Source organism: Camelus bactrianus, chromosome X (assembly GCF_048773025.1).
Source record: "Camelus bactrianus isolate YW-2024 breed Bactrian camel chromosome X, ASM4877302v1, whole genome shotgun sequence".
In the NCBI taxonomy this organism is placed as follows: Eukaryota; Metazoa; Chordata; class Mammalia; order Artiodactyla; family Camelidae; genus Camelus; species Camelus bactrianus.
Genome location: NC_133575.1, coordinates 6,954,632 through 7,900,954, shown reverse-complemented (window position 1 = coordinate 7,900,954; position 946,323 = coordinate 6,954,632). Strand labels below are relative to the sequence as shown.

The 946,323-nt window shown below is 41.8% G+C and overlaps 4 protein-coding genes, 1 long non-coding RNA gene, 4 other non-coding genes and 1 pseudogene across 17 annotated transcripts; 4 read left to right on the top strand and 6 right to left on the bottom strand.

The window, feature by feature from the left end:
- Positions 1 to 8,056: 8,056 nt before the first annotated feature.
- Positions 8,057 to 19,014, bottom strand: HCCS (holocytochrome c synthase). 2 transcript variants are annotated; one of them, XM_074359703.1, is made up of 8 exons: positions 18,856 to 19,014; positions 18,148 to 18,291; positions 15,410 to 15,561; positions 12,879 to 13,027; positions 12,012 to 12,131; positions 10,157 to 10,243; positions 9,739 to 9,873; positions 8,057 to 9,527 (listed from the first exon to the last, which is right to left on the bottom strand). In XM_074359703.1, exons 2-8 carry the CDS (start codon positions 18,257 to 18,259, stop codon positions 9,329 to 9,331), a joined length of 954 nt encoding a protein of 317 aa, XP_074215804.1. In that variant the 5' UTR covers positions 18,260 to 18,291; positions 18,856 to 19,014; the 3' UTR covers positions 8,057 to 9,328. The 2 variants fall into 2 exon arrangements, with proteins under 2 accessions (XP_074215804.1, XP_074215805.1); XM_074359704.1 differs by lacking the exon at positions 9,739 to 9,873.
- A 165-nt stretch (positions 19,015 to 19,179) lies between these two features.
- On the top strand, positions 19,180 to 578,698 carry MID1 (midline 1). 7 transcript variants are annotated; one of them, XM_045525026.2, is made up of 13 exons: positions 19,180 to 19,418; positions 33,055 to 33,164; positions 41,043 to 41,165; positions 198,398 to 198,460; positions 470,219 to 470,934; positions 508,185 to 508,280; positions 534,170 to 534,277; positions 541,246 to 541,394; positions 548,370 to 548,497; positions 553,233 to 553,376; positions 563,476 to 563,637; positions 570,115 to 570,322; positions 574,698 to 578,698. In XM_045525026.2, the coding sequence occupies exons 5-13, from the start codon at positions 470,275 to 470,277 to the stop codon at positions 575,044 to 575,046; spliced, it is 2,004 nt and encodes a 667-aa protein (XP_045380982.1). In that variant the 5' UTR covers positions 19,180 to 19,418; positions 33,055 to 33,164; positions 41,043 to 41,165; positions 198,398 to 198,460; positions 470,219 to 470,274; the 3' UTR covers positions 575,047 to 578,698. The 7 variants fall into 7 exon arrangements, with proteins under 7 accessions (XP_045380982.1, XP_045380981.1, XP_045380984.1 ...); XM_045525025.2 differs by lacking the exons at positions 19,180 to 19,418; positions 33,055 to 33,164; positions 41,043 to 41,165; positions 198,398 to 198,460 and adding an exon at positions 247,304 to 247,501; XM_045525028.2 differs by lacking the exons at positions 19,180 to 19,418; positions 33,055 to 33,164; positions 41,043 to 41,165; positions 198,398 to 198,460 and adding an exon at positions 341,894 to 341,992.
- Positions 130,124 to 133,132, top strand: LOC141576324 (large ribosomal subunit protein eL32-like; annotated as a pseudogene).
- Positions 578,699 to 671,576: 92,878 nt separating the features above from the next.
- On the bottom strand, positions 671,577 to 671,649 carry TRNAS-AGA (transfer RNA serine (anticodon AGA)). The gene has a single exon. It is a non-coding gene; the product is annotated as a tRNA-Ser (tRNA).
- A 25,444-nt stretch (positions 671,650 to 697,093) lies between these two features.
- Positions 697,094 to 703,507, top strand: LOC141576344 (uncharacterized). The gene is made up of 3 exons (XR_012504700.1): positions 697,094 to 697,216; positions 701,905 to 701,972; positions 703,403 to 703,507. It is a non-coding gene; the product is annotated as an uncharacterized LOC141576344 (long non-coding RNA).
- Positions 703,508 to 760,869: 57,362 nt separating this feature from the next.
- On the bottom strand, positions 760,870 to 825,092 carry CLCN4 (chloride voltage-gated channel 4). Its single transcript, XM_010966200.3, has 14 exons — positions 824,879 to 825,092; positions 824,561 to 824,632; positions 823,135 to 823,397; positions 798,323 to 798,477; positions 795,570 to 795,669; positions 791,663 to 791,850; positions 788,435 to 788,557; positions 782,569 to 782,775; positions 782,377 to 782,457; positions 780,836 to 781,381; positions 779,065 to 779,251; positions 777,008 to 777,406; positions 771,086 to 771,302; positions 760,870 to 764,116 (listed from the first exon to the last, which is right to left on the bottom strand). Exons 4-14 carry the CDS (start codon positions 798,446 to 798,448, stop codon positions 764,026 to 764,028), a joined length of 2,265 nt encoding a protein of 754 aa, XP_010964502.3. The 5' UTR covers positions 798,449 to 798,477; positions 823,135 to 823,397; positions 824,561 to 824,632; positions 824,879 to 825,092; the 3' UTR covers positions 760,870 to 764,025.
- Positions 802,348 to 802,421, bottom strand: TRNAT-CGU (transfer RNA threonine (anticodon CGU)). The gene has a single exon. It is a non-coding gene; the product is annotated as a tRNA-Thr (tRNA).
- On the top strand, positions 818,358 to 818,430 carry TRNAT-GGU (transfer RNA threonine (anticodon GGU)). The gene has a single exon. It is a non-coding gene; the product is annotated as a tRNA-Thr (tRNA).
- A 16,082-nt stretch (positions 825,093 to 841,174) lies between the features above and the next one.
- WWC3 (WWC family member 3) lies at positions 841,175 to 943,305 on the bottom strand. Of its 2 annotated transcripts, XM_074359825.1 has the most exons (24): positions 942,691 to 943,305; positions 904,676 to 904,785; positions 899,731 to 899,934; positions 898,674 to 898,733; positions 890,050 to 890,126; positions 888,834 to 888,913; positions 884,232 to 884,361; positions 881,190 to 881,327; positions 877,516 to 877,589; positions 865,452 to 865,694; positions 865,107 to 865,196; positions 863,741 to 864,312; positions 858,659 to 858,779; positions 857,808 to 857,882; positions 856,763 to 856,849; positions 855,507 to 855,699; positions 854,445 to 854,609; positions 853,888 to 854,039; positions 852,616 to 852,781; positions 849,693 to 849,857; positions 848,257 to 848,349; positions 846,331 to 846,558; positions 845,863 to 845,990; positions 841,175 to 843,840 (listed from the first exon to the last, which is right to left on the bottom strand). In XM_074359825.1, exons 1-24 carry the CDS (start codon positions 942,972 to 942,974, stop codon positions 843,774 to 843,776), a joined length of 3,702 nt encoding a protein of 1,233 aa, XP_074215926.1. In that variant the 5' UTR covers positions 942,975 to 943,305; the 3' UTR covers positions 841,175 to 843,773. The 2 variants fall into 2 exon arrangements, with proteins under 2 accessions (XP_074215926.1, XP_074215927.1); XM_074359826.1 differs by lacking the exon at positions 898,674 to 898,733.
- Positions 897,336 to 897,443, bottom strand: LOC123620029 (U6 spliceosomal RNA). Its single transcript, XR_006728742.1, has one exon. It is a non-coding gene; the product is annotated as a U6 spliceosomal RNA (small nuclear RNA).
- Positions 943,306 to 946,323: the final 3,018 nt, after the last annotated feature.

The following is a 946,323-nucleotide window of genomic DNA, read 5'->3' as shown; positions in this document are numbered from 1 at the left end:
AATCAGCAGCAAATGTTCTTCAGGAGAAAAAAAAATCCAAACCAAAGGAAAATTCCAGTAAAGTTTGGAATTCTTCGGCACGGTCCAGGTGGTGGATGGTGTGAAGATGTGGAACTGCAGACAGTGGTCTCTGGGGTGGACTCCTGGCCTGGTGTGGCCTGTGGTTCCCCACGGCACGCACAGCACCGACCCCAACTGAAGGGCCCTGGAGGTTGCCAAAGGGTCAGAAGACTCTCTCAAGTCAATTTGACCAACATCGGTTCAGCCTAGAGTGACCAACTCATTCCAGGTTGCCTGGGCCATTCCAGGTTTAGTAATAAAAGCCCCACATCCTGGAGCCCCACCAGCTAGTAGCATGGTGGGGAAGGTGGGATGGTACTTGTCAGGGAAGGTCGCCACTTAAGATACAGGGAGCCCAGTTCAATTGGAATGTCAGATAAATGACTGGTCTAATTTTAGTGTAAGTATATGTCCTGCGCTATCCAGGAGTTACTTACACCTAAAAAAAGATCCTTTGGCCCAGATATTACATGGGACACACATATTAATAAAGGATTTGTTGTTTATTTGACTTTCCAATTGAACTGAGCATCTATTTGCTAAGTCTGGTAACCCTAACCTGCCGATTTGATAGCCACTCGGTCCTCAACTGCCTCCTTGACATCTGCACCCAACGCCCCACGGTGCCTCAACCGTCCGGAAAGGGCCAGCTGCAGCTTCGACGTCCACGCGGAGTCACGTGGCCTCCAGCCCCCGCCCACTTCTCCGTCCAGGGAGTCTCACCTGCAGCTTCCCTGGGATCCAAGGCTGTTGACTCCCACAGGTGTCTCCTGTTTGTCCAGCCTCACCAGCTCAGTTCGAGCCCTTACCCCCCGCCCCGGTTACCGCAGCAGCCCTCCATCTCCGCCCTCCCGCTTCCTCCACACCACCACCATCACAGCTCCGAAACGCACATCTTGTCCTAGGCACATCCCTGCTGAAAAAACCTTGAGGCCCTCTTTTCCCTCTGGCCTACAGGACGAAGTCCACACTCCTTTGATAACATCAAAACGCTCCACAATCTGGGCGCCATCTGCCTTCAGCATCTCCTCTCTCCCCAGCACGGCCCCCCTGCTCCGGCCGTGTGCGGAAAAATCCCCATTCCCACGTACAGGACACGCTCTCCTGCCTGTTCCAAGGGCCCCCAGTGCACTTCCTTGCTTTTCCTATTCAATCAAACGCTCATTTTCTCCTCAGATTAGCCGGAGCCGGCCCCTCCCACAAGCACGCGGAACCACGACTTACTCGGGCGCCCGGTGCACGTGACCTGGTAACCGGCGCCGCAGTGCATGATGGGTGCCGCCATGTTCCGCCTGCCGGCCGTGCCCGCCCCGTCCCCGACGGCAGGGACTGTGTCCTCAGGACCAGGCAGAGGCCCGACGTGAATTTGCTGTTTGATAAACGTTGACCGAATGTGTGCATATAACTAAGACGGAGCAGGTTACCATGCAGTGGAGAAAAAATACAAGGACATCAACCTCGCGGCTAATTCAGAGGTAGGGCTTTATTTTTCAAATAAAAAGGTTTTTGAAGTAAGGAGAGGGCAGTCTGAGGAGAAGCTGCTGCCAGCACAGAGACCCTGTCTCCTAACCAGCCATGTCCCACAAAGACGCGGCGCCGCTGCTCTGTATTGTAGGGGACAAAGAGGGCGGGTGGCTTGTGATGCATGATTTCTTTATTCCTTAGCTTTGAACTTGAATAGTAAACGTGGGAAGCAAATGTGTATTTCCATGCTTCCTGCTGGGTGCTCAGTAAATATTTAATGATTAAAAAAAACAGTCACGTTTCAAAGTGTGGGCTTCAGGGTCAGGGAAAACACGGTTTGAGTACTGGCTTTATCATTCATTCGCTGGTATCCGTTACTTTGACTCATTTTCCGTTTCCTCAGAGTCGTCGGAGCATAATAACATGCAACTGCCAGGATTATTGTGAGGGTTAAGTGGGGAAATGCCTACAGTAGTGCCAGCCATGCGACAAATATTCAATGCAGTATACTTGGTGTCCCATGTGACATCATTTTAGAAAAAACAAATTGGGATCTTCTGCTGCAAACCGCAGCTACTACAAGCTGACACTTAGTAACAATGCCAGCTCTGGTCTAAGTGGTTCACTAACATGAGTTCATTTAACCCGCGCAAGCCGTAGACAGGAACCATGACTAGCCTTATTTTCCAGGGGGCACAAAGACTCAGAGTGACATCAAAGGAGTTGCCCAAGGTCGCACAGCTGGAAGGTGGCAGAAGCAGGATTCGGTGGCTGGCCATCCAACTGTGCCAACCGGCTATTTGGACAGAACCTCCCGATGTCCACTAGGGGGAGCAAAGCTCTTTCTTATCCTCATACAAACCAGATGCCAACATTTGCCTAGAGGTGGAGAGGGTGGAGGGAAGGGAAAAAAAGAAAAAACTTCTCCCCTACCCGCTTAAGTTAATTGCCTGGGGCCTATAAATTAAACTGACGAAAGACAGTTTGACAAGAGAAAAAGGTTTATTTCCTATGCATACAGGAACCAACAAAAGAAGTATCTGGCTCATTAAATGGGTAAAGTTAAAGATTTACATACCCAACCTAGCAGGGAAAAGGGATGGGGGAGGAACAGCTTCTGTGGGAAAAACAAATAGGTTTATTTAAGAAAAACAAACGGGTTTTTTGGAGACCAGACAGATAAGAAAGTTTGTGATAACAGTTGTCTACACAGGTACAGCAGTCGTTCCGTCTCCATCAGGGCCGTAAAACTCCCCCAGAGGGGGGATTTATGGTGGCTTCACTTCCCAGAAGTTGCTTTTAGTCTGATAAGAGAAGCTTGAGGAGGCTTTTTTTCTGCATCTGTTGAATCTCAAATGTCTTCAGCCTAAAATAATCTTTATGCCAAGTCTGGGGTTCCAAGTGGGTCTTCTCCACACGGGTAAAATGAATTAGAGAAGGAATTAGAAACATGCTTCTTCCTGCAGTAAAGAAACAGGCAAGTCAGTGTTCAGAGCCCTCTTCAAATCAAATCACTTCATCAAAGACCAAGGAACTGGGTCCAGAATCTGCAAGTGGCCGTGAGGGGAGCCTGAGGGCAGATGAGGTGCCTGGCTCCTTTTCCTTCCTGAAGCTTTGCAGGAGGCCAGCTGGTTGATTCACCCTCCCGCTGGCCTCCCACCGAGAGACTCCCTTCAGCCTTTATTCCATCTGGGGAGGGGCGAATTCTGTCTTGGCCATGAGCACAGCCGAGCTTGGCAGGAGGGCCAAGACTTGCTAGGGACCAAGCCAGTGCTGGTTTGCAACATCACTGCTGAACAAAGTGTGCAGACAAAAACTGGAGCAGTTCAGCAGTGACAGAGCTCAGACACCAGAGGGCAAGCTGGCCTGGCCCTGGGTGAGGTTTTTTGCAGCCATTCTGCAAATGTGAATGTTTTGGGTTGAACTGTGTCTCCCAAAAAGATGCTGAAGTCCTAACCCACAGTGCTTGTGAGTGTGGCCTTAATTGGAAAGAGGGTCTTTGCAGATGATAAGGTTAAGATGAGGTCATTAGGGTGGGCCCTAATCCAGTATGACTGATGTCGTAATAAAAAGGGGAAATTTGGAGGCAGAGACAGAGACCCCTCCAGGGAGAAGGCCTTGTGAAGACTGGCGTTCTCCTGTTACCAGCCAAGAACTGCCGGGACCTGGGAGAGGGGCCTGGAACAGAACTTCCCTGGCGCCATCAGAGGTGGCGCAGCTCTGTCAACGTTTTGATCTTACTTGTAGCTTCCAGAACTGTGAGAGGGTACATTTCTGTTATTTAAACCATTCCGTTTGTGGCATTCTGTTAAGCCTTTGCAAACGGATATGGTGAGGAAAGCTCCAGCCAGAACATGTATGTGGCGCAGGTGAGCGGCCACCGGGCAAGCATCCGCCTTTGAGACCACAACTCACATAGAAGAAGCACCCAGTGTCAGAGGGGTTTTCTGTGACCCAGCTGAGGGGCCATTGTCTCCACTCCATTGTCACCTTGCCCCCATTGTCCTCGCCTACAGAAGTGAGAAGATGTACTTTCAAAGGAAAGCTTTTCATTATTAAAACAAGATGAATGAAGGTGGAATTATGCAACATTCAGAACTGAGGGGAGGAGGAGGGCTTCCAGGAAGACATGGGGTAAGCAAAACTGGAAACGTGGCATTTACATTTAACATTTGCTCTTATATTTCCTACTTGGACCTTGGACCCATGGCTGTGTAAATATAGGGCAGTTGTAAATGCATCACAAAGATGCAGCGCGTGGAAGTGCAGAGGGTGTGAAGGATGCTGGGAGGAAAGTGAAACTCAAACCATGATTGGCAGCAGCAGCATCTCCTGGGAGCACTGTCATTAGGAATGCAAATTCTTGCGTGTAGGTGTACTACAATTTGTTTATCCATCCATCAGTTCATGGACATTTGGGTTGTTTCTAAGCACATTTTATAGAGGAAAAGGAAAGCGCCGGTTAACCAGGAATTAGCTGAAATGTAGGTCTTTTAAGAGTGCATCTACTGGTGTACTTCATGTAAAAACTGGTTGGAAGTAGGTTTTCAAACCACATTATTTTCCCTGAGCTTAAAAATCTCCAGCGTAAAACATGACATAACCCAGTCCATCCAAACGTGAGAGAACTAGGCCATATCAAACCTAGAATTCTGGTCTGAAAGGAACCTTTAAGAGAATCTATGGAAAGTGAGGCTTAGACTTAAGTGATTATTCACATCCCCTGGCCAATACAGAGAATCAGTACAGAATGAAGAGCTCCAGTCCTGTCTTCTTCCATTACCCCAGCTACCATCTCCAGATTTGAAACGCTGGCGTAAGAGAATGATGGAAAACTACTTTAATGAAATGACAACTAAGGATGAGGTTTTTAATTAATAGTGGTGTAATTCTCTGGTGGGGCCTGCCGCTTTCTCCAAATGATTTGTCTGGGTTAATCTAAGCACGAGGCACTCTCCTGGGAATGGAAAAGTGTGGGGTGGGGTCGCAGGACACTGGCCTAATGCCAAATGGTCGAAATCGATTAAAGAGAAACCTGATTTTCCATTGGCTGCGGGTGACTTCCCCCTCCCACCCCACCTCACGTCTACTGGCCATAAACTGGGACCATAAAGCTCAGACAGCAACTGAAGCTATCTGATGATGATGAAAGGAACCAGCCTGTTAGGAGGAAGTGAAAAGTGAGCATGGAAGAAGCCATCCAGAGAGGTGCAACCGACCAGGCGCACACCCAGTCTTGCACTTACGGCGGTGAGTCCCAGCAGAGAATCTGTTACTTGCTGCCAAAAGCATCCTGGTAATAATTCATACCCAGCTATTGAAGGGCCACGGGAACCAGTGACGGGAACTTAGCCTAAGTGTAGAAGGGATATAGTAAAGTGGTTTTGTTTTGGTGCATTTTCTAAATCTTCAAATCTTTCTTCCATATCAATTTATTTTGTTGCAAGGAGTAAGGTTAAAATCCCAATTTTTCTCCTCAATGGTTGTCTCATTGCCCAAATTTAGAAAATGAAGCCCACAGTTCACAGGTGGAAATCCAACTCCCCAGGTATTAGGAGGTGGGGCCTTTGGGCGTGACGAGGTCATGAAGGCAGAGCCTTCAGAAATGGGATCGGTGCCCTTATAAAAGAGACTGCGGGGGGGGGGCCCTCCCGCCCTTCCCTCACGTGAGCAAAACAAGACGTCGCCATCCTTACCAGACAGCGGGTGTGCCAGTGCCTTGATCTTGGACTTTCCAGCCTCCAGAACCGTAAGAAATGAATTTCTGTTGTTTCTAAGCCACCCCGTGGATGGTATTTGTAATAGCAGCCCGGAGGAACAAAATCAGTTCGTTCTGTTATTCTTTTTGTGGCCAAGAAAGCTGAGGCCCAGAGATATTAAGATCACACAGCAAGTGAAGGGCTGAGTCGTGGCTCTAAGCCAGCCATCTGCCTCTAGGATGTTCTTTATGTCTTTTTTTTTTTTAAATTGAGGTATAGTTGCCATAAATTACTTTCAGGTGTCCAAGGTGAGGATTCAGTAAGACTAGTTAGTGCCTGCCACAAAAGTTTTTTGCGCTCTTGTGCTGAGGACTTTTAAGACGTGCTTCTTAGCAGCTTTCAAATATGCAAGTCAGTATCACCAACTCTAGTCACCAGGCTGCACATTACATCACTATGACTTACTTGCTTTACGACTGGCGATCTGGACCTTTTGACCCCCTTCATTGTTGTGGGACACAACGGGGCGGCCGGTCGGTGAGTCAGTGACACCAGACATTAAGTGTAAGAATAAAAAAGGAGTTTATTAGGGTGTGCTGTCATAGACAACAGCGGGCTGCACAGGCGAGGGGTGCCTACGTAAGCACCGAGGGCCAGATGTCGGGGTCTTTTATAAGGTCGGGTCACAAGGTGCCTGATCAGCTTGTGAGCAAGTCTCTGGTTGGTTGTAGGTGAGGAAAGAGGTTTAGGGTCCGTGCAGGGCGGTGGGGGCTATGACTGATAAGGTGGCCATTACCTGGGGCTGTCAGTTTGCTGGGGAAATACGCCCAGCAAAGAGTGTCAGACATCTGAGAGCCCAGGAATGGGGGTCGTCGGACACTGAAGCACATCGGTTGTCCCAACATTCGTGAATTTCGCCCTGGTTCCCTGCAAACCTCTGGCAACCACAGATCTCACCAATCTGTTCTATCCCTGAGCTCCGGTTTTTGGGTGGTGATAGTGGTTGTTTTTTGATTCCACATATAAGTGAGATCTTATGGTATTTGTCGTTCTCTGTGAGGCTTATTTCACTTAAGCATAACGCTCTCAAGGTCCTGCCATGTTGTTGCAAATGGCAAGAATTTATTCTTTATTATGGCTGAATAGTCGCTATATATATTGTTTTTTTTATACATTCACCTGTCAGTGGACACTTAAGTTGTTTCCACATCTTGGCTCTTGTAAATAATGCTGCAGCGAACATGGTGCGGGGGTGTGCATGTCTTTTCAAGGATGAGCATTCTTGACGACCACACAGCCTCAAGCCTGTGGCGACATACGTGATCCACAAGTCCCACGGTCATTGCAGAGGTGAGACGTGAAATGTGCGCCTCTTCACTTCAGCGAGGGTGGAGTAACTCTGGTAGAGGGTAGACCATGCTGGTGACTCATTAAAGAAATTGGTAACTGTGTATTCCATATACATTAAAAATACTTAAGTGAACTTGCATTCAACCCTTGGATTAACACAAAGCTTTCTTTAAATCAGAAGTCTAGTGCCTCACCACCATTTATTTCATTTATAGACTGTCCTCTGTAGGACTCTGAGCACCTTGCAGGCAGGGGCTGCACCTTATACATCTTATGTTCCCAGTACGATGCAGAGCGTAGGCGGCCATCTCAGGAGCGGACGTTAGCCCGGGAGCTACTAGGAATATGAGAGTTTAAAACGCAACCCCAGCTTGCACCCCAGCTTGTTTGTTAATACTTAGCCTACTGCACCGTCATTTGTTCTGATTCTCATTAGTCTGTGACAGAAGACTTAGTGGAAAACCCTAAGAGAATTGAGTTGAGAATGGAGAATATCCAAAATGAATTTGAAATTATAAATGAACTCTCCTCCCAGAGAAGTACTGACCACTGGGTACAACCAAATGCAGCCGGGAGCGCAGGCAGCCCCGGAGTGCAGCAGGCTGCCGTCCTCCCCCGGGCTGGAGGAGGGCTGTGTGAACTTGCTATCGTCAGGTTTGTCTGACAGTTTACTTTAGAGGTGGTTTTTCTCAAGAAATACAAGAACCCTGTAAAAGGGGTGAATTCCTGCCTGTGGCTCAATTTTCAGCTTCCAGTTACAGCACTTTATTTCTCATAATAATGTCTTGCCCTGTACTTATTCAATAGCACTTAGGACCAAAAAAACCTGCCAATAGTAATTATTTTCCTCAGTAGATTAGAAATATGTGATTAACAGTTGAGAAAATGGCTGACCTAGCAGGGAGACCAGAAGTCAGTACATCTCTAAAGATTATTTCTGTCTGATTGTTATGTGTAGTTACTCTTAAAAATTTTTTCAAAACTTGTTAACTGTCAGCTTTATTTTATTTTAAAGTACACAAATATTTTGAAATGTAGAAGTTTAAGGTTGTTGGATTCTTAAAACTCCACACAAAACAGACACAACAAAGAAATTCATACCAAAGTAATCACTCCAGATTAAGTCCATCTACTAATTTAGCCCTGTAATACTCAGGATAAATGAAAGGAGTTAATATTATTAACACTTACAAATGACTGTTGGTTATTTTTTTTAACACGCTGCTGTAAGTGGAACAACCAGTTTATGGGTTACTGGTGCACAGAATTTCAAAGGCTAATTTAGAGCTCCCTTAAAAAACAAACCTGAACTCAAGACAGTGAGTTGGTGCACACATTCTACATCTGGGAAAATCCTCTCGTGAAGCCTAACCAGAAAACATCGTCGTGTTTGAGAGGCACTGTCCCCAGCACTGGGACTTGAGCCAGACCTTCAAGGTTCAGGTTAGGCTGACTAGAGGGAAGGCCTCAGGCAGGGGAGGGATGGGACTCGAGGGTGGGGTACGGTGTCAGATGCCAGGGACAATGAGACCTGCTTGCAGGGAGCTGAGTTATGTCTCAGAACAATGGGGATGAAAATGAAAATATATAAAAAGTTAAAACATATTCCAGTGCACGTGCATCAAGTCCTGGGGGAGTGGAAACTACTCTGTAACAAGGGCCAGGCTGAAAAACTCACATCGGCGAGAATTTGAAGAGCCTGGACACACCACAGTTTGGCTGAGTACATTTCCTTTGTGCGCCTACATTTTCTTCAGAGCTTGCTGCTGTGTTGTGAGGACTTTAGAAATGCTGGTAACTTTTTAAAAAGCCTAACAGAACACTTTTAATTAAAATATTTGACCAGGTAAAAGCTCCCGAGCATCCCATGGGCTTTCGGGTCTACATGTTAGTATTCAAGAGAACACAGGAAGGAACAAAGCAGCTCTTCACATTTTAAGCAAAGTTCTTTCTCAGAGCTGGTTCAGACTTTTCTAAATACACAGGCAGTACCGCAGTTAAAGGAAAAACCAAGGGCGTGTTTCCCTCGTCCCTAGATGGGAAGAAAAAAAAGATCCGCTGCAAACTGCAAGGTGAAAACAGAACTCAAAAGAGCACGTGCAGAGTATCCTTTGCTAAGTGAGATGCAAGGTGTGATGACCCACTTGGCGTTCCCACTACATCATGAGTGCTATTCAGTTGGGGGAAAATAGTTAATGTATTGTTCAGAAAAAAAAAAATAAGTTGGTATTTTGCCATCTCTAACAAAGCAGTGGTTAGGAAGTCCAGCGCCACCAGGCGACCTTCATCCTGTCCCACACAGCTGAGAGCGAATCCAGAGCGGGCCGCACATCCAGGATGGTGAACTGGTAGTCCTGGTTGACCTCGCCGCCATCGTAGTAGTCAATGACGTATCTGACTTCTGTCCCGCAGCGGTTGACAATCCAGTCGTGCCTGTCGAAAGGCAACTCGTACCTGGAATAAAAACACGCCAGTGAGTGTTAAAATGCTTGCGGGGTGTTCAGCTCTGGTTTCAGGGAGAAAGATGGCAAAGCAGTGAATGGAGAGGCCCGCTCTCAGAGTCCACATCTAACGGGAGGTGAGACTCGGAGATGAGAACAGGCCACAGCGCTGAAGGAAGGTGGTGCTGGAGTACGGGAGGAGCCCCAATCAGAGGACAGCTCACCTGCTACAAAGGAATAAGGTCAACCTCAGGACAGACACCCGGGCCAGGGAGGTTGGCTGAGGTCCTGCGGAAAGGCAGGTGTGGGCAGAGAATCCGACTCCGCTGGAAGACGGGGGCAGCACCAAGGGCACAGGTCTACAGAGATGCATCACGGGAGGAGAGAGAGGACGGAGCCAAGAACACACAAGACAACTTGCTTCAATCCTACAATTGGACTGGAAGCAACCCCCGACCCCCTAGTGAACCTGCCCACCAGTGGCAACCGTCAGGGAGAGCAAGCGACCTACAGCTGGACACGGGACACTGATGACGTTTTGGAAGATGTCACTCAAGTTCTCTAACGGTTTGGTTTTGGTGCCAAGAGAAAGCAGACCCTGACCTGAGGAACAGAAAGTAACATTTCTGCAGCAACACTCACCCCATCCAGGAACGAATTCTGGCCCTTGGTGAATACTCTTTCGCTTTACCTCCAAATCGGATCAGTGACGGACCACAAGGACACTCCCTAGAAATCCCCAAGTAAGAAAAGGCTGTTAAAATGTTTTCCTTGGAAAAATACGATGCTGAAGTTTCTAATAACAGACATTTTTCTGTATGCATTTTACATAATACCACATTGCTAGAGAAAGGTAACCCCGAAAAAACTCAAAGAAATACCCTTGCTCGTTAAAGATGCTGCTGTTGGTTTCTGGAACAGGGATGTTCCATTCCGCCCCCCTTCCTTCCAAATATCTGCACTGCTCTCTGCAGGAGTCAGGAAGCTGGGCCCTTCCATCTGGCGCGGGGATACAGGCGTGTTCTCGGGTAAAAAGTGTGAAGTATCGGGCATCGTGCTTCTCTTTCACAAAGAGCAGTTGGGGTTTTTTTCAGACAAACCTAAGAAAATCCTAAACTCTTTCATTTGAAACCAATGAACAGCCTTCATGAAGAAAGAAGAATGCTGGCTGATTCCCTGGGAACTAATACAATTGGTGTTGGACCAGCTTAAGTAACTGCACACTAGCCGACAGGCGGCAAGGTCCTGCCTAGAAAATCCCCCTCTAGGCGGCCCCTGGGCAAGGCCTTCCTGGATGCCAGCGGCCTGTTCCCGGCCCTGAGGGGGCGGGGGTGGGAGCGCACGGCTGGCCAGCCCACAAAGCACACAGCAGGGGCCTCCGAGGGGGCAGTGTAAGTACAGGCCACCTGTCGTGGCAGCTGCTGTCATATTAAGACAGGCTTCAGCCTGGACAGATCTCTCTAATGACCTGGGCGGGAGAGAAGCTCCGGGTGTGATGGGCCCCCAGTGGGGACTGTCCGAGCTGCTCCCCTGCCGGCCTGGGGGGCTGCTCGTTAGCACCTCTTCTCAGTAGAGTCACAGCAAAGGAGTCAACTCATCCCGGGCAGACCTTCTCCTGCTGGCATCATTCTGGAAATGCTAAGTGTGGGCCTCAGCCCTGATCTACAGACTCAGCAACCCCAGGGGTGGGGCCCAGCACTCGGTATGGGAACAAACCCGCCGGGTGATGCTGATGTGACCTGGGCGTGAGGACCGTGGCTCTGAACAGACTGATGGCCCATTGCCAGTCACTGGCAAGTGCATAGAGCTAGTCTCCCCAGGAAAGAGGTCCACGTGTGACAACGTCCTCATGGGATTCAGTAAATGCTGCTGAGTGAACAAAGCTGTTCTTCCCAGCGCCCCTGGGGCGGAGAGCATTTTAGATCTCCTGTGACACAACTCCTACAACCCCTCCCCTTGAATCGGGACAGGCTTGTGACACAACACCAAGGGGCTTCCCAGACCAGGTCAAAGGAGATGCAGCTTCCCTGGAACTTTTTGGAACTCTGGCTCTGGGATCCTGGCCCCCTCGGCAGGAAGAAGCCAGCGCAGCCACATTTAGGGGCTGTGGGTAGGTGTCCTGCCTGACAGCTGGCATCACTTACCAGACGAGTAAATGGGGCCTTCAAATGATTCAGCCCAAGGCTGTCAAGCCACCCCTGACCACTGAGCCCTGGCGACTGAGACCTCATCAGGGAGCAGAGGCGAGTCATCCCTGCTCTGTCCTTTCTGCACTTGGGACTCCCCAGATCCACGAGCATAATCAAACAGCTGCTGTTTTACACAGCTGGGGTGGGGGGTCTTCCACACAAGTCACTGGGACAGGCCTGCTCCCGAAAATGTTTGATTACAATAGCAATAGTTCTTTGAATAAAATGTCTCTGTATTTCTTTTCATATGAGGCGGCTATGAAATTAGAAGGATGCTGGATTTCTTTTAAGATCACAAACATACTTACTTGGCGTGAAGGGCTTCCCACTTCAAAATCTCCCTCCAGGCCTGCTCATTATTCTGGTTGTGAATTCTAATGATATTATACATGTCTTTCTGACTGATGTCCTCATCCTTCCACTTCCACCTAGAAAGAGCATTTGGTAAAATCTGACATATTACTGACAACACCATGTATTCATTTCATTCAGTCACCAAAAATCAGATTTACACAGCTATCAAGGGTCCAGTATTTTTAAGATGACACTTTTTCTGTCAGTATCATGGATTCCCTAACTTCTTCTAAGTAGTTTATATAGTAGTTTTTTTAAAAGTCTTACTGGCTGTGCTGGGTTAATTTTATATGTCAACTTGACTGGGCCATGGGGTGCCCAGATATTTGGTCAAACATTATTCTGGATGAGATTAATGTTGAACTGGGCAGAGCACGCCCACATCTAATCAGCTGAAGGCCTGCACAGAACAGAAACTCTGAGCATCCTGCAAGTAAAAGGGAAGTCCTTCTGCCTGACGGCCTTCCAACTGAGACACTGGGGGGTTTTTTCCTGCCTTTGGACTTGAACTGAAATATCATATTGGCTCTCATGGGACTGTCAAGGAGACTGTGGGACTTCTCAGCCTTCATAACTGTGAGTCAGTTCCTTATGATAAATCTCCTTACACGCATGGAAAGACAGACATATCCTGTTAGTTCTGTGTCTCTGGAGAACCCTAATACATTGGCCTGGTACTTATATTCTGATAAGTGAAAAGTCAGTCGATTATTATAAAAACTTACTGTATGGCTGAAGGATTAAAAACCTTTCTAACATTTAATTCTTAGATGAATCTAACAAGCAAATTTATATTCTCAGTAATATGCTCGCTCACTCACCCTTTCCTTAACATCGCATTCCAGAACATCTGTTCGGAAGGATAAACCCACTTTTTATCTGAATCTGCCCTTGGAATAGACGACTCCTCTCTCACAGTAGATAGTGTGAACGGCTGATCGGGCGCTGGTGTCTGATTAGGTGGTGGCATCTAAATAAAACAAGTGGATTTTTTCAAAAAGTTGGAAATAAAGTAGAAACAAACAAAATAATTACCTACTTCCTAGAAAGCAAGGCATCACACACACATAGCACAGTTTCCTTATTAAACTAGCGTCATCAAAGTTTCAGACCTCAGACAACTGGGCTGTTCTGAAGAGTCAGAGTACTGAAGCTGTCTTTCCTTGTTTAAGTTCTCATAAATAGTAAATACACACTGCAGTTGAAATTGTAGTTTACTTCTAAAGGATTAAAAAGCAAAAATTAATGCCATGATGGGCAGGCATTGCCTTTCCAGGACGGGCTTTTCAAAAATGACTGTTCGCTCTTGTGAGGAAAAGTCTCATAGAATATGTGTACACCGCCACTTTCTTTTTAAATACTCTTTACTTTCTGGATCTTGCTTATGCTTTCAGCCTTTGGGCTGAGTGCATCATAGATGAATACTGACGTCCTGACACTGGCAGACTGGAAGGAGGGGAAGAATCCTTTCTCCTGGACTGAAGGGGCAGCAGAGCATCATGGGAACACAGCCTGGACCAAGGTTTCTCACCCTTGGCACCACTGACATTTGGGCCCGGGACAACTTCCGGTTATGGGGTCCATTCTGAGCACTGTAGGATATTTAGCAGCATCCCTGGCCTCTACCCAGCGGTACCTCCTCCTCCCCAGATGTGACCACCAGCGTCCCCCCAGGGGCAAAATCACCCCATGATGAGTACCACTTGCCTAGAACATCTTTTTGTGTTGAAAGCAAGTTGGCTTTTCCAGGAGGTACACATTAGTGAAGTCTCAGCCACAAGACAGCCTCTGAGCCCCTGGCTGGAGGGGCCACAGTGGAAGAGCCGGGGTGCCGGGCAGGGCCCCGAGCACTTTACCGGTGTTATCACCACAGCATCTTTAAGAACACAGGTCGGAGACAGATGGGGGTTCAGCTTGGACTCTGCCACTTCTGAGCTGAGTGATGGGGGCAAACTGCTCCCTCCCTCCCTCTCAGTACTTCAGCTCTAGAACGGGTACACCACCGCTCCAGGAGAGCTGGATGGTGCTTAGCAAGGGGTCTACACACGTAACCAACAGAGAAGTTCACCGAGGCTAATATTCTTGCTACATGTAACAATCCCACTGGGTCAGAGCCCAGGCCTGTAGGATTCCGAAAGGCCCATGTTCTGAACCATTACATTCTTAAGACTCAGCCAGCCTACCTTCTGGCAACATCTGGAGACATTTTTTGGTAGTTGTAACTGAGAAGAGAGGGGGCTCCTGGCATCCGGTGGGCAGAGGCCAGGGACGCTGCTCAGATCCTCCAGTGCCCAGGAAAGCCCACAAGGACTCGCTGAGTCTCGACGTCAGCAGTGCCAAAGGTGAGAAGGCCCACCGCCACCTTCTTCCTCAACACAGCAGTTGCCTTATACTTTGGGAGGGTTGTTATTGGTGCCAGAAATGGGATGTTTACATTCCCTCCAAATTCATTGAATCTGCTGGTGCCTTGATCTCAGACTTCCCAGCCTCCAGAACTGTGAGAAATCACTGTCTGTTGTTTATAAGCCACTCAATCTATGATAGTCTGTTATTTATATATATATATATATTTTCTAGTTCTCTCAAATGTTGCCTTGTTTGCCAAGATTTCCAAATACTTGAGGCAATTCTGTGCCTTCTAAGGTACAGGCTGCCACTGTCTCTTCATTAATATGGGGTTCCAAACAGGAAGCCACACTTCCTTCCACTGTCTGACTCTCACAAAACTTAGGCCACGCTAGTCGTCCTTGCTTTCTCGGTGGCATTCCATTGCTGGCTGCGTGACGCTGTACCACCCCAGTGACTGACGTGCAGGCTGCCACCTGGCTGTGCCTTAAGAGGTGCCTCAAGAGGTGCCTCAGGCTTGCAGCATGCCTACGAGGTTTCCCAAGACCAGAAACACCTTTGCAAATTCTAGCTGCACTCTTAATGGCATTTCCTGCCTACCTAATAACTCTACCCCATAAGGAAATGTCCTCTGGTGTGGCTTAGTCCTGGTCATATAGCTTGGGAGGGTCATTACTGGTGCCACAGATGGAATGTTTGCATTCCCCCCAAATTCACTGAATCTGCCGGCACCTTGATCTCAGCCTTCCCAGCCTCCAGAACTGTGAGAAATCACCGTCTGTTGTGGAGAAGCCATTTTGGCACTTCGTGATCGCCCTCTGCTTTCTCAGGTGCTCTCTGAAGCTACACTTAGTAACGCATTCTAGATTTTCACTGTGGATGGAATATCAGACTTTGTTTTCAAAGGACAGAATCATCAGTCCTAGCCATCTACAGTTTTTCTTGGGAGCCTGTAAAAGCACCCCTGCACACACACTTCCAGGAAGAGGGGCGGGGCGCGGGTTACCAGGTTAGAAGGATCTAGGTTCTCCTTATTCCCAGCCTTAGCACCGGTGACGGGGCACTGCACGTATTCGTATGCGCGCTCCTGGTGGGCAGGCACAGAGTTCGTTTGGCTCCCACAGGTTGAGTCAGAGGGCTGTGCACTCTCTGGACAGCCTGCAATAAATCAAGTGTAGAAAGTGTCACCACAAAGGCAGGATATCTAGCTCTCTCATTCTGGGCCCCAGAGAGCTGAATTTCTGACCAGTGATCACCAGCCCAGGTCAAGCCAGGGTTCTACTGTGCAAAGCTGCCACGAGTAAAGCTAGCCAACAGTATAACATCTTAAAGACCAGGAGAAGGTTCTACAAATTTACTTTCCCCTTGAAAGAGAAACAGGTACCCATTCTCTTCCTGTGTCGTTCCCCTAGTAAAAGTAAACCCCCAAAGTCTCAGCATTTGCAAGAGAAGGCACTGCCCACACCAGGGTTTCAGTAATGGGGGAAGGGAGCTCCTGGCACCGGCTGCTGTGAGCTGCTACAGAGGAACCTCGGTGGGGCCGGCCACACTTGACTGCGTCTCCCTGAATTTCTATCCCCAAATTCCAGACAAGACCCAACTCCAACCAGGACACAGGAGTCCAGGCTTTCATTACGGATGCTGTCTCTCAGGTACTGGGGACAGGACAGAGAAATGAGCAGAGTCATCTTCAAAAAGGCTACTGGAGCAAAGAGTGCCACTCTGCTTGTGCTCCGCTCCAGGACTAAAACCAGGCACCGAAAACTACCACCGGGCTGAGGTTCTGTTCCTTGTCAGTAGACAGCAAATTTATCAAGCAAAGGCACATGTTAAAGAAAACGGTCTACAATCCATGGAGGATCCAGATGCCACTTAAGAGGAAAGGTCTGCACCTACGAGAACAGCAGCGGGAAGGGCAGTCCATGCCCAAGGGTCCAGCGTGCTGATGGAAGCAAGCGTGTGGGCTGAGAAGGCAGTCTTGGGGGAGGGTATAGATCAAGTGGTAGAGTGCATGCTTAGTATGCATAAGGTCCTGAGTTCAATCCCCAGTACCTCCTCTAAGAGTAAATAAATAAATAAACCGAATTACCCCCTCCCACCAAAAAAAAAAGTATGAAAAAAAAAAAAGGCGGTCTAAGACTGAGGAGAGGAGACAGGCACAGGGAGAGCCACGGCCCAGGAACAGCTGCTCGTGTAAAGCCTTATCTTCAGCAGCAGCAGTTAACACCAGGAATGCACTGAAGGCTGGATGCCCTACATGAAAAAGACAAGTTTCCTTTCACTTCTCTTTCCTCTGCTTCTCCCTACAGACCCTCATTCCCCAGGACCCTGGACAGCTATCTACTTGGGGACTAAAGGGAGACTTGTTACACCTCCTCCTCTCGCCACCATTCAAAGAGCCAATCTTTCCTGGGTCACTGATCCCACTGATCCCAGGTTGGAAAGAAAATCCTGTTTCCATTTTTCATATAACAGAACCCTAGCCCCTTCAATCTCCTACCAATGCCACGTTCTTTACTTATGCAAATTAATCAGACTGAGAGCTCTCTTGGATTTGCAGCAAATAAAATCAAACCATAGACAGGGTTCTGGAATTTCCTGGGGATGCTCAGAGCAGGCACACACCTGCTTCGTCCAAGTCTGCCTCTGTTTCAGCACCAGACTGGTCCTGATCCAAGGTCGCAGAGTTTTCACTGGCTTTACCACTTACTACCTGTGTGACTTGTAAGTTTCCTTAACTATAAAACAGGGAGAAAACCTACCAGGCAGGATTATGAGGATGAGAACGTAAACTCCATTAGGCAAAGGATTTTAGCCTGTTTTATACTTGGCTGTTCTCTCAGTGCAAAAGCAAACAAAACCCATCTGTGCTTGGCAGAGTGGGCAGGAAGCAAATCCTTGTTGAGTGACTGAGGGAGTGAACGACTACAAGGCCAGGAAGTGTCAGCACTGAGTAAGCAGGCTACACTGGCTCCTCCCCTCACGTCTTGAAACAAGAACTTAAAATGTCAGGTGGATTCAGGTGGATTTACACAGGGAATCTAAAACAGAAGGTGAACCAATTAAAAACAAAAGACAGCTTTCCCACTCTCACCTTTGCACCTAAAGGATGAACAGCAAGTCCATCAGGCAATGATTTATTTTTACATAGCTGAGTACTCCAAGAGATGCACAAATAAAGTTGTCTTGATAAATAAACAGCTAGATCTAGACCCAGGTTTCTCAGCCTTGGCACTCTTGACATTTGGGGCCAGATGATTCTTTGCTGGAGGGGCTGCACTGTGCATCGTAGGATGTTTAGCAGAACTCTGGCCTTCTGCTCATTAGGTGCACCCCCTCCTCTCAGTGTAGACAAGCAAAATTGCCTCTAGGCATTGCCAAATGTTCTCTTGGGAGATAGAAGACTGCCCCCCAGGTTGAAAACTGCTGATGTTGACAGAGGCAAATTTGAGGATTGGGGCTGATTTATGGAGCAATCCCTATACTCTCATGAATTATCTCAATCGTCACAAGAATCCTGTGAAATGTTGTTGTTATATCCTCATCTTACAGATGATGGGTTGAGACTTAGAGAAGTAAACTGTCTACAGTCACATACCCTTGTAAGCAGCAGCATAAGGACCGAACCCAGGTTGCCTCACTCCTAGGCCTAGGAGCCTCACTGGCATGCTATCCTGCTGCCTCCTCCAAATCCTTTTGAGAATTCTCTTTTGTTTTTATTTTCTAGACAAAAGGGTCGATTACCTTTCATTTTCCCTTCATGCATTGGACATCCTGTCCGCGGGGATGCTGTCTGATGATCTGAAGCATTTGGGGTCTGAACTGCAACAGCAGGGGTAGATGAGGACAAACCCATGGCGGGAATCACAGTGGTGAATCCAGGCAATTCTAAATTCACAAGTACCAAAGCAAAGAGACCAATTAATGCTGATGCCCGGGCTCCAGCTACTCCCTTAGTATTCTTAATCTGGCCAACCTTTGTTTTTCCTCTTGTCCTTATGGGAATCTTACCGGGCAGGAAACCCACTTTGAGGGACGGCTTTAACATATTACCTACCCACTTTGGGAAACACTAGTGTGAAATCTACACCACTCTTTGGGGATACGTTTCTAAAGGTATGCGGATTTGGGGGGGGTGAGGTGAGGAGGTCCCTGAAAAAGCCACGTCAGAGCGAGGAGGTCTAGGCCGGGGGTTGAGGGGAAGGTGGGGGTGGTGATTCGGTTGAGAGAGGAAACTGACAGTCCAGGCTAAGCCCCCGGCCCCGGGGCTTAGCGAGGGTCTGGGGATCTGGGAAGGGTATGGCGGCGAAGAAAAGAGATTAGAGGAAGGAAGGAAAGGACAGCGGATAGCAAGATGCGGCCAGAGTCTTCCTGGCACGGCTCCCGAGCGTGCCACCGTCCAGTCCTGGGATCCCATACCCCACTGGCCTCAACCGGCCCGCCCCTCCTCACCTGACTCTGTCCGGGCTGCCGGCCCCGATTCTAACCGCCGACTCCGGCCCGGAGTGGCAGCGACTCGCGGCCGCCACCTTCCTCTCTCTCGGTCACCGCTGTCGCCCGGGTCACCGCCGGCTCGCGCGCGCACCGCTACTTCCTCTTCCGAAGGCGGGACTTCCCGGAGCGTGGGAAGCGGGTGCGGGCCGAAAAGGAAGCGCTTACGTCAATCAAGAAGGAGCAGGCCCCACCCCTTCCTCCTCCGCCTACCAGCGCGAGAGCCGCTCGCTGGCCCTGCCCCCCGGGCGAGAGCGGGCTGAGAGAAGCTTAGGCCGGGCCCGAGGCTCGCGCTGGAGCGAGGCTCTGTACGGTAGATGCCTTAAGCTGCAGAGGCGTTGCTTTGGGAGAGTTAGTTTTCCAGTTTATGTCTTTTAAATGGTATCCCGTCAGTTTTAATTATAGTTATGACTCAAGAAACTTAAGTAGCCGTGCTGAACTGTGGCCGACTCTGGAGATCCAAAAATGAACAAAACAAGGTCCCGGCTCCCCAGGCTTTCTTAACTGGGTGTGTGGATTTGAAGGTCTGTATTTTCACTTGCCTCTGACAGAAATTTAGTATTTTTTTGCATCAGCAATGTGGGCAACAAATCCTAGTAGGGCTACCTACATGTGGCACTAATTGCAGTCGCAGGGAAATTAATGTCACGTGATTTTTGTTTCTCAAAATAGTTTTCATCACTACTTTGAAATTACAGTAAGTTTATCTTATTATTTAAAGTATTAATAAGAAGCATATGTCTTTCTGTATCATCGTAGTGGGTCTGTGAAGTCTCTTCAGGAATTGCCCTCTGCCTGAGAGAACTGCTTCAGGCAAAATCACATTCCTTTTCTGGGGACAGGCAGCAGCCTATGAGTAACGTCTGCAAGGATACATAAGCCCAGGTCCCTCACCTCAAGGGGTACAACTCAGAGGGGCCATCCCAGCTTCAGAGCTGCTCGTAGGATCAGCAGATGCTTCCGCTTTGACTGCATCACAGTTCAGTTTCTCCCTCTGCCCAGTCTTTCCATCACCCTCTCTCGAAGCTGTTCAGGAGAGTATATGCATGCACAAATCTTGTGGAACTCATCCGTTTTAATAAGTTTAATTTGTTATTTAGGTTTGGTGAGGCCAACAAATCAAGAAATGACGGTCATTAAAAAGATAGTTTATTATACTCGCAGATCCCAAGAGAGGGAGTACACATGACACCATGGGGCGTCACGTGGGGAGGCACTGGGGTTTATCACGAGGCGGGGGGGGGGGAACTGTGGGCATGAGCCTTTGTTATGATTTCCAAGGGAAGGAATGGGCAAAGCAGGGTATGCAGGTTTAGGATTGACTAATTTGAATAATTTCAGCAGGCTCTGGAGTGTAGGGGCTGTCCCCAGTGGTCTGGTACTTGGCCGTGGGGTGATTAGGGAGGGTGTATAGTGGCCAAGAGTGTGAGATCCCAATAAGGGAGGTGGTTGTTGGGTGTGGGTTTAGCTGCTCAAGTAGAGGAAGTGACCAGCCTCTAGCCAGAGCCTCAACACTGGATCAAGACAGCATTTAAAAAACTATTACGTTGGTGTGTATTTCCTGGGGAACCTAGCCTTTAACAATCAAAATCTGTTTTTTTAATATGTTGATAACTATATTCCAATATACAGTAGACTCTTGAACAACATGGGCTTGAACTGCGCATGTCCACTTATACTTGGATTTTTTTTCCCCAATGAATATTACAGTACTACACGATCTGGGGTCGGTTGAACCATGGATATGGAGGGCTGACTGTGGGATTTGAACATCTTTGGAATTTGGCATCTGCGCTGGGTCCTGGAACCAAACCCCTGTGGATACTGAGGGGTGACTGTAATTGGCCTCTTCTATAATTTCTTGTATTTGTTTTATGCATGTAAAAATATTATTGTGAGAAGATACTTACAGACATCACCAGATTCAAAGGGGCACGTGGCACAAAAAGGGCAAAATCCCTTGGTAATTGAAGAGACAGGCATGCAAACAAATCATCATATTTACATCTCAGTACATGTATGTGCAGACTATTCCTGGGCAAAAAGGAAGGTGGGGGTGATGTGCAGGGAGTGGATAGAAAGGAAGGAGAAATTCCTTTCCCACTAAAATGTAATACTTGCCTTGTGTTTTCCCTTTGTCTAGTTTTAAATGATTATCCCTAAATTTCCTGCCGGTATTGTACATCTCCTCCCAACACGTTCATATACATCAACTACTCTATATGTTTCCTCTTTTTTTAATCCTTAAGACCTCACTCTTGGATAAACATCTCACCTCTGCAGTTGCCTTCCTGGGACTTGCTTTCAACCTTTTCCATCTGGTGTTGGATCTCTGGTTCTTGGATACCATGTATTCTCCTTTGCATTGTTTTGGGAGCACATCAGGTTTGAGGTCTTGAAAAATCAGAAACTGTCTGTGTTTTACCCTCCCACTTGATTGGTAGTTTGGATGTATAATTCTAGGTGTAGAAACTTTTCTTTCAGAATTGTTAAGTGGTTGCTTCATTGTGTTTTAGTCTCCAGTGTTGATGTTGAGAAATCTCCGTTTCTTTTTTTTTTTTTTTCTTCCTCAATATTAACATCTCTTTCTTCCCGTGGCCTGAAAAGATATGCCTTGATATAGACCTCTTTGCTTTCACTGGCTTGGCACCTGATGGGACTGTTCATTCCAGATACCCATATCCTTCATGTGGGGGATATTTTCTTGTATTATTAATTTTCTTAGTAACTTGCTCCCCTCCTCTTTCTTCGTTCTCTCTTTTAAGGAACTTCTATTACTCATATTGTTGGATTCCTAGACTGGCAGTTTGATTTTCGTATATTTTCCCTCATTTTCTATGACTTTTTCATTTTGTTTTATTTTTTTAGGAGATTTAAAAAATTTCCTCACCATTTCATTAGGTTGATTTCTGTTTATGTTTGAAGTTTCCAGGATGTGTGTATATGTGCTTGTATGTATGTGTGTACGCTTGTCTATGCATGCGTGTGTATGTGTGTGTGAGTGTGTGCATGTGTGTGGACATGCACATATACAAGGCGGTGTATACAGGTTTGCCAGTCCATGGTAATGTGATGGGAACTGTTGCTGTCAGAGCCAGGGTTGAGGAGAGAGGAAAAATCAGATCTCTTTTAGAGTTACAAACTGAAATTATGACTGATCCTGGTAAAGTGAGTCTCCTTTCCAAACCTATAATTGCTTATGTTTACAAAGTGTTGCTTTTGTTCTCAGAGCTCTCACAATTCCTCCTCCCTTACACAATTCTTTCTTTCCCATAATTCCCTATTTCTCCTATAATTCCCCATCTCTTCCACAATTCTCCATTCTTTCTCACAGTTCTCTGTTTTCTTGTAGCATTCTCTTTCACAGTTCCCCAGTTTCTCCCATGATTCCCTCTTCTCCACAGTTCTCTTTTTTTCCCACAATTCCCAGTGTTTCCCGCATTTCTCTGTCCTTTCCCAGAATTCCTCATGCCTCCTGCAAATCTTTATTCTCTTCCACAGTTCCCAGTCTCACTCACAATTTTTTGTTCTTCTTCACTATTCTCTGCGTCTTCCATAATTCCTTGTCTTTCTCACAATTTTTGCAGGGGGGGTTGTTTTAATTGTTTTTTAAATTGAGATATAATTGATGTATGTTACATTAGTTTCAGGTGTACAACATAATGATTTGATATATGTGTATATTGGGAAAAGATCACCACAATAAATCTAATTAACATTCATCACCACACTTAATGGCAAAATTTTTTCTTGTGATGAGAAGCTTTAAGATCTACTCTCTTAGCAACTTTGAAATATACAATACAGTATTATTAACTATAGTTGCCATGCTGTGTATTATATCCTGAGGACTTATTTATTTTATAACTGGAAGTTTGTGTCTTTTGACCACCTTCACCTATTTCACCCCACCCCCAACCTCCCGCCTCTGGCAGCCACCAATCTGTTCTTTTTATCTATGAGTTCTTTTTTTTTTATAAGATTCCACGTATAAGTGAGATTACATGGTATTTGTCTTTGGCTTATTTCATGCTAAGTTTATTATGCTAAATAGTACTCTCAAGGTTGTTCTATGTTGTCATAAATGGCAGGAGTTCCTTCTTTTTATGGCTGAATAATATTCCATTGCATACATACACTACATCTTCTTTGTCCATTTATCCATTGATGGGCACTTAGTTTGCTTCCGTGCCTTGGCTATTGTAAATAATGCTGTAATGATTTATGTGGGTGTGTATATCTTTTAAAGTTAGTGCTTTAATTTCCTTTGGATAAATATGGAAAGTGGAATTGCTTGATTATATGGTTGTTCTATTTTTAATTTTTTGAGAAAACTTCCTGCTGTTTTCTGTAGTGGCTGCATCAATTTACATTTCCACCAACAGTGTACAAGTTTCCTTTTCTCCACATCCTCATCCTTACTTTGTGTCTTTCTGATATTAGTGATTTTAACAGGTGTGAAGTGATATCTGGGTTCATTTGCATTTCACTGAAGATTAGTGATGTTGAGCACTTTTTTAATGTACCCGTTGGCCATCTGTGTGTATCTTCTTTGGAAAAATATTTGTTCAGTTTCTCTTCCCATTTTTTTGTTGGGTTGTTTGTTTTTTGCTTTGAGTTGTATGAGTTCTTTATATATTTTCAATATCGATGCTTCATCAGATACATGATTTGCAAATATGTTCTCCTATTGGATAGGTTGCCTTTTCATTTTGTTGATAGTTTTGCTATACAGAAGATATGCAGATAGCTTTGCTGTGCAGAAGCTTTTTAGTTTGATGTAGTCCCACTTGTTTATTTTTATTTTTGTTGCCAAGTCCAAAAGATCATCTCCAAGACTAATGTCAAGGAGTTTACGGCCCTGTAAACTTGTAGTCGTTTTCTCATAGGAGTTTTATGGTTTCAGGTCTTACATTCAAGTCTTTAATCCACTTTGAGTTAATATTTGTATATACTGTAAGATAGTGTTCCAGTTTCATTCTTTTGATGGTGGCTGTGCAGTTTCCCAATATTGTTTATTGAAGAGACTTTCTTTTCTTCACTGTATATTCCTGGCTCCTTTGTGATAAATTATTTGGCCATATATGCATGGATGTTTTTTTCTGGACTCTCTGTTCGGTTCCAGTCTTCTATATGTCTGTTTTTATGCCAATACCATACTGTTTTGATTACTATAGCTTTGTAATACAGTTTGAAATCAGAAAGTGTAGTGCCTCACAATTCCCCATGTTCCCAAAAGGCTCAGATTTTTCCCACAATTCCACAGATCACCCACAGTCCTCTATTGTCTCCCACAATTCTCTGTCACTCCATGTGTCTCCCATAATTCTCTATCATCCCCCACAATTCTCTGTCACATCCACAGTTCCATGTGTTTCCCATAATTCTCTGTGTTTCCCCATGATTCTCTACTCTCTCCTACAATTCCATGTGTTCCCCACAATTCTCTGTTCTTTCCAGGAATTCCCCTTGTCTCCCACAATTCTTCAACCTTCCCACAGTTTTCTATTCTTTCTAATAATTTCCTTTTTCTCTTCCAATTCTTTTTTTCCCCAATTCCCCATTTCCTGTCACAATTTTCCATTCTCACAATACATTGTTGTCTTTCACAATTCTCTCACAAAATTCTCTCCTCTCTCACATAATTCTTTCTTCTCTTCTACTGTTAATTCCCACTTCTACTATTCTGTTCTCTCTCAAAATTCCATAGATCCCTTTCATAATTTCTTAGAAGACCCGGGGCCCATCCCACATCTCCAGCGTTTCCCAAAATCAGGCCCCTGGGCAGAAGAAGCGCAGAAATTTCGGCCCATTTAGGAGAGGCGTGGCCAGAGTGTGGGAACAGAGTGTGGTCCAGGAATGAGGTCGTGACACAGAAGGTAGGGTCTCAGCAGGAGAGCACAGCTAGCTTTGCATGGGGTATAGGTGTGGCCTAGGAGGAAAACAGGGATGTGGTAGGAGGAGTGAGACTCAGATGAGCCCCATATGGCCAGGTAGAGAGGAGGGACATGGCCATGTGGGGAGGGGCGTGAGCATGGAAAGATACAAGGGTGTGGTGGAAGTGACTCCATCAGGGCAAGAGTGGGAAAATTCATGGTTCTAATGGGGTGCAGGTGGCCTGGGAGGGCATAGCTAAGGGGAAGGACAGGGGGTCAATTTCTTGTCTCTCACACAATACCCTTATAGTACATGACAAAAATATTCTGTAATTAGGTGTTTAAAGGTATATTTATCTTACCTATCTATGGGTTATTTGAAATGAGGAAGTCTGTTTTTTAAGCTTTCTAACCCCTGTTTGAGTGCTATTCAAAATATATCGCCCCAGTGGGATCTAGTTCACACACAAGTCTACCCTGAGATGAGAAGCTTGGACAGAGGAAAAGTGAGGCATTACTTCCTTCATCAAGAAAATCTTGCAATGAAAATTTATCATCTCAGCTAAAATTGTGCCTAATGACAGCAGATTTATATTCTAGCATAAACTTCGTATCTCAGCTTGGACCTGGAACTGGCAGTTTCTGGGTAACTAGCACTGTCCAATTACAGTCTAGTTCCTGGCTTATAAATGAGCAGTCACTGAAGCAGTCAGTAAGCAGGCATTGAAAGGGTAAAGGAGTCATTGAATCTTGAACAACATCATTCATTCAACAGTACATCTGGAGCATCTGTGACATAACAGGTCCTGTGTTAATTGCTGGGAATACAAAGGTTAACCCACTGAACAACATCCGTGCTCTGAGGGATTTAACCTTCTAGGTGAACAGATAGATCAGCCAAGCAGCCAACAATCTAATATACAAACAGATAGTTTCAAAGTGTGAGAAACACCATGAAGAAAATGAAACAAGTAGTGTGGCGGAGTTTGAGGGGTGATCCTGCTACTCAAAGTGTGGTCCATGAAGCAGCAGGTTTGCAGCTCCTGGGAGCTTGCTGGAAATGCAGTTGTAGCCTCAACACCCGCCCCCACACCCACTGAGCCCCAGTCCGCATTATAACAGGCTCTAGGAGGTCCGTGTGCACAGTCCAGATTGGAGCCCTGGATATAACCTTGATATGGTTGTCAGGAAAGACTTCCCTAAGGAGGGGCTGTTTTAGCTGAGACCTGGATGAGGAGAAGGACCCAACTGTGTAAAGATCAGGAGTAACAGTGGTCCAGAGAATGGGAACAGCAAAGGAGAGCGTTCTGTGGTTGGAGTGAACAGGGGGAAACCCACACACCATGAGTGAGGGCAGAAAGGTGGGAGAGGCTGTGGGGGCTGGACAGTGTGGGCTTCACAGGCCAGGGGCGGTGGGTAGTTTGCATTCTCTTCCAAGTGACACGTGAGGCCGTAAAAGTGTTTTAAAAAGAGTTATCGACCTGACAACAGGGAGAACTTGTTCTTCTCAACTTCGCTCTTCCCCACTCTCCAGTTATACCTGGAGACCTTCATTTGGCTCCCTGCCAGCACTGCCCATGACCTCCACAGTCTTTGCTGAGGCCTGGATGCATGAAGGCAAGTTCCTGAGGCACAGCCAGTGGGCATCCTCATAGCTCAGTGCTCCATGGGGTCTGCAGGAACTCACCGGGCCTCGCCCCATCCGTACTCAGAGGGACCATGTCTCTCTCAAGGGCCAGGGCTGCCTCTCACTTTTTGAAATACAGTAAATGTCACTGTTCTTTAAAGGGATCTGTTGTCAGTAAAATTCGAGTACTAGAGGTTATCATTCTGCTTAATATTGTCACTGCCATTGTAGTAACTTCAGAGGGTATGTTTGTGCTGACAGATAAGTCCCAAGCTTTTGTGTGTGTGTGTGTGTGTTTTATTTCTTTACTTATTTTTATGAGACCAGAATCTCTTGACATAAATCTCTAAAAAATGAATCAATTTTAACACACTGATTATAGATAACTGCCTTTTATTGTGGCTCACTCCCAACTTATCTGAACCCCAGTTCCATGTATCCAGATGTCCACAGGGCACCACTGTTTGGGAAAGTTTCTCTAATTTATAGCTGAGCTTATTTAAGACCGTACTCTCCTTGATACCTGCCAGGTGGGACTGGGAGGGCACTGAGAGGCCTGCTGTAGGACCACATCAGAAGATGGAAGGTTGTCCTCTGATGAATGCTGAAAGGGAGGTACTCAGCCTTTCCCCCCATTTGGGAATCCATCATGTGTGAGGTTTGATAGGAGGCAGGGCCTTGCTGCCCTCCCTCCCTAGCAGCTATTCTCCACTGGGGGTGGGTGGGATTTTGTACCCCCACCCAGGAGGCATTTGGCAATGTCTGGAAACATTCTTGGTAGTCACACTGAGGGTAGGGGTTGCTATTGGTATCCAGTGGATCAAGGAGAGGGATGCTGCTAAACATCCTCAAAGGTGCAGGACAGTTCTTGAAACAGGGAATCATCCAGCCCAAATGTCAACAGTGCCAAGGCTGAGAAACCCTGTTCTAGGCAAAACAAGGCTAGAAGCTTGCTGTCCTTGATAACCTGGCTGCTAGAGCGTGGGCTCCTACCTCCTCAGCTTGGGCAGAATATAATATCCATATGCGCGTACTTGGTCACGTGTGTGTGTGTGTGTGTGTGTGTGTGTGTGTGTGTGTATACCCTAAGTAACGACATCGGGACAGTTTAACTTCATTCCCCTTCTTTCCACCCCAGTCATTCTGAAGGTAAAATGGAGTAGGGGAAGCTAGTGTTTAGTAGTAAACTGTTATTATTATTGTTAGTATTACGTTCTTGTGATTAAGTTATTAGGCCAGTTGTTGCCACAAGTGGGCCTTTATGGCAGAGCAGATTCAACATGGTGGACTGAAAAAGATGGGCGTAGCCCTGGTAACGACGGGTGAAAGGCATGTTGCTCTGGAGAGGAGCTGGGCAGAGCAGTGTGAGTTGCCGCCCACCTGGGCAGGAGACCTCAGGATAGTCTTGCCTGAGGAGTGGGAGATTTCATCCTCTCTTCCCTGTGGAAATAATTGGTGATGGATCTGACTTGCTAATAATTACCAAAGTTAAAGAGAAATGGAGCAATAATAGGGTTATGTTAATGAAATTTCCGGCAGGTATTAGATTGGCCTCTTACTTTTTAAAGTATAAACTAATCAGGGACCTTCCAACATGATTTTTACTTTGAAGGGGAGCAACATGGTAGACTTTGTCGGAAATTACCGTCTTACTGTACAAAGAGAAAACTAAGATGAAAAAGGTAAGAAGAGAGGGAGTAAAAGAAATGGCTGCTGATTTTCAGAAGTATGTAGGTTCAGGGGCAAGGTGAGGTCAGTGTTGGGCACATTACAGTTGTGATGACATTGGTTATCTAGGCAGTGAAATCCAAAAAGCAGTTCAAACACAGAACTGAAACTCAGAAAAGTGAGAGCTGGTTGCAAATAGAGAAACATAAATTGTCTAGTGTGGCTGAATGGTAAAACCACAGGTATGAACGGTGTCAGTCTTCAGGGCTTTCGTTGTTCTTTACTATCATTCTATATTCACCAAAGAGTCTTTGGACTTCAGTTGGATTTCCCTATTCAGAAGAGAGTTGTATCTGTTATTGTAAGCCTTGTGAATTAATAAAGAAAAAAGTAAAAATGGAAAGACAGTCAAAAAGGTAAGTTATGAGCGGCTGTCGAGGAAAGAGGCGAAGGCTGTCTTGAATGGTTTGGACTCACTCTCAAGGGGATTGAAGAATTAAAGCTGCGAAACCATTCTCTGCCACAACCACATCAGATACAGTTTCCTAAGAAATATGCTTTGAGGGCTATTAAAATTCATATTTTAACTCCTGAATGCTAGGTACAGATATTTGTGATACCGTTTTATCGCACGGTCTCCTTCTGCAGTAGAAATCAAAGATATACAGGCTCTAAATGCAGTTATTGGTACAAATATTTAAAAGATAGAATGTAGCAGTGGTTTAGATTTTTCTTCTCTTTCCTCTCAGTCACACACACACACACACTCTCTCTCTCTCACACTACAGCAATGGCAGTATAAGGCTTTACATCCAAAGAAAGAGATTGTGAATTATAAAACATGAAGTAAATGCTAAAATATGTTACTCTTGCCCCTCTGTTCTGGGAGCTCTCTACTAATTTGCTCCAGGTTCCTCCTCAGTTGCACTTTCCATGTCAGTAGGAAGCCTAATGCATGAGGCTATCTGAGGAGTGCTTTTTTGTCCCAAATCAGGATTCTCCAAAGAAACAGAACCAATAAGAGATCAAGCTAGCTAGCTATGTATCAAGAAATTTATTTTAAGGGATTGATTCATGCAATTGTGAGGACCGCCAAGTCTTCCATTTGCAGGGGAGGCCAGCAGGCTGGATCCACAGAACAAGTTGACCTTGCCGTCTTGAGTCTGAAATCTGCAGGACACACATTTCCTCAGCTTCTCCCTTGTGCTGGGTACCGAGCCAGTCTTGGACGCCATGACAGGGGCAGGACATGTTCCCTGCTGCCTCACCAATAATCTAGGTAGTGAAACAGACACATTTTCCGATAGTTTCATTTACCGTTGTTACTTTATAAATTTAACGTGGGAGTATAAAGAAAATGTATTTAGCATGGCCTTTATTCTGAAGGACATGACGTCTCACTGACTTTTTAAAAGACTGTTTTAACTATTTTTAAGTGTATAATCTAGTGGCATTGAGTACATTTACAGTGTTGTACAAACATCACCGTGAATTGAACCTTAGAGGCTAAGTAAGGGTTGTATCAGCCTAGCAGACACTGCTGGATGCAATAAAACTTCTAAAAATAGAACAAATTTTGTTTTACACAAATGGTAAGCTACTTCACACAGTGTTTTCACCCTTGTTCTTCTTCAGTTAAAATATCTTGGAGGTTTTCCATCATATTGGTACATGAAGTGGTCCCTTTTGTTTTTATTTAACAATTGTAGTCTGTTTCATTGTATATATGAATATATTTATGTAACTGGTCTCTTACAAGGGAAGAAAATTTGGATTGTTTCTAATACTTTCCCAGTATGAACAATGCTACAGTGAGTAATATTGTACTTATAATTTCTCACATGTGAGCATATCTGTGGAACAAACACTGAGAATCAAAAGGACTGGGGTCAAGAGGAATTTGCTTTTATCTTTGACAATAGGTGGTTGTACCAATGGACACCTCCCTCTAGCAGTGTATGAGAGAACCTGTTTCCTCGCACCTTCATCAATCCCCTGTATCGCTCTTTTTGTTACTGATTTTGTAGGAGTTATTTACAGAGTAAGGAAGTTAACTCTTTTTCCAGAGTATGAGTGTACTGGTCTGCTCAGGCTGCCATAACAGAACACCACAGACGGGGCAGCTTAAGCAGCAGACGTTTGTTTTCTCACAGCCCTGGAGGCTAGAGGTCCAAGATCAAGGCATCTTCAGGGTTGGTTTCTTGTGAGGTATGTCTTCCTGTTATTTATCTTGGATTTCCCAGGGTTTCCTTTATATAATCTCAATTAATAATAATTTTGCTTCCTCACTTCTAATTCTAATGTCTGTACTTTCTTTTTTCTGCTAATTATAGAGGTTAGGAGCTTCCAGCCAAACGCTGGTTTCTGGTGAGGCCTATCTTCCTGGCTTGTAGACCTGCTTTCTTGCTGCATCCTCACTTGGCCTCTTCTCTGTGCGTGTGCAGAGAGGGCGCCCTCTGGTGTCTCTTCCTGTGATGACACCAGTCCTATCTGATTAGGGCCTTATGACCTCATTTAACTTTAATTACCTCCCCAAAGACCCTGTCTCCAAATATAGTCATATTTGGGTTGGGGCTTCAGCATATGAAGTTGGAGGGGGAACACACAATTCAGTCCATAATAGTGAGTTAGAAATATTTTCTCAGTTGTTCATTTTTCTTTTGTTTTTGTTTGTGATGAATTTGGCTTCAAGTAATTTTTGTGCACCTTAATTTCGCAGTCTTCTCATTTATGGTTTCTGGGTTTTGGGGAATGGTTAGAAGTACTTTCTTTTAAGTCCTAAATGAATTCTTCTAAGTTTTTTAAATTTTTTAAAAGTTCACCTTTTTACTTTACACCCTTGATATGTTTGAAATTTATTCTGGTAAGGGAGAAGGTACAGCCCCAATCCTGTCTCTGTTTTTTTCAGTTACTCAATTGTCTCTGGACTATTTTTCCAATAAACCATCCCCTTATACCCCCTTCACATATACACAGATCTGAGATATCACCTCATTAAGACACCAAATTCCCATGTGTACTTGGATCTATTTTTGGACTTTTTACTCTGAGCCATTATTATGGTATACACCAATACCACAGTAAGTATTGGGACCATCTGACAAATCAGTCTCATCTCATTACTTTTCTTTTTCAGAATTTTTCTTGATACTTTTGCTTGTTTATATTTCTGAATGAAATTTGGAGTTGGCCGGTGAAGGTGTTTTTGTTTTTTTGAAAATCTGGATGGGAATTTTACTGGGACTCTGTTAAATTTATATGTTAATTTAGGACAAGTAGAACTCTCTAGAAAAATGTGTCATCCTATACATGAATAGACAGTGCCCTCCCAAATGTTTGTCTTCTTTTGTGCCCCTGAATACAATTTTAAAGTGTTTCTTAAAGTCATTTTAAAGTGTTGAGTTTATTCCTTGGTATTTAAACTTGGTTTTTGCAATGTAAGGGAAATCTTTTCCTTTTTCTTTTATATCTTCAAACTTATTATTGATATATTTATAAAAACTGTCGACTACATTCACCTTATGTTCTGCAATGTTTTGAATTCACTTATTGTCTTTAGTCTTATTTTTGTTTATTTATCTTGAATTTCCCAGGGTTTCCTTCATATAATCTCAAGTAATAATAATTTTACTTCCCCATTTCTAACTCTAACGCCTATAATTTCTTTTTTCTGCTAATTGCAGGGGTTAGGACCTTCCAGCAAAATGTTAATTAATAGAAGTGGTTGTGGACATTCCTGATTTTTGTGGGACTGTGTCTAGTGTTATTTATCCACTAAGCATTGGTTAACTTTTAGATTGGCACATAGTTTTTTAAAATCATATTCATGAAATATCCATCTAGCTCTGTTTTTTTCTGAGTTTTCACAAAATCAGCAAATGCTTTGGTGACTGGATTTCCACAGAAGATGGCAGAGGGGTTGAGTTTCCCATCTGGGTCAATGTGAACTGGGCCAGCAAGGGGAGAAAATGGAGTCCAGAGGCAGAGGTGACCATAGGAACATAAATCCCTGTGGAGCACCATATAACTTAGGGGAACTTGGTCTTCTGAGGACTTGGAGATTCAAGTGAGTCCGATCTTGAGCTCCAAGGGGTAGGGAGGCCAGGCCTAGCTGACCAAGGCTTACACTTTGCTTAAGGGTGAATTTATTAAATAAATATTGTACAAAACGTGGTGAGTTGATAATAAGACATTCTTTGGTCTTAAAGTTATATGTATGTGTGTGTTTATCTGTACAGTTGCCTATGATTTTCTAATTTTGACCAATGCATCTCACACTTTAATATGTGTACATATCACTTGGGGATACTGTTAAAATGCAGATTCTGATTCACTAAGTCTGGATGGGGCCTGAGAGTCTGCATGTGTAGTTCTTACAAGTAACCAGGTGATGCCAATGCTTTTGGTCCAAGGAGCACACTTCGGATGGCAAGGCTCTGGAGGACTCTGCGTGTTGTCCATAGAAAGAAGTACAGAGATTGAGAATGAGCATTTAGAAACTTTGGTAGCAGTTTAAGAGTAATTTTCTATCTGATTAATCTGATATTCTAAAGAAAGTTGACAACGTTTCGTTTATTTGCTTTTTATTTCATTAGTGATTTGTTTTTGTTTTTACAAAAATATCGGTCAGCAATTGATTAGAAATTAAAAAAAAAACCAGTCCTTCTCCAAAGATAGTTCAAGAAGCACTACTTTAAAATACCTCATAGGGAGGGGAAAATTGATTCTCTCTCTTCTCTCACATGGACGCAGAAGGATTTGTCTAAAGTGTCAGTTACCCAGTATTAATTCAGCTTTATAATATGTTTAGTGAAGGGGAGATGAGTATGACTATTCTACTATTTACAATAGTAAAATAATTCGCCTCTAGCTTTATTTAAATCATTTCAATCATACTTATCAATGATAATAATATACTTGATTTATTTTTTAAAATTCCATTATAAGTGCTCACAGTGGCCTCATACTTTATTTCATTGCATTTTGCAGTATTGTAGTGCTGAGCACTGAGCGCCCGGAGGTGAGAAAGGATGTGCTGCACTGATGTGGTTTTAGGGTCACCTACATGGGCTCCCCTATCCAAGTGTATTTATCCTCAGGTGAGTCTGCTATGGTGCTGGAAATTCTAACACTGAAAAGTGACTGCTAGAATGAAAAGGTGCTACTACTCCTTGTGAAACAACATGAAATGTATATTTTATTGTATCAAGTGAAATAGAAACAAGTGATTGCATATTATACTAGTGGTTAAATATTTAAAAGAAATTCCATTTCTGGGAACTTCTTTATTTTTTCCAACTGCTGAAACAAATTAAAAAAATTTTTAAAATTATGTTATACAATTTTAAAGGTTACTTTCCAGTTACAGTTGTTATAAAATATTGGCTCTATTCCCCATGTTGTACAGTACATCCTTGTAACCTATCTGACACCCAAGAGTTAGTGCCTCCCCACCCCCACCCGTTGCCCCTCTTCCACTCCCTACTGGTAACCACTAGTTTGTTCTCTTTATCAGTGAGTCTGCTTCTTTTATGTTATATTTGCTAGTTTGTTGTATTTTAAAAATTGCACATATAAGTGATAACATACAGTATTTCCCTTTCTTTGTCTTACTTACTTCACTTAGCATAATGCCCTCCAAGTCCATCCACGTTGTTGCAAATGGCAAAATTTTGTTCTTTTCTGTGGCTGAGTAGTATTCCATTGTATGTATATGTGTGTGTGTGTGTGTGTGTGTGTGTGTGTTTGTGTACAAAACATGTCTTCTTTATCCAGTCATCTGTTGATGGACATTTTAGGTTGCTTCCATATCTTGGCTATTGTAAATTATGCTGCTAAGAACATTGGGGTGCATTATCTTTTCAAATTAGAGTTTTTGGTTTTTTTGGATATAAACTCTGGGAACTTCCTTTGATTCTATGTTGTTGTTGTGTGTTCATATGCTTTGCTCTCTGTGAACACTTGACAATATAGATGGGAATTGTGTCGTGGAAAAAGGGTTAAAATTCAGAATGTTCTATCTGTTAAAGAGTTCCTGAAAATTGTGTGTGTGTGGGAGGGCTACTATTTTAACAGGGAATGGCTCAGTCTGGCCCCCAAAGTCCCCCAGGAAAACATGAAAGCCATCATGTTAAAAATTATTAACTCCAATAGATCACATTTGTTTGATTAAAGTTTCATTACTGAAAACAAACTTCAAAAGTGTGCTTAGGACATTAGTTAAGAACAAATGAGTATTTAACTGCTGGATGGTGTTTATTGAGAGGTATCAAGTCCTTGTGAAATAATTATTTTCTCTACCTTTCCTTTCTTTCTTTCTTGTTCGCTCTTCTCCCTCACTCTCTCCCCTCCTCTGTCCTTCTCTCCCCACTACTCCCCCTTCCCTTGCTTTTAATGACTTATTAAGTACCAACTGTGTGCAAGGTATTATGCTAGACATGAAAAAGGAGAGAAAAGATATACTTTGACATGAATAATGAGGCCACAGACCACCAGGATTTAGGATCCTTGAGGAAAAGAGATTTTATGAAGTGTAGCCTCCAAAGGTGAGGAGAAATTAAAAAAAAAAAACTAGTCCTTCACTAAAGATAGTTTAAGAAGCACTAATTTAAAGTACTTCGTAGGGAGGGGGAAATGTTCTGTCTGGAAAGGAGTCAAGATCTGAGTACAGGAAGGTGAAGGACACACACCTCCGGTCAGGATTGAGGAGAGGCAGGAAGGCTTAGTGTGTAGCAGGTGGGCACTGGGTTAGTATTATTTAAAGGACTACAAGCCTGGCTTCTAATTTAAAAAGGGTGTGGGGGTGGAGTATAGCAGGTGGTGAACTAAAATAATTTACCGTGATCTGAAGAAATAAGCTAAAGTAGTAACTCCGTTATCGGTAGGGAGGCAAGAACTTTCCCTTTTTTGAGTTGAAGATAAGCGTCTTCAGTCTGGACTTGCTTTCCTAAATTCCACTTCCTCCTTTTCTAGATAATGAGGTGGAATACTTTCTATCAGCCACCAAAAAGCATTGACTCTATTTAACGTGAATCTGTGAGTTTATTATGCTATGAAAACGTTCCTTGGCTGTTTCATATGCATACCTGCTTTCTCCCTCAAAATCGTTTGTGTTTTTGGAATCCCGCATAGCCTACGTTTTGGTTTTCAGAGAAAACATTCAGTGGCTGTGGCTGGATGAATTCTCATCTCTATTCCCCATGGAATCAAGGCCACCTAGGTCTCTAGGCCAACTTGATGCTACCTGCTGAGTCTTTTCTGGATTTAGTGGTTTGGTACTGGTTATTTCCACCTTCTCTGAGACTGAAGCCTCAGAATAGAGACCCTATAGGAAAAATCTTCAGTCTCTTTTGCGTTGAGAACCATGAAAGCAGGTACTACATCTTACGCATCTTCTCTCCTTGGTACCTCACACAGCCATCTGGCACATACTAATGTAGAGATGAATGAGTGGAGGTAATCAGGAAGGAGAAATGAAGCCCACACTACCAAGGGGCTGCAGAATGATTCTTGCAGTGAAGTAACACTTTTTCCTCTTTTGTTTTCTGCATGATACCTTTCTTTAAACCTCTCTAAATGGATGAGTGGGAGGATGGCCTGATGGGTGGATGGGCGAATGGATAAGGGGATGGGATGATAGGTGGATGGACAGGTTGGGGGTGAATCCCAATGTTGTATCTCAGTTCCTTCTGACCACTGAGGCTCTTCACTATCATTAAACTCTCTATATCTGATGACTCAGGACAACTCTATCACCTATTTCTGAGTTTCATCTGGTTGAAGTTTGAAATCACTGAAACTTTGATTCATTTGATTCTGCAAATTGTGTATTAATCTGCTGCAAGTTTTGATAATCTAACAGTGATATTTCTACTTACTTGGTGTGGGTTTGACATTGGCTTTTGCCAAGTTTATATATATATATATATGTGTGTGTATATATATATATATATATATATATAGTTTATAAACCTTCATATTTTGGGGCTTTAAATGTTTTCTCATTTCCTTGGACAATGTTACAAAAAATTTTATCTTGGTAAAGTTTACAAAGTGATAACAATTAGTTTAAAAATTATTGTTAATGACAATGATTTAATTGAACCAAAAAAATAGAAATCCAGATCTAGATCCTCTAAATTAAAAAAAAAAAACTCATTTGCGGTAATCACTTTAATATTGGACTCTACAGCTAAGATAGGTAGGAATTTTTTGCAAAGGGCACCCCGATTGGTGAGAGCTGTCAGTTACATGATTCTTGTCAATTGCATGAACCTACAACCCTGTGACCCAGCAGCTATGAACTCAACATTACTAACACTGTCCACACAAACATTTCATACTCTTCAGTGTGAGAATTAAGAAACAGATTTTTAACAGCTTTGCAGGGAAGAATCATAACCTAAATCTTTTTGGGTAAGAAAATCCTTAGCAAAAAGACTTAAGAAATTGCCACTGGGGGGCGATGGAAGTTCAGAAACTGCCCTGCTAGTCCCTGAGGCAGCCGAGCACTTCGGCTGGTTTATTTTTTCAAAGCTGGAATTTGGACTAGCGAACCACCAAGCTCAGGGAAATTCCTGGATAAGGAACACAGTCCTGGGAAAAACCTACCAAAGATGGAATTAGCACCTTAATGGACCGCCTTTAACACACAGAACTTTCCTTCCTTGTGCATCTTTGAAACTGACTCCAGTTCCCATCAGTCTGAGGCAGAGGGAGCCAAGTTAAACTGCAAAGAAACGAGACAACAAAGACGGGTGCTTATTTATCATTACCTGCAAACACATGTCAGTGCACAGTTTAAACGGCTTTAAGGCATCCCACAGGCACTTGGATCAGAGTTTTGGCTGGTGTGGGTGGGACTTTCCTGGGGGAGGAGGGAGGTTGTAGAGTTTATCTTAGGAAACTCTGAGTCATAGCTAACACTTCAGGTGACAGTTAAAGAATCTAGTGAGACAGAGTTTAGACGGGTTTAGAAAGGTATCTTCTGGAAAATAAAGGAGAAAAAAAATGTGTCTTCACTGAAGTGGTAATTTTGCCACCACTTGGTGGTGTACTGTGGGTTTTATTTCTCTTTCCTGATTATTTCTGTGGTGCTTAGGACCACTGGTAGGATTGGGGTCCAACGCTGGCACCAGACTCTGGCCAGTCCACTCTTCAAATGTTATCAATGTTGGGGTCCAGCCATTAATCCTACTTGGACTTCTTTCCCAAGGTTGATACCATTAGTGTCACCAGCACAAGGATGTCCTGCTTCCACTCCAAGAAGGGCCAAAGGACAGGGAGAGGTGGAACTTAAGAAAACAAGTCCAGAATGCACTTTTGTGCATAAGGCACACATATATCCAAGAAATTGTGTTGCATCCCACATGTCATAGGCTGTCCATTTCTAAAGCCCTGGAACCTGGCAGAGGGATGGCCTGTGAGTTCTAAGATTGCAGCCTGGATGAGGACCCATGGATCCCAGTGCTCAGTGCCCTGTGCCCTCTGGAAGTTGCTGATGCGTGTTTCTAAGGACACTGAGAAAATCTGGAAGTATGTCATATCAATGAGGACATTTGGGGTTTTGAGTTAGAAGTCCAGCTTGAATTAGTCAGGCAGAAAAAGGAATTTAGTGGTTACATCCCTAGGAATTACAGGGGTGAGTGAGTCATCAGAAAGGGCTGGATCTGGGGCCTCTGCCTCCCTCTCTCAGCCCAGTGTCCTTCTGATTGACAGCCTCTCTGGCAACTTCTTTAACATTCTGGGTAATTAGCTCCTATCAGGTCACATACTTTCTCTTGGATCAATTACTGCGTCCAGAGGGAGAAGAGGGTAATATGATTTGCAAGGGCCCAGAGTGTTGTAATTGATAGCCCACCTAGGACCACATGAAATGGGAGAGAGGATGTTCCTCAGAGAAACTGATGCTGGACAGACTGAAGCGGCATGAATCTACATGCAAACAGTTTGTCTGTATGGACAGGAAGATCAATAAGCCCAATAATAGTCAGAGATCCGTTAGCCAGCAATGAAGTTAATCCCAATTGTAGTTTTGCTTCCTTAAATTCTGTCATAGGCCTAATGAAAAGGTTCTGGATCCTTGAGTAAATAATTTGGGGAATGTCTCTACTAATTCAAAGAGGATCTAAGAACTGTTTTCTATTGACAAATGCCTCTATATAAAGGAACCCAAGTTGTAATCAGTACAATAAGGAAAGCACCATGAACTCAATATCCGATGAGAAAAGAAAAGGGAACATACTGTCTAATAATGAAAAGGACCAACAATTGCATTTGGAACTAACAGTCCCAAAATTATCCCTAGAAACCCCTTAAGGTCTGCATAATTATTTGCAAGGCTCCCTTAATGCAAGTGATCTGCTTTCTATGTAAATCCTAATCATATGAAACGCATGCCCTGGCCAGTGCAAAACATAAACTGAGACAAAATAAAATTTCAAGAAACTGAGCGCCTAAAATAGCTCTCAGCAAACACTGATAAGCTATGAATGGAGACGGTGGGGCATTTGGGCCTGAGTGACAACAGTCTGCAAGGCCGAGAGGGCTGTCGAAAGCCATGGTGCTGAGGCAGGACTTACCCGGGCCACAGGCAGTCACATCCACTCACAACTCCAGGGTCTGAGAGAGAAGCCCCAGGCCCTGCAGCAGAGTGGCCCGGAAAGGACACCCTTCTCAGTGTTCTCAAATGTTCAAGTTCTTCTCCTGAGCTCTCTCCCTGCTGGCTAGGAATGTCCCTTCTCCCAGAGCCTCCCCTGCCTCATCAGCCAAGCTGTGGAGTCATCCTGTGGATGAAACCAACAGTCATCTATTGATCTAACCCAGGAGTTGGCATGCTTTTTCTGTAAAGGGCAGGAGAGTAAACATTTTGGCCTCTGTGAGCCACAGTCTCCATGTAGAAACTACTCAAGTCTGCCGTCGGAGCAGGAGGCAGCTGTGGGCAATATGTGGCTGAGTGGGCCTGGGTGTGGCCAATGACAGGTTCGTGTATGTATTTATTTACTGTTTTTTTATGAAGAATAGTTGATTTACAACGTTGTAGTTTCTGGTATACAGCATAGTGATTCAGTTTTACATCTATATACATATTCTTTTTGATATTCGATAAAAGATTTTTGACAAAGTAAGGGTGGCCTTTGAATGTGGCCCACAGGCCACAGTTAGCTGACCTCTCTCCAGTCTCATTGTTAGTTCTTCTCTGTTCTCTTAAGTGTTCTCTCCTCCCTGTCATCCTGTTCACTCTTCTGCCTCTTGTCAGAGAACATCCTTTAAGGGACTGATTTGTGTACCACTCCCCCCTCCCCCCAGCCCCGCCCCAAATTCATCTGTTGACGCCCTAGCCTCAGGTGTGACTGTTTTTGGAGAAGGCTCTTTAAGGAGGTAATTAAAGTTAAGTGAGGTCAGAGGAGAGGAGTGCTAATTCGGTAAGACTGGCGTCCTTGCAAGAAGAGGAAGAAACTTCAGAGCTTTCTCTCTCTGCCATGTGAGGACGCAGGGAGGCGACTTTCTGCAAGCCCGGAAGAGAGCTTTTACCAGACGCCAGTCCTGATGGCCCCTTGCTCTGGGACTTCCAGCCTCCAGAACTGTGAGAAGAGAATTTTTTGTTGTTCAAGCGCTCCCCGCCTGCCCCCGCCCCAGTCTGTGATATGCTTTAATGGTGGCCCCGGACGAGTACAGTGACCCACAGATTAAGTGTATGCATGCGGCTGTCACCTTAAATTTCTTTCCTCTCTCCCTTTCTCCTTCCTTATTCCTTCCCTTCCTTCCTTTTTTTTAAAAAAATTTTTACATCACTCAAATGGAGGTAAAAACATCTGCCCTGCTTATCTTACAAAATTTTTGTGAAGCTTAAGTTAAATAGGAAGCAGGAGGTACAGTATAATACAAGCAGTTATTCAAGTATTTCTGTGTAAACTCTGTCGCCTATGTTTGCAGATGTAAACCAGCGACTCTGGACCTAAGTAGGGGCCTCCCCCTCCCCCACCAAACGAGGTTCCTTGGTCAGCGGGGTAGGTTTGTGTTTACTGCTTACGTGCTTTTATTTATTGAGAGGTAGGGGAGCTACAAGGAGTCTAGGAAGAGAAAACACGTATGAGAAGGATTCTAGTCCAAACAGTGTTTTTCCTCTGCCCTTTGATGGTCAGTGGTAAATACAGATAAAGTCGAAGTCGGGTGCTGTGCTGTGCGGTGCAGTGAACACGGAGGAGATGAAGACAGACGAGGTCTGCGCCTCCACGCTTCTGTTCTAGCCCGGCCCCTGTGTGCGCACAGGTGGAGGGGTAGGGGGTAGGTTGGGCCCAGAACAGTTGAGTGAATAAAATCATTGCAGACTCGGAACAACATCAGGAAGAAAACAACAGGGTCATGGGACAGAAGTTACAGGCCTGGGACTGGCTATAGACAAAATAAACGTCTTCATCTTCCTTCTCCTCTCTTTTCCCCTGAAGCCTAACTTCCAAGGCTTTCAAGCTCCTAGTTTCTTGTGAAAATGTTGAATCAAGATGCTTTCCTTAGTAGGGGGAAGGTATAGCCCAGTGGTAGAATGTGTGCTTAGCATGCACGAGGTCCTGGGTTAAATCTCCAGTGCCTCCACTAAAAATAAATAAACCTATCTATCTCCTCCCCAAAACTAAACAAAAAACACTGTTCTTTTCTTTGGTATCATCCATAATACACAGTTCACAATAATAGTAATAATGATTGTTAACTGTGTACTCCTGACCTGGCTGCTACTATGCTAGGCATTTTTTGTAGTAAACTTTTAAAATGAGAATTGTTTTAGATGTGCAGAAGAGTTGCAGAGACATACAGAGAGTTCCCATACACTGCACACTCAGTTTGCTCTGTTATTAAAGTTGTCCCTTACTTTGGTACATTTGTCACAAGCAGTAAACCAATTCTTGTACATTAATAATACTAACATTCGTTCTTTATTTGAATTTTGTTAGTTTTCACCTAATGTCCTTTTCCTATTCCAGGATCCCATCCCGATGCCACATTACAGTTGATCATCCTGCCTCCTGGGGCTTCTCTTGGCTGTGACAGTTTCTCAGGCTTTCCTTGTTTTGATGACCGTGACAGTTTTCATGAGGACTGGTCAGGTATGTTGTAGAATGTCTCTCCACTGGGATCTGTGTGATGCACTGCATTATTTCTTACTTTCGTGGCTAAACTTCTGTGTTGGTATAAATTGTTAATTTCATCGTTACGGATGAAAACATTGAGGCACAGAGAGGTCAAGGAACTTACCCCAAATCACACAGCTAGGAAATGGCAGAAGTAATGCTCAAACTCAGGGTTGCTGTGACTTCATGCCACACTCTTCCTTTGCCTCCCCAGCCCCTGTCTGCTGAATTCTTGCCATTGAAATAGTTCCCTTCAAGGCTACTGGGGTGATGCTTTTTGTAGGTGTTCTTGCATACAGTTTCAAACAGTTTACTGGTATATTTAATTAAGTAAGAAGATTTCCCCAGTCAGTTATTTGCTGAGCTATTTCTGTAACATGAGTGGCTGCTTTCTTAGTTCAGTTGGTTAATCCAGAAAGAACATCACCAAAAAGTATTCAAGAACCTGTGTTTCTAGATGTGGTTCTCAAACGATTCTCACCTGGGGTCCACGATTGTTACTTGACCTGCTCGTTAAAAACGCACTTCGCTGAGTTAGCGTTACTACCTGGTCTGGTTTGCCCAGAGCAGAGCGGTTCCCAGGATGTGGGACTTTCTGGGGTAAAACCCAAACTGGGAAAGTCCGGGCAATCCAGGTAGGATTGTCATCTGGTCACAGAGCTACTGGGACTCGCTAGGGCCCAGCAATCTGCTTTTAAACAAGCTGTCCAAGAGATGATTCTAAATATATAGCATTGGAGATCCACTGCGTCAGATATGGAAATGAATAGTTAACAGGATCGGGGACAGGTTTCTGGAGACACGGAGAAACATTGATTTTCATCTATTTTGGTATGTTGGATTCTGCCTGAAATTGAGGTAGAATAGTATCACCCAGCCTCTGGCACAGATAACATCAGTGGGGACGCTTTTTGCCTCTCCATAAGAAATTGGCACCCCTTCTCCAATTCCACATTTGAGTTGAGGGATGTTGGGGGCTCTTAAAAGCTAGAACATCCTTACGATGGTATTATTTATCATTTGTGACTAATGAATCCATTTTAATCTGGGGCCATGGTTCTCAGCCTTGACAGCTCAATAGAAACACCAGGGAGAGTTTAAAAAAAAAAAAAAACTTCATGCCCAGGTCTACCCCAGACCAATTTCATCAGAATCTCTGGGATTGGAACCCAGGCACCAGTAATTTTATAGTTTGAGAACCATGGATCTAAAGCAGCACCGACCAGTAGAAATAATACATGAAGCATCATTTTCTAGTAGTCGCAATTTAAAAAGTGAAAGAGAAGCACGTGAACTTAAAGAATATATTAAATTGAACTCAGTGTGTCTGAAATTTTATTTTAACCTATAATCGTAAAAATATTACATAAATTGCGTATATTTTTTCATGCCAAGTCTTTGAAATCTGGTGTATATTTCACACTTAGAGCACTTTATCAATTCAGATAATTAATTTTCATTGGAAATAATTGATCTGTATTTAGATTCATATATCAGAGTTGTTGCAAACATATTTAAAAGTATTCCAGTAACTGAATCAAGTATTAGTTTTTAAATGTACATTTTAATAATGAAAAGAAAAAATGTAGTTTCTTAGTCTCACTGATCACATTTCAATTGAGTAGACATGTAGCTAATCGCTTTGGTAGTGGGTAGCACAGATCTAGGGCAGCGCTTCTCAAACTTAATTTGTACATTCAAGTCACCAGGCGGTCTGGTTAAAATCTAGGTTCTAATTCAGGAGATCTGGGGTGGAGCCTGAGATTCTGCATTTCTAACAAGCTCCCAGGTGATGCTGACGCTGCTGATCTGGGGACCATACTGGAGTAGCAATGGACTAGAGTAATTTTGAATGAGGGCTGCCTCAACTGATTTCTCCACTTGCTTAGTGGTGTTCTGTCATTTCAAAGGCTAGGAAATGTGTGTTTGTGTGATTATGTATAAAACAGACAGATAAGCACACATAGACACATGTGTACGTATCTGAAATGTACATAGGTGTATGTATATATATAATGTCCGATCGTGTCTAGACGCATGAGTAAGCTCCGCAAATACAAAGACCCCTTCAGTACTACATACGTTATTTGTCTTCTTTGCTGTCTTTCAAATTCAACTTACTCTTCTTTGGTTCACTGAAACTGAACAACAGCTGAATGTTTAATCTTGATTTAAGTCTCTATATTCCATTGTTTGCTTTTCAAAATGAGTGCAGTAGGTTTCTGCATTGTGTTTCAGTGTTTGAAGGTATTTAAAAAGTATTTGATGACCCAGGCTCTCTGTGGTTTTTGTGTACAGTGCAGAGTAAATTCCAGTTCCATTTGGTTCCCTTGTACTTGTATGTAGAAATTTTGTGCCCCAGGACTTGTGTTCCTATCTATAGATGATTTTTTAATTCTTTAGACATTAGTATGGAAAGGTTATGTCCTACTTCTGAAGTGTTGCTTCAACATTTATTGAAGTACTCAACTCAGTTCATTTCTACCAACCAAAGTTGATTTAGCAAACAGGAAAAACAAATCCAAAAACTAAAATTGAGTTCTCTTATGGAGGATTTATAATCTGATAAAGTTATTTGAAAATAAATAGCAACCAAAATCATAGTTGGGGAAATCAAAATTGGGGAAATTGGTCATGATTCTTAGTCTATTGTCCTTTAGTTTCTTTTAGGGCAAATTTTTTTTTTTTTTGTGGAAAAACACCATTATTTTCAGCAGTTACTGAAATCAGATGAAGGAAGATATGAAGGATGTAGCTATTAAAAACTTCTAGGGGGAAAACCCAGAGAATAACACACTAAAATTGAAGGAGACAAAATGACTGATAACAGTTGAGTATATCATAGCAGGATGGAGAGGAAAAATAGTAATTTTTACTTTAATCCTGATTTTAATTTTGTTATCTACTATTGGCTGTGTGAAATGAGGAAATATCTTTCCCTTTATGGGACAGATTCTTTATTTGTATACAGTTATAGATCCCAATAATTATAAGATACCACATCATCCATGAAAATGGCTATTAATTCAAAAGCTTAATTCACTGGGCTGGATTCTAGAGGAGTCAAAGGTCCCAAGGGAAATCAAGGTGGCACTCAATATTAAATGAATATTCTCTTTATTTTATGTCTTTTGTTTTAACTGCATGGGTATTTTTGGGTATAATTTGGAGTATGCTACATTTTTTATTTGCTGTGGATCAAACTGCATTTAATTTTAGGTAATAATAATAGCTAACATTCATTAACAGCTTAATGTATATCAGAGTCTTATTAGTTACGTTATTTGCATTATTTTATTTAATTCTTATAAGAACTTCACGACATTGGTACTGTCAAAGTACAATTTTTAAAGAACTAAAAATACAAATCTCAAATATAGAGTGAATGCATGTCAAGAATGTATTCAACTCATTAATGATGGGAACCCTAGGGAGGTTAAGCTGATGCCAAGAGCATTTTGAAGAACTTGGTATTTATAGATATTTTGAGGGAGAAAAAAAGTGTTGGAATAATATTCCTAGGATAGATTCAAAACTGGTTAATGTCTTCCAAGATGACAAAACCACAACCTTTGAGGTTATGTTTACCACCGGACAAAAATCTATGAATTAACATGTGACTTCAGAGCATCTGAATTCTAGTCAAATAAAAAACAGGGAGTCAAACACAAGTACATCCCCTAGATGATGAGGTAACTCTTTAATAGGCAGGTTAGTGCCCCAGTGAGATTTTGAAAGGTCATGCCACAGCCCATTTCACCTCATTCAAAGTTGGAGATAATTTTCTTAACAAAATTATAATTATCCACATTTTACCAATGAGGAAATTGATGCTTAGAGATGTTAAATAACAAGGAAATTGCAGAAAATAACATAAATAATTACAGAGCAAAACTGGAACCCAGGTCCTTCTGACCCTTGAACTAACTCTCTTACACTAGCTGAAATCCACTTTGACTCATCTTATATAATTCCTTGATTATTGTGTATGTATGTGTGTGTGTGTGTGCTCACGTGCGTAGGTGTGTGTGGGTATATACGCATGTGGGGAGGGAGAGAGAGAGATTGAGGGAGGATTTGGAAACTGGTATCCTAGCCTGGATATCATGGGGGTTTTTATTCACAGAGCTATTCAGATGGTATTAACATTTTGAACATTTTTACCTTTTTTAAAAAAGAAAAACCTCATTATCCCTTGCCCGTTAAAACATCTATCATTAAGGAGCTGTCTTCTCCATTGGTTTTTTAGGGAAACCTTAGGGCTTGCACTGAACCATCACACATATTATCCTTGCCCTTGACCACCAGCACACATTTGAGAACTGGCTGGCTAGGGGAGTTAGACTTTGAAGTCCTGAAATAGGCTTTTCCTTGGTATAAAACAAAATGTGTTCATACAGAATCTAAATCCATGAACTCCAGCCTATAATCAACTCAGCTTCCCAGCTTAGATCAAAGAGAGTTAATACCGCCTTTTAGGTGTAATTTGAATGAAGATATTCCCTCTTAAAGTCTAGTAGATTTTAGAGGAAGAGGGAGGGGGAGAGAGAGGGGGGGGGAGTAAGGAAGACAGAGAAAGAGACGTTCCATTAATTGAAGACAAAGTTAAATTCTGTACCCACCAGGATGATCAGGGACTAGATTTAAAGGTTAAAACATGAGGGCAGGACGTGGGAGGAGTGTGTGAATATGGAAACATGGCAGCACGGGTGGGCTCTGCTCCCTTCCTTGGCACACCCAGCTCTCATCTGTTTGCCTCCCTTGAGCCAGGCAGTTGCCAAGAAGTGGGTCACTAGAGTGAGTGAGACCTTGGGCTCTGTTACGGGCTGCAGGAGTTGAGAGACCTAGGCTGGACTCCTGCACAGAGGGGGGCCAACTGACAATGACCAGCGAGTGGTAGATCCCAGCGTGATGTTCAGAATGGATGATGATTCCACTTGAGTGTTCTGGGTGTGGGTGATCCCCATGAGTAATAAAAGGAGAAAGTTAGAAAAGCAACAGCCATGGGACCAGTTGTGGAAATGAGGATTACGTTGAGGCATTTTCCTTCCTGTTTTGATACGGATATATCAGCACATCAACAAAATGTGTCCTTCTTCCCTCTGCCTATTGTGTAATATAAGGAGTGAGTTAAACTTCTATTTTAATATTTAAATTGTAGAATAGGAAAGAGCTATTGTGACTAAACTAGAAGACAAATAACCATCAACCATTTATAGATTAAAATAACAAAGAGGGCTTTGTGGCTCCACTTGGGGGGAAAGCTTGAGTGAGTTTTGGACGGCTAGAGAATAGTCACATCAAGTAGGACAGAAGCGTTATATGTTGTTTACTTTCTTTGAAAGTTAAAAATGGGTCAAAGGAGAGTATGGATGCTGTATCGACCAAGGTGTGGAATGTGGTGGCTTATCCATTGTTCAGTAGGTATCACTACCTCCTGTTCTAAGATGTCTTCTACATTGCTGAAGAGAATTTGGCCACTACATCCCTTACAGTCTCCTTCCCTATTTGGCCCTGAGTTCAAGTTTGACAAAGAGAGTAACATAAGCTTTTTTTTCCAGGTGAAAGAAATAAGAACTATTATGTTCAGAGGTGGTTGGAGCTGGATGTTGGGCAAGCAGGAGACTCCCAGTTGCTTTTAAGGGAGTGATTGAGAACCAGATGTTTTGCTGGTGCAGACAGAGGCAGTTGGTGAGAGGTTTCTTGTAGACCCTTGCAGATTGGAACAGATTTCTATAGAGCTTTTTATAACCACCCACGTTGCTATGATGGGCTGATACATTCTGTGCCTGTTTCTCTGCTCTTTGGAAGTGATTATTTTGGGGAGGCGGATTGGGGAGGTAATTAGGTTTATTATTTTTTTAAATGGAGGTACGGGGGATTGAACCCAGGACCTTGTGCATCCTAAGCATATGTTCTACCCCTGAGCTATACCCTCCTTCCTTTGTAGTGATTTTCTTGACCCCAGACATTCCAACACTGATGTCAGCCCTAGTTTGTATATTGAACTTTTTATTCCTGGAACATGTACAATGACTTTATTTTCTTGATGGAATCTAAGCTTGTGCAAATAGTTGAAAGGATGTGCATCTCAATAATGCCATTAAGGAAAATGCTATGGAAAGGCAGACACCATTAAGATCCACACAAGAAATGGAGGTAGTTCTGAGCACATTTTAAAATACAGGGAATAACAAAACAGTATTTTCCATTTGACCTTGAGATTTGCATCTTCACTCTTTCGGAGAGCTATCTACATAACTATCCTAGGGATCAGCAAACTATGGCCTGTCATCCGAAGCCAGCCTGTTGCCTGCCTTTATAAATAAAGGTTCATTGGAACACAGCTATGCCTTTTTTTGTTTTTACGTTTTGACTTTGCTTTTCCCGTAATGGCAGAGTTGAATATCTGCAAGCAGAGACCTTGTGGTGCACGAGGCCAAAAATATTTGCTCTTTGGCTCTTTACAGAACAAGTTTGCTGATCCCTGTATAACCCTAATTCCTACTTCTTCAAAAATGGAAGTTTTCTTTCTGTGTCATCACCTTGGCTGACTTGGTGGGATTAGGCTAAATAAAAATATTTATTTTTTTTGGCGAAGAGATTTAGGATGCCTGAAAGAACCTTTGCTCTGGCTCAAAGTACCTACTTACCACTACTTCTAACTTGGCGTAGCAACATGTCCTTTGTAATGAGCTGAATTCTTCCTTAATCATTTTGGCTACCTTTGCAGCCTGTCCCTCCCTGCATTGCTTAAGGCAGACAGATAGGCTTTTGCTGCCTTATGTGGTTCCCAGAAGTCCCGCCAGCACGAGAACTTTCCTGAAGGAGAGCTCTGCTCTCTGACTGGACTTGGGAGTGCCACAGATGCAAGGAGGATCGCTCGCTTCTGTCAGTCTTCAAATACTAAAAAGAAAGGCTTAGATGTCAAAGTGGAGCATTTTGCAAGTTAAATTCAACTTTTAGGAGGAATTGAAAAGAGATTTGATACATTACTGGAAACAGAGGAATGGTGATTTAAATGCTTTAGTAGCAAAACCCTCAGTGAGTCTGAATTACTAGTTTGTTTTTTCTAACCAACTGGCCATGCTGATCTATTCTTTTTATTAAGTAATAAAATGGAGCTAAAATGTGTTGCTATTAAAAAGAAACTCTGGAAAGGTATAGTTTAGGACACATACCAGCCATGTTAGGACATTGAGAGAGGATTCTTTAGGTTTTGGTTATGATTCTGTGCTGCTATAATCCAGTGAGCCTGCAAATACTTGATTATTAATCTATTGATAAATATAGCCCATGTGCACATGTCATTGAAGTCACTTAATTCATTTAAAAATGTGTGTGTGTGTATGTGTGTTGTATGTATGCTTTTAGTTCCAACTACGCCAGCCCTTACTGTAGCTCCTGGGCTTATGAGGTCAGGAGGCAAGTAATGAGAGAAAGGAAAGTTCTAGAAACTTCTCTTTCATGCTTCCTATTTGGGAGAAGTAGCTCCGTTACGCAAACCCTGTGTTCATGGCTATCAAACTAGCAGCTCTAGTGTGGCTCCGTCAGGGGCCTCCTCCGCACTTCCTCCTGGCTTGTGTCCTCTGGCTCTGTTAGCTCTGCTCACAGAGTAACTGAAAAAACACCTAGGAGGATCATTTTGAAGGGATTTTTTTGTGAAGAGTCAACTATAAAGTTAGTATTGGACCAGAGTTAATACGGAGCAGCAGGAAGCCTCTAGCAATTTTGCCTTCCAGCTCCATAGTCTGATAGTTATTCTTCTTGACAGGAAGATAGACTGCCAACTTTGTTTTTAATTATTTGAATAAAGTTACATACATCATTCTCCCTTTTCTCAGGCCTCCCTCTGAAATCCCATCTTCTGTGTAGCTGACGCTGATGAAATTGCCGGTTTTGGCATTAGCGCTTCTGTCAGCCAAGTGAGATGAACTGAGTTAATATCCACACCCTGAAATGAAGCCAGGAACGTTTACCCCTGGCTTCTCCCTCACTCCCCTCTCCCTTCCTCCTCTTTACCTGCCACCCAGCAGACGTTCCGCACGTTTCCGTCGCATCTAACCTGGCACCTGAATAAACATTTGCAAGTATTTTCTAATTCCCTACCTTCCCACATCCCCCTTTCATTCTTTTCTTTCTTTAACAAAATAGTTGAATCTTCCTTTTTTTTTTTGTATTCTAGTGTAAACATGGAACAAATGTGTAACTCATCATAATGGACATCTGTTAAATGAATAGTGGCGAGCCCATATCTCCCAGATTAATCACTGTTGCTATTCATTTGGAATTAGCAACCTGTGACTTCAAGTAACTCCCTGATGAAACAGAACACACATTCTTTTCACAGATGTATAGAAACAGGAATAAATCTACAATTTGGCAAATGTTCCAGGTGCAGAACACAGTGCATGCTTATAATAAGAAAATATAATAAGTGTCTTAGACTAATACAGGGGAAGTCTGACAAAGAGGAATTTATACAGTCGAAACTTCTTGAAAGCAGCCTCACCTGCGTAAGTGTTTTCTAAATTCTGGCCCTAGAGGCCTGGAGTTTCCTGACAAAGTTTTCTCATGTTATTTGTTCTCTCTGGAGACTTGAAATTCCTCATCACTTAGAAGCAAGATAGAAATTTGGAGGCTGTGAAGCATAACGGAATTAGCGTCTGTAGGAGCCAGGTCTTACTGGCTACCCTTTTTGGTCAAGGTATGTTTTTAGAAAGACTGCATTTCTGTGCGCCAAGACTGTGTATCTAAGACATCTATCATATACGGACCATTGAGTAATTGAGTCTGCGTACACTAATGATACACAGTTGTGTCTCATTGCACGTTGAGGCAGAATATTGCACTGAAACCAAAATAAGGAATGTACAGTGTGAAGTATTTGCTAAATTCATTTATGCTATGAAATAACGCCAGCTTGGGTAATGAGGTCATTCGTTCATTCAGTAATTGTTTATTGTGTACCTGCTGTTCCCTGATGCCGCTTTAGGCCTAGTGCTATTCTAACTTGGGAGATAAAGATGTGAACTTTTTCCTTAAAGTGAATAGTGTCATGAAGGAGACAGATCTGTCTACACATGAGGCCAATACTGTAACAGGTCCTTGGACAGGCATCTGCACCGTGGAGTGGTCAGCCTCTCTTCAGTGCACTGTAGGCAGTGAGACAAAATTCAGAAAGGACTAGAGAGAGACGGAGGTGTCTTAGCAGAGTCTTGAAAGAGAATTGTTTATCTGGGGCCTTGGGAGCAGTGTTGGACATGGGGTGGGAACAGAGTGGGAATGGTGCTGTCTTCCTTTGGTTGCATCCTCTTTCTATTCTGCTTCCAGAAGCCAAGTTAGAGAGTAGAAGAGAAAAGTAGGAAAATCCTATAGCAGGGTCCAGGTTTGAGAGCAAGAGATAAGGGACAGCTTAGACCACTAAACAGTTGTTATAGTCTGATGGTGGGAGAAACATCAACTAGTTCACCTCTAATTTCCTGCAGTTGATTCTGCTGAGGATAAACAAGATAATCAGAAAAGTGTAGGTCAATAATGGTACAATATTGGTAGTTTCATTAGGTTCAGTCTAACAGGTATAACATTCATGTACCTGGTATAGAACTCCCCAAAAACAAAAGAGTGAAAAGTCTGTCTTCTTCCCTGCCCACCCATTCCCCTCCTCAGAGAAGACGACCACTGGAATTCCTTTCAGAAGATATTCTTACCATATTCAAACATTCCCATAATGTCCCATGTTGTTAAAATAGGGTTCTTCCAGGGTCAGTTTTGGCTGAGGAATGAAGACAAAGGGGCATGACATTCTTAAGAGATCACCAGGACAATAATTCTAAGTAGGCCATGGAAAACCTTACTAGAGGACTCCATGACGTGGAAGGTGAGAGTTAAGAGGATCGAGAAGAAAGATGCACTTATGAGGGGGTTTAGCACTGAGAGTCCCACCATTCCTTACTCCCAAGAATGAGGGTGGGGGGACTTCCACCCCTAACCCCTGTCATCGTGGGGAGAGTACCTGTGGGACTCGCCCTGAGACGCGTGTGGTCTATTCCTTGCGTCTGAGGACCCCAGAGGGCTGAGGCTGGTGCCTGATCCATCTGAGGAAACTCAAATGGCTTATGGAAGAGGGAGAGGGCCCCATCTGGAAGGAAACTGCCCTCCCTCTAGGTTGCATGGATTCTGGAGTCCATATATGGAGTTTGTGATGGCAGTATTGGCCGAGGGTGATTTTAACAGGGATCTTGTAGCAGTGTTGCAAGTTGCGTTCCCCAGGAAGCACACCATGAGAAGGAGTGGAGTGTGCACATGTCTAAGAGGGATGCCCTTGGGGTCAACACCTGGGAAGGGGAGAGGAAGGAAGCCGGATTGGGTAGAGGGAGAAACTGAGCTGCCGTGCAGGCCGAGTCAACTGTGGCCATCCCTGGGGGGAGCTCTGGTATAAAATGGCCCATTATACTGGTCCCAGTTGAGGCCAAATGGTAGAGATTTTATACTTTTGCTTTGACCAACCATCATTGGGTGTAGGCCACCCTGGGAAAGATGTGACCTTGGCTTTGGCAGCCCTTTGCTGCTAAATTGCCAGCTGAAGACTGTCTGCTTGTAGCACTCTCCACAGCTGGGGTAACAATCCCTTCCTTGAATGGGAATCCTCATAGCACATCTCAGTGCCCATCATACCAGGCAAGGGTATCTCAGCGTTACAAGGCTTGTCTGTGCACTGCTGGGGGTGGAAGCTCAGAAGGGACTGGGAACAGTGAGTCAGAGGAAGGGCTGTGTCATGTCACAGGGATTGCAGTCAGAGGGATCTCCTGAGAACCTAGGCATAGGCTTCAAGAAGCAGCCATCCAAGAGAGCATAAATCCATCTCACAATGGTGTGAGTTAAGTTACAGCTTTCCTGACCCCTTGGATGAGGATAAACAGGAAACTGATGGCACATTCATGTTAAGTAATTGACAGAGATTTTATTAAAGGGTCTAGTTACAAAGGTGTGGAAGCCTCAAGGGAGGGTACAGTACCCTGGGGCTAGTAAGAGTGGGTGCTGTTAACATCCTCAACTAGAATAATGGAGAGGAGAGAACAGATTCCAGAACCCAGAGACAAGGAGAGCTCAGTCAAGATGGCCAGCTGACTAGGCTGTGACCTTTGGCTAACAATGGAGCCTGGTTGAGCCGACTCTGCTCTGAGGGTGCTGGGGGAAATTCTTACTCAAACTCATTGTTCTTACTTTCTCTGATACTATGCTAGGACTCCCCACTGGCGTGCTGATTGATGAAGTCCATAGAGGTCAGCCCCCAGGGGTACAGAGCCAGACTACAAGAGTGGAGTGTGCAAATCCTCTCTTCAACCATTGGCGTCCAAAGCTTCAGCTATCAGTAGGCAGGTTAGATCAGAGAAAGAAAGGAGAGGGGAGAGGAGAAGGGAGGGGCTGTGGTAGGGAGGGACATTGCCTGCCCTTCCCAAGCAGCAGACAGCTGGACTGCAGCCTGTGATGGCTGGGGAGGGAGGTAGGGAGAGTGTTTTCAGCTGAGAGTTGGGACCACCTTGCATGTGTATACTCTATACCACCCTGATGTCCCAGTATATCAGTACAACTTCTTAGTTGAGATACAGAATAAAGTGAAACTCTTGAGTCTAGTTGAATCATGAAATGGGTGGGAGGAGGTGAGGGACTAATCTACTCCTTGGTGTTTGCTCTGGAAGGGAAATGGGTACTGTTTGATTACTCCTCTCTCCCCTACCCCCTCTCCCATATCAAGGCTGCTCTTTTCATCCTAGGCCACATGCTTGGGGACAGATTTCTTTCACTGAGACTTCTATATAGATTTTGTCTATCTTTTATCTAAATGAAAGTCCCAGAATTTTAACCCTGGGCCTTAATTGAAGAAATTAGTCCTGGGAGCCTTGGGAGAAAAAGACATCCTAGTGTTGAAGTTTCTGTGGTTTGGTTTGTTGCTAGAGATGGAGGCTTCATTCTGCTTTGAGGATGATTGCTCTTCAGTTGTGGGAAGAAAAATGCCCACAATAAACGTCTTGGGTTTGCCCAGGGGAAGCTGTAACTCGAAGCCATGTGCGTAGTAATTCTTCCTTGCAGGCCAGAGTTGGACCCTCCTGGAGGGGAACCTGAGGCTGGTAAAGAAGGATGAACTATTGTTATCTCTCTCTAGGTCCCAGGGATGAACTATTGTTTCCTCTCTCTAGGTCCTCCATTGGGTATAGGGGAGACAACGGTCAAAAACGCTCCCAGGATGAGTAAGTAATAGGAGGTGGGCTCTACTCTGTAATGTACTGGGTACCGGGAGCTATGCTATTTAATATCTAGTTTTAAATGTTCTCTTCTGCATTATAATTTTTTCCTTTTAGCCTCATGTACAATTTGATTAAATTCCAGAGCCTGGTCTTAGCAGTACTTTGTGAAATTAAAGGAGAGATAGGGTCCCTGCTGGGGACAAAGCCGTGAGAAGTTATTGCAACCTGCTGGAAAGGCTAAGAGACCCTCAGGCACTGAATTCCAGGACTGGCTACAGCCCCCAAGGGCACCAGGGTGAACTGAAGGAATAGTCAACATGTCTTTAGGAATCTCCATATCAGAGATATCTGGCTACAGAACATCCTATGGCATGAGGGGGGATTTGACCACTGTTACAGGGATGTTAAAGGGAAGAGTCATCATGAAGCAGGAGCGCCTGACACATCTGGACACTAGTATTGGAGGGACTTGTGGTTTGTCTAATATCCCGTCTTATCCAGCCACTGCTTGGGTTTCTAGTTCTGCTTTTGTATTGTTGCCTGGAGCTACTTAGTAGAAAATCCTTTCCCATGAAAATTCCGTTGAGGTTTCCCTACCTGTCTCTTCCTGGTTGTCTCCTCTTACTCTCCTCACTTCTGCTTTTTTCTCTTCAGTTAAGCATTGCTTTGATCAAGGAGCATGGTGTACAGTAGATGCATTACTCTGGAGTCATGAAGACTCAGTCAGTATTGACTACTTTTTACTGGCTGGATATTCTTTTTTTAAATATATTTTTATTGAAGTATAGTCAGTTTACAATGTTGTGTCAATTTCTGGTGTACAGCACAATACTTCAGTCATATAGGAACATACATATATTTGTTTTCATACTTTTTTTCACTACAGGTTACTGTAAGATATTGAATATAGTTCTGTGTGCTATAAAGTTATTGTTTATCTATTTTATATATTTTAGTTAGTATCTGCAAATCTTGAACTCCCAATTTATCCCTTCCCAATCCCTTCCCCCCTGGTAACCATAAGTTTGTTTTCTATGTCTGTGAGTCTGTTTCTTTTTTATGAATAAGTTCACTTGTCTTTCTTTTTTTTTTTTAAGATTCCACATATGAGTGGTATCATATGGTATTTTTCTTTCTCTTTCTGGCTTACTTCACTTAGAATGACATTCTTCAGGTCCATCCATGTTGCAAATGGAATTATTTTATTATTTTTTATGGCCGAGTAGTATTCCATTGTATAAATATACCACCACTTCTTTATCCAGTCATCTGTCGATGGACATCTAGGTTGTTTCTGTGTCTTGGCTATTATAAATAGTGCTGCTATGAACATTGGGGTGCATGTATCTTTTTGAATTAAGGTTCCCTTTGGATATATGCCCAGGAGTGGGATTGCTGGATCATATGGTAAGTCTATTTTTAGTCTTTTGAGGAATCTCCATACTGTTTTCCATAATGGCTGCACCAATCTACACTCCCACCAACAGTGTAGGAGGGTTCCCTTTTCTCCACACCCTCTCCAGCATTCATTGTTTGTGGACTTTTGAATGATGGCCATTCTGACTGGTGTGAGGTGATACCTCATTGTAGTTTTGATTTGCATTTCTCTGATAATTAGTGATGTTTAGCATTTTTAAAATTAAGTGCCTATTGGCTGGCTGGATATTCTTGAATGAAGTATTTCACTTCCCCTAGCCTGAGTTTCTACAGTTATTATGTATAAAATATGGATACTCAACTGCAGTTACTCTGATGTTCAGGTTTTCATAGACTTGATTAGTAGGAACTTATTTAAGCTGGTTCCAGCGTCCTTTTGAAATGATTCTATTTGTTTTTGAAATCTTCCTTAATTTTTGGCACTACAAAATGTCCAAGGCTCATCTTATATCTTCCCTGCCACTGAACCAGATCTTGAATTGGCCACTGCTCCAAGAAGCTCTGGTACAGAGTTTCAGAGGGGAATGGAATTAAAGGCCAAAATCCATGGGCGTAGGCATTTATTTCTACCAGTCACTTCAGTTGACAGAGGCAGAAAGTACATATTTTTTTAAGCTTATGAGTTGATTTTTAATACATATTTCCAAATCAACAATACTGGTTTTCCACTTTTTAAATTTTATAATCGTGACTTTGTTCTCTTATATGGAAATCTTTTCTGTAATACTAATATCATACTGAAGTCTTTGCTTCATACTACAAAATAAATAAAATATTTCAAAATAACAATACAAATAATACTACAAAAAAGAAAACAACAGGATAAATGGTAACCAGAATAGCAAACTACTAATTAAAGAATACTCACTGAAGAATACTCATCTCATAGGGTTGTGCTGAGGATTAAATGACCTATGTCAATATCTGACAATAACCCCTTGGATAACAGTCAGTACTCAGTAAATGTTAGTCTTCTACCTCTGCAGTGCCAACTCCCTGTCTCAAACATGTTCTTAGCTATCCTTCAGCTGTTGGATAAAGCCTAAACACAGCCTGGCATTTTGGCCTTCTCCAAACCTACTACTGTCTGCTTTCCCTAATCCCCATCTGCTCCCTTGTATTCCTGGTTGAGTTTGTTGAATCCTTTCAACATGCCATATGCACTTCTGCTTTCTAGTTTTCATTGCAGTGTTCCACTCCCCTCCTTCCTTCTCTTTCTTTCCAAGTGCATCATCTTTTCTTTCCCTTTTGAATTGAAACAATTGCTTCAACAGATATTAAATTTTATATATGGATGTCTTTGTCTTGTCTCATGCTGATGCCATACCTTTTTATTATAGTAACTTTATTATATGTTTTAAAGCATTGTTGAGCAAATCTTTCTTCATTACATTCCAAATTTTTCTTGAAATTTTCATAAAACTTTATAAATATTTTCACCTGATTTAACTTCTTCACCTCCCTGCCCCCCCCACCCCAAAAGTCCCACAATCCAAATAAACTTTGCTTGGATTCTTATGGAAATAATATTAAACCAATGGATTGGCCTTTTTATGATGTGAACTCTTTCTGAAAAGAACCCTGGTATTTCTCTCCCTTTGGAAAAATCTTGTTTTAATAATCTTAATATAACTTCAAAGTTTTCTTCATGTAGATCTATACCTTCTTTTAAAAATACATTTTGAAGTATTCTATATTCCCTGCTTTTATGATTTTCTTTTTATGTCCAGTTTAATTGGTATTTTAAGAGTTACTTTTTCTTAAAACAATAAAACTACTTTCTTAGAATAGCTTTACATATACAGAAAAGTTACAAAGATAGAGAATTCTCATATACTCCACACCTGGTTTCCTCTATTAACATCTGACATTAGATGATACATTTGTCAAAACTAATGAACCAATACTGAAACAATATTAACTAAAGACCATTGTTTATTCAGATTTCCTTAGTTTTTATGTGGTATCTTTATTCTGTCCCAGGATCTTATCCAGGAAACTACTTTAGTCATTAACATTTAGTCATCCTGTCTCTTTAACATCCTTTTGGCTGTGACAGTTTCTCAGACTTCCCTTGTTTTTGATGACTTTGACAGTTTAAAAAAAATTGTTTTTGGAGGTACTGTGGATGGAACCCAGGACATCATACATACTAAGCATGCACTCTAACACTGAGCTATACCCTCCCCCAACTTGAACAGTTTTGAGGAGTCCTGACTTGGTATTTTGTAGGATACGCCTCTACTCCATCTGATGTTTTTCTTATAATTAGACTGGGGTTGTGGATTCTTGGGAGGAAGACCACAGAGGCAAAGTTTTATTCTCATCACATTGTCCACAGGATATACTGCCAACATGTCTTACCGCTGTTGTTACAGAGCTTGATAACCTGACTGAGGTAGCATTTGCCAAGTTTCTACACTATAAAGTTAATGCTTTTTTGCCCCTTTCTGTATGCCCTACATTCTTAGGAAAGAAGTCACTTCACCCGGATCATATTTAAGGAATGAAGAATTATCCTTTACTTCCTTGAGGGCAGATTATCTACATGAGTTATTGGGAATTCTTCCACATGGAAAATATGTTTGGTTTCCCCTATTTATTCATTCAGTTATTTATTTTTGCCAATAGGAACTCATGGCTAATTTAAGTTTAGAGTTGTAATCCAAAACTACTTTGTTGCTCAAATTGTTGCAGGCTCCTTTTGTATATTACCTACCCAACCCTAGATGAAGCCATTTTTACAAGGCTCTCTGGTTCCTTTTACTGGAGAATGGTATTAGGAACCAAGATCTGGGTGCTGAGTGGGCTTGTTGCTAGTAGGCTCTCTCAGAAGACAGAGCAAAGAAATACATGTTTGTGAATTAAGCTATGTGAATGTACATATCTACAAATATTTCTGTATGTGAATATCTGTGCCTCCATTTAGCTAATCATGAAAAGCTATTGATTTTTAGCAGTATTCTATTGAATTTTAAAATGGACATCTGTTTTTACCCAATACTCCCAATTTGGAGACCTGGTTCTACAGAAATAGAACCACCAATAGATAAACATATCTGTAGAGGGATTTTTTTTTTCAGCATCACTCATAGAAGCAAATGACTAGGAATAGCCAAGATGGCTTTAAAAATGGGAACAGTTGAATAAATTACTGTATATTCATACTATAAGGCATTATGCAACTATTAAAATAGAATGAGTGCTTTCATATATTAATCAGAAGAACACTGATTTATTGCTAAGTGATAAAATGTATAGTAATATCTTATTTTTGAAAGAAAATTAAAGAGAAATAGATACATAGTACAATGAGCGTAAGAAAGATGTAAAAAGATACATACTAAACTGCTAACAAAATTACAGGACTTGGAAAGACAATATTATATACATATATATAGGCTATATATATATATATAGCTTAGTATTTTATGATTTTCTACCATGATCATGTATTACTTTATAGTCTTAAAATCTAATAAGACAATTTAAGACAATTAAATCATACACACAAAAACACGGAGGAGTACATTCGGACCTACATAGAAAAAGTGTCTGGACTGTATTCCATTTTATTTTGTCTATTGTAAGCTCTATGTGTTGCTACAGGTTATCCTTGGGGCTCTTTGTTTGGAGAAACATACATGGTGGAACACATAATAGACCTTCATTCTTAGAATTATGTTAAGTCACTATAGCATTTGAAAATCTTATTTCAAATATGTGTTACTCTTTGGTAAAAAGACACCACGTTGTATTCCAGTGACAGTTAATGTTTCAAGCACATAAGAATGTTTATTGATATATATTTTCATATCTCCCTATTTAATAAAAATAGATTTTGTCAGATTCTTAAGTTGGTGTATGTCCTTCCCTCTTCTCCCAGATGTGGTCCATCCCAGTTTCTCTTTTCACCTCTGTGAAATACCAGGAAGAGGGATGAGGTAGCTAATTCAGCTTTCATGAGTAGGTGATACAGTGTAGCTACATAAGGTATCTTGACTAAAATATTCCCTGCAGCTCCCCCTGGATGGGAGTCAGTCTGCTGGACAGTGGTGGCAGGAGTGTGATGATGACTTATTCTCAGGTTGAACATTACTTCTCGTCCTCTTTTTCTTAATTTTGTCTTGAGATAAATTGCGAAGTCTTCTCTTCAATACAGAGGGAAGACAGGGAGAAGGATGATGAGAATGTGGCCAATTTTTTTTGTCGGAAATAGTCCTCAAACCTAATAAAAGTATTTTTTGTAAATTGAAGTATAGTCAGTTGACAATGTTGTGTCAATTTCTGGTGTACAGCACAATGCTTCAGTCATACACGTACATACATTGCTTTTAATATTCTTTTTCATTATAGGTTACTACAAGATATTGAATATAGTTCCCTGTGCTATACAGAAGAAACTTGTTTATTTTATCCAATATAAGTATTGAGAAATTTAAGTTGGTATATAGTTTGAATTTTTATTAATAAGTAGTAAATGCTATATTTTTATGAATACTATCAAGTACTTTAGATCTTTTTTAAAAAAAACATTAAATTTCCAATACTATAAATGTAAATAATGGAGTATTCTTAATGATTAAAAATTAAGGGGATATAGTTCTAGAACTTTTTTTAAAGCTCTTGTAACTAATATTTTGGGAAAGATCTTTTCTCTGGTCTACTTTGTTCCATTTATCCTCTGTAAAGATTTAGTTGGTATTTTAACATCGTCCCATATATGGTGGTATTGCCAACTTCTTTCAGTTGGAGATAGCATAGCTTAGTGAAAACTACGCAGGCTCCGGTGTTAGGTCTGCATTTAACTGCAGCCTTAGTCAGGTTATCTAACACCTCAGGGACTTGATTTTTCATCTCTTAAATGGAGAAGAAAAAAAAATGTCTCTAGGTTTAAATTAGGTGATATATAAAATAGCTAGAGTTCCTTTTTAATAAGTAATCATTTTTAATACATGTATGCAACAGTTTTATAACTCTCTGCTTCTAAAGAGTGAGCCAATGAATAGATTCAAGAAATACTTGCACAAATGAGAAGATAAAGAACTACACAAAGGAAATTAAGATTTTGGCCTTGAATTTGAGTTTTTATTTTTTATACAGTTTTAAAGGTTACTCTCCATTTACAGTTATTACAAAATATTGGCTATATTCCCCGTGTTGTATAATACTTCCTTATAACCTCTCTTACACCCAAGGATTGGTACCTTCCACTCCCCCATCCCTGTATTGCCCCTCCCCCTCCCCAGTGGTAACCACTAGTAAAATGAATTTTTAATAAATAACCCAACTCGCTGTAATACATTTTAGTTAAATAGTCTAATATTACAAAGAAAATGTCAGTATTTAAGTAAGTCCTCAAGTTTATCATAGAATTGTATAATGAATTATTTATGGCTGTGGTTCATACTTTCACCAGAATAGAAAGGATTTCCCTTCAGAAGATTCAGAGAAAATACATCCTTTTCAACATTAATCATATTTTCTTCAATCCAATTAAACTAATTGTTACAAATTCACAGGAAATTCTGTTTGAAGAAGACATTTATAATTTGGGATATCATCCATTGGAATGCCACAAAAGTAGAACACAGATTAGAGAAACAGTTTCCAAACCAGTGTCTGGGATTTTGTTTGGAATTCTCCTCAAAACCCCAATTCTGGAGCTTAGCTGGTAGTATCAAATGACTTTCCATGTCAGTTAGTCCTCCTATCCCTTCCTTGTTCCTCCTTTCTGCCAAATAATTTCCCTCTAACGACGGCATTATTCATTCAACTGAACCTCTGTGGAGGTGAAGCGGACTGAAAACTCACACAGTGTCAGAAGCGGAAATATCAGCTCATATTTTTGATTGTGTTATAATGAGATACGGACTGTACATTGTAGTCTCTTCATGTTTCTTCCTTAGCCAGCAGTGCCTTCCCGGAGTTGGAAATGTTACATATTTCAAGAAGCAGTTCTTTGTGCTAGTACTTGAAAGGCAAGCTCCTTTGTGTGGTGTCCCACCCCACCCCGTTCCTGGAATGAAGCTACATATTTCAAAAATGTCTTGCTTATGAATACCAGGCAGAGAAAGCACCCACGTAAGCAGTTAGAGGGGGAAAAAGCAACAGGCTAAACTGGATGAAGAGAAGCACAAATGAATTTTGGAAACCCTGTTTGTTCTTCCAAAGGAGTTTCCCTGGTTCCTTTGCTCTCTCCTCCTTTCAGTCCTTACGGAGCTCTTTCAGAGCCAAAAGCACAAAAAGAAAAAAAAAAATGGGAGGGGGGAAAATTTTCCACAATGTTGAAGTATTCCTTTCCTGTCTTCATGTTTCTCTGCTCATGTTGAACAGATATTCTATTTTGTTATATGTTGCCTAATTTACTTTTGAATTTGCCTTTTTAGTGCTTGGCCACTGTGAAAACAATTAGGAAAGTGACCTAATCTATTCCTGACATTTCTGTTTTACCTATTGCTGTCTATGGTGTGTGCCAGTTTACTGTTGATATGCTTTTTCTTCTGTTACTCCGCGCAAGCACATCCCTTCTTCTTTCTTGCCCATCCTGAAGACCGTTCAATTTCTAGGATTTTTATCACACTTACTACTTATTTTCGAACTTCTCACGATTTTGTTGTCCATCTCTCATATTTAAGTCCTGAAGAAATTCTATACTAGAGAATACTTTTAATCTTACAGCTTGCCTCTTTGCAAGTGGATTTATTTTATCTTTTGCTTTGTTTAAAATCATATTATGAACAAGCTGACAGGCAAGTTAGTTGGGCTTGCATACATGTCATTTCCGAGAAAGGAGAAACTGTTGAATTCAAAGTATAATTTTTCCCTTGCATTTATTAAGGTCTAAAATTACTTACCTAGTTTCGTGCATCTTCAGTTATTTTCATATTGCTGGATTTATTTTGTCTGTTGCTAAATGTATGTGAAGATAGAAATAGCAAATTAAACAAAGAGAAAAATCAAGGGGAAGGAGTTATCTATCTCCTCTTGCCCCCTTCTTTGCTACTGAGGATTTGTCAATTTGCTTTTGAAGAGCAGGTGAAATAAAGGTAAGAATTATTAGTTGCCTTTATATAAAAAAAAAGGAGGAGGACTCCTGGTTCCTCCAAGAAGGTATGGTGACTCTGAAATTGCCTTAGGATTTTGGATCATTTCTTTTTCTGTTTGGTAGTAGAGTAAAAATAATCATTTTTTATGTCCATCTTCTCATTGCTGTAAACTATTTTTCCTTCCTGTCCTCTTCAGCATGTTACTCAATTGTCCTTAGCACATTAACCCAAGGAGGAATGTATCTGGAAAAAATTTTGTTGGGATAGACCTTGTATCAAGCAGCAAAATGAAATTTTGAAATTATCATGTTGATGGAAGCTATTACCAGCTCCTAATAACCCCCACACAAACTCAATTAGAATAGATTGGAATGATTGCCTGCAAACAGCAGAGGAGGTTTAAATAAAAGGTTTAGAACCAAAGTAGATGTGAAGAACATACTTTTTTCCTTTCTAACCATACACTGTTATGCCTGGTCTAGGATTATTTCAGTTCCTGGTAACAGAAAACCAAGTCAAAGTAGACAAAGAAAAAAAGGAATATGCTGATTAATGTAAGTAAGACATAAAATAATTAGTTCTGACTTCAGGCTTGGCAGGATGCAGGGAGCCAAACAATGCCATTGGGAGATGTATATGTGTATCTTTCTGTCCATGTATATATGTCTAATCTTTTTTCTTTCATGGTCAGTGATCTTGTGGTTTTAAAATTTTTTATTGTAATAAAATATATATAACATAAAATGTCATCTTAATCATTTTAAAGTGTATAATTCAGTGACATTAAGTACATTAACAACGTTGTTCAAACATCACCACTATTTTTTTAACATTTTTTATTGATTTATAATCATTTTACAATGTTGTGTCAACTATTTATTTCCAAATCCTTCCAGTCACCCTAAATAATCTCCATAATCATTAAGCAGTAACTCCCCATTCTCCTTTCCCCCCACCCCCAGCCCTTGGTAACCTCTAATCTACTTTCCATCTTTATGAAAGTACCTTTCTAGATATTTCATGTCAGTGGAATCATCCATATTTGTCCCTTTGTGTCTGGCTGTTTCACGTAGTGTAATGTTTTCAAGGTTCATCTGTGTTACAGCAGGTATTAGTACTTTATTTCTTTTTATGGCTCAATAATACTGCATTGTATTTATATACCACATTTTGTTATCCATTCATCTATTGATGGACATTCGTTTCCATCTTTTGGGTGTTAAGAACAGTGCTACAGCAAACATTGGTGTTCACATACCTTTGAGTCCCTATTCTCAGCTGTTTGGGGTCTGTACCTGGGAGTGGAATTTCTGTCGAATCTTGATTCCTCTTCTCTCTTCCTTCATTCTCAGGCAAAGACAGCTTCTTCCTTACTCATCAAGTTATTTAACATCTCAAGTAAGCTCAGTTTTCTATCTCATTGTCCATATTAACCCTTAAAGAGAAATTCCAGTTGCTTTTATTCTGATCTCCACCCTTGGATGGGTCATTATATCTAGGGAAAAGGTCCGTTATGACTGTGACGAAAAATACATTGGATGGGAGGGCAGCTCTGTAGAAAAGAGAGGCTCTGTTTCTAGAAAGCAGGGATGCTGATGGGCAGAGGGAAGAGGTGTCCACCGTAGTCTGTCATTCCAACTGTGGTCAGAAAACTCATCTTGGTTGTTTATCAGGGATCCTTGGATGAGTGGAATATCTTAAGAATGACATAGTCGGGATTTGGACCAGAATGAAGGAAAACAGAAACTTTAATTGCTTCTGATTGGAATACTAGTTACTCTCACTTCTTCTGAGAGCATTTTGATGAATGTCTGAAAGTGTGCAGACATTCTGAGCCAGCAGTTCTGTCCTGGATGTAGTCGCAAGACAAACTTTTCCATTATAGTCTCTGGAAACACGCACAAGAGTATTCTTCGCAGCATTGTTTATGATTGTAAAAAATGGAAAACACTTGAAGCTTTTATCAGGCAGCTAGAAGAGCAATGGTAGTGTATGGATAGAATGGAATGTGATGCTCCCATTAAAAATGACCTAAATCTGTATGAATAGACAGGCTCAAAAGTATAACACTGAATGAAAGAAAATCAAGTTGCAGTATCATAAGTACTGTATTGATGGCATTTATGGAGATACTAGAAAACATACAAGGCTATATTCAGCATTGCTTTGAGTGTATGTATATAAAACAAAAGTAAAAAACCATGTGCTGGAAGGGTTCCCAACAAACTAAATAGTGAGATGTAAATAGGACAAGGGGAAAAAAATAAAGATTTCAGTTTTTTTCTCTACTGCTCCTTTTCTTTTCCATTTTAAAACGAGCTCTGTTAAATTGACTAAAAGTGAATGACTGTGAATTTAGGCTGGTTGGTACTATACTGTTTTCTTTTTCTTCACTGTTTGATTTTTTCCCCGCAAGCTTTTCACAATTAAAAAGTAGCATACAAAATTCAAATGAAAATCCAATTTTTTCCCTTTAATCTTAAGATTTGGGGATATGTAGGCAAATAAATAAAAGATAGTACATAAAACATTGTGATTTTTCACTAGGTGCTTTTTCAAGGAATCTTAAGAACAGGCTTTTGCCCAGATCTCCCCGCTGTGCTATACTTCTTCACGCCGTTTTATATCATTTATGTGTTAGAGTGCATTTTGTCTGTAATCTTCCCTGTGCCCCAGTATTCTCTTAACTAGCAAAATGCCCAGTGTGTTTCCCATTAACCTCAAAATTCCTACCAGGATTTAGTCTTAAAGCCCCGAAATGCCTCCTATCATTTTAGCAAACAATTAGACTGCTCCCTGAACGTCAAAAGCTGGTGAAAATAAACTACCCAAATCAGTATGCCTATGCGAAGAAAGTCCTGGGAAGTGAAGATAGATTTCCAAAATCCTATTCATACCATGAGGGAGAAGTCATTAAATAATTGTGCGTGAGGCAGTTGGTGACAGCCTTGTCTCTTTCGGTTTTGCAAAAACACTAACAGAAACATTCGCAACATCTTGCTTGATTCTGAAGTGGTTAAAATTTTATAATAGGAACCTTAACGGCAAGGAAAAGAATCTCAGAAAGAGCATTGCTCGCTGAGCACTTACATCACCGTGTGGGAATGAGTATTGTCTTACACAATGGAATGTGCTCCATCCCTCCTCCGAGAGGGAATTTAGCTTGGTATGCAAATCAAAATATTGTTTTGAAAAATCTGTTGCCTCAAATGTCAGGAAAAAAAATCCTAATGCAGTTCTTTTGGTCCATTGTTGGCAAAGCAGTCGACAACAGGCTCATCTGGCCATTTTGTCTGGGCCACGCTCTTGGCTTTTGTGATAAAGCCCAAGCCAATCTTGGATTTTTGTCATGACAAAGACGCAAAAAGCCCTAAATTCTTGGGGTCTGAAAGAAAGGAAGAGTAATTTCCTTGAAGTACTTGCAAACCCTTAAAAGCATTTAGAATTTGAGTGTTATTTTGTTCTCCCTTGGTTGAAAGTTGGCAGGTGAGATAGCGGGGAAGCTGACCATCCTCTTCTCCTTTCAAGCTTACTTGAAGGGGGTCTACCCCAAAAATGAAGTCTGCCAGTCTCAAGTTCTGCAGCCTGGAAATAATTTGAAATTATTAAAAAGTGTTATGCATTTCCCAGCTCTGCTATCCAGTGTTGTTGGCCTGGGGTTGAGCCTCAGTTCACAGGTGGGGACTCGCGGAAAGACTGGGGCCATCATAGCTGGTCATGGCTCCTGCATCACTCGGGGGCAGTGGTTTTCTGGGAGTGGTCCTGAACAGCATTATCAGCATCACCTGGGAGCTTGTTTGACTATAGATTTTTCGAGTCTACCTTAGACCTACTAGGGGTGGGACCCAGGAATCTGGCCCTTTCACTCTTTCTCCTCCTGCTGTGGCTAAAACAAAAATGCCAAATTTGTCATCAAATTGTTTGTGGTGAAATAACTTTCACTTGTCATCGTGTGCAAAGGACTTCTGGTGTCACTGTTTTGGAATGTGCAGGAAATGTTTTTCCATGAGAAAGTAAATATGTCATCCTTAGTTGAGAAGAGGGGGATGGGAATCTGGAATTAGTGCCCTTATGAAAGAGGCCCCAGAGAGCCAGCCCCTTCTTCCCTTCACCGCATGACGTTATAGTGTCCAATTAGCACTCCAGTGGATCCCTTTTTTCTTCGAGATATAAACTTGAAATTAATACCGAAAAAAATCTTTACCCAATATTGTATCTCCTCTCATGGCTTCTGTCACTTAGTTGGGTTGCTTTGTACAGGACTCTCTTTAGAGACTATTTTACCATTTTAGGTAAGAGTCCTGGTAGTGACATTTCTGGTTGCAGAATACAAGAGCATACATTAGAATACCTAAATGCAAAGGAATGGAAGACTGGAGATACTTTGCCTTCTAGTTTTCTTGGTGTCTATCTTTTAAAAGGCTCCTTATGGAAATAATGCTATAATTATTGATGAAAGGAGTTGAGGAAGAATACTGACACTCATCAAGCAGCTAGTATAAGCAAAGTGCTCACTGTATGCTATCTCATCTAGTGTTCCAATTATGAGAATAGGTCATTTGGCCCAATTGACAGATGAACAAACTGAAATTCAATTACTTATTGTAACAGTTCACTGGCTGTGCAGTAGCGATTTCTTTTTTGTTCTCTTGTTAAAAGAGGAACCCAGAATTACTGTGCATAGCAGGTAGTTATGTACTCAGGGAAGGGGAGGGCTCAGTCTGAGGATATGAAATATGTTTGGGCTTAAGTCAAACATTATTCTGTCTCTTTTCCAGTGATTCATTTGTGGGTAGCCATGTGACCTGGTTCTGGCCAACTAAATCAATGTAAGGGGAAATTGTGGGAACTGCTGTAAAAACCTGTCCTCCCTAATAAAGTAGAGACCTGCATATATAAAAGACCTCATTCCTTCTTACGTTGGACTGCTGTCTTATAAAGATGTAGTGCTTTGTTGGAGCTGCAGCAGCCATCTTGCAACTATGAGGTACAAGCCAAGGGAGAATTATTAAGTTTGTCCTACCTGTCACTGTTCTGCTTCTGGATTTCTGGTTGTGTGAGTGAGGAAATACCTATTGTTTAAGCTACTTTTTGTTAGTTACTCTTTACTTTCTATTGAAAGTATACATTCTGAGAACATACATGTTTATCAGGTACCAGGTAAAGATTAGAGTCCACATTTAACTGATGGTAAAGACCATCCTGTTACGTCCTCTCTCTTACACTTCTGCTTTCCTGCCTTTTAACAAAAATAAACTTTGTCTACAATTAGCCTACAGAATTTGAACTTATAGAAAAATTACCAACAACGAGATGGTATTTGAAAACATTCTATTAAGTACAATTTATTCTAGACCAGATTGTGACCTGGAATACTTCATCAGTATTTTTCAGGTAGGCTGGTAAATTTTCGGTATACATGTGATAAACACATTCTTCTTATAAAAATTCAACTACTACACAAAGCCAAAATTGTCCATGACTTAATCCCACTTTCCTATCCAGGAGTAAAAATCCATCCTCTGTTAGTGAGATATCTTCCTAGATTGTTTTCTATGCAGTTACATTTGTACATGCTCAGAGATGATTTTTAGGAGAAAAATAGCATTATACTGCATTTATTGTACCACGATTTTTTTCCTAATTTTACAATATGTCTTGTAGTTTTTTTCCCATTAGTTGATCAGATGTCTTTTATTCTTATTATATGCAACCCACTGTTCTGTAGTAGAAAGCACACCGAGCTTTTATTTAGTCATCCATCCCTTTGGCTAAAACAGTACCGGGCATGTAATAGCCACTTGATAAACATTTGTTAAATAAATTTGTCTTTGAAATTACTTAGGGTGTTTGTAATTGTTCCTTGTTTCAAACAATGTTTCTACGTAAATTTTAGAGTCAGTTTGTCAGTGTGCCAAAAATTAATCCTGTTGGGACTTTGGAATTCTATTAGTGAGAATTGACACTTTTATAGTAAGTTTTCTATGCATTTTTTGAGATGTATTTCTGTAGAACAGATACCTTTGAGAGAAATTGTGGACTCAAATGGGATATGAATTTTTAAGATTGAAGTTACTGCCAAAATTATTTTCAGAAGGCTTCTGCAATTTTCTGTATACTATCAATAGTATATGATGGTGGCATTGATGATGGTTATGATTGTAGTGGTAAGGGAGCCACTGGTGGTTGTAGTGAGGGCAGTGTGTTGGTGGTGGTGGTGATTATATTGCAAAAGAACCCAGGACTTTTCTGTAATAATTCAGTTTAGCTCTGATTATCCTCAGATACCTGATCACCTTCAGATTTTTTCACTCCTCATTTTGAGTGTGGAGAGAAATCCTGATTCTTTAGCTAAAGCCATGTTAGGAAAACTAGGCTTGACTGATAGTATAAAATTTATAACTGCTACCAAAATAATGGGCCAGTGCTAAATGAGTGCTTGTAGTATTGCAGTGCTGAGTAATACTGAATTACTTTTTAGAAACAAGGACTTCCACAACCTTGAATCTCTGTAATAAAATGTCCTAGGGTGACAGAGGAAGACTTCTAGATGGGTAGGCAAGGTATGAAAATAAAATAAATATTTGGCTATAAGTTCATGCTTATCTAGTTGTCTTGCTGAGTACCAGGAATCCCAACTGAACTCCTCCAGTGTTTTTTGTTTCTTAATGAATCCCCAGATTTCTGTATATAGGTGGATCTCTGAACCTAAGATGCCACACTTCACTAGCTTCCTCCATTTAATTTTCACATTTTAAGCTGGTTATGCAAAATCTAGAACTCCTAACCTTCGTCATACTATGATTAGTTCATCTTCTTAAACTAACAAAATTGTGGGCATATTGACTTCTTTTGCTGTCGTGTTGTGTGTGCATGTATGTTTTGGTTTTTGTGTTTGACAGAGTATTTGTGCTCAAGGACTAATGCCACTAATCCAATGAAACCTAATCAATTGGAACATACCTTGTATTGTATATCATATTGTATATCATATTACATTAAGCATTGATATTTCAATATTTGACATATGAAGTTTCCTTCTGAATGATAAATCAGATGTTTAAATAAAATGGTTGGGGAATTTATTAATATTGTGAATTATTTAGATTAAATGACTCAGATGTATTTTTCCAAAAAAAAAAAAAAGTCTGAAATTCTTGCATAGAGATAATCTTAAATATTTTTGAAAGATTTAAGACATGGATGCCAAATACCATACTGTCATTATCATCTTGCCATCTTTTATAATGCTACTGCCCAAAGGTCGTTTGAGAGCAAAATCTGTTTTCCTTTGTATCCATCTGAGGAGCAACATTGTACACAGCAGAGTCATGGGGGAAGGAAGCTGTTTTCCATGCCTGATTATGGAAGCAGGCTGTGGCCCGTTGCAGAGAGAGACCTACTGACCTGCACCCCTCCTTCCTTCCTTGGCTGTCAGGCAGAGTGCTTCTGCTGACCACTGTGAGCTAAAGTGGTGAAGCTCTTGCATATGGCCCATTGCTCTGGTCGCGGATGATTATGAAAGGTCTGCTGCCTGCTCTGTGGAAGCTGCTGGTCATTGGAAGTCCTACAGATTGTTGATGGAAATAGATCAGTGATGTATTGATTTTGAGTTAATACCTAAAAGTTAAACTGCCTGTCTCGAATGCTTATTTTGCATTCCAAAAGCTATCCTTTGTCCACTGCTGGGACCCTAGCTTGGCATCTTTGAACCTGAAGCAGTCAAATGTTGAAGCCTGGACTGAGAATTTACACATGGAGAGAAGCACCTTCCAGGAACAGAGAGCTTAACCGTAGAGAAAAGGAAACTTGGTCCTTAAAACTCAAAGTGTTGTCCTTGGACCAGCAACGTTCCATAACCTGGAAACTTGTTAGAAATGCAGAACCTTGGGCTTCACTCCAGACCTGCTAAATCAGAGCAGTCATTTGACCAATATTCTTTGGTGATTCCTGTGCACATTGAAGTGTGAGAAGTGCTATTTAAGGCAGTGTTAAGACTATAAGATGTGACCTACAGTCACCCTACTGCATAATACTACTTTCCTTCCCTACAGCGATAGTTGTTTCTGAGCATTTCAAAGGCACCTCATGGGAAAGTGTTTGCACAGACTTATATAGGGAAGTTAAGATCACAAATGGCAGTAACAAAATAATCAAGCAGTTAATGGTAGAGCTGTAGCAAGCCATACATTGATAAACTCTGTGTGGTTAGAGAGTGGGAATCCCCAGTGCTTTAAGGGCTGACCTTGAACAATTATAGGCTGACACTGAGAGATTATGACAGTGACACGTCAGCAGGTTTTGGGTGAATCAACGTGAGATAACACTGGATAAAGACAGATGAAAGGATAGGATCACTCACTAGGTGTGGGGTTGGGCCTTTTTTTTATAGCAAGTCCTGTCGTGTCTGCACCTGACTGTTAAATGCTGCAAATAAGAGGAATGCTGTGATTGTTTTCTGTTGGCCTTGGGTGGCTTACAGGACCTGGCTTTTAACTCTTGTATCAAGGACTCAGTTTGGAGCTGACTCATTCTCAGTGTTCTGAAATGATATTTAACCTTGTACCTTTAAAATTTTATTTAATTTTATTTGAGGGGAGGTAATTAGGTTTATTTAATTATTATTTTTAGTGGAGGTACTGGGGATTGAACCCAGGACCTTGTGCATGCTAAGCATGCACTCTACCACTGAGCTACACCCTCCTCCCAACCTTGTACATTGTAGAAGTGAGGTATAATTAAACTATAGTAAGTTGTGCAAATCTTCATTTAAGTTTTGACAACTGCATGTATTAACCATCCAAAACCAAAATACAGAACATTTCCATTATCCCAGAAAGCTCCCTTGTGCCTCTTTCTGGTTAATTCAACTGCTGTTTGGATTTTCATCACCATACATTATTTTGCCTGTCCTAGAACTTCATATAAATGGATTCATACATAAGTACTCTTGTGTTGGACTTCTTTCACTCACCATAATGTTTTTGAGAATCAGCCATGGTTTTGACTGTCAGTAATTCATACTGTTTGTTGCTGAGTAGTATCCTGTTGTGTGAACATGGAAAATTTTATCTACATGTTGATGAACACATAGGTATTCTCCAGTTTTAAGCTTATCAGTAAAACTGTGTTAATCATTGGTAAGCAAGTCTTTTTGCGGATATGCATTTTTATTCATCTTAGATAATTACTGTGGAGTGTGGGATGCTGGTTCTTAGAGCAGATATACGTTTAACCATTAGAAACTGCCAAGTAGTTCTCCAAAGTGGTTGTATAATTTGAAACTCTTGACCAGAAATGGATGAGAATTCTAGTTGCTCTATATCTTCACTAATATTTAATGTCAGTTTCTTAAATTTTGGTTTAATTTGTATTTCCTTGGTAACTTGTGCATTCTTACTGTTTTTTTAAATAGCTGACTTTAAGAGTGTCATAGATGGATTTCCCTCAACTCACAAACCCCATGCCTTTGGTACCTCAGAGCCCAGAGGGCTACACATACTTTTCACAGTTCTACTTTTTAAAAACACCTTTATTGTGGTATGATTCCTGTACAGTAAACTACACATATTTGAGATGAACAATTTGATGAATTTTGATAGATGTATACACCAATGAAACCACCACCACAATCAAGATAGCTAACATTTCCATCACTCCCCAAGAGGTGCAAATTCTCAATTGATCTCTTTCCATTCCCCTTTCCCCCTGGTAATCATAAGTTTGTTCTCTATGTCTGTAAGTTTGTTTCTGTTTTGTAGATAAGTTCATTTGTGTCCTTTTTTTTAAGATTCCACATATGAGTGATATCATATGGTATTTTTCTTTCTCTTTCTGACTTAGTCCACTTAGAATGACAATCTCCAGTTCCATCCATGTTGCTGCAAATGGCATTATTTAATTCTTTTTTATGGCTGAGTAGTATTCCATTGTATATACACCACATCTTATCCATTCATCTGTCGATGGACATTTGAGTTCTCAGTTCTACTTTGGGAGATTGGAGATGGTTGCCTTGCACTTGGGAAAGACCCTGTTCATCTCCCAAGGAGATCCCTCTTTTGCCCTGTCCCAGCCTTTGGCACAATACCCCCTGAGTACTTGGTGACAAGCCCTGGAAATGACTTGATGGGTCTGTGGCTGACCCTTGGCCTTCTCTGTCATGTCAGACACCATGTGACCATTGAACTTTGCAATCTTGGCTACTTTCTCCTTATCCTTTCCACATTTCCACATTTCCACATGGATTTCTTCTCCACTCGTCATTCTACTGTGAGTGAGAACAGTTACGGCTCTCTTCTCACCTAGGACGGGCTCATAGCTTTCTAGAAATTTGTTCATTTAGGGTTCTTTGCATCCCCAACTCTCAAGTGGAGTTTACAAAACTTTGATTTTGTAGTTCATCAGGCTTGTTTTGGTGGTTGGGGTAAGAATGATGCTCTTTTAAGACTTTCTACATTCTAGTCAGAAGCAGAAGTCCTGCACTTTCCACCCCCTACTCCAATCTTTCCTGTCATGTGCCAGAAATGCTCTCTGGACTAAAGCCTAAAGAGAGACAATGCTTTAGACATCACAAGCCAAGAGGCTCACAACACCACTGTGGAAACCCAGGGGTTAGTAGAAGAACCAAACTATATTATATTTTATGTTAATAATTTAAAGATTAAAATAGCATCAAGTAAACCTTGATAGCTGTTGACCCTGAGCACATTACTAAACATAACTGTGACTCAGCTTCCTTGTCTATAAAATGGGAATATGAAACGTACTTACATCATGAGGTTGGTGGAGTATTAAACAAATTAATAAATGTAAAATGCTTAGAGGAGTACTTGACATATAGCAAATGCCTGATAAATGAAACCCTAGCTATTATTAATATTAATTTATTAGTACTAAGGACAGTAGTTATAGCATAGGAAGATTTTTTCATCAAGGACTTATTTCTTCTCAGCCAATCCGTTTTGTGTCTTAATTAAACCTTAAAGCTCTCTCTGGGGATTAGTAAGAGTTAACAGATACAGCCAACCAACTCTGAAGTCAATATTCCAGTTCCATGAACAAAGAGATGAATGGTGGCTTAAAAATGGGTGCCTGTAGTGACAGTTAATGTTATTCAGCAATATCTGTGGTTCTCCTGCCTTTGGGTGGGATTGTACCTTTCTGTCCCCTTGACGTGAGGCAGGGCTACACGACCTGCATTGGCCAATGAAATGTGGCTGGAAATGTATTGCTTCTGGACAAGTCTCGAAGAGCCCATTTGCAGTGCACCATGCTTTTTTCATCTAGCCATTGGGACCAGGGATGCTCCAAATGGAGGAGCCTCTGAGCTGAGGGTGTTTTGGAGCAGAGTGATAGCTGGGCCAAGATGAGCATGTAGAAAAAGCCAAAAATAAACCTTTGCTTTAGACGATGGGGAGTTTGGAGCTGTTACATAAGCATCACTAAGCCTATCTTGATTGACTGATACAGCACTTTCAGGATATAGTCCAGCCTGTTTGCTCTTGTCGGGCAGGGTTGAGTCTAGCAGATGCACTGGCCACCAGAGTTTGCATGGAGGGGCAGCCAGAGGCATGGGTGCCAGAGAGTGAGTTCAGACCATATTAAGACAAAGTGCCAAATACCCAAGTGTCCAAATCTGTCCAAAGTTCAGGTGTGGGACTAGCAGCAAGAGACAGGAAGCAGAGCTGAAAGGTTTGAAGCTGAGTAAAGGCAGTGATGGAGCAGAAACTGGAACCAGATCAGAGTCTGTCCGTGATATTTGATTGCATAGCAAAGGGAAGGCCAAGAAACGATCTTCCCGGGTGCATCTGTTGGGTGTGTGCTCAGCTACCCAGCTGAAGGTCACAAGGTCAAGTCAGCAAGTCCTTGGGATGATTCCGTTTGGTTGTACCCATCTTGAGACCAGCAAGATTCCTTGGTACCCCAAGGTCTGAAGAACAACACAGAAATTGATTCTGTTCTGGACAGCTTTTGCGCTCTTTGCCCTTTCATATGCTGAGGCTCTACCATTCCAGATTTAAAGAGAGATCACACTCTGATTAGCCAGAGAATCTCACTCTGCCAGAGAGAATCTCTTCTGAAACATCAACACACATATTTTGGCTCCCTTTGAAGGTACCTTGTCATCTAAATCATACAGAATGTTACAGATACAGAGCTGTCCATGTATGTTTTTAATTGGGTCAGCGATGTTAACGTGGCAGCAGTATAAGCAGAGCATTTAAAAAAAATTCTTCCCAGTCCCTTTTGGAATTCAGCTCATGGGCTTAACGGACATGTATTGACATAACTAACTTATTCAACATGTCTTTCTGTAAGTTATAAGTGAGAGGAAAGTAAAGCTTTGCATTCAAGTAACAGATGAGATTTTTGTATTAGGGATAATACACTAATATGGATACACACTAATAGAATACATAACCCAAAGTGCAGTCTCATCATTTAATGCAAAGTTACCTCCTACTGGGAACTAAAGATTATTTTACAGGAAATATAAGCAATGTGAAGACCTCTGGGCTCAGTAATAACGTAGGATGTGAAATAACTTGACATGTGCCACTGGCCATGTGTGGTACCCTTTCATTGAAGACGATCATTAGGATTCTATGGAGAATGGATTCTCAAGGCTGGAGAATGGATAATTCCTGTTACAATATACCAGGGACCGAGCTTTATAAAACCTTGTTTTGTTCTCAGTTGCCCCCTTAATAAAGGTAGGAAGATAGAAAATCGTTGCGTAAGTCTGTTTTTATTTGTGGCTGCGAAAATTTTAAACATAATTACTTACTAATTGTCTGATTTTTTGACAATTTTGACAATTTTTGACAACATTTATTATATATACGTATATATATACACATGCACATACTATAAGAGATCTCTTGAAAGAAATGTTATCAAATAATCTTCAGGTGTTTAGAGGAGGATTGGTGCAAGAAAGGTAGATTCAAAAAGAAAAGCTGCTTTAACCTATTTTATTGCTTCTTTGCTGAAAGTATTTACTCAGAACGTCAGAAGTAAAGCTTTAAAGTCAAATGTCTGGAGAAATTTAAATATATGTGAATGCATATGTTTAAATTGAAGAAGAATGTTGACAGAAATAAATCACTTTTAGAGAGAATTCCCAGGACCTAGTCCCTTTTAGGAAAGCTCTTCCAGTCCTTGTGCAAATACATGCTCCTTTAAAGTACTAGCCCTCGTAATTTATGGGTTTATGTCTGTATGCCTCTGTTTATTTTCGGTATAAAAATCCTTGCTTATAAAAAGGGTAGTTAAGTATGGTACTACATAACTGTGATCTCTTTTGCCTGACTTAAGAGTTTGTACTTAAGGAACATAAACTAACGTCGGAGGTAATTCAATTAACATTCTGAACGCACAAAGGTATGCTTGCTTCTCAGCTTTAGGGCACAAAGCAGCCCCGTTCAATTACAGCAGTAATTACACCACACATACACATTCTTAAAAATTTCATGAATCACAAGGCCAAGCTCTAATTTGAGATGTTTGTCTGTCTCTGGAGAATCAACTGAAGTAGAAATCTTGAAGCCAAATAGCTCAACTCCTTGTCCAACTTCACAAAACAAAAACCATCACCTTCCATTCTCAGACAAAAACCTGATATCCCTGTTTCCTACCACTCATGCTAACTGATCATCAAACTCCATGGGTACTAGTTCTGAAAAAGCTCTTGAATCTGTCCACTTCTGCCCGTGTTCCTTGCCATTGCCCTGGTTTACGATGCCATCTTCCTTTGTCCGGACCAACATCAGTGGTCTTCTGCCTGTTCTCTCTGCCTCCACATTGTCGTCTCCCACCTCTTCTCCACTCTGCATAGATCCACACTTTGAATAAAATAAAACCACACCAAGAAGGATGCTGCACGTCTCAGCTTAAACATCACTTTCCCCAGGCCACCCCTGATTTCAACTCCTTCACCCTGCCCTGCTGAAGCCCCTGTAATTCCTCTTTCATAACAAATGTCACCCTTGATTGTGAGCCCTCGTGTAGTTGTCTTTTTCAGTAGATCATAAGTTCTGTGAGGGGAGGGACGGCGCTCATCTTGTGTATCCCAGAGTCCTTGCCTCCCAGCTCTCAGATTATGAAGTGACTTATCACAACTCTTGAATATTAGATCAGGTTCGAGCCAAGTCATGTACCAACACTCTTTAACATACTAATGTACTATTTTTCTTGTGCTAGAATATTTATGGCTCTAAAGGAAAATTCTCCAAAGTGGTGTATCCTAACAGGTTTTATTTTAACTAAAGACAACAGTAAAATCTTACGAATTTTTTCTTGAACTAAAGGCACCAACTTAAATTCCTTCTTTTGCCTTGGACTAAAATGCTAGTAATGAGATTTGAAAATATTTTTTACTTTAGGTATGCTTTAGTAATTAATATGAAATTACATATAACCATGGTATAAAATGTGATATGAAAGTCTGCACATGGAATGTATGGAATGGGGTGTAGCATTGATTTCCTTAACTGTTAACATGTTAGGTGACTTTTAATATATTTTTCTTATTTCTTCCTTTAACACCTTATTTTTAGATTTTTTTTCCCCCGTGTCAAAAAATCTGGTTTGGTTTAAGCTAGGAGAATGTGATCTAGGAAGAAAAATTACATGTGTCTTTCTGTGTGTATTTGTATGTTGTATGTGTATATGATGATTGATTAATGACTATTATTAGAGATAAGAAAAATGGAACATGTGGGAGTTCGTGGAGCAGAAGTTCATTCATGGCTGTATTGTTAAGGAAAGGTCATTGTCGGTTCAAATGAAATCTCCACCCCCTCAGCTTTATTGAGATATAATTGACATATAGCATTGTGTAAGTTTAAGATCAAATGAGATCTTGTCTTCATTGCAAATGTTATAGATGAGTAGTGTTGAAAAGACTCAGTCCTTGTTATGAAAATAGTAGAAATAAATGTAATTCTTCTTGTAGAAGTCAAAACAAATATTTAATTACAGTCACAGATAAAATTGGCATAAAATCTCACACAAGAAATATAAAATTAAACATATATGTATATACAGAAATAATTGTAGGTGAAGTGGTAATAATCCAGGGTGAAGAGGAGAGGGCAAAGTGGGTAAGGGTATAGAGGAAAACAGGAAAGGCCCTGAGTTGATAGTTCCTGAAACTGAGTGATGAGTACCTGGTGAGTTATATATTCTCCCGATTTCTATATATGTTTGAAAGTTTACATATAAAGGTTTTTAGAAAAGAAAAAAGAAATCTTCTATGTGGAAGTGCAAACATCCTGGGGCTGATAACGCTTAAGTCAGAGGACCCGCCACTGGGTGGGTCTCTTCTAGAATGCTGGGAGGAGCCCCTGTTTTCACATGTTCATATTTTTGGAAAATTGGCGAAAGTGATAGGATTTAACCACAGTGGGCTACGGCTGCTGTCTCTTCCCATTTCAGAATCCCCTCCATTATACTTCTTTTTATGGTGAGAGGTGTTTGGGAGGCTGTGGGCTTTGGGGCATCTAGCTAAGGGAAAACTGAGTTGGGGAACACAGACAAGTAACTTTCGAAATCTTTACTCATGAATGAAAAAGACAGCTTTAAAATTCCCAGCAGGGACGTGCACTTTGACACTCTCACAGTTATTGGTGGAATATATTCTGTGTGTATTAACGCTAGTTTCGCTAGTGTAGGAATGGCTTCCAGGATGACTCCTGTCTGCTCTGCTGAGTCGCTCTGTGTTAGGACTTGAAGCACAGGCCCATAGGTTGTATTGGGGTATGAGTGTGCCCTGTGGTATCTAGCCCCAAAGTATGGTACTTGAGGAAAAATGAAGTTTGAAAAGTTTGAAACCAAAAGTCAGTCTATGGACATTTTTTCCTAATCAACAGAAGTATAAAATTATATGAAGTACATTTGATTGTTGTTGATACCTAGTTAAACTAAAATCCTCTCCAGTCAGAAATTCACTCAGTGCTGCAAATACAGTTATAAATGCATCATACTTTTTTTTGCATTTTCATTGAAAACAAGAGAAATATAGTTTATCAAAATGTTGTATTGATAGTGCACAGACCTCTACTACCAGAAGCCTAAATTTGAACTTGCTCACATTTGTTCAAGTTGACTGTGTGTAGCTGCTTGAATATCCATTCACTGTATCTTAGCTTATCTAATGCATTTTTTCCCCTGAAGCAGTGTAGGATTCCAAATTTAAAGAAACATAAAACTGCCTCTGATGCAACAAAATGACCTGAAGCATGCACGTGTGCACATGTGCGTGCGCGCACACACACACGCACACAGAGTGGATTGAACCAGCAATGAGTGTTAGAGGCATTCAGACATTAGTAAGTGGACGAAAATGTGGCAGTCTAGTGAATACTCCTATGAACTGAAAGATTTTTGGAAGCCCCCTTCCAGAGTGACTTGAAATACGTAATGTGCTCCTTGAGGATAAAATTTAAAATAAAATGAAATCAGATGCGTTTCTAGGTTTGAAACCAAAGTTTCTTACTACTTCAAATTTGGGCCCTTTGTGAAGATGGTTTCAAAGATAACAATCTAAGTGGGGTTTTTTTTTAGAGTCCCTCCAGAGAACTGAAGCGTTGCCAAATCCCTCAACATAGAAAATTCACTTAAAAGAGAAAAGCAAGTCATCCTGTTTCACTTGGTTATTTTCGCTTCCAAATATGGAATACAGGAATCTAGAAAGTAGGGGAACAGTGAGTTAATATTCATCATGTTTTGCTTATCTTGGCTTTTAAAACACACATTTCTTAAATTTCTGCCTCGTATAATTTCTATATTTACCCAACCAGCCTTATATCTTATCCAAGTTTTAACTTTAAAGTGAAAATCTTTGTCCATTTTCCTCAAGTTTTCCTTCTCTCATCCCAGACATTGTTCATCATTTTTTCTCAGGTCTGTTTACTCAGAGCATGACGACAGGGTATTTTGTTTTTGAAACCAAATTTAAACACATTAACACACAATCATTGATGTGTATAATATGTATGGGTGAATGCAATTACATGATCCATTTATATCTCCATAGCTAGATACAGGATGCCAGTTGTTTGTTAGTGTGTTAGTGGTTATGGATTTGATTAAATTATCTCCGCTAGCTATGCCTATAATGGCATAGAAGTCTTTTCTTTTCCCTGAATTTTCTAGGGTTTTTTTTTTTTAAGTGTAGGGCTTCTCTGAGACTGAGTTCCTCAGATATTGAGGAACCTCCTCACAAACCTGGCTCTTACAGCTGCATTCAAATAGAGCTGGAATCAACGTGTTAAGGCAAGCAAAGCTAGCTGCAGTGACAAGTGTTCTGCAGACCTCCGTGGCACAATGCAAGCATGGTTGATACGGTGTGGCGAAAGGCTCTGCTACATTGAGCTATTGAGGGGCCTGGGTTCCATACATTCTATGGCTCTGCTCTTCCCTGAGGCCTCAGAATTTGGCTGGATGATGTACAATCAGATGGTAGAAAAAGGAAGAAAGGATACATGGAGAAATGTCAGAGGGAAATGTAGGTTAAGGACCTGGCCTCTAGCAGCAGGACACATCACTTCCACCCACACTGTGCGGGCCAGGATTTAGTCATATGGCCCAGTGGCATCACAGAGGAAGGTGGGAAATCTATAGCACTGAGTTTGGTGAGTTCATAACATTGTCTCTACCACCATACAGATCCAACTGCTATGATTTCAAAAGCAGCATGAAAGCTCCTGATGTTCCCCAACCATTCTCCTATGGCAAGCTGAATTTTTGATTCAGTTTGGATCGAGGCTGAATGGCAACATTGATTTCTGTTAGGCGAAACTTTAAAATATTAAAATATTATCAGTCATTTAAGCTGCCGTGTGGATGAGGCTTTGAAAACGGATCTTGTTTGAGCATAGGTAGGAAAAATTCCCAGGGATGTGTGCTACTAGCTGGGTAGTGGAATGAAACACTACAGGGGGAAGCAAGGTGGTTGACCAGTTATCCGTTACCTACTCAACAGTGACCTAACTATTAACTGCCCAAGGAGTACAGTTTTCAAATTTGCTGGACCCCATCCTTCCTCATTGCCACCACTGTTATTGGTTCTTTTCCTCTCCTGTAGTCTTAGTTGGGTTCTCTAGGAAACAAAACTCTGAGATGGAGATTTGCATGCAAATAAGTTATTGCAGAGTGCTCTCAACACCTTTAAAGGAAGGATAGAAATGGGATAGAAAGGAGGAGGAGTTGAAATGGTCATGGATTAGGAAGCTTTAGAGCTTTGGTAGATCTTCAAAGTTGTCCTGCCTTGAGACAAGAGGACCAGGCCTTGATATCCCTCTGCATTTGACAGTCATTGGATTTGAGCTGCATTCAGAGAGGGTATGAGCTAGGGTGAGGTTACTCTCTTCAGTGATGGGTAATTGCTAGAGAGGAACTCAGCTGTGAGTCTTCACTGTCCAATACTCCTGGCTGTTGGAAGTCTGGGCAGCACACTACAGCATCCACTACACTGGTGAAATCTATCCCTAAGAAAGAGCCTCAGACCCAAAGTGTTATTTCAGAGATGATACTGCCTAGGCCTCCACCACTGCTTTTCTGTAAACCCCCCACCTCCTTGGAATACTACATGAGAAGGAGTGGGAGAGAGGAGCCCACGTATGTGCTTTCAAAGGGCATAGTTCTATTTGGCTAACTGCTTTTGCAAAAACTAACTGCTCAAGCTCTGTTTTTCACTTTTGTGGAGCGCACTCTGCTTACCTGCATTCTAGGGAAATTCACACTCACCAGAAATCTTCTGTAGTGATTATTATCTGAGTCACACACCTGCTACTCATTAAGTACTGTTTTACATTGCTAGCTATCCTTTCCTGTGTGTATCTTCACCCAAAATGGACATAGTTGAGGGCTTCGGTTGCGTTTTATATTCATCATTCATGTTTGATACAATGCAAGTCTAAAGTTATTTCATTAGCTTGGAAGCTATTTATTATGCACCTGTTATGTTCAAGGCATTCTGTTGGATGCTGGGGAGACTTAGGTAAGAGTTCTCACAGTCCAGAAGATGATTCTTGTGAGCAAGAGGGACAGGTTTTTAATTCCAATGCAAATAGTACTAAAAAATGTTTAAGGTGATATGGGAGGATCTAAAGTGTGGTGGACATAATTGAGTCATGGGCTAGGGGTGAGAGCATGGATCAAGGAAACTGTCAAAGAGATGAGTAACCATTAATATAATGGTATAAAGAACTCTGAAGACCAGGTGCTTGCTTCAAAGGATGGTTATTAGGGTAGAAGGTTGGGAAGCACGAACAGACAGAGCCTAGGACTTTATGGTAGTGGGCATTAATTTATGGAACAATGGGTTTAGCCCTGGGTTTCTCAACTTTGGCGCTGTTGACACTCTGGGCTTCATACTTCCCTGTTATTATGGGGGGCTATCCTGTGCTTGGTAGATGTTGAGCAGTATCCCTGACTTCTTCCCTCTAGACACCAATAGTTCTCCTCAGATATGACAACCAAAAAAAATCTCTAGATATTGCCAAATATCCACTAGGGGTCCAAATCATTCCCAGTTGAGGACAACTTGGCTAGAAACTTTAGCAACAGACAATACTTGCCATGATAGTAGCTTCTCTGTGAGCAATGGACATTTCTTTTGTGAGCGAGAAAAGTTAGGAATCTGTTTAATGCTAATGGGAGTCCAGCTGCTAACACTCTCTTGGGAATAATGCACTTGTGGTGGGTGTTTTACTGTCTACTCTTGATGATCTGTCCACCTCACAGAATATCTCTACACTCGAGATCTGGTCTGTGGACCCTACTTCCCCCAAAGTTAATAGCTCAGCTTTTTAAAGTGTTTCTTATGGAATACATGGTTATGGAATAAAAAGATCAGAGTTAATAATCATTTGTTTATTATTTTTTGGAAACTTTGACCAGCAGGGAAGTATGAGGATTTTTAGAAATCACCAGGGTACAGTGAAAGTTGCCAATAAAAATGTAAAATAATACAGATGTTGTTATGAAGCAGAAACATGTTATGTTTTAAATAAATCAGTATTCGTAACTATTAGCAAGAGAACTTGAGTTTTTAAAAAAAAGAACAATGGTATTATAATTTTATTATCTTTTTCCTACACATCTGGAATTTTGAAAAAAAAAAAGACTTTTTGAATACAAAAAAATCCCATTAGATTATTTAAGTCACTCTTGAGTTTAATTATAGTTTTGAGAATAAATGGAAAAGTTCTGCCTCAAATATCTTCTCCTTTTACACAATCCTCTTCATATTTTGAAAGAATTTATCTGTGAGTTATTGCCTGATGTATGTAGGCAAAAATGAGAGATGGTCTACAAATTTTTCTTTAAAATCACACATTACTTTTCTTATGTAACAATAAAATTTGAAAGATGTATGTAAAATTAAATGTAATTTATTATTTTATTTTATAGCCTTTTTTGGTTATATTTTAGTGGTGCCCTAACTTTAATGTGATAGGAATCATACTGAGAATTTGTTTAAAAAGCATGTTCTATGTACACTACAAAAGAAGGGTAAAGTATGGGGCCTAGGTAACAGCATTTTGACAGATACCCCAGGTGATCCTGATTCAGATGGTCTATGAAGAGCACTTGGGAAAACTTACTCTTTTTTTTTTTAGATTCCATATATGAGTGATCTCATATGGCATTTTTCTTTCTCTTTCTGGCTTATGTCACTTGGAATGACATCCTCCAGGGACATCCATGTTGCTGCAAGTGGTATTATTTTACTATTTTTTATGGCTGAGTAGTATTCCATTGTATAAATATACCACTATTTCTTTATCCAGTCACCTGTTGATGGACATTTAGGCTGTTTCCATGTCTTGGCTATTGTAAATAGTGCTGCTTTGAACATTGGGGTGCAGGTGTCTTTTTGAAGTAGGGTTCCTTCTGGATATATGCCCAAGAGCGGGATGACTGGGTCAAATGGTAAGCCTATTCCTAGTCTTTTGAGGAATCTCCATACTGTTTTCCACAGTGGCTGCACCAACCTGCATTCCCACCAGCAGTGTAGGAGGGTTCCCTTTTCTCCACAGCCTCTCCAGCATTTGTCATTTGTGGCCTTTTGAATGATGGCCATTCTGACTGGTGTGAGGTGATACCTCACTGTAGTTTTGATTTGCATTTCTCTGATAATTAGTGATACTGAGCATTTTTTCATGTGCCTATTGATCATTCATATATTTTCATTGGAGAATTGCTTGTTTAGGTCTTCTGCCCGTTTTTGGACTGGGTTGTTTGTTTTTTTCTTATTAAGTCGTATGAGCTGCTTATATATTCTGGAGGCCAAGCCTTTGTTGGTTTCATTTGCAACAATTTTCTCCCATTCTGTAGGTTGTCGTTTTGTTTTACTTAAGGTTTCCTTTGTTGTGCAGAAGCTTGTAAGTTTAATTGGTCCCATTTTTTTATTCTTGCTTTTATTTCTATTGCTTGGGTAGACTGCCCTAGGAGAACATTTTTGAGATGTATGTGAGATAATGTTTTGCCTATATTTTCTTCTAGGAGGTTTATTGTGTCTTGTCCTTTGTTTAAGTCTTTGATCCATTTTGAGTTTATTTTTGTGTGTAGTGTAAGGGAGTGCTCTAGCTTCATTGCTTTACATGCTGCTGTCCAGTTTCCCCAACACCATTTGCTGAAGAGACTGTCTTTATTCCATTGTATATTCTTGCCTCCTTTGCCAAAGATTAGTTGACCAAAAGTTTGTGGGTTCATTTCTGGGCTCTCTATTCTGTTCCATTGATCCATATGTCTGTTTCTGTGCCAGTACCATGCTGTTTTGATTACTGTAGCTCTGTAGTATTGTCTGAAGTCTGGGAGAGTTATTCCTCTAGCCTCTTTCTTTTTCTTCAGTAATGTTTTGGCAATTGTAGATCTTCTGTTGTTCCATATAAATTTTATTATGATTTTTTCTAGTTCTGTGAACTATGTCCTGGGTAATTGGATAGGGATTGCATTAAACCTGTAGATTGCCTTGGGCAGTGTGACCACTTTAGCAATATTGATTCTTCAAATCCAGGAGCATGGGATATCTTTCCGTTTTTTTAAGTCTTCTTTAATTTTCTTAATCAGTGTTTTATAGTTTTCCGTGTATAAGTCTTTCACCTCCTTGATTAGATTTATTCCTAGGTATTTTATTACTTTGGGTGCTACTCTAAAGGGGATTGTTTCTTTACTTTCTTTTTCTGTTGATTCATCATTAGTGTAAAGAAATGCAACTGATTTTTGAACGTTAATCTTGTAACCTAAAACTTACGCATTTTTATATTGCCATCATCTCTATTACATATTGACTGGTTAAAGGAGGGAAGAAATTATGGATTTTTTTCACCTTTGCTTTGCCTGTTTTAAAGAGCCCTTTCCCTTGTAAATATCAGTTCTTCCTATAACATTAGCTTCTATTTAAAGGCACAATATTCATTTTATTCTTTCAGTGGCCTTTTGACTTATTTTCCACAGGTTGGTAATCATTTAGTGTTTTTGCCTCATGTTTTTTGGAATAGATACACAAATAATTCATTTAAGAATGAATAATTTCTGAACAACTACAATGGTTGACTTGTATTTCTCTTAAGATATGTTAACTCGAGCAGCAGGTAATGGGGTGTGTAACACAGTGTCATTGGGGCAGGAGAGAAGTGGCACAGACCTGGATGAATTTGGGAGGCAAAATCTTTAGTAATTAGCATCTGTTAAGGTACAAGGATGAATGAGAAGGGGATGTCCTAGGTGGCCTCAAGTTGGTGAGCCTGGGCAGCTTGAGAGGAAAGCAGAAGAGTAGCTCTGTTGGGGAATTTGGGGGCACTGGGGCAGGTAGTATAAGAAAGGAAGCATGAGGCAAAGTTGCAGGGGTCAGTTAGTCGTCTGTTAAAGATGTGTACCAGCAATGTAGAAATTCTGTACCATGCTTAAGTAGCTGATCAAGGTTTGAAATAGAAAAATAGGAGTCAAAGGAGTGAACAGACTAACCAGAAGACAGTAAATATTAAAAGAGGGCCAAAAACTAAGCTGTGAGGTATGCCTTCATTTAGAAGCCTGAGGAGGAAAAAAAAGGAATGAAACAGTTAAGAAATGGACAGAGAAGAAGTAGGAACACCAGGAAACAAACAAACAAAAACCTGTCCTGGAATCTAGGGAACACTTGAGGAGGAAGATATATGCAGTAGAGGCAAATCCAGAAGAATCGAAGAAAGGAAAAGATTGAAACAAAGTTGTTGAGTTTGGTGGCCAGGATTTCATTGGTGACTTTTGATAAGAGGTCAGTTACTTAAGTAGACTTAAATGAAGTAAAAAGCCAGGAGCTTAAGAGAGAATTTAAAACTCAAAATCTCAGCAAGAACTTGATTCTTCCTCATTAGGTTCCTTGTTTTTGCTGTTGATTTCTGCCTGCAGAATAAGTATTCACCTGCAGTCTTCCCTTGGTGACCCCTTCAGTGTAGTCAGTTTAATATTTTGGCACTCCTCTGTGCCCGTCATTTGAAGCTCTCTGGATTCGGCAGGATGCTTCGGTGGAGTTAATTTACTCAACTGGCAATTCACACCCAAGGCAGCATGTCTTCCCCCAGCTGACCTCTTGATGGAGTACACCAGGAAATGAGAGGGGAGTTGAACTAATCATCTATAACCCTTTTATTGACCATCCAGGGTATAATCACTCTCCTTTTTGCTTACCTAACACTATGTCAAATATCACAACCACCCCATTGAACTTATCAGATCCCTGAAACAACTTCATGTTATAATTCAGACATTTGGAAAAAAGACACATGGTGGAGTTGATGTGTACCTCTTCCATTGCTTTCTAAGGTTCAAAGCACATTTTAAAGAAACTGGTTAATCTTCTTCAGTGAATGCTATTACCTTGTTAGCTTCTATACTGGCATGGCTTCTAGCATGGAATAAGGCCACAAGCCTTTACTTAGCTTTGAAAAGCTAAATAAAATATGGAAGTTGCAGAGTTGAATTTGAGCGCTGATTGCTCGGACTCCATTGCCAGTAATATTTCCACCATACTGTGCTACCTTGACAGGTCATCTTCCTCTTGAAATTTGACTTTATTTATAAAAATGAGCAGTTAACATATTTTCTGTCTGCTACCTCCTATGGTACATGTATACAATTAAGAAATAAAACCAGGATGAGATGCATTATCAAATTGATTATGTATGACTCAAATGCTTAGGAATGAAAAATTTAGCTTTATATCCATTCATACTGCATGTGCAGGCAAGAACGAGTCCCAGTTTCCTAATGTACCTCTTGATGAGCTAAAAAAGGACCATAATGAACTTATCTTCTATAACACATCTCTAATGTTTATAAATATTTTATATAAAGTCAATTCATAGAGTTAAAATTCTACAACCAGATTATGGGACCTGACAGATCCCATCTTTTTAAAGCAAACGGTGAAAGTGTCTAATTCAGAGGCATCATAAATTACTTATATGTAAGTTAAAGTTTTTAAAGTCTCATTTTTGGATTGTCCTCATTTTCAGAGAAGGAATGGGTTGCAATTGCAAGTTGTAAGTATAGTTATATAAGATATCAACTTACTTCCAGCTATGGGGATATGGAGTACCCCATAAAGAATGCTGGGGAGCTGGGTATTTTACTTCTGGATTTGAGTGCTCTGAGCCATGGGGTAACGTGAAGTTGAAGACACCAAGCCTAGGAAAGGTGAGGGTTTGGTTCTGGACTGTGGATGTGTCCAGGGTAATGTCATCCAGCTGTTGGATCAGAGTGGTCATCATTGGAAGTACGAACATTGTGGTTGTAAATGATGAGCCCCTCAGACAAGGAACTCAGGCAGTAGCTGTGGATCTGTGGGAAACGGCACTCATCGCACCCATTCAAGAGACAAAGTTAGCAGGAGTTGGGAATGGGTAGGGATGGCAAGTTAGCTCTGGGCCATCTCAGTGAAGAACTGAGAGGATAAAGATGATTGCCATCATAGGAACTATGGAAATTTTGATGGCCAAGAATTGGGTAGCACTGTCTCCTCCTGGTGGTAGGACATGTTACTCTATGGCTACATGGTCACAGAAACCCTGTGACATTGAGCCTACAATGATAACCCTTGCTACAAAGGGCTGACAAAAAGGGAAGCTGACAATTTCCAATCTATTAGTGTTTGATCCTATAGTTCCATGGCCACAAATACTTTATTTGTATGTGTTAGTGATTAAGTCTCCCAGAAGCCGGCAAAGCATAGTGGATATGAGCATAGCCTTTGGAGCCAGGCTGCCTGGGTTCAGCTGTGGGCTCTTGGACAAGTTACTTTACCTCTCTGCTGTTCAGTTTCTTCAACTGTAAGTTGAGGTTAATAGTCCCTACATCATTAGTTTGTTAATAGGATTATAGGAGTTAATATTTGTAAAGCATTTGGAACCATGGCTGGCATAGAGTAAGATTTTTCCTATTATTACCTTGTCAAACATGAAAATAAAACTTCATCTGGGTTAGTGGGCCCATTTGTATCAGTCTCCAATAGGGACATTGTTTAAAATGCAGATTCTGGGGTGTTACCCCAGACTTATTCAAATTCTTAAGGGTGTCTCTAGGAATCTATTTACCTAAGAAGTCTGCCAGGAAATTCCACTCATCTGAGTCAGATATGGGTGTTAAATAGGCCATATCTCTGGTTCACATTAGATTTAAGGTCATTAGCAAATTATTTTTTGACTCATTTATTAAGGAAAATCCTCAATATGTGGGAGAATGCTTGCTTACTAAGTTTAAATCTTATTTGGAACAAGAAAGGATATAAGCAAATCAAACTTTCTCCCTCATCCTACTCCAGGGGCAAATATATCACCTATGAATTTTAGAATCTACTCTCAAGCAACTTTTTGGTTATGTCATTTTCTAAGGCTAACTTGGAATTTGATTTGCATTATTAAGTGTTGATAATACAATAATAAATACAATAATAAAGGAAATGCAGTTTTTCTATATGTTAGAAATCTCCAAGCAGATTGCCCAATTCCGAAAAGAAAGAAAACACTGCAAAAGGCAGTTGTTAACTGTCCGTGGGTACATTTGCAAAAAGGATAGTCATGATAGAAAATGAAAGCCTCCACAAAGATTTAGCCCAATGTGGCTGCCAAGACAGTAATGCTGCATTTTAGCAATAACATGGCTTATTCTTAGTTAAAACAAAAATGTGATCTGTTCTTCTATAAATGAGTTCAATAGAGCAGTAACGTACAAGTAATTTACCTGAAAAGAAAATAGAAAATAATTCCTGTTCCTGTCACTGTAAGTGTTTATGGGCTGACCTTACTTAGGCAAAGAAGATGTCCTGATGTATCTTTAATAGATCATGTACTAGTGGAAATGGATTTACACTGAGCCATTCTTTTTTTGGTCTGGTTGCCCTTGTTAGCATTATCATTTATTTTCAAGGTGATTGGCTCTAGTTAAGGACCTATATTATGACCTTGAAGCAAAGCAGAGTTAACTGATGTAGTAAAGGACTTGTTAGCACTTGTATCTCAACCGTGAAACCAGATGGGCAGGGTAACCTAACTGAGAAATTAACTGTATCTTTTCTTGCCTGTGGGCTTATCACACTCAAATAAGAGACATTTTTCCTTCCTCTTCTTTGTAATGTAGGAAGGCAGGTACAGCAGATTAAATTTTCTGAAGATTGCCAGAGCAAGCAATATATCCAGTCCTACACTGTCCTCTAGAACCATACCACAGTCCTGTCAAGAGGTGTAATCAATTTCTCCTCTCTGAACCTGAGAGAGCTTTGGGACTGGCTCAACAAATAGAATGTAGTGGAAGTGACACTGTATGACTTCTGAGGGCAGGTCATAAGTAGTATTATGGCTGTACCTCTCTCTCACTCTTTGGGACACTTACACTTGAGATCCAAGCTGTGAGGAAGCCTCAGCCACATGTCATTCCTGACTGACAGCACTAGCTGAGACCCCCTGCTGGCAGCCACAGTCAGCCACCAGAAATATTAGTGTACTAGCTTCCAGATAATTCCATATCCCAGTCCTCGGCCTTTGAGCAGCCCCAAGTTGCAGCGTTTTGAGCAAAATAAGAGTTGTTATCATTTATGGTGCAAAGTTTGAGGATAATTTGTTAATCAAGATGAGAGAACTGTGGAACCTCAAGGCTTTCTGTCTGGAGATATGTAAGGTTTCCTGCTTCAGGGGACAAGTAAGAGGCCCTTGTTTTCAGAAGTCAGGGAGAGCAAGATCAGGGCTCAGAGAGTTCAAGGAGTGAGGCAGCAGTCTAGCCCCTAAGGAGTGAAATTCCTAAGCCCCATGGATAAGAGCTGGGCACTCTAAAAGCAGTGGAGGTGGCGTCTCACTCCCACCAGGGCCTTAAGGAAGTGGCAGGACCTGTGACGGGACTGAAAGTGTGGGGGCCTGTGGACCAAATACTGAGCTCAGTGATCTTGGGAGTGGTGGTAAAGGCAATCATGATCCTTTAGGGTGTGCATTTGTGTGTAGTCAGGGGATCATGTCGGAAAAGCCAGCTGCCTTCAGATGTCCCACAAGAGCCAGAGCAAAGAGAAATGGCAGAGATACAACCAAAAGACATCCTTGAAATCCTTGTCAGCCCCTGGACCCTTGTCTGATCCTGGGAAGGGATAGGGACTCTGAGAATTTATTCTGATGAAGGCTTTATACATATGTATATGATAATTGTTAGTCATTTGTTGTAATACCATTTGTCAACTGACTAATTAGCTGGCTAATCCTTTTCTTAATCTTTTGAAATCTTATATTATCGTATACCAAATATTTTTATGTATTTGATTTTGCCATTAATTTATCTCTCTATAACCACTAAAATGATTTCCTTTTAGTAATTACGTACTTATAATATATTTTAATGTCTTGTAGAAAAATGTCTCATTATTTTCCCCAGAAGTCTCTTGGCTTTCTCACAAGTGTGTTCCTCCAGGCAGGCTCTCAAATCATTGAGAGATTACCCCGCAAAACTTTGATTGTGATTGTCTTGTATGCAAATGGTTAAGAATGGCAGATTGAACACATTAAGCACTGTAGCCATTCTTCCCAGAATCCCACTAAATGAGAGTAAAGGGATGTTTAAAGAAGGCATAAATAGACAAGGACAGAGAATGAGATAGGAGACAACACTGTCAAAATTTTAGAAGTTGGTATGAAGGTAGATGGGAGTTAAATGACTTAACAGATAGAAGAAAGCTGAATCCTAAGCTGGAAGTTGGGGAAGGGGAGAACTAACCTAATGTATATTGCAGAATCCTCCAAAGGAGTAGAATTTGGCAGGTGGAAGAATTGGTTGAAAGTCTGTTTAACAATTTAGTCCCTCATATCTCCATTCCAAATTTAGGCAGCTGAGCAAACATTCCTCCCCTATTCTGGCCAGAGACTTGAGGTTTATTCTGTAAAAAGGATAAATAGATGATCTTTGAATGAGACAATACCAGGCACAGCTAAAGAGAGAAACCAACTAGAAAACATGGGGATTAAGATAAGGTTTATCTATGAGACTCGAGATCTCCAGCCTTCTCCTCTCCCATGGCTGAAGAACTTTGGCAGCCAGACACGTACCTTCTATGCAAGAGGTCACAGGCATCTTCTCTGGAAACCTAACTTCGAAGGGAAATGAGCAGAAGATACTCAAATCAGAGGTCTTCCAAATATCATGCTAGAGAGTAAAGCACCTTTGAAAAGCATTGTTCCCAAGAGCTCCCAGTCATCTTTTTAGTGCTCCACTCTTAAATATGACCAGCTAGGGACTGCCAGATACTATTTTTTAAAAAACTTACTTGAAATACCAATACCAATGGAAAGAAATAATCCATAATAACTTTTATTAACATTTTCAGAGAAGATATGGATATGAAGCAAGAAGTGGAAACTGTCAAAAAAAAAAAACATCAGTGAACAGAAAACCTTAGAAATTAAAAACAGGATAACATACACTGTTAGAAGACAAAATGGAGGGAACTGCCCAGAAAGTGGAATAGAAAACAGAGAAGAAAATAAGACAAGATTTAAAAAAAAAAAAAGAACTTATCTAGAATGTTCTAGAAAAATTGAAGTTCTGTGAATAGAGAACAGAGATAACAGAGAAAAGGAAATTATCAATAAAATAATTCAAAAAATATTTCTCAGAATTGAAGAACATAAATGTCCCAATTGAAAGGGATTATGAAGTGTCCAGAATAATGAAGTAGACCAACTCCAAGGCAGATTATCAATGAATTTCAGAAAGCTGGGGACAAAATCTGGAGGAGGGAAGGAGGAGGGAAAAAAATTTTTATACAAAGTTTTAAGCATTAGAAGGCACTGGACTCATCAACAGTAGCAGTGGAAGCTAGGAAGTAACGGAGCCACACACACTGAAAATTCTGAGAACAAACAACTTCACAGTGAGAATTCCATATTCAGTGTCTAAAAACAAAACTTAACATCCCATGCAGCCCTTTTCAGGAAGCTGCTGGAGATGTGCTTCTACAAAATCATGGAGTTAATCAAGAAAGAAGATGTAGGGTTCAGGAAGCAGGGACTCCAACCCAAGAGAAAGGTGATGGGAATCCCCTTGATAGTAATGAAGGAAGATTACTGGATGGCTTCCAGTTATTAGGCAGACTTCTAAGACACCTCCCAAGATTTCCAATCCCTGCCATATATACTCTGAATAACCCCCACTCCTGAGTCTGGGAAGGATCTGTGAACATGACAGGATATCACTCCTATGATTAAGTTATGTGATATGGCGAAGGTGAAGAGATTTTACAGATATAAAGCCCTTAACCAGTCAATTTTAAGTTAATTAAAGGGGAGCTTCTTCTTGGTGGGCCTTACCTGATCAGGTGAGCCCTTTAAAAGAGGGTCTAGAGATCATCAAGTGAAGAAGTCAGATTTGAAGCAGCAGATGCTCTCTCCTGTTGGCTTTAAAAAGAGGCAGACAGCCATTTTGTGAAGAGGCTCACATGGCAGGGGATGGTGGGTGGTCTGTAGAAGCTGAGGACCTCAGTTCTATAACCACAAGGAACTGAATCCTGCCAAGAGCCATATGAGCTTGGAAGAGGACTCTGTACCTCAGATGACAATGCATCCCTGGCCATCATCTTCATTTCAGCCCCATAAGACTCTGACTAGGGAACCAGTTGTGCCATGCCTGGATCCCTGATCCAGAGAAACAGTGTGATAATAAATGAGTTTTAAGCCACTAAATTTATATTAGATAACTAATGCAGGTGTAGATGGCAATCAATCTAGACTGGAGCAGCTCAGAATACTCTGGAGGGATTTATCCAGAGATATAAATATATTGTAACGTCTTGAAAAACGTACACAACTCAAGCATAATTGGAAAATGTATTGGTAGTAAGTGCACATAAAACAAAGCAATCAAACACAAGACCATTGGTAACTTGAAGAAAAGCAAAATGTTGCGTGGGAAAATGGTCATGGCATGTAACATGACTCAGTTATAAATAGGATTTACAGAATCATAATAATATAAAAACCAAATGACCGTCTAAGCAAAGTTACGGGATGAATACTGTAAAGGAGGAAAATGTTTTCCTTGATCCTTTTTGGGTCTCTGGCTGAGTCTGAAAATTAGACTGAGAAAAGCAGATTGACAGGAGAAGAGGATTCAAATTTAAGTTTTATGTGACATGAAGACCCAACGAAATGGTTGAACCTGAGTGTTTTTGTGATGAGTTTGATAAAGAGTAGAAAGTCATGGAAAGATACGGTGGGACAAAGTGTATGCAGTACGTGGAGTGAAATGACGTAAACTTACCAAGACCTGTTCATTCAGATTCCTCTCTTTATCCTTTCTCTCTCTCTCTCTTTTTTTTTTTACATTTTTTATTGAGGTATAGTCATTTTACAGTGTGTCAATTTCCAGTGTAGAGCACAATTTTTCAGTTATACATGAACATACGTACATTCATTGTCACTTTTTTTTCACTGTGAGCTACCACAAGATCTTATATATATTTCCCTGTGCTATACAGTATAATCATGTTTATCTATTCTACATGTGCCTGTCAGTATCTACAAATTTTGAGATCCCAGTCTGTCCCTTCCCACCCCTCTCCTCCTTGGCAACCACAAGTTTGTATTCTATGTCTATGAGTCTGTTTCTCTTTTGTATTTATGTTCATTTTTTTTTTTTAGATTCCACATATGAACGATCTCATATTGTATTTTTCTTTCTCTTTCTGGCTTACATCACTTGGAATGACATCCTCCAGGGACATCCATGTTGCTGCAAATGGCATTATGTTGTCGTTTTTATAGCTGAATAGTATTCCATTGTATAAATATACCACTACTTCTTTATCCAGTCATCTGTTGATGGACATTTAGACTGTTTCCATGTCTTGGCTATTGTAAATAGTGCTGCTATGAACATTGGGGTGCAGGTGTCTTTTTGAAGTAGGGTTCCTTCTGGATATGTGCCCAGGAGTGGGATGACTGGGTCAAATGGTAAGTCTATTCCTAGTCTTTTGAGGAATCTCTATACTCTTTTCCACAGTGGCTGCACCAACCTGCATTCCCACCAGCAGTGTAGGAGGGTCCTCTTCTCTCCACAGCCTCTCTAGCATTTGTCATTTGTGGCCTTTTGAATGATAGCCATTCTGACTGGTGTGAGGTGATACCTTATTGTAGTTTTGATTTGCATTTCTCTGATAATTAGTGTTATTGAGCACCTGTCCTTTCGACTTTGAAGATAAGGATGCTCTTTTCCTCTCGGTATAGGGGGGTGGTTACCTCTCACCTGAGGATTTTCTGACCTGCTTCAGAGGGAGGTCAGAGTCCTTCCCACATGTGCCTTTTCTCAAATTCCTTCAGCTAGAAATAGGCAATATGACAAGGTGCCATGTTTTGGGGTAGCATGTCCTGCACCCTGTAAGTACTTTGGAGGATCAGACATGGGAGGTGTATGTGGGTGTAGGGGTGGGGGTGAGGAAGAGCAAGAATAAAAACCTTCATCTTCCATAGTAAAAGTAATAGATAATGGCTAGAATGGAGATGTTCAGAAGTAGCAATATATATTTATTATAGTGCATATGGGAAGGGAAAAATTGGAGCCAGGAGACATGTAATTTTGGTAGTCAGTGGATCAGGAACCTTGTTACAATCATGTGGAAGTACTTGACTCTTTAAAATATGTGACAGTGTAGATTGGACAAAAGTGAAAATGAATCTAAAGCCAAGGGTTGGAAGTTCAGTACATGAATTTAAGGATACCTAAGATGAGTTCTTGAGATGACATTTTTATTTAAGAGTATTTTCAAATCTCTCTCCCTTATGGGCTGTTTATAAGTGAACAAGATTGTAAATGGTAAAATTCAATTAGCTTATTCCATGTGTGAACAAATGCCACAAAATAGAAGAATTTCTTTTTCTCTGGATTATATATATTGCCCTCGAAAAATGACCTTCAAGAAGCTAACCTGACCAAATAAACAAGGGCTGCCACTTCTCAATTTTTAGCACATCATAGAGTAAGGGAGTTGTCTCTGTTTCCTGAGAGTAAGTAAAATATTTGTGATATATTAACACCCACTGGTGAAAGATGGAACACTTAACTTCAGTGTTTGTTTCTTCAACAGTCAACTTCTTGTTTGGAATGACAGGACTCAAAATTCATTTTGCTCACACTTTGCACTCTCCAGAAGCTATGATTCAGCTAGATCATGAAGGACGTGTGTTATGGTTGTTTCTGTCTTTCCTACCGAATAGTATTCTCTAGCTGTGCGCCAGCACTGTGTACCTTTTGCCATGGCATGCACTTGCCATGCAAGTGTCTAAACCTCGTTAAGCAGTTATTTCCATTTCCATCTAAAGGAGATAATAATAGCATCTCTGCTATTGTTTTGAGTACAAAAGACTCAATATTTTGTTGGTGGTTATCCTGTTTGGATACAGGATTTTTGAGTGGCTTAAATGAGATAAGTGGGCGAACGGCTTTATTAGTGGGAAATCAAGTGTTAGCTGTTACCATTCTTGTTCAGGAGAACAGAATTGTTAGTAATAATAAGCCTTTATATTCGGGTTTAATAAATTTACAAATGAAATTCTAACTTTAATCCAGTAGGGGCTTTTCAGTTCTTTATGTGGATTTTTGTCACCCAATCCAGGAGCTGAATGGTGAGTTGATCCATTTCTACTCTCTTTGAAACTAAATTAAACTTACGAAGCAGAGTAATTGATACCCTTTTTTTTTTTTATCCATTCGAATCTGAGCAATTCAAAAGAGCTTCTGATGCCAGTGGTAGCTACAATCATGAAAAATGTGGTATTTCAGACTTAGAATTTAATTTAAAAATTTGTTTAAAACCCTCAGCCTCTTCAGGAAGCTGGTAAGGAAATTATGTTGGGATAACCCTTGATTTCCAATTCTTTTTTTAAAATATATTTTTATTGAAGTATAGTTAGTTTACAATTTTGTGTTAATTTCTGATGTACAGCACAGTGATTAATTTATACATATATAAATCTTTTTCCATTTCCTTTTCCAGTATAGGTTACTATAAGATATTAAATATAGTTCCCTGTGCTGTACAGTAGAAACTTGTTTGTCTATTAAATATATATATTAGTTAGTATCTGCAAATCTCAAATTCTTAAAGATACAGAAGACTTAATTGATCTTACCTAGAAAACCAAATTACTACATGTGGTTATTACTTGCATATATGAAGCAAGAAGAAATGCTAAAGATACATCCTTGTGAAAACTTGATTCTTCAGTTATTAGGGCTTTGGTCAGGGAAAAAGAGAGACGGAGGGGGAGAATATGAATGAATGAATGATAGTTTCCTAGTTCAGGCTTTTCTCGTTGCTTTTACCCATTTATTTCTTGCTCAAAAACAAATTTTAAAGCACAGGTATCTGTGCTTTCATATTTCTGAACAATAAATTATTAAAAATTCACTTTAACAGAATGGTCATCATTTCTCAGGAAAAGTTCTTAATACAAATGTAAAGAATAAAAGCTCATAAAGACGTAAAGACTTTTGTTCTGACCTACTGCTGCTATTGTTCCATTGCAATCACAGCAAAACACATGAATTAAGAGTTTTTGGGTTAGGGACTGCAGAGTTGAAGATTTCTCTAGAATGCTTTTTCCCTTTAATAAGCCCATGGAAACTAAATGCATATACTGTTACCATAATATCTTTGTGCAAAGTCCAAATGTTAGAACAGTTGTCAGGAAATTCCAAAGGTTCTACAGCCCAATTACGTGGGTGTTGTGGCCTGAATGTAATTTTTCTATTAGTCTCTCCCTTGTAAATTTATACCTTCAGTGGAGTTCTGTTCAAGTGGTAAAAACTGTGTCATAATTTGCCCAGGGTATGTAATACGGCCAAGTAAGTTCTCATTGCTCCTAAGATCCTGAAGTAGGCATTTCCTGACTTTTGACTTTTCACCCTTTAAACAATTCCACAGTAATACATACCATACAGAATACCAGCTTGAGAGAAGAGAAGGAAACTGAGGATAAGGAGATTTATAAATACGTGGCTTCCACAGAGAACAGTTCAACAAGGCCAGGTTTGCTGTTTAAATAAATACACTTTGGGGGACAGTCCGCCTATCCTTCTAAGAAACATAATGAGAGGAAGAGAAAGACAAACCTTTATTTTGTATTTTGTGCAAAAGCTGTGCTAGATTTACCTCATTTATCATTCAGCTACAAAATGGAAACTTGGCCTTTGTTCACTCACAGCTCTAATTTTTCAATAAAATGTGCACAGATATGAACAACTCCCGCTTCTTCTGAGTGGTCAACATGAAACCCTAAGTTTTTCAAACATAAAAAATTTCAATGAGATAAGACAGTTTTATTTGGCGATTCAAACCATTAAATAATGGGAATCTAGAAGGGGACTGGAAACCAAGGGAGATCAGAGCTGTCCACAAACCACAGTTAAAATAAAAGTAGTTCCAATGTGGTGCAAAGTGAAATTGATGTTAATTTTAACATAATTAGTTAATATCATAGTGGATTTAAGGACTACATTTTCTGTACAAGTGTAGGAAACTATGATTGCTGTATAACAGAATGGGGGTTTTTTTCTGTTTTTTAGCTGGGTTATTTTTCCACCTCCTCATCCCCATCCTTGTCCCTCTTTCTCCCTCTGTCTCTATTTTAGTGATCCAAGTGGGACAGAGTTGGCTAGAGATGGTGGTCCCAGCTACATGTCTCTTCTACTCTCTCGTCTTGCCTAAATTCTCTTACCTGAGAACTCCAACTCTGGATTCACATTTTTGGCACTTGGGCCCCACCTTGCCTCTCCCACATAGCTATCCAGCCATTATAGGCTCTCTGATGGGGGAGCTAGAAAAAAGAGGGATCAACACCCCCTCGATTCACAGATCTGATCATTTAGTCAGTCACTCAACAGTTACTTATTGCGTACCATCAGGTATCTGACACGTGGATTGCAGGCCCTGTGACGGATGGTGTTTTTCCAACTTACCCAACTCTCAGCACCGCAGCTTTTCAGGGTTGCATTCCACAGCCTGGTGTGGTTAGCAGGCTCCCGCTCACTTTGGTGACTCCTAATTTTGTTTTCCTAGACTTAAGAAACTATCAGAAGTTCCACTCAACTTATCAGCCTCTCATTCCCTTCTTTTGGGCTTGGCAAATGTCCCTAAGGGAAAAGGAGCACCCAAATGGCAGTTTCCTCTTTGCAACTGTTTCCATTTCCTTGACTTTAAAATTGTTTACTCCCTTATTAGTTGCTGGATGCCTTAAATCAGCTGTTTTTAATATCTTGTCCAGTTTTCCTTAGGGGGAGGGACAGTTCCAGTGATCTGGTCTGCCATTATTGGAACCCCTCACCTTTCAGATTCACTGCTGCATCATTCCTTTGTAAGGTTCCATCTCTGACACTCCTTCCTTCTAGGCAGAATTCGTGGTGTCATTCTCTGTGCCAGCAAACAGCCAACTTCTGGGCACATATTTGATTAGACAGTGTGTCTGTTTTCTAGTTACTTCAGCATCTGTGTCTCCCAACAGACAGTTCCTGTGTAAAGGGCATCGATTATACCTAACCCATGTTTGTGTTCCCAGTGCTTAATGTCAGTGCATATAGTAGGTGCTCAATGAATGTTCACTGGTGGAAATGGTTGGCATTTCATGTAAATTTCATGTGTTTATAAATTGAGCATCTCAAAAATCACTTAACAGCTATCCTCCCACCACAAGAGGAAAAAGTAAAGAAGGAAAACCAAAAAAGGGCAAACTGTCTCTTTTAGGATATTTGAGAGATGGAAATTTTAAAAAGCCAGTATCTTCTTTGGTTTTATCAGACAAAGGATGGGGAAATGGGAAAAGAGAAGTACAGTAACCATCAAGGTTAGGAAGGGAAAAAGGAAGAAAGAAGTCCTTATACAGAGATGTGAGCGATGACTTTCCAAATGCTAACCTATTTGCATCATTCAGCCTCTGCTTGTATGCCTCTGGCCCCCAAAGGAAAATCACGTGCTGCCCAAATATCTGCCCCTAACATTTTACATTTACCCAGTGCCTGGTAGAACGGAAGTTCAGAAGTTATTTGGACAGTTGTTCTCAGAGGTATCATCTCAATGCTCAGGTGTTCTGAGTGGCTATTTGATCCATGAACTTTGTGGAAATATTTAAACGTACAGAAAAAAATAAGTGCACTTTGGCATAATATGTGGATGGGAAAGACTTAAGGAAATACTAATTTTTCCTCCTAGTGGAAATTCTTTTATAAGAAAAACTGCCTTGCTTACAATAGATGAATTCCTGCACATGGCATAAGCAGATAGAATGTGTGTGGAATTCTTACTTAATCAAATATTATGAAGAAGTTTATACCGCAGACAGAATGTTGCCATGAAAAGCCATTGTCAGACTATGAAGTGAGGAGAAAAACGTGAATAAGGGTAAAAGAATGAGAATTTGTCTTTAAAATGAAATCAGATGATTGGTACCAATTCTACTGTTCTCTTTATAGAATACATAAAGGATTACAAATATTTTACAGCCATTTTTACCATTTCATTCTGATTCTCTTCTCATTGTTTTCTCTATACCTTCCCTTACAAAGTCAAAGAAAATAGGCACTTGGACAGTTTCCCTGTGTTATCTAAGGATGTCCCATTCTCAGAACACCAACACTACGCCACAGTAACGTTTCTAAATTCAAATTTTACAGTAAAACAAATAAAAACAAAACTTGAGACTCAGGATAGGTAAGGCATGGAAATCATGATGTGACAGCTCTGAAATTGCTCTTAAAACAAGGGTAACAGGCTTCACTATCATCTGCTCACTCAGCAAACTTTGTTAAAAATCCAAGGAAAGGGAGCCTCCAAGCATACTGAATCTTAACACATCAATCTCACAGCCTCCCCAACACCCTGAGCGGTAGGTGATACTACCTTCTTAAAACCTTAAGAGACTGGGATTCTGAGAAATGTAGTATCTCATCCAAAGCAAGGAAGTGAAAGAGGAAAACCCTAACACAAACTCCAGAATGTAAACTTCCAAACTCTCTGCTCTCTTTGTTTGGCCACACTGTTCTTAGTCCTGAGGCAGGACATGAGTGGACTACAGTCCTGACACCTACAGAGGACCCATCCTTCCATTGTCATGCAAAACAATGCCAAAGCCTAAAATAAGTGCGAAAGCATCCCATGGGTTCTTAGATTTTCCCTGAGGTTAGTATGTGTTTAGTTATTATGGAAATATCAGTCACCAAATATTTTCAAAGAGCACCACACCTCCCTCTCTCTCCCTGACCCGTCCTGCTTTGAGATTGTCATAAGTACGTGCTGTGTTTTTCATTTGTGTTACATGGTACTAGTCAGGGTGGGACTTCTCTGTGAAGCAGAGGTTCTCAAATAAGGTTAATGGACCACTAAGCAGCCAATAGAAGGACTAAAGATGTCATTTAGAGCCCCAGAATAGTGTGCAAAGTGGTGTGTATATGGGCAGTCTTCTGGGGAGAAGGCTAGGGCCTTCGATGCCATCCCCAGTGGAAGAAGAACCACTTCTCTAAAAAGCTGGGGATGCTGGGACTTCCTCAAAGCAGGAGAGGAGACTGAAGAAGAAAGAGTAAGTTATTCAGATTGCTTTTTAAAGAGAAATGCTAGACTTTTCACTCATTTGCTTTTAAATTAAGAACAAGGATTATAAAATTCTATTCAATAGAAAATTAAGATAACTTTCGCCAACTTACACGTACACAACTTTTCCTCTGTACCCAGCACTGTGGTAAGTATTTTACATACATTCACTTATTTCATCCTCACAAGAACCCAATGAAGTTAGTATTATTATCATTTCCATTTTATTTAAGGTGCAAGGTATTTTATAAATAAAAATCTATCACAGTTCTGTATTACTACAGTACATAATGGAGAAAGACAGAGGAGGGGAAGGGAAAGAGAAATGGGAAGAAAAATAAAGCAAAGAAAGGATGATGGATGAAACGGTGAAGAAGAGAAATCTGGTAGTGAAGTATTGTTGGAAAAAAGAAGTAATAACGATGCGTAGACTGCTGAGGCCATGGTGAAAAGCACAATTCTGTCTGCCAAAGCCACATGCATTAGCAGATTAATCATTTTAGAAGAAAAAAGAATATATAAACGAGTAGATTAAAAACATGTATAAACACTGTCAAACTTTATTAGGAGAAGTGTTTCAATTTCAGCCTAATATTTGGAAATACAGACATTTCTGAAATGTTCTCTTTTCTTCATTTGATGGAGAAAATCCTTATTCACACACTGTGGAAACAGACTGAGAAAATAGTAGTTTCATTGAGTAAACATCCATTTTCTGCCTGGTCTTTTGGACTTTAATTAATGGTTCCTCAAAGCTCACACTGTCCATCGATGAAATTAAGCCAAGAACTGTATGGAGACCACAGATGAATGCTAGTCTAGCCTTCCTTGCTAGCCAAGTCTACCATGAAATTGGACCTGGGCTGTCAAAATTGGAAAGTAAATTATCTGTATTGTACTGAAATGCTCTCAATATGTTTAAAGTAGCCCTGTATACTACCTGCGATAACAAACACACTACTGGAGGAATTGAAACTAGATTCTTTCTGCTTTTTAACAAAAATCTCAGGAATATAGTGAATACATTTAGCACAGGGACGTTCACATGGTTTTCTTATCAAATTAAAGAAGGTTCGTTATTCAAGAGGGAATCAATGATTTAGGTCCAGTGTCAAGATTCTCATTTTATTTTTTCATCTTTAAAAATGTGTAGGGAAGACTACATTTGAGTATTAAAATTGACTTTGTTTTTCTACCTTTATTCTCAGTGATCAGAGTAGCCTGGAGATATACCTTTTTTGAGTGTTTTCTAACACCTTTGGTATTTGTTGCTTTAAGTCTCCCCCACTTCACTCTCATCCTTAGCGTACATTGTCTGCTCTATAAGACTGCAGGGCCATGGAATTGTACAACTTGGGGGACTGGGGTGGGGATCTACCGTTCAGGTGCCCTGTGAATTGTCCCACTCAAAGATCTAATTGATTTTTTTTAATTGAAGTATATTCAGTTTATAATGTGTCCATTTTTGGTGTACAGCATACTGTTTCAGTCATACATATGTATATATTCATTTTCATATTCTTTTTCATTATAAGTTACTCTAAGATATTGAATGTAGTTCCCTAAGCTATACAGAAGAAACTTGTTTTTTTAATCTGTTTTATATATAGTAGTTAGTATCCGCAAATCTCGAACTCCCAATTTATCCCTTCCCACCCTCTTTCCCCGGTAACCATCAGACTGTTTACCATGTCTACAAGTCTGTTTCTGTTTTGTAGATGAGTTCATTAGTGTCTTTTTTCTTTTTAGATTCTCCATATGAGTGATATCATATGGTATTTTTCTTTCTCTTTCTAAAGAACTAATTGATTCTTAACAATTTCAACTAAATGACTATCAAAGATAAACGTTAAATACCTTGAATTGGCTCCAAATGACCATTTTCCCCCCAAATTTAGACATAAACACTGAGAGGGAACTTGTTAATTCACTGTTCTCTTTATGTTCACTTATAAAAATATGTACTCCCACCTTGCCCATTCCTCTCATTGGACATAGGCCGTTGTCACAATCAGCTCATGAAGCTGTCAGCAGGTCCATGGAGACCCCATTATGATGTCAAAGTCAAGGCAAAGTAACATTGATGCAAATCCTGTGGTTATTAACAAAACAAATGGAACTCATTTTAAATGACTTTTACAGCTAAGATCCCTTCTCTGGACTCTTCCTCACTACTGTGTCTCCATTTCAAAGTCACATCTTTGTTAATAATGTCATGGGATCCTGAATTCAAATTGCTTGTATTTTGCAAAGTCTTTGGAAGACTCATGCTACTGTTCTAATTTCCTTTGGGTGTATTAGAAAACCACAAACTATTTCAAAGAGTTGTAGTATTGGTTAGACACTGTGCATTACAGTGCTATATTATTGCATCAGAATTTAAAATCTTGCCATGAAATGGGGGTACTGAATAAAAGAGAATTCAGCTAATGGTGTATTACTGAACTATTTGCACATAAAGAACATTTGAATTAGGATTTCTTCCATTTTTACTCATTCTTCCAAGAATTATTAAGTGCTTACCCTATGCCAGACATTGGCTACATGGTAAATAGGGAGAAGAGAATAATGCAAAGGATCCAGCACATCCATGACATTCATGGGTTTTATGGCATTTATGAGGGAGGGAGGGAAACACAAATGCCCAATTCTTATACAGTGTGCCATGACGCAGTTAGACTCCGAGCGATTGAGAGCCCAATGCCTGAGGGAGTCTGGTGATGTATCTTGGAAGGAAGATACGAATTTGGTCATCAAAGAGGAAGGATATAGTGGGTGATTGTTGCCTAAATCCTTTTCAACACTCTTGTAATAATTGGGGAGCTTCTTGCCTCCCAAAATAGAAGACAAAAACCTCTCCGCCAGCCTCATTTGGAGCCACTCATTCACCTGTGACCTAGATTTCAGCAGTCCAAGGTGCCCATTGGAGACATGGATAAAGAAGTGGGCAGTGTGAGTGTGTGGGGTTTGCCTTCTAAGGCAGAAGTAGAGTTTTGGTGTGACCTATGCAGGGGTGGGGAAAGCTGTGATATTGGCCTCACTTGGAAGACACTAGAGTGGTGGGCTATTGATCTTGGTTTCCAAGTAAACAAACTGGTCCTTGTTTTTCCTGAAGATTCCTATAGTTCCTTGTACCACTCAATACATTGTGTGAGCTACAATACACTATAAGTAACACAAAATTTTTTCCCATGAGGTAGGCCAATCACATGCCTTTATGTCTAATTCTTTTTGAAGTGCAGCTTTCCTCTCCATGGAAATTGGTCTAGGATGCAGCAGAGTGATCATCTATCTACTAGATCCAGGATGGGTCCATGACTCAGTAGAGTTGATCCTCCCATGTGGCCTAGCACAAAAAAAGAGAGTTAAACCAGTCAGCTTCCTGTCCCTTGGAAATTTAAATTAGGAAATGCAAAAAGGATTGGCTTTTCCTTCTAGCTCTTCTTTAGGAATGGTCAAAAGCCTAAGCTGAAAGGTAGTGAGGTAGGAGGGCCGTGAGCAGCAGCCCCAGAGTTGTGCAGTGCAGAACCTAGGCAGCCATACATGGCAACCTTCACAATGAAACATAGAAGCTGTGGTTATGAGGATTCACAAGTCATGAGTTTTGAAGCTATGAGGTAATAAAAAGATAAATGTAGTGGAGAAAAGGAATGAACCAGCCTCAGTGGCTGCAGGTGGGGGGCAGTCCACTCTGGGTATAGAGAGAAGGAGTTATATTATATACAGATGATTTTAAAATAATACTAAAACTGGCTAAAAGTTGGTCTTACTTTCATTATTACCATGCACCTGTGATTCTAAATAATGTCAGTGATAAAATGCCACTAACTCCCCTCCCTGCCATTTTGGTACACCACTAGTCAATCAGTAGCAAGAGAAGGGAATAGAAATACAACGTAAGAGTGAGACTTTACAGGAAAAGGACCATGTGGGAGTGTGTGTGTGTGTGTGTGTGTGTGTGTGTGTGTGTGTGTGAGAGAGAGAGAGAGAGGGAGGGACAGAGAAGCAGAAAGAGACAGAAGTGGGCATAGTGGGCAAATTGAAGGTTCCCAGGAGATCCAAGGAAATGACTGACCCTGGAGTCCAAATTGGGAAGGGCTATTTACAAATTTATTTATTCCATTAGCTGATTACTATGTGCCTGATTCTTACTAGGTCCCAGTGACTGTCCTATCCTCAGATTTCTGCTTTTTTAAGGACTTAAGAAAAGAAATGACCACCTTCAAACCCGACTCCCTGACTCTGTGCTTTCCTAGACTCCCTATCACTGAGACGGTCTGCAGTCTCTGGCCTTTGCACTCCACTCTCTGAAATGCATTAGATATTTCTGACTATTTTCTGCACTATGTTACATGAAGAGCTATTGTTATTCCCATGCCTTAAATTCTGTTTTGGCCTAGGCAAAACCTTCCTTCTCAAATTTACATTGTAATGAGTGTTCTATATGATAAAGAAGAAAAACATCAATTACAGTAGAAACCAGTTGGGTTGGGGAGGGGAGGGGACAGAGTGGATGAGGGAAGGGAACATGGAAGAGAAAATGGGAAGTGAAGACAGGAACAAAAAAAGAAAACTGGAAAAGCTTGACACACCAAAAATTAGAAGAGTTAATTATGGCTGTGAAAGGCTGTGGGGAGGAGTCATTAAGAAGACTTTAAGACTTAGAAAATGATAATACCCAATTCCGGAGGGGTGAAAAGGCCATTAAGCATTGCTGGAGGCGGTATACATTTGTATGGCCTTTTGGGCAAGAATCTAGGGTTTAGCAAGAGCCTTAAACATGTTGATACTGTTTGGCTCAGTATTATGCTTCTGGGAATATAGTCTAAAAAAATTATAAATTTTGAAGGGAAAAAACTTTATGTACAAAAACTTTTTCTCAGTGATATTTGCATAAGTAAGTAATTGGAAACAACCAATATGACTAACAGTAGACAAGTGATTAAATAGTTTTCACAATTAAGTGATTCCTGTCACTCAACTGGACATTAGGTAGCCAACGAAAACGGTGATTTTTAAAGACCATGTAATACAGAAAATACTTACACTGTTACAATAACAAGCTACAAAAAGGCTATATGGTCCCATTTATGTTTACAAATGAAGGAAAAATGTCTATAATAAACGTTAGGGAACACATCAATGTGTTAATGGTGGTTGTATTTGAGTAGTGACGTTGCAGGCTGGATTTGCTTTTCCTTTTTAACAAAGCACTTTTTAAAAATGAAGGTGTTATTTACACCTGATAATAGTCACTCATTTTTAGTATCCCTTGTAATGAATTGTAGTCTTGTATGCAATCAGTTATCACATCCCAATTGAGAAGTTTCCCAGTGTCCTTTCACAGTGAACCCCCTTTTCCCACCCCTAACCGCAGACAGCTGATCTTTCTGTCATTAAAACTTTGCCATTTCTAGAATTTCACATAAATGGGATCACACAGTATATAAGACTATAGTTTTAAAGCTTTAATCTCTGTTTAAAATGTTTCTTCACTGACCACATTAAAACGTGATTTGAACCTAAAACATCCAGATTTCACCTGTCTTTTTCCACTAAAGGCAAAGCAGGAAAGAAATGAAGAACCTTGATTACTTAAGAGAGAGTTAAAACAGACCTGAGTTATCAGGGAGCTCATAAAATCTCTGACTTAGTGACCATAAATAGATGTATACTTACCAAGTGCTGGTGTAGGACTGACCTTCCTTCATGTCTGAGTGAGATGGAGTAGAAAATAACTTTTTAAAGTTTGTTTCCAACCTGATAAGAGGATAATGGGAGGAGAGGTGAAAGATAGAAGAGAGGGCGCTCAGCAGAAAACTAAAGGAGGTGCACTTTTTTATCCCTCTGTATTCTGAACATATGCTATTATAAACATTCTGGAACATTCCATGTAAAGAGTAAAAAGCTCCTATGGTCACCTGCTGTGTTCTCCCTTTTAAAAAAAGAATTTCTGCATCTTTTTTAAAAAAGAATGTTTGAAAGTTCTTTATGCTAGGCCATGTGATTAATTGTAAGGCAAATGACGCTAGGTGGAGTATAATTATGACCGCTATGAACTCAAAGCCATTTTTATTAAAATTACAGTCTGATTTACTGTATATAGCCATGTGATTATCTGTAGGAAGACCTATGCACTTTAGTTCAGTATGAAGTATAGACACAAGGTTAAATATTAAGTGAAAAGTACTATATGTTTATATGTATGTATATACATCCATACATGTGTGCTGGGAATGTTAAATCGAAGGTTTTTTAATTTTTTAAGAAAATTTTAAATGTTTAACTTCCCCCTAACTCCCTGATACCTTATTTTTTAAGAATTTTAATTGTGATAATAAATGCATAACAAAATACACCATTTACATCATTTTAAGTGTATGGTTCAGTAGCATTAAGTACACTAATATTGTTGTGCAACTGTCACCCCATCCATCTCCAGATGGCAGAACTTTTTTCATCTTGCAAAACTGAAAGGTTGTTATCCATTACACGTTAACTCCACATTCCCTCTTTTCCTTCAGGCCCTGGCAACCGTCATATCTACATTCTGTGACTCTGACGACTCTGAGTACCTCATATGAGTGAAAGCATGCAGAATTTGTCCTTTTGTGTCTGGTTTATTTAACTTAGCATACGATCTTTGAGATTCATCCATGTTGGAGCATATCAGAATTCCCTTCCTTTTTAAGGCTGAGTAATATTCCACTATATGGTTAGACTACATTTTGTCTGTCCATTCGTCTTTCGGTAGTCACTTGGGTTGCTTCTACCTTTGGACTCTTGTGAATATATTTCTTAAAAGTAAGCATTTCCAGCAATATTCCCCATGATGGTATAGGGAAGCTGATCCTATAAATGATACAAAGATGCCTTGAGCTGCTTTTCCCATGTATCATGGTGCTAGACTGTTGGTAGTTTCATGACAAAAGTACTGCATCTTTACTTTCCTGGGAATAAACTTAGTTCATGGTACGCTACTTTATAGTCATATAATAAAGCAGAACCGTGCCCAGCCTGACTGAAGGACTTCATTGTGTTATGCACTTGACAGGAATTTTCAATCTGGAAACTTTTCAATTCTGGGAAATTTATGTATTATTTCTTACATACTTTTCTCCCTATAGTATTCTCTGCACTCTCTGCCTGAGATTTCTGATAACTTGGATTTTAGACCTCCTAAACTTAACCTCTAATGTTTTTCTCTTTCTCTCTAGTTCCCCCAATTTTTGGTTTTATTTCTTGGACAGAATTATCAACTCCATCCCTCTCTCTCTCCCCCTTTATTTCTTTCCTTCTTTCAAGGTCCACTGTATAGTTAAAATTTTATTATGTCCAGTATTTATATGTATTCATAGTAGCACCACCTTAGTACTACTGTAGCTGGAAGTTTCCTATATTTAAATCTTTCATTCTTCTGAAATTTACTTTGGAATCTATATACTCATGAAGATAAAATCTGTGCTTTTGTCACGGTATTACTTAATGAATTTGCCATCCTTTTATCACTAGTATGCTATAATATACAATAAATGTAATTATAAATGTATAATAAATTCTCATATCTTCAAATTTACATATAATTAAATATTGGGTACGTCATACTTTCTCACACTTCCTCAGTCTCCTCCTCTTTCAAAATTTTATGTTTAGGTGACATCCATTTAATCTTCTTGATACAATTTTGAATCACTTTTTAAAGACTTCTCAAATGTCCTGATGGAATTGGAATTGAAATTAGATCAGTCTTACCATTTGCAAAGAACTGACATCTTTCTAATTAGTCTTTCCATCCAGGAAAATGGAATGCCTTTTCATGTTTTCAAATCTTATGTCTTATAGTACATTTTAGTAATTTCTCTACATTTCCTATTAATCCTAGATTAAATCTAGGGTTTTTTTTCTCATATTGTGAGTATAACATTTATATCATTATATTATTACTAGAGGTCTGTAGAAGGATATTTTATATTTCTGTTTTTTTCTCAAGGTACTTTATTATGCTCTGTTATGTGTACCAACATTAGCTTTGTTTTGTTTTTTATATTTTCTACATGGATAGAATCAGCCACGAAGTACGAGTTTTCCCTCCCTATGGGAATAGCTATAAATGTTCTTCCCTTTCCTCTCTTAGTGCATTGACTAAAACTTCTAGGAAAATTTCAGAAAATGTGGTGAATCCTGAATTGCTCTTGATGTCCATGAGACTGTATTTGTGCTGACTGTGAAACAAACGGTTCTCCTAACAGAGATGTTACTTACTGTGTTACGGAAATAGTCATATTACTGGATTCTAAGATTTTAAAAAATTGACAAGTACTGAATTTAACAAAATAACCCTCTAAGATCTGTTTGAAATAACATTTTTCTCCTCTGACGTATTCAGGTGTCCAATCAAACTAATAAAATTCCTAGTATTAAATCTTAGATGAATCCCATGTTTTCAAGTTGTGCCATTCTAATAATACATAGCAGTTGTTTTAATACATTGTCTTGATTTGCTTCTATTTAATGTTGATTTTTGCTTATGAATTTAAGAATGGTTTAGGCTATAATTTTTTCTATAGTCTTTCCTTGTCAGGTTTTTAATCAGCCTTATGTTTACCTATTTATTATGGTCTGAAATGTTTCTGGGGCATCAGTATTCTGTCTCTTGAAGATGTGTTAGAACTCATCTGTAGAACTCTTTAGGCATGGTAGATTTGGGGGGATATAATTTTTAATAACCATAGAAGACATTTTAAAAGTTATTGTTATAACCAGAAGTTGTCTATTTCTTCTCATGTCAGTTTGGAGATTTATACTTTGCTGTATATAATCCATTTATTAAGATTTTAAAGTGTGTTAGCATGTAATTATAATATTTTAATATTTAAAAAACCATCTCTGTGACAAATGTGTATTCCCTTTCTCATTTTCACATTTTTGTGTTTGCTACTTTTTTTTTACTAAAGCTTGAGTGAGGGTTTTCCCTACATTATTTTCTTAATTTTTGAATTTCTCAGATATTTGGTTTTGTAATTAGTTCTTTCTTCTACTTTCTAATTCATTAATTTTGTCTCTTACCTTTATAATTTCCTTTCTCTGACATTTCTTATTGTCTGGTTCTCGTCTTAATTGCATTAGCTCATTTATATGCCTTGTCTTCTTTTATTAATATCAATAAACTTTAATGTGGCAGAGTTACTTCTGAGTATAATTTTGACCCAGCTTCATATCTTGATATATTATTATTAGCTTTATTTATGGAGCTTATTTCCATTATAAATAGACACTGATTTAGATTAATACTTTAAAATTTCTAACTTCTTGATTTTTTTATGTATTTAACTAAAATTTTGTCACAAATTTCTGGTTTGTTGCATTGTAGCCAGTAAAACTTCTATTTTGGGGAAATCTAAAAATAGGTTTTTGTGTGTGTGTGTGACCATTTGTAAATATTCATGGATGTGGATACCCATTTTTTTGTAGAGAGCAAAGTTACATGTAAATATCAAGCAATTTTAGTAATTAAATTATTCAGGTTATATTCTTACTTGTTTTTGATCTATTTAATGTTTCAAGGTTGTTCTGTCATTTAACACTAAAGCATGCTCTTTTTAAACTCTCCTTTTAATTATAGCAACATTTACTGCATACATCCTAAGACCTAGACATGCGCTGTCCAATATCGTAGTCAGGTACATGTGGCTTCTTAAATTTTAATTTTAATTATTAAAATTAAAAATTCAGTTTATATGCCACTCTTGCTGTATTTCAGGTGCTCAGTAGGCACACATGGCTAGTTGTTACCATACCAGACAGCACAAATAGAGAACATGTCCGTTGTCATAGAAAGTTCCGTCACGCAGCACTGATCTAGACTATTACATTTTATTGTGGAGTATACCGTGGATCAGTGTAGCGTTGCTATGTTGGTTATTTATTACAATCTGAATAATCCTTTCTATTTTTGTCTTTTAACTGCTTGATACATATTTACCTATCCTTTAATTTTTAATACTTCTATATCATTTTGTTCTATATATTCTCTTGTAAATAATATATAGTTCTGTTGCTTAAATATTTTTAAAATGAGTTTAACAAATTTATGTTTATTTTTATGCTAATATAAATCAAGAAACACCTTGATTTACATTTAAAAATAGTTTTCTGTTGTCCCCATTGGTTTCCATCTTATGATGCATGTATAGCGTATTAGTTAAGACCATTAGCTCAAGCATTTGCCTTCCTGAGCATGGATCTCATTTCAACATTTCGAGAATCAGTAGCTCTTAAAGTCTTTGTACCTAAATGTCCTCATTTGTAAAATGTGTAAGGTGGGGATAAAGATAGTACCCATTTCACAAAGTTATTAAGAAGGCCTTGTAAATAAATGTCTTGAATATGCCTGGTATCTAGTAAATGTTCATAACTATTATAAGTTAACTCCTGGGCTGTTTTCCTCTGGAAACATTAAATGTATTTTCATTATAATGGTTACCATCAAATTAAAAAAACTAAGCCTATATATCTCTAATTGTCCATTTCACAAAGGAAGTACGATTATTTGAATCCCATTTCGGATGAGGTCGTTAGCTTGCTTTTATTTCCCCTCCCGCCTGTATATGCATTCCATGATTTTTGTTGGAATTACCTGAGATAATATTCAATATTATTTAATTAATATTATTGAATATTGAAACTATTTTAACTTGAATCTTTGCTTTCAAGAATGATGAATTGTTTTACACCCTGAAATATAAATATCCAGCCTCCTCTATTTAGTCACATGGTTTGGACCAAATAGTTATCTATGTTTGGGAAGTTCCCATTTGGCTATTTCACTCTATATCACTCTTCACATGCTTTCCTTGGAAGCTGGAATGCATCCCTTCCCTCTGCTGGGGTGAACTGTATCATCATAAAGGATTTCAGTTATTGCACGTACCTAGATGACTTCTAAGTCTGCATGTCCATTTCCATACTCTCCCTCTTTCTAGTACAATAACTCCTGGTTTTAATATGTTATTTCCACAGGTCTGTTATCTATAAGATGTATATTTCTTTATCTGTAAATAATGGGATTAGATTAAATGATCTTAAAGGCTGATTCTAGGAATAAAAGTCTATTAAGTTCCAATCTTTCCTCTTTATTATCCTACCAACAGTGCTCTTTAAAATTCTTTTAAACTCCTCCCTCTGAATTTGTTCTTTTTTCATTATTGGTCTAGAAGGTGGCCATTATTTCTCTAACAGATTTACTGGAGCATACAGTCTTTGTAAAACACCCATAGTCTTTGATCCTCTCAAACCTACCCTGCTACAATTAGTAGTTCCAGTATCCAGAGGGAACATACTCGCCACCTGAGTTCTCAGCAGATATCTGCTCATCAGTTTCCTTTTTTCTATTCATCCACCCATGCTCTCAACTGTCCAAGCCACCTGATAACTCATCTTTGGGTGCCACTCAAAAAGTGAACTCATAAGAGCTGGTGCCAGTGAGATGAGGGATCAGCTTAAGGGATGGTGGCTTTCCCTCTATTTCTCTTCTCTCTACTTTTTAAATATTTTCAGTAGCACCTGCTCACCAATCACTACCTCATTTTTTTCCTTGGTTGATACTCACTTTACTCAGAGAGTTCAAACCATACCCTTAACCTCAGAAGTACTGGCACAGTTTTAGTCCAATAGCTAGGGCACATGCCTCATTACTGAGAACACCCAAGAGAGAAGGGTAAACCTCTCTGGGGCTGAGGGGTGTCACTTGAATCCAAGAATGATTACTTTTGGGTCATGATCTCCAGAGATGGTTTCTGATTCCAGTTGACTTGGCTGGTCAGAATACTTCTTTTTCAAACTCAATCTCTGTCTCTCTGACTCTCTTTCAACCTCTCTCTTTCTCTCCCCCTCTCTCCCCTTTCATATTAGTTTTCATCTCTAATCCATATTGGAAAATTTTCATGTCTGTATCCCGAAACTACTAACTAATGTTACTGCTGCTACTACTACTGTCACCATTACTACTAAACTGTTAATACCACTGTCACTACTGTTAGGGCTGTTACTCTATGACATGAAGTGGGTGAAACCTTTACATACATTATCTCATTTAATCTTTACAACGGCCCTTTGGGTAACTTTCATTGTCTTCTGTTCTCTCAAGTAGGGATAATAATCATAGGGAGATTAAGTAAATTTCCTAGAGCATCTGAGCTTGTAAGTAGTGGAGCTGTGGTTTTGAACCAAGGTCTGTTGAGTCACAAAGCCCTCTCTCTTAACTGCTACCAGGCTCCAATCTGGCTGATTCCTGCACATGAGCTGATCCTCTATCCTTCTGGAGTACTGTCAAGTGTTGCTAAGAGACTCCAGCCCTCTTTCTGCCTAAGCCCACATACCATCCCAAATCCTTCAGAAAAGGCCTATGCAGCCCCTCGGGAAAATCCATCAGATTTGGCATATGAGCCAAATCTGAGCAAATCCTGTTTGTGAGCCACGTGGTATGTGACATAAAATGGTGTCCCCCCTCTGCTTTCCATTTCATGGTTCTCTTTTGGAACTGAGGGGACTGAATTCAAAGCCCAGTCACTTGGGAGACAAAATAATGTGAAGCCAGAGGCAAAGATTGAGGCTGTTGCCAAGATACCCTCCTGTCCCTTCCCTTCAATGACACATTGATGCCTTTTCCATATACTTGAACGCTGAACATACGACTGTGAAGTCAGAAGTAACCCACACGTCTTGTATATGTTCTCCTTTAATATTTTTGAAGAGCAAGCAGCTCTGTGCTTCCCACACCCTTGATCACACCATCTCTCCTCCCTAGAATCTGTTCTTATTTGGAAAATGGGATTTAAAGTACTTCGAACTTTCTTTAACTAGAAAGCTCCCAAATTATGAAACATACATATATGAGAATCACCAGGAAGTTCAAGTTAATGATAATTGATGCCATGAAGCGAAGTCAAACTAAAAATGGAAGTCCATGTGATTGTGCCTTTAGAAAAATGCCCATGTATTCTTTGCCTTGGTTTAAGATATGTCAATTCAAGGAGAAAAGATTTCTTCCTGTTGTTATGAAGCATTGCCAAAAAGAAAAGATCAATTATTCTCAAGACACATTTAGTTGAGCCTTCTTCCCACGTCCTAAGTACTTAGGTTTTTGTGAGTTATACAGCTGTACAATGCAGCAATTGTTTCATCTTTCTCAAACTAATAGAGATGCTAGAAACATCTGGTAGTTGATAGTTAATTCATTTTTTCATTGCACCTTTCCGTAGGAAGCAAGGAACGCAATTCAATATATCCCCTGAGAGAGTATTGCATTTATGACAGGTGTGTATTTCTTAACAAGTCGTTTGACACCATTGCTTCTCCTACGTCCAGCTGGAAGTCCATTCATCTGGCAAAAAAGGCAGGGGAGGAAAAGTGAAATTTGAAAGACAGTTGGAATTTCAGGTGGTTGTTGCATAAAGCATCCTGGTCACTCCAGTAATATTTATTCTGCTTATTTTGTGCAATTTCCTGCAACTACCTTTTACAAGTCTGTCACAATGATGACTTTCTCTGTTTTGAACGTTATTTAGCTGCATACTACTCATTTATTTGAGATGGTAAAATGAGGTTTCTTCTTAGCATGGAACTAGAAATGGATTCAACATAAGGTTTGACCTGAGGGACAGATACTCTCATCCTGGCATCCCAGTATCTTAGCATCCCAGCCCCATCTGAGCTTCAGAAAGAGCAGGAGGATATAAGATGAGTCATTATAGCCTGAATTTTCTGACCCCTTCTTAGTATAACTCTTTGATCTCTAAAGAGTTTTTACTTAGCTCCTTGTGACCTCCCTGAGATTATCTTTCTCCTCCCCAGAAGTTATGATTAGCTAGGGTTATTTTTACTGAAAACATCTCGGCGCTTGAAGTAGCAGGGTGAGGATGCTGCGTTCTTGGTGGAGGGCTCAGTGTTTGGAATTCTTCCCTTGATGTGACATAATGAATTTTAATTGTCCTGTCCTTGGGCCATGGCACGGCCACCCTAGCTGGCTGAGCCTGAAGGACTGGTGCTACTTAGGGAGGGGTTCAGAGGTAGCTCAAAGAAATGACATTAGTAGGTAAATAGTGAATGTAGGGCCACCTTGATGACCAAGAATATGGCATCTATCCTACTGGCGTGGTGACTTCCTCATTTGAAGGTTTGGATGGCCAGATAGCTATAGAATATTTATTCCAAAAGAGTCAATACTGAATAGTGTTTATGTCACTCTCACTTATCTCATATTTCTCAGACTCCCAAGCACTGTTGACAGTCAGCCTTTTAATTGGCTTGAATGACTCCTAGATATGCGCGGACACAGTCTCTGAATGAGGAAAAGCTCTGCTGTTAATAGACACATTTGATTCGTCTTCTTTTAATGTTCGATGTTAGGCAAAATATGTTGCTTGCCGACTGGCTCAGTAATTTCCCATTAAATTTCAGCGAAAGGGGCTTGGAATATGGACCATTTCTAATTTGTTCTTCAAAATAAAAATAAAAGTACATATATGTAGAATTGTAGAATGCCCAGCTCCTTTCATCCATCTCTCTCAGGAGTCATCCAGTAACGAGTTGATGGTAATATTCCCACTGGACTCATGAGGTTGCCGAAGCAGTGAGGGGTTTAGTAAATTGACCAAGGTCAATGCTAATGAGCAAAGTGGGTATGCCTCCACGTTAAATTACCTGGCTAATTGTGGTCATACAGTTTCACTTACCACAATAAAATTATTTTGATTTCCTTAAAGCATCTATTGTAAATTGGCAGAGCTAATCCAAATAAACAGTTGGATTTAGACAGGACTGAGAAGTGGTGTGGGAGCTGGATGAGCTCAGATGACCTCAGTGCCCAGGCATCTCCATCCCCTCAAAGCCTTCCCCCGCTGATAAGTTCAGGAAGGATCTTGCTTAGTTCACACTCTTCCATTCGCTGGCCTGCCCTCCCTTATCCTTACTGCCACTTAATGGCTATAAAGAAATGTGTCTTCGTGAGATATCCACTTGGAAATGGCTTTCATAATTGCTGTTTGTGCTGCCTCCAGTCAGTCTTCTTTTCTTTGTCATTGGGGGTGGTCTGATGGCCTCAAGAATGCCACAAATGTGAGGAATGTGCACAAGTCTGGGGCTCTGATTTCAAGGCAGTTTCACCTGAACTCCCCTCCTCGTCTCCCCTTCCTTTGTGACTGGAGTAAAGAGAGCTTTAGTAATTAGGTTAATCTCTTTAGGAGAAATGTCTCGGTGGAAGTTGTGTGTCAGAACTGGAAAAGTCACTAAAGGAAGGTATTCTGATTCATCTTGGCCACTCTGTCTTAAAAGTTTTCTTTGTCTTAGAAACCAGTGCGATAGATGGTGGAATGACATTCTACTAAGTGTTAGATTTCTTCCATGCAGGAAAAAGAGAAATTTCTTTTCCCAAGTATGGTCTTCTGTTCTTTTCTTTAAGTCCCAAGAGTGGTATTTAATCTTTGAGAACATTATGCTTTGCATATGGTAAAGATTGTTAAAACCGTTGGGGAAATTTACCAGGAAATTGGTGCATTTTTTTTCTTCTTCCTTTTCTTCAGAGAACTAACAATGATCCTAACACTGTTTTCTGTGATCTAAGACTCACTTAAGTAACAGAGTGAGCTTTAAGGGTTCTGTCAAAATCTATACAGACTGGCTTTGCCTGTATCTGCTTGGCCAAATGATTGGCAGTGGAGCTCCATCTGAGGGAGATGCACCAGAATCACCCAGGGGGTTCTTTCAGACTTAGACTGCTGTCTTCTACCCCCAGAGTTTCTGATTCACTGTGTCTTGGGTGAGTAGCAAGAATTTGCCGAGCTTACAAGTTCCCAAGGTAATTGCTGGTCCCGGGACCACAGCTTAGAGAACCTTTGGAGAAGGAAGTAAGATTATATAATACATGCCCCATAGACAACACCTGCCAGCTACTATTCCTTACGCTGGGGTAACCCCTGGACTTGCTGTTGTTGGAAGTGTTGGAACAACCTATGCTACTACCAGGAAGTTTCTAATTCTGTTATCACCCTGTTAGGACATTTGAAAAATGGACCAGTGATATATTTGCAAAATATGACTCTAGCTTCTTAAGAGATGTTTAAGATACCATTATTTTGTTGCTTTCTATTCCAAATCTTTGTCTTGGAATCTCTGTGTTGTGAGAAAAATGACTACAAATGCCACCAGGGAAGGAAGGTCTTAGTATGATACTCAGTTTAACACCTCTTGGAGAAGGATTTGTTTTTCCCGTGTCACGTGGCTTAAACGGTTGGTTAACCGGGACAAGCCTCGATGTGTCTGGACTGAGCTAATGAGTAGCTGAATAGTTTATCCATAAGTGCAGAGTAATCCTCATGACCATATGATATAATATGGAAAGTAGTCAACAGTTTCAAAAACTGACATCACCCAACCTATTGTTTTCATTTGACTTAACTGATAGTTCCTACATGCCTTAAAGGGAAAAGTGGACTCATTAGTAGAGGAGGGAGAAACCACCTGGCAAAGCGGCACAACTCTAATTACATATGCAAGTCCAGCTGCAGTTTTCAGTTATAGCACGGGAGACGGGCAAGAAAACAGGGCGGTAAAAAGCCAGTGCCCGGCAAAGATTAGAGGCAGAGCCTGCTGCCAAGGGACTTAATGACAAGTTCCAGCAGTGTCACAGATGCTTCGTGAAAGGAACAAACAGATTTTAATAGGCTAACTGTTATAAATGAAGTTAATGATAGTGTCTTCCTCTTTTAAATGACCTCTTAAGAGAGGCTAAATATATCACACCTGACAACTTACTGATGAATCAGTCATCTCTAAATGCAAAAGTTACACAGTTTTAGGTGAAAATGAGTTTCTGGCATTTCATGGCAGGAAATGGTACAAAACTGGAACATGAGAACAATAGGCTAACAAGTTACTTATTGGTGGAGAGACTTAATATTTTTATCTCCCAGCTCAGCACGTCTGTGTTGTCCAATGAGATTTTCCCTGCTGAGTTAAAGAACTGGAGAACAGTTGTAAAGGTTTTAGGCTCTGGATGCCTCCTGCCAGGAGGCACTTCCTATCCTGTTCTCCAGAAGTCACCTAAAAAGGAAAGGCTGGCACACACGTGACCAGGGAAATGATCTTTGTCTCCTGGCGTTTCCAATCTCTGCTTCTTGAGTGTGGTGGTTTTCTCATTCTGTTACCTTCCCTGTGCTAAATGGTGTCTTCACCCATACTGCCATGGCCCACACCAAAGTCAGAGAATTGGGAGAGTCTCAAGTGATCCTCGTGGGACTTCTAAGTGACCTCAGCTCTTTTGGGCTCCCCAGCCCAAAGAAATGTTGCCATTTCAGTTTTTGTCAAGTGCCTCAGACTAGGCTGGAGAAGCTTGGTGTACTCGGTACCTTACAAAAGCAGCTTCCTCCCAGTCGCCACCCATAAATAGAGAGCTAAAGAAAATAAAAGTCACATCCAACATATATATCGATCACATAGCATAGTAGGCATTTTTCTAAGCCCTTCCTAAGTTGCTGAGTACAATTAAAATAGAAACTAATTTTCACATACTCAAAACATATACAACTTGACAGGAAAACACTTCTACCTGTGTAGCACTTTATTTTTAGAAAAAAGGTGTAGAGATAAATCAGGATTCAAGAATTGACATTCTTGGGAGGAGGGAATAGCTCAAGTGGTAGAGTGCATGCTTAGGATACACAGGTTCCTGGATTGAATCCCCAGTACCTCCTCTAAAAAAATAAAAAAACAAATAAGTAAACCTAATGACCTCCTTCCCCCAAAAAATAAATTAAAAAAAAAAACAGAATTGACATTCTTAAGCAAGAGATAAGTGAATTTGACTTACTTGGATAAATTTAAATGGATAGGTCCACTAGATCTAGAAAAAAATCTTCAAAAATGAGACTTTCCATTGGTGGTTTCCATTTTGAGATCATTCATGTCTTTATCTAACAAATATTTATTGAGTTTTTACTGTATGTTTGGCAGTAAAAAGATAACCCTGAAAAAAGGGGGTATTTTTCTTCCTAGGGGTGTTTTTAAAGTCTAGTGGGAAAGCCAAACACCAAAATAAATAATTATGATAAAATCAGATGTGAATTATGATGGTGGAAGATAGCAGGAACTTCCAGTGGGGGATCTAACCATGGTAGAAGTGACGGTCTTCTGGAATATTTGGCATTTATGCTGAGACCTGAAGGATTTGGAGGGTCAGCCTGCTAATGAGTGGAGGACAAGCACTTCAAGTAGAAGCAACAAGACGTGTGAAAAATCAGAGATGAGAAAGTGTGTAGTGTATTCAAATAACTGAGAGAACGTCTAGTACCAAATTTTATTTAGCTGATGAGGACATTCACACCCCAAGGAGTGAAGAAAACTGTCCACTGGAGCCAGGTGTGGGATGCTGGTCACCTGACTTTAAGAGCTGGCATCCTGCCATGCACCCCATGGCCCTCTGTGGACTGAGTAGACCTTTGGGGAAGCGCTGCTGGAACTCATGACATTTTTGCATGAATGAAAAATAGTCTGTTTCTAGATTATCATAATACAAAAATTTGGCTAGAAAAAGTCTGCCAGAAAATTATGGCAATGAATATACAAATCTCCAGTGTCTGCTGCCTTAATGGTTCCCTTTAGACGTACAACATGCGTAGTCATGTTGACCTTTGAGGATTCAGATCAATCAAACCTAAAGTAGTAATCTTTGACGCTTCTGTTGGGAAGAGTCCATAACCATCTCACTCCAGTGGCTTTTTAATGGTTTCTGATGGGCTGCCCAGAGTGGAACCACTGACCTTTACCTCTTAGATGTTTGTGTTCTGTTAGGTCCTGATTTATGACCCATTGCCTGCTGTGACCTTCAGAATTCCTGTCTGTTCTCCCACCTGCTTGCCTTCTGGTTTCTGATTTATTACTTTCCATGATCTGGTTCATTTTCTGTCTGAAATGAATGTAACCGTCAAATCATAGAATTAGACATTTAATTTTGAAATTTTCCTCCTTACTGTAACTCTCTCCCTCTCCTATTTAGTCTTTTTTTTTCTGTTTTGTAGTTGATCATAACCCTTGTGGCTTGGATTGGGAGTCTCTTTTATAAAAGGCAAGCTGGAGAAAAGAATGGAAGCTGGACTTGGGTTAGAATAGATTTTCCCAAGTGTGTTAATGCTTGGGAAACACTAGTTTTGCATGATGTTTATAGGCTTTCAACAAACAGAGGCAAGAGTCTTTAGTAAAATAAGTTTGGATAACTGTTGGGTGGTGAGGGGCATTTCTTTTCTACACTGCAGTCTTCAGAGTCATTATCATGCTCGTGTGCTTATGACTATGCAAGTGTACACAGCATTTGTAAGATTTAATTGACCGTGTAGGTAATGAGATTCCTGTGCTCTGTGGAATACTCTTGCCACCTGGGCTTGGTGCTCTAACCAGGCCCTAGAAGGACTTGGTTCAGAAGAGGGAGACAGTAGTCCATTCCTTGATGCCCATGGAGGCGTGGCAAAGGAAGGGTTCCTTCTGGGTGGGCTGCCCATATCCCAGGCAGTATTTAGTGGCAAGGGAAGGAGCGGCCAGGGAAGGCCAGAGGCAGAATCCCACCAGGGAAAGAGAAATGGTAAAGTCTGATGATCATAGCTTCTGTTAGCTGTTTAGGGCAGGGCTCCAGCTGCCCTGAGAAACTGGAGTGCCCATCTGGGAACAGGGACTGGGGATAATGGTAGACCGTAAGTGTGGCACTCCTAATAACTGCCTCAAGGCCTTGGCAGGGTGGTCAAAAGCCCTGAATCCAGAGTCACACAGCTTTTTATTTTTTGTCTCATGCAAGTCTGAGGGAGATGCAGTGACCCTTGGCCATCTTGAAGCATGGACAATTTTATATATATATATATATACACATATATATACACACACACACATCTTTTTTTTCCACAAATGTTAGCATGTGTATATAGTGTTCTGTACCTTGTGTTTTTTTAACTTGGCATTCTGTCTGTGAAATCATTCTCTATAAAGTTCCTTCAATTTTTAAATAGTGACATAGAATTCTATTGATGGGTATACTGTATTTACTTAATTAGTCTTACATTGGTGGGCATGTATACGATTTACAGTCTTGCAATGAATATTGAATATACGTTATTTCACACATGTGAGAGTGTCTCTGCAGGATAAATACTTTGGACTGGAATATCTGACTCAGGAAGAATGTACACTTTAATTTTGACAGATATTTCCAAGTTGCTTTCTATAGACGTTGAACCAATTTGTACACAGTCCCATAATGCATGAGAGTACATTCCTCATTTTAGTCGTCGCCATAGTCCCTGGTATTTCCTGTCGCCTCCTAACATTGAAGCCATACTTTAGGTGCCATTTATCATCATGTATATATAAAATGTATGTGTATATAGGAGAGTTATACATTTATATATACATAAATATAGGGGAGTTAAGAGGAAAGTGAATTATTTCTTCCCTACAGTAAAGATGGAAATGTGTGTTGATTGTAGACATATTAGGTACAGAATTCAAACAGCTCTTTGTCCAGTGCTCCAGCTTGTAGGAAGTACTCGATGAAAATACGTTTATTACTGGCTGGGGGACAGATTAATTGGAATTGGGCTAGAGTGGGCTCACCTCTTGGGGGCCTTTAGTACCTACAAATGAATGGAGTTGGAGACTCCAGGACTGACATTCAGTACGTGTTTATTGAATTGAATCGAAAAAATCTAATTTTAAAAATGATTTCTTAAACCCCGGATCCTTTTGCTAAGCTTGCATGTATTTTAAATGGTTTAGTTTTACAATCTTGATTTAGGATTAACATCCTGTCAAAAAAAAAAAGACATAAAGAATAAGAAAAGGAGCTTTGGATACAAATATGGAATGTAAGCGATTCAATGTGAATGCCTTAGGTCTAATATTTTGCATTCCTCTAATATATCATAGGGAGCTAGGCTTTGATTTCCTCCTTGGGCCTTTATTTACACTGTATGTGTTCCAGGCTGTCTGCTTCCAGGGGAGACTGTGCTGTGATTGTCTGGGTGAGGAAGGGATCCTGGACCTTTTTTTGTCTCCTAGTGCATTGCTAGGCAAGCCAAGCTTCCTCAGCTTCATTTTCCCTCAGCCTAAGGGGAAAGATTTGAACTTAATATATTTTCTTAATCGAAACGGGGAAGTGAGGATACAGTGACCTGTAAGTATCAATTGGAGATCAAGTAAGTTATAGCAATAATAACTCCACTCCCCACCACCCACTTCATGGAGCTGGGTAGTTGGGAGCCATGGTAAGTCTTCCCATAGCCTTGACTTATTGGACCACCTCAATGTGAGCTGGAAAAAAAGACAGGAATGGAAATGGACATCTAACATATTCCTAACTATGTGAAAATATCCACGGCAAAGAAAAGGACCAAATCAAATGCACTACAACCCATCAGTGGTCCTCTCTGAGCAGGGGCATGATTGACAATTGCCGTTTTTCTTTTTTGTTGCTGTTCAAGTTTCCAACCTTCCTAAAACGAGTGTTCCGTTTATAATCAGGAAGCTATTAGACTGTATTTATTTGTCTGAAAAAATAGAAGAGAAAAAGATGCCAGTGACAACCACCAGTGTTTATCTGCCTGCTCTGCCTCCACTGCTTGAGTTGTCCCTCCAGAGCCCTGGGGGTTTCCAGGGGATGTGTCCCTATACTCACAATGTGTCTTCCTGATGCTATGAGAGTCGTGCCATCTCTCTCCTCCCCTCCTTGGGTCTCTGTGGGAAGAGTTTGGTTGCTCTCAGTGGCCGCAGAGGACCTGTTTCCACTGCTGTTGTCTCTTGGGGCGTTGCTGCTCAATTGCAACCAGTGCCCTCTGTGGATAGTGGCCATCATGTCACCAGTACGGTGATCCGAATGAAGCAGCCACTGCCATCAGTGCCTCCTTTAATGCCAGCTCCTCCTCCACAATCATAGATTCTCTGATCCTTTGTGCTTTCAGTAGCCCTTGGAAATTTTGCAGAAACGGTTTGAGATTTTAGTAGATATTTATTAGAGTTTCCTTGTCCAGAGACTCAGGGTGAGTCTACAGTGATCGAATGAGGAAACAGTTCTATTATAGGATCTAGGCTGTGCTCAGAATGACCCCTTTCTTTCACAGCTCACCTGTTGTCTTTGAAACACTTTGGCTGTTGACCCTTTGTTCTCTTAGGATGAGTAAGTTTCCTGGAGGCTTCTTGGTCTCTTTTGTGCATAGATCCCTGGTGAGTTCATTCCACTGTATCTTCTTGAGTCATAAGGTAAAAAAAAAAAAAAGTGGAAGCTCAAGTCCCTGCCTGGGTCTGTGATCACTGATGGATGGGAACTCTCAATTCTCGAAAGGAGGCAGAGGAGAAACAAAAAAGAAGAGAAGTGAAGGAGGATCACAGAACCCTGAAAATGCTGGGCTGTGTAAAGAGGATCAGACTGTCCCCTTCCTCCCTCTACCTCTGTGATTCTCATTCCAGAAATTATCCAGATCCAGAAAAGTGAAGGGAAGTGCTCTTTGTTGAGTGCCTGCTGAGAAGTGCTTCATGTCCAACATGATCCTTGCAAATTCTCATGCTGATGTTAGGACCCAGGTCTTGTAGATGAAGAAATGGAGACTGAGAAACGTTTAGTAATTGCCTCAGCTCATGCAGCTGTGAAGAGGGGGGCTCTGGACTCTATGAAGTCCATGCCTGGCTCTGCCCAACTTTGTCCTTGACTGTGTAGTCTGGCTGCTTCTGCTGACCTTTGAGATTGGCTTCTTTTAGGTCAGAGTTTCTGAACCATGGCACTGGTGACATTTGGGATCACATAATTCTTGGCTGTTGGAGGCTGTCCTGTACATTATAGAATGTTCAGCAACATCCCTGGCTTCTACTCGCTAGAAACCAACAGCATCCCTGCCCCCAGTTATGAGAACCAAAAGTATCTCCAGACATTGCCCAATGCTGCCTGGGGCGGGGGGCAAAATTGCCTCTGGTTGAGAACCATTAATTTAGGCATTCCAGCTTTAAGGCCTTTCTTCTTAGGTGACTCCACTTCTCTGCTCACCTCTCTTAACACTTCCTCATTACTCTGCTGTACCAGTGAGTGGCTCTTTTCAGATGAGGATATAGAGACCTGTGCACAAAGGAAGCTGGGCTGAGCAGATCACCTGGGCTCCAGGCAGAGCCTGGGTGAAAGCGATGACCCTGAGAGGTGAGAGATGGGCCAGGTGGGGATGGATGGGGGGAGCCTCTGGGTGGGAGAGGCTGGTGCTGCAGTGCTCTTCTTGATTCCTCCATCCTTGGGTGGGCAAGAAAGTGGTCTGGGGATGCAGCTGTGCCTCTCCCATTCCCATCCTTAATAGATTTTCAGTTTTTGCCTCAGATGGCTCGGTCTCCCCTGCCCTGTGTTTCCTGTCTCCTTTACCTTTTCCCTGTTTTCTGCCCCTTCCTGGAGAGTTTGGGCATCCCTGGTAAAAAAGGGGAGACTCATCAGGATGAGCTGTATTTGTGTGTCAAAGGAAGCACTACATCCTTTACATTGACTTCATTCCCCCCAATGACACTGACTCTCTTAACTCAGCAAATTCCACAGCAGTCCTTGCCAACTGTGATTAGGCACATCACAGCACACGTGGACACATGTATGCTTTAACATAAACACAGATAACAATACTTTGCTCTCACTGAAATGATGTATTTTTGTTCCTCTACTCTGTTGTCTTATCTAGACACCTCTTAATGCAGGACAGCTTTAAAAGTCACCTTACCTTTGATCAGGTTCTCACCAAACTGCAAATAGCACCCCAGTGTCTGCTTGGCTTTCTTTAAAGAATACTAGAAAAGGATGACTCAGTCCTGGTGATTGGCCTTGGTGAAGGACCAGTGGAAGGGCATTTGAGTGCTCATGAGTTGGTCCAAAGAATACAGATGCCCAATGTTTCCAGCTTGGCTTGTGGAGTCTTCCCACATTGTGGCTGTGTCTAGAAGTCCCTAGTGTGGTGGTCAGCTGTGCAAACCATTATGTAATGGTGTCTTCTTACTTCCTGTCCATGGTTCCTGAATGGAGAATTTTGCACACCCTGGGAGATCTATTCCAGATCTTAATTTTCTGGTCTTGAAAAATGCAAATACTCTTCCTTCTTAAATTCAACATAAATCAGATGCCTCCTGTTCACATCTTATTCCCAGCCATTATGGTTTCTGTCATCTCTTTGTTTTCATTTGAAAGTTGACCTCCATCCACAATATCTCATTTAAATGATGGCACCTCTGTCTATCTAGTCTTCCCTTTCCCCTCTTGTCTCCAACTCTTCTTTCTCCTTTATTTCTCTCTACTCTGCTTTTCCTGGTTGATGCTTATTTTTCCCTCTGCAAAACTGTTTGCATCTGTGTTCCAGTTATAGTCAACATTTGTTGGTGCTGAATTTGGATAGGACTTTGTGTTAAGTGTTACGGACATGATTCATGCCCTACCATCAAGAAAATTCATAACTTGAATTGTAATACAAGACAAATGATAAAACCACATTTTTTCAATCCATGAATTCAACAAAAATTTAGTGAGCAAAATATGTCTGAGGCAATATTTGGGGTGTTGCATACACACTGGAGAGTAAAATAGACCCACCTTGCCCTCACATAGCTTATAATCTTAGATGTCATCAACCATTAATAATAGATTTTTCAGGAATAAAAGCTGCATTAAATGTTCATATCAGTTGTAAGATAATCCTTGACTTCAGAAAAATTTTAACGTGAAAAATAAGTTTGTTTTCAGTTTGGTCCCCAGAAACTCTGAAATGAGGATTTATTGGTGAATGATTAAGAAAATGCTTCAAGGCGATGCAGCTTAAGCGATTGGGTGAGCAGGCAGTGAGGGCAGAAGCCCAGCAGGGAGGCAATGTCAAGTGAAATCTCACCTTCTTCCTGATACGCCACAGGGTAGGTCTGAAAGCAACGTACACCTCCGAGGTTGCCCCTCTGGTGCAGGGAGCTGTGCTGGTTTTCATGCTCCTTTCTTGTTAGTCCTGAGCTAAGGGTCAATCCCCAGGTAGGTCAGGATGTGGCACAGCTCAGGTTGCTCCCCTAGCCCAAGGGCAGCACCAGGTGCAGTCCCTGGAGGCCAGAAGGTACCCAAACCAGGGGAGGTGACCCAGAAAGAGTGAAAAGGACCTCAGGGGATCTGGAGGGAGCTAGTGTCTATCATAGTTTCATCTCAGATCTAGGACCCATGGTGAGCACTACCATAGCTACGTGTATATGCACAGATATGTGTACATACATACATACATATATGCGGGTATATTTTTTAAATTGATTTTATAAGTAAACTATGAATGTTGAAAATGTAAAAAAAAAAATGAGAAACAAACTTCCTCCTAATTTTAATATCTAGTTGTGAGTTACCTTGAAGATTTAGCTGTATACCATTTCAGTCTTTCTTCTTTTCAGTGTATGCCATTCAGGTTATAAGCATTGGATTTTTCAGGGGAGTTTGGTCTAATATTCCTACTTATATTTATGGACATCTTTTGACATTCAGGAAGGCTGGGCTGGATTTGCCCTGCCTTCCGGGTGGCTGTGTGCTGTAGGAGGGGAGCAGGCATGTGGCATCTGATACCTCTTGCGAAGAAGAGACATTTTCTTGTCTCCTCCTCCAAGAATGCCTATTTTTCATGTTTCAAATAATGATGATCTCAGGTGTCATTGTTATCACTGATAGTTTTGTCATTGTTATTGTTTTTATTTTTTTTAACTAAATGTGCAATGACCTAAACAGGCAGTGTCAAATACATGCGTTATGATTACAAACTTCTATGCACAATACATATCTACTAGGAAAGAGTGAAACATACACAGCTAGACAACCCTGTTAGGGAGGAATTAAAAGACCATTTCCTTGTTAGGTTGTGTTGTAACAGCTTGTGTTCAATATTGATGTGATTGGGATCATTTTATTGTGACTTGGGATTGCTTTAGTGTAAATAGGCTTAATTGGGGTGTCAGAAATGCATAAGAACTTTTCCTTTGCTATTAATGGTGATTTTATTTTTTACTTAGGAAAATTGACCTTAGGATGGATTTTTTTCTAGGAGGTAGTGACTTTCAAAAGGTACAGAGCAAGACCTATGTGTGTGTATGTATGTGTGTGTGTGTGTGTGTGTGTGTTCAGATATAAACGTGACTGTACCTTTTTAAAAAGTTTTTATTTTAGAATAATTAGATTTACAGGCAGCTGCAAAACTAATAGAGATCCCATGTACCATATACCCCATTTTTTCCAGTGATTATATCTTATATAAATATACTACAATGTCAAAGTCATGAAATTGACATTGGTACAACACGTGGGTATAGGTCTGCTCCATTCTATCATATATGTAAATTTGTCTAACCACCGCCACAGTCAATATACAAAACTGTTCATAACCACAGGGTTCCTTCATGCTGCCCCCTTCTGGCCACACCTACTCCCCCTCACCATCTCTAACCTTTAGCAACCACTAAATTCTTATCCATCTCTATACTTTTTCTACTTTGATAATTTTATATAAATGGAATTATACAATACATGTCCTTTTGAGATTAGCTTTTTTTTTCACTTAGAGTAATTATCAGGAGATCCATCCAAATTATTGCATACATCAAGTATTTGTTTGTTTTTATTGCTAAGTGGTGTTCCATGGTATGGACACTCCAGTTTGTTTATCTGTTCATCAGTTGATGGCTGTTTGGATTGTTTCCACTTTTTTACTATGACAAATAAAGTTGCTACGAATATTTGTGTACAGGTTTCTATGTGGACATAAATTTTCATTTCTCTGGGATAGATGCCCAGGAGTATGATCGCTGGCTCGTATATTAGTGTAGGAAGTTTTTAATGCAAAAATGTGACCACGTTGCTTAATTTTTAGATATAGGCTAGAAGGCATAGACTCAGCCAAAAATGTTTTCTACTTTTTTAGGCAAGATGAACTTAGCATTCAGATAATGCTGATTTTATAGAATGAGGATTTGTCCACAAAGAATTCATGTTATAAGTATTATTTTATTTTTCTAATCTGGTACTATATTCCTAGACCTTGTTCTAACTTATAATTTTGTAACAGTCTTATTACTCCCAGTGAATTCACTTGGAATGACTGCTTTTTTGCAGTAGGAAACACAATGTCCTTAATATCAGATCATCATTATTCCACTAAAATTGACTATTTCAATACAGCAAATCTAGGGACATTCTCACTGTAGCCAGTATATATTGTTTTCCTTTCAAGGGGCACTATTTTCATTTTCAATTTTCTTTCTCTGTTTTTTGACAAACGTAGTTTTCAATGCCTGTAAAAATGGGCAGTCCTTCCTATTCAAAAGGCATTGCTAATTTTGGTTATTGTCTCGTGTTGCTTTCAGACTTGTAAACATTGTAGAAATAAAGCATTGTTCTGTCACATAAGCCTGAGAACATCAGCTTCAATGGGGCTAACTCTAACCCCCTCCCGTCCAATATTGAGAATCAGCTTGATGAAACAATTTCATGGTATTTGATTTAGTAAAGATTTCAGGCACTGTCACACTGGGCTTCTGGGATTCTCATCACACAGTCAGTCCAGTGACTGAAGCATGAAGAAGCAAGGTATTGCCAAATGTGTCGCAACTGCTGATGTAATTTGCAGTTCGCTTTTTTTTTTTTTCAGTGAAATAACTTAGAGCATATGTGGCTAGCTTAAACTTATTTTTAAGTCAGAATGTATTCAGAACTGAAAAAGAAAATGAGAGAGGAGAGAACCTCATAAACTAATTGAGTGGCACTTGAGATGCAGGAATAGCCAAGCTCTTGAAAACCCTGCTTCAGCCCTGGAAGTGTGCACTCCAGCCCTCCATCCTTCCTAGTCAGCTCTGTTGGCTTTGAGATTTATGATTTATGACCTGCCACTTCTGGAGTATTTATAATATTTCAATGGAGAAGATTCTGACCAATGTCATGATTAAAGGACAAGGGTTTAAACAAGTTGGCCAAGGTCAAAAAGGAGCTTAAGTCTGAAGTTGGCATTAGATATCTGGCCTTAGCTTTCATCTTCTCAGTCAGAATTCGCTTGAGTGACCACAACATTCAGTTTTCTCAGGAAAGTCTAGGTTAAATGGTACCAATGCAGATATTAATAGTGCCCTTTATACTCTGAAAATGTCCCAGTTTCAGGACAAATTCTATGTTCACCCTACTGTTAGCTGCATCAGTATAATTTTCTTGATATATTAATGACAAGGTTCATCTATTTTCCCCTTACGCAAAATAAACGAGTGATGATCATGTGTCCTTTAAGTCTTCATACTGATATAAAAACTTCGGTTTAATGATTGCTATTTTCTGTTTGTTAATACTAGAATTTCACTCCTAGTCATAAACCCAAGGGAAACACATGCATATATATCCAGACAAAGGCTTGTACACATTTTCTTTGTGGCATTATTCTTAATATTTTTTACAATATTTTTTAAAATTTTCACGATTTTTTTTAAACCCCACAAGTATCCGTGAACAGGGTCTGTGGTATATTTCCATGATGGAATATACTAGATAGCAAAAAAAAAAAAACAACATACCACTGACCTATAAAAATATATGTATGGGCTTTAGAAATACGTTATGTAGAAAAAATGGTGCAGAGAGTGCATATTGTGCAACTTAATTCTAAAAAAAAAAACAGAAAGCTAATCTCACTGGTAGAAATCAGAATATTGCCTTGGGAATTGGGGGGTAGGTTTTACCTGTGTGGCGGCAGGGAAGCCTTCTAGGGTAATGGAAATGTTCTCTATCTTGATCTGGGAGGCAGTGGCATGAATGTATACATCTGTAAACATTCATAGGGCTTTACACTTCAGATTTCAGCATTTTATTATTTATATCTCAATTTATAAAAAGCTAGAGAAGAAATTAATGTAAGAACTAAATCTATTAAACATTTCTGTTAAGTTTCTACAGCATGACAATCATTGGTATATTTGAAGAAGTAATGTTAGCCATGAATTAAAGATCATAACTCTGAGATTTACATATGTTAGCCACTATATATAAAAATAGATTTTTAAAAAGTTTCTTCTGTATAGCACAAGGAGCTATGTTCAATATATCATAATAACCTTTAATGAGAAAGAATATGAAAGCAGATATATGTATGTATATGCATGACTGGGACATTGTGCTGTACACCAGACATTGACACATTGTAACTGACTGTACTTCAATCAAAAAAAAGATAATAACTCTATTTGATTAAGAATGGGTATCTACCTCTTCCCTCCTTGCCTTCATCACATCACTATTGTTGTGTCCTGACCTTCCCTAACCAAAGTTCGGTGGTCTTGGGTGAAAATGCTGAGCAAATGAGAACCTTGCTGTGGCATGAAGTTGGGGCAGAGCCAAGGTGATGCTTCAAGTTGGATGGGCAGGTCCTGGAGACCTGAGACGTTGGTGCGGAGTGTAGATATCAGAACGGGGCTAGAGCTGAGTGCATGGGGCATCCTTCTCTCATTACTTCCCTCTCTCCAAACTCCTGGCTAAGGAAGGGAGAAGACAAGAGAGAGAATTGGAGGTTGGAAGTGCACCAATTGGCTCTTTCTGAAATTTGCTACAGGATAATATTATAATTACAAACAGGCAGGCTCTGTTTTCATGGCAACAAAAATACAGTTGAAGGCAAAAGTGTGGTGGGAGTGAGGAAAGGCATATAGTTGATTAAAACAAGTTTCCTTTTTTTCACCAAGACATTTAAATGGCTTTAGAGCCAAAGGAGTTTCATAGTCAAAGGTGCCAGTGAGTTCTTTTTTATCCCACTTTTCATCTCTGCTCTTGTTCCTATTTTGGGTCACGGTTTATATAGATGCTGAAGGATTCAGACTAGTGGTTCTCAATCTGGTGTGATTTTATCCTCCAAAGGGACATCTGGAATGTCTGAAGACATTTTTGGTTATTACAACTCAGGGGTAGGGTGCTACTGCCATCCATTGGGTAGAAGCCTCGGATGCTGCTAAGCATCCTGCAAATGGATGCTCTCAACAGATGCAATCCCGCAGGATGCCACTCAACCTCAGTGACTTGCCCAGCCCCCAAAGTCAGTAGTGCTAATGTTGAGAAACCTGGGTTTAGACTGAACCCCATGTCTAGGATTAAGGGTGAAGATGCAGTGTGTTAAGATCCAGGATCCTATCATGGAACTAGTCCCTTAGGGATCCTTTCATTTTGCAGTTCTAATCGTTAGATATGAATTGCTCTCAAAGGGCTTGAGTAGATCCTATCCTCACAGCATTTCTTAGTGACTTTGTCAGGGCATTAAGACAAAACCACAAGAACCAATTCGTTCTTGCTATTTTGATTCAACATACATTGAAGCGCTCTCTTCCTCGGCACTACCTACGGAAGTGGCAGCCATCTCCTAGTCGGCATCATGACCGCCCTTAGACCCCTCGTGAAGCGCAAGATGGTCAAAAACGGGACCAATAAGTTCATCCGGCACCAGTCAGACCAATATGTCAAAATTAAGCGGAACTGGCAGGAACCCAGAGGCATTGACAACAGGGTGCGCAGGAGGTTCAAGGGCCAGATCCTGATGCCCAGCATTAGCTACAGGAGCAACAAGAAAACAAAGCACACGCTGCCCAGTGAAGTTCCTGGTCCACAACGTCAAGGAGCTCGAAGTGTTGCTGATGTGCAACAAATCTTACCGTGCTGAGATTGCTCACAACGTCTCCTCCAAGAACCGCAAAGCCATCGTGGAGAGAGCAGCCCAGCTGGCCGTCAGAGTCACCAGTCCCAACGCCAGGCTGCGCAGCGAAGAAAACAAATGGACAGCTCGTGCACATTGTATTTGTGTTAATAAAACCATGAAACTAAAAAAAAAAAAAAAAAAAGATACATTGAAGCAAACTGGAATGGGGTTATAAATGGAGGAATGAATTAGTACTATACAACAATAGAATATGACCTTCTCGAGGAAAGGGACAGTGGTAAAGGAAAAGATCACTGAGTGCATCATCAAAAAACAGGGCACTAGTCCTGAATTATCACAGGTCTGATTTTGTGACTTGGATGGCTTGGAGTCTCTAGATTTTGCTTTCCTCATTGATGAAATGAAGAGGCCAAAGTAGATTGTTTCAAAATCTCTTTTAACACCAGTATTCAGTGATTTGAAGGGAATCAACATATTCTTTACTAAAAAAAAAATAATTGACATCATTAGCTATGGAGTATCTCTGACAACAAAATGACTAGAGGAATATAAAAATTGTTCTGCAAGAAACTCTTCTTTTAAAAAAAAAAAACTCCCTTGCGCCTGTCACATAGAAGAAGTTCCTTTGTCTCTATAACATCAAGCTGTGTCTTTCAAAACTTGTCAGTTTAACTGTTTGGCAAAATGTGTTCCAGGTAAAGAAAAATAACTGTGCAGAGCTGTTTAACATTTGTTCCTAATGTTAACTGTTAAACTCTGCTTAGAAAAATAATTCTGCTCCGAAATTTGATCTGTCTGCCTTCCTTTTGTATTGCTTTTGGCTCTTCCAGAACTCAGAAATGTCAATTTGTTATTCATGTTTGCCTTCACTAATCCTTCCAAAAGAATGTGAAAAGTCCCACAGTCTTTTATATTAGGAAATAGCTAAGATTAAAATGGATTAAGTCTCAGCTCCTTTCTCTTGCTCTCTATTGGTGTAATGAGTGTTATCACAGCATTTATGAAAGCGATGGGGTTTTTCATACTAAACTATAATTTCATTGTATGAGCATTCAGTAGGGGCATTGATACAGTTAGGCCTGGCAACTTTTCACAAGCTAAATGCCAAGATCCTGCGGTGTCTTTCTGAAATGTTGGACAGGGTGGTGGATGGGCAGGGATTAGAGAGACTGAAGTGTGTGTTGAGTCAGTCTTGGAGGGGGGCAGGAGGGGACTGGATAGACAGAGTGAGGGCTGTTGACTTGCAAAATCAGCGGGAGAGCCTAGCATGGCCAGAGAACTCAGCCAACAGTGAATTGGAAGGAGAACTGTTGATATGAATATCTTCTCTGTCATATCTACTTTTATTACCAGGAAGAATAGAATGCTCTCCCTTTCATGGAAGATGCCATAGGCCTCACATCAGAAGGATGGTGTTCTACTTATTTTCCAGCAGTTACATTGACTATGTGGGTCTGTCCACACCATTTCATGTAGACCTGTTTGGGATGAGACACCGTAACCCAAGGCAAAGCTAACCAACCTACAGGGGCTAAAATGCATGTGGCATTGGACTTCAATTCTAGTCCCCAAACTGGCACATCAATGACTTGAAAGAGGGTGAATGTATGATGATATTTATTAGATCTTACTCAGCTAGATTCTCTCACCCAAAGGCAAGAGGATGCTAGAATGAAATTCTCTTAAGGGTATGGACCAAAGTCTTCCCTTTTGGAGACTGCATGAGAACACTCCCTCCCAGAAATCGGAGATCTATGCTTGTTGCCAGTTGTTGTGCTTTCCCAAAGGGAGAAGTATGTGAGTGACTCCTGTCTGCTGCTCCACACTGACCTTCCAGCTCTCAGATCCCTTCCCGGGTGCCACCGAGCATGCCCCTTAAGGGCCGTGTGGAGCCCCAGGAGCAGCCTGGGCCATGCGTAAAGGAAGGACTTCTCAGGCCCGAAACGACAATTCACCGTCCAAAAAGTCCAGGATCCAGGAAGCAAGCAGTTGAATAGATTATTTTTTACGATTTACCCCCAAAAATAGTTGTGATGTCAGTCTATTTTGATTTCAGATGGAGAAGTCAGACTTAAGCTCTCTACACCATTCAGAAAAAGCAGCTGAAAAGTGAAAAACCAAACGAAACCGAATCAGTTTGCCAGTTGATTCTCTTCACTGCCAGACACCAGTGTAACCACTCTCCTTTCTGCATTCCCCTCCTCTCGCCCCGGTTGACTGTTCAGATTTAATTGCCTTTTGTTTTTTAGATATTTCATGAACTTGACTTTACAACTGAGTTTATAAGGGGAACAAGGAGAGAAGAGTGTCTTTTTTGTGCTAGATTATTTCTCTCTCTTTTTTTTTTTTTTACAAAACAGTTTATGCCTCACTTTAAAGGTCATATGTGATAAATGCCTCTTCCTATGGGATTGCTTGAGTTGTGAAGATTTTCTGAAATTATTTGAAATTCTAGTTATTTGAGCGGAGACTTTTTAGCACCGTGATATTTTTGAGACTGCTGGATGGTCATTTTATTAGCATAGCCCCATTGTCCATTTTGTCTTGTCATAAATTACAAAAGCAAGAAAATAGATAAATGAAATAAACATAAATAAATAAAAGCAAACATCTGTTCCTCCTCCTTCAGAAAAAGTCTTCCTCGAAATCTTCCTTAAAGTTTGTTCACTGAAAGCTTGTGTCTCGGAGATCACCTTTGATGTACATGAGAAAGTCATGGCCTTTCCCTAGTGATTGCTCAGTGGTCTCGCTCCATAGCAGTCAGTCTTCCTCAGAACTGTCTCTTTGTCTTTGTGACTCTCTGTTCTCCTTGCCTTCTCCTCTCTCTGATCACTTGGTTTTGGCCTCCTCTTTCCCTTTCCTTCATGTAGGCATTTGTCAAATCTCTCCCTTCCCTCCTTCCTTCCTCCCTCTGCTCCTTCTTCCCTCCCTCCCTCTGCCCCTTCCATTCCTTCACTCCCTCCTTTCTCCCTATGTATTAACTGTTATCTGTGTCCCAGGAATCTTGTCCAAATTCATGCTACCAACCTTGTAGTCACTTGTCATGTGTGGCTTCCAACCCCTTGAAATATGGCTCAAACTTTCAATTTGACTTTCTTGTAACAAATTTAAATGTAATAATGATATTCAATTAAGTTATTGGGAAATTTTGAAGGAAGGAACTTCCTTCCTGCCTCCCTTCCCTCCCCCTCCCCTCCTCTTTTTTCTTCTCTTCTCTTCTTTTCCCTTTCATGGCCATCCTGTCCTAACATGGCTTTCCCTATGTCTCCTAAATGGAGACCCTCACATCTTTATTCCTTACTGATTCATCTACATAGATCCATCTAGACCAGGATTTCCTAATGTCAGCACTAATGACATTTGGAAACCAGACCGTTCTCTGTTACGGGACTGTGCACTATAGGATGTTGAACAGCACCCCTGGCCTCTACCTACTAGATGCCAGTAGCTCCTCCAACCCCCTGAGTTGTGACAACCAAAAATATTCCCACACATTGCCAAATGTGCCCCACCGGGCAAAATTGCCCCTCACTGAGAACCACTGGGATCGACAGTGACCAACAGTGGGTAGCAAGAAGTGGACACAGGTCTTAGAACAGGAGAGATGGTTTTGAAAATAAATAGATTTCACCTAGCAATGAGATCAATTGGTAGATTTTTCTCAACAGTGAGATTAATTTAACTTTTCTAACAAATTAGAAAGGAAATAGATTTTTGCTTTTTCTCACAGAAGATAGTTAATTTTGGAAGGTTTTTGTTTTCATACAGAGTTTTTAGCTATAAACTAAATGATAATAAAGAAAAATGGTGTCCTTGGAACTTTCATCTTAGTTCTGTATTAAAGATCACTTATTGGACTGTTTTTTTTTTCCCTCACGTAAGAACAATAAACTCCTTTAACAAAACTCTGGAACATACCCAATACCAAAGGGAAGAAACGTGTAATTAAAGGTTATACAAAGTGCAGGCTTAACCTTTAGACATTTCAATTAGACAAGGCAAACATTCTCCTTTAAGCCAAGTGTCTATCTCCTTAGTGTCTATCAATTTAATTTTATCAGTTCTAACTAACTTCCTAAGAATTCAATAAACTGTGTTTATATCCTGACATTTTAGTTTTTAGAGAAGACATTAGATTTAGGAGACAGAGGCCCTTGGGAAAACAAGCCTACCATTCAGGTTTTATAAGACAGACTTGCTGCCCAGGGGATTTCTATCAAAATTTTGATTTTCAGACTAAAATTATTCGAGTGTGGGCACATAAAACAAAGAAAACTACCATGAACTTTTGACTAGATATTTATGCTCCTGGAACGTTAACCTTATTTTTAGCTATCTTAGGTCAATTTGGAGTTCCATTAACTTTAAATCTTTGTCATAAAAAGATAAGCAGTATAGCCATGTATGTATTAGTTTCCATTGCTGCTATAACATATCACCACAAACACAGCAGCTGAAAATAAAACAAAAATCTCTCAGCTCAGTAGGTCAGAAATCTAAGTTGCCTTGGCTGGTTTCTCTGCTCAGGGGCTCACAAGTCTGAAAGCAAGGCATCAGCTACCTGGGCTCTCCTCAGGAGGCTGTGAGGAAAATCTGCTTTCAAGCTCATTCAGGTGGTTGGAAAGTTTGGTTCCTTGTGGTTGTAGGACTGAGGTCCTAATTTCCTTGCTGGCTATCAGTTGGCACACTCTCCGCTCCTAGCAGCTGCTTGCTTTATTTCTCTTGTTTCTCCGTGACCTCTTCTAGAAACGGTGGATCAAGTCTCTCTCACCCCTTCCGTCATCTCTCTGACTCCTATCCCTTCCTCTCCTGCTTTTAAGGGTTCATGTGATTCCACTGGGCTCACTCAAATATTCCAGGAAAATCTCCCTACTTTAAGATCAGCTGACTTGCGACCTTAATTCCATCTGCAAAGTCCTTCCACAGCAGTACCTAGGTGAGTGTTTGAGTAAGTAGTCAGGAGACTGGAAGCTTGGAGGGACATTTTAGAATTTTGCCTACCACAACATATATATGTGCAGTTGAAAGTCTTTCCCAATTTATTCCCCAGTCATAACGTTCTCACCTCTGCCACTAAAAAGGTAAGCACAATTATTAGCTTCTTGTTAACCTTCCAAAGCCTCTTTGTGTGTATAAAGTATAAATCTATGCATTCTACTTTACCCCCTTCCTTTATAAAAACAGCCTTCCCTACATAGTGTTCTTCACCCTATCCTTGCACATATGACAGTATCTTAGAGAATTTCCTCTATTGGTATATATAGAACTTTCTCATTCTGTAGAATATTCCCCTGTGTGGACATACCATCATTGATCTAACCAGTTCAGTAGTAGTGTACTGTAAGGTGGCTTCCTGTCTTTTGCTACAACAAATGATGTTGAAACAAATGTGTTATTTCTCATATGTGCTGATGTATCTAGAGAATGACTTTCCAGAAGTGGGGGGGTTGTAATTTTAATAGATATTACCACATTGCCCTCAATAAAGAATGAACCAGTTCATTATCATCCTTGCCCCAGCAGGACTTGAGTGGTGGTTTCCTACAGCCTCACCAGCCACAAAGTGTTGTAAGCCTTTTAGATTTTGGCCAATCCGATAGTTGAAAACTGGTGCAATAGCGTAGCTAGGATGATGTGCTTTTCTATTTCTTAAACTTGGGTAGCTCTTTTTTTTTTTTAAGCCACTGGGTTCCCAAGCCCCATATAACATGAATAATTTAAAAGAAAATCTCGGAAACTCAAAGTGTAAGCTTCTCCGAAATAAATGGAGATGCAGTTCTTATGTGAAGGGAAATTATTAACTTGATTGATTTGGCGGGACTTCTTTCTCAGCATGGAAGAAAGCAGATACTAGACATTGTCAAATGATTTTCAAGACATTGATTTACTTAGCAAACATTTATTGAATGTCTACCTTTTTCAAAGCATTGTGTTGAGCACTCTTGGGGAATAAAGAATTAGGCCCAGTCCTTGAACAGAAGGAAGAGGGGAAAACCTATGTTTTTGGAGAGGCTGTGACTCATTTAAGCCCCACAGTAGCCTTGGAAGATGAGAATTACATTATTATTTTACCAGTTGTTTAAAAAATCACTTCTTTATTTCAAAATTATATACCTATTTTTCTTGCTTCAAATACCATATGATAATGATGACAGAGTAAAATGTTAAAATGTACCTGAGATTCACTTTCTGAAAACAGCTTCATTTTTAGCCCGAATTATTTTAAGGCAAACACATTAATACTCTGTGTTTTGTAATTATGGCACTATTGACCTATCCATGTCAATTCATTTTCCTATTAGGTTAGGATTTTATTAGGAATGCTTTATTTTCCAGACAATTGTACATCTCCTGAGCAATTGTCTCTTCTCTTTGACTTAAAACCAGGATGAGATACATATAGAAGTCTTCTTGATATCAAACTATTATATATATTAGCCCTACTGAATGATGTCTATCATTTATTCATATTTTCTGAACTTATTATACCCAATTTTTGGTATTAATGGGATTAAGCTTGTTAAGTATTATATAGTGAGTGATAAAGATTCAGATCCAGATCAGCTTGACTCATACATGTACTTTTTTTGCTACTTCATATTGCTTCTCTTTTTTAAACTTTATAATTTTTAAAGATATTTTCATAAATTGGGTTTTTAAACATAGTTTTACCCTGACATTGAAATGGCTTGCATATGTCACATATATGTAAATTCATTTAAAATATATATTTTGAAAAGGTTAATATAGTTAATATGTTTTTAAAATGTAGGTCTGTGGACGTTACATACACATGCAATTAATTTAAGGAAAAAGTAAATAGCTATATGAAAAAAATCTATCTTTTCCATAAGGATTATATTTCTGCAAGAGCTTATATTAGTTCTGTATTTATTTGGCTAGAATAATGTTAGACATTTTAAAATAAGCAAGATTTTTTCCCCCAAAATGTTGACATCTTTAACATCTACATAAAGTCAGTTGTTTTTCTAAAATAACTTTTCCCTTTTATGCTTCTTTCTCTTCATCCATGGACTTCACTTGCCAGCAGGAATTGTTTGAACTATTAATGTGAGGTTTTTGAAACCTATAACAAGAATATATTAGTGTCAGCAGCAAAAGGCCCATAATTCTGTTTATAACAATGGGAAGCCATATGATAAAAGTTATATACTGATGAAAATAATATCTTGTAACCAACTTACAGAGACAAAGATAGATTCTGGAGGCAGATCCAGCTATTTGGGGTAAGAGTTCTATGGCCCGTGATGATCAGCTCATGGAAAATTTCCATTTCAATGAGCTGCTTTGACCATTTAATTCAGTAAACATTTAGTTAGTGCCTATTACATGAAACACACAGTTCTTTAGGACTCATGGGAAAAGTGAGTCTATTTTCCAAAACAAAATAAAGAATTATTTTATATTTATGAAGACATTGGTATAGAATTTTTCAATCTGCATCATCTCAGAGAATTCCTATTAATGTCATTATGTTTACCATTTTTCCTGTGTGTCTCTGAAAGGCTGAACAACAGAATAGTTTTTCTCGCTTGAGAACTGCTTGATTTTTATGGCAAGGAAACACTGTACGAGGAAGTAAAAGAAGACATGAATTTCTAGCTCTGGAGATCTTTAGGACAAAACTAGAGAATGATTCATCCTGGATGACTTGGATGGTGCTTTCCTGCACATGGGAGTAGAGCTAATGACCCCCTCCTTCTGTACTCCAGTGACAGAAGCAAACGGGTGGAGTGAAGTTGAAGGATATGAGGGATGACATGAGACCCAGGGGACATGGAGCGGATGTCGACTCGGGAAGGAAAACAGGTACTGATTTTGAGACAAGAGGGAAGAAAAAGAAGTAGCTAAAGATAGGAGAGAAGTTGAGAGACTGTAGATGATCTTAACCTCAGAAAAGGTGGGTTCATCTAACAGTGAAGTGGATGGATCCTAGGCAGAACAGAAATATTTGTAGCATGTGCTACTAAGTCACTAGTTGGAAATCTTAAAGGAAAAAAAAATCTGAAATCCAGTGATTTATAAATGATCCCAATTAACTAGTTTGGAATCTGTTCCGTCCTCATTCAGAAACTGATGAGTGGGAATCACAAAGTTCATTATAAGGATAGCAGTCAGTCGGGGTTGGGTGTTGGCAAGGCAGGAATCCAGGAGGGTCCCAAACAAGAGGAATTCTAAGGTGAGGATAAGGGCAAAACTGAAATTATTGACTATTGGCACTCTCAGAACTGAGAGGGCATTTGGCTGTATGAGTGGTGTAGTAGGTTCTTACCACTGCTGTAGCAAATTTAAGGGATTAAATAAAGAATAATTTAGTATCTTACAGTTCTGGAGGTCAGACGTTCAAAATGAGTTTCACTGGGCTGAAATCGTGGTGTCAGGACTGGTTGCTTTGCAGGCTCCAGGGGAGAATCTGTTTCTTGCTTCTTCCAACTTCTAGAGGCTGCTGATGTTACTTGGCTTGTGGCTGCATCACTGCAATCTCTGCTTCCCTCCTCGTATCACCTTGCCTAACTTTGATCCTCTTAGCTTCTTCTTATAAGGACCGCCATGATTACACTGGGCCCACTGGGATAATTCAGGATTCTCTCCCCATCTCAAGATTCTTAATTTAATCACACCTGCAAGTCCCTTTTGCCATATAATGTAACATATTCATAGGTTCCAGGAATTAGGACATGGATACCTTTCGGGGCCTATTTGACCACAGATGGTGATCCACTGGGAAAGCACGGAAGGGGTCAAGGAAGTGGATGTCATAATGAGAAAGGAGATATAGGAGGAATTAGGATTTGAAAGAGTTGGAAAGTCAGGAGGTTGGGGCCTATTAGAGGACTCGCACAGTTTGAGATCTGGTAGCAATAAATGGTTAAGTATATTGTGATGCTCCCTCAGAGAGGAAATGCCGAAGAAATGAATTCTTAGTGCCCTGAAGTACAAGGATCTGTGTGGTGTGGTGTCAGAAAGGGTTTTGATGGAGGTTGTTAGAGCCTTAAAGGATGATGGCCACTGAGAAGGGAAGATTGGGGTGGGTGCTCAGTGTCTTCGAGGACCTGGGAAAATGTCCTGGAATGTAGCAACAATGAATGGCAAAGGAGAGATGTGTAAGCATATGGAAAAGGACTTAAAAACTAGAAATAGAATTGCATGTTGGTTCTGGGCAGGAAACTAGAAGCTGCAGAGGAGAGTAGGGAATGTCTCATCACCTCCGAGTCATTCTACCCCTGTCCCCACATCATAGGAGGTGTGTGACAAGGAGCAACCTATGCTCCTTGGGAAAGGTCAGGAAGAGAGGTGGAGTCTTAAGGATGAGAGGCAGAAGAGGATAAGGTAGGGGCAAAGAGACGAAAGGATATGAAGTTGTGGGGAGATGTTGTTAGTCGACTGTGAGCTCCCAAATGGTAAGAGTGGAGTTACCTTCTGGAGGCCGGGACTAGGATAGTTCTGAATGATGAGAAGGAGAGTTTTCTAGACATGAGAGTGGGAAGACGTGTTTCCTTATAGCACCGAGTGCTGATACATGAAAAAGTGCCCTTTCTTCCTAGAGGAAGAAGGGCAATGCATTCTTTTGCCAAGTATTCTTCATCACAGAGATGTATCTGAATAAGAAATAACTGTGTGCAGCATCTTGACACTTAGAAAGTTTCTTCACAAACTCTCATTTCTTTGAATCTTCTACTTGTGCTCTAGTTATTTATGTCATTGTTTGACAGACAAGCCCGCTGGGCTCAGAGGAACTACAGGCCCAGCCACAGTCCACGTGGCTAATAAATGGCAGAGTTGGGGTTGATCTCAGTTTTTCTAATCCGAGTGCAATCTTTATCCTTTTCTCTTGCATTTAGAAAGGAGAGTGGCCTGCAGAATACTGATACACTTGAAGAGTGTGAGAAAAAATAAGGGAAATTGATTAAACCACCAGATCATTTAAAAATTACTTCTCAACAAAACGAGGTGGTAGTTAGAGTTTTTTCAATTTAGAAGTAAATATGAAAAGGATACCACAAGACTTTAGAGGAAAAAATTTCTGGCCTTGTGAACCACCCAATGTTGTGTTGACTTGTTGTTCATTTTGTGATGAACCCTGAAAGAGTTGGCTGAAAAAGTTTCCATGTGGTGTGGACACTGCCTGCCGGTCTGGCCCCCAAAATGACTGAATCATTTTGGAATTTCAAGTGACAGAAAGGCAGGACAGACTCCTAAGCAAAACAGAGCTGAAGTCATCCTTACAAGTTCTTGAACGGACAGAAGTGCGGAGTGATTGAGTGGTGTGTGTGTGTGTGTGTGTGTGTGTGTGTGTGTGTGTTCCTCAAGGCTACTTAATTGGGGGCTGAGAAATCACTATTCTCCCACATGTGCCCCGGTTACAAAGTCTTGGGGATAATCGATTCTGTTTGGGGGCCAACTAAAAGGAAAATCAGATGGAGAGAATGGAAACGTAACACTCCCCCTTTGTAGAATTTTAACCTAGAAGCTGTGAATCCTGAGTAAATGCATAATTTCTTTTAGTCACATCTTGAGTGGCTATCATTTAGCTAAGAGCTTAAACATTTTCCTAATGTTTTTATTTCCAGTTTCTGGTAAAGATATGGAAAAGGAAGGGAGGCAAAGAAGAGTTGAAAGAAGAGAGGATTTTACACGCAAGTGAAATTTTTTCTGTAATTATCATGAAAGGAAAATTAAACATTGTCAGAGATTAGGGAAACAAATTCCTTCAGGTGACTTTTTTGGTGGCCTTTCAGCAAAATATTTTACCTCAGCTCAATTATTCTGCTGATGTTTATGTGAAGTACTCTGGAGGAATTGTAGATTTTATTTCTGCCAGTAATTTAATTATATGTCATAAGAGTTAGTTTATTTTAGCTCGACTAGTGATGAATACTTGTAGTTTAGGAATAAATCAGAGTTAAAAGATTGTGGGGTAGGGGGATTACTCATTTAGAACATTCTAAACTTTGTTCTGTGTCAGACTTAGGAGATGTACCTCCAAAGGAGACCAAATGCAGTAAGCACCTGTAATGGATTTTAAGTATGAGCAAAAATCACTCCGTGTTGCTGGAGGAAATTAGGAACCCAGTGGCAGGGTTGCAAATCATACTAATGTTGTATTTTCACGTTCAGGTAGAAATTCTGCTTGACAAGCAACCAGAGATCATTACCAAACACTTTAAACCTGCAGTTCTTCATGAATGCATGAGTACTCTCTTTAATGGAAAAATGATGCATCAATTGCCAAGAGACTGGCTTCCAGAAATGCATTTCCCAATTGCTAAAGGGATGAAATGGTATATATCATAGAAGACAGGTTGCTAGGAGGGAGGGAGGGAGATCATGCTACACATTCCAAAAGGAATATGGAACTATTACATGGGGAATAAGTTTTCAGACGAGGAAATAAGAAGACTACATAAAACATTGTCAGACACTCAGCCCAACCTGAATGATTATGTTATTCTCCAGAAAAAGCAAAGAGCAAAAGGCTTTCTCAGTTCAGTAACTGCAATAACAGAAAGGGGTGATGTAAACCAATTGGCTCTCTCTTAATTTTGTGACTACAGAAAGCAATGTTGACGATCCTTCAGTCTTGCAGAATGGCCTCTCTTTCTTCCTTGCCTTCCCCTCACCATCACCATCTTAGCTCAACAGTTACTTCACTTTGGAGGGCCCACCTGCTGCCTCCAGTCTCATTTTCCCCCATCATAGCTGTAGGCGGACAAGCCCAGGTTCACAGGGCCCCCTTTTCATTTCCTCTGTGTGGCGGCTTTGGCATTATACATAAAACACTCAAGTGCCAATTTCTCTTTTCTGAAGAGGAGGGAAGCATTGGCTTTACAGGATTTTTGTGAGCAGAAGATGAGATAAAGATATATAAACTGCTGATCTTAGAGGCTGGCATATTTGATCAATGATACATGTTAAAATTTTGAATTGTACCAGGAAGACAAAATCTCCCATTTTTTCTGATCTTCACTCTCCTTTATCTCAACATTGATGCTGAAGGCATTCTCAGCATACTTGTCTGCCAGTTCCTCAAACTCCAGCACTTCATGGGCCTCCATCTTCATCTCACTTCTGATACCCATTTCTGCCACCACCATCACTCAAAGCTATCCTGTCTTCAAGATCTTTGGCTCTCAATGACCACCTGCCTTCTTCTACCTCTTCCATATATTACTTATGTTACAGGTATTCATTCACTTAATCCTCACAATGACACATCAAGGCATTGTTTCTCTTGCTATTTTATAGAGAAGGGAACTGTGGCGCAGGAAGGCAATGTAATTTGTCCAAGGTCTCACAGCCAGGAAGGGGCAGAGTCAGGATTCCAAAACAGGTTACCTGGTGGCAGAGGCTGGGGTCTTAGCCATTTCATCATGCTTCCTCTCCTGGAGTAAGGCGCTCTTGGAAGATACTCTCCACTGTTCATTGGGAATCACAGACCTGTGGTTCCTTATCACCTCCATCCCAGATTTCCCCTTGCTCCAGTTATCTCATTTAATACCTTCATCGGGCTCTCATACGCCTCTTCAAAGACCTGAAAACCTCCAAGAGCATCAGTTCATCTCTGTGGTCACTCCCTATCTAGTCTCTTGTGCCTTACTTCCCTCTCCTTTCCGTCTCTCTTACCTCTCTCAGTGATGTCTCAGAATTCTGTATCATTGGCCTCCAAATTTGCATTTCCCACAGACCACTGCTCCTAAAATCCAGCATAACCCAACTCCACCCCTAAAGAAGCCATCTCTTCCTCCACATTTTTTATACAATGACTACACTATTTGTCCAGTCACCTACTTTATTTTATTTTCTTTTTATTGAAGTAGAGTCAGTTTACAATGTCTCAATTTCTGGTGTACAGCATAATGTTTTATACATATATATATATATACATATATTTGTTTTCATATTCTTTTTCATTGTGGGTTACTACAAGTTATTGAATATAGTTCCCTGTGCTATATAGAAGAAACTTGTTGTTTATCTGTTTTATATATAGTAGTTAGTATTTGCAAATCTCAGACTCTAAATTTATCCCTTCCCACCCCCTTCCCCCCGAGTAACTATGAGTTTGTTTACTATGTCTGTGAGTCTGTTTCTGTTTTATAGATGAGTTCATTTGTGTCGTCTTTTTTTTTTAGATTCCACATATGTGTGATATCATATGGCATTTGTCTTTATCTAACTTACTTCACTTAGAATGACAATTTCCAGGTCCATCCATGTTGCTGCAAATGGCATTATTTTATTCTTTTTATGGCTGAGTAGTATTCCATTGTATAAATATACCACAACTTCTTTATCCAGTCATCTGCCGATGGACATTTAGGTTGCTTCCATGTCTTGGCTATTGTATATAGTGCTGCTGTGAACACTGGGGTGCAGGTGTCTTTTTGAAGTAGGGTTCCCTCTGGATATGTGCCCAGGAGTGGATTGCTGGATCAATTGGTAAATCTATTTTTAGTTTTTTGAGGAATCTCCATACTATTTTCCATAATGCTTGTACCAAACTACATTCTCACCAGCAGCAGAGGAGGGTTCACTTTTCTCCACACCCTCTCCAGCATTGATCGTTTGCAGTCACCTACTTTAAAGCCTTGGCTCTCTCTGTCCACCAGCATTCAGTGCTTTTCCAACCTGATAGTTGTCCCTCTGATTGTCTCCTCACCTCTGCCTCAGGCTTTCCCATTCCTGCTGCTGTCACCTGAGTTGCAACAGTCATTAAGTCTCTATTGCCTCCTTGTCAGAGCCTCCCAGTGATTCTGCTCATCAGGTAGCAGTGTCCGCATCCTCATCCATCCTCTTCATTCCACACCTATTAGTCCTCTAAAGCACACTGTACTTAGAAACTCAGATAGTCCCAGCTCCTCTCCTTGGAGAGAGATGGAAGGTTGTGTTTAGGGAACATGGCAGGTGTGACAGAACCTTGAATCAATTCACAGAGGTCGGCACTCTGCTGATCCAAAGGGCGAGTGGACCTCATGGCTTCAGAAGGAGCTCAAGGCTCAGGAAGGACTGTCTCCGTGAACGATACGGGACAGAAAGAAAAATGAATCTCCACATACTGTTTACATAGCTGGAAATAAAATTTTGTCTAATATGTATTTTGAATAGTAATTTGAAAACCAATCTTTAAAATAGATGGGAAAGAAAAACACACATAGAATGGCGTCAATTGAAATTACTTTGATAGTTTGCCCTTGGCAGCAAGTTAGCAGGTCCTCGGTTCAAACTGGTGTGTGGATGTTTTTGGATTATGTATTTAACATAAAAGTGTTGAGTATAAGTTTCTCTGGATTAAATGTGGAGTCAAGGATTTAGGAAAGCTCTATATATGTGTACAGGGAGCATGCTTGATGCAAGGAAATAAATGTATGAAGTGTATTAGTGATTAGGAGATGCTTAGACTAATATAATGGGATATGCTAATTTCATGACAAGGTAGAATATTGTAATACAAATTTTTAACATCAGAGAAGCAGAAAGTGGACTTAGTGATTAACTTCTCTTTATCCTTTCGGATTTGATTCAAAAGTCAACTTTCCTTGGATGTGTTTACTTAACTTGCCTTTTAGCCCAAAAATTACTTGAATGCTCTTCCCCTGGAGTCCTGGAGTCCTACTCTGTTGGACCATGTGCATCTCTTTTGTAATACTGACAACAGTGTATCATCACCTTTGATTTTCTTGTCTTTACCATCTAGACTTGCACTGTCCAATGTGGTAGCCACTGTGGCTATTTAAATTTAAATTAATTACAATTCAGTGAAGTTTAAAATTCTGCCCCTAAGTTACAGTAGGCACATTTCAAGTATTCATTAGCCAGAAGAGGCTAATGGCTACTGTACTAGACAGTACAGGTATAGAGCATCTTCTTCATCATTGCAGCTGGTTCTGTGAGGCAGTGCTGATAGCTACTGATACCCTTAAAGGAGCGATTTTGCCCTTTTTATTTCTATATTCCCTACACCTAGCACACAGTAGGAGCTCAATAAATATTTGTGGGATGAGTAAGTACAGGAAATTCAAATACTTCAAATACACAGCTGAGAGAATTTATAACCTATATTACTTTGAAGCCATATATTCAAGTTGCTCTCATTGATTTGGTTGCTGTGGTGAACAGTTGATTGCAAATTAGAAATGATGGATTAAAGGCAAAATTTCTGCATTTGTGTGCAAGATAGGCAAATATGTGTACATTCAAGAAGCCTGAGCACCAAAAACATAATTTTCCCCACGTATTAATGGTTATTATCTCTGGGTGTATTGCCATCTGGCTGTGAGGTTCACCTGCAGAAACTGGTTAATAAAGGACATTTCTCCTCTAAAATCATCAGAACGCCAGACTATTTGCTCTTCTTCTGAAGCATCAGGTTACCAAATGTAGCAGTACAGTTACTCTATGCTTTTTTATATTTTGAAAAACTAATCTGAAAACTGATTTTTGGAAGAGATAGGAGAGAAACACATGCAGGAAGTAGCATCAGATAAAAGGTTTCAGCAGCATGAATTCAGGATTGAGACCTTCTCAATCAAGCTGACTTAAACCATAAGGAGAGGTATTAGTCCACATGCGGACATGCCCAGAGATGGAGCACGTTCAGGGTGGTTGATTCCGTGACTTAAGGATATCACCAAGGATCTAGGTTCTGGACACCATTTGCCTAAGTCATCTTTAAGATTGGTTTAATTTCGGATGAAAATTCCACGCATCGCCTACAAACAAGACACTTTCTAGAGAAAGATGAGACAGTCTCTCCTGTTGGCCTCTCAGGAGAATCAGGAAACCTTTCTCAGAAGCCCCTTCTTGACTCCTCATCTTTCATTGGCCAGAATAACGTCACATGCCCATTTGCTATCCAGTTGCTGGTGAGAAGACTAATGCATTACCCCTAGATCAATCAGGCCCACTAGCAGAGCTACAAACAGGTTCAGGCTCCCTGGCATGAAACATAAGATGGCACTTGAGTGACATATGTTTGAATGAAATTCATTCAGTTCAAAATGAAATTCAGCAAGGAAGGAAGGAAATGGATGTACAGTCAACTAACAATTCCTGCTTATAGACCATCCCAGTACTTTAGAATAGATGACGCAGATATCTTCTAAACCTCCATGGGAAAATAGGCAGCTTGATGGTCAGCCCAGGATATTTTGAAAACTCAGTAAACTCACTAATGGTATCAGTATAAATCAATCTTACCATGTCAAGTAAATCCTAAATTCATGATTTGACTAACACTGTCTCTTATATTCAGTGGGAAATAATGAATTGTGAGATTTCATAGGTTCATATTCAAGCAGGCAAATTTAGGAGGATGGAGTGAACAAAGCCACACCCTAAATCTTCTCTCTCTGGATGAAAACATATAATCTTTCATACTCTCTTCATCTCTTCTCAACTTCTGGGATGACGGGAAATTAGTCAAAATTTAGGCTAGTGATTCTCAGTTGGTGGCAAGGTTGGACAAGACCTTGGCCCTCAGAATCTCTTGGGGGAGCTTCTTTGCATACCCCTTTTATCTTTCTTCTCATCGCTTTTTCATAGGTTCCTGTTCCTCTCACTGATGGTTAGAGGAAATTTTGGTGACATGTTTCTATTTTCCTAATACTCCAGTTTTTTCCATTTTTTTTCCCACATGAAGTACCAAAAAAAAAAAAAGACTCTTAAAAATAGTAAAAGTCTTCAGGTTGTGAAATAAATATTTATTGAGCACTTACTATGTGCCACACATGGTACCAGGTCATTTAGTACTCATTTCATCCACACAGAAAATCTCCTTTGAGATTTTTGCCCCTGGGTTATAATGCAGACACTCTAGCATTAGATGATTTGAGGGAGCTGTCTGCCTGCTAGTAAGTGGAAGAGTTGGAACTCAAAACCACAGCTCTCTATGTCCCAAGGCAGCCTTCCTTCCAATAAGTGATATGTTATTCTGAGAGTAATGTTTTAAGCTTGTGGAAAATGAAGCATAGCATTTCCCAAGCTGTGGTTTGAGAGTCCAAGAAAGAGCTGGTAGTGGAGCCACAGCAGGCCAGTGAGAATAGAGCAGAGGCCCAGCCCTGAGTTTGTTATTGATGAAGGGTGAGACCTCGGGTAAAATATTTAACATCTCCAGGTTTCTCTTCCACAGAAAGGTTCTTCTAGATCCGGGGTTGGCCAACCACGGCCCTTGGTCCAAATCTGGCCCATCACCTGTTCATGTAAATAAAGTTTAATTGGAACACAGCCATGCCCATTTGTTTACATATTATCTATGGCTGCTTTCACCATGCAGTAGCAGAGCTGAGTAGCTGTGACACAGAATATGACCAGCAAAGCCTCAGATATTTACTCCCTGGCCCTTTACACAAAACATCTGCTGACCTCTGTACTTGATCAGTGTTCCTCAACTTCGGTGATGCCTTAGATCATGTGAAAATTACTGATATGCGAATCCCACTCCCAGAAATTTTTATTTCGTTGCTCTGGGGTGGGGCCCAGGCATTGCTACATTAAAAAATCATTCCGTTAAGTCTAATGTGTAGCCAGAAATTCTCCAAGTGTAACATTCTTTGAGTCCATGAAGATGTAGGTGTTCAGAGTAAGTTCTTTCTTAAACTAGTAAATGACCAAATCAGAATTGGATAATTTGAATTCACATCTTCAAAGCTTGGACTGTCTACCACTACTTACTAGTTAATGACTAATTTCTCTGAACCTCTGTCTCTTCATCTACAAAATGGGGATCATCAACTTTTTCCTGCCTGCCTCAACGATCACATTGGAATGGAGTGTCCAAATGTATCTGGACAACTGTCAAGTGTTAAATAAATGCAAATACTTATATTCTTGGGCACATTTTCTGGAGTCACTAGAAGAGACTTTAAAAATCTGGATATTAATATTTTTATTCTAAATTCTGATAGGAAAATTGGCCTTAAATATGTATTTTCTAAATCTCATTCTATTTCCTGTTTTCAAGTCTCCAGCTAGATGAACAGCATATACCTCTTCTTTCTGCAGTATTGCGAGCATTCTTACGTGAGCACTTCTGTATGTCCTATGTAGTCTTCGTTCATCCAACCTTGTTACAGATCTTGAGGTCTTTTTAATCATTCTCCATCCATTAGCTTCCTGAGCCTTCTTTCTGGCCATGTGCCTCTGAGTGCATGCCAGTGACTATGAAAGCTTTCCAATGTTTAGGACATTGTTTTTCTGTTTTCTCTTTAATGAAGTGCCTGGACCTGTCTACATTTGTCCAAGTGTGGTCTCATCAGCATCTTCTAGAGAGAGGGTCATCTCTTCACAGTCAGAGTGAAGCCTGTGAGTGTGGCCTAAACATGATGTGGCCATTGGCATTGCTACTGTTTGGTCTTTAAAAAAAAATTATTCTTCTTATGGATTCATTCATTACTTGGTTTCATTTTTTTTCTAGACATAGAAATTTTTGCTCTGTATGTTTTTTTAACATTGATTTTTTTTGTCTGTTTATTTGTCTTTTTACTTTGAACTATTATTTTCCTGATACTAACTGAGATCTACACGTTATATCAGCAGTGAGTAAACTGCAGTCTGCAGGCCAGATCCAACAAACACCTACTTTTGTGTATTTCTGGGTACAGAGCCACACCCAATTGTTAATGCACTGCACATAGCAGCTTCTCCGCTGCAAGGACAGTGCCGAGTAGTTGAGGCAGGGACTTTATGTCCCACAAAGCCTAAAATGTGTCCACTGGCCCTTTACAGAAAAGTTTGCTGACCTCTGCATTAGATGAATACTGATTTGGACTTGACCCAATAGTTTGGGAAGGGAGTTAACTGTGATATATTTATGTATCTCTTTCATTTTGTTCATTTCTATAATGAGACCAGTTCATAGTATATCGTCTTTCATGCATTGATTCATTTATCACCACCATGTGTCATGTATGGTTCTGAGCCCCAGGGATGGAGAAGGAAGCAGGATACACAAGCCTCTAATCCTGTGGGTTTATGCGCTAGTGTGATGACACTGACAAACAAGCAAAGACAGGCACTGAGGTCCCTGCAGATGGTAAGTGTGGTGAAGGAAGGAAGACCTAGTGATGTGTTCAGAAGTCATGCGCAGACTGGTCCCGTAATGGTCCGCAAACTGCTTCCTGAGAATTTAACATGAAATCTGAATGAAGAAAGAAGCAAGGATGTGAAAATCAGGGGAAGGAGTTTTCCAGGCAGAGGGAACAGCAGGAGCTAAGACTCAGAAGAGGAAATGAGCTTGGTATGTTCCAGAAATAGAGATAAGACCATATTGCTTCAAGCAGACTTGGGGGAGGGGAAGAGAGGTGGGAGTTGAGGCAGTGACCAAATCTTACAGAGCCACGGGTGTCAGAGTACAGGAGTCTAGACTTTATGCAAAATGCATTGGAGACCCTTGGGAGGATGGTGAGCATGTGAGAGACATGCTTTGATTTATGTTTGTGAGGGATCACTCTAACTTTTCTCTGAAGAATGGATTACAGGGGGCCGGGAGGGAAGGCAGGCATCCTATTTGTAAGTTATTGATACAATACTGTCTTCAATTACAGAGGAAACTTAGTCAAATTTAATGGAGCCCAGACCTCTACTTGGGATGGGAGATCCAGTTTAACAAACTGGGAGGCAGCGATGAATAAGCTACCATCCAATGTCTAATTGAGGAATTCAGTCAAAGAGAAAACACATATAAGTGGTCCATTCTGCTGAGGAAAACCTAGTTACTGGTCATTATTCTCTTTTTGCCTTGGCCAACAGGAAGCTCAGAATTACACCTGTTATTTAGTTCCGTCAAGTATACATGTGTACATCTTTCTACATCCTTTCATGACTTCAATTTCCTATTTTTATTTGGAATTTATGGACTTACTTGAGAACTGTCTCAAATCCTGATTTAAAAGAATTTGCCAAGATATAAACAGTGATGGAGTCTGTAATTTCTAGGGTCTCCTGAAAGTTCTGAAAGTTGTTTTCCCTTTGTTCCCTTTGTTGCTCTTTGTTTTCCTTAGTGTATTCATTTACACTGGGTGTGGAAAGAGGCCCTCTGAAGAGTTCATTATATAAGTGATGGACTGACAATTATAATTAGCACCCAAGCACTCAGACAGTTGTTCCTAATGGTTCAAGGAGGCCATGGACCCTCATCACTGCTGAACTCAGCATGCTTTGCAAAATTAACTCACTCATATATCCAAACAGAAATGTGAAAAAGAAATCCTCATTAGTTCCGTGGTGGAAAAGAACTCTGGCTGTGACAGATGTCTTCACTACTGTTACGACTCTGAGCTACATAATTAATTAAGAAAAGAATTCAGGGAGAAATGGCATGTTTAAACAACACTTTCTTTGATTGGTTAATGGAATGCCGGGCTCATGTAAGGGATATTTCTTCCTCAATAGAAGCACTACTCTGTTTGAAGTGCAGTCAGCTATTAGACACTGAATGCAAGGCTGAAATGTAAGGTTTCTTTCTGTTAGATTTACAGTCTCAGGCTACACTAGAGAGGGGAAGAGTCAACAGCGCTCTGTAAACTGGAGTCTGCAATCAGACGTGCTGGATCAGCCACGGCTGCACTATTCATCAATATATGTGACATGGCGAAGATGGCAGGTGCTTGCCCTTTGGAGGCAGAATTTATTTCTTACGATTCTGTGTTCAGAGCCCAGAAGAGTGCTTGTCAGAGTAGCAACGCTGAAAAGTTGTTTGTTGAATCTGTGAATGAATGAATTATTCTCTAAAGGTGCAGGGTGTGTAGCTAGATAACCATGGTGTAGGCTAGAATTTGATGACTACCCAACAGGAGTTAGAAGCGTCAACCCAGGGTAGCAGAGAAGGCTTGGAGGGTAGTGTGAAGAGTGACATGTGAGCTGGGACTTGGAGGCTGGGCAGGATCTGATGGGTTGGGGATACTGGGAAGAGGCATCCTGTGCTGGGAGGAAACCTTAGACAGATAGAGTGTACGCCCCCAGCAGCCACTGTGTGTTCTACTTGGCAAGATCCACCAATCCCAACAATTAGGGAGTATCAGAACCCTTTCATGGTGACATACCACTTTTCCCATGCCTTAGGTCTTCACAAAAAAAGTATCTCTTCATTTTTTTCAAAGTGTAAATTAACTAATTTTAAGTTGAATATATTTAATTTTGATCAGTAGATACTTATTTTAAGGTTTTAATGGCAACCGACTTCTGTATATGCAAAAGCCTGCATCCAATGCTAATAGAATCCATATTGTTTTAAAGCACATAAGCAACATGAATAATCTGACAATACATTGCAAATAAAATTTTAGCAAATTTCAGAAGATAAAAAAAAGATTTTAATGGTGAATAATTTTCTTAATGATAAATAATGACAAATTCTGCCTTTTCCCACTTAGTAAGTTTCTATTTAGCAGTCTTTAAAATTTGTATTGTGTTTTAACATATCTAAGGTCCATGGGGAAAAAGCAAGGTTGGGGGAAGCATGATTTGTTGACACATTGCTCGCTGTGGGACACTGAGCTCATTGTTGACTATCGACAGTGACCTCATCCGTACCCAGAGGCCATAGTGCCTGGTACCACAGAATTGTCACAAGCGTTAAATAATATATTGGGAGACATTTTAGTAGTTACGAAGGGCCATGCGAATGCACTACTGGATGGGGAGTTTGGAAATATCTCTCTACTAGTTTGGAGCCTACTGCACAGTCAAAGTGAAAGACAAGGAAGTCCAGAACCAGTGGTAGGAAATTTGAAGAGGATCCAGTGAATATGAGTGTCATTTCAAGAACAGTATGGATCAAGTTCAATGGCTAATTAAATGAACAAAGTTCACAGGAGAAGGAGGACATGAAAATGGCTAAAGTCTTGAACATATATGATTAGGCAGATCGTATTAGTACTTGCAGACACATAAAAGCACACACATGTGTACAGATGTATTCATGAGTGTATGTGTGTGTATATATATTTTTTAAAGTGAGAAGGGAAACAAGATTGCAGAGAATGTCCTTCATCTAATCATGCAGCAAGAAAAATCTTGTTCTTTTAGTAGTTTTGCCAAAGTGTTTAGGGAAAAGTGTGGTTGAACTTGACACCGCTAGGGAAATAGCCCCCATTCCTCAAGTGCCTTTTAGATGGTTGCACAAAATAGAAGGTGTGACTGAGGATGATTTTCTTAGCCATGAGTGTCATGCAACTCTGGAACAGAGTACTAAGGATGCCTTGAAGCCTCTTTTATTGGAATTTTTAAATACAAGAGAGCTGATCATTTACTTACTGTAGGTAGCTTTTGGACTGAGGACAAATAGCAGATGAGATGCCCTCTCTGATTCCTCTGTCTACAGATTCCCATGATCATCTGTGAAAATGAGGATCGGAATTGCAGAGAGGAGGGGGGACACGTGAAAACTAAGCAGAATGCCCAAATCTGGTGGTCACTGAATCACTGAGTCACTCTGCAGATAGTCACTTGGTGTGCAAGTGTGCCAGTCCTTGTGTTAGAGCCAAGGACGGCAACTCAGGACAGCCTGGTGCCGCTCTCAAGGTAATCATCATGTAGTGGGGACAGAGGGATCGCTACTGCTTGTAAATCGTAAACCCTAAATGACACAGTTAAACTCCTATCTACTTGATGCATTGCCTCTCATGTCTCACCATCCCTGAAAAGGTTGCTGTCACTCCTAGATGTGTGACACTGACTGTGTCACAGGGGAGTACATTATCAGGGTTGAAATAAGCAACCACTTGTGTGGTGGGTCCTGACATGAGCCAATAGCTCCACTTACTTAAAAATAGCTTCCCAGCAGCCGACTAGGAGGCCTGCATGTCTTATTTGAGACTTATGCCCTGGGATGTTGTATTAGACCTTGAGAAGTTCCCTTTAGCTGTTAACATTGGTAGGAGTTTCCAAAATTAGTTTTCTGGAATATTCTTCCTGTAGGACACTGAGGAGAAAAGGAAGAGTTAAACACATTACAAAACACTCTGTACTCCACCAACTCATCCCAATGAATATTCACAGTGAACACGAACATGGAGAGCTCAGTGCATCAAAGGTCTTGGGAGGTTCTGACTCCCCACACTTCTGCCATGGGACCGTTCCTTCCATGAGACTCCAATTAACAGCCAGTAAGGCTCATGCTTTGGGAAATGCTGGGTCATCACTTTGGGTGGCATCGGCAAAAGCAGATTGTTGCACCTCAAGTGAATGGAACACCCGACAAGTAATTGCAGATGGAAGAGGGGCCAGAGAAGATGCTGGAACACACGTTCTACTGGCAGCCTTCTGCCAGCAGTCTTGGCCTTGTCCACGCTGCTGGGCTGAATATTGACCTGCAAAGATGAAGCAAAGTCCCATTTGCAGCCACATTTTTGCTCAAGGAATTTTTAAGAGACAAGGGTGAAGGATTCCAACTGCAAACATATATACATGTGGGTGTAAGAAACATAAACAGAAAAGAGCACTTATGGGTAACAGAAGTGCCAGCTGGGACTTTAGAACTGGGTGGTTTGTGTTTGCACAGTTTTTTTTTTTTTTTAAGTGCAGAGTAGTTCTTAGAGTACATAATCCATATGGTGTGTTTAAAATAGACCACATAGTTTGAAAATGGAGCTCCTGAGAAATTCACAGATAAAAATCTCAACCGTTATTTTCATATGTAAAAGCTGGAATCATCTTGTAAAGATAACTCAGGATGAAATATTTCCATTTCCATTTGAACACAGAATTATTTGGTTTTCATTGCAAAAAGTTCCAGCCAGAGCCTCCTATTAAAGTCACATGCCTGACTGCAGGCATTTTTCAAGTGTCTGTTACAACACTTCAGTATTGAGCTGGCAGGAAAAGATATAAAGAGAAGATAGGCAAAGAGAAGATCTGGAAACAAATATTCTAGTAATTAGGTCTACTGGGGAACAGGGGAGGGTGACCTGTAGGATTGTGAGTGTGGGTGATGCTTGACTACTCAGATTTATGGTTAAAATCCCAAATCACTTTCAACTCTATTCTTGGCTTAATAACTTTAATTCATTCCTGAAAACCATTAAATGAGGGGAAAAATGCATTTGTTAATTAGGTGAAATCGATACTACATAGATTAAATAGATAAATACATCGATTTTATACATAAAATATAATGTTATGAAGGTTGTTATTTTTTCTGACCCATTTTCCTTACCAACTTTTCAACCTTTTAAGGCTTATGGTTGCATTGTACTCAAAATAAATTTACAAGTGAAATTGTAGTACAAAAAGGTACTTTTGGGGAAACATTATGGTTAAATATGATTGTGCCTCAAGTGTAGAAATGGCACATGTGGCCAATAGCCATAACCTGTTCATCCCTCTTGCTTGGTGTGAGGACCAAGCAGAACTCTTTGGGTTTATGTAGACATGGTATACCTGAGATTTGTTCCATGTTATTGGATCCTTTGACTAAAAATTGTTGTGTTCAGTTAATTGGTGGTTATGTCATTGCCTGAATTGATATGTTGACATATCACCTCTTATAGTTCATTTATTTAGTGTGTTTGGGGGTTAAAAAGTTGATGTTCTGGGGGAAAAAAAGAATTGTCCCCAAAGTAATAGAACTCTTCAAAAGCCATTATGGCAAAAAAAAATTAACAACATTTATTGTTTATTAAGTATCGTATATTGTATATTACACTTATTGCATCTGTATGTAGTAATTTTCAGCTCACTTTAAAGAACTGCTGCACGCTTAGTGGAATGATTTTAATTTCAGATAAAATCGATAAGAAAAAACTTATTCAGGGACTTAGATCAAGTTTATAGACTCACAATCAACTAGACAACACAAATTTACACAGCAGTTTTAGAAAATTTGATTCCAAACAAGCCAAGCACAGAAAGATTAGCCTATTGGGAAAATCCCAGAATACTCCAACAGAAGAGTAGAGCTTTTGTCCAGGATTGGCCACTAACCAGCTCTGTGGCCTTGGAAAGTCTCCTAACCTCTGGGAGCTTCTCCTTCCTCATTTGTAATAAGAGAGGAATGGTTGCCCTGGATACTCATTAGTCCTTCCAGTGTCCACATTCTGGAAGCTAATAATGTTTTAGTTAGTCTCTTAAAGTAGGAAATATAATACATGTGGGATTTCCAATTTAAGATGTCCCTACTGGTTACAGAGTTAGACATATGCCTATACGTATACCTATACTTGAAATCAAGATTGATTTGAGCATTTTGGAATAAAATCTTCCTAAATCATCTCACACCACTTTATTTATAGAAATGGTGGGACCCTACTGGGCCCAAAAGTATTTGACTATTATATCAGGTTGATAGATTTAGATACTAGCAAACCATCCAAAAACCTGAATAGCAAACGCATTCTGAATTGGAGTCAGTAAATCACTAGGTATTGTCAGCACCTACTATGTGCAGTGCACTTTGCTTCATGCTTTTGTATTCACCTCTGGAGCATCAGTTTGGTGCCAGACTAGGGTTTCAGGAAATGAGTTGCCACTGAGTTTTTCTCAGAATATTTCCAGAAGTTGGTTTAGTGCCACATGGGTGACTTACATAGGAATGAAATTGTATAAACTGTGTCTTCGATGAAAGGCACCAAAAGTCTAAAAACCAAAAATCTGCTCATAAAATTTAAATCTACTTTAATTGAATGTATACCCCATGGTCTCAAGGAATGATAAATGTTTCAACTGTAAATCATAGTGTTTCAAACTTGACACTTTCTTGACATTTTGGGCCAGGTAATTCTTTGTTGAGAGGGGCTGTCTTGCACACTGTAGGATGTTTAGCAGCATCCCTGGGCTCTACTCAGTAGATGCCAGTAGCGCCGCCCACCCCACTTTCTCATAGTGACAACAGGAAATGTTTCCACAGATTCCCAAATGTCCTGGGAAAGGGGGCAGGAATTGCACTCAGTTGAAAACCACTGCTTTATAGCAGGATGAGTTGACAATGATATTACATCACAAAATTTGCTTTCTTGAAAATAATAGTGGCATAATTATACATTTGACAAGTAAAAATAGTTTGATGCTAATTAAACCCTGCTTTAAGTTTTCAGGGCTGCTATGCTAGCCTCTATTTGTAAATGGGATTCAATAGAGTTAATTTATTGCCCTTTTAAATTCTTAGGTAAGTAACATAGAGCTAATTCATATACATGGAATAGAAACTGGGAAGGGTATAGGGAGTTATCCATATATTAATATGGATGAAGGGAGATTACCCTCAAAACTGTACAAAGAAGAACTTGTTCCTTTCCCTTGCAGCAGACCTAAGCTTAATTTATGTTGATGTTTTTTTTCCCCTAAGAATTGGAAGCAAGGAAAATAAAACCAAAACACAAGAACATTTAAAAATGATTCAAAGTCATTTCTTCTATACTTACTTCAGTTGAGAATGTTCTCACCAGATGACAATGGATAGGCTTAAACGTCTCCTGGAAGGTCACAATGCTTTTGATCTCAAAATATTTTTATAACCAAGTTGAGGCTAACAGTTGGTGAAAAATAGAGAGTCCTGAGGAGTTGATGTTTATGTATCTGCCAGAAACTGAGAGACCAGCCAGGTGTCCGTCTTAATAATCTAGGTGAAATTGGACCAGGTAACTTGGACCTAGGTGGTCAGAGTAGAGGTGATAAGAGCAGGTGATAGGATTTGCTGAAAACTCAAATGTGAGTGTGGGGGGAATCAAGGGTGACTCTAAGCTCGTTGGCCAAAGCGTAAAGATGGATGGAGTTGACATTAACTGAGATGGAAAGACTAGGAGCAGGATTGGCAGCAAATAGCAGGGTGGGGGGAGAATATTAAAAAGTTCCATTTTGGATGTGTTACATGTCCAAACATGATGAGCTTTGGAAAACACTGCTAATGAGCCACACATGAGGAGGACTGAGAATTGAAAGTGGACTTAGACATGTGGGAGTAGGCAGTGAACTTTCAGTAGAACAACTTTGGTGAGTGGTGGCTGTCAAAGCTGGATCAGAGGAAATTCATGAGCTTGGAATTCATGCGATCAGGAAGTTGGAAACAGGAAGCTGGAAACAGGAAGGAGAGACAAAACTTTGAAGGACTCTTGTTGTAAAAGGAAATCAAGAAGTGGGCAGTGTCTGGAGAAGGATTGGGTGATGGAAGACATAACTGCCTGTGTTGAAGGTGATTTTCAAATTTGGACTTATTTCTTCTCTCCGCTCTGTAATTACTCACAACTTGCTGGCAGGGTTTACCACCGGAGAGTGAATGCGCTTGCAAACCAATCCATCACCCTAGCCTGCTGTTAGCACTTGAGGAAGAAACAGACTCAATGAGCACAATTATAGAAGTGCAAACAGGACTGAGTGGTGTCTGTGTACTTCCAGGGTGCATAGCACACATGTGGACACACACTCTATTTACTGGCCCTGACTAAAAAGGGTGGAAACACAGTACTTTAATTGTGTATCATGATGCTTTTTTTGGCATTGTATCAGATTTGGAGAGGCTCGCTAATATTTGAAAATACTGCTGCCTGCAAATAGAGCTGACAATAGATGAATATTTGCGCTGCAGCATGAAGTTGTAGACAGTGTTTTCGCTATGATTTTATTAGCCTGTTTAAGGACCCACCATAGGAGAGCATTGCCATGAACTCAAAAGAAACCAGGCTTGAACTGATGCACGAGCCTAATTAGAACATGGTCCTAAAATGAAAGAGTAGAGGATTGGAAAGAAAGTGAGACGGAGCCTAGAAGCAGAGCTGACTTGTTTTGTGTTTGGAAGGTTTTCAAAGTGAATGGGTTTTATTGTGTGAGAAAGAAATTGAAGTAGCATTGAAAGTATAGGGAAAGAGAAATCGGGCCCAGAGTACAGTTCTTTAAAGGAGGTGTGTTATAAATGACAGGAAATAAAGGACGGAGTAGCTGGAGGCGGATTGGAGTAAATATGTTTTTGTAATAGGAGAAAAGAGTAGGATGGATATTTGTGAAGTCGAGTTTAAAAGTTTAACCTATTCCTTTCTCTACTCATAATTTTTTCAAAAACTGCTATTCATAGGTGAATGCACTAGCAAATCCATGTCCATTATTCTCACCTAGTAGTGCCATGTTAGGAAAGCAACCACTGCCCTTTCTCCCTTCATTTGAAAGGTTAAAATCATTGACATTTGTTTCTAAAATAAAAACACAGCTTTAAAAATCCACATCTCACAAATCTGTGAGTTTTCCCGTGATCATTCCTCAAATAAGAAGGGATACAACTGCTGTGTCCATGGCTAGGACAGTGGCTGGGAAAAGGGGTAAACAGCATGGGAGGTGACTGATGGAGTCTCTGGATGATTAATTTCAGAGGTTTGTATAACAGCCAACTGCCGGACACATTGTTGATGAGTACGTGGGCCCAGCATTAGGGACGTCCTGAACCCACTCCCATCTCTCTAAGAGGAAAAACACAAAGAGCAGGATGCTTGGGGAGGCGACCCGCCAAACATCTGCGTTTAATTTTTCAGCAGCAGTGACCACCCAGGGGGCAGCAGCTTCTTCCCAGGGAAACTCAATTACACCAGCATGAGGTGCCTTAACTTCCTGGAGGAAAAATTATACCTTTGGTCAAGCAGAAAAATCTGCTTTGGAAAGAGCTCTCCAAAGTGTTGTCCCTTCTTCGGTTCAAGATGGAGTTTTGGAGGAAAACTTTCTAAGGCCAGTAGTTTGCCCAATCTTGTCACTTTGAAGTTCTGGAGGAGGCGCGGGAGGTGGGGGTATTCACCTTGGGGCAAGTCAGTCAGTGGGGAGTTGATGGGATCCTGCGTTTTGTGCCCAGTCTGCTGAAGTCATTATCACTTGAGACCAGACTATTCTAATTGGGTGTGTTCCCGGGAGGATTGAGAACTCTATTCCTTTAGGTCAGTGCTCCTCTCGGTCAGCCAGAAAGGTTTTAAGGCTTATGTCCAGGCGCTAGGACGTGCCGGCAACATCCTTGAGTGTTCCAAGGGAAGCCACGATGGATTTGGGTAGAGTGATGTTCAGGGTGCCGCAGGTGCCGCTTACCAGCCCAGCAAGCCTGCCCTGCCTCTGCTGTGTGTTCCCCTTTATACCAACTTGTCTTCCCTTTACACTGGCATTGAATCTTTCTGGATGGTCTTCCTTCTCTTCTGTGTGTAACAGTGTGTGCTTTACCAGGCTTTGCCCACTTATGCATTATGAGATTTACCTCGATTAGATCCAGTGCTGCGCCTAAACTTTCTTTTCATGATTTTGACTGAATTTATTTGCTGGAGTATTTCCTGTTTTATAGCAAATGCTATAAAATTTCTTCCTGTTAGACTCCAGTACTCAGAAGGCAGTGTCGTCTTATTTTGCTATTGCATCTTAATTCAATGGCAACCCACCCAGTGTCCTGCCTGCACTGTTGCCTTGAGGGTAGGATGCAAGGGCCTTGTCTCTTGTCCTCAAACCTGTCATCAGGCCTGGCGTATAGTAGCATTCTGTGAATATGTGTTCAGTGAATGAATGAACAAATGAACGAATGAATGGGATGGCTGCATCATTCGGGATTTGACACGTGCTCTCCACACCAGCCTGTTAGAATTAAACCATGGACTCTGATGCCAGGCTACATGGGTTTGAATCCTGGTTTCATCCCTTCTTGGGCACTGTGACTGCTCTCTGCCTTAGTTTCCTCATCTCTAAAGTGGGTAAATAGTAATACCTACCTCTCGAGGGCTGTGAGGATTCCCAAGAGTTACTAAGCAGGAAGAACTCTTCATGGTGTATATTAAGACCATATAAGGTTTAAATGTTTTCATGTCTCTTCACTCTACACCTCCAAATCTATGCTTGAATCACATCTATATCTCATAGAGGATGCTTTGGGGATGCCTTCCTGCCTCCTGCAATATGGTTGTCCCTCTTTGTTACTTATCATGTTCTACAACCATCAGTTTAAAAACTTCCTCGGCTTCCACAGTCTGTGCTGGCCGCCTCAGTCATGGGCATGGACAACACCACATACATACCTCTGTCAGAATGCTTATATTATTTTGTGACTGGCTGTTGTCTGTCCTTCCCACAAAAACATGAGCTCTTGTAGGGGGACACTCTCTTTCATCTGTAGATCCCTACTGGGGCCCGTGGACAAAATTGGACCTCCCCAAATGTCAGACACTGAGGAGTGTCTGGAGTACAGTGCCATTTCAGAGTAAGGATATATCCCTGTGTTTGCCTCTGACTACGTTTTGGAAGCATTAACTGGATAAAACGGTAAAGCAGCTTTTCTCCAGGAGTAACTAGAAGATTCGAAGAACCGAGAGCTGAAAGATAATACGTGAATTACGAGGATGCGAAAGAATGCGAAAGCTAGCCAGGAACTTATCAAATTCCAAGTGCAGTAAATTAAATAAAACCAGAGGCTACTGAGAGAGACAGTTTTGAAATTGATATGGTTTGGTTGGGGAAGGAGACAGCAACCCAGGCTGCACTGTGCTGGTAAACTTTTAGCAAGCTTTGCAACCTTCCAGACTCCTCCCAGATTCAGGGCGATGTTATTGTGTGTGGTGCATTATTCGAGCATCATCAGAGCAGGAAAGAAACATTAAATATGTCCATCATGGGTACAGAGGGAAAACATCTTGTGCCCTACGATCAGGTCCACAAGTTTGGAAGCCAGAGTGTCTGAGATTTTCTGATATCAGTATTTATTGTCTTAGTGCCTTTGGCCAAATTTCAAACTCTTTGGTTGGTTGCTCACCAGAGTGTTTTGGTTTTGGTCATATAGAGTACTGTGTTTGGTGATATTCCTGTAGTAATTAAAGTAAAGGAATATTCCTCATCACTGTTGAAGTTGCTGATTAGCGTAGAGTCAGTATCATAAAGCAGGTATGACTGAGGACTCTGGAGCTGGATGCCCTCAGTTCAGATCCCAGCTCTACCACCTGGGGACCTTGTGTGATGTGCTCTGACTCTCCAGGCTTCAGAGTTCTGGTCTATAAAATGGCCATCGTGGCCATTACTGCAGTGGAGATAACAGACAACCGTGTCATCCTGGATCTCAGGGAGGGGGCTGTGCCCTTACTTCCATGGATGTATTCTGGGCCCCAGTGGGCCTTCTGGCCTGCTGCAGTCTCACAGCGCTTCCAAGACACGCCTGATCCTCTCTCTCAGGGACCTGTGCATCTTTGCTCTCTTAAATCACGTTGTGTTCAAGAGATAAGCAACACTTCCCCTGACTGGTTAGGCAGTTACTTCTCTTTATTAATGGTAGGGAGGCCAACCTTAGATGAAAAGTCTACAGACCTGAATATGTAAAGGTAATATGATTGTTCCCAACCTTGGCCTCCTACTAGAATCCACTCAGAGCTTTAAACAAACACCAGTATCTGAGCCTGACCTTAGACCAATTAAGTCAGACTCTCTTGCAGGAGGACACCTGGGCTTCAGTATATTTTAAAGGTCCCCAGTTGCTTGGAATGTATAGCAAAGGTTGAGAGGAATTGGGATAATTGCTTGATGTGGTGGGAAGAATCCAGACAGACCAAAACTAGACAGTCCCAAACTAGGTCTATTGGCAGTTCCTCAAAAAGTTAAAGATAGCATTACCATATGACCCAGCAATTCAACTCCTAACTGTATACCCAAGAGAAGTGAAAACATATGTCCACACAAAAGCTTGTACATGAATGTTCTTAGCAGCATTATTCATAACAGCCCCAAAGTAGAAACAATTCAAATGTCTATCAACTGAAGAAGGGTACAATGTATTCAATCCATAAAATGGAATATTATTCAGCCATAAAGAAGAATGAAGTAATGGTTCATGCTACAACATGAATGAGCCTTGAAAATATTATGCTGAGTAAAAGAAGCCAGACATAAAAGACCACATATTATATGACTACATTTATATGAAATGTCCAAAATAGGCATTTCCATACAGACAGAAAGTAGATTAGCAGTTTCTGGGGGAGAGGGGAATGAGGGATGACTGCTAAAGGGTATGGGGTGTTTTTTTGAGGTGAGTGATGAGATGTTCTGGAATTTGATAGTAGTGATGGTTATACAACCTTGTGAATGTTCTGAAAAACACTGAACTGTACACTTTAAAAGGGTGAATTTTATGGTGTATCAATATGTCTTTAAAAAACTAGGTCTAGTCCTTACTCTTTGAGTGATATGGGCATATGAGTCATTGAAACTGTTTGAACCCCAAATGTCTCTCGTCTGTAAAATAGAGAACTCCCCCCAGGGATGTTGGAAGGATGACAGTTGATGATGTTTGCAGAGCCCCTGCGTGTGGTCTGTCCTCAATACATGGAAGTGCAGGTCCCCTTCACTGCCTGCCCAGATCCCAGAGAGGGACCCCGGGAGGACACTAAGGGACTGGTTCAGAAAAGGGCTGAGAACTGCCCAGTCACCCTTCCTGGACTGAACTCTTCCTTTATGATCTGATGCTGTCTTGGGAAGCCATGCTGGATGTTATGAACTAAAAGTGTTTGTGTGTCCCCTCCAAATTAATGTGTTCAAGCCCTAACCCCCAGTGTGGGTGGATTTGAGACGGGAGGTGATTTAGGAGGTCATTAGGGTTAGATGAGATCATGGGGCTGGGGCCTCCATGATGAGAAAGGGACTCTCATGACAGGAGACTCCAGAGAGCTTGCTGTCTCTCTGTCTCTCTCTGCCATGTGAGGACACAGCAAGATGCAAGCCAGGAGGAGAGCCTTCCCCAGGAACCAAACTGGCCAACACCTTGATGTTGAACTTCCCAGCCTCCAAAACTATGAGAAATCAATGTCTGTTGTTTGAGCACTCCCCCTCCCTGCCCCCCAGGCTATGATATTTTGTTGGGGCATTCTAAGCAAACTAAGACACTGCAGTAGAATCAGGAATAGCTCTTTGGAGAGGTGGCACATTCACCAAAGATCAAGTGTGTGAACCCCCCTGCAGCAGTATCATAGGTAAAATGATGTGCTTCTCTTGCTGAAGTTGCGTCTCTTTCCATTTTAGCTACGTAGTTGCCAAGCCCTATACAGGACAAATAATTTATAAGAAAACTGTATTATCTTTTTCTGAAATGAGAAGATTCACAATTGAAGCCTATATGATATGATTATTTTCCTTACTATGAAGGAGCCATTAAAGGAGGTTCACAGAGCAGTGAGACTCAAGTTCCGCTTGCCTAAGAGAGCTGAGTTCTGATTGGCTGAGGCGGAGGCAGCAGGCTCATCCTTTCTCTCCTCAGTTCTGGAGAATTCCCAAGCTTTCCCTCTGTGTTTTCAGTCTTCAGGACTCAGGGTGAGAAATTAGACTTCTGGGGAGTTTCATAAGTTACACTCTGTTATGCATTATTGTTAAAACACTTCAAACATTCTTCATGCTTTTTAGTAAGTATTATGGATATCAAAAATTGTTTCATACATAAAAAATTTTCAGGTTAGCATTATTTACAAACAACTGTGACCAATAACAAATACTAAAATGCTGGAAAATGTTGGCAAATGTTATTGGATAGTATCTGAATAACCTTACATTCAGATCTCCTTATAAAATTAACAACGCTACCCAAGGTTATACATGGAACTTGCCAATTGAAGGACTTATTTTGCTTCAAAAACTTGTCGTTTTTTGAACACCAGTTACATTATTTGTGTAAAGTAGACTATGCATATAAACTTATTGTTATTTACTTTATTTGTAGTGGACACACATATATAGCATGGTAGCAAGGGCAAGGAAGGCTGACTGATTAGCTCACGACCTCTTTTCTGGGCTCCTGTCCCAGTTCCGGAAATGCAGCCCTTGTTCTTTGACTCCATGCGTCAGAGTTTCCTGCTCTTTTGACTTTATGTCCGTGACTTTCATCAGACCGGTTATGTCTCTGTGTGCATTGTTCAGTCTTAATTCTCGGAGGAGTTATAACACCTTTTCTTATTTCCTTGATGTCTCAACTAATTTTTCTTGAAATTTGAATTTTTTTATTGACATATAGTCAGTTGACAGTGTGTCAGTTTCTGGTGTACAGCACAGTGCCTTAGTCATACATGAATATACGTATATTCACTTCCATATTCTTTTTCACCATAAGCTGCTACAAGATTTTTTTTATCAACAATTTTTTTTTATGGAATTTGGGTTTTAGAAACATAAATTCCTGAGAAATGCCAGGAGGGAATTCACACTACCTGTGAGAAAGCCTGGGTATGCTGGGAGATGCTGGGACCTGGAGGTAAAATAGCATCCTTGCCAGGATAGGGCTAGCTCCTAGGGTACAGACCAAGCTTTGGATGCTGGTAGAAAGTCCAGCCTGACAGGTTGTGAAGGCCCTGTGCATGCATTTGGCAGACTTGGAACTACAGGTCAGATAACCGACCAGGAGCCCCAGCTGTGCATCCTGAAATCCATCACGGGGTTTGTGCCAAAGCCCACCTCCCGCAAGCTGCTCCCTGCCAATGGCTGAATGATGAGGGGATACTAAGGCCAGTTGGCACCTGAGAGACACAGTACCCCTTTAATGGGTGACTTTGGTTGAGCTGCCACTGAGGTGACTCTGGCTCAGTCACTTTACTGCCTATTCCTGGGAGCTGGGCTGGCCTGTGAGAGAACATAGACCTAGGGACCAGAGCAACAGTGTGCTGAAAATGCTGAGTGGTGGGGTTTTTTGTTTGTTTGTTTTTTGTTTGGAGTTTTTGGGGTTTTTTTTGGAATTGGAAGTGTGTTGTTTGAAAATTATCCAAGTCACAGTCTGACCTTAACACATTTTGGCTGATTGATATGGAAAAATATTTATAGAACTATTCACTCTTTTATTCAGAAAATATTTACTGGACAACCATGAGCAAAGCAAATATGGAAAGATGCTCAATTGTAAAGATATTTATGTCTATGCTGTAACATACCAGTCATTTGCACCTGAAAAGTATAGTTGCTTTTGTTTGAAAGTCTCGAGAAACCATGAAAAATTAAGTACTGAAACAGCCCAATGTCATCCAAGATCATCAAAATTTAAAGTAATGAGAATATACAGTAAATGAGAGACTTTTAAATGAGTGAGTTTATTCATATTTGCTGAGTATCCCTGTAGGTGAAATCAAAGATTCTAACATATTTCTCCCAAGAAACATGGAATATTGGCAGCATTAAATCTGAATTTGTTCTCCAAAGAATTCTGGAGGTCAGTATTTCTCTAACTTGGACAGCTGTCATGGGTGACCAAATTTAGCATAGCTATTCTGGAATCAGATCTTGTGAGAAATTAAAGTAGTCCAAAAACCAGGAGAAAATTAGAAGTAAAATATCCTAATTTAAATGCCAACTGAAAATATAAGCCATATGATGAAAAGCCTCCTTTTTAGGTCACTTCTCTTCACCATTGCTGCCACATTGTCGCTAGTAAGAGAAAGGAACAGTGCAGTTGGGTTAGGTCAGTGCACATAATTGCGATCTAACAGGTTAAAAACATGCTAAGCTGAATGAAATGAATTAGAACTTTCTCCCACTGTTACTGCAAACTTATTAGAGAATATACAAAAATATTTTTATGAACTTTCAGAAAAGCTCCTCCCCTAGTATCAAGGCAAAGGCTAATCTTGTTAATGGATTTCAGGCTGTATCTATGGTTTCCTCCAAACCAGGTGAAAACCACATGCCATCACCATGTTCTGGCTTCAGTATAAAGCTGCCATTGGAACTGGGGATGTGTGTGGGTTATGACGATTACCTTCAGTGTCTCAATGATATTACCAAATGTTATGCCCAAACCAATGGCCTAATGTTGTATTCTAAAAGCTGAGCCTGATTTACTGCTGTGTCTGAAACTTTTACTGGAACAGGATACTGTGTTTTCTTTCCAATGACTGCACAAGAACTATACGCTCTCTCAGAATTAGCCCAAGACACCTATAAAGCTACTTGCAAGTGTTTGTAAGATTGGAATCAAAACATGAGATCATGAGTCTTTTGCTGCAAATATCATTATTTGTTGAAATGTCCTTTTCTTTCATATCACAATATCAGGAAACTGCTCTTTATGTGTTCACTAATGGCATAACTGAAATCAGAAAAACCAGGCTCAGAGATTGCTGGAGTTAGATGTCTGTGTTGGTTTAACTGCGTTGAAAGTTTGGGAAAAGGGAAAATAAAGTTCCCAAGTCCTTATCTCTCATTGATTTACTGTAAGTTAGATGATGGTTCAGTTATTTTCTCTCAGTATTTATTGGACACGTACCACATGCAGAGATAGAACAACAGGACCTTGAGGACTAAGACACTGTGTTCTCGGTGGACTCCTGCGGTCAAGTGGGGAGTAAAATACTCCAAGGACTTTGAAACAGAGCGTAAGATTAGGGACAGATGTCGGTAAGCAGGGGCAAAGCACAGCTGTCCAAGTGACTGCATAGAGATGACATCTTCCCCAAGCAGAACCCACAGCTCAGCTCTGCCTTAGGCACTGATAGTACATGTACAATTGGCTCCAACAAAACTGGCATCAGGAAGTGGCTGATGTCTCAGTCTCAGTGTTCCACAAATCACTCAGTCCTTTTCATGCATAATATTCTTCCTGGAACATTCTCTCCTCATCATCCCCTGCTTCTTCCCCAAGCTAACTATTCCCACTCACTTGGCCTGTCTAATTCCTATTCATTCCTAATGTTTTGAAATAACCATTAATTCCTTTAGGAATCTCCCTTGGCCCCTTCCCGAAGGAACTCCCTCCTCTGTGCTCAGTAGCACCTTGGATTTCTTGTATCACAGTATCTTCTGCTTCAGTCATGAGTGCTCGCTTAATTATTTGAGTCTCCTAATATGGGCATACCTTAGAGATTTTGCGGGTTCAGTTCCAGACCACCACAATAAAGCGAATGTGACACTAAAACAAGTCACGAATTTTTTGGTTTCCTGGTGCCTATGAAAGTTGTGTTTACACTATACTGTAGTCTGTTAAGTGTGCAATAGCATTATGTCTAAAAAAACAATGCCCACATGTTAATTAAAAACACTGTATTGCTAAAAAAAAAAAAGCTATCATCTGAGCCTTCAGCTAGTAGTCATCTTTTTGCAATAGTGACATCAAAAAGCATCACTGATTACAGATCACCATAACAAATATAATAATAATGGAAGCGTTTTAAATATGCCAAGAATACCAAAATGTGACACAAAGACAGGAAGTGAGCAAATACTGTTGAAAACATGGCACCTCTAGACTTGCTTGATGCAAGGTTGCTGCAAATCTCCAATTTGTAAAAAAAAAATGCAGTATCTGTGTAATAAAGCAAAGCATAGTAAAATGAGGTCTGCCTGTCTAGTGTTCACTGCATGAAGAGAGAGACTTAATCAGTCTTGCTCACCAGGATCTAGTACAGAGCTTACATGTGATAAATACCCAATCAGTACTTAACTGAGTAAACAAATAACCTATAATAATTATTTAGAAAGCTTCTTGTTAAAGCTGTTCTGAACAGTTGAGCAGGTTGTACACTGTATAACTCCCAGGGGTGCTGTTCACTTCAAAGACTGTGACTGGCTCTCCCTGGAGTTGAGCAGTGTACAACCAGTACAGCCTCACGTGTTGGTCTTGCTTCCCATCTGCTATGTATCGCGCCCAAATTTTTCTTTGTTGAGTTTCTTGAAATATAGACTTTTAGTGTCTAATAAAAGCCAGAAATTGCATCATAACCTGCATGTCTAATGAAACTCAATAAAAATTCCTTGGAACAACTGCATATGACTGACAATCTAACATTTACATTGCTATTCACAGGGATTAAAGTCTTGGAAATCTGGTACAGCAGGAAATTGTCATTAAAGAAGGCATTCTGGTGGTGGTGACGGGTTATGTTCAAACAAAGGAAGTTAAGACAGCCTTGAGTGAATCAACATTCATGCTCTTTACCTGCTTTATCCTGTCAAGAAAGAGCAATCCCTTTCATCTCCAATCTTTTTTAAAAAATAGAAAGGGAATAAAGGAAGATTGGAAGGAGGAAGAAGGAAGGAAGGAAAAAGACAAAAGAGGAAGAAGGGATAAGTTTGCAGTATCCCAGAACAGAAGAACAAAAAAGGAACCCAGGATAAGAATGGAAAAGTTAATTGTTTAATACTTAGATGATTTTAGCTATGATGCTATGAAAGTCAACTACAAACTTAATGCTGATTTCTCCAATTTCACAACACTGGAGACCCACACCTTGGTTTATACCTCTCCCAATATACCTATTTTTCTTCTCTCATAGTGGTGTCTTGGGCTTACATTTTCTGTCAAATCTGTCCCTGGAGAGCAAGAACTACATCTGTGCATCTTTATTCTTCCAGTAGTGCCCAAGGAAGTGTCTTGCTCAGAGCACGCATTCAGGTTGACATTTATTGTGTTAAATTGCATTGAATATATACTTGAGAGCTATGTAGACAAACAAATCAGGCCACATTTGCACTGAATTTCAGGGAGAATTCTAACTCATCAACAAAGCAAAATTCCTGACATTCTTGGCCATTTACCTTTGCTTTTCCATATTCTGTGAATTTAGGTATCCCTGAAAGCTTGATCTTAGAATAAGTTCTAGAGCAGCACTGTCCAATAGAACTTTCTAGGATGATGGGAGTGTTCTAATCTGTGCTTTTCAATATGATAGCCACATGTGGCTACTTAGCAGTGAAGATGTGGCTTGCATGACTGAGGCACTGAATTTAAAATCTTTATTATTATTTTTTTTATTGAGTTATAGTCATTTTACAATGTTGTGTCAAATTCCAGTGTAGAGCACAATTTTTCAATTATACATGAACATACATATATTCATTGTCACATTTTTTTCTTCACTGTGAGCTACCACTAATTGATTTTAATGTAAATGGCTTCATGTGGCTGCCAGCTTCCTTATTGGACAGGGACGCTCAAGGGGATAACTAGACAGCCTTTGGCACTAAGACGATGAGCATCTTTTATCTTCCTCTTCTACATAGTGTCTGGCATATTATTTGCTTATTTATTGCTTGTTTTTTGTTAACCTGAAGTGAAAATTTTTCACTCTTTTTCTTTCCTTTCCTTTGCTCTTTTTGTTTTATTTTTTGTTTGTGGTTTTGTTTTTGTTTTTTATTAAAGTATAGTCAGTTTACAATGTTTGTGCTTTGTTTTAATTAATTTATTTTTACTCTGTTTAAAAAATTATTCTCCTTCTTGCATCTTAGGTCTGTCCCATTGGCCTTTGTGGGTGGCCCTCATAGATAAAATAGAATCTGACCGAGGATACAAGAATTTCAGCCCTACCTGAACTTGATAAGGTTTTAAGAATATGCAACCTCCTTGGGTAAAGGGATCAGCAAGTACTCACTGAAGGGTCTGGATGATTTCTTTGTGGCTCTTCACTGTTTTGTCCACCTGGAGGCTTTGAGCTCACATCTTGAGGTCACATATGGGTAGTCAAACATTTCAAGTGTCACTTCCTCTCCCCTTGGCCAAACCCTTGCTAATTCGACTCTCCCACACAGCCAATCATCGTGCCAAGATAGGTACAGATATGGGCCCATCTGATTAAAAACCCAGCCATGCAGTTGAAAATGTCAGACCGTTAAAATGTAGAACTAAATGAAGCAAGTAATCCAGTGATTTCCAGCCAGGAGTACCAGATGCACGCACCTGGTCCCCGTTTGTAGATGTTGACAGTGCTGCTCACTTGTAATCCTTTCCAGCTGAGTCCTCTGGTAATGGACTGTGTTGGACGGTCTTTAGTTTGGGTGGTTAACTTGAATGGCATCAAGAAGAAGATCATATGGGTCTCGATTTTCAGAGATGTTTAATAGCCACCATCTCCTCCTTCCAAATATGACCTAAGCACTTTTGGGGGAGGGGCATTTGGAGCGATGGTTCTCAAACTTGGAGTGTGCCCTGGGGGCCTTGTTAAACACAGATGTCGGACCCCTCCCTCAGAATTTCTGGTGGGGGTACCGAGAATTTGCATTTCTAACAAGCTCCCCAGTGACACTGCTGGTCCAGGGATCATACTTTGAGAAACCCTCTCTTAAGGGATATATAATATATAGCCACCATAAATCCTGAATTTTCCAGGATGCTTCCAACACATTGTCGTTGTATACTTTCCTGCAAGGCTAACTTCTAAAAATCTGTGGCTTAATTTGTGTACATTGATCAGACGTTTTATGAACATGCACATGCAGATTAATTCATTTGACAAATGATCCCACTATATGCCAGACACTGTGTGAGCTTCTGGAGCTGCAGATGTGAACCAAAGAGACCACCTCTTCCAGAGATTATGGCAATGAGTGAGGGCAGAGAGTACACTGTTAAGTAAACAAGTAGATACAGTAGTAATAAGGTGCTAGGAGGGAGAGGGCACCACAAGTTATTTCAGCACCTGAAGGATATGTCTGGAAATTTGGTTGCTTGCGGGGGAGGTCTTCCTGGAGGATACAAGATTTAAGTTGAGATCTAGTGAATAATAATTAGGTGGTGTGAAAGATGAGGTGGGAGAAGGGGAGAGAGAAAAACAATGCGGTGGACTGGGGAGGGAACTATATTGTGATGCTGTGAAGGAAGTGAAAGAATCTCAGTGTGGCTGGCGCACAGAATTTAAGGAAGAGAGTATTCTTTGAGTAGGAGAGATACAGGCTCAGGACCACACCAGGCCTTATCAGCAATGATAAGGAGTTTGGATTCTTTCTCAGCCTCAAACCAAACTTCCCCTGTCAGATCCTTCATCGCTTTTTTCATTTTGGAAAATATGATCCCCCAGGGGAAAATCAGAAAAGAAAAGATGAATTTTACTTTATTAAAATGGCCTGATAACATTTAGATCAAATAAGGACAACCAACACTGCGATCAAAATGCAATTTTACTCATCTACACCCCGAACAGAGCTTTATTTGAAAGGGTTGATTGTCCTCTGCCTCAAGATGAAAACTTTTATGCTCATTCTTAGGTGACATGGAGCTCTTATGGTTATAGAGAGTTGGGAGCAGTCTTGGTTCACAAATCAGTGTCCAATCAAGAATAGTAATGAAAACTCTAAGCTTGATGTAAAGGCAGGACTTTATCACTTCCCCAGGCTTGAACCCTCCAGTGGAGAAAGGAGGCACGGACTTGGATTCCTTCTCTTCCGCAGTCCTCCAGCCTGTTGGCCAGACGGCTCAAGGGTCTGAGCATAGGGAAGAGTAGGAAAGGGAAGGGTAAAGAAGTAGAGTTGGTCCCTTCTGAGTTGGCTTTGCTTTCCCTATGACTGGCAGATGTTTCAGGCTGGTTTTTTGTTATGTGGGCCTTTTTGAGGACTCCTTGGAGGATCTCTGCTAGAACCCTCTGATCTTGATCCCTTGAGCTAGGCAGTTGCTTCTCTCTTTTGTTTGATCACTTACATCATCTTCCATCACCCTATTTAGCAGATCCTCCTGGTGTCTTTCACTGTGTGCTCTTAGTCTAGCTGATCTCTGTGCAGCTGGGATGAACTTTTGGTGCATTCTGCCAGCATGCAACATCTCCATCTCAGCAGCTCTTTGTTTGGCTGCTAGGAACTCTCTCCAAAGCAGGGGGAAACCCTTTAGGCTTTAAGCAGCCACTGCTCTGAAATGTGAGGGGGATGTTAATGCTCCCAGGGGCAGCCCTTATAAAAAGGGCAGTGAGAGTCAGTAGATAAATAACTTTACTTCTGTTTTGTTTGATGTGACATTTCTGAGATGTCTTCTACTGGTTCTTCAGATGGTTTTGATTGGGCTTGAGCCTCAGTTGCCCACACGATTTACAAAATCAGTAATTCAGTCTTTTGTGGTTTTTCCTCCTTTCCCTGTCTCACGCTCCTTGTTCCCTCACTTCCATTTCAGATATCACCCACCAAAGTAACTCCACTCAAATCACTATCTCATTAGAAGTAGAATCTCCTAATTCAAATGCAAACTGAAAATATAAGCCACATAATGAAAAACCCCAAAGGGAGATATCCTAGTAATCCAGGTTGTCATTGCTGGATCCTTCTACCAATTAGATAGGACCTCAGACCATACCCCACTTACTGTCTCTCCTTTGTTGCCCACATCTTAGCCAAAGGAATCATCAGTATATCACTTGACCTGTAAAACTCTGGGAGTCTGGACCATCCCAACTGGCCAAAGCTGCTCTGCTTCCACAACCCAGCCTTAGCTTTCTTATCTGGTAATTATTTCTCCTCAGTCCTTGTAATAAGACCAGGAGACTTATTCCATGGAAACACTGAACTAGAGAGGCTTCAGACTCGGAGAGGGGGAATACCTGGCACATCTTAAGATGGAGAAGAGGGTGAAATGCAAGTGTGCATAAAAAATTAAGGAAACTTAATTCCATACCCCCACCCAGCCCCCTGCCTCTGTATGGCTCTCAGAACATCAGGGCCAAGTTGAGAACCCATGGCACATAATTGGAGGTCATCCGGTGAAGGAGCTAGTGGGCCATCCAGTCGCCCTACAGGAAGCCTACTAGTTATGAAGACCCATCACTTCTCCCCCTGCCCCTCATAGAACTTTCAGTTAGATTTCTAGTGCTTTTAAGGAACATGGCAACCCTGGATCATAAGACATTGAGGAGTAGCCTCTAGTACATACATACAAAAAGGAAATAAATGATATGAAAAACAGGAAACTGATGTTAAAAGCTATAGTTGTTATCCTCAGAGATAAGGAAAATACTGAATCAAACATGAACTCTATACTATAATAGAAAAGTCAAAGAAAAGTACTCCTGAAAATTGAAAATATGATAGCTCCCTCACTCTTCCCCTCCCCTCCAATGTTTTTAATAGAATGATTGGAAGAAATTTTCAAATAAATACTGCTAGAAGTGAAAATAAATTCAAAGAGGTACAAAATGAAAAAAGACAAGAAATTAAAAGATTAATATGGGAAGTCTAATATCTTACTGATGGATATTTCAGAAATTGAGAACAGAGAAAGCAGTTGGGAGAATATTTAAAAGAAATTTATCAGTCAGGGAATGCTAACTGTTATAATAAATAACCTCTAAACATCAATGACTTAATAAAATTAAAGTAACATTTCTTGCTCACACAGCAGGCGAATATTTCTGGCCACCAACTGCTTCTCTTTTCATGATAAGGGACCCATGATCCTTCTATTTTGTGACTCTGACACCCCAGCACCTTGATATTCACACCTTAGTACTCACCAACAAGTGGAGGGAAAGAGAATAGGGCAATCTACCAACTTCCTTGTCACATTGGCCCAGAGTGACACATGTCACTTCTCCTGTTCCACTGGGCAGAACTTCTCATCTGGCCTACCTGGATGTAAGGAGGGGACTGGACTATGGAAAAGGAAAAACAAAGTTGTTTTCTATCTTAGTCCATTCAGGTTGCAATAACAAAAATACCATTGACTGGCTAGCTTATAAACAGCAGATATGTATTGCTCACAGTTCTGGAGGCTAGAAGTCCAAAATCAGGGTACCAGTATGGTCACATTCTGAGGAAGGCCCTCTTCCAGTTTGCAGACTGCCAGCTTTTTGCTATGTCCTTACATGGTGGGAGGGACCATGTGTTCTGGAGCCTCTTTTATCTAGGCATTACTCCCATTTACGAAGACTCTTCCCTCATGACCTAATCCTGTCCCAAAGGCCCCTCCCCTCCTAATATCATCACCTTGGGGGGTAGGATTTCAGCCCTTGAATTTTGAGGGCACACAAACATTCAGACCATAGCAATGGGGAAAAACAAAATTTCATTGGGAGTTTAGCTGTCTCTGCTACATAATTCAAGAAAAATTTTCAGAACTCAAGTAAATATCCAGATTGAAAAGACCTCCCGGTAGTATCATTCAAAGAATAATTTTAAAAAATCTACACCATAATACATCAATTGTGAAACTGCAGAACGTAAATGATAAGATCCTAAAACATTCCAGGGGTAAAAAACCAGGTCGTACATGGAAGATCAGGAATGAAAACCATTTTGGACTTAGAAACTCTGTTAACTGAAAGAAAATCGAACCGTGACTTCCAGAAATTGTGGGGGAAAATAATTTCCAGCCTAGGATGATATACTAGCCAAACTACTCATTTAAAATGAGAGTAAAATCACAAAGAGTTTTTAAAGGTATCTCTAGTGCATCTTAGGAAGTCCCTGGAGCATGGGCCATACTACAGTAAACCAAGAAAGAAGAAGTTAAGTCCTGGAAACAGGAGATGCCGTGCAGGAAAGAGAAGGTGGATGGTAAAGAGAAGTTTCAAGAAGGCAGCGGTCAGAAGTCCAAGAAAGTAGCTGGTCCTAATGGAAGAAAAAAGATGAAGAGTACTAAGAAGGAAGTCAGGAGAAAAGGGTGTATGGCCTGGGAGACTTGATTGCATGGAAATCTGTATTGCCATCATATTTTGCAGTGTTGGGAGAATTCGCCATAGGTAAAGAGACAAGTAAGCAAAGGAAAAATGAGATAATTAATTAGCACTAGAAAAAAAGTTTACAAGAAAGTTAGCTTAATCATAGTAAACAATTCGGTTATATTTACCCAATAATACTGAATAACAATTTAGCAGAAAGTTATCATCTACCCATATTTGGATGATAGGTTGAGGTGAAGGGGATATAAGAGAACTGCATAATTATATATCCCAATGGCTATTAAATAGATGATGTCAGTTTTTTAAAAACTGGTTCTGTTATGAAACTAACTGAAAGATACAAGATTATTTTTGGAGCGTATTACCTTATGTAAACTATTTCCTCCAAATGTTTCCAAAACATGTTTAAGAAAAGTTTAGATTTTCTATCGAGATGACCCAGTAAGTTCATGCTTTGGTGTACAGTTTCTGCTCTCAGCCCATGGCAGTGAGGTACCAAAAAGACTTTTGGAAGAGCACATGATTAGAGTCAACATTTCTGTGGTCCAGAAATATAACACAAAAGCAAAATGGTAGGCAGAGGTGAAGCAAGAGACTTTTTGGAAAATGAATCTGATAGCAGGTAGTTGGACACAGTTAAGGGCAACTAAAGTATCTCTGAATCCATCTCCCCTTGAGATGCGCTACGAGAAAATGAGTCCTTACTTAAAGCGAGGGTTGGGGTAGGACGGCCTTTCCCCTCCTGAATGAAAGGAGGCTGAAAAACCTGCTGCACTCACTTCCTGGGATCATACCTGACAGTTACATGTGGGCCAAGCCTGTGGGAAAACCCAGGCAGAGTTGGTCATCTAGGAGCTTAACCACATCACCAAATGGCTTGGGACCCTGGTCTGTGATAACTCTTGCTCACTGCAAACGGCAGGAGCCCTGAGCTACATTTTAAACCTGCTTCTAGTATTGAGATTAAGGGTCTGGAGAAAGAAACAAAATTATGAGGAGATGGGTGATAATTGAAAGAGACAAAGAGAAATCAAAATCTCTAAATGAGCTTGCAACCCAAATTGCAAAAACAAGTGAAGAAATCGAATGCAAGGAACTTAGCCCAAAATACTGATAATTAAATCATTATTTATGTTCTTCCCACTTAAAATTAATTTATAGAGAAGTCTGACAATTTTATGTTTAAACCTATGTTTAAAATACATGGGTTTTGTTTCGAAGAAGATGCAGTAGACATAGTTTTCCCTATTTCTCCAGATAAGTAGGACTAAAGTCTCTGAATATGACACATGAAACAAACATAACACTCTGAAAGGTAAAGTAAAGAATGCAGACTGACTAGGGATCTTGGAACCTGAGGTTTTCTTTTTACATCATATACTCCAGACTGGATACCTGGAAATGCTAACAGGCACGGATTTAAAAGAAAACAAACTCTGAGAAAAGCCATCTCTCTCTAGCTAAAAGACCAGGAAAAGGATAGACTGGCAATATAAAGGACTTCTAGATACTAACCATTCTACTCTAGCCAAAGGCCACAGAAAAGACTGCAGCCGCACGACCACCCTTGCCAGCCAAGGCCAGGTGCAAAGCTTAGACTTCCACCCTCATCAGGCTGTAACCACATCCCTCAACCCCCATTACTCTGTCAGAGTGGTGTCAGAAAAGTGGGGAGTTGAGAATAGAGGAAATTACTATTATGATAGCTTAAAATATCTAAATTGGGGAAAGGTATGAGTTCTCAATTTAAAAGAATGTCCCAAGTACCAAGGAGGTTAAATGGAAATAAATCCACACCTAGACACCTAGTAATGAAGCTACAGAAGATGAAGGGCAATATACAAAAGGTCTTAAGAGCTGCCAGAGAGAAAAGACAAGAGAGTGGACGTTTGTCAGGTAGACTCCCATGACGTTTCTTCATAACTGGAAATAGATGCCAGAAGATAATGTAAGATTTATAGCCTCAAAGTGCTGATGGTAAATGTCAACCTAGGGTTTTATACTCAGTTAACTATCATTCAAGAGCAAAAACAAAGACATTTTCCGTTACGCAAAGACTAAGTGAATTTACCTCTCCCACCAGAGACCCTCAGTAAAGTGCCAAGGAGTGAGAGGCTTCTGCATGAAGTGTAAACTCAGGAGAAACCGTGCGATATAAGGGAAAATGTGGGGCATAAAACTAATAAAATGTGTAAATGTACATAATTAACTCAAGAAATTTTTTGAAAAAGAATAAAATTATAAACAATAATAAAAAGAGAGAAGGTGGAGGTTTCTATGGAATTTAAGGCATTAAAGTACCTGGCTTTATCCTGGCAAAGGGTGAGACCATTAAATAACCTTAAAAGTTGTTAGAAAAATGTAAAATTGCTATGTATGTTAACATGCATGAAAAGCCACTGAGGTAATATATATGCAAACAATATCTTTTTAAAAGAAGAACAGATAAAGTTATTAATCCAGCAAAAGTCAAAAAAGAAAAACAAAAGTAGTAGCAAAGACAAAAGAGAATAAACAATAAAAGAAGATAGTATCATAAATTTAACTTGTCAGTAATAATAAATGCAAAAAGATTAATATACTTATTAAACAGGAAGATTACCAGATTGGATAAATAATATACCCATTTGCTGCTCAGTTAAAACAAAGTGATACAAAATATTTTAAAATAAAGAGATTTTGAAAAGATATTCAAGGAAACACCAACTCACTCACTCTCTCTCTCTCACTCTCTCTCTCTCACTCTCTCTCTCTCTCTCTCTCTCTCTCTCTCTGTCACACACACACACACACACACACACACACACACACACACACACAGGCATACTAATGTATTATAAAATAAAACAGAATTTAAGAAAAAATGTATTAAAAGGAAAAATGATATTAAAAGTGTAATGAGTAAGGAAAAAGTAATTACTCTAATAAGAGTATTAAACTATTTTAGTTTTGGTAAAATGTATTGACTAGAAGTTGATCATATCAAGAATCTCGAGGATTTCTGTACATTTTAAGTATTTTTTTTATATTTACAGGTGTACAACATACTGGTTCACAATGTTTAAAGATTATACTCCATTTATAGTTATTATAAAATATTGGCTATATTCCCTGTGTTGTACAATATATCCTTGTAGCTTGTTTTATACTTAATAGTTTGTACCTCTTAATCCCCTAAGTATTTTGTTAATAAATTAAAATAATTTTAAAAAGAAGGAAGATTGATATACAGACTAAGAAACATACTATTTTAAAAAGAGGTAGTCCAGTGAGTAATTTACAAGGAATAAGAGCATGTTTTTGTCTATTTCACAATTTCCTGATTATCAAAAAACAAGGTGATCAGGCGTAATAGTAATGATGCATTCAGGTTTATCAAGCTTTTATTCTTAGTTTTTACTATCTGTAGAGAAATATGAACCTCTTAGAAGAAGAATTCAATTTTTTTCAAGTTCCAAATAAAATATTAGTATGTGTGAATATTAGAATCTGGAAGATATTTTAAAAGGTTACTATGTAATTGATAAGGAAGTAAATATTTATCTTGTGCAAATATTAAAGGTAAAACTTAGTTTGACCTAAGAGTTAGATTATAGTATCAAGAATCACAAATTCAAGGGTAAATTTCAGAAATGTTATGGCAGGAAATTGACTCTGTAGGGATGAATGATTATATTAATAACCCCCATTTTTTGAAAAAAAAGAGTGCTGATATTCTAGTCATGTCTGTGTTCACGTCCCCAATTTACAGCTATAAATCCTGAAAATAAACAGAGAGTTGATTCTGTTGAATTATTTGCCACAAAGCTTTTATAACTTGTCATTTTCATATCTAAAGCCTCACACATTATTAGCCCTTATGTGTTAATTTTGTGCAGGTTTGGTTGCTTTACAAAGCTCCTGTCAGTGTTAGCACAGCCTTAAAAACAGACATTATCAATCAAAACGTCCTATTGATAACAGGAGGAATAAGTAAATTGAGGCAATGTCACTTGAATATCCAACCTAATAATAATAAAGCAGAGTTTGCAAACAGAGAAGCATGTTGATAGGATAATATGAAGTGAAAGACATTTGGGGCAGAATTCTACATACTCTCTGTCAGTATGCAAAATGCAATGCTTATGTTAAAAAAAAGAATAAATAAAGAGCTTCTTCAATTAGGCAGTAAGATTACAAATGATTTTCTCCTCTTCAAAATTATTTATAATTTTACTTTTATAATTAAATTGTTACTTTTATAAATCTGATATAATTCTATTTTAAAATAACTTAGAATAATTTGAATAAGAGTTAGAAAAGAGCAACTTTTAGATGCTGAAAAATATGTCAAAGAAAGGAGAATGAACACAGCATTAAAAAGGAGGTTCACAATGGCACATTCAGCAGTAAAAAGATTAAGGGGGGTTCAGGCCAAGGAACAAATCAAATACCAATGCCCAGAAGAAAAACAACACTCGAGAGTTAAGCACTTCAGATTTTTTATTAGCTCTTAGTAAATAAAGTAAGATTAAAGGGAAGCATTGGAGACAGCCAAGAGGTCTTCACTCTTCAACCTCCTCTTGTCTTGGCGGTAAGCACGAAGGAACTAAATAAAGACCATATGTTCTATTATTTTACCTGGTCAGCAGGCCTGTAGGGTTTTGAAGGGGAATAAAATAAGGACAACTTTCCAGAGCATTCAGGTGTACAGCTCAGCATGGGGAGCTGCACTTTGCTTTCACTCCAAGTGGTCACTTAATGCAACCGAGAGTAGCCGGTGCTAGTACAGAATTATACACAGCTTGATTTCTCACAGGGCTTAAGAATTCTAGTCATGGCTGCCTGCAGCCCTGGCTTGGCCTTTCTCTCTCTTCAAAACATGTTATGCATTCCTACCTTAACCAAACCTCCATTCTGCCCCCAGAAGTTTAATTGGTACGTGGACGAGATTGAGGCAAATGAGTATGCATGTTTCCTGAATTTGAAATGGAAGTGGAATCAGAACAGGGTTTTCTCAGTCACATCCCTACTAAAGGTTGAGTTTAGTAACTTGTTCTTGAAAAGACTTGATCTAGATTTTTAAAAAATCTTGTGAGATATAAATGAAAAATGAGTGCCCAGTCAAGAATGTTGTTTATACCCTATTGACTTTCTATGCGCCACCCCGTCTCCCCAGCCCAAGGGTCGTGAGAGAGGGTCATTCCAGCAATAGAGACATTGACACCTGCACCCTGCCTTAAACAGAGCACCAAAAGATGGGGCATCCATCTGTTCCTAGTCCTGGATCTTAGCTTCCTGGACTTTACCTTCTAAGCAGAGATCCACGACCACACGGTGCAATTCAACTTGGATGCATAACTACATCATTTTATTATTTGAGATGGAATCCGCTCAGAGTCCAGAGGGGAAGCAACACATCAGCAACACCCAGTTAAAAGTAACTTTTAACATCTTTCCATTAATGACATCAAAGGCAAACTCCTGCTCAAGAGTTTGTCAAGATAGAGCTAACCAAATGATCTACTGCTCCACCCCCAGTTACTGTTCTCCTCACTATCATATGAGTTTCTCTTTATACCATCATTGAAATAAGGTGGGGAGGGGTGTCTTTGTTCCCAGGCAACCAGGAATGGAAAATGTGCAGAGTACTTGTGGCATCAACCTTTCTGTTATCTGGTCAGTTTCCCACAATTCTCTTGATTCCTTGAATTCTTGTGGTTAAATGAATGCAAACCATGTTATAGTTTTGCCTGCTTTCTCTCCCTGCATTATCTTGCTACTGCCCATCAGCTTGGCTAACCTACATGGTATCTATTAAACTTACTAATTGAACTCCTACTAGCTGATCTTGAGGCTTTACCCATCATTGTACACAACTGGGGCTCCCTTTATTTATCATTTCCATTTAACAAAAATTTTTTAAAGTTTGACATTATTTGCTTAAGTCTGAGCTAAGGCTGGCAACTGTAAGGATGCTTAAATGTACTCTTTGACTCTGATTTTTTTACTACAGATTTGGGAATAGTATTAGTAAGAAGTTTTTCTAAATCTGTCAACTCTCTTGATTTCAATAAACAGTTTTCTTAGTTTCAATAGACAATTAGAGAATTTCAGTAAGCAAGTTAACTCTGATCTAGAATGAGGTTTCATTTCTCATGAACTGTTTATCTTCTACATCTCCCCAAGGATTTCCTTAGAAGTTTTAGTACTTATCACTGAAAAGCAGTAAAGTTACCTTTGGCAATTCTGATCATGTCCAAGAAAATCCAAAACAAAAAGTGCCACTCACTTTTGCATGTCAGATAGCTTACCATTTCAAAAGAGGTCTCTGCAAAGAAAAGCAGCTAGAGCCAAAGAAACCTCAACACTATTATATCATAAATTGATCACTGCTAAGATGTTTTGGCTGGGAACTACAGTCTCCATGGTCTAGGAAAATATTTTTTGGAGTCTTCAAGTTGTTCTATAAAATTTTTTATTTATGTGTTTTCATGTTGATGATTATCTAAAAACAATATAAATATATTTGGATCACATGGATGATAATATAACCAAGAAACCAGTCCACAATTTTTTATTCCAAATCTTTGTAGCCAAATGTGTTTTGGAATTCACAGTTTTTCAAGTTTTAGGAAGAATATATTGTGCATGTACTGTGTATTATGTAATACCGACAGTGGAGGAGGGGGAAGCCCCAAGAAATCGATCATGTGAATATTTCTGTAGTGAAACATGTTTAACTAAATATGATAAACACAGAATATGAATTTACCATATTCTGGAACATAAAATAAGCATCAGCAAATTTAAAACAGTTTAAAATGTGAAAAGTATGTCTCTAATCAAAAATAATTAGACTAGAAATCAATAATGAGAAGCTGTCCGGAAAATCTCCCAACTGTTTGGAAATGAAATAACACACTTCTAGACAACCTATATGTTACAGAGAAGATCACAAGGAAATTAGAAAGTATTTTAAATAATTAAAATAAATAGACAACATATATATGAAATGCATCTAAAGCAGCACTAAGAGGAAATTTTATAGCATTAAATGTTAAAAAAGAAAAGTCTCAAACCATTTCCTAAACTTCTCCCTGAATAAATTAGGGCAGAAAGAGTATATTTAACTGAAAACAATTAATAAAAGGGCAAATAATAAAGATAAGACCAGAAATCAATGAAATTGGAAAGAGATAAAAGAGAAAATCAGTGAAAACAAAATCTGTTTCTTTGGGGGAAAAAAGTCAATAAAATTGATGAAAAAATCTATCCAAACTACTAAAGAAAAAAGAACTCACAAATTAACAATATCAGGGATGAAAGAGATGTCACTAAAATCCTTAGGATGTCAAAAGGGAAATATGGGGCTATTATGAATAACTTCATACAAATAAATTTGATAACTTAAATGCAAGGAAAAATACTGCTCAAAAGTCATAAACCTACCACTCAAGCTCACCCATGAAGAAATGGGTAACATGAATAATACTATACCAAATAATGAAATTAAATTTGTAGTTGAACACCTTCCAACAAAGAAAACTGTGGGCTCTGATGACTTCACTGGCAAATTTTACAAGTATTGAGGGAATAAGTAACACAATTTTGTATAGACTTATCCTGGAAATAGAGAAAGATGAGACATGTTCCTATCCAAATTATGAGGCCAGCATTACCCTGAAACCAAGACCAGACAAAGACATTTAAAGGAGAGAAAATAACAGACCAATATCCCTCATGAGAGTAAGCATAAAAATTCTTAATAAAATATTAGCAAATAAAATGCATGAATAAAAAGTAAGTTATGACCAAGTAGGTCTTATCCTAGAAATGCAGGGTTAGTTCAACCTTCAAACATGACTGAAACTCATCACGATTATCTGGATAGGTGCAGAAAAATCATTCAGCAAAATTCAGCATCTATTTATCATCAGAAAAAGAATGTTCTCATTCTGCTAAAGGGCATTAACAAAAACTGCCATAATTAGCATCATGCTTCACTCTAAAGATTGAATATTCTCTCCCCAATATTAGGAATAAGGCAAGGATGTTTATTCTCACTACTTCTAGTCAACATCAATTCCAACATTGAAGGAATAAGGAAATTTGTTTAAAAAGGGGCATAATTAGAAAGAAATAAATAAAAATGTCCTTTTTCAGCAGCATGATTGACTGTAGAAAATCCCTAAGAATTTACAAAAAACCTATTAGAACTAATATGTGGGTTTAGCAAGTTTTCAGGATATGAGATAAATTGCTGGTTAGAATATAAAAGGGTTACCACCACCAGTATGGGTAAATGTTAACCATACACTTATTTTATAGTCAGCAGCCCCACTCCATACTTACCCAGTAGAAATGAAGATGTTTCTCTTCATTTTTCCACACAAAAAATTGAACATGAAAGTGTTTAGATTTTTATTCATAATCACCTATAACTGGAAACACTCAATATCAATTGATGAATGGATAAAGAAGTGGTGATACATCTGTAAAATAGAATACTGCTCAGCAATAAAAAGGAACAAACTAATAATACCACACTACAGATGAATTGCAAAAGCACTGTACTGAGTGAAAGAAAAAGTCTCAACGGCTATATATTATATGATTCAATTTATATGGAATTCTGGAAAAGACAGAACTATAGGACCAGAGTATGGAACAGCAACTGCCAAAGTCTAGGGATAATGGGCAAAAGAGAACTATTTTGGGGAAAAAAATGGAGTTATAAAGTTAACTAAGTGACAAATTCTGAGAGACAGTAAAAGATTTCTGTTAATAACAGACAGTGAAAAAAATCAGCCCCAAGGATGAAACAGGCAGGGCTCAGGTTCCAGATACAGCAGAGGCTGAGTGTGCTGTGGTCTCTGAAGAGGGTCCCTCCTTGGTGGCAGGGCTGGGGAGCAGCCTGGGTCTGGGAAGGTCAGCCATGCCCCCCCACCAGGTCTCATGTCTCCACTTCTACCCATAGGCCTTACCACTCTGTTTACAGTGACCCGCCCCGGTCCCCACTCCTAGAGGGCGTGGGGTTTCAGAGGTCCACCCTCTGGGTCAGTGGTTATTTGATAATTTGACTTTTTTTCTATTTTTTTTTCCTTTGGCTTTCCCCCCATTTCAATTCCTGTGATTTATGCCAATAAAGTTTGCCATTATTTTCAAAAAAGAAAAAAATCAAATGACTGTTCTGCTCCTTCCAATATTTAAATTAAAGGCATCAAAGAATACTCCTAAAATTATTAAATTAATGTCATCCTTAAAATCTTCTCTGATTTGTCCTAACAGCAAACCTAATTTCCACGGGTAAGGCAATGCTAGCTAAAAACAATTTGGGAAAAGATAGGGGTGCCCAGTGGGAGACACGAATGGAGTAATTGTGGCACCTGAATTGTCAAGAATGTATTGGGAAATTAAAATGTATTAACATTGATTGAATCACTCAATCCTTCAGACATGTTCCTTTTAGGGAGGGCTGGGAGTGTTGAATGGAAGCAGTTGCTTGTTACGTTTTCATAGTAGCTGAGCTTCAGCAGATGAAGAGATATATGTTATTATAGCAAGAGCTTCATATTCTAGTACTTTCTAAGGTAAACACCTCTTCTCAATTACTTCAAGGGTAGTGTTTTCTGATGAACTTGCTTGTTAAAGGAGAGAAAGCTGAAATGAAGGATGCTTTAGGAGAAATGTGAACAAAGTCAGAAACTTTATTCTCCAGGTATGAAAGGATGATTGTCTTTGTTTCAAGATTCAGAGCACAATGAGCTGATAAACAGAAATCCCTTGGAATCCCCCGTGGGGCTATTGCACCTGGTTAGGAAAAGTGTTTTAAAGCATAGTACTCGCAAAGATCAGGAAACAAACCAATTTCTGTGGAAGAGACAATTTAAAATATACAACTGGGTTGATTGGTTTTAAAATGTGGCTGTGTTGTGCCTTTTCTTTTCATTTTTAATTTTTAAATCTCTCCCTTTGGAAAGAAGACCTTTTTGAAAGGTCCCATCTCCCCTGTCCAACTCCTAGCAGTGTATCTTTGCCCCTGTATACACATTGTCTCCACGTCACCCTCTCCAAAGCTGTTCTGCATCCATTCTGATCACTCCATTTAAATTCCTCTTGTTAAAATTAGGAATGATCTCCGTGTTTTCAAATCCAGTAGTCAGTTCTTTGTCCTTAATTGTTCTCAAAACACCATTCAATTCAGTCGAGCTTCTAGGACATCACACTTTCCTGGTTTTTCTTCTCCTCACTACCTGATCCTTCTCAATCTACTTCCTGGACACCTAAGTATTGAGGTGCCGAAGGACCCATCCCAGGGACTTTCCCTCTTCTCTCCCCAGGTGGCCTCCCCCAATGCCAAAACTGTAAATACCATCTCTATGCCAATGGCTCCCAGAATCAGATATAGCAAGTTGACTTAGTCAATACTCACTCCAAACCCCTCTAGCTTGCCTTCCAATACTAGAGAGCGCGTAAAGCTAAAATTGTATGTTTTTCTTGTAGCAAGAGTGGAGACATGTGACCAAATTTCTGTAACTCAAATGCACAGGTGCAAGATTTGGGTGCAGTCATGACTAGGAAAGATAGGGCCACCTTTCATGATTGCTGAGACATCTGCTTTGTCTGAGGCAAGTCAGATAGATTCCCAATGTTGAGTCTCTAACGTCACAGTGGGTAGTAGCAACAAGGGTGTTTCCATTAGAACTTTCCCCTGGTGTGGTTGGACGTTTGCCATGGCTGCATTATTTCTGGCAACATAACATCCAGGTGTTGTTGTATCTCACCCCCAAATTCTTGGAACATACCTTTTCTATTTAAACTGGCAAGAGTGGATCCTGTTGTCTGCAATTAAGAATGCTGTGCAATAACCACTCCCATGTTTTTATTTCCAGCCAAATGCCTAACTTTACATTCATATCTCCACATAGCTACTTGACATCTTTGCGTATCTAATAAGTTCCTTAAAGTTAACATGTCAAAAAATGAATTTTTGATCCCCAGAAACTGGCTACTTCCCTAAATTCAGTAATTCATGCCATAAAACTTATGGGTGTGTTTTTTTTTTTTTTTAGTTACTTCTTATACTGAATTCATCTACAAATTCTGTTGGCTCTATCTTCACAACATATCTCTAATCTGACCACTTCTCATTACACTGGGGTCTAATGTAAAAAATTCCTAAATGATATCCCTGCTTCCACCACAGACCCACCATAGTCTGTCTGTTCTCTTCACAGCAGTGGAGGGATCCTGTAAGTCCTCTTGTATCCATATTGTGTTGCTTATCTCATATTGCTTTCCATGTGATACTATTCAGAGAATGAATTAACCTGACTCCTTAATTTGGTTGCTCTTAGATTACTGCCGAATTTAAGAGTAGGAAATTTATATTTCTTTCAAAGTAGGAAAGCTGCATGAAGAATGATGACCTCTGTTTTTCAGAACATCTTTGGCTTGTCTCTGTTCTTCTATCTGTATTTAATGGAGGAACTGTTTTTAGATCCCCATACTCTGAACTTCGGCGTCCTTTGGTTTCCATTTCCTTTGTAATGATCACTTCATCTTTCAAAATCTTATTTATTTTTTATTTGAGATAGTTCTCCTTTTTGTCCCTTTCTTTCTCATTCACGTTGCCCCCATTCTGCTAATATACTTTACTGATCCAAAGGGAGACTATAAAATAATTTTGTTACTATTTCCATGGCTTCAGGTTTTCCCTTCTCCAGTCTTTCCAGCACAATGTCACATGATGATATTTCTAAGTAATTGTTTTGGTCATGTCATTCTCATATTAAAAAAAAATTATCTCCAAACTCTTTAGATTGGCTGCCAAGGTGCTTGACAATAATTGACCCAACCATCTATCCAGGCAACCAGCCAGGCATCTAAGGGAGATGCTATAAGAAAATGATGAGTTGTACATAGCATCTATAAACTAAATGTAATGAATGGTGCAAACTCAGCACCCTGAGAGAGCTTAAAAGAGAGTGGGAACATCCTTTGGAGTGGCCACTGAGGCCACATGGGTACTCTGTTTTAGGAACTTGTAGGCAAATAGGGAGGTCATGAGCCAAGGCTAGATGTGAGTTCACAGAATGGGTCCTAGCCTATACTGAGTGTGCTTCAGGGCTCTTACTAGGGAGGTGTTAGGAACAAGGTTGGACTTTGGACTTCCTAGACCAATCTATAAGCTCTGTGAAGATAAGCATCATGCGAAGATCACATCTAGGTCCACTATGTGTCCAGCACCACTCTATATAGTAGTTGACTGTGGAATGTATCAGTGAAGAAATAATCAAGACAGAAGATAGATACTTGTCTTGCTGGTTATAAAACAGTGGTTCTCAACAGGGTGTTATTTTGTTTCCCAAGGGACATTTTGCACTTTCTGGAGATGTCTGTGGTTGTCACAACTAGGGTGGGGTGGGGGCTACTGGCATCTGGTGGGTGGAGACCAGAGATGCTGCTCACCAGCCCGCAGTGCACAGGGCAGCCCCGCAGCAAAGAATGATCTGGCTCTGCATGTTCATAGTGCCGAGGAGGTTGAAAAACCCTGATTATAAAACATTACTGCCTTTGTCTCTTTCATCTGGCATCTAAAAAATCCCCGACAGTTCTAATAGGTAGAAGTAAGCAATGACTTTGCGAACATGTTTAATCTAAGGAATTTGATGAGTAACAGCATATTCCATTAGCTTTGGCGAATGGGTCCATTATACTAATGAAAAACCTGGCATTGTCCTTCCACTGGTGAAAGTCTAAAAAGACAATCTAAGTTCCAGAAAGAGAACTTTGGCAGAAACCAAATGTAATTGTGACAAGGCACAATGCCCTGGGGGAAACCTGCCTTGAGCAGAAACTTAGAAACTAGAGAGGAGGGTATAGCTGAAGTGGTAGAGCGTGTGCTTAGCATGCACGAGGTCCTGGGTTCAATCCCCAGCACCTCCTCTTAAATAAATAAATAAATAAACCTAACCCCCTTGCCCCCCCAGAAAGAACTAGAATAGTGCCTAGAACATGGTCAAAGCCTAATAAATCTTTGTTTTAAAAAAAGAAACTTAGATCTTCAGCTTCTAATGGTGACTCATTGGATCCACCTGACGCTGTGTGTGTATGAGTCTCGAGTCTCCTAGTGCTTAAAACGCCATGTCCTGTAGAGTTGCCTTGACAATGCAGTGAAGCTGGAAGTAATGCAGTCGGCTACCTTTATGAAATTGAAAAGTTAACAAAAATGCTATTGCTTACTTTTTAGCTACCATGAGAGGCAAATATGTGGACTCCTAATAAGTGCTAAATATTCAATAGGAGACTTGTACACTCTCCATGATGAAAACTCCTCTCGCCCTCACGCGGAGGGCATTCCCCGTGGTGGTGACTCAGTGAGTGTTCTTAAATATTCTGGCAATTGATGGAATATGTTCCAGTGTAATGCACCCTCCTTTCAGGTCTCTTTTGAGTTTTCCAAGTTTTCTTTATGTCAGCTTTGCCCTCAGAAATAAAGCTCACATACCTTGGCTCAGATCACCCAACCAAGGCAAAACAAAACCCCAAAACCAAACCAAAACCCCCAGAACACTTTAAAAGGTTTGTTCTGGCCACCAAAAGCAGGAGTTAGTGGGTAGGGCTCTTGGAAACCTATACATTTTTTGGACACAGATTTAGAAGTGCACCTTTGTTCCTGCCACATAAAAGAAAAGCAAACCTTTGTTTAATGGTTAACAATTTTTGGCAGCTACTACCTTTTAAACTGCTCCAGGGGCAAGATGACTATCTGGAGAGGCGAATTACAGATCACTTAGACAGGAGATTATGCCATGTTGACCCGCTCTGAAGTTTGATTTTAAACAATGATTATATTATTTTTGTGCCGGCTACATTTACTTGAGCCTTGTTATCTGGACTAAACGGTAATAGAGCAAGCAAATACTTTGGTGCAAACGTTAAAAAAGAGCTCGAGGCTGTAGGGAGCCAGAAAACACAGCAGTACAGTTTCATTGAAGAGAAGTCTTCTGACCACCAGTAATTTAAACAGAAATATTCATTAACAAATTAGAACATAACACACAAAATTGGTTATCTTCAAATCTACATATTAATTTCTGTATTTTTGTGTGACTCAATTGTGAACTGAAATGGAACTCACACAATAAAGTCTTGTGTGTTTACTAAATAAAGTGCAAGTTCAAACTGACATGATGGAAACATTTCTTATTTGGGTTTTATTCCAAAACAAAACCAAAATTTCATTTGGCTGAAGCCCCTGATACCAAATACACGCACACCCCTCTTGATAGAATGTTGAATAATTCAGTTGTTTTGGGTGCCTACTATGAACAAATCTTGTTTGGAACAATGCCAGGTGAGAGAAGCAAGTCCTCCTGCTTGGTGGCCAAATAGAGAGCCCCTTCCTGTGTCCCCACCTCTGTATTTGTCCTTTCTACCCTACCCTGAGCTAGTAAAGCCAACCCATGTGTTCACTGCCAACAGAATCAATTGGCTGCACTGTTTAATCGTAACAGTCTTCTCTTAAGTGTTTGATCTGTGAGTTAAATGTTATACCAATTCTGTATTCTTTCTTAGTATCTGTCTTATAACCCCCAACTGCTGCTGCAATAATAAAAATATAATTTGGAATAGCTAAACTATAACTTGGGTAAATTCTGGACTAACTTCAAACTCTTCCTGAAAATTGAGTGGAACCTCAATCATTTGGAGAAAGTAGGACCTCAGATTTTGTAGCTTCCAGTTAATGCCATAAGGAAATTAAATTTAACGTAACTCTTAGAAAGATAATTCTGAGGCAACTGGGGATATTTGAACATGGACTAAATATGAGAGGACATTAAGGAATTATTGTTAATTTTGTTGTTTTGCTTACATTTTGTTTTACTTTTAAAGTTATTCAGGCACTTCATATTGAAATGTTTAATAGTGAAATGAAATAAAGTATGAGATTTCCTTTGAAGAACTCCCCCCCCAAAAATGGTAGTGGTGCTTAATGAAACAAATTGGCAAAATATTGATAATCATGGAATCTTGGGTGATTCATTTATGCAGACTTATTATACTATTCTGTCTGTGTTTGTACAAGTTTTTTAAAATGCTAGGGAAAAAACACCAGTAACAACAGAACAAGTTACTTGCTGAGTAAAAAACAATGTTAAAAAACCCACCTAGGATAATTTGGAACATCAAAACTACCAATGAGATACCACTATACATTTATTAGAATGGTTAAAAACAAAAGAAACAAACAGAAAAACTGGCAATATCATATGCTGGCTAGGATATGGAGCAACAGGAACTCATACATTGCTGGTAGAAATGCAAAATGTTAAAAAAAAAAAAAAAAAAGAAATGCAAAATGGCTGGGTTTCCTTGAAAAGATTTTAGCAGTTCCTTATGAAGTTAAACATAGACTTGTATGATGCACCAGTCCCACCCCTACGTACTTACTCAAGAGAAATTAAAAGTTATATTCACACAAAAACCTGTATTTGAATGATTATAATGGCTTTATTCATGGTTACCAAAAGCTCGAAACAACCCAAACATCCTACACCTGGTAAATGAATACACAGTGGTATCTTCCTACAGTGGAATACTATTTAACAACAAAAGGAACAGACTACTGATCAATTTGCTGTCGTTGGCTTGCTGCTGGGTAACTTTCTGACTCTTGCATTTCTTTGTTTCTAAGTTGATTATATCGAAGGAACATGTTCACACAAAATGATGTACATGAATGTTTCATCACAGAATTATTCATAATAGCCAAAAGGTGCAAACAACCCAAATGCCCATCAACTGATGAATAGATGGAGAAAATGTGGTCTATCCATACAATGGAATATTATTCAGCTATGAAGAGGAATGCAGTGATTGATGCTACAATGTGGATGAATCTCAGAAACATCATGCTCAGTAAAAGGGGTTAATCGCAAAAGACTGCAAATTATGATCCCATTTACCTAAAATGTCCAGAATAGGCAAATCCATGGAGACAAAGTAAATTAGTGGTTGCCAGGGCTGAGAGGAGGAGGGAATAGCAAATGACTGCTTAAAGGGTACAGAGTTCCTTATTGGGGTGATGAAGATGGTCCAGAATTAGATAGTGGTGGTGATTGCACAACTCTCTGAATATAGTAAAATTAATGAATTGTTCACTTTGAAATGGTGAGCTTTATGGGATGTGAATTATATCTCAATTTCAGTGAAAAGATTGAAGCCTCACTAATTTTAAAAAAGGAACACTTTATGATGCATATATTCTATAGATCAACTGTTAAGTTTTGGTCTTCAAGGTGACTTGTCTGTGTAGCTAATCTTGGCCTTACGTATCGATTTTATTGTTCTACCTGTTGGAGTTCTGAATATAATTTGCTCTCACTTCAATGAATTGCCTTTAAGAGTAGCAGTCATTTGCTACTTTTCGTAAAAACATATAATTATTGGTTATCTTTTATAAGTACAGATCAGTCTTAGTGAACTTTGTATTCTGATGCCTGGCATGGAGCAAGGATTTTATGCTCATTAATATTTCCTAAATGAATGACTCTTTTGAATGAGAACAACTATGTTTAGTTGGAAGAGGTTACCAATGTCCTCGTCTCTCTTACTCAGTTCTTTCATTAAAAGAATTTTACCTGAATGTTCCTCCAGTTTTGACTGAGGGGCCTCCATTAGAACTGAAATCTTTTCCTTAAAACTCTGCCAGTTGCATGCAGCTCTCTGTGAATTCCTTCCAGCTAAATATTCCACCACTCTTTTGTTCATTAAAAGAAATGAATTCCAGCAACTCAGCTTTGTAAACAACTTTGCAGTAAAAAACAAGTGTTCAAATTCAATGAATGAAAACCATTTTAGACAGGAAATAGGCTTCAGGTTCCAAATTCAGTGCCGATGTTCAAACCAGGAACGTGATTAGGAAAATGTTAGAATGGAGTTTGGGAAGCTTTTTCTCCAAATAATTAACTGATGATGTTTCTGTTCCTTCAAAGTTGAAAGAAATAATGGATCTCAAAATGCTTCCTTTTCTGTGGTTAAGGAAGGATTCCTATATCAGATATTCAGATAAAAATGGGAAGATACAAACATTATACTTCATTTGCTACCATGGGAAAAGACTTTGCAACTGCTTCTGTCCACTGAATACCATTTTAGGCGGCTGATGTGGGTGGGAGTAATAAACTTGGAATAAGAAAGCTTAGTATCTAATCCCAATTCTTTTTGCTTTCCTATGTGATCTTGGGACTTTATAAAATGGGGATAATATTGCCTGACTAGAAAAGTCGTCGTGAAGTGTAATTGGTAATAAGTAGTGGAAACACATTGCACAGGGGCTGATAACCCCAGATGTAATCAATCAGGCTGAAATATTTATTGAATTGGTATATAATGCACAAACCACATGTGAGTGCCCGAAGGGCAAATACTTAATATCCCTGCCCCCACGGAACTTACAGTCTAGTGAAGAGACACCGCCAACTTCTTAGGCAATGGGAACACGACTTTTCTTCTTCTTGGTCTTCACTCATCTGTATGAGTTGGGGTGATGAAGTTTTATATGGTCGTCTTCAAAGACACTGCAAGTAAACAGGAATATTTTAAAATAAATATTATTGTGACTGGGAAAGCAGAGTCCTGACTAATAAAACCAGTAAGCGATACTCTGAATATTCCATGGGAAGGTAAGTGAGGAAGTAGAACAAAACAAGTTCTCTGCACTAAGTATTTCACCTACTAGAAATTATCCCCCAGGAAGGGAACCAGTGCCCTTTGAGGAAATTATAGGCAGTCCTGCCTCATCTTGGAGCTTTCCTTTGTAACTTTTGGACATGTTAATTTCATCAGCCCCTCCTTCCTGTTTTATGTAAATATTCGATTGTAACTCGACGAGTTTCATAAATTTAACCACAAGCTCTAAAACCATTGAAGGAGTATATCAGCATCTTTCCCATTTTTTTTTCTTTACAAAGAGAAATCTGGAAATTCACTTTCCTCTCATAGCCAGGGAATTAGAGTGGGAAGTTTTGATCTAGATCAAAGGAGTACTGCTGGTCTGACTCAGTTTTTATTAACCCAAACCTTGGAAGCATGAGGTTGACATTAGATTGTTTCTGAAGTTCCTTCGCCCCTTTTCTCCTGCACGTCTAGGTACTTACTCGATTCCTGTGTGTTTCCTGATTTTATGGAATTTCTCAATGTATATTATGAATGATAGTGTTCAGCTCCACAGCCAAGGAAATGATTGTGGCTGTGATATTTCCTCTAAGATCTTGGAACATTTCAATAATTCTACACTTACTTGAGAATACATTATTTTCCAAATCAGAGAATACACTGTTCAAATAATTCACTTAAATATTGAGCTGATCTTTTAAAGCAAATGACCCATATGAAGCCTTCTAATATATACACCACGGAAAGCCCCTGGGTATCTGGAAGTCAACAAAAAGAAACTGAAATAGGGTCATTGCATGTGCTGAAAACCTTTCTCAGCTCATGACTTACAGATTTGTAGAAATACTGCAATTTGAAGTACTCTGTTGGTTCATATTATTGCTTACTTGAGGCAAGTAAATATTTCTGTATCCCAAGACCAATATGATAGAATCCCACTCCTTTTCTATTGGAAATTCCAAGTTTTTAATTCAAAACCTCAGAGTGTAGTCCTAAAATTGCTTAGTGCTGAATATTTTTCAGTGAAGTGGTGTCTTATAACCACATCTGCTGAACCATAAGGTTTGTCAAGCTGTGGTCACCCTCCAGCTGCCCTGTGGCCTATTTAATTTATGCCCAAAGGAATGCATGGATTTAATAATCGGAGTATTCGCAGCCCTGAGACTCAAATGATTCTATAGTCTGTTTCCTGGTTTTGGATGTGAGACTATTATTTTGTTTTCACAAGCTAAAAGCAAATTGCTGACAAGTTTCTTACATGAAAAACAATTTGCTTAATATTTCAACTCCCATGTTACAGAATAGTAGATTAAGACATAGATCCAAGTGTGTCTTACACCAATATTCAGTCTAATGAAATTTAAAACGGGAAAACATCTTTTTGATATTTTACTGAAATTGGCTGTTTTGCTTCAAATCAAATCTCCAAAGTATGACACAGGTTCAAAATTAAATTTCCAGAGAACTAATAAGACATTATGGAAACTAAAAAGACTGAAAGGTATTTTTCTCTTTTTATTCATCCCCCAGATGAGCAGGTAAGCATTTTGTCTATCTTGCATTATGTTTGTGTTCAAATAACCTCCAAGGCTTCTAAAATTATAAGATATGAAATTAAGTTAGTAAAGACTTCTCAAATGTTTTTATGCCACTTGAGAATAAATATACAGAAATACCTTCATGGAGATTCCAGTTAGAAGGGATTTCAGAGATTCAAGAAAAGCCCAGAGGGTACAAGGAAAATATAAGTGATATCTCACCCCTAAAAGGGTTCGTTTTCTGTGTATTCTAACTCTCCTAGAGCGAAATGATTTGAAGTTCTCCTCTGGTTCATCTGCCTCTATTTAGGCACCATTATGTTCTAAAAGCTTGTATTTCAAAGGTATAATGTTTAAGGAGAACATTAAACAAAACACCAGGCCAGAGATGAATCAAAGGATGGAGAGAATGTTACTGTTTCCTTTATTTCAACCTACTGAAATAATAAGGCAAGAACTTGGTTCAGATTACTCATATCATAAAATTCCAAGTTAAAGGGCCATTTAATAATAATCGTGGCTTATATTCAATTTTGGTTCAAGACATCTCAAGAACCTCAACATAAGGCACTGCTAAAATTTGACTTCCAAGTAAAAGTAGATCCTGTATCTTATTTGGAGGACTGTATTGTAAACATAAGTAATCTGGTTAAATTCTGAGGTAATACTCACCCCTCTCGATACAGAGCAATAACTAGAGTAACTCTAATACCCCTCCTTATCAAGGATCCCCCAAATTGTTATGCCTTGTTTGAACTGACTGTAGTCATTTTTTCAGTTCTCTGCCCCTTGGGGATGTTTTTAAGTAAAGACAGGACCAACCAAGAGGTATTGTGTGTAGAGCCCAAAGGACATTTTGGCCTCAGGTGGGATGTTGGTGTTTTTTTGCTTCATAATAGGGAAACTACAATCCACAGGCCAAACTGACTCACTGCAAAGAAAGCGTGCCACGCCCACTCCTTCACGTGTTGTCTGTGGCTGCGTCCGAGCTACAGCTGCTGAACTGGCTGGTGGGCCAGAGCCTGTACAGCCTGCAAGCCCCAAATATTTATTCTCCGGCCCTTCACAGAGGGCAGTTCTGACTATGCTAATATTTTCTATTTTCTCATTTCATCACATTTGCCTGGCTTGCTTGCTTGCACCCACATCCCTCAGTTTCTGTCCTAATCTTTATGAGATCTTGGCCTGTGTTCTTTCTAGAATGTCTTCACTGGCCCTGCCACCTTTTGTCTGCACTCTCTTGCTAATGACTTGTTTTTTGACCAAGCATCCAATTGCCATCAACCTATTTAACCTTTTCTGCCTATACCCTCTGAAGCCCAGAAATTCTTTTCTTCCTGGCTAGCATTTCCATCCTCTTCAGATGGACACCACCAGGAATACCTGCTCCTTGCATCACCACCACACTGCCATCTCTGCCCAACCTCTACATTCAGGTTTAAACTTGAAGATTTTCCTTGTCTGGTGTGTGTTTTGCTTGTCTTTAGGGTAGGATCCTCTCAGGGAATGGTGGTATAGCATCATGTCCTGAAGACCCAGTCAGACACATATATACATATATGTATATATGTGCTGTCCTACTGGTCTACCTAAAATTGTGTAGTCTGTTTTTGTCCTTTCCATCTCTTATCACAAATGGATGTAGAGATGGTGGGAAAGCCAGCACTTTTCCTTATGGAAGAATTCCAATTTTATTAATTTTATTAATTATTCTTCCTTATAGAAGAATTCCAATTTTATTAATTTTATTTTTATTTCTACTTTTATTAATAGAAAAAATAAGGAAATTGAAAATAGAATTTCTAAATAAAATAGTTCAAAATGGATTAGAAAACCAAAGTGATAACGACTTCAGACAAAATCCACCAGTGGCTGTTAAAATGAGGGGCAACTGTCTAAGAAGAAACAGGATATTTGCTTAAATAATGTCTCTCCCAAGATGTTTAATAATTACAAATGGAAGAAATAGGTATAGTGGAGAATCCTGACAGACACCAGCTTAGGCATGTGATCAAAGTTAATAACATCACCAGTAATACCTGTGGATACTGTGCACCCCCAGATATGATACCTGGGAAGAGCTCATCACTTCTCTAGTATTCTTGCCCCAAATGCACAACCTCAGTCTAATCATGAGAAAACATCAGACAAACCCAAACTGTGAGGCTTTCTACAAAATAAGCAACCAGCACTCTTCAGAAGTGTCAAGGTCTGGAAAGAAAGAGGAACTCTCACATATCAGAAGAGACTAAGTAGGTGTGACACTTTAGTGCACTGTGAAGTCCTGGATGGGCTCCTGGAGCAACAACAACAAAAAGGACATTAGTGGGAAAACTGGTGAACTCTGAATAAGTTTTATACATTTGCTAATAGTTTGATGCTAAAGTTAATTCCTTAGATGTTAAGAATAGGGGAAGCTGGGTGAAGGGTGTATGGGAACTCTCTGTGCTGTCTTTGAAACCTTTCCATGAGTCTACAGTTATCTCCAAAAGAAAAGATGAACCATTAAAAAAAATTATATCTTGGTTTCTGAGGGATATCTTTTGACAATCATGTTTTTAAAAGTTAGCTCCAGAAATTCCCTTTTAGTCCTCTTTTACTTCCCAATACTCTACCATTTTTTGCTAATTATCCAAATAAAAGATTTTCAAGGTTGGCAGAATGATTCATTAGTTCCATAACCTGTGTTGAGATTGCTTTTCTCTAGCATGCAGTGTCCAGTGCCCAATAGCCAGTCGTGAGTCTTTTTAGCAAGGTTCACACGTTTTCCACTCAGAAGAATGGCTGTAGTAGAGAGCTCATTCTAAACAGACTCAGGCTCAAGGTGATTGGGGGACCAAACCCAGATGGAAATATATTGGGAAACCACATCAAGAGTCAGAATACTGCTTGTTGAAATTTGGGAAGATATTTCATGCTATGTACAGCAAACCTAAGGAGCTATTTTACACTGCTGGAAGCTAAAATAGAATGACCACATCTTCTAGAGAAGAGTCTCTTGATCAAACCATGTTGGGGCTTTTTGGACAAATTTCCTACTCTCACCTTTGACTGTTTTCAAAGAAAATTCTTTATTTTGTTTTAGATATTACTAGTGACATTCCTTTCTTCTTCATTAGTATGGATTTGAGCTTCTCCCATGTATAGGGTGCCATGCTGGTCAGAACCCTGTGGCCAGTACTAAGTGATCCTGTGGAAGAATCCTGGGACTTAATGTTGGAAGAGCTGCCCTGTAGTTCTCCTTGGGCTCTGTCAGTAGATGATAGCAGTTCCCCTTCAAGAACCCGCTCTACAGATTTCTTAGATGTTTAAAAAAAATAATACAGATACCCAACCCACCTCTGGAACTTCTGATTCAGTAGGGTTTTTGTTAGGATTCTGGTGTTTTCCAAAAAGTAAGAAGGTTTGTAATGTGCAGCCAAGTTTGAATTTCCCAATGATGCTTGATCATAAGCTCACCAGGGAAGCATTTCAAAACACGTGGGCTGGGAGAATTCAAGAATCACTATTTATCCCAAGTTCCATGGGTGATTATTATCCTAAAGTTTGGGAAGCACTGACCAAGAGACAGAATTGGGATGCAGGCTTAAATAACTGTGGAGAGTGTGATACAAATGTAGATTTTGTTATCTTTCATTGCATGCACTGATGCCATGTTTAGCAAAACAAGTGATGACCTTGACTGAAAACAGTACTACGTTCATCCTCTGAAGAATTTGGATTTCCTGAGCTTATAGAGGCGGGAGGAGCTTTCCCAACCAGCAAAATTATCAGGATCAACACTGGGGATTAGCGCACTGACATTTTTGTAGCTACTATTGCTTTCTAGGCAGACCATCTGAGTAGAAAAGTGATTGTGTTCTTGTGAGAATATGACCCCACTTTTCAGGGTAAAATCAGTAGATTTCAGGTGTTCCTTCTAAGATAGGGTGTCCCAAGGTACCTATTGTACAGTGTTAGTTCTATCTAAGGATCATAGTTCTGTGAAAGCGGTAATTCCATGCAAAACAGAGCTGTGTGGACAAGTGATTTGGGGAAACGTGGCATTTTATATTCATCTCTTGGAGATCCATAGCACACATTGGCATATTTAAGGCTCTGGTAAATTCTACATGCTTGATTGACATTGTTTAATCCAACATTTTAAATTAATATAAAATTCTTTTTTTTTAATAGGAGTACCTGTTCACATCTGGAGAATCTGCTCCTTGAAGAAATCTTGAGGAACGTTGTTTTAAGGTACTAATATCATGCTGACATTTAGGAGAATTATTTATGGGATTTCATACTTACCACAAGGAACAGACATTTACTCTGTTCTAAGAAGATGAAATGAAACAAAAAAATTAGGTACACTGAAAAAAATGCATTTGTTTAATAACTGATGGAAATAACCACATAGAAAAAAAGAAATGTTCTGTTTTATGTCTGTTTATATTGTGGGATTTGGGGAATCAAACAGTTGATGGGTTACCAAAGTTCTAAATCAAATAACAGGCATGTATTAAATACTACTGGTTACTCTTTGCTCTGTTAGTTGCTGTGGACACTTGACAGGGATATGGGGCATAGGTTTATAATCTGTATCTGTAGATTTCTGGTAGATTTGTCATATTAATAGTGAATGTCTGTTGAGTCCCTACTGTGTGCTAGGGTCCAGTCTAGTGCTTGACATACATTATCTCACTCAGTCCCCACAATTGGCATAAGGTAAGTACTGATATTATAGCTATGTTTTTTTGAGGTCTGGAACTTTTCTAAGTCTCTACTGATAGTAGTGAAGCTGATGTTGCAGGCTTGAAGGTTTCACTCCAGAAACTCCAAGCTTGACCATTACATGGCGTCGAAACCACATGCTTGAGTCTTTGCTAACTAAGTTTGCAGAAGAAAGGATTACTGGGCCTGGGGGCTCATTTAAAAATTCCCCACTGGCTGTGGCTTTATTTTAAACGCTTAGCTTTGTTCAGTTTAAAATGTTTTAAAATTAACATTTATATTTTAATTTATTTTGAAACATGTAAATATTGTGTATATACACATGCGTATGTAATGTGTATTACTGGATTTAATCAACAAACACAGTACATACAATCAAGATACATCCAGTGTAACCCATACATTTGCTTCCATGTTCCTATCTCTTCAAGAAAGCACCTGTCCCTTGCTTTTGTAGGCGCTATGGTTTCGAAACAAAGCTTGGCCAAATTCATTTTTCCCATCCTACTTCAGTGGCAGGTCACATTGACATTTCAGCCTTGTTTGGGCTCTGAACCTGGGCAGATTTCAGAGTCGGTCATTATTTCCCAGCGACATGGAATTAAAGGCCTTTCCTTGTGTTTGGTGGCACCTTTTGGTTCCTCAGTCATACTGAGGAGCTCCAAGCATGAATAACCCTGCTGGGTTACCGGGAGTTTTAGTCTAGCATGCCAGATATTACTGCAGGTCAACTCTACTTGTTCGTTTCCTCTTGGTTGAGTTGGCTCTTCTCCTATCCCTTTGGGCTTCTATCTTTGACTGTTTATTTATGCTTCTGTTGTTTTAGAATGTGGCCTTCTGGTTCTGTGGGATCCTTTCAAAATATTAAGTCGACCCCGAAGATTACAAAACACTCTCATTGATTTACCTTTTCTCGTGTCGCCTTATTCCCCGCAGTTTCTTGGTGGGGGGCTAAGGGCAAGACTTGCTACTGACTGGGTGCCAAGCTGTTCACCATCTCACGTCTGTTGAATGTACACATGGCAAGAGCTCATGTGCAGGCCCAGAGGCGTCCTTGGATAAGCCCCTTCCCTTCCAAATCCCTTCTAGGATGGCTTTCCCATTTCCTGTCCTGCTGATCGCACCCTTGGAAGGGATTTGAAGTCTGGAGTGTCTTTGATGTTTTCTTCTGTCCATGCCAAAGCCTCCCCAGGAGACAACAGGCTCTCTCGAGCTTGTGCAAATGGGTTTTTAAGTCAGTGTGTCTGCCAAACTGTTGTGTTTCTTTGCTGTCTCTTTGATGTCTGTCTAGCATGGTGCCTTGTATGCTTCGCCCAGTGCCTGGCATGTAACAAGTCCTCATTACTATTGGCTTGGTATGGAAATTCACGTGAAAAATATTTCTGGAACTCCTGCTTACCCATCCCAAGTGTATTTCCTTCTTCCCATTCCTTCTCCTTCCTTTTCCCCTCTACTGTACAGACATTTGCCAGATGTGAAGAAATTTCAATAAATTGAAATTTTAAAAACCGAAACAAAGAAATACAGAGAACCAAGAACAGATAAGAACATGTTCCTTTAAATAACAGTCTGCAGGATTAGAATCAATTTGTGTCACAACTTGAACACCAAGGACCTATGGTTTCAAGGCTTCAGATCTCACAAAGCTTTGGACTTATCCAGTAAACCCAGTTTAAATGTCTTCCTTTCTTGTTCTTTCTGAGATGCGAGAAGCATATTTATGGAGGGACTGATCTAAAAATGAGGTGTTAACAGATCAGATGATCCCTTTCACCACCTATTGACACATACATGAAAGTCTACTGTCAACTTTCACCACATTTATTTTATTTTATGCTTACTGGTTGGTTTACAAATGAAATTTTTTTTCTCGTGAAAAAAACGAGTGAAATAAAATACAAGGGGTACGACTTTAAAGAATGCTATGTTAAATTTAGAACTTTGCATTGGACACCCAGATAGCATTCCCAAAAAAGTTGAATGAAATAATATGCATTCAGATTAAGTTGGTCATGAGAAATGGTGGAGAAAATGCTTCATTTTCACTTAATGCTTACATTTAGAAATATGGTGCTCATGAGAAATAGCTCAGTGCTTACTTAGCAATATCTCTTGGGAAGCAAAACTTCTACTAATTTATCATCCTATCTTTGCCTAGAATTTATGGCAAATAGAGACCAAGAGAATGAAAAAAAAAAAAATTCGGTAAGTAGTAGGGCCATGATTCATTTTAGAAGTATACTTCCAATCAACCATGCCTAAAGTTGATTACAAAATACTAGATTCAATTATAGTAGTTACTTTTGAAACTTAGCTAGGATCTTTCAAAAGATGTTCAGAAGACTAATCGGAAGGCGCACCAAGCCTGCCTTACAAGTGTTTAAGACCATTGGGATTAAATTGCCACCACACCCTGAATGCTTCAACGTGGTATGGAATGTAACTGTGAATGTTCCAGGTTCTGAGACACAGATGTGCTAAGCTTAAACATTGTTTTCTATCTAGAGATTTTAGATTATATTGTTGCCAGTGGATGCAACCGGTGTTCCAGGTTCTTGTCTCATCCCAGAAAGAATTCAGAGACAAGATGCAGTGGTTAAAAAAAGTAAAGTGAGAATTTATTAAAGGATGGATAGTACACTCTCAAGGGGAGAGTGGGCAGGCTCAGGTGCACTGCTGCCCTGTGTTTCTTTAGCAAGTTATTTACATAGGGTGTAAAAATGAATGGGTGGAATATTCATTGGGAAGGAAAGAGTTCAGGTCATTTTCCCTGATTATCATCCCAACTCTACCTTCCCAAAGGGAGGAGGGATTTTTGTCCTTATTTAGTCTGGATTGGAAGTCTCATGGCATTGGTGCATGATGGGTACTTCTGATCTTAAGGCTAATTTTATTGAAATGAGGGCATGATGAGCAGAAGGTTACATTCGGACACTGGAAATTCCTGCCTTTTGTCACCTTTCTTTGTTGGTCCCCAGGCCACTCATCACCCCAAAAGGTGTGACCCCTTATCAGCCTAGAAGTTCCTGCTTTTCTTTCTCTGCCCAGGGACCCCCGGTGCTTACATGATGTGTGGTTTCCTGCATTTGGCTTGTGCCCATCCTTTCTGCCCAATTCCTGCCATTTGGTCTGTGTCCCCCTTTCTCTGCTCATATCTAGCTATCTGCTTGCTCTAACAATATTACATTATATGTTATGGCCAATGGACTGCCCCGCCTATACCCACAAACATTTGCTGATTCTTTCGCTGTCTCCCTTCTCCCAGGCCTCCTAACACTCAGCTGCTGCCCAGGGCTGGTGGTTTGGGGATGAGGCATGGTGACATCTCACTGTTGTGTAAACAGTCTATGGGCGGTAACAGAAGGGATGACTTTTCCTTTGGGCTCGGGCAGTTTGAATGGCTGTGTTATGCAGCCCGTGACACTAACTCAGGAAATGTTGGAAGGTGATGACACACAGGACTCAATCTGAAGACCAGTTGTCTGCTCCTGCATCAGCTTGTCCCTGGTTTTGCTTAATGTGTAGGAAGAGGGTGGAAGGTTACGAGCACTGGAATTCTGTCCGTTTGCGTAACAGCCTTGTTTATATAGAATGTGAATTGGACATAATGTGTAGTCAGGGGTGAATGGATCTCAAGTGTGAGATTTAACAGAACATAATGTATTTGGATGGATTCCCCTGTTCTCTCTACTGGAAGCCTGACCCTACTATCCTGTGTGGGTGTAAAGACACCCCCATTAGCCATGGTTTTGAAAGGTGGGCTTTTCTGCTGTTTGTATAAGTCTGACACTGAACGTAGAAAACCAGAAAGAAATTTGAGATTGCAAGTAAACCCTCAGCTCCAGAAAGCCTTTGTTACAGACAGGAAGGGACATGTGCTCATTATTTTCATGTAGCTAAGAAATAGAAGTTCAGCTTAGGTTTAAGTGTAATTTAACCTGCATTCCTATGACAACTCTTAACAGGTAAATTAAGTTTGCCCAGGTGCTTAAATGTACTACTGGGCATGTTTTTTTATAGTTTACTTTATCACAACACAGAAAAACAGCAACCATAGAAGAGGTATGTATATTTGAGCAGAGGAGTCGTTAACAGTTTTTGAGTATTTAATATGTACTAGACTAGTGCTTCTCAAAAAAATTCTAAATGGAATTTTAGCAAATCAAGTCCAACAGTATATAAACAGGATAGTACATGATGACCATGTGGGGTTATTCCCAGTAAAGAAGGCTGGCATAAAATGTGAAAATCAGCCAGTGTAATTCACTATATTTACAAACTAAAAAACAAAACAAAACAAAACAAAAAAACAATGTAGTAATATATACAGAAAAAGCATTTGTCAAAATCCAACATCCATTCCTGACAAAACCTCTCAGCAGATAGGAATAGAAGGGAACTTGCTCAGTCTGATAAACAGCATCTGTGAAAAACTCACAGCTAACGTCTTACTGTTGGTGAAATACTGAAAGCTTTCTAAAATAAGAAACAAGAGCAGGGTGTCCATTTTCATTGCCTCTAACATTGCACTGGAGATTCTAGCCAGAGAAATTAGTTAAGGAAAAGATCTCAAGAGTAGAAAAGAAAAAGTAAAATTGTCTGTATTCACAGATGGCATGATAGCCTATGTAGAAAATATGCTGGATCTATTAAAAAGCTGCTGGAGCTTGTAAGTGAGTTGGGAAATTTTGCAATATACAAAAATAATTCCACTACTGTATACTGGCATGGAACAATAGAAAATTAAAATAAAAATATCATTTACAATAGCATAAAAGGATGAAGTGCTTAGGGATAAACTGGACAAAATATGTAGAAGACATGTACAGTTAAAGCTATAAAACATTACCGAAAGAAAGTAATTACCTACATAGTCAGATATGCCTTGTTCAAGGGCCAAAAGACTCAATATCGTTAAGATGTCACGAATCCCAAAATTGATCAATAGATTTAATGCAATTCTAATCAAAATCCCAGTAGGATTTTTATAGATATTGACAAAATGATTCTAAACTTCACACGGGAATGCAGTGAAGCTAGAATAACCAAAACAACTTTAAAAAGTCAAAAAAAAAGTGGGATAACACTATCCAATTTCAAGAAATATTACTAAACTCCTATAATCAAGATAGTGTGATAGTAGTATAAGGATAGATAAATATACCAATGGAATAGAACTGACAACCTATTCACAGATGCACATATACATGGACAATTGAATTTTGGCATAAGTAAAAAAAAAAAATTCGGTAGAGTAAGCATGGTCTTTGCAAAAGAAGTGGTGATGGAAGAATTGGATGTCCATAAACCAAAAAAAACAAAAAACTTTGATCTGTATCTCATATGATATATCCAGCATATTTGATCTGTGATCAAAATGTTAAGCCTAAAACTGTAAAATTTCTAAAAGAAAATAGAAGAGAAACTTGTTGTCTTGGATTAGGCAAAGACTGCTTAGATACAACACCAAAATATGATCTATAAAAGAACACATTGATAATATGAACTTCATCAAATTTTTAAAAATCTGCTCTTTCAAGTCACTGTTAAGAGAATCAAAAGACAAACACAGACTGTGATAAAATATTTGCAGATCATGATATCTGATGAAGGATTTGTATCCAGAATAGAAAAACAACTCCCAAAACTTAATAATAAAGAAAACTAGCCACCCAATAAAAAAATTGGAAGAATTCCTGATAGGTAAGATGTTCTTCTCCAGGCCTTATTTCAGAGACCCAGGATCCTTCCATCATGTGGGTTTGCTGTCTTCAGTGATTGTTGGAAAGGGTGAAAGAGCATTAGGATCTAAAATTGGGGATTTTACGAGCCAGGCCTGGTGCTGTGTGGTGTACGTTACTCCTCCCGACACTTCACTGGCCACAACTCAGTCATGTGATCACACAGACCTGCCCAACAAAAGAGGAAAATGGGTTTAGCAACCAGCTAGTTAATCTCTTCCACATTGTGTAACATTAAAATTAGTGACTCTCAGTAGATGCTTAATGGTGGTCTTATGGCAAATAAGAAAATATTCTACAGTAAATCCCAAATGTATAAAATTATGATCACAAAACTACTGGTTTGACCCAGTTCAGCTCTTTTTCTCCTCCTTTATTTCTCGTGATATCATAGGGGTAAAGAAATACTCTTTCTGGTTAGGTAGAGTTACAAAGATCTCTCTCTCTTTTCATATGTAAATAAGAGAATTGGCGTTCTTTTCCCTTAATCATGCATAATATGCATAGTAGGGTTTGAAAAAAAAAGTTATTTTTTGCCCTGGCCTGACAGTTCTTTTTACGGAAAGAAATGATAAACCGCTCCCAACTACATAGTCTATAAAGGAGGAAGTTCACAAAGATCTAGAGGGTGTTGCAAATATTGAGCGCAGAGTGCAGATCAAAGAAATGAGGCAAGGCTGGGAATGTGAAAGGTGTGGCAAGAGGCTGGAGCTTATGGGAAAAGACTTTTGGGGAGATGCTAAGATGGGTGTGAACAAAAGGTTTTAAGCACGAGGATGCTAAAGATTCTGTTTTACATCATCTGGCACGTGACAAGATAAATGCCATCTTTTGCCTTCAACCTTCAGTAAAAATACTGCTACACACAGAGCCTTGTGTCGTTGGTACTTTGAGTGGCATCAGGCGTAAGACAATAAGACCTGTGTGTCAGTTCAGGTCATCTGAGAAGCAGATCCACAGATGGAGAAAATGCCAAGGAGAGATAAGGGGAGAGAGAGCAGGAGGCGGCAGGGAGAGCCTTTAATCTGTGGTGCACCTCTAGTACCTGTGAGGGGAAAGGAGGAAGGAAGGAAAGACCATCATGGCCTAGCTGATGGGGAGTCCCCAAGCAAAGCTTTTGCATTAGAGAATCCACATCAGACAGGGCTTGAATCTAGTACCCTTTAATGCTAAGACTTTGGCGGGGAGTGGCCTTGAGGCAGTATAGCCTTGGCATAAATGCCATGGCAGATCTGTAGGGACAGCCGCTGGCCTGCTAACCACATTCTTGGCAGTAGATTGTTTTGAAGGGGGATCTGACTGGTGCAACCCCATGGCCACCAAAAAGGATAGACTCAGAAGGGTGAGGTGGTCCAAATACAACTAATTCATCAGAAGAAGAAATTAGAGTTAGAAACAACTAGAAGTCCAAGCCCCCCCTCTCCCACCATGACTCACTGGAGGGTCTCTACTGCAGTTGGGATGGAGGTACCAACCGATTTAGTGAGAATCAAAAGGGAAGGAAAGCATGGCTGGGCTGACAACTATCTAGGTTACACCCTGACTTTTTTTTTTTTTGAGTTTGAAGAAACTTTGAAAATTTTTATACAACTTTTAAAGGTTACTTTCCATTTACAGTTATTACAAACTGTTGGCTCTATTCCCCATGTTGCACAGTACATCTTTGAGCCTCTCTTAAAGCTATCATACAACAGTGTGTACATCCCACTCCTCGACCCCTATATTGCCCCTCCCGCCCTTCTGACTGGTCACCACGAGGTTGTTCTCTACATCTGTGAGTCTGCTTCTTTTTTAAAAAAATTTTATTGAAGTATAGTTGATTCACAATGTTGCTTTAGTTTCTGCTGTACAACAAAGTGATTCAGTTGCTTCTTTTCTGTTATATTCACTAGTTTGTTGTATTTTTTAGATTCTACATATAAGTGACATCATACAATATTTGTCTCTCTCTGTCTGGCTTATTTCACTTAGCATAATACCCTCAAAGTCCATCCATGTTGCTGCAAATGGTGACATTTTGTTCTTTTTTATGGCTGAATAGTATTCCATTGTGTATATATGTACACCCCACCCCTTCTTTATCCAGTCATCTATTGATGCACACTTAGATTGTTCCCATATCTTGGCTATTGTAAATAATGCTGCCCTGAACATTGAGTTGCATGTATTTTTTCAAATTAGTGTTTTCATTTTCTTCAGATATATAGCAAGAAGTGCAATTGTTGTACCATATGCTAAGTCTATTTTTAGTTTTTTGAGGAACCTCCATGGTTTCCATACTAGCTGCACCAATTTGCATTCTCAGCAACAGTGTACAAGGGTTCTCTTTTCTCGACATCCTCACTAACATTTGTTATTTGTAGACTTTTTGATGATGGCTGTTTTAACAGGTGTGATATCTCATTGTGGTATTAATTTGAATTTCCCTGATGATTAGCGATGTTGAACATCTTTTGACATGCCTGTTGGCTGTCTGTATTTCCTCTTTGGAAAAATGTCTATTAGGTTCTCCTGCACATTTTTTACTTGGGTTATTTGTTTGTTTGTTTTTTGATGTTGAGTTGTATGAACTGTTTGTATATGTTGCATTTCAATCCCTTATTGGTCACATCATTTGGAAATATTTTCTCCCATTCAGTAGGTTGTCTTTTCATTTTGTTTATGGTTTCTTTGCTGTGCAAAAGCTTTTAAGTTAAATTAGGTCCCATTTGTTTATCTTTCCTTTTATTTCCCTTACTTTAGGAGACAGATCCAAAAAAAAAAAAACATTACTGCAATTTATGTCAAAGAGTGTTCTGCCTATATTTTCCTCTAGGAGTTTTATAGGATCCAATATTGCATTTAAGTCTTTAATCCATTTTGAGTTTATTTTTGTATATGGGGTTAGAGAATATTCTAATTTCCTTCTTTTACATGTAGCTGTCCAGTTTTCCCAGCACCCCTTATTGAAGAGACTATCTTTTCTCCATTGTATATTCTTGTCTCCTTTGTCATAGATTGACTGTAAGTGCATAGGTTTATTTCTGGGCTCTCTATCCTGTTCCACTGATCTACGTGTCTGTTTTTGTGCAGTACCATACTGTTTTGATTACTGTAGCTTTGTAGTATAGTCTGAAGTTAGAGTGCTTGATTCTTCCAGCTCTGTTCTTCTTTCTCTAGATTATTTTGGCTATTTAAGGTCTTTTGTGTTTTCATACAATTTTTAAGATTATTTTTTCTAGTTCTATGAATGTCATTGGTATTTTGATATGGATTGTGTTGAATCTGTAGATTGCTTTGGTTTGTGTGGTCACTTTAATAGTATTGATTCTTCCAATGCAAGAATATGATCTGTCTTTCCATGTGTGTCATCTTCAATTTCTTTCATCAGTGCACTCTGACTCTTCTTATAGAATAAAAAGGGGAAAGTTCAGCCAGGTCTCTCTCTTCCCTCATTTGTACATATTGTCTAGCCGTGCCATCAACTCTCAAGTAGTTGGAAAAGTTCCCAACCAAAATACTTCCTACAAAATGGCCAGTTGTGAAGGGCAGATAAGAGAGATGTCTAGTTGTTTTTAAAGTACTTAATACATAATCTGTGAATATAAATATCTCCTTTTTAGAGGTCTTTGATAAAAGAAACTGCTTTCTAAATGGCTTTCTGAAGATAATATTGCATTTTCACCCATACTTTCCCCCTCATAGCAAAACACTAAGTTGATGTGAATCTTAGACTTGCCATTTATCTTAGGGAGGGTTGTTTTTCTCTAATTGACTTTGTTTTAGAATATAGTATGTTTACAGCAATATCCTGATTACTCTGGAGACTTTAAACTACAAAAAGCACTCATTTTCAACTTATAAGATATTTAAGGTTTTATTGTAGTTTTGGATTTTTTTTTTCCATTTAGACACTATGAGCATGTCCAGGGATGATCTCAGCTCTGGGCACATGAAGGACAGTCATGTACTCCAATATCAAACCCAGATCAGTGCCATTTTAACACCCATGACAGGTTTCCCTGCTCTAGGCTGACCAACTCATCATGGTTTCCCAGGACTTTGCCAGGCACTGAAACTCCCAAATCTTGGGAACCTCCCCAAATCTTGGGAACCTCCCCAATTCTGGGTAAACGGTGCAATTGGTCCGTTAAGCTCAAACAGAACAAGAAAGTGCCATCAGCAAGGTGACCGTTCTTGGCTGGCAGATTATACTCCTGTTTACTTCCAAAGATGATGAAAAAGCAGGACCCTGTAGACATCGTTGATTGCTGTCACATTATTTAAAACATTTCAGAGCTACACTGATGTAGGGCACTTAGTGGATTTACCTGTAGTTACTGATTCATCAGAATATATTCTTCTTAAATACTGAACACATTTTTAAAAATACAGCTTATTTTCCAAAAGCAGTGAAGGGATGGAAACAAGTGTATTTTCAACAATCTACATATATATTTACTGTTTGTCCTCTGTCCTCTCTCTTGAGTTCACTTTTATTCAGCTTCTAACTCCTTGGAGCTGCCCTAAATGAAGAAATCAAATTAACACTAAGCAGAACCATGCATGTGATACTTGCTCTTTTTTAACTTCAGTTTGTGTGTGTTTGTGTGTATATATACACACACATATATATGTCTACATAGATATGTATTGCATAGGACATCTTACAAATCAACAAGTCATAGGGGAGAAAAATGTAAAAAGTAGTGGTTTATTCCTCAAAGCAAACTCAGTCCAACTGAATTACTATTTCAGTTCACATCGTGACAAAGCCAATTGGGAATTTCCAGATGCAGAAGAGGTAAAAATGCCAACTTTATTAAAATCTAAGCCAAAGCAAAATCACAGTCTAAAATTGAAATGGGATTGAGGAAAAAGCTGATTTTGTTTGGCATGTACTGTAAAATTCTAATTTCATGTAGGTTAAAAAAAATGAAATGCTCACCCTTATACATCCATAGAGGGAATGAAAAGCCCATACTAAGCTGATTGTCCATGGTTTTTACATTTTTATGTTAATAATAATTGAAATTGTTGATAATATTTTGGCACTCAATTGATAATGACATTGGAAGATTTCATGAACTAAAACAAATGATTTTAGTGGAGATCATCAAAAGGGAGGTACAGTTTGCTTTTTGGGAGACCAATCTGGACCTACCACACATCTCTACATACCACAGGGATGAAGTCATAGAGGAACCACGTTTTTAGAAAAGATTAGCAGTATGAGTACAACCTTTCCACAAACCAGAGAAAGTCAGGGTTTTTTTTTTTTTCAGTGCTCTAAATAGGACTTTTCTTAGACAGATGACCCACTGATCTGTTTATAACCTACAGATGAAAGCATAAGGGAGCCACATTTTCACAAAGATTGGAAGTATGCACACTTAAGAAAGCCAGTCTTCTCTGACTTCAGTTGTGATTTCCTTTAGAATGGTGACCTATTGTTTGAATGCAGGACATCTCACTTCAAAATGCATTTTATTAAAACTGAACATTTTTGACAGGCGAAAAACCTACCATACATAAAATTGAAAGACACATGACACATATGTGAGATGAAGAGCTAATTTGATTAAGATAGAATTTTTACAAGTCAGTACCTGAGAGACATATACAGGCAAGTCACAGAAAAAAAATGAATAGCTTTTAAACAAAAGAGATTCCAGTTTCAGCCATAATTAAGTGAATATCTATTAAAACAACAAAATAATAAGGACTGAAACCATGCCATGTGTTAGGAGAAATGTGGGGAAACAGACACTGTCATTCACTAGGTATGTCAGTTGGCGATCCCCTTTGGTATTGCTTAAATGAATAATAAAGAATGTAAGCAATGTTCACCTGATATCCTGCAAATAAGAAAATATGTGGGGTATAATGGCTTAAATAAGTCCAAGTTTACTTTTCTCACATAATTTGAAGTTTAGAGGTAGATGGCTGCTGGTTCAGGGGCTCTGGGCTGCCATTGGCTGCTGTGGTTCTCTTGACCTTCCCCTCATGGTGGTGAGATGCCTACCATAGCATCAGGAACGATGCCTACAATCAAGTCAGTAAGGAGCGAGGAGGAAGGAGGGGAGCATTGCTGGCATATCTGTCCCTTTATTAGGTAAATAAAATCATACCTAGTTAGATCCCAACAGACTTTGATTTATACCCTACTAGCTGGAACTGTGATATATTGAACACATGTAGTTGAAAGGGAAACTGGGAAAGTCTTTGCTTAATGATGAGAGACCTGGGAGAAAGAAGATGGGAGCAGTCGTTGGGTCAGACAACTAGCAGTGTCTGCTACATATTTGGAGAATAACATTTAATAAAATGGCCATACCAAGTGACCATATCAAGTATTGGCAAGGATGTGAAGCAACCGGAACTCTTGTACGCCACTATAAGCATAACATGGCACAGCCATTTTGCAAAACCATTTGACAGCTTCTTATAAAGTGAAACATTCTACCCCTGGGTATTTTCCCAAGAGAAATGTACTCCTATGCCCACAAAAGACATTTGAAAGAATATTCAAAGCAGCAATATTCACCATAGCACCGAACTAGAAACAACTCGAAAGTCTATCAAAGATGAGTGAATAAACTGTAATATATCCATGCAATGGAACACTGCTCAACAATTTAAAAAAATAACTACTGGTACACAAAACAACATGAATGAATTTCCAAAACGTTATCCTGAGCAGCAGAAGTCAGGCACAAAAGTGTGCATATTGTTTGATCTCATTTATATGAAATTCTAGAACTGGGAGACCTACGGTGATAGAAAGCAGAGAAGTAGATGCCTGGAACCAGAGGCTGGGGAGAGATTTTCTGCAAAGGTTTATAAGGAAACTTTCACAGTAATGGAAATTGTATTAGCCACATTTTTAGATTCTGTAAACTTGGTGCTTTAACGTCTGCCCTGTACGTGGATGCCAGACACACCTTGTTCTAGACAGCCTGATATGAGTCATCTCAAATACAGACCAACCAATCCAGAGTCTACACCACCTTCTCTAATATCCGATAGTTGTTTCTCCTCGCCTTTGCTTCCCAAGGTAGCCACAGTGAAGGCTTGAGCCCACAGTTCCTCTCCCTCTTGCCCGCTGACTATACTCCCTCACCCTTGGTGACTCCCCTTGTAGCCCTCCCATGGCACGACATATGCTCCCCCTCTTGGGAACTGTGAGTGTCATAAACTTTTCTTTTAGTGGCCATCATCTCCTGGTCTCTTGGCCTTACCATTCCCCAATAATAATAAAACTTATTAAAACAGAAATATTCCATATCTTAATTAGGGGTTAGGGATTAACACACACACATGACCATATATAAAATAGATAAACAATAAGGACCTACTGGATAGCACAGGGAACTATATTCAGTTTCTTCTAATAACATATAATGAGAAAGAATCTGAAAAGAAAATACATTTGTATTTATAACTCAATCACTTTGCTATATACCTGAAACTAACATTTGTAAATCAACTACACTTCAATAACAAATTATAAAAGAGAAATGTTCCATATCTTAATTGTATTGGTGGTAACATGGGTATACACAAATTGCACATTTAAAAAGGATGCATTAGATTGTATATAACGTTCATTTAAAATAAAGGAAAACGTACATACCCTTTGTCAGTAACTCTACTTGTAGGCATGTACCCTTCTTATATACTTGCACATGTATGCAAAGATAAAACAAGATCGTCATGGCATTGTCTGCAATAGCCTTAGACGGAAAACAACACAAATGTCCATCATCAGGGGATTGTTAACACAGCACAACCTGTGCTATCAGAACGATGTTCTACTGCATCTCATGATTTTGAATTAGACCCATCTACAGTCCTCCAGTTTGACCAGCTGCACAAAGTCAAGTCCTAAATGTACAGTGAAATGTTATTTAGCCATTAGAAAAGATGGCTCAGTCCAATGTGGACTGAAGAGGAACAATGGCCAAGATAACATTCTTAAGCAAAAAAAGCAAGGTTAAGAACAGTATACATACTCTGCTCCCATTTTTGTTGATAAATATGGGAAGGGGGTAGCTTTTAAATATTGTCTATATCACATATTATTACATTTGTATATATGGAGACTATGTAGTAGTAACAAGAGTCGCTTCTGGGGAGGACTGGAACCTGGATGGCTGGGGTGAAAATGAAATGTAGTTTTCCCTGCATATCCTTTTATATGGCTTAATTATTATTTTAACATTGTGTATATGTATTAATCTTTTAATGAAAAGTGGCCAATTACTTTATAATCAAAATAAGAAAAAGTTAAAAATCAAAGCATTTAGAATTTCCAGAAGCACAATTTTTTTATTACCCACCCCCAGACTGATACAAGAATGATTCTTCTTTTTCTTAGATTGGCTACTATTCTTAAATCAGTAAATAGGGTAGCAATTCCGTGTTTTGCTGGGGCCAAACCTCTCAGTGGGGAATGGCGACCCAAACGGTTTAGCATGAAACAAACGTGGGAAAATAGAAAACAGATTCCAGCATGCTCTGGAGGTCTGTAGTTCTCTTGACTGCTCCCTTAGAATGGAGTGCCTTTTTCAATTATAGCTCCCTTTATGCAAAATATACCACATTTCCCCTAACACTCCCCCACACACCCACACACCCTCATTCTCATAACCACCTTGGGAAATGTCACTCTTGTCCTTGCTTTACAGAGCAGCAAGAGGAAACCCAAGACGATGGTGGTTTGCTGAAGTTATAAAGAGGCATTGGAACTCTGAGTATGTGTAGAGTCTCATCAGTTAATTTCAGACAGTTGACTTCCCTGTCAAATCCATCTTTTAGAGGGGGGATGCAGAGGGAGAGAGAGGAAGCAAGAGAGAGAGAATATGAGAATGTTGGTTAAATATAGAACAGACTGGTTTGTTATGGTTTGTGTCATAACTTCATATGTTAGTGGGAGGCTCAGAGGAAAAGAAAAAAATTATGAGCCCCTTGCTTCCCTTCATTGTCTCAAATAAGCATGAGGATGCTGATTAATGTCATGTATGTGGTAAAAATGGTGCAGATGGTCAAACCAGAGGACTGTAGGTAGGTCAAGTTTAAAATCATGAAATCAAGTAAGATACCAGTTGGGATAGCACAGATTATGCTCCATTAACAAGCAACCCCCAAATCCTAGTTGCCTAACACAATGAGGTTTATTTTGTTTTTACAAAAATACATTGTTTTCTTCCAATTTTATTGAGCTATAATTGACATACAGCACTGTATAAGTTTAAGGTGTACAGCCTAATCATCTGACTTACATACATCATAAAATGATTACCACGATAAGTTTAGCAAATATCCGTCATCTCATCCATCATCTCATACTGATACAAAATTAAAGAAATAGAAAAGATTTCTTCTTGTGATGAGAACTCTTAGGATTTACTCTCTTAATAACTTACATATATAATGTACAGCAGTGTTAATTATATTTATCATGTTGTACATTATATTCCTAGTACTTATTTATCTTTTTTTTCACTGAGGTATAGTTTATTTACAACATTATATTAGTCTCAAGTGTACAACGTAGTGATTCAGTGTTTTTATAGATTACACTCCATTTAAAGCTATATAAAATATTGCCTATATTCCCTGTGCAGTACAGTATATCTTTGTAGCTTATTTATTTTATAGTAGTTTGTAGCTCTTCATGCCCTACCCCTACGTTGCCCCTCCCCCCTGCCCTTTCCCAACTGTTAACCTCTGGTTTGATCTCTATATCTCTGAGTCTGTCTGTTTTGTTATATTCATTTGTTGTTCTATTTTTAGATTCCACATATAAGTCATAACATACAGTATTTGTCTTTGAGTTATTTCACTAAGCACAATATTCTCTAAGTCCATCCATGTTATTTCAAATGGTAGAATTTCATGATAAGAGGTTAATATACAAAATGTATAGACAGCTCGTACAACTCAGTATCAAAAAAATTCATTAAAAAATGGGCAGAAGACATAAATGGACATTTTTCCAATGAAAAGATGGCCAGTAAGCACCTGAAAAGATGCTCAAGCACATCACTAATCATCAGAGAAATGCAAATTAGAACCACAGTGAGATATCACACCTATTAGAATGACCATCATCAAAAAGTCTACAAATAACCAGTATTGGTGAGGCTGTGGAAAAAAGGGAACCTTCGTACACTGTTGGTGGGAATGTAAATTGGTGCAGCTACTATGGAAAACAGTATGGAGGTTCTTCAAAAAACTAAAAACAGAACTACCATATGATTCAGCAATTGCACTTCATGGTATATATCTAAAGAAAATGAAAACACTAATTTGAAAAGATATATGCACCCCAATGTTCATAGCAGCACTGTTTGCAATAGCCAAGATACAGAAGCAACCTAAGTGTCCATAAACAGATGAGCAGATAAAGAAGACGTGGTTTATATATCTAATTCAAAAAGACAACTGCACCCCAATATTCATAGCAGCACTATTTATGATAGCCAAGACATGGAGACGACCTAAATGTCCATCGACAGATGACTGGATAAAGAAGCTGTGGTATATTTATACAATGGAATACTACTCAGCCATAAAAAAGAATAAAATAATGCCTTTTGCAGCAACAAGAATGGACCTGGAGATCATCATTCTAAGTGAAGTAAGCCAGAAAGAGAAATAAAAATACCATATGATATCACTCATATGTGGAATCTAAAAAAAAAAAAGGCATGAGTAAACTTATTTACAAAAAAGAAGCACACTCACAGACATAGAAAAGAGATTTATGGTTACCAGGAGGGAAGGGGATGGGAAGGGATAATTTGGGAGTCTGAGATTTGCAGATACTAACTACTATCTATAAAATAGATAAACAACAAGTTTCTACTATATAGCACAGGGAACTATATTCAATATCTTGTAGTAACCTAAATGAAAAATATGCAAAAGAATATATGTATGTACATATGTGACTGAAACATGATACTGTACACCAGAAATTGACACAACATTGTAAACTGACTATATTTCAATTTTTAAAAAAGGAGTGGCTGGAGAAGAAATGTTCTTGTCATGTCGTGTAAACTGGTTCCATATAGATTTCACGGAAATTTTTACACTGAGTGAGTACACGGGCCACCTCAATTGTTTGTGTCATTCTTTTGTATCTTGAAAATACATCCACTGTGTAAGCATGACAAATTTTGAGTTTTTTCTTTGTGCCTCTGATCACTCACCTAGAAAATGAACTGGTTTTACCAAATAATCTCTAAGAACTACCTCTTTAAGTATCTTTAGCACAGAAACCAATTATTGGATATCAGTAAGTAACCCACGTGCAGCACTTTACAAATCATCCAGCTCTTAAAAACACCCCACATCTTGGTAAGAGAGATATTCTTGGTTATTTTTGAGATTAGGAGGATCATGAGGCTTAGAGGAGCCAAATAACTTGCCCAAGTTCCCCCAGCTGGTGAATGGCAGAATGAGTGCCATGAAGCAAGCCTCCTAACTGAAGAGCATATCCTCTCTCCAGTAAATTACACCATTTCATGCTCAGTCCAGTTCCTGCATATGTCATCCAATGTTTTCCCAAATGCTATTTTTATCTCTTAATCTTTCATGCACTATGAGAGGATTATACTCGTGAGCAAGAGAGAACATTCTGCACAAGTTTCCTATGTGCTGGAGCAGGTCACTGGTAGTAGTGGAGGGGCACTGCTCTGAGTTTTCCCTCCTTGGAAGGTCTGAAGACATGTATCTGGACTGGCCAGGAGAAGAGGCAGTGGGTTGCAGGGAAAAGAGGAACCTGCCAAAGTCATCTAAGAACTTTCTTACACTTGGGCTAACATCAGAAAGTCATAAGTTGGTTGGTGACCTGACAGCAAGATCAAGAAGAAGAGAAGTGCTGGAATCTTTTATTAATTGACTTTCATAAAAATAAAAAGCCTCTCTGGAGATTTCCAGATTTACATTTGGTTCAAGTAGATAGTACTGGAGGATGATGGGCATCCAGGCTCTTCTTGTGACAATATTTGTGTAAAAGCATTTGGAATCATGTTTATTATCCTGAGAATGACATCCTGAGAAAAGTGCATGTTTCTTTGGATTTTTAAATCTACAAGCATCTACCATTATGTGAGGCCAGCTCTTATTTACACAGAGGATCGCTTTCCAACCTTCTGTCCACTCGGAATTCTCGAAGCCCTGCATTACATTGTTTTATCATGTGGTCATGTGTTTTGGGTTACCCTCGTCATAAACTGCAGCTGCAGGAAAGAACTGTGTACCCAGTCTACTTTAAACTTAATAAAATCTTCCACATGGAAAATAAATTAAACCATTCTATTGTGGTACATTTTTATTGTGACGACAAGAGATGGGGGGGTGGTGTTTGGTTTTCTGTGTTTTTGGTTTAGGACCTCAGGCTTTTGAAGCCCCCTGGGAAGTTGTCCTCTGCGGAGGAAATCCACTGGGGCCTCAGTATTCAAAGACTGAAGTGACTAAGTAGATGTCTGGGGAGAAGAAAGTGGAGGTCAGAATGATTAGACTCTCCATGCCCACGTCTTTCCTTCTCAAAGCTGATCTAATCTGTAAGGTCCCCCTCTGAACTGACCACTTCACCCAGATAGTGGCTAGTTTGTCACTGACCCACAAATTGCTTAGAACTAGAAGTATTTTTACGAAAATAGGTTTGAAACTCATAGATTCCCTGAACCTTAAATGCAGAATCTACCTTCAGGGTTGTTATGGTAAAAATAAGAAAGGGATAGAAGAAATTTTCCAAGGAACAAATAATCAGGTCCAAATGTAGAGTTTTCATAGATCATTCAAGCCACTTTCATAAGTTTCCTGTGCCTGGAATAGGCTCTCGAGCAGTGTTTGTTTAGTAATTCAAGAGGTTTTGACCCACAGTATGGGAGTCTTCCATGAAAGCCTATTCCCTCACCCTCTGTCAGTGTGTGTGCGTGCGTACGCACACACCCACCACCACCACCACCACCATCAAAGCTCAAATGCCTGGACCAGTGAGTTCCCAAGAAAGCCTCCAGGAAATTATCTGTCTCCTCAGAGATAGTGGGTACCACAACTGAAACATACACACTCACACATAAGTTTACATGCACAAAACGCTTTTAACGTTCTACGTGTGGGTATTACACTTCAGAGCATGGGACACTATAGATGTAGATGAAAAATGAGAATTAAATGCACTATCACTGCCTGAGTCCAAGAGCAGGTAACTCTACCTTGCTCATATTTCTGGGATGAGTCAATCTGTGTTCCAAAGGTGGATGTGTGTGCATTACTGAGAGACGACAAAGCGGGCAGGAAAGGGGAATGACAGAAAAATCCTTTGACTGGAGAGTTATTAATTTGATAAATGTGAAATATAGGACAAATATAGGCCCAAGGCACATTTCAATTTCTCCTCTCCTTTTTCTCCTGGGAATGCATTCTGTTTTACATGTTGAAGCATCCATAATCTAATCACAAAGAAGTCCTTAAAGATTACCAGTTGCTTTTTATCCCATGCCATCATCAGCCACATTATGACTATTTATGGCCAAAGAGAACTCAGCTACATGATGTATTTCGTGCCTATACTTAAGGACAAACAAAATTGCAAATTATTTCATCAGTGCCATTAGAGTAAAACGCACACAATAACTTAAAAATATTTTTAACTCTCTTTTTTTAAACTCTTAATTCTAAATGTGTCTGCAAAATTGGTAAACAGAAACCTCAATTAAGTAGAGTTGGGAGACCAACAGGGGGGGCTCTCGTGCCCAGTAAGCATAGCAGAGCCCAGCAGGAAAAAGAAAGACTTGTGTTCTTTCCTGGCAAGAGCTCAGCCAATGAAAAGTCATGGACTCATTGTTGACTGTAGCCCTCCCAACTTCCTTCTCTCCTCTAAAAAAGCCTTCTTCCTTTGCCTTGTGGGGACCTACACGTGGCTCACCACAGTTGCAGACCCTGAATTGCCGCTCTCCGCTGATCCCAAATAAACCCATCTTTGCTGGAGAAATATCTGGCGGTTTGTTTTAGGTCAACATGCCCATAGTTATAGTTTAGATTTTCTTGGCTATACTTGGCAAAGAATGTAACATAGATTTTCTTGCCTATACTTGGCAAAGAAAGTAACAATCTGTTTTATGAAGTACTTTACCCAATGTTACAATAAGGCAGGCATTAAAGTGTCTAGGAGGTCTTTGATGAAATCAGAGAGCCAAAGGAAACCTTGATTGGTGTCACTTTGGTACATGTTTGTGAATGCACGGACGGACGCACACACACTCACTCACATAAAACTTGTTACTGATCAGACCCTATATATAGACTCATGGAACTCCATTTTTGAGGAATGGATTTGCAGAGGAATTTTGGCCAATATCCTGTAGGAACCGAAGGCACAGGAATTAGAGCGCTGCCTCAGGGATCAGCTCGGATTCCCTGCAGCTTCTAGCTGGAACTGGAATGTTCCTTCCAAAGCACTAGGGAGATTGCTGCTCCACCCAGATTCCGCTGGATTATGTGATTCTTGGCACCCTGATTATGCTCAAGACTTCACACCATCTTGAAAATCCATTTCAGAGTTCAGAGCTAGGTTGTCCCATATATGGTTGCTGACAGTCGCTGACAAGGGCCATAAACTATCAAATCATTTAGAACGGTGATCATAAAGCATGTTTGATTACGCAAGTCTAGAAGTAAAAGTAAATGCACACAAATCCTAAATGTGTCTATTAAGTTATGTTATATACATGAATCAGTAACTGATACATTTTGTATATTATAAAATATGCATAATGGAATAAAGAGGAAGTAAATAAATATTTTGAAATATGTTACTCACTGTGATGGCTTCATCCTATGGGAAGGCTGGATAAGGTTGACCTATAATGGAAGTGGTTGTCAGTATATGTTTTACATGGATTTCTTGATGTAGTTAAGTATTTGAGTTCTTTTTGGCTATGAATAAAGCGTCATAATGTGGCTGACGATGGACTACTTAGAGGAGAAGAAGAATTGCTTCTGACATTCTCTTACTACTAGCTTGAGATTGCAAGAGTAGCATTACCTCTCACAGAAAGCTTTTAAAACCGTTGGTCCATTATTTGAGGTTTATTCTAGTTAAAATTAGACTATAACATTTTCAAATTCACTTAATAATTTCTTATAATATGCGATACACTGAAATACTCCAGAGTGAGAGTAACAATGTGTCATAGGGACTAAGTGTAGGGTGACAAAGTAAAAATGTAAATGATACCAAAATTTAATTGCTTTCTTGTTTTCTAAATAAAAATAAATACAAGTAGAGGTTCTAATCTGTTTTTCCCCTGTACTCCAATTGATGAACTTGCTCACCCTCAGTAGTATACATATCCCACTTTGGAGATGAAGAAAGGGACCAGGGAGAGCCAAGCTCTTAAGAACCTACAGAATGAATTATCTATCATCAAGTGACGGTGCAAATGTCCTAAGTGTCCCCTCTCCAGAGACATCTTCCCTTCGAGTGGCCTCCTCTCTGCTACAAGCATAGCACAGCCTATCACCATCACCATGGCATTTACCCGTCCTGGAATTCTGTTGTTCATATATGGGCTCACTTTTCTGTTGGTGTATTATTTCCCTCTTATCCTCCATTAGAATGTGAACTCCACAGAAGCAGGTGCCCTCTCTGTTTATACCACCATTGCCCCCTAACCAGGCAATCTGTTGGTCTTTTGATCTATATAAATTTTGTTGGGTAGCCATTTACTTCACTGTTTTCAGTCCAGTGCATGGCTGTGATACCTTCATGGTGCTCAGCACAACTTAGCCTTCTTCAGATCTTGCAGTTACCTTCTCAGTTGCTCAGATGGATAATCACGTATGATGCTTGGCTTATAAATCTGGGGAAGAATTCCTAGCTTTCACCACAGAAACCAAAAATGTTTTCTAGTTCCTATCTTGTAGAAAGCCAAACCCCAAACTGCATGTAAGGAAAAATTATTTGTAGGCTCCAAAATTGTGTTTCTCCTGTATGAATTTTGAAGCTGAGAGGATACAAACAATTAAATTATTTCATGGGGCTTTCCAGATCACAAAATGACTTCTGAAACCTAACAGGGTATCATTATTACTACTGAAATGTTCATGGTTCCTAACTCAGGGAAAGTAATACATAGTAAAATTGTATGTAATGAATAGGAAACTATTTTTGGAGCACTTTCTCTATTATAACAGTAATTTAACCTGTATTATTAATTTAAAATTCAAAAGTTTGAACCCTTTTGAAGTGCTTATTTTTATGCTCATTTAATGTGTAACTACATCAAGGCGACAGAATACGTGGGGGGGGGGGTTTGTGGCTATAGGGAAAAATTAACACTCATAAAATAGTTTTGATTTCTACCACTTTTTGTTATTATAACTGCAAAGGCAAAGATTTCTAAAATTTTAAATAATTATTTACTAGGTGATGTAGTAGGCAGAATAATGGCCCCAAAGATGTCCACATCCCAACCTCTGGAACCTGTAAGTATGTTACCTTATGTGGCAAAAGGGACTTTGCAGATGTGCTTTCGTTAAGGATCCTGAAATGAGGAAATTATCCTGGATTATCCAGTTGGGTTCATTGTAATTTGAAAAGTCCTATAAGTGAAAGAGGGTGACAGGAGAAGCAGAGAAGGAGATGTGAGGATGAAGGAGTGTCAGAGAGATATGATGTGAAAAAGACTTGGCCAGCTGCTGCTGGCTTTGATGATGGAAAAGGGGGCCATGAGCCAAGGAATGCAGGCCGCCTCTAGAAGCTGGAAGAGGCAAGAAAACAGATTCCCCCCAGAGCCTGCAGAAAGAACACAGCCCCACTGACACCTTAAATTTAGTCCAGTGAGACCCACTTTGGACTTCTGACCTCCAGAACTGTAAAATATTAAGTTGGCTTTGTTTTAGGTCGCTAAATTTATGGTAATTTGTCACAGCAGCTATAGGAAAGTAACACAGTTTTCTTTTGGCTCTTTTTTATGGAATACACACTTTTAAAAATTTATCAATTCCTCCGTGTAGCCTCTCAAATTTAGTGCGTGGCACATTTTGATGGCTTCAACAAAATAGTTCAGTTAGAGCTTCTGAAATCTGAGCTTTGATCATATTTGAGAATCATTTTAAATCATGCAAATTGGATAACAATGCCAAGTCCTTGTCGGTGATCGTTTATCACTCTAAGTTCAAATGCAAAAGACATCTACTTGACACAAAGCAATAGTTATAAACTGTCTGAATGTTCAGTCCAAGCCTCCTGTTTCTATGGAACTGAGTAAATAAGACCATGCTCTGTAAGGAGTGTGTGCTCAACAAGCATTAACAGCGCAACAGAAGACTCAGGTGTCTGGATGGTGGTCTTTAGACCTAGCGATCTCCCCTGGTTTCAGAGTCTGAAACATGGCTGTCTGCAGCCTATTCCTGTAATGGAACTTATGGTATCACATCAGCATTGTTTTTCAAGTGGAAGTAGAAATAATTGCCTGGGAAATGTACCATTAGCCTGAACTGGAAAGAATCGTGATACTTGATGAGTCTTAGCACTCTGGGTGGACTGTGATTTTCCACTAATCAAGTCAGGTGCTGCCACCCAGTCTTCACTACAGAGTGCCCTGTAGCAAGGTCCACCAGGAAAACGCTTGAACAATCCCTGTGGAAACTGTTGACAATAACACATGCTGGCATATGGCAAATGACATGTATATATACAAAAATAAAAACTATAAACATTGCCAGCTATTTTAATAATGAAAGAATATTCTTCATCACCACCACCTCTCCAACACAACACAGCAAAGAGTCCCCCCCTACCCCTCTGCCACCCAAACTCCCTGGCTGGAATGTGAATTATGCAGTAATGGCCATGCTCAGTCATTGTACCAGTTAGGTACCCAATAGGAATCACATGACACACTCAAATGGGTTTACATGGTGAGTGATTACTGTTTACAGGGGGTTGGACAGATGGAAGGATAGTAAAGCACCAAGGGATAGCCGTAGTTGCAAGCTGCTGGTAACACTCCTGGGTCTGATGGGGAAAGGGAAGGGAATGTTCTTTCTGGTGCCAGAGAAATCCAGAGCTGTGGAAGTGGGGTGTCCTGACAGGAGCCATAGCTGGGAGAAAGTGGGAAGGGTAATTACCATGACATCTTCTCAGAGCCACCCATCTATTCTTGGCTAGGCCCCACCAGATTGCAGCTGGTTAGCAGTCCAGATGATATAGTCCATGGGGGTCTTTTGGAGAGAGAGAACTCAACAGAGAAAGGTGAAGATGGATGAAATATAGAAAATATCTAGCATAGTTTTTCAATTCAGCAAGTACTTTCACGAGCACTTACAGTCAGCCATGTTCTGGGAGATACATGGGGTAGAAGTGATACAAGTGATTTAATTTGCTTTATGAAACTCAGAGACTGCTAGGGGAAGACAGTCAAGCAAATGACAATATGACAGCCATTAACATTATGGAAACATTTAATCAAGAAGCAAGCTCAGACATAAGGGGTCAGACATGGCTTCTAAAATGGAGTCAAATCTAAGCCAAAACATGAAGAATTCGCTGGTCATCACTAACTTTCAGTGAGGACTGTCCTAAGGGCATCACACATTGTAATACATTGAATCCTTCCAAGGACTCTGGGAACAAGGATTAACTGTAAATAGTAAAGAAGGATCTCTTTGGGGGTGATGGACATGTTCTGAAACTCCATTGCAGTGATAGTGGTACAGCTTGGTGAACCTGACTAAAAACCATTGAAATGTACACTTAAAGGGGGGTGAATTTTGTGATATATAAATTATACCTCAGTAACTTTTACCAAAATAAAACAAAACAGGCTGAGGCAATAATGCAAGGAAGACAAGATGGCTTATACCAAAGTAGGGGCAGTGGGGATAAAAATTAGAGAAGTAACTGAAACTGGTAATGACACTTACAGTTGGGAGAGATGACTGGAAAATTTGGCACCTTGACCAAGAGGCTTTGAGAAAGGACCTGTGGCTGTTAGCCACCCTGGTGTTGGGTGTTTGCTTTGTTGGAAGACAGTGATCTCCAGTTTTGGAAGAGAGGTTACCCAGCAGGCAGTGCCTTTAGATTGATCAGTAGCTCTCTGCTGATAATAATGCATAGAATTCTTGCAACTTGTCTGATATTGAAAGTAAGGCTTTGAGAATTAGCCCAATATTTTGGACTAAACTCTAAGAAGGCACTAAGCACAAGTGTAGCACGATATCTTTGTAGATGACTACCCTCATATATGTCAATCAATTTGCCAAAACAAGAATGAGGATATCTGGGTTCTTGAGTTAATACCCCTTTCCACATCAATTACAGTGACATTTGGTATCCCTTGAGGACTGTTTGGGTTGTGAGGTCCCCTAAAGTAGCTTTAGAGCCAAGAAAATGTCAATGATCTTTCTTCTTTCCCCTCGCGCCACAATAAAATCCAGGCTCTGATTAGTTGTTTGGGCGACACCTAGTCTTGTTTTGATGGAGTTTGGTTAAACAAGTAAGAAGATCTATTTTTCCCAGGCCCGTGAAATGCATGTAGTGGTAAAAGGAAAAAAAAATTGGGTTAGACTGTATTTCCCCTGCCAGGACATAGAGTACTCCATGTAGTTCGATACCCCCTAAGGGATGATCGAACCTTTCAGCATATGGTTAGTTAATCTCTCTTACGCTGGGTTATCAGTGGGTCAGCTGAAAGGTCAGAAGCCACAATAAGAACATGAGAAGTCTGAGCTTGGAGTTCTGAATGGTAGGATGACTTTTCAAAACTTGGGATGGGGGTGACGGATGGCCAGGGCAGGGTAAGAAGGGAAATTTCCCTGTTTCAACCGCTTTTCTCTGCATTGCCTTTTCTCTTCTAAGTGATGGAAATTACCTGTGTCTCTGATATAAAATTTGCTCTACGTATTTACATTTCTGGCAGCTGGTGGGCAGATGGAGTGAAGTGCTGCCCCACAGGATGTTCTCTGATTTGAAGCTGAGACCTGGGACATTTGATTTAAAGCAAAATATTTCTTCTGGTTCGAATATCTTGAGGGAGATGATCTGAATCAACATATAGGCTAAGAATTGTGTGTCGAGGGGGATAAATACATGTCAGCCCTCTAATGTGGTTTTAGCTATGAGGCTTAACACAGGCAGGTTGGAGTGACAAGAAAGAAGCTTTTGCATTAACTCTTTTTCTTAATTTCCCATAGTTTTATTTTTTTTATTGAAGTATAGTCAGTTTACCATGTTGTGTCAATTTCTGGTGTATAGCATAGTGATTCAGTCATACATATAAATACATATATTCTTTTCATACTCTTTTCCATTGTAGGTTACTACAAGATATTGAATATAGTTCTCTGTGTTGTACAGTAGAAGCTTCTTGTTTAGCATTAACTCTTGATCAGTAATACATCCTCTGGGTAGTAGCACTTGCTGTTCCCTGACCCTTGAAAACCATCCATGGAGCAAGTGAGAAAATTCCTTATTTACAAAATTTTGGTTTTTCTTTTAAAGGTCTACTTTGTATTGAAAAAAATAAGTCATGTTTTGCTTCCTTTTTTTAAAGTTTTCTTTTTTGCATTTTTAACACCTTTATTGTGGTATGATTCCTGTAAACTACACATATTTCAGATGTACAATTTGATGAATTTTGATAGATGTGTGCACCCATAAAACCACCACCACAATTAAGATAGTGAACATTTCCATCACTCCCCAAGAGGTGCAAATTTCGAGTTTCTGATTTATCTCTTTCCACCCCCTTCCCCCCCAGTAACCCTAAGTTTTTTTTCCCTATGTCTGTGAGTCTTTTTCCATTTTGTAGGTGAGTTCATTTGTGTCCTTTTTTTTAGTAGTAAAAATTGAGAGATCACATATTGAAGGACTAGGGCCTCATTTTCTTTCTTATCCTTTTAATCCCGTTATAAGTCTTCAAATGACACTGTTTGCTTTGACTGTAACAAGACTTTTTTCAGCCTGGGTACTTGGGAAGCAAGTAAGTACACCGAATTCTCTGCTGCCTGATAGAGCAGCGAGTCAAATGCAAGCTAAAATTGGATTACTGGACTGTTATTAAAAGAAGAGATTTAAGGGGCAAATGGAAAACAACCAGATTTCTCGAGCTGTGTTGAGGACCTTGCAGCTTGGAATAACATGTGTCGGTTCTAAATAAACTTATTAGAAAATTACCAAGAGAGAATAAGCATAGAATGTTATGTTCTGGTTTTGAGAGGACTCTGTCAGCAATAGCACTGGCAAATCTGGACACAGAAACTTGAAAGAAACTTGAGGCACAGCAAGGGAACACTGCAGAGTAACTTGGAGCAATTCTCTTTTCTGTGCAGAGGCATAATTGTTTGTATTTCTTTGTTTAAAGTACACCTGCCCACTTACTGCATAACACTTTTGTTTTGTGGAACTTCAGATTGATTTAACTCACAGGCAACATCAGTGAAAATACATTTTTGGTAACGAATTCAGAAGTTAACTCCATCTGCTTCTGAGGATAAGAGAGGTTCTTCAGTTTATCTCTGGGCTGAAATAGGAAACTTTAGCATTTCTATCTGTTTTTCTTAAGCAATAAGGGGTTTTTGGAAGCCTGAGTTCCTCTGAGGAAAAACAACTGGTTCCTGTAGCACTGAAAACAAAATGTAAATGTTGCTACAAATCTTACGGCAATCTTAATGAAACATTATTAAAACCTCATCTGGGTGTCGGCGAGAAAGAGATTGTTTGCTTGGGAGATTCAGTTAAGAAAGAAGAGATGTGTGAACACTTACGCTCCTCAGAATTTTTTAATAGTTGTCGATGTCAAGGCAGTGAAATGCATCAAATTTAATATCTGTTCTGATCTAAGTAATTTAAAAACTAGCCTGTATAATAGCACATTTGTTTTTGAAGTAGCTCTGCCAGATCCCAGGAGAGTTAGGTGAGAATTATCTTTAAACTCTAGTTATTCTGATGAGAAAAAAAAAAGTTCTATCCATATGGCCAGAATTTAAACTAGATGGATGGGAATGTAAATTGGTGCAGCCACTATGGAAAATAATATGGGGATTCCTAAAAAAAATTAAAAATAGAACAACCATACAATCCAGCAACCCCACTTCTGGCTATATATCTAAAGGAAATGAAAACAGGGTATTGAAAAGATATCTGTGCTCCTATGTTTATTGCAGCATTGTTCACAGTCACCAAAGTAGGAAAACAAGCTGTGTCTGACAACAGATGAATGGATAAAGAAGGTGTTAGTGTGAGTGTGAGTGTGTGTGTGTGTGTGTGTGTGTGTGTGTGTGTGTGTGTACGTACAATGGAATACTATTCAGCCAAGAGAAAGAAGGAAATCCTGCCAGTTTCAACAAAATGGATGGAACTTGAGGGCATTAAACTTAGTGGGAAAAGCCAGAGAAAGACAAATACTGTATGATGTCACTTATATGTGTAATCTTAAAAAACCAAACCCGTGAAAACATAGAGTAGAATTGTGATTACCCATGGTAGAGGGCAGGAATTGGGGAAATGTAGTTTAAGGGTACAAACTTGGAACTAGTAGATAAATAAGTCCTGAAAATGTAATGCACAGCATAGTGGTTATAGTCAGCAATAGTGTTACAAAGTTCAAAGTCGCTAAAAGAGTGGATCTTAATTGTCCTCACCACAAAAAAGAAATGATAATTATGTGACATGATAGAGGTTTACCTAATGCTAAGGTTGTAGTCGTCTTGTAATATATAAACATATCAAATCAACAGATTGTACAGGGGGGGAGGGTACAGCTCAAGTGGTAGAGCACATGCTTAGCATGTATGAGGTCCTGGGTTCAATCCCCAGTACCTCCTCTGAGAATAAATAAACCTAATTCCCCCCACCAAAAAAAAAAACCACACACATTGTACACCTTCAACTTACCCAATGTTTTGTGTCAATTATATCTCAATAAATAAAAAACAAGAAAAAAACTGGATGGAGAGATTGGACTAGGTCATTGGTTAATTTCAGAATACCTATAAAGAGGCTTAGAACCAACTGAGGTCAAAAAAGGACAATGTCCCTAGTCCCACCCAGATAAAAGTTGATAGCTACAACTGAGTCCAGATCGTGGGGTTACAGCTCCCTGCTGAAGGTGTCCCACATGTGCCCATCATTCTTCTACACCAATGGTTCTTAAGCAGAGCATTTCAGCCCCCAGGTGACATAAGCTAATGAATGGAGACATTTTTGGTTGTCATAACTAGAGGAAAGGCTACTGGCATCCAATGGATAGAGACCAGGCATGCTGTCAAATATCCTCCAAGGCCTTGGACAGCCCTCCACAACGAAAAATAACCCAGCCCCAAATGTCAATAGTGATGAACTTGAGAAACCCTGTTACACAGCTGTGACTGAGGGACTTGTGATATGAGGTCAGTATAACAATTCTAGAAATATAACCAAGTGTTGGTTAGAAAATTAAAAATCAAATCAAGATCTCATTACTCCCTGTTCTGGACTGAATTGTGTCCCTTCAAAATTCATATGTTGAAGCCCTGACCCCCAGTGTGATGATGTTTGAAGATGAGGCCTTTGGGAGGTAATTAGACTTAGATGAGGTCATGAGGGTGGGGGCCCACAGAATGAGATTAGTGCCCTAGTAAGAAGATACCAGAGAACTCGATCTCCTTCCACCATGTGAGCCCACAGTGAGAAGGCAGCCATCCACAAACCAGGAAGAGAGCCCTCACCAGACCCCAGCCATGCTGGTACCCGGATATTGGACTTCCAGCCTCCAGAACTGTGAGGAAATAAATTTTTGTTCAGTCACCCAGTCTATGGTATTTGGTTATGGCATCCTGAGTTGGCATAAGATACTCCTCAAATTGAGAAATATGCAACAGGTACCCATATCAGAATTCAATTCATACTTTCAGCCAAACTGCCAAGTTTTTCATCAGATAACATTTAGTAATTTGATGATCATCTTGTATGTGTGACAAATTGTGTTGTCTGATTTGTCTTTCTCAGGAAAATCTATGGCATATACGTTATAACCTTTAATTATCATTCAGGTTCAGTAGTGTGATTCTCCTATCAGTCATTCATTTATTCATTCATTTGCTCAGTAAATAAGTAAGCATTAGTTGAATACATACTAACAGCATTTTCTACCCAATTCCTAAGTATTTTTACCAAATAATTGTTTATAACTGATATAGGAGATGATATTATAAAGCTCTGTATATATGCAGGCTAAAGTTTAAAATGTTACATATTTTTAAACCCTCTAAATAAAAAAAACTGAAGAATTATACTTTAAAAATTAGCAGACCTATTAATTCACAAATTCTACAAGTTCTGAATTAGTTGTATGAGATATCATGTGTTCATTTTTAAATCCAGGGATTTCGAATACAGCATTATAGTGAATTCTAGGCATAATCTTTAATATTATTTTACAATCCGTAGAACACTCCTATTTTAGATGGTCTCCTAACCTTTTCTATTGGTATGATGCAGGGGATGCACATTTCTAGCCCTTTGTGAAATATTTCCAACACGTGCTGAAATTATTAGAAGCTATTCTGTAGGATTAACACTTAGGACTTCAAGGAGGCCAGCTTTTATATATGAGGAGGAAGCTCAGGATAGACCTCTACCCCTGTCACTAGCTTTGGGGCATTGGCCAAGTCAGCATTCCCTCCTTGAGGACTCTTCATTACACACAGACACACACACACACACACACACAAATACAGTTTAAATTCTGTTCAATGTACACATATGCATGCATATATGGTTTAAATTCTACTACACACATATCTGTGTACACACAGACATATAAATATGGTTTAACTTCTATTCGTTACATATACATATGTCACATATGTATATATGGCTTAAATATTCAGTACACCTAACATATCTATGTGTGTGTGTGTGTATAATCTATTCATTATAAAATCTATTCATTATACACACAGAGAGAGTTATACTGCCTTTGGAATTAGATTTGCTTCCTAATCGCAGCTCCTCCTACTTATTAAATGCGTGGCAACTTCTCTGAAATTCACTTTTCTTATCAGCACACAGCAATATAATACTCATACTTTTATTTAAGGAGTTTAAATACAACTGTATAAAACATGATATGTTACACACGAGGCCTCCCACATATGAGATGGCATTATTTATCCTGGTAGTTATGATGATAATGTGATCATGATGATTACCGCTGTTCTAAAACACTCTGTGGGAAACAGTGTATTTTCTGATAGTTGCTTCCTCCAAGAACTACACGATTTCAAATCGAGATCTTTGCTACTTGATGACTGCAATTTTCTTTTTCTTCTTTTTAAAAATGTAATTCTTGGATCTTGACACAAGATAGGCTAGTACCTTAATGGCAGAGGCTAGTGTGTTCATGTAGAAACAAGACTGGGCCTGAGACATCACTGAACCCTCAAGTGGAGGCCAGCAGTCTACTACACGGTATACAAAGAGTGTAGCCAGCCTACACTTGGGCCAGGTGGGCAGCACTGCAACAGCTGTCTGGTCTAGGGGGCACAGGCTGGCGGCACGGGCTTCCAGCTGTGTCATGATTTCAAATGAGATGGATGGGAGGATGGTGATTCCAGGCAGTCAGCCCCCTTAGAATCAGTGTCTGAGCCAGAAAAGGAGGCCCCACTGTGTCATCCAGACTCACTGAGAAAAGACGTCAATTTCCACAGCTAGAGAACTGGTGTGTAGAATGATCCATGCTCATGTGTCGTTTAGAAGGGAAGAACACAAAGGGAATATGCCTCCATCACCACCCTTGTGACTGATTCTATTACATCTTCCTTCATACCCAGCATGTGACTTTGTCCCACAAAGAGAAAATACAGCTGTTTTAGTCAGGGTGAATAATGTCATCTGCTGAAACGAGTAGTGACTTCCTACAGCTGTTCATTTCTGACTCATCTTTGACTCCAGTGCAGCTGGCCCATGACAGGAGAAGAGGAGAAGTTGTCTGGGGATCCATGTTCCTTAATTCTAGTGGCTCTGTGACTACTAGGGCCACAGAGGTCTTTGCTATTTTCTCAGCGTCTGGTCAAGAGGTGAGTGAAGAGTGAGTTTCAAGGACCAAACAGGAGGCTTGAGGAGCCAGGCCACTTGCACAGGCCAACTCCATTTCCTGGCCTCACTTAATTGTGAGGGCTGGGGAATATTGTTTAGTTTTGTACCCAGGAGGGCTTGGCAAGCACATGCCAGTGTTTCTGCCAGAATATCATTTCAGTATTTGAGGAAGATGTGATGGAGCTTGAAACAGAATTAGTATTTAACATCAACTGTATAAATCGTGAAATGGATTCTCTTTTATATTGTGACCGGGCAAAATTTACATTTTTTGACGAGAAAAGTAAAATCAAAACTTATGAATTTCAGAGACCCACTCTTACCATGTCAATTTATCCTCCCTCATTCCTTCATCTCTATCCCTCCCACTTAGGCTGCTCCCCTGAGATGTTGAGGTCAGCTCAAGGGCAGTGCACAACTGAGCTGGCAGCAGAGAGGGGCCTGGGAGTAATGATAGTGACTGTTTCCAAGGTCCAGACACTGTGCTAATTAACCCTTAGCATTTGTTATGGAAAGGACGCAGCTGAGATATCACCAAAGCCTACAGTCTTGAATTGTTTCACATCCCCTCCCTTTCAAAAGCCCAAGTGAAATTGTTGTTTCCTTCTCATCATTTATTCTCCTTGGTTAATGCTTCCCAAATGGTTATACACAAGAATCATCTGGGGTGCTGTGGTGGAAAGACTCTAGGAAGACCCCAACCCCAGTGATCCCCTCCTCCTGCTTTTCTCACCATTGTGTAACCCCTCCCTTGAATGTATGTGGGACCTGTGACTCACTTCTAACCAACAGAACACACAACGATAGTGGGATGTCACTTCCACGACAACATTGCTAAGATTGAAACCCCTGTCTTGCTAGCAGACTCTCTTTTGCTGGCTTTGATAAGGCAAGCTGCCATGTTGGAGAGGTCCATCTGAAAAGGGACTGAGGGCAGCCTCCAGCCAGTAGCCAGCAAAGAACCTAGACCCTCAGTCAAGTAGCCCTTAAATAGCTGTGTTTTGCCAACAACCTGAGTGAGCTTGGAAGTGGATTCTTCCTCAGTCACACTTTCAGATGAGACCTGACCCCCAGCTAGTGAATAGACTACAGCCTTATGAGACCCTGAAGCAGTGGAATAGCTAAGGTATGCCAAGATTTCTAACCCACAGAAACTGGGAAGTAAATGTGTGTTGTTTTGAGCTGCTAAGTGTGTAGTAATTTGTTTGCAACAATAATAATTAATACAGATGTTTGTTAAAAATACAGATTCCCAGGTCCTAGCCTCAAAGTCTGTTCAGCAGGACTTGGGAATCTGAATTATTCATCATCATCTCAGATTCCAATGTACCTGGTTTAGAAATCACTCAAAATTCTCTAGCCTTGATTCTTATACCTAGTCAGCCTCATCAGAAAGTTATATAACTCAGCCATATTATTTTTATTTCCAAAAGAAATGACCTGAAAGTTATATTTTAATGATTTTTCTCTTGATCCATTATTTAAAAATCTTACTCATTTTCTATTGCTGCTGTAAGAAATTTCCATACTTTTAGTGTCTTGAAAAAAAACCCACAGATATATTATCTTATAGTTTTGAAGTTAAAAGTCTGAAAATGGATCTCACTAGGCTAAACTCAAGGTTTCAGTAGGGCTGGGTCTTTCTGGAGGTTCTTGAGGAGAATCTGTTTCCTTGATTTTTCCAGTTTTTAGAGGCTGCCTGCATTCTTTAGGTCCTGGACTTCTTCCAGCAATGGTATACCACTGAGACCTCTGCTTCTGTCATCACATCCCCCTCTCTGACTTTGCCCCTCCTACTTCTTTCTTTCCCATATAAAGACCTTCGTGATTACATTGGGTCTGCCACAATAATTTGGGAGAACCTCTCTGTCTCACACCCTTAACTTGAGGATGTCTGCAAAGTCGCTTTTGCCATGTAAGGTAACGTTCACAGGTCTGGGGATTAGGACATGAACATCTTTGGAGGGGCGCATTACTCTGTCTACCACAAGATCCATTGAATAAAAAAGGTCTATGTCTTGATGCTAGTAAAATGGTTGTCTCCTTCTTTATGTCACATGGACTTTTTAATTTGTCTTGTTTCCCTTTCTGCCTTGGCTACCAGGGTTCTTAGAGCTAATAATTGTGTTCAGTTGTAATAACTCTGCTGACTTGCTTTCTAATCCAGCTAATTCCTTTGATTCATTATTTTGTTCTCATTCTTTCATCCTTATTTTAACAGTTCTATTTTGACTACGTCCTTTATTATAAATTGGTTTTGAAACATAACTAGAATATACAAATCCCCAGATTTAGGCTTAACCCCTAGGTCCCCTGATTACTAATCTCTTACCTCCAAGTCCACCAACCACTGAAACATTTTCCCACTTGGTAGCTGGACTGTCTCTCTCCTGTATCTCATTGTACCTCTTCTTCTTTGTCCTTCCCACAGCCATCCCTGGTTCTCCAAGCCACTTACCAATCTAATTGTCAATTTCCCCCAAGGGACTGTGGGTGAATCATTCACCCTCCATCCATTAGGTAGATTCTGCTAAGGCCCTTTATGCTGTGATGGATGAACTAGTCTCTGAACCCTTGGTCAGTCTGCCCATGGAAGAAAGATCTCCTGAAGTGATCTCAAATATACTGGGCTCATTAAAGTACTTGAACAAATTGCCTTAGTAACTCCCATAATAGCCACACACCTCAGGGAGACAAATAATATTATCCATATGTTACAAGAGGAAATATTGAGTCAAAGAAGGTGAAGAGAGCTATAGATTCTATTTCTTTGGGAAAATTATCTCGATTTCAGGGTTTTAGATGACTTAAATGGATGAATCCCAGTCCCGGTTTTCCATTTCATCAGTACAACCCAATTATTGTTAGAAGTGGTTTGACAAAATAATTTTGTTGGCCTAATTAAAATATAGATTTCAGATACCATAGTTTGGAATGGTCAGAGGAGCAAAGAATGTAGTGCAAACCTTAGAAACATGATGATTAAAGTGTCTGCCAAAATGTTGTAAAGTTAAGCATATATGTTGAGCTCAACAAATTTTTATAAAATGAACACCTATATAGCCACTCTCTCCTTAGGCTTACATTCTATCCCTGCCTCAGAGACCAGATTAGATGCCCTTCAACAAAGACTTGCATCAGTCTCATATTTGTAATCTTTTTCTCATCGAATTTTAGAAACATAGTTGGATTTTTCTTATGTCACATCCATCTGTATCATGTGCATGTGTTTGTGTGTACGCATGAGTGTAGATTGTTCATACAGGGAACTCTTGAATCATCCTTTGATCTTCTTCCACAAGACTGAGTGTCACTTTTTCACTATAATTTGATTTTAGCTCATCAGGGAAGGAATGAGTAAATGAATGAGGGAGTGAGTGAATGAGACCACAGAGATCACTCATACCAGCAGTCGAATTAATGGTGGTCACTCAACCCAGGAGCGAAGAGTCTAATCCACCATGTTTCAGAAATTAGCCAAGAGTCAGTAAGTTGGGTCAGCCAGGGCAGCTCTCGACAAACAGTTCAGTCTTGACTTTAGGCTGAAGCTGATCTCCAGTCTGTCCGCCTCCTGGGATTAGGTGGCCTGGGAGCCCTTAAACAATAATCAGGGTTAAAAGGGAGTCAGATATTTTCAAATGCATCCTGTTTGTGTTGAAGGAGGGGTAGGATGGAAGAATTACCTTGAAGGAGTGGGGCATACACTGCTGCCACTTTACCCACGTTTATTTCAGGTTTTATTCTTTGCAGCAGGCTTCATATATACGTTCTTAACTCAAGCGCAGGAGGAACATTAATGTTGGTGCTGCATTCAAAACTGTTGACCATGGAAGCCAGTCTCCAGGGCCATTAAGCAAATGACTAAATGTTTCTATTAAGGCAGTTGCTTTTATTGATCTCATTTCATCCTCAGAGAAAACCTAAAAGGTAGAAATGGTTCTCTCTCCCTTTGTACAGATGATGGGGTCAAAGAGCCTCAAAGTGCTGTAATGGCATACCCCAGGTCATCTGCCTGCTTCCTAGCTGAATGTCTGTGTAGAACTCTGAAAATGCAGACACTGGGCTTTGGATTCAAAGAAGGTGATCTAGGTTATTCTAATTAAGGTCTTGTTTACGCTTGAAGTTTTGAATGAAGTGATGATGCCAGTTACGTATTCTTAAAGATGTGCCATAATTTAGTTTAGGTGATAATGATTGAATACATACTGTGTGCAGGCCACTGGGTTAATGGGACAGGGTACGTAAAGCTGTCTTGTCCTCATCTTCTAGACAGGAAAGAGGACACTACTCTGCTTTCAGAAACCAAATCTCTTTGGTTGGTTTTTGTTTTGACATTTTTGTTTGTTTTTTGTCTTTGGCTGGGGAGCCCGCAGACTCTTGCCCCTCTCTGGGGACAGAGGGGATGTATGCCTCGGCCACAAAAAAAGATAATAAATTACACCACAAATAATTAAACTCGAGTCTGAGAGGGCAGAGCCCAAGCCCTGGAGGCTTCTCCCAGGCGGATGGGTGCCTGCAGAGGGTCAGGAAGGGCAAGAAGCGGAGAGAAGCCCAGGTCTGGGCTCTGAGTCTCCGCAGTGGCGGAGGTGGTGGCAGCGTCCGCAGGCTCAGACCACTCTCTGACTGGGTCTTGTGCCCTATCTTTGGGCCAAGCCAGCCTAATAGCCGCTCCCCTGCAACCTCACCACCTGGGTACCATAGTCTCTCCCATTTTGTGGGCCCAGTGGGTGGTGTTTTTCTGATCTTTTTTTTTTTTTTTAATTTCTATGGTCTGAATCAGCTGGGGCTTAAATGTTAAAAATCACATTTCCCCCCTCAAAAAGCTTACCTTTTATATATCACATGAGCTTTTTTTTTCAGATTATTATGATCCTCTATGAATTTATTAACTTGATTCAGCAAAACAATTGACTTATGTGTTCTAAGCTATCTCTGAAAGCAGTGTGTGCAGAAAAACTGTATTGCCACCTGGTATGCAGAAGAGTAAGAGGTAGAAGTCGTAGGGGAGGGCAATGCGGGGGAGGCCCAAAACATCATCTAGCATTTATTACGTAGTATTATAGTTAATTATTATAGTAGGTATATATTATGCGTATTATTATATGAAATATATCCCACTAATCTTTCTCACCTTCTCAGTTGATCATGCCAGGTTGAAGCCTGGATGTTTTACTATAAAATCTGTTCATTCATTTATTTCATCTACAGGTACCCAGATACATAGAGGTAGAGATAATTAGGTTCTTACCTGGGAGAGAGTCTGCTCCCCACACCCTGCCCCAGAACATCTGGCAATGTCTGGGTACGTATTTGACTGTCACAGTGCATAGGAAAGCCCCCTCCCCATACACACATGCACAACAATTAACTGATCCAAAATGCCCATCCTGCTGAGGCTGAGAAACTTTGAGATGGTAGATAGATAGACAGACAGACAGACAGACAGACAGATACAAAGATAGCTAGCTAGATAGGTCGATACATAGGAATAAAGCTAGATATATACTAAGTCCCAGACACTGTGCTCAGCAGAGAGTAACCAGGGTACCCCTTATTGACAGCAAATTTAATGTAAAGTCATGGTGTGTCTTCATTCCTTCAAAATCCAGCCTTGATTTCATTATTAGGAAAAATGAAGTTTGGCCTCTCCCAGGATTTATTGCCTTTCTAATCAGCATTTTTTTTAGGAGGAAAACTACCAAAACATGCATTTCTAAGCGAAGTTAATTTTCTGTACAAAATACATAGTTCCTAGCACTGATAACAAATTCAGCAGACTTAATCAGATTCAGATTTGGTATGCTCTTTCAGTGGAAAAGGAAAACAAATAGAAGCGGGCACTTTAGAATTTTGGCTCTTGCTAAAGAGTTTATGTAGTTTGCCGAATTAGAGTTTAAATCCAAGCTCACAAGAACTTCACATTTATAATATAAAATGAATTCAAGATGAAATATGCAGTCCCCCGAGATGTCTTCCCAGATCTATCTCCCTGTTCACCCACCTTCAACATAGCAACCATTACCAAAATCTCAAGCAGTTGCTAGGTACAGATTTCTTCCATGTAATACAGTGTGTGGATTCTCTGACCGATCTCAGTAAGAGACTTGGAGACCTAGGTGTGAGTATCCCATCCACAAAACACACGTTTGGTCTGATTTAGAGCACACACTGATCAAATACTGGCTGTTCATATGTCACACATAACCTTGTCAAGGCTGTCCTCACTTACAGTTAATACTGTTTCAAGTCCTTTTTAGAAAAATACCATGGCAGTGTAAGCAAGTGCACACTGGTCTGAGAAATTCTTATCATGCGTTAATTCAGATTAACTGTGGGCTTAAATGACCAGGAAAAGCCCTGTGAAATACTGGGCCTCTTTTAAGAAGAAAACCCCAAAGATTTCATATGTGTAACCATAAAACTATTCCCTAACTGTAGGTGTTTTTTTAACTTTTTTTTTTGCTCCCTGTATTTTATATATATATAATTCTCATATATAATATATATATATAATGTTACATATTATATACATATATATATTCCCAAGTACACCAAGAACTAGATTGATTTCTAAATAGAAGTATTTATTAGGATGATGTCAAAGACCAATTCTAAATGTATTCCTGGTGGCATTGGGACACTAGAGAGACTGGCATTCTCAAAGAGCAACTCTTTGTCAAATGACAGCTTTTAGTGTCAAAAGTTTGGTCGTCAGTCTCTCAAAGTTTCCTGGAAAATTTGCTAAACCAAAGCTATTCATTGACAGATCTGCAAAACCTTCAGAATCACAGGAAAAAATACCTAACGTTTGAAAATGGAAAAAGGCAGAGAAGTTTCTCAGCACTCTAATATGTTTCCAACCAATGTCAAATCTCTCAATTCTTTTAAATAATGATCCTTTTCTCTGATCCATGTAGCTTAGGAGAATAACAGGGAGCCACAGAACAAGGCAGTGGAGCATTAACACTCTCCTGGAGCCCACCCATCTGTATTTCTGTATCTGTCTGTTGCTCTTTGCATGTCCCTGCCTCTGGTCTCTGTCCTTCTGGGATGGATCTTTTCTCTGTCTTGTTTTTCCTTCTCTGGCCCCAGTGTAAAACAAATGAGATATATTGTTTTGTTGTTCTTGTTTGGGGTTCTTTTAAAAACAATTTTGGGAGCAGTAATTTTAGATTAACAAAAGAGTTTCAAAGGACAGAGAGATCCTGTATACCCTTCACCTGGTTTCCCCTAATGTTGATGTCTTACATTACCATGGTGCTTCTGTCAAAACTAAGAAAGCCACATCAGTATATTACTGTTAACTAAACTCCAGACTTTATTTGGATTTCTCTAGTTTTTTCACAAGTGTCTTTTTTCTGTTCTAGGATCCCATCCAAAGCACTACATTGTATTTAGTCCTCATGTCTCTTTTAGGCTCCCCTGGACTGTGAGTTTCTCTGTCTTTCCCTTCCTTTTCAAGACTCACAGTTTTGAAGAATCCTGGTCAGGTATTTTATAGAATGTCATTTATTATAGCTGCTACAGTCTGAACATTTGTGTCTCCCCAAAATGTATATGTTGAAATCCTAATCCCCAATGTGATGGTGTAATTCTCATGATTGGGATCAATGCCCTTATAAAATAGGCCCCACAGAGTTCCTTAGCCCCTTCTACCATGTAAAGATACAAGAAGTCTGCAACTCAGAAGAGGGCGCACACCCCACCATGCTGGCAGCCTGATCTTGGACTTGCAGCCCACAGAACTGTGAGAAATAATTTTGTGTACAAGCCACCCAGTCTGTGGTATCTTGTTATAGCAGCCCAAATGGACTAAGACATTAGGTTTATCTACGTTTTTTGTGATTCGACTGGGGTTATGAGTTTGGGGGAAAATACAAAGGAAGTGAAGCACTCTTTTCAACACATCATAACATACTATCAACATCACTTATCACTGGTAACGTGTTCTTGTTGATTTCTAATACCACTAAATGCACATTGCACTTAATTTAAAAACAAGAAAATGCAGCATTTTATGTGTTTCACTATAACATAACTTTTGAAACTCTTCCAAACTTTTAATTAAGTTGCTGTTATCTATCCTGAAATATGAATGTGTACCTGACATATAGTATTTAATCACTATTACTTGATGAATGAATGAGTATCTCTGTATCTCTCTCCATTGTCATCTCTGCCATGGCTCAGGGTTCCTAGAGGGGGGGAGGGAAAGAGAAATCTTAAGCAGCCTAAATACTAACCACTCCATAGTCCAACCACTGTTATCGATTTGGGTTTTAAAGAGTTAATTAAAAATAACTTTGGAAAACTGGGGAATATTTTCATCCTCCTAAAAGGATGTTCTCAGTTTTCTTTCAATTTTGATACTCAACTGTGGTGTTGTAAACAGTGCTGATGGAGTGAGAGCTAAGCATCTAGGAGTCAAGCAGTACAGACCCTGGGAAATTGGGCCGTGGTGTAGAATTATTATTGTAAAGTTACTTGTTTTCATTGCTCTTTGAGGATTTTCCCTCCTGCGTGGTGATTTGCCATCTCATTAAAAGAGAAACTCGCAACGACATCTTGAAACACCTGCCTAGCCAAATGGAGAAGAGGCAGCCTTTTAAGAGCTGTGGGTTTAGCTTCTCTGTAGCATGACCGAGTTTTCCTGCTTTACCCAAAGCAGTGCATTTTACGCTGCCGACAGATGCAGTTGAAAGATGCAAAGTAAAGTGAACTCTTTAAAAATTCAGCTTGCTTTACTTTGTGGAACATGCATTCCCTCCAGGCTAAGTTTAAAAGGCCAGAATGATTGCTAGCCTTTGCTGGTGGCACTGGTGGCGTGGTGGCGGGGAGTGGGGCAGGTAATGTTGAATGAAGAAGTCATTCTCTTGTGCCAAAGTGACAGGGAGGGTGTAGCTTAGTGGCAGAGTGTGTGCTGAGCATGCACGAGGTCCTGGGTTCTATCCCCAGTACCTCCATTAAAAAATAAAATAAAACAAAACTCTTCAAAAATAAGTAAATAAATAAAGGCCAAAATATCCTGGACGGTGAGGTGATTTCTGGGAGTGAGGTGGGTGGGGAAAATCTTTAATTGTAATCTTTTGTCTTGAGAGTAAACATTCTTGACGAAAAAGAAGGTGCAAAACACCTTTTCTCGCCCATTGACCATGGGCCCACGATTCAAACTTCAGATGATAGGTCTGCAAGGGAAATAATGAACAATTTTCCAGCCTTTGCTCCTCTTTGAGTTCAAAAAAAAAAAAAAAAACCATGGATGACAGAAAGGGCTTTTACACCTAAAAATCACTTTAAAACCGAGTTTCAAAAATTCACTCCCCAGGACAGTTCACACAGTCCAGCAGCCTGGGTGTTTGGGTACTTGGACACTGAATTGCAAAGGCAAGGTTTCTTAAGATAAGCATTTGTGTTTCAAATTTCCCCCACTTGGCTCTTTATGATAACAGCTTTCATAAATAGCAGAGCAGTTGAAACATTTATTATTGGAACAGAAATGCAATTACATGCAGATGTTGTCCTGTGATTCATTGCTTTGTGCTGCACACATTTTCAAGCTGGAGGAAGAACAAGCAGGTCATCAAGTCACGGCTCTCGGCTGAGCTCCGCTTACTCTCCGGACTTGAGTTATCTCATCTCTTTTGTGAGTGTTGCCACAATCGAGTCCTCCGTGGCCCTTCTTGGCAGCCTGTTTCATTGTGCAATTACTCCAACTACCGTCAAGAATGTCTTTTCATCCAACATAAACGTTCTTTACTTAATCCAAACCTGGTTCTTTCCACCAGCATTCCTGTTCCGAGACCTATAAAATGACCACCCGGTTTATTTTTGTAAGTGTGTCATTGTTTTCTGCTTTGGGTAGTGTCGGATCGTGATCAGAGCTATGAAGGCCATACTAATGGCTAGATTGAGATGAAACCCCTGGAGGTGGGATGGGGGTGACATCGGTCCTGGATGTCATTTGTCATGGATGGAGAGACTTTTGCATAAATGCCAAGGGTTTAAGGATTAGTAGTGAAGATGCCAGGTGCATTGGTTTCCTCTTGCTGTTGTAACAAACGATCACAAGCCCAGTGGCTTAAAATGGTCCACATTATTATCTTACAGTTCTTTAGGTCAGAAGTCCAACACATGCCTCACTGGGCTGAAATCAAGGTGTCTCCTGGGTTGCGTTCCTTCTGAAAATTCCAGGGGAGAATCTGTTCCCAGCTTCTAGAGGCTGCCCGCATTCCCTGGATCATGGTCTCCTTCCTCCATTTTCAAAGCCACCAATAGCGAGTCAGGTCTTTCACATCACATTGCTCTGACACTGATTCTTCCGCCTCCCTCTTCCGCATTAGGACTTTGTGATTACATTGGGCCCACCTGGATTATCCAGGCCACTCTTATCTTGAAGTCAGCCTTTTAGTAAACTTCATGCCATCTGCAGCCTTAACTCCTCATTTCCATTTAACTTAATATCTACACAGGTTCCAGGGATTTGGATGTGGACATCTTGGGGAGGCCACTCTTCTGCCTACCACAGTAGGGAGAGCATTTTAGGTGTTGGGAAGAACATATACAAAGGCCCTGAGGTCTGAACAAGACGGGTATGTTGCGGAAGGAGAAACAAGGCCAGTGTGGGAGGATGCAATGCTCTGAGATTAATTTAGAGAGGCTGGCAGAGGTCAGATTCTAGAGAGCCCTGTGGGCCATGGTCTGAAAACTAAGTTGTGTTCTAATTATAAGAGGATACCACTAGAAGTTTTAAGCAGAGTGGCATGACCGGATGTATATTTTTAAAAGATGGTTTTGGTTGCTCTGAAGAATAGACTGTAGAGAGGCAAGGGCAGAAGTAGGAAGAAAATTAAGAAGCAGTTACAATAATCCAGTTCAAGGGTTCTCAACCAGGGGTAGTTTTGGGCCCCCTACCCAGCACCCAGGGGACACGTGGCAATGCCTGAAGGTACTTTTGGTTGTTGTGACTTGGGGTTAAGGGGGGAGAGAGAGTGCCACTGGCATCTAGTGGGAAGATGCCAGAGATGCTGCTGAGCATCCTACAACGCATAGGGCAGCCCCCAGCACTGAGGATGATCCAGCTCTATGGCACTGAGGCTGAGAAACCGGGAGTGTCTGAGGCGATAGTAAGAAGTGATCAGAATTGGGATTCAGGGTCATTTGGACAAACACCCATAACTAGGATTTGGCTTTCAAGGACTTTATCAAAGGAAGGGGAGGCTATGGGGCTGACTGCAAACTGGACTAGATTAAAGAGGGAATGAGTGCGGGCTATACTGGGGAGGGAAAGAGAGGTGATATTTATACGCTGAGCTTTCCTTCAGGCACCTAAAAAGACACACCACGTGACTTCCGTTGCTTTACATATGGGCTGTGTTTTCCTAGGTCCTATGCATTTGATATTTGCCTAGGTACCCCGGGTCCTATGTCCTTGTCCATCATCACTAGCTTGGTGACATTAGACAACTGACTTAACCTCTCCTTATCTCCATTTTCACCTGTGTCTTAGAAAAAGACAACATTTGCTTTATCAACCTCTGCTATTTACAGAGAACTTGGAAAAAATTAAAGGGGCTCTATAAATATATTCTGCTTTGCAAATTTTTCTTCCCCTTAATTTCATTATTGTAATTCTTCTTTTTAGATTTTATTATATTTTTCATTAATATTTTTATATCTGAAAGACACTATAATTGATAAATATTTAACAAATTGAGAAGGTAAATTATATTTTGGATTTTATTTCCATGACATTTTCAAGAAATATATATTCCAATTCTTTCTGAATATTTAATAAGGAGGCTGGTGTAGTAACATTTTTGGCTAATTTATTTTACCAATCTATTGACTAGCACCTGTGTGGAAAGCACCACCAAAGGAACTAGGCTAAAATAGGGTCCCTCTTGCCTTCTAGGCACTTGCAATAAATTTGATTACCTTGCCATTCTGGGACCGTTCTTATGCTATAGAGAGTAGGGGTCTGCAAAGTATAGCCCAAGGTTGGCCGCCCAGTTTTGTAAATAAAGTTTTATTGGAACACAGCCACGCCCATTTATTTACATATTATCTATGGCTGTTTTGGACCACAGCAACAGAGTAGAGTGGTAGCAGAGAGACTTCTGGATGGCAAAGTCAAAATATTTACTATCTCACCCTTTACAGAAGAAGTTTACTCACTCTTGACCTAGGGCACCTAGTCTTTTGGAAATTTCTGCTTTTGCTTCTGAATTTGCTCTGGTTTCTTATTTCATATAATGTGGCTCCCCAATGAAGCTGTATTCTGAGAATGCCTATTTTCCAGTGCTTGCAAGGCTAATACCACCATGCCAAAGGCTTTGTGAGTAAAGTGCAAAGCTGCCAGTGTATATTCAACTTTTAGGCTAGCATTAGCTCCATATACTTTTTCTACCATCCATTTTGTAGACCTTTCATTCCAGTCCTTTTTACCATGATTGAATGCAAGCTTCTTTCTTAACGTCATTTTTTCCCCAACTCTTCAAGGTCATATTGAATTATAATACAATCCTCTGAGGTGTTAGCTATCCAATTGGGCACCATCTGCAAATTAAATCAACTTGTCTTTTATTGCATCACTCAAGTAACTGATAGAAATATTAAGAAAATCCTGCCTCAGGACATCCTTTTAAAATGTCACTGTTTCCCTCAATGTTCAGCCAGAACCACTTTGAGTCCACCTTTAAGCTCCCACTCTTCTGGAAATTAGTTCTAGTTAGTAATTTCCAAACTTGAAATGCTAGTCATTATACTACAGATGTCATGAATATGCCTACTTAATTGATTTGTTCCTCCAGCCAGATGAGTTGCCTCATCTGTCCTGTCTTCGTTTGTCATGTATTCTAGTTCTCTCCTCTCTTTCTCTGAAGTTAAGCAGGAGCAGAGGGCTTGCTCTGGCCAATAAAAGGTGGGCAGAAGTTTGTGTCCCTTATGGAGTGAAGTTTTGAAAGGCAGTTCTCAATTCACCAAGTCTCTGGTTCCTGTCTCAGCAACTGTGGAAGTATGTGTTGAAAGGAACCTTCAACAGCTTGGGTTCCTGAGTGGCTATGAATAGGAGAGCCCTTCCTAGTGATCTGGGTAAATGTACAGCCTGAGTGAGAAACACACCTTTGTTGTTATAAGCCATTGAGATCTGGGGGCTGCTTGTTACCAGAGCATAACCTCACTCATCCTGCCTGATACAGCTCTTGAGCACTATAACATTTTTGTAGAAAGTTCCATCAAAGCTAGGGACCATTCTTTTTCTATGTATCCTCTTCTTTGTGTATTCCTCACAGAACCTTATTCATTGTGTATACCAATTAAATGTTTATTGCATGGAAGTGAATTAATAATAGATAACTGGCTAAAATATTTAGGGAATCTTTCTTATGCTTTTCCATCACTTTTTAATACACAGAATTAATGATAAAATAACTCCCTGTACATCCAGCTTCCTAAGCATCTTCAAGATGTTTTTCAGTTGAACATGCTAGTCCTCCTCAGTTGTTAGATACAAGGACACTGTTATGATATGGATGAATGAAGTTTTACCTTCACGTGATACTTACTTTATTTGTTTCAGCCCAGGTCCACCAAGTCTAATCATGGTAAGGCCAGCCTCTGGCTAGTGAGAGTGTCTGCACTAACTATAGTGAAAGCATTAGCTTGGACATTTGCCTATTATTATTTTTGTATTGATGTGGAACTTCAATTAAACATTGTGTGTTATAAGAAACATAGGGAAATGATAAGAGTTTCACATTTCTTAATATAGATAATATAGATGTGCACAATCTTTCCTTAAAGGTTGTTAGCTTCATGAAGAGGGGATATGCCTCACTTGCTCATGGCTGTATTCCTAGGGCCTAGCAGAATGCGTGGGCCGCAGAAGCATCAGTAAATATGTGGAATGATTTTTTAAAATCACGTTAGGTTCTTGCAGTAATCTATGAGATGTGCAGCCATTTTTATTTCTACTCTGCAGGTGTGGCTCAGAAACATTACAAGTAAGTTACCCCAGGTCACACAACCAAGAGATGGAACTAGAATGGAAGTATCTTCTGCCTATGAGGAGAGTGTGGTATATACCCAGGGTTCAGTAGAAAGAGCAAGCGTTCTGGAGTCTGATAGACCAAGACTTGAATTAGAGCTCAGCTACTCATTAGTTATATGTCATTGAGAATTTCTCAAATCTATCCCCTGATGTTTTCTTTAAACCACAATGATATTTTCTCCCCTTCAAGTAGGTCTTGGATTTTATTTAGTTTCCCATAAGTGCTATTTTTTGGCACGGTGTAATTATTCAAGCTGTAAGTACTCTGTCATTGGGGTCTTCCATGGTTAGATTGAATTCATGCTGCTTCAGTGACCCAGTCTTTCCCAAACCATTTCTTGAGGCGTCCAAAATGGATTTAGTGGAGGGTTATATTCCCCCTTTTTGAAATATGCTACTTTGAGATCCAAATTTCATTTTGACCTTCCAATTCAATAATTATAGCCTAAGATATCTTGTGTTTAAAACCTAAATGATTGTTTGCTTAGAATTGTAAGAACAAATTTGGAGGCCAGCTTAAAGCACTTAAAGGTTTAGCCTGCCCTGGAAAGAAGCACATTCTCTGTCTTGCATCAACATGTTAATAAAGTCTAAAGTTCCTGCGTAAACAGAAATTGCTTCAGCTGGAATTATGGGAACAAAAAGGGTGCAGGATCATAAACGGACTGTATTAGTGAAAGCCATTTACCTAGCATGGCACAAAGAGTGTTATTCCGGATTAATGGAAACCCAATAAGTAGAAAACACTAATATTCCTTCCAGTGGGATGGTCACGATGAGTCTTGATACAACAGAATTACGTATACTGTGCACAGAAAAAAAATGCGTGCAATATTTGCAAAGTTAGATTTTCATAATATTTTATAACCCAAATTTATATTCAATAAAAATACACAAAATATCTCATTTTATGATCATTCTGGAGGCATTTAAAGGCAATCATTTTCACAGTAAGTTATGACTTTCTAAAGAGTATTTTAATCAGTTCATATATGGCATTTAAACTCTCTGGATATATGATTATTTAAAATTATATTTAAGTGTGGAAAACTGCCCTTTTCAATGTTTGTCTGTCTCTTCAAGTTGATTTTATTTTTGAAAATTCTCTTAGAGTTCAGTTGTAAAATATCTGGGATCTGGGATCTGCCACAAATCAATCACGAGACTTTGGACCAGTCACTTTGTCTCTGCAAGTCAGCTTTGTTATCGTGAAAAGGAAATAACACATGCTTCCTGTGGCAATATGAAGAGAACTTGTATGTAAACGTCCTTGCCCAGTGGAAAATGCTCTTCAGAGATTAGCTACTCTTCCTGCCAGTGTGATTATTACACTCCACTGCTCTGAGCACAAACTTTTCACGATTGGCTTGTCGGTGCTGGCTTACGTAGCGTGTGAACATGCATTCTCTCCCCTTTCCCTATCAGACACCTCAGACACAGCACTGAGCTGTTCTTGCTAAGACTGTCGCTATTCAAGGAGCAGTCACCCAGTGGATGAAATAGGAACAAATGATTCATTTTAAGATAGGTTTAATTAGCAGGCAATCTTTACCTCCAACACTCAGGTACTGGAAAGTCTTGAGTCTCTACATCATAGTGAGACTTCCGTGGAATTGGCTAGACTTAAAAAGAATGATTACTTTACTCGGTGGTAGATAAATATAGAGGGAAAGAGGCAATTATCAGACAATTGACATGTTACATACTTGCATTTAAAAACTGTTTTGAGCCTAACATTAGGCTTTCCATGGAGTTCTTTTAAAGCCCCCGTTTCTTATCTTCTTAAGTCTAGGAGGTTGTTTAAAAAATTTTACATGTAATTATGCAAATTCACAAGTCTTAGATTTCTTTCCTGAAACCATCAAATAACACTTCAGAATGTGGGCTCAGGAGGGTTATTTCAGGGAGTAAATAGATGTCATTATGTGTCATTTTACCCATCAAAAAGTACAGTAGCAATTACTGCATTGTAAAGGGACTCAACACCAAGTGATCTTATTGCATTATCTACTAAAGGCCTGGGAAAGTTGAATAACTATGAGTTACTCTGTTCAAATAAGGCATTTGAGCCTTAGTTGATGGAGGCTTATTCATGTTCTATTGGCTTCTTGGAAAATCATTTCAAGACAAGTTACCCTGGTTTTAAAAACATGAAAGACAAATGATAATATCTCATGCTTTGGTTTTTCTCCCGACAATGCTTTCAGATAATGTAAGGTTGGTCACGGCTCATGATATAAAATACTAGCTGTTGACTCACAGTTACACTAGAAGGGCCAATTTTACAGACTGCCGGGATAAAGATGATTTTAATTAACTCGCACAAATCCCTTTGTACTGCAACCAAACCCTAGGCAGGCTGACTGACTCTGAGCCACTCTGGCGTGTGGAGAGTTAACCAGGTTACCGGGATTCCTAGTTAACTTCTTTCACCAGGAATGCAATTCATGTTTACCTATATAAGGAAACCTGTTAGGCTGACCTGAGTTTGGCGGATTTTTGCGCTGGCTGGGAGGCGTGTAAGCACACAGCCTGGAGAGGGGGAGTGATTCCGAGCTGGACAGAGCAAGCTTCCTGAACGCCCCAGCCATTCAGCTGATCCGAGGCAGCCCGCTTGGAGGACCTACAGGTTTGCCTCCTGCAGATCACAGTTAAGGAACAGCAACCCCGTCCTGGGAAAAATGGGGAAGCCGGTGAGTCTTACCGATCTCTCTCTGCTCGCTTCTGCTAAGTGGCACGCCTCACTGCTCTCACCCAGGAAGCGAAGGGAGAGGCGTCGCTCAGCCTCTCACCCCGCAGCTCCTTCCTGAACAAACACAATGCTTCACAGATACCTCCAGACAACTTTTCCTGCCTGTTTTGCACCCCGAGAATCCACAGAGGCAATGATTTTTAGCACCTTAGACATTACGGAGAGGGTTTTTACTAGCCAGGAGTTTCTCAACCACCGCGATAAGCAAACTTTCTCGTCTTGGTTGCACTCTGAAACAGTGGAAATGAGCCTTCGGGTGCTTTGCGAGAAGGCTGAGTCCCCAAGGAAGTAATAGTAAATCTAAGTGGGGTTCTTAAAAACCACAGGCAGCGTGATATTCTGCAGAAGTGCAATTTGTCATTAAAAAGGCAGTCTGAAGGTATCGTTTTTCATTCATGCGGCAGCAATATCCTTGCATCCTGCACATGTAATAAAGGACACCTTCTGAGACACTGAGGAAAGAAAGAAGCCGAGCTGGGCTCTTTGTTCTAGACAATTTAAAGAAGCCCGCTGTTGCCTTTTGACAAGTAGCGTATGTCTATTTATTTATAAGGCAAGAACGATGAATATGGGCTTTATGTCAAAAGCATTGCGGTCGATCGAGTTAAAATTTTGCTATATTCTATATGTATGCAAAAATTGAAATCTGAATGTAATTAAACACAGAAATGTGAAGTTGTTTAACAGACTTGCAGGGGAATTTTAGCACTACTTGGGAATGGGCAATTATCAGAGGCAACTAAGTGAGACAGAAGGAAAAACTATTCTGCCTGGATTCTGGGGCATAGGCAAAACGTCTCAAAAGAAAGTTGTTGTTTTTTTTCTTATAGTATAACCATCAAAAATAATTTTGGAATCGAGTTCAAATTTTTTATTTTTATGGCAAGGTGGTTTTCTTAATTGAAGTTAGTGTGGACAATTGTTTTGAATGATTTGAATGCTCATCTATCAGAGAAATGTCGTTTTCTATCACACACAGTGACTTAATCCTAAGAGTTTGGGGGAGCAGGCAACTGGCACCAGGACCCAATTTGCAATTTCTCATATTAAGAAATTAATTTCTTAAATTAATTTCCAGAAAAGTAATCAGTGCAAACAAGCAGATTTGAGAGAATGACCACTTTTTTAAAAAAAATTGCAAGTCATCTTCCATTCCTTAGTGAGGCTATTAGTTTAATACAGGGATTGGCAGCTGCTTATTCATAAAAACAAAAGCTGTGGCCAGTTTTATTGAAGGCTCTCAACCTGAAAAAGCCTAACTATTCACAGTAACATGCTTCAAATGAAACCTGCTCACCTCAGTGAGAATGAGACGGAGAAAAGCAGTGTGTGTAATACAGTAGATGTTGTAATAAATAAAATTCTTAATAGCACAAGGAGCAGAACTGAGAAGACTAAGGCACATGTTTTAAAGCTGGGTATCTCCTAGGTGCTACTCAGAAAAACAGGACTCTTGATATTGTATTGCTTTCGGTGGGAATCAGTAACCCAGGAGACAAAAAACACTATTTTAAAATATACGGTTAATAACAGATGTTTATACCGGGTTATCTCACCCTGTCGAAGAGATGGCCCCAAGCCAAATCAACTAGCACGTCTGCCGTTTTTTCTGTGAGTTGATATGTACACAGTTATTATACACTAATTACATCAACAGCCAAGGGAATATATAACCAGACAGATAGATAAGTCTTCTGGGGTGGGCAGGGCTGGGGGTAAGCATGGGGTTTTCTGAATCTCATGTTTAGGGTTCTCCTGGCCAGTGACTTATGAATTACTGTCGATGACTGGGAGCCCTGACTCCTAAATCCATTTCCCCTTGGCTCCTCCACACCTCATTTGGGGGCAGTAATCGTGATTATTGTATTTAACACTTCGGCGTTAATAGGGTTCCAAGAGGATTCCTTTTTGAAGATTAAAGTTATTTCAGTGGCAAAACTAATTCTCCAATGAAAGGCAGGTCGGATGCTGGAGCGTTGCGTTAGCTCTTTTCGAGTCACTGGTACTGTGTATTTGTGTGGACATTGTAACCATTCGGCAGCCTCCTGAGGTCTGTGAAATGTTAGTAAGTGTCCTGCTTAAAGGGATTGAAAAATACTGGGGGAAAAAAGAGTAACAGAGCCTTAATACGGTCATTTGCTAATAGTGGTGTGACTCCCCGGAAAAGTGTAGCATATGAAATGTGATTTGCTGCAAACTTCCTTGACGGCTCCTTTTTTGCCTGATTATTCGGAGGAACATTCTTTAAGACAAAGCTTTCTAACAGATGGGCCACAGAGCACTGGGTGATGATGAGACGGTTATAGACATGCCCAGAAATTGATCCCTCTTGGCATCTGGGTCACCCTGCTCTGCCTGGGCTCGATGTATCCCCCGAAGGTTATCTCTGAACCGTGTAGTTACCTCAATTTGCCCCAGTATGTTGTACAGATAGGATCATGATGTGGAAAAGCCAGGAATCTGCCTTTGACAATCCAGGCCCAGAATATAGATAGAGCAAGTCAAAACTCAGTTACACTGTGTTAACCTGAGCCTTGGGGCTCAATGTGAAGAAAGAATTGCCTAATTTTTTATTATCTTTCATCCTGTTGTGGGGACATCGAGGTTCTCTGTATGTCATCCACTTTGCTCTCTTTATTCCATAAAGAATTTAAAGAGGTGTTTGTGTGTATGTGTGTGTGTGCGCGCACATGTTGTTGTTCTATTCTTTTTTTTAATTAAAAAAAATTTTATTGAGGTATAGTTAGTTACAGTGTGTCAGTTTCTGGTGTACAGCATGATGTCCCAGTCATGTGTGTGTGTGTATATATATGTATATATATACACACATACATACATACATATACATATATTCGTTTTTAGCACAGGGAACTATATTCATTATCTTGTAATAACCTTTAATGAAAAAAATATGAAAACGAATATATGTTGTTCTATTCTTAAAGATCTCCTGGAAAGCTGGCTGGTGGCAAAATGTTTCCTCCTGGGATCCTTTCTAAACATTGAGTTATCATTTATGTTTCCCTTTTGTCAAACTGCTATCACTGTTTGACTGAGATTCTCCTGCCACCAGTGTGGCCTAGTCCAGAGGCAATGACGTCAAAGAACCTGGTTTCAAAAGTTATTTATTAAATGTAAATTCTTTCCTTAGACACTGTACCAAATTTGTACACAGCGTTCCTATCCCTGGTGAACTTTCTCTGGCTTTCTCTGCCTCCCATTTGACATCAATTACCTTTTCAAAAACATTTTGCGTTATTAATTCCTGTTACATTCATTCAGCAAATATTTATTGAGTGTCTTTTGAAGTCCTCTGCTAACTACTCTGGAGGAAAAGTGGGTATATAAGAGACAGATGAATTTAAACCAAATCTTCATGCAACTGATTGCTTTTCTGCAAAGGGAAATCTTATGGCCCGAATGATGTGCAGTGTATGAAGCATGATTTGCTCCAAACTTATTCGACCACTCACTTTTTCACTGATTGTCCTGAGCGTCATTTAAGCCAGAGCTTTCTAACTGGTGAGTGCAACACAGGTAACACACAGGTCAAGATGTTCACATTTTTTCAATAACCGGATGACTTCCAGGTCAGACCATGTCAGGTAAATGCCAATGAACTTGGCGTGCTTAGAGGTGAAAATACCACCTTGCTCCCTGCAAAGCATCTCTAAATGATAGAAAACTGGATGATGCCTCTTTACATTTTGCTAACGTAGTATTCAAGACCACATTTTCTTGGATTATCAGGGACTCCCTGGGCACTACATTAAGAAGAGAGATTTCCAGAGTACTGGGTAACTCAATAGCTTTTATACTGGCTTTTAACCACTGGAAATTACTAAGGTACAAGTTCCAGTGTCAGTTCTTTGGAAGCAGGCAAGAGCATCTGCTGTTATTTCTCAGGTCGTAGATGTAGGGCTTAGAATCAGGTGCCGTGAATTAATAACTGGCTTGTACCAGTAGGATTTTCCAAGTATCTAGGGCATTTGCAAACCCAATTTAAAATATATTTATATTTAAAGAAAGCTTCACTGGCGAGGTGATAGACATGACTAGACTAGGACTTCTAGTGAAATGTAAAAGTAGGTTTCCATTTTTTAATTAATTGCTTGCAATCACATAGAAGGGAATCTTGTATGAGTGAACCTTTCAGATAAATTGAGTTATTTTCTATATTATTGCCAAGTGTTCATTTTATTTTAGTTTTTATTTAAAAGGAAAATAAAAACGGACAGCAGTGCTTTGCGGAATATAGCATTCTCAGATTGGCTTGGTATTTAATAGGTGGATCTGCATAAAGAATGGCTCTAAATGTATGTGTTCATATGCTTACACTCTCTTGTGAGTTGCTCTTCACTTGTCTAAACTTGAGACAGAAATGAAATTAAGCAGAACCTCCTCAATTTGACAGTTTGAGTTTGAACACGTGACGGAATTGGAATTTTGGTCAAAGAGCTTGAGCCAGGAAATGCTGCATTATTTATAGGTATTGTTCTGCAACAGAGGCCATGGTTATTTAAACCAAAAATTATTTTCCCCCCTGAGTATCTCATTGTGCAGTTATTTAGATCTGTACTGACACACTCATCATGTATTGCCTGAGGGAACAAAACAGTATATAAACTACTAGAGAATGGATAACAAATTTACTCAAACTGATATACTTGGCTTAAAGTTAAGAAACAAAGGAATAGCAGTGTTTCCCAAGTTTCTCCCAAAGTAGTGGATGATGGGTTTGTCCAAGTCATCTTTAACTTCCCTGGGATTCAATTTCCTCATCTATCAGTGGGGACATAAATACACAATTCACTGGACAGTTATGAGCATTGAAAGCACCTAGCACAATGCTGGGCATGAGGCCAATCAATAAGTATTAGCTGGATCTGAAATGGATGGGAGTGGATTAGGTATCTCCAAGTAAACAATTAAGTGGTTGAAGAAATAGAAGGCAAGCCCTGGAGTCCCACATGTAATTTGGCCCACTTGCTGATTTGAAGTTTGCTTTTAATGAAGCATGATATACTTTCTAATGTCTTGTACCAGGTCCTCTTTCCTTATTTGTGTTACCTGTTTGTCCCCCGTAGGTTTTTGTGTTTGAGACCCTTGTCTTAAAGGCTTCTTCCTTCTGTAGCAATCTGTGTTATCTCAAACATAAGCTTCCCCCTTTTAAGGTATTTTCCCAAAAGTAACACATTTTATAAACAAAAGAGAAAATACTTCATACTAATTAATTTGACAGCTTGAAAGCTTTTCCAGCAGCAATGGTGTGAGAGACTAGGCTAGCAAATTCATTGATAAAATCCACTTGTTTTATTAACAACAAGTAGACCATCTCCCTGGCTTCAGTTCGTACCAACGGTTTTCCAGGGATCTTGAGGATGGACTTTTCTAAGGTGTTATGCCCAAAGTTATCCTCAGATCCCACTCTCTTTCTCCCACTCCCTGCCCACCATGTCTCACCCCAGTGGAGAGTAACATTGAATCTGATGTTGCTCCTATGATGTGGGCAGAATGTGTCCCTTGGGCTGATGTGCCCTGACAAGAGTTCACTCCTGGCTAAGGCAAGTGGGGACCATATGGTGTTGGTTTGATGGGGAAGCAGGTTGAGAGGTTTGACAAGCCACAGGCTGAGTGGCTTAAATACCAGGCATTTATTTCTCAGAGTTCTTGAGGTTGGGAAGTCCAAGATCAAGGTGTCTGCAAATTCAGTGTCTGGTGAGAGCTCTCTTGCCTGGCTTGCAGATAGCCATCTTCTCACTGTGTCCTCATATGGTGGAGAGAGAGAAATCTCTCTTTCTTCCTCTTCTTGTAAAGGCACTAATCCCATTATAGTGGCCCCACCCTCATGACCTCATCTAACTCTAATTACCTCCCAAAGGCCCCATCTCCAATACTACCACATTAGGGGTTAGGGCTTCAACATATGAACTTGGAGGGGGGCACAATTCAGCCCATAGCCAGGCTTTATCAAAATATAGATCAAGTGATTCTCTATTTTTGACTTATTTTCATTGCACTTGAGATACCATATATTATAAGATACAACACTAAGAAAAGAAATTCTTCCATTTAGGCTGTAACACAGTGTTTTCTTAACATGGAAATATTTTCTGCTACCTTTATGGAAAGAATTCTTTGAGGCTTATTTAGACCAATATTTATTAAAAATCATATATTCCTCCTGTGCATATATAAAATGGAAAATATAGGCAAGATGAACTTTTTAAGGTTCCAAATTTTCTAAATCACATTTCAATTGGAGTTGTCATGTGTGTACCTTTCCACACCGTGGCATCACGCTCTGTGCCAAAATGTATCATTTTTCTCCCCAGTAGATTAAATAACGGTTTATTTTTTTGGTGGGTGGGGGGAAGTAATTCGATTTGTCTATTCATTTATTTATTTACTTTTAGCTTTTATTTTATTTTTTAAAATTTATTTACCATCGAAGTAGAGTCAGCTTACAATGTTATGTCAATTTCTTGTGTCCAGCGTCATGTTTCAGTCATACGTGTACATACATATATTCATTTTCAGCTTTTCTTTTTAAAGAGCTTCTCTACTGTCTCTGAATCTCTACTGAAAGATAACAACCAGAACCATATTCCTTCCTGAAATAGTCCTACCTGGGAATGCCGTTACCCCTTTATACACCCAGGAATATCCACCAAGTAACTACACTTCTCTGTGAGCTAATTCTTTAACTGTTCTAACACATGTCCACAAATGCATTAAGAGCCAACACTCTTGGTGGGTTCCATTGGTCCTCCTAGGTGTCTGTCCAGACAACTTTCCTCTAGTCCAATCTGAGCCCTGAGAGGATCTCTCTCTGGCCTGGGGGAAACCCTTCCCCTTTCTCATTTCTTTGAGAGGTTTTGCCAAATGTGTGACTTCTCTTCAAATGGCGGGGGAGGGGCTTGTTTCAAATAATGCCTAGAACTCAACAGAGTTGACAAAAATATAAACTTCTGTAACTAAGAGGGTTCATGGGTGGGTAATGACAATTACATCATGACTGCAGACTGGGCAGCAACAAGTGTAAGATACATCCCAACATCAGCCACGTTAAACTGGAAAGAATGTCCCCTGAGAACTCATGAAGTAGAGTGTATCTCCCCCATCCGACAGTGATGCCTAAAATCTCAGCATCAGAGCGTGATTTAATTATCTTTTAAGGCAGCAAGAGTGTTGTGGTAGAAATTAATGGCTCTAGAGAGAGCAACACGTGTAGTTGCCATGTTTACTGCTTTTGGCATGAATTTCTTGTCTATTAAGACTAAGAGAGCAAGATCCTGTGAAGATGGGACAAAGAGTGAGATAGGGATGAGGATACAGGAATGGAAAGAGGGCAGGAAAAAAGGAAAAAAAGTTCAACATTCATTCAACAATATTTATCAAATTCCTGCTGTGAACCAGGCATCACCTTCCATGCTAAGACTAAAGTGGAGCCTGCACTCAAGTAGATAACAGCCTAGAGTAGGAGACAAGCACTGATGACATGTCATGCAAATGAGAGTAGAAGTCTGCCTAGAATCAAAGCTATAAGGCATAGTTATGTCACCAGGAGATTGTACTGGGAGGATTTAGATAATCAAGGGAAGTCAGAGAAAGCTTCCCCACGAAAGGGATGTTTCAACTCGAGCTAGTAAGAAAAGATAGGAGTCAGTGTTCAGAGGGGCAGGAGATGACCTGACTATTAGGGAGTTTTCAACAAAGGATGGCATTTATCTTTTGGAAAGACCACATTGGCAGCAACTTAAGGAATAGACTGGTGGGACATCAGAGTCAAGGTGGGTGAGCCTAGGAGAGGGGTCCAGAGAAAGATGATGTCTACTTGTACTAATAGCGTGGAGGTAGAGAAGAAGAGAAGTGGATGGATTTCATTTATATTTCAGAGGTGAAATAGACAGGAGAGGGTAATGAATGGTACACAGGCAATGATGAGGGACCAGAAAGTGTCAAGTCAGAGTCCCAGGAATTTGGTTCACCTAACTAGAGCAATAGTGGTGTCATTAATGTTGTAGGGAACAATGAAAGTTGACTTGGTTTGAGGATAGGGAGAGGAATGATTTGTAGCCTGATGGAGCGGAAAATGCATAAGCTTTGGGGCTGAAAGTCTTGGTGTGGGTTCAAGTCCTAGCTCATCCATTTACTGGCTCTGTGATCTGAAGTTTCTCTGAACCTCAGTTCTCCCATCTTTAAAAATGAGGCCGTAAGCATCCACCTCACATTAGTGGTTGGAGATCCTACATACATGAGTTATTTCTATTACTCCAAAGTTCACCAGTAAGGAAACCAAGAGGAAGAGCAGCTATTTTCAGTAACCTCCTAGGGGGTGGGGTCGTGTGTGAGAGTTTTGACAGCTAAGATCTCAACACTCTGTAAGTTTCTGTAAGTGGAATTTCTCTCTGTTGATAATGTACAGGGCAGCTGTTAACTTCAGTTGTCTGGTGAATTCCTTCTATTTCATTCTAAACCCCTCTCCTCCTCTCTCTCAGCCTGGATTAAGGGATCCCATATAGGAATAAGCTACATTGCTTTTCTCAGCTGAGATCCCTTATCACTTGTAAGAGGACTATAGGATTTAGGAAAATGTAACCAGAGAGTTTGCACTAACAGATGAGCACACCCGATTAACTTCACACTCCCTGTAGGGTTTGGGTGAAGGCTTTACCATTCTGTTTTTCTAGCATCAATTTAGCGACAGCATTTTATACGACATGTGTAATTCTACTGCCCTTGAGTGACCTCAGCGAATTCCTTTCTGGCTTCCAAAAATTCCCTCATTAAAGGGAGCCATTAGACAGTGACAGCTGCAGCCATAGGCTTAGGAAAACCTCAGAATGGTCAGGTGAAGGGGCAGAGGGGGTTAAGCCCTGTGGAATCCAGGTATTAGCTTCCCTCTCTGCAGGTGTTCTGGCGTTGCAAGATCCTAGTCACTACCAAAAGTCTCCCTCTGTTGCCTGGTTCCGCTTCTTCCCCTCTCTTCTTGACACACAGTATGGTCTCTTTATTTTAGAACCACTTATCTCTCACTGAATTAGCAGAAAGATTATGTTTCCCATCAGGACCCCATTCAGTTAGTTTTCCATGCAAGAAACACTTCTTTTCTTATAGAAAAACGAGTGGGAGAAAATGGGAGGCATTTCATTTGGTCATTTCACTTGTTTGGGTAGCAGAATGTAAAATATTTGTGCGGCCTTCCAGGTATCCAGGTTCTGCTTGCTTCTCCATCTGGCTATTTACGATTTTACCAGATAGGGATTAGGGTGTGTGGGAGGAGTGGAGGAGGAAGTGGAGGGGTGGGGGGGGCTGTTATCTGAAATGGAAGTCTTAGGCATGCTTTTAAGAGCTTCCTCTTTTCCACCACCTTCCCTGCCTTCAGAATTTTTTCTCTCCGTGGTCCATTTTGATGCAAATGCATTTCAAGGTATCAGAGCAGTTTAAAAGGCAATTCTCGATCCGAATTGTATCTCCCAGAGGGGCTGCCATTTCACTTCATAAAGACCCACTTGGCTTTAGTTGTGCTGAGTTCATAGCAGGAGCATTCCATAGAAATTTTCAATTAGCATGTGCAATAGTAGTTGCTCCAAGTCTGTGTGTTTTAGGAGTTACAATGCACTAGCAGGAAGCCAGAGCTAGACAGTGTCAAACCAGAGAGACTTCACTTTGCCTGTGAATGCAGTTACCTGCCAGTAAATCATTTGCCAATAGTTCAGAGATAATGAAGGAACCTGGTAGAATGATCCAGAGTGAAGGTCACAGCAAAGAGAAAGCACATCAAACATTACAGTGAATAAAGAATGGTGAGAACTTCTGTTTCCAGGCCCCCAAATAATGCTCTTGCAAAGATAAAGATGTAAGCTTTTTACACCATTGGGCCTTCTGGTCTGTTTATCCTGCTCAGAAAGTCTGAAATTGGGGAGGAGGAAGGTCTCCGCCAACAGATTGTAGGTCATAAATTAGTTAATAAAATCTGTCCCCTGTTATCTCTGAAACTGCCTATTTTATATATACTTGTCCATTTGATTTATTTGTTTCTCTGCTTACTCCAGGCTGTATTTTGGTAGCATGAGTCAATATATGAGTTTTAGATTATACAAAAGCTTATTTTTAAACGACCTGCCTTCTGTGGGGGAAATAACGATGTATGCGTGTGTGGGGTATAAAATTTATTGCTGTTGACCAGGAGTTTCAGAGTTAACTTTAGATTTCAATGTATAACACTGGTGATTCCAGTGAAGCATGTATACTGTTATATGCCAAAGTATATTTATTTTTATCATAAAATTAATTTTTATTGCTGCTTCCAAGACCTTTTCAAGGCTTAGATTGTTCCTGTAGAAAATTTGCACATATTACTGTTAGTACACCCAGTTCTTGCTTTATTAGAGTCACAATGGATGACAAAGCAATACTATATGTGTCTATGTATGTTTTTATGTATATTACATATATACAAATGTATATGTCCCTTTGAATTTCCTCTATATTGAGAATCGTAAGCTGTAGTCATTGTTGACTAGGTTGATTTTTTCACAGTCAGATGAAACATATAAGAAAAAGAATGTTACAATTTTTTAAGACCAAGTATAATGATTTAGAAGACAAGTGGAAGTCCAAAGAGGTCAAGGGTTAAAAAAAAAAAAAAGGAAAAGGAAAAGAGATAAAAGTAAAGAAAAGAGTAGGAGAGAGATGGTAGAGGAAGGGAGGTCCCAAAGCAATAAAAATTTGCTCTCCTCCCCCACCCCAGCCAAAGGCAACTACAGAATAAAGTAAGAAATGAGGTGGTAACATTAAAAAAATCAAGCAATATGAAATGAGACAAAAATGGTCATTGTGCTTGAGTTGGTGGGGCTGGGAAGACATTGTTCTCAAGGCATCTTGCTGAGAAAGAGGATTAGACAGCACAGAAATGAACATGGGCAAGTGATGGAAGACAGCACGACTTGGGCGAAGGGGGCTCTGTGTGTCCACAGAAGAAGAGACTGGCTGTGTAATAGTGTCCTGGTGTGTTTCATCCCCGTGAAACTGACCCTGGAAGATGGCAGGGCTTGTGTAGTCTTTGTAACTAGTCCTATTCTGCAACAGTAGTGTGAACGCAATTTGCTTTTTAAATGTGTAGCGGGAATCCTGGCTTCTAGGCTGGGAGGTGCTCCAGAGGAGGCTGGCTGTTCCTGATTTAATAAACGATTATTCTTGAGCAGGGAATGATAGCTGGGTGGCCTAAAGAGTTAATCCTCCAAATGCCTTCCATACTCCCAGGAGTCATTTATTGAGCCAGAAGTACCTGGCTTCATACTTATTGGATGCTTTGAATTTCTGAAGGGGAGCGGGAGGGAGAGGTAGTCCTATCTGAATCCATTTCCACTCTCAAGCTTTACCCAAGTGCCCAGTGCTTGACTCAGGACCTGCCAGGCTTTGAGCCTACACATGAAATTCCAAATCCAGTCTCTTGTGGGTTTGGACTTGCTTGTTTATTTTTACTGTGTTGTGCTCATGATAACTTATGTTTATAATTCAGCAACCCGAGGAATTGTTTTTCTGGCCAGTTCGGATCTTACAGTCAATCAGACATTTCAGGGCCCATTGCAGGAAATGAGTTTGAAGCAGCATGTTCCCAGTGAATTATTAATTCTTACCTGCAGCCGGCAGTGCTAACTTGGTGTGGTCAAGGAAAGCTTACCCATTGTTGACTCAAAGTTACGCAGCTGTATTTAAAACTCCAGTGAGCAATTCTGAAGATGGCAAACTTTACTTTGATACAGTGCCATAGCACCTCTATTAGTGCCCTGGTTAGAATGCAAACATCTGCTTGCTTTTATTGCCCATGTGTTACTTAAGATGGTCTGTTTCTTTATGACGTAAATCCCTGGAATCAACGGACTATTTTGAAAGACTCTTCTAGCATTTCCTTGAAACGATCACTCTTTACATTTGTTTAATAGATAGCTGGCACTTTAGGTACACAAAAAATTAGAAAGGTCATATTTTCTACTTTCCTGACCTTTTTCAAGGATGACATTATGACTCAAGTACCCTGGCCTGCAATAGAATGTGTTGTTTTTAGGGTTGGTGTGAATCGTAGGTCTACATAGGCACTCTAGGGCAAAAGAAACCTCTTATTTTCATTTACTGAATATGGGGCAGCTGACCTGCTGGCTTTTGCTCACAGACTTGGCTTTGTGGGTTTGCCTAGTTCAGTTTGCCCTGCACGGGTTTGCTATTTCCTTCCCTGCATAGTTAGCTGTCATATGCTAGGTAATCTCTTTGTCCTCCAGGCTGTGCTCCAGTCCAGCACAGATAAGCTTCAGGGAAGCAAGGGATGTCACTTAAATTCCAAAGGACTGGCTGTATTCGAGGGCCTCTTGGTGGTCAGTTTTATCTAACTCTTCTGGCAAGTAAGGGTTTGAAGCCCAGGGGAATGCTCAGGAAGATGAGAGCCATGGAACAAAGGCTCGACCTATGGGAAAAATAAAACCCATCAGTTATGAGCCCAGATTTGAGACGAAAGGAATAATGAACATTAAAACGGCTCTACTTACCCCACTGATTGAAAAGGCTTGAGAACACGTGTCTGTACATACTGGGTCCTGTAACTTGTAGACTGATACCAAATAGGCCAGCTGGATGAGTACTCTCATGGTATTCCATAAAATATGGCTGTTACTCAGATCCTAGGATTGCAATGGAGGGAGGACTCTTCCATGGAATTCCCACATAAGGAGATCGGAAGATGATAATTTGAGGATTATGAAAGTTCCTGGTATTTTCCAGAGAGTTAAGACAAGGACTCATTGGGAACTCCGAGAGACCAGACAGAACACAGGTGGGACTGTTAGGTCATAATGATTTCTTTCCATTTAACATCTGTTTGTTTTTTAAGCTCTCTGGGTTCCAAATATTGACTTTATGAAAATGGAAGGGAGGAAATGAGTGTGGACCAAAGGGAAGCAATTGGGGGTGGGAAAAAGCACACCCACTGCCTCATGACTGGGGAGACAAGAAGAATGGGATGGAGGAATTTGAGGCCATTGCATGAAGTAAATGTAACAACTACAATGTCGTGTTTAAGAAAAAGAATATAGTGTTCTATAGTCGCAAATAGAAGGATGTGAGAAGGGATATCAATTACAGTTCAAGTTAATTTCATGTAATTAGTTGAAAAGACTAGATGAGTGGTCTTCAAACTTTTTCAGTATTTGAGTATTCACTGCCTCCCTCCCTCCCTCTCTCTTTCATACACACACACACACACACACACACACACACACGCACACACACTAAGATATGCACATGATGCAAATTATGCCCCTATAAATAAACCAAAACAAAATGAATACATATGTGTTGCTTCTCATCCCAGCTAAGGAAAGATACAGAAAAGAAGAACCTGGTTTGTATTACCAGCCTCGGTTTTCCACAGCCACCATCAGTAGCTGCTAACGTCCTGTCAGGATGTGCAGAATGGCATAGAAGTTAGCAGAACAAACTTGTGAGCCCTGCAGACCTGAATTAGAATTTCTGGCCGTGCAACTTTCTCGCTGGACTGCCTGTTCTTAACACTTAACTCTTTGACCTTGGTTTCTTTTACCACCTGATTACGAGGGTCATTTGCTAAGAGTAAATTAGAAGATGTACGTGCAGTGTTCTTCAGAGAGTGTTTGATACACGCTGGCTAGTATCATCCCTGCTACATCCCTAGGGAGCAATGGCCCAATATTTGATAAACATGGAACTATGAAACTGTCACTCTGAAGGACGACTCATACAAAGCACACTGCCTCTGGGGGAGAAGGTGCCCACTAACAAGCTTTTGAATTTGTTGGTTAATACTGCTTTTACTCCAAATCACTCAGAATTCTTTTGACTTCCCTCAGAGGTCCATGGACTAAGGCGGGACTTAAGATCTCTTTGTTCATATAATCCATGAAGAGGGTTGAGAGCAGGTTGAAACTGTGACCTGCCAGGGTTGAAGGTGGACATGCTTTTTCCCTCACCCTGTCCATTCAGTTGACAATAGACTGCTTTATACCTTTAAAGAATCTTTCTGAGACGAGATCAGCCTGAAGCTTTGCACATAAAACATTACTCAGTAAATCTGAACGAATGCTACTAAAATATTCAGTGATTGCCGACAACTGTTCTAACATATGTTGGCTCAAAACTCATTTGTAAGCGCTTTGCCTGGTGACAAATTCTCTGTGAAATACTTGAACAAATACAAAGTGAAAATTTGCTTGAAAGATGATGGTTTTACCCAGACTGGTTTTGTGTTTCCTCTTGGATCAGAAACATGTCCTTTAGAAATCCACATGTCCTGAAGACACATTTCAAGAGGCCAAAAACCCTAGTCAACAACAAAATCCTATTCTTATAATCCTATAAATGTGCAAAAATAGCAGCATTGTTGAATGATGGAGATGAAGATCTGTAGCCATTTCCTCTTCCTGTCACTCTCAAGGAAACATTCTGCTGATGGGAAAGAAACCCATGTTGAAGTCATCCCAAGAGTATCAGTAATTGTAAATTTCCAAAGTATTTCATTGCTGAAGTCTACTTACCAGAAACACTTCAATTTACTTTTTCCTCCTTTTAAATGCTGAGGCATAGATGATTTATTTGCTTGTTTTACTGAAAGGTAGATTATAAAGCTTATATCTCTCTTTGGTAGTTTATAACAAAGAACACTGAGGAAAACAGTTAGATTTTCCTGTCCTTCAAGTGAGCTATATGGAAATTAAAGAGCACAAGTTTTCCTTGCTAAGTGATCTTCAGTATAGATGTCATGTGTTCCTTTACACATACCTGATCCTTCAAGAGTGCTTATTTGTCATAATACCATTCTGTGGAAGTGTCAGTTACTCTCAATCTTACAGAATAACCAACAAGGCAGAACAGCCTAAAAGCTCAACTTCAAAAAGCTTGAGACATCCCTACCTTAATGCTGGAATTTGGATCATCTGGTGAGACAGTATAATTTGGTTTCTTAAGTAGAAAAATTGTAGAAGGAGAAGCTGGGGCCTGCCAGCTTACCTGGCTGAGTATCCATTGCCTCCTTTCTCCTTTATTGTTCCATGAGGGACACTTCTGAAAGAAAATCTGTCTGTCACAAGTACCTTTGTTTACCCACACGCCTCCCCAGACACACTCTCAAGTTCCATTTTGTAGGTAATGGGATTTTTAAAACAATATTCAAAATGGTGCATATGTAATTAGTTTTTCCCACACGAACATGGAAATAATTCCATGGTAAAATTATTTGGAGTCAATGCAGTAACGCCAAAGATGTGATTTCATTGGTGTTGGTGGTGGTGGTTTATGCAACAATTTCTGCAAGCTTATTGTGTTCAGGGAGATCTGCTGGATATGTAAGGGTAGTCAGAATGTTCTCGAGAATCCAGCATCTTCAGCAGCCTTCAGTGTACCGTTTAGTGGCAGATGAACCTGCTACAGTATAAAACACAAGCCATTCATTTGTTCAGCAACCATTTATTAGGCACCTAGTTATTAGGCTATGGAGACACACGTTCCCTGCCCTCAAGGAAATTACAGTTTGATAAAGAATTTTAAATAGGTGGTAAGTAGAAGCACAAACTGAACATTTTCATTAGAAACATAACTTACACAGAGCATGTGTGAAGAAAGCTATGATCTGTTGAACGTCCAAAATAACAACTCTGACTTCTGCTTACACCAGTGTTGACCTCATAAAGACTGTGTAATTGACAGAAAAGAACTGAGACTCTTCTGTTGGCTTTTTTAAAAAAACCTTATTTGCAAGCTATGACTTCCATTTCCGTTGTCTACTTGGAGTAGATGTGAAGTAGTTGTGAACTTTAGCATGTCCAGGCAAGAGCTAGGAAAGAAGCAGTTGGCTGGGCTCCATCTGAAGAAATTCTGATTGCGCTGGTCTTGGGGTGGGGCCTGAGAGTCTCCATTCCTAACAGGTTTGCAGGTGATCCTGATGCCACTGGTCCAAAGACCCTATTTTGAGTAGAACCAGTTTAAGATATGAACACACTGTTACAGTACCTCTTAGATTCTGAGGAGAGAGTGAGAGATGACGGAAATCTGCACTTCTGGTCGTGGCAAGTGGGATGAAAAAAACCGATTGTCCAAAGTAATGGAGAAATTAAATAGAGTCTTTTTTGGACCATTCAGGACCTCAGAGCTTGTCTGGTAAGGCTTTACATAGGGAGAATTGTATCTTATCAAAACTAATTCAACGGTCTCTAGTCAGTATAGTCAACTTGTTAACCATGCAGTTGTCTAACCCCAGGGCCTGAAGAAAAGGGTTTGTTTGCTGTGGCCACGGAGCCTTAGAGTTTCCAGTGTCCACATACACTTGGGAGAATTAAACATTGTTTTCATGTTTGCACTTTGCTGTCCCCGATGACTTGCCCATGCTCTGAGGCAGTTTCAAGTTTTGAGTGGAGAAGCCACACAAGACCCCATTGAGTGAGACTGTGGCAAGGACAGATAGTTGGATGTGAGCTCACAAAATCCCTAAGAGCCAAGAAAACCATATCCTTTCTTCTGTGATGAGAAACACCCCATCTTTGGCCATTTTCATTTGTAATTTTCCTGGTGCAGTGTGATAGGAAGAGAGCATTAAATGGCGAGACAGAAGTGATTTCTTGTCCTGGCTTAGCCTGCACTGACCATTCTCTAATTTGTGACCTTTTGAGATTAGTTAAATTCTCTAGTCTGGAGTTCGGGGTCTATAAAATGAAAATGCAAGATGGCAGGGAATTTTTAAAGGGCCTTTACCATGGCATCATTTGTTACTGAGTATTTTTGAGATAATATTCAAAAAGCTTATTTTGAAACATGCACAAAGGAAATTTTTAAAAAGTAATAGTATGCAATTACCATATAGCCCAGAAATTGCTCTCTTGGGCATTTATCCCAGAGAAATGAAATGTTCAGACAAAAACCTGTACACAAACATTCACAGATGCTTTATTCATGTTAGACTGAAACTGGAGAGAACCCAGCTGTCCTTCAACAGGTAGAGGGTTAAAGAAGCTGTGGAACATTATACAGCAGTAAAAAGGGAATAAACATAAACTATTGATACATTCAGCCACCTAGATGAATCTCCAGGGAATTATTCTGGGTCAAAAAAAGCCAATCCCCAAAGGTTATATACTGTATGATTCTACTTCTATAACATTCTTAAAAAGATAAAATTTTAGAAATGGAGAACATATTAATAGTTGCCAGGGGGTAAGGATGGAAGGGAGGGAGGGAGGTGGATGTAGTTATAAAAGGGTAACATATGGAATCCTTGTGGTGATATGACTATGCTGTATCTTGATCCTGGTGGCAGATATTCAAATCTGTACATGTGATAAAATTGTGTAGAACTCAGTGCACCTGCGCACAGACGCACACACACGCGCACACACACACACCCCAATACAAGAAAACGAGAAAAACTGGGGAAATCTGAATAAGACCAATAGATTATACCAATGTCAACATCCTGCTTGTGATATTATATTATCACTTTACAAAATGTTACCATAAGGGGAAGTTAGGCAAATTGTCCAAGGAGTTTCTTTGTGTTACTTCTTACAACTGCATGTGAATGTATATTTACGTCCATAAAAATTTCATTTTAAAAAGTTTTTGAAAAGTCATACAGAACTTTCCCCTTTTTGTGAGTCACTCTAGCAACCCAAAATTGGTTTCAATATGATTTAAAATGTTAAGTTATAATTAGTAGTTTTCACTAATTAGTTATGAACAGATCTTCTTTTGTAAACTTTCTAAAAGTAAACTATGGAACATACATGAAAAAAATAAAGCAGGTATTGGAAAACTGACCTGCAGGCCAAATCTAGGTCTCCAACTATTTTTGTATGGCCCATGCGATAAGAATGGTTTTTACATTTTCTTTACTACAAAAAAAATTCAAAAGAAGAATAATGGTTTGTGACAAGGGAAAACTATATGAAATTCATAAATAGTTTGATGGGTACACAGCCACAACCATTCATTGATGTACTGTCCACGGCAGCTTGGGGGCTACAACAGTACTGTTGAGTAGTTGCGACAGAGACTGACTCATAAAGCCTAAAGCATCAACTCTCCAACCCTTTACACAAAACGTATAGCCATCTCTGCACAAGAGGGATACTTGCCCAGAATTTGCTAGGCTCTGAGGGCTTCCCATTGTCATTCAGGTTTCCTAAGATAGCCCTGACAAGAGACATGCGATTTCCAGGCATTCCCTGAGAAAAAGAGAAGGATGCTACCAGTTCACAGCATCAGCTCTGTAGGAAAATGTCCGAAGTGTGACTGCCAGAGTCGATAGCATGTGATCTTGGTTTATTTTGCTCTTTCCTTCTGGCAGGAACATCACAACTTTACAAACTCAGCCCATAGGGCCACAGGCATCTGTTTAGAGGGAGAGAACAGGGTTTCTTGGGGACCACAGGAAAGAATGTGTTCTCAGAGCAAGACAGACTGGGGTCCAAATTCAGAGCACCATTCAGTCATTGACCCAGTCTGTTTCCCATCTTCTTGGACTTTCTTTACTCTTCTTTAAAATAGAGGTGATAATAGCCAGGCTCAGGGATGTTGAGAGGGTTCAATGAACTCTTATGTCATGTGCCCAGCGTGCAGGGGGACTCAGCAGATGCTAGTTCCAGGATAGGAAGCCACTACTCGCTCTGTTTTGGGTCTGGGTTCTCCATGCCTCACATCACTCAGTCTAAACCCAGAATCTCCAAAGACGTATCACAGTCCTTTTTCAAACATCATTCCAGCTCCATTTTTGCAGCGTTCTCCATGAGGGTCTATGGAGTGTCTTTTTCCAGAACTAGACCATCTCCCTATTGCCCAGACCTCTCCACTAAGAGACCCAAGTGTAAGCGCAGACACAATGGAATATAAATCAAATCTATTTTTCAATTATAGGATGAAATGTGTCTTCAGTGCTGGGAGAAACCTGCAGATTGATGTTATCCCAGTAGGCTCAGCACTAGTCTCCAGGAATAGGCCAATTCAGGTTTTTTAATCTCTCCAGGCCTTCAGGTTATAAAGACAAGCCTCTCGCTGAAACTGTACAGTCTGAAGGGAGACATGCAGGGAGACGGGATTTGCTAGTTCATCATAGGTGAATGTTCAATTCACAGTGCTCTGGCTTGTAATTAACTCTCCACATGGGTTCAAGGGGACCTTGGGCGTGCTTTCCACACAACTTCTCCTAGGGCAAGTCAGGCTGGTGGCTGTGGAGACTGTGCTCTATGCCACACGCTCTCTGGAAAGGACATGAGATCCAGTCTCAGGTGTCCTCCCACTTTGGACTAGGCAGAGCAGGGCTGTAATGACTTGAATGCTGATGGAGACATGCATCCCTGGTTATTACTTTGATCCCTCATAGAGATGCTCAGAGAGGAGTTTTTTTAGGATACTGATGCTTATCTAGTTTTCAGTCTGGGGGGATATTGGCATGACTGAAAGGTGGGGGGGGAGCTGGTAAAAAAGCTGATGAATGATTGATTTTTTTGACTGAGTCAAATGAGTAGTTTTGGAGTGACCAGTCTTTTTGCTTCAGAGCTTAAATTGCTTAATTTCTTTATGTCGCTCCTCTTCTTCATGTGCCTTAAACATAGGACAACCTAACAACCAGCCGAATGCAACTACATGCATATAATGAGCTCAAACATATACATTTTTGTGTGTGGTCAGTCAAGTTCAGTAGCCTAGAAATAAATGAGAATCATTATCTCCACTGTAACCTCCCTTCCTCTTTGCTCTGTCCAAACTGTCTCCAAATAATGTCACTGATGACCCCTTGGACAAATCCACTCAACACTGTAGCCCTAACTGTACTTGACCTCTCTGTGATACGTTATATTGCTTTGTCCTGATGTTTCTTGTGCATCGCTTCCCAGATCCTCAAATTGCAGGGACCAATGTTTTTTTTTTTTAGTGGCAAGAGACTAGTATGAGTTTTCATCTTCAAATTTTGCCACTAATAACATAACATAACAAAACAAAAACCTTCTTACACTCAAAATATCAAAAAAGGACATTTTCCAATGAAAAATATAAGCAAGATGTACTCTTAGAATGAAGAATAGTCATTTATATTAAATAAATTTAGCTTTATGAAAAATCTTAAACTATCTACATTTTTTTGCATTTCACTGGGAAAATTCATTATTAATCAGTCCTAGTCTGATCCTCCCTGGCTACATGGTTTCAAATTTCAATATCCCTGACAAGTCTCTTCTTCATGATCTACCCCTAGCCTACCTTCTCAGCCATAATTTTCACTACTCACATTCATGCACTCTGTGTGTCAAAATCACTATGAGTGAAATTCTCTTCCCTCTCTGGACTTGATTTAACCCCTTAATAACCACAAGAACTGTGTCTTTGTTTTATACCTGGTCAGTCTTCAAAAAATCATTGGTTGACCTTTCAACTCAATGCTTGAGAGCATAGATTCTAAGCTAGACAGCCTGGGTTTGAATCCCAAAGGGTACAAACTTTCAGTTATAAGATGAATAAGTTCTGAGGATCTAATGCATAGCATAGTGACTATAGTTAATAATACCATGTTATATATTTGAAATTTGCTAAAACAGTCGATCTTAAGCATTATTACTGCACACACACACATATACACAAAAGGTCGCTACGTGAGGTGATGGATGCATTAATTTACTTGTAGTCATCATTTCACAATATATACATATGTCAAATCACCACATTGTACACTTTAAATATATACAATTTTATTTGTCAAGTGTACTTAAATAAAGCTGGAAGAGGGAAATTAAAGAGAAGCATAATAAACTTTCAAAATAAAATGAAAAAAGGGAGAATAGAGCTTACTAGAGGCTGGGAGAGGGGGAATGAGGAGCTGTTATTTAATGTGTATGGAGTTTCAGTTTGGGAGGATGAAAAGCTTAGGAAAATGAATAGTGGTGATGGTAATACAATCTTGTGAATGTACTTAATGCCATTGAATTGTAGACTTAAAATGGTTTAAATGGTAAATTTTATGTTATGAATATTTTACCACAAAAGAAAAATAATTTTCTTAAGAAAAGAATGGCTTCTCAGAGAAGAGCTTCTTAAAAACAGACATCTTAGATGATGACCTCATAGAGATAGGCATAATAAAGAGGAGTACCCATAGGAGGGGCACTATAGACAAGGGCATCACAGAGAGGTCCATCACAGATAAGGGCATCATAAAAAGGGGCATCATGGAAGGTCATTACAGAGATGGACATCATAGAAAAGAGTTTTGATAGTTGTATAATTTCATCACAGAGAGAAGTAAGATAGGATCATCCTAGAGAAGTCTATCAGACAGGAACACATTAGAAGCTTTCATGTCCACTTCTCCTCTCTGGACACCAGGTTGTGACTTCCATGTGAGCAGGGGTGGATCTTATTCATCTTTACTTTTTCAACATCTGACACACACACTTTGGCATAGTGTAGGTACCTAATCTTGTCTGTGGAGTGAATATATGTATGCGGTCTCTTAGCCTTTGAAAGATATAAAATCTCTTACTCATTTCTTCTCTTCTGCAGACTGAATTGACCTATTTCTTAGAAAAATTTCCATTGTGCTAAATGTTTCTGACTTTTCCCATCCTAAGAGTTGTCTGCACACCCATTTGTGGTAGGCAGAATTTTTAGGGTGGCCCCGCAAAGATATTCTGCCCTAATCCCTGGAACCTGTGATGTTATGAGATATTAACTCCCATGACTATATTATCTTATTCTCTATTAAGCTAGTGAAATTATTTGGGTGGATGTGTTCTCGTCCCATGAGCCCTTAAAAGCAGAGGACATTTTCTGGCTGGTGGCAGAAGAGGAAGACAGAGAGATTTGAAGCATGAGAAAGATTTGATGCATCATTTTGGGCTTTCAAGATGGAAGAAGCCATGTGGAAGGATGGTAGTGTAGTCTATAGGAGCTGAGCAACTGTTCATTGACAGCCAGCAAGGAAATGGGGACCTCACTCTTAACCACAAGGAACTAAATTTGGCCAACAATCTGAATGACCTTGGAAGTGAATTCTTTCCCAGAGCCTTCAGACTAGATCCTAGCTGGCGAATACTTTAATTTCAGTCTGTGAGACCCTGAGCATAGAACCCAATAGAGACTGTATAGATTTCAAACCTCTAGAACTGTGAGATAATAAAAGTGTTGTTTCAGTTCACTGAATTTGTTGTAATTTGTTATGCAGCAATGGAAAACTGATGCATCATTTGTCACTGTCTTTCTTTAAAAGTTATCAGAATTGATTTTTTGTATTTTTTTAAACATTTTTTATTGATTTATAATCATTTTACAATGTTGTGTCAAATTCCAGTGTAGAGCAGAATTGATTTTTTTAAATGAGTATTCTAACTAAATATTTTCTTTGAATTCTAAGTAGGAAAAGATTCCCTCCCCAGCAGATCATTAATTGCCAGTTAGATTACTTAAAAGAATATTTTCAAAATGAACTGCAGTAGCGTTTTTACTTACAAAAAAGGAAGCAATTGTTTGCCTATTTCTGATTTGTTTCATATAATAAGATCTATTATGGTTGATCATGTGAGGAACTTGAGTACTGTGATAGAAACACATTTGAAAATTGGATTTCTAGATCTTTAGATTTATAGAGCTCCATAGTTAAGAAGAGTGTAACTTGTTCATAAATTTAAAATATTTTAATAGCAGAAACATCTGGTTTCCACTCCAGCATGTAAAGAGCTTGGAAACCGTCACTTACGCCCTATTAACAAGAAAAAGACTGAACAAACTGAAAATCAATGACTTAGCTCTATTAGAGAATAAAGTCACTGGGCATAATGCCATCCTCAAAACTGGAGAGACAGGCAAATACAGAGAATGTACATTAGTTTGCCTAAGGTGGAAGCCACTGGACTCAGTAGATGGTAGTGATACTTAAACCATAACTTCAGTGAATTGCTGGTGGCTGAGTATTGACTAGCTTGAGAGTTAAAAACTGCTGGAGGTGCAGTCTAAGTGGGGCCTCACACTTTTGTGTGTTTCACCTCTAGGATTCCCATGGTGAAAATCAGAGAAAAGTCCTCTAGTGCTTGGGCAGAATAAGGAAAAGGAATCAATTTGAGATATAATAGTAATAATTTTGAAATAAGCCCAGGGGGAAAGTAACTACTTTGAAAGAAACTCTGAGCATACTTTACAGCAAAAACCTCACCAGCAAGGGAAAAGAATTCATCAGAGCCTTTTCTGACTTGAGAGAAGGGAAATTACCTAATCCCAGCCCTCTTTGGCCTTCCTGTCTTGCTTGAAGGGAAAAATAAAAGCTAAGAAGCACATGTGAAGGTCATATCCCATGAGCACAGGCATGCTAAGAAATTAAGAACTAATCATAGGATTATAGAATGTTTCTTTTTCCCCTCACACTCTCTCACCATGTTAATAATGCTCCTGTCTAATGACAGTAGACTACAAGTGAAATAACTGTGATATTCAGACTCTATTTAAGAAGGAGTTTTTAGGGAAACACAAAGACCACAAGAGGAGAAATAACACAAAACTAAACAAAGATATTTGAGGAAATTGAAGCCTCTGACACCTACAGCTACAACAAACACTAAACACAGCCTAACTCTCAGGTAGATCAATGCAAAGCCTATCTCAGTTCCTATTACTCAACACATCATGTCCAACTTTCAACAAAAAATTACAAGACATTCTAAAAGGCAAGAAAAACCACAATCTGAAGAGACAATGCAGGCATCAGAACCAGACTCAAATATGATAGAGACTTTGGAATTATCAGACCAGGAATTTAAAATAACAATGATTAATATGCTAAGGGCTCTAATGGAAAAAATGGACAACATGCAAGAACACTTGGGTATCATAAGCAGAGAAATGTAAACTCAAAAAGAATTAAAAGGAGATGCTGGACATCAAAAATACTGTAGCAGAAATGAAGAATGCCTTTGATGGGCTCATTGGTAAACTGTACATGGCCAAGGAAAGAATCAGTGAGCTGAAACACATGCCAATAGAAACTTCCCAAAACTGAAATGCAAAGAGGAAAAAAAGAATGAAAAAAAAAAAAGGAACATAATATCCAAAGACTGTGAGACAGTTGCAAAAGTGATATCATACACATAATGGGAATACCAGAAGAAAGGGGCAGAAAAAATAATTGAAGTAACAATGGCTGAGAATTTTCCACAATTAATGACAGAAACCAAACCTCAAATCCAGGCAGTTCATGAAACACAAAGCAGAATAAGTACCAAAAACTCTGTACCTAGCCATATCATTTTCAAACAGCAGAAAACTAAAGACAAGGAGAAAATCTTTAAAATATAGTAACAGCTGCTTATTATGTGCCAAGCATAATATAAAGATTTTACTTATGTTATATCATTTAATTTATATGGAAACCTCCATCTCAAGGAGTTATATTCATCCCGATTAACAGATCATAAAACTGAGAGTTAGGAAGTTAAGACTACTTGGTTAGAAAGTGAATTGATGAGTATTCAAACTCAGGGCTACTTAACCTTAAAGGCTGTGTTTTTAGTATAATGAGTAAGTATTGACCTCAGGATGGAAAATAATAAATTTCTGCATTCTGATAATAAAGTTTAGAGCTGTGGTTTTTCCAGTAGTATGGAAATTGTCAAACATAAATTGTCACTTCTAATATTTATACAAAGTAACTCATATTGAACATAAGGCAAATCTATAAATGAAGAGAGAAACAAAAATAAATAGGAGGAATTTTTTAAATTTCAAGTGAGCTTTGACTAACTTTTAAAGCCAAGGGAAATTACATAATTTCTCATATTAGTAAATGTAATCAGGCCAGAAAATTTTTTGAATGTGAGTCTTGACTATTCACTTATTAAAAACTAAAAGCTCTGTAGAAGATGGAAACTTTCTAATCCAAAGGACTGCTCCCTAATGATGAAGCTAAGCCAAACAGAGCTAGCCTAACCGGCCAGAATACCAAAATGATTCCTTAGGGGATGACTCAGCCATTCCCCTAGTCTTAAATCTCAATGTGAGTTGGAATTCTCTCTGACTCCAGCCTGGTTAAATCAAGTGATTTCTAAAATTCCTATCATTCAGTATGTATTTTCTCTTTGTTCATTTATATTAATTCATTACATCTGTGTTTTAGTTGACTGTTTTTCTGCCTGTCTGCCTAATGGTTGCACTCTTTCTGTTTTATGCTTTTGACACAGGAGTTAAGCAAAGGCATTAGGCCCAAGGGGCAATATATTTACTGTATTGTTTATAACCTCTCTATGGGGGTATAATCTAGTGGAGGGGTTGAGCTGCCTGTCACTTTGAAAACTAACATCATTGTCTTCCATGGTTCTCAAACTGGTGGCTACATGTGGCAAGCCAGTTGATTTTATTTGGCCTTTCTGTGAGGCCCTTGTATTAGGTATCTGTTACTGCCTGACAAATGACTCCAGAGCTTCAAGGCTTAAAACATTATATTTATTACCTCACAGCTTTTGCTGATGAGGAATCCAGGTATAATTTAGCTGGATCCTCTGCTCTAGGTCTCACAAGGCTGTAATCAAGGTGTTCACTGAAGCTGAAAGTCTCATCTGGAGGCTTGACTAGGGCAAAATATGCTTCCAAGCTCACTCATGTGGTTGTTCGCAGGATTTTAAGTTCATTGAGGGCTGTTGGATTGAGGGCTTTCTTTCCTTTCTGGCTGTTGGTCAGAGGCCACCCTCGGTTCCTTCCCATGTGGACCTCTCCAACGTGCCAGCTCACTTCATCAAAGCCAGCTAGAAAGAGAATCTGCTAACAGGATGGAGCTCACAATCTTTTTTTTGACCAACCATGGGAGTTGCCTTTTCTATTAGAGGCAAATTACTTAAGGGAAAGGAAATACGAAGTCATGAACACCAGGAGGTAGGGAAGTTGGAGACCATCTTAGAGGTGCCTACTGCAGTACTTTTGGTGATTTGAAGGGCAGCATAATTAGGTAGCTATTGTGCCTAATCAAAAGGCTTCTAGCACCAGAAAAGAGTTTAGATCCCATCTCAGCTAGTTCCAGTAAAGTCTGAACTTTGGTAGAGTTTCTTGCCTTCTTTAGGTCTCAATTTCTCCTTGGGAAATATGGAGATAAAAGTATTGACTTTGCCTAACAGTTGTGAGGGTGTAGGAGGAGTGCCTGCTGGTCTCCCATGTGGTGGGCGTAAGTGTTCACTGCATGTTACTATGTCTTCACCTCCCTCATGGCTCTAAATGAGGCTTTAATCAGTCTATTTGGTATCTCAACCCCACCCTAAGCTTCCTGGAAGTTCTGGAAATCTATTGAGTTGTCATGATTTTTGTTATATCTCATCTGAACCACCCACTGATTAGCTCAGTAATGAATGCTTTTTGGCAGTGATGGTTTCCAATCATGATATTTTTATAAAATAACCCAAAGGATTTGATTCTAACCTTATACTTTCATAAGATTTTTCTCTGTTACCTTCATGCCTACAAGCATGATTAGAAATCTAAGCTTCCTTTAAACTCTATGGTATTTATTGTTCCTCATTGTACTGTGCATGGTGGTCAGTAATTGATCATTTTGCCCAAATTCAAAGCATTTCTCTTTAAAACAATTTTTCCAGTGCCCATATGTGATTAGAAGATGATTAAGTTGGCTTGCCCATTATTCCTCACTGACATTTGCTTGAGCGGGGAGAAAAGGAAGAAGGACAAAATTTGTGTTAAAGAGTTCTCTGCAGAAACCGAGGTAGAAGGGAGGAAGGTGTAGCTCAGTGGTAGGGCACATGCTTGGCATGCATGAGGTCCTGGGTTCAATCCCCTGTGCCTCCATTAAAATAAATAAGTAAATTAACAAACCCAATTACCTCCCCCCAAAAACAAACAAAAAATAAACAATGTATTTTTTTAAAAAAGAAAGAAACCAAGGTAGAGAAGGCCACATTGCAGTAATGTTAGTAATGGTGGCCCGGCAGGTGGGAGGGGTTTGAAGAGGGGTTGTCCCTGGTGTCAGTGTTGATCTGATGAGCTCAACTCAGTGCCGCTTGCTAATATTAGACATTTTAGAAGACTCTTCTTAACACTAGTAAGAACAAATGTAACATGAACTCATTTTATAACTAAAATGCCAATGAGATTCAGCAGCAAGAAGAAAATTCACCCACAATTACCATCATGGTGACAAAAATCAATCCAAGACACATGTGTAGTGGTTCTATCTGGCCCCAGAGTATTCACGGTTAGACTCAAGAACACAAAAACGGCTGCCAACTGATAAATGACCATTAAATGCCAGCAACTTACAAAACACAGTCTAGAGTTCCTACAATGGCCATACAGATTGACTTTCTTGCTTTTTTTTCCCTTTCCTTCCCTTTTCTTCTTTTCCTTCCTTCCCTTTTCTTCTTTTCCTTCCTTCCCTTTATTCCCACCCCTCCCTTCTCCCCACTCAACTCTCTCCTTAGAAGTACAAATGAGGACCCTGGTAAACTGAGAGCGATTAAAGATGCTGCTCACCACATAGTTAGCCAGTGACTCCAAAGTCTGCAGTGTGTCTTCTTCACCTTTCTGACTTGCACTAGAAATCTAAGGGAAAATAAATCAATAATAGAAGTGAAGTGCAGTGAGGAGTCAAAGTGGTAAATTGCAGTTGTAAAGCTTGAATCAATGAAATTTAAAGAATTCAGATGAGAACTTTCAGAGGATATAAACCAAACTAGGAGAGGGAAGGGGAGGGGAGGGAGCATCATCATGTGTCAGGCATTGTTGTTGGAGCCTAAGGCGACCCTAAACTGTGAGCAGTGTGTCTGCTTTTGAGGGGCTTCAAGTCCTGTGGACAAGACAGACTGGTCAGGACGTTTTAATGTAAGGTGACAGAGCAAAGCTGTGAACCTAGTGGGGAATGGAGCAAAGAGAGGGACGCTGGGGGAACACTTTATGGCCCGGGGAGCTGTAGAGAATAATTGCTCTAACAGGAGAATATATGGGATTAATTCTATAGGTCATAGCCACAGCTGACAGGGTCCCATCTGCAAAGCCCACCACAAATGTAGCACCTGCCACGCTCTCTGGAGCCCAGGCACTGGTAACTATAAAGCAACTCCTGTTTCAGGTCACACCGCTCCAGTTTGCAGCTCTGTGACTGTACTCAAAAGCACTTTCAAAGACCAGCCCCCTACTCGGTGTCTGCTCTCTGTCCATTTAAAGAGCTAGCAGAATAAAGAACAGCTGATTGATAAAGGCTAGAGAAGAAAACAGATGGACTGGACAGCACTGGCAAGATTTTTAAGAGGTAGCAGTGCATCAGGCTTGGGTTTTTGCATGTTGGTCTGTCTCAGGGAGCAACATATAGGAGGGATACTTAGTAACAAGTATTGATACTGACTGGTGATGCCCTTAATTAATGCTTTAGTGTCCTGTCAGACATATGTCTGATGTGGCATGAGAGTATCAGTGGCTCCATCCACCATGTCCTCGCAATGGAAGCCAACAGCTCTCCACCTCAGGGTGGTGACTCACTCTTCCAGGTTGAGTGGGGAAAGCACTGACTACGTGCTTGGGTGGAGCTGTCTTTAAGGCCTGCCTCAGCTCCTTGCTGGCTACACGACTCTGGGGAGGTACTTCACCTCTTAGTAAAATAGGAGAAATTGCACCTACCTTGTATGGTGAGTGGAGGACTGAATAAAAGACTTTTTAATGATGGCCATTCAAACTAAAAATAGACTTACCCTATGATCCAGCAATCCCACTCCTGGCCATATATCAGGAAGGAATTCTAATTTGAAAAGATACGTGCACCCCAATGTTCACAGTAGCACTATTTATAATTGCCAAGACATGGAAACAACCTAAATGTCCATCAACAGATGACTGGATGAAGAAGATGTGGTATACTTATACAATGGAATACTACTCAGCCATAAAAAAGAGTAAAATAATGCCATTTGCAGCAACATAGATGGACCTGGAGATCCTCATTCTATGTGCAATAAGCCAAAAAGAGAAAGAAAAATACCATAGATATGACTTATATGTGAAATCTAATAAAAAAGACACAAATGAACTTGTTTACAAAACAGAAACAGACTCACAGACATAGAAAACAAATTTATGGTTTACCATGGGAGAAGGAGGGTGGGAAGGGATAAATTGGGAGTTTGAGATTTGCAGATCCAAACTACTATATATAAAAATTTAAAAAATAGATAAACAAGGAGTTCATACTGTATACCACAGGGAACTATATGTGATATCTTACAGTAACCTATAGTGAAAATGAAAAGGAATATTTATAGGTACATATATGACTGAAACATGATGTTGTACACCAGAAACTGACACAACATTGTAAAGTTGACTATACTTCAACTAAAACTAAATAAATAAATAAATAAAAAATTTTTTAAAATGCAATAGTAGCATTCTTACAGGGTTTCTATTCTGGTGGTGATGGTCACTTTGGCTCTTTTCGTAAGGGGAGATGATGTCAGCACTGAAGACCACAAATGGATTGTTAAACCCCCATGAATCACTCTGTGAGCAGTCAGGCAAGCTGAGGAGTGCTCTGCCCTGATTTATTAGGCCCCACTCTAAATATGACTCCAGTTGTCTTCATACTTTTTAAACAGTTAGCTTTTATATCGTGTTTTACATCTGAAAATAGAAGACAAAGTACAGGGAATGCCCAGCCTGTAAGACATTCACTGTGTAGCAGTTTACATTGGTGAATTTATGTGAGATCACCTTAAAATTAACAACCACATTTTTGTGAAGAGGCTATATTGATAGGTGTATCTTCATTGAACGGGGGGATGAGAGAGAAAACAACAGCACACTCTATGCAAGTAATATTCAAATCATTAACTGCCTTGATTTATAACTACAAGATGCTCATTACTTGTGATCGGTTATTTTAGAAATTACATGAAGGAGATATGGAAGCATGTAGATTCCTCCTAAACTGAATCTGTGATGCCGGTATAACCCCCAAGCAGCTGCTGAACTAGTTGATGGGAGTCCCAAAGAAATGAGAGGTGTTTAAATTGTCATTAATAAAGACTCAAAAGGCCCCTAATAAAGAGTTAAACTGAGGAGGCCCAGAACTTCCACACTCCCACCCTCTACATTTGTGAGGATCCACGCTGTTCTTTGAGAAGAATGCTGGGTACACGCCCGCCCTCTCAGATGAGCCACATTCTTTCCAGTTTATCACCCTGAACGTGGCCTGGTTTTGATTTTATTAGTAAGGAAGGCAAGGTATTAAATAGATCACAAGATGCAAGCTACTCATAAGAGGGCTTAAAGCCAAATCACAAGTTAGACTGAGATGGACTGTGTCAAATATTTCTCTCTTTGGCCCAAATAAAAATGTGGGACTTGCACAATGCATGTCATTAACCCATCAGAGGAAAAAAAAAAAGATGAAAAAAATGATCCTAATTACTTTTCATCTCTCTGTAAACACCCTTTGAAAGAGATTATGCCATTCATACCAAATGTGCATCTGGTGCTAAATCAAAAACCATAAAATATCATACAAGAAAATCGTGAAAGCCAACAAAATCCCTCGGTAGTGTGACTTGCCATAGAAGTGTTACATTGGTCAGCTTCCTGTGTCCTATGAAATAACCCATGCACAATTGTCAACAGCTTTTAAAATGCACTTTTTCAATTAGGATAAATTATTCCTGGGCAAATAACAATGTTTATGAAACCCCTGAAGAAAAGCTTTGTCTAAATCCATTTCAGCTTTACACAAGAAGGCTGATGAAGATTTCTGGTAGAGTTCATGCTTATTCTTCCTTCCCACCTAGGGCCTCTTAGTGAACAAACTTCCAGCCTCATTCCTCCATGGGAAAAGCAGTGTGCAGAGATTTGGTTGATGGCCTTTACCGAGTAAAGGCAGATAAGAAGTTTTATGGGTAGCAAGATTTAGACTTGGAGGATTTACTCTTGGATTATAACCAAGACCAGGGAATGAGGCAGTTGGAACACATTTTCTTTCAGTTGTCTTTATAGATTGTTTGCTGATTAATGACCTTTTCAGAATGTAAAGTCTTGTAAGGCCGATACCAGGGCTAGTTCTGCTCTTTCTGTTGTTAATCTAAATACATCGTCATTAAGAGAGGTTAGTTACTTTAGCAAAAGGCAGAGACAAACGACTTGTGTCTTCATTGATTTCCAACTAAAACCAGCTCTCTTCTTTCCCTTTAAAGAGCTCTTCGTACAAATATTATGATCTTTAAATGTCTGCTTTGAAACCAGTTTTGAGATCCTTCCACCAGCTGCAAATGTTGCCGAGTTTTACAGGCATTTACAGGCCCTGGTTGGTTTTAAAAAGTGTCATCTTGGCATACAATTCTTAATGAAGGCATAAAAGTCTGCACTGAATTTCAGGGAATCTTCCTCCAAGAGCCGTCCTGGCCTTACGGCATTTCAGTAAGATGCTAAGTAAGGTTCATGACTCAAATACAGCAACAAATGATACAGGATCAATGCATGTACACATTTTGGATTAAGTTTACAGCATCGAAGAGATAAAATGTGTCAGCATATGTTGAAAGAGGAAATTAGAGAGTATTTGCTGATCAGTTTCTTCTAGTTTTTCATGTACAGTGTCTTGAACAGCAGTTTTCAATCCAGGGTGGTTTTGCCCTCCAAGGAACGTTTGGCAGTGTTCGGAGGCATCTTTGGTTGTCACAGCTGAGGGAGGGGGCACTACTGGCATCTAGTGGGTGGAGGCCAGGGAAGCTGCTAAACATTGTACAGCGCACAGGACATCTCCCCCGCCGCTCCTGATGGAGAATTAACTGATCCAAAATGTCAGTAGTGCCTAGGCTGAGAAACCTTGCTCTAGAATCATCACTGAGTCCATAGAAAGTGCTAATTGTGGGCAGATGGAGTAGGTGGGTAGGTGGGTGGGTATGTTTTCATTGGCTTAGTATGCGTGTGAACTAAGAAAAGGTCAAAGGCTTGACATTTTTCACCTTCGAGTCTCTTAATGGATCAACTGTTATTTCAAAGATTAAAAAGGGGAAAAAATACATAGGTAAGTGCTGAGTTTATAATGAAGTCATGTCCCTTCTTGTTTCTTGATCTGCTTCCAAAGAGAAGAGAAAGAAATCACCCACAGACTGGAGTTTATGCTTTTTTTGTGTTGGGGTTAATTAAACAAAAAATGAATGGCAGTCACCGTTTGGGGGAAGATGTTGTCCATGACTGACAAATTTCCCCAAAATGCGTAGCTCTCTGGGTAGTGAGTTGGTTACTCTGAGGTGTTGGCGCAAACTGCCATTTTGCTCCATGATTTATAGGGTGTGTCCCCTTCCGTCGCTCAGTTCAAGTTCCTTAGCTGTGTGCCTGCTGACCGGTTTCTATGCGACAGTGGATCTTGTGTTGGGAGCAGCTGGTTTCTCTTAAATGCCTGTGTCTATGTTTGCTTTATTTCTATGACAATGTGTTCACACCAATATAATTATGACTGCATTAGCACTTGCCCTGTAAACCACATGATTCAGGGCTTTATGAGTGTGTAATAAAAACTCTCTCCAGGCAGAAGCTTGTCTCAGACATAGAGCTTTGGGGGTGGGGGACTTGTAAATGGTCGGTGTTGATTAGGACCTTCTGAAGTTAGTGGTCATTAGAACTCCCATTTATTGGTTAGTGCTCCGCAGAGCCAAGACGATGTGCTGTGGGATTTAGATCTTTAATCATTTAGCTAAACATGGGACCTTTGCCAGGTTTCATCTGCATTCATTAATTCTTTCAACAAATATTTGAGTGCCGAAAATGGGCTGGGGCAGGTGATCCTTCAGTGAACCACACAGAATTCATGTTCTCATAGAGCTTACGTTCTAGTGGACAGAGAAGAGGCGCGGGGGCTGGGGGGTGAGGAAGGAAAGAAAGAAAGGAAGAAGAAGGAACGATGAAAAGAGGAAAGAAAGAAAAAAGGAGGGAAGGAATTGTGGACGAATTGGCACTACTTGAGAACAGTAGACAGAGGCAGTCTCTGTGGGAGGCGACCTGAGTAAGGAGTCAGCCATGGGAAGGGCATTCCAGGCAGAGGGACTGGCTGAGGCGAGCCTCTGAGACTTGCTGTAAAGGAACGCCCATTGGCTGGGGCAGGAAGGCCAAGGGCAAGATGCAGCGCACGTGCTAGTCAAGGAACCGGGGTGTCTAGGCTCTTCTAAGTCCAGGTGAGGAGCTTGACTTTTAAAGCTGGAGTTGGTGGGGGGAAGGGGCAGGAGCTGATTGAAGTTTTAAATAGATCCCTCTGTCAGTTGTGGGCAGAGGGAGCTGGGAGACACTTAGAGAGCCTGGGGCTGAAATGCATATGGCGATATTGTCAACTTGTTTGCAGGGCCTCATACGTAGCCCTCTTCAAGGAAAGAACGCAGCTGAGGAACATTCAGGGTGTAACAGCCACTGCCTGCTTGAGGCACCATCCCCTGGGATCCGCCAGATGGGGAGGGATGCGGGAAAGAGCATGGCCTTTGACAGTTAGTTTGCTCATCTGTAAAATGGGATTAATAATGCATACCCTGCGGAACTGTGGAAAGGATCAGCAAAGCCTGAAAAGCTCCTTACCCAGTGCCCAGCGATAATCATTTTATGTCCAGGCGAATCTGTTGTTGACTCATATAAACAGATCAGATATCCATGGCCGTTTTCCAGGGATGTGGACTGGTCAAGTATTACCTTTTCATTGTGCTCAGGATGTGGTCGAGGCCCCTTTGTGTTTGACTTGATGACTAGAGAAGCATCCTGGTTGCTGAAACGATGTATTTATTTGCTGCTTTTCTCTTTGCACATCTTCTTAGCTCTGATTTCTCTTTTGCTTCTCACATTTGTAGGACTTTTAATGTATATTGCCTCCAATTGCCTTCCAGAAAGATGGCAGCATTCAGGGAGCATGCCCTCCTCCCTTTTTAAAAACCGAGATATAATTCATAGGCCAGAAAATTCACCCTTTTGCAGTGTACAATGCAGTGGGGGTTTTGTACATTTATGCAGTTACGCCACCATCACAGTTCTCTAATTCAGAACATTTTCATCACACCAAAAGAAACTGTGCACCCATTAGCAGTCACTCCCCATTTCCTCCTCCCAAGCCCCTGGCAACCACTAATCTGCTTTCTGTCTCTATGGATTTGCCTGTTTTGGACATTTCATCTAAATGGAATCATACAATATGTGGCCTTTTGTGTCTGGCTTCTTTCACTTAGCACCATGTTTTCAAGGTTTATCCATATTAGAGTTAGCTCCTATTCAGAGCTATGAACTTATTTATATTTTTCACAGTAGGATTTTTTGCGCAGTAGTTCTAGTTGGTAGGAAATTCTACCAATTACTTTTATTTTCTCACATAGCAGGCCAGAGTTTATTGATTTATTATCATTACCTTAGCATAGCTTAAAGTGAGAACATTCTCTTCTGGGTACCACTGCAGTGTTTCCATCAATGATTTTATTTTTCCCACTTGTTTGGGAGCTGTCTTCCTCATTCCCAGTCCCCTTTTTTCCCTTTTCTTCTCTATAGTTTGGTGCAGGGCTGGCAAACTATAGTCCACAGGCCAAATCTGGCTTGCCATCTATTTTTGTCACGAAAGTTTGGTTGGAACACAGCCATGCCCATTCATTTACATCTTGTCTATGACTGCTTTCATGTTATGATGACCATGTTGAATTGTTGCAAGAGACCACATGGCTCACAAAGTTTAAAATATTTACTAGCTGGCCTTTATAGTTAAAATTTGCCGACCCCTGGTCTAATGTCTGACTGAGGACAGGACCTAAGTGTTTATTTGGTTCTAATCAGAATGATTGGTGACTGCACTGGGGCAACTCATCGACAAAAATCATGACAATGATAAAAGGATTTGTTGAGATAACTGTTTTCCCCTAGACAAGAGGATTTAAAAAATATTCCTTCAGTGAAAAAAGATGTTAGAATATGTCTTAATATTTCAAGACAGAAAGAATGTTGCTGAACCAAACTGTTACCTTGAGGATTATAAATGTCATATTGTAATCACACACACCCATACATACCACGCAGTGGCACACACATGTGTATCAGACTTGACAGCGGGTAAATGACTTAAACCTTCCTCAACTCAGAAGAGACAGGTTTCCTCGGGAACTCTAGCTGGAGGCTTCCACGATTGCATGACTTGGGCTCGCATTACGATCAGAACCCACATGTTTGGAGTCTTTTAGCAAAACCCAGGCAATTTTCATGTCATTACATCTTTGCCTGCCGATGCCAATTGGACCCTTTAATCTGGGCTGAGACATTACCCCAACGCAACCTTTTGGCTTAGATGTTGCTTCCTTCCTTTCCTCCCTGAATTTGAGGAACAAAGAATTTACGGTCGTATTAGCCGTCATGTTTTCTGAACAAAATTAAAACATGCTCTTAATTTTTTTTTTAATTTCTGGGGTGGGGAGGGTATAGCTCAGTGGTAGTGTGCATGCTTAGCATGCACAAGGTCATGGGTTTGATCCCCAGTACCTCCATTAAATAAAAATTAATAATGACAATAAATTTAAAAAATAAGTATTACCTCTCCCCACCCCCCCAAAAAAAACAAAAACAAAAATGAAAAATAAAATAAATTTCCAGATGCCTCCGTTGTAAATCTTCCCCCTTTGATAGCAGTCTCTTGACCCCATTGTGCCCCCAGCTTAAGTCTCTCAGATGCCCTGTTATCTTTACATTTCAGTCTTACCCATTGGCCTATAAGAAGCCTTTGAGAAAAGAAACTATTTCCTTTTCATGCCTCTATTCCCAATACCTGATAAAGAATGTGGTACTTCAGGGTGCTGAGCAAATGTCAGTTGAATGCGTTCATGAATGTACTTAAAGCTTCAAGCATTTTCCTTCACATATGTTGTTTCATTCTTCCATAAATTCTTTATATTAACATTATTTTTTAATACTGATTTATTTCATGAAAAATTCAGGTGTCTATCTTCACTGATGACGTGGTCTGCTCTTTAATTCATCCCTTCAACCATCATTGACCAAACAGCCATGACCCTGTGGAACATACATAATTGTGCTGGGTCAGGTGACAGATATTACACAAAGATTCAAAATATAGCCACTCATATGCACATTTATAAAATATGATAAGAGCTCAGAGGGAAAATGCCTGGGGAGGGAGGGATAAATTGGGAGTTTGGGATTAGCATAAACAAACTACTATGGACAGAATTGATAAACAACAAGGTCCTACTGTATAGCACAGGGAACTCTGTTCAATGGCTTATAGTAACCTGTAATGGAAAGGAATATGAAAAAGAATATGTGGATATTTACATGGATAACTGAATCACTTTGTAGTACACCAGAAACTAATACAACCTTGTAAATCAGCTATACTTCAATTTTTTAAATGGGGAAAAATTACCTGGGGCTGTGAAAGTATTGATATGAAAAATAACACAAAGAATCTACTGATTTTGACTGAGGCTCATGAATGCCCAGGTTCTGGCCAGAGACAAAATTCACTTTAGATGGTTCAAATGAAAATTTGTTGAAGGGGCCCCTTCCAGAGGTGGGGAACAGTTAAGGGAACACAGGAGAGATGCGAGCTTAACCAGAAACTAGCATCAACTGGAGGGGATAAGGGGACAGAATATGGCACCAGGGCTTAATGAGAACCAGAACCCAAGGCGCTAGCAGAAGGAAACCTCCCAGGATGACACCTAAATAGGAAAGGAGGCTGAAATGCCTGGATGTCCATCTCCCCCAGCCCTCAGATCTCTTACCAATGCTTCCCATTGGCTGAATCAAGTCTGGAGCTAGCTACCAACTTTGCTTAAGTCATACAGAGAGAGCCACAGGGGCAAGGGGCACAGAGTATGGTGGAAAAGCAGGGAAAATGGATAAGGAGGGAGAGGATGAAAAGAAATTAGGGAAGTTAGGGAAAGACTTTTTGAGGGCATGATATTTAGGTCGTGATGTGAAACCTAAGGGGTTGGGGAGGAGACTTCCTGTTAGAGGAAAGAGAATATATGGCACCCCTGAGTTGGGATCTTTGTGGCTAAAGCAGAGTGAGCAAGGTGAGGGTGTGAGGTCGTCAGGGTCCAGGTCACAGGCGCCTTGTCGGTGTTGAAGCCAGGTTGAATGTTATCCTCAATGAAGTGGAGATTTGTTCAGAGGGCTGGACAGAAGACAGTCTGATCCTGGTGCACAGCACTCTCGGGAAGGAGAGATGATGGGAACTCGGCCAAGGGTAGGGCAGAAGAATGGGAATTCATTCCCCTAAAAATGGAGAATCTCCCACCCTTCCCAATTATGTATTATTAGTCCACTTCTCGAAAAGTTATATTTTGTCTTAATCTCATAGACAGATAAAAATAGGATCAGGGCTTTTACTCAAGAGTAGATGACTTACATTTTTAATCCACTCATTATTGTGGAATTGTAAATTCCCCTAGTTTAGCCAGTATAAATTTCCTCATTTAAAGTCTGGAAAGAGCAAGATGCCTTAGCAAAGGATTTCTAAACTTTGGCACTATTAGCATTTTGAACCAGATGATTCTTTGCTGTGGAGGCTGCCCTGTATGTTATAGGATGTTTAGCAGCATCTCAGGCTTCTACCTACTATATGCTACCTCCCCAAGTTGTGACCCCCAACATGTGTCTAGATGTTGTTGAACATCCCCCAGAGTGGCACAGTCACCCCTGTTGAGAACCACTTCAGCTCAGCACATGCTCTGGTGTTGCTCTTCTTTCTCCCACACGGGTTTATTATTTTACACCTATTTTCCCAGAAATTGGCGTTCCCTGAAAGCAGGGATAATGCCTTATTCTTCTTCCTGACCCCATTTCCTACACAAAGAGAAAGCAACACATTGGGAGATCAATACATATTTGTGGAACAAGTGAATGAACAATGAATGGACTTGAAATGTGATATAACCATGACCATGGGCTTGGGATCCAAGGAAACTTAAGTCAGAACTGCTGGTTCTTCTAACTAAAGAATCACTGGAAAGAGTATGGAGGGAAGTTATTAGAGACCTCTTAGGCTGTGTAAAATATTACTATTTCATACATAATTGCTTCAAATAAATCCATTAAACTTTATAAAGTCATTAATTGTCTAGATTAGGTTGTTTAACTTCTCCAGTCAGATTCAGTTCATCCGTTTCTCTGCACTGCATCTCTTTGAGTTGAGGGAATGTGATGGCTGACATCTGAGTTTTGGAGTCAGAATTTCGATCAGATTCTGGCCCTGCCACTTAGTACCTCAGTGATAACAGTCAAATGGTTTAACATGGCTGAGTTTCAGTTTCCTCATCTGTAAAATATGATGGTAAAATCTATCTCACCATTAAATTAATAAATGTAAAGTGCAATTTCTAAACTATAAAGTACTATATAAATATTTGTTATGATTAATGAGAGTTAACCACTGTTCATTAGGGAGACCTGTTTAATTTTTTATTATGTTTTCTTAACAATTTTTTTAAACTTGCTTTGGTTTGTACTATTTAGGAAAAAAATCCTCTGTCAGGAAAAAAATATATATACTTATTTTACTTTTCTTTAAATAGAATTTTTAATTTTTTAAAAAGTAATTCTTACTTTTGGTTACACAAGTAGTATATGGAAATGTTCTTGTTATAAAAGACTCAAACTAGCAAAAATACATAAAGTAGATGAAAAATATATTCCTTATTGCCCTACCACCATTACTTAGTCACTCAAGGGAAACCAGTTTAATAGTTTGGAGTTCAAGTTATTTTTCTATATTTTCACACATACTTACTTATTTTTTACATAACTAGGATTATATCTTTTTTACTGTGACATCTTTTTTTTCAGTTATCCATATGTCTTAAAATATTTTTTGCTATTATGTTCTAATAAATTGTGGATTATTGAGATAAATATATTCTCTTGGACTACCAGCCTATTCTTCATCTAAATTAGTACCCACAATAAATTAGAAAGTATTGCCTGGAATCATGCATTTTCCCTAGCTCCTCAGAACAGACTGAGGAGAACATCAGATGTGTCATGTGTGGATGCTTGGAGCTTGTTGAATCGTGTGCTTTTCCACCATGGCCCAATCAGACAACCTAAAATTTCTGAAAACACAACTTGTAAGGGGAGTTGGCATTGATGTTAGTTGATGAGTTCCCATAATGAAAGGCACACAGAAAACTGTCAATTGTATTTGACATTCAGGTTTTCAAATCTAATAGGAATGCTGCCATTGCCCATTGTTGAAAAGTAACATACGTTTCCCATTGCCTTTTGTGTGAGGGCATTGTGAAGTGCAAGTTCTCTGCAGCGCTGTATCTGTGAGTCAGTGCAGGTATGTAATCCCTATAAAAGTCTAATGAGGTTTATTACCCTGATGGCAGAATATACTTAATTATTAACCACCCTAATGTTTGGTTTGGTGTGGTTAATTTCATGTATTTTAATTTTATAGCTTTGTAAAAACAGGATCAAGCTGAAATAAAGCAGAATGAATTGTGTTCTCACAATTTTCTCACACCTTTTCTGGAAAAATAAACATTACTTTTTAAAATTTGTAGCAAAATATTGATCCATTCAGAAGTCTAATACATTTTATGAGATTGATAGGAAAACTACTTTTATATCACCAAGAATATGCTTCTCCAACAGGAGTGACTTTTTTTTTTTTAAGCTACAAGTCTGTTTTTAATCTCAAATTTAGTTAAGGAACAATTCTGATGGAGGTAGAGGATTGCCAAGGGAAAATGCTTTCCTGCTGCTAAAGAAATGACGAGGCAGGCACTGTGTTTATTTTTATAACAATGTATTTTGATCCTGTGACAAATGTTTCACCATGGCTTTAACATTTTTCCTTTTCTAAACTAAATTGTGTATGTTAACATTTTGATCTGTCTTGACTTCTAAGAACACTAGGATGCATTGTTGGTGTTGAAGACTTCTTTCTGGTTTCATGGAGGTTTAATTCAATTACAGGGTTGATGAATGCCTCCCATTTGCAAAGTATCGGGTAGGTGCTGTCGTGGGATAAAAGATGATGAAACCAACAGCTCTCCATCTGAGGGAGGGCAAACCCATCCCTCAGTAGCTTGGGCACAAAGCAGAGAGTAATAAATTCTATAAGAGAACTAGAAAAAAAAAAAAACACTAAAAAGAAACCAAGGAGGGAAGTTAATTTAAATAAGGAAGATGCTGGAGGTCTTCTCGGAAGAGGTGAAAATATTGAAAGATAGGTGAAATTGAATAGATTACTATGAGAGTGCTGGGGTCAGAAAACATCTTCCTCAGTGGACTGAAAAGCGTAAAAATATAGCACAGAGGTGGCGCTGCGGCTGTCCTCCATTTAAGGATAGAGTATAAGGAATAGACCAGTGCCGTCCAATATGGCAGCCACGAGCTGCATGTGGCTAGCTAGATTCAAGTCAAACTACATAAAGTTAAAGATTCAATTTGTCCATTGTACTAGTCACATTTGAAGTGCTTCACAGCCACCAGGGGCTGTAGGGGGTTGAAGAAGTGGTGGAAAGATCAATTATCAGTGTCTCTCACATGCTAGCGAGCACATGGAGGGCTCGTTAAAACACAGGCTGCCGGGACTCGCTCCCAGAGTCAGGAAGTCTGGGGTGGGACCTCACATTCTGCTTTTCTAACAGGCTCCCAAGTGATGGGGACGCTGCCAGTCGACTGTTGTGGAACAGTGCTTCATAGTCAGTTTTAAATTTCCAACATGTGATCTCCTGATACATGTTTTTCAACAGTAAAAATGAATTACTGGGAAAAAAAGGGTATTAAAATACTTTTTAAATTTGCAAAATTGAAAACTATTTTAGCAGATGCAACAGATATGTAATTACATTTCAATGAATATAATCAGAACACATATAGGGAAAAAGGAAAGAATGTCTAGAGAAGTTTCTGAATGAGTCCGCCCTGTGTCTCTCTGCATCCCTATGATGAACCACGCTGGTCCGTGGACCATACTGTTGTGGTTTGAATATCGGCTTGAGCATCCTGTGCTTCATGCTATTTGTGATAGCGATTCTTCATGACTTTTGAGCAAGGAAATGATATCATCCAAATCATAGGAAGAGAAACGAGGAGGCAGTGGAGAGGAGTAATGGGGAAGGACGCTGCCAAAACTGCGGAGACCAATACCAAGGCCATGACAAAATTCAGGGAGAAGGAACTATGGGAGGCAGACAGGAGGGGTCAGATGCCAAACATGTTGAGGTCATAGAATCAACAGGACTGGGTAATTAATTGGATGTGGGGTGTGAGGAAGAGGCGAGCTGTAATGATGACTTTGAGGTTTCGATTCTCAGCAGCTGGACAGGTGGCAGTGGCACTCACCAAAACAAGAGACACAAACGGTGCCCCAATCCATTTACACTGAGAAGCATATACAAGCCCTTTTGTTATCCCTCAGCTCAGATTTAAGCTTCATTCATCAGTGTGGTTTTTCTTTAGGATATTAGTAGAGTCTTGTTTCAGAGGTGTATCTTTTAAATCTTTATTACACACATCAGAAAAGCATCCTGTTGGGTAAGCGACTCATAGGAAGATTATTTATGTGAGAGATGGACATTTAAAATGACACGGATAAACAATGTTCTAGTAATCCAAAGCACCTACGGAAAGTACTGTGCAGCTCAGAGATTTAGGAGTGGTCCAGAGTTCTTGAAACACCTTGAGGGCTTTATACAGCAACTTAATCTCTTGATGTTTAGGACAGTGTATTGTTTTATATATACAAAATCAGATTTCCAGGAACAATGGATAACACTGACCAAACTTACTGGAGTGTATTACTAATTATCCAAAAGATCATCCTAAATAACATGTAAATTTGAAACCCTAGTGATGGAAGTCACTCTTTTAAACCCACAAAAGCAAATGGTTAAGTTACCTTTGAATTTAATAAGAGTTGTGGAATGTTTGAGGATTTCAGCAACAACAAATTAATGTCATATAATGCACTAGAAAGGGTCTGGGAAATCTTTTCAGATGGCTTAAAGGAATTTGATGGTTTTCTTTCTTGCTTAATATCCATAACACATCTATCAGATTTAAACCTACACACCGCAGTGTGGCCATCTTGAAAGTATTATTTTCAATGGACCTGCACATCATAGGGTATACACTCGGGGTATCACTGTCCTAGGTGTTGGAGGCAAATTTCCATGATGACAGACAAGGAAATTTTATTTTCAAATATAACTCTTACTCCTTACATTTTTCAAAAAGTGAAAAATGCATTGTTTATTTTTTACATCACCGAAAACTCTTATATTCACAAACTAAAGGAGATTTGATATTTTTTAAAAAACAAGTTTTTTTCTTTTTTTCTTTTCTGAATCATCTAGGCTATTTCAATCTTCAATCCTCAGCTTAAACTGTAAACACTCAAACTGGTGTAAAGGAACTCAGAAATTTATTGTTACTTCCTTCATCCATGTTTCCTGGACTCTGGTTGGATTCATAGCTTCTCTCCTTCCAAACTGTATTTAACACTATGTTCCAGGCTGAAATTAATGTTTCAGCAATTAGTTTAGTTTAACTCCCAAAACAAAGTAAAAATTGTATCTATTTAGGATCAATGCCTGGATTAAGTTCTTTTTTTTTTTTTTTTTAATTTCTGATGCTCCCTGTAACATATACAAAAAAAAAAAAAACAAACAAACCCTGCTTTCAATTCTCCACCCCTCCTACCATCAGAGCCCTGGTGATGGATAGAAATTCATGAGACAGGTTGTGAAAACCACAGGATTGTGAAAACATCTCACTTTCTTAGCTAATGGATACTTTAAAGGCTGTTGGGAGCTAGTCTCACGTTATGTGTTCACACTAAATGCACGAATAAATATGGCCTCTCTTGAAATTGTTACTCTTAAAATTGAGGATTCTAGAGAAGTCAGCCTTTATCCACCATGCCCTCTTCTTTCTTACATTCAGTATCTTTACCTCTCAGCCTACAATAAGCTCAGATAACCCCCAAATTCAAAAATTAGCAAACAAACGAATATTAAATACTTCTCCCTCAGCCCTCCCAGTTCTCACCCTGTTGCAAAAGAAGCTCTTAGAAATCATGGACTGTCGTGATTTCTACTTCTCCACCTCCCATTCATTCTTCCACCTGATTTGGCTTCCATCCTACAGTTTTACTGCAGCTGCTTTTGCCAACATCCCAAAGACCCGCCATATTGCCAAGTCCAGTGCCCTCTCCTCCGAGCTCTTGCCACTTGGCCTCAAATAGACTTTCGCTTTACTGACAGTTCCCTTTCCAGTCATCTCATCTGGGCCTTTATGACACAACCCTCTCAGTTTTCCTCTCACTTCCTTCTCATTTCTGTTGCTGGTTCCTTTTCCTTTGTGAAATCCTCCAAGGTTGCTGTTTTCCAGGGTGTGACCCCAGCCACTTTCTTATTCTTGCTCCTAGTAAGAACCCCCTTCACTCCCCCAGCATCACCATGTCCCATATACTACAGACTCCCAACTCAACACATTTTACTCCAGCTTTGGTATGAATTCTGAATAGGTGCACCCCAGGTACTCAAATTCAACATACAGAAAATTCAATTCTTATTTTTCCTGTTTGTTCCCTGTATTAATTTCCTATTGATGCTGTAACAGATTACCCCAGACTTAGTGGCTTAAAACAATGAAAAGTCCAAAATGATTCAGCATTCCTGACTCCCTTCTGGAGGCTCCAGGGGAGAATCTGTGTCCTCACCTTCTCCACCTCTAGTGGTCACTTGTTTTCCTTAGCTTGTGACCCCTTCCTCCATCTTCAAAGCCAGCAGCAAAGCATCTTTAAATCCCTCTCCCTCTCTCTCCTACGTCTATCATCATATCTCTTTCTCTGCCCCTGGCTCTCCTACCTCTCTCCTAAAAGACCTTTGTGATAACATTGGGGCTATCTGAATAATCTCCAGAATCCACAGTTAATCTATCTCAAGATCCTTAATTTAATCACATCTGCAAAAACCCCTTTGCCATATAAGGTAACATTCAGAGTTTCTAGGGATGAGGACATGGACACGTTTGGGGGCCACTATTCTGCTGACCATACCCCCCAGCCATTCCTCTCTCTGTCTCTTATCTCAGTTAGTGCTTCTCCAGCCACTCAGCCAGTGAAGTCAGAAACTTGGGGACCATCTTCCGCTCCTCTCTCATCCCTTCCGTTAAAAGTTTCCCAGCTCCCAACTGAAAAAATTAAAAAAAAAAAAAAAGGAAGCTTCCCAGCTCCCCTATGTTCTGCATCCGAACCTCCTCATAAATATGCAACCTCTCCCGAGCTCTTCATCATCATCGCTGCCTCTGCTCAGGACCTCCACTTTTCTGCCCTGGACTCGGAAAACACCATCTACATCTGCTTCCCTGCTTCCTGTTCTGTTCTTCTATTTAATCGAATCTCAGATCCTGTTTCCAAACCCCAGACCTCACTATTTCCCAATCCCAATTACCAAGCATGTTCACGCTTTGGAGACTTTGTTTCTGTGTTCCCGTCTGCCTGAAATGGCTTTCCACCTTCTCTACCTGATAGACCTACCTGTTCGTGCTCCAAGGGCCAGCTCAGCCCTCGGCCCTGGGATGCCTCCTCACATGCTCACGCAGAAGGAGTGGCTAGAGGATGTGTTAACACAACAGTTTGTGTTCATAAACGCAGCGGAACTTCCCACAGTTCATTGCAGTCCTGTTTCTATGGCTATTGTTCTGGCTACATGGTAAGTTTCATAAAGGCAAGACGAGGTGTTATGATGCTAACTTTTAGAGTCAAATTCCAAATTCGCCCTCTTCCCCCATCCTTTCCAATCTCCCTTGCTCTTCCCTCCTTACCCAACTCACCTTTCTGGCAGCTAAATACAGAGAACCTCTTATCATGCGCATGCTCAGTGGAAACTTCTCTCGCTCCCCAGGAGGATTTTCTGCTCCTTCCTCTGTGATTCTGTTGCTCCTGTATGTGCATCTCTTTGCCCTAGAAATAACCTCACTGCGTGACATTTGGCCGTTGCATATGTGCTTATTTCCTAGATTCAGGAGAGAGGAATCGTGTACCTTTTCATCTCTGCATCCCCGGTACACGGCCACCCAGTGCCTGGCATGTAGTAACTGCTCAACGTAAATTTATTGAGTAAATCATTGAAAATAAGTGAATGGACTGGTATGCCCATTGCCACCTTCTCCACCTGGAAACATCTAACTCATTTAACTGTTTGCTTCCCTGGTTTGTTTATTTTTGTTTTTGTTTTTGTTTGTTTTTTTTTTTTTTTTTTTTGGTCTCCCAGGCTGGAAAGTATGTTTAAAGATGGAGATCACATCTAGTTTATTGTAACCTAACCACAAAAACAGCAACTGGAGCCTTCTAGCTGCACAGTAATTGTGCGGCACTGAATTGGATGCTTTTTCTTTTTTCATCACTTTTGTAAGAACTTAATTCAGATAAAGTTAAATCGAAGTTTAATTCTGGTGAGAAGCCTGAAATTGGATATTCTGGCCATCGTGAATACTGGAATAGACATCAAGTCGTCTAAGCTCTGTCTGGATTCTGCAACTGACTTGTTTGGCGTAGCCTGAGGTTAATCACTTCACCTTTTAGAACGTCTGGGTCCTCACTTTGAAAACTTGCCTGCCCCTAACTCGTAATATTATCAAGATCAAACACGGTAGTAGAAAAGCATCTTGAAAAAAGGCACAGACTGCTCTGTGAGTGGAATTTATTGTTAGGATTCTGCTTTGAAAAAAATGGGTTTTTTCTTTGTCTTGTGGGTTAAGGCTCTTGGAAATCTTCATGCTGATGCAGAAGGAATAGAGGGTAAGCCTTAATGCCTTTATATAATCTGGACAGTTTCTGGAGGAATTTAATCTCTTTTCTCCATCTGGCTCTTCAAACTCGCGACTCTTCAAAAGAGAACAGGTTTCCTCCATTGTCTACCTCTCAGGAGTTGTTTGTGTAGCAACCTGAGGTTTAAGAAGCCTTGAAGCTATCGCTGATGAAATTAGCAGAAATACCTCTCTCCCTGGGGTCACCCTTTTTGAATCAACCTGAATATACAGGCTGGCATTCTTGGGTCTCATTACCTAGAATAAGGAATCCCGGGGATTGCTGGTCTTGAGGGAGGTCAAGGCTACCTTGCAGGGTCTCCTATGGTACAATCCCTTGGCAGGTAGAAGGAAATTTATAGTGTCTCTGTCTGATGCAAGGGCTTCATTAATGCCTGGATTATTCTATTTTATAATACTTAATGCTATGCTTCCGTCATGAGGCTCTCAGTGTGATATCTCAAAACAAATAATGCATTCATGACTCACTTAATGAATATTGGGCTTGACCAGCATATAAAAATGCACAGATACTCCCTGCCTCCCTTCCCCTCCGCTCTCCCACACTGGGTAGTGGCTAAAGCACATCTGAGTTGTGTGGCCTTTGGACTGCAGGGTGCGGGGGGAAATGTCCAATGTGTGGTTTCTTGACCCAGATTCTCCCTCTTCCTCCTTTCTTTCCAGTCTGCATAGCTCTCCCCTTTCCATCCAACCAGCCCTTCTTGCAGCTCTGTTATAGATCAGCTCTTCTCATACACGTGCTCTGTAATTCCCGTTCTCTTTCCTCCCTCCCTCCCTCCCAACTCCTGCCTGGTGATCTTTTCTTCTCTCTCTCTCTTTCTCTCTGTCTATCTCTGTCTCTGCCTCTCTCTGTCTCTGTCTCTCTCTCATTCTCCTTGCTCCATCCTCACCCCCTGCCCCACTCCTCAGTACCATTTGGGATCTCCAAAAAGTCCCATTGCAATTTGCTTCTTCCTAAGATTCAAAGCATTCTACAGCTGGAAGACAGTTCATTCATGCCAAACAGAAGAGTTGTTAGAATTTTACTACCACTTTAGCAAAGAAAATAAATGTTGAGATTTGAAGTGGACTTAGATGGGATAAAGAGCTAAAGATACCGATCTCTCAAGCCCATGAAAGTGCTTCAGAATTTGATAAAGGCCTTTAACTGCCTCCATAGTCTATTCTCATCAAAGCTGCTCTTCCTGGAGTACCAGAACTCCAGTTCAAGTCATTTTTTAAAGGTATTCCTAATATATTTTCTTTTTCTTTTTCTTTTTCCACGATATTGTTTTTGTTATTTTCTCACAGAAAATCTGTAAGGCTGATTTTATTGTTGCTGGTAAACTGGCCCTGGAGGAACTTTTTAAGAGTAATTCAGAAATTCTGGAATAAGTTTAGCTTAATTCGAATTTACATTTGTGCTCCCAAGATGGCTCTTTCCAGGGACCAGCACTCACTGACACGTGCAGGTTCCAGCAGGGGCATTACTAATCGCTCTCACAGCTCTATGTCTTAGTTAGAATTGGTGTTTCATGGAAACGTGTGCTCCATGCTCCAAACAACCAACTGAAACATCGGCTGTTGGCCTGTATGTGCCCTGGGCTTGCTTATACCCGGCACGAACACTAAACTCTTCTTGTCAACTAATGTTTGCAGCAGTGATCAGGAGTTTCTTTTGCTTTCGTGCCTTCATGCCCGCTGTGATCCCAAATGAGGCATTTTAAATCAGATACGTAGATATCTGAAATTAAGAGGACAGATATTGGCGGGTAGGGTGGGGGGGGGGAAGGTGAGAAAGCGAAGAGAAATGTTTTAATGCCATGGATACTGGCTTTGGAGAAAGAGTTAAGCCCCAAGATGGCCATTTACTAGCTCTGTGTCTTGTGCCTCAGTTTCTTTACCCATAAAAATGGGGTGGAAAAGAAGTAAGTCATCTAGTTGTCTTCCTACAATGAACTGAGACCGAAGAAACACCCAGCATGGCATCTGCATAACTCACTGTTAGTTTCCTCTTCTGTGGCCTGAAAGGTTAGGGTTAGTCTGAAAATCTGGAAAACCAGCCCCCCAAGATACGTGGATGATATTCACTTACAGACTTCTGCTCTCGTTTCCTGGATACGCCATATTGTATTATTTTCATGGACTCTAATAGCTAGAGATGGTTTTTCTTTTTTCTGGTTGCTGTCGTGAATGACATTACTTTTTCATTGTTTTCAACATGTTGGTACTGCTGTTGAGCATCAATGCTCCTGACTTTTGTAAATGTACCTTTTCTCTCCCCCCTTTACACAATCCTCATGAAGACTATGTTTTTAAAAGTCCCTCCTTTTAATTGCTTAGCTAGAAACTTATACTATCTACATAAAATTTATAGTTTTTAAAAAATTTTTTATTCTCTTTTTAAAACAATTTCTTAGTCATTGATATCTACAACTGCTAAACTGTCAAAAATAATGGTTAAACTCTACATTATTGCCTTACCTCCCATGTTGAACAAAGAAACGCCCTCTAGGGCTGTCCTGCGCTCTATAATGGCCATTAGCCACATGTGGTTTTTTAAATTTAAATGGATGAAAATGAAATAAAATCTAAAATACAGTTTTGTCACAACAGACACATGTCAAGGACTCAGTAGCCACAAGTGGCTAGTGGCTCCTGTATGGGCAGCGGAGACAGAGAACATTTCCGTCATCATAGAAAATTCCAGTAAACAGGGATGTGCTAGTGTGACGGTTGGCTTTCAGTGTAAGATGGGTCTGCAAGGAAACCTTAAAGGGCACTATTTCTATTCTTACTTAATTCTTGAAGGAAGTATGCATGCATTTGTATCAAATATCCTTGGTTACCTCTTGACATGCTCATATGATCTTTCTCATTTGAGTATAGAATGCTGTGTCAGTGGATTTCTATTTACTGAGCTATCCTAGTATTTCTGAAATAAATCGTCCTGAATTGGGGATGATTTTTATTTCAAAGCATTACAAGATGCTACTTGTTACTTTATTGTAATGGTTGTTTTGAAGTTCATGAGTGCCCTTGGCCGCTAAAACTTTTTCTTGTTAAGTTTATCAGGTTTTAATATTGAGACCATAATTATCTCCAAGAAAGATTTTGCTAACATGAGGAACTCAGGAGACTTCAGAAGAATTACCCCAGTACATCCATAATTTCTTAGTGTCCTTTACAGTTCTGCATTGGGGATGAGGAAGGTCACTGCAAATTTTGGATTTTTTCTCTTATTCAAGAATTGAATAAGAGAGGTTGTCTCTTCTTTATTGAAGTTTTGAAGTTTTCTTCTCTTTATTGTTTGATTCTTTTTTATGATTGCATTTAGAGTGAGGCTGAGTTCTCAGAATGCTGGATCTATGCACTATTCAAATACACCCAAATCCCCAATACAATATAAGGAATTTTTAACTTTCTGTTATTTTAGATAACTGCCTAAAACTTAGAGTTGATTAATAGATACTACTGTAACTAATATATTTGTGATATTCATATTAATGAAGATATACTTGATGTTTTAATTAAACACTTTCAGGAAGATTAATGATTTTATCACATTGTTTTCATCTCAGCTTTTAATTAACTTGGCATGATTTGTTCATTAATTAAGTTGTTACTAAAACGCCATTTGTAAGTGCATTTTTCCTGCATTTCAGTAGTTCAACTTCAAGTAAATGAGGACAGGAGAGATGACAATATTAATTTTAAAGGGTTGGATAAATAGGATCTTGGAAGGCATTGGAGGTGTTTGCTCTGGGGACAGGACAAGTATGTCCAGTGAGGGATTTGTGACATAGCCTACCTTTTGCCAAAATGGAGCAAAGGACTGTGGGGAAGGGAGAAGTCACATCCTTGATTTGACAAGAAGTTTCCTATAAAACTGAGCAGAGTTAACAATAACACACAACAAACAATACAACCTAGTGTGTAAAATAAGACAAAATATACCCAGGGGAAAAAATCTAGTAATTAAGTTCAAGAAAGGTCAACAGCACAACAGTAGAATCAGGGCAATTTGAATTTATATCAGTTCTAGTGAAAAAACTGTATCAGTTGACTAAAAGCTCTGATATGAGGCACAGTGTGACTTTGGGACTAAACAGTGTACTCTGAGGCTGCATTAATAGAATCATAGCATGTAAAATGGAAAAATCATTGGAGCTGCTATTCTCTGCACTGATCAGAACACCACAATTAGATACTGACTGGTATATATAAAATAGATAAACAAGTTTAAACTGTGTAGCACAGGGAACTATATTCGATATCTTGTAGTAGCTTATGGTGAAAAAGAATATGAAAATGAATATATGTATACTCATGTATGACTGAAGCATTGTTCTGTACACCAGAAATTGACACAACATTGTAAACTGACTATACTTCAGTAAAAAAAAAATACAAAAAAATGAAATATTTCTTAAAAAAGAACATAATGACTAAGGGAGGAGGGGTATGAAATTGCTAGATTTAAAACCCTCACACAAATGCACACACAATGACTTTCAGTCAGTTCACCAAAAGCTAATACATAAGTTTCCTGATTTAGTAAAAGATGGCATTTAGAGCATTCCAAGGAGTATCTAAACAGCTATAACAGAACTATTCAACCATAGCAGCTGATGATGGGTTAAATGTACATTTTCTATATGGTCAATTTAAAAATTAATAAAGCATAATAAATATGTTCAGAAATGCATTATTAACAGTTATCAAAATATCAGAACTGATTGTTTTTCAATTTAAATTAAATAATGTACTTTGGTTGTGCATTCATCTTTGAGCATTTTCAGTTTTTTTTTTAATTGAAGTACAGTCAGTTACAGTGTGTCAATGTCTGGTGTCCAGCACAATGTCCCAGGCATGCATATACACACATATATTCGTTTTCATATTCTTTTTCATTAAAGGTTATTACAAGATATTAAATATAGTTCTCCATTTTCAGTTGTTTTAACGAATTTATTTTTCTATTTCTTCATGTTCAATTACATATTTATAGTAAATGTATTTCAAAATTGAGCTTCCATTCACTCAACTCTTCATATGTCCTCCTTGGCTACCACAGCCCCTTTCCACTGCTTTATATGATTTTACCACTCATGTCAAATCTCTACCATTAAAAAAAAAATTTTATATATATATATATATATGTCATCAAGCCATATGATGAAATTGTTTTGGCAATTTATGAATATTTGCTTCTGGATTTAAATGTCAATACTTAATTTGAATTAAATTTTAACTTAATTCTTCATTTTAAATGCTGATTGATCTGCATTTTAATTTGTATTTAAATTTTTACTTGTACTTATATAATTAACATTTAATTTCTAATTAACTTCATTTACAATTTACAATTTTTTTGAATTGCTAGGTGTAGTAGGAAAACACTGATAGTCCATTAAAATTAGATTAACGGTTTAAATTGGAAAAAAGCCAGAGATTGTCTTTTAAAAACATCCAGACTGAAATCAGAAGTAGCTGAAAAAGTCTTGTTATATTTTAAAAATGCCAATTTTTAAATTAAAAATAGTTTTCCATGTGGGAAGTTTATATTTCTCTTTTGCTAGAATTTTAGCATTTTTTAGAATTCTTATGCTGTGCTTAGTCAACTTAACCTTCAGAAAATATATATCAGTCACCAAAATCCAACATTCCATTTTAAACTATTAAAGTGATTACACCTACAATGGGTAAATTTGGTATATTTTGCTTCTTGGAAAATTAGCTTTTTGGCAAATTGGCGTCCTGTGAAAGCTAGGTGAGATCCTAATTTAAGTTTATAAGATACAAAAAGAATCTTAAGATGGTTTGGAGCCATTTTCTACAATTTAAGAATAGATAAAAAGAAATGGTTAATTATGATAAAATGAAGGATTTAGACTAGCTGTGTAGATTAATTTTCTCTCATAAAGGACACGAATATTAGGCACATAATTGATGAAAGGGGCATTTCTCCTGAATTCTAAAACTAATCGGTTGCCTATACAAACACTAGTCTTGGAAGAGTTTAGTTAGAAACTCATTCAGATTTTTCAGTACTTGATCTTCCAATGAATAGAGGATCTTTCGCATGGCTTTTTAATATGTTAAAATTAACCCCCTGGTATGTTCCACTAGACTCACCTTCTGTGTTATTTCACCTGAGATTTGCCCAGTTTGGCTTCCAAAGTAGCTGTCATTTCCCAGAACAAAGGACTCAACAACACGAGATCCTTCTAAAAGCACAGAGTAAACGAGCAAGTGAGCAAATCCTTTGTGCACAGCAGGTCCTCAGCGGTTAATTAAATTTGGAGAAAGAAAACTAAAAATAAGCTAGAATGTTTCATGAATGGGATCAGTCTTCAGACCCTTCCTCATAGCCCCAAACTCACTGTTTTTTCATGTGTTTGCCACATTAATTCACCAGCAAGGGCACTGTGCAGTTTCCAGTCTGAGGGAAGAGACATGGTGGACCCTGACTGCCTTGTTGCCATAGAGATGACATTTGAGCTTCTTTGGAGTGGTGAATCTGATTAGTCTGTTCAGTGTTTTCCTTCATTTCACTTCATTACACTGGAAAAGAAATTCCTAAAAAGACAGTTTCATGTAGATTTGTATTTGATTAAACTAGAAATATTTTGAGGGAGGGTGTAGCTCAGTAGTAGAGTGCATGCTTAGCATGCACAAGGTCCTGGGTTCAATCCCCAATACTTCCTCTAAAAAAATAAAAATAAAAATAAATAAGTAAACCTAATTATCCCCCCCAAAAAACAAAACAAAATAAAATAAAATAGAAATATTTTTCATGCCAACTCATCTCTGAAATGACAAGACTATCAGAAGCCCAGCTATACCATCTCAGCTAAGAATTGACACAAAAATCAGTTTGCCCTGATGCCATCATGAATTGAAACGTGAAGCCAGTGGGGAGAAACAAACAGCACACGTTGTGCGAGAGTAGTCGGACCTCAGTTACCTTTGCCTCCTCCTATCCAGGCTTTCCTTGTGGAGCTTCCGTGAAAGATTCAAAGTCTCCATGTATTTGCACTGATTGGTTGGCGAGCTTTTGGTTAATCTCTCTATTGAAAAGAACAGGAGTAGAAAAAGAAAATGAGGGAGTTAAACGTAGTCTTTGTTTGCTTAGAAATGTATTTGTTGATGTCCAAGCTGAATCCAAGGTATTTTCGGTTCTTGTGTGCTACATTGAAAGAAAGGGGGTGGGGGAATGGGTCCCAGTGGAAATGGGAATACTTGCTCTTAGAGGGAAGCCTTGTCATCTTTGTGTTTCAGAGAGTGTGTGACAAGGAGTCCCAGGGCACCAAGGAAAGAGTGAGGAGGGAGCCTCCTCTCTTTTCACCTATCGTTACCTTTGTTTGGTGGCCCTGATTAGATAACACGTATTATCAAACAGCCAGCAGATGGTGCTATTTGGTTTAGCGCTAAATTGAGAGCTTCCTGGTTTTTGTTTGGTTTTATTCTTTTTCCGGCCATAGGATAAAGAGGGTTTCGCTTTTATTTTCCACTTACCATCCTGTCATCCATCAGGTCTGTCTAAATCCCCATTCCAGCTGTTATGAGGTGTTCTCATAGGTCATTTGGCTACATTTTCGAAAATTCAGAGCCAGGAAAAAAAGGAAAATAAAAGAACATGCCTCTTTTAACAACGGCATGTCATGACATTGCAGAGCAGAGTCTTGGTATCATTTTCAACTTTTGGAAAATGATAGAAAATTCGAGGAAAAAGCAGATGCCAGCCTTCACTTTGCTATCCTGCACACACACGCGCGCTCCCCGCCACACGTCACCGTCAGACAGTTCTCAGAAGTGTGTTGTCTTCCAAATCCTTTGTTTCATGGCACCTCATTGCTCATCTACTCACACAGAAAAGGAACTCATTGAGGTTTGTAGAAATTGCTGTACAAAAATTGGCAAATATTCTAGAATGAACCCTAACAAATTAGCAGAGGGGGAAAAGAGTGTATGAGTAACCCAGTTGGAAATATCCTCTAGAGTTGGTGTCCTGGACAGGATCTGGCCCTGCTCCCCGGGACAAGTCCTGACCATTTCACCCCTGGGGGGAAGTGAGGAGGAGGGTGAGGCCCAGGATCTCTAAGGGCCCTTCCAGAACTAACATTCTTAGGTTCCATTTAATGGTAATTGAGCTTCCAGAAGGGATTATAGTCAGCACGGTTGCCTTATCTGTCCAGGGGCTCCAAAATCCTTTACAGTTTTCCTGGAGGCAAATTTTTGGCTCCAGAAATTCTGTACCTTTGGAACCTGGAAAGCAGTGTACCTTTCTGACATATCACTTTTGCTCAATAAGAACATTATTTCTTGATTGCTAAAAGACAAGTTGGGTTGTTATTAATGATTTTCTAAATGTGTAAGTCTGGTATTTTCTTTTTCTCTTGTTTGTTTCTTTCTTTTGGTGCAGAAAGGGCTGTTTACAGTTTTGGAGGCTTTAAATGGATAATTAACTTCTTAAAGTTACAGAAATCAAAATATCCCTCAAGCTTTAAGTTCAGCTTACAAATACTCTTTTTCTGCTTGTGATTCAAGTAATGTTTTTGTATAATAAGAACGAATAGTTTTACAGAGGGTTTTGATTAGTGTTGAATTAATTTAAGTTAAACAATCTAAACTCAAACAATTGCTCTCATTTCTAAACTTAATTAGCTAAAATTCTTTATACATTTAATCTACATTTATAAAGTTAATATATTCTGTTTTCTGCTTAACCATTCAAGTATCTATCTAACTGGCAAACTTACAACCCTAATAGGCAAAATCTTTTTTAAAAAACTTAAACTTTTGTAAATCTAATACATGCATTCGTTTATTAAACAAATGTATATTTTTAAGTTCATTACTGTTTAAACTTTAAATGTTTCAACTTATTACCATTAAAACTTTAAAACATTTAGACTTCTTACCATTTAAATTTTTTAATGGTTGAGTTTGTTAAAATATTTAGAATATTCATACTTATTTAAATAATAGAAAATTCACCTTGAGTCCAATATTATTTACCAAACAGTTAAAATTCTGTTATACTTTTCAATTTATGATTACAAGTCTAAAATCAATTTCACATTTAAAATTGGAATCAAAAGGCTAATACACTTAATCATTTGCCAAATATTTACTGACTAATCAAATATGTCCATTTTCTAAAATGCTCTTAAACATTAAAAATGTTTTCAGTCACATACCCAGATTGTCACTACAGTTACTAAATGTGTTCCTAAATTTAAAACAAAAGAATTAACCCTATGAAATTCATTTATTAACTCAGCTGGGTTTCCATCGTGGGTTGACTGAGGGTGCTAACATGGGACTTCTGGGTTAAAGATGTGAGCAGTGAGCCTCAGTGGACATCTGTTTTTTAGAACCACTGTGTCAACGTGTGACTCTAAATCTGTTGCCAGTGACTAGGTTCTTTTCCCGTCACAGAATGAATTCAGAGATGGGACACGGAGGTTAAGTAAAGTGAGGATTTATTAAGGGAGAGATAGTACGCTCTCAAGGGGAGAGTGGGCAGGCTCAGGTGAGCAGCTGCCCTGAGTTTCTTTGGCAAGTTGGTTACACAGAGTATTAAAATGAATGGGCAGAATATTCACTAGGGAGGGAAGGGTTTGGGGTCATATCCCCTGATTTTCATCCCAGCCCCACCTTCTCGAAAGGAGGAGGGATTTTTGTCCTTATTAGTCTGGATCAGAAGTGTGATGCATGTTAGGTACTTCTAATCTGCAGGGGTAATTTTATTGAAATGAGGGCATAATGAGCAAAAGGTTACATTCAGACACTGGAGATTCCTGCATTTCCCAACCTTTCTTTGTCAGCCTCCAGGCCGCTGGTGACCCCAAAAGGTGTGACTGCTTATTTGCCCAGAGGTTCCTGCTTTTCTTTCTCTGCCCAGGGTCCCTGTTGTTTACATGATGTATGGTTTCCCGCATTTGGCCTGTGCCCCTCCTTTTTGCTCAATTCCTGCCTTTTGGCTTGCATCCCCCTTTCTCTGCTCATATCTAGCTATCTGCCTGCTCTAACAAATCCATTTCATTACCCAATTCTTTAATCTGATTTGGGTTGAAAGAAGTCGGCTTTCTTTGTGTTGTCTTTCAGGCAAAAACTCTTAGGATATTTTAATTCTTCTCATCTGGCTCTAAAGATAATTTGAAGTCATTCCATCATATCCTGAGTAAATCTCAATCCTTCGGTTTGTTCTCTTCCTACATGGAAGGTTCCCACATCAGCTGGAACCTCGGACCTGCTGCCCCAGAGAGAGCTGGTGCTCTCAAAGTTGGCCACAGGCTCTCCAAATGCCTTCCGAGGGCAGACAGGGCTTCTTAGCCTCAGCCCCACTGGCACTGAGGACTAGATAATTCTTTGTTGTGGGGGCTCCCCTGTGGACTGTAGGATGAGTAGTAGCTTCCTACACGCCTTCTATCTTCTAGATGCCGGTAGCATCCCCCTTCCACTTGTGACAACAAAAATGTCTGTAGGTACTACCAGATGTCCTCTGGTGAGCAGAATCACTTCCTCTCCCCTCACCCCCCACCCCCCCACACACACGGATAACCACTAGCTTGGAGCAGCCGACTGTTCACCGAACACAGTCTCAGACCATTTGTGCCATGACTGTGTTGTTCTTTTTCTTATAACCTATCAGTGCCCGCAGGTCTGCTCCCCGCCTGCCTCCCCTTGGGTGTTTGAGTGTATGCGCCCTGCTCAAACCCTAAGGCAGGAAGCTCTGCTTCTGGGAACTGAGCGATTTTTTTTTATTTTTTTGATCTTTTGGGGTGTCTCTGTCTTTCACCCTCCATGACATTAGGCAGTATGCTTCCTAGATGAAAGGGTTCTGTGTCAGCTTTTAGCTTTGTATTAACAATTGTTACACAAATTCTGCTATTAAAAACATCCGTTTATTTTCATATAGTATCAGGAAATGAGCTTTTAAAAACACTGCTGTTTCTACACATACTCATTGTCCAAACCAGGACTCCAGTTTCACATGTATTTCCTGACTCTATCTTTCTTTACATTCACAGTGAGGAGCTGGATTTTTTTAAAAAGCCCATATTGGCAACATTTTTGGTTAGAATGGTTTGAAACCAAAAATAATCAAAATCTGGGCAGTAAAAGAAAATACAGAGTCTTAAAACCTGGGAATACAGACAGGCTCAGAGATGAAAGGGAATCTTATGGCTTGATCTATCGTGTGCTACATGATAAATCATTTCTTCTGGAAGACGAGAGGAACCTACATTTTGCCTCACAAGAGGAATATACTGCACTGTCTAGCTTTATCTCAGAATACCACCCTTTGAAATTAAGGGCAGATTAAATTACTTGATAAAATAAATGTCACACTGTGAGATTGCCAAAACCCATCTTGTTAAATGAAACGTTTTTAACGACAGAAACCTGGAAAAAATTCACCTTGAGCTCATTCACTCTGCAGCAGGCTTGATGTTATCATGGGGGTCTTCACGAACTGTTCACCGACATCTGCACACCAAACTCAGCTTTTACATGAATACTTCCTTAGCATGTCAGGGCAGCTGGCTTCGTGTGAGCTCAGTGGACGTGCGTGCCTTTCCTTAACGTGTTTCTTATGGTCTGAGCGTGTTAGTTAGCCAGTCCTTGCAAGGGTGAGCAGAGTGATTATTGGGTTTGTGTGAGATCCTGTTAGCATGAGGAGGGGCGAAATAAAAATGGTGTCAAAGCTTAATGGTGAGCTTTCAGAAGCCAGGGAGAGAGATTCCACATGAAATTGGGTGCAGAGGGAATATTATTTCCTTTGATATTCCTGTTGACTCCTATTTAGAAAACAAAAAACGTATTGTCCAATATGGTCACCATCCAAACAGGACTGAGTAACCTGCAAATAGATGGAAATACTATGACACTGGCACTACACAGTCCCAATGTTGATTTTTGTGGAAGTAACAGAATGAGGGTCCTAAACAGAATAATTAGATCGAAATTGAAGCAAATCAGCCTGCTGGCAGGATTTATACTAAAAAATTCTGTCCTCGATCATGAAAATGCTGACATTGATTGAAAATTTGACAATATAAAAGAATGCTTATTGATTTTGAGGCCTGTGATGATGACCTTATAGTTATATAAGAAAGAGAATCATACTAAAGTATTTACAGATGAAATTTTTAAAAAATTCTGTCCTGCAAATGTTGGAGAACTTTGGACCATGAGGATAGATACAGTGAATAAAACCCAACTGTATGACTGTCCTACACAGGACCTTAAAAAAATTATAATATTTAAAAGCAAGCCCAAGAGATATTTACATACAGTGTGGATAGCATATTAAAGAATACTTTTGAACTTCAATGTGGCTAATTTTGCATGAATGGCATCATGACTTTTGTCTTAGAGTTTATCATTGCTAGTAGCTGCCAGCAGCCGATGGCGCACCTGCTGCTGTGTACTCAGTTTTATTAGAACGTGGCCGTGCTGACTTGTTTACCCGTTGTCTAGGGCTGCCTTCGTGCTGCAGTGCTGGGGTTGAATGGTTGCGGCAGGGACCATACGGCCCACAAAGCTGAAGATATGTACTCTCTGGCCCTTTTCAGAAGAAGGTGGCTCACTCCTGGCCAAATCATCTGACAGTCCTTTGCCAACTAAGATTATTTCTGTAGCTACAAGGGAAAGCATTTTCTTGTTGTCCTGGCTTTATACCAAGTTGGTCATGGGTTTAATTAGAAACCATCTCAATTATATCCAGTACTTGTTTGAAGGAGTTGATGGAAGATAGGGGAGAGAAAAGAACATTCACTTTTTAAGGAGGACAGTTAATGATCTGCTATGCTTGATTTTCTTTCAAAAGAATTTAACATTTGAAAATTTGTCTATAACATGAAACTTGTGTCCAGAGCAATATAAATAGCTCTGTGGGACTTACCACTTTTGATAAATCATCCCTTTTGGGCACTGGGCAAAGAGAATGGCAGATTTTATACTTGAATTTTTCCAAAGACCTAAGGCAAGGAAAAGAGAGGAGTTCTGTAAGTGAAACCAGAAGACATGCAGCAAAAAATTAAAAGAAGGAAAAGCTCATGGGCTACAAATAATGACTCAAGTATAAATAGACTTTCTCTTGCACATTGTACTGAGTGAAAATAATAGCTAGCATTGATTGTTCTACCGTATGCTGGGGAAATTACATACTTTACCCACTCCTACTATTCACGGTAAGGATGATAGTTCTTCCTTTACAGATGCACAAACTGAGGCTCTGAAAGAAAACTTTCCCTCTGAATGAGTATAGAGCCGTCCGACTCAAAAGCCAATCTGTTTCTTTTAGGATTCTCTTAAGATTATATTGAGTGGCATTATTGTATTGTTATATCACATTTAAAAATAAGTTAATCAAGTGGACCACTACCAATTAGTGCTGTGAACCAAACCTGCCTGATAGTGATTTGATAATGTATCAGTTAGTTCATACCATGTAACAAACCACCCCCACATGTACTGGCTTAGGGCAGTTATGATTTATTATGTCTCCCATGTCTGCTGATGAGCTGAGTGGTGGATTATCTGCTCTTGGCTTGGGGAGAGCTCTGCCGCAAGCAACTCTCATTCCTCTTTTGGGACCAGCAGCCAAGCCCAGACATATTCTCCTGGCAGTCACAGTTGCAAGAGAACAAGTGGAAACACGCAAGGCCTCTTGAATCCTGGGCTTAGGACTGGCACACAGTCCCTTCCACCTCATTCCATGGGCCAAAACAGGTCATGTGACCCAGTCAAGAGGCAGAGAAACATGACATTGTAAGCTGACTACACTTCAACAACAACAACAACAGAAAGACCAATGTCAAAAAAAAAAAAAAAAAAAAATAAGGTCTACCCTCCCTACAGTGTACTATGGCCAAGGGCCGGGATCCAGGGAAAGGTGAAGGATCAGAGCCAATCTTTCCCTCATAGATTGCTAAAAATTAAAAAGACTTTATTCCAAATGTTGTAAGTTGGGATTATCTGAAAGCCAGGCCCAGAATTATGCTTATTTTCTATTGTAATTATCCTGTAACCAAAGAGGCAGCCAACTAGTGTTCCCCATTGAGACCTCATGACAGAAACATCTGAGGTGCATGTGGAGGATCCCAGACACACAACCTCACAGAGTTCCTTGGCCCTTTTTCAACCACCTGAGTCCTATTTTATACTAAACTCTGTCCCGAGAGTGGCCAGCACTTCAGTGTCCTTGGTTAAAGAAGACGACCCTGGAGGTGCCTGGTAGAGCACATTATCGCTGATTAAATAAATAGGTCTTTACCAGTTAAGAAAAGCAGCATCTTCTTCACCTATAGGAGATTCAAAAGTGTGTGTGTGTGTGTGTGTGTGTGTGTGTGTGTGTGTGTATGTGTGTGTGTATGCATGCATGCATGCATGCACCCCAGAGGGAGGGAGACAAAAAGAAACAAAAGAACAAGAATGGAATGCAGGTTCCACATAATTAGGCTCTTGTAACAGTTTACTTAAATGTCCTAGTCTACCTTTGGTGAAAGGACTTTGGTAACAGTAAGGATTTCCTTACTGTTAGTTGTGTGAGCAAGAGCTGATGGTGGATGCCAGCCATGTGGTAAGATAACTTCCTGCCGTTCTCAGGTCCTTATATAGTCATTAATAGAAAATAAAAGTGATGATGAAGCTTGGACTGTTAGTTTCAAGGCAGGAAGTAGTGATTGATGTGAGTAGTCTTTAGAGTCTCATGCTGAAAGAGCAGACAATTCTGGACTTTTCCCAGGGATGAACAGAAGCTTAGGACAGCCTGGTTTTTTTCCAGATGAGTCCAGTTTTCTTTTTTGTTTTTGTTTTGTTTTTTGACAAGACGAAGACAACTTTATATTACCGTTCCCCCTCCCAAGTAATACAGTCGCAAAAGCCCGTGAGATGTTTATAGGGATAGTCTAAAAAGGTAATGTAAATTTTTCAGTTGTCTTGTCTACCTGAGGTGTACCCAAGAAAATAAAAGTCATTTTACAGTTTCAGAATGGAGAATGTAAATATTATATTCTTCTCATATCTTTAGGGAGAAGGGGACTTAACTAGGTAAGCCAGTAAAAGGATGAAAAGAGAAGGGTGAGCAGTGTTAACAGTGACCATGGTGGAGATGGTGCCACTGTAGATTAATGAAAGCATGTGCTTTTGTTTCTCCGAATGAGCCTTCCCCTGCACTTGACTCTCCAGGACTCACATCCCTGTCATGTGCTGAGCCTTGATCATGATGTCATGGGTGTGGTTGGTGGTTGACTTGATGTAAAGGGTTCAACTCGGAAAACAGATTGGTTTGGAAAAGTGCCTCCCAGAATGGTGTGCATCCTGTGCTGGCGAGGTTGTGCATTCTGGAAGGGTAGGACCGTCAGAGCCAGCACAGCAACACCATGAGGTAGCACGTTAGAGGGGACCAGTGTCCTTGGGGGTCAGCTGTCAAGTCCAGCCCAGATTCCAATTGGGCCTACTTTTTTTTTTAGTTAAACTATCATTGATTTACAATGTTTTGGGTATGCAGCAAAGTGATTCAGTTACATATACATATATATTCTTTTCCAGATTCTTTTTCACTACAGGTTATTACAAGATATTGAATATAATTCCCTGTGCTATACAGTAGGTCCTTGTTGTTTATGTATTTTATATAGTAGTGTATATCTGTTAATCCCAAATTCCTAATTTATCCCTCCCTACCCCCTACTTTCCCCTTTGACACCATAAATTTGTTTTCTATGTCTCTGAATCTCTTTCTGTTTTGTAAATAAGTTCATTTGTATCTTTTTTTTTAAGATTCCACATATAAGTGATATCATATGATACTTGTCTTTCTCTGTCTGACTTACTTCACTTAGTATGACAATCTCCAGGTCCATCCATGTTGCTGCAAATGGCATTATTTCATTCTTTTTAATGGCTGAGTAGTATTCCTCTGTGTGTGTATCAAATCTTTTTTATCCATTCTTCCGTTGATGGCATTTAGGTTACTTCTATATCTTGGCTACTGTAAATAGTGCTGCTATGAACGTTGGGGTGCATGTGGGACTGCTGGATCATATGGTAACTCTAATAAGTTTTTTAGTGGCTGCACCAATTGATATTCCCACCAACACTGCCATTGGGCCTCCTCTTGCCTAATATATCTGGCAGCTGAGTTCACTTGCCTAGAATAGTTTTTATATCTGTCTTTAAGTTGCACTTTACCAATCCCCTGGACACTTCTTTTGCTAGAGGACTGAATGCGGCGGTGGCCCTGAAGAGGGGAGTTCAAAACAGAAACTTGTGCAACTGAAATGAGTGCAGAGAGTCATGCATCAAGCGGGCAACACCGTGAAGTCCGTGACAAAGGTGACTAAGGAGAAACTGGTGACGGGGCAGGGCAGTGGAAAGCAAGGTGAAGGCACTCTCTGGAGCAGGTAGACCGCACAGGCGCTCCCAGGGCAGCAGATAAAGGAAGGTGGCTTCACAGAGGGGAAGACAGTGACTCAGGTTGTCTTGCCAGTGGGTGTAATTAACCAGAAGCCTTCCTTATCCCATGTCGCCTCAGAAATCAGATTTGACGTGTCTGTGTTTTCAGTCCCTTCACACTGCAAGAGAAGGTTCTGAAAATCAGTAAAGCCCCTTCCCCACATCCTAGAAGCACCACATGCGGGTTGAGGGTCCCCACTCAGTCTCCCCCCAGTATTCAACTGCAGCGCAAAATGGAGCAAGAGCGCTTAGGTGGAATGTTTCAGAGGCTCACTCCGTGGGGACGTCTTGTCACCTACCGCCACGGTGAAATTACTAGAGAAATTGCATGATTTCAGCCACCTTCTTCAATGCACAATTAGAATAATGTACATTTCTGTTGTCCACATCCCTTGAAAATGGAGTATTGACTATCTGGGAGCTTCTGAGAAAGAAACGAGTGCTTTACAGGAGGGAAGATGCAAAATGGGAAAGGTTATGTGTGGGGAACATCTGTAATCACTTGCCTGCCAGTGCAAAATTAATTAACTGTGTACAGATTTTAAATGGTTCACTTCATCTGCTTGTTGTATAGATGTAATTTGTGATTTGCATTCTTTAAATTTTTGCAGCTTTTCTTAAAGCTTGAGAAACAAAATGTTAAATCTATTTTAATTCCATTTGGAGGAGAGTAACATAGGAAAAAGTACTGTTAAAGATTGTTTTCAAGTAGACGTAGAGCCATTTGGAGACCTAGCAAAATTCTGTCAGTGGCCTGTAGATTCAGATGAGAGTTAAGAGAATAAATAAATCAATTTAGAACAAAGAAGCCTTGTATCTTGACTTGATAAACTGGTCTTTAATGTAAGATATAAAGTGAATTATGAGAGCAATTGATGTACATTAATACGGTTTAAAAGCATTACCAGGATGCATAACTTTTTGAGTTGCCCTCAAATCTATATATAAATTCTTACTTTTCTTTCTGATACATAATAAATTAGCCAAAATAGAAAAGCTGATTTATCAATAATCACATTGTTCTGAAGAGCAGGCTTGAGCAGAACATTTATTTCTTCATTTTGATAGAGTTCCATTTTCTGCTGAAAAGTAAAATTCAGTATAAGAATATCCAGGTTAAACTCCGTGAAACTTTTCTTTAAAAAGAAAGAATTCGAATGTAACATTTCAATCATTACAAAGTTCTTTTCTAATGAGGTGGTTTCAGAAATACTTAATTTAACCCCAAAATGACTTACAAAAACTCCCCCACACTTTTTGTGACCGCATGCATCAGCCTCAACAATTACAGGAATTACGCTTTTAGCTTTTATGACTGAGACAACTTTTTTTTTCAAGTTCCATCCCATTGTTCTTGCATACGGAGATCATTTAAACCCCTTTTTGGAAAAAATTTTAACTTTTGTCAATATTTTCCCAATGGTACTGCTAGAAACCTCAGGCTTTGTCACTGCTTTCATCTGCAGGTGATAGATGCCTACACCGTACTTACTGTGGTTCAATAAAAGAGCATCATTTTCATCCATCAGTTTAGTAATCCATTTTCAACCAAACTAAGTTGTGCTCATGCAGCGCACTAACCCCAGGTGTGATCTGGGTACCAGCAGCCTCAGCAGCACTGGACATTTGTTAGAAATGCAGGTTCCCAGGCCCTACCCAGACTTGCTGAGTTGAGAACTCGAGGTAGAACCTAGCAGTCCATCTTGGCAAGCCCTCCAGGTGAAGCTGACTCATGCTCACGTTTCAGGGTCACCACGCTAGGGTCTCTGGGTACACGCAGAAGGCAGTGAAAATTTTATGAATGAGACTGAAGGCTCCAGGTATCTGTGGCAAAGAGATGATTTTCAGCTAGGGAGCTTCAGGGAGAAAGTAGTTTTTAAACAAGATGGGAGGCCTCCAATTGCGGAGGACACCAGAGAGGTAAGGTGACAGTGCGATTTGGATCCAGTCCCCTGGGAAGTTGGAGGCATCCTTTCCAAGTAAATTGGGCCTCCTCGCCCTTTTGACTTCATCTGAGAGTCCGTATCTGCCACCCATCCTTTCAGCAAGTAACAGGAAGGCTGGACTCGACACTTGATGAATTCCTTTTCCCTTCAAAGTGTGTGTGTTTTCTTCCTGGGGGAGGACACATTCCCACAACCGCACGCTACATTGTTTTCACATCCTTTCTTTCTCTATGTGTTCGAGTGTGTGTATATCTCCCCCTTCTGATGTCTCCATAAATGACTGGACACAGAGCCTTGACCCGAGCTTGTGTGTGTGATTTCACGTGCTAGGAATGTCCGGGATCGTAGGCTCCTCGTCTGCGAAGGGAGGGAGTTGGACCGGGGGCTCCCAAAGGCCCTCGCTGTAAGTCTGCAGACCCTAGTGTTTTCACTTGTCTGCCTTTGTTCACTAGATGATTTAGCATTTTAATTAGATACAATCAATCTTAATACTCTATCCAAAATGTTCCTCCCAGAATTAAAAGCTCCTCGTGAAATTTCTCTGTTTTGCTCTACACATGCAATGTCCTGATTTTTTATTTCACAGCTCGCTCGTAAATGATTACATTACACTTATCATCAGATAATCTGAAAAACTTGTTTGAAAACACTTGCATAAATAAATAGCATGGGATTTTTTTTCCTTCCAAAGTAGCTTAATTTATACACACTATAGAAATTTTCTGTGTTGTAAATGGCTGTTTGCTGTATGCTTTTTAAAAAATTCTTACTTTTTATTGAAGTGTAGTTGATTTACAATGTTAGTTTCAGGAGTACAGCAAAGTGATTTAGTTATACATATACATATGTATTTTTTTCAGATTCTTTTCCATTACAGCTCATTACAAGAAATTAAATATAGTTCCCTGTGCTATATAGTAGGTCCTTGTTATCTATTTCATATATAGTAATGTGTATCTGTATGATACTGTATTTGTGCATGTGTACATAAATAGAGAAAAGGTTATCTCCTTGGTATCTTGTTCATTTCTTTATTTTTCAAGTTTTTTTTTTAACGGAGGTGCTGGGGATTCAACCCATGACCTCGTACATGCTAAGCCCACGCTCTACCACTGAGCTATACCCCTCCCCCCTTGTTCATTTCTTAAGGTGGTGTCATGTCACCAAGAAAATTAGTGACAGACTGACATCACAGAGTGGAATTCTATCCATTAGAAACTATTTACAAAGTACACCTCCTTTTTCTGCTTCCTCGTAGTAAGTTTGGGTATGTGGGCATGCGAACATGGGAAAGTATTTAGCAACAGAGAAGAAAAACAAACCCTGTTCCCTTTTCACCAGCTGTCCCACCCCAAGTTTGTCCTTGACCTTCTTTACTTCAGTGGGTCACCTCTGCCATTCCAAAATTTCTGAAACTTCATTTCTCTGAAAATTATAACGAGATGTACTCACGACGTGCTCCTAAGCATCCGCTGGTAAATTGCTGGCATTCTCTCCCGCTGAACTCGGCTGGCTCGCTCCATATTTATTAGTTCATCTGAAATTCTATAGCTGCCACCTGAGCTTTTATGCTGTCGATAAGGACCCCTGGCTTGGGGGTTGGTGAGATTCTGGTTTCGCCAGGCTCTTTTTCCAAATGTCTTTGCTAAGAAACAGATAAATCTGTTCTTTTTCTCCTGCTCCCTCTGAAATGACAGGGAACTCCTCTTGCTCCATGAAAGTATCGTTTGACGTTTAGTTTGTGGGTTTTAAAAATTCATTCTTCCCTGCTCGTTGCCCGGTTAGTTACTATCTCCCATCAGCAACTCTTTAAAAAAAATCTGTACACTGGACAATAGAAATGATTTAATATGTTGCATTTTTTTCTACTTTTTAGTACTGTTTCAGGGAGGGAAGTCGATTTTTGTTTTCTACAATCTTCTCTTTGAATCCCTTTTACTGCTCTGTAGCTTAATAGAGGACATATTTGGATTTGCGTTGCTTTTTGCTTCTTGTTCCAAAGCATTTCTATTTAAATCTTCAATCCGCAAACAAACGTCAACCACTTTATAACCAGCTGAACAAGATTCACACTAGCATTTCCGTGCTTATCCTCTTATATAAATGTCACTTTAGGATAGCTTTCTCAAACTTTGCCTACAAGTTCTCTGGCATTGCTCTCTGGGTATGAGAAACAGCCTGGTTTTTTGTTGTTGTTTTTTTTTAAATCATGTATCTTAGAATCAAACTTACAAGAAAAAAAATTATTTAGGATAATGTAAAACTCAACATTTTCAAATATTAAGCCAACATCTTTGAATTTGGATACCTAGGTAATAGTAAAAATAGGAATTATGTTTGATGTATTTTACCACTGAATAATTACTGGTTTTGAATAATGAGACTTTTCATTTGCGATGATGTGAACTTTCTGAGGGAAATGTTCCCTAGATCTGAGACTGATCGTGGAGATTACAGGGTCAATAGAAAATGGCCTTCTGGTCCCACAGGTCAGGCTAATCACATCGGCTCCATCACACAGCCTATCTCATTCGGGAAACAAATACGCAATCGAGCAGAGGCAGAGTTTATTCATCTCAGCCCCTCTCTGGGAATTACTTGTTTGAAAAGATAAAATTCCATTTCAGGGGGTCTTACGAGATAAAATGCAAATAGAAAAACTCTCTTCATTGCTTCAACAGTTTATTTGTGTTAAGGTTATTTATAAAAGATTTGGTGAGGGAGGCTAAAAATGTCACAGAGTTCGTTTTTTAGTAAGAAAAGCTGAAATTTGAACTGACTACTCTTAAAGGCATGCTGTATATTTTATCTCTAATGATGCTTCAGGTAGCAGCAGCCGGCTAGCAGATGGCAACAAAATTATCTTGTCTCTTCTTTTCTAATAAGACATTCCATGTAAATAGATGTCAGAAACCTCACCTGGTACAAAAATGTCTTGAGTTCAACAATATCTCTCCTTAGGAATTTAGCACTCAGGCCCATATTTCACTTGCCTTCATAAGATTAAAAAAAAAAAAAAAACTAAACTGCTCTGCTCAGTTCTTCCAAACTTTTGACAACTTCACTATCTCTTTCAAACGTTCTCCATCTACTTATTCACATCAAGCTAACACTATACTATTTGTACAGCTTTGAGGGAGATTTACAACAGATCTGAAAAGGATTTGAATTTCTTACTTGGACATTTGACAACTCCTACTAAGAATATATTTTCCAGGTTATGTGGCTTTAGTAGCCCAAAGCTTTTTCAAAGGGCTTTTGCTTAGTCAAAATTAATAGTCTCTTTTCATCTTTTTATAATTGTGATTCTTAAAAGGAGATTAAGAAAAAATTTCACCATTCTTTTTAGCATCCAGTTTTCCACCTACCAAGAGATACATCCCTATTTCCTAAATGTGGATATCTTTTGGCCGCAATATGAAAACATTTTTAGAACTTTTAAAAAATTTTCCCCAAATTCATTTTCAAACTCCAGGCAAAGAAAAATATTTCAGACTTAGAGGAGTTTTTAGAATTTTTTCAGCCAGACTGTATTGTCCCAACATTTTTATCCTGTGAGATTTTAAACACCTTTCATTTAAAAGTTCTTTTTTAAGTGTGTCCTGAATATGCCTAATGAATAGTCCTTGAAAACAGAGTCACCTTATTTATAAATTCAATTCTCTTTCCACTCATATGAGGAACTTTATCCTTCCTCGGGGCATATATTTAATAACCATTAATGAAATCTGAAATTATATATGAGCACTGAGACCCGAATTTGCTACTCATTTTTTTTTCCAGTGGAAATTTCATAAGGGTTTTGGCATGGGAACATAGCAGACATTTAAGGCCGATGGAATAATACAGTTGGCCACAGTGGCTCCGAAGGAATCATAACAGTTTATAATCAATAATTTGCTTACTGGGGAAGACAGTCTTTTCCGCCAAACCAGCACAGAGCACCCCGTTCACCCTCCCAGTCAGCCGACTGCCGCCTCCATTCTGCGATCGCATTACTCCCACGGATGTTACACATGGAAGTTGGGAGCTCAGTGCTTATTCGTTTTGTCTTTTAAGATTTCTGTTTCCACCCGCCCCATCCCACCACATGCCCTATTCCCATTTCCCCTTAATACCGCAAAAGCTATTTGAGCAAACCGAGGCAACAGAGGCCAGATTCGGAAGGCGGCTGCAAAAGGGGGTGGGACTTACAGAGGAGGCAGGGCCATTCTCACTGGTTCTAGATCAGAGACTACCAGATGAAAGGGAAACCGGGTTGGAGTACGGGTAGGGGCAGGGCCTTTGGAAGTTGAGAGGCATTTTGATTGGGCATGATAGAGTGAAGTACTCGCAGGGTCTACTTTTGAACCAAAAATGAAGAAAGCTGTAGTGGACTCTAGACTCTGCATGGTGAGGGTAGCAAGACAAAGGCAAAAAAATCATGTCCTCATCTGATGGGCTAAGCTATAGAAAAATGTCCCCGCTTGGGTGCCAGTTTTCCTGCAGAGGATAGAGAAATCTGGGTACCCAGGAGGCCAGGGGGGAAGGGGCCTGGATAATTGGCCCCCATCTGCTCTTGCAAGTTTCTAGGTGGAGGGACTATTTGGAAAGCAAGTTGACAATGCTGTCTGTCAGTTAGATCACCTTGCATTTTCCCATCTGCTCCTGTCAACAGCTCTGTGACTCAGGTATTATGATTATTCCCTTTCTAGCTGCCCACCTGAGGCACAGGGACTCTGGATAAGTTGCCCAACTTCCCATATTTTGTAAGAGGCAGGTAGGATTTAGAGGAAGTAGGCAGGGTAGCTGGAGAATTCCCACTCTTGGTCCCTGCACTATACTCCTTACATTGGCATTTTTAGGGAAAAGAAGGCTATTTCCAAACTGCTGCCCTGCAGGCAAAGTCCTTTGTGAGAGGACTCAGGGAAAGAAGTGGCCCCTGGGCAGAGAGCTGGATGTTTCTTCTGAAGCCTCGGGAGGGGACAGAGAAGACAAATGCTGACAGTTGATCAACTTCGGGGCCTGAAATTCCCTTTTTATTTCAGGCAATAAAGACCCTGGTTTTAAATGAGAAAATAATCTGAGCAAAATCCTACATTGGCATTGCATAGTTTTCTGATGGAGTGACATCCTCACAGGCAGGCATGACTGTGATAACTAAGGATGCAACCCAGTGCCCACCGCCCACTAGGAATCACAGGCATTTCCCCTCAACAAACATGCCTTCCCCCTCAACAAACATGCCTTCCCAAATATCCTTCTAAATACAGACTCACACTTCCTCAGCTGTCTTGGATAATACTAGTCAGGCCAACAACAAATGCAGGTCTGTAATTTCAAGTCTTCATGGTCAGTAAGTCTAAAGATGGCCTTGGATTTGAGAATGGTGCTGGGTGACTCCGCAACCGGACCCTGACATTGATGGCCATGAATTTATGATGGTGGCTTAGAAGCAGGGGTAGGTAGTAGCTGGTTGAGACCCAGAGTGATCTACAGGAGACGCAGAAACAGCCAGCGCCAGGAGACTCACACAGGTGCTTGCTAAAAATGGAGATTCTCAGGTATCTTCTCAGGTCAGTAGAGTCTGAATCTCTGGTATGCGATCTGGAAATATGTATTTGTAAATAGCGAGTCAGATGCTCAACCTGCTTCAGGAACCGATGAGGAGAATGTTGCTCCGGAAGAGCAAAATAGCCAGTTTATCTTCAGTCATCTCTTTCCTCCCCTTGGTTTGGTCATCCTTGTTCCAAACAACACTGCTGTTCTTTCTTCAAGGTCAGTGCAAACTGTAATGTGCACTCAAATCATCATGTTAAAGTGCAGATGCTGACTTAGCAGGTCTGAGGTGGAGCATTTCTACCAAGTTACCTGGAGATGCTAACGCTGCAGGTTCAGGGACCGCACTGTGAGTAGCGAGGTCCTGGTCTACCCTTTCTGGTGATGACATCTCTGCTTGGACCATTTGCACCTTCCTGTTCCACAGAATGTTGGCAATTTATCAGTGCTCTGTGGAGACAGAGCTCTTTTGGATCTAATCGAACATTGAAGAAGAGGATAGGAAAATGGTGGACTATTAGCACAGGCATTTCTGGCAGGGAAGATGGGTGAAACACTCTACATTACCTAGTGTGGCTATGCATGAGGATAGGGTTAGAACCTTCCAGAAATAATCTGCTCTGCATAAATGAAAAATATGCATGACCCCAAAGCTGACTGCAGAGGAGCGGTAGAAAGAAGGGACCCTTGCAATAGCAGCAGCAAAGACTACCTTGCCTTGTGGCAGCACCAGAATGTGCCTCCCAACCTCACCCCCCACGGTACCAACCTGCCCTGTCACAGGTTTCTCTGGAACATTTAATTAATGAGGCTGAAAGTACCAGCGGTCAGACCCTCACTTATCTTATAACCCGCCCCCATCTACTGCACAGTGGATGAAACCATTTTTCTTTGAGGTGACATCGCATACATGTTACACGACCACCATCACATGTATTGATAACCTTGAAATTGGTTTTATATCTCCCTAAACCCTCCTTTGTTTTCCAGTCATTCACCTGATTATAATTAGAGTCCTCCCTAGCTTGTGGGGATGGGTTAATTCATAACAATCAATTGCTCAGGTGCTAACTACCCAACATGATTGTCATTTCATCTAAATTAAGAGTTGTCTTGATGTTAAGGTATCAATAACCTATAAACATGCACTTCTCTGTAACTCAGACCTCCTACTGAGCTCTTCTGGATAGATTATACATTGTTCATGCTAGCAACCTCCACCAGCGTGCCCTCAGCTTGTTGTTTAATTTCAGACTTCACAAAGGGCACCTCATCAATCAAAAGTTGAGTTTGCGCATTTAATTGTTTCCTGTCTTATGGGACATGGGAGGGGCTCTAAATTGAACATGGGCCTGGGACATTGAAGCCCTGTCCCTGCCGTTGTTGGCTCTGTGTCAGCATCATGACAGCCAACTAGATGGGTGGGGGCCAGAGAACAATGGGACTGCTTGGAGAGGGGCCCTGTGAACAGCAAGCAGGGGAGATGCCAGCCAGGTGGGAGAAGCTGGAGCCATTTATCAAAGGAAATATATTTGTCCCAGGGGCAGCAAGACCGTGTAAGTTCCTAACAATTTGGGCCACTAGAATCTCATGACCCATCATCATCTCCAGATGACTCAGTGTACCCCAGAAGTTTAAAGAATTGATCCACCTAAAAAAAATTTTCCTCTTTTTTTCCCCTGTAAGATCGGGCCTAATGTTTGAAGCTTTTGGCTTTGAAAGGGCATGGATATGACGTGAGGAAGTTTCAGAAGGTGTGCGCAGATCTTAAATGCATAAACGTGTCTTCTCATAAAGTCTCACACACTTGGGGTTCAGAGGAGGGAATGCTTCCTGGGTAGCTTCCAAATACACACAGGAGGGAAGTTAAGGAGAGAGAAAGGCTTCCATGAAGTAAGGAGTTTGAGGCCTAGAGAAAAAAAATTTAATACCCACAAACAAATGATTATTTTATTTTCATATTCTGCATATCCCTTGCCTTAATTAGGAAAATGTATATAGCAGTCAAATGAGGTTGCAATTTTTGAAGAGTTGCTCTCCCCTGAAATTCACAAATATTTGAGTTTTGAAGCAGACTGGGAATGTTTTCAAATCCTCTGACTCATAGATTTCCTAAAACAAAAACAAAAACAAAAACAAAAAACCTCATATTCCAGCTGCCACTGCACTAACTCTCACTGTCAGGCTAATCCTCCTCAACTCTGTCCTCAACTATTAAGATGGCTCTTCCTTCCTCTAGTCTCCCCTGTCACTTCCATCTTTCACCCTGTCCCCACGTTGACCCCACTAACAGATTGAGCATCTCACTCCCAAGCTCTACAGTCTTCAGTGGCTCCCTTCATCCACTTAGCTGGTATCAGTGCCAATATATCTTGTGTTCTAACCACGGTCCTCGTTGCCTCCTGGGCTCTTCTCAAGCTTGCTTTGCACCGTCCCGCCACCCTTACTCCACGAGTGCATCTCTGCTCAGGAACACCTCCCAGCTTTTCTCTGCCTGGTAAACGTCAAAGCTCAGATCAAACATTATCTCTTTTGTGTCTCCTTCCCTGGCCTCCTCCTGGACATAAATCATTGCATCTTCCTCTGGCATTTTATTGCTCTCTTAGTCCTTGTCTCTGGGTCTCTTTCAGTGGATGGACTGAACACCATCAGAACAACGGTTGTGTTTTATTTCTGTAAGCTCAATGCAGACACACAGAAGATGCTCAGGACATTAATTGATGGACTAAATCTTTGCTCCAGCCTTCTTCTTTGCACGTGTAGAGATGGTCATAGTCGCAACACCCATTCTCTTGCCCTCTAGGAAAATATTAATAATTATTCCATACATTCTCAAACTCTCTGGAGTTTACACTTGTCAAAGATGGGATCTTCTCAATAGCGCTGTAAACACAGCGCAAACTCAATTTCCACCGCTTCCTAAAGTGATGCTTAATCTTAAACCTACAGGTGGCAGAATTGGGGCCAGGATCTAGTCTTTGTAATGCTTTTATCCAGCCCTTTTCATTTAGCTGTTTGCGTTTAACTTGGTGAAAACCAGGAACTCTTTGCCACTAAGAATAAGTCCGTCCAGGGGAAGGATAATAGCTCAGAGGTAGAGCACGTGCTTAGCATGCATGAGGTCCTGGGCTCTATCCCCAGTGCCTCCATTAAAAATTTAAAAATAAATAAATCCGTCTGGAGGCTAGAACATCTGGGCATTTGCAGCAGCTTGGTTCAGTGAGTCACATGGTACAATGAGGGTGATCTGTGACAGCAGTGCCACTCCACAGCAGATTGTCACCCTGCAGGCACATCATATCCTCTTTCCTCAGCCTTGGACAGGCCACTTTCCATAGGGTTCAGCTGGCATGTGGGATGAAGCAGCTGTTCCAATGAACTTCTTCACTCAAGTGTGCGAAAATATGGATGTAAGCACTCATTAGATACTCTGTCTACATACGTTTTCTCATCTGATCATCACCTAGATCTGTGGGAGGTGGGAACTAGGGTGGTTGCAGGGAACTCAGGAGCTAGAGCCACACATTGAGATGATCTGGGGAACTTCTTTCTCCCATCTCTGCGTGTCTGCTTGCCCACGCTGTTCTCTTCCACAGTGGAGCAGCTTTATCCATGTGATGGGAAAAGTGACTGCCAGTAGCCCTGCCAGCTTCGCCACTGGAAATAAAGGGTCTTGCCCTGGACATATGTGAGCCCCATACCCCGGTCTAGCTAAAATCCCATTGGCAGAATTCTGGTCAGCCTTGTTTGAGTCATTGCCCAGATCCTTGGACCAATTACTGGCGGTGAGGTGAGGGTGGTTTTGGAGGGCTTACTTGTAACCCCTACTAGAGCCTATGTTGACTGGGGATTTCCACAAAATAAGGGAGGGGGGGGTCTGTTACTAGAAGAAAGAGGGCAAGTGGTGCTGGGCTGAAGACAAACCTTCATGGAGGTTATATTCTGATGCTCCTGGTAAACACAGGGAGGACTCCGAGATTTAAGAAGTTCCTGTAACTTGCCCCAGGTCAGCAGGCGGAAGGATCAGAATTTGAACCCAGATTAGCCCGACCCTAGAGGCTATACTTTGGACTTCTGGGCTCTGCTCATCCTGCCGGTTGCCTAGTACCGTATGTCTGTTTTATGGCTATTTGGAGCTAGTTAGCTCACGGCTCAAGTCCCTTTTTCCCTTTTCCTGGGGCTGAGCAAGTCAGGAACGTGGTTGGCTCATTGAGTCCTGATAAAGGAAGTCACAGGGCCCAGGTCTTTCACAGAGTCGTGGGCTACCGGGTGAGCAAGTAGCAGAGTGGGAATCAGTCCTAATCCCAGCCACCTTCATTACCCGGAGAAAATAGCACAAAGCATACCTTTTCCCACAAGGCCCCCATCGCACCATCTCGGTTGGAGAAGGGCCTCTGGCTTTCATTTCCCTTTCCAGATCTTCTTACATTTTCCCTAACAAGACTGCCTTCCTTTTCATTCTCCCCGCAGCACTGGCCCCTGCTGGGCTGAGAGGCAGAGCTGTCCTGGCTGATGTTATCATAGCTCACACCCCTCTGGCCATTATTAAGTGGCAGCCTGTGTTCAGTCGCCCGTCTCTTAGCAACCGCCATACGTCACGTCCTCGCCTTTCATTGGCGTCTTCCTTCTCCAACCTAGGGGGCAAATTTAGTAAGAAATGAACCCCTGCCTTCTCAGATTTCTAAGCCATGGAAACCAGAAAATTGGCAATGATTGCATTTTCAATCTTTCAAAATGATGACCGATTTCATGGGCCGGGCTAGGGCCAGTGGGGCAGAGAGGGTGAGGGGTTGGGGGGGTCATCAGGGAGCAGTGTCCTATTCTTACATATTGGCAGTGGCTTTGCAAAGCACGTGTGATTTCTAGCATGTGTAAACTCCTCTTAGGGAAGTTGATTTCAAGTGCGATTCTTCATAAGATTGAACGAGTCTACTGCATTGTAGGTCACTGAAATGCTAGACATGCATTTAAGCCTCAGCATTTCACAACATGAAGACTGCTTTCTTCCTAGTTTCTATCAGTACCGGCCAGTTCTCCTAGCCTATTCCTTTTCATATGGTGTGCACTCGGTATGGTTCTGTTTGGAAGGAGGCCTCCCAGGACAGATGCTTAATTTCTCATAGCCAGCCAACTGCTTGTCCGGATTCCGCGTACATGCGAATAAATAACTCCACCCGCACCCTCGCCCCGCCGCCACCGCCCTAAACCCAGTTGTTAAGATCCTGGAACACAGAGCAAAGACTAGAATTTTTTTTCTCTCACAAAGCTTGAAATCTTGGCTTTCATTTATATTAATCTGGTTTTGTTTGTTTGCTTTTATTTTGCATTTTTAATGCTGCTGTTTCATATTTATCTTTGGCTTACATAATCTTCGCCCATCATCACCACATCTCCGTCATTTAATCTCATTGTTTTTTGTTCTCAGCTGCAGCCATTCAGGTCATTTCATACCTACATGCATTTGGGAAGCTGCAAAATAGTTTATCAGACACTGTTCCCAGAGCAGATCGTAAAAAATGGTCACCCAGCCCTAGAATCAGCCGCTGTAACGCATCGTGTTCCTTCTAAGCCACAGTGGTATTCTTCTGTCTAGACACAGTCTGTTCTCCAGAACAGATGACTGTAATTGAATATGTCAGTTTGCAGGGAAGACTCGCTTCTAATAAGCTTTTAATTCCAAGTTACAAAATATAGCAAAATGCAAAGACAGTATGTTGTTTAAAGGAAGGCTTTTGGAATGAATGTGTTTGGCTTGGCTCCACTAAGCTGTTGTGTAACCTTTCCCCTGAATATAGCCTTGAAAGGACCAGAAAAGTCAAGTTCACCTCATTTGTTTGAATGCCCCCAATAGGCTTATCTGTAGACCAAATATTCAAACACACTCAGTTTTAGTTCATTTGATAGGTTGGAGTTAACGCATTAGTCATAGAGACTGCCAAAGTCAACCAATTGTTCAATGACCGGAGATTTGAAATGCCACAGGGCCACTTATTTGAAATGCCACAGGGCCACTTACGTTAAGATGGGGGCATAAAAATCTCATAGACTTGTGAAGAAAATGAGTCTGATGTTTCTACTGAGAGTAATTTGTAATTATTTGAAGAAATCAAGAAGTCAAGGATAAAGTATCTTGCCTCTGGATGTTTAAACCACAAGCAATTTGTCTTTACCATTTGAAGTGTTCTTAAGGTACTAACAAAGAGAAGTCATAATAAGGTATTGCAGAACGTTCCCTTTCTTTGCTATTTGAGAAAAGTTGATTTAATTTGGTTGGTTGTTTAGAAGGGCTGAATCTTGCCTGCAGTGAACATACAGTGCCTTTGGCAAGTCAGTGCTCCACATGTATAGGAGGGGGTTCTTATTTTTCACATAGTGGGTTTTCATGAAGACCCTTCCTTTGGTCCTTTCCTCCTCAAATTCCCGTATCGCATCTTGCCACTTTCTGGCCACAATCCTGAATGCCACACAAAATCATTACTTTAGCATTAATCATTGATCCCTATTAAAGTGCAGTTCTGGAAAAGGGGGGATAAAATATGGTAATCTCAGGTCGGTTTTTATAGCTTTACATGCCAGAGTTTCAGTCTCTCATCTGAGATCAGGAATTTATAACAAATATAGGAGGAAGGGAGAAATGAAGGTACTGGGCCACAGAGAGAGACGGGGTGAGGTCTGGTAGCACCAACATGAACCAAAAAGGGGAAAAGGGAACCATGTTGGAAGATGGAGGCCTCAGTATCAACTTGCTCTTATTTCAAAATGTTTCCTAGGTTTACTTATTCCTCCTGTTTTTTTTTTTAAACCAGGAGCTTTATAGAACTATCACTTGCTTTTTTCATTCCCTTGAACACAGCTAGTTTTAGCCACATATTCCTCCGGACATTCCACTCAATTGTAACCTTGAGTATCATTTATTCATAAACTACTTTTCCTAAAAAGACAGAGCACCTAAATTAAATGTCTTCCATTATTATATTTTCTTCTGAAATCCCCTTTCTTCTTGAGACATGATTTTCCATGATTCATTTTACAAGTTGCTCCTTTAGTAGAATGTCTCCCCACCCCCAGCAGTGGAATCCATCTTCCATTTGGCTTTATTTTATGCTGTTCCTATTGCAAGCTCAGCAGATTATGAACAATTGTCTCCTTCCCTCAGTGGACAGGCTTGGAACAACTACCTTTCTCTAGATTCTTAACAGCTGTAAAAAGAACAAAGATTATTTTCAAAGACTGAAATCTTTTTTTTAATAACCCAAGAAGAAAAGAGTGTATTGGGAAGAAATAAGAAAAGAAGGCATGTCTTTGTCCTACCTTGTTATTACTTACATTAATTCAGGGTGCAGCCAAGAGCCCAAGACGACTGTCTTGTTTTGATTTTTTTTTTAATTGAAGTATAGTCAGTTTACAATGTGGTGTCAGTTTCTGGTGTACAGCATAATAGTTCAGTCATACATATACATACATATATTCATTGTCATATTCTTTTCATTATAAGTTACTACAAGATATTGAATACAGTTTCCTGTGCTGTACAGAAGAAACTTGCTGTTTATCTATTTTATATATAGTAGTTAGTATCTGTACATCTCAAACTCCCAGTTTATCCCTTCCCATCCCCTTTCCCCCCTGGTAACCAAAAGTTTGTTTACTATGTGAGTCTGTTTCTGTTTTGTAGATAAGTTCAGTAGTGTCTTCTTTTTTTCTTTTTTTTAGATTCCAAATATGCATGATATCATATGGTATTTTTCTTTCTCTTTCTGCCTTCCTTCACTTAGAATGACGATCTCCAAGTCCATCCATGTTGCTGCAAATGGCATTGTTTTATTTTTATGGCTGAGTAGTATTCCATTGTATAAATATACCACAGCTTCTTTATCCCCATGACTACTGTGTTGATCTACACATCCTGTTTGCACACAGATCCCTAACATGTCACTCTCTCACCATCTCAAAACATTTCCAGACTAACTCCATACTTTAAGGCTCTTAGTGTTGAAATTGGTAGTCTTAATTTATTTCCAAAGTGTATCTTTCCTCTACAAATTAAACAACAGTGTCATGAAATGCTTCATCTTCTAATATCCAATCAGCAAAATCCTAGCCTTAAAAGTCCAGAGTTTTCCAGGCTTCAGAAATTTGGAGGCATTTAAGCAAAAATGATGTTAACGAGGCACAGATTCTCTTGGCAGGATCACAGTGAACGTTTTCCCTTTTTTGTGCATTTCCCCTGAGTCAAGCTTTAGTGCCTAATGTGCTTGGTTCCACATCTCACATTTGTTTTCTGATAATTTTGCACATTTCTCAAAAATGATTAGGAAATATTTCTATGGATGGCTTTGACTGGATTTCAAGATAAGGAGCTTTTTGGTGAACCTCTTAATCCCTTCTCTCAAAATGTCTGACACTCTTAGAGCAAACTTGCAAAACAAGAGTCCACACATCCTAGATTGATGGGCAAGTCAACACTGAAGTCAAGAGTATAATATATACCTTGAGATAATAATACTAAAAATAGGAAATGTACGTGGGGCATTTTCTATGCTAGGACTTTATATATATATATGAATTTATTCAATCCTCACAACAACCCAGTAAAGAAAATATTATTTTTAAACCTATTCTTCAGTTAGACAAACTAAGGCTGGATAAGGAAAGAAACTTGCCCTTGGCTGAACAGCTAGTAAATGATGGAACAAGGATTTGATTCCAGGATTCGGGAATTAATCACTGTGCTACTCTTCTTTCTCTTTTCATGAACCTCTGTAAATTGCCTGGACACAAGTAAAGATCATAAAGGTCAATTTACTTCTATCAGTCATATGGTATTGTGGAAGGTGGCTCTGGTGGAGTGAGAAAAGCATAGACCTTGAAAATTAGAAGCCCTGATATTGCTCCCTGGCTGGGCCTTCACTTCTTGAGTTACTGTTTCCTTTATCTCTAAAATACCATCAATAATTCCTACCTCACTGAAATGTTGGGAAGACCCCATGTGAATGTGTAGCCAACCCAAAGTCCCTTTGTAAAGTCTGAAGTTAATATGTGTCCACGTATTGGATTTTCTCCATTTATCTTTCCCCTCTTATGCCATATGGCATCCCAGTTCTAAAAATAAGAAAGAAAAAAAAGGTGATGGTGGTGCAGTTCTAGAATAACTTTAAATTGAGTGCCAAGGGCACTGGAGATTTATTTTCGAGTGTGTAAGCATTTGTATAAACACTTTCTAGATCAACACATCTTCTTGGGTTGCACTTCAGAGTCCCAGCTGACAGGAGGTCAGTGCCCACACGTGGGGCAGGAACATATTCAAAACAGATGCAACCTATCCTCCAAGATCTACCCTCTGGCTAATTCTTTCCTGAGTTCTCGAATGCCACGGCTCTATGCTCAGAAAAGAGAGTCGGCATTTTAGGATGGGGTGGGTTAGGTGGAACATTGCTGCAGTGTGCGCTGCACTCCACATTAAAATAAGACCCCATGCAAGTCGAATAGGATTTCTGTTTCTCCATGGGCAGGATACCCTTTGCCCCAGTTATTGTTTCTAATCTTCATTTTACATTCTTACCCTTCCACAGATACATTTTCATAACTTTATCCTTCTGCGTGTAACCTTCACGTTCCACTCAGCCCACTGGCACTTCCCCAAGACATGCTGGAATCATTCCAAAGTCCGTATAGTGCCCTGATACTCTCTGAGAATATTTGATGGGAAGTATAAAGCTTTAGCTTCATCATGTGTTTTTGGTTCCCAAGTTTTCTGTGTTAATTTCTTCTAAAGGCCAAGCAGAAGTATTTCACAGAACAATGAAGCATGATCATAGAGTTTTTTATTGGATTGGAGAGAAGGCTCTTAAGAATACACATGGAACAACGAGGTCCTTCTGTATAGCACAGGGAACTCTATTCAATATCTTGTAGTACCTGTAATGAAAAAGAATATTAAAAGAAATACATGTCTGACTGAAACCTTATGCTGGACACCAGAAATTGACACAACATTGTAAACTGACTATACCTCAATAAAAAAAAAAAAAGAATACACATGGGCCCATTTTTTAAATCAATGCCAGAAAAATCCTGGTTAGATGGAACCACAGAGGTCATCAGTCTCACTTCCTACCCACCACTCCTACAGGAAGGCAGTAACAGAGCTCCCAGAAGGGGAATCCGTGCTACCCACACACAGGAACAGGATGTCTAGTTGTGCGATTCCATCTCCTCAACTGCTCCTCCTCAATCTTATTTTTGTTCACTAGATTTTCACTCAACAATGTATCCAACCTATTGACACCCTTCCCAACACTTACCAGGTCTTCTGCTCTTGGAATAAGCGGGCACATTGCCTTTCCTCCTGACAAATTTTGCTGAATCAAAAGAGAGGTTAGACACTATATATAAAAATAGATTTTTTTAAAGTTTCTTCTGTATAGCACAGGGAACTGTGTTCAGTATCTTGTAGTAACCTTTAATAGAAAAAATATGAAAATGAATATATGTATGTATATGCATGACTGGGACATTGTGCTGTACACTAGAAACTGACACATTGTAATTCATTATACTTCAATTAAAAAATTAATTTAATTTAATTTAAAAAGAGAGGCTAGAATTAAAAGCAAAACAAAACAACAACAACAAAACCCTGCAAGTGGGACAAAAGTTTAGGAATTTTTTGCATTTAGAAAAGTGCTATCCTGTGAGGGTCAGTCCTAGTAGTTGTTATTAACCATAGATATGAAAAGGATGGGTAAGGCAGTAGAATTAATTAGTGGAAATAAGAGGAAAAAACAGACCTGAAACTAGGGTTTCAGAGACCAGAGAAAATATGGGATAGCCAGTCCCATTTGTATTTCAGACAAACAACAAATAACATTTTAGTACCATTATGTCTCAAATATTGCATTTGTCTCTGTCTCTGCCACATTTTACCCCCTTTTCAGAGTGTCACGTCTCCTCTCCCTCTCCCTGCTTATGATATACTTATCGTAAAAAAGTATTACTTCCACTAAAGCATTATTCATGGTTTGTTTGAAATTCAGATTGAGCTGGGCGTCTGTCTGTGTACGTGCTAAACCCGGTCATTCTGGTTGAAATGCCCACTGACTTCCCGGAGAAAGAAGGTTCCAGACAAAGTGCCCTGATACCAGACCCTTTCTCATTTGCTTTTCAAGTCTGGGTCTTAGTCCTTCCTGGGCAGGGTCTCCCTCTAATTACCAACCAGAGATGGTGTGAAATCTGCCCGTGACCATGTGAAAGCAGTTAAGAACTGTTGCGGGTGTTTCTACTTAGGCTTACAGCTTCTGCTGCCCTGAGCAGCCCTCTTTGGCTTTACTGTAGCATTTTCTGTTCTGTGTGTGCTCCTCTTCTGAGCTGTAACCCGGGAGGGCAAAGATAGTGCCTCCTGTAACTAATCAAGACAGTGAGAAGGCCGGAGCAGTGATACCTGTGTTTGCACTGAAATCAGGAGTGCCTGGTGATGGCAGAGGTGACCCCAAGCTCCCTGGACTTAGCCCTCTGAGATTTTCATTTCATGACAGAAACAGCCCAACGGATACATCACAGGAATGTCCAACCAACCAGCTGCGCCATGCCCATACTGCTCCTGGCTGCTGCCTTGGTTGGTGGCTTAACTGCCAGCGTGGTCGCCGTGTGGTCAGGCCATTGCTGATGGCTGTTCTCTTGCTCTCGATCAGGCCCTGCTTCACTCACAGGACTATCCAATCCTCCTAATGATAGGGCTTAATTAGTAAGTGCCTCCACGCTTGCCCCGCCGGCCGCTGGTTGCCGTGGCAATTGACGAGGCGCCGTGACGTCAGTTCCCCTATAAACGGCAGCCGCCGCCGCCCACGGGGGGCGAGGGCGCCGCCATGTTCTGCCCGCGCTGCGTCACGCATGGCGGGGCGGCTCTCCAGGCCCTTGCTTCAGGTAAGGTCCTCTGTCCGATAAACTCTTGGTGTCTCTGTCGCCGTCTCTGGGCTCTTTCTTGGGTCTCGAGGCTGGGCAAGTACAGCCCAACATCCCCTCTCGTACAGTCTCCCTCTCACCCCTTTTCTGTCCCTCCTTCTGTCTCTGCCAGTGTGCACCTCTTCTCCCCTGTATCTCTCCGTCTCCTCCTTTAAGAGTGTCCTTGCCCCTCCATCTCTCCCTCTTTTCTCTTTTGGGCTCTCTTCTGTCTCTCTCGGCCTCTTTCTACCTCTGCTCTCACGTCAGTCCCCGCCGCCCTGTCGGCCCGTCCCTCCGTCGTCTTCGCCTGCGCTCACTTTCCTCCCTCCACGCTGCCTCTCCCCTGCTCTCCATCACTCCTGGCCTCTTCTCTCTTCTTGCTGGGCCTGCCCTGCTCCGTCCCTTCCTCCCACCCTCTCCCATTTTCTCCCTTTCTCCCTCCCTTTCCCGTCTGCCTTACGCATTCCTATCAAGGTCACCCTTCAGAGGTGGCATCTCTGAGACTGTAGCGGGCATCTTCTGTGCCATTTGTCCTTCTAGGCTCTGCCATTGGGAACAGCGACATGTTCTGCGAGGTGTTGGCCCAAATCTACAAGCCAAACCGACTTAATTTGGGGCTGCGGGATCCACCCAGGGAGCAGACTTACTGAAACCAGGTACAGAGGAGTTTCTAGCATCCCATGAGCGTTGATAGGGAGGGCCTCCTTTACAAGGGCCCAGGTGTGTGTGTTTGATGTGTTGGCTTGGTTTTGTAGAAACCAGTTTTTCGAGAATTCTGAGAAAATCTGTCGAATCACTCTTATCCTTGGAGCTTATGTTTGTTCCTAAGCATATTTTTGAAGGGATCAAAATAAGGTTTTCATAAGCTTTTCCCAACTTCTTTGAAAATGAAAAACAATATTCTTAGACTCTTTATTTCCCAAATCTGGAGGAGAAGGGCAGAGAGTGTTTTGAAATAAGGATGTGCTTACATATTTGCGTGACTGTATATTTATACACACATAAAGATACAATGTAAATTTAATAACTACACATGTACTTCAAAAATATATTTCATATATACATATAAACTGTATCTGAAGGTGAATCTGTACTGTATACATACCCACAAATTATCTGAAGCCTGTGATTGTATATGAATGCCTGATTACGCAAAGAGACTGTTAGGATGCTATCATGAACCATGGTTAGGGATGAAAAATAAGGAATTTGGGGGTTTCTGATTTTATTTAAAGAGATTTTGCTACTTCTTGGTTTAAGTTTAAATCGGGTTTAAGCACTTTCATTTAAAAAAAAAAAAAGGAATAGCTTAAGTGGCTCTCACAAATAACAGGAAATGAGCCTTAGCTTCAAGAATTCTTTGATAGCAGGGAAAGGGAGGCAGCCCTGGCAAAAGCAAGATAACTAGGATTTCAGAAGCCTGATGTTCTGGTCATGAACAGACTAAGTTCCCATTGTCAGCGTGTCTTCTGCTTTTTACCGTATATTCAGGGGCTGAAAACAGCCTGGTGACCTTGAGAACAACACTCCACCTCCATCCTCAAACCCCAGCATGTGTGAACAGCTGTATCTTTGGCTTTCTTTGGAGAGGGGAGGGAGTTGGGGTCTTGAACAAAAACAATTAAAAAAACCATGGCTTATGAACATTAAAGGCAAAATGTTTCTCTGCTCGTTCTAAAGAAAAACTCAATAATAGGGACGTTGTGAATTGTTGCTTGAAAATTGTTGCTTGAAAAGCAACCCCTCCCTTCTACCTTGAAAAAACCCTCTGATTTCAAACTCAGTGTGAGAATGGTAACTAAAGACAATTTTAGATTAAGGATATCATAGCTTAACCCTTGCCAGCTGATTTTAATTAATTTATAGTATTTACTCTGTGGTAGAGGTTAGAGAAGTATTAAAAGGTAATACACCTTGACAATGTATCTACCTGAAAAATCATAAATCAGTATATAAAATTATTTGCAGAAATTTCCTTACCTTTAAAGGCAGAATATTTTGAAGTTTGAAGACTAAGAAGTTTAAACAGCACCTCAGCTTGATACCCACCTATACATAAAATTCAGCAAAAATTCCCTAACCTTGTTAGAGAATAGATCATAGATTTTCTTTTAATGTGGGGGAGGGGGAAGGGCATACAGTGTAAACAACAAGCAATAAGGACAGAGGGGAGCTAGGATGTAATTGGTGTGTCATGCTTGTTTCTAAATCCTTACTGTGTCTGATGGACTTTTGGTGGAAAAGAGGGGAAGAGATACCAGATACCAAACAGAAGTGACCTTGATTAGCAATTGACCCCTGAGTTCACACGAGCAAAGAATCTGGGAATCACCAAGACTTGTTAATTGAGATTCAGTTGACATAAGGTGAAATGCACAGATCGAAGGGCCTGATTTAATGGGTTGTTAATAAGTGTATATGGCCACATAAGCACAACTCCAACCACTAGAACATTGTTCTCAGCCCAGGAAAATTTCCTCGGGCCCCTTCCCATAGGCCATGGCTGTTCTGACTTTGCCCGCCGTTTGATGGAATCAGGCCTTGTGTGCTCTTTGTGTTTGGCTTCTTTTGTTTGACATAATGCTTTGAGATTCACCCATGTTGTTGCCTATGTCAATTTTTGTTCCTTTTTGTGGCTGAGTAGTATTCCATTGCATCAACCTACCGCAATTTATTTATCCATTCACCTTTGATGGGTATTTGGGTTATACGGTTTGGAGATGTTAGGAACAAAGCTTCTCTGTAACATTTGTGTGTAAGTCTTTGTGATGACATGTGTTTTCATTTCCCTTCACTAAGGGCCTAAGAGAATTGCCGGGAACGGCGTGAGTGTATGTTTACATGTACTAGAAAATGCAGAACAGTTTTCCAAAGTGCTTGTACTGTTTTACACTCTCACCAGTTGTGTGTGAAGATTATTCTGGTTACTTCACATCCTCACCAACATTTGGTGATGTCTTTTTAATCTTTACCATTCCAGTAACCATAAAATGGTACTTTATGGTTTTAATTTACATTTCCTTGATGACAAACAGCAATGGTAAAAAAAAAAAAAACAAAAAACTTTTTTTCTGTACTTATCAGTGATTCATACACTTCCCACTGTAAAAATTTCACATTTTTTACCCATTTTTACTGGGTTGATTATCTTTGTATTATTGAATTATAGGAGTACTATATATATTCTGGATATACTTACTACGTCAGATGTGTGTGTGTGTGGCAATAGATAAACTATTTTTTCTGGTCTATATATCTTGCCTTTTCATTTTCTTAGCAGTATCTTTGGGCAGAACTTTTAAATTTAGATGAAACACAATTTTCAACTTTTTGTTTATTACTTTCATTTCCTCTGTTAAAAAAATATTTACTCTATGGTTGTGAGATGTTTGAGTCCAGTTTTTTTCTAGAATCTTTCCAGTTTTAGCTTTCAAGTTTAGGTCTGATACATCTTGATTTAATGACTGTGTAACATGATGTAGAGGTCAAGGTTCACCTTTTCTGATGTTATTTTTCTAGTTATTTCAGCACCATTTGATGAAAAGACTGTGCCTTTCCCCGTTTAATTACATTGGCTCCTTTGTTGAAAATCAGCTGACCATATATGTGAATATATTTCTGGGTTCTATTTTGTTTCATCGGTCTCAGTCTCTCCTTAAGCCAAAAACAAACTGTTGACTACTGTAGCTTTATAATTTTTAAATAAAGTGGGGTGAGTTCTCCAACTTTGTTATCTTTTTAAAGATTGGCCATTCTTGTTCCTTTGTATTTTCATATGAATGTTGGACTCAACTTGTCTGTTTCTACGAAACAGCCTTGAGGCTTTTAACAGGAATTGCATTGAATCTACAGATCAATTAGAGGAGAATTGACATCTTAACAGTATTGAATCTTTCAAGCAATAACTGTGGTATATCTATCCATTTATTCCTATCTTTTAAAATATCTTAGCAGTATTTTAGTTTGCAATCTAGGTCTTGCATATCTTTAGTTAAATCAGTTCCCTGTATTTTATTCTGTTACATAAGATATGGTTGATTTTTATATTAATGTTGCATTCTATGACTTTGTTAAATGTAATTATTAGTTTAAGCAGTTGTTTTGTGGTTTCCTCAATTTTTTGTATAAAGTCATGCAGTTTTTAAAAAAGGATAGGTTTATTTCCTTTTAAATCTTCATGTCTTTTATTTATTTTTCTTGCTTTATTGCCCTGGCTGTAGGTCCAGTACATGGTTGAATATCAGTGCTTAGAGCAGACATTTTTGCCTTGTTCCTAATCTTGGGAGAAAGTGTTCAAATATTTCACAAGAAAGTATGTCAACTGTAGGTTTTTCCATAGATGCTCTTTATTAGGTTTAGATAGTTGCCTTCAATTCCTGATTTATAGAGTTTTACATCATTGAATGGATGTTGAATTTTATTTATAAAGTTTCTTACCTGCCTTTATTGAATTGATCATATGGTTTTTCTCCATCTTGCTATTAATGCTGTGAATTATATTGGTTGATTGGTTTTAAGTCTTAACCTTATATACCTGGTTGTGATGTCTTATGCTTTTTATATGTTGCTGGGCCTGATTTGCCAACATTTAGTTCAAGACATCCATGCCTATCTTCATGAGGGATATTGATTAGTGATTTTATTTTCTTATACTATATTTGCTTTCTCAATTTTTTAAATCAGATTTCTGCTGGCTTCATGAAATGAGTTCAAAAAACATTTCCTCTTCGTCTATTTTATGAAAGAGTTTGTAAAATTGGCAGTATTTTTTCTTTAAATGTATGATAACATTGACTAGTAAAACCCTCTGGGCCTCATGTTTTCTTTGGGAAAAGAATTTTCATTTCAATTCAGTTTATTGAATAGATGTAAGACTATTAAGATTTTCTGTTTTATCTTGTGTCAGTTTTAGTAATTTGTGTTTTTCTACACAGCTGTCCCTTCCAACTAAGTTATCAAAATCATTGGCATAAAATTGCTTACAATGTTACTTTATTTCTTTGATGCCTGCAGAATGTTAGGTTCTGATATAGATGATTCATATTTTCTATTTTTGCTTGATCAGTATTGCCAAAAGTTTGTGAATTTTATTAGTAGGTTAAAAAAATCAATTTTCAGCTTTGTTAAATAGCTGTTGTTTATTGGCTATTTTATTGTTTTACTGCTTTTATCTTTTTTTTCCCTTCTTTCCATTACTTTGGGTTTAATTTGCTGTTTTTTAGCTATGTAAGGTGTAAATGTAGATCACTGATTTTAAACTTTTCTTCTTTTATAAACATTTAACTCTACAAATTGCCCTCTAAGCAGTGTTTTAGCTTCATCTCACAATTTATGATACATTCAACTTTCTTCTCCATGCAGTTCAAATTATTAATTTTCCTTGTGATTTCTTCTTTTACTCATGGATTATTTAGCAGTGTGTTTAGTTTTCAAATATTTGGGGCTTTTTTTAAAGACCTGATTTTTTTTTTGTCTAATTGTTTTTTATCTGCTCCTTAAAAGGAAGTATAAAAATCTACAACTATGAGCATGGATTTGTCTTTTCCTTCTTTAGTTCTGGCATTTTTTCTTCATTTAATTTGAAGCTATCTTATTAAATACATACACATTTAATATTGTTACGTCATCCTGACAATTTGCCCTTTTGTCATTATGAAATGTTCCTATAGCAATATTCATTGACTATCTTACGTGAGTGACATTAGTATAGCCCTGCCAATTTTTTGTGCTGAGTATTTGCATGGTATATCTTTTTCTGTCTTCTTACATTTAGCTTTTTGTGTTTTTGTTTAAAGTCATCTCATCTACACAGCATATAATTTTATAGATCTATATATATTAGTCCAGTCTGACACTCTCCGCCTTCTAATTGGGGTGCTTGATCCCTTTATACTTAGTGTAATTATCAGTATTGTTAAAGGTAGGTCTACTACCCAGCTATTTGTTTTCTATTTGTCTTCTCTGTTTTTGATGTTTTCTTATGCCTTTATTGCCTTCCTTTGAGACTAACAGAAAGAATAGTTATTAATAACTACAAGTATTCTTTTCATCTCGAGTATTTTCAAGATTTAAACTTGATTTTTTTCTTGTGTACCTGTGTACTTGAGACAGCGCATAAATTAAAGTTGTATTAGTCACATATAGATAACAAACTTCAACACTAAGGAGCAAAGTAATAGAGTAATTGTTACTCAGATTTTAACCATGTTTAAATTACTTAGATTCCAGTAAGATGTGTTTTTTTTTTTCACAAATATCTGATCTCAAAGATTGGTTGGTTGGAACATTTCTAATTTCCTAAATCTGGGCATCATATGCTTCGCTTTGATGCTTCTTATAGAAGCAAAATAATTGTTTTTGAGATTAGATCTCAATTTTTATTCCTATACAATTAAATTTCCTCATATTCTTCCCGCCATGTATAAAGCATTTAATTTAAATATTCAAAAATCACGTGTCAGGATTTGCATTCAAATCTGACTATCCTAATAACAAATATTTACTAAGCTAATTGTGTTACATTTTGTTAGGTGCAAAATGTTTTTTTAAAATCTAGAGAAACATCTAGTGTCTCTAAAGTGCTATTTCTAGAAATAAAAGAAGTCCTACTGTACAGTCTTTTAAAGAGTTCATGTCCAAGTTCTACAACATTTAGAGTAAGTCGTGCTTTGAAATGAACAACTTGAACAGTTGAGTGATTTAGAAAAACCATTATTTTGTTAATAATCACAAGTACCTTTTCACAAGCTAGATTAGGATAGCACGTGGGTTCATTATTCTGGCTCCATTTGCAAAATGTGAAAGTTAAACACTTAATTTTTAAGTTTAAACTGTTTTCCTTTTCAGAAGGTCACAAGATGGCGTATATTTGGATGGACACAGTAATGGCTTTAATTTTTTTTTTCAGTTTATTTTTTCCATTTATACTCATGACCTAAGGAGGGTTTAGCATTCAGTAGCCAAGGTTTAAGAATGTACTGTTGATCCACGCGGGTGGTGGCTTTGGAATTTAATTTGGTCAGCCTCTGGTTTAGCCAGACAAAGAGAAAGGAAGGTGATAGCATGCCTAGTGCTTGTTGTTGTTGGAAACGTGACCCTCCGCTTTTGAACGGTTCCCAGTTTGTCTGCAGGAGCAAGCCCTTGTGACACAGGAGAGCAGTCAGAGAGGACAGTGAGTGAACGTGGATGACAGAAGTGTCTGTACCACTCATTCATTAGGGACTCACAAAGGGGCATAGAAAGTCTGGGCTTTTGTGAGGATTGAGAGCTTCATATCAAGTGTCTGTCGGGTAATTTAATTACATGGGCATGGTAGGAATGACACAGTGGTTACATTAATAAACTGAAGCATTAAAGAATAATAGCCCAGTTATTGCTGAATTATGGGAAACACGCTGCCTGTTCATTCCTGGTGATATTAGAAGGGAGAAGGAGGGGGCTTCCCACTTTGCACTTGCGACGCATAAAGAAACAGTTTCTTGCCTCTCCAGACCTGTGGAAAACCTGGTACGGTGGAAGGTCCAAAGTCGTACCCAATAGCATAAATCTTGCTTTGTTTAAGATGCTTAAAATATCATAAGCTAAGTCTGTTTTTATGGTGCTAAGTAAAATTGACTTGGGCCAGACATAGCAGTGAGCATGTGCTGCACAAACATCTCCACGTCGCCTTTCCAGCAGATCTCAGTCCTGAGAATTCCCAGTCGTTGTCCTGGGCCTCTTGTTAATAGAATCCATTTTACACGATCACAGGCAACGAGGTTGGTAGCTTAAATGAAGTAACCTATTATTTAATAGAAACTGAAGTAGTTTTTCATCTTCACTCATCCCTTCTGGCAGACTGGAAGAAAATGCCTTTTTTCACTCCTGTAGGAGCAAGGAAAAAAGGAACACACATTTTATTTCATATCATTTTTCAAAAAACGTTTATTGAACTGTGCCAACACTGTCCCAGGAACTGTGATGTGGAAGAGGAGAGAAGAGATGAATTAAGATGTGATCCTTGATTTCAGATTCCAATAGAGGAATTTATAGTTTAGCAGCCGGCCACCTACTCTCATTTAACCCATGAAGATTTCTGTGCGTAAACTCTTAGTCTTTATCTGGTGACCCGAATTTCTTCCTGGGTTAAAAAAATATATATGTTGATGAATTTTAAAGATCTGTCCCAACTGTAAAATTCTTTGGGCCTATAAATTTGGAAAACTGTATTTCAAGGAGAAAGTAAACATTCTGCTTACACAGAAACCAACAACAGTTTCTGGAGAATGGTCCAAAAAATTACTAGTTGGTAATACAAATTATATCTTGTGCTTGGGGGTTTTAGGGAAATCTTTGCCAACTCAAATTTGATCAAACCAAATGATAGCATTCGAGGGAGCAGATGGCTTATTTTCTTCAACTAAACTAGAGTGGTCTGATTTCATGCATAAAAAACAAGTTGAAGTGCCCCTGGTCTAACACTTTAGCAAGCAGCCCATTTCCCCTGGGAAGCCGACACTTTACCCTCATAGAAGTCACCTCTGCCGTGATTCTTTAGATCAGTGGTTCTCAAGTTAAGTGTGCAACAGTGTCACATGGAAAGCTTGGTAAAACGCAGATTGTTGGGACTGAGCATCAGAATTGTGATTCTGTAGGACTGAGATGGAGCCTGGGAATCTGCTACATTTTTATCTAACTGCCCCCCAGCTGCCGCTGCTGGTTTGGGGACCACACATTGAGAAGCACTGCTTTAGACAGAATGATGATGCTCTCACGTGTTCAAAGAAGTTGCAAAATCCTCTCTACTTGAGCCAGATTGACACATAGCTCTGATGAGCAAGTTCTTCGTAATTCACAAGGGAGTTTGAAAAGAATGATGAACTAGAAACAGCATAAACCTTCATTCTGCCATGTAACAGAGACATGCCGTAAATGGAGATTGGTTTGCAGACCTAGTTCTTTGTGTCAGAACTTCTGAGCGTTCCATTGGCACCCAGAAAGGAGTCTTGTCCCATTTGCTAATTGTATCCCTTCTCACTCCCACTGTCACGTGCTACAGGCACAGAAGACGAATCTGACCATTGCCCACTGGTTCCTGTGGAGCCACAACCTTCAGAAAGAGTTGAGTCAGCAATTCCTGGCTACTTGGCCCACACTAACCACAGTTTGGCCACCAAAAATGTGGGTCAGCGAGTTACCAGAATGCCAACGCATACTGGTTATAAGGATCAGGACGCTCAAGTTGGAAACATGTGATGTTGCCACAGTTCTTAAGATGGGAAATGAGGGCAAAGGTAAACCTTGCTGTTCTTGGATTTGGTTCTGTTATGCCACCCCTTTCTAAAGCCAACTGCTGCTTACACGAGGTTATTTTTCTCTCATAAATTCTGCCAGACGGTGGTTTCATTCAAGTAGGCTTGGCTGTTGAGTTTTAGTCACATGTATCTTTATTATTCTGTTCTTTTCCTCAGAGAAAGAAATACTCAACTAAACTTTATATTGCAGACTGAAGACCCAAAATCCCTGACCTGCAATCTTAACGTAACTCATAAAACCTTCAGTGTTAAAAATGCCTCCTTTTCTGCCTTGATTTTGTCACAAAGTACAAGTAAATAATTTGATTTAAATGTTGACTGTTTTTCTCTCATGGGGAATTAGATTATTAAATAAGCTTCTAAAAATAATGAGAATTCTTTTAATTGTATTATATGGGACAAGAAATTTATAAGAAATGACAGATGCTGCTTAGTTGATATCCAGAGAGTATCTGGTTCTGGTTTCAATGTCTAGTTGAGAAATCAAGACTGAAAGAAAAATCTCAGAATATGTAATTTATCATCTAGTACCTTGCTTATAGACCTTCATCCACAATCAGAGGCTTGAAAACACGTAGTGGATTTATTTAAACTTCTTCATTGTTCCACTAAGAATCAAGGAGGCTAAATTCTAGAAATAGAGAACGTACTGAGTAACGATGAAACCATGCAGGAAAGAAAAAAAATATTTGCGTACTTGGCTAGGTTTATTGACTATTTTGTACAATACATTCTTCTTTTTCAAAGAGTATTAACCCTAAGTATGCCATGTGGTTGTGTCCATTAATATACAAAGGTGTTTTAAATTCACTTTTAATATTGAATATTTAATATGGTAAAATATATCCTAAAAATAATTTTTTTTAAAAATTGCACACATGCAGCTTTATGCCTATGGAATAGAATACATGCGTCATTTTTACGTCAGACCTCAGAGAATACTATTGCGTTCACTTCGCTTTCCTCAAAATCAAATCTCTTAAGCAGAGTGTTTGCTAGGAAGGCGCTTGTGGAAGTTGAGAGTCTGGACCTCTGGGTACGAGGAATTAGAGCTTTGGTGCCGGATTTTATGTGCTGGGCTTCTTGAAGGCCCTGAAGTGGATGCGGTTGGATTTCTAGATAGAGGTTTGGCATCCTCAGTGTCACAGTGATGTCGTCCCTGGGAGGAGAAAGAGCATTGCTTTCTTTTGTAGTAAGATGAGAGGGTTTACCCACCCTGTGGGGGGAGGTGTGTCCTGAATCACTTATGTGGTACTACAGATTTTGAGCTCCCAGCCGCCGCCTCAAAACCGTGGGGCGCTGGGAGCAACCCCCACAGAAAGTGGCGCTCCTCGTTGGTTTCATCGGCCATCTCCAGCGCAGTTTGCCAACAGACACTCAGATTGCACCTGCCCCCCCATTTTTAAAAATTAAAACTATTTTAAAAATTTAAAGGTATTTTCTCTAGAAGGCCATACTTCATTAGTTAAAAACAAACAAAACAGTCAATGGAATCCTATGATTAAAACTCCAAAGTCAACAAGGTGACTTCAGAGAACAATAAAACCACAAAGTGGACTCGATGGCAAGAAGGAAAACTCCTCTATTTTTATATTTTCCTACAGAGAAATAAGTACTAAGAATCTGTTTGAAAGTCCCAGTTCCAATGACACCCCATTCATGAGGCATTTTGGGTTTTCCCAGCTGGAAGTGATCTTACCGTTGTCCTGTGAACGGAGGAGCACCCAGGCCTCTCTCACTGAATTATGCTATTTGGCTGCATGTTCTCAAGGTCCTTGGACATGTCTTACCTCCTTTCTTAGACTCTAAATAAGCTCCTTCAGCAAGAGCATCATGTTGGACATCCCTGTGCTCCCCAGGAAGGCCAGCATCTTATTCTGACAGTGCTCCCAACTACACACTGAATAAGCATATGGATGGGGACAGGCTACACAATCTGCAGAGCCCTCTGCAAAATGAGAATGCGGGGCCCTTTGTTTAAAAATTAAGAATTTCAGGATGGCGATTGCAGAGCATTAAACCGAGCGTGGGATCCTTTAAAGCACAGGGCCCTATGCACGCTGGCCTCACAGGTGTATAGCTGAATGGATGATCTCTTAATCATTCATGTACCCAGCCAAAGCCATGGTTTTCGGTTGTCTAGTCATAGCTCCAGCTTTAAAACAAACAGCAACAACGAGAAAGAAAAACACACTAAGCCAGGAGACGAAGGTTTTTGTTTCCTTGAAACAATTGTATTTTGTCTCTTTTACTCATCACTTCTGTTTAAACAGATGATTCCTTAATATCTCATTGATTAGCAGACATCATTGAAGATACTCAAGCCAACAGTATGCTTTTTACCAAAAGTTCAATCAGCATGCAGTGTGCTTCAGCTGTCTCCTTTTGCTGCCCCTTAGTAATTTTTAGCTGTTTTTTTTTTTTTTTAAATACAGGTACTGGGGATTGAACCCAGGACCTCGTGCATGCTAAGCTCTACCACTGAGCTATACCCTCCCTCCTTTTACCTGTTTTAAGTTATAGGTAGTTTAGATATTTTGACTGTGGATCCAGAACTGGTAAATGAAGTAAAGAAACTACTCCTTTAATGAAATACCACTGTTTTCTTAAACTTTCTCAAATGACTCTTTTAAAATCAATTTTTGGCCTTACTGTGTATTTCTCAGAAGCCTGGGAATGCCAATGTGATGTGTGTGTTTTGTAACAATTCCTGTTATGATTTTTAGTAGGGGCATCACAGAGGGTTGAATAAAGCTGAATGTCATAGCATCCTTCATTCTCGAGTGAAGCTTGTTTATACAAGTCTGCGAGAGGGGAGCTCTCCAAAAGGAAAATGGGAACGCAGAATCTGCCCTGGAAAAATTCAGCCGCTAGAAATGTGGTCTTGTCCAGATAGCGAGAAAATAATTGTCTCCAGGTTTGATGAAGGGTTTATAGCGCTAACATTTTAGGATGAAATACAGCTGGTTTCAAATTCCACTGTCAACTCAGAATCAAGCTAATTTCATGTGGTTTGGGGTTTTGCAACTACTTTTTTGCAGAGTACTTCTCAGGACTTTGTGTTCCAGAAACACCCTTGAGCTCCCTGCCCCCCCTCCCCGCCGCCCCCCAAAATTACTTCAGCCCCAGTAGGAAACTTCCTGGGCAGCATTACTGATTCTCCCCAGCAGAGGGCACCATTACACCTCCATCCATTCTTTATATCCTCAACTTCAGCAAACCCCTTTAAGAGGTTCTTTAAATCTTCAATCTGGACACAGTCTTTCTGATAAGGTTGGGGGCGTGGGGGAAACTGGCAAGAAAAGGACAGTTACACTTTCGAGAAACAACAGCTTCTGCGTTTCTAACGAGGGCTCACAGTGTCGCAGGGTGCTGTGAGGATTCATCCTTAGAAAAACTGAATTCGAGGTATGAATTGGGCTGGGTTTCTGACTGCCTAGCCTCCCTTTGTTCCTGTCCATTTTCTGAGCTAGCTCTCCAGTCATCTCAGAAATTCTTTTTCTGCTTAAATAAGTAAATAAGTAATAAAAACTAGCATGATAAGATAAATTTCAGTTTCCCCATGAGGGCTGATACTCATTAACCCTGCAGCTTAAACTACAGGATGTTTCTCAACCAGGGAAGGTGTTTTTGCTGCCTTCGAGGCTGGTTTGGTGGGAGAGAACAATTGACTAATTCCTGTTTGTCTTAGATTTTTATTTACCCCGGGGGCATGGTCCTTTGTGTACTTGAGGACTATTGTAAAGATTTATCATCTCTAGTTGATTAATAAATAAGTGGTCAGCATTACTAAATATCCGGATCATATAGTATATACCTAATGGAATTTTTGAGACTCCAAATTCACATTTGCTTATATAATTTGCTATATGTTTATAATAGCAGCATGTACTTCAGTGGGATAAGCCAGTGGAGTGTACCCTTTTATAGGGCAAAAGAAAATACTGGAACTAGAAGGAGCTTTTGAGAAATTTATGTCGCCTTTCTCCCAACTCTGGACAAGAAGCATCACCTTTGATACGATTTTTACACAGCCATGTGCTTACTTTTAAAATTGTACCTGGCATAGGATAAAATATTTTTCTTAACCTTGCATTTGCACAGAGGTCTAAAGATATGGCCGAAAAACTCTGTGGGTGGCAATTTGAAAACATTTCTCTGCATAATCCCTGAAATAGCAAGCCTGTGCCCTACAAAAGAAAGTATTCTGTTTTGAGTGCAAGACAATCGATTTGGCCTTACTTTTCAGAAAGATATGTTTTTAGATTTAATCTCCTTTGCCCAAGAAAGCAATTCTTGGTTTTTGCCAGCATCGTATGTTAAGGAAGTCTTTTGCCCCCATAATCGTTATATTTCCAAGTTGAATTTGGGTGATAGGAAATTTGATTCTGTGTTTGGGGCACCGAATGACCACGGAAAACATTTGTCGATTGATTGATGTTGTTGAAACATTAGCAAAGAAGGCTGTATCTTGAGATCTGGTAAGCCAGAAGCTCACAAAAATATACTTTATATGAATTTGTCTCGAAGGTTGGAACATACAGACCTTTTACATCTGTTATTACTCAGTCCTTTGTGTACGGTATTGGATTAATTACTCTTTAATTCACACTGTAGAAAGCTGTCCTTTAGTTCTGACTACAGAGAAGTCTGTCTATTCGTATGCATATGTATATAGAAAATACCGTATTTAACACGAGAAAACCTCAACATCTAACTTCATTTTTGAGGGGGAGAAAACCAACTTTCCAGCACGTGCCAATTAAATTAGCGTGTTAAAAGTTGCAATACACACTGTATACACAGGAGACTATTGTGTCTTGATTAGATAAAATTAGAACAATAAACACTTTTTTGAATTTGTCATATTTTAATGATAGAGTTTTATTTAGTGAAAGCTTGGCATTCTCTGTATTATCACTAATTGCTTTAGTAGCTTTTTTCCCCCTTAGATCTGATGATATTGTTCCCTTATGCTCACGTCTTGGCAGGCTCCTTGGATAGCAAATCTTTCAAGCCCTACCAGACATGGCTTCATTTTTACCCTCTTTCCATTATGTTGGGAGTATTATAAATGAGGTTATTGGCATGTTATCTGTGACTGACTTTTATCCTTGGCTCTCTAGAAACATGAGCTACAGTTAAATACTCAACGCTGCTAATACAATGGAAACGCAAACCGTGGTAGAATGTTCCAGGTTCAATTAACAAAGATAGATTGCTCATGAATTGTGTGCTAGTTCCACACAAGATCTCAGCAACTGTCAAAGATTTTCTTAGAAGAGGGATTCTTCTTTTGAGCATGAAGGCCCTGTGATCTGTGTAGATTCCCCAGCTCCATGGTCACCTCGCTGAGGGCTTCTTTAGAATTGAGGGTCTTTCATGCCATCTCCCATCAACTTCAACCTGAGCTTCACTTGCAGAAAGGCGTGTTTCTCCCGGGCTGGGCTGCTGGCATGATGATGAGTGTTTCTGGGTGTTTACTTGCCAAGGACTGGCACAAAAGAAGGCTTTCCCCTCCCCACTCCCTGAATTGTACTTTCATTTTCTTCTAAAAGTAGTCTTTTCAAAATGCAAAGAGAAAGCATCTTGCTCTGGAATCTGTCAGAAGGAATTCTGCCAGAGCAGAAAATTCCAAGTGTTCTAAGTACAGTGGTGCCCCTGGGAAGAAAGAATGGTTAAACCAGGGCAGTGCCTATGGTAGTAACTGGAAACTGGGCACTTCCTTCCCTCTGCACTCCAAGTCCTGTTGTCACAAGGTGCAAAAATGCCAACATAAATGATGACGTTTTTTTCAGAGCTTGACATGGAGATGAATGCAGATGTGATAGGAAGAATTAACCATTTCCCTCTTTAATCACGAAAAGACTGAATGTGTCCAGGAAGAGAGGGTCCCCATCGCCCCTGGCCCGAAACTTACTAAATGGACCATCTCAACTAGTGAACTTTAAGTCTACATATTCATGAGATCACTAGATGCACTGGAGACAAGATTCTAAGTGAAAACCGCCAAATCAAGATTCTGTATTTTTTAAATTGAAGTATAGTTGATTTACAATGTTGTTAGTTTCTGGTGTACAGCAAAGTGATTCAGTTACACATATAGATCTGTTCTTTTTCATATTCTTTTTCATTATAGATTATGACAAGATAGTTAATATAGTTCCCCGTGCTATACAGTAGGACATTGTTGTTTTATATATAGTAGTTAGTACCTGCAAATCCCAAACTTCTAGCTTATCCCTCCCCACCTTTCCCCTTTGGTAACCATAAGTTTGCTTTTCTATGTCTGTGAGCCTGTTTCTGTTTTGTGAATAAGTTTATTTCTGTCACTTTTTTAGATTCCACATATAAGTGATATCATGTGGTATTTGTCTTCGTTTGAGTTCACTTAGTGTGATAATCTCTAGGTCCATCCATGTTGCTGTAAACGGCATTATTTCATTCTTTTTTATGGCTGAGTAGTATTCCCTCATATAAATATACCACATCTTCTTTATCTAGTCATCTGTTGATGGACATTTAAGTTGTTTCCATGTCTTGGCTATTGTAAATGGTGCTGCTATGAACATTGGGGTGCATGTGTCTTTTTGAATTAGTTTTCTCTGGATATATGCCCAGGAGTGGAATTGCTGGATTATATGGGAACCCTATTTTTAGTTTTTTGAGGAATCTCCATACTGTTTTGCATAGTGGCTGCACCAAACTACATTCCCACCAACAGTGTAGGAGGGTTCTCTTTTCTCCACACCCTCTTCAGCATTCAGATTTTGTATTTTTAAATTAAGTTGTTGAGGTTAAGGGAATATAGTGAATTCTTCTTGAGTAACACAAACCTAGAACTTTCTTAAGAAATCGTCTGTTTTTCTACATCTTCTCTATCCCACCATCACTTTTTTTTAGCTAAAGTTGTTTTGAACTTGGACTTGTTGTTGACATCACCTAGGAGACGTGGTCAATCACAGTAAGCCCACCGTCAGTTTCAGATTTAGTACGTCTGGAGTGGGGCCTCATAATGTCATCTGTAACAAGTTCCCAGGTGATGCAGCCACTGCTGATCTGGGGACCACACTTTGAGAACCACCGAGCTCCAGTCTCACCATACAGTGGTCTCTTGTTCTGTCAGCCTTGCAGAAGATTTCAGCTGATCTGAAAGAAAAATTTCCAATAGGAATCCTCCTTAACCCCTCACCTGATAATTAGAATGAAATGACAAAGTAAAGCAACCAAACCTTACATGATTTTTTCTCCAACCTAAAAATGTATCCAGTGGTTTCCTGAAGAGAAAGGGGACATTTCTCATTCTTCCTCTTCATAGTTTCTTGTAGTTTCTTTCCTCAACAACTGTCTTTCAGAACTCCAATGTTACTGAGGCACTATCCCTCTATAGAAGTTTCCTGAAGAAGAAATCGAAGACTTCTCCCTATAATCTAGGCTAGAGTTGAATCTTGAGATCACATGTTCTCACAGCTGATAATCCTTGAAATGATAATTCAGATATCAACTTTGAATCTAACAAACTGAATTTGAAGTACATTAAATCAGAGTTGCTCAGCCTTGGCACTGTTGACATTTAGGGCTGGTAATTCTCTGACATGAGAGGTTGTCCACGGCATGGCAGGACTGTGTGGTGGCATCCCTGGTCCTGGTCTCCACTCATCAGGTGCCAGTGGACCTCCATCCCAGCTATCACAACCAAGCATGTTCCAAACAGCGTCAGATGTCCCCTCCAAGGTAAAATCACTCCTGGTTGAGAACCACTAAGTTAAATCATTCACAAAGTCATTGAAGTGTAGAAAAGAAAGAGAAGGTACTTTCATAAGGACGTGCTACTGTAACTCAGTTGAACTTCACTTTCAGTGCAAATCTTCATATACTCTCTACTGCATCTTGACCCTTTGCCTCATCGACTCAATGATCCTGACATTTACTCTTTCTTTTTCTGTCCCAGAAGGGAAATACATGAAAAGAGAAGAAAACCACAATTTAAATACAGTGTTATTTTATTTGGGGCCACTTGAAAGAGGCATGGCCTGAATTCCTAAGCTCCTAATATTGTATATGGGATCAGTATGGTTGGGAGTGTTTAAATCACGTTTCACATCACGTACAGCTCGATGTGTTTTATTAATTTATAATTATTGGAGCGGTTTGTTGGACTTTAATAGTCATTGTAAAAGCTCAAACATCACAGGAGCTTGAAAGAGGTCCATTAATAATTTGAAACTTGTCAGACCATTCTGGGCATAGACTGAGCTCTGAAGTTCCTCTCGCTAATTTAATAGTTACTTGGGGGCTTTCTACTTACGACGATACAGAAAACTCTCGTTAATGGACTGTCACTTTCCTTGACAAGAAGACTTGTTCATCCTGGCTTCTTAGACGGTCATGAAAATAGCTCATTAACACACTAGAGAGTCTGACATAAGGTAGGAAGGGCGTTGAAAGATTGTTCTGCGTAACCCATGTGCTTTCGTCTCTCCACTGCTTTGGGCCTGGGTCAGGGAGTGGAGGTGTGGGGAAGAGGTGCCACAGAATCGTCACTGAGGGGGAGAAAAGAGGAAGAGCTACTTAATGAGTTGAGCAGTCACCCGGAAGTTGGGGACATGGCTGGTTTGTCTCCCACAGTTAGGGTGACAATATTTCCGGAGTACAATCAAGGCACATGGTTACTTCTGGATGTGAAAAGCATCTGGCAAAGGGAGATTGGAAGCCGACCTATTAGAATTTTCCATGATATTTATGCGGATTGCATAAGAGGGCAAAAGAGGAGAATATAGAAAATCATTACTCTCCCACACATGGCTACTGTGATCGGAGACTGGGTGTCCAATGCCTGAGAGTGATCAGTGATGGATCAGTGTTTGGTGGGGGGCGAGGAATAGAAGGAAGAAGAAGAGGAGGAAAGAAGGAAGGAAATTCAGAAAAATGCCCTGTTCTCCTCCAAAGTAGGGAATGGCCTGGCTAGAAACTCTTAAATAACTCTGATACAGTTGGTGAGATGGCAAGTAAATAGAAGTTTTAAGGAAAGTACTTCATCATCTGTATAGAAACACCCATAAAAATATATATCCTATTACCAATCAGTCCTACTTCTAGGAATTTATCCCAAGGAAGTAACTGGGCAAATTGCTAACATGAATATGAACTGATGTTGGTAGTAGGAATCCATATTAGAGCCAAAAGACTGTAAACCATCTAAAGGGCCAACGAAAGTGGATTGGCTGAAATCATGTAAGGTTGTATACACAGCCATACAGTGAAATATTACATAGCAGTTAAAAATGATAATGATACTATAAAAGGACAGATTATGAGTGGTATATGTAGAATAATCTCACTTTAAAATATTTTTATATTTAAATGGAAAAGCTCTGGAAGTTTACACAATAAATTGCTACCAGTGATTGGAAGGTGGGCTACCTCCTAAGTTGTTTTGATTTACTTCCTTGGGTTTTCTAGTAGTTCAACAATGACTGTGAATTACTTGAGTAAAAAAAAACCCCAGTATTTTAAAACTAATTCAGTGTGTGTCCACCTCATCCATTTATCCTCATCACTGATGGGTTAACCAGTTAATATAGTAACAGCCTTTTCTCAAGAGTCATTCGAAGGGACTCATGCGTTTGTTAGCTATGTTATTTCACTATACACAGGTTTTGATCTCAAAGACATGATTGTTGCCTAATAATTAATATACTTATTAATTTATGTAATGTATTAATTAAAACTATAAAATACAATCTTATCACTCTAAACAGGGAAAAGCTGGGCTGCTGCTTATTTTGGTGTAACTTCTGGGCCAAATCAAATCAGCAGGCGCATAAAATCGGTCATGCACTTCTATAAGGGAGAAATCGTGGATGGCCGCTTTCTTCTAAAGGACAGAGCTGAAAACCCTAGCTCCCGTAGCCACCTAAACCCTTTGCTGGCATACAGCTTTGGCTGCCTCTCGACCACCCCATCAGTGAGCCCCACCTAAATTTCCTGCCCTAGGAATTCTGTCTTTGCCAGCAGTGAGTTCCCACACCTGTAATAACAATTGACCATGAATGTTGGACCGCCAGGTAGCTTCTTTCCCCCAGAGGACTCCAGACATATAATCTTTCCCAATGGTTAGACCCATAAATTCAGGGCAGTTAAATTGCGTTGTCTCATTTAGAAGTGAAAAATCACTTAAAAAAAAAAAAAGAATCTGCTGTCTTCCTCTCTTCTCACATCCCACATACACTCCCTCCTCCAACCTTCTCCAGACTTTCTGACTTTATCACTTCCTTTCCTGAAGTATGTCTTTTGAATAAAAATCATCTTTGCAGTTAAAAGATGAATGTACTAACGAACAAAATAAGGAAGGTTTACCTGGCTCTTAGAATCTGTCACAAGAGGATTACAGCTTCCAAAATGGCATGCCATCTGAAAATGTAGAGGGTTCCAAAGAAGGGACCCCGGGATAGTTAATAAATAGCATGTGAATTCTGTACCATGTAAGTGAATCCACTTGTATAAATTCGGACTGGAGTTTAAATTTCAGTGGGTGACAACTATGATGGTGGTCAGAATTTGCTAACTGCTTCTGGCTGCCTTCACTCAAATAATTTTCCTCTACTTTCAGAAACTTGTCAAGTCACCAAATTCTTTCTTAGACAAATGAGCCAGAAAGGGCAAAACTCGCCTAACCCGCCTGCAGCCTGCTGTTCCCTCTCCCCGATATTAAAAGATTCTGAACTCTGTGATATCAACCATGCAGTTCATTGCTCACATGATACTTGTAATGCTGGAAAAGGAAAGATACTGTCAGCCAACAACTTCTTTCTATTTTGTGACGCCAATGACTGAACTATCTTTTAGGTTATTGTTATTGTTGAAAATCAATGCAGTCAATCACTTAATTGTTGGACAGTGTTGGTTTTTAGACAGTGTCAGTTTTTAGGTTAAAAACTTCTTGAGAACTCACATCAAAGAGTGCTAGAGGTCAGAATATTAAAGATTTTTAATTACCTCAAAATAACTCCCTTTGAATGATTTTATTCCATTAAGTATTTCCCCATCCAATTTATTGGAGGGTTCCTCAGCAGGACACAGCTAACTTCTTACAAAGGATATGTTCTCAGAAAGCTAAGTCTTAAGGTTGGACCTTAAGAAACGGCCATTTTTGCCGGTGAGAATGGTTGGATGTTGACAATTTCGTACTGTTCAAAGTCAATATGTGAAAATAATTTTTATAAATCAAAATTTTTTTCTGGGCTCCAGGGAAAAGTCACTGTTAAATACATTTTATAGTGAATGTTGAGGTAAAAAGAGTGGTATCCTTTTTAAATGTAATGACGAATTTAGCCTTCTGCTTCTGTGTTCTGCTTGCTTAAAGCAGGGCATACCCATTGTCTGAGAAACATAAATGGAGAAGGGAAAAGCTAGTGTTGTTTCTCTCTTCACAGTGAGGCTTGTAGGTTCTCACTCCAAAAATACTACCAGGATTGCTTTGGAAAAGTCAGTCTCTTTAGTTGCACTTTCTTGTTTCTCCCAAGAATTTCTGTTTTCTAATAGAAGTCAAGCAGCCTAACGGGAAATGAACCAGTGTGTGCTTTAGCTCAGAGACTGGGGCCCTCTCTTCAACGCTCCTTTTCTCTCTGACCAGCTAACCATCTTCCTCTGCCCCAAACCCCCATGAAGCTTGGAATAAACTGCTTTGTATCCTGAATCGTGCAGAGTGCACCCTGACTACTTAAGAATAGGAATTACTTTGTCGTCATTCAGCTAATTCTTTTTTTAACCTCACTGGATTAAAAAAAAAAAAAACACAAATTATTTATACATGTGTGAACCACTAGCCCACATTTCACTCCCCTAAAATAAAATTAGTTTCATAGAATAGACATTTTAAATAATGAATAAATGTTAATATCTTGGCAGGCAATGCCCAGACATTCATTTTTATGATTTGAATAAATCCTAAAAAAAATAGAACCTAAGATATTCATCTGTATCAGTAAAATGACCAGATAATTTCTACTAGCCATTTTCCCATTAGCTGATTTATGATTATATCTCTTTATTCACTAGTAAGGTCTTGACATTGAAAGATTCATTCACATAGCGCTAGCAACGCGCTGCATTTATTTAAACCACACTTGGCTAGTGGTATATAAATAATCTCCCCCAAACCATATTGATTTCCCAAAGGGAATATTAAATGCTAAATAACTTCACAGATTGGAAGCAGTCCTGTCTCTGCCTTCATTTTTGATATAATCAAAAATGATGACATTGTAGCTAGCTTATTTTTAATAATTCACACATTGAGAGCAAAAGAAAATATTACACCATTGCTGGGGGACGTGAACTTATACTACATAGCACATTCGCATTTCTTTAACGAATGATAACGGATTGACCACATCAGGACTTCTGCCAGGTATTAAGAACGTGTCTATTCATAATGAGGCTATAAATTAGCATAGTGTATTATTCTTCAGATAGCAGATACATACATAGCTCAAAGTCTTTGGGAAGAATGTAGCTTACATGTCTTTCGTGAGTCCCCACAGAATCTTTATAAAGTAGATAATATCCTGATTTTGTAAGTCAGAAAATGAGACAATGTACAGCTCTTGGGCAATGAAAATGATTTTGACTAGATTGGCAAAGCTTGACTGTGTACGTTCACTAAACAGTTCTCCTTACCCTCCAGACACATTTCCTAGCCCCCTTTTATCTAGCCATAGTTACGTACCCGAGTTCTTCCCGATAGAGAATCAGAATTCTAGTCCCAGTTTGTAAAAACCTCCATTGCGATCCGCACACTCTCGTTTCCCTTTTCAATGGTGAAAGAGAATTCCAGATATCTAAAGAAAGGCAGAACTGTGAGGTTGTCGAAGCCTGGGTCCCTAAGTCTCAGTGCAGACGGGAGCATCCCAGAAGACCTGACAGAGGAGGATCATCCATGTGGCTCTGCTGTGGGAACAAGAACTAAGTTTTCACCGTGTGATTTTGAGATTGCACTGGTTAACCTACCAGGGCTAATACCACCGGCAACCTGAAAATACTGTGATAAACCTGAAATGTTGAATCTAACAGCCCTGATTCTAGCCTCCCCCTCGGGGCTTTCCTCACCTGCCCAGTTGTAGAACTACAGTCAACCCCAACTATAATGTGAGTCACTACTGTGTCTTTATGTCCCTTTCAATTCTGGGGGGAAACATTGTGATTAATTTAAGGGATAATCTGTTTCACGTAAGTTGACTCTGAAACATATTTCTGTAGAGCAAATCTTACTGACTTCCTTGTCCAAACTAGAGATAGTTCCACCAAGAAAGCCTTCACTAGAGTAATGTGAGACTTTTTGGTGAGATGGTAGCTACATGTCGGGCCCTACATTATGGCAGATGATTTGGGTTTTTTTGTTTGTTTTTTAAAGGGAAACTGTGTCTTAAAGGGGCCTTGGGCTTAGTAGGAATTTCCCAGTTCCTTAAGCACAAGGCTCTTAATATGGTACTCAGAGAGCAGTGGTTCTTATTCACGGCAGTTTCCTCCCCAGAGGAATTCCTGGCAATTCCTGGAGACATTTTTGACTGTCACAACCTGATACCTAATGGGTGGTGACCAGGGACACTGCCCAATGTGGTACAGTGCACAGGACAGCTCTCCATAGCAGAGAACTGTCCAGCTGTAAATGTCGACAGCCCTGAGGTTAAGAAACCCTAGGCTGAGTTGCGAGCTTCATGAGGTCAAGGGCCGTGTCTGTGTTACTGCATCTTCAAGTCACAAAGGGCTTGAAATATAGTGAGTACTTAGTAAAATTTGTTCAGTTATTTAATGGGCTGAGCCCCTCCCAGTCAGCAAAGTGGCAGTAGGTAAAGCAAGATTTGGCTTTGGAACCTTAGCTCTACTGCTCAGTAGGAATGTGTATTGAGCAAGTTACTCTACCTTTTTAGGTCTGGGTCTCTTCATCTGTGAACTAGGGGTCATAACAGTACCAATTTCATGGAGCTGTTGTAAAGATTAAGTGAGATAAAGCATGTAGAATGCTCAGCACAGTGGCTGAGATGCTTTTGATAAATACTAACTTTCATTATCGTTAAGAGGAAAGAAACCAATGTTTCCTGGACTTGTGTCATGTGCCAGGTACAGAGTTAAGGACGTACACCATCTCATTCAGTCTTCTTGACAATATCTGTGGAGTAGGACTGTTTGTTTCCATTTCACAGAAGAGGCAACTGGGTTTTAAAGATGTCAAGCATCCCACCCAAGATCAGAGATATTAAGAGGCATAAACTGTGGGAATCGTAAGACTCCAAAGCCCAGCTTCCCTCCATCAAAACACACTGATTTCTTTATGAAACCCCTGAACCTCACTACCTTCTGTACAATCAAAGGGTGTAAAGCCAGTCCCTTTTAAGTGGTATTGACAATGTTTATTGAGCTAGGTGGCAATAGCCCCCTTTCCAGAGCTTTCATGTAATGTGTAATGAACTCTGGCCAGCACTTTAGTGGGTTATAAAATCATCGATCCTATATTGTACCATTCCATGAAAGTCAAAGTTGCAAATATTAGGTTTACTGGAAAGGAGAAATACCTATATTCATCTGTAACTTTCTGCCTTCCCTGTTTCATATGCTGGATCCTAAGCTTATTACAATCACACACTGTATTCTACTACTTCTGTGGTCATTCCTCACTCAGTGCTCCTAGCAAGGGTAGGATGGATTTCTAAGAGCAAACCTACTGCCATACTGCCTGGGAAAAAACCACATTTACTTCCCTAGATACAGTTTTCATAGTTGTCTCAGTTTTTAAGATGCAAAAAAAGGCACCCTGGGGTGCTATAAAACTTAGATTGGCTTCATGCTAATAAAGGGTTTTCATAAAGCCTCAAATTTCCTATTAAAGCTTATCCACCATCAATCTCATACTTAACAAGATAGAGCAAATTTCATTTAACAGTGCTTTGAGAATCAGAACAAAATCAAATCACAAAAGAAAGGAGCCTAGGTGATTATAATCTTTCTTTTTTTTCCTTTCTTTCTCTCATTCTTTGAGTTTAATACTTCTCAACTCATCTTTTTTCAGTAATACTCGTCAGTACAATAGTGTGTAGATTCTATTGTTACTTTTACTGATACACACATGCTATGTCAGCTTGATAGAGCTTTGCTGACTTCCCAAAAGCAAATCACAACAACCTTTAGAAGGTTCTGGAGGCTCATAAAGACTAGAGAGACAAAGCTACCAGTGATGGGACTAGTGGGAAGCCATTTTGAATACAATCGTTTCCTCGGACATGCCGCCAACAACCACAACACTCGGTAGCAATGCAGGGGTCCCTGGGCTCTCATTGAACTGTGTTTTTCTTTAGAAAAAAAATCAAGAAAACTTTGACTTGCTAAAGGTATGATAAGTGAAGCTTAAAGCTAAATGTGTCTTTAAAGTGTCCTAATTATTTGGAAAGAACTAAGGTATAAACAAAAGATTTTGTAACCACCTCAGAAACCAAGGTGATTGATAGAAAGGTTACAGTGCCTGCTGGACAAGGCACTGGGTGAAGAAAGGGGATGGACTGAGTATTTCACTAGACACTGGTTTTAAAGGGTTCATTTACATCTTCTTTTCCTGTGAAGCTAACACCATATGGTTTTGGTACAATAGGCAATCACTAGTCTAACAACAAAAATTATATTATAAAAGCTCTCCAAAATACATTTAAGCGATGTTTTGGCAGTAGACTTGTTTTAGTGATTTATATTAGGGTAAATCTCATTCCCATTCATCAGAACTTGGAGGTGAAATAAAACTGGCATTTAGTCTTTATGGATTGATTTGAAAAGAAAAAGGAACTCTTTTGAACCCACCAGAGGAAAAGAAGGAATCGTTATGAACAAAGCTTATCTTAGTTTAAGCTCTCTTCTCTCCTTTCTTTTCCTCTTTCCTACCCTTTCTCTCTCCCATCCTCCCTCAAAGGTGAAAATGGTTGGGGTATTGGTCCAAGATGTAATAAAGGAATTTGAAGTAATTGCTTTTAACTGGCTTTCTCAAAGTGACTTATTTCAGATGTCCACACGCTGTAGGTACCATGGTCACATAAGTCGAGGAAACCCTTGAACAAAATTATACAGGTATCTTTGTACAGGACCTTTCAGTGGCTTTATGATGGCCACCTTTCTTGGTTTTATTATGTCCGTAACAGGAAGCATCTCAAGGAAACATACTTCAGAAGCTGCTGCATGTGGCAAAGGTTGTGAGACAAGTGTGTCTACCCTTCAGGGAACTCTTTAGCTTATATGCAGTCCAGACACTGAGGAGGACTCCTTGTGCCCAAGATGGAGATATAATTATAGATTAAGAAGCACGTCATTTTTCAACGAAGATAGCTCCTAAAATACATAATTACACATAGAGAGGAGTATTCTTTATAGTTAGATTAACAATATCATGTTAAAAAAATTTTAAACACCTTTTTGTGGCATGATTCCTGTACAGTAAACTGCACATATTTCAGATGTACAGTTCGATGAGTTTTGATAGATGTATATACCCATGAAAGTACCACCACAATCAAGATAGCTAACACTTCCATCACTCCTCAAGAGGTGCAAATTTTGAATTCCCAGTTGATCCCTTCCCACCCCCTCTCCCCTCTGGTGACAAGAAGTTTGCTCTCTGTGAGTCTGTTTGTTTTGTAGATAAGTTCATTTGTGTCCTTTTTTTTGATTCCACATATAAGTAATATCATACAGTATTTTTGTTTCTCTTTCTGACTGACTTCACTTGGAATGCCAATCTCCAGGTCCATCCATGTTGCTGCAAATGGCATTATTTTATTCCTTTTATGGCTGAGTAGTATTCCATTGCATATATATACACCACACCTTCTTTATCCTGTCATCTGTGGATGGACATGTGGGTTGTTTCCATGTCTTGGCTGTTGTAAATAGTGCTGCTGTGAACGTTGGGGTGCATGTGTTTTTCCTAATTATATTTTCCTCTGGTTATATGCCCAGGAGTGGGATTGCTGGATCATAGGGTAAGTCTTTTCAGTTTTTTGAGGAATCTCCATACTGTACTCCGTAGTGGCTGCACCAATTTATATTCCTACCAACAGTGTAAGAGGATTCCTTTTTCTCCACACCCTCTCCAGCATTTATCATTTGTGGACTTTTTAATGATGGACATTCTGACTGGTGTGAGGTGGTATCTCACTGTAGTTTTGATTTGCGTTTCTCTAACAATTAGTGATGTGAGGCATCTTTTCATGTGCTTATTGGCCACCTGGATGTCTTCTTTGGAGAGATGTCTGTTTCGGTCTTCTGCCCATTTTTTATTTGAGTTACTTGTTTTTTTGATACTAAGCTGTAAGAGATGTTTGTATATTTTGGAAATTACTCCCTTGTCAGTCGCATCATTTACAAACTTTCTCCCATTCTGTACGTTGTTTTTTCATTGTGTTTATGGTTTCCTTTGCTGTGCAAAAGCTTTTAAGTTTAATTAGATTCCATTTGTTTATTTTTGCTTTTATTTCCATTACTTTAGGAGCTGGTTTGAAAAAAGTATTGCCGTGATTTATGTCAAAGAGTGTTCTACCTATGTTTTCCTCTAGGAGTTTTACAGTATCTGGTTTTACATTTAGGTCTTCAATCCATTTTGAGTTTATTTTTGTATATGGTGTTACAGAAAGTTCTAATTTCAGTCTTTTACGAGTAGCTGTCCAGTTTTCCCAGCATCACTTACTGAGAGACTGTCTTTTCTCCCTTGTATACTCTTGCCTCCTTTGTTGTGGATTAATTGACCATAAGTGCGTGGGTTTATATGTGGACTTTGTATCCTGTTCCGTTGATCTATGTGTCTGTTTTTGTGCCAGTACCATACTGTTTTGATTACTGTAGCTTTGTAGTATAGTCTGAAGTCAGGGAGCATGATTTCCCCAGCTCTGTTCTCCTTTTTCAAGGCTGTTCTGGCTATTCGGGGTCTTTTGTGTTTCCATACAAATTTTAACATTTTTTTTGTTCCAGCTCTGTGGACTATGTCATTAGTAATTTGATAAGGATAGTATTGAATCTGTATATTGCCTTGGGTAGTATGGCCATTTTAACAATGCTGATTTTTCCAATGCCGTAACACAGTATACATTTCCATCTGTTTATGTCATCTTGAGTTTCTTTCATCAGTGTCTTACAGTTTGCAGAGTACAGTGTCCTTTGCCTCCTTGGGTAGGTTTATTCCCAGGTATTTTATTCTTTGTTGGTGTGATGGTTAATGGAATTGTTTCCTTAATTCATTTTTCTACTATTTCGTTGTTAGTGTATAGAAATGCAACTGATTTCTGTATATTAATTTTGTATCCTGCAACATTACCAAATTCATTCATGAGCTCTAATAGTTTTCTGGTTGCTTCTTTAGGGTTTCCATGTATAGTATCATGTCATCTGCAAGCAGTGACAGTTTTACTTTTTCTTTTCTGATTTGGAATCCTTTCATTTCTTTTTCTTCTCTGACTGCTATGGCTAAGACTTCCAAAACTGTGTTGAATAAAAGTGACAAGAGTGTTCCTGATCTTAGAGGAAATGCTTTCAGCTTTTTATTATTAAGTATAATGTTAGCTGTCTTGTTCCTGATCTTAGAGGAAATGCTTGCATCCCTGGGATGAATCCCACTTGATCATGGTGTATGATCCTTTTGATGCATTGTTGGAGTCAATTTGCTAGCATTTCATTGAGGATTTTTGCATCTATATTCATAAGTGATATTGGCCTGTAGTTTTCTTTTTCTGTGATATCTTTGTCTGATTTTGGTATCAGGGTGATCGAGGCCACATCTTATTTTGCAAATTGTCTATCACCTTTATTTTATGTTGCCAAAAGAATGTATTAAACACTACCTTTAATGGCTAAAAATACTGTCTCTAGATATAATGAACTTATGTGAACAATTAATTCACATTAATTGTTTGGATATTGCAAACTATACCATTTTAGCATGAATAGTAAAAGTAGTCAAAGATTAAAGATGCTGATGGTGTTATTTTCAATTACTTTCCCTCCTTGAATCCCAGTATATTTTGTGCTTGCTCTAGGAACCCTACTGTCGTGACAAGATTTCAGCTAAAATATCTGTGTGCTACTAAATTGTGTTGTTTGTTACGTTAGTCAGCTTGGGCTGCGATAACAATACCACAGACTGGGTGACTTAAACAACAGAACTTCATTTTCTCACAGTCCTGGACGCTGGAAAGTCCAAGATCAAGGTGCCGGCTGGTTGGGTTTCTGGTGAAGCCTGTCTTGTTGGCTTTCAGACTGCTGGCCTACTCATTGTGTCCTCACATGGCCTTTCCTCAGTGCCTGCACGTGGAAAGAGAGCAAGCCTTCTGGTGTCTCTTCTTATACGGGCACTAATCCTATTGGGTCAGGGCCCCACTGTTATGACCTCATTTAACCTTGTTTACTTCATAAGGAACTCATCCACAAATACATTCAAGTTAGGGGTTAAGTCTCAATATATGAATTTTGGGGAGGCATAGATATTCAGTCCGTAACATTCATTAACTGCAGGAAAGAGTATACTGTCCAGTAGAATTTTTGATAGCAATAAAAGAAATTTCCTGGTGGTTAAGTGAATGTTGGGATAGAATTTGTGTTGGTGCAAACCTGAGTTTGCTTTCAAAAAAAAATGAAATGGTATTTATTCAGCTTAGTCATGGATTCTGAGTATGGTGTGTACTTAAGGCAAATAAGATACCTAAAATAAATCCTGATGTATATATGATTTAAATTATTTAAAATAACTTTTCACGTGGAGCTTCTTCACTTTAATAAAATTGTTCATCATACTCAGTTTGAAGAAAATATATGTTTCTGAGCAGATTCTCCACCATTTTTGGAGACTTGCTCTAATAAACATTCTATTCAGAAAAGCAATTTCAACTTAAGACTCTTGACAGCTTCGTTTTCAGGCTAGTCAGCTAGGATGAAAATTGAGCTGCCCAAAGAGAGTTGGCAAAATAGTTTACTTGATATAATTAAAAAGGGGGAAATTTCTAAACCACAGTTGTCTTCAATGCTAATGTGAACAACCAAATGTTATTTCCAGTAGAATTTTTTTTCTAATTTCCTCATTCTTGGCAAGTTGGTACAGCTTTGTGCAGTTGGGAATCAGAACGCTTTTCCTCGAGATAGAAATGTTCTTTATGTTAAACACATAGTGGTATAATTGTCCTGTACATTCACCACATGCATTCAGGGGTTGAAACCCAAGTCCAATAATTCTAAATTTGAACACTTAGCTTTACCCCTTTAATAAAGAAAAATCATAGCAACTGTGTGTCCTTCTGGCCAAATATTTCATGTGGTCAATGTTATTTACTTATACAATTGGAAAATGACTTGATTGCAGCCATGTTGAAAATCTTTGCTAAGGTATGAGCTTTTCTCATATTGGATTTTTCCTTACGAGAATAGGTAACTTCATTTTGTGATTTTATTTGGTTCTGCTCAGTGACACAATCTGGCTTAGGAGACATACTTGAAGAAAAAAAGAAAAAGCAAGGATTTGGATTACAGATCCTTGCCGATGAACTGCTGTAATAAACAATCAGTGTCCGTTGAACTACAGTATTAAAGTTAGTATATATCACGTTGGTATTGGGCACACAAATAAGTAGGTCATTGGTAATTTCCAGATGTTTTACTTTTTTAGCTGCTGCCTCATCCCCTCTACTTTCCCCTCCGTCTTCTTTAAATGAAATAAGTTTAAATTCTGAGCTCCCCAGAGAAACTTTTCTAAGTGCTTCACATCTAATGTACTAATCATGAAATGGCATCATTTGTGCATTTGGGAGGAGACAATGGGAGCCGCAAGGGAGGCTGGGAAGCTGGGGGAGGCCGGCCCCCTGTTTTGTCCCCTTGAGCATGCTAAAAGGGGTATTTGGGCAGACTTTGGCCACTGCCTATTGTGTGTATGTCAAAGTCTTAAACTAAGATGAAGATGCCTTTTGAATGGTTTCACCATTTTTGCACGTCTCCCTGAGTCTTACTTACCAGTCTTGAGATGCAGGTGGAAGTAAAATCCTAAATCTGTTCTGGCTGAGATGTAAGGACTAAGGAGGGGATAACGCTTCAGCACTAACGGGATTCACACTTTGTTAGAAAATAACCTTGTTGCTCTAACCTTTGCTTGCATCAACAGTGGCTGCTTTAGAGTGAGTATTTGCTTTTCTTCTTGCCTGTGAGGTTATATTAATTTCTTTTTCCAGCGTGATGGTCTGCCTGTTCTGGATTTTACATTGGAAAAAAAAAAAAAAAAAAAGGAGTTTCCAGCACTGCATTCTTACTGGGTTGTGTTCAGGCTTGCAAGCCACTCTTTACTTGGCTAAAGACATTTTGTTTTGTTTTCATAATTTCAAAGAAGTTTTTTGCAGCTGGGATTTTAAAATGCTAAAGTCTACAAATTAATTTTCCCCCTGAAGTTGGAAAAGAACATTACCATTGCATATGTAGACTTCAAATCTTCATAGAATAACTTAGTGACCTGTTTTTTTTTTTAATTAGTCAAAAATATTGATTCTCCTTTAATTCTTTCTATCCATGGCCAGTCTAACTCTTTGCTTGACATATCTCAAAGCTGCCTCCTTGTTTCTCTGCTCTACTACTATGTGAGATTTTGCCCCTTAATCTATTACTTGAAATCCCACTTTCCTAAATGTCAATAACTTGTAAAATAATTTTTATGCCAGTTTCTGTACTCACCTTTTCCACAGTCCATGAGCTATAAAATATATTAAAGATAAGGAGAAATATGACAGGTTTTTTTGCTACATCATAGGATAAGTTTACCTTTCAACTGCATCATAGTACAACTTGATTAAAGTCCCGAGCAATCCACTTTAAGTAATCTACATTCAAGGATCTGTCTAAAAACTACACACTGTGGAGAGGGTAGAGCGCATGCCCAGCATACAAAAAGTCCTGGGTTCAATCCCCGGTATCTCCATCAAAAAGTAAATAAGTAAACCTAATTACCTCCTGCTACAAAATAGATAAGTAAATAAAGATAAACATTTTAAAAATAAATCAGGAGATTTAAATAAATAATAAAAGCTGCATGCTGTTAAGTGAAAAGATCTAGGTAGTTCTTTAGCATATTCAAAGAGTTTATTTGTAATCATCTGACTTTTATTATGGACTGTGTGGTGTCCAGACACTGATTTTTGCCTCACAGAGACTGTGTTTGCACAATTGCTGCATGACCTGGCATTTTGATCTGTTCTCCGTCCACATGGGAGGCCTCTTCCAGGTGCCAACATGGAGTCAGGGAGGGAAAAAAGCTTGTTCCTCTCCCTTCTTAGGTTCGGTGACTGCAACCCTACAAAATAAACTGACCAAAGACAGATTAACAGGAGAAAAAGATTTATTTAATAGGCATATGGTGGGGGGGGCTCACAGGAAAACCCCAAAAAGGCTATGAGACCTAGTGGCTTATATACTATTTTAACAAAGTGCTGTAGATTTTGTGGCTGTGTGCCAAGACCATGGAAAAGGGTTTGAGAGTTCTAGGGACAGTAAATTGTGAGAAATAGATGGAGACTACTGGAAGATAAAGATGATGTCAGTAAGATTTATTTATGCAGATTTCAACCAGTGCCATCCACAGGGGTCAGTTGTTTCCTCTTCTTGAGACAGGAGAGTAGAGAGGGGACATCTTCAGAAAGGGAAATGTGTGCCCTGCCTTTGAGCAGATGGAGGGGAGAGAACTTTTTTTGTACCTGCTGTTTCTCAGTTGCCTTTGACTCAAAATAATTATTATGCCAAAGTGACGTATTTTGGGATAGCATATTCATATCCTCTTCAATGGGTGTCTCATTATAGAAGTGAATAGTGGAGACATTGAGGATGTTAATCCCCTCACTAGAAAATGGTACCCCTTACCCTTTCTGAATCACTTTTAGCACAACATTCAGAATAGCACACCCACATCACTTCAGTCTACTTGACTGTTAAATGTGTACTCAGCCAGAATTGTGCTCTTGTCAAGACATAGGTTGTGCATTTTAATGAGATCTCTTTTTGAAAAATTAAGATGGACTATTGTTTACATTTAATATCATTTAAGGGTAAACACCCATTGGTGTTACGAGACTATCTTATTTCTCTGTTTCTTTGGAATGGTTGCAGAGGATGGGGGTAGGACTTGCCGCAACAGAATGTCAGCGTGTGACCAGAGCCTCCTCAGTAAGTGGTCCCTCCAGACGGAGGCTGGAATCTCAGCCTTCGTGACAGGGTCAGGATTCAGTGGAAAGCGCGCTCTCACCAACATCATCCTACTTGTTAGAAGGATGTTTAGAAACACGTGTCATATCTGCATTAGAGCACGTAAGGGTAAGAAACAACCAGGAAAATCCAGATCTATACTTTGAAGTCTATCTCTATAAATACTGTGTTTTTAAGAGGTTACATCAGTGGTCCTTAAGAGGAGGAGGAGGAAGGTGATTCTGATCTCTAGGGAACATTTGGCAGAGTCTTGGAGACATTTTTGCTGGTTATAGCTGGGATGTGGGGGCTGCTACTGGCATCTGCTGAGAGTCCAGAGATGCTGCGAAACATGCTATAAGAGAGGATCATGCAGCCCCAGATATCAGTAGTGCCGCGGTGGAGAAAGGCGCTTCACATCACTGTGCATCGCGTGTCGGTGCACATCCGACCTCTGCCTACCAGCCTTGGCTCCAGAAACAAACCACCATCCCAGGACGCCCGCAGATACCATGCCAGATATTTACAGAGAAACCAAAGCCTTCAATGAATTCATGAGTCTAAGTCTTATGTGTTTTTAAACAAACACACTGAAGCATTAGTAGATACTTGAGCTTTTTTTTTTTTTTTTAATAGACTCAAAGTGGATTTGTCATGGAAAAAAGTCATCCGTGATGAGTGGTCAATGCAGTCCTATATAAATCATCTCCCCCTTTCCCCTTATTTTGAAAGCTCCTGTGAGCTGAGAGACAATTTTCAGCCTTAAATTCCCCTGCTCCAAACTTCTGTTGGTTGCTTTCAGTGTTTCTTTTGGTTTTGTTTGGACTTGTAGTTTGAGTTTAGGGAACATTCCCTGAGGCATTCTGGGATCCTGTCCTTTGAATGTTGATCCTCAGATGGATCATTAAAGAGCCATTAAGAACTGGCTCTGGTGTCCCTTTGTAGAATAAAGTCAGCATTTTCACCCGCTGAGGGCAGCCCTGTTAATCCATTGTTTCTATCTCTTGAAGGAGGTAGCTGATTTTTGTAACTGAAAAGCAAAACCACCTGGTAGAATTCTAAAGTAAATGAAATCTCCAATCTCCCAATTCTTTTCTAAAGGGGATAAATGGTATTGGGAACCTGGGGGTGTCCCTGCACCCTAAGATTCTTGAAATGAAGGGAGGCAGTAGCAAGTGTATAAGCAAGTAAAGATCGATGAGAATTGTTCTAGTAATGACGTCTCAAAAAATTAAAAAAAAAAAAACGCTTAGAGGCGGGGAGAGGACGTTCAGTGTTAGTGTGTGTGCATGCTAAGCACAAGGTCCTGGGTTCGATCCCCAGTACCTCCATTTAAATAAGTAAATAAACCTAATAACCTCCCATCCAAAAAAATAAGTGTTTTTTTAAAAACTACTTGGATTGATTATGGACAAACAGCATCCTGTTTGTCCCAGATAACAATTATTAGGTAGGATGTAGTTGGGCAGAATTGTTGATAGAGACCTCATATAGCTGATGTTATTTTTCAATACATCAGTTGTCCTACAAACAAATCCTAATCTAGCTTCCCAGGCCCTCCCTGATCTCGAACAGCACTGTCCAGTAGAAATAGAATTTGAGCTGCATGTGTAATTAAAATTTTTCAGGTAGCAAAATTTAAAAAGCAGGTAAAATTTAATGTAATAATATATTTTATTTAAGCCGGTATATCCAAGTTGTTATCATTTCAACATGTAATCAATGTTTTTAAAATTATGGAGGAGATATTTTACACTGTTTTCATACTGAGTTTTTGAGCTCTAGTAGGTATTTTTACATCTACAGTGTATCTCAGTCAGACTCGCTACATTTCAAGTGATCAGTTGGCCACGTGGAAGTGATGCCGTCCTATTGGATAGCACAGTCTAGCCCTGGCCTGTTTCTCCAACTCCATTTATTTTTTTCACTCTCCCTGGTAAAATTCACATTCCAGCCTTGATGAACTTCCTTCACCTCTATCGCCCCAAGTGTTCTTTCTTATTTCTTGGTCTTTGTACAAATCTCTCCCTGGGATGCTTTCCCTCCTACCTGGCTAGTTCCTACTTATTCTTCGCAAAAGTTGATTCTTCTGGAGAAAAAAAAAACTGTTGGGGAGGAAGAACTTTTCCTCTGCCCTCTTAGATTTGTGACTGGGGGCCTGAGTATTTAAACGGACAAAAGACAGGTTAGCAGGAGAACAGGCAGAAGTAATTTAAATGCTCATTGCGCACACACGGGAGAGCTTGGTGATGAGTAACTTACAGGGGTGATTAAAATTTGGGGCTTATTACCTAACTTAGTAGGGGAAATGGAGTGGGGAGAAAAGGCATCTATGGGAAGAACAAATAGGTCTCTTTTCGAAAGTCAAATGGGTTTTTAAGAGAACTACTGGGAGATTTAAAAAGCTGATGCTAATGTTTGCTTATGCATGACTATGAAACTCCCCCAGACAGGGGATTTATGGTAGGTTTACTCTTGGTCTCTCTGTTAAGAGTAGAAGCCACCGTGAGGAGGGAATTTATGGTAGTCTTCATTTCTTACAAGTTTCTGCTTTTAGTCAAATAAGGGAAGCTCCAAGAAGACTTCTTTCTGCATCTGTTGAATCTCACATGTCATCATCTTAAAATAATCTTTATACCAACTTTGGAGTTCCAAGTGGGTGCTCACAGAACCATGGACGCAGTTAGGTTTTGCTCCTCCATCCTCTAATGTGACTGGTACTTCCCGTTCCATAGTTCTCAATCACTTTCTTATCCTTTCAAGTTGGGTGTTTTCTTTTCCCCAAATAGACGATAACCCCTGGGAAAGCAGGAGCAACTCTGAATTTCCTCTATGTTAATGTGAATTCATTACCAAGGACAGTGGACTGGCACATAAGAGACACTTGATAAATATTTGTTGAATAAATCAACCAAATATAAATAATCTTGGAGGAAAGGAAAAACATCATTTTCTTCTACCCTTCCAAGTTCTTGACTGGGGCCTCTGTAACAAAAGACATATTAACAAGAGAAAAGCATACTCATTTATTTAACAAAAATTTTGCATGACACAAGAGCTTTCATAAAGAAGTGAAGCCCCAAAGAGTGGTTAAACCTGAGTGTTCTTACGCTAGGTTTGATGAAGAGCTACAGATGCATTTTAGCAATAAAAACCAATGAAGTAACGCTACATGTTACAACATGGATGGTTCTCATAAACAGTTTGTTTAGTGGAAGAAGCACACTCAGAAGACCACATATTGTGTGACTCCATTTATAGGAAGTATCCAGAAAAGATACACCTATAGAAACGGGAAGGAGTTGCCTGGGGCTGGAGGTAGGATTGTGGATAAACTGTAAGTAACCACAGGGGTCTTGTTGGGTTGATGGGAATACTCTAAAACTGACTTTTGGTGCTGGTTGCAGAACTTGGCAAATTTACTAAAAGTCATTTAAAATGGATGAATTTGATGATATGTAAACTGTACCTCACAAGAGTTAAAGATTAAAAAATAATACTTTTTGAAAGACATTAGGTAAAAATGTATACATATCCAGTATGAACTCAACTTGTTGAATGTTATTTCTGTGGTCTATCTATAAATGTGTGCATCAAACTGCTAATAGTGGTTATCACTTCATTTTTGAACTCTAGGTGACTTTTATCTTAGATTTTTTTAATGGTGGTACTGGGGATTGAGTCCAGGACCTTGCATATGTTCTACCACTGAGCTGTACCCCCACCCCCTTAGATTTTTAAAATATCCAAAATTCCCTCTGAGCATTTATTACTTAAAACAATTAACTTACAAACTAAAAAAAGAAACCAAAAAAACAAACTCTTTAGAAAGATGAATGATTGACCCTTTGAATGAATAAAGTCTGTATGTTGCTGGGGAAGGGGGGTGTATGTGCCTGTGATTCAAGTGAATAATGATCCAGTTCCAAAAAGGAGGATGGAAGACCCTAGCTTCCAAAGACAAGATGAACTGTGTTTATTCAGGATGTTAATGATTTTGTCATTAAGAGTTGACAGTGGAACTCTTTTTACTTCTAGAGAATCAGGGCTGAGTTCATCCATGCATTCTTTTAGAGGAGTGACCTCTCAAGGGATGAAGTAAGAAAGAGCTCTAGCATAAAGTACTAGAGATTTCCACTGGGGTCAAGTAAAAGGAAATGACTACAACTGAACACAAGCAGGACAAAGCTTAGCAACAGCTGATTACTATTAAACCAGGTTATGAGTTTGGTTAAAACTATACTTTTTCTAGTGTCATGAAAATGACTCATTCCTTAAGGACTATTTGATTAATGCAGCTTAATTCAATGCCCCCAACACTATTGCTGTCTCGCCACAAAGGGAAACTCTACATTCAAATTTGTCCGTGTATCATTTCTAACATCTTGGTTGAACAGCACTTTCAAAGTATTGGTTGTATGAGAAGTTAATAATTTTGCTTCCAAGAATGTTACATTTTCATATATTTTTAAAATATTAACATTCAGGAAAAAGGTGTGATAATGTAACATGATACCTTACATGCACACCATAATTTTTCTCTTCTGATATCCTGGTCCCCTTTGAACTATAGCCTACTATTTCAGTGATTAAAATCTGAATTTATTATTGTTACTCTCACCAGTGACTAATTTGGAGACAGATTATTGTACTGAGGTATCTTCTTATTTTTTTTAATAATTGTATTTTATGTGGCTGGTGTTTTTCTGTTATCACACAGGAAAGAGAAAGTCCCTATTTTTACATCCTTTCAGTACTTTAAATACTTGACATCAATTAAATGCTTCCAGATAGCTAACCAATACGTTCTTCCTATAGCAGAAAAAGTAAAAAGTGCTTTGGCAGGGAGCATTCTAATTAGCTTTCAATTATCTTTAAAAAAAAATTAGGTCATCCTCTCTGACAATCAACTCAGATTATTGTCCTCTGAGGTTCATTTTGAAATACCTTTTAATTTTCTCTGAACATTCATTAAAAGAATATTATAAACTCACATCTTAAAAAAGTGAAATTGTAATCTCATCACAGAAATATAACCAATGTTCACATTTTGATGTAGCTTCTCTTCAAATGCGGTCAGTATAGACACAAACATAAAACCTAATACGTTTCTGTATAACGATTTATTCAGCAAACGTTCACTGAGTGTCAGTTGTGTGCCAGTGCTGTTTGTACTGGATGCGTCATACTGGCTGTTGTGTCAACCCAGCTTTCACTATCATTGGAATGTTTTCCATGTCAGTAAGTTTATTCCTGCTGTATCATTTTAGTGATTGCATAATTATGACAAATTTTACTTTCCAAAATGAAGAACACAACCTTTCCACCACTCCCCTCTCTTTCTAAACCTTGTCATGCCCTACCAAGAGGTAGAATTTCTGTCCCCTTACCATGAACTTGGGTGAAGTTTTATGACTAACCTCAATCCCCCAGATGTGATGCCATATGATTTCCAAGAGAGGTCATAAAAGGTGATATGATGTCTGTCTAGCTCTCCCTGGGGACACTCAACCTTGGAACTCACCATCACATTGTAAGGAAGCCCATGCCGCATAGGAAAGGCTCTACGTAGGTGTTCTAGCCAACAGCCTCAGCTGAGGTCTCTGACAACAGCGGGTATCACCTGCCAGCCATGTAATAAGTAAGTCTTCAGGAGACTCCAGCCTTCAAACCACAGCAGCTGATGGCAAGTAGAGAAGAGGCAGCTGTCCACACTGAACCCTACCAAAATCACAGATTTGTGAGCGCAACGCATGTGGCTTGTTTTAAGCCACTAACTTTGTGGATGGTATGTTAACACAGCAGTAGATTACAGGAATAGCAGTATTCCTTTAAAATGACTGTACCACAACGTTTGTAGCCAATTTCTTATTTTGGGACATTTGGTACTAGTATTTTGATGTTGTTGCTTTGCTAGTATAAACATCACTTGTATGTATATCTCAGAACACAGTGAATGTTATGTGTAGCCTGATTTCCTCAATATTATTTCCCAAAAGTAGAGGTGTAGGTCGAATGATATGCATATTTTAGGGGCTTTTGATGCAAGTTTGGGGCAGTTCACTTTCTAGAGGCTCACAGGTACGGCTGGTTTAGAAATACTTAAACTTAAAATACTTTGACAAAATCAATGCCTAGAAATTTGGTAATTGAAAAGGAAAGATCATTGAGTATAGGGAAAACCACGGGTACTTCTATTGAAAAGAAGTTCTCTGGCTTTTAAGTTAAAATAATATATTCAAATATTTAAAATAAGAAGGAAAAGTGATTATGCAAACATGAATTTTGAGGGTGAGAGTCTCTTAGTTGAATCTGAGCACATACTTGTCACCTATAATCCTCAGATGGCTCTCAAATAGTCACTTAATATGCCATACTTCATAGAATTTTAACTACTAGAACTTAAAAATATCTTCAAGTCTAGCAATTTCTAGAGCTTTCTGAAGACCAAATAATTCTACTGCAGTCTGAAGACCTTGTCCTGAGCGGGGTTTTAGCTCTGAGTTAATGTTGTCAGATGATCAGACGCAGTGGCTTGACTGGTTGTGCAGATCAGACGAGAGCTAAGAGTTATCCTGTGACCATGGCTGATATAATTATTACCTAAAAATATTAAGTGAAGAAAAGTTTCAAGGCAGTGTTTTCCTGTTCCGTGCTGCAATTTTTTTTTTAATGTCTTGGCTATTATCAGTTGTCTTTACTCATTTTGTGTGTGTGTTACCAATCACCTTCTAGCATAATAATATTAATAATAAATCTTAGGTTGATATTATAGTTTGAAGTTTACAAGGTGCTTCTATATTTGTTTGATTGTTTTATTTAATCTTCAGAACAAAACCAGGGGTCATCACTTTGTCGACAATGGAAACAAGTCCAGGGAAGTTAAGTAACCAGAGAGACAACTAAGATTTGAACACAAGTCTTCTGATCTCAACTTAACATCTTTTAAAGTAGAAACCAGGGACATCTCCTCCATCTTTTTAAGACCGTCTCTTACATTATGCTCAAGATCATCTCATCACACAGAGTAGGGGTAAGCAAATTCTTTCTGTAAAGGGTCAGATAGTAAACACTTTCAGCTTTGTAGGCCATTCAGTCCAGTAGTGCAACTTAGCTCTGCCACTGTAGCAGGAAATCAGCCATGGACAATGTGCCGTGAGTGGGCATGGCTGTGTTCTAATAAAACTTTATTGACGAAAAGACACAGAAGGCCTTTTTGGTCCTTAGGCCATACAGCTGATCCCCAACTTAAATAGTCTTTCGATTTTCTGATAGTGAAAAAGCTATACGCATTCAAGTAGAAACTGTACTTCAAGTTTGGAATTTTGATCCTTTTCCCAGGCAAGCGATCCCCAGTCCGCTCCTGTCTCATGATGTGGAGCAGCCACAGCTCCCGGCCAGTCACATGATTATTAGGACCATTCTCTACACAGACTGCCATTCTGTTTTTCACCTGCAGTACAGTGTTCCATAAATTACATGAGATAGTCAACACTTTATTATAATGTAGGCTTTGTGTGAGAGGATTTTGCCCAGCTGTGGGCTAATGGAAGTCTTCTGAGCATGGGTAAGGTAGGCGAGGCTGAGCTGTGATGTTCGGTAAATCAGGTGTGTCCAGTGCATTTTCTACTAACGATATTTTCAACTTAGGGTTTATCAGGACAAAATGCAAGTCGAGGAAGAACTATAGTTGGCCAACCCTAGGCATAAGAGGATAGGTAAACACAGGAATCTCATGTCCATTTCTGCCCTTTGTACCTCATTCACTTCCTTTCCCTATAAAAACCTGTTTTTATTCTTTCCTGTCCTTTCAGAGTGGTTTGGTTTTTTTTGTTTGTTTGTTTGTTTTTGCAAATACAAACTCGGGCATAGACAGACTTTCACTCCTCCCACTGCACCGTCCATATTTCTCGCAGCCCCATGCCCTCTCTACACTCGGTTTTGATGACCTGGGCATTCATCATACTAATACCTGGAGATCTGACATTCTTTTCTGCGGCTGTACAGTTCTTTGCTATGTAGATATACTATAGAATAATCAACCTGCGGCTGGGCGTCTGTGTGGTGTCCATTACTTTGCTTGAACGTATGACATTTTATGCTTGCGCTGGTGATTCTGTGGAATAGATCCCTAAAAGTGGTATTGCTGGATGAAGGGGACATGCATCTGTAAATGTATCACTTATTGCCAAATCCCCTCCATATTGGTGGTAGTATTTTGCACTCCCACTAGCGACCTATGAGAGTACCTGTTTTCCCAGAGCCTCAGCAGTGGAATATGAGGCCAGACCTTTGGATTTAGTCCACTCTGTTAGGCAAGAGCTGATATCTTGGCATAGTTTTAATTTGCATTTCCTTTATGGCCAGTGAAAAAGAACATGTTTCCATACATTTAAGGACCAATGACATGTCACTTCTGTTTCATAGCCTTTGCCTGTTTTTCTTTTGGGTGGTAGGTTTTTCTCTCTTCAACATTTAGGCACTTGTTAAACATACAGGAGAGAGGCCCTCTGTCCCAGTTCATCATTTCTTTTGGTTTATGCTGGTTTTTGCTGTGCAAAAGTTTTTTTGCACAGCAGATCTACTGATCATTGGTAGATAGACAGAATAAGATAGAAAAATAGAGTATAGATATAAGTGATACAAATAGAGATATAGATGATATAGATACATAGGTAGATATAGATAGAGATGTAATATATACATCTGAGTTTTTTATTGTCCTTGTGCCAAACATCTGAAATTTAAATGGATGAAAAGGATAAAGGTGGTGATGAGAGTTGCAGAGATATTACAGCTGTTACTTGCAATTAAGTTTGCATTAGAAGTTCAAATGGATTTCCTGAGTATTACTTAAAACATTTAAGACTGGCGACATGTGCTGGTACAGAGAACAACTAACACAGAATAGAGTGAATAGCCACCATTACTTCAAGAGCTATGTATTACTTGATAGTGAGGAAAAGGAAAATCATCTATAATCAAGAAAAATGTGATCTTAGAGTTCCAGTTAAGTCTGAAAGTCTTCATACAGACATTTGAAATTACGTGCAAACAGTGGCAAAGATAATTTAATTGTAAAATCTCTTCCATGACGTGTAACAGAAAGACATCAGCATCGTTGTGGAAGTGTTTTGTAGTCATAGAAAAACTAAACACAGTGTTCCTCTTGAAGGTTACTATTTTGCTGTCAGGTGATCAACTTTTAGAATATTGAATTCTGCCCCTTTTGTTTTGTCCGAATTCTCTCCCCAGTATATTCCTTTCTCATCCTACTCCCATTATCCCAGCAAAGGGGAATCAAAAATTGAAATTGAGAAGGACAGATAAGTTATAGCATTTGCTAGGCACCCGGGGCTCATTTTTGCTGTGAAGATGGCATTGTCATCAAGCAGAGGCAATTTTCTTTCAAGAGAGGAGAGGCTGGACAGGGGCCTGGGGTAGGGGGTGCAGACGGAACCATGATGTCACAGATTGCATTGTCTCTTGGGAAACTCATTCATCAAACCGTCACCTCTGATTCTATGCAGGGTCACTACAGAAAGAGGCCGCATGCCCCGGTTTGGGCATTCTGAAGTGTTAGTGGGTAGTCAAGCTGGTGGTGGGAAGCCGATTCATTTTGTTGCAAAGGCCCACACGGCATGCTGCCGAGCAGAGGCACCAGCGCAGCGGCGTCTCCTTAGAAATAATGACTGCAAGGCAAACAGCCTTCACTGCAAAATGTAGAACTGTGCCGTCTGCTCGCCTCCTCTTTGATTTATTTGTTTCAGGGTTTTACATGACACAGTAGAAAGGTAAGTCTTCTTTTTCAAAACTTGAGGGGGAAGGGAAGGAATTCCAGATTGCTTACAGCGTATCTGAGATATATGGAAGATACTTGTCCTGGGTTAGAAGGGGATTTGGATTTAGAAGGTGTGAATATCATTGTGAAATACAACTGGGAACCCCGTCCTCGGCAAGACAAGGTAAACTTTAGATCTTAAAAAGGGTAGTGCCTTACCACTTAGCAGCTGCCTTTTCTTTCATTGGATATTTTCAAAACATGAATCTAAAAAATGAAGTTTGTGAAAACAGTCATTTTCAGGATCTCTGCTAGAGTGTGTAGACCCACGTTTTCATCTTTGATATGCTGCCTTGATGTTTTCAGGTTATTTTCAGTTTCGGGCTACGTTCAAAACAAACAGCGGCGAGAAATTGTCAAGGGCTTTTAAAGCACTAGCTAAATTTGGGCAGCTTCTAGCTGATGTCTCCGTAACTTGTTTGAAATTATTCTGTTCCTGGAAAAATAAAGGAGTATACAACTCAGATGAAGTTTTTCAGCTGAGCCGCCTTTCCCATCCCTGAGAGATACCAGCTGGCATTGGGAGGGGACTGCAAAAGCAAAGGCACATCTCCATGCTGACCAGAGACCCGTCCTGGTCCCGGGCTCAGTACTTGGTGTCCCATCGCTGAAGAGTTGGGGGGGCGGGTCCCACGCCTCCCTGAGGTTTCGCTTGCCTCGCAGGAATTACTGCCAGCAGACACCCCCTTCTCTCCCTCCCCTCCCGCTCCCCAGGAGAGGCGCTTCTGCAGAAGTCATTTGGTGTGTGTGCTGATTTTCCTGGTGAGGGGATTAGATCCTGGGAGGGGTTGCCCGGGGAGAAACCGAACAGAGGGAAAGAAGACTTCAGCCTTCTTAGTCCCCCCTGTCCAGTGACTCTAAGAAACCTAGAGCAGCTGTGGCTTGTCTTCTTTTGTCTACGTAGAAGAAACTGGTAAGGTTCCTTTTTTTCCTCCTGCTCTGGGATGCTCTAACTGCCTTTATTAAAGGGCCGGTGTTGGAAGGCAGGGAAATTGGTTAGCGATTCTGGGGATATCCTGCATTGTCTCTGCCTAACGCGTGAGAAAGGCGCTGTCTCCTGCACAAAGGGCCGGAGCCATAGCATAATGTGACTTTTCCCAAACTTGATTAGCATCACTCTCAAGCCGCTGATTTAAGCAAAATCTGAGTGCACACACACAGACAGGCTACTCCATGTCGGACTGCACCTATTTATAGGAGAATCAGATTTTTCAAGCATTTCTATCTCAATTTGATTAGTTGGGGGGTACAGTTGCCTGAGAGTGGGAGAAAATCAGACCTTTCTGGAAAATTCTCAGTTACTTGTTTGCTCTAAGGATGTACATTTCACCTGTTTTGGAACTAGCTCTGTGGGGACCAAAACCCATGCTGATAAACCAAGTAGTCTGTCCCAAGAGTAAGTTCCAGACAGTGGGATAAAGGGGAGACTGGTTCCACTGAAATGAAGATAACGGAGCTTTGAGTCAGTCATGAAGAACTTATATTCTCTGTTCGTTACTCAGCCAGTGTTCTCAACAAAAGAAATGAGGAAGCTGCCCCTGAATCAGAAAGAATAAGTATTATGCAATCAGCTTGTTCACACAGCCTTATTTGGCAAATGTTACTTCTTACTCCCTAATCCCATTCTCTTATTTTTAGAATTGATTTTGGTATTTATCTGGTGATATATATGTATGTGTGTATATATATCTTTTATTAAATCCTGGTAAACTGAAATCTGAATAGTTTAGAAATAGATTAAATCAGTTTGAGGCAGTGTATCCCTTAAGCAGACTACCAAAGTCCTTCGAGTTGGGGTATGCATGGAGAAGGTATAAGTGACAGACAGCTGTTGTTTCTGTGATGGACAAGTCCAGAAGCCTGTTCTCATAGCTGAGAACCAAATTCCTGCAAACCCTGCTGCCCCTCCCCCACCCTGCAGGAGGGGATGGTAATCTTTGTTGTGGTCTCCCCCCCCATCTCAAAGTTTGGATGCTGCATCTTGTCACCGACTGCATTTTCTCCCTCCTTTTTAAAATTGAACTAAACTTTACAAACTGTGCGAAGTTCAGATGGTAGATGTTTAGTTTCTAAACTGAGCGTATGCAAAATAATACACTTCTTACCAGTCCAGTTGCATCTGTACAGCATGAAAACAATGCGCAAGTAAAATGATTCAACAGCAACTAATTACCCAGGTCTGGACCTTTAACCTCAATTGAGATTAGGCACGTAGACTTTTTTCCTTAATTCTCGTCTTAAAATGACCTGATTATTAGAATATTCAAAAATTGAAAAGGTGTGGCATTTATGTCACTAATAGCCACCAGTTTAAGTATATAACTATTTAAATAATGTTTCTTTGCATCCATATTAATATGCATGCCTGAAAAATACGTGCTTTCTTTAAAACAAGCTAATTATTTGATTGATGTATTTTTTGCAAAAAAAAAAAAAAAAAGCCAGTTCCCTTTCAGTGTCAATTTTCATTCTTCAACTGAAAATGCTAATCCACCCAAACAGTTTTATCTTTGCCTAGAAATTATTTACGAAATGCAGGCAGTTAATTTGGAGGTCCTGAGTGTGAGATAACAGTTAATCAATTTATCTGTGAACTCTAAGGCCACCTGGGAGGTTTTCAAGTTTTGATCAATGTTATTTACTATTCTGTACTGCGTGCTCGAATCAGTTTCAAAGACTATTTACCTTCATAATATTTGAGCCCAAGAGCATCAAGTTTATTAGAATTGATTTTCTTTCCAGGTTGATCTTTTAAAATATTTTTGCTAGTCATTTTTCACTGCCACCTTATGTGATTTTCATTCATCTGACATATATTTATTGAGCACCTGGATGTCACTAGTGTGGTCCACATTTGCTGTTAGAGATAAAAGCTATATTTTGGTGGGGCTCCCTGTGGAGGTGACCACGGCCAGAAGGGGAGAGACCAGCTATTGCTGCTCCAACAATTGTTTGCATGTTCACATGGTTCAGTTGCAAATGTGGTTTCAGCAACCACAGAAAATGCTAATTCTTCTGCATTATTGATACAGTGAAATATATTACTGGCCACTTAGAACCTGGGAGCTAAGTTAATCAATAATCCTCTCACACAGCACAATGTGTTATTCTCATTGCTGGGCATTTCAATAATTCAAAAGTATGATTTTTCGTGAATTAATCTGGCCATTGTACAAGCTGGGAAAATATAGACCAAAACGTCTTAGCGAACTTTGTCTTTACCATTTGTAAATTGCCGTTCCTTCTCATTTTGTGTCTTGACAGATGAGCTTTTTTTCTGTTAAATGGTTTGTGTTCAATGATATATCACCATAATGTACATAATTTATAATATCAATAGGAAAAGAGCATCATGGGAAAGAAAGGGACTTGTCCGGAATCCACCATGTAGCAGACACTGCCCTGGCATCTTCCCAAGCATGTTATCATGTAATCTTCTCAACAGTGCTGCAAGATAAGTATTATCATGCCCATTTTAAAGATGAGGACACTGAGGCCCAGAGAATTTAAGAATGACATCATGTCATGTGACTGTCCCCTAGATCTGTCCCCGGCTCCACGAAAGCACTTTTTAGCTACTTGTATATTGCTCTCTTAATACCCATGTCTTTCTTCCCAGATCCCATATCAACGGGTCATTCCCAACAGTTCATCTTAATGCTGGCCGGAGAATCTCCTTTGACAGTTTCACCCTGTTCCCTGAGTTCCTTTATGAGCTGACAGCCGACATGTATATGTAGGGATTTGACAGGTGCTGTACATGTTTCTGTGTAAAACCTGCTCTTAAAACGTCAAGGTAGAAACAACATATTAAAATTTAGAGGGTGGGTATAGCTCAGTGGTAGAGCAAATGCTTAGCATGCACAAGGTCCTGGGTCCAATCCCCAGTACCTCCACTGAAAAAAAGAAAAAAATTTAAGTTCTAAATTAAAATACAGGATGCAGCATATTAGATTTGCTTGGTTAGGGGCAAGGAGAAGTAAATTTGGTTTGGTTTTTGGCCACGCCTGCCCTGATTTTCACCATAGATCTAGTTGGGGCCCCAGTCTGCCAGCGAGCTGGGATGCAAGTGTGTCTCCACCTCTATTTGTATAGACACGTGGGTTTTCATCCGGCTTGACCTCACTTCCTGCCTCCTACAGGGGAGCTGAGGAAAGGACAGAGTTGTAGAAACCTGGGGAATGCAGCTCCTGCCCACTCCTGAAGCACTTAGTTGAGAGAGGAAGCAATGGCAGATCATGAATAAAAAAGACTCCTGAAGGTACTGCATTAGTTCGGCACATTCCTAGCATAGTCTTTGACTGACCTCAACACATTTATTTAGTCAGCGCTGTCTGTCCAGTTGCCTTGGGGATTGGTTTCCAATCATTGCTGTAACAAATGACCACAAATCTAGTGTCCTCAAACAATGCAAATTTATTTTCTCACAGTCCTGGAGGTCTGAAATGGTCTAAAGTCCAGGTAGCAGCAGGTCTGTCTTCCTTCTGGAGGCTCTAGGAGAGAATCAGTTTCTTGGTTTCCCAGCTTCTAGAGGCCACCGGCAGTCCTGGCTTGTGGCCTCACATCTGACCTCTGCTTTTATTTCATCTCCTCCTCCGACTCTGACTCTCTTACCTCCTCGTTTGCTAAAGAGACCCTTGTGATTACATTGGACCCACCAGGCTTATCCAAGGAATTCCCATGCCAACATCTGTGATCATATCCGCAAAGACTCTTTTGCCATGTAATGTGACGTCACAAGTTTGGGGAATTAGAACAGGGCATCTTTGGGGAGCCATTATTCTGAATACCACACCCTTTTAACTATTTCTTTATAGCGACATGATATTTATTTATTCCATGATCTTGTGGGTAATGGGGAGCCACAGAAGAATTTCAAATGGAGAGGTGAAATAGTCAGGGTTCTGTATTGGGAAGCTTATAGAGAGTCCTGTGAAAATGGAGGCTCAACTAAGACGCCAGCTAGAATGCAGGACAGAGGAGTTGAGGACACGACTTGTGGCAGAGTCTGTAGAAGAGGGAATGGGAAAGAGTTTGAGAGCTGCTAAAAAGAGGGCAGGTGAGAGGAAAGGGTCTGTGAAATGGGTAACTTGGATGAGTGATGGGGAGGTGGAGAGGATGGGTGACTCTGGGAAGATGTGTGTACTTTGGCCTGGGTGCTGGGGACACAGTGTGGCCAGAAACATCTCTTTGCTCATCTAGCTCAAAACCCATCTGTAGGGGGAGGGGATAGCTCAGTGGTAGAGCGCATTCTTAGCATGCACGAGGTCCTGGGTTCAATCGTCAGTACTGCCATTTTAAAACAAAAAAACAAAAACCAAGTTAAAAAAAAAACCCATCTGTGAAGATATCAATGATAATAATAGCAAGAACTCACGTTTATTGAGTGCTTTATCTTATTCCAAGTACATTACATTTAATCTTCATACCAACCCTCTTAGGTAGGTATTAGTATCATTGTCATCCCATTTTTCAGATGAAGAAGCTGAGACAAAGAGGTTACATGATTTGCCCCAGTTGAAGCAATTCACAGAGGGAGAGAAGGGAGTTGAAGCCAAGTAGTCTGGCTCCAGGGCCCATGGTTTTAATTATTACACTGCTGCCTCATGCTTAACAACTCATTAGAGTTTTATGTGATGTTTAGTATGAGAGGTATCTGTACATTTCCATGGGACGGCCACAGGAATAGATGAACTCTGAATTTTTCTGAGGCAAATTCCAATAGACTCCTGGCCATAAGGAGGATGTGGTGTGGGATAAAATAAAACATTGGTATGGAACGCTAAACTGGACATTAGGGCAAAATTCAAGAAAGGTCTTATTTCCCTGCTCTCTAAGAATTTATATCCACACAGAGAAAACCATATTGCAATCAGACAAAAAATAGATAATATAAAAACGAAGTGGTTTCAAGGCCCTCTGGATAAATCTGACACGAGGATAAAGCCTTTTTCTAGAAGAAAGTGGGAAAGAGCAAAGCAGCAAGAAAGTCAGGATGATCAGATGCAGGGGCTCTACAAGCTTTCATTAAATGCCTCCACGTGCCATGCACATTCTGTACATTCTCCCATTTTCATCTTTACGACAGTGCTGTAAAATTACGTCTGCCTTACAGATGGAGAAATCAAGGTTGGGAGAGTTTAAGTTAAGGAATTTGCCTGAGGTCACAGTGATGATCAACAAAGTCACATTTGAACCCCAAGTTCTCATTTCTCACTCTGCTAGTCTGTGTTTAAAGGATGTGGACTCAATATACCGGAACTTTAAATAGCATTTTTCAATGGCTCAGGAATCCTAAAATAATGTTTACCTTTTTAAGGGCCTGGTATGTAATACAGTTTTCTTCATTATCATTGACAAGTCTGTTGGGTGGAGCTGCCCCGTGTGTGTGAAGATTTGAATATTGCTCAGTGCAGGCAGTCTTTAAAAGAAAAATCCTAGCCAGGAAAAATATGTATAAACTTCCTTTTAACATTCTCTTGTTATCTTTAAACTATTCTATCATCTTTGTAGAAGTTATAATGTGAAACTACAGAACATATGCCTATGGGCTCTAAAAAAAATTATACAGTAATCACCAGGTAACAAATACCAAGACATACTTAAAAAAATTTTTTTAATTGAAGTATAGTTGATTTACAAAGTTGTGTTAGTTTCTGGTGTACAGCATAGTGATTCAGTTATACATATATATGTATTATTTTCCATATTCTTTTCATTATAGGTTGTGACAAGCTATTGAATATAGTTCCCTGTGCTCTACCTTGTAGGAGCTTGTTCATCTATTTTATATATAGTAGCTTGTATTTGCTAATCTCAAACTCCTAATTTATCCCTCCCCGCCTTTCCCCTTTGGTAACCATAGGTTTGTTTTCCATCTCTATGAGTCTGTTTCTGTTTTGTAAATACTGAAAGGAATACGTTGTGCTTTTTTTCTTTTATAACTAGGTCACCAGGAAGATATGAGACCTTGCCCCTTACATTTGCTCCTTAATTTATGTACCAGAAAAATTTAGATTTGTTTAACCTTTTCTATTGCATATTTATTTCACGAAACATTATTTGGTATCTACTGAAACATTATTTGGTATCTACTGTGTGTTGGGCACACATTTGCTTTCATTTGTTCCTTGCAGCTCTTGCTTGGAAGGCTCCTCTTGACAGGGGAAGAAGGAGAGTCTCAGAGAATGGCATGGCCACACTTGAACTCCTGGCTCCTGCCCACTAGCCTGGAAGCCTTGCTTTCACGCCCCTCAACCTCCTTAGCTAGGATGGGTGCTTGGAGCCGCAGGAGAACGACTCCATGATATTTATCCTCTGGGAACAGCAAACTCGGAGACTTTGGTTATATCCCCATGACCAAAGTGAGGCACATTTTGAGATCAGTATTCCTCTTGATCTAGATAATCTGTAGCTTGTTTTAATGAAAGAGGATTTCAAAGACCATGTGTTGAAAGGACAGTGCTCTGCAATTGTACAATTTGCTTCAAAGTGAGAATTCCAAAAAAATAGGAGATTTACACAATAGCTTGCTAGCCAGTCACGGAGAGATGTACATTCAAGATGACATCTGTTCAGGCTTACACTTTGCTTACATGCGTGTTGACAAAACACTTTGTGGAAATTTTCCAAATGTTCTAACCCCACATTGACTTCTCCCAAAACTCCTGACAAGCAGGGGACAGAGAATTAACATCCCGGAGTCCCTGACCCTGGGTTCAGTGCTTAGAGTAGGTCGCGATTAGTTTTAATAGTAAATAATACATAATTGCTGACAGGTGCCTTTGGGCATTGGGAACTAGCACTTAAAATAATGTTTCAGTGATATATTGCCTACAGGAAGATGTCATCATGGAAGCTTAATAGCACTGCTGGATGGTGAGAACTCAGTATCAGATCGGAAGGGAAAGTTTGTTCAGATTTTTTTCATCTACCTCTAGGGAATCAGACATCTCCTCGTGTGTCTTCGATTTTTAAGACTTATGAGAAAAAGAAGCTAAAAGCCACAGTTGAACCCGAAATAAATGCAGTTACCAACATGCCAATAAGCTCTGCTGAGACAAAGAGCCTGAGCCCTCAGTTAAAAATTATTTTGTTCAGTGAATTTCCATGAAAAGTTCAGACATCCTCAGGTCACAGTAATAACTGTATTACTCTTCCCTGCAGTTCTGCACCACGAAGATAAGTTAACATTTTGTTTTCACCAATCCAAACTAAGGTGATCAACCAATTTAATTTCCATATACATGTATAACTTCAAATCTATAATAAGGCTTGAAGCTACTGTAACCACAAGCTTACTTACCAAATTTTATTCGCTAATACCCATCCTCTTGCCATCGAACAGCAAAAGCAAACTTTCTAAAACTTCTTGTCAGTGGAAGGAAATCATCCATCTTTGTTAATTAGGTGAACTTTCCCTCATTAGTAATGCACTCTATGGACCTAAGAAAAGTGTGGGAAATTGGCACCTAATTGGGACATAATAGGCACTTAAGCCTTATATTTTCATAACAAAACTCACCTAAATTAAAATTAAAATGTTATGCAAATGAGATTTGTTTAGCTAAATGTGGGCGGAAGGTCTGTAAAGATATCAGAATGTATTAGAACAACATGAATAATTTATTTTATGATGTAAAACCTAATAAACATTTAATGATCACCCATATGCCTTTAAAATTATGGGAGAAATAGCAATGCAGTGGGCAAATCTAGCGATTACAATTCTGTCTAAAACTGTTTATGACCCTTCCCATGTGAGTTACTTTTTGGAAAGAGTAGGTCACAGAATGATGCAATAAATGGATGCAAAGACGTTTCTGTCCCGAGATACCCATTCAGTGAATTCTTGACCTAAGCTGTTTTTTTCCCCAAAACCATGAAATACGCTCCCTTGCTTCAGAATTGGACTATTTTCTGGTTTATAAATTTAATGATTTCAATATCATAGAATAACTTGGGGGAAGAAAAACTATTCTAGGGGCTTCATTTCCTACAAATATTGTTGGCTTGTTGCTTTTAATTCCGTCTGAGTGCCTGCTACAAAGTAGTCACGTTAAATCCGTAGCATCTTGGTTATTCTTCATGGATGAGTTCCAGTTCTTTTGGTGATAGAACTAAAAGCTCACAAGATGCTGTGTATCAGCAATGAGACAATTAGTCTTTGAGAAGCTTTGGGGAAATGACTCAAGCAGCGAATTAATCACTGTGATTCTGGTCCCCTTTCACAAATACTAGATCTCTGGAAGGACTACCCCCCCCCCATCCCAGTTCCGGGTGCTCTTATTAAAGGTGTAAAATTTCATAAACCTTGGGTAAAACATTGTGAATTCTCTTTCTGTGCGATACAACTGGTATTTTTTTCCAGACGTGTATTTCCATAATTAAACATCCTAAAATACAAATGCCATTATTATTTGTTATGTCTAGTCAGTAATTAGACCTCAGCTGGTAGGGCAATTTCAGAACAGAGTTTACCAATTTACATACTAATCCAGCAGAGTCTGGTGGGACATGATTAGCATAGATTCAGTCAACATCTTAATTAGCCGTAGTCCCAGCATGCATTCCGAGGTGCCTTCCCCCACCCCCACTCTTGTGGGTGTTGTTTAGCTGACTTGTGTCCTTCAACACATTCCCACTCTTCAAAGATACTTTCCAGTGCTCTTTTTCACAGATGAAATGGTTATATCTTAAAGTGGTATGCCAGGCAAGGCTTTTTGTGTAAAACCCTAGAAAGGTGGGACATTTGGCCAGGCAGATGATGAGTACAGAAGTCTGAAGTATAACCAAAGTGTGTTCTAGAATGTTAGAATGTATCCACTCCCTCATCCCACCCCCAGCTCTAGGTGGCAAGGTCTGTAAAGCCATCCCAAATACGGGAGAGCCTTACCTATTTTTTAAGACCCCAGAGGATATTCCTTATTCTTGTCCATGATCAGCAGCCCATTTCATTATTTGCCATTTCTCATGTCAGGGAATTCCTTGTACTTAACTGAGATTCCCCCGTGATGCATATGTAAGCCTCTTGACTCTCTGGTCCATAGCGGAGATGGAGGGCAGGTGGCCATCTTGCCTGTGAGAACCTCCTCGTGTGGCTCAGGACCGTAAATTATCTCCTTAACCTTCTCTTTTCCAGGTTGAATTTTTCCAGCTCCCTGACTCGTTCCTCCCAGGTCCCTTTTCTTCAATTCTTTGATCTTCTCTATGGCTTCCCTCTGACCTCTTTCCAAGTTCTCCACACCCCTCTCTAACCGTGGCACTCGGAACTAGGCAGAGTACCTTTGAAATCGTTTGAATGGCCAGATGACTGCAGGACAGGTAGCCCACACTTCAGTGGACCTCTGTAGTCAACTTACTTCTATAATCAGTGCTTGCTACTAGGTAGCTGGCTAGCTTTGTTTATTCCCCTCCCACTGAAAGAAACATTTGATTTTCTCTTTCTGTGTTATTCTGTAACCGAGACGGGCTTTCTTCTCTTTGCTTTGTAATAGTTTATTGCAGTTTATCAAAGGCGTCTTGAGTTTCTGTTTCAATTTGTGAAGCTATAAACCACTGGTAACTCCTGCTGAGGTTTGAAGTCGTTGGCAAGCTCAATTTGGGCATTACCCATGAATATTGTACAGACCAAGGGCGCGAAGACCACAGTGGGAACCGGGATGATCCCTGGAGAATAGCACTTGCTAACACCTTCAGCCCACGAATGACTCCTTGCTCTTGTTTTTTTGCTTACAGCCACCTTTTCCCCTTCTGACCTCTGTCTCGGGACCTACTCCCTCCCTATTTCACACTCTTTTTCCTCTTTTTTTTTTCTTTTTACTCATTACTTCTTCATCTCTTTCATTTTCACTCAACACCTTCCAGCTATCCCTGCTGGAGATCGTTCCCCAGCCAGAATATCTGTTTGCCTATCAGGGTTGAAAGTAACACGGGGGGAGACAGTAGAACGAGAGAAATGTCCCACACAGGTTTCCCTTCCAGCTTTGTACTGGCTTAGCTGAAATCGGGCCACGTAGCTAACAGATAGGACAAGTCAAAAGTGCCGACTGAAACAGCAAGGTCATACTGTGTAGCACAGGGAACTGTATTCAGTGTCTTGTAACAGCCTCTAATGGAAAAGAATAGGAAAAGGAATATATATAATATATATATATTAATACGTATATATATATAACTAAATCGCTGTGCTGTACACCAGAAACTAACACAGCATTGTAAATCGACTATGCTTCAATTAAAACAAAACAAAACAAACACACCAGATGATGGATAAGAGTCAAGGTGAAAGAGGAAAAAATGGCTGCTTCAGCCCCAGCTCCCCAGCAGTGCCAGCCAGGAGACGTCTGCCTCCCTGTCCTGCACACACCTTTCTGGCCACACAGAAAGAGTGAGTCAGAGTGCTGCTAGGTTTGTACACAAAAGAACCAGTCTCATTCACCTCCAGACTCTTACTTGATTTGTCAGGGGCCAAGCATGTGTTTTAAATTCCAGAAGGTGTCCCAGCTTGCCTTAAAAGCCAGGCTCTGTATTGATCCCTGTCTAGAAACTTAAGAATCCTTGAGATTATAAAAGGTTTATTCATGCATCTTTGGAGAATTATTTTTAATAGTTGTGTGTCTCTGGGCAAGGAGCAGGTGTGAGGGCTTTTGCATAGATGTCTTTAATGGCTAAAAATGGCTCTTGCTATTGAAAACTATAAAACTAGTTTTAAAACAGTTCAAACATCCCCTAATTCTTAAAGGAGATGAAAGAGCAAATGCCTACATTGGGAATTTCTGTTTGATTTGGTTTGGGTTTGATTTTTGTATGGCCAATTGCATTTTGTGTGTATGTATGTGTTCATTGTAACCTCAGATTTTAATTTTCCTTGCCAAAAAATAGTTCACATTCTAGATGTAGAATTGATAAACACATCCTTAATTTTCTTCCTTCCCATTCTAATTCCTGATCGCTTTTCTGAAATCTTAGTGAGGTAAATATGCTCCCCCACTGGTCAGACTCAGTAGTATGTGAAAGAAGGGACTTTGAACTTGACTAATTACAGTAAAGAAAGAAGCCCTCAGAGTGACATTGTCAGCTCAGTTAAAAAAAAAAAAAAAAGGAATTATTGACGGGATGTAAAATGATGGAGCTACTTTGGAAATATGCTGGCAGTTTCTCCAAAGTTAAACATAAAGTTACCATATGACCCAGCAATTCACTTCTGGGTATAGACCCAAGAGAAATGAAAATGTATGTCCACACAAAAACTTGTATCTAAATGCTCATAACAGCATCATTCATAATAGCACAAAAGTGGAAACAACCGAAATGTCCATCAGCTGATGAATGGGTAAATTATATGTAGCATAGTCATATCATGGAATATTACTCAGCCATAAAAAGGAATGAAGTGCTGATATGTGCTACATGATGCTAAGTAAAAGAAGCTAGGCACACAGGATCATACATTGTGTGATTCCATCTGTAGGAAATGTCCAGATTAAGGAAATCTCCATAGAAACAGAAAGTAGCTTCGTGGTTGTCAGGGACTGGGAGTGGAGGGTCAGCAGATTAGGGAGTGCTTGCTGATGGATACAAGGTTTCTTTTATGGAAGATGAGCCTGTTCTAGTTAGATTGTGCTGGTAGTTCTACAACACTGTGGATATTCAAATAAAACGTTGACTTATGTGCATGAGATGAGTGTATGGTATGTGAATTGTATGTTAGTGAAGCTGTTAAGAAAAGAACAGGGGTTACGATGCTAGGCCCAGTGTTCCTAGGTCATTCACAGAATGCTTTGATTTGTTATAATTTAAAATGAGATGACTAACTCCTGTTACTGTTTTAATTAAACACTTTCTCCAAGTGGCACTATTGGAGATGCCAAACAAGACAATTTAGTCATGACTGTGGCTTTAGAGACTGGCTTAGGATGAAGTACCTTGAGCAAGGATGCACAATCTGGGTTTTAATTGCCAACCTCACTTGAGCATGCCTAGAGGCTGGACCTCTTCGGAAGTTAGCTGCCCATTTTCTCAGTGAGACTAATGATAACAAGCTCTAGTAAATTCACAAAATTGTATTAGGATAAAATTAAGTGCGTGCTATCATGGCCCCTTAAAGAATGCCATGGAAATGCAAAGATTTATTATATAACCAGCAGTGTGTATTATAAATATCAAATGTATATATGCTTAATATGTTAATATCTAGGTTGAAGTAGGCAATTCCTGTGGTCCTCTTGACCCTGACATTGTGTGATTACACACCTCCTCACACATACACGGGCACACACATGCACACAGTTATACCTAAACGAAATATGAACAGATACTTACATTGGATACAATTTTGATTTGCAATGCTTTATATTCCTTTTTTTTCTCTCTGAGCTTCACTTATGAGGGGGAGGAATACAAAACTATGACTTTAACTACAAAGTTTATAAAAAGAGAACAAGACAGTTAAAGTGAGAGATCCAGTGACACAACTAAGTTCATGGGAATTGTAAATACTGGTTTTTGGTTTTGTTTTTTGTTTTTTGTTTTTTTTTGGAGGGGGAAGGTAATTAGGTTTATTTATTTATTAGAGGTACTGGGAATTGAACCCAGGACCTTGTGCATGCTAATAAGCACATGCCTTACCACTGAGTTCTACCCTCTCCCCTGTAAATACTGTTTTAATAACTACTGGAAGAGCATCTGAAGCCGTAAAAATAAGTAGAGCTCTCATTTACAGTTGTTTACAGAATTTTTTTGAGTGTATTGAAATGTGGAGCAAAGAGAATTTTTTGTTGAGAATGTTAACTCATTGTCCAAAACTTCTTTGACTCCAGACGCCTTCACAGGTGCTGGAAATAATGTGTCATATGTCTCTATAATCGTAATTATCTAAGCTCTACTGAGACAGCACATTTTTCTGCAAGTTGGAAAAATACATTTTTATTCTGCATCAGAAATAGGTTTTTGGGTAGAGAGAGGGTACAGCTCAGTGGTAGAGCATGTGCTTAGAATGTATGAAATCCTGGGTTCAATCCCCAGTACCTCCATTAAAATAAATAAATAAATAAAAACCTAATTACCCCCCCAAATTAAAAAAAAATTTTTTTTAAATTTTTTTTCTAAAACTTTTTGGTATTTTAAAATAGTTTAAGGCACACAAGAGATTGCAAAACTAGTACAGAGAATTCCTGGGTACCCTTTATGCGGCTTCCCCCAGTAACAATGCCTTTACATGCGCATATGGTGTCAAAACCTGGAAATTAACATTGACAGAATACTGTCAGAAACTGATTTTCATAGGGGTAAAATTTCCCTGAGAAATTGGGCTACACATTATCACAGCTTGTCTCCAGTGTCACATTTGAAACTGTTTTCATTGAATCAAGCTTTTTATTATTAAAGGGTGTCATTTGATTCTTCATATAAACAAATGTTGCCCTCAATGTTGTTTTTCTTTAATTACATGTATTGAAACCCAGATAATGGTGCATTTTAGCTTAGATTTGTATTCAAAACTACTAATAAGCTCCATTTCAAAATATATGACTATTTTTTAATTCGGTGTTGCTTTCAACCAACACTTAGATCATTAAATTAGGTCCTCATTGTTCCCTCAGAGGTGGCAGGCATTATTAAAATGTATTCTGCATATTTTGTTTCTGTAATTATGTCTAATCAGTGTGAATTGATGCTGTCGTAAAATACTTAATTAAAGACATATTTGAGATATAAGTAGGGGACAAAAGAGAAACTTCTAAGTGACAGAAAGTGATGGAAAGTTGAAATATTAGACAAGACCAGCAGCCTGGAAACAAAAATGTGTTACTAGGTAGAAAATGCAGAATTTCTTTAGCAATTGATCCTGGCCTTAAAACAAAAGCCAGGGCTTCGTCATTGTGAATTCGTTTTCCCCTGCAGAATTGGACTCCGAAAGATGTGGAGATCTCATAAATGTCTCCAAAGACCAGTTCGCAGCACCCAGGGAGTGAGGCTTTCTGAAAGAAATGCCTTCCCATGCTGGGTAAATGCATGTGTCAAGGGGGAGAGACCCCAGCACTGTCGTGATTGAACGGGGGCTGCCGGGGCCCTTTCCTTTGTATCCTGATCATTTACATGACTTAACACAACAATGTGCTCCATAGTCAATAAAACAAGACGCTTCGCCATAGCAACAGTTTCAGAATGTGCCCCAGCTTCAGTGCTGTCCCTGAGACATAGAAAAGTACCATAAAGAAACACTTCTTATGAATTTGTTCAGAGATTTCTTTATCCCCCAGTACTTGTTTCAGATTCCACTGGGTTTAGGTTTTATTTACGCAGCCCATCTTGCCTTGGCTCTGGGAGGACGAGCTTTGTGTAGGAGTTGTGAACGCGACTGAGAGGTCAGAGGGGGGAATACATACTTGGCTGTGATGGAGATGGAATTCTGGAGTAAGTTCGCAGAGAACTCTTAACGCTCTCCCAGAAACCGTGTAAAACTCAGGAATGTAATATACATCCCTAAGTCGTCGTTGGTTTCTTTGAAGGTATGTAATAAACAGCGCTTTTAGTGTTTGTACTTTTCACTTCTTTCTATCTCATATCAACATGTGTAGATAATACAACACACTTTAGAAAATCGTAAGGAAATAAACTCTACACTCGGTGCTGTTGTCCAAAAGACATAGCACATGTGTTACCAAAGCTGTAATTAAGCTCCCACATTTTCCTCGTCTTTCAAGGTCATTTCCTGGCGTGATAAAATTTTCCTGTTAAGAAAGTCCCCCCCCACCCTCTTTTAAAAAGAGTGATAGTACTTTCTACAAGTTTGAGTCTAAGGCAGTTGTTCTGGTAAAAACTTCACTGAGAAAGACAGAGAAGAAAAAGAATTTTAGTGATTGTATTTTTTTTTTGCACTATGCAACATACAGTGGGTTTTACCTTTAGGAGATGGAGAGCTTGGTTGTTGATTGGCTCTGTAAGTAGGAAATTGTTGACCTTGAGATTTGTGCTTTTTCTGAAAGATAAGCCTTCTGTGTCATATGGCCTTGTCCCTTTTCCTCACCTCTGTTCCCCTTGGTTGATTTCTGGAAAGTAGCTATCCCTTAACACTGGAGCTGCTTATAGTGATAGATGAGGTGCTGAATCTGTGCACCTGACTCCATAGTAATCTATAAATTAGTTATGAGCTGGTAATAAAAGATCCTAAACATCCTTGCTTCTTGGGGACCCACAGACCCTAGGAGTCACCAGGCAATGAAAGATCACACTGGACTCAGCAGTGAAAACACCATTAATTATTCACACACATCGGCATTTGACATTGGTATAATTTGAATCAGGAGATCCTTTGTTTGCTACCCTGATATGTGCTCCGAAGACTAAGTTTGGGTGCATTGTGGTTCAGGCCAAAAGGAGATGAATACACAGAGTGGGAGCTTTGAGGGTTAGATTTTCTGCACATGTTGATGTCGAAAGGAAAGTAATTGGGATGTCGCAGAGATGATTTCAGGGGTTTTGGAAACACAAAGATCTTGTGGGTGCAGAGTGGAAGGGATGGGGGTGTAGGGCAGCAATTACAATTCTCTTATCTCAGGGCAATGGAGGCAGATTAATTTAACCCGAGCTGGGGAGAAGTCTCAGGGGAGACGGCCTTCCAAGGAAAAGCCTGCTGGAGACACTTCAGTGACACCAGAGAGGAGTGGCTCCAATTCACTGTTTCTTGGTCACTTTGCCATTCTCGAGCATGGCAGGGCTGGTGAGTTTCATAGCAGAAATTTCCAACTCAATATCATTGGAATTTTATGCATTAAATTGTGCATTTGAAAATAAAGTGTGTCCCCCAGAGTCGGGATGCCTCTAATATTTAGCCTACCCAAAAGGCTGAGCAGATTTAATTCTTTTTGTGAACCTGGGGAAGAGGAATAATAATCTTTATTTTGTAAGTTCTCTAATTTCCGAGGCTTTTTACAGTTCAAGGGCTGCCATTTGAATGCTGTGGGTTTGGTGAGCCGTTGCTGAACAATGGGGAAATTTCATTAAACTGAGCCAAGTCTCATTTTGAAGCGGTTTTAATATGTTCTCTATTAAGTGGAGCGATTTCATTCCCTCCCCTCCCTTTCATGCTCGAAGGATCTCAGAATTCTTGACAAAGCGATGACGGCAGTACTGGCTACAGGCAAAGGGAGCCCCCTTCAGCTGGTGGGCATTGTATCCCAGATGCCGAAATCACAATTTTTCTTAGTGATTCTTTTTCGCAGTTCATCATTCAGAACTGTTAAGAATTTTTCTGCTCTGTGTTAGAATCGGTCATAGATTACAGCGGTCTTTTCCCAGTCACTTCAGACACCTTGGTTGCTCACTGTCCCAAAAGATGGAGCGTAAGCATGTTTAGTATTTAATTCATAGGTACCAGTAAAGACTCATAATTTTCTAGACCACACAGAATCCTTGTTGAAGTTTTGGATATAATCTCTGCTTTTGTACTAATTCCAAAAAAAGTCAATGAAGTCTGAAGGCATTTGGCAAAAGAACTAATCAATTTAACTCTGTGCTTTAAAAGTCAGTGTTTCATAAATATTTGAAAATAGTTATTGGAATACCCCCTGGTTATCTGTTTAAGTTGCACTTTGCTCTCAGGCAAAGAGTCATATCAGAATATCATTCTCCCATAAAAATCTGCAAAGTAATACTTGAATAGCTCCACATTAAAAGAAATTAAATTCCACAAGTTTATTGCCCTATGGATACTGGGCCAGGTGACTGACATCCATGTAATAGAAGAAGCAGATTATAACCAAAAATTTCCCTTATATTCCTCCTTGTTTCAGTTACTCTACTATCAGAAAAATCACCCATACTCTTGGGCAGAGGGCAAATGGGGCCCAGTGGCAGCTAGTATCCTCTTTACCATCCAGGTGGCTGGTTCTGTTCATCATCACATTGTTATTTTCTTTTCCCCCTAAATTGTTGCCATCTTCTTAAATCCAGTTCCTGTCCTTCAAGGTATCCAATAGGTGGGTTATTGTCTTTGTTTGGGTTCTCCTAGATCAAGATCTTGAAACAAAATTCCAAGTGCAAGTAATTTCTTTGGAGGAGAAAGAAAGAAGAGGGAAAGAAACCGGGAAAGAATGTGTTATCAACTAAGTTATCTCTGTGGGCACATGGAGCTTAATCCGTTGAGGAACTCTGGGAGCCAGCGTAAAACATATTCCTCAGAGGCATCCCATTCACGTGATGAGAGAGTTGGGGTATTTATATACCAACTCTGGTCACTGATTAGGTAAGGACTGCACACGGCCAGAGGTAGGAGACTTTAATTCTCCAGAACCTCTGGGCTGCCAGACCAAGCAAAAGCTGGCTCTATCACCAGAGAAAGCCCTCTAGCAAAGAGATGTAGGGGATGGCAGTTGTCAGGCTACCAGGCATAGAAATGGAAAGGCTTAAGGGAATATGAGTAGAGCGTTGACCTATCTGGTTCAAACTGTTGGGAACCAGCTTCACTGTCTGCCAGATCCAAAGGCAGCACACACACTCCGCAAGTCCCTGCAATAGCCTTGTCAATATTCTCCCACCAGGAGGAGACAGAATTTCCTTATGATTTGTGTTTTAAAATACTATCATCTACTTCTGTTTACATTTTCTCATCTGGGTATGAGAACTCATGGAGATTGACTGAACTTCCCAGGCCAGCTCTATCTCAGAGGATAAACCAGAGGAAGAAGAGCATGGGAGTCTGGGCCTTATGGAACAGAACATCCAGGGAGGAAGCTGGCTGTCAGCATTTGGCAGGTGGATAGCTCTTTGATTTGCAGGAGGAAGTCTGCACAAACAAATGAAGAGTGATGACAGTATGTCTGATGATCAGTAACAGATGGAGAGCCACATCATCAAGCAGTTGGCATTGGGAAGAACCAACAGGAAGTGGCAGGTACAGACCCTTGGCAAAGGCCATGGGAAAGGATCCAACCCTTAAGTGTTGGGTGTGGAGAGAAGGGAGGAGATGGTTCTTTGGCAGCATGTGAGGAGAGAGCATAGTTGGGTCATAGCAATGTAGGAGTTGGAAAGAGAAGCTTGGGATTTAGGAGCATAGTTCGAGTCACAGAATAAACTAAATTAATGGACAGAGCATCAAGTCAATGACACGAGCACAGGAAGCCCTCTGTTTGTAGTCAGGACTTCTTTTGGTTGTAAATGGCAAAACAACAACAACTTTAATGGAAAAAAAATGGAAAGTAAATTGGTGTTGGGAGTTCGTGTGGGAGTGTATCAGTTACCCAATGCTGTGTAACAAGCTATCTTTAAACTAAATGGCTTAAAACAAGTCGTTAGCTCATGATTCTGTGGACCAGCAATTAGCTGGACTCAGCTGGATGATTCCTTCTGCTGGTCTCACCTGGGGTCACTCTTGTGTCTGCAGTCAGCTGGCAGGTGATTTGGGCTAGGAAGCATCTGCTAAGATGGTTCTACATGTTTTATCTGATCTATGCTCTACATGTCTCTCATCTTCCAGATGTCTAGCCTGGGCCATTTCATGCATTAATGGAAAGATTCCCAGCAGCAAGAGAGGGCAATCTCCAAAGCACAAACACTTTTTAAGCCTCCACTAACTTCATGTTCACTCATGTCCTGTTGGCCAACAAGAGCTGTATATCCATGCCCAGATTCAAGGAGTGGGCTGATTCCACTTTTTGATGGAATTTGTGGCCAGGTTTTGCAATCTACCAGAGGAGGGCAGCTGAGGACATGCAGAATTAGGAATATGACAATAAGAAAAGACAGCTTCTGCTTTTCATCTTTTCCATTATCTCTCTACCCATTTCAAACTCTTGGGCCAGCTGTCTTGACAAGACAGGGGCTCTCTGGTCACTTTCGGATCTTGGGCTCACATCCTCACTACATTATAACCTGAGGGAAAATATTCCTTTCTCTTAGGCCCAATTAAGAAAATTCTGAAAATAAACGTGATTGGCCTGGCCTGCATGTTGGGGGATGAAGATGGGTGGCTCCTTCTACGGATGGAAGTCATACAGAACATGCTGTCTCATGGCCAGTAGCTTAAGGTAGTCCAGGGTCTAAACTGACTGAGTACTTATTATACATCAGGCATGTGTTTTTAAGAAAAGAGGTTTGGCAAATATCATCTCAATCTTGCCAACAATGTGTGATGGAAGTGTTATTGTTCCTGTTTTGTTCAGGAGGAAATTCAGGCTTAAATTGTTAAATGACATAGAGTAGGGTTTTGATCCAAGCCAATCAGACTCTAAAATCAAGGTTATCTACTACATACTGGTATCACCCCACAGATGTACATTACTTGAGGTGAGAGGATCATATATTGACCGAAGAGGGCTTCTCTGACTTCTCATGTAAATTACAAACCCCACATCCTGCTACCAATACTCCAGTACTATGTTCTATTTCCCCAGAGGGCTTCTTTTCTAAGATACTATATAATTTACTTGTTTATTGTGTTTCTTGTCTATTACCTTTCTGTCCTGATACTCAAGCCCATCAAAGACAGAGATTTTGTCAGTTTATTTCACTGATGTGTACTAAGCATCTAGAACAGCGCCTGGCACATGGCAGGCACTCAATAAATATTTGTTGAATGAATGAATGAATGAAGCAGAGTGAGTCTTCTGTAGCACATGCTCCTATTGTTGCCGTTCGACTCTCCCCCCACCTCTACTCTGGGTTTTGGGAGATTTTATACATTTTTATATCTCCAGTGCTCTGCTCACTCTGGCATGTGTAGGAGCCCCATAAAGCATTCTTTAAATAAATAACTGACTTACCAAAGAAAGGAAAGGTAGCTAATGCTATTGGAAGGGAAAGTTCTCATGACAAAATTGTCTTCTCTATTTAAATTACAATTTCAAGGTGGAGGAATTACATGAATACATTTATTAGATAGAATAAGACCAAATTCCTTTTGGTTGCTGCTATGGTTATATCTCTATGTAGGTATAACTATATGTATGTCTATATCTGGTTGCACTAAAGATTCAGTTGACCCAGCAGAAATTCCATCTTTGCTAGAACTCTCTCTGCCGAGAATAATCTTTTTCTCTTCTCAAACCCTGTGTATAAAACATGCTCTCCATAAATATTCTTTGCCTGAATAACCATAGAAATGATGCATAAATCTTTATAATGCTTCACTAAGGATTTTAGTTAATTGAAGCTAAATTAAAATGTTGGTAGAATTTTCTGTTAAAGGAAAATGCGTGGCAGGGACAGATGATAAAACATAAAATTTTTGATAATTTTCTTTCGCATTCCTTTGGGGCAAAACCTTAAAAGATATGGCTGGGAAATATTTTATTTTCCAAAAGTGACACTAGGTTTTTGGCAAAAGGCCATTAAAATTGCCATCATCTTTTTTTTTTTAAAACATCCATCAGCAAAATAATTCAATTTTGTTATGATTTAACATTTGGGGAAATTTTCTGATAATTTCCTTTTTTTCATGTTTCAGTTCTTGGATTTTTCATTAGAAAAATAATGTTTTCCTCAAAAAAAAATGTAGGTTCTATTTCTACCTTTTTGGTTAGTGATGGATAAGAAAGTTTAAAGCGGTTATAGACCTGATCTCCCATTGTTAAGAGTAAATACTTTCTGAGAAGCATGTGTGATGATTTTTGCATTAACAGTGTCTGTGGCTGACCATATTGTTTTAGAGAGAATTTTGGTTATTGCATGGGAGTTGATTTCAAAGGCAGAAATAAAACACAGGACATGTGAATTACTGAATTGGTCTTGCCTAAGGTAACCTAGAGTCTAAATAGTGCCTTAATTAAGCTTCCATTTTATTTATTAATTTACACATTTGAAAGGTAATATGTAAGGCTGGGAAAACCACTAATACTTTGAAGTACAAACTCAAGGGCCAGGGGTTAACCTGTCTATGAAAGGGGCGTATGAAGCCAGGGGACCTGGCAGAGAACAGCAAGTGCAAAGGCCCTGACAAGGGAGTGGGAGGTGTCTGTCATGGACTCACAGGGGCTTGGACTGGTGGAGGGGTGTGGGCCCGGGGAGTCTGGGAGAAGATGAGGTCACAGCAGCAGCAGTGGCCTTTTGGAGCCTTGTAGGCATTGCGTGGATTTTAGCTTTTATTTGGTGTTAGAATGGGAGCCTTTGAAATGTTTGGAGCAGAGGAGTTCAAAAGAATCACAGCTTGAAATAGGGTGAGGTGGGGGTGCAGGGCAAATGCAGGGTAGAAGCAGGCACACCTTAGGAGACTACAGCAAAGATGTGATCAAAATGTGGTGGTGGAGAGGGAGGGTATAGCTCAGTGGTACAGCGTGTGCTTAGCATGCATGAGGTCCTGGGTTCAATCCCTATGACCTCCAGTAAATAATAATAATAATAATAATAATAATAATAATAATAATAATAATAATAATAATAATAATAATAATAATAATAATAATAATAATAATAATATAAATAAATAAACCTAATTACCTCCCCCACCAATAACAAACAAAAAACAAAACTAAATAAATAAATTAATTTTTTTCTTAAAAAGATGGTGGTGACTTGGACCAGAGCAGTGGGACATAGTGAGAGGTCATCAGATTCTAGATGGCTTTTGAAAGTGACACTGAGAGAATTTCCCTATGAACTGGATGTCTTTGAGAGAAAGAGAAAAGCCATGGAGAGCTGCAAAGATTTTGGTCTGAGCCTCTGGCAGGCTCTAAAATGCCTGCTTGCTTTTAGCGATGGTCACATGTTGAAAGGGCCAGAGATGGGACAGACAGGAGCGAAAGTGTTCTGATGAGGCTAGTCACAGTATTCAAATCCAACAACAGGAAATGAATAGAATACCAGTCCTTCCATCAGGACACTAAGCGCAAAAGAAGAAATGTAGCTTAGCGTCTGTTAGTAAAACCAATTAGGGGAGTAAATTCAACACGAGTTAACAGAACCTAATGTCATGCTAATTTGCAGTAATACATTTACTATATCTCACGGTGGGATCACTCTTGCAGTATCTCATTTAGCTATAGAGCAATTGGAGCTAAGAAAAACAAAAGATCATGACGAGATGTGAAAACAGACCACAGAAGGACAAGTTGACTTTATCTTGGATGAGTAGCCCAGAAGCAAATGAACAAGAGGCATACTGACTGTCCTTGGTTACCTGTAGGGCTGTTGTACAAAAGCAGAGTTAACGTTGAGTCCTATTGACTAGTTTAAGTTGGGTCCTCTAGGTGGAAGCTACTGTGAGAAACACTTTAGCTCAGTGGAAGTATAGCTCTCCCTAACAGACAGTGCTGGCGCTCTCACATACCTCTGAGCTCATCTCCATCCTTGGGACCCTGACACACTATATGTCCTAGTCCCTGTTGTTAGTCAGGTGGGGCCATGTGCCTGCCAGGCCAATAAAACAGGTAGGATTGATGTACGCTATTTCTAGGCCTGACCTCTAAAGACTCCTTCAAGATCTTCCACATGCTCTCAGTTCCCTTGCCTGCCTGCCTGCCTGCTGCAGAAGGCCCAGGGAAAAACTCTGAGGCCCTAGAAGATGGCAGTGGAAGGAGCCTGGGTGCATGGGAGGAACTGGGACAAGAACTCCATGCTGGACTGTGATACGAACATGAAATAAATCCTTACTGTGTCAAGTCATAGAGATTTGGGGGGGCTTTGGTTGTAACAGTTGGATTTACTTACCCTGACAATATATCTTCTAACGTATAGAGTTGCTCAACTGTAGAAGAGATTGCAAGGAAGGGAATGAATTTCCTGTCCTGGATGTGTCTAGGAACACTCACTCAGATGTGGAACTCCTGAGGCAAAATCTAGCTAGAGATAAGTGACTTGACCAAGTAACTAGTACAGCACTTTTGAATATTTCCCACCAAGTTACCCTATCAACAGGGAGTTACGACCTTTTACTCCTAAGTGACAGGTGGTTTAGTTCATGTGAACTTTCTCTGACGTCTTATGTTTTCATAATCTTATCTTAAACATGAATGCAGTTTCTGTAGTCTTCTCAGTTTATTTTAATATATATTTAATATGTCAGTTTGTTTTAATACATATTTTTTAAATGTTATCAAGTACATACCATTACTGAAGGAGGACTGTTTCTTTGAAATCTTCCACTGAGGTGGACCCATTAGGATTAAATTTTCAAAAATTAGTATTTTCAACGTCAAGCTGTATCAAAATCAGTAAATTCATATTTAAGCCCTGTCTCAAGTGAAATACAAAACTGAATTCAAATGAGAATGTACATTACTTCTCATCAGGCTAAAATTTATAAATCATTTCCTGTGTTGAGTTAATAGTAAATATTCCACATTACATGGTTCACATTAAAAAATTATAACGCCAGCTAGGGTTCTTTGGAAAATGCTAGAGACTTCTTTATCTTCTAGGTAACATATATAGAAATGATTTTCATGGCCATTTTTTTTTTTTACTTAGATGAATGAAAACTGTAACTCTGTTATTGTGTCTGCTTACAAAAAGAAGTTGCTGTAACATTCTCCTGGTAACGTGATTCAGCTACAGGGAGAGGTGGGTTTCTCCCTCAGCATTTTCCCATAACCCCCCACCTTCCTTTAAATCAGCCCTGCCAGACAGAGTGGAAAGGCAGAGTGTGTGTTAAAAGCTGCAGGAGAAGATAAGATGTCTGGGCTGTACTTGAGAAAAGGAAAAAAAGATGTATGTGCCTAAGGACATCATTTTCTTCACAGGCATTCTTTCTAGTCAATGTTTAGGCATAAATAATACCTACTCGCACGCACCTACTTAGAGGGGCAGACTTGTTCTACAAGGAGTAGCTGCTTTGCTTCGCTGATTTTGTCCATGGATTTTTACAAACTTTCTGATATTTTAAAGCTGTTTCCCCATATTTATTTTAATACAGATTTTGAGCTGTCTTTCTTATTTACTCGTTTATCTTTCATTCTTTTTTTTTTTTACCTTTCATTCTTAAATGGAAAGCAGAAAACATAAGTGAAAGGAGATCATTGTAAATTTAAGCAAATCTTGTGAAATATTTTAACAAAATAAAACTACTCAGTGTCCATCTAGTGGCCAGTACGAAGACTGGGTCTCATGCCTTGAAATTCAGCGGTAATATGACACTGGAAGAGCCAGCAGGCAGATCACGAGGGATAATAACAGGGGCCAGGCCACAGGCGGATTGCATCACTTTTTCCCACAACCCAGAATTCAGTCACATGATCAAAGCCTATTCACGTGGGAAACTGGGCAATAATGGTCTTCCTGTGTGTCTAGGAGGACAAAATGCAGCAGAATTTGGTGGCCAGATAGCAACCCATGCCATTCCAGCCTTTTCATGTGTAATGCAACAATTAACAATGATTAGTAAGGGGGAGGGTATAGCTCAGTGGTAGAGTGTGTGTCCAGCATGCATGAGGTCCTGAGTTCAATCCCCAGTACCTCCATAAATAGATACCTAGGTAGATAAATAGATAGGTAGGTAGGTAGCTAAAATAAGTAAACCTCATTACTCCCTCCTCAAAAAATAGTGTATTCTTACTGTGCATTTATCTCAATGAGGTAGACATACTTTGGATTTTATTTTGCAGATGAAATTAAAGATCAGATTTGTTAAGCGGCTTTTCTTTCCCTGAATCAGACCTCTTATCAGTCTGAAATGAATTCTGTTTCTTGCAATATTAGTGGTTAGTAAACATTTCAAAGGACTGTAATTCAGCTTTTCAGGTGGCGTGTTTTTAGTTGGCTACTTTGGTGGCTTGAACACTGCAGATTTTCTTTTTTTTCTTTCTTTTTTTAAAATTTCACAGATGGAAATTTAAACACAGTTCCAGGATTGATGAACTCCTTGGCATAACAGTGTCGTCCAGAATTTTGATGTGTCTGTTTCCTCTTCTGCCGTCCTCAGTGAGGCAGCTTACATCAGCAAGTGGTTGGAAGATGGTTGCCCTAGCTCCAGGCATCACCTTCTCACTTGCCCATATCCAAAGGCAGGAAGTGGAGTTATTCTTCACACATCCCGCCTTTTTGTGGTTTTGACAGTCCCGATTCACCCCTTGGGGTTGAGGACAGCACACCTCCCTGAATATCTCTGTCCTGAACCTGACAAAACTTGGGGAGGGTGCTGTTAGCAAAGATGAAAGGGCAGTGACTATAAGGTGGTCACCCAACAGTGTCTTCCAGATACAACCTCGCCTCTTCATAAGTATTAGAAATGAGCGATAAAATGAGAAATACTGGAGCATGGGCTTGAATCAAAGGACTTTGGAAATTCTTCCATTTAACCCTCATCTTACAGATGGATAAACTGAGTCTCAAACAGGTTAATTGGTTTTTCCAGCTTAAACAGCTAGATAAAGGTAGAGGTAGAACTAAAAGTGAATTTTCTTATGATCAGTTTAGTGTTTATCTGTACATGGCATTGTTTAATCGTCAATAGATGACTGATCACAAGATGATGATACGTCGTACTTGCTTACTTGCTTTTTGGTTTTCACCCAGTGAATTATGAGCTTGTCAAGGGAAAGGAGCCTTAGTAAGCTTTGAATCTCCAGTGCCTAGCACAATGTCCTATATACAAAAATAGTAGACTTCATATTTGTACACTGTTTAATGATGGGTTGCGTTGAATTCTTACCTTAACCCTAGAAGTGGATAAAGAAACTAAAGCAGAGGAGAGGCTTACCCAAAATTACATAATCACTGAGGCATTGTAACAATAGCACAGCTACAAAAACATATGCTGAAATGTACAGATACAGGGAAAGCCCCAGGGAAATCTTTTTCCTGTTGTTGCGCATGTGTACATGTGTGAAATCTTTGAAATGCTTATGGCAGTGGAATCTCATATTTTTCTGCCGGAGGTGAAAGCTGAAATTAAATCACAACTGGAATAGTTAGAGCCTGTGGCTGGAGATTATTGAGGAATTTTGTTCAATACTTTTTCATAAAGATGATAGGCAGACAGTGATGTGTACAAGATGAAACGAGAAGGCAATTTTGACAACTGGAGGAGATCCCTAAAATGAGAAATGAACAACGTGGCTGAGTCATTTGTGATAATTCTGCTTCTCTTTCACCTGCGCGGAAGACCATCTTGTTGCTTGATGGTTTCACCCAGGACTGCACTTGAATGGCGATGGACTGTAGTTTTCATAGTTATCTACATAGAGGAATGGGATTTGTTCTGATCAGGCTCACTACGTGCTTTGGACACATGGAATCAGATGCATCCTTAAGTTCACGACTACCCTCTCCCCAAATTATAACCCGTCTGTTTTTGGTAACGTGAGTAATATATGCCTGTGATTCTCTGATTTCCAGTTTTAACATTTGTTACCTTTCAGGTTTGGGGTTTTAGAAAAACTTTTTGTACTTTGTTAATCAACCCTTCTAGAGTCTAATTCTCCATTTGAATGTGAAATTAAGACACCCAGTACTGTTAACGGTTTTCCAGAGGTGAGTTTGACCCTTCCCAACCTCATAGATTTAATTTTGTGGAAGTACTATTGGGGAAAGACCACATAGCAAGTAACAATACAAAGTGATTCCTCTTTTATAGAATGGTAAGCTGAACGAACAAACTAATACAAATGTCAAAATATAGACGTGGTGGTGGGAAACATCCTGGCTCAGGAGCTTAGAAGACTTAGATCTTATATCCTAGGTCTGCCTCCTCTATCATTTAAACGTAGGCAAATGCTGAACGTTGCTTTCCTCTGCTAAAAATGAAGGATCCCCGCTTTACCTATCTCCCAGATTATTGTTTCAATTGAAGGGTGCAGATGAGATGGGGCAATGCCACTTAAACACTAATTCACCAGGCAAGAAGGTCACTTGTACATCTTATCCAGTAGTAGGATATCAAGATCTTAGTGAGAGAAGCAGCCTCAAGTATGTGCTTCTTAGATCCTCCAACTAAGACATTCAAATCATGCAAAAAAGACAGCCTTTTCCTTTCTGTAAGCCTATTGCACACCTTCTTGTTCTGCAAAACAGCTGTGGAAAAATAAAACCAGAGAAATGATGCTTTCTGAGTCTCCCTCTCAGAGAATCGCAATATATATTAATATTTTAAAGGCTCAGAGAAAACTTGCCATTTATAAAAAAGAGAGATCCCTGAACTTATTTTCCAAACTTGATTTACCAAAATTACTCTCCCCCTACCCTCCCGCAACAATTGTTACTGTACCTTGGTTCTGTTCTCAAGGGGAAGATGACCCACTTTTCTCATTTTTTGGCAATGTGCAAGAATGTGGTTTTTCAGAAAATTTTCTCCTGAGCTTGAAAACTTCTGTTTTGAGCAGAAACGCAGGGGGAAATGTCCTTCCTGTAACGTCCTGCTTAACATCAGGGACTGGTAAGAAAGAAGAGCGGTTTCTGGGGCTTTCTCATTAGCCTATTTCTGTTTAAATTACTCTTTGTTATATTTCCTTTCCGCTTATATTAGGTCACCATGTGATGTAGCCAAATACGCTCTGGGACTGTACCAGAACCTTATGCCCGGTGGCCTCTTGAAGTCAGGCAAAAAGCTGGAAGTAATTTTCAGTTATCCTGGCCACTCAGCCTCTTCCCAGCCTGTTCTTATTACAAGAACCACTGGGCAGAACTGAACTCTTCCAGCAAGCAATTGCAGAACCATCAAAATTTAGAGCAGGGAAGTTTGAAAATGTCTGATGTAGACAACAAGGCTGTTGTCTTGGTCTGGATCCACCCCCAGCAGATCCTGCAGCACAGCCTCCTTGTGGGAAGTCAGTGTAGGAAGTGGTCTCAGGGAGCAGCAGTGTGGGACGGGGGAGTAACATTACCATGGAACATTCATCAGGACTCAGAAATTAACATTGATACATTACTATTAATTCCTTGTACTTTTAAACAGATGCTCTCGAATCTGGGAGCACTAGTTAGGGTAGGAAAGCTGGAGCCAAGGGCATTACCAAGTTGGCTCCTCCTATGGGCAAAGGAGATTTATCCCAGGGAGGGTTTTGAGAAGCTTATCAGATGTGTCTCAGAACTGATGTTTGGGACAGGAGGCTCTTGTGCACCAACAGTCTTGGGTGGCCCCGTGGGAGTCCCCTCCCTGTGCTTCTGGGTTGTCCATCCAGGAGAACTGAGATACAGGAGTCCCGTGTCCTGTCAGAAAAGCCCTAAGGCAGGAATCCAGAGGTCCTTGGTATGTCCAGAGACAAGACCCCGTCTGTCACACCCAAGGGAAACTGGATGAAGCCCATGTAGGAACGGTCACCATGGAAGTGGCTGGAGGAAGAGGTGGCAATGAGAGGATTTGACTTGGTGCGTAAGAGGGATCCAGTCTGGTGCTCGGTAAACCCTAGTGGTTTATCTGAGTGGAGTCTAACCCCTCGCTGCCTCCCCGAGGATTTTGAGACCCTTAGAAGTGAACCAGGTTGCTCTGGACCACACAAAGTTTGCTGGTGGTGGAAAGAATCAGGCACAACTCTCTGGACTACCTGTCCACTGGGGCTTTCAGCCACGTGGTGCTGCCTCACCTCCATCCTTGCTGTGGTTGGAAAGCATGAGAGCAAGGTGCCGTGCAGTCGTACCCACAAAGTCTGGGAAGAAGTTCAAAAGAGATGTCTGGCTTCAATAATGGTAATCACAACAGAGGAGCTAATGCAAGATAGAATAGGGTCAATAATTGAATGAGTGATACAGACAGGCTCAGTGGAATTAGAAGGAAGGCAAGCAAGGTTTAAAGAGAAATTGGGCTTTGGAGACTGACTCTGCGCTTGGAAATCTGTGTATCTTACACCTTCTGAGTATGGAAGGGAATGTTGTTTTTGTGTCACGCTTGGAAATTGTGCTGCGAGACTCTCATGGGAACTTTGGATCCTGTTCTGGAGCTAAGAATAGCTGGGATACTAATTAGGTTACTTGAAAAACGCTGAAGAGGAACTCAAGTGCAGAGAATTCACAGTGGGACCTCATGGCCGGACTGAGGTTGGCTCTAAGTAGGGTTAGCACATCGACCACATCCTTGTTTTCTCATATGGAAAATCATATCATGTATTAGAGATCTCCAAGTTTAAATATTTGAGTATTGGTATGTATTGTCTCTAAATTCAAATATTTGAGTATCAGGATGATTGTGTGTTCAATTATCCCAATACTCAAACATGAGTAACGACAAAGAAATGTCATGGAGGGAATGACTAAAGATAGGGTTTGGAGTGGGCCTAAGACCCCAGAGAAGGAGAAAATAGGGAGATAACAGAGAGGAAGGATAAAGGAAGGTTCTCCTACTGAAATTTAAGTACCACATGTCTGGAAATTTTTTCCTTAAGAATTGATTCTTTTGTTAGTCAGAGTAGAGTATGCAACAGCATTCCTTTATCAATGCACTTAAAGGGCACCATTTTAATGACTTAATGTTAAGGTATATAGTTAAGTACATAAGACAACAGTAAATGATTGCCTATTAGTAATCCTTTTTTCTATAAGAGAATTTTGTCCAGCCTTTCCCACTTCCCCTCAGTGTATTCACCCAGATTAATTTTTGTACTTTTTTAGAAATACACTTTTGATTTCAGAACAATTTTAGATTTACAAGAAAGTTGCAAAGATAGTATAGAGAGTTTTCACATACTCTTCACGCAGCTTTCCCTAATGTCAACATCTTACATTACCATGGAACATTCATCGGGACTGAGAAATTAATATTGGTACATTACTATTAATTCATTGTACTTTTAAATAGATGCTCTCTACTCTGGGAGCATTAATTAGGAGCCCAGATCATTCTAATGTTGATATTTGATTGAAATGTGATACTTCTTTGTGAATGAGCAATAAGTGGGCTTTATAAAATCAACACCATAAGCACAGAAATGACCATGGGTCTTTGGTCAGGTTGATATGGTCCTATGAGAATTCCATGGCTTCTAGCAGCCCTGGGAAATCGCTGGTTTATTGGTAAAAGTAAGTAAGTAAAGTTGACCCATATTGAAACCAATTGTAAAATATGTGTTTGAATATTCACCTTAGCTCTTTGAAACCTTCAAGTCTTTTTAAGAACAAAAAATAGCTCTTTTTGAACAAAACGTTCTAAGCCACTGTGTAAATGTGATGTGTTCAGAAACATGCTGCTGCTGATGGCAGTACCCTTTTGGACATGACAGTTGACCCAGGTGACATTGTAAGATTCAAGATTTTGAAAAGAGGCCCTTGGAAACATCCCAGATGAGATGGCTCAGTGGGAACCTACCAGATGGAATTTATGAGCCTCTGTCCTAGACAGATGTTTTCCAGCTGGCAAAGCTGTGACAAGAAAATGCACCCAAATGCTTCTAATGGACAGATCTCTGCACACACACACTCACCCATAGAGACACAGAGCCTTTTAAGAATGGAAAATATTTAGACTGCTTAAAAATATCCATTGCTTAAAAATAAAATTAAAAGTTCAGGTGTCTGTCACCGCTGGTCCATCATTTATATGGAATACTGGGAAAGTTGGAGATAATTTTATACTTAACACTGTTTAGTTGATGTGCAAACATAAGGAGAACTCTACCCATTGTCAGAATAGCCCAATTTGTCAGCATCACATCTCCCCATCATCTGCGATAGTCTTCGAGACTAATTTCAATTCTGACTATGTCACTTTTGGGTTACATTGCACTGAATCTGGTGGACACGAGGAAGGTGGCCTCTGACTTCTTGAGCTTTGACATTCAGCCACCAGAGGCTGCTCTGAGACCATTCTCCTCCTTACATTCCGGGTCCATATCCCAATGGGGAAACCTGTAAGGACTGATTTGGCTTCCATTGCTTTGAATTTGTCCTCACTCAGCACAGTTCCCTGGTGGTCGGCTGCTGGAGTCGATTAATTATAGTGAAGAGGACAAAAACTACATGTTACTGTCTGGCCTTCCTCTCTGTTTTTAAGCTCTTAATCTTATTCTACTTCTTTTAAGTAAAAGGGAACTGAGCAAGGCTTTCCTCCTGACATTTGCTAATTTTTCATCATTTTTTCCTCTGTTACTGTATTTTCAAAGAAGATTTTTGAAGATTTTTTAAAAAAAAACTTTATTCCACAATACTTAACTTCCACATGGTTTCTATTCTTCCACATTTTACCAGGATTTTATAGTTGCTTTCATGCTGTTTCCCCTGTTTTATTTTTTCAAATCTTTGTCTTTCTAAGTCTTTTTCTTTATCTAGCAAAACAAACCAAAAATTAAACAAAGGAGTATCTGTAGTTAAGTAAGAAGGATTAAAAATGGTTTCAGTGCCTGTAATGTATTTTTTATTTAATCTTGGGCAACTAAGCACTGATTTAAATTGTTAATTGAAGAAAGAAACCAGTTTCTTCATGTGAAATTGCTTTCAGTCTTCTCGAGCAAAGTCATGATTATGGTAGACAATGATCAGCCTGTGGAAAAGAACTGGTTTTATGTTGTTGTTACATGTCACCCTAATTAGTATACTTCCATGAGAATAACTTACTACATAAAGATGTAAAGTTCTACAGCCATGACAAATACCAAATTAATAGTTCTGTGGCAGGCAAAGTCATCAGTGTATAGATGATCTGGAGAATTTCACCACTGTAGTTCTTTAATGCTAGACTTTTTTATTTTTTTTTTTTTTTGCAAAATTCCATGTCTGATCAAAAAGAGTATAATTTAAGTCTGTGTCTTAAGTGTGCTTCATTTTCTATAGAGTACAGAAAAAAGCCAGGTTAACTTGAAGGAAATGAATGCATAGTTTATTGATTCCCATTTTTAGTAACAGATGGAACTTTCAAGATTTCTTTTGCTCTGAAATTTCTTGAGGTCCCATGAAACATTCCTAAATGTTTGATGCCATTATATTCATAGAGTGGAACCATCATTAGCAATATTTGCTGTTTCCCCTCAAGTGTAAACATAATGGTAGAGATCTTTACCTAACCAAGTTGTGACTCAAGTAGGATACATAATTGATGGCAGCCACAAGATGTAAATTGGAGCCCATTTCACTAAATGCTTTGACAGAGGTAGAATGCCAACGAAAGTGCTAGATTCCTCCCCTGTGGGAGGTTCCGCTTTTCACCTTGCCCTAGCTGAGCAGAGAAGCAGAAGTCTTTTGCCCGTGAGTAAAGACTTATTAAACCATCATGATTTAATGTGGCATATTTTTCTCTCAATTTGCGTGCCTGACAATCGACTTCCTAAGTATCACGTTCAAGCTGAGCCTCAGAAGAAAAATAGACCCACTGAAGGAGCATTAGGTCAGCTTTGTGGGATGCATTAGCGGCCTGTCTGAACAAAGACAGGGGACTTAGGCACAGAAAATCATCACGTGGCCCTGGGCCCTGGGAGCCTTGCAAATGCATTGCATGACTCATTATTAAACATGCCGAGAACAGACAAATTCCAGGCAAGTGAAGCATCCACTGATTCAACTGTAGTTAGGTGGGTCGTGTGATATTTGTCTTACATGCTTTTCCTTAAGGAACTCCCACGCCATTTCCAACCACTCCTGAACACCACATGTCAAAGGCACAGAGCAACTATATTAAGATAAAATTGTGAGCATTAAAGACAGGCACTTAAATTAGTATCACCCTCAGGCCAGGTAGACTTTGCTAAGTTGCACAGGCTTTAAAATACCAGCACTCAATTTTTTTAAACTGTATCCATAGCAACCTCTTTATCAAGGGAATAGTTACCTGAAAGGATACGCATCTTTTCAAAGAAACAGGGAGAAATAAAACCATATTAGTTAACTGTGGATATTATTACTTGGGTTTAAATTTAATTAGGGGCATGATTCAGGAGGGGAAGGGGCTTTTAAGAAAGTTTTACAACGAATGTGCTTATTTCCAGTAGAATGTGTTTTCATGTCTTCTTTATCACCAGAGACTTCTTACATGTGGAATTTTTATTTTATTAAAATGCCATGAAATGACTTTGGGTTTCAGATACTGAAGAGCGAATAGCAGCCGTCCTCCTCTTCCTGCCCATGGCACACCTACTGTTTTCTTGGAGCCTTCCTTTAGCATACATGATGGGTATTAGCCTGAGGTTTTGCTGCCTCTGGATCTTTGGTGCTCATCGACTGGGTATTTGTTCCCAGAAAGGACAGAAAATTATATAAAAGTCCACCATCTTTCTATTGTGAGGTGACCTGACTTAGGTCATCCTGTTTCCAAGGAGCTCTCTCTCTGATGGAATGGCCTTTCATTCAGTGGTGTCATATCATGTAAGCTGCAAGGAAAAGCCAGATGTTGATCTTCTGATAATATCTGATGACAAACTGAGGGAAGGTCAAGGGGAGCTGTAGAACTGAAGAGCCTGCCAATTGCAACTTCTCCCGTCTCTTGGGCAAGGAGCGGCAGGAAGGAAAAACTTTTTCTCTACTCTCTTAGGTTTAGTCGTTGGGGCCTGCAAATTAAACTAACAAAAGCCAGCTTATGAGGATAAAAGACATACAATGTTAAAAATATTTATGTGCCCTGGAGTTCACAGAGAAGAAGTAAAACTCAAAGAAGCAGTTAGACTCGAGGGCCTATATGCCCTTTTCACAAAGAAAAGAGGGTTTGGGCTTCAAGGGACAATAAAATGTGAGGAGATGACCAAGAGAGAGATCTGGAGGAACTCTTAGAAGATAAGGGCTATTTTAGTACAGGCTGTTTATGCAAACGCTTCTTGGTTGTTGACACAGCCTTCCCTGATAAGAGTCACTCTTCTCTCCCTGGTGATGGGAGGTGGGGGGGTGGCGCCTTACTCAGAGGGATATTTATGCCCTGATTTTAGACAGAGAAGAGGAAGGCAGACAACTCTTCCTGCATCTGTAGGTTCTCAGTTGCCTTTTGCTCAAAATAATCCTGATGCCAAATTGGTATATTTGGGGGTGACATATTCTGATCTGCTTCAGAAAGTCTATACATCAAGCTTGGAGCTTGTAGTAGCCAGTGTCAGTCTGGGCTGGTTTCTTAAGCAACAGTGCAGTCACACAAGGCCCCGAGCTTGGTTTAATGATCTGTGGCTGCCTGCCAACAAAACTTTATTTATGGACACTGAAATTTGCATTTCATATACTTGTCACATGACAGGAAATAGAACTCTTTTGATTTTTTCTCAACCATTTGAAAATGTGAAAAATCCTCATCTGGTGGACAGGACAGTAACAGGTGGTGGGCAGGGTTTGGCTTGAAGGGAGGAGTTTTCCGGGCCCCTGATCTAGAGGAGTGGTTCCCAAACCAGCAGCATCAGCCCCTCCTGGGAACTTGTCAGAAATGCACATTTCCAGGCCCCACCCCAGACTTGCTGAATCAGAAGCTCTGGGGTGGGGCCCCGGTAATTGTGTTTTAACAACCCCTCCAGGGAATGCTGATGCTTGCTGGAATTTGAGAACCACTGATCTAGCCAGACCTCTGGTTCCCTACTGCTCATTCTCATTCCCTAGGGGAGCTTTTTAACAATCTCTCCACCCAGGTCTAGCCCAGATCAATTAAATCAGAGTCTCTTGGGGTGGGACCCAGTCACCAGTATCTTTTAAATCTCCAGGTGATTGCAACTGATACTTTCATTGTACAAGTTAAGAAACTGGAGCTCAAATAGGTATGGTGTAGTCCACTTACACGTGTTTAGATACATGAGCATTAAAATAGTACGTTGAGTGATGGAATGTATTTGCCAGAGACTTCAGGGGTCATAGTATCTTTTATTACTAGCACTGATTAATTTAAAAACACATATGGAAACATGCCCTAAATAACATGAAAACTAGTTGTAGAAACTATAATTGGAAGAGAGAAGGTGCAGAGCCTCAGGACAGGCCCATCTGCAAGCAGTTTGGGGCTAAGGCCAGACTTCGGAGATTCAGAAGGAGGACAATCTCTGAGAACATCCTAATGTCCTTCCCTGGCTTGGAGCTGCTCGCCCTTATATCTGAGTGATTATTTCCTAGTCCGTATCTGGAACACGCGAGTAAATTTCAGTCTTAAATGTCATTAATGACAGTGAGAAACCAACTTTTGCATACTTGTGATGGGGTTTTGTTTGTTTGTTTGTTTTTTGACTCTTAAGGACTCCTGTGCCTTGGGCATTTTTAAAGGGAATTTTTTTTTTAATTGAAGTATAGTTGATTTACAATATTGTGTTAATTTCAGGTGTATAGCTGAGTGATTCAGTTATACATATATTTTTGCAGATTATTTTCCATTATAGGTTATTATAAGACATTGAATATAGTTCCCTGTGCTATACAGTAAATCTTTGTTGCTTATCTATTTTATATATAATACTGCATATCTGTTAACCCCATACTTCTAATTTATCCCCCCACTTTCCTCTTTGGTAACCATAAGTTTGTATTCTGTGTCTGTGAGTCTGTTTCTGTTTCGTATATAGATTCACAGGTATTATTTTTTAGTTTCCACATATAAGTGATATCATGCTATCTGTCTTTCTCTGTCTGACTTACTTCACTTAGTATGATAATCTCCAGGTCCATCCATGTTGCTGCAAATGGCATTAGTTCATTCTTTTTTATGACTGAGTAATATTCCATTGTGTACATATAACACATCTCTATCCAGTCATCTGTCAGTGGACATTTAGGTTGTTTCCATGTCATGGGCCATTGTAAATAGTGCTGCTGTGAACATTGGGGTGCATGTATCTTTTCAAATTAAAGTTTTCATCTTTGCCAGATATATGCCCCAGAGTGGGTTTGCTAGACCAGTTAATAAGTCTATTCTGGGAGGAGGGTATAGCTCAAGTGGTAGAGCGCATGCTTAGTATGCACAAGGTCCTGGGTTCAATCCCCAGTACCTCCTCCCAATATAAATAAATAAACCCAATCACCCCCCACATAAAGAAAAAAGAGAAAAAAATAAATCTATTTTTAGTTTTTTAAGGAGTCTTCATACTGTTTTCCATAGTGGCTGCACCAAACTACATTTCCACCAACAGTGTAGAGGGTTCCAAAGGGAGCTTTCAGATGGTGAGTACTTTGTTCTGATTTTGTCGGCAAAGGCTTCACCATATCTGTGCATTCCATGGAAGGAAGAACATAGGCCATGTATGCAAAATAGAGCCGGAGAAAGCAAGGCACGATAGAGACCGAGTCATGCAATGATGACAAGTGGTTTTGTACAAACTGACCATTGGGTGTTTTTATTGTCTCGGTAGTTACCTCATCACACAAGCTGCGCTTTGTAGGTGTTTACCGTGTGCTGCATTCTCACAGTTCTCTGTTTAAGAGCGTGTTTCCAGGGGCCAGTCAGCCTGAGCACATAAACCAGAATCTGTGGTCTCTTAGCTTTGTGACCTTGGCAAGACACTTGGCCTCTCTGTGCCTCAGTTTTCTCTCTTGGAAAATGGGGATAATAGTATGAGTACCAGTTCTCATAGAGGCAAAGGAGAGTTCAACGTGTAAACAAGCACCTGGCATCTCGTAAGCACTCAGTAAATGTTAAATGACATTAACTGTAAAGAAATCGCTTCATTCAAATCACAGTAACTTTGGGGGAATGAGCAGATGGGCCAGATCCACAGTTATTAAGTGTCAGAGTCAGTATTTTGACTGAATCAGTTCCTAGCCCCAGTGCTGTACTGTATTGATTGGGAATAATAAGCCAAGTATTTATAGGCGGTGTGTTTTTTCCATGTATAGTATAAACTTTTTGGCTTGGTTCACACACCCTGCACTGTCTTTCTTTCTGGACAATCTTACCATGCTTCCAGATTCCCCCTCCCACAGGGGACTGAAGCAGGGAGGTGGCCCCTCCTCCTAACAGCTCCCCTTGACGGTGTTCCCTCCTCAGACCATGGTGACTTCATGTTTTCAGCTGTTCCAGCAAAAGACTTGGAAGTCATCCTAGTCTCCCCTGTTTATCTGACACACTCACTCCATCTGCAAATCACATTGGCTCTACCGTCACAATATATCCAGAACACCACCCCTCTCCCCCCCTCCACTGCCATACCTGTCTGATCCACCACCACCTCTTACCTGAAGAGCCAGAAGAGCCTCCTCAGTGACTTTCCTTCTGCCCGACAGGTGATCTCCTCCCAGCAATCCCTCTGAGCTCTAAAACGTCAGTTGGCTATTGTCGCCTGTCGGCTTCAAATCCTCCAAGTCTCCCCATCTTGCTCCAAGGAAAACCCAAAGGTCTTCCCGAGATTGACTCAACCCTACATGACCTGCAAACACTGCCCCCCAACACACACACACACACACACACACACACACACACACACACACACACACACACACATATTCTCTCTCTCTCTCTCTCTCTCTCTCTCACACTCACTCACTCACTCACTCACTCACTCACTTACTCAGACATGTTCTTGAAACCCCGCTCTGCCTGCTGTCACCCTTACTCACTCTGCTCCAACTACCACAGGCTCCTTGCCTTGCCTTTGCCCTGGGCTCAGAGCGTCTGCAGGTACCGTTCCCTCTGCCGTCAGAACTCTGCCTCATCCACCGTCATCGCCGAAAGTCTTCCTCGCTTCCTTAGAACTCTGCTCAAATGTCACCCTATATCAACTTCCCTACCCCACCCCACCAGCACTTCCCACCCCCACTTACGCCATCACCGTCAGACCTACTTTACATTTATTGATTGATTTCTCTTGATCCCCCTCCACTGGAAGGGATGCTCATGCAGGCAGCAGGCAGCCTGTCTGCACCTGTCTGTGTGCCCCTCCAGCTCTGGGAACAATGCCTGGCACATAGTAGGCACTTAATAAATACTTGTTGAATGAGTGGCCATTTGAGCACGAGGAAGGACTGCATCTTGGTTAGCACGAGGTTAATGCATGTGAGCCCTCAGCTTCCTCTTCTCATAGGAGGCACTGTCTTACCACTTGAGATCTCTGAGAGCAATGAAAATCAATTCATGGAGATCCACAGATACTGTATGTTGCTAATGAAATCAATGGCTAAAGCATTAACGTGCCAATTAGCTTTGAATAAGGGGGGAGAAAAAATGCTCTACCGATTGTACTCCTAACTATTGAAATAAATGTATTCCATTCAGAAAGCCATTGGGGAATTCTGAATGCAGAAGGCAAACCTCATTCACAGTCCTCAAGAAACAGCCCTAAAATCCACATCCTGCCCTTCACAGCACAACAGTGACATCTTTTTCCATGAGGAGTATGTAATCAATAAGCCTTTATTTTTCCATGACTACAAATGATTGGATGATCACAGCCTACATTTAGAGAACCGTTCAAGGTAAATACAGTTCATTAAAATGCTTCAGTTTGTTTTCAGATGGGATGGTAAACTTCTAGCTCATCTTGAAGGTGCAGTGTGAGGTACTTTGGGAGGTAGATCTGGACTGGAGTGGCAACAGCATGTGCTGGAAAGAGCCCAGATTTTGGAGTCAGGAGATATGTTCCAGGTTCCCATATACCAACCATAAACTGGCTGCATCTTGCAGAGGGCCTGATGCATAACTGGTCCATGACAGATGCGGGATCCTGCCATTCCTTCCTTTTCACTCAGCACAGTTACTTCCTGCTGGGTTTTATTGTATTAAATAGCACATCCCTCTAGTGCAGGTATCCACTTTTTTTTTAATTGAAGTTTAGTTGACTTACAATATCCACTTTCTAATTTAAGCTTTGACTAAGACCTCTTAGTGTGTGGTGTATCCGCTGGTTTTAAATTCCTTTAATTGGTTTAGGTTAATTTGCCCAGTTGAAGGTATGTCTCACCAGTTGGTTTGTTTCTAAAGATGACCATGACAAAATTATCTTTTCCCAACATACAGTTTAGGAGAAATATCAGTAGGTCTTTTTGCTACAACATACATAGATAATGCTATGAATGGTTCTTTTGTTCATTGTATGATGTTATTTAAATTGCTCACATAAAAATAATTTTAAATAGCGACTGTTTATAACACAGGCAATATAAGTCCTTTTTGTAAATTAATAAATTAAAGGAGAAATGAAGCATCATTTTAACGCTGTTTCTCAGACACTTAGAGCTCTTTAATAAATACAGAGAAAGCTAAGGCGCTGATATTCAACGTTTACATTTTTTTTTCCTTGCCACAAGGATATTTATCTTGCATCAGGGAAATAGTATAGGAAAGCCTGTCTCAGTATGTGTGACTTTTCATAAGCGGTTTCCAACAGAGGAAGAGCTCATGGTGAGCCATCTAGTTATAGGAAATAAGAGGAAATATTATTTCCTTGGCTATTAAAATAGAGTTAAAAAAACACCTCTGATCTGTGTCTAGCAAAGGAAAGAGACGTGTAAACCATGATTCTTAAGTAGTTTTTATCTTTACCACCATCTTGAAGCCAAGTATTGATATTATGTGTGAAGTGAGAGAGGGCTTTCGTCAATCATAAAAAAAACACAGCCATTTCAGCAATCTTTGCGTCTGAGAAGCACCAACCTAAAGGGTAATGCATTGTCTTATAAGGAAGGAGCGCAAATCCTATTCAAAGCTTCTTTTGATTAAAATTTCTGTTCACCTTCTGTCCGTGTGATGATCAATGAACCAGCCTGATGTGCCTGTTTCTAACATAAAAACTGAGATCTGATTCACAAAAGTTTTTTTTAATCACTAAGACTAATTTAAAAATCAGCTTTGGGTATTAAAATATTAAAGGTTTGAGAGACTAATCCTTTTCATATGTAAGAAAAGTAAGAGAGATAAAAGAATAAGGATAAGAAATAAAATGGTAATAATATGAAGAACAGTAACTAGCCACATTTAAGCCCACAAGAAAAAAAAGGATTTAAATCAAGAATGATGCCAATTCGGAATAAGAAGAAAATGGGGGTTTTGATTAGTCTCATGACTTATTAAGGCACCTGGGTTATAGAATCTTCTTTCCTGGAGATCTAGAAGAATGTTTGTCTAAAACAGTTTGGATCAGGGCTAATATGTGTATTTCTCGCTACACGTGGCAAATCAGTCATAAACTCTGAGCAGATTAAATCTGTGGTGGGGCAAAGGGGAAATGCCAATCAGATCCTTTGTGCATGATGTGGTGACATTGCACTTGGGTTCAGAATGGGCCATCAGGCATGTAACTCCTCTCAAGTTCTGCCCTGACTCTTAGGTCAACTATGGGCCATCAGATAATCATAAACTACTACGAGTTTACAGGAAGTAGATTTGAGGACAAGAAATTGATTTAATGACCAGGGAGTATATTTTTGTTTATTTTTAATTAATTTTAATTTTTTATCAAAGTAATGCGTGTTTAAAGTACAACTATATTAAAGATCTGTAATGAAAACCAGCAATTCCTACCACATTCCACTCCATTTTAGGAGTAATCGCTTTCATTGTGTAAAATTACCTCTGGTATGTACTTTCATATTTTCCATAATGTGCTTGTACTACTATTTCTGGGTTTATGAATTTTAGACATTAACATCCTACATATATCAAAAAACAATTACCTTTCTTAGACATCCTCACCCCACTTCCTCCTCATGTAATTGCGTCAGTTAGGAATTGTGTTCATCAAGTAACACAAATCCCAAAACATTGGCTCAAACAACATGAAGTTTGGGGCTCATTAGGAAACTCCAGGATATCATCAGGAATCCAAGATCCTTCTCCCTTTCCTGATTTCCAGGTTTCCCATTTATTCCATCCTCATGGTTTCAGAATAGCCCATCTGTCAGGCATAGTCCTAGTGGGGAACTCTGGGAAAGGCAGAGGGCAAACTGTGTGTGTCTCCTTTAAAGAGCTTTCCCAGAAGCCCTACATAACAGCTTCTGTTAAAATTCCATAAGCCATCCGCCATAATAGTCTCATATGACCACCTGCAAGGGAGGCTGGGAAATGTTCTTCGGCTAAACACATTTCTGCCCTCAAAGAAATTGAAGTTCTTTTAGAAAGAAACAAGGGGAAGATGAATATTGGATTGGCTACCAGTAGTCTGTCACAATGTCTTTAGCCAATATCACTGCCAATGTGAAGAGTGTGCTGTATACTGTGCTTCCTTTTTTGTGCATTCTTTTCTTTTTCCTGGAGTTAATAATGATCTCACCTTTTGCTTCTGTTTATGTATATCTGATCATCCTCAAATGTGATCTGTCCGTATCTTTTTTTTTTCCCCCTGGAGAAATTGATCTCCATCTTTCTGCTGCAATCTAGACTTGGGCTTAGGACTGCTGTGTCACTCATCTTGGACTTTATTCTCTTTATGTTGGTTTCTCTGTTTACTGAGTCCCATTGGATTGTCCTTCTTGGTTAATTCCCTACTTTTGCTAAAACATATTTGACTGGATTCCAACGAAAGAATACATGGCATGCAAAAATATTGAGTCTTTGTGTAAATAATTGCATTCTATCTTGACATTTGATGAATAGTATGACTTGGTGTAGGATTATCAGTGAGAAATCATTTTATCTCAAAACTTTACAGCCCCTGCCTTCTAGTGTTGCACTTGAGAAGTATATAATAAATCTATTGGCAAAATTTCATTATTTATAAAAAGAGAGCCTTTTTCTAATGGAGGTTGTAAAATTATTATTTGCAACAATTCAGTAAACATATGGACTAATTGATCTTATACTCTATGCTTATGTTATACGGGACTTAAAACAGTTCCTTGGCTAGGCTATAATACAGTTATTCCAACTCTCATCTAGGTGTTGCTGTGCAGGTGTTTTTGTCAGTGTGGTTAACATCTATAATCAGTTGACTTTAAGTAAAGGAGATTATCTTTGATAATGTGGGTGGGTTACATCCAATCAGTTAGTAGCCATAAGAGTATAAATGAGGTTTCCCTGAGGAAGAAGAAATTTTGCCTGAAAACTGTAGAATGAGCTCTTATCCGCCTGCCCTAAGAATGTCAGGCTTAGTACTACTCAAAATGACTTAAGTCCTTGAAATAAATGTCAATATATGAGTTATATATCCTATTGGATCTATTTCTCTGGAGAATCTAGACTGATCACAGCCCTCGATGACCTCAGAATCTCAAAAAGGGATTGATTAATAAGACAAGTAAAAAAATGAATTGTTACAATAATTTTTCTCTAACATTTAAATATAAGATTATAGTAAAAAAAAATGATTCAGAAATTGAAGGATTCTTGAAGTAGGATATTATTATGTTGACATGAAGCAGAAGGTTCAATTGGGAGTGTGGTGAATGTTTGACAGTGGGAGGATTATACCAAAATCATTGCTAAATTCATGCAGAAACCTTCACCAGATCACCAAGAGGGAGATAACAAAGGATCAATCATATTTAATCAACAAAAACTAGATAGTGTCCAAATATTTCACCTCATAAAGCACAGAATTATTAAATGGTAAGTTATAATCAAAATTTAAGATAACATGATTATTTTAACTCCTTATATTCAAGTGAGGAAACATGCAGTTCAATTACTTGAAAACCCTGACTGGTGACTAGCTAGGCAGCCCTGTGCTCTGTTGAAAGTCTACCCTTTAGGGTACATTCTCCTAAAAGGCTGAGGGCTCGTGTGCATTAACCTCGTGCTAACCAAGATGCAGTCCTTCCTCGTGCTCAAATGGCCATTCAGCAAGTATTTATTAAGTGCTTACTATGAGTGTCTCTTTGTTCTGTTTCTGTATCCACAGATTTCTTCCCTTCTTTTCAGAGTCTGTCATCCAAATTCACACAGTAAGCAACAGTTGCAAAAAAAAAAAACTTTCCCATGTATGATTTCATTTGTCTTGGTCCGTTTGGGCAGCTGTAACAAAGTACCACAGACCGGGTGGCTTATCCACAACAGAAATTGATTTCTCACAGTTCTAGAGTCCAGGGCTTCTAAAATCAAGGTGCTGACAGATTCTGGGTATGGTGAGAGCCTACTTCCTGTTTCAGATAGCATCTTCTTGCTTTGTCCTCACATGGCTGAAGGGGCAAGAGAGCTCTCTGGGGTCTCTTTTATAAGGACACTAATCCCATGCTTGAGGGCCCCACCCTCGTGAACCCCCCAAAACACCACCTCCTAATACCCTCACACTGGGGGTTAGGATTTCAACATAGAAATCTGGTAGGGGGGCATAAATATCCAGTCCATAATTTGCCCAACTGTCCACTAAAAAAACTTGGGCTTAGTGATGTTAGTTGGTTTACCTGAGGTCTGTTGCCCAGTTTAGTGGCCACGTCAACACCGAAATGGACTCCACATCACATTTGCAACCCATGCTTGTGGGATGCCACACTGCTCTCGTTAGCCAAAAGGAACTAACTTAATGGGTACCTGCAGTCAGTGAGTAGAAACTTGTTTCTCTTTTATGACATCCTGTAAGAACTAAGGAGGGATTTTTTTTCCCTAAGTAGGGACTTATGCCATTGTCAACTTAAATCATCTTCACTAATCACCTCAAATTTTCCACAGCCATCGTAAGTATAAAACAACTGGATTTCTGGAACTTCTGAAGGAGAATAAGAACAGTCTTTGCGTAGCCCCTCCAAGACTGTGCACTTGGACCAGGCATTTCCCAGGTGGCTGAGTAGGCCACTTCAGCTTGGCTTTCATTGATTTTTCAATTATTATTATTATTATTTTAGCATTTTTAAAGTAACTTCACATTTTAATTTTTTAAGTATTTTGGGGGGAGATAATTAGGTTTTCTTTTTAATTTTTAGTGGGACAGACTGGAGATTGAACCTGCCAGGCAAGTGTTCTACCACTGAGTTATACCCTCCTTTCATTGACTGTTGATGATGTGTCCTTACACATATTTCAGTAACCATATGAAGTTACTAACAGTGAACCGTTTTTTTACTTCCGCAAACACTAATCCCCTATGCTCTGACCTAATAGAGCTGTGAAAGCGGAGGCACAGGTACTGATAGTTGTCCTCTAAGATGTCTTATTTACCAGTATCCATCCAGTCCAGTGATGGTGGATGGACCTCAGGAACACTGGCCCGGGAACCTATGTTAAATTGGCTGTGGAGGTCTCTTTATAACCAAACCTGCACATAACTACACAGGAGTGTCATCAAGGCTGCTGTCATCAAGGAAGATCTGTCAGGACAACAACATGCCTTCAGCTGACATTTGCAAATGCTGCTAATCACAGACTGGGGAACAGAACATCCCACCCTTTGGTGAAGCAGGTTTCTTTCCTTGCTTCACTTTACTTGCTGACAGTTTCCAGTAGGTGGATCTAATCCTCACTTAATGGACAACCCCCCGGGGCCATTTATTTAATTAGAAATGTTTAAAAAGTATGTTTATTTGTAAATGAAAAAAGTAGACTTTGCTCATTTACATTGTGCACTTTGCTGAGGGGTTTTATGAGTCATTTCTGGAGACACCCTATTTTACCACAAAAAGCAGAGCAATTCTAATCCCAAACACTTTAATTCCGGATATAGCAATTTATAACCATAAGACCTTGGGTTATTTACTTTGCCTCAATGATGCTGTCCGTTCATTCTTAGCCCAACAGTGGTGATGTCTACTTTTTGGTACTTTAGTGTAGATGAAATGGTGTGCATCTGTAATGTGCCTGGTAAATGTGCCTGTAAAATGCTTGGCTCTTGTAGGTACTCAGAAGTCATGTTTGTTATTGAGCCCATTGGGGGCATTCCTGTCCTTGTGCAGAAAGAGAAGATGGCAGGGAGGAGCACCATCCATCTCTGTATCTCTCTTGCCAGCAGAACTGCCCTTTCATGTATCTACCAGGGATTATCATATATATTCCTCCTGGAGATCTTAAAATCTTTGGCGGAGAAGATTTATATTGTGTGGATGCAAAAGTGTGTGATGCTTTCATATAAAAAATTAGAAAATATACTGTCTCCTAAATATGTCCATGGAGCTAAGGTTCTGTTTTAGAAGGCTGGTCTCTTGCATGCTCACCTGTGTATCGGCTTGGATGTGGGAGTGTTAGGATAAAGATGCCATTACGCTTATTGTTTTCATAAGTCCAGAAGACATATAATGGGAAAAAGGTCACTTGAATAGTTTAATTTTCCCAGAGATTCTTTTCCCTTCTGTAACATGGCAGTGGCTGCAGTCAGACGGTGTCCCCATCACAGGGAAGCTGCGTGTTGCAGCCTGTTCTCTTTCCACACACGTTTGCTGACTCCCTCTTGCTCTGTGGGCTCGTGCGTATGCAGTGAAAGTGGCTGAGGTTACAGAGATGACTCGGTACCATACTTGGTCTCAAGACTTTGATAGTTTGCTAAGAGAGACAGACTCAAGAATATAAGAAAACAGCGCAGCGTGGAAGGGCAACAGCAGAGGTGTATCATAGTTTGCTCAAGCTGGTGCTTACCCTCTCCTGGCTCAGCGCAGCTCTTCCCAACTGTGTATTTAGGGGCCTCGCTGCAGGGAAGGCGGGAGTATTTACACTATGGAAATTGGCAGAGACTACAACAAATCTTGGCTTTTTTTTTTTTTTTTTTTTTTTGAGAGCTGATGGTTAAACACTTACCAGCACACCACTGAGTGTCTATAAGCTGCAGAGTGGAGGGGAGGGATTGATTTATCTTGGAGCATTTGGGGAAGCCGCTAAACAGTGGTGACATTTTGACCTTGTAGAATGGTGTAGGAATGGGCCAAAGGAGAAGAAAGATGGGTGAAATTTTGACAGGGTACAGAGATTGCGAGAGGAAATCCCAGCTCGTATTTACTGGGGAGGCGATGACAGCAGAAGGCAGATGCAATCATGAGAAGCTTCTATTGAAGGTGATGAACAGATGTGCCTTGGGATTTAACTCCAGTGAGATTTAATGGCAGAAGCCCTGGGTAGTTTCCTGTGGCCCCGGGGCTGAGGGCATACCTGGGGCAGGGATAGGTGCAGTGTTTCTCAGAGTGAATCTGAGTCCTTTGGCAGTGGGATAAAACACAGATCTGCAGGCTCCTCTTCAAACCTACTGATCAGATTTCCTTGGAGCAGAGGCCCTGGGGAATTTGCACTTTTAACAATGTCCTCAGAAGTTTCCTTGCATGGTTAAGCTTGAGAAGCAACATTTCATAGCTGGTATATCAGTGGTTCTCAATTGAGCATGATTTCACTCCCCACCCTCACCCCTGCCCCCAACCCAGGGAACATTTGGTTTTGGGTGGAGACATTATTGATCATCATGACTGTTGAAGTGCTCCTGGCATCTCATGGACTGAGGCCAGGGATGCTGCTAAACATTCCGCAGTGCACAGCACAGAGAATGATCTGACCCCAAATGTCGGTGGTGCCAAGGTTGAGAAATCTTAGTCTACCTTAGAGTGAAGGGCTCTGTAGTAAATACAAGGAGAGGACTGAAGTCAGCTCATGTCACTAGGTGGACCCTTAACCTGCTAAGGTGAGGGGCTGGAATGGGGTCATGGACCTCCAGCCCAGATACTGGGCTGCTAAGTTTTCATAGAACTGAGCAGAGCTGACATCTCTTGAACCCATTCAAATGATACCCCCGAAGCTGCCCGTGCATTATTTGCTAAGTTGTTTTTTCCCCCCTCTGATACCAACCTTTTTTATATATTGAATTATTCTCACAAAATTTCAGCCTCTTCTTTGGGGAAAAGATACAAGACTGGTGCTACACAAAGTAGTCTTCGCTCGGCTTGCACTTTTTTGCAATCCAAAAGGCAAATTTGCCTGGAAATCATAGTGGTTAAGAGTTGAAAAGAGTTCCCGTTTCTATGAAATTAAGAAAGCAAACGTTGGAAATTCTATCCAAGCACGGGCTTCAGTTTGTAAGAAGCCAGCTTGCTCTCTTCCCATCCTACTGAGATGTTTTCTCTCCCCTTTTAATAAGTTCACCAGCTCAACCTTGTAGGTAAGGTGAACCATGGTGAAAGGTAGACACTTGTTTAAAAACTTATTCTGCACCAAACATCGGTGTCTATTTCTTTTCCTTTTTCTTTTTTTCATTTTTTCATTTTTCTTCAAATTTATTGACCATTACATGTAGGTTTAGTTTTAACTGAAGAAGCAATTTAAGAATATGTTGAATGATTTCTGCATTTTACATTATTGTGGTACACTTTGATTATATATACACCAAGACTTTGTGATTATATATTAAAATAAATAGTAGCTCATTCAGTAATTGATTAATGATTTCAGTGTGATAGTAAAGTACTGGCTGTTACTGTCATTTTTTTTTTTTTTTGGTTAGTTGATATTTCTTTTTTTAAAACATTTTTTATTGATTTATAATCATTTTACAATGTTGCGTCAAATTCCAGTGTAGAGCACAATTTTTCAGTTATACATGAACATATATATATATATATATATATATATATATATATATATATATATATATATATATATATATATTCATTGTGGTGTCTATTTTTCTGATAACAATTTTCTTAGCTGAAATTGGGCCTCGCTCCCCCCATAGAGGAAGATTCTTGTTCATTTGCTGTGTTTTGGCAGATTTGTGCCCACGTTCCCATTCTGATTTGTTTGTCTTAGATGGATATACGGTTCATCTATATGGAAATGACGTGGGTGAACCCCCCCTCCCTGGAGTCCCGGTTTCAGTTAAGGTGTTCTGAATAACAGTTCGGTTTCCTCCCCAGTCTGCAAAAGCAGGACTTCGGTGCAAGATCCCCTTTTCCAAATAAGCCTGAGTGTGGCCCTTTCCTGGCTGAAATAGCTCTGCACCTCCTACATGCTTTCGTGCTTTCAGGGAGCTCTTAAAAGGCAAGGGCTTAAGCTAGTTAAGCTTTGAGCCGACCCAGAGCTGTGAGATAAGAATAGAACTCATCTTTTACTTCGGGAGCTTTGGAGGCTGCTTCCAGCTGCCTTCAGTCATTTAAATCCTGAAAGCTCTCTAATCCTCGCGGAGGCAGCCTCCCCGGCTCCCAGAGCCCTCCCCTTCCTCCTGATTGGCCAGGCTCCTCCGGGGCCCACGCCAGCCACCTACGACGTTCCTGAGACCCGATTTGAAATAAGAGCCAGGCGGTCCTCGCTTCCCTGCGCCCGACTTTTCATAGGCTGGGAAGAGAAGCTTGAGAAACTTGACGTTGTCTTGGGCAGAGAGTGCGTGTAGCAACAGATCAAAGAAAAAGAGGAAGAAAACGTGCTCTCAGCTGCCTGTGGATCTCGCTGAGTTGCTTTTGTCTTGAGGGCGTCTGTCGGGCTTAGTGTTTCCCCTCCGAAGACCGCCGCGTGTGCTTCGAGGAGGCTCGCTCCCTGCCGGATGGGTCATGGAACTCTAAACATGAGGCAGGTAAGCTCCGGAGGCTGCACGGGCCAGTTGGGGGGGGGGGTGCAGCCCGGTACCCCTGGGATGTTACTCCGGAGAGCTTGCCGGATTAGCAGATGCCTGGCCAAGTCCTTCCATTTGGCATAAAGACGGGGTTGCATTTTCCTAAGGGGACCAAAGAAGCAGATTTCCCGAGGTTCCCCCCACCTCTCCCTACTTTGGCCTCTAATGGTGATGGGATGTCAGGGCGTCATTGTAAAGGGCTTAAAAGCGGTTTGTAGAATATGTAAATCAATTCCAGTTTGCAGTCGCTGGAATGTATTGTTCAGGATCTTTCTCGAGCTCTTAGCCTTTCCTATGCTTTGGGTCAGAATAAAGAGAACTGAATATCCTGAAAAAGAATTACACGGGGTCTCTTATCTCATTTTGGCTTCCCGTCCTGAGCACTTACTGAGTTTATGACTGAGAAGGCGGGAACCAGTCCGAAATGAGCACAGATAGTCCTTCCAGAAAAATGTAGATTTGTTTTCCCATTCTAGCAGTTTTGAAACTGTTATTGCTTCTGGACCTGAGAAGACAGCCCTGAAAGTAGTGAGGTGAGAAAGGGCTCGGGGATTACTTAACTGAGTCTTTGAAAAGAATTACTAAACCAGCAGCTCCTTCCGTGGCTGTGGGGCATGATGATAAAATTCCTTATCAGCACAGGCAGAGGTTTATAGCTTTGCCAGTAAGAAAAGCAAAGAAAAAAGTGGGTGGATGAAGCCAAAACAAGGGTGTAATTTATAACTCAACCAAAGTTATAGCAGAATCTTATGTTAATATTTCAGTATCAAGATCAGTACTCATATAAGGGTCAGGGAGCAGTCTGGCAAGGGCAGGGAATTCCAGGAGGAATGATACTGCTCTTGCTAGCTCGCAGTAAACCCAAGTGGGAAAATTTAGCATCCTTATTACCACCAGAAAAGCTCTGCACTATTTTTTCTAAGTGGGTTGGGCACGCGCCACCCTGCGCGCTTTGGGAGAAGTGATTTGCATAAGAAGCAAAGTTTCCGTTCGGGGGCTGGGGCGAGGGAGTTAGAACTTTCTGTCCGTTTCCTGCAGCCTCAGGAGAGGAAGCAGAGCCCCCACAGTATGTTCAGGTGAAAAGACCCTTTGCCTTTTTGTCTCCTCACCTGCTGGCTAGGCAAGCGTGCTTGGCAAGTTGCAGCAAGTGTCCAAGAGCACACTTGGACCGGCCAGTGCTGTGTGTTTCCAGCGAATTGCCGTTACCTTGCTGGAGACTGGGGCTAACCATCAGTTTCTTTTAAGTTATGCAAACTCGCGGTCTGACCCCATTCTTTTTCTGTCGAGCAATCACATGGGATGGGGGAAAGAAGCAAGAAGCCTGAGTGGAAAGGATTTAGTAAAAGGAAAAAAAGGAACGCCAAACATTTTTGACAAAGGTCCTCGGCTGGAACAAAGAAGTCATTCGATCCGGTGCGGAGCCACCTGTCCTCTCGGTGGTATCTGAGCTCACTTTTCAGAATCCCCGTTCCCACATGATTCCTCTGGAATGGGGCGGGGTCGGGGGGCACTCTCCATTCCTGATGCCAAAGGCATGCTGTCTCCAGCTTGGCATGATTTTTCCCATGCCTGGCTCCTTGTGGCATTCACGTGAATTGGAATTCAGCCCAGTAGTGGAGTTTTAAGGGTACACATGTAGTAACTCCTTAGTTATTTAATGAATGAGCAACTTTTTATCCCACACCTATGTCCCATGATTTTTTGGCCTATTCAGTGTTTGAAAAGAGGGTGGGTTAGGGGGTGGGATAGGAGGGGAGAAAAGAAGGGTTGGGGGTGGGGGAGTCATTGCCCATCCAAAGAATCTGGGCGGTCCAGCGTTTCAGGAATCTGACACGTTGTTCCACAACAGCCAGAGCAGGAATGTGGAGGGGAATGAGATGGTGGAGTTATTGGCTTGGATTAATCCTAACTTTATTTGAGTTTCTCTTGGGGGGAAACTAGAGTCTGGGCAGGGTGAGTGGCATCCACCAGCTACTTCGTCATCTCAGCTCAGCAGCCCCAGCTGGATTTGCAGGGTTAACTATCAAACAGGTCCATGTGTCATCAGCTCAGCGATGAAATCCAATCTCTTTGCCGAGAAGTGATCCGTCCCTAGGGCTGCACAAATGCTGAACAATGGCGTTGCAGCCAAGAGACCCCTGCCCCTGCCTAGCCACAGTGGGTAGCCAGAAATTGACAGCAAAATTTGAAAGCTACCTGACTGGTGATGAGATTCAGAGGGGTTATGCCTTCTGCTAGGTTGGCGGCCAAAGAACGGCACAGAAGGATAGTATTCTTTGATGGATCATGCTGAGTTAGGCCATAAGAAGAGTGGGAACCCTATTGGCCTTTATCAGAAAGTAACTTTAAAGCGTCTGCCAACGTTTCTCTGCCCTCTGATGATAAATGGAAAACTTCTGAAACTTCCTTGAGAAGGAATTTGATGTGTTCCCAGGCAAAAGGAAAGGCATGGCCACCTGTTCTAGAAGCCCAGCCAAAAACAACAGGTTTGCCTGTGGCATTCCCACAACTGCACATATCCTCCTCGAATAGCACGCCACCCATTGTCCCTACACAGAAGAATCAATCATTCTCGAGCTGGAAAAAAAAAATCGGGTTCTCCAGACAAAATTGCCTACCCAGATATATTTTGTGTTTTTAATATCCTCATGATTTTAGTAGACACTCCAAGAGAGTAAAGTGCTCACTCTATTTCTGATGGACTAAAACAAATCCTTACAGTTGCCTTATGGTGTGAAGGGAGAGAATAAGATGGTTAGCCAGTGCTCTAAGCAGCTGCTCAATTCTTGGAAGGCTAGAAGGGTGCTGTTACAAGGAAGCTTTTGACTCAGTTTGATGAGCCTGTTTTGCATTCTTAGATTAGAATTAAAATGCCCAAGGACATCTGATTTAATAACGAATGTCTTTGTATTAATCTTTCCTTTGAGGATTAGAAAGTCCTTTACAAACATGATCTGTTTATTCTCTGCCACACCCCCAGGAGAGATGGAGGTGGCAATTTGATCCTTATTGAACAAATGGTGAGTTTGAAGGCAGAGAAAGGTGAAGTAGAAAGATACACAGCAAGTCTGGTACAAATCTGAGGTGAATACTACCCACCCAGAAAGACAGACTCCTTGCGCGGGCTTGGAAAGTGAGTCTAGGGATTAAAACGGAATTCTCCTACAGCGGCCCTTTCCTTATTCTGTAACCAGCATGGAGTGTCCCAAGTATGTTTCATGGTTTCCTTCATTTGAAAATCAAGCCTGTAAAAATGTAAAAGGCATTTCTGTTCTCGTTTGTCCTAGCGTTGAGATCAGGCAGCTTTTATGACATCAAATGGAAAGATTCTGTAACTAACCAGAATTTAAAGTATGGTCTGTGAAGTGTTCCTTTCAGCAGACATTGTAATGTTCTAAGTTTTTGCACATGGTTTGGAGGCCCAGTGTCTTCAACACACCTTAGAATCTTCATTTCTTCCCTACTCTCTCTCCTTTGAAGGGAATGTTATAATTGTGATTATAACTGTCAGATTAAAGATCTTTACTGGTCGTTTTGAAGTAGTTTTTTCTAGTTGGCTTTTCCTGGCCATTTGTTGTGCGCATAGTTTGCTTGGCTATGGACCGCCTAGGCTGCGAGCAAATCCTTTAATTGGTAGTTGCATGTTATCCGCAGACATTCCAGCAACTTTTAAGGCTAAATGTGTATGTGGATGTCTCCTGGCTTTGATCCCTTGTGTGGTAAATAGACATCCAAGGTAGCTATGGCAACCTGGGCTGTTCATTGGTGAAAGGGGGCGGGGGTGGGGATTTGGTCACTGGACAAACAGTAATTTGTTTGATTAGAAAAGGGTGGAACTGGTCAGGGCATTTTTAAACCTGCATAATTTGAGGATCCCAGTTCATCCAAATCATTTGGATTTTTCTCAGTAGGCAAAAAGAATTAATGGCTAGCCACCACCAGGGTATATTGCAGATGTAATTTAAAGGCTTTTCATCAAGTGGTTGCTACTTTCAAAAAGCAGCTTATAAAATGAAAGGGAAGTCCAACATATTATATCAGTTTCCCTGTTGTACATAGTATGAATGTTTGTATTTTCGGTATTTGGTGGGATTTTAAAAAGAAATACCACAGTCCGATTGGGTGGTGTGTGCATTTCAGTTACCCACCTGCAGAGGTCAGGCTTGAAGTGTGTATGACGGAAGGCCAGGCATTGCGGTGGACACCACTGCTGGGAGCCAGGATCCCAGTTAGAGAGAATCGCTGTGCTTATTAGGAACGATTAGGTAGCGATTCTTTAATCTTGTGACTAAAGCCACAGTGAAAACGAATTCATTCAAGGAAGAGAATATCAAATACACTGTGATTAAAGGAAAGGTTATAAAGTCAGGTCAAACAGGAGTCTAATCTCCATTAAGATATGGCACAGCTTATCAACACGATTCTTTCTGGCTTATTATCATCTCCTTTTATTTCACATGAAACTCATCTCAGGGGTTTGTTCTAGAAGATTGTTTGCCTAGTTTTATGAACTGGCATGTCCTAGAAATTCCTTTAAATGAAAACATGAAATATTAGGGACTCTTCGAGAGCCACAAGATCTTTTTTCCCGCTGGAGGAAGAGATTTCATTGACCCAGATCAGGATGGTTAATGATGTGTAGAAGTTCAGGTTGTGTTAAGGAACTCAGAAAATTGAAGCTCTGGAAAAAAACTGCTTAGTGGGAACTTACCTTTGGAAAAAAAAAAAAAAAACCCAAATCCCTGAGAACTTCCCTGCTTTATGTGATATAAGAGATGTTCTGGGTAAAAAGGACAACCAAAAAAAAAAAAACAAAACCAAAACAAAACAGAAGTCCTAATTATTAGTAGTACAAGTGAATTTTTATATACAGTCAACCATTTATGATGAAATAGTACAAAAAGGAGGAATAATACAAAGGCTCTCCTTCATTTCTTATCAAAGACCTTTACTAACTACTTATAGAATTAATATATTCCTTAGTTTATTCAGTAAAACTGCTTAAATTTTTTATTATATGCCAGGCCACTTTGGGGCTGCAAACATGATTTTAATATGGTCCTTGCCCTCAAAGAACTTTCAATCTGGTGTACAGTTTATTGTGCCAATAGCCTGATGTAAATTATTCATGGGCAAAATGCCTGCTCATTAATAAATATATTTATATGGATTAGAATCCGCTTAATAAATCAGTAGGAGCCAAAACTTTACTGAGCTTAGGAGACTTGAGAAATGGTTTGTAATTGTGAAATGGAGTTAATTTTTACCCAGATAGCCATTTGTAGAAATTTATGAATCCTAGTTTACATACATTTACTGCAATTAGTAGATCGTAATTGAATTAATTATTCTCAATAGAGAAAAATAACTCAGAGGCGGTCCCCAATCAAGGAAAGCTTTATGCTCTAAGAGTTTGTTGTTTGAAATCCAGAACAGTTTCCAGTGAGAAATGGTGTCGTGATTGGAGCAATCTAAAAACACTATTTTAAAAAATAACCAGTCTGATTAATGTCAGATTTAAGTTCTGAGTTTTGAGGACATGCCTCCACATTACACAGCATGGAACATGGAAGGAGAAGGAGTTGCCATCCTTTTGGTAACAGCCAGATCTTGGCAATGTTTGAACTAGGAAAAGTTTGCACTACTTTTCACCTTTCTTTCTCCACCCTTCTAATATCTTCTAGATCCCTCTGAGATGTATCTCCCAGGCCTATCCTAATACACAGTGAATTGAGTTTCCATAATTGAGTTTCCCGTCTTCCCACCGTCCCCTCCCCCACCTCCAGACCACACTCCTGTTTTCTCTAGACAGTGGTCCCCACCAGATGTGAGAGAATCCATATGAATGAGCTAAAGCTCCCGAGTTTTAGCCCTGTAACCCTCAGAATGAATTTGTAATTGAGGAAATAGCCAGCAGTAGAGCCTGTAGCTGCAAAAATTCTGATTGCCCTTTCAGGGACAGAATTTGTGGGCAGGGTCGTGCCTTTGGCAGACAGGACTTGCTGGTGCGTCTGCCTGTGGGTCAGACCTCTTCGCTTGTCCTTTTCTCAGCATCCTGCCTGAATTTCTCGAGTCCCTGGGGTCTTGGTGGGCGACAGGCAGGGAACCACAGGGGGCCGTGCGAGGGACTGATGGCATTTGTGGGTCTGGGTTGTTCGTAAGTACGCTCTTGGTGAGCTGAGCACTGTCAACTTGGATCAGAATAAATGGAAAGAATGTAGCTGGCGCGTCCTCTTATCCTCACAAGTACTCGAAATGGTGTTTAGATTCCCAGTTGCTCCGTTGTCTGCCTCTCTTGGGACTGAGTTACTCAAGAGCAAGAGTTACATCTTAATTCCCTTTGAAACCCCAGGTCCAAACACCATACCTGGCACACAGTAAGAATCAATAAATACTTTTCAGATGCCTGCTGGATGAAGTTTGGCATGAAAGAGTGGAAAATGCTCTTTAAGATCAGAGGAGTATGAGGAAGAAAGGGTATTAGAGAGGTTGGGGAAACAGCCAGGACTGAATAGATTGACATTAGAGAAAAATTAAAATACATTGCAGTCACTTAACCGTCTAGTCAACTCGGTTGTACTCTGGGTGAGACCAGCACCCAAAGCATGGCAGACAGCTTGGCTTACTGCTCCTTGATGGGGCTACAGAAATGGTTAAGAAACGGGACGTGTCCTCCAACAGCTCAAAGCCTGAAAGCAAAGATAGGCTCTGGCTTGCTCTCCTTGAGACCAACCTCAGGTTTTAGGCCTTTGGTCCATGTGCAGTTGGTTTATTTTGCCAGGTGAGTGGCGTGCCCAAGGTCACCCAGCAACTGAGAGTCTGTTTCTGGGAGGAGGCTGAGGTCCTGCGCTCCACCGCCTGCAAATGGCGGCCACGTTTAATGCAGTGAAACTCAAGTCATATGCCAGACAAGGCATTTTCGCTGCTCTTGGGTATGACAGAGCGTCTGAGAGTTATGTTTAAAATGGTGAAATAGAAATTTCCGAGACATTGAGTGGTTTGTGGAGACAACAGGACTAATACATTTGCAAAGGGTCCACACGGTAGACTGTTATCTGTTATATGTCAAGGTGTGATGTATGGCTTCAGTTGTATGTATTTTGAGGTGATCTTCCTTAAACAATTAAGAGGAAAGGGGCCGTGTGTTGACAAATGGAATTTGTTGAATACCGTGCTGAGCTACCAAGAACAAGATAAATGGCCAGATAAAGCAAAATATAAGTGGAAGGCATCACCGAGTATTAGAAACTTATTTATACGAGATCAAGTCTCCTATAGGAAATGCATTCAGAATTCAGACAAAGAGTACTGGTTAAAAGTTTAACATTTGTGGGTTGAAATGTCAGCCCAGAGGAATACTTTACCTTCCATTAGGGAGCAAAGTTTACATCTAGAACCTGGGTCTTCCAGATCTCCCATCTTACTCTCTTTTGACTGTACCCCGTGCCCTCTAGTAAGATATAATTCGGATGTTTCAAGGTCACATGCTCATTTAATGTGCTAATGAAATCCAACACAATTTTCAAATAGCTTGGTGGTTTATACTGAGTCAAGAATCGGGAAAGGCCGTGTCACTTTTAGGAGAAAATACTCTGAAAAATCCAGATAGTCTTAGATTCGAGGCCTGTGCTACTTTGTCTGTATATTCTTTGCTCTGATTTTAGATATGTGTGAAAATGTCAGAGAAAATGAGGAGGAGTTTGTTTACCCAGAAGAAAGTTGAAGGAGTGAGAGGAGTCCTTTTTTCTATGAATTAATCAGCCATGCCTCGCGGAAATAGTGCAGGAGAGTGAAATGGAACAAGTAGAAGGGAGAAGAAAGTGTGAGTTCTTTCTGTCAACCTGTGGGGGAAGCAGAATAGAAAAAACGGCTATTTGGTGAGCGACTCCGTTTTTCTCATTGGTTAGTGTTTAAAGTGGATTTCTAAAGAGAGATTGATGCAGGTGCTCTGAGCGAAGGAAGAAAAAAAGTTGTAAAATTGAGAAAGGGATATAGCTTTCTGAGTAGAGAAAAACGTGATAGTAGACTATTAAATAATGAATATTTATTGCTTAATGCTTCTCAGCCTGGAGGAGACACTTTCTGAATATTTTTAACATTTCCCCTTCCTAACATTTCAGCTGTCAGAATTGAATAGTTCATATGTAAACTACATTGTTTTGGTTTAACTAACAAAGAGTGATAAGACATGAATAGTTGGTGACAGCCCCGAACACTGATAACAGAGGACATGACTGCCTGCAGACACAGCCTACATGCTAAAATTCTGGGAGCAAAAATGCTTATTATGTTAGGCCAACGTGTTTTGACCTAGTTTTGCTTTTCTGCTTGGAAATTATGTCAGTATTAGTTACATCATCCCTGCGGATGAGCAATTGCACATTCTTGTTTATTTCAGCATCATTTTATTAGTTTTGTGTATTTAGTTCTGACCTCCAAGAAGCCAAACTAATCCTCATTGACTTGCATTTTCCTTTTGAAAGGAGTCTTCTGCATGCTCAAGAGAGAGGATTTTACATATTAACAAAACAATCTAAGATGCAGTCTACAAAGACGTTCATTTCTCCTTGATGGGGAGCCAGTGCCCTCTTGAAGGCTTAGCCAGTTTTCTGCTGATCAGAAGTGGTCTTCCTTTCTTTGTCTTTTGGGGATGGGATAGATTACCGTGCCATAGTTGAATAACAAAAACATTAAATAAGATAGGGAGGTTGAGGGGACAGGGCCCAACTTGTCATCCTTTGGTTTGTCTGTTGCATGTTTCTGCTCTATTCATCCAGTCAAAACTGGCCCGACATATTTTTCCTATTTAACATTTTTATTGAATAATTGTCAAAATGAATTATCTCCTCAGTTGATTTTAAACACTTTTTTCCCCTGCCATTTAATACTTTATATCACCAGGGGAAAGAACCGTTTAATTCTTTCATACATTTATGAACTCAAATCTTCAAAGAGTGTGAGTTCTTCCAGTGATCAACTTACATCAAATTTACAAGTGTAATTTGCTACCCAAAGACCTTGAACGGGTTTTGGTGTGCATGTTTTGGCATTCCTCATTAACAAATGTAATCAGGCAAAAGCCCACAAGAATATGTATTCGTGGTTCCTCTTCAAAAATCGACCGTTTAATCTCGTTTTCTAATTAAATCCCTTTGTTGTTAGCTCCTTTGCAAATCCTCTGAATGCAGAAAACCAAAGAAGGGAGTGTCCCCTTCAAAGCATTACCAAACCTACTGAATTTTAACCAGGTAAATTGCTGATTAGCTGTGGATCCTTTAAAGAAACAGTATGAACGTAACTGGGATAGGCGCAAGCCCTAACTGTGACCCCAGGGGGCTTCAAAAGTTGTTCCAAACAGTCAGCTCAAAGGATTGTATTCCATGTCTGACCCTTATGCTAATTTGAATACTAACATCCTAAGAAAAACTTCTTCAGAAGATTTTTGGAATCCCTAATTGGTGTACAAACATTGTCACTCCTAAGCTGCCCAAAGTGGTGAAATATACTATGTGGTTCCTATGCTGATGTTTATTTCTAAGTGTTGACGGCAGACTCCCAGCCTTTTTTCCTGATTATCATAAGCAGATACAAATGTATTTCCCTCATCTTATGTAGAGTGGCCTTCCATATACACTCTTTGCAGCCTATTTTTTTCCCCACTTTGCAATATATCCCAGAGAACTTTTTGTAACAAAAATGCACACCCCCCATCCTTTTGTTTTAACAACAGCATAGCATTCCATTGTAAAAGTATACCATAATTTATTTGATCCCTCCCTTACTGGTCCACATAGCTTGTGTCCAATCTTTTGCCGTTAGAACAATGTACCTAGAAAAGGCTCATGCATTCGGCTGTTGGTGTGGGGCAGGTGTGTCTGTATCATAAGCCCCCAGAAGTAGGATTGCTGGGTCAAAGAGTGCATTGCAGTTTCTAATTTTGATGCATCAGTTTGCCTACTCAGGGTGTGGGAGTGCTTCCTCAGAGCCTCCCCAGGTCAGGGTACTGCCCGCCTTGTACATCTTTTCTGCATACATGAAAAGAGGTGTCACTGTATATTTCTCTTCTATATGCAAACATCTTTGCATGTATTTAAGGGCCATTTGCATTTCTTGTGCAATGTCTGTTCCCATCTTTCATTTCAGATTGTTCTTGACATTCCTTTTTCAGTCTACCCAGCTTTATAATCGTTCACCAGAGAGATCTATCTTGTTGACTGCCCCCAGGTATGTTCGAAACAAACGAAAGGGGCTCCTGTAGTAACATACCTCATTCTAGAGATTTTACGTGAATGGAAGTCGAGCTGATTCACAGCAAACATGCATGTGAAATTCTAGATTCCTAGGCCTTTTTTTTTTTCTTTTGTCACTTTCTCGTCATCTTTCTAGCTAGTGAACGTCAAGAGACTGAGCTTTATAAAGCAAAGATAACCTCCCAAGTGTTGAAAGCTTGCTACCGAGGGTCTAATTTGGGGAAGATGCTTATGTTGTTAGTACTCGGTTTGTTGGAATTGTGACCATTTTCCAAGGAAGTGACAGCTTCAACTTTAAATATTCAAGTTCCTGGAAAGTCTTTAAAGAAATAGTCCACACTTTCCCTGTCAGATTGCCACATGTCAGGATGCATCATTTATGGAATGATTTTAACATTTCTGCACGTGGTCGTGGTTCTGTATCACCCTTTTTGAAGACTGGGGCTTTCTGATCAAGACCAATGAGAGGAGAATAGTTGCATTGGTCTGAGGTTTCCATGTATGTTTTTTTTTCCCTCTGGAGAAGGAAAATCATTTGGTGCTTATAAATATGCAGAAATGCGTATCATTTTATGGGAATGATCCAACTACTTAATCATGTGTGATTGCAGTTCTCGCTCCTGTGAAATGGAAATAATCATAGTACCTAGACTATAAGATTGTTACAAAGAATAAATGAGTTACTAGTTGTCTACCGTTTAGAATAGCACCCGATACAGAGTAAGTACTACACAAGTATGTGTTTAGTAAGTTATGGAATGGTGGTTGTCAAGAATTGTGAAGGATCTGAGACTTTATCCTAGTTGCAAGCCAACAACTTAGCCCACCACTGGCTCTTGGATGTTGGCAGAAGACACGAGACTCTTGGGTCAGAGGCAGAGGACTTCATTACTCTGAGCACAGCCAGCAGCACGAGCTTCTTGTTCACAATGGTTCTCTTTGCCCCTCAGGTTCCCCAGAGCAGCCCAGGGGAATGCTGTTGTACAGGTATGGATCCTGAGCTGAGAGAATCTGAATCTCTTGTAATTGATAGTAAACACACACCTGCCCATTGCTTGGGGTTGAGGTGAGGGAGACACTCTCTCTCCTTCCCAAGGTTGTTCACTGGATAGAAATCCTTGAAAAGATAATCTGAAACAAAAGGCTGCCAATGCCTCTCCTCCTAAGATGTACACAATGCAAGGCATCCATGGAGACTTTTCTCCTGATGGTGGTCCAGTGAAACGTCTTGACCTTTGCGTCTCAGAGCCCTAAGACTTCTCCAGAGCTACTTGGAGCAGGAGAGGAGCAATGTTGCCCTGACATGGGAAGAGGGAACAGGTGTGAGGGCAAGAGCCATCCTCTAGTGCCCTGCCATTCCAGCAAGAAGAGCTTAGATGTTGTCTTCTACTCTTCCAGAATATTGGGCTTCTGGTTAAGATTTCATTTGAACCAAAAGATCTTTCTTTTTTTATTTTTATTTTTTAATGCTGTTTTTTAAAAGAATTGGGGTGGGGGGAAGTACCTTGGTTCATTTATTTATTATTTATGGCAAGAGGAAATTTTTTTTTAATTTGTAAATTTATTTTTTAATTGAAGTATATTTGTTATTTTTATATATTTTTAACCTTTATTATGGTATGATTCCTGTACAGTAAACTATACATATTTCAGATGTACAGTTTGATGAATTTTGATATTTGTATTTATTAACAGAGATACTGGGGATTGAACCCAGGACCCTTTGCATGCTAAGCACACATTCTACCACTGAGTTATACCCTCCCCACCTTTTCTTTCTTTCTTTTTTTTTTTTTTTTTTAAATGAAAATGCCAGGGCAGGTACGATGCTGTTTGACATTTTGAAAGTGATCAGATTGTTCAGTGAAAAGCATCACTCCAGGCAGTAGGTTGGAAAGCACAATATCAGAGAGCCTTCGATGGACACCCTTCGTTTGCTGCTTCCTAGCTCTGTGACCTTAGGTTGATTCCTTAAGCCTCTCAAGTTTCCTTACCTTTCAAATGGAAATGCTATTAGTAACTCATAGGGTTTACATCATAACTAAATGAAGAACGATATGTAAAAATGGAATTGCACTTGGAGTATTGGTTACATAATAGGCATTTAAGAAATGCTAGGTTACTTTCTTTTTTGGTGGAAACAAGCTTAAGGTTTCAGAGAAGTCTTGGTTTTATGGACATTTTCACCTGTTAGTGTCTAGACTCTGAGTACACACCCGCCCGTATGGAGGCATGCGTGCATGGAGTAATGTGTTACGTGGACAGAATGCTCAAAAGGCATCCCCTCAGGCAAATACCTATCTGTGTGTGTGTGCATGTGTGCACATGCACATATATTTGCATGTGTATATAAAAACATCCCTGTGAAGTCTGAGAAAACTAATTTGTTTTGCTCAAAAAAAAATACGCCTTTGTAGGACTATTTCTCCTAATAATGCTAAAATAATATGAAATGTTATTGCTGGACATGATCCATTATTAGTTTTCAGATGTTAAAGTGAAAACATATTTTGACCTTTGTTAAAACAGTAAGGAAGACTTTATTCAATACTATTGCACTAGCCATAGGGGAGGGAGATTGGAGTCACCTCTGAATATAGTAGAGACAGCTGGGAATTTACAGCCAGTGAGCACAGTGAGAGGGTCAGTGGATGGAAAATAAATAAGAGGAGTCATCAGGGATAGGGAGATTCTTCCTCAGCCAACTCAACAGAATTCTTTCTGAAGGCAGGCCAGGGTGATCAGATGTCAGGGGTGGGAGATTATCGGGCTGTGCAGGCCCGGCAAGGACAGAGGCCAAGGTTGAGGCCTAGTCACAAGGAGGACTCAGAGGAGCCTGACTCAGGTTTGGTGAGGGAAACTCTTTGTCACGCCGCATAATCCAAGAAAGCTTTTTTTTTCTTGGTCTATTTTATTCTTTACAATGGTGAAATTCTTTTCCCGAGTGCACAGCTTATATTTAAAAGTACCTCAGAAATGAAATTACATTTATACCCAGCTTTATGTATTTATGTCCTTAAAGTAAAAGTAAAATAGTAAGCAGAATAGTAAAAGGAAAGGTAGAAAAGGAAAAGAATTATTTTAGAGGGCATGGTGCCTAGAATTGCCACAGCTGAGGGCTAAGACCATAACACTGACCAACCCTTTAACTGTGAATTGATTGTTTGGATGCTCTTGTGTCCCAGGGCTCCTTTGGTATAGGAATATGGTTTAAGTATTTTTTCTATTTTAAAATAATTATAGATCTATTGGAAATTGCAAAACAATGTACGGGGAGGCCCCATGTGCTCTTTTTTTTCCTTAATTGAAGGATCATCAGCGTACAGTGTGGTGATCATTTCTAGTATACAGCATAGTGCTTCACCAGTCCCGTGTACTCCTCCCCGACACCTGTCCCCCATCTTTAACCCCTGGCAACCAATAATCTGTTGTCCAGCTCTGTAATTTTGACACTCCAAGAATATTATATAAATATGATCATATATAAGATTGGCTTTTTTTTTTCACTCGGCATAATTCTATGGAGGTTCATGCAAGTGGTTGCTTCTATCAGTAGCTTCATCCTTTTCATTAGTGAGTAGTATTCCATTGTATGGATGTACCTCAGTTGAGTACTTCACCCTGTTAAAGGATATTTGAGTTGTTTCCAGTTTGGGGTGATTACAAATAAGACCGTTGTGAACATTTGTTTACAGGATTTTGTGTTACTGTTTAAATGTCCATTTCTCTGTGATAAATGCCCAGGAGTATAATTGCTGGGTCATGGGATAAGGGCATATTTAGTTTTGTAATAAAATGCCAGGCAGTTTTCCAGAGTGGCTGAACTACTGTGCATTCCCACCAGCCAAGTGTCAGTGGTCCAGTGTCTCTACATCCTCCCCAGCTTTTGTTGTTAACTCTTTTTATTTTAGCCATTCTACTATGTGTGTTCAGTACCTCCCAGGTGAAATTCTCACAACTGAATGGGTCTGTATCCCAGGTTTGGGTGCCGACCTGGTCACTTCCGGTAACCACTAATCTCTTCAGATTTCTTTTTCCACATTATGGTTGAAGACTAGTGGTTAAGGAGAAAGGTAACAGCCCTTGTTTCTTAAATAGCTGTACTCAGTACTTTAAGATACGAATTGAACACACAAAATTAAAATAAGAGTTCATGCAAGCGTGGTTTGACTTTACTTTGTATTGATACTTTATCATTTATACTGGGTATCATGATGATTATTTTAACAGATACAAAATTGAATAGATAATGAAGTAGCTTTATAAAATGAGCTATATAGGTATATGCATAGAAAATTTTATAGAGAAATTGGCAGAATACTGGCACTTTTTTCTTAATAGTCTAATGGTAGAGGCTTTAAGACATTTAAAGAACTTTAAACAGGCAAGAGTAAGGGTAAAAAGAAGTTATTTATAATGCTGCATTTTTTTCTTTTAAGTTTTTTTACAGAGTAAAAGTATATTTTATCTTAATGTATTACATAATCATACTTTTTCTATTTTGGAATGAAAAGATAGTGAAAATAATTAAACCATAACCTCATATGAAAATTAAATGTTCCTGTATCAGTTATACAATTTAAATTCCATATTATTTCCCTCATTTTGTTAGTAACAGAATGTAAGTTGTTACACTGTGCTCGCAGATTTGGACAAGTCACCACTAATTCACAGCAATTATGGCCTTGCCTATAAATTACGCTGTTGAGCTGTATTGTAATACAAATCCCCCAGGAACACTGAAGCCTTCCTTTCTCAGGAATAGAGATTTATAAACTGCCCTGGAGATAACGCTGTTTGTAGATGAAGGTGTGTCCTGAAGTGTTCTTGTTCTTCTCTGTGCACTTGTGTTCCCAGCAGACTAAACTCAAGTGACACTTCAATACAGCCAAGGCTCTTGGGAGTATATGAGTTTTAAGAAGAAAATTTACCAAGAAAAAATACGCTGAAAAACAGATTGACTCCCAAAATCATAGAATACATTTGTAAATATATTCATTTCATAGTATGACAAATAATACTCAAAAATACTTGAAAATGCTTGACTATTTAAAAAGTGCTTTGGGGATTTGTAGATTACATTGAGAGAAGGCTTTGGAGGAAGAAATATTATATCCATATAAGCCGAAAATGATCCTCTTCTGTTTATAGGATTATATAGAGGAATTTTTATTTTGAAAGTGAGAATACAAATCACTCTGTAGGCTGAAATTGCCCTTTTTATAGGCAATGATACCAGTTTTCTTTATGTAATACTCTTCCAAAAAGTTTCTATGAAGTTATAACATTATAACTTCAAGCATCCTTCATGTAACTTTATTTAAGATCTGTGTCATGGTAGCTTGAGGCACACTTCCATAATCCTTACGAGCAGAGCAAGAAGTCCATTTATTTTTGGAGTTATATAGCAAAGCATTGCTGAATCCAAAATAACTTACCTCTAATTCCCAATAATGCCTGACAAGCTCTATTTTAAAGGTACAGTGTCACGTGATAAACCTAATAATGTCACCTTGGTCCCCGATCATGCCTATATTTGCCTTCCTTTATTCTTTATATATGAGGAACGTAAAAGATGACCTTTAAGGATTATAGTATCTTATGAATTGTGATTGATTTGCTGAGGTTATAACAGCAGCTGAATATTCACTGAAATCCATGAAATGTCAGTAAAGATAAAAAAGGCTTCAGTTTTTGGCAATTTTTTTAAGTTGAAGTACAGTCAGTTACAATGTGTCAATGTCTGGTGTCCAGCACAGTGTCCCAGTCATGCATATACATACATATACTCGTTTCATATTTTTCATTAAAGGTTATTGCAAGATACTGGATATAGTTCCCTGTGCTATACAGAAGAAACTTGCTTTTGTTTTTAACCTATTTTTATATATAGTGGCTAACACTTGCAAATCTCAAACTCCCAAGTTTATCCCTTTGCACCCCCTTTCCCCCCTGATAACCATAAGATTGTTTACTATGTCTGTGAGTCTGTTTCTGTTTTGTAGATGAGTTCATAGTGTCCTTTTTTTTTCTTTTTTCTTTTTTTTAAGATTTTTAAGTGATATATGGGATTTTTCTTTCTCTTTCTGGCTTACTTCACTTAGAATGACAATCTCCATTTTGCTGCAAATGGCATTATTTTATTCTTTTTATGGCTGAGTAGTATTCCATTGTATAAATATACCACAGCTTCTTTGTCCAGTGATTTGTCTGTGGACATTTAGGTTGCTTCCATGTCTTGACTATTGTATATAGAGCTTCTGTGAACATTTGACTGCATGTATCTTTTCGAATTAGAGTTTCCTCCAAATGTACACCAAGAAGTGGGATTGCTGGATCATATGGTAAGTCTGTTTTTAGTCTTTTGAGGAATCTCCATACTGTTTTCCATAATGGCTGCATCAAACTCTATTCCCACCAGCAGTGTAGGAGAGTTCCCTTTTATCCACAGCCTCTCCAGCATTTATCTATCGTTTGTGGACTTTTAAATGATGGCCATTCTGACTGGTGTGAGGTGATACCTCATTTTAGTTTTGATTTGCATTTCTCTGATAATTAGCGATACTGAGCATTTTTTCATGTGCCTGTTGGCCATTTGTGTGTCTTCACTGGAGAATTGCTTATTTAGGTCTTCTGCCCATTTTTGTATTGGGTTGTTTGGTTTTTTTTATTAAGTTATATGAGCTGTTTATATATTCTGGAAATTAAGCCTTTGTCAGTTGCATCATTTGCAAATATTTTCTCCCATTCCATAGGTTGTCATTTTATTTTGCTTATGGTTTCCTTTGCTCTGCAAAAGCTTGTGAGTTTAATTAGGTCCCATTTGTTTATTTTTGCTCTTATTTCTATTGCCTGATAGACTGCCGTAGGAGAACTTTGCAAAGATTTATGTCAGAGAATGTTTTGCCTATGTTTTCTTCTAAATTTATAGTGTCTTATCTTATATTTAAATCTTTAAGCCATTTTGAGTTTATTTTTGTGTATGGTGTGAGGGAGTGTTCTCACTTCATTGATTTACATGTGGCTGTCCAGTTTTCCCAACACCACTTGCTGAGGAGACTCTTTCCTCCATTGTATATTCTTGCCTCCTTTACCAAAGATTAATTGACCATAGTCTGTGGGTTTACTTCTGGGCTCTCTATTCTGTTCCATTGATCCATATGTCTGTTTTTATGAGTTTTTGGCAATTCTTTTAAAAAACTCAGAATTAAGTCCTTGAAACCTGTGCAGTGGAATTTTCCCAGTGCCTAGCACCAAGCTTATTTACCTATCTGTTGAATGTATGGATTAGTGAATTAATGAATGGAAAGTGAATTTTTAAAATGTAACATATTGGTCTTTGGGATAAAATGATACTTCCATGTAATAGAACATCATCCTTTTAGCTGTGGGGATTTGCTGGTGCTAAGTCTCATTGGAGCCCCTCAAGTTGTAACATGATATGAAAGCCTATTTAATATTTAATATAAGAAAAATTGTCAATCTTAAAAATGTACCTAGCAGAAGCAATTCATTTTTTCTGATAACAATGCCTTCTAAAAACGTTTGAAAATTTACAATAGTTTTGAGATTTTTAATTTTGAACCAAGGATAGAAGATGTAATATCAAGAAATGAAAGATATTTGTGATTAATTCCGGCCTAAGGCAATGGAGTGCTACTAGATTTTAAATCATCGTGTTCTTCATAGTTAATGTCAAGGTAGAATCCTCCCTATGGTTCATAATTTTCTTACAAAAAATACATACTGCCTTATCTTTTAAAATTTCAAGTTTTCTCATGAAGCTCTTGTCTAATTATCATTTTGAGAATCTCTATATAAAGAGTAAGCATTTATCATTCAGATTTATATCTATGAATGTATTTTTTCTTCTTAATTCTAAAAGACTACTTTTGGCCTTTGCCCAAATATCTTTTGTTTTAAAAAAAGAACATAATACTCAATATCTGGACAGGTTAAAAATCTCCAACACTTACCTATAAAGGTTAATCAGTGCTTTCCGTTTCATTTGCTAAATTGCTGGATAAATCATTTAAAAATTATGTTACCCTTGATGCTGAGACCTCATCATTATCACTTTCAAAAACATACCACTCTTTGGGGTTGAACCATCATAGCTGTTTTAAAGAAAAAAATCTCTTCGAATGGATTCCCAGTCAGCACCCTTGCCACAGAATCTACACTGTGAGTTAAAGGTCTGATCCATCTCTTTGAACTTTGTCCTATTTGAATTCCTGTCAGGTTACCAGCACCCCGTTTCTAAAGGCCCCAGGGATGCTAATATAGCAGGGGATTCTGCCGAGACCTATTCCAATTTGGGACATCGTTGGCAGGTAGTTTGTCTTTAAGTGAAATCTCTGGCTCCTGATTGCTTTTACCCATGATTGGCCCCACTACCCAGCACAGAACACATGCAGTCAATGTTCTCTGACAACACTTCAAAGACAAAGCTAACAGCACCTTCTGGGGGCATTTTTCCAGGTTAAATATGCCCATATGTGTTTGATTTGGACTCCATCCTCTAGGATCAAGCAGTGTTCATAAGTACAAAATGTCCAACAGTTAAATGATCTGTCCATGGGAAAGACTGACCTGATTGGAGGAAAGAGATCATTTGACTTCTAATACCCAGTGACCTTAAGAGCACTATTTTAAATTCTTACTGTCTGGGTTTTAGGAACTTTGCCTAGCTTGCTTTGGGAATGAAAATTCTGAATCTTTACTGGTGAATGAGCAATAACATGATGGCAGGCATTTAGGGACTAAGAAAAAAAGTCATTCACATACAAGGTTTGAATTTGATTCCTTCCCTGGTCTGATGCTCCATGGAGATTCACGATATCTTATAGATGCATGGTATAGGACTCAAAATATTAATCAAATAAAGGAGCCCTAAGGAAGAGAAGAAAATAGGGGGCGGTTAAGTCGGAAAAGAATGGAGTGAGATATCAGGAACTTCCTTCAGATATTTGGAAAGTTGAAGGCAACTTCAGTTGTTTTGAACATTTTAAGAAACTACATCATTTTTGTATAAAAGAATAAAACTCTGGAAAATACACACAGTGTGTTGGCAGTGTTTAGGGGTTGACAGATGAAACCAGGATCTAATGAAAAGTAAGATTGTGAAGAGCTGGATCTGAAACTCAGGGACATGTCTTGTTCCCCATCCAAGCACAGTACTAGGCATACACCAGATACTTTACAGATATTTATTGGGTAAATGATAGGATGAGCATATGGTGTGGCCAACTGATGCCCTGAATGACATTGCTTAGACTCATGGGCATCCCTTTGGACTGTACGGAAAGTTTGTGAGTTGTTTTCATCATTTTGAAAAGCTCCAAGGAAACTGGACAGTCATTACTTTTAATTGATTTTTTTTAATTTAAGTATAGTCAATTTACAGTGTTTCAGGTATACAGCAAAGCGATTCAGTTATACACACACACACACGCACACACACATGTGTATTTTCAGATTCTTTTCCATTACAGCTTATTACAAGAAGTTGAATCTAGTTCCTTTTGCTATACAGTAGGTCCTTGTTGTTTATCTCTTGTATATATAGTAGCGTGTGTCTATTAATCCCAGTTAAGCAGTTATTTTTATCAGAACTTCTAAACCTCGGGTTTGTGAAGTTCAAAGTAAAGAGGTTTTTAAAAATATTATGCTAAGTGACAGAAGCCAGCCCTAAAGGACAACATATTGAATGACTTGTTTGTATGAAATGTCCAGAATAAGGAAATTTTATAGAAACTGAAAGTGGGTTAGTGTTTGTCAGGAGCTGGGAGGAGGGGAGACTAGGGAGTGCCTGCTAATGGGTGTGGCATTTCTTTTTGTGGTGATGACCATGTTCTGGAATTAGTGGATGGATGGTTGCCCAACTCAGTGAATACACTAAAACCCACTGAATTGTACATGTTAAGTGGCTAAGTTTATGATACGTGAATTATATTTCGATAGAGCTGTTTTTAAAAAAGATAAGCAGAACACTCAGCATTTTTAAAAAGAGGTAGTTTAGTGGTTAGGAACCTTTTGCTAATTGTTTTGTAGATTTTATCCCAGAGTATTTTAAAATACTCACTCCTTTTCCATTTCTGTAAAGGAAACAAGCAGAATATTCCCACAATCAGAGAGAATGGAAGTGAGCTCTGCTAGTGGTTACTTTCCTCCTTCCTCTTTCCCCCAAATTAGGAGAATGTGTGTGTATGTGTATGTGTGTATGTGTAACAAGGGCAGTAGTGCTCAAAGCTAGGTCTTGCGATTTCCAGGATCTCTGGACAAGCCCGAATTCCTAGGCGGCAAAGTTTTGAGCTGTTGGCATCATTCTCATGCCACATAAATCTAGGCCAGAGGTCAGCAAACGTGTTCCTAAAGGCCAGATAGTAAATATTCTGGGCTTTGTGGACCATGCAGTCTCTGCAGTTTCTGTTGAAACTACTCAACTCAGCCATAGACAGTAGCTAAACAATTGGAGGTGATTGTGCTCCAAAAAAGCTTTATTTATGGACACTAAAATGTGAATTTCATATCATTTTCATGGGTCACAGAATATTCTTTTGATTGGTTTTCAACTACTTAAAAATGTTAAGACCATTTGTAGCTTCTAATTTTTTTAATTGTCCTTTTGTTTTTGCAGAGGAGATAATTGGGTTTATTTATTTATTTTAACAGAAGTACTGGGAATTGAACCCAGGACCTCGTGCATGCTGAGCACGCACTCTACCACTGAGCTGTACCTTCACCCTCTTTGTAGCTTCTTGTAGGCCACAGCAAATGAGCAGAGGGCTAGATTTGGCCTCAGCTGGCCTGCTGGCCATCGTTGGTTGACTCTAGGGTAATGGCTTAGAAAGGTTCTCCAACTAATATGCAGGTTGTTGTGAACCGTGTTAAATTCCTTTAGCCAGTGTGCAGCTTAAAGCAATAAATAATGCCACATGTTTGAAGGCCGAGCTATTGAGAGACTAAATTGCCACTGTCAACTTTTTAGCAAATTATGAAAAATTAGCTAATAGGATCTTTCCTGAAGTGTGTTTAGGATATAATAATCCTACCTTGTGTGGTTTTGAGATTTTTATTCCTAAATCAGGGAAGCTACAGCTATCTTGAACATAAGCCTTCAAGAAATCTGCCAAGGCCATGAATTTAAAGTCCTGGGAATTTTTCATTACCCCTGGCTGCTGAATTTTAACAGCAAAGTTATTCATTAAGTTCACATTTTTCAAAAAAATTATCAACAGTGCTTCTTTATATTTTATCTAGATCTGATATACTTCCAGAAAGATGATCCTTAATTTGACTAATGAGTACATCCGTTGCTATTTTAGTGACAAGTCATTTATGGAAAGAATAACTCTTCTGCGAGTGTCCTTAAATCTGGAAGGAGAAGTCCCCAGTGTTCTAATCCACGAAGGAGCAGTTGGTGTTAGATGGCTCCTGCAGGGTATGGCCCCTAGAAATACACTGGAAACACTTCCTAGGTAATGAACCAGAAATGCAAAAGGAAGAAAACAGTTTGAAATATGTTGGCCATTTTATAGCACAATTTTGAGTTTCATTTTCTGGTTTTTGAGCACAAGTCAGAAGTTGAAGAACGGGATATAGGGGAGGTCTGGTCCACTCCCTGCAGCCCCCAAATAACCCTCCTTGGTTCTGTCGTAGAAATATTTCGATCTATTAACTTGAAGAAAAATGAAACCCATGTTGTCTAGGATCATAAATAAGAAAATTAGGGAAAAAATCCACTTTTGAGCTCACTCACCACAGTGTTGAGAATAAATTTCACTCTTTAACTGATCTTTTGGGTGCAGGCATAAGTCAAGTGTCTGCTGAGGCCATAGTTCTCAGCAGGCCTTGTAGATATCCAAGATGAATTGAACATGGACTCTGTCCTCAGGGAGCTTACAGTTTACTGAACTTTACAGGAAAACCAGCAGAAATATCCTAACAAATAGGGCAACTGCAGAACTTTCTTCCTAATCCTAAAATTCTTTTGTTGGTCAGAGTAATGAATGCAGCATTCTAAGGTCAAATGTAATAATGATCTCCACATCATACAGTATTCTGTTGTCAAGGCCAAAGTCTGCCTTAAAGAGGATTGACTATGGCTTTGTTCTTGTGATAACAGAAAAGATAAAGAGATTGTTTACAAAGCTATGGCCTGAAAAGGGTAAGTATTCTATGCAAGCTATTACCTGAGTTCTTCTCACGGTGAGTTGTTGTTTTTTTTTTTTAACTTTCTTTTTTTATATTGAAGTATAGACAGTTTGCGATATTGTGTTAGTTTCAGGTGTACAGCATAGTGATTCAGTTATGTATGTATATATATTCTTTTTCAGATTCTTTTTCATCATAGGTTATTACAAGATGAATATAGTTCCCTGTACAACACAGTAGAAACTTGTTGTTTATCTTATGTATACTAGTTGGTATCTCCCAGTGAGATTTAACTATTGGCACAGTCCAGTTTCTGTGATATGGGCCTTCACCGTTTTCATTTCTCCTTGCAGCTTTATGAGTTAAATACTACCATTGCTCTTTTACAAATGCAGAAAATGAGGCCTAGAAAGATTTTAGAACAGGCAGCGGGTAGGAGAGGTGATATAATACTGTTGGTATCCTCGTCCATCATTTGTGAGTTCAACCAACTGCAGCTTGAAAATAATTCAGAAAAAAAGACAATTCCAGAAAGTTCCAAAAAGCAAAACTTGAATTCGCCACACAGGCGACTATTTACATAGCATTTCCATTATTTTAGGTTTTATAAGTAATCTGGAGATGGCATAAAGTATACCGGAGGTTGTACAGTAGGTTACATGCAAAAGAATCAGCCATTTTATATAAGAGACTTGAGCATCTCTGGGCTTTGCTATCTGCCAGGGTTCTAGAACCAACCCCCTCAGATACTGAGGGGTGACTGTACTAGGAAAACTTAAGGTTCTGCCTTCCTTCCTTTATACCTTAGCATATGACTTAGCGACCAGGGCTTCTATTTTTCCCTACAGAAAATTTAGGAAAATAAAGGCAAGGAAGAGTTTTCAGACTTCCATGGGTCTTACATAATCATTTGAGCAACCCAGTATAGGAAAATGAAGTCACTGGGGATTCAGAGAGGCAGAGGAAACATTCTAGATGTAGGAAGAAAGTTCTAAGCAGGGAAAAGACAATCTGAGTGGAATAGATCAGATGGATGCCTGAGCTGGAGAGGATGCTAAGCCCTAAATCAGCCAGGTGGTGGAGGGTGGGAAGGCGGGTGAGCACCGAGAACTTGATGCTTGATCACAAGGTAGAAAGTGATAAAAAATCCTCCTAAGGGACAATTGATCAGAGCAGGGGTCAAGAGCTAGGACTTGACTGGAAGGATTGACTGTAGATTCTCAAAGGGTTGAGAAGGTCAGTGAGAGGCCCAAGATCGGAAACTTCCTTTGAACTGATTGTCACTGACCAGGGTCTATGACCTAGGAGACAAATGCTGCCAGGATGCCACCCATTGGTATGATTGTAGAGAAGGGAAAGTGTGTTAGGTTACTCTGGGTACCTGAACAATTACCTCAAATTTCTGGGTTAAAACCACATCCATTTATTATCTCATGGTTCTGTGGGTCACAAGTCTGGGTGGCCTGCTCTGTTCTCTGCTTAGGGTCTCATGAAGCTGAAATCAAGTTGTTGGCCATGGTAGGCTCTGATTCGGAGGCTGTGGGGAAGAATCTGCTGCCAAGCTCACTCTGGTTGTTGGCAGAATTCATTTTCTTGCAGTTTTAGAACTGAACTCCCCGCTTCCCTGACAGCTGTCCACGGGGGTCCACTCTTTCTTCCTCGGGGCCCCCTTTGTTGCCCTCACATGACCATTTGTCCTCAAAGCTGCACTGGGACATTGAGGCTTTCACATACCCAGGATCTCTCTGAATTCCTCTTCTCCCATCAAATGGAAAAAGCTCTCAGCTTTTAAGGGCCCATGTGGTCAGGCCCGGCCCATCTGGGTCATCTCTCCACCCCCACCCCACCCTCCTCGACGTCAACTGTGCTTTATCACACAACACAACCAGGGGAGCGGTATGTCACGTTCATGGTTCTAGGTATTAAGGCAGACCTCCTTGGGCCAGTGTTTTAGGCGTTCTGTCTACCACAGAGAGTAATGAAGATCTTCAGCTGCAGCCTTGCCCCTTTGTGAGCTGTGTTGCCTCTGGTAACAGCAGCTTTGTGGACAGTTGGTCCACTCTCTCCCAGGGTTCAAGGGAAGATGAGAAACACTATGGCTTTTCTTTCCTCCCAACACTTGCTTCTTCTGGCAAGAAAAATCTGTATCTTTGGGCATTCTGTGACCACCTTCTGGGTGTGGGTGCCAAGAAACATCAGAGGGAAGGTGGTCCATTGGTTTGGGGCATCTTACGGTTGTTGGGAAGAGACATGCTAGAGGCCAAGATACCACAAGAGGGCAGCACAGAGCAAGAGCTTGTACAGGTTGAAGGGCAGACTTGCCCTGTCTTAGGCCTTTCCGAGATGGTCTGTTCATCTGTCTTCAGAGCATCTTCTCACCCAACTTGTGCCTCTTAACCCAGATCCCACTGAGTCTTTAGTCAGAACATGGCACATGTAACATGTGCTGACCATAGACATCACAAAAAATCAACTCTCCAGATCTGCTGCTTGGAGCCTCGGTTTCTCCAACTCAGAAATGGGCTGGAATTCATTCAAGGATGAGATATTTAAAATGGGAAAATTCATCTTTTGAGGTCCAGCAGTGTCAGGGCCACTATTTACAACTCTGATGCTGTAGCACCGTATTTCACAACCTCTTTTCATTATCAGTCCCCCGTGGAACCTTTTCAAACATTTTTTCTTAATTGCCCCCTCCGTGAAATTTTAATACAACTATATTGTATATCTATTTATGTATATCTGGGCTTTGTACATAAAAAATAAGATTTTTTGCCACCAATAACCAATTTTCTTCCCCTCCCCGGGGGGCAATCTCTCCCTCACTGGCAATGTTGTAATGAGGAAGAAAGAAATTGCTCACATTTTAATATTTATTAAATCTTCAGCTTACGTGGTCTATTTGATTTGGCAAGTGACAGTAATATTTCAGTTGTACTAAAAGGTACTTAAGATTAATCTTGAGAAATCAGAAGCGTTGCTGAACATGAAAAATCACCCAATATCTTATATTTGATGTAACGACTTGCAAAACAATACGCAAAGTATGATCCTATTTGTGTGGATAGGAAGATGGCTGGGAAGATCAAGCTATCGAATGCTGCTTATTGGTGGTTAGATTCTTTTCCAGGCATTTTGCTTTGGAGGAATTTTATAAATTAATCCATATTACAATTGTGTCAAGAAAAATACTATTAGAAGAGTTAACCATTTTCTTTATGGCCTTCAACACTGAGGATGAATGGGCAGGGTGAGCACGATCATTCACGTGTAACAGAAGGAGGCGTTTTTTGCATGGCCCATTCACGACTCCTTTAGATCTCAAGAGGGCTTCATGCCTCCAAGCTTGTTGCTGCACTCCTCTTAATGCTTCTTGAACACATGTACGTTATTCTCTGCAAAGAAATACCACCTACTAGGGAGTGTTTCTTCTCGCGAGGTTTTGGTGTCCCCAGAGCCCCCTTAGTCCTGTTTACTTTGGATATTTCAGGAGTTACTGTAGGATTTAACGGTGGTGAGTCCTTAAGCCCTCCTTTTAAATTCACAAACTGCCTCTAATCTTAGAAAAACGTCAGGTTCCACTTTGGAGAGGTTTGGAAACTTGACATTTTGTAGCCCTGTTGGAGTGTAGGCGGCTTCCATTCCGGGCACCTTGTTCCAATTTATGTCAGAGGGAATTATGTCCAGGTCAGAGCTGAGAGCGGGTTATAATTAATGGGGTGGACAAGTGGATTTTTAGTGTTTCATAAAATAAAATGGAAATCACATGTGCTTAGAACAGGCGTGTGTTTTTAAATATTTACATTTATCCTACTAAACATTCCTTATAACTGATCTGTTTCTCCGGTGAACTTGCTAACTGGGAGGTCACAGCCATTGTTCACCGAGTAGAAAGGTTGGATGAGAAGCCGGTTTTATATGTGTGTGTGTGTGTGTGTGTGTAGAGAGAGAGAGAGAGAGAGAGAACTTGGGGAGATACTGGTGAGTGAACTTGTGGAAGTAATTCAGTGTTAGGTTTTTCTCCTAATTTTCTCTCATGTTAAAAGCACCCACTTGCCAATACAATCCAGATGTCAGTCCTTCTAAGGGAGATTGGGGAGTGCTTAGCTTGTGAAATTCCTAAATAGCTCTTGGTGAAGACGCATGACCATGCTTAACTATTAGTCATCTTTTATTAAAGTTTAGAAGTAGTTGAAGCACTAGCAGAATTTACAGCATCCAAATTTGCTTTACATTTATACATCAGAAACTTCCAATTCCTTGGGGAACATAGCAGGAAGGTGTTACTGACAAAAGAGATCTTTCAGAGTCAGCAAGACCCAGATTCTAAACTGGACTCTGCTGTGTGCCAGCTGTGTGGCCTGTGGCAAGAGGCCGTAGTTCTGAGCCTCAGTTTCCCCATCTGCAGAATGGAGAAAATGGTACCTACTATTTAGGGATCGGGTAGGGATTAGAGACAATTTATATCAACTGTCTGACAAATTGTAAGTATTTAAGAAAATGTTAGCTATGGGTATATGAAGGAATGGTTTTTTTAAAAAAGGAAAATCTAAGGAAGCCTTATGTAAATTACATTACATGTCAATCATTTCAGTGTTGGGTATAGTAATGCATTTTTTTTTTTTTTGAGAGGGGATAATTATGTTTATTCATTTGTTTATTTTTTACTTTTTTTTTAAATGGAGGTACTGGAGATTGAACCCAGGACATCGTGCATGCTAAGCACGTGCTCTCCCACTGAGCTATACCCTCCCCCCAGTGCATTCTTTATTATTGCCTGGAAGTCTCCAGCTCCCCCAAATAAATATTATCTCCATTAAGTTAACAGTTCCTTTTACAGATCTTTGTTTTGTGCAGTGAAGAATCAACACAAGCACACTGTCTGTCAGGGTAGAAGTGTTAACTAATACATCATGAGACCCTTTTGCCCTTTTCTAAGGAAGCCATTTAAGTATTTAATGAATGAGCAACTTCACATCAAGTTAGCTAGTAACAATCTACAGTACTTCCTGATGTTGCTTCTATAAACGGGCTGGTTGAGCATTTGGCAGTTCTAGATGGGACGGGACTACTTGTCCAGACCCTTGACCAGGGACATCACGTCCACCCAGTCAACCTGCACATCTCTGAGGTGACGGATGTCAGAGTTGAATTGCCATCGGGTCTCTTACGCTGATTGAGTCTCAGTTTAGAAAGCCTCTGCAGGACTCTCCAAAGTTTCAGTCTGTAGTATTCCTTGAGGGGCCCTTAGGAAAAAAAGTGCCTGTGTTTGGGGTATTACTACCCTTGTTCAGGGAAAGACCTGGTAAAAAGATACTGAGAGAATACCATAGAGATAAAAAGGCAAAATGAGCAAGAAAAAAATCTCATTGCTCCTGGGTGAGGTCTACGCTGAGTTTTAGATTGAGATCTAAAATACATATACACAATACATATATCCTCAGTATATGCTCAACACATTTATGCTGGAGATATATTGGCTGGTAAAATTAATATATAAATGGATATATTTAGGCCTTACATTAAAGTCCTATTTTTAGAGTATAACAGCTGTACCAGTTTCAAAATAGTCCTTGCCCAGAAATCCCAACACTGCCACTAAATTTTGCCATCATTGACCTACCTATAAGGAGATGTTCTGTAGGTCCGTGAGACATGGCTGATTTCCTTCAGCTTCATTTAGACCTTTATGGAAATCTTTATGAACATCCTTCTGTTGTGCCTGGTAGCTAACACAATTCCTGGCAAAGAATAGGACTGTACTATATATATTTCTCTTTCTCCCCCCACCTCCCCCCTCTGGATCGATCGATCGATCGATCGATCGATCGATCTATCTATCTATCTATCTATCTATCTCTGTATGTATCAGTATATATATCTCAGATTTTGCCTGGTGCTGCTTTGAGGATGAGTGCATGGTAATGCCACCCCCCACCCCCAAAACAAAGATATTTGTGTGTGTGTGTGTGTGTGTGTGTGTGTGTGTGTGTGTGTGAGAGAGAGAGAGAGAGGGAGAGGGAGAGGGAGAGGGAGAGGGAGAGGGAGAAAAAGTGCGAGAGAGAAGCATGAGTCTTTCCTTCCCACACACAGTGTAAGGTATTTGGAATTGGAAGTGCTCTTAGTTGACATTTTCCAGTCTCCTGCTCAATGCAGGAATTCCTTCTACGATAATCTTCACCAAAGGGCAGGAAGGCTGATGTGAGACTAGAGGTCTCTTTGTGTTGGGCAGTGATTTGATTCAATATGGTGTTAGTATTTGCAGCCGGGGGCAGCACAGTGTAAGATTCTGTGGGAAACTGGAATGTGGAGCCCACATGAGGCCTGGGCCAGTTGTGACCACATTGTAGAAGGGCATTTGGGACCAGTTTTGAGCCACCATTAGGTTCCATTAGGAAACTGAAATCCTAGCGCTTTCACAGTGAGTTTAAATATATTCACAAATGAATTTATGTGGGCTTACTTTGTGTTAATGAAATTGACTGGAAACACTATATTAAAATTATTTATTTTACACTGATTGAACATCAGGTAGCGAAGGAGGGATTTTTGTCAGTTACCTTTAGCGCAAAAACAGGAAAACCTCAGCTTACCTGTATTTTGTCAAAGGAATTAAACCTCTCTATTAACCACAGTTTTTTCCATTATGCTTTTCTCACTGATCCAAGGAAAAAAGGTGGTATTTTGGATTAATGTGAAAATTGATTGGCATGGATCCAAATATACATTCAACTCAATCTCTTAAATCACCTCTATTAATGATTAAAGGGAAAAAAAGGTCTTTATAATGATGATCTCAAGGAACAGTAAAACTTGGAATTACCGAAGAACCTTTAAATTAGACCCAGTACGTGGTTTGTAGCTATGCAAGTGGACTCAAGCATTTTAGGAATGTTTCAAGAAGGATTAAAAAAAAAAAAAGGTTTCTATTTGGGGTTCAGTTAACCAGAAAATTAAATTAACCAGAACTCTTCTATTTCTAGAGAATTTCAATTAATTGAAGTTTGTACTTTTATTGTCGTCTTAGTTCCCACGCACAAGTGAATTCCATTTTCTGACTTATTTCTTGGAGAGTGCTTAAGGACAATGAACACCTCCAATGAGCAGGGCACCGGTGGCTTTTTGTGTTTGGATTTTAATTATTGCTATGTGTCTGTCTACATTGAAACATAGCTATACATTGATACATAAAGAGAGAAATAGAGCTTGCTGGCAGAGCTGTTTCTCTTTAAAGAAATATGAGTAGTTAATACTTTCGCTATGATTTGACGCCATCTTTCTCTTTCAAGTGTCCTTTTCCCTTTCAAACCTGCCATTTAGAACTGTGAAGTATTTTCCTAGAGATAGAACAATGCTTTCTTCTCCATTTCTTAAAGTAGTGCCCAGAAGGAAATGACATCGTGGTAAAAATAGTTTATAAGTGGAATTATAATATTTAGCTAAAGATAACCAGGGAGTGAGGAGTAAAATCCCTCAAGTAGCAGAGGGGCCAGATGGTCTGTATCCCCCCACCCCCCAATGCAGTCACTAGGCAGGAAATTCTGCGTGATTAAGAAGACGCTGGTCTTGATTTTCATTTACTAGTTTTGAGGTCTTTTTTTTTTAATCGTGTGTGTGTGTGTGTGTATATATATATATATATATATATATATATATATATATATATATATATATATATATATATATATGTATATGTGTGTATACACACACAAAACACAGTTTTCATTCAGCCAAGTGATCATTTGTGCCATTGTAAGCAAGATTCTGCTGATGAGAACACGATGTCTTAATGATAAAGAAGTAAATGGGTTCCCAAGTCTCAGCTCTGAAAGAACTTGGAATCTGCCCACTGCGCTACAGACCCTCAATCATTATCATCTCCATCATATTGCTGTAGGGTCTGGTGTTTTGTTTTGTTTTCTTTTGATAACCCAGAGTGAGAAAGGCTGTGTACCACAGGGGCTAACTAGGGTTTTGTGAGATACAGGGTAGTCTCAGGGGAGAAAATAGAGGTTTTGGAGTTCAACACTCCAGGGGGCTAATGTGCATAAAGGACCCGAGTTTAATCCTCGGAGCTGCCAGTCAGGATCATGATGAAGAAGCACCCATGCAAAGAATTGCTTCTGGATGCTGATTGGCTGGGGCGGACACAGGGGCAGAGTACCCCTCTTTGGACCGTGATGTTTTGGCAGTTGATGTTGGGGGGAGGTTGCCTGGCAGTGGCTCCGACACAACAAAGCGCCCTTCTGGGAAGTCACCCTGCCATCATCTTCCACCTTTTGCCCTGCACCCCGGGAGCGAGCAGTTTGCCAATCTGTATTCTAAGGAAGGAAATGAATAGAGTTGTGAAATGGGATATTTGCATCCATTTACAAGACAGAGTCACTTGGAAGAATTTGTGTTGGAAAGAATAGATTTAGACAACTGGCGGGACAGAACTGTTGGGAACCGTGCCCTGAATCAAGTGTGTTGATTGAAATAAGGATAAGCTAAAGAAACTACGTAACAGGGGATAACCTACCAACCTTAACAGTAAAGATGCTAAATCAGACATTAAAAATGGTTTTTTATTTATTATCCAGTATAGCCCCCCTGGAAAGATCACTGTTCTCAAAGCTAGGCATTTTTTCATCAGTTAATTTTTTGTTTGTTTTTTATTTTTTTATTTTAGTGGCCTTACTCTTTATTGGTAATTCCATGTAAAATTTTAGGATCATCAGTGAATTTTGAAGTCCTAGATTGCATCTCAAGTACTGAGTCCTTTAAATGTCACCCTTTTTTGTAGTCAAAAAACTAGCTTCTTATAGAGTTGGATCCAATGAAAAGATGCATTGTACAAGATGAAATGCACACTTAGCTTAAAACACACCTTTTTCTTCTCAAAGATTCACGTAATTCTAAACCACGACCCTAAGGTCATACCATTTAACGTGAATCTCAAGTTCATGTTGTGATTTCCAATTTGATAAATTGGGTTTGTAATCACATTTATCATTATCTCTCAAAGATATAACAAGGAAACTTATTTTGATAATGCAAGAAAAATCTCAGTTTGGCTTGCTCTGAGAGAATTTTTTAGAAGTCATTAGAAGCCTTATAGCATATATGAGATTTGTTTTCATAGGAATCATAAATATGTATAAATATGTATGTGTGTATACATACATATATTACATATTTCTTTTTGCAGAATTTTTGAGCCTCCAAAGAAACAGTTTAAATCTTGGCTTTTAGGCCCAAAAGTCTTTTGAGTTGGGGATAACTCACTGTCTGAGAATGACTTGCCTTATCACGCCCTCTCTGCTGGCCACTCCTTCCTCTCCTAAACCCTACGTGTTTCCGTGTAGAGCGGTTGGCACCCACCACCCAGACTTCCCAAGCCCTTGCCTTGGCCTCGGCTGCGGCTCTTGATTCTCCCCTGACAATTGCCTCTGTGGTCATCTCCCTTCTAGCCTCTTCTTGAAAAGATGGGCTCTAACCGTAATCTGGCAGCTGTTAGCAGTTCTAACTAGCCAGCGAATTCATTTCTTTTGTTAATGCTGTCATTGTCCGTTACACCCCAGCAGAGCTCTCTGGCACTGGGACCTTCTAGTAGTAACTCACCTTTGATCCTCCAGTCATGAAGCCCTGGCTGTACCTGTTCATTTCCCCTGTACTGCTTCCCCACCTCTTTCCCTTTCCTTCCTGAAATTTCTTCTGGAGAGGCAAAAACAGGTAAGTACAGAGAAAACCAATGACTCTTGAAATGTCTCTATTAATTTCCTTCACACCCTTCCTTGTAACTTTAACTGCACGTCCATGGTTACTTTCAACTTTGGATTAACATCCTGCCATCAAACATTCAGACATTCAGGGAATTCTGTGTACCATAGTTCCTGTTTTTTTGGTCCACTGTGGGATTGCAGCTTTTCTCTCTCAAATTTCATTGCTTTAAAAAAATTTTTCATGGCTAAAGTAAGCAAAAAGGTCACTGATTTCCAGTAAGTGACCACTTTGTCTTTTCATGTTAGAAATAGCAAAGGATGGATTTTAATGTCCTTGAGAAAGAAATCATTCCTTAAGGAAATCTGAAACTTCACCTTTAACAACTTGAGAAATTGAGTCACAGCTCTCTGCTCAAATGCTGGAAAGTTTTATACCGAAATGAAGACGCTCTTTGCTTGTTTATTATCAGGGAGAAAAGCCAAAATCTTAAGAAAGCCTACATAGATATGAGTAGAAATATCTTCTTGGCTAAAGTAGACCTCCACCCATTCCTCTGCCTTCTGTCAAGTCATCTTTTTTGTTTGTTTCATTTTATGTGTGGTTCTTTGAAATTATCATGTTTTCTCGCCCATTTCCTGGTTTATTTTCTATTTCTCTCATTAAAATGAAATTGCTGTCACCTTCCCTGCTGTATCCCTGGTGTCCTGGGCAGAGCAGTGCCTGCCACACAGGAGAACCTCAGAAATACCCATTGAATGAAAAAATAATCAGAGAAATGACTTTCTCTCTGGTTTTACTCCAAAAGTAGTTGTAAAAAAAATTTTTTTAATGCTTAAAGAAAGCCCAGTTAGTGTACACCTAGGATTTCTAAAGTCATCAAAGTAACAAAACTAGCTTACTCTTCCCAACTCGTAAAATGAGTTTAAGAGTGAAGAACTAAAGTTCCAGACCAGATACAGGCTGATGTGGTACTAATAAGGAAGTTATTAAGGGCTCTGTGTATTTGGAGAAAACCTATGGGTAGGACCTACCTGCTCTCTGCTGGTTTTCCTGGTGCATCAGCTGATGTTAGAGGATGGTAAGGATGAAGGATGTGGAACACTTTCTAGTGAGCATCTCTGACCTCTGGTCTTCTATGGTCCAGGGGTCATTAATGTTAAGTTAGCTGCTCCTGCCACAACTACTAGAAAGCCCAGCGGTGGTCTGAAATCTGGTGACCCCCCACTGGTCAGATCTCCAGGAGGAGACAGGAGCCGTGTCTTAGGGACTGATCCTCCATGGATTGTTCATGTGTCTGTACCCCTTGTGAGCCGAGGTGCTGACTGCCTTTGTTCTCTTTTCAAGTCTCTTTGTATAGGAACAGCCTTGGAAGATCAACAGATGATCTCCATCCAGGGTAGAAAGCAGTTTTGTTGTTGTCCATTATAGTAAAGATAATGACTCTCTCTCCGGGACAAATGTGGGGCAAGTTTGCTTGCAGTCCATCATCAAAGATTCAGGTTTCCTAAGCTTGGGGTTGCTCAGCTGTGGTGCAAACCTTTGTGCAGTGTGCACCTGGGACATCTGCTCCGTGGGGTCTTGGGGTGAGGGGAACCGACCCAAACATGGAACACATGCCGCTTGCTGTGCCCTGACTAAAGGCGTCCTTTGTCTCTGATTTGGGAGTCTCGTGTCTTCTGCCAGCACCCATGAAACCAGTAGGCTAATCGATTAGCTTGCAAGGAGGAAAAATGTGAAACCTTCACTGTTCTTTATGGTCTCACGTGCCCCACCCATGCAGGGTTCCTTATTCCCTGCAAAATAAAAAATTCGGGCAGAGGATGCATATGGGACAGGGGGACCTTCAGTGGGGAGCAGAGAACTGAAGCCTCAAGGTCATGGTGGGTGATCCAGTGGTAATGAGGGAAAGGGATGTCAGTCTAGGAAGTAGGTGAGACTGCCTACGTGAAGACGATTATGAAAGAGTAATTAACATTAATCATAGGAATTCTAGTTTGTTTCTGATTCATATACTCTTCCTTCACATATGACGCTCCATGAACATTGTTGAATAAATAAATGGATTTATATCCTTCCCACTTCTAAAAGTGGTTTGAAGAGATTTCCATTAAAAAAAATCAGATAATGAATTTATTGAAAGAAGAGTAGGAAGAGGTGATTCAGGACAAGAGGGGAGGAAGGATGTGAGAGCTACAATCTTGCCAGCTATTTTGAAGACTTTGCTTCCCTGAATCCTCAAAGGACCCTCTGAGATGGCCCTCATTGTCACATTTGACAGATAAGGAAACTGCGTAAGATGCGAAGTGGATCTGGGAGAATAAGATGTGTTGAGTAGCTGGCTCCTGTCTGCCATTGCTAGGAAATGGCAACGCCAGGGTGGGAACCCAGTTTCTCTGGTTTCCAGGTACACGTTCTCTGCGCAACATCACACTGATGGCCTCACCTCCAAATCCGACCAAGGACAGTTGGACCAGCTGAGCTCAGGGCTCAGCCCCGAGATTTCTGACAACACATCAAAAAGAAAGCTGGATGAAAGGCATTCTTGAAAAGAAGAGAGCCTATCCGTTCATCTCTCATCTCACAATAGAAGGAAAGGATGGAGTAAGGGAAAAAGAGTGGCAGGACATAGAGAGGAGGGGAAAAGCCTGTAATTTCAGATACAGTGCAAGATGGGATGTATTATTTACTATTCTGAAACCCTTGAGCTTCGAGACTGCAATAATAATCAGTATAATTCTTATTAGGCGGTAAGTCCAATAAAGTAGATGAACTCTGACGATCTCATTCAATGTATCATCTTACTAGCTGCTTTAGCAGAGTTTGCATCAGAAGAAAAGTGTAAGATGTTAAAAGCGTGACTTGACCAAGTCTGGCTGTTAGGTTAATGTTAGCGAGTTAGTTGCAGTGATAGTTTCTCAAAGCAGAACCCATTTGGGAGCTTCTCAGGGAGTTCCTGAAAGCTCCATTTAAAGGTCTGTCTATCTATCTATCTATCTATCTATCTATCTATCTATCTATCTATCTATATGTCATAAAGTATATGTCACAAAATGTACATGTCAAAAGGTCATAAATATATAGGTACATATAGTTGATTTACATTGTGCTGGTTTCTGATGTACAGCTTAGTGATTCAGTTATACGTATATGTATTCTTTTTCTTATTTTTTTCATTATATTACAGGTTATTGAATAGCCATATGTAAAAGTGAGACTTAGATTGCAAGTTAGAGTGTGCTCTGAATGAAGTGAGTTTTGTTTTTTTTTTTTGTAAAAAATTTCAGTTGCGTTAGGAATATATATCTAACAGAAAACAGCATTTTATTTTAGGTGGGGCAAAACATAGACTGAGGGATTTCTTCAAGTGGGTCATGGGTTGAAAAGGGGGTAATTTAGCATGATTTGAAAGCAGTTTTAACTCTATAATACTTTAAATTGTGTGTGTGTTTTCATGAAAACCAAATTTTCCCACCCCAGACTTAAAGATCTCTTGCTGCCTAGAAAACTAGTTCATCCATTAGCATTAGAATCTGTTCAAAGTATTTTTGCTCACATTTCTCCCAAGAAGCCTCTTGCCTTTGTTCTGTCCGGGCACCTGGTTCTGACACTGTTCTTCATATCCTGTTTTCGTCCGTCAGCACTGTTGTCTTTTTCATTGCCACGTTCCCATGCTCCTCTTCTCTCGTGTGGGCTTTACAATAACAATTTAGAACAAAAGAGTCACTCCTCTTTCTGTTGCCTTAAAAAAAAAAAAAAAAAAGACTTCACACCCTGACTGTAGGGCTTCAGTGATCACGGGAACCTTCTAAAGCACGTCCTTCGCAATAGTTAACGAGGAGTTGCAAAGAAGGGTTATTTTTCTTTATTTTTTAAGATCTCGAAGTAGCTGCAGGGTATTGTGAGCAGGAGGGTTTTGTGTGTGGCTCACTTTGAAGTTGAGGGAAAAAGCAATTTCCTTTGAGAAAAGGAGCTATCATACGTGGGGAGAATTTCCCAGTCTGTTCTTACAAGAGGTATCCGTTACTCTGTGACATCGTCCTTACCTCAGTGTGTGCGTGTCATTGCATCAGTGTAGTTGTGGGTGTCACGTCATTGAACTATTGTGAGATACCACGTTGGCCATCATCAGCGAGTATTTAGTGATATATTTTTCTCCTGGTGATCAGAAGTGGGAAGGGGAGAGCTTGCTCTTTCTGTGCCTTTTAGAGGAGTTCTGGAGGAATGAAGTAAGAAAACATTTTCCTAAGAGGCAAGTGTTTCTCCAGGGAGTTTTGCTTGCTGCAAAAATCCAGCTCCACTGGTCTTGTCCTTCAGAGACTAGACCTCTTGTATGATCTTGCTAATTTCTGAATAACTTTTTCACATATGAGTGGGCAGATTTTTTTGTTTTCCCATATATAAGTTATTTACAGGTTTCTGGTTTTGCACAGAGGAAGGAAAGCTTCTTTCACGGGGGACGGATGCTATAACCGAGGGGTTTGTAAAGAGTGAATACTGTTGAGCGCCAAGTCATTTTGCAAAGATGTTTGTGTGTGTGGGGGTGTGTACATATACACACGTACATATTCATTTATGGCTCCAAAGACTAATTGCATTGTAGACATGCATAGGATTTTATATAGACATAGGGATAGTTCTCTGAATGTGTATAGAAATGTCTACTGAACTATAAATACACTTGGAAAAGCATTCACTTTTCATCTGTGGGTGGTTTCACAGGAATCATTCGTGTCCATTTCTGCAACCACCATGCTCTTGGGCCAGCTCTCCAGGAGGTGGGATCTAGACTTCTGTCAGGAGACTAGGTGTGACAAGTTTTCAATCTCTTCCTTCAAGTCTGCTATCACTGCCTTCCGAACCAAATTCTTGCCTGACACCTGGTACAGCATAGCCCTGGAAAACATGTCATTTTCAGCGTCATGTAAAATAGGTTCCATTTGTCTTTAAAACCGGATGCCAGCTTTCTGAGCATGAACTGTAAAAGATATGAAATGTCTGAGACCCTCTGACAGTGGGGAATTTCCTGTAGAAGTAGTCAGATTATGCTCTCAAGAAGATTCTAGGATTTTGTTGTTTATCATTTTCTTGTTTTTGCGGGGTGGAGGGAATGTTTCCTGATGATTCAGGCTAATTCTTTCCCAGCAACGCCAAAATGTCTCAGAGGAATCTTGACAATTTTCATGTTGTTTTAGCAAAAGCAGTGCTTTTACATCTCTTGATGATGAAAAGTTCTTTCAAATTCTATTGGATGATGTGCATTTGTCTTTCCCATGGACAGTGAGGACTTCTTTGGGAAGTCGTGTGTGTATGAAATTAAATAATCCCTTTGTTTATTGTGAAAAGACAAATGAAATTATGGTTTGTGGAGACCTAAGGCAAGAAAATGGATGTTTGCATTTCTATGTCCTAACACCCGAGGCATGCTTTGGTTTCCCATGAGGTGTGACGTGAAAGTTGGCATCACGACGTGCAAACCAGGCAACACGAAGAAGCAGTTCTCGCTTTGTGCTTGCCCTTTATCAAGAATGTTCTTTAAACACCTTTGGTGGAGTCCAAATGTCTGGTTTATAAATCGAATCGTGCAGGTTTGCAACCAGTGTGGGTTTTCTTTTTTTTTTTTCCCCCACACTTTCCTGATAACTTACTTTCATTGCAGTTTCTTGCCTTGTATAGAGTGATAAGCAACATCCTCAAGAGAACTGCAGTGCAGGGCAATTTTTTTTCTTTTTTTTTTGCTTTTGGGAAGACTGCTTCCCCTTCTTCCTTCAGACAATTAATTTTTAAAAGATCACTTTCCATTGTCAATTCACCCTTTCTTTGCTATTCTGGAGACTGAAATTTGGGACACCCAGCACAGAATTGCTGTGTGTCTGTGTTTATATTTGTATGATATGTACATGTCTATATGTTATATGCTATGTCTCTGTGCTATAGGCATATATAACATCTACTTACCTGTATGTGTATATATGTAAAACTTGCTTGTGGGTGTGCATACTTGCGTGTATATTTCATATACATATTTTCAATTGTTGATCAGGATGATCTATTGCAATTTAGATCTCTTTTTGAAAGAAAAAAAATATTGCTTTATTGTGTCTGTACAAGAGAGCATTCTTCCTGATGTAGTATTTAAAAAAAAATTCTAGATTCTATATTTTAATCCAAAAGACACAAAATCAGAAGTATAGTATTTAAAAAAAAATCACAAACCAGTATCCAGAGCATAATGTGATCATGTGCCCAGGAGGCCAAAAGGATCAGAATACAGGGGAGGCGAGCACCCGTTGCTGACCCCGGGAGCTGGGCAGGACAGCTCCTGTTGGCAGCTTAGAAAGCGGGCATCCGGCGCTCAGCTGTAGGACACTGACCCGCTGCTGGTCCCTGTGAGCCCTGAGGGTACAGATCCTGGTGCCAAGTCATGATTTTGGGGGGCACAGAGCACAGGGTATTGACCTGACCCAAATGGCCTTTTCCTTTGGTTGAGATGAGCACCGAGGAGGCCAGGGCCCAGGGGAGCCCCGGCAGGGTCCACGGAAAAGGCAGTTGGAAAGCAAGAGGGAGTTTTGATTCTTCAACTCAGCAACCCTGGCGGGGTCGATGAGGTGGAGCTGGCCTTCCTGGAATTGTCGCGTCGATTTTCCTGTTGTGTTTCACTGTTGACGCGCTCACAGACACACAGGACTGCTCCGGCACTGCCTGCCACCCACCATCTGGTCTCGGTGGCCTGTCTGTCATTTCGTGGGTCCCCCATCCTCTGCCTCCGGCGATGTTTCTTCAAAAAGAACTAGGGTGCAGTCCATTGGTGGGTATTCAAGGCCATCTATTTGTAAGACTCTGGAGAGATGTTTAAAGAACTGTTAAGGACAAATGTGCTGTTTCCTGTTTTTAACCTGTTTATCTGTCTTTCTGTAGAACAAATTGCATTTCTCATTGCTTTTTTTGCATTGTCATTTGTGTCTTTTTGCTTGTCTGCTTGTATAAATGAAATCCAGAAGGTGTATTTAAGCATTCTGTTAAGTAAATTTGGAAGACTGGGTTTCAATTAAAATAACCAGACAGTGTGACCTAGCTCCCATTTCTCCTTAATTTTTATCATTAAAGCCTTCATATCCCTGAAGACATCTGCCGTGCTTCGAAGTGATTCTTTTCAGGAATGTTCATTCATTATTAATCAGATGGCAGGGGCAAGAGAGTATGTGATTATTTTAAGGAACGTCCTAGAGATCCAATTACTAAAAAATGAGCTTGTTACAGACAGACATGGACATGCAGAATAGGTTTTGTGAACAGTTTAATTCAATTTGCAGGAATTCCACCAGGTGGGTGTTGAGTGAAATTTAGTCTTCCCCGCTTCTCACTTCGGGTACCAGGTAAAACATTTAAGCTTCAGCCCTCCATAGAATGCAGATGAAATGACGAGTTACTAAAAATATCTCTTGCATTAATTAGTTATTTTAAAACTTGCAGCTAATGCCTCAGAGTTCATCTCCTTGTCACTTTTTTTCTTCAGTCAGTCCTTCTGGTCCCCTAAAATTTTGTTGTCAGAAATGTTTCCTCATCTGCCATGATGAGGTGAATGCATTTGAGTGAGTTGACAGTTGGAGGCTAACCACAGTGATGTTTCGGAGGTATTGCCTATAGAATGTTACGGTATCGCTTCTTTTTCTCACCTGTTCCTACTCGATGTATTATTGGTACTGTTGCTTTAAGAACCTTTTTGCGTTTTTACTGCTCTCTGCGGTAATTTGGGGTGGGGTAGACACTGTATTGTGGGATCAATTTCCAGGCTTTCAGAATGCTGTGCAGTTCGGCTGGCTCTCCTGCTCACCTCCCTATCTCTTCATGGTCCTGTTTTATTGTGCTTTTACTGACTCACCTGCTTCTCAGACCAGCCAGGATACTAATCAGTGAAGTAGCTTTGGGGTAGTATTTTTGTTGCGTGATTTTTATAACTCACAGTTAAACCAGGGTTGACTGTGCAGACATCAAGTGCTTGGAATATGTTAGTTAAAATACTCTATTTGTGATGAATTGGTCTTGGATTATAGCACCCAATTTTTACTGCTTTCCTGTCACATGATTGGGGTTTGGAGATTCTGTTTATCTGAGATGAGAGCGAAACCTTTCTGAGTTCAGTCCCTGATGCAAAGCCTGCCTCACAAACTGAGGTTAACTTCCAGTGTTTCACAATTCCCAAGGTTTTAGTCCTCTAAAAGGTTATTTATGCTGATTCAAGATGAAAAACATCATTCCACAATCCTTAAAAAAACTCCACCTACGGCTCTGTAATAGAGATAATCCTATAGCAAAAATCCAGACAACAATAAGTCAACTAAATCTTAATCACCCGTGTGAAGCAATGGAAGAGGAAATTGACTTGATCCTTCTTCTGAAATTTAGGACTCTTAAAGAATTAAATTTATGCATAGCGTTTCTGATGCTGTCTCTTTTTCACGACACTTTTAGGAATTTCCTTTTCCAAACCATTTTTCTGTGCCTCAGTATAACTGCAGTTTTGATGGTGTTTGCCATCTCTGTTATGTTACGGTAAAACCTATGTTTTAGTTAACATCAAGCTTAGTTTCCATTCTCCAGAGGATATTTGGGGGGCGGGGGAGCGGAGGAAGTACTTGAGAATCATCTAGGCAGTTGCTGAGAGCCACCTGGTCTTAACAATTGACCACAGGCCACCAAGTGTTGTTATGCAAGCTATTCCTTGGTCCAGTGACTCATTAATTTCGCTCATAGTGATGGCTTTCAGAGCCTTACACAGTGAAAGTAAAATTATAGGTGGCTAGAATGCATGTACTTTTCTGTATACTCCAAATGAGGAAAATGATCATTTTTGATGGAGTGTGCAGATGTGACATAGAATACACATAGGGGAGCATTGAGAGGTGGATTTTCTTTATGATTACAATGTCAACACCTCCAGTAAGAGAAATGTGGAATCAAAAGCTCATGGATGACATGATGACCATTGAATATCTCCTCATTCTAGTGGGTGATTGAATTCATAGACTGCACTTGGTCTGGAGACTCCTAATCCTTGGTCACTTCTTGAGTATATGGAGGAAATTTCCGTCCTCTTGGGAATCTGAACTGGAAAGCCTGATCATTAACTTGGGCCATGTATGAAACCTTTCTGTACCTGCCATCTTCACAGGGATCCTGGGTGTTTCTTTAAGATGCAGGTTATCTTCATTAAGTCATAGCAGGAGTCAGGAGAGACTACAAGGAATAAAGTTGTGAAATCCTAAAATGAGCTGCCAAGCAGGACAGTGGCAAGGGTTGTAACAGCATAGGCAGGGGTTAAATGTTTTCTCTGCATTGACTTGTCAGGTGAATAGTTTTGCCTTTTACTTCAAAGGAGCGGGCAAAAAAAAAAAAAAGGATCCAACAGATAGGAAACTCCTTAACTTCCATCTCCCTGGCTGATAGCAGTGAACCATGAGGGTTCTTATCCTGACCTCACCCATCTCGCTTCTCAAGCCTAAACCATACATCTGAGCTCTTGCAATCCCAGGGTCCTTCCTCTTCCACTGGGGACTTTCTCCTCCCATCTGTTTCCTTTCGTACCTGTACCTTGGACGAAAGAAAGCCCTTCTGCCTCTGGGAAAGTCCTCCTTCAGGGAGGAGTGCTACCTCAGGGTGGTGATGCCTAGAGCCCAGAGGGACCAAGGGAGCATCTGCCCAGGCAACTGGATCGGCCACATCACCTTAACCATCACCTGGGTTCCAAGGTTCAGTCATCCCTACAGCCTCACCACTAGCTCTCCCTCTGATCTTTCCGTTGATTAATTTTCCTTAAACCCAAAAGACCTCTCCCATCCAAGTTTTATCCTGGGGGGTCTTACAGGGGAAGGTAGTCATTTGGCTCAGGGCATCCATTCACAATTGGCCTCAGATTTAGACTATGAAATGTTACCTCCATATGAGGTTCGTGTTTGTGCTCACACATGCCTGCCTGTCTTGGTCCCAGAGCTAACCCAACTCTATTGAAAGAATGAGGAATGATAAAAGAAAATGACTCCTATAACTTTAAACCTGGGTCCCAGTCCTGATCACTCTGTTGTGTACTAGGAAATAATATTTTTAAATAAATATTTTAGTGATTTTGTGAATAGGATAGCTGTATGGCTTTGTGTTTTTCAGCTAAAAGCTTTACTTTGCTTATTGTAAACATTTAAGACATGTCACACTATTTCAAGACATCTTTTAAAACATTTCTTCTTTTTTGGGGGGGTGGTAATTAGGTTTGTTTATTTGTTTTTACAGGAAATACTGGGGATTGGACCCAGTATCTTGTGCATGCTAAGCCTGCGTTCCACGTCTAGAGCTATACCCACCCCCCAAAACATTTCTTTTTTTTTTTAATTGAAGTATAGTTGATTTATAATCTTGTATTAGTTTCTGGTGTACAGCATAGTGACTGTTATACATATATGTATATTCTTTTTTATATTCTTTTTCATTATAGGCTGTTATTACAAGTTACTGAATATAGTTCTCTGTGCTAGACAGTAGGACCTTGTTTATCTATTTTATATATAATAGTATCTGCAAAACCCAAGTGCCTAATTTATCCCTCCCCACCCTTTTCCCCTTTGGTAACCATCGTTTATTTTCTTTGTTTTTTGGGGGGGAGGGTTATAATTAGGCTTATTCATTTATTTATTTTAATGGAGGTGCTGGGAATTGAATCCAGGACCTCATGCATGCTAGGCAAGCACTCTACCACTGAGCTATACCCTCCTCCATCATAAGTTTGTTTTCTATGTCTGTGAGTCTGTTTCTATTTTATAAATAAGTTCATTTGTATCTTTTTTTTTATATTCCACATATAAGGGATATCTAGGATGTTTGTCCAACTCTGGCTGAGTTACTTCACTTAGTATGATAATCTCTAGGTCCATCCATGTTGCTGCAAATGTCATTATTTCATTCTTTTTTATGGCCGAGTAGTATTCCTGTGTGTGTGTGTGTGTGTGTGTGTGTGTGTGTGTAGATACACATATATACCACGTCGTCTTTATCCAATCATCTGTCAATGGGCATTTAGTTTGTTTCCATGTCCTGGCCATTGTAAATGGACATTTAAAACAGTTCTGTTTAATATGAAATCACCAAATACAGTAGTGGCTAGAGTGCTTTGGGCTTCTAGGAGGTTCTGCTCTAATCTTTAAAGAAAACAAAACAAAACAAAAACAAGAAAATGAACATGAAACAAACAAACAAAAATTTCATGAGGGGAAAAATGATGTGTATTAGGACAAAAAGCAGAGGCAGACGAAGAGCAGAAAATGGTCCCATGTACTGGGTCTCCAGTGCAGGAGGTGAGTGATGGGAAATAAGGTTGAAGAAGCAGTTAGGGAGAAAGTTGGACAAGGCTTTGAAAAAGGAGTGAAGATGGCATGACTCGTACTTTGGGCCGTAGGGAGCTGCTCGATGTTTTGCGCCTTTTAAGAAAAGGGATGGGAAGAAGTTGTGGTTCCCGATATGTGTTGCAAAGATGAAACTGAAGGATGAAAGGTTGGAGGTAAGAAATCATATTGCGGGTGTTCTTGGTTTTGTGTGGGGTTTTTCGGTTTTTGGTTTTGGTTTGTTTGCTGTGGGTAACAGTCTAGGAATGCAGTAAAGAAGATCTGGAAAATATGGAGGCAGAGAGAACAGAGAAACCAGTCATAGAACTGCTAGGTTTGATATTTACATGTCTTGGCTCATGATTTAGATTTGGGGGAAGGAGAGCATATAGTTTTCTATTGATGCTGTAACAAATGACCACAAACTTGATGGCGTTAAACAGCCCTGGAGGTCCTAAGTCTGCCACAGGTCTCACTGAGCTGTAATTAAGGTATCTGCAGGGCTGCATTCCATCTGGAGGCTCTAAGGGATAATCTGTTTCTTTACCTTTTCCAGCTGCTACAGGCTACCCACATCCCTTGGCTTGTGGCCTCCTTCCATCTCCAAAGCTAGCAATGGCTGTCAGGTCTGTTTCACATGGCATCATCTGCCACTACTCTTTTGCATCCATTTCAATATTTAAAGATGCTTGTGATTACATGGAGTTCCCCTGGATAATCCAGACTGATCTCCTTGTCTCAAGGTCAGCTGCTTAGCAACCTTAATTTCACCTGCAACCAGAACTCCCCTTTGCCTTGTAATGTAGAATATTCACAGGTTCCAGGAATTGGGATGGGGACATCTGTAGGGACCATTATTCTGCCCCCTTCCCCAGAGAGGGAGGAGTGAAAGATAAGATGAGTCTGTGACTTGTGCTGATCAGGACAAATGGAAGCACCCAGGAGGTTTGGAGGGCATTTGGGTTTGGGAGGGGAGCTGATGAGTCCCATGAGATGTGCACTCCGAGTCGAGGCACTTACAGTAAACAAAGCAAAGTACTGTCATTGCTGGACTGGGATTCTGAAAAGAGATGGCCCCGCGAGATATGAGCCTAGGAGTCATTCTCAGAGAGACAGGGCATGAATGAACGAGCAACCTGGATGGCTTTTGGATGGAAGGCTGGCTGGCCGGCCCTTTAGAAAACACCCAGGCTTTGATTAGCTGGAGGGGAAGTCAGCAGTGGTTAGAGAGGAAACCAGAAAAGCCCAATCTCAGTGCTACACAGAATGAGAGAGGGGGGTACAGAAGGAAGAGATGCATAAAAGAAATAGCCATGTATGATTTTCCGTTTGAAAGTGAAGTGCTTTCCTCAGAAGTCTTGAGTCTGTAAGAAGTTTCTCGAAAAGATGTCTTGTACCCTGTGCTTCCCAGCATCCAGGGCTTAACTGTAACCTATAACCAGAGGCTCTCCCGCTGAGGGATGTGATTGGAGGGAACTGGAGGGAACCTCTGTGGACATCACCCAGGGACACACGGCTGATAAATAGCAGAGCTGCTGATCATCCTAGATTATCTGGCTGCCCACCCAACTCTCCTTTCACGGCTGTGCCCTGTTCTGGACTAGAAACAGTGGAGGTGTGAGCTGTGAATTGTTCCCATCCCCAGTTTGTTGCGAGGGTTCCCATGATTACCAACATCCTCCTCTGAATGAGAACCAATCGGCCCATTCAGAAAAATGTTGAACTATAGAATTTCCTGACAATGATATGCAAGTGTGACTTCCTTCCATTGTAGTGAGGGCTAAGAATCTCTCTCCCTCCCCCTTTTAATTGGAGGACTGGGAATTAGATTCCAGGAGTTCTGAACAGAAAAAGAGAACATTTTACACAAAATCTGCCCCCACTCCCACGCCCCATACCTCTGTGTGCTTGGTGAACCCCCTATTGATTTTCTAAAACCCACCTGGCATATTGCCTCCTTTAGGAAGCTTCCCCATCCTCTTCTCACCCGCTCTTTGGTGTGTGTCTTTTGTTATGTTGGATGGCAATTTGTATTTTCTCTCCTCTAATAGACTGTAAGATCACAGAAGGACAGGCTAGGTGTTACCAGGTCTTCTCCCAGGACCCAGCACCTAGAGGGACTTAAATATTTGGTGAAAGAGTGAATGATATTTTTGTTTCTCAAAAAAGGTATTTTGAAGAAAGCTAGAAAATAAACCATGCTAATTTTTAAGATGAGGGGATGGCATGGTTGTTTACTAGTAACATATTGTTGAAGAGTTTAACAAAAATATTGAGACAATGACAAAATCTGGATAAAAATATTAACAGTGAGATCCACTGTAGGTATCAAATCAACACCCCTTCCTTTCTGGCAGCATTCAGACAAAACATTCAGAAAATTGGCTGAACCTCACTTTGCACCTAAATATTTTGTCATCACTTAATACAATTAACCAACAGTTACAGCCTGGACATTTGCATAAAACACCACGCCAAGCGCTGTGGCAATAAAAGAAAACAGGTCCAGTTCTGAGCAGCTGCTATTAAATCAGTCTTGCATGAATTGCCCCTGAGCACTTGACTCACATGATGTCCACTGATGTCGGGGTGAAACCCCGTGGCATAGCATTTCCCGTTAGCGCTCGAAACATGTACGAGCGTGTTGAAGTCTTACTCCACCAGCATGGCCGTCATTGCCCACACAGCATTTTATTCATACCTCTCTGAGAGTGATTTTCATTTCTGTTTTGGCTGGCTGTACCTGTCTCTGTCTTCTAAAACGTGGATCAGCAGAATAAGATCCGCAGGCCAGATCCAGCATGCTACCTGCTTTTGTAAACGTGATTCCATGGGACAGCAGCAGTCATTCATGTATGGATTGCATGGGACTGCTTTTGCTGCTCCAGGGGCTGAGTTGAGTAGTTGCAGCAGAGACTGGCCTGCAATGCTGAAAATATTTTTTTCTCTTGGCCTTTATAGAAAAAGTTGGCTGACCTCTGTTCTAGTATCTTGAGAGCTCCTTAAAGAAAACGGTTATGTTGTATTCTTTTGGATTTCAACCCTAACATCAGTGCTTGTATTAGCTCAGTGAATGTTTGAGTCTTACTGTGTGCAGGACACTGTTCCAGGTGCTGGCAGGACATCCCTCAAGAAGCAAAGCAAGGTCTCTGCTCTCCTAGAGCTGATGTTCTAGTTATGGGGTCGTGAGGAGATAGGGAGCAGTGAACCATCTAATAGATTATGTCGGTGATGAATGTTATGGAAGGAAACAAACTAGGTGGGGAAGGAAGCTTGCCATGATGGGTGGGTGGGTGGTCATGGTGGGAGGAGGTGAACTGGTTTGATGTGGGTTCACAAAGAAGGTGACACTGGAGCAGAGAGTCACATGGATTCCAAAGACCTTGCGAAGGGGAAATGGGACGTGCTTGGCGTGTTTGAGGAATCACAAGGCAGCCATGTACCCAGAGCAGAACAAGGGCTAGCGCGGGAGGAAATGAGGTCACTGTCGGAATCTGTGTTCTCTGGGGCGGGTTTGATTCTGGGGAACTTCTCCCTGAGTGAGATGGGAAACCCCTGGAGGGTAGAACAGAGGAGAGGCAGGCTCTGTCTTGCTTTAACAGGCTCTGTGGCTTCTGAGTAGAGGATAGACTGTAGGGGGAGGGGCAGGAGTGAGCAGGAGCCAGGAGACCATTTAAAAAAGTACTGTGATCATCTAGGTAGGAGAGGATGTTGGCTTGGCCCGTGATCATAGAGGTGGGATGTGATGAGGATGCCAGATTCTGGCTTCTCCAGCCGGTTTAGTGCCTGGCATTCAGTAAACGTCTCTTGAATAAAATGTCAGTGTTTCCATTGGGGTCGGCCATGGAATTGCCTCTAGAAATACTGATGGTGCCACTATGGGATGGAGTCCTGGCGACTGCCTAAAAATACAATCATCAGAGCTCTCCAGACATAGGAGACGCTTAGCCGTCTGTTGAGAACCATCAGTACGTGTTTTCGTTTCACCTGGGAACAAAGCCGACCAAAGGGGCTACATTTTCCCTTGACTTTACATGCTTCTGATAGGAAGTGAGAAGAAATTTGATGTAGAGAGAATTCTGTTTTTCCATGATGAACCTAGAGATTGTTGAATAGGTAAAACCTTTCCGATTCTTCCAAACCATCTATAGGAAGAGTTGGCCCGGACCAAGTGGGGATGATAAGTTTCTCACCACAGCAGCCCCGGTGTTTCCATTGCAGGTTGTAGAAGGATGAACTGGTCTTTCATATTTCAAATCTCAGCTGCCCATTTACCCTTTCTTATGTAGTTAATATCAGCGGATAGCTGAAGAGGGTTTTAAGATGCCAGGCTTCTGTGAAGCCAGCAGCTCTTTAATTTTTAACAAGCTCGGCGCATACTCTCCACTTTTAATGATCAGTTACTGTTCCGTTGATGAGCACGATGAGCATTAGTTTAACCAAAGCAACACATGGTATTTAGGAGGGATACTCCTTCAGAGGGGGTCAGGCTATTCTGGAAATGGCGAATTTTGTAAATAAATGGAGGTGTGAATACAAAAAGGCTGATTGTCAGAATCACTAAACAGAGCTTTGGATGTGAAGCCTTCCCATGAATCCGGCTGAGAAAACCCCCCGGAGGGGTGATTTGAACCTTGCATCCACTGGGTGAACTGCATGATTCTCCCACAGCCCGCAGTGGGCTGCAGCTAATATGCCCGTCAGTGTTGCGCCGACCTCCGCTAATGGCCTTGAAAGGGAGAAGGTTCAAAGAAGCTTGGTTCCCAGGCCTGCTAATGAGCAGGAGGCCTCTTCCCCCTTAATGAGCTGGGGTTTATGTGTGATTCTTTGCCCTACCCTTTCTGAAGGGGAGGCAGGGGAGAGTTCACAAAAGCAGCAAGTCTTCCCGGACGAGGGGAGCGTGCAGCTGGGCCACCCGAAGGCAGCCTGGAGGGGAGCATCGGAGCTGGTGGAGGTCGTGCCCGGGCCAACGTGGCTCTGAGGGTGAGGCTGGACCTCCTGCTAGTCCGGCCTGTCGCTGGCTACAGTGACAAGCCCTTGATGGGAATTTTGAAGCCTGGAGGGCTGTGCAGGGTCCATCGGCAGCCCTGGTAAGCCTCCTCAGAGGGGAGTGACTGCCTTCAACTGCTTTCTATACTCAGCCCATAACCATTGTAACTTTGCAAATGAATAGTGTAGCCATGAAAATCCTTGTTCTAATTAACTAAATCGCTATTAGGCATTGGTACCCAAGCTCACTGCAGCCACTAAAAAGGCCTCCAGAGATTTTTCTCTGCTCCTCTCTGCCCACCCACATCCCACCCCTGGGTTAAACAATAGAATTATTCAGAAGAGTTACAGACACTTGCCAGAAACATTGCCTCCATTCACAACCGTCTTTGTGAAAGTCAGTGTTTTTTTCTCAGGAATATATTTTGGAAACTAACATCCCATGTTTAAGCATTATCATTTCCACTGAAATCATCCATTTGATTTCATACACATTTCATGCCCCTTTCTATTTCCCTGAAGCATGGTTTGGAATGGCAGCGTGGAAGTCCTTAAGACACATATACTTAACATAAATCCATAAGCGCAAAGTTATGAAAGACTGTAGTTCATTAATGACTGTTTCTACATTTTCAACGCAAGGAAAACTTGGCCATGACACAATAAGATTATTGTGATTAGATATGGAAATTACAGTTTCAAGAACTTGCCAGTTTGGCGTAAGATCCTGTAAAGAACAGAATCACCCCCCCCCCAAAAAAGCTGCTGTCAGCGACAGGAACTTTGAGGAAACGTTATCTGGTCTGCTGGCTTAGGGTGCCCCCCCCCCATTTCCCTGGGGAATAGAAAGAGGATTATTTGGAATGTACACACATTTAGCCTTCCATGACCTGGGTTGGAAATTACTCTGAGATGCATTCAAAGCTGACAGCCCCCACCATGGCCAACCCCCTCGCGCCTAATCACATCTTACGTTCTGTTTCCAGATAGCTGGTCAGCTTCCTTGGATTTTGCTGATGACCCAGGAGAGCTTTGCCTGAAGATGGAAACACTGGAGTCGGAGCTGACCTGCCCTATTTGTCTGGAGCTCTTTGAGGACCCTCTCCTGCTCCCCTGTGCACACAGCCTCTGCTTCAACTGCGCCCACCGCATCCTGGTGTCACACTGCGCTACCAACGAGTCCGTGGAGTCCATCACTGCCTTCCAGTGCCCCACCTGCCGGCATGTCATCACACTCAGCCAGCGAGGTCTAGACGGGCTCAAACGCAACGTCACCCTGCAGAACATCATCGACAGGTTCCAGAAAGCCTCAGTGAGCGGGCCCAATTCCCCCAGCGAGACCCGCCGGGAGCGGGCGTTTGACGGCAACACCATGACCTCCGCTGAGAAAGTCCTCTGCCAGTTCTGTGACCAGGATCCCGCCCAGGATGCTGTGAAAACCTGTGTCACTTGCGAAGTGTCCTACTGTGACGAGTGCCTGAAAGCCACTCACCCGAACAAGAAGCCCTTTACGGGCCATCGTCTGATTGAGCCAATTCCGGACTCGCACATCCGGGGGCTGATGTGCTTGGAGCACGAGGATGAGAAGGTGAATATGTACTGTGTGACCGATGACCAGTTAATCTGTGCCTTGTGTAAACTGGTTGGGCGGCACCGAGATCATCAGGTGGCAGCTTTGAGTGAGCGCTATGACAAATTGAAGGTTAGTCCGATCTGCCTTAAGCCAACCCCTTTCTGCCAGCAAATGTCATGGAAATAAAAAGTGTATTCACTGCTTGCTACGGGGCAGGTGAAGGTTTTCTCTTCCCCCTTTGTTATCTGATTAGTTGTAGCATGTTTTTTGGCAGCGTATAAAGGTTACACAACAAGGGTATCTTGTAAAAGTTGACTGCTGCTTGTAATTTTAGCGTTGTCAAGGTGAGGGCGAATTCAGAAAAGTCGGGATCATTTTCATTCCTTGCAGTTGAGAGCGAGAGAGCATGAGAGAGCGCGCTCGAGAGCTTGCAGGAAGGAATGACAGATAAAATCTGAGTTTGGGCATTTGGGGGGGCATGCATTTTCCTTGCTCATCAGGGAAAACTAATTTCTCTCTCATTGTACCTGTATCTAGTTACTGCACAAACAAAAGAATAGAGGGAGGAATGCCTGTAGCAAGCAAATGTGGGATTTTAGGGGACATGTGACCTTGTATTCCTTGTGTAAACGATCTGCAGCTTATTGGTGAAGGAGAGTGTTCCGACCATCTCGGGTTTCACGAAAGAATTCCTTTTTGAGGCTTTTGAGTCAGTAAGGTTACAGGCAGGACTGTTTGAACTTCACTTTTCACGTGAAATTATTAACCGAACTCCAGCTCGGGGAAGGATAATTAATAGGACTCTACATCAAATTAAAAAATCACTCTCTAAATATGGATAGAAGGCACCAGGGAAGAAATAAGCCAGGTCTCCAGATGTCTGTTCAACTTCGGGCAACGGTGGGTGTAATTATTGCAAACTCAGCCGAGAGAGTTTGCTCTGATAGTGAGACACTCCATATACTCTGCTTACCAGCTAATTTTAGATCACAAGACGCCAATTAAAAGGAGAGGAAGTATAAATTAAGAGCTTTGAGTAAATATATATTGAAGGCCTTCCTCTCAGGACAAACACACACTGTGTTGGTGAGCAAATAAAGTGAATCACATGATCAAAAGTTTTACCACTCAGCCCATCGTCGCCTCTCAGAAACGGTTTCTATCACTTCTCCTCCGTGCTGATGTGTGCTTGTGTTTACCGGGACCATGTAGTTTATTTTGGGACACTGGGATGCACGGACCACATCTTGATTTGGTTTGCCTATTTCTTGGGATGCTGAGGGAACTTGGTATGCTAAAGTGAATCCCTGTTTCCAAATGTCACTTGGGAAACAAAAGCATCCCCTGGGCAGCATGCCTCACTCAAAAGTGTCCATTGACAATCAGTGCAAATCCATCTTTAGGAAGTTAAGCCCTAGGATTTAGGTGATACAGACAAGGGAAGACAGCTGCTGACTGGTTTTCTAATGTCGTGCTCGAAGGTAGCCAAAAACACATCTCCAAGGTCAATAATAGCAAAGGCAATGCATGTTTGAATTGTGCTGCTGGAACAAATTCTTCAGAAATTGATATGGTTATCAAATTTTAGAAACCAAGGTGACGAGGACCCCCCCCCCCTTTTGGTTGAGGAGAGACAGAATATTTAAGATGATTGGAAATAGGTGTTCTGGTTTTCCAGAGTGTAAACATGCCAGATCGTTTTTTTTTTCCTTTACCAAAAAGTATTTCTTTAATTGCATTAACACTGCTTTTAATGACCACTTGTTAAAACACCACAATGGTGTTCGATATTCAACCACTCCCATACTTGATATTTAAATCTGATACTCGAGTTCTTCTCATTCCCTGCTTGCTGCCACAGAGGAGTTGTTACTATTTACATAACATCTCCAAGTTTATGAGGAGACACACTTTGATGCTCTAACCCTTTTTTTGATGAAAATGAAACTCTTCAATCACAAGTCCTGTACACTTGTCTAATCAAGCCTGTGGGGTAGCGGTCGTTGATACTGTTACCAAGAGGGCCTGACAACATATGATGTAGTAGATTGTATCTTGTAATTACAGAAATATAGGCATATAAACAGCACCCAGTGCACCAAAACACATTTATAGCCACTCAACAAAATATGCTTATAAGCATTTATTTATAGCCATCCACAAAAGGTGCTTATGAGCATTTAAACCAATAACATGCTAGCCTAGCCAGTTTGTTCTGAAACATGCCACTTATGTGAGTGTAAAAAAAGAAAATCATAGGATAGATGACATATGGGTATCTCTTGTTATTTCAAAACCTAAGGACAATATAAACCTTGATTTTTGAAGAAAGCGATAGCATGCTAAAAGGAGCAAAGCTCAGGAAGGGTATTTTTGTTAATGACTTTGATCTGAAAAACTAAATGTGTTCTCGAAGTATATTTTCCTGAAGCTTTAGCATCTCGTACAGAACTGGATTTGTGATGATGTAGAGACACCAAACACGGAGAAATTTGAGGATGCTTTCATTGATAACACAATAGGTCTGCTTTACTTTCTTGAATCTGTAAGGATTCAAGTGTCTCCTGTTTGAAATTTTTTTTTTTTACTTCTGTTAGTAAAAAAAAAAAAAAACTAAATACTATTAGTATTTGAAGAGGGGACTTCTGCAGTGATTATGAATAATTATTTCTTGCAGTAACACTCAACTTTGAGGGATGTTTTTTACTCACATTAGCTCTCAGTATACATGTGTTTATATAAAGAATTGGAATATACTTTTATACATTACAACTTTTTTTTCTAGACACAAAGGGGAAAAAAACAAAAATTTCAGCATGTGGAATTCATGCAAATAAAATCTTTCGCGTCATTTGAAAGAGCTTCAAGTTAGGCAAGTTAGGAATCTAATGCTTTCAGAGACTGTGCTTTGGGAAGTACTCATAAAATATTGAAGCAAAAAGAAAATTAAACCAGCATTTCCTGAACTCTATTTTAAGATGAAAAGAGAAAAGTCTTCCTGCCAAATGCATAAGCCTCTCAACGGAGCAGATCATAATGTGGACCTTTTTACATCATTTTAGTTGAATTTTAAGAAGCCCCTCAGACCTTCAAACTTGGATTAAAGGTTTGATTTGTGAACCACGTAACACCGAAGAGAATTTAATATAACACATTCCAGAGTTTTCAGGGAATTACACTGCAGTCGTTCGTTTTCTTCTGTTCCAACATATGATGTTGGAGCTCTTGTTTCTCTTCTCTGGTTACACCTATAACAATATACAAACCCAGAAAATGTGACCTTTCCTTGCCCTTCAGTTTTAGCAGAGTCCCACCTCAAGTGAGCTGAAGGTGAAGTTCCAGATCACTGTATCACCGTTGTGACTCTGGCCCTCGCTTGGCCTGAGGACTTGATTTGTATAATACCTCTTTCAATGGATCATCCCATTATAATTTTATAATAGTTTGTTCAAGGTTCCAATTAAATCTCAGCCTTCGTATGTAGTCCTTCTCATCTGGAGGTGAAGACATGGGATTTCGCTCTGGGGCTTCATTTATAGATTGTAAGGTTCTATATGCTTTGAAAGTCTTGGTCTGTATTTGCCATTGGGGAAGTTGTAAATGGATACTAAGCTAGACTTTTTTCTTTTTCCTTAGAATTTCTGTAACTTGTTTCTTCTTTGAAAATGGTATCAAATATAGCGCAGGTTGCAGGGAAAAGGTGTGTTGTGCATGTGTGTTACGTGCATATGTGGACAGACAGAAGCCAAGGATGCCGCTCCATCCTACAAGAGGCAGGATGGGCCCCCACCACGTAGCCATCTGGTCCCAAATCTCAGTTGTGCTCAGGTTGAGAAACCGTCATCTATGAGAAGAATTTAGTGTTTATTGCTGTGTTACTCTGCTAGGGCTGCCACATCAAAGGACCACAGACTAGGTGGCCTAAAGGAAAGAAATTTATTGTGTCACAGTTCAGGAGGGTAGAAGTCCAAAATCAAGGTGTCAGCAGAGTTGATTTCTTTTGAGGGCTGTGAGGGAAGGATGTATTCCAGGCCTCTCTCCTTGGGTTGCAGGTGTCTGTCTTCTCCCTGTGTCTCGTCGCATGGCATTCTCCGTGTGCTTGTCTTTGTGTTCAAACGTCCCCTTCTTAAAAGGATACCAGTCATGTTGGATTAAGGACCCACTCTACTCCAGTATGACCTCATCGTAACCATTTATGGTGACAATGAATTTATTCCTAAATAAGGTCACATTCAGAAATATTCAGAGTTAGGACTTCAGGGTATGAAATTGAGTGGGGGGGAGGCACTTACGAATCCATAACAGTCACTTACTCCAGTGTATACCTAGTTATCTAGTCAATTTGAACAGATGGTGTGTCTCCATCAATGATTTAATCACCTTAAGTTAGGCAGAGACCTTTGGCTCCCACTGTTCCATCACTCACCTAAGACTTGCAGATAATTCATTCTCAATAAATACTTGTCAGCTGCTTCATTGATGATCGTAATGCTATACGAAAGTTTAAATTAAATTCATAATTATATTGCAAATATTCATTTTATAAATGAAAAGCATTTTGTAAGATAATTTCTAAATTAGGGCAGAGCCAGATATTACCTGATATTTTATCTCACTGGACGTGAATCATCATTTTGGTCTCTACTGCGTTTTGTTGGTTAAAATTTCATGGGGTGAACTTCGATAAACTAGATCCCAGGTAAGTGTAGAACAGTTCACCTTTGTTCTGTGTCAGTATATGATGGACACTCAGTAGACCCATTAGACCTGTTATTTCATTTACCCTCCCATCAACTGTATCTGACATATAGGGTTGTTTTTTTTTTTTTTTTTTGAGAGATCATGAAAAGGTAAGTTAATAAATGCTTCATAAATGAAGACACTATGAACAGAAACAGTCTGCCTCCTTCACAGAGCTAGTACTTTAGCAGAGAGTTCCAGCAGGTGAATGTTTTCTCTGTTGATGGTGGAGGGAGGTACACTGTTCCCAAAGCAGGGACACCAACCCCAGACCTGAGAAATGGAGAAAGGCTTCCTGGAATAAGGACCATTACACCTACCATGACCAAGCTTTTATTAGAAAACAATGTCAGATTTACTAGATGTCTGTAAATTATTGGGTATCCGTCATTCTTTTTTATTTTTAACACTTACAACATCCCTTGTGCAACCCTATATCTTTTTTCAAACTGGTTCACCCGAATTCGAGGCTAGATTTGAATCTAAAATGTAGATAAACCTTAACGACATTTCGCCGTATGATGCCGTCGGAGTATGTGAGTAAGTCAGATGTCTGTCTTCCAACATGTTTTGGTTACATGAGGTCTCACCAGTTCCAACTGGCCCCTTCAAAATGCATTTTGGCGCCTGCTTATTTCATAGGACCATTTCTTTCATCTGCAGGATATTTTTTGAAACTTCCCATGTGATGAAATAGGGTTTCTGAATATTTGTAAAATATGTTAAACCTTTATTTTAATTTTCTTACTTTGGTACAAAAAGAAATTATGATATATGGAGTAAAAGAAAACATCTCCAGGGATATGTTTTTGACAGTAATCTCAAGGCTCCATCCTATTCTGTTCTCTTCCTCATCTGTCTATTCCCCGATGCATCCCCTCTCTCTCCCTCACCTGCAGAGAGGAATGTCTTATTGCCTGATAATTTATTGTTATTGGACTCACTTTTGAGAAGCTCAGAGTTCTGGGAAATGAACAGACAAGTACACAAGGTACCGTGTAGTCACATGGCTGTGTAAACATATGTAACTCTGGAGCCTGTTGCTTAGCTTAAGTTCGCCTGTGAAACAGGACTACTAACGTACTTACTTCCATAGAAACTTGGGAAAACAAATTCAATTGCATGTAAATCCTCAGCATTGTGCCTGGCACTATGTTAGAACATAATATTGTAAGAAACCAGGGAGTAGAATGGCGTGATGGTTAAGGTGTGGACTTGGAAGGCAGACAGCCCGCCAATTATTTTTTAACCACCGCTTGTCTTATTTGCGTGTGAGATAAGGGTCCACGTTGTTGCTTTCGTGTGCTCTTCTGTTTCTGTGTCTCCAGCACCTGGCAGGGCAGAGAGGCACAACAGTGAGTAAACACTTGTTGATGGACAGGCGCAGAATTGATGGGTTGGAGGAGTGCTTCAGGGTTCGGAGGAGGAAGGACTGACTCTGGTTTTGAATAGACAAGAAATCTTGCTTCAGGGTGGTGGGCTTTAAGCCGCCCTGACAGATCGGTGGATTATGCATCAAAGAAGAAAAGTGGGGCGTTCCTCGGGAGTGAGGCCAGCAGAGACCTGTTGGCAGGAATCCGCAAGACAGCTTAGGGATTCTAGACAATGCTGGCTGGAGCACAGGGTGCCGATGGAGGGGCCAGGGAGAGAGGATGTCGCAAGAGTCCTGTTGGGGGAAGAGTTTGAGTCTTTGAATGCCAGGTTAAGGGTTTGGGGGCATTTTTACTCTTCTCTATAGCGTAACACTGAAGTGATTTTGTTTTCGAGAGAGAGACACTGATGTGTATATTTTCTGAAGGTAGGGTCAGATGAGGATGTCAGAAAGATTAGGGTCCTTGGGTGCACGGAAGAAATAGAAGAGGGGAAAGATGTTCACATTGCTTTAGATTTTTGTGGTCTCTTTTTCAATTGGTGAAGTGAAGTAGTATCATAGGTCAACCCCCCCCCCCCACACACACACACACACTGTCAACAGAAACATGCAAATGGGTGAGTCTTGTCCATGAAGACTAAGGAAGTAGGAGTGGTCATTGCTGATTGGCTCTTGGATCCAGGCATAAATGCGATTCTTTTCCTGCTTTCCTGGTGCAGGGACATACTGGTGATGGGTGCTTATTTCTTCTGGCTTTTGAAGTGACTATAGAATGCTTTTCAAACCTCTGAATGTCTACCACAAACCTAAGGAATGTTTTATAGTCAGAAGCATCCTTGAAGGTCATGATGTTTCATCCCCATTCTGCAGATGAGGAAGTTGAGAGTGCTAAAAGGGGTTGCTCCAGATCACCTGGCAAGAGGACGTTGAGCTAGGACTAGAAGACACGTCCTCTGCTGCCTGGTTGTTCTGTGGCTCTTTGACTACTTGCTACTGCAGCTGACGGTGCCAGTTTGGACAGCATCGCCTTTCAAGTGGTTCAGTCATTTCTAAGGTTTCTTTTGAGGTTTGGAGACTAAACGCGGTGATTTTATGCTGGCACCTGGCCAGGCTGTAGGCCACCATCATGGATGTGGGATGATGCCTCTAGGGCCACCAAAAAAGCTGCCTTAAGATATCTCCATGCTGGGGGGAGGATGTAGCTCAGTGGTAGAGCGCCTGCTTAGCATGCACAAGGTCCTGGGTTCAGTCCCCAGTACCTCCATTTTAAAAACACCTAATAATAAATAAATAAGCCAACACCCCCCCCCCATAAAGACATCTCCATGCCAACATTTTCTCCAGTTGAGCCAGTGTACACTGGGTTGTCTTAAAGAGCCAGACCTCATGCCAGGAGCTGAGTTCACAGAGATGGCCCCAGATGACCTTGGGGACACTACAGAGGAAAGGAGATCCTTGTGTAGAGATAAATGAATGGTCATTGCAGCTTCAAAGGGGCTCCTAATTTCCCTCTTAGGGTGATTTTTTCCTGAATGTCTTAATATATAGATAACTACTTAATTTTACTGAAGTAGATAAAGTGAGTCAACCTAAGTGAGGAGCATCAACTTGTGCCTGGTACTTGCATTTAAGTTGAAAAGTTTTGAAAGAACACAATTCATCTTGGCCAGTTACAAAGCTAAAGTGCATACGATTTGCTGAAATTACATGAACTAAATATTTCATTTTTTAAAACAGTGATTTGCAAAATTCTGTTTCATTCTCTGTCATTGACAAAACAGAAATTAGGTTATTCTTAAAGAGATTAGTCAGTTTTTTGATACTGGCTAGGTAAATAATGAAGAAGACACAAGTGGCCTGAGGAAGTGAATGTAGCCAAAGATTGGATTTGTTCTCGATATGTAACATAAGCATTCTGGAAAAATCTGATAAAACTTCATTTACAAAATCCACTTAAAACTTAATTCACTTTATGTTTGGGACTTTTGGGCATAATACTTAAGGTCTTTGTCTACCCATGAGGATAGCTGTTAAGCTAACAGAAGAGCACATTTTTGCATTTTTCATCAAAAAAGAAAATGCTTGTAAAGTGTCTACCACGATGACTGGCACATAGTAAGCGTTCCATGAACATGAGGTATTATTCTATCTGGGCATTTACTGTTACAATAAAGGCTTCATTGGTGTAATCCAATCGTGGATTTCCTGGCAGCATCATAAATTACTCAGTGGTTATAGGGTCGATTTGTGTTTCTGGCTGACATGGGAAATTCTGAACAACCCTCAGGGGAATTATAATTGGCTGGAAACTTTGATTTGTCCTTCTTTTTAAACCAAGCTAAGTAGTAAAAGTGGACTTATAAGAAGCAATGACTGGTGGACTGAAAGAAATGGCTTGAAAAACAAGCACCATTTTGAAATCCAGGGGGACGAGCTAGTCTTTCATGTTCCTGGTGTACCGGATGGAATTGACACCCCAGGTGTTGACAGGACCTATGACTGTTTCCTAGGAAAGAGAAGCTGGCAGTCGGGTTTATGCCATGACTGTCACTTTCAGACACATATAGACAGATGAGGTACATAGAGGTGACATGACGTGCAGGCAGCCTGAACCAATCACAAGCTCAGTTGGCCCGGTTTCTGTTTTCTTGTAGGTTGCCTTTGGTGTGTGAGCGAAGGATGGAGCGAGACAGCCCTGGGCTCTGTGTTAGCAGCTGTCTCCCTTAGACTAGGAAGAAGGGGGTGTTTCAGTACTGGTTAGGGCTGGTGGAGGAGGAAAGCTCTGAAGTGAAGGAGCTTGCAGAAGGAGGGGAAAGCTTTCAGCCACTCCGCTGTAGCGACCTGGGGATTTTGTTCCCCATGCTCTCTTCTGGACTTTAGGGACAGAATGAATGCATAGAACAGTGGTGGTATCACCTACTCCTCCCTTATATCTCCTTTGCTGCTTTTGTGGGGAAAAAATCAGGAAAATTACAAGTTTTATTCACATTGGGATAGACTAGCTTATTACTGAAACAACATGGAAATCATGAAAAGCTTTTACCCGCTTTTGTGTCTTTATAAGTGCTCTCCTTCCCCATCTGCGTCATCAAATCCTGCTTTTTTTTTTTTTTTTTTAAGAAAAGAAAACTCTTATTTATTCACCCAAGGGATCTTTGTGTTTAGCTAATGAGATAAGCACTGGGTCAACTCTGGGAATGCAGGAATGAGTAACAAAGATAAGTTGTTGCTTCCATGGTCTAGACATAATTATAACATGTGATAAGAGTATATAAAAAAGCTATGAAGAGAGTTATGTGAAATTCAATCCATGAGATAGCGTTGGGTTTTTTTCATTTTTTTAAACTGAAGTATAGTTAGTTTACAATGTTGTGTTAGTGTCTGGTGTACAGCATAGTGATTCAGTTATATATATTTTTATATATATATTCTTTCTTGTATTCCTTTTCATTATAGTTTATTACAAGTTATTGAATATAGTTCCCTATGCTGTACAGTAGGACCTTGTTGTTCATTTATTTTGTATGGAGTATGTGTGTCTGCTAATCCCAAACTCCCGATTTATCCCCCTCCGCTTCCCCCTTTGGTAGCCATAAGTTTGTTTTCTATGTCTGTGAGTCTTTTTCTGTTTGGTAAATAAGTTCATTTGTGTCATTGTTTTAGATTCCACATTTAAGTGATAGCATATGATATTTGTCTTTCACTGTCTGACTGACTTCACCTCGTATGATCATCTCGAGGTTGCTGACAATGGCATTATTCATGAAATAGTTTTTAATATGACTAATAGTCCAAAATTGCTGACTTAGGGGTTGCTCTCTGGAAATCGCCTAATTCCAAAAGCTGAAGGGAAAAACACATTTCAAGGAAAAGCAGCATTCAGCGGGGAGCACAGTGACGTTCACGCAGTGCGTTCCTGGGGAGAGGCAGGGAAGGCAGAATACGAGGACTCCAGTCCGGGAAACAGTCTGGGCCAGACCCTGTCTTATTAAAGGTCCACTGTTCACAGGCTGGGCTGTCGGCTCTCCTCACGTGCTTTCCTCAGAGGTCTCCGTTTCCTTCCTGAGCAGGGCTCCCGGGTCAGGTACATATCCAGGCTTGGGAGCAGTTTATGTCATTTCCACTCTGCAAGGACCATCTCCAGGAGGCCGCTGCAAGGCCACGGGGGGAGGGAAGTGCTATTGTGTTGCCAAGCCAGCTGGTGGGCTGGCTTCATCTGTGACGGAATTTTTACGAACGTAGATGTTAGTATGAATATCCTGGCTGGGTAGAGGTTGATTCTTGCTCCTTTGACCCTTGACATGGCTATCCAGAGCTCAGCTGCTCTTGATTGGCATCGTCAGGGTTAAGGCTGAGAGGAGTGACATGGCAGGCTTTCAGACTCATGCTGACTGTGGCCTGTCACTTCTGGACAATCTAGGAGAATTAAGGTGCCCATACAAATGCCACCCCTGGAGCTTGGAGGGAGGTGCTTTTCTTGCCCCTGGATTGCTGAATGAAGCTCTGAGGGGGTCCCAGCAGACAAGGATCTCACACATGTATAGTATTCAGCTTATCCAATGAAGAGTTTCCAGTTTCTCTTTTATTCTAGAAATTCATCTAGAAACATAGTCTGCAGGGCCACCACACTGCCTTTGCACCTCTAGAAGAAAGTCTTGTAGACCAGGGCTGGGTGGTGGGAAAGGGAAGGGGAGTTATCTCCAAGAGGCTGCTTTAAGTTGTTGTGTGATGCGGTTCAGGGGTATTTGTTTATTCAACACTGAGAACCAGCTATTACCAAGAGTAATGACTAGCATTTGGAAATCTCCAGATTGACAGTTTGCAAAGCACTTTCAAGTATTATTTGATCCTTGGAACAACCGTGTCTCCCCTGCAAAAAATGTGGGAATGATAATACCTGCTCGTTAGAGATCTTGGGAGGATTAAATGAGATAATATAGGTCCAGGTGTCTATCCCAGTGTCTAGTGGGTGGGAGAAGCTAAGTTAGTAGGAACTATGTGGAACACGAAGCCACAGGAAATTAAATAACATAGCTATGGTTAGAGAAATGGAAGTCTGGAGGCTCAGACCCAGGGACCGCATCTTGCCCATAACTAATCATCACCTGTGATTAAGGCAGAAAGAACTATGGCCCAAACTTCAAAAAATGCTACACTTCAAAAAATTAGTGAGAAGGAAAAAGAGCTTGGAGCTTGAGTGATGGAGAGACAAAGTGCTTTTGCCTTAACTTCTGACACAAGGCCTCCCTGGGCTAAGCAAAGATGTTTCCTCTAAAGTGGTGACTAGGTTGAAGATGATATATTTTCCATTCTACTATAAATGAGTAAAAATATGAAAATGAAATATGCAAACCATGTGGAATAATTTTTATTTTCTTACAGTAATGTTGAATTGTTTAATATTCACCAGCTACTCTATACTTTAGGGTTAAATGAAGGGATGAAATGAAAACTCTGATGATCTCTAAATGTATTTCATCACTTGAAAATGTGATTATTTATTTGTCCTAGTTAAAAATGTAAATTTAGAACCTTGGTCTCTGAGTTTGACATTTCAAATCGCTTAAGAGACCTAATTGAGTTCTTATTCCTATTTAGTTATTCTTGGCAAAGCATGGATACCCATGAAAATGGACACCACATGTTAGTCAATAACAAAAGTTTGGAATCTGTTATCCATTCCTCTTTCCAGGATTGCTTGTCAGTGAGAACTGTAAGTTTAAATTAGTTTCTTAGACCCAAATGTCTCAAATATAAATGTACACGGGAAACACTTGGGGGTCTTGTTAAAATGCAGGTTCTGATTCAGAAGGCCTAAAACGGGTTTGGAGTCCGATTTCAACTTGTGCCCTGGCTTTGCCATTTTAAATTTGCATGAACTTAGGTTAAGGAAAAAACTACAACTAAATTTTATAAGCCTTATTTGTTCATTGGTACAATAGAGGTATAATTGAGGATTAAAGCCTGTAATGCTTGACCCTTGGGAAGCCCTGGACAAAAGATAGTGGCCCTTCTCTCCTTTACTATTATCCCTGAAGGCTTCCATCTTCCCCCTTTATTCCACATTTTAAGTCTTCTTGGTAGTTATAAAGACATGGGTTCTTCTAAGAATTCAGATAATACAAAGTTGATAAAATAAAAGTGAATAGTCTTCCTCTTCAGTCATTCCATCTCCTCTTTTACTAAGTCCAGATTATTCTTTTTTTTGTAAATTCTTTTTTATAGAATTTTTTATTGAAGTGTAGTTGATTTACAATGTTAGTTTCAGGTGTATAGTAAAGCAATTCAGTTATACTCATATAAACTTATTTTTTCTTTTTATATTATTTTCCATTATGTTATTACAAGAAACTGAATATAGTTCCCTGTGCTATCCAGTAGGTCATTGTTGTTTATCTGTTTTATACATAGTAATGTGTATCTGCTAATTCCAAACTCCTAATTTAAAGGACTAACTCTAGGCTTACTGAAGACTACTCTAGCTTAGCTTTCACAGAATTCTCTAGTCTTAGACAATTCCAAGATTGTTTACCACCCCTTCATAATCACATAGCAGTCTGATTCTTTTATTTTTTATTTATGTTTTTAAATTTTTTATTGACGTTTGATTTACAGTGTTACATTAATTTCTAGTATATAGCATAGTGATTCAGTTATAATATATATATATTCCTTACAGGTTATTATAAGCTATTGAACGTAGTGTGTGTTCTGTATTATTTTATAAACATTCTTTGGGCGCAAGCCTTCCTGCCTCAACCGTTTGTCCATTTCTCAAGTCCAGGTGCTGTATCTCATAGTTCTTTTGTATCTGATTATTCATTTTTCAGCGACTAGAGAGCATTTTAAAAGGCTACAGGGTATTTTATCACTAGTAAACTAGTAAATACTTATTGAAACAAATGGAACAGCCCATAATAATTTAATCAGATGATATGGTACAATTTGCCCATCAAGTAGAAAAGAGAAGTCATAGCTCACCAGCTATTCTTTTGAAATTTGAATACATAAGCAAGTAAAATGGCGCCTTTCAGGTCGCTGCATTCATTTCTGAATCTACATATTGCTCCCCAATGATTTCTTTCAAGAAGGTATTATAGAGACCTTTGAATTTTAAAAAACTTCAGTTCAGACAGAGGTGATAAAATATTTGTCATTCACAAGGGGTAGGATAAGAATAACACTATGTACGTATATATTTTTATGTATATGTATTTTATGTTCTGCTGCCTCAGAACAGAGTTAGCTTTAATTCCCCTTTGAAGCAGGATGATAAGAAATCATGAAGACCGTAGAGGGTAGACTTAGCAGCACACAGTCGCTTTATTATGACAACCTAAAGGGCGAGGGGGCTGATGCTGGCATCCAGTGAATCAAGGCCAGGGATGCTGCTAAATGTCCTAAATGCACCAGACGGCCCCCACAGCAGAGAATCAAACGGCCCCAAATGTCAGTGGGGCCAAGGCTAGGACACCTGAATTTAACCAAAGCATCTTTGCTGGCAATTCAATGGGAAATGCTGACCTTGACTCTCAGAGGCATTGACTTGTCTCTCTGACCTTCAAAACCAAATCTGTTTTGAGAGGAGAGAGCTCAGCCCTTGCAGAATTCCCTCTTGCCATCTGTGGACGCCCTGAGCGGCAGGCTGGCAGTCCGCCCCCAGGCTGTGCACAGCAGGCTTCCGCCACCCCAGACCCCCAGCCTGTCTGGAGCAGTCTGTGTCCACACATGCCGTCCTTCAGGCTGTTTCAGCGTTATTTAAAGCTCCAAAGACTTATTATTAAATAGTATTTAATCCCTTTCCCAAACATGATTTAGGTACACTTGATATTATCTGCTGTCCTGCAGATCTCCTAGGTATTGCATCTCATGTTCAGGACTACTTCCGGGCGTAACTGTCTGTATCAGAGACAGCCTGGGGCTTTCTACCAAGTGGGAAGTCTGCAGAGACCAGGTCAGCAGCTGAGATTTTCACCCATATGGCTTATATTTGAGGGATGATCGTTTTAACTGTGATACATTCAAAGTGAATTATTTCTATAGATCAGAAGTTACTCATTAAATCTGTTCGTTGATTTTAAATCTGGCTTCCAAAGGAACTGTTTATATTTATACAGCTCTGAATGTTTATCTTTGCAAAACTGTAGAGTCTGAACCCCTCAAGTTGGAGGTTTGGAAGGGCAAAAATCCAATGTGAGTCTTTAGTGCCAAGGCCGAGTTATTCGGCATCATTTTTAAGTGTTTGTTCCTGCAGGCAGACGCTGTTTATTTTACAAGAGGTGGGCCTCGTGGAAGCCCTGAGCTGGAGGGGCCTTTGTCATCATTAAGTCCAGTGGCTCTTGCCCCAGGTGCACAGAGATCACCTTGAGCAGGGGCCCAGCCCAGTGGAGCAAGGTTCTCTGGGATGCAGCTCAGGCCCTACGATTTTCTCAGAACTCCGCAAGGGATGCTAATATGCAAACTTGGTTGAAAAACATCAATCTCGCCCAATCTCTCAATTACAAATGGGGACACTGAGGCCCAGATGAGTTTATAAAGGCAGGAATCAGCAGACATTAAGAGCCAGCTACTAAGTCTTGTTGATTTTGCAAGTCAGATGGTTTCCATCGGGACTGCTTTGCCCTCCAGTGAAAGCAGCCATAGACAGTCTGTAAATAAATGGGCGTGGCTTGTGCCAGCGAAACTATATAAAAACAGGTGGCTGGCCAGTTTGGCCCCAGGGTTAACCCCTGGTTTAGGCCTCACAGCTGGTTGGTGGAAACTCATATCCCAGACCACAAATATACCAGCCTTAAATAAATGTGTTTCCACTTGATATAATCTTACTGTTTGATGCAATGTCTATAACATACCCAGTTTCTGTAAAAGTTAAATACCTTTATGTAAGTTAAAACAAGTTATGTAGTATAGATGCTCTTAGAGCATAAAAATTTTCATTATCTGCATTCTTAGGAGGGGTCTTCATTTTGAAGATCTCTAGCAAATTTAAGCTAGTAATAATCATCATCACGGTGCCTCTGTTCTACTCAAGCAATAAGCCAGTCAATAATTCTGTCCAAGGGAGTGTTTTTTTCAACTGGAAAGTCTGAAAATAAGACGATGTGATTAGATCATCCGTTCAAGAAGGAAAAAAAAACCGCTCTGCTAAGGAAAATGGGATGAGGTTTTCTTTTCAACCAGTGAAGAAATCAATTGTAAATCTCTTAATTCTTTCTCATTGTCTCAGTGATTTACAAGAGGACATTTTATTCAGATTTCTTTTGAATAAATGTGAGCAGATTTGAATATTACATCTGATAGCTAGAGATGCCTCCAAGGAGTCCTTGGGAGTGACTGTGGAGTCAGGCCAAGGCGGTGGGAGTGAAGCCATCACAATTAATCTGGAGAGTTCTGTGTTTAGCTCTTATGACAATCTTAGTCCTTTTCACTGTTTGTGTAGCCCTTCCTCTGAAGTACACTCATAAAATAGGTTTCTTGGAAGGTTAAAAAGCCACTGAATCCGATCATTTCCCTTGGAAATTGATTTATCTCTGTTTGGTAGTTACTTCCATATCTGTATTTTTCAGAGAAAACGACTCCACCTCTTCCATTTTATATCTAAACAATATATTCGATAAAAGTGCTCCTTTCCTGAAAAAATCACTGTCACATTTACAATGATAAGATGGCTTTCTGGCAATGATTTCTCTGAATGGATAAACCCTAGAGATGGTGAAACAAAATCAAATTTGTCTCCTACAGAAAGTTCCCTTGTCATCCGTCTCTGTGATCCCCCTCTTTCTGGTGCCCCGCCCCCACGTCCCTCTCTGTGACGCCCCACAGATGTGAGGACGGCTTTTTCTAAGTTTGCTTTCTTCACTTTGCTCACTCCACCATATTAAAACTCCACTGCTGCCTTAATCTTTGATTCTGGAGGCTCGGTGAGAGTCATTTTTCCACTACAGTTGAGAGTTACATAGCCGTGTGTGATTTTATGAAATAAAGTGTTCCAAAGGAGTGTTCTAGAAGATGAGTGATGTGAGTTAATACCAAGCGTTTCTTCTGATAAGGAAATGTTAGGTGATAAGACAGCTGCTGAAGGTTGAACTGATCCTCATCCAGGCAAGTTCTCCACTTGAGGTTGTCTTCGTGGGGTAGACCATAGGCATAGAAAATGGTGGCAAAAATCAGTTTTGTTAGTTTCACACTGCCACTGAGAAAACAGCTGTAAGGAAGACAAGAGCATGGTCATTAAATACCACGAAACCCTTGAATGATGATTTATAAATTGCTGAAATGCAAATAATTTTAAGAAACAGAACCAAAACATTTCAGAACATTTTTTTCCCCCAAATTGAGGCAAAATTGTTTTTCACTTCACTGTTGCTAAAGATTGGTTTGTTTGGGCTTTTTTGTTTGTTGGTTGGTTTTTGTTGTTGTTGTTTTTTGCTGTTACTGTTTAAAGAGTAATTATTACCTTAAAGTATTTTTAAAAAATTTTCCCAAGCCATAAATTTCATGTAATAAAAGACAACAGGCAGAGAGCATCATGCCAGAACATTTCAGGTGTGCCCAGAACTCCACAGCAGGATGGATCCAGGAAGGAAGCAGCTTCCTGGAACCTGGCCATGTATCTTGTCAAGTCTCTCACTACCTTGGGAAGCCCCTCTAGGACATGCTGATGCTTGGGAGTTCCATTTAAAATAATTGGCAATATTCAATTTTTTTGTTTGTTTGTTTTGTTTTTAAGTTCTGGAAATCTAAACTATAAGCTTATTCAGATATATTATTTTATTCCAGCAGCCAACATTGCCTAAAGAACTAAGGAAGAAAAAAATAAAGAAAATATAAATATGAGAGTCATGACTACTATAAACTGATAAGCCAAAATTTTTAAAGAACAGCAAAACAAAAGGAGACCACCCTTGTTCAGGGGCTTTAAAGTAGGATTATTTAGCATGTGTTTCTTTCTTCCAACCCCAACCCCTTCCTCCATCATTCAGAAATAATCATCTTGTCGTGACAGGCACACATCCCATTTCAAAGATGCTTACCTGAGGCCTTTTCCTCCCTTTTAATTTTGTGACCTGAGTATTGGTGCAGCTTTCATCCTTTTGGCAGACAAAAGGATTCCTAGATGAAGGAAGATATGAGCCATTCTATGATTGTAGACTGAGCAAAGGGTGAAGAACAATATTTTATTTCTTATTTCAGTCATGTACAACAAAAGGCACAGTTTCCCCAAAATACCTTCAGCGTTTGTCAGCTGCTATCCTGATAGCCTACTAGGTGTTGAAAGTTTCAGTCATCTGGGCTCAAGGTTCCACTTTTTTAAAGAAAAAAGGGTTGAAACTTTCCATAATGTTCTCTACCTTGAGCTGTAGAAACACACTTACATCCAGATATTTTTTTCTTGTTGAAATCCTGAAGTAAGTCAAGGTGTACATATGAAATGATCTGCAATTCACCTTTGAAAGGCAACAGCTTATATTTTCATAAATTAGAGTTTATGGTTATGTTGCATTTTTACTCTCTGGGACAGCACTATTTTTCACCTGAATTTGTCTGTTAGCCTTTCCTTACAAATTCGAATTCAAACTTTAGCAGACCAAATAGATCTCCCCATTATTGACAGAGATATAAATACGAATTATCCCCTAATAAAAGTTTGGGAGAAAGCTGTAGTGTTAAAGGGATGATGACATGGAATACTATATATTTATCTATTTCTACTCTGAACTTGGATTCAGTCCTGTTAGTGTTTATGAAACTTAAATTAGGTCAGTGACCCAGAGTTGGTTTTATTTAGAGTGAAGTGGATATTAAAATGAAACATTTCCCTTCTTCTGAAAAACCTTCTTATAAAGAGTTCAGTTTGTGGTAGAAAAGCATTTCCCAAATTAAGATCTTTTAATTAAGTCCTTGTAAGTGGTTCTAAGCATGGCTTTTCCCAGAAGAGGTCCACATGATGCAGTTAATGTGACGGAGATTTCAGATCCTCTTGGTTCTAAACACTGTCCGTTAGATGAAGAATCTTGCTTATTTGCCCTTCTCCCTTAAGTGTAACCTTGGAAATCCCTACCTTCCCTTTGAAGCACTGACTCTCTCTCTCTCTCTTTTGTGTCTCAATTTGTAAAACCAGTGCAAAATGTTCTCCTCGTAACAGGCATTTTCCCGTTACAAGGAGGCAAATGTTATAAGATGTTCCAAGGGAGAAAAAAAAATGAAATAAGTTGACTTTTTAGAGAATGATGCCGTAAGAATCAAGACATAAATCTACTCGAGAAGTCGGATGATGTAGGAGAACAGGCTTTGTAATCAAACGGCACTGGGCTTGGAAGCCCAGCTCCAGCCCTCACTAGCTGTGTGAACTTGGGAAAGTAAGGCTATGTGAGTACAATTCTCCATCAATAAAGATCAGGGTAATGATGCATTCTTTATATGCTTATTAAGGGGACTAGAGATAAAATACGCCCAATACTTGGCACATAACATATGTACAATAAATGGTAGCTGCCATTATTGCTGCTGCTGCTGCTGCTGCTGCTGCTGCTTTGACTATGGCTGCTGCTATGGCTGCTACTACTGCTAATGTACCACTATTATTATCGTTACTATTATGACTCCTATTGCATGAGGAGGGCTGTGCAGAAAGAGGAATTACCTCCTCTAGTTTTCTTTTTCTCTTTCTTTTTTTTTTTACATTTTTTAATTGATGTATAGTCAATTTACAATGTTGTGTTAGTTTCTGGTGTACAGAATAGTGATTCAGTTTTTTATATATATAAATACACACACATACACATATATATTCTTTTTCTTATTGTTTTTCATTATAGGCCATTACAAGGTATTGAATACAGCACCTTGTGCTATACAGTAGAAACTTGTTGTTTTTTTTTTTTTTTTAAGTTTATTTTTTCAGTAGAGGTAGTGGGGATTGAACCCAGGACCTCGCACATGCTAAGCATGTGCTCTGTCACTGAGCTATACCCTCCTCCCTATTTTATATATGGTAGTTAGTGTCTGCAAATCTTGAACTCCCAATTTATCCCTCCACTCCCCACTTCCCCCCCATAACTATAAGTTTCTTTTCTATGTCTGTGAGTCTGTTTCTGTTTTGTAAAATGAGTTCATTTGTGTCATTTTTTAAAAAAAAATTCCACATATACCTCCTCTAGTTTTAAACAAATGAGTTGTTACCTTGCCTAGCCCACCTTTCTGCTAGGACAGGAGAATGACCAAGTGCTTTGGAACCAGATAAACTCAAGAGTGATTTGTAGAAAAAGAGAGGACCACAGAAGCTATGAGAACTTGAGTATGTTCCTAATGCTGTTTGTCTAGCTGTGAAAATTGTTTTTCTGAAATTAAATATTGTCAAAGGTGTTGAGATTTATCTTGTGGTCAGTATTTGATCTTCCAGAGCTCACAAATACGTAATGCACTGCAAATTGGACTAGAAGTCTGTAGACTTTGTTGTGTGGATATTGTGAGCATTTATATAATGGAGTGTGTCATATGGGGAAGATTATTATATGTTTGGTACATGATAGTTGAACTAAGACTTCGACTTAATGAACTGGAATTGAGTTGCACTAAAAACTCTATTTTTTTTAATCCAAAAAGAAGCTCAAATTTAATTATTATGGTGCCTTCCAATGTGACGTGGTTGGGGTATCTTTGAAATCTTTTGAATCTGAAGTAGAGTGGAACGGAGTGCTTCAGTTACTCCCAGCACCAGTGTCCATTCATATTCCATTGCAATTCAGACATTTATTGATCCTACTCATTGTTCAGATGGGAAGGCGCTAAGATTAGCACAAAGATACTTTTGTTGTGAAGGATGTTACTGCCCAGTAAACCTGGCTGCTATCGTTAATCTGTGATGATTTTTTAATTTTTTACTTTTCATTGTAAACTCATATAATAGTCGAAGGAAAGAATGGCTTTAGAGCAGCAAGGGTTCAAGTTCAATCCTTTTATTCTTCAGTGTTTTGTTTAGACGCTATTTCGGATGTTAATCGCCACATTAAGTCTTGAATTCCCCACCCCAGCTGCCCTCATCATAGCTCTTTCATTTCTCACAACTGGCAGACACTGGTAAATAATGAGCTACAACATTTTTTTTTTAAAGATCTTGAACATTATTCTAACAGCACAAAGTACCCAGTGGAGACACTGTATACACTAGTAGCAAGGAGCAAATGTTTCTTTTATTTTTATAATTGTTTTGGAAAACCATATGATTGCCAAAGACAGCATACACATGGTCAATTTGGATTCATCCCAGCTTAAAAAAAAAATCTGCAAAACACATTAATGGTTGTAATGTATACAGTTGAGATTTTTTTTAACATGCCTTCCAGCTGTACATTTGTAATGTTTAATTTAGGTGAAAATTCTATGAAGGATTTAATTGATAGGATCCAGAAGTGTGTTAACCATGTTAAATGGCCATTGATTCTGCCAAATTCCATCCTTTGCCATGAGAACATTATCCCTGCTAGGTTCCATTAGAGGTGAAAAAACTCTCCTGATAGATTTGACTCTTCAGTCAAATGGTGAAATGGTTGCCTGGAAATAAATGAACCACAGTCCTAGGGGGTCTGGTTAGGCCTAGAAAACCCCGCGGAAATACCTAGCTAAGAAGGGGCTCCAAGATCTTTGAAGGAAGGTGTTTCTCCCTTAAAGCCCCCCCCCCCCATTTCTCTGTCCAGCCCTTCATTTACTCTACCTGTGCTCAGAAAATTCACATTTGGGGTTGTTATCTTGTACTTTGAACTTCATTTTGGCAATTTCCTTTTACATTTCTAGGATGCCTCTTGCAATGTGCACTGTACTCCAATTCCACGCTTCTGTGTTTAGGGGATGCTTTGCTATACAACAAATGCGAATCATGTAAAGCTACTTTAGTGTCCTCATTGGTAAGCCTTCGTTGTACTTTAGGACTAAAGGAAAGAACATGGGTATCAAGTGACAACTTCTTCCTCTTTTTCCGTCTTGACACATAATTGCTTATCAAAGAGTTTGGTATGTACATAGCCAGCTTCAGAGTATGTTGAAGAGTATTTTCTTCAGATTCAATTTTTTTGTATGTATTTTTTTAATGAAGTATAATCAGTTTACAATGTTGTGTCAACAGATTCAAATTGGAAAGTTAGTGACTTTAGATGATGAGAAGTTGAAATAACTAGCTATGAAGTACCAAAGGGAAAACCTAGCACTAGCACCTGAGCTCAGTATTTTCTGTTTGTCTGTAATTCACAAACTAGTGTCTACTGATTTGCATCTGCTGACTTGCAACAGCAACTCTCCAGGCAAAGAGTTGAAGATGTAGCCCTAGAAGCGAGGCCTTTCTTTTTAGCACAAGTACGAGAAAGAATTAAGGAATAAGGTTTTTGACGGAGAAAGAGACCAGTAGGCCTACTGCCTTTAGTATCTTCCGAATGTCAAGTATTTGGATCTTTCCAGAAAGCTCTCAATAGAATCAGAAGTGCCTATTTAAGGGAACTGGAAAGACTTCCAACTCCCAGGCAGCACCAGCATAGCTCTGTAGTCTGAGAACTTTCTGCACCCCCCACATTTATTCTCAAAATTTGAGACTAAAGTGTCAAGTTATTTTCCCAAACTCTGTAGGAGCCCTCCTCCACCTCCCCTGCCATCCATCTGCCCATTTTTTAAAGCAAGTATTTGTTGAGAATCTACTGTGCAATTTGCATGGCGATAGGTACTTTGAATCCATTGGGAAAAACGAGAGACAGGAGTCCTGTCTGAATGATGCTTCCCTCAAGGGAGTGTGCATTTTCTACCCGAAGTCCTCTAACTCCGTGAAGAGGCAGGGAGAGTCTCAGTCTGTGTTGCTAGAGGACATTGGCACTGGTAGATTTAATGCTCACCACATTGACTGTTCGGGTGGAATCCTCATCCCACCGTACATTCAGCTTCATGGTCTGTGACTCCAAGGATGAGATATTCTGTCTCACATGATCAAGGACAAACTGACTCTCCTACCTTGAAGCAATGCATCTGACTCTAATTGAGCTAGTTTCCTTCTGAACCTGTTCCTATGAACCAGAGAGCATTCTACAGACCATAGCTAGAACCACTGGTGTGAAATACTAATAGCCCAGGAAACAGACTAAGGTCACAGGCAGAGCTCTTTGGACTGATTTCGTAAGTACTTGGTGCTGTGAAGGATTTGGGAATTTCCCAGACCTTGGAACCTAGCGAAGGTCGTCTAAAGGGGTCTACTTTCTAAAGTCCTACAGGCAGCATACAGAGGTCTGCCTCTGTCTGAGCATCCATTCCCATCTAATAAAGCGCTAATAAAGCAGGGGAGGTGGAGGAGGGCTCCTACAGAGTTTGGGAAAATAATTTGACACTTTTAGTCTCAAATTTTGAGAATAAATGTGGGGGGTGCAGAAAGTTATGTCCAATAACTGCTGGCCCTGATTTTCTCTGTACAGTCTCAGGAATGGTCATTAAGATTCATGCAAACAAACCTGGATTCCGCAAGGAGCCAGGAACCCACCTACCTGCTATCTTACAGCCTTCCCCTGACCCCAAGGGCTGGCTGCAGCCCGAATCGCATCTCTCTGGCATACCATCCTAGAGTAGACTCCTAAGGGGCCCTCTTTTCTGGACCTAGGACTTTTGTCTAGGACTCGAATACTCTTTGGAAGCTAGAGACCAAGAGGAGGAGTATCAACTTCTCTAGCAATATCATTCCATCCTGACAAAACAAAACGTGCCTTTCTGATTGGTACACCGCCAAGCTGTTCCACATATATACTGTTGTGTAATCACGTCAACCCCTCCCGTGGCGCTCCAGTTTACCTGTGTATCCTGAGTACCAAAGATGCCATGTTTCATTAATCCTACATGAAGGTCCCCTTAGGTAAATTTTTTTTTTTTAATTTTAAAATGTCTGGTTGTTGGGGAAACTGCAGCTGCAAATTGTTAATTTTCAAGAAATTGGTTAGATGTTAAAATTCAGGAAACCATGGCAAATCAAGTTTAATCAGAAGAGAAAGTTAAAGATGTAGCTGAGTTTCTTTAGTTGTCATTATGTAAAATACAATAATATTGCAAAGAAAAACTCGATAAAAGAGTAAAAAAAAAATCACACTTCTAACATGTGGTTGAAGAAATATTGGAGGTCATAGGTAGTGTAAATTCTCTGATTATTACCAGAGAGAGATGAGCTTTATTTTACGGAGATGGATGATTATTAAGTCATCTGTCTGATCTGCAGCCAGCAGCACAATCTAATGATTTCATTCCTGGATTATTTTTAATATATAGAATTAGAGATGTATGGGAAGCATTTGCTTTTATTTTAATAGTACAGTTTCCTCCTAAATTGCTTTTGTTAAGGAAAATAATGTTGCATTGGAAGAGAGTGTGTATTTTCTTAGTAATGCTTCACAGTTCCTTGTTTTACAATTTAATAAATCATCTTACACCTGTCAGCACATATAGTGTAAGATTTATTGCCTGATCCATTGCGTAGCAGATAGCGCCTTGGCCAGAGAGCAGTTTCTGAAACTAATTTAATCAAAGTGTTTTTATGATATAATGAACTCTGTCTTGATGTCTCAAGTATGAATTGATGTCTTCAGAAAGGTATGATTTAATCCTATCCAATTTTGAAATAGAATCAAGATTTGGCTTTATGTGATTTCTGTTATAGATAGAAAATCTTTTGTTGCATTAATATTATTCATGTATGCCTTTATTGAGTCAGTGTTTATTGGTGCCTCTGTTTGCACAGCTGGCCCTCTGCTAGATTCTGAGATGCTTGTGGGGGAATAAAGAAATTCTAGGTTAATGGAAAGATGCAACCAAGGGCTCAAGGAGCAACTGACATGGCAGTTCTTGACCAATAAGGAATCCAGCATAACCGAAGTTGAATGTTCATTTCAGGGCAGTGGTAGTTATAGCTGACTTCTGCTGGGGAAATGCTCAGCCTCCTATAGTTTTGAGAACTTTACATACCAACTCGGGAGTCTGCTTGATCCTTTAAGAATGGACGGCTTTTTGGATTTTGGATAATGTGTCGATAGTAATACAAACTTCCTGGGAAGGTTACTTTGGTGGCCACACATGGACCCAACTGGCTGGGCAAACGATAGAGGGATGAAAACCAGCAATTCATGGAAGAAGATGGTTAGAATGGTAACCTTGGGAAGAAAAGGGAAGGCTGAAGCTATAAGGAGTCTTTTAATGAACAGCCAAACAGCCTTAGAGAGTGATTAAGAGAAGACACCAGGGAGAGGTCAGGGTCTCCGGTGATGTTGCCGTGCTCACCTGAAGAATGGTAACATCCTTTGCATCCTCTAGAAAGTGGGTAGAAATTTCAAAGGGGCACATGATGCAGTTAAGAACGTTGAGTTTAAAATAACGGGGGATCATCAAAGCTAAAAGTTGGTCAGATTTGAGATCTGAGATTGAAATTTGAATATTATCAGGACAGAGGAGAGAATTAAAGTTGTAGAAGAGAGTGTGTTTGCTGAGGGAACGTGTATATTTGAATTCACTGTTGTGTCGTCATTGTTTGGAGATGGAAAGAACACGTTCTGGTGAAAAACTCACTTGCAGTCCAAATGATGTGGTGTTGAAGTCTACCTTTATAGTAAATGCGTTTGATTCGAAAATGTATTCAGTAGACATATTAAGTGTCACTTGATTCAAATGAAACACATTGGAGAAAGACACTGGCTCGTGGAAGGCTGCTATATGATTTACTATCACCATTTAATCATTGAGCAGCCTCTGATGTCATATGTGAACATTCTGCCTTCCTGGCATGTCCTGTCAGTGGTCAACCAAGTCACAGACATTTGAAAATCAAATGATAAAAGTCACACTAAGAAATCCTAAGGGCAAAGTTTAACATGTGTGCTTTCAGCTTTATACATTTCGTGTCAAACCAGACCTTAAAGAGGTGCGCTGACTCCAGCCTGCGAAGGAGGGGACATTGTATTTTCATCATAAACAGATGAGTTTGGGCCCTCTGCTGGCTGACTGCCCTCTCCCCCTTTCAACACCACTTAAAAAAATTTTTAAGCAACATTTATAAGTAATTGAGAATACACTGGGACAACTTCATCAAGACTGATTTTTTTTTTCCTGGCACATTCTGAATGTCTGAGTTCTGTCTACGTGTTTATTAGAAAAAGCAATTCAGAATGGCCAGTGGTAAAGGGTCAGAAGCATGGGTGACTGAGGTGCATGTCCATTCCCAAATCTTCCCTCTGCCATGGTGTTGGGTCACCTCCGCCCACCTCCCAAATCCTCCAGCCCTCCCTTGTTCCTGTGCCTTGGCTAGCATCCTCTTCCATCATACCTCCTGTTCCCAGGTGGAGGCAGAAGGAACTAGAGGAAGGCCCAAGCATAGGCCCTGATGACAAAGAATGAGTAAGAGGATCCAAAGGTGTTCATAAGGAAGGGAAGATGGAAAGGGTAGCACAGAGATCACTTACCCTTAGTTTCTCCTCTCTTTAAAAAGTTTAGCCCCCTACCCCGCCACATCCACCGAGGGGTGTTACAACATCTGTGTAAGTGGTCCTCAAATTTAGTGCTCACAGGATCCCCTGAAGGGTTTAAATCACAGGTTGCTGGGTCCCACCTCTAGAGTTTCTGATTCAGCATGTCCAAGAACTTGCCTTTCTAACCAGCTCCCCAGGGAGGCCATTGCTGTTGGTCCATGCTGCATTTTGAGAATTCCTGGTCTCCATTCTAAACTCCACAGACAAGACAAGGTGGGACTTTATAATTCATGGTTGTTATAACAGGCAGGTCTCCTCTGAGTTTTCTGAGTATTGGACCATTTTCTCTTACTGGGTTAAAAGCCACTGGCTTGAAAAACATTCTTTTAAGTGACATTTAGTCTTTGTGCTTTTAGCAAAACACTATATATATATATATATATATATATATATATATATATATATGTCAACTAAAGTATATTCCTGGGAAATGAGTTAGTTCATTTCTGGAATACAGTGACCCTTACATTGTCTTTAGCCATATATACATGTATATACAGACCAAATCTGGGGAAATGGCTTAATAATTTGTTGTAAACCATTGCAAATTAAATTATTAACTCCAGATTTTTTTTTTTTTTTTTACTAGCAGACAGGTGACCATCAAACAAAGAAACAATCCTATAGACAAAGATGGAAGGACTTAAATGTTACCACTGTAGTTTCCATCATTGCAAATATTTGCATTTTCTCTTTTAAGTTACAGAGCAATGTTGAGTGTTTAGGGCAGTTGTGTTGTCTGAGCTGACCTTTAAAAGAATCTGGGTAAGGGAATGAATCTATTCTTTTGCCATCAGAGTTCTTAAAATTTTCCCCCTATCCTTGATTTACCATATAAAAATCTTGTTGAATTATAAACATCTATAGTATACTTCTCTTATATTTCTGGGGAAATAATTGCTGTTAAAATCAACAGACCAAATTTGTATGATACTAAGACTCTTGCAAAGTATAAATTGAGGTGACCATTCAGGAATTCTTTCTAGACATTAAGAATACTTGAATGATTCAACAAAGCGTTCTTCTATATTTTCACGTCAAAAAAGCCCTCTAAATTTCCTTACAGTAATAATCAGTGTTCCCCACAAAGCACTGTTTTAGTAAAGCTCCTGGGATTTCCCATGATACAGTCATATAAATTCATGGTGCTAGTGTATCTATATATAGTTTTATTCCTGGACTCATTGTATACATATGCTGCATTACAAAAATAGTCCTTTTATTCTGAATAAATCTTAAAGTGGAAAACTAGCAAATTGAACACATCATTAATTTTTGTACACTGTATCACAATCCAACGACTTGGCAACCTAATTTTGAACAATGGTTCTCACACTTGGTTGCACATTAGAATCTCCCAAGGAGTTGTAAAGACCTCAATCCCTGGTCCTCACTGTAGTCTAAGAAATTTATCTGCTTTTGTTGGGAAGCGGATATAGACTGATCATGGTATTGTGTGTGTGTGTGTTTTAAATTGAAGTATAGTCAGTTTACAGTGTGTCAATTTCTGGTGTACAGCATAATGTTTCAGTCATACATATACATATGTATATTCCTTTTCATATTCTTTTTCTTTATAAATTACTATAAGATATCAAATATAGTTCCTGTGCTATACAGAAGACACTTGTTTTATGAATGTGGTATTTGTATAGTCCCCCAGGTGATTGCAGAGTGCGGGCTGGGGTGGGACCCACTCACTCACTGGATGGTTGTCATCTTGCTTCCTTTCTTCCATAACTTTCATGTTGCTTTAATTTTAACTCAGTCAAGTCACTTTGATTGGACAAAGACAGCCTCAGTCCTACTAAAAGCAGAGGAAATGGCTGAGTAAAGGTGATGAAGTCAGGGATGAAGGATGCGATGAATTCAAAGAATCTGAGATTCAACCATCTGAAACCCAAGGAAGGTTCTGTCTTTGAAGGTTCCTCAGGGCTGAGAAACAATGGCATGCTTTCATATTCTTCTTTGATTGTCTAGGCTGTCCCAAATGGGGAATTCTTTTACATAACACTGAGTTTGTAAATTCTTAACAGACCAGACCCACTTTGGATAGAATGGAATTTTAATCTATTTCTTTTTCTTTCTTTTCCTTCTTCTCTTTTTTCCCTTCCCTTTCCTTTTCTTCTTTCCTTTCTTTCTTGTCAAATTGTGTGACCTCCCTTGACTTTAATACTTTTGCACTACCCAGATGGGGATGTGAATTTTGTGAACAATAGGATCCCTTCCTGGGAAGGCCACCAATTGCAAGAGCAAAGCTGACCATGTACTTAATTTTAATTCGTTTTCAGCAGCTGGTCCAGAAAAGGCATAGTTTTCTAAAAGCTAAAAGTTTGAGGAGATAAATATTAGTGTAGAAACAAAGCAAATCATAGTTACCTATGCACAGACTCCACTATTTTAGCTTGGAATACATTCAATATATTCATTTCAACCAACATGAGGTATCTGCAGAGTGTAAGGTACTGGCTTAGAAAAAGATTTGGTCTGCCCACAGCATCTTAAAAAGAAAAATGTATTTCCATTCATCTGAAGCCAAGCATCCACCATGAGACATTCAGGTCTGGTAAAAATGTTTGATGGTATCAGTTAAAACCCGATTTAAGTAGAAAGGCCAGAACATGTTTGTTAATGAGTATCTGGCAATGTCATCATCTACTTAAAACGGAGGAAAGGGGATAAGATCAAAATTATTCAGTCTCTGAGTGATGGAGGAAGTAGTGTTTGAAATGACATATACAAGCAATGTGTATGACATCCATCAATATCAGGGGATTTTATAGACACTAATTATCCAGTGCTCTAAGCTCCCCTTTGAGGTGTATTTTATGATTAAGAAAAAAGAGACTGAGGAAAATAAAACTGATTGAAATAGCAACCAATGAGTAATCCCACACTGGATGTGCACTTAGTTAGTGGTGGAATGGAAAGTTCTGGTTAATCCTCATGCTGTGCCCTCTTTCCTCACTCTTGACCCTGTTCTTGCCGGAGCAACTTTGAACCAACTGAAGATCCTTTCTTACTCTTCCCCAGTCTGAACCTTCCACTTCTCTGAACAAAAGTTGCAGAGGAATGTATTCAGACATTGCATTTTGCCTGTAATTTAAAGCTATTTTTTTTCTTTTATGAGTTAAAAACACTTTTGGTAGCCAACAAAAAGATCTTCTCCTTGAGAATGTTGACTACCTGCATGATTGAAATTTTAGGCATTCTCCTACACTCTTGTATTAAGCGAATTGAGTGACATTGAAATTTTTAAATGGTTTGGACCAACAGAGAAAATATTCTGTATTAATAAAAAGAGTTTGGATTTTTAAAAAAAATTTTTTTAAGGAGACAGCACTTTTCTGGAAAGGGCCAGAACTCAACTTTTGTCTTCATAGCTCAAAAGCAGAGACAACCCAGAAACAAATGGTAGTATCTGTGTTCCCATAAAACTTTCCATAGACAGAGAAATTTGAATTTCATATATTTCTCATGTGTCACAAAATTTTATCCTTCTTCTAATTAAAAAAAAATCATTAGAAAATATAAAAACCATTCTTCCCTGATGAGTCATACAAAAACAGGCAGCAGGCAGGATTTGATGTGTGGGCTATGGTTTGCTGACCCCTGGTTATGGGGAGATTAAATCTTTCCCTAACTTGAAAGCTTTCATTTGCGCAAAAATAACTCACTACTGTTCTTCTGTTTTCCAATATTCCTCTAATCCTTTCACCATCTAATGCTTGACTGACAGATCTGTCACCTCTCTTGAGTCAACCCCATGGGTATGCTGTGCTGTGTTTGGAAGGATTCAGGAACCTGACTGGGGACAGTGAGCAGAGAAAGACAGCAAGACGGCTGGCATAATGCACTTTTCTGGCTCTCATTCCTATGCTGTAATCTTACAAAATGCTTCCCGTATGTTTCATTGATAAAAAGTTATAGTCGTTTTCTCTAAAACGTTTCTCTTAGGAGGTCATTTTCTCAATTGAAGGATAGTCGGTTTACAATGTTGTATTAATTTCTGGTGTACAGCATAGTGATTCAGTTATACATATATATATTCCTTTTCACATTCTTTTTATTCTAGGTCATTACAGGGTATTGAATAGAGTTCCCTGTACTATACAGTAGGACCTTGTTTATCTATTTTGTATGTAGTAGTGTGTATCTGCTAATCCCAAACTCCTTATTTATCTCTTCCCAACCACTTTCCCCTCTGGTAACCATAAGTTTGTTTTCTGTGTCTGTGAATCTGTCTCTGTTTTGTTAATAATTTCATTTGTGTCCTTTTAAGAGATCTATTTTTTAATAATTGAGATTTTCTTTTACTGAATCAAAGATCCTTTAAATCCTCTAGTGCTTTACAGTTTTCAAAAGGGTCACACACATGATTTCATATAATCCCATAATAAACCCCCTTTTTCCCCCATCCCTATATTGCCCCTCCCCCCTCCCCTCTCCCCTCTGGTACCCACTAGTTTGTGGGAGTTCGTTATTTTTAAGTTAGAGACTTTCGAAGGGTCCTTTTAAGTCCAGCTCCCTTCACTCAGTATTGATTCTCAAAACTGACAAGTACGTTATTGGTCATTTGCTCAAGTCTCTTACTACAGGCAGAAATAGGGCAGAGGGATGAGGAGTGAACAAGAAAGGCCACTTACATCTCTATGCCTGTACAGAGTAGCATCGTTGGATCTGCTGAAATTATCCATTCAACTTAATGAATATAACTATACTGAGGTACTTACTTATCTCCATTAACTTTTGAAAGGTCTTCTAGACTCTAAACAGTATTTAAAAATTGTTCTCTGTATATTAACTGACTACTAGATTAAAGTCATAAACACTGAACTCTTGATGATAGAATTTATAAATATATGGAGCAGGTTCTGTGGAGTTAATAGAAAAATATCAAATAAAACCTGACAAAGTAAATATAGTATCACATATCAAAATGGCTTAAATTGTAGTCCATGGAGCACTAGACTTAAATTTGTATGCAGATTGGGTTTTATTATATTTTTGAAGTTCCCTGGGCAACCTGTCTTGCCAAGGCATTTGGAAATGTTAACTATCATAACCAATGAAAAAAGGCATTAAAAATAAAACCGATATAAATCAAACGTATTTGCAGTCTATCATGAGTTCAACCTGAAGATCGCCTTAAATTCCTGCAGTGTAGTTAAAATATCTAAAGAGTTTAGTTACCTATAAAGAATTTATGCTTTTATGCAGGTGGCATGTGTTAATACGGGTGTGTTTTCATATTAAGGATTGTGATTAAAGTTTGTTAGAAGAAAATACACGGATTGTGGCAGTCGACGTGTTCATATCCTGATCACGCTGGAGAGGTGGTATTGGGTGTCAGGGCTACGAACACAGTTCCTGAATGTCGCTCTGAATATTATGGAATGAAACAAGCCAGATCTGTGTTTGCCTTGAAAGGTATCCAGACTTAATGTTATACTTTAAAGACATTCTGAAGCATTGACTTCAGAATGAGAGCAAACATTCTTTAAGACCTGGACAAACCCGAAAGGAATTACTGAAATCTCCTGTTTCAGGCATCCATTTTAATAGTAGTGCTCAGTGACAAGTCATTAATTCCCTGCAACCCGACTCTTAGGTACAGGTCTCCGAAGGCTAAAATTAGGGGTATTTTTGTCTGCTTACCTTGCCCTTGGATTGGGTGTCAATGTATGTAGAAGTACAAAGCTCATCTGTTAAGTTGGATTTACTATTCTCGGCTGGTATCCATATCCATGCCTGAAGGCTCGTATTGAGATTGGTTGTCAAATCAGCTATCCTGCCACGGATGGTTCAATTATCAACTCAAATCAGCCTCACTCAAAACTATGTAACATGAAGGAGGCTGAGGATGGCTCCATGAAAATGCGTTAGAAATGTATGCATTAAAACAAAACTTCGGGGAAAAATTAGGCATTCTTTCTGCATGAAGGATGCAGAGGAGCCTCATTCTTTAAGCAACACATGTTTTATGACTTTGTCTTTCACAAAGTTGACTTGTACCCAATCTTTTGCTTAGTATTAAGTAACTGAATCTGCCTCTTTGTGTCTTTACCTTTAGAAGGACTCTCTGGAATTGTTTATATTCCTCTTCTGTGGTGGTGATGACGGGGGGGGGGGGGGGGGAGGGTGTTCAATTCCATCAAATAGTTCCGCACTTAGAAAAGCCTCGTCTTTCTCGCCATAGACTCTTCTTTCCCTTCCTAGAGTAAGAGGAGTATTATGCAAAAACATCTTGGAGAGATGTAGTGAATTAAGGCTAGGAACAACTTGACTTTGGTTTTAGATAAAATTTGAGGAAACGTGTCAATGATAATTGCTACACTATCTACTTCTACACGCCCGTGCCTATAAAAATATATTCAACAATGTAGCATTTACTTTCCGAGAAATTTTGTAGTCTGATAGAATTATATAGCATCCCTTCTGAATGCTTCTAAACTGTCAAGCTCCTCTTCTTGGGTTCAGACTTAACAGTACCAATGAGAAAAACCTTAAAGGGTAGAAGGCATCTTTTTAATCATCCATAATAGCTATTAAGTGAACTAACTAGTTAGTGGATTTACTACATTAAATTTCAGAGGTGTTATCCAGCAAATATTCAGTTTTCCATGCTAATTGTTCCCACAATGAATATTTGAGGGTTTATAATGGGAACAAACTAAGCAGTGATGGGTATACAGCAGGTACTCAATACATACTGTGGTTTCGTTATTAAAGTAGAATTATTTCCTGCCATGCAGATGCATTCCAGAGGGAAGAGCATGTGCCTAGGCAGGAGCTTGGCCTGTGAGCTAAATCTCACTCACCACGTGTTTTTGTCAATAAAGTTTTATTGGCATGCAGCCTTACCCACCCATTTGCATACTGTCTATGGCTGCTTTCTTACTAAAACAACAGCAGAATCGAGTAGCTGGGACCGAATCGAGAACATATGGCCAACAAAGCCTAAAATATCCACTACCTGGCCCTTCACAGAAAAAGTTTGCTGACCCCTGTTCTAAACTTGAATGCTGTGCTGTCCAATAATGTAGGGCCTGAGCGTTTGAGATGTGGCTGGCATAAATCGAGATGTGTTTTATGAGTAAAACACATACCAAATGCCAAAGAGTTAGTAAAAAGAAAGGAAAAAGAATGTAAAGTAGCTCATCAGTTTTAAAATATTGACCATGTGGTGAAATAATATTTTGGAATATTTTGAGTGAAGCAAAATATTAAAATTAAGTCTACCTATTTTTATTTTTTTAAAACATAACTATTAGAAATTTTAAAACATGACGCACATTTGTGGCTCACATTGTGTTTCTAGTGACAGAGCTGGTTTAGAGCCTGGAATTTGGAGGAGATTTGATCTCTAGAAAAGGTTACCAAGAGGGAAGATGGGGAAAGAGAAAACAAACTCTTGGATTTGCAAATGTCTTTCAAAAGCAATCTTCTATTAATTTGGCTGTTCCTCATAAGAAGGATTACTCAAAAATAACAGATCAGGAGGTTTATGGAGAAGGCTTTGGTTGAATTCTCCCACAAGACCTTAACTCAGAATTCAAATTGGGAGGTGATCCAGGAAGCATCTGTAAGGGAGGGGGAGGCAGGACAGAGAAGGGTCGAAGCGGAAAGAGCGTGTGGTCATGAGCAGGCGGTTGCTGTGGGCCCTGGGCTCCTCCCAGCGGGGCTTCTGGGAGATTTTCTGAAACCCACTCAGAGTGATCCCACCCCGAGTGTGAGGGAGCTGGGCTGCTCACACACCAACTACTAATAGTTGCTGGTTGAGGGCTGCTCCTAGGGCTGTCTGCCTCCCTTGTTCTCCCCAGCCTGGGGCCAGAGAGAGCCCTGGAGCCAAAAGGAACAGGTGCTTGCAGCAAAAAGCCATCAGCCTCCCCGAGCTGGGCCCATTAGGGTCTGATACTTGACACCAAACGATGTTTTCATCCTGTAACTCATGATTTCAAACAACATTTGTGTAGCTCCTGGTGTAGGTGTTTGCTTTCTGCCCTGAACTGAACAATAGCGTAGGTAGGTAAATGTGTTGTTTCTCTACACCATGGATGGGAAAACTGAGCCCAAGAGTCCTTTGTCCAGGAGAATCCAGCTGGAGCCTCAGGCTTATCGCTCTACACGTGTGGCCGCTCATGCCGACTCCTTGGACTCCTACAAAGTTCTGCTCCCAAAGTAGATGCAAAATACATTGACGTTTTTGAGGTGAGAACAGGAAACTAGAACTATTTTGTGTGTGTGTGCTCTGTAGGATTCCTTAGATATCCGTAGGGAAGTAGATACTTATATCCACTTAGTCCCAAGATTCTGATGCCAAAAAATATTCTCTCTCCTTTTTCACAAAGCACAGTCAAAATCGAAGAGGTTATAGGACCTGCTCACTGCCCACACAGGATGTTAGTGATACAGTTAAATTCTAGAAAACTCTACAGAAGTCCCTGTAGTCGAAGCTTATGGATGCATGGTTCATTGAGGACTGGATTTTGTTACCTTCCCATTCCCCAGGCTCTCCTGAAAACTGTTGTCAGTCCCTTTGGTACCTCCTGGAAACCAGCCTCTCTCTCAGCTTCATTTCCCTTTCTTATACTTCTAAGTGACTCGGTAATTCTTTGCGGACTTCAGTAACACTTGTACTATTTAAATTTGAATAACCCCAAAGGATTGAGATAGGTCAGTGTGTTTAAACCACAGGCTTTAGTCTACATATTAGTTGATTAAAAACAGATTTTATACACGATGTATACTTAATAAAGGGAGGGGGAAGCAAGCAGATGTTTGTAAAATCACAACGTGTTAGATTTTATTTATTTGGATCTCTTTTGCTGACTAGCTTTAGAAACGTCGTACCTATGACAATTGAACTTTAACAGTTAGATGATGTATTTCTCTAGAAATTGTCTGCTCTGAAGGGTCAGCCAAAAAAAAGTAAAAGGATTCTCGAAGGTTAACATACAAAAAGAAGTTGACAAATACACCATAAAGTAGTCATATCTAAGTCTAGGACATTAAATTCTGGAATGCTTTAAAATTATTCTCTAGTCTCTGACCATAAAGTGACTGCAATTCATTTAATCCAAACAGCAGAACAACTTTTGGCTTTTGTTGGTGTGGTGGTGAAGAGCTTTGAAAGCAAGTTTTTCTTTGATGCAAAAGTGAGATCATTAAGTTGCGCCACAATTGCTCTGTCTGGTTCACTCTCTGACTTTTTTGTTTTATCCCATCCTTCAAGTGAGAAATGATTCTTTTTCTCCCTTAAAATATTTATATTTGAGATGCTTTGAGTATCTCAAAGTCAAAATGGAAGATTTCCTGTTGGCCTTCCAGTCCAGATGAAGTAATACACAAAACCTCCCTTGGTATTCTGAATATATGAGAATGAAAGACAAAATATTTTAAAAATGGATTTTTAAGAATAATAACCAAGCTTAAACATAAGTGGAGTGGGGGGAGGATACAACTCAAGTGGCAGAGCACATGCTTAGCATACACAGGGTCCTGTGTTCAATCCCCAGTACCTCCTCTAAAAATAAACAAACTTAATTACCACCACGCCCCCCCCACAAAAAAACCATAAGTGGAAAGTCTCCAAGAACTGGAAATGAAAGGACGTGTAGAATTTGGAGGGGGAGAAGGGAGGGGGTGGGGGTGGCCAAGGGGAAACATGGTGGAGTGTGCCCCGCATGTGGCCACATGGCAGATGCCTCAGATGCCCCATACACCTGGAGGCCAGGACTCCCTGTGTACACGCTGGACTCTAGGGGTACCTCCCACCTTCTCTGAAATTGGAGCCAGACAGGATTCTTGTGGAAGGAAGTAGAGACACTGAGTCAAAACAGGGTCTTTGCCTCTTTGGCACGTGGGTGTCTTGTGGGTGTGCCCTCTCTGGGGAAACAACCTCATGCTCTAACGCCACAGTGGGCACCTCACCTAGCTGGGCTGTGTGAATCCCCAGATCACAGCATGGGGCCCAAAGTTCACATCAGATGAGCGGTCACACAGAAATGATGACACAAGATGAAGTGAGATTCTTGGAAAATGCTACACAAACACATGAAAACACACAATTGCCTTTTCTCAAAAGAGCTTAGGAATAAGTAGATTTTGTTCTCTTGAAATTATGAAGGAGAGAATTGCATCTGGGAACAGGAACAGAAAGCAATTCAACAAGAAAGGGAGATGTTATAAAGAACCTACTGGAAATGAAAAATGTCACTGAAATTTTTAAAAATTAGACAGTAGGATAAACACCAGATTAATAAGCATAACTTCTTTAAGAATGACCAGAGAGATTTCTGCTTCTGACTTATGCATTTTTAAGTGTTAAATAAAAGTGATTCTTTATCTGAATATACCTTTCTAAATCTAAAAGTGAGGAAAGTAGAAAGAGTAAACATTTTCAGAAGTAAATTTCACAGCATAATGAACTATTTTCAGCTTTATGAAATGGTTAATTTCCAAAGTTCCCCTCATATTCTTTCCAAATCCTTTTAGTCACATAGCATTACAAATCCTAAGTCTGTTTTCTTTTCCATCAGATTTCCTTTCCATATCTTCACCATATCTGTGGAATTGGCTCTATGTTAAAACACCGTTGCCCTAATCCTTTGGCCTCTCATGCCGCCCTGATCTTCATGTGTGGCATCACGTATGACACATTCCCTGCCCGTGGAGTGCACCTCCCCATGTTTGCCTCCACCTCTGTTCCATCTTCCTAAGAAATCACTCTTGGTCACCATCCTTCCAGCCTCCGAGAAAAGACAGTGTCCTCTTGGAAGCCTTCTCCAGGCAGCCCAACTCTCCCCTTTCTCTTGTTCACAGCATCTCTCTCTCCCAGTTGTAGAGTTGTCGCCTTGCAGGCAGGGAGTAGATCTTTCTATTTTTGTTTCTCTCTCAGAGTCTGGCATGTAGTAGAATCTCCAGAAATACTTGTATGGATGGATGAATAAATGAATGAATGATATAAATGAAGAGCATACATAATGAGAAGCAATGGAGAACTCTTAAGGCATCTTACTCAGAACAGAGGGTTATTGTGGTTGAAAATAGGATGTCTAATCATTGTGGGGAACTTTAAATTGGATATTCTAAAGGAATAGGAAATAATTCTAGATTCTTAAGAAGAATAGTGATATGAAAAATGTAACATTCAAGGAAATTTGATCTGGCATTGATAGGTTGACAGGCAAAGAATAGAACCATGTATGATGTAACGTACAGTGAATGAATAAATATGTATTACAAAGCTATCTTATAAATGCCTATTAATGGCCATAGAGTTAGCATTAGTGGACAATTCAGATCTTCCTCTGGGACTGACCTCAGCCTTCTCATAAGATGGTAAATCCTAAAAGTCCAATAGCATTGATTTGATGTGGGAATATATTCCTTTTATTATTGCCATTTCTGATTCAGCTAAAGGAATTAGACATCCAATTTCCTCTTTTCTCCCTAGTTCACAACCTGATATTAACCTACGAGTAATTATTCAGTTCAGTATGCCTGAGTTAGTGCAGGAAGCAGGAACAAAAAGAATGAAATTTGAACATTTCTAAAATGTTCTTTTAAATGTGACTTTTAAAAATCCATTTCAAGTCTATACATACTTGAAATGGCATAGATTTCATTGAGATTTCTAAAAAATGTATCCGTTTTCCTGAGCATGAGGAATTTTGTGTATACTAAAGTATTAAAAGAATGCAGAATAATATTTTCCTCTCTTTCTTTTTGAACAGCAAAACTTAGAGAGTAACCTCACCAACCTTATTAAGAGGAACACGGAACTGGAGACCCTTTTGGCTAAACTCATCCAAACGTGCCAACATGTTGAGGTGAGTATCTCTGGATGGTATTTTTCACATGAAAACTGCTAGATCACGGTTTTTATACCCTCTCCTATATATTTCTAAAATGGGTATCTTCTTAAAATTAGATGGTTTGCAGAAGCCAGATAGCTAAGATGGATGAAATTGGAAGGTACTAGTACCTCAGAGCATCTCTCCCCATCCAGTGCTTTGTCTGCCCACACGCTCATCACAGCTCTCCCTGATCCAGCTTTCCTTAGCATTTCTAATACTGTAGATTTTAATCACCCTCCCTGTGTGTCTCTGTGTCTGTGTCCAAATCTCCTTCTTCCAAGGACACCAGTCATTGGATTAGGCTCCACTCTACTCCAGTGTGAACTCACTTGAACATGAGTACATCTGCAAAGACCCCATTTCCAAATAAGATCATATTTGCAGATACTGGGAGTTAGGACTTTGGACACACTTTTTGGGGGGGATACAATTCAACCTGCTACTGGGGTGTATTAAATACATCTTGGTTGTCAGATGGGTTTCCATGAAATTGACCACAATTGCAGTGTGTTGGGATTAAGCCAAGAGTGTGCAGGCAGCAGTGACAGCAAGGTCAAGTTGCAGAACCCAGATCTTTCCAACCCTGCGCTTAGAACAGATTCACTTCTGGCAGTGATCTTTCCAGGGAACATTTGGAGACTTGCTGATTAAACAACATTGTAAATAATAGCGAACAAGCATAATGTTTTCATTATTATAGGGTAAAGTGACTATGTATTACAGAATTAAGTGGATGAACAAAAAACTGATCCATGTGCTGTATTTTATTTTTATGATGTGGTGGCATTTGATGTTTAGGACAATAAGAAAGAATTATTTCTCTTCAGGTAAAAAAAAATTACCTGTGTTTTATGGGGAAATCTTAGAAATGCTTTATGGAGTGGGTGATTATTTCATTCAATTTCAGCTAGTTACTTCTTAAAGCGTTAGTGTCTGGTTTCCATTATTGCCTGCAGTGATTTCAGAACAATTGTCTTGCTCCTAATGCGACATTAGTATGGCTTGAACTTACAAAATGCTGTTCATCCTAACATGTAAAATTACATTCTATAATGTTCAGTAATTTCAAATGATAGATGTGTCATTCAAGAAATGTACAGGCAGATTTTATTTTTATCTCAAAAAATTCGGTATTTAGTTGAGATAGAGGCTTTTTTAAAAAGCAGTTACTGAATTGATTGTAGCAGACTTTTGGATAGACACACATGCCATTAGAAGTTATTCTAGACAAAGAGTAAAGAATATTTATTCCATTTACTGTTATTTCTGGATAAATCCTTCGGAATGAAAAGAAATGTTTGTGCATGAATAAATGTGATATCTGGGAAATTTATTGTAGACAAAAATGAAAGAAAATTATAAGCAGACAGATAATGATGCCAACAGTACCTATTTTTACACGTGTTCACTTATTCAGTTATTAATTTTCTCAAAGTATAATTTTCAAAAATTGAGCATCTCAATCTCATATAATAATCACATGAGCCTGCACTGAAGATTTATTTAATCTTTGATGAAGGTTCCTGCAAGATGATAAAGCTGGCTTAAAGGAGGGTATCAAACTGATACATACAAACATAGGGGGAAGGGATGGGAGGGTGAAAAGAATGCTAGAACAAGATAGCTACCAGCTACTGTATATAAAATAGATAAACAACAAGGTCCTACTGTAGAGCACAGGGAACTACATTCAATACCTTGTAATGGCCTATAATGAAAAAGAATATGAAAAGAAAATGGCCTATATATAAATAAATGAATCATTATCCTGTACACCGGAAAATAACACAACATTGTAAATCGACCATAATTCAATAAAAAATAAATTTTAAAAAATAAAAATAAGATAGCTAGGTTAGATGCAAAAGTGGTTAGTGACCTAAGAGGCAATCAAATTGTGACATTTGGGCAAAATAACTTGCATGTCATCAGCTTTTTCTAACTTAACATTTAACTTTGCAGAGACAAAGCCCTATTCAGTAATAAATAGAAAGTCAAACTCTGTTATATCGCAGGCTGGAGAGTCAGGTGACCCTTCCTGAGGATGGCTTGTTGGAGTATGCTCTGTATGACACCGAAAAGGCTCACAGTCCTTCTTTTTCTTTTCTTTTTCTTTTTCTTTTTCTTTTTTTTTTTTTTTTTTTTTTGCCTTATTTCCAAGTTTTGGATAATTTAGCTTAACACGACTTTCTGCTCTTCCTGTTCTGGGCACTGTTGATCTGTGAGCTGTGGTCACAGATTTCTGGGTGAGGGTGTACATTTTTGCCTGCAGTCAGTTACTTTGGTTTGTTAAATGGTCACGCTCGTTTGTTCATTCCACTAGTGCATGTGGAGCATCCACTGTGTGTGTGTTGCCCTGGGCTAGGTGCCAAGGACCCTACCCGCATGGAACTTACTGTCTTGACTAAGACGAAAGAGCAGCTACGATACAATACAAAACAGAAAACGAATCGCCGCAAGAGAGGTGTGAATTATATACCTTGGCATTGCAGAGAAGTGAGAAATTTCTTCAAGCTGGGGGCTGCGGGAGGTAGCACACAACCTGAGCCTGCCTTCGAGGGTATGTAACACTGGGGCCTGCGGAGAGACTGGAGAGACACTGCTTACAGGGCAAACTAAGGCATGGGGATGGAGAGATGAAGAGTGTATGTACACAAAGCCAGGAGTTCACTCTGTAGGAGCGGGAGGTGTGTGAGGGTGGATAAGGAGGAACTGGCTTTGGGGAGAGCTTGGTGGACTTCAGTATTGCAGCTGAGTTTGAATTTTATTTGCTCTTGAAGATTTAGTGAGGGCTCGAGGAACATGAAGTCCTGTGTAATTTTCCCAATTACAACTGGCACTCCTAACTCTTTTCAGGAAATGATATTTTTGGTTATTGGAAAAATAGGATGGATATCCTGATGCAAAACAATTGCACATCCAAGGGAAAATGTCACAGCGCTAGTGAGCTCCAAAAAAGGTAGTGTGATTTGTTAGGCACCAGCATGACAGTCTTTTAAATCAGCGCAGTGGAAAAGAATTTCCTGGTTCACATCCTAGGTTCCTAGACTGTATTCTTCCTTTTCCTCTTCCTGAAGCTGTCCTTGTGTTCGGAATGAGCATTCCGAGGGAAAATAATCCTCATGCCAGCTGGAGCTAAAAACACTCAAAGCGCAGAGGCAACTCTCAATTGTTGTAAATTAAATCAATGAATTCCCACCAAATCCTGAGGAAATGCCACATCCTTCTAAGTCCACACCTCCTTCCTGGGATTCACTTCTGCTTTTCTTTAGAATGAAAAGAGTTTGAAGGGCTCCCCCCTCATCCTCATTGTTTTCATGACTTGTTTTTTAAATGAGAGTCAGCAAGTAAATTGGCTTTTCGATAGTAAGTACCAAATCTTTTCAGAGCTAGAGAACGGAGGGTATAAGGCCAAGGCAGTTTAGGACTGAGGGATAGAGGCATAGAAGGGGCAGGATCAGGTAGACTCCCAAGAAGTGTTTGTGTAATTTGGTGGCTGGGATTCTAAAAACTAGTGGGGTTTAGCCACAGAGTTTTGTTTTCTTCAGCAGAAGGATGCAGTAGAAAATTGCCTTGGGAGGAGTATGGAGTTAGTGATGGGATACCGGAGAAGCCCGTGAAAAGTGATGAAAATTTGGGTCATCTGCAGAACTTCACCTTTCTAGGTCAGATCTGGACTATGTCTCTTCATCATCTCGTCCCCCTCCCCATTTCCTTTTAAAAATCAAAGGATTTGGTTCAGCTAAGCAAATGCTTTGAATCACTGATACAAATCATATTATCCACACATTCTGAGAATCAAGGTCCTTCACAGTGAATACAACACCTGGACACACAAGAGGACTCATTTTGGGAACTATAGGTGACCAGTGACTAAATCCACAGTGAGATGGTAGAGAGAAACAGCGAAAGGGAGACTCATTGCCATAGCAGTTTGGAGAAGACAAAGCCTCACTGACCTCGCCATCCTTGCCCAAGCTCATCCTAGCACGGCACTCTCTAAGCCAGCGTCCTGTCAGAATCCTGGCTTTAGCTCCTTTGGCTTATCTTGCCTTGTTTATAATCACGTTTTTGTGTCCTTTTGCCATTGTTTTCACACTAAGTTTTTAAACTATTTTTTTCTTTTATTGTAATTGGAAGTTTGCTTTCTTTTTGGCTTTCCAGTAAAGATTTTCCAGCACAAGGTGACATGTTGAGTGACAAGCTTCTTGTGGGTAAATTGTCATTTATCATTTGAATTTTGCTCAGATGTTGGGCCCTGTGAGTTGAGAGAGAAGAAGGTGAGCTGTTATGTATGGTAGCTTAAGAAATGGTAAAAATTGATTTGGGAAAACAGATGAGGGTCTGTAAAATACTTTTTCAGCCATTCACCAAGCCCTAAAAGCATTCAAATGTATAAACTTTGAAATAAGGGAAAAAATGGCTGGGTCAATAAGAAAGAGAAGCCTTTATGTTTAGTTTTGTTGTATAGTTTTATGTGAAAGCATTCTCCCTCTATGAAAACCTTGGCAATTGCTTTTTCTGGAGCCATTGGCTGAGGCTGGCTTGTTGGGGTATGCTCTGTATAACACTGAAAGGGCTCACGGTCTGGTTTTTGGGGGGTTTTTGTTGTTGTTGTTGTTGTTTTGCCTTATTTCCAAGTTTTGGATAATTTAGCTTAACACGACTTTCTGCTCTTCCTGTTCTGGGCACTGTTGATCTGTGAGCTGTGGTCACAGATTTCTGGGTGAGGGTGTACATTTTTGCCTGCAGTCAGTTACTTTGGTTTGTTAAATGGTCACACTCGTTTGTTCATTCCACTAGTGCATGTGGAGCATCCACTGTGTGTGTGTTGCCCTGGGCTAGGTGCCACACCAAATGCGCTGTGTGTATCCTGGGGACACGTGTCTGATCTTGGATGACGTGTATCCAGCTAGGGGCCAACTTGAATGTCGAAAGTCATAATGCATTGTCACTGCAGATAAGGGTTAGATTTCGACTCCATACAAGCACTTGGGAGAATGTTCTCAAAGTATATTTAGAGTCAAATTCTGGAACCACATCAGGCAACCCACAGTTATTCATGGCTCTTCATGTAAACAGTTCTGGAATGAGGATACTGTGATAGTGCAAATATGAAGGCATTTAGAAACTGGATTATGACAAGCCACTGTGGTAAAGACTGGACTCCTAAGTTCAAGTCTTAAGATTCTCAGGACAAAGGAGAAAAGAAACTGTTGGGCTACATGGAACTTCGTCTTCTCTGGGGGAGATTCATTTTTTGACTACTGCATGTGTTTAATGGCTTTGTATCCAGTTTCCTTCCTCTAGTTTGCTAAAATTGATAATTCATGACGCAAATTTAGCTTTTCTCAGTGGAGATTAAATTTGATTATCTTTAAGGTAGTATAGAACACATGCTTGAATGTCTCCACTTAGATTCAGTACTTTTGCCTTTAAAAAAATTGACTCATAAAAGGCATTGGATTGTGGTACCTTCTTAGGTATATTCATGGGGAGTAATGGGAAGACATCAGTAGAAAGTCTTCCAGTGTTTGGAATAAGAGATTAATCTTATGAATGAATGAATATAAGGCTTAGTTAGTTTGATATTACTTTCAAAATACCATTCTCAAGTTTCAACTTTGAAACTTTTTTTAAAAAACATCCAAACCTTTTGTCATCTACAATATTTCCAGCTTGGATGGAATGCATTATTGTGTCATATTCAGAACCCTACCAGGTGGCTTGGATCGTTGCATGATCCACATGTACATGCCTCTGAAGACAGTCCCTCTGACACGCTAGAAATTAGTACTGCAGATTTCCAAGGCTAATACTTAGATGTGAAATAATCAGCCTTAATTGGGGGGCTGAATGAGCAGTAGGAATGAAGAGGGAAGACATTCATGTACTGACCTGTCTCAATGTAGTTTCTCCCCAGAGAATAGAGGAATTCTTTATACCGTCTCCCCTGCCCTCTTCCACACACAACCTTCTTGCCTTGAAATATTTAAATACTGCATGAGAGCAGCAGGGATATTTCTGGCATGACATAAAGAATAATAAGAACAGGTTGTGACAGATTTAAGAAATGGCTATTATACTTAGTTCTAAGCTTTCACATGAAGTTTCAGGGTATTTTTTAAATTTCTTTTTATTGAAGTAGAGTTGATTTACAATGTTATGTTAATTTCTGGTGTACAGCATAGTGATTCAGGTATACAGATATATTCCTTATCATATTTTTCATTATAGGTAATTACAGGATACTGGATATAGTTCCCTGTGCTCTACAGTAGAAACTTGTTGTTTATCTATTTCATATATAGTTGTTAGTACCTACAAATCCTGAGCTCCCAATTTATCCCTTCACACCCCCTTCCCCCCAGTAACCATAAATTTGTTTTCTATATCTGTGAGCCTGTCTCTGTTTTGTAAGTAAGCTCGTTTGTCCTTTTTTTTCTTTTTAGAGTCCCCAAATGAATGATATTATGTGGTATTTTTCTCTCTTTCTGGCTTACTTCAGTTAGTATGATGACCTCCAGGTCCAACCATGTTGCTGCAAGTGGCATTATTTTATTCTTTTTTATGGCTGAATAGTATTCGTGTGTGTGTATGTGTGTACCACAACTTCTTTATCCAGTCCTCTGTTGATGGACATTTAGGTTGCTTCCATGTCTTGGCTGTTGTAAATAGTTTAACTTTCACATGAGATGGTGCTGTTGGATGGATCCAGGTGGGAGAGTCAGAGGTGTGAGAGGAATGATGCCAGATGAGAGGGTAGAAGATTGGGTCCCATTATTGCTCCTGTGCATGACTTTTAGAGATAAACATGATCCTAAGCATCAGTCCCTCATTTTGTTACTGAACCAATCTCTTTTGTTTCTGGGTCTTCATACCTAGTTTAAATTATTTCTTCAGTGTAAAATTGCTTTTTATGATAATCAAGCTGAAATTATCTCTGATATTATATAAGATAATTACAGATTATGAAGGAAACAGGACACATTATCTTTTACCTTCATTCGATTGACTTCTGTTTTTGATTGCTAAATGCCTTCGGAAAACTGAAGAGCTTTGTTCTAATTTTGAAATTCCCAGCAAAATAGTTGAGTCATGCATATAAAATGTTTGTTAACAAGAGTGCAATTGTAGCACTAGTTATTTTTGTTTGAAACTGAAATATGAAATTTTAAATTCAGCTATTTAAAAAGCCTGAGGCTACCACTGAATGTAAAGGGCTTTCAGTGAAAAGTAACACAAATAAAGATTTTTACAACCAAGTGAGGTAACTTCCCGGCCTAGGAATTTATGATAGAGCCTTTACTGTGCTTTTAAAACTATTTTTCACTAGATATAACATCAGGTTCATATATATGAGGTGATGAAAACACTCAGAGTAGCCTATTTCTCTGAGTAGGCAAGCTCAGTATTGGGCTTTGGTAAGTTCAAGGACACCTTCCATCTATTTACATAGGTGGAAGATGGTGCCCCTCCACTCTTGGAGCTGTTAGAAGGAGCTGATGACTGTATCACGTGGTTCCAGTCCCACATCGAGGTATAGCTTGTAGTGTAGGGAAAACAAAAGTGGGAGGACTTCTGCAGATCTACACGAAAAACAATAATGACCACTTGACCAACTCCTGCTACCACTTCCTGATTTAATTATCCCAGTGGCCCTTTGAGGTTAGTGTCATTCAGGTGATCACAGAAATGTGACTTAAAGCCAGACATAACAAGGATCAGCCAGTCAAGAAATGGAGTGAATCCAAACGAGTGGTAAAGCAGCTGAAGTGGTTACCAAACTTTAGCTACCCAAACCAGGTGGTAGAGTTGAAAGGCATGATTAAAAATTCTCAGGGGGAATTCTCATGACCAGAAACAATCTCATCTGCTGGGGAATTGGAAACCCTGTCTGACCCACAATAGTGAAGGCCCAATGAGTATATATCTGTGGTACCAGTAGAACCAGTGAGCCTTCAGATCTTTTGAGTTAGTCTCAAATCATTGACCATTAATCCTTGACCTGGTAAGCTCAGCTTCTTTGAGCTGACCAGTTTACTTCTTTCAGTTAATAAAGTTCTTTTTTCCCTCCTCCCCTAGAAGTTTGAGAATTGTTTTTTAAAAAATGAAAATCTAAATAATAGCCACAGAATCAATATTTTGTGTTACAGTTTAGGACTAAAACATATGTTTGTATTTTAAGGGTTTGTAGCATTTAAGAGAATATGACATGTTACAGAAATTGGACAGGTTGGCTTTGAGATTCCTGTCTGAAACATGTCATTTATTTTAGACCTCTGATTTTAAGTTGAAAGCATAAAATCATTTGTTTCCAGCCAGTATTAGAATATTCAGTCGAACTTGAGTTTCACTACATTTGTAAGTTTATTAGATTTCTAAGAGCTACTTAAGGACTTGGGAAGATTTACCTTGGTAGGGTTTTAATTTTGTCCTGTTAGGCATTTAAGGTACTTAAAAAGTAAATTGAATATGTTACAGTTATAAACGCAATTTGAAATGTTACAGGAATTTGGTGATGAAAATCTGAACAATGATTACCTGTGAGGTGAGAACTGACTAGAAGAGGGGCTTGAGGGTACTTTCTGGGGTGATAGAAATATTTTATATCTTGATTTAAGCTATTGGTCTTGTTGATTATCACGATCTATTGAATTGTCTCTTGAGATTGATACATTTCTGTATGTAAGTTTTACCTCAATTTTTAAAATATGCACAAAAACTTAATCAACTAATTTATAGATGGAATTGATTGTTTAATGGAGTTGAGTCTGTTCAACTTGAGGTAAACATTGATTCAGGGATTCCCTGAGAGTGATTATTCTTGGTTTTGTAAAATTTCTTGAATTTATGAATAGAATGAGTTTCATAATTTGAACATAAAAACGTAAGGAAAACTCTATAGTGATTTACTGATACAGATGCAGTCCTTGGGCACAAATCCTCACCATCTTTTAAGTGCGTATCTCTTCCCTCTCCTAGTTGGCTGGACTCCTTGAGAAGCAGGATAGTATCTTTCTTTTCCTTAGAAAATGACCAGATAGCCACTTTGAATCAACTTGAGGGAAACACTTCTAAACACTTCCACAGATAAGGGTGGCAAGTCAACCTAGGTCCAAAGATGGCTTATAGGGTGACACTTTTGATATCAGACTCTTTTTTTCTAATTGAAGAAATATCAGATTCCCTTTATCCTCAAACACACACACACACAAAACACAACCTCAAATAATCAGCAACTGACAGACATCTGAATTCTATGGTCTTTCCTCTTCTCTTTGAAACCAGATTAGATTCACTTTTCACCGTCCTTTTGGCAAAGCCCATCTTGTACAGTGACAGTGCTCTCCAGTTTCCCTCCCGTCACCCCTCCTACTGACTTAATAACTTTCACCACCACAGTTTCAGGAGAAAACCCTAGGAAAGTAAGCATGGATAGCTTCAGACTGAGATGATGCAGACCCACTAGGTGAAAGATACAAAGGAAATCAGTTAGAAGAAGGTGAGGTCTGGGAAAGACCACACACCCTCCACCCCCACCACAGTTAAGCCTCCCAATTCACTGTTCAGTTGAAATATGATGGAAGCACATAGATAATTTTAAATTTCCAAGTAACCACATTTTTAAAACAGGAAAAACAAATAGGTAAAATTAATTTTACTACACAATTTCTTTGACCCGTTATAGTCAAAACGTCAACATGTAATCAATACAAGAGTGATTAACGTATGCGTTTCTTCCTCCCAGCACACCTCCACTCCCACTAGCCACATTTCAAGTGCTCAAAAACCGCAAGTGGCTAGTGGCTGCCATATTTGGACCCCACGGCTGTAGAACTTCTGTAGCTGGCGGTTTAGCAGTTAATTATGTGTGCAGTTGGCATGTTTGCTGTCTGTCTTCTAGTGAAGTCATTCTAGAGGACAAACTTCTGTTTCTGGTGTGGGGTTTTGCACCGCGTGGGCACTCAGCACATCTGTAGGATTGCTTTGTGTGTCATCCTCGTACACCATCATGTCCTCCTCCTCCATGGAGGGATAAGAGCATCCTCAGTTCCTCTCGCTTTTGTTCCTTAGCTACTAAGACGATTGCAAAGATCTCCAGAAACCAGGAGCTTTCGCAATGTATACTTTGAGGGGAGAGAGAAGTAAAAACTTGCAGCTGAGAAGCAGGGACTGCATCAGAAGTTGAGTTTGCTGGCAGAATCCGCATAAGCACTGAATTAAGATTTGTGTGGTTCTCAGTTTTATAGTTTGCCATGGGAGAGTGTTGGTTTGTTTATCTGGGGTCCAAAATGTTTCTTCTTTTAGCATGTTATCTGAAAAGGATGATGGCAGAGAGATGATCTCCTAAAGGAAGGCGGTTCTTTCGTATCTCTGACATAGCCTTGATCTGAGGTTAACAAAAGAACAGCTGCCTGGGCGAGCAATGCCCTCAAGTGTGCAGATAGAGAGAGCACGCGCGTGCTAACCTAGAAGTCGAGCTCTGGCTACTTAAACAAAGCATTGCTTTAATTTTTGCAGAAGAAAGTATTTTTTTTTCCTGCTGTTTTTCATGAAATGGCCTTAAAGAATCCCTCTTATTTGTGGTCTCGAAAAAATCATAACTATGCCCATGAGGTCCGCCTTTAAGTGTTCTATTAAACAATAAGAAGGCTTTGTTCTTGGTAATAAAATGAAAGCAAGCAGTGTTTCCATTACCTGGCAGGATGCCGCCTCCTCTCCACCCCCTGATCCTGACAATATCAACAGAGCATTCTGTTTCCCAGGTAGGGAGGTGAGGAGGCCACATCTGTCAGGTTTGTATATAGAAATGCAGTTGACCTTTCAGATAATGGAGGGAGGGAGGGAGAGAGAGAAGCACTTTGTGTAATCCCTAACTCAAGTGTTTACAATTCCATTTTACTGCAGAAAATGACATATTGTGGCTTAAAGCTGTAAAGCCAATAATAATTTCACAATGAGTTGAAATGGGGGGATGGAGGGATAAATTGGGAGTGGGGGATTTGCAGATACTAACTACTATATATAAAATCGATAAAACAACAAGGTCTCCTGTAGAGCACAGGGAACTATGTTCAACATCTTGTAATAGCCTAGAATGAAAAAAATATGAAAAGAAATATATATGCGTGTGTGTGTGTAACTATAGTATAGAATCACTATACTGTACACTAGAAATTAACACAACATTGCAAACCGACTCTGCTTCAATTTTTTTTAAAATGTTGAAATGATAGAAAAGGAAGGGTTCTCTAGATAAAGAAATACATATATTTTAGTCAGACTTGCTTGATTTCATGAGTTTTCTTTTCCAGGGAACTTGGTGTCCTCATGCTCAGAGGTAGATCCGTTTATGGTCAGTTGTAACTGGAAGTCTGTAGGTATATTGTGGCCCCAGAGTCAGGACTGACCAAGCTGAGGACAGAAAGCCCTGTCATATCAAACTTTCTCTCGCTCTGCCATTTGCCATAAGTCATTGGAGACACAGAGCAAACTCAACAACTGTAACACCAGGGCTCTCTGATCCCCATTACAGCTTTTGTTTTTATTTAGATAGTGACAGTATTCATTATTGTGAAGACCAAATGCCAGCTAACACCACATTCAGTCCAATATCAGCATTGTATCCTTGATGCAGGGTATCTGTTTGCATCTTTGTATATTTTGTGGACATGCTTTCAGGGAACTTAGGTTTTGGAGATTAGTTATTCAGCATTATAAGCTCCAAGTATTTTTAAAATTCAGATGCACTTCACTGTTTTAAAGTTGTAATATTCATCCTTTTTAAGTGTACCATTCACTGTTTTTTTATTATATTCACAAAGTTGTTTAACCATCACTACTGTATGATTACAGAACATTCTTATAACCTCAGCTCTTAAGAAACATCCAGATCGTAGTCCCCTCTGCGCTCCTGTCTCGGACTGTCAGTGCCACATCCATCACCAGTCCTGTGTCCCCTGGCCTGAGAGCTTCCAGCTGCAAGAGACTAAGACTCTGCCTGGGGGCTTTTCCCACCCCACCCTTCTAGCTAATTCCAGAGGGGAGTAAATGCCCATCTCCCCCCTCCAGCAGCCTTCCACCAGCCACTGATGGGAGGTACCAGATAACTAGCGCTCTTCTTCGCCAGCAGCTGGAGTATTCTGCACTGTTTCCCAAAGTTACCTACTGGGATTAATCTCCATTTGTCCACAGTAGTCTTGGTAAAAGCGCACTTCACTGGTTTCATACCTTTCCCTGTCTTGCTTCCCCACATTCCTACTGGCATTTCCTAGCAACAACTTGTACTTCCATCCTAGTCTCATGTCCCGCTCTGAGGAGAACAGACCACAGACCTTTCTCTCAGATGGAATGATAGCACAGATCCCTTTCCTCCGGTGACCATAGCTCACATGTTCATTTTCTCTAAACTCTCCTTTGACTGTATTTGAACAAATGTGACTGTTAAATACTGAGCATCAAAGATATTTAAAAATCAGGCTAGCAGCTTCTGCTTATACGCTAGAGTGACAACGGCCAGGCAGGGTGTTTTGTAGATATCACTGGTGTATCAGAAAGCCAGAATAAAGCTTAACAATTTCCAGTTTTACCTCAAAGGGCAAGTCTAATCAGTGATATAATCAAATCTATTTCACTCACTGTCAGGAATACCAAAGAGCAGGGATCCAATCCTCGCTCTCCACCACTTTGCAGGACCGCAGATGACACCCACACTTGAGGAACTCAAGCCTGAATAGGAGTCCAACTTTGTGTTTTTCCAGTATATCACTATTCAGGAATCATGGCACAACATCTAAAAAGAATGCCACTTAATGAGAAATGACATGTAAGACTGAAAATGAGTAATGGAAGGTCATGGGAGAGAAGCTTCCTCTTTCCATTAGAAATGACTTCCCTTCCCTGAAAACCTATCACCTCCATCCTCCCCGGCACTCAACCATCCTCTTCTATAGTTATTTGTTTTTAGCTCTGACCACAACATCTCAAAGCTGCTTTTTTACGAAATACATTTGTTGAAAATCACTTAATAGAAACGTACCACTTACCAGAAACTTTATGAAAAAGACTTGATAGAGACAAGTACCCACAACAAGTTAACAGGTTTTTTTTCTTTTTCATTCTGTGTGCCCAACCCAAACGGAAGGGTGTAGAGCCTTTGCGTTATAAAATGTGTAATTAATAAGAGAAAGGAAGGGAGGAGTTTATTGTTTTTGAATGAATTATGAGCAACACCTTCCATTCTGCTGCTTCATTTTGGAACAGCTTTGAACAGAGTTACCATTAAACACATAAAGAAAAGTCAGTGGCATAAATGCCGAGAATGTAAGATTGAAGCCAGTTGAGTGTACTCTGAGAAAAGCATTGGGGAAGAGCAGCATTTGTCACAACTGTGACAGAAGCTGGCAGGACCTTATGGGCAAAGTACAAACCATACTGCAAGTATGTTTTCATTTTCAAATTGAAATTCTATGAATTCAGTCATTGGATCTATTCCTGCCTTAAAGGAAGAAAACTATTTAATTTATCAAGCACCTATTAAGTGCCAGACAGTTTACAGATATTTTCATTGAAAATATGCAAATAAGAAAGCATTCTCCCAGAAATTCAACATATTTTTCACACCTGCAATTCTTTGACTACAAAGTCCATGGTTTTTCCTTCTATGCTAGAGGTTAGCAAACTATAACCTTAGGGCCAAATCTGACTCGTCACCTATTTTTTTTTTAATTGAAGTATAGTTGATTTGCGGTGTTGTGTTAATTTCTGGTGTACAGCATAGTGATTCAGTTATACATATACATACATATATTCATTTTCATATTCTTTTTCATTATAGGTTATTACAAGATACTGAATATAGTTCCCTGTGCTATATACAGTAGGACCTTGTTGTTTATCTATTTTATATATAGGAGTTAGTATCTGCAAATCCCAAACTCCTAATTTATCCCCCCTACCCTTTCCCCTTTGGTAACCATTCGTTACCTGTTCTTGTAAATAGTTTTATTGGGACACAGCCACACCCATTTGATTACATATCATCAGTGGCTGCTTTCTTTCTACAACAGTGGCATTGAGTAGTTACAAGAGAGAGCATACGGTCCACATAGCTAAAATATTTGCTGTCTAGCCCTTTACAGTAAAGTTTCCCACTTCCTGCTCCACATCATGGAAGATGCTGCTCTGCTGCCCACCCGCCCTCCACCCCTCATTGCATCAAGAAGGATAAGGAATACTTTGGGGATTTGAAACTAACTCCAAAAATTCTGGAATTAGTCCTCATGTCATAGCTTCCAAAGCCATTGTTACAGTGGGTGGAAGTTTTGATTCAGGCTAGAAAGTCCCCAGGTAATTGGCACAGACCAGCTGGTCCTAGAACTTAAATTGTTGATTATGTATGGCCATTCCAGATAAACAAAACTTATTAACAATAGTGGTGGTTAACATTTATTGAGTAATTACTATCAGCCAAGCATTTGTCAGTGGCTTTCATATACTAATTCATTTAGTTCTCACCACAGTCCGCCCCAGCGTTTCTACCTCGACACTAGTGACGTGTGGGGCTGGATAATTCTCTTTTGTGGTGAGCGCTGTCCTGAGCACTGTACGATGTTTAGTTGGCAGCATCTCTTGCCTCTACCCACTAGATGCCAGTGGTACCCCCCCCCACCAGTTGTGACAACAGAAAATATCTCCAGACATTGCCACTGTCCCCTGCAGGAGCACCTGTTCTACCACTTAAAAGCTGGTGTTTTCTTCATCATGCAGATGAGGAACTTGAGAAGTGGACAATTTAAGCAGATGCCCAAGAACAGACAACTAGTAAGGAAGGAAGACCTGGCATTCATTTCCTGGAAGACTTCCCCAGGACCCGGAGTTCTGAACTCCTGCCTCCTCTCACCCATTGTTCACTCTAAATCATCGCACCTCACGTGACGATTTTGCTATACTGAAGAATGCACTGTATTAGCCACATCTTGGATGGGCGTGTCATGTGTGCTACTCTTGGGAGAAAAATTCCTTTGTGTGACGCTTCCAAGTGTCAGGCATTTAGAATAAGACTTTCATTGCTTCGCTCATCAGAGTGTGTTGCTGTTTTTAATAGCATCTTGCTTCCTCATCTAACATTCAAGCTTCATAATCTTAGAAACCTCAAGAAAAGAGGATTTATCATGAGGTTCCTGGGAGCTCTTTTTTGATCCCATAGCAGAAATATTGCAAAATCCCATCTGGATAGTTAGTCAATATGTAGAATTGGTCTCCTCTGGGCCAAATGACTTTCCACCACGTCCCTCTGCGGTCAGGGTCGGATTACGTACAGTTTCTATTCATGCCATCACTACTGTACTTCTCTCCCAGAGCATTTTATGAATGGATTCCACTTTTTTAGTTTTATTTTTTGAAAAGTCTTTCTTGGGCTTTGAAAAGTTTTGATCAAAAATGTTCAATATGAAATTAACATACTAAATAATAAAAAATTTTGTCCTGCTCTCTGGCTTCTCTTCCACAGACAGGGACCCTGGGGAACGTGGCCATTTTTTTTTTTTTTTTCTTTCTCATCGACTTGAGCTCAGTCTACAAATATTTGACTCTGGTGTGAGAGAATTTCAGGATGAAGATTACATGTAAACATATTAGATGAATTACAGTAACGCAGTCTGCCCTTTCTCAGTTCTCCTTGGCTTGATTGTATATACAAACTGAAGTATTAGAATCCCTTTCATTGTTCCTCCTGGCGGCTCTCTCGCTTCTGCCCCAGGCTCTGGAATGTTCGTTACAGCTGCCTTTGACATTAAAACCCAAAGCACTCTTACATCCTCCCACTCCTCTTCGCACCTGGTCAGCAGTCCGCAGCAGCGCGTAGAGCCCAGCGCACACAGGCTTCTCTGTGCCCTCGTCTCCCTGGCCCGATTGTCAGCTTCTCTGCTGCTCGGTGGTCTTTCCATTGCTCCAGTCCTGGGCAGATTGGAATTAACTCCTCCAGTGTTTTTCTTCTTTGAGCAAGATGGGATTGTTACGGATATGATAACATATAACGGTATGAAATAATAGTGTTATGAAAGTATAATAATGCATCCCTGTAAGTTTGGATGCGGACTCAAAATGACATATTCGTGGTAAGACACAAAAGTGCTGTTGAGTTTAAACAGTAGCAACAAGATCAATATCACATCAAATAAAAGAGTTTGGACCTTTCTCAAGGTCACCTTAATTTGAATCACAGTACAGCATTGCTTCTGCCAAGAGGACCAGTTCTAGGCAAACTTGGAAAGTAGACATTTGTCTTTATATCCTCAGTCTCACTGGTAGTGATTTCAGGAGACAGCAAGGTTTAGAGGCTTAAACTTAAGGGGTACCATTCTTGTGGAATTCAGAGTGAATGGTGGCCTCTGGAATTGTGCGATGCCAGCACCCCCCTTTCCCCGGCACCACCCTTTCCCCGGCACCCTGAAATAGTTTCCTTTCTCCGGCACATCGGGCCTCTCCTCTCCGAAGCTCACTTCAGTGTTTGCACTGGGTATGAATAAGAAGTGATCTATCAAGTCAGCGTATCCTTTTCACAAGAGGAATTTAAAGGTTTTACTCTGAAAATCTAGAGATTTCTAAAATGTGTATTAGTCTAATTTCACCTGTTAGAAGTGGCCCGATATTTTTCCCCTTTGACGTTTCCTAATGAGTTCCAGAAAACCATTTCTAAAGATGTTAAGGCCATACTTGTCCGAAATCCAGTGAGGTTTATGCTCAGCACTGAACATCTCCTTTGGCGGTTGAATTCAAGTCAAATGAAAAGAGTAAGTTTTTAGAAATACTTAGAAACTGTTTACAGACTGCTGAGGAACATTTCACGGACACATAGTCCAATTTCTAATTGTGTATGTAATTAAATCCCTTTAATGTTTATACATATGTGACAAGAACGAAATAATAAATTACCCATTTCACCTCACCCCTTCTGTGAAATGCTGTAACAGTATTATGCCATAAAACTTAGCAGGGGGACTTTTTACTGGGCATGGCTAACCAAGCACTCTGGAGAAAAGAGCCAACCCATTTGTGTTATCATGAACTCTTCTGGGGAATGAGTACATGTAACTGCATTTCTAGAAAGGACAGATAGACTGTGCACCCAGTTGCAACTTACACCGGGCTGTGGCTCTTTCTTGGTAGCAGATCCAAGCACTAATACAGCTGGGAGCCCTGTGCTGACTTAGCTCTCAGGATGAGAACAGAACATGAGTGCTGGCCTCCTCCACTTCTATTTGACTTTCTAACTGTTCTTTCATTGGCTGTAAAGGATCATAAAGTCAGAGTCTGTCAAAGAGAAGCCGCAAAATTGCCCTTGGAATAGGAGATGCAGTGGGTTAGCAACTCCCTATGATCAAGGCTCTGTTCTTCTGTCTTACTTGGGTAACTTCGCTTCCCATCCTCCCCTTTCTGCCCCCAAAATACTTAGGACAGTTGTGGGCACACTAGACAGTAGAGAAATACAATCCATTCTTGTTTTTCACGGAAGTTCTGTTGTGTAGAGTCCCCAGGAATACTGGCTAATACTGAACCCTTGCTCTTTGCACGCACACACATACTCACACACACACCCCTCACATGGATTATAATCTTAAATTGTAAAAATAAATCAGCCTGGTAGATTCTATTTTCTTTATTTTATAAACAAGAGAAGGAGGTTTGCACGTGTTCAGTGACTTGCCTAAGGTGGCTTCACTAAGAGATGCCACAGCTGGGGACTCAGTCCCCACCCACCTGGCCGCAGAGCCGCCACCTCTGGGCACTGCATCCTCTAGGTCTGTGAGAGCTGAGACAAGAAGGCGGAGGATGTCCTTGTTCAACCGCAGCTGGGTGCTGGCCGGGTGACTCAGATTTTTGTCCATGCTCTGAGCACATCTGCAAATAGATGTGCAAATGCCACAGGTATTAATGTGGAGGTCACCAGTGAATTTTAAAATGTTAGCGAGTAGGCAAATTTGCAAACACAGAATCTGCGAATAGTGAGGCTTCTCCATATCATTTGTGAGGAGGTCGCCTGTTAAAAGCAGCATCAGGAGTGCCTGCAAACACCCTTTCCACATCTCTTGGCTGATTCCTCTTCATCCCTCGAAAGACTTGTCAGAATTCCTGCCTGATCATGACCACTAAGGAAAAGGACCCTCCTCTCAGCCACCTTCTATCACATTATCCTCCATGATTTCCTTTATATGCTTGTCACGATCTGAAATCTTTATTTATTTCTCGGCTTCTTGAGCCTGTTCCCCTGCACTTACATGTTAAACTGTGTGATGATGGGAAAGTTGTCTCTCTTGGATCCCAAGGTATGTCCAGTACGTGGAATGCTGTCTGAGACACTGTGGGAGCTGAGTTGCTGTTGTTCGAATGAATAAACAAATGGAGAGGAGAATGGGTCAGCAGTTGTGTGTGGCTCTTTCAAAGCAAAGGCTGCGGGGCTTTCTAAGAACCGTCATGCCTGGAGCGTGTGTGACATCAGCTGCAGCAGCTCGCAGCCTCCAAAAGGTGTTTGTTAGGGCCTAAAAAAAGGTACGATCATAACTCCTGAAAGAAGAAACCAACTCTGAACTGAGATTGGATCTAACCTTAGAAGAATGGCTTTAGAGTATTTTGCAAAGAGATGAAGTTAATACTAAGGACTGGAAGATAATTATAGGGGGTTAGGGCCGAGGTGATGTATTTCAAGACCAACACAGAGGTGAGGTGAGAGTGACTCTGAGTTTCTCATCATGAGGGGCTGATGTGCTATTTACGCATGAGTGTGATTGAGATGAGGAAAAAAAAAGTAGCAGTGAGGAGCCTAGAATAGGAACAGGGTCCAATTTTCAGCTATATTTTGTCCTGAGATGTCAAGGGCTCTCTAGGATAAGTGCCCCATTTGCATGTGGTCCAGAGGTGGTTACAGCAGTCGCTGCCACTGGCCATCATCCCTAATATCTCTATTCGTCTTGCCTTTAGGTTAAGGACCAAGAAGGAGACTTAAGACACAAAGGTAGAAGTGGAGGTTGGTGAAAGAAGGTTTGGCGGTTGTTTCTTGACTCCTTAGTTTGGCCCTCCTCAGAGCACTTCTGTCAGCCTTAGTGGTTTCTGAATCAAAAGATGTGAATCAGAAATGAAAGCTGAAATCATAACCAGGAGCTGCCAGCTCCCAGACGAGAGCTGGGAGCTAGGAACATCTGAGCACACTGCAAGTAACCAATAAACCCTGCCGTATTTGAGTTAATAGCCCGTATAAGAAATGAAGTCCAATCAAATCATTTGCTTTTTTTTTTAAGTGACATATGAAACAGCCAAACTCTGGAAAACTTCTTTGTAGTGGAAGGATTTTAGAAATAGAGGAGAGCATTCAACTCCTTTTATTGTACCTTTTGGAACAGAAGTAGGCTAAAGTTCGAAAAATTTGGAAGCTTCATCAAAGTGGAAAAAGAGATTCAACTTTCCTGGTTTCTCCAAGACAAGTCAACTCTGTCTTCTTTGAAAGATCTAAAGAAAATACTTGGCCTGAAATTAACAGATCATGTTCCCAAATTTCTGGAAATTTATATTTTGGGATGATGGTGGCTGTGGTATCAGCTTTCTCCAAACATATTTTGGTTCAACAGAGTAGAGTTCAGTCTACTTTTTTTTTTTTTTTTTTGTAAAACATACCTATTCGTCATAAATATCAAATAGTCAGAATTTGGATTGAATTGAACCCCATATCATGATGGCAACTGAGACACTTTGCCTACGATAGAGTAACCTAAATCCCAATGATTTTGAGAGTGAAGTGGATCCCAGACTCAGTTGTAATCTGTTAACAAAACTACTTCTGGGTGCAGACAGTACCATCTCTGGTTTGTCTCTGGCTTCATAATGTCCTTTTTTTTCTCATGTATTATTTCATGTATTTACCACCACAATCCCACATGGCTGGGAGAGTGGAGAGTATTCACCTCATTTTACAAAATAGGAAAATGTAGAAATGGAGATACTCCTTGACTTTCTCGGTAGCATCCTATGCGCAGAGCTGGTATTCCACGCCTCATTTTGTGGCACCTCCTTTAGAATTTCTAGTGGGGCCTCCTCCAGTTTAGTCAGAACCAGAATATCTTCAAGCGCAGAATATGGTGGCAACAACATCAAAGCCTGAGGACCTCACAGATGGTCAGCTGATTTCTGACAAAGTGCTAAGACAGTTCATAGGAGGAAAGAATAATCTTTTCAATGGTACTTTGACAACTGGATAGCCATAAATATAAGGGTGAAGTTGGACCCCTGATTCTTACTGTACACAAAACTTAATTCAAAATGGCTCGGAGACATGAATGTGAGAGGGAAACAGGCATGAAGCTTCATGAGCTTGGACTGGGTTTCTTAGCTCTGACACCAAAAGTGACGCTAGAAGAAGAGATAAATTAGACTTCATCATAATGTAAAACTTTGGTGCTTCAAAAATCATCAAGAAAATGAAAAGACAGCCTACCAAATAGGAGAAAATATTTGCAAATCACCTATCTCATGAAGGACTTGTATCCAGAATGTATAAAGAAATCATGCCATTCAATTGTGTAAGACAGATGGCCCAGTTACAAAATGAGCAGAGGATCTGAAGAGTCACATATACAAATCAGGTACACAAATGGCCGATAAGCACATGAAAAAGTGCTCAGCATCATTAGTCATCAAGGAAATGCAAATCAAAACCACAATGAGATACCACTCCACACCCATTAGGATGAATTTAAAAAAAAACAGACAGTATTATGTGTTGACAAGGATGTGGAGAAGTTGGAAGCCTCACAGACTTCTTGTTAGAATATAAACTGATGCAGCCCCTTTGGAAAACAGTTTGGTAGTTCCTCAGAAAGTTAAACACAGAGTCGACATGTGACCCAGCAACTCTACTCTTGTACTCCAGAAGAGTGAATACATATGTACACAGAAAAATTTACACATAAATGTTCATATAGTAGCCAAAAAATAGAAACAACCCAAATGTCCATCTACTAGAGAACGGATAAACAGAATGTGGTATATCACTAAAATGGAATATTACCTGGCATAAAGAGGAATAAAGTACTGATACATACTACAATACGGAGGAATCTTGAAAACATCATGCTAGGTGAAATAAGCCAGACCCAAAGGCTCATATATTGTTTGATTCCATTTCTATGAAACGTCCAGAACAGGCAAACCCATAAAGAGAGAGAACATAGACTAGTGGTCCCCTAAGCCTTGAAATGGGGTGGGTAGTGAGAATGTGGAGTTACTGAAAGTGGCTGTGGAAATTCTTTGGGGGATATGGAAAATTTCCTCAGATTAGATTGTGATGATGATTATAGAACTCTGAATACACTAAACCCCACAAAACTCTACACTTTATTTTTTATTTATTTATATTTATCATAGTATAGTCAGTTTACAATGTTGTGTCAGTTTCTGGTGTACAGCATCATGTTTCAGCCATACACATGTACATACAATATTCCTTTTCATATTTTTTTTATTATAGATTACTACAAGATACTGAATATAGTTCCCTGTGCTGTACAGAAGAAACATGTTGTTTATCTATTCTGTGTATACTAATTAGTATCTGCACATCTTGAACTCCCATTTTATCCCTTTCCACCTCCTTTCCCTCCTGGTAACCATGAGTTTGTTTTCTATGTCTGTGAGTCTCTTTCTGTTTTGTAAATAAGTTCATTTGTGTCTTTTTTTTTTTTTTTTAAGATTCCACATATAAGTGATATCATATGGTATTTTTCTTTCTCTTTCTGGCTTATTTCACTTAGAAGGACGATCTCCAGGTCCATCCATATTGCTGCCAGTGGCATAATTTTATTCTTTTTTATTAATGTTAGTGGACATTTAGGTTGCTTCCATGTCTTGGCTGTTGTAAATAGTGCTGCTATGAACTTTGGGGTGCAGGTGTCTTTTCAAGTTAGAGTTCCCCCAGATAAATGCCCAGAAGTGGGGTTGCTGGGTCATATGGTAAGTCTATTTTTAGTGTTTTGAGGAATCTCCATACTGTTTTCCATAATGCCTGCACCAGACTACATTCCCACCAACAGCGTAGAAGGGTTCTCTTTTCTCCACAGCCTCTCCAGCATTTATCATTTATGGACTTTTGGATGATGGCCATTATGACTGGTGTGAAGTGATACCTCATTGTAGTTTTTTTGATTTGCATTTCTCTGATAAATAGCGATATTGAGCATTTTTTCATGTGCCTATTGGCCATTTGTATGTCTTCATTGGAGAATTGATTGTTTAGGTCTTCTGCCCATTTTTGGATTGGGTTCTTTGTTTTTTTATTGTTAAGTTGTCTGAGCTGTTTATATATTCTGGAAAGTAAGCTCTTATCTGTCACATCATTTGCAAATATTTTCTCCCATTCTGTAGGTTGTCTTTTTGTTTTGCTTATGGTTTCCTTTGCTTTGCAAAAGTCTTACAAGTTTAATTAGATCCCATTTGTTTATTTTTGCTTTTATTTCTGTTACCTGGGTAGACTGCCCTAGGAGAACATTGCTAAGATTTATGTCAGAAAATGTTCTGCCTATGCTTTCTTCTAGGAGGCTTTTAGTGTCTTGTCTTATATTTAAGTCTTTAGGCCATTTTGAGTTTATTTTTGTATATGGTGTGAGGGAGTGTTCTAACTTCATTGAGTTACATGCAGCTATCCAGTTTTTGCAACACCAGGTGCTGAAGAGACTGTCTCTTCCCCATTGTTTATTCTTGCCTCCTTTGTTGAGGATTAATTGACCATAAGTGTGTAGGTTTATTTCTGGGCTCTCAGTTCTGTTCCATTGATCCATGTGTCTTGTCTTTTTGCCAGTACCATACTGTTTTGATTACTGTAGCTCTGTAGTATTGTCTGAAGTCTGGGAGGGTTATTCCTTCAGCTTCATTATTTTTCTTCAGTATTGCTTTGGCAATTCTGGGTCTTTTGTGATTCCATATAAATTTTAGGATTATTTGTTCTAGTTCTGTGAAAAATGTCCTGGGTAACCTGATGGGGATCGCATTACATCTGTAGATTGCTTTGGGTACTATGACCTTTTTAACAATGTTAATTCTTTCAGTCCAAGAGCATAGGATATCTTTCCATTTCTTTAAATCATCTTTAATTCCCTTAATCAGTGTTTTGTAGTTCTCTGTGTGTAAGTCTTTCACCTCCTTGGTCAGATTTATTCCTAAGTATTTTGTTTTTTTGCATGTGATTTTAAAATGGGTTGTTTCTTTACCTTCCTTTTCTGATATTTCATTGTTAGTTTAAAGAAATGCAACTGATTTCTGTAAAAACCGTGCACTTTAAATGGGTGAATTTTATGATATGTGAAGTACATTTCAATAGACTGTAAAAATAATGAACATCCTCCCCCTTAAATAGTTAAGACTTACTTTTGTATCTACACAGTCCTAGAAAACCAATAAACCCAATACCTGCATATTGAGTACTTGCAGTATATCGTGATAGCTACTTGCTTCATTACATTTTACCTTGTCTCTTCTTGGAAGGTTATTTTCACTATCCATTCATTTACCAAATATCTTTGAATGCCTGTTCTGTGCCAGATACGGCGCCAGGTGCTTGGAATAGATGCCTCATTTCATACAACAGCCAAATGTCCCTACCCTCATGGAGCTTGCATCCTGTTGGGTTTGCTGCGACTGTATGCTCAAGTACTCCTTAGCTGTTAGGACTCATTCTTGGGAGGTACCTTTCAAGTATAGGATGCTATTTTCCAGAAATTTTACTTTCTCCATCATATTGTGTCTGTAGTTTCAATATGATCCCATCCTTCTTACAGCTTGGTTGTAGTCAGTTGTTAAATTCAGTATGAGGTCAAAAGGCATGACAAGAAATTTCTGGAGAGTAGTAGAGTGTCAAGTAAATATTTCCATAGATAGCTCTACTGATCCTAGAAGCCTCAAGGGGAACTAGAAATGGTGACATAAAAGTAATGGGAAACAGACACACATTACTATATATAAAAGAGATAAACAACAAGGACCAGTAGGTAGCACAGGGAACTATGTTCAGTTTCTTGTCATAACATATTATGGAAAAGAATCTGAAAAGAAAATTATACATGTATGTATATAGTATAACTGTATATAGTATAGCTGAATCACTTTGCTGTACCCTTGAAACTAACATTTTAAATCAACTACACTTCAATAAATTTAAAAAAAAATTTTTTTAATTAAAAAAAAGTAATGGTAAGAGAAACTGAGCCAAGTGATTAAGTTCCTTGAGTTCTATGTTCTGTACTTGTCCATCAGTTCATTTTAAATTTTTTCTTTTGTTCATTAAACATTTAGCAATTATGCCTGGGTACTAATCTGACACAGGCATGATCTCATGGTTAGCTAGAAATGACCAGTGACCATCTTCTTCTCAATAAGAAGATATCTTGAGTAGTTTCTCTGCCATATCTTATTGACCAGGAATAAAACTTAAGGAATCCTGGCCTCTGGAAACAGGACATGATTTCTCTGAACAACCATCAATGAATTTTTATCCTGAACTCCTGACCCTGCTTTCCAGTTTATCTCATTCATAAAGGGTGAAATTACTGCAGTTAAATAATGTATCCCAAATCAAAAGAGTTTAATGAGTGGGCCATGTCTCCTTCCTGAGTTATGCTGGAGTAATCAATACTGTTGTCATTCTTTGTAACACTACAGCTTCTCCTGTGCTGTGTTAAAATGATAAAACTCATGTATGCTATCTCCAGTTCCCACAGCTCTCTGTAATTTCTGGGTTTCTGTTTGTGAATAAGCATTTCAGAATTGTCACGGTGTGGAGGAAATAGCATGTACAGAGTACTTCCCAAGCCTAGTTGCCAAACATGAGCTAATTGTCACCCTCCCTTACATACTATGAGTCTTCAAAACTTCAAATACAAGGCATTCTATAATGATCTACCTTTCCAGGAGAATGGCATGCTTTCATTGTAGAACCTTGGTCTTTCAGAAGTATACCAGAAATGAGATTTAAAATTATGTCATAAGATTAATAAAATATTCAACCATCCTCTTCCTGGTGAATGTTTTTATAGTGACTGAATACAAAGTTTATGCCTGTATATAAAAGAAAAGTTAAATAAATGTGATGTAATCTTGTAATCTTCCTTTTGGAAAATTTGTCCAAAAGATATTGATAATAATCTATTCTCCATAAAAGAATAATATTAGTTTTTTTTAAATTTTTTATATTTAACAGGCTAAAATTGCACTTCCCTTCAAAACGTAAAAGCAAGAATTGCAAATAGGTTTCGAATGTCAATTTTCCATTAATTGGTACTAGCTATGTATATGGTATGTTAAAGATTCTGAGGTTGAGTCTGACTTGGAAGAAAAGACTGCTATCATTAGATAATAAATGTTTTCCAGGAATGCAAGATAGGGAGTAGACATGTTAAGTCCTGTATTTCCCATCCTTGCATAATTGGAAGAAGAGTTAACATTTAAAATATCTTTTCATCACAGGTACAGAGAACAAACTAGTGGTTACTAGTGGGGAGAGGTAAGGTGAGATAGGGGATTAAGAAGTACAAACTAGTATATATAAAATAAATAAGCTACATGGATATATTGTACAACACAGGGAATATAGGCAACATTTAATAATAACTATAAATAGAATATAACCTTTAAGAATTGTGAACTGCTATGTTGTACACCTGAAAATTCTATAGTAGTTTACATCAACTATACCTCATTAAATTCTTTAAAATAAAATATCTTTTCAGCAGTTACCAGAAATATGCTAGTCTACATTTAAAAAGAGCATTTAACTGAAAACAAAAGCCAAATTAATGCTCCCTATTTTCTGTCTCCCATAGGTCAATGCATCGCGTCAAGAAGCCAAATTGATGGAGGAGTGCGATCTTCTTATTGAGATCATTCAGCAAAGACGACAAATTATTGGAACCAAGATCAAAGAAGGGAAGGTATGATTTCTAGGGCAGAAGATTTCATAGACTCTCCTTGGAGAAAATATACTGCCATGGTTTCAGTAGCTTAGGAAATATTGAGTGCCCCCTTTTTCTATATTTTCTATCGTTTCCTCTGAAGTCTTTAAGATGTAGTTCAAAGCCCCTTGGTTGGCCATTTTTTCCTCCACCTTTTTCTTTGTTTTATGGTCTCTTGTGCACACCTATAATACAAAGGCTACTCCATTGCCCAACCCCAGGGCCCAGCATGGCACTCTGGTCTGTTACAGCCAATGTTTTCCATCCCTCCTCTCTGTAAGAAGTTGGATTCCATAGAGGAAGAGTTCATTTCTTATTTATTGCTCTCTCCTATTTAATACTGTGTTAACCTGCATGAATCAAACTTTATATGGATACAAATTATGAAGTGCTTTCCCAAGCCCTTGAGGGAATTCAGATAGGTGTAATTTCATGGGGGCGAAGCTCCTGTAGTTTCACTATACCATACACCCCTTTGTGGCTGTATTAATAGTACCTCTTTTCTAATGTTGTATGTTTAAAATTCCTACGGTTTTATAGTAAACTATTTTCAAAGAGCAATTCATAGATTTATATTATATTCTTTATGGCCATCTTATTTATTCAGAATTCATTCAGAAATGTTGATAACTTTGAATCTATCACTTTATTCTGCTTTTAAATGAGTCATAGTTTTATTGAAATACTTGTGATCCATTTTGTGTTACCCATTTCTCTGCCACCCTCAAAAGATAATTGGTAAGTGTTTAAAAATAGAAACATTCATTTGAGATCCAATAAATTCATGAATTTCAGTGATTGCTCATAACTGTAATGAACTATGTATAATTAAAGGCAGGTGGCAAGTATGAGGTAGTACACAGACATTACAACAGCTAATACATGTCTTCTCTTTCTTCTTCAAAATTTTAAAGGTGTATAATGTTTTCAATTCCTTTGTCTATATAGATCGAAAAATATTTAGACATGAACATTTCGATGGTGATCAGAAAAGATAAATCAAATAGTTCTTGAAGCTGTTCCAGTGGATTATCAAATTAATGTGATATTATTCCCTGGCCAAGGGCTGACTCAGATGTGTTGAACAGCTACTTTTCCCCACATACACATTGTACTGCGTGTCAGCCTGGAATCTGTCCAGGATCTATTTCTTCCTCCGTCATCATGCCCCACAAGTGTGTATCTCTTAATACCTGACATCTTCCAGGTTCTGAGACACATGAGAGCCTGAAAACAGCTGTAATGAATGGTTGATATATGCACATGGAAAGTAATTTGTTGCCTTTGTGCAGTGATCAGTTCTCAGTACTCATATTACTTCCTTATTTCTCCTGTAACAAATTACCACGAACTTGGTGGCTTAACACAGATTTATTATCTGACCTTCTGGAGGTCAGAAGTCAAAAACTGGTCTCAGTTGGGCTAAAGTCAAGATTTCAGCAGTGCTGCTTGTTTCTAGAGATTCTAGGGCAGAATTCATTTCTTGCCTTTTCTGGCTTTTAGAAGCCACCCACATTCCTTGGCTCCTGGTTTCTTCATCACATTGCTCTGATCGTTGCTTCCATCCTCAGATTTCTTTCTGTGACACAAACTCTCCTGTTTCTCTCATAAGGACTCTTGTAATGACATTGGGACCATCCAGATAATCCAGGATAATATCCCCCATCTCAAGATCTTTATCTTAATCATATCTGCAAAGCCCCTTTTGTCATGAAGGTTAACGTATTTTTAAAACTTCTGGGATTAGGATGTGGGCATCTTTGGGGGGCTGTTATTCAGCCTGCAGTGACTCTCCACCACCACTTCCTGGCCAGTGTGTCTTCTTTTCCCTTACTTAACTTCCCAGCGTGAGGGTTCCCCTCATGAGCTAGATCAAAGCAGTGAAGGGGTGTCCCCAGCTCCAGCCATAGTGATGCATGGGCTTCATGCTTTGGTGCAACCATTCTACCCCAGTGCAACATAGGGAACATAGTAAAATACAAAAGCAAAGAGACTTAGCTGGGCCCAAAACCAGGGAAACATCTCCATGGGCCAGAAGTGGAACCAAAATACAAAGCCATGATGGTGGCTAAGACACAGGCTCCTGGGACCTGGTCTGGGAGAGATGAAAGCAGGTCCACCTTCAACTCCTCTGGATAAACAGTTCTGGAAGTATTGGGGTAAAGGAAGTAGAAGTGTTCCAGATAATACGGGAGGGTGAAATCAGGATCCTTGGTTAATGCCATGGGCTGCATAAGGCTTCTCAGTTCATTAAAAGGGACTGAAAAAAGATTATTGCCAACCTCCGCCTAGGGTCACAGCTTTTAACAGACTTCAGACCTGGGAGTCCGGAGCAAGTCAGTTGTTGGGTTGGAACCTGGCTCTGCACTGTTTCTGATACCCACACAAAACGGAAGCCCCCAAATGCAGAGGTAATATAAGACTCCTGAATGAGGACTTCCAAGGACAAGGTGAAGGTGACCACAAAACAGGCAGGGTAGGCTAAGCAAGGAGGGTGAGGGACAAAGACATCATTAATGACTTCTCCCCTTCAAAACTAAAAACTCAAACCACAATTCCAAAGTATATAAAGAAATCTTGATTTCCTGAAAATCCAGCCAACAAAATCCGCCAAGACATTTTCTCATCTCAGATGCAATTCAATTTACTAGAAAATATTAAAAAGATGTTCAAAGAGATAAATGAAGGAAGTAGCTTCTACTGTGAAAGAGCAAAAATTTGAAAAACCACAAGAGAAGGATATGAAATAAGAAAAATTAGATATAAAAATAACAAATTAGAAGTTTTAGAGGGAAAAATGTTGACACTGAAATTGCAAAGAAGACTCAGCTGCAAGGGAGTTTTGGAAACTTGAGTTTCAGCCTCCACGTGGGGGAAGATAATCTACACACAAGAATATGAAACTTGATCCATACTTCACACCATATACCAAAATTAAATGTAAAAAGATCATATGCCTAAAATGTAAAAGGTAAAAACTATAAAACTTCTAGGAGAAAGAAAACATGGGAGGAAATCTTGGTGACCTTGGGTTGGGCAAAGATTATATACAATGGCAAAAACATAAAAGAAGTATTTATAAATTATATAGGTCATTATAAATTGTATTTCGCCAGGAATAAAAACTTCCTGTCAAAAGGCACTCGTAGGAGAATGTAAAGATAAGCCACAAATTAGGAGAAAATATCTATAAATTACTTATTTAATAAAGTACTTATATCCAGAATATGTAACAAATTGTCAAAACTCACTAGTAAGGAAATAGATAGCCCCTTTACCACAATGAATAAGAGAATTGAATAGATACTTTACCAAAGAAGGTATATAGATGGCAAATAAGCACATGAAAAGATGCTCAAAATCATTAGTCATTAAGGAAATGCAAATTAAAACCTCAGTGAGATGCCACTTCTTACCTACTAAGATGGTTAAAATTGAAAAGGGGGACCATGCCAAGTGCTGGTGAGACTAGGGGAACTGGAAGTCTCACACAGTTTGTAAGAATAGAAACGGTGTGTTTTGGAAAACTGCAGTTTCTTCAGTAGTTAAACACACACTTCCAATTTGATCCAGCCATTCTAGGTTTTTACCAAGAGAAAGGAAAGCACAGGTTTATATAAGGCTTGGACATGAATTTTCATGTTAATATTAAGGGTAATAGCCCCTAAGAGAAATGACCCAGAGTCCATCAGCAGGTGAACAGATAAACGATTTGTGACATAACCATACAATGGGATATGAATCAGCCAACAAAAAGGAGCGAACTGTTGCTACATGCACCAACATGAATCTCAATTATGGTGAGTGAGAGAAGCCAGACAGCAAATAGTATGTACTGTATGAAGAGGAAAAGGGCCCCTTCTCTTCACTGCTTTTATGTACTGGAAATCTCCAAAAGTTAAGATAATTAACTTGAAGTTCAGTTGTTTGAACTAACAGTTTTGGGGTGGGAACCCTGCATATATCAAAAAGCATTTAAAATACATTTAGCATTTGTAAGGTGAAATAAACAGGAAAAAAAAAAAAACAACCAAAACTGATATAAATAGGCCTGTGTCCCCAGTGAAAGGAGATTCCAACCAACAGCGTATTTCCATGATGAGTATGGAGTGAATTCCAGAAATTGCAATGTGCAATCACACTTGTCAGGGAGAAAAAGAACAGTGCCAAGTTGGAAAATATTTTTAAGCAATATATATTAAAAAAGTGTTTTCTAATGAAGAAATTCGTATTTTGCTAAACATTCAGTGTCTGATTCTGAAGTGTGGTACCATTTAGGATAGTATTTCACAGAGTATGGTTCAAATCAGGGCCACCTGATCAGAATCATTTAAGTCAGCAAACTTTTTCCATAAAGGGCCAGATAATAAATATTGTCGGTTTTGCCGTATGGTCTCTGGTGTAACAGCTCACCGCTGCCCAGTGCTGTAGTGTGAAAGCAGCTGTGGGTGATTGATTCATAAACACGTGCACATGGCGGTGTCAGTAAAACTTTATTTGCACACACAGATTGTGCGCTGGACATGGTCTGCTCAGACCATAGTTTGTGAACAGCCAACTTAGAACAGTGTTTTTCTTTTTTCCCTTCCTTCTTTCTTTCTCTCTGCCTCTTTTTCTTTCTTCGTTCCTTTCTTTTCTTTTTTCTTTCCCACAGTTAGAAATGCATATACATCAAATGCAGCGCGCGCGCGCACTCGCACACACACACACACACACAAGAAATAAGTTTTACAAAACTAACTTGCCCTTTCTATCAGGAATGCCCTCTGCTACTTTCTTTTCTCCTCTTCTTTCTTATTTAGTTTTTTCATGCTAGTCCTGTCCATACTGATGATTCATCACCTGCAGATCAAAGCACATTCCTTGCTTGTTAAAATGCAGATTCCTGCTGTTCTGCCAATGACAACTCCTCACCTGGGATGTGGGAATGTGGACCCAAACATCTACGGCTTTTCTTTAAAAGATCCCCAGCTGATTCGTGTGCACAGCAAGTTTGAAAAGCTCTGATCTGGTGTATCAAATGGAATTGTGCACTGAACTAAAAGTAAAATTATGCCACAATCGTTTTCTGTAAAACATTTCTCTGTTTTCAGAGGAGGCTCTCATTTTGGCTTGTTGCAACTTATGAATGATGTAGGGCGGTTTTTTTTTTTCTTTTCTTTTCCTCATGTCACTTTTAATTTCCAATATCATGATAGAAGGGGAAGAAAATGAACTTTAAGCATTGTTATGTCTGTCATCTGTGGTCCCTACTAGGCATACCGAAAGGCCATGAAGTTATTCAGAAGGAATATTTGAACCTTATTTTTCTTTTGTTAGAATTGTATTTAATGTCTTCAATTCGGCCATGTAATTTAAAGCATTCTTTATGTTGGGTGATTAAATATTCCTTCTTCTGACAGTTTCTTAAGGACGTGTTCTAATATCTTGAATTGGACTGTATCCCTTTCTTAGCTTTACCTCTGGATATAATGATGTTAGAAGCTAAATTCTATTTGGTGTAAAATAAGTGTTATTTTATTCAACTAATGAACACAGTTAATCTGCTGCGGTGGTCACTATAATTACATATAATGAGGTAAGTCTTTTACCGGGCTTAAAATAACATAGTCTTTGCCCCAGAGTTTTGACACATCATTCTCTAACCCTTTACTTTGAGGAATTTTTCTCACTCTTGCCTGAAATCCTGTGGGTGCTGCCTCTGAATTCAGCATTCATTTCCTTTGTTTGCTCTAGTCCGACTTAACCGGAATTGGACGTTCCTCAGAGGCCTCAAGTTCTGACATCTCCTTCCTTCCTTTTCCTCGATTGGAGTTGCCCAGGGATGATAGTGATGACTTGGAGAAAGAAGGAATTTCTTGGAGTTAGCAGGAATTCTGGAGGGAGCCTGAGCCAGTCTTGTCTGTAAGACAGATTAACTGGTCCCCTCCCTACCCTTTCACCCAGGGCTGTTTTCCATTCCGGAATGATCATAAGGCCGGCCAAGACCTGTCCCCGGCTGTGTGGACGGGGGCACTGGGCGCACGGCAATTCCAATTAGCGGTCTAATTTTAACTTGGCTTCTGGCCAGAGGGCTTCATCTCACAGCACATTTCAAACACCAGTGCGAACGGTCAAGTGGGTGACCGTGGACTTATCTTGGCTAGCCCCAGAGGTATGGTCAATTACGTCTGAGGGTCGTTTTCAAGCAAGACGGAATCAGGAATTGGAATGGAGGTTGGATCAAACAAGCATTTTTATCCCGACTGGGAAATGCTTATCAAAATAGTTCTTAGTTATCAAGTAAGCACAAAGTGCCTGGAAATGACGTTCCCAGTGAGGGGAAATGGCCCAGCTGTGCTTTTTTTGGCGTTCTCTCATCTACTCAACAGGAAAAATATTAATCAATGGAAAAAATGCTCCCTTTCTGTTAATTTAACACATGAGTTTTAGATAGTGTGGGAAATAGTAATACCTAATGTTTTTACATCACAGTTTTATTACGTGGATTGCAAAGAACTTTTGAGAAAATGGTTTTTACTTAGCCGCACATTTGCACCTGTAGAGATGTTTTATTTTCTCGATGGGCCAGCCGAAAAGCTGAGCTAAAGTTCCAGGGTTCCCAATGATCTTAATTGTATAGACTGGTTGAAAGAAGAGGTCCAGGGAAGAGGTCCAGTGACCCTCTGTAACTCGCCTTGGGCGACACCTTTTTTCCCCATCAACAGGGAAGCAATTCGCAATTCAGGATTTCCTCATAAAACAAATTAGCGACACTTCTCCAAGGAGATAAAGACTATCTAAGAGTGCCCTAACTGGGCTTTCCATATTGCTCTGTCTACTTTTTGAACTTTTATTGAAGGATTACTGGCAGACAACAAAATGTACACGCTAGGAGGGTCCAGACTGACGCATTCTCACTAAGCGAGCCGACCCATGTAAACACCTCTGTGCCTCTTTTGTTCAAGGTGATGCGGCTTCGGAAACTGGCTCAGCAGATTGCAAACTGCAAACAGTGCATTGAGAGGTCGGCATCACTCATCTCCCAAGCGGAACACTCTCTGAAGGAGAATGATCACGCGCGTTTCCTACAGACTGCTAAGAACATCACCGAGAGGTAAGTGCAGGGGCTGCTGGGAAATTCTCAGCGGCTGGCCTCCCGCGTCTAGGGTGTGATTGGTTGGCCTTGCCCTGTCTTGCTTTTGTTTGCATTTTCAAGGCTGAGTACCAGAGAGAATAGAGGCTTTGAGTTGCTTTGTTCCCCCTGAAGATGCTTCCCTTTGACATGTCAGCCTTTTCAGAATCAGCCTGGAGTTCAAGGCCTTTGAAACAAGAGTCTGCCAGTTAGAAAGAATGAAATCAGCCTGCTTTTGAGGGGGTGGGGAGAAAGCTTGTAATGGTTCAAAACGGCATTTATTGTGACCCTCAGGCCTGATCTTATCGTATACTTGGTAACAAAGAAGCCAAATGAAGGCCACAACATAAAAAGGAATCTTTTCTCCTGTCTCAGGGCTTACCTATTTAAAAAAAAATCACCCGGGTGTTGTTCTCTGTTAGGCCTGATTTTATTTGGTTGAGAAGCTTTGCCTCTCCTGAAAAGTCGAGGCTGACTCATGTGGGAGAGAAAGAAAGGACCAAACTGTCAACTTCATACCTCCTTCTTTTAGAATAGTTTTTATTCTAGGGTAGGGAATGTAAAAATGACCTTATTTGAATGGGCAGCCCAGCAGTGAAACTAGCAGGGGTCAGTGCTCCTTCAGCCCTCGGCCTTGCTTGGCGTAAAATGACTCATCTTCACTGCTGCAGGCACCTGTAGCGGTATGCCACCTAAACGACATCTGCAGCCAATGTCAGTGGCCTTGACTTTTCATTCCAGTTGTCAGAGTCAGCTGCCCCTTCGCCAAAACAGTAAAAGAATCCTACCACTGGAGGACCCCAGACAGCTCACTTGTGCCAGTCCGTGTCCTAGAGCAGGGGTCCGCAGACTGCTCCTGTAAAGGACGAGAGACTATTCCCCGCTTGGCGGGTTTGAAGTCTCCATCCCAGCTCCCAGCTCCTGCGCTCCGCCGTGCATGACGCGGCAAGGTGTGGGCGAGGGTGTGTTCCAGCAAAGCTGTTTGCAAAAATGGGAGGCCAGACTTGGCCCTCGGGCTGTACTTTGCCAACCCCTGGCCTCAGGGGGGAAAAATACTCACCATCTTATGATATGAATTTCTTCAAGGAAGGAGAAAGGAAACTATGGCTTCTGGAGGGGCTTGCTTGTGCCACTCCGCGTGCTAATTCTCCACGTGTCGCGCAGACGCAGGCGGCGCGCTTTCCGTTTCCACTGTTCCCTCAGTGGGAGGAGTATTGCAGGGCTTTTTATAACTGTGACCTAGTATCCAGCCAGCTTCTTTGTGTCCTTTCTTATATTTGAGAAAATTTCCTCTGCAACTGGTTAGATACTTATCTCTTCCAATGCACGTGGGCAACAGCTGGTTATCATCCCTTTTATATCCTTAAAATGATCTCTTCCCTCCTCCGAGAGCTGCCAGCCTCTTTCTTCATGCCGCTTAGGTTCCAAGTGTTTAATTGTCTTCGCTGCTCTCGTCTGGCCTGCGTCCAGTTGCCTGAAATATTCATGCTTAAGTTAAAAACTGCAAACAGCACTAGTATTCCAGTGTACCCAGGACACTCTGCTAGACAGCGTTCACACTTACGTCACGGTTTCCAACTGGGATCCAATAGTACTTTCCTCCAGCTATAAATTGTGAGGTGTCCGGATGAAATGGCCAGCCTGAGCTGCAGTTCTCAGCCAGGCCTAAAACTGCGATCAAGTCTAACAGGAATAAATTCTCACCTAGCGAGGGGAGAGAACATGGTCCCATAACAGTTATGGTAGAATGTTCTAGAAGAAGACGTGCATTGGAAGCATAACACTAGCACATGGATGCCCAGCAGGTCCTGCCTGGCCCCGTTCAGCTCTACCTCTCACAAGCCCATATCTCATCAAGAAACATGACTGATCTCTCTCTCTCTCCAAATGAATCGTATCATACACTGTATTCTCAAGCCTCACTAATATAAAGTTCTTGGTGTGATTGTAATGTGCACTTTTATAAAATTATGTTAAATAAGCAAGACTCTTCACTAAATCCAAGCATAAGAAGGTTGGCTTACGAGAAGTCTGAACTTCCATCAGGTCTGAATCCGTAGTACCTAGAAAAATTTGCTAAGAGCCCTTGTCCCTCTGTTTCCGCCTCCCCTGTCTTTCTGTCTCTGTCCGTCAATCCTCTTGGTGACTTCCTGAGCCTTTCTCTCTTCCCAGCAACCAGAGTGTAGTCAAAGGTCACCGGGCTTGGGTTAGGAGTTGGGAAACCTGGGCGCAGATCCTAACACTGTCACTTTTTACCTGTGATTCTTCGGGTTTATCCCAGAGCTACTTTCTACTTAAAAACCTGGGCTCATAGTAGCTCCCTCTATGAGGAGCTGTGACAACACTGCTGACGACACCTGTGAACTGGCCTTAGGTGTTGCAGCTGCTCCATTGTGTTGGCTGGATTGGTGTTTTCCTATTACTTACCATTCCTCTCTAGAACATGACCTCACAGGTCTGCTTGCTATCGTGTCTGCCTTGGGCTTTGGCGCCCGTGTACTTCTAAACCATCTTTATTCTTCTCTTCAAAGGTGGAAAGCCCAGGACAAACTTTTGATCCTGCAGACCTTCCTAAAGTGAGAGTTGGATGCGATTTTTCTGCATCATTAAATCACTTAGAGTGGGTGTGTTCGCCTGCAAGCTGAGTCAGACCACAGAAAGTTACTTAATTCATCCAAAAACAAACAGACAAACAAAAAAACCCGAGGAGAGCCTCAAGCTTTACATTGTAGGAGATGCATATGCTTTGCAGTCAAGTGTGTGGCTCTTTGCTAATTGCTTGGTAGTAATTACCGACAGCATTGGAGCTGTTCCCTCACACTTGTGAGTCTCATTTTGCTTCTGTGCTCCCAGCAGGCAGGACCCAGCCATCTTGTTTTCACCATTATGGCCCCGGCACATAGCAAACTGCCCGACTGGAGTGAATGCTTGAACAAAGCTGTAAAACAGAACCGATTATTCCTACCTAATATGGTGGTCGTAGGGATGCAATGAAATAATGTAGTAAAAATAGTAGCCGAGTTCCTATCACAAGGTGAACATGCAACAAATGCTAATCTCCTTCCTCCCCAGTCACACAGTGGCTGCACGTGGATTATATAACACACAGTATTCTCAAGCCTCACTAATATAAAGCTCTTGGTGTGACTGTATGTGTGCGCTTTTGTAAAATTACGTTAAATAAAGCAAAACTCTTCACTAAATCCAAGCATAAGAAAGTTTACAACTTATAAGAAATCTAAAATGAAAATCCCTTCTAGCAGCAAAGTTGTATCAAGAAGACGGTAAAAGGAAAATTCCCTCTGAACAGTACTCAGTTTTCAGAGTTCCTAGCGGGAACTCAGCCTCCGCAGCGTGACCCCTCTCCCTCACTGCCATAGGCAATTCAAGGATCCAAAAGACTTCCCCAGAACACAAAGCCAAGAACTCCAATTGTCAACTGGAAAGATGTCACTTAATTCTAAGAATTAGAGTGTATCTGATGAGTGATTCTTGAAATGTGTTCTGCAGGGTGTTCATTGGTGTTAAAACAATAGAGTGCCAGAGTCAAATGCATTTGGGAAATCCGGAGCTGACTAAAGGAAACTATGTTTTGTTACATGAGACCTCAGTGGGTTTTACCACGGTGATGTGCATTGTAGCCCACCTGCCCAAGAGAGACCTATCTAAGTGCCATTGCTGGAGGTCAGGCATGGGAGGGGGGATATTAAACAGGAAGGGCAGAGTATCTTCCCCTGGTGTTGACAGTTTGGCAGCAACCTTGTGAGTATTGTAGCTCTAGACATGTCTACCTTCTGGAAAACTGGCCCCGTATGGCTGCTAGCAACTGAGTGTTGTGGAGATGACACCAAAGTCGAAACAGAAACAGGAAGTCATGTGCAGCCCACTGTATTAAGCATCAAGATAGGACCCAGCACCCTCATTTGCTCCAGTATGTTAAGAGCTACACGCACGCACGCACGCATGCACGCGCACACATGTACCTGTACACACAGACACGGATGTGACTGTAAAGGCATGGCATTGAGAAAGTGGTATACACGGAGGGTCCTGGCGGATTTTGGCAGTTCATCTGAAAGGCCAGAAGATGGGCAACAAGGATTTGGGGGATAAAAACGATGCCTAAAGTGTTGAATTTGGCAGACCTCTGCTCGCCTGTCACTCCAATTAAGAATTTGAAATTGTAGCCAGAGATAAATATCTCTCCTTCCATCAAAAAAAAACAAATGCTTAGGTGTTAAAAGCTGCAGTAATCTCCAGAGAGTCTCACCGTCAGTCTTTGCCTCCTAGGCTTAGGAACTCTCATCCCTTCCATCCCTACTTCGCCAAGTTCCCAGCGTCCAGATGGCAGGCATGTTCACAGTGTCACTTGACCGAAGCATGTTTTAGTTCATTGTGGGTGGACCATAGAACCAGGAGAAACTTAGGGAGGAAATCTATTTGGGAAGAACCTGAACAGAAGCTTACACCAACTCGGGATTATCCGTTCAGAGCAAACCAGAGCCTCTAACGTGGTGAGCACAAGATCGGTGCCATTTGAGTATAGCAAAGAAATGTGATAGGAAGTTCGGGGCTTGGTCTATAATCGCTTGGTGCAATTTTCCCTGGACATCATGAGACTGAAGTACTGGAGTTTCACTTTGAAATTGTTATTTGAGGAGTTCAAGTGGCCCTGGAATATTTCTTTTAACTTATATGCATTTATGCACATGTTTTGGGGTCTTCAGTACATGACCTCTTTTAAGGGTTTAGTAAATATTTGTTGAATAATCGTGGGGTCTTTCTGAGTTTGAAGGCATTTTTGTGATCATACGTCAGAGGGAAGGCAATTTTTAAAGTACAGTTTGACCGTCTGTGGAAATTGCCTGGCAAGCATCCCTTTCTCCAGCAGTCTAAATTAGTGCTTGTTTGTCGTAATAATGAGTCCAATTCACTTGGGTGCAATATTTAGCCAACAAAGTACCACAACTCTGCTGTTCACTGTTTCTTGGTGGAAGGGTCAGGTGGTGGATTTAGATTCTCCACCCTCATTCAGACACTTGAAACTTTTCTTTCCAGAGTTTATGCCTCTTTAAACTTCCACGTGCGGATCCCAGCCTCATTCCAGTTATGACATTGCTGATTATCCTTCCTACTGTTTTCCCTCCATAGCACTGAATATGCACCAGAAATACAATTAGAGAAACTTTATTTCTCAGGATTTTGGGCATTTCACAGGTGTAACTTTTTTTTATCGAGGTGAAATTTGCATACCATAAAGTTAACCATTTTAAAGTGACCAATTCACTGGCATTTAGTACCTTCACAATGTTGTACAATTCCCACCCCTGTCAAGTTCCAAAATATTTCCATCACTCCAACAGAAAAGCCCACATCCATTATGTAGTCACTCCCCATTTCCCTGCCCCCAGCCCCTGGCAAACACCCGTCTGCTTTCTGTCTCTCTGGATTTGCCTCTTCTCAACATTTCACACAAGCACATCATATAATATGTGGCCTTTTGTGTCTGGCTTCTTTCCCTCAGTGTAATACTTTCAAGGTTCATCCACGTTGTAGCATATATCAGTATTTCATTACTTTTTATGGCTGAATAATATTCCATTGTATAGTTAGACCTACAGATATGATTTGTATAGCCAAGATACATTATCTTCATGAAGTCCAAAGCTTTCAGAGTCATTAAGAGATGCAAAAGGAGGTACATCTCTTAGGGTAAGCAGGTTGAAATTTTTCTAGATTAAATGAAAGAGTACAGACTTAGAATTCTCCTCCTGGCTGCTGCTAGCTAGCTTTGTGACCTTGTATGAACAGGCATCAATACTGTTAATTAGAAAATAAGTAAGTAGATTGTGGCTAAATCATTTAAAAGTTGTTTCTTTGCTCAAAAATTCCCAGCACCCTACACACCACCTGCCACCTAGTAGGTCCTTGGTGGCGTTTATCAAACTTCATGAAATACCAAAATCGAGAAGATTACGAGGCTAGCATAATTTGATTTGCTCAGAAGTGGTTTACAGCATGCCATAATCTTCTTGTTCTTAAGAGAATCACTTGCTTTTTTTTTAATTAGTCAAAAGTGTTCTGCTATGAATGACAACTTTCCGAATCACCGTGAGAGTCAACTGCAGACTGATACATACCAATAGGTGGCTTTATAGCTTATAAACGAGAAGTCTAACTAGCAACCTTGATGAAAAGGAGAAACAGCATCCATCGGGGGAATTTGTGAGAAAGCTCATGAGTATTTTCCATGGCATCTGCTGGGAATATGGTGCAAGGAAATGAACACACGGAGAATGAAAATGAGCCAGACAAAAACTCCTTTTTTAATGTTTATTTTAGAGCGAGGGTAGTAATTGATTAAACTAATCCAATATCTGGAAACATTCTTTTTTAATCTTCACTTTGCCTTTTATGCAGTTGGAAATTTTGGAGACTCCTCTTTGAAGTGGAGCAGGGTCGAGTCTGAAAGGAACAAACAGTTTCCCAGACAGCTGTGTGAAGAAACGCCTGGAGCTGTGTGCTTCTCGGTGGGGTTAGATGTGCAGGGCCCAGGCTGTTAAATACACAGCAACGTGAAATATGAATATTCTTTTGCCTCCATGGGGAATTATTTTCCGATGGTAAAAAGGAAGGGAGGAAGCCATTCCGCTGTTGCCCCATTCCTCTGCCTGCGCTCGAAGCTTGCTCATTTGCATTGTGTTGCTGTGTTGTACCATCCCAGGATTCTTGTTTAAGGCTCCCATGTAAAAACGGCCACTATTTTCATTTTTTTTATCTAAGTATAGTCAGTTATGACGTGTCAATTTCTGGCGTGCAGCATCATGTCCCTGTCATGCATATATATACATACATTTTTTTAACGATAATTCTTTTCCTTTTAATTTTGTCATTCCTGGGGAGTGATGGTGAAAGCCAGCTTGATGTTTCTCAAAAGTTGTTTTCTTTAAATTCCAGAGTCTCCATGGCAACGGCATCATCCCAGGTCCTAATTCCTGAAATCAACCTCAACGACACATTTGACACCTTTGCCTTAGATTTTTCCCGAGAGAAGAAATTGCTAGAATGTCTGGATTACCTTACAGGTATTGTTTTTGTGTGTTTTCTTTAATACTGGGTGCATTCAGTGATACAAAAACTTTGCCATTAGATCCATTTCCTAAAACCATGTGGTGTGGGCTTCAGATTTAGGAACGGTGTCTCATATTCCCATAGACGATTTCTGGCATTTCTTCCTTTTTTTCCCCAAGCAAAATAACATAGTCCAAGACTAAATTGGGGACAGAGGGAAAAAGAGTCTCAGTCATTTAAAGCATACTTGACACCATTCTCCTTACTCTCAGAGTGCGGGTACCACACATGATAGCTCTGCTGGTCATCAGAGAGATATGGAAGGCAGCGTGGCTGTTTTCTATTTCACAACAGCACAACAAATGACTCTCACAGTGCCTTGGCAGAGAACAACTTGGCAGCTAACTGTGATGGGGTGTCTACCTTGCTCTGGCTCTTTGTGTTTATTTAAACATCACAATGTCAAATTGAGGGAAAAGTCTTATAATCTTCATTTTGCAGATGACCGAGGTCATCCAGCTTGCTGGAGGTCAGAAAGCTAGCGAGAAGCAGAATTCAGATTTAGCTCAGGTCAGTGCAGACTCCCAAGACATCTGCTCTTTCCAGTAAAAGACTGACTTTCATCTTGGCAGAGGTCAGTATGGCAGAGGTACCCCAAATCACATTTGAATTCCTGGTGCCATGTTTCAATGTTGTGCTTTCTGATAAGCTTTTTTTTTTTTTCGTATCAAACTTAAAAAAAGCAACTGGAATAAAAAGAAAACCCCGTGTGACTCCCATTCCTAACCATCCTTCCAAATTTTTCTTTGCTGCCCATCTCTAGAGCAGGCACTGCCAGCATTTGCTGGTAGAATGTTGACTATTTAGACGACCTATTTGTGTTAGTCAAAGCCACCAGTGCCTGCGACTTCAGAAAAACGCCGCTTACACAGTGAATGCAGATGTGCAGTGAACTCAGGACGTGCCCCCTTTAAAAGACCACATCCGTTCCTTAGCGCAGCACCAGCATCTCCACTCTAATTCTGTGTGTGTTTGTGGGAGAGCGGTTGGGAAAGGTGGAGCAGGACAGAGGGAGGACTGTGTGATGTTTGCTTTTACAGTCTGTGGCTAGAAAGCAAGGACTTCTGTAGTCAAGGAGCATGGTACCCAGAAGCTCAGTTTTCTCTCTGTCCAGACCCGAGGTGCTGTTTTTAGCCTTTCTGCCTTTGTGAGGGATGCAAGTCATCCCACAAACATCTTCTTATCTTATGTAATTCTTTCAAACCCTACCACTCCTATTAAGGAAGAAAGAAGTTGACTTGGAAAGCAAGTACAGGAAGGAACCAAACTTGGTTTCACATATTTATGAATAAAGCCTTTCACTTTGAGATGTACCTAAACTAACACTATTTGATAGAACTTTCTATGCTGATAGAAGTGTTCTCTAGCTGCTAGTCACATGGGGCTATGGAAAAGTCAGACTGTGGCTAGTGAGTTTTCACTTTGATTTAACTTCAGTGAAATTGAATTGAAATATAAAGAATCACATGTAGCTCCTGGCTCCTGTATTAGACAGTGCAGGTCCAGCCTTTCTCTGGCTGAGCCATTTTTTTTTATCATGGCATCCTATTAAAAGTCTCCTTTTTTCTTATATCATTTGGAAATGCGCTTTATTGCAACAACAGAAAATCCATTTGGCAGTGACTAAATCCATCAGAGAGTCTTACCGTCACAGAAACGGGAGAACAGAGGTGTGCCATCCAGGGCTGGGCAGCCGTTCAGGGATGACCTTGGACCCCAGGCTCTTTCTCTTTTTCTGCCTTGCCATCTTCATTGGATTGCCACGTGATTCCCAACATGACTGCCCCACCTCCAAGCATTACATTCAAGTTAGGGACCAAAAGAGAGGGATAGAGGGGAAAGGATGACAAAAACACCTCTGTCAGCCAAGTTTGTCTTTGTTAATTAGGAAAACAAAAATCTTGCTCAGAAGACCCAACTCACAAACTTCCACTGGTGTCTTATGGGCCAGATCCATGCCCCAAAGTCATGCCGAAGAGCAGAGAAGACAAAACTGTTCGGCTGGGCACGTGGCCCTCCTGCACAAAATCAGTCTCTTATTGACAAGAATGTGTTCTATTTCCCAATTATTGTTTAATACATTTCAACAATGTACGCCCATTCTAATCTCTGTACGAATGCCAAGGGACTGATTACAGGGGAAATTGTGCAAGTACTTTGCACTGACTGGTAATTGTACACCATATATCATCCCGATGGCTGTTGATGCCAAACCAAAGACCATATGGGGTACCTGCTATTATGCCTTCGTAGCTGTCAACCTCAAATACAAATCTGGACCATTTCTAGACATAACATCCATCCTGGCCATAACATACGATGCTTGGCAGATACTGCCAAGTCCAAACAGTTTATCAGACATTTGTAAGCAGGAAATGAAGTGTTAGTGGAGTATTAGCCCACCATTTCTTGTGACCTGTTGATGACAGAGGCAAGAAAATAACAGTTCTGGTACCAATTCCATGAATATTGAAATTGGCAGCATGCTGCTGCTCTCATTTACAGTAAATTGGATATTGACTTTTCAGGACAAACCCATTGGGTTTATGATCAAAACAGAGTTAGCCTGCCTAACTGTGAAAACAAGATTTTTTTCCCCCATGACATGCCTCTAGACGGTATGTCACGTTATTAACCCAGAGAGGTGACACTTCCTCCCTGATTGCAGCTACTGCCATGTGTGTCTCAGCTACTGGCCTATTTCAAACATAAGTTTTCTATATATTTAATCATATATTGCAATGCAGAAAGAACAAACGCTTTCTACAATGGTTGATGGAGAAAGAATTCAATGAACTATTTAGATTATGGGAGAATAAATATTTCTCCACTGATCCAGGCAGGGTGATCCCACACTAACAGGGACCACACAGACAATAATAAGCATGTTTTACGATGCAGCTGGGCCTCCCCTGTGGAATGCATCTCCTGATGGGTGTCCCTTATTCATCCAAGTCACAGTGCATGACACTAAATCTTGCATGGGGATACTTTGGGAGACAGATGTATGAAGTCATAGTCCAGAAAGACTGCTTTGAGGGCTCTGTGGAATCCTTCTACCTTCATGCACGACTTAATGCAGTGCCTGCCACATGGAGGTGCTTAATCGTGTTGGTACAACTCAATAACCAACAGAGTAAGCTGGGCGAATTGACTATATGCAGCAGACATCAAAGTTGCTGGCTTCATACACTCCTCGTCCTGGAGATATCTTCGGGTGGTAAAGTGAAGAATACTAAAACAGTTTTAGATTTTACCATTTTCATAAACTTTCCTCCCTCTGGGTCTGTTTAGGACTCATCAATCCTCATCAAAGGTTACAGCAGGAAAGAATTCTGTAATAGTGAAAGCAAAGATTGCTCCTTATCTGCGGGAGGCAGCTATGTTTCTCCTTTTGAAATTAGGTTCTGGTGTAGGGAAGAATAGAAATAAAGGTCTGGATCGATTTTTTAAACCTGGACTCGGCACACTTTGACTGTAAAAGGCCAGATGGTAAATGTTTTAGGCTTTGCAGGACATATGGTTGCAACTCCTCAACTCTGCTGTCGCCCGAAAGCAGCCATGGACAATACGTAAATGAATGAGCCTGGCTGTGTTCCAATAAAACTTTATTTACAAAAACAGGCAGTGGGCTAGATTTGGCCAAGAGCCATAGTTTGCCAACCCCGGCACTAAAATATTATTGCTGGTGCAAAACACTCACCACATAGTCTTTTTCTTGCTCCCAGACTCTTCTCATAAAACCACTTACTGAAATCAATCCAATATAAGTCAACCTAAAATCATTATTTTGGTAGGCTTGAGATTTCTCTTCTCTGCAATGTGTTCAAGACATAAAACAGCAGCCTTCCCCAGTGATAAAGTTAATCAAATGCCAGGGAATCATGTTTCTCTTGGGGAGGGAAATGTGCTGCTTAGATCGGATTGATTGGTACTCATGTTCTTAATGTGCAGTATCACCTATAAATTGAAAAATCAGAAGAAAACAGAACCACACTAATAAATTTTTATAAGGCCTCAAGACATCTAATGACAGAAAATTTTCAAACAATTATCTGGCTGGTCTGTTAAGGGATAACAAACATCAGTATTTTTCCAGTTGGGTGCCTCAATATCAAAATACGTAGTCTCTTGGAGCTCATAGGTTGTCTGACTGGCCCACGTGCCAAATCTGGTCCTCACTTGTTTTAGTAAATAACGTTCTACTGGAGGCTGGCCGTGTCTCTTTGAGCGCAGATTGTCTCTGGCTGCTCTCATGGTGTCAAGGCAGAGGGGAGTGGTTGCAGCAGAGACCATATGACCCACAAAGCCTGAAACACTTACTGTCCGACTCTTGAGTGTAAAAGTTTGCCACCCCCACGATGGGGATGAAATTAACAAAACTTCATCTTGTTGACTTTTGTTTAACATGTTTTCTTTCATGAATAAGAGAGTAGTGTTTGTTTAACCTTCTAAAGATGCTTTCATGATAAACAGAGATAAGATACTGGCTGACTGAAGTCCCACTACCTGTGAAAAATCAGTGATAATCAGCCAACCAAGTGTTCTTTAGATTGGGCTGACCACCTCTATCTAGCACAGTAGTCCTGACGGGCGTGTTTAGGAAGGCCTGCTTTGACTGGCAGACTTCTCTGAGATGTATCCCAGAGGTGTCTGCGCCTCTGCTGATGAGCATCTTGGTCCCCACAGCTCCCAACCCTCCCACAATTAGAGAAGAGCTCTGCACGGCTTCCTACGACACCATCACCGTTCACTGGACCTCTGATGACGAATTCAGTGTGGTCTCCTACGAGCTCCAGTACACCATCTTCACCGGACAAGCCAATGTTGTTAGTGAGTACCGCACGCCCTGTTGATTTCTCTGCTTGGTGACTGTTTTTAGACAGATTGCATTTTTGAATTTAAATCTCAAGGGAAGACAAGGAAGGAAAGGATGCACAATATGTATTGGCTTGTCTTCCCTAAACCAAGGAGGTGACAGCACTCACTTGTACTGTGTTAGTAAATATAACTGGCCAGATAGCACTGAAAAATTTTCATCTGTAGCATATGACATGGATGAATGTTACAGACCTTGTTAGGAGAAAGAAGCAGGAAACTAAAGAATGTGCGCCGTGTGAGTGCATTCATACATGTACACGTTCAAGATAAAGATAAGCTATTTTGTTTAGAGATGAATACGTAGGTGTAAAAACTGTAAATAAGACTCAGGATGATGGTTACCACTGGGATGGGAGGGGAGTAGCACCATTGGGAAAAAATATACGGGAATTCATGGGGTTAACAGCACTTTCTGGGTAGGAGTTACGTGGTTTAGTCATTATATATTTAGTTCTTTTCTGAGTGTTATTTCACAATTTTTTAAAAAGGGAATTTAATAGAAGGCGTAGCCAAAGAATACCAAATACCTGGTCCCATTTGGAGAAGAGCAGGGCCATCATTTGAAATGTTAGTAATTGGCCCCCACCTGGGAAGAATTTCAGACCTTATTTGAAACTCAGAGAAACCCCTCTCTCACTGGGGCCCATGAGATATTTGGTATCCGAGACAATTTGATGATCTCAAATCGCAGCAGTAGCTGGCCAGAGAGATGGTAACAGAGGAAATGCTCCCCCTCACCGCACAGAGTTATTTAAATTGAATTAAGTAAATGGCAAAGGACCAGAAGAAATGGCTTTTCAGGGGAGCGAGTCTGAAACTTCTTTAGCAAATAAAAATAGAATATGTCAAAGTAGACTAGACTAGAATAGCAGCCACTTTTCAACAAAGAGATGTTCTGAATAAATCCATATCACCTTAATGTGCTTTTATTATATAAACCTTTTTTCCATTAAAGACACTGTTCTTTCCTAGCTCAAGTAATTCTGAGGCATGTGATGCTTAAAACAGAAATTTGATTTAGGAGGGATTAAAAGAGTGATGCAGAAAGACCCCCACCTCTAAGTGGCGGAAGCATAAATGACTCATCCCAACAAACGGCTCCCCTACCTTCCTTACATGCCCATTTCCCAGCCTTCCCTCCTCAACCCTCTGACTTTCCACTCTTTAATCCATCTGCCATGGAAGCTTCGATTAAAATCTTACCATTTTGTAAGAATGTGTAATTTGAGGGTGGAAAGGAAAATCTCGAAATGTTGAGAACAGCTTTGGCAAGTTGCCTGAGTAAGTAGGAAGGATGGAGAAGGCAGAAATGGTGGTACAACACAAAGGTCTTGGGACAAGTGATCGTTCACTTCAGTCTTGAGAGTGGTTACGTATTAGCACGTTAAGGGGATGTGAGACAGCCGTGTCATCATAAGCAAATCCATAGAGGCAGAAAATGACAGGGTACAGTGAGCGATCTCATCTAATTAAGCCTGGCTGGAGAGTTGAGTGAGGGAGGGGAGACAGACATGAAGACGAATAGAACCAGGACTCCAACCCACATAGGTCTGGTTCTAGAAAGTACATGTTCTTAATGATCAGTTACTGCATTCTAACCCACAATAAAAAGCTAGACCACAGAGGGCCACCCAGGCTGCACCACGTTTGGATTTGACCCTGTGGGTTTGGGAGTGTGAGCAGTAGTGCGATCAGACGTGTACTTAGAAGCCAACTTGGGATGCACTGTGGAGGATGGAGTGGAACAGGGCAAGACTAGAAGCAGAGACGTGAGCTAGGAGATTCGTAGTAACTCACAGAGGCGGAGATAGTCAGGACCTGCAGGTGGCGCTAGCAGCAGAGAAGGAAAGAGAAGGTAATTCCAGAAAGACTTCTCTACCTCTGGCCCATATCCCTGGGCGGCGCCATTACTGTCCTCAGATATTTGAAGTGCTTTTCAGGGCAAGGCATGGAGCACCGGTGTAGCAGTGGTTCAGCAGCATTTCACTCTCCTTCTGGGATTCTGGATTCTCCTGGTATCGTTCCTCATCCCCAGTTCTACATGCCTGCTCCCAATCATGAAGAATGATACTCATTCTCTAAATCCTCCTTTGTAGTGAATAATGCACAAACACTGTATAGTATAGAAAACGTGTATAAAATATATACAGTGAAAATGGGATGTTTTTCAATATACTAGCCACCCACAGTTACCCACTGCAGCAGTTCCATTTCTCATGCACCTTTCTTTAGACAGTTTTTGCGGAGGCAAGGGTACACACACATACATGTACATTTGTAGGGACACGGAAGGTAGCTGCCTTACACAGTTCTTCACCGTGTTTTCACTCAATATCGTATCTGAGGGACTCTTCGATCTCAGCACAAATTAAGAACTGCTTCATTCCTTTTTGAGGCAGCATAGTATTGTGATAAGGATGTACCCTGATTTACTTATCTCTTCCTCTGTTGATGTATATATTTAGTTTGTTTCCAGTCTTTTGTCCTTATAAACAGTGCCTTAAGGAATATTCTTGAATACCTGTCTTTTCACACATGGGGAATTGTATCTGTAAAATCATCTCGTAAGATAGAATTGCTAGGACAAAGAACATTTGCATTTTAATTTTGGTTAACATTGCCAAATTGCCCTTCAGAAAGGGGACATACGGTTTTTTTGAATGCATTTTTCCAGCTGTATGAGCTTATAGCTCACTGATCTAGGATATATGTAACATAAATTTAACATGGAATTAAAGTCTAATAAGACTTTCAACCCTTGATTATGCTTCACCATAAGCCTGAGATACAAATGACTCTGTAAGCACTGATGTCATACTAAATGGTCACTCTTTCATTTAAAGCAGTGATTCTCAACTGAGGGCAATTTGTCCGCCAGGAAACATTTGGCAGTGTCTGGAGACATTTTTTTTTAATTTAATCTTTTTATTTTTTCTTTTTCCTTTTCTCAGTTTTATTAGGTAGAAAGGGAACATTTTTTGTTCTCACAACTCAGGGGAAAAGTTGCTACTGGCATCTAGTAGGGACAAGCCAGGGATGATGGGAAATATCCCGCAGTGTACAGGAAACTCCCCACACACATGCGCAGCAAAGGATTATCTGCCCCAAAATGTCAGTAGTGCCGAGGTTGAGAAAGCCTAATTTAAAACAAGGTAAACAAAAAGCATCGACATGATTCAATTCTAAATACTGAGAATATAACTGAACACAACCCCCACACAAATATACCATATAGCATAGAAGGGGAAACACAACAAGGAGAAGTGAGTATAATTAATTTCTTTTTGTTCTCACTTAAGGAATTACTTCCTCAGTGTTGTGTAACCAGAAAAAGAAAACATTTGGAGTCATTTTATACGTAAAGGATGATTTTGACCCACACGAAGAATGTTATATTTCCCTGAAATTGATTTTGCTTGATCCAGGAAAAATTCTATCAGTTTTCTGTTGCTGTGTAAGAAATTTTCCAAAACTTTGCAGCTTAAACAATGCCCATTTATTATTCCACAATGTGTATGGGTCAGGATTCTGGACCCAGCTTAACTGGGTCTTAGGGTCTCTTAAGGCTGAAGTCAAAGTGTTGGCTGGGCTGCATTCTCATCTGGAAGCGCAGTTAAGGAAGAATCCACTTCCTAGCTTCCTTAGTTTGCTGTCAGAATGTATTTCATTATGGTTGTAAAATTCATGGAAGCTTGCTCTTCAAAGCCTGCAAGGGAGAAAGAGTCTGCTACTTCAAGTCTCTCACCTCTAAACCCTCCTTTAGAAGGCTTACCTGATTAGGTCAGACCCACCCAGGATATTCTCTCTCTCTCTCTCTCTCTCTCTCTCTCTCTCTCTCTCTTAATGAACTCAAAGTCAACTCATTAGGGACCTTAGTTACATTTGCAAACTCCCTGCACCTTAGCCGTCGCATATAATATCACAGTAGTGATAAAGGTGATGGAACTTTTCTTTTGACATATTCTGTTAGTTAGAAGCAGGTCACAGTCACAGGTCCTCCTGACACTCAAGGAGAGAGGGTTCCTCACACAAAGTCGTGAATGGTATGTAGTGATGGGCCCTGTACCAGCAGGCTTTTGTGGAACAGGACCCACCGAGCACGCAACAGCACACCTGTGCTGCTTGTGCGTGCGGACCCGGGCTGGGCTCCCTGGCGGCTCAGGCTGGGAAGCGTGGCAGCCCTGCTGCCGGACCGCGCTCTCCCGCAGTCTGGCTCAGGCACGGGCTCGGTGACCGCAGAGGCGAGGGCGGAAGGGCAGACCTCATTGCACACATGCTTTCCAGGCCCCTGTCTTTGTAATGTGAGCTGACATGCCATTGGCCAAAAGCACGTCTCATGGGTGAGCCCAGAGTCAGAATGAGAGGCCTGCAAGGTGGCACAGCACGGTGCATGGGTACAGCGAGAAGGAAGGCAGTGGGGCCAGAGGGCCACTGCGCTGGGGCCCCGGCTGGACCCCAGTGCTTCTCTCCCTCCCCAGAATCAAAGGGAGATACCTACTGCTTGAAACTTAGGGTTGCCCGGGTGACTAGACGGGGACGAATGTGCCTATTTCCATGCTGTTGGCATGAATACCAAAGACAGGCACATAAAATGAAGAGATGAGAAAAGGCCAGGCATCCGGAGCTCCAGTGGCGGCGACACTGCTGACCTCGGAGCTGTAGGCTGGGGGGTTCCAGGGCAGGTGTTTGTTCCCAGAAAGAAGCTGCCACAAGAAAATACACGCACGTGGCTTAATGAAGGTTCCAGACCTGCCTGTTGAGTATGTAGATGTGGGAAAGGCCCGTCCTCCCAGGGGAGGTGGAAGCCAGCGCAGCTGCGGGTGCTCAGCTAACTGGAGTGCCCGTCAGTTTGTGAGTGTCGGCCTTGGTTTGTCTCTATAACGTGCACTAAACCGATACAGTGAGGTCCTGACGCCTGCCCGACAGCCTGCAGCAGTGCAAGTGTAAATGTGCTAAAAAGGTAACGGAAAGGCAAACACTCTCAGATTATTTTCTTCTTAACTATTATGCATAGTCACTGAGGGAGACCTGGATTGAAGCCCCAGCTTTGGACCTCACTAGCTCTATAATTGGGAGCAAATTATTTAACATCCTCTCAGTCTGTTGTCTCATCTGTAAGAAGAGGTCGTGTTCTAACTTCACATGGTTGAGATACCAAAAGCAAAGGGCTTAGCCCTGTGCTGGCCAGTGTCAGCACATAGCTGTTCAAAGTTACCGTTCCTCCGAAAACGTAGAGTATACTCAACCCGTGGCTACGGTCAGTTTTGCAATTTGCAGGGTGTCGTACCTGATGGCGCTTTACGCAGTCTTCGTGTGAAAGGCGTTCCTTCAATGGTGTTGGTCCGTCCTATCATTTGGGTTTTTTTGTTTGTTTGTTTTGATTGAAGTAGAGCCAATTTACAGTGTTGTTAGTCTCTGGTGTACACAGTGACTCAGTTATGCACACATATATGTTCTTTTTCAGTATAAGTTATTACAAGCTATTGAATACAGTTCACTGCGCTATACAGTAGGACCTTGTTGTTTATTTATTCTGTATACAGTAGTTTGTATCTGCAAATCCCAAACTCCCAAATCCCAAACTCCGAATTTATCCCTTTCCCCCCTGGTAACCATAAGTTTGTTTCCTATCTCGGTGAGTCTGTTTGTGTTTGGTAAATAGGTTCATGTGTGCCACTTACTTAGATTCCACATAGAAGTGATACGTGGTATCTGTGTTTCTCTTTCTGGCTTGCTTCATTTTGTATAATAATCTCTAGGCCCATCCATGTTTCTGCAGATGGCATTGTTTCATTCTTTTTCATGGCTGGGTAGTATTCTGCACGCATGCGCGCACATGTGTACGTGTGTGTGTACTTGTACACACACACACATCTTTATCCAGTCATCTGTCAACAGACACTTAAGTTGCTTCCATGTCTTGGCGGTTGTACATAGTGCTGCTCTGAACATTTATCCTACCATTTGAGGGGAATATCCTTTGCAGATGTTCTATTGAATGACAGGATCTAAAACTACAAACTCTGTTGAAAACGAGGAGATAGAATGCTCCAAAGCTGGCTGTGGCTCCTTGTGCCACTAAGCAGCCTTTTAGTGTCCTTTGGTCGTGGTTTCTTCACTTGTCATAATAAATTCTAATTAATTGCCCTCAACTGACTTTGCTGAAGGAGAATTAGATACTGTCTACTTTTAATCTCATAAAAAGACTGTGCCTAATCAAATTCATACACTCAAATGCAAAATTAATGACATTTAATTTTTTATCTTTCATTTTTATTAACAGACTTATGACTACAGATGTTCATGAAGTGCTTATTAAGAAAGATATGTTTTCTCTGTTTCTTCCAAAACTACTCTTAATGCATCATTTAAAATCTTGGAGCCTCTTCCCAGCAGCCTATTTTTATTATTGGCAAAAGTCAAGAGATAGATTTCTTCAAGCCTTCATGGCATAGTAGTTCTCTGTATTTAATTTGGTCATTTAGAAAACATTCATGAAAGTTATTAAACATACACAATTTGTATAGAGAAGGAAAAGAATGTTCACTTCTGTCCAGTCTGTTAGAAGAGACAGAGGATGTTAGAAGCTGGTGTGCAGCCTCTCTGAAGAGCGTCCATGGTGCGTAATGTTTTCTACATAATGTTTTACTGTGAGATGACAGTTGCTATACAAGGCTCTGAAATCCCAAATGTCATTAGGATCTTGTAATGAGCAGCACTATATAGGGAGATGCTTCTGACCCATTGTGAATGGGGGGGGGAGTACAAACTCAAAAAACTCAATTGTTTCATCAGGAACTAATTATCTCCTGAGTTCCATTGTTGTTGTAATACCTCAGGCTGAATTGGAGAAGGTGACTGTTGGCATCCTCTCAAAGATGATTGAAAAGGAATTTAGAGAAAAGTAGAAGTTCCAGCCAGGATGGTTCTGGGGGTGTTTCATAAAGGGAGGAATAAAACCTGGTCAACAGTCCCAACACAGTGGGGTACCGAGGCAGAAAAGTCTGGTGCTTGGCGCCACGTGCAAGAAGTGAAGTGGTGCTGGCGCTGGACCAACACTAGCGAGGCAACGATGGTCTGCCCCGTGGCACCCCACTTCCTGCAGCCCCCAGATGAAAACGGCCGACGTTGCTTTCTTGGCATTTGTAATCAGCTTCTCAGTGATGACCTTGGCAATGATAATATAAAGGTAAGCCTAAATAGTGCTAGTTAGCATTCATGCAAACAGACTGTCCTGGTGTTAAGTTATCCAGTCAAACTGTACCACTCCATAAACATCTTGTTCTTTTAATAATCAAAGGAAAAAATCAAGGACCTCTTCAGAATAATCAGGATAGTCAGGGTCCCTTTTTTGTTTGAAAAAGTTTTCTGAAACATTAAATCTTCTTTGTTGGGTTAAGACTTTGGCTTGTAAGCCAAGTTGCAGTTTGCGGCAATTGCAGACATCTGCTTTATGATGTTGCTGAAAGCATTCCTCCACATTAAACCCAGCTTTGGGGTTGTACCGTGATGTAAAGTTTATTGAAACATTTTTACATTTGCTTTCTTTGACCACAATAGTCATTTTACTGGACCATATGCAATTAAACAGGAACAGTGTAAGCGCAGTGACACTGACAGCATTCTCATTTGAGTCCACTGAATGCTGTTGAGTGTTTTCATTTGTGCCTGCCCGCTGTTGCCAAAGGTCTGGGAATGCGTGTGGATTTATCCCTAGGCAATGGAAAAGCTTGTTGTTTTTGTTTTCTTAATATTGTTATATTATGATTAAGGATCTCAAGTGAGTTCCAGGCTTCTGGGGGCCCAAGGCTGAGAACTGACCCTTCTTTGGTGGGAGCAAAATCTCCTCTTTGGCTGTGGCATTACCCAGCAATATGGAGTTTGTTACAGCTCTATTTCGGGAAAAGGGGAGGTGAGAAGGTGTTAAAAGGGATATGTAGTCGGGAGAGGCCCATGTTACTGACCTATCTGGGGCCGTTTTCCTTATACAAGGGAAAACTGGTAGAACAGGGGGCTAAGAATTAGGGGGAAACTGGGAGTGGGGGCGGTGGATGGTGTCTTACTTGCTCTCTGTCTCCAAACACAGAACTGGCTCTGTCAAATCTGCAGATGTTTACAGAGGGCAGTGAAGAGATGTGATAGAAAGTTCATAAGGTTTTAAAATTATATTTATATTTGTTTATATATTTTAAGGCTCACTGAAATGTGCCTGAAAATACTACGCACCCAAGATACAAGTCATAGGAGGTGACTTTTCACAGTGACGAGTCTTTTTAAGTTCTGCTCCACAGTGAGGCTACCGGGAACAATGCTGAGCTAAAAAGGCGGAGAAAGTATTTAGTAGGATTCAACGGCAGATGTCATGGGACCGTGAACATCTTGAAATGCTATGCAAATATTTGTGGCTTGGTATGGCTATGCATTTGTGAATTTCTTTCTACAGACATCTGTTATTAGATTCTCAAAGGGGTAAGACTAAAGAAAGATTAAGGGACTGCTCCTTGGGAGCATGGTTAAGGTGTAAGTTGCCTCAAGATCAAAAGATCTCACCCTTTGACTTGCAATTCCACTGAAAGGGAAGGGTGGGGGCAAATTGAGAGCCCCTCAGGAAGTGGAGGGGCCCAGCCCTCTACCAAGAACTGGTGAAGGAAATTCACCAGAGTCAGGAAACTGCAAGGCAGCCCCGTCAACAGCGGGGCTGGGAAAAGGTTCGATTAGCAGAGAGATTGATGGGCGGAGAGAGGAGAGTTGGGCCCAATACCAAAGAGATGTTTTCAGCATCAGCCAGCTGCAAAACACAACAGCTTCCTTTTTCTTCCTCTGTCTTCTCAGCATCATAAATCCACAGCCTGCTCGTCAAACCACATCCTGCAGGATGCAGCCAGAACGGACATGCTAGCTAGGGATGCGGCTGGTCATGGTCGTTGTTGATGCTTTTCTAAGAGCTATACTGTGCCCTGAGGTGCCACCGCTCCAGAGTTCTCTTAGGAACATGTGTCCTGAATCAGTTAACTGTGACCACACTAGTACTGGGTCACACACCATCCTGATGGTCATTTTCTTAAGTCCCCCATCAGAAGTTGGGCTGGAGTTGGCCTGCCTCTGCTGGTCTCACTCCTGAATTGGCTGAGCAGTAGAGCTGTTTCCTGTGTCTCTCCTGCTGTTGGGATGAGCAGACTGTTGGGATGGTCTCTGCAAGGGGGCAGCGGAAACTGTCTCAAGACCTTGTATGTAATACCTATCCTTGCAACCGGCACCTTGTCATTTCTGCCTCATCCTATTGGCAAAAGCAGGTCACATGGCCGCACCCAAAGCCATGCAATAAGAGAATATGACCCATCGCTTTAGAGGGAAAAGCTGCAAAGTCACTTAGGCCTGGATCCAGGGCAGAGTGAAGGATTAGAAGCAAAAATGCAATCTACGAAGAGGAATATATAAATAAAACCGAATCACCACGCTGCTGTCCGCCAGAAATTGACACAGCACTGTAAACTGATTCTACTTCAATTTAAAAAAAAAAAAAAACAAACCAAAAAGCGCAATCTACTACATAGACATTAGTGAAGTCAGTTTCTCATATGTGACTCAGGTCGCTTCTCACCTTTTCTGAGTCTCCAAGTTGATGAGATCCAAAATGCGAAGATCGTTGTAATGAGCATGGGGGGGAGGGTGCAGGGGAGGGACTCCGCGGTCACTTGCTTTCTTTTCATCCCACAGCACCTAGTCACACATCGTGCCTGTGGACGGTCGGTCCTGAAGACCCTGGACAGAACCGCCCCTGCTGCTCCTCTCCACGCTCAACAGAATTTGCAATATGACCATCTTCGCTGGTTTTTCCATTCAGAGCACACAGTGGGAAGCTCTAATACTAAATACAGGTTGCCATCCTGCTTGTGAGCAGGACAGTGGGCGCTTCAGTTGATCGGTGGTCTTCCTAAGAAGGGACAGAGCTCTCCATTTATAGTTCAAGTAACCTCAAGTGACGCGACCTTGACGTTGTGCAAATTTGCCCCACGCACCCAAAACCCATCCCGTCTGCTTGGCTTTGCAGGTCTGTGCAACTCGGCCGACAGCTGGATGATCGTGCCCAACATCAAGCAGAACCACTACACGGTCCACGGTCTGCAGAGCGGCACCAAGTACATCTTCATCGTCAAGGCCATCAACCAGGCGGGCAGCCGCAGCAGTGAGCCTGGGAAGTTGAAGACAAACAGTACGTGCCGCGAGCTGTCTCTCATCTGCGCTCCTTTCAGCTGCCTCTAGCTCCCTTGCTGCTCCTTTTCTCTGTCTCTGGCATCGCTGACAGCCTCAAAAAGGCCAGCCTGTAAAAAAGCAAGGAGGGGTGGATTTTGCATCAGATGCCTCTCGGTTCCCAGCCTGAGACGGAGCTGGGGCTCTGGAAATGGCCAGGAGCATTCTTTTCCGTAGCAGAATAGCAAATTAGTAACTCCTCCTTCAGGCGTTCTTTGTTGTACTCCAGATGCCTGCCCCAGGCTGTGGGTCTCCATCAGAGGTGATTCTGGCTCCCTGCGTGACTCGGAGCACTGTCTGGAGTCAGGTTTGGTTGCCCCAGCTGGGGTGGGTGGGCTGGTACCTAGCGGTCAGGGGCGAGGGGAGAGGGGAAGTGTCCCCCCGTACCCGGGACAGCCCCTGCAGCCAAGACAGATCCGGCTAGACGTGCGGCTTGTCACACTATCGTCTCCCTCCCTGCCCACATGTGTTTTGTTTTATCTTTTCTTCTTTCTTTACATCTTTTTGATCTAGAAATATTCTGTTACACAGTATGGTATTTCTTTGCATAAGACCTCCCACGAGAGAGCAAATTAGAGTCTGTCAATATGACACCATGTTATAGGGTTGCCAGCCAGCCAGCCCCCCACTGAAACCAAATCCTTATCTCAGTAGTCAGATAACTATATTTTACTCCAGATATATGTGTTTAAGACACATACTTAAAAAAAAATTTTTATTGAAGTACAGTCAGTTACAGTGTGTCAATGTCTGGTGTCCAGCAGTGTCCCAGTCATGCGTCTACATACATATATTCGTTTTCATATTGTTTTTCATTAAAGATTATTGCAAGATACTGAATATAGTTCCCTGTGCTGTACAGAAGAAACTTGGTTTTTTCCATCTATTTTTTATGTAGTGACTAACATTTGCAAATCTCAAATTCCCAAATTTATTGCTGCCCACCCCCTTACCCCGATAACCATAAGATTGTTTACTAAGTCTCCAAGTCTGTTTTGTAGATGAGTTCAGTGTCCTTTTTTTTTTTTATGATTCCACATATGAGTGATATCATATGGTATTTTTCTCTTTCTGACTTCACTTAAAATGACAATCTAGGTCCATCCATGTTGCTGCAAATGGCATTATTTTTTATGGCTGAGTAGTATTCCATTGTATAAGTACACCACTTCTTTATCCAGTCACCTGTCGATGGACATTTAGGTTGTTTCCATGTCTTGGCTGTTGTAAATAGTGCTGTTATGAACATTGGGGTGCATGAATGTTTGTTTTCAAATTAGCATTCCCTCTGGATATATACCCAGAAGTGGGATTGCTGGATCATATGGTAAACTCTGTTTTTACTTTTTGGAGGAATCTCCATACTTTTTCTATAATGGCTGCACCAAACTCCATTCCCATCAATAGTATGGGAGGGTTTCCTTTTCTCCACACCCTCTCCAGCATTTATCATTTGTGAACTTCTGAATGATGGCCTTTTTTTTTTTTAACATTTTTTATTGATTTATAATCATTTTACAATGTTGTGTCAAATTCCAGTGTAGCACAATTTTTCAGTCAAACATAGACTTGTCACATTTTTTTCTCTGTGAGATACCATAACATTTCATGTATATTTCCCTGTACTATACAGTATAATCTTGTTTATCCATTCTACAATTCTGAAATCCTAGTCTATCCCTTCCCACCCTCCACCCCCTTGGCAACCACAAGTCTGTATTGTCTGTGAGTCTATTTCTGTCCTGTATTTACGCTTTTTGTTTATTTGTTTGTTTGTTTTTGTTTTTTAGATTCCACATACGAGCGATCTCATATGGTATTTTTCTTTCTCTTTCTGGCTTACTTCACTTAGAATGACATTCTCCAGGAGCATCCACGTTGCTGCAAATGGCATTATGTTGTCGGTTTTTATGGCTGAGTAGTATTCCGTTGTATAAATATACCACCTCTTCTTTATCCAATCACCTGTTGATGGACATTTAGGCTGTTTCCATGTCTTGGCTATTGTAAATAGTGCTGCTATGAACATTGGGGTGCAGGTGTCATCCTGAAGTAGGGTTCCTTCTGGATACAAGCCCAGGAGTGGGATTCCTGGGTCATACGGTAAGTCTATTCCTAGTCTTTTGAGGAATCTCCACACTGCTTTCCATAGTGGCACCAAACTCCATTCCCACCAACAGTGCAGGAGGGTTCCCTTTTCTCCACATCCTCTCCAGCATTTATCATTTGTGAACTTCTGAATGATGGCCATTCTGACTGGTGTGAGGTGATACCTTATTGTAGTTTTGATTTGCATTTCTTTGATAATTAGCAGTGTTGAGCATTTTTTCACGTGCCTGTCAGCCATTTGTACGTCTTCACTGGAGAATTGCTTGTCTAGGTCTTCTGCCCATGTTTGGATTGGGTTGTTTGGGTTTTTTTGTTCAGTTGTACGAGCTGTTTATATACTCTGGAAATTAAGCCCCTGTCAGTCATATCATTTGCAAATATTTTCTACCAGTCCGTAGGTTGTCTTTTTGATTGGCTTAAGTTTCCCTTGCTTGAAGACATGTATTCTTAAACAAGCTGATTTTGCCTTTCAGTGTCTCTGCTGGTAAAGAAGGAAACATTTTTAGAGATTAAATAAGAATACACACACACACACACACTGAGGTTAATTCTGTAGAACAGATCTTTGAAATTTGTGCTTCATCGGTTTTACAAAAGACAATGCGTTCACTTCGCTTAGACAGGTAATGTCATCTCTTTCCAGACGTGCAGTCATCGATGGGACGTTAAGTTCCCTACAAGGGGTTGGCACACTGTTTCTGTTACGTGCCAAATAGTAACTATTTGGGGCTGTGCGGATGAGATGGTCTAGCCAGGTCACAGGTGTTCAGCTCTGCCATTGTCGTGCAAAAACGTGGTGCGGCCGGCCGTGGTCATTGAAACGTTACTGGCAACCACAGTAAAGTGGGCTGGCTTTGGGCCGTAGTTTGCCAAACTCCGAGGTTCTACAAATATTACAAGGAAACGAATTCTTTAGGCAAGTAAAGGATTAATTTGTTCCCTGAGCTCATCTGTCCTTGTTGAGGCAAAAGCCTTGAACCTGGACAGAGTCGGTGACAGTGTCTTCGGGAAACGCACCTGGGCACGGGCGGGCTTTGCTCCCCGAGGACGCGGCAGGTGGGGCCTGAGCCCGCTCGGCGCCCTGCGGGTGAGGCTGGAGCGGAGACGAGCCCGCTGGCTCTCAGCGCCGTGAGCCCAGCCTTCCCGGGGGCTCTGACCGCTGCTCTTCCGCACTGAAGAAGGGCAAGCAGAGCACGGCCTTCGTTGTCAGCCACGGGGGCCTTTACGGAGCTCCTTCCTCCTCCTCCCTCCTCCTCCCATGACTGTCCAGTTAGGTTTATGCATGTTCTATCTTCCACTGGTGAAAACTGGACTATTTTAAGCGAAACCATCTTCGGGGTCTTCCTGTCTTAGCTCCTCCTTGACCCCTAGTAGCTCGGTAATCCGGTAGGGCCAGGTCTTACGGCCTTTGAGAGAACGCTCGCTCCCCTGCTCAGCTCTTGAGGATTTTCTCAGCTCCCCTTTACGCTGCTCTTTGACACGGACAGGATGCTGAAACGCGTCAGCAGCCTGCAGCCCCCGGGCCAGACTCGGCGGCCTGGTTCTGCAGACTAAGTTTTATTGGCACACAGCCGTGCCCGTCTGTTTTGCTTATGGTCTATGGCTGCCTCCATGCTAGGACACCAGGGTCCTTTTCCTTTTAATTTTAGTTTTTATTAAAGAGCAGCTCATCTACAATGTTAGTTTCAGGTGTTCAGTACAGCACGTCAGTTATACACATATATACATACTTTTTTCAGTTTCTTTTCCGTTGTAGACTATTATGAGATAATGAATATAGTCCTCTGCGCTGTACAGTAGGCCTTGTTATTTATCTATTTTAGTTACTTTTTCCCAAGGTATTTGTTTTTTTCCTTCCAGTTTTATTGAGATATAGTTGACGTACAACACTCTTTAAGAGCTACAGCGTAATGAGTTAATGCGTGTGTATGTCTATGTATATATGCACTTACTTGCGTATTCATGTCACTATGTAGAGAAGCGATGACCACAGTAAGTTTAAAATACCCGTTACCTCATGGAGTTACCAGCAATGTTTTTTCCCTGATGATAGGATTTCCTTTCTCAACAGCTTTCGAATACGCCACACAGCACACGTTGCATATCACCTCCCTGGCACCCACTTAGCTCGTAGCTGCAGCTTTGTGCCTTGTGACCGCTGTGAGGTGATACGTCATTGTAGTTTGGATTTGCGTTTCTCTGATAATTCCGTAGGTTGCTGTTTGGTTTTGCTTATGGCTTCCTGGGCTGTGCAGAAGCTTGTAAGGGGAATTAGGCTCCATTTGTTTATTTCTGCTCTTCTCTCTATTGCTTGGGTAGACTGCCCTAGGAGAACATTGCTGAGATGTGAGATAATGTCGTGCCTATGTTTTCTTCTAGGAGGTTTATAGTGTCTTGTCTTATATTTAAGTCTTTAAGCCATTTGGAGTTTATTTTTGTGTGTGGGGTGAGGGAGTGTTCTAGCTTCACTGACTGACATGCTGCTGTCCAGTTTTCCCAACACCACTTGCTGAAGAGACTATCTTTTCTCCGTTGTATGTTCTTGCCCCTTTCGTCAAAGATTAATTGACCAAAAGTGTGTGGGTTTATTTCTGGGCTCTCTGTTCTGTTCCACTGGTCCCTGGGTCTTGTTTTTGCTGTAGCTCTCTTGTGTTGTCTGCAGTCTGGGAGGGTTATTTCTTCAGCAATGCTTTGGCAATTCAGGGTCTTTTGTGACTGCATATAAATTTTAGGATTATTTGTTCTAGTTCTGTGGAAAAGGTGCTGGGTAAAATCTGTAGACTGCTTTGGGTAGTATCACCATTTTAACGATATTAATTCTTCCAAATGCAGAACATAGGCTATCGTTCCATTTCTTTCAGTCCTCTTTAATTTCCTTGGTCAGTGTTGTTTGGTTCGCCCCCTGTCAGTCTTTCACCTCCTTGGTCAGGTTTATTCCTCAGGAGTTTTAAAAGGAATTGTTCCTTTACTTTCCTCTTCTGACATGTCATTGTTAGTGTGAAGAAATGCCACTGGCTGATGGTGTATCCTCCCCCCTTGCCCCATTCTGTTACCAGCTCTACTACTTTGTGTGGAGCCTTGAGGGTTTTCTATAATAGCATCATGTCATCTGCATATAGTGACAGCTTTACCTCTTCTCTTCCCATTTGGATCCCTTGCATTTTTTCTTTTTCTTATCTATGTTATATATAGTAGTATGCATCTGTGCATCCCAAACTGCTAATTGAGCCCTTCCCCCCTTTGGTAAGCAGAGTTTGTTTTCTGTATCCGTGGGTCTATTGAGCAGTGTTAATTGAAAAGCCCCGGGAGAAACCACATGGCGAGCATCGCTGACAATATTTCCGATCTGCCTCTTCCAAAGAAAGTATGCCGGTCCCTGATCCAAAAGACAGGGTTTTAGAGGCGTGTCATGTTTGTATCCAAGCAGCGACTAGCCATCCTTTGGCCTCCTCGCAAGGGACCGTAACGCAAACTGTCCCAAGCTTGCTGCCTCGGTGTCGCAGCCAGCATCGTGTCCTGCCACAGTCAGCCGTACCAGACCTTCCCTGTGACTGTCCGAGAGCTGTGCGCTGGGCAGAAGGGGCCTGGCAACCGCAGCAGTGGCTGCAGTGTTGGGACATCGTGGTATCTGCATCATGTTGTAACTCATTTCCTGCCTTTAATCACCTTGTGCCCGACCTGGTGGTGAGTGTCAGGGCGTGCTCCAAAGCAATGCTGAATTCTCGAATGGTTAACAAGATGTTTAGGTGTGGTTCTGCCAAGATTTTCTAAGGGTTCCATTTTGAAAACACAAATGTGAATAATGAAATAGGGAAGGCCTTATTATATCTGTAAATGAACTTAGGAGTTAAAAACCCAGGTGATACCATCACATTTTTGGCCTGAGCTTGTGGGCTGAAACAGACAATTTTATATTCATTCTAAGCTCGTGAAAGTGATGCTTTAATTTTGAACACGCAAACTACTGTAAGCTTTTAGAATCTCTGTTAAAATCTGCAATCTTGATTTGTTTGGTTTCTGGTCTGAAATCTCTTGAGCATGAACTCATTTTGAGCTGATTGAAGACTATTTTCTCCTCGCTTCCGGGACGCTCTTCGCCCGGGGCAGTCTGTACAGCTGGGAGCCGGGGAGAGAGCTTATACCCCGTTTTGGTTGATCTGTGGCCGTGCTGTTGTTGAAGCGTTAGCGCTTCGGCACCTTAGAACTGACTGTGAGCATGAAGGCTGGGACATACTGTATCCTTTCTCAATCTCATTATGAAAGCATGTTTTTGGCCTGGTGGAAATACAGTTGTTTTCATCTTCCTCTTTTTGTGAAACCTTTTTTTCAGGCCAGCCTTTTAAACTGGACCCCAAATCTGCACATCGCAAGCTAAAGGTGTCCCATGATAACTTGACGGTGGAACGTGATGAATCCTCCTCCAAAAAGAGCCACACGCCTGAACGCTTCACCAGCCAGGGGAGCTATGGTGTAGCTGGAAACGTGTTCATTGACAGTGGCCGCCATTACTGGGAAGTGGTCATAAGCGGAAGCACATGGTAGGTACTTGTATCCATTGTCCCACTATGAGAAGACACCATCAGTCTGGACTCGGTCAGAGCAGGCGGAGCTGGAGTGGGAGGGTGTGAGGAGCTCATTGCTCTGCTGTGAGAGTTTCCAGGCTCCAACACAGGGTGAGGAACCAGGGACTCAGCAAGCATAGCCCCTCAGTGCAGGAGAGAAAGGTGAGTGTGAGGAAAGTACGGGAGCCAGAGTGAGGCTACAGGTCAGGGGGAGAGAGCAGGGCTAGCATGCAGGAGGGCAGAGGTTCAAGTCAGGAGGGGAGACTCTCTACATATATAGACTTTGTCTATATGTAAAGTACATGTCTTACACACAGTCTATGGGTAGGTCTTGTTTTTTATACATCTCTTATTGGAGTGTACAGTCTTCTATTGATATGCAGGAGGCCCCAAAACTGAAAATCTTACAGGTGCTCAAGTCTGTCAGTTCAATTGCTGTTACTCACCTCCATAAATGGTTCAATCTGTTCATCTTTGCCTCCTTTCTTTTCCTGATCTCTTTACTCCCAAGATAAATTCTACTCACCCAGCTCAAGTTTCACTTCCTCCATTAAGCCATTCATTCAGGGCTTCATGGAGCACTGAGTGCCAGGCGCTAGAATACAGTGGTTGAGTGACAGACACAATCCTTGCCTTCATGAAGCTTACGTCCAGGTAGGAGGAAGGCCAGCGAGTAAACTGAATGCTGAGGAATGACATAATCAGGGAGTAATAAGTGCTCTGACGACATAAAACAGGGATGGGAGGAGGAGGAGGCGGCAGCCAGTCGCTCAGCTAAGCATTTTATAGATGTTGGCTCATTTATTCATTCTGACTGCCCCACAAAAGCAGGTGCTAACGGCCCATGTCACAGATGTGATGACTGAGGCCCAAAGTCACAAAGCTTGTCAGTGGCAGAGGTGAGAGGTCAGCCATCAGGTCGCAAGCTCTTAACATTGTAAAGGGCCAGAGAGCCACAATTTCTGGGCTTGCAGGGCAGCTGATCCTGTCACCGCTGCTTACCTCCACTGTCGCAGTGGGAAAGCCGCCACAGACCACACATCAACCAAGGGGTGGGGTTGGGCGCTGGTGCAACTTCATTTATAAAAAAACAAGCCGACGGCTGGATTTGGCCCATGGGTTGCAGTTGGTTGCTCTCTGCTCTTAACCACCATGCAATGTGTTTGAAACATTATAATTACTCTTTAGGGCTGACTGTGGTGAAGTGATTAATAGCTTCAGTTTTGCTTAAAAAGAAAAACCAAAACTGAAAACTGCCTAACTTAAAGAGGGTGAGTATTAGAACAGTGTTAGTTTTGAGAGAAGGATGCTAAAACCCTTATTTAACAAACTTTCAATTCCAATCTCTGCAAATAACACAGTGTGGCTAAGTCGTTTGTAGTGTTGGTACAGGTCAGCCAAAATCCATTAACTCAAATCATAAGCTGAATGTCTGCTCCCAACAACTGTACCTACCTTAGCCAATCAAGTAGGTTTCCTTCTGCTGCGGCCCTCACAATTCTCTTTACATTCCTGTTCCAACATCCCCCCAGAGGATGGAGGACAAATCCTTCCGCCCCGACTTGGCTCTGGGCCAGACTGGCATTTACAGGTTGTAGCTGCGCAGGGGCAAGATAAAAGCCCAAAGGGGAAAACACAGACTTTCTGCAGGTGCAAAAGAGCAAACATTTCTTGTTAACTAACAGGCTCTATTCATCTGGGAAGGAATCCGGTGTCTTTTAGGTTACCTGGCCATCCATGCTGGTCTCCTGCCCTTGGAGGGGTGGCATGGGGAAGCCCACCAGGCCGCTTGTGCTACACCAACACCAATCAGCAGGACCTTGAAAACACCCTCCAGCTGTCACCATCAACTCATGAGGCGGGTAGGGGGGATTCTAAGATTAATTGCCACACTTTGGATTGTGGCAAACTTGATTGTGAAACTTGACAGTTTCAGAAAAAGTAAAAAGGAGTTTAACATTTCCTGGGAAGCATTAGCGAGGAAGGGCTGACCCTGACGGTCAAATGCCTGTAATACCTTGATTTGCAAGAGCTAAATGGCACAGCACTTTTCTCAGGAAATACAGTCCTGACTGTAAATTGACATGCCCCACTGCATGGATCATAACCTACATGTGAACAGTGCTCTGAGAAACATCACCGTGGTACTTGCTGAATTCTCCAAGTCTCACTGCGTACCTTAGTGGGGAACTGCCTTCCGCCTGCCCCTTCTAAGTTCAGTACAAATATGTCCGTAGTTTCACAGATTAATGATAACCTAGTGGTAATTTCCTTTGCTTAATGGGCTACATGCACATAGTCATTTTCTTACTCTCAAGTGCTGTTAACGTGTTCTTGGTGTTTTATGAAATGGTGTTAACAAAACGTGGGTTGATGCGACGATTACTGGGCCGGAAGTTAAAGGGGAAGGGATGAGATTCGGGATTTTTTGTTTTCCCTTTTGCTAAATGAAGTCAGGCATACCTGCCACAGCTACTTCATAGGGGGTTCAGTTAAGGTTCAAATGGGAAATAAATGTCAGCTCTCTAATAAAAAATAAAAATGGTGTTCCATAAGGAGAAGGAAGTAATACAGATAGGCAGCTATTTTGTGATGCAAATGCAGGTTCCAAATTATCTGAAAAGGGAAACGGTGTCTGCCAGGACCAAGAGAACGGCTTTGGGGAGAATACTTAAAGTTGCAAAACGAAAACCTTTCCAAAGTGTCAGTTAGGGTTCAGAGAAACCCAGGCGTCATTCTACGTACGCCCAGGAGGAAGGGCGCCCGAGGCTTCCTGGAGTCTGAACGCTACCTACAGCCCAGAGGCAAAAAAGTCTATACCCAGGAGTTCGCCCAGAAGCTTTCACAAACCTCACCTCTGCTGTCTGGAAAAGCCTGGTGTCCGTCCTCTTAGAACTTGTGGCTCTTGTACACAGGCGGCAGTGGCAGAACCTGACCCAGGGAAGTGCAGCCCCAGGCTTTTTTCCCTGGGAAGCAGGATTTTTGAGAGCAGAGGCAGAATTGACGGCACATGGGCTGGTACACTGGGCTTAACGAATGATCAATTCCAGCCTCTTAATTCACTGGTGGCGTGTTGTATGACTTTCTTCGGCACAACACTCTTAGAGTGATGGTATTTTAAATCCAGCGTGTGATTTATCAAAGACCACTGAGGTTTTTCCCTGTGCAGCGGGTAAGGTACCTTATGTCAACACCAAGTTAGACTGGTTTCTACTATCACATATTAAGAATTGAACTCTGAGTCACTTGCTCTTTGTTAAGAATAATGGGTTTTGCTTATCTATCTTAATAACTATTAAATACTACAAATATTATGGAAGCATACCTCAGCAGGGTGAAAAGAGATGAAAGGAGCTGAAGAACACTGTAGAAAGAATTCGTAACCTTTTCTTGAGCAGTGAAAGAGCATTTAGAATAACTAGGAGAGGCATCTGCTCAGAGATAGTCAGCGTTTGTGAAAACACAGTAGGAAAGAAACCCAGAAGGGCTCTTCTGGGGAGGAAAGGCATTAGGCTTGGCTGTGGTGTTTAAGTTTGTGGACTTCTGAATCATCCCAGTTTCAAATTCTGATTCCAGCAGGTAATAGTGATGTGTCATTGAGCAAAAAGGGTCAAACCACACTTACCGAAGAGTCTGTGCCAGGCCTTATGCCTGGGGTTTACACGTGTGCTTTCCTCAACTCCTCTGCGTGACCCTCAGACAATGACGGTCCTTGTCCCTGTTACAGACAAGAAAACTGAGGCTGAGAGTTGACAAGAAACTTACCGTCAAGAACGAAAATCATTCTACGTGCTAGTGAAGTTATGGAAAATGACAGACATGGTATCAATTGAAAAATTCCAAGAAGGCCAAAAGGACAAGTCTAGGGCGGTGCTGTCCAATATGGCAGCCGTGGGCCACGTGCAGCTGTTTAAATGTAACTTTAATTAAGGTAAAGTTCAGTTCCTCAGTCCCCCCGGCCCCAGTTCAAGTGCCCAGTTGCCGCACATGGCTGGTGGCTACTATATTGAACAGAATACATCATTGCCATCATTCCAGAAAGCTCTAGTGGACAGCACTGGTCTAGAAAATTCATTGTATGGGTCTTCATGAAAGTTTAAAAAAAAAGCAAAACAGAGTTCAAATTCTCTTGTAACATCTAACCTGAAAAGAGGAATGCAGCATACATGCAGATACAACGGCCCCTTTCTGCCCGCTCTGCGTTCAGAAGCGAAGATGAGGAAGCCGGGTATCAGGGTTCTTGCCGAAATTTCACTGAAGGGGAACGAACAGGGATGACAGAGGAGCACAGCAAGGAGGTCATGTCCATGTGCAGCCCGGCTCACTTTCTGTTGCTGTTTTGTCTCCACAGGTATGCCATTGGCCTTGCTTACAAATCAGCCCCGAAGCACGAGTGGATTGGGAAGAACTCTGCTTCCTGGGCGCTGTGCCGCTGTCACAACACCTGGGTGGTGAGACACAACAGCAAGGAGATCCCCATCGAGCCAGCCCCGCACCTCCGGCGCGTCGGCATCCTGCTGGACTACGACAACGGCTCCATCGCTTTCTACGATGCTTTGAACTCCATCCACCTCTACACTTTCGACATCACATTCTCGCAGCCTGTGTGCCCCACCTTCACCGTGTGGAACAAATGTTTGACCATTATAACTGGCCTTCCGATCCCAGACCATCTGGACTGCACAGAGCAGCTGCCGTGAGCACCTGGCCACATGGAGCTGGCACCTGGGGAATAGAAAGGGTGGTGACCACCTCTGCGGGGGACAGAGAAAGCACAGGCTTCCAGAATGTGATTCAGTCTCGCCAAAGTGTCTAGAAACCGGCCAAGATAAGACGTAAAACAGGCGATTCCCCCCCTTTTACTGTGTTTTATATTAAGTACAGGCTTTAATAATTTCTTCAAAAACATTTTTTTGTATTTACAGGAAAATTTATAGATTATTTATAAAAGAAACATAACCAGGATTACCAGTCTTAGGAATTCTCTGCTTTTGCACACGAGGAGGCCCAGAAGTTCACCAACTTCTTACACCCTTTATTTCATCACAGTCTATGGGCTTGAGTTAAAAAAAATCTTTATCCACCCCATTATAGGCGCCGTCACTCCTGCAGTGCATAACAATATGCAAGTATTTTAAAGAAAGATAAAAAGTAATTTTCAACCTCGTAGGGAGGGTGACAGGCTTGCTTAAACGCTGGTTTATTTGGAAGTGTTTTAACTGTGATGTCAGAAACTTCTCTTGGCTAGAGTAGGATGGAGAGGAAAAGACAAGGTCAAGAATTGACTTGGGAGCTTGGAACCCACCATGGCGAAATCTGTCATCACCCTCTACTGGGATGATGATGGAAAGAAAGGTTTGGAAACCTTTGGCCATATTTTGCCCTGCTTTTCCCAAGATTAAGGATTCTAGGAGAAAGAACATGACAAATGAGATAGCAATTGAAAACAGTCACTTTGAATCCTACTGATTATTCAGAAATTCAGGCTGATTTGTTTTTCCCGAAGTACGATCCTGTGCTGATATACATCGCTTTCATTCTTCCTTTTTACTAGCTTCTTTAGGCCTCTGAAATTTCTTCACTATGTTTAATAGCTGTCCTGTTTCCCCCTCCCCCAAGTAATTTTTCTTTGTCCCTGGGGCTGAGAAAATAAACATTTTCTGTCAAAAATGGCAGCACCACTTTGGATTGATTTTGCTGTCCAGGACGACAGCACATGACCCCCAAGCCCCACTACCAAGTCCAACTGTAAGTCACCAGAAAAACACTGCATAGTTATGAGTTGGTAATGACAAGGGACGCTGCATACAGTACTACCCTCTAGAATATGTGCCTCAAAAGTTATCTAAACAGACTTTTATTAAGCACATCTTGAATGATGTCCAAGTCCCTCTATATCCTAGTATAGTTTACCATAGAGTTGTAAGAAAAAAACAAAAACAAAAAAACAAAACTCACTATTCCTGTGCTGGAACCCGCAAATGGAACGTCAGGTGGGATTCCCAGCGTGCTGACCTGACACGCCGGCGGGGCTCTAAATAAAGGCTTTTTTTTTTTTTTTTTTTTTTTTTTTTAAAGCAGTCCTTGGACTTGGACCAGAAATCTGGCATGAGTCCTACCTGGACGGAGGGCATAACATCTAGTAGGCACTTCACTTGCTCAAATATTTACCTGGGCTACTGGGTTGGCCATTTTGACTGAACAGACTAGTGAATTTAGATGTTTTCGTCGTTATTTTAAGCAAATCGACCAGTTGTTTCTTTGAAATTCGTCCGGAGGCCCCCGTTCCCGCACCACGTTCTTCCGCGAGCGCGCGTTTCCTACCGCTCCCGTCACCGGCAGACGCGCTTTTTCTTAACAGATAGATTCTATATATTTACTACATTATTTATACCCAGATGAATATTTTGATAGCTAATTAGGACAATTTCACATCAAAAAGATGGACACCTCAATGGAAAAAAATTACTCACACTCTGGAAACTTAATGGGTTGCATTTGTCTTCCCTGAATCAACCAAAAGGGTTGGCTCAGTCATTTGTACATACTTTTTGGTAGCTGGATAACATTTTCCTGCACTTTGTACACTAACAGGTTTTTAAATAAAAGGGTCTAAAACTCAGCTTCTGAGGTTTTTAAATCATGGTCTCCAGGTACAATAAATGCTAGTTTGCCTTACGATGTTAACTATAAAGCATTTACCAGGACGTTATTTCCATGAATATAATGCTTTTCAATATAAAGAAGTTACTACTCAGATTTTCACTGCAAGCCATTTAGGTTCAGTTTTGGCTATTTTTCTAAGGACGAGAGGGATGATATAATTTTGTTGTGCAAGTCTCAGTCTTGGCTAACTTAAACATTGTGGATAGTAGCAGTTACTATTGCCATGTTGTCCTATTTACAGGAAAATATGTATATGGTGAAAGGCCACAGTGTTTACTTTCCTAACTGTTAATGATGTAGAAAAGATTCCGTGTGGACTTAGGGGGAAAGTCTGAAAAATAGATGCTATAAACACGTGCTGCAGTACAAGTTTCTAAATGGAGCTGGGGCACGTACTTCACAGGAAGCATCGCGATTCCGGGGACAAAGAGATGGCGGTGGCAGTTAAATTATTACACAAAACTGATGCAGCGCCCACCAAGGCTGCCAGGTCTGCCTCGTGGGTGTGTGAACAGTGCTGTCACGTCTTGAAATTCTTAATGTTTGGACAAGGGGCCAGCGTTTTCCATTCTGCACTGGGCCTTGCAAATTAGGTAGCCGGTCCTTAGAACTCAGAAACAGGGTACCTCTGGCTGGTGGCTACCAATGAAGAACCCTGGATCCGATGCTGAAAGTGGCTGGCTGTGGAATTCAAGTAGGACCCTAGATGGATTAAGATGAGAGTGGGCCTGGGGCAAGAGCCTCTTTCCAGCTTGAAAAGCAGATGACTTCAAAAACTGACTGCAAATTTTGATAGTTTCTGCTGGAGAAGAGGGAAAGGCCTGATGACAGACAGGAATTTTATGACGGTACTGATATACTGTCCCGAGACTTCCGGAGGAACTGAACCCGCGCCCCGCCCCCAGCGAAGGCGGAATTCCGTTTCGGCTCCAGGCACCTGCGCGGTGCCTGCAGACACGCGCGTGGATGCGCACAGACATGTGCTTTTGGTGTTGGGAAGCTGATGATCTGGTCTACACTTATAAAATGTTAAAAAAAAAAAAAAAGCCTACAAAGACAGTAATGGGGGTGGGAGAATGTTTTTAAAATAGTGCTTCTCAACAAAGGGGTGCTCTGGCAATGTCTGGAGGTATTTTGGGTTGGCCCATCTTGGGAGAGGGGGGTTACTGGCATCTAGTGAGTAGAGGCCAGGGATACTGTTCAACGCCCTACAAAGCACAGGACCGTCCCCACGACAAAGAATTATCCAACCCAAAATATCTACAGTGCCATGGATGAGAAACTCTTGTTTTTTTGGTTTGTTTGGTTTTTTAAACAAAACGCTCACGAATCTTTTTCACTTCACCCTGTATTGATTCAATGCCTGGTACAGCAAACAGAAAAGAAAGGGGACACCGAAACCTACCCTGCAGTGGTTCCTTCCCTTTAAAAAATATTGACCCAATTATTTTAAAAATCTGAAATCTGAAAAGCAATTTGAGCCTGTGTCAATCCACTGATAAGTGTCCCAACGATCTGGATGTAATTTGCTCAGTTTGGGAATGAAAAGCCAGTTCTCTGTACGCTGCTCCTTTCACCTGCACAAATTGAATTCCGGGTACTTGAGTCCTGCTGCCAAGCCCTCAGCCCAGACTCTCCATTGCTGTTGTTTTCTGGTTCAAAATAAAATCATTTTTGTGGTTCCAAGGCCCTCTGTCTCTGACTGTCTGTGGCTTTTTCACCAATTTGGGCTGTCACCATCATGGCTAGCACAAATGTTTATTCAACTTCTGCTAATTTTTGCAATATATCATCTGTCCTCCTTTCTGCCTGAAACTTTCTCGCATCTACTATCCGGCCTCTCTCAATTCAAAATGCAGTTACTTTACAAGCCTCAAAATATTCCCCAGGAAATTTAAAGACAATAAAAGGACATCTATACAGGCTTAGGGGTCAGAAGAAGAATGGCGTGGTTTCCAGTCTTCTGCACCAGGTGGAGCAGAGGAGGACAAGGCTGATTTGAGCAGATGAGGTAGGGCTTTAGAGCATGGTATGGAACAATCCCAGCAGTTGGTCCGTAAGTCTATCCCCAACCACCTACCATCCCACGGCTCACAGGGCGGCTGAGTGGGTCTGCGGCAGCAGCGGCACCTGCGTGTTTGCTGGAAGTGCCAGCGCTCTGGCCCTGCCCCAGCCCTGCTCGGCAGACTGCGGGGCTGGGTCCCAGCAATTAGAGACCAGGCCAGCCCTGCCGGGGACTCTGATACTAGCACAGGCGTGTCAGGCACCGCTCTGGAGGGCTGTACCCAGCCTCCTCTCCCACATTAAAATGCACTTATAGCCTGAAACATCTTTTCCAGGTAATGTGCTTTAGAGGCAGCATGATAAAACGTAGTGACTCAACCTGGCTGAACATGAAAATTGCTTTTTTTTTTTTAAATAAATGCCAATCCCCGGATCCCATCCTGAAAGATTGGGGGTGACAAGGTCCAGAGTGGGGCCCAGCCCCCTGTGCTTGTCTTTGAAGTGATTCTCAAGTGCAGCCCAGACTGGCAGCCAACGCTATGGATTCAAGGTCAGGTAGTGACTGAGGGTCTGCAGGCTACACTGTCTCTGCCAACTACTCAGCTCTGCTGCTGGAGAGTGAAAGCAGCCCTAGAGGATGTGGAAGTGAATGGGTGACGCTGAGTTGCAATAAAACTTTATCGACAAAAACACATGGGGCTGCATCTGTCCCACGCTGTGACTTGCCACCTCCTACCTTAGCAGATACGGTACTGGATTGGCGGCCTGAAATCCCCAGGGCACTCTAACTCTCCCTCACTCACTGAGGACCTTGCTGTGTCCCCTCATGACTCTGGGCCTCAGTGAGCTCGCAAGTCCTTTCCAACACTGAATTACATCCATTGGGAAATCACAGAGGTCACAGAGAATTAGGAGGTGCCTTAAGTCAGGGCCACTCAAGGGCTATTAAAAGATTCTTTCGTTCAACAGAGTAGGATGTGCCAGTTCTAATGATTAGCTTTGCCACCTTCATAATTTTGACTTAAATCAGCCCTTCTCACAAGTGACAGGTATGTAAAATAGATTCCCTTTAATAAGAGTTTTGAAGTACATTTAATTTGAACTTTGGAAACTGAACAGACTGTGCTGTAATTAATCACCTTTCAAAGTCAGCTTGAAGAATGTCATCCACTCCAGAGAGCAGCCCCCATCCCCACTTCTAAAAATTATTTTATAAAATATAGATGCAAAATACATTGAAGAAGATAGCTGCTTGTGACTGTACAGGAATGTCATTCTCCCTAAGTGATGCACGTTCAAGAATGTAAAATAAAAATGGGGTTGAGGACTCATGGAAAAACCTTTCTTGCTGCCCTATCTTAATGTGGGTGATTTATGGAAAGGAATTCATGTCTCCCTGTGAATCTCTTTCAGCCATGTTCTCTAAGAGAATTATAAAAGCATGATTAAATAGGAAGTATAGCAATTAACAAGCAAATATGTCATGGCCAAAAAGCAAATACCAATTAAGGAGACCCAGAAAAATGATTTAACGAACACTGCTTCCTTAGCACGGTCTATTTCTTCTCAAAGCTCAATCTCTGATTATGGTCATTAAAAGCTGTTCGGTAAAATAGTTCAGATAGTGAAGCTTATCTCGCCCCTTCCTCAATCTTATTCTCCCTTCGGCGTCTGCCCTCTCTTGCCACCTCTTTTCCTGTCAAGCTTCTCAAAGGGCTGTGCAGATGTTCTGCTTCTGTTTCCTCACTTCTCCTTATACTTCCTTCTCACTCCCATCAGGCATCGGGGTCTTCACTCTGCCAAACAGCTCAGTGATGTCAAAAACATTCTCTGCATCAAGACGTACACCCATGGGTGTCTGCCTGGCCTCATCCTGGCACGCAGCAGCTTTGCAGATGTTAACCATTTCAGTTCTTTTTTAATCCTTCCCTAGGCAAGGCCATCCACACCATCTCCTTCACCATTTTGTGCCAGTGCCTCCCAACTCTATCTCTAGGTCTGATTTCTCTGCTGAGCTCAGCCTCATATTCTGACCCACTCACTTGGTAATCACTTTTGGATGCCTAAAGGGCATCTCAAATTCACTATGTCCAAAATTGCACTCATGATCTCTCCCCGAAACCTTGTCACATCCAGTTTCATGAACCAAAAACCAAAGGCTCATGTTTGATGTCTTCCTCACCCTCCATCCATGTCCAATCCATCACCAAATCCTGTTGATCTTCTCTCTTCAATAGCTCTTTAACTGACCTCCCGTTCTCTACGTCTGCACAAAAACTCTAAATTCAAGCTTTCACATCTCTCGCGCTACAGCTGACATAATCTCCTAACTGGTCTACCTGTAATCCACAGTGCATCTTCTCTTTCCATTTATTCCCCCAGAGCAGCCAAGGTAACCCCCTACATGCTTCCTCCACCATTCTCACCCCCACTTCCAACCCCCACACATTGACTTAAAATTTGTCAAAGGTTCCCATCTACTTCTAATGAAACTCACCCACAATGCCTACGAGCTCCTCCATCATCTTTCCCGTTCAAATTTCCCCAGCATCATTTGGAACATTCTCCCCTTACTCCCTACACTCTGGTCACGCTGGCTATTGTAGCCATGCTCTGGTCTGCCGCAGACCTCCACTTGGACCACTCTTCCCCACCACTAATAGTTTGGGTCACTTTCCAACCATCATTTCCCAGAGCGTCTTTCCCTGATCTCCCTGCCTAGGCCACATTCCTCCAATATCGATTCACTAAGCAATCCGTGACTCCCTTCAGAATGTTTGTCACAATTACAACTGAGTGTTTGTTTCTGTAAAATTTGTTTCCTATTTCTGTTTCTCTTCTACTGCTAGACTGTAACGTTCCTGAAGTCTGAGGCCAGGATTGGCGTGGCTCACTGTCTGCCACATACTATGTGCTAAAGAAATACTTCGCAGAGTTCCAACTTCTTATGAACATGTTCTATTTATACTTTCTCATAAACCCACCCACAACATCCACTATTCTCCTCAGAAGATTTGTTAAAAATAAGTAAGGAAATAAATAAGTGCCTTGTATTTGCTGAAAACATACTGACACAATAAAAAGTAATATCAAAATAAAAGCTAGAAAATCTACCTTCTAGCAAAATTCCGTCCTCTCTTTATAGTAGCTTTACACCCTCAAGCACAAATCAAACCTTAAATCTGGGCAAGTCAATCAGCCCATCAGTGTCTTCCACCGTCTCTCGCCTGACTCTTGTCCCTGAATTCAAAGTCTGCAGTTGTAATGACATGATCCCCAGCTCCTGGCTCAGCTCATCCTGCAGCTAAGATAATCCAAGTGCAAACACAGAGAGCTCTAGGGCATCATGGTCGACCTCGGCCTTGCAGACGGTCCCTGATCGTGGTACCCCATCTTCTAACAAGTTCTACCAATTTTCTTAGAAACCAGACTCAGAGGCCCAGCCCCCTTTCTCCTTTCCTCTCGGTGACTGACTTCTCGGTCCTGGACTCCTTCTGGCCTGATGGCCAGCATGGACCCTGAGCCAACAGGGCAGCAGCCGCTGTTCCCCCAGAAAGCCCCTGGGGCGGGGACCCACGCTGCCTGCCCTCTTGCCAGCTACATCTCAGGGCACCGGGTTGGGGGTGGGGGGGCTCCTGCCCTGCTCCTGTGCCTGGGCGCTCGTGTCTCTGTCTCCTTCATCACTTCAGAGTCTGCTCCCTAGTCCTAAGTCTGTTGCCTTTCAGGCTCTTTAACATCGATATTCCTCAAAGACACAGTGACTCCAGAGCAACCCCAGGCTTATGTACTGGGCACCACGTTCAGCTTGCAAGCCTCTCATTTTAAATAAGAACGACATAGATGGGTTCAAAGTAACAGGACGGCGCAGGATACAGCACAAAAGCGCTGATCCAAAGAAAGCCGCGGTACCCGTACTCACAGCAGACAAGGCAGATTTCCAAACACAGAGCATTTCCTGAGAGCCCGCTCACTTCACAACGAAAGCAAGACTCCCTCTTGTTCCCCTCTGACCCCCAAAAGAAAGTGCGTAAAGACAGCGCAGGGCTTCGGGGTGAGTCCATCGTGATGACACCAGGTTCAAAAGCAGCAAGAGACAGAAACAAGAATAAATGTCCAGCCATCATCATGGAGCAATGAGCCTAATCATGGCCTCTGCGCTTCAGCCCCGGGAAACTGGTACCCATGGAGAAAGGGTGTCCAAACCCCAGCACTGGTATCGGTTGCCTCTTGCTCCCTCCCCACATTCCAGGCTTGGCGCTCAGGACACCCTGAAATGGAAAAGGCTGCTGGGACATGACCGACTAGAAGCAGAAGTGCCAGGTCATGAACCCTCAGCCCCAGAGTTCACGGGGCCAGCCAGCCTGCAGAAGCCGAGCCCTTGATCCTGCCGGACAGGCAGCTCTCATTAAGCGATGCCGCTAACCTGCTGCCAGAAACACCAGGCTGCCTGCGCCCTCCTGGGCGTGACTTCTAGGCTTGGAAATACGTGTATTTTGAAAACTCCCACGTCCATCTTTTCTGGGTGGAACTGCTCGAGCCATGCTAACATTCATTGAGCAAGAGATGCGAGTACAATCGTCCTCACACACAGCCACAGGGGACATCCCAGGCACAGAGGACAGCCCAGAGAAATGCCACAGCAAACCCCCCCCCCCGCCCCCCGCGCGCGGGGAACCAGGCCACAGAGATGCTTCTCGATCAGCACAGAAGCAGCAGTCTGGGCTTCTGTCTGAATGATTTCAGACAGTGACTGCACATGCTGGGGCAGCCGACTTTCAAAGGCAGCTCATTCTTCCTGAGATTTTTGCCCTTGAAACCAGGAAGTCCTCAGGGACATCTCTGACTGGAGGAAAATCAACACAGCTCAATACAGCATCCGAGACACAAATGTGAACAATTTCGCTTCATGCTGACGGCCGTCAAAGACATCCCCAAAGTGGAATGGCCAGGCTCCATGCTGGGGAAAATTCCACTGCGGGGAAATTGAAAGCATGACACCTTTACAGCTCAGGCAGGAAATGAGCCGACTGAATGCTAACAGGCCCTGGTGAACTGGGTTAAAATGAAGAAGTCGTTCATCCCTGCTAATTGCAGTCTCGGTGTCAAATTTTCCTTTTCAATTTAGGCAGGATATTACAAACTTCATTTGCTTATGTTTTGGGGTCTAATGAGATTCAAGTATAATCTTCCACCCTCACGGACACACAAGACAGGAAAGCCAGTATCTTTGGAATATATTTCTGGAAATAATTTTTCTTCCTCACCTCATTTGTTCTGTGGACAAAGTCCTCTGATGCTCGTTTCCCCTCTGTTCAGCCCTTCTGCTAAAGCAGAAGTTCACCTCAGCGCCGCGCACACTTGAGGTTGGACAGCTCCTTGCTGGGGGCTGTCCTCTGCACTGTAGGCTGCTGACAGCATCCCTGTCCTCTAAATACTAGATACCAAAGCACCCCTCCCACTTGTGACAACCAACAATGTCTGCAGACGCTGCTAAACATGGCTCGATCACTCCTGTTTGAGAACCAGTGGCCTAATGAACATTTCAATGCTAATATCCATCTTATATCATTACAACATGCCTTTTGTCCACAGAATCTTCTCACATCACCTTCCTACCAATTTTCTCTCCCTTTCTCTGCTCCCAGGCCACTGGGTCACTTGCAGAGAGTCTGTTGATAATACATCCATTGTCCCGCTCACTGGTTCAGTGTCCCAGGCCTGCCCAGGGTGCTATCTGTAAGGTCAGGAGAGAAGGATGCAGGGATGTCAGAAGAATAAAGTTCTCCCTGAATCTGACGACCTCAAAAAAAAAAAAAAAAAAGCAAATACAGAGATCAGCCAAAATGGCGGAGTAGAAAGACCCTGAGTGAGCTCACCTCCTCTCACGAGCACACCAAATCTTGGCTACTTGCAGAACAACCATTGATGAAAAAGACTGGAACTTAACAGAAAAGACCTACAACTAAAGAGATAAAGAAGGAGCCACAATGAGATGGGCAGGATGGGGTGGACTCATGACATAATCGAGCCCTGCACTTCCGGGTGGGGGACCCACAAGCCGGAGAATAATTATACTGCAGAGGTTCCCCCAGGAGTGAGAGATCTGAGCCCCACATCAGGCTCCCCAGCCTGGCGGTCCTGCACCAGAATGAGGACCCCCCACCCCAGAGCATTTGACTCTGAAGGCCAGTGAGGTTTAATTTTGGGAGTCCCATAGGACTGGGGGAAATGGAGACTTCACTCTTAAAGGGCGCACACAAAACTTCACATGCACCAAGACCCAGGGCAAAAGTAGTAATGTGATAGGAGCCTGGGCCAGACCTACCCACTAGTCTTGGAGAGGTGGAGGGGGCCGCAGCTTGCCCTAGGGACACAGACACTGGCGGAAGCCATTCTCTGGAGCTTCTTCTACTGAGCGGACACTCGTTCAGGAGGGCGCCATCGTGGGACCCTCCCTCTAGCTCGTTAGTGCCAAGGCCTGGCCCCACCCAGCAGCCTCTAGGCACCAGAGCTGGGATGTCTCAGGCCAAGCCACTAACTGGGTGGGGACACAGGCACCCCCATCAGCAGACAGGATGCCTACAGTCTTCCTGAGCCCACAGCTGCCTCCAGACACCCCTCTAGCTACTGCCCTGCCCACCAGCAGGCCAGGACCCAGTCCTGTCCTCCGGCCCCTGGACCAGCCTCACCCACCAGGGGGCAGATACCAGACAGAAGAAAACCACAATTGCGCAGCCTGAAGGCCCAGCCTGCCCACAGCAGGCCAGACCTAGCCCTGGGACCAGCTGGGCCATGTGCAAGCTTTGGGACACCCTGGGCCCTGTACCCAGCTGTGGCAGGAACTGCACCACCACCCCTGCAGCCCTTGGCCAGAATCTGACACCAGCTCTCAGATGCCCGGGCCCTGCAGCCAGACTCCAGGATCCGGCTCCGCCTGCCAGTTGTCCAGCACTAACCCCAGGGCCTGGGTTCAGTCACCAGAGGGCAGGCAACAGTCCTGGAGTCTTCTGGGCCCTGGCTTCGCCCACCAGCGAGCCAGCGCTAGCCCGGGGCCCCCTGGGTGCTGCAGGCAGCCGCCTCACAACCGGGCCCCACTAACCAGTGTCTGGCAGCCTCCACACAATGCAGGGCCTAGCAACCAAGCCTAGCAGACCGCCCGCATGGTCAGCCCCCCCCCCCCAAGGACCCGGGCAGCCCTCACAGGGGGACCCCCTAGAGCACAGAGCACAGAGCTTGGCTGATGAGAGGGGAGCACGTGGCTGGGATACACAGGACGTCTCCCACAGAGGGCCACTTCTCCGAGGTTGAAAAATGTAACCTACCAGATACATAAAAATACAAACGGCAACTGAGGCAAAATGAGGCAGCAGAGGAACATGTTTTAGACAAAGGAATAAAACCCCAGAAGAACTAAGTAAAGTGGAGACAGGCAATCTACTGAAGAAAGACGTCAGGGTAACGACCGTAAAGATCACTGAGGAACTCGGGAGAAGAATGGAGGCACAGAGCAAGAAGTTAGAATTATTTAACAAAGACTTAGAAAATATAAATAACATCCAAACAGAAATGAAGACTAGCTGAAATGAAAAATACACTGGAAGGCATCGCCAGTAGACTAAACGATACAGAGGAACAGATTAGCAAGCCAATAGGCAGAGTCATGGAAATTAGTGCTTCTGAAGACAAAAAAAAAAAAAAAAAAAAAGAAAAGAAAAAAGAATGAAAAGAAATGAGGACAGTTTAAGAGACCTCTAGGGCAACATCAAGCACACTAATATTTGCATTAAAGAGGTCCCAGAAGGAGGAGAGAGAGAGAAAGGGGCTGAGAAAATATCCAAAGAGATAATAGCTGAAAACCTCCTTAATCTTGGAAATGAAACAGTCACTGAAGTCCAGGAAGCACACAGAGCCCCACACAGGATCAGCCCAACGAGGAACACACCAAGACGCACTGTAATTAAAATGAGAAAAATTAAAGATAGAGAGTATTAAAAGCAGCATGGGAAACGCGACAAGTAAAATTCAAGGGAACTCCCATAACAATTATCAGCTGGCTTTTCAGCAGAAACTCTGCAGTCCAGAAGCGAGCGGTATGATGTATTTAAAGTGATGAAAGGGGGAAACGTACAACCAAGAATATTCCACCCTGCAAGGCCCTTATTCAGATTTGACGTAGAGATCAGAAACTTCACAGACAAGCAAAAGCTGCAAGAGCTCAGCACCACCAAACCAGCTTTACAACATATATTAAAGGAACTTCTCCAGGCAGAAAAGAAAAGGCCACGACTAGAAACAAGAAAATCATGAAACAAAGCTCACCAGTGAAGGTGGGAAACCATCCATGTGCAAAGCTAGGTTAAAAGGCAGGAAGCTTAAAAGACAGAAATAGTAAAATCATCTGTATCCACAATAAGCAGGTAAGGGATATACAGGACAATTAGATGCAAAATACGACATCAAAACCAGCCACCGTGAGTGGAGGAGAGTACAAATGCAGGGTTTTTAAGTGCATGTGAAAGATCAGCAACCTAAAACAATCATGTATAGATAAGCTGCTATGTAAAAACCTTATGGTAACTGCAAACCAAAAATCTATAGTAGATACACACACACAAAAGGAAACAGAACCCCAACATAAAGGCAGACATCAAATTACAAGAGAACAAAAGAAGAAAGGGAAACAAGACCTACAAAACAACCCCAAAGCAATAAGCATACGTATCAATAATTACTTAAATGTAAGTGGACTAAATGCTCCAATCAAAAGACAGAAAGTGAAAGTAACAACATTGTAAATCAACTGTACTTCAATAAAAATAAAAAATAAAAAGACACAAAGTGGCTGGATACAAAAACAAGACCCATATATATGCTGCCTACAAGGGACTCACTTCACATCTAAAGACACACAGACTGAAAGTGAGGGGATTGAAAAAGATACTCCATGCCAATGGAAATCAAAGAAAGCTGGAGCAGCACTACTTATATCAGACAACACGGGCTTTAAAATTAAGGCTGTTACAAGAGACAAAAAAGGATACCATATAATGATCAAGGGATCAATCCAAGATGGAGACAGAACATGTGTAAATATATACACACCCAACACCGGAGCATGTAAATATATAAAGCAAGTATTAAGACATTAAAGGAGGAATCAACAGTAACACAACAAGAGTAGGGGACTTTTAGAGCCCACCTACTTCAGCAGACACATCATCCAGACAGAAAAACAGTAAGGAAACACTGGCCTTAAATGACATATTAGACAAGATGGACTTAATTGATATAGAGCATTTCATCTGAAAGCAGCAGAACCACATTCTTCTCAAGTGCACATGGAACATTCTTCAGGATATACCACATGCAAGACCACAAAACAAGCCTCGGTAAGTTTAAGAAAACTGAAATCATACCAAGCATCTTTTCTGAGCACGATGCTATAAGGTTAGAAATCAACTACAAGAAAAAAAATTGCAAAAAACACAAGCACATGGAGTCTAAACAATATACTACTAAACAACCAATGGATCAGTGAAGAAATCAAAGAGGAAATAAGAAAATACCTAGAGAAAAATGAAAATGAAAACACAATAACCCAAAACCTATGGGATGTGGCAAAAGCAGTTTTAAGAGGGAAATTTATAGCAATACAACCTTACCTCAGGAAACAAGAAAAACCTCAAACAACCTAACCTTACACCTAAAGGAACTAAATAACAAACAAAACCCAAAGTTACTAGGAGGAAAGAAATCAAAGATCAGAGCAGAAATAAATGAAATAGAAACTAAAAAAATAATAGAAAAGGTCAATGAAACTAAGAGCTGGTTCTTTGAAAAATTAAACAAAACTGATAAACTTTTAGCCAGACTCATCAAGGAAAAAAAGGGAGCAGGACCACATAAATAAAATTGGAAATGAAAAAGAAGTTACAACTGATACCACGGAAATACTAAGAATCATAAGAGACTACTACCAACACTATATGCCAATAAAAAGAACAACCTAGAAGAAAAGAACTAATTTCTTAGAAATGTACAATCTCCCAAGACTGAACAAGGAAGGAATAGAAAATATGAACAGACTAATTACCAGTAATACAATTGAATCAATAATTCAAAAACGCCCAGCAAACAGAAGTCCAGGACCAGAAGGTTTCACAGGTAAATTCTACCAAACATTTAGAGAAGAGTTGACACCTATACTTCTTAAACTGTTCCCAAAAAGTACTGAGGAAGGAATACTTCTGAACTCATTCTGTGAGGCCAGCATCATTACCCTTATCAGACACAGATATCACACACAAAAAAAGAAGAAATTTACAGGCCAATATCACTGATGAACATTGATGCAAAAATCCTCAACAAAATATTAGCAAACCAACTCCAACAATGCATTAAAAGGATCATACACCATGATCAAGTGGGATTTATCCCAGAGGTGCAAGGTTTTTTTTCAATATATGCAAATCAATCAGTGTGATATACCACATTAACAAAGTGAAGAATAAAAAACCTACGATCATCTCAGTAGATACAGAAAAAGCTTTTGACAAAATTCAACAACCATTTATGATAAAAATTCTCCAAAAAAGTTGGCACACGGAACATATCTCAACATAATGAATGCCATACATGACAAACTCACAGCCAACATCATACCCAATGGTAAGAAGCTGAAATTATTTCTTCTAAGATCAGGAAAAAGACAAGATGCCCACTCTTGCCCTGATACCAAAACCAGACAAAGACACCGTATTTTTTAATTCAACATAATTTTCGAAGTCCTAGCCACAGCAATGAGACAAGAAAAAGAAACAAATTGACTCTAAATTGGAAAGGAAGACATAAAACCATCACCGTTTGCAGATAACATGATACTATACATAGAAAATCCTAAGGACACCACCAGAAAACTATTAGAGCTCACCAAGGAATTCAGTAAAGTTTCAGGATACAAAATTAATATACAGAAGTCTGTTGCATTTTCATACATTAACAATGAACTATCAGAAAGAGAAACTGAGGAAACAATCCCGTTTACCATCGCATCAAAAAGAATAAAATACCTAGGAACAAACATACCTAAGGAGGAAAAAGACCTGTATTCCAAAAATTGTAAGACGCTGATGAAAGAAATTGAAGATGTCACAAATAGATGGAAATATATACCATGTTCTTGGATTGGAAGAATTAATATTGTTAAAATGGCCATACTACCCAAGGCAATCTATGGATTCAATGCAATCCCTATCAAGATACCACCAGCAATTTTTCACAGAACCAGAACAAATAATTCTAAAATTTATATGGAAACACGAAAGACCCAGAATAGCCATGATAATTTGGGGAAAGAACAGAGTTGGAGGAATCAAGCTCTCTGACTTCAGACTATACTACAAAGCTACAGTAATCAAAACAGTGTAATACTGACACAAAGATCAATGGAACAAAATAGCCCAGAAATAAACTCAGGCACTTATGGTCAATTAATCTACAACAAAGGAGGCAAAAATATAGTCTCTTCAATAAGTGGATGTTGAGAAGACTGAACAGCTACATGTAAAAGAATGAAATCAGAACATTCTCTAACATCATATACAATGATAAACTCAAAATTGATTAAAGACCTAAATGTAAGACCAGAAACCATAAAACTCCTAGAGAAGAACATAAGCAGAACACTCTTTGACATAAAACATAGCAGTATTTTTTTGGATCTGTCTCCTATAACAAACGAAATAAAAGGAAAAATAAACAAATAGGAACTGATTACACGTAAAACCTTTTGCACAGCAAAGGAAACCATCAACAAAACGAAAAGACAACGTACTGAATGGCAGAAGCTATTTGTAAATGATATGACTGACAAGGGGTTAATATCCAATATACAAAACCAGCTCATACAAATCAACATAAAAAAATAAACAACCTGATTAAAAAACGGGCAGAAGACCTGAATAGACATTTTTTCCAAAGAGGAAATGCAGATGGCCAACAGATATATGAAAAGATGCTCAATATCACTGATCATCAGGGAAATGATGTGTGTCAAAACCACAATGAAGTTATCACCTCATACCCATCAGAATGGCCATCATCAAAAAGAACACGAATAACAAATGTTGGCAAAGATGTAGAAAAAAGGGAGACCTCCTATTCTACTGGTGGGAATGTAAATTGGTGCAGCCACTATGGAAAACAGTAGGAAGGTTTCTCAAAAAACTAAAAACAAAATTATCATATGACCATATGACCCAGCAAATCCATTCCTGGGAACAAAAACACTAATTCAAAAAGATACGTGCACCCCAGTGTTCATAGAAGAATTATTTACAATTGCCAAGATATGGAAGGAAACTAAGTGTCCATCAACAACAGATGAATGGATAAAGAAGACAGATGAAGAGACACACACACAATGGAATACCACTCAGCCATAAACAAGAATGCAATTTTGCCATTTTCAGCATCTTACACAGATCTTTCACCCCATTGGTTAAGTTTATTCCTAAGCAAATACCTAAAGATCTGATTCTAGATATGCTTGCAATTCAGGCAGAGTTAATTTTTATATAATTGCTGATATTTTTCAAATACTTATTACTGGAAAAAAATGAGAATACAATTTGTGTTTTTCAAAATACTTAAAGGGAATTTACTTAAGCTCTCAAAGTATTTCTTTACACTGCAAAAATGGATTATTGCTGGACTTTCTTTTGGCACAGGAAATACCGTCACCCTCACCTTCCCTATCCGACCTCAACGCAAGACAGTGCTTTGGGTCACGGCCACATCTGCCACACTACTGCTCTGCTGTCAGAAAGTTAAGCTTCTCTTCCCAAGGTTAACTTGAGACAATAGGTGGGATTTTGTTTGTTTTGTTTTGTCGCTAACAGGCAGAGACATATCCTGCATAGAATACTGCGTGGGAGGAGGCTGCTTTTGGAAAGCTATGATAGCTCCAAAGAATAGCTATTTTACCTTCTCCATCCTTTCTCCCTTCCTCCTTACACAAGCCAGAAGAATCCACAAATTCCTGCTTTCCTCTGAGGGGCTTTTGCCCCATGTTGGAATGTAAGCTCTCTGAAGGGAGGGGGTTGTGCTTAATTATTACTTTTTCATATCTCTGGTACCTAACACAGTTTAAGATATTTACTAAAAACAAAAAGTAAGAAAGGGAGGAGGAAGGAAGGGAGAAACTGAGGGAGGGAGGGAGGGGAGAGGAAGGTAAAGAGGGAGAGACAGAGAGAGAGGAAGAAAGGGAAATAAGATCGAAGGAAAAAAGAAAAGGTGGAAAGGAGGGCATCAGTGTTAGATTCACGTAGTACAACATGATTCAAATTTGTTCTGAGCACTAGAGAATTTACACAAGTGACGCTTAGCCTAACTCACTCTCCTCTGTCACCGTATAACCCACAGTTTAGTCGTGCTTCCGGGATGCAGCATCTCGTGCAGGACAAGAAGCAATGTGCGGGTTTAGGGGACGGAAGCGATACCGCTGCATAAAAACTGACTGAAAATAACCAACGATGCCAAGGCAAGAAATGCTCAGTTCATGCCCATTAACTTAATATTAGAAAAGGGAATAAATGTTTCTGCTTTGGAGCCGTAAAAGAGAAACAGAATTAGAATAAAAGAACAAGCATAAAAGTCCCCCAGTCCATCCCACCACCTTCAAGCAAAGCCAAAAAAAAAATTTTTTTTCCTTCTCTACTGACATTTGAACGCAACTGTTTCTTGAAAGGTCCTCTTTACATCACATCGATTTTTCGAATCTCAAGTTGTCTGTTTTCTCCAGTCTAGTAATGTATACTTATTGAAGAAAATTTTGAAAAATATCAAAGAATACACAAAAGCAAAGCGAAGTAAATGTCCACATTGTTCCAGGAATCATGTAATCAATGAAAATGTTCATTTCTGAAAAAGCTCATTTCTGCTCCGTATTACTGTATGAATCACGCTGCCTTTACAACCTGATTCAAGACCTCATTCTTCATCCGCCATTAATGAGAAGTGTTGTATATTTTTGAAGTGTTTAAAAAGTCTTATTTTAGGACATGGGCCAAAAGGCAAGGTTCTCCAACTCATTAACCTGCTCCATAAACTTTAAACCACTGTTTCCTACGGGAGAAAAACATACCTGGAAATAGTTACTATTTTAATTCTTTCCTTCTATTTCAAGACCAGTTTACCCCCATTTCATCTGAATGAAAATTACTTGAGAATGTTTCCTCCCTTGTGCAACAAGGGACTTAACAATTTAATTCTGGTGAAGAAATCCAATTGCTTCCATCGGTCAAAGAACCAGAAGCTAAACAGAAATTAAGAACCAAAGAAAATCTGTCACGATGGCGCAGGGAGCCCTGTGCTGCCAATCAGAGGGCCCGACAGATTCAAGCTTCTGACCTTGTGAACTCTGAGCTGAGTTTCCTCGAGCTTCTGCCTTAAGAAGGAAGGAGTACGACTGTGTGTACTGTTCGTCCTCGATCATCTCTCAAACATTTCTTTTCCAACGAGGAAAGGGAATTGACGGGTTCACTTTGTATGAATTGCATTTGTTTTTCCACTTCAGGATTATGTTCTTTGGCTGGGAATTGGGGAATTCTGCTTCTGCAGGCCCCAGCCTGCAAGCCGTCACTTCTCCAACTTCTCCAGGCGGGAGCTGGCGTCCGGGCCACTCAGGAGGCTTCTCGGCTTCCAGGGGGCCCGTGGCCAGGGCTTCCTGCTCTGCTCAGGGCAGCCTGCTCCTGGGCCTGGAGGGGGCTGCTTTCCGGGACCTGGGGCTGGGTCCATGCCCACATTTTAATGACAGGCTGGAGCCAAGTGCCTTTGTGATTGGGAAAGCTATATGCTGGCTTGGGGCTTTTGAGTCATTAAAAAGACTTTGCAGGCATTGTTCCCAGGCAGTTTCCACCTTGGCCTTGGGACTTTGAGCTTAATAGTCCGCACACTATTATCAATGGTCAGAATACCCTGCCAACATATTAGGGCTCTCTAGTGTGGTCCAGCCCTTTGCAGAATCAATAAAAGATGTAACCTCTGTCTCAAAGACCTTGTGCCCCTAAAGCCTGGTAAGCATATGTAGATATGAATACCTACCATCAATCATTGACCAACATCTGAAACGGAGTAAAACCTTGTTAATCCACTGTTGCCGATCCCAAATAACATGTAATTCAAAGCAACTGCTGTTCCTGTCCGCCATTATTCTTTAATGAAAATATTCAATAACTCAAAACCGGCAGTGGGATGTTTATCTTTCCAGGTCCCTGGCATTTCCAATTTTCAGGACGTTGCTCTAATTTTATTTTCGTGATTAAGTAATAGGTATTATTTTCCCATGACCGCCAATCAAGCTCTCCCTGAGAAGTTTCGTTGCTGCAGCTACAACAGCATTAGTGTTCTGATTAGAAAGCTAACTCTCACAGCATCCAAACAAACTGTTAACGTCAGCCGGAAATCTAAGTGTGGGTGAGTGACTTCACTTTTTAAAGGGATTTTAATCTGATTTTTTAAAATGTTATGTGTTTATTGCAGAGCATTTTGAAAATAAAGAATATCACAAAGGAAAACAAAAAATATGCCCATGATCCTACCAGTAGAGAAAACACTCGTTTACTGACCTCAAGCTCAAGGTCATAAAGCTGTCTACTCAGAAGAGAGAGGGGGAGGGGGAGGGAGAGACTCCTTTATCTTTTCACCTTAAAAAACTGATACCTTCTTCCTACTAATTTGGATCCAGAGTAGAGAATTCAGTCACTGTTGCCAGTATCGTAACGAACTCTATTTTCCACAAGGCAGAATTCATGATAAGTTGGACACAGGTCCTATTTCAATTCCTGAAGTAAAGAGAAACTCATTACAAGATGGTCTCATGCAGGAAGTGAAAATGCAGGCTGAGCCCCAAGGACACCTTTACGTGCTCAATGTCACATTGGAGAGATTGAGTTAAACCAGTGGTTCTTGTCTTGGGGTGATTTGATCCCCCAGAGGACACTGGCAGTGCCTAGAGACATTTTTGTTTGGCAAAACTTGGGGAGGGGGTGAGGGTGGCATCTGGTGGGTAGAGCCCAGAGCACAGCCCCCACCACAGACAAGAGTGAGCCAGCCCCACATGTCAATGGCACTGAGGCTGAGGGAGTCTGCATTACACTCACCCCAACCTTATCCACAGAGAATCGCCATCTAAGAGGCCACACGGATGCAGAGAGAACAAGAGACCAAACTGGCTGCCTTTCCCATGACTTGGTGGATGGACATATTCTGATAGCAGAGCAGAAATGTCCAGAGACATTTAGCCACAATGTTTAGAGACATTAAAGCTAGAGTTGGGAAATTGGAAGTCCTAAGTCTATTAGGAGAAATTTAAACCCCAGATCATCTAAAGAGAGCATAGAGAATGAGGAAAATGAGATACCCAAGGACACCAAAGGAAGAAATGGTTTAAAAGTACTGGCATGAAGACGAAATGAGTTTAAAATAGTTCAATGCCTGGCACATCGTGTGTGGTGCTATAAATGGTCACCGTTATCATGGGCTAAACCCAGTTACTTTTGACACTTGGCTTCCAAACTGAGATGCCCAGTGGAGATGTCTTCCATGAACAACTCAATAAAGGGCTCTCAGAAAAAGTAGTATCATTCATTTCTTGAAGAGTTCATTTGTGTTCTAAACAAGAGCCATGGACCTTGTGGATGGAAGTCTTTTTTGGTTACCTTGGTTCTGTAATCAGGATATAATCAAATGGTCTCAGAAATTCTTCAGGCCACAGATTGCTTCTCCGATGCTAAGCACCTTCTAATGACAAATGCTAAATGAATTTGTGGTAAATGTTCTAACGACATTCTATTGAGCAGCTTTCCAGCCAAGTAGATCTTTGGCTTTAGAATTCGAGACAGCTATCATCTGGCCGTCCTTCCCAGCATTAACTAATCACCAGTGAAAAATACAAATGTCATTCACAAATCATATCAAAGACGGGAACAGCTGGAATCAAATTCAAGAGACAGCATCATTTTATCATCTTGACATTAATCATTCTACACGGATAGCACAGGCAATCTGGAGCAAAGAATAATTTATGTTGCAATATAAATGTTAACCATTTAGGCCTGGGAGACTCTCCTCCTACTCCCTCTTCCCAACCTAGAGACTCAAGTCCAAGGATTACATGAAAATGTTTTATGAAACATTATTTATAAAGTAGCCGTGAGAACAGGAAAAAAAATCCCTCTATATACAAGGCTGAGTTATCTGACCACCCAGCTTAGGGGTCGGACAACCACAGCCCGCAAGCCATCCCCAGCCCACTGTCTGTATTTCTGTGACCCATGTACTGATAATGAGTTTTACATTTTTAAATGGTTGGAAAACATTTAACGAATGGTATTTGATGACATGGGAAAATGATATGAAACTGAAATTTCAGTGTCTCTAAAGCAAGCTTTATTGCAACACGGCCATGCCCATTTGCTTCCGTATTGTCTGTGGCTTCCTTGTGCTACAGTGGCAGAGGTGAGCAGTTTCAACAGAGACCACATGGTTCACAAGTCCCTAAATATTACCTAGCCCTCTACAGAAAAAAGATTTGCCCATTCTTATCTAGGGATCAATAACTGGATTTTTTCCTATGCAACAATTACAAACGCTACCATGTATCTGTTGGGTTTACGTGTTTCACTGCTGCCCCCCAACAGGACAGCACTCCAGTACCCTGACGGGCAGTTACCTCTTCCCCCACTGTGAGTGGTCCTGGGGGGAAAGTAATTCCCAACCCACCCGATCCATACGTCCTGCTACTCCCACCTTAGTGATACTAGCTCTCCATCTCTGACTTCAGGGGGACCTCCTTACAATGAACTCTTCATGTATTCATTTGCCATGTATCTAAGGAGCGCTGTGTTGGCTCTTTCCCAGGCACTGGGCTAGAGTCTGCACACCGGAAACAGCCTTAGCACCTGTAAAGCGTACATCCCTAGGATCGATGATCAACAGCCAAACAGGTAAACGGAAAAGTAACTTCAGATAGCACTAAGTGTTACAAAGACGATAAAAGTGGGTATTTAATGCATAGGAGAGGTTGGCTAATGTCCACTATTAGTCAGGAATGGCATCACTGAGGTGGCCGTGGGAAATGTGGACTGCCCATTTACATGGACTTGGAATGTCGAGTGGACGGTTTTTAGCTCAGAGACATTAAAGCTAGAGTTGGAAAATTGGAAGTCCTAAGTCTATTAGGAGAAATTTAAATCCCAGCTCATCTAAGGAGAGAGCATAGAGAATGAGGAAAATGAGATACCCAAGAACACCAAAGGAAGAAATGGTTTAACAAGGAAGTGATTCTGAGAAGGGAAATTTAGGAGGCAGGTCTATAAGGCGTATGCCTGCACGAGCTTGATTTAGACTTCTGCCCCCATTGCAAGTGGCCCAGAGGGACAGGGAGAGAAGATAACCCCTCAGTGAATAGTCAGGCAGGACATTCATCCCCTTTTCCCAGGATGGGAAGACAGAAGACCTGAATCAATTTCAACACTGAATCACAGGCAGTAGCTAAGGGTCTGGTTGGTTGGTTCTTGGGTGGAAGAAGCAAGGCTGGAGGGTTGGTGATGAGGGTGGGAAGCAGGTGGCCCTGTTGAAGAGGTCTAGGACATTAAACCTCTCGGGTCACATGTGAATGCTAATCTGGCTACCCCACTGCCAAGTGTTCCATTTCCCAGAAGCAGTGTGGCAGAAAATGGAGCTGTCCCCACAAAATCCTTAAGCCCTCTCCTTAGTATAGAGTTGTCAGTAGGAGATGGCAGCTCAGCTAAAGGCTGTATTTCTCAGCCTCCTTTGCAGTGAGGTGTGATCAGGGGACTGAGATGGCCCATGGAATGTGAGCGGAAGCATCACTGTCCTCCATTCCTAGGCCTGGTTTATAAATTGTCTACGTGGAATTCCTCCAAGTGCTCTTCCCCTCCTAGCTGGCTGGAATAACAATGACCCCCACACCCAGAGCAACCTTGGAAGTTTTGTGTTAAAAATGGCAGAGTTTCTGTCACCCTGGGGCCCTGAATGACTCTGTGGAGGAGGGAGGGACATTCTGCCAACCTCTTCACTCACCCAGTACTGTTTCATGATCCAGAAATGGACTTCTGTATATAAAATAGATAATCAACAAGGACCTACTGTATAGCACAGGGAACTATATTCAATTTCTTGCAATGAACCGTAATGGAAAAGAAGCGGAAATATATATATATACATATGTATATATATGTATAACTGAATCACTTTGCGGTACACCTGAAACTAACACTGTAAATCCACCACACTTCAATAAGAAAATAAGAATTTTAAAAAATGGGCTTCTGTTGCATTAGAGCCAATATACATTTTGTTGCCTTTTGCTAACAGCAGTTCATCTACCTTAATACAACCCTGAACCCCTTCTGAGGTAACACGCGCAGGGTATTCTGGCGGGCTACACAAATGTTTGTTGGCCACCCCTACCTGGCTGACAAGTTGCAGGTTACAATCTCATAGAATTGACTTCCCATCACCTTCACCATATCTGATTGGTTAGAACCAAGTCACTAGGGTGGCTCACACGCAAGAGAAAAGGATTACACAGGGCATGAAAATGAGAAGGCAAGGGTCATCGGGAGGCATATTTGAGACAACCTAAGAAACAACCTAAGTAGACACACTAAGTAACACCAAGTAGTTACAATAATGAAATAGAAGTCCCTCTCTGCCTCTTTGTGCTAAAAGTGGAGGAAGCAGCAGAGAGTGATGGAACAAGGCACGGGGTGGGGCAGGGAGAACAAACGGCAAGGGTCCCAGTCAAAGGATCGGCCTGCCACAGTGCACACATTTCTTGTTCAAATAAACAAAATCTTTTGTTGAAACTTGACATTCAACATGACCTTCTCAATGCTTTTCCCCTTTCCTCCCTAAATGGCCTCATAAAACAAGCAAAATAGTGAGGTTCCAGGTGGAACCATCTCATGGTCAACATGTGTCATTCAGTGAGTCTTTGTCTATATGTTTTTCATAATAAACCAATTAAATAATTTGCAGTGACTTAATACAAAGAAGATTCAAATCCTGAGAATCCTCTCCTTTGGAACGAAAGGCAGGAGATCCGGAACATCTGGCACCATTATTTATTCATGATTCCAACAACAACTGACCTTTTTTGTTTTAGTTCTCGGTGTTAAAAAAAAAAAAAAAAGATCTAACTAGGCTAAAACATGAGTGAGAGATGGAAAACGGAATGAGCTTTCTTTAAATTATTGAGAGATGCCCAGAGCCATTCTGTAACACCAGTGTTTCTGAAGACCGGCTGAGGTGACTGTAAACAGTGAAGTGTTATGCTAGCTGATAAAAGTTCTTCAGATGAAAACTTGAAATGAAGGCTGATCCATAAAACAGATAAACCCAGAGCCATCTGATGAAAAGTTAGGCGGGGCACACAGGACGCCATCTGCTGCAGCCCCCTTCACTTTGCTCCAGTGGGCACTCACGGTGTTCCACAGAATGGATCTGAAACCCATGGACAGCACTCTTCCTTTATCTTTGGGGACATTTCATCTCCAAGGGAAATTTGATCTGCTTATCCACTCTGGAAAACCTGGCAGGCAGGTGCTTGCCGGATAACAGCTGCAAACTGAATTTGCAGAAGGGCATCTTGGAAGAGGCTGGATGTTTTGGAGCTCGGAGCCTATCGGCTCTGAAACCCAAACAGAATGGAAGCAGGGACTTCCTTAAGCTCTAAGAGGGCCGAGCAGGGAGAAGGATGAGGCGCAGAGAGAAATGCTTTCCGGGAGACTTTGGAAAACACAGTTCAAAATCGCTCCTGACCCAACCTTGGAAGTACTTCTCTCTGGTTTCCTGAGAGCCACTTTCTGAATCTAAGAGAGCAAATTAAGTTTAAAACCTTCAACTTCAGGAGGCTGCCTTGTTTGGGTTTGCATAATGGTGTGTCCGCATGCCGTCCACCAATTCACAGTCCTCCTTCTCTTTGAATTCACTTTGTTAATTTAAATTTATATACATTTAAAAATTTGTGGAGACTTCATATAATCACTGTAATTTGTTCAAGTGCCCCAAACTGAAAATAAATCATTTGGACAACAAATCCATGGAATCTTTACATACAGTGTTTCCTTATTTGTCACACATTTTTTGCCACATTAATGGTAATGACTATAAATTCTTGATTATGCCAGATTAAGCATTATTCAATACAAGAACTTTTCCAAAGAAAGAACTTTCATAGCAGAGTTTAACTCAAACGTTCGTCTGCTCTTTTTTTCCAGTTAATGATATTGACATTTTACTATCTTAGTTCATTAGAGCATGAAACGTCCTGTCTTATTTTTGAAAAGCTATTTCAGGGCTTCATATAGAAGTAACTCTACACCACTGGGACGTAGCAAATGCAGTGAAACAATCAACCACTCAATGGGAAAGAATCCATTGCAAGCCACTAATCATTATTTTAAATGGAACCCAGTTTAGACCTCTCACCTCGTACAGGCGGTCCCTACTTTTTACCACAATAGGTTCCTCGCAGTATCTCTGAACACCAGGGTGGGGAAAAGTCGATCTTTTTTTTTTTTTAACTCTTGCCCAGGCCCTGCAAACTCATCATGTTACTTAAAACCCATTCTTGCACTAACTAGTTTCCAAGCAGTCTCTCTCTGCTCAACTGTCAACTCCTGGGATGCAAAAGCCACCTCTCCTCTGTTTCCACATCTCTGGTACCCGTGACCTCTCTTTGTGGCCACTTGGGCTTCCTCACAGCATGGTGTCTGGGTTCCAAGAGTAAACATCCCCCAAATAACCACGGTTGGAAGTCACCACAGTCACAAGCTCAGTGAGGTTCGAACCATGAAGGGCCTCGGGCACATGACAGCGGACACCTCAGCTGGCACATCCAAGGGCCATTTGGACATTCTGCCCACAACTGTCCCCTTGGCCAGCTTTCAGGCCTGGGGACGTGCCCAGCAGCACTGTCTGCCCTCTGCTCTTGGATCCATGAGGGACACGGGGAAGAATCTATGCAGGCTGAGAAGCATCCCTGGGCTTTTGAGCAGGGAATTCCTAGGTCTTGGGTACAGGGCACATGGTCCAGAAGTGGGTACCACATCTACTTGGACCAACAGAATCCTGGGCTTGGGGAGAAGTGTAGACAGAGGAGGACTCTCACAGCATGAGGTCCAGGACTGGTGCAGTTTCCCCGTGTTTGGGGAGACACACTGGGGGGTACAAAGGAGAAGAGTTATTCTAACTCAGCCACTTAGAAAAGGCATCATGGACTAAATGGCCTTCGTACTGCCTCTTGAAAGATGCATTTGTCTGGAAGGATGGCTGTCAGTACTGATACAGATTTTGCTACTGGTATTATTCAGGTTAAATGGTAGACAGGGAACCCATTAGCTGACCAAATATTTTCCTTTTACTTTGGTCTTACTGCAAGGTAGGAGTCCCAACTTCAAACACAAACGGTTGTCACAAGGGGCCTGGCTTTGAATTGTAAACCTGAGTTCTCCTCTGGGCTCCCACTACCATCTGTATGTGCAACTTTACGAAGGCAAATTAACCTCTCTGAGTCTGGAAAAGGAGCTTATGAGCCTCGTACCAGATGTGCAAATCTATAAGCAAACAGACTTAAAATTCTTGAGTGGAAGGTATCACATAAATGGACTGAAAACCCGCCAATGGCTCTTTGCTCAAAAGGAAATGAGCACCATAAAGTAAAGTGAAATAAAATGAAATGAAATAATAAAGTCTAAGCTTTTATTTTATTTTTTAACTGTCCTTCAAGTTTAAGTGTGATGTCAGCAAACATTCTCTGTAAAGTGACAAAGAGAAGTATTTTTGGCTTTGCCAGCCCTGTAGTCTGGGTCACAAGTCCTCAGTGCTGCTGTTGTAGGGCGAAACCAGCCACAGACAATACGTAAACAGACAAGCATGGTGGGGTCCCAATAAAACTTTATTTACAAATACAAGCAGAGGGCCGGGTGTGGCCTAAAGCTCTAGTTTGCCAACTCTTGCTCTAGGTTAGGAAATAGTATCTGGGGCCATTTCATTCTGTTAAGCAGTGTGAACACTTTCAGTCATGCTATTAAAAATAAAACTAAGCAATAGGACTCTAACCTTGGCTAGGACCTCCAGAATGTGCTACAAGTAATCAGCAATATTAATGGACACCTTCACCTTTTTTTTGTGTGAGATGGTTTGTTTTTAACTGAAACACAACTATCATCATCGTTAGACACAGCCCAGGCCATTGGAACTCTGCGCTCATTGAGTTTGTCAGATAGGATAAACATAAAAGGAAGCCTTTTTTCTAAAAATAAAAGCTATTTTTACTTAGATGATTTTGGTATGTTGTTTTTCCTAAAGGCATTTCCATTTCCAAAGTAAGAACGATTGAAACTACAAGTGTTTCAGATTTTTTAAAAATTCAAATTATTTATGTGCAAGCTACACAAAGTCATTGACCTCAAAAAGGTTACAACCTAACGAGCGAAAATAAGACTGGAAAGGACCACAATACAAGACCAAGTAAGGAGAGCAAACATAGAGCCACAGCTTTTCAAAACAAAGAAGAGCCCTGACAATCCATCTGGTCCAACCACTGCCCTACGCTCCAGTTGCATTACTGCATCCCTGAAAAGGTGAATTCCCAGTTCTTTGTAGGAGGACGATGTCCCAGGGACCCATTCAGTTAGGAAAATGCAATTCTTGGCAGGGAAACCAAGGGTGCTTCCCAGACAAGCACGCTGTGCTTAACAGAGCTCGGGCAGAGAAGTCACCATGCGTTAATGGCCCAGCCCTGGCAAGGCAGAACCTGGGTCAAAGAAAGCAAAACCAGTTCCAGATCACACCAGAGGCTTGAGATTGATGAGACAGACACCCTCAGTCCCAGTTACAACTGGCCCAGAAACTGGTGAGGAAAGAACAGACAGTGGAAGCCCCAGGGGGGCTGGGGAAGGAAGGCAGGGGAGGCAATGGATGACAGTGACCCACCAGTACTGGATCAGTCACTTTAGTCAGTTCTTAAGACCCCTTATGTGGCTGCTTGGTATGGATGAGCAGTTTGCACAGAGAAGGTTCCCATTTAGTGCAGCACCTAAAGTCTCTAAAATCTGAAATTCCCTGAGATTACAAACTATGCAGAGACCAGGAAGCAGTCATATTTCATGCAACTTAAGGTTAGAATGTGCTCTACCAATGGCATATTTTACCCTATCCAGTCTCATTTTCCTCGTGCTGTTTTGATTTGCTGTGTGATTTTAAGCAGGTTGCTTAATTTTTCTCTGCTTTAATCTTCTCCCCTTGCAATAATAGGGGGAAATCAATTTTTACCCACCTCATAGGATTGTGGAGATAGTTAATGAACTCATGCATATAATGTACTGCTGGGGGTACCTATTGTTTTTGCTGCCCAGACTTCACCTACTTGTATTCATTATGTATTTTCTGTATTTTATGATGCTTTGATAATTGGGGGCCGCTGATCCTGGAAAAACACCCCCTCCAGAGCTAATTCCTAAATTAATCAAACCATTCAGTCTGCAGCCCATACCTGCCAACTGTCTCCTTGATAGAGCTTTCACATATTGAGCCACTATTTCTGTCATGATCTGAATATTTGCATCCCCCCAAATCCCTCTGTTGATATCCTAACCCCTAAAGTGATATTGGGAGGTGGGGCTCTTGGGAGGTGATAAGGCCATGAGAGTGAGGCCCTCATGCATGGGATTAGTGCCCTTATAAAAGAGACCCCACAGAATTCTCTAGTCCCTTCTGCCATGTGAGTCTGCAACGCAGAAGGCCCTAACCAGAATCTGACTTACTGGCAACTCTGATCTCAGACTTCCAGCTTCTAGAACTGTGAGAAATAAATTCCTGTTGTTCATAAGTCACCCAGTCTGTGTCATCCTGTTACAGTAGTCAGGATGGACTAAGACAACCGCCCTGCCCAAACATCAGCCCAGACCCAACTACCGGGCAACTATGGGCAGTCCTTACATCTTGAAATTCACTGAAATTGTTCAAACTAGCCAATCCTAAGTCTATCATGCCTTGACCCTTCCTTGTTGGGAAAACCATAATAAAGGCTTTTGCTCATGCTGTTTCCTTGGTCCTTCACCTCCTGACCAGCTCTGGGCCTTTCCAGTGTGTCCCTGTGTGGTTTATCATAACTCCTGTTTCTAGATATGTGTGAGTATAAACCTTTTCCTTTGTGACCATCATTTGTGTCTGTGTATCTTACCACACCTGATTAAAACAAATCCCAGGTACATTTTAACACACTACCTTTCTCCAGCAGCTGTATCCCCAATCTCTCAGGGGCAATGTATTGGTTGCCTACTGCTGCATTACAAATGACCACAAACTTGGCAGCATAAAACACACATTGATTATTACACAGTTTCTCTGAGTTAGGAGTTTGACTACAGATTGGCTGGGTCCTCTGCTTCAGGGTCTGTCACAAGTCTGAGTTATCATCTGAAGGCTTCACTGGGGAAGGACCTGCTTCCAAGTTCACATGGTTGAGGGCAGGATTCAGTTCCTAGAGGGTAGTTAGACTAATGGCCTCTATTCTCCTATGGCTATTGGCTGGAGGTTGCCCTGAGTTCTTTGCTACATGGGCTCCTCCAACATGGAACTTTGCTTCATCAAAGTGTGCAAGCTCAACTATTTACAATAGCCAAGACATGGAAACAACCCAAATGTCCATCGACAGATGACTGGATAAAGATGCAGTATACATCAACAAGAGAAAGGACAAAAACCACATGATCATCTCAACAGACACAGAAAAACCATTTGATAAAATTCAACACCAATTTATGATAAAAAAAAAAACCCTAACCAAAATGGGTATAGAGGGAACACATGTCAACATAATAAACGCTATTTATGACAAACCTACAGCCAGCATACTACTCAATGGTGAAAAACTGAAAACCTTCCCAGTGAAATCTGGGACAAAGTTGTCCACTCTCACCACTTTTATTCAACATAGTCTCGGAAGTCCTAGCCACAGCAATCAGGCAAGAAAAGAAAAGAAAAGGGATCCAAATTGGAAAAGAAGAGGTAAAATGGTCACTATACGCACATGACATGATACTAGATATAGAAAACCCTAAAAGGTCCACACAAAAACTACTAGAACTAATAAAAGAATTCGGCAAGATAGCAGGATACAAGATTAATGTACAAAAATCAGTTGCATTTCTTTACACTAATGATGAATCAACAGGAAAAGAAAGTAAAGAAACAATCCCTTTCAAAATAGCACCCAAAGTAATAAAATACCTAGGAATAAATCTAACCAAGGAGGTGAAAGACATACATGGAGAACTATAAAACACTGATTAAGGAAATTAAAGACAACTTTAAACAATGTAAAGATATCCCATGCTCCTGGATTGGAAGAATTAATATTGTTAAAACGGCCATACTGCCCAAGGCTATCTACAGGTTTAATGCAATCCCTATCAAATCATCCAGGACATATTTCATGGAACTAGAACAAATCATAATAAAATTTATATGGAATCACAAAAGACCCAGAATTGCCAAAGCATTACTAAAGAAAAAGAATGAGGCCAGAGGATTAACCCTCCCAGACTTCAGACAATACTACAGAGCTACAGTAATCAAAAGAGCATGGTATTGGTACAAAAACAGACATATGGCTCAATGGAACAGAATAGAGAGCCCAGAAATAAACCCACAAACTTTTGGTCAATTAATCTTTGACAAAGTAGGCAAGAACATACAATGGAGTAAAGACAGTCTCTTTAGCAAGTGGTGTTGGGAAAACTGGACAGTAGCATGTAAGTCAATGGAGCTAGAACACTCCCTCACACCATACACAAAAATAAACTCAAAATGGATCAAAGACTTAAACATAAGACAAGACATAGTAAACCTCCTAAAAGAAAACTATCTCACATACATCTCAGCAATGTTCTCCTAGGGCAGTCCACCCAAGCAATAGAAATAAAGGCAAAAATAAACAAATGGGACCTAATTAAACTTACAAGCTTTTGCACAACAAAGGAAACCATAAGCAAAACAAAACAACAACCTACGGAATGGTAGAAAATATTTGCCAATGATGTGACAGATAAGAGCTTACTTTCCAGAATATATAAACAGCTCTTATGACTTAACAATAAAAAAAAAAATCCAATCCAAAAACGGGCAGAAGACCTAAACAAGCAATTCTCCAATGAAAATATATGAATGACCAATAGCCACATGAAAAAATGCTCCACATCGCTAATTATCAGAGAAATACAAATCAAAACTACAATGAGGTATCACCTCACACCAGTCAGAATGGCCATCATTCAAAAGTCCACAAATGATAAATGCTGGAGAGGGTGTGGAGAAAAGGGAACCCTCCTACACTGTTGGTGGGAATGCAGTTTGGTGTACCCATTGTGGAAAACAGTATGGAGATTCCTTAAAAGACTAAAAATAGACATCCCGTATGACCCAGCAATCCCACTCCTGGGCATACATCCAGAGGGAACCCTAATTCAAAAAGACACCTGCACCCCAATGTTCATAGCAGCACTATTTACAATAGTCAAGATATGGAAACAACCTAAATGTTCATCAACAGATGACTGGATAAAGAAGTTGTAGTATATTTATATGATGGAATACTACTCAGCCATAAAAAATAATAATATAATGCCATTTGCAGCAACATGGATGGATCTGGAGAATGTCATTCTAAGTGAAGTAAGCCAGAAAGGGAAAGAAAAATACCATGTGATATCATTCCTATGTGGAATCTAAAAAAAAAGACAAATGAACTTATATATAAAACAGAAACAGACTCACAGGCATAGAATAAAGACTTGTGGTTGCCAGAGGGGAAGAGGGTGGGAAGGGATAAACTGGGAATCTGAGATTTGCAGATACTGACTGGTATATATAAAATAGATAAACAAGTTTATACTGTATAGCACAGGGAAATACATTCAGTATCTTGTAGTAGCTCATGGTGAAAAAGAATATTAAAAGAATGTTCGTATATTCATGCATGACTAAAGAATAGTACTGTACACCAGAAATTGACACAACATTGTAAACTGACTATACCTCAATAAAAAAGTGGTATATTTATACAATGGAATACTACTCAGCCATAAAAAATACTAAAATAATATCACTTGCAGCAACATGGATGGACCGGGAGAATGTCATTCTAAGTGAAGTAAGCCAGACAGAGAAAGAAAAATACCATACGATATCACTCCTATGTGCAATCTAAAAAAAAAAAAAAAAACAGAACTTATTTACAAAACAGAAATAGACTTACAGACATAGAAAACAAACTTATGGTTACCAGTGGGTAAAGGGGGTGGGAAGAGATAAATTGGGCATTTGAAATTTGCACCTCCTGGGGAGTGATGGAAACGTTAGCTGTCTTGATTGTGGTAGTGGTTTCATTGGTGTATATATATCGATCAAAATTTATCAAACTGTACATCTGAAATATGTATAGTTTACTGTACAGCAAACATATCACAATAAAAGCGTTCAAAAAACAAGAACTGAATCCTTAGTATTATAACAGTTCCTCAAAAGTAAGGTAATTAGAGGCAGCTTAAAAAGAAAGTATGCAAGCTCAGAAGGCAGTTGAGAGTCTGAGATCAAGAAAGAAGTCACTATCTTATGTAATCAAATCACAGAAGTGACATCCCATCAGGAGGCAAGGACAGTTGGGAGCCATCTTAGAAACTGACTATTACAGGAATCATCGTTTCCCTATTCTTGGTCCATAAATTTTGGGTAGGACTCCCCAGATTCAGAAGTGGGGCATGTGATTAGGCCTTCGCCAATCAGAATACCAGATTTCCCAGGCTTTGAGATTAACGATTGGTTTCAGGATAGGCCCATTACCCATTCAGCATCAATAAGATTCTGAAAAGGCACCTCTCACTCTTCTGTATGAACTTGAATCTAAGAGGATGCAAGTCTAGATCTGCTGCCGCCATCTTGCTATCACATGAAATCTGAGGTTGAACCAATGTCAAGCAGATGGAGCCAAGAAATGGAAAGTCAATAAAGGAGGAGGCCAAACAGATTGCTGGAAAATAAGTAAGTGAATGTGGCTAGAAACATTCCTCTCACATTGCTGAGGCCAAAGGATGTAGCTACAAACATACACCTTGCCATCCTCAGCCCTTTCTAAAAGCTGAGCTGAACATAGAGTCCCCTTATTTTTGATGCAAAAAAAGCACCAAATCTCCTGTTTGATGAGACATGTGCTCTATCACCTGAGCTGTATCCTGGAGAGGCTGTGGAGAAAGGGGAACCCTCCTACACTGCTGGTGGGAATGCAGTTTGGTGCAGCCACTATGGAAAACAGTGTGGAGATTCCTCAAAAGACTAGGAATAGACTTACCATATGACCCAGGAATCCCACTCCTGGGCTTGTATCCAGAAGGAAATCTACTTCAGGATGACACCTGCACCCCAATGTTCATAGCAGCACTATTTACAATAGCCAAAACATGGAAACAGCCTAAATGTCCATCAACAGGTGACTGGATAAAGAAGAGGTGGTATATTTATACAATGGAATACTACTCAGCCATAAAAACCGACAACATAATGCCATTTGCAGCAACATGGATGCTCCTGGAGAATGTCATTCTAAGTGAAGTAAGCCAGAAAGAGAAAGAAAAATACCATATGAGATCGCTCGTATGTGGAATCTAAAAAACAAAAACAAAAACAAACAAACAAACAAAAACAAAGCGTAAATACAGGACAGAAATAGACTCACAGACAGAGAATACAAACTTGTGGTTACCAGGGGGGTGGAGGGTGGGAAGGGATAGACTGGGATTTCAAAATTGTAGAATAGATAAACAAGATTACACTGTATAGCACAGGGAAATATACACAAAATGTTATGATAACTCACAGAGAAAAAAATGTGACAATGAGTGTGTATATGTCCATGAATGACTGAAAAATTGTGCTGAACACTGGAATTTGACACAACATTGTAAAATGATTATAAATCAATAAAAAATGTTAAAAAAAAATCTCCTGTTTGACAAATAAAAAAGCAATGTGCATTACTTCGCTAAAGTAGAGAGTAAAGTATTTTAATTTCTAAAAATAAAGTCACATACAATCCTGAGGTGTTCGCCACTTAATATTTAGAACTGAGGATTTAAAAATAATCAGCATCCACGAAAAGCAATCTCTCTCCCTTTTTTCTTAATGCTTTTTTGACCAAAAGTGTTTCATAGACTGAACACTCTAATGAGGGAATATTTATATGACATACCAAAGCAGATGTGAGTCTCATTTTATGAAATCCAAACCCAGATGGTCTTTTCTTTCCATTGTCTTGTGTAATTTGTATGAAAGCAGAACATGAAAAAAATTCAAATGTAATTTCTTTTCCACCATTTATGCTTAATGGCCCTGTAATCACTTTCATGGCCTCAGTTTCTCTGCCGAGTCTCCAGAGGGTCTGTGGATTAGCTCATGTCACAGAGGTGCGCTCCAGCAATTGGAAATGCCCAGCAAGAGTGGAAATGTCTGTTATCATGAAACATGCATTTCCAATTTAGGTTACTCCACCATGTGTCCTCCGTAGAGAGCCCAAAATACTCTTCTAATTCGAATCAGCCCAGAGAGTATAAACTAAAAGAAAGGCTTGTAGATGGAAAAATAAAATAAAATAAAATAAAAGAATGACCCTGCACTCAACTTCTTTAAATGAGTTTTCTTGGGGAACATTCTATTTCGTTTGGTCATCTGTGGGGAAATGGAAAAGACAGTTGAGGGATGAAAGGGAGGAGAGCACAAAAGGGCTCCGAGAGGTGTCCAGGAATTTCTTTTTGCTGGAGAATTCCTGGAATATGACGGAGAGAGGGTTTAATTTTTCCACTTGGCTTAATGACAGTTTCTGCCACCTTCCCAGACATTACCTTGACAACCAATTCATGCTACGTTCTTGAGAATTCGTTAGCAGGCTCAGAACAGAATAACAACACCCATTTAGTTATCCTGTATTTAAAATTGTATTTGTAAATGTTGGCTTCAAACACTCTGAAGGGCATTTGGAGTTCCATGGATTGCATTAAATTGGACTGTGTAATGTAGTATATTTTCCAGCACCTCATAAATTGTACAGTATTCATATATTCACAGTGTAGAGATATCTTGGATTCTCTTTGAAATTAAAAATTATTTTCTTCTCATTTCTCCTTGAATCCAGTCCCCCGCATTCCCAAGCATTTGAGTAACCGAGCTCCTCCACCCAACAGTGATCAGATACCTGGTCAGTTTCAAGGGCAGGCGGGGAGCCAGGACTTTGGGAGTCTGAACGGCTCGAGGCAGGTGCCAGGAGGGAGATCTGAGCAGCCAAAAGAAAACTAGGATCAGGGCCCTGGGCATCTGGGGTCTAGAAATTTCCACAAGCCAAAGACAGCTGGCTTTTGGACTTTTTTTGAGCACAAAATTCTCCATACCTTTAACTCGGGCATTGAGTGCTTTGTATTTGTGCTTCTAAAACTAAATTAAAAAAAAAAAAAAAAAAAGCTTTACCACATTTGCAGGCAGCAGCTAAGAAGCAACAAGAAAGTTTTTAAAAATTGACACACTGTTACATTTAGAGTCCCTCCTAACACTGTGAGATTTTATGATAGATACTTAAAAAAATCTGCCGCCCCAATGCACTTGGAGGCTTGGGTCAGGCCTTCCATCCTTTCACTTTCTTTTAAGTTTATTTTTTCAGCAGATGGACCTTAAAACGTCTTGTATTTCCCATTCATCAGGTCTGTCCTTCCGCCAGTGTCTTAATTCCCCAGAGATCATCCTGTCAGCAAGTATCAGTCAGTGGGAGCCAGTCTATCCTGCAGCCCTGTGACTCCTTCTGACTCGGAGCTTTCCCCGCCTCAGACACTCCCATTGGACTTGACTGTGAACACGGAGTCCCAGGGAAAACTGATGTGGATGAAGATTATGAAATCAAAACTGCTGACTACACCCAGCACGCGGCTGCCTTTCCCACGTGCTCCCCGGGCAAAGGCCTGGTCCTGAGGGCCCCGTGAGAGTCTGTGGAAAGCGTACAAGGCAGCCCAGGTCACCAACTGGACTTTCATCCTTGTCAACCTCAGCGAAATCTTCATGTCCCTGATGCAGTGTCCGTCCAACAGGTCAGAAGTCCCTGCCCAACTGCGAGTTAACCATGCACAACTAACATCCCACCTGCGCTATTTACTGAGCTGCAGTGGCGCGCTGCGGTTTCCACCTGGACGTCCTGATGTCACCGCAGCACTCCAGCCCACCATGAGACAGAAACTACCTCTTCCAATTGGAGAAGAAACGAGGCCATTTGGCGGCCAAACGATTTATATCTGAGGCAGCTTCACATACTTTTAGAGTTATATCAGTGACTAAAACCACACAGTAAATACCTCCAGATTCAGAGAACTCTTAATTAAAAAAAAAAAAAACAACACAAACCTTCCAATCTAAGCAATGTTTGAGTCATTTCCATAAAACACAATTGATTTTAATAACTAAATTACCCCAAAGAGAGCTTTAACGAGCACGACTGCTCCCCCTAACTGGAAATGGTTCTGAATTTTAAGATCTTATGAACATAAAGGTATATTATTTGATCACTTTTATGCAAATAATGTCTCATCCATTTCAGCAGCCTGCCATTTCCACAGCGTATGCAGTTTCGGTAGTGCAGCCGTATTTTCCCCATTAGAAATTTTGTCTTAAATGAAGGTTCGCCCATAAAAGAGAAGACAAGCGTCTAATTGGAGAACCCTGGGAGTTTCTAGTTAGAATTTTGATCACGCAGCTGACTGCCATATCTGGCTGAAAATGTCTGGATATCTACACACAAAAGCACACTGCTCTCTGCTTGTCATGTTTTTAACTCTAATCTCTGCTATAAAAAAATTGCATTGTTGGCCCTTGAAAAGCTTCGACTGTCAAAAGGAAATATAATAACCTTCCCTGCATAGAGGCCAGGTGTCCCGCAGTAACAAGCCTGGTGAAAGAGCGGCGAGTCATCTCTGACGGCTGTGCGTTGGTCATCTTGCTTGGTTGCACTCAAGACGCTAACAACCCTGGGTGGAGGGACAGCTGGGCAAACCGCACCATCTCACACAATGGAGTTGTGCTGCAGGGAGGGCCTGCTGGGAGACTTGGGAAATACAATAAGCTTGATCTCTCATGTGGGAAAATCCATGGTGTTTAATAGCTTCATAAAGTGGCATGCTTTTGTCTCTGTATATAAAGTTCCCAGTAAATTCTTACATTACCACCATTATAAAATGCAGCAACGGAAACGTTGAGCTGTGCTATGTGATCCCCAGTGGCAAAGGTTAGGAGGAACCCAAATTCATAATGACTTCCAAGAAAATACTATTAGAGTGTAATTTAAGGAGGCTTTGCGGCCATAATTTTCAGTGTGATGCGGAATGTGCTTTCGTGACATACACACCCCCACTAAAATGGTAAAGCTTCACGAGAAAAACTGACAAGAATGAAAAAGATGAAAGGTCAGTAGGAAAATGAAGAGTGACAATTGGCTGTGTTCAGGAAGAGAGACCACGTTTTGTTAGATACGATCCCATGATAATGCGAAGGTTCCGCCTTCCCTTCTCCAAGGACACTGTTAATTTCAGTGGGTACCGTGAGCCTGTGAGTTGAGGCTGAGACAGGCATTTCCATTTCATCCTCACAGCTGTGGCTCACACAGTGGACACTTTTCCTGACATGGAGCTCTGCAAGTCACTCAGCCTTATACGAAAGTGTCACCTAGGTTTTCTCCAGAAACAGTCTTCAATTCATGAGCATGTATTAACTTCACTGCGTGGCAGTGATCATCAGTGAGGAAGGGAGTATGGACTCTCTCTGAAGGATACTGGCATGATAAGCTAACAGAGAAAATCCTCTGCTACACACTAATTTGGGCAGTGGGGTGTCATGGATAATTTATGACCCAACTTAATATAGGATTAGCCAAAATGCATCAATTTTCTGTGAAATGAAAGACCATAATATATATTTAATACTCAATTAAAAATTCAGTAACTTCCACAAATTTAGCAAAGGCATTTTAAAGATACATGCACTATTTACAATTGCCAAGATATGGAAGCAACTTAAGTGTCCATCAACAGATGAATGAAGATGTGATATTCTCTCTCTCACACACACACACACACACACCCCAAAATACTATCCAGCCATAAAAAAGAATGAAATTTTTGCCATATGCAACAACATGGATGGACTCAGAGGGTATTATGCTAACTAAAGTCAGTCAGAGGAAGACAACTATATATCACTTACATACAACAAACTCGTGAATGTAACAAAAAAGAAGCAGAATCACAGATATAGAGAACAAACTAGTGGCTGCCAGTGCGGAGAGGGAAGCAGGGAGGGGCAACATAGAAGTAGTGGAGTAAGAGGTACAAACTATTAGGTAAAAAATAAGCTACAAGGATATATTGTGAAGCACAGGGAATATTTCACAATAACGAGAAGTAGAGTATAACTTTTAAAAATTGTAACTCATTTTATATCTGTAACTTAGATAATTTTTGTTGAAGTATAATTGATGTATAATATTATCAAAAATATCAAATACAATCAATATATAAGTTATTACTGAGACCTTTTATATTCTGGATGTTTAGTCATCGAATCCAGTGTGTATTTTACCAACACATTGACAGCACATTTCAATGCAGACTAGCCACATATCAAGGGCTCAAGAGCCTAAGCATTAGTGGCTCCTGTTTGGGACAGTGACAATTTAGAAGCTTTGTCACAATTGTAACCAGTTCCCTAATATTAAGATTTTGTCTCAGAGAAAATATCTGCTGAGACCAACAAGGGATTAATCTCCAAACTATATAAACAGCTCATACAGCTTAATATATAAAAAAAAAAAGCCAATCAAAAAATGGGCAGAAGACCTACACAGACACTTCTCCAAAGACATACAGATGGCCTAGAGGTACATGAAAAGATGTTCAATATAACTAATTATTAGAGAAATGTAAATTGAAACTACAGTAAGGTATCATCTCAGTCAGAACAGGCATCATGAAAAAGTCTACAAATAATTAATGCTGGAGAGGGTGTGGAGAACAGGGAGCCCTCCTACACTGCTGGTGGGAATGTAAATTGGTGCAGCCACTATGGAGTACAGTGTGGAGGTTCCTTAAAAAACTAAAACTAGAGTTACCCTATGACCCAGCAATCCCACTCCTGGACATACATCTGGAGAAAACTCTAATTCAAAAAGATACATGCACCCCAGTGTTCACAGCAGCACTATATACAATAGCCAAGACATAGAAGCAACCTAAATGTCCATCGACGGATGACTGGATAAAGATGTGGAGTATTTATACAATGGAATACTACTCATAAAAGAAAATGAAATGTCATTTGCAGCAACATGCATGGGCCTATAGATTATCATATTAAATGAAGTCAGATAGACAGAGAAAGACAAATACATGATACCACTTATATGTATAATCTAAAAAAAAATGATAAAAATGAATTTACAAACCAAAGTATGGTTACCAAAGGGGAAAGGGGTGGAGGGGAGGGATAAATTAGGAGCTAGGGATTAACATATACACACTAGAGTGTATAAAAGAGAAAAATAATAAGGTCCTACTGTGCAGCACAGGGAAGTATATTCAGTATCTTGTAGTAACATAATGGAAAAGAATCTCAAAAAAAATATATGTATATGTGTAACTGAATCACTTTCCTGTACACCAGAAACTAACACAACATTGTACATCTGTTATACGTCAATATAAAATAAAAGATCTTTGTCCTCTACAAGTGCTGACTGATGAAATGAGCATTACCGGTGTGAAGTACTGCATGGCATCCCTCCCCAGAACTGAGAAAAGGCACCAGGTTTCCACAACCGAAGCTCAGGGGGGACCACCAACTGCTGGCAGCCACCTATCCCTCTAGAGGATGCACTGCGAGGGGCCCTGTCAGCACAACACGCATAACAGGTCTGCCCCAGGAGACATCAAAAGGTCATTATGAGAGATGCTAGTTTAAAAACAACATGCGCTCCCCTCCAGCAAGCGGCAGAGCTCCTAGGCCCGATTCCTTCCCAAACTAGAGGAGAGAGCTCCCTGCAAACTCTCAACTACCTACGGGGAGAGCAGCCCATTCTGTGGTCAGATGCTTCCTTCTCCACCACACCTGCGGTCCCGCCCCAGAGGTCAGGAGTGGAAAGAGGAGCCCCGGGAATAGGTGGAATATTCAAGTGAACAGAGAAGGGGCAGCTCCTGGTGGGTTTGGAAGATGGATCCCACCTGTGCCTGCTGGCCTGAGCTGGTGCTGCCTGAGGTACGTGGGCTTTGGGATTTCAGGGTTACCCAGAGTGAAAGGCAAAGAGGCGTGCCCATCAGAGGGCTGGATGCCTGAGTTGCTGCAGGCTGGAGTCCAAAAGTGCTGGGTAGCTGCCTGCAGAGATGGCTCAAGTCGCAGCCCTAGTCTTGGGCTTCAGGGAAGGGGAGCTGTGAATGGATCCACAGAGTGCTGTCTGAAAACACACAGGACTGCATCTTTAACTCAAGACTGTTGAGATAACCACCAGTGACCAAAGTCGTGCCATTAGATCTAGCCACGTATTAGGAGAGTCTGCTGTCCAGAGGGGGCAGCTGTATGCTGGTCAGCACTTGTTATAAAGAGCAAAATCATTTGAACTGTAACCTGTGGGTCGAGACTCCTCCAGTATCATGCTCTCCATTGGTAGGATTTCACTCAATGGATACAGGCAATTTGAGGTCTCTTGTAATTATAAAGACTTAAACCATTGTGGGGACATTTTTTCATAGAGGCAAAAGCTGTGGCCTTACAGATGAGACCATTTCAGACTGAATTATTGTTGAGAAAAAGGAAAGGAGTCCCTGACAAGAGGAGCTGGCAGACACTCTCAGCCAGGCCTGGGTGTCCTCCTGTTGCACAGACACAGCCACCCTGTGACCACGATGGACCAAGGAAAGAGTCCTCTGGAATCACATCTGAACACAGACAAAACACCAGCATTCCCCAAGGCTCGAACTACAGAACTGCCCCCATCCCGGCTAATGTGATAGCTGCTGCTTTGTCAATTATAGCTTTGTAATTGACAAAGAATGTAATCTTCCCTCCTCCTGGGTGAGACTGAATGCCGTACCCAAGCCCAGAGTGACCCCTACTTCCTCAGATCATGGCATCCAGAGCCAAGTCCTGCTTCCTTACATCCTCCCCCAAAGTCACCTACCTTGAGTTCAAATCCTGTAGTAAGTGTGTCAGGGATCCCCAAGACCACTCTCAAGTTTAGGGATTCACTAGGAAGACTTAGAGTATAGTCATACTCATGGCTAAGACTGGTTACAGTGCAAAGACACAAAGCAAAATCAGCAAAGGGAAAAAGTGTGTGCGTGAAGTCCAGAGGAAACCAGGCTACAGCTTTCAGAGTCCTCTCCCAGTGGCTCACCCAGGACGTGCTTAATTCCTCCAGTATCGACCTGTGCCAGTAACTGTAAAATGTCATCACTGGGAAATCTCATTAGAGAGTCAGTACCCAGTATTTTTACTGGGGGTTGATTACACAGGCACTCCCTGCCTGGCATGTACCAAAATTCCAGACTCCTAGAAGAAACACAGGTGCTCAACACAAACCTCATGGCTGGCACAGTTGAAGCACAGTGAGCCACTCTTGGCAGTTTGGGAGTGGTGGGAACATTCTCAAAATCCAGATTCCCAGATGAAGGCCAAGGGCCAGCCTGGCAAACAGGCCTTTGGAAGAATAGCAGTCTCATGCCTGCTTTGTTAACTATTTTCTGCACAGGTCTTTCCTCTCACTGAGATGCCCTACTCGGCCCCAATATGTGCATTCTCCCTGTCGGTGAGTAAGGAACCCAACTTGTTCAACTCGAAGTGTCTTCCTAGAGGTCTTTGGCTAGAGGCCAGTAACATTGTCTAGTGCCGGTTTGTAAGGATTTTCCAGGGAAACTGACATCAATCCTTATCTGTCTAGTGTTAGCCATAGAAGCCCCTCCAGGAGTGAGTCTGTAAATCTGACCAGTCAGTAAGACCACATACAACAGGCAGCACAACGCTAAACAACAAAGCAGGACAAGCCCACCTTCAGCTACAAATATGCCTCCCAAGCAGTCACTCAGTCCACATGTATATTCTGTGCACCTGCTGTGGACAGCACATCCTCCAGGGACTGGGGGAGGTCCGGCTTTTCCCCTGCAATGAGGGAAACAAGGCATCACTACCTAAGAAGATAAATATGGGATTTAAATGGTCACAGTATCCAAAATAGACATTGCAATGACTGAACTATTGCTACTAGAGGGAAGGGAACAGGGGAGGTGGGTACCCAGGACAGAGCTGTATGCCTGGTGTATATTCTCTGCCTTGATCCTCACAGCAATTTTCTGACACAGACACTGTGACCACTTCACCCAGGGTATCTGGATGTCAGGAAAGAGAAATCACTCCCCCAAGATCCAACAGGAGGTGGCCGAGCTGCAGTTTGATCCCAGGGACAACTGGCCGGAAATCTCACGCTTGGGAGTTTTCATTGGCTCTTAGATTACATGACTCTCATCCTCATCCCGTATCACAGACGAAGTATGGTGAGGGGGACAAAGGCATGAAAGGAGAAAAGGCCAGGTATTTGCGGAAGGATGTCCCAGGCAGGAGGCTTGGTTTTAAAACTGTGGGTCATTATTAGTCAAATCCATTTCACCTGCCTTCACTAATCAAGGTTGTTTTAAGACTCTACATGCACCTTGGAGGACACGTTGCCTAAACAATAAAACATTTGCCCGAGTTGTTTGCCAGGAGCGTGGAGTGAGCTGTGTCTAGTTTGAGCTGAGCTGGTTAAGACGACATGACCACTGACCCTTCAACTGGGCATGTGCGAGTGTCCATGCCTTGACATCAGAGGGCAGAAAACTCCACCTAAGCGCCTCCAGTTTTGAAGGCGCAGAGGCCCGTGGTTTCATTACGCCTGCGCAGTGACGGTTACTATACCTATCTCCTAATCCTCACCCCTCACACCACCCTTCTTCATTCATTATCCTACAAATACCCCAAGCCCCTTGCTTTTCAGGGAGGTGGATCTCAAATTTTTTCTTCCATCTCCATGCTGAGCTGCACTGTGGATAAACTAGACCCTCTCTTTACTGCAACCCTTGGCATCTCAGCATTTCGGCTTGCTCTGTGATGGGCAAACCAACCCAGTTGGGTGACAGTGTCAAGCAAGGGAAACTCAACTCTGCGTATTTTAAAGTGAAGAGGAATTTACTTGCAAGTTCAAAGTGTAGCTGATAGAGTCAATGGCACAGGTGTAGAAATGAGCCCAGAAAGCCCGGGGCCCGTGGCAGAGGTGGGTGGCGGGCAGCTAGGGAACAAGAGGGTCCTGGTAACAGAGCCAAGTCTAGTATGTACACCCTGTTCTTCTGGTTTCCCTTCTGATAACCCTCCTCATCATTTTGTCAGTGAAGGCAACCTCAGCTCAGTAAGCAGTCTGGGCTCCCAGGGCTCCGAAGGCAACCAAGTGCAGTCAGTACCCTGGAGGGCGTCACAGACTAACAGGGGAGCAATGATTGTGTGAGAACAACCATAAAAGCAGTAGTCCTGTAACAGCGCCCATAAAATGCTAATGGAAGTAACAAACAGGGAGCAATTAGTCCCACAAGGGGGCTGCAGGAGAGCTTTATAGGAGTGCCTATAATGCCTGAGAAATCTTCTATTTTCTCACCTTTTGGTGTTTCAATTCCCAAACCAGACTGGAAGCTACTCAAACCTAGAGAATGTAATTTCTAATCAGTTCACAAAAAAAAGAGCCCCTAGCACAACTTGGGAATTCGAGCCGGTGCCTAGGACAGACATCCTTCATTTGATTATAGGTAGCCCTCTTTCCCCTGGTCAAGGGTTCATCTCAGCATCCCTCCCAATGCAGTGACAGAAATCACCTGCATTTGACACAAGACAAAGTTTATTCTTTGTGGCTAGCTTTTTAGGCACATTACAGAAAAAGTTAGTTTGCTTTGAATCACTGACGTTTCACAGCATTTACTGAATTCCCTGGTTAATAAAACACAAAATAGCTCTCGTCAAGTTTACTATTTTCACTGACAACACTAATCTCCTTCAGTAGTTTAACTGAATTTGGCGGAACTGTTACCTACACCAAGAAACTAGGGACTTTGGAGTATAGCCTGTGAGATGATTTAACTTTCCACTTTTATCACTTAAATCGTCATGTCTCATTCTAGATTCTTTAGGATTGTATGTAAAGCTCCTTTTGGTAAATAGGTAACTTTGTGCTATTTCATGGAGTAGTACTTTTCCTTGTTATGCCCTTGCTATTGAGAAAGTTAATGAGAAGTGTCTTTTTTTTTAATGGAGGTACTGGATATCGAACTGAGGATCTCAAGCATGCTAAGCATGTGCTCTGTCATTGACCTATATCCTCCCCCAAGAAGCATGATTCTTTTATTAATTTTACTTTTTTGTGTGGGGGGTAATTAGGTCTATTTATTTATTTTTAGAGGAGGTACTGAGGACTGAACCCCAGACCTCACACATGCTAAGCACGTGCTCTACCACTTGAGCTATACCCTATCCCTTCCCAGAAGTGTGATTCTTGACAGGGGTAGTTGTAGTCAGCTCCTCCGAGGTAGACAGGGCTTAGAATCACTGGGGCAGGGCAGGAGGAGCTTCCACCTGGTACACGTGTCCCCAGGAAATTCTAATTCCTCTGCTTCCAGTGGGGTCCCTTGCCAGAATGAACTTCTATTGCTTTAAGGTGTGTGGCTATTCCCCCCAAAGAAAGGTTGGAACCCCTGGTTTAGGGAGAGAGACCAGACTGCAGCTCAGACCAAGTACCGAGGCGTGCACACCCTGATGGTGTGCCTGCAACAAAGCCCAGCTCTTGACCTTCCCTGAAGTAATATCTCTGATGGATGCTGAAAAGAGAACATCGCCTCCCCCAACAGCACTCATGACACATGGGCAAAATCCTGACATTTTTCAATAGACAATCTCCATGCAGCCCATCCATTCTGTTCTGCCAACACCATCCTGGTGCTACCACCCTAATACTCTTTTAACTCAACTTTCTTGATGAGGGCAGGGGAAGTATATGGGCAGTTTATTTACAAAAACCCTCTTAAACCAACACTCCCTTGTGTAATAAAATATAGAATGCAATATCTGCTTGTCATTTTATTTTTTATTATGATCTCCTTTGGGGTACTTTATATTAATTGTTCCCCTTTTCAGTATTTATCATGGACTCAGCCTTCCAGAGACTCAACTGTGTTGGGAAAGTATTTCATACCCACCTTGTTTTTCTCTCCAGCAAGATAGAAAATCCAATACTCACAAAATGCTCTTTTAATGGAAATAGAATTAGAAGCCCAACTCTGGGCAGTCAAGGCACACAGTAAGGACTTCTTACATATGAACTGGCAGTTAGTTTCCACATCACTTTAGTGACAGAGCTAGAGTGATTTTTCTAATTAAGGTTGTGACTTCACATGCTTACTTCCATTATGATGCTAACATGAATAAATCCCTTTTAAAATTTTCGTTTCCAAGTGTTTACTCCTTATATTCTGTACAATGCAACTTACAATTTAACTCCTTTCCCAAGTTGTAATCATAACGCCTCTCTCTCAAATTCTCCACATGTCTTTTTAACCACTATTTTCTAATCATTTTTGGCCTGTATATGCCCACTGGGAAATAGCCACCTCACTAGGTTGTTTTAAGGACTCAATGATGTAAGTGAAAATTTTGTGGTAAATTGTCTTTTTTTGATGAGCACAGTGAAATATACAAATAAAACAGCTTTCACAAAAGCAAAACTGGTCAACAGGCACATGAAAAAATGCTCAATATCACTAATTATCAGAGAACTGCAAATCAAAACTACAATGAGGTATCACCTCACACCAGTCAGAGTAGCCATCATTCGAAAGTCCACAAATGACAAATGCTGGAGAGGCTGTGGAGAAAAGGGAACCCTCCTACACTGCTGGTGGGAATGCGGGTTGATGCAGCCACTGTGGAAAACTGTATGGAGATTCCTCAAAGGACTGGGAATATTCTTACCATATGACCCAGGAATCCCGCTCCTGGGCATATATCCAGAAGGAACCCTACTTCAAAAAGACACCTGCACCCCAGTGTTCATAGCAGCACTATTTACAGTAGCCAAGACATGGAAACAGCCTAAATGTCCATCAACAGATGACTGGATAAAGAAGAAGTGGTATATTTATACAATGGAATACTATTCAGCCACAAAAACCGACAACATAACGCCATTTGCAGCAACATGGCTGTTACTGGAGAATGTCATTCTAAGTGAAGTAAGCCAAAAAGAGAAAGAAAAGTACCATATGAGATCGCTCATATGTGGAATCTTAAAAAAAAAAAAAAAGAACATAAATACAAAACAGAAACAGATTCATAGACATAGAATACAAACTTGTGGTTGCCAAGGGGGACGGGGGTAGGAAGGGACAGACTGGGATTTCAAAATTTGTAGATACTGACAGGCATATGCAGAATAGATAAACAAGATTATACTGTATAGCACAGGGAAATATATACAAGATCTGGTGGTGGCTCACAGTGAAAAAAAATGTGGCAATGAATATATGCATGTTCATGTATAAGTGAAAAATCGTGCTCTACACTGGAATTTGACACAACATTGTAAAATGACTATAACTCAATAAAAAAAAAACAGGAAAAAAAACCAAAAGCAAAACTGGGAAGATATATTTCTAGTTGAAGTGGAATAGTTTTCCATCTACTCACAGCTAGCCCCATACATGTAACTACTTTTCTCTGTTGTCAGGTATGTACCAAGCCCCAAACGCACAATGAAATCTGAAACTGGACTGTTGAAATACACTTCAATAGCATATTTTATTTTTTTAAAGCAAGCTCTGTGCCCTTGTGACAGGTAGACAAAAACTCTGAAGCCATTTTCAATTTTAACCATCTATGATTCTAGGGTTGTTTCTCTCTCAAGAAGGAAATACTCCTATACTTAAAAATATTTTCATGAGGAGGAAAGTGAGGAGCAAAAGACAGAAGCCTAAGAAAGGGGACTTTTTAGAAGGAAAAGTGGAGACGCCTCGTCTATGTGCACAGATGGCACTGAGACAACACATCAAAGCTTCCTTTAGCTGGGTTTTATTTCAAAAATTTGTAACCCTATGTTTTAAAAAGATATGGCATCAATGTAATACACCACATTAAAGAGTGAAAAGAATCACATGATCATCTCAATTGATGCAGAAAGAGCATTTACCAAAATTTGTACTTTTATGATAAAAACGCTTTAAAAAAGACTAGAAATAGAAGGAAATTTTTCAATACAATGACGCCCACATATTCAAACCTCACAGCTAACATTATACACAACAGTGAAAGATGGAAAACATTTCCTCTAAGATCAGAAACAAGGCAAGGATGCCCACTTTTACCACTTCTATACAATTCTATTCAGAGTACTGGAACTTGCTTTGCAGAGCAATTGGGGGGGTTGGAGACAGACAAGTTGGAAAGAAAAAACATTGTGTCTGTTCACAGATGACATGATCTTATATATGAAAAACCCAGAACATTCCCCTCAAAATTGTTAAGACTAATAAACAAATTCAGTGAAGTTGTCCAATACAGGATCTGCGTGCAAAAATCAGTTCTTTTTCTATACACTACCAATGAACAATCAAAAAAGGAAACTGAAAAAAACAATTCCACCTATAATAGCAAAAACAATTAAATACTTAAGAATAAACTTAACCAAAGAGGTAAAAAGACTTTTACACTGAAAATTACAGAACAATGAAGAAAGAAATTAAAGCACACACAAATAAATCGAAATGTATCCTGTGTTCATGAATTGGAAGACTTAACACCGTTAAGATGTCCATGTTACCCAAAGTTATCAACATATTCAATGCAAGCCCTATCAAAATTCCACTGGTTTTTTTCTGTAGAATAGGAAAATCGATTCTAAAATGAGTATGAAATCGCAAGGAGCCCCCAACAGCCAAAACAATCTTCAAAAAGACGAACAAATTTGTAAGTCTCACACTTGCTGATTTCAAAACTTATTAAAGTTCCAGTAATCAGAGAAGTGTGATATGGGCATAAAGACAAACATGCATACTAATGGAATAGATGAGAAAGCCTAGAAGTAAACCATTGCATATATGGCAAAGTGAATTTTGAAAAGAGTGCTGAGACCATTCAACGGGGAAAGGACAGACTTTAAACAAACGTTGTTAGAAAAACTGGATATCCATATACAAAAGAATGAAGTTGAACCCTTGTCTTATATCAATACAAAAATTAACTCAGAATAGATCAAAGACTTAAACGTAAGAGCTAAAGCTATAAAGCTCTTAGAAGAAAACATGGGAGAAAAGTTTCATGACTTTGGATTTGGAAATGATTTCTTGGATAGGACACCCAAAAAAATTGGACTACAAAATTGAAAACTCCTGTGCACAGGACACTAAGTGAAAAGGCAACCCATGGAATGGGAGAAAATATTTGAAAATCATCTATCTGATAAAGGGTTAATATCCACAATACATGAAGAACCCTACAACTCAACAACAACAACAACAAACCCATTAAAAAGATGGGCAAAGAACTTGAACAGACATTTCTCCAAAACTTTAAAAAAAAAAAAAGGCCAATAAAGGACACGAAATGATGTTCAACATCACTAAGCATTAAGGAAAAGCAAATCAAAACCATGATGGGGTACCACTTCACAGCCGTTAGGATGGCAATTATCAAAAAACAGAAAGTAAGTGTTGGCAGGCATATGGAGAAACCCTTGTGCACTGCTGATGGGATTGTTAAACGGTGCAGCTGCTATGGAAAGTAGCGTGGCAGTTCCTCAACAATTTAAAACAGAATTACCACATGTTCCATCAAAGCCACTTTCAGATATACATTGAAAAGAATCAAAAGCAGGGACTTGAATACATAATAGTACACCCATGTTTACAACCCATTATCCACAATAGGTTAAAGGCAGAAGCAACTGAAATGTTTATCAACAGATGTATGGATAAACAAAGTGTGGTCTATACGCTCAATAGAGTACTATTCAGCCTTAAAAAGGGAAAATTCTGACACGTACAACAGGAATAAACCTGGAAGGCACTATGCTAAGTGAAATCAGCCAGTCACAAAAGGACAAATAACTGTATGATGCCACATGCCTCCATTTGTTTTAAATTTTCTACATCCATAAAAAATATAATAGAATTAACTAATTCTGCCATTTGAGATGCTCTTGAAATATTAACCAGATGTCAATCTATTAAATATAGTGCCCTATTTTACTCACAGTTCAATGCAGTCAAAAAATATACACATCTTGAAGAGGTCAAATTCATTCTGGGCAAATCTGGAGAACTATTTGATCATGATTTCTTAAGCTGGGGTTCAGGCAGGCCTTAAAATTCCTGCACTATGATGCATATATTAAGTGTGTGGATGTGATTTTCTTTCTGGAATCCATAGTTTAACTCATATTCTCAAAGGACTAGGATACCCTAACATTTGAGGATGCCTGAGATCAGAGACCTTTCCCTCTGACTGAAAAGTCATGCTGACATGGAGACAAGGACTCTGGTGAGGCGGAGAAGATGGAAACAGACCCAGGGCAGGACAAAGCAACATGGCATCTCCCAGTGCCCCTACTGATATTCAGTCCTGTTCTCAAAGTTCTGTTGCATATGGTGATGCAAGCACATAACCCTGTCTTCAGACTGAACCCACGTGTATGTGATTACAGTAACATTCACTGGGAAAAGATTCCCATTGTTTTAGTTTTTATTTCATTTGCCTGATTATAATTAGTTTTAGCTCATTATTTAGCAGTTATGGAGTAGATTTTTCACATTGCTGTTAGATAAAAAGGAAGCCTAAAACTTATGGTGAAAATGTCTTGATACTCACTTTGGAGTCTTAAGTAATGGTTTTCTAACTGTCTCCTGGCAAGATTGTGAAAAGTTGTTTCAGGAGTACACAGGGAGGGAAGGAGAGGCCAAGCTGGGTCTCCAGACTCCCAACCCAGCTTTAAACAAAGTAGTTTTGCTTCTGTCTAATACACATACATACTCACACACATATTTCACTGGAAAATATTATGAACATTTCTAAATTATACACACTCCACCAAGTATCAGTCAGTAGACACTAGATTATGCTACAGTAACAAACAGCTCCCAAATCTTAGTGCTTCACTTAACAAGAATCTCATTCTTTCTTGTATTACATATCCAACAGAAGTTTACGCAGGTTTATGCTCACTGCAAATCAGTTGGGGAACCAGGTTCCATCCAGACTTTTTTCCATAATAAACAAGGTAGGCAAAGAGTAAATGTTAAATTACATACTGACTCTTAAAGCATCTCCTCCCTTTTTTTTTTTTTTTAAACCAAAGCAAGTCATCTACTCATGCCTACCTTCAGGATAATCAGAGGAGTGACATCCAATGTATGCCAGGAAAAGAAGAGAATTAGAGTATTTGTGACAGCACTAAAAACCTCCACATTGTTTGTATGTATACTTAAGCTACAATCACATGAGAAATGTTTTATAAAACGACTAGTGGTTTAAAGTTCTGTTTGGGATTATCTAACCTTAGAGGAGGAAAGTGTATATTAGGAATTTTCCCACAAAATATTGGTGTATTTTTGGGAAGAAGAAAGGTTAAGAAGTCAAATGAAACATAGTTATGATTCAGGCAGTAACTACATTTTGGCGTAAAGTGTATTTCATACCAGTGGTAACTTTGTACCAGTTGGCGTAACCTCATCACAAGACTGCTATGATTTGTTGAATTTGTCTCCCTAAATTAGATAAAGCAGTTGAGCCACAGTAGACACACCCTTCCACCCCGGCCTACTCTGATTCGGCCTGAGGAGAAAGTAAACCCATGAGAAGACAGACTCTGGAGCTGTGGAAGGAAGGGGCCAGTGAAGAACCCCCCCACACTTCCTGTAATTGATGAGAGTTGGGGCAGGGCATGCACAGCAGGATAACGCCGGAAGCTAAGACCACTGGAACTGAAGTGTCCCATCCACCATATTCACATTTCCCTGAGACTCAAATCTCCTTCTCAGCTTTTCTCAGACAGGAAAGATGAAGACAGGCTCTCGTGACCCAACCATGGAATATGAGGGAATTAACATCACACCACTGTGAGCCACATCCTAAAGGAAAAAACAACTCATCCATCAAGGAATACTATCATGGAGCCAAGCACAGAATAGTCGTCTTCCCCACACCCACCTCCCTTTTAAGTGCTTTGTGTGCCCAAAGCATAATTGAGTGGAAACACGACATATTAGCTGGTCTTGAGAGTGCTGACTCAGATGGACTTTAAATTACTCAAGCTACTACAAAAGTATGATGCAAAATAAACATTCACTCATTGAGTCATTCAATATATACCCACTGAGTGCTCACTTGTACTTAAACATGGTGGATCGAATGCACATATTACCCACTGCTCCTTCCTACAATTCTCATATAAGGCAACTCCCCACCCATTCCCCCTCCAAAATTTTTATTATAGATAATATTTCTACAACTTGCAAATGATTGATTCCTCTTCCCATTAATGCATACTCAGACCTCTACCTATTCCTGAAATCCTTTCCTCAACTCTCATGACTGTAAATACAGTCACAAAACAAAAGGCAGAAACCCAAGACAAAGAAAAAGAGAGGAGGAAATAGGAACAAAATTCCAGCAGCTGGTGAGCAGATGGATATGCTAATGGACTTAGCAGGCCCAAGAAAGTGGGAACCTACAACAGCAATGGGGGAAGCCAAGAGGCAACCAGTATTATGGAACCCCCAAAGCCTCAGGAATTGATTGGCCCAGATACTGCAGCAAAAAGTGTAAATGTGGAGCTAACGACAGAATTACTGGAATTTTTTATTTAAGAAACAGTTAAACTCTGAGATCCTCTGAACAACTTAAGGATCTCATGTCCACAAAACCCAGCAAAAATGGGTGTTTATTCTTAGGAAAAAGACAAACAGGAAGTCTCTAGCCTCGGAAAGCGCTTCTCAACTTGGGTGATATTTGTCCCACAGGGGACATATGACAATGTGTGGAGACATCTTTGTCACAACTAGGGAGGTGGATGCTACTAGCATCAAATGGGTAGAGACCGAGGATGCTGTTAAATTTCCAACACTGCACAGAGCAGCCCCCGCAACAAAGAATCACTTCATCCAAAATATCGATGGTGCCAAGGCTGAGCAACTCTAGGTTAGGGCAAGGATTCCATATTGGAGAGAATGGAATTAATCAATATACATATTCTAAATACTGGGATACCAACACTACAACTTCTCTCAGCTTCCCAAACTCAAGTCCCACAAGGCTCACAGCTCTGCGTGTTCCGACCAGGTAAGAGTGTAGAAGTCCTCTCGGAGAAATCTTACCCGCTTCAGAGAAAGATGTCTGAAGAGACTGACATCAGAAGGTTCCTGATCAAACAGGCCAGTTGCCTTAGAACTAGGCCCATAGTTAATGGCTCCATCCATGAGCTCAGAGCTTCCCATGAATCTTAGTGCCCCACTCTTATACAGACAGACAAGGAATGCCAAACGTTTGAGGTACGTGGCATGTAATAGAAGATAAAAAAAAATTAAAATTTAGACAGGAGTTCGAGATTTACAGATACTAACTGATATATAAAATAGATAAACAACAATTTTCTACTGTATAGCACAGGGAACTACATTCAATGCCTTGTAATAACCTACAATGAAAAAGAATATGAAAAGGAATGTATGTATGTATGTATATGTATGACTGACACATGATGCTGTAACCTGGAACTGACAACATTGTAAACTGACTATTATACTTCAATAAAAAAAGAAAATTGTTGAGAAAAATTTTTTAATTTGAAAGATAAAAAATCAATCAGGGAAGAAATAGAGAAAAAACAATTTGGAGCAAAAAGAGGCTATGCAAGAAGGAGGAAAATTATTATCTTTGGAGAACAGACAGTATCACATGCATGAAATAAGGACAGATGCTATGAAAAAGGAACAGTCAGAATAAAAATAACAGCTGTTAGAAAATTATTGACTATAGGAGCAGAAATGAAATATTTTAAGGATTGGAAGGAAAGTTGAGGAAACCTGTCAGAGAATTGCCTTAAACACTGTTAAGGAAAATGGGAGAAGAAAAAATAAGGAGGAGACACAAAATGTCTGAAAACACAGAACTCAAAAAAGGGGGAGGGGGTTAAGCAGAGAACAATGAAAACAGGGAGTTGGAAATTGTCAGGTAATTTAAGAAAATGTCCCAAAACGAGAGACTTGATTTTCCCATTTGGAAAGGTACCCCGCAGTGTGTCCAGTGCAATGCTTGACAATAGACTCACATCAAGTCATCTCATTATGAAATGTAAGACTACTATGCACCAGGAGAAGATGCTCACAGGGTCTAGAGAGGGAGGAAAATGGAACAATTTTGACACAGAGGATCAGGAATCAGTGGCACTGATCTTCTCAAGAGCAACCAGGCAGAAGGTGAAAGAAACTAAAACAATGCCCTCCAATTGCTGAGGGAAAATGACACGTGGCACAGAAGGACAAAGCCTGATAAAACTACCAATTCAGGGTCAAGACATTTGCAGCCATGCAATGTCTCAAAAAAAAAAAAAAAAACCTATGTCCCATATGTACCCTTTCTCAGGAAATCAGCCAAGGGACATACTCTACCACAGAAAGGAGTAAATCAGAAGGAAGAGGAAAGGAAACAGGACAGCTGGGGCAAGAAGTCAACCTGAAGATTATGGGGACAGGAAACGTCAGGGTGGTGGAGAGACCAAGCAGGCGGAAGCTCTGGGAGAGATTTTCCGAAGAAGATGAAATCGACAGACTTCCCGGTGTGTTTGAACGCACAGAGGAGAGAGGAAAGCAAAGTGAGGCTTGCGAATGCATCGGCTACGTGCCTAGGTAACTAAGCCAACCAGAAAAACTGAAAGACTCCCTCCCTCCAGAGAGAATGAACAGCAGTTGGGATGGCTCCATTGTCAGCAGCACTGCCTCGTTACAACTATGCAAACTCTGAATCCTGATCTGACCCAAATTATAAAATGACTTTATTTCCAGGATGGGAGGATAGGAGGTGTGCATGTGGGTGGCGAGGGCAATGAGCTGGTGACCAAAAAGAGAGCTCAGTCTTCAACCTCCAAAATGAGGAGCCAATGGGTAACACAGAAAGCAAAACATTAGCAAGCAGCAATATAAGCCTGAGGAATTAGCTAACTTTACAAAGTGTGTGCATCGTAACTTGCGGAATAATAATGACTCGTTTGCAGAAGAAAGGCTACTGAGTGTGGATTTTGTGCCAGCCCGTCTGCTGAGCTGTTTGGGGAACCCAGTGATTAATAACACATAGTCCCAAAACTCAAGGAGTTTACATCACAGGGTAAAAGATGTGCAATTAAGTGAACGTGAGTGTGAACCACCACAAAAGGAGACCTTCCTACTCGGGCTGGGAGGTTAAAGAAGGGCTATCAGCGGCGACTTTGTGGGGGAGCTGGAAGGATAAGCTGGATTTTCCTTCATCCTCCAGCTGGGATGGGGGGAGCGGGGAGGACCTCTGGGAAGCGTACAGGGATTTGGTAATAAGATGGATGTCCCTGCCCCTCCATGGTATGGGGACTCACCACCCATCTCAAGGTTCTCATGACCAAGTTGGATTGTCATCTAAATACATTCAGTCTGGCAATGTGACCTGAGTTTGTGGTTTGGGATTCAGTTCATGAATGTCAAACTGGACACCAAGAAACCAATCAACAAGCTTCCCAGTTGAAACCTTGACCCCTGTAGGTCAAAGGTGAATCTGACAGTTTCATTATACACACAGAAGATTCCAGTCCTGAGGCCCTGCCAATCACAGAACCAACACACACACTGTATTGACCCAAACATCTTCAGGGCTTTTCGTCCTGAAGCTATTTTGTTTTGGCAAATTATTTTCCCCAAAAGTATTTTTTTTGAACTCACCGTTGTCTTTTTCACACGACAGAGATGATGGATGACAGGTAAGAGAACTTGCCCAGATTCCAAAGGCCAGTAATTGCTGTCCTTCTTCAGGCTCTCGCTGAAATCAGAGGATGGAAAGCTGACATAACAAAAGCTAAAAACACACAGCCCTCTTTCCTATATTCTGTCAAAATGTGCCTTATTCCTTAAAATGAAAGTAAGCTCCCAACATCAAAAAGCATAAACTAGGTAGACAAGGGACCCCCTAGAAACCGACAAGAACAGTAACATGCGACATTTTTCCAGCCACTTTTACAGACAGGCGAGTATCTTTTTTTTATAACAAAACTGGAATCATTTAATATATTCTGTGTTTAAACAGCAGGGAGCCCTGCTCTTTTCAGAGTAAACATTTTCCCTTCTCAGTTCACCCCTGGTTTTTTGAAGAAAGTATGTAGAGGCAGGACTTTTTCTGTTGAATTCTTCATGTTTCCCCTGATTTATCTGATTGCTGGCTCTTCTGTTCCCTGCTCCCCACCCACCTCCACTCCCACCAAAAATGGAAAGATGGTGTGATGGCAAAGGTTCTTAGCTGGAAATCAAGCAACTTCCCTTTTACCTCTGGGTTCATTTGCTTCTATGGAAAATGAGGGATTGGAAGAAAGTGTCTCTAAGATACAGTTTGGGAGGGGGAGAGTCGGGACTTGGCATCTGAGGTGTCGATCATCAGTTTCCCCGACTAGTCGAGGGACCTTGTGGTAGTCACTTAGCTTCACTAAGTGCCGCTGTTCTACTCGGTGGGAAGGGACTGGAATTAATTCATTTCACAGGCTGCTGCGGGGGCACTCCCCTGGCTAGGACCTGAAGCTGAAGATAACAGATGATGTAAGACTGTCCAAGAAGGATTTGGTAAGTGGCTCCAAACTGACCTTGTGACCCCTCCTCGTTGCCCACCACCTGGCTGCACACGAGAGGAGCCCAGGGAGGAGAGAAGGGAGCTACACATGGTGAGAGAGGGTCAGTTTGCCCTCATGCCTTCAGGAGAGCCATCAAAGTGCTCTCCGCCTCCTGCAAAGGTAGCAGCCAGCCGCAGGGACTGTGATCTCCCCCGGTGTCCCAGCGTTGGGGCCGTGGAGACTGGCACCTGTCCCCGCTCTTGCTGGCACGTTTAAAGACGACGAGAGAAGTCAGAGGCGGAGACTGGAGCAGCCCACACCTCCAGAGCTTGGCAGGGCTGCATTTTTCTGAGGCCAAGAGTGATGCTGAAGGTGCCTGGTCCAGGGTGACCTGCCCAGTGACACCCCTGCCACAACACAGGTCGAGACTGAGGTTGCATGGGAGGAGAGGACCCCACACAAGCACTGCAGATGACCAAGAGCGGGCTTTGGGAGAGCTGCCCAAACAGGGTCCCAACATCTGATTGTGAGAGTATCAGACCTGCGGACGGCTTTGCTCCCGGATCTCCTGCCTCCTCCAGCTGGCACTGCGGGGAGAAGGGCAAGGCTGAGATGGATGTGATAGACAGAGAGAGACTCCATGCCTCTTCTTCACTGAGGCTTCCAAGCTGGGCAGACTGCACAAGGGAAAAGCCAAAAACTTCTGAATTGCTTTTGCTGTCAAAACAGGAATTTAGATTGGACCAGGCTTCTTAAAAGCTATAAATAAGACTGTTCTAATGCCCATAAGGCACGAGAAAACCCAGCCTGAGATACAATCTGATGGGCCGGGGTGGGGAAGACAGATGCACACCAGTAGATGTTAGGGGCGATGAGGGGAGGAAAATAGAACCGTTCCCTTTGGAAACCCTATGCCATTCAGCTCAATGCTGCTCACCTGGGTCTTGTTAAAATACAGATACTGATTTAAGAGACCTGGAACCAGGATTCTGCACTGCTTAGAAGCTCCCAGGTGAGGCTGGTACTGCTACCCACAGAGCAGAATTTAAATAGCACGAGTCTAGACCGAAGGTCCGCCAACTCCAGCCCATGGGCCAACTCTGACCCGCTGCCTATTTTCACCAATAAAACTTTATTGGAAGGGAGCCTCACTCATTCTTTTCTGCATTGTCAGTGGCTGCTTTCACGCCACAATGCAGAGTTGAATAGTCACGATGGAGATGTATAGCCCGCAGAGGTGACAACATTTACAATCCGGCCCTTTATAGGAAAGGTTTACAGACTCAGTTATATGATCACGCTAGTCTGTTGAGCATCTGATGTGGTGATGGCAATGAAAGCATTTGGAAATCCTTAAAGAGTCTCACCCAGATTGCAGGGTAATGTTTTGCAGTCCCAAACGTGTTTTTAAAAGGATTTGACAAAAGGCAAGGTAAGCCAAGAGGACTAATAAAGGAGGACAAGGTGGTTAAATACAGATCAATCATCTGCTATAACAGCCGCTTCACCTCCTCTAGAGAGCAAGGGAATTTTTTTGTTTTGCCATAAATGATGTATTTCTTTTAAAAGAACTATGAGTGTCTCGGTGGCCCAACCAAGATGGTGACCCGGTGAAATCCTCTGCCCGTATCCTTATAAATACCCTCTCGTCCTAGTTTCCACTCTAACTTGGCCATTTGGGGGAGAAAACGGCTCCTTTCCTGCTGCGCGGAGATTTGGGTGGTGGTGGGCTCCACGCCCTGTGCTGGCCCAAACTCAAGACCGAAGAGCCTGGAGTCAGTGACAGAGACACCAAAGGTTTAAGAGATGGGGAAGCTTACACACCTGAAGCAAGGTCCTGGAGAGACACCCCACTCCATCAAACGACAGGCAGGAGAAACAGCAATCCCCGCTCGTGACGCGGAAGGGAAGGCGGCTGCCATTTATAGGAGGAACTGACGTCAGCGAGGCTCGTCAGTTACCAGGGAAACCAGCCCCTGGGGCACGCCCCCTCAGCCCTGCCATTAACGACCATCACCAGGGCAGGTGTTTCCCTTTAATAAATCAGGTAAAGCTGCTCTGGCCTAAGGGGTGGGGGGAAAGCACATTCACGCGAGGAGGGTGTAGCTGAAGCAGGGGCTGGTTGAGCACAGGATGGACAGAGAGCAAGAGAACAGCCATCTTGAGTGACCCGACCATACAGATGGGTCTTGTTTTTCCCATTGAGTTCAGTGTAACCTACATCAGGCATCCATGGTCATCAGCTCCCATGCCCAAGGTCACTCTGAGAGCTGCTCACATTCTAGAGGGAACAATGCCCTTTATTTCTTGATCTCAGGATGAGACACTACCCTGACAAACACCAGAATCCTAATCCAGAAGTCCCCCAGGAGTCTGATCACACAATTTCTCTGCCTTAGAGCCTCCCTCCCTCCACCCAAAGATTGGAGCTGAGACCCTGCAGAAGCTCCTGTCTTGTCTTCTTTGATCCTTCCTGATTGATTTGGAAACAAAATCCTCTAACGGTCACACGTCTTTCACACCCCTACCTGCGACCAAACAGCTACATCCCTGTCCAACGTGCCTTCAAGTAACCATCCTTTCTACAAAGTATTTATGAAGCACTTCTGTATTCTGGGCACTGTCTGACATGCTGGGATTTCTGCTGTGAACAGGACAAAATGCCTGGTCCTGCCTTCAGTGACCTTCCAGTCTCTAGATCTATTTAATAGTCTCAGGGGCCACTTGGAGCCCAATGGCCGTCTCCATAAGATCTTTAAATGGAAGCATCTTTTATTTATTACAGTTCCACATCAGTTGCTCTCTAAATTCACATATGATTTGGGGAGACACATGACTTTGAGAGCCTACCAACGGAATGCACCAAATTTGGAATGAATTATGATGCTAACAAAGGGGATTTAGGCCTAACCAAGAGCTAGGAGATAGGAATTCGAATAGGATAGAGAAGCCAAGTATTTGTCCACAACTGCGTTGGAATGGCAAGTCTCCCAAAATGGAAGGGATCCCTCCCGGTGAAATGTGGCTGGTGCTCTCTGCAGCTGACACCCTCTCATTATTACAGCTAACAGACATGCCCTTCCTAGTTATTGGCAAATCCTCCAGTCGCTTAACTTTTTTATAGGGTGAATTTCAAAGACCTATTGAAGGTGTCAACCACAGGCTCCACTGATTTCAAAGGCTCATGTTTGATTAAAGCCAGGTGGGTAGGATTTCAACAGGAGTTTTCTAAAAGATACCCCAGTGTCCATATACCTGGATATGGGATAGGGACTATATGGCATATATATATATACACACACACACATATATACCATACACCCCCCTCCCATATGTACCACTTCATTCTATAGATAAGAAGGTGGCCCTTCCTAGTCTCTGAACATTCTGGCATCAATAAGTAACAGGCTGGAAGGTGTCCATGCCTCTAGGACCTCATTATGCTCTTGCCCCAGTCTGCCCCTGCTGAAACCCTTAGGGACTCTTGACTGTCCTGATGCTAATAGTATTACCATGCACACCTTCTAGCCAATCTGTTAAGCATCCACATTTTTCAGGTCCTCCGCCCCCTCCTTTATTTTGCAGTGTTTGAGGTGCTCCAAATGTATTCATAATCCTGTTTTATTGTAGTTGGAAATAAGAGACAGCGCTCCAGTGACTTGCTCTAAGTCAGCCATCAAAGCAGATACTCAATTAGAACGTGGGTCTCCAGGGTGTTTTGTTAAACTCTTCCCTTTATTAAATGTTACACATAATAAATTTCTAAGGCAGCACCATTCCCGGAATGTACAGTATACATTACCCAGGGAGCGTTGGAGTTAACATTGCCACAGATGCCTTAAGACTCATTTCTGTGTTTGTTTCTCTGTCGGTGGGTTTTTAGAAGAAATATTAAGCTTTTCACCCACATAAGACAGAGAACGTCATTTCCCAAAACTGATCTTTGAATGTGCCCGCTCCTTTTCCAAGTTTACCATCTTAGAGGTGATTCTTTTGCAAAGAGTCGGTCAGCCCATTGGAAACACAATAAATTACCCAAACACAGAGACCATTTATCTAAATAGTAAACAGGTTATTCCCCTGCCTATGGGTTTCTATGGGCCATTGTAGTTAATAAAAACAGATGAAATGTTTTTAGTGTGAACCCTGTGACAAGCGGCGTGCTAGGTAATTTACATGAATTTATTTACACTTCACAACTCAAAGATACTATTTCATCATCACCCACATTTTACAGGTAAGAAGCTGAAGTTTTGAGAGGGCAAGTAATTACCCAAGGTGATGGGGCCAGAATCTGAACCCAGGAGCCAACCCCAGGCAGCCTGGCAGCCCACCTCTGTATCTTATTTCCCTGGTTAACACCAAATTGGCAAGTTGATGTCATTTTCAGGGACTGCTCCAATTATTTACTACTGCCCAACAAACCAGCCAATGCTTCCTGACTTTTCAAACATGTGTTATCTCAATGATTCTGTGGATGGATCAGGCTCACAGCAGTTGATGGTTCTTGCTCGAAGTCTCTTCTCAGGTGGTGGTTGTCAGATGGAGGTTGGGGCTGAGATCATCTGAAAGCTTTGTGCTCAGATGTAGGGGGCCTGGCATGGCTGTGATCGTTGGAGCTGGTCAGTCCTCGTGTCTCCACGTGGTTAGCTCAGACTTCCTCACAACATGCTGGCAGGCTTCCCCCAGAGCAAGTATTCTGAAAGAATCTGGCAAGTCTAATGCCCTAGCCTTGGAAATGGCAGAATGTCAACTCTACCATATCAATTAGAAATGGTCTCTTTTCACTATTGTTTCCTTCTATTTTGAGGAAAAAATTTTTTTATCTAATAATTTCTTTTCTTTTTAATGGAAATAAAATCGAATCCAATTCTGAGAAGAGACATAAGTTTTTAAAGATGATTTTGAGAAAAAACATTTTTCTAATAATTTCTTTTCTTTTTAATGGAAATAAAATGGAATCCAATTCTGAAAAGAGATGAGTTTTTAAAGATGACTGGTTTCCTTCTTACTGCTCTTTGTGTGTGTAGATCTTCATTTTCTCTCTCCTTAATCTTCTTAGTTTACTTTTTTTTTTTTAATGGATGCACTGTGGATCAAATGCAGGACCTCACGTGTACTAAGCACGCGCTCTACCACTGAGCTACACCCCCACTCTTGAGCAAGTTGAAGACATTTATCCAAACAGAGCTCTAAATTTCATTCCATCCCCAGAAACATCAACAACACCCCCACTGCCAACAATGAAACAAACAAAAAGTTTTAAATTGAGCCCATCACAAAAAGAATGCAACACCAGCTTGGATTTTATTGTATGTAGAATCATCTGTCACTGATTCCTCAGCTCCAACCTGGCCTCCGGCTCTTGGCCATCTAAAGACCACTCTATTGTTTATCTGAGGGAATGAGCCTCTGCAACTGAACATTTCAAACAGCAATGGAAAGAGAAGAACCAGGGGACTTGGCTCCCCTCAACTTTTCCCCAAAAAGGTGGATGAGGGGCTCTCAGCCAAAATTCAAATCCTTTGGTGAAAATTCGGATAGCATCACATTTTTCTTCCTCTAGCCACTTTGGGGTGGTGAGATCTGCCTCTACCTTTGTTTTTCCTTTGTTTCATAAAGCAGCTTTTCTCTAGAGGAACCCAGAGGGTAAATCTGACAGCAAAGGTGCTTTTAAACCAAAAGCCTTGTCTCTGTGGAAACACCTGTGACAAGAGACTCCAGGCTGTAACCCATGGCCATGTCATTGTGTTAGCAGCGTTCTTTTGTCTCTCTGACAATGGTTGGGGGGGAGGGGTTCAGCTGGTCTGGAAAAAGCAACTATTGGATTTTTATCTGAATGATCAACTATCCTTTTATAAAAAACGAAACTTTCAGAGAGGTGAAGTTGACTGAAAGAGGGACGTAGTTTGTTTGCTTGTTTTAATGAGACTTCAAAATGCTGTTGACTTAGTTGGGAAAGAAGGCTTGGCCCCACAAGGAAAATTACTAACTTCCATGGATGAGTCAGCCCCGTCCTGACTTGATTGGGATTAAGTCCTTAGGGACTTAATTGTTGTCTCAAGAATGCAAGAGCAGACCTTCTCTTTCTGGTTTGTTCTCTCGATGTTGACTAAACAACAGTGGCCATGGCTTATACCAAAACCAAGCCCTCCCGGCTCGTGGGAAGAGTGGAAGCTATTCAGAAGCTGAAATGTAAAACCTGATTTTGTTCAAGTAAATTGAATCATTGTGCTGAGCTCAACTCTAATTGCTGAAACAGCTGGCATTAATGAGCCGATTCTGCCTCATCTAGGGTCCTTAAAGCCCTTATCAACTTCTCTTCCATCTTCTCTAGGACTGGTTTGAAAAAGGCATTTGTTTTTAAGCAACTATTTTTCCAGTGGATGTCAAACATTCCAACCTAGCCACCTAAATCTGTGTTTAAGGGATAAGAGCATAACAATGCCTTAAATAGACACTTAGCGCCTCTAGGATGTACCCCTGAGTCTCAGCCTTGGAACCCAGTCCATCTACAATCTGCCTTTGCATTTTACCCCTGAATGTTCTCTTGCCTAAACCTTCCATCACAATGGAAGCCCCACCCCACCATTGTCAGCGAGAGACAAAAGAACGCTGCTAACACAATGACACAGCCATGAGTTAGAGCCTGGAGTCTCTTGTCACAGGTGTTTCCACAGAGACAAGGCTTTTGGTTTAAAAGCATCTTTGTTGTCAGATTTACCCTCTGGGTTCCTCTAGAGAAAACCTGCCTGAGCATGGCCACATCTTTGACCCTTTGCCCAAGTGACTTTCTCCATCCAAAAAATTCTTCCTTCATCCTCTCCATCCTTCCAGGCTCAATGCTAGTTCCAAAGCTTCCATGAAGTCATGCTTGACAGATCCCACTCATCTCTTTTCAGTCTCAACTTCTATCACTCATTGCCCATACCTGTCAAAAAGACACATCCTTACCCTGTATAAATTTAATTTATTGTCCAAATGAGGCTGTTTTTGAGAGCGAGGGTGCTATTAATAGTTCCCTTGGGATGACAGGCACAAATTGGGACGCCATGGGACATATGGTCCTTCCTTCTAAATGGCAAATGATACTGATCTGATGTTCTCCAATGACATTTGAAATACAAAGAGATTACAGAGGATAACAGAAATGCTAACTGCATTTATAAATGCTTAGATGAGACATATACAATTAATTACAGCACTCTTGTCATTAGCTTTGCCCTTTGCCACTCACTCTTTGTTCAACAATTGTTTACTGAGCTGCTATGATGTACCTGGCTCTCTTCTAGGCCATGAAAATGTAGACAAAGGCAAGTAAATAACCCTGTAAACATATATTCAATTTAAAAGCAAGCACAAAAGTATTAATGTGCGTCAATGAAGAGAATGAATAAATGGATAAAATATAGCATAAACAATGATGAATGCTATAAAAAGTTGAACACAATAAGAGGCAAAAGTGTAAGTTTTGCAAGGGGTTGCTCATTGGCTACTTGGATGTGGTGGTCGGGTGAAATTAGTGGTAGATTCCAGGAGGTAACATTTAAGCAGAGACCTCATGGAGAATCTCCTAGGCAGGGGGAACCGTGTGGACAAAGGCCCTGGGGTGGGACCAGCAACCAGGCCAGTTGAGGCCAGAGGGTAGTGATCAAAGTGGCGATCTGGGTGGCGTGAAGACAGGGAGGGCGGAAGGGTCAGATCAGGCAGGTCCTGGCAAGTCAGTCATGCGGAAGAGGTGGGGTTTAGCCTGAGTGTAGCAGGAAGCCACTGGAGGCTCTTATGCAGGGTGTCATGAGGTCCGGTTTCTGTTTTTTAAAAGACCACCCTGGCAGCTGGATGGAGAGGAGACGGCAGCAGATACAGGCAGAAGCAGGAAGATGAGTTAGAGGCTCTGAGGTTCATTTCTCAGAGCAGTGAACAGCCTCTCTTCAAGCTGCCCCCTATGTCCATGGAGATGCTGTGGGCTAGGCTGCCATTTCTCAGGGGCACAGCAGGCGGTGAGGGTGACGGGTAGGTGGGGGGCTTCCTGAGCAAATAACTCAATGGTGACCTTTTGCTGAGACTTTGCTCCCCTGCCGCAAATCCTTGCCTGCCCCGTTTGTTTCTCGGGTACATCTTCTCATTCTGTTCTTGGCTCTCAGTTCCTTGGCCTCTCTCTCCATAGGACAGAGATTCTTAATCTGAGGCCATGTTGCCCACCAGGGGACATTTGGCAATGGCTGGAGACATTAGTTGGTTGTCCCAACTGGGGGAGGGGAGTGCTACTGGCATCTAGTGAACCAAGGCCTGAGGTGATGCTAAACATCCTACAACGTACAAGACAGCCCCCATCCCATGACAATTACCAAGTCAAAAACGTTAATAGCGCCGAGGTTGCAAAAATCTGCCATAGGGTGCCCAGCCGGTGCCCCATCCTTCCGTAGGCATCTCTTGGGGAGGCTACTTCCTGCCTCTAGGCTCTGACTCATGGGGACTCACTCTCAGCTCAACCCATCCCTTCTGTGTGTTCCAGGCCCTTCAGCCTGGACGAGGGTCAGGGCTCTTCACCTCCCCCTCAACTAGAAAACCATTCCTTTGGGCTATAAAGAACTGGCCTCCAGTGCCACCAACAAAACTGGTCCCTTCTGGGAAACCAAACAATCATTTCTTTCCATGGTGCCTTTTTTTTTTGTTAACTGAAGTACAGTTAGTTTACAATGTTGTGTCAATTTCCGGTGTGCAGTGTAACAGTTCAGTCATACATGTACATACATATATTCCTTTTCATATTCTTTTTCATTATAGGTTACTACAAGATATTGAATATAGTTCCCTGTGCTACACAGAAGAAACTTGTCATTTATTTTATATATAGCAGTTAGTATCTGCAAATCTCAAACTCCCAATTTATCCCTTCCTACCTCTTCCCCCTGCCCTGGTAACCATAAGTTTGTTTTCCATGTCTGTGAGTCTGTTTCTGTTTTGTAAATAAGTTCATTTGTATCTTTTTTTTTTAAGATTCTGCATATAAGTGATATCAGATGGTATCTGTCTGTCTTTCTCTGATTTCACTTAATGATATTCTGATTCTCTCTTGACCAAATCTGCAGCTCTATCTTCTGTATATTCAGGCCAGTATCAAGTATGAGTCTCTGAGTTCCTTCTCCCTCTGGGGGCTTTTTCCCACTTTTCTCTTCCCTTCCTTTGACTTCCCAACTCCTCCTCCTAAGGTAGGTACAAACTCTCCCTGAGGCACTCTAGACCACGCTCCTGAGTAACTCTGACACATGTTTTAATCCCCGTTTCTACAAAAAGCAGATAAAGTTGAGGAGTGGCTGTGGGATAGGCATCCAAAACCTTATTCTGAAAAGCCCTATATTACGTAAATGAAATGAACTGAAAATGAATGTAAACACGTTACTATTCAAATCTGGTTTTTAAAAAGGTCTGCTTTACAAAAAATATGAATCAATTAATGATTGCCTTCTTCATACAATTCCTTTATATAGAAAACTTCCCTTGGCCATTCAACATCTGATTTAATTTACTAATTGAATGATCTAATTTTTAAAAAATATAGATTCAGAATGTTGGGTAAATAAGTATGGAAGAAAAGATGGGAAAAAGAAATCTGGGACAAGTAAAATCTTTTAGAGCAAAAAAATAAATAAATAAAAGACTTAAGCAGTAAATGCTTCAAAGAAAGCTCAGCGCTTGAAAGGGATTATTTGTAAGTAGTACAAAATGAATTTAGAGGAATCTGCAAACTTTTTTTCCCAAAGGAATTAAATAGATCATGGCGTTCAATAAATGTTTGTTGAACTGGGTTAAAGACTTCGTCTCCATCCTCAAGGAGCTCTCAAACATTTAAAAGAAGAAAAAAATGCAAGTGGAGAAATTAAATTATCATGTGTGATCTCTGTAATCAGACAATAAAGTCCTTACGAATGAACAGCAGAAGCCAGCATACGAGCAATTATAGGCTACCCTACTTACAGTGTCTAGAATTCCAATGTCTTCTACTGTTTGCCGTTCTCTGTGTTTTGCCCAAAAGGGATACACTATGCTTCATAAACTGATCAACACCCTGATGATTCATGCAAAGGAAAGGTGAGTCTCAGAAATGATATCATAAGACTAATGGTTCAGAAAATAGACTCGTGAAGGCAGGGACTGGATCTGTCACAGTTACCTCTTTTCCCCTAGTACCTAGAACAGCACTTAGGCAAAAACAGATGCTTGAATGGTTATGGAAGCACAATCATTATATTATGTAACCTTGCCTTTATCTCCACTATGAAGTGAATGATGACAAAGCATTCCTTGTGTAATAAACAGAGTAGATGACGGCATTGAAGGACACGTGGCTAATTTCTCCCCACACCTTCAGTTACCACTGACCCCAATCCATCCTCAAGGGCCACAGTGCCTGAAATTCTCCCATTTGTGATGCCTTCTTTTCAAGGAGGGGTGACATCTACCAAGATTTACTGAGCATCTTTCTGCTCTGGGCAAGGCACTGCAGTAGGCACTAGTATACAAAGTTGCTATCTTTAAGAAAGAAGAGTCAGAGGTAAAATATTAGTTTCAACTCAGAGAATTGCAGAAACTGTGTGCCCTTATAGCTAATTAAGGTGCCCTAGAAGCTCACAGAAGGAAGATTCCATAGAGGGGATGACGATTGAACTGAATCTTGAAGGTCATTTATGAGATCACTGCAATAGTCAACAGAGGCAAACTTCTGTGACAAACAGCCCAAAATCTCAGTGGCTTAACACAGTAGATGTGTTTGTGCCAACACAAAATCCAAGGCAGATGTCCCTCATCACACGGCTGTCCAGGGGAAGCTCTCTTTCAATCAGGCTCCTTCTATTTTGGGGTTCTGCCAACCCCTACAGCCTCAGAGACCTCCAGAGCTTTGAACCAGACTGCCAGATTCTCTCTAACTGACCAATCCATCGAAGGAGGATGAAGGTGGAAGATACTGCAGTTCTTTCAAAAGGCCAGGGCTGGACGGGGCAAACATCACCACTGCCCTCGATCCATCATGTAGACATCATCTCATGGCCCCCTCAATGCAAGGAGGAAATGGAAACAATTTTGTGACCCTTACATTGATGCCACCACAAGCACCAGAAACAGAAAAGTAAATGAGACAGAGGAAACTAACAGTCCAGAGAAAATGAAAATGGAGGGAAACCAAGAGGGAAATTTAAGGTAAGAGACAAATGGAAGGTGACAAGGAGTTCTATGGTACAATATCAGGAGGGAAAGCCTTTATTAAAAATAAAGGCTGAGGGGAAGAAGTGTGTAATGACCAGAGAGACAGGAGTGACCCATGGATATTTCCAGAAAGAGAGACGGAGAAGGCTACTCTTTCCCCAACTGCCTTCCAGAGTTCAGTAATGCATTTACTTGTTACATCTTCGTAAGATTATACGAACACAGCCCTGATTTATACAAATCTAAGACTTCTTTATATTTCAGACTTTCTCCTTTCTGCAAGTTATAACAAGAAGAAGCTTTGAAAGTGGCTAATAAATATACAGGAATGCAGTCCTTCTGGAAAAGCCACAGGGAAGAGACTGAGCATACCTAATATTTATGTAAATTTTAACCACAAAATGGGCAACTCAGGAAATAATCATGTGAGCGCTGGGACCAATCTCTTGAACTGCAAAAGCGTTTGATTCATGAGGAACAGGGATGGTTACTGCCCCCTTGCACCTCTGTCAACCGTGTAGTTTCCACATGTAGATCACTTTTGGTGGGAACAGAAAATTGCAAACCTAAATATTAATGAACTTAGTGATGTTTAGAAGAAACATGCAGTTTAAAAATGGATGTATAGCGTGAAGAATTTTGAGTTTCATTGAGTTCTAAAAGTGCCAATAAGACTGTTACAGGAATACAAAAGAAGTTGACCTTTGAGATGCCAGATTTATATGTTTTCTTTTGCTATGGTGCCCTTTTTTGTTGAATCAAAGAGTTAAAGAAATGTATGTGAAAATATAAAATTTCTCTCCTTACTGGACAGTTCTTTGAAAAATGAAAAACTTTCTGAGACAGTAAGATGAATGCTTTAATACTTTTACACAAGGCTGGAAAGGAAGCAAGCAGGGGGTTCATTTACTTCCCTCCTTTTATTTTCCAATAATTTTCTTCCTCCCTCTCACACTTGTATTTACTGATACTGTTTACTCTTTGGTGTATGCAGTGGTTTTGCATCTATTCCAATTATGCTCCTAGATTTCAACATTAACAGAGTGCCCCTATGTTTCCTCACATTCTGTCCAGAACTAAGAATTTATTTGCATCATTATAACGTAATCCTCAGTTTTATTACCGTCTTCAACTCTTGGCAAATGGCTTATAGATCTTCTCCGACCAGAAGTCCCATTTAAAATTTAAATTCTCCTAAGAAGCGCTTGCATATCCCAGACAACTCCTAAGTTATAATTTTCTGTTTCCTCAAAGGAGACACAGATATTATTTTAAGAGTAGAGACTGGTCGATACAAGAGTTCTCTGCCGCCCGGGCTCCCAGTTTGGGTTGGTGCCTCTCCCTAGTGAGCTTAATTCCTGCAACGGACAATAACTGTAAATAGCAAGTAGCACAAAGTGCTCCTTGGTGTATCAGCCTAACACTTAGCTAGTCAGTCCCACTTGGCTTGAAAACAGCAATGTTTGTTTCTGCCAATGAATATGATTTAAGAGAAAAACCTAAAGTATTTTTTAATGGTACATTTATTACCACTCTCCTGCTCTCATTACAAATATAAAAGGTCATTAAAATGTAGAAGACTTTTGTCAGATTACTCAGCTCTCAGGACAAGAAAAAGCATTTCGTAGCTGGTGGAAATTAACAACTGGATCCCTTACCAGGAAACACGTCAGTTCCTCTCTCTAATTCCTCTTAAACATCATAACTAGTCAAAATCGATTTACACTTGAGAAGGTCACGCATATTCCCCTGGGAAACGCTCGCCTGTTCAACTACAATTCTGAGGCAGACGTTACAAAGAACAGTGCCTAGTTTACAGCACATCCGACTGCCCTTTCTCGACCTAGGAACTCAAAGGCATGAACAACAATGGGAGCTGTCTTTTCTTGTCATTTAAAGCAAAGACAGTTGAATTTGGTTTCGTTTAGAGTTAATTGTACATTTTGAGTGATTCGGATTTGGCAAAATCCAAAGCATATTTTGCAAATCGCTTTTCCCACTAAATGTTAAAACCCTTCATTTTTAAAAGGAAATGTAATCCATATGCTTGGAATTTGTTTACACTAAAATTATAAAAAATACATATATATATTTTTATTCCTGTTCAGAAGCTTTCTGCACCATTTTGTACCTCTTTCAAAAATCAAGAAGTTGTGTACTGCCAAAAACTAATGAAAGCAAGTCCATAAATGCTAGAAATATTGACTTTATGATTCCTTATGGTCTGACCTTATAAAAACAAGTCTTTGGTTTTCAATCACTCGTTGTACCAAAAAACTTCCTTTCTATGGAGAAACCTGTACCAAATAGACCTTTTAGGGGACTGAGTGCTCATTGCATAGGATGGTTTATTTTGCCTATACTTACCAAGCTGCTTGACCAAATTAAATTTTGCAAATGATTTAATTCATTTAAAAAAAACTAAGATATTGAAAATTTATGAAATGCTTGCTTATTAAAAACCACATCCAAAATTGTCAACTTCAACTCTTGGAGTTCATTAAAGATGGGGAGGTTCCACACAGTCAAAAATCTCCCACTTGAAAATAAGGAAGACAGAGAGAAGATAAAGACCCCAGAAGTTCCTCCATAATGAAGCTGAACATGAAGACAAATTTATTTTTGCCTAGGAGCATGAAACTGTCATCAGCTTAGAGCAATGAGCAGCCAACTGTTTATGAAAAGGACTGGACAGTCAATATTTTAGGCTTTACAAATCACATGGCTTCTGTTGCAGCTACTCAAATTCTGCCAGCGAAGCACAAATGCAGTCACACGCAATACATAAATGAGTGGATGTGGTTGTATACCAATAAAACTTTATTAACAGAAACAGATGGCAGGAGGAATTTGGCTCATGGGCGACAGTTTACTAACTTAGAGCTTCTTAACAAAATACACCCCACTAAAATCTGCACTCTTACCACTTCTATTCAACGCAGTATTCGAAGTCCTAGCCATAGCAATCAAAAAAGAAAAAGAAATAAAAGGGATCCAAGTTGGAAGAGAAAGGTAAAATTGTTAATATATGCAGATGACATGATAATATATATAGAAAACCCTAGAGGCTCCACACAAAAACTACTAGAACTAATAAAAGAATTCGGCAAAGTAGCAGGATACAACATTAACATACAGAAATCAGTGGCATTTCTTTACACTAACAATGAAATATCAGAAAAGGAAAGTAAAAAAAAAAAAATCCCTTTTAAAATCGCATCCAAAAAAGCAAAATACCTAGGAATAAATCTGACCAAGAGGTGAAAGACTTATACATGGAGAACTATAAAACATTGATTAAGGAAATTAAAGATGATTTAAAGAAATGGAAAGATGCCCATGCTCTTGGATTGGAACAATCAATATTGTTAAAATGGCCATACTGCCCAAGGCAATCTACAGATTTAATGCAAAACCTATCAAATTACCCAGGACATTTTTCACAGAATTAGAACAAATAATCCTAAAATTTATATGGAATCACAAAAGACCCAGAACGGCCAAAGCATTACTGAAGAAAAAGAATGAAGCTGAAGTAATAACCCTCCCAGACTTCAGACACTACTACAGAGCTACAGTCATCAAGACAGAATGGTACTGGCACAGAAACAGACATATGGATCAATGGAACAGAATAGAGAGCCCAGAAATAAACCCATAAACTTTTGGTCAATTCATCTTTGACAAAGAGGGCAAGAACATACAATGGAGAAAAGACAGTCTCTTCAACAAGTGGTGTTGGGAGAGCTGGACAGTCACATGTAAGTCAATGAAGTTAAAACACTCCTTCACACCACACACAAAAATAAACTCAGAATGGCTTAAAGACTTAAATATAAGACAAGACACAATAAACCTCCTAGAAGAAAACATAGGCAAAACAGTCTCTGACATAAATATTAGCAATGTTCTCCTAGGGCACTCTACCCAGGCAACAGAAAAAAAAGCAAAAATAAACAAATGGGACCTAATTAAACTTATACGCTTTTTCACAGCAAAGGAAACCATAAGCAAAACAAAAAGACAACCTACAATGGAATGGGAGAAAATATTTGCATATGATGCAACTGACAAGGGCTTGATTTCCACAATATATAAATAGCTCATACAGATTAATAACAAGAAAACAAATAACCTAACCCCAAAATGGACAGAAGATCTAAATAAGCAATTCTCCAATGAAGACACACAAATGGCCAATAGGCACATGAAAAAATGCTCAGTACCACTAATTATCAGAGAAATGCAAATGTAAACTACAATGAGGTATCCCCTCACACCAGTCAGAATGGCCATCATTCAAAAGTCCACAAACGATAAATGCTGGAGAGGGTGTGGAGAAAAGAGAACCCTCCTACACTGCTGGTGGGAATGTAGTTTGGTACAGTCATTATGGGAAACACTGTGGAGATTCCTTAAAAAACTAAAAGTAGACTTACCATATGACATAGCAATCCCACTCCTGGGCATATATCCGGGGGAACTCTAACTCGAAAAGACACATGCACCCCAATGTTCATAGCAGCACTATTTACAATAGCCAAGTCATGGAAACAGCCTAAATGTCCATCAACATATGACTGATAAAGAAGCTGTGGGGTATGTGTGTGTATGTATGTGTATATGTGTGTGTGTGTGTGTGTGTGTGTGTGTGTGTCTGTGTGTGTGTCTGTGTGTGTGTAATGGAATACTACTCAGCCATAAAAAATAAAACAATGCCATTTGCAGCAACATGGATGGACCTAGAGAGCATTATTCTAAATGAAGTAAGCCAGAAAGAGAAAAATATATATGATATCACTTATGTGTGGAATCTAAAAAAAAAAAAAAAAAGACACAAATGAACTTATTTATAAAACAGAAACAGACTTACAGACATAGAGGACAAATTTATGGTTACCAGTGGGGAAAGGGGGTGAAAAGCGATAAAATGGGAATTTGGAATTTGCTGATACTAACTACTATATACAAAATAGATAAAAAACAAGTTTATACTGTATAGCACAGGCAACTATATTAAATATCTTGTAGTAACCTATAATGAAAAAGAATATGAAAATGACTATCTATGTACATGTATGACAAACATTATGCTGTACACCAGAAATTGACACAACATTGTAAACTGACTATACTTCAATTAAAAAAAAAAGAAAAAACAACAACAACAAAAGAGCAAAAACAATCTGATTAATCCTCGATCTCTCATAGTTATATTCCAGCTAATAAAGGTGAATTTCTCTACACCAAAAAAAGAGTGCTTGTGCATTTCTTCTTGTCCTATTGATCGCTCAGACACCCATGCCTCTACCATGGGAAAATGCCTGAGCTAGCCTGCAGAGGGGATGTGAGAGACAGGGAGGAGGGTCACTAAATAGTGAAGTCAACCCGGCAGGGGCTACCCTAGATCAACTCTCAGGTGACCTGCAGCTGACTGTGGATGAATGAGCAAATCCCCCAGCTGACCCATACCCTCAACAGAGTAACCTAAATGTCCATCGACAGATGACTGGATAAAGAAGATGTGGTAGATATAAACAATGGAATACTACTCAGCCATAAATAAGAATAAAATAATGCCATTTGCAGCAACATGGATGGACATGGAGATCATCATTCTGGGTGAAGTCAGCCAGAAAAAGAAAGAAAAATACCATATATCATTCATATGTAGAATCTAAAAAAAGACACAAACAAACTTATCTACAAAACAGAAAGAGGCTCTCAGACATAGAAAACAAACTGATGGTTACCAAAGGGGAAAGGAGGAGGAGGGATAAATTAGGACTTTGGGATTAGCAGATACAAACTGCTATATATAAAATGATAAACAACAAGGTCCTACTTTATACAGCACAGGGAAGTACATTCAATATCTTGTAATAACCTAATATGAAAAAGAATATACATATGTAGTACTGGAAAACTATGCTATACACCTGAAACTAACACAACATTGTCAATCAACTATACTTCAATTTTAAGAAGAGTCATAATAAATGGTGGTTGTTAAAAACCACCAAGTTGGGGGGAGCTTTGTCACACAGCATTAAGTGTGAGAAGAGCTAATGATTACATGGAGATACTTATAATACCTCATAGGTTTATTTTTAGACTTAAATGAGTTATTTTAAGTATGCTTCCTTAGAAGAGTCACTGGTACATAGTAAGCACTCAAGAAGTATTGTCTACTCATATTAAAACTATCGTTATTATTACTGTAACTATTACAGAGACCCACGATTCCTCCAAGCCAGCAATTTCAGTGATTAGAGGCTATAACTGACTCCAATGTCTAAATTACCAACATTTCCTACGACATTGATATTCCCTTTGCCCTACACCCCTTCTTCCTTCTTATAAAATCTCACCTCTCATATTTATTGCCTCAAGGATCATTTTGTTGGCTCTTTTGAGCATCACATAGATGAAGCCTCTGGATGCTTGGGTGAGTTCTTGGCTGTTTACCTCTGATCTGGCATAGGAAAGAAACTGTCTGGGGGGCAGATTGTGGAACCAGGAGTCATGAGGCAAGGACTACAGGGAGGAGGGTCACCAAGTAGTGAAGTCAACCCAGCAGAGGCCACCCTAGATCAACTCCCAGGTGACCTGCAGCTTAGTCCTGCTTTCTCTACTGATTAGCTGTAGGACTCACATAAGTCACCTCAGATCTCCAGCTTAAGTATTTTCACACAGGACTGAGGTATTGGATGGCAGACTGGATCTTACTTATTGCATCCGCATGGTTGATACATTACAGACACTCAGTGAATGTTTGTTGATTTTATAAAATGGAATTGAACCAAACTGTGAATTGAATTAGGGAAATTGGCTAAACCTCAGAAACTTCCTTTTCAGCTTATTCTTTCTGTAATTTTACATTTTTCTTTTAATTCTCTTTTACACACCACCTCTCCATCACAAACAAGTGAAATAAAATCAAGTTGGCTTGTGGTAGAAATCACTTTCATCCTGCCTTCCCAGTTGATGTCGTTCAGAAAAGATGTTAATATCAGTCATTTTCTGTGTATCCATAGACTTTGTTTTCCTGAAGTGACAGGCTAATTTTTCCCCTTATCTCCTCAACCTTTCACCAGTGACTGCGCTGTGGGAACAAGATGGGCAAGACTCCAAGATCAAGAAATAGAAATGACTTTTTCTGTTTGTGTTTTAATGAAATAATACATTTTAATAATTATGGAGAAATCATGACATGTGAAAACACGAGGGCCATGAGTTTTCCACCTTGGAACTTCAAACCACAGGAAACAAGCCTGCAATTTCATCTTAAACAGGCCTCCTTCAAAATATTTCTCTTCAATACGTTGACTACAGCTTGTCAGTATGTGTTTCCTAGTCATTGTTCTGTCTGAATTAAAAATAAAAGCAAATAGTTTACTGTAACTCTGTCTGTAAGTATGTTACTTTTGCAAATAAAATGCAATTGTCTTACTACAACAACTAAGATATACTATCTTAAGATTGTGAGGAGGTGGGCACGAGGTTAACGGGGTGACAATGGCAGGATAACTATAAAGATGGCAGCTTTGTCTTTGAGGGGAGAGGGATTATGTACAATTCTGTTTCTATCTATATCTCCTAAAGCCAACATTGGAAAGTGCCAGGTCTGAATTGTCAAAATGTCAGGTCTGCTCTTTTTGGAGAGTTTTCTTTTTTTTTTTTTTTAATTGAAATAGAGTCGATTTACAACGTTGTGTTAATTTCTGGTGTAAGGAGAATTTTCAGCAGTAACCTGATGAGGCTTTGAAATTAATATAGGCAAGATGCATCTGTCAAGAAATGAGATTGATTCCTCAGTGCTATAGCACCATGCCACTTACAGGAAGAGAACCAAGATCATGTTCCATCCACTAGAGGGAAAATAAGAGGAAAAACTATGGACAGCTATGGTGGATAATCCACTGAATCTTCTTTCTGGGCATATAAGGAGACTATTTTTCCCATCCTTCCTTTCAGTTAAATGATGCCATATGACTAAGTTCTGGCCAATAGAATATGACAGGAGGTGACATAAGCCATTTTCTTCTCCAGTCCTTGAAAACATCTCACCGAACCCTTTAGCCTTCTCTTCCTTGCTAGGAATATCAAATTTCTTGGAAGCTGTATCAGTTGATCCATGTTACATAATAAATACCCCAAAACATAGTGGCTTAAAACAAAAACAGCTATTTGATTTGCTCATGGTTCTATAGTTCAGCATTTTGAGAAGGGCTCAGCTGGGCCATTCTTCCCTAGACCTTGTTTAGAATCACTCATGTGGCTGGTGGATTGGTCAAGAGGGCCTCAGCTGGCGTGACTCATCTCTGCTCCATGGGGTCTCTAATTAATAACAGGAGGATGACATTTCCATCAAGTGTGGGAAATATGTCAATTATTACTTCATTCAGAATGTAATCTTAGTATAAACCATAAATTGCTTTCCCGGGACCCTGAATACTCCCTTAGTTTTACCATTTATATAGTTGTTACATATATATGAACTCATTTAATTCAGATAGCAACCAAAGAATTAGATAAGAGGAACAGATGTTCTTCAGAGACAAAAAAAAAAACAAAAAAAAAAAAACAAAAAAAACCCATTCAGGCTCAGTGTTAAATGACGCACAAAGACCACAAAGGTAGGATGAGCAAGGATGATACTGAAGTCTTCCATCCTTTATTCCAGCAGACCCATTAAGTTTACAATGGGAACTCTTGGGTTGTAACCTACACTGTGCTTGGTGTAGGTCAGGCATTGACAGAGACTGACATTATCCTACGAACTAACATTTCTTGGAGAAGGAACAGTAACTTAATGAGGGCCCCAATATGAAAAGAAAACTAGGAATTCTGTGACAGCACTGACTCCAAGAGAAATGGGACATATTGAGTGTCTGTCTGTCCATCTGTCTGCTATCAAGGCTGATAGATTCAAAACCCAAAAGCTGGCTGAGGTGTCACCAAAGAGGAGGGCCAAGCGTAATACTAGCTACAGAAGGGGCTTCAGTCATGAAGCACCCGTGGAGAGAAAGGAAGCTTCTGGAAGGTCAGTTCTAAAGCCTACAAAGTACAGGGGAAGATGTTTTAGATAGATGTGGGGCCTCCTTCCAAGCCTGGAGAGCCAGAAACAGGACAGGACCCAAGAGAGTATGTGTAGCTACAGGGGTGAAACGAAGGGGCCTGTCCAGAGTTGGACCATGTGGCTACGGTGTCTGCTCACAGAGGAGACTTGGAAACAGGTTCCAGGCAAAGTCAGAGTCTACCATGTAGCGGGGTCTGAATGGGGCAGAGCAGGGCTGAGCAAAATACAGCCCTTGGGCCAAACCCAGCAGCTACCTGGTTTGGGAGGGGAGTTTGTGTTTAACGTTTTATACTGAGTTAGAATTCAAAATTCACGTAATATAAAAGGAACCATTTTAAAGTGAACGATTCAGTGGCATTTAGCACATTCACACTGTCATACAACCACCATCTGTATGTAGTTCCAAAACATTTTCATCACTTCAAAATAAAATCCTGTGCACATTAAGCAGTTACTCCCCCATCCCCCCTTTCCTCAACTCCTGGCAACCACCAATCTGAGTCCTGTTTCTATAGATTCACCTATTCTGGATATTTCGTATAAATGGAATCATACAATATGTGACCTTTTGTGTCTGTTCCTTTCACTCAAGCATGCTGATTCTGAGGTTCACCCACATTGAAGCATGTATCAGTACTTCACTCCTTTTTATGGCTGAATACTATTTCATCATATGGATAGACCACAGTCTGTTTATGCATTCATTCATTGATGGGCCTTTGGGTTGCTTCCACCATCGGGCTATTGTGAGTAGTGCCACCACGAGCATTTGTATCTAAGGATTTGAGTACCTGTTTCCAATTCTTTTTGGTATATACCCCCAAACAGAGGAACTGCCTGTTTTTGAAAATAAATTTTATTGGAGCATAGCCACGCCCATTCATTTACATATTGCCTACAGCTCCTTTCACAATACAATGGCAGAGTTGAAGGGTTACAACAGAGAAAATATGGCCACAAAACCAAAAATATTTACTATCTGGCCCTTCATAGAAAAAGTTTGTTGTGTCCTAGGATAGAAGAAACACTACCCCTACCCTTCAGACCTGGATATGGTGCACACCTTAAGCTACTTTTCTCCTGGTCATTGGTGAAAGGAACTGATTACCTTTAGTTTTGTGACAGCCAAGACTTGATGGACAAGTTTTGAGTTAAAATAAGAAATACATGCCAGTGACTGTTCCTCTCATTCTCTCTGCCTCTCCCTCTTCCTTCCTTCTTTCCCTCTCTTTGAAAAATGCCAATCTTCGCTCAGTAAACAAAGGGAGAAGGAACGCTCTGCACCTGTCAGCACAGGGGAGGGAATCAGTACTCTGCCCACTGCCAGTTTCAGGGCTGGCAGCACAGGCCACTTGGCTTGGAAGTCAGGAGCAGTCCACCCAGCTGGGGCTCCCGGCCAGCGGAAACCTGGTGCTGGGCTGTGTGGCTTTGATCCACATTTAAATGTGCCAGCAAATCACCTGGGACCTTGTTCAAAAGTAGATTCTGATTCAGTACTTCAGGGGTGGAGCGTGACATTCTGCATTTCTAATGAACTTCCATGAGATGGTGATACTCTGAACAGGACACTCTGAACAGCAAGGTGAACCCTGGTTCCCAAACATGGCTGCTCTTTGCAATCCCTGGGGAATTTAAACATCTTAATGCCTGACTAAGTCTTGCCCCCAGGGATTCTGATGAACTTGGTCTGGGGTACTGCCTGGGCATCTGGATGTACAAAGTTACCCAGTTGATTCTAACACACGGTGAAGTTTGTCCTAGAGTTCAGGAGGCGAGGATTAGGGTTGGATCTGCAATGACTGCTTCCAAAATAGATTATTAGTAAATACATGTAAGATAGTATTAATTCAAAAATCAAACTGACTATCTATCCATCACCTATCAAGTGATGTCTATAAACTGTCCTCCATTATATGACTAATTTGGGCTGTCAGGGGAATCCATGTAATTCAAAGCTGGACGCATTTTACAAATAAGCGATCTGATTTCATTACCCTTCTTCCTGGGAATTGCGCCTGGCCGAGCTGTGATCAGCTTCCTGCCTCTCATTGTATCAATAAATACGTCAGCATCAGGCCACTGGGACCTCATCTACACCAACAGCAGAACGTGCAAGACGATCCAACAGTTAATGTTTTAGACTTGTCTCTTCCCATTTCCAAATTACACACTTATTGTATTCAGGCAAAATCAACATGAAGCCAAGTCTGCAGATGTTTGAAAACTTCCAGATGATCCCTTAAGTTGTTCATTTTTCATCCTGATGTAAAAAGGCCTACATTCGTGGTCTTTATTGTCTATTTTTAAAGTGTTTCAATAAACCCAAACATTCTAGTCTGGTCTTCCATGTCTCCAGACTAGGCGAGAAGACACATAAATGTTTATTAACAAGACTAAAATGCTAGCTGATGCATCCCCACCCCCAATCTGGCCACTTGGTGCTTGGGTTTATCTGGGCTACTCGCCATAGATTATTGTCTTCAGAGCCTTGGATTTCAATCCATAAGGGATTAAAGTCCATTTCTAAGACAAGTCCTCCTCCCACAACCGCCCCACCAATACTGTTTGGATTCTCCTCCTTGCAGTCTATCTCCTCTGGGTACTGATCCCATTCCCAGCTTACTTCACATCAAAAAATGGCTACATCAGAAGAACTCACCCACTTCTACCTGTGCAGCACAATCTGCCAAATATCATTAATCCAGTTCACATTCAATGCTTTATATCCATGGTTCTCAAAGTGGATCCTTGGACCAGTAGCACCTAGAAGCTTGATACAAATGCAAAGTCTTGGACCCCAACCCAAATGACTCAGGTTCTCTGGGGGGTGGGAATCTCTGTTTCACAAGCCCTCCAAGGGTCTCTGATGTGAGCTCAAGCCTGCGAAGGGCTGGAGTTGATTCACTGCAGTTTTCCTGGAACTTTCGCACTCTGCTACCATCAGGTGTATTTGATAGACTATGAAACATGCCACCACCCAAGCTCGGGGGCACACAACTACAGCCAGGACTTTCTCACTCATGGCTTACTCCCGGCTCCTGTAGGCTGGCTGTGGGGCTCTGCTTCAGAGAGCGTACTGAGTCCAGGCATACTCCATGCATTGTTCTGAGGCTCAGGCTGGAGAAATGACAAACACTTGGGCATCCAATTCTCATGGTGGAAGTCAGAAACTCCCAGAGGGCCGATCTACTCAAGGCTTCGCCTCACAACTGAGACATTATCTCTTCTGCCCTCATTTCATTGGCCCAGCTGGTCACACAGTCGAACCCAGTGGGGTAGAGAGATATTCTCCACACAAGTGATTGGATGGGTAGGTAAGCCAAGTGAGTATCTACAGAACAAAAATCTAATAGACCACATTGGGACAACGAGTAAATAAACCCAGTGTAGACCTTGCCAGCTTTTAAATGCAATTAAATTGTATTAGGCTAACAATGGCAATCAAATGAGAACAGCAGATATTTCAAGAGAGTAGCAGTCAGCCTATAGACAGTTTTTGTCATTCTTTTGAATTCATGTGATAAACACTAGACAAAGAATTTCCATCCAGATTTCCTTTCTGGTTCTACTTCTAAAGAACATTTGCTGTATGAACTTGAAAAACAAATCAAGGGAAATACGTGCTACAGCATTTCCCCCCATGGTTATTTCCACTTTGAAAAGCTGACCAAATATTTGTCTCTCCTGCTGTGTTTTTTAAGAGAAAACACTCTTAAATTCCCATCATTGAATTTCTAACCACATTCAACAGGCAAGACCCAAGCAGAAAAGTATCTTCCCTGAAGACACAGTGAAGACTGCCATGACTAACAGAATTAACCAGGTGCCAGGCATGGAATCATTCTGGGATTGGGGACAACACTGTCCTACTCCGGGAGGTTGAGAAGGCAACTTAAAATCCCCTGACGACAGAGCTGAGACAGCCTTCATTTCCTGAGCTCAGTCGCTGGGACATTGGGCCCAATAAACATTTGCTGAAGTGAAAACTCATGGATTCTGCTCAAGATGCCAAATAAATGGCAATGTCATGTTAAAAGGGGAGCAAAAGGAAGCCGATTCCAGAAAGATCATCGTCACCCACCTGCCACGAGCCAGACACTCAAAGATGAATTTGTTACCATGTAATGGGCGTGGAGAAGAAACCAGGAGCTTCTCATCCAAGGGTGCAGGGTAGATTCCCAAAGACTTTTCGGTGGATTAGGGTTAGTTGAAGAATTTCTAACAGTGTGAGAGATTCTAACAGTGCAGGCTGTGTGCATGATCCTGATTTATCTGGAGAAGAGCTCTGGGAAGGGCAGATTTAAAAAAAAAAAAAAAAACAGCCCTGGAAAGAGTAAAGTGGAACTCTCTGGGAAAAGTGGGGCACTGTGTTCAAATTCTTGGTCTTGAGTTGCAGCCCTGGCCCTGTTTCTTACACCATTAGACACCAGGCAAGCTATGCAAACCCTCTCAGCCTCGGTTTCCTCATCAGTAGAATCAAGATAATATGCCCGGGTGGCTCTGAAGCTCAGCTGCATTTCTAAGTGAAATGGTCCTTTGATATGTACAACATCCTTACTAGGAATAATATTGACACTGGGGAGAATTGGGTGATGGGCCCTCTTCCTTCAGAGGGACTGGCTGGAATAGACATTGTGGTCTATGTAAACGGCACCCCTGGGCTTGTACAGTACACAACCTGTACAACTGTATGCTGGGCTGCCTCACTTCCCATGCCTTGCTGTGGTGGCATCTAAAGGCCATAGTGATGAAAAGATTTTCAAAGACGGTACAAATAGACCAAGAGTCACCCCCATATTTACTGAGTTCTTGATTGAGGTTGGTAGAAAAAATGCTATGTGTCACCTTTAATAATTTTTTAAAAATCTTCAGACACTAATAGAATGATTCCCCAGATCAATGAGGTGATGAAAGCTGTGGAGTTGGCATCCTTCTTATGATTGTGAAGGTTTCATAGAACTTTATAGGTATGGTTATTTTTCAGGATTTCATTTGGGAAGCAGCATGGAAAGCATCTTCCCTTTCACTCTCTTTCTGTTTGCCTCCAGCATCACCTTTCAGAGAGGGGAGCAAAAGGGGCACCATTCTAGAAGGATCACTATCCCTCAGTTCATTCCACACCTGCTATGAGATAGGCACTTAAAGGTAAATGAGGCACCATGTAGAATGAAGCAGAAGCCCTCAAACAAAAACAGTAATTCAGTGTCCCATATTTTGCCCCACTTCTCACTAGTTGTGGTAGACGGACCCTAAGGTGACCCTCCGATGCATCATACTGTTGTATAATTCTCTCCTTTTGAGTGTGAGTGGAATCTATGATTTGTTTCTAACCAGTAGAATATGGCAAAGGTGATGGGATGTCACTCTCATGATCAGGCCGTTACATGACAAAGGTGACAGGATGTCTTTCCTATGGTTACCTTATAGAAGACTCAATCTTAGCAGACAAGAGATAATTTCCTGCTGGCCTTGCAGAAGCACACACTCATGTGAACTATCTATGGAAAGAGCCACACAGTGGAACACTGCTGGCAGCCTCTAGGACCTTAGAGCAGCCTCAGCCAAAAGCCAGGAAGAGGCTAGGACATCATTCCTACAACTACAAGGAAGCAAAGTCGACCAACAACCTGAGAGACCATAGAAACAGAACCTTCCCCAGTCAAGCCTCTGATGAGAATGCAACCTGGTCTGCACGTTGATTGCAGCTTGGTGAAGCCTCTAAGTTTGAGACAAGTTGTTATTCAGCAATAGGAAACGTATACATATGCTACATATACTATTATATTGGATTCTATTACTACTAAAATTAACCATCAGTTTAATTTTCTAATATATCAGAATTTGGCATAGTCCTATTCAGAGAGAGAAAACTGCTATGGACTTTAAACATTGAGTGAAAAGGAGAAGCTGAACTTTTCCAAATCACAGCTCTTTCCCTATAAACAACATGCACACTGCTCAGGTCACCTCAGCAGAGTGGGAAATCTTTCTGGGGTGTCTCCTCACCTGCAGCTCAAGGCCAGAAGCTCACTGATTTTTTTGGATAACATAAATCCACACAGACTCTTCTATGATTATCTAATTTGATTATGATTGCACTAAAGTTACCCTCAAGCACACACTCACCTGTCAACTCTCATAACATTCAAGGAGTTTATAGTTAGAAAATATTCTCCTTTTTCCAGGTAGGAGAGAGACTGTGCAGGTATGAATTTTAATGGGAGAAAATATTTGCAAATGATGCGACTGACAAGGGCTTAACTTCCAGAATATATAAATAGCTCATACAACTTAATAATAAAAAACAAACAATTCAATGCAAAAATGGGCAGAAGACCTAAATAAGCAATTCTCCAATTAAGACATACAAATTGGCATTAGGCACATGAAAAAATGCTCAATATCGCTAACTATCAGAGAAATGCAAATCAAAACTACAAAGAGGTATCACCTCACACCAGTCAGAATGATCATCATTAAAAAGTCCACAAACAAAAACAGTATGGAGATTCCTCAAAAGACTAGGAATAGACTTACCATATGACCCAGGAATTCTGCTCCTGGGCATATATCCAGAAGGAACCCTACTGCAAAAAGACACCTGCACCCCAATGTTCACAGCAGCACTATTTACAATAGCCAAGACATGGAAACAGCCTAAATGTCCATCAACAGATGACTGGATAAAGAAGAAGTGGTATATTTATACAATGGAATACTATTCAGTCATAAAAAATGACAACATAACGCCATGTGCAGCAACATGGATGTTACTGGAGAATGTCATTCTAAGTGAAGTAAGCCAGAAAGAGAAAGAAAAATACCATATGAGATTGCTCATTTGTGGAATCTAAAAAAAAGAAGAAAAAAAGAACATAAATACAAAACAGAAACAGACTCAAAGACATAGAATACAAACTTGTGGTTGCCAAGGGGGCAGGGGGTAGGAAGGGACAGACTGGGATTTCAAATTTTGTAGATACTGACAGGCATATGCAGAATAGATAAACAAGATTATACTGTATAGCACAGGGAAATATATACAAGACCTGGTGGTAGCTCATAGTGAAAAAAATGTGACAATGAATATATGTATGTTCATGTATAAGTGAAAAATTGTGCTCTACACTGGAATTTGACACAACATTATAAAATGACTATAACTTAATAAAAAAAAAGTTAAATAAAAAAAGACACAAGCACCCCAATATTCATACCAGCACTATTTATAATAGCCAAGACATGGAAATAACCTAAATGCCCATTGACAGATGACTAGATAAAGAAGTTGTGGTGTAGCTTTGCAATGGAATACTACTCAGCCCTAAAAATGCCACTTGCAGCAACATGGATGGACCTAGAGATCATCATTCTAAGTGAAGTAAGCCAGAGAGAGAGTGAGAAATACTATAATGATATCACTTATATGCGGAATCCAAAAAAAAAAAAAAAGGAAAATGAACTTATTTACAAAAGAGAAACAGACTCACAGACATAGAAAACAAACTTATGGTTATTGGGGGGGAAAGAGGTAGGAAGGGATACATTGGGAGTTCGATATTTGCATATACTAACTACTATATATAAAACAGATAAACAATAAGTTTATACTGTGTAGCACAGGGAACTATAGTCAATATCTTGTAGTAACCTATAATGAAAAAAGAATATGAAATTGAATATACGTATGTATGATGGGACATTGTGCTGTACACCAGAAATTGACACAACATTGTAAACTGACTATACTTCAATAAAAAACATGTAAAAAATAAAATAAAATAAATTGTAGCCTTCTGCATGTTTTGTGGCATTTGACTTATTTTTCAACATAGATTCCCAGTTCCTTGGTTTGGTATCTAATAAATAGCTTATAGAAAATAGAAATGTTGCATATGGTTGTATAATTTGGTCCTTTAGAATAAAGTGCACATAAGCACAAAAAGATGATTCTTTTATTCCTAAACTTAAATCACATTTTTAGATCATGAGTAGCAATTTCTATTTTAAATCTCATGAGCTGTTTTTAGTCAAATTTTTAATCTGGTTTAGAAATTCTAAAACAGTAATAAGATCCATTCTTTTGGCTACACTGAGAACTGGTCTGATTTGTAAGTCTCCTCAAATACCCTGTTCTCCCTCTCTGCTCTACTGTCACAGGGTCATGGATTCCCTAAATAAATGGCCTCTGAGTATTATCAAACTACATGAAAGACTTCAATGAAATGTCAGGTAGGGTCCTAATTCAAAATAATTAATTCCATTCCATGTTTTGTCCCTAACGTGGTGTGTGACAGTGGAGGATATTTTCAACTCTGACATTCAACAAACCTGTAAAAGTTTCCAACATCTCCCAAGTCCCATGGTAAACTCTCCATAAATCTTAGTTTTACCCTTCTCTAGGATCTTAGCATCTGAACTTAAATGGTCATAATTGGTAGTCTAAATCTATCACATTTTTTGTAATATTTAACTGTTTTCAGAGACTGCTCATATATGACGAGAAATATACAAGCCTCTGATGCAAATCCATGCTACAAAAAAGTCAATGACACTTTGATTTTCACTTGACTCTGGCCTTGGGCTTAGCACCAACCATGGCATGAGCCATAAAACACAGTCTCTATGGCCTTGCTCCTCAAAGTGTGGTCCATGGACCAGAAGCATGAGCATCACCGGGGGCTTGTTAGAAATGCAGAATCTCAGCCCCTACCCAAGACGTGCTGAATCAGCATCTACATCCAAGCAAGAGCCTCTCGTGTGCAATAATGTTGGAGAAGCTCCATTCTGTGGCAGACTGTAAGCCCAGGTGCATTGGACATCTAGCCTTTATTGCCAGCTCTCCTCTTTCCCCAGTCTGTATAAACTGGCTGTTGAGATGCAGAGCTTACATTGGTAATGGGCTTATCTCCAACAAAGTCTATCCTTGGGTGGTTCTCCGAGTTCTAGCTATGATCTTCACACACCATCCAAGGACGCACTGGTGCTAATAAGGAACAGCATGGCCAGAATGAGATCTACATGGAGCAAAGTCCACTGGCAGCAGCGGCTTCCACATTCAAATGTATAGCAAGAAGGGCTGCAAAGAATAAAGGAAGCTACTGATGCTAAAATCCAAATGCCCTCTGTTTATTTATGAGAAGCTGCTCTCAAGGTACCAAGAGTATGTGATCTTTCAAGGGCCAACATTTCTTTATGCTTTAGGTATCGTGGAAGCTTAAGAGCAATGCCATGATTATGGAAGATAGTAACATTAGGGGAAGCTGGGTGAAGGGTATGTGGAAACTCTCTGTACTATTGTTGCAACTTTTCATAAATAGAAAATTATGCCAAAATTGAAAGCTTATTTTTTAATATAAAATTTGGCTTGCGATTTCAGAAAATGAGCCTCCCAAAAAAACTTCCAATGATATTAAACAGCTAAATACCCTAAAAGTGAGAAAAATTAGAGCAATGGAAATAAACACCCTTCTTACATATTCACTACATTTTTTCACCCTATGTCATAATAGCATATACCTATTTGCTTAGCAAACCCAATGGGGCACAAGGGTATGAAAAAACCAAAATAGGAACAAAGATTATAACTACAGGGCCAGAGATTTAATAAATATATGTTAGGAATATGAAATGATGGCAGAATCTCCCTGAAGCAGTTTGTCTCACCTTTCTCTCCAAATATTTACCAAAAAAAATTTTTTTTAAATTATTTCATTTTTTATTTTATTATTTGGGGGGGGTAATTAGGTTTACTTATTTATTTTTAGAGGAGGTGCTGGGGATTGAACCCCAGACTTCGTGTATGCTAAACATGCGCTCTACCACTTGAGCTACACTCTCCCCCCAAAAAAAAAAATTTTTAGTGGAAAAATACACACTTAAAAAGAGCTAAAGTCATCATCACATATATGAAGTACTCAAATTTTATTTTATTGGTCAGGATTCTGACTAGCAAACAATGGAATCCATTCTCTGGTGAGTTTAAGCAGGAAAAGGGTTTACTGGAAGATATTCAGTAGCTCCGGAATCACTGGGAGGGCTGAAGAAACAAATCCAAGGTGTAGCTTCCAGGAAAAATGCCAAAACCATGTTGCAAATTAGCCTGATTTGGGGGGAGACGCCACCGCTGCCTTACTGTTGCCACCACCAAGCCCCTAGTGCCAGGACTTCAGCTTGATTGCAAATGATAGAGCTTCTAGCCTTTGGCTCTTCTGCATCAGGAACTCAGACTTGCAACCACTGCCCCCACCCCTGAAAAGCAGCCAGATGGGAGCGGCATCCCTGCCAGCAAGATGGAAGCTCACTGCAAGACCATTTCCTTCCTAGCTCAGCTCTGAATCCAGGTCTCTGGTGGTTTTTAAATTCTAAGTGGCGGAACCTTGGTTATATGCCACATCCTAGAGCCCAAAGAGCCTGGGAATTTGAGCTCTGATTGTACATCTGGGAGATAAGACCTATGGTCACCAACTAATCCCAACTTGGTAGGATTTTCCTGATTTAGCAATTAAAGTCCTACATCCTGGGAAACCCCTCATCCCAGGCAAACCGGGACAACTGGTCACTCTACTGAGAACTCATAACCTGTGGACTTCCGCATATATAGAAAGGCTTTGAAAAGGATGATGGGTGGTCACAACTATGATGCATATGACAGTAATTAATACACGTTGATGAGAATATAAATGTGTGGCAATCGCATCTGTAGTCCCATTGGTCACTGGCTGACTGCCCCACATTCATGATGAATTGACTCACCTCCCTTTCTCCTCACTCTTCCCCAACTCACGTGTCCGAGTTTGTTGCTGTTCACACATAGTTATGGTATAAAGTGCAAACAGTTTCCCTGGTCACTTGCATTTCTCATATAGGCTGTCTGTACCTGACAATTACTAAACTGGATTTAAAGTGGCTTTTACATTTTAAACAATCCCTTCACTACCACCTACCCATGCACACACATACTGGGCTAGTATTCACAGCAGGTACTGAAAACTGTCTCCAGCGCTCACTCCATTTAATTTCCAGAATGGCTTTCTGTAACACTGAAGCTGGAAAGCTGAAAACCTTTCCAGACACCTTTGCAGCTCAGGTTTTGCATGAAACCCAGAGTCCTTTGAATTGCTAACAGTCCCGGAACATGGCGACCCTTATTTCTCAGCATCATCTCAATCCCTCTTGCCCTTGTCTGTTCCACTCCAGCCATACTGCCGCCTTGTTTTCCCTTGAACAGCCCAGAGATGCTAGACACTTAGACCTTTCACAGTGGCTATTACCTGTGCCTGGAATGCTCTTTGCAAATTCTCCAACGCACCTTCACACTGAAGCCATCTTTGGCCATGCTTCCTAAAATTACAACCCACTTCCCCGTACTCCCAATAAATCACCTCAGCTTTAATCTCCTCTTTAGCACCTATTACTATCTAACGCAATATATATTTTACTTCATTTTTCTTGTTTATTATCTCTTACTCTACCTAAAACAATGTCCTCTAGAGCACTTCTTGTTTTATTCACTGTTCTATCCCTGCACCTAGACCACCACAGACACACAGCAGGCGCATAATAAATAATTGTCGAATCAATGATTGAAGATGTCAAGTTGCCCTTGATTAAAACCAAAATATAAAACTACCTCAAGAGAAACGCCAATTTTTTGTAACAGAAAAGCTAAAGTTGATATCGAAAACTAAATAAGAAAAAATAGCCAGGAAACTTCTCTGAAAAAAAATAGAATGATAAAGGGGGACTAGCCCTATGGCATATTAAAACAGATTATAAAATCATAACACCTTAAACTGAGTTTAGCATGGAAATATAATAAGACCACCGAGTCAGAATAGGAAGCCCAGAAACAGACGCAAATATATCCAAGAATTTCAGTATCTGATAAAAGTGACATCTCAAATCAGTGGAAAAAAGATTAGTCAATAAATAGGGTATGGTATAACAGGTTAAGAGGGGAAAAAATAAAAATACAAAAAGTTTTAGAACTCACCCATCATAAAAGGATAAACATCAGAAAAATAAATGAAATATATACTTTCATGTTTGTATATATAACATATATATATACATACATGTATATATATGTAGTATAAAAAAAGACACAAGGCAATTTATGAAGTCTCAGAGTGTCAACGACCTTTCAAAGCATCTATCAATATGATCATGGGATTGATCTTCCTTAGCCTATTGATGTGAGGGATTACATTCGTTGAATTTCAAATGGTGAACCAGCTTTGCATACCTGAGATAAATCCCACTTGGTTGTGGTATGGTATATAATTCAATTTATACACTGTTGAACTAAATTTACTAATATTGTGTTGAGGATTTTTGCATCTATGTTCATGAGAGATATTGGTCTGTAGTTTTCTCTTCTAATGTCTTTGTCTGGTCTTGTATTAGTGTAATGCCAGCTGCCTATGTTTGAGTTTTTTAAAATTTCATTTTCTCTTCTACTGGGTTAGATGTTAAAGCCTTAAAATTTTACCATGCATACTTAACATGGTATAAAATTAACCTATAACTGAACTCTTCTTTCTCAACAAATTCAAAGACCTTAGAACACTTAATTCTAACTCCTTCCCAGCTGACACACTACTTTTCTGAAGTATTTTAGGCAATATTTTCATATTGTTAACTTATAAATATAATATTCATTTACATTTCCATCTGCTTTTATAAATGTATATGCTCATCATTTGTTCTCGCCTCTCAAATGTTTATTCTGAATTTATTTTCCTTCATCCTAAAATAAATCTCCTAGGTGCTCCTCTAATTTACCCTTGTTCCTGAAGGAATATAATGCTACGCTGAGGGCTATTTTCTGCCAACATTTAAAAGATATTCCCCATTATTTGGCTCATTCCTTTGAAGATGAAAATGTCTTTTCTCAATGGCTGCAGTTTTATAACTATATGTTTAGGAGTAGGTTTCTTTTGACTTACAATTCTTGGTATACATGGTGTTTCTTCCATCTGGGATTTCATAATTTTCATCAGTTCTGGCAAATCTCAGCCATTATTTCTTTAAATATTTCCTGTCCCTCATTGTAGCCATTTCCTCTTTATGGAACTCCAGTTAGATATATATTAGCCCTTCTCTCTATTTTTCATGTCTCTTCACTCCTATTTTCCAGTTCCTTATTACTCACTGCTTCATTCTGGGTAATTTCTTCAGATTTTTATTCAGTTTCACTAAATCTTTCTTCATCTATGTCTAATCTGCTGTTTAAACATAGCTGACTTTAACTACTTTTATTTTGAAGTACCACACATATATGGAAAAGTGTCTGTCTTAGACCCTTTGGGCTGATACAACAAAAATACCACAGCCTGGGTGGCTTTTACACAACAGAAACCTATTTCTCACAGTTCAGGAGGCTGGGAAGTCCAAGATCAAGGTGCTGGTAGATTCAATGCCTGGTAAGAGTCCACTTCCTAGTTCATAGCTGGCTGTCTTTCTGCTGTGTCCTTACATGACAGAAGGCGCAAGGGGGCTCTCTGGGCTCTTTTTTATTAAGGGCACTAATCCCATTCATGAGGACCCTGCCCTTATAACCAAATTACCTCCCCAAAGACCACACCTCCTAATACCATCACACTGTGCATTAGATTTCAACATATGAATTTTGAGGGAACAGATACATTCAGTTTATGGCAGTGCATAAAACATAAAATTCAGCAAATTATATAACCATCAGTCAACCGGCTGTGTAACTCCCACCCAGGTCAAGAATTAAGACATGAGAACCCGGAAATCTCCACATACCCACTCAATCACCCCCTTGCTCGTTCCTCACTACAGGACACTTACTTGCCATATCCTGCAATCTTTTCCTCACTTTTATTTATAGTTTTACTACCGATGCATGCATATATCCAGAGTTTCTAATTGCGATGATTTTTTTTCATTTCTAAAAGTTTAATTTAGTTCTTTTGAAAACCTGCCTGGATATTTGTTGTTTCTTGCTCCTTGCTCATTGTTATTCCATCTGTAAACATTTTGGAGACATACAGTCATCGCATAGTCTTTATCTGATAATCCTAATATCTTAAGTCCTGATAGTCAACATCTTCTAGTTGTTTTTGCTGACTCACTGGTATTGGCTTGTTTCCTCGTGTATTTAGTATTTTTTTTTGTGGTGAGCTCATATTTATTGTTCTTTCCTCTAGCAAAGATTTGTATTGACTTCTGATGGACTCCAGGAGCCACTTATCTGGAACTACTTTAATTTAATTTATCCGCATTCATGACTAGCATAAATCTGAACATCAGAACATTAAGTGATATCAGGTCTGTGGCTGCAGATTAACAAAGGAAGACCTCGTTAAAGCCGTCACCATCATTATCCTTATTAATATCTTCATGATGTTATCCTTCACCCAGAATCCCTCCCAGGGTCCTGGCTCAGCACAGGAGTTTCAGGGCCAGCATCTCCACTTTCCAGAAGCCCAAGATTTCGTATCCAATTTTCTCCTCCCCCCTCCACTCAGCCCTGCCTGCCCTAATAGTGGCATTTGTGCAACTTCCGTTTGCTTCCTCCTGCCCCCTTTCTGGTCTGATCACGCTTGTTGTTTTTATTATTATCATCATCATTTTTCCTTTATAATTTTCCTTCCCCTGACTGGATACTCAGAAAAAGTATGTGGTAATTTATCCAGAATCTGGACGTGTTATACCAATAGGGCTTTTAGAGTTTCTAGCACCCCAGAAAGCAAATTTCCCATGTCAAAAATGATCTTTAATGAGTGAAAAAGTAATGAAAGAAATGCAAATTAAATACACACTGAGATATCATTTCTTATGTATTAATGCAGCAAATATAAAAAGAAGCTTAACAGGTTGTTGCTGAGAATTTGGGGAACTAAGCACTCCTGTACGTTCCTAGTGGGAGTAGAAAACTGGTCCCAGTTGCGGGGAGAGCAACCCAGCCATTTCTATCATAATTATAAATACACATACCTTTTGACCCAGACATTCTACTTTCAGGAATTTATTCTACACGTAATAGTGCCTGTGAAGCTTATTCACTGCACCATGACTTGTAATAGCCAAATATTTGAAAGAATTTATATGCCTATTAAGAGGGAACTATTTCAGTAAATTACAGTACATCCATACAATAGAATATTATGCATTATTTTTACAAATGAGAACATTTTCATATACTGACATGAGGCAATATCCAAGAGACATGTTCAGGGGAAAGCGCGCAGTGTAGAAACGTATGTACATTTTATGCTGTTTTTTTTTCAATAACATATTCACGTGTTTATTTCTATAGCCCTAAAATATTATTGGAAGAGTATATAAAACATCCTGGGTGGTATATTTATACAATGGAATACTACTCAGTCATAAAAACCAACAACATAACACCATTTGCAGCAACATGGATGCTCCTGGAGAATGCCATTCTAAGTGAAGTAAGCCAGAAAGAGAAAGAAAAATACCATATGAGATCGCTCATATGTGGAATCTAAAAAACAAACAAAACAAAACAAAACAAAAAAAACCAAAGCATAAATACAGAACAGAAATAGACTCATAGACATAGAATACAGGCTTGTGGTTGCCAAGGGGGTGGGGGATGGGAAGAGATAGACTGGGATTTCAAAATTGTAGAATAGATAAACAAGATTATACTGTATAGCACGGGGAAATATATACAAGATCTTATGGTAGCTGACAGAGAAAGGAATGTGACAATGAATATAAATATGTTCATGTATAATTGAAAAATTGTGCTCTACATTGGAATTTGACACAACATTGTAAAATGATTATAAATCAATAAAAAATGTTTAAATAAATAAATAAAACATCCTGGGGGAGGGGTGGAGGGCGCAGTTCAGTGGTAGAGCGCATGCCTGGCATGCATGAGGTCCAGGGTTCAATTTCTAGTGCCTCCATTAAGGGAAAAAAAATGAAATATAAATTTTATAAAAACTATTATGACATTAAAAAATAAAAACAAAAACATCCTGTCAGTGTTGGCTGCCTCCAGGATGGGGACCTGAGCGCTTGGAGAAGGAAGGTAAGAGGGAGACTCACCATTGTAAAAAGCATTTTGTACTTTTTGCATTGTAAACTAGTGGACATATTATCTATTTTTAAAAGGATCTGTCAAGCTTGTGGTTGGCCTTACACGGAAGTGCCGAAGAGGGAGTGCCCAAGACAAGCTGTGCTTTTTTTTCCCTCAGTTTTGCCTAAGGCTGTTCTCAGCCAGGCAGAGAGGGAGTGTGGAAAAATCTGGAAGCCAGGTTGTCCAAGAAAGACTGGGCGAGCCAGTGCTGATTCACGGTCCATGCAGGCTGCCTCCTGACCTCGTCAGGTAACTAGTGACAAACCCACTGGCTCTTTGTTTTATTGCTTTTCACGCAGAAATTTGGACCGTCACAGATGGTTGTGTTTTGACAGGAATTTAATGCACACTGAAATGTACAAAATTCCACAATCTACGTCTTTAACTTTTTTTGGGGGGAGGAGGGGAGGTCATTAGGTTGGTTAGTTAGTTGGTTGGTTGGTTGACTGATTAGCAGTATTTCCCTCTCTCTTGCTCAGGGCCTGTGTTTTATGTTTGGAGCTCCTGACGGACAGCTTGGACTTGAGACATACTACCAGGTGATATTTCCAGACATCTCACTGGAGGAGCTCCATCACTTGGTCCAAAAACTTGAGTACAGAAAGAAAATAATTAGGTTTCTTCAGTGAAGGAAAAAATCCACATTCTGCCACTCGATTGTACAATTTTGTTTCCCTCCAAATGGTAAAAATATGAATGCCACAAAAAACCTCATCTTTCTTTGTTTTTAGTTTTTCTTAGTATGAAATGTTTCAGGTATACAGAAAAATAGAATGTTCTAAAGAACATCCATGCACCTACCAGAAAACTTTGTCAAATCTTAAACATTCACCATATTTGCTTCAGATACTTGTTCTAAAAAAATAAATAACTTTGGGTGCGATTCAAGGCTCCCGTGTCCCTCTTCCCTCATCCCAACTGCTTCTCTCCCTCCCAGGAAGTAAGTCCCTCTCAGAATTTGGTGTTTATCATTCCCACACATGCCTTATGCTTTTACAGCCTGTGCAGGTCTATGTAATAACAATATGTAATGCTGCCTTTCAAGTTTTAAACATATACATGATACTCTGAATCCACCATCCAATCGTTTGCTTTTTGCATTCAGCTTTTCCTGTTGAAGGACACGTGGGTTATTTCCATTCTCTCCCCTTTATGAAAAATGGTGCCGTAGAAATGTACTTGCCTCTCCTTTCACACGTGAGGCTTTCTCTGAGCTAGGAAACAAGAGATGGGAATATACGATACGCCTCTCCTCATCATTCCTAGATAACAAATGACCCTCAAATGTGGTCATACTACAGCCTCTTCAAAATAGCCTTCCAGTTTTCTAGGTATGCTTCCTAGCTCTGAAGAACAGGAAGAGAAAATACGTTGTGGCTCCAAATACTACTCTGGCAAATGGAACAGTAGCAGATGCTGTCAGCACCGCACCCCTATCTCCTCACTCTTACCACTTGGATGAATACCAGCCAACTCCCAACTGCCAGCACCTGCGTTATTTTTTGCCTGAGAACATTCTCTGGCTGCCAGACATAATACTGCTGTTGGGGCAGCAGTAATGATTGGGACAAACTGGGGAATTTACATCCCTTGGGAGTGGCCTCAAGCAATGACTGATGGAAGTTGGTGTATCAATACCTCAGGCGGGATAACACTGAGGCATGTGTTTTATCCAGATTTTTCGAATACCCAGCATGATTAAACCACAGTTGCCCACAGTGAGATGCTTGATATCAAATCCTATATTCAGCAATTCTCTGTCTTACTTCCCCTCTCCCCTCCCCCTCCCCCACCCCCAGTGTCCTGGGACCACCTCCCAAACAAACTACTTGTGCTCACATCCTGGGCTCAGAGTGTTTCTGGGGGAACCCAACTGGATTCCAACTAGCTCCCATGCGAATGCATTCAGATGCTGCTAACACTCATTGGTTTCAGGGAAATTGTCACCAGTTGTATAGTTTGCCCACAACGCCATCACAAAAAAAAAAAAGAAGCAGCAGCAGCAAGAGTTTGCTTATTATTCAGCAATAAGATACAAGAACGCTTTGCAGCTTGGTTCTTGGAGAAGATCAGGCAATTCCATAAATGAAGGGTTTGTTTCCATTCTAAGTATCTCCCAGGGCCAAAGGGCAGGGCTTTGCATATAAAAATCACCTGATTTGCCTGAGTTTGAAGACAAGGTCTTTGTGGCGCCTAGGTTTTGGTGTAGCTCTCTGTGGCCTTTTCTTCTCTGTTGCTCTCCATTCCCAACCTGACAAACACCAGCAGCCCCAGGCACAGACATTAGGCGGCAGTTGTATAACGTCTTCAAACATTGCACCTTGATCTTCGTTTGGGGGAACATCAAAATTGTTGATTTTTCTAAACCTTCAGCAAATTTAAAATAAAAAGAGTATTTGCTGCCATGGGCCCTGCAGAGATAATGCGTACTGTTGGTTTTGGGGGTTTGGGGTTTTTTTAGCTACCAATTGTGAAGTGAGGAGAAGGATGTAGTCATGTGGTTGCAGAACCGCACATCTCACTGCAGTGCTGGATTAACTGACTTGTGAAGACCTGTCTTCAAATTCAAGGTTTTGTGTCCATGGTTAATGTTCTTTCACTGCCTTTACTAACATACATGTCACATTGATAGGTATTAGAAAATTTACACTTAAAAGCTCACTTTTGGAGGGGAGGTTATAGCTCAGTGACAGAGTGCGTGCTTAGCATGTACAAGGTCCTGGGTTCAATCCTCGGTCCCTCTGTTCAAAATAAATACAAAAATAAATAAACCTAATTACACCCCCCCCCAAAAAAACCTCACTTTCTAAATTAAGTGTGAGTGGAGTTTTGTATACCTGGCTTCATAGACCCAGCTCTGAGTCCCAACTTGGCCACTTTTTGGCAGGGGGGTATGTATGATGGGAAAATCACTTAACTTCTCTAGATTTAGCGTCCTCATATGCAAAATAGGAACAAATCATAGTACCTATGTCATAGAGCTGATGGGGCAGTAAATGATGTTCTCATAGAATTCTATACCTTATCCTTCTGGAAAGGGCAGGAGACTGCTATAATTTGTGAATCTTATAATCAAAAGCAAAGAGGCAAAGTTGAGTTTGGAAAGCATTTTTTTCTAGCCACCTTAGCTCACACTAATGGAAAGAAAAAAACTGAGGGATATATAAGTACAAAAAAATAAAAATGAAGCATTCTTCTATCACCTAGAGGGAAGCACCAATAATCACTTTACCATGTACATGTTATGGCCTCCAATTTTTACACAAAAAAATGGAATTTATTAAGTATACCATTTTATAAGCTCCATCATCACTAAACTTTCATGAAAAGTGCCCCACATCTTTGAATGGTCTTAAAAATGTTTGCTTATATGCTAGTTGCCTCTACAGCTAATGAAGGTACATGATTTATTGTAAACAATTTAGCCAATTTCCTAGACCTTTGGGTTTGTCTTTTCTCAACTTTCAATGCTTAAATGACATTCTTTGATGATACACCTTTATGTATGTACATCTCTTTCCTTCGCTTGAATTCCTAGTCAAGCAATCACTTGTTCTAACGAAACAATAAGAGCACTTTTAAAGCTCCTGATACTTGTGCCAAATGGTCCTCCCGAAAGGTTGCTCCAATCTGCAGTGATTCATGGTGTGAGGGCGTGTTTGACATGAAATATTTTATCACACGACAAGAGTTACTGCAGATGCTCTGAGGGAAACAAGGCCTCCAGGCCTGATCACACATCCCAGCCTAATTTTCAGCGTGGTTCAAGTGTGCAGTTCAGCACAATTAGAAATTCCAGCATGTCTTGGTGGTCTTGGAGGCTACAGGACACAGCAAGAAGGCTAAGTCATGAATATCAAGGTTGGCTCTGCAGATATTGTTAAAATCTGTGATGACTGTCAGATTCTAAAGGACACAAGACACTGTGATTTGTCCCTTCATCTTGAGGACCTGCCGCCTAGCTGGTGTGTCTTCTGTCCTGGCTTCGCTGAATGAACCCCTCTGCTCTACTTCTGGGTTGCACTACTCCCGCTCTGGTTGTAAGGTGCGATCCAAGGTGCTGAATTAATCTCCAACAAGATGGTTTTTGTTTTGTTTTGGGGGGGGCATTATTAGGTATTTATTTATTTAACGGAGATACTGGGGATTGAACCTAGGACCTCATGCATTCTAAGCACACGCTTTACCACTGAGCTATACCCTCCCCACCACAAGGTGCTTTCTTTCACTCAACACTTAATAGGCACCTATTATGTGCCAAAGGACTCTGTCAGGAACAAAGATGCAAAGTTAATTGCTTAAAAATGCTGTTAATTGCTTAACAATGATGACTTCTCGTGTTTAACTCAAAAACTATCATAGCACAACGGAAGAAATACGAATGGCCAAAAAAAAAAGTCCAAAAGGCTGAGCATTTCTGAAAGGGATGGCAGGCTGATCAGCTGCCCCAAACCACCTGTGCTCCCAGCTCTCAGAACATGTTCCCCTGCTCCAGCCAGTTGACAGCGAGCGCTCAGGTCCTGGTCCCTCCAGCCTTCTCCCCACCTCCACGCCTTCTCCTTAGAAGCTCCCTGAAAGCGCTCCTTTCCACCATGAACAAAGCCACATTGGTTTCAGCTGCTTGAGTGTTTACGTTTCACAGGATCTGACAAGATGCCCTGCCTGCAGTTGCCTGGGCAGCAGAAGCCCTTCAGTTTCCTGCAAGACGAAGAATGTGTCATCATTCCTGCTGCCAGCTTCACTGCCCCTCCCCAGTGCCCTCAGGGCCTGGTCCAGGACACTTCTGACAATCCCGCACTTCCAGCAATGACATCCCTGATTCCCACCCTTTTACCCCATCTCTGCCGCCAAACTTTCACGCTCTTTCTGCTTGCCTGTGTTGAGCCACATTTCTCTCTTCTAACCCATAAAAGTACCTACAGAAACATCCAGAGAGAAGCTGAGTCGCTGGGTTTCAGGAAGACCTCAAACAGAGAGGATCACTGTTGCCTATGGAAACCTTAAAGGGGCTTCAGGAAAAAAAATCCCAGACATGTTATCCTGCAGAATGACCCTATTTTTCAGCTGGGGTGCACGTGACATGAGGATTTTTGCCATTGATTTTGAGGCCACACTGGTTTGTAGCCATTTGCAGCTTCCAAGAAGTTAAAGATCAGGAGCCTGAGGCTACTGGCCGGCTTCTCTCCCTGTCCCTCCAGAAGCAGCTTCTTGGAGCAACTGACTGCTTTAATTTCCATGGAGGAAGGGGAATTACCAGGTCCCTAATTCAATGGTGTTTGTCTTCTACAAATTATAAAATGCCTTTCCACTCTGCTCCTTTCCATATCTCTCATCCTTCTTCCTACCAGCATAGAGATTTGTATTTTCTACCAAAGAAGTTGACTGAAAGAGTCCTTTTTTCATACTTAATAACATCAGGAAAGGAAAATAAGTGCCTCTACATTATGCTAGGATCTACCAGCATCAAAATCACACGATCTACACCAGGGTTTGCCAGCCCCGGCACTGCTGACATGTTGAGCTGCACAAGTAATTCTTTGTTGTGGGGGATGGACCTATACACTGAAAGATGTTTAGCAGCATCCTTGGCCTCTGTCTACTAGATGCTACGAGTACCTCCCCAACAGTCATGACAATGAAAAACGTCTCCAGACTCCAAATATCCCCTGGGGGACAGCATCATCCTAAGTTGGAGACCGTTGGTCTATACAACATGGAATTGAATGTCCCCAAAGTGTCATAAGCTTGGATAAAGCCACACTTTGTTTACTCACCAGGAGCTATCTGAGTGCCAATTATCTTGACTCTAAAAATCAGTAAGGCAGGGGGAAGGTATAGGTCAGTGGTAGAGTGTGTGCTTAGCATGCATGAGGTCCTGGGTTCAATCCCATCCCTCCATTAAATAAATAAATAAATAAAACCTAATTACCTCCTCCCCTCCAAAAAAAAAAAAAGAAATAAAAATTTAATAAAATTAAAATCAATAAGGTTAAGTAAGCTAAGATATCTATGTATGGTATCTTATAAGTATCAGGCTATTTATAACCTTATGAATAACTTGGGTCTTTGAGGAGAACCAAGTGATGATTTGAGAATGACTGACCTCACCATGAAATGGAATGACAGAATAGTACACAGAGATGGACATCATCGCCTCTGGGTGTTTGAACTCATGGGACCTATCTAGTCCCAGAGAAAACAAGGAAAGAGTGATCAATGAATTGGGCCAGAATTTGCTGCAAAGTTTGGTCATAGTGGTCAGGATGCTGGTACCAAGTAGACATCCAAGGGAATGAGACTAATGTTGACATATCAGGCTCCGCCCAAATGAATCAGGGGCATTTTGGTAGACATGGAGATGGCGGTTAAGAGGCCACTGGAGTAGTTCAGATAAGGGGCGATGGTGCCCCAGACCGGAGGGCTCTCGGTGTATGGCATCTCCTAACGAGAGTAGCTAAAGAATCAGAATGCACAGATGAGCATAAGATCTAGAATTACTTAGCTCTATAGTCATTTGGAGTGAGACATTTCATCTCTCAGGCGTTGGTTTGCTGCTTTATCAGATTAAGGAGCTAGCTCCATACTGTCTAAGAGCCTTTCTAGTCACCCTCCCTCCTCTCCTCCCTCCCAAAAAAGCTGTGGGTATCAAAAACAAGCCAGTGCAAGTAATTCGAGGACTAATCACTGCTCCTCACCCCTACTGTCTCATAGCAGAACGAGAAGAATCGGGAACATGAGCCAACCTCAGTATATATTAGCAAGTCACTCCAGGTCTGTGCAGTGAGCAGGAGCAGGCCAGCAGAGTGCCTTCCTGCCTGCTTTGGAACCACAAGCAAGAGGCCAGTGTCTCTGAGGCTGACAAAGCTGTGAAAGAAGGTTCCGGTCATCTCCGACAGCCGAGTCAGGAGCAGGTGGGCAAACATCCCCCCAGATACGTTGACAGCTCATTTATACCAGACCAGTGAGCTCCCTGGATGATCAGCAAAACTCTTCAGCTTCCTTCTGATGGGCCAATGTCTGAGCCTGTCTCTGTGGTTAGGAATTGCCCTGATCCGATTGACTTAGGCTTGAGCGACCTAAACCAATGACTGAGGTCCCGGGGATTGAGATGGGTTTAATCTACCCAGAGGTCCACACTGAAGCTTGAAGTGGAAAGTCAGTGCTGCCCACTGAAAGCTCCTACCCGATGGAGTAGGTGGAATGGATACTGGGGAGTCCACCACCATCCTCCCCATAAATGTCTCATATACAGAGTAAAAGAGAGACTGTCCTACAAACCAGCACAGAACAGTGTTCAGGGCTGACCCTGAAGGGGCATTTAAATTCTAATCCAGAGCTCTTTCCATGGTCCTAACATGGCTCATGTGGTGGTGCACCTGCAGTGAGTGTCCAAATGGAATTCATGTAGTTACCATTAGCTCACAATACCCAACACTCCGATATCCACAAACGCATGATTTATTTCACCTCCACCAAGGGTGCAAGCACTACTGTAATGTTAGCCCCAAACCCAACCACACACCTCTGAGTGTGTTTGAGGCCAGGTCTCTCAGGCAGAACCTCACTGGGTTACAATTTTTTAATTTATATGCTGATCTCATCCATTACCCGTGAATGTTTCATACTTTATAACCAGAAGGTGTTCTTAACATCAAATAAATCACAATGTTCCATGAAGCAAACAGCAACTTTGAGACTATTTTATACTTATATATTAAGATTATCCTATCAAAAAAGGATATTTGAACAAAAAGGTCCTACTGTATAGCACAGGGAACCATATTCAGTATCTTGTAATAAACTCTATGGAAAAGAATCTGAAAAAGAGTATATATGTATAACTGAATCACTTTGCTGTACTCCAGAAATGAACACAACACTGCAAATCAACTATACTTCAACAAAAAAAGGATATCTGAAACTTTTAAAAAAGCAATCTTCTAAAACCCCCAGTTCTCCTAATTATTTAACTATCTGACTATGTAAGAATAAAACATGCAGTCATCTGTTTTTTCAGAAAACACATGCAGGAACTGATAACCATCCCTGCAATGGCCTAACATAGACTTTTCTCATCTAAGTCAGTGTTTCCCAACCTTGCTTACTCATCATACTGGCTAGAGAACTTTTAAAAATACAGTTCCTCGGGCCCCATCCTGAAATTCTTACTTAACAGATCTGAAGTCAATCAAGGAAATTTGCATTCCTTAAATGTCCCTGTGAGAGATGGTATTATTATTCACAAAAATTCTCTGAGGCTCCCTGGGGAGAACCATACTTCATGGAACCCCTGGTTAACCTGGGCCACGTGACTTGCCCTGGCCAGTGAAACTGAGCACTCGTGGGAAGAGCCAGCTGGCACTTGGCCAGGTTCTCTTTTCCCTCTGCCATGACATCTGGTAGTATACCAGCTAGAGGCTACTCTGTCACCTTGGTATCACAGTAAACACAAGAGGGAGTAGAGCCATGGGTGACCCACAATGACGACACATCTTGAGCAAGAAGTAAGCATTTGCTGTAGTATGCCATGAGATTTGGGGACCATTTGTTACATCAGTATCGCCAATTCTATTAGGCCTCAATCATTGCCAGAAGTGATTCTAATACACAAGTATGACTGAGAATCACAAATTTAAATGTACTCAAACATCATATATATATATATACACATATATACTTGTTTGTATGAGTTGCGTTCATAAGACAAAACATGTCAGTCCTGAGATGGTGATCTTTCTCCAGGCTTGGAGATTCCTGGGGGATATAAAAAATTCTCATGAATGAACTTTCTAAGAAAAACTCGACTCATCACTAGTTATCTCTCCCCACCCGACTCCACCCCACAAATATCTGTGAAAACACAATGGCTTCCTCTGAGGCTTTGGTACTTTTTGACTATGAATTAATTTCTCGTGGTTTTACAAGGAATTTTAAAATGAATGGAACCAATTATTCCCTGCATTTTCGCCATCACACCCCTGCAGAGATGGGCTTTTCTAGACTCCCAAATCTCCTGGAAGGAGATAGGAGAGCTCCAGGTGGAAAGTTACTTTTTTAAAAGATAATCTCTTTCAGTTATTTCATAACTGTATCTTAATGAATGCTTCATTAAAGTCATAGAAAAACTGAACTGTACTTGGTGAAATCACGAATAGACTTCTATCTCTTGAGCAGAACAAAAGCACTTTACCTTCACGATTGTTTTAGACAGAGACAAATGTATTGATTAAAAATCATCAGCACGCTTGGAAACACATGAACTCAGATCCTCTGTGGGGCCGTCTCTCAGCAACGGCACACCGGGCAGGGCGTCAGGGTCGATGCCGCAGCAGAGGGCAGAGGAAAGAGCGGTTCTGCCAGCAAAAACACAACTCGAGGCAGCAGGAATCATACTATCTCACCGGCTTCCTTCCTCCTTCCTCCCTCCCCACCAGTGACCCTGACTCTTTCACTTCCCTATTTCGCTCTTGTGAGAGCTCCCGGACACGCTCAGCCTGCGACCAGCAGCTTTGCCCACTAATGTTTACAGATCTCCATTGAATGGTTCTGCATCTTGACAACTAAACAGAAGGGCAGGCTGGGGCTGAAGCGGGGTGAGGAGCTGGGAGGACCAGTGGGACCCAAGACATGATTAATTCTGGGCTGCAGAGAAGAGTCCCCAGTGGAAGACCTGATTCTAGCAAATCCTTTAAAAGGCACCAAACGACTGATCAGATCCTAAGTGGACATAGTTTCTATAGCAAATAGTGCAGCAGAGGATTTCAATTGCAAATGAAACAACTTTTACCTTTTCTCATAAGACTGGTACTCCCCGTAAATATACAGATTTACACCCTAAAACATGGAGCCAGAGGCATTTATTCTTAGAACACAAACTGGAAAGGGGCCCTTTCCTAGCGCAGTATCCGTACAACCACCCACATGCGATTCGTTTCATGAATTCCAGAACCCCTTCTGCTCTGTGGTCCATGTCAACCTACTGCACCAAATTCTGAATCTCATTCATTATACTGAAAATATATCTGAGAAGTCTTTATGGATTTTGTATATGGTTCGGCCTGAAAACAACTCTTATTTGTTCCAATTTCAGCAATTCTCTGCCTCTCACCCTAATCTGGGTTGGATGAATCAACCCTGACACGCTTGAGATAAAATAAACATAAACTGATTGAGCCTCTGGTTTGTGCTTCACTTAACACAGCAAAAAAAAAAAAAAAAAAAAGAAAGAAAGAAAGAAAGGAAAAAAAAAGATTCTACCCTTCCAAAGGTCAGAGGTTCCCTGACCACTTAAGCAGTGGGGAGGATCATCATAAATTCATTATTTGAAGCTTCTACCGAGAAATGCACGTTTCTAGGTTCATTTAAGCACAATTTAAACATTAAAGGGAAAGAAAGAAATGGAAAAAGAAAGGAGTAATGAATCATAATGAATCACTTGTGCAAAAAAAAAGACAGAATTACTTTTCTTCACATTTCTACATATTATTTCTAAAATAGTATTTGATGCTGTATCTCTTTGCTGTTCTCTCTCAGGTCAAAATCTGATGGTTTTAAATAAATGTGTGTTTTTATTCTTAAGATTCTTTCCAGGGACTCTGTGAATTGCTTGGAGTTAAATATTTGTGGCAAAGGAAGGGGGCCTTTCTCATTTTTCTTCTCTGGAGCTAGTTACAAAGCAGAGAGAATCCTACAGTTGTTTCTGGGCAGTTCTTATTTCCAAGCATGATGGACACAGAAACAAGAAAGGAAAACATCACTGTCTTTACATTTCAAGGCATTTCCATTATATGAAATTTAAACCAATATAAAAAGCAGGTTAGCAGGATTAGTATTTGTCTTTACCTTCCTTGTAAAAGAAGTATGCTAATTACATGCTAATTACATGCTAATTAGGCGACCTTTATCAGCACTTGGGTGCCCTTCCATAATTAAATAATAAGAGGTCTGTTTCTACCCGCAAATAACATTCGTGTATAAAAAATACACAGAAATTTATATCATCAAAGGTTTCACTGGACATGGAGGACTCTAAAGGGGAGGAAATGTGGTCCATAAATATTAGAGTTTCTAAACTTGAAACAAATTGGAGTTACGGATTTCCAGCTCTGGGGCAGGAACGTGAGAGATGGGGTGTTTGAGTGATTTTCCTGCACAGCGCACTCGGCGTTGTTTTGCATCGTTGTAACCCAGCACCAGGGCTAGTGAGCAAAGTGAAAACTGAGGCATTGGGTTTCTGTGAAGAAATTTAATCATAAGAGACACTGTATGCTAAGCACATCATCCTTCAAGCTCTCCTAATATAATACATCAGACAAAATACATCAATTAAAATAATGTAACAAAACACGGAGGAAAGTAGGAAAGAGAAAATTGCTTGTGGTACTTCAAAGGTACCACATGGACCCCGAATTCCCTGGAGGATTTCCTGCATGGGAAAAATGCAACGCGCGCAAACATGTTTTCCAGCTGCAAAGGCCAAATGCGGAGCCTGATTAAGAAGACTCGGGTTCTAGCTCCTCACATAAAACACCAGGTGTTTACCTCAAAGATTGCCTGGAAGAAACAAGTACAACTGGACGCCTAGAAATGAGACTAAAGGAACTTAAATATGAAGCAAAACGTACCCATCCAGAATTGACCTAAGACCCCAGCACAGGGGACGCGAGTTGGACATGGTGTCTGGCTCCAACCATCCAGCACCCAACAGGCATGACAAAGGCCCCTGTGGAACAGCAGCCCCAGTCCATGACAAGGGAGAAAGAGCCCCGTTCTCACCCTACCCTGCGCCTCCAAATCTGGCTCTTTGGCAATTCAGTTATGCATACTTCAGAAAAAAAGGGAACTCTTAAGTCACATGTGATGGTGATGAAATATTCTTCCACAGAAAAGACTTTTCTGAGTGTGCTATTAATTTAAAGGGCATCTGGCCAAGCCATTTATAAAAGTGCAGCCTCCAAGTAAAGAAAGGGATTCACTTTTCTTGAAGGTTTCTAGAAGGAAATGGTTTCTCTTTGCTTACAAAGTTGGGGATTTGAGTCTTCAAAAAAAAAAAAAACTGTTCTGCCCATTTTTTAAGCCTATCCAAGAGAATGTGCCAAAAAGAATATGAAGTTGTGGGGATGACAAGATCCTGGAAATGAGAACTCCAAAAACTGTGACTTTCCACACACTGGCTATGAATGCTGCAGTAATTTCATCTCATGTTGAAAGGTTACGGAGATACAACCAAAACAGCAAGGTGGGGAGATATGAGCATCTAGTTTTATGAGTGGGGTAATTAATTACGGAGATACAACCAAAACAGCAAGGTGGGGAGATATGAGCATCTAGTTTTATGAGTGGGGTAATTAATCTAGGGGTTGGGATCACTGCCAAATCAGGCTGATATGTGGTGTGAAAATGAATCCTTATTAAATATTTCCGCAAGCACGTAAACTGACCAAGTCATTGTGAACCTAATGGCTGCATTCTAAACTGTGGTGTTCCAATACATTCACATTTGAGGCTACTGATTTCTTCCAAATGAAAAATGAAAAACAGGCTTTTCTTTTGATCACTAAAGATGGTCAGGATCATAATTCAGATAATTCAACTTTCAACTAGGGATGTGACGGTGGACATGCCAACAGAACTTTCAGAGAGCACTAGAGCAACCCTGAGGTCCAATCCTCTGCCTGGAGGAAATAAATGTCTAACATCTTTCAACACCTTCTTTCTTTCCTGCTGGTTTTATTTTGGGTTTGTTTTTTTTTTTTGTCTCCTTTATGTTTCCTTGGGGCTCATTTTCCAAACTTTAGATGGTCATTTTGATAGTTTCTTTATATTTGGCATTAATTTTTTGGTCCGCACAAGGTTGATGTTTAAGATCATTTTCGTGATATTTAACAGACACTGCTTGAGCTCTTATTCGCTGGTCCCTGCCCTCAAGCTCCCTATGGTTCTAAAGTATATTTCTATTTCCGACTCCACTAATAGACAAAAAAGTGGAGTCAAAAAAGCCCTCAAGGAGAGACAGTGTTATACTCATCTCTGAATTACAATGCCGGTGTAATGCCTGCCTTATACCAGAACTTCAACAAAGTTTTTCCATCAATTTTTCGAACAAAAATTTTCAAAGAAATTTTGCAGGAAGGAATAAAGGATGCGCCAACACATAATGCAGTGTTAAGTGAAACACTTTGGAAATTGATCTTTTCACCGTTTTGTTTCTCTTAGTCAAAAATTCCACAGCATTTAAAAAATATAATCTATAAGAAGAAGCAGATTCTCTCACTTCTAGTAAAAGAAACTGAGGTGATATTAGCTGTTTGTAATCCATAGCAGCGTATCTGAAAAGTGAAAAATGCAGCAAACCCTGGATCCTGGGGGGAGACAGAGGAGACCCTTATGGAGAATGATTTGAAAATACATAAATGAAGTCCCTGGAGCAACGATATTTTTCACGGGTCACTACAGAGATGTGTAAAAAAAGGAAGGGAAATATATGAAACAAAGGGGAGAGGAAACTCAGATCTGTGCCCCCAAGGAGAGCTGGACAGAGAGAAGAGCAAGGGCTCTGAGCACCAGGATGTGGAGCCACCAGGACCAGATGGCCATTGAAAGCAAACATGGCCCCACTTCATGTTGCCTGTTGGCCCTTTGTCTAGTGATGTCACTGAGAGGATTACACAGTGCTCCAAAATTGTTTGGTACCTTTCATGCCTTTTCGTTTTCTTTTATAGTCATGTTGAATTTCATAGAGGCATTACAAAAAGATACTAGAACAAAGAGTGACCTTAATGAATCTCCACTACCATTCCCTAACACCTATAGCTATGAAAATCCATCACTTTCTGGATGCATTTGGAGGTTGATTGGTTTGGGCTGAAATTGACTCAGTCACTTCTAGTACCCAGGTGTTTGATTGTGGCTTCCCTTCCCACCACTCTACCTTCATCCAATGAGTAAATTTGCAATTTGTTTCAGTTTTCTGAATCCATCTGTGAACTTAGCAGTCTGTGGGCAAAACCATAACAATCTAACCTCAAAAACAGAATGAATTCTGTCAAATAAGAAGGGACGAATATCAAAGAAGAAAGGAGAAGAGGAGAAAGGCAGGGAAGAGGGGAGGAAGAGAGGGAGGAAAAGAGAAAGAATCATTTCATTCACTTTTGTTCCCAGGAAGCACTGTTTTTGGAAGTGGACATTATTAGGGAAAATACATTAAGTAATTGCTGTGATTTACAAAACCATAGAGTTTAGATGCTGACTTAAAACACATCTCTACTGTCAAAAAATATACCATAAGATTTGGAAGATACATATAAAATTCACATTCCACTCTACTTGGTCAAATAAAGGCCTGGATCTCAACGTTGGTCTTGTTGGAGTGGCCAGTCTTATTATGTGTGACCAATGAGGGTGCAATGTCCCCAAGTTTCCACCTCTCCTTTCTCTGTTTGCAGGGGGTGTGCATGATGCGGAGAGGCTGAGACCACAGTAAAAACCCTAGTATTTACAGACTGGATGAAGAAGGCCCCCTCTCTGGGTGATCTTCAAATAGCTTTTGTTTGTAGCCGTCAATGGAGAGGCTGCCGATGAGCTCCCTTCTAGGTCCCCTCAGGTCACTGTTTCTGGAGACAAGCAGTGAACTGTCTTTGCTTTTAGTAGCTGGGGGAGACTTGAGCAGTGTAGAGCCTTGTCTTTCTCTGATTCAGAAGCAGGTGCTTGCCAACAAGCACTGCAGGGATCTAGTTGTGTAACCTGACTGAACAGTTGATTCTGATCAAAATTATATTTGGTAAGAATGCTTTCTTTTGTTTTGTTTATTTATTTATTTATTTATTTTACATTTGTTGAACCCAGTTGTGAGCACTAGTTGAGACAGATGAAGTACACCCCCAGGAAGTTTTCACTTTAATAGTGGAGATGGGGAAACCTGCAACACTGCCTCCCTCCAGATCCCTTACAGAGCCACAGGTCCAGCTTCAGCTAGCTTTGCAGTCTAAAGCAGTGGTCCTCAACCAGGGGCAGTTTTGCCCCCAGGGGACGTCTGACAATGTCTGGAGGAAGCTTTGTTTGTCAAACTGGGAGGGAGCAATATTGAAGAAAAAGAACAAAGCTAGAAGAATAACCCTCCTAGACTGCAGACGGTACTACAGAGCTACAGTAATGAAAACAGCATGATACTGGCACAAAAACAAACATATGGATCAATGGAACAGAACAGAGAGTCCAGAAACAACCCATAAACCTACAGTCAATTAATCTTAGACAAAAGAGGCAAGAATATATAATGGAGAAAAGACAGTCTCTTCAGCAAGTGGTGCTGGGAAAACTGGACAGCAGAATGTAAATCAATGAAGTTAGAACATTCCCTCATACCATACAGAAAAATAAACTCAAAATGCCTTAAAGACTTAAACATAAGCTAAAACATGATAAACTTCTCAGAAGAAAACACAGGCAAAACATTTTCTGACATAAATCTTAGCAATGTTCTCCTAGGGCAGTCTACCCAGGCAGTAGAAATAAAAGCAAAAATAAACAAATGAGACCTAATTAAACTCACAAGCTTTTGCACAGCAAAGGAAACCATAAGTAAAATAAAACAAAAGCCTACAGAATGGGAGAAAATATTTGCAAATGATGCAACTGACAAGGGCTTAATTTTCAGAATATATAAACAGCTCATACAACTTAATAAGAAAAAAACAAACAACCCAATCCAAAAATGGGCAGAAGACCCAAACAAGGAATTCTCCAATGAAGACATACAAATGGCCAACAGGCACATGAAAAAATGTTCAGTATTGCTAATTATCAGAGAAATGTAAATCAAAACTACAATGAGGTATCACCTCACACCAGTGAGAATGGCCATCATTCAAAAGTCTGCAAATGATAAAATGCTGGAGAGGCTATGGAGAAAAGGGAACCCTCCTACACTGTTGGTGGGAATGTAGTTTGGTGCAGCCATAATGGAAAACAGTACGGAGATTCCTCAAAAGACTAAAAGTAGACTTATCATATGATCCAGCAATCCCACTTCTGGACATATATCCAGAGGGAACCTTAATTCAAAAAGATATAAGCACTCCAATGTTCATAGCAGCACTATTTACAATTGCCAAGACATGGAAACAACCTAAATGTCCATCAACAGATGACTGGATAAAGAAGCTGTGGTATATTTACACAGTGGAATACTACTCAGCCCTAAAAAAGAATAAAATAATGACATTAGCAGCAACATGGATGGTCCTAGAGATCATCATTCACAGTGAAGTAAGCCAGAAAGAGAAAAAAAAATACCATATGATATCAATTATATATGGAATCTTAAAAAAAAAAAAAAGACAAATAAACTTATCTACAAAACAGAAACAGACTCACAGACATAGAAAACAAACCTATCATTACCAGGTCAGGAAGGGGGTGGGAAGGGATAAATTGGGAGTTCAAGATTTGCAGATACCAACTACTATATATAAAACAGATAAACAGCAAGTTTATACTGTATAGCACAGGGAACTATATTTAGTATCTTATAATAACTTTTAATGAAAAAGATATGAAAACAAATAAATGTATGTATATGCATGACTGGGATATTGCGCTGTACACCAGAAATTGACACATTGTAACTGATTGTACAATAAAAAAAATTAAAAATTAAAAAATTGGGAAAAAATCCAAACAACTGGGAGGGGGCGCTCCTGGAATCTGGTGGGAAGAGGCTGGGGATGCTACTAAACATTTTACAATGCAGGGTGTCCAAGAATTCAACTCAATTCTGACACTATCTACCTGGAGATAGTATCAGATTCCACAGGTAAAGGATTCAGTCCCACAAGACCATGCCCTCCACCTTCAAACACCAATTGCAAGCCCAGGTTGTTACCTGTGCTTCTGAACACATGGCTACAACTGGAAGTTCCAATGAGCCCCTCAACTCAGGATGCGAATCTCAAGTCCAGGTTATCACCTATATGTCTGACCAACTGGCTATACATCAGAGGTTCCCACAACCCCTTCCTTGGGTTCAATTAATTTGCTAGAATGACTCAGAGAATTTAAGAAACTCATTTACTCACTAGATTACCGATTTATTACAAAGAATATTAATAGATACGAATCAACAGCCAGATTCAGAAACACAAAGGGCAAGTTCCCGAACAAAGGCGCATCTGTCCTCGTGGAGTTTGGAGTCTGCCAGGGTGCCACATGGTTCTCCAACCTGAAAGCTCTCTGAACCCCCTCCTCTGGGGTTTTCATGAATCCCTAGGCTTCATTACCTAGGGATTGTAAAAAAGAATAATAAACAGAAAACTCAATTAAATAGAGCTAGGAGACCAGAAGGGGGAGCTCTCCTTCCCTGAGAACTTTTGAAAACCCCAAACTTAACTTCCTTAAAAGCGAATTAGACTCAGTAGTTCAAATTTCCAGAACTGAGTGGAATGCTTATATCAGTTGATATTCCCAATGTCATCAGGAATCTAAAACTTCTTGTCTGCAAAATAAGATTTGTAAGATCAATGGAAGCAAACAAAGGACTAAAGAAAGAGAAAATGGTTCCCGAAGCCTCAGGCTCCACTTCCCTGGCTTCTTCGTTGCAGGCTCTGCCCCCAGCGCCGTCTTCCTCCTTCCCTTCGCGCCGCCTGTGCCTCCACCATACGCCCAAGTCACCCATACTCTCTTGCCGGACTTCCCTTTTCCCCTGAAACTGTCCTCACTCTCTCTTCCTCTGAACTTGTCAGAACCTGTCCCTTTAAACTTTAGATTTCTGAGGATCCAGAGGCCAAACCCTTAATTTCTCATACTCCCTGAACTAAAACTCAACTGCGAACCATAGTCAAAGATTTTCCCAAGGTAACTGGAGATCCTCAGAGATTTGCTGAGGAATTTAATATAGTCATTCAAACTTATCAACCTGGTTTCTCTGACTTATATGACCTGGTTCATATGCTTGTCATTGAAGGACAGGCTCAGCATTGGACAAAAATCTCTAACTGGGAAAGTGCAGAAAGGTCTCTAGAATTACAACTGGAAGACCAACTTAGCATATAATCAGGCTCAGGCAATCACTAGGCAACTTCATGGAGCAATTTCTAGGGCTTTTCCAAACCTGCTGATTGGAACAAAATTCAGACTTGCACACAGAAATCTGGTGAACCTGTTCATGACTACTACAATCAACTCCAGATTGCCTTTAGAGAAAATTCTGGTCTTCCTTCTGATGTTGATTCTACCCAGGTAGCTTTTAACTCTATGTTTATTAATGAGCTGAACCGGAACCTTTCCCTTCTAGTACAAAGGACCAGGATGGAATGGGAACTTATGTCCACTTCAGAGTTCATCTGGCAAACCAGCTCTCTCAGACTGTAGATGAGTCATCTCCAAGAAAGACCGCCAAAATTCATCTTCAACTCCAGCAAATGAAGGCTGTTAAATGAAACCCAAACCCTCCTGGTTTCTGCTACTGTTGCAAAGAGTTAGGGCTTTGGAAAAGAGATTTAAGTGCTTTAGACATCTTCAGCTCTCTAACCAGCCTTTTCAATGTCCTCCCAATTCTCAGCGATGGGGGTGGGGGTGGGGGTGTCTTGCCAATCCTCCCTCTTAATTGCCTTGGAGAAATATTTCTGCAGATTTGGGATGAATCACCCAGTCCTAACTGACACTGGGGCCATGCTCTCAGTGCTCAACCCCCCTACTATAAATCAGCCCCTGCCTCAGAGTACTGAAATAGCTCAAATAGTGCAGATCTCTAATGAGCTCCAAGAAGTTCCTGTCTCTGAACGTATTCTCTTGTGTTTAGGCCCTTTGAGAGATACACACCCTTTTCTTAGTTCCTCAGCCCCTGTGCATTTATTAGACTGAGACGTCTTAGAGAAGAACTATTATGCTGGAATTTCATTCCCCAAAAGGGGGAAATAATTATAAAACTTGACAATAGTCATCAAAGTAACCCACCAGATGAATTAAATGACCCTTGGGCATCTTTTATTTGTTCCATCACTGATGGAACTAGAGCAGATTCTGGAAACACTGATCATTTGTCCCTATGGAATCAGCAATCACTTTTTTGTGGGCAAAATCTCCAGCTAATGTGGGCAAAATCCACAGCACAACTCCAATCAAAATTAAAATAGACCCCTCAAAATCTCTTCCCAGAATTAATCAATACTCTATAAATAAAGATCCCTTCAAGACATAAAACCTGTAAGAGAAAATGTACAAGGCTCAAGGCCTCATTATCTCTTCTACTAGCACCTGTAATACTCCTATTTTACTGGTGAGAAAACATAAGGTGCCAAGGGTAGAGGTTTGTCCAGGACCTCTGAGCAATAAACATTATTAGCCCTTGACAACCAGTTGTTCCTAACCCTCATACATTACTAACAGCCACTGCCACTGAATCAATTCTCTGATTTATGCAATGCATCCTTTAGTATTGCAGTTGAGGAAACTTAGCCAATACCCTCTTGCCTTTACTTGCGAAGAAAAACAATTCACCCGGACAGTACTGCCTCAGGGTCACACTTAGAGTCCCAATTTCTGGATAATCCTGAAGGTGGACCCTGGATGACACAAAGTCCCCTAGAGGCTCTACTTGTTGCACTATGTGGATGATTTGCTTCTTTGCTCTCCTTCTCAAGCCTCCTCACAGGAAGGCAGCATCCACTTGCTAAAGCTTTTAGCTTTATTTTTTTATTTTACTTTTTTAATTCAAAAAAAAGTTTTTTGTTCTTGCTGTTTTGTTGGTTTGGGGAGGGGAAGTAACTAAATTTACTTCCTTGTTTTTAGAGGAGGCACTGGGGATTGAACCCAAGACCTTGTGCATGCTAAGCATGCATTCTACCACTTGAGCTATACCCTCCCCTGCCAAAGCTTTTAGCTTTAAAGGGACATAAGGTTGCCAAAGAAAAATTGCAGTTTGCTCCAACCCAGGTTTGATATTTAGGGCATCTGGTATCAGAACAAGGGCTACACCTAGATACAGATAGACTTCATGGGGTCCCAAGTTTCCCAAACTGCAAAACTAAGCACCAACTGCAAGGTTTTCTCTAGTTAGTTGGTTATTACCAAAAGTGAATTCCAAATTTCTCTCTTAGGGCTAAACCTCTGTATGTTTTACTCAACAATAACAACCTTAACCCAATTTTGGGGGGAAAATCGGATGGCGTAGACTTCAAGGCCTTAAAGGAGAGTTTGATGGACCCGCCTGCCCTTGGGCATCCCAATGATCAGATTCCTTTTTTTTTTTTTTTTTTTTTAATAAGAAGGAAAGGAATGCCCTTGGAGTACTCACCCAAAAACACAGGGACCACCATTGACCCATAAGGCCAGCAACTAGACTCCGTGGCACAGGGATACCCCTCTTGCCTTAGAGGTATTAGGGCTACTGTCCTTTTGGTTAAAGCCACCCAGAAAATCATTGTGGGATCCTCCTTTGACCATTTTTGTGCCTCATACAGGAGAGCTCCTGAATTCTCACCACACTCAACATTTCTCAGCCAGGCGCCTCACCTCCAACGAAGTCCTTTTGTCAACTGCTCCTCACATAACTCCTTGACATTGTAATAACCTTAACCCAATTACTTTTCTCCCGTCTGTCACCGATGAGTACCTCACTACCGCTTAATGCTGCTGGGCCACCACCTGACTCCTCTTGATGACTTATAGGAAATTCCACTGTGGAACACTGACTTCTAGTGCTTCACTGATGGTTCTTGTTTAAAAGGTGACAACAGTCAACATTGTGCTGGGTATGTTATTACAATTCCCATGTCATTGGGGCAGCATCTTCACCTATGGTTACTTTGGCCCAACAAGCTGAATTACACACTCTTACATGGGCTTGTACTCTAGCCAAGGACAAAACTGCCAATATTTATACTAATAGTAGATATGCTTTCGGAGTAGCTCATGATTTCAGAATGTTGTGGAAGCAACGTGGTTTCTTTACTTCCGGTGGAAATAAAATGGCCTCCGTGTCCAGGAATTATTGAATGCAATATCTGTATCTGCTGTTTAGCTATTCTTAGGATTCCAGGGCGTTCTAAACCTAACTCTCTGGAAACTAACGGAAATCACCTTGCTGATATTTCTGCAAGGAATGCTGCCCTTAAAAGAACTAACAGCAGTCAAACCTCTGTCATGGTCCAAAGTGACATTTCTCCAAATGACAATTTAAAAACACTGGCTAGAGAGGCCCAGCAATTGGCTTCAAAAAAGGAAAAGCAAGATTGGAAATTTAGCAATTGTTGGTTTGATAAAAAGAGAAAGCTCTGTTTTGAACAAAATAACTACCCAGTCCTACCAGAAACTATAAAATTCCCACTCCTCGCCATCATTCATGCATTAAACCATTGGTCTACTGACAAAATGATAGCCTTCATGGCTCAGTACTGGTAGGGAAGCATTAACAAGGCTGCAAAAAGTGCCTGCCTCACTTGTCTCACTTGTCCGAACTACAACCCAAGGAAGCCTGTTCGTACTGTTCCCAGACATTTTAAACTGCCTGATGGACCATCTGAGGTCTGGCAAATGGATTTCAGATAACTTCCTCCATCTAATGGATATAAATGTTTTAGCTGTGGTCTGTATGTTTTCACACTGGACTGAAGTCTCCCTTGCAGAAAGGCTACTTACTGCCTCTTCTGTGGCTAAAGTCCTTTTGGAAAAGATTATCCCTACCTAGGGAACTCCTCTCAAATTTCATGGTGATCAAGGAACCTATTTTTACTGGCCAGGTGCTTCAACAAGGCTGTGCTGTTTGACTGGTTTTACAACACTTTCACTGTCACCATCCTCAGTCCTCTGGCTTTGTCGACCACACTAATGGCATTATTAAGACTCAAACTGGCAAAATTTGTAGAGGCCCTCCAAATACCCACTGGCCCTTCTTTTGGAGCTCCACCTCTTTTGGAGCTCATAAACTCTCATCCTTTGAGACAGTCACAGGACACCCAACACACTTGGCTCCTATTTTGACTCACAACTGATAAAAGAAGAGATACTCCCGGTACATACACACAATGGAACACTACTCAGCCATAAAAAAGAATAAAATAACACCATTTGCAGCAACATGGACGGACCTGAAGATCGTCATTCTAAGTGAAGTGGGCCAGAAAGTGAAAGAAAAATGCCATATGATATCACTTATAGGTGAAATCTAAAAAAATAAAAATTAAAAAATAAGGACAAATGAATTACTTTTTATAACTTAGATGATTGATTTCTTGAATATGTGTAAGCATATTTGACTATCCTTTATGATTGGATTTACCACATTCTGTTGATTCTTATTTTGTGGTTAGCTTTATTCCTTTGATAACTATGTTAAGTTTAAAAAGCTGAAGCTCTAATCTGTTCTTAGAAATAATGATCAGGACATATACGTAAACTGAAAAAAATATGTGCAGTGTGTTGTATATATGTATTTACATGCAATATAATGTATACATACAGTCAAGCTGTAATAATTCTACCTAATAAAACTGAAAAAGAGTAAAATAAAATACATGAGGATTAAAAAACAAAAAATGTATTATTTTGCCAAAACTAAAAACTAAAAAAAAGATAGAGATACTCCAATATTGAAAAGGCCTAATTGCTTCTATTAAAAATAACAATGCTGTGGTAGAGTAATCATTTCACAGTGTGCCCTCAGGAGAAGACCTTAAGCATCACACTTGGCAACCTGGAGATTTTGTCTGTTAGAAAGGATATAACCGGAAGAAATCTTTTTAACCTCACTAGAAAGGCCCTTATCAAGTGTGGCTAACCAACTCTTGTGCCACCAAACTCCAGGGAATAGACTCTTAGGTTCTCGTGACACACCTACAGAAAGTGCCAAACCCCGACTGGATCTGCACATCACCTGTGACCTGAAAGTAAAGATTTCCCAGAGTTTAAGCAGATACCATCTGGTGAGACAGCTTTCCCAAGATATCTGGACCAGGCTTGTTGGAAGTTTGTCACCAAACCTTGACAATGACATAACGCTTCAGATGATCACCGATGTCCATGATCTTGATAACATATGGACTTTGGACAAAAAGTATCTGAGAGTTCTCCCTCCTACCCCTCCACGTAACTCAAGTGTGAATTTAATAAGTTTCCAGTCTGTGCACTTTCCCTCCAATGTGAGACTCTACCTCCAGGAAAGGTCCTTCCTGACACTGAAGGAAAAAAGCCTCTGAAGCTACAAAGCCTGAATTTGATCAGCAATGCTTTTAAGCAAAAGATCTTGATCAAAAGGAATAGAAAAAATTATCAAACAGAAACCTCCATTAAATACTTGGGAGACCAGAAGAGATCTCATGTGACCACAGCAGAGCCCAACAGGAAGAAGACTCCTTTCCCAGCATGGACTCAGCCAATGAAAAGCCATGGACCCTATCTACTGCAGCCATTCCAACTTCTCTTTCCTTTGCCTTGCAGATAGCTTGCTATGGTTACAGATCTCGAATTGTAATTCTCTGCCGGTCCTGAATAAATCCATTTTTGCTAGAGAAATACCTGGCAGTCTATTTGTTTCAGGTCAACAGCATGATTGATTAACTCACTGGCCACTGGTGATTGATTCGACCCCCAGCCTCTTGCTCCTCCCCAGAAATCACAGTGAGGGACTGAAATTTCCAACCCTCTAATCAAGGTTGGTTCCCCTGGCAACCAGCCCCCATATTTAGGTGCTTTCCAAAAGTCACACCTCATTAACATAAACCCAATTGTGGTGGAAAGGGGCTTGCTTTGAATAACAAGACACCCACTTCTCCTCTATGGCTCTGAAGTCTTTTCTGGAACTGAGGACAAGCGACCAAATATTTTAACAAAAGATGCTCTCATTGTTCTTTTCACTCAGGAAATTCTATAGGTTTTAGGAGCTGTGAGCCAGGAACTGTGGATGAAGACCAAATGTATAGGAGAAAAATATTTTAATCATCTGAATGACCAAATACATGTATTTCTTATAAACCACGGTATCACAAATGCACAGAACAGCTCCCACCACAAAGAATTAACTGGGCATAAATGTCAATAGTGCTAAGGTTGCAAAATCTTGGCCTATAGAGTAAGTTAGAATTCATGCATGAGGGAAAATTAAATATGGGTTTAGAGAGATATGCGAAGTTGGGCAATCAATATCTAGGCAGGTAATTGTCAGGGCTGAGGCAGAAAACAGAAGGTCAACTGAAATGCTGAAATTCGGGGAGATTTTCATCAGGGTGATGCTATCACACACACCCTGCGATTTCTGCACCATATTCTGTGCACACCAGCTCCCCTAGTCTCTTTACTCACAAGTAGTACCTACCTCTCTTTGTTGAAAAACTGCCCTGAGACTACTGGAACTTGCTTGGCCCACAGAAAGGAGAGTGGAGAGCATGGGAGAATTCACATTACCTTGGAGCTGCTCTTCACCAAAGACTCATGGATGCAGGAATAGAAGGCCCTCCGGTCACTTGCCCTGCATGTAACTCCTCTAAGGTGTGGAGGCTCCAGATCTGGCTCCAGAGCTTCCCTCCCTGGGGCCTGGCTGGATACCACACCTTCGCTGGACCCCCTAGCCTGGGCCCACATCCCCTCTGCCCTATGATGGGTTTTTCCACAAAACCACCTTTACATGAATCCTCATCTCTGACTCCACCTCTGGGGAATCCAAGACAGAGATGATTTATAAGAGTGGACTGGGTCTAGAGAAGTCTCAAAGGCCAGTGCCATGTCCCCAACTCCCCACCCTGATCACCACCCCAGCAGAGGTTCTGGAAAAGATGATGAGAAAGCTGCCGGATGGACGCTGGGGAAGCGAGTCAGTGATGAGCAGGAGCAGTTCCGCTACAGCTGGCAAACAGGAGGTGTTGCCAGATTTGGAGGTCATCCGGAGATTGCACACTGAAGGCAAAGGGGCCCCCAGCCAGCCCAGCAGCCTTGAGTGGAGGGGAGCACTGAACACAGGCTCAGCCCCAGCTGCCATGTGCTGGGAAGAATCACCGTGCACAGGACAGCAGTACTGAACTGTGGGAAAAAGCCAACACCACCCCCACCCCTACTTCATCTGGGTGCTCCCAGGGTCAGAAACCATAGCAATTTTTTTTTTTTTGCATGCTCTAGCACCCAACACAGGGTAAAGCTATGGTAAATGGCCAGTGGATGTCTGTTGAGTGAACTAATCAACTAACAGGGAACAACCTGGGAATAGCTGATGTTGCGGCCCCCAGGATCCCTACCTCCTGATGTTCATGCTTTGTGTGGTCCCCTCTAGTTGAGTGTGGGCAGGACCTGTGACTGGCATCGAATTAATAGAAAGGTTAGCTTCACTGTGGCAAAGGTGACGGGAGGTATGTGATTACATAATTGGAGTCTCCCTGTCTCTTCTTTCATGGCAAGCTGCCATGTTGAGAGGTACCAATGGAAAGGGTCAATTGGGTGGATGTCCAACTGCCAGGAAGAAACTGGGGCCTTGGTCTGACACCCTGGGAGGAACTGAATGCTGTCAACAATTTGAGTGAGCTGGGAAGGAGACCCTGAACCTCAGGTAAGACTGGTAGCCTCTCTAACACCCTGACTGCAGCCTTGCAGAGGACCAGCTAAGCCATGCCAAGAGATAAGAAATGTGCACTGTTTTCAGTTGCTAAGTTTGTGATAATACGGTTGCATGCGATAAATAACTAATATAACTAGGCAATGATGAAGTTCAGCTGTGCCTGCTTGACATGCACCGTAAACACCCACGGAGTGGTTTGCTGTCCTGAGCCCGGCACAAAGTACACGTGCAGTTTTGTCTTTGCAGAAGCCAGGGAAAGATGATCTTATTCATCCACCCATTTCTGTGTACACTGACTGGTCACTAAATACAAAAGAGGAACAAACTCTCCCATCATGTCTTCCATCTTCATCACCACTTCTCATTTCTGAGTGTCAATAACCCACACCAAAATGTGCCAAGACTCATTTCAGCCATTTCACCCAGATTGGGCTAACTCAGCACAATTTATAGGGAGTAAGCTTTATAAATACAATTTTTACAGTTTCATATAGACTTTAAGATATAAGAAAAGTGGGAGAAAGAATATTCTGGCAGATAAAACCTTATTAGCTGTTCGAATCATGGTGTGCTAGAAGCAGACTGGATTCCAGAGATGATGAGTCTAAAACTCTCATCTCACAAAACAGGAAACTGGATCAAAAGAGAAGAAGTGAGAGATTCGGGATCACACAGGTGGGTAACTGGTGGGACATGGGTTTTTCATTCCATCACATTCCTGCCCTTCAAATTCAGGGTAGAGACCTCCTCAATCTCTATATAACCCAAGAATTTCCCCAAGTATTATGCCTACTTCTGACAGTAAGACCATGGGTAATCATTAAGCAAATCCATTTCACTTGCCTTCACTAATCAAGGTTGTTTAGGTTAAAAAAAAAAAAAGACTTGCATGTCCTCCAAGCGGCATGTAGCCTAAAGCATAAAGTGTTTGCCTGAGTTGTTGCCCAGGAATTTGGAGTCAGCTGTGTGTAGTTTGAGCCGAGATGGTTAAGACTGGATAGGACGATACTGGCCAAGACGGCAGAGTAGAGACTCACAGCTCACCCTCTCCCACAAATACACCAGGAATTACAACTACAAACCCATCAAATCGCACAGAACACCTACTGAACTCTGGCAGAGTGTCTCTCATTTCGAAATACAGGTGGATTCTCATAAAATCCGACAAACAACAAGTTCACACTGTATAGCACAGGGGCTGTATTCAATATCTTGTAGTAGCTCATGGTGAAAAATATGAAAACAAACATATGTGTGTTCATGTATGACTGAAGCGTTGTGCTGTACACCAGAAATTGACACAACATTGTAAAGTGACTGCACTTCAATAAAAATACACACACACACACAAAAGACTGGATGGGACCACTGACCCTCCAACTGGGCATGCATGAGCGTCTGTTTGGTGACCTTTTGACGTCAAAAAGCCAAAAACTCCACCCCCAGATTGTGCTAAGCACCTCCATTTTCTAAAGTTTACTTACACCTGTGCTGAACAATTACTCCACATTCTTCCAAAACCTTTCCAGCGCTCCCCACACCTCAGACCGCTCTGCTTCTTTATTGGTTATCCCATTAGTACCCCAAGCCCCTCACCTTTGGAGAAAAATGGATCTGAGACTTGTTTTCCTGTTTCCTCGCTTGGCTGCCTTGCGAATAAACCCCCTCTTGGCTACAAACCTCGGCATTTTCGTTTGCTTTGAGGCCAAATGAACCTGGTTCAATAACAAAAGGAATCTTTCCTTCTTTTTTAATTTTTTATATATTCAGCATTCCAAAACTCTGCTGAAATCCTGGAGCAGAACCATATGCCATGACAGCCATAGCTGCTGCCTTTACCCGGAGAATTTACTCAGTCAAGGGTCCCATTTTAAAATATGCTTAAAACGGCAAAAGTTGAAAATGGGACTAACGCTAGCTAAGCACCATCTTTTGTTGGGCTGGTTTTGACTCCACCTCTGGATTCACAACATGTCATCCTTCTTTGCCCAAAGCTAGCATTTGGCAGGTTTTTTTCACACCAAAACTGGGGGTTCTCTGAGATTGGACAGCATTTCACATTTCCGTAATGGGGGTCATTACACACTTTTAAGGCTTGAATAGCCCCACTGCCTCCTGGTTGGCTGTTTAAAAACACAAAGGGTTGGCAGAGTTTAGGCGAATTGCTCACATTTGGAGTTTTTATGTGTAATTTTTAGACATATGAAACACAAAATAAGGTGCAAAACCTCTTTCATAAAAGGCCCCATCTGCTGCAGGGGAAAATATTGTTATCATGTGTGAAAATTCAACGACATGGTTAAGGGGGAAATCAGAGCATAATCTAAAAGTAAAAAAGATCACATGTTACCTTAAATTCCATCTCTTATTCTGTCTCCTCCAGTTCATTCCAGTGTTAAGATACACATAGCAGGCTCTCAGCTCTCTGCAACTGTGGCACAAACATAGCATTTGTTTCTAATCACGGGAGACTTGATTTTCACTCATTTAAAGTTGAAGGTAACCACGAACTCGTGTGCGAGTTCAGAGGGAGGCTAGAGATGCCCTAGGCCCGCCCCCTAGAGAATCTGATTGGTCTGGGCTTTGGGCTCACAGTGAATTGCTTTCACCTGCCCAGTGTCCACTGACTGCCGCTGACGCAGGCTGCCAGCGAGTTCTGCCAGGGCGCTGAAGACAGCTCACCCGGCACCTGAGCTGTGACATCTTGGAGGCCTCTGGTCACTTGATGTTTCCAATGCTAAAAGGTCTCTGCTTCACTGCTCAATTTATTTTTTTGACCCTCCCCGAAAGGAGGTGGAACAATGACTTATGGCCAGCAGGATTTGAAAAGACAAACACTGATTTAGAAATTGCCAAAAGGTTTGTCAGAGTTCGCAAGTGCAGCCTGCGTTTAAGGCTCTCTTCAAAATATGATTAATGTTGAAGAGCTGTTTTCGATCTCAATAAAAGGCTGAGTCTAGAGAGATGTTCTGAGCAGGCTTTTATCTTAGGGAAAAAAAATGTAGCATGAAATGGTACAACCATTTATGCAATCATTCAAAACAGGAAGTTCCCAAGCCTTCCAAGCCCAATGAGTCTAAAGTTTTGTTGGTTCAACAACTTTTTGTGTGTGTGTGTTTATTACTAAGTGAATACAAAATAATATTTATGTTACATGTTTTTTATTTGTTTTGTTTTTAAGGTTGGGGAAGGTAATTAGGTTTAGTTATTTATTTCATGGAGGTACTGGGGATGGAACCCAGGACCTCATGCATGTGCTCTACCACTGAGCTATACCCTCCCTTCCCCATGTTTTTGGAATCATTATAAAATATACCGATGTTAGCATCGCTGCATTAATTCAAGAAAAATGAACATTACTATTATTTTTCCCCTACGTGCCCCACCTCAAACCTACTCCCTTTCCCTCCCAAGGTATCTCAATCTCAGCACTACTGATACTTGGGACTGGATAACTGGTTGCTGTGGGAGGCTGCCCTGTGCATTGTAGAATGTTCATCAGCATCCCTGGCTTCTACGCGTTAAAATCCCCAGACAAGAAAACCAAAAATGTTTCCAGATACTGCCAAAGGTCCCCTGGAAGCCAAATCACCCCTGTTTGAGAACCACTGCTCTAGAGGTAAATCTCATCCCCAATTTTGTGTTTATCGTTTGTGGCCTAGAGTTTTTATCACCTGTATTTGTAAAAATGTTATTTAGGTTTGCATTTTTAAAAATTCTTATAAACCTAAGTGTTTAGGAAAATGTATACAAAGCTTACAATTAAGGAAAAGGAATGCACTGAATCTATTGATCAATTGGTAGACAAATGGTATTTTTATAATACTGAGGTTTTTGGCAGTTTAAAATATGTCCAAAAACTCTTGGACATTATCTTCAAAAGGTAGGAACTATTTCTCTTCCCCTTGAGTGTGGTCTTGATTCAGTGACTTGTTTCAAATAAATAGAAATAAGCAGCAGAGACAGTATGACTTCAGAGACTCTCTCTTAATTGGCTCTCTCTCTGGGGAAGTCAGCTGTCAGGTTGCCATCTGGAAAGACCCATGTGGTAACTGATGCTTCCTGCAAACAGCCACATACGTTTCTTGGTAGTGGATCCTCTACCCCAACCAAGCTCTCAGATCACTATGTTCCCCTACTGACATCTTGATTATAACCTCACAAAAGACTCCAAGCCAGAACCACACAGCTAATCTGTTTCTGAACAACTGAACTACAGGAACTGTGAGATAACAAAGGTTTGTTTTTCTACCCCTTATTTTTATACCACTTATACTAAGTGTGGGGTAATATAGCTAATACATGTGTTCATTTCTATGAATATGGTGTGATGCTCCATATTATTAATCTTCTTTTGTAACATTCAATAACTATTATTTCCATAAAGCTCTGGGGCAATTATTCCTAAATACTTTAAAATTTTGATGCTGTTGTAATGTTTTTTCTTTTCTGTTTGTTACTGGTGGAATGAAACAGTGTTAATTTTGCAGGTTTATTTTGTATTTGGCATTTCCAAACACTTACCTGCAAATAAAATGATTATCTATGTGGAAAACTCCAGATTATCTGTGAATAATGAGTGTTCTTTTTCCTTCCTTTTCAATTCCTATAATAATTTTGCTGGCCAGTATTTTCAATACAATGATGAATAGAACTACCGACAGCAAGACATTTTCTTACCCATGATTTTAAAAGGAATATATTTAACATGTCATCATTATGTGAGAAATTTGCTATAATCTCTTGGTAAATATTCTTTATAAAACATTAAGGAAGTTTTGTCCTACTCCTTATTTACCAAGATAGTTTATCGTGAATATTGAATTTTATTACAAGCATTTTATGCATCCATTGTTGTGATTATATATTTCTCCTTCAATTGCTTAACAGTAATTTTTTCTCTGATTAAAAAAATCTTATATTCCTGAACTAGACATCCATTTCTAAATCAACTGTGTCTTAATTCTGGAAGCAGAAATGAGGGTTTAAGACTTAACCCCTACCATAGTGGCTCACCTATCCATTATGATGGTAACCTTTAGCAAGCAGAGAAATATAAGTGATTTTTGGTTTTATGGATATCCATAAAACAATTGTATTTATCATTGTGATCCTGAGTTACTTTAAAAGGGAGTTAGCGATAAGACATTCTAGAAAAGGCAAAACTGTGGAGATAGTAAAAAGATCAGTGGTTTCCAGGGCTAGTTGGGGAGGGAGAAATAAGTAGGTGAGGCACAGAAGACTTCTAGGGCAGAGAAAATAGTCTGTATGATATTATAAAGGTGGATACACGCCGTTACACATTTGTCAGAACCAAAGAATGTACCGCACCAAGAATGAACTCTAATGTAAACTATGGACTTTGGGTTGTAATGATTTGTCAATAGATTCATCATTGGTAACAAATGTACCACTCTGGTGAGAATGTTCATAGTCCAGGAGGCTGTGGAAGCAGTGGGGATATGGGAATTCTCTGTCATTTATGCTCAAAATTTGCTGTGAACCTAAAATTTCTCTAAACAATAAAGTCAATTTTTTTTTTAAGGCGGAGGGTGGATTTGGTTTTCGTTTCATATGGGAGTGATTAATGGGCCCTGGGTTTATCCCTAGAATTGACACACACCGAAGTATGCTTGAAAAATGTTTTTACACTTTTTTTTTTTTTTTTTTGCAGAGGATGGAAGGGGGTAGAGGGGAAGGGGAAGGAAAGAGAATGTAAACAATTTTGACTCTCACATTTCCATGATTTGTAACTTTAGCACTACATTATTATTGTAAAATATTCATGTTTGCAAAAGCCTTGATTTGATTAAATTTCTACTGCTTTGTTTCTCAAGAAAACAGAAACAACTGTAAATAACCCACTCAATGCCACAGATGAGTGGATGTTGCCAGATTTTGTGATACTGTGTGCTTGAAATTATTTCTTGAGAGTACAAGTATAAAATAAGTCTTTCTGACTCTCTTGGTTTTTCACTTGTTCACTATCATGCCTCCTGCTCTTAGTGAAAGTGAGCTATCTTCACCCACTATTTACGGGATTCCGGTCGTTCATTTATTGACTGGTTCATGCATGTCAAGTACTTTGCTGAATGCTGTGTTCGACCCTTCAAGAATGGACTAGAAGTCCTCCCCAGAAGTGTAACAACCTGAGCTACCATCTGAATCATATTTTACTCACAGTCTCAAATCAAATAAAATATCTGGCAATACTAACAACCATGCCAGATTGTGTTCTTTGTAGAGATGTCAATTATGAAAACAGGAAGAATATGGCTTTTTTCTAAGGTAACAAACATGAGTATTTTTCTTCTAGAGGAAAACTAGGCAAGAACCATTTTTAAAGGCATTTTGGCTCAAAGGAGGATGAATTCGATACCCATTTTCGAGAAACCCAGCTAAATTAAAAGTATGTAGCTTCTTTCTGATTTAAGATTGGGACCATCATTTTGGTGTCCAATTGTGAAATTTATTGGCCCTTTAGGATTCAAGGGGTTTCATGAGAGTCTCAGAATGGTAGTCTCCTTTCCAGAGGGGGCAAAAAAAATTTTTTTTGGTTTAAAAAAAAAAAAACCCATGAAACAGAAACCTTACTTGTCTGATTTGAAACTTAGAGTGCTTTCATGAGATGGCTGTGGAACCCTGTCCCCGCGCTGTGGAAATGTCTACAGCTTGGGTGGCTTTCACATCAAGGCAGGCAAGCAGCAAAAGCCTGGTGCCATCACAGGGAGTGTTTAATGTCTTGATCCACTGAGGCTTCCCTTCCTGCTAGTAGGTAAATATTATATTGTATCTAAAGAAAGGACAGAAACTAAATGTGATAGATCTAAGATTTTTTCTTTTCTAGCATATTTGCCTAAGTGTGAAGAAACTAATCAAGAAACAATGCAAAATGCTTGGTAAATTTTCACCACAATTTTTCTTAAGTAGAGAAAAAAAACAATGGAAAGAATTCCTTGTCAAAGGATATTCAGAAAGATGTGGAAGAAAGACTGTGATTTGAAGGAGACAGTCCAAGATTCATTAAAACACGTTGGGCTTCAGCTGCATCCTCTGTGTATTAGGTATAATAAGGACATCTTTGAGAGGCAGGATGAAATAAAGTGGCATATATGAAAATATCTAGCGTAGTGTCTGCCTTACAACAGAAGTTTTGAAAATGTTATTTTTTTTTGAAAGAACACAATACCCGTAAGAAATGCCAGCTGCCATTCCCATTGCCATTAGAAGGAGAGCCTGGGGAAAATCTGAACATTCTTGGATTTATAGCTTTAATATTAGTTTACCCGGTTAGTCTATGTCTAGTTTCCTAACAGCAACAAGTTATATTTACTAGGACCTTTTCCATGGCAAGTAAGAGAAACCCAGCACCATTTAGGTTACGTAAGAAAGAGATAACTGGCTCACATAACTGACCTGTCCATGGATGCGTCTGGCTTCAGGCACAGCCACGGGGTCTCAACTGTGGTCAATTCTTTGCTTCCCCATTTCTCAGCTTCAGTGAGTTCTGTTAGTCCCTGTTAAACAAACAAAAAAAAATCCTGACATTAAAATTGTAAGGAAGACTTAAGTCAAGATTACTGCAATAGGGGTGAGAGATTGGGCTTAACTCCTAATACAAGGACAAGTGGGGATTTATAGCTAAGGAGCAGGGTGAGGGGGTCAGTAGACGGAAAATTACTCAGAAGAAACATGAAGGGTAGAGGGATTCTTGCTAAAGGCAGGCCAAAGACATGAAAGTCAGGGAGGAGAAACTTGATCAGATATCAAAGGTGATCAGATATCAAGCGTTGGTGGGTCCTGATAAACTGACTTAGCAGGATGCTTACTAAGATTGGGCTATGCAAGCCCAGCAAGGAAAGAATGGACATAGAAGGCCAAGGTTGAGGCCTAGTTGACAAGAAGGCTCAGAGGAGCCTACCTAAAGTTTGATCAAGGAGAGAATCTTTGTCACCCTCTATGTGCCAGTCAAGATTTACACCCTTCTGTTATAGCAAATTCAAGAGCAAACATTGATTTCTCCTAAGACCTCTGGTTGAAAATGACTCTTGATTTGTCTAGTACGGTCCCCGTGCTCATCTCTGAACCAATCACTGTGTCTACTGTAATGTACCATGATGGGTCAAGCCTGGTTTATGTTTCCTCCCCTGTAAGTGACCTTACAGAAGAGAGGAGAAGATTCTTAAAGGAACCAGAGAAAGGAAGATGGACAAAAATGCCAGGCACTCAAAATCTGTGGTTGCCACAGTCCATTATATTTAGAGTATATGTTTCTATAAGACTTTGAATTCATAATAACAAATAGAAATAGTGATAATAGAAAGTATCTTACATGTGGTTCAACTATCTAGAGCACATAATGGAATATGCTTTGAATGACTGTATTTGCCTTACCTCCCAGAATGCCCCAATAAAAGCCCGGCTGCCCTGCTTGCCCTCCCAAGCCAGGCAACTCTTCCATCGGCACGCAATGGACCGATCGTAGCTGTCACCTCTATTTGAGAAAGCCCTGCGCATCATCCAAGGCCTCATTAAATGCCATCCCCACCCTCTTGCTTTTCTAAGCGATATGGTGCATGTTTCATCCCTCCTCATCAGTCACAACCCCTCCACACTCTTAGGTTGTGAGTTTTCTAAGAGCCATGTTTCCTATGACATGGTATATATCTTAGACAGCTTCAACATGGTTCCATAATTATAGCAAAAGTTCAAATTAAATGTGCTTAATGAACTAATATATTGATTTCCAGTTCTTAGGAATGCATTCTGAGTATATAAACCCTTAGATGTTGTCTTTTTCCAAAGCTTTACCTTAAACTGAATAGTTATTTATTTAGAGGTTCACATACATGACCATCTGTAGATATATTAAGAGGATAGTTCAAAGTACTCTGTGTTAATCCTTTGGAATGCTATCTTACCACAGAGCAAGAATTTGACTGGGAATGAGAAGACCTGGCTTCTAGAACCAGCGTTGTCACCTATGAAGTGCAGGTAAAATGTAGTGCCTGAATCTTATCTGTAACTTGGGGATACTCCAAGAATTGTTATGGCTCTAAAACAATTGAATAGTTTCTTATTGTTCCCTATGACCCTGTCATTCTAGGGACTCTCTCCACACTAATTACTTTTCATGCTGTAGGTCCCCCAAACTGCCCAGTTCCTTCCTGATGTAACAAATATTTACATCTGTATTGCACTAAGTACTTTATCAAGAGTTTTCACAATTGCATTTGATTTTCATAACAATGCTTCCTCATTGGTATTATTTTCCTCATTTTAATGATGAGAACACTGAAATTCAGGGAGGTCTCATGAGTAGTAAGTAGAATATCAAGTCTTGGACCCACATCTTTCGACTCCAAGTCCAGTGCTGTTTTCACTGCTCTACAATGTCGGGAAAGGACCCAGGATGACTTCTTGCACGTGTGATTTTGTACAAAATGAACAAGACTATAAATTAGAATATTCATTACCAGGCTTTGGCCTGATCTCCAGAGAAAGGCAAGGAGGACTCAGATCACATGGCCTCAGTTCTCAAGATGACTTGGAGTAAAAGCTGGTCTCTGTAAGTGAAAAGGAGATTATGTGTGGACTCTCTTAGTCCACATTTGATTATGTTTTCAATGAAATTAGAGATAATGTGCAAATATGCAGATCAAAAAAAAATGCACTTGAAGGAATCTCCAGGCAAGAGGACACTGATGTACAAAGACCTGAGCCTGTTTATGGTAACATCATGACGCTGATCTGGAACCCAAGGACGTTTTCCTCTGCCTGAGCCCCTCTACCTCATCTCTCCTCCTTCCCAGGCAGCCTGTCAAAACAGAAGCCTGACATTTCTTTCAGAATTGCTCTCCCTGGGGGCACTCCCCTAGGGATTATCAATGTTCCTGGAGCTCTGAGAGAAACACGGCTACCCCTTTTACATCTCTATTTTTGAGGCTATTTATCTTCATCATTGTTACTGATGACCCCTGGGATTTGAGTTGAGTAAGACCTAAGACCACAAACCTGGCCCCTGATGCTACCCAGCAGACCCCCCCATTTGCTACTGTTTACTGTCACCCAACTGGTGGCACCTTCCAGCTATTTCTTTCAAATTGATATGTTGAATATGAGCCAGTGGCAGGATGTTGAGAGAGAGCTTTTCTTAGTAGGTTGAAAAAGGAAAGGCAATGAGGAGAAGTTACCACCATCTGTGAGGAATCACTGAGGAAATAAATTTAGTAGCAAATTTATACACCAGTAATGATGCTTAAGCGGTTTCAGCTACAAGAACTGAGCCAACTTGAAGATGAAGTGAAATGAAAAAAAAGAGGGACATAATGAAGATGAGCTATGTTTCCAGTATCTAATGTTCAGATGCTTTGTGTTTTCAATATTGGACTGGTTAACTCTCATTCCAATCTGATCTTGCACAGGTCTCTAAAAAAATGAGGGAACTCAAATTTCCCAAACATCTACAATGTGTCAGCCAAAGGAAAGAACACAGGAATTTGTTGGGAATGGGACGTTCCTCACATGCAGTCTTCAGAAAGAACAGTAGGTGTCTGTCTCAAGATTGTAACTAACTAATGCTTTGGCCTTGAGCAAGTTACTTATTCTTTGATTCTCAGGCACCTCTATATAAAATCAATGTAGTTATACAGTGTCAGAAATTTCTGGTAAGTAGTAAGTGAGATATGTGCAGAAAACACCCAGTCTAGTTCCAAGCAGAATGGGTGATCAATTACAGAGAGTTGTCACATTTTTATTGCTGTTATTGAAAGCTCTGTATGTTACTATCTAGATGCATATCAATATTTAGAACCAAGTCTAGTTATGTATGTCAATATTTGAATATCTGTACATCAATACTTAGATATCTGTAGGTCAGTGTCAACAACCGAGGACCCTGCCATCATTCCTCCATCCATGCACTGAAATATTATTATGAGAAAGAAAGTAGCTGCATTTGTTAATTTTTGGCATTTCCCTATAGCCTTGGGGACCAGGAGCAGGAGGTTACTGCTGCCCCCAATTATCTCTGTGTTTCTTATCAATTGCGACCCAATCTGTTCTATTAAACTGCTCATCTGAATTGCAAACAAGAGATTAGGCAGATGATGACAGATGAGGAGAGAACTATTCTCTTAATAGATCTTCCAGCATCTTCATTAATAAATTGCACATCAATAAATTAGGAAAACATGATATATAACAGCTCTGTTATCTGGACTATATATTACTTGCCTTTCAGCTGGAGAACCAAGGCCCAAATGACATTAAAACAGTTATAATAAGTGTTAAAGAAGATATATATTTTTGCATCAAATACACGGGACATTAATACATATATATACGGTTGTAATTGTCATATATGTTCATACACCTTACATTTTAATATGCTGCTCTCACTTAAAACCACATGTGGTACTGAATAACGACCCCCAAAATGTTCACATCCTAATCCCCTGAACCTCTGACTATCTTACCTAACACAGCAAAAGGGACTTCACTGATTTGATGAAGTTAAGGATTTGACATGGCGAGATTACCCTGAATTATTCAAGTGGCTCAGTATAATCACAAGGGTCCTTAGGAGAGAGAGGAAGATATCAGGATGGAAGCAGAGCTCAGAGAGGAGAGAAGATGCTTCACTGCTGGCTTTGAAGATGGACGAAGGAACCACGAGCCAAGGAATGGGAGCAGCTTCCAAAAGCTGGGAAAGATAGAGAAACAGATACTCCCGTGGAGCCTCCAGGAGGAATGCAGCCCCATGGGCCTGTTTTAGACTTCCAGAACTGTACAATACTAAATCTGTATTGCATTAAGCCACTAAATTTGTGGTATTTTGTTACAGCAGCCAGAGGAAACTAATACACTGCAGAAATCTGATGTGACTCACGCCTCTCAAGGAGCACCCTGGAAACCGTAAATTGCCATGCCTTGGACTTCTCTGTTTGGACAAGGGCAGGAAGTTTGTCATCCATTCGGACTTCAGTAGTTTGGGAGCTGTGATGATGTACTGGCCAGTTGTCTAGCAAGCACCATTGCAGCACTACTCTGTCGTTGTATTTACCACACTGTATGCAAATAAAGGTATCTTGAAACAAAGATTCCATGTAAATATGACCTGGACTTTTTGATGTCTATCACCATCTGCAAAATTTTGATTGCAATTCAGATGAGCAGTTTAACAGAACAGATTGGGTCACAACTGATAAGAAACACAGAGATAATTGGGGGCAGCTGTAACCTCCTGCTCCTGGTCCCCAGGGCAAAAGGAAAATGTCAGAAATTAACAAATGCTGCTATCTCCTTTCTCTTGATAATATTTAATATTTCAGGTCCCTGTAACTCATGATCACTCAGTTTTCCTCTGCTTGGGCTATTTTTCCAGAACATCCACGCACTTCCCTTTGCCCACAGTGTCTCTCTCCCTCTCCCATTTTCTTTTCATACTGGGTGTTATTTGACTGAAGAATCATCTTCTGGCAAATTTGGGGTCCAGAAGAAATTGTGCCTGGCGCAATAGAAAACACTTTGCTGATTTCTTTGGGGGCAAATGGGATCCTAAAAGAAAATTTCCCAGGCTTTTTTTGCAGGCTTTTCTGAAACATTTTCTGGCACTGAAAGTAAACTTATGGATTCCAGGCCCTTCTGTGAGATCTTTGATCTAGGACAGTTCCAGAAAGTGCATTCTCTATGCATTATGCATTTCCTAATTTGCTGTCCCCTGGTCCATTTCCTCAAATCCTCAATCAGTGCAGACTTTCCCTGGCCCTGCTGATTTAACCTCCTGTCAGCTCCCTCCCTCCCCACTTCCCTCCTTCCTGTCTTGCCTTTCCTCCTCTCTTTCGTGTTCTCTTTTTCTGTTATCTTTTTCACTTGATCTCTCTCTTTCCCCCTCTCTGTCCTCCTCTCTGCTTTGACCCAGGCCATATAAACCAGGTTTTCTTAACCTTCAAAGGCAGAGGGCTTATGGTGATACTTTGTGAGACCAAGTCGATTTTCCAAGGGCACACAGTGGGTCATGAGTGTTGGTAGCTTCGAGAGGATCCTGGAGAATTTTTAACAGAATCTCTAGTTGGAATTTGTTTTTCGCAAGTTGGTAGCACACTCAGCAGGGAGGCCCACAGATGGTGATTCTGAGGGATTTACACCCCTATTAACTTCACAGACTAGATTCCAGGTAAAGAAATGCTCAAGTACACCAGAGAAAATCAACTACTGAATAAGGTGGCATCAAATGTCTAGGCTGGTTGTTTTGTAATCTTACGTGTATCACGTCATGTCCTACAAACTTAAGGGAAAATCAGCCACTGTGTCCGGCTCGTCGTGGGAGTGGAGAGATTTCTGACTCGGGTCTGCCTCCTCAGGGCCGGAGTTGAATTACTCTTTTGCCACTCATGAGCCTTGCGACTTTGAACAAGTTAGTTCAGTTCTGTGAGCCTTAATATCCTCATCTAAAAAAATCCAGGTAGTGGTTTACCGGCCTCAGTGTGCTGTCCTGAGAAATACATAAGAAAGTGCATGGAAAACGCCGAAGCCGCTGTCTGCCCAATAATAAGACAGAGTATTCATTAGCCACTACTGGTTTATCCCTTAGGGCATGGCTTGGTCCATGGCTTCAGGCTGCTGTGACGAAATATCCCAGGCTTATAAACACCAAAGACTCATTTCTCACTGTTCTGGAGGCTGGAAGTCCAAGATCAGAGGACCACAATGATCAGAGGGTGAAGACTTCTGAGATGCATACTGCTGACTTCAGCCAAGTCCTCACTTGGTGGAAGGGGCCAGGGGCCTCTTTTACAGGAACATTAGTCCCATTCATGAGGGTGCCACCCTCACGACCCGATCACCTCCCAAAGGCCCACCTCTTCACGCCACCACACTGGGGATTAAGATTTCAACGTAAGAATTTGGGGAGACACAAACATTCAGATCGTAGCAGAGAAGTGAAAAGAAACCATTGTTTAGCTCTTCCATGCTTATGTGGTCTAATTTAATACCCATCATAACTCCACCCGGCACATCATGTTAAGTCAGAAACTCTGAAAAGTCTGAGACCTTATCCTACCTGATCTGATGGGAGGCACGCGGCTTCCTGGCCTGGAGAACAATTTACTACTCAAGGCAAAAAGAGAGCAGCATCCTAGCACCACTTCCCTCAAGCCCTCCTCCCCATGGGGCAATGGAATACAAGCCCGATGTTACCTGCACATGCAGTGGGGTCACAGCCTCTAAGAGGAACTCCCAAATTAGGAGACCTGAAGCTTATAGAGCCTCCCATCCTCCCCTCCAGAAAAGAGAAAGATGACTCAGGAAGCCAATCTCATCCTTCTGGGCATTGGGGGAGGTCTATGGCTTCACTACTCTGATTGCAAGGCAAATGGCTCAGAGGTCGGACTATAAGTCTCTCCAACATTAGGGAGATGCTATTTCTAGCTTTCAAGGCCTGTGGAAACATGAAAACAGTCATGGAGAACTGCCTCCCAGCTGGTACCATCCACATTATACAGACATAACACTGGTGTCCCCCGGGGGTCAGGAGTAGGAGACACTGAGGCTGAGTAGTGATGCCAACCCTGCTTCCTTAATTTGTCCTCACAGCCAATAAATAGCATTATTTATTGTATGCGTAAGAGCCAAGTCTTGAAGTGCTTAATTCAGCTGAACCATCTGGGGGTGCTGGGGAAAGTAAACGAGGCTATACAGTCAGGAAGTCAGTCCGTGGAGAATTTCCTGCTACAGACCCCTAACTTTTGGACTTAACTACTTCCTTATTCAACCCGAAATTGACTTTTTATCTGTTATGTTTCTTCAGAGGCATTTTAAAATAATACTAAAAATAAACTTTTTTCACTTTGTTTTCTGTTAAGTGCCAGAGTTGAGGTGAGTCTGAAATCACTGCATTTTAGAATTGGCAGACACTTTAGGGAAGTGTCTCATACTTTTTATTTTTTAAATTGTAGTTGATGTACAATATTATATAAGTTACAGGTGTACAGGAGAGTGACTCACAGTTTTTAAAGGTTGTACTCCATTGGTAGTTATTATAAAATATTAGCTACTTTATATGTGTTGTACAATATATTCTCGTAGCTTATTTTATACATAAGTTTGTACCTCTTAATCCCCTACCCTTATATTGCCCCTCCCCTTTCCATCCTCCCACTGGTAACCATTAGTGTGCTCTCTATATCTGTGAATCTGCTTCGTTTTTGTTATACTCAATAGTATGTTGTATTTCTTAGATTTCATATATAAGTGATATCATACAGTATTTGTCTTTCTCTAATTTCACTTAGCATAATACCCTCCAGGTCCATCCATATCGTAGCAAAAGGCAAAATTTCATTCTTTTTTATGGTTGAGTAGTATTCCATTTTATATATATATATATATATATATATATATATATATATCTGACACCTCTTCTTCATCCATTCATCTGTTGATGGACACTTAGGTTGCTTCCATATCTTGGCTACTGTAAATAATGCTGCTGTGAACATTGGGGTGCATTTATCTTTTCAAATTAGTGTTTCTGTTTTTTTCAGATATATACCCAAGAGTGGAATATCTGGGTGATATGGGAGTTCTATTTTTAGTTTTCTGAGAAACCTCCATACTGTTTTCCACAGTGGCTGCACCAATTGACATTCCTATCAACAGTGTACAAGGGTTCCCTTTTCGCCACATCTTCACCAACATTTGTTATTTGTGTTATTTTGATGATAGCCATTCTGACAGGTGTGAAGTGATATCTCATTGTGATTTTGATTTGCATTTCCCCGATGATCAGCGATGTTGAGCATCTTTTCCTGTGCCTGTTGGCCATCTGCATTCCCCCTTTGAAAAATGTCTATTCAGGTCTTCTGCCCATTTTTTAACCAGGCTATATGTTTTTTTGATGTTGAGTCATATGAGCTATTTATATATGTTGGATAATAACCTCTTAGCAGTCATATCATTTGCAAACATTTTCTTCCATTCAGTAGGTTGCCTTTTCGTTTTGTCAGTGGATTCCTTTGCCTTTCCTACAAAAGCTTTTAAGTTTAATTAGGTCTCATTTTTTATTTTTGCTTATTTCCTTTGCTTTAAGAGACAAATCCAAAAAAGAATTGCTGTAATTTATGTCAAAGAGGGTTCTGCCTATGTTTTCCTCTAAGAGTTTTATGGTTTTCAGTCTTACATTTAAGTCTTTAACCCATTTTGAGTTCACTTTTGTATATGGTGTTAGAGAATGCTCTAATTTCATTTTCTTATATGTAGCTGTCCAGTTTTCCCAGCACCAATTATTGAAGAGACTGTCTTTTGTCCGTTGTATATTCTTGCCTCCTTTGTCATAGATTAGTTGACCATAAGTGTGTGGGTTTATTTCTGGGCTGTCTATTCTGTTCCATTGATCTATGTGTCTGTTTCTGTGCCAATATCATGCTATTTTGACAACTGTAGCTTTGTAGTACAGTTTGAAGTCAAGGAGCATGATTCCCTCAGCACTATTCTTCCTTCTCAAGGTTATTATGGCTATTTGGGGTCTTTTGTGTTTCTATATACATTTTAGAATTATTGGTTCTAGTACTGTGAAAAAATGCCATTGATACTCTGTTAAGGATTGAACTGAATCTGTAGATTGCCTTGGGTAGTATGTTCATTTTAACAATATTAATTCTTCCAATCCAAGAACATGGTAAATCTTTGCATCTGTGTGTGTCATCTTCAATTTCTTTCATCAATGTCTTATAGTTTTCTGAGTGCAGGTCTTTTACCTCCTTAGGTAGGCATATTCCTAGGTTTTTGATGTGATGGTAAATGGGATTGTTTCCTTGATTTCTCTTTCTGATACCTCAATGTTAGTGTATAGAAATGCAACAGTTTTCTGCATACTAATTTTGTACCCTGTGACTTTACCAAATTCATTCACAAGTTCTAGTAGTTTTCTGGTGGCATCTTTAGGTTTTTCTATGTACAGTATCATGTCATCTGCAAACAGTGACAGCCTTACTTCTTCCTTTCCAATGTGGATTCCTTTTACTTCTTTTTCCTGTCTGCTCTGGCTAGGACTTCCAATACCATGTTGAATAAAGTGGTAAGAGTGGGCATCCCTGTCCTCAATTTTAGAGGAAATGTTTTCAGCTTTTCACCATTGAGTATGATGTTAGCTGCGGGTTCGTCATATTTGGCCTTTGTTATGTTGAGGTATGTTCCCTCTATGCCCACTTTCTGGAGAGTTTTTATCATAAATAAATGTTAAATTTTATCAAAAGCTTTTTCTGCATCTGTTGAAATGATCATATGATTTTTATTCTTCAATTTGTTAATGTGGTGTATCACACTGATTGATTTACAGATATTAAAAAATCCTTACATCCCTGAGATAAATCCCACTTGATCATGATGTATGATCCTTTTAACGTATTGTTGGTTTTGGTTTGCTTATATTTTGTTGACGATTTTTGCATTTATGTTCAACAGTGATAACAACCTGTAATTTTCTTTTTTGTGATAACTTTGTCTGGTTTTACTATCAGGGTGATGCTGGCCTCATAGAATGAGTTTGGAAGTGTTCCTTCCTCTGCAATTCTTTGGAATAGTTTGAAAAGGATAGGGAGAACCCCTATAATGCGAGTATCAGTGTGTTTGATGTTGTCCTAGAGGTCTCTTAAACTGTCCTCATTTCTTTTGATTCTTTTCTCTGTTCAGCACCAGTGATTTCCACTACTCTGTTTTCCAACTTGTTGATCCATTCCTCTCTATCATTTAGCCTACTGGTGACTCCTTCTAGTGTATTTCACATTTCAATTATTGTAATCTTCATCTCTGTTTGGTTGCTCTTTATATTTTCTAATTCTTTGTTTAAAATGTCTAGTTTCACACTCTGTGCATCAATTCTCCTCCCGAGTTCTTTGATCATCTTTACGATCATTATCCTGAACTCTTTCTTGGGTACATTGCCTGTCCCCACTTCACTTTGTTTCTCTTCTGCGATTTTATCTTGTTCCTTCATCTAAAACATGTTAATGCTGGACAACTGCCAGACGGAGCCAGGTCCTGGAGTCTGGCTTCAGGGCCCAGGGATCCCAAGCTAGTGTCAGATCCTAGTGGGGGAGAGGTGGGTACAGTTCCTGACACAGTTGGGTACAGGGTCCAAGGTGTCCCAAAACTTGCATTGGCCTGCTAGTGGGAGGGCCATGGCCCAGCTGGTCCCAGGGCTAGGTCTGGCCTGCTGTGGGAAGGCTGGGTCTGCAGGCTGTGTAACTGTGGTTTTCTTCTGTCTGGTGTCTGCCCCACGGTGGGTGAGGCTGGTCCAGAGGCTGGAGGAGGCTTCCTGGAGGACAGGACTGGGTCCTGCCCACTCGTGGTTAGAGCAGGGTCCTGGCCCTCTCGTGGGCAAGATAGTGTCTATGGGTGTGTCTAGAGGCAGCTGTGGGCTCAGGTAGTCTTTAGGCAACCTGACTACTGATGTAGGGGAGGCCTGTGTCCCCACCCAGTTGGTTGCCTGGCCTAAGGCATCCCAGCACTGGCGCCTCTAGGCTGCTGGGTGGGGCCAGGACTTGGTACTAATGAGCTAGAGGGAGGGTCCTACAACAGTGGCTGCCAGCACCAGTGTCCATGTGGTAGAAGTTCCTGAGAATGGCTGTCACCAGTGTCTATGTCCCCAGGGCGAGAACCTCTCTGGGAGACTCTCCAAGACCAGGAGGTAGGTCTGGCCTAGGCTCCTATCAAATTACTGCTTTTCTCCTGCACAGAGCAAGTGAAATTTCATGTGCACCTTTTAAGAGTGAAGTCTCTATTTCCTTCAGTTCTTTGGGACTCCCAGAATTAAGCCTTGCTGGCCTGCACAGCCAAATGCTCTGAGGCTCTTCTCAATGCAGGACCCCTGGGCTGGGGAGCCCAATGTTGAGCTCTAAACTCTCACTCCTGTGGGAGAACTCCTGCAATGTAATTATTCTTCGGTTTGTGAGTCCCCCACCTGGGAGTACAGGGCTTGATTATATTTTGAGTCCACCTCTCCTACCCTCCTCACTGTGGTTCCTTCTTTATGTCTTTAGTTGTTGAAGATCTTTTCTGGTATGTTCTGCAAATCGTTGTGATTTTGGTGTGCTCACATGAGGTGGTGAGCTCATGGTCCTTCTACTCCACCATGTTGGCCGATCTATATTAAAATAAAATCTACTTTGCATATTATTGAAAACTTCTAAAGAATTTGTATTTCACATGGAATAAAGAATTTAACCCAAACTTGCAAATCCTAAATAGAAGGTTTCAGATGGGTAGATCTTTTGCTGGAAGGGGATGTCTCAAACAAAACACATTTCCAATCGACAGCTACAAGCATAGTCATGTACATTGTTTTACTTAATCCAGTGAAGACCCAGGACAGAGGCACTTCAAAGGAGGAAACAAAGTTCAAGGTTAAATGTCTCTTAGCAGTTCAATATAGGTAAGTTTCAACATAGAGCCAAGTCTTCACAGTTGAAGGATGCTGGACTTTTGTCAGCTCCTGCACGTTCCAAACCAGTGATCCTCAACTATAGTGGAGGGGGTGAGAGTAGGCTGTTCTTTAGGAGGGTGGCCACATGAGATTCACCTGGATGGGGGTTCAAACTATAACTCCCTTCAGAGATTTTGCTATCCTCCCTGAGTGAAAGTCACACTGAGTTTGGAAGCCTTTCCACTGATAGGATAGTGCCCTAGCCCTGAGGATACAGAGAGAAAAATCCCTGAGAACTACTAATCCAAATTTCTAGTTAATCAACATAATTTCAAGTGGCTAATGGGAACCATTTCAGGCAGTTAATAGAGATTGGGTCATAAAATTAATAGAGCAATTGTTAGCGCCTTCTATTGCAGAACCAGCTCAGTGCCTTACGCAGCATGCCCAGAGATATTCATGCTACTCTCTTTGCATAAATATTTCTCATCCTTGGTCTCCTTTCATTTAACCAGATGTATAAAGTTTCACTTCTGTTTCTCTTTTCACAATGACAGCTAAAGGTTACAGCTCAGAATATAGAAATCTGACTGTAGTGTGGTACTTAAATTCTAATAATAATGAAAAATAACTCATCAGTGAGAACCCTTTTGGAAAAGATCACTGAAGGAGAAAATTGTTCTTGACAGTGTGAAGAGCACCGCTCAGCTCCACCGCCGGGCAGTCATGAAGCACAGGAGAAAAATTAGCATTAGCATCAGATAACATTCTTCCAGATGCCATCAAAATTCTCTCTCATCTTCCCCAAGTACAGTACTCTGTTCCTCACCACCTGTTTCATTTGAATTAGCTGCCAGAGAGAGGAAAGGAATGGTGTTCATCTCACGGCTCTGTAATTGCCCAGAAGTCAGGCTTTATAATGCAAAGTATTTGAATTGTGTCTGTTTCTTGAAGTGGGAACATCAAAGGGAATGCAAGACAAACAACAGCCCTAGGTTTTATTCCACTTCTGCCTAATCTGATGCGCAGGCAGTGGTCCTTTGCGTGGCAGAAGAGGACTGTGAATGACCGTGCAAGCTGGGACTGTGCCAAGTAAGCCTACTCAATCAGGACAATGGTGACTGTACTGCAAATTACAAAATGAATGTTGGAGTGTTAAAAACCTTATTGTCAGTTATAAATGTATAGGGAAATAAAACATAGCAAAACTCATGTTTATTTGGTACACTGTAATTCTAATAAAACATTAAGAATCAAAGTGTTTTTATATATAAAAATTGATTTTAAAAAGTTTCTTCTATATAGCACAGAGAAGTGTGTTCAATATCTCGTAATAACATTTAATGAAAAAGAATATGAAAACGAATATATGTATGCATATGTATGACTGGAACATTGTACTGTACCCCAAAAATTGACACATTGTAACTGACTGTACTTCGATTAACAAAAAAGAATCTACAGATTTAATGCAATCCCTATCAAATTACCCAGGACATATTTCACAGAACTAGAACAAATCATAATAAAATTTATATGGAACCACAAAAGACCTAGAATTGCCAAAGCATTACTGAAGAAAAAGAGGCTGGAGGAATAAATCTCCCAGACTTCAGACAATACTATAGAGCCACTGTAATCAAGACAGCATGGTGTTGGTACAAAAACAGACATATGGACCAATGGAACAGAATAGAGGGCCCAGAAATGAACCCACAAACTTTTGGTCAAATAATCTTCAACAAAGGAGGCAAGAATATACAATGGAATAGAGACAGTCTCTTCAGCAAATAATGTTAGGAAAACTGGACAGCAGCATGTAAATCAATGAAGCTGGAATACTCCCTTATACTATACACAAAAATAAACTCAAAATGGATCAAAGATAATGGATCAATCATAAGACAAGATACAATAAACCTCCTAGAAGAAAATATAGGCAAAACATCTTCTCACATACATCTCAAAAATGTTCTCCTAGGGCAGTCTACCCAAGCAATAGAAATAAAAGCAAAAATAAACACATGGGACCTAATAAAACTTACAAGCTTCTTCACAGCAAAGTTCACAGAAGCAAACTTACAAGCTTCTTTTACCATAAGTAAAACAAAACGACAACCTACGGAATGGGAGAAAATTTTTGCAAATGATGAAACCAACAAAGGCTTGATCTCCAGAATATATAAGCAGCTCATATGACATAATAAGAAAAAAACAAACAACCCAATCCAAAAATGGGCAGAAGACCTAAACAAGCAATTCTCCAAGGAAGAAATACAAACGATCAATAGGCACATAAAAAATGCTCAATATCACTAATTATCAGAGAAATGCAAATCAAAACTATGATGAGGTATCACCTCACACCAGTCAGAATGGCCATCATTCAAAAGTCCACAAATGACAAATGCTGGAGAGGCTGTGGAGAAAAGGGAACCCTCCTACACTGCTGGTGGGAATGCAGTTTAGTGCAGCCACTGTGGAAAAGTATGGAGATTCCTCAAAAGACTAGAAATAGACTTACCATATGACCCAGGAATCCTGCTCCTGGGCATATATCCAGAAGGAACCCTACTTCAAAGAGAAAAAAAGACACCTGCACCCCAATGTTCATAGCAGCACTATTTACAATAGCCAAGACATGGAAACAGCCTCAACGTCCATCAACAGATGACTGGATAAAGAAGAAATGGTATATTTATACAATGGAATACTATTCAGCCATAAAAAATGACAACATAACACCACTTGCAGCAACACAGATGTCCCTGGAGAATGTCATTCTAAGTGAAGTAAGCCAGAAAGAGAAAGAAAAATACCATATCAGATCGCTCATATGTGGAATTAAAAAAAAAAGAACATAAAAACAAAACAGAAACAGACTCATAGACATAGAATACAAACTTGTGGTTGCCAAGGGGGTGGAGGTGGGAAGGGACAGACTGGGATTTCAAAATTTGTAGATACTGACAGGCATATGCAGAATAGATGAACAAGATTATACTGTATAGCACAGGGAAATATAAACAAGATCTTGTGGTAGCTCACAGCAGAAAAAAAAATGTGACAATGAATATATGTACGTTCATGTGTAACTGAAAAATTGTGCTCTACACTGGAATTTGACACAACATTGTCAAATGACTATAACTCAATAAAAAATGTAATAAAAAAGGAATCAAGGTGTTTTATTTGTAAAACATTTTTCATGTAACTCACAATGGAGTATCTTTCCTACACCTTGGAAAATTGTCATACTCCTAAGTTTGGATCTGCTTCTAACATTGTACCCTTTGGACCTCCAATATGATAAACTACCTCTGAGTTCCTTCCGTTTGAACCTTCTTGCCAGCATTACCTCCTCTAAGGCATCTTCTTCCTTCTCATCACAACCTCTTTCCTCATTTATGGTGCTAAGTTCCCCTTCACTAAGTTTCTCTAGCTGGGTATCTAGAGTCTCTTCAATGGTGGCAGCATCATTATTTCCACAGTCATCTTTTTCTTCTGAAACTCCATTTATGTGTGATTTGAATTTCACTTCCAGAGTTATCACTTTTTACTTCTTTGCTGCACTTCAATTTTTGCTGGCCAATTCCCCCTTTCAGTTGTCCATTTCGTATAGTATGTGGCTTTGTCACTGGGGGACAAGGAGACAACACAACTACATTGCTTGCTGTCTGTGTGTGAACTGAATGACAGCTGTGCAGAGGCACTCATCAGCAGAGTCTGAAAGAAGTGATGGCCAACTAACCAGACACCCAATATGCCAAATGACCAATTTGTTTAAGTCCAATTAACTAAAAGAGCAGTTTGCAAAAATGATTAATTTGCCAAATGACCAGTTGATTGAATGTGCCAAAATTACTCATTGTCTAAAATCTTCCTTTAAGGGATAGTCTTCTTGAATATATCTAATGAAATATTTCATTTTTAGGATCATATTCTTCTTAACTATAGTACATAAAAATATCTAACAACTGTATTTTACAATATATTCAAGAATATATTTATTCTATTAGTAACTCTAAATTATTCATATTCAATAAATAACTTCACTAACACAGTTTTCCACAAATATGAACATTAATGGAAAATACATTCATGAAGTCAAAACCACTCTAAAACCAAGAACTTTTGACAAGTTACTGTGTCTAGAGAAAATACATTATTTGACTAAACTCAAGAAGAATATTCTTAAAATAAGTATTTGGTAAACTTACAAACTTCGATGAATTGGCAATTAGACGTTAGGTGACTTGGCCATTGGGAAATTAGCTCTCAGCCAGTTGGTTCCTGGCCAACTGGTTTTTAGCAAATTGTCTCCAAGGCCACCTCTCTATCCCCTCCACCCTCTCTCAAGGCTGGTTTTGGTGTCCCAGCTGCATGCCCCCCGGTGCACTGTGCTCCTCTAGTGGAGTACTAATTGTGCTGTTTTTAACTTGCTGAAATGTCTGCCTTCCCCTTTCCAGTACAAGCTCCATCAGGTCAGAGACCAAGTCTGTTGTGTTTATTTTTGTGTCCTAGCACCAACCAAATTCCATTTCCATGGGTACCATTAGTGATTTCTTCCTCCCAGCCAGGCACCTGATCGGTGCTCTGCGTGCATTATTTCATTTAGCCTTCATGCAATCCCCTGAGATGGGTGAAATTATTGTTCCCACTTTACAAATAAGGAAACAGCAAATACCTGATAAAACAGATCCCAGAATCTGCTTAGCAATCTCTCAGCATTAGGAATACCGTAAACATATGTTGACTTAATTAAGCACTTACTAATGTTCATTCATAGAGCAGCTGCTTGGAAAACTCTTATGTGCCAGGCATTTCTGTCTACAGAAATTCTCCACTGTCCCCATGGAACACAAGCAAAGTTCTTGTACTGCAAGCAGGGATCTTTGGGCCGGGCCCACAGCCATCATTTCTGGAACCCACTGCAGAACTAGATCAGCATGAGTGTTGCTGCTACCTCTTTCTTCACCAGGAAGGTGAAGTTCAAGAAGCAGCCTCTGAAACCTTTGCCTCTGTTCTCATCCCTGTTTTACAGTGATGGAAGCCAAGGCATGGACAAGTAACACACCTAAGGTCAAAGAGGCAGAGGGCATTGGAACCAGGTGACTTCCCTCTGATTCTGATCTTCAGCTTTAATCACTACCCTCTATTCATCACTCTGTCTTTTTTCAACAAACATACATGGAGCATCTTCTCAGGTGAAGCCCTATGCTAGGAGCTGAGGGGACAAAGCTAAGACCCAGATGCTAGTTTTACAGTGTGTGCCCTCCAGTCGAGGGATGGCAACGTAGAAATAAGCCACCTGGCCCTGGGTCTCCACTCTTGACTGTTATGAATCCTGCCACAAGAGATAACTCATTTGTTTTCATTTCTTTGGTTACTTCAAAGCTGTACTTCTCCATAGCAATGAGTAATACTTTGAGTTTATTTCTCAAACTTGTTAGTTTTTCTTCCCCTGCTGGGAAATGGTTTCCCAGGAAGACTCCAAGTGTTTCAAAGGCATAATTTATACACAGAGCTTAAGAGCGCACATCAGCTGGAGGTTCGTGGTTCCCTTTGCTTTGCTTTTCAAACAGTGGAAGGGGGCCAAGTAGGCATTTCAAAACAGCAAAAGTCCAGGGAAATGGAAATGAATTCAAATTAAGACAAATATTTACTAGGGTGATTTTCAAATTTTACAAATGTTGAAATATCAGAGAAGGCAAATGAATTATGGTGACAGTGTGTTTGCTAATAGTCCTTGGTTGCATGTGGCAAAAACTCAACTTGAGGTGGTTTAGGCAGAAGAAGGATTTATTATAAGGACACAGGGTGTCTCATAGAAGCAAGGGAAGGAATGAAGTTGGCATCAGGGAGGAAATGTAAACAAGAACCAAAAAGGAGGCTAAAAAAAAAAAAGGCTGAAGGAGGTGTGTGTGTGTGTGTGTGTGTGTGTGTGTGTGTGTGTGTGTGTGTGTCTGCCTGCATCCACATGCATGCATATCCATGTTGACTGGCTTTTCCCGCTGCTCCATCCATGTGGTAGAATATGGCTAACCTGGCAGACCCTCAATTTAAATATTACCATTCCAAGGACATTCAGAGTTCACCTGTCCGTTAGTACCAATTTAAGTTTCCAGGAGAAAATCTTATTGGCCCCTCGGGTCATGTGTACCATCCTGATCCAATGAACTTCAGCCAGAGTGGGCTTGGTCACATGTCATAATCAGAGCTCCTAGAGGGTCATCCATCTATCCAATACTTCAACAAATATGTATCAAGTGGCTTCTAGACCAGATGCTGGAAAAAAGCAGTGATCACAAGGACATTTGCATTCTTGTGGACCATTCTCAAAGGGAGAGGATAACTTATGATCTACATAAATTCCCCCCAAAATTTCTACCACACAGCCTCTAAGTTCTTAAAATTTGATATAAGTTGTGAAAACAGAGAGCCCAGAAATAGACTCACACCAATATAGTCAACTGATTTCGACAGAGGAGGCCAGACAATGGAGCAATGTCTTTTCAACAAATGGTGCTAGAACAACAGGACACTCACATGCAGAAACAAAACAAAACAATGAATCTAGACACAAACCTTACACCAGTCACAAAAATTAACTCAAAATGGGTCACAGACCTAAGCGTAAAATGCAAAACTACAAAGCTCCTAGAAGATAACACAGGAGAAAACCTAGATGACCTTGGGTATGGTGATGACTTTCTAGGTTTCACACCAAAGGCATGCTCCATGAAAGAAATAATTGATACACTGGACTTCACTAACATTAAAAATTTCCACTCTACACAAGACAACATCAAGAGAATGATACGACAAGACACAGACTGGGAGAAAATATTTGCAAAGATTCACCTGATAAAAAAAACCGTTGTCCAAAATATACAGAACTAAACTATATAAATATACATAAATACACATTAAAAAAAATTAAACTGAACAATGATAAACAACCTGATTAACTTGATTTTAAAATAAGCCAAAGACTTTTACAGAAACCTCACCAAAGAAGATATAAAGATAGCACATAAGCATATGAAAAGATGCTGTACATCATATGTTATCAGGGAAATGCAAATTAAAACAATAATGAGACACCACTACATACCTATTAGAATTGCCAAAGTTCAGAATAGTGACAACACCAAGTGCTGACAAGGATGTGGAGCAACAGGAACTCTCATTCATTGCCAGTGGAAAAGCAAAATGGTACAGCCATTTTGGAAGACAGTTTGGTGGTTTCTATATGAAACTAAACATACTCTTCACATACCATCCAGCAATACCATCCAGCATTTATCCAAAGAAGTCAAAAACTTATATCCTCACAAAAACCTCCTGCACATGGATGTTTACAGCTGCTTTTTCACCATTGCCAAAACTTGAAAACAACCAAGATGTCCTTCAGTAGGTAAATGGATAGATACACGGGTCCATCTAGACAATGACACATTATTCAATGCTAAAAGGAAATGATCCTTCAAGCCAGGAAAGGACGTGGAGGAAATTTAAATGCATATCACCAAGTGAAAGAAGCCAATCAGAAAAGGCTACAAACTGTATAATTCAGTTATCTGACATTCTGGAAAAGGCAAAACTGTGAAGACAGGGAAAAGATTAGTGGTTGCCATGTGCTGGCAGGAGGAAGAGGATGAATAGGTGGAACACAGAGGATTTTTAGGGCACTCACAATACTCTATATGATATGATAATCATGGATACTTATCATCATACATTTGTCCAAACCCTTAGAATGTACAACACCTTAATGTAAACTACAGACTTGGATGACAATGATGTTTCATCCAGGTGTAACAAATGTACCACTCTGGTAGGAATGTGGATAACGGGAGAGGTTGGACATATACAGGGGGAGAGGTGTATGGGAAATCTCTATACATTCCTCTCAGTTTGGCTGTGAACCTAAAACTGCTTCAAAAAACAAAATCTTTAAAAAATTAAATACAGCATATCTATATGCATATATCTGTATTATGATAGGAGACAGGAGCAGTAATAAACAGCTTCAAAATGATGTACTTCATTTCAAAACTGGTGCTTTGAACTTACTGTCTTTAACAGCTTTAGGACTGGCAGCATACTTTTTAAATCATTTTAAATTGTGATAAGAGACACAACATAAAATGTATCATCCTAATCATTCTAAGCATACAGTTCAGTGATGTTAAGTATGTTCACATTACATACTTGCAACCATCACCGCTATCCGTTTCCAGAACTCTTGATCTTGCAACTCTGTGCCTATGAAACAACCCATTCCCCCTCCCTTTGCCCCTGGAAGCCACCATTCTGCTTTCTGTCTCTATGTATTTGCTAAAATTTCCTGAAGTGCCTAAGTGGATAAATGCAAACCAATTGAGACTTTAACATAGTATAAAGGTCTGTACCTATAAACCACTGGCAGGGAAAGAGAAGAGATGAAAAGACTGGGATTTATCAAAGCCAGTAACGAGGGCTGGCGCCAGTTTCCTAACAAGCCGTGTTGTTTCTAAGTAATCCTCCCTGACACCCTGTCGCCTTCTTCCCACACAACACATCTCATTTCTCACCAGATCCTACGTGGACTTTGTGCCACTCATCCCCGTAGACTTAAGAATTCTCATGATTGGGTAAAAGCAGTGGAATACCAAATTTTCTTTTTTTTTTTCTCCTTATTGTTGAAACCCGGATGTTACTGAAGCGTGAGAGCAGAATCATGTCTTCAGCATCGGGTGTAGGAAAAACCCAGCCCCAGGCCCAAGCTGGGTGATGACATGGGCCAGGTTTGCAAGGTCCTGACACGGGAATGAGCCAGCACTCCTCTGGGTGCTGAGTTCCAAGGAAACATCTAGCAAATTCGAACTGTAGTAAATCCCCAGGCCAAAGGTAGACTTTTCAATCAATTAATAATTCCTGAGTGACATCCGATGAGTTCTTTCCAAGACATTTCCCTTCGCCCTGCCCCAACCCCTGACCTACACTTCATTCCTTGCAGAATGAATGGAACTCCTCACAGTGATTTCTCCATTCAGACTTGGCCTCCCCTCTCGCTAAGCAGAAACCTTGAGAATACCAGACAATCAATGTACACTTAGGCCCTTCTGCAGAAGCTGGGCGTTTGAGTGCCTTCCATTTTTGTACTATTGATTCTAGAGAAGTTAGCTTTAACAAAACAAAGTTTCAGGCAAGAAGCAAAAGAATGTTTCATGAACACACTGTGTGTTTACCCAAAAAAAGCAGCTCCCACATCATGTTTTTAATGCTGGACTTTTCTTTCCCTAATAATATAGAAGATTAATTTTGTGAAAGTCCAAAGTGAAAAATAACAGGTAGTCTCTAAATGCACACCTGAAAGCTTAGTTCAGGGGTTAAGTTGTATGTTGCACTGTAATAAAAGAGGACATGCTAAGCTGGCATTATGGGAAAGAGAACTGACATTTACTGAGTCCCTACCATGTGTTAGAGACTCTGCCAGGTCTTATGCTGGACCCCATTTATGATCACCGTGACAGTTACTACCTCCACTTTTACAGCTGAAGAACTTACTCCAAGTCACCTAATCGGTAAGTGGCCAAATCAGAATTCAAATCATGTTCTTTTTATTCATTTCTTCAAAATTAGTTATTGGACACCTAGGAAGGGCCAGGTGTGGAGGGTTCCATCATTATTCTTCATGGAAGTCCTACTATACCCAAAGCACTCCTTTATATGGACAATCAAGGGTCCTCATACCAACCCTAACGGTCAGACGATATTACTATCTTTGTATCAAGTATGGACGCTAAAGAGAAAGAATAACTTGCCCAAAGTCACACGGCTAATAAGTAATGAAGCTAAGTTTTTTTAAACTTTTTTTTATTGAGTTATAGTTATTTTACAATGTTGTGTCAAATTCCAGTGTAGAGCACGCTTTTTCAGTTATACATGAATATACATGTATTGTCACATTTTTTTTCACTGTGAGCTACCACCAGATCTTGTACATATTTCCCTGTGCTATACAGTATAACCTTGTTCATCTATTCTGCACGTGCCTGTCAATATCTACAAATTCTGAACTCCCAATCTATCCCTTCCCACCCGCCTCCCCTTTGGCAACCACAAGTTTGTATTCTATGTCTATGAGTCTGTAATGAAGCTAAGTTTTGAATCTAGGTCTGTCTGGTTCAAAAAGCAATACTTTTAATTATTCTGTTTTAATTAATCCCTCTGAGCCTCAGTTTCTTTGCCTGTAAAATGGGGCTCACAACAGCTCTATTCATAATGGTTAAAACGTGGAAATGACCCCAATGTCCATCAGTGATGAATGCATAAACAAAATGTGACCTATCCATACGGTGCCCTATCATTCAGCCATAAAAAGGAATGAAGTACTGACCTAGGCTATGGCATGGATGGACCTTGAAAACATTATGCTAAGTGAAAGAAGCCAGACACAAAAGACCACATACTGTGTGATTTCATTTTTAGAAATGTCTAGAATCAAAGAGACAGAAAGATTAGTGATTGCCAGGTGCTGGGGGTAGGGTGCAATGGGGACTGAATGCTAATAGTGACCAAGTTTCTTTTGGAGGTAATGAGAATATTCTGGAATTAGTGGTGATGTTTGAACAACCATTGTGAATATCCTAAAAACTACTGAATTGTACATTTTAAAATGGTGAATTTTATAGACTGTGAATTATCATCTCATAAACAAATAAATAAATAGGGCTAATATGAGTACTAACTCTTCAGGTAGTTGTGAAGATTAAATGAAGCAAGTCCATGGAAGTGCTTGGCACAGGGTCTATATCTAGGGCTTTTAGGCACATAGAAGCCCTGGCCAAATGTTGGCCTTTGAAACATCATAGGGAAAGGGCTGGCTGGTGTGGGTGCCCATAGCCCCGCTGTGAGTAGCCTATTCTCTGCCCTCATCCCCTCCTCCAGGACAGCCCTTTGTCTGTCTATCTGTCTGTCCATAGGACCTCAGAACCTCCACCCTACTGCCACTTCTCCGCCCTGTCCACCCTCCCTACTGCTTCCCCTCCGGCCAGTGAGAGGAAGGAGGAGTGGTCCCTTGTTTGGGGATGTGGATCCCTCATTCTGGTCTCAGATGGACACAAGAACCCACAGCCTTGAGTAAGAACTCACAGGAAGGGGAGCGTTAAGAAATGCCCGGACTTGCGCAGTTCTTAACAAACAGGGAGAGGAAGAGAAAGGAAAGAGCTTTTTTCTGAGAGGAAATTTACAAGTGAAGTCAAACACTGCTAGCTCTGGAGATCCCTGGGGAGGGAGGAAAGAAAAGACAAGCACGGATGGGAGGATGAGGGGTCCTGTCGGCCCTGCTATAATGTTTGGACTTCATCCAAAATCTCATGGGGCTCTGCTGACAGATTTGATGGAGGGAATGCCATAATCAGATTTCTGTTTTAGAAAAAATATTCTTTCAGTGTGAAACAAGTAACAAGGCCATCAGTAAAGAAAGGAATGCAAGGGGAAGGGCACGTGGGGAGAGAGGGTGGGCAATGCTGAATCCAGCTTGGGTCCTTTTGAACATGCCTGTGGGAACTGGAGATGGAACTTTCTAGAAGGGATCAAGTGGCTGAGTTTGGAGCATCAGAGCGAGCCCTAGGAGAGAGAATGTGATAATACAGGAAGCATGAGAATAGGTGAGGCCCCCAAAGGGAAAGGGACCGAGCAAGACACAAAAGAGGCCATGGATGGAGTGACCACAAGTGCTGACATTTACAGAAGGTGCAAGGTGAGCAGGGCTCTCAGTCCAGAGCGCATGTTAAAAGAAGCCATTGTTGCCAGAACGTGGTGTGCAAATCCCAGCACTTTCACTTCCCCAATATTTTTTGGGAAAGGTCTGTCTTTTCTTTTCCTATCTATAGTTCACCCTCAGAGGACTGAGAACATCACCAATTTTTAAGAGACCACTACACACATTTCCTGTGAACAAATGTTGAGAAGGACAGGTGGGCCTGGTGTTCCAGGCAAAAGTAGCCTGGCAACAGTGTAGTCTTCCGTTTAGCCCACCAAAGTAGTCACAGATTTCGTTTCTTTTTTTCATTTTGAGAGGTTCCTCATTTTCTATTTTTGCACTGTTGCAGAACAAGTAAGACAGCAACATAGCCTGAGCAATTTGCATGGCCAACTGCGCGCACTGGGTCGTCCCATCCCATTTCTAAGGGCAAAAGGCTTTCACTTTTGTGAGGCTGGGGGTGAACAAGAACCCTTCAAGTGTGTTGAGGAAACTCTCCAGTCACCTCCCTCCCTGCTTCCTTCTCGCTAGTTTTAGCCCAGTGTTTTTTTTATTGAGCAAATGATTCTCTCGCAGCCTAAACAGTAAGGGAGCAAGAGTTGAAAACTGGCCGTATTTGGAACTGTCTTTCCAAGAAATTATTTGCTTTCCTTCAAACGTGTATGTTTCAAAAAGAAAAAATAGTTTAAAATATTGCTTGTCTCAACATATTCAAATTGAGCAGATGTAAAGGAATACATTAACTCTGTTTTTAAAGGATATGCCCATTACAGACACATTCAGACGTGATTGAGCACTTACACACTTTACCGTCAATGCGAGCCTTCCTTAAATACCACTGATTATCACCTCCAGTGGCCTGTCAGTTTCATCAGACCCAAATACAGCCCCAGATTCTTTCTTCCTTTTTGCCGGAGAATCCTGAACTGGGAAACATGCAGCCATCTGGTTCCCCTTTGGAATTGCTGCGTATTATAATATACAATCACATGTGATAAAAGAAAATGTAGGAAACATATGGTGCAAGGGCCCGAAGGCATTTGAATGATTACACCAAGGGCCACGTTTAGCTCATTTTATACATGGCCAGAATTTAAAAAAAAATTGTTGGTTTTTTTTTTGCAAAGCCATTTGCAACAGTGTATTTGTTTGCCCAGCATGATTGCATTCTTAATCTGTTCTTTTGATGTTAAATCAGAAAGTGACAGTGGAGTGAACTGATCATAAATCAACAGGTTTCAACTAGGTCTCTCTGGCATTCTTCTCCACTTGGGATGTCATGTCAGCCAGCACATATTGAGGCAATTCTATAAATTGGGTTATCTCGAGCAGGGGAGAAGTGAGCAAGAAGAAAAAGGATGGGGAAAGAGTCCAGTAAGCTCAAAGAAGCTCTAAATTTCTGATAAGCATCAAGATGGCTCAGCCCTGTGATTTACCACAGCCACAGTTCCATCTATTCTGTAGACAGCTTGGCTCCACATTTTTCAGGATCCATGTTTTTAGTTCCCTGGCACCCAATAACAGCCTCGTAGGACTGACTGACCTTGATCACAGAAGAAAAGAATGTATTTTGCCCAGTGAAATCTCTTACTTGCTTTCCAAAGCAGAATCTTCCTTTGTCCCCTCAATCCAAGACTCCTAAACATGGTCTTTTTTTTTTCTCACTTAACAATTACTTATACAGTGCTTATGACAGGCCAGGCACTGTTCCAAGGGCTTACAAATGTATTAATCCTCTTGATATAAATATTGTAATATTCAAAACAATCCTATGACATAGACATCATTATTATTCTCATTTGCAGATGAGAAAACTGAAGCACAGAAGTAACTTGCCCAAGGATACAGAAACAGAAACAGTAGGTGGCATATCTGGGATTCAAATCCATCTCTTGAATCATTTTGTTAGAAAGAAAAGAGACACACTTGGTTATCTCAGGTAAAAAGGAGTATCTCGTAATACACATGGTCTAATTGGAATTAACGCTGGAACTAAGAGCCTCCAGTCAGCACTAAGGCCTGCAGCTCTCTATGGTTCTCTCAGCCATGGCCTGTGTCTCCCAGAACCTCCCATTCTCTCTCCATGTTTCCATGTCCTCTTGTCATTTCTTCGCTCTCTCTTTCTCCCTCCTTCTTCTTGCTCTTCTTCCTCTTCCTCCAGCAGTTCTTCCCACCCCAGTACGTGCACGCTGCAAGAGACGAGTCCACGTCCCCTCCCCTTGAATCTGAGCTGTCCTGTGATTTTCTTTGTCCAATAGTTTGTGGTGGCAGAGACATTCTGGGACTCCTGTGCTGAGGTCTTAATGATAATGACAGCTTCTATTTCTTTACTCCTGGAAATCAGCCACCATGTTTGAAGTCTGACCACCCTGTTGGAAAGAAGCCCAAGGCCTTACACCATGTTGCAAGGAAGACCAAACTAGGTACATGGAGATAGATTCAAAAAGAGAGACCAAGTGGCTTAGTGGAGCCACACCAAGGTCCCAGATCAATAAGCAAAGCTTTCTTGGACGTTATGGCTCAGTCCAGCTGCCGGGAAATGCAGCCACATGAATGACCCTGTGGACATACATGGAGCAGAAGAACCATCCACCTGAGCGCTGCCCAAACTCCCGACCCACCACATTGTACCAAATAATAAATCAATGTTTCAAGCCTCTAAGTTTTAGGCTAGTTTGTTACACAGCAAGACATCACTGAAACAGTGGTCTAGTGTGATTTTTAATAACATTTCTTATAAGGTAAAACAGGGAAAGGGTAATAGCCAGATAGCCAGATGGATGTCTAGGTGATGCCCACCAATGGGGCCATAAATGAAACCAGGGAGAAGCAGGGACCGCTGGCTCCAACAAGACCCACCTTTCCCTCTTGATGTCATTCTGGCCTCATCCCAACCCTATTAAGCCCGTTAGTCTTTTGCCGAAATGAGTGTTGATACAAATTCCATGAAGTCCTTTTCTGAGATTTAAACCCAACTTTTACACCCCTACTCTTCTCTCTACGTCACATGCCCTCCTTTTCACTGACAGAATTTAGACCCCGAAGCCACATGACCCAACTCTCCGGCCACCAGCGCTGAGCCTAGCTGGACACATGGGCACAGCTGACTGTCATCTGCCGTGTCTCATACTGCAGGCGGTAGCCTCGTCTGGAACTGCTTCACTGGGACCAAAACCAAGAGCCACTCTTAGGTCCCCTGAAGGTCCAAGTGGGAAATCTTTTACAGTTGACCTGCCACCGCCATCCCCAACATCAGCTGCAAACATTTATTGACCCCAACTACATGTGGAACCCTATGCTAGCTGCCCAGGATACAAAGAGGTTAAAACTCCAAGGTTGACATCAAGGAGGTTAATGGATGAGGCAGATAAATCCATCAACCACAGGGTGCATGCACAAGACGTCGGACTAATTGTTTAGGGAAAAACACTCAAATGAGACAGTAGGGTGAGTACTGGGACCCCTTGGAGAGGGCAGAAGAATAAACTAGAGTCTCAGGACCAGAACCTGGGTTTCTTTAGTGAGAAGGGGAATTTTAGAATTCTAAGATCTTATAAAAAGAAATCACTAAAATTATTTGAAACTAGTCATGGTAAAAAAGAGATTTGGGTTTAGAATAATTTAATTACATAGATAAAATTCCTCCAAATAATTATATGCTTTCAAAGTTAGTTGTGTGAACAGCTTGAAAAAGCTGAATAGTCAGTGAGCTGTGCCAACCAGAATCCAGCCAGCCTCTTGAGCCAGTCCCCGAAGAAGGTGGAGGGCCAGGTCTGACATACAGCCAGGGAGCTGGCCATCAGATGGCAAGCACTGTCGCCAGGCCAGGCTACCGTGGACCCATCTCCTCATCCCCACACGCACTGCTGGCCTCTCACCTCAACACTGGCCTGGGTCTCTCCACTGGGTTTGCTCAGGGTTTTCTCTGCAGAACCTGGAACCTACTAAATCCACCTGTGCAGGGACCATCCCCAAGTGCTGGGGGCTAATGTGCTTGGAATAACCCCCAACTACGGAGAGATGCAGTTAGTGGGTAAATGCCTCCCCCTCCCATGCTTCAGGTGGCAGTTCTGCATGGTTCTGTAGGATTCCCTAGTAGGACTGAGCCCCAGTCGTCCGCAGCTGTGACCCACCCATTAACGCACTCTTCAGTAGTTTTTCCAACCTCCTTTCCTCCCTCTCCCTACTTCCTCACTCACTCCTGCTTCCTGCCATCATCTCGCAAATAAAAAACCTGCATCTAAATCCTCATCACACGTGCTCATCTCAGGGGCTAAGACCAAGAGACAGCTGGAAATGAGTGAAAGAAAAGACGAGATGCTGAAGGAAGATTACATACCTCAGGTGAAAGGCAAGAGGTTGACTGAAGCCAGAAGCCTCTTCACAAAGGCAAACCTGCTAGATCCCAGGTTGCCCCACGGCTGACCTTGTCTAAAGGGGACCCTGCCAATTACACGCTGCAGAACTCAGCAACAGTTGGCTGAAATCCGAACACTCTAGGTAGATGACATTTTAAGGAAGTCTCATTTCAATATAGGATGCAAAAAATAACCAACTTGTGATATACCCAACTTGGATGGAGCTTAAGGGTATACTGAATGAAAAAGCCAATCTCAAAGGGTTACATATTGTATGATTACTTATATGACCACCTTCAAGTGACCAAATTACACTGAGGGAGAAGAGATCAGTGGCTACTAAGAGTTAGGGCTGGGGGAGAGCGTGACTATTAAGGGGTAACATGAGGGAGTTTCTTTGTGGTGTTGGAACAATTTGGTATCCTGATAGTCATGGTTCTTTGAATCTATACACATGATCAGATTTCACTGAAATACACCGCCCCACACACACACACACAAGAATGCTTTAATAGCATTGAACCAATGTTAATTCCCTGGTCTTGACCATGTGCTATATTTATGTAAGGTATTATCCTTGGAGGAAGCCAGAGGACAGGAGTTCCCTGTACCATTTTTTTGGTAAGTTTTAAACTATTTCAAAATCAAAAGTTACAAAATCAAAAAAAACAGCTTTAAATATTGGATGCCGAGAGAGAAAGAGAGAGAGAAATACAGCCAGCTTTCCATTTCGGCCATAAGACTGGCATCTGAGGATGAACTAATGAGATCATCCATGTCAAGACCCCACCCCCAGGATGTTCAGAGTAAACATTATCAGCTCTTATGATGACTGTGTTTATTGATAAATCCAGTACCAGTGATTACTCTGACCACCTAATTGGCCAATAGTCTAAGAATTTAGTGAAGCCATTTCTTTTACTGCTTAGATGAGGAATTGAAGAATTGTCTGAACATTTTTTTTATGCTACTCCCCCTTGGCCCCGACTGCAAAACAGAATTTCAACTTGGCTGAATGTGATTAAAACTGAAGTTGGGAAATGAAGGAGCTAATATCGGTGACCAGGAAACCAGTCTTTGTTCAGGGCATCATCCCATGAACTTTACGCAACCACTACATTGAACCTGATCCCAGTGAAAAGACTATCTGCCTACCATATGCATGGCTTCCAAACAGAAGGCTCTGGACTGCGAGGTAGGTGCACACATATGCGTCTGGGAGTGCCAGGGCACCAGCAACTATTTGGCTAAAAGCCATATGATGGGACGGAGAGTTGGGGCCAGGTGGCAAGGAAAAGTCTAGCAGCTACATGATGGGAGAATCAGTCACTGGCAGCAGATGTTAAAAACCAGAAGTAGGTTGTTGGAAGGAAGGCAGATTTGGCAGAGAGAGCCTGCAGAGTTTAAATCTTTTCACATAAGCAATCAAACAGATCATCGATGGGAAATGTTGAGCAGTATTCTTAAAATTATGTTAGTGTCCTAAATGTTAAAGAAACCTTAAATGCTAAGTTGTCAAGTTTTTAACCTAAATTCTTAAAGATATACATTCTATGGCCACCTCCCTTGGGCCATTTCTCTTTCCATAAACAAAGAGATGAAAGTTCACCGTAACTCATGAGAACAAGGCAGAGAGAAAATCCACAATGGAAATATAAACAGAGTTTATGTCTGACTTCAAAAGGGAAACCTTGCAACCTAGGTGACAAGAGCACCAGGAGCAACTCACTATTGGAGAGACAGAAAATCAGAGCCATGCCAAGAGATGTCTAGCCACCAAAAAAAAAAAAAAAAAATCAGAATTTAGAGCACTACTTCCTCCACCCAGTTTAAGCTCTAGACCTGCCTCCATACTTTAAACTCTCTCTGCTGAGTCCACCATGATTGCTAAGGCAAGGATGAAGAAAAGAAAAGTGGTAGGTTTGAAGTGGCAAAAAATATGCCGGGCTGGTCCAGGAACGAGATGTGAGAACAAATCAATTATGAAGGCAAATCGTTAGTGACTTGTCAACAGACGTGTTAGAAGGAGATTCCATTTTCAGAGCTCGGGCTGCAGGGGAGCTGAGAAGCTGTTACACGGAGAAGGACCTAAGAGAGGACCAGCCCAAATTCTGACACAGAGTGGGCACTCAATGAATATTTCTAGAAAGGATAAATGGATGATTGGATGGATGGATAGATGGATGGACAGAAGAACACAGGTATGAAACATAGAACACTATATTTCTAACTCTGGGAGTATAAAGAATGATATTAGAGATACTCCTGCATTTTTTTAAACACATTTTTTTTTTGTATTAGAGTAAGAAAAAGTGCAATGTCTTCTCCCAGAAACACATGAGAAAGGGCGAGGAAGCCCATGTCCATTCTCACAGTAGAGCTGCATGTCACATACCACCAAATCGTCTTCTCCAATGGTCCTTCCTGAGCCAAGTTCAACAGGCAAGCCTTATTGGTGATTAATAATGCTACAAGTTTAAGACAGTTATGAAGTGGATTACAGGATACAGCATTACAGGATACAGAAAAATGAATGCCAACAAATTACCTACCCTGGCTTTCCAGTAAAGCTCACAGAAGTCATTTTCCAAGGAATAATATTTCGTTTCAGCCTCCAAATAAGAAGATTCCACAAGTGCCTTCAATATTTGATCATTCTCAAGATTTCTGGAGAGGAAGTCTCATCTTCACCATCTTCTAAGGGACAACCATTCATATAAATCAAGATCACAAGTACGTTTTCTCTTCTCCAAGATCTACAAATCCTAGTCTTTGACCTATGCACACAGATCTTATCATTCCTTTTAAAGTTATTATCAGCCATCCTATCACTGAGAACGCTCTGTCAGTCCTTTAACAATCACAGACTCGAGTAAATGTTCCTGGTGAGCTGAGAGGTGCTTACTTCTGGCAGAGAGAAAGTTCTGCCTATCGGCATACTTACTATGTGCTCTGCCCATGGATTAAAACACTTTTTAGAACTTTTACTCCAAGTTCAAACTATATGCAAAGGTCACTGTTTTGTTTCTTTCCGCTACTTAGGTTTTAAGTCACTTTTAATCGTGTAAAACTAAAAGAATTCTACTTAGCTACAGACATGCACACTTTAGTTCCTTTCCCCAACACAATGATTTGTATTCACAATGTTGAGAGAGAAGGCGTTTGAAGTCTTAAGACGGAAACTGCTCAGCAAATTCTTCAGTGGACTGAACACAATGCCAGATTGCAACCCAGTTAAATTATAAGAAATATTTTCAAATAGTTTAGAAATATTAGAAAAATTCCAGTATTCTCTAGGTGTATACTTATGACAGTGATTCATTTGAGTTTTGAAGACCCATCGAACGCAGGGAGTGGATTTCCTCCGTGCTCTGCACTGTTCCCAGCGGACAGGAGAACTGTACTTTATCCCTCCTCGCAAGGCACCGCCATCTGATTTGCCTTGGCCAGTAGTGAGCAGATGTGTTGTGTGTCACTTTCAGGCAGAAGCTTCAAGAACCAGAGACGGCTCTCTGTTCCTCAGCCACGGTAACCAGCAAATTCCATATCATCCGCGTTTTCTCAGCCTGGGTATTAAATTCTCATCTGGCAGGTACTCATCTTTCCTGACTAGACCCTAATAAAAACACTGACCAGATTTAAAACCCTTGTCTGAAGAGTAGTTCTTCTAAACCAGAGGTTAGACAATTGGTTCTGTAAAGGCCTAGAAAGTATATATTTTCAGCTTTGCCATCTGTCACAACCAGTCAACCTTACCATGGTAGCTGAGAAGCAGCCACAGGCAATATGTAAATGAGTGGGCGGGACTGTTCGCCAATAAAACTGTATTTACACAAACAAGCAGCAGCCTGATTTGACCTGCAGGCTATCATTTGCCAACAATCTAACCTTCCAAGTAACTTAGTTTTAGAGTCTCTGTGTCTTTCCTCCAGGTACGGGAAGGGCTGATAGACATTCCAAGGAAGGAGGTCATCTAGCTGAGATGAAAAACCTATTCAGTCTTGTGTTTCCCAACTGCTGCAGGAGAAGCCTGCCAGAAGTAAAGGACCAGAGTATCCATCGGACTCAGAGTTTAGCAGAAGTGGAAGGGCAGAAACTGCTATGGAATTGAGTATTTTTGTTATAAGAAATCTGCTATACCATGATGTGCAGTTTTGTATTAAGTCAAAATCCCCAAAATCCCCAAAAGTAAAGGAAGAGAAGGAGAAGGAGGAAAAAAAAGTCATTTCATGTAAGCATTTTTGAAGATTATTTCTGGGAATTAGTATAATTCATGGCTTTGTATTTGGCAAAATTCACATAAAAAGAACATTATGGCTGGAATCATGGCCAGTATTTTATCTCAGAAACAGCATATGCATTTTTTTTTAATGATTTCTCTGGTCCCTAAGAAACTGTAATGGGCTCAGCTGGCCCCTTAATCTATATGACATTTTTATGACAATTAAAATATCACCCTGAGGAGAGTCATTCCACTGTCAAATTTTACTGGGCTAACATAAGCTAACAAACCAGAGGAAAATAATACAGCTAATATTATATTTAAACCATCAATTTATTACATTTAAGGCTATACCAAGAAAATACACTGGCCTTTGGTGTCAATTAAACAAAATTAATCATACAGGTGTTTAATATCTGATTACAATTTTTCCTGAAGAGTAAGTTTCTTTGTTTGTACCACACTGAACAAGATTCATCCTCCCAAACATAATGAGAATTTTCACAGCAACTAAAAAATCATCTTATGTCCTTTTGTCAGCTTCTTGCAGTAGATGGATGTAAATTCACCTGTTTCCAAAGAAAATTTCTGTCTTGGCGGGGGGGGGGGTGGTAAGAGGAACAACTTGCTCGCTCTCTTTGCTCCCCTTGGGCTTTGAACTGGAGTTACACAGACTTGGGGTCAAACCTTCACTCCAGCACTTGTAACTATGATTTGGAACAAATTGCCTAAGCTTTTTAAGTGTTAGTGTCCTCATCTGCTAAAAATAAAACAGCAAGTAAATAACTGCCCAGGATTCATCTCTATAAAGCTTTTCGCATGGTGGCTGACCCCTAATAAGTATTTAAGAATTGCAAGCTGTGTTCCTTTCTCTGAAACCACTAACTTTCCCCTGCCAAAGCCACTGCTCAATCATATTTGGCTGAAGATCCTCAGCTCAGCCCTAGGGCCTTGCATGTCCCAAGTAGCAGAGCAAGTACTAAATCCAGCCAAGCTGTAGAACAAGAGAGCTTTCAAAATACAATGTCAGCCTCAAGGACAATGCCCTGGAATCTACATTTTTAACAAGCCCCCTAGGCAGCTCTTCAACAAGTGGCCTGTGGTCATCCATACAGCTTATCTCGTTGTCACCCATAGGGCAGGGTTTAGAATCAATGTCATGATCCGTTTCCTCACCCACAATCCCTAGACGCTCCTCGCACCTCTTTTCAATACCCAAACTTCACTTCTTCAGAACACATAAGCCAAGAAATGCAAGAAAAACACGAGAACCACACCCAAAAAATGTTTTTGTGATGAACTGCCCTCAGTGTTATCGTCTTCAGGCTAATGTCACACTTTCTGGCCATGGGTTTACCTCTTTTTATACAATTAAAGCTGATATACAGTGTTGTGTTAGTTTCTAGTGGTTCCATTCTTAGCGCTTTTGCAGCAAATATCCCTTGGCGGCCCCTAAACCACAGTCCCAGATGCCCAAGGTTAATGTCAAAACCCTGGGGCTCAGTGACTGACAACAGCTGCCCTGTCAGTTGTGCCAAAGAGATGAAAAGTAATCAAAGTAATATAAAACCAACAAGACTCAAAATTACACATGGTTAAATTTCTTATTGGCTAAGAGTTCACAGAAAATCTTGACAGTATTTAGATTCGTAAGATTTGATTCAAGAAAAAAATAAATGGATTTGGTAGAAACAATGTGTGCAAAGGAAATCTCACAGACACTATCCTGGGCCCTCCACCTCAGTAGTGGGTTTCTGGAGGCAAACCTGCATGGGCTAGTGTTTTTCTCACTTTATTTTCCAGAGAATGCATTATTACAGTTCTCTAGCATCCTGTATGGCTTTCCAGCATCATACTTGCCTGCCTTCATCTTCTATGTTAAACTATACACAAGTAAAAAGTATGTATTTTCAGGTAGTGCTAACTGCAATGAGTGAAGTGTAAGAAAGTTTTCACATACAACTTTCAGTGTATCATCAAATGCCAAGAGCCCACAGGAAGGGAGATGGTAGGTGAGATCTCGGAAGCTAGTCATCTCCCCAGTAGAGGCAAGGGTAACATTGGAAGTTGTCTCCTTTCCATTTTCCCAATAATAATACCCTGCTACATTTTTGGGATGGAGGTTGTCATGGTGATAAGATGGGGCTGAACTGGCAGAGGGTTGTGAAAAGTTGCATTGTAAGAAGGAATTTTTGCTCCAGAAAAGTTTTAGAAAAGCTTTTGTCAAAATATGCACCCTGGGTGGACATCAAGAAGATAATAAAGTTGATGAAGTGTGGTGAAAAAAATAATAAAATAAAGTGTTTTCAGGAAAATAGAGTATTGTTTTGCTATGGAACCCTCTGAGGTAGATTTACATAATCCACACCACCAGGAAGCCATCCGTTGTAACCAGCTGCTGTAGCAATTCATTCATCAGAAGAATTAACACTGCCATCTCTGTGAGTACAATTACATATCTATTCAGTGACATCAAAATGATGCTCCATCAATTCCCTATGCTATTCTGAGTATTCCATCAGGCTTGACAAACTTCATTAAAGATTTACTATACCTTTTGGTGTAGGTAACCATAGGTAGGCTTTTAGCCCATTAGTCAGAGTTGGGGCTTAACAGGGATCAGAAGTTAAACAGAATTTGAACTGAGTCGACCTAGTGATAAGCCCAGTGGAACCTCAAGTCCACCTGTGTTTAGTTCTTCCAAACCCTGAGTATACGCTTAGCCATGAGCTAAACACTAAGTGTGCTCCCAACCTGGGGTCAGAGGGAAGTGGAAGACTCCGGAATCCTCCATCCACAGCAAGAAAGGCAGTTATAACCAACACCATGAACCCAAGGGAATCGTTACCGACTGGAAGCACCACTGAAGGCTTAAAAGATGCAGAATTGGAATTCCCACTCATCTCCACCAACTGCTGCATTGTAAAGGGTCGAAAGAGAGATGGGTCGTGGAAAGTCGTGGATGATGATTCCAGCTGAGGCTGCTGTTCTAGATGCAGTCTCTTTACTGGGAAAAATCAAAATCCTACAGCAGCATCTTCCAGGTAGCTGCTGACTACCTCTTACAACATCGTGGTAACCAAGACATGGCTCCTTGTGCCACGTTGCAGCCCTACATCTAAGGGACACAACTGCAACCTCAGCTAGCACACAAGGAACTGCTCCTCATTCTTTCTGGAAGATCCAAGTTGTAATCTAGCATCATTTTCTTTCAGCCTGAAGAACTGCCGTTAGCATTTCTCAGAGTACGGATCTGCTAGCAACGAATTTGCTCAGTTCATCTGAAAGCATTTCTAGTTCTCCTTAATTTGTTAGCATGACTCCTGGGTGATGTTTGTTTGTTTGTGGGGTTTTTTTGCAGTGTAGTTATTTCTGCTACAATCAGTGCCAACCTGTTTTTCCCTACATAAATTTAAGTTGTCAAAAGTGAGTCAATTCAAAAAAAAATTTAGTAAATAAAAATTTAGGGAGGACAGGGACGTGGCACAAGTCTGACATTTGTAGGAAATGACTGGTATTTGGGAAGTACATTATAATCTGTCAAGGGTTCTGAAATGAGGAATCGCACTATCCAGGTGTAGGAACCCTGAGCTATGGCTGCAAAATTCCAGACAAGCAGACCTTCTAGTCTGGGTGACCCCATACAGGTACAGGGTTAGAAACCAGAATCGTAGAAATGATGGGCTCTTAGAAGACAAAGTCAATCCTTTTATTTTATGGAGGAAAAACTGTTTTAAGGGACCTGTCCAAAGTCACAAATTTAGCGATTACTGGCATTAGAACTAGGGTCTCCTGGCAGTTCACCACCCGCCACCACCTCCCTGGAGCCCGCCCTTCTAGATGAAGACTTCCCAGGTCTACACTGGTCTGTGGACATAGCTAGCATATCAACTCCCACATCAGGTTAGTGAGATGAAATTTCCAGCCTGGAGATGAGACCCAGAGCCAGCATGTCCAGGGTCTGTACAGGGCTGTAACATACAGGAAGCAGGAAGTGGAAAGAAATGTATGTAGTTTGTGAGCTGAAAACATTCATCAGCCCCGAAACAAAGACTAGTTTTGAAAGAATGAGCTTGTAGGTTACATTAACTCAAGGAAAACTATTTTAACAAATATTAGCTAAGAATCAACTACAAAGATTTCTTTCATTTTTTAAGCTGTGTAAATTTTATGATGTCGCATTTGTCTGTTTCATGATTCATTTCTTATGGCAAATATAGGCCAAAAAAAAAAAAGAGGAAATCAGTTTATAGGACAGGTTTTTATGCACCCTAAGGGTCAAAATAAACTCTCTGGATGAGAGATCAGTGGACTCAACATCAGTAAATATTTTCATCTCTGAAACTGGGGACTTAAACAAACAGAGACCTGAGACACATCCTACAGAGAGAACGCAGAGAAAGACCTTTCGAACAGTGAACGGTTATGCCCAGCTCAGCTCTGGAGAGAGCCAGGCTGTGATGACCTTTTCTGTTTCGAGAAGGTCAGGCAGTCTGTAGCAGGCCACCTGCGGCTTAGCATGAATAGATGGTGCTGAACGGATAACGTATTCCAAGCGCGTACTGCCGTAAGGGAGACATCAGCCTCCATGGCCTCTGGTAGAAGGCGGTACTATTCCTCCCATTATAGAGGCAGTGTCCGAATGAGCAGAACACGCTCGTGAGGCATGGTCAGGGACCAGCAGGTGCCGACACGTGTAATTTGGCAGCCGTACGTACCAGGAACTAGAAGGTGCTGTTTCCCATAAGGAAAATAATGGGTATTAGTCCCTGGCAAATGAAAACCTATTACATGGAATTTGTGTATTGATAGGTCTACTTATCTCAAGGATATGATGACTCATTGTTTTTTCTTTCTTGTGGTTTCCACTGAGCATGTTTTTGATCGCAAGGTCAACTGAAGAAGATGATTTCCTTTTTATCATCAAAGGTGTGTCTCACTTTACACAACAGGTTGAGGCCAGAAAAAGTATGACTGCATTACATTTCTGAACCTGGAGGTGGATTTTAAACCCCCAGTGAGAAGGAACAACTTGAATGAAGCTTGGGGTGTGTGATTGTCTGCTTCAAGGCCAGGGCCTTGTTCTTGCTCACGGCTCACAGCAATGTTTCAGGGAGAGTTCCCATTTCTCACACGCTGCCTCCAATTCTTGTAAGGCAGAAGAAGGAAACACTGAACAGGGGCATTCATTCATTTTTTTTTTAATCTCATACAGAAATGAAGACTCTAGCACAAGAACATATTGAGACAGGTGGGAAGGGGGCAGGGCACACAATAAAAGAATGACAGAGCAAGTAGCATGCAGATGGCAGAAGATTCAGCTCCAGGTAGACCTTGAGCTTCAATATCCACTCACTGAAATACAATAGCTGCCAAATGGTCCTCCCTCAGGTGCCAGGGCAGTTTCAAGGCCGACCGTTTAAGGGTAAAAAGGGGTGATGGCCCAATTCCTGGGACTCACTCTCTCTCTCCTTTTCTCTTGCCTTCTGAGATGGCCTGCACTCCCTCTATGGAGTGTGCGTCTCTGAACAAATCTACCTTCACTCTACTATAGCTCGCTCTTGGATTTTTTCCTGCATGAAGCCAATGACCTACACTTGATGGGGCGCACCCCAGGGTCTCACGTGGGACCTGAGACACAGCCATCCTCTCGCCCCACATTTCTCCTGTATCAGTATGACAAGTCACGACCAATTTTTTTTTAGTTTTGCAATTTTAAACATTTTGATTTTCTACAGTAAACACTGTGCTTTCTGGGCAAGGGGAAAGGCAGAAGTTGGTAAAACCATCCAATTAACTGTGCATTAAAATTCCCTGTGTGTGTTTGCAAAGCACCAGGATGAACTCCAGAGGGCTTCGGGGCCTGGGGCAAGCCACATGAGGTAACTGAATCCTCTAGTATAGAAATATATATCCTCAGGCAAAATTGGGTTAAAATGAACTTCAAAGCCCCCTCAGATCAAGAGAAACCAGAGCTTGAATGTCAGGATCAGAAGGAGATAAAATTGTGATTAAAATAAAAGAAGTCATCACAAGATAGGAAAAGTCACGAAGGTCAGTATTCAGCTATTTGTTTGCAAATGATCATTATGCCTCTCATCACTGTGCCAGTGGACAGGATTCAACAAGGAAACAGACACTGCCACAGTATCAAGAATCTCATCAAATACCAGTGGAAATGGATGCGCATGTAGGATGCAAACAGGTCTCTAATTAAGCGCTAAAAAACCTGGGGGCTCATGGAGGATTTCACAGCGGAGAGCATCCAAGTTTTTGTATCCTTTTAAAAAACAAAATAAAAATGTATGTATGCACTCCCTCACACCATACATAAAAATAAACTCAAAATGGCTTAAAGACTTAAACATAACACAAGACACTATAAAACTCTTAGAAGAAAACACAGGCAAAACATTCTCTGACATAACTCTTGGCAATGTTCTCCTAGGGCAGTCTACCCAAGCAATAGAAATAAAAGCAAAAATAAACAAATGAGACCTAATTAAACTTACAAGCTTTTGCACAGCAAAGGAAATCATAAGCAAAGCAAATGACAACCTACGATGGAATGGGAGAAAACATTTGCAAATGATGCAACTGACAAAGGCTTAATTTCCAGAATATATAAACAGCTTATTACAACTTCATAACAAAAAAATAAACAACCCAATCCAAAAACGGGCAGAAGACCTAAATAAGCAGTTCTCCAATGAAGACATACAAATGGCCAATAGGCACGTGAAAAAATGTTCAATATCACTAATTATCAGAGAAATGAAAATCAAAACTACAATGCGATACCACCTCACACCAGTCAGAATGGCCATCATTCAAAAGTCCACAAATGATAAATGCTGGAGAGGCTGTGGAGAAAAGGGAACCCTCCTACACTACTGGTGGGAATGTAGTTTGATGCAGCTGTTATGGAAAAGAGTATGGACGTTCCTCAAAAAACTAAAAACAGACTTACCACATGATCCAGCAACCCAACTCCTCAGCATATATTTAGAGGGAACTCTAATTCAAAAAGATACTTGCACCCCAATGTTCATAGCAGCACTATATACAATAGCCAAGTCATGGAAACAACCTAAATGTCCATCCACAGAGGACTGGATAAAGAGATTGTGGTGTATTTATAGAATGGAATACTACTCAGCCATTAAAAAACAATAAAATAATGCCATTTGCAGGAACATGGATGGACCTGGATATTGTCATTCTCAGTGAGGTAAGCCAGAAAGAGAAAGAAAAATACCATATGATATCGCTTATATGTGGAATCTTAAAAAAAAAAAACACAAGTGAATGTATTTACAAAACAGAAACAGACTCAAATAGAACAAACTTATGGTTACCAGGGGGGAGAACAGGGGTGGGAAGGGATAATTGGGAATTCAAGATTTACAGATACTATTATGTATAAAATAGATAAACAAGAAGTTTCTACTGTAGAGCACAGAGAACTATATTCAGTATCTTGTAATAACCCATAATGAAAAAGAATATGGAAAACAATATATGTGTGTATATGTGTGACTGAAACATGATGCTGCACACCAGAAATTGACACAACATGGTAAACTGACTATACTTCAATTAAAAAATACATAAATATTTTTAAATGTGTGTATGCATACATGTAGATGGATATACACACTTTTGATGCAGTGAGTTACAAAACCCTTGGATAAATCTGACTTCAGATCTGTTATTCTGAAGTCACACTCGGTTCTCATACCCCTTGGATCACATATTAGCAGCTCCTCTTAAAAATATGTATATATACATATAACTGAATCACTTTGCAGTACACCCTAAACTAATACAACACTGTAGATCAACTATACCTCAGTAAAAATAAATTTTTTAAAAATATATATATATTTCTGTTCTATGTTTACAACCACTCCAGGTTCTAAGTTCTGAGAGAGAAATCCAAGCTGAAGGGAACTGTGAAGTTCATGGGCACGTCATTATAACATGATAATCAAGTTTGGTTTTCTCTTTTAAAGTCACCTACCTTTTTAAACTGGGACTGGAGATAGGACGTTAAGCGGGTAGCTTCGTCCAGCTGCATAAGTAGACAGTTTCTTTTTTCCTGAAGTAGAATACTGTAGGGAAGAAAACAGTCCGTTGGTGGATTTCAAAGACAGCAAGTGTATTTTCCTAACAAGAAACTCAACTCTAAATTCCCCAGAACTCATTTAGATTTGAATGACTAGGTCATTAAACCAAGATAACAGAGACTGCTTTTGTCTTGCTTGAAAATGTACCATCAGCCCCCTGAACAATTCATGATACACGGCAGAAGATCAACACATGGAGGGTAGGTGGATGGATGGATGGGTGGGTGGACAGATGGAAGGGAGTAAATCCTGAGTACAACACCCTGGGTCCTTGTAGGAGCTCTGATCAGCTCCCTAAAAAAATAGTAGCTGGAAGTTATAACACAACCCTACAGCATATCCTTTGGAGTTTATGGTAAATATTTATTTAACAATATTAAAATGAATATAGTTCTCTTTCCGTAGCACAGTTCATCTCTTCTCAGCTAATCCTTTTCTTATCTTCATAAAGTCTCAAGTTAAGGAACCCCTCTGGCTTTGTTATAAATTGATACATAAATTGTACAAGTTCTACCTGGCTATTGAAGCAAAGATAACTATACCCAAAGTGTGAGGCAAAACACATAAGCAACAGCCATAAGGTTTATTTCTCCCTCAGGTGCTCCATTTCACATCTGCTCTTCCTAGCTCAGGGCCATCTTTGCTGTTATCTGTACCTGGAGGTCAGCACACTGTCTACGGTGAGTGGGAAATTATTACTCAAGAAAAGGACCCTAAGAGCAATAAGGAGAGTGTTTCAAATGCAATTTGATTGATCCGCATCCTCAGACAGTGGTTTCTGGCCTAATGATAAGAAACTTCTTTCTTTTCTTATTGAGTGGCAACTGAATTCTTTTTTTGCAAAACACAGTGGTATATTTATTGATTTACCACAACTGTCTAGATGCACTGAAGCTTTCTTCATGTAGCCGCATTCTTTGACCTTTGGGTGAGACACGAGGGGTAAGGCAAGGCTCCTCAAAGCTCTCTCATCCTCTGAAAGGATGAGCGACCCCCGCCCCACAACCAGCATTAACTCAGTCAATAAACCTTTAGAGCCTGCAACCTCGCAGAGGCTCTGTTCTATGCCCAGACAATGACCACCTCCTGAAAGAGCTCACGGTACAGAGAGGTAAGTGATAAGTACTTTTCATTCAAAAAACTTCTGTTAAAGAAATATTTGCCAAGGCTCAAATATGAGTGTGGGAAAGTGGCCACTGTCTGCTTCTGACCATCAGTCTTTCTCAGACCTTTTTTTTTTTTCATTTTAAAAAATGCCATCATAGCTTGTTTATTTTTTTCTCTCCTTCTCGAGAACTTAGCTGATGTCATTTTTTTTTTAATTGAAGTACCTTCAGTTATAATGTGTCAATTTCTGGTGTACAGCACAATGTCCCAGTCATGCATATAAATACATATATTTATTTTCATGTTTTTTATTAAAGGTTATTACAAGATATTGAACACGGTTCCCTGTGCTATACAGCAGAAACTTTTTTTAAATGTGTTTTTATATAAAAATAAAATATGTATATATACATATAACTGAATCACTTTTATATATAGTGGCTAACATTCATAAATCTCAAACTCCCAAATTTAGCCCTTCTCACCCCCTTTCCCTGGTAACCATAAGATTGTTTACCATGTCTGCGAGTCTGTTTTTGTTTTGTAGATGAGTTCATAGTGTCCTTTTTCTTTTTTTTTGTTTTTAGATCCCACATATGAGTGATATCATACGGTATTTTTCTTTCTCTTTCTCTCAGACCTCTTTGAAAGCCAGGTTTCCACCTTCATGACTTAAAACATAACAATGAACAACAAGGACCTACTGTAGAGCACAGAGAACTATATTCAATACCTTGTAATAACCTGTAACGAAAAAGAATATGTATATGTATGTATGACTGAATCACTATGCTGTACACCAGAAACTAACACAACATTGTAAATCAACTACACTTCAATTTAAAAAAAAAAAAGTTTTTAAAAAGGACAAAAGGAAAGTGAGGTTCCCATCACACCTAATGACAGTATCAAACATGAGTATGCATGTGGAGCAACAGGAACTCTTAGTTACTGTTGGTTAAAGTACAAACTAGCTCAAGCCCTTAGGAAGACAGCTGTCACCCAACCATTCCACTTCCAGGCATGTACTATGTTGGGAAGGTCATGCAAAAGCCTGCAAGAGATATATACAAGAACGTTCATAGCAGCATTGCTCATAATGTATCAAAAGGGGAAACAAACCAAACGTCTATCAACAGCAGAGCAGTTAATTGTGGAACGGTTATATGATGGAATGTTATACATGAATAAAGACATAACAAAGTACAACTCTAACTACACAAGTGAATCTTCAAAATGTGGCTGGGTAAGGAAAAAAGGCATAAGAATCTTAAGGTTCTATTTACATTAAGCTCCAAAATAGGCAAAACTAAACTATACTGTTCAGTTTTTAAAAAAACATGACAATGAACAAGTCCATGGGAGATTTCACAATTCCTTCTCTAACCAATCAGAACCTCACACCTCGAATCCCTCTTGTTTCAGTTATCTATTGCTGTGTAACAAGTCACTCCAAAACTTAGTGGCTTAAACCAGCAACGATATATTTTTTTCCTCCTGAGTCTGTGAGTTGACTGAGCTCAGCTGGTGATTTTTCTGATCCATTTGGCCTTGGCTGGAGTCACTCAGCTGGATTTGGCTGTCATCTGAGCTGGCTGGACGGGTCAAGAAGCCTTCACACATCTCTGGTACCTAAATGGGCTATCCATGTGGTGGTGGCCTTGGGCTTTGTCACAGCATGGGGATCTCAGGATGGTCAGATCTCTCAAATGGCAGCTGGCTTCCCAGAGAGAGGATGTTAAAGCAGCCATTCCTTTTCAGGTTTGGGCTCAGAAGTCCTAGAATGTCATAACCTTGATACTCTGTTGGGCACAGCAAGTCACAAGGCCACAGTTCAGGTATCAGCGGAGGGGAAACAGACTCTACCCTTGATGGGTAGAGCAGCATGTGTGTACAGGGAGTAGAGGAATGGATGGTGCCCATCTTCAAAGACGATCTCCCCTCCTTCCTAACAGGAAATAAATTCCCCCATTTGCCTAAGGTTGTCAAGTTATACCATCAAAAGTAAATTTCTTTTTTTTCTTTTTTTATTAAGGTATAGTTGATTAACAATATTGTGTTAGTTTCTGGTGTACAGCATAGTGATTCATTTATACATATATTCTTTTTCATTATAGGTTATTACTAGCTATTGAATGTAGTTTCTTGTGCTACACAATAGGATCTTGTTGTTTCTCTATTTTATATACAGTAGTTTGCATCTGCTAATCCCAAACTCCTAATGTATCCCACCTTTCCTCTTTGGTAACCATCAGTTTGTTTTCTACGTCTGTGAACAGCAAACTTCAATATCATGTGACAGGTTACATCACAGGTGAAAATTGGTTATCTCGTTGTCAGGAAAGAGGAAATAATCAACACACACATAACCTCTGGGGGTTCCTGGGTAGCTTGGAAGAAGGGACTATTTGAGCAGAAAACTTAGGTTTGTATTTGTTTGTTTGTTTTTGCTTCCTTGTTTAGTTTGAGTCCTAAAGGAGTCTAACCAGAAAGCTTTTCCACTTAGCCCATTCTGATACTTCAAATATTTGAGGCTGAGATCTCCATACTTTTAGTATATTTGTAATCAGTTCAAAGAGAATATAGTGTATATTTTTACAAGAATAGGGAAATTAAGTTTAGTCAGTATAGGATGGGGTGTGTTACAGTAAGAAATATCTCAAAGGTTTAACACAAGTTTACTTCTCACTTACGTCATCAACCCAGAACATGGTGAGCCCTTGCACTGCCTGAACTGTCAGCCCATCACCTCATCTCATCTCTCTCATGTCTTTCACTGCACAGTGAAGACTCCTACCCTAGACACACCCACATTCCCTCATGGCCACAGGGACTCAGTACAACTCAGTCACTCATCTTTGTTGTAATTTATGATTTAACAGGAATAGACACAAAAAGAGCTCAACTCTTTAAACTACAAAATAGCAATTAAAAGAGGGTGGGAAGGGATAAATTGGGAGTTTGAGATTTGCAGATACTAACTACTATATAGAAAACAGATAAACAACAGCTTCTACTGTAGAGCACAGGGAACTATATTCAATATCTTATAATAACCTATAATGAAGAATCTGAAAAGGAATATATATATGTACATCAATGACTGAAACATGATGCTGTGGACCAGAAATTGACACAACATTGTAAACTGACTATACTTCAATTTTTAAAAATGGAAAAAACCAGAAGTAGCAATTATATAACCCTTTGCTTGTTAAATTTAGCCAGCTACAAACATGATCATAATAGCATTTGCCTTAAATTTGCCCCTTAGGGCCATGGGAAAAGTTTTCTGACACTGCCAGTGATGCACGCTGGATTTCCAGGGCGGAGGTACCACAGAAAACCATGGTGATTTGTATTCCTATCAGATCTCAGTGATGAGAAGTCAGATGGGTGAACTACACCTTCCATTTTGTTCCCTTGAATGCAGGTCATGAGGAGTCACTCTGGGAATGTATTATGATCCTTGTATACTCAGAAAAATGAGGATTTTGCTCCTTTTTGTATGCCTGCCAGCGAAAATAATAGCAATTGCAGCTTAGTTTCTTCATACCATGTGACTTGGAATTTGGGTCTTTTACTTGGCTGGCTTCTGATGGCCCTTTATAGACTCATAATTTTATGTGCCACCTTCCCATTAAACTCACTCTCCGTTTGTAAACCCAAGGCCAGTGAAGTGCAAGCCAGGTGTTTGGAGACACATTAGACAGAGTGGTCTTGGAGGACTGATGACACTCAAGTCTAAGTTAATGACCTGTTTCCTTACTCTTCCTTAGATTTCCAGTTTATCAAGGCTAAAGCCAACCCCAAACAAAAGAGCTCCACACCCTTCCATAACGTGCTGTCGGCAGAAGGCAACTCATAGGGCAGGTCGTCTTTGGAATCCATGTGGTCCTACATCAGGGTCTGCCCAGGGTCAAGGCCTCCATGAGAAGTGACCTTGGCTGCATGGGCTTGCCCATGTGTTGCGGAGCACGCCATCTCCCTGCTCTCTGTGTTCATCTCCCTGGCTTGGTGTAGCCCACTGCCTCCTGAAAGTGCAGTCCAAGACGTGCAGCTGGTAGGACATCCAAAGCTGAAGGCATAGATTTCAAATCCAGGTCTGCCTTTTCTTTCTAGGGCCAGTGTCACCTTTATGAGCCACTTCCAATCCCCTTGCCCTCTGCCCTTACTCTGGCCACTGCTCCCGAGATCAATTTCGTGCAGGCTCTGACCAGCCTCACGGGGGTACAGCCTGACAGTATGGGCCACCCTAGCACTTTTCTTTGAGGCTGCAGCGAGTTCACTTTCTACCCAGAGGCTTCTCTCTGGTAGGATAGCCGTGGAACCTGCTCAGCACTCGCAGATGCCACCCATCAACGTGGGAGGAGGAAACAGCCAGGGGCCACGCATGATGAATGAGACAGACAGCCGATGAATCAATGCTTCCCCCTTCTGTCTCCAGGAAGGACAGTCCTGAGATGTGCTCAAAGGCTCTCCTAAAGACCCTACAGCTCAAGCTCCAGTTTCCTATCCTGCCAGGCAAGTTCAAGTGTTTGGGCATCTTTTGCTTAGGTCCCCAGCGTTCCCTTTCCAATACTGCTCCCAAATAAACCAGAAGGACACTAGCCTTTGTTTTATGTTCTTTTATAGAGGAACCCAGTCTATAATAGATAACACTATTTGAGCACCTGGATCCAGCTGTTCCTGAAACCACTCCCTTGGAAATCCCAATTCCTTGAGCCAATAAAATTACAAAGTTTCTATTTTTTTCTTTCTTTGTTTTGCATGTTTGTGTGTGTATGTGTGTATTTAAGCTACTTTAAGTTGAGCCCTTGATTTGCAACCCAAAAAGAACTCACTCCCACAGTCCTATTCTCATCTAAGACACTCAGGACCCCCACTATATCACCATCACGCTGCCAGTCAGTGCCAGGAAGATGGAGTGTCATCAACGACTCCTTTCCATCCATCTCCTCCCACATACAACCAGACACCAAATCTTGCAACCTTCCAGTGTTTTGAATCTAAAACGTGTCTCTTATAGACAGCGTGTTGTTTTGAAATGCTGGGGAGGTGGGGATCTCCAGCTGTACCCAATCAGGAAGTGAACAAGGTCAATCTGGAGTTCTGGAGATAGGTCAAGGCCAGATACTGGCGGGAGATGGTCAAAACCAGGAGCCTGGATGAGGTCACTCAGAGAGCTTGGTAGACAGGAAGCCAAGGCTGGAGCCTGCAAGCCCTTTTTACAGGCTAGAGGAGAACAGGCCTTGCTGTTACTTTGCCCAACATTACAGGCATGTTAGTGTCGAGCTTCCCTCCAAGATATTTCCCTTGTCAGCACCAATCAGATCACCAAAGACTACTGACTGAGGCAGGAGTGCGGCTTCGGGGGCTGAGAACTAATTTCTGCCCTCTTTTCTAGGCTACAACCTCTCATTTGTTATCTTCGATTTCCCGTTCTGCCGTTAAAAACCTCTCCGTTTCTGGTGGTGGCAGATTCCTTCTACCATCGAGCGGCAAGCCTGAAATTTACTTAGTTTTGAATGTGTGCCCAATTAAAGGACTCAGGAAAGGTCCCCAGGCTTTGCAATCATGCTCAAAATGCAGCAAGAGGAATTTAAAAGGGGACGGGGAAAGAGCTGACATTCCAAAACCTGACTGAACTTGGCTGAGAGAGGCTTGGGAAGTGCGCATCGCAAGGAGAATACAGTATGAGGTTAGCTGAATAAAATAGGAGGTGACAGCTGATTGTTGAGAAGGCATCTTAATGAAGTTTCTAAGCGGGGAAAGAATACTTGCTGACAGACAGCGGTCGCTACTATGATCACAGACAATTTTCTGGGGCTTTAACCAGGAAGACATTTTCTCTTAACCAACGCGTCCACATTGCAAGTGCCAGGCGGTTGGCGCACGAGCACACAGTTAAGAATGACATTTGAAACTTCAGCTGACAGAGTTCTCTGCTCCTTTATTCTTTCCAAACTGTCCTGCTTCTAATATTTGCCTTTGAGGACTGTCTAGTAAAAGACAAGATCAATTCACTGCTCACCATGCCTAAAACATTAGTTGCCTAAATTAAACGACAGATCATAAGACCAAATAGAATCCGAGCCCTGGCGCCTGCATTTGTGCAGGAAGATGTACTTTAATAAGATGGCTGAGGGCGTAGGAGAGGTGAAGCTTCACTTCAAAATGCAAAAGACAAAAACATTCCATTCACCGCCCTGATTGTGGGGGTCTCCCAGGCCGCACACTCATTTGTGAAGAGAGGTTTTGTAGCCCCCATTTTCCAGAGGCTCCCTGTATTATCTATAAAAACCTGTGAACTAGGTTAGCACAGGGATGTCAGGTGGTCCCCACTGCTTTCAACATCATGATTTTACAAATGACGTACACAGCTTGTCAGCCAAAAAAGGACTCATTAAGTATCTGCCATAAGGTCAGACCAGGGACTGGCAAACTATGGCCCACGGGCCAAATCCAGCCCCCTCACCCCGCCCCCCACACAACCCTGTGTTGTGCAGCCCGCAGACGGGGCTGGAGCAACCAGGAGACCAGCCAGGGCGTCACCCTCCACCCCAAGTCCCACCTCTGTGCCCAGAACCTGCCTCTGGAGCCAGTGACCACTGCTCAGGGCCCATACTGGTCACCAACTACACACTGGGCTCTCTGCTGTGACCATCTGCTGGGCAGTGAACAGCCCGGGCCCTCCAGGCAGCCACCCAAGTTGAGACAACTCAGCCCTTCAGGAGGAGGAGTGTGGTGGGACTGGGGGTCACTGAGGCAGAGAGTGAAACTGATCAAGGTGGCATGCCCCCCTCCTCACCCCGAACTCTGCTCCCCACCCCCACCACCACCATCCTCACCCTATCCAGCACCAGGCCCCAACCCTAGGGTGGGCCATTTTGCTGTAGGAAGTCTCCAGCAGGTGGCAACTTGGCACAAACTTGCCCACCACCCAAGACCTGAGCAAATGGCATGGTGGAACTCGCTCTTGTTCTATCAGAACCTACAGAATGTGCTCTGCTTTGCTTGACCTGCAAAATCAGGAAGATTTGCTATCCCTCTGCAGAAAAAGTTTAAGATCCCTGGTATCTATTTTCAGAAAGTATTTTCCCCAAGAGATGAATCATGAAAGTAAGGAAGGGGGTGGAGAAGAGAGGCACAAAGTGACTGGATAAAGAAGATGTGGTATATTTACACAATAGAATACTATTCAGCCATAAAAAAGAATAAAATAATGCCATCTGCAGCAACATGGATGGAACTAGAGATTGTGATTCGAAGTGAAGTAAGCCAGAAAGAGAAAGAAAAATACCGTATGATATCACTTACACGTGGAATCTTAAAAGAAAAAAGAAAAAAAAGGACACTATGGACTCATCTACAAAACAGAACCAGACTTGCAGACATAGTAAACAATCTTATGGTTACCGGGGAAAGAGGGTGGGAAGGGATAAATTTGGGAGTTTAAGATTAGCAAATGTTAGCCACTATATGTAAAAATACATTTTTAAAAGTTTCTTCTATAGAGCACAGGGAACTATATTCAATATCTTGTAATAACCTTTAATGAAAAAGAATATGAAAATGAATATATGTATGTATATGCATGACTGGGACATTGTGCTGTACACCAGACATTGACACATTGTAACTGATTGTACTTCAATAATAAAAAAAGACACAGAAACCTAAATGTCCATCAACAGGTGAATGGATAAAGAAGATGTGGTATACACACAAACACACACACACACACACACACACACACACACACAATGGAATACTACACAGCCATAAAAAAGTAATAAAATAATGTCATTTGCAGCAACATGAATGGACCTGGAGATCATCATTCTAAGTGAAGTAAGCCATAAAGAGAAAGAAAAATACCAGGATATTGCTTATATGTGGAATCTAAAAAAGAGACACAAATGAACTTATTTACAAAATAGGAACAGACTCACAGACATAGAAAACAAACTTGTGGTTACCAGGGGGAAAAGGGGGTGAGAAGGGATAAATTGGCAGTTTGAGATTTGCAGATACTAACAACTGTATATAAAATAGATAAACAAGTCTCTACTGTGTAACACTGAGAACTCTATTCAATATCTTACAGTAACCTATAATGAAAAAGAATATATGTATGTACATGCACTACTGAAACATTATGCTGCACACCAGAAATTGACACAACACTGTAAACTGACTATACTCCAATAAAAAAGAAAGCAAATTAAGAAAAAAACCAGATAAGGTCACTCCTCTTTAACACTCAGAAGACAAATAGATGATCAGATAAAATACTACCTCTGGTAACTCATGATTCAAATACATGCCAACTTCCCTACCTACCCGTCTACCTACATATATACATAAAAGCACTATTTTAATCTTCGTGCTTCAGCCATCAAGGTTCACATATGAGTATGGACAAGCAATAAAAAATACATACCTGAATGAATTAAAGTTATATTAAAATTAAAATTTTAATTATCAATAAAAACCTTTCCACAAACAACAAGAGGGGGACAGTACCACTGCTGGTTACAAGTGTGGGCTCGAGAATCAGGCCACCTGATTCAAGCACATTCTTGAATTAGCCAGCCAATTTGGTGAGAATATAAGGCTATTGGTGCTTGGAAGGCACTACCCCAGGCGTGAAGCTGCAAAACCTTAGGATTCCAAGTGGCCACGAACAGTGTGTGTTTGGGCAGAGAAGTTTCAATTATCAGGATAAGGGATTATCCACTAATAGTTCAGGTAATCAAAAGCAACAGTTAATCCAAAAATAACTGGACCACCACCAGCAGCCCTCATCACCAGCAGATACTGTCTGGGCCATGGCTAACCTACCTGTGTGCCGGCTCGGGGTCTCCGCTCCGAGAAGCCCCAGCCAATGAGCAGACTTACGCCAACCCTGACTTTGATTTGATCACAGTTAACCCACAAAGCTAATTCCCCAAACTAACTGAAAATAGACTGCCAAACATCACAATTAGGTTGAATCTCCAAAAGGCAAGTTAAAATATGAATTAGTTTTCTCTTGCTGTTGTAACAAATTACCACAAATTTAGTGGCTTAAAACAACACAAATTTAGTATCTTAAAGTTCTGGAGGGCAGAAGTCCAAACGGGTCTTATGGGCTAAAGTCAAGATGTCAGCAGAGCTGCATTCCTTCTGGAGGCTCCGGGGAGAAACCACTCATCTTTTCCAGCTTCCAGGGCTGCCCACACTCCTTGGCTTCTCGCCCTGCTTAACTCCAGTCTGCTGCCATCATCCCATCTCCCTCTCTGACTCTGACACTCTGGTCTTCCTCTTACAAAAACCTTTATAAGCCCACTCCAATAATCAAGGATCGTCTCTGCATCTCAAGATCCTTAACTGAATCACACATGTAAAGTCCCTTTTGCCATGTAGGGTAAAATATTCATAGGTTCCAGGAATTAGGATGTGGACATCTTTGGAGGGGGCAATATTTTTAGAAAGAAATTTTATTTTATTTTTTATTGAAGTATAGTCAGTTTACAATGGCGTGTCAATTCCTAGTGTACAGCATGTTTCAGTCATACATATACATACATATATTCATTTTCATATTCTTTTTCATTATAGGTTACTACAAGATACTGAATATAGTTCTCTGTGCTATAGTGTAGAAACTTCTTGTTCTATTTTATATATAGCAGTATTTTCAAATCTTGAACTCCCAATTTATCCTTTCCCATCCCCTTCCCCCACCCTGGTAACCACAAGTCAGTTTTTTATGTCTGTGAGTCTATTTCTGTTTTGTAAATAAGTTCCTTTGTGTCTTTTTTTTTTTTTTTGATTCCACATATGAATGATATCATATGGTATTTTTCTCTTTCTGGCTTACTAAGAATGACAATCTCCAGGTCCATCCATGTTGCTGCAAATGGCATTTTTCATTCTTTTTTATGTCTGAGTAGTATTCCATTGTATAAATATACCACAACTTCTTTACCCAGTCATCTCTCAATGGACTTTTAGGTTGTTTCCATGTCTTGACTATTGTAAATAGTGCTGCTATGAACATTGGGGTGCACGTGTCTTTTTGAATTAGAGTTCTGGGGGTCAATTTTTGTATCTAACACAGTGCAGAAATTCTAATGAAATATACATCTAATCCAAGACGGCTATAATCATGTTAGATTGTAAGAGAAGAACCCTCCAGTCCTGTCGTTTTTAAGATTGTGATTCAAATCATTCTTCTTATACATGAATGCACTGAAGGGATCTAATGCATACAGAGGTCAGGCCGCATATATGATCAAAGTTGCGGTCAAGGGCTGCCAAGAGAATATATGTGAGATCCAGACTGAGAGGTCAGAATAAGGGAGTCAGTTGACCTCTGATAAAGCAAAGAGAAAGGAGATTCTCAGGGGCCAGTTAGTGAAAGAACAGAGACTATCTGGCTGTCTGGATAGCTTATGGGCATCCTAGACACACAGGGATGCACCAGCCAATAACAGCAGAGAGCTGACAGATAGAAACCCCAGCCCTTGTCCCTATGGGGTGAAAGCTCTGAGATGCGTGTTCTGCAGTGTCTCCCATGTCTCCAATTGCCCACAGAGGCAACCTGCTGGATAACATACCCTTTGTTGGCTGTCTTTCCCCCTCTGACTCACTTCTTCCCACTTCCTATGCTATTTCCGGGATCACCTTCCAAACAAATGACTTGCACCTGAATACTCATCTCAGGGTCTGCTGTTGGGAGAATCCAGACTGAGACAGCCCCCTCTATACTGGCCTCAGCCTCCCTCGCAGGAGCACAAAGAGAATAAGACACATTCCCCAGTGCCTGTCATTACGGAATGCTTGATGGTGAGGGCAGGAACACTGTGCTTCAGAAGACACCCACTGGCCAGGTGGACCAGTGACAACTGGACAAGGCAGGGGAAGCAAAGGAAGTTGAAGATCTGAAATTTCTAAAGCAACCCAAGACACAAAAATGTATCCCTCAACTCAAATACCCTTATTTTCAAAAGGCAAAGATTAGACTGTTCGCTCCCCTTCCCTGTATGCTCCATCTAATCCTGGGTGTCAGATTTAATACTTTCATGATGTCTCTTCTGTTTACATTATTCAAACCTGATCATGATTCACAGCCACAAACACTTTCTGAGTTGTACACATATACAATGCACTAGGTTATGAGGCTTTGGGATGAGACAAAGAGGAAAAAGATACATTCCCAGTCAGTTGTGTTCTGGTAAATGTTCTCCAAAGCACCCCCCACCAAAAAAAAAAAAAAGGCCTGATTTCTATGGTGTAATATTCCCACCATGGTTGATTTCAAGCTAGGAATGCAACATTGATCTGCTGGGAAAACTCCAACAAATTTAACCATCAGTCTTGAGTGATGTACATGCTGACTTCATCACATCACTGCCCACCCTTCTCAGAATTTACACTGGTAATAATTGCATAGTCTAGGTAGACTATCTGCCTTAACAGAGTGACAGCTAAGTGGAAAATGACCGTATACCACAGAGCTTTGTTTCTTAGTCATGTGCCAGTGCTGGGCAGGTAAACAGGAAGCTAGAAGTCCTCTTCCACAGTCATTCAGAGGCTTCCAAAGTCACCCCGGGTCATCTCCATTCCATCCCGGCAGAATGGAAGATCACAGAGAATTGCACATGTGAAGTTTTATGAGCCCCACCTCTGCTTACACTCCATTGGCTAGAACTAGTACATGGCCACGCCTAACTACAAGGGATGCTAGGAAATGTAGTCTAGCTGTGTGCCCAGGAAGAAAAGAGAACACGGATTTGGTGAGCCTCAGCCGCCCCTGGGACAATTACATTTTTGAGCATTCGGGCTGTGTCAAGTACTGTGCTCAACAAGTTTACATGGATAGAAGAATTAGCATCTTTTATAGATGAGAACTGAAACGTTCAGACGCTGGCTTTTGTCTGACTGGTGAGCCTTAAGTAGGAGTGGATTCTTCTGTGTCCATGTGGGACCCCATGAGCCTTTGTGGCCATTCCAGGATGCAAGAGCAGACATCCACCAACACAGCTCTGCGTCAGCGGCTGCGAAGTAGGGTCCAAGCAGTTTATTAATAATATGAAGTACTCGTGTATGTACAGTATTTCTTCTTCTTATAAAATACAAATCAGTATGCTTATCGTTCTGATCATTCCCCAACATTTTCCCTGAGCCTCCTTCAATCCCCAAGAAAGGAGTCAGGTTGCAAACAGCATCCTGGGATTTGCCCACAAACTCAGAGTCTCACTGTGGGAGCATTTGGGCCGGTGAACTTCAGCCATGTTGAACGCCACAACTGCAAACAACTTTGGATTCACTTCTCTAAAGATTATGATGCTCTCTCTGTCTATCGACAGCTCTATTTTTATTCCCCTTCAGACATGGCTATGAGATGCACCTTTTGGATAATTTTCTACTAAGTAAACAAAGCTCTCACATTTAAAAGAGAGAATCTATTAACCAAACCCAGAAATACTGAAATTCAATCTCATTTCTATTCTCTCAACACTGAACACCAAAAGAACTCTCCAGTCAGTAGGGCATTTTTTCCCTTTGATGTGACATGTTCAGTAAAGCCAGGGGCATGGATTTCCTGAGCCATTAGTCTCTGCGGCATTTAGAACGTGCCACACTTCTTTGTAGGTTCAGGCTGATCAAAGATACACCAGGGCACAGAGTCTTGACTCCACTTTCATATTCATTCCTTGGAAGTCCAGGATCTCTCAACCCAGCAGCCCTTCTGAGGCCATGAAACGCCAATTATCATTTTCTTTTGACACAGAATGTTTTATGTGACATTTTACACAATGGCAGATGGGTCTCTTTGGGGGAAACACTCTGTGTCTCCGGAAAGTTCTGCCAGGATTATTCTCTTGACTTATTCTGAAAGGTCACCACTAAAGAACAGGCTTTCAGCACTTATCTCTTCTTCAAAAACACGAGATGATTATCATCAATACACAAGATAGCAGAACTGACACTGAAGAAAGATAATGGAGACTAGCTCCTTGACCTTGACAAACTCATAGATTTGACCATGAAGGCCAACCCCATTTTTCACCTTCAAATTCCCACTTTCAGGATCAATACTCTGTGTTTGTTAGCCCTGGGCTGAAGAAACAAAACAGAACCACAAGTTACTGCCTCTGCTTCTAGAGCCTGTGTTTTGGAACTTAAAATTAAGCTACTATGCAGGCCTGCTCGTGTTAACTCCTAGAGTCCAACATGAATGTCAAAGTGAGGACTTGAAACCATCATGAGCTCACACCATCCCACCCACCCTGGAAGCAGCATGCTACCCTCTCTAGGTCTGGTAATTGCAGATGATGTGATTTCAGCCCACGACAGCCCTTTCTCGGAGTCTGGAATCACTGTTTACACTTTCCCACTTCAGTCTGGGGGAGTCCCCTGCTCTGCTGTTCTTCTGCCACTGGCAGCTGGTGCTGCGAACGTTTGGTTGAAGCATTCCTTTCTGGGCACGAATGTCTGTCCCCTCGCTCTGGGCGACAAGGGCAGAGACGTGAATTATGTATGTCTTGGTGCGGTTTTCAGATTGGGGATGGCAAAGCTTTGGAGGGGTGAGCTCTGAGAGGCACCGAGGGTGAGGCTGGATTCTTCCACCCCCGTGCCACACTGAGGTGTCCCTTCCCCTGGATGAGCCTGGACTGATGATGGCTCTGTGTTCCATCTCGGGGACAATTTGGAGCTCACATTATAATATGACTTCTGGGCCCTTTGAAGTCCCAGCTGCAGGAGCAAAAGCACCGGAGTGATTAGGGGGCCAGCCCTCTCTGGGAAGGGGATGGCAACACAGTTGAATACGAAATGCAATTAAAAAGGAGCACCTGGGCTGAAATTGAAGCAAAGAATGTGACTTTGGCTCCAAGCAGAAGGGGGCTCATTTAATCAGCCAAGAACGTTCATCTGGACAAAGTGCTTGATTCCGAAAAACCCAAAACTTTAAAAAAAAAAAAAAAAAAAAAAAAACCAAAATAACTTCTCCGACTGGAATGCAGGAATTTTTGCTAACACCTTCAGGGCTGCCCAGGGTAAAATTAAGTTAGCAGAGGCTCATCCTGGGACAACAGCGAGATCTAGTGAGATTTTCTTTTTCTCTTCACTGCCCTGGTGTCTTTATACTTCCCCAAATGCCTATAGTTTCTTCCTTTTTCCATCCCTTCTCACCTTCATCCTGCCTGTCTACACCCGGGGCTAACTTCCCAGAGGCAGTGCATGTTCCAGGTGTGTGTGCGCACGCACGTGTGTATGTCCGTGTTATGGGTTTAGCATCTTACCTCCATTAAAAGTCTCACATTACTTTAGACGACTGGTTCTCAAACATCAGCTGCATCTGAATCAGCTGTGTTTTAAATGCAGAAAATTTGCATTTCTAACAAACTGCCCGAGGACCCTGCTGCTGCTGGTCCACGTACCACGCTTTGAGAACCACTGGGTTAGCTCAATTCAGCTAACTCAGAGACTTATCCGAGCTAAGGTGAGTTGTCTCGTTTAGGAAAAATTTCCTGGACATAACATCATCAAAAGCGCCAAGTTTGAGCACGAGTCAGACCACCGACGAACTATGCCAACTTGGACAAGTCCCTGGAGCCAGTTGACCACACTCTACAACACCACCCCCACCCCCGCGGCAGCCTTTTATCAAGTTAATACCAAGCATCACTCAAGGTAGACCGAATCAAAATCTTGGCACAGGGCATCGACATTGTTAAGCTCCAAAGGTGATTCCCCTATGCTTTAACCCCTCTGAGCCTCGGCTTCGTCTTCTGGAGAATGGGTATAATAATTTTTAGCCCACAGGACCATTCAGATGAATAAACACAAATGAAAATGAAAACCCCTTCATAAATGACAAAGTGCCCATCAAATGTTAGGTGTTAATTTCCCTCGCAGAAAACATCTAAATTTTAAAGGTCACCAGTACCTCTGTTAATATCTAAGTCAGGACAGATATTTCTGGCACAAGTTAAACTGCTGGAAGAACGCGGAGGAGAGAAAAACATTTTAACACATTCACTTACTTCACCAACACACAGGCAACTCCTTGCTTCTGTTTTAACGGCATCTCTTCATATTTTCCACCCGGTGGAACAAAGTTACGTTACTCTTGGTGGCTCTGCAGTGGTTTAGTGACCCCAATTAAGTCTAAACTGGGAGTTGGCAAACTTCTTCGGTAAAGGGCCAAATAGTAAATATTTTAAGCTTTTCAGGCTACACAGTCTCTGTTGCGGCTACCGAACTCGGCCACCCTGGCTTGAGAGCAGCCGCAGACAACTAGGAAACGAATGCGTGGCTGTGCCGATTAAACTTAACTTACAAAGACAGAGGGCACGCTGGATTTGGCCCACGTGCTGTCATTGGCCAACCTTTGCTCTAAACTTTCGAGAAAAACGCCACAACGTTCGAAGCGGACTCCAGAAAGCCGCTTTCTAACGAAACAACGAGCCAAGAGCCGTTTTCTACTCAGGCTCACGTGTGTGGGCGGGAAGTGGGAGATGACGCAGGAAGGACGACCGGGCAGAGCACACAGCCGGCCGGTGGCTGCTACTGACATCTAGTGGGTGGAGGCCAGAGGTGCAGCTAAACATCCTACAGGGCACCGGCCAGCCCCACGCAAAGAATGATCCAGCCCCAAACACCACTAGTGCCGAGGTTGAGAACCCCTGAGCACCACAAAGCAGTGCAGTTGTGACTGGGGAAGTTTGGAGGCTGAGAAATGAGACTTAGAGACCTCAGGCCAAGTTTCTTTCCACCTCGTTTCTCTGGACAGGTTCCTTCAGGAATCCAATCACTGCAGCCATCGCTGGTCTCTTCCTCTGGAAGTGAGAATCTTGGAGAACTCCAGATCTTCGAGCTGGAAGTCAACTCAGGAGATCACCTCATTCAGACTTGTCACCTAAGGTGGTGCTTCTCAAACTTTACTCTGCACGCAAATCCCCTGGGGATCTTGTCCAAATGCAGATTCTGCCTAAGCCGACCTGCGCGGGACTTGGAATTCTGCATTTCTAACCAGCTCTGGGGCTGCAGACACGGCCAGTCCCTGGACATCATCCTGGCTCTCAGGCACAAGGAAAGGTCCCTGCCTCACAGGTGATGTGCCTGAAGTTTGTTAAAGGTGACACACAGCTCCCAGGTCACTCAGAGAGAAATCCTGAAAAGAAACTGAAAAAGACTTCCTGGATTCTCCAGCTTTTGCCACCATAGCAGTGTCTCCCAAGAACTGGTCTTTGGAACTTTCCAATTTAGTTAAGCACAGAATCCACTCTTTTCCTTAGGTGCCCAGCAGCATCCGGCAGAAACACTGTATCCTGGAAACACTTTGGGAACCGCATGCCCACTGCATGCAGACCAGCTAGTTCTCCCCACTCTTTGAGACCCCTACCCCTTGGAGCAACTTGGCACTTGGCAACTCCCTAGAGAGAGTTCCTTGGTGATCATGTAAACCACCTACAGCCAGTCCTGGAAACACATTAGACTTTCTGGGGAAAGACTGAAGTTTGAGAAATGTCAAAAAAGGAAAACTGTTCAGCAGAAGGAAGCTAGCTCCAATTTCCGCTTGGGTCAGCAACAGTGGGAAACAGGGAGAAGCCCTGAGAGAGAGCATGAGGGCAAGAAGGGAACCTGGAGCCCCGCGGAAGGAAGGAATGTACCACTTCCAGCAAGCATCCTCCGGACTCAACCCGTCAGACGGCCTGCGGGACGAGCACGTACGGGTGTGTTTTCAATTTCTCTGACAGAATCTGTTTGGATTGAGGACGGCTGTTTAATCTTTGAAATATGTGTTCCATGACAAATGCTGGAATCACATAGAAATTGCTCCCTCCGTTCTGGAAGCCAAACCCTGACCAAAGGGGATTGGAAATCCCCGCAAGGTGCTCTTTGGTTATTGCTCATTCGGCAAGAAAAAGCCATTTCTCTAATGAAATGCAGCGTTGAGGAACTGCCAGAAATAGATGCTCCCTATTTGCCTTCACAGATGGTAGCTTCTTTCTAGCCAATTAACTACCAATGAACTGGGGAAGCACTGTAACAACAGGCCCGCCAGGCTCCCCTGTGCTCTGCCGGAGAGTGATGTCCCGGGAGGCCGTGGAAGTTTCTGGACCTGTCTCAACTCATAAAAGCCCCGGAAGACGCCCACCTGACCTGGACATGTATTTGCAAGGCCATTCTGGTTAGCTCTAGCTAAATCCCCAGAATTAAAACTGATGGATTGTGGCTTTTCAGGCAAATCCTGTTGGTTTTCTCTCTCCTTCTGGCTTTTAACTACATCATGTTGAAAGGACACAGCCAAGGCCCGTAAAAGGCGGGTCTTCATGAGTTTTGCTTAATGAGACTTATTTCCACATTAACACCAGGCTGGGGAGAGCTTTCTCTGTCTGGAAGTGTGGTGTCCATTGGGTTTTACGTTGTTGGAAAAAGAAGCAAGTTACACACAGTCTTGTGTTGCAGGAACTCTTGCTCCAAATCTGAAGCTAATCAATTATTTAGCATCCGTGCGTATTTGTGCTCCTCTGCTCAGATGTCCATATAAAGCCACTGAGAAATGGAATTTCCTACTAAGTGGTCTCTTTTCTAATAATTTCCCATTAATTTGGAGTCAGTGAGGGTTGTTTTTTTGTTTGTTTTGTTTTGTTTTACATCCCTTAAGAGATCTTAGATCTTCCTTATTTTGTTTGCTTTGTTTCATTTTGTTTTGGGTGGGGAATGACCACAGGAAGAGTCGGAGAGAAAGACGGTTGGCTCAACCTGGGTTATCTTTTAGGAGTCTGATCATTAAAGTATAGTACGTCCTTTAACAACACAAAGTTTAATTTCCAGTGAGGGGAGGCAGTGAGGGGAGACCCGTCTGACAGGGGAGGATGCCAGCCCCGGGGACAAGATGTATGGGCAGTCTTTATGCTGGTGTTTGGTTTTCAAATTTTCTGCAAAGTTGAAAATTTCTAAATAAAAAGCTGGTGAGGCAGGACATAATTCAAACCCAGCAGGCTAAGCAGGATGGATTTTAAAGCTGACCGAACAGATGTCACAATCTTGCATGACCATCTTGAGACTGTGTCTTGAACTTTGCCGGGTACCTCAGCAGAACCCAGTCTCGAGGCTCCACTGGGTAGTGAGAGGCTGTGAAATCAGTCTCCCTTCCATTTACAACATGCTTCTTGAGGACTCTGTGTTCTCTTTTTAAAAATAGACTTCAAACATGTGTTTAGTAAGGTGCCAATGTTTACACGGAGTGTTACGATTAAAAAAAAAAACCCACATTGCTCTGTGGTCGTTCCAACACCAAATGTGAATACGTCTCATAATAGTTGCACGCAGCCTCCTTTCCAGCCCAACTGGGACAGCAAATAGTTATGACCGCGCTGGTGAAAATGGAGTCTATTTAATGTTCCCCAAGTTAGATAAACAGCCTGCCCCCTCATATCAACCGTTTCAAAGGTTAGAAGCTGAGTCTGACAGAGCAGTGCCCACGTGGAATTAAAATGAAGACATAATATTACAATTACTTGAAATTCAATCGTTCTCCTCCTGGGGTTTCTCACCTTTTCCAGCTCAGCATCTGAATAATGAATACTGAACAGAATTCGCACATGTTGATAATTTAAAGTAACCAGTTCTCACCTAAGTGAAACAAACTGCTGGAAATGTTTCAGTTTCTGTGACTTATTAGGGCCGGAAAAAAAATATCTATTGGCATGTCATCTCCTTTGTAAGGTCGTCAGGAAGGACCGAATAGAGAACTTTGAGATTGCCTGGTTCTAACTAACAGCAAACACTGAATACTGCTTTGCTTCTAGCAAGCCTGCTTTTCCATCAAAGCCACATGCCCATCTCCATTCCCACGGGATGCGCTGAAAAACACAAGAAATTCACATGTCACTTTCGGGAGGCTGTTTATTTGCTGTCTGTCCTTCCACAACACATTTCCTCAGTAATAGAAAAGGAGAGCAAGAAGTAGATTGATGTGCCTTGTTACAGAACTCCTTTTCCATGATGTATTTATATTTATTCACATTAAAAAACCGATTCCGAAAGAATCCAGAAAGTTCTACAAATTTCTACGAACTTTGGTTCTGGAAAAAGAAAAAAACCAGTATTCTGAGAAAGGCTTGTTTCGCCTCCACATCCCGGTTCTACTTGTCTTGTTCATCACATCACCAGGTATCGCGGATGAAGCTCTACATTCGGATACAGCGAACACCTTCGGAATCCCCCCCCCCCCCCCCCCGCATACTCCAAGGAAGTGACAGAGGGGCCCAGCAGCACATTCTCCAGCAAGTTTGTCTGAGGCTGGCGCGGGTGGCTGAGTCAGGGCTCCAGGAGAGGCGGGCGGCTGGCTCTGGTAGTCCCTCTGCAAGCCCCCTACCCTGGCCTCAACCTGCCTGCCTGACGCTGGGCTCTGTTAAGAAGAGCCTGAACCCCGCGGGCATCTCCACGCTAATACTGGGGAGAGGATGCAAGTCCCCTCCGTGACCTTGGCCCAGAGTCAACCCCCGCCTCCCTCTCCCCAGCCTCAGCTGGAGGAGGGGGGATTCTGCGGTTTCACTGACCTTTGGCTATCTGTTCCCTGTTTCGTGTCTCCTCTGAAGCTCCCTGTTTCAGCTCACGGGGTGTCCTGGATTGTAGAAAGCCAGGCTATGACTAAGACTCTTCAGGGAGCCAGCGCAGGAGAGCTCAGTGAAGACTTTTTAGGACTGAAAGTCCAGGAGAATCCAGCTTCATTCACATTGTTCCATGGAAACCCCAAAAGCAACACTAATATTAGGATCCGTTACTCAGTACTTACGTGCTGTGAACCAGACAACAAAATTTCATTCTATTACAGGGCCAAAGATTATATTCTGTACTATATGCTGATCTTTCCACATGGAAGTGGCTACCTGATATTATTTTGGAGGCCAATTGATTACAGAAACAGATTTTCCATCATTTGTCAGCCTGATCTGACTTACACTTCTTTAAGTCAGGTGAAGCATTTCAGTATATTTCCTTCTATCAACTAGAAGTCTCATCAAAATTCTGATAGCTAGATTTTTATCCAAAATGAACATTCTTACAAGGGTTAAGAAATGATGGATTCTGATTGGGAATTCTACATCAAATGCAAGAGAAGTGGGGAACTATAATGTTATAAGAGAGCATCTGGAGGAGGTCAGCAAGAGAGTGAAGAGGGCAGGCAGGACAAGGACAGGGACACAGTCACAGCATCCAACAGAGCAGACAAGTATTCTCCTCCCAAGGACCAATCCCCCTCCCTTACTCAGAGAATCTCCATTTCACTCAGAGTAATACGGCTACTTAGCTAAATATTTTCCTTCCCAGACTCACGTGCAGCTAGGGGAGCCACGTGATGGAATTCTAGCCAATGGATGTAAGCTGAGCGTCTCTGGGAAAGCTCTGCTTTCCCGATATAGACATTTGCACCTTGTCACTTGCCTTTTCCTCCTTCTTTTTGCTTAGAAAGCAGACATCAGACCTGTTGGTGCAGTAACCATCTTATGACTATGAGGCAATAAGCCAAAGGACAACGGGTAAGGCTGGTGGGAAAAAATACCAGTGTGGGTCCTCAGTGATCTAGAAGGAAGACAGTCCTGAGTGCCCACCTCCCGGTTTCTTATTCAGCTCTTCATTGTGTGATCAGTTTCCTATTATTTGCAGCCAAATGCACACCTGATATATCGGTATCCAATGATGAGATTGAAAGGGATAAGGATGACTCAGTGAAAAGGGAAGAACAAAGACGAAAGTGCAAGGGCCAATGGGATCACACAATGGACCTGAAAACCACAGCTTAATTCTTTCCCACGGACAGGACAGAAGTCCTGACTAAAAGAATAAATGTATCATTACATTCAATACAGAGATGCCCCATGCTCAAATTGGCTGTCTAGAATTTAACTCTGTCCTTCTGCGCTTTGATTGCTAGTATGAAAGGGCATGCTTATAAAGCTGGCTGTTTTGCATCCTACAGAGAAGAGAATGGAACAGATTTAGAATCAATTTTGGTACTTCTCTTGCAATCCATTTGGAGGAGTTCCCACTGAGAAATCGTATGCCTCTTCCTCTCTGCAGCCGTATTTAATAAGATCTGAGAGGAAAAATAAGTAGTAACACTGGGTAGCCTGTTTTGACTCTTGTATACGCTGTTTGGAGATTAAAGCCACTATGGCACGCTGGCAGAATATAGGCTATGGCCCATGGAAAGTGCTACACTGATCCATATTTAAGATGCACAGGCAACAGCAATAAATAGAGGAAGCAAATGCAGTGGGGGATGCAAATCAATGATGGGTACGTATACCCTCAAAATAAGGATGAAGCCCTTTTCATGGCAGGAAACAAAGTGCAGCACGAAAGGCTCCAACAGTTCATCATGCAGTCCCAAGATGCTGGGCTTGCAGACAGAGATGATTTCTTCATATTCAACGTGGCAGGTGGCCTGACATTGGTTCAGAAACTGATGGATAAGCAAAATAATACACTGAGAACAGGAGCCAGCAATGGACGGTCATGAGTGAACCTACTGGCATACTTGTAGCTTTCACATTTAATTTCTTTTTCTTCTCCAACAAAGGAAGTGCAGATATCTTTAGTCTGATTCAGTAACATAGCAGCAAAACCTCAGGAACCAATAAATAAGGAGGCTGACACACCAGTACCCCTTGGCCTTTCAGGCTCAAAGCTTCATCAACATCAGTCTTCAGCAGAAGGGGCAAATGTTTCTTGACTCAGCCATTGTGTTCCGTGTCCCTGGACAAACCACATCATTTGTACCCACCCACATGCCCCCATGGCAGTTACTCAACTCATTAAGAAACACAGCTTGAAACTCATAAGGGGTTAAAGCTATAAAATGCCTACTCATTGATGTCTTTTTTTTTAAGTTTCATTCTTCTTCCCCGCCTATCAAACCAAGCTTTTTTCCGCTGCCCCCAGTGCATGATTGTTCATTAGGGTAATAACATATCATTTGTTTTATTTCTTTTAAAATGACACTGTTGTGTTTTTCTTAAAATAACTGCCATCTTGTTTCTAATTAAACATGATGGATTCAGGGTCCTGGTTTGCCATCTGAGCCATATGTCTCAGAACATCCTTTTTCGTGATAATGCCAAGAAGTCTCCTGGAAAAGAAACAAAATAGAACAAAGAGGTCAGCCTTGCAATACTGACTCATGCCTGTCCCTAATCCCCAGTGCCCCGCCCACCCGGACACACAGAGAGACATTTCCCAGTGTCCCCCTGTGGATGGGTGGAGCCAATGGAGTGAGCTCTGGCCAATGGCATGTGGGTAGAGGGGAGAGATGCCCCTCCCAGGCACCTGCACATTTCCTCACTCTCTCTCATCTGCCAGCCGGAGGCAGAGGAGCCAGAGAAGGACTCTGAGGTCACAGAGGGCTGAATTAGGAGCCATCAGATTCAAAGACCTGGGTCCGTGAATGACCGTGTGGGACAGAGCCCATGCCTGCTGCAACCCACGCTGGATGTGAGTGACAGGGGAGAAAAATTAACCTTTACTGTGTTAGGCCACTAAGACTGTAGGCTTGTTTATTACAACAGTAAGCCTACGATGACTAATACACTCCCCTAAATTTCAAGACTATAATCAATTAAAAAGGGCTTATGAAAGCCATTGTCAAAACTTAACCACACTGCAGAAATTCCAAGTATCAGATATTTTAGGTATAATATGTTTTAAGTATTACTGGAAGGGTAAAGTTTGACATTCACTTCTGACCATATATGTAAATTACTTCCTCTTCCAAAATTCCATGGCTTTCAACTTACAAAAACAATGCCAGGGTCCCTGGTATAGGGCCACCTAGACTGTACACTGCTCAACTCCAGGGAGCACCGTTGACAAACATGACAAGGTAAACGTACCCCTAGATCACACATACACACTTGCACAACTGTTCACAGCAGCCCTTGACTCACTCTCGATTTTATTAAATACTTCAGTGATCACCTGCTGGGGTCAAATCATGCCCCTTGGGGAAAGCAAAAGGTTTTAAAGAAGGGGATGTACATAAATTCTTTGGAGGAAAAAAGTTCCACTGCCAAATTAGTTTGCAAGATGCTGCTCACCATAACTCCAGGAAGAGGGGAATAGAGGAGTAAAGCTATTACAATGACAGGTGTCCACCCTGTATCTGTGTAAAATGATGACATACCAACAAAGCAGAAAACAATTGCAATACACTGTCATTTATTTAATTAAAGCCAAACTGTTAAACTCATCTCTTACTAATAGAAAGTGAGAGGAAAGTAGCAAAAGGGGCCTTGAAAAGCATGCTGAATGAAAAGAATAATGACAATACAGATGACAAAACACTGAAAGAAAGTGACATGACTAACCTGATAATCACACACACACAAAAAGATTGAGGGGAATGTAACAAGCAGGACAGAATTAGAAAATCAGTATCTTGCAACCCCCAGTGTTAAAAATTAGTTTAGTCAATAATTATCAATGGATTCCAAAACCACTGGGTAAATGGTTGCTGGAAAACAGAAAATTCCCATGGTCTCAAAGTATCCCTCCACTGATTACATACAAAGAGAAAAATGTCCCTTTACAATGGAGGGCTCCGGCCATCCCCACCTCATCTCAGTGATGGAGCTTATCACCAACAAAGTCGGAAAAGCTGACACTATGACATCATCTACACTGGCATGTTGCCCAAAACTACTTAAACCAAATCAAACCATGAGGAAGCAATCAAACAAATTCAGAATGTGGGACTACTGATCTGGACTCTTTTTTAAAAGATGTCATAAATAACAAACTAAAAAAGGCAGGGAACTGTTCTAGAACAAAAGACTAAAGAGGCAAAACAACCAAATCCAATGTGTGAACCTTGAATGAATTCTGGATTGAAATTTGAGCTCGATATTGAACGATACATTATTATTAATATTGTGCAATTACAGCTTAGCAGTTATGTAAGACTGTCCTTACTCTTAGAAGATGTATGCTTCATACGTAATGGCCAAAACTTGGAAGGAACCAAGATGTCCTTTAATAGGTGAATGAATAAACAAACCGGTACTTCCAGACAATGGAATATTATTCAGCATTAAAAAGAAATGAGCCAGGAAAAGGCACGGCACAAGTTGAAATGCACATCACTAAATGAAAAAAGCCCATCTGAGAAGATCACACACTGTGTGATTCTAACTCTACGACATTCTGGAAAAGGCAAAACTATGGAGACAGTCAAAGGATCAGTGGTTCCCCTGGGCTCGGGGGAGGGAGGGACAAATAGGTGGTCACAGAGGATTCTTAGGGCAGGCAAACTATTCTTCATGATACCGCAATGGTGGATACATGTCATTATACACCTGTCCAAACCCACAGGATGTACCACACCAAGAGTAAATCTTAATGTAAATGATGGATGGTAGTCAATAATAACATATCATTTCTGCCTCATCAACAGCAACAAATATATCACACAAATGCAAGGCATTAACAGTAAGAGAAACTGTGAGGGGATAAGAGAACTCTTTGCACCTTCTCCTCCATTTTTCTGTAAACCTAAAACTACTCAAAAAATAAAGTCTATTAATTAAAGAAAATGAGATTCTTAAGTGAGAAGAAAGTGGTTGCCTGATGGGAGGGGGTGGTGGAGAAGGACAGAGCCAGGAATTGTTCTCATTCCAGCTGTTTAGAGAGACCTGACTTTAACCAAGCTCATATACTCTTTTAAATACATTTCTCTTCTTATTCTTTTAAAATTTTTAAAGATTTTTTATTGAAGTGTAGTTGATTTACAGTGTTAGTTTCAGGTGTACAGCAAAGCGATTCAGTTATACATATATGTACATATATTTTCTTTTTTTTTAATTGAAGCATATCAGTTACAATGTGTCAATGTCTGGTGTACAGCACAACGTCCCAGTCATTCATATGCATACATATATTCATTTTCATATTCTTTTTCATTAAAGGTTGTTACAAGAAATGGAATATAGTTCCCTGTGCTATACAGTAGGACCTTGTTGATCTATTTTATATATAGTAATGTGTATCTGTTTATCCCAAACTCCTAATTTATCCTTCCCCACCCTTTCCCCTTTGGTAGCCACAGTTTGTTTTCTATGTCTGTGAGTCTGTTTTTGGTTTGTAAATAGAACTTGCATCATTTTTCTTAGATTCCACACATAAGTGCTATCATATGATATTTGTCTTTCTCTGTCTAACTGACTTCACTTAATATGATCATCTCTAGGTCCATCCATGTTGCTGCAAATGGCATTAATTTCATTCTTGTTTATGGCTGAGTAAATATATTTCTAAAATTTATAGAAATACAGTAAAATCTAAGATGTTCCATAAAACAAGATGCTATTGTACTAAATCCTCCAAGCTGAGTCTGAGCAGTCAGCCTGGACTGCCCTAACACAGCACCACAGATGAGGTGGCTTAGCAACAGAAATGCATGTTCTCACAGTTCTGGATGCTGGAAGGCCAAGATCAAGGTGCTGGCGGCTTTGGTTTCTCCAGAGGCCTCTCTCCTTGGCTTGCAGACAGCTGCCATTTTGCCATGTCCTCACATGGCCTTTTTCTCTGTTCAAGCATTCCTGGTGTCTCCTCTTTAGCTAAGGACACCAGTCCTATCAGATTTGGGCCCCACTGTTATGACCTCACTTAACCTTAATTACCTCCTTAAGGACCCCATCTCCAAATACAATCACAATGGAGGTTAGGGCTTCACCTGATGAATTGGGGGGGTGCACAACTCAGTCCACAACAGTTCTTCAACTAACTCCCTTTATAATCAAAAAGGAATAGTTATACGGAAAGCAGCTCACGTCTATAAGATGCTAAGAAAGCTGTGATCATCAGAGAAGTAGCAGTGTGTGTGAGCAGTATGGGCCACAAAGGTGGAACACCTTTCCATCCACAGTGGGAGGACTTCCGCTGCTGGCGGCTGCCAACAGTAGACAGTCCCTCAGCTTAAAACACTCTTTTGTCCTTTCAGACATTTATTTTCTACTTGAAAGCCTGGCTTAGGACACTGCCCTCTGGAATACCTGGGGAACATCACTCAAATTGGATTACATCCCTGTTCCTTGGTAGATAACAAGCTCCTTGATTTTTTTTTACACTTTTGGAGCCTTCTCCAGTTCTCACTCAGAGATGCTCAGTAAGATGCTGATTAAACCAATGTTGCTTTGAAAAAAATACAACTTGTTAGCACCTGCAAAGTGATAAGAACTTTACTGTAACACACACACAGATACTCCTCCCATATCAGTAAAGCCTGTTTTTTGCTTCCTTCTATTCATCCTGGAGACAACAGCAAAAGATCAAGCATCTGCAGTCCTGACAAGCCCATCTTAAAGCTTGGTAACTACAGCATCTGGAAGTCAAGCTGGTTACAATGGTTCTGGGGAAATCTGAATTCAGGAGCTGCCTTGGGTTCGGGCATAAACTGTGCCCTAGCCTGCAACAATAATTATCAAAAAAGAAGAAAGCTGAATATCCTTCCAGAAGGAGGGAGCATTAAACCCAGCAGGGTTTGTTCGAGGTGTGAATGTCCTACTTGATATAAATCAAGTGTTTAAACTTCCAGCCCCTTTGGATAGCAGTTCAATTGAACCTGGGGAATGATGAACGCTGATCTGTGACCATGAACATAATTCATATTAGAGACGCTGGGCTCTGGTGAGGCCACCCCATCCAGGTCCCCGAGGCCCACCTAGCAGGGCGTGGGGAAAGCTGACACCATCTCCCCTGCTCACTGCTTCTTTCTAGATCCTCTGTGGGGAAAATGCCAAATTCACTCTTGGCCACTGGAGGTTTCTAGACTCCGGCCTTATGGAGACCAAGATTTCTCTGGCCCCTGGTCTGGTTCCACGACTACCTTGGAGCCCAGGCCCTGAGAAGTCCTGCAGACAACACAAGTCAAGGGTACGAGCTGGGCTTCTCAGCAGAGAGCAGGGAAGGCACATGGCGACGGAATTCATCAAAAACACGAGCTGGCTTGAGCCGGGTCTGCCCTGGCTGAAAGCCCGAGGAGATGAAAGGCCCCGCAAACAAGGATCTCTTGCCAGCACTAACGTATCAGCATCTGTGTTTGTTTAAAATATGTAGAGCGAGAGAGAGAGTGCGATTGTGTTTTCTCACAGAACATTCGGAGCCAATTTCGGCACCCAGATCTTCACAGGAAAACCTCATGGGGCTCCGTGAGGTGTGAGCGGGCGTCAAGGGCAGAATTTCCTGCCAGAACTAGAAATTCCAATGATAACTGACGTTTGGATTATTATTTTAAAGGAAAAGAGAAACTGCTATACACTTGAGACGACACGGGTGATCACAGCAGCATTGATGCCGAGGCGCTGGAAATTCAAGTACAGAAATGGGCTTCAGCAGTTGGCAAAGTGGGGACACCGACCAGCAGCAGCACCTGGGAGCTGGTTAGAAATACACATTCTCGGGCCCCCCCAGACTGGAGGGATCAGTAACCACGGGCTGGAGGTGGGGCGGGCACTCTGGGTTTAACCCGGAGGTTTACTCCTCCAGGGGATTCCGATGCCTGCTCAAGTTGGAGGAACACTGAGTTCATTTTAAAACTACCAGCAGAAATGATCTCTAGCTTCGAACACTTGCTGATTTGTTCTTTGTTGATTGCCCCCTCCATGTGCGACACACCCCCAGCTGCAGTCAGAGCTAACCATGACAGTCATCTTGTTGGCTAGGAGTTCTCAGGGTCCGTGTGCACAGTCAGCCCAGTGCAGAGCTCTAAACCGCCGTGGGAAGAGAGCCGAGTGAGGAGTGCTTTTCACGGGCATCAGTCCAGGGAGCACTAGTGGCATCTGGGCCAGATGGTTCTTTGTTTTGATGAGGGCTGTCCTGTGCACTGAAGGGTGTTAAACAGCATCCCTGGCCTCTACCCACAGGATGCCAGCAGTAGCATCCCCTCTCTCTCCACTTACAACACCCCAAATCTCTGGGGGAGCCAATCATCCTGGTTGAGACCTGCTGGGTCAAGTGGAGTGTGCTAGCTTGGAACCATAAACTACATCAGAGAGTTAAGCCTCGAGACTCTACAAAGGCCAAAATTCAATGTCTCCACGGCCCATACCCCACCTCCCACCCTAGCCCATAAAGGAATAAGCTGAGCAGAAAATCCTTAGTACCAGGCTACCTGGACTGAGCCAATCTCTTCCTCCGCCCAAGTTTTTGAGGCCCTGGAATTTAGGGCGAGCCCTTGAGCCCAAAGAATGGCTACACTGCACTATAGCCCTCACATTGCCAAGCCTTTGATGGCTGCAGGGCTGGTTTCCTGGTTCGTGATAACACAAGGTGAAAGCAATATTGCTATGGCAGGGACGATGCTGTGGGCCACCCAATCTCCCAGCTCTGCCATGATGTTTGAAAATATGAAGTTGTTTGCAATGGACTGACCTATAGGGTGAACTTCACATTCGCTTATGGGTGATTTCATCCACAAGAAAGTCCAGGAGAACGCAGCACACTACACCCGGGTGGGAACACCCAGGGGCAGGGGGATACCCAGCCACTCCCACAAGCCAACCACAGGGCTCTCTCAAGGTGCAGTGACATCTTTATTGTCATGGGGATATATTTCTCAACCATAACACGAGTAAAATGTCCTACCGTGTTTTGCTAGGTTCCTGTCTCTTTTTTGAAACGTGTCACTGATGAAGCAGTTGAGTGCTGTGCACCAAACCCTATTTTTCTCATCAGCCCTGAGAGTCTCATGGCTCATTTCTGCAGAGCGCTGTGATTTGGAGGGACGCGTGTGTCACATTCCAGCAGGACCGGCTGAACCTTCTCTGGCACCAGGACCATAGTGGGCAGGAGGGGACATGGAAAACAGCCCCAGCCCCTCCCCTTTTGCTCCTCCTCTTTTGACTCAACCTTCAGCTTCAGGGCAGAGCCAGCAGCCCCACCTGGAACCTGAGTCCCAAGCTCGCTGGCATCCCCTCCTCCTGGGCCCGCCACAGCCTACTGACATCTCTTTCAAGCCCTGCACCCTGATCCCAGTCTCCGCCAGTCCCTCAAGGGCTGAGCCCACATCCCCTTCATCGTGCCTCCCCCCCCCAGTCCAGCCACTCACCCGCTCCGTGTCACCAGGCACTGGCGGAGCCCCAGCTTCCGGAAGATGTCCACCACCGTCTCCATGGGGGTGTGGTCCGTGACCGTGAAAGGGCTGAGGTTCAGGACGCGCCGCAGCTTCAGGGGCTGCGGGCTGTTGGCCGGCAGCTCGGGGGGCTCCTCCGTGAAGTACATGACCGAGTCGCTCACGATGCCCTCCTGCCTCTGTCTGGCATTCTCTGGAATGGGTGAGCAGGACAACAAGGCACGTGAGTCTCCCCTGTGGAGTCACTCTCCGACCCCAACCCCACAGCGACACACAACTTCCCCAGAATTCCAAGGAGAAGGGTTTAAGAGGGCAAACTCCATGTTCCTAATGAGGGGCTTCGGCCAAACATCTGTGAAATTGGCATCTCTCTCTCTCTTAAGCTAATGCTATGCGAGGCACCCCCTGCTGTGCCACGATCACTCACTGCCAAAGTCTTACACCATGGGTCTGACCAGGCTGGCTCCTGGAGGGGAAAGCACTGCTTCTGCCCAGAATCCGGAGCACCCAGCTGGCCCAGGACCCTCTCCCGTGCTGTCCTGACACACCTTCACCTCATCGGGGCTGAAGTTTGACATGAAAGGAAGCCTCACTTAGCTGCCCCATGAGCTTAATGCATTGTGGGGTGTTTTTTTTTTTTAACAAACAAACATATAACTGGCCCAAATGGCATTATAAATCCTGAAAGGAACAAGAAACCAATAGGACCATGCCAGGCTCACAGCCCAGAAATACAGCTCAATCCCAAATGTGACCCTTGGGACCAAAGAAATAGCCCTAGAAAAGCTGCATCCCCACCCTTGGAAGTCCTCTCTTAAAAATAGGCCATTCTGTGGATTTCTCAAGGCAAGACAGTAAAACTGTTATGGTAACAATTAGCCTGTTTCTATCTGTAGGCAAGCCCGTGTGAGAGCAAGCTGCAGAAAAGGAGGGTAACAGGAACTCATTAGAAATACAGCTTTATGCAGTACTCGAAACCCAGGCTATTTTAAGTCACACATGAAATAAATCCATCGGTCTCAAGATATTTCTCCAAGGCGATTTTCCTTCTGTTGGAATTTTAATCTTTCTTTTGGTTCATGGGAAAAGGTTAGGAAAAATGTACAGCAAGGCTTGCTTTAAAATGGATCCTGGTTTCTATAATACATTTTTTTTTTGCCTTCTCAAAGACTACCATTCACCTATATTGTTCTTTGAAAAATAAAATTCTAACTGCTGGCTCTAAGGCCATTTATTGCAATATAGTACTCTAATGGAAAACTGGCAGTGTTCGGGGTCAGACTGAGTTTGAAAAGGGGTCTCTGTTTAAAAGGGGAACAGAGGGCCTGCTGGGCAAATGCCTGCACAGTTATGTGGGTCAGGTTCAATCGAGTTACATCAAATGGAGTATGATTCAACCACAAATACCAGATGACAGTGATGCACAACCTGTTTTCAAATGTAGATGCGCACTTGTCTCCTAAATCAAGATGGCTTTGTCCTGAAGCACTAAGGTGGCAACAGTCAGCACGTACTTAGTGCTCATCTTCATAGACCAATTGATTCTCTAAAAGTCCCATGTAATGGGAAACCCATCTATTTCAACAATCCGGTTGAACATCAGGATTGGATCAAGCCACAAACTCCCATCAAGAACTGATCACACAGATTTGCTGAACCCCTCAAAAAACCAAACAGAGCTTAGCAAACTGTCAGTTCTCGTGCTGAAATAAGTAACAAGCTTCTGTTTCCTCTGAATCTACTGATTGGGTTAGAAGCTGTGATAACAGCACCTAGCTCCATCAATTCTTGTCCCTGGTGCATTCCCAGTGCCTGGACAACACCTAGAATTCAGTCAACACAAAAGAGATATTTGCCAAATACACACATGTGTCAATCAATCAACAAGTGAATAGGTCTACTGAGCGTCAGCGTACTTGGCTCTGCCTGCCATGTAGAACAGAGCCTATTTCACGGAGGAGGCATTAGGAAGGAAAGTCTTGGGCTGTCCGCTGCCGAATAAGAATCGAAAGCATCAGCTGGGGTCAGAGCCGGAGACAGAGTTGCATTTCTTGCTAGTCCAAGAGCGGGAGTGCGGCTCTCTCCACACGGGCTCAGCCATGCCAATTTGGAGTTGTATTACAAGGACCTATCTTAAAGCCTTGAACTTTGGGGGTACAGGCCAAAAGCTGACGAATGGAAGAAACAGCAAGACAGTTCTTCTCAACCAGGGTGAACTGTCTTCTCCCAGTTTGAACAAGAAATCATCAGTCACCAAAATGCCTGCAACAGACTATACAGCGTGTAAGTTCACAGACGGCAGAGCCTGGCTTCTGTCATCCCTGCGCTCCCAGCTCCCAGGACAGCGCCTGCACACGGTGGGTGCTCCGTGAGAGAAGCAGTTCCTGTGTGAAAGGATCAAGCAAACCGCACAGATTCCCAGACCCCAGGGACTCATGGGAGCCTGTGTTAGAAAAGAAGCCCTCCCAAAAAAACAAAACAAAACAGAAAGAAAGGAAGAAAGAAGCTAGCCCAACGATTACATGTGTAAAAGGCCTAAAAGACAAGAAGGAAATGTACTCAATATTAACCATGGCCTTCTTCAGTGTTGAGAATGCAGGTACCTTTTTTATTTTCCCTTTTGCTTCTCATTTCCCCCAACATTCTATAAGTATGTAGTACTTTCACTTTTGAAAAGCTAAAAACTTCATTTCTGTTGTAAAGATCATGTGGTTAAATTGTTTTTACAACCATTTTTAGTATAGGAGGTTTGTTGTTGTATTCTACCAGGACTATTATCAGTGGCTACAGCTCCTGAAGAAGAATGACCATTTTAGGATCACCTGCGAGGGTCATTCAACTTGACATTCCACTTTCTCGCAGTACTACGATCACAATGCCAGGTGCAGAGAGGGTAATTAGGAAAGTGTTGATCAAGTCAATTTCACAAACTATGATAGGCCAAGAAATTTTAAAAGACTGGAAATAATCACATATCCAGTAAGTTATTATAACAGCTTGAGAGCAATGGTTCTCAACGGGGAGTAATCCATCCCCATCCTCAGGGGACGCAAGGCAGTATCTGGAGACATTTTTGGTTGTCATAACTGGGGGACGGGGTTGCTACAGGCACCTAGTGGGTAGAGAGCAGGGGTGATCCTACAATGCACAGGATAGCCCCTCTCAACAAAGAATGATCCGGCCCCAAGGTCAATACTGTTCAGGTTGAGAAATTCTAACTGTTTTTAGGGAGGTAATGATCTATCATCCTGTTCATTTAAAACGTTTCCATAAAACAGATGTAAATTGACAAGAAAGGTTAAAATGGACAATTGGAAGCAACTATAGTGGTGGTTAGTACACAGGTGATATGATAAAAAAATCTATTTAGAAGAAAAAGCAGATTATTTTATCAAGTTATAGTTTACTGAGGCATGGACAGGTCATGTACGTTTTCATCACCAGCAGAAACATGCAGACGACAGCACTGTTCCCCAGGGCCTGTCCCAGTAATCAGCGGCTCTCCCAGGAAGAAGCCTCTTTATCCCTAAAGAGCCCATCCAACAATCTGACACGTATCTTCTTGTTCAGTCCTCGATGGAGACCCCTTCTGCAAGTAAGCATCTTCCACATGCTGGAGAATTACCATTAAATTATCCACCAGACCAAAAAAATGAGAGTTCCCTTGACTGTCGTCTGTAACTCTAACTTTCCATCCCTTTAATCATCTTTGCGGCTTCCCGCTGAGTCCTCTCTGAATCCATCCTCACTTAACTGTGGAACTCAAGACTAGAGGAGCCTACGCCTGCATAGCACAGAAAGGGCCTCCTATTTGCAAAGCGCCCCAAGAGGTAAAGTTCCATCTACGAGGAATTTGAACAAAGACCACATCTGGCCCCATGTGTTAGTATGTGATGGTGAAGAGGGCCATGTTTCCTAGGCGGTGCTAACTAATCGCTTTCGAACAAAGACAGTGGCTATGGTTTGGCATTCCAGAGAGGGACAGAAAATAACAAAACATTTCAGCTTCATGTGAGCAACTGATACCATTTTAAACATGATGTGTAAGAGAAAATCTTCACTTGCTTCACTGACCGTTCTTTTCTTATCTTGGGTCTATCGCCAATCTTTACGCCTGAGTCCCCAGAAAGTGAAATTGACAAGGGATGGTTACCAGCTAAAAGCTCAGGTCATATTTCTATATTCACGAAGGGGCATATAATTCCGCACATACAGGTCATGAATTTCTCCACCAGAGTACAGGACAGAGCAGGAAAACAGCTTTTCTGACTGCTCATGGCAAAACACTCCTTGCCTTTCCAGAAACCATGTAAATAGCAGCTTCTATACTATTATCAGTCTGATTGAAAGCATATAGGTATTATTTACACCGCGTGTTGCCTCTTCAGACATTCCAAACATAGCTTCTAGGAGAGTGCTCGGTTGGCAAGCTTAAATTTCTTCTCCAACCGGTTGATGACAATTACTGCTTCCCACTTGATTACAGTAATGGGTTTCAGGAAAATTAGTGAGCTGTCTCTTAGCAGGTGTCCCTGGAGCTACACAATAGGTAATAGATTCTGTGACATTTATTACTTGAGTTTTTAAATTTCAACCTTTGCTTAAAAGATTTTAGGGATTGAATAAATTTTTTAAAGGCTGCTGATTACATTAATTTAAAACAAACCCAACCATACTATAGAGCATTTTTTTTTAAAACTCATTATTTATAAGGCAATAGTTATGCCTCAAGGCACCTACCTGTTAAGCGATAGGACCTATAATAAAGAGATGTTTTCATGTCTAAAATATAAAATCAACTGTTGCTTTGAGGGAGGTAAATATGTTTGGGCAACAAGCTAAAATTAGAGGCTATGGCTTATTTAAGCTTATTTTTATAAAGCCTTTGAAGAAGATGGGATACACCATACAATCACCAAGGGCACGCTGGAGCCATGTCGTGGGCCCCAGCCTACTGTGAGATGCAAGGATGCCGTGCAGGAGGGCATTCATGTTTTGCCATGTGCCGCCGCAGATGTGCTCTGCTGCTCCTCGTCCCTGCTGCATCAGGTCCTCCAAGCAGGACCACTTGGAGGGAGCCCTCTGAGGCTCATTGCTCCTTCCTCCTCCAAAGACTCACACCCAGGCCTCTGCCTCTGCAGTCCTTCTACCTCCTGCTCCCCTTCCAAGGCGGACATCCCTAGGCTTGCTTCTCGGAGCCGCCTGTCTCTGGGACATCCCACCTGGGCATCACCCCCTCTCACCTCTGCCGACTCAACAACCTGCCCCTCAGCCCATCTGATTCACTTAGCACACGATAAGGAAAAGCATCCCACGGAACCGACTTGACCCACATGGGCCCCTAAGTGATGGAAGCAGATATAAAATCATGAAGTGAAGCAAAGGGCTTGAGCAGTGCCGCAGGAGGTGTCTGCTGCAAAAAGCTCAGCATCTCAGTCAGTTTGCTTGCCTGGAAGCCTGTCTCTGTGACCAGCTGGCCTGGCCAGCCCAGCCTCTCCCATCTCTTCCTTCTCAGCTTCACCCAACAAGTCCCTAAAAGACGGCAGTGACAGCTCACCTCCCAGCAGGAAGGACCCAGGTGGCTGCTTGCAAACCTGGTGGTCGTTTTCCAGCCAAGAATGCCTCTCCCAAGACACTGCTCCCCACAGTGTGACTCAGGTCCAGTAGCAACGGCATTAATGGGGAGCTTGGGAGAAACACAGAGTGTCAGGTACCCCAACCCCAGATCTGCCGACTCAGATTCTGCGTCTTAGCCGCATCCCAGGTGATACGAAAGGGCATTAAAGCGTGAGAGCCCCTGGCTTAAAGCCCTCCTACCCATGTCCACTCTCTCTAACCATTTTGAGAATCTGGGGACACAGAGGCTGAGTGAAACAAGGCTTCCCTCGCCTTACTCACTTATTGCAAGAATCAGCTCCCTCCTCTGGGCAAACCCGATGAGGCGCTCTGAGTCCCTGGAGACGACCACTGGGAAGCCATTGTAGTCGGTCTCCTTAATGAGCGTCTCCACGTCCTCGACGGTCATGCTGTCCTGGGTGAGCACGGACAGCGGCGGCTCCCCCCGCCGTGGTCGCATGACATCGGTGGCCAGTGTGCGGTGGGTGAACTCGTCCTTCACATCCAGAAACGGGTACCCATTCAAGTGGATGTGGGCCTCGTAGATGCCTTCCTTCCCAAAGGCATCGGCCACCCACTTGCTGGTTACGGCTGCTGCCATCAGGGGCACGATGTACTCGAGACCGCCCGTCAATTCAAACATGATGACCACCAACGACACCGTCATCCTGGTAACTCCACCTGCAACCCAAGAGAGGAACGAAATTCCAGGGCTCCACTCCACACCCTCGAGGGGACATCAATTGTGGAAACTGACAAGCTGGCCATATTCTCCTGGCGCCTGTTCTAAGGAGAGGGTCCTGCAAGGCACCAGAACTCAGACCTCTGGGACCGAAGCCAGGCTCGGTTAAACACAGCCTTGCATCACGAGCCATAAGGCAAATCTGCCTGGGGGGGCTCTTCTCCAGTGATGGACACTGAGTTGTCCATTCACCCTCAGGACCACACACCTTGCTTTTTAGTGAGTGGATCCCAAGTGGGCCCTGCAGGTTTCTGACTCAGCAATGTGGCTCTCTTCCAGAATCCCAGAAGCTGGAAAAGTGTCAAGATTTTTAGGGGCTACAGACAAGAGGGGGACCCACCACCCTTGTGTCCCTTGGTATTCAAAGGAAGATCTTCCAGTGAGCTTAAACCAGGGTTTCCGGACCTCAGCATGAGAAACATCTAGAGCTGGATTATTCTTTGTAGGGGAAGGGGTGTCTTTGCACTACAGGATGCTGAGTAGCACCCCTGACCCCCACCTACTAGACATCAGTAGCACCCACCAGGTGTGCCAACCAAAAATGTCTCCTCCACTGCCCGGTGCCCCTCATAGGCACAACTGCCCCCAGTTGAAAACCACTATTCTAGATGGTACAGCTGCAAGATGCTGGAGACCCCATCAGCCTGGGTCCCTGGATGACTGAGTGGAGATAAGCCCACTGCTACTCACATTACACACACACACACACACACACACACACACACAGAGTTGATTCTCATTATTCATGGTAGTTGTGCTCTATAAAGTTGCCACAAACACTGAATTAGCAAATACTGAATCACAGCCCCAGGGGAGATATCAAGTTAGGTTTCTGAGAACCTCTGGTCACACCATTTTTGTCAACCAATCAATATAAAAACTTATTTGATGTGTGTTTCTGTTTAAAGACACCTTATTTATTTAATACATGTAGCTGGTTCATTAACACTGAACTCACAGCCAACAGCACTGTAACTCATGCCTGAATGAAGCTTCTCTAACTCATGTATTTTCTCCAAAAGGCTCATCTCAGATGTCTTGCGTTTAAGAACACAAGACAGCACTGCCGCACTGCACTTGAGGCCACTGTAAATAGCAAAATCTTTTTAAAAAGCACACACATAGCCCCCCAAAAAACCTTGGCACTAAAAAGACCAGGAAAAGGACACCTGTGTATAGGAGAAGAGCTGAAACAAGAAGGTGGACCTTTGCCTTGATTGGCCTTAGCTGGGAACATGCACATCAGACAACTCAAAGTTTCCACCACTCCGCACATGTCCCAGAATGACTGGGAAGCACCTCGAGTACTGATTTAGGGGTGGCAGCCAAATTTCAGCAAGGAGGCAAGTTCCCAAAAATGGAATTCACGAATAAGGAGAATCAACCATCTATCCTGAGCCATACCTGAGCCTCGGGGCACTAAGCCACTGAGATTTAGGGGTCTACTTGTTACAGCAGCACAACCTTGCCTATCCTGACATGCGAACACTGGAGTCCAAGTCTTCCTTCTGGCCAGTCCTGGACACCAGATTGGTCTTTGTGTCAGTGTACCTCATCTTTCCCTGCACCCTCGCCCACCCCACCTATGGCCGCATACCTAGGCAGGCAGCAGCTCCCACCATGGCATAAAGCCCTGGGGTGACGCAGTCTGCTCCGGGCCTGCACCAGTTCCTGAAGATGATCCAGTCGTGGTGATGGTAAGCCAGCTGCTCCACGCCGATTCCCACCATCCTGCCTGCCATGGCGCCCACAGCCATGCTGGGGATAAAGAGGCCGGACGGAATCTGCAGGGAACATGGGGGAGAGAAGCGTGAGGGAGGGGGTCCCCATTCCTGCCGCCCCCAGGGAACACAGCCCCCCTCGACAAGCTCGCATTTGGATTCAGTCTTCCAAGGAGGCGCAATGCTTCAAAATAGCTCAGCCGGGAAACCGTGGAACAAGTGATTTCACCTGCTTGGTCGTAGCTACTATGACTCGGAGAGGATGTAAGTTTACACTTTGATTTCCTCGCCTTCAGAAGCCGGCCTGGTTGGCCTGCTGTGGATTAAAGAAGGATAAACCTCACTGCAAATCACATTCAAGGTGCACATCTGTCACTTGAGATACTCACCGCTTTCTCTCTCCCCTTGCACGTCATTCAGATGAGCTTTGAAAATTAAATGTCAAGCCACAGCATGAAAAGGGAGAAGCAGGGCCTTCAACCATTCACAGGTCAAAGAAAAGAAGCTAAAAGCATCCATATAGCTGCCCTGCATCTTCCAAAAAGCTTTTCACAGGCTCACCACCCTCTTGAATCGACAGTGGCCAGGCATCTGTCAGAGAGAGATGCCAGAGGAGGGGGGATCTCTCTTCCTGACAAAGTCCATTCTCTGCAAAGTATTTGGAATATCTTCAAGTTACATTAGATGCAGTAAAGAAACAGACTGTGTAAACCAAAAGGTCTTGGTCATCTCCTGTTTTATATTTTGCTGTGTGAAAATACATTTTAGTTTCTCCAGTGATCAGACAAGCACTACAGAACACGCCTGAGTCTCCTTGTTCCTAGAGAAGGCATGGGACCGCCCATCCTGACTGGGGGCTGCATTCATGCCCCTCCTGCCAGACTGTCATCAATTTGAGGATGGAAGTGGATCTGTAACCAAATCCAAGTTAAGTTTGGGTCCTTGGGTGTGATCTCTAGAGTCTGGGACATTCCTGAGGAAATTGTTCCTTTCTGAGCACCCCCCCATGTCATTTAATGCCCTATAACTTCAAAGCAGCCTTCCCCCGGCAGGCACCAGAGGATGCAGCCAGTGTCTTCCTCAGAAACGAAAATAAATCCCTCTGCTAGGAGATGATGGATCAGAGACAGTTGGCTGTTTCATAAAGTCCACCCATCCTCATTCTTCAGGCAGATTGCAGGCTTGTGTTTGACCATGGCACGCAAGTGCACAGCTCCCCAGACTTTTTTTAAAAGAAACAATTCATAAAAATTCCCCACAAAAAGCAACAGTAAGGAACACAGCGCGGTACTGGAGGGTCTGCCGTGTTCTGGTCCTGGTCCTCGGTGCTGGTTCCACAAGCATGTGTGTTTTATGAAAATTCACCATGCTGTCCACATCCCTATATGAATGATATACTCTGAGCCTTAGCTTCTTCACTTGTAAAGTGGGGTCAAAAATCTCTATTCCATAGGCTTGCTGTTTATCAAAAGCTTTCTTTCTTGCTGGTTAAAAGAATGTCAAGGGTCGCCCAGGAGAACATACAGTAAAGGTCAGTTCCCCTTTTCCTCCCATCACAACCTTACTCTGGCGAGTAGCATGCCATCCCCAGAAGGATGTGGGCTGCCTCACCCCTAACCCCCAGCATCTTCCCTCCCCTTCACTTACCTTCATGCCAAAGGTAAATATGGTAATGATGATCTTGAAGATCAGCGCCAGCGCCAGCTGCCACATGGCTGTGTAAACCCCGACCCCGGCCGGCCGGTCCGGGATGTCGTCCACAGGCCGCGTCATGTTGGGGTCATTGATGTAGTCACAGAGCTGGGAGGACTCAAGGGCCCCGCAGTCATTGAAGAGCTCAGAGATGAGCTCGCTCGTGCTCCGGCGCGTGTAGGGATTGGGGTAGGCGACAATGGCGGTGATGGCGGTCACTGCAATGACCTCCAGCACCGGGTACTTGCCCAGCTTGGTGGTCTTGCGCCTCCTGCACCAGGCGATGTTGCAACGGATGAAGAGGGTTCCCCACAAGCCCCCGAAGACCCCAAGCAGGATGAAGGGGAAGAGCTCGGCCATGTACCAGGGCGTGTGATATTCCACATAGAAGAGAACGAGGCGGCTGTTCCCGAAGGGATTGATGGATCGCAGCGTGAATGCTGCCACCAGGGCCGCAAAAAAGGACCGCCACAAGGTCTTCAAAGGAAAGTAGTAACTGACCTGCGACAGACGAACAGGTGGAAAGTCAGAGATTGACAGAAGAGAGCTGCCCAGAGCCCCAACCCCAATGATCAGTGGCCACCCGCTGGCATTTGCCACGGAGGTTACACTCAAGACCCAAGATAGGCGGTACTCACTTCCTCAATCTAGGCTTAATTATGGCCAAAATGCACTAGGAAAGATATTGAAATTGGAATGTGGGGAGGGAATAGCTCAGCAGTAAAGTGCGTGCTTAGCATGCACAAGGTCCTGGGTTCAATCCTCAGTACCGCCATTAAAAAATAAATTCAGTTAAACTTTAAAAGATAAAATAAATTTTTTTTAAATAAAATTGGAATGGATACTAGTCAAGGTGCATTTTAGCTATTTTTTTTAAAGAGTAATGAAAATACTTCATCATAATTCAGTTTATGGCACAGAGACCCTCGTAAAAGAAAATAAACCTCTGATCTGATTCTGCAGACAACAGAATAGATTATGGGTTGAAAACCCTGGCCCAGCCAACAATATCTGGATGGCACATGAGTTAAGAAGGGTTTTGACATTTTTAAAAGGCTGGTGGGAAAAAAGAATATTTTGCGACATATGAAATATGAAGGTCTTGTTGGAAGGCAGCCATGCCTGGCTTGTGGACGCTGAAGTTTGAATTTTATCTACTTGTCACATGTCGCCAAATATTGTCCTTCTTTTGAGTATTTCACATCCATTTGGGTTGTGAAAAGCAAAAATGCTTCAGTAAATTGTTCATGAAAAAGAGAGAGGAGACTGTAAATCTTCCTCCAAAATCGCATTGGCAATTTTTAAAACAATACTTGAAAACACATATGTTTGGGTGAAAATTGTGGCTCCTTAAGAAGCTGCAGGCATCTCGTTCAATACTCCTTCAGATCTAGTCCTCAAAAGGCTGGGGATGGAAGCCTCGTGTGGTACCCACCATCCCAGTGTCCCTCGGGCCTCAGGACCACGGATCAACCCCCTCCACTGCCCACACTCACCTCTTCCAGACTGAAAAGCACACCGCCGATCGGAGCACCGAAGGCGACGGAGACCCCGGCTGCGGCCGCAGCTGACAGCACCTGCAGGGCATAGAGCTCCGGGTCAGCCCGAGGCCTTGCGGGTGAAGCCCTGGACGCGGCAGGGCTGGAGGCTGGAGGGGGTCACTGCCCACGGCAGTTGCACCCACTCACCTCGCGCCGCTTGCCCTCATTCTTGCTGTACTTAGAGAAAAGGCTGCTGAAGAAGTTGCCACAGCAACAAGCCACGTGCACCAGCGGCCCTTCTTTGCCGAGGCTCAGGCCCGAGGACACCACCAGCACCAGGGTGACGGTCTTGATCAGCAGGGTCCACTTCCCCAAGTAGCCTCTGATGATGAAGCCGCTCAGAATGGTCTTTATCTGAAACAGAGGACGGAGGATGATGCAGAGTGAGCCGCAATTCAGTAAATCCCATTTTTGTTGTTCATTTCACTATAATTTTATATTAACCCAAAATATATGATATTTATGGAAGCCTGAAACAATCCAATGCACACTAAATCTTAATAATTCCGAAAGTAATGAGAGATCACAACAAGGCCTGAATAAATAATTACCAGAATCTCATTTTATGTATGGTGTTTTATCCCGTTCACGTTACCCTCTGTTGTGTTGAAAAGACACGTGTATCTATTGATTTTAACTGTTAATTTTTGACTAGTGAAAGATGTCCAAGATAAAGAGACATCTGGCAAGCTAAATGACAAAGCAAACAAAACAAAATGTCAACTGAACTTTAGATCTGGGGTCATCAAACTAGGGTCCAGCCCACCACCTATTTCCGTATGACCCACAAGCTAAGAGTGCTTTGAACATTTTTAAATGTAATATGTAAACAAGACTACTAGCCTTCTAGAGACAATAGTTTCTCAGTCTTGCCTCTTAACTCACAAAGCCTAAAATATTCTCTGCCCTTTATCAGGAAGGTTTGCCAAGCCCTGCTGCAGGCCACGGGGAGATAGGTGTTTACTGTCCAATTCTTTCAACTTTTCTATACCTTTGAAAATATCCTTAATATTAGAAAAAGAAGATGCTTGGCATTCTAATGACGCCCTTCTAGGGGATGTAAAGGTGTCTGAATTCATGGTGACATGTTCCCTTCTGCTGACTCCTGCCCTCTTGCAGCGCAAAGGACTCTGACTACAGGTACAGCTGACTCGAGCTGCGCTTTCAGGCCTGCCGCGTTTTGTAAATGCCAAATAATGGCTTTCTTCCTAAAGGTGCACGTGAGTTTGCATAACGCTTTTAGAATTCAACTGGGTGCCGATCACAGTAATTAATTTCCTATATTGGAGTCAGTCCTCTGGATATAGATGCATCACCAATGGGTGAATGATAATCTTACCTTCAACCTCTCCCACAAATGGCTGAAATGGAGTGAACGTTTCCTGCCGAGCTAGCAATTGACAAGCCTGTCATCAAAGATTCATTAGACACCGAGTGAGTCAGCCCATGAAATCGTGGTCAGTACCTGTTTTCCCATTGTATAATACATAATGGAACAGTCTCAGCTCTTGTCACCATTGGGACGTTTACATAACTTCAAAGTGCCTCTTAGTGGGCATTGCTCTGCCAAGAAATCCGTTTCTCAAATAGCTATTATAGTCCTTCTCAACCTTCTCAATGCACTCAGTGGCATCACCTAGGGAATCAGAAACCAGGGAGGGCTGGCTCTACCCCGCCCCCGAGATGTGGTGTAATTGGTCTGATGTGCATCCTGGGTGTGGGAGGTTCACAGCCTCCCGAGGTGATTCTCAAGTGCAGTCCAGGTTGAGACCACTGCTCCAGTCCCGAGAAGGGCAGTACAGATATTCCTAACTTCTCAGTAGTTAAGGCGCAGTCCTGCAACACCCTTCGGCATTTTGACATTATGTCACACGTGTGATGATTTGGAGAGGGTGGCGAAGTGAACTCAACCTGGAAATTGTAAAGGGGTGTGAGTGGACCATTTTCATCTCAGGAATTATTGCCAGAGATCTGTTTCTTAATTCAAGGAGCAAGACTGACTGTGACTGAGCGTGCGGGCATCCATTTCCAAAGAACTCACTAAGCTCCACCCGACAGAACACGAGTGAGGTCTTCCAGCTCTGCAATCAGATGGTATTTCTTGAACTCGCCTTTAACTGAAGGCAGACAAACTAGCAGTGGTTAAACTGGTCTTTCACTAGTGGTAGTTGGCCTATTTGAGCCTGGGCTCTGGGGATCTCCGACCCTTTATTTAAGGGATGTTTTATTATACCTGCCACAATCCTACCCTTTTGTGTTGCCTAGAATAAAATTATCTATAATTTTTTGTCAGTTAGTTAATGTGGATTTGGACCCTAGGGTACAGTTTAAGAGCGTAATACCATTTAGAAAATTACAAGCATCTGAATTACCTGAGCCTTTGCCAGCCGTGACATGTGGTGAATTGAACAATGTAATAGGTATCTCGTAATTCTCTAAAATGACTTTATAAAATTGTCATGATCAAATTAGGGACTAAAGAAAGCAAATTCATTCCCAGTAGATGCCAAAATCCAATCGCTCGCTTTAATTTGAATTAATTGAGACTGAATCACGCAGGGCTTTAAGGAGAGGTACTGCAGCAGATCAGTGACTTGGTGCTGGTGACTTTAAAACCTTTCTGGCAAATAAATATTTGTGAGGGAGTTCACGTTTTGTAGTGGGCCAAAACATCAACCCAAAGTAAGTCCTAATAGGACATGATTTCTTATAGAGCACATAGTGGTTTTGGTGATGAAGCAGTCAGGAGGAGACAGAGGGCTATCCTTGCCAAGTTCTCTCTAAATTCTCAAGCCCTAGAACCAGTGTTCACTCTTCAATGCGCTTTACAGAACTGGTACAAGAGCATTTAATACACAGAAAAAAAAATTCTCTAAATTTGTATTTTTAAAAATGTTTCCAAAGGACTTTTCAGTCTAAGTAACCCAAATGTTTCAGAAGCTTTGCTTTGTTACAGAGGATGCACCAGTTTTAAACTGTGCGGAAGTGCACACTGCCCTCAAAGTGTGTTCCCGTGCTGCACACCCCGTGCCAGCTTACAGCGGCTCACCTCAAACGATGGGAAGTGTATTTCCTAAACAGCTCATTTAGGATCTTCGCTGAAATGAAGGCAAATGGCTCCCGAGCCCAAATTGAGAGGAGTCGGTTTGCATGGTTAGTTGCATTTTGACTGGAAGGAGGTTCTTTTTATCCACGAACTACTTACTGCCGTTTACTTTTCACTCAGCCCCTTTCCTCCAAGAACTGTATTGCACCCTTAGGTTAGGAATTTCAAGCTCTACTATGATAACAGTGAAAGTCTTGCTAAGACTGAGTTACAATAACCAAAACTTAATTATGAGATCTCCACTGGGTTCCTAATACTTGCAAAGACTACTGTGAACTCTTTTGTAAATAGAGAAACGGATCTGTTACATATTATGTATGACTGAAAGCACGGGAATAAAACAAGCACCTTGGTACTCACTACCAAGTTTAAGATAGAAGAGCAGGAACCTTTGAAAGCCCTGTGTTTGCTTCCTCAGTGGAACCTCCCTCCTCCCCCGCCCCACCATTTCCTTGCCTTTCTTCATAGCTTTAGCACAGACGTGTATCACTAAACAGTATGCTTGCTTCATTTTGGCTGTTTTATGGACTTTACATGATAGACTCATACTTTATATATTCTTCTGCAACTTACACTTTTTTTTAGTTGAAGTATAGTCAGTGTGCAATGTTGTGTCAATTTCTGGTGTACAGCATCATGTTTCAGTCATACACGTACATACATATATTCTTTTTCATATTTTTCCTCATTATAGGTTACAAGATACTGAATACAGTTCCCCATCTACACAATAGAAACTTGTTGATCTATATTATATACAGTAGTATCTTTTGACCTAATATCACTTTTTTGAGTTTCATCCACATCAATGTGTTCCTTGCACTTTGTCACATAAAAAACAATGCTCAACTCAGTATTACTCCTTTTGACTTTTTTTTTACTTTTTTTAATGGAGGTATAGTTGATTGACAATGTTGTGTTAGTTTCTGGTGTACAGCACAGTGATTCAGTTATACACATATATATTCTTTTTCATTATAGGTTATCATAAGATATTAGAGGTAGTTCCCTGTGCTCTACCGTAGGACCTTGTTGTTGATCTGTTTTAGTATTTTACTCCTTTTGAGTTCAGCTGTCACAAATAAAGATGCTTGCTTTGGACAAAGACCAGGTCCAGCCAGCCCCTCACAGCTGGAGCATCAGTCTGCCTACAAGCTGAACCACGCATCTCTGGTTCTTGGAAGAAGATAGGATTACCCAGCACACCTTCTATTGCTGCTTGAAATGTCCCACCAATTCCCCACTAGCCATCTTCTTATTTTGAGAGGCAGTTTGAGTCCAAAAGCACCTACTCCTGGGCAGGGGGTATCAGAAACTGAGATGCCAACAAGAATCTGTTCTTTTAATTGTGCAGGGTGCCTTCCATCTTAGGTATCAAACAAAATGCAGTCAGTTCTGCCGTAACACTTGTTTTGCAAACACCAACTTGTTCCAATGTGATTCGTGCATCTGGGAAGAACTTGAGCAGAATGCAAATTTTGCGTCTGTTTATGCACAATTTCACGGGGGAGAAACACAAGGCAGAAAACCACCAGCCGGGCAGGGATGTGCAAAGCGCACACAGGCACACGCCTCGCACAGCTACCGCTTCACGCATGCGGGGGTATTTAGACATTTCTTAACCATTCCACGTGGGTAAAACTGCATGACTGATTTTAAGAAGTTTCCAGCTTTTCTATGTGTCACCAACGAAGTTTCTGAGTGTTGTGCCCTGAACCCGATTATCCCTACAAGCTCTATGGGTTTTCTAGGCAGTTCTGCATGGCACTGTGATTTTTAGGAATGTGTGTCGCATTATCTCGGAACTGGCTGTCTTGAGGAAACAGGATGGTACTGCAGTTTGGTTTTTAGGCTTTCGTGGCAACACGTTAATATAAACCATCCAAAATGCAGCACAAAATAGTAAGTTTTTTTTTTTCATCTGAAGCAAGATAATGTTGAGCTTTCCTTTCGATGATCCTTTAATTACCCCGGCCCTTTGCGTGAACTGCCCAGACCGGCGGCAGCACCACCAAAGAGCCTGGGTCCGCTACCAGAATTGCTCACATCTTTAAACTCAGCGTCTTCGCCATCTATGGACGTGGCTAAAGCACCAACTTGAAGGAGAACTGAACTGTGTTGATTATACTGATCACGTAATAACTTTTAAAATTATTTCTGGCTAAAAGTTTTACTGTCTGGCCTTTTCAGACACTGGTTCAATTATCGTTTTTCTACCCAGCAGATCCTCCTTGGTTTGAAGTTTGGTCTCAGGCGTCCCTCTTGATCAATGAGGTCATTTCCTTCATACTTTGGTTAAAAGAAAGTGCTAAAAAATATTTATAAGAACTCTAAACTCACAGGGGTGCATTTACAACGCATACACTGAACGTGGAATTCGTTGTTGTTTTTTTCAAAGATTGCTATTACCCTGTTACCAGAAGAGCAAAATGTGGCGATGGAGTTCACTCCTCAGGGAATTTACTCATTAGTCAACTTTCTGAGCCACAAACCTCCATTGATTTCCTTTTTACCTTCTATCAGAGACACACTTAGAGCAACTCGTTCCACATTTGTGTGTGTGGTTAATGAACTCTGATTCCGCAAGCTTTCAGAGCTATACCTGGTTTGCAAAGACAATAATTTAATCATCTGAGAAGCAACGGAGCATAAATCCTGAAGCCAGATGGCTGGGTTCCACTTCTACCTGACCAGCTTCGTGACCCTGGGCAAGTTACTTAACCTCTCTGTGCGTCAGTTTCCCCAGCTATCAAATAAAGAACAGCAGTACCTACCTCACAGGCTAAGCTCACTGTGGGGACTGAATGAGGCAATGATATCAAAGGCTTGGAACCGTGCTTAGCACACAAGCGCTATAGAAGTATCTGCTATTCTCATCACCGGCACAAAAATCCGGCCACCACTCACCTCTGGAATACCGGAGCCACAGGCGTATGGTGCAAATACCCGGACCAGGGAGACGGCCAAAAACGCAAACAGCAATGCCCACAGGATGTACATTAGGTAATTCAGAATGTACGCACTGGCACCCTGAAGGAGACACAGAACAAGAAGGAACACGTGAGCGGCGACAGACCCGAGGCATGCGCCCCAGGCGGGGGGAGCCGGCGCTGTGACGGGATCACGCAGCTCTCCTCCCGCTCCCCCGGCGACAAAAAGGCAGGGCTGGTTTTGTCAGCTGTTGCTATTGCTACGGTCTTACACACAGACGCCCAGACACAGCCCCGGCTGCTTCTCCGGGAGCTGTCTACACGCACCTTCTGGAGGTGAGATCCCCACCGTCACGTACACTGCGACAGCCACGGGGTTTTAATCACGACTTGCGCTCAAGGTCATGCAAGGGGCCTCAGAAAAGTCTGCCTTGGAGACCCAGGAGGTTTGCGTGGTCTCGTCTGCGGTGGATCGGCCTCTCTTGGCTTACCTGAAGCCGCACCGCCAACGAGTAAGTGCGGGAACTGCATTTCGGGATGCTGCTTCTCAGGTGTCCCTGGCCTGGCAGAAGCCGCATCACCTGTGCATGCGCTAGAAATGCAGAATCTCAGGCCCAGCCCCAGACCAGCAGAATCAGAGGCTCGGGGTAGGGGGCGCAAAATGCGTTTCAACAAGGCCTCCAGGGGATTCTGATGCAAGCTGACATTCCAGGGGCACTTTTAAAGGGAAAACTTGATCTCCTTCACAGTAATTCATTGAACCATCTATTCCAAATTATCTGGTGTGTGGGGAACGCTTTCTGATCCAAAGACACTGTCTGGGGCCTTTGAGGCAGAGGACCTGGTCTGCTGGGTGGAGACCACATTCCTCCAGGCCTCAGCTCCTTGTCACTATCTGGATCCCTCCTGTCAGAAGGAAGCAAGGGCACTTACAAGCCAGGCCATGGACATGGCTACATGCGTGCCTAGAAAATGCAAAAATAAGAAACCTTCCAGGGGTCACTGCCTTTATAATCACAGATATTCACACCCAATGTGGCGAGAAATCAGACCGAGGAACACATTTCATCCAGTTAAAAATGTACTTTTTGAGACTAAAAATAACATCTCACTCGTGCTAACAGTAATACTTTGAATCAAAGCATAAATCTTAGAAATGGTTGAGAAGATGGGCAACCATATTTTCCCCCCCAAAAAAACACACCGCAAGTAGGAGAGAAGAAATACGATGTGGCGCCCAGCCAAGTTCACTGCATCAATCCAAGCAGAGAATTTATTTTTGGAAGGAATGGAGAACACTGAGAACGTGTGAGGTTTCAAGATCCCTGTCTACTTCTGAGATCTGAAGGAATTCATTTCCAAGTCCAGTGAGAAAGAGGTTTAGCAAAATACCTTCAGCTGTAGTAGGTCGATCGGGCAATAGAGGGGTGACGGGGGTGGGGAGGAGAAGAATCAATAGATTACACCTATCTTCCAAGAAGAGTTCTAGCTTGAATGGTCCTCACGTTGCCCCTAATGTGAATCTTGGCAACCTCGCTTCCCCTCAACCAGGGTTCTGATCTGTCAATGACCCACAGTCATCGTGGTAACCACTGAATTCAGTTAGAAATTAACTCTTTTACATTGTATATATACACCACATCTTCTTTATCCAGTCATCTGTTGACGGACACTTAGGCTGTTTCCATGTCTTGGCTATTGTATATAGTGCCGCTATGAACATTGGGGTACAGGTGTCTTTTTGAATTAGAGTTTCCTCTGGATTTATGCCCAGGAGTAAATCAACTATACTTCTATTAAAAAAAAAAGAAAAGAAAGAAATGAACCCTTTTCCCAAACTAAGATTGTGTATGGGGATCTGGAACTCAGAGTACCATGAACACATGCACCTGCCAGGTCTGCGCTTGCCCGCTACCTCCCCCAGGCCTGGGATGTTCCCATCATGGAAGGCGCAGAAACATCCTCTGTAATGTGTTCATGAGATGCATTGGAAGATGATAACTTAATTCACAGTGAGACAGCACTGCACACCTGCCAGGAGGATTATAATCCAAACCAGGTAACAACTGGTGTTGGTAAGGATGTGGGGAAATTGGAACCCACATCCGCTGCTGGTGGAAGGTAAAATGGTGAGGCCACTTTGGAAGACAGCCCGGCAGCTCCTCAAAAGGTTAAATAGAGAGTCGCCCCGTGACCAAGCAATTCCCCTCCTAAGAATCTCCCCCAAAGAAATGAAAACACATGTCCACACAAAAACGTGTACACAAATGTTCAGAGCAAAAGCATTCACGATAGCACAAAGGTGGAAGCAATCTATGTTCATCAGCTGATGAGCAGGGAAATAAAATGTGCTCTTTCTGTGCAGTGGAGTGTTACGTGGCTGTGAAAGGGAATGCAGCACAGATTTCTGCTACAACATGAATGAACTTGGAAAATGTGATGCTAAGTGAATGAAGCCAGACACAAAAGTCCACATATTGCATGATTTCATTATATGAAGTGTTCAGAACAGGCAAATCTATAGAGACAAGAAAGATTAGTGGTTGCCTGTGGCTGGTGGATTTGGGGGGAAATGGTGAGTGACTGCTCATGGGTACAAGGTTTCTTTCCAGGTGATAGAAATGTTCCAAAATTAGATTGTGATGATGGTTGCACAACTCTGTGAAGACTCTAAAAGCCACTTGCACTATACACTTTACATGGGCGAACCACATGGAATATGAATTGTATCTCACTAAAGCTATCATTTAAAAATATTGTATCTTTTCTTTTCAATTAGAAGGTATGGGGGGAGTGTACCGCTCAGTGGTAGAGTGAGTGCTTAGCATGCACGGTCCTGGGTTCAATCCCCAGTGCCTCCATTAAAAAATTTTTTTAAATAAATAAACCTAATAACCCCCCAAAAAAATTTTTTTTATAGAAGGTATAAAATTCAAGCCTATTTCTTCAACCTGATCAAGAGACCACTCTCAGGAAGAAAAATAAAGCCAAACACAAGGCTGTAAGAAAAATACATACATTGCGCCCATGAAAGAGTGGGGAAAGGTTTCCCAACCGAAGTTTGAACACCAGAGCTAGAAAAAGCCAAGCGGCAAGGGGTACTAGTATTCGCCACGGATGGCGTCAGAACAGACGCGTGCAGGTGAGAAGGCGACCTTGGCCAACGCCCACGGGCTTCCCAGCTGGGACCTGCCCACACACCCACCTCTGACTGATTCACCAGCAGCTCCGACCATTTCTGCCACAGGGGACACTTGTCCCTGTCTTCAAACGTGGTCTCGTTGGAAGTCCAGCAGCACTGCTCGTGGCTGTACCAGAAGGCAGACAGGCAGACCCCCTCCTTCAGGTCGGTCATCCAGTCGACGGCGAGATCGATGACCCCAGCCAAGGTGCCTGGAAGAAGCAGCCAGAGCCCCTTAGAGGAACAGCCCGGGGTGCCGCCTGGCAACACGCCACGTGGGCCAACGCGGAGCACACGGGCCAGGAAGGCAGGCAGGGATGCCGGTGCCTCCGGCTGCCCCGCACCCAGACAGGCAGCCTCCTTCTTCAATCTTAAAGTCACCCGAGCCAGTGGCAAGGCACCCGCTGTGGCAAACGCAGTGCCCAGCCCAGAGAGACACAAAAGCCAATGATGGGTAGTCCTTGGGGGCTTCCATCAAGCGGGACGGAGAGACATACAGGTCTGAGCTCATCACAAGCCTCTGGGGCCCGACGGCTTTCAGAATCCAGACCTTCCAAATTGTAGAAAGAGGGCACCTACACCCTAGAAATGACATTACCCCCTTGGGCGGCTTCTGGGCAGGATGCAGGGATCACACGCGTTAACGTTTCTCCAGGACACATGACAGTTCAGACAAAAGGGAGACATCAGGGCTACAACAGCCTTGTCGTTTTAAGGAAGACTTTGCCACCAAATGGAACCCCGCTTGAAAAATCTCACTTATGAGAACTTGGTGGATTTTTAAATTATAGATATAGGACTGGAGAGCTATCTAAGTAAATAACTACTTTAAAGGCTGATAGAAGTGAGATAAAATAGCGTGCAGTAGGCCACAGAAGGCTACCGTGGGTCTCTTTCTAGAATAACCCATTCCAGTCTTTTATGACGGCAGGGAATACTTTCAGGCTACTAAACTTCTCACACTTTTACTGGATCTTTATTACAGTAACAATTCCCCACTGGCATCCCCACAGGTCTCGCCAGAACGCGGGAATCCTCAACAACGTGCAGGCTCTAACTGCTGCGCCCGAGTATCTCTCCAGCATCCTCTTTTTCCATCACTCACCCCAGCTCTGCCCACGCCATGTTCCTGGGCCCCCCAGGCTCTCTTCTCTAACCCACCTCAGACAGCACTGCCCTCCCCCCAGCCGGCAAGCTCCTATTTATCTTCCAGACCCTAGATTTATGTCACGTCCTTCAGGAAGCCTTCCCTGATTTCCTAAGTCTGGGCAAGATGTACTTTCCAGGCATTTCCCCATTACCATACCTATCACATCCTGCTACCATGATTATATTTATAGACATTGTATAACTATACACACACACACACACACACACACACACATATACACACTCCAACTAATCAATAAGGGGTGGGGGAGAGTCTCCTGTCTGGTTTGTGCACCAGTGGGGATCAGGCCAGACGTCCAGACCCTGTGTCCACTTTAAGTGGGTAAGAGCCACCTGCCTGTTCTTTGCTGTCTTTGTGTCAGGTACATGGCCAGAACTATATATCCATGTTGAATGAATGAGAGCAATAAATGAAAATCAGAAAACTCAGGTCCGTCCATTCACTCAAGGGCTGTTTGCTGAGCACCTACTTACTACGTGCCATGCACTGTTCCATGCCCTGGGGTACAGCCGTGAACCAGGCAAACTCAGCGCCCTGCTTTCATGGAAGTGCACCTCATGTGGGAAGAAAGACACTAGACAAAATAAGTAAGGAAATTGGGCAGGTCCTCAAACAGTTAAACACAGAGTCACCATCTGACCAAGCAAGTCCACTCCTAGGTGACTGCCCCAGAGAAATGAAAACATACATCCACACCAAAATGGGTACACAAATGTTCACAACAGCCAAAAAGTAGAAACCACCCACATGCCCATCAATCGCTGAGCGGAGAAACAAAACGCGGTCCGTCCTACAATGGAACGGTATTTGGCAACAAAAGGGAATGAAGTCCTGACACACATGACAGCACGGATGAACCCTGGGAACACTGTGCTGAGCACAAGCAGCCAGTCACAAAGGACCACATACTGTATGATTTGTATGAAGCGTCCAGAAAAGGCAAACCGACAGGGAGAGAAAGTAGATTAGCAGTTGTCGGGGGCTGGGAGGAGGCTGGGGCACGGGCACTGGTAGCTAAAGGGTAGGGAGGTTCTTTGGGAGCTGATGAAAATGTTCTCAAATTGATTTTGGTGAGGGCTGCACAACTCTGTGAATACACTAAAAACCACTGAATGTACACTTAAACTAGGTGAATTTCATGAAATGTGAATTGTATTTCAATAAAGCTGCTACATCCCTACACACACACACACATATGTACAGGGCAGGGGGTGAGGCTCAGAGAGGGAGAGATGTACTTTTAGAAAAGGGGATCAGAGAACCCCTCACGTAGATGACATATGAACAAAAACATAAATGGGGGGTCCTACAGATATCCAGGGGCAAGACCCAAAGTTCACCCCAAATTCCATCGCTATCCATTCATTCGGAATCACATCTTCCCTGACCCGCCTTCCTGGCTGGCTCTGCTTCCCCCAGGGCTGGGCGTCTCAGCTGCGTTCCGTGGAGCAACAGCGACACCAAGTGGTGGTTCCTGAGTAACGTTCCGCAGAGGAGCCGCCGCTTGGGCCTCTCCATCTTTGGGAGTCAGAATATAAGGTCCAGGGGACCACTAAGGAAGTGACAGGCCAGGCAGTGGGACCCCTGACTCTCTCCACCGTTTAACAGCTGTGGAATGGGAAAGTGAATGGGGCGCAGTTTTCTGGCTTTCCCTTCAAGGCACATCCAGATCAAAAGAACACTTTAACCACCTTCACGGTCAATATCACCCCATTCTCGCCTCCCTTCTATACTCGTTACAGGCAGCTGCTGTGACTGGAGGGGAAGGATTCCCCCTTCAGCACTTTTCTTGGCCCTTTAGGACATGCCGCAGAGGGATGGACCCACTCCCTAGCAACCAAGCCCCTCCTACCATTGAAAATGTTAAAAATCTTCAGCATTTGGCCAGAAACCCAAATCCTCTGTAATCACACAATTTCCGTCTGTGGCCCACCCCCCAAGTAGTGTTCTTTTGAGACCGCGTACTAGATTTGATTGATCAGTCCTATAATCCTGACAGTTGTGTTATTACAGGCAGGGGGGTTTTACTTAGGTAATCTCTTGAGCACGTTCAAATTTTTTATGCTGAGACAATAACCTTCACAGCCTCCCAAAAGGAAGTAAGTTTCAGTAAACAATTTCCCTGGAGAGCTGGTGCTGCTGATATTAAAAGGGAGGCCTCCCCTCCAGATACTCATTTATTCATTCTGGAACCATCTACTGCTCACCAACATAGTGTTGGGACTATAAAAACGAAGGATGCAGAGTTCCTGAGGGTCAGAACAACGTACGGGCTGGAGGTACCTCCCCTGGGCCCACCTCAGAGCCGGCAGTGTCTCACATCACTGTGAGTGCCTTTGGATGTTGACAATTCATCCCAGGAAAGGCCAGTCTCATATGGGGGTTGATTATTACAGATCAAAATTTTCCTGTACTTTTCTTGCCTTCTCCAAACCAAGTACTAGAGGAGGTGAAATGTGTGCTTTCTATAAAATCCAGTGTGGCAATGAACCTTTGTAAAGCATGGAAAGGGCCGACCAGTACACTCAGTACAGCTCTCCAATGACCGTACCTGGGCCCATCCATGCCTTGGGGGATTCCTGCTTTATTGATGATAGATTTTATGTTAAATGTATCGTTGTGTACTTTGCTCTTAAGAAATTTCAAGTCATAAACCCCTGGCATCAAGGAAAAGAGAAACATTTCATTTCAGATGGTCATCCCGCCCAGCAGACGCCGGGGTCTCGGCACCTCTGAGGATGCTGCTCGCCAGCCACGTACCTGCCAGCAGGCCAATGAGCAGCATCACCACCCACCCAGACCAGGCGTCCAGCAAGCTCTTGATGAACTCCCATATGGACTCCTTGCTCTTGCTGGTTATCTAGAAACAAAAAGACATGCAACTGATGTGGGTACACTTCCCAGTTCGTGCTTTCTTCCCTGAAACTGTTTCCTCCGGCAATGGGGTGATTGAGAAGACAAATATAATCAAGCGAGTAGATTCCCTCTTAACATTAAGAATAACACTCAGTTACCTAGCACAGTCATCCAATGGGCTTCCTAGTTCACAGAGCTGTCAAGACGCCGTAAGTCTCCAAAGAATTAGAATCCACAGAAACTCCATTAAAAAACCTTCTAAAGTGTGATCTGCTCTTTGATGATTCCAAAGCCATTCTGAACAGAGACACCAATTTGGTGTCACCATTTTGAATATGAATCACTATTTTAGCTGACATCTAGGTCTGTTCATGAAAGACCCTCTTCAACAAGCAGTTCATTTCCTTCTTTTGTTTTCCAGGTTAAATGTTAACAGCAAGAACTTTTCTTTTAAATTGAAGCATCGTTAATTTACAATGTTGTGTTAGTTTCTGGTGTACACCAAAGTGATTCAGTTATATATATATATTTTTTTACATTCTTTTCCTTTTTACTTTATTACAAGATATTAAATATAGTTCCCTGTGCTATACAGTAGGACCTTGTTTATTTATTTTATAATTAGCATTTTGCATCTGTTAATCCCGAACTCCCAATTTATCCCTTCCCTCCCTTCCCCGCCAACCCCGGTAACTATAAATTTGTTTTGTATGTCTGTGAGTCTGCTTCTCTTTTGTAAATAAGTTCTTTTGTGTTATATTTTAGATTCCACATATAAGTGATATCATAATATTTGTCTTTCTCTGTCTGACTTACTTCACTTAGTATGATCATCTCTAGGCCCATCCATGTTGCTGCAAATGGCATTATTTCATTCTTTCTCATGGCTGAATAGTATTGTTTTATATATATATATATATACACCAAATCTTTATGCACACACCTATCAATAGATATTTAGGTTGTTTCCATGTCTTGCTATTGTAAATAGTGCTCCTATAAACATTGGGGTGCATGTGTCTTTTTGAAGTAGGGTTCCTTCTGGATATATGCCCAGGAGCGGGATTCCTGGGTCATATGGTAAGTCTATTCCTAGTCTTTTGAGGAACCTCCATACTGTTTTCCATAGTGGCTGCACCAGTTTACATTCCCACCAGCAGTGTAGGAGGGTTCCCTTTTGTCCACACCCTCTCCACCATTCATCGTTTGTGGACTTTTTGATAATGTCCATTCTGACTGGTGTGAGGTGATACCTTGGTATAGTTTTGATTAACAGCAAGAACGCTGAATGAGCCAGCATGGGTCACGTCTAAACGTGACCAGCCAGACAGCTACGTCTAAACACACTGTAAGAGCACCCCTGTGCCTCGCTGTGTTAATAGAATCCTACATTCCTCCGAGATCATCATTCCCCTCATAACCCTTTAGAGCAACGGTTGGCAAACATTTTCTGTAAAGAGACAGAAAGTAAATATTCTCAGCTCGGCAGGTCAGATGGTCTCCGTGGCAACCACTGGACTCGGCTGCTATAGTCCAAGCCATAAAGCGCATGTGCATGCGCAGGCCTGGCTGCATTCCAAGAAAGTGGTACCTACGTGAACCCCTGCGGAGCTGCATTGGGCCCAGGGCCACAGTTCCATCGCCCCTGCTCCCGACTGAAGGCTGCCCCATCTCCTCCGTTCCTCCAGGTTGGAGCCAAGCAACTGCCTCAGCTTCCTGACTCTACGTCACTCCCTACACGTCTCACTGTGTCCTTGCCCTGCCAACTTGCGTGACATGATGACACAGTCACACTCTCGATGTCACTGCTCATTCAGTGCACTCTCTGAAGATGCTCTCCCTGAGTCACCGCCAGCACCCCCGTAGTTGCTTTGTCTCCGACTTGACCTCTCCATGGAGGGGTCCTGGCTAGCAGCCCCATCCTCGCCACTATCTCCCCCTTTCACTTGTGGCCCCTCCTTGCCGGCTCCCTCTACCTCTACCTGCTTCTTCTAAGCGTCTGTCACTAGCCCCAGGCCCCGCCCACTGTACCCACTAAACCCCGGCACTGCCCCAGGCTGACTGCTCCTCACCTCTCCCGCTATAGACCCAGGCCACCTGCCGCGGTCTTTCACGCCTCTGTGACCTAAAAGGGCCACTCCTGATTAGAACCCTTTCCCCTTCCTCTGTGAGGCAAACTCTTAGTCATCTTTCAAGACCCAAGTGAAATGTCACCCTCTCTAAAATACCCCCCCAACCATCCCTCCTAAATGACCCCATAGCACTTGACACGTAACTTTATCACAGCCCATTAAAATGTATACTGATTGCCAACTGGATGCCAGGCACCGTGATGCGTGCTTTCGCGCACACACAGCCTCATTTAATCTTCAGGTAGAATTAACTCCATCCTTACAGAAGAGAAGATGTGGTCCAGAAATGGCACCCCAAAAGTCACCCAGCCTGAAAGTGTCAAGGGCAAGATGCCTCTGATCTGTCACCTGGTATTATAATTACCTGTCCCCGTCTCTGCCTCTCCCACTAGCCCATCTCTTCTTTGGAACCTAGTCCAGCACGTGACCTGTGAAGCACGCGTTAGCTCACTACCTGTCCAATGAAGCCATGGCCTAGCTGTTTGAAAGGATTCCCCTCAACGTGTCCTTACACACCCCACCTACCTTTCTGTGTCTGTCGGTGTCCCGTGACTTTTCCCTTAGCCAGTCGATGGTGTGGAAGTCCTCATACGTCCCCACATCGGGGAAGGGCTCGTCAAGGAAATCCATCAGGTTTCCAGAGCCACTCATCACTCCTGCGTCGACCACGCTACTTACACCTGGGAAGGAAAACCTGTGGTTAGACATGTAAGCAGGACATGTGCACGGAAGCATCAGAACAATCCACATGTGCTATTTTCTTGTACGAGACTTATTTCAGCCCAGGCACCTCTGCTGTAGTGAAATACACATATATATAGTCCATCTCAGTCAGTCTGCGCTGCTATAACAAAAATACCATAGACTGGGTGGCTTACAACAACACGCATTTATTTCTCGCAGTTCTGGAGGCTGGGAAGTCCAAGATCAAGGCGCGGTGGAAGGGGCGGGGGGCCGTCTGGGGTCTCTTTTATAAGGGCACTAATCCCACCCATGAGGGCTCAGCTTTCATGACCTCATCCCCTCGCCAAGGCCCCATCCTAATACCATCACACTGGCGGTTGGGTTTCAACATAGGAACTTTGAGGGGACACAAACATTCAGTGTATAGCATAGTTGATTTTTGTTATCTGCAGTAGTTATGTGCTATTAAGTCACCATGGACATCGAATTAGTGACTACTGAAGCACTGTCCCTAAGAGAAATACAGGATTAGGTTCCTTTGAGATTCTGGTCACATTTTCATCAACCAATCAATACATAACCTTGTTTTGCATTTCCATTTAAAGATGCCTTATTGAACACGCATTGTTGACTCATCCACACTGAACTCACGGCCAATGACACTATCGCTCATGCCTGTGGGAAGCTTGTCTAACACACGTATTTTTCCATAAGGCACACTGCAGCCTTTTTGTGCTTAGAAACACTCAAGGCATCCCATCCTGCATTTTAGGGCCATTGTAAACAGTGAAATTACCAATAAAAAAGGACAAAAAAGTAAAAACTATGGTACTAAAGAGACTGCAGAAAGGACACTTGTTTCCAGTCTGGAAACTGAAACACGACGGCGGAACCCTGCCTTCTTCAGCCTCAGCTGGGAACGTGCATTTCCAACAAGTCGAACTTTTTCGGACTGGGCGCGTGCACTCTGTGCTCCCCATGTACTGATCTGGGGATTACAGATGCATTTTAGTGAGCAGGCAAATTCACAAGTACGGAACCGCTAATAATGAGGATCGACGACATGCATTTCTGAAAAACCTCATGTTCTGCAAAAGCCAGGCATCAAAATGACAGGGCTGAGGGACACACGGGGTGGAGACATACCACCCGAAACGAAGTCATTGTAACCAAACCAGTAACCGGTCCTCCTGGGAGATAAAGCGGAGCAGTCGGGCAGGCAGCCTATGCGGTTGTCACTGCGGATAGCCAAGATACAGCCACAGCAGAGCAAAAATGCCAGCGAGACTTTAAGCAGCTGGTGGCAGCCAGGGCAATGTGCAGGGGACAGTGGTCCTCTGCATCAGGGGGCTGCCATGGGGACGGACAAGGAGGCAGGACAACCTGCCACAGAGCCATGCTATGGTCTGAATGTTTGTGTCCCCCACGTCCCATTCATATGTTGAAATCCTAACCCGCAAAGCGATGGTATTGGTAGGTGAGGTCTTTGGGAGGTGACTGGGGCATAAGGGAAGTGCCCTCATGAATGGGATTGGTGTCCTTCTAAAAGAGACCCCAGGGAGCTCCCCCGCTCCTTCCACCAGGTAAGAACACAGCAAGAAATCTGTGATGGGGAAGAGAGCCCTCACCTGACCAGGCTGGCACCCTGATCTCGGACTTCAGCCTCCAGACTGTGAGGAGTCACTGTCTGTTGTTTACAAGCCACCCAGCCTGTGGGCTTCTGTTACAGCAGCCCGAATGGACGGAGACAAGCCAAGCTGGCAGCAAGGTGGCCCGGGCAAGCGGCTCTGGGTGCAGGTACTCACTTCTAGTTTTCCTTAAAATCCACTCAAAAGAGCACCTGCGGCCAGGGCAGTAGCAAGGCTGAGGGTTTCTTCCTTTCCTGCCTAAGGTAGCAGTTCCACTCCCGCTATTCTGGTTCCCCTCGTCTGGAAAACAATCACAAATAAACCAAGACATCTTCCACGTGATGCCACCCGCAGAGCCTGACTTACAGATCACACAGGAGCTAAGCTGACACGGAGAAAATGCTCACCACCAGTCAGCAAGAAAAAGAATACACTCTTATGGAGACAAGAGGTTGGAACAAGCACTACATAAAAATTACTTTGGCAAAGAGTATGGAAATTGGAATTATAGGGCAAGGACCACAAAAGTGCCGGAACTGATGGTTAAAGAGGTGAGGGGTAGTTATAAAGCTATTTAAGCACAGGCTTCTCTCATTGCTCTCTGCGCTTTTAGATCTGGAGGACCCAACCACGACCTGATGAAAGTGCATTTTACTCAAACTGAAAAGTCATTTTGGGCAAAGCGGAGTAATCACCTTACAAGCAATAAGTGGCCATGGTGATTGATTTATTGACTGTCTGCATAACTCAGCTGCCTTAAAACTTTAAAAGTTTGAAGCTGAGCCATGCCAAGCTGAAAACTGTACCTGCTGATGAGTGCCCAGGGAAGAATCACATTGCATAAGCCAGTAGCAAAAGATGATAAAAGGGAAGGGATAAAATTAGAAAGTAAAGATTTCATTCTCATTTCCACAAAAACAAGATGGTAATAGCCTTATATTCTATGTGGAAAGGAAAATCTCTGATAAGAAAAAGAAGACAGCAGGCTGTTGACCCACAACGGGGAGCACTTGTAAGAAAAACTGAGCCAGCAGATCGAAGAGTTGCAGACTTGGACATTCTATTAAAAAGTTCACGTTACCTGAAATTTAACCAAATCTCTGGTCAAGCAACAACTCCAGGCAATGATGGTTGAAACGAAAAGTCACTCTGGAGAACAAGTGCATCTTTAAACTTCCATGGAGCATGCCATGGTTGTGACAACCAGACACATAATTGGTCAAGGAAAATAAACATGATCTAATCCATAGATCTAACTGGGGGCGCCCTGGGGGCACAGAAGGAGGTGGTGTCTTCATTTCTGAAGTTGGGGTTAAGCAAGACAGGAGGACCAGGAGAAGTGTAAGAGGGCAGCCGGGTCAGAAAAATGGAAAGAATTCCATCTGGGATCCATCTGGGGGATATAGATGGATAAGAAATGAGAATCCAGCCAAACACAGGAGCAATAAGGAATGAACTCCAATGACTTGCTAACTGAGAAATAAACTTAACCCACGTAAATTCAATACGGCACCCAAATGGACGCAAACACAGCTGACCCTTGAACAATACAGGTTTGAATTGGGTGGGTCCACTTATACATGAATTTTTTTCAACAAATATAGTACCTGTATTTTCATTTTACAGATCTTTCAATTAACTAAGTGTGGGGGAGAGTTTGTGTTCTATTAGAGATTACAATATGTGGCATCAAAAGAAGAAGAGTTTGAGTCCTGATTCTACTCAAACTATTTCGGCCTCCTGCCCTTGGATGAGTCATTTATCAATGCCTTTGTTTTTCAGGCAGAGACAGCAGTATGCAGATGTCAACTGCGTAGGGGGTCAGTGTCCCTGAGCCCTGCACGTTCAAGGGTCAACTGTAGCTGATAACAACTTCAATCATATACAGAAACTCGACACTTTCACGTCTCCCCATGTGCACATTTTATATTACTGATGTCACAAATTACATCTTCTTCTATTGTGTATCATTAACATATTTTATAGGTGTAGTTCTCTTTTATACTTTCTTCTTTAACTTCTATACCAGAATTAAGTGATTTATACACCATCATTACAATATTACAGTATTCTGTATTTATTTTTATAGCTACTTTTACCAGTGAGCTTTAGACTTCAAAATATTTTTGTGTGGCTGTTAGGTATCCTTTCATTTCAACTCAAAGGACTCACTTTAGCATTTCTTATAAGGCACGTCTAGAGGTGACGAACGCCCTCAGCTTTTCCTGGGGAAGAGCGAGGCCCTACGGGGAGTCGAACCCAGGACCTCCTGTTTACGAGACAGGCACTTTAACCAGCTAAGCCATAGAGCCACCTCCTCAGCTTTTGTTTATCTGGGAGTCTTTATCTTTCTTTGGTTTTTTAAAGATGGCTTTGCCACATACAGTATTCTTGGTTAGCAGGGATTTTTTTCCCCCAGCACTTTGAGTATATCATCCCACTCCCTTCTGGCCTGCAAGGTTTCTGTGGAGAAATTCACTGACATCTTACGACACATCCCTTGTACAAGACGAGTTGATTTCTCTTGTTGCTCTCAAAATTCTCTCTTTACCTTTGACTTTTGACAGTTTGATTATAATGTTACTCAGTGTGGACTTCTTGGGTTCATCTTTTGTGGAATCTGCTGGGCTTCTTGAATCTGAATGCCCATTTCCCTCCCCAGATTTGGGAAGTTTTCTGTTGCTATTTCTTTAAATATGCTTTTTGCCCCTTTCTCTTCTTCTTCTGAGACTCCCAAAGGCATATATTTGTCCACTTGATGGAGTCCTGCAAGTCTCTTAGGCTTTCTTTATTCTTTTTCATTCTTTTTTTTTTTTTGTCCCTCTGACTGGATAATTTCCAAGTACTTGCCTCCAAGTTCACAGATTCTTTCATCTGCTTGATCAAGTCCATTATTGAACACCTCTAGTGAAGTTTTCTGTTCAATTATTGTATTCTTCTGCTCCAAAATGTCTTTCTTTTTTCTATATGCTATCTCTTTGTTAAAATGCTCATTTTGTTCATGGATTGCTTTCCTGAGCTTGTTGAGCATCTTTATGACAGTTTATTTTGAATTCTTCATCAGGTGAATCATATTCCTCTGTTCCTTTGGGTTGGTTTCTGTTTTGTTTCTATGGTTGGGTCATGTTTGTCTGTTTCTTCATATTCTTGGAACTTTTATGTTGGTATCTGTGCATCCGAAACAACAGTCACCTCTCCCGGTATTTACAAGCTAGTTTCATGGAGGGAAAGACCTTCATCAATCAGCTCAGCTAGAGAATCTGGAGGCCCCCCAATCCTTTTCTGTGGATGCATTTTCTCTGAACTTGTGCATGTAAAGTCCTAATTAAAGGCGTCTGCCAGGATCGTAATCTCTTGCTCCCTCTGGTGTCTGTCTGTGGCACTGCAAGTTCTCTGGCTCTATAGCAGCAAGCCACTCCACTCTCCTGGGTTCTCAGTGGCAACCAGGTAGCTCCCCATCAGCATCAAAATCAGGCCAAAGAGATATCAGTCCCTCAGGTAGCTCTCCAAAAAGCCAGAGAGCAGATGCAACTATGCTACTCCTCCTCCCTCTTGCTCCAAGTGAGGGATGAGGTAAAACAGGAGCCAGTCCCTCAGGCCGCCCTCAGAGAAGCCAGGCTGTGGGAGGCGCGCTTCGCCTCTTCCTTATGAGTGAGAAGTCTCAACTGGAGTGTCTTCTCCCAATCATGCAAATCCAGGCCACCACCACTGTCCTTTGTTCCCAGCTACCCTCAGGCCTCTAACCTCTGCTGGTTCCATCAGTGCTCTAAGTGGGGAGTAAGGCGAGCCCCGAGGTAGGGCTCTGAAAGGTACGGATGCTGAACGTTCTGTTCTCTTTCTCCCCAGCAGGAGAAATCGCAGGCAGACTCGTGCTGAGCTGTGCCGAGTTGTGCCGTCTCGGGGCAGGGCTGACCCTGGTGAAGTGAAATCACTCCTCTTCCCTGTTTCAAGGCAGCTGCTCCCGGCTTTGTGCTCACCTGGGGTACTGCAACTTCCTCACTGGAATCTCGAATTCTCATAAAGGTATTTTGGTGTGTATACCGTTCTTACTGGTGTTTGTGTGCGGGAACAATGGCTGGGACTTTCTACTGTACCATTTTGCTGATGTCACTGGGGCCCAAAGCATTATCAGAACTCCTAATTATGTTGTGGCAGAAATATCTTCCCCTCCACCGTGACCCTGTGCACTCACAGAGACTTATGATATATTTTAAAACAAACTGGAAGTATCAGATATCTGGCTCTTTAATATCATGCTTTTTCCCTCTGTATGTTGAACACTTATCCCAGGAGAGGCAGCGTGGCAGAGTGGTTAGAAACAGGCCCTGGAACAGCCCTGCCTTGGTTCAAATCTCAGCTCTGCCCCTTCTTAGCTGTGTGACCTTAGGCAGGTTGCTTCACGTTACCGTGCCTCCGTCTGTCCACCTGTAAAGTGGGGGTCTAACAGCATCTACCTCAGAGTGTCGTTACAGGATGAAAGAGTAAACACCCAGGACTGTTGGTGCTTCGTAAGTGACTGTAAAATAAAAATCCTGAAGTGTTTCATGAAAACCTGCATGTTCGCTCCTTCCCAAAGTTTATCTAATCGGTCCTCTGACATCTGTAGCGGACAGGAGGGACCTGACAGATTCCAGTTCGGTTCAGGGAGATTAAGCAAGTCAAAGTGAATTTTGGGGGACCCTCTGTGACTTCTCTTTACCAAGAACTCCTGAGGCCATTAAAACAGGAATCGATGGCAGGCATTTTCAACCTCTCTTCCTGAAAACGCCTCAAAGTCTTGACATTTATTAGAGACGACTTTCTTTCAAACGAAATACATCAATGCAAAGTGGAAAGGCCACTAAATGAGAAATCTGCGTGAATCCCGTCTGGCTGTGTGACCTCCGCTGACCCCCACTGACCTTCACTGCCCTCCTCTCAAACACCAGAGTCCTGGGATGGACCGTCTCCTGCCCCAAGCATGTGACACAGAGACTGAAATTTAGTACCACCCCCTCTCACCCTCTCAGGGACAAGCAAACATTTTTTAATTAATCAAAACGTTTTGTCTCTGCACAGATACTGGTTCAGCCGATGGAACTTTCCAGAAATTTCAGAGCTATCTTCACTGCCAGTTGTTTATATCAGTCATGACAGAGCAGAAAATCATTAAAATACATATATATTCTTTGCTGTCAACGAAACGAAAATGAGGTCATCTGTGTGAGAATCTCACACCCTCGAAAGCTATAGCGATACCTGCGAGCATTACTGCACTTAAGACTTAGAAATGGGGACTCAAAAGCATAACCCAGAAGAGATCGCTAAATGCACAGAAAAGGCAGGCTGCAGGCAAACAAGGAAAAGACACTGACAGTCCACGCTCCTCACCTCCATGGAAACGCACGCGCACCGTAGCTGCTACCAAGATTCTAATTTCTCTTCCATCAGACCAAAAGGAGACAGAAATCAGAGAAACGGGGACTGAGCTGGGCATAAGCACAGGGAAAGTCCCCAAAGCGAGTTATCTACAATCTCCCAGTTTGTCCTTTTGTTCGTAGACCTGCAGTTGCAGTAAACAGAAGTAGCATATCTAACACACCCATTTTAGCTACAGTCTGGAAACTGCTCTGAGCTACTTAGACGGCCTGTTCCTCGGGGCAGGTCTGGATTACCCAGTGGAAAAGTCACGCCCTCCTTCCCCTTGTCAACCTTCGAGCCACCTGTGCTTGGAAGAGCACCAAGAAAGAGCAGGTGGGGTGGCTGTCATCTTGGGACCTTTTCCTTCCGACTTGTAGAAGTGCACAGGGGGCCCGAGCAGCAATCTTTTTATTTTAAACATTTTTTTTTAGTTAGAATTCACATACCATAATATTCACCTTTTTAAAGTGGGATTTAATATATTCATAAGTCGTACAACCACCCTCACTACCCCATTTCAGAACATTTTCATCCTCCAAAATCAGCCGCACGCCCATGGTAGTCACTCCCCTGGACCAGGCCCGGCAACCACTCATCTACTTTCTGTCTCTATGGATTTGCCTCTTAGGGGTGTTTCATAGAAATTCGATCATACAACATGCAACCTTTCGTGTCTGGCTTCCTTCACTTATTATCAGGGATTCAAGGTGCATCCATGTCGTAGCATCAGTGCTTCACTCCTTTTTATGGCTGAGTCATATTCCATTGTGCGGACAGACCCCATTTTGTTCAACTATCATCAGCTGATGGACATTTGGGTTGTTTCCACCTTGGGGCTATTATGAATAATGCTGCTATGATCATTCATGTCCAAGTCTTCGTGTAGACATCTATTTTCAGTTCTCCTGGGGAGACACCTAGGAGTAGAATTACTGGGTCATATCTTTAACTCTATCTATAACCTTCTGAGGAGCTGCCAGACTGAAATCACTTTTCTTAAGTATGCTTTTTATTAAAATAAACATCTCTCCATAAAAAAGCAAAACTCCTAAGTGTACACCTCCATGAATTTGCACCAAGTGAACTCGTACCCATGTAGCCAGCACTCAGAACAGAACGTGACCAGCCCCCAGAAGCCTCCTCGTGGCCCCTTCCAGCCCTCACCACACCCCTCTGACTATCCTCACACCGCAGATTAATTTTGCCTGTTTTTGAACTTTATGTAAATGAAATCTTTCATTTCCAGCTTCTTTTGTTCTAGATTACGTTGTAAGATTTATCCATGTTGTTGAAGATAATTATTATTTGTTTATTCTCTATGCTTTATAACAGCAAATTTTTTCTATTAAGGGCCAGAGAGTCAACAGTGCTAGCTTTGCGGGCCACGTGGCCTCTGTCAGGACTACTCGACTCAGCCACCGCCACGGAGAAGCAGCCAGAGGCGATACACAAGTCAACGAGTGAGGCTGCTTCTCAGTACAACTCGGTTTATAGACACTGACATTTGAATCTCATGTAATCTTCACCTGCCACGAAGTATTCTTCTTTCAGTCTTTTTCAAGCATTAAAAAACATAAAAAGCATTCTTAGCTCATTCTTGGCTCGGGCGGCCAGCCTGATTTGGCGACCGTGGAAACAAACTGAACTGACCCATTCCACTGTGGGCGGACATCTGGATGGTTTCCCGCTTGGAGCCCTTACACGTGGCGCGCGGCCACCACTCTCCACACCCACGGCTAAGACGTTGCCGTTGGAGCCCTTCCACCCGCTCCCCTTCTCCGCCCAGCAGTGACCGGGTCCCGTTAAGAGCCTGACCATTTTTATGCCAGTATTCCTCTCCCAAGCCAGCCCGCATCATCTTATTTGCCTACTTGCTTTATGACCTAATTCTCAGATGACTTGGGCAGACGGAACAGAAAGTCATAACTCTGATGAAAAGAGCAACAGTCTCCAATCAGTGAGAGAGGCTGGTCGCCACGGGGGGAAGTACCAGCGTGGGCGCTGTAGCAACTGCTACTAGTATCTCCTCCCGGCCTCCCAGCAAGCTGGCCTTGCCACCTTGCTCCTTCCTGTCCCCTCACAGTAACTTAACTGTCATTTAGGGGTTAGCAAAGGTTTCCTGCAAAGGGCCCGATGAGGGAGAGTTTCAACTTTGCGGGCCATAGAGGCTCTGTCGCAATTGCTCCTCTTGGCTACTGAAGCAGAAACAGGCAGGGAGCTGGGGGCTGGGGGCTGGGGGCTGGGGGCTGAGGGCTGGCGGCCCTGCTTTACACAAGCATTCATGAGGCATCTGCTACCTGCCAGGCCCCTGTCAGAAGTTCCAGAGGTACCAGTACGCCGACAAGCCTCTCCTACCAACAGAAGCAGGACCCACCAATAAGGTACAAAGAAAGCACCGCAACCCACTGGTGATGTACAAAGATAAAGAGGCACAGCCGCCCCCACAGGACCCCGGACATGCAGGATCTCACTAGCAACGCTCCAACCAGGAAGCTGTGGGGAAATAAAAGGTAATTCTAAACACACACACCCCCCGAGGTTTCTATGATATCCTACAATCAGAAAGGTTTCTCCAACTAATTAGCAAGCCTAATGCTTCAAGATTCCAGATGCGCCTGACTCGTGAGTAAAATACGGTCATAGCATAGCTCTTACAAAGTGGCCAAGGCCATCAGGTCACCCGTATTCACAAGACACCGTGAAAAGTGGTAGGACACAAGGAGGAGACGCTCTGGGAACACTGAGTTCCAAGCCAGACCTTAGAAGCTAAAAATACATAAGCAAAAAAGCTTCATGTCTTACAGATTTCCCAGAAATTCCAACGACCAATCACAAGCAGTCCTGACCAAGTCCCTTTTCTTGCGTGGATTACACAAGGCACTAAACTCAGGGCTGATGTCTGCTGGCCGCTCCTCTGAAGGCCAGCTGGGCGCCCCTGGGCTCAGAGGGGGTGTCATTGCACCACAGGGCCACTAGAGGGTGCTCTGTGAGCAGTCCTGCTGCCTAGGGCACCTGAAGTCCCCTGGGTGGGAACTGTCTCCTCTTTTTTCCATCAGCTCCAACTTGTAACTCTCACCTCCACCCAGAGAGAAGGCAGGGCAACTCCCCCATCCTACCCTGCCTCACCTGCTGTCCTTCCCTTGGCCTCCTTTAGCCCTAACTCCTTCCTTGTGTCACAGGAATCTCGTATCTCCGCAGCCCATGGCTCAGGCTCTCTGCCCTGAGCCACAGGCAATGGCCAGTCCCAACATTCCTGCCACACCCCAAGGAAGTCAGAAAGCCTTGACCTTGGTCTTTTCACCCACAATTGTAATACTGCCACATGACCACGTGCATGTGCACTGCCTTGAACAAATGGCTCTGTTGTCCACACCTAATTTCTAGAATAATTATTGTATCCAATGCGGACAGCGTCCTGCCCGTATCGCTCAAAACCTTCCAGTAAGCTCCAACTGATTTCCAACTGTATCTGTGCCTGAGGTCACTGTTTCAGGACCCAGGAAGGTGGCTCTGCTGGTGTGGCATGCCTGAAGTGCATTATTTGGAGCAGGTATTAATCGATGACTCTCAGGAACTGATATATAAATATCCCCACTCTCCTGCCCCTAGAATGGGATCACTTCAAGGCGTGGGTTTTGTACATGTGTAGAAAAGACTTTGCCGCTGCAGGCCAGAGACCACTCTCCTTAGGAAGGCCTGCTGTCGGCCCTTGGCTGGCATCTGGGGACTTGGATACCAGGAGGGTTCACACCGTTCCCAGAACTGGTAAGAATGGCTCATGGTGCCTAAACTGGTTGTCCAAATACTGGGAGTCTGGAATTTTGACATGAGCTGGACAGAGGGTGCCCACAGGACCAACCTCCAATAAAAATCGAGGCACTGAGACTAACAGGCTTCCCGGGTAGACAGTACTTCACCCACGTTGTCTCAACTCATATCAGAAAATTAAGTGCATCCTGTGTAACTCCCCAGGAAGGGGACTCTGGAAGCTGGAGCCTAGTTTCCTCCAGACTTTGCCCCATGTACCTTTTCCTGTTGCTGATTTTACTTTATATCCTTTCATTATAATAAGTCATAGCTGTGAAGACAGCTATACGCTGAGTCCCCTGAGTCCCTCAAGTGAGCCCGGAGGTGATTCAGGGGACCTGTGACACAGCAAGCCCCATTTCCTAGAGTTTCCAATCTTGGAGTTAAGCTCCAGCTATCCACGGGGGGAGCTGCATAAACTGCCCCGCTTCTAACGGGTGCCTTCCTTTCCTGGTCACCCTGCTCCCCCAGGAGTCCCTGCAGTGTCCCCAAAATGCCTTGCACTGGAAGCCTCGTCTCAGGGTCCACTTCTGAGAGAACCCAAACAAAGGCAGTATTGCATTCCATTTTCCATTTCTTCGACCAGTGATGCCTTTGCCTGTGCAAACCCATGAGTGATTTTTTTAATATCAGTATTTTTGTTTTTTCGTTTTATTTTTTCAAATTTATTTTAGGTTTTTTTTTGGGGGGGTTGGTAATTAGGTTTATTTATTTATTTTTTTTAGAGGAGGTACTGGGGAATGAACCCAGGACCTCGTGCATGCTAAGCACGTGCTCTAGCACTCTGAGCTATACCCTCCACCCCATGAGTGATTTTGATGGCCCTGGACAAATGGGCAAAATCTTCATGCCCTGAGGCTAAGTGGAGTTATTAGGAAGGATGCCAAAGCAGGATCCTTCAAAGAAACAAAATGGGGAAGTTGTACTAATGGGCAAAGCAAAGCTTGCCATCCATGTAAGAACTCAGGACAACTCCCTGAGAGGCTTTACTGATGGTAACAGATGACCCGACAAAAACGCCCAAGCTGTGCTGAGACCCCTGGCAATTCCAGGACGGCCTGAGCACCCCTCCCTGTTGTGTTTTAATTACTACTATTTTGAATATCAATCTTATTCATAAACTGCAATAATTCCTTCCAAGCTCGCTTCCTCCTATATTTGACTCCAAGCTCCCTCTCTATGGTCTGGGCCTTTGAGGAAGTGTTTGCTGGGCCTGCCATACAGCGACAACAGCCACTAACCCTAAAGAGCTTAACCCACCGCACACACTAGCTCTCCTCTACAGAAGGCGTTACCCACACTATTTTGATCGAGAGAGAGAAAACTAACTCAGCTCAATGCTTTGGACATCACTGCACAGACACACTCAAAAACATGTGCAAGAAAGACAGCGTATCTGTGCATACACACAGGACACAGAAAACATGTAAACCACATTGGCGTCACGAGACGTGAAAACGACAGGTTGCGACACATTTCCTTGATGCATCGCCTTTCACACCCACCACGGTCCGCAGTTTTATCCTTTGGAGCAACGCAAGTTTGAAAGGCATGACTCGCTTTCCCCTGCTAGGTTTGGGCGGTTTCTTTAACTGCCCAATTCATCTTGATTTTTCCCTTATTACTTTTCACCCGGCCGCCACCCAACCACAGACATTTGACCCAGAATCGCCGGGGCCCGAGGAAGTGGACTTTGGACCTGTCACAGAGGTAAAAGTGCCACAAGCTGGCAGTTCCCTGAGCAGCCCGATGAGCCGACCCCTTCGTCAGCATTTCTTACCCAGACAGAGGAGGTGAAAAACAAATTGGTTTAAAATCCCCTTGCAGCCCTCTCAAGAAATTCATCTGAAATAGAATTCGATTCTCAGCCCAGAATTTTTACCATAGGAAATTCCGCTCTACACAGAGTTAAACTATTATAAATCAACTATACTTCAATCAAAATTAATTAATTATTTTAAATAATAAAATAAAAAATAAAGAAATAAACTATGAGACCACAGTCCCACTGTTACAAGTTGCTCAACACACCCCAAGCACCCAAATAAAGAAATAAATAGAATGAAATCACACCAAGGCGCATCATAGTCAGAACTGTTAAACTTGGTGAAAAGGAGGATATCTTAAAAGCAGCAAGAGAAGAAAGACACGAATGTCCAGAGAAAACGAGGCAACCAGACACCACGACCAGGACGAACAACGTACCACTAGATACGCTGCCAAGGATGAAGTTCACGGACTCAAAGTCACGAGAAAGCCAGACACAGGATTACACGAGTCCATCAAGAAGTCCATCAAAGTTCCAAACGGGCAAGCCAAACGTGTGGACTTACTCAGGGCAGCAGTTACCCTTGGGCTGGGGAGGGACCAGTAAGGACCTGGGCGTGGCTTCTGGCAGCTGGTCACCTTCCGTTTCTTGAGCTGGGCACTGGTTACTCAGGTGCAATCACTTTGTGAAAATGAATCAAGCTGTACACTTACACCTGACGCAGTTTTCTGCACATGTATTTCAACAAAAGGTTTGCTAAGGGCAATTCGAGAGAACCATCAGGGAAAATGAAATCTCACTGCCTCACTATATGAAAGTTTAAATTTTTAGTCAGCATGCTGCAACACTTCTCTGAAGTGCCTGGGAAATACTCTCTTTCTCTTTTAAAATACCTATCGTATCATCGCTTAGGAAAATGATTTCCTGCTGAAATAATTCAGGTCAAAAGTCTGAACCCTCTGACCCTCTGACTGCAAAGGCACTGGGGTTGGCAGGCCCACCGTGACATGGGCTCCAAGCTGCAGCAAGGCAGAGCACGTTTCACTGGTGCAGAGAGGAAAGGGGAGACGCCCCCCCTAGAAAATTACATCCCACGGTTGCGATGCTGGGTGCTCGGAGTGACAGCCAGACATCCAAACCCCATTGGCCGTTTGGGGGCTACTGTAATGAAGTCTCCAAGCTATGAAGATGGACATGGAAGTAGACATTTTCCTGAAATATATGCAGTTGTCAAATTATTTAAAATTAATACACTGAAAGCCATCATCAATACGCCCTAACTTCTAATCAGTAAACTGAACCTTGCACGGAGCACCTCTCCTCCCCAGGGGTGTGTCTAGCCAATGCTATATAACAAATTACCTCGGAACTTAGCGGCTTAAAACAATAAACATATGATCTTCCAGTTTCTATGGGTCAGGAATTGTGGAGCAGCCTAGCTGGGTTTTTTTGGCTCGAGGTCTCTCAGGAGGTTGTGGTCAAGCTGTCAGCCGGGGCTGCGGGCGTCTTAAGGCTGGACGAGGCCAGGAGCACCACCTCCAAGGCGGCTCCCACACGCGGCCTGCAAGTGGGCGATGGCTGTTGGAGCGAGGCCTTGGTCCCATCCATCCTGCACCTCCACAGGACTGCTTATGCGTCCTCCGGACGTGGCAGTTGGCTTCCTCTAGAACAGGTGATGCAGAGGAGCCAGGGGAAGAAGCAGTGTCGTGACCCAGTCTTGGAAGTCACACGCCGTCCCTTCCAGCGCATCCTGCTGGCAGGACAGTCAGCCCTGAGTGGCTCCGCGTGGGAGGGGCTTGCACGTGGGTGTGCATCCAGGAGGGAGAGTCATCCCAGCCCCCACTAGTCAAAGCTTCTCCCCTCACCTCTCCATCTTACCTGAAACCCCACCAACTTCCAATTCATGTCAGATAATGGAGTCTCACTTTTTTAAATGCAGACAGCTTTAGGACGGTGAGGGGCCCTGCTTTGTTCGCCCCTTCTAGCCAACCCTCCAGCCCAACCCCCCCCAAGTGGCACTGACAGTGAGAGGAGCCCCCTGGTAGCCACGTGGCCAGGTACCAAGGGCCACAGGACCATGGGAGTCCCCAAGAGAAGCAAGCTCTGAGCCATGAGACGTGCAGAAAGGGACGTGAGAATGCCTCTGTCAATTTCAAAATGTGCCTGGAGCCGGCAGAGCAGGGGCGCGCCCCTTCCACCTTCCCCTGCTCCTTCCTCCTCGGCTCCCACCCAGCACCCTGCACTCCCCCCGCCCCTTCTGCTCCCACGGGTTCCTCCATGGCTTGGTTCCTTGGCCCCAGGGCTGTGCAGCTCTCTGTCCCCTTTTGGAACACAGCCTGCATCTTGGGAAGGGGATGAGGCCAGCTGCACATGGCCTTGGGTGACACAATGGACTCAGTGTTCTCACATCCCCACCCCACAGGGCAGGAGAGAAGGAGGGGGCCGCAAGGTCTCTGTGTTCCCGGAGCCAAGGGCCAAGGACTGAGAACACCCCCAGAAGGCTCCTTCTCACAACAGTAATAACTAACAGTAACAACTTCGCTGGGTTCGCGTTCTGAGCACCTCACAGGGATTCAGTCTTCAGGGCTCTTGACGCTCTGAACTAAATACTGTCACCCTCGGGCTCACATTACAAACAAGCAAACTGAGGCAGAGGAGAGGCTACGTTTCGAGCCCAAGCCTCACAGACAGCGAGTGAGGAGCCAGACTCCAGCCCGGGCCCCGAGGGCCCTTCTCTTGGCGGGTGAGAGGATCGAACAGGCCTCGTTCCTCTCAGGACCCAAGAGCTACCTGCTTCCACGGAGAGGGCGCTGCTCACCAAGCTTCTCCTCAGCTGTGCAGAAAGAGCTTACAGAAAGGCCTGCGGGGTTCCACTCCTGTGACAGGGAAGGACAAATCCGACTCCATGTTGGATGTGTTCCTTGAGCTCTAACCCTGTGCTCTGCTCCCTGTGCTGAGTCACGCTGGCTCTGCACGTTTTGTAGAAGAATGTTGCCTCGAGCCTGAAATCTACAGGAGAGCCCAGTCTCAAGGCTCTGACCTTTGAACTTTTCCGTTCACACAGAGCTAAAAAGTTGCAGAACAGAGAATAACCTGTGTCTTGTTGGAGGTTGACAGGAACATCATGACCTGACCCACAGGGTCAGCTGCAAGAACAAAGGATTCCGACACCAAGAAGTTTGCACCAACCAACCACACCCCCTCCCCTTTTTAGTATGAAAGCCTGAATTCTGACTTGGGGAAGACGGTTCTCCAGGACATCAGTCCTTCATCTTCTGGGTCTGCCGGCTTTCCAAATAAAGTCATTATTCCTTGCCCCAACCCCTCATCTCCCGATTTATTGGCCCGTTGTGCGGCGAGCAGAATGAGTTTGGACTCGGTAGCACTCAGACCTTCGGGCTGGGTGAAGGCTCGCCTGCCCCAGAAAACACCGCTGTCTTATTTCGTTGCGGCTGCCCGAACAAAGCCCCACAGGCCAGAGGGCTCATGTGGGAGAAACTTCCTGTCTCCCAGGTCTGGAGGCCAGAAGTCTGAGACCAAGGTGACAGCAGGGTTGGTTCCTTAGGGGCTGGGAGGCCCTATCTCCAGATAAGGTCGCTTTCTGAGGCACCAGAGGTTAGGACTTGAATACATGCATTTTTGAGAGACACAATTTCAGCCCAAAATAGCGGCTGAAGACGATGCTGGTGAGAAGTGCCACTCCGTGTCACTCCCTCTCCTGGGACCTCTCCAGACCATTTTCCTCCACAACAATCTATTTCCTGCTTATGTGGGCCACTCCCCTCACGGATGAAAACAAAGCCACAGACACAACTAGCACCTGTGTGAAGGTTAAATGCGGGGAGTCCTCCAGTGCAGCCTTGAGATGTTCTGCCCGGGGTCCTCAGAGCAAGGCCGTGGCGGGGACATGGCCACGGGGTGGCTTAACTATATTCTAGCGTGGTTATCAAAGTGAAGGCTGAAATGTCCATCAATTCATATGTTTTGGGCAAAGGGGGTGCTAGTGGAAGGCACAACTGAGCTAAGAGGAAAAATGACATGTCTGTCATTGTTGTGGTGGCCCCCGTCCTGCTAACCCAACCAGTGCCTTCACGGGTTCCAGTGGACGGGAAAAAATAATCACATTGAGCCATCTCGACCCAGAAGGGAAGCTAAGATCCCAGAAGCGGGTAAGTTCCATCCGCCCCTAGAGACGCGGTACAAAATGCTGGGCGAGCACCAGGGAAGCAGCGTCAGCCTCGAGAAATGAGTCAGCAGGTCCCCAGCCACCAGGGCCAGGAGCAGACTTCTCAAGGGGACCACAAAGAATGCGACGTCTGTGAGCAATGCTCCCTCCAGCCAGACCCCAGACCCACCAGGAGCTGCTGGTGGGAGTGGGGCCGGCAGCATCCTCGGAGGTGGGGGTGGGGGGCGAAGTCGAGGGCCTGGCCCAGCCCTGCAGGGCTCTCTGCGTGCAGGGCTCCAGGAGGTGGTGCGGTCACCTCAACAGGGAAGGCTCTGGTCTCCAACTCACATCAGTTCAACCCACAGCCAGCTCCCTGCTCCGGGCATCCGCACAAGGACTCCCGGGAGAGCAAGCGAGCACCTCCGGAGCAAACCACAGGAAGGAAGGAAATGTGGCAGAGGGATGGTGGCAGTGGACCATGGGTGACCCAGGCTGCCCAGCATGGGGGCCAAGGGGTGGGGAGCCCTCCAGGCAGAGAACAGCCAGGTCACAGTGACAGTGACGAGGGGCGGGCTCAAGGGGCCACAAGAAAGCTCAGGGGACTTCATCCACAACAGGAGGCGGACAGGGAGCCTTTTTAGTGCCAGCTGTGGAACACATATGCCATTGCCTTTGCTGTCCCAGCGAACCACTGCCCATCACGAGTGACACTGTCCTGACACAGGTGCGAGAGGTGATATAGGCGGCTGCCACCTCAAAGCACTGTAATCACACGATCACAATCTGACCTGACCGCCCGTCCTCCTTTGCTAGCCAAGGCACAACATTGCTGCTCAATTAATTAGAGGCACAGTCCTCTAAGTTACAGCTCACTTGGCCACAAATGTCACTGCTCACCTGGCCACTGTCCCGGTCTCCTCGCCAGCGACTCTACTTTCTCTCACCCACGTTCTGTCCCCCTGACAGCAGCGGGAGCTATCCTTTCAAACACAAGTCCCAACAGGTCACTCTCCCACCCAAAGACACCCCACGGCTTGCCATCAAACTTAGAATCGCCCAGGGTTGGTGTCACTTCTGCCAAGTCCCCGTGTGGTCCGCCCTGGCAACCCCCCAGAGCTCCTCTCCCACCACACACTCTCCAGCACATGCCAAATTCCTTGCTATTCATCAGATGCACCTGGCCCTGCCTGGCCTCAGGGCCTTTGCACCCAGGGCCTCAGGGCCTTTGCACAGGCTGTTCCCTCAGCCCTGAGCCCTCCTCTCCCTCGATAATCACATGGCTCCCCCTCTATCCCTGTTCATGTGTGAGCCCTCAGGAAGGCCTCCAAGACTGCCCAGTCTAACCAGCACTCTGAATCCACCGCAGCCCACCCTTTGCCTCTAGCCATATTTAACTCTACAGCACAATCCATCAAATACCATGGAATGTCAGTTCCACCAAGGCACAAACCTTGTCCATTTGGTTCTACAGTACACCCCACTGCCTAGACTGGTATGTCTCAACCGGGGGTAATTCTGCCCACCAGGGAACATCTGCCAATGTCTGGAGTTCAGCTGTCACAACTGGGGGGCGGGGCATCAAGTGGGTGGGGACCAGGGATGCTGCTAAACATGCCACAACGCACAGGACGCCCCACCACAGAGAATCATCCAGCCCAAATGTCCACAGTGTCCAGGTTGAGAAACCCTGGCCTATGCACATTGCAGGGACCCAAAAAATATTGGCTGAACAAAGAAGTAAATGAAGGAGTCAGTGAATGAATGAATATTGAGGCTCATGTCTCAGGGCAATGCCTTTGCAGTTCTTGGGATATTGGGGATCTTTTTTCAGGGTCCTAATAGCTCACTTAATTTTTCATTCAACTAATATTTAATGAGCACCTACTATGCTGTGTGCTCTGTGCTGTGTTTACAGTGGTGAACAAGGCACACACAAGTCCTGCCCTCACAGAGCCTACAGTGGAAAAAAGAACATTCTGTGCAAGGAATCTGAGGACCTGGGTCGTTCCCCAACTCTGTCACTATCAGTCATGTGACCCTGGGCAAGTCACCTGACTTCTCTGGACATCTCTTCGTCATAGGTAAAATATAAGGGTTTCTCTGATTTTGAAGCTAGTTTCCAACATCTAAATTCTAGGCATTAAATTAATCCCAGAGGTCTTTTCCTCTTTGGCATTTTTACATTAGTATAATACCATGAGCACTGATCACAAAAGCTTGAGTCATCCACATGTCCATCAGGAGGGGACTGGTGAAGTAAATTTCCAGACTGTCCCCACTGGAACACACTGTGAGCGAGTTGGTGTAAAACAGCCTCTAAACAACAGTAGGAAGAGAAACGAAGTATATCTCGTGCCTCCATTCTTTCTCTAAAAGTACTTTCACAGAAAAACAGAATGAATGCGTTACTGCTACGTGAAACAACACGGATGAATCTGCTGATCATGCCTAGCGGAAGAAGCCAGTGTAAAAGTGTGCAGATCATAGGACTCCATGTATATGATGTTCAAGAACAGGCAAAAGTAAACTGTGCCAACAGAAATCAGTACGGTGTTGCCTCTGCCAGAGGATTTGGCTAAAGGAGGACAAGACGGGGCCCTCCAGGAGCACCGAGAATGTTCTCTCTTCATTTGTCAAAACCCACTGAACTGATACTAACTACTATATATAAAATAAACAACAAGTTTCTACTGTACAGCACAGGGAACTATATTCAGTATCTTGTAATAACCTTTAATGAAAAAGAATATGAAAATGAATATCTGTATGTACGTGCATGACTGGGACATCGTGCTGTACACCAGACATTGACACATTGCAGCTTCAATTTAAAAAAATATGAGAAGGAATATATGTATGTACATGTGTGACTAAAACATGATGCTGTACACCAGAAATTGATACAACATTGTAAACTGACTATACTTCCATTAAAAAAGAAAAAAAAAGGAAAAACCCAACTGAATTAAGATCCATGCATTTCACTCCATGTAAATTACATACCAATAAAGAAAAAAGAAAAAAGAAAGGGCTCTATACAATCTATAGTTGGGGTATTTGCACAGACACTTCTGAAACAATATATATGAACGTTACCAGTGGGGAAGGGGAGGGAATAGCTCAGTGGTAGAGTGTGTGCTTGGTATGCATGAGGTTCTGGGTTCAATCCCCAGTACCTCCACCAATAAAAAAAATTTTAAATAAAGAAAGAAAAAAAAAAAAAGAAAGTTACCAGTGATGGCCTTTGGAAGGGGGGGTCAGGGGACAATGGAAATGGGACAAAGACTTCGTTTTCTTTGCATAACCTTGATCCTGCTTGAAATTCTCACATCATGCATATATTACTATTTCAAAGAATAACAAGTCATTCAAAAAATACTTATCACGCTCGTAAAGGAAACCCACCCCTGCCCTTAGAAAGGAAAACGTATCTCCGGCCATCCCCTGAAAATATGGTCAAGCAAGGGTTTGATAGTAAGGCCTTTCCCATAGCCAACAAGATAGTCTGCTGACGAGGGAGAGTGTCTTCAACCCCTCATCCTCATCGGCGGAGGGAGCACAGATGAGCCGTCGCCGCCACCTAACCCTCTGGGTCTGGTTCGGGAGGGCGGAGGGACGCAGGGCACGTGGCTAAGCTGGGACCCTCCGGCCAGCAGGTCACAGCTTAGGCCGCAGGTCCGTGCGATCAGGGTAAAAATGCTCCCCCTGGGCTGCACCCCCAGATCTCCTCAATCACAATCCCCCACATGCCCGAGTCTACATATCTTTTCTATCTTCTTTTTAACTTTTAATTGTGCACCTTTTCAAATACACAGAACATTACAGGGAAGAGTCTGATGAACCCCAAAGTCAACAAGTGTTCCTATCTGACTTTATGTGCCTCCTCGCACTCTCCGTTTATCTGAATTAGTTAAAAGTAAATTACTGTGGTTTTCAAAGTGTGGTCTGGAGACACCCTGGGGCCCCCAAGACCCTTTAAGGGGGTCCATGCTGTCAAAAATATTCTTATAATAACCTTAAGTTGTTATTTGTCTTTTTCCATTCTCATTCTCTCATCAGGATACAGTGGAATTTTCCAGAGGCCACATGACATGTGATACTGCAACAAATTGAATGCAGAAGCAGGTTTGAGAATTTATCTGTCTTCTACTCAGCTACACATTAAAGAGATTCCCTAAAAATGTTCAAAAAAAAAAAAACTAACTAAAAGTAACTTATTGCAGGGGTTGGGGTGAGACATTGCTCAGTGGTAGAGCACGTGCTTAGTGTGCATGAGGTCCTGGGTTCAATACCCTGTACCTCCATTAAAAAAAAAAATTGACTTAAAAAAAATTTTTTTAATTTAAAAATAAAACTAACTTTAAGTTATTGCCATCATGACACTTCATCCCTAAATACCTCAGCATGCATCACCAAAAAAATAAGACTCTACTACACACACACACATGTGTTAGTTACCTACTGCTGTGTAACAAATTACCCCAAAACATGGCAGCAGGAAACAAACACATCTCATCTCACCGTTTCTGTGTCAGGAATCAGGAGACTGGCTGAGCTGGGTGCCTACCACACCACAAGACTATTGCATCTAGTAAAATTTACAGTATTCTCCCTGTATCATCTAATAGGCATTCACATAAAAATAAACTAGATGTCCCCAATGCCTATTATAGATGTTTGTTCAGGCCAGGATCCAATCAAGGGCTACAAGTTATATTTGGTTACTGTCATGGACCAAACGTGTCCCCCTAGAATTCATCTGTTGAAATCCTAATCCCCAATGTGATGATGTTAGGAGGTGGGGCCTTTGGGAGGTGATGAGGTCATGAAGGTGGAGCCCTCACGATGGGATTCCTGCCCTTACAAGAAGAGGCCAGAGAGCCAGCTCACCCTCTTCCCGCCAAGTGAGGATACAGGGAGAAGGCAGCTGTCTGCAACCCAGAAGCCAACCACTCTGGCACCCTGATCGCAGACTTCCCTCCTCCAGAAGCATGAGAAACAAATGTCTGATGTTAAGAAGGCACCAAGTCCGTGGTCCTCTCTCTGTCACAGCAGCACGGCTGCCTAGGAGAGCTATTCTGTCTCACTGACCTCATCTGATGGAGAATCCCCCTCCTTGTGAAGTTTCTTTCATGATATTGATACTGATGGCGCAGAGACAGCGCCAGATGGCCCGCCAAGGGTGCCAAGCCATTCTGAGGCGCACGAGAGTGAGGCCTGCTCTAGGGTGGGGACGAGCTGTCTCACCGTCTGTGAGGGCCACATGTAAAGACAATGGTGGGGAAGTGGGCGAAGGAGGCAGCTTGGTTGGGCCTTGGCTTCTGCTCAGTGGCTTTTTCTCACCAAAGGCCAAACCTCCCCCAATTTTTAGTCGCCTGGAAGAGGCAGAAAGAGAGAGAGCTGATGGCAAGGGAACGGCAGGAGGGGAACACTGAAGTCCCAGGCTGTGGGGAGACGAGGATCATTTTTCTGGTCAGTCTAAGCTCCCACCCCACATATACACACACTAAGCATGGCCCACACTTTACAAAGCTGCGGCCATCACTGCCTCTTGTCTCTCAGGAGTTTCCCAGCTTGCCGACCTCCTTACATCCATCTGATCCCCCCAAAGCCAAGGAAGCAGGACCAGCAAGTACCAGAGCCCCATTTTATAGATTCAGCAACAGCTCCAAGAGGCAAATTGATGCAGCCAAAGCCGCCCTCCAAAGTGTTCGAGCCAGACCTTCAGGGGCCAGTCCTGTACTAAAGCTTAAAGCACGTGACGGCCACCACCTGCCAGGTCCAGGCCGGGGCTCTGCGGGCAGCTGGTGCCAGCCTCATCCAGGCCACAGGTCACCACCATCTCCCCGCCACAACGGGTGCCAGCACCCCGAGGTCTCATTCCCTCCTCACAAGCCCCTGACATGGACCCTGCTAGTCCCACTTTCACAGGTAAGGAAAGGGAGTCTGGGCTGCTAGGTCTCCCCCAGGTCCGCACGCTGGTCTCCTGCTGGCATTTCTTCCTCTTTCCCCGACACTCTCCTTTCTGCCCAGCTAGCTGCCAGCTACAACTGGCACCCAAACAGGCCTCCCCTTTTTGACAGAAGCTATTTCTGGAAGCCCACAGCATAAAAAGCCTGCACATTGTGTTTCCCAGTATATACAACATCATGAAAGGGAATCTGATCTCTAACCAAGGGCTCGGTGTCAAACAAATCATAGGAAAATGATTTTTAGGATCCCAGAGCCAGAAGAGCATTTAGAGATCGTCCAAATCGGTGGTTCTCAACCAGCGGCAAGGGGCCCCACGAAGGGACACTTGGCAGTGTCTGGAGACATCGTGGATTGTCATAACTGGCAGTGAGGGGTGCTGCCAACATTCATGGGCAGAGACCACGGATGCAGTTAAACATCTTACAGTGCACAGGACAGCCCCGCCACAGATTGATCCAGCCCCAAATGCCAATAGTGCCAAGGTTGAGAAACCCTGATTCAAACGCCATGATTGCTTTGAGGAAAAGAAAACTGAGGCCCAAAGACACAAAGTGACTTGTCCCAGGTTACACAGTCCCAAAGCCAGAAGCAGAACCAGGTCTCCACTACGTCAGTCTTTATCACCTGCTCTACTGTCTGTGGTTGGGCTAGGGGAGAAGAGAGGGTGCGGACCCGAGGATCTTAACTCTTACAGCCAACCTGAACCCAACCTGAAGAAAACTGCAGTAAACGAATTACTGAATTACTGCAGCAACCCATCAGGGTGTCCAGACTCTGAAAGAAATGCCTTCTTTAATTATCAACTAAAATAACACTGCTTTATGGGTCCTTCAACAGTTGCTGATGTGTCGAATTATTTACGGCACGAGTTCCAATACAATTTACTGACACTACCGCTTCCAGAGGGGTCCTGTTTTACAGGAAAGAATGCCACATTCTCCTCCTAAGGGTGTCCACACATCCTGGCCACGGGTTGTGGGCGAACCAGAGAAGGAAGTGTAAACACAGGTCGGAACTCTCAAAAGAGTCCATTAAAATCCCAGCCCCTGCCCTGCTAAAACTGAAAAGTCACCTGACCCCCCCCTCCTCCATCTGCCGCTGAGTCAGCAAGCCCCTTCTTTCCGCAAGTGAATTAGCCAGCAAGGGAATGAAGGAGACACTGGGAATGCATAGGTTTTGCTGTTCATCTCCACCTCCATCCCTTTCTCAAGACCATTTTGTTCTTAAGAGATGTAGCTGATTGGTGCTGTCTTACATGTGCATGTTATCTTTGGAGGCTTTATTTTATTACATGTATTGTATTGCATACTTTTATTTTTAAATCCACCTAAAACACCCGGAGGGGGAGAAAAAACACATTTCTGACATAGCCCCGTTAAATGCTGGAACCTTGCAAAAATATGCAAAACAATTTTGACTGCACATCTAGCTCTTATTTTGCAAACCAAGAAGTTTTCCATTTCATTTCAAGCAAAGCAGCCTTTGCTTTGAAAGAAATCAGGCTAAATACTGAGGACAAACCCCTGTAAGGAGAATTAGTAAATGTGTCCGTATTTAAGGACAATGACAGTTGGTAAACAGTTAATAGTTACCTGACAAGCCCCTCTCTCTCCTTATAATGCATGTATTGTGATCATTCCGGATTTTTTTTCCCACCTGTGCAGGAAGCCCAGGTCTTCCTGTCTGGCCCCTGCCCACTTTCCCGGGATGGGCATGCCAAGACCCAAGTCACGGGTAAGCCCTTAACAGCCGTGCTCCTCACCCCGCCTCGGCCGCCCCCCCCCCCCCGCCCCGGCCCCCTGCCGCCTGGAGCATGTGGCGGCCACAGCAGCCAGAGACCTCACTTTTGCTTCCTGGGGCGCCGACGGGCTGCAGGCCGGCGGGCAGGAGCTCCGCCTGCAGAGTCCCTTACCTGCAGTGCCGCATGGCGCAGCCCGGCCGCCCACCTGCACAGCATCCTAGAGCATCCTTTCTTCAGCGCGACGGCTGCGAGCGCGGTGACGTCACCGGGAGGCGGGCACCACGCCGCCACGTGACGCCCTCGGGGTGAGGAGGGGGGTGGTGGGAAGACCCTGGAAGTCCCTGGAGGTGAGGAGCCAGTGGTCGGAAGCCCGGCTCTGGCCGCTTCTCAGGGAGGTTTATTTGATGTGGGTAGCTTCCCTCGCCTTTCACCAACTGTGTGAAACAAACAGCACACGAAGGAAAGACCCAAATGACTCCAGGCTCCACGCAGGCAGGTAATAGGATTTCAAACGAGCTGGCAATAAGGGGATTAGTAATGAAAGGAAACAATTTAGTGGGGTTTTTTAAAATCTTTATCAAATGCAATGGAGAAATAAATAAATATATTTTGTGCAAATCAAAAATATAGAGTGCGTATACATACTTTGCGTAGAAGGTCAGTGTTTCAAATTGTGCATCAAATACGATATCAATCAAATACGTTCATTTGAAGCCTATTCACTGTGGAATTGTATACTAATTGCACTGATGGATAATGCTTTAATTACTCTCAATAGCTACATTCCAATATTAACGTGTGTTTGCCAAAGAAAAAAATAGTGACACCACATATTGATACTACTTATTAAACATTTGATTATTTAAAATAAAGTGCTGTTGCATGAGCATAGTTGTTCTGTTTTCTTAAATCTTCTGGCAAAGAATTTGATCTCTCAGACATGAAAGTTAATTCACAATAACTCATTATTTCACATTTTCTAATTTTTATCATATTCTGTGAAGTGAGTCATTTTACTATTACAGAAAACATGTACAATGTCAACATTTCTCATTCACAACTGAAACACCCTTCCTTGGAAAGCCTTAGAAAATTCCAACTGTGATCATTTCATAAATTTGAAATGGCGTATTTCAAACTTAATCAATGAACATACCAACTTTCTTGCCAAACTACATAAACGTTTCTGAAATGTGAAAGGGCAAAAGCAGGAACTGTTTTTATTTGTATTCCATTTTCATATAGATTAGTTGACTTCGTTTGAGTTTAAATTACAATTTTAACATTCCTTTTGCTCCCGCCCCTGAAAGAGATGTGAAATAGATTGTTTCACAAGCAGGCCAGGGTTACTGACTTGCTATTTATTCCGGCAGCTTTCATGTCCTTCTATATTTAACCCGGGCCCTTTCACCACCATTCCCCCCAGATTAACCAAATTTCTGTTCAGAAGGTCAGTCTCTAATTTGGGGATAAATAACGGCCCTTGCCTCTCATAGCGATCGGTTATTTTCAACTCGATTTTAAAAATCAACAAAGTGGCCGTGTGATATGCAAGGTCCCTGCTCTCATTTATTTTTCTGAGTGATAAGCAACTTACCTTTTGCTTTCAGGTTCCTGAGATATAAAATTAAAATGCTACCGAAATCCCCTGCTCCAGTGGGTTGAGAGGCTGATAGAGACAGAAGTGGACAAGTTCATTTTCCTACCAGAGGCAAATGTCGATTTCAGCCTCAGGCGCCCAGGGCGGGCCCCACCCCCAACCCCGCTACTCCCCCACCCCCGCCCCCGCCCCCGCCCCACCCAAGTGCCAGGCTGGGAGCATCACGTGCTCCGCCCAGCCACTCAGCCCTGCCCAGCCGGCTGGGTCAGCTGTGGGATCTGGAGGCTGGCCCTGCCAATCTCGTTCGCCTCCTACCGTCGGTGCCTTCGTGTCCAGAGAAAACTCGGCGTCCCTGACACAGGGCTCGCTGCCCGCTGGGGCTGGGCTGCGCGGGCTACAGTGGTGGGAGTTCCAGGAATCAGTGGGAGGTGGGGAGGCAGGTGGTCTATAAAATGCCCTCCGGAGGTCTGCAGTGTCTTGCCCTGTGTTCTGGCTTGGCGGAAATGGCTTCGCGGAAGTGACTAAAGTAAAGGCACCTGACTCGTCATGGGGCGATTTTTTTGCCGGTAGGTTAGTTTCACCTCCTCTTCTCCAGGTGACTGTTCAAGTATTAACAACGGTAAGGAAACCGGCAATTCTGAAAAGGCCTAGAACTGGGGGGTCGCAGTTTTCAAGAGAATGAGATCCCTTGCAACATCCTCCACCCCCGCCTATAAAATTGTCATTTTGGCAAAGACTTAAAAAAAAAAGAAAAACAGATACCACCCATAAGAATGTAAATTGAGCAATCTTCCTGGTGGGCTGTTTAGCAATTCCTATGAAAATCCTTACGAATATGCGCAGGTTGAAAAATACTGTGGGCTGGACAGCTATTGGAATCCTTTGCTCTGGGAACTAGCCCCAGGGGGAAAAAAGGAAGGGAATGGAAAAAATCATGAAAGGAAAAACTGCGGCACTATTATTTATGACCTCAAAGCACCAGAAGCAAGTTAAAGTTTGCAAAAACAGAGGATGGGTGGAATTATAAAACATCGGTACAATGGAAGGGTGAAAATTGATACGGTGGCCGACGCTTTTTGACATGTAAAGACATTTACAGTGTATTAGATGAAAAAAGTAAGTAAGTGCCAAAGCATCATGTGCTGAATGATCCAATTAAGGTATGTAGGTGCCACCCCACAATATGCCACTCAGCATATTGATGATTTTGAATTAAAGTTACTTAAGAAACAGCCTGTAGAAGAAGGAGGCTTTGGCCTTCCTTGGTCCCCCCAAAAGCATGTGAAGGTACCCTCCCTGGACCAGATGGATAAAAGACATCCTTTTAGCCAGAGACAGGGAATTCACCGCCTGGAAGGCTGTATAAACAAAACTTGTTACTTCACTGATTTGCTAGCCCAAGCCCAAACCCCTTATTTCACCAATTCCTCACAGATTTATTCTTTCCTTGTCGAGAAGGTATAAAAGCTGCCTGCTTTGGTGACTTTCTGGCATCTCATAATTCTAGGGATGTCCGTACTGTAGGAAATTAAAATTACTTCTCTCTTGTTTATCCATTTTATGTCAATTTAATTATTAAACCAGTCAAAAGACCCAAAAGGGAAGAAGGGGAAATGTTTGCCACCCCTACAGTTAATCTATTTATTATGCAGACACCTTTCCACATGAACATAGTAAACAATTAGGAAGCAAATTCACTGAAGTATCAAACTTGGGATTTCACTCATTAGCAGGGTTAAGGGTGTTTCTCATTTTCTTTTTAGTTTAGCTACCTTTTCTAATTTATCTATGATGAACATGTATTGCTTTTGTAACAAGAAATAGTTATTGCTTGTTTTTTTAAAAAGCACCATAGTAGTAGACACGATCATGGAATATATACTTTTAAACGCAGATTTCATTACTTGAAGTTTCTCAAATCTTAACCGCAGAGCCCCGGGAGAACATTTCCTCGTCATTCTAGGTCGTTCTATTCATAAAGATCTTCAGGAAAGAAGTAGCCCAGAACTGGTGTTACTGTTTACCGTTAACTTGTGTTAATGTTCATCTCAATTTGTCTTCCATTTAAATTCACTTCTTATTCTGCTCTGTGTGAAGACAGAAAGCCGTTAACCATCCTTCCCGAAAATAGTCCTTGAATACTTACGACCTTTGAGCTTTAATGTCTCCATACTGGCACCTTCTCCTTTCTTCACAAATTTCTACTATTTTCCCCTCCTATCTGCTGCTGGTAAGTTTGGCAATGTCTGGGGACATTTTTTGGCTGCCACAACTCAGGGAGGGGGTGCTCCTGGCATCTGGTGGGTGGAGACCAGGAACGCTGCTCACCGGCCTGCAGTGCACAGCGCAGCCTCGCAACAGAGAATGTTCCAGCCAATAACATCACTGGTGCCAAAGCAGAGAAACCCTGCTTTAGCTTTACTTACAAAGTATAATTTGATGCCGCAAAACATTCCATTTCTAAGCCATTTTTAAAAGTTCACCATTGTATAAGACGCTGGAAGCTCTGCTTCATTATAATCCCTTCAATGTGGTACCGCTGGCAGGTGGGAAGTATAACTTGTATATTCGTAGTTTCAGAATTGATGCACAGGAAACTGCAAAGCGTGGTTCTCTCTGGGGAGGGGACGCCATGGGCAGGGACAAAAAAACTGGAAACACATTACATGGTAAAAAAAAAAAAATTCAAGCCCCCTTATACCCATGCTGCAAATGTCCGGTGTATGGGCACCGCCCTCTGCAGTGGCATTTGGTTCCGGCAGCAGCCTTCTGGCAAGGGGAGGGCAAGTATGCTCGGCCCCATTTCACAGACAGCCCTGACATCAGTCTCCCACTCCCTGGGGCTGGAGTCCTCTGTCGGGTGCCCCGGCTTCCCACCCTGGCACCGCCCTAGCTCCCTGGGACCCTCCACATAGCACTGTCCAGGGTGCACCAAATCATTTGTTCCCATTCACCCCCGAGCTCCTGGATTTACCCATCTCTGAAAGCCCAGTGTCAGAACCGTCTCTGAGGTCCGGTGTTACACCAGAACCAACACTGTCTCCAAATGGTCTCATGCACCATCTTCAAGTATTACATGACCATGTGACACTATTACTGTCTGTGCTATGTCCCAAGTTTCTGCAAGCCTCGATGTTCCCTTCTGCAAAGTGGGGAGCAGTAGTGGTAATAATAGTATCCGCCACCTAGGAACGTTGTAAGGCTTCAGGGAGGGATTCAGAAAGAGCCAGCAGTGCCTTGCAGAGCCTTACTGGAGCCTGAGACACAAGGAAAAATGGGTCCCCCTTTATATGCTTATCAAAATATCCTTCCATATTTTGAGCCAAGTGGAAAAAGTTAATAAAGACTCACAATCACACACAAAAGTATACAGAAAGCCCCACGTGGCCCAATTTATTTGCATACCATTGTCAACCCACAAAAACCCGCCCATGGGGACCAGCAGGGCATGTAACCCCCGGCCAGCTGGAAATGACTACTCCTCTCACACAGTAATGCAGGGTCGTCAAAGAAACAATAACCTGTTTTTATTGCAAAATGTGACATTTGGCTCATTGTGAATTTTTGCATTAATTTTGATTTTAATAAATAATATATTATCTTGATGAGTGATTTTTTTTGGTGCTCACTTAAATCTTGTACCCAAAGCAGGGACCTTCCTCACCTCCTCCAAATTCCAACCCTGAGTATCTGGTAAATGGTACTATAAGCTGTGTGTCTGATAAAACCTGGAGGTGAGGACCCTCATTCATCTGTCCTGAGTTCACGCACATCCAGACACATGGTCCAAATGAGTATGCTTTCCCCCACACCTAGTGTGGAGCGGTACGTGTGACCAACCCATAAAAGTTTTGGGGAATCAGTGAACGAGGTAGACTATTAGAAGATGCCATGCCGCCTTCCCCAGGCACTCTGAGCCATGGTCCTCACGATGAACATCAGAAAGCTGCAAACATGGACGACTTTCCCCTGTTTGTTTGTTGTGACAACAGCTTTGAAAGCCCTCTGCAGTTTCCCGGGGAGTTGTCAAGGACATTGTCTTTCTAAGAAGCCTGAGAGAAGATCCTGTGTAGCACTAAGAGAATCCTTGCTTCCCCTGGAAAACTGTTTTCCTGTCTGATAAGCGTCTCCTTTTTCTCTTTGGATGCCAGGAAACTCAGATTGTGCCAAGGCAGTTCAGTAGGCCAATCTCCTCAAACTGGCATAAGCACAGTGGTGTGCTGATCAAGGTTCAAAACCCAGCTCTCCAAGGGTGGGGGTTGGTGGGGGTGGATGGGGGTGGAACCTTGATTTGTAGCCTTTGCAGGTTACCATGGTGTAAATTCTCTCACCACAGCTGGCTTCAAACTACTGAGCCTGTAATTGGAAAGGAGAATGGTATCTCCACGGTACCCAGGCAATCGAGGTAAACGGTCTTCTTGCGCCTGAACAAGGGACAGCTTTTCTCACCCAGGACCTGGCCTTTGAGAAAAGCTGTCTATTGTCCAGGTGCTTTGGATTGGGAAAAAAAATTTTATTGAAGTATAGTCGGTTTACAATGTTGTGTCAATTTCGAGTGCAGCATAGTGATTCCATTAATGTTATGGATTGGAAATTTGATTTTTGTAAAACTGCACTGGTTCAATATGGTAGCCATTAGCCACAAGTTGCTATGTATGTTTAAGTTAATTTAAATTAATAAAATTTAAACTTCACAAGGCTGTATCAAATTACCCAGGGCATTTTTCACAGAACTAGAACAAAGAATCCTAAAACTTATATGGAATCATGAAAGACCCAGAATTGCCAAGTCAATATTGAAGAAAATGAATGAAGCTGAAGGAATAACCCTCCCAGACTTCAGACAATACTACAGAGCTACAGTAATCAAAACACTGTGGTACTGGCATAGAAACAGACATATGGATCAATGGAACAGAATAGAGAGCCCAGAAATAAACCCACAGAGTTACAGTCAATTAATCTTCGACAAAGGAGGCAAGAATGTACAATGGAGAAAAGACAGTCTCTTCAGCAAGTGGTGTTGGGAAAACTGGACAGCCACATGTACGTCAATGAAGTGGGAACACTCTCTCACACTATACACAAAAATAAACTCAAAATGGACCAAAGACTTAAATATAAGGCAAGACATGGTATACCTAGAAGAAAACATAGGCAAAACATTCTCTGACATAAATCTTAACAATGTTCTCCTAGGGCAGTCTACCCAGGCAATAGAAATAAGAGCAAAAATAAACAAATGGGACCTAATTAAACTTACAAGCTTTTGCACACTACAGGAAACCATAAGCAAAACAAAACGACAACCTACGGACTGGGAGAAAATATTTGAAAATGACGTGACTGACAAAGGCTTAATTTCCAGAATATATAAACAGCTTATATAACTGAATAACCAAAAAAAAAAAAAAAAAAAACCAACCCAATCCAAAAATGGGCAGAAGTTCCAAGCAGTTCTCCAAGAAAGAAATACAAATGATCAACAGGCACATGAAAAAATGCTCAATATCACTAATTATCAGAGAATTGCAAATCAAAACTTCAATGAGGTATCACTTCACACCAATCAGAATGGCCATCATTCAAAGATCTACAAATGACAAATGCTGGAGAGGCTGTGGAGAAAAGGGAACCCTCCTACACTGCTGGTGGGAATGCAGGTTGGTGCAGCCACTGTGGAAAACAGTATGAAGATTCCTCAAAAAACTAAAAATAGACTTACCATATGATCCAGCAATCCCTCTCCAGGGCATATATATATCCAGAGGGAACTCTAATGAGAAAAGACACATGCACCCCAAAGTTCATAGCAGCACTATTTACTATTGCCAAGACATGGAAACAACCTAAATGTCCATCGACAGGTGACTGGATAAAGAAGCTGTGGTATATTTATACAATGGGATACTACTTAGCCATAAAAAAGAATAAAATAATGCCATTTGCAGCAACATGGATGGACCTGGAGATTGTCATTCCGAGTGAAGTAAGCCAGAAAGAGAAAGAAAAATATCATATGATATCACTCATATGTGGAATCTAAAAAAAGAAAAAAAGAAAAAAAAGGATACTATGAACTTATCCATAAAACAGAAATAGACTCGCAGACATAGTAAACAATTTTATGGTTACCAGAGCAAGTGGGTGAGAAGGGATAAATTTGGGAGTCTGGGATTTACAAATGTTAGCCACTATATATAAAAATAGATTAAAAAAAAAAAACCCAAGTTTCTGCTGTATAGCACAGGGAACTATATTCAATATCTTGTAATAACCTTTAATGAAAGAGAATATGAAAATTTATGTATGTATGTATATGCATGACTGGGACACTGTGCTGCACACCATTGTAACTGACTGTATTTCAATAATTACTTACTTACTTAGTTAATTAATTAAATTCACAAGGCTGAAGTATTAGGGCTCTTCTGCTCTGGCTCTATGATTTTTTTTAAATGCAGTTTCATATATTCGTATAATATACATATATATTTATATGTTGTATATATAAATAAACATTTTAAGTGTAGAAAAAAACAATTCAATTCCTCAGTCACACTAGCCACATGTCAAGTGCTTGACAGCCACATGGGGCTGGTGGCTACAATATTTTAGTGTGGATATAAAATAATACCATTATCACAGATAGTTAATTCTATCAGGTAGTGCTGTGAAGCACTTTTTTTAAACTAATTCCATTGCAATAAAACAATTTGTGTTTATTACCCAGGGGATTGTGCCTGTAATTGCAGAGTAGGAAAGGCAATCTGGCCAGAGTGTCTGTCGATGGGGAGGACGGAAAAGCACTGATTCCAGAAGGCTGTGTGCCTCTGGCCACAGGTTCCAGGCAAGATGTTTCCAAATGCCACAAAATGTGCAGCCTTTGCCTTTGGACATCACCAGAGGCCCGCAAATCTTGTTCTAAAGTGAGAGGGGAGTGTCTGATCACTAGTTTCAAAGCAAAAATTGAGATGCCTGACAAGAGTGCACATGTATCAGAATAAAAGAAAAGTCCCTTCAGAGGTGCACACCTCTATGGCCAGCTGAATAACGAGCCTCGCCCTGAATGATGTTCACAGACTAACTCCCAGAACCTGCGAACATGTTACCTTACTTGGCAAAAGGGACGTTGCAGCTGTGATGAGGTGAAGGCTCCTGAGATGGGGAGATGGTTCTGGGTTGTCTGGGTGGGCCCAGTGCGATCACGAGTGTCCTTATAAGAGAGAAGGCAGGAGGGTCAGTGTCAGAGAAGATGTGACAATAGAAACAGAAATCAGAGAGACAGAGGTTTGAAGATACTATTCCGCTCATCTCAAGGATGTGTTACTGAGTCCAAGCCCATACTGCTCACTGCAGGACAGGCCAGTAAGTCAAAAGATGAGTTGTTGGAGCAAGGAATAGCAACTTTATCCCAAAAGCCAGCAGACTGCGAAGATGGTGGACTAGTGTCCCAAAGAACCATTTTACCCAAGATAGAGTTCAGGCTTCTTTTATACTAACAGGGGAGGGGGTGTGGTTGGTTGTTACTAACTTCTTGGTATAGGAATCCTTTGTTCTAGCAGCTGTCCACGTAGTTCAGGTCGCGATGTTCCTATAAACCTCCAACAAGACACATGTTTTTCTCTGTTCTGCAACTTTTTGTCTCTGTATGAATGAAGAAGTGTTACACCTTAAAAGGTCAGAGCCTTGAGAATGGGCTCTCCTGTCTAGTTCAGGCTCTAGGCAACATTTTTAGCTTACAGCAAAAGCAACAGAATACAAAGGTTAAAGTAAAAGAAACAGATCCAATGTGGAGTTGGATTTGTTCTTTCTTCTTAGACATGGAGGAAGGGGCCATACGCCAACAAATGTAAGCAGCCTCTGGAAGCTGGAAAAAGCAAGGAAAAATATTCTCCCTTAGAGCCTCCAGAATGAACACAGCCCTACTGATACCTTTATTTCAGTCCAGTGAGAGCCATTTTAGACTTCTGACCTCCAGAGCTGTAAGGGCATAAATCTGTGTTGTCTTAAGCCACTAGCTTTGTGGTCCCCGGTTACGCAGCAGCGGCGCCTACTGGAGACTTGCCTCGTTGACTCACCCGGTTCATGCAGCCGGAGCGCCAGGCGCACCCGCAGCGCAACGCCTGAGGGCCGGCAACACTTTGGAGCGACCTGGTGCCTCTCCCCTTGGAGCTTACAGTCCTTGGGGACAAAGACAGGAAAGGAGCCTTTCCAATTGTCAGTGGGCAGTGCTCTAACGAGAGCAGTGCTAGGTGATGTGGAAACACTGTTATGGGCAAAACTGTATCCCCCTAAATTCTCACGTTGAAGCCCCAACTCCCAGTACCTCAGAATGTGACTGTATTTGAAGCGAAGGGCTTTAGAAGAGGTGATTAAGTTAAAATGAGGTCATTAGGGTGGGGCCCTAATCTGACTGGTGCTCTTATAAGACCAGGACGAGACCCCAGGGGTGCAGGCACAGACGATGACCCTGTGAAGAGGGAGTAAGAAGGTGGCCGTCTGCAAGCCAAGGAGGGAGGCCTCAGAAGAACCCAATCCTGCTGGCGCCTTGACCTTGGACTTCCAGTCTTGAGAACCGTGAGAAAATACATTTTTGTTGTGTAAGCCGCCCAGTCTGGTGTTTTGTTAGGGCAGCCTGAGCTGACTAGTAGACACAATTAAGGAGAGGGGCCAAATGTATTCAGGGGTGGAGCGCACTTTCCACCGCCTTGAGAAAGTAACTCTAAGCCTATTGAAGGGCGAGTGGGACTTAGCACAAACTGGGGGACATGGGGGGGGGCCCGAGGGAGGGAGAAGGTGCCCAGAGGTCCAGGAGGGGTTACTTGATGCTACAGTAACTGAGGCGAGTTTGATTTGGCCACAGTAGTGGGGTTTTTTTAATTCTTTGAAAAGAGAGAATAAGAAACATGCTAGAAAGATGTGCTGACAAAATAGGGGAAAAATGTAATCTGAAGAGTTTAGAGTAAAATGAAAAAATGAGAAAATAATATGTGAGAGAATAACATAAACGGGAAATAGAAAAACTCAGAAATGAGGCAGAAGGGCTCAGAAAGGAATGAAAACGAAGACAAAGAACAGAAGGAACACAAGAGGGCGAACGTGCTGAAGAGCACCTTTGAATATTAAAAGGTGAAAAGAACGGATTAAAAACTAAAAAGAAATGAGGGGCTGAAAAGGTTCTGAGGGAAAGTGACAAAAATAAAATATAGGCAAAGAAGTGCAAACATCCATGTAACAGGAGAACCCAAGGAAGAAAAATGAAAGCAGTAGACTGGACAGATAGCAGGAAGTGTAATTACAGAACACTGTCATCAAATAAAGTCATGAAACTACCCGAAAGGGCACACTGAAAACTGAGCAACTTACTACAAATGGCCAACATGAAGGTGTGTGCTGGTAAAGATGTTGGCTTAAAATAAGAAAAATCCTTTGAGTATCCATGAAAAAGACTAAGTCACTTAGATGAAAATGAACGTCAGTTTGTCATGAAACTTTGAGTGCATCACTTCACGGCAGAAGACAAGGGAGGAGCAGAGTTAAGATACCTGAGGAAGAAAAATGGGAGGCAGGGAGTTTACACCCAGCCAACCTGACTCTCAGGTACAAAGGCAACAGACACACTGTTATCAACACGCAAGAACTTGGAGAATATTGTTCCCACAGCCCTTCTAGAAGAATCGACTCAGAACAAGCTGCAGACCACCAGAATGAGGACAGCGAACAATCAGGGGACTGCTGGTGGGCAACAGACACATATATGCATTTACCTTTAGAACTATGACAGGATAATGGTTATACAAGACATGAGAGAGGATACAGGGGTCAGAGATGCCCTGACAGTGAGGATACACGCGGTGATCAGAAAATGGGGTGAGGCGGGGAAGGATTAGAAAAAGGAGACTGAGCTTGTCCATGGGCTTCTACTTATGCTTCTTCAGATTAGATCCAGGGGCGAGGGAGAAGGGGGTTACTTGCTCTTTTCAATATCGCTCATAGTACGGAACCAACAGACATCAACCAAAGAGAGGAAACTAAAAAGAACATATAATGATATTAATATAAGGTAGCCATTAGAATAAAATGCAGACCTTTCTGAATACTGCACACATACATACATATTTGTATGCATACACACATATACAAACAGGCACACACATAGGCACACGCATACAGAAAGGAAAGAGAAGGGCTACAAAGTGAAAATTACATCCATTCATTTGAATACATATGAAAGTGACAGAGATGAGCCCACAGGTAGCGATAATGTTCATCAATGTAAAATGTTAAAAGAAAACATTTTTAGAATATCTAGCAAACCAAAATATAACATTAATCTGTGTAGAAACAGATGTAGCTAAGACAAAAAGACTGAAAATAAATGATTTACAAAGATACACAAGAAAAACACAAATGCAGTGAAAGTAGCCATCACATTTTTACTATCTGATACGGAAGAATTCCCAGCAAAAGGCATTTCAGAAAGATGAAGAAGCAGGGGTGGGACTAGCTCAGTGGCAGAGTGCATGTTTAGCATGCACAGGGGGGTCCTGGGTTTAGTTCCCAGTATCTCCATTAAAAAAAGAAGAAAAGCCAAAGAAGGCCACTTTACGGTGTGCAAGGCTACGAAGAACAATTGACAAGTTAAGAGTCATTAATGTTTATATGTCTAATAAGACGGCAACAGCTTTCAAAAGTGGAAACTACCAGTGATGTGACTGATGTGTGGGAAAACACAAACACTCAGACACGTTGTCAGTACACCCAGGACAGCTCAAGGACACAGGGCCTGAGGAGACACACAGAAAACCTAGACATGGTCCATAATTAATAAAACAGAGCTTGGGTGGGTGTTCTGTACGTACAGTAGGCTGAATAACATCCCTCCCAAATTCCTGTCCACCAGAACCTCAGAATATGACCTTATTTGGAAATAGTATCTTTGCAGATGTAATTATTTAAGGATCTTAGAGATGAAATTTATGGTGGGCCATAAATCCGATGACTGGTGTCTTCTAAAGAGACAGATGAGGAATATTTGGAAACAGAGAGACATGAAGAAGGCCACAAGAAGACAGAGGCAGAGCTTGGAGTGATGGGGCCACAAGCCAAGGAATGCTTGGAACCATGAGAAGCTGGAAGAGGCAAGGGAGGACCCTCTGCTAGGACCTTTGGAGGGAGCACTGCCCTGCCAACACCTTAATTTCAGACTTCTGGCCTCCAAAACTGTGAGAGAAGAAAACTTCTGCTATGCATGCATGTATGTATGTATGCATGTATGTATGTATGAATCAATTTCTGAACCTTAGTTATGCAAAAAGTGCCTGCTTTCCACAGAACATTTACAAAAAGGCCACAAAGAAAACCTCAATAGACTCCAAAGAATAAAAATAACACAAACAGGATTTTCTATTTTGTAAATGAAAGTAGAAATTAATAACAAAAATTTGCAAAAAGTTTTACATCTGTAAAAAGTTTTTAAAGACACGTTAATAAATACCTCTTGCATCAAAGGGGAACTACAAAGTGAAATCATAGAATCTCTTAAGAATAATGATAATGAAAAAAACATTAGTTGAGAGAGAAAAATTTCTATCACTAAATTGGTTTAGGAATACAAATTTTTAAATAAAAATAAAGATACCCAACTCAAACAACTACAAAAAAGGCGAGTAAATGATCGTGTAGAACTGAAAAATTGTGCTCTACGGTGGAATTTGACACAACATTGTAAAATGATTATAAATCAATAAAAAAATTTTTAAAAAATGACTGGGAAAAAAACCCAAAAAGGCAAGTAAGTAACACACACACACACACACATAAAACAGTATTTCATGAGTTATAAAATAGAAAAATAGTACAAGAAGTAAAACCAAAAGCTGGTTCTCTTTTATAAAAGAAAATAAAAGTTAAAAAAATAATAACCCAGTAACTAACCTTGTTTTTTTAAAAAAACAAAACAACAACAAGGGAGAAAACACAAGTAGAAAAAATTGGGGATGACAAGGGGGAAAGAACGATCAAAATGAAGGCAATTACAAACCAGTCTTCCATACAGCTCTTTACAAACAAATTGGAAAATGTAAATTAAATAGATCGTTTTCAAGGAAAATATAACTTGCCAAAACTGACAAGAGACAAATCTAAAGAGATCAATTTCCACAGAGGAAACAGAGAACGGTTTTTAAAGCTTCCCTGCGGAAAAAAAGCATGAAGCACATCCAGATGATTTCATGGCAGAATTCTCCCAAACGTATCCTCTCTGAGCCAAGAAACAGAAGACAACTTGCACATTTGTTTTATGGAGTATAACACTGATCCTCAACCCAGCAAAGACTGCACTAAAAAAAGTTACAGTGTATCAAAACACTAGCAAACCAACTCCAAAGCACACTAATATCTATATATCATGATTTATTTTACAAAAGCAAGGGTGGTCTTCTATTAGGAAATCCATTAATATACGCAATCATGTTCTTAGAGTTAAGAAGGAAAAGCGTATGATTCGTTCAGTAGATGGAGAAAAGGAATTTGGAAAATTCCAACACACATTCATGTTACAAACACTCAAGAAAATAGAAAATGATGGATTCATCCTTAACATTGTGTGTGTGTGTGTGTTAAATTCACCTCCTAAAGCCAACATGTTATTTAATGGGTAAACACTAGCTTTTTCGTGAAAGCCTGAAAAAAGATATCTGGCTTTGAGAGTATGTATACTTACTTTCTGTCTCTATCTGGATTTTTATTTTAGGCAAAGCCTATCAAGAAATATGCCAAAGATAAATGAGTAAAACTGTAAAGCATTCCTGAAAGACACAAAATTAGTCTTGAACAAGTGGAGATACATAATATATTCTTGGATAAGAGGACTGAATAATATAAAGATGTCAGTTCTCCCAATTTGTAAATGCAATGCTGGTAATGATTCCAACTCTTTTTTCCCCCTGGAGCTAGACAAATTGATTATAAAATCCATTTGGAAGAACAAATAAGCAGGAATAGCCGAGCAAACACTGAAGAAGAAGAAAGGAAGGAGGGGCAGCCCCAACAGACAATAAAACACACCAAAGAGCTTCCATAATTCAAGCAGCTTCGCTCAGAAGAAAAGCACACACTCTGCAAACGGCCAAGACTCACAATGTGACAACATTCTATTGGTGACGTCGTGGAGACACTCACATACATTGCTGATGAGAATGTAATCGAGCAGGACCCTATGGGGCTTCCCAGGACAGCCCCCCCGCCCCACTATGTCCTCTGCCTGCCTCTTGTCTGTAGAAAAACTTTGGCCGTCTAGGCCTTCTCCGAGTTCCAAAGAGTAAATTTAATCAGAGAAGTGAGAAAAATGCAGAAACAAAGGAAAACAGTCAAGCAAGCCAAAATAATAATAGTTTAGCCATTAAACAAAGTCAAGGACCTTTGTTTTTTCCTCAAGGGCTATAGGTCATATTCTGAGCCACGTCCTTTGAGCTGTTTTGCAGACACTGAAGCCCCCACCAGGTGTAAGAAGTTAACTGCATGCTGACCACCAGCACGCAGACCACAGACCGGTTGGAACCAGAAGGTTAATGTTGACACCTGATGACCTCACCACCAACCAACTGGAAGAATGTCCGCAAGCTGACCGTGCCCCCCACAACCCCCTCCCTCACCCTGTCTTTAAAAATCTTACTCTTAAAGCCTTCAGGGAGTTTGAGTCTTTTAAGCGGTAGTTACCTGGACTCCTTGCAATAAATGCTGCACTTTCCTTCACCACACCTGGTGTCAGTAGATTGGCTTTACTGCGCATGGGCGAGCGGACCCAAATTTGGTTCAGTAACAAGAACGCAAAATGGTACGCCCCCTAGGGGAGAAATGTGGCCATACCCAGCGAAATCCCATGTGGATTTAGCCTTTGACCCAGAGATCCCACATCTAAGGATCTATCCCCTAGAAACCCTGGCAAAAGTATGAAAAGAGGTCTGCAGAAGGGGTTTCATTGCTGAATTATTTTGAATAGCGGAAGACTAGCATCACCAGGAGATGGCTGAATAAACTATGGTACGTCCACTACTGCAGTGTGCAAAGGCAAAAAGGAATGGAGAATGCCTCTATGTGCCACTCTGGGGGATGTGGGGGTCGGGTGAATGCATTCTGCATGTGGGACGGATGTGAATTTGAGGGAGCCAGAGGGCCAACGGTAGTGGGTTGAATGATGGTCCTGCAAAAGATATGTCCACGTGGAGCCTGTGAACATGACCTTATTCGGGGCTGAAAAAAAAAAGCGCTTTGACAGAGGCAAAATTAAAGATCTTGAGATGAGATCACCTCGGGTTAACCGGATGACACGTGTTTTAGGAGACAAGTGAAACGGAGAAGACAGCAACGTGAAGATGGGGGCAGAGGTTGGAGCGACTGTAGGGGGCTCCCAGAAGCGGGAGGAGGCAGGAAGGGCCCTCCCCAGAGCCTTTGGAGGGAGCGCAGCCCTGCCGACTCCTTGATCTCAGAGTTTTGGTCTCTAGAATTGTGAGAGAATACATTTCTCATGTTTTAAGCCACTCAGTTTGTGGTCAATTGTTACAGCAACCAGTAAAGATGTTGGTGAACTCAGATATATTTACGAGAAAAAAGCAGGTGGTGAAAAATGTGTATGGTGTGCCACAGTTTACCCAAGAGAGGGGAGTGAGGACAAGCACAGATGTGTCCTTATTCGTGTATAGATACGTGCACACGTGTGCACTCCTGGGTATGTGCTCATGTAGCTGCTTATGCAGGGAAAGCCAGTCTGTCTTAAATGGTGACCTGTAAGGAGATTCCTTATTTTGTAGAATTGTCTTTGGAACCATGTGGATATTTCACACAATTACAAAATAAAATTTTAAATCCAAAATAAAGTGAAACACCTGTGTTTCCAACTGGTAGCTTAGCCACACAGAAAGGAAATATTCCAAGTTACTTTCAAACACAGTGATTTGACTGCATATTCCTAGTGATAGACTTTAAGGGCTCAAGTTACTGAAAGAAAAATGTCAAGCAGTTTTCAGTCATTGTAGTATCGGTGGTCGCATTGGGACTGTTATTCTGAAATGGTGGTTTATGTGTGTAACACGGGATAAAGCAAATGAGTCATTATATGATATTCAATCTTCCCTTTATCCTTAAAAAAATACTATTGATTTAAAACCCTAAAAACAATGACCAACCAAGCATTAGTGAATACCCCTGGCACCAAGCAACCAAGTCTCCCTGGAGACTGATGGTGAACCTATGTCTTGCCCCCTATCCTGCCCCGCCCCCCCAAAAAAAGGAGAAAAATGAACTTGAATCAGAGTAAGCTTTTAGATTCAACAACAGCTTCTTTTCCAGTATTTATTTATAGGAAATAAAGGTCAGAGGAACATGTTAAACTATACCCAGAGTGTGGGAGACTCAGAACATGCAGCCTTGTTTCTTCAACAGATTACAAGGGAGTGGGTGTGGTGGGGGCAGGGAGGGATCCTGGGAATTAAACACAGACACAACTACGGTGAGATACCACTTTGCACCTATGAGGATGGCTATGATCCAAATGACAAGTGTTGGCCAGGATGTGGAGAAACTGAAGCCCTTGCACACTGCTGGTGGGAATATAAAATGGGCAGCTGCTGTGGAAAACAGTCTGGCAGTTCTCCAAATGGTTAAACACAGAGCTACTATATGACCTAGCAATTCCACTTTTAGGTACAGACTCAAGAGAAATAAAGCCGTATGTCCATACAAACCCTTGTACACAAATGTTCACAGTAGCATCATCTCTGTTAGCCCAAAAGTGGAAACCAACCCAGATGTCCACAACTGCTGAATGGATAAACACAATGGGGTCTATCCACACAAAGGAATATTATTCAGCCATAAAAAGGAGTGAGGTCCTGACACACGTACTACAACGTGGATGAGCCTGGAGAAGACGATGCTGAGTGAAAGAAGCCAACACAAAGGCCACAGAGTGTGAGATTCCATTTCTAGGAAACGTCCAAAACAGGCAAACCCACAGAGACAGACAGATTAGTGGTGGCCAGGGGCTGGGAGGTCAGGGGTGGGATTGGGGGGTGACTGTTAAAGGGCACAGGGTTTTTTTAGGGTGAGGGAAATGTTTTAAACTGCACTGTGGCCTTTGCTCTATGAATATACTAAACTCTGAATATACTAAAAACTGCAGAATTACATACTTTAAATGGGTGAATATAATGAAATGTAAATTCTATCTCAAGAAAGCTGTTCCTCCACTCCCCCCAAAACATCATAGACCTAAAAAAAAAAAATCTCAGGAAACAGGTATTAAAAAAAAAGAATGACCTTTGAGACAAGTGGAAAGGTGGACCATGGGTACCGAATGCTACTGAGTTATTACATGTTAAGATGCCATGGGGATACTGGGTGTGTTTTTTTCTCTTAGCAAGATGTACTGAAATGTTTCCAGCTGGACCGAGAAGGTTCGGGATCTGCTTCAGAACACAGGAGGGCTGCATATGTGTTCCTTGTCCCATTCTGTCCTCATGCCTCGATTCTCATGTTGAAAAAAATTACATACATTTTAATATATTTAAGTCTCTGTAATTACACTTTAAAAAACCACACACATTCTCATTCTGTTCTTAAGGCAGGTTAGTTTAATTTTATAGAAGAAATATTTTCAAACAATACAAATGACAATTAGAACAGTGACAAAAATAGAGATGAATACTGATTATAACTTATTCCCACAACAGAAGGTACAATTTCAGTGGTAACAATTCAGTGATCAGATGAAGTGAAGACCAAATTCCCTTTTACTCATCGGACTGTTTTCTAAAGGACCCTGGTGGCAGACTTCGGATCATCTCCAGACTAACGCTGCTGACAAAACACGGCAGTTTTCTTATCACAAGGCACGGTTATGGACAAACTTCAACATAAGAAAATACCCCTTAAGACGCTAGGATTTCACTTTTCTGCCGGGTGGGATATTTTCCAGGGAGTGGTGGTCTTAACTAGTCGTAAGCTGCAACATCAACTCGAGAAAGAGAAGCCACTTAGGTGCTCAGTGTCCTGCCCGCGGGGCTGGCACAGAATCCACCCCCTCTCCGTCCTTCAGTCCTTCATCTGCCCGGCTTTTCTCTCCTTGCTGACTGTGGTCCCACTCAGGTGCAGAGGCAGACAGATGCGGGAGGGAGGCAGGAGCGTGGGGAGAGGCGCAAACACAGCGCCCCTTGAGCTGATACCAAAGCGGGGGCAGCATTTATTTCTGGTGGGGCAAAGTGGGATTTCTTTTTTTTTTTCCTTAACTCTGGGGTGGGGAAGCACCACTGCAAATGGAAATCTGTACCTACTAGGCAGTAACATTTATATGAAAACCCTTGAGAGCTTCCTGTATTGGTGGAGTGGTTTTTCCCATGTTGCTGCTCCAGAGGGGTTGGCAGATCTGGCTCAACCCGCAATCCACTGGGAGCATCCCATGGGCAGGGATCCCCCACGTCTGGAGTAAATGATGTGCTCCCACACACCCCAATTCTCCCTCCGAGTTTAAAGCTCCAACAGCTGGTGGCAGGAGGTCCTGCCACCCCCTTGAGCTGCTCAGCAAGGCTGTCGCCCACGGGGCACTTTGGGCCAGGACTGATGTTTTGTGTGTCTCTACCTCTGTTGTGGGCATGTATACAGAGAAATCAGCAAAAAAAAAAAAAAAAAAAAAAGCGAGACTAGAGGCAGAAGTACATAGCGAGAGGTGACAACTGTGGAAAAGCAAAGTTTTCAGTCTCACCACCACTGATGACTTCGCTGTCCGTGATTGGTCGCGTGTCATTGAAATGCTTTTACAAAATTGATTTTAATAAACGTGGAAAGGAAGGCGGGTGATACAAGGGGCAGTTACAGATTAACGAGAAGAGAGGCTGCTGATTGGGGGGGCGGTGCACTGCCGGTGGGGGGGCGGGGAGGCCAGGAGGAGGGCTCCGGCTTCTCTGGCATTTGGCGTGGCTCACCTCACCCCTCAACCCAGGCCTTGTGCAGGGGAGTGCTTTTCATAGGTAATAAATATGGATTAGACAAACTATACCATTTAGTACTTTAAAAGAATGGTACAGTTTTATTACATAAGAATTTTTCCCTCGTGAACTAGTTCTAAGATTTCCGAAGAAATACTGGGTAGACCCCAGTGGGGGGTGCGGGAGCTCTGATTTAAAGCACACACTCTCCTGGGAGTGACTCGCTGGGTAACTTGCGTTACCCACAGACGCCTGCTTCTTCAAAAGAGCGCCTTCAGAGGCGGTCAGGTCTACGTGGTGACTGTCTCCATCAGCGGGGCCACTGCCCCACTGAGATCGCGTGTTCCTACGTCTCCTCTCAGGTTCCATCAGGACAGAGCGGCAGAGCGGGGCTCCACCACCACCTTCCTGGTTGGTCAGGATCAGATGAAGCGGACTCAAAAGGCGGGGCTGCCCGAGGCCGGGTGAGGACGGCTATGTGGCTGGTCACCGTGGACAGGCCACGGGGGCTCGGGAACCGGCTTCAGACTCGCGGTGCGCACGGAAAGGCGCACGGAAGGCAAGACGGAAACGAGGGGCCATCGTGGGAGAGCGAGGTCTGCCAGGCGCACACGGCACTGACTGGGGACCGAACCCCTGCGCGTGGCATCTTAACAGAACACAGAAGGTGTGAAACTTACAATGAACGTGATAAATGCACACACGGGAAACAGACATGAGTGACGAGTTTAGCACAGAGCGTTTGCATTTCAGGTGTGAGAAACAAAACCGGCCCCAAAGTTCCATTCTACTGCATGACAAATACTGAAGAACAAAATTTCAGTCTTAAAATACATCTTAAAGTCGGTATTTTCCTTCAAGGAAAAAAAAAGTACTATAAATAAATTACAATACAGTGAATTTGCCTGAACTCACTTCGTTTCTGTCTTCCAGCCTTTAAGTCAAATAAAACAGCGTAAAAACTGTACACTCTTAACATGATAGTTGATCTTTTATAAAATAACCTGTCTTTAGAGATGTCAATTTCACAACAAGGAAAAACCAAGCCCTGTTGCCGTCACTATTATAAAATATATATGTATAGATATATGTTTTGTTTTTATTTTTTTACAAAATGTGTATATTAATAGCTTTGCACAAATATTTTAAAGACAAATTTAGCTAGTCTAAGAACTTCATGAAAATAAAATGGGCAGATAAATACTTCATGTGTACAAAGCGCTGCATCAAACATCGTCGGCGGGCAGAGGAGGTACGTTAATCCTTGGTCTTGTAAAAAAGGCTATCTTCTCCCTGAGATTGGAGAGAATTAGAGGTTAGAAGCTGAGATCGATGCAATGAAAGCTGGCAAGAGGCTGATACCAGGGGTGGCTTTTCTTACTCATACAACACACTGAATTTCAATCCCCAGGAGCACATCTCACCTGTTTGTACACAGATTCTCTACATTTTAATAGAAGTTATGAAGCCCCATGAGGGCAACGGTTTGTCTCCAGCGCCCAGAACAGTGCCTGGTATACAGGAGACACCCACTAAATATTTGCTTTTTGAATAAATGAATGAATAAATAGAAAACCATCCAAATAGAAAACTAAGTCATAATTGAAGGAAGACATAGTATTTTATATTCTTTTATGATGAGGAGGTAAAAATTCAGGGTATAAAAATATTAAGGCTAAAAGTCAGGTACATAGGATTTCACCCTAAAAGGGAATAAAGCACTGACTCAAGCTACAGCATGGATGACCCTTAAAAACATCGTAAGTGAAAGGAGCCAGACACAAAAGACCACATACTGTATGCCAACACTTACACGAAAGGCCCAGAACAGGCAAACCCATAGAGACAGGAAGGAGACTGGTGGTTGCCAGGGGCTGACAGGAGGGTGGGATGGGGAGTGACTGCTTAACGAGTAATGGGGTTTCCCTTCAGGGGGATGGAAATGTTTTGGAGCTGGACAGAGGTTGTGACTGTACTAAATGCCATGGAACTGTTCGCTTCAAAATGGTTCATTTTATGCTATGCGAATTTTACCTCAACTTTTTAAAAAGCAGACAAAAAGAATATAGATATTAACTGTGTAATTCTCCTCATATAAAAATGTAAAAACAGGGAAAATTAATCTACACTATTCAAGATAGTGGTTACTCTGGTGTGGGAAATCTGGGGTTGCTGATAACGTCTGATTCTGGCCATATAGTGTTAGTGACAATTCACTGAAATATTTCATACGTACCATATGCACACTTTCCTGTATGTCTACTGTGCTTCAATCAGAAGTTAACTAAAGGGGGAGGGTATAGCTCAGGGGTAGAGCACATGCTTAGCATGCATGAGGTCCTGGGTTCAATCCCCAGCACCTCCATTAAAAAAAAGTTAATCAAAAAGACAAAGGCGATACATATATGTATATATATATGTAAACCACTGTGTTGTTTACAATAGCAAACATTTGGAAAGAAGTGGGATATAAAACAGGTAAATTATACCTATCAGATGAGGCCAAAAAAGACAACACTATGTGACGGCCTGGGGTATTTTAATTAAAAAAAAAGCTAACTCTCTTCCTTGGTGCTACCTATGGAGGTGGCCGCGGTCTCCTAGTCGGCATCATGGCCGCCCTCAGACCCCTCGTGAAGCGCAAGATGGTCAAAAACGGGACCAATAAGTTCATCCGGCACCAGTCAGACCAATATGTCAAAATTAAGCGGAACTGGCGGGAATCCAGAGGCACTGACAACAGGGTGCACAGGAGGTTCAAGGGCCAGATCCTGATGCCCAGCATTAGCTACAGGAGCAACAAGAAAACAAAGCACACGCTGCCCAGTGAAGTTCCTGGTCCACAACGTCAAGGAGCTCGAAGTGCTGCTGATGTGCAACAAATCTCACTGTGCTGAGATTGCTCACAACGTCTCCTCCAAAAACCGCAAAGCCATCGTGGAGAGAGCAGCCCAGCTGGCCGTCAGAGTCACCAGTCCCAACGCCAGGCTGCGCAGCGAAGAAAACGAACAGACTGCTCGTGCGCACACTGTATTTGTGTTAATAAAACCATGAAACTCAAAAACTTTTTTTAAAAAACTAAAAAAATTTTTAAAAGCTAAACGCAGAGTTCAACCCATATTATGCTTACAAGTGACATGAAAAGAACAGTGCTTAGAGAAAAAAGAGCTGGGTAAATCCTGCCAAGGCTAACAGCTGCGGGGAGTCCTGCTTTGTTCTCCTGGGGGTCGTTTTCAGTCCTGCCTTTACTTTTATAAGGACAAGAGTTTGAGGGTAAAGAGTCAGAGGGAAAGTGAGGCCCGGGCTTCTGCCCACCTGAACGTCTGCACTTGGATGGGCTCCTTGAGGTTCTGCCCGCGCAGCTGGCACACCCCTTTGGAGGCCTTCTTCAGCATCTTCTCGGCTGCCTGCTCTTGATGGAAGTCAACTTTGGTCTGTCTTGTCTGGAACAGAGGATGGACAAGCTGGTTTGACTTGTACTTTTCAGGAAAAGCGAGTGCAGCCCCTTCCAGCTCTGGGGACCCCAAGGGGAGAAAAGCCGGCCCGATCAGCAGGCTACCACCAGGGAATCCTCCTGGGAGCTCCTATGGGCTCACGGCTCGCAGACGGGGGACCCAGGGACCCTCCCTCCAGGCCCCTCACACAGCTATGTTGGAACCACGGAGGACAACAGCCGCCGGCCGGAGGAAGGGGAACCCGGCTCCCCATGGGGAGGCTTGATGGGTCAAGCAGAGCTGGCCCAGACGCCCGGGCGCGGCGAGGTGGCCGGGCGGGGCTCCTCACCTGCCTCTCGGCCTCCCGCAGCAGGCTCCGGAAGCGCTCATCCCGCAGCACCCAGGCCGGGAGGTCGGTGTGGCCGCGCAGCTGGGCGTCCTCCAGGCGCTGGCGCAGCTCGCGCAGGGCGCCCAGCTCCTCATTCAGCTGCCGCTGCCGCGTCCGCGATGCCTGGAGGTCCAGCTCCAGGTCCAGGGATGTTCGGGCCCCCAGCGCCGCCAGGGAGGACCTGCAGGGCTGGAGACCGTGGACGTGAGTGCGCATCCGGCCCTTCCAGCAGCTTCTTCCCCAGGAGCCACAGCGGGGAAGCAGCGACCGGACGGAGATGACCCTCGGCCGGATGCTGACACAACCCTGATTCAGGCATGAGTGGCAACCTCCGGTTCAGTACCTGCAAACTGTCTGCTTTAATGGCCTGTTTTTGCACCAGTGTGGAGAACAGACATTCCCATATGGGATAAGCGGGCACCGGCTTGCACAGGTGCTATGTGACAACAGAGAGCAAAAACCACAACAGGTCCGTTTTCTTTAGCTCTGAAATTCATTTTGACTTGCATTTGAAAAGTACAACTGATGATGTGCAAAACATTTATGACCAAAAATCCCTGAATATCTAACAAGAGAAAACTGATCAAAACATTCCAAAGCCAATAAGATGCAGCCATTGTAAAATGGTGAAAAAATACACTGACGTGGCAAAATCTTAATGATCTACTGTATAAGGGGAAAAAAGCATGCTATAAACCACATGAGGGCTTCTTGTTTATAAACACATGGATGTGTTTATGCACATACACCCATGCATGTACGCATGCACCCAGAAATACACACACAAGCTGTCAAAAACGTTCCTCTTCCATATAAGCCTCAAGTAGCAAATGTGCTGTGTTCAAGAAAGTCCTAAGATGAGAAAAGAACTTCGTACATGGTGTTGAGAGCAGTCCTGCCCCTCCCACGGCTAACAGCCCTGGGGAAGGCAGTTACTGCAACGAAATCACAAATCCACGAGCACATCAGTACTGTTCAGAGGCCTGAATAACTCTTATGCTTTTCATACACACATGACATTATTTTACACATATACAGACGTTAAATGCAAATGTAAGTGACTTAATAAACATAAATTCATTTAAAAGCACTCACAGCAGAGCTCAATGGTTCTCAACCAGGGGTGACTTGGCCCCTCAGGGGACACCTGGCAACGTGTGGGGACATTTTTAGTTGTCATAACTAGGAGAGGGAGGCTACTGGCAACTAGTGGGTCAATGTCAGGATGCAGTTCAACATCCCACCGTGCACAGGATGTCCCCCACAACAGAGAATGATCTAGTCCAAAGTGTCAATGGCCCTGCCATTGAGATATATTTTTGTAGCTAAATTATGTATTTTTTAATTCTCAGTCAAGGGTTACTCTCAATACAACCGCCACAAGGAAATCTGGGAATTTTTTTTCTTTAAAAGAGTCTTTGCCAGGGAAAGACAGGGAACCACTAGCTCACAAACTAAAAGTAACAAAATTGTAAACTGGAGTGATGGGGAGAAAAAACTTGGTGTATAAAGGAAACAAAAACCATAGAACAGTCCTATGTAGAAGAGTGCTCTATGCTGGAAGACTCAAATTTTCTAAGTTGTATATATTCCCCTGTCAGAAAGAAAAAAGATTCTCTTATACAGAATGGGTGACTGTTTATTAATTTCTTATATTTTAAAATGTAAAGATCATATATTATCTAAGTTCATGAGATTATCTTAGGAAATTAAGAAATAGTGTTAACATGTTGATATTACATACGCTTTAAAAAAATTATTCTACATAAACAAGGAAATAAACATATTACCTTTTAATTAATATTACCTAAAACAGTACCTTTTCAGGTTTGTAGAAATAACTCCCAGGGTATGTATAGACTGCATATTAGTCTACATGGCACATACCTGCTTATAGCGAAGGGTTCGTCTTTCCAAAGTGTTCCGGACAAAGGGGCACTTCCGGGGCAGCGTTGAACTGTCGCTGTCACTACGATAAAGCTGCACCAAAAAGACTGAGGTTCAGAGACACTCTCAGGAATTCAACATTCATTCTTTGTGTACTCTGCATTAAGATGATTTTGTTTCTCATCCAAGGTACTCAAGCACACTTCTGACTTTAAGAGCTTTTACCAAGACTCTGGGTTTCAGTTAAAATACAACCTACATAGGAGTTTCAGGTAAAATGAAAACAAACCAAATGAGCAGACCAACCCCCACCGCACACCCTCCCTCCCCCTCACCGCACACCGAGGCTCCGGTGCGCTCCCCTGGCTGGGCTTCTCTGAGTTCATGGAGTCCCAGCAAATTTCGGAGGCTGAGAGTGGGCCTGGGGAGCCCTTAACCGCACTCCCAGTCTCCTGGGCAGGTCTGAGGGTCTGTTTCTCTCCTACGATCTGACTCTGGCTTTGCCCTAAGGGAGCAGCTCCCCGGCAGCCCCTTGAAGGGAAGGTGCTTCTCCAACAGGCCTGGCTCAGAGGAGGGAAGGTCACAGCCCTCCTCAACCCCGACGCCCTCTCCAGGCCGCTGCCTCGTGACCACTCATCCTCCACGATGCTTTCCTCTCCTAGTCCGTGCAGTCACTGTCCCACAGCCACGGTCAGCCAACCTCCAACGTGCTGTCCTGCTTTATGTGCCACAGCATGTGGGGTCTCCTGCACTACCTATCCCAGCATCCTCAACCCTGTGTGCACATCAGAACCACAGGGAGCTTCCCAAACCTCTGCTACCGGCCCCTCCCCACCCGTGCTCCTGAGGACTCCTGGGGGTGGAACCCAGGCACAAACATTTTGTGAAACTCCCCTAACATGACTGGTTTGCAAGGTGAAGCCAAGGTTGAGAACCATCCAGCGTCTCCCACTACCGCCCACAGGGTGCAAATTTACAAGTGGGGGGTCAGACCCCCTGCCTCAGCACCCTGAGTCTTCAGGGCTGTGACCTTCCTGGGACCCCCGATACAGCTCTACTTCAGAGCTCCTAACCACTCAGTGACCTGACTTCCTGATCTCAACCCTAGGCAGGACAGTCCCTGTTTCCATCTGTTACTCCTCAGACTGATGGAGCAATGATTCGCCCTGCTTCCTGACCGGGAGCTTGTGCACTCCCAGCACTACAAATCTGGGGAGACACACCAGGATCCTGAAGAAATCCAGACTTAGATTTGCACAGGGCGGCAGGGTGAGGAAACCAACACCAATTTCATGCCCACACATGCAGGGTGCTCGCTGATTAGTATTATTTGTGAGAACAGATATGCCTTTTGGCATAAAGAAGTGAAAAATAAAACACAATCTAAGAGGAATAAAGAAAGCCACTATGCAAGTGGCAAAGGAACTTCAACCTACTCTGCAAACGTACTGGCTTCGTGCTCCAGGTGAGAAGGTCTGGGAACGGACGATCGTGCTGCTGCGGACGAAGGGCGAGCCGCGGGCCCGGCGCCCAGGCCTCTCCTTCGGAAGACTTGCTACTTCTTCTGGGAAGAGATCTTCTGTGTTGGTTTCCTTATCAACCTAGATAGCAATTCGTTTGTTACCATGACTTTTTCTAGAATGCAAGCAATAAATCAGCATTGTAACCAAACAACTGTCTCTAGAGAGAAAACAGCTTAAAGATCTAAAAGTCAAAATATTGGTCACTTTTAGTCCCTTTTGATTTATGTGAATGAACCCAAGTTACCCTACTGATAACTCTTAGATTTAATCACGACATTCTGTTTTCCCAGCCTCAATGTTAGCCTAAGTATAGGATTCCTAACCTGATATCATATGCCAAAATTTACGGACTTTTCCCCTCATTATGGCATAAGATAATATTTTGATTTTTAGATCTATAAACTATTTTATCTCTAGAGACCTGGTTTATTGGGGCTGCATCAGGATTTTTACTAAAGACTAGAATTCACAATTTCATGTTTTCTTTTTAAAGCATAAAATTAGTATCAAACTAAATGAGAGTGTTAGATTACGATATACAGGACAAAAGAATCTGTGATTCCAAACTTACAAGAAAACTAAAAAAATCAAGATGGAACAACTCCCTACAAGGTACTAATATTAATTTTGCTGTGAAGAAACGTGACAGGCGTCATTTTAACAACAAGAATAAAGACGACTTAATTAGCAGTAGAACATGTTCACAATATCATCTAGTTGTTTCTGCCAAAAACACAACCTAAATCTAATAAGGAAAAATCACACAAACCCACAGGGAGGGATATTCCACAAAATAACGGACCGGAATTTGTCAAAGATGTCAAGGTCATAAAAGACAAAGATGGAGGAAATGTCCCAGAAGAATGAAGAGAAAGCACAAAACTTGACTGGAATCTTTATAAGAAAAATTATTTTTGTTTCTTTAAAGAACATCTGTGATATAATTGGTTAAATTTGAGTATGTCTATAGATTCGATAATATTGATGTTAATTTTCTGATGGTGACTACTGTGGTTATAAGACCGTCATTATTTTTAGGAAAACACTGAAAAATTCGGCTGTATAACATCTGCAGGGTATCCTCAAATCAGAAAAAGGTTATATGCTGTCAAGTAAATAAACAGACATCATTGTATCCACAGGTTTCAGTGTGTCTTTAATGGATTCTACTGTGGATCACTGTGGGAACTTTTTGTGTAAACTGTGTTTATTCTCCACCCATCTTAGTTTATTTTTCATTTCATCTCCAGGTTGATTCTGTAAACACCTTTTCCTTAGGTCACCACTTTAAGATGCCACGCCTCTTTTCTGACCCATCAGTGCAAATCTAGGCACTTTATCCTAATTTTTAGAGCTTCTATTAGCCATAAGATCTACTTTTATCTCCACTCTTCCACATAGTTCGGGCTCAATCTTTTTATTGCCTCCTCTACCCAGTCTTGATGGTGCCTGTTTAAAACTTTCTGCTGATCCTGGGTTTTTTCTTTAAAAAATTTTTTTTTAAACTCTTAAATATATATTTTTATTGAAGTATAGTCAGTTTACAATGTGGGTTTTTTTTTAATTCTTAAATATACATTTTTATTGAAGTATACTGATGCTGGGTTTTGTATTTGCTTTGTGCCCACTCTATGCCATTTTAGAATCCATTCTTTTTCTTTCCATGCTCCACATTATTCAGATTTTCTGCATGATGATTTTCCCTTGGTAATTTATCCTGAATTCCATATTTACATATTACAGTCAATACCTATATTGTTACCTATTGTTTTCATCTTTCTTTGAAATTGTTCTTTGGATTTAATGCATATAACTGATCTGCTCATTGCATCATACAGTTATTGATAGTAGAGACAATATTTTAATTTTCTTTAACTTTTGTACACACGAGTGTGTACTTCTCTCTTGCTGCTTTCAGTGTTACACCATTATCTTTGATGAGTCTGATTACAGTGTGTCTTGGCGTGGGTCACTCCAAGTTTACCCTACTTGTAGTTGTCAAGCTTCTTACATTTGTATGTCTATTTATTTCCTCAAATGTGGAAAGTCTTTATATATCTTCAAAAAAATATTTGTTTAATCTACCTTAGAAAGATGCCAAGGGAGGGACTCTATTTCTTCATTTGCTATGAGCTAAATAGTTTGGGAACAAAGACTCCCTCACTGGAGATGATGGCGACGGGCACCGCTAAGATCAGGAGAACAGAAGGGCCAAAAGGCTGCTTTGCCATTCTTTGAATATTCTTTTTTCTTGTTGTTTTTTGTTTTGGTGGGGAGGTAATTAGGTTTACTTATTTATTTATTTAATGGAGGTACTGGGGATTGAACCCAGGACCTTGTGCATGCTAAGCATGTGCTTTACCACTGAGCTATACCTTTGCCCTTGCTTCGCTGTTCTTAATGTCACAAGGGAGCAAAACTACAAAGTCCAAACCCTTAGGGACCCAGGAAACACCCTGAGTCATGATGTGTGGCCCTGAAGATGGGAATCAGTCATCACCAGAAGGCAGGTAAATGACTAAGAAACCACCCTTTTTAGCTGTAGTTGTCCTTTCCTTTTAATTTACAGTTGCTAGACATTTCCAGGGTACCCGCTGGGCACACTTTAAGCTGTTTACAGATCTTAGACCACACACTGCTTTTCCTCGGCTCTCAGTCAAATACTGCCGGATGCCATGCCGTCCTGCACACAAGCCTACTTGCTTCGGTTTCTTTCTGCTCACCTCCTCCACCAATTCCCTCACATGGGGCACACACCCCTCCTGCCAGGGCAGTGCCCAGTATGGGAGGCAAACCCTCAGGGGCTCCGTCAAATCCCTTGACCTTTTCTCCTTACCTTAAGAGTCGGGGGCCGAAGTTTCTCGGGGCTGTAAGGATCCGCCTGGCCCGCAAACGTCTGTCTGTGGATGGAGTCGACGCCAACGCAGCAGGGCTCTGGGTGTGGGGGGCTGGTCTGGGCACAGCTGCTGCAGCCACTATCCACCGAGTCGGCTTGCCAACTCCTGAAGGTGGACAGAGCAAAAAGCCCCAAAACATTCATCAAGGGACTGAGGTCACTGCTGCATTCAGAACACAGCAGCAGAGATGCCCAATGTTTGCTTTCAGTGACTGTAGACTGTTGATTTTTCTCATAAAGTGAAAGGCATTTACGTTTTCTAGGGAAAATGGCACTATAAGGCCTTTCATTAAGAGTGTCTGTCTGTCTGTCCCACCCAATTTCAGCAGCTGAAGATGCCAGGATCCCAGAACCCTGCCCCGACCCCTCCCAGCTTCCTGCCCATCCCTGAACCCCTGAACACACACCCTCCCCTCTACCATGCGCTTTCCCCCCCCGAAAATAAATTTCTTTGAAAAGAAATCCAGAGAAACCTATTAGGAAGAAATAGCAAGCTTTGGAAACAGGCTGCTCTTTATGGAAAAACACAGACGAAAAGCAATATGGAAGTGGCTCCAGAAAGGACCCAATGGGGAGCAATCACTTGAGGTGCCTGCTCATCTGAGATCTTCCTGCAACCGCAGACGGGTCTGCACCCACTGAAGGTTCACTCACAGCCTGCTTCGGGGAAAACGTAAAGGGGCCTCGTGTGATTCCACTTGGAGGAAACGCCCAGAACAGGCCAATCCACGGAGACAGCGGGAAGCTGAGCGGTGGCCAAGGGCCGGGGCGAGGGGGAACGGGCTGACCGCTAACGCGTGTGGTGTTTCTCTCCAGCATGATGAAAATGCCCTAAAATCGGGTGTGCAGACAGTGCTACAAGTCTGTGCCTGCACTAAAAACCATCAAATTGTCCACTCAAATGGGTGAGTTGTACGGTAGAGAGATGATATTAAATAAAGCAGTTAAAAACCAAAACCAAAACTTAAAGGGCCCTATTGTATTCAATCTGGGCAGAGCGGAGTCAGTCAGCATTCCCCTCTTTGAGAGAAATCCGGGAACAGGAGGGAAGGTGAAAAGCCTACATGTGGAGCTAGGGTCAAAGTACTGCCCAAGTCCAGACCTGCATACAACTCCCCATGAGAATCCCAACTTCTGGGCAAAGGCTCCAGCACATTCTACAGAGGCTAAGTGACACACCACAGGCCAGTCCCGTCCCAGGCCAGCTCTCACCGCTCAGACACAGCCTCGGTCTGCTCCTCCTTCCGCTCCATCTCCAGGATCTCCTCCTCTGTGTACTCCAGCTTGACTCGCTCCTCGGCCAGCTCCCTCTCCACTGCCTGCAGCTGGGCTGTGGTTCTAGCCAGCAACACTGTCACCGCATCCTGCAGGAGAGAAGGGACACCACTGAGAACCAGCCTGGACCAACAGCTTCTGGCGGCCCAGTGGAGAGTGGGCGCTGAGCATGGCCCACGGTGAGCATCCCTGCTGACAGTCCGGAGGCCATCCTCAGCTCACCCCACTGGTGACAGCCAGACAGCAACTTGGCCTTTTCATGGAGCTCTGAGGACTCAAATGTTATAGCAACCAAAGTGTCACTCGAGATTGTGAACACTACACGTTTAAAAACACGATCATAAATGATCACGTGCACCACTACGTTCTGTTTTCATTACGTCCCTTAAAGCCCTGCTTCTTCATTGCCACTGTATTCTCAGATGAAGTCTACACAGATGTCTCCTAGAAACGATGTCCCCAGGAAGAGCCAGCCTCAAAGCCGGGCCACGTACCGTCTTCCCCGAGGCGGTGGGCGTGGGGTCCCGGGAGGCGCCATCTCCTGGCCGCTCGTCCTCCCGCCGGGGCGGCTCGGGGCCAGTGAACACCTGGACGGAGTACCAGCGCAGCTGCATCTCGCCCGAACCGTCATAGTCGGCCAGGTTAATCTGAGCGATGCCCTGCACGGTGGTTTAAAAACAGGAAGTAGAACAGGCCCTGAATGATTTCACCTTAACAACCAACGGGCATCGAGGGCACCCTTCAACCTTCATCAGAAAGGACATAAGATGATTCACTGCTATTTAAAGGACCACAGTAAAATCAAAGTCATTGCAAAGGGTCCTAACGGGGTTAGCTCCTTGCTTGCTGGTCAGCCCAATCAGAAAGTGCCTGCAGGGGACCAGGGCAGAGAACGGACACCCCGGAGTGGGGGTCAGGCTGGGGCCTGCCACTCAAAGAGCCAATGATTCTGGCAGGGATTTTTGAAATGAGAGCGGACTGGTGGGACTCGACGATCTCTAATCCTGCCACTGAGGGAACGGGACCAGGGGGAAAATTACAGCCTTGGAAAGAAAGCACCCTGGCTTCCAAGTCCCAGCCCTGCAGAGGCTGGCTGGTGGGAGGCGGACTGTCCAGTTCTCGGATTGCCAGATAACGTAGAGGGTACCCAGGTAAATTTCAATTTCAAATTAACAAGAGATTTTTAAAAAAAAAACGTAAGTATGCCCAATATTACATGGGACATACTTGTACTAAAAGGCAGCCATAGCTTATTTGAAATTCAAATTTAACTGACCACCTTGCATTTCTACTCACCAAATTTATCAGCCCTACTTGTTAGTTTCCGTGACTGAAAATGGAGATAATGTAGAAGTCGTTGCACTGGGGGTTTGCAAGTACTAGCTGAGATCATGTGTGTAAATTACACAACACGTGACAAGGTAAGGGCCTTTATCAGCCCTGTCCGTACTCCCAGCTACAGACATCACTTAACACCCTGACAATTTGTAAGCACTCGGCACAGGACAAAGCAGGGGGGAGGAGGGAAGGAATGAGAGGGGGAGGGGGTACCGTACCAGCAGTTCTTCCTGCAGCTGCTGATTCACTGAGCACACATACAACTGAACGGACTTCAACGTCAACATGCTCGAATGCACAGGGATTCTGAAAACTTCATTAAATACCAGGGGGCCTTGGAATTCCAGAGCCTTAGAGCAGTAAGTGTTCGGCGTGCTGGAGTCGAGCGGTGGCAGATAGACGCGGATGTGTCTGGAACCGAGAGGGGGAAAGCAGACGGAGGGAGCGCTTACTGGCACATCTGCACAGACATACCTGGACCATTTACGTGAACACCCCTATGTGCTTCTCTTTGGATGCCCATGGGTAGGACTGCCAAGTCCTCTAGAAAAACTCCTTTTCTCAACCAAGAAAAAGTCCAAAGAACTGACCTATCTTTGGAGACTAAGAGAGAGAAAAAAACAAAACAACTGGCACAAAGAAAACACATAAAAATCAGTCATTACAACTTTAGAGGGGACTCAAACGGAGGTTCTGCTTTCAGCATCTTTCTGGGCAAACATCTGTAGTGGTCTCCCCCCAGCCCCCTGGCTCCCTGTCCCAGCTCCACCTGCCTCGCCAGGAGGACTGCTAGCCCTCCAGGGCGCCTGCGGGGCTGGAATCACTGCCCCACGCCCCCGGTGCAGAAGCTGGCCTGCAGGAGCAGCCCGAGTATCGGGGGATGTCGCCAAGTACATCATCAGGCTGAGTAGCGGCCCAGGGCGAGCCCTCAGCCACTGGAGACCAGGTTGCTTCCGCGGCCGTCAGAAGACCAGCTGACAAGGACAACTCACGGAACAGAGGGCACGATGGGGCCTGAAAACCCATCCCAGTGCGTTCACCTGCCAGGGTCAGCGGGCCCCTCTGGTGGTCACCCCCCTCGGGCTGTGGCACTCACAACGGGGTGCCTCCGGCTCAGACAAGGGCCCCTGAGCCCCGCCTGAGGCCTCTCCAGCACCTCACCGGATGACAGAGCCAAATGTGGCTGTGTCACCACCCAGCCTCGTGACCAGGAGCCCACAGGCCGCTGCCGACCTGCACATGGCACTGTCTTGGCACCGCCGCCACGCATAATCAGCCCAGCTCCACGAGCACCACTGACAAACGTGACTCTTCCAGAACCTTACAACCTCTCATATTTCAGGCAGACACTCCCTGGTGTTTTGCTGTAAATGCAGGTTCCCAAACGGGCTTTTCCCTCCCCAAACTGCCAGGCAGAGGCCAGGCAGAGGCCAGGCAGCGGCACTGTGTGGAGCGGGCCCCGGGGAGGCCTTACACTCTGCAGTCCTCCCTCAGCACCCGCCCCGCGAAGTTCTGCAGCTGCAGCACTTTGACCAGGAGGCACTCGCTGGCACTGTCGAGCCTGTAAAAGAAAACCAAGTTCACAGACTGCACACTTCCCACGGGGGAGAAATTCTTCCACTCAAACTACTGCAGTGGCCCTTGACGGAGGGTGATTTTGCTCCCCACCCCACCACCCGACACCTGCAAAGTCTGGAGACAATTCTGACTGTCACACTGAGTGGAGAGGGCGCTCCTGGACCTGGAGGGTGGAGACCAGGGATGCTGCTCCACGTCCTCCCGTGCACAGCCTCCCTCCTGCCCACACCACAAAGGAGCCACCCAAATGCCACCAGTGTCAGCACTCAGAAACACTGGACGAGAGGGGAGGGTGCAGCTTGGTGGCAGAGCGTGTACTTAGCATGTGCGAGGTCCTGGGTTCAATCCCCAGCACCTCCATTAGAAATAACTGAATAAATAAACCTAATTACCGCCCCCACACAAAAAATTTTTTTAATTATTTTAAAGATTTAAAACTTTAAAAAAAAAAAAAAAGAAAGAAACATTCGACAAGAATGACTAGAGTGAGCCGAAGAAAGCTGTCCGGACGCGAACACCTGCCTGGCTAGTCTGAACACTGCTGGTTACCACCTTACAGAAATTGCAACCAGCAACCAAAAAGCTTTGTGCTGCAAACCACCCAGCTACTCCTTGCAGGGAGGGTGGAGGAGGGAAAGGGCCCCCCCACCTCACTGCAGCGAACACTGGTGATTCCCCTGCCACTTGGCCCAGAACCCCCGGCTCCATAGGTGACTGTCATCAGCTGTGACTCAGCACCAGAGGGCAGCAGTGGATCTTCTCTTGTTCATGTCTCCCTCCTGCCACTCGTCCCCTTATCAGGCAGGCTCGGGGTACCCAGGCCAGGGAGCAGCACCCAGACTGTGTGGGTCCCTCCGCCCCTGCCGGCCTGTGCATGTAGCTGAGTCACTGGGCGGCCCATCGCCGTTAGAAGCAGCAGGGAAGGAGTCTTCTGTACTCACAAAAGTCCCACGTGGATGCGGGGCCCCTCCTTCCCGCCAGCGTCCCCATGCGCAGGCTCGTCAGCATCTTCACTCCTGAGCACAAGTGGAAAGTCAGGTGTTACTCCTGGGAGAGCTGGTGCCCAGGCTCGGCAGAAGCGCTGTCACCTTAGTGGTACTTCTCACTGAGGAGGGCTTTACTAAGTTGTGACATAAATGAATATTTTAAGTGACTGAAAGGGTGGGACAGGTCCCCTGGATTCATGATGTCATCTCACAGGGTACCCACAGACAAAGTTGTGTTTTTGAGAAAGTCCCTGCATACCTCTCAAAACCACATGTCATAGTCAGGACAAAGTCCAAAACACACTTTTAAAAGGTCTGCAAGGACTGAAATGTGTACAGATGCCTGAGGTCAAACGACGTCAATGGTCTCAAACAAAAGAATGGCCAATTTCCCAAAAGGGTTTTGTCCTTGCAAAGAGACTCCTTGAACCAGGAAAGGAAGGAGGGAGAAGATGGAGGAAACCCATTTCTAATGCATGTCCTTTCTAGAAAGGCAGGTCTCTCACACACTGGATCTCCCTTTTCAGCTGCTCTGGGCTGCACCTTAAGCTCCCCAGGGCCAGTGAGAAAGCAGCCATCCTACAGGCAGGGACCGGGACCGGGCCGGCCCCCACCGTCACGCGGGAGCAGAGGGGCTCCGCGCAGGCTGCGGAGGCCCACCCTCCCACGAGGAGGGAAGCTAGAGAAGCGTCCCCTGGCTGCACACACGGCGTCAATGCGCACAGGTCTTGGCACGGGTCCCTATCGTGCTCTCAAGCCACGCGGTGGGAAGTCTGCCCAGGCAGGCGGGCAGACCAGCTTCTCACTTTTTGGTGGGGGGTTCAAACACCCCGCTGTCGCAGGCCAGCGAGTAATCCGACAGACACGCAGACACGCGGCGCGCCCTCCGCTCCAGCCTCTTGGCGCTGTCTTCTCGAAGAGTCACTACTGCAAGTAAGAGACACAGCTGGGGTCAGCAGGGGACAGCACGGGAGGCCGGGGACCACGGGGCCAAGAAATGAACACTGGGCATCCGGGCACAAAGGGACTAAACGCCCAGAGACACAAGAGCACGTGTGCAGGTGTGAGTTCAAACTTGCTCCACTCCATTTTTTTCTTATATTGAGAAATGGAAGAACTAGGCTCCTGGCTACTTCTTTAAAAGCTCTCTAAATGGTCATAAATCTCTTTTCACCTCCTCGATGAGCGCACAGAGCAGAAGATGGTGGGAAGTCCTTGGGCATGGCACTTGCAGACATTGCCACACCAAAAGACCAGGAAAGAGATGGCATCCAAAAGTGGCCAGCAGCGCGCTCTCTGAGAGGTAGGGGAGCGTTATTTCCTTCTTTATGCTGCGTGGTATTGTCTGTATTTTATACAATCAACATACACTACACTATTTTATAATCAGAAAACAGAATTTTTTTATATCATCAAAATAAACTGCAACAAAATGCAGTGAATTTCAAGTCAGAGGACACAGATGCACCCAGACTCAGCCCTTGCAAACGTCTCCATGACCCTCTAATGGCAGTCAGCAGCCCTGGGCCCAGATCTGCTTCCAGAATCGTGTCCTGGGATTAGAAAGGACAGTTACTGGGTAGCTTATTCTGGTCTCATATGTATTTTAATACAAGAGCCAAAGACAACCATTGACATTCTCCCCTTTACTATTTCATCAAATGTTTCTACTCCTTCCCTCACAGGAATGAGTTCCTTTTAACAAAACCAATAAAAATACACCGTCTCTTTGCTAAATGTGACGATGGACACAGGACCTCGGCGCTTTATAGAGAGTGGCACACGGGGTTCTAAACACAGGCTTCAAAGGCGAAGGCCCAAACTGAGCCCATCTCTGTCACCACCGTGCCTCTTGTTAATAATGCAGGTCCCTCTTGTCTACTTTTCTTGAGCCATCTAAGCTCTAGAAACTGAAACTCTAGACATCTGTGCATAAGCTGAGAGAAATGGCGAATCCACTGATGATCATCTCTCTTTTCAGCCAAATTATTATTCACACAATTACAGCCAACACGTTAAACAGGGCACAAAACAGGCAGGGCTGAGGTCCTTGGTCTCACGATCTTAACTGCAGACAAAAGCTGACCTTCCACAGGCCTGTGGCTCCAAGCCTGGGGGCCACCGGTCAGGGATAGAAACGGGCTCCAGCTGGCATGGCCAGAGGCGCCGCCTCTCAGATGGTAGATCACGACTCCCAGGCCCAGCGCTTCTTGTCACCTTGCCCACGGAAGGGCCCAGAGCCCTAGCTCTGAACTGTAGGGGGCGCCCCTCAGTTCCCTGCAGGACCCCCTGCAAACACAGCTGCTGGCGCCCTCTTCCCCAGCCCTGACACGGCTGTGCACGCCTTCAAGGAAATTGCACCACACAAGGATCCACTTAACTTCCAGTCCACCCCACGGTGCAACTCTGACAAAACTCTCTCACTGTGATGAAGGTGCATGAAAGAGAGAAATGAAGGGACCGATCCTCGGTGATCCCGGCTTAGCGCATTCACGCAGCAACCGCACGCAGGCGTTCACAGGAGGAAGTACGCTCAGCACTGGGTGAGAAAAAAGCACACACAGACCCCCACCACACACCCCACCGTCTGCTCTTGGCCTTCAAGGCAACGAGATGGATGGCTGGGGGCAAGGCCAATGCAGTAAGCAATTAACAATCTTCCACAGGGAGGGGAGAGCTCGGTGGCAGAGCACATGCTTAGCACGCACAAGGTCCTGGGTTCAATCCCCATTCTCCCCATTAAAAAAAAAATCTTCCAAACTCATTAAAAAAATCCCTGATCTTTCTATCATTAAACACGGACAGACAGATAGACACCAAGACCTAAAAGGAGCAAACACTGCTTGACAAAAAGGAAGAAAGTATAATGAAAAGATGAAAATCACATCGTGGGCCAAGCTGCCAGCTGGCATACGAAAATAATGCAAGCATTAAAGACTGGGGAAAAGTGCAAAGAGGAAAAATACTTCAAGCTTTTAGAAAAGTTTTTACACAACTTCGGTCGCCAGGGTGACTACTGCTGAGGTGACAGTAACAGTGGTAAGAGTAACTACTGAGCTACATTCAAGTACAGCCCGGAGCCATGTCCTCCTGGCCAGCCCTGGCCATCCTAAATACACAGATTCACTGCACAAAGACGCACCACAGCCCGACCAACAAGCGAAGGAGAATTCCAAGGTCACTTACAGTGAACGTTTCTGTCGAGCCGCATGGGAAAAGAGATAAAAAGAAAAGCAGAAAGTGAAAAAAGTGTAGAATTTAAGCCAACGATTTTAAACAGGGCATGACTGTAATAAAAACATCAAAGAACAGATGAACAAAGTCAAAACATTTATGGACTTATATTAGCAAAAACCAACAGGAAATGAAAATAGGAATGGATTTCAAAATCATGACACCTTTGGCTTTTAAAATTCTGGGAAGATAAAGCTGTGGTAAACACGTAAAAGCTGTTAAAGATCACAGTCTATTTCCCCATACCCCTCTCCTACCTTCTGTCCCCTCAGATCGATTTAAAACACAAAGAAATGGCATTCCTAGAGCTTGCCTTACGCATTTGGGCAATTTTGAATCTTCTGTTAGAAAAACTTTATCTGGCTAAAATGTGCTTGAGCCAAACTTGGACTGTACTGTTCCGAATCAGACTGGAGAGCCAGAGGGAACCATGTGACCTCAGGTGACCAAACAAGGGGTAACAATGAGAACCAAGATCCTCGCCAACTTTATGAAGTCACAATGGCTCTAGGCTCTGGCATTCCCACAAGCGTCAAAGGAGGCAAGGAGTCACCCCGTGTCCGTGCCTGAAGCTGGTTACCCAACCTGGCCCCCTGGGAGCAGCCAGCAGGACCCACTGCATCAACTGTCCTGGTTTTTACGGGCCCAGTTCTCCTGAGCATGTCATATGTGAACGCACCACCAGGTGGCAGTATCTGACCATAGCACGAGCAAAGACCTCCCAGGATAAGATGTTTGAGGCATTGTAGTATCAGCCACGAAGAGGGAAAGAAAAATAAATCAGGATAAGAAAATTAAGCCAGCTCTTCTCCTCTGCACCCTGTCTTTCCCCTCTCCCCAAAGGGGCTTTGGGCCTTGTCTGGATTTGCTGCGTAACGAGACAGATCCTCTTGTTTATCAACCTTTAACGAAAAGTTGGTGTGGTGGGGGCAGAGCGGGGCACTGAGAAAAGTAAGCTCAAGCAACAACAGAGGCACAATTCTGTCCTTATTTTGTATTTTCTCTCTTGAATGAAAGGAGTAGACAGGGACCACTGAACTTGTGATTATAACGAAAAACAAAGCAAATGAAGGTCCCCTGTATATATGTGAATTAAAGAAATCAAGTGTCTGGGGATATGAAAGGTGTGTGTGCAGACAGAGGGGAAGACAGCAAAAAGAGAGGTGCCAAAAAGCCCCGGGGCTGCCTCAGAACATAATGGCGCTCTGGTTAGACACATAAATGCCAGAAGAGACTATTATTTCACCTATATGTGACAACCAATGTGGTTATACGTGAAAAGCTGATGAGTAACAGAATGGCGGCGAATGGACGAGCCCATAAAGATCACCTTGTTCAAGGGCAGAGAAGTTGAGAGTTGGTCTGTCCAGGGATGTGCTCAAGGTCACACAGCTAGTGAGTCAACGGGACAAGGAACAGAACCTGAGTCTCTAAGCTGCAAGTTCGAAGCCATTTCCACTGCACCACTTGGTTTTGCACTCACGTTGTATTCCTATCCTTGCTAAACTACTTCGTAAGACATGAGTTGGGTTTCTCGGGCTCGGCACTATTTATGTTCTGGCTGGCTCATTCTTTGTGGTGGGGACTGTGCTGTGCAGCGCCCCTGGTCTCCATCCACTTGATGCCAGTAGCACCTCCCCACCAGTCCCCTCAGTTGTGACAACCAAAAATGTCTCCAGACACTGCCAATTATCCCCCAGAGGCAAAAAAACACCCCTGGTAGAGGTCAATTATGCTATACAAATTACCCAGCATTCACCTAAATGGAATGTCTCTAAAAACAGTTTTGCTGTACAAATAAAAGTTAATTAATTTGGCTGAACTTCAGGAATGAGAGGTCTCGTTCTTGATCCTCTCTGAAAATGAAGGAAGTATAAGTCTCCAGAGGTTGGCTCACCTGGGGTCAAGATAAGGAGGGTTGAAGCCCAGATTCTGCAGCCAGAATGTTCCCTAAACAGTAGTTTGGTTTTCCATGTGAGCTACAAGCTGACAGACCCTGGCACCAAGTAGAAGCTGAATTAACAACAACTAGATGGATGAAATTTTCGTGGTTACATGTTTCTTGATTTGAAGAGCACCAGGGAAATCGATTGGGTAGAAATGACGGATGCTCACTGGCAGGTCTCTGGAACATATGCCAATTATTTGCATCTTCCCCTTTGATAGAATTATATCCTTGAAAAGTACAAGGGCAAAGGGTGAAGTGATGAAGTCACAGGGACGAAGGAGTAGAGATTTCTGCGGGTCTCTGGCCAGACACCAGTCCCTATGGAGGGCCGAGGCCGGAACACACAGAAGTTCCACCTGGGCACACGCCCCGGAGAGCTCATTAAAGCCCAGGACCTCTTTGTCAGCCTCCGAGTGTGGAAGAATATGTGGTTCTTACCCTCATTTTCAACAATTAGGCATTTTCTGCAAATAAGCGAAATGCCTGGGAAAGCCCACTTTGCCAGTTTCAGTGACATTTCAAGGACCCACGACAAAACGACACAGAGCGGGCAGGCGCTTCCTCACCCTATCAAGAGTCCTAACCTTAGGCTCCCTGTGCAACTGCAGAGGCAGCGGGCTTCGGTGCAAGTGCGCTGTTTCCTCCCTCATTTCGAAACTGGGTCTTCCCAGGCCCCGGAACCCCCGCCGGGCTCATCAATACGTACTTGCACCCGTAGGAGCCGCAGCCGCTGGGGGTCCTCGCTCGCGAGGTCCTTCCCCGTCCCCGGGGAACCCGTGCGGCTGCAGGGCCGCCGTGGCCGGCAGGTCTTCGTCCCCCGGAGCGGACGCCTGAGCCCGCAGCCGGTCCAGGGCGCCCAGTCCCGGCACCTCGAAGCCGCCGTCCCCCAGCGGGGCCGAGGGCGAGTCGCGCGAGGCGGGGAGGAAGGGCGTGTCCAAGGGCGAGCTGGGCGGGGACAGCGAGGACAGGGAGGAGCGGGAGGACAGGGACGCCAGGGACTGGGGCGTGTCCAGGGAGCGCCTCTGTTTGTGGAAGCCGGAGGGGCCCGGGGGCTCGGTGAAGGGGGCGTCCCGGCCCAGGGAGTCGAAGGGGACCAGGTCGAAGCGCAGAGGCTGGCCGCCCTCGGCGGCGTCGGGCTTCTCGTACTGCGGGAGGCCGTAGATGTCGGTGAAGCTGACGGAGCTCAGGGAGCCCCGGCTGGAGGCCAGCGAGCCGCGGCTGGAGGCCAGCGAGCCGCGGCTGCTCCCCGAGGACACCGTCAGGGTGCTGGCGGACAGGCTGCAACGAGAGCGCCCGGAGCTGAGGACAGCAGCCCGGAGACCGGGAGCCCGCCGATCCCCACTGTGGGCCGAGCATCTGCTCTGCGCCCCGAGGGAACGCAGTCCTGCCTCCTTCCCCCACGAACCCCCCACCCCGGCCCGCCTTTAACACCTGTGAGCATCTTAAAGCCCCTTTGTGAATATTTCCTTTGTTGCTTTGAATGTTGGTAGAGAGCAGTGGTTAACCTCAAGGACATATGGCTACGAGTTCAAGTTCCAGCTCCAACTCGGACTAGCTGAATCCATTTGGTCAAGCGCTCTGCCCTTTGTGCACCTCCCACTTTCTCCCAGTGCTGTGATAACAGTAACTGCCTCGAGGTGCTCTGAGGAGGAACTACTGAGGGTGATACAGAGAAGCGCTTAACGCTACACTTCATAATACAGTACGCCCTTGAAAACCTCTTGAGCATCCAGATCTTATTTTAAAGATGTTCACACCTTACAAAAACCCCAAATAAAAATGTACATGTGCATACAAACACTTCTGATTTGGGGAGTTATAAAACCCTTGGATAAATCTGACTTCAGATCTGTTATTCTGAAGTCACACTTGATTATCCTCATATTCCTTGGATCATATATTAGCAGCTCCTCTTAAAAGTATAATGTATCCACTTTGCTGCTCTGTGTTTACAACCACTCCAGGTTCTAAGTTCTGGGAGAGAAATCCAAGCTGAAGGGAACTGTGAAGTTCATGGGCACGTAATTATAACATGATAATCAAGTTTGGTTTTCTCTTTTAAAGTCACCTACCTTTTTAACTGGGACTGGAGATAGGACGTTAAACGGGTAGCTTCTTCCAGCTGCGTAAGTAGACAGTTTCTTTTTTCCTGAAGTAGAATCCTGTAGGGAAGAAAACAGTCCATTGGTGGCTTTCGAAGACAGCAAGTGTATTTTCCTAACAAGAAACTCAACTCTAAATTCCCCAAAACTGATTTAGATTTGAATGACTAAATTCTAAAAAAGCACACTTAGGTCATAAAAGCCAAAATAACAGACTGCTTTTGTCTTGCTCAAGCCACACGCAATTCTTTGATTCAGCCTTTCCCGGCGGTCTTCCACTGGAGGCCAGGCCACCCGCCCCCGTGGCCAGCCCACCTTTCTGTGGCGCCCTGCACCGACGTGGCCCGGGCTCGCTGGATCTCCTCCTCCAGGCGCCGCCACTCCTCCTCCAGCCGCGCCACGTCCTCCCCGGGCCTTCTCTGCTGGATGATGAGCTGCAGCTCCTGAAGCAGGGCTTCCTTCTCCTTGATGAGCTGCAGCCGGTCCCTGTCCGCCTCGGCCATGCCCGGCCAGGACTCGGTATCCAGCTGGGCCAGCTGCTGCTGGATATGTGACACCCTGCAAGACAGGGACACGGAAACACCCGTGCACTTTATGAAAAAATCCTCTTCCCACATTCTCAGCACTGTCACACTGATTCTAGAAATTCACTCTGATAAATACCAGAATTAGCACAGAGTAAAGGTTAAACGACAAAAATAAAGGATCTGGAAATGAGGTGTAATAAAAATGAGTGTATAAGTCCCCTATATAATCTGCCGTGGTCTATGAGTAACCATATCACGCTTGCTTCAAAGAACTGACGAAAGGCTGGCAGTCCCGAACTTGGCCATGTGCGTGGCATTGTTTCAGATTTGGGGTTTCCCAAGTGGCGCTGTTCTGGGGGCAGGACGGTGCTGGCTCATTTCTGTCCGTGGCCCCCTCTCAGGAGCTAAACATTGTGCTGGACACACGAGAGATGCTTCTGGCCTCCTGCCTTCTCCGCCGTGCCTACCTGCTAACCCCACCTTGAGAAAACCCCAGGAGAGAAATGCTCCCATTACAGTGATTCTAACAGAAAAGCCCTGCGGCCTGGGACTCTAGGTCTTCTGGTTTGGTGCGCTCTCTTGCACCGGAGGCCTTGACCGTGTGTGAAATTCACAACGCCTTGCAGAGAGCAGACACTCAACAGAAGCTGGACGTGTGAACAGAGAACACACACACCAGCAAATATACAAAAGGAGTCAGCCCCGCTGAGCGCCAAAGTGGCGTGGGGTCATCCGCATGGCTGCAAACCAGTCAGCCTCACTAAATGTGTCAGCACGACCATCCTCGAGGTGTAAAACTCCACTTCTTGTCACTTTCTCTGTTCCTAAACGTCCACGTGCCTGCTTAGCAGACAGACGGCATCACTTTTGGTGTCCTGGGGTGGTGCTGAATGGAGAGTAAGTGAAATAGATGTGGCTCATGTTTTCAGAGCAACCTTTCAAAGCAGGAGTAGAATGTTTTAAGCCCTTTTAAGTTTATATGTGGCTGAAGATGATTTAGCTGTTTCTGGGCAGAAACAATGAACTCCAGACCTGACTTGAACCCAGCGCTGTGGAGGACGGAGGTTGGCACACGGGCCCCAAACCAAACTTCCAATACTTCTCTGAGGTCCCAGAGAGCTGTGAGGACAGGTAAGGCAGCAGTTCTCAAAGTGGAGTCCCTGACTGGCAGCCTCATCGTCACCAGGGAGCTTGTTACAAATGTCAACGTCAGCCCCCACCCCAGACCAGCTGAATGTCACACTCTGGGGATGGGGTTGGGCAACCTGGGTTTTGACCAGCCCTCCAGATGCTTCTGCTGCTCCCTTAAGTTTGACAGCCTCTGCTTTCAGGCAGACCAGCCTGGTCTGCAGGATGCTAACTGGCCTTGCAGCTCTTAGGGGCTTGCATTAGGCACCAGTGTGATGATCTTCACTAAAACAGGAACAGCGAGAGTGCTTCTGAGACTGCCCAATCCTGTGCCCAGGTCACTAATCCACGCTGGCATCCTTCCCTCTGGGTCCAGACTTCAGACTCCTTCTCAACACGGTGCTTCCTGCAGATACTGCCAATCAACTGGCACTGGTCCACGTGTTAAGGTCTGTCGGCTAGCCCTGAACCAATCCAGGCTCCTCCTGAACTAGACATGAGCACGGGGTGAGGCTGGAGCACCGCGCAAGGCTCCTTCTTCAAGTACCAAACCAAGCAGAAAACCCACAGTCATGAAAAGAAGAGTTTACAAGTTATAGTTAAAATGTACACATTTGACTTCAAGCTCAATTCCCCAAGAAGGTACAGAAAATAGCTGAACGTCAGTAGCTTTAATCGGCAAGTTCTTGTCTAACTTAAAACTAATTTCCTGAAAATGTGTTGGAAAAACAGCGCCAAATCACGTCACTGAAAACACTAATGACAGAGCTGAACGGGGTGAGGAATCCAACTGGGGCTTAAGCGTCCACCTGTGTCTAATGAGTGTGATTAAAAGTTATGGCAGTCATATAACTGAGGCCCAAGGAAACCCTCCAAACAGAACCATCAATAAGTTAGTGCCAAATCAGACATTAGACCCAATGAAATTTCTGGAACATTCTACTGTAGATCAGCCAAGTCAAAGGTAAGCAACAAATATAAAAGAGATGTACAACAGTGAGCAAATCCTTTGTGGCCTCATAGTTTTTCATTTCAATGTAACTGATCCATAGGAAAGCCTATTTGAGCCCAATTTAAGTTAGCAGTATTACCTTGTAATAGACATGAATAATTCTCATACTACAGAAGACATATTTGAGTTCTCTGAGGTCGACACATGAGGAGATCAGGACTCCATCTGAGCTGGCAGCTCCAGGTTAGTTGCCATTGCACAAGGATTCAAGTTGCTGAGGGTGGCTAGAGAGCCAATCCCAGATAATCCTACTCTTTCCAGAGGAATCTCAAGTCATATCCACTCTCAGAAAAAAGAATAAGGGAAAAAAATGATGTATAAGAGGGAGGAGAGGCAAAGGGCAAGCTTCAAAAGGTCTGCCCACTGCGAGCATAAAAGCAATAGAACAGCGGCCACGATGACACAGTGCACTGTTGCTTTCTACAGCTCGCAAGAAAATGATGTCAAGACACAATGAGGAGGGACAACTTCTGTAGCAGAAACAAAATCTGGATGAAGCTGACTTCCTATAACCCAACTGGGAAAATTGCTTGGGCTGAATTGAGCACTAGGCAACCACAGTTTGCTTAAGAATATTGTTTTTACAATGAAATGTCGCAACAATGCAACTGGCTACGTGCTCATCTCAGGGCTAGTTATCAATTTAAAAGAACACTGGCACATACTAGAAAGTGCATTTCTTTCTTTAGAATCATACTCTGGAGGCAGACATTTGGGGCCTGCTCTCAGCCAGGTTGAGAGAAGCACATGTCTGTCTGTCCATCTGTCTGTCCTGGAAGCCAAAAGCTCTAGAAGGATTCCTTCAGTGGTTTCTCGTGCATTCGCCAAGGAAGAGGCAAGATGGCTTTCCCTTTAAAACAACATGCCCCTACTACCGTGCTGCCAGCCTGGAAACAGCCATCTGCGAGTACTCCCCACCCCACACCGTGTGTCAGGGTTACTGGAGGACCTTCCCCCTCAGACTAAATACAGATGGATGTACAGTTACGATGCCCCTTCTCCATCCACGCCAATCAGCTGATGTGCAGTGTGGGATGGAACCCCATTCCTGCAAGCACCATCATTCCAACTCTGCGTAATAAAGGAAAAACCATTTCTAGAAAGGCTTTTTTCTGAAATATCTTTTCAGTGAAATTAAATATATGGAAACAAAGCAAGGTCATGATTAAAGTTTGCAAAGAAGAAACTTTTCCAAATTCTTTTTTTTAAACTTTATTCGGGGGGTATGTATTTATGTATTTATTTGGGTTATTTATGTATTTATATATGTATGTATGTATTTATTTATTTTAATGGAGGTACTGGGGATTGAACCCAGGACCTCGTGCAAGCTAAGCACACACTCTACCACCAAGCTGTACCCTCCCCTGTCAAATTCATTTTTAAAGAGAACTGAGAGTAACTTAAAACTGGCAAGTTCTTTTTCCTTGCAAGTCAGCTGTATTCTTTACTGATTCTTATTTTTAATAGGTAATCCATTTTATGGCCTATATATAATCTCTCACATATGTCTTTCAAAGCTTTAAAATATATCTTCTCGTGCTCATGATGGTGAAGAAATGAAAGCAAGTCCTCAATCAAGCATTCAGGTCTCATATTTATTATGTGATTTCCCAAATCCCTCTCCTGAACATGCCTAATGTAGACAGAAGTCAAATGTGAATCATTTTTCCCTTACTATTTTTGCCCAAACACCTTTTCTGCTACAACCCAAGCACCATTAAACCAAGAATGGAAACCTGCATTTATGCTGCAGGAACTCCTCAGACCTTTGCAATTCACATGGAAATCTTAAGTATGATTTGCATTTTTCAAGGAAAAGAAAGCACTTTTAATATTACACAGTTTGGAGGCATATTTTACATATCCAGAGTAATCCCCAGTTATCTGAATTGACACCTAAATTTTGTGCTCTACAAAATTTTGCACGTTCCTAAAACACTGCTGCTTTCCGGAACAGAAACGAACTCCCAAAGAGCCGTGACCCCCACTGACGGTGGTGGGACGTGAGGGATCCCAGCTCACGTTCCAAAACGCAGTGTCACCTTAGAGCCCCATGCCTGCCAATGTCAATCACAGCTACAGATCTGCTACTTCTCGTCTCTATTCTCTGTTTTCTTTTTGTAAGTAACCATTTAAATGAACAGCAAAAGTTCGTGGAAGTGTCAGCTGAGATCTAAGTCAGATGGATGGTGAAACCATTTCGGCTCAAAGAACTAAATATCGGTAAATCAGTGTCCATCTGGCTTAACTCTTTATTCTACACTGGAAATTTGAGAAGTCTAAATCTAGAATATGTGGCGGAATAAGGGCCTATAAATACCCCAATATCCCTCCTGCCCTCATCTCTGGTCTCTGAACGAACGGACCTTCAGAGAGTGGCTTCTTTATGTGGAAGCAGATGGTCCCCGGGCTTCCTTCTCTTGGCCTGAGTGGGGAAGGTGAGACTACAACAGCAGAGATGCTTTCCTTTGTTTCCTACCGCCGTGCCCTGTGCCCAAACCCAGATACACAATCACTTGAGAAATGAGAGGAAAATCCAAGTGACTGATCAAATTCAGCTGGAATCCTAACACCACACCAATTCCCGACAACAGAGGAACAGCAGGACCCATCCTGGCAACAGACTAAGACACAGACAAACTGGGCCGAATGTTTTGTTCCTATCAGGCCTGCGAGTGTTTCCATGGAAACAGCTACAGTTTGTGCACAGTCCTGGAACAAGTGCTCTTAGGTTAAAAATAAGGAGCCATCTGCGTCATCAGGGTTGTTTCAAGAAGACTTGCTCCTCCAAATTGGCTTTGAACAATTCTAAAATTTTTAACCAATAGTGTGAAAATAGTCCTATCATAAGGTCTGCCCTGGGAATCCAAAGTGATGTTCCTGAAGAGAAAGGGAAGAAGCCGTTGTTTGGGGGTATTTCACATGACCTAGAGCTGAAAACACAAAACTAGTCACCAAGATAGTGGTGGTTTGGTCTAGAGAATTCTCTAGAAATCACACCTCTGCTTAAAATTATGAGCTCCACTTCCATAAACTTCCTTTAGATCTGAATAGACATGAAACCCCTCATTGTCCAGAACGTTGCATTTTGACAATTTCCTAACTCAGAAAAACAATCTTGTATCCAGATACACAAGGAAATCAATAAACACATAAACTTCTCCCCCATTCAGAAGTGGCAAAGCCCAGGAGGTTTTGCAGAGGGCAGGGAAGCTAAACTTTGCGGGACAGAATGATTTCAGAAATTGAAGTGGGGAGACTGACGTCCAAGGGTGGGGAGGCAGAACGAAAAGACAGAAGGCTGAACTGTGGCACTAAAACAATGGAAGCCTCGGAGTGAAAGGACAGGAAGGAGACAGTTGTCTTTGCCATCACACTGCCATTAAAAGTGATGCCTTCTTTTCCACCCATTGGTGGGTGAACGGGGGACATGATACTTTCCTGTATGCGGGACCCTCTTCTCCAACGATGCTCATCGTGGAAGTGGCCATGTAGACCGTCCCTGGACAAAACCTCAGCGCCACTGTGTTTTGACAGTGGTCCTCATCAGTCAGGTTTTGGAACATTAATGTCGGTTCTAGATTTAGTTCTTGGCAAAGACCTGCTTGCCACAGCTCTCTTCCCAAGTCTGCGCTGTTCTAATCATGTGTCTCATTTAGAGGCAGTCTGAAATGACACACAGAAAATGCAACTGGGATAAAATCCCTGCCCTGGTGCTGGGTGGCTCTGCTTCTGAGACCCTAATTTTAACATGTCTACCGGAGGGGGGGGGAGCTGGGGGGCGTAGGGCTGTCCTGACCACGCTATAAGTCCGGCGTCCTGCCAGATGTGGCTGGCACTTGTAGGACCTACAGCTGAGTAGGTTACAAGTCAGGAACGAACTCACTTTCCAGTTAAGTCATAACTATAAGCAATTTCAGGGACTGGAGGCAGAATTTGATTACTCCACGGGAACTGGAGCTGGGCTCTGCCACCGAATCAGGGGACCAGGATTCGGAGTGCCAAACAGAGGGCGCTACAATCAACAACTTGGCAACAAGAATGCTTCAAGGATGTTTTCAAGCAGCTGCAAGTCCGATGAATGCATCAAACTAATTATCAAAAATCAAGATCCACCTTCTAAGTGATCCCTGACCATAAAGCGAGCCCCAGAGAACTCTCTTTGGGGCCGTTCTCCTCCCGTGGTTCCAGGGAGCGCCACCTACATCACTTCTCCCACAGGCTGGGACGACTTAAGGAAGGGGTGGGGCTGATGCAAGGCTGCCAACTTCTCATTTTCCAAACTAAAGATTTTGATTATAAAGTACAAGGATATATTGTACAACACGGGGACCATAGCCAGCATTTTATAGTAACTATAAGTGGAGTATAACCTTTAAAATTTGTGAATCACTACACTGTATACCTGTAATTTACATACTATTGTACAGCAACTATATCTCAATTTAAAAAGAGGCTTTGAAAAAAACTTGCACCAATTAGAATCATTATTTTGTAAGAGAAAGAGGCCTTAACAGAAAAAAAATGATCAGAAGAAGAGTTCCTCAGATGGAAACACAGCAAATCAGCTTCACGAAACTGACGGTGCCCTCCTTTACCCTGGGCACTGTGAACCAGGGATGCCCTGGGACAGTGCCTGGGAAGCAGGCTGTCCGTCCACCCGCTGGTTTTACTTCTCTCCACCTCCTTCCCGACACCCTTCGCCAGCCCATCCTCCTCTGCCATGGGTCCCCTGGAGGTAAGTGTTTTCCAAGGTTTACCTTCTCTTCTTTTTTCTGCCCACTCCAAGCCATATTCTCTTGGACTTTCTTCTGCAGCCCTCTGGCCAACCTCATCCTCACTAAGCCAATAACTAGTGGGCTCTCACAGCCCAGTCCTGGATTCTCCTCCCTTCTCAGTGTGTCCTCTCTCCAGAGGGGAGCTCAGCTACTCCATGACTTAAGCACTGTCAATATGCTGAAAATTCCCATCCTGGTACCTCCACTTGCCTTCTTGGACATTCCACCATTTGGATGGGTCACACTTGAAATTCCCAACCCGAAAGACCGAGAATGCCTGGCAATTGCAATTCTCCCAAGACGTGGTCCTGCCTCCTTGCTCATGGCATCCTCCATTCAACTCCTCAGCTTCCCTCTGTTCTGCAGACACAGGCTGGTCCAGCTGCTGCAGAATGAGCCCCTGCCCCCTGGAATCTTACAATTACACAACTTTCCGCCCCGATCCCTGCTCCCTTCTTGATGGAGACAGCCTTTCCCCAAAGTATGGGCAGCCGGAATTCCAGCATCCTTCAGGGCCCGGCTCCAATGCCATTTTCTCCAACAGCCAAGAAGAGTATCCATTACAGAGGGTTCCAAGACCACAAGCCGTTTTGAATGACCTGAGTGAAGGCCAAGGAACCCTAAGCTGCACTCGGAGTGATGATGTATCATGTGAACACAGACCCTGAAATGGAGAGACTGTCCCCTGCCCTCGTTAGGTCCCAAAAAGCATGCATGTCTTGATGCCCTTTCCCTTTGAAGTCAAGGGGAAACATCCCCAGGCTCACAGCAGGCCGTGGGCCATGGGCCGTGGAGGGGAGCCAGGAGCAGAGCAGTTGGTGGGGAGCTCACCTGGGCCCCAGGACCCCTTCCACCTGCCCTCTCGCAGGGCTGAACGGCAAAGAGCAAGTATGACCAAACAGGACTGTTGTTTAATCATTCAATAAATATTCACTGGGTATTCAGCTGCTGGAATTAAAGCAATGACCTAAACAGACAACAATCCCTGCCCTCATGGGGTTTACATTCTCACAGGGAAAAACAAATGATAAAAAAACAAACATGAAAGTACAGAACAGGTTAGGTGATGACATTTGCCAGGAGAATCAGGGTGATGGGGGTGCTACTTTATTCAGGATGATCAGGGAAGTGACCAAGAGAGCAGAGGCCACATGACCACTTGAGGCAAAGCATTCCACTGCGGGCAGAGGAAACAGCAAGGGCCAAGGGCACTGCGTCAGTTTCCTTCTCTTTCTGTAACAAAGTACCAACTTGGTGGCTTAAAACAACACACATTATTCCCCTGCTGTTCCAGATGTCAGAAGTCAACAGTGGGTGAGCAGGACCCTGAGCCTTCTGGAGGCCGTAGGGAAGCATCCACTTGGCTGCTATTTCTCGGGGCTGTCCACGTGCCTGGGCTCGCAGCCCGGCTTCACTGACCCCTGCTTCCGTCCTTGTGTCTCTTTCTCTGATTCTCCCTCATAAGGACCCCTGGGATTACACTGAGCCTAGCTAGATAATCCTGGGTCATTTCCCCATCTCAAGGTCCCTAATTTAATGCCATCTGCAAAGTACCCTCTGCCATGGAAGGAACACAGTCACAGGCTCTGGGGATTAGGACATGGACATCTTGGAGGCCATTATTCTGCCAACTCCAAGCACTACAGCGGGAGTCTGCCTGGCAGGTTTGAGGCCTGGCATGTGGAGGGACACCAAGGGGGCCCACGTGGCTGATGCCCTGAGTTAGTGGAAGATCTGCTCCTGGGTCCATGCTGTCCACACACAGCAGGGATTTAGGAGCAAGATAAGAAGCCTGAGAGTAAGGTGTCTAGACGGCAGCACAACTGAGGCTCTGGGCCACCTAAGTCTTTGCCACGGGGGGCCGTCTCGTGCATTGTGGGTTGTTTAGCAGCATCCTTGGGCCCCACCCACTGGATGCCAGCAGCACCCTCTCTCCAGTCATGAGAACCAAAAACCCCCTGGGGAGCAAAACCTACCACCCACCCCCCTTAGTGGTTGATGGGATCGAACATGTTCTGGAAAGAGCATTTGTCTGGAAAAAAAAAAATGCAGACCTGGCAATTTAAGTAACGAAAAGTCACACACAACTATGTTGGACTGCACCATCAGTGCAGAAGTGCACCCTTCTCACCAGGGAAAAAGCAGGTGACAACTGCGAGAATGTCTTTACCCATGACTCTAATAAAATTTACAAAGAATGATGATACCTCATAATGCTAAGGAGATAAGAAATCAGGGCTGTCAGTTGCCACTGGTGGCAGTGTAAAATGTGTAAGTCATTTTGGAAGATGATTTGGTGGTATCTATTAGAACTTTCAATGTTGCTAAGTATCTGTCCAAGGAAACAGCTGTTTCTGCAAGGCCGGAGCCTGAAAATAGATGTGAAAAGGAAAAACTGGAATCATCTAGATGTCCATCCACAGAAGATGGTTATAACCATTATAAAAGGTATGCATCATATACTATATTTAACTACATTGAGCTTCATTTATTTAGATGTTTAGACAAAAACTGGAAGGCTTCCCATCATTAATGGTGGGAAGTAGGACTAGAGAGGAGGAAGATGGGAGGGTCTCTGGTGGCTGTGCCTTTGACAAAAACAATGTAATCATGTATTATTTATGTAATAAAAATAGGGAGGAAAACACGTATATGCAGTACACATGTAAAATGCACGTGTCATGTGTGTACCCAGATGCACAAGCATACGTGTGCATGGTGCATGTATATATATGTATGTGCGCGGGCGCACGCACACACACAACCCCCACAGGGACTTCCTGCGGGTGTCCCCACTCCCAGGCAGAACCACTGGCATCCTCACCTGGTTCTGTTAGCTGTGGGGTAGTTTATCTCCCAGACAGGTTAAAGACCATATGCCTTGATGGCATCACATAAACCACACAATTTCTTTGAAACTCCTGGAACAAGGCAGGTGTTGGGTGGAAGTACAATCTCTCAGCTTCCCAGCGGCTTCTCTGCCCACCACGTGGGATGCAGCTGTTGGGGTCACCCGCACAGAGCAGCCGTCAAGAAACCAAGTCACGATGGCCCTGCTAAAACGTCACACTCCTCCAGCACATAGTGGGGGGCCTTGGCCTCGGCACTAGTGACGTGCACAGTGGATCATCCTCCGCTGAGGGCTGTCCTGTGCGCTGCAGGAGGTAGGGCAGCACCTGCCTTCCACCCACTAGATGCCAGGAGCGCCTCCCCCAGAGTTGTCTGGAGACCAACAATGGCTCCAGACATGGCCAGAAGTCCCCTGGGGGATGAAGTCCCACCATCTCGCCCCCGCCCCATTAGGAACCAACGTGCTCGTGGGAAAAGGACAGGCAGTGCTCGTGTGAGTGAGCCCAGGTGTCTTTGCCATGCTCCTCTGATTTTAAAAAGCTGCCAATGCAGTTCAGAAAGGCATTTCTGAGCAGCCCCTACTGTCCCACAAAGGTTGACGCGCCAGGGACAGGACCCTCCTCTAGCACCTGTAGTGATTTCCTAACAAGGTTCTGGTCATCTTGAAATCCTCTTTTCATTGAAAAGATATTGATGAAGTACAGTGTTCTTCCCTGAATAATTTTCTTAAATACTGGACTTTCCACCCAAATATACTACATCAACATTTAAAAGATTACTCACCGTGTACAGACATCATCTCTAGAAAACAAAGAAATCTCTTGCCGTGGTTGGTAAACGTCACAGCAAAACGCGTAACAATTACGTTCTACAGTGTAGCAACTGTCTATTTTCTGCGTTTTAATACAGCACAGCAAATTCCACCACCCACAATGGGCAGCAGAAACATGCCAGAAGGAGCAGAGGACGATGCAGGAGGGACAACGGCGGCTGCAAACACCAGCGAGCCCAAGGGACGGGCCACATGGGGCAAGGGGCACCCGAGCCAGGGGACAGGCAGCGCGCTGAACCCACGTGGTGGCAGCCATGCAGGGGTTTAACGTCCACCACAAACTCATCACGAAGAGCCGGAAGCACTGGGTAGAAAGGCTCTGAGCGGACAGAGGCCCGTGTCAGTTCAAGCTGGCCCTCTGGCAGTGAGTCATATGATCTGCTTTTGTTGCTATTTTTACATTTGCTAAAAAGGCAAGAAAGCGGATTTCCAGACATCCATGAACAATAAGGGATAATGCGCAGGCCCAACTCTTTAGTTTCCAGAACAGACCCCCTCACTCTGCCTGGCGTTCCAGCGCTTCCCCCACCCCGCCACCAAGACAGCAGATCACATGTGACTAAAGAAACTTTTTGAAAAAGACAGGCTTCACAGCTTCCTGAAGCACATATTTTGAAATGATTTGGTTTTAAGACTCTTTCCAGAAGGCCCAAAAGAGAGAAAGTCTCTAAAAAGAGGACAGGAAAGCTAGGGCAGGGTCAGAATATTGAAAACAGGCCCAGCGCACAAAATACAGCCGGCCTGTGAGGACAACCTCCCGCCTCTCACGGCTGAGACTGCAAGGGACGGAGGGAAGGAGGGAGGGAAAGACACATTTTGAAAATGCATAAACAAGGTCAAGGCTCGATTTTCAGAAGGCAGATGATGGACAACACAGGGCAACAGAAATGACTATGTTTCAATTCTCTCAGTCAAGATGAAGCAGATTAGGTACCGCCATCACTTGTTGACCTAATCTTTATTCAGCTGTCTTTTAAACCAAGATATGTGGCTTGCTCCATTAACCTGGGTAGTTAGAAGCCACATATATAAAAAATAGTTTTGCTTAAGCTGGTCTAAGGGACTGATGCTCAGCCGGATGGAAGGAAGGGGGGGAGGGAAGGAGGGAGGAGGGTGGGCAAGGGAGGAGAGAGGGAGTTCTGAACTACCCGAGAGGATAAGAAAAGCCGGAAAAGTCTCTATTTTTATTAAATCCTGTCTTTATAACTGTTTGCAATGTTAAGAATTTCACATTTTAAATGCTTCTTACCTCTTTTTGGCTTCCTCATACTGCCAATTAAGCCTGACTCGGTCCACAAGTCTTGTTTTATCATCAAAGATGAACTTTCCAGAACAGAAGAAAGAAAAAACAAAGGGAAACATATTAAAAAGCTATTTTCAAAATAGAAAATTCATGTAAACTTCCAGCAGCAATGAAGAATATTTTAATCTGTCTTCTAATTTCCATGTTTCAAAGGTCTGGGAGAAAACACCAAATAACAGCGGCCACCTCTGGTCAGGGGAAGCTGGGAGTCGGGCTGGAAAGACTTGCTTTCCCAACACTGGTGGATTTTTGTTTTAAATCGCAGAAGTATATTCATCTATTCACCTATTCCAAATGACGACAACCAATTAAGTTTTCAAAGAAATAGGGAACTACTCAAAGTTTATACAGGGGCAAAAAAATTCATCCCATGCTCTCATTCCTCAGTAAATACAGAGTAATGGCGTTCACCTAACAAGGCACACGATCTGAAGAGGACGGACAAGCTGTGTGAGGCGTGGGCTACAGGACTCCTTCGACTGTTAGGCAGTCCGTTAAAGAACCAAAGGCGAAAGGAAAAAAGGCAAGATCTGGAGAAGCCTGGGGCCGGAGCACACATCACCTTAGGAGTCAGAGCTGAAATGCGGTGCTCTGACCTGATCACTACTTGCACCTAAATCCGTTCGTATCAATTACACTGAAGCCACTAAATTCCCAAACAAAACGAACAAGACCTGTAATGGGAGGTGACTGAGGCTCACCCTGATTGCTTCTTCCTTCATTCCTAGAAATATATGACTCTAGTTTCAGTAAATCAGCTCCATCTGTAGATCCGGCCTAGGCCATATATTATGCCCACTAAGTCTTTATTTTTTTTTAATGATCTCATGTCAACAAATATTTGAAAATATTCTACTTGAATGATTAGTGATGAATTTTCTGATATGAGTTTTGAGACGGGTCAATGGGGAATTTCTTTATCTTTACTGTTTTGAATGGCAAGAAGAAATGCTTTATAAGGGACTAAGCATTCGCCAAGGAGATGTGTCACAATTTTATACTTCAATAGCCTTATCTGAGGCCCCTCTCCACAGTTTCCTCAGAATAAATATATTTAAGCTGCTGTGCTTCTGGACACGTGTCTACACTGGAAATGAGCTACTTGTCACCTTGTTTATTAGAGACCCCTAAAGCTGACTCTTCAAGACAAATAAATGTCATTTCTTAAACCCCTTCTCAGTGCTATTTATGGACCTTAGAGCTCTGTTTTTGCACTCTTTAAGAATAAAATGGACATTTCTGTAAAAAAAAAAAAAAAAAAAAAAAAAAAGCAGCACCCTATACAGCCAAGCAGATCCAACAGGTTCCTGCTTCATAGTTCCCAGTAGCCCTGCAGCATGTACCCCAGCTGTTAGATGCCAATGTTAGGCTTGTATGGCTTACAAATCTGTGCTGGCAAAGCCGTGGGTGTGAAAAGTATGTTGATTACATCAACAGCCATTGCACAAAACTAATGCAAAGTGATAAGTAAGTGAGGTAGTGGACATCTAAGAAAGGCCCCAATGGCCTCCACCTCCTGGGATGCATCCCATGTGAAATTCCTTCCCTTCGAGTGGGCTGGACCCATGATTTGACTATAAATAGAATACCACAAAGATGACAGGACATCATTTCTGTGATCAGATGACAAAAGGCTGTGACTTCCTTCTTGCTGGAGGCTCTACTGTCTTGCATGCTGTGACAAAGCAAGCTGCCTGCAGTGCTGGAGAGGTCCATATGGTAAGGAACAAAAGTCTTCAGTCCAACAACCTGTGAGAAACTGACTCCTGCCAATAATCTTATGAGCTTGGAAGCAGATCCTTCCCCAGTGAAGCCTTCAGATGAGACTGCAACCCTGGCTGACACCTTGACTGCAGTTTCATGAGAGCCCCTGAAGTAGAGGACCCAGCCTGGACTCCTGACCCACAGCGTGTGAGATAATAAAAGTGTGCTGTTTTGAAATGCTAGGTTTGGGGGTGTTTTGTTTTGCAGCAAGAGCTAACTAATACAGTTATAGCCTTTTGATATACTTATCTATAACAATATGATGTAGTAGAAAGCACAGGTGTTTAGGGATCAGAGGCACTGATTCAAACCCAGACCTGCCTCTCCTTGGCTGTATGACCTTAGGTAACCTGGCACCTTGATCCTCTCATCTGTCAAAAGAGGAAGGAAACAACCACTTAAATCAAGATAACAGCCATGAAGCTGCCAACCCAGGGCCAGCCCCAGTCAACTCATGAACAATGATAATTCACTGCTAAAGTTATTATAGCAGTATAGCCAGCCACTCCCCACCTGACATTTGTAGACAGTCTAACCTAAATCATTAGAGAACCTGCAATCTTACCTGTTTCTCTCAAACTAGTTAAGTCTCTAAAAAATCTAACTCTAACCTTATGTTAAGCAGCAATGGATTATTTATGGAATTCAGTAAGTCTTGTATTTCTTTCCTTCTTTCATGCCAAAATCTTTAGGCAAAAATTCCAGACATTTTTGACTTACAGATTCTTCTCTGTTATAAATCAAAGATACCTGGTCAAAAAATGTCTAAGTGTACTTTTGAGAACAATGAGGGAATACTGAAGATAGGGGATTTCGGGACATCCAAGACATAGAGTCACTATTTACTATATTATATTCTCTTCAAAGAGGCACTACCTGTCAACATTTTAAAATATTAGCTAATTATTTAAAACCCAGAGTTTTTTAGTCTATGTCTTTTTTTCCCTTTTGTTTCTTTTAATTTTAGGAAGGTATTCTGCATTCCATTGATATTTCATCTTTACTTAATAAGCCCTAAGAAAAAGAAGCCATCCAAACTGTTTTTCTACCTGTAACAAATAAATGTAAAACTTCACTCAGTGACATCACAATAGTAGTGTCTTTAAGTATTCACTACCCTGCTTCAGATGATGATTGGCAACTTCGTTTTTATGGCTAACTCAAGGCTTCACTAATTATCAAAAGGGGCATTATGAAATTCTTCCAATTCCCAAACAAAGTTAATTTCAATTCAATTCAATTTCCTGACATATTTTTAGAAGAAATAGTATCAAAGTATAACTCAAGGGTGACACAGTCACAAAGCCTTTGAGAATTGCTGGTCTAAGCCAGAGCTCAGCAAACCATGGCTCGCAGGCCAAGCCTGGCCCACCACCTCTTTCTGTAAATAAGGTTTTATTGGAACTTTATTGGAACAAGCCCCATCCACTTGTTCACATACCGCCGAAGGCTGCTTTCACACTTCAACACAGCTGAGTAGGCAGACGCTGCGTGGCAAGCAAGGCCTAAAATACTTACTATCTGGACTTTTGCAGAAAAAATTCGCTGATCCCACACTCTAAAAAGTCATACATCTGCCAAAAAACACATCCAAACTCAACTCTCAAATGGATTCTGCCATTTATAAGATTCCAAATCACAAGGACAGAGGTAATAAGCTATTCAATTGCATCCCAGGCCACTGAAACTTCCAGACAGCTGGATGTAAGAAACAATATTTTTTCTTTAAAATTAATGGCACAAAAGCCAAAACGTTTTTGAAGAAAGGTGGAAAATGAAAACAAATGAGTGTCGGCCACACGAAAGCAGCCCTCTTGCCGCGTGGCACACTTGGTTCTCCCCCCGGCTGAGCGTACCTCTCCGATGATGTCGGTCTGAGACCCAGCGTCGCAGAACTGCTGAGGTAAGGAATCACCTGGATTGTGAGGGAACTCTTGCAGGGGCTCCGTAAGAGAAAAGCTGTTCTTGAAGCCATCGGTAAGCTTGGCCAGGCTCTGGAAGAGAATGAAACAAGTGACTTGAACAGCGATGGAAACACTTCTCCTCCCTTTAAAAGCAGTCACTGCCTTCCTGTTCCAGGTCGCAGCTTCATTACCGGAGAGCTGGCCCACCCCGACCTCCATTCTCATCAGATTTAAAACAAAGGTCTATCACCATAAGCACCTTTCATCAAATTCTTAGTACTTTAAATCAGACAGCAACTGAGTCCTCCCGGCAGCATGTGAGCAACACAGAGAACAACTGTGGTACCGTTTTTACTGTTTTTTAAACCTTTGTTGTTTCCTAAAGAAAAAAATTAACATTCCCCCCAAAGAAGCCAAATTCAGAGAAACGGGGTAGAATGGTGGATGCCAGGGGCCGGAGAAACGGGGAGATGTTGGTCAAAGGGTACAAAGTCCCACGTGTTAGTGGAATCAGTTCCCAGGATTGAATGTTCACAGGACGGTAAGTAAACGATACTATATTGCATATTTCAAAGTTGCTGAGAGAGTAGATCTGAAAAGTCCTCACCACACAAAAAGAAAGGTAACCACGTGAGGTGACGGACGTGTTAACTAACTTTATTGTGGTAATCATTTCACAATAGATATGTCTATCAAATCATCACGTACACCTTAAATTTATACAATTTTATTTGTCAACTACACCTCCATGAAGCTGGGGGGGGGCATTCCCATCCAAAATGTTCCATCAATAAATAAGTCTGACAGAGATGAATGCTACCTTAAGATCTTTAAAACCACATAGCAGGTGAAAAAACAGCTCCCAGACGATGTTTACAGATTTTTATAACCTGATGTTTCAGTCGTAATTCTACATGATCAAAAGTCATCTTATATGGATGTTAGTTTGCCAAAAATTAGAGTAAGTATGAATTCTGGCACGTGGAGCCCCTCTGGTGAAAGCTAAAGGGAAATGAGATTTTCTCCGACCTGTGAATGCATGTCTTCGGCAGTTGTCTCTGCAGACACTAGGGCGCCCGGCACAGCCTAGCTCACGGAGCTGGCTCTGGACCCAGACTAAGGCATCCTGGAATGGGCCGATATTATGGTCGGGTAAGAAAGACAAAACAACTCATTTGATTTAACTAGGAGAAGACGTTGCCTGTGCCTCTCCCTGGAGCGTCTCAGAGAAGATGCTGGGGCCTGAAGCTTCTGCCAGAAATTGTATCTCCAGCCTTCGTGGGGAGAACCCACTTGAGGCAACCAGTGGCTTGCTCCACTCTGCACGCTCAGAAAGAACAGGGCAGGGAGGCCAGCTCAACCTCCTAGGGCGAGGCCTCCGTGCCCTGTGGTGAAATACCACCTAGCTCACCCCTGGGGTTCAGGCTTAGACGACTCGGGTGACCTCCAAAGAGCGACTCATCCAACACTGCGCACAGAGGCCTCAGCAGGCAGCGGCTACGCCCCCGGCTACCAGCGCTTGGGGAAGATCTAACCATTGACCTTCATCTCTCATGGCCTGGAAATAAGGGCATCTGAAAATACAGATTTCTGGGTCCCACCTCCAGAGCGTCTAACCCAGCAGACCCAGGGTAGGGATGGTAATCTGCAATTCAGCGAGCGCCAGGGGCCACTCTGGGATCTGGAGTCCTGGCGGTCAGGAAGCGCTGCTGCGAGAGGAAGTGACGTGTGCGCCTGTCTCACGCGGCCTCTGAGTCTGAGCGTTGCTTCCCATGTCCTTCTGTGTCTTACATGCTGCAGAATTGAGACACATGCCTACCAGCGCCAGGGGCTCAGTCACTGTGCTAGCCAGGCCCAGAAGGAGAGCCACGACAGACAGCACCAGCCGCATGCCAGCAGGGTGCACGGGCCCAGTGTGCGTCCCTCTGCAGACGCTCGGCTGCTTCTAAAAAAACCGAAACTATGGGAGTTCAAGGGGCAAAAAAACTAAGCAATATAAAGTGACAATGAAAAAAAAAAAATCTATCCACAGAAAGGAGGCAGCTAAAAAAAAAAAAAAGGAAGGGGGCAGCTCTGTGGGTAGAGAGATGGGGAAAGGTACAGGGTGTCATCGGTGACAGGGGGAGCTGCCGCAGGACAGCAGGCACAGGCCGAGCTTTCTGTGAGGGCAGCCAGACTGCTGTTCATACTCTGACATGTCTGCATAAACCCTGGAAGCGGGTACAAGAAGCTAATAAGAGTAGTTACAGGAGAGGAGAGAATAGGGCGATAGAAAGACGCTTTTGATAGTTTTTTGAATTATTCTGATTGTTAAACAATATGAATGTCTCACCCATTGTTGTGGCTTGAACTGTGTCCACCAAAAACAAATGTTTAAGTTCCCACCCCCGGAACCTGGAAATGTGTGCTTCTGTGGAAGGAAAGTCTGCAGATGGAATTAAGATGAGGTCACAGTGGATTCAAGTGGGTTCTAATCCAACGATTGGTGTCGTTATAAGAAGAGAAAATGTATAAGCAGAGTCACGGGGAGAACCATGTGACGATCAAGACAGAGACTGGAGCAATGCACGTACAAGCCAAGGATGGCCAGCAGCCCCCAGGAGCGGGAAGAGTACAGAAGGAGCCTCCCCTAGAGCCGACGGAGAGAGCCCACACCCGCCCGCACCTTAATTTCGGACTTCTGTTCTCCAGATTCTGTGAGAATAAATTTCTGTTGTTCTAAGCCACCTGGCTTGTGGTTCTTTGTTACAGCAGCCCTAGGGAACTAATACGTGTATTGTGTATAGTTATAGATGTATATATGTACACATACATATATCATATATACACACGTATATACATGTATGTCTTTAAAATATGCATGATTATATACATAATAAGCATATAATATATAGAGTAAATAAACATATACATTTTTAAGTTTTAAATAAGAGACAAACAAGCATGTGGGCGGACACGTGGACACGGGCTCTGAGGAGCAGCAGGGCATCTTACTTGCATCAGGTCCCGTCTCTCCTTCTCGCCTGTACAAATGGCCTTCTTGATGGTCCTGAGCTCGCTCATTATAGCCTGTGCCTCATCCAGTTTGTAGTTGGTGTGAGCACTTGACATCTTACGATCAATCCTGGTTAAAAAAAAGAAATATAAGTCTTTCTGTGCAAGATTATAACATTCCATTGCACAACAATAACAAAAAACTCAAAAGCTTCACAGAAAGATGGGAAACAATTAAAAACAACGTTTTGGCGGAGAAAAATAAAGATCCCCTAAAACCTTCCTTGTTTGTGCTGAACACAAAGAGACAGGACTCGGCGGGCGGCCGGCTCCCTCGGCGCCAGGAGCATCCTATGCGGGCGAGGACGGTCCAGGCAGGATTCCTGTGTCCTCTACCAACAACTAAGCAACAAGATCACTGGCTTAATAATTTCCTGAGATTTTAAACTTCCTTCTCTGAGAGGAAGATCATGTCTTAGTTTATCCCCAGCATCTGGGTTAGTGGTCCAAAATGTCTATTAAATAAACATACGAATGAAACCTGTGTGCAAGAAGAATATACGGGGAAACAGCAAAAAGCGGTGAACTCTCCACAGTGACGCCTCATACAAAAGTCAGAAATTCTTACGGCTCCTCTATTTTTCTTTCCTTCTGGTTCTAATTTATCACTCTCTTGACCACTCACCTCCACCATTCTTTCCTTCAGTCCAAGTATCTATTTGTCCTTCCTTCATTCCACTCATTCAAACTAACTTCCTTCCACCCACCCCTCCGCCCAGGCAGCCCCGGCCGTGCGCAAGAGGCCTGGTTCTGGGTGGTGGGAGCAGAGCACTGACCCAGGCGAGGCTTGGCTCCGGCCTTCCCAGAGCAGGCAGGCCCCTGCAGCACGTTCTTGGCTGCATCTTCCACACCTAAGTCTTAGGCCTTGGAAGCCCTCAGGGCTGAAGATACTCTGGTCCAGAAACAGAATGAACTCCTTTTCTGGAAAGCCATTAGCTCGCATTTCATGTTCCAGATTCACTGTTACAGAGGTTTGGGTTCTGAACTGTTTCCCCCCTGTTACCTGAAAATCCGATCCTTAACAGCCAGCCCAAACTGTTTTATTTTCCACTCACAAAAGCATCCTGGAATGCCGGTGAGTATGAGTGACACTCCAGCTCTACAGTGGGACCCTGGGCAAGTCACTTCACCTCTTTAAATCTCAGTTTCCCCATGCCTCAAATGGGGACACTAAAGATGTTTCTCCCATTTAGTGAGAAAACGTAAGAAAAGAGCTTACTTAGCAGAGGCCTGGCCTGCAACGTCTGCAGTGATTATTATTAAAAGGATAATGCTGAGTCTACTTACTCACGGGAGAAAAATTAAACAATTCACCAACTCCAGTACTTTACTATCAGTAATAAATTCCTTGCCACATATGTCATAACTCACAGCAAAACTCAGCACCAGAGCTGATCTGAGCTATCAGCACCAATGGAATGAGAAAAGGACAAATAAAACAAGCAGGGAACCATTCCCTCTCCCTTGGAACAGAGCTTCAGGGCTCGATAGCACTGCTACGAATGCCATCAGCTACAAATAAAATATTTATGACAACTGGTCCTGATTCCTCTTCCTTGGAGAGCGGCTACAGATGCACCATGGGCCCCCACACACGGAATGGTGCCACCCCTACATCCCAGCACAGCCTGGCCATGTGGTTTTCCATCTTAGCCGTTTTATGGAGAACCAAGAGTCTCTAATGTGAGGCAGAAACACAGGCCATCCATCTCACAGCACTACATCTGCCAAGAAAGTGGCCCAAAGCTTCTTACAGAGAGAATCTAGACTCATTTATGTAATAATGTCTCCTTGCATCCATCTTCTGACAAAAGGCTTTCCAATACAGCATATTTAGTGTCACAAACCACAACCCCCATAGGCTGATAAAGTCTGCAGAAAAGGGTTATGTCACTTCCATACAAAAAACCTGAGGCCAGAAAAGTCTCGTTTCTCTGTAACAGTCCATGAGACCTCTGTGAACCAGGTCTACTGGCTCCTCCAGAATGAAAAATACAGCAAATGGATCATCCCGAGAATGACGCCATGCAGAAAAATGAAACTCTGCTGCATTGAACAAAAAAAAGTTTTCAATCACCTGAAAACCAATGCCAACCAAATAGTCACAGAAGTACAGACACACAGCACTGTCAAGGCTGCAGTGTGAGACGAGAACCAGGTCAGCTCCAGCTCTGGATTAGGTGCTGTGATTTCCTTATGGCTTTGAGCAGCCTCAGAGCCTGAGTGCAGCTGTCAGCAAAGCCAGGGATGGAGCCAGCTGCCTGTCGAGGCACGGGCATCTGGAAAGGGAACGGCTGCCACATGGAGGAAAACAGGCCGATTCCCAACAGGGAGAGGGACCAGCAAGGCCATGATGCACTTCATTGGTGGCCACCGCAGAGCGCCAAGGAGAACGGAAGTTCAACTTCAAGGCCACAGACCTGGGCAGAAATGTTCTGTTGGCCAAGCTGTGGGAAGAGGAACATTCATCTATGCGTGGTGGGGATGCAACACGGCACTGCCTCTCCCAAGGACAACCTGGAGATATCTAAGGATACGACCAAGGCCGTTACCCTGTGACCCAGCAAACCCACCTTTGAGAACTTCTCCTGAAATCTTTCGTGTCTACCCGTGCACAGCATTAGGTGAAAAGCTGATGGGAAATGTTGTAAATGGATGTATCAGGCCAACAACACCAGAACCCACTGATAACCTCCACACCGCAAAAAGAGACAGCCAGAGACGGAGGTACCACCACTACCTACGAAACAAACTTAGCTCCCCAAAAGGAAAAGAAAAGGAAACTGAACTTGAGTCAGATCACGCCTCTTGGATCAGTGACACCAGCTGCACAGAGAAACGGGGGAGAGCACGTTTCATGACACCATGCACGTTCCAGCAACAATGTCCATGGGACGAGCGGACTAGCCTCTGCAACGAGTAACTTGTTGAAAGAAAGAAGAAAAGAAAAAAGGAGAGTGGGGGAGAAATTAAGAGACACACTAACCAGATGTACTGTGTGGACCTTGTCTGAAACTGGACCCGAACAAACCAGAGAAATAGGAAAAAGTGCTGGAGAGGGGACGACATTAAGAGATTACTTTTAGGTGCCACAGGTATTACAGTTATGTTTTCAAAAGGAGCCCATACCTTTACGAGAGATATTTATGGATTAAATACGATTCTGGGATTCACTTCAATAACGCAATAAGGGCTTGAGAATGAGGCTAAGTGACTGAAAACAAGACTGGCCATCGTGTGGTTAGCTGTTGAACTGCAGTGAGGGCCCCAGGAAGGAGCCATCATACTCTTCTCTCTACTTCTGTGTATGTTTGACATTTTCCATCATTAGAAGTTTATATATATTATACACGCACACACGTACAAATCTATCCTTAACCCAGAGATTGCGTTCACAGCCAGCTCCCATCTACAGAAATTAACAACATACACAGACTTAAAAAAAAATACAAAAGGTTCTTTTTTCCTCACTTGGACCCAAGCGTAATGATGGATTTCCTTGCTAGCCAGGAACGTTCACCAAGATAAACAAGTTGAGTTTAAAATGTTTTAAGTAGCCAAACTCTTGGTGAGGTGCTCTGGAAAAAATACACGGGAGGTTCTGGGAAGCAAGAACAGCAGAAAATTTTCTAGAGGAAAGTCATTTTAAGAATGCCTTAGATCAATGTTGGTAACAGTACAATGACGTACAATGGTTCATGCATTATCTGTGCTTAGAGTTAGGATTTTACAGGAGGGGTGGGGTAGTCACACTGCCCATGCTTACAAAAGCTTTTCCAAATTTCTCAATAAATAATAGCAATTGGCATGATTCGATCCAAACGTGAGAGCCAACCTTCAGTATCAGAAAACTAAAGAGGCTGTTCTCATCCCATACATGGCCTGTGTGACTCAGAGGAAGGTGGCAGACTGCTTTTCATCTGCAAAGCATTTTAAGCCGAGCACTAGTCCCCGTGTTTCCTCTCCTCCCTGTGAGGCTGTCACAGCACAGAGTGAACATGTGCAGTGACAACACAGCAGCCCACCAAACGCCGCCTCGCAAGGCAGCTCCATCTGGAAAGCTGGGGTGGGTCCCCCAAGAACAAGGCCAGGTCCAGAACCCTCCTCTCGGGCCACTCCTCAGCCTCCACTGGGGAGGGCAGGCAACCCCACAGGCTCTAGCAGAGAATGAGGATTGTCCCCTAAATATAAAATAAAGATCTTCTATGCTGTACACCCAAAATAAACACAACACTGTAAACTGACTATATTTTGATTTAAAAAAATACTAATAAAGTGAACTGCATGCAAAAAATAAATAAAATAAAACGAAATAAAACAAACAAACAAAAGGTCTTGTTTCCCAAGTATTTCCATTTAAAGAAATGAAGTATCTTCAGGGAAAAGAGAGATCTGATGTTTAGCACTGACAAATAATGAGCACAAATGAAAGCATAAAAGCGAACATCCATGAAGCTTTAGGACACGTGTCCTGGCACCAAACAGGTCAGTACAACAGGAAACCACAGGGGACCTCTCCCTCTGACACTGCAGGCCACTCACTCTTGCAGGGTCTCCACCCCCTTTTCCTTGTACTGCAGTTCTTGCTTCATCTGGGTCAGCTCTCGTTTTAATCTGGAAAGCTGAAAGACAAATGACATGTTTTTTTCCCAAAAACCATCTGTGAAAAATGATTTCTACGGTCGTCAGCATTGTCATCTAAGTTTCTAATTAGTTTGCAATTGACTGGATCAACCATCCCCTCCATGAACTTCCATCCATGGGCATGTAACCCAGCCTCAGTGGAAGAGCTGGCTCCCCCAGATACACAAGTCCAGGATCACTCACAGGCCTCTACCCACCTGGAGCCCTGGAACCGACAGCGATGCTCCTTTCCAAGGTACTGATTTACACACTGCAATGAGCAACCCTGTTCATACTTTTTTCATCCTCCCTTCTACTCACTCCCCATAGATCCCACATGAGAAACATGGCTGCTCAAAGCGTGGCTTCCCACTACCTGAAAAGTCACCTGGAGGGCTTATTTAAACAGATTCTGGGACCCACTGCAGGCCTGTGTTAAAGCTCAGGGGGTGGGCCTGGAGCTCACACTCTGAACTGACTCCCCAGGTGTTTTTCGTAGGTGTGTCAGAATTTGAGAACTGCCACACTAATAAAAGAAACATTCTGGTTTAGGGACTGAGACACCAGAAGATGCAGCCTCGTCTCCAAGACGTCTCCCGTGCTTTGCTGCAAATGCAACAAACCGTTCCCCCTCCCAGACACCCAAGGGGCGGAAGGGATGAAACAAGGTGGCACGTAAAGAGCCAGCGTCACTGGGAAGGAGCATCAGAACCTTCAGGTTAAACGCCACCGCAGGCAAGGCTTCTCTGGGAATGCAGCAACCTGGGAAGGGCAACAGATGTTAAAGATGCCGAGGGTTGGGGCTGGCATCCCGCTGATACAGGGAAGTGCACCTTTGAGGCCGGGCCCTGATGTCACCCAGTCTTTCCAAATGGGGGCTGAGTGTAGCCCCAGGAAACACACAGAGGGATACAGGTAATTTTTGTTAGATTGGCTAACACTTTAAAATTAATCTTTTCCCCTCCTACTGGGAAAGAAGTGGAAAGTAAAACCAAATGTAATAATTCCTGAAACTGAAAATCTTACTAAAACGGGTATGTTAGAGACCTTGACCATCAGAAAATGAACCGTGGTAAGTGGTGTTACATAAAAACAGACGCGGGCTTCTAGGTGTGAAAACATTCATTTTACTCACCCTATCCCGACGACTTGCTATTTCTGCTTTAATTTGGTATGGGTCGTACTTTGTATTTGCTGAATATCCAGAGAAGCCTAAACAGAAGAAAAAGATTTTACAATGGATACTTTAAAATAAATAAATACACACAGAGAGGATCTTCTGATTCACCGTACTAAGTAATCAATTCTAAGTCTGAGATTTGCAAGTTGGCACTGGCTCCTCAAGAATTGACATTTCACAACCTCAAGTCTTGATGTTTGATTTTTATATGAGGCCTTTCTACGTGAATCCACATAATAAAATATATGGCTGTAGGTAAATCAAAACTCTGTTTATTGCAACTGCAAAACAACCAGGGTTAAAAACCATATATACATGGGGGGAGGGGGGAGGTTGGGGGAGGTATGGTTATAGTATAGAAAACTGTTCTTATTATGTAAATAGTACATATGGTACAAATCCATTTTTATTTCTTTTTAAAATGCACACACACACAAGGAAGTCACTGGAAGGAGAGAACCCCAAAGTTGACTGGGCTTATTCTAATGGTTTCATTACAGAAGATTTTACTTTCTTCATATCAATATTCTCCACCTAAGTGATTTCTGACATAAGAAAGAAAAAATACTAAAGATCAGTAGAATGGAAAAGATGATTTCTAGTAACGTGTTGGTATCTGGCAGGCTCGAGGAAAAGCTTCTCTTCCACACTGTCGGTTCCCCGAAGGCTGAAGCGAAGCGCCCACGCTTTTGTTCCAGCAGCTTGTTTTCGATGGGTGTTTAGCTAAGTCACATCACGTAGCTAAATGCTTCCTTCAGCAGTGCAGCACGCGATTTAAGGTCTTCAAACAGACACAGCATCGTTATCACGAGCGGCCAGTAACCGGGAGTGGATAAGACACGCACAGCTGTCCAGCTGTGGGTTAAGCACAGTCAGCCAAGCCTTTTCTGGTGTCTCAGCAGCTGGAGCAGCCCACGGCCGTCTCTCATTTCTAGCACCCCATCCACGCTCCACAACGCTTTTTCCTGATGCTTCTGTCTCCTTTATCAGAGGCCTCTAAGCCGCAGTGACCTGGTTCCTATCCCTTCCTGAGCTGTGGAGGCTCCTCTGCCCTCATCTGTGAGTCAGCCCACACTGGCGTCATCTGCCTCCGGGTCACTTGCAGTAACTGCACCTGCTCCGAAGACCCATCTGCAGGGCCAGTACCTGTTCTTCTGCTCCTCTGATCTGGGTACCGAAGGCCGTCATTCAGGTAACTAGGTGCCAACACCTAGAAGCTAGTTTATAATCATCTCCTGATTTTGTATTGGAGAAGATGGCTCAAAGCCATTCAGTGGTTTAAACAGCAAGATTATTTAATGTCCTCAAATAGAACCACATCCAAAGTTCATCAGAGCTGCTCAGATACCTCCTTTAAAAAAAAACAAAACAGTCCTATGGAAAATCTATTTAAGGCCCCATCAGTCAGAATTTCAAATTACTAGAATCTACTGGAAATAAATATCTGGAGGAGCTACGTGTTTGCCAACTTTATCTCAAATGTTCTTATATTTAGAATTGTAATCTCTCAAAGACATGGAGTAAAATGTTTTTAAAATAGAATTCTTTCTTAGATGAAGAATGTCTATTTCCAAATCCCACAAAGTCCATCTTGTCTGACTCTCTGGTTTCATTTAAGACCAGTAATAAAAGCAACACCTCAAACAATGCCCTTAAGAGGCAGAAATTATTTCTATAAAATTTCCACATTCAACTCCTGGGACTTAGTTTCTCAGGCCTGAGCTTCAGGGGCTTCCACTCAGGGCCCAGGTGACATGCAAATGAGCCTAGGGCTTGCTGACTCCTCACTTCCACGTGTGTCCACTTGTCATGGTGCAGCTGAGGAAGACAATGCCAAGTCATTGCCTGCACTCTTTCCCACTCCAGGTATAAAAGTAACCCCGCCACCAAAGTCCAGAGAAGTTAACTGCAATGTTAAACATCAGTGACAATGATCTGAAATCGTTGCCGGAACTCTGTGTATGTGCAATTTCACAGGGGAAACTAGCAAAGGAAGTCGAAATGAATGCGAGAGGTGTAGTGGGGACAGATGGACAGACTCACGGCAAGCTGCCCCGAGTTCTCGTGGGTAACTAACAGAACCCTGAGGCGGTCGGGCATCCGCCCCTACCCCAGGACACTCAGCCTTGACCCAGTCCTGGAGGGGGAGCCTGATAACCCAGGACATCACTGAGCTGCCACCACTGAGTCCACCAATGGGGAGGCGCCCCACCTCTGGAGGATATTGGGAGGTGACAAAGGCTGTCCTCCTGGTCTGGGCCCAGGGGAGTGAGTCCTCTGTACTCACAGCTGAAACCATCCTAAAATGATAAAAGAGGTTTTACTTATTGATTCCATTCATGATACCTCTGCTACAGTTTCTAAAATTATAAAATTCGAGGACTGGGATGAGGCAAAAGGCAACTCAAGTACCTAAGACAGTGAGTACCTTTTATCTTCAAATGCTAAGGAGAGTCAGAAACACTGGCATCACTTTTAACAATAGAATTCAGTTTATAAAGACAAATTCTCAGTTCCTATGTCTGCCAGTAAGTCTAACGGAACCCATTTGTGGAGTCCCAGGAACAGCTCAGGACTCTAGACCCCGTTTTTAATGGCATGTGTACCACAACATTTAGAAAAAGAAACGTCTTCCTCTGTGAAGACACGTCTCCCATCTCAAGGTCTAAGACAAATACCAGACCTTCATCTCTGAAGCTTTCTTCTCGCTTGAAGAGTTCGAGTGGGCAGAGCTTTTAAATAGCTTAAGGCGTCCACTCAGGCAGACAGCATTGTTTTGGATGATATAATAATAAGGTCATAGCTTAGCTGGACCACAACAATGTAAATTACTAAACCTTGCTATTATAGGGTACCTTTCACATTTATTTCATCTAGTCTCACAAAAATCTTTGGCAGAGATCATGATCATGTTTCCCCACTTTATAGATTACGGCTGAGTTTGCAATGACTTGACCTACACTGTGCCATCAGTCAAAGAGGGACTTCTGTCTAGAACTTGGGCTCCTGTGGGTCAGATTAGCTTTTCCAGTGTAAGAAGAAATGGCCCTCCAGCTCCCCGTGCCCGACAGGTGAAGGTGATCTGTGTATTTAGCACTCAGAATGCTGCAGACCCCAGTAATCACTCTGGATGAGATTTTATGGGTTATTGAAAGGAGAAATGTGTATGTCCACATGTCCTCTGTCTCTGTCTCCTTCTCTCACACAGGCCTCCTCTGTGCCATGAGAACCTGAGATCCCCCCAGGGGTGTGACATGCTTTACAAGACCAGTAGTCCCTCTCCAAAAACATCCCCTGGGCAGATGGCTCCTCAGGACCAGGTGTGCGCCTCCAGGCATCAGCTCTGTAGGGAGCTGCTCGAGGGAGCCCAGGAGGACTCCGGCAGAAAGGACAGCAAGCCCTGACAGTTTCCATGCTGACAGGTACTAATTAGCAGAGTTGCGACCAAGGTAGGCATATAAATAACCAAGGCCAACAAAAGAGGGCGTGACTTCTTTTTTAAAGGCATCATAGGCCAAGGAACAAAAATATTAAACTAGCCCACTCAGAGGTAACCTGAAGAAGTGACACAAGAGGCCACCAACCCAAACCAAGAACTCTCTCTCGAGGACGGGCGAGGAGGTGCGGTAGACACGTGCACTCTGCTGCGACCGTAAAGACGGAGTCACCCCCGAGTACCTGGGGAAATGCTGTGCGCACCGTTTCCACCACCTCCCACCCCCCGCCTGCTCCAACGTGCTTGCGTGAAGCACGAGAGAAGGCTGACCGAGGGCCTGCGGCCCTTATCCTACGCCAGACACTAGATGAGAACCCTTCACCAGAGAAACAATGGGAGATGACAGTCTGTGCACTGGGCTCGGGGCCTCAGCAAGAATGCTGGCAGGACTGAGGACTGGTAAGGTCAAGCCTCCCCACCACCTCTCCCAGGAACGCAGCATGGGCCAGTGCTTTCTCACCCGAGACAAGGCCCACTCTCTCCCAGCCACCAAAAGAGACTCTGGGGGCAGACTTCTAGGAGCTCCTTGGAGCCAGGGTAACAAACAAAGTCCTATTCCTGCTGCTGCCGGAAGGAAGCATCACAATCAACCTGGACAAGTGGATCTCAACTCTGAGAACCACCTGGGGAGCTTTAAAAAAAAAAGGGTGAGGGGAGCCTGGCCCCACCCAAAGCCATTAAATCAAAATCTCTAGGGGTGGGAGTGGGGTCCAGGCAGTCAAGAGTTTTTAAAACCCCTTCAGGAGATTCCTCTAGTGCAGCCAGGGTGAGAACCACTGGTGCAGATTCTTCTACAAAGGAGCAGATAGTCAGTATTTTTGGCTTTGTGGGCCATATGTCCCTGTCCCAGTTCCTCAGCTCTGCCACTGTGGCTGTTAAATCGGTTAAGTGAGTGGACGTGGCTATGTTCCAACAGAAGTTTATTTACAAACAGCCAGGGCGGACAGGATTCAGCCTGTGGGTCATAATTTGCTGACTTGTGGTTCAGACTGTAATTTACCCCAAGCAAGAATTCCTTCCAAAATATCCTGCAGATGGTCATGTACTTCATCTCAATGCACCGGGAGGCTAGAGTTTCTCAGGAAGAATGAAAGAGTAACTCCAGAAAAAAAAATTTCTGAAATAACAAATGTCTTCAGTGTTAAAAAGAAGGCAAACAGAAGAACACTGCAATGGAGGAAGCGGGAGAAAACGCTACAAAATGGAGCTGGAGAGGAAGCAGTGGGTGTGTCTCAGAGAGAAGGCTCCCACCGCAGAGAAGCTCCATCTCGGTGTGCTACAAAACATAAAGCAGGGCTGGGTAGCAGGCAGCTAGCTCACAAGCCCACAGGAATAAAGCAGATTTGGGTTCTTAGTCTCATGGGGATGTGTGTGCTCAAATCCAGCAAAGCATGAGTTTGCTTTAGTCAGAGACAACAAAGGTTAAGGCCTGGTATTCTCAGATGCCAGATGGCCCAATACTGCCACAAAATCTTTCCTCTCCAGTGAATAGAGCTTTATTCCGGTGATTTCCATGACTTGGGGGGAAATCTGTACAGGGTATGGAAGAGGTCCCCTCCTCCTGTGCTCCCCCCATATCCTTCTGCTCCAATATTAGAAATGGCTGTTCTAGTTAATTCCTCTGCCTCACTTTCCCCTACAATCAGCCATGAGGGATAAATCATGTCCCCAGCATTTAGTATATATCAACACCAGGTGCTAAATAAATATCTGTTGAAAACTAAATGAACAGTTTAGCAATCCTACTATGGGCCATAAGGAAGTCAAGAAGTAGAAAGTGCTCTGCCCTCCACGTGCCCCTTTCAGTGTTGTGTAATTGCCAGATGACCTGTCAATTTATAATTGGACCTTATTTCCAGGTAATTTGAACAATGGGAAGGCATGGTGTTCCAAAACCATGATCAGTTCTTCTGAGCTACCTCTTCCATGTCTCAGAAAAGCACACAGCCCCGAAGACTATGTACACAGACAGATCTGGGTTCAAATCCAAGGTCTACCACTTATTGAGTACGGAGCCCTGAAGAACTAATTTAGCCCACTCAATACTGTTTCTTGTGGATACCCCAAAGATAACATCACAGTGTTAACAGTGCTTCATGATGTGGCAACCACAATAATGCTGAGAAAACACCAGCCCATTCCACATGGGTTCCTTTCACTTCGAGTCATTGCCAATGAAGGAAATCATGGGAAATAAGTCCAGATATCATTCTGTTTCCAGTACCAGAGCAAGGAAACGCCTCTTTGCTTTAGATGACTAGCAATGAGAGCGATCTGGGCTGTGTGAGGCCCATGGGGCCAACTAGAGTCCAGGCGTGCTATGAATCCTGCCACCAGCAGCTCCTGATGGGGGCCCAGGCCTCTGGAGCAGACATCCGTTACAGCACAATGATTCGAGCCAGCCGGATCACTGTCTTGAACTTTAGCCTGCGGCCAGAAATAGTTCATTTGGGTCGTATCTAACAGAGTCTTCCTTGATGGAGTTCAGGTTAAATGGCAAATTCAAAGAGTTTATCAAAACCCAAGGGACAGCAGCCTATAAACTGCCTGGATTAATTCCTAGACTCCATTCGTAGTCTTTTTCCCTGAGATAGGCTCCAGCAAGATCCACTGGCATCTCCAGCCCTTCATGAAAACAGGGAGGCCCCATGTGGCCTCCGAGGCCACCTACAGGAGTAGATGCAGAGATGGTGTCTACGCAGGGACCTCTGGTGGGTCGGGGAGTGGAGTTTGATGAGCACATTAAAATCTCAAGTCAACATACAGAGTCATCATCTTCCTCTAATCAAGGTTTCTTCATACAGGACTTCACAGACAGCACCTTGAGTATTTCTTTTTTACTGGGCATTAATAAAATTCTATGGCACACAGGAAGGAATGAAATTGAGTCCAATTCCCTATTTGCCCAAATGTCAAGGGAGTAAAAAGCCCACAGAAGTACAAAAACAGATGTTGAGGGATGTCCCAGCTCCACAGGATGACCAATCCTGAACGCCCCTACCCTCTAGGCTTAGCATTGCCATGGGACCCCACCCCTCACCCCCCTAGGGCTGGGTATAGAATCCAACAGGCTGTAACTAGGTCCTCCTATATTAGCATCCTCAGCAGCTCCAGTCCCGAGTCCCCATGCTCACTGCAACTCAAGTCCGGGCTGCACCAGTATAGGAACCAGTATATAAAACACATCTTCTCTTGACGAAATTTTTCCTTTCCATTACTGGCAAGAAACTTCCTGCCAAGTTTTTCTGATATGTCCTTTCCCTATTCTATTCCTAGAACGACTGACTGGAAAACCTCTTTGGAGACCTAACCAAACCTAATCATGGAACAGATGAGGTGCCTAAAGGCTCCTGGGATGAAACACTCTATTAGGTTGAATTGTATGAAATGGCCAATATTTGGCCCCTTTTAAGCCATAAAAAGGACAATTTTATATGGTTCAACCTACTTCCACCAAGTAACTTTTGGAAAGGTTTAGAATCGCTAACTATAAGCTCTCAGAAACAGTTATAAACCAATGCTTCAGCTAAATGTGACCTCAAGGCACCAAGTCCATTGAGTTGGTCATCTTATGGGATCATTTAAAAGAGACCATACACTGAACCATAAAAGTCATGTCAGTAGATACTAAAAGTTTGGAATCTTATATAGTCTAGTCTCTGACCATAACAGAATTAAATTAGAAATCAACAACATATCTTTTAAAAGTTCCAACAACTTACTTTCATTTTTTTATTTTTATTTTTAAAATATGGAACGCTTCACAACTTTGCGTGTCATCCTTGCACAGGGGCCATGCTAATCTTTTCCGTATCGTTCCAATATTTAGCACATGTGCTGCCAAAGTGAGCACCCAACAACTTACTTTTATAAGAACCCATGGGTCACAAGATAAATCACAAAAAAATGGGGAAATATTTTGAGCTGACTGAAAATGAAAATACCAAAATTTGTGGGATGCAGTTAAAGTAGTACCTAGAGGAGAATTTATACCTTTAGAGGCTATGTGAGAAAATCAGAAAGGTCTGAAATCAATGATCTGAGTCCCTACTTTAGGAAGATAGAAAAGGAAGAACAAATTAAAGCCAAACCAAGTAGAAAGAAGGAAATAATAAAGAAGACAAATCAATAAAATAGAAGAGAGACAAGAAATTGGAAAAAAGGAAAATCAAAAGCCAGTTCACTAGAACGATACATACAATGGATAAAAGGTTAGCTACGCTGATTAAGAATACATAAATGATTAATATCATGAATCAAAGAGAGGACACCACCTCAGAGTCCAGACATTGAACGAATCATACAGGAATTCTACAAAAACTTCATAAATTTGACAGCTTGGATTAGCACTCGGTAGAATCCCTGTGGGCCAAACCCAGCTTGTTACCCATTTTTATACTTTCATCAGATCAAGCCACACACATTCATTTATGTATCGTGTCTGGCTGCTTCTACATGGTAACAACAGGCTTGAGTAGTTGCATCTAAGACCACATGGTCTACAGAGCCTAAAATACCAGCTGACCCTTTACAGAAGTTTACTGATTTTTAGATTAGGTGAAAGAGACGAACTTCTTGAAGCACACAAATACGAAAACTGATTCAAGAAGAAACAGGAAAATCTGATTACCCCTGTATCTATTAAAGGTTACGAACATTCCCAGGAAGAACTCCAGGTCCAGATGGCTTTTCTGATTAATTCTATCAAACGGTTAAGAAGGCACTACCAATCTCACATAAACTCTTGCCAAAAACTAGGGAGGAGGAACATGTTCCCACTCATTCTGTGAGGCCAGTATTATCCCATTACCAAAATCAGAGACAGGCATTATAAGTAAAGAGAACTATGAAGAAACCAGCCTTTTCTAAAAACTAGCACTGAGCTGACCCATCACATTTTGATGGACAGTTAAAAACAAACAAACAAACAGAAAAAATCCTAGTACATACCAATGTCTGAAGAATGAGAGAAAACAGCCTAGAAACAACATATCATTGTACCTGAGCCTGCATTCTCTCACGGCAGATGGAAACACAAACATCTCAAATTCCTGTGACAGAGGGGAAACCCCGGCTTATTTACCTCCAACAGCAGCTGCAGTAAAAAAGACGTACGGCCCCTTGACCTCAACTCCATTCTGACCTGCAACACAGGATAGAGCTTTGACCATGTCTTCCACGTTCTAAGCTGGGTCACAGAGCAAATCCCTGGCAACACGGCAGTCATGCCGCAGGTAAGTCCTTCCAAGTCTCGGCTAGACTTAGGTTTTCACAAAAAGAAACCCTGTGGTACCAACTTCATACACTCTCCCCAAGCTTTCGGGCCCCGGGACAGCCATGGCTGCATGCACCCGCGGTGGGCTGCTGGGCGTGACAACTCCGGTGGGAAGGGGCTGGCTCAGGCAGTGACTGACTGAGTCAGCAACCAAATGCTTTGGCTTCCGCGACTGGACCTGATTCCTTCAACACCTGAGCATCTGCAGAGTCCTACTGAAATGGGAGCCCACAGCCAGCACCCTCTGAAGCTAAGAGGGGCTCCCTATGGAGAACGTCAGTGTGCGTCCATCTTACTTGAGGGGCAGAGAGTTCTCCAATTCTCTGCGCTATACTGAGTCTCTCCACCTTCAGTGTGTTGCCCAAGAAAGGAGTCTACAAAGAGACAGGTGCCTGACATGTGGAGGCTCCTGGATCTGTGCATCCACGATCAACAGAAGCGTGGTATGGCTTTCCCAAGGATCAGCCCAGACAAGCAGGATTAACTGCAGGGGTCTCCAGGTGAAGCCCTTTCCCACACAGACAAATATGAGGCATGAGATGGTTTTGTGTCACGACCTGAAATGTACTTGTTTATGTCCTCCCTTCCCCAGCTGCTCGGACACTCCCTGAGGGCAGGGACCTCTCCTCTGTTAGGCTCCACCGTATCACTGTGCCTGGGCACAAGGTGGGCATCTGATAAATATTTGCTAAAGGATGGTAGTGAATGACCATTGATTCCCGTGTGGAAGGCTGATCCCCTGTCTGTGTGTGATTAGAAACTTTATGAAGCTGCCTCGCCCGAGTGAAGTTCGGGCTTTGCAGATAACCTAGCAGAGATGGCTCTTAAAGTCGCGCGTATTCACTGGAGGAGCCGGGCAACTCACAGCTGGTGTATGAGCGGCTGTCGTCCTCACACATTTTGTGCAGCTGCTGATATTCCTCCTGAGCCAGCTCGAACCGCTGCTGCTTAATCTGGTAGATTTCTTTCTTGGCATTGAGAGCCTCCTGGGCTACAATTAAGTACTCCTTCAGCATCCGTTCCTGCTCTCGTCTCCATTGTTCTCTGGGGTCCTCAATCTGGGTAAGCTCTGAAATGAAAAGGGTAAGGACATAAGTGACTTCAAGTAAAATCTTTAGGTTGACCAATAATTGTGCAGTTATGTGACTGGTCGATATGAAAATTAATTAACTACCAGGATGTTCATTATGGAAGCGTCTGCATAAGGAACCTTCCCAAAGTGTGGATCATCTTCTATTTACATACCCACCGCTGAGAGGAGACCAAGGCTCTGTAGATATGCAACAGTTCCTTGAAGGGGAAGACAACATCAGACAGTTGTTCACACAGTCAGTAAACGTGGGTGGGCATGAACCCAAAGGAACTCGTCACTGTCAAACTAAGAGATGCATCCAACCTTCTTCTCCCTGACTTGTCCAACCTGGATACTATCAGCTCTGCTGTCCCTGTGACTGGCTTGCTCCCTCCCCTTCCCCCCATGCCAGACCACGTCCTTCTGCCTTCTTTGTGAACTTCCTCATCTCCTCCCGCCCATAAATCCGCCCCGCTTTCCACTCTGGCTTTCTCACTCGACCAGCTCCCGGAAGGGCTCATGCTTACCTCTGGCTCCAACCTCTCCTGAGCCCCATCCTTTCCTTCCAACTCCCTTCTAGCTACATCTCCACGTGGACGGACCCAAAGTAACTGAGTCAATCATCCAAAGTTGGACTCATTCTCACACAGCGCCTTTTCACTACCTAAACCGAAACCAAACCACGGCAGGTGGCCCAGCGCCTGCTGCTGTCGCTTGCCCTCCCGAAGGGAGCCGCACCACCGGGATCTGCCCACTCAGCCAACCTGGGACCCCACCTCAGAGGACTCCTACCCCTTGCCCTCACCCAGAATATTTGGTGGGGCATCCAGAATTGGTGATTCCTGCCCCTACCTATAACAATGACTGATGACATGCCTTCTCTCCATCTCCCCTTAATTCAATCAGACCCTCACAATCTCTCTCCAGAAACACCCAGGCTTCCTGACTCATCCCACCGAGAGCCACCCTCAGTGTGTTCACCAAAGTTACCTTCCCAACTCTGCCTGCAATTCTTTAACACGTGAACCTCTCTTAAAGCACAAAGTCCAATATCCTCCACGTGATGAGTCCTGAAACTAACTTGCCAGCTTTATTTCAAGTTTCTGCCCTTTTCCCCAGAGACATCCTCTACACAGACTAAATTTTCCACAGTCCCCATCTTTGGAAACGCTTATCCGTGCATTTACATCACTTCTGTCCTCCTCTGCCCACCAGAAAACCATGTCATTGTCTAAGTCCCTTTACAAAGGCACCTCTTCTCTGAAGCCTTCTCTGCCCCGCCAAGCACACATATCTCTGTGCAATGGCTAGGACTGCTGCTCTGACCACTTGCCGCATAACTGTTTTTGTATTTCTTTATTTCCCATCTAAACTCCAAGCCCCTAGAAGCAGGCGCACAGCCCCAGTCATCTTTATATTCTCAGGGCCCTTCGTCAGTCTGAGACTCAGAAGGCAATCTATGATTGTGGACCGCAGGCTCACTGAGTGCGGAGCAGAAGGGGCCATCTGCTCCGTACAGAGGACTACAGTCCTGAGATCAGATTCTTACATCGAGGGATGGAGTGATCAAATGGGCAAGACACCCAGACTCGGGAAGGCTCCCTTCCTTCACGGCAATCGAATTCCTAGTGGAGATTTCCACAGAAGCACCACCCTAAATGCAGTAAGAAACGGAAAGTGGCGTCCTGCTCCCAACATCGAGACCGCAGGCTGCAGTGGCTCTGTTACAATGATGCCATATTGGTCATTATATACAGGCTGCCGGCAGCCAAAACAAAATTAAGGAGAGTTCCTAGAAGAAAAATGCTAATAAAATTCCCCACCCAAATCCTAAATAAACCTGCAAAATATTTTACTCCAAGTGCACCTGAGTACACTACTGCAACAGCCCAAACGTGGAAAAATTAGGGAATCTCACCAAATGGTGAATGGATGAATAAAATGTGGTCTACCTATGCAGTGGGGTGTCATTCAGCCATAAGAAGGAATAAACTATTGATATCCTACAACATGGATGGACCTCGAGGACCTCACGCTAAGTGAGAGAAGTCAGACCCAAAAGACTACATGTTGTAGGATCCATTTGGATGAAACGTCCAGAAGAGGCAAACCCAGAGAGACATATAGGAGATTCGGGGTTGCGTGGGACAGGAGACTGGCGGGAGGAATGGGGAGTGATGGCTAAGGGGTACAGGGTTGTACCCTGGGGTGATGAAATGTTCTGGAACTAGACAGAGGTGGTGGTTGAAGAACACTGTGAATGCACCAAACGCCACCCAACTATAATGCTTTTAAACGGTTAATCGCACGTTCTGTGCATTTCACCTCAAAATGATTTAAAAAATGTAAATTTTACATCATCTTCGCCACAAACACACACACACACACACACACACACACGAGCGCTTGCTAGGATGTTTCAAGTAAGTTCTTCCTTTTAAACCCCGTCCCAGCAACAACCCCTACTATCCCTCTTCACACTGCTACCCCAGGGCCCCTCCTGGAAGGCCTCTCCAGGCCTTAAAAGCTCACATGGGGAAATAAGAAACAGAAATAACAAACACTGACCTAGCGTTCAGGTTTGGTGGGCTTGGGCCTGGGCGTGGGCAGAGTCACAGTGGTGTAACCGCCCGGATGTCTCTGACGCTGATTCAGCCAGGAGACTTGCCTCGGCCGACAGGCTCTGTTCACACTCTGGTCAGCACACCCGAGGGTCTTGGGAACCTTGAAGGTGATCAACCCAGGGACCCTCTGGTCCCTCACTCCACTGTCAACCTGCACAGTTCCAACTTAACATGTGACCCCTCAGGTTCTGTGCCCTTAAAGAGCTTCAAAGCTGTGCTATCAAGAGCTGGGTTCTTGGGAGCAAGGCTCGGGAGGGGCAGGGCCCTGGCCCTGGAGCTGGTACCTTCCCCCTCCACCGTCCATGGTGCTGGGTCATCCCAGTTAGACTCAAGGTGGCCGAAAGAAAGCCCTTGGTGATTACTCAGGTTGGGGTTTCATGGTCATGTCTAGCGTGTCACGTCGAATCCTTGAAGGTAAAGACTAGGTCTCACTTCCCTGTGTCCCCAGGGCCTCAAAAGTGGCCGGCACGGAGAGGTCCCTTGCTGTGACTCAGTGAGAAAGGAACACCCGCAGCAAAGAAGGGGGCCCAGAGGGATGAGTGAGCTGGGTTTACAAGAGACGAGCCAGAACGGGACCTAGGCCTCAGTGGCAGGCAGGCAGGCTTTCCAGAAAGGTCATGTCAGGTGAATGCCTGTGCTGTTCAGTCATACTACCTGGGCCCAGAGAGGCCAAAGCCTGGTGAGGAGGCCCTGGTGCCCCTGTGCCCAGCAGCCCTCACCTGCTAGAGTGACCACCCTGAAGCTGGGAAGGTGGCCCAGATGGCCAAGACACCTGGACACACGCAAACGAGGGCACCAGCTCAGCCAGGCCGGGGGGAGGGCTGCCCCAGATGGAGCCTCATGGAGCACTGCACCCTGTCCACTGCGCAGTGGGTCCACCTAGAAGCCCTCGTGCCATGTGGATAACCGCCTGGGAGGGCAGCAGGACTGAGGCAGTACTCATCCTGCTGCCCAGTCTTTGGTTAGGAGCTGCAATCAAGGGGAAGCCGAGTGTATGGATCGGAAACCCCACAGGCCTGGACAGAGACAGGAAGGCTCGCCATGTAGGTTCCTTAACGCTGAACTGAGGAGGCCGGCCAGCCAGTGACAATGCGGGAGTCAGTCCTACAAGCACCAGCCTGGCCCGATCACACTATGGGGACACAAGGAGCCATGAGACCGAGTGAGGGAGGAGCTTCACACTCACACGGCGTACACTGTGCATCCTCCCAGCCTCTCCCACACTTAATAACTCCAAGGACAGAAAGCACACTAAGGGAAACTTCATGTCCCCAGTAGTAATGACAATGGCAGGAACACTGAGGGCAGCTAGAACAAAAATGGGAGAGAGAGAAAATGTGAATCTGAGAGAGGAATGGGTCCCCAGCGGTACTCGATGGAGGAAGGCTGATGAGGAGGCAGAAGAAAGCCAGGAGTGGGGTGGAGAAGAGATCTAGAACCAAAGGCAGCATGTGAATCTCAGCACCACTGGGGCAGCTCAGCCTCTGTGAGGCGCCCTGTGAGTAGTATCCCTGGCTTCCACCCACCAGATGCCAGGAGCACCTCTCCCAGCTGTGACCATCGAAAATGCCTCCAGACATTACCAAGTGTCCCTGGGAGGCAATACCATCCCTGGGTGAGAATCACTGCTCTCAACAACTCCACAAAGAAGGCCGGCATAGTCAAGGACCATTTATTTTAGCTGTAGTCTTTGCATTTGTTTCTCCCTTCACAAAGCTCAAATCAAATCAAATCACACGCATAAGACAAAATGAAGTTAAGGCAACCACTTGGGCATTTACTGTTCCAAGAACTAGTTAAGTTGCATTTTGCAAAAAACAATCTTCTCATTTTGAGAGATGTTTCTATTAGTAGACTGCCTGGGAAATTTATTCTTTCTATTAGGTATTAAAACTCTCCATTCAACATATTCCATGCAGTTCTGAGCAACACACAAGCCAGGTAGCTACATACCTGCTCAGCTAATGGATACTTCAGATGACATTTATAAAATCCAGTTCAATGCTGCTTTGGAGAGTAATAACTGTTTCATCTACAGAAAGAGTTCCTAGCATCTTTGAGATCAACATGAAAACTCATTCATATATAATAACTCAAGGTGGCACTCTACTTACTATTTATGTGGTCCATGTAATAAATTCCAATTTGTTTATCATATACAGTTTCCCATCCTAAAGGAAGTTCATCCCCAACACAATCGGCAAAGGTCAATGGCTTTGTTATCCTGCAAAATAAAATTATGAAAGCAAATTTGAAAGTCAGGTCAATTTCATGTAACTTTGCTGAATCAATTCTAGAATTTGATTTTAACACAAAAATCATATATTATCTACTTGCTTTTGCTCCAACTATTTGGTTGGAAAATTAGTTCACTGGCTTTGCCTAAGTAATATCAGTACACTCACAGTTTTTTGTTTTTTTTTTTACTATCTCAAAATACAGATTTAAATGCCAGCGAAAACAGATATTGACAGTTACAAAACAGGTAAAACAAGCATCTTCTTCCAAGCGGTATGTTTAATGAGGTGACGACAATGGAATGTGGCTCTGCCACAACAATAGGCGAGCACCTCTGTTTTGTTCTCATTCCCTGCCAAATGTTCCCCCCTCACAACTTCCAGTTTCTGTGCATTATACCCTACTCTATCTAAAATGTATTTGGTAAGTTTCATCTACCAGTGGTCAGAAGTTAAGGAGTTAAACATTAACCATGGACCAAATGCAAAAAGCCAAACAAGCACGGGAACAATACAAGGGGACGCCTACTAAACACTGCCCTGTATTCCTTATGCAGTGGGAATCAGAAATTGCAAAGGGTCCTCTTTGTTTTCTGGAGAAAAACAACAAAAGCACATTGTCTACAGATCTCTCTCCTTAAAGTCCATCTGATCAAGGACCCTTGGCTTGACACAGATAGATAAAGGAGAGGTTTTCCAGATAGGTTTCTTTAAGGAGAGCCTCCCCTCCCCTAGACGTCATGATCACACTGACTGACAAGACAGCTGTCATAAAACAGGCCGCACCAATAATTGTCTGAGTCTGGGCAGCTATCTATTCAGTTCTCTTTATAAACGCATACTGACTGGTATGCATGGGAATCTGATAACCTAAATTTCACTAACTCAATCTTCCCACATCTCTGTTCAAGTCCCTGGCTCCAGGAAAGTGAGATACCATAACCACAGCCAAACTCGACAAGACCAGTATGAATTTCCAACACGTTATTTCCCCAAACTGGTTCGACAAGACTCTGTCTCTCCAAGTAGCATTCAGAAACTGACAAACACCATTAGGACGGCACTGACTGAACTCGTCTTCATTTTAAACATATGGTTTTAAGAAGTGCCAGTCAGTATCAAAACAGAAATACATATGTAGAAGGCAAAATACACCATGGAAATCCTCTCACATACGATGCACTCAAAACCCACAACATCACAAGATGAGCCTACTGTGTACTGTCTGTCCGTCCCCGAAACACCAACCACAGCACAATCCCTTTACAGGTCAGTAATGGTGTGGTAGTGGCATGGTTCCAAGTCACACAGGTAACAGCAGGGTGTTGTGCACGATTCAAGTCCTAAACAGGATCACACCACAACAAAAACAATGCTACTTTAAGAGAAACTGAGTCCTGAGCATATCTCTGCTATTCCAGACTCCCGTATAAGCCTACAGAAAAATACCCAAGCACAGGCGCATTCTAAGCATGTTTACATATGTGATCTCATTTAGTCAACAAATACTGGTGGGAAGACAGAACTGACAGCACTGCTGAGCCCAATTCAGTTACTTTACAATTCAGAACTGTTCTAGAACTATTGCAAGTTCAGAGTTTTCCATTTCCTATCCAATAAACACTGCAAGTAATTAAAATAACACTTCCACACTCTTTGTTCTAAAAATAAACAGATATACTATCATTTTGGTGAATTTTATTTTGGCTCGATACAGAATCCATGAATCTCTGATTCCACTTCCTCTCTAAAGAAAGCCTGGATTTTGCACGATCATCCACAGACTCAGTACTTCGAAGCCAGCTGACGAGAAGTCACGCTTCTCGGGGCCCAGCTCACACCAAGAGTGAGAAGTTACCAAGTCCTTGTCGTGGATCTCCTCAGGCCGTGGGGCTCACACTTTGAGCCTGCTAACTCACTTGATGGCAGTGTGAACGGGCTCAACGATACAGATGTCCAGCTCCCAAAAGACAGAAGTAGTAAACTAGAAGGCAAGGACAGGGATCCCTCGGGCAGGAAGAACGCAGCAGGGAGAAGCACATAAACCCACTCACCGCTTTCATCCACTACACCGTGAGACACGCTCACGTGCAGCAGGACACCCATGGCGGCCCGCTCCTAAGCGGCTCCCAATGCGTCCTGCCTCCCGGTGTTCACATCCTCACATGCCCCGCCCCCCCAAAGAGGGCTCTGCTGTGCAAGCGACAGGATATTGTGGAAATGACAGTATGTGGCCTCCGGGGTGAAGTATAAGACATCATACTTCCACCTTATTTTCTTGGATCGCCAGCTTTGGGGGAAACCAGCAGCCATGTGGTGAGACCACTCAAGCAGCCCAATGGAGAGACCCACATAAGGAAGAATGTGGCCTCTGGCCAACAGCCAGCGCCAATCTCCCAGTCATAGGAATTAATCACCTTGGAAGTGGACCCACCAGCCCCAGTCAAACCTTCAGATGTCTGCAGCCCACCGGTATCTTGACCACAATACCCCCATGAGACCCCAAGTAAGGCCCGCCAGCCAAACTGCTCCTGCACCACAGAAACTGTGGGACTGAACGCACACTGTCATTTGAAGCCACTAAGTTTCAGGGTAATTTGTGTGAGGCAGCAATAGAAAACTAATAAAATATCTGAGTCCTAACGCCCCTTCCTAGTTCATCAGATGCGGAAGTGGACATTTGTAGTGATGGCCCAGGCTACCCACTATTAGGAAGCAGTGAGATGTAGAGGAGGCCTTTTGTCTTATTCCAGAACATTAAAATAGACACATATGCTGCTCTTCTGACTTGTCTACCTATTTATCAGGATGACACACCTGCCAGACTTCCAGACAGGTGTCACTTCAGTGCACAAGGGCAAATTTTGGCATGATTTTCAATAACAGCATGGAGAATGTCTAAATTTATTATCCTCATTATCATTCCAAAGTATTTATGAGACAAAGACTTCGTGGTTTTCTGTTGTCCAGCACATGCCACCATGAATATTCACAACTGTACCAGTATCAAAATGATGATTTTTCTCCCAAGAAAGGTGCTGGTGGGGAACATGACTTCAGTAATGGGTAAATCACTTCAGATGAGTTATCCGGTTTCAGAATCTATTTGAGCCCACTGCTACAATGAGGAGAGCTGAATAAATCTTGGCTCCCTTTTATTGTCAGAAGGGCAGTATCTGGGAGTCTGGAACAGTAGAGTTCTTTTGGTGTTAGCTTTTCAGCAAGGAGTGCTATCTGGATGTTGCTGGCTAAAAAGCCTGATTCCTGCATGGCAGGGTGAGGCCTGGAGCCACCCAGGAGAGATCTCAGACTTGGCTGGGACAATCAGCACCCTCAGCAAGCTGGTGGACTTTGTCCTGGACAATCTTGTGACCCCTCATCCTGCCAATGGTCATCCCTCCAACTGCGTGGAGACGCTGACATCCAATGTCTCTTCCTCAAGCACAGTGGTCTCTACAAAAGTGCGCAGCATTGAGTTGGCCAGGGGAAAGCGCCAGACTGGTGTTCCCATGCCCCTCAAGGCAAGCCCAAGGTCCCGCCTTCACCCATAGGTATGCCAGTCCAGGTTCTTGAGTTCTCATCTCCCCAAAAACTTGATGCTAGATCTTCCCCACTAACTCCTTCCCACAGTCACCACACACAGACTCCAGGGCATTTTTGTCTCTACTACACACAGTTTAGGAAACATACCTCAGTAGGAGACAGATGGCCATTCACAGAACCACTCAAATACAACCATTATTCCTATTTTGGTGTGTTTTCCTCATCTTTTTTCTGTGTTCCCTTTGTTTTTTTCTGACATAGTCATGATCATACAGTATACACAATTTTCTTTTCTGCCTTTTCCACTTAATTTTGTAACTTATTAATTCATACCTTGAGTCTCTCCAAAAATTACTGGAGATGGTCTAACACTATAGCCTAAGTATTCCATCCTCCTTGTTATAAATTATTTGTAAACATCACCTGGAATAGGTGAATTAAGCTCCTTGTGAACAATTACCCTGTCTCAACTGTCTCTGACCCCTCCAGCACCTGGTCTAAGAATAAATAACCTGTATTTCCACAAACAGTTTGCTAAGCGGATCAGTATAATTTACCTAAGCCCTCCCCTACTATTGACAGCTACATTATTTCCTAACTTCTACTAGTATAAATACTCATGAGAGCTGCTCTGGGAAACAGGTCGGTAATTTCTCAAATACTTGAACAGAGTTTCCATATGAGCCAGTAACTGTACCCCCAAGAGAAATGAAAACATATGTCCACACCAAAGAATGTCCACGGCAGAGTTATTCACAATAGCCAGAAGATGAAAACAACTAAGAGCCACCAATTGATGAAAGGGTAAATAAAGCATACAATGGAATATTATTTGACCATAACAAAACAATTAAGTACTGACACCCGCTACAATATGAATGGACGTTGAAGTCACTGTGCTAGCCGAAAGAAGCCAGACACAAAAGGTTACATGTTATATGGGTCCGTCTATAAGAAACATCCAGAATAGGCAACTCACAGAGACGGAACGTAGATCAGTGGTTGTCAGGGGTTGGAGATAAAGATGGAATGGGGAGTGACTGCTAGTAGGTACGGGGCTTCCTTTAGGGGTGATAAAAATGTTCTGGAATTAGATAGTGCTTGATGGTTGTGCAACTGTAATTATATTAAAAACTAGTAAACTGTACTCTTCTAATGGTGACTTTTATGTTATATGTGACATATCTCAATTTTTAAAACTATGATAAAAGGAACATCTCTGTGAATAAAGCTCATAGTCTGTATTTACAATTACTTTCTTTGAAAGACTCCCAGAAGTAAATTTACAAGGTTGAAGGATATGATGCTCTTTTCTCCTTATCTTAAATTCAATGCAAAAAATTCAGACAGTACAGTATAAAGAACAGGAAATAAAATCATCTATAATCCAGAAGTCCTGGATTCATGTTTTAGCTTATTTTCCTACATTTTTCCCACAGCTGATATCATACCAGATACAGCTTCATACACTGATTTTTTTCATTTGTGTATTTCCTTATGTTCTTTGAGTCTTTGTCAGCATCGCTTTCTATCATGTTAGAAGCTACCATCATATGCAGTAAACCATAACTTTTTTACCAGGCACCTCAAGTCATCTATTCAAGTACATTCCAATTTTCTGCATTTTACTGTAGATAATGGATACAAGCTTAGAGTAAACATCTGATATACACTTCAAAGTGCTTTACCACCAGCATACACTCCTATTGGCGACCCAAGAATTGGTCTTTCTCATCACCCTCTGGGGATACTCTGAATACATTTGTTCAAGGGCTCGGGATAAATCTGTATGGCATGAGCAGGCTCCACTTTCAAGGATCAAGGTGGTAGGGAGTAGAGCATAAGTTTCATAACATCTTCAGAATGTGGGAAGTTGCACAATGAACTGAGAAGCAGGGCCCCCGGCGTTCCCACGCGTCAGCACTGACGACGTTATCTTATGGCCCCCGGGCCAGCTCTCACCAGGGCTGGTCCTCCTATCAGAGCAGCATCCAACGGACAGTAGCCGGCTCTCCCCGCCCTCAACCACCACTTAGAGATATTCCCATCACAGATTCTCTCCTTAACAAATGGCTCCTCTCGGCCTCAGCAGAGGAAATGAATTTGTTTTGCTTGTTGTTCTGATGACCAGTGTTGGTCCACGAGATGGGGCTGAGGAGACGGACATCAGCTTCTTTTTGTTCCCTTTTGCCCGTTGCATCCTGCCAGGCTCTTTAAGAAGTGGCACTGGTGTTGATTATTTTCACTTTTTTATTTCACTTTTTAAACAGTGTATTACTGCTGTATGTTTGGAGTCTTTAAATGTGATTTTAAAACAATTTTTTAAGACATTAAGGAGAGAGACAATACATGTCTTCAGAACACACACACACACACACAGAAGTGGCACTGGGCTACTTCAGTCAGTGCCAGTTCCAAGAGAGCCATTTATGCCATGAAACCTCGGACAAGTCATTCCTTCTCCCTCTGGGCCTGCCTCAGTTTCCTCATCTTTCAAATGGGGGTGATCCAACAAACCTCATGGGCCCTGTCAGCTGGGTGCAGCCGCTTCAGTCCCAGCCCAGAGACCAGCTCCACCCGCTCCCTTTCCTGCTCCCCCTCATTCTCCAGCAGCCCCGCTTCAGACTGGATTAGTTTCCTTTTGCTGCTGTGACAAATGACCACCAACTTGGTGGTCCTTTAGCATCTAGCAGCTCTGGAGATCAGAAGTCCAGACTGATTTCACTGAACTAAAACCAAAGCAGCAGTAAGTCCACATTCCCTCTGGAGGTTCCAAGGGAGAATCGGTTCTCCGGTCCAGCTTCTGAAGACTTCCTGGCACGCCGTGGCAGCTCCTTCCATCTTCCAAGCCAGCCATAGCCGGCTGAGTCTTTCTCAGGAGGCCATCCCTCTGGGTTTCCCTCCTCTGCCTCCTACTTCCACTCACAAAGACCCTCAGGATTACATTAGGCCTGCCCAGACACTCCAGGATAACCTCCCCATTGCAAGATTCTTTATTTAGTCACATCTGCAAAGTCCCTTCCACCATGGCAGGTAACACACTCACATGTTCCAGGGGTTAGGACGCGGACATCCTGGGAGGCCATGACTCTGCCAACCACAGACACCCCCAGAGAGACCGCGGGGCCGGGGGTGGGCAAAGCAGGAGGCCGCAGTCAGCGCCTCGAGAGCCTTGCCCTCCCTCCCAGCCGGGTTCATATCTAACACCGACTATCACACACTGCAGAAAAGTAAAGGTGGGCAGCGGAAGGTGAGAGCAGGGAGAAGAGGGTAAAGTATGAACGCTGATTTTTTTTTCAATCCGTGAAGGCAAATGAATTGATTTAGATGATATACAATCTTTCTAATAGTGAAATTGCTTTTTTTAATTGAGGTAACACTGGTTTATAACATTATGTAAGTTCCATGCACACATATTTCGACTTCTGCAGACACAACAGCGTGCTCACCACCGTAAGTTTAGCTTCCTGCCGTCACGGCACAGCTGCCCTCCCTTACCCATGAAGCTCCCCAACTCCTTCCCCTCTGGCAACCAGAACTCTGTTCTCTGTATCTACACATAAACACTGATTCTGAACATATTTCCTTTATCAAAAGGAGGCCAGGGTAATCCTCTGGTGCCTAGATTATACTTTCCAGTCTCCCAGAACATCTTTATATTTCCAACTCATGCTTGTTTTTAATATGCAATTCAGAGAGGATACTATTCACGTCAATCTCATTCCAAACTAATCCTCAAGAAATTATGGTGAGTCCCTTCACCTTTTCTGACACACCTGGCTCACAGTGAGTTCCAGAGCCCGCCAGAACACGGACTGCAATCTCTTTGTCCTCATTTACATACTGAATTAGACCCTGTTTGCTGTCCTAGTGCTTCTCCAGCTTCAATGCTGGAGCACTGACACTTGAGGGCCAGGTTCTCACCTGGCAGTGAGCAGGTCCCCGACCTCCCTGAAATGACACAGGAATGTTGATGAGCACAGTCCAGGGCTGTCAGCAGATTCCCTGAGATGGCAGTTACCCCTGAAAAGAAGTTGAGAAGCTCTTCTAGAAAGAGTCCTCATTTCTGTCAAGTTTAAAACAGCACTGAATGTACCATAAACCTGCCACATTAGTCCTGAAAAGGCAAATAGTCACATTTATTATTTACTTAGAACACGCGTATACTTGACCTGGCGAGTGTCACCTAATCCCAATTCTAGAATTTTGGGTAAAGAGTAATAATACTAGAACTCAGTCTAAACATCACAATCAGCATTTCAGTGTATTCACGTAGCATGAATGACCTGATTTTAGTAAAAAGTCTTAGAATTATTCTTGAATTACATTCGTGATTTCCATGTGAAAAGATTAAGACTTCTTCAGAATAAAAAAAAAATTATATATCATCAGTCTTTCCACTGACTCCAAGACAAAACTAACAGTTATGGTTCATGGACAAATTCCCAGGCTGATCTGAAGCACAAACACATCTCAGGGAAAAAGGAGACATGGGGTTTATGAACAGCAGTGAATCCACAAGACGACAAATGACCACAGAGGATTGGAGGTGGGTGAACCCCTTTCCCTGAGTAGCACAAGACCACATTTGCAGACCTCCAGTCTCCACCGTCTTTGATTTAAAAAACAACAGGCCTGAGGGTTGTGGAGGCAGGGAGGAGAGGGCAGAGCTCAGTGGTAGAGTGCCTGCTTAGCAGGCACGAGGTCCCGGGTTCAATCCCCAGTCCCTCTATTAAGTAACAGCTGAGAATCTAGGGTGGACAAAGGCAAGATGTTAGCAAGATGTTCTTTCCTCCAGCAAAGAAAAAAAGTGTCCAAAGACAAACCAATTTAGGAGGTACGTCAGAAGACCAGCACACTTCCTGGGGGCTCTACTTCCCCAAGGATCCTACTGGTTCTCAGACGGTTCGGACACTGATGAACGGAAGTCACAACACCTGAAAAAGACCAAGAACTGGTGACTGAAGAAGCATAAGGTCTTTCTCGGTAAGTTTTGTTGACTCATACTGACAATGGACACAGACTGCAAACAAGTTTTTAGAACTTTATGGGAGGAAAAACTTCCAACTGAGGCAACTATACTTTAAGCACTTACTAGTGAGGATGAGCCCAGGCAAGTGACTATCTCGCTGTGCCTCAGTTTTCTCATCTTTACTATGGGGTGGTTGGGGCTGCAAGGCTGTAACCAATATCAAGGTTTTTGGGAACTTACTACATACTCCATAAACATTCATTTTCCTTCCACGTTATTTTTTTTCCTCTAAAAACTAGGGGAATGTCATTATTGTTCTGATTTAGCAGCATAATACTGCACGAGTTTAAAAGCCTGGGATTCGTGGTGCCAGAATGCAGGGCTGAGCAAGCCAACCACAGGCCAAGATGCAAGTCTACCCCCAAAGGAAACCACACCCAAAGGGGCGTCCGATTGCAGCCATCTGCCTGAGTGCCTCACCCACGAGGATCCTCCGCCTTGAAAATAACAGAAAAAGAATTTCTCATCAAGCCCATCAAGTGAGCAGTCCCGGGATAAGTGAAAACACTTTGTTCTTCTCACATAAAAGCTCCAGTGATACAACTTAGAGTAAAATAAAGACAAACTTCAGCCCAGTTGGTGAAAAGAATTCTCTAGGGCAGCACAGGTCAGCAGAAACGAGGACTACAGACTTAATTACAAAATTTCTAGTAGCCACACTTAAAAGAGTAAGAATAAACAGGTGAGATTATTTTAATAATATTTTCTATTTAACATGGTACACCCAAAATACTATCAGCTGCACATGTAACAATTATAAAAATTATAAATGAGATATTTTATATCCTTTTTTAGTATGAAGTCTGCAATCTGGTGTGTGTTTTATACTCCGAGCCCACCTCTCGTCGGGCTCACCATATCTCAGGCGCTCACTTGCCCACGTGGCCGTAGCTACCGCACCGCAGAGTAGGGCTCCAGGATCTCACCTCATCCTCTAACAGTCTGATTCTACAGGGGGTCCCAGTAAAATCCACCTGAGAAGCTGTCTTCCACAAGCCTTAGCGGAGATCTGGAAAGAGCCAGGTTTCTCAGACCACAAAACCTCTCACAGGGAACTGTCTCACCTCCCTCCGGCCCCTGGCTGTCCGTCTGTACTCCCAGCAAACTGCGTGGGAACAGCTTTCCCCAAACTTGGACTGTTCTTTCCGGTTTCCATGCTTCCCGCCCGCCCCCTTCCTGTTTAAATCCTGATGCGTCTTCCAAGATGTGGCCCAGATTCCTCCCACACAGACCCAGCCCACCCCGGCAGGAAGTTGTCCTTTCTTGGTCTAGCCTCAGTACTTTCGCTCTCCTCCTGAGACCTTTATTACAACTCTAAGTAGAACATAGTTATTTGTTCACACCGTATCTCCCATAGCATTTGTTCCTTTTGGGCAAGAATGGCATCTCCTCCAACTCTGACCTGCCCCCACACAGCTCCAGGGTGCACCCCAACCTGTGCTCCGCTGCACATGCAGGGCAAGTCTCAGACTGGACCTGATCCGTGGCAACTGGAGCCTGACACCAAATATATGTCCACGGCTGCACTAGAGCTGTTCTCAAATGTCTCGTCTCAACAGAATATGCTCACGAGCAGGTGTGCAGATATGAGGTTTGAGAGACTGGACCCAAGGGGGTGGGCTGCAGCATGACGGATGCATCGCTTCCTCTTCAGGGATGAGAGGAACAGGTGCTCGGGATCTGTTTACTGGAGCGATAGGAAAGGTGGTCTTGTCACGTTGGGAATGGCATCCTGGAGGGCCCTCCCTTACAAGGAGACCCAGAGTCAGCTTGGCACCTTCCAATATTCCACAGCTGCCCCACCAGCCTCCGCACCCACCCCAAGCATGCACGGACCCGCCCTCAGAACCTAGCCCCCTCCCGATGGACCCCAGAGGCCCCTCCTCTGTGGGCTCCAGATCAGGCCGGCTGGCCACCAGGGAGAACCTGGGCCACTGTGGTTCTCGGTGGAAGGATAGGGAAATGACGACTCCCAGGAGAGGCTGACTTCTGGAACCCGCCTTCTACAAAGAGGGATCAGAAAAGCAGGCATTCCAAAATACACAAGCAGAAAGTCAATCAGCAGATCAGCGGCTGTTGGGGACTGGGGTGGGAAAGGGGATGGGGCACGGGAGATGGGAATGTTCTAAAACCCAACTGTGGTAACAGTCGTCCAGCTGTGTCCAGTTATGAAAACTCATCGAAATACACTAAAGTGGTGAATTTTATGGTATGTAAATTACACCTTACTAAAAGGTGTGTAAAAAACACACACGCATTGAGATTCCTAGTAAGTGCTTCATTTACAGTGGGAAGAAATAATTTCAGGATTCCAAGTCATATGACACCAGGGAGAAGGAAAAAAAAATCCAAGGACAGAGGTGGCTGTCATCTCACTCGTGTAAAGCTGGTACACACATCTGGCGATTCTAAACCGCAAATTCTAAGTCATGGCTGATCGTTGTCCCAGGATGTCTTCCAAATAGCTGGACGTGTATTGAAACATTATCTAAACCGATTATTTCCAATCCTCTGTATTCGTCCATCACATTATATCATGCGCTTATGCTACAGTCACAACCCATGAGTAAGCAGTGAAATCGACTGAGTAGGTCCCAATTGGTGTTTTAGTTTAAAAAGAAAATATTGCAGCACATCACACCTCACAAGAGTGGTACGGTCCATACTATGTCATGAAACTTTGGATACAAAACAGTCTCCTTACTTTCTGAAGCCGTCAGCAGTACTAGGAGAGGCAACACCCCAGGATATACCCACGGATGGACGTATCCAATCACACAAGGACTGAAGTCCTTCATGCGCAGGGCTGCCACCTACCACCCTGCAGGCTTTGCAGACACAACTCAAAGAGTGCCGCCACCCCCGCCAGCCCAGGGGCAAAGCCCGCATTGTGCTCAGAGGGACAAGGAAAACGGACTTTGATCAGAGAAACAACTTTAAGAAGCTGGGTCCACTATCACCACCCCCACTTTACCTAGGACCAAACAGCTCAGGACGTGCACCTAAGCAGTGGCAAGACCAAGGGCCTCGGAAGTAGCCCGCTCGGGTCAGCAGCCGGCTGTCTGCACTCCCACCGCGCTCGGGGAAGGGATTCCAAGCCAAAATGAAAGGGTTCCAAGAGCCAATCGGGCAGGAACCACCACTCTTGAAGAAAACACTGGAAATAAAGATGCAGCACTACTGCTGTGAGAATAAGTACATACACATCATATTCTGCTTTTAAATCATTTGCCTCTCCCTTACTCTCCTGACAAATTATTAATGATGACTGCTCTGAGGAGAGGGCACTTCAGGAAGTCAATGACCACCTTCTTGTTTTTAATACGGCCAAAATACTGGGTGAGGGACTTCAAATACTCCTTTAAAAACAAAATATTATAAAAGTTCGGTTCTTAACTTACTACTGAATACAACAGACAGGAAGGGATATTTAAAAATTAAAAGGGGACGTTTTAAGGAAGGATTTGGGAAAAAAAGAAACAAATAGTAACAATTGACGGAAGAAGAAAATTCAACTGAAATAGGAGAGGAAAACCCCACTGGCCAAGGAGAGTGAAGAGGCCCAACAATAACATTCTTTAGAAATGGCATCACAGGGGGAGGCGACCCTGGACGATCTGGCCATCCTTTCAGCCGAGCGAGCGGCACACAGGCACACAGCAGCAGAGCGGCACTGAACTCTGCGCTCTGTGATCTCAATTTCAGCTTTGCAAATACCACCAAGATCAAGCTCTCTCCTGAGTACTGCTCCCAGTTGCGGAAGGCCTGCACCAGGTTTCTAAGAGTAAGAGATAAAGGATTTTATCACCCACTCTTTTATGCATTAATTACCTCCCCCCACCAAACACAAACACATACACACACACACCACTTTTTAGCAGTTACTTAATCTGTTTTCATTTTGGCACAGAATTCCAGTCTTTATAGATGTAGCTTTGCATATATCACCATCTGAATCTATGAACAGAAGCACAGGGCGAAAATGCTGAACATCTAAGATATTCAGTCATCCATCATGCCCTGATGAAGGAACACGTGCCAGGAAAGGATGCAGGGAATGGCTAGTTCTCAAGAACAGCGGTTCTTTTAGGCCTTAGATCTCTTTGGGAATCTGAGATAAGCCACTGATTGCCTCCCCAGAAAAATGTGCTTACACATACACCCAAAAGGCTGCCCTCATATACATGCAAAATATTGCCTGTCGGGGAGGTCCAGTTTCGGGAACCCTGATTCCAAGGTTTCCCACCCAGGGGAAGAGGCGCCAGGTAGACAGCACGGCTCCTGGGGGAAGGGTCAGCTTTACCGGCGGGGGTGGGGTGGAGGGCTGTTCAAGGCCCGAGAGAGAGGAGCATCAAGGTCATGTCTGACCTGCTCAGAGAGGGCACGAGAGGCTGCTGAATAGACTGGGGACCTGCCCAGGCCTCACGCAGGTCAGGTGAGAACAGGTGTGGCAAAAGGAAACCTCCCCCAGAAGGCAGGGGGCAACCTGACAAAGAGCAAGGCTGCATTTTGCAGTAGCACGAAGTTAGGAGGAACAGAGGCCACACGCGTGATCATCAGCTCTGCTTTGTAGAAAGGTCCCTTGAGCTGCAGAGAAAGTGGGCAGTAGGAAAACGGGCTGGACGTGTGGGCAGGAAAGGACGAGGCCCGAGGAGCGCTGGGCCCGGGGAACAGTGGCAGAGGCAGGTCCTGAGAGCTGCCAAAGGTGGTGAGCATCGTCATCGCGGCTGAGTTCTCTGGGAAGGGGAACAGGAGCACAAGGGCTCCCTGGTCACCACTTCTGCTCATTTCCAGGGCCCTGCTGGTTTCCCGCCTAAGTGACATCAGGAAGGCATTGAGCTTAAGGTCTATCGTGGTGATGCCCCCACTAGACTGTGCACATCACGAAGTCAAGGATCATAGAGGTCCTGCCTCCTCAGCACCTGGCACAGACCCTGACCCGACAGCAGGAGTGCACTGCGCTCAGATGGATGGAGGGAGGGAGGGAGTGAAAGGCAGGTGAAAGGATGGTGGGAGAAAGGGAGAGATGGAAGGGTGGAGGAAAGAATGGACAGAGAGAAGGACAGATGGAGGAAGGGACAGATGGGCTGAAGGATGGACAAAGGGATTGGTGAAGGGATGCATAGATGGACACATAGCTGGATCAGGAGATGGGTCAATGGAAGGATGGAATGAAGGAAAGAAAGAAAGACAAACAGGGATGGATGGATGAAGAGAAGAATGGAAGGATACAGAGATGGACACAGGGATGGCTGAAAGATGGACAGAAGGATGGAAGGAGAAAGGGACAGATGAACAGATGAAGAATCCATCTATATAGGCCAGTGGGGAAGAAACTTCTAGAAGAGGAGGAAGTGAATGGAATGAGTTAAGGGAAAACTGCATCCTCCTGTCGGGTCTCTCCTGCAAGCCATTCCCAAATCAAGTCCCTTAGGATTTATAAGCAAACACATTCCAGGCAGGCTTAGGGGGCCAGAGGGCAGTCCGGTTCCTTGGTATCTCAATTAGGCTTTATTTCCTTAGATTGCTTTCCTACCTGGGATGCTGGAAGGTAACAGAAGAAGGAGCTGAACTCAATAGTAACCACACACCAACAAGAAGTCACCTCAAAACTTGCTACTGATATGAGTTTCAGCAGAGCCATTCTGAGACAGGGTGGGTGATTTGGGGGTGCCACAGAGAGGAGCTTTCCTGCACCTGCCACTGAGGCAGCCACTAGGCACAGTGGCTATTTAAAGTTCAGTTACTTAAAATTAAACAAAATGGAAAGTTCATTCTTCAGTTACACTAGCCACATTTCAAGTACTCAAGAAATATATGTGGCTATTGGCTGCCAGACTGGACAGGGTAGACATGGCCTAGTTCCATCATCACAGGATATTCTATTGGACAGCACTGCTCCAGACTCTCACAGGGAAGTGGGGGGACGCTGATCTCTCAGGGGAAGGAGACGGGGTGAAACGGAGCAGAGAGAGGCAGCAGACAACAGCTCACTGAAGGATTTTCTCCAAGCAGCATATATTTTAAAGTTTAAAGTCTTAAAATACATTGACACTTTTTGGTTCACTAATCCCACTAGTACAGTGGTTCTCAAACCAGGGGCCATGCCTCCCGGGGACACTTGGCAGTGTCTGGAGACATCTGTGGTTGTCACAAGTGTGGAGGGGAGGTGCCGTTGAGTCTGGTGAGTGAAGACCAAGATGCTGCTAAACATCCTACAGTGCAAAGGACCACCCCCACCTCTCCTCTCCTCTTCCCACGATCCCTGCAGACAAGTGTGGCCATCACTGCATTCCACTGCAAACCAGGTAGCGAGAGCTGGAAGCACATGACTCCAAGGCCGCCCCAGGGCCAACTCAGCCCGCAAACGTGTTGTCTGGTTTGCAGTGCAGGGCCACAGATATTCTACCAAAACCCCCATGAATTTCCAACATTTAATCTCAGGAGATTTCATTTCAAACAGCTGAATTTCTGAATCTCTGGAAAACCAAAAAAGCTAGCACATGGGGATTACAGTCCCCAGAGACAAAAAATGGCTAAAGCTGATTAGGGCCATCCCCTTGAGAAGAGTCCATTCACTAGCATGCCAGAGTCCCCACCACTCCCTGTTACCTCTGACATCTGGCAATTTGGTTGGGGGCCCAGCCCCAGTGGCTGTGAGAGTCTATAATCACCACACCAAGGTGAGGTGAAGAGGTGGGAAAATCCTTCCTGGAGGATGGCCCAGCAAACAGATGGAATGCACAGGGAGCTCCTGCCAAGCAGAGGCAGGCACGAGGTTGGTATAAATGATGCTCACAGTCTCAGGCATGTAATCTTGGCTAAGGATGAGAGAGCTTGGGCAACCCACCCCAGGAGAAGCTCTATGAAAACTGTAAAGTGCTATTCATTTGTTCAAATATGCACTGCAAAAAAGCTATTTGAAATGCTAGGTGCCAGGAGTTAACCTCCAGGAATTCAGCTCAGCCAGGGAGCAAATAAATAACAAATCGCCACTACCTGACAAACCCCTTCAATGGCAGGGGCACACACAGAGAGCCTCGGAAGCTCAGAAGAGGAAGCAAGGCAACACCGGCATAAGTGATCTTTCTGTTCGGCAGAACACCAAACCCTTATTCCCTCACTGCTCCAAAACAAGAATACAGTGGCATTCATAGCTGTTCGACCTTTCTTTCCCCCTTACAAACCTCAATGTTTTCAGTTTCCAAGGTCAAGGCTTATTTGCCCAAGTTTCATGATGGGGTTGAAATCATCACCAAATATTCATTACCGTGAACAAGACAGAGTCCGTACGACAGCGGATTTCCACACCGGCTGCAAGCAGGGGCAGTGGGGACTTCTGCACTCACCCTGGCAGCTGGACCTCACTGATGTGTGGTGGCGCATGAGCAGCAGTAGTTTTTAAATGCTCTTTAGATAATTACAACTTGAAGTGCAGCTTGAGCCAACTTGTATAAGCAAGGCTCAGAGGTAAACAGTCGTCTGTCTCCTGGGTGGGGGACATTTCCTCAGAGAGGGAAGGTGGCAGGTGAGCGGGGTCAGGAACTATACGTGGGAAGCACATATTCAGTGATTTTAACCAGCATCTGCTTTGCAAACTGAGAATTCCACCTTGAATATTTAAAATATCCTTAGCACTATAATCAAATCATTATTTATTCATCTCAGGGGTAGGTGATGGCACTGCCACTTGCCAAGGGCAGGAAAAGCTCTGGGATGAGGGCAGGCCCCAGCCAGTGTATAGCCTGGCAGAGGAGAGAAAAGCAAAGTGCCAACTGAACCCAAGGACTAATCATGTTTCATGACAGTAAGCTGCTGCACGTGGTAAACAGTGAAACGCCACACCTGCCCTGGGGTCAGCTTCTCCTTTTTCGGAGGGAGACCGTGGCTCTAAAATAGTCATCGACTTTTAAAACTGGCTAAGCAAGTGCTAAGCACGAGATGTATGGCTGACTAGAAGACTGATTATTCAAAACAGACTTTCCTTTGCCTTCTCTTTCGAAGGTTGCACATGACATAGCACATTAAGTAAAATGATCCTATAAAAACCGCCCAGAAAATAGACCTTTTGCCTTAACTTGGAATTTAATAAAACATGTGCATTTCTATGGAACTGAATCCCTTTGAGGTGACCTTTTTCTTTGCCTTTCCTGCCCATCAAAATCTGCTCTTAGGCATCCTGACGCTGTTCTCATAGTGAGTATGGAAGTCAGTCATCTTCGACCTGCTGGAGACACAAGAGGGGGAGTCCAGGGGGTGGGCCGGAGCAGGAGGTGTGGGGAAGGAAGAAACCTAGGAGCAAGAAGGAACCCACCAGAGTGATCAAGGATGCTGCAGACCACACTGCCAGACCAGCAGAAGGTGTTTCCTCTTAAGAGACTTTCATCTGAAACAGATCTGAAACAGAGAACCCTGGGGAGCGTGCCCTCTCCTGCCCCCATGCCCAGCCCCTATCAGATGAGAACTTTCACTAGAAAGCTCCACCAACCACCATACAACCATCCCACCTTCTCAGCTTTGAGTCAAGCCCTCAGCCACCCTCTGGAATGAAGGGTGGTGATGAGGCAGGGGAGGGAAAGCAGGCTGACAACATCCTTCTTCAGAGTGGAAAACCGCAATACTCCACATTAACGTGATCAAGGTGGAAACACTTCATGCAAGGCCCAAGAGGGTGTTCTCCCTCAGAAGAAACCCAAAAGAAAGAGGGAGCGCCCAGCTCAACATGGTGCACATGAATGCTGCGGGGCCCTTCCCGCAGGCACACAGGAAACTCACCTCCTGAGAGGCCTGATGACAGGGCAAGTCTCAGCGGTACTGCAGGGGGCCCAGGCCGTCCTGTGAGTGAGCATGATGCTCTGCACAGAACATTCTGGAGAAGGGGGAGCAGGGAGCTGATGCCGGCTGATCCTCTATGGAACTGCTGGATTCTCTCTTGATGACGCCTGTTCATTTAGCTAGGTCGTTAAACTACTGCTGAGTTAAACTACTGAGTTAAACTACTGCTTCACCAGCGAGTTGTTTGTTTGGAGGGGAAGGGGTTCATCAGAACCCCACAAGTAGCTTGACGGAAGGGGCTGCATTTGTTTGTGTTTAGAAAGCTTCCCAGGTGTTTTGTAGGAAGCCTCAAGAATCACTGGTCCAGATCAGTGGTTCTTGAGCCTGGTTGATAACTGAACTCACCAAGAGAACTTTTCAAAAATAGACACCAGCTGCAAATCATATATCTGATAAGGGTTCATAATATATAAGTGACTCCAAAAATTCAACAACAAAAAGGCAAACAACCCAACGAAAAAAAATGGGCAAAGGAATCGAACAGATACTTCTCCAAGATATAGAAATGGCCAACAAGCACATGAAAGGATGCTTAACAGCATCAGCCATTAGGGAAACACACATCAAAACCACAATGAGATACCACCTCCCATGCGCTAGGATGGCTATTTTTTCAAAAAGCAAACAGACAGAACAACAGAAAATCTCAAGTGTTGGTAAGGATGTGGAGAAACTGAAACCCTTGAGCACTGCTGGTGGGACTGTAAAATGGTGCAGCTGCTGTGAAAAATAGTTTGACGGCTCCTCAAAAGGCTCAACATCGAATTACCATATGACCCAACAGTTCCACTCCTAGGTATATACCCAAGAATGCTGAAAGCAGATATTCAAACAGATACGTGTACGTGCTTGTCACAGCAGCACTACTGACAACAGCCAAGAGGTGAAAACAACCCAAATGTCCATCAACAAATGAAGAAATAAACACAATGTGCTCTATCCACACGATGACATGGGATTCAGCCCTAAAAAGGCATGAAGTCCTGATATGTGCTACGACATGGATGAGCCGTGAAACATTATGCCAGACACAGAAGACCATTTGTTCTCTAATTTTATTTATAATGAAATGTCCAGAATCAGTAAACCAGAGAGACAGAACGCAGATTGGTGGTTGCCTGGGGCTGGAAAGAGGGAGGAACGGGGAGTGACTGCCTAATGGGTACAAGGTTTTCTTTTTGGTGATGAAAGTATCTGGAACTAGATAGAGGTGGTGGTTGCATAACACTGCGAATGTACGAAATGCCACTGAATTAACCATTTAAAACGGCTAGTGGTTAACTTGAAGTTATGTGAATTTCACCTCAATCTTTATAAATAGGAGAAGAATGGACATCAGGGGCTTCCTGGGCCCTGCTGATCGGAATCTCCTAGGGTGGCCCCTATATATACACATACACATGCAACCTTAAATGAATATAAAATGAGAGCACTGCTGTGGCTAAGACCTCAGGGTTCGATCTGATGCTACACTCACCAAGGACAAAGAGTGTGACACGCTGCCTTCCTTCTCTCTGAAAAAAAAAAAAAACAAAAAACTATGCTTTTTTGAAAGCAACGTAAATAGATGTGCAACATTCAGAAAAACAAAGGTAATGACAAAGTCACAGCTACGAAGCACTCAAAAGCAACAGAACCAGGACAGTGTACAGATTCAAAATCATGTCTCCCAGATGAGGGATGGACTCAGAGTTTAGTCCATGCAGATGACCACAAAGCCAACCGGAGACATGTCCTCAACATCATCGGACCACGGTGTGCTCATTACGGACATCCGAATAAGGACAAATGTTAATAGACCCTGATGAGAGCCAACGAGGGCCAGAGGGAGAAGAGACATGGAAGCTGCCAACCAAGGCAGCTCCACAAAATGAAGACCAATCTAAGTCCGAGCTGGCTGTCAAGCCGTGGGGAGAGATGGCATCGGGCGGAAAGGACCCGGCCCAACTGCCAGCAGCTAATGCTTGGTCTGTGATTCCTGCAGGAACCTGAGGAGCAGGACCACCTTGGAACCACCACGATGCCTGTGGCTTCAAGCCAATGATGTTCCAACGCTGTTCACTGTCGACAGCTCCTGGAAGGGCTTCAGAAATCTGCCCTGAGTGCAACTGATCCGAGGTGGGGAGGTCTGTTTGACTGTACAAGTCCACTTGAGTGGAGGCCATGAGGGACTGCTCCTCCTAGTCCTCATTTGCTTCTTTATAGACAAACTGCACCATCATTGACATTCTTTCTACAGCTCCTTTTTCCCCCTGATTCTGGAAAGTTCTAATTCTGACCCTATTTCTCCAGTAAGTGTAAGACCTGATTATCAAAAGAATAATGGCCTCAAGGTCACATTTCTCTTTCACCTTTACTTTCATGGGAGGAAGAAAGAACTTAATATGGGAACAACTAATGTAGGGCCACCTTTTTGGTGAGGAGAAAAACCCCAACCACTTCTTCCACCTCCCAACTTTGCAAACATTACCAGCCAACTGCTTCACAAAACCAATTCCAGTAATTCACACGTCTGTGGTATCATTATGTCACTGGTTTGGTTCGTGGAAAATTTTGTTTATTTTAGTAGTTTGGAATATGCCAAGGCACCTTCTTTCACTCCAGGTGGCGAGGTAAAGCAACCCAACAACAGTGAAACGTGAAAAAGACCACGGGAAAGAGGAAAGACGCAAAGGCGCGCTTGGTTTTTCTGTGACATGATCAGTGGAGCGCTCCCGGGCCACGCGGACTAGCTGCCGTCTGTGAACTGCCCATGAGTTTGGAGTATTCCATAAACTAAGCTCATGGCTCACGACGATGGCAGAACCTGCAGGACTCTTCCTCCTACCCCACAACCAGGCTGGGATTAATCCACGTGGTTTTATAAGCCTGAAAATGATCAAAGAAGCAATCATCTCCGAAGTAACATGCTTGGGTGTTATTTTCACTGGTGCAAAAGAGGGATGACACCCACTCCAATCAATGAAAGAGTGACACTGAGCACCCCAAAACAGATAGAAAGAAAGTCTATGTTTCTCTGCTTTACATAACAAGATAAAAATTAGCCCACCTGAAGGAAATACAGACTTTTCCAAATATTTACTAAGCTGGCACTAGATTTAGAACTGAGATGCTGACAATGACTCAGGAAAAACAAGTATTTTATCAGTTACAAGTTTTAAAACTTTATAGTGATCCATATTTTTAAAGGAGCCAGGTGATAAATGGCATAATAAAAAGAATTCTATTAATAATTTTAAAGGTACAGTAAGTACATGAGTTCTTATACAGAAGCAGAAAGTTATGTCTAACGCCCCAAGATAGAGCTGAGTGTTGAGAGTTGCTCTGACAGGAATTATTGGTTCTGACCGCCAGCCTCAGCAGCTTAAAATGCAAATGGTACTCTGTCCTTCTCCCCTAAGTACATGTGAATGCAAGAAGCTATTTTTGGTAATCCTTGACATTTTTGTCAATATGCCATCTGCATGGTGACATTTTGGAGGTTTATGATACTAGGGGGAGGACGGTTTGGTTTCTGGTGTCTGGACTCTTAATACTGAGGCTAATGAGACTGCAGTCTCGTGTTAACCTGGGCTGGATCAATCACAGAATGATCCACGTGAGTGCCTTCAGAAGCAGTCTGTCCATGGCAAGCAGAGCGGCGCCGCGGTGCTTCTGGGGAAAAGTCACAATGTGGCAAAGCTGGCCACTGTGGGCTCAGATGCACCATTTTAGACCCCAAACCATCCAACCATTAGAGAGCAATTACCCATCCTTTTTATTATTATTATTATTATTATTATTATTATTATTATTATTATTATTATTATTATTATTAAGGAATAAGAAAGAAAAAAAACACATTAGTTTCTAAATACAAGAATTTACAACATTATATGGGCATCCCAAAAGTGCATGTAAATCTTCTCTAAAGAGATAGTCTTCAAATACACGGCTCAACTGCTAAAATAACAAGAACCAAATACATCTGCTGCATAGCACTTCCTGTTCCGTGGAATTCCTTGCAGTCCCCGTCAGGGAAAAGGCCCAGCACCTTTGTGCTGATGTAAACACCAGCGCCAGGCCCTCCACTGCACGGAGCCCTGCACTCCCCACAGCCAGCAGGGATTCAGAGAGGGGGGATAAGACAGGTGACTACCACACTAGATGTCAGTACCAAGCCCCTCCACAAGCTGTGACAACCAAAAATGTCTCCAGGCATCAACTGTCTCCTGGGGGCAATACCACCCCTAGAGGAGAATCACTGCTGCAGTGGAATCCACAAACCTGGGGTGGGAATCTCTCTGACAGCCTGGGGCACCGGCTGCGCGGAGCACATCTAAGTGAATTGCTGAAGTGACTCAACACTTTTCGCCACCTCTCTAACCCCATGTCACCAACTCTCCCATATCCCACCCCTGGCATGAGCCTTACAAGAGCAGAGACTTTCCAGAGGCATCAGGATGGACATGCATTCTGAGAGTTCCCTTTCAGAGCCCAAACGGCACAATGATTTGGACGTGCTTCACTTCAACCCCAAAGTAAGTTCACCTGTGCCTTTCAATGTACATCCAACAGCTGTTAATACACATATGAACACTGTCTTGTAGATATCGTGCAAGGTAGCCAAGAAAACATAGCTGAAGATCTTGACCTTGAATCAACTTCTCCTATTCTTAATACCTGTCCAATATTGTCTATTAATTCTGGAACAAGGTCTAATCATATGACATGACTTTTTAACATTTCTAACATTACTGAGTGCTACAAACATGAAGCTCCAGAACAAGATGACACCCATACCTGAAAACCAATACTTCTGGACATATTTGGGATGTTTTCAGATTTGCATCTAAGCTAATACAACTATAATGAAAGCTGAAGATACAAACACTCCTGTTGTGTTAACACAGAACACAAACAAGCATGATCCATCACAGGTCAGCAAATTAGGTCCCAAGGGCCAAATCCAGCCTGCCTCCTGTCTCCATAGATAAATTTTTATTGAACACAGCCAATCACATCCACATTTAGGAATTTCCTGTGGCTGCTTTTGAGCTCTAACAGCAGAGGTGAGCAGTTGCAACAGAGACCCTATGGCCCACCAAGCCTAAAATATTTACTGTCTAGTCCTCTGCCAGAAAAGCCTGATGGCTCTGCTCTAATCTGTTGGTAACATTTCATTTCCAGCAACTTCACTTACCCAGCCACAAAAACCAAGAGAATGCAAAGAACAGCTCCGAGCAGGGAGGAAAAATAGCACGCACTCCGAGCGCTTGTCTTTCCACTGGTAGGTCTCCGGTGCTCTACACCTGCGAGCAAGCTAGGGAAGCAACTCAGGGGCAGCTGGGACAGAATGGAAGGAGGAAAATCTGAAAGGCAGATGACACAAGACATTGAGGAATCACTAAGCTGCATGACTATGCATTTAGTATGACTACAAGAACAATTAGAATGTGCGTGTCTACTATACACTAGACCTGAGTGTCCCTGTTTCCGAACAGAGGAAACCAAGGCTCAAAGAGCCCCAACACTGCCTTAGGGCACACATCGAGCCAGACTCAAGACCATCCACATCTAAAATCAAGGCTAACCACAGCTGGGTGGTCCCTGTGGCTATGGGTACCTTCCAAGGACATACCAATGCCCATGTTCACTAATCCCTAACTATCAAGAAAATCTTACATTTTAATATATCTAAGAAATAAAAGGCATATAATACAATTTTAAGAGGTTCATCCAAAAACATGTGAAAGACAAAAATGCTGGTATTAAAGGCCCAAGCATCCTTGGTCCTTTATCCACAAACTTCATTTTACTCCAAACACTGCCACATAATCAGATATCATGTCAACTTTTCTAAACCAGACAGCCGTGCTGGTGAGTCGTCCTGTAAGATAAATTCCTTGGCATGAAAGAGGCATTGCCCTTGTGAAATCAACTATATTTTCAATCTAGTAACGATTACCAGCTTGTTACACAGTGGTACTCCCTCCTCACAGGTGGCAAAACTGCTGGGCAATGTTCACATGTGGCTTCTTGGTATGTGTCCCTGGTGACTGTAGGGACATTTTGAGAAGCCCAGAAGCCTCTTGCACAGTTAGAGGCTGCTGAGTCTAATCTCTGTAGCCTGGTCTGTCCAACTACCAGGGCAAGGCAACCACCTGAATTTTAAAATGGGATCACTTTAAAAGACTTTTAGAAACAACTTTACTCTGGTATAACCTGCAAACCACAAAATCTTCCCATTTTATACGTATGATTCAATGATTTTTAGAAAATTTACTAAGTTGTGCAACACATAACCCAGTTTCAGCACATTTCCATCACTTCAATCACACCCTGGGTGCCCATGAGCAGTCACTCCCCTTTCTTACCCGAACCCTAGGCAACCACTAATCCACTTTCTACCCCTATGGATTTTTCTGTTCTGGACATCTGGTATCAGTTGAATCATACAACATGCTGTCTTTTATGTCCGCTGCTTTCACTTAGCATAGTGTCTTTGAGGTCCATCCATTACTTCCTTTTTCGTGCAAAACCTATCCAGCACTTGGGGATCGTATCTAGTGACTGCACACCACAGGTTAATGCTGGATTGGGTGTGAGGCTGGGAGAGGGAGAGAAAGCACAGAAGGTTCTCCACGAATCACTGTACCATGGCTGCTGCTTGACGTACCAGAACTAGGGATGGCAAACGCAGAAGCATGCATCCGTTCTCTCAACAGTATGCACAGGGTGCGTGGCAGGCACCCCTGGGGGTGTCTGCCTGTCTCAAACCAAGCCTCTATTACTCTGGGAACCACAGATGGGATGTGAGAGGTCTGTAGTCCTCCTGAAAGCATATGCAAGCTCCTGTGTGCTTCCCTGTGTTCCAAAGCCAGAACCTCTACCTTGAGTCAGGTGTCCTGGGGGCCGTGATTCCACGGTGCTTTAGAATCCCTGCACTCCCCCCAACCTCACAGCACATCTAACAAGTCTGTCAAACGCATGAAGGATAAATGAACACCCACAAAAGAGAGATGTAGGAAAAACTTACAAATATTAGGTTTCAACCATACAAACATCAACAATTTAATAATTCCAAAGACCAATGTAATAGAAAAAAGACATCAGTGGAAAAACTCGTGAAATCCAAATAATGTCTGGAGTTTGGTTTCTAGTAACGTATCAGGGTTGGCTTCTTAGTTCTGACAAATGTACTATGCTGATACAGGATGTTAACAACGAGGAAAACGATCCACCTTTGAAACTTTTCCATAATTCTAAAACGTTCCAAAAGAGAAGCATATTCCACCAACCAACCAGCCGCTGGACTGTGCCCCTCCCATGCCGAGACCTCCTAAGGCAAACATGAAAAAAAGCCCACTCCAGAGAAAGCTGCACACTGGCAGCATTGTAACTGCAGTACTTATATAATCATCGATATCAGGGGCAATCCGAATGGTCAAAAACAGAAGAATATTTAATAAACGACAGTATAGCTGCTCAACGGCAGCCTACGCCCCAGCGAGACCGCCAGCGATGGGACCCACAGGGCGACATGGGGTAGAAGTGCATAAGCGAGGCTGCCTTTGCTGGCTGCAAGTAACAGAACCCCCATCCAACGCACTTTAAAAGGTAAGGAGACCGTTATTCTACATTTCATGTAAGAAAAGGCGCTATGGGCAGGCAGCTCCAGAACCTTAAACTGCCCTCCCACCCACCTCATCAAGGGTGCAGCCTTTCTACCCTGCCACCCTCGGCCTCGCAGCCAGCTTCCTGCTGATTTTTAAGGCAGCAACTTGCCTGCCCAGCTCCACGTCTAGGTGGAGACAGGACATCAATGAGCAGGAGTTACTTCCACGTAGGTCTCTGGGAACAAGGGGCTGTCTCCCCAGCCATGGCTGTCTCAGCTCTCCCCTCACAGTTCGCTGGACAGCTGTGGTTCATGAGCTCCGGCCTCAGCCAACTACAGGCCTAGATGCTCCACGACTGGCTTTGAGCAACCTCAGGCACTAGTGCCACTCGGGACCAGGGCATTTTGTTGTGGCAGGGACTGTTTTGTGCACCGCAGCACATCTGGCAGCATTTCTGGAGTCTACGCACTAGATGTAAGTAGCACCCCATTCCCACCTCCAGCTGTGCCAATTACAAATGTCTCCAGGCATCGCCAAATGCCCCCTGGGGGCCAAATCGCCCCCACCTGAGACCCACTGGCTTACAGCAGTCAGGACTTCACCAGGAGCTGCACAGAGGATCACACTCCCTGAGTCAAGGGTGGCCACCCCAACAAAAGGGGGGGCTCTGGTAGCTGGCAAGAAAGCACTGCTCTTGAGAATTCTAGAATATACGAGAAAAACTAAGTGAACTACAGAAACACAAGATTATCATTATAAATAAATAAAACCTGTTTCTACATGCATAAACGTATTTAACATTTATTGAGAACCTGCTATATGCCAGGTACTGTATAGAAAAAGCAGAATAAAATGTAAATAAGTGAGTCAAAGGAAAGGAAATTAAAATTTAAAAACTGTAACTAGATCTCTGCTTGGTTCCTTCATTTTCCAATTTCCTTTTTTTCAAAACTTTTTTATTTTGTAATAATTATATATTCATAGAAAGTTGGAAAGAACAACACAGGGGTTAGGGGCGCCCACCCTTCAGGAAGTCAAAAATCCCTGTATAACTTATAGTCACCCCTCTGTATCTGCAGTCCTTTTGTATCCACAGTTCTGTGCTGTAATATTTACAATTGAAAAAAATCTGGTGGATCCACACAGTTCAAACCCAAATTGTTCAAGGGTCAACTGTAGTGTTAATTCACTCAGTGTTTAAATGACCTAATCAGCTTTCCCTGGTTGTCTTATGACACTTATAGATGCAACATCCTCTCGCAGGGTAAAGAGAAGTCTCTACCGAGGGTTCCTTGACGAAAGGGTTCCCCGCTGCATTTCATGATTCCGAGCCCCTTCTCTCTAGTTGGCTAGACTTCCCCTCGGGGTCTTCTTATCCTGTGTCCTCCGCCCCGGGCTCCCATCCACCCTACCCCCAGTGACTAATAGAGACCCTGATTAGACTCCATATTCTCCTAAGATCAGAGGTCAGCAAACATTTTCTGTAAAGGGCCAGACAGTAAATATTTCCAGTTTTGTGGGCCATGTGGTCTCTGTCCAGTGACTCAACTTTGTCGTTATAGCACAAAAGCAGCCACAGACAATAAACAACTGCACCAGCGTGGCTGTGCGCCAGTAAAACTTTACCTATGGACACTGAGACTTGAATTCCACAGAACTTTCACGAAATACTATTCTTCTTTTGATTCTTTTTCAACCATTTAAAAATGGAAAACCCATTTTTATCTGGCAGGCTGCACAAAACCAGGTGGCCAGCTGGATTCAGCTTGTAGGCTGCTATTTGCCAACCCCTGTCCTAAGATCTCCTGGGCCAGCCATCACATCTGGGAAACAGTTTACACTCAGCAAGCATCAGTTCGTCAACTGACCAGTATTGTTGTTCTCGTTGTACATGTAAGAGAATCCAGCCATAAGGCAATCTAGGGACTGCGTGGTGGCATGGCGCAGGCGCAGGCGCGGACCTGGCCCCTCCGCATCCTCTGATGTCAGGGATGCCCCACCCCCTGGCAGCAGGCTGGGGACTGCTGCAGTGTTACCCTATTATTTTATATAGGTTCTCTTTGTTTCCCCAGCTGCATTTTCATCTCCTTGAGGAAAAGGGCTAGGTGATGTTAATTATGTGTTAGCCTCCATCACACCTGGCACAGACGGAGCATCTGGATTATTAAAAAGCCTACCACATATTAGTTTTTGGCTTTCCTGTCCCTAATGCTAAAAAGAAATGTGAAATATTTTATACTTCTCTCTTTCTCGAAGTAAGAAACTAAAAGCTACATTAAGTGGATCTCTTTTCTTTGACCCTCAACTGATTTTTCTTAAAGGGTGACAGCTGCTCCCATGGGCAAAGTTCACACGGCTGCCCTCAGGATCACATGACAGTGTGTCCTCTGCATTAAACCAAAAGCAAAAGCACAAAACCAGATCCCTACAATGTGGATGAACCTCAACATTAGGCAAGGTGAAAGAAGCCTGACACAAGAGGCCGTGTGTGTGTGTGTGTGTGTGTGTGTGTGTGTGTGTGTGTGTGTCCTATATGAAATGTCCACCTATATGCAATGTCCAGAACAGGCAAATGCACAGAAACAGGCTGGTGGCTGCCAGGGCTGGGGGAGGAGGGATGGAGAGTGACTGCTTCATGAAAACAGAGTTTCCTTTGGGGTGAGAGAAATGTTTTGGAACGAGGTAGAGGGGGTAGTTACACAACACTGGTAATGAACCAAATGCCACTGAGTTGTTTATCCTAGTATGAGTTATTTTGTTATGTGATGTCTACCTTCAGCAAAAACAAGTTTTTTTAAAGAATGGTGGTAGATCTGTATATTCTGACAGTGGAAAGAGCACCAAGGCATACCATTGAATGAAAATGGTTAAGTCACAGGAAAAAAAAAAAAAAAAAAAAAACCTGGCAAGATCCCATTTACGTAAACTACCAAAACAAAGGTCTAGGCTTATGCACATATACTTAGGTAGAGGCACAGAGAAGGACACACAGCAAGCCTTTATAACACTGGTTCCCTGGGAAAGGAGCAGGTGGGATTTTCTTACATTCTGCTTATTTCCAGTGTCATTCTCGCATAGCAAGAATGCTTCACGGCTGCCCCACATAACAGAAAAACACCCCTGGTCCCTGTGGGCCTGAACATTTGAAGGGCATCCACAGTCAGTAGCGCGCACACCTCTGTATCAAAGCACAGCACCAACCAGGACTAGAGCGGGGTCTGCAGGAGAGAAGCATAGCTGGCTGCAAAGAAAAACTCAACCAGGCAGCTCTCTGGTCGCCAGGATGTTGAACAATTAATTTTTACTGTTTTTCACCCCTCTGGCTGCATCGATCGGTTGATCAATCACACAAAGTGCATTAAGCTTCGTAAATGAGTACAACAGGTCTCAGAAGGGCTGCCTGCCAGGACAGATCACCCCCTCTTTAAAAACTTTCTCTCTTAGAAGTAGGCCAGTGTGCATGAGGGGCATTTCCGGACAGAGGGAGAATGGAGGGGAGAGTGTGAACACAAGCGGCTGCAGCCAGACCATCCCTGAACTGCCCTCTGAATGCCAGGTCCCATCCTGGAGATGGGAGCCCAGCAAGCTGGCTGGGTGTGACCCTGGCCTCGTCCCTGACCTGCCAGGCAAGGTCTGCCAGTCGTCCTGGGCTAGAAGTCTAAAACTCCCCCATTCCAAACCCCCCTGAGTTTCATCCAACATGTCCTTCTGTCCCAACGTAACTAACACTTCCAAAAATTAACAGACACCCAGGAAAAGGGGCAGGAGACATTTTTCAAGAAAGACAGGATGCGCACCTCCCAAGCAGTATGCTGTATAAGAGCTATATGTTACAATTTTAAAATGCCAAATGCACAGCGACAGAATTGAAAATATCCATCTAAGAGCAACATCGTCTGACTATACTGAGTAGTGACATCATCATTAGAAACAGGAATGTATTCCAGGCTCAAATCAGGGACTAGAAATTGCCAGAGAAATTTACACGTAGGGGATAGAGGTAGAGGAAGGGGGCTGGGGAAGGGGGATGGGAGAGGGCATCTTAAATTCGTGTCTACAAAAGCACCCTGTTCTCCTGAATTTTTTTCATTTAATTCTCTGAAAAGTTAATATAGCCACATGGTTCAAAAAGCAAAAGGGAGAAAAGGACATATTGCCCACACCGGCTCTAGCTTCACGGTCCCGCCACTAACTCCCCCAAACAGGTACACAAACAAATCCCGTACTAACAGGTTTGAAGAGACAGTCACGCCTCTCTCTGAAGACACACAGTGGGCCCATTCTACCCCTGCACAGACTGGGGGCTTCTGCCTTGGTCCTTCAGGCCGGTGGCTTTCCAAGCTCACTGCGATGCAACACAGTGCTCTCCAGGCGAACAACTCAGGCCACCTTTGAGATCGGGACACAGGTTCTACACACAGCCCCCTCACTTGTGAACTCTGGCCACCACCCGCACTGGCCCCAGATACGGGAGGAAACCAAAGCTCAAAGAGGTTAGAAGCAGGTGCAGCCAGCCAAATGACAGCCAGGACCTGAATGCAGGTCTGTCCAGGTGGTCCACAGGACGAGCGCGGCTTCTCCTCCTTCAAAATGAAAGATGACCATCTTTGTCCAAAATGCAGAGAAATCTGAATACATGCATCAAGTCTTCCATGTTGAGAGTCCCAGCTCCAAGCCTGTTAAACATCAGCACCCCCTATATCTCACTTGTCCACTAGCCCTGGCACAAAACTGGGACTCTGGGCTACACAGTCATCTCTAGGGGAGCTTAAAACACCGGGTGGCCTGGCCCAAGTGCAGAGGGTGCCAGATTCCCAAAGCTCCAGGCCAGCTTGACTGTGCACAGCTCCAGAGGAGAAGCCCGCTCCTAGTTATCAAGGAGCCAAAACAAGTGGCAAACAAACGAGAACAGACAACAGCTGATCCCAGTCAGCCCGAGACCTCGTTTTGTTCACTGAGTACACAAGGTCATGTTTACATTTTGACACTGCAAACATATGAACGGTCATTCTGTGAGTAAAACAGCTGGGAGTTGACATAATGGAATTAAAGACAGGGCTATTTCCCATATTCTGCAGGGAGCATCTGCACAGGGACGGCACTTCAGGGCAGCTTCCCAAATGCGGTGGAGCCACACCAGGGAACACTGGCGATGAAAAGGAACGGAGCACCGACCCACGCTGCCACATGGACAAATCTCGAAAACATCATGCTGAGCAAGACAGGCCAGACTCGGAAGGCCACAGACTGTAGGACTCCATGTATGTGGAATGTCTAGTGCAGACAAATCTCTAGAGACAGAGAACAGATCTGTGGTTGCCAGGAGCTGAGGGAGATGGAGAGTTACTGCTATTGGGTACAGGCCTTCTTTGTGAGGTAATGAAGATGTTCTGGAATCAGATAGTGGTGATGGCTGCACAACCTTGTGAATACACTAAAAACCACTAAATTGCATGCTTTAAAAGGGTACATTTTATGGTATGTGAATTATATCTCAACTTTTTTTTTCACAGGAATAATTTTCAGGACAAATCCAGGTAACCTGGACATTTAGAGGCCTCCCCACACTGGAGACAGGCACCTTTCGCCAGGACAGAGCTCCAGTGGCAGAAACAGTTCATGTCCTGCAGTGGCCATCCGGCGTCCCGCCTGAGCTCCAGGCAGCCTGGAATGTCACCGTCACCACGGTCATGCTCCATGTCCTGACGGCACTGAGGCTGGCTCACAGGAGCCTCCCAGGAGATCTGAGCCTGGCTCAATGTCCCACCACCCGCCGGCGGGGGCTTGTCACCCAGGGATGGGACCAGCCAGCTCCATTCCTCCTTCCCTCTCCCCGACTTAGCCCCTTGAGCGTCAATAAAAAGAGGATGCTTCAGATGGAAAACACTTAAGATTCCACAGCTCCATAAGCAGCTTTTCAAGATGCCCTTGCCCTGTCTTTCTAGAGCTTCTGAGCAAAGGCAGAGGCAGCCCTCACCCCAGTGGCTCCTTCATTCACAGAAGGGATGGAGATGTCTCGGGGCATCTCAGGCAGCCCGCTATCCGCCCCCCTCCCCAGAAGGCCAGGCCAGCTCTGAGTTAATGCAGAACACTGCAGAACATTGACGTGCTAACGGACTCACTGTCTTCCACTCCACTGAGTGTGTGTGTGTGCGCGCGCACGTGTGTGTGTGTGTGTGTATACACTTGACATTCAGTCACTACCTACTGATTGATAATATTCTACAAATGGAAGAATACATCCATACTACTTTCCCAAAGTTTCACATACTGGTATTACTATTTGCACAGTTAGCAAATTCAGGCTTTTTCACATAAACATGTTTAACATCTATTCTTCATGGAAACACAGAAAGCAGGCCTCTGTGGCCTTACGCTCTATTATGTAACATCACAGTAACTGTCAATCCGCTCGAAACAAATTCAGCTCCTAAACACGAACCACTGCAACCAGGTAGGAAGAAGCAGTTCAGTGGTTCCCAATAAGGCCATCTGGCCCCACAGTGGACACGTGGCAACATCCGAAGACACTTTGGGTTGTCACAACATGGAGGGGGTGTTACTGGCAGGCACAAGGTAGAGACCAGGCGTGCTGCTAAGTACCCTACGCCACACAGGACAGCCTGACAGTAAAGAACTACCCGCCCCCAAGTATTTACAGGGCCGAGGCTAAGAAACTCTGGTCTAAAGTAACACCTGCCCAGTTTGCATACCTGTTTAGGACACTGCCTATCAGCAACACAGTAAGTTAAATGACTCAGCATGCCTCTCTATGTAACCAAGTCACTGAACACGCACCATCACCAGCAACGGTGGCAAAAACAGTGAAGGCTTAGGAGTGGGGTTAATAGGAGGCCTCCAGGTTGGCCCCAGGTGAGTCTCAGCTACTCCTAAGGTGTCAGAAAGAGTCCTCTGATCCACTACCCTCCTGATTTCACCTGACTTAATTCAAGCAACAGCTAAGTCCTGGGCAATCCTGTGCAATGCCTGTTCCCGTCACAATTTCTCTGCTTTATAATCGCTGGCTTTTCTAGCCCTAGTGCCCCGCATGTGTCTTGCTCTGGCCCATGACATCCATGAAAACCTCCGACAGTTTCCAACTGGCCTCTTCTCTTGGAAATCCACCCTGTCCGTCACCCATATTTGGCTAGCTCATCAAGTGTGACTTGGTGCCTAACGTGAGTGAAACTCCAGGCTCAGTCCACAAGGAACAGGACTCCGAGGGGTGTTGTGAGGAGCCCAAGAAAACAGATGTAAAAGGCCTAAGACAGGACCCCCGAAGCACCCAGCAAACATCAGCCAGCGCGGCTGTTCTCAGAGACACCAAGCTGACCGGACACTTCCATCCTCTCTGGGAAAACAGCACATGGGTGTATTCGTTTCCGACTGCTGCTGTAATGAACTGCCACAAACCAAACGGCTTAAAACAACACACATTTATTATCTCCCAGTTCTGGAGGTCAGAAGTCAAAAATCAGTTCCATTCTGCTAAAATCAAGGTGTCAGCAGGGCCATGTTCCATCTGCAAGCTCGAAGGAAAAACCCACTTCCTTGGCTCTTCCAGCCTCTAGAGGCTGCCTGCATTCCTTGGCTCACAGCCACATGGCTCCAACAACTGCTTCTGCTGTCGTGTCTCCTTCCGACTCTGACCCTCCTACTTCCCTCTTATAAGGACTCTTCTGATTACACTGGGCCCACCCAGATAATCCAGGATGATCAACTCATCTCAAGATTCTTTACTTAATCCCACTTACAAATGTCATTTGTCATGGAGGGTAACTTATTAACAGGTTTCCAAGACTAGGACATGGACATCTTTGGCGGGCCATTATTCTACCTACGGGACGGGGGGAGGGGGTGTTAAATATCAAACAACAATGAATGCAAGATAAAAGTAACAGGTGGGTATAACACAGTACAAGGGCACACAGTTACCTAGCCAGGGGAGGGTCAGGTACAGGTAGTGGACCTGGGCCCAACTCTGGAATCGGACTGACGCTACTCCTGTTGGCGATGGGAAGCGAGCTTACTAAGTCAACCCCCGACCTCAGTTCCATCACCTGTCCACCTTCAGCTCCTGCAGCCTTTGTGGGTCCTCGGTGAGAGCATCCACGCAAGTGTCTAGAGTGCTTGACACACGATAAGCACTGCCCGTACGTCCCATAACCAAGGGGTCCAAGCAAGGAGACAGTTGGGGGCAGGAACAGCATGGTGAGGCCTTGGGGAAAAGGACAGAAGCTTGTGTGAGCCACACGGAGGCAGGCACCTGTCTGCTGGGGCTCAGTCACTGGAGTCCTGAACCCTGGAAGAGTGCCTGAGACAGAGAGGCTGTGGAACAGTTACTAAACGAAAGGATGACTGAACGGGGGCAGCGTGCTTAAAACTGAGTAGGGACTGGGCAGTTGGGCGGCATACTGGACAGAGCACAGGATCAGGGTCAGACTCTGCTCAAGTCCCCGTCCTGCCAGCAGCCAGTGGGACACACCCCTGGGCTGTGGCCCTCCAGGGCAAGATGAGGAGCGTGAAGGAGACAGCGCTGGCTCTTTCAACCCCAAAGCTGTAGGGCTCAAGCGACGCGTGGTCTTGGCCGAGTCGGACCTGCCTTACACGAAGAAACTGACCGGAGCCTTCTTTTACTCCAAACACTGCCAGCACTTCCTCACCTCCAGCACCTGTCTCGCATTCCCCTTTCTCATCCCCAGCACTGAGAAAGCACGAGAAATAATGGACCTACGAGATGACAGACAAGGATCTGGAACCCCCAGGCTCCACTGAGCTCTCCTTTTCTCAGAAGCTCCCACCGCCTCATAAAGGTGCCTGGTGACCATCACGTCTCCATTTTACGTTCATCTCCCATCTCCCAGTCAAATTTGGTCTCCAGCTACCGTCCCAACACATAGGAAGCCAAGAATCTATAAATATTCCTTCATTTTACTGGCTCTGAATGGGAATAACTGAAGTCAGTAGAATTTAGCTCTGCTTCTGTGCCATCTGATTAATTTTACTGAATTTACTGGAAAGGCAGTCAATTAGCAAAAGGAGCCAGGCTGAAAGCTCATCCAGCTCACCATGTGACCTCTAACATGTCACTTGACCCAAGGGTTTCTGCAACAGAACCTACCAGAGAAGGTGAAACACATAATTTCCACTTCGAAAATCACAGTGAAAGAGAAGAAAAGGAAACTAAGATTTCCAAACATCCAGGAGCTATTTTTGGAAGTGAACAACTTTTCCACTTTTCTTAAAAAAAAAAAAAAGATACTAGACCAAGAATAAACCAAGAAGTGGCTGTTGATAATCTAGATGGAAGACAATTCTTACAGGAGCCCACCCTCTATGGCCTTAAAAGCAAGACATTCCCCCATGTATATGCAAACACTACCTATAATCTTAAAGAATGAAAAATGGAGAAATCATTATCTGTTTCTCAGAAAGTTTATACAATCCCAAAATCGACTCTGCAAGGTAAATATAGTCAACCTCCTATTAATTAACACTGAATAAAGGTTCCAAGAAGGTGGCAATGATGTCATCTGGACCTGTTATGTGGGGCTCCAACCTGGCAAATTCTGGAACCATGGCCTGTTTTCTGCTTAAAGCAAAGGACTTTTAACATAGCACAGAATTCCTCCATGTGGCACAAATCAAATCCCATCTCGTGAACAAATGATCCCTAAAAGTTTTTGTCATGACATAATCTGGGCCTTCTACCATCATGCAGATCATTTCTACTCTGCTTTGATCTTAAACGGGATATGGCCCACCATTCTTAAACTGCTAGAGGTTAGCATTCCCAGTATTATACAATCCCAACTGAGCTATCGGGAACAGAACATGAAGTTTCAACCGCTCAGTCCATCTACAGGATAGTCTCTGCACAGCCCTGCAAGAAGCAGACATATACACAACTGTCAAAGGCACTGCATTTTTCCAAAGGAGGCCAAGAAGTTCTTCCCATATTTTCCACCTAAGTGGTAAATAAATACCTTTTCATACAGTGGCCGTTGAACTCTGAGTTAATATACATAGAATACCTATGTGCCACTAATGTCCACACATGACTCACCCACAAGAAGCTACCAGCCATAGAAATGGTGAATTAACTATATATTTTTTAACAAAGCTTTTGGGTATGATCCCCAGAAAACTATGAAAATTATATGCACAGTACTGATCTGCAGAGATAGTGAATTTAAACCTAAGGTGGGTATATAAACTAATGAAATTCTGTTTTGAAAATACTGAGATTTTGTACATATCTGTAGCCACATTTGTAAAGATGTTTCCTTAGGTTTGCAACCTCTTTGTTGTAACTTGAAAAAGAAAGTACAGCTACGATAATTCACCAACGTGCCCTGAGCCAGCAATATCGAACGTTGCTAAACACAACATGGAAGGGAATTACTATAAAATTCTAGAAGAGATTGTTTACAACCCTTGGCCCTCAGTTAACTTGCTTACAGCAGAATATTTTATGCTATTGTAGTTTTAATAAATTATATATGAAATGATATTTTAAGTCAGCAACAATTTTCACCTCATCTACTACCTTTATCTCTTCCTCCATAACTTCATTTTCTTTAAAAACCTATTTACTTCTTTGCCTCTCCTGTCAGTTCTCCATTTGGAAGCTGTTTGGGGAAAGTCCTCATTTCTTGAACACCGCTTTCCAGTCGTGTGAATCAAACGGGACTCAAAAAGGATTTTAACTGTCAGATGCACATGGAGAAAATGTGGTGTCCCGACACACAGCTTTTTCCACGCCATAAAAATCAATCACTTTAAAGGATACTTTAAAGGATAACCAGTCACCTATAAAAAATTGTCAGGGCTCTGTTCTGAAAGAAAAAGAAGAATGACTATTACACCATTTACACCCTTCCGTAGACACCACTTAAATGTTTGTGGCTTGCTGAACATTCCATACATATTTCGGGCAAGGTATTCTGGGAGCTGAAGTGCAAGCTGTCCCCTGCTGAATTTTCACTCACTATAAAAACAATGTCTCATAAAAATATACACGTTTTTACTTTACCGAAAAATGTAAAATATCCACTTTTGTTCACTCGATCAACACTTTCAACACTAGAAACAGGACTTGTTAAAAATCTATAACATAAGTGATGCCTGAAAAGGGTGAAAATGTCATTCAGTAACCCAGATTTCTGGAAAGAGGAACATAGGAAATGTGTATGAAACACAGAGAAAGGAAGATTCTACAAGCTGATTTCTGTAGGGTCTGCTCACCTATGACTTGCGTTGTACCATTAAAAATGGAAATTCTTACATGTATACTTCTCATCACGAATCCCCGCTTCCATGTAACCACAACTGTTTTATATTACCCTCATAAAAGGAGTCTCAGCCTTTTCTAAGCAAAACAGTATTTTTAATTGGTTCATTTTCCAGTTGTTTGGATTTTTGACAGACACATAGCACAAAAGGGCACCACACTCCAAGCAGCTCTACCAACTCCAGAACCTTCTAAGGCTTGATCAGACAGCTGTGGCTCTAGCCTTTGGTTAAAATTATAATATGATCTCACCTGATTTTCAAAATAACTAAGCATCTTATTAAGCCATAAAAGTGTGCTATCATTTATCTAAGTTTCTGAGTGCAGAAGTTTGCAATGTTCCAAGATACTGTTAAGGAATCATGACCCTTTTGCCTTTCTTTGTTTTTCCCCATCTGAACCCAGAGAAATCTTCAAACAATAATTCAGCAGCTTCCCTCCTGAAAAGCTGATTTTCAAGCGCCAGTGCCATGCAAGCGCTGCCTTTCCTGTACAGGTAGGAGGAAGCAGGAGCGATGTCACCACGCTGGGCCCTTTTCAAGTCTTAAAATCACTGGGAAGCTTGCAGTATTTCCTTTCTGGCACTCAGGCCCACCGTGGAAAGAAGCTGCTCCAGACAGGACAAGATATCAGATAATCACTGGAAACGCTCGGTTTCAACAGAATTCCAACTCCACAAAAAAAATGCATCTCTACAAAAGCAGTTGACCCACTGAAATCAGCAGACTATCGAACAAAAAGTTAAGGAAAAACGTCATTACGTGAATTTAATTCATCTCAATCTGGTAGTGCTTTTAGAAGACTCCCTTTTTCACTCCATAGGATTTACTTACATGAATAATACGATAATGTTCTCTTCGTATGTTGCACAAAAAGGGCACCTAAAATACAACTTTTGTTTTCCATTTATCCCAAAAGCATATGGGTCTAATCAGTCCATTCTGGCCAGAGTACACAAGGCTATTTCCGTCAGAATTGTAACTGAGTTTTTAAGGCGCTAAAGAGTAACCATCACAGTTTGATGGTTACCCCTAAAGAATCGGGAATCCCTGAAGTGTCCCATCTGGCACAGTCTTCGAATGGAAATAAGGCTGAGCCAGCCATACAAGGAACCCACACCACGAAGCTGGGGCTCAAGTTTGTGCACCCAGATGACAGCTCATCTGGCCACCGCGGGACCGGGGGCGCCTGTGGGGCCACAGCCGGGGGCGGTGGGCCACAGAGGCCCAGCAGGGATGGGCGAGGCAGTGGCGGAAAAAGGAAGAGAGGGCCATCCGTCAGCCTCTGGAGAGGAAATTCCAGGCGCCCAGCTCCCAAGGCATCGGTCAGCGGGTGATACGAGGGGACCAAGTCAGAGTGTCCGCCCGCGGTGGAGGCCGGAGAAGCGGGGCTCCGCAATCCGGGGCCTCGAGGCCGGGAGAGGGTTCGCCTTGATTCCCGGCCAGGGCCCGTGGGATGGGGGCGCACGGATCCTCGCCCGGGCCCCGGGGACGCACGATCTTCGCCCAGACCCAGAGGCCTCCCGGTGTCCTCTCCCTGGGCCCGAAGGATGGGGCGCCCCAATCCCAGCCCGGGCCCGCGCCCCCCTTACCGGTCGCGCGGGTCGATCCACGATGTCTGGCGCGTGTTGTGGTCTATGTAAAAGACACGGCCGTCGTAGTCGCGCGCCTCCTCCCAGCCAGCGGGCAGCGGCAGCTCGGCGCTCTCTCGGGCCCGCGGCGGCGGTGGCGCGGAGGGCGCGGGGGGCGCGGGGACCGCGGTGGGAGCCGCGGCCGGCGGCGGCTCCCGCTGGGGCTGCGCGGGCGGCGGCGGCTCCCGCGGGGCCTCGCGCGGCTGTCCCCGCCGCCGCCGCCGGCCGCCGCTCAGCCACGGCATGACGGCACGGGCCCCGCCGCCACCGCCGCCGCCCGGCCGCCCCACGCGCGCCGCCTCCTCCGCCAGCACTAAGGCCCGGCGCCCGGGGCGCGGGGGCGGCTGCGGGGAGCCGCCCGCCGCGCCCGGTACATCCTCCGCCCGGCGCCCGTGCACCGGCGCCCGCCTGCTGCTCGCCGCCCACCGCCCGCCTGGTCTTGCACGCCGCCGCTCGCACCGCCTGAGTCAGTCGGGTCGCCGCTGCGCGTGGAGTCACAGCTCCAGTGCCGCTGCCGCCACTGCCGGCGGCCCCTCAGTTCCCGCGGCGCGCCCGGCCATCTTCGTTCCTCGGCACCGCCCGACCGGGGGCGGGGCGTGGGCAGGCCCCGCCCCATCGGCAACCCCCACCCCCCCTCCACCTCTCCTCCGTCGGCGGCTCCTCCCCCGCTCGCTACAGGCCCTTCAGTCTCCCTCGGCTGCTCCGCCTCCAATCTCCCCTGGGGTCTCCTTCGCGCTCTGCGACTCAGCTCCCCAGCCCACACCCCCGCCCGCTGCTTTTCCTCCTCCTCCTCAGCCGGCTGCTCCTCCCTTCCCCCACCCACTGCTCCTCCTCCTTCCCCTCCTGCTCCACGCTCTCCTCCCTCTTTTCTCCGGCTCCACCACCTCCTCGGGCCTCCCCGGGAAACCGCACGGGGGCCAGGATGGGCGCCGCCGCGTCCGTCCGCCCCCAGGCCACTGCGGAGAGGAAGGCGGGTTGGGAGGACGGCGCCCCACCCGGGCTGCAGGCGCGGCCTAACTGGGGCCGACTCCTGCGGCCCAAACAATTGCCGGGGAAGAGGGTGATCACCTCATTGCACCCACTCTCGGGCCTTGCATGTCTGGGGTCTCCTCTCTGTCCACTCGATGGGGGAAGGGAGCAGCACCCTGGGGCTCCCGAATACACAAGACAGTCCCGCGAGGGTGGGTAAGGCCTCTGAAGGGAGGCTGAGGGAGCTTGGTAGCTGGAGGAGGAACACAAGGCTGATCCTCTAGGATGGGGCCTGCAAGACCCAACTGGTAGTCGGGAGCTGGGCAGGTGGCTACTTCGCGTCTCTGCCAAGACAGCCCCAGCAGGCTGATCCCAAGTCCCGGCTTTGGGCAGGACTCCCTGACCTTCCCTGGCTTTCCCATCGTCCAGGCTAGAGGATCCAATAGTTTGAGCAGAGACCCAAGTAGGCCACTGCTGGCGAGGAAGCTAGATCAACTCCTAAAACATGGAACCTCTATGGTGGTTGGTAGTTTATGTTCCACTCACATCTCATAGCTGGAGAAACTGCAGTCCAAAGATGGGGCTCTCTCTTGCTCCAAATTCCCCCTGCTACTCTAGTGCTCCAGATCCCTGGCCGCAAGACTTAATGCCAGGAAGTGCAGAAAAGTATCGCGGAGGCTTTAAAACACTGTTACAGTGATAGGAAAATATCTAATAAAAACCCTAACAGCGATCCAAATCTAGCTACATAGGGAAAGAGACAGGAGGAAAACCTCCCCAGATGCTCACATCAGTTTGCATTCCTTCGGTGGGATGATTTTTTTTCATTATTTGCCTTTTAAATTATCTGTAAAATCGTTATGTTACTTTTATAAGGGGAAAAAATTGTTTCGAAAAAGAACGTGAATTCATGGAGACTGCTAATTGGGACATAATGGAGGGAGGCCCTTTCTTTCCCCCTCCCACCGAAGCACAGAAACTTCTTGCTCCCCAAGTATCAGCCCCCACCCAAATGTCCTATGCCGGAAATTCCACCACTGGAGTCCTTTCAGTTAAACATAGACAGTTATTAAGTGTCCAAGGAAAAGGGAGGGAGAGTATCAAAAAAGCAACTACTTTGGGATCTTGCATGTTCCAGAGAATTCCCAAGTGCTGAGTATCCCTGCCTGGACATCTTCCCTTCTGACTGGCCTGATTTATTACCAAAGGGGCTGCCGCCACCTTGGCCCTCTCTCCCTTCCAGCCCCACGATCAGTCACCCTACCACCCAACCTGGCCGGGCTGAAGCTGCCTTCCCGCCCGCCCTCCCAGGCATCATGTCATTTCAGAATTTCACAATTCTGGGCACTATCACTCGAAATTATCCTGAGTGGGGCTGGAATGCCCTGGAGTAAAGCCAACCTCTACAGAGAGAGGTGGAGAGAGAGGGAGGACACCCAGACACATCAAAGGACTCACAGAAGGAAAGGCAAGATGAAAAAGTATCAGATAAAGAGAAAGGGGTGGGGGAGCTACACCAGATGAGGAGCTAAGGGGCAAATGTTGACTGCCTTTCCACTGAGGACGAGATCTTATGTCTTCCTTCAGCCTGGTGGCAACTGTGTACTGCAGACATACTCTGTGCAGGTGCCCTGCTGGGCGCTGAGATGCTGCAGAGAACAGGATAGACTCTGTGCCCCACCTCCACCCCCAAGCCAGGAACTAAACAAAGAAATAGGCACTTGTGACAGTGACTTGTCTACTAACGAAGCGGGGATGCCAGTTTCAAGTTGGGGACTCAGGGGAGGCCTTCTGGGACCAAAAAGAAGACATCTTGGATGAGGAAACCGACACTCGGGTCTTTAGATTCCTGAGTCCTGAGCGTTTGCCCCTTGGCACTTGTAGCTGCTGTCACCAAGTACTTGCAGATTTGCTGGCAGATGGGGCGCCCCACCCAGATCTCCTTGGCTGGGGTGCACGCCCTTCTCAGAGGATTACCCTGGGCTGACAGATGTCTGAGAGGTTAAGCCCACCCCCCAGGGACTGCTCCTGCAGTGTGACAGCCCAGCCCCCTCGCCTTGGTGGGACAAACTCTAGTGCACCTGACCCTCCACTGCTCCCCCTGGGCTGCCATGGCTTTGGTAGCTCCTCTCCTGCCCTAGCCCACCTCCCATGCCCACGTCAGTCACCCGCCTGACAACCCCCACCGCAGGTGTGCTTCTAGGGAGCCTGACCTAAGAGAGTCTGCTGTGCTTGCCTGCTCTTCCAAGCACTGAGCAAATATAAATCATCTGCCCAGCATGACAACACCTACGGGTATTCCCAATTTCACTTGCACTTTCATAGAAGGGAATTCAGTCAGAAGGAGTGTGACACGGCATGCCAATGAGGACAGACTGGAGAGACCCTCACTGAAAATCTACACGCCCAACCACGGCCCCTGACCTCTCTGACTCAGATAAGTGAAGCAGGCCCATCGCATTTGTCTTCCTAAAATGAGCCAATAAAGGAAGAGGTCAGATCTGGGGGTGACCAAGGCCCGTTTATGGCTCCATCCATCTTTTTTGACTTGTAATGTTTGCCCCAGGCTGCCGCTGATTATCCCTAAAGACCTGTGCAGGGAGATGGGATGGAAGAGAAGTTGGT

Coding starts and splice junctions, on each gene's coding strand:
- HCCS (XM_074359703.1), bottom strand. CDS start 18,259: ATGGGTTTGTCCTCATCTACCCCTGCTGTTGCAGTTCAGACCCCAAAT. Junction 13,028..15,409: donor ACCTAGATCCTTCTAACCTG/GTAACCCGCGCC, acceptor TGTTTTATTTAG/ATGCCACCACCTAATCAGAC. Junction 9,528..9,738: donor ACCTTATTCCTTTGTAGCAG/GTGAGCTGTCCT, acceptor TTTTTATTCCAG/GTACGAGTTGCCTTTCGACA.
- MID1 (XM_045525026.2), top strand. CDS start 470,275: ATGGAAACACTGGAGTCGGAGCTGACCTGCCCTATTTGTCTGGAGCTC. Junction 548,498..553,232: donor ATGTCTGGATTACCTTACAG/GTATTGTTTTTG, acceptor TGGTCCCCACAG/CTCCCAACCCTCCCACAATT. Junction 570,323..574,697: donor GTCATAAGCGGAAGCACATG/GTAGGTACTTGT, acceptor TTGTCTCCACAG/GTATGCCATTGGCCTTGCTT.
- CLCN4 (XM_010966200.3), bottom strand. CDS start 798,448: ATGAGTGGCTCTGGAAACCTGATGGATTTCCTTGACGAGCCCTTCCCC. Junction 782,458..782,568: donor ATGAGGGCAAGCGGCGCGAG/GTGAGTGGGTGC, acceptor TATGCCCTGCAG/GTGCTGTCAGCTGCGGCCGC. Junction 777,407..779,064: donor GGGAGCTGCTGCCTGCCTAG/GTATGCGGCCAT, acceptor CTTGGGTTGCAG/GTGGAGTTACCAGGATGACG.
- WWC3 (XM_074359825.1), bottom strand. CDS start 942,974: ATGCCGTGGCTGAGCGGCGGCCGGCGGCGGCGGCGGGGACAGCCGCGC. Junction 865,695..877,515: donor TATGAGGAAGCCAAAAAGAG/GTAAGAAGCATT, acceptor CCTGTCTTGCAG/GGTGTCACATATCCAGCAGC. Junction 865,197..865,451: donor GTGCAGGGCGCCACAGAAAG/GTGGGCTGGCCA, acceptor TCTTCCCTACAG/GATTCTACTTCAGGAAAAAA.